Source organism: Microcaecilia unicolor, chromosome 1 (genome assembly GCF_901765095.1).
Source record: "Microcaecilia unicolor chromosome 1, aMicUni1.1, whole genome shotgun sequence".
Lineage (NCBI taxonomy): Eukaryota > Metazoa > Chordata > Amphibia > Gymnophiona > Siphonopidae > Microcaecilia > Microcaecilia unicolor.
In genome coordinates this window covers 723,965,111-724,867,115 of record NC_044031.1, presented here as the reverse complement: position 1 = coordinate 724,867,115, position 902,005 = coordinate 723,965,111, and the positions used below count along the sequence as shown (strand labels likewise).

The 902,005-nt window shown below is 43.7% G+C and overlaps 4 protein-coding genes and 1 non-coding gene across 6 annotated transcripts; 1 reads left to right on the top strand and 4 right to left on the bottom strand.

Annotated features, from left to right (window-relative positions):
* Positions 1-60,418: 60,418 nt before the first annotated feature.
* WHAMM (WASP homolog associated with actin, golgi membranes and microtubules) lies at positions 60,419-121,174 on the bottom strand. Its single transcript, XM_030189606.1, has 10 exons — positions 120,492-121,174; positions 105,122-105,295; positions 92,086-92,236; positions 78,397-78,566; positions 73,774-73,939; positions 72,656-72,843; positions 69,691-69,777; positions 69,507-69,602; positions 65,428-65,851; positions 60,419-61,575 (listed from the first exon to the last, which is right to left on the bottom strand). The coding sequence occupies exons 1-10, from the start codon at positions 121,038-121,040 to the stop codon at positions 61,277-61,279; spliced, it is 2,304 nt and encodes a 767-aa protein (XP_030045466.1). The 5' UTR covers positions 121,041-121,174; the 3' UTR covers positions 60,419-61,276.
* Positions 121,175-126,770: 5,596 nt separating this feature from the next.
* Positions 126,771-234,982, top strand: FSD2 (fibronectin type III and SPRY domain containing 2). The gene is made up of 13 exons (XM_030189605.1): positions 126,771-126,783; positions 142,225-143,026; positions 143,117-143,212; positions 162,226-162,459; positions 170,274-170,296; positions 171,664-171,785; positions 178,813-178,968; positions 193,931-194,065; positions 199,290-199,443; positions 207,914-208,047; positions 215,883-216,012; positions 231,273-231,449; positions 233,587-234,982. The coding sequence occupies exons 2-13, from the start codon at positions 142,259-142,261 to the stop codon at positions 233,837-233,839; spliced, it is 2,382 nt and encodes a 793-aa protein (XP_030045465.1). The 5' UTR covers positions 126,771-126,783; positions 142,225-142,258; the 3' UTR covers positions 233,840-234,982.
* Positions 234,983-257,602: 22,620 nt separating this feature from the next.
* LOC115460864 lies at positions 257,603-257,731 on the bottom strand. Its single transcript, XR_003940636.1, has one exon.
* A 32,075-nt stretch (positions 257,732-289,806) lies between these two features.
* Positions 289,807-777,760, bottom strand: PDE8A (phosphodiesterase 8A). Its single transcript, XM_030189604.1, is given in 22 exon segments — positions 289,807-291,184; positions 293,851-293,980; positions 298,374-298,541; positions 308,401-308,533; positions 317,770-317,987; positions 324,189-324,387; positions 335,202-335,337; positions 335,449-335,497; positions 343,710-343,874; positions 344,534-344,604; positions 350,393-350,470; positions 354,857-354,898; positions 355,000-355,052; positions 363,266-363,354; positions 384,528-384,665; positions 414,124-414,202; positions 425,207-425,295; positions 455,289-455,346; positions 473,411-473,467; positions 481,332-481,522; positions 493,711-493,767; positions 777,388-777,760. Coding segments are annotated over 22 exon segments (2,361 nt in total). The 5' UTR covers positions 777,442-777,760; the 3' UTR covers positions 289,807-291,077.
* Positions 777,761-833,997: 56,237 nt separating this feature from the next.
* Positions 833,998-901,281, bottom strand: GATM (glycine amidinotransferase). 2 transcript variants are annotated; one of them, XM_030189603.1, is made up of 9 exons: positions 901,233-901,281; positions 897,459-897,668; positions 880,155-880,350; positions 868,832-869,022; positions 854,560-854,697; positions 853,334-853,498; positions 839,084-839,147; positions 838,376-838,492; positions 833,998-835,653 (listed from the first exon to the last, which is right to left on the bottom strand). In XM_030189603.1, the coding sequence occupies exons 1-9, from the start codon at positions 901,233-901,235 to the stop codon at positions 835,541-835,543; spliced, it is 1,197 nt and encodes a 398-aa protein (XP_030045463.1). In that variant the 5' UTR covers positions 901,236-901,281; the 3' UTR covers positions 833,998-835,540. The 2 variants fall into 2 exon arrangements, with proteins under 2 accessions (XP_030045463.1, XP_030045462.1); XM_030189602.1 differs by lacking the exon at positions 901,233-901,281 and adding an exon at positions 899,722-899,879.
* Positions 901,282-902,005: the final 724 nt, after the last annotated feature.

Genomic DNA, 902,005 nt, shown 5'->3' with positions numbered 1-902,005 from the left:
CTGATGCAGGGAAAACATTTCAGTTCTCTTTTTTTGTTTTGTTTTGGGAGGTAGTTTAGCATGCATTATATGGTTTTAGCTCATAAAATCATTCTATTATTTTTCTTTCATCCTTCCCCCCAAAGACCTCAGTCCACACTAAAATAGTTTTGAGGCACATCAAATGAAACAACCTGAGAGAAATAGAAGCATATCAGTAATCAAGGAGGATCCTTAGACATGGCTTTTCAAATTACGACAGTTACGCCACATTAGATGATATTTTGACAGATCTTATTTTACTGGTACGATCATGCATCCTAAGTCATTTGGATTATTGTAATGCTTTATATGTACATAAGTATTGCCACACTGGGACAGACCAAAGATCCATCAAGTCCAGCATCCTGTTTCCAACAGTGGCCAATCCAGGTCACAAATACCTGGCAAGATCCCAAAAAAGCTCAATACATTTTATGCTGCTTATCCCACAAATATCCCACAAATAAGCAGTGGATTTTCCCCAAGTCCATTTTAATAATGGTCTATGGACTTTTCCAAACCTTTTTGAAACCCCACTAAACTAACTGCTTTTGCTACATTCTCTGGCAACAAATTCCAGAGTTTAATTGCATGTTGCGTGAAGCAAACATTTTCTTCGATTCGTTTTAAATTAACTACTTTGTAGCCTCATTGCATGACCCCTAGTCCTAGTATTTTTGGAACGAGTATACAAACGATTCACGTCTACCCATTCCACTCTATCATATCTCCCCTCAGCTGTCTTTTCTGCTAAGTTGCGCTCTAAACTTCAGTTGCTGCAGAATACAGTGGCTGTGTTGATTTTAGGCCTCAAGAGACTTGATAGTGCTACTTCTGCACAAGTATCTCTACATTGGCTTCCTACCCACTTTAGGGCACTTTTTTAAATTAGTATTCTTGATATTTAAGTTTTTTGATGGTTCTTCTCCAGAATATTTTTTAAATTTGATCTCTTTCCTTCTTATACGTGGTTCTTCATGATTTAGAGATACATTTTGCTTAATGTTGCCATCTTTTGTTGGTATTAAATACAAAAAAATATTGGAATCATCATTTTGTTTTTGTGCCCCTCAATTTTGGCTCTCTTTACCTATGGCTATTAAGTAGAGGAGTGTGGTAGCCATGTTAGTCCACTCTTAAGGTTATCAATAGAAATCAAACAAAATAAAACATGGAAAAGAAAATAAGATGATACCTTTTTTATTGGACATAACTTAATACATTTCTTGATTAGCTTTCGAAGGTTGCCCTTCTTCATCAGATCGGAAATAAGCAAATGTGCTAGCTGATAGTGTATATAAGTGAAAACATTCAAGCATTACTATGACAGGGTGGGAGGGTGGGGGTGGGTAGGAGGTATGCATGGGGACATCAAAGCATATCATTGATATTCTAACAGGATGGGTGTGGACAGGGCCGGTCTTAGGAAGTGCAGACCAATTTGGTGGGGCCCCATCCTAGCTCCGCCCCCACCCTAGCTCCACCCCATTGATAAGATTATTCCATTTTTAGAAAATTTTTTATTTATGAAATTTCAAATAAAGACAAATGAAGCTAAACTTGTACAAAAAAACTGATTGAAATAATAAGCACAATGCTATCATGAACCCCACCTCCCCAGAAATTCAGTTCAAGTCCACTACAATTAGTAGTTCCAATTCTCATAACAAAGGAGAATAAAGGAAAAATACTAAGAAAAGATCCAGTACTTTCAAATTCTCCTATTTTTTAATTTAAAAAGGTTCCTTGGAAATTGATTTTATATGTGCTCTTTTCCTCTCCTAAGCTGAACATGCTTAGAGAAATGCCCCCTTTCTTGAGGCTACAATGCTATTTGCTTTGGAAACTCAAATTCTCCTAAATACACATGATCTGGCCAGCTTAGCAAGATAAGTACCTTTAGATGGACAATTTTTAGTCTGCCCACTTGGGATTCTTTAGGTTTTCAATAACTTTGGGCAAATTAACAGTAAAGTCTGACACTACTAGCCCTCTCCACTTGCCCCTGTCCCCACCCCTCCCATTCATGCACCACTTTAGCTAACCTCTTGATCTTTTCCTGTCACTGCCCTTCATAAAACACTGAATTTTGACTTAATCACTGATGGGAGAATAATAGACTACTGCAATAGTATTTACCTTTAAAATGGCACAAAAGGGGTTTGAAACTTCCTTCTTCTTTATAAGAAAAGCTATCATCATACCTGGCTTACCTTTGAATGGCAGTGGCACAAACTTGCTCGAGCTCCACTTGACTGTCTTTATTTATTTTTAAGTTGCACTCTCGCACACCGGCTCACCTCCGACCAGGCTCCAGGCAGCTTTCCCGCTCAGTGACTCCCACCCGCCAAACAGAAAAATACCTCATCAGAAGGCGGAACATTGAGCGGGAAGTGAAACGCTGGGGTGAGCCGTCGCTGCAACTCTCTGTCGAGAGCCGGGGCCGTCGCGCTGGCGCTTCAACTGTTGGGGCCGTTGGTGCAACTGTCGGGGAGGCGGGAGGCTGCTGACGGCGGGCTCAGCGGGGGATGGGCACCGTGCCGCAACGTGGCGGGAGTGGAGCGGCGGCGGCCGAGCGGGATCATGATGCGGTCGTCCAAGAGGGGGTCGGAATGAGGCAGAGTTGAGGCGCACCGCGCGGGGCCCCCCTAAGCGCGGGGCCCTATGCGGCCGCCTCTGTTGCCTCTGCCTAAGACCGGCCCTGGGTGTGGATAGGTGAGGGGAGGGGTGATCAACAGAGCTGTAATTCTCTGTTGATCACCCCTCCCCTCACCTATCCACACCCATCCTGTTAGAATATCAATGATATGCTTTGATGTCCCCATGCATACCTCCTACCCACCCCCATCCTCCAAGACTGTCATAGTAATGCTTGAATGTTTTCACTTATATACACTGTCAGCTAGCACATTTGCTTATTTCCGATCTGACGAAGAAGGGCAACCTTCGAAAGCTAATCAAGAAATGTATTAAGTTATGTCCAATAAAAAAGGTATCATCTTATTTTCTTTTCCATGTTTTATTTTGTTTGATTTCTATTGATAACCTATGGCTCTTAGAAACTCTTCTGGTTACCTTCAATTTCGCAAAAATCTCAAGACTTATTTGTTTAAGCGTTCTCTGTCTTAAATGTTTTTACTTTATGCTAATTTCTTTTATGTTTTACTTTGCTTTAGTTATCTTTCTTATTATTAATTTGTTGTAAACTGCTTTGAACCGTTTTTTAAGTGGGAGTCGGCAGGATACAAGAATTATATCGCATCACAATTCTATAATTGAGTACCTCCACTTAGACGTCCTAAGAACATGTGGTGAGACTCTATTCTGTAACAACATCTGGGCACCCAGATTCCATTAAAGAATTCTGGTATAGTCTGGTGTCGGTGCAGCTAATATTTACACATTTGGCATAACTGCAGTCATGTAAATGTGACAAAGATATGTGTAATTTACAATATACACGTGTATGGTGGAGCCCTGTCCATTGTATGTTCATACTTGCCCCCTTGATTTTACATGCTGTGGGGCCCTTTTACTAAACCATGGTAAAATTTGCAGTTACCGCTGCTCAGTGTGGGATTTTACCCCACAGTAGCTGGAAATTTAACACGGCAGCTATTAGTAGTGCTCCTCACTGTTTTTAATTGCCAGTCATGCATTTACTTTCATATTAACGTGCAGTACCTGCTCCCAGTTAACACAGAAGCACTTGGCATCTCCCATTTAAGAGGTAGTAAGTGTTCTTGTGTTAACTCTGCATTAGGCAGTTAGCAAGCGGAAAAATGCAGCATGTAAACTGCCAAATGCCTAACAGAAAAAAGGGGGTGGAGAGGGCCCAATGTCAAGAGATCAGTCACCACACTCAAGGGTAAGGTGCTCCAGAAAAGCCTTTATTGGGACCCAACACGGTCCGTGTTTCGGCTGTATCAGCCTTCTTCAGGGGTCAATCAATGGATGTTCTATAATATATTGATTGATGGATCATTTACTGATCAATTAATAAAAGTCACATGAAGCCTTGACAAGCGCCTCGTGTATCGCACTGCTAAAAAGTATACCCTTCAGTGTGGTGACTGATCTCTTGACATTGGGCCCTCTCCACTCCCTTTTTTTCTGTTGTGTTCGATTGCTGTGGAGAGTGTGAACCCCACTCTGTTTAACTGCCAAATGCCTGCCATGCTCTCTTTCCACCCATGCCTCTTAACACAAAAAATATTTTACACCCAGTTCACCATGCACAAACATGAAAAAGATACATCTGAACAGTTGACGATTATCTGCCCTTTAGGAAAATGTTGAAGACATATCTCTTCAAGCAAGCTTACCATAATGACCCATCTTAAGCTTATCAGCCCACCCATACAATCTTGCTCTGATACTGTTAATGTCTTTGATTCAGAATATACCTTGGACCTCGTCTCCCTGTCTCCTTTCTCATCCCTAGTCTTTTCTTCTCCATCTTTCCTATACCATATCCCTCTCTATCCCTATCCCTTTTGCTTATCCTATCTCTGTTTATCTTCCCATATCCAGCTTATTTATTTAAAACCTCCCTATTATTATGTTTATTCAGCTTGTAATATTTCTCCTTAGAAGACTTTGTTATTCTAGTTACAATGTAAGCCGCATTGAGCCTGCTATGTGTGGGAAAGCGAGGGGTACAAATGTAATAAATAATAATAATAAAATACCACAAAGCCTCTTAATACAGCTCTGTGTTAGCAGTTAACATGGCCTAAACCAAGTGTTAAGTGCTTAACGTGGTTCAATAAAAGGGCCCCTGTATCACACCATGTGCCATTATAAAATAGCACTTAAGGGGACTTTTTGAGAAGGTAAGAGATGATGCCCATGATTTAGGAATGGTGGGGGAGTAGGAAGGGAGGGTGTTTAGACTTAGCGGGGGAAGGTATTAGGTTTTATTGATATTTGGTCTGTGGAGGGCTACGAGTCCAAACTAGAGAATGACACGGGGATGGGGGACCCGCAGTAACCACAAGGATGGAGACGGGGACAGAGCTTGTGGGGTCGGGGACAGACTTTGTCCCTATGTCATTTTCTACTTTGAATCCTGTTAATGAACTGGACTGTTATTTATGTTTGAATGATGCAAACAATGATATCTTGTTTTTTGTTTTTTTTGAAAAACAAGTAAACATGCTGGCCACAACTAGCAAAATTTGCATGGGGAATGCTGTACATTCTGCTACCAGCACATCTAAGAAGACATCTTCTATTGAAGGAAGGGTTGTGGAAGACAAGAGAGCTAGACTAAATCCTGAGATTGTTGATGACTTCTTATTCATCCACAGATTAAAAAATCATAACAGTGCTTCATAGGGCATATTTCTCCCCTCTAGGGCATATGGAACGGATTGTATTTTGTACCCCTGGACATTTTAACAGGGTGGATTAGCATTCCTTGGGGTAGTAGAAATCAACTATTGTTGGGGTTGGAAGGGTAGAGGGTGGTGGTGAGGAGGGTTATTATAGCTGCTCACTGTTATTATTGTTCTCTATTAGTAATTTATATACAGTAGTTGCACAGCACATTGTTCGAGGTGTCTGCAGATGAGGACAGAGCCCATGGGGGAGGAGCGGGGATGGGGCGGGGACAGTGATAGAACTTGCAGGGACAGGGCAGGCATGAAGACAGAATCCACGGGGACGGGGACAAACTTTGTGCCTGTGTCATTCTCTAGTCCAAACCCTTCAGACTTGAATATTGGCTGGTTTGTTTTTGGAACTGGGGAGAGGGGGAAAACATTGTTTGAAACATTGAACTATATACATGTATGTTGTTTTCGTGTACCTTTTATGCAATTGTTCAATAACAAAATGGTTTAAAGATACAGAATAGCACACAGGTGACCTGCTAACTTTTGCACAGCTAAGTGTACACCCACCTAAATGCTGGTATTCTGTAAATTAATGCATAGAAGGGGTGCATAATTGTTCCCGTTTAGATAACTAGATCTCACTCAACCAGACTTAGCATGGCAGCAGGTGGTTGTGGAGACATTTGACCATGTTAGCTCATGTTTTTAGAGTGCTTTTGGGAGGAGTGAGAGGGTAATAAAATGTGAATTAAGAAATTGGAAATGCATTGAGAGCCAAACCAAGACTGGAAACATTTGTTTCTCCTTGTTTTGAGGTCTTGTGCTTTGTCATTGTTTGGCTTAGCTCCAATCACAGTGTACCAAACGGAGAAGGTTCTGATGATACCCGTTGTGCATGAGTTTCTAATCTATGGACTTCTATGATAAATCTGCCTTTTTATTAAAGGTAGAGGGGTAGCCTCGCCATGGCTGATCAGAGGAGAAATGATGTATTCTGGTGAGACATCACAGTTATAACAAAAGAGTGATGTACTCTTTGCTATTTAAGGGCCAGTGTACTGAAGTGCACTGGCATTGGCCCATTAGGCAGTAATTTTGTAAAGCATTTTCCATTTATACTACTACTACTAATAGCATTTATATAGCGCTACCAGACGCACGCAGCGCTGAACATTTGACATAGAGAGACAGTCCCTGCTGAAAGAGCTTACAATCTAGGTAAAACAGACAGACAAGACATTACGGGCAAGGGAATTACAGGGTAAAGATGAGGAGGGCAAATGAGTAGCGGCTAGGAGCCAAAGGCAGCAGTGAAAAGGTGAGCCTTCAGCTTAGATTTAAAAACAGGTAGAGATGGAGCTAGACGGATGGGCTCGGGAAGATGGTTCCAGGCATAAGGTGCAGCAAGATAGAAGGAACAAAGTCTGGAGTTAGTGGTGGAGGAGAAGGGGGACGACAAGGGGGACTTGCTCAGAGAGCGGAGTTCACGGGGAGGAATGTAGGGAGACATGAGTGAGGAGAGGTAACGAGGGGTCATAGAGTGGATACATTTAAAGGTCAGTAAGAGAAGTTTGAACTGTATACGTGCAGCCTGGTTTACATGTGAAGAGGTCTCTTTTGAAATTGCAGCTGGTATACACTTGGCAAAAGATCTGTGTAGTTTTACGTGGACCGTGCATAGGCATGCCTTGGAGTAGTATTTTGAGTGGAGACAGTCTTGCGATGTTTGTGCATATTTTATTATTTTATATGTATTTATTTAAGTAGAATACATGCACAAATTTACACCATCTGAGAAGCAAGTATAAATTTGTGCGTTGGCATTCTTGAGCGCTGCTGTGGCTGGTTCTGCAAATCTGTTTTACAAAGGCTCCAGGGCACCTGTGTTGCCTTTATAAACCTAAGCTTAAAGTAGGTGCCTTTTTGGGCTTTTCACTTAGGCACCCTCTTTTAAAAATTGCTCATTTTAGGGGTTCTTTTACCAAGCTGCGGTAAAAAGTGGCCCTGTGGTAGTGGCGGGGGCCATTTTTCCTTGCACCAGGGCCCTTTTTTTTTTTACAGCAGCAGGTAAAAAAGGCCGAAAACCGGCATGTCCATGCGGTAAAATAGCATTTACCTCATGGCCATGTGGGGAGAAAGCACTTACTGCCACCCATTGAGGTGGTGTAAGGGCACCTGCAGTAACCCGGTGGTAACCAGGCAGCACTGGTTAGCACCACACTAATGACTGTGTAAAAAATTTCCATAGCACCAGACTCGCATGTGCCCGAGGTGTAACTAGCGCCGGTGGCCGCGTTGGGCCAGCGGTAGTTCCGGGTTGCCCCCAGCAACCCTTTAGCAAAAGGACCCCTTATTGTGCATCAGGGGCATAGCCAGACCTCACGGTGGGAGGGGGCCAGAGCCCAAGGTTGGGGGCACATTTGTCGCCACACCCTGCCTCACCTCCTCGTCGCTCCTCCTCACCTCCTTGCCGCTCCCCCTCACCGCCTCGTCGCTCTCCCGGCAAAAACAAATACCTTTGTTGGCAGGGGTCCTCAACTCCCGCCAGCTGAAGCCTTCAGCGCTGGTCTCTGGCGCAGCCGCGTTCGCTGCCCTGCTCTTCTTTCTTCTTGCTCCTCCTGTGCACGCTGACGCTCCTTAAAGAAGCTCCTGAAGAAGGCTTCAGCTGGCTGGGGTTGGGGACTCCTGCCAGCCAAACCAGGGGCCCGAATGAAATTTGCGGAGGCCCAGGCCCCCGTGGCCCCCCCTTAGCTACGCCACTGATATGCATACATGCACTGCTCATTGTACACACTGAAGGCTGATGTTAATGAATACAAATGAGGGAGATGTTAATATAAATCTAGGTATGCTTGTATCACAAAACTACACTTCCCTGTGCTCCAATATTGTGCATTAATTTGTCAGTGAAGCAGTTTGCGTGTGCTTTTTTTTTCTGCTTTTTATTCTCATGACCTCATTAGCATAGATTTTGAGCTAAAACTATTACAAGCTAGCATAAGCTCGTAAAATGTGTGTAGCTAATTTGCACACACTAACAGTTCTTTTAATGCTGGTGATGGCAAATAATACGCTCAGAGCTGAACGAGAGCAGGGTTTCTCAATCCAGCCCTCAGGACACATCAAGCCAGTCTGGTTTTCAAAATATAATGAATATGCATGAGATAAATTTGCTTACACTGCCTCTATTGTACATAAATCTCTCTCATGCATATTCATTGTGAGTATCATGAAAATTTGGCTGGTTATGTCCTGAGGACTGGGTTGAGAACCCCTGCTCTAGAGGGCTGAGGGGCCCTGTCTGCTCAAAATGAAAAGGACAGGTCTTTCTGCAGACTGAAGGTAACAGGCTGCAGAGCCACATAACTTAGGGATGGGCAACAAGAGCAGCTGCCCAGAGTACAAGGCCTACTAGAGAGGGCAGAAAAATGACTAAAATGTAAGCATGGACCACTGTCCCCTAACCATGTAGATTAGGGGCCAAAAGGGAAGAGACTCAAAAAAGGGCAGGATATAAGAGGGGGGAGGAGTAGGAATCTGGGTGGGTGAATGGAGGGAGGGGGAAGGGTGACGTATTTATTTATTTTTTGCATTTGTATCCCACATTTTCCCACCTCTTTGTAGGCTCAATGTGGCTTACAATACATCATGAGTAGTAGAAAATATATAAGAAGATTAACATTTGGTATTACAAAAGGATCTTGGGTAACATGATAATGATATAACATGATAGTAGCGTGACAGCAAATATTGTAAGACAATTTTGGATATGTGTGTAGGAGTTCACATTTGTTGATCTTTGTGGTATGCCTTGTTAAATACGCTGCCCTGGGTGCTTAAATCCTACTAAAGGTTTTCATTTCCTGGACTGTGCCTCTTGGCTGCTGATGTCTCTACCACACATGCTGTCAAGGAATGGGAAAATGGTTGATAGAGATGCCAGATGGTGCAGTGGGATAGAGCTAGTGCAACAGGGCCTTGTATAATTAGTCCTCCCTCTTGGATGACCTGGACCATATTTTAGTACATTGTCCCCCAGATCAAAAGCTAAAGTGACACGAAAATGTTTCACTGAGGTTTTGAAATGGTTAGGCTCTTGTTTTAAGTCAATAAGCATTGTTCAGATTGGCAATTCATAAGATAGTGAAAGAAATCATGAAAACATTGTTTCTGTAATTGGCTCATCACTCGTGGCATGGAATGTCATTTGAAGAGTCCAGGAACCATGTACTACACAAAGCAGCCCCATGGGTTAATTATCTGCCTGAGGGCTCTGGATCTGCTTATGTCTGCATGCAAACTCCCTTCCCTTTCATGACCTTATTTTTTTTTTAATGCTATCAAGCAGTCAGATGGCAGGATATTCTGTATGCATGTGTAAAAAGAATGTGAGAATTATCATTTGAATATGAACACTGTCCCAGGTTTAAAATCAGCATTTATAAATTCAGAGGCAAACTGAAGAGGTTTATATTGGAACAGATTTAAAATGATAGCATCCTCAAGTATTTGCAAGACTAGACTTTCCTATTTTGCTGTAGCTTTTTGATTTCTAGTGCTGTGAATCATTTAAGTAGCTTTAGACTGAAGCGTTAGATGGATTAACTATTTCTGCCATTGAATACCTGTAGTGTGTCCACTTTGGCAAAATGCATTCAGAGTTTTCAGTCTGCTACTTTAGGGGCCCTATTACAAAGGCATAGGAAGGCTAACGTGGGTAGTGCATGCCCAATCAGCACAACCGCTGGTAAGTCAGATTTTGGAATGCACCGAATCCTGCCGTAGAAAATAATTTTCTATTTTCTACCGCAGGGGGCGATCCCAGCGGTAACTGCCAGTGCACCCACGTTGATGCGCACTGCGTGTGGTCACTGCATGAGTAGCGTGTGAGCCCTTACCACTAGGTCAATGAGTGGCAGCAGGGGCGTAGCCAGACTTCAACGGTAGGGGGGGGGTCCAGAGCAGAGGTGAGGGGGCACATTTTAGCCCCCCCCAGCGCCACCGACCCCCACCCGCCAGCCAGCCATTGCCGACATCGCCCCGCCCGCCTGCCATTGCCGACACCTCCAACAACTTTGACCCTCCCCCCTGCCGATGACACTCTTGACCCCCCCCCCCCCCCACCCACCGTTGCCTACCTTTGCTGACTGAGTCAGAAACCAAACGAAGGAAGAAGACTTAGGCTGGCAGGGGTTGGGGTCCCCCGCCAGCAATGGTAGCAGGCGGCAGGTTGGCGGCGGGAGGGGGGGTTGAGAGGGTCACCGGCAGGGGGGTCCAGGGCCAAATGTACGGGGGCCCAGGCCCCCATGGCCCCATAGCAGCTACGCCCCTGAGTGCCGGTAAGGGCTCAGGCCGTAAATAGGCACACACTAGTTTTAATATTAGTTCAGGCCCATTAAAAAATAGCCTTTTTCCCAGCCGCGATAAAAACAAATGGCCCAGCACACGCCTAAAAGATGCACCCACACTATCGCAGGCCACTTTTTACCACGGCTTTATAAAAGGACCCCTAAGTTAATGTCAGGTTCTGGCTGTTTTGGTGGTGGTTATGGGGGAGAGGTGGTTCTAGTTGGACCTTTTTTTTATATGTTTAATATTTTGTACATTAAAAAAGCAGAAGTCATTTAAATAGATTGATCCTTTAGAAACATACAGTAATACTTACCATACTGCTGATTACGAAGCACTAGGACCAAAGGCGTATCTGAACTTTGGCGGTAGGGGGGGCCAGAGTGAGGGGGCACATTGTAGCCCCCCCACCGCTGCCATTGCCGATCCCCCGGCCACCACTGCCGACCCCCCCCCCCCCCCCCCGCCATCGCCTACCTTTGCTGGCGGGGGACCCCAACCCCCGCCAGCCGAGGTCCGCTTCCTCCTGCCGCTGCCTTTAAAAATATTCCTTCAGCTGGCGGGGGACCCCAACCCCCGCCAGCTGAGCCGAGGTCTTTTAAGTTCTTCTTCGTTCTCCGTGCTGTTCAAAGCTGCTGAATCCAGTTTCGGAGTCTGAAGAACTTAAAAGGCCTCGGCTCGGCTGGCGGGGGTTGGGGTCCCCCGCCAGCTGAAGGAATATTTTTAAAGGCAGCGGCAGGAGGAAGCGGACCTCGGCGGGGGAGGGTTGACGGCGGGAGGGGGGGTCCTGGGCGAAATCTGCGGGGGCCCAGGCCCCCGTGGCCCCACACAGATACGCCCTTGACTAGGACCCATAGAAGAGTTTCTGTGCATAGAAAGGTAGCTTTAACTACTGTGTATTTGTAGTATTTGGTGATATACTTGAAGGCTCATGGAAATGTTGAATGTTGCAAAAGTGATTTTTATGAAGAATGAAGTAAACCTTGTAAGTATAAAATGTGTTGCCTGATGAGGGAATATTAGGCACATCCGGTCTGCCCAGAGCAATATCATAGCTCTAATTGCCCTCTGGCTTTGTTGTCATGCCTTTTGTGATGACCATCTGCATTTATCACAGGCCTCCTTGAATTTTGTTACTATTTTTTGCCTCTTTCATCTCCCATTTGGAGGTGACTCATGTACCCTCTCCATGAAAATACCCAAACAAAATGTGGACTCATCAAAGATACTAGGTGAAACACAGACTTCTGAGGCCTTTTCCTCTCTGTTTAATAATTTATTGATTTTCACCTAGTATCTTTGATGAGTTCACATTTTGTTTGGGTATTTTGAATATCAGATTTTTGTGGTTAAGCCTTTTTTTTTTTTTTTTTTTTCTTGAAGAGCCCTCTCCATGAAAATACATATTCTGTTTACTGTGGCTTAATTGGAAGGTTGTAGCCGTGAGCAGGGGCAAGCCAGAGGCAGGGGCCATAGAAGAGGGGCTGGATGGAGAGGCAGAGTGACTGTTCTGTGCTCTGCCACAGGCTGCCAGGAGCACAGTACCCCCTCTTGTTCTTGCTCTGGAATCTGAAAAGTGGGGGTGTTCCAGATTGTTCCCCAAGAAATTAAGCTCACTCTGTTACTCCTGAGTGTTTAGAGCCTCAAATCCTGACTTCATGTTCACAGTTTCCATTTTGCTGAAAAATGTATTTTCTAGTGCAAGATACATCTGGTAGCTGAAAATGGTTGGTTCATTTGGCCTTCTAGTGTTCATGTTCATCTCCCTTACATCATCTGCATAGTAAAGTGTATTGAGTATGGTTCCCAGAATGATCTTTTCTCTGCTCTACTGGTAAATAGTATTCCAGCTGTTAGACTGAAAAATGTTTGCCTACAGCGATGGAGAATTATTGACATTTTTAATTTGTTTTCAACTGCATACACTGCTAGCACTGGTTTCTAGAAGATCAATAATTAAACCCAGAAAAACGTTCAACTGATGGTGCCTAGACTCTACACACGTTGTATACATGAGTTTTAAAAATGTATCCAATGAACCCTCAACCAAATGCATTTTTCTGGCATTGACTGATTCAAAAAAAAAAAACATACGTGACAAAGCCCCAGAGCATGAAAATAAATATGCTAATGGTTCCAATTTCAGTTTCAGCACCGGTCAGCAATAACTCTGTTAGCCATAGACCAGCCTTAAAAAGATGGGTACTGAAAGGACTTCTAATATACAGAATGATTTATGGGAAGAGGTGCGAGATGTACCCATTAATGACTCTGAAATTTAGCTTTCAGGATTTGGACTTAAAAATTTTACCTGACAAACATACTGATAGATTTATTGCCACTCATTTGATGGGCAGCACATTGCTTTATATTTACATTTTAAAAGTGTATCTGTCCCTTACGTTTAGTTGAAATGAATCCGAATGTTTCAGTGGCATACTGCACCAAAAATTTTTTAGAAATCTAGAAGCCTTTTTACAAAAAAATAAATAAAGATGAACAAGAAACTGGTTTGTAACGTACTATTTAAGAATTTTTTGAACAGTGGCAGCTGTTTAGATTGCAACTGTGTGAAAGCACAGTTCTGCTTTTAAATATACGGTACAGTCTTGATTATCCGACCTTCACTAATCCAGCCATCTGGCATATCCAACAGAACCACCCCCCAGTGATGTCATCACGTTGCTGTTAAGAAAAGCGCAGGTTCTCTTCCTGTTTTCAGGCTTCACAAGCTGCTGGTTAGCGTTAATAGACAATACTGTATTTTAAATACAGATACCCTATTCCAGTTCTTTATGCATAAATGTTTCTGTGCATTTTTAATGGGTTACCATTGTTTTCCATATTATCCAACTTTATACTTATCTGACAACAGCTCGGTCCCGTCTATGTCGGATCATCGAGACTGTACTGTATTATATCCCATTCTAATCTGGCCCATTTTTCCTGTGGAGACAAAACAGGAGAAAACCTTAAGGGCTCCTTTTAGTAAGCTGCAGGGAAATGTGGCTGTAGCATTCCCTTGCATGGGTCTTTCCCGCGCACTAAGGCCATTTTTAGCGCAGCTGGAAAATGGATAATTTTCCAAATTAATGGTCATACACTAATGTTATAATCAAAAATCAATAGAAATGAGGAAGCACCACTCACTAATCAAAAAATAAGTGGAGATAAAAAAGAAACCTCAGAAACAATGCAGGATAAAATTACCCACACGTTAAAAAAACATCACAGATCTCTCAAAAAAACAACAATACAAAGCTGTGTGGACAAACACTGGCACACAAAATATCAAAAAACAAAAAGTGTAGCATTACTTCCAACTTCTCAGAAAGAGGAGAGCAATTATAGGTGGCATAGTTATTGAACTTCTCTTCTTTATGGAAAGTTAAAAATATCACTACACTTTTGGTTTTTTTGATATTTTGTGTGCCAGTGTTGTGCAAGCAGCTTTGTGTGCAGGTTGTTTTTTTTTTAAGTCCTCTGGTGGTTTTTTAAAGTATGGGTAATTTTATCCCATGTTGTTTCTAAGGTCTCTTTTTCTCTGATTCCTGTGCAGTGCCGTAGCAAGGGTGCCTGACACCCGGGGCGGGTCGCCGCTGCTCACCCCACCCCCGGGTGCAGCACGGCACGCACCCCCCTCTCCAGAGCGAACCCCCCCCCCCCCGGAAGCGCATTCTTATTTGCGGAGGACGGGCGGGAGGGCTGATCCACCCCGAGTGCACGTCGCTCGGAGCTGCGTCGGCTCCACTGGTTCCCTGCTCTCTCTGCCCCGGAATAGGAAGTAACCTGTTCCAGGGCAGAGGGAGCAGGGAACCAGCGGGGCCGACACCCCCCAGCGCGTGCACCTGGGGCGGACCGCCCCTCCCGTCCCCCCTTCCTACGCCACTGTTCCTGTGTGGTGCTTCCTCATTCCCATTGGGGTTTTTTTTATTATTATATTGACTGATGGCTGTGTTATAGTCCCATGCACTAATGTTTCCATTAGCATGCAGCCATTAACAAAAATTAGCGCATGAGCTCTTACTGACACCCAGTTCATTTTGTTTAGAAAAAATTGTGCTGGTACTGAAATGCCAGGCTACCCTTCAGGGGTGGAGTAATCATTGAGGGACCCAACCTACAATAGCCAGGACCCCTGCAACCAGTCATAGAATCTATGACAAGGCAGAATTTGTATGTAACATAGTAACATAGTAGATGACAGCAGTCTGCCCAACAAGATAAACTCATATGTGCTACTTTTTGTGTATACCCTTACCTTGATTTGTACCTGTCATTTTCAGGGCACAGACCGTATAAGTAGAACATGAGCTCTTTCATTAAAATACGAGAACCATGGGTCAAGTTTAGCAGACAGTGGAAAAGGTGCCGGTACTCAGTACCCCCAAGTACCCCCTCAAAAAAAAAGCCCTGCTGACACCTATGTGTAGGCACTAAGGACTCGGCGCTCTAATCCTGTACTAACCAGTTAGCACGCGGTACTGTAACCGCATTGATTAATGCAAGACATGCCCCTTCTGTGGAAAAATTAAAAATAAATTTTTTAGCACATGATTTGCATGCGCCCATTGCAAAATTATCAGGGACGCCATAGCATGTCCCGTGGTTAAGCCCTTTTTAAGCTGTGGTAAGCAGAGCTAGTGCTTACCTCCAACTTAGTAAAAGGAGCCCTTAGTTCCTGAACTCTATGATGTATTATCCAGAAGTTTGAGATATCCTTGAATGTTATCCTTTTATCTTCTATAAACATGTAAAACTTTCTTATGTCAAAGATGAGTGTTAAAATGGTAACTAAAATATTTGGGCTACATGAAGTGGCAATGAGAGAGTAAAAGAGGGGAAAAAACAAACCCTTGGATTTTGTTTTAAGAACTTATATAACATTGTGATTTTTAATTGTTTCTATTGTACAAAATAGTTGTTTATGTAAAAATATATAGTTTAAGTTACTCTTATGTCTCGTGTTCTTGAACCTAAAGAAGCATAAATGACACCGAGGCTGGTGACACCCTTAAAGACTAACAGGTTTATTGAGGTTTTGGAAAGTCTACACTGTCAGATATGCTGTGATATCTCCTGTGCATATTTCAGTCCATTAACCACCGTGTTTAATTTCCTTCTTCATTTGAAGATACCTGTGATAAGTTCTGCCAAATTCCTTTTCTTGAGCTATTTAGATAGTGAAACTGAAATTTGGAAACTTAATGTAAGGAACTGGGCCTGATGTCATAGGCACTTGTCATCCTTCTAAAACTGATCAATGTGGAGGCTTGAGAATCCTGGGGCAGGAATTGTGGTCTAAAGTGGATGCAAAACTGAAAAGAGAGCCAAGACGAAATGCTGAGAAACGTTTGCCGCTGAATTCTATAAATGGCACTTTTAAGGGCCTCTCTTACTAAGCTGCGCTAGCGATTCCCGGCGCAGCAAATGGGCTTCCTCTCATTTGCCGTGTGGGAATCGTTAGTGTAGCTTAGTAAAAAGAAGCCCTAAATAATGAGCCAGTTAGCGCTGATTGGAATTTTAACAAGCAATTATTGGTGCTAATTGGCTTTGATTTTAAGCACATTTAGGTGCATGATCTGTGTGTAAATTTTACGTGCAGATCCAAAAAGGTGTGGCTATGGGAGGGTCATGGGCAGATTGTGGGCATTCCTTTTCTTTATGCATGTTCTAGAATGCCGGGGATCCCCCCTAATTTAGGTGTGGGGATTTACACCGGGGTTTCATTGGTGTAAATGGCCATGCCTGAATGTAGTCATAGTTCCTGGTGCTAAGCACTGTTCTATAAACAGTGCCTAATTATGAGTGCCATTTATAGAATATTGCTTAGCACTTTTTTCGGGGCTTTTTTTTTTTTTTTTTTTTTGCACCATTTATAGAATTTAGTCCTTGAAGTGGGTCATACAGTTTGACCTCTGACTTTCTCTTAATTATCTTTATTAACATTAATACAATACATGCTTCAATATGTCTGACATTTTACTTTCCTCTGTTACATCGGACGTCTATTACAATGTGTTCGTTCAATGGAGCACTATTGCACTAGTACAGCACAATTGCATCAACATTTTCCGTTTTTTTTCCCCCCCCCTTATTATCATTAGTAATACCACTCTATTGTCCTTAAGAAGCTATGCATTCAGAAAGAAAAAAAGATTCATACCGTTCACAAACAACCAACTTATACTTTCAACAAGACCCCACTACATAGTTGTGCTCAGTGTACCCAATTGTAATTGAATTAGTTTCTCAAATGTACTGCCAATATATTTTATTTCTGTAATTAATTTCTTATATACAGTAGAGTCCTGATCTTCTGACATTCCAGATTATCTAATGATCAGTAATATGGTCTCTGCCCCCTCCCTCCCAAACAAGATTAGACCCGCCTCCCAGATCTCCCTCAAGTGTCTCCTCCACTCATCTGTAGGCCCTCCCCCAACCTACCTTAGATTCCCTGGTGGTTGAGTGGTGAAGTTGGGGCAGGAGTAATCTGTAGTTGCTTCTGCCCATGGGATTTGCGTTCCAAGACATATGAGCAAAGACTTGCTGACCTGAACATGTGTACCCTGGAGGAAAGGAGTAACAGGGGTGATAAGATACAGACGTTCAAATACTTGAAAGGTATTAATCCGCAAAAAAAATTTTGCTGGAGATGGGAAGGCGGTAGAACGAGAGGACATGAAATGAGATTGAAGGGGGGCAGATTCAAAAAAGATGTCAGGAAGTATTTTTTCATGGAGAGGGTGGTGGATGCTTGGAATGCCCTCCCGCGGGAGGTGGTGGAGATGAAAACGGTAACGGAATTCAAACATGCGTGGGATATGCATAAAGGAATCCTGTGCAGTAGGAATGGATCCTCAGAAGCTTAGCCAAAATTGGGTGGCGGAGCAGGTGGGGGAAGAGAGGTTGGTGGTTGGGAGGCGAGGATAGTGGAGGGCAGACTTATACGGTGTGTGCCAGAGGCGGGACTGGTGGTTGGGAGGCGGGAAATACTGCTGGGCAGACTTGTACGGTCTGTGCCCTGAAAAAGGCAGGCACAAATCAAGGTAAGGTATACACATATGAGTTTATCTTGTTGGGCAGACTGGATGGACCATGCAGGTCTTTTTCTGCCGTCATCTACTATGTTACTATGTTACTTTCAAATTAGCTGTTGCAATCACATTTGAAAGTGGAGCTGGCTTGGTCAAGAGTGACAGGGAATAGCTGGAAAGGTGAGGGAGGCAGTGACTTTTAGGTGGACTGGCACAGGATTATTCATGTGTGTCCTGGGTTAGAGAAGGGGTTTGTAGCTGGTCACAGAAGTGCTGCATGGCAGCCCTGTCAAAGCAGAACCTGTAACGCTTTAAAAAAAACATTTTGGCAACTCTATCAAAAATCTGTTACAACAATCAGAGTAAGGGGTAACAATGCTTTGCACTGCTAATCTGAAATTGGAGCTGTTCAAAAAATGTGATAAATTTTAATCTGGCAAAGACAAGACCAATAGCTTTTTTTGAACTTGAAATTTCATGGTTAGATCAAAAACCTAAAGAACCAACAAATTTCAAATTATACAAACGATTGCAATAACCGTGTCATCAGTTGCAAAGGTTGCAGGAATATCTGTGGAAGGATATCCTGACCATATCAAAATCTGTGTTTTAGACGCATTTTTCAGGTGGTTTTCTTTCCTCCATTGATTTAATGCTTGTAGACAAAGATACAGTGGATTATAAGATTCTTCCACTGTCACCAATGTTCAATAAGAATTGAGTATCATCTGCATAAAGTCTGAATTGAAGACTTAGACAATTTATTAATCTGTATAGAGGAAGCAGAACAATATTAAATAGCATAACTGATAAGGAAGATCCTTTTAGAACCTCAGTGACAATGTTGGTGTCTGCAGATTAATGATGTAAAACATTTGGGAACACGACCACTCAAACCAATGGACTGTAATCGATTAATCAAGACTTTATGATCTATGGTGTTGAAAGCGGATGAGATGTTTAAAACAATTAAGAAAAACACTTCCATTGGAGAGAGAGAGCCTGTGGAACAAGATTATTAGGTGGTTTTGGGGGTGGGAGTGGGGCAGGAATGGGGTGCTGAATGAAGTTGTTCAGAATGCGTAGAAATGTAAGAGGAATGGGATGAAATATGAAAGGGGATGTTGTATTGCTGCCGGGTTTTTTTTCTCTCAGCTTGCAAGAACTTTACATGATGGTGGGCAATGGTGAGGACAGGGACAGAGGTGGAGGCAGGAGCACATAAACAGCACAGTACCAGTAGAGTGTGTATGTGTCTACCTGAAAAGTGTGTGTGTGTGGGGGGGGGGGGGGGGGGGGGGGGGGAAATATGTGTACCTCTGTGTGTAATTGAAGTGCAATGGAGTTCATGCATGTGTGTTTGTGTCTCTGGTGGGGACAATTTCATATAAATAGAGCTTCCCGTTCACAATTTCTGCTGGCATGGAGAAGTCCACTGGAGCAATTCTACCTGTGTGCATTCTAAATGAAGGGGAATTTTCAGCCTGGAAAATTTATCCAGCTAGCTATTAAGTTACCTGAGTAAATGCCTTTGAAAACTGGCCTAATACTACCTCCATCTTTTCAGAAGCACCAAGCAAAGCTAGATGTTTTATTTTGCATCTTTCATTTCTGAAACTTTTTTCATGTAAAACTTTGTAAGTTTACAACTCAGGCACATTACTTAGTTCCAGGAGGGAAACATTTTGGCTAGTCTGGTTATTGAACTTACATCCCAATTCAGTGTTCTATTTGTAGTCTGTAATTCTACCCATTAAAATCAGCACTTCGATCCCACAGTGCAACAGGAGAGTTGTCAGAAATCCAGGGCTGGCCTTAAATCTCCTTCCTGGAACTGAGTAACTTGGCAGCTCTCACCATTTGAACCAATACTTGCCCAGTCCCCATGCCAGGGGTTCCCAAACCTGTCCTTGGGAAACCCAGCCAGTCAAGTTTTCAGGATATCCATCATGCATATACATGAAATAGATTTGCTTTCCAGGGAGGCAGCGTGTGCAAATCAATCTCATGAATATTCTCATCGTGCCGTTGAGAACTATGAAAATTTACAAAGGATTATATATGAGGAAGGAACCTATGTGACGTAGGACCGTTTACAGATGTGAAACCGCACAGTGGAGAAATGAGTGGGATATTATAAATGTATGAGTTGCTTAATTGTATAGTTATGCACGCAGGAAGTCTTGGGTATGTCATAACCATCCGGAGTTAAAGTACTCTTGGTATAAGATTGAACGGTTTTATATAAAAGGTGTATGTGCTTGATTAGAGTGAATGGGTTTGAATGTGTTTGGAGATATGTAGTAATGTTAAAAGAAAAAGATTTAATAAAGAATTTGTAATAATTTGCAACAGTTGTTGACATTCTTAAATGTTTGTTGTTACAACTATTTATTGAGAGTGAACTTAAATTAGAACTGTGTATGAATATTCATTATGGATATCCTGAAAACCTGATTGGCTGGGGTTCCCCCCCCCCCCCCCCCCCCCCGAGGCCAGGTTTGGGAATCACTGGTTTATGCTCACTCACAAACTATTACTACCTCTGTATGCGCATCTACCTCATGCATATTCATTGTGGGTAGCCTGAAAAACCTGACTGGCTTGGTGTGTCCCGAGGACTGGATTAAGAACCCCTGTTTTGGAAAGTTGAAATATGTTTGTTTTTTTTATGGGGGAGGGGCACAAATATATGTCTGGCCCTGTTGGTGGAACTTCTGGAGGAAGATATGCTGGTTGAACCGGCTCTCTGGAGTGGCAGAAATGTCCACCAAAGCACGTAAGAAACAACTTTTAACCTGAGTTCAAGTGTTGTGAGAGAGTGAGCGAATCTGTGCAGCACGTTGGACGCTCCTTGCTGGAAGTAGTATTGATAGAGGAATCAGACCTCCTTGTCAGCCATCTTGTTGTCAACTGCTGATTTGCTAGTGCTAGAGAGCAAGCTGTGACAACAAACTTCCCTGTATGGAAAATGTTCAGTCTTTGAGTCTTGTACCATGCTCTGTATTGTATAAATGAATGTCTGTGTGTGTCCTATCATTCAGATTAGGACTAGCTTTAGTATGTTGGTTATGTGACTTATGTCTAGGTTAGAACACACAGGGGGGGGGGGGGGGGGGGGGGAGGGGATGATTAAAAATAACCTGTTGACAGATTTGTAGTACCAAAATAAGCCATGTTTTCTTTGCATATGTTTTAGACTATAATTAGTTTGATATCGCATCCATAACTCCTCTTGCTTCCCTCTTAAGAAAATTCTAAATCTGAACCTGCCAGCCCTTTGTGTTACACATTAAAAGTTTCCACCCCAGTATTTTCCGATGCTTGAGAGGCAGTTGTGCTTGATGTTTTGACTTATTCCCCAGCTGTAAAGCCTAGGCCTGCAAGGTGCAAGACTGCAGAATGATATTTCTGTAGCAGTATTTTCTTAAACATAAACTGAAGCTTTTCGTATTTAACATTTCTGTCGATGGGGCTGTTGGCACAGGCAGTAGAATATTCTGATGTCTCGGAGTAGACCGGCAGCACAACATTCTGTGAAACAAGCTCAAGCTGTCTTTGTTTTGAGTGGGTAATTTGGGATAATATAATTAGGTGTGTGTTGTGGCGATGTTACTGTAGGCTACCATCATGAAACGCTGCTGTAACCATGGTAACTGTGGTTGCCTGGAGTTCTGTTGCTCTGCTGGTTTGATCCATGATTATGGTCCTCCTCCTGACTGTGCCATTTGCATTACCCAAAGGCCCTTGCTGGCATGAGTGCAGCATTCCTGCTGCACTGAAATGTTCTCACTTGAAATAGGCATTTTGGAACAGATTATAATAAAACAGTGCTTTACCATTATCCTGAGGGTAGAGCAGGGAAGTGTTCAGCACTGTGTGTGTCTCTATTTTTTTTATTTTTTGGGGTCAGTGGTTTAATCATTCAAAGGATGTGAATGGAAGCTATGGTACGAATAAAGAAGCCAAAATTGAATCACCACCTTCTTTAGTAGTGAGTTACGTGGGTGTGATTCAGTAGCTTGACTCAAATTTAAGTTACTATGTACTGACAGCATACAGTGAACGGGATACTGTGCATTTATTTAGAGGGGCAGAATACATTCAGAGTCACAGAGCAGCTCTTTATTATACAGTAAGACAAGCTTCAGGCCCTTTTCTCATCGTTCAGTCTACTGTCTTTGAATATCAGGCACAATTCAATGAGAATTTTGTGTATTTAAATGAAAAAAAAACCTAAATTCTTTTGATTGGCTCGTGATGTAAATGTTCAGTCAGTTGTGAATGTATTATTGATGAAAGATTGTATGACCATTCTGTACAGAATCAACTACACCAAAAATTGAATGGATATATAGTCAAAACGACCAAAAATTCTCAGACCAAATCAATGACCCCCTTGTGATAACAAAACTAATGTGTGACCAGAAAAAAAGTTTTACTGATAGTAAAAAAAACCGAAGGAAAATCCTCAAAGAGCTCCAGATCCAAAGATCTATAGAGCTGATCTGCACTTCATCATTGGCTGAAAAAAACCTTCCGTAAATATCAAATAATATTGTACATCAATCTATCAGCTGTCTCCGTGCAACCTAACAACCAAATATCCATGTGCATCAGAGAAATACAGTATAATTGAACTTCAAGGAAGGTACTTAGCTTCAAAAAGCTCCACACGCCTCTCCTTGGGGTTCCTCTCTGACGGCTCGGGTGGCTGTATTCAATATCCGCCCGCGCCCCCAGACCAAAATTGGCCAGCGTTTCACTCGGCTCACATTTGCTTGTGCTTCAGGGTAAAAGCAGATGGCAACTTCAAACGTAACTGCTGTCTGATGCTTTCTGTACAAAATTGCATCAAGATGCCCTTTCATACTAAGAAACCCTCCAGACTTTGAGATGATTCTTCTTACAGACACAGATGCTAAAGGATATTTAAGGTAGGAGTGTAGCCAGACACCCAGTTTTGGGTAGGCCTGGGCCCCACATGGGTGGGCAGAAGAACTCCGCCCTGTCCGACAAGTAATTTGGTCTTTCCCTCTCTCGCCTGCATACCGTATGGTCTCTCAAATATCCCCCCTCCCCCACATACCTTTTAAGTATCAGATTTTCACCAGCAGCGAGCAGCAACTAATACACATTGCTCACGTTGGCCCCACAGCCTTCCTTCTGATGCAACTTCCTGTTTCCGCATACGCGGGAATACATCAGAGTGAAGGCTGTGGAGCTGGCACGAATAGTGTGTATCAGTCGCTGCAGACGAAGATCTGCTATTTACAAGGTATGCAGGAGGTACGAGTTTTTGGCTGGTGGGGCTTGGGGATCCCTGCCAGCCACATCATAGGTGTGCTGCTACTGGGTGGGCTTGAGCCCACCCTTGGCTACATCACTGATTTAAGGGTCAGTATCCAACCCATGGTCCATGCTTAACCGCCACTGTGTGTGGGTTTTTTTTTTTTTTAATATCCGGCTGTTCAACTCTGGTACCTGGGTATTACTTGGGCAGTACTACCTATCTGGGTCTGGTGACATTCAGACAAGAGCTAGATAAGTAACCAGTATCTGGTTACTTAACATTAGGATAGCCTTTTGCTATCTTAACTTTATCCAGGCTGCTTTGTGTTAGTGATCTGATAATTGCCACTATCTAGGTATATCCCGGCTTCACCCAGGTAGTGATGAGGCAGTCTGCCTGGATTTTCAACAGCGCTATCTGGGTATGTGCTATTGAAAATCTGTGTATGAGCCAGTCAATGGGACTTATTCAGGCAGGAGCTTATTCCACCCAGATAAATCCTGCTGACTACTGGCCTGTTAATATTTAGTTATTCTTAAAGGACAGTCAATTGTGTTGCTCTTCTGCTGCAAGCATCATCTATAGGAAGTATCGACAAGTTTTACGGGCATGAAGAAATGAAAAACAGTAAATGATACAGAAGATGGTGAATATCTGGAATAACTTACCAACAGAGGTGATAGAAGCTCCCACTCACTGCAAAATAGGGAGTTTGGAGGGGACAGGAGCCGGTAGGGCTTGAACGTGCATGGATGCTGTGTGAGCGAAGTTAGGCACACTCTGATGTTTTTTTTGTTTTTACAGATTTTTAAAAACTGTACCTGCTTTTTTTTTTTTAATCTTTGCAACATTTCCCATTTCCTTGCACAAAGGATTTGATGAGCAACATACAAACAGTATACACTGTGTGTTCAGGTTCCTGAGGCAGGCACCTTTGCGCTGAAACACAGCTGCTGTGTCGAGTCTTTTGCTGTCATTTCGATAAATTCTTACAAGTACTCTGGCGTCTCCCTTGTGTTCTTTGGAAGAGCCGACCCACCCTACTCTTTGATTTGTGTGCTTCCCGTGACAGAAGTTAGACCAACCAATATAGGAGGCACTTTTGTACAGTTACTTGCCTTTCCATGTGTAAGGATCATATTTACATGGAGTTTAATCACTTATATTCAGAATGGTTTGGGATGGACAGTTACGTTGAATCCAGGGGGATGTTTGCTTAATGTCCCACAGACGGGACTGAAGAATTCACAACAACACTTGCTGTCCTATATTTTTACAGCAACCAGGATCTTAGTTGCAAGATGTTGGAAACAATCGATGGTTCCTACTATGGACCAGGTTTTTGCAAAAGTGGACTACTGTTGTTTGATGGACAAATTGACAGCCATGAAACGAGGAATGGTGGTGAAGTTTTTCAAGATATGGACACCTTACATGGACTGGAGAGGGATCTCTGTTTGATGTAACCATATGAGCTCTAGGTAGCTCCAGGGAATGGACTGCAGTATGTTACCCGGGGTGGGTAGGGTGGGAGAGGGGGAGGGGGTTCTATGTTTATAGAATAGTGTTATTTGACTGTACCTTATTTCCAATTTATACTTGCTCCAACAGTTGTATTTTATGCTCTATGTATGGTTTATAGGGATTGGCAAGGCTTTTGTGATACTTTGAAAATAATAAAAACTTTATTAAAAAAAAAAAAAAAAGAATCATATTTACATGTATAAATTAAGAACATAAGCATTGCCATACTGGTCTATCAAGCCCAGTATCATGTTTCTAACAGTGGCCAATCCAGGTCACAAGTACCTGGCAAAGATCCCAGAACAGTAAAACAGATTTTATGTTCCTTATCCTAAAATATGCAGTGGATTTCTCCAAGTCCATCTTAATAATGGCTTATGGACTTTTAGTTAATTATCCAAACCTTTTTTAAAACCCTACTGAGCTAAATGCTTTTACCACATTCTCGGTCAATGAATTCCAGAGTTTAATTACTCGCTGAATGAAGAAATATTTTCTCCAATTCATTTTAAATTTACTATTTAGCAGATTCTTTGCATGCCTCCTAGTCCTAGTATTTTTGGAAAGAGTAAACAAGTGATTCACGTCTACCTGTTCCACTCCACTCAGTATTTTATATACCTGTATAATATCCTCCCCTCAGCCTCCTCTTCTCCAAGCCGAAGAGACCTAGCCGAGTTAGCCTTTCCTCATAGACATACACATATACATACCCAGATTCTATATATAGCACTTTGAGTTGCGTGCATAAATTTGGGCGCATCTACAATTTGCAAATGCAACTTATTTGAATGATGAGCCAATCAGTGCTGATAATAGGGCAAAATAAAGCAATTATTGGCACTAATTGGCACTAATTAGAATTTACAGGTGCATCTTTTTAAGCATATTCTATAAAGAGGTGCGCATAAATTCTAGTGTGTGGGCACAAAAAGGGGCATGGCCATGAGAGAAGCATGGGCAGGGTGGGGGGCGTTCCTGCAATTTGTACGTGTTTTATAGAGGCGCCCTTTTACTAAGCCGCATAGGTGCCTACGCATGCCTAACATGTACCAAATTGGAGTTACCACCTGGTTACCGTGTGGTCCTTGTGGTAATTTCAATTTTGGTGCGCGTCTGCAAAATATTTTATATTTTCTGCACACAGCAGCTACGCGTGTCAAGTGGCATTTGACACGCATAGACCATTACTGCCAGGTCAATGGCTTGTGGTAAGGTCTGTGGCCCAAATGGATGTGTGGAAATTTTCATTTTGCCGCACGTCCATTTTTGGAAAAAAAATTTTAAAGGCATTTTTTTGTAGGTGCGCTGAAAAATAATTCTGCGCACCCAAAATACGCATCTACACAATCGCAGGCCATTTTCAGTGCACCTTAGTAAAAGGAACCCAGAATTAGGAGATCTGCGCCCAATTTATGAGCAGGGAGTTATACCAGGTTTTCATTGTTGTAAATGGTCGTGCCTAAATGAAGCCGTGGATTATTTAGGTACACCCCGGTGCTGAGTGCTATTCTATAAACAGTGCCTAACTTTAAGCACAGTTTATAGAATAGCACTAAAGACTATTATTATTTTTTTGTTGCGCTGATTTTTTATAGAATCTAGTCCATAGTGTTATTAAAATCTAGTAAAGAAAGGCCCGTTTCTGACACAAATGAAATGGGCACTAGCAAGGTTTTCCTCGGCTCCCCTGCAGCCACCCATGTCCAGCGACCCTCCTCTCCCCCTGCGCCCACTGCAGCCACCAATGTCCAGCGACCCTCTCCCCTGCCCCCCTCCAGCCACCCATGTCCAGTGACCCTCCTCTCTCCCCTGCTCCCCTCCAGCCACCCATGTCCAGCGACCCTCCTCTTTCCCCTGCCCCCCCTCCAGCCACCCATGTCCAGCGACCCTCCTCTGGACATGGATCAGCTGTGAGGCATGTTTCCCCCTCCCCATGGGTTCTGAAGTTGACATCATAATGGCTACGGTTATGTCAGCCTGATCTACGGAGCCTAGCAGACCAACTCGGAATGAGCCACGGTCCCAGGCAAGTTAGAATGTTGGAGGTGAGAATTATTATGTAGGATGTTGCAACTTGTATGAATATCTTACCACAACATCACTTTGTATTTGTTCACACCGGAGTCTGCAAACACCTCTCCGGTACTGTGTAAGCCACATTGAGCCTGCAAATAGGTGGGAAAATGTGGGATACAAATGTAACAAATAAACAAATATGCCATGGCATGAAGAAACCTAAAGGAGGGTATGGTTTGGGCAGTCCTTCAAAGAGTAAACACATTCTGTATTACACATCCCTTGGAAAATTCTTCAGTTTTCAAGTTGTTCATCAACCCTAGGTCCAGAAGAGAAGTGCATCGAGAGTTATTTATTTATTGGGATTTATTAACTGCCTTTTATGAAGAGATTCCCAAGGCAGTGAACAGCAGGTACAGTTTAACAGAAAGCTTACTATTTTGTTAACAGCATAATAATGGTAAAATGACCAAATATAAACTTAAATACAATAAATTAGGCAAACTTGAGAACAGCAAATTAAAACCTAATAATAGGACTACCATGAAACAGTATCAGAAATATATATGTTTAACAGCATGAGTCTGTGGGTTCTTCTGGGAACTGTGGGACCACTAGGAGTGTGGACCCAGTAAACTAGAAATCACTGGGGAACACCTTGAGAGCAGGAGCCTTGCCCAGAGATGGTTGGGACCCCAGTTAGTGGGAGGAGGGTCAGTGGCGTTCCTAGGGGCGCTGACACCCGGGGCGGATCGCCGATGCGCCCCACCCCCCCGGTGCAGCATGACCCTACCCTGGCGAAAGAACCCCCTCCCCCCCCGGGTGCACGCCACTGGGGGGGTGCCGCACGCCGGTCAGTGTCGTTTGTTTCCATGCTCCCTCTGCCCCGGAACAGGTTACTTCCTGTTCCGGGACAGAGGGAGCATGGAAACGAACGACGCTGACCGGTGCATGGCACCCCCCCAGCGGCGTGCACCTGTGGCGGACTGCCCCCACCGCCCCCCCCCCTTGGTACGCCACTGAGGAGGGTGCTAGTGTAGAGCACAAGCAACAGGTGCAGACAGACTTGAGCTGTGTTGGTGATAGACCCTCTAAGTGCTGCAGGGTAGCCCCAGGCGGGTTGCTAGGTGTTTTGTGACAGGAGGTAAGACCTGAACACCTTGCAGAGTCGGGGAGGGGGGAAGGTGAGGTGGAAAAAGAACCAAGCAGGAAGCAGGAGGAATTATTTTACATGATTATCAGTCAGGTTTTAGAGCTGGATCCAGTACCAAAATGGAATTAGGTGCTGTGGTAGCTGCACTTAAGTTAGAACTAAGCTATGGCAGTCGTGTGGAGTCCCTCAAGGTTCACCTATCTCCCCAATGCTGTTCAATGTTGTGATCTTGTTTCTAGAGAGGAGATTAGGGGGTTTAGGGCTATGTTCCTTTATTTATGCTGATGATGTCACCATTTACCTACCTTTTTAATGGTGGAATTGAGGTTATTTTGGATGAAATTAAGAAAACTCTGGACACTTTGGAATTGTGGGCTAATATTTTTAAACTGAAACTTTAACAGAGAGAAGTTGAAGTTTATGGTAGTGAGTTACTCTTTTAAAGCCCATTATTTGTTGAGTCAGTAGTGACTGAATCAGCAAGTTATAAGGTTGACAACAGTTTGAAAATTTGGGGAGTAACATTAGATAATCATTGAAAATGTGATATACATATTTGTAAAAACTATGTAGAATTTGTTTTTATCTTGTTCTGGACACACTCCATCTGGTGGTTCAGACACCAATACTGTCTTATATTGATTATTGCAGTATTATTTGTGTGGGCTGTAAATCGGAGGTTCTGCACCAATTGCAGTCTGTTCAGAATATGACGGCTTGTCTGATTTTGATTTACAGAGCATGTAACACCCTCTCTTCTCCCTTCACTGGCTTCCAGTTGAAGCCCATTCAATAGAAGTTCTAAGGATTTTTTTAATTATTACATTTTCCCGCTTGTAAGAAAGTGGTTTATAAATCTATATATTCTTCTAGTTTTCCTTATGTAGCAGCAAAATGGTGGCATTCTCTTCCTTTACCATCGAGTCATTGTCTTTGCAAGAGACTGCTGTGACATCTTCAAGGCATTTTAAACATCACTCTTCTGCAGCACCTTGCACAGCAGACTCCTGATGCAGGCCTGACGGCCGAAACACGACGTTGTGTCGCGTCTTCAAACCTCCAGTAAATCTTTGCTTTGAAGAACATCTTCCAGTTTCTGGTATCCTTGGTCGCTCTCCCACTTTTTGTGTACTATTCTCTTCCTTTACAAATAAGGTTACAAAGTAGTTTTTTAGTTTCCACAGAATGTTGAAAACTTCTTTTTAGTTTTATTGTGATAGAAAGTGATTGCATTGTTATACGTTTCTGTTTGCTTATGCTTTGATGTTGTTATGTAAACCACATTGAACTCATGATGCATATGTGGGGTATAAATGTCAAAGTAAAGGAATCTAAATTGTGCTGCCTTAGGTGGCCACCTAGGCCGCCTTGTGGATTATCTGGCACTGCTGGCTCCTGTCTGGGTTTGTCCTCTGTTCCTACTCCAATTCCCTGCAGGTTTTGAAAATCCACTACTGGTAGGTGGAAATAGCACTACTTGGTCAGGGAAAACCCTAGTGGTACCTGCTGTTCTTGTAGAGTGGTTGGTATGGTTGTATGTGGCATCAAATGCAAGTGCTGATTTGATGGTGCTTTAATATCTTTGAAAAGACTCCATGTTAGAGCCGGTGGGGGGAGGAGGGGCCGGTGGTTGGGAGGCGGGGATAGTGTTGGGCAGACTTACACGGTCTGTGCCCTGAAAAGGACAGTTACAAATCAAGGTAAGGTATACACAAAAAGTAGCACATATGAGTTTATCTTGTTGGGCAGTCTGGATGGACCATGCAGGTCTTTTTCTGCCGCCATCTCCTATGTTACTATGTCCACCAAGCCTTAAAAAAGAAAAGGGGGGGGGGGGGGGGGAATCGCACACACAGACTTATCTTTCTCTTTTTTTTGTTGTTGCTTGTAATCAAGTCCAGGAGCTCTAGAGGATAATAAATAAATCCAAACAGCAACAAATAGCCTCACTGATACTAGATTTACTGTATTATAACCACATACATTTAGAACATTGCAAATTTATGGAGGAAAAGCCTCAACAGCCTCCTTACCCATTAGACTCACAGGCCTTCAATTATACGGCGTGCTTGCCGTCATCACTGGCACAGAAACCTCCATAGATCATTAAAGTCTTTAAAGTTTGCCAAAACAAAAACTTATCTTTTATGGAAGCATAGTCACTTCATACTCACCACGGCCGACTATGGCCAAAGTTTCAGATACTTTGTCAGGGTCCATGGTCTGTGCAATTCACTACTGCGTCTCGTCTCTGTATCCAGTCTTTCTTGGCTTGGACAAACTATACAAAATTATCCTGATCGAGGGCAGAAGGTAGAAAACAAGTTGGATGAAAGGAATGGGAATTGGAGTTCTTAGTGCAGTTTTAAATATGTAAAGTACACTCCTCTAGCTCTATGGGAGATGACTGAAGCCAACCGAACTGACTGGGATAAGGAGCAGATGGAAAAACTTGTCTGGCAAATGGAGCCTTAGCTAGAGCAGTGTAACCAAGAACTGGGCTTACCAGATGGACCAATGGGTCCTCTCGCCATTATGTACCGGTGTTGACTACTCTTTAGACATTGCTAGATTTGAAGTAGGAAAGCTCTGAGTCATTTCCTAATAAATAAGAACTGAAATCATTTCTGTTTATAAACCTGGCCTGTGTATCTGTCATGATGAAAAATGGATGTTTCATATTTATGGTATAGGTTCCATGCAGCTTATTTCCCACTGTTTAATATCTTCAATCCCCTTCAACCTAGTGCAGAAGCAAGAGAACACCTGTTCGATCACTATTCCACCAAGGTGTGTACATTATCCTCTGCTCTACAAGTACGTGAAGGTCAAGTTAACAATGCTTCAGTTGTATCAGTGTTCCGCGTTCATTTCCCTTGCTAAATACTGGGATGCCTGGGTCAGATATTTTGCATTCTCTATGGTGGGTCTTGGGTCTACATGCTGTAGTGTAACCACACAGACACTACAACTGTAGTGCTACAGCCTTTTCTTCATATTCATGGGCACAAAATAAGAATTCAGTTTTGAACGTAGAACCATGGCTATTGGCGTGTGTCAACCTGTCTTTCCGCAAATAGTGATATTTAATTGCACAGTGAAGAGACAGCTCTTTGAGTATTTGAAATCTACAATTAGCTCTGCTTCTGGTGGCTGAGCAGAGCTAGAACAGAGCTAAAAGAAGAACCTGTTCCAGTGACTCACTGAAGCTCTGCTTTAACTGCGTCAGAGACTGTCACCGTGTGTATTTTATTTCTCTTAAAGATAACTTCCATGTACAGAGTGTGTGAATACTCCCGAGAAAGATTTGTCATCAGGCAGTGATATGACATTTCCCTCTTTTTGATAAGATCAATTTCTTTTTTTAAATTGAGACTTTCTTTTCAGTATCTTCCCTTTCTATCACAATTAAATGGCCCAGTAATTTGTTTTACGCATAGTCAGTTATACATTTTCATTTTAAATGTATGTGTGATTTTTGTGGTCCCCCCCCCCCCCCAGGATGGTGTGTTGTTGTTTAGCATCAAGTGATATCTATGGTTACTTAGGGGTCCTTTTATGAAGCTGCGGCAAAAGGGAGCCTGCGCTGGTGTTGGCATGTGCTTTTGACATGCGCCGAGGCCCCCTTTTACTGCAGTGGGTAAAAGAGAGATCTTTCTTTTTTTTTAAAAAATAGCCATGCCGCAAGCGAAGCACTTGTGCAGCCAAATCGAGGAGGAGCACTTACCACCACCCATTGAGGTGGCAGTAAGGGCTTCTATGCTGCACTGCCAGATTACTGCTGGGTACACACTGGCACTACAAAAATAATATTTTTGTAGCACTGGATATGACGCATGCTGGGGGTGGGAACTACCACCAGGCAGCTGTGATAACTGGCAGTCCTTCCATTTTAGTAAGCAGTAAGCCCGCTTTGGGCTTACTGCCTGTCACAAAATGCCTAGCCACCTGCCTGGGGTTATCCCACAGTCATTTAAAGGGTCTATCCCCAGCACAGCTAAGATCCGCCAGCACCTGGCGCTTGTGCTCTACACTAGCACCCTCCTCTCACCGACTGGGTCACAACCACCTCTTGGCGAGTTTCCCACTCTGAAGTTATCCCCAGTGATTTCTAGATTACTGGGTCCACACTCCCAGTGGTCCCACAGTTCCTAGAAAGCACTCACAGATCCAACACGCAAACCACCAGGATTCTTTATCAGTCCAGACAAACAGGGCAAACAATTATGTTTATTCTCTTTAAAAAATATTGAACAGTGGAACAAAACAGCTAGCTGGTGGAACCGGATACAGGGAAAATCCTGTGGTGTGTACCAGATGCTCTAATGGGGCTGTTAAAGGTCTCCTGATGAAGATAAAATGAAACACGGCCTGTGTTGAGACCAGATTGACGGTTGAATGGTGAATGAAAGATACAATTCAACCCAGAATGATCTGCATATAAGAATTGAACGCTGTGAAGATTTCACGTCTGATGGTGGGCAAGATTGGAATCGCAGCGTAGCATTTGTTGCTCATTTGTTTGCACATTGATTCCCCATTTGTGAATAAGGTTTTTTTTATCTGCTGGACCTTTTATCTGTTGGACTTTTTCACTGATTGGACAGTGGTCAACTAGGACATATCAATATAACATCTCAGCGGTGTGAATAGCCCGTGATGAATTATTCTGGATTGCTTATATTTGAGACAATCTTATGTAGTCGGGTTAGAGCAATTGTTGTGTAATAGTGGTAGCGAGTAATGTATGTGGGGATCTACTGTGGTGGATTGGGTATATATGATTTAATAAATACTAAAAGAAATTATTGTGATGTGTTTAGAATATGTATAATTAGTGGAGTTTTAGAGTAGTTGCTATCATTTTTTGGGCGGCCAGCGCAGACCCATGGGTGCATATGTCCGCTGTGCTTTCCCATGATGGTGCATAATTTCTGTGTAGGGATCTGCCACGCTTGAAACAGCAAAAACCAGAGCAGAGCACCAGGACACTGGCAAATGGTAGTATAGGAGGTTTTATTTCACCAAAGAAGAAAACTGTGCCCAACGTGACCACGTTTTGCCTTAAGGCTGTGTCAGGGGCAACAACTAAGAATTAAAGCATCTTCCCTCTAGAGATAGCCACAGCTCTGCTCCTCAGAATTCTCTGGAGCGAAGCATGCCTTGTAATTTTAGATGAAATAAAGCCTTTTATACGACTACTTGCCAGTATCCTGCTGGTCTGCTCTGGTTTTTGCTGCACAGTTTTAGTACACAGCTATTTACATACTATTTGTTTACTGCATTGTGGATTAAAATTCCCTCATGCATGAGGAAACCGTGTGCTGAACTGTAGCACATGCTGTATGTCAAAGTTACAACTATTAAATGTCCTAGATAAATGGGGGTGTCCTCATTCAATGATACATATACTTAACCCAATGCAAAAAGAATTTTTGTAGCAATGGTACATGAATTAACTAACTTCATAGAAACATTTTTTTTTTTACTTATGTTAAAAAGCTTCAACAAATACGAAGCAATATCATCAGTAGACTAGGACCAAGGTCAGCATGTCATGTTTCGCGCTCTGCTGCATCAGGGTCATAGTCCTCTCTTACGTTTTTTCTCATGTTTGGTAATTCATGTACCATTACTTCAAAAATTCTTTTTGCTGTGCCAAAATTACTGCATTGGACCCAGAATGAACTTTTCTGCACGGATGACAACTAACAAATCAATACAGGTTTTGTCTTTTGTTTTTTTGCTTCTTGAGCAGAATAATATTAAGCTGGAATCATGACTTAATCAGCCACAAGACTGGCTAAATACAAATTTAGCCCAAGCTTTCATCTTCATCCTCTGTTTATCCCATTATTTTTTTTGAATTTCTAAACTGAATTTGTCTGTATCGTCTTCTCCAGGTGGGCACTGCAAGCATCCACCCATTAAAAAAGAAAATAAAAAAAACCCCATAATTCCTCATTGAATATGTTCTTCTATACCACTAATTACACACAGCACTCATCACAGTGCACGATAAAAGGAAACAAACATTGTACAGATCAAGCTCCCAGATAAACAATAAGCTGTGCAAATTATTATTAATAGATATCACAGCTTGCAAAGACCCCAGTTTTCTCCAGAACCAACACAGCTAACAGAACGCTACACAATGCGAGACTAAAGATAAACCATTGCCCACTTTCAAATGAATGAGGGAGGCCCATAATGAAATCAGCAACTAGTAGGGCTTAAAACAAGGAACAGAAGGTATTTCTTTACATAACAGAACCAACTTGTGCCACAGGTAAGGTAACTGTGTTTATGGTAAATGTTTGGTAGATGGGATTAAAATGTTGGTAATGTGAAAATTTGTATGGACAGAATGTTATTCCAGCACCTACACAACTATGCAACTCAGCGTGTCACTATGATTTTTTGTGTGTGCAATATATAACTACGGCTAACGCAGACCCATGGTTGCATATGTCTGGTGTGCTTTCCCGTGATGGTGCACAGTTTTGGTATGGGGATAAGTTGGAGGCAGGGATCTGCCACGCTTGAAACAGCAAAAACCAGAGCAGAGCACCAGGACACTCGAAAGTGATAGTATAAAAGGCTTTATTACACCAAAGAAGAAAACTGTGCCCAACGTGACCACGTTTTGCCTTAAGGCTGTGTCAGGGGCAACAACTAGAAAGAATTAAAGCATCTTCCCTCTAGAGATAGCACAAAACACTGGCAAATAGCCACAGCTCTGCTCCTCAGTATGTCTCACCCAATCATGGGGTCCTTTTACTAACCTGCGGTAAAAGGGGGGACTGCACAGACATTAGTATTGGAGGAATAAGCTCCACCAACTCATGTTATGGGAATCCAGGGGGGCGAGAACCTCGCCAAAGAGGCAGGGGAGATTTCTTGTCGTCTGGAAGTAGTATCTTAATAAAGTATCCCCAAGAGATTGCAGCCAAGTCTTGAATAGGTTACCATGGGGCAATACAGGGATCAAGGAGTACTATGGTTTGGGCAAGCATGCAGAATTAGAAGGTGGGTGAGTATGGTAAGGGGGGGGGGGGGGAAGGAAAGAGGGGAATATAGAGGAGAAGGAGTTAACCTAGATGGGGAAATGGAGGTTGGGAGGGGAAGGAAGATGGTCCAAGCGTTAAAGAGATACATGGAGTATGGTTTTGTACGGTCCTGTTTGTTGTATCAGGGTACTGTTCTAGAATAAGGGGGGGGAGGGGAGATTATGTTAAAAAACAGTTGATGGAGTACTGTATTTCTAGTTATAGACCAGTCTATGTTCTTTTGACTGGAAGGACTGTACTTGAAGATTTTTAAATGTTATATGTACTGTACCATCAATAAAAAATTGTTGAACGCTAGTGTCAGTGTATGTTTTTGATGTGCACTGAGGCCCCTCTTTACCACAGTGGGCAGAAGGCTGTCTTTTGTTCAGGAAAAGAAATGGCCATATGGTAAGTGAACAACTTGCCGCGCAGCCATTTCAGAGGGAAGCACCCATTGAGATGGTGGTAAGGGCTCCCGCGCTAACCCAGTGGTAACCAGGCAACACACGGTGCTGCCCGATTTACTGCCGGTTAAGCACCACACAGGCGCTACAAAAATAGAAATATTTTTGTAGGTGCATGCTGGGAGTTGGAACTACCGCCAGGATCCTGTCTACCACCGGGCTCCACTGGTAGCCCGGCGGTAGTTCCGGATTGGCTCGCAGCAAGCCTGTTGCTGCACACCAATCCTTTAGTAATTAGGGCCCCGTGTCTCAAGGGCATTAATGTACAAGAAGTAAACCTTTTTCAACTGATGGAAAACTCTGGAACAAGGGGGCATACGATGAAGTTAAGAAGGAAAAGGCTTAGGAAAAAATCTAAGAAAGTATGGAAAAGGTAGTGGAAGCATGGAACAGCCTCCCACTGGAGGTCGTGGAGTTGAGGACTGAGTAAGAGTTTAAGAAAGTGTGGGATAAGCACGTGGGATCCCTTAGGAAAAGGAAAAATTAAGGGTTACAGAGGATGGGCAGACTGGATAGGCCATTTGGCCTTTATCTGCCATCATGATTCTAGGTTTCTATGATATGGATGCACTAACTTACACATGCTGTTTCCTACGTATGGTCTGTGAGATGGTTATAGGTTTTATGCTTTGTTTGTGATAATTCTTGGGCAAAATTAAATAAATATCTATATTATCAGGAGGAGTCTAGAAAAAAGCACAAAGGACTCTCAAGAAAGGGACAAGTGGACTTTATTAATGACCCGACACGGGCTGTGTTTCAGCGTCAACTCACGCCTGCCTCAGGGATCAGTATAACCAAATGGCATTCAAAGAATAGGTATTTGCACATTAGAAAGTGGCAGTGGCGTTCCTAGGGGGGCTGACACCCGGGGTGGAGCGCCGATGTGCCCCACCCCCCAGGGTGCAGCGCCCCCCAGATGCAGCGTGGACCCCCCCCCCCACGGTGAAAGGACCCCCCCCCCGGTGCACGCGCGCCTGTCCTCCATTGTTCCATGCTTCTTCTCTGCCCCGGAACAGGATCTGTTCCGGGGCAGAGAAGAAGCATGGAACAATGGAGGACAGGCGCGCGCGGCACCCCCCCCCCCCAGCGGCCTGCACCCGGGGCGGACCGCACCTACCGCCCCCCCCCCCCCCCCCAGGAACGCAAATACCTATTCATTCAGTGCCATTTGTGCTCTTTCTGGACTGCTTTTGCTGTGTACTTTGACCCGCTCCGCTGTTTGTGCTTTACTACCAGAGGGCATAGAGGCAGCAGCACTGGCCCAAACTATGGGGTCACTGCAGGCTGGTTTTGGTCCATAAGTGATAGTTTGCTACATCTGTGTTTATTGTTCTAAACAGAGGTGGAAGCTTTACATCTATGTCCTTTGCCTATTCTCAGGGCCTCTTTTACTAAGCCGCACTAGCCATAGGAGCCAACTTTTCAGAATTATTGGGGGTGCTTAGCCCAGTGGAAATAACCCCTCCCCGGACACATACAAGGAATTTTCTCAATATTGGGGGTGCTCAAGCACCCACAGAGTCGGATCCTATGGCACTAGCGATTCCTGCACAGCAAATGAAAGGAAGTCCATAGGAATTGAATGTCATCCTCTCATTTACTGCACAGGAATCGTTAGCATGGCTTTGTAAAAAAAGGCCCTTAAATCTTCCACAGTCCTCCCTTCCTGAAATAATCTTAACCCTCCTTGGAAATGCGTGGAGAATACTGCTGCTCTGTTCCAAAGGCGTTCAGTGATTGAACGTTATGGGACTGGCGAAATCCCCTTTCATGCTACAACCACATTCAGGAGAACTACATGAGAATTTTACAATCAGCCACACCTCATACTGCACGGATTTGTTTTGCCATTAAAAAGCACAGATATAATGATAGCAAATAATAGTTCATAAAAGCTTTATTATTTTTATACATAAACAGAATTGCATGAATTATAAAACAAGTGAAAAAAAAAAGAAAAGAAAACCCCAAGTTACAATGTACAGTGGCACTTCCAACATGATGCTGGTCAACATGCAGTAGAAGAAACACACCCACAGCCTTCTACCCTCCCCCCCCCCCCCCCAAAAAAAAGACATCAACGCTAATGGACATCAAGTAAGTCAACCAAATAATGTAAGATGTAGCCCAAAGTCCAATCAATAAATATTTTCAGATTTGCTAAAAAGAAAAAAAATTAGCAAAGGTCAAATTGCAAAATACTTCCCCATTTTGCTGAGGTCAGTATTTTAAAAATCTAGGTATTTGAGAGCCCCTTTTACCAAGCTGTGGTAAAAGGGGGGGGGGGGCTGCGCTGGCATCGACGTGTGTTTTTCACGCACACCGAGGCCCCCTTTTACTGCAGCGGGTTAAAGCGAAGTCTCTCTTTCCTGCAGGAAATGGCAGTGCGGCAAGTAAAGTACTTGCTGCATGGCCATTTTGGGGTGGAGACCTTACCGCCACCCATTCAGGTGGCAGTAACCGGGTAGCATGCAGCACTGCCCAATTACCGCTGGGTACACTCTGGCATTAATATATTTTTATAGCGCCGGATAGGTCGGCACACTAGGTGTGGGAAGTACCACAGGGCTGCTGCAGTAGCCCGGCGGTACTTCCTGTTTAGAGCGGTAAGTCCCTGTTGGGCTTTCCATCGCTTAGTAAAAGATGCCCTGAGTTTGATGTGACTGGAATCCACTTTGGCTTGTATATCAAACCACACTGTATGTTGATCACTACCACCCACACCCAAGTGGGTACCCACCCAGACATTAGACACTCTTTCTCCATTTGTGCGTGCTAGATCTAACACTGGAGGTGGAACCCACCAGGGGGGCATCATTTAGCTGAACAAAGCAGTAATTAATGAGCATACCAATTATTACCATGTTAAAATAATGGCACTAATACACAGTTCATTGCAAAATGTCCCCCTTCCTGTCAGTGTGTGAATGGTGATTGGTTCATGCATGGACAGGAATGGTGACATCTGCTGGGTCTGCCAAACCCTTGATAGTCTAGTGGCCCCTGACCTGATCGGACTACCCCCCCCCCCCCCCCCCACCAATCCAAAATGTAGCTTTGTGCATTGGTCCCTTTTAGCACCCTAACATGACCCCTTCCCAAACTTAAAATCAAAAAGCCCTGGTAGTTGTGGTTCCCCTGATCTAATCCCCCAATTTAAAATAAAAAAATCCCTGGTAGTCTAGTGGCCCCTCACTGACCTGACCCCTATGCCTTACCATGAAAAAAAAAAAAGAATTCCGTGAATCAGATGCTTTCTTTCCCTTCTTTTAGGATTTTGGAACAGAATGTAAAATATCTCCAGTAGGGCTCTCATGAGGTATTTGGTAGTCCCTAATGAGTTTAGGAAATCTGATAGATTAGCTGTGTTTTTGGTGGCGTTAAAGGAGTGCAACAAGTTTGAAAGTCACTATTTCCCCTCGGCTTATGGAATGATTTGTTCCATCTCCATCCTAAAAGGAAGATTACCACCTAAAGGATTTAGTGACCGTTCAGCCAGAGGGTTTGTGGCTTCTTGGGCTAAGCTTCATGAGGTTTTGCCAAACGATATTTGTAGAGCAGTGACTTTGACCTCTCTACATACGTTTGCTAAGCTCTATCAGTTGAATGTGGCCACCAAAGAAGTTGCAGCTTAAAGAGCTGAAGTGCTTAGAGCAGGAGTTTGCTTCCTGCCTACATTAAGGGATGCTTTGGTTCTGAACCAGTCTGGTGGGAACAATAAGGAAGGCAAATTTTGTTCTTACCTGCTAATTTTCTTTCCTTTATTCCCCCCAGACCAATCCAGACTTCCTCCTGATATTGTTTTGTTGCTCTTTTTTTTTTTTATTTATTTTTTAATGTGAAGAGAATATTTCTGATTTCCTGTTTGAATTTTACCTGGAACCCTGGACTTCTTCTTTTAAAGGGGAAATTAAGTGGAGTTGGTCTCATTGCTATGTTATTTAAAAAAAACGAATGCACAGTACCCCTTATAGAGCAGAGCTCGCAAGCGATTGGTCTCTCCATTTGATGATTGATGGGAACAACCCCTTGGTTCTGGACTGATCTAGTGGGACTCAAGGAAACAAAATGAGCAAGTAAAAACAAATGTTGCCTTTGTCATATTTTAATAAATCTAACATTTTTTTATTAGAGCTGATTTAGAAAAGCATTTTTAGGATTAGGTTATGGCTTTTGTTTTCTTGTAGTTTAATATGCTATTTTGGAGTCTACTTACTAACCTGTGATAAAGTTCCAGTTTCCATGTGATAGTTAGGATAGGATAGAGATAGGACTTGATATACTGCCTTTCTGTGGTTACAATCAAAGCAGTTACATATTATATACAGGGTTAAAGACCCCTTTTACCAAGCTGCGGCAAAAGTGGAACAGCGCTGGGGTCGGTGCATGTTTTACATGTGTGCCAAGGCCCCCTTTTACTGCAGCTGGTAAAAGGGAAGTCTTGCCTTGCTGCAGAAAATGGCCATGCAGCAAGTAAAGCATTTACCACACAGCCATTTCAGAGGTGGCGGTAAGGGCTCCCGTGTTAACCGGGCAGTAACCAGGTAGCATGCAGCACTGCCTGATTACCGTCGGGTACGCTCCAGTGCTACAAAAATTATTTTTGTAGCACCGGAAATGAGTGGGAAGTACCATCAGGCTGCTGTGGTAGTCTGGTGGTACTTCCTGTATAGCGAGCAGTAAGCCCGCTTTGGGCTTACTGCCACTTAGTAAAAGGAGCCCAAGTGACTTGCCCAGAGTCATAAGGAGCCAGCATTAATGGGTAATAGGGATGTGTGCTAGCATACATGTGGTTCATTGCATTATTGCATACCAAAATTGATTTAATTTGCACTTGTTAAAAATGATGTAGCAATGCATTAAAACCTATTTCAAGGAATGTCTGAAACAAATTGGAAAAGAAAGCTTGATAATCATCGAAAAAATAAATCCAAACGTTAACCAAAAGTTTTTCCCTTGCATATCCATAACAAGCTAAGCAAAAAACCTCTACACTAACTGTTGGATGTTCTGAGCAGTTTCCCACTTAAGGTAAAACAGAAAAACATTTAAAGTGTGTTAACTGCATTGCAGATAAGGTTATGCAATTAACTGTACCTATTACTTTAAGTTACCAAACTTGATTGTCCACCTCACCAAACAGTTTGAGGTGAATTAACAATAATTAAAATATACATTACAGTATTTCATCCAACAAACTCCTGCCATTCCACTCCTTTACAAAATATAAACACTTTCTGTACCTACTGAATTCTACCATGATTAAATTCTAACATGATTAAACCCCTTTACAAAGCATTTCCCTTAAAACTAAGTCTTTAAGAACTTTTTAAAATTTTCCTAACATTGAATTTCATGAAATTTGACTGGTGACTCATTCTACAAATTCAGTCCTAATATTCCAAACATACATTTATTTATTTATAAGCAACCTCTAATTTGAGGCCACTTAGAATTATTAAGCATCCTTGTTGCAAAATATAAAGGACCCTCCAACCATCCCAATAGTGTTGAGCACTATTGGGATGGCATTAATTTTGCCATGTTATCTGCTCTGTTAAAAGGTAACACAAGGCAACTATCTCTGTATTAACTGTAAGATTCAGTCCCTACCCATTCTCCATCCCTCCCAAGCCTCTTTTGCATTAGTGTGTGCTAATTTCTGCATTAACTATCTAACTGCTGGGAGGTGGCAATACCAGGAGGTGTGACGAGGTAGAGAGACTGCTCTTCTGTTAATTTCTTCTAGTGGAAGGTGTGGTGAGCTTCCTTCAGGGAGTAACAGTGCTGATACCAGCGGGCATTGAGATGTCCACCTTTTTGACATCAACGGGAGCCTGGTAATTTTTTTTCAAGAGGCCAACACCACTGGTCAAAGGGGCATGCCCAAAGGGGCATACCCTGTCCCTTGGAGCACTGAGTGCCGAGGAGTGTTGATTTATTATTTTAATATTTTGTCCTGCTTCTATAGGGAAGCGAATAGTTGAAAGTTTCCACCCTGACTACAGTGGGCCCAATTGACAAGCATGTGGTTCAGCCTGGATCTGTTGGACATCCTAGCATTCAGGTACTTTCCCATATTGGAACCTCTTTAAGCTCTCCTGAATGACCTCCTCCTCCCCCTCTTCTAGCTTCTTGCATGATGGAAGCTTCTCAGGTAGATAACCTATTTCCCTTTGTGGGATGGCAGAGTGACTCATCCTCTCGAATAATAACTTAATCTACGTTGCTTAAAATTTTACAAGCCATGGATGCTCAGCAGTCACCTAAAACATTGAGAGATGAGCAAGAAGTTACATTAAAAGACTTGTGGGAATTAAATCAGCATATGGAGGGGATGCTTAAGGTAGTTATTTCTCAGAACATTTCTCAGGAAGTGGTTGACAAGTTTGTTAATGTGAATTCCAACATTTCAGTTTTGGATTAACATTTGTCACTGGTAGAAATGCATTCATCTTCTCTACAGGCTGCTTTGATCACAGCAATTAAAGATTCCTATAATATCCAGTTAGAATTGGTGTTGACGAAAAACACTAAGGGGTCTGTTTACTAAGCTGCAGTAAGCACTAATGTGTGCTTACCACAGGGTGCGCTCAGCATGTATAAATTAAAAAATTTAGGGGTCCTTTTACAAAGCGGCGGTAAGCCCAACACGGGCTTGATGCTCACTAAGAGGGAAGTACTGCCGAGCCATTTCCTGAAAAGAAACAAAGACCTTTCTTTACCCACTGCGGTAAAAGGGGGCCTAGGTGCACATCAAAAACACGTGCTGATGCCAGCACAGACCTTTTGCCGCAGCTTCAAATAACAACTCCAAAATTTAAAAAAAAATCTAAGGCACTGTGTTAATGAGGCAGCCAATGCATGCTAACTGCTAAGGTGGCTTAGGGGGGTTCCTTATTCTAAGCTGTTGTAAAAAGTGACCTGGGTAGTGTGGGCAAGTGAAATTGCCACTCGCCGAGGCCACTGTTTACTGCAGCCAGAATTTCTGTTATTTTAAATGGAAGTCATAAATAGCTGTATGCTAATAAAAATATTGTATACGGGGACGCTCCAGGTTATATGTTCAGCTTGATTGACCTCCCTCCCAGAAACTCCAGAAAACTGTCACGTACTTATCTTAATCTCCACTATCCTAACTGCAAGAATCTAAGATATAAATTGCTCTTCGCCTCCTCTTTCTGCTTCATGAGCCCTCGTTACTGGAATGCTCTGCCTCCAGCGTTAAAAGAGACTACCGACCACATTCAATTCAAGAAATTTCTCAAAACTTATCTATGTGAAAGAACCTACTCCTCTGCTACTTAATTCCCTGCTGTCCCGCATTTGTCCTCCCTGTTGTCTTCCCCCCCCCCCCCCCCCAAAACAACAAAAAAGTTCCTTGCTCTCTATTCCACCATTGTATTATTATGTTGTTCCTTTCATAAATGTTGTTAGCCACATAGAGCCTGCTATGTTGGGAATATGTGGGATACAAATGTTCTAAAATAAATAAATAAATATATATATATACAGTGGGGGAAATAAGTATTTGATCCCTTGCTGATTTTGTAAGTTTGCCCACTGACAAAGACATGAGCAGCCCATAATTGAAGGGTAGGTTATTGGTAACAGTGAGAGATAGCACATCACAAATTAAATCCGGAAAATCACATTGTGGAAAGTATATGAATTTATTTGCATTCTGCAGAGGGAAATAAGTATTTAATCCCTCTGGCAAACAAGACCTAATACTTGGTGGCAAAACCCTTGTTGGCAAGCACAGCGGTCAGACGTCTTCTGTAGTTGATGATGAGGTTTGCACACATGTCAGGAGGAATTTTGGTCCACTCCTCTTTGCAGATCATCTCTAAATCATTAAGAGTTCTGGGCTGTCGCTTGGCAACTCGCAGCTTCAGCTCCCTCCATAAGTTTTCAATGGGATTAAGGTCTGGTGACTGGCTAGGCCACTCCATGACCCTAATGTGCTTCTTCCTGAGCCACTCCTTTGTTGCCTTGGCTGTATGTTTTGGGTCATTGTCGTGCTGGAAGACCCAGCCACGACCCATTTTTAAGGCCCTGGCGGAGGGAAGGAGGTTGTCACTCAGAATTGTACGGTACATGGCCCCATCCATTCTCCCATTGATGCGGTGAAGTAGTCCTGTGCCCTTAGCAGAGAAACACCCCCAAAACATAACATTTCCACCTCCATGCTTGACAGTGGGGACGGTGTTCTTTGGGTCATAGGCAGCATTTCTCTTCCTCCAAACACGGCGAGTTGAGTTCATGCCAAAGAGCTCAATTTTTGTCTCATCTGACCACAGCACCTTCTCCCAATCACTCTCGGCATCATCCAGGTGTTCACTGGCAAACTTCAGACGGGCCGTCACATGTGCCTTCCGGAGCAGGGGACCTTGCGGGCACGCAGGATTGCAATCCGTTATGTCGTAATGTGTTACCAATGGTTTTCGTGGTGACAGTGGTCCCAGCTGCCTTGAGATCATTGACAAGTTCCCCCCTTGTAGTTGTAGGCTGATTTCTAACCTTCCTCATGATCAAGGATACCCCACGAGGTGAGATTTTGCGTGGAGCCCCAGATCTTTGTCGATTGACAGTCATTTTGTACTTCTTCCATTTTCTTACTATGGCACCAACAGTTGTCTCCTTCTCGCCCAGCGTCTTACTGATGGTTTTGTAGCCCATTCCAGCCTTGTGCAGGTGTATGATCTTGTCCCTGACATCCTTAGACAGCTCCTTGCTCTTGGCCATTTTGTAGAGGTTAGAGTCTGACTGATTCACTGAGTCTGTGGACAGGTGTCTTTCATACAGGTGACCATTGCCGACAGCTGTCTGTCATGCAGGTAACGAGTTGATTTGGAGCATCTACCTGGTCTGTAGGGGCCAGATCTCTTACTGGTTGGTGGGGGATCAAATACTTATTTCCCTCTGCAGAATGCAAATAAATTCATATACTTTCCACAATGTGATTTTCCGGATTTAATTTGTGATGTGCTATCTCTCACTGTTAACAATAACCTACCCTTCAATTATGGGCTGCTCATGTCTTTGTCAGTGGGCAAACTTACAAAATCAGCAAGGGATCAAATACTTATTTCCCCCACTGTATATATAGGTGCGTGGCAATTTACTTCCTGAGCCCTTACCGCCACCTATTTAGAAGGCGATAAGGGCTCATGCACTAACCCGACAGTAATCGGACAGTGTGCGACGATGGCCAATTACCATCACGCATGCTCTGCACTAGAAAATATAGAAATATTTCTGGTGTGGTAAACACCATGTGGCAAACACAAAACTACCGCAGGGTGCCTGGGCGCACCTGCAGTTGTGCTATTTTGGCACGCGGTAGCCCTACTATGCCTTTGTAAAAGGGCTCCTTAGTAAACAGACCCCTCTGTTTTATATTTTGTGTAGTTTTTGATTCACTGGAGTTTTACGAGATTCTAATTTCACATTTACATGTTAAAATAAACTCTCTCAGAGCATCTTGTTGATCAAGAAATAAAAGGATAGATAGATAGATAGATATAATAGATAGAATATGACTTGTTCGTGTAAGCCAAACTTGAATCTGATGTGGTTACACCTACTCCATAGATGGGAATGTGAGGTGTGTCATTTGCTGCTGTCACAACTGTGTGATCCTTGAGGTAGGGAGGAGGTTCTCTCTTCCACGCCAGGGTCACTGTTAATAAATCTCCCACAACAATCTTCTATTTGAAAGTAACATTCTATGAATATAGCTTATCTAAAGGAGATCATATGACAAAGTTCATGCTGATGTGGTCATCCTTGATATTACAGGAATGTATTATCAGAGCATAAAGCCAAACAGAAGGTCGATTACTGCGTTGATCTTTGTTGTATCTGTGGGGAGAATATTTATTAAATCTGGATTGAGTTATGCTTTTGTTACTGAAGTTCCCCCCCCCCCCCCCCCCCATGGCCCTGCTATATAGAAACTAAGCAGAACATGCAAAAGGAGCGTGCTTGTTTATATTGGATGGCAATAACTGTGACAATTTATTTTATTTATTTGTTACATTTGTATCCCACATTTTCCCACCTATTTGTAGGCTCAATGTGGCTTACTTAGTAGCAGAGAGGCATTTGCAGACTCCGGTGTAAACAAATACAAAGTGATGTTGTGGTAAGATAAAGTTCATGTGGCACAGCCACATTAGGGAATCGTACAACGGAAGAGTTGTGTTATGTCCATTACGTACTTTAGTTTTGTTGTGTTACAGAGATCAGGCATTTAAGTTGGATCAGTAGGATATGCCTTTTTAAACAGGTAAGTTTTTAGCTTTTTCTGGAAGTTTAGGTGGTCATACGTGGTTTTCAAGGCTTTTGGTAATGCGTTCCACAGTTGTGTGCATATGTAGGACAAATTGGATGCGTAAGTTGATTTGTATTTGAGTACTTTGCAGCTTGAGTAGTGCAGGTTTAGGTGGATTCATGTTGATTTGGATGTGTTTCTAGTTGGAAGGTCAATCAAGTCTGTCATGTATTCTGGGGCTTCACCGTAGATAATTTTGTGAACCAGAGTGCAGATTTTGAAAGCAATGCGTTCTTTGATTGGGAGCCATTGATGGGAAGAATTGTTTCACGCGTTTGAGTTTCCACATTGAATGGAACATTTTCTTTGTTGTGGATGTCTGTATAAGTCACTAATACTTAAATGTGCTATTCTGAAATAAGCCTCAGTGTTGTGAACTGGGCTCAGGCTCACCCAGCAACGGTGTGCCTCATAGACGCCAATAATAAAAGACTTGGGAAGACTGTCTCCCCAGCCCAAACCGCAACTTTTCCCTGCCTGCTGCTCACTTCAGCTTTCCCTCCTCCCAGCCACCCACCGGCATGCTGCAGGTTTTGTTCCCTCCCTGCTCCCTCCCTTGTCATCTTTGTCTGGCAGCGGTGTTAGTTTTGCTGCTTCTACAGAAGAGCCGCACAGTGCCAGGGCTGTCTGTATGCTGCTGCGACTGCTTCCTCTGCACTGGGCCAGCCTCTTCACCATCGCCAACTCCAGGCGCCGCCCTTTCTGCCTTGCCTCTCCCTATGCTTGGAATAAACTTCCTCAACCCATACGCCAAGCCCCCTCCCTGCCCATCTTCAAATCCTTGCTCAAAGCCCATCTCTTCAATGCCACCTTCAGCACCTAACCATTTCAACTCTACCCCGGAATCTAGTCTGCCCCAATTTGTCTGTCCGCACATACTGTCCATTAGATTGTAAGCTGACTTCACATGTTGTCCATTAGATTGTAAGCTCCTTTGAGCAGGGACTGTCCTTCTTTGTTAACAGTGCAGCGCTGCGTAACCCTAGTAGCACTTTAGAAATGTTAAATAGTAGTAATATCAGAGAAGGTGAGACCAGTTGGAAGGAAGCAGTCGCAGCAGCATGCTGACGGACCCGGTGCCTTGTAACTTTGCTGTAGAGTTATACCGTGGCACTGCCCGATGGAGATGGAAGGGGAGGGAGGGGAAAGAAGGCCTGCAGCTTCCCAGCAGGTGGCTGGGAGGAGGGAGAGAACAAAAACTGCAGCAGGTGGCTTGGGGGGGGGGGGGGAGAGAGAAAAATGTGCAGTATGTCGGCGGGTGGCTGGAGGGAGGGAGGGAGAGAAAAAACACCCTGCAGCATTCTTGTAGGTGGTGGCTGGAGGGAGGGAGGAATCAAAACCTACATCATGTGGCTGGAAGAGGGAGGGAGGAGAAAAAGCTGCAGTATACTGGCGAGTGGCTTGAAGGGGGGTTGGGGAGAGAGGGAGAGACAGGAGCACTGTTGGGATGAGGGAGTGAGACTGGGTAATGCCAGATGGGGTGCAGGAATAATTGTTCGATGTGAGGGGAGGGATGGAGAGATGCTGCAAGGGGAAAGAGAGGGAGAATTGTTGGATATGGGTGGGGTGGGTTGGGGAGAGGGAGGGAAAGGGTGCATAGGCACAGTAAAGGACGAGAGTGTTGGACATGGAAGTGGAGAGAAGGAACGGATAGATGAGGGGGGAAATGTTGAACATGGCATTGAGGCGAGGGGAAGGAACAATGGAGAGATACTGCCTGGCGGAGGGGGGGTGGTAGAGATGTTAGACCAGGGGCTCAAGGCAGGGAGAGAGATAGTAGACAATGAAAGAGAGGGAGAAAAGTTGGACATGGAGGTGGAGGAGAGGAAAGGAGAGATGCACAAGAGGGGGAGGGGAGAATGGGGGAAGATGGATCTAGGGGCAGAAGGGAGAGAAGCTGGACAATGGGTGGTAGGGAAGAGAAAGGGAAAATACTGGACAGTGAGGGAGAGGGATGGGAGAGAGATGGGACAGGAAGATGCTGGTGGTGGGAGGTAGAAGGGATAGGGAGATATCAGGCTACGAGTGTGAGGAGGGGAGAAAGAGGGAACAGATGCTGGGCTAGAAGGGTGGAGTAAGGGTGACACTGGGAATGGTGGAAAGCATGTGGGAGAGGCCCAGAGAGTGGAGATGGCAAGGAAATGAATGAGAGGATAGTGATGACAGGGGGCAGAAATATGGTGATGGCACGTATATTGAAGATGAAAAGGAATAGAAGGCTGGGAAGGAGAGAGATGGGGAATGGGAGAGCTAGTGGGTGAAAGGAAAGGGAAATGTGATAGATATCTGAAAAGTAAAAAGATTTAGAAAGGAGATAAAATTTTAGTGTACAGAGGCAGAAAAGAAAAAAAAAGAGCTAAAATGGAAAGATCAATATTTCAGAGGCAGGTGTAGTGAGGAAATGAAACGAGAGGAGAGAAAAGACAAATGGACAGCAGCCACTTGAAGAATTAGCAGAAGACAGACAGGAAAGCGGGAAAGAGAAATTGGAACCAACATGATGGAAAAATAAAATGTCCAGACAACAAAGGTAGAAAAATCATTTTATTTTGAATGTTTTAAATGGAATATGTTAGCTTTGAATTGTGCATAGTGGATGTCTTTTTATTGTGTTCACTAGAAAAGGAAATGCATTTTTGTTTTTATTTCTCCAGTGCTGCAGTACATGCTGAGGTTCCCAGTTCAATTTTTGTCTACATATTTTTATTTCTAATTTGTGATCCCTTGTTCTGTATTTGGTGAGGGTCTGTCAGTGTGACTGTAATGGCAGATAAGGAGATTGGAAAGGAGAGGGAATTAGGGGGTGGGTGTTATTTTCTGCCATGGGCCCCAGTATGCTGTAGCTAGTGGGGATCCCCAAGCCCTACAAGCTGAGGATCTCCTCTGAAACTGGCCAGAGCTCCCTTCTACTGAGCTTGGCAGATGGGGGCAGCATCCTGGAGCCACTGACAACTAAGCACGTATGGGGTGCTGGCATCAGTGGCTCGAGGAGTTGCTGCTGCCTGCTGGGCTTGGTGGAGAGGAGTTCTGGCCCTCTTTAGTGGAGGTCTTCAGCTGACAGAGATTGGGGTTCCTCATCAACTAAAGTATTTATACTTTGAGTTGGGAAGAGCTGGGGGGGGGTGGTTAAGAGAGAAATTTTGTGCCCACCCACTTTGTGCTCAGGCCCACCCAAAATTGGCTGTCTGGCTATGCCACTGTTGTGAACAAAATCTTTGGAAATCTAAGGTGGAAGAGTGATTTAGCATTCTGCACAATATATTTGGAGTACGGTATTTTGTTCCCTTGGAAAATGAAACACTTAGGGCCGTAATTACTAGTGGGCACTTTTTTTTTTATTTGTGTTGACAAGCTGTGTTTTACTAAGCTGCAGTAAAAAGGGCCCTGTGCTAGTGGCAGTAAGGGCTCCCCTGCTAACCTAGCGGTGCCCGATTACTATTCTTTCTAACTGAGGTTTTCAATTTATTACTAGAGTACAAACTCCGAAATTACTTACACAAAGTACTCCTTACACCATAAGTGTCTTAAACTTGTTTGTTATATTACATATGCCAATTTCTATTTCTTACCCTAATCCTCGAAACTCACATTCACACATAGGACCCATTGCTCGAGTTGTAATGATCATCTATTGTGCATTGTTATTTGATACTCAACTCCGCATTTACATTTACACTGTATATAGAACATCAGATCCAAGACATACTTCAGTCATTGTTTCAAAATACTTCATAATCATAATAATGTTCTAACTGTTCAATTCAATGCATCAAATTCACGTGCCCTCATTGAGCGCAGATTGCAGTGCTTCACAGCTGTTATAATGATCAAACTGTTCAGTTCGTTGCATCAAATTCAAATGCCTTTGTTAAGCCCAAATAGCAGAGCTTTAAAATAATTAGAGAACTATGTTCCATGCGGAACCCCGCAGCGTGAGAAAGGCTAACGAGGAACGTAATCCGCAACCATTCACTCCAGTTGAAAAACCTTTTAAAGCTAGCAGATTTTCTACATCTCGTCCATGTTCTCTATGCGAGACCGCATTTCAATATGCGAGACCACATTTCGGAAGTTTCCTTCATCAGGCGCAACCAATGCCCGAAGTCTGTAATATATATACATATAAACATACAAATACAGGCAAAGGTAATAACTTACTTGTTTCAATCATTCTAATATTTTGATTATCCATTATAAAGATAGACCGCTTACCATCGGGACTTCAATCCAAGTCAGGGTTCAGCAAACTGAAGAGTAGCAAATCTCCTGGACCGGATGGTATTCATCCTAGAGTACTGATAGAACTGAAAAACGAGCTTGCGGAGCTACTGCTAGTGATATGCAACTTATCCTTAAAATCGAGCGTGGTACCGGAAGATTGGAGGGTGGCCAATGTAACACCAATTTTTAAAAAAGGCTCCAGGGGAGATCCGGGAAATTATAAACCGGTGAGTCTGATGTCTGTGCCGGGGAAAATGGTAGAGGCTATTATTAAAAACAAAATTACAGAGCACATCCGAGGACATGGATTACTGAGACCGAGTCAGCACGGCTTTTGTGTGGGGAAATCTTGCCTGACCAATTTACTTGAATTCTTTGAAGGAGTAAACAAACATGTGGACAAAGGGGAACCGGTTGATATTGTGTATCTGGATTTCCAAAAGGCGTTTGACAAGGTACCGCATGAAAGGCTACAGAGGAAATTGGAGGGTCATGGGATAGGAGGAAATGTCCTATTGTGGATTAAAAACTGGTTGAAGGATAGGAAACAGAGAGTGGGGTTAAATGGGCAGTATTCACAATGGAGAAGGGTAGTTAGTGGGGTTCCTCAGGGGTCTGTGCTAGGACTGCTGCTTTTTAATCAAACATATAAATGACTCACTCGCAAATGCGCAATAGAGACTTCCCTCTCTGTCCCGCCCCCGCGTCAATATGTGATGACGGGGGGGGGGGGCAGGACAGAGAGGGAAACTGCGCCGCCGAGGTTGCTACCGCTCCCTCCCCCCACTCGGAGTCGCCGCCGCCGCCACCACCCCTCCACCCAGCCCGGGCCCTCTCTTCCCTTCTGAACTTACACATCCATTCGCCGAACGCAACGCACATCAGCTGAGCTACCCCTTCCTTCTCTGCTTGTGTCCCGCCCTCGCTGACGTTACATCACAGGAGGGTGGGGCCACAGGCAGAGAAGGAAGGGCCCATGGCAGCTCAGCTGATGTGCCTTGCTGCATTCGGCAAATGGATGTGTAAGTTCAGAAGCGAAGAGAGGGCCCGGGCCGGGTGGAGGGGTGGCAGCGGTGACTCCGAGGGGGGGGAGGGGAGCGGTGGTGATCTCGTGGGGGGGGGGGGGGAAGGAAAACCCCAACACCAGCCCGTTTTTACGGGCTCAACAGCTAGTATATTTATAAATGATTTAGAGATGGGAGTAACTAGCGAGGTAATTAAATTTGCTGATGACACAAAGTTATTCAAAGTTGTTAAATCGCGACAGGATTGTGAAAAATTACAAGAGGACCTTACGAGACTGGGAGACTGGGCGGCTAAATGGCAGATGACTTTTAATGTGAGCAAGTGCAAGGTGATGCATGTGGGAAAAAAGAACCCAAATTATAGCTACGTCATGCAAGGTTCCACGTTAGGAGTTACAGACCAAGAAAGGGATCTGGGTGTCGTTGTCGTCGATAATACACTGAAACCTTTTGCTCAGTGTGCTGCTGCGGCTAGGAAAGCGAATAGAATGTTGAGTATTATTAGGAAAGGTATGGAAAACAGGTGTGAGGATGTTATAATGCCGTTGTATCGCTCCATGGTGTGACCGCACCTAGAGTATTGTGTTCAATTCTGGTCGCCGCATCTCAAGAAAGATATAGTAGAATTGGAAAAGGTGCAGAGAAGGGCGACTAAAATGATAGCGGGGATGGGACGACTTCCCTATGAAGAAAGATTAAGGAGGCTAGGGCTATTCAGCATGGAAAAGAGACGGCTGAGGGGAGACATGATAGAGGTATATAAAATAATGAGTGGAGTGGAACAGGTGAATGTGAAGCGTCTGTTCATGCTTTCCAAAAATACTAGGACTAGGGGGCATACGATGAAACTACAGTGTAGTAAATTTAAAACAAATCTGAGAAAATGTTTCTTCACCCAACGTATAATTAAACTCTGGAATTTGTTGCCAGAGAAAGTGGTGAAGGCGGTTAGCTTAGCAGAGTTTAAAAAGGGGTTGGACGGTTTCCTAAAGGACAAGTCCATAAACCGCTACTAAATGGACTTGGGAAAAATCCACAATTCCAGGAATAACATGTATAGAATGTTTGTACGTTTGGGAAGCTTGCCAGGTGCCCTTGGCCTAGATTGGCCGCTGTCATGGACAGGATGCTGGGCTCGATGGTCCCTTGGTCTTTTCCCAGTATGGCATTACTTATGTACTTATATGTCAACCCGCTCTAAAAGTGCTGTACCAAAGAGCACACGAACTGGGGTTTAAATATCCCTTAGCTCTTCCCCTTAAATGATGTGGCCGCTCTACAGCCACTCTACCTCAAGATTGAGGCCATTAGGGGCCACCGTAGCCCATTCGAAGATGTACCGCTGTTCAATATTGTGAAGCTGAGCACTAATATCACCCCCGCGTGATGATGCGGTTAATTGTATCAACACCACACATTTCAAATCGTCTATATTATGCTTTTTTTCTAACCAATGGTTAACCAGCGGGGTGTCCACCTTTTGAATTCTGATGTTGCTAATGTGCTCAGCCAAATGATTCTTAAGCTTTCTTTTTGTGTGCCCTATATAGTACAGCGAACATGGGCATATGATACAATATATAACCCTTTCACTTTCACATGTAGTGTGGATAGATAAATAAAAACGCCTGTTAGAGTCTGGTACAGAAATCCAGCTAGTGCTAATCGCATATTTACAATAGACACATCTACCACAGGGCCCATGCCTGCCCTCTTTTTTTTATCTTTGCCAAGCATTTTAATAACTCACCTAAGTTGGATTTACGCCAATAGGCTATTTTGGGGCGCTCCCTGAACTTGTATGCACTGATAACACATGCCAATATTTGTGGACTAACTGTCCAACCAATGGTGCCCAGTGAGAAAAAGGGAATTACACATGCTATGGAACCGCCCATAGATTTCCGCTTAGGAACAAACAACCACGGTCTGTGTGCATAACGTGCCCTCTTATAAGCCTTTTTTATAACACTCATAGGATACCCTCTTTGGCGGAACCTATGTATCATCTCCTCAGCTTGGATCTTGAAGTCCTCAAGAGATGAACATAGGCTTCTTAACCTCAAAAATTGACCGACAGGGACCCCTCTCCCTAATCCTATATGATGGTGGCTGGTATAATGTAAGAGGGTGTTCCTGTCAGTCGGTTTTCGATATATAGAGGTAGGAAATCCATAGTCACCCCTGCTAAAAATTCTTATATCCAGAAATTCCATATCTGATTTTGAAATACGATGGGTGAATTTGATACACGGGTCCGCCATATTAAGGGAATCAATGAAAGTATATAGATCCTGTTCAGATCCATGCCAGAACGTCACAATGTCATCTATATACCTCTTCCATAGTACCACTTTATTGTACATGGAAGAGGCATATACATGATTTCAAACATTGACATATACAGGCACGCAAGCGATGGGGCAACAGTTGCCCGATTACTGCCAGGTAACCCCCTGCGGAACTATTTTTCAAATATTTCCTCTAACACCAGAAGTGCCTCATGCTGGGGGGTGGAACTATCACCGGTGCCTGCGTTGGGCCATCGGTAGTTCTGGATTGCCAAGCGGTAACGCCGTTTAGTAAAAGGGCCCCTAAGTCCCATTACATAAAATGAGATGTGGTAAAATAACTTTACCTTTATAGGGCAGCTTGCTCCCCCTCCCCAGCGGCAGTACCGAAATACTATCACTAGGGGTGATGACTACTATTTTGATACTCCAAAGTTCCAATTTCAAATTTATCTGCTACACCGCCTTTTGGTCAAGCTATGAAGGTGGTTTACATAACAAATATAAACAGAGAAATCCAGTATGTAGCACCAAAATAGGGAAGCGCTAGAAACAGAAAGAAGAGGTAAGTGTTGCAAATCAAAGATCAAGAAGAGGAGAAAGAAAAGAAAAGGGGGTGTTCATCGATCCAAGGTACTGGTAGCTGTGCTACCCCAACACATAGCCACTAATTGAAGGTTTGTTAGAACGGTGGGTTTTGAGGGACCACCAGGGATTGTTTCAGGTAGGTCTATGGGTGGGGGCAGGTCTTTATACAGCTCAGGCCCCTTTAAGAGGTGCCCAAGAGCTCAGGCCTTGTGTTAACAGCCCCATGCTCTCAAGCCAGAAAGATAACCTGAGCTTTGAATAATGCAGCCTGCTGAGTTCAATGCAAGTTAAGTTATACAATTTGCATAATAAGGCACTTTGCATGCTTTGCATCTCATTACTATGTATCCTCCCCCTCCCCCAGGGTACACTAACACAATTTTGATGCGCATTAAGGGACAAAAATCATCCATTATTCCCTTACCTACCCCTATAAATGTCCTAAATATTTAAAAAATGCATACATTCAACCACTGTTGCAATTATTCATGGAATTTTATGACTAATACCAGAGATTTGCTAGGTTTACAGAAATCAAGTAATAAAGGCCTGTGCAAGAATACAACACACCCTGGCAGATGGAGGAAAGGTAGGAGGGACAGAAAGCAGCATGTGGTATATGCTAAATCACACAGTTGGGAACATTATAACTCAGGTTAAATGATTGCTGTTGCTGCAAGTCTCTGAGATTGTGTTTATCAGAGAACATCATACTAATGAATCTGATTAGTTAATTGAGCACTTTTTATTTTCTCTACTGTGCTCCTGCTGAAATAATCTGAGTCCTGCCCAGAGTCAGTTTTAAGAGTTTGATATCTATAGACAGGACTTGGTGGGGAGGAGCCAGGGTGCCAGCAGTGGAAGAAAACCCTAAACCAAGTAGGCCAGGCCCTTCTCCAACCCATATATTTAGTACCTTCAAAATCTGGCATTCTATAGTGCTTATTTAGATTTTGCTCACACCTTTTTCAGTAGTAGCTCAAGGTGAGTTACATTCAGGTACACTGGATATTTCTCTGTCCCAGGAGGGCTCACAATCTAAGTTCGTACCAGAGGCAATGGAGGGTTAAGTGATTTGCCCAAGATCGCAAGGAGCAGAAATGGGATTTGAACCGGCCACCTCTGGATTGCAAGACTGGTGCTCTAACCACTAGGCCACTTCTAGGCCTAAATCTGGGTTTGATCCCACCCAGACCTATATTATTCGAATGGCAAACTTAAAGGGGGGACGGCAAATCAGAGAGAAACAAGATTATTTGTTACATCTTGGGGCAAACAGAGTTGTGATCCATGCCTACAGGTGACACTTAATGGCCAGATTTGGGGCCTATTATTGCAGATTGGCCCCCCACACCTACACAAAAATTATCAAGGTGATGACTAGACTCAGTTTGTTGGGGGCGGATAAGGAATAAAATAAGGGACAATCCTCTAATCGCGTGAATAAGAGCTCATGGCAGGATCACAGCCCTGGTTTGATTGAGCTGCTGCTGTGCCAGAACAAGAGAAACTTGCTGATGTCCATTTACAAGTACAGCAGTTAAGCTCCTAAGATCAGGATGACTCCGGTACATGCAATGAGATAAAACTAGGGTTCCTGTCTACTTCCCTACATCGATTTGGCATTAAATCTTTCATTGTTTCTTTTTCTGCTTTTATCTATATCCACCCATATGTGATTTTACCCCTCATTCTTACTTTCTAGTCTTTTAAGTTGAAGAGCAATAAAAGGACACTGTCAGCTTTTCCCACTTCCCTCTCCTCCCTTCTCCAGCACTCCCATTGCCCCCCTTTCTCCTTCCACAGTCTTCTATCCTCTCTCTGTATTTTGCCCACTCCCTTGCTCCCCATTTCCATCTTCTGTACTCACCCTCTTAGCCCTCACCTACCCTTCACTGGCTCTCATCCCCTCACCAACCCCAACTCCATCCCTGTCTCTCCTTCTTTCCCTTGCTACCAGGCCATTCTTCTCTTTATCCCATTTTGCATTGCCTCTCTTTCACCATCTTTTTAAACCCATTTCCTCCTCCACTCAACCTCTTCAGTGAACAATCTCCTTTCTCAATTACACCCCTCCACAGCACCCCCATCTCTTTTCAATGCTTGACATCCTCTCTCTGGTGCTACAGGTCATTCACACCATTCCGCCAAAACACGGACCGTGTAGGGTCCCAATAAACTTTGTTTGGAGCTCTTACTTCTGTGTTTGGGCTGGTCACTTGGACTTGGTTTTCTTCCACCCTGTGTTTGCTTGCGTTAAGGTGGAAGGAGTGGACCCCCCCCCTTTTTTTTCCAGAAAAAGGAGGGCAGATTGAGCCAGTCTGAGTTTTACTTCCATTTCTTTCAATGGAAGCAAAACCTGGACTGGATCAATGTATCCTTTTTCTGGAGCCATATGGTAACCCTACTCCCACTGAATCTAGAATCCCTGCCCTTCTTCCTCTGGTGGTATGGGTTTGGCTGCATGGGCCTTTAGAAGGGTGGAGAGTTACTCTGCAAGTACCTGCTTGTGCTGAGAGCTGAATGAATGAGCTCTCAATGGGCAGTTTGGAGATCAGATTGATCCTAATCAGACTATTTGAAGAACCCACCGGTCAGAGGTTATGAGAGGCCACTTTTGGTGAAAAAAACATTAAACCTACCCCCAACTGGCAAGTCAGCTGGCATGGACACTTATGAAGGCTATGCTCTGCTGGAGCCTGTCAAAAGCTCGTCCCTAGCTTTTGCTGGGGAGCAGCCGGGGCCTTAGGCGCATGCTGTTGATGAGAACAAGCGCACTGAGGCTGAGCCTGAGCAGACTGGCGAGACACTGGAGTGTACCTACACCTAGAATAGGAATAGGGAGCACGCCAGGGCCCACCAAAAACCCTCCTGGATGAGGAGGCAGGAGAGAGAAACCATAGCATCTGTAAGTTTCTTGATCTGGTCAACTAGATCTTCCATCTTCTCTCCAAAAAGATTATCCCCCCGGCAAGGAACATCCACTATCCTCTGCTGGACCAAATGGTCCAGGTCAGAAACACACAGCCATGAGAGTCTGCACATTGCTATACCTTGAGCAGAGATCCTGGATGCTGCATCAAAAGTGTTGTATGTGCCCCTGGCCAAGAATTTACGACATGCCTTCTGCTGTTTGACCAGCTGGCGAAAAGGTTTGGCCTGCTCCGGAGGGAAGGCATCTACCAAACTAGACAGCTGCCGCATCGAGGTCCGCAAGTGTATGCTTGTGAAGAGCTGGTAAGACTGGATACTGGCAATGAGCATGGCAACCTGATACATTTTTCTCCCCAAAAGAATCCAAGGTTCTAGCTTTTCTGCCTGGGGGCGCCGAAGCATAGTCTCTAGAACTCTTGGCTCTCTTAAGGCCAGAGTCCACCACCATGGAGTTGTGGGGTAACTAAGACCTCAAACCCAGGCTCCCCATCGATCCAGTATTGAGAATCCACCTTCTTGGGAATGATGGGCACAGGCAGATGGGATGCCCAGTTTTGAATGAGGACTTCCTTCAGTACCTTATGCAAAGAAGCTGTCACTGCCTCGCTAGGTGGAGAGGTGTAATCCAGGACCTCGAGCATCTCAGCCCTGGGGGTTCATCTTCCACTCCTACGGGGAATTGAATGGCCTGAGCCATTTCCCACACAAAAGATGAGAAGGAGAGGCTCTCTGGTAGAGACAGTCTCCTTTCAGTTGGAGGGGAGGGTTCAGAGGGAATCCCAAAGGACTCATCGGAGAAGTACCTGGGATCTTCCTCTTGACTCCCACGAACGTTCTTCCTCAGTGTTGGAGAGCACTTCCCTCAGTGACTTCCGAGACCGAACCTGCCTCAACGCCAAAGACCCATGGTCTCAAGGGTGATGTCGAAGGGTTGGCGAAGCTTCCTCCATTGACGTAGATGGGGAACCGGCCTGGGTGGAAGCTGACACTGGAGCCGCAAGCAGCACCGAAGTTGGAGACCACACCACGGATGGAGGGCCAGACATAGCTGCAGCAGATGGCATGGTAGGCGCAAGCACCCACGCCACCGATGCAGTGTGGTGCAGAAGTCCTTCCTGGAGGTCTGGAAGCAAGGCCCGGATCTGCTCGTTGAGAGCCACCATCAGTAGAGGCTGTGGGCCCGGTGGGACAGCAGGTTGCAGAACCAGCTGGGGCTTGGGAGCAGGAACTTTACTGCTGGGAGACCAATGCGCCATCACTTCTTGAATGGAGGGGAAGCGGTCCTCCCCGCGTCGACGCTTCTCAGGTGACAAATATCTCAGTGCCCTGGCGTTCCTAGCACTATGCGTCGAAAGAGAACAGTGTCGGTGCTTCTTGGCCTTTGCTCGATGCACCTCACCAAGACTCTGCGGTGCCGACGAGGACGACATCGAATCCCCATGTCGCCTCGGGGTTGGGTCTGATGATGGACGGTCCCGGGGTATCTGCACAGCAGGAGGCCTCAAGGCAGGTGGAGACCCACTCGATACCTCGCTGCTCCCAGCGTATCTGGGTCTCTCAGCAGTCATCTCTACCTCTACTCCCGACATTGATGCTTCCCTATGCTGACGTCGATGCTGCGGACCTCGATGCCGAAGACCTGGACCAAGCTCCCAAACGTTTTTGTCAAGCAAGAGTCCTTTTCTTCATACGAAGACAAAGGGCACAACGAGCTCGGCTATGGTCAGGCCCAAGGCACTGGATACACCATGAATGTGTATCAGTACCTGAGATGGTCCAGTTGCACCGAGTACAGCGTTTGAAGCCATGGGAGTCTTCAATGACATGGAAAGGAAAACAGCTTCAACAAAATTAAACTTGATGGTGCCAGAGAAAAAAGAAGGCACAAAAAGAGAAGAGACTCGGCTAAGCAGATTAACATGGCCTCGATGAAAATAAAGGAAACAAAGAGAGGGTCAAAAAAAACCTACAAAAATACTGGGAAGAGAATTTTTTTTTTTAACTAATAAGGAAGAGGGGAAAAAAACAAGAAAAATACACAAAAATAGTGCAAGGGCACTCGAAGGCTTGCTCCCGGACAAGAAAAGAGCAACAGAAAAACCCTGCAATTCCTGCGGAGAAAAACAAACTGAAGAACGAGGTCACGCGGTGGGTGGGAAGGCAATCTGCACATGTGCGGTTCGGCGCGCAATGTGCCTCAGAAAGCTCTAGCAAACCTTTTTGCTATGGATAATGCCGGTTCCCGGGCCAACACGGATCATCAACCCACTTGTGAGAATTATTCAGCCTGATTGTCCTCAGAGAAAGCCCAAAATAGAGAGTTTAATGAGGGCCAGCAATAGTCCCAGGTCATCAGAATAAACTTCTAGCTAATTGGGCACGACATTACAAGGTCATAAGGCACCTGAATGACACAAACTATGTTATATCTATGGACTCTCAAGACAGAAAACAGAGTACCTTTCATGTAAATACGTTAAAGGCCTATGCAAATCGCACAGCTATGGTGCTGTGTGCAGCCTACCAGAAGAGTGACAGGATAGTAAGCCCATACCTGACCTCCTAGCAGAGACCTTACCAGAGGGAGCTATACAACAAATAGTAGTGGGATAGCAGTTAATCCCACCCAGAGACAGCAGTTAGAAGCAGTATTGCAAAAGTATGCGGATATGTTTTCCACTAAACCAGGACTTAATCACAATGTAAACACGGGTGGTCATGACCTACTGAATCAGGGTGCCTATCAAATATCTGCTGAGGCGGAGAGGCAAATGAAGCAGGAAACTGGGATACTAGCCCTAGGTGTTATAAAGCAGTCTCATAGTCCCTGGGCTTCTCCTGTTGTCCTTGTTCCCAGAAAAGATGACAACCCGCTTCTGTGTGGATTACAGGAGACTTAATGAATGTACTGTATCTGACACCTATCCGATGCCCCCCCCCCCCCCCCCATCACTGGTACATAGCTACTAGAGTATACTACAGATCTTCTTGCTGTTATAAAATGTCCTCATTTTGGCCAGTGCTTAACATGATTAAGGTGTTAATGCACTTTTGCCTTCTAATTGAAAAATATACTGCATCACTGCTTAACTGGCCCCAGTTAAATGCATAGTTTTGTGATATTGTACTATTAAGAGGGTACTTCAATAAAGAAGCACCTATTTGAAGCCTATTCACCTTTATAAAATACTAGTTTTACTGGGTATATACACAAGCAGCGAGTACTTATTCCAGTCATACAGCTGATATAAATGTTCACCTCTAGATGCCAGTAACTTATAGTATTGTATGAGCTCCATGCATGCGAGTCCATCCATGCATATGCCCACCTGTCAAATACATGCGAAGTAAGATGTGCGCGTATTTACAGAATAGCATTGAGGTGGATTTCCGGGATTTATGCTCACACAGTCCCAAAAAACAAACAGGCAAACGATCTGCAAGATCCAGAACAACAGAAAAAAACAACAGACCATGTATAAAGTAAAATGATATTTACTTCCAAGTCATCAAAACAACAAACAATTTCCTTTAATCGCCCAACATGGCCATGTTTCACCCTACAAGGGTTGCATCAGGGATTAAACAATAACCAGCAGGAGTAATGTTTTTCCTGTCTGGTTACTGCAATGCAGCACTAGAAACAAGCAAGAGGTTTGCATTTACAATTTCTAGTGCTGTATTGCTCCTGATGTGCGGCAATTTTCATTTCGACGTATGTCCATTTTTGGCAAAAAAGTAAAAGGCATTTTTTGTAGATGCACGCGCCCAAAACATGCGTCTACACTACCAAAGGCCATTTTTCAGCGCACCTTGGTAAAAGGACCCCTTAGTTGTTTGTATTATTGTGGAACCTTGTTGGACAAGGTGGGATGTAGTGATGGGTACAAACTAGACAATGGACCCTCCATGCTCATCTACCCTGGGGCGTGAAGTACAGGCAAGGAAGATGTCTAAAATCTTAAGGAGCAACTCTGTGGATATGAATAAATGGGCAGACCGGACAGCTTATTTGGAGTCTTCTGCCGTCATTTACTACATTATGCAATATTTTATAAGCTAATAAGGATCAGTGAAATTCACTTAAATACAAACTTAAGATTAGAATAAATTGGCTTCTATTGAATACTACTTCTGTGAGGCTCAAAAAAGGAGTCAGATTCCTAAATGTTTAGAAATGTATTTTTTAAGATGTTTATATGCCATCTAATCAGTTTAAATTCATTAAAGTGGATGTGTAACCCAGAGCATCTAACACTTTGGAAATTAATTTCTTGTCTGCACATCTTAAATCTTATGCATCTAACGTGATTTTCAACATCAGGATCAGGTCAAGTCATGTTAGAAAAGTCACTCCACTTCTGTGGGTCTAAATTAGACAAAGACCTTTAATTCAGCCTTAAGAAGCTGAAGATGTTATACACTACTCCAAAATCAGAGTAATTATTTTAAAAGTTCTGCTAAACAATAAAATACTCTTTGCTCAATAATAGAACTAACTCTAGTAGGGATTATTCAGTGTCCTGAAAAACTGTACAAGGAACTCATTTTCTACACTTAAAATGTCAAAGCACAAACTGCAAGAACTTCATAAAAGTATATATATTTATATTCTCCATTATTAACTGTCCCACTCTCCACTCTTATAATCACTTTTTTCCTCCTCATCATCAGAGTCATTTGACACTTTCTTAATTCTCTGAATGGCTGCCTTGATGCTTCTCTCAAATTCGTTTTCCGATTCTTTGCCGATGTCCACCTTGGGCTCTTGCTTAACTTTCCTTAGTTTAACGCCTTGCCTTATGGCCAGCAGGATGCTCTCTCTGACATCACCCTCTGCAACTGCAACCGAAGGCTTTTCAACTTTACGGAGAAGAGTTTCACCACGCTTTAAAGAAGCCAAAACTTCATCCATACATCCTGTAACAAGTCAAAGCAGAAGTCTATTACTCCAGGATGAGCTTGGAGACATTCTCTCTTTAAAAATACAACTAGTCACGTTTGTGATTTCCTTCATCTTATACATAACTTTTAAGATGTAATAACACAATAATAAAGTTATTTCATTTAATAAGGCTGTGTCTTTGCTGATAAATGGAAACAAGCAATTAGCGAAAGATTTCCTCAAATATCAAATTTGATTCTTGGCTCCTATAATCATCTTTGGGTCTTAATTCTAGCTTCCTTTTCTTGCTGTAATATTTTCATTTATTTTTACAGCTTTTGGGAGGGTAAATGTATTAAGTATGGTTGCTATTTACATGACCATGTTATTTTTTAATATTCAAATAAAATTCAACTTAAGAATCCCATAACAACATATGAAATTATAAAACAGAAAGCAAAAAGAAAAAAACAAACCACACAAAACAACACAAAGCTTGTTTTACAATAAAAACCTAATTACTCAAACTTCCCATGCTTGTCAATGCAAGCCAATTAACTTTATTAGTGATACAGCTGGGCTCTTGAATGTATCATTTTGCACATCACAGGGCTCTCAAACTGCAACATCAGCTTCACACTACAGGCTTGCTCATACCTCAATAAAATGGTTTGTCCAGTGATTCCCAAACCTGGTCCTGGAGGCAGCCCAGACAGGTTTTCAGAATATCCACAATGAATATTCATGAAATATTTGTATGCACTGCCTCTACTGCATGCAGATCTCTCACATAAATATTCATTGTGGATATCCTGAAAACCTGACTGGCTTGGGTGCATCCAGGAACAGTTTTGGTAATCACTGGGTTAGGCTATAAGGTGCCAGCAGGCTGCAACAGACTAAGAAGGTGCAGTCCTCTTGTACTGAGCAGGCAGCTGGATTACAGGGAACACAGATTCAGTGGTACAGTGATGTAAACAATGCAAAGGATATGGAAAAGCTCCTCCCATTGTTAGTGCTGGAACTCCTGCTCAGTTCAAGCCTGTACACCGAACTGATGAGAAAGCTCTAATACATATTATCAGTTCTGAGCTCTGCACCACAGAGGGTAATTTCACAACTAAGTGGCTCAGTGAATTTTCTAAATGAAAAAGTACATGTATGCTTCCATTTGAGATGCACATCTTTGCCAGGTTAATTTACTTGCATAATTTTATAAGACACGTGCCCTACGCCTCCCACTAAGCTCTCTGCAGGAGTGTCTTTGCTCAGTTCATGTAAAATTAGATGTTCAGTGAAACCGATTTTCCAGGCACCAGAAATGGTTCTTAAAATAGTCTTCCATAGATACTGTTTCTGGCTGCATACACAAAACTATTAAATAGAATAGTGAAACTGCACTAAACAACTACATTCACAACGACCTGAAATTCCTACTGCTCATAATTCTGGCATATGAAAATATACACACGTGTATTTCCACTCGTGCTCAGCTTGGTAGTTGAATGGGATTGCTTGCAGCACTGTCTGTTCACACAGTAGCAGAAAGCAGCTGGTCCTCATGATCTTGAACAAGGCCCTTAACTCTCCATTGCTTCAGGAATAAACTTATATTGTAAACCCTCTAGGGACAGGATAATAACCAATACCTACTGCATCTGAATGCAACTCACCCTGGGCTACTGAAAAAGGTGTGAACTAAATCCAAATAAAATTTTGCACGGATATACAAGCATAAAAAGTAGGCATATTTGGGGGGGGGGGGGGGGCCTGGTGTCGCTGGAACAGAGCTGCAATGCACATGTGTACTTTATAAAAACATGCGTTCACATATTTATATAGTACATGTACACATTTCTACATGCCTTGGAGCAGGTGTAAATTTGTGCATTATTGGGAATTGTTCTGGGATTCTATTTTATAAAGATAACAGGTGCCTATGTTAACTTTCTAAAATAGCTTTTTACAAAACTTTTTAGCTGCACTGTATAATTTATTATTAAGCAGCTTACAATAAAAACACATAAAATACATTATATACAATAAAATAATCACAGACATGAAATGATACTGCTATTTTTTTTATTAATTTCCTATAAAAGCCTGCAAGAAAAGATGTATTTTAAGCCTTGTTAGACGACAATAAGGAGAAACAAAATTCCATAACAGTCCTGCAATGGAAAACGTACTTTTAATGGTACCAGAATAGTGTATCCATTTCAAATCTGGAACTACAACCTTCTTTTCTGCATCTTATTTCAATGATCTATTAGCTTTATAAAGCTGTACTACACTTCTCAAATACATAGGAGCAAGGCAAAATAAACTCCAATACATCAAAACTAAAACCTTGTATTGTATCCTATCCTATATCTTACAGGTAATCAATGTAACTGTTTCAACACTGGAGAAGCATATTCAAATTTTCCAATTCGACAAATCATACGAGGAGCTGCATTTTGAATAACCTGTAACACATTAATTCTAGACTGAGGCATTCCTCTTGTTTTACAGTTTTCTTTTCTTCTGGAAGCAGTTTGCTGAACAGTCCTAGCCTCTCTAGCCTTTCCTCATATGAGAGGAGCTCCATCCCCTCTATCACCTTGGTTGCTCTTCTTCGAACCCCCCCACAATTCCACTACCTCTTTCCCGAGACACAGCGACTAGAACTGAACGCAACACTCAAGGCGCAGTTGCACCATGGAGTGACTGAGAGCACTACAGCATTTTCAGTCCCATTCACCATCCCTTCTTCCAACAAGCCCCAGAATCCTGTTTTCTCCTTAGGCTGATGCTGCACACTGAGCAGAAGATTCCAGCGCACTATCCACGACGACACCCAGATCCTCCCCCTTAGTGCCGACCCCCAAGGTGGACCCCAGCATCAGGCAACTACAACTTGGACCATCCCTTCCAATGTGCATCACCCCGCATCTGTCCACATTAAATCTTCATCTGCCACTTGGACGCCCAGTCCCCCAATCTCCCAAGGTCCTCCCGCAATATCTCACAGTCTGCACGTCTCAACAACCCCGAAAAGCCCTGTGTCACCTGCAAATTCAATCACCTGTTGCTCTGACCTCCAACCCATTCACAAACATGTTAAAATAGCACCAGTCCCAGCACAGATCCCACCAGCACCCCACTGCCCACCCTCCTCCACTGAGAGAAATGACCATCCAACTCCACCCTTTCTTTTCTGTCCAACAACCAACACCCAACCCACACCAGAACCTTGCCTCCTTTCCCATGGCAAATATTTGAGGGTCATTTTTGAGACAACGGTGAAAGTAAATACATACTTTAACTTTTATTACTGAGGCCAACCTCACACCACACCTTTAAAACTGAAATCTTCACCCCCACAAATAACTGAAAAAGGGAATGGTACTTGATATACTGCCTTTCTGTGGTTTTTGCAACTACATTCAAAGTGGTTTACATAGTACATATAGGTACTTATTTGTACCTGGGACAATGGAGGGTTAAGTGACTTAATGTGGGCATCAAACCCAGTTCCCCAGGATCAAAGTCAGCTGCACTAACCACTAGACTACTCCTCAAATTCTGCACTATAATGGCTGTAATACAGTTACTCTGCTGAGAGTGCTATACTAGTGTTTAAGAAAATGACCTTTGTCTTTTCCTGCAATAACTTAGGTACTGCAGTTTGTATGTTAGTGGGCATCAGGCATATTGTGTATGACAGCAGGATACAATCAGTACCAGTTCTATCTACGCAGTAACCTGCCCTCACTCTTATCCAAGAGGAGGATGAACATAGCAGCATAAAAAAATATCTTACAAGAAGCAAAAGAGAACAGCACATAGGAAAGTTTAATGTCCAGATTAGATGGTCTTCAAAATTACAAACATTTCTGATTTACCTGTGTGATGGTTTAAAGGAGGTTTCGAAGAGTGTTCCTGTCTTCTTGTAGAGGTGCTTGTGGCAGATTCTTCACAGATCAGGGGTAAAGGCTTAGAATCAGTTTCTAATGACGGTCTTGATTGTAGAAGCCGAGGTATAGGTGGTGGTGGTGGTGGTGGTGGTGGTGGAGGAGGTGGAGGCGGTGGCGTTACTGGTGGCTGATGTCGGGTTGACTGTAGCAGCATTTCATTGTGGTTTTGTTCCATCGGGTCCATAGATGAAACAAGTATCTGTACAGAGAAGTCTCTAGTTTGTGACACTTGAGGTCCTCCTGACTGCATGGGATATATGTTGGTGACCGAGAGAGGCTGGGAAACACCCTGTGCAAGTCTTCTAACGGTTTGGGCGGAAGATGTTCTCAACACAAAATTAGTTGGGCACTTCTAAAAATTAAAAGAAGTAAAACTCTGTTGTAGCGGGAAAGCAGAATATCTTGTTGCTAATAAACAAATTAAACATGCCAAAGGATATTCACAATTTAAGTATTCATGAGAGAAAGAACAGCAAATGCAGTAACAAGTACTAGTGTCAGACGTATCAGACTTTAATTTTCACAAAGTAAAAGTGTAAAGAAACATAAATCTTACTCAAAGGAGCACTGTATCTTACCCAGCTGAGATGCGAGAAACCTCTTCTGGATGTATGCCTACTAAGAACAGTAAATCAAATTCAAATAGTCCAATCCTTCATAAGGGGGGGGGGGGGGGGGGGGGGCACTCAGCATACACTTGTCACATCCCAGCGCAAACCTCTTGTGACAAGTGTGTAATAAGAACAGTAAAGCACATTTTATCCAGAATACTTGTGACCAGGCTTGCTCTAAATAGATTTTTCCACATAATGGAAGTTTTCTGCTAAAAGAATTTCAATGAGAGATTTTCCAGGTGATGGAATAGAAGATGAAGCCCATGATTGTTTCAGATAACTAGCAGGTCTCATGTACATCAACTCTAAATTATGAAGCATATGACTTTTTACTATTTGTTTCTCCTAATGGTATACAGCACTATAGTTTTGCACTATGCACTCAAACAGAAAGTGGAAGAAATTCATACCTCCTGAGCAACTTGATTATTGTAACGTTGTCTTTGCAGGTTTGCTTAAAGTGCTTCTTACTCACCTTCAAACTGTTCAGCCTACCGCCATACGACTTCTGACCCATGCTCACAGATCTGACCATATCTCCCCCCTTCTGGCCCAACATCACTGACTTTTGTTTCATTCCGTCTACAGTTTAAAATTCTTACATTAGCTCACAAGGTATCCCACTCTACCTTTCCATACCGATTGCCCCTTACGTTCTCTCTCATCTGTTGCATCTTGTCTTTCCCTTCCTCCAGTTTTCTGTTCCCGCCTTGAGTCTACCTGTCACGTGGCTTTTGTCTACATAGTCCCTTCACTCTGGAATGCTCTTCTCCTCAACTTACATTCCAAACAGACTTACCTTTGGTTTTGGCCATTGCTTAAGACACATCTTTTTAGGACAGCTTTTCCGAATATCCCGCCCTAAATTTTCTACCATGGCTGTGGAGCCGGTTCTGGAATTTCTCTCTGTGTTTTTTTTTCTCTGTACTTTCATTGAATGGAGTTCCTTTCCTTTTCTGTTTTTAAATTGTACAATGTTCTAATTTGTTTGAAGGGCGGTATATCAAGTCAAACTAAACTGAAGAAGAAAGGATTTTAGCACTGTGATTAAACATAATAGGAATAACCTCCAAGTACTTCTTGTTTCTTAATGTCTCAATAGGATATCCTTCAAGTATTTCTTGTTTCTTAAAGTATCAAGCTATGAAGAACTGTCCTTCCTACTTACTACTAGCACAAGATCATGAACTCTTCTTTCCAATATTTCTTTTAATAAACAGCAGATTGTGTGAAAAAAAACCCCCACGTTAAATACATGCTCATAGTGCGACACAATGGTGCGTTTCCCCTCACACATACCTATGTGGGAAGAAAGCTGCTAAGGTATTGCAAGAAACATGACAAAGTATCGGTGGGGTGGCATGGGCTTGGGTGATGGCTGGGTGTGAGTGAGCCATATATTCGTGTCTATCTTGAGTGTGTGTGTGTGTGCATCTGTGAAGAATGGGATATGGGGATGTGCAGTGGTGTGCGCTCACAAGGTGCCTGGAAAGCTAGTAGGTCTGAGTGAGTGAGTGTTTCTGCCACTTGTCAAACAAGCATTATGCACTCTTCCTCCATTCACTCTCCACTTGCACTCAATTCCTCAACCTCCTGCCTCCATGAACCCTCCTCTCCTTTCCATCCACCTTCCTGTCAGTCTCCCCCTCTCCCCCCTTGCTCCATCTCCCACTCTCCCTCCCCCCCTTTACTCTCTTCCTCCTCTCCTCATCATTTTCTGCTGCCAGGGGTTGGGTCTGTCAGCAGACTGCAAACTTTTTCAACACAGCTGAAGCTATTTTCATCTGCCAATGGAGGTTCAGTTGGGTCTCTGCCAGCATACAAACACTTGCTTCACCATGATCAGGCACTCACCTTCTGCCAGTGGGTTTGGGTTACTGCTAGCAGACTCTGAACTTCCTGCTCTTCGATGGTGGGGTCCAATTTCTCTGACTCTCCACTGCCTGCTCCAAACTCCTCATGCTGCGACTGTTTTGCACAAGCGCAAATGAACCTTTGAAAAGCCCTTAAAAAGGCTGGGCCCAATTTTCAGACAGCAGCAGTCAGTGATTTATAAGGCACAGACTGCTGTGGGCTGGACTGGACCCTGATATTCAACTTTGGGCCTAATCTGAGGATCGATACTGAATATCCAGGTTTACAGTCCTTAACTGAAAAGTGCCACTGAATGACTGCCGCAGCGCTCTCTATTTAGTGCCAGGGTGGTCCGAACATTGAGTCAAGGAGGACCCATACGTTATCCAGGCATGGTGGTTAAGCACTGATGAATATATCTGCTCTATGGCACGTTGGGGGAGAAACTGAACTCTGGCTACACTACTGCCCCATCCTTTGATGGAAAAGGTGGTGAAACAAGAATATCTGAATTCAGAAAAGCATGGGACAAGCCCAGAGGATCTCTGAGGGGGGGGGGGGGGGGGGGGACCACTTGTAGAGATGAGCAGTTAATGTGGAAAAAAATGTAGATTGTGAGCACCTGCATATGATATACATAAACTGCTTTGGTTGTACCACAAAAAGGTGGTGTATCAAATCCTTGACTAGATAACAGCATGGCTTCCCAAACCATGGTTCACAACATCAAATAGGATCACACATTGGATTTAGGGTTACCACCTGGCTCAGAAGTACATAGGTGCTTCACTACAATGCGCCTCAGCTGGGTCACAGACATGGCCCATAAAAGATTGATAAGTACTAAGAAAGAGCATTATAGCACAAGTCGACCGTAGGTTCCATGCACCTGTTTGATGGAATGGTGATAATAACCACTTGGAATAACGGCTATACAAAAACAAGAGTAGGAGCTAGTCAGCCACAATGATTTGTGTTTTCTCTATCTTTAGTAGTTTAAATATTGGTGTGGGCAGCTAAACTCCGTATTGTCTCCTGTCATTTCAGAGCAGTCCAGTACAATGGTCAACAATATCCTCAGTAAAATGATGTTTGAAGACACCACTCAGTATGTACAAACATGTTTCTCTTCCCTAGTTATTGTGCTTGCTCTCATCCTGTTAAAACTCTCTTATCCCTGACTTGTGTGGGCGAGTCGTCTGACTGGGGCTCCTGGGATTTGAGGATGAAGCTTGGGGGAAGGGGAATAGGGATTTTAGGTATATAATGAGCATTCATTCCTTCTGAAAACCTATACAAAATGAAATACTACTTGTTCCAGAGATAAGCTTTAGAGGTTATGTAGTCACTGTTCTCTTCTTTTTACACGCTGCTGTTTTGAGAAATTTTGAATATCTGTTATTTTTTGTGGTTGTATTTTGATCTCTGGATTCAATAAAATACTTCCATAAATAAAAATAGTGTTCTCCCTTTCTCAACTCCCTCCCCCCCTCCCCTAACAAAAAAAAAAAAAAAAAAGACGAGTGGGAAAATACCTGCCTCTTTAAATGACTTTAGTCTCTGCAGAGTCTTCTGCCGTTCTTGATCGACCCATTCCTTTTTCCTTTTTTCTTCTTCTTTCCTCTTGTCTCTTTTCTGCACTTAAGCACACATGATTTTTGATCAGCCTGAAAAGGTAACAAGTACCTCGAAGCTCGATAGAAGTTTTCCTTTACCCACTCACCATCTGTATACTGTGATGTTGATTAAACTGTTTCATATTTTCTTGGGCATGCCGCAGTTTAAGCTCTTGTGTCTCCTGACATTTATCCTGGAGAGAAAGCAGAATCATGTACTGTATCTTTTTCCTCTAATGCCTGGAAGTAATATTCACGCCAAGAGAGAGACAACAGTTCTGCACAGAGCTGCTGTCTGAGGTGAGGATAAGGGCACATGGAATGAATTCATTATGTCATCCTCACAGCAGTTTGTGCTAGTGGCTTGTCTTTTTCCCAGCACACAATGCCCATTTCCCAATACCTGCACACTGCCTCTCCTCTGCTCATTCACTGGGGCCTGTAAACATCTCACCATGTGGATCAAGTGGACCAGAGGAGGAAGCGTAGGAACCTTATAAAACAATCCTAGTGCTCCAGACTGTAAGAAAGTCTCATACAGATTATATGTATCTGTAAGCTTCAGGCTGTTGTTATAGACTAATATAACCAAATGGCACAACATGACCCTGAAAGGCCCTTTTCACTTCTCACAGCTAACCTGAATTTAGAGTCAATCGACATCTTGTCATTTCCCACTGCATCTGACTGATGTTTAAATTATGTCTGGGCAGGAAAGTCTTCTGCTGCTTCTGTTTTCCCATTTTTTAACCATACAGAAGCAGCATCAAAATCAAATGAATTTCTGGAGGGAAGGACATGGCAACTCATAAAGCTGAATGTATAGATAAATTTTAAACACTATTGTATTACCTTTACAGGATGGATTGCAAAATGTGTTCTAACTTGGTTTAAGTCTGGTCCCTCCAACAATCCTGGGTATAGCGGTCCTTAGTGGAGGGAGGAAGGGAAAACTAAGGCTTTGACAGGTTCTGTGCTGTTATGCTAGTCCTACCCCTAATCAGTGGCATAGCCATAAGCCCTGCCTCCTTCCCAATTTGGGCTCAGGCCCCCTCTAAAAACGCAACACCCTTGAACGTCTAGTGGGGATGGCCAAGCCCCAAAAGCTGAGATCTGTTGCCCAACCCCCACCCCCAGGTGCTGCCTAAGTACGAACACACCATCAGGAGGTGGAGTGGGTGGGGGGGGGGTTCAGGCAGCAGATCTCTTCAGCTGGGCATCTCCACCAGCAAAGATAAGATTTTTATGTGAGGGGTAGGGGAAAGCAAAGACTAAATGCATGACCCCCCTAGTCCACCCCTTGCACCCCCCCCCCCAAAAAAAAAGAAACAATGGGCTGCTGGCCATGCCCCTGTCCCCCATGTCTAACATGTCCTGTTCCTCAGGAGTGCTGCTGGGAACTGCACTGGCTGCTGACAGGAGATATATGCATAGGCCAGAAGGTACAATGCATCTCCACTCTTCAGTCTCAGGGAGGCCCTTTCTTCCTCCACTCCAATATCTGGTTTAGTTCCTCTCTCCCAGTAAACACCCAGCTGAATCAGGCAGCATTTCCCAATATAACAGCTTTCCTGTTTTGCCCAGAACCTGAGGACCTTCATTCAGTAAATCCTCTGAGCTCCATCAATTGGAGATACTCAGCTCAGGCAGAATGAAGGCAGTAGCCTGGCTGGCTCTGAAGGTATTTTGCCTCTGGCCTGTGGTGATTCATTCCTGAGACTAACATGAAAGGCAATTCTATAACTATGCACCTAAGTGCACTACACACTATTCTATAAGATAGTGCATAATTACAAAGGGGATTAGCATGAGTCTGTCTCTACCTTACAGACTACTATAAGTTATGTGTGTTGCATGGGGCTCTTAGGCACGTCCATTTACAACACCCAGACACCTGGCGTAAATGATCATGCTTAAATTTAGGCACACCAATGTGGGATTATGATATTCTAGAATGGATTTCAGTTCCCCAGATATTGTTATACAATAGGCACTCCCTGCGCTGAACTGGGGGCGCCTAAATGGAGGTGTCCTGTTATCCAGTTGCCCCTTTTCCCCCAAATTCTATACATGGCGCTCAAAACTGCATAAGCAAATTTGTGCGCACACCCAATTTAATCAAATAACGAGCCACTTAGCATCAATAATCATCTGCTATCAATTATTAGCGTTAATTGGCAACAATTTGCATTTGCATCTTCCTAGTGGGTATTCTATAAAGATGTGCGCGTACATTTTTAAGCACGGATCTGAAAAGGGGTCATGGGCAAGTCAGGGGCATTCCTACAATTTGCGCGCAGTGTTATAGAATATGGCAGATCCATGCCTAATTTAGGCACAAAGATTTACACTAGGTTTCAGTTGGTGTAAATCCTTGAACCCAAAATTGGGTGCAGATCCCAGCGCCAAGCGCTATTCTATAAACAGCACCCAACGGCGCTCCAAGTTGGGTGCTGTTTATAGAATAGATCTTGACGCTTTCTTTTTGGCACCATTTACTGAATTACGGAATAAATAATCTGGACCCTCCTGGGATCAAATTATCTCTGGAATGCTTCAAGATCATAGCTAAATTATTTTACTGGATCGTTAAGAAGTTTATGTCCAAACTATTACAAACTGTGTTTTTCCAAGCTTCGCAAGCCCCTTCTTCGGACCCAAAGAAATGAATCTTCTTATTGGTTCAAAGAAAAATATTAGGCAGCTGCCTAAGAATCATAATATAATAAACATCAGCCTTTCCTCCTTTCCCACAGAAGGGGAGTTGGCTCCACCCTCAATCTTCCCTCTAAGGTAGTGCTTTTTAACCCAGTCCTTGGGACACACCCAGCCAGTCAGCTTTTCAGGATATTCACAATGAATATGCATGAGATCTATTTACATACACTACCATTGATATGCAAATCCCATTAATGCATATTCATTGTGAATATCCTGAAATCCTGACGGGCTAGATGCGTCCCAAGGACTGGGGTGATGTCCCCTTCAGACTCATCTGTAGGAAAAAGTCTACCATGTACATCATTATCAAAGTGAGTGCTGTATCATATTCTCCAAATTCACCACGTTTACCTTTCTGTTGCGGAGGTAAGCTCTTCTGGCACAGATGTTCCCTCTCTTTGACTCCAGTTGTTGAGCCTTGAGCCTTAGCTTTCTCATCTCTGATCCCCGAGTGTGATGTTGAGAGCCTGTCCAATCAGCTGCATTAAGTTCACCAGGATCCTCACAGGCATCATAGTAAACAACTTCTTCCTCCTTTTCTAGAAAAGCAGTAATCGGATGTGAAAAGCACAAACTAAAAAATATGTTTAAACTGGAGATGAGCAGATAAACTGTACCTATGAACCCAGACTCATTCAGGCATACCACCACCAATGGGGTTTACTGGATTGTGGGGGAGATTAAGATCCCAAGAAATTGTCATTTCTATAGAATATGATGCAGTGGAATAGAAATACATCACTGCCACCCTGGAATGCCAAATCATAATCTTTCTTCTCGAAAAATCAATGATTTGTCATTCCAGGGTGGCAAATCATTGCCAACCTGGAATCAGACCAAATGGAAATTCATAACAGCACAACAACTGCAGAATTTTTCTTCCACTATAAAATCCTTTAACTAGAATGTGAGCTAGGGTACTTAGGACCATACAGTGGCGTAGCAAGGGTGGGGCGGTGGGGGCGGTCCACCCCAGGTGCACGCCACTGGGGGGGGGGGGGGGGGGTGTCGACTCCACTGGTTCCCTGCTCCCTCTGCCCCGGAACAGGTTACTTCCTGTTCCGGGGCAGAGGGAGCAGGGAACCAGCAGAACCAACCCCCCCCCCCCCCCCCCATCGGCATGCACACCGCAGGCAAGAATGCACTCGGGGGGGGGGGGGGGGGCCCTGTCATGCTGCACCCGGGTGGGGGGGTGCACAGCGGCAAACCGCCCCGGGTGGCAACCGCTCTTGCTATGCCACTGGGACCATATCCCCTCCCTTTCCCTGCAGGTTCAAATGAAATTCAGCAATGAAAGAGAACTCTTAAGGAGCTGAAGCCCCAGAAAGGAAAATCACATTCTGCCTGAATCAAAGTTATTGTGATGGGTGTGATCAGATGTAATTTCCGAAGCTCACTCACTCTCTGAATCTCTCGACCCACAGCAGATTTGTTTATTGCTTGTCTGCATGGACTCTAGTTCTCTTTACCTTTTATCTGTCTCCTGATTGTGTCCAGCTGTGCCATCAGAAGCATTTCTTCATGCTTTAGGATCTCAAATTGAGCAGCATACAGTTCCAACTGTGTTTCATAATACTGCATTTCCAGTTTATCTATCGTATCTATGGAGCTTTCCCTTTCAGTCAGATTCTCCATCTTTACATTTTTTAAACAAAAAACAAAACAAAAAAAACACCCATGAAAATAAAATGTTGTGTATACACACATATCTGCTGAGGGAAATGAGGGCTGCTGCACTGTTAACATCCCAGGGAAGGCACACATACTGGCAAAAAAGCAAGGTGGCAGTATGGAATCTCCCATCCCAGCACAAGGGTTCTTTTGGTGCTGGGTGGACGGTGAAGACTGGCTTCTGTATTAGGGCCAGAATTAATGCAAAGAATAGAAAAGAACCCTGTAGAAGTCAAGTCATTAGTGTGTCAGTTCCATCATTGCAGGAGGCACATTACAGGTTGCCACTAACATGAGAGAACTTTCTGGAGTAAGGATAGAGCCTCAGAGAAAAGACATAGCAAAGGGGGTGATATAAGAGACTGGAAGGGGGAAAGGAAGAGAGAAAAATGGTCAGTTGGGCAGAAAGACTTGTTAGGGGAGAAAGTAGCAACAGGCAAGAGAAAGAGAGAACAATTTCTTAAACACTAACCTCTCAAAAACATTGATATAGTCCAATTATTGCTAATATAATATAGTACCTTATACTGCAATTATTAATAGACCTCAGGCTATGCCCCTGGATGGTCAGCCTTCTGGTTCTGGTACATGACAAGGCATTGACGAGTTCGTATTTTAGCAATGAATCCTTAATTTCCTTTTCATCAAGCAGATGAAGCCATTACATATGGCTTCATCTGCTATGACTAAAGGAAAGAAAATTACCAAGGTAAGAACCTAATTTTCCCATACCAGTGGCACTGGTAAACAATTTGCGACACTAATCTACTACAGTCTAAAGTAAATTCAATACAAAATGGTAGATAGTTACTACTTGAGGGCACAACTGATGTGTTTTTTGTGTTTTTTTTAAGGGGAAAGTCTCATACTGTCACATTATGACAATTGTGATGTGGTTTGTACCAGGAGGCGAAGCAGCAGCTGGCATCATCAGACAACACTGGGGTGTGATGAAAACCTATCCTCTATTCATCAATCACCGATTAATGACAGCCTTTTCAAGGTCTAAGAACTTGAAGGAATTACTCAGCCCAGCGCAGTTGCCAGTAAAAGAACTGGATGGCTCTAGTGTGATACTGGGTCACTACAGATGTAATAGACCAAATTGCATGACATGTGAAACGACAGCACAAGCGACTAGTTTCACACATAATGGTCGGACATACCATCTAAAACATCGAACGACTTGTCGGACTACAGCCATTGTATATCTAATTAAGTTCCCGTGTGATAAGGTTTATATAGGGAAATCCTGTAGATCACTACACGTGAGGATGACGGAGCATCACTCCCGAATCGTTACACACAATATTGGAGCCCCGTTAGTCCAACATTGTGTACAATTTGGACACAGTGCAAGAGTTGAGATGTATGGTCATTGATCACACAGTCCCCTCACGAAGGGGTGGCGATTTGGATAGAAGACTATTGCAGCAAGAAAATTTCTGGATCTATCATTTAGATACGCTGGAACCGAAGGGCCTTAATACATATGTACACTGGGGATGTTTTATGTGAACGCAATTTTGATACCAGGCTTTTCTGGTAAAGCAACTAGTTATAAGACGCCGCCGCAATTTGTTTTATGTGGCTGAACACTGAGGACGTGGTCGAGTAGATGTGAGCCTCCGTCCTGAATGATTGAGTGTGATAATGCAGCGAATGAAGCTGACAAGCGTTGTCTTTTTTCAACAGATCCAGTGCTATTGAACTGAAGATCCCTTGACAAAGCTTGAAAGCGAAACAGGCACCTGTCGGGTACAGTGAGTCTAGAGCACAACGGATTATTCAAATAAGTGAAGAATCAGCAGTGTGTGTGCACGTCAGTAATTAAAAACAACCACAAAGAAATGTAAAAAATGCAGAAAATATGAAAAACAAATAGTAACACGATTAGTGAGAGTGTTCACAAAAATATTTGTTGCACACATTGGACAGAAGGGGGTTTTGGCTGTGATTAAAATAGTCACGTGAAGGGTTTCACCCGTAAGGTGGGTGTATTATAATATAAGTCATCCCTGTGACAGTATGAGACTTTCCCCTTAAAAAAACACAAAAAAACACAGTTGTGCACTCAAGTAGTAACTATCTACCATTTTGTATTACTACACCAGTGGGACATGATTTCATTCAAAAATTGCTGCTGAAAATATAAACCACACATCACACTATACCATGATATACTACTACAATAAGACCACTGGGTAAGAGGAACATGTTATGGACAAGCTATCTGTACAGCATTTTCAGTCACGCCACATCTTTGCTCTGGGAAATCCTCTCTGCTAGGATCATGCTACAAGTAAGCAAGAACCCCTGGAGTTGAGGTGATAAAAAAATCATCTTCCTACTCCCCCCACCCCACCCCTCACTATACACACTGTCCCTTTATCATACAGGGAAAGTAGCTTGAGAAAAGCACACATAGGATTTTTGTAAGTTTGTTTTCCTCTAAGCACGATTTTCAGTCCTCACAGGACGTTTGTTAAGTTGGATATTTCTTCAATGTTCAGAGCTACATCATCACAGCGGCAAACCAATACCCTGAGCTACCAGATTGATCTGCATGTGGCAGATTCTCCCTCCACCCCAATTAGGTGCCCAGGGACACAAGTGCACATATCACTTGCAATATCATCTGCCTCCTTAAAGGGAAAAAAAATACAAACTAGTATTGAGGGATGGGCAAACAAAGGACTAGATTCTATATATCATGCTTAAAAAAAATCAGTACCGAAACAAAATACACCTTATAAGTCTAAATTTCTGCTCAGTTTACAGAATACGCCAAGCGCCTATCCGCGCAACTAAATTTAGTTGCGAGCAGTTATGCCAAGTAAAACCTTGGTGTAAATTCCGACGCCTAAATTATGCGCAGACGCAGTGGATTCTATAACGTGCATAAATTTTAAAAACATCCACAACCTGCTCATTCCACGCCCATGGCCATGCCCCCTTTTCAACTATGCAACTTCGAATTTACGCACATCATATTATAGAATACACTAAGATAGTTCTGCCCATAAATTCTAATTAAAGCTAATTGTTACGTGGCAATTATCGGCGCTGATTGGCTTAAGTAATTAAACAGTACACACAAATCCAGAATATGACTGGATTTGCACACCCAACTCATGCTATATAGAATCCGGGGGGGGGGGGGGGGATTTTCATATCCATGTTCGCTATTTTGCATTGTTAAACAAATGTCATTACAAGTGCACGCCAAGGGGGAAATTCTATAAATGGCACAAAATTCACTGCAAAAAAAAAAAAAAAATTGGCGCTGAACTGTATACTATAGTGGGCATTTCGGGATTGGCGGCCGTTAAAGAATAGTGTGTAGTGCAGGGTTTTATGCTAAACTTGGGATGCATGGAGTTATACCAACTGAAACCAGGTGTAAATCCCGGCACGCAACTTAGATGTGGATTCCCCAAATTCTGTAACACTGTGTGCATTTTAAGAGAATGCTTCTGGCCCTTCCATGGCCATGCCCACTTTGCAGATCCATGTGGAAATACTTCGGTGCTATTCCACAAATGGGCACATAAGTGTGTTTCCACGAGGATCTAAGTTACTAAGTTTATTTAACATCTGTCAGCCTGCACATCACACTATATATCTGAGCAGCTTACAAACTAAAGAGAGAGAAGAGTGATAAGAGATAGGGGAAAGGAGTGGAGGAGAAGAAGGACAGGACAGTAGGGAGAGGGCAGAAATGGAACTACAATATATGATAGAAAGGTTGGGCATTAGATGGAGACAGCAAGGGGGTGAGGAAGTAGATCTGCTGTGTCTGCCCTGCTTTGGCACCTTGCATCCATTAGAATGCTTTTTCATGCCGAAAACTTGGTGCAGAATAGCACCTAACATTTGGCACCATATATAGAACTTGCCCCTGAGTGCAAACAGTGCGGCCTTTTCTTAAAGAGGGCACATTATTTACACGTAGTGCACACTCTTTTCTGAGACAGTTCACGTGCACAACTGTTCATACATACATGCATGCCCCTCAAGAAAGAATGCACACTCTTAACCGTGAATATTTGTTTTCAATGACTGCTCATCCCTACTAGTATGTGGCCTCCACAGACTAAAGGACAGAGAGAGACATTAAGAAACTAAAATGCCTTCCTTCGTGAAGAGAGCACTCAAAGAAACACAGATTCTGCTATATTCTCCTTGCTAAATCACATTGGCTTATGCTGAACTACAAAGTAGTACAAAGGAAAAAAAAACACATGCTGTAGATTCACAAACACTATTACACACAAAATAATGGGAAATACACCTTTAGTACAGGCCCCTTATTTCCTACCACCCCTTTCCCTCAAAATTACAGAAATACAATTGAGAGGAAGTAGGCAATCTCTGAGCACCTCATCCTCATCTATTTGTCTTGTGCAATTGACACTTACATGTTGTCGAATCTCTGACCGTTTGTGATTCAGGCAGAGCTCCTTTGCTCTCATGTGCTGAAGAGTCTCTTTTGCTAACGTGTACTTCAACTTCTCCAATCTAGGCACAGCTGAGGCCCATGTGGCTTTCCCAAATTTCTTCCCATCCTGCTCCATCTGCTTGTGCATTGCTGTTGGATGGAAGTTGACAAAGATTAAGTACTACCACAGCAGAAATAGGTGAATCGGGGGCAATTCTAGAACAGAGAACCTCCATTTAGGCACTTGGAGAGTGCACAGTAGGAGCCTGGTCTATAAAGGAAGGCAGGCGCCTAATTTCCTTTATACAATACCAAGTGTGTCTATACCAGGTAACACTAACATTTAAGCATATGCACTAGACAGCGCTTAGGTGAGATTCTAGGTTTTACACACACACATGTATTCCAGTATTTTAAACATTTAGGCACATACCCCCAGAATCTTTATATGGCACCTAGATTCCACGAAGAGATATGCGCGTAATTTTTGTAACAAGGTAATTAGTGTTTTTAATGAGCACTAATTGGCAATAATTACAATTTATGTAGGGAATTGCTAAGGGTTTTCTATAAAGAACTGCGCTTACATTGCAAAGCACACAATTCAAAATAAACGTGCATAGCTTAAAAGGTACAAGTTTATGGGCATTCCAAAATTATCTACACGCACGGATTTACACCAGGTTTTTATTGGCATAAATGGATGCACATAGATTTAAGCACTACAGTATTGACTAAGTGTATTCTATACACCATGCCTAAATCATATAGCATATGCTTAATTCTGTGCAGATTTTTTAGGCACCATATATAGAATCTGGCCTATAACACACGTTAATGTTAGCACCTTGGGTATTGCCCCCCCCCCCCCCAATGCAGCTCAGAAACCATGACTCTAGTTAGTTTGGTGGCTTAGTGGTAGCTGAATGTGTTATGTAATGTTTGTACTACAAGTGTTCATTTTATAGAGCTAGTATGGGAAGGAAACTTGATTTGAATTTCATAGAGTTCACCTTTTGGTTGTAATTCTGTTTAACATGTGTACTCTGTGATAAGTTTCCCTTATATATATATACATATACATATATATATACACACACACACACACACACATGTAAAAGGGAAACTTACCACAGAGTGCACATGTTAAACAGAATTACAACCAAAGGTGAACATAGCGAATGCTACATACCTGTAGAAGGTATTCTCCGAGGACAGCAGGCTGATTGTTCTCACTGATGGGTGACGTCCACGGCAGCCCCTCCAATCGGAAACTTCACTAGCAAAGTCCTTTGCTAGCCCTCGCGCGCATGCGCGGCCGTCTTCCCGCCCGAAACCGGCTCGAGCCGGCCAGTCCAGTATGTAGCAAGACAATACACTTCAAGGGAAGACACAACTCCAAAGGGGAGGCGGGCGGGTTTGTGAGAACAATCAGCCTGCTGTCCTCGGAGAATACCTTCTACAGGTATGTAGCATTCGCTTTCTCCGAGGACAAGCAGGCTGCTTGTTCTCACTGATGGGGTATCCCTAGCCCCCAGGCTCACTCAAAACAACAACATTGGTCAATTGGGCCTCGCAACGGCGAGGACATAACTGAGATTGACCTAAAAAATTTACCAACTAACTGAGAGTGTAGCCTGGAACAGAACAAACAGGGCCCTCGGGGGGTGGAGTTGGATCCTAAAGCCCAAACAGGTTCTGAAGAACTGACTGCCCGAACCGACTGTCGCGTCGGGTATCCTGCTGCAGGCAGTAATGAGATGTGAATGTGTGGACAGATGACCACGTCGCAGCTTTGCAAATTTCCTCCATGGTGGCTGACTTCAAGTGGGCTACCGACGCTGCCATGGCTCTAACATTATGAGCCGTGACATGACCCTCAAGAGCCAGCCCAGCCTGGGCGTAAGTGAAGGAAATGCAATCTGCTAGCCAATTGGATATGGTGCGTTTCCCTACAGCCACTCCCCTCTTGTTGGGATCAAAAGAAACAAACAATTGGGCGGACTGTCTGTGGGGCTGTGTCCGCTCCAGATAGAAGGCCAATGCTCTCTTGCAGTCCAATGTGTGCAGCTGACGTTCAGCAGGGCAGGAATGAGGACGGGGAAAGAATGTTGGCAAGACAATTGACTGGTTCAGATGGAACTCCGACACAACCTTTGGCAGAAACTTAGGGTGAGTGCGGAGGACTACTCTGTTGTGATGAAATTTGGTGTAAGGGGCCTGGGCTACCAGGGCCTGAAGCTCACTGACTCTACGAGCCGAGGTAACTGCCACCAAGAAAATGACCTTCCAGGTCAAGTACTTCGGATGGCAGGAATTCAGTGGCTCGAAAGGAGGTTTCATCAGCTGGGTGAGAACGACATTGAGATCCCATGACACTGTAGGAGGCTTGACAGGGGGCTTTGACAAAAGCAAACCTCTCATGAAGCGAACAACTAAAGGCTGTCCTGAGATCGGCTTACCTTCCACTTGGTAATGGTATGCACTGATTGCACTAAGGTGAACCCTTACGGAGTTGGTCTTCAGACCAGACTCAGACAAGTGGAGAAGGTATTCAAGCAGGGTCTGTGTAGGACAAGAGCGAGGATCTAGGGCCTTGCTGTCACACCAGACGGCAAACCTCCTCCAATGAAAGAAGTAACTTCTCTTAGTGGAGTCTTTCCTGGAAGCAAGCAAGATGCGGGAGACACCCTCTGGCAGACCCAAAGAGGCAAAGTCTACGCCCTCAACATCCAGGCCGTGAGAGCCAGGGACTGGAGGTTGGGATGCAGAAGAGCCCCTTCGTCCTGCGTGATGAGGGTCGGAAAACACTCCAATCTCCACGGTTCTTCGGAGGATAACTCCAGAAGAAGAGGGAACCAGATCTGACGCGGCCAAAAGGGAGCAATCAGAATCATGGTGCCTCGGTCTTGCTTGAGTTTCAACAAAGTCTTCCCCACCAGAGGAATGGGAGGATAAGCATACAGCAGACCTTCCCCCCAATCCAGGAGGAAGGCATCCGACGCCAGTCTGCCGTGGGCCTGAAGCCTGGAACAGAACTGAGGGACCTTGTGGTTCACTTGAGATGCGAAGAGATCCACCAGGGGGGTGCCCCACGCCTGGAAGATCTGTCGCACCACACGGGAATTGAGCGACCACTCGTGAGGTTGCATAATCCTGCTCAACCTGTCGGCCAGACTGTTGTTTACGCCTGCCAGATATGTGGCTTGGAGCACCATGCCTTGACGGCGAGCCCAGAGCCACATGCTGACGGCTTCCTGACACAGGGGGCGAGATCCGGTGCCCCCCTGCTTGTTGACATAGTACATGGCAACCTGATTGTCTGTCTGAATTTGGATAATTTGGTGGGACAGCCGATCTCTGAAAGCCTTCAGAGCGTTCCAGATCGCTCGCAACTCCAGAAGATTGATCTGTAGATCGCTTTCTTGGAGGGACCACCTTCCTTGGGTGTGAAGCCCATCGACATGAGCTCCCCATCCCAGGAGAGACGCATCCGTGGTCAGCACTTTTTGAGGCTGAGGAATTTGGAAGGGACGTCCCAGAGTCAAATTGGAGCAAATCGTCCACCAATACAGGGATTCGAGAAAACTCGTGGACAGGTGGATCACGTCCTCTAGACCCCCGGCGGCCTGATACCACTGGGAGGCTAGGGTCCATTGAGCAGATCTCATGTGAAGGCGGGCCATGGGAGTCACATGAACTGTGGAGGCCATGTGGCCCAGCAATCTCAACATCTGCCGAGCTGTGATCTGCTGGGACGCTCGTACCCGCGAGACGAGGGACAACAAGTTGTTGGCCCTCGCCTCTGGGAGATAGGCGCGAGCCGTCCGAGAATCCAGCAGGGCTCCGATGAATTCGAGTTTCTGCACTGGGAGAAGATGGGACTTTGGGTAATTTATCACAAACCCCAGTAGCTCCAGGAGGCGAATAGTCATCTGCATGGACTGCAGGGCTCCTGCCTCGGATGTGTTCTTCACCAGCCAATCGTCGAGATATGGGAACACGTGCACCCCCAGCCTGCGAAGCGCCGCTGCTACCACAGCTAGGCACTTTGTGAACACCCTGGGCGCAGAGGCGAGCCCAAAGGGTAGCACACAGTACTGGAAGTGGCGTGCGCCCAGCTGAAATCGCAGATACTGTCTGTGAGCTGGCAGTATCGGGATGTGTGTGTAGGCATCCTTCAAGTCCAGAGAGCATAGCCAATCGTTTTGCTGAATCATGGGGAGAAGGGTGCCCAGGGAAAGCATCCTGAACTTTTCTTTTACGAGATATTTGTTCAGGGCCCTTAGGTCTAGGATGGGACGCATCCCCCCTGTTTTCTTTTCCACAAGGAAGTACCTGGAATAGAACCCCAGCCCTTCTTGCCCGGATGGCACGGGCTCGACCGCATTGGCGCTGAGAAGGGCGGAGAGTTCCTCTGCAAGTACCTGCTTGTGCTGGAAGCTGTAGGACTGAGCTCCCGGTGGACAATTTGGAGGTTGAGAGGCCAAATTGAGGGAGTATCCTTGCCGGACTATTTGGAGAACCCACTGATCGGAGGTTATGAGAGGCCACCTTTGGTGAAAAGCTTTCAACCTCCCTCCGACAGGCAGGTCGCCCGGCACTGACACTTGGGTGTCGGCTATGCTCTGCTGGAGCCAGTCAAAAGCTCGCCCCTTGCTTTTGCTGGGGAGCCGCGGGGCCTTGCTGATTCGCACGCTGCTGACGAGAGCGAGCGCGCTGGGGCTTAGCCTGGGCCGCAGGCTGTCGGGAAGGAGGATTGTACCTACGCTTGCCAGAAGTATAGGGAACAGTCTTCCTTCCCCCGAAAAATCGTCTACCTGTAGAGGTAGAAGCTGAAGGCTGCCGGCGGGCGAACTTGTCGAATGCGGTGTCCCGCTGGTGGAGAGACTCTACCACCTGCTCGACTTTTTCGCCAAAAATGTTATCCGCACGGCAAGGCAAGTCCGTAATCCGCTGCTGGACTCTATTCTCCAGGTCGGCGGCACGCAGCCATGAGAGCCTGCGCATCACCACACCTTGAGCAGCGGCCCTGGACGCAACATCAAAAGTGTCATAAACTCCTCTGGCCAGGAATTTTCTGCACGCCTTCAGCTGCCTGACCACCTCCTGAAAAGGCTTGGCTTGCTCAGGGGGAAGAGCATCAACCAAGCCCGCCAACTGCCGCACATTATTCCGCATGTGTATGCTCGTGTAGAGCTGGTAAGACTGGATCTTGGACACGAGCATAGAGGAATGGTAGGCCTTCCTCCCAAAGGAGTCTAAGGTTCTAGCGTCCTTGCCCGGGGGCGCCGAAGCATGTTCCCTAGAACTCTTAGCCTTCTTTAGGGCCAAATCCACAACTCCAGAGTCATGAGGCAACTGAGTGCGCATCAGCTCTGGGTCCCCATGGATCCGGTACTGGGACTCGATCTTCTTGGGAATGTGGGGATTAGTTAATGGTTTGGTCCAGTTCGCAAGCAATGTCTTCTTCAGGACATGGTGCAAGGGAACAGTGGACGCTTCCTTAGGTGGAGAAGGATAGTCCAGGAGCTCAAACATTTCAGCCCTGGGCTCGTCCTCCACAACCACCGGGAAGGGGATGGCCGTAGACATCTCCCGGACAAAGGAGGCAAAAGACAGACTCTCGGGAGGAGAAAGCTGTCTCTCAGGAGAGGGAGTGGGATCAGACGGAAGACCCCCAGACTCCTCGTCAGAGAAATATCTGGGATCTTCCTCTTCCTCCCACGAGGCCTCACCCTCGGTGTCAGACACAAGTTCACGGACCTGTGTCTGCAACCTCGCCCTGCTCGACTCCGTGGAACCCTGTCCACGATGGGGGCGTCGAGAGGTAGACTCCCTCGCCCGCATCGGCGAAGCTCCCTCCGCCGACGTAGTCGGGGAGCCTTCCTGGGAGGTGGCCGCGGTCGGTACCGCACGCGGTACCGACGTCGGGGACCTCAACCTGGGCGATGGGCCAGCCGGCGCCACGCTCGACGGTACCGGTGGCGCAAGCACCGCCGGTACCGGAGGGGTAGGGCGCAACAGCTCTCCCAGAATCTCTGGGAGAACGGCCCGGAGGCTCTCGTTTAGAGCGGCTGCAGAGAAAGGCTGAGGGGTCGATGCAGGCGTCGACGTCAGTACCTGTTCCGGGCGTGGAGGCTGTTCCGGGCTGTCCAGAGCGGAGCGCATCGACACCTCCTGAACAGAGGGTGAGCGGTCCTCTCGGTGCCGATGCCTGCTGGGTGCCGAATCCCTCGGCGACCCAGAGCTCTCGGTGCCGACACGGGGAGGAGACCGGTGTCGATGCTTCTTCGATTTCTTCCGAAGCATGTCACCGGAGCTCCCCGGCACCGACGAGGAGGACGTCGAATCCACCCGTCGCTTCCTCGGGGCCGAGACTGAAGAAGGTCGATCTCGGGGGGGCTGTACCGCAGGAGCCCTCAGGGTAGGCGGAGACCCACCCGAGGGCTCACCGCCACCAGCAGGGGAATGGACAGCCCTCACCTGCACTCCACCCGATGCACCACCGTCCGACGACATCAGCAGACGAGGTCCTGGTACCACCGACGTCGATGCAGCTATCCGATGTCTCGGCGCCGATGCAGAGGCCCGATGCCTCGATGCACTCGATGCAGGGGCGGCCGAGGAAGATGGTCTGGACGCTGACGACGTCGATGCACTCGAAGATCCCGGTGCCGATGCCGACGAAGAGCCCGAGAACAACACGTTCCACTGGGCTAGTCTCGCTACCTGAGTCCGCCTTTGAAGCAGGGAACACAGACTGCAGTTCTGAGGGCGGTGCTCGGCCCCCAGACACTGAAGACACGACGAGTGTCGATCAGTGAGCGAGATAACCCGGGCGCACTGGGTGCACTTCTTGAAGCCGCTGGAAGGCTTCGATGTCATGGGCGGAAAAATCACGCCGGCGAAATCAAAAGCCGAAATGGCGAAATTCGAAGCACCAAATTTAGAGGGAGAAAAAATCTCGACCGAGGCCGAAAAAAGGCCTACCCCGACGACGAAAGAAAACTTACCGGGGCAAAAAAGCTGGAAGTACGGGGAGGATTTACACGAAACCCGGCGGGGGGTTTCCGGAGCACTTCCCGACTATGACAAAACTTTCCCGAAGGAAAAAAACACGTTCAAACAATTGGACGCGCGAGGTCGACTTTCCGGGGCTCGACACGGCGAAAACACGACCGTACCGAGTGCGGACAAAAGAAGACTGGCCGGCTCGAGCCGGTTTCGGGCGGGAAGACGGCCGCGCATGCGCGGTGCGCGCGGGCGCGCGAGGGCTAGCAAAGGACTTTGCTAGTGAAGTTTCCGATTGGAGGGGCTGCCGTGGACGTCACCCATCAGTGAGAACAAGCAGCCTGCTTGTCCTCGGAGAAATATATATATATATATATATATATATATATATATATATATATATATGACAGTTGTGAAATAGATTTCTCTGCACATCAGTCAATCAATATGCTTGTCTTTTCAATAGTCCACTGATACTCGCCTTTTCCGTATAGTAAACATTTTTTCTGTTAATATGTCTGCTTTCAAGTATAAAGGATATATATTGTTTTATCTTATTTTATCCTTATGAATTTTTGTTCTTTGGCTGTATTTGAAATGTATGTCTTAATTCTTTTCACTATTTGATCTTTTAATGTATATATGATTTTTAATGCTTCATTATATATGTATAAAATATTTATGTATATAATTTTTTTTGTGACCCCTGAGGCAGATGCCTTCGTGCGTCGACACATGGACCGTGTCAGGTCCCTTGATTAATCAAGAAAGCGTTTTTCCCAGCATTATCTCCCGAGTTGGTTCAGTCTGTGGTCAGCCTCTACTCCTCTTGTGTGTAGAGGTAGCAACCACATTGCTGGATCAGGTCCCATCACACCCTACACTGGTTGAAACAACACATAAAAAGGGGGAACCCGACTGTAAAAATGTAAATTTACAACACATAGGCAATCAGGTAACAGCCTTCAAATGACTATAAACAAATGATTCATACAAAACATTTTATTTATTTAATCACATCCACCAGTCATAACATTAGAACAGCCATACAGGGTCAGACAACTGATGGTCACCTAGCCCAGTATCCCGTTTCCAGCAGTGGCCAATTCAAGTCACAAGTACCTGACAGAATCCCAAATAGCAGCAACATTCATGCTACCAATCCCAGGAACAAGCAGTGGTTTCCCCCATGTCTATCTCAATATCAAGACTATGGACTTTCCTCCAGGAACTCATCCAAACCTTTTTTAAACCTAGATAAGCTAACTTCTGTTAACACATCCTTCAGCAACAAGTTCCAGAGCTTATTCATTGAGTGAAAAAATATTTCTTCCTATTCATCTTAAAAGTCTTACCACATCATTTCACTGAGTGTCCCTTAATCTTTGTACTTAAAAAAAACAAAACAAAAAAAACCAATCATGTTTACCCATTCTACACCATTCAGGATTTTGTAGACCTCTATCATATCCCCCCTCAGTTGTCTCTTTTCCAAGCTGAAGAGTCCAAGACCTCTTTAGCCTTTCCTCATATGAGAGGAGTTCCATCATCTTAATCATTTTGGTTGCCCTTACTTGAATCTTGTCTAATTCTGTTATATCTTTTTAAAGATACAGTGACCAGAACTGCACAATATTCAAAGGTGAGGTTGTGCCACGAAGCAATACAGAGGCAGAATAATATTCTTTGTTATTTTCTATTTCTTTCCTAACAATTACTAGCATTTCGTTTACTTTTTTGGCTACCACTGCACACTGGGCAGAAGATTTCAGTGTATTGTCCACATTAACTAGATCTTTTTCTTGGGTGTTGACTTCCAAGATGGAACCTAACATCAGGTAACTATGATTTGGATTATTCTTCCCATGTACATCTCTGCATTTGTCTACATTAAATCTCATCTTCCATTTCCAATGAGAATCTTTTTTGTATGTGATTCTGGATACCCATTTCTTTTATTTTCTTTAAAAAAAAAGTTTTCTTACTTTTTTGGAGTTTTTAAAATTTTGTTTTTAAATTTCTACGTTTCTTATATTTTTAGGGTCCTTTTATACACAGTACACTGCCCTGAAGTAGATGTTACACCTAGTTTATATGAAGCCGCTTAAACAGGCATCTCAACAAAACATGTTGGGCTTTTAACACTTGTGCTGGACTTTACTAAGTCACTAGCACGGCTGTCTGTGTGCTAATGCAGACACAGCCCATTGACTTTGAATGGGTTGTGTTGGCAATGCTGTGTGGAAGCAGCTAGCGCAGCTTAGTAAACAGACCCCTTGATGATTTCAATCATGATAGATTAACAGTGGACAGTGATTGCATTTCTGTTAATACTATTTATGGGGGTCTTAGCTTGAGTTATCTGCAGCAGGGCCCATTTTATTCCTATGGGCCCTGGTGTAGATAACTCAAGCTAATCTTTAGTAAAAGACCCCCTATGTTCTGTGGCAACCCACCATATTGTATGATTTTAAGAATGTAAATGCTTCTATATGTATCTTACTAATGGATGTGATTAAATATCATTTTTGTATTAATCATTTGCTTACGGCCATTTGAAGACCTTTACCTAACCCTATGTTGCCTGAGGATGCTGAGAAGGCAGTGTCCTCATGCCCTGATGGCTGGATTTACAATCTATGACATAGGGTATCAAAAGCAGCCCTGGCACACGGCTCCCGGCCTTGGGGCCAAAGAGAAGACTAAATAGTGGGAGGAAGGAACTACAAAAACCAACAGAAAAGAACCCACACAAATACAAATGAAGAGGGGTGGTGTCAGAATCCCAGCATTGCAACTGGTAAATAAAGGAAAAAGGAAAAGAAAAAGGTGACAAACAATGGCCCCTTCTGGTAACTAGGAAGTGAGGAGAGCTACTGAGATGAGAGAATTCCAGGACTATCTTGTGCAGTTTTCCCATTCTGTGTCTATGGGGGAAAAAAGTTTAGGAAATCAGGCCTGTCATCTCACTGCTGTTGCTGTCTACTCAAATGTAACTGGGTACTAAGAGTAATGCTCTTTCCTCCTCCTTCCCATACACAACTGAGTTTTCACCCAAAGACAGCAGCCAATAAAACAAAACACTATACCAATACTGGGATCCCATCTAGATAAAGGATGCAATAGAAATCCCCAATTATTGGTATAATTCATATAGGCATTTTAGGAATCAAGTCCTGCTCAGGGCTCCCTGCTGGAGGCACAGTAGATCCAATAGCTTATTCGTGAGTGCTGAGAAAAGAGTCTGGATCATCATGTAATTCTCCCTGATGGCTGTGAACAAATCACAAAACAATTTGCGAACTGGTTTTGTTCTTTCCTATGACTGCTTTTCCTTTTAACAAGGGATTACAGGATGAGTACACTGAAATGCTTTTCCAAGCATGCAGAGTCCTTGAGTACTTTTCTATCAAACACTGGTGTTAAGCAGGACAGCAGATCTCCCTAAAGGTTTGCAAGTCACTGACCTGATCCATTGCAAACAGCTGGTAAAACGGCCTCAAAGTTTCTCGGTGTATATTGCACAGCAATGACATTATAATTTCCCTAAGCTACAAATGGCACATGGGCCAGCCTAACCAATAGGCAAGACTAGGTGGTCACCTAGGGCAGCAGCATATTGGGGGCAGAAAAGAGCAGCTGCAGTCAAAGCAAAATAATAGATACTGACAGCCAGACAACAAAAAGAACCATCAGGATGTTCGTGTGATAATCATGATTGTTGAGTTTAATTATCAAAGGGTTTTTCTTTTTTTTTTTGGGGGGGGGGGGGGGGGGGGGGTGCTACAGGCTAAAGACTTGAAAGTTAATGGGGTGGGGGTGGGGAATCATAATGCTGAAAATTTTACCTAAGATGCTCACTGCCCTTGCACTGGTTCAGTATGGAATAGATACAGGATTTTCAGACAGTGAGATCCTGTCCATGTACTGTGCGAATTCACTCACTGTCACCCTTTTAAAAAAAATTATTCTAGCCTCTGAATAGCGTGATCAGGCAAGTTCCAAACCATTTATTAAAGGATGAGCCAGACACTATGCTTGAAACCATGATATAACCAGCACAAAAGTAGGTCAGTCTGAAAGGTTCTCTGTTTCATGCTAATGGTCCCCTCAGGACTGGATCCAAGTGCAGTGAGAGGAGGTTGCTGAGAATGAAAAGAACAGACTATAACTTAAAAGCCCACAATAAGAATGTGGACTTACTTCAAAAACCAGATGAACAAATAAGGTCTGTGTTTTACTTTCTCTGCTTCACTGCAACCATAAGCCAGACACGGATTAAACACACCGACAATGCAAACTTACATGTGGCATGATGTGAGGAAATAATTGGTTTGGAATTAACTCAAATCCCCAAAATGTATAGGACAGAAGTTACCACTGCTTGTGTATTTGAAAAAGAAATGGTTTCTGGTCATGAAGGCAGGGTGGGTACTGGCCACTTACACAAACACTCAGACAAGCAATGAATAGTAAACTCTGGAATTCATTGCCAGAGAATGTAGTAAAAGTAGTTAGCTTAGTGGGGTTTAAAAAAGGTTTGGATAGCTTCTTAAAGAAAAGTCCATAAGCCATTACTAAAATGGACTTGAGGGAAATCCACTGCTTATTTCTAGGATAAGCAGCATAAAATGTATTGTACTGTTTTGTGATCTTGCATGTAGTTGTAACCTGGATTGGCCACAGCTGGAAACAGGATGCTGGGCTTGATGGACCTTCGGTCTGTCCCAGTATGGCAGTTCTTATGTCAATATTGTTTCTTATTATTCTTTCCAACTTAATGGATGTTAGAATGAAATTAATTTCTTAAATATAAGGATTCAAGAATGTCTGTCTGGGAGCAAAACAACTCTAAAAATTTAACAGAATGTGACAACATTTGGAATTTGAAAAAAAAACTGGTGAAGACATTGAGTTTGAAAATGGATCGGACCAGTCCCAACTAGGTGTTTCAGAAAATAAAGTCCCCCAAACAATGGCCCAATTCATTTCTATGGGAGAAGGACTTCCAGCTTCTGCAGCATGGAAACACTGATGTACTGAAAGAGAGGTTAGGGAACTTCCTTTTCCAACCCCCTCTTCCCTCATCTATTCTCCCCATCACAGACACATACCTAGCCACCCAAGGCACAGACACCGACACGCTTACACACACAAGCATGTAGAGTGACTAGAAATAACTCCATGAGACAGCCCACTGTGCCACCCTCCCCCCGCTGCTGCCACATTTCTATCCCTGCTGGATTGCCCCTTCATGATTCAGATGCGCCACATGAACTTTATCCTACCATTATATCACCTTGTATTTGTTTCACTGGAACCGGCAATTGCCTCCCGGTACTATGTAAGCCACATTGAGCCTGCAAATTTGTGGGAAAATGCGGGATACAAATGTAACAAAAATAAATAAAATAAATAAAAAATACATTCTACTGTGAAACCTAGTAAAGGAACTATATTGCTTTCTTAATGGTTGCTGTATATGTCGACACCTGGTGACTGAATCATCTCTCAGCTCTGGTCCCGCCCTTGTGGAAACAGAAAATGAGGGCAGAACCAGAGCTGAAAGAGAAGGGAAGGCTGAAGCACCGAGCCTGCTCGCCTTTCACTGCTGCTGCTGCTGCCGGGACTGAGCGAGGCGAGGTAAGATGAGTTTTAAATTCTGGAAGGCAGGAAGGCAAGGATGGAGGACTCTTGAGGGAGAAGAGTGCGGGCAGGTCGGGCTGGAACCGGAAGTTCCGACGGTGGGAAAAATATTGGGGGTGCTCGAGCACCCACAGAGTCGGCGCCTATGATCTAAATCCAAATCTACTGTGTCACAACACACATGGAGTAGCTGCCTAGCTGTTAGAGCAGCAGCTGAGAACCTGGGAAGCCAGAATTCAAATCCTGCTGACGTTCCTTATGACCTTGGGCAAGTCACTTCAGGTCTTTAAATGCTGACCACAACCAGCTGAATTAGATGTGGATATTCAGTGCTGCCCTTATCGGGGTACCAGGACTATGGGAACCTGGAAGTTATACGGATTACATCCAATATTCAGCACTGGTACCTGAATAGATATCTGAGCAAGTCAGGGCTGCTATTTATACAATCCTACTTGCACAGTTATCCAGCCACTGACAATACCAGAGATGCCCGCAAAATCCTGGCTTCACCTCTGCTCTGTCAAAGCACTAAATGGATAGTACCACAGCGGTCTGTGCTGTCAGCGGCACTATCTGGTTAAAAGCCGCCAAATATCAACATGGGAGTCAGTAAGCAGGATTTGACTGGGTAGAAGTCTTCCTGCCCAGTTAAATCCTGCTGAATTTCTGTTTTATAATTGTTTCTTAGGCTATTGTTCTGTATAGTGCATTTTTTTCTAGCAAAAAAGGTGCTGGTACTCACATACCGGGCCACCCTTCAAGGGTAGGGTGATCACTGAGGGACCCCACCCCACAATAGCCAGTCCCATGCAACCAGTCACAGAATCTATGACAAGGCAGAATTGCTGTGTAGAGCCTGAGCTCTTTCATTAAAACTTGGGGACCATGGGTCAATTTTAGCAGACAATGGAAAAGGTGCCGGTACTCAGTATCCCCTCAAAAAAAAGCCCTGGTTTTTTTAATAGAAAAAGCTAAAAAGGTCCTTTCAATTTCAAAAGATGCTTACCTTCCAGTGCTTTTACTGTCTCCTTAAAGTAATTGACAGTGATATTCTGAATGGAGCATACTGCCTCTTCAGCCTGTCTGGTCCATTTTTCAGCCTCTTTCTCCAAGGCTTCTATTCTTTTAGGGCCCAGTTCATCAATCTTCAGGGATTTCTAGGTTTGGGAAATGCCAACTCACATTAACATTCAAGTTAAGATTCGTTTACTGTAGCTTATTCCTGTGTCAAAACCCACTAAGTCCATGGTATTTTAGTAGCTTTGTGTTGAATACTCTATGCAAAACTCACTCTGTCCAAAAGCTACTACCTATTTTTCTCAACAATGTTGCTGATGGACTGAATGAGTTTTGGAAAAGTGCTCTTCAGTTAAGCTCTGACATTTATTGCAAGAGAATGCTACATTGGTGTAGCAGGCTTTAAAAAAAAAAGTTTGGACAAGTTCCTGGAAGAAAAAGTTCATAAAACATTATTTAAGGTGGACTTGGGGGAAAAAGGTCACTGCTTACTCCTGAGATAAACAGCATGAAATCTATTAGTCTTGGGATCCAGCCAGGTACATGTGATCTGGATTAGTCACTACTGGAAGCAGGATGCTGGGCTTACTGGACTTTCAGCCTGTTCCAGTACAGTAAAGCTTATGCACTTATCTAGGTGGTGGAACCTGCTCTACACCAGATAAAAAGTCATCCTCAACAGTCTAATTTCTGTTCAGCAGTCTTCTCTTCACAGTCCGTCCAAAGACCCCACAAAAGGCCAAAAAGCTCTCTTTTCAAGAGTTTTCCAACAACCTAGATTATTTAGAACGAGTATGCAAATCTCCTGAGGTTTCAGAACAAACTAAAATTTGATAGGGTTCCTGCCACAAAGTCCTTCCTCATACAGAATGCCTTATGCACTAACAGAATTTGGAAAAATCCCTTGCTGAGGGTCTGTAGAATCTGACTTACTCTGTGCCAAATAAGTTACATCTCCCAAGTCCAAGAGTGGTAATGCTGGAGGGCAATCCTGAGGTGGAACCGCTGAAAGGAGCTAAAAATGGCAGCAGTTCTTGCCAAAATCAGATTACTCACCAGCTCTGACAAAGTGCCCACAGAAGGCTCCTAAACAGAAAACTCCAGCCCTTGCACATCAGAAAGATCTCCCAAATTACCTGCAACCGCGACATTGACCCTTCTAGATGAGCCCCAGCACTTAGAATGTTCCTACTGTGCTATCCTAGTAAACTGTCATTGCAGAACCTCCCCCCCCCCCCCCCCCAATCCAGATATTCAGCGCTATTTAACTGACCAGGAACGGCTCCTGCTAATATTCAGCAGGAGATAGCTGGTTATCTCCGTGAACATTTCTGGTTAGCGCCAATATTCAACGTTGTATTAAGTGGTAGGACCATATAAATATTAGTCCTATCTTCAACCACTAGGAACTTAACCGGTTAGCGCTGAATATCAGCTTAACCGGTTAAGTTCTGGTGGCAAAAAATGAAACTGGATATTCAATGCTGGACCTCGGAAACAGACAGGCATTGATTATCCGGGGTCAAAGCCATCTGCTGCACTAATGCGGGCTGCCTCCCACAAGCTATCGGCACAGTATCCGAAATCGCCTGTGCAAAACAGTCACCCACGACAACTCCAAGGCCAACTCTCTCCTTCACCAGATGATTAACAGGCAAACTGGATCTCTCAATTAGAAAGGCACAACACAGCTCTTAAGAGACGTTAACCTTAGCTTTTGGACAGAGTGAGCTTTGCGTAGAGTATTCAACACAGAACTATTAAATTATCATGGACTTTGTGGGTTTTTGGTTTGCTGTGGAAAACCTTAGCCCAAACACTCAAGGAACCTTTCAAACAAACACAGAAAAGGGCTGAGGAACATTAAAAAAAAAAATCTTTATACTTAAGTTTCAAATCGGGGCAATGGGGGAGAGGAAAGCGAGAAGGGAGAGACCTGGGACCCCCAGGTGTGACACCCCAGGGTTAAACGTATGGCACAATCATAAAATTCTCCATCCTGCAACCACATCCTATGTCCTCCTTAATATTCCCTTATACCCCATCTTGAGCACTGCATTCTGCTGAGCAATGCCTCACTGTTTATTCATTTAAAAATGTATACTCCGCCTATCCTTAGGCGGTTTACATTTAAAAAAAAAACCCCACATACGTAAAAATACAAAACAGCAAACTAACCAAGCACTACATAAAACAAATTATTACAAACATCTATTCACACTGGTCTTTCCAGGCTCATCAGAGTGCTAGTGGCTCCTGCAGGCAGCATCTCCCCTCCTCTTTTGTCTATCTTCCTGCTCCTCCTTCCATCTTTTGGCGGACGATTCCCTGTTAAGTTCCCACTTTGTTAAGCTTTTCTAATACTAATTGATTGTACACTGCTTTGATTTTATTGAGAAAGGTGGTATATCAAGAGCCTAACAAACATACAAGCCTTAGTTGTTTGTTTGTTTCTTTTCTTTTTTTAAACCCCCTGAAGTTTGCCTTTTTTATTCCTTTTTAAAAAGATAAAAGACTGTGCAAAAGTATCAAATTCCTACCAAAGCATGCCGGGCTACAAAGGATAGATGATCTACTACCTGCTGGAGACTGAGAAATACTGACTGGCCATGGGACTGTACAGGATATTCTTAAAGGATGACATTATAACTCCACCTGTTGGCAAGAGAGTATAACCCAAGTGTCTGGACTTGTCTGGAGGGATGATCAGGAAACACCTCAATATCTTCCCTAAGACTTGAGCACTCAGAAATTGTTCTTAAATTACCTCTTAAATATTTAGCCAATAGGAACAAAACTGAAGCATAATCAAGACACAAAGGAGCCTATTTATTAAAGGTTTCTTCCAGTGTGTACATCAGAAAATGCCTTATAGATTGATTGCATTGCTTATTTTCACCTCTTACTAGAGAAGGGATTCTCAACCCAGTTCTTAGGGCGTACCCAGCTAGTCTGGTTTTCAGGGTATCCCCAATGAATATGCATGAGATAGATTTGCATGTAATGAAGGCAGTGCATTCACCATGGACATCCTGAAAACGTGCCCCAATGATTGGGTTGAGAACTCCTGTGGTCAAGCGATACTATTGAGAAGCAGAATGAAAAAATGAATTGAAACGTGTAGGCCATACATTGTGCTAGTGTGGTAGTAGCACTCTAACCCCACCGTAGCTCACACACTGTTGCACAGTCCTTTCTTTTTTTTGTCCTCTTCAGTTCTAGTACCTACTCATCAGTACATAATGGACTTCATACCTGTCTGAAACAATTAGAAATGCTAGAGATGGCACACACGGCATAACAGTCCCTGCCTAGCTTAGGAGTTGAAATGAGATCACTTAAAGACATTTCCTTAGGTGTTCACTTTGTAACAGACTGCAGAAAAACTGCAATCCCTATTTTTCCACACTGAATTAAGGCAACCTCCCTACCTACTTCAAATGAACATTTTCCTAGCCCTGCCCTTAGTTGAACATAGCCTGGGCCTCTCATATTAAGTTCTAAACTGCAACCGCGAGGACATCTTAAGCAGCACAAGTAATCACTGTGAAATGTATTCACAGTTATTCATCTCAATGCAACTTAGAGCAGCAAATCAATAGAGAAAAACTCTAGCACTCTCCAAGATAATGCTATTATCTCGCAAGTCAGTATTTCAAAAACCAGTACCTAACAGTCATCTAGGGAGGCCATTAAGCTTAGTACAGAACAGTGGCTGTGTTGCAGCCAATACTTTGAGAAAACTAACTGCAGACAACAATGCAGTGCTGGAAAACTTATAAGAACAAATGAAAAGAGACAACCTCCACAGATCAAAGATTAATTGCCTACACTGTATGACTCCTGTTATATTCTTGATGCACTTCACAAACTTGCAGTAGGCACATTCCAGGCCGCACTGAATATCAATCGCAAAGAACTACTGAGCTAAATTTAAATAAGTCTAACACAGAAGACTTGAAGGGCAATTCTGTAACTTGACACCTAACGTTAGGTACCAAGTGCACCTATATCTTATAGAATAATAGCACTCACGTGTGTCAGAGGCACTAATAATTTGTAGTTACACATGTAGGTTCTAGGCGCTATTCTATAATGTAGATGCCAGTTGCTTCACGCACAATTTCAAGGGGGACGTGCATGTGGGTGGAGCACGGGCAAGCCATGAGCTTGTCACCAAGTGATGTATACAAGTTATAGAATACTATCAGTTGCACATGTTGCATGGTCTTTTCATGAATCTTCAATAAACATCCACAGTACTGAAACAGTACTAGTTACTGATGTCTAAATTCAAACAAATGATTGCAACTGGCAAGAACATACTACTTCTACAATTTGACATGTCTAGTGCCTTCGACATGGTCGACCACGGAATACTACTACATATCCTTCAGTACTTCGGAATTGGAGGCAACGTTCTCAATTGGTTAAAGGGGTTTCTAACCACACGATCATACCAAGTGACATCTAATTCGACTACATCAGCCACATGGATACCTGAATGCAGAGTTCCACAAGGATCTCCCCTCTCACCAACTCTATTCAATTTAATGATGATACCCTTGGCCAAACTACTATCAAACCAAAACCTCAACCCATACATATACGCAGACGACGTAACGATCTACATCCCATTCAAACAAGATCTTAAGGAAATTTCCAATGACATCAACCAAAGTCTACATAGCATGCATACATGGACGGATGCATTAAAGCTGAAACTCAAAAAACCCAATGCTTAATATTCACCTCCCAACATAACACAAACAAATTCACCACCATTAATCTCCCAATCTCGGACACCCTAAAAACACCCTAAAAATTCTTGGAGTTACCATTGATCGACACCTAACACTTGAGAACCATGCGAAAAATACAACCAAGAAGGTGTTCCACTCAATGTGGAAATTAAAAAGAGTAACACCTTTCTTCTCAAGGACCGTCTTCCATAACCTGGTACAATCAATGGTACTCAGTCACCTAGAATATTGCAACACACTCTACGCTGGCTGCAAGGAGCAAATAATCAAGAAACTTCAGACAGCCCAGAACACTGCAGCTAGACTCATATTCGGTAATACAAAATATGAAAGTGCTAAACCCTTACGAGAAAAGCTACACTAGCTCCCACTTAAAGAACGCATCACGTTCAAAATATGCTCCCTAGTGCACAAAATCATTCAAGGAGATGCCCCAGCCTACATGTCAGACCTGATAGACTTACCACCCAGGAATGCTAAAAAATCATCCCGCACATTCCTAAATCTTCACTTCCCCAACTGTAAAGGTCTAAAATACAAACTAACGCATGCGTCAACCTTTTCATACTTGAGCACACAATTCTGGAAAGCGCTGCCAAGCAAATTTAAAAACGACGTATGAACTAACTTCCGCAAATTACTGAAAATCCATCTCTTTAACAAGGCATACCACAAAGACCAACAAATGTGAACTCCTCCACATATATCCAGAATAGTCCTAAATATCTGCTTGTTGTACTGCTATCATGCTTTATCTTTATAATGTTATCCAAGATCCTACTGTAATACTAAATGTCTATTTTCTTATATATGTCCACCATTCATGATGTATTGTAAGCCACATTGAGGCTGCAAAAAGGTGGGAAAAGCGAATGCTACATACCTGTAGAAGGTATTCTCCGAGGACAGCAGGCTGATTGTTCTCACTGATGGGTGACGTCCACGGCAGCCCCTCCAATCAGAAACTTCTCTAGCAAAGTCCTTTGCTAGTCCTCGCGCGGCCGTCTTCCCGCCCGAAACCGGCTCGAGCCGGCCAGTCCAGTATGTAGCAAGACAATACACTTCAAGGGAAGACACAACTCCAACGGGGAGGCGGGCGGGTTTGTGAGAACAATCAGCCTGCTGTCCTCGGAGAATACCTTCTACAGGTATGTAGCATTCGCTTTCTCCGAGGACAAGCAGGCTGCTTGTTCTCACTGATGGGGTATCCCTAGCCCCCAGGCTCACTCAAAACAACAACCATGGTCAATTGGGCCTCGCAACGGCGAGGACATAACTGAGATTGACCTAAAAAATTTACCAACTAACTGAGAGTGCAGCCTGGAACAGAACAAACAGGGCCCTCGGGGGGTGGAGTTGGATCCTAAAGCCCAAACAGGTTCTGAAGAACTGACTGCCCGAACCGACTATCGCGTCGGGTATCCTGCTGCAGGCAGTAATGAGATGTGAATGTGTGGACAGATGACCACGTCGCAGCTTTGCAAATTTCTTCAATAGAGGCTGACTTCAAGTGGGCTACCGACGCTGCCATGGCTCTAACATTATGAGCCGTGACATGACCCTCAAGAGCCAGCCCCGCCTGGGCGTAAGTGAAGGAAATGCAATCTGCTAGCCAATTGGATATGGTGCGTTTCCCTACAGCCACTCCCCTCCTATTGGGATCAAAAGAAACAAACAATTGGGCGGACTGTCTGTTGGGCTGTGTCCGCTCCAGATAGAAGGCCAATGCTCTCTTGCAGTCCAATGTGTGCAGCTGACGTTCAGCAGGGCAGGAATGAGGACGGGGAAAGAATGTTGGCAAGACAATCGACTGGTTCAGATGGAACTCCGACACGACCTTTGGCAAGAACTTAGGGTGAGTGCGGAGGACTACTCTGTTATGATGAAATTTGGTGTAAGGGGCCTGGGCTACCAGGGCCTGAAGCTCACTGACTCTACGAGCTGAAGTAACTGCCACCAAGAAAATGACCTTCCAGGTCAAGTACTTCAGATGGCAGGAATTCAGTGGCTCAAAAGGAGGTTTCATCAGCTGGGTGAGAACGACATTGAGATCCCATGACACTGTAGGAGGCTTGACAGGGGGCTTTGACAAAAGCAAACCTCTCATGAAGCGAACAACTAAAGGCTGTCCTGAGATCGGCTTACCTTCCACATGGTAATGGTATGCACTGATTGCGCTAAGGTGAACTCTTACAGAGTTGGTCTTGAGACCAGACTCAGACAAGTGCAGAAGGTATTCAAGCAGGGTCTGTGTAGGACAAGAGCGAGGAGCTAGGGCCTTGCTGTCACACCAGACGGCAAACCTCCTCCACAGAAAGAAGTAACTCCTCTTAGTGGAATCTTTCCTGGAAGCAAGCAAGATGCGGGAGACACCCTCTGACAGACCCAAAGAGGCAAAGTCTACGCTCTCAACATCCAGGCCGTGAGAGCCAGGGACCGGAGGCTGGGATGCAGAAGAGCCCCTTCGTCCTGCGTGATGAGGGTCGGAAAACACTCCAATCTCCACGGTTCTTCGGAGGATAACTCCAGAAGAAGAGGGAACCAGATCTGACGCGGCCAAAAAGGAGCAATCAGAATCATGGTGCCTCGGTCTTGCTTGAGTTTCAACAAAGTCTTCCCCACCAGAGGAGTGGGAGGATAAGCATACAGCAGGCCCTCCCCCCAATCCAGGAGGAAGGCATCCGATGCCAGTCTGCCGGGGGCCTGAAGCCTGGAACAGAACTGAGGGACTTTGTGATTCGCTCGAGATGCGAAGAGATCCACCAAGGGGGTGCCCCACGCTTGGAAGATCTGGCGCACCACTCGGGAGTTGAGCGACATGATCCTGCTCAATCTGTCGGCCAGACTGTTGTTTACGCCTGCCAGATATGTGGCTTGGAGCACCATGCCGAGACGGCGAGCCCAGAGCCACATGCTGACGGCTTCCTGACACAGGGGGCGAGATCCGGTGCCCCCCTGCTTGTTGATGTAATACATGGCAACCTGGTTGTCTGTCTGAATTTGGATAATTTGGTGGGACAGCCGATCTCTGAAAGCCTTCAGAGCGTTCCAGATCGCTCGCAACTCCAGGAGATTGATCTGTAGACCGCGTTCCTGGAGGGACCAGCTTCCTTGGGTGTGAAGCCCATCGACATGAGCTCCCCACCCCAGGAGAGACGCATCCGTAGTCAGCACCTTTTGCGGCTGAGGAATTTGGAAAGGACGTCCCAGTGTCAGATTGGACCAAATCGTCCACCAATACAGGGATTCGAGAAAACTCGTGGACAGGTGGATCACGTCTTCTAGATCCCCAGCAGCTTGAAGCCACTGGGAAGCTAGGGTCCATTGAGCAGATCTCATGTGAAGGCGGGCCATGGGAGTCACATGAACTGTGGAGGCCATGTGGCCCAGCAATCTCAACATCTGCCGAGCTGTGATCTGCTGGGACGCTCGCACCCGCGAGACGAGGGACAACAAGTTGTTGGCCCTCGTCTCTGGGAGATAGGCGCGAGCAGTCCGAGAATCCAGCAGAGCTCCTATGAATTCGAGTCTCTGCACTGGGAGAAGATGGGACTTTGGGTAATTTATTACAAACCCCAGTAACTCCAGGAGGCGAATAGTCATCTGCATGGACTGCAGGGCTCCTGCCTCGGACGTGTTCTTCACCAGCCAATCGTCGAGATACGGGAACACGTGCACCCCCAGCCTGCGAAGTGCCGCTGCTACTACAGCCAGGCACTTTGTGAACACCGTGGGCGCAGAGGCGAGCCCAAAGGGTAGCACACAGTACTGGAAGTGACGTGTGCCCAGCTGAAATCACAGATACTGTCTGTGAGCTGGCAGTATCGGGATGTGTGTGTAGGCATCCTTCAAGTCCAGAGAGCATAGCCAATCGTTTGCCTGAATCATGGGAAGAAGGGTGCCCAGGGAAAGCATCCTGAACTTTTCTTTTACGAGATATTTGTTCAGGGCCCTTAGGTCTAGGATGGGACGCATCCCCCCTGTTTTCTTTTCCACAAGGAAGTACCTGGAATAGAATCCCAGCCCTTCTTGCCCGGATGGCACGGGCTCGACCGCATTGGCGCTGAGAAGGGCGGAGAGTTCCTCTGCAAGTACCTGCTTGTGCTGGAAGCTGTAAGACTGAGCTCCCGGTGGACAATTTGGAGGTTTTGAGGCCAAATTGAGGGTGTATCCTTGCCGGACTATTTGCAGAACCCACTGATCGGAGGTTATGAGAGGCCACCTTTGGTGAAAAGCTTACAACCTCCCCCCGACCGGCAGGTCGCCCGGCACGGATACTTGGATGTCGGCTATGCTCTGCTGGAGCCAGTCAAAAGCTCGCCCCTTGCTTTTGCTGGGGAGCCGCGGGGCCTTGCTGAGGCGCACGCTGCTGACGAGAGCGAGCGCGCTGGGGCTTAGCCTGGGCCGCAGGCTGTCGAGAAGGGGGATTGTACCTACGCTTGCCAGAAGAGTAGGGAACAGTCCTCCTTCCCCCAAAAAATCTTCTACCTGTAGAGGTAGAGGCTGAAGGCTGCCGGCGGGAGAACTTGTCGAATGCGGTGTCCCGCTGGTGGAGATGCTCTACCACCTGCTCGACCTTCTCTCCAAAAATATTGTCCGCACGGCAAGGCGAGTCCGCAATCCGCTGCTGGAGTCTATTCTCCAGGTCGGAGGCACGCAGCCATGAGAGCCTGCGCATCACCACACCTTGAGCAGCGGCCCTGGACGCAACATCAAAGGTGTCATACACCCCTCTGGCCAGGAATTTTCTGCACGCCTTCAGCTGCCTGACCACCTCCTGAAAAGGCTTGGCTTGCTCAGGGGGAAGAGCATCAACCAAGCCCGCCAACTGCCGCACATTGTTCCGCATGTGTATGCTCGTGTAGAGCTGGTAAGACTGGATTTTGGCCACGAGCATAGAAGAATGGTAGGCCTTCCTCCCAAAGGAGTCTAAGGTTCTAGAGTCTTTGCCCGGGGGCGCCGAAGCATGCTCCCTAGAACTCAGCCTTCTTTAGGGCCAAATCCACAACTCCAGAGTCATGAGGCAACTGGGTGCGCATCAGCTCTGGGTCCCCATGGATCCGGTACTGGGACTCGATCTTCTTGGGAATGTGGGGATTACTTAGTGGCTTGGTCCAGTTCGCAAGCAATGTCTTTTTGAGGACATGGTGCAAGGGAACAGTGGACGCTTCCTTAGGTGGAGAAGGATAGTCCAGGAGCTCAAACATTTCAGCCCTGGGCTCGTCCTCCACAACCACCGGGAAGGAGATGGCCGTAGACATCTCCCGGACAAAGGAAGCAAAAGACAGACTCTCGGGAGGAGAAAGCTGTCTCTCAGGAGAGGGAGTGGGATCGGAAGGAAGACCCTCAGACTCCTCGTCAGAGAAATATCTGGGGTCTTCTTCCTCTTCCCACGAGGCCTCACCCTCGGTGTCAGACACAAGTTCACGGACCTGTGTCTGCAACCGTGCCCGACTCGACTCTGTGGAGCCATGTCCACGATGGGGGCGTCGAGAGGTAGACTCCCTCGCCCGCATCGGCGAAGCTCCCTCCGCCGACGTAGTCGGGGAGCCTTCCTGGGAGGCGACGGCAGCCGGTACCGCACGCGGCACCGACGCCGGAGACCTCACCTCGGGCGATGGGCCAGCCGGCGCCACGCTCGACGGTACCGGTGGCGCAAGCACCGCCGGTACTGGAGGGGTAGGGCGCAACAGCTCTCCCAGAATCTCTGGGAGAACGGCCCGGAGGCTCTCGTTCAGAGCGGCTGCAGAGAAAGGCATGGAGGTCGATGCAGGCGTCGACGTCAGAACCTGTTCCGGGCGTGGAGGCTGTTCCGGGCTGTCCAGAGTGGAGCGCATCGACACCTCCTGAACAGAGAGTGAGCGGTCCTCTCGGTGCCGATGCCTGCTGGGTGCCGACTCCCTCGGCGACCCAGAGCTCTCGGTGCCGACGCGGGGAGGCGACCGGTGTCGATGCTTCTTCGACTTCTTCCGAAGCATGTCACCGGAGCTCCCCGGCACCGACGAGGAGGACGTAGAATCCAGCCGTCGCTTCCTCGGGGCCGAGGTCGAAGGAGGTCGGTCTCGGGGAGGCTGTACCGCAGGAGCCCTCAGGGTAGGAGGAGACCCACCCGAAGGCTCACCGCCACCAGCAGGGGAATGGACAGCCCTCACCTGCACTCCTGACGATGCACCACCGTCCGACGACATCAGCAGACGAGGTCCCGGTACCACCGACGTCGATGCAGTCGCCCGATACCTTGGCGCCGATGCAGAGGCCCGATGCCTCGATGCACTCGATGCAGTGGCGGCCGAGGAAGATGGTCTGGACGCTGACGACGTCGATGCACTCGAAGATCCCGGTGCCGATGCCGACGAAGAGCCCGAGAACAACACGTTCCACTGGGCTAATCTCGCTACCTGAGTCCGCCTTTGAAGCAGGGAACACAGACTACAGTTCTGAGGGCGGTGCTCGGCCCCCAGACACTGAAGACACGACGAGTGTCGATCAGTGAGCGAGATTATCCGGGCGCACTGGGTGCACTTCTTGAAGCCGCTGGAAGGCTTCGATGTCATGGGCGGAAAAATCACGCCGGCGAAATCAAAATCCGAAATGACGGAAAAAGAGCACCAAAAATTTTTAAGGGAGAAAATCTCGACCGAGGCCGAAAAGAGGCCTACCCCAACGACGAAAGAAAACTTATCGGGGCAAAAAGCTGGAAGTACGGGAAGGGGTTGACACGAAACCCGGGGGGGGGGGTTTCCGGAGCACTTCCCGACACTTTTAAAGACTTTTCCGAAGAAAAAAACACGTCAAAATAAATTTGGACGCGCGAGGTCGACTTTCCGGGGCTCGACACGGCGAAACACGACCGTACCGAGTGCGGACAAAAGAAGACTGGCCGGCTCGAGGCGGTTTCGGGCGGGAAGACGGCCACTCATGCGCGGTGCGCGCGGGCGCGCGAGGACTAGCAAAGGACTTTGCTAGAGAAGTTTCCGATTGGAGGGGCTGCCGTGGACGTCACCCATCAGTGAGAACAAGCAGCCTGCTTGTCCTCGGAGAAATGTGGGATACAAATGCAATAAATAAATAAAACATCACTTAATTGGACTGATATGTTTCCCCTGTGGTTTTTGAAAGCGCCAATTTTTCACCCTACTCTTTGTTTTGTTTTTGCATGTTACACTTAGGCACGCCAACTTACACCAGCTATTGACCTGCCTAAGTGGACACGCCATTTATATAGCCTGACTATCCACAACCCTATGGGCTTTGCAAATAGCTGATGTTTATGATTTGAATATGATTTTGCACAACGGGGTCCAGTCCCATGGGAACAGTCCACTGGATTCAGATACAGATCTCCTGCCTGATGAGTCCTGCAAGCCTTAGAAGCTGAGATGAATGAATAGATTGGACTAGGTCAGAGGTACTAAGAAAGGCCTGTATGATGAACACAAAGCTGTAATTTAATAAATGAAAAACAAAAATCAGTGACCCGGCGCACCCACATTTCAGCGGCTGCCTGCATCAGGAGTATGGTAACATCGCATGTGAACACTTTATACCTTTCAGGAAATCTAGACTGCCCCTATTTGACTGACTGTACATTTGTCCTTTAGATTGTAAGCTCCTTGAGCAGGGACTGTCCTTCTATGTTAAATTGTACAGCGCTGTGTAACCCTAGTAGCGCTTTAGAAATGTCAAGTAGTAGTAGTAGTTTTATGGTTGCCCTTAAGCAGTTTATCAAATAAAATAATCTTGAATCTCTGAATGGGCTTCTTCGCATTCAGCACATGCTAATCAGTAGACCACTGTGTAAAAGAAGCCTAAAATATCCGAATAAGTTGCCACAGTGTTTAAAAGTATGCAGTTAATGTACTATAAACATCTTGAGGAGCCCTTAGTTTCTGTAAAGTAGTTAACATTGATTAACATATTTAAAGCACTCCAAAATGAACACAATAGTATGCAAACAAAAATGTTCAAGCTAGAGATGAGCGTGTGCATTTCATATGCAATTATGGAATAATTCAAGACAAAGGTGGCTATACATAAGAAATAAATTCCAAGTATTGTATGCTTTGCTTAGACAAAGCAGATACCTGGACCTCAAGCGCTAGTAGCATCTGCGAAAAAAAAAGTTGCCCAGTGTTAAGAATCAAGATTCAATTAGACGCATAAATCACTTTGACTGTAATTGGTGCCTATCTATGTTGTGAGCAGCGTCAGTGAGGCCCATCAAAGAAAACCATATTACAAAAAACATGCCAGAAGACTTACCAGGATTTCCAGCTTGTATAATATTGCAAGCTCTCGCATATCTCTGAACGGCTGCAGTAAGTATTGATAGAACTCTGTTGCTACGGTAACTAAGTCCTCGTATGCTTCATCTTCCTCTTCATATAACTGCATTAGGGCCAACATGTTGTCAGTATTTTTATGCTGATGAAGAACCTAAAACAGAGATATTTCTATGTCAATGCTGCAAGATTAATTAGGACAAGGCGAGATGTCTAGCATCACACATCGGCCTTCCTAAGTTATCTATTTGATCTACATGATCTCTTGGACTAGAATAATTTCCTTACGGTCTCTTCCAATCACCAGAATTTGAGTATTTTTTTTTTTGTTAAATTTGTACCCCGCACTTTCCCACTCATGGCAGGCTCAATGCAGCTTACATGGGGCAATGGAGGGTTAAGTGACTTGCCCAGAGTCAAAAGGAGCTGCCTGTGCCTGAAGTGGGAATTGAACTCAGTTCCTCAGGACCAAAGTCCACCACCCTAACCACTAGGCCACTCCTCCACTTGCCATTCTGCTTTGTTTTATGGCAGTTTGGGGGGGAATTCTATTCCCCAATGACTTAAGGGTAGGGTATGTTTTGCTAGATTTAGGAAGGGAATCAAACCCCGACCCTTTACTCAAAGCTTTTGGGAGCTAATCTTTCCTTTTTACCCATCATTGACCTGTTACGTTGGCTTATCATATGCACATAAACTTTTTGCTGACGTTATTTATAATTTTTTTTTGTCCCATCTTGTTCATTTTTTTTTTATTAAATGTTTTATGTTCTTTTATTTCATTGATTTAATACTGTAAAACTACCTGGTGTTAAAGAAAAAGTGGTCTAGTAAGTTAAGTTAATCAACTAAACTAACTTTGGTTGATAGTCCAAGAGGTCTTTAAGGACTCAGTAAAAGTTTCCCAATGGGCACCCCAGGTCACCACTGTGAAACTATGGCTGTCACATACTTCAACACTGCATATCCCAACACTGCGTATCCTGTAAAATAAATATAAGGAGCTAAGACCTCAATGGCTACTAGGTAGTCCTCAAAAAGCTCTCACCTCCAAATCAAAGTATTAAAACATTAACAGGGTAACTGTAGAAGGCATGTCTGTATGTAAAACAGTCCTTTACATACAGAAACAGCTTTTTTCTAAAACTGTCTGGACAATAGGCACATAAACTTTTACATGCTAGAGATGGGCCTCCCGCTTAGTCACCTCTCCCCTCTCCAATCGGTTCAAAACTCTGCTGCCCATCTCGTCTTCCGCCAGGGTCGCTTTACTCATACTACCCCTCTCCTCAAGTCGCTTCACTGGCTCCCTATTCGTTTTCGCATCCTGTTCAAACTTCTACTAACCTATAAATGTACTCACTCTGCTGCTCCCCAGTATCTCTCCACACTCGTCTTTCCCTACACCCCTTCCCATGCACTCTGCTCCATGGATAAATCTTTCTTATCTGGTCCCTTCTCCACTATTGCCAACTCCAGACTTCGCGCCTTCTGTCTCGCTGCACCCTACGCCTGGAATAAACTTCCTGAGCCCCTACGTCTTGCCCCATCCTTGGCCACCTTTAAATCTAAACTGAAAGCCCACCTCTTTAAATTGCTTTTGACTCGTAACCACCCGCCTCCACCTACCCTCCCTCTCCTCCTTCCTGTACACATTAATTGATTTGATTACTTTATTTTTGTCTATTAGATTGTAAGCTCTTTGAGCAGGGACTGTCTTTCTTCTATGTTTGTGTAGAGCTGCGTACGCCTTGTAGCGCTATAAAAATGCTAAATAGTAGTAGTAGTAATGGGCTGTCATTTCCAATGAAACAACATAGGACATGTTTGTTGACATTACCAAACAAAAACAAGCAGGAAAAACACGTTGTGTTTTTGGCACTCATCGATAATGTGCACTATTTGGAAGTGGTGAACACTATCCCCCGCTTCTAAAAAAAAAAAAAAAAAAAATCGCCAAAAATTGCAACACAAATTTAGACGCGTTCCCGATTCACGTGCTATTTAATAGAATAACGAGCCAGTGTCAATAATTGGCTTAACAAGCAATTATTGGTATTAGATTTAATTGGTATTTACTCACGTAAATTTAGGTGCAGGATCCATGCCTAAAATTTACACGGGGCAAGGAAATGGGAGGATTATGGGCATTTCGAGGCAGATCGGGGGGTGTGGTTTTGAGTTACACATGTAACTGTAGAATAATGGTGCTCTGCACGTAAATTTAAGCACGGGCATTCGCACATTTTCGTTGGTGCAAACGGGAGCACCTAAATGGCAGATGACTTTTAATGTGAGCAAGTGCAAGGTGATGCATGTGGGAAAAAAGAACCCGAATTATAGCTGTCATGCAAGGTTCCACGTTAGGAGTTACGGACCAAGAAAGGGATCTGGGTGTCGTCGATAATACACTGAAACCTTCTGCTCAGTGTGCTGCTGTGGCTCGGAAAGCGAATAGAATGTTGGGTATTATTAGGAAAGGAATGGCAAAACAGGTGTGAGGATGTTATAATGCCGTTATATCGCTCCATGGTGCGACCGCACCTCGAGTATTGCGTTCAATTCTGGTCGCCGCATCTCAAGAAACATATAGTGGAATTGGAAAAGGTGCAGCGAAGGGCGACTAAAATGATAGCGGGGATGGGACGACTTCCCTATGAAGAAAGACTAAGGAGGCTAGGGCTTTTCAGCTTGGAGAAGAGACGGCTGAGGGGAGACATGATAGACACATCCCCTCTCCCTCCACTCTCTCAGTTGATAACAGCCTCATCGTCCCCGTCTCATCTGCCCGCAACCTCGGAGTCATCTTCGACTCCTCCCTCTCCTTCTCTGCGCATATCCAGCAGATAGCCAAGACCTGTCGTTTCTTCCTCTATAACATTAGCAAAATTCACCCTTTCCTCTCTGAGCACACCACCCGAACTCTCGTCCACTCTCTCATTACCTCTCACCTTGACTACTGCAATCTACTCCTCACTGGCCTCCCACTTAGCCATCTATCCCCCCTTCAGTCCGTTCAGAACTCGGCTGCACGTCTTACCTTCTGCCTGGACCGATATACTCATATCACCCCTCTCCTCAAGTCACTTCACTGGCTTCCGATCAGGTACCGCATACAGTTCAAGCTTCTCCTACTAACCTACAAATGCACTCAATCTGCAGCCCTTCCTTACCTCTCTACCCTCATCTCCCCTTACGTTCCTACCCGTAATCTCCACTCTCAAGACAAATCCCTCCTCTCAGTACCCTTCTCCACCACCACCAACTCCAGGCTCCGCCCTTTCTGCCTCACCTCACCCCATGCTTGGAATAAACTCCCTGAGCCCATACGCCAGGCCCCCTCCCTGCCCATCTTCAAATCCTTGCTCAAAGCCCACCTCTTCAATGTCGCCTTCGGCACCTAACCACTATACCTCTATTCAGGAAATCTTGACTGCCTCAACTTGACATTTCGTCCTTTAGATTGTAAGCTCCTTCGAGCAGGGACTGTCCTTCTTTGTTAAACTGTACAGCGCTGCGTAACCCTAGTAGCGCTCTAGAAATGTTAAGCAGTAGTAGTAGAGGTATATAAAATAATGAGTGGAGTGGAACAGGTGGATGTGAAGCGTCTGTTCACGCTTTCCAAAAATACTAGGATTAGGGGGCATGCGATGAACTACAGTGTAGTAAATTTAAAACAAATTGGAGAAATTTTTTCTTCACTTAACACGTAATTAAACTCTGGAATTCGTTGCCGGAGAACGTGGTGGAGGCGGTTAGCTTGGCAGAGTTTAAAAAGGGGTTAGACGGTTTCCTAAAGGACAAGTTCATAAACCGCTACTAAATGGACTTGGGAAAAATCCATAATTCTAGGAATAACATGTATAGAATGTTTGTACATTTGGGGGAAGCTTGCCAGGTGCCATTGGCCTGGATTGGCCGCTGTCATGGACAGGATGCTGGCCTCGATGGACCCTTGGTCTTTTCCCAGTGTGGCATTACTTATGTTCTTAAATTTATGTACGACCTCTCTGCTTAAGTGTTAATTCTACAAACCGTGCCGAAATTTAGACATGGCTTATAGAATACTGCTTAAGCGGGGGTGTTTTTGGTCCCAATTGTTTTTAGGCACCATATATAGAATCTAGCCCTATGTGCAAAAAGGGCACACTCTTTCCCACTAGTGGAACCACCATGAATGTGCAAACTCGGCAAAAGTGTGTGCCCTCTTTCCACATAGTGTGCACTAGTATTGGAAGCTGATTACAACAAAACCAGAAAAAAAAATAAACAAAATTCCTGTAAATGACATGAAACAGAAATTTTCTGGCTGCCCATCCTTAACAGATCAAACTCGGGTATACATTTAAATTAGCACGTACCATATAAAAACGAGTTTATCTTGTTGGGCAGACTGGATGGACCGTTCAGGTCTTTATCTGCTTTCATTTACTATGTTACAATGGGGTTCATTTTCAAAGCACTTAGACTTACAAAGTTCCATAATAACCTATGGAACTTTGGAAGCCTAAGTGCTTTGAAAATATGCCTCCACGTAGCCTTATGTGAATACCTGCCACGTATGCATTATCTGACATGAGTAGAGGAATTCCCAGAAGTGGGTTGAAAAGGATCAGTTTTATGCAAATACTTTATGAAATATGTAATTATGTGCTTAAAGAAGCCAGGACATATGTACTAACCATCAAGAGTAAATGCTGCAGGTACCTTCAGTGGAGTAATATTCAAAGGCAAAGTACGTGCATACTTTTCCTTTTAAATCGTGTGCATACCTGCCATGTAGCCTGCATTAGGATCACCCACTAAAGGAGAACTGTCATTAACACAGAATGCATCAGCTATACGAAGGAAATGTACAGCATAGCTTCAAAGTATTTTGTATTTACCCCACTAGCAGACAGCCAGTCTACGAACAGATACCATTGGCAACACCAATCATGCAGGAACTGGATGGCTCAGGGACATTTTGACAGACTATCACCTTTGGAGCACCAGTTCAAAATTAAGCTAAGGTGACACATGTGAAATGTGGTCTTGGTCTAGTCTCGGAGGCAACAGCAGAAACATTCTACTGCACAGCTCATTACTGACTTGTGACGAGGACATGAGAGAGAGAGAGATCGGTCTTGCTCTATTCACTGTAATGGTGTCATTTTATCTTTCAGCGTAGTTCTTGCTGCTTTCTCTGAAGTGTAAATAAGCAGGAAAACAGGCATGCAAGTATAAAATATGATACCACCACTTCAATAATACTATACAGCATGTGATCTAAAATAATATACAATGCTACATATTTACAGTGGCATTTTCGATAAAGCATCCAAAAATTGAGTGGTGAACATAACTATTTTGGAACCTAAAAATGTCTTATCTTTTTGGTTTGAAAATCACCTCTCTCCTAGACATTTTGTGCTAAGTGCATTCTTCTTTTGGAACCATTTTGAAAAATAAAATGTCCAAGAGAAAAACCCCCCAAAACCAGCCATTGGGATATCTAGGGGCCATCAGTTTTAGTAGACTGGCCACACAGACATCACAACAGAGCAGTGAGACACCCTTGGGGCACTACAGTAGATTTCACATAAAAGGTCCCAGGTACACATTTATTTATGCATTTTTGTATCCCACAATTATCCAAAAAACTTTCAGTTCAATGTGGCTTACAATTTACATTTTGGAGGAGTTACAATAGTGTTGTGCAATGTGAAGAAGGCATCTGTAGCTCATGTGGCTATTCATAAAGTTTTTGAAGAGATACATTTCAAGATGAGAAGGTATGGTAGCTTTTGCGTTCAGCTGTAGAGTTTTGGAATTCGCTCGGATGAGGGAAAGGTGAGTAGTGGAGTGCCTCAGGGATCGGTGCTGGGGCCGATTCTGTTCAATATATTTGTGAATGACACTGCCGGAGGGTTAGAAGGTAAAGTTTGCCTTTTTGCGGACGATACTAAGATTTGTAACAGAGTGGACACCCAGGAGGGAATGGAAAACATGAAAAAGGATCTGCAGAAGCTAGAAGAATGGTCTAAGGTTTGGCAATTAATATTCAATGCGAAGAAATGCAAAGTGATGCACTTAGGGAGCAGAAATCCACGGGAGACGTATGTGTTAGGCAGGGAGAGTCTGATATGTACAGACGGGGAGAGGGATCTTGGGGTGATAGTATCTGAGGACCTGAAGGTGACGAAACAGCGTGACAAGGCAGTGGCCATAGCTAGAAGGTTGCTAGGATGTATAGAGAGCGGTGTGACCAGCAGAAGAAAAGATGTTTTAATGCCCCTGTATAAGTCGTTGGTGAGGCTCCACCTGGAGTATTGTGTTCAGTTTAGGAGGCCGTATCTTGCTAAGGATGTAAAAAGAATTGAAGCGGTGGAAAGAAAAGCTACGAGAATGGTATGGGATTTGCGTTACAAGACGTATGAGAGACTTGCTGACCTGAACATGTATACGCTGGAGGAAAGGAGAAAGAAACAGGGGTGATATGATACAGACGTTCAAATATTTGAAAGGTATTAATCCGCAAACGAACCTTTTCCGTAGATGGGAAGGTGGTAGAACGAGAGGACATGAAAAGAGATTGAAGGGGGGCAGACTCAAGAAAAATGTCAGGAAGTATTTTTTTCACGGAGAGAGTGGTGGACACTTGGAATGCCCTCCCGTGGGAGGTGGTGGAGATGAAAATGGTAACGGAATTCAAACATGCGTGGGATAAACATAAAGGAATCCTGTTCAGAAGGAATGGAACCTCAGAAGCTTAGCCGAGATTAGGTGGCAGAGCCAGTGGGGGGAGGTGGGGCTGGTGGTTGGGAGGCGGGGCTAGTGCTAGGCAAGACTTCTACAGTCTGTGCCCTGAAAATGGCAGATACAAATCAAGGAAAGGTATACACAAAAAGTAGCACATATGAGTTTATCTTGTTGGGCAGACTGGATGGACCGTGCAGGTCTTTTTCTGCTGTCATCTACTATGTTACTATGTTTGCTCATATAGTTTTTGAAGGGTAGATTTGAAAGGAAGTTGACAAAACTTTTGTGATTAGCTTTAGAATTTTTTGAAGAGGTAGGTTTTCATTTCATTTCTAAATTGGAAGAGATTTGTGATGCTTCTTATGGTTTTTGGTATTGAGTTCCACAATTTGGAATTCCGATAGCTAAATCCTGCTGTTTAGATAGTTTTGTAGAAGTAGGTAGTTTCTGTTTACTGGGTTGGCATTTCTTGGGTGCCATTCAAATAGTATCTTGAAGATTAGGGTGCTCACTTTGAAAAATATTCTTGCCTTGACTGGTAGCCAACGTAGTGTTTCAATAAGGGGTTGCACTTTCGTATTTCAATTTCTTGAAAATCAGTCTTGCTGCCGTGATTTGGCATCATAGCTCCCTTATATTGTATGGTGAGCCCTCCAGGAGCAGAAAAATACCTCCTGTACCACAATATACACCACTACAATAGATCTCAAGCTTGCAGGTGTCACCTAGAAGTAGGTATTTAGTGTAGATTGGAGGGCTCACATGTTCCAGCACAAGTGTACCAGTTAGAGTGGGTAATGGGCCTGGGTCCCCTTCTCTACATTCCACTGCACTAGGCTACTCCTGGGACCTATTTGCTGCTCTAATAGGAACAGCCATCATATCTGAAGTTGTCATAGTACATATCAAGTTCTGGCACATCTTAGGGGGCTGGGAGGGGGTCAGTGGCCAGAGGGGAAGAAAAGGGAGGGCTATGTCTTAATCCCTCCAGTGGTCATCTGGGGCACCTTTTGGTCACTTAGCTGCAATTGAAACAGGTCTAGCCAAAAATGTCTTAATTTTGCCCCTCAACATTTTCATTTTTTTTCCTTTATTGCAGAAAAACATATTTTGGGACCACCTATGTCCCACTCCCAAACTTGCCCCCAAGAAATCTGGATTAACTGTGGAACAAAACATCTAAATTAAGGGTGTCAAAAATTGCAACTTTGACAATTTTGAGAGAAAAATGTCTGTCACTTTATGACTTTTTTTGGATGTTTGTTTTGAAAATGAACCCCATAATATGCTCAAATAAACATATTTCATCAGTGTTCTCTCCCCATTAACTGTCTGTAAAGCAAAGCATCTTGAACTGTACAATATCTGCAGCCTGCTTGCAGTTTTGCTGCCTTCCACAAATCAGAAGAATGCCAAGACCCGTAGCGCCTTGCCCTCAGAAACTGCCCTCTTCTCTTGCTGCCACAGAATATCACTGATCTGGGGGGCGGGGGAGGAGAGAATGCTGTAAAATGAATGCAGTTAAACTGTCTCTATAGCAGCATTTGAGCATGGAGGAAATCAGCTTACAAAAACAGTATCTCCTTCAATCTACTCAAAACCAGTTTCCAGTCACTGGAGTATTTTGATTGTGTAAAAGTACAAGTGTGACACAGACAGAATTCTTTTAATGTGAACGAAAAATGAGACAAGTTAGGCTACGTTGGCGTCAATGTTGTATATTTAGCCTGCTGTCTGAATAACATTTAGGATAGCCTTCTCTGTCCTCCATTGTCTGGAGAGCTCTGGGATTGCCCTGGAAAGGAGAAAAAGGGATGGTACGATACAGACGTTCAAATATTTAAAAGGTATCAATTAGCAAACAAATCTTTTCCAGAGACGAGAAGGTGGTAGAACTAGAGGGCTTGAACTGAAGTTGAAAGGGTGCAAACTCAGGAATGTCAGGAAGTATTTTTTTCACCGAGAGAGTGGTAGATGCCTGGAATGCCCTCCTGCAGGAGCTGGTGATGAAAATAGTAACAGAATCAAAAATGTATGGGACAAACACAAATGAATCCTGTTTAGAAGGATCAAATCCAAAGAAACTTAGGGGAGATTAGGTAGGAATGCCAGTGCTGGGCTGACATTTACAGTCTGTGCCCTGATGGAGGCTGAATTGGATTTGGATGGGCCGGAGTGGAGCTTATTGGGGGCTTTGACAGCAACTTCAGAAATTTTAGAATAAGGCCAGTGCCAGGCAGACTTCTACGGTCTATGCCTTAAAAATGGCAAGGATAAATCAAGAACAAGTATACATACCATATGTAATGAATTTATCTTGTTGGGCAGACTGGATGGACCGTACAGGTCTTTATCTGCTGACATCTACTATATTACTATGGAACTCCTCCCATATGAGAAAAGGTTAAAGAAGTTAAAGCTCTTCAGCTTGGAAAAGAGATGACAGAGGGGATATGATTGAGGTTTATAAAATCCTGAAGTGGTGTAGAACAGGTGAATCGATTTTTTTACTCTTTCAAAATGAAAGGAGTGGCCTAGTGGTTTGTGTGGTGGACTTTGGTCCTGGGGAACTGAGTTTGATTCCCACTTCAGGCACAGGCAGCTCCTTGTGACTCTGGGCAAGTCACTTAACCCTCCATTGCCCCATGTAAGCCGCATTGAGGCTGCCATGAGTGGGGAAGTACGGGGTACAAATGTAACAAAAATAAAGACCAGGGGCAATGAAATTACATGGGAATATTTCTAAAACAAATAGGAGGAAATAATTTTTCATTTAAAGAATAGTTAAGCTATAGAACTTGCTGCTGGAGGATGTGGTAACAGTGGTTAGCGTATCTGGGTTTAAAAAAGTTTTGGAGAAGTTCCTAAAGGAAAAGTCCATAGCCTGCTATTGAGATGGACATGAGGGAAGCCACTGCTTGCCCCAGGATTGGTAGCATGGAATGTTACTACTAATTGGTAGGGTCTTTTACTAACGCTTAGCTCAAGTTATCTGCAGCAGGGCCCATAGGAATAAAATGGGCCCTGCTGCAGATAACTCAAGCTAAGCTTTAAGACCCCCTGGGTTTCTGCCAGGTACTTATGACCTGGATTGGCCACTGTTGGAAGCGCGATACTGGGCTAGATGGACCACTGGTCTGACCAAGTGTGGCTAGTCTTATGTCTAAGCTTCCAACTACTGGCCCGACATTTTTAGGATAGCTCCTAAATTCAAAGAATTTGTCAAGGCCTGCTATAGAGTTTAACAAGCCATTCACTCTGGAATTCCGGTCAAAGTTAATCCAAAACTGGGGAATCAGAGAACTGAACAAATTAGGTCATTTGTTTAAACAAAACATTGTGTTTTGAAAAACAGGAGAAATGTTTAAATTAACCCAGACTATTATGGCTACTGATCAAATGGTGATTACTATAAATCATTTCTATAGCGCTATGAGTCGTACGCAGTGCTTCACAATTGAACATGAAGAAAAGACAGTCCCTGCTCAAAAGAGCTTACAATCTAAATCAGGACAGACAGGACCAATAAGGATAAGGGTAGGACAGACAGAAGAACACATAGGGAAAGGGACTATTGAAGAGAGGAAGACAAGATAAAGGTTATGAGCAAGTGACAAGTTAGGAGTCAAAAGCAGCATCAAACAGGTAGGCCTTTAGCCTGGATTTGAAGGCGGCCAGGGATGGAGCTAGACGTAACGGCTCAGGAAGCCTATTCCAGGCATAAGGTGCGGCAAGATAAAAGGAACGGAGTCTGGAGTTAGCGATGGAGGAGAAGGGTGCAATTAGGAGAGATCTGCCTAGTGAACGGAGTGATGAGGGGTATAAATATCATAAATAAAATAAATCTTATATAAATCTTCTCACCCTTGTAATTTTTTTTTTTTACAGATAAACAGAATCTAACACATAATCCAAAGTAAAGTAGTTTATTTCACTAATCTGTGCAACACATTCTACATTTTCAACAAGAACAGTTACAGAAATATTTTTACTAAGTAACTAGTAATAAGAAATTGAAAAAAGTCTTAACTGCATATGTGGCTGCTCCTTTGGTCAAACACACACACACAAATCATTAAAGACATTTACTAACTTTGTACAGCGGGATAGTGCAGTTTTTGTATATTCATTACAGCAAAAAAGCTCAAGCTCTTTCAAGTTGGCTACGGATCATTTGTGAACTGCAGTCTTCCCCTCTTGCCATAGATTTGCTATTGGATGCAAGGCTGCGCTTTGCCTGGACCCCTTGAAGACAATCACTTTCTTCTTTTTAAACTACTCCCACTGTTACTTCTGCTTTGTGCTTAGGATCATATTGATGAAGGATAAAAACTTGTGCCCAAGTTGGTAGCCTGCCTCTCATCCAGAGGAGCTGCTGCATGAGGGAGAGCAAGGGAGCCTTCCTGGAGGTTCCCAAACTTTCTAGTGCAACTTGGAGGTCTTGTGCGCACATCAGTCACAGGCACCACTGGAACAGCTCAAAACCGAGCAGCCTCTGTGGCGCGTTGCCACAGGTGTGCAGCCGTATGGTGTGACCAAAAGGGCATGCCAAAGGGGCACACCCTGCCCCTTGGGAGCCCGTTGAAGTAAATTTGACATCATGGGGAAAACCAGAAGGCTCAGCCTAAGGTAGTAGTAACCAAGTTCTCCTCTTCAAGGCCCTATGGATATAAACTATTATGTCTGCTAGTAGCCAAGGGGATTGTCTCATCAGCTCGTAACCTTGGGGTCATCTTCGACTCCTCCCTCTCCTTCTCTGCACATATTCAGCAGACTGCTAAAGCCTGTCGTTTCTTTCTCTATATCACCAAAATTCGCCCTTTCCTTTCTGAACACACTACTAGAACCCTCATCCACACTCTTATCACCTTTCGTTTAGACTATTGCAACTTGCTTCTCACAGGTCTCCCACTTAGCCATCTCTCTCCTCTTCAATCTGTTCATAATTCTGCTGCACTACTAATATTCCGCCAGTGTCGTTATGCTATTAGCCCTCTCCTTAAGTCACTTCACTGGCTTCCTATCCGTTTCCACATACAGTTCAAACTCCTCTTATTGACCTATAAGTGCATTCACTCTGCAGCTCCTCAGTACCTCTCCACTCATCTCTCCCTACATTCCTCCCCGGGAACACCATTCACTGGGTAAATCTCTCTTATCTGCACCCTTCTCCACTGCTAACTCCAGACTACGTTCCTTTTATCTTGCTGCACTATATGCCTGGAATAGACTTCCTGAGCCGGTACGTCAAGCTCCATCTCTGGCCGTCCTCAAATCTAGGCTAAAAGCCCACCTTTTTGATGCTGCTTTTAACTCCTAACCCTTATTCATTTGTTCAGAACCCTTATTTTATCATCTTCACTTTAATATTCCCTTATCTCTTGTTTGTCCTGTTTGTCCTAATTAGATTGTAAGCTCTGTCAGCAGGGACTATCTCTTCATGTTCAAGTGTACAGTGCTGCGTACGTCTAGTAGAAATGATAAGTAGTAGCAGTAAGTAGTAGGGATTTATCCTCTTTTCCTAAAAGGAGCTTCTATTAGCTGGCAAGGTCAAAAGCAGAGAAACGCAGGAACAAAACCTCTACATATGTGCAACAAGAGTCAGAGAGAGTAGAGAATGAAACAAATGTTGATCAGCGCTGGGGATGAGGTCTTCAAATATTTATTGAAAGCACTAGGGAAATTTCTACCGAGATTGCTGTTCACTGATCTTTTTGAGTATAGCGCTTCTAAGCTCTCATACTATGGTTCATTTTTACAGTACTGAAGACGTGTGATACAAATCAAGGTAAGGTATACACAAAATGTAGCACATATGAGTTTATCTTGTTGGGCAGACTGGATGGACCGTGCAGGTTACAATCATGGGGCTCATTTTCAAAGCACTTAGCCTCCCAAAGTTCCATAGGTTTCTATGGAACTTCGGAAGGCTAAGTGCTTTGAAAATATGCCTCATATGTTTCTATGTATTGATCATTCAGGACCCCTGATGAAGGCAGAATTGCCGAAACACGGCCTGTGTTGGGTCAATTTATCAGAATTTATCTATTTGGGACAATAAACTTTCATCTTGCTCCAGTTGACATTGGGTGTGTGGCATATTCCACCTCTATGTTGTTGCTGTGATGTTTTGCGGAAGATTATTTCCATTTGGGGGTGGGGGGAGGGATCAATAGCAGAACAGATCTCAGACCTCCACACCTATTCCTCTCCAAGCAGTCAGGCGGCATGCAGGAACAATCCCTGGTTACTTCTGCCCCACAGACTGCCAACTTCAAAATGACATCTCGACCACTGGCAGTGGTCTCACAGCTCCCTATTAGGCCGCTTGTCTCTAGCAGTAGCATAATTATTCCTGCCCCATAGAAAAGAGCATTCCATATGGCCCCAATCTGTGTATTAGGCACAAGCTTATAAAAAACTTTCAGGCAGAAACATTTTTTTATTATGGCAGGACGCTGATATGCACTTTCCCTGCATCTCGGGGAACACTTGTTTCACAGCAAATTATTATTCACGATTATCAAAATAGCAAAGTCTCAGTTCTGATGATCCATTACCTTTAATGTCTAATATAACAATGTCATAATATTCATTCCTTACAAATCTAAACTGACTGAAATCACCAACGAAATCAAGATCAGCTTGAACATCATGGACTCTTGGGCAAATGCATTTCAACTAAAACTAAAAGAAAAAACACACAGTCTCATCCTCTCATCCCTACACAGCACAGACAACCCCACTATTATCACAGCCTGAAAATCCTCGGCATTACAATGGACCGCAACTTAACACTAGAGAGCCAAGTGACATCCACAACAAAGAAAATATTCCACTCAATGTGGAAACTCAAATGCGTGAAACAATTCTTCCTGAGGGGAACATTTCGCAACCTGATACAATCAATGGTACTAAACCATGTAGACTACTGCAATGGAATTTATGCGGGATGCAAAGAACAAACCTTAAAGAAGCTTCAGACTGCTCAAAACACGGCAGCTAGGCTTATCTTCGGAAAAACGCGATTTGAAAGTGCAAAACCCCTGCGCGAAAAACTACACTGGCTCTCAATCAAAGAACGCATTGCTTTCAAAATCTGCACTCTGGTTCACAAAATTATCTATGGTGAATCCCCGGGATACATGACAGACTTGATCGACCTTCCAACTAGAAACACATCTGAATCAACACAAACGTACCTAAATCTGCACTACCCAAGCTGCAAAGGACTCAAATACAAATCAACTTACGCATCCAGTTATTTCTACATAAGCACGTAACTGTGGAACACATTACCAAAAGCCTTGAAAACTACGAACGACCACCTAAACTTCCGGAAAACACTAAAAACTAACCTGTTTAAAAAGGCATACCCTACCGAACCAACAAAAAATGTCTGATCTTTGCAACACAACAAAACTAAAGAACGTAATGGACATAACACAACTCTTCCGCTGTACAATTCCTTAGTGTGGCTAAGCCACATGAACTTTATCTTACCACATCATCACTTTGTATTTGTTTACACCGGAGTCTGTAACACCTCTCCAGTACTATGTAAGCCACATTGAGCCTACAAATAGGTGGGACAATGTGGTATATAAATGTAACAAATAAATATGATGCGACTCATTTTAGACCTATTAGACAAAGTTATGCAGGCCGGTCGGCCCGATATTCAGCCACACCCGCATAACTTTTATGCGGCCCTGGCTGAACATAGGCCGGACCTGCATAGCTAGGTGTCCAGCCCAAAAACATCCACAGTACTCGGTGCTGGTGCCTGGCCATGGCCTGGCACTGAAAACTGGGGAATAAGTTGGCTTGCAACGATCAGTGACTATTAGGGGGATAGTTTTTAATAACATGTTTAATCTCATTCCAGAAAAGAATTGCAGTTAATTGTATCAACTATACGTTGGATCCCCAACTCAAGATACTGGGGATAATTTTTGACAACTTTCTTACTTTTGATTACAAGGTTCAGGCACTCACCACAAAAGTATTTACGCTGATTTGGAAACTATGGAAGGTTTAGAACCAATTTTGATCCAGAATATTTTCAGATAATCACCCAAAGAGGAATAGCCTAGTGGTTACAGCACCAATCTTGACATCCAAAGGTGGCCTGTTCAAATCCCACTGCTGCTATTTGTGATCTTGGGTAAGTCACTAACCCTACATTGCATCAATATTAAATTGTGAGCCCAACAGGGACAGGAAAATACCCAGTATACCTGAATGTACTTGAGCTGCTGCTAAAAAAAATGTGAGCGCAACATCCAAGTAAATAAATACATGGCTGATGGTATGAACACAGGATATCATGAGGTTTCGTTTTTATGAGCAAACTAAGTGTGTTCAGAAGATGCTAGATCTCTCTCTCCCCCCTCTCTACCTACTTTACCAAAGACTCCCCTTTCACTATTGCTCATACTCGAGCCCTTGGAACAGCAGGTCCCAAAATACAGTGTGAGCACTGAACTAGGCCGCAGAGCAAGGAAGACGACTGCTACCTGACCAAGCCACTGAAGTAAGGCCAAGTGCATTATGGTACTTGTAGGCCTGCCCCCCCCACCCCACCCGAGAAGGAAGCCGCTCTGTACCCTGCGCAGGGTCTCCTTCGCCTGCCTCACTCGCTCCTCCAGCCGCTTCCTCCTGAACTCATGCAGGCTCTCGAAGTATTCCTCCGTGTCCTCGGCGAAGAGCACGTCCAGCAGCACCTTCCGGCCACAGGCCTCGGCGCTCAGGTACCGCTCCAGCCCACCACAGGACACCTGCACGTCCTCCTCTCCCTCCTCCAGCCCGCCGCTCCCGGGGAACAGCAGGCTCCAGAGGCTACCGGCCGCCAGCGGCTCGGGGAGGCGGGGGAAGCAGGGCTCTAGGGCCGGGGCGAGCGCCGCCAGTTGCCGGTGCAGGCCGCGCAACTCCGGCCCCGAGAAGAGAGTGGCCCAACTGCTCCGCTGCTGCTCCCCACCCGGCTCCGTCGGCCTCCGCTGCCTCTGTCGCGTCCGGTCGTGACAGGTAACGGCGAACTTGCTCTCCAACTCGTTCCAGCCCACCAGGAAGCCCAGCTTGCTGCGCTCGGACTCTTCGAAGGCGTGCGGCCGAACGGCCACCCAGCCCTCCAGGCTGTCCATACGCTCGCACTCCATATCAAGCTCGGCACTGCTTTCCCTTGTGTTTAGTCTACCAGGATACCACAGCGGCCCAAAGCCGCCATTTTCTATACTACTAGCAGTAGACGTAATTTGTTTGACAGGACGTTTTCGGGATCTTGGGTTGTGGTGGGGCAATTCGATCCTCCTTGAATCTGATTGGCTGTTCGTGGTCCCGGGCGGCGGTGCAACTCGATCTTCCTTGAACTTGATTGGCTATTTTGGGCCGCAGGTGGTGGTGTAATCCGATCTCCCTGTACGTAAGTGACGTGATGACTAAGACGGGAGGGAGGGCAGCAGAAGGGTCCGGCGTCGCGCGACTTAGTTTTGGTGCACCTGACCTGGCACTTGGCAGCACAGAGCAGCTTCACGTGATTAGTGAAGGCCAGGTGCAGGGATCTCTATAACTGATGGGATTGGCCTCCTAGGTGCTTAAAAGCATAACAGCCATCCAGTACGCTTTTAAAGTACCCAAACGTTTGGAAATCTAGCGTAGGTAGGAGGATGAGTTTTGAAGTACGGTGGTACTGCACTTCGATTTATTATATAGGTCCGAGAAAGGCTAACACTGTAGTTACTCATTCCATTGTATCGGAATATACAAAAGTGTGACTGGGGGCAAATGGAATGTCAAGTAGTAGTAGGAATGGAATAAAACTCGGCATCTGAGGAAAAGCAATAAAAGAACAAATCAAGTTCAAAAAAGGGCACAGTGTATTGCTACGGGAAAATTTGATTTCTGCTTTTGTATGTGGCACAGACACTTCCAGATTGTGAGACAGAAGTTAAGGAATTCTTCCTTCAAACTGCCTGACCTTGACCTCTAGCCCCCCTCCCAAAACTGTTGCCTGCAACTGCCCAACTAACCCCCCAAACTACAACCATGTTCACAGTTCAAGTGTATTTAATATATATAGCAAATAATAAAACATCTAAGCAGTTTACATTCTAAAATCAGATCTGGGGTAGGAAAATTGGTGGAAACACAAGGTAAGGATCAAAAGTACATGGTGGGAGTTATAAAACTCCAAGAGGAGGAGAGTAAATCAAAAATTAAAGTAAAAGAAAAATATAGGATAGGAAAAAACATGAGGTTGGGAAGGGAAGTGAAAAAAAGAGGGTGTGATGGGGCTGACCTGCTGTTTGGGCAATGGAGAAATATTAAAATCAGTAGGAGAATAAAATTATGATCGTTGGGACAATGAAGGAAAAGCTTTATGGAAAAAATGGGCCTTTAGAATAGCTTTAAATCTTAAAATTGAGAGTTCAGATCAGAGTTGAAGGGAAATATTGCACAGAGAGGGAGAGACTACTGAAAAAGGTGGGGTTCTAGAAAGATGTGAACACACCTAAAGGAAAGAAGGGACAACCAAAAGGTGCTGTCGAGAGGAATGTAGTGTATGCATCAGTGAATAGGGTATGATGTGTTTGAACAAGAATAGCGGAAGATCGGAATGAAGATTTTGAAAGGTGATAATACTAATTTTAAAGAGAATCTGGTATTGAACTGGATGCCAGTGTTCTGCATGAAGAAAGGGGGAAATACTGTCAAATTTTTGGCACCATGAATCAATTTAACTGCTGTGTTTTGGACTAGCTGTAATCCACAGAGCTGATATAACAGAAGATCACAAAGAAGGGAGTTACAATAATCAAGTCAAGAAATAACCAATGATTGAACCAGAAGCCACAAAGAGGATTTATCAAAAAGTGATCTAGCTAGATGTATTTGATGGAGCACAAAGAAAGGCTTCTTGACCATTGAAGAGATATGTGACTTAAAACTGAGATGATTATCAAGAAGAACCCAAAGGATCTTAATTTCTTCTTTAACAGGAATAGATATTCCTGAGAAAGAGTTGAAGTGAAACAAGAGGAGCACAGTGATGGAAAAAACAAAGCAGTAGTTTTCGAGGAGTTTAGTTTCAACCTATGAGAGGAAAGCCAACCATGTAATGCCCCACCCCCAAACTTCCCCTTGCAACTATCCCATCACTCACAAATGACCATGTCTTTTTCTTTGCCGTTATCTATACTATAAAACCTACTGACCAAATGTTACAGCTTTCTCATTGGTTGCTATGTGTACTGCAATTATATCTGTTGTCCCTAATTGCTAGATTAAGGTTCTGGCACACTAGGGGCATATCTAGGGTTCAGATGTTTAGGGACACCCTCTCAGTTATGCTGAGGAGTTTAGGACTGCGGCATATTTCAGGATGGCTAATGTGGACATTTTACAGAGTTTAAAATCTTTCCCCATGTGACTGGTACAACTAGCAGCAGAAACTGTGGATAGGATTTAGCCAATAGGATGGCACAGGAGATGGAAACAGTGGAAGGCAGCTGAAATCACAGACTGTGGGTGGGATCCAGCCAATAGGAAGGTTGTGGATGCAGAGCACTGGAATGCTGTTCAGATCACAGAAAGAGAGGAAATGAGCCAGGGAAAGTTCTTATGCTATAGAAGTGAGTTTTCTGCATGGGTTGATGGTGAGGGGAATGGGGGGGTGGGGTAGAAATAGAAATAAAGACCCCCCCCCCCCCAAAAAAAAAGTCCAAGTTCATTTCTATAGGAGAAGCAGTTCCAACAGCTGCAGCATGCAAATACCAGTTCACTGTAATGCAGTAATTAAGGGACTGTACCTTTCACAAAGCATTTCCCTTTCATCTCTTGTCCTTCTCACAGATGCTCAGAGAACCAACACTATAGGTATGGTTTGCCTGGTTACTTTGGAAGGGTGACAAAGTGTAAGGAAATCATACTGGAAGTCAGAACTAGGAGACCAATTCAGCATTAACACCTACAACATTTGAAGCGCACTGCCCCCACAGGTTCACTCCAAGCTATGGCTGTACCAACACAGATCTAAATACACACACACACACTGGTTCAGACCATGGTCCATCCAGCTTAGTATCCTGCTTCCAACAGTGGTCAATGCAGGTCACAAGTACCTGGCAGAAGCCCAAATAGTAGCAACATCGCAGGGCAAGCAGTGACTTCCCTATGTTTATCTCAATAGAAGACTAAGGATTTTTTCCTCCAGGAACTTGTCCATTCCTTTTTAAACCCAGATATGCTAACCGCTGTTACCACATCCTCTGGCAATGAGTTCCAGAGCTTAACACACATTCACACACAAACAAAATAGAGATATACATACAAATAAAACAGATACAAAAGAGGTAAGTGCGCATGCACACACACATATCCCCCCCCCCCCCCCCCCACCACCACACATACAGGAAATAATTTCATGAGCCATGCTCTGCATGCTGTCCCCACAGGCTTTACTGATAGCCTCTGAGCAAAACCTTTAAGACTACTTTGGAACTCTTTGCCAGATGAAGATGAAGCTCAAGAGGGATTGTTTGAGCTTTATTACATGTGATATACTACTACTACTACTATAAATCATTTCTATAGCGCTACCAGTCGTACGCAGCGCTTTACAATTGAAAATGAAGAAAAGACAGTCCCTGCTCAAAAGAGCTTACAATCTAAATCAGAACAGACAGACAGGACCAATAAGGATAAGGGTAGGACAGACAGAAGGACACATAGGGAAGAGAGAAAGACAAGATAAAGGTTACGAGCAAGTGACAAGTTAGGAGTCAAAAGCAGCATCAAACAGGTAGGCCTTTAGCATGGATTTGAAGGTGGCCAGGGATGGAGCTAGACGTAACGGCTCAGGGAGCCCATTCCAGGCATAAGGTGCGGCGAGACAAAAGGAACGGAGTCTGGAGTTAGCAATGGAGGAGAAGGGTGCAATTAGGAGAGATTTGCCTAGTGAACGGAGTTCCTGGGAAGGAGTGTAGGGAGAGATGAGGGTGGAGAGGTAGTGAGGGGCTGCAGAGTGAATGCACTTATAAGTCAATAAGCGGAGCTTCAATTTTATATGGAAATGGATAGGGAGCCAGTGAAGTGACTTCAGGACTTCACAGGAAAGAAAATAGACATTTTTGTTTTCTTTTTCTTATAATTATTTTATTTCAAAAGGATACCTTGCTTGTGCTTACTTTTAAAACTGTTTTTACTGAATGACAGCGATTTTAGGTTTTAAAACAAAAAGAATAGACCACCTCCTCCTCTTTGCTTTTAGCTTACATAAGAATGCAAGAGCTGGCCCCACTCCTGTTTTCAAGAGAGATTGTGCCCTAAAAGGCTGAAGTGAGACAGAAAAAATGCCAGGGGGTCTGCTTTTGTAGGAGCCAAGATGTTTTTCTCTGCAGACCCTTCGAAAGGCAGAATGCCGTTGCTTTGTGCCTCCCCCCCACTCTCTCCTAGCTAGCAGCAAAACTCATGGAGAGAATCACAGCTCAAACTTAAAATAGATTAACTTAAAAAGTTACAGACATGCCAACTTTCTTTTTTCCTTTTCATTGCTTTTACTTTAAATGAAAAAGTGGAATGGCAGAATAAATGCTTTTCTATAGGTATTGTTTTGCCCCCTTTTTCGGCAGTTCTAAAGGAAAAAATAATCTGGTGTTTGCTTTTTTCACACTCTGTGTGAGATCAGTTTACAGTGTAATCTCAGCTTGCCCCAATCTAAACTCCTATTATTCTGTTTTGTCCCTTTTGCTGTCTGTTAAGATGTTTTAATGTGTATTGCGCTGACATTGTAAGTAGCATCTCTGTTAATTAGATATCAAAATTTTACTGTGCTGCAGTATGTACTGTTATATGCGTATTCTGCACTTGTAATTGTTTATTGCCTATGTCCAGGTTATACTATCTGTACACCCTTTTGGATGAATGTCTGCAAGAAGGCGGTAAAGAAATCCGAATAAACAAATAAACTATGCCTTTATGTGCTCATATAGTAGCAACTGAAGATAAGGAGCTGGTATCTGAAGCAGAAGTTTCTGACATACACCTACCCCCAGATTCTATACAAGGTGCGGTGAGCAGCACGCGTTAAATTGTGCATGCTGCCAATTTACTCACACTACTCAAAGAGCCAATTAGTCATGATAAATGGCCAATAACAACCAATTATCATCACTAATTGGCAATAATTGGAATTTACGCGCTCTTCTTTTTAAGCGTAGTCTAAAAGGCATGCATAAATTTTAGCATGCATAGCTGAAAAGGGGGCATGGCTGGCGGGAGTGTGGGCATGTTGGGGGTGTAAATCACGTACACGCGTTTTCACTGGCGTAAATGATGGCACCTAAGTGTATGTGCATTCCCCTGGCCTATGCGCTATTCTATAAACTATGCCTTACTGTAGATGTGGTTTATAGAATAGAGCTGCACACATTATTCTGATGCGGCTACATTTAAGATGCCTTATATAGAATTTAACCCCTAATGGATTGCAGATTGTTTTCTGGAACACAGGAATTTGAAATAAAAAAAATCACTATGATTGTTTTGAGCCACAGACGTTCCAATTTTAACCAGAAGAATTGTGCTTATGCACAAAATCTCTTCTTTCTCACAGTCCCTAAGACAGAAGTGTGCCCAGAAAGATACAGTAAAACATTTGTGATTAATTTAAGAAAGGGAAACTAGGTTTACACAAAGTTAAAGCTTAGCTTGAAGCCCCTGCATCATACATATGTTGCTGTATGTGACATTCTCCTTGGTGAGTCTTGAGCATGTGTAAGAGAAGGACAGTTAGGGCATGGCTATATTTGTCCCTGTTTCTCACTGCTGGCATACCATTATTTGAGGGCAGGGACTGGCTAAAATTATCTAGCACAACTTCCAGAGCCAACTTGCAGCAAACAAGTAAGAAATCGTCTGCATTTGAACTCAGTTTTGCTAACAGATACAAATGTTATCATTCATATGTAAAAAGTTTTGGTAGCTGCATTAATTCCTGTTTTGCATTGTGAGCATAGGTTGCTGTAATTGTAGCTTCTTGACTAGAGTAAGATACATCAACAAAAAAGTGATACATAGATAGCTTACCTTTACATTTTGGTTTTAATAATAGACATGACTGACCTGAATTAGGTGTTAATTAAGTTGTGAAGAAGGTAGAATAGTTGTAAAAGTTACTACAGCAATCTGTTTACTGTGTTAGCTTCAAAGGGTCTGTTTAAAGCAATCCCCTTAGAATCAAAACTATATAGAGAGGAAAGGTCCCAGGAAACTTTCTTTCTGAGAGCTCTGAGAGGCAGATGATCAAAACCCTGGCGATATTTTGAATAGCACCATAAAAATAGCACTGGATCAGTGCAGAAGAACAATACCCTAATGCTCAGAGCTAATGAGATGCAAATATAGGTGTGCACATAGCTTTGAGCATTAGGAAGTCTGACGGGAGGAGTGTGCTTGGCGCATGTGCAGAAGAGTTCAGTAGTAAGCTCAGCTCCTGTGTGCATGCACCTGGTAAAACCCAAACGTGAAGCACACATTGGCATCTGTGTTCTTCAGCCTAAATATAAGCATTTACATTTTTTTTCTAGATACTTATTTTTAAAGCATAGCCACTTTAAATTTAGATGCAGGACAAGAACGCCCATGTGTGCTTAATGCTCAGGTCTGCTGTTTCTCACAACCAGCACTCAAGGGCTTGCACGGGCTTCCTCCTTCTTCCAAAAGCAATCAAAACTGGTAGATTTTGCAGAAATAATCATGAGAGGAGCATGAGAATCATGGGAAATTCTCTCATCCTAACCCCTGCTCAGACCTGGCATTATTGTTTACAGCCGTAAGGCACCCTTGTTTTGGGTAATCTTTTCTGATCATTGGGGAGGAATACAAAATGACCTCATTTAAATGAGCTTCACTACATTTGCATGCTGTCTGCGCTAAGACCTGGTGCACTCATTTGCTGCACTAGACCCCTCTAATAATTCTGTGCTGGTAAATGCGGGTGCTAGAACAGTGATAATGTCCTCTAGCATCCACTTTTACTTTTGATCATTGGGACATGAGAGAAGAGGACATTTCTCTGGGTAATTGTACTCTGTGCTTTGGTGATTTAAAGGTTGGGGTTTAAAAGAGGGATTGTAGGTTTACTGATAAAGACATTTAGAATTTAAAAAATCTAACTTTATTAACTAGTCTCCATACCCTTTTCCCCATAGTTATAATACTTGAACCACAGCCTACAGCATAAACAGATAGCTTTTAGAAGGCACAGCAGGGCCTATTTCAGTCTTTGCTGTCCCGAACTCCTGCCCACACCTAGAACATCTCTTCATTTATAGTCTTAGTTTACAGTCAATTATATCTAATTAGGATAACAAGATGAGAGTATTCATTAGAGTTTTAATTGCATTTAATTGCTTTCTGAGAAGCAACCACTAAATAAATTGCCTAGATAAGATTTTAGATAGTGCTGGGGAGAATCCAGCTGTCTTGGTGCATGTGGGTAGCAATGACATAGGCAATGACATAGGAAAATGTGGGAGGGAGGTTCTGGAAGCCAAATTTAGGTTCTTAAATAGAAATCAAAAATCAAGATCCTCCAGTGAAGCATATTTGGAAATGCTGCCCGTTCCAAAAGGCAGGCAGAACTTCACAGTCTCAATGCGTGGTTGAGACGATGGTGCAGGGATGAGGGATTTATATTTGTTAGGAACTGGGCAGCATTCTGGAAAGGGGGAAGCCTGTTCCGAAAGGATGGGCTCTACCTTAACTAGAAAGAAACCAGGCTGCTGGCGCTAACTTTTAAAAAGCCACATTGAGCCTGCAAATAGGTGGGGAAAATATGGGATACAAATGCAATAAATAATAATAGAGCAGCATTTAAACTAAAATGGGGAGGGAAAGGCAGCAGTCAGGAGCACATGGTTTGGTGTGGAGTATCCTCCAAGGATACTACTGAAATAGGATCTTTAGGGAATCACAGTAGAGAGGTTTCAATAATGGTGAAAGAGAGTTAGGAGTGTTTATTGGGAGAACAGAATAAAGAATGCAAATTATCACCATCAATTTCAAAGCAGTTTATAGATGCACGGAAAAAAAGAAAGTTTGAAGTGTCTATATACAAATGCTATAAGTCTAAAAAATAAGATGGGAGAGTTGGAGTATATAGCACTAAATGAAGAGGTAGATAGGTATCTCAGAGACCTGGTGGAAGGAGGACAATCAATGAGACACTGTGTTAGGGTACAAATTATATTGCAATGATAGGATCAAATTGGAGGGGGATTTACACTAAATATTAAAAAGGAAATTGAGTAGTGTGGAATCCTTGTGAATAGAAATTCCATCTGTGAAGGGAATGAGTATACAGGTGGGGCTGTACTACTGTCCGCCAGGATAGAATGAACAGACAGATGAAGAAATGTTTACTGAAATTAGGAAAGCTGGCAATTTGGGCAACATTATAATAAGGGGTAATTTCATCAGGGAGCTACTTGGAGTAATAGTCTAAGAACTGACAAGATGGGGAGTTATTTAGATCTAGTCCTTAATGGAATGCAGGGCATGGTACGAGATGTAACGGTGTTGAATCTGCTGGGAAACAGTGATCATAACTTTATCAAATTTGAGCTGATATCTGGAGTGAAGTCACTAAAGAAATCTACAGTAGTAGCAGCATTTAATTTTTGAAAGGCCGACTATGACAAAATGAGGAAAATGATTAAAAAGACACTAAAAAGGGTCATCCGCAAAGTTTAGGACTTTAAATCAGGCATGGACGTTGTTTAAAAATACCATCATGGAAGCCCAGACCAGATGTATTCCACGTATTAACAAAAGTGGAAAAAAGGGCAAACAACAGCCAGAGTGGTTAAAAGCTGAAGTGAAAGAGGCTATTAGAGCCAAAGGAGCATCCTTCAAAGAATGGAAAAAGGATCTGAATGAAGAAAATAAGATGCAAAATGAGCACTGTCAAGCTAGATGCAAAGCACTGATCATGAAGGTTAAAAGAGAATATGAAGAAAAACTTGCACAGAGACAAAAACTCATAGTAACACCTTTTTCAGATACATGAGAAGCAGAAAGCCTGTGAGGGAATCTGTGGGACCATTAGATTATGAAATAGCAAAAGGGGCACTCAGGGAAGACAAGGTCATAGTGGAGAGATTAAATGAATTCTTTGCATTCGGTCTTTACAGAAAATGATGTAAAAGATCTACCTGTACCAGATATTGGTTTCAAGGGTGACAATGCGGAGGAACTGAAAGAAATCTTTGTGAATCTAGAAGATATACTGAGCCATATAGACAAGTTAAAGAGTGATAAATCACCTAGACCAGATGGTATACACCCGAGAGTATTGAAAGAACTCAAACATGAAATTGCTGATGTGTTGTTAGTTATTTGTAACCTGTTGTTAAAATTGTCCATAGTACCTGAAGATTGGAGGGTGGCCAATCTAATGCCGATTTTTAAAAAGGGTTCCAGGGGCAATCCTGGAAATTACAGACTGGTAAGCCTGACTTCAGTGCCGGGGAAAATAAAGAATAAAATTACAGAACATGTAGATAAACATGTTCTAATGGACAGAGTCAGCATGAGTTCAGCCAATCCTCACCAATTTGCTTAATTTCTTTGAAGGTGTGAATAAACATGTGGATAAAGGTGAGCCAGTTGATGTAGTTTATCTAGATTTTTAGAAAGCTTTTGACAGAGTTCCTCATGAGAGACTCCTGAGAAAATTAAAAAGTCATGGGATAGGAGGCAATGTCCTTCTATGGATTACTACTACTACTTAACATTTCTAGAGCGCTACTAGGGTTATGCAGCGCTGTACAATTTAACAAAGAGAGACAGTCCCTGCTCAAAGAGCTTACAATCTAATAGACAAGTGAACGGTCGGTCCGATAGGGGCAGTCAAATTGGAGCAGTCTGGATTCACTGAACGGTAAGGGTTAGGTGCCGAACGCAGCATTGAAGAGGTGGGCTTTAAGCAAAGACTTGAAGACGGGCAGGGAGGGGGCTTGGCGTAAGGGTTCAGGAAGGTTGTTCCAAGCATAGGGTGAGGCGAGGCAGAATGAGCGGAGCCTGGAGTTGGCGGTGGTGGAGAAGAATACTGAGAGGAGGGATTTATCCTGTGAACGGAGGTTACGGGCGGGAACGTAAGGGGAGATGAGGGTAGAAAGATAGTGAGGGGCAGCAGACTGAGTGCATTTGTAGGTAAGAAGGAGAAGCTTGAATTGAATGCGGTATCTGATCGGAAGCCAGTGAAGTGACCTGAGGAGAGGGGTGATATGAGTATATCGGTTCTGGCGGAATTACAAATTGGTTATTGGACAGAAAACAGAAGGTAGGGTTAAATAGCAATTTTTCTCAATGGAGGAGGGTGAATCTTTGAGTGCCACAGGGATCTGTACTGGCACTGGTGCTATTTAACATATTTATAAATGATCTGGAAAACAAAACCACGAGTGATGTGATTAAATTCGCAGATGACACAAAACTATTCGAAGTTGTAAAAATGCATGCGGATTATGAAAATTGCAGAAAGACCTTAGGAAACTGGAAGACTGGGCATCCAAATGGAAGATGAAATTTAATGTGGACAAATACAAAGTGATGCATATTTGGAAGAATAATCTGAATCATAGTTACCTGATAATGGGGTCCACCTTAGGGTTCAGCACTCAAGAAAAAGATCTAGATGTCATTGTAGACAATACACTGAAATCTTTTGCCCAGTGTATGGTGGCAGCCAAAAAAGCCAACAGGATGCTAGGAATTATTAGGAAAGGGATAGTAAATAAGACCAAGAATATTATCATGCTTCTGTATCGCTCCATGGTGTGACCTCACCTTGAATATTGTATTCAATTCTGGTCGCCATATCTCAAAAAAGATATAGCAGAATTAGAAAAGGTTTAAAGAAGAGCAACCAAAATGATTAAGGTGATGGAACTCCTCCCATATAAGGAAAAGTTAAAGAGGTTAGGGCTCTTCAGCTTGGAAAGAGATGGCTGAGTGGGGATATGATTGAAGTCTATAAAATTCTGAGTGGTGTAGAACAGGAAAAGGTGAATAGATTTTTCAATCTTTTCAAAAGGTACAAAGAAATACTTTGAAAACAAATAGAAGGAAATATTTTTTCATGCAAAGAATAGTTAAGCTCTGGAACTCGCTGTTGGAGGATGTGATAATGGCGGTTAACATATCTGGGTTTAAAAAAGGTTTGGACAAGTTCCTGGAAGAAAAGTCCATAGTCCACTATTGTGACAGACATGAGGGAAGCCACTGCTTGCCGTGAGTTTGGTAGCATGAAATATTGCTGCTATTTGGGTTTCTGCCAGGCACTTGTGACCTGGATTGGCCACTGCTGGAAGCAAGATACTGGGCTAGATGGACCAATGGTTTGACCCAGTATGGCTATTCTTATGTTTCTATGACATATTTATGAGCATAGGATAATGTTTGGATTTTATAATAACATAGTAAGTGGTGGCAGATAAAGACCTGAATGGTCCATCCAGTTTGCCCAACAGTCACATTCATTGTCAATTCAAGATTTAAATCAACAATGAATGTGATATTATTTACTTTATTATGGTCTTTCTTTGGTGTTTCTGGGACATAGACCATAGAAATCCACCTGGCTATGTCCTTATGTTCCAACTACTGGAGTTGCCGTCAAAGCCCACACCAGCCTATCCAAATCCATCTTGTCATTTGCAGGACAAGATTGTAAAAGTCTGCCCGGCACTGTTTTCACATTCTAAACCAATGAAGTTTCCGTCGAAATTCTCTCCAGCCCACCCTAAACTGGATCACCATATGTGGGACTCAGATCGTACAAGCCAGCCAAGCACCGGCCTTAACTGATGCAAAAAACCTTCATTGGACCCTACCTGTCCTTCCAACTATGGCCCCATCTCCCTCCTCCCTTTCCTATCCAAGATACTTGAACGTGCTGTTCACCACCGTTGCCTTGACTTTCTTCCATCTCAAGCTATTCTTGATCCACTTCAATCTGGCTTTCGCCTCCTTCATTCAACTGAAACAGCGCTTGCTAAAGTCTCCAATGATCTGTTCCTGGCCAGATCCAAAGGTCTCTATTCTATCCTCATCCTTCTCGTTCAATCTGCTGCTTTTGACACTGTTGATCACAGCCTACTCCTTGATACGCTGTCCTCACTTGGATTTCAGGGCTTTGTTCTTTCCTGGTTTTCTTCTTATCTCTCCCAGCGTACCTTTAGTGTATACTCAAGTGGATCCTCCTCTATTTCTATCCCACTGTAAGTTGGTGTACCTCAGGGATCTGTCCTGGGACCTCTTCTTTTCTCCATCTATACTTCTTCCCTTGATACTCTGATCTCATCCCATGGTTTTCAGTATCATCTTTACGCTGATGACTCCCAAATGTACCTCTCCACACCAGAAATCTCAGCAGGAATCCAAAGTATCAGCCTACCTGTCTGACATTGCTGCCTGGATGTCTCAGCACCATCTGAAACTAAACATGACAAAGACTGAGCTGCTCATCTTTCCCCCTAAAGTTTAGGGCCTAAACCAACCTGTCCTACTCTCCCATTCTCTATTTCTGTGGATAACACTCTCATCCTTCCTATCTCATCAGCTCATAACCTTGAGGTCATCTTTGACTCCTCCCTCTCCTTCTCTGCACATATTCAACAGACTGCTAAAACCTGTCGTTTCTTTCTCTATAATATCACCAAAATTCACCATTTCCTTTCTAAGCACACTACCAGAACCCTCATCTACACTCTTATCACCTCTCGCTTAGACTATTGCAACTTGGTTCTCACAGGTCTCCCACTTAGCTATCTCTCTCCTCTTCAATCTGTTCAAAATTCTGCTGCACGACTAATATTCTGCCAGTGTCGTTATGCTATTAGCCCTCTCCTCAAGTCACTTCACTGGCTTCCTATCCGTTTCTGCATACAGTTCAAACTCCTCTTATTGACCTATAAGTGCATTCACTCTGCAGCTCCTCAGTACCTCTCCACTCTCATCTCTCCCTACATTCCTCCCCGGGAATTCCGTTCACTGGGTAAATCTCTCTTATCTGCTCCCTTCTCCTCCACTGCTAACTCCAGACTACTTTCCTTTTATCTTGCTGCACCATATGCCTGGAATAGACTTCCTGAGCCGGTATGTCAAGCTCCATCTCTGTCTGCAGTGGCGTACCAAGGGGGGGGGGCGGTGGGGGCGGTCCGCCCCAGGTGCCAGTGGGTGGAGGGTGCTCCGCTCCCGCCGCCTCCCATGGCTGTTCCCGCGGCGCCGCACATTAAAAAAAACCGGCGAAGCAGTGTCGCAGGCAGCGCCTCGTGCCCTGCTTGTAAAAAAAAAAATCAAATCTCATTCCTTCTCCTCCTCGTCTTGACGTCTTGACATCGACTCGGGCCTTCCAATCAATTTGATTGGAAGGCCTGAGTTGACGTCAAGACGAGGAGAAGGAAGGAGATTTGATTTTTTTTTTACAAGCAGGGCACGAGGCGCTGCCTGCGACGCTGCTTCGCCGGTTTTAACGGGACTGAGGTGGGGAAGGAGAGGGGCGAAAGGGACTCGGGTGGGGGTGTTCAGAGGGGAGAAGGGGACTGGGGTGGGGGTCTCAGACGGGAGGGGAGAAGGGGACTGGGGTGGGGATCTCAGAGGGGAGAAGGGGACTGGGGTGGGGGTGTTCAGAGGGGAAAAGGGGAGGGGAGAAGGGGACGGGTGAGGGTCTCAGATGGGGGAGGGGAGAAGGGGACTGGGGTGGGGGTGTTCAGAGGGGAGAAGGGGACTGGGGTGGGGATCTCAGACAGGGGAGGGGGAGGGGAGAAGGGGACTGGGGTGGGGGTGTTCAGAGGGGAAAAGGGGAGGGGAGACGGGGACTGGGGTGGGGATCTTAGAGGGGAGAAGGGGACTGGGGTGGGGATCTCAGACAGGGGAGGGGGAGGGGAGAAGGGGACTGGGGTGGGATCTCAGAGGGGAGAAGGGGACTGGGGTGGGGGTGTTCAGAGGGGAAAAGGGGAGGGGAGAAGGGGACTGGGGTGGGGGTGTTCAGAGGAGAGAAGGGGACTGGGGTGGGGGTCTCAGACAGGGGAGGGGAGAAGCGGACTGTGGTGGGGGTCTCAGACAGGAGAAGGGGAGGGGAGAAGGGGACTGGGGTGGGGGTGTTCAGAGGGGAGAAGGGGGCTGGAACTGGGCGCTGAAAAAAGGGGCAGAGAGAGAGAGAGAGGGGATAGATCCTAGATGGAAGGGGGAGCGAGAGGGAGGGCAGACTCTGGATGGATGGGAGAGGGAGGGCAAATGGTGGATTGAAGGGGCAGAGAGAAAGGGCAGGCAGTGGATGGAAGGGACGGCAGAGAGGGCAGACACTGGATGGCAGAGAGAGAGAGAGTGAAGACAGATGCTGGATGGAAGGAAGACGGTGAAAAGAAGATGAGGAAAGCAGAAACCAGAGACAACAAACTGTAAATAAAATATATTTTTTTATTTTTTTTGCTTTAGGATAAAGTATTGTAGATGTGTTAAATGTTTATAATAGAACATGTAAATAAGGTAATCTTTTTATTGGACTAATTTTAATACATTTTGACTAACTTTCGGAGAACAAAACCCCCTTCCTCAGGTCAGGATAGGATACTGTAACAGCACTATACTGTACTGATCCGAGGACGGAGGTTTTGGCCTCTGAAAGCTAAATGTATTAGTCCAATAAAATGGTATTATTTTACTTTCTATATTTGTTTTATTTCTATTTGTTAATTTGTAAAGTGGTGATTGGTACTTGTTAGTTTTTTTCAAATTTACATCTGCTGTCTTTATATTTTGCACAGTACTAGGGGACAGTTTCTGTTTCTGTGGTGTTGCATTGTATGCAGAGTCTGGCATTGGGGGTTCAGTTTAATTTTTGTCTAAATAGAAAGTTTATGATTACTTATTCTATAGTGGATTAGGGTGTATCTGTGTTTGTGAAAAAGACATAGCTTTCAGTTGGCATTGACTGTGCAGGATAAACGATCTGTACTATTCTGTCTGGTTTCGCTTTACAGTAGGTGAATTGATGTTCTAGTGCTCACTGTAGTGTTTAAGATGCTTTCCTTTTCCTTGTGTGACTCGTAGAAATGACTGCTTATGGTATGGTAGAATTCCTCTATAGGTCCTGAGTGTTTTGTATTCTCGGCATGCCTAGTACTGGATTTGGGGGGGGGGGGTGTTAAAAAATGACCGGCCCCGGGTGTCAACTACCCTAGGTACGCCACTGTCTGTCTGTCTTCAAATCTAGGCTAAAAGCCCACCTTTTTGATGCTGCTTTTAACTCCTAACCCTTATTCACTTGTTCAGAACACTTATTTTATCATCCTCACTTTAATATTCCCTTATCTCTTGTTTGTCCTGTTTGTCTGTCCTAATTAGATTGTAAGCTCTGTTGAGCAAGGATTGTCTCTTCATGTTCAAGTGTACAGCGCTGCATACGTCTAGTAGCGCTTTAGAAATGATTAGTAGGATGTTATTTTACCAAATTGTCTAAACTGTTGGCTAAGTTGTATTGGAGCTAAAGAATTTGGCTGTCATTTGTGATATGCAATTATTCATTAATAAAAAAATTGTAAAAAAAAAAAAGAAATGATTAGTAGTAGTAGTAGCCAGAGTTGCCATCTAAGCACCACTTCACATACAAACACGTTTGTGACCCTTTAAGTTTTGTTTTTTATATAATTTATTTTCTAATTAGAGATCCTCTGTGTTCATCCCATGCCTTTTTGAATTCCACCACACTTTTTTTCAGGCATCCACCACCTTCTCTGTGAGAAATCATTTTCTAAATCTCAAAAACAGAGCTGTCCTGGATATCAAAAATAAATAGTAACAATAAGTAAATAGCACTTTATGATATCCCAAGATAATCCTGATGTATGTTTTTTTTAAGTAGGAGGAAAAAACCTCAAATTAAAAGGGAACACTCCGTCGTTAGATCACTAACGTAAGGGAGGACCCTTAGATCATCACGGGTAAAAAACCTCCTTCTTTTAATCTGGCAACTGCTAGCAGACCACAGACCCTGACGCAGAATGTGAAACTTGGGCTGAAGTCGGACCGTGGAAGGTGTCTTCTATGACTGCAATTTAAAGATAAGTGCATGATTCTTTATAAGCACTGAGCAGTTCGTCAAAAATTTTTTAAGTATTGAGCAGTTGCCAGATTAAAAAGAAGGAGGTTTTTTACCCGTGATGATCTAAGGGTCCTCCCTTATGTTAGTGATCTAACGACGGAGTGTTCCCTTTTAATTTGAGGTTTTTTCCTCCTACTTAAAAAAAACATACATCAGGATTATCTTGGGATAAAGAAATAATTTTCTGACATTACTCCATTACTCCTAAGTGTACTCCCCCCCCCCCCCCCCCCCCCCCCCGCAACCTCGATATATGTCCTCTAGTTTTACCACTTTCCCTTCTCTGGAAAATATTTGTTTCTATATTATTACCTTTCAAGTATTTAAATGTCTATGTCATATCTCCCCTATTTCTCCTCCTCTCTAGGGTATACATGTTCAGGTATTCCAGTCTCTTCTCATATGTCTTTTGGTGCAAGCCATATATCATTCTTGTTGCCTTCCTCTGGACCACTTCAAATCTTCTTACATCTTTAGGAAGATACTGCCTCCAAAACTGAACACAATACTCCAGGTGGGACCTCACCAATGACTTGTACAGGGGCATCAACACCTTCTTTCTTCTGCTGGTTATACCTCTGTCTATACAGCCTAGCATCCTTCTGGCTATGGCCACCACCTTGTCACACTGTTTGGTCGCCTTCAGATCCTCAGATACTATCACTCCAAGATCCCTCTCTCTATCTGTGTATATCAGCCTCTCAACGCCTAACTCATATGTCTCCCTTGGATTTCTACTCCCTAAGTGCATCACTTTGCACTTCTTTGCATTAAATTTTAATTGCCAAACATTAGACCATTCTTCTAACTTCTGCAGATCCTTTTTCATGTTTTCCACTCCCTCTGGAGTGTTACAAATCTTGCTATCGTCCACAAAAAGGCAGACCTTAATTAACTTTCGGCAATGTCACTCACAAATATATTGAACAGAATCAGCCCCAGCACTGACCCATGAGGCACTTCTCTACTCACCTTTCTTTCCTCTGAGTGAATTCCATTAACCACCACCCTCTGGCATTTGTCAACCAGTTCCTAATCCAGTTCACCACTTTGGGTCCTAATTTCAGCCTCTGAAGTTTATTCAAGAGCCTCCTATGAGGAACCGTGTCAAAAGCTTTGCTGAAATCCAAGTAGATTATATCTGACGTATGTCCTTGATCCAATTCTCTGGTCACCCTGTCAATGAACTCAGTCAGATTTGTTTGGCATGATTTACCTTTGATAAAACCATGTTGTCTCGGATCTTGTAACCTATTGGCTTCCAGGAAATTCACTATCCTTTCCTTCAGCATCACTTCTATTACTTTTCCAATAACCAAAGTGAGGCTTACCGGCCTTTGGTTTCCAGCTTCTTCTCTGTCACCACTTTTGTGAGGAGGGATCACATCCACTCTTCTCCAATCCCAAGGAACCTCCCCCATCTCCAATGATTTATTAAGCAAATCTTTAAGAGGATCTGCCAGAACATCTCTGAACTCCCTCAATATCCTTGGATGGATCCCGTCCAGTTCCATGGCTTTGTCCACCTTCAATTTTTCAAGTTGTTCATAAACACTTTCTTCCATGAACTGTGCTATATCCAATCCATTCTCACATGTACCTTTGCCAGTCAGTCATGGTCCTATCACTCAGGATGTTCTTCCATGAACACAGAACAAAAGTATTTGTTTAGCACTTTTGCTTTCCTCATCATTCTCCACATAGCAGTTCACGTGGAGGGGCATAATCGAACGGGGCGCCCAAGTTTTCCTGAGGGCATCCTTGCAGGATGTCCCCGTGAAGGGGTGGGGAAATCTGTATTATTGAAACAAGATGGGCGGCCATCTTTCTTTTTGATAATACGGTCGGGGATGCCCAAATTTCAACATTGAGGTCGACCTTAGAGATGGTCGTCCCCGATTTTTGGCGATAATGGAAACTGAGGACGCCCATCTCAGAAATGACCAAATGCAAGGCATTTGGTCATGGGAGGAGCCAGCATTCATAGTGCACTAGTCCCCCTGACATGCCAGGACACCAACCGGTCACCCTAGGGGGCACTGCAGTGGACTTCAGATAAAGCTTCCAGGTGCATAGCTCCCTTACCTTGTGTGCTGAGCCCCCCAAAACCCACTCCCCACAACTGTACACTACTACCATAGCCCTTAGGGATGAAGGGGGCACCAAGATGTGGGTACAGTGGGTTTGTGGTGGGTTTTGGAGGGCTCACATTTACCACCACAAGTTTAACAGGTAGGGGGGGGATGGGCCTGGGTCCGCCTGCCTGAAGTACACTGCAGTACCCACTAAAACTGCTCCAGAGACCTGCATACTGCTGTCATGGAGCTGGATATGATATTTGAGGCTGGAAAAATATTTTTAAAAATTTTTTTGAGGGTGGGAGGGGATTAGTGACCACTGGAGGAGTAAGGGGAGGTCATCCCTGATTCCCTCCGGTGGTCATCTGGTCATTTAGTGCATCTTTTTGAGGTTTGGTCGCAAGAAAAAATGGACCAAGTAAAGTCGACCAAGTGCTTGTCAGGGACGCCCTTCTTTTTTCCATTATTGGCCGAGGACGCCCATGTGTTAAGCACGCCCCAGTCCCGCCTTTGCTATGCTTCCGACACGCCCGCAGGAACTTTGGTCGTCCCTGCGACGGAAAGCAATTGAGGACGCCCAAAATTAGCTTTCGATTATGCCAATTTGGGCGACCCTGAGAGAAGGACACCCGTCTTCCGATTTGTGTCGAAATTTGGGCGCCCTTCTCTTTTGAAAATAAGCCTGTAAGTGGTATACACTATATTTATTTGTTTTGTTTTATTTTAATGTACATGTTTCTAAATCTATATCATTTTGAAATGTACTCATACTGATTTGTTTAAATATTTGTGTTAAAATTTTTTATATATTTTTATTTTTTATATATATGGATATATGTATATTTTTTATATATATGTTATATATTCTTTTGTATCTATCTATATATATGTATATTTTAGATGTTATCCTTTTATTACCTTTTTTATTTTACATATGTCATAATTCTATTTATATATGTGGATTATCTACATGTGACATCTTTTTTACATATATGTAAATAATTGTTATATTATTAGGTTTATTTGTCTTTATATATTTCTTGTGTTGATTTTGTTCATTATTATGATTTGATTACACATTTTTTTGTATGTTTTTTATAACTATATTTTGTAGATTCCTGAGGAAGGCGCATGAGGTGCTGAAACACGGTTGCTGTGTTGAGTTGTTTCTGTTTTTCTTGCAATAAAGATTTGATTTCCATCATTACGTCTCCTCCGGTTTTTGAGAAGAGCCTACCCTTCCTGCTCTTTGTTTCTGCCTCTTACTCTCAGTATATTCCAGAAATATTTATTTTAATTATCAAAAGATTATGTGCAGGTGTTTTTTTTTCTGGTCCTATAGCAAGACATTTCCACAGGATAAAGATGTTTATTCTCTAATATTTTTAGCTATGACAAATCAAAAGACCAAATGGAAAAGTGCTAATGAGCTGCACATTTATATTTTTAATGAGTGTGTACAAGAGAAGAGGAACTCTAACAAGTTTTTCTATGATCCACTTACTGAGACGGATGCCCAGTCTGACATGTTCTCCACTTCTCAATGTAAAGTGTTGTGGGTAGAGCAGATGATTACATAATGAGAGTTATAAAAGTTTGTAATATATTCAACACTTTTCCCCTTCAAACACTGATTAGTATTCAGAACGTAGCACATTACGTCTCAAAAATGGCATAAAGTGGCATTTGGACATTTTTCTGTGAAAAACATCCAAATTGCAATTTTCAAAACTCAGATTTGAGATGTTTTTCTCTGCAGTGTGTCCAAAATACAACGGAGTGTAGTAAGGGTGGGATTTGGGGTTTCTAAAATGTGGACATTTTTTTTGCCATAATGGAACAAAGCAAAAATGTCCAGGGCTAAACGTCTAGACCTGTTTCAATCATGCATAAATCATAAAAATGTGCCCTAAATGATGAGATGACCACTGGAAGGATTAAGGCATGACCACCTCTGACTCTCCCAGTGGTCACTGACCCCTTCCCACACTCCAAAGGTGTGAAAGAAACAGTACACACCAGCCTCTATGACAGCTTCAGATGTTACGGCCAGTCCTATTACAGCAGGAAGCAGGTCCCTGGAGTAGCCTAGTGGTCTCTAACTGGTACACTTGTGGTGGAAAGTGTGAACCCTCCAAAACCCACCAAAAACCTACTGCACCTACATATAGGTGACACCTGCAAGCTTGAGAGCTATTGTAGTGGTGTACAGTGAGGTACAATAGGTATTTTTCTGCTCCTGGAGGGCTCATCATACACTATAAGGGAGTAACGGTGAGATATGCACCTGGAAGCTTTTATGTGAAGTCCACTGCAGTCCTCCCTAGGGTGCCTCACTGCTCTGCTGGGATGTCTGTGTGGCCAATCTATCAGAGGCGTAGCCAGACTCGGTATTTTGGATGGGACCAGAGGTAAACTGGATGGGCCCTTCCATGTATACATGCCCCCTCCCACCCCCCAACCACACACCACAAATATCTTTCTGGAGGTATTTTTTAAGAACATAAAGAGTTGTTTTTTTTCACCTACTCCACATCTTTTCCCTCTCCTCTGTGGCGTCCCGGCATCTGCGCTCCTGTCTCTGAACTCTGTCGCTCCCTGATGTTGGTACACAGGCATCCTCGGCACCTGCAGTAATTCATTCTCGCTACAGATGCTGATCTCCTGATACAATACACGAGATTAGTATCAGGAAGTGCTTGACCTGCGACCATGCGTTATGAGCATGTTTGCTGCATCAGTCTTAATGAGAAGGAGGAGGAAGGCTGGTACAGATTCCCAAGAGAAGGCACAAGTAAGTGAGGATCTGTGAGGCAGGGGCGGACGGGTGGGCACTAGGCTGATTTGCATAGGTCAACAATACCTTTCCATTCTACCAGATATGAACAGATACCGTGAATCCTTAGCAATACGAAATTAAAAGTAAAATGAACTCAAGTAGAGTCTGCAATGATGCAGTAAGTAGGAAAAAAAAAGTCCAGACCAAGTGGTATTGGAATTTTTATCTATTTGTTGATCAATTTAATCTCTTGCATCTCTCTGTGCAAAATTTGCACATGATTCAGATCGTAAAACTTTATATTTTCTTTTGTTATTAAGGAGTGGAAAGCTCTTTAAACATCAAAAAGTAAGTATGTCCTCTAGTCCTACAGCAACAACAGAAACTGAAACCACCAGCAATAATCCAGACAAAGTTAGTGCTGGAGATTTAGATCAGTCCAAAGACGAGACAACATCTGGACTGGATGAAGACCCCGAGGGCCTAAAATTTTATCACATGGATCTTTATGAATCAAAAGAACGACTAGACATTTTTCCTGATGTGCAAGTTACTGAAAAGAAAGGACATGGAGTGACAGCGGAAGTACCTGAGCAGTCTGGTGAAAAAGATCAGCTAGAGTACAGCTCACAGAAAGAAATAGATGAATTAGCACGACTATATGGACTTGAAGAAGACAAAGAAATAGTGGAAGATTTCCGAGTTGAACAGACGCCTTTACCTGGGGTGTCAGACAAAGGGGAAACTTTCATTCAAAAATATAATGTGGAACATAAGAAGATAAAGCCCCAGCAGAGTGTGGAAAACAGAGAGCAAGAATACGGGACGAAGATTTTTCAAGACACAATGCAAGAGCATGATGATGTTTCTAGTAATTCCCACTTTGATGAAGAGGCTGTAAATAATGCCACAAATAGAGAAAATCAAAGGATTGATACTGACAGTAAACTGGATAAAAATGACAGCACTCAATCAGAACCGACCACTCAACATCAGAAAGAAGAGATTGCTGACATCTATTGTGTAACCTGTGAAACTCCAATCAGAGCTTTTGAAAAACTATTTGGCATTCACAAGGAACATGAGGTGACCGAATTATCCAATGTAATTCAAGATGTGAAGGTAGGAATGGGTGAAGCTATCTTGGTTTGGTTAATAGGGTAAATACCATATGCTATTCTAAGTGAATAAATAACACTTTTCTTTTGATAGGAAGAAATTCACAATAACATGTGCAAATTGGAAGAACAGATTGCTCAATTGGAGAACTTAGCAATTCATTTGGAGGAAATATTCATCAGCGTAGAGGTAAGCCATAGTCTATAACATAATATGACAGTGCCGGATCTCTAGACAGTATAACTTCTAGTCTAGCATTTTTGTCATAGACAGCTAGTCTGGGCCAGCTTCACATAAGTAAGGCTATGCAGAAAGATTTCTAGAATGATTTCAACCAAGAGCTCAGTACTCAGATTATACTTTTCATTCTCTTTGAACATCATTTTAGTTTAAACACTGCTTAAAACTCACCTCTTCAATGCTGCCTTCGGCGCCTAACCGCTCGAGATATATAGAATGCCCCAATCTATCCACCCTATCAGATTAACTGTTCACTCGTCCTCTAGATTGTTCACTTGTCTTTAGATTGTTCTCTTGTCTTTTAGATTGTAAGCTCTTTGAGCAGGGACTGTCCTTCTATGTTTAAATTGTACAGCGTTGCGTAACCCTAGTAGCGCTTTAGAAATGTTAGTTAGTTAGAATGATTTCAACCAAGAGCTCAGTACTCAGATTATACTTTTCATTCTCTTTGAACATCATTTTAGTTTAAACACTTTTAAAACCTAAAAGCTGGTGTACTAATTGGGAATGGTTACACAAGTATAATTACATATGGAGGAGTAGCCTAATGTTTAGAGCAGTGGCTGATAACCAGGGGAGCTAAGGTTCAAATCCCACTGGAGCTCCGTTTGAGCTTGGACAGTGGAGCATGGGCAGTGGATGTCAGTGAAGGAGTAGCCTAGTGTTTGGTGCAGTAAACTTTGATTCTGGGGAACTGGGTTGTTTCCCACTGCTGCTCCTTGTGACCTTGCGCAAGTCACTTAGGGGTCCGTTTACAAAGGCACGCTGAAAAATGGCTTGCGATAGTGTAGGTGCGGGCTTTGGGTGCACACCGAACCATTTTTTAGCGCACCTGTAAAAAAGGCCTCTTTTTCCCGCTGAAAATGGACATGCGGCAAAATCAAAATTGCCACGCATCCATTTTGGGTCTGAGACCTTACCGCCAGCCGTAGACTTAGCAGTAAAGAATCTGCGCGGTAATGACCTACGTGCATCACATACCACTTCGCGCCAGAAAATAAAAAATGTTTTTCAGACGCGCGTAGCGGACGCATGCCAAAATTGAAATTACCACAAGGGCCACACGGTAACCTGGCGGTAACTCCAATTTGGCGCTTGTTTGGCACATGAGTAGGGGCCTACACGGCTTAGTAAAAGGGGCCCTTAAACCTCCATTGGCCCAGGTACCAAAACTTAGATTGTGAACCCTCTAGGGACAGAGAATGTATCTGCATATAATTTGTAATAATTTGTACAGCGCTGCGTACATCTAGTAGCGCTATAGAAATGATTAATAGTAGTAGTAAATCACTTAACCATCCATTGGCTCAAGTACCTGAATGTACACCACTTTGATAGATTTCAGGCTTCTAAGCAGTATATAAGAAACTACAATAACATGCCAAAAAGCTTCTCTGTAAGGGAAGTGGATTTGTATTAACTAGACCTGTGGTATCCTAGGATAATCTCAAACTTGTTCTGTGGTTGAGCCTCAGGGGGACGAAGATAGGAGAAATTTCTATAATAACAGTTGTTTCCATCTGCAGTATATAAATGCTTTATTTAGCCTTTCATGCCTAACATAATGCATAATGTAATACTTTATAATTACAAATACTGTGACATTGATCACAGTTATACTGTTATTTCTATTTTCAATAAATAAAATATATTGTGAACATTAATAGAAAAATACACACATGAGGCTCATTCTATAACTGAGTGCCTATATTTACGTACCGAGAGTGTGCCTGTTTGGAGCCCATATTATAAAGGAAAGCCTGCCTGCTTTTCTTTATAGAAAACTAGTAAATAAGGCCCGTTTCTGACACAAATAAAACGGGCACTAGCAAGGTTTTCCTCGGAGTGTGTATGTTTCAGAGAGTGTGTGTGAGAATGAGTGTGTGTGAGAAAGAGAGAGAGAGTGAATGTGCGAGTGTCTGTGTGTGTGACAGAGAGAGAGAGTGAGTCTGGGTGCGAGTGTGTCTGTGAGAGAGAGAGTGTGTGTGTGTGTGTCAGAATGAGAGTGTGTATGTTTGAATGAGAGTGTGTGCGAGTGCGTATGTGAGACACAGTGAGTGTGAGATAGTGTGTGTGTGAGACACAGAGAGTGTGAGAGAGTATGTGTGCGATACATAGACTCTCTGTGAGACCGAGAGAGTGTGTGAGAGTGACTCTGTGACACACAGAGAGTGAATGTGATACAGTGTGAGACATAGAGGGGCATAATCGAACGTCGCCGGCCAGATAGATCGCCGGCGATCTATGTTGGCGGCAGCGCTACAGCTGGCCCGAACCGTATTATCGAAAAAGATGGCCGGCCATCTTTTTTTCGATAATACGGTTTAGCCTGGCCAAATGCCGTGGAGTTCGCCGGGTTTGAGATGGCCAGGTTTGTTTTTCAGCGATAATGGAAAGTTATGTCGGCCATCTCAAACCCCGGCCAAATTCAAGGCATTTGGCCGTGGGAGGAGCCAGCATTTTTAGTGCACTGACCCCCCTGACATGCCAGGACACCACCCAGCCACTCTAGGGGTCACTGCGGTGGACTTCAGAAAAGCTCCCACCACGTGCATAGCTCCCTTACTTTGGGAGCTGAGCCCCCCAAACCCACTACCCACAAATGTACTGCACCCACTAAAATTGCTCCAGGGACCTGCATACAGCCTCTAGGACTTATTGCTGCTGTATAACTTTGGCACACCAGTTCACACCTGAAGTCTAATCTCTCTGAAAAAGTCCTTTCTTGAAATAACCACGTTTACTCACAGTTAACTGCAGATCAGAGGTTGTGCCCCACTGGCAAAGAGTCCCCTGGTACTAAGATTAGCAGTAGGTCAGAGCTGGCACAATGGTGTACAATGCCCTCTTTCAACACCATTAAAGGTAAGAACTACCTTCTCTAAGGTGGGTAACACAGGAAAGGGAACTAAAACTGGCTTACAAAAATGGCCACTACCTCATGGACTACAACAGGAAACAAAACAGGGCACACTCTGACCCAGTTAGCAGGGGGGAAAAGCACCATGGGAGTAGAGCCCAGTATCCTACACCCACCACAATGCATTGCTAATGTGACTCTCTGCAGGGCACCTAACAGAAAAGGTGTCACACTCACCCCAGAGCCACATCGCAACCAGGGAAAGGCTGTCGGAGGATACAACACATTCTGCTGTCATGGAGGTGGGTACGGCATTTGAGGCTGGCATACAGGCTGGAAAATAGGTTTTTAATTTTATTTTTTTAGTTTGGAATGGGATTGGTGACCACTGGGGGAGTATGGGGAGGTCATCCCCATTCCCTCCAGTGGTCATCTGGTCAGTTGGGGCACCTTTTTGAGGCTTGGTCGTGAAAATAAAAGGACCAAGTAAAGCCGGCGAAATACTGCTTAACGCCGCTTTTTTTTTCCCATTATCGGCAAAAGCCAGCCATCTGGTAGCCACGCCCATGCCCACCCATGTCCCGCCTTCGCTAATCTACCGACACGCCCCCTTGAACTTTCGCTGGCGAAGCGACGGGAAAGCGGCGATGCTGTCAAAAATGCCGCTTTCGATTATACCGATTTTGCCGCTTTTAAGAAATCGCTGGCCATCTCCCGATTTATGTCGGAAGATGGCCGGCGATCACTTTCGATTATAAGCTGGACAGTGTGAGAGACTGTGTGAGAGTGAGAGAGAGAAAGACACTGACTGTGAGCTAGAGAGTGTGTGTATGACAGAGATACCTCCCCCCTCCATCTGTGGTGTGGGGACCCCCTCCCCTCTGGTCTCAGGATCCCCTCTCCCCTTGCTAGGGTTACCATATGGCTCCAGAAAAAGGATTGAGCCAGACGGGTTTTACTTCCATTGCTTTCCATTGAAAGCAATGGAAGTAAAACCCGGCTGGCTCAATTACTTCCATTGAAAGCAATGGAAGTAAAACCCGGCTGGCTCAATCCGTCCTCCTTTTTCTGGAGCCATATGGTAATCCTACCCCTCGCCCCCTGTCAGGTCTGAGGACCCCCTCCCCCTCCCCACTCTGCGTTCCCCTCCCCTCTGGTCTCAGGAACCCCTGCCCCTCCCCCCTCTGCGTGGCTGGCAGCACTGTGCTAGTGTGTTTGTGTGTGTGAGAGAGAGTGAGACTGGGTGCGAGTGTGTCTGTGAGAGAGAGCGAGAGTGTTTGTGATTATCCTCTGTCCCCTGCCCCCCTCCAGGCACCCAGCAATTCTCCTCTGTCCCCTGCCCCCCCTGCAGCCACCCAGCGATTCTCCTGTCTCCCCTGTCCCCCCTGCAGCGACCCAGCGATTCTCCTCTCTCCACTGCCCCCCCTCGAGCCATCCACCGATTCTCCTCTGTCCCCTGCCCCCCCTCCAGCCACCCAGCGATTATCCTGTGTCCCCTGGCCCCCCTTCAGCCACCCAGCGATTATGCTCTCTCCCCTGCCCCCCTCCAGCCACCCAGCGATTCTCCTCTCTCCGCTGCCCCCCCTTGAGCCATCCAGCGATTCTCCTCTGTCCCCTGCCCCCCTCCAGCCACCCAGCTGTACCCTGCCCCCCCTTCAGCCACTCAGCGATTATGCTCTGTCCCCTGCCCCCCCTTCAGCCACCCAGCGATTCTCCTGTCTCCCCTGCCCCCCTCCAGCCACCCAGCGATTGTCCTCTGTCCCCTGCCCCCCCCCCACAGCCACCTTGTGATTTTCCTCTGTCCCCTGCCCCCCCTCCAGTCACCCAGCGATGGCCATCTGTAGCCTGGCCATCTGCATCCTTCGATTTGTTCCCTCAGTCCTCCTGCTTTCTGCTTACCCGCCCTCGACATCATAACATATTGTCAGTCTCCAGCCTTCAATTTCGTTCCGTCAGCAGTCCTGCCTTCAGATTCCCCGCCCTCGACACCATGATGTTTTGACGTGAGGGCGGTGCCCACCCTCGACATCATCTCGTTTTGACGCGAGGGCAGGGCATAGAGAGATGTGACACCGTTACGAACCCTTCACTGAAGCCACGGAGTCAGCTTCAGAACGTTGGAGGTGCATTTTATTTTAGTAGACTAGCCTAACAGCTCATAGCAAATGACGGCAGATAAAGACCTGTACGGTCCATCCAGTCTGCTGAGGAGGAAGGAGGTGTTTTAGTGAGCTCTGCTGACTTCCAGTGGAAAGGGAGTGAGACCTAGCTCCCTCCCCAAAGATGAGGAGGGTCCCTGGGGAGAAGGCCTCAGGAAAGTCCCAGGCTACGGGGCCTCCTGGGGCCCGGGACCAGAAGGCCGAAAGGAGTGGCTCTCTCCCTGGTTTGACTACCGGGAGAAGGGAAAGGAGTCCAGTGGACCGAAGGGAGAAGCAGCCCAGTGGAGGCCACCAGAGCATTTCCCCCTCCATGGCCCAGCTTGCGGAAGGTAAGCGAGAAGACAGTGGAGGGGGGAGGAAGATAGTACAGGCCCCAGAAGGGCGCTTCCAAGGAAGGGAGAAGGAAGAGGCGATGGAAGTTTGCCAGAAGCCTTTGCTGGAGGCAGCTGAGAGTGAGAGTGAGGAGAATGGATCGTCAGATGAGGAGTTCCTTGAAGTGAGCTATGACCCTGATGATCCAGCAAGTAGTGTGGTAATATTGTAAGACGAATTAAGCTGGTGGAAAAAGAAGTAGTGGAGCTAGGAAAACGTCTGAAAATGGCAAGAACTATGTGTAAATTTGCCCCAGCGGAGCACAGACAAATGTATGTTAAAGAGGAAGCCCGGATATCAAAGTTGTTGGGGAAAAAAGAACACTTGTTGAACTGTTTAAAAAAGGGCTCTGTGAATCCTTTGAGGGAGCTCTCTGTTAACCGAGAAAGGATGGCTTCAATACCTCAGTCTGGGGGTTCAGGAACACTACAGTTGCAGCAAGCTTCAGTGTCTTCAGCAGCATTAGACTCAAAAGAGTTGTCTGGGTTCAGAGGTGACCCCACTTTAAAATACATGAGACAGTTGGCAACACAGTCTAGAGCACTTACCCAGCAGCCAGAGGATAAGGAGGCAGCGGCAGGACATGGCTCTGAGGTGGGGGCTGGAGTAGAGATCCTACCTGTGGAGGGGAGGACAGAACTCAGTAACTTTTCAAAACTCCAGATAATGGAGGCAGCAGAGGGAGACGCAGGTAGCAGCCTGTTTTCTACAGAGGTGGTGGTCGAAGTCTCAGAGGGCTTACCTGCAGTTGTGCAAACAGCAGAGACAGTTGCCGTGAAGGAGGCCCTGTTGGAAAAGGGTCAGCAGAGGCAGACTCCGGTATTTTTGGCCGGGTCTGCAATGACTGAAGTGGAAACCGAAGCAGCATGGCATCTGGAGAAGCCCCGCCCACGAAGTCCGGGAGCAGGGGAGGTCTTCCCTGAGCATGGAGTAGCTGGCGGTTTACAGGAGAGGGGTCGGAGAGAGAGGAATAGGAGCGGGCAGCAGCTGGGAGCTCATTTGACCAGCTGTCCATTACAAGAGGTGAAATCGGGGGGTGCTAACAGCCAGCCTGTGGCGGAATCAGGAACAGACAAGCCATGCCCCCGGGAAGCGCCAGCCATTGGGAGAACGCAGGAGGGACTGCACCAGAAGCAAGGGGGAAGTAACCCGATTGTTGAGAGACTTTCGTTGACTACAGAAGTGGACATGGCAAGTCTAACAGATGTGCAGCGGGTGGTGGAGCAGACCTGCCAGCAGGACGGCTGGGAGCGAGGAGCCAAGGGGAGCGGCGGAGTTCCGGAGGCTTCGCCCCTGGTGCCGGAGGTTGGAGGGAGTTCGGGGGCAGAGCGAGCAGGGAGTCTGGTATCGCCAGCTGCAGACCTGACTGGGCAGGTGCCAGAGTATCGCCAGGAGACAGAGGAGAGGAGGCGATTAGCCCAGAGGCTGGAGCCTGCAGTGGCAGGGACGAGCAGGGACGTTCCAGGAAGTGGTGATGGGCAGGACAATCAGTTGGAGGCAGCCCAAGCCGCAGAACTGACTATGGACGTTGCTGGATGTTTGTCTGAGAGGGAAGGGGACGGGGGACAACGGGAGGGGGAGGGGGCGGTGGATATTGAGGAAGGGAGAGGGATGAGGGGAGGGGCAGAGGGACAGAAGGGGGGGGAGGCAGAGGGAAGGGCTGGAACAAGTGTGGAGGGGGGGCGGTGGGGGCTGGGGTCCAAGTCCTTTGCGGCAGTAGTCCAGGGAGGGGGGGGGAGGGAGGGGGGGAGATCGGGTGGTTTTGAGGGCCCAGGGAGGGGTTGGGGGGGAGCGGGGACAGGGGGTGGACAGCTGCCTAAGCGGCGAAATGTGGTACAGCTGAAATGGATAGGGGAGGGGGCAATGCCCTCCAGGGATCGGGTCTTGAGGCTGGTGATGGGGATGGGGTTTATACCCGAGGACTTTTACGCGTGTATACACCCCATCAACATCCCAGAATATGACTTGAGCTTCATGACCCAGAGGGGGATGGAAATATTCTGGGAAAGGTACGAGGGGGTGAGGGGAAAGGGGGAGTGGCGGGACCTCAGGGCCATTCCAGTCAGCAAGCCGGACCTGGTGCAGATCACCCTGCTCGTGAGAAATGAGTCTATCTCTGGGGCAGATTTAGCCTACTGGCTACAGAGGTACGCGGAGCTGAGATCCCCACTTGCAAAGTTACCGGATCCAAGCAGGGTTTGGGCAGGAGGTTGGGGAGCCCTGGTCAAATTGAGACAGGAGAGCCATGTGGTCCAGCACATTCCTTCGGCTGCCTTTATCGGTCGTGACAGGATACTGTGCTTTTACAAGGGGCAGCCGCGGCAGTGCTTCAGATGTGGTTCGTTTAGGCACTTCAGCATGTCATGCCCAGTGGTAAAGTGTGGAAGATGCGGGGATCAGCATGCCACAGAGGACTGCACCGCGATCAGGTGCAACCTCTGCGGCTGGTTAGGCCATGCATATCGGAACTGCCCTAGGGCGGCCCATAACGAGTGGGATATGTGGGGGAAGGGACGTGGAGGGGGGGTAATGGAGGAGGGGATAGGGCAGGGGGTGATAGGCAGGGAGGGGCAAGGGGGGGAGAAGGAGGGGATGCAGGAGGGGGGGCGGCAGGGGGCTGGGTCAGGAGTGGAGCAGGGGGGAGAGGGGGAGTGGGTACAAGTGCCACAGAGGAAAGGGAAGTTTCGGAGGGGGGGGAAAGTAGGGGTGGGCAGGGAGGGGTCGCTGCAGGGGAAGAGGGGGGGGAACAGATTTCAGGTGTTGGAGGAGGAGGAGGAGGATAGGGAGGTTGGGAGGGAGGAGGAAGAACAGGGGGAAGGAGAAGAGGTGGAGTTAATGGAGGAAGAGGGGGCGGCAGGGGGGATTGGGGAGGGCAAACGGAAATATGAGGAAGCACTGGAGGAGGGTACTGGTGGTAGGAAGAAGGGCGGGAAGGCTCTTGGGGGAGGGGGAGGGGTGAGGGAGGAGGAAGAGGGAAGGGAGGGAGGGAGGGGAAAGGGGAGTAAGAGGAAAGCTGAGGGGGCCGGGCAGGTGGTGAAGGCCCAAGTGCAGGCTTGGGGGGACAGAGTGGAGCTAGAGGAGGATCTGGAGGACTTGGAGGACTTGGGGGAGGTGGAGGACTCGGAGGAGGAGGTAGGGGGCGGGGGTGAAGAGGGGAGAGGGAGGGATCAGGGGGTGGGTCCGGATAGAGCAAAGAAGAAAGGAAGGAAGAAAGGGGGAGGGGGGGTAAGGTGCAGACAGGACGGCTGCGGGGGGGGGGGGGGGGATCTGGCAGGGGATGATGTAGACCGCATAGCAGAGGACCTGCTTCAGGGTAAGAAGGGGGTATCCCAGGAGATAAGGAAAGAAGTTGGGAGTGAGCAGACCCGTGACTCGCAATGAGGATGGCAGGCTTAGTGTTGACATTTGCCACGCTGAATGTGGCCAGCATCGCCTCTCCGAAGAAGCAGGGTTTAGCGTATGACTGGTTCGCGAGGGTCCAAGCAGATTGCTTCCTGCTCCAGGAGACTCGGCTGCGGTCCATTGAGGTGATCAGGCGGGCAAGGCGGGCCTGGAAGTGGGGTCCCTCGGTGTGGGGGTTGGCGGGGGAGAGGTATGGTGGGGTGGGGATCTTATTTAAGTCCCACCGGGTGAATATTCAGCGAGTGGTGGAGCTGGGGGTGGGGAGATGTCTTGTTGTGGATGCGATTTGGGAGGATAGAGCACTGAGGGTGGTGAATGTGTACGGGCCCCAAAGCAAGAAGGAAAGGGTGCTCCTCTTTGGGAAGATCAAGCCCTACCTATACACTTCGCGCCAAGTAGTCTGGGGGGGAGATTTTAACACCATATTGCGGAAAAAGGATAGTGGGGGACGATCGGTACAGGTGGGCTATGACGGGGTGAGGCTGGCAGGGATCATGCGGGAGGCGGAGCTGGTAGACGCGCATGTGGCCTTCTGTGAGGAACAGGAGGGGTTCACGTTCTTTCGAGGGCAGTGTAAAAGTAGAATCGATAGATTCCTGGTAAAGAAGGGGGTTTGTCTGGGGGGTCCACGAACCGTGGACGTGGACTTTTCAGACCACCACATGGTCCTCCTTCAGGTGGGGGGGGGCGGCAGCGCAGAGGCCAGGGAGGGGGTTATGGCGACTAAATTTAAAGTGGTTAGGTAGCGAGCAGGTGCGGGAGGAGTACCGCCGGTTTTTGGAAGATCAGGTGTCAGTGCAGGGGGCATTTCAGTCATTGGGGGAGTGGTGGGATACAGTGAAAAGACGAACGCGGGGATTCTTTCTCAGACAGGCGAGAAGGGAGGGGAGGGAAAGGACAAAGTTGGGCATGGCAATAAAGAAAAAGAGGGACACATTGATTTCACAAGGGGGGAGGGAGGAAGAAATACATGATCTCCAAGCACTCCTGGAGCAGGTACAGTACAACCGCTACACCTCCTTGGTGTATGAGCGGGACTTCGGGAAAATGTGTAGCCCGGACCCCTTCGCATGCTGCCGGGAGCGGAGGGCGCGCAGGGTGATGGAGGGGGTGCGGGATGCACAGGGGGTCCTGCAGGACACCAAGGAGGGGATTCTGGGGGCAGTGAGGGACCACTTTGCGGCGTTCCTTTCAGCCCAGCAGATTGATATGGAGCAGATGGAGTGTTATGTGGAAGGAACCCCGGGGATAGGTCACGGGGGACCCCAGCTTCAGGCCCTCTTGAACCCGTGGACAGAACAGGAGGTGGAGGAAGCCATCGGGGCGCTCCACAGGAAGACCTCGCCGGGGCCGGATGGGCTAACAACTGAGTTCTACCAGGCCTTTAAGGAGCAGCTGGTGCCGATCCTGGTGAGGGTATGGGGGGCAGCCCAGTTGGAGGGTTCCTTGCCTAGTTCCTTGACAGAGGCGGCTCTTATCCTACTAAGTAAGGGGAAGGACCCGGCGATGCTGGCCAACTGGCGGCCTATAGCACTGCTTAATACGGATCGAAAAATCTTTGCGCGAATGCTATTCCAGAGAATGAGGCAGGTGTCTGGGGATTTGCTAGCAGCCTCGCAAGCATGTGGGGTTAAAGGGAGAGGGGTCTTGGAAGCTGCAGCGTGGGTGCGGGAGGGGGTAGAACGCAGTAGAGTGGGAGGGCATGGTAGGCTGTTGGTAACACTCGACCAGGAAAAAGCGTTTGATAGAGTGCAGTGGGGTGTCCTATGGAGCATTCTGGAGCGCTATGGGTTTCCGAAGGGTTGGATAGAGCAATTACAGCTACTCTATCGGCATGCGGGGTGTTTTCCCCTGGTTAACGGGTGGAGAGGGCAGGGGTTTGAGGTAGGGGCAGGGGTCCGACAGGGGTGCCCACTCAGCCCGCTGTTGTATGCATACGCCATCGACCCTTTTATAAGACGGCTGGAGAAGGGGGGGGCGGAGGGGCTGGAAGGGGTGGAGGTGGGGGACAATAACCAGTTAAGGGTCGTGGCGTATGCAGATGACGTTACAGTGTGGGTAGCGGACCAGAGGGAGGGAGGTAGATTGCAGAACCTGATCCAGGAATACTCGCAGGCAACAGCGTCGCAGGTCAATTTTCAAAAGTCCAATAGCCTGTGGGTTGGGGATCAGGGGCTGCAATTTGAGTTGGGAGGCAGGTTTCCTACAGCTGTGGAACGTATACGGGTCTTGGGAATATACTTCGAGAAGGGGGATTATAGGCTCTACAACTGGGATAGGTGTCTCCAAGAAGTGAAGGGGAGGGTGGATAGATGGAAGGGGTGGAAAATGACCATGGGGGAGCGGGTACAGCTCATCAAGGCACACTTAGTTCCTTTGTTTCTGTTCGTCAGTTACATCTGCCTGCTGCCGGAGAGCCGGTACACGGCCTTGTATGGGGTGTTCTTCCGGCTGCTCTGGGGCAACAGGACGAATCCGGTAAAACGGAATGTTACCTATCTGCCTAGGAGGGAGGGGGGGGTGGGCATGATAAACCCAGTCCTGTTTTTCAGCGCTTTGTTCCTGCAGTTCAATCTGGGGAGGGCGGTAGGGCGGGAGCCACCGGGGTGGGCTAGGAGTGTCCTGCAGTGGTGGCCGAGATATTGGGACCTATGGCGGGAGGGGGGGAGGGTAGTGGCACTGCGAAGGGGGGCTCCGGGGGGGGGGGAGTTATTGCAAGACCCTAGTGAAATTGGTGAGGGTGTGGGGGCTGACGGTGGGGGAGGTGAAGGCAGGACAACGGGGGGTCTGGATGGACAGAGTACGGGCGCAGGTGTTCTCAGCTCCTCTGGCGCTGAGGGACGCGCCGGCCCCACGGATGCAGCAGGGGTTACGGTTGATTGCTTCGAACCGCATCCCGGTGAAGTATAAAGACCTGGCGTGGCTGTCCTTTCACGGTAGACTGTACGTCCGAGGAAATTTGAAATATCGCAATGTGCGGGATAGAGGGTGCCCACGGGAGGAATGTGCTGGAACTGAAGAGACGATGGAGCATTTCCTGGTGAGGTGCCCATTTACAGTCCAGGTCTCTGACCGGGTTTCCTCGTTGCTGCAGATCCCCAGTTTCCGCAACTACAGCTATGCGGACTGGGTGTATGGCCCAGAGGGTGGAGAGGGACGCGGGGATCCGGTAACACGCTTTCTGATTTCGGTGATATTGCGGTACTGCCTCTGGATGGCGCGCTGCAGGGTGTCCCTGTACCAGGAGGTCCGGCCGGCGGAGGTAGTCAGCTGGGATGTGGTAAGGGCGGTGCAGGAAGCGGCGAAGTGGGAAAGGGTAGAAAAAGGGGTGGGGGTGGCTTCGAGGTGGTGGAGACACGTGAGGCTTAAGCCGCCATGAGGGGACATGCTTCCCAGGGGATTGTGTGCCAGTTGTCTGAAGGGGTTGTGGGGGGTCGGGGGGGGGGGGGTTGATCCATTGTATTATTGAGGAGGGGGTGTACATAGATAGGCAGACCATGTCTAGCTAGGAGCCTGGGGTTTGATTTGCATGTCCGGTTTTTTTCTTTGGTCTTTCTAATAAACAGTTTCCACTGTACTATTGAGGAGGGGGAGGGGGTGTACATAGATAGGAGGACCGTGTATAGCTAGGGGCTTGTTTTTGATTTGTATGTTATTTGTTTTTAGTTTTTTCCAATAAAAAGAGTTTTCCAGTCTGCCCTATAGTCACACTCATTATCAAGTCATGATCAAACCAACAATGAATGTGATATAAAATACTTGATCACTGTCTCTTTTTGGCATTTCTGGGACATAGACTGTAGAAGTCCACCCAGCCCTGTCCTTAGGATCCAACTACTGAAGTTGCCGTCGAAGCCCACTCCAGCCTATCCAAATCCATCTTGTCATTTGCGGGACACAGGCCGTAAAAGTCTGCCCAGCACTGTCCTCATGGTCCAAATTACTGGAGTTTCCGTTGAAGCCCTCTCCAGCCCATCCTAAACTGGATTGCCATATACGGGACCCAGACCGTACAACCCTGCCCAGCACCAGCCTTAGTTCTTCACAGCCAGAGTCACCATCTAAACGCTACTTAGCACATCCACACACATGCAACCATTTAAGTACATGCCTACACTTTTGGCCAGACCACTTACACCATCCAGATTACCCCTAGATTGCTGCAAAATGTACATAAATTATATTATTCTATAATTTACATGTGTAATTGCATGACAGTCCATATTCTGCGCATGTGTATGTCGACCTCCATACTATGAGCCATCACATAGAGGAAGTACAATACAGAATAGCAGGTAGCTGGAATTTTGGCTTTTACACGCATAAGTGCTGATATTCTGGTCATTTACGCACATCTTGGCAGCTAAAGGTTGGCACCCTCCTTACAGAATTGCCCTCACAGTGCCCCCATGTTGGTGCTTTTGGGAAGTGTTGCATTTTGTCAACATGCTTCTCAGCCCTTCTGGCTAGGATCAAATGTATGATGAGTCATGAACCGAGGTCCTGAAGCTGATTTCTTCTTGGCTCTTTGAGTGAGTGGTGGGGTACAGTTGGCCATTTAGCGGAGCAGTTATCAAGGAGGGGTAAAAGATCACATTTTACCACACCTTGATTTCCTGTGGGATTCAGCAGCCTGTGGTATCTCGGTCCCACAGATTCCTGAATCCTGTGTTAAGAGAATAACGCTGCTTGCAAGACATCTCGTAAGCGATGTTAATCCAGTGGCCCAGGAGCATCAGAACAGCAGAGCAAGGCCCTCCCAACAAATGGCCAGCCCCTGACTCAAGCCTCTACTCTGGATCAAGTCCTGCACACTCCCCACTTCCCCCCCCCCCCCAAAACCCAAGCCCTCCCCCTTCTCCTTTCCACCCGCACTTGTAAGGTAGCCCTTGCCCCCTCAAAGAGCTACCTTTTGAACATTGGTAGTCCAGGGAAAGTCTTCAGGCAAAAGTGATGCCCAGTTGCTCCTGCCCAGTCCAGTGCCAGCTGAAAAATTATGCAACTACCACTAAGGGTCATATTTCCATATAAGGAAATATGATGCCTAGCGGTAATCGCATGAGACTACAGCTAGGGGTGCCATTTTGTAGCCAGCACTGGACTAAGCTAAGCAGGAGCATCTTGGCATTGCTCCTACCTGCCCCCCCCCCCCCCCGACCACCAATATTCAAATGGTAGCCCTTTGAGAGGGTAAGGGCTACCTTACAAGTGGGGGTGGGGGAGAAGGATTGGGCAAAACTTGTCCAAGGGAGGCCTTATGCCAGGGGGACTCTGCTCTGTCAGCTTGGGAGCAGCCTGATGCTCCCGGGCACAAAGCTGAGGTTATTTCACCATGATTTTTTGCCCCTAACATGACTTGCAGTGTATTACCGCAAGTCGTGTTAGGGTATTTGTATAGTAATGCAATTTTGCTTTCCATTACTATTTAACCCACAGCAACTTAAATAACGCCGCAGAATAAGTTGGACTGCATTAGGGCCTTTTAAGTCACATTAAGGAGCAAATAACACAATTTAAAGCCCTAACACAATCTGATAACTTCCTCCCTTAACTCCTTTGGGGAGACATGAAACAATACAGACTTTGGCTAAGCCAGGTGACTTAAAATTCCCCTTAGATGGCTCAGGTGTAGAGTCAGTTTCTTAAAAGTATAAGAGGTCCTTTTACTAAGCAGCAGTAAGCATTACCTCATTCTTCACGCGCGCCAAAACGCACTACCACGGGGCGTGCTCAGGTGCCTTGCGGTACTTCAGGCATCTGCATACGTTTGGGGGTGAAGAGTAGGTATGACCAGCGCTAACCAGTTAGTGCAGCTACATTGCTGCACGCCAACCAATTAGCACATGGTTAGCACGTGAGCCCTTTCTACCTACTAAATAGGTGTCTGTAAGGGCTCACACGCTAATGGTCGCACGCTAATTTAGAAATTAGTGCTTTGCCATTAATAGAAAAAAATGGAACTGCAGCCATTTTACAGCTGCACTAAAAGTGAACATAAGAACATAAGCACTGCCATACTGGGAAAAGACCAATGGTCCATCAAGCCCAGCATCCTGTCTCCGATAGCGGCCAATCCAGGCTTCAAGAACCCGGCAACCCCCCCCCCCCCCCAAAAAAAAAAAATTTAATAATGTTCAATGGGCTTTTCCCTCAGGAATCTGTCCAGACCCCCTTTAAATTCCGTAAGGCCAGCCGCTGTCACTACATTCTCCGGCAACGAGTTCCAGAGTCCAACTACACGCTGAGTAAAGAAAAACTTTCTCCTATTTGTTTTAAATCTACCATATTGTAGCTTCATCTTGTGTCCCCTGGTTCTATTGTTGTTTGAAAGTGTAAACAAATGCTTCACATCTGTCCACTCTACTCCGCTCATTATCTTGTAGACTTCTATCATATCACCCCTCAGCCACCTTTTCTCCAAGCTGCAGAGCCCTAACCTTCTCAGCCTTTCCTCAGCCTCAGCACATGGGAAAACCCACACATTAATCATAGTGCATGGCTCCTTGTAGCGCAGCTTAGTAAAAGGACCCCTAAGGTTCAAATCTCAGTAGGAAAAAGGAGGTGATGATGCCTCTGTATAAGGCTCTGGTAAGACCTCAATTAGAATATTGTGGACAATTCTGGAGACCGTACCTTCAAAAACCTATAAACAGGATGGAGTTGGTCCAGAGGGCGGCTACAAAATGGTCAGTGGTCTTCGTCATAAAGCATATGGGGACAGTTTTAGAGATCTTAATATGTATACTTTGGAAGAAAGGTGGGAGAGGGGAAATATGATACACACATTTAAATACCTATGCGGCATAACTGCACAGGAAGCGAGTCTCTTTCAATTGAAAGGAAGCTCTGTAACAAGGGGGCATAAGATGAAGGTAAAAGGGGACAGACTGAGAAGTAACCTGAGGAAATACTTCTTCATGGAAAGGGTGGTGAATTCGTGGAACGGCCTCCCAATGGAAGTGATGGAGACGAAAACAGTATCTGAATTCAAGAGAGCTTGAGATAAGTACCTAGGATCTCTAAGGGAGTGATAGGGAGAGTAGATGGCATGGATGGGCAAACTGGATAGGCCGTATGGTCTTTATCTGCCTACATTTTTCTAGGTTTCTAAAATACACACAAGAAGAAAATCAGAGGCAGTGCTACCCGAGCTTAAACATTTTCCTAACCAAGCTATTATAGATTGTACTAAAACATATTGAATGAAATTGGCTTTTAGGAAAATGTTAGCTGCTGTCTCCTCTTTAAAGTGACTGGAATATGTCAAAATAATATTTAATGTGCAGTTTAACAAGCCTTCACTGTAAAAACTGCAGTAATACATGATGATGTTTCCCCTATATTTCTAGTTATTCTCTAGATAAATATGCATTTCCATTTACAGGTATACAGAATGCTTGGATGCCATCTAAATTCATGCTGAATTGTTAGCAACAAATAGATACTTTTCTATGCGTCTTTATTATCATTATTCAGAAAGCATCTCACATCCAAAATTATTTCTTGCGGTCTGGCAGTAAAGAAGAATGTGAAATGAAAACCTTTGTTTTAAGCAGTAGGGGCCCTTTTACTAAGCCAGTTAGGCGCCGACGCACACCCAACATGCGTCAATTTGAAGCTACTGCCCAGCTGCAGCGTGGCCCTTGTGGTAATTTCATTTTTGATGTGTGTCCGCTATGCGCGCCGGAAAATAATTTTTATTTTCTGGTGCGTGGCAGCAATCGGGCGGTAATCGTCAATCTACGACCGTAGGTGATTACCTCATGGTTAACATGTGAGACCTTACTGCTAAATCAATGGCTGGCGGTAAGGTCTCAGACCCAAAATGGACGCATGTCAATTTTTATTTTGCTGCACGTCCGTTTTTGGCAAAAATTTAAAAAGGCCTTTTTTACAGGTGCACTGAAGAATGGCCTGCGGTAGTGTAGACATTTTTCAGCGCACCTGTAAAAATCCCTTTTTAAATATTTTGACCGAAAATGGACATTTGGCAAAATGAAAATTGATGTGTGTCCATTTTTTTTTGTTACATTTGTACCCCACGCTTTCCCACTCATGGCAGGCTCAATGCGGCTTACATGGGGCAATGGAGGGTTAAGTGACTTGCCCAGAGTCACAAGGAGCTGCCTGTGCCTGAAATGGGAATTGAACTCAGTTCCTCAAGACCAAAGTCCACCACCCTAACCACTAGGCCACTCCTCCACTGTTGCTACTATTTGAGATTCTACATGGAATGTTGCTACTATTGGAGATTCTACATGGAATGTTGCTATTCCACTAGCAACATTCCACATAGAAGTCGGCCCTTGCAGATCACCAATATGGCCGTGCAGGCTTCTGCTTCTGTGAGTCTGACGTCCTGCACGTACAACGTGCAGGACGTCAGACTCACAGAAACAGAAGCCTGCACAGCCTTCTACATGGAATGTTGCTAGTGGAATAGCAACATTCCATGTAGAATCTCCAATAGTAGCAACATTCCATGTAGAATCTCCAATAGTATCTATTTTATTTTTGTTACATTTGTACCCCGCGGTTTCCCACTCATGGCAGGCTCAATGCGGCTTACATGGGGCAATGGAGGGTTAAGTGACTTGCCCAGAGTCACAAGGAGCTGCCTTTGCCTGAAGTAGGAATCAAACTCAGTTCCTCAGTTCCCCAGGACCAAAGTCCACCACCCTAACCACTAGGCCACTTGGGTCTGAGACCGTACAACCAGCTATTGATTTAGCAGTAAGGTCTCGTACATTAACCATGCGGTAATGGTCTACAGGTCCGGCGCAAGGCTTCATTCTGTTTCTGTGAGTCTGACGTCCTGCACATACAACGTGCAGGACGTCAGACTCACAGAAACAGAACGAAGCCTTGCAGATCAGCCAGAAGAAGAGGACCTCGGCTGGTGGGGGCTGGGGTCCCCCGCCAGCAAAGGTAGGCAACGGCGGCGGCGGGGGGGGGGGCAAATTTGGTGGTGGCGGCGGCGGCGGTGGCAGGGGGGTCGGCAATGGCGGGGGGGGCGTCAGCAGCACCGGGGGGGGGGGGCTAAAATGCGCCCCCTCACCTCAGGCTTTGGACCCCCCTCCCGCCAAAGTCTGGCTACGTTGGGCTGGCAGTAGTCCCATAAGAGCAAGCAGTGGGCTTACTGCTGCTCTGTAGAAGGGCCTCTGAGTGATTACCTGTCTCTAGTAGTGCCTACAAACCTATAGCAAATTTGCCATTCTAAAACAGCACTGACGTCTAGGACAAAACAGCAACAGCTCTACCTATGAAATATAATACTGCAACTAACACAATGGACCCTAAAACTGCTGGGACAACAGAACAGACTGGCCGCTACAGATCCTTTTACATGATACCTCATCTCAATCAAAAATGCAGAACACTTTAGAAAGCCTCTCACCACTAAGTAAATGGAAATTAGAAATGGAAATACTTGAACAAAAAAATGAATGCCAGACTCACCCCTCCCCTCCTGCTCCTCCTCCCCACAGAAGAGTATATGGCTCAGAGTAGGGAGCAGAATGACATTTCCTTCTGTTCTAGCCTCTCCCTCCTGTTCAATGTACACTGCCTTGTGTGTGTGGGGGGGAGGGGGGGGGATTGGTTGAGGAAAGTTGACCCTGCCTGAGTTTGCAAACTGACAAATAGACTCGTTCAGGCTGAGCCCTATATTTTCAAGCTTAGCGAAGCCTTGATGCTGCTGCCATAAACCGTCCCACTCTAGGCAATCTGCTATTCTGCCTAATTAAAGCACTAGCGTTGGGAAATAATTGTAAAAGAACAAAGTAAAATGTAAGTTAAAACAGTTCCTGATGCAAGGTGCCTCATAGTCACATGAGCTATATTCATTCCTCTACAAGTTATTGAGCACAAAAATGTACTATTACATTTTCTTGACAAACATCTTCCGTCTAAATATGTCCTTGGACTTCATTCCCAATATAAGGACTACCAACTGATTAGGTTTTCAGGATATCACTACTGAATATGCATGAGAGAAATTTGCATACAATGATGGTAGCAGGCACGCAAATTTCTCCTATTAATATTCATTAGGGATACCCTGAAAATCTGACCTGTTGACAAACCTTGAAGACTGGTAGTGAATGCCAAGGGATTAAGTAATCCAAATTGATAATTAAAAGTATTATACTAAAGCAAATATTTTACAGGAAAATGTTGTAAGACAAGAGCAGAACTTTGAGATACGCTACAACGAAGTCATGCAGGCACTTACTCAAAGGTATGAAGAAAAACTGCAAACTCTTGGAGAAGAAAAGAGAGAGAAGTTAGAATCCTTGTATGACCAACTGGTGGCTTCTGGGAAGAAACTTGACTCTTCTAGAGAGCTGATGGAATCGATTCAGGAGCTGCTTAAAAGCAAAGAGAAAGTTGAGTTTATAAAGGTAAGGAAATGAATAAAATATTTTAAATATGTGAACGATGCTGAGAACATATTCAGATCTATACCGAATGTTATTTTCATTACACTACTGTTATGTGTCATTTAGACTGCTCATTATTCAGTTTCATTCATTTTGTATCATCCTTAGATTTGATGACTCACAAAATGCGCCTGAGCCCCAAGCCACAATCTTTTCTTCTTCCTGTCCCTGAAGTGGATGTGGTTGTTTACAGCCAGCAGCACAGATATACACCCAGAGAATACTCTCTCATATTTAATACATATGCACTGTGCCTAGTCGAGTGCAAAATGAATGTGTGCTGAGTCACTCATCATGACTTCGGATATTGGCAGATCCAACCTCATTACTTCCAGTTGTCCTCTTTCCAGCACTCAGTAAAACCAAGTTTGCATTTTTCATTTTTTTCCTCTGAACTCCTAGTCTACGGCAGTTGCAGGAATAACAAATCACCCCCACAGATATTGTTTACTGTGTACCTTTATCTGTGCCATGTGAAGAGCAGGCTCACTCATTAATATATGATAACCAAAGGGACATAGCCACTGGTGAAGGAAGAGTATACTTCAAATCCACTTAAAAAAAAAAATAAAACCACACACGAGCTTGATGTTCTCAAAGACTCTTTTCTCTTAGAGGTACAACGTTGCATGTACTTACAGTGGAATGCACAGTCTATTTGAATTCACTGTAACCTGTTAGAATTTACTTCTTATTGCTTCCCTGCTCCTCAGAGTATAAAAAGATTATTTCAACATAGATTCAAGTTTGGTTGGGTACTTCTGACTGTGAAGTCATAAGGATGATATTTCCCAAATGGATGTGACTCACTGCTCCTATGTCTTGTTACCTAGCAATTGGATTAGATCAATCTCCTTTAAAGTTGGCAGAATATCTACAGTTAACACAATAAACGGGATGCCTAGTGGTGGAACAGCTCCCCCCAGACATTCTTCTACACCAATAAACAGGATGCCTAGTGGTGGAACAGCTTCCTCAGACATTCTTCTACACCAATAAACAGAATGCCTAGTGGTAGAACAGCTCCCTCAGACATTCTTCTACACCAATAAACAGGGTGCCAAGTGGTGGAATAGCTCCCCCAGACATTCTTCTACACCAATAAACAGAATGCCTAGTGGTGGAACAGCTCCTTCACACTCCTTGGACATTCTTCTACACCAGACAGCTTTCAGTCTCTCGTCTGTCTTACACTTTCTCTCACTCTGGTTTTGGAGTAAAGTATCCCACATGGGCATCTGTGTACCCTCTACTGGCAAAAACGATTACCAAACACATGCCCCCTAATTCTATAAACTAGTGTGCAAAATGTTACCCGGCATTGAATATTCATGAATAAAGCCAGTGGCAGTCAGCAAAACACTGACCACCACTGGCTGAATATTGGACTCTAATCCTTTGAAAGATAAAATATAAGGGAAGAACCCGCCTAGATTTGTGTTTAGCCACTGATATTTCTGTAGGGCCACACAAGTATTTTGTAAAGATGCCATCACTTACAGTTGACAGATCTAGTCTGGAACAGATCATTTTTGGCAGTACAAACCAAAGACCTCTGAGAACAAGGAATAAACATCGGAAGACAAAGGCTTGTTTTCTAAGTTCATCACAGCTGATGTCCCATCTGAGGATGGGTAATTGGTCTCTTCAGCTGCAGCATGTTGTTCAACGCTCTGTGATGATCTCAACCTATCTTGTTTTGGCATCCATGCTCAACTCCCCTGTTTTCAAAAGTGTCTCGTTCTTTTCTGTATGAATAAGGACTGCAAGTACCATTTAGTTGACCCAGTTATTTTCCTTTTGTTCGCCATCAACCACAGTTGATCTTTGACTTTTCCTAGTTGAAATCTTCTGTGCTCTTCTCATCCTGTGCTTTTTAGAATTATGTTAATACTAGTAAAAAAGGCCCGTTTCCGAAACCAATGAAACGGGCGCTAGCATGTGGGTTTTTTTTGTGTGTGTGTGTATGTGTCACAGAGTTATTTTGTGTGACTCCATGTCAAGCGATCCCAAATATAGTCTGTGCTATAGGCCCTCTGGCACTCTTCAGTACTTACATTAGGCATTTAAAAATTTCTCTCCCCCCCCCCCCCCCGGTCTATTTTTGCACATACCCACAGCAGGAATATTCTTCTCTCGTTCCAGCGTTGGTTCTGTGCTCTCCGTGCTGCACAGATAATGAGCCATTCTGCTGTGGAATGCTCCTCCCTTATTGTCACGTAGTTTCCTCTGATTGGTCCGTCTTACGTTGCCTAGTGTTGCCTGGGAACGGTGTTGTGATGGTCTTTTGTGTTTCAGAATGTTGAGGGTGTTTTTTCTGATTGGTCCATCATGCGAGGGCGGGGCAGAGAGACATGGTCAGTGTTGTGGTTTCACCACCATGAATCCATGAACCCTTCAGTGAGTGATTGAGTGACTTCAGAACGTTGTCTTCAGAACGTTGAGGGTGAGTTTTATTATAGTAGATATGTAGGGCTAGATTCTATATATTGTGTCCAAAAATTCAGTGCTGAAAAAAAGCGCTATTCTACAAGCTGTGCATAAAGTTAGGTGCAGTTTATAGAATAGCTCTTATGCCTGTGAATCATGCCTAACCTTAGGTATGGCAATTTGCACCAACTGAAATGTGGTGCAAATATGCGTGCCTAATTTACACACATATCCCCCGTAGTGTATATCAATGTGCATAAATGCTAGGAACATTCCTTTCCGCCCATGACCCTCCCATTTATGCGCCCTTTTTTTTACTCACATGACTAAATTTACATGTGTAAGTTCCAATTAAATCTAATTAGTGCCAATAATTTCTTGTTAAAATGTCAATTATTGACACTAATTAGCTCATTATTGCGTGCACACATTGGATGCACGCCAAAATTTGCAAATGCAATTTTGGTGGGCTTTTATAGAATAAGGAGGTTAATGTAAAAATCTTATATACTCCAAATACAGACAATATCAATTCATTGCAGTCTACAAACCAAATTATCAGTACACTGTGTGGAGGATTGGCCTAGTGGTTAGGGTGGTGGACTTTGGTCCTGAGGAACTGAGTTCAATTCCCACTTCAGGCACAGGCAGCTCCTTGTGACTCTGGGCAAGTCACTTAACCCTCCATTGCCCCAGGTACAAATAAGTACCTGTATACAATATGTAAGCTGCATTGAGCCTGCCATGAGTGGGAAAGCACAGGGTACAAATGTAACAAAAAATAAATAAATAACTATACTTAAAATTAAAAAAGACAAAACATATTTAATATACACTGATGTGATACACATAAAATTTAAAAAATAATCCTTTGCCTCCACCATGTCCACTGGTACACAAACCCCATCCATCTGCTGACCCCCCCCTACCCCACCCCACCCCCTTTCTATGAAACATGGAATAGAAAATGCTCAATTTTTCATTTAGAACAGAGTCACTCCTCTGAATATGTGGAGGGGCCCTTTGTGGCAATATTTTATTTGCTACCTGTAGAAACCATCTCTAAGGCAATTTTTCATAGGCTTTTACAAAAGAAATGCATTTTACATTTCACATTCTGAGACTCACTACTGGATTTAATTCCTAAGAGGCAAACAAATGGAAGAGACCTTTGTGTACTGATATTTAAATCTTTTTATTATCAAAACAAAACAAATGAAAATACAGGCAAAGCAACACTAACATTAACAAAGTAACACACTGAATGGCAAAGCAAAGTAAGTTCTTATTTTATTTAAGGTTCCTTTATCATCCCCGCCTCCCCCCCCCCCCCCAACCAACCTACCCACCCACAGATCATCTAGTGTTTTCTAAGTCATAATTGGGTAATATATCAGAAAGCTTTTCTCACATAGGGGCCCTTTTACTAAGCCATGTAGGCACCTATGTGCACCCAACACACACCAATTTGGAGTTACCGCCCAGCTACCGTGTGGCCTGTGGTAATTTCATTTTTTACATGCATCCGCTACGCGTGCCAGAAAATATCATTTATTTTCTGGTGCGTGGTGAAAATCGAGCGGTAACTCTGACTTCAGGCGCGTAGGCAGTTACCACACTGTTATCGTAAGAGACCTTACTGCTAAGTCAATGGCTGGCAGTAAGGTCTCAGACCCAAAATGGACGGGTGGCAATTTTTATTTTGCCGCACGTCTATTTTCATCAAAAAATTTTAAAAGGCATTTTTTGCGGGCACACCTACACTACTGCAGGCCATTTTTAAGTGCACCTTAGTAAAAGGATCCCTTAGTATCTACAGTAAAAATCTAGCCTTTGTTTAAATGATGAATACAGCCATATTGCATGTATGCTCCATGGGACCTGTGAGGGGCAATTTTATACCAGTTCAGCTGGTTAGAATAGGGGCCTATTTTAAAAGACAGCGTAATCACCTATCAGTCTTTATAAATTATCCTCAAAAAAACCTGCAGAAATCCTGATCAAAATGCAGCTGTTTATATTTACACCTGCTTGGGAATAGGTAAGCATCTGCACATTCATGCTTATTCCATGCATAGTCCATGACTCCACCCATGCTAAGACCATGTCATATAAAAGTATATGCCTTCTTGTCACCGTGTGTTGTAGACTGTAGGGTAATTTTATAAAAGTTCTTTTCTGCAGAACAAACATGGTTTACCTCTGGAAAAAAATCACCCCCATAAAGTGCTGATTGTGTGTGCAGGATTAGAACCTGAAGCTGTTCTTGCACCTATGGGCTAATCAGCAAAAAAAGGAGCATTCCTGGTCACTGAGTACCACTGAGGAACAGCTGGGGCTCCAGGCTACTGGGTAGACAATGTAGTTTGGGCTGGTGGTTCCTGTGACAGATGAAGAATGAGGAAAAGGAGGAGAATGAGCAAAACAATAGTGGAGAATTAGAGTCACTTGTGGAACCAAAAGGACTTAATTGCCAGCCTCAACAGCATGTACACAGCGACCTGACATGGCCGTGTTTCGGCACCAGCAATGCCTGTATCAGGGGTCTACGCACTCTCACGGTTATTGTGTTGCTGATTTGATGCAAGATTGAACACTAGTCAAAAATCCTTGAATCAACTGGCCACTAAGAAAAACACTGAACATACAACCCCTCCTTTCTTTAGAACTGTTTCATTGCTTGCGGAGAATTGCGAATTCCTAAAAAAAAACAGAGCTATCTTAGCCCCAGTGATCTATCTATGGGAAAAGTTCATCTGAAGAAAGGAAAACAATGACCCTGGCAAAAAATATATATCGGGCCTGATATTCAAACACAAATACAGTAGATTCTGGATATTTGGGACACCGGTTAATTGGGGTGGCTGCTTATTTGGTCCAAATCTGGGAGAACAAAAAAAAAGCACATTTATAAAGGTGAAAGGCTTTGCTTATTTTGGAAAATGCGCCATTTAATTGGGCCAGAAAAGTCCAAAAAATGTCATTGATGCGTCACCTACCCCTAGAGTATATACAGGCTGCCGTGTTTGTGTACACATGCTGCTGCATCCTGTAACTGCTCTAGAGACCCTGTGTCGATTTTGTCCAGCTGCAATCAATGAAGAGAACTTGTCAAGGTATGCTCAATTGATACCTCCAATGTTAATCCGCCCCTTTCTTTCCGAGCACTCTACCAAAACCCTCATCCACACCCTTGTCACCTCTCGTTTAGACTACTGCAATCTGCTTCTTGCTGGCCTCCCACTTAGTCACCTCTCCCCTCTCCAATCGGTTCAAAACTCTGTGGCCCACCTCGTCTTCCGCCAGGGTCGCTTTACTCATACTACCCCTCTCCTCAAGTCGCTTCACTGGCTCCCTATCCGTTTTCGCATCCTGTTCAAACCTCTTCTACTAACCTATAAATGTACTCACTCTGCTGCTCCCCAGTATCTCTCCACACTCGCCCTTCCCGTGCACTCCGCTCCATGGATAAATCCTTCTTATCTGTTCCCTTCTCCACTACTGCCAACTCCAGACTTCGCGCCTTCTGTCTCGCTGCACCCTACGCCTGGAATAAACTTCCTGAGCCCCTACGTCTTGCCCCATCCTTGGCCACCTTTAAATCTAGACTGAAAGCCCACCTCTTTAACATTGCTTTTGACTCGTAACCACTTATAACCACTCGCCTCCACCTACCCTCCTCTCATCCTTCCCGTTCACATTAATTGATTTGATTTGCTTACTTTATTTATTTTTTGTCTATTAGATTGTAAGCTCTTTGAGCAGGGACTGTCTTTCTTCTATGTTTGTGCAGCGCTGCGTATGCCTTGTAGCGCTATAGAAATGCTAAATAATAGTAGTAGTAGTAGTAATGCAGTACTGTGCTAATTTCAATTAGCAACTTTTCTTTTCCTTTATTTCAACTTTTTTTTAATTACAGAATAAATGTAATATTTTAAATTATACTATCCTGTACCGCTTTTCTTTTCTTCAACTTTTGTGTTTAGCAATAAATTAGAAATTTAACTTTTATCTGATGCTAGTATTGTACTCATTTTTTCAAAGTACCGTGACAACTTTGTTTACTTGAGGCAGTCGCTTAATTGGGACAGTGATCTCGATGTGTCACAATTAACTGGAATCCACTGTATCTGGATAACGTCAGAAGTTATCAGGATATTTCCAGGACTGTCCATGGATATTCAGCAGTTCTATCCAGCTAGTGCCACAGGTTATCTTTATAGACCTATTTGGGTAATGCCAGGGCAGACCAGCACAGAACTTGAGCAGAGGTAAGAGTTATCGGGTCCACTAACCAGAAAGCTATACAGATAACGTTTGGACTGCAAAATGGCCACAAGAGACTAGTTGGGTCGAGAATATATGCGATTTTGAATGTTTATTGATTGAAGGAGTTTCATCCCTTGAAGCAGCCTGATAAAAGGCGAAACAGGGCTTCCCTGTTGGGATATCTGTGGATTATTAGTACAAATAAGAAGGCACAGGATAAGGAATAATTCTGCCATCCAAGATAAGTAATGATTTTTTCAAGATACCCACTATTAAATTGAGTGTCGTCTTTTCGGTATTCTTGAAAGGCGGTCTTGTTTTTGTTTCATGAATATTTATTTGGGTGTGGAGCTTTTTTTTTTTGTAGACTTATGATTAAAAGGAGTCCTCTTTATTCATGAAGGTGTAGCTTTCAAACTGAGGTGCCTCCAATAGTTCTGAAGTTTTTTTTCTCCACCATTCTTTCATTGAAATACTCAAGACTTGCTTTCGAATACTAAGTTAAGTATATGTAGAACTAATTCTGTGCTGTCCTATCATTATCCAATTTGTTATCTGGACAACAGTCTCAGTAACACTGCTATGGTTTATGGTTTATTATACTGCCTTTTGTAAAACAGCACAGCGGTTTACAGTTCGGCAAACATCTATAGATTAAGTAGATTAAGGAAAAAGAGTGCCATAATCGAACGATAGAGCCAAGGAAAGATATCTCCATAAAGTACAAATAATAGAGTAAAATTAACATTAATCAAAGACACAGAAAGTTAGAAAGATAGGCACACACACCTGCATCGTTGAACCCAACCAACCACAGCTCAGCCTGCTGAAGGAAAAGCGAGTTTGAAGACATGAGTTTTTAAGAGGGCCTTAAATTTATTGCAAGACTCTTCTGCATATAGATCATGAAGTCATGAATTCCATAAAAGTGGAGCAAAAAAAGCATAAATGAACAAAACCAATATAGTCATTTTATATACAATTCTGTCTGTACATATTTGTCATCACACTGATTTGCTGACCTGTTTTTCCTAATTCAAGCCTTTTTATTTTCTTTTTTCCTTTCCATGCTACAGACTGCTGTTAACACAGCTGACAGGTAATACTGTTCTTGTTCAAATGTTTGCTTTATACTTTATTTTTACAAAAAAATGTTTTGAATTTTTACCTTTCAAATATCCAATTATTATTTTTCGTGATAACCCTTGTTATAATACTTCCCCCATCCCCCCAGGTGGTCTTTTAAAACTTGACTTTGTGCCTGGCAGCAGCAGTCCTGAAGACAGGCTTCCTCTAGCCAGCCTGGGCATTCCCTCTGCCATGTCTCACCTCTTCTGACACAATTTCCTGTATCCGGTGGGGATGGACCTGGCAGAGGAGAGGCCCAGGCCAACTGGAGGTAGCCTATCTTTAGCACTGCCACTGTTGGCTATAAAGACAAGTTAAAAGGACCACTCAGGGTGAGGAGGAAGGGAGCGAGGAGAGGATCTGGGTGGGAAAGATGGAGACATGCTGAACCTGGGAGGGAGGAGAACAAGAGGAAGGGAAGAGAGAGAGAGAGAGAGGGAGAGAATGCTGGACCCCAGGGAGAGGGTCAGGAGGGACGGAAGAGAGATAGAGAATTGCTGGTCCCCAAGGGCCAGGGGCCAGTGTGGGTGAAAGAGAAGAATGAGGGAAGAAGCTAGAGATGAGAAGGGCTGATAGGAAACATGGAGAGGACAGGGACACAGAGAGGCAATGCTGGACATGTGGGGAAGGATATAGCCACAGAAGGGTGATGATGTTCACATGGGAGGATAGAAAAACAGAGGAGAGATGCTATATACGTGAGGAAGGATAGGGGCACAGAAGGATGATGCTGAACAGGGCAAGAATAAGGACAAATAGAGGAGAGATGATCAACATGAGCATAGAATTGGGGCAGGGACAAAGGGGTGATGCCAGACAAGGCGGATAAGGATGTATAGAGAAGATGGATGGTGGACATAGAGAGAAAAATGACAAATAGACAAGGAGACCCCAGCAAGAGAACACTGCAAGACTACCACTAGGCGTCATGGAAGCCATTTTGGTTGCTGGTGCAGTCCTAGGCAGGAGCGCATGGGGACTGATCTCAACCAGGACCAGCAACCATTGACCTAAATCTGGCCACTAGGTGTCAGCACTGACTATGACACCCTCTCTCCTCCTCTCTGGCTGAGTGGCATCCCCAACCCTAGCTGACATGAGAAGCAGAAGATTGAGCCACAAATCAAACCCAGGTCCTTCAGCATATCACTGCCAGCACTGCTACTAAGCTACAGGTCTCGCCCAATTCCCTTTTGTTACAGGGAGAGAAAAGTTGGAAAGTTAGTCAATTCTGTAAAATTGCTTTCTAACAAAAAGAGTTATTTCTTAATTCTGACACTTCTAAGCAAAATATTTCTTGGGAACTATTAATGTTATAACCAAGGTTTCTAATTGCAGGGTAGAAGAATTCTTTAAAACAGATACAGAGTTAGAAATCTCCATAAATCCAGAGTATGAAAACAAAACAATAGATTTTTCTGATGTTCAACAGCTGATGGACTCCATAAGTGCTGTTCCAGGTATTCTTTCTTAATTTTCCTCTACAGAAACATATGGATCTCATGACTTTTTTTGGTGGGTACACAGTAACTTTGCTACCTAGTACAGTGCCATCGGTACTATTTGGTGTTCATTATTTAGGAGACTGCCAGACCCAATAATTTTATGTCTACATTTTCCAAGTTTCCATGTTTATTTAATATTTGGTATCCTGCTCTATGAAAGCCTTCAGGGCGGCTTACAACTTTTCTTTTGATCTTTACCTTAATAATATAAGTAAACCCTTAAACTAAAGCAGGATAAGAATAATATGAGGTCCTTACTACATGCATTCTGTTTGCAGAGGGGTGTACCTGGGTACTAGTGACCTGAATTGGACTCTGTTGGAAACAGGATACTGGGCTAGATGGACCATTGGTCTGACCCAATGGCTATTCTTGTGTTATAGTCAAGTCAAATATGGACCTCCAAGTCTGAAAATGGATGTCCATATTGATGTTCAATCAATATGGATGTCCATTTCTCATGTATTTTAGTACAGGATCTGTCAACATACAGCCTATTCTAAAATATACAAAAAATGGACATCTGCAAGAACATTCATCTTACCAATTTAAATGTTCTAATTATGAACGGGTCAAACAAGGGGCATGTACATCTTTGTGGCATCATAGGAAAGTCTGTGTTATAAAATGGCTACATGAACATCCAAGCAGAGCAGTGGGCTAAAAACCATAGGTGGGAACAAGAACTTGAAGAAAAGGCTTCCGGGGCAGACCGAAGGCAGCGTGTATACGTCGCTACCGCTGCCAGGAGCACAGAAAGGTTGAAGAAGACTGCTGCCTGCGCTGGAGGGAGGGAGGAAGAGAGGGGGTAAACAGAGTCACGATCCTGGACCTCGCGGGGGGGGGGGCAGCAGAGGGAAGATGGATGGGACTGGGAGGGGTGGGGAGCAGAGGGAAGGAGCAAGAGATGGATGGGACTGGGAGGGGTGGGGAGCAGAGGGAAGATGGATGGGACTGGGAGGGGTGGGGAGCAGAGGGAAGGAGCAAGAGATGGATGGGACTGGGAGGGTGGGGAGCAGAGGGAAGCCTACTGGAAAGAAGACTGCATAAAACAGAAGACACTGGGACCAAAGCGAATAGAAAAACTAAATGATCAGACAACAAAGGTAGAAAAAAGTATTTTATTCAGAATTTATTAATTGAAATATGTCAGCTTTTTGAAATGTGCATCTGTGATATTTTGCCTGTAAATTTCAATTCCTTCCTCCATATTAGCATATTCATTTGCATATATATATATATGCAAATGAATATGCTAATATGCTCCGCCCCATCCTTTGCCCTCCCCAAATGAAACAGTCAAACTACGCCTATGAGGGGACCCATGTTCAAATCCCATTTCAGCTCTTTGTGGTGTGTTTTTTTTAATTGTGAGCCCTACAGATACAGAAAAATGCCAACTATACCTGAATGTACACCACTGCAATGGCCTTCAGACTCGCAAGTTTCTTATACATTCAAGTACAGTAGGTATTTTTCTGTCCCTGGAGGGTTCACAATTTTAAAAAAAGTGGGATTTGAACCTGAGTCCCTCAGTTCACAGTCTACTGCATTAACCATTAGGAGGTTACTCCTCAACTCCACATGAAGGTCTCTTAAGAAGTTAATTTAAAAAAAAAAGCTTTTAATACCATGAACATCCATAGTTCCTGAAGCTGTTATACAGCCCGGTATCCCTTGCTAGTTTTACATTCAGAGGAGGGAGGGGGACGGCAACCATTGGGGGAGTAAGAAGGTGTCATGCCTTAATCCTTCCAGTGTTCTATCAGAGCACCTTTCTGTAACCTGAATGTGCCAAGTACCAGGTATAAAATAACAATGTCCATCTTTTTGGACAGAGACATCCCTTCCACTTCTGAAATCAGAGTTGGACATCCATATTTTGGCCCTACATAATTACTTTGAAACCCTCTGTTCAGTGTGTGGTGGCAGCTAAGAAAGCAAATAGAATGTTAGGTATTATTAGGAAAGGAATGGAAATAAAAATGAGGACATTATAATGCCTTTGTATTGCTCCATGGTGCGACTGCACCTTGGATACTGTTTGCAATTCTGGTCGCCGCATCTCAAAAAAAATATCTAGTGGAATTAGAAAAGGTACAGAGAAGGGCGACAAAAATGATAAAGGGGATGGGATGACTTCCCAATGAGGAAATGCTAAAGCGGCTAGGGCTCTTCAGCTTGGGCAAAAACCGGCTGAGGAGACATGTGATAGAAGTCTATAAAATAATGAGTAGAATGGAACGGGTAGACATGAATCACATATTTACTCTTTCCAAAAATACTAGGACTAGGGGGCACACAATAAAGCTACAAAGTAGTAATTTTTTTTTACATTTTTAACAGGAAGCTTTATTGAATGAATCCACAGGACATAAAGTAGCAAACATTAACAGTGGAAAACCACATGATGTACAAATTCATTACAGCTGAGGAACCCACCAAAAGTGGCTTCATCTAATACATCAATAATATTCCCGTTTTTTTGTATTTAAGTGAGATTACAACAACAAAATGAAAAGCAAGCAAAAACAAACCCTTCCCAACTCCCAAGACCCTGTCCCACACCCCATAGACCCACATCACTTCCTTTGCACAAAAATAAAATCATTATCAGTCTTCATTACACTAAGGTAGAGAGCAAAAGAGCCCAAATCTTTTCCCATTTGGTTAGTGTCTTATGTTCCTGGGCCAGTAGCTTCTCCAAATCACAGATGTACCATAAAAGATTGTGCCATTTGAGAATTGAGGGGCAGCATGTATGCTTCCAGGCTCGTGCAATCACTAGTCTTGCAGCATTGAAACAATGCTTCGCAAACACTTGCCCCACACTACTGACCCCTGGTAGAGTCCTATTAAATAAAAACATAGCCGGGTTTCAAGGCATAGAAGAACCCACCCAAGCTTGCACCCACCTATGAACAGATTTCCAGAAAGCCATCACTTTTCTACATGACCACCAATGTATTGCCCAACGTACCAGACTGACCACATTGTTGTCAGCATAATGGGGATACATTCACAAACATATGATGAAGTCTAACAGGCGTGAGGTGCCAGCGGTAGATTAATTTAGTACAGTTTTCTTGTATATTCACCACTGGAGAGACCCTATCAGAGGTTATCTCCATCCGCTACCATTCTTCAGCGCCATAACTTGTACCCAGCTTAGTTTCCCACCTTTCACGATATCTACAGGCTGATGGCAAGGCACCTCTCAAATGGTGATACAGCCAGGAAATTAGAAACCTAGTACCCTTAAAGTCAGCACATACCTCTAGGAAGGTTTCCTCCCCTAACAATTTGTCTTTCAAATTGGAAGAAGTAAAAAAGTGAATAAGCTGGTGATAAGCATAGAAGTCACTTTGAGGCAGCTGATAGGTGGCTGCCAAGTCAGCAAAAGAAAAGAAACTGTCAACATCTACTAATTGCCCCCAGGACAGCAACCCATGTCTCTTCCACCTAGTGAAAACTGAGGGAGAACACCCCGGAGGAAATGCAGGATTATATGCTATAGGAGACAGCCATGATTTATAAAATCCCTAGTTCTATCCAATTTGTCCCAACAAGAAAAGGTGTGTTGAATGATCGGGCAAAGGGCTGGTTTCAAATATCTGTGTTTAGGTTGTAACCAAAGCAATTGCCCTAACCTCAAAGGGCTGCCCACCATATGATGCTCCAAATGTACCCACAGCTTATGAGTAGATGCCTGATACCATTCAACCGCTGCCTTTGCTTGAGCTGCCCTATGGTATAATCCCAAATGCAGAACCCCCAAACTACCTCAATTCTTACAAGCTAGATATAGAATAGAACATGGAATTCGAGATCGCTTACCCTGCCAAATAAATTTTTGGAGGCGTGTTTGCAAGGACAGAAGCAGCTGATCACTAAGAGACATTGGTATAGATTGGAAAAGGTAGAGTAAGCAGGGCAAAACGTTCATTTTTACTGTAGCAATTCTACCAAACCAGGACAAATTCAGAGGGTCCCATTGCTCTAGATTAGTTTAAATCAGTGGCGTTCCTAGGCTGCCTGACACCCGGGGCGGATTGCCGATGCGCCCCCCCCCCCCCCCCGGCAAAATTACACCCCCCCCGGGTGCATTTTTACCTGCTGGGGGGGGGGGGGGCGCGCGCCTGTTGGCTGAGTCCGCTCGTTCCCTCCCTGCTGCTCCCTCTGCCCCGGAACAGGAAGCAACCATGCAACAGACCAATTAGAGTTGACGATACTGAATAGAAAATACAGCCAGAAGTCATTCTTGGGGTGACACCTGCTGGCCATCACAGGCAGGCGCAACTCAGAAAGGGAGCTGAACTTCACCATCTATGCCACAAGGTGGTCCACCAGATTTAATTTTAATATTTCAAAACAATTTACAAAGTAAACTATTAGAAAATTAGGCAAATTACCACATTACCATAAAAAGAAAATAGAACTAAAGAAAAGAAGTTAACCAAATTTCCTCACGTCTAGTCCTTATCATGAGGTGGGGCTAAAGGGGAGGAGGTGAAGGAGATGCCCTAAGGGAAAATCAAAAGAAAATAAATAAACCATTACGCTGCTGGTACAATATACCAAAAAACACCCCTGACACATCACAATGTGAAAAAAATATAAGACTTCTATATGCAAACAGTCAGAAAAAATATCTATTCTCTCCATGGCCTACTATACATTTGCATGGGAACGTTAAAAACAAAGTCACCACTATTATTAATCCCTCGATTACATAAATGAAGAAAGCTCTTCCTCTTTATCTGTGTTGACCTGGCCACATCTGGGAAAAGAGAAACTCCATAGCCAAACAAAGGGTGCGCCGAAAAATGGCCTGCGGTAGTGTAGGCGCATGTTTTGGGCACGTGCAGATCCATTTTTCAGTTCAACTGCAAAAAAATGCCTTTTTTAATCTTTGCCGAAAATGGACGTGCGGCAAAATCAAAATTGGCACACGTCCATTTTGGCTTGAAGATCTCACCGCTAGCCATTGACCAAGTGGTAAATTATCATGTGGTAACACGGTGGTAATGACCTACACGCCTCAAATGCCACTTGACATGCGTCCGATACACGCATCTGAAAATAAAAATAATTTTTCGGACACGCATATCGGACACTCGCCAATAATGAAATTACCACAAGAGCCACGTGATAGCCGGGCGGTAACTCCATTTTGGCGTGCATTGAGCACACTTTGGGCGTGCGTAGACACTTACGCAGCTTAGAAAAAAGCCCCCCTCCCAAAAAAAGTCTTATTAAAAAAAAATCTCTTAAACATCAAACTTTTGTCAAGTTCAGTATTAAGGCCACCCCCAAGGTAACCTCTTTGGCTATTTCCCCTTGTTTCATCTCCAAAGACACTGACAAGTCCAGACTAGCTGTTGACAAAAAGGCATCAAGGCCGGTTCATCAAATTTAACTTGTCTGTGATAATCCAGGGGTAGGTAGAAAAAAAAACCCCAAACATTTTGCGTTTATAGCTGATGCTAAACCCTACATCCCATTTTGATTTTGCAGAAATTAAGGGGGATGTAGAAATATATTCAGTTTGATCACTTTAGACTGGTGGTGCAAGTTTACTGCTGCTTCAATTTATTTATTTGTTGCATTTGTATCCCACATTTTCCCACCAATTTGCAGGCTCAATGTGGCTTACATTATGCCGTAATGGCGATTGCCATTTCCGGACAGAGAAATACAAGTGGTATTGTATTAAGGTGCATAAATGGTAAAATAGAATACAAAGTGGTGTTGCATTGAAGTTCCTAAATGATAATGTGAATTATAGAATAAATTAGGCAATCAACTATAGAAAGTTCATTTCCAGTATGTGAAATAAAGTGGTAGTGCGTATTGCGTACATTTCATTAGTAGCACGTAGGTTATCAGTCTAGTGTGGAGATTTCGGAGTTTTTATATTAATGGCCGTGCACTAATTTTCCCAGTAGCTTGTGGCCATTAGTGAGTGAGCCCCTACGACCACCTATTTTGCAGATGGTAAGGGCTCACGCACTGACCACACGCTAATTGGTTAGTGCATGGCAATGTAGCTGCACTGATTAACATAGAACACGCCTATTCTCCTCCAACCTGCCCCTATTTTTTAGCATGTGAGAAGCACACGCCGATGCCAAAATTACTGCAGAATGCCTGAGCAAGCCCCATGGTAAGGCATTTTAAGCTGCGAAAAGCACATGCTTCTGCTTACCGCAGCTTAGTAAAAGGAAAAACCTTTCTATTTCACAAATATGTACTGTCTAAGGGGGTCCTTTTACCAAGCTGTGGGAAAAAAGTGCCCTGTGCTAACAGCACAGTCCGTTTTTCCAGGGTGCCAGGGCCATTTTTTCTGCAGCCAGTAAAAGCCCCCCCCCCCCCCAAAATGGCCACGCAGTGAGATAACTCTTATCACGTGGCCATGTGGCAGGGAGCACTTACCATCACCCATTGAGGTGGCAATAAGGGCAGTGGACAGCGATGCCTGATTACCACTGGGTTATTGCTGTGCAAGCCATTTCCAGGGGGTTTCTTTTTCTCCCAGAAATAGCGCACGCTCAGGGCGGGACTACTGCCAGCAGCCATGTTGAGCTGGCGGTAGTCCCGGAAGAGCGAGCGGTAGCCCCCGTTGGGCTTACTGCTGCTCTGAAAAAGGGCCCCTAAATGTCAAAGTGATATTTTAATAATTGTAATTCCCAGGATATGCCTGGCTCTTTAAACTGTCATCTGTTTAGAACTTTTAAAGGTAGTAGCAGGATATAAAAAGTGCAATGTAATGTAATTGATTGTGATTCTCATTCCTGGACCTCCAAAACATTTCGGTTCTTTCTCTGTGTGGGATAGAAATGGGTAAAAAAAAAAAAAAAAAGTAAACTGGAAAGGGTAGGGGCAGGGCTGGATCTGGATGGAGAGAACAGGCATTAAAATTAGTAATGCTATACTTTACTAAAATTGTCTTTTTCACATAAGACATTCCTGTTTATTTCAGCTCCTTCTGCTCCAATTGTAAACCCCCAAAGTCCCAACTCAGCTACAGGTACTTCCGTGAGGGTCTGTTGGAGCCCCTTTTCTGAAGACACCGTAGAATGCTACCAGCTCTACTACAAACCAGTGAGCGACGATCCTCCCACTGAACAGCAAACTGGTAGGGATGCATTAGATCCATTTTAAATAAGTTTTGGAAGGAAGGGCAGCATCTCTGAAAATCACAGCAGTAAGCCCTTAGCTGAGGTTTGTTTTTCTTTTCACACTTTTCAAATTTGGCAAGGCAGCAACATCTTTTAATTGTTCTGCTGTCTGCTGAGTGTTCTTGGAAGGATATTTACTTAAATTGCTTGCTTTATTTGTGGGGGTGGGATGGAGGTAACTTGACAGTTTATTCCAGCTGAATTGGAACCAGCCTTCCTTAGATTATGACACTGAGGGCTAGATGTACTAAAGTCCTCGGAAGAGCCATTCCCTTACCGATTCCATAGCGAATCGGTAGGGAACGGCCATGCATCAAGGAATGGAATGCAAATGAGCTGCTCGTTGTAGCTCACTTGCATTCTCTATTTCCTCGGAAAACAGGCGGCCAGTCGAGCATGCACAGAGCAGCCAAGCGTTATGCTGGCTGCTCTGCACCTGCCAAGGACGTCCTTCACTAAAAAAAAAAAAAAAAAAAAAAAAGGGCGTCTCTGACGAGCAAAAAAAAAAAGGGCGTCGTACTTCTTACATGCCTAACATGAACGTCCTTCACTGAACCAAAAAAGGACGTCCCTGATGAGCAGGACGGGCTTTTCTTCAAGGGTGCTCGATTATGCCCCTCCTCCAGGTCTCTCTTAGCCAATCACAGTGCATTTAGCTCTCACTGGTGTCAGCTAAACGCACTGTGATTGGCTGAGAGGCTGTTGGGGGGGGCTCACAATCATTCATTAGCCCTCTCTTCAGCTGCCGATGAGGAAGGGAAAAATGTCTCAAAGGAAGATTTAAAACAGAAGAGCGAGAGTAAAAATGAAGAAGTACGACGTCCTTTTTTTTGTTGTTGTTTTGCGTGAAGAACGTCCATAAGGGGCGTCCCGGACGAGCACTTGGACGGTTGGGGTTTTTATTATTAAGTGAAGAACGTCCAAATGAACGTCTTTGGAGTGGTAGTGCAGCTCATTATAACAGCTTTTGGATCATCTGCATTCCGTTTTCGTTAGCTGCTACCGTGATCGGAAAATGGTTCGGAGAAGCCTTTAGTGCATGCCACGGTTTACTACTTGCTCGTTAATGGCTCGTTAAGTTTAGTGCATCTGGCCCTGAGTCTTGATTCACAACTATTCATTTAAGGGACCTTTCACTAAGCCACGTAAGCATCTACGTGTGCCAAAACGGAGTTACCACTCGGTTACCGTGTGGCTCTTGCGGTAATTTAATTTTTGGTATGCGCCCGATGCATGTATCAGACACGTGCCAAGTGACATTTCACGTGCGTAGGTTATTACTACCCAGTTACTGTGTGAGACTTTCCACTAGGTCAACGGCTGGCGATAAGGTCGCAGACCCAAAATGGACGTGCGGCAATTTTCATTTTGCTGCACGTCCGTTTTCGGCAAAAAATGTTAAAAAGGCCTTTTTTACAGGCACACTGAAAAATGGATCAGCGCATGACCAAAACCCACACCTACACTTCCGCAAACCATTTTTCAGCGCACCTTAGTAAAAGGACCCTTTAGAGATTGTGGATCTGAGGCAAAATAAAATAAAATAAAATTTGACAAAATAAACTTCCAAGAATATTTCTCCTCTTTTTTATATGTTCACCTTCCCTCTCCTGCTAAATCATTTTGGTGACAATTCTTCACCGGGTGTGGGGGGGGGGGGGGGGGGGGAAGCACAAACTAAAGCTCCTGCAATGTGCTCCCTATTTTTTGCCATTGGACAATGACTGGGACTCCCTCCCCACCCCCATCCTTGCTCCCACCTCCAGAAGCTATGAACTTTGCCTTCATAGGACCCCCAAACGCAGCTGGTCCAAGGAGCAGAAGACCCAACCCTGGCACAGATTCCAGATCCTCTGCATGGCAGTGCACAGCACTTGCCCCTCTGCCAGCCTTTGTTTAAAAATATGCTAAAATGAAAAGTGGAACACGCTGATGAAAGTCTGATTCCTTTCATTCTTGAAGCTCATTCAAAGTGGAGAAAATATTCAGTTGTAGAAGAAAAAAAAAAAAGCACTAAGAGAGGCATTGGTAAACTGTTTGCCTGCAATTGCAAACCATATGCAAAATCCTTAGAGCTCTCCCTGGTTTATATTTACTACTCCTACTACTTAATATTTATAAAGCGCTGTACAATTTAACACAGAGGACAGTCCCTGCTCGAAGGAGCTTACAATCTAAAGGACAAAAAAGTGCAGTCAATCAAATTGGGGCAGTCTAGATTTCCTGAATAGATGAATAATGGTTAGGTGCCGAAAGCGACATTGAAGAGGTGGGCTTTGAGCAAGGATTTGAAGATGGGCAGGGAGGGGGCTTGGCGTATGGGCTCAGGGAGTTTATTCCAAGCATAGGGTGAGGAATAAACTCCCTGAGCCAGATGCTAAAGACGAGGCTCAATTTACACAGACACAATATTAAACATTCCAGTGCCAACCAGGATGCCACCTCTGTGGGACCTCACTTTACAAAACCAGAACACTGCATCAATGAGCTTATGGTAAGAATACTAAAAGGAAATTTTAAGACAATCCAGGAACGTAAGACCTTTCAAGTCAGAATGATGAAATATTTTGACACCCAGCAGACAGGATTTAACAAAGATCTGGGCTTTCTATCCCACTATAAACCATAACATTAAACTGCTTTTTCATTCTCTTATCAGCCATCCATCTCTCCCTGTCTCTCACCCACCCAGCTCGCCCTGTTTCTCACCTAACCCACCCCACCCCACCCCACCCTCTTCCTACGAGTCTGTCACTGGAATGCTTTTGTGTTTCACTTACATGATTCTGATATTTGTCAACATTTGCTTATATCTGATCTGAAGAAGATAGGTTACTTTCAAAAGCTAATAAAAAAAATGTATAGTTAGTCCAATAAAAAGGTATCATTTTATTTTATTTTCTCTGTTTTTGATTTATTTCTATTTATTACCTATTGTTCTTTAGTAATTCTTCATAGTAATGTCTCAGGTCTCTGACACGGAAGCAGAATCAATGCAGCCGCTTGTTCCACGTTCATAAGCGGGAGTAAAAAAAAAAAAACACTCAACATGCCCCAGTGTTAATAAAGGGCTTTATATACACTCCGAGTGATTCAGCCCTCTCTGTCACATAAAGCCTTTCTGTGTGGATGAGAAATAGTCTGAGCATTTGAATCAAGCACAAAGCATTTGGCTGGGTTCCCTTTTCAGTGCTGCTCAATTGTATTGTTTTGTAGGCTGTTCTCTGGCATTCATGTGCTCTCAGCTTTGGAAACCAATAGTTAGTCACTATTTGTGATAAAGTTCTCAGTGCATTGAACGCCTGTTTTTTAAATGGTGTGGCACTGGTACCTTTTCATTGTGCTTAATTAAAATACTTATATATATATATATATGTGATGCTTCCAAACTGTTTAATAACATACTAACCCTATAACATCCAGGCCTTTCTATTAAGAAGACCCACTCCGTTTCACCTAATCTAAAAACCAGCCTTGTCTTTCCGAAGGTTCCCTTAACCCATTTTTGCCCGGTCTTCCAAAACTGGCTTAGAAATGTAGGAGGAAAATAAAAATTTGAACAAAACCAAGTTCGTGTTTCACACCCCTCTTGTCACCAGCGATTCTACTTTTTGGGGCTGTGACCAGTGGCGTAGCCAGACTGCCAATTTTGGGTGGGCCTGAACCCAAAGTGGGTGGGCACAAAATTTTCTCTCTATCCCCCCCCCCCCCCCCCCCCAGCAAAATGTAGTCACACTCAGATGCATTTGTCACACAGGGTAAAGTGCTGCTTTTCAGTGCATCAGATTTCAGACAATTTATTTAATAGCCTAACATCCTTTTCAGTGAGCTTTCAGAGGCCAAAACCTCCTGCCTCAGGTCAGTATAATGCTGTTACGGTATCCTCTCCTGACCTAAGGAAGGAAGTATTGGTCTCTGAAACTTTAACACCATATTACTTTATCCTAAATTAAAAATAAAATTATTTTCTTTACGTTTGTTGTATGGTCATTTACTTTTTCTCATTGTATTGCTCCCAGTCTCTAGATTCTGCTTTCCTTCATTTTCGCTTAACTCTTCTGCCAGGGTTTCCTGGCCATTTGTCATTTTTCTCTCCTTTTTCTTTGCTTTCTTCAATATTTTTCTACCTCTCTCTGTGTCCAGATTTAATTCATTCTTACTATCCATTCTTTAATTTCCTTCATCTACTTATGGCTTTTCATCTTTTTCTCACCCTTGTTCTCCCCATGCCCCTTCCTCTTATTCTCCACTTTTACTACTCCCCCTTTCCATGCAGCAGCTCTCCTCTTTCTCTCCCCATCCTTCCAGTGTCTCCCCTCTCTCTCCCCATCCTTCCAATAGCCTCCCCTCTTTCTTTCTGCATCCTTCCATCCAGTGTCACCTCTTTCTCCCTACCCTTCCATCCAGCGTCTTCCCTCTTTCTCTCCCCATCCTTCCACCCATCTACCCTCTCTCCTGATCCTTCCATCTAATGTCTCTCTCCCTCCTTCTAACCAGTGTCTATCTCTCTACCCTTTTCTGTTTAGTGTCCCTTCTCTCTCCACATCCTTCCAGTCTCTCCCCTTTCTCTCTGCATCCTTTCATCCATCTCCCCTCTTTCTCTGCCATCCTCCCATCTGTTTTCCATCTTTCTCTCCCCATCCTCCATTTTCCCTCTTTCTCTGCCATCCTCCCATCTGTTTTCCCTCTTTCTCTCCTCATCCTTCTGTTTTCCCTCTTTCTCCCCATCCTGCCATCTGTTTTCCCTCTTTCTCTCCCCATCCTTCCATTTTCCCTCTTTCTCTCCCCATCCTCCGTTTTCCCTCTTTCTCTGCCATCCTCCCATCTGTTTTCCCTCTTTCTCTCCCCATCCTTCCATTTCCCTCTTTCTCTCCATATCCTTCCATTTTCCCTCTTTCTCTGCCATCCTCCCATCTGTTTTCCCTCATTCTCTCCCCATCCTTCCATTTTCCTTCTTTCTCTGCCATCCTCCCATCTGTTTTCCCTCTTTCTCTCCCCATCCTTCCATTTCCCTCTTTCTCCCCATCCTGCCATCTGTTTTCCCTCTTTCTCTCCCCATTCTTCCGTTTTCCCTCTTTCTCTGCCATCCTCCCATCTGTTTTCCCCTCTTTCTCTCCCCATCCTTCAGTTTTCCCTCTTTCTCTGCCATCCTCCCATCTGTTTTCCCTCTTTCTCTCCCCTTCCTCCGTTTTCCCTCTTTCTCTGCCATCCTCCCATCTGTTTCCCTCTTTCTCTCCCCATCCTCCGTTTTCCCTCTTTCTCTGCCATTCTCCCATCTGTTTTCCCTCTTTCTCTCCCCATCCTTCCATTTTCCCTCTTTTTCTGCCATCCTCCCATCTGTTTTCCCTCTTTCTCTCCCCATCCTTCCATTTTCCCTCTTTCTCCCCATCCTGCCATCTGTTTTCCCTCTTTCTCTCCCCATTCTTCCGTTTTCCCTCTTTCTCTGCCATCCTCCCATCTGTTTTCCCTCTTTCTCTCCCCATTCTTCCGTTTCCCTCTTTCTCTGCCATCCTCCCATCTGTTTTCCCTCTTTCTCTCCCCATCCTTCCATTTTCCCTCTTTCTCTCCCCATCCTCTGTTTTCCCTCTTTCTCTGCCATCCTCCCATCTGTTTTCCCTCTTTCTCTCCCCATCCTTCCGTTTTCCCTCTTTCTCTGCCATCCTCCCATCTGTTTTCCCTCTTTCTCTCCCCATCCTTCATTTTCCCTCTCTCTCCCCATCCTCCGTTTTCCCTCTTTCTCTGCAAATCCTCCAATCTGTTTCAGCTTTACTATCCCCACCTCAATTTTCCCTCTTTCTCTCCATATCCTTACATTTCCCTCTTCCTGCCATCCTCCCATATGTTTTCCTATTTCGCTCCCATCCTTCAATTTTCCTTCTTCTCTGGCCATCCTCCCATCTGTTTCCTCTTTCTCTCCCCATCCTTCCAGTTCCCTCTTCTCCCCATCCTGCATCGTTTTCCCTATTCTCTCCCCATTCTTCCGTTTCATATTTCTATGCCATCCTCCCACTGTTTTCCCTCTTTCTCTCCCATTCCTTCCATTTTCCCTCTTCTCTCCCCCATCCTCTGTTTCCCTCTTTCTCTGCCATCCTCCCATTGTATTCCATCTTTCTCTCCCCATCCTTCCGTTTTCCCTCTTTCTCTGCCATCCTCCATCTGTTTTCCCTCTTTCTCTCCCCATCCTTCCATTTTCCCTCTTTCTCTCCCCATCCTCTGTTTTCCCTCTTTCTCTGCCATCCTCCCATCTGTTTTCCCTCTTTCTCTCCCCATCCTTCCGTTTTCCCTCTTTCTCTGCCATCCTCCCATCTGTTTTCCCTCTTTCTCTCCCCATCCTTCCATTTTCCCTCTTTCTCTCCCCATCCTCCGTTTTCCCTCTTTCTCTGCCATCCTCCCATCTGTTTTCCCTCTTTCTCTCCCCATCCTTCCATTTTCCCTCTTTCTCTCCATATCCTTCCATTTTCCCTCTTTCTCTGCCATCCTCTCATCTGTTTTCCCTCTTTCTCTCCCCATCCTTCCATTTTCCTTCTTTCTCTGCCATCCTCCCATCTGTTTTCCCTCTTTCTCTCCCCATCCTTCCATTTTCCCTCTTTCTCCCCATCCTGCCATCTGTTTTCCCTCTTTCTCTCCCCATTCTTCCATTTTCCCTCTTTCTCTGCCATCCTCCCATCTGTTTTCCCTCTTTCTCTCCCCATCCTTCTGTTTTCCCTCTTTCTCTGCCATCCTCCCATCTGTTTTCCCTCTTTCTCTCCCCATCCTTCAGTTTTCCCTCTTTCTCTGCCATCCTCCCATCTGTTTTCCCTCTTTCTCTCCCCTTCCTCCATTTTCCCTCTTTCTCTGCCATCCTCCCATCTGTTTCCCTCTTTCTCTCCCCATCCTCCGTTTTCCCTCTTTCTCTGCCATTCTCCCATCTGTTTTCCCTCTTTCTCTCCCCATCCTTCCATTTTCCCTCTTTTTCTGCCATCCTCCCATCTGTTTTCCCTCTTTCTCTCCCCATCCTTCCATTTTCCCTCTTTCTCCCCATCCTGCCATCTGTTTTCCCTCTTTCTCTCCCCATTCTTCCGTTTTCCCTCTTTCTCTGCCATCCTCCCATCTGTTTTCCCTCTTTCTCTCCCCATCCTTCCATTTTCCCTCTTTCTCTCCCCATCCTCTGTTTTCCCTCTTTCTCTGCCATCCTCCCATCTGTTTTCCCTCTTTCTCTCCCCATCCTTCCGTTTTCCCTCTTTCTCTGCCATCCTCCCATCTGTTTTCCCTCTTTCTCTCCCCATCCTTCCATTTTCCCTCTTTCTCTCCCCATCCTTCCATTTTCCCTCTTTCTCTCCCCATCCTCCGTTTTCCCTCTTTCTCTGCCATCCTCCCATCTGTTTTCCCTCTTTCTTTTGTTGGATTATTTGTAGTAAATAATTAGCAGATTTTAGTACACACAGCTTCAGCTTTAGAAATGTTAATTTCTTTCTTCATCTCTCTCTCATTCACCCCTGAATAATTCACTGCTGAGTCACTTTAAAGTTGAAGTAACAAAACATCTGTTTACTCACAGTTTGCAGTTAGATTATAATCAGACAGGCTTATATTTACATATTACTATACATTTGTCTTATCAGCTCCTTCCATGTGCTTAGATGGTAATGGATGCTCACACCACCATAGATCCTCTCAGGTTAGGAGAGATCATGAGCTCCATGTGCTCCATGTGCTGCATGTGCTGCATCTAACCCCCACAGGAAGTTGCATAGCAGTGTGACCTCTCTAAGTAATTCACATCAGAGGTCACAGAGTAATCACAGAGAAATAATAGGTGACAGGCAATGCATGCAAAATACAATTACATTCCAACAAACCCCTTCTCATGCATAACTGTCATGCAATTATTTATTCATACAAAGTCCAAGCTTTATACGCAGATTCACAAAATGTTCTCTGGGTAACGGTTTGGTCATAATGTCAGCTGTCATCTCACTGGTGTGACAATAGTGTAGACTGATGACCCCTTCTTTCGCCAACTCTCGCACGTTGTGGTATTTCGTTGCGATGTGCTTGGTGCGTGACTGAACCTTGTCATTCTGTGACAGTCGGATGCAGCTCTGATTATCTTCCATTATCTGGATTGGTCTCTTTTCAGCTATTCCAAAATCCAGCAAAAGTTTTTCAATCCACATCAGTTCTCTGCACGCTTCCGATACTGCCACATATTCAGCTTCTGTAGAAGACAAACTCACAATACTTTGTTTATGACTGGCCCATGAAATTTGTACATTTCCATACATAAACACATATCCACTTGTGGATTTATAATCAGAATGATCCCCTGCCCAATCTGAATCACAGTAACATATTAGTTTTGGATTACTATTGGCTGAAATCTTTAATTTACAATCAATGGTACCCTTTAAATACCTTACCATCCTTTTAACTGCAGTCCAATCTGATTTGGTAGGTGAGCTGACCCTTCTGCTCAAAATTCCTACTGCATTTGCTATATCAGCCCTGTATGTGGTAGCTAGATATAAAAGCTTACCTATGGCTGATCTATATTGGATGTTATCTGGTAAAGGTTCTCTTACTGTTTCATCCTTCAGAAAATCAGTGATCATGGGAGTGCTTACAACTTGGGCATCTTGCATACCTAAACTTTCAATAAGCTCATTTATTTTCTGCTTCTGGCTTAGAAGATAAGAACCATCATTTTGTTTCTCAATTTCTATACCAAGATAGTATGACACATTACCAAGTTCTTTTATCTCAACATTCAGGTTTAAACACTTTACAATGTCCTTGTACTCTTGCTCACTTTTGCTTGCAATGAGCAGATCATCAACAAAAGCTAAAATGTATGCATATTGTCCATTTGTGCACCTAGTGTACAAGCATTTATCTGCTTCACCTTGCTTAAATCCTAAATTTGTCAATATTTCATGCAATTTTTCATTCCAACATTTTGCACTTTGCTTTAATCCATAAAGACCTTTGTTTAATTTACACACTAGCTGTCTTTGTTTTGTATTTATGAAACCTGTTGGTTGTTCCATGTATAAATCTTCAGTTATATCTCCGTGAAGAAACGCTGTTTTCACATCAATGTGTTTGACTTGCATGCCTTTTGAGACTGCAATGCTCAGAAGTGTTCTTATTGTCGTGTGTTTCACTACAGGTGCAAACACTTCATCAAAATCTTCTCCATATTTTTGAAGATATCCCTTTGCGACTAATCTGGCTTTATACCTTTCCACTTTTCCTTGTGCATTCCTTTTTAACTTGAATACCCATTTGCATCCTATAGCTTTCTTGCCAGGAGGTAATTTTGTAAGAATCCAAGTATTATTTTTATCCAATGCATCAATTTCTTCTTGTGCAGCTTTATGCCATTCAGCAGCTTCTTCTGCTGGCATTTTCTCAATCTCATCCCATGTTAAGGGCTCTTGAGCTTCTGCTGACTTTGTTAGGTAAGACAGTCTTGGGGGTGGAACACCTTTGTTTTCCCTGGATGAGCGTCTGACAACAGGTTGGTCTGACCTTTCTGCATCCTCTATATCTGAGAGTTCTTCTCCAATTGATTCCCCTTCTCCAACTGTACTGTCTTCTTCAATGATCCTTTCTGTGTCTGCTTCCTCTGCCTGTTCCTCATTAGATACAGGTGAGTTGCTTTCAGACATCTGCCTTGGTATGGCATTTATATACACTGGCATGTCTATTATGGTTCTAGTTTCATATTCTGGATGATAAGGCTCATCTGGGATAATCCAGCCTTTATCAACCCTTTTGTTTTCATCAAAATATGTAACATGTCTTATGCCAACAATGCCAGTTTTCAGATTCAAAATTCTATATCCTTTGTGTCCTGGAGCATAGCCAACTAAAATGCCCCTTTCTGTTGTGGAATCCAGCTTATGCCTTCTTTGCTTTGGTACATGAGCATATGCTGTACTTCCAAATGTTCTTATGTGTGACAGGTTTGGCTTCCTACCATGCCATGTCTCATGTGGTGTGCGCTCAGCGCCTTTAGTTGGCATTCTGTTTTGTAGGTACACTGCTGTGAGAATGGTTTCCCCCCATAGTCTTTTAGGGAGATTGCTATCTGACAGCATACATCTGGTCATTTCCACAAGTGACCTAAATTTTCTCTCTGCAACAGAATTTTGCTCTGGTGTGTAAGCTACTGTTGTGATATGCTGAATGCCTTCTTGTTCTAGAAATGTGCGCATGCTTTGTGAAGTGAACTCACCACCATTGTCGGTCTGAAGAACCTTTGGTTTTCTTTCAAATTTATTGCTCACCATGGCTACGTATTTCTTCAGCATGTCTGTGACTTGACTTTTTTCTTTCAGCAAATAGGCCACACAATATCTAGAGAAATCATCCAAGAATATTAGCACAAATCTGTTATTTCCCAATGATGGGATATTAAACGGTCCACATAAGTCACTGTGTATTAAGTCCAGCACTTTATTACTCCTATTTCCTGTGTATGCAGGAAATGAGGGTCTCACACCTTTTTGAGTAACACAGTCTATGCATTTCTCCATTTTACCAGCATTTGCACTTATCTGAATGCCTGTGGCTAGTTGCCTACTGTAAAGATCCTGGATCACCTTAGAATCACGATGTCCCAGGCGGCGGTGCCAGATTTCCAGACTACATTTACCATCATTCTTCCTTACTTGCACCATATGTGAGGCTTCACCTGAAATGCTCAGTTTATAAACATCATTATGCATAAAAGCTTCAGCATACACTTCATCATTTTTAGAGATTGTGCACTTACTGTTTTCAAAATGAATCGCAAATCCCTTCTTATCTAATGTAGATACACTAAGCATATTACAAACTGCTTGGGGAATATACAAGACATCACTTACAGGAATTTCTTTAACTTCATTAGACACTTTGCATTTTAAGAATCCAATACCTTTTGCTTGGATCTTAGCAGTCCCTGCGTTTGCAGTTTTAAGAATACCTTCCTCTGGACACATTTCCTGAAAGAAATCTTTACAATTGGTTAAATGGCATGTGCTCCCCGAATCCAAAATCCAAGTACTTTCATTTGAATTATTATTTACCATAGTCAAAGATTTTTCTGCCATTAGAAAGCCCTTGTGTTTATCTTTGTCCTTCATACATTTCCTGGTTTGAAAATTCTTTAGTTCCATTGGCTTAGGTGAGCTAGAGGGAGTGTTTTGTGTTTCCTTACACCATTTAGATACATGTCCCTCCTTTCCACATGAGTAGCAAATCAGCTTGCCCTTGGGTGGAGTTTTCCCATAGCTCCGCCTTCCTCTGTTCTTTGCCAAGAAATTTGTTTCATTTCTCTCTGACTGACTTTGAGAACACATCTCCTCAGAATCATTTATTATGCATTCCTGCCTTAGTTTTGATGTTGCCTGTTCAAAAGATTGCCCTTCAATGGCCTCATTTACAGACCTAAAAACATCAAACTTCTTTGATAGTGAGGTAAAAAGAAATGCTCTTTTCAATGCATCACACATGGGAATTCCAGAAAGTTCTAGCTTTTGAAATGAAGACATAAGATGCATAATGTGATCATTACATTTACTTTTATCCCTTAATTTGGTTTCATTCAACTCTGCCAGCCAAATTGGTTGCTGCTTTGCATATGTAGTTGCATACATAGTTCTCAGTTTATATAAAATGTCCTTTGGTGTATCTTTTCCCTCCACTAATATGGCTTGTTTCTCTGAGAGAGCTTCCAAAAGCATGCACTTCACATAATAGTTTGCATTGTCCCATTCAGCCATATTTTCAGCTGTTCTGTCTTGATCTAAGCATATATTTAATCTTTTTGCTCGAAGGAGACATATGAATCTTAATTCCCACTGCCGATAATTAAACTCAGTTAATTTAGGCACCTTGAGAGAATAGAAAAATAGTGAATTTCTTCCCTCAGCCATTTTCTTAGCCTTCTGTCTGCTGTGTGGGGGGAGAGAGAGACAGACTGAATCTTTCCTTTAAAACTTAAGAGAAAAATGTGGCCTTTTTTTTTTTTTTTTTTTGCCTGGTAATATTTCTCTTCTTTTTCAATTCCTGGACCCTGGGCCCATAACCCTTTTGTTGGATTATTTGTAGTAAATAATTAGCAGATTTTAGTACACACAGCTTCAGCTTTAGAAATGTTAATTTCTTTCTTCATCTCTCTCTCATTCACCCCTGAATAATTCACTGCTGAGTCACTTTAAAGTTGAAGTAACAAAACATCTGTTTACTCACAGTTTGCAGTTAGATTATAATCAGACAGGCTTATATTTACATATTACTATACATTTGTCTTATCAGCTCCTTCCATGTGCTTAGATGGTAATGGATGCTCACACCACCATAGATCCTCTCAGGTTAGGAGAGATCATGAGCTCCATGTGCTCCATGTGCTGCATGTGCTGCATCTAACCCCCACAGGAAGTTGCATAGCAGTGTGACCTCTCTAAGTAATTCACATCAGAGGTCACAGAGTAATCACAGAGAAATAATAGGTGACAGGCAATGCATGCAAAATACAATTACATTCCAACATCTCTCCCCATCCTTCCATTTTCCCTCTTTCTCTCCATATCCTTCCATTTTCCCTCTTTCTCTGCCATCCTCCCATCTGTTTTCCCTCTTTCTCTCCCCATCCTTCCATTTTCCTTCTTTCTCTGCCATCCTCCCATCTGTTTTCCCTCTTTCTCTCCCCATCCTTCCATTTTCCCTCTTTCTCCCCATCCTGCCATCTGTTTTCCCTCTTTCTCTCCCCATTCTTCCGTTTTCCCTCTTTCTCTGCCATCCTCCCATCTGTTTTCCCTCTTTCTCTCCCCATCCTTCCATTTTCCCTCTTTTTCTGCCATCCTCCCATCTGTTTTCCCTCTTTCTCTCCCCATCCTGCCATCTGTTTTCCCTCTTTCTCTCCCCATCCTTCCATTTTCCTTCTTTCTCTGCCATCCTCCCATCTGTTTTCCCTCTTTCTCTCCCCATCCTTCCGTTTTCCCTCTCTCTGCCATCCTCCCATCTGTTTTCCCTCTTTCTCTCCCCATCCTTCCATTTTTCCTCTTTCTCCCCATCCTGCCATCCATTTTCCCTCTCCCATTCAGGCCCACCAGCCCCACCAGCCCCAGCTCCCATTGCCGGCCACTGCTGCTTTTCCTGATGAGCAGCAGGGCCGGCGCTACAAAAAGAAGAAGCGCTCAGCTGACTGAGCTGAGCGCCAACGCTAACCGGCGAGAAAAAATGTTTAAAAAAAAACGCGGCACTGCAGGCAGCCTCGAAGCATTGGCTGCTGGCTCTGCAGGCTCCTTCCGTCTCTTACGTCACTGCCCCTGCTTCGCTACAGGGGCAGTGATGTAAGAGACGGGAGGAGCCTGCAGAGCCAGCAGCCAATGCTTCGAGGCTGCCTGCAGTGCCGCGTTTTTTTTTAAACATTTTTTCTCGTCCTTAGCGACGCATTGGCGCTCAGCTCAGTCAGCTGAGCGCTTCTTCTTTTTGTAGCGCCGGCCCTGCTGCTCATCAGGAAAAGCAGCAGTGGCCGGCAATGGGAGCTGGCGCTGGTGCTGGGCGGGCCTGGGCTGAAATTGGGTGGGCCTGGGCCCACCCAGGCCCACCCGTAGCTACGCCCCTGGCTGTGGCTGTGGCCCATGTATGTTGTATAATCTAATCTAATCCAGGTATTTATAGACTGCTGACTCTGAGCAGGTCCTCAGTAGTTTACAATATTAAAAATAATGCTTAGAACAAATTAAACATATAATAAAATATAATAAAATTCAATAACAAATACATTAAGAGAAAACTTTTTCAAAAACGTAAGGGCTCCTTTTACTAAGCAGTGATAAACCCAACACGGGCTTACCGCTAGCTATACAGGAAGTACCGCCAGGCTATTGCAACAGCCCGGCGGTACTTCCCACCCCTAGTGCACCGTCATTTCCGGCGCTACAAAAATGTATTTATTTTTGTAGCACCAGAGTGTACCCAGCGGTAATCCTGCCCGGTTACTGCAGGGTTAATGCGGAGCCCTTACCGCCACCTCAATGGCTGGCGGTAAGGACTCCCTCCCGAAATGGCTGCTTGGAAAGTGCTTTACTTGCCACATGGCCATTTCCTGTAGGAAAGCAAGACTTCCCTTTTACCAGCTGTGGTAAAAGGGGTCCTCGGCATGCGTGTAAAACACGCGCCAACGGCAGCACTGGCCCCCTTTTGCCACAGCTTGGTAAAAGGAGCCCTAAGTTTTCAATCTTTTCCTGAAGCAAAGATATGAAGACTCTAGTCTAATTGCCAGAGGAAGATCGTTCCAAAGTAAAACTGAAGAAACAGAAAAAGAAGCTTTCCAATGTCTGCTATATTTTAAACCTAACAGAGAAGGAGAAGACAGCATACAATGATTCCTAGATTGTCATACATTAACCCTAGAAAAGCAAGTAAAATTTAATTGATCAAGCAACAAACCAGAAGTAAAACTTCCTCTTGGCGTCTGCAGTGAGCATAGCTGAGCCATTCTGACAGATTCTGCAGAATCTGCTTTTATCATAGATTTTCTTCCGTGCTGTGCTTATGGCAAGCTAATTTTTGTTAAATCAGGTGTATTACATAAGGAACACCCAGGAAATCCAATAATCTATACAGTACTGTATTTAAAGCAGGGCTTAATTTTGGGGAGGAATAGCCCGGAACACAGTTCCATCATTCCGTTTCAGACTCTAGAGCAGCAGGAGTGATCTGTTCCAGCCCCTCCCTTCTAGGCAGTCTGCAGGGAAGAGGTGGGAAGGGGATGAACAGAACTTAGACTATCTATCTCCTCTTCATCTTTTGCCCCCCCCCCCCCCTCAACCTGGCTTGCCTCTCCCTTCCCCAACTTCACAGTTCCGCTTCCTTTTTGTCTATAAATTAAGTTACATATAAAGTTCTTGTATAAACCACAGTATTTTGTCTTTTTAATTTCAGAGTTTATGATGAAAGTAAAGGAAACCTACTGTACAGTGTATAACCTGATACTAAATACACAATATGAATTCTGGGTCACTGCACTGAACACAACAGGCATCAGTCCAGCAAGTGAGCGAGCCGTTTATGTGACAGGTAAAACAACTTTTATATACATTTGGTAGGAGATATCTGTAATAAAATTAATAGGAGTACTTTATTAAATTAACTATATAAGTGCTAGAAATGCTGAAAGTAATATACACTTATGTAGAGATGATCTTAGTGAAGGTTCATGCTAGCGCTGGGACACATTTCTTGGTTGCTGCTGCCAGAATAATCCAGTTCATGGGTTATTTCCTTTCCTGTCAACAGGTGGCGACAGATCATTCTTGGAGCCTTGTGCATCCCTTGTCTCATGATCTTCATCAGTCAGTTGATGTTTTTATCTCCAGCAGAGGAACATTGACTCAAACTGAACACTATTTTCTCCTTTGCACTTTTTAGGTTCAATTTCTTACAAATGAAGCATTTTTTTTTCATCAATGGTTAACATTTTAAAGATCTATAAAATGCGTATAAAACCTTGTCACTTAAACATAGAGTCCCAAGTGCCAGAAGTCTTGGTAGCAGACCCATGGGCTTTCCTATCTTTCCTAGCTGTAATATAACAGCTGCCTATTTGCACATTAATCCTGCAGCCTCAGAGTTTCTCAGCTAGGTTTATGTTCTGCTGTACAGTGTTTTGCCATCCTTAGCTTATTTACAAATGCTAATATTAATTCTTGAGTCTACCTTCTAAAAGAAGAAGGTATGACGATCATTTCAGGTCAGAGAGCAAAAAGCCACATACAGTGGAGGTGCAGTGATTCCTACGAAAGTAGCATAGCATAGTAGATGACGACAGAAAAAGACCTGCACGGTCTATCCAGTCTCCCCAACAAGATAAACTCATATGTGCTACTTTTTGTGTATACCCTTCCTTGATTTGTACCTGTCCTCTTCAGGGCACAGACCATATAAGTCTGCCCAGCACTATCCCCACCTCCCAACCACCAGCCCTGGCACAGACCGTATAAGTCTGCCCGGCACTATCCCCGCCTCCCAACCACCAGTCCCGCCTCCCACCACTGGCTCTGGCACAGACCGTATAAGTCTGCCCAGCACTATCCCTGCCTCCCAACCACCAGCCCCGCCTCCCACCACCAGCTCTGGCACAGACCGTATAAGTCTGCCCAGCACTATCCCCGCCTCCCAACCACCAGTCCCACCTCCCACCACCGGCTCTGGCACAGACCGTATAAGTCTGCCCAGCACTATCCCTGCCTCCCAACCACCAGCCCCGCCTCCCACCACCGGCTCGGCCACTCAATCTCGGCTAAGCTCCTGAGGATCCATTCCTTCTGAACAGGATTCCTTTATGTTTATCCCACGCATGTTTGAATTCCGTTACCGTTTTCATTTCCACCAGATAAAGGAGAAGGGGGTAGGGCAGGTTGGCTTTATCCAAAACCATGGGAGACGTGTCAATTTCAAAACCTTTATTGAAGAACATTCAAATGGCTCGACATAGCTGCCATGTTTTGGCGCAAAACGCGCCTGCGTCAGGAGTCTATCATTTCAGGTCACCAGGCTCTCCGTCATATGGTTTTTGCAGTCACCTGTTAGGGGCCATATCCTAAGGGTAAAAGCAGTGATTTCCCAAGTACAGCCAGGATTCCTGGGCACACAGTTTTCAATTTTCAGGGAAAGAGTAGAAAAACCACTTAGAGAATGCAGGCAATAGCTAAAATGGTTATAAGCAAAAGGGGGAAAAAACCTATTTTTCTTTCTAACTTTCTGTTGCTTTCTGCCTATTTTTTGCCGGAGACCGGCACTGAAGAAGGCTTTGGCTGGTGGGGGGCCCGGATGAAATTTTCAGGGGCCCAGGCCCCCATGGCTACGCCCCTGCCCCCCCCCCCCCCCCCCCCCCAGTTCTCTATGGCTGGCATGTATAGCCAGTTGTTCAGTACAAGGTTCCAGTTAAGAGGTTAAAAAGGCACAGAGCCAGGGAACTGTCTTATCCATATCCACTCCTGCAAGGCAGTACAATAGGATGGAGCTCATACAACAAAGACACAAAAAAAGTATCTGTCTGCACTAAAGACTATTATTTATCACAGGTACCTGCCATTCAGGCTTTGTGTGTCTAACTGTCCTATTACTGTGGACAAACAGACATTTCCTTGTTTGTAACAATTATTGTCAAGAGATTTAAGGGTTTCTTACCCTGGAAAATTCTGCACTGTGGGAGAGGGGGTTATATCAAGGGGCACTCGGTGAACCTTTTAAAATGTTCTCTTTGTACCTGCAAGTAGAAAGAAGGATTACTCAGGGTCTGGCCTTTTATGAAGACACCTTGTGAAAGTTTGATACCAGAAAAGAAATTTCATGCCCTAGTTAGCTGCACAGTGTGTGCCCATCCTTACTTATATGATGACTTAATTTAATTTTCCATTTATAACCTGCTTAACTACTGTCATAGCTCAAGATGGGATGCAATTAAAATATTTGCAAGGCTTACAATAAAAGTATCGTTGACATAGGTCATCCTTGTCATTATAAAACATAAATGCACAGTATCCCTATAGAATTGAAGGAATGAAGAATTTTATTTAAATAAAAAACATTGCCTTAATTACTTCTCTGTTTCCACATGGTTAGATTAATGTTTCATAATCAGAGGGAGAATGGCTTTCAACTGATCCTCAGAATGTAAACTGTAAGTAGGAGTATTATCAAGACACCCAAGATGCCATTATGAAGCAGTGGTAACCCATTGAGGACCTTAAAAATGAACAATCAAAATTTAAACTCCACTCTACCTGAGTTGGTAACCAAGCAGATATGGAGTTGATCTATCCCATCTGAAACCTCTGAAAATAATTTTCGCCACTACATTCTGGAATTAGAAAAGGTACCGAGAAGGGCGACGAAAATGATAAACGGGATGGGATGACTTCCCTTTGAGGAAAGGCTAAAGCGGCTAGAACTCTTCAGATTGGAGAAAAGACGGCTGAGGGGAGATATGATAGAGGTCTTTAAAATAATGAGTGGAGTGGAACAGGTAGATGTGAATCGCTTGTTTACTCTTTCCAAAAATACTAGGATTAGGGGGCACGCAATGAAGCTACAAAGTAGTAAATTTAAAACAAATCAGAGAAAATATTTCTTCACTAAATGTGTAACTAAGCTCTATAATGTGTTGCCAGAGAATGTGGTAAAAGTAGTTAGCTTAATGGGTTTAAAAAAGGTTTGGGTTGCTTCCTAAAAGTCCATAAGCCATTATTAAGATGGACTTGGGGAAAATCTATTCCTTATTTCTAGGATAAATAGTATAACATGTATTTTACTGTTTTGGGATATTGCCTAGTACTTGTGACCTGGATTGGCCACTGTTGGAAACAGGATGCTGGGCTTGATTGACCTTCAGTCTGTCCCAATATGACAACACTTATGTTCTTATATTCTAACTTGCAATCTAAAAATCTGGTAAACCTATCAAGACTGAATTACAGTAATCTACAGTAGACAGGATAACCACCTATACTACTATCTGCAAGTGTTGTTCTTCTAAATAAGACCAAATGAGGGGCATTTCTGATATGACATCTAAATCCACTTTTGGATGTTTTGCGAAAAACATCTAAAAATCCAGTAGCGAGTATGGCCATTTTCAAATCAGAAAAGCGTCCAACTTTTTGTTTTGAAAATGGTCATTTGTAAGATGTTTTTGTGCTCAGTGTGTCCATCTTTGAGGACCATTTTCAGAAAGAAAAAAAAAGTTCAAGGGAAAAACACACAAAAAATCCATTGGGTAGTATGGGAAGGGGCCAGCATTCCTAATAGACTGGTCGCACAGACATCCCAGCAGTGCAGTGGGGCACCCTAGGGGACACTACAGTGTATGTCACATAAAAGGTCCCAGGTACACATCTCACCCTTATATTGTATGAAGAAGCCTCCAAATCCCACCAAAATCCTACTGTACCTAACTGCAGGGGCGTAGCTATAGGGGGCCACGGGGGCCTGGGCCCCCTCAAATTTTGTCTGGGCCCCTGGTTTGGCTGGCGGGGGTCCCCAACCCCCACCAGCCGAAGCCTTCTTCAGCCCGGTCTCTGGTGCAGCCGCGTTCGCTGCCTGCCCCCTACTCTTCTTTCTTCTTGCTCCTCTTGTGCACGCTGACGCTGAGCTGCTCTACAGCATGGCTGTTTCACCCGTGCTTCGTCAGGAGCATGTTCTTTTATGCTGTAGAGTGGGTCAGAACTGCCTCAGATAAGTACCTGGAATCTTTTTGACACGAGGGGTTTCTTCTTTTAAAGAAACCAAAATGAAAAAATATAAAAAATTGAAAATAGAAAATCATGTGTTATTAAACACTGGAGTTTTTTTTTAGGACTAATGATGAAACAGGGTGGGCCATTAGTCCAAATTTGATTTTAGACGTGACCCAAGCAAGGGCATAGCTAGGTGGGGCCACAGGGGCATGGGTCCCCACAGATTTAGCCCTGGCCCCCTCCACTTTTGCCCCCCCTCGCCGCTTTCAACCCACCCTCCCCCCGCCGCCATCGCCGCCAGGTACCTTTGCTGGCAGGGGTCCCCAACCCCCGCCAGCCTTAGTCTTCTTCAGTGCCAGTCTCCGGCGCGTTCGCTGATCTGTGCTGTGAGTCCTGACTGATGTCCTGCATGTGGACATGCAGGACGTCAGTCAGGACTCACAGCACAGATCAGTGAATGCACCGGAGACAGGCACTGAAGAAGACTAAAGCTGACGGGGGTTGGGGACCCCCGCCAGCAAAAGGTACCTGGCAGAAGCGGGGGACGGTCGGTGGCAGCGGGGGTCAAAAGTGGCGGGGGAGGGAATGAAAATGGGGAAGGGTGGCAGCGGGGGGGGGGGGGGGGGGGGGGGGGGGGTCGGCGGCTGGGGGAGGCAAGCTAGAATGTACTTCCCCACCTTGGGCTCTGGACCCCCCTCCCGCCGAGGTCTGGCTACGCCCCTGGACCCAAGCCACTGAAGTCCTTTTCCTCCTGTTACTCTTTAAAGCAAATTGACTGCAACTTGCTTAATCGATTTAGTGAAATTGTGTACCACATGCTAAAAGTGGCTTTAGCACACAGAAAACCTACGCACTGACACCAGTGCCAGCCACTTTTTAGCGCGGCTTGGTGAAAGGACTCCTTAGTTATTTTCATGATAGTAAATTCTTTGAGTTGATTTTGACATGCTGTGTTATACCATATTACTGAATGTCTATCGGACCAAATTTTCTTATGTTTGGTGTCCTGTGGTTGCATCTATGTGGAAGAATTAGAAAGCTAATGATTGTTTTGAAAATCCTAGCTCCTTCTCCACCTATAATTAAACCGAAAGACTGTAGAAGCTGTGAAACCGCAGCCTTGGTACGCTGGGAGTCGGGAAACATGAATCCTGTTGACTCATATACAGTCGAATTATGTAAAGTGTCCACTGAAGATCATGAAAGTGATATTACAGAGTAAGTGATCTTGGAAAGCACTTAGAAGCTTGTCAGTAACTGCATAACATCACTTATCGTCATGGAAAAAAGAACAGTAAAACAATAATATTACCCTCACTCACAATATGCTAATATATTAACCTAAGCGTTTATTGTACTTCTGTATTATGTACTAGACTTCTACAAATCTAAATTTTGTAACTGCCTTTTTAGCAATATGTAAGCCAAATTGAACCTGCCATATGGTGGAAAAATGTGGGATACAAATGCAATAAATAAATAAATAAATAAAATCCAGAAGTGGGATAAAAGGCATGTAACAGCACAGGGTTTGTGGAAAATGTAATTAAAATGTATACATATTATGCATTTGCTCACAAAATTGTCCTTACAATTAATTATAAATAAGTAGATTTCTTCCTTTAAGCCTTCACCTGCAAGAGGATCAAAGTAGCAACTTAGCAAACAAAGACTAGGAAGATATTTCACTTATGAGTCGGAGTGGAAAAGTAGCCTAGAGCAGTGGACTGAGAATCAGAAAAGCCAGAGTTCAAAGGCCCCTACAGGTTGTTATGGGTTTGGGTAAGTCAGGTAAGCTTCCATTGCCTCAGGTATAAACTTAGGGGCTCTTTTAGTAAACCACAGTAAATCTTGCATTTACTACACAGTTAATGCCAAAATTAGCGTGCAGTCATTCCTTGCATCTGCCCTGCATTTACTGCACAAGGCAGACAGTTAGCCCAGGGCCACCACATTACCTGGTTGGGTTGATAGCGTGCAGAGCCCATGCTATCGGCCCAGGCATATAACACAGCCCCAGCAGTTGGAGTGGTGCAACAAGTTCACGGTCCTCATCCCCCACCCTATCCCTGCAGGCACCAATGTCCACCTCACAGATCAATAGCCCCTTCCCCATGCAAATGCCTGCTCCCTGACAGCAAACCTGCTTCCCCCCCCCCCCCCCCCGAGCTTACCTGGTGGTCAGAATTTGTGTTGCACTAGGGCTGGACAGCAGCATTCCTCCTCGGCTGCTGCCAGGCCATTGCTCAACTCCAAAATGGCACTGATGACCCCTAATGACAGTCTCACGGTACTACCACTAGAGGTCATCCTTCCATAGAAGGAGGTATACAGGTTTGCTGTCGGGGGTGGGGGGGGGGAGGGTGCATTTTCATGAGGGTAGGGCTATTGATCTGTGGGGGAGGATCAGTGCCTGCAGGTGGGGATTAGAACATAAGAGTAGCCATACTGGGTCAGGCCAATGGTCCATCCAACCCAGTATCCTGTTTTGCAAACAGTGGTCAAGCCAGGTCACAAGTACCTGGCAGAAACCCAATTAGCAGCAATATTCCATGCTACCAATCCCGGGGCAAGCAGTTGCTTCCCCATGTCTGTCTCAATAGCAGACAATGGACTTTTCCTCCAAGAATTTGTCCAAACCTTTTTTAAGCCCAGATACGCTAACTGCTATTATCACATCCTCCGGCAAAAAGTTTCGGAGCTTAACTATTTGTTGAGTAAAAAAATATTTTCTCCTATTTGTTTTAAAAGTAGTTCCGTGTAACTTCCTCGAACGTCCCCTAGTCTTTGTACTTTTGGAACAAGTAAAACAAAACGATTTACTTCTACTCGTTCTACACCACTCAGGATTCTGTAAATTGGAAGCTGCAGTGGAACATTGAAAGCTGCAAGGGGGATCATAGTCTGCGGAGGTGGGGGGGGGGGGGGGGGGGGGAGGGGGAGATTAGAAACCAGTACCACTATACCTCCTGTAATAGTGTGCTGCCCTTCCAGACTGCCAGTACAACATATGCACTCATCTCCTCCTTTTGAGGTGGTGGTAGGTTCGACCATGCTATCGACAATCGGGACAGGTAGCGCACTGTAAAGACCTTTACATTAATTGTCACAGCCAGCCATACCTTCTCCTGCTCAGACCCTGCCTATTCCTGTCTTTGGCAGTTAACATGGTGTTTTTTACACAAGTGCCCCTGTTTTAGGGGTTCATTTACTAAGCCACGGTAAAAAAAAGTGGCCTGCGGTAGTGTAGCTGCGTGTATCAGGTGCATGATGGGCCAGTTTTTTTACCACATCTACAAAAAATGGCTTATTTTTAATGTGACAGGAAAAGGGCCTGCGGTAAAAATGAAACCAGCGTGCAACCAAAACCGGCCTGAGCCCTTAACCCACCCATTGATCTAGTAGTAAAGGCTCATGCGCTACATGTGCACTGACCGGTCGACGCGCGCCAAGTGCTGATTACCACCGGAACCGGCGCACGTAGGAGGAAATAAATAAATAAATAAATCGCCCACACGTTATGGGCACGTGTCAAATCTGAAATTACCGCCAGGAGGGTGCACTGGCCTGGTGGCAGAGGCGTATCTGAAATGCGGCGGTAGGGGGAGCCAAGGCCAGAGTGAGGGGGCACATTATAGCAGCCCCCCCCGCCATTGCCGTCGTCGTCTCCCGCCGCCACCATCACCTACCTTTGCTGGCAGGGGACCCCAACCCCCGCCAGCAGAGGTCCGCTTCCTCCTGCCGCTGCCTTTAAAAATATTCCTTCGGCTGGCAGGGGACCCCAACCCCCACCAGCTGAGCCAAGGTCTTTAAAATTTTTTTTTGTCCTCCGGAGTCCATGCTGTTCGGAGTCTGACATCGCTGCACGTTGTACGTGCAGGAGACGTCATGCACGTACAACGTGCAGCGACGTCAGGAGCAGCTTTGAACAGCACGGACTCCGGAGGACGAAAAAGAACTTTAAAAGAACTCGGCTCGGCCGGCGGGGGTTGGGATCCCCCGCCAGCCGAAGGAATATTTTTAAAGGCAGCGGCAGGAGGAAGCGGACCTCGGCTGGCGGGGGTTGGGTTCCCCCGCCAGCAAAGGTAGGTGACGGCGGCAGGGGGGGTCCAGGGCGAAATCTGCGGGGGCCCAGGCCCCAGTGGCCCCACGCAGATACGCCCCTGCCTGGCAGTAGTCTCTTTTGGGCGCACGCTGCACATGCGTACAACCTACTGCAGCTTAGTTTAAAAAAAAAAACCCTTAGACTGCAAACCTTTCAGGGACAGGGAAATACCTTCCATACCTGAACATTACATACCTTCAGCTAATACTGAAAAAGTTACAAGCTCAATCCAAACTCTCTTCTCCTCCCTCTGCCCCTCCCCAGTTATGAATTAAATGAAATGTTGTAGAGAAAATACCTTTTTTTCCCCTCAAAGTGTTTATGTTACTATCATACAATCCACAAAATATGGTATCACTGTTTCAGTAGAGGGGGTATCACTGTATATCATAAATTATTACCCAGCTCTCAAAAATTTCAAAAGCTTCTTTTGCATTCAAAGGTATTTATCACATTGTATAGGATGAATGAGCAGTTCTATTAAAGTATTTTGAAGAAGGAGTCCATAGCGACGCTACATATTAAAGCTAAGTTTTTATGTTTAAGTAAAAGAAAAAATATGATTAAAAAAAAAGTTGGTTTAAGTGATATTAAATTTTGTGGATCAAATGAGGAATACCTGCCCACCATGAAAGTGCCTGGCTCACAATACTAGCCTGTATGGTGGTGACAGGGGAATCTGAAGGATCCTATACAATGTGATAAATACCTTTGAATGCAAAAGAAGCTATTGAAAGTTTTGAGAACTGGGTAATAATTTATGATATGTTACTATCATAGCACTAAACACCCATTGCGTGGGCAGTTTATTATCCATGAGGTCTTTAAATCTTCCTGAAATTCTGCCACAGTCTAAATGCTGCAACTAATAGGGAAAACAAATGCAGCATGATCACCTTGCTAATATAACTCATTCTTTTGTTGGCTTAAATCAACAGTGTGTCAGATTCTTTTAATGTCAACACCCTTGCCTTTTGCTGTTATTACCACATCTTGTCTTGCTAGGTTCTCTCTTTTATGATCCTGCTGTAGTCTATTTCTTCTGTTTTTACACGGTTTACAAAGAAAATATTCCACCCTGTGTGACCACAACTCAAAACATATTTTAATCTCTCTCGTGCCCCTTTTCATGCTATAGTCATATTTTCCTTGTAGACATGTGACAGATGCATGGGGAGAGGAGAGTAAATCACAAGGGGCTCTTTGGGCTATCAGGGTCCTTCTCAGCACAGTGGAGGATGGAAAATGGGTCCAAAGCCCTTTATCTACATGGAGGGTGGGGATTGTGGTTACTAACATAGTAACATAGTAGATGACGGCAGAACAAGATCTGCACGGTCCATCCAGTCTGCCCAACAAGATAACTCATATGTGCTACTTTTTGTGTATACCCTACTTTGATTTGTACCTGTGCTCTTCAGGGCACAGACCGTATAAGTCTGCCCAGCACTATCCCCGCCTCCCAACCACCAGCCCCGCCTCCCAACCACCGGCTCTGGCACAGACCGTATAAGTCTGCCCAGCACTATCCTCACCTCCCAACCACCAGCCCCGCCTCCCAACCACCGGCTCTGGCACAGACCGTACAAGTCTGTCCAGCACTATCCTCACCTCCCAACCACCAGCCCCGCCTCCCAACCACCGGCTCTGGCACAGACCGTATAAGTCTGCCCAGCACTATCCTCACCTCCCAACCACCAGCTCTGGCACAGACCGTACAAGTCTGTCCAGCACTATCCCCGCCTCCCAACCACCAGTCCCGCTTCCCACCACCGGCTCTGGCACAGACCGTATAAGTCTGCCCAGCACTATCCCCGCGTGATATTTCTCAGTTTCACGTTGCAGGCATTTAACATCTGTCAAACTGCTTGACATTAGAACTGACAGGTAAGTCACATTACCACAACATTTTCTGGCCTGGTACTTCTTCCTTTTTCATTTTAAGTCCAGTTCAGTCAGAACCAGAACTGGGGATTCGCAACTTCAGGACTCTTCTGCTAAAGGAATCCTGTTCAGAAGGAATGGATCCTCAGGAGCTTAGCCGAGATTGGGAGGCAGAGCCAGTGGTGGGAGGCGGGGCTGGTGGTTGGGAGGCGGGGATAGTGCTGAGCAGACTTATACGGTCTGTGCCAGAGCCGGTGATGCGAGGCAGGGATAGTGCTGGGCAGACTTACACGGTGGGGGGCAGGGGGAGCAGTTGCTTCCTCAAACGGATTTTTAGAAGAGATGGCGCCTAAGCGCCAAATGCCTGCTAATAGCTTTCTCTGCCTCCTCCCCCCTCCCGCGTGAGTCTTGCACCTACTCCTGTCTCTTCCGCCCACTGTTTCCCATCAGCATGGTCATTTTTAAGGCCCTGAAGACTTCTCCCTCTGACACCGGTGATTGACATAGCCAGCCTTCTGCCAGCGTCGGGGGCTCTCCCTCAGGTGCATCCTGCGGAAGACAGGAAGTTGCATTAGAGGAGGCGGGACGCGCCTGAGGAGAGGCTCTGACACTGGCAGAAGGCTGACTATGTCAATCACTGGTGTTGGAGGGAGAACACCTCAGGGCTTTTAAAACGAGTGACCACGTGGATGGGAGAGAGCGGGCAGAAGAGACAGGAGTATATGCAAGACTCACGGAGGACGGCAGTGAAAATCACCATGTGGACCTTGAGCGGGCGAAACATGTAAGGGGGCTGGAGAAGGCAGAAAGTTGCCCAAGAAGGTTTAATAGACAGGAGTGGAACTGAGCCTATCTAGTCCATTGTAAGCAAGGAAGCCAGTTTGGTTAATCTGTTTCTACTCCCCCGCGCAGTTGTCATTGCTCTTCACTCGAAACAAAGCAAGCAAACTTATGAGCTGCTGCATCCACCTTGTAATTTTTTATTGTTAGTCCATCTGTAACAAGTCTAAAGCTATTTCTGTTGGATAGGCAGTGCCTTAAAAGCTGGAGGAGAAAAGAAATAGCAATCAAATATCACTAAAACAGCTTCAAAAATTATTATAGCCGGTGGAAACCGCAATTATAAACTCTATAGGTTGAGGTCATTTTTCTTCAATGTTCACTGATAGGAACACAGGGGCACTACTAGAAAGGGGGGTAAGGAGATAGGGACACAGAGAGGCACTACTGGAAGGAGGAAATGGGAATATGGAGAGAATGGTGAAAAAGGGGTGAGATGGGGAGAAAGAGGTAATGCTGGAAGAAGGGGGAAGATGGGGGACACAGGGCAATGTTAGAAAAAGGGAGAGATGGAGACACCAGGAGGGCAGATATTAGAAAAGGGGGAGATGAGGAGACCAGGTAGGTTTGTGCTGAAAAAGGGGGGAGATGGAGGACACAGGGTAGATTCTGAACTTGGGGGTAGGATAGGGACAAGGGACACAGAAGGGAAATACTAGATAGGACAAATAGTAGTGCAGAGGAAAGAAAGATGGTGCATTTGGAGACAGAAGAAATGTCAGATGGGCAAGAGACCCTGTAAAGGCAGAAGAAACAGAGAAAAACAGAAAAGAGACAGTGGGACCAAAGCAAATGAGAAAATAAATTGTTCACACAGTAGAAAAAGGTATTTTATTTTGAATTTGATTTTAGGAATATGACAGTATTTTAAAACGCAAATCTCCGATGTCTTCAAATTAGCAACCCTGGAGGGGTCCGAGTGCATTTTCTTAAGTAATTTTGAATGTACTGCAGCACAGATTTTGATGGTTAGAACCAGGGACTGCAAATCCCACATGAATTTGGGATGTCAGTTCACACTAGGACTGGTTGAAAAATCTCCCTTCTGGAGCTCGATTACTTGGCAGCTCTATGCACAGCTATTTCATAGTGGGGACGTAAAATGCAAGTTCAGTGCCAACAGATGTAGAGAAGGAAAGGAAGAAGGCAAGAGGCAAGAGAAGAAATGGAAAGGCCAACCTGGAAAAGAATTTGTATGGCTGACTTGTGGAACATGGAAAAAAAGACTGGGACCAGCCAAATTCCCAGACAACAAAGGTAGAAGAAAATTATTTTTATTTAATACTTTGTAAGGACTAAGATGTACCTGCTTTGTAAAAGGTACATTTTTTTCTATTTTTATTTTGCAAAGTACAGGAGAAAATGCTTTTCTGTTTCTTTTTTACCAGTATTGCACTGTTTTATAGAGTCTGGCTTCCTTGGGCAGAGAGGAGGGGAGGTCTCTATTTCAATTTTTGTTGTTGTTGCTCTCTATTCTGTATTAGATTAGTAGCATGGAATGTTGTCACAATTTAGGTTTCTGCCAGGTGCTTGTGACCTGGGTTGGCCACTGTTGAAAACAGGATACTGGGCTGGATGGACCATTGGTCTGACCCAGTATGGCTACTCTTATGTTATATAGATGAGGGTCTGTCCATGTTCTGCATGTGTGACTGAGGTGAAGGATTCTGCTAGCATGTAGTGTCTGTGTAGGAATGTGTAACAGTGCAGCTTGTTCTAGTTTCCTAATAGTAGGTATATTGTTGCTCCAGAGCCCAGTGTAATATATATGGCACTGTCTTTTCATAGGTAGGTTAGGGCTGTTATGGTGTGGTGAGTTTTGTGTTCTAGGGCAGTATTTCCCAAATTGGTTCTAGAGTACCCCCTTGCCAGACAGGTTTTCAGGCTATCCACAATAAATATGCATGATAATTTGCATATACTGCCTCCATTACATGCAAATCTTTTTCATGCAGATTTATTGTGGATAGCCTGAAAACCTGAATGGCACGGGGGTACTCCAGGACCACCTAGGGAAACACTTCTCTAGGTCCCACTGTAATATTTATAGCATTGTCTTTTCATAGGTGGGTTAGGGCTGTTTTGGTGTGGTAAGTTTTCAGTATAGGTTTTGGGTGTCTTTTTTGCAGGAGTTTGTGTTATTTCGCAAAGTTTCAAGCCCTATTTGAATGTAGGCTGTGGGGCGAGGGCCACCTTTGGTGGTCTTTGTCACCCAAAATAAAAATGCTCAAGACTAGTGTTCTTCACATCCTGTAGAGTCACCTCACAAACAAAAAAGCCCATTTGATTTAAACAAGGTGTCTAGCAGTGCGAGGAATGTGTGTGCTATTCCTGAGGTGATGGTCACAATTTGAATATTTTTACTTTGTAGTTAAGAAGACAGGTTGCCTGCTCTGGCCAGTCCAGGGACCTCTTCTGCGTCCTGCCTCCTGTTGTAACTTACTGTTTCCTTGTAGGCAGGACGTAACAGAGACAGCCTGTATTAATCAGTGCTTGCTACAGCCCCTGAGCAACAACACAGACACTTATAAACATCTGCTCCCCCTGAGATCAAAACCTGGCTGCGCCTCTGCTTGGAAGCCTTGTTCTGAGACCTGGAAACCTAGAGAGAGAAGCTTCCACACTGTGTTTGGGGCGTGGCAGTCACATGTCACGGACTGTGGTTTAGGCCCTGTCAGCCACAGGCCCACGTTGAAACTTTTCATAGAATTAAAGAGACTTATTGGCTTTGTGATTATTTATTACTCGTTTTCTTGCTGTTACTATAGTTGATAGCAATGAGACCGCCAGGGCTTTTTCAGGATTCCCTGTAATAAACTAAATGTTTTTACAATAATCATGACACTATTATCCTTACAGATCTATTGTTGGGATTCCTACCTGCGAATCCCTCATTCAGCTGGATCCCAGGGAAAAATATCATATCTACGTAAGAGCTGTTAACGTAGGTGGCGTCAGTGAAAGAAGTAAGCCCATCACTATTCACACCACAGGTACTGTAGCAATATCAAAATGAAACAGAAGCAAACTTTAAAGTCATTTTCACTGTTTTATGCATCCTGCATTTTAGATTTGTTTTATATTTGATCCTGTGGGAAAACGTTTTTTTTTAATTCCAGATTTAATAATGTTTAAAAATGTTTCTATAAACCTCTATTAAGACTTATCCTGCTCACTGTACATCAAAATATACTGTTTCCCAGGGTGACCTAATGGCTCAGGGTGGTGCTGTCATGCTAGAGACCTAGATTTAATTTCTCTACCTATGCAGGCACAGGAACAGAACTGGTCCAAGGGTACCTGAAGTGAACTTGGATGCAGCCCGCTCTCCCAAGAGTGGCTTAAGGCCCTACCCCAACATAGTTGAGAAACTCCCCTTCCCCTTATCTCCCTGCCCCCATAATGGCCAACCTCTTTCCTTCCCCTTAACGCCACTCCAGTTGGTCAGCATCTCATCTCCCTTTCTTCCCCTACTCCCACCCCATATTATAAGAATGTACGAATAGCCATACTGGGTCAGACCAATGGTCCATCTAGCCCAGTATCCTGCTTCCAATAGTGGCCAAACCAAGTCATAAGTACCTGGCAGAAACCCAGATAGCAACATTCCATGCTACCAATCCCAAGGCAAGTAATGGCTTCCCCATGTCCATCTCAATAACAGACTATGGACTTTTCCTCCTGGAACTTGTCCAAATCTTTTTTAAACCCAGATACGCTAACTGTTGTTACTACATCTTTTGGCAAATAGTTCTAGAGCTTAACTATTCGTTGAATTAAAATAATATTTCCTTCTATTTGTTTTAAAAGTATTTCCATGTAACTTCATTGAATGTCCCTATTTGTGTTTTTTGAAAAAGTAAAAAATCAATTCACTTCTACTCATTCTACAGCACTCAGGATTTTGTAGATCTCAGTCATATCTCCTCGAGCCTTAACCTCTTTAGCCTTTCCTCATATAAGAAGAGTTCCATCCTCTTTATCATTTTGGTCATTCTTCTTTTAACCTTTTCTAATTTTGCTATATCTTAGCATCATCCCCCTTCTCTCCATGTTCTGGCACTATCACCTCCTTTTTCCTGCTGGTCATGCCTCTCTTTATGCACCCAAGCATCCTTCTGGCTTTGACCGTTGCTTTTTCTATCTGTTTGGAAGCTTTAATGTCATCAGACACAATCACCCCCAAGTCCCACTCTTCCTTCGTACACTGAAGCACTTCACCCCCAATACTTCACCCTCTATACTGTACCATTCCCTCGGATTTTTGCGACCCAAGTGGATGACCCTGCATTTTTTGGGATTAAACCTTAGTTGCCAAATATCGGTCCATTCCTCTAGCTTTGCTAGGTCCTTCCTCATGTCATTCGCACCCTTCAGGGTGTCCACCCTGTTGCAGAGTTTAATGTCATCCGCAAAGAGACAACCCTTACCAGACAGCCCTTCTGCAATATCGCTCACAAAGATGTTAAAAAGAGCTGGCCCTAGGACTAATCCCTGCAGTACTCCACTGACAACATCCTTTTCTTCAGAGCAAGCTCCATTTACCACTACCCTCTGTCTCCTATCATTCAACCAATTTTTAACCCAATCAGTTACTCTAGGTCCCGTACCGAGGGCACTCAATTTATTTATCAGTCGCCTGTGCGGAACCGTGTCAAAGGCTTTGCTGAAATCTAAGTAAACCACATCAAGCACCCCTCTCACATCCAACTGTTTGGTCACCCAGATGAAGAAGACAGTCAGATTCATCTGACACAACGTGCCACTAGTGAAGCCATGCTGCCTCGGGTCCCGCATTCCATTTAGTTCAAGAAATCTCACAGTCCTCCTCTTTAGAAGTGTTTCCATTAGCTTACTCACCACTGAGGTCAGACTGACAGGTCTGTAATTCCAAACCTCCTCCTTACTTCCACTCTTGTGCAAAGGAACCACATCCGCCCTTCTCCAGTCCACTGGGACCACTCCAGTTTCTAAGGAAGCATTGAAGAGGTCCGTCAGCAGAGCCAACAGAACTTCTCCAAGCTCCTTAAGCACCCTCTTGGGTATATCCCATATGGCCCCATCGCTCTGTCTACTTTTAGTTTGGCAAGCTCCTCACGAACACAGCCTTCTGTAAACAGGTCTTGGTCTACCATACATCCATCCCCTTTAGCCTTTGTTTTCTGCAACCCTACCCCCGGTCTTTCATTCGTGAACACAGAGCTAAAATAATTGTTAAGCAGTTCAGCTTTATCCTTATCATCTTCCAAATATTTCTCTCCCTCAGCTTTGAGCCTCACAATGCTATTATGGCACTTCCTCTTGTCACTTACATATCTGAAAAAGGTCTTATCCCCCAATTTTACCATATAAGCTATCTTTTCCTCCATTTGCTGCTTCGCTTTCCTGATAGCTTTTCAAGCTTCTCTTCACTTATTTAGATATTCTCTCCTGTCTTCATCTTTCTGAGTCGTCTTATAACGTGCAAAGGCTAGCCTCCTTACCCTTATCTTTTCAGCTATTACATTTGAGTACCAGAGAGGCCTTCTTTTCCTCTTTCCTTTATGTAATTTTCTAACATAAAGGGTAGTTGCCTTTAATATAGCTCCTTTCAGTCTTGTCCATTGCTGTTGTACATCCTTCAGTTGATCCCATCCCGCTAACTGTTCCTTGAGAAATTCCCCCATCTCGGCAAATGTGCAGATAGAATGCAAGAGCATAAAAAGCTACAAATTGATTATCGCTGTGATTACCAGATTACTGTAACTAGTAGAAAAGATGCCATCTTACCTTATTGCACGGTTTACTCCGGGATGGTATTGTGCGCAAGACAAATACGCAGTTTTACATGAAATGACACATAACTAGGTTTATAGATGTTTATATTTTGAACTCAGATCTTAAGAAGCAGAAAATTTGCTCATTTTGAGGGTAATTTTACTTTTAACCAGGAAAGTACGTGCCCACTTTGGTGGTGGTTTACTCATTTCCGCATGGATATGGCCACATCAAACATATAAACGGCAAGTGACCGACTCACTCGCAAATGCGCAGTAGAGACATCCCTCTCTGTCCCGCCCCCGTGTCAATACGTGATGACGAAGGCGGGACAGAGAGGAAAACTGCGCCGCCGAGGTTGATACCGCTCCCCCCGCCCGAGATCGCCGCTACCGTTCCTCCCCCCCACCCGGGCCGAGCCCTCTCTCCGCTACTAACACATCCATTCGCCGGAACGCAGCATGCACATCAGCTGAGCTGCCATCGGCCTTCCTTCCCTGCCTGTGTCCCGCCCTCGCTGACGTTACGTCACAGGAGGGCGGGACACAGGCAGAGAAGGAAGGGCCGACGGCAGCTCAGCTGATGTGCGTGCTGCGTTCCGGCGAATGAATGTGTAAGTTTAGTAGCGGAGAGAAGGCCCAGGCCAGGTGGAGGGCAACTCCGGGGGTGGGGGGGGGGGGTACGGTAGCGGTGGCGACCTCGCGGGGAGGGGGGAGGGAGGGGGAAGGAAAACCCCAATACCAGCCCGTTTTTACGGGCTCAACGGCTAGTATGTACATAAATCACCTCTTCTGAACACCAACTGGTGGAAAATCACATGCTTCAAATGATGGTGTGTACTTTGCCTGTGGGAGTGCTCTAGGTTGGTGATTGGGCACAGCATGGGCAAAGTGCACAAGTATGTGCATAGATTATAAAATACTATAATTTATTCAAGTACTTGACAAATATTGGCATATAAATTGATTCTTATATTTGATATATTGCCCTTTGTCCTAGGGTGGGCTACATAAAGAAATAAAACAATAAAAGGGAAATAGAAAAAAATAAAATAAGAACAGAGAAAAAAAAGTTGCATTATCTTGGAGACAAAACATCAGTGAACATTTAATAATAGGACACTGGCTCCCAAACCTAGTCCTGGAGGCACGCCAGCCAGCCAGGTTTTCAGGATATCCACAATGACTACTACTACTACTTATCATTTCTAAAGCGCTACTAGACGTACGCACAGTGCGTTCCTAGGCTGGCTGACACCCGGGGTGGATCACCGATGCACCTCCCCCCGGATGCAGCGCCCCCCCCCCGGCGAAATTACACCCCCCCCCCCCCAGGCAGTGGCGTAGCCAGACTGCCAATTTTGGATGGGCCTGAACCCAAAGTGGGTGGGCACAAAATTTGCTCTCTACCCCCCCCCCCCCCCCAGCAAAATTTAGTCATGCTAATCAGATGCATTTGTCACACAGGGTAAAGTGCTGCTTTTCAGTGCATCAGATTTCAGAAAATTTATTTAATAGCCTAACACCCTTTTCAGTGAGCTTTCAGAGGCCAAAACTTCCTGCCTCAGGTCAGTATAATGCTGTTACGGTATCCTCGCCTGACCTAAGGAAGGAAGTATTGGTCTCTGAAACTTCATTAACACAGGTACCATATTACTTTATCCTAAATTAAAAATAAAATTATTTTCTTTACCTTTCTTGTATGGCCATTTACTTTTTCTCATTGCGTCGCTCCCAGTCTCTAGATTCTGCTTTCCTTCGTTTTCGCTTAACTCTTCTGCCACGGTTTCCTGGCCATTTCTCATTTTTCTCTCCTTTTTCTTTGCTTTCTTCAATATTTTTCTGCCTCTCTCTCTCTGTCCTGATTTAATTCATTCTTACTATCCATTCTTTAATTTCCTTCATCTACTTATGGCTTTTCATCTTTTTCTCACCCTTATTCTCCCCATGCCCCTTCCTCTTATTCTCCAGTCTTTCACTACTCTCCTTTTCCATCCAGCAGCTCTCTTCTTTCTCTCCCCATCCTTCCTGTAGTCTCCCCTCTTTCTTTCTGCATCCTTCCGTCCAGTGTCACCTCTTTCTCCCTACCCTTCCATCCAGCGTCTTCCCTCTTTCTCTCCCCATCCTTCCATCCATCTATCCTCTCTCCTGATCCTTCCATCTAATGTCTCTCTCCCTCTTTCTAACCAGTGTCTCTGTATCACTTTACCCTTTTCTGTTCAGTGTCCCTTCTCTCTCCACATCCTTCCAGTCTCTCACCTTTCTCTCTGCATCCTTCCAGTCTCTCCCCTTTCTCTCCCCATCCTTCCATCCAGTCTCTCTCCCCATCCATCCGTTTTCCCTCTTTCTCTCCCCATCCTTCCATCTGTTTTCTATCTTTTCTCCCCATCCTTCCATGTTTTCCCTCTTTCTCCCCATCCTTCCATGTTTTCCCTCATTCTCTGCCATCCTTCCATCTGTTTTCCCTCTTTTCTCCCCATCCTTCCATGTTTTCCCTCTTTCTCCCCATCCTTCCATGTTTTCCCTCATTCTCTGCCATCCTTCCATCTGTTTTCCCTCTTTCTCCCCATCCTTCCATGTTTTCCCTCATTCTCTGCCATCCTTCCATCTGTTTTCCCTCTTTTCTCCCCATCTTTCCATGTTTTCCCTCTGTCTTCCCATCCTTCCATCTGTTCTCCCTCTTTTTCTCTCCATCCTTCCATGTTTTCCCTCTTTTCTTCGACGAGGCCCGCCCTGCATGCCAGCGCCAGCTCCCATTGCCGGCCACTGCTGCTTTTCCTGTTGAGCAGCAGGGCCGGCACTACAAAAAGAAGAAGCGCTAACGGCTGCCGAGACAGTGCCTGCTGGTGCCGCGCTTTTTTTTTTTTTTTAACATTTCTCGTCCTTAGCGCCGTTAGCGCTTCTTCTTTTTGTAGCACCGGCCCTGCTGCTCAACAGGAAAAGCAGCAGTGGCCGGCAATGGGTGCTGGGGCTGGCGCTGGGCGGGCCTGGGCTGAAATTGGGTGGACCTGGGCCCAGCCAGGCCCACCCGTAGCTACGCCCCTGCCCCCAGGTGCATTTTTACCTGCTGGGGTGGGGGGGGGTGGGGTGCTGCGCGCCTGTCGGTTCCGAGTCCGCTCATTCCCTGCTGCTCCCTCTACCCCAGAACAGGAAGTAACCTGTTCCGCACAGAGGGAGCAGCAGGGAGGGCACGAGCGGACTCGGCCAACAGGCACGCGGCACCCCCCCAGCGGCGTGCACCCGGGGCAGACCACCCCCACTGCCCCCCCTTGATATGCCACTGCGTACGCAGCGCTGTACACTTGAACATGAAGAGACAGTCCCTGCTCGACAGAGCTTACAATCTAATTAGGACAAACAAGAGATAAAGGAATATTAAAGTGAGGATGATAAAATAAGGGTTCTGAACAAGTGAATAGGGGTTAGGAGTTAAAAGCAGCATCAAAAAGGTGGGCTTTTGGCTTAGATTTGAAGACGGCCACAGATGGAGCTTGACGTACCGGCTCAGGAAGTCTATTCCAGGCATATGGTGCAGCAAGATAAAGGAACGGAGTCTGGAGTTAGCAGTGGAAGAGAAGGGTGCAGATAAGAGAGATTTACCCAGTGAATGGAGTTCCCGGGGAGGAATGTAGGGAGAGATGAGAGTGGAGAGGTACTGAGGAGCTGCAGAGTGAATGCACTTATAGGTCAATAAGAGGAGTTTGAACTGTATGCGGAAATGGATAGGAAGCCAGTGAAGTGACTTGAGGAGAGGGCTAATATGAGCATAACGACACTGGCGGAATATTAGTCGTGCAGCAGAATTTTGAACAGATTGAAGAGGAGAGAGATGGCTAAGTGGGAGACCTGTGAGAAGCAAGTTGCGAGAGGTGATCAGAGTGTGGAGGAAGGTTCTGGTAGTGTGTTCAGAAAGGAAAGGGCAAATATTGGTGATATTATAGAGAAAGAAACGACAGGTTTTAGCAGTCTGCTGAAAATGTGCAGAGAAGGAGAGGGAGGAGTTGAAGATGACCCCAAGGTTACGCTTGTAGATCTCTCTCATGAATATTCATTGTGGATATCCTGAAAATCTGACTGGTTGGGGTGCTTCCAGGACCAGGTTTGGGAACCACTGTAGTAGGATATTTTCAGCTAAGACTGTACTGTGTGAAAGCCTATGGGGAGGAACAGGACCCAGGAACATGAAGGACAATGTTTTAAGACTAGTTGGAAGAAGTGTTCACACCTGCCACATATGTGCTGGTCACCTACTTGTCTTTATAAAGCACCCTTTAAAGCAGCTATTCCGAACCCAGTCCTCGGGGCACAGCTAGTCCCATTGGGTTTTCAGGATATCCACAATGAATATGCATGAAAAATTTTGCATGCACTACCTTATGAATGCAAATCTAACTCATAAATATTCATTGTGGATATCCTGAAAATTCAATGGGGCTAGATGTGCCCTTAGGACTGGGTTGGGAATAACTGCTGTAAGGGGAAAGGGAAGGGAAATAGGACTTGATATACTGCCTTTCTGTGGTTTTTGCAACTACATTCAAAGTGATTTACAAAGTATATACAAGTACTTATTTGTGCCTGGAGCAATGGGGGGGTTGACTAGGTGTCCCCTTATAAAATTACTCAGGTCTTGCTTTTGGTATAGTACTTTCTTCTTACACCTTTGGACATCTAGCTCAATTACACTTGACCCCTTAAAAGAGCTGTGTGGTAGCATGAGAAAGTGATATGAATGTGCCTTTCAAGAAATCAGTAGGCCCTACTGTTGTGCAATGGCTTTGTATCCCCTCTCTCGACTCCCTCTTCAGGCATCATGATCATGATCATGCACGTCTGACTCCTTCAGCTGAAGGAGCAGAAGCTAGGCTTTCATTAAAAAATATTACATGTAAAAAAATTAAAATATCTCCTTCCCAAAAAGCACTGCAATTACTGTTGTCTTTTACACAGTAACAGGAAGGAAAATTCCGCCAACACTATATTATCTTACTGACATTCCTAATTATACTGTTCCATAGTTGACGGTTAAATCACAGATGCCTAAGGACATACAATCTTATATTCTGCTGTAGGTACTTTCTTTCATCTTAATGAAGAGACTGCCCATCCTTTATTATCCATTTTAGAAGATGGATTTACAATTGCCTGCCAAGAGGAGGAAAGCCTGCTCGATTTTTCTTACCATTACAATAGCTTTACAAGGTGAGTCTTACATTTATATTTTTTATCTACATTGTAAGAATGTAAGTTTCAATAGGAGCTTTTTTCTATATTTATATACAAGGGGGTAATTTCAGAAAAGGGATTTCATAAAATGGCAATATGTGTGTGACCCTTCCCAGAGATGTTTAGGTAGAATAGAGGTGTTATTAGAAAAAAATACACACTTACTTGCCACAACTCAAGTTTTTTTTTTAAAGTTTTCATAACTGGGGAGGGACAGGGAGGTGAAACCACTATGGCAGTCATTTTACAAGCGTTATGCACACTTTAAACAACCCACAGCACATCACAGCAATAGATCACGCACTCAGAAAATTCTCCACCGCCCACTGCCAACTAGATTCCTGCCCCAACTATATAATGAACCCCCCCCCCCCCCCCCTAATCAATACGTCACAGAACTCACAGACCACCTTAATTGTCTATTAAAAAAAGGCCTACTCCCACAGGACAGAGGAAATATTCTACTAACTCCCATCCCAAAAGACACCAAAAAAGAAAAAAGTAGAAGACACCTCAAATTATAGACAGATAGCATCCATACCCCTAACAACCAAATTGACAGAAGGCATAGTCGAACACCTAACAGAATACCTCACTGATTTCAACATACTACACAAATCTCAATCTGGCTTCAGACCTCAGCACAGTACAGAAACAATACTAGCCACACTCCTGACCAGATTCAAGCAGGAAATAGGAAGGGGTAAAAACATCCTCCTACTCCAATTTGATCTATCAAGCGCATTCGATATGATCAACTACCACTTACTACTGAGAATCCTTGACAAGACAGGAATTACAGGAAACGTACTCTCCTGGATCAAGGGATTTCTGACATCCAGAACATACCAAGTCAAATCAAACTCAGATATATCTCCTCCTTGGAAAGCGGAATGTGGAATACCACAAACATCACCACTCTCACCTATATTATTCAACCTAATGATGACACCACTGGCTAAATCTCTATTCAAACAAGGCCTCAATCCATTTCTCTAAACAGATGACATCACCGTCTATATTCCCTTCAAACAGAACCCCACAGAAATCACTATGGAAATAATAAACAGCATGAACATCATGGAATCCTGGGCATCGGCATTCAAGTTAAAACTCAATAGAGATAAAACCCAATGTCTCATTCTCTTGTCCCAATACAATAATATTCCCCCCTTTGCAATTAAAGCACAGGGTGCATCCCTCCCAATCTCAGCCCACTTGAAAATCTTAGGCATAACAGTGACCACAACCTAACGGTAGAAAGCCAAGTTAAGAACAAGACCAAGAAAATGTTCCACACTATGTAGAAGCTCAAACGTATAAAACCTTACTTTCCCAGGGATTCATTCCGCAATATGATCCAAACCATGGTGCTAACCCATGTAGGCTACTGCAATAGTATTTACGTAGGCTGCAAAAATCAAATTATAAGAAAACTACAGACAGCACAAAACATGGCTGCCACTCATCTTTGGAAAAACACGCTTCGAAAGCGCAAAACCCCTCCTAAGAAGCTTACATTGGCTTCCTATTAACGCTCGAATAACATTCAAAATATGCACAATAGTCCACAGAATCATCTACGGACTCGTACCAGATTACATGACGGAACTTATCAATCTACCATTAAGAAGCGTGACGAGAACAGCAAGAACCTACCTAACCCTTCACTACCCCAATTGCAAAGGTATAAAATACAAATCTTCACATGCCACCAGCCTCTCCTTTATAGGCACACAACTTTGGAACTCACTACCCAAAGACCTGAAACTCACAGAAAACTACCTATAATTCAGAAAAAAACTGAAAACACACCTTTTCAAGAAGTCTTTCCCCCCTGGATCTGCCTAATCCCACACCACCATACATCACAAAAAGTTCAGAAATGGAAAACAATAATATTAACCTCTCTCACAATATGCTAATATATCATCCTAAGCATTTATTGTACTTCTGTATTATGTACTAGATTTCTACAAATCTAAATTTTGTAACTGTCGTTTTAGCATAGTAACATAGTAGATGACGGCAGAAAAAGACCTGCACGGTCCATCCAGTCTGCCCAACAAGACAACTCATATGTGCTACTTTTTGTGTATACCCTACTTTGATTTGTACCTGTAATAAAATATCTAAACCAGCATTTTACAAAAGACTGGGGCAAAATGTTCAAGCCTTGAAAATATCTAGGGCCGCTGGAGGCAGTATGGGGATGTTATGGGCAATGCAGTCAAAGCCAAGAAGTAGGGGTGGATCAAGAAATCTTGACAGCCAAAGGGTTGATTTAAGTGACTTTATTGGCACCAAATATTGTCATCAACATCTATCCCTGGGGGTCTGGACAGATTTCTGAAGGAAAAGTCCATTGATCGTTATTAAATTTTGTTTTTTTTGCCAGGTTCTTGGGGCCTGGATTGGCCGCTGTCAGAGACAGAGTGCTGGGCTTGATGGACCTTTGGTCTTTTCCCAGCGTGGCAGTGCTTATGTGCTTATCTACATTGGGGCTTAGACCACCTTTAAAATCACAAATAAGTGTAGCCGCAGCATGTCACTGTGCTATGTTGGTGCTGATTACAGGAGAGCTGTCTGTGAGCCCAATTACTATTTCTGTTCACCCAGGTCCATCTGTGACCCTTATTGTACCCATATCTCCTGGCTCCCCTCCCCCAACCTGCTAACAACCTAGTTCCATGCCTGCTTCCTTAGTTCCCACTCCCAGTCACCCTATCCAATAATCCCCTGTGAGCCCCCTCCATATTCCTCCCTGACCCTTTTCCATCAGAGACCTTCTGTACCAGCATCTGCCCAGCTTATCTCACACTCCAAACCCACCTTCAGTGTGTGTGTGTGTGTATGTATGTAAGAGAGGTGGCATGAAAGAGCTCTGTCTCTTTGGTTATCGGTGTCTGCATTGTTTCACATTATCACTTTTGTGCCTGTGGGTGTTGGTGGTTGTAGGCGCAAAACAGATACACTGTTTTAGGGTGTGATTGGGGTACCTGACGCTTACTACTACTACACTTAGTGTAAGTTATAACAAAAATGGGTCCCAACCAGATTAGCATTGGTTAGGAAAGTGTCAGAAGTGAATGTATCACCCCTTATCCTTAGATCCAAGCCCACTGCACCAAAATGGATCTTATTTTATTTACAGTAGCATCAAATGACAGAGTAAACAAGAATAAAAACAAAGACAATCCTATTACAGAAATAGCTTGGAGTAAAGGTACAGTGGTGGAAATAAGTATTTGATCCCTTGCTGATTTTGTAAGTTTGCCCACTGACAAAGACATGAGCAGCCCATAATTGAAGGGTAGGTTATTGGTAACAGTGAGAGATAGCACATCACAAATTAAATCCGGAAAATCACATTGTGGAAAGTATATGAATTTATTTGCATTCTGCAGAGGGAAATAAGTATTTGATCCCCCACCAACCAGTAAGAGATCTGGCCCCTACAGACCAGGTAGATGCTCCAAATCAACTCGTTACCTGCATGACAGACAGCTGTCGGCAATGGTCACCTGTATGAAAGACACCTGTCCACAGACTCAGTGAATCAGTCAGACTCTAACCTCTACAAAATGGCCAAGAGCAAGGAGCTGTCTAAGGATGTCAGGGACAAGATCATACACCTGCACAAGGCTGGAATGGGCTACAAAACCATCAGTAAGGCGCTGGGCGAGGAGACAACTGTTGGTGCCATAGTAAGAAAATGGAAGAAGTACAAAATGACTGTCAATCGACAAAGATCTGGGGCTCCACGCAAAATCTCACCTCGTGGGGTATCCTTGATCATGAGGAAGGTTAGAAATCAGCCTACAACTACAAGGGGGGAACTTGTCAATGATCTCAAGGCAGCTGGGACCACTGTCACCACGAAAACCATTGGTAACACATTACGACATAACGGATTGCAATCCTGCAGTGCCCGCAAGGTCCCCCTGCTCCAGAAGGCACATGTGACGGCCCGTCTGAAGTTTGCCAGTGAACACCTGGATGATGCCGAGAGTGATTGGGAGAAGGTGCTGTGGTCAGATGAGACAAAAATTGAGCTCTTTGGCATGAACTCAACTCGCCGTGTTTGGAGGAAGAGAAATGCTGCCTATGACCCAAAGAACACCGTCCCCACTGTCAAGCATGGAGGTGGAAATGTTATGTTTTGGGGGTGTTTCTCTGCTAAGGGCACAGGACTACTTCACCGCATCAATGGGAGAATGGATGGGGCCATGTACCGTACAATTCTGAGTGACAACCTCCTTCCCTCCGCCAGGGCCTTAAAAATGGGTCGTGGCTGGGTCTTCCAGCACGACAATGACCCAAAACATACAGCCAAGGCAACAAAGGAGTGGCTCAGGAAGAAGCACATTAGGGTCATGGAGTGGCCTAGCCAGTCACCAGACCTTAATCCCATTGAAAACTTATGGAGGGAGCTGAAGCTGCGAGTTGCCAAGCGACAGCCCAGAACTCTTAATGATTTAGAGATGATCTGCAAAGAGGAGTGGACCAAAATTCCTCCTGACATGTGTGCAAACCTCATCATCAACTACAGAAGACGTCTGACCGCTGTGCTTGCCAACAAGGGTTTTGCCACCAAGTATTAGGTCTTGTTTGCCAGAGGGATCAAATACTTATTTCCCTCTGCAGAATGCAAATAAATTCATATACTTTCCACAATGTGATTTTCCGGATTTAATTTGTGATGTGCTATCTCTCACTGTTACCAATAACCTACCCTTCAATTATGGGCTGCTCATGTCTTTGTCAGTGGGCAAACTTACAAAATAAGCAAGGGATCAAATACTTATTTCCCCCACTGTATGTACAACCTTGGATAGACTCTAAGGTATAAAGAGTCACTGTAAACCGAGGACACTATGCAAGGATGCTTGGCATACATACAACCTGATGTAGTGCTTCAGATGTCAGCATATTCTTCAGTTGTCAGTCTGGTTCAATGCAAATCATGTCCTTCGGAGGTGGTGTGGACATATACAGCAGCTAGCCCTGGCAAGAGCTACCTTTTATGGAGAAATTGGGAGCCTTATCTCTATAGCTGACGTACGTTCTATCCTTGAAGAACATAAACAAGTAGCTCCAAGTGTCCTGCATTGATGTCAATTCTGATAACAACCTGTGTGCAATGCTGATAACAGCTTGATTGTCCTGGAACATCATGACCTTATCAGCAGATTCTAGCCAGTAAACAAGAGTTGTTATTCTTCTGTTAGACCTGATGTCTCTGAAGAAAAAAGAAGAGGTTCACACCTTCCACAAAATCACCAAGGAGAACGAATGCAGAGTGGAAGAAAATCCAATCCAAGAAACCAGTCAAAACTCACAGAATGAAAACTCCAAATAGTCTATTTGGAGTTTTCATTCTGTGATTTTTGACTGGTTTCTTGGATTGGATTTTCTTCCACTCTGCATTCGTTCTCTAGACCTGATGTCTCCACAATGTCTTTAGAGAACATGTCTGAATTTGCACCTTATAATTAGGTTGTTAATGCTGGATAGTGCCATGTATGTTGGACCATATATGTCATATAGGTCTATATAGTCACATGGATAGCTGGGCATAGTGCTCATAATAGTGCTACAGTAGTACATCAGTAGCAGTGCTGCAGTAGCTTGCCTGCTTTGCTGCTACAGTGGTGGGATAGTTAAACCATGGTAATCGTTGAATCTCTGGGCCATGGAGGCCACCCTGCGTGAGGTACACCTGGACACCAGGGCCATCACAGAAAGAACAAAGCCCTGGTGTAAGTAAGTGTGGCACACAGAAAATGAGATGACATTGGGCACATTTAATCCCTTGACAAATCCCTGGAAACGTTACGGGCGAAACAGAACCCCATCAGATTAAGATAATCTTGCTTAATTGGCACAGTTGTTTACCAAATGTAGTTTTATATGTAATAAAAAAATGAAAAATGCAAAAGATTGGTTTAAGATGACAATAATAAAAGAAGATATATAAAGAATGGGGGGGGGGGGGTGGCCTATGATGAACTGAAGTTCTGTTGGTACTATGTTCAGATGGAATAAAGTGACGTCCCACAGACTTTCAGAGGCCTTTTCTCCCCTTTTTCTAAAATAGTTGAAATGGCTCGTGATTATACCACAATATGTATTTTTTCATAGTGTGTTCATTTTTAAAAATTACCATGTGAGCACCCACTGTCACCCATTTTGTAGGTGGTAAGGGCTCCTGCGGTATCTGTTCTCTAACCAATTGGTGCCCGGTAATGTAGATGAATTAACTGCTTAGTGCAGGAATGGCCATTCTCCACCCCTGACACACCCCCTAAAAATTTTGAAAATCTATTTAGCATGCAGTTAGTGTAGCAGATTTCCAAGTTATTACAGGACACCTGAGTGCATCCGGCAGGAACTTTATCTTTTCTTGCATTAGACGCATGTTAGAGCCTAATGCAGCTTAGTAAAAGGCCCCTTAAATGAGAAGTAAGCCAACACTTATATGTAACTTGAAGCAGTTGTAAATGTCAAAGGGGAATTTTTCCTGGATATATGTGGATTGGTATTCTAAAATGCTCCTTTTTCACCTGATCAAGGGGCTGCAACAGTTCTTGTCTCACTTTGCTATTCTGCCTTCGGCTGGCAGTGTTCCTGTCATTTTTATATCAACCCATAAAATCATACCTCAACAAAATTCTACCCATTCCTCAACAATACCTGTAAACACAGTCTAAGTTATGATTATCCATTGGCATTAGAACTAAATTTCAATAGAACTGAATTCTGTAACTGCCCCACTTGTAACATGTAAGCTACATTGAACTTACCAGTAGGTGGGAAAATGTGGGATACAAATGCAATAAATAAATAAACTCAGACTGTCTCATCAGACAGCAGATATAGTTCTGTAGTATCAGAGTTTTTTGTGACTTCTGAGGCAGGTGGGTTGACCGCCGAAACTCAGCCCCATGTCAGGTCTCATCTTGGTGCCTTAATAAAAGACCTATGGATTCTATACCTTCTCTGCATCAACCCCTAAGAAAGCCACACTAGTCGAGGATCATTGGGCCTCCCAGATCAAATGAAGGGTGTGTCAAATGTTATCGCCCACCTGTCTCCGGGGTATAGAATCTGACTGATCTATGTGAACCAGCTTTGGCAACACCCTAGTCTATTGGCCAAAATGAATGTGCCTTTCAAGCAATCAGTAGGCCCTACTGCTGTGTAATGGCTTTGTACATATCTTGGCATCAACATTTAGGAAAGATATAGGCCTATAAACCCCACACACAGATGGAACCTTCCCTGGTTTTGGTAGCACAGTCACTCCTGCCTCGGCCATGGATGGGGGCAACTGGTGCCCATGAAGCACCCCGTTGCCCACTCTCACCAGAAGCTCCCCTAGCTGCTCCAGAAAGTTCTTATAAAATCTTGCTGTAAATCCATAAAGGCCATGGGTCTTCCCATTCTGAAGTCTGCAAATAATCCCCTGGACCTCCCCCAATCTAATAGGTTCACCCAACTGTACACGCTCTGGCTCAGTGCGTCGTGTAAGAGCAACAGAATTCAAATAGCGGTCTATCGAGGAGGCTGACTCATCATCTGTTGCTCTATACATTTCCTAGTAATATTTTAAAAAACAATGTTGAATCTCAGAATCCGTATACTGCCAATGCCCCCCAGTATCCCTAATCTTATGAATAGCAGTACGCACTCTCCGTACCTAAAGGTAACGGGTAAGCATTGCACTTGTTCTATTCTCAAATTGAAAAACATTTTTCTCTAAGTTTTGTTCACATAAAGTCCACTTCTATCATCTGAAGTTGGGCAAGCTCCCCCCTAACTTTCCCTAGTTCTTGCAACACCTGAGGTGTGGGTAACCTCTTATGTTGGCTTTCTAGCACCAGTAACTGACTCCAGAGTTGAAGTGAGAGCTGCCCTCGCTCCCTCATCCTCCGAGACCCCCATTTAACCAAGGTCCCCCGTATCACTGCCTTCATCGTATCCCACAAAATGCCATTACTCACTTCGTCATTGTCATTAGTCCGTCTAAAATCCTGAATAGTTTGACGAACCCTTACTTGTTTATCACCCAGCAGGGACTTGTTAAGTCTCCAGAATCCATGCCCCCATGACTTCCCCATCCCTTTAAGTTTGATCCACACAGGTGCATGATCTGTAATCTGTTTTCTTCCAATACTAGCCTCACACATCATACCCCACATATTCTGATGGATCCAAAGCCTATCAATATGGGTACAGGTTTGTGTAGAAAGTGAATAAAAGGTATAATTGTGTTGTGCTCCATGAAGTAACCTCCAGCAATCCACCACTTCTAAGGCCTTCAAAAAATGAAGTAATGCTTTGTGATTAAGCCCCCTGTAATGCCCTCCCTCCAGTGGAGTGATCCAGGTGAGCATCAGGCACTACATTAAAATCTTCACCTACCACCACTTCTCCCCTAGCAAATCTCTGGATCTCCCCCAGAAGTGTCTGGGAAAAAAAACTGACTGACCCATATTTGGAGCATACAAATTAATCAATATTAGTTCCTTTCTTTGTAGCATCCCTCATAATGCCACACATCTACCACTCGAGTCTTTAAACACCCCTCCAGTGAACTTACTCCCTTGTCCTGATTGACAATCACCTCACCAAAGGGGCATGGTTTAACACATGGATATCCTGGGGTTGCAGGTGGGTTTCCTACAAAAATACATCCCACTATAATCTCCCTAGGTTTTTTAGTGAAAATTATCTTTATTAGTGGCCAAATAGGTAGTATACAAATGTCACCAAGCCAAAACGTCCCTGGGTTATTAAGCCCTTTTACATTTCAGGACCCCACCACAACTACCCCTCTTCTCCCCCCCATCCCAACTCTCTTAGCTAAACTGTCAGAATTTTTAAAACCCACCAGTAGTTCATTGTGCAACCCCTTACCCTCCCCCTCATCCCTAAAACTCAACCCCACCTACCACACCATCCCCGCCATGTGAAACTGTTGATCTCTTCCCTGTCAGATCAGACAACCCCAGAGGAGTCAACAAACTCTCCAGAAGGCATTCAATTCCCCTAAGTTCCTGGTTCTCAACCATATCATGTTATTAACCCCCCTCCCCTGTCAATAAGTCACACTCAAACTATCCCTCACTCAATATTATCCATTCACTCACCCCATTCAACCCTATACATCACTTATACAAAAAATATTTTTTGTTGACTGCTACCCCCTCAAACCCCCCCAAAACAGCAGGTACTAAATGCAGTCAGCTCTCCTCCCCTTAGAGGTCGAATTCCCCCTCCCCTCCGCCCCCACCCCTCTTCCTTTCTCCCACCTCCATAGAGATTTATCTTCTGCTTTCTTCATCCCCTCAACTTGAATCTCCAAAGAGAAGAAATGGGTAGGCAAGGCTGGAGAGGAAGAAAGCACAAAGAACTAAGTAATAATAGAGGATCAAATAAAATTCTCATCTCCAGTCCTCATATCATTGTTCTGAAAATAAAGCTGAGTTGTCCGACCAACATTATGAAAGCAGTCAAGTCAGATGTTTATGCTGTTTCTTCCCACGACCTGTTGCCATGCCAAGTCTGATGTGGGTTCTGACTCCACCACTGCTGACTTAGCCGGTTCTGGTACATGCTCACAACCCAGGGCATGCAATGCTGACCAAGCTTCCTCCGGTGTTTTCACTTTCCGTGATTTTCCTGCCACTGTAAGCCATACTGCAAAGGGGAAAAGCCAGCAATGGTGAATGTCCTGTGCCTGCATATACTGGGTAACTTCATGAAAAGATCTGCACTTTTGGAAGGTAGACCACACCAAGTCCTGGTACAGTCCTAGCCAAACAATCTCGGGCTGTTGACGTGCTTTAGCTAAAATTCAATCTTCAGCAGGGTAATCATCAAAACAGACTACAGTATCTCTTGGCACAGATTCTCATACTGGGCCCAGGCCAGTGCCCTATGAGCCTTCTGGATGTGAAAGTCCACAAGTCTCTCCTTTCCCGCTGGATTTAGCAGGTACTCATAAAAGTCCCGTATGACTGTAGCACAGTTATTAAACGGCTCTGTTTCAGGAATACACAAATTGCATCTTCTAGACCTGTTTTCCATGTCTAGAAGATGTTTTTGCAGTTCCTGAATAGCCAAACTATCTTTAGTTACTGAGCTTCTTAACACGTTCACTTCACCCTGAACAGAGCCTAACTTGTTTTCAATCTCACCTACTCCAGTGCCGAGTTCTCCCATTTCAGCCCTGATATCTTTTAAAGTATCTTGTACATTTCGGTGCACCCCTGCCAAATCAGCTTTCGGCTCTTGAAACCAGCCCACCGCATCAGATTTGGTAATCTCACCATGATCCGCTTGGACCTTGCTCTGCTCTTCTTCTATTTTTTGCAGGCCCGTCCCGGACCCCGCCATTTCTGACTTCTGTTTTGCACCCTGCTCTGCAGAATATCGGAATCTTTCCAGGCTTTTCCTAGGCGGCATGCCTTCTGCTATCATCCAGCACATCTTTGCCAAATTATCCCCCCCAAAAGACCACAGGAATTGCTTTTAGAATCAATTGCCCCAATGGAGCCTTGTGGTTAAGCTGTCATCTTGGAAAGTGATGTCACTTCCTCTGGATCCCTTTGATTTTTATGCTAGCTTGTATTTTTAAAAAACTTGTAAACCATTTTGAATGAGTATGGTTAAAAAAATTGATAAAGAAAATAAAAATACATATATTTTGAAGGCATGTCCAAACCATACTCAGAACATTTCTGCTTGAAATCACTGCATGTCCTGGCATATTTTTATAAGTAGTGCCTTTTTTAAAAGCACTATGGGGCTCATTTTCAAAACAGAAAAACATCCAAAAAAGGGCACAAAGTGGCAGATGAATGGATTTTTTGTAAAAATGTCCAAATCGCTATTTTTGAAAATAATTTAAAGACTTGTTCTATGCAGTTTGTCTAAATCTCAAGGGGGAGTGGTTTTGGGTAGGACTAGAGTGGGCATAAGATTTGGATGGTTTTTTGCAAAAATGGAACACTGTAACAACCTTCAGGGGAAAAAATGGGATGGTTTTGGTTAGACCTATTTTAATAATGACCAAGTGTCCGCAAGGTGCCCAAACTGATAAGATGACCAGTGGAGGGATAAAGGTATGACTCCCCCTTAATCCCCCAGTGGCCACTGACCCCATCCCACCCCCTTAAGATGTGACAGTAACAGTACATAACAGGCTCTATGACAGCTGCAGATATAATGGGCATTCATCTTAGGGCAGCAAGGAGACCCCTGTAGTAGCCTAGTGGCTGGTGCAGTAGAGTGTAGAGAAGGGGACCCAGACCTATATCCCACACGTGGTGGAAAGTATGAACACTCCAAAACCACAAAATACCTATTGAACCCACATATAGGTGGCATCTGCAGGCATAAGGGCTATTGTAGTGGTGTACAGTACATTTTCTGCTATTCCTGGAGGGCTCATTGTACAATATAAGGGGGTTATGATGTGATGTGTACCTGAGATCTTTTATGTGAAGTTCACTAGTAGGACTATTGGCCCTCAGACATCCCAGTGGTTTGTTTTTGTATGTTTTTCTCATGGAGGTTTTTTTTTGTTTGAAAATGGCCCTATAAGAAAGCAAACTGAGCACAAAAACATCTAAAATAGGGTGATTTTTGAACCAACAAGATAATTGTTTTTCTGGTTTGAAAATGACCATGTTTGGCATTGGATTTTTGGACTTTTTTGGAAATAGATTTGGACGCTGTACCGAAAATGCCCCTCTACATGTGTACATGGCAATTTTCATGTGTAAATTTGCTTTTTACATTTGCAAAATTGCCTCCGGTGTGTAACACAGATGGTACTAATTTATGATTTTTAAAAAAGCACATATTTTAAAAATAGTTAAGCAAACCCTGTGTAATTCCCATGAACCCCTAGACGCAACAACCATTTTAGAAGAGTGTCACAAACAACCTCACGCCCACTGGATCTGATCAGCCACCGTGGACCAGAATATGGAAAAAGAGGGGGCGGAATAGCCATAATTTACAAACCCGAATTCACCATCACAACCACGGGTGAATCCATCTCTCCACAACTCGAAATTGCCTCGACAAGAATCACTCACGCAAACCTACTAGGACACCTTAACGCAATCCTATTCTACAGGCCACCAGGAAAATGGCAAGACTCCCAAATGCAACTCATGGACTTCATCTCGAACACATGTGTCTCTGCCTCAAACATCCTCATAATAGGAGACATCAAACTACACCTTGAAGACGACACCTCTACAGGCACACGAGAATGCAAAGAATTCTTAAAACTCTGGGATCTGCATGCACCGAACACGCAACCAACACACACAAAAGGACACACACTGGACATCATTACACATAAATTTGACCCAGACTCAAATATCCTACTTACTGACACAAGATGGACACCTACACTATGGTCAGACCACCATAAAGCATATGTCTCCCTCAACTGGCGAAAAACACACATAAACGCAATCAACAAACATGAACGAACAATATACACCATGAGAGGAAAAATAGACCCCACAACATTCTGGCAACAGATCTACCAGAACGAATGGTCAACAAATGCTGACACCATCCAATTCCTCCAAGAATGGGACGATATATGCACAACAACATTAGACAGAATCGCCCCAATCCAAACCAGAACATCACATACGAAAAAATCAAATCCATGGTTCACCGAAGAGCTGAAAAAACTTAAAACACAAGTCAGGAAACTAGAACGCGCATGGAACAAAAAGAAAGATGAACAAACACTAAATGCCTGGAAACTACTTCGGAGGAAATACAAATATACCATAAAACAGACTAAAAGACTACATTACAAAACAATGATAGGACCCAACTACAAAGACACACACAAACTCTTCTACCTTGTGAATAAATTGCTAGACACCTCACCAGTTACAAACAATAGCAAAGACATACCAGATGTCAACAACCTTGTGAAATACTTTAAGGAGAAAATTATACAACTACGACTTAAAATACCCGCCAGCACTACTGAATACGCCACACTTCTAGACTGTCTAGACCCAGAAGACGGAATATACCCAGCAGACAGAACCTGGACCAAATTCGAATTACTATCAGAAGACCTCATCTCTGAAACACTTAAAAGATTTGCTAAATTCTACTGCAAACTAGACATATGCCCAAACAACCTCATGAAATCAGCTCCTCAACAATTTATAATAGACCTAACGAACCACGTAAACTTCATGCTACAAAACGGACTCTTCCCAAAGGAAAAATTTTACTTACCCCAATACCCAAAGATACAAAGAAAAGCGCAAGCGAAATAACCAATTACAGACCAGTAGCATCCATATCACTAATAACCAAAATAACCGAAGGGATGGTAACAAAACAACTCACAAACTATTTAAACAAGTTCTCAATACTGCATGATGCCCAATCAGGATTCCGATCGAATCACAGCACAGAAACAGTATTAATTACCTTAATGACTAAATTCAAACAAATGATCGCAACTGGCAACAATATACTCCTCCTACAATTTGACATGTCAAGTGCCTTTGATATGGTTGACCACGGAATTCTTTTGCACATACTTGAATATTTCGGCATTGGAGGAAATGTCCTAAACTGGTTCAAGGGGTTCCTAACCCTGCGTTCATATCAAGTCACATCAAATTCAACTACGTCCGCTTCATGGACACCTGAATGTGGAGTACCACAAGGATCACCCCTCTCACCAACCATTTTCAACATAATGATGATCCCATTGGCAAAACTTCTATCAAATCATAACCTTAACCCATATATATATGCCGACGATGTAACAATATACATCCCTTTCAAACAAGCCATCAAAGAAATATCCAATGAAATTAACCAAAGCCTACACATCATGAACACCTGGGCAGATGCATTTCGATTGAAACTAAACGCAGAAAAAACTCAATGCCTAATACTCACCTCCCAATACAACATGAATGAATTTACTGCTTTAAACACACCAAAACTAAACCTTCCAATCTCAGAAACTTTAAAAATCCTTGGAGTCACTATTGATCGCCATCTAACACTCGAAACCCATGCAAACAATACAACCAAAAAGATGTTCTACTGCATGTGGAAACTGAAAAGAATAAGACCATTCTTCCCAAGATCCGTCTTTCGCAACCTAGTGCAATCCCTCGTACTCAGCCATCTGGATTACTGCAATTCACTATACGCAGGTTGTAAAGAGCAAATACTGAGGAAACTTCAAACAACCCAGAACACAGCAGCCAGACTCAACTTCGGAAAACCAAAATACGAAAGTGCAAAACCCTTACGAGAGAAGCTACACTGGCTCCCACTTAAGGAACGCATTACTTTTAAAGTATGCACATTAGTCCACAAAATTATTCACGGTGAAGCCCCAGCCTACATGTCTGACTTAATAGACCTACCTCCCAGAAACGCTAAAAGATCATCTCGAACTTTCCTTAACCTCCACTTCCCTAATTGCAAAGGCATAAAATCCAAGGCGCTGCACGCATCAACCTTTTCTTACATAAGCACGCAATTCTGGAATACACTACCACGCAACTTGAAAACGATCCACGAACTAACCAACTTCCGCAAACTATTGAAGACTCATCTCTTTGATAAAATTTATTGTAAGGATCAAAACACATGAAGTCCACACTCACTGTTCAGAAGTACACCAATACATTCTCTTCTGAATTCTCATCCCCCATAATTTTGTCACATTTATACCTTTACTCACAGAAAAATGTTATACCGAATGTTCTCTTGCTAATGTTCTATTACCCTATCAGTTTCCCGTTGTCTCTTTCCACTGTTCCATTGTTCTTTTCCTTTGTCCTATTTCCTAACAATACTTTGACTTTGTCTTCGCATAACTTCTCACAATGTAATCCATAACTGAGTTGTAACAAATCGTATTTCCATCATTTACAATGTATTGTAAGCCACACTGAGCCCGCAAATAGGTGGGAAAATGTGGGATACAAATGCAATAAATAAATAAATATCTCAAATGACAGCAGGCACGCTGCACAAACACACTAAACCCTGTTCCTGATTAACGACGGCTGCTCCTAGTTCTGGGATATTTTAAGAGGCATAGCTAAAAGAATGAAAATAACGACGGTTATAAAAGAGGCATACAGCAAGCGCTAAACAGTCCCTGAGGCTCTCTTAATGTAATATTTGTTTATTCAAAACAGATGCATTGCTGTTATGGGAAATCTAATTCCTGTCAAAGGAAAACACTATTGGGAGGTAGACACTGATGAAAATGTGGAGTACAGAATCGGAGTAGCTTTTGAAGATACAAACCGAAATGGGGTCTTTGGAACAAATAACACATCCTGGTGCATGAGACATATTGTCACACCATCAAGGTAAACAGAAAAACATACAGCTTTGTGGGCCAATGTACTAAGGCATTGATATTAGCAGTAGCATTTAAGAGCCAGCAGTGCTTTAAACACATTAGTCAGGTGTAGCGAACATAGGTGCAAAATCTATACAAAATAGGTTAACAAACTGCATAAGTATATACATCATCTCATTATGAAAAGCATAGGGGCCCTTTTACTAAGCCGCATACGTGCATATGCATGTCCTTCACACGTCAATTTGCGGTTACTGCCCGGCTACCACATGGCCCAGGCGGTAATTTTGGTTTTTTACATGTCCGCTATGAGCGCCGGAAAATAATTTTCATTTTCTTGTGTGGTGGAAACTGGGCGGTAATCGTCATTCTATGTGCATAGACGATTACTGCATGGTTACCGCGTGAGATCTTACCGCTAATTCAATGGGTGGTGGTAAAGTCTCAGACCCAAAATGGATGCGCCCCAATTTTTATTTTGCCGCACATCCATTTTTGGCAAAGATGTTAAAAAGGCCTTTTTTTATAGGCACGCTGAAAAATGGATCTGCGCCTGCCTAAAACACGTGCCTATACTAGCGCAGTCCATTTTTCAGCGCACCTTAGTAAAAGGGACCCCTAAGTAAAATAACATTGGTGGTAAGACAGAATACAGGTAAAGATCTGCTGAAAGATTATTTCAGTCAAGTGGCGTCTGAAGTGAATCTCTCTTTTAAAATCTGCACATATAATAGCCTGATTTGAAGATATCGGTGCAGTTCTGGATTTACATTTTTAGATTTATTGCTCACCTTTTCCAAATCTGAGCTCAAGGCAGGTTCACTTATATATCTGAATGCATTTCCCTGCTCGAAGTCTGCAATCTAAGTTGTACCTGGAGCAATAGAGGGTGAAGTAACTAACTGAAAGCCACAGAGTTGGGAGAAGAGGAATTTGAACCCTTCTCAGCCTGCTTCTCTAACCACTGAGCTCCTTCTCAGAGCAGTGGGCTGAGAACTAGGGAAACCAGAGTTCAAATTCTGCTGATGTTCCTTGAGACTGAAATAACAAAAGTCCAAAGCTACAGGAATTACTTGGGGATACTCTAAAGTCAGGGATCTGCGTGGTTGGGCTTTTTTTTTTTTAATAAAAATGTTTTAACACATATGAAATCTTTTTAATGGATGGAAATTGACTTTGTGCACATAAGGAGGCACGTTCTTTTTTTGTGTGTGCTTTATTTGGTTATACTGTTCTCACAAATGTGACGCTTATGTAATTCATATTTCATGAATGTTATTTATATTGTTAATATTTGAAACTACAATAAAATATTTTTCAAAATAAATAAGGGGGTACATTCTATAACTTGGTGCCATAATGGGATGTGCTGAGCATCAATTCTAACGTGGCAGTTAGAATCATCTTCTCTGTTATAGAATACTATTGGAAAGCCATGTCTGTGCACTGAAATGTAGGTGCACCCACTTACAACAGGTCAATGGCTGATGCAAGTTGGCACAAAGTGTGCCACACAATGCCCACAACTCATAGAATTCTATTTGCCTACATTTTTTAGCCATATGCCCACGGCCTGCCCATATGCATGCTCCTTCGCAGTTACATGGTAGGCGACTTTGGCACATACGTTATGAAATAGTGACCACCACAAGCACATGTAATTGCCAATTACTGGCACCACTGATGCATGTTAAGTGCTATTCTATAACGTAAGTGCCCACTTGGTGCCTAACATTACACACCAAGGGCCCTGTTTACCAAGCCACAATATAGGCGCATTAGCATCTTTAACGCATGTTAACCATGTAAGCGTGTTAACCGTGTACATGCCTGCAATATCCCTATAGGCGCCTACACCGTTAGCATACGATCTAATTGTAGGCGCATTAAAAATGCTAACGCACCTTAGTAAACAAGGCCCCCGAGATGATTAATATTTTTTTAAAGTGTACTAACAAATGCACATTTCAATCAAAGGCGCATTGAGCAAAACTAGCCATCCTCAAACTTGTACAATCAACTTTTATAAGGCACATGCTCTGCTTTCCAGCTGATGCACCATGAATTCCAAAAGCAGGACAGATATTGCAAAGGCCTCAGTTTCAAAACATTCATGCTGAACTTAAACAATTTTTAATTCCTAGGCACAAATATGAGTTTCTTCACTGTGGGAGTACCCCAGATGTCTGGATTACAATACCACCCAGGAAAATCGGAATTCTACTGGACTATGAGAAGTGGAAACTGTCCTTTTTCAACATGGATCTTCTGCAACATCTTTATACATTCAGCTGCCATTTCCAGCACTTAGTACACCCTATCTTTGCTTTAGAAAAGCCTGGGGTTCTAAGGATACGTAATGGCGTTGGAGTACCCAAATGTCTCAGTTTTTTTTAGGTATAGCATGTAGAGCATACCCCAATTTTTGGCATACATTAAAAGTTTCATCTGCGAAATTAAGGTTTATTTATTCCTGTAAAAAAGATACTTCATCAGTTAATTTCAGATAATAATTCGAGTGGCTTCACTCACTGGTGGCAGTGGAGCGTAATACCATGCATACACCTTGTGCAGTGTCCCTGGGCAGAGAAGGTCCTAATTATTGCTCAACAGAAACACCTAGTGGTCGGATTTAGGTCTTCATAATGAACCGTCTGTACATTACCCCCCCCCCCCTCCCCCTATAAAAGATCACTGATTGCTGCAAAGATTGGGCAAGCACACAAAAGAAAGGAAAAAAATCCATGGGCAAATGAGAATGAAGGCTTATGCTATCAGATTCCAATCCCTGTTCTAGTGAGTGGAGTTAAAAACCCACAAAGAGCAAAAGAAGTGTTACTGCTTTCTACCAACGAAGATAATTAGATTGTGTCATACAGCTATCAGCTTCTCAAAAGCACAGCAAATGTTTTCCACTGTGGAAACTGCATACCCAAAGGGGGTGGCACAGCTTGCACAATATGCCAGCCAGGCCAGCTTCAACGGAGCAGTAGGCATCAGATGTCAAGACTTCTCTGCTGCAAAGTCATAAACAGCATAGGAACTTTGAGCCCATAAGCATATGGTGAGGGCTGACGTTTCCACCTCTTCTGATACACCTTTGTTACTGAGGGGCAGGCATGTATCAGACATGCAGCACATATGCATAGGCTCAAAGGTACTGCTTCTGACCTTTTTAAGTGACAGCAGCAAGATAGGGGGAGAAAGAGAAGGGGTATATTTTTATTTTTAATTTTGTTACATTTGTATCCCACATTTTCCCACCTATTTGCAGGCTCAATGTGGCTTACATAATACCGTAGAGGCGTTCGCCCTCTCTGGCAGAGAAAACATGTAAAGAGTTGTAGTGGTTGAAGGTTCACGTGTTATAGACACACTGGGATTCCTGGAGAGGAAGAGATAGGCAGTCTGTTTCAGGCTTTGGTTTCATTGTGTTGCAGGCTTTAGGCATCTAAGTTGGGTCAACGGGGTATGACTTTTAGAACAGGTGAGTTTTTAGTGATTTCCGGAAGTTTAGGTGGCCGTACGTTGCTTTCACGGCTTTTGGTAGTGCATTCCACAGTTGTGTGCTGATGTAGGAGAAGTTGGATGCATATGTTAATTTGTACTTGAGTCCTTTGCAGCTTGGGTAGTGGAGGTTAAGGTGTGTTCGTGCTGATCTGATTGTGTTTCTTGTTGGTAGGTCGATGAGGTCTGTCATGTAATCCAGGGCTTCACCGTAGATGATTTTATGGACCATGGTGCAGATTTTGAAAGCAATACGTTCTTTGATTGGTAGCCAGTGTAGTTTTTCTCGGAGGGGTTTGGTGCTTTCGAATTGCGTTTTCCCATATATTAGCCTGGCTGCTGTGTTTTGGGCGGTTTGACGTTTCTTTATAAGTTGTTCTTTGCATCCCACATAAGTCCATTGCAATAGTCCATTGACTACAGGAGGGGGCAAGGAAGCTGCTAGACTCTGGGGGAGGAGGGAGATAGTGGAATTGGGGGGCTGGATTATGAGATAAGGGTGAAGGGAAAAGGGGAGGTGCTGAGCATGGTGGAACAGGCCATGGATGGGGGCTAGGGTTGGCAAAGAGATGAGATTGTCAACCTTTGTACTCCCCATTCTCTTCAATGTAGTGCTGGAGTGAGTGACAGACAGAATATGAGACAGCGAAGGTGAAATAAGGAGACAAAGTGATAGGTGAAAAGTCAACAGGGAGATTGAGGACAGGAGGGTAAGGAGACTTTCAGAGTGGGCGAGAGTTGGCAGGCCTTGAACATTCACAGATGCTCAATTCCCTGCATTAGCTCAGTGGAGGGGTGGGGGGAAAGAAATGCCAGTAACCACAGGGAGTGGTATGCGTGGAGGAAGAACTGCCTGTCATCAGGGGATGAGTAGGAGGGAGGCAGGTTAAGTTGAATATAAACCCCTGGTTTATGTTCCAGTTAAGTTTTCCCATTTGGGGGGGGGGGGGGGGGGAGGGAAAACTGTTTTTAGTTTATACTCATAGGTTTATATTCAAGTTTATACATTAATTAAGAACAAATTCAAAACAGTATGCCCATGAAAGGAAAGCTTTTAAACACTATTAACATGTACAGTGCTCTTCAATAAAATGACCTTTCTACTGATACATGAAAGACTCTGATGTGCTTGTTTTTTTTTTTGTTTTTTTTCCAGTTTTTATTGAATAAAGCTCCAACATACAACCATAAATTCAAATACACAGTCGGACACCCTCCAACATAACAATGTAACATCTTCAATATATCTTTAACCAACTGTTTATGTCCCCCTTTCCCACCATCCCCCCTCCCCTCCCCCCTACTGAATTGTCAGGGTAGAGTCCGGTCGTGCCAACCACTCCGTGTATGGGTCCCAAATTCGGTGACATGGCAGCAAGCGACCCAGACGCATCGCAGTCAACTTGGACATCAGCTTGCTTCTGTTTTTTTTAAGGTAAATACGATTTAAATAAGTGAATCTAAACATTATAGTTTATTAAAATATGTTATACCATCTTTATTAACTAGCAGAACAAGGCATTTCACAATTTAAAACAATATAGTACAGGCAGAAAAGAACTACAGTATTAACATACGGAATTATTCAAGCACTCATCCAGATCATACAAAACCTTGGCCAAGAGATTAGGACAGAAAAAGGAGAAAAGAATAGAAAAGGATGAGGGAGAAAAGGAATGGGAGAAGGGTAGAAAGGAAAAACAAACTGCAATCTCAGAAATATAGGTACCTTATGTGTGATCGAAAGCTTAGTGAAAAACCCAGGTTTTCAAAACAGATTTGAATTTTTTTTTAATTTAGCTCCGACAGTATAGACAATGGAATGTTATTAAAAAAATAAATAAATAAAATAAAAAGAGTGGTGAAAAAGAAGGCACAATGGCTCACTGATTCCAGTTGAGCAGATTTAGGGCCCGGGAGAACTAATGGGTGATTGTTAATAGAGCAAAGCAGGTGGATTGGAGAATAAGGTATAAGAGTTGCTAAATAAGAAGTGAAACCCAGATGAAAAACCCTGAAGGCGAGAGAAAGAATATGTTGTGGTTTTGTTTGAAAAAGGGGGAAACATGGTCAGTTCTTCGGGCATGGCATAATTTATCCTAACAGCTGTATTCGGGAGAGACTGGAGTTTTCTCAGGATTGTAAAAGAGCAGCCTGAGTAAACTACTACTACTACTATTTAGCATTTCTATAGCGCTACAAGGCATACGCAGCGCTGCACAAACATAGAAGAAAGACAGTCCCTGCTCAAAGAGCTTACAATCTAATAGACAAAAAATAAAGTAAGCAAATCAAATCAATTAATGTGTACAGGAAGGAGGAGAGGAGGGTAGGTGGAGGCGAGTGGTTACAAGTGGTTACGAGTCAAAACCAATGCTAAACAGGTGGGCTTTCAGTCTAGATTTAAAGGTGGCCAAGGATGGGGCAAGACGTAGGGGCTCAGGAAGTTTACTCCAGGCATAGGGTGCAGCGAGACAGAAGGCGCAAAGTCTGGAGTTGGCCGTAGTGGAGAAGGGAACAGATAAGAAGGATTTATCCATGGAGCGGAGTGCACGGGAAGGGCGAGTGTGGAGAGATACTGGGGAGCAGCAGAGTGAGTACATTTATAGGTTAGTAGAAGAGGTTTGAACAGGATGCGAAAACGGATAGGGAGCCAGTGAAGCGACTTGAGGAGAGGGGTAGTATGAGTAAAGCGACCCTGGCGGAAGACGAGGTGGGCCACAGAGTTTTGAACCGATTGGAGAGGGGAGAGGTGACTAAGTGGGAGGCCAGCAAGAAGCAGATTGCAGTAGTCTAAACGAGAGGTGACAAGGGTGTGGATGAGGGTTTTGGTAGAGTGCTTGGAAAGAAAGGGGCGGATTTTACGGATGTTGTAAAGAAAGAAACGACAGGTCTTGGCAATCTGCTGGATATGAGCAGAGAAGGAGAGAGAGGAGTCAAAGATGACCCCAAGGTTTCGAGCTGAGGAGACAGGGAGAATGAGAGAGCCATCAACAGAAATAGAAAACGGGGGGAGTGGGGAGGTGGGTTTGGGGGGAAAAATGAGAAGCTCGGTTTTGGTCATGTTTAATTTCAGGTGGTGTTGAGACATCCAGACAGCAATGTCAGACAAGCACGCTGAAACTTTGGTTTGGATGCAGAGATATCAGGGGTAGAAAGGTAGATTTGGGAGTCATCAGCATAGATATGGTAGGAAAAGCCATGGGATGAGATTAATGAACCAAGGGAAGACGTGTAGATAGAAAAGAGGAGGGGACCAAGAACAGAACCCTGAGGTACGCCGACAGGCAGAGGGATAGAAGTAGAAGAGGATCCACCAGAGTGAACACTGAAGGTGCGGAGGGAGAGGTAGGAAGAGAACCAGGAAAGGACAGAGCCCTGGAATCCAAGTGAGGACAGGGTATCAAGGAGTATGCTGTGATCGACAGTGTCAAGAGCAGCGGAAAGATCAAGAAGAATGAGGATGGAATAGAGACCTCTGGATTTAGCCAGTAATAGGTCATTGGAGACTTTAGTAAGCACAGTTTCGGTTGAGTGGAGAGGGCGAAAACCAGATTGTAGTGGGTCAAGAATAGCATGTGAGGAAAGAAAATCAAGGCAGCGGTGGTGAACAGCACACTCAAGTAATTTGGAGAGAAAAGGGAGGAGGGAGTAGTCTAGAAACTAGAATAGAAAGGATAAACGAATGAAAAGGTATTGTGATTGAATAATCTAACCAAACGTAGGTAATGGAGAATAAAAGAAACCAATTTTGCATAAGCTTGAGACTTGAGGAACAAAAGAGCTGAGAATCAAGGGTGATACCCAGATAACAAGTGACATTTCCAAAAAGCATTAGAGCACAGGTCAGAGATGCAAAGCCACCTGTAAACCAACAGGCAACAGTTTTCTCCTTCTTCAGAACTAATTTCTGGTCTATGAGCCAATTTGCTACAAGATCTAAACAGTCTTGAAGAGGACCTAAAGATGGACAAAAACTCCTTGTATTGATTAACTATAGTCTCTCCTCCAGACAGGTTCCATCTTCCTGAAAGTCAGCCATTGTCCACCCAATCTTCAAAAAACCCCTCTCTGGATACTTCAGTGTTGAGTCACTACCGACCAGTTCATATTTTGGCTTCTTGTCAAAGATTCTAGAAGAAGTAGTGGACAAACAAGGAGAATTTCATCTGATAAAAGTAGGCTGAGATGCCAGAAGATTGGATAAGAGTCGCAAGAGGGCTAAGAAACAGGTTAAAAAGAAGAGGGGAAAGAATTGACCCGAGAGGAATCCCCACATTGTAAAGAACAAGAGGAAGAAGATAAGAGTGGTTAGAGAGAAATGAAGATAATCAAACCAGAATATCACCAGAGAAACCCAAGTCTGAAAGGCTTGACAAAAGAAGTGATTGACCAAATCAAAAGTGGCTGAGAGGTTGAGTGAAACAGCTAGTACAATCTCATGTTTGTCTAAATGGGAAGGCAGTTAGTACGGTCTCAATGCTATAAAAAGCAGTGAACCTAGAATGCCTAAGGTGGAGAGCAAGGATTTTCTCAATAAAAGAGAAGGTTTGAATGTACACTACTTCTCCCAGAATCTTTGACAAGAAGCCAAGATATGAAACTGGTCGGTAGTGAGTCAGCACTGAAGTATCCAGAGAGGGTTTTTTTGAGGATTGGGTGGACGATGGCTAACTTCCAAGAAGCTGGAACTTGTCTAGAGAGACTATAATCAATACAAGGACTATAGGAAAAAGCCCCAAGTTTGGAACCTTTAACCAAGAGGAAGGAAATGGGTCCAAAGCACAGAAAGTAATCATATTGGAGAGAGTTTTGGGAGAGTGAAGTGTTTGTAACTGGAAAGAGGACCAGGACCAGGTGCCTGGAAAGAGGAGGGGAGTCAGTGAAGAAGGTAGGGAGAGAGAGAGAGAAGGAAGACTAGTATCCTTCCAAGAAACAGAAGGTTGAGAGGAAGACGTGTTTGAAACTAAGGATGGGAATGCTGTCAAAGAACCACGGAGATCATGGTCTTTATTGTAAAAGAGCTGGGAAAGATTCCATGGAGGGAGCGGATTCTGAAGTCAGACTGAAAAGTTCATTGGAGTCACATGATGCTGTGAGTGGCTGAAGATGTGTCTTCTATGAGCTGCTCAGGTCCCCTTCCCTAATTGGCTTCCATTGGGCTGTTTTCCCTATGATTGCTGCCAGAATTTACAGCTGACAATCTGCCACTAGTCTATGGACAAATATATTATGCGTTTCAGTATGGCATCTGCAAAACTGCCCCGCAAGGAGGAACACAGTTTTTATTTATTTATGGCATTTATACCACGCTCTTTCCCGCTCGATAGCAGGCTCAGTGTGGCTTACAGGATGTGGTACACAGTATCATATAGATAACACAAAGTAAGGTACAAGGTGTGGTACAAAGTACCACAGAGATAACACAGAGTATGGTATGAAGTATCACAGAGATGATCCAGTTGGAAAGAGTAGGACAATAGGGAGGGATGAGTGGGAGAGGATTGGAGTATGGGTAGTGTGGTTTGAGTTCGAGAATTAAGTTGGGTTATTTGGGTAAGCTTGTCTGAAGAGGTATGTTTTAAGCAGCTTTTGGAAGGGTAGGTGTTCATTGGTTGTTCGGATGTGTCGAGGTATTGCGTTCCAGAGTTGGATGCCTATAACGGAGAAGTTGGATGCATAGTAGGTTTTGTATTTGAGGCCTTTGCAATTGGGAAGATGGAGATTGAGATAAGTACGAGAAGATTTGGACCCGTTCCTGGCTGGAAGATCGATCAAGTTGTTCATGTAGCTTGGAGATTCGCCATGGAGGATCTTGTGGATCATTGTGTGGGCTTCCCCGACATCCTCACCACAGTCACAGCAACCTACAGATTCATTGATCTCTGATCTAACAGATGCGGTAGTGCGTGCACTGGATCCTCGTTTTAATCAACTGATGGACCAACTGTCGAGACTAACAGTGCTTACCTCTGAAATTTCTTGGCACACTGGAGAGCTGGAGACTAGAGTAGCTGAGGTGGAAGATACTCAGCAGGCCCAGGAAGCGGCATTGACCTGATTGGAAAGCTCGGTACAGGAATACCAACAAAAATTGGATGAGCTGGAGAATCGATCAAGATGAGACAACCTTTGGTTCGTAGGTTTGCAAGAAACAATGCCAGACCACAAACTCATACAATTACTGGAAATGTGGTTAGTGGCGATGTTCCCCAAAGTGGCAGAAAATGGTGCCATTTATCTAGATAAAGCCCACTGCGTGGGAGAGCGCCATGCCAGAGAACTGCGCCCACAAATTGTTCTGGCTAAATTTCACAGATATTATCAAAAGTGGAAATCATTCGTCTCTACAAAAACTGCAGAGAAGGTATTAAGTATGAGCTTTTTCAAGACTATTCTTGAAATAGCACTTACTGCACGTGGATGAGCCTTTTCCTCTGTATGTAGCAAATTGGTTGAAAAACAGTATCAGTTTATGCTGCAATATCCTGCCACGTTGAAAGTCTACGTACAAGGCCAGTGGATTCCTTATTCTTCTTCGGAAGTCGCCCATCACTGGCTCAATCAGGTTTAGTCAACACAGCAATTAGGAGCATCTGATACCGAAGGTTGAATTGCCCAGTATTTTATTGCGACAGTTTTCTAGTGCATCAGCCACTTCAGAAATATACTCCATCTCATGGTTTGACATGGTAACGCCTGGCAGCATATTGACATTATCTTCTTGGTATTAAGACTCTCTTATCACCCTACCATATTGAAACTGATACTTAAATTTTACAGTCTAACTACTAGCTATTTCCATGTACAAATTAGGGAAGAGGTATCTTTTTAGCATCAAAGTGACTTGCTGTCCTGTCCTTTGCCTATACTCGGGGCATGGTACAGTTCTATGACTGGGGGATGTGTGTCTGGGGAATGGATGAGAGGGTGTCAATGGAGGATAGAGTTGGGGGAGCAGGGGGTGGGGGTACTGGATTGCATTAGAATTTTCATGGTTGGTGAATTTACCCATGGAACTTAGTAAGCTTCAATTCATGTGGCTAGCTGTGATGATATGTCATTGCTTTCTTTTACCCTGGAGCATTTTGGAGGCCCTTATTGTGAATCTCCCTGGGCTGAGGGTGGGCAGCCAGGGGGTCGAGAGGGTGGTCAGTTTGTGGGTCAGCATATTGTCTATTTGTACTGCCTCAATGACTAGTCTTTCAATACCTCGCCTTATTTCTTGGAATGTATCTTGGATATCTTCTCCTATCAAAAGAATCAAAATTCTTATGATTTTAATATGACATAAGGCATCTATTGCTTGCCTCCAAGAAACTAAACTTTCTGAGACAGAACATCTCAAACTGCGCCAACAGTGGGTGGGAGACTGTTCTTTTCTCTCCTGCTGTGGGTTGCAAAGGAGGTGTGACAATTTTGATTAAAAAGGGATTACCTTGCTCAGCCAAGCTAGTAGTGCATAATGAACTAGGAAGATATGTCTTAATTCACCTAAATGACTTGGGTCAAGAACTTTATATTTGCTCGTTATATGGGCCTAAAAATTATGATTACTCTTTTTTCAAGACATTAATAACTCTGGGACTCCAACATGACGATGCCCCTTGGGTTTTTTTGGGAGACTTTAACCAAATTTTTGATCCATTGATAGACCGTTCTTCCCATCAGGATTGGAATGCACTGGGAGGGGGGGAAAGACTGCCACATCTCTGCACAACTTTAAATCTAGTGGATCCTTGCAGATTACTCCACCTAATGTCACGTGCCCATCAGATATGGTTTAGAATCGACTATATCCTGGTTTCTATGTCCTTGTTCTCAAAAATTGCCCACAGAAATTGGCCCAATGGAAGTCTCAGACCACACCTTGATTTGAGTTGATTTGGAATTTACCCCGCAATCCCAGAGACTGGGTAACTGGAGATTCCCCTCATATCTGGCAGAGGACTCAGATTTTCAGAGCGTCTTAGTGCAGAAGTGGGAACAGTTTGCTGACCTAAACAATACACCTCAATGTTCTCCTACTTTGTTCTGGGAAGCCTTGAAGGCTGTACTACGTGGAGACTGAAATAAGCTAAGTGCATGCAACAAACATCACGCAGGGCATACTTTCTTTAGAACTTAAATACTGACTGGCAAAAAAAGTACATATTAAGTCCCCCTCAGGACTTAATTAAGAAAATATGATGGCCACCCTGGCAGCATTAAATTCTTTCATCCATGAACTTACACAGAAATCTCTCTTTTCTTGTAGATTTTCCTACTACCAATATGGTAATAAAACTGGTAGGATCTTAGCACGTTTAGCTAAGATGTGGTCCCGTACAACGTTTGTCTCTTCATTGATCGGACCAGATGGATTCGGGCTCACTGTCCCCTGATATTCTTAAAGATCTTTTTTGATTATTTCTCTAACATGTACTCCGCAAAATCCCATCCTGTAGGCCCTTCCCTTGTTGATTATCTGGAAGACTCAGGTATACCAACATTTATGCTGCCGTGCAAGCCCAACTTAATGCAACAAATCAGACAAAAATTTTCTTCACCCAATGCATAAACTCTGGAATTCGTTGTCGGAGAACGTGGTAAAGGCTGTTAGCTTGGCAGAGTTTAAAAAGGGGTTAGACGGTTTCCTAAAGGCCAAGTCCATAAACCACTACTAAATGGACTTGGGAAAAATCCACAATTCCAGGAATAACATGTATAGGGTATGATACATACCTGTAGCAGTTGTTCTCCGAGGACAGCAGGCTGATTGTTCTCACGACTGGGTGACGTCCGCGGCAGCCCCCACCAACCGGAAAAAAGCTTCGCGGGACGGTCGGCACGCAGGGCACGCCCACCGCGCATGCGCGGCCGTCTTCCCGCCCGTGCGCGACCGCTCCCGCCAGTTGAATAACTAGCAAAAGATGAGAAACACACAACTCCAAAGGGGAGGAGGGAGGGTAGGTGAGAACAATCAGCCTGCTGTCCTCGGAGAACAACTGCTACAGGTATGTATCATACCCTTTCTCCGAGGACAAGCAGGCTGCTTGTTCTCACGACTGGGGTATCCCTAGCTCTCAGGCTCACTCAAAACAAGAACCCAGGTCAATTGAAGCTCGCAACGGCGAGGGTACAACAGAAATTGACCTACGAAGAACAACTAACTGAGAGTGCAGCCTGACCAGAATAAATTCGGGTCCTGGAGGGTGGAGTTGGATTTACACCCCAAACAGATTCTGCAGCACTGACTGCCCGAACCGACTGTCGCGTCGGGTATCCTGCTGGAGGCAGTAATGTGATGTGAATGTGTGGACAGATGACCACGTCGCAGCCTTGCAAATCTCTTCAATAGTGGCTGACTTCAAGTGGGCCACTGACGCTGCCATGGCTCTAACACTATGAGCCGTGACATGACCCTCAAGAGCCAGCCCAGCCTGGGCGTAAGTGAAGGAAATGCAATCTGCTAGCCAATTGGAGATGGTGCGTTTCCCGACAGCGACCCCTAGCCTGTTAGGGTCGAAAGAAATAAACAATTGGGCGGACTGTCTGTGGGGCTGTGTCCGCTCCAAGTAGAAGGCCAATGCTCTCTTGCAGTCCAATGTGTGCAACTGACGTTCAGCAGGGCGGGTATGCGGCCTGGGGAAGAATGTTGGCAAGACAATTGACTGGTTAAGATGGAACTCCGACACCACCTTCGGCAGGAACTTTGGGTGAGTGCGGAGCACTACTCTGTTGTGATGAAATTTGGTATATGGAGCATGAGCTACTAGGGCTTGAAGCTCACTGACCCTACGAGCTGAAGTAACTGCCACCAAGAAAATGACCTTCCAGGTCAAGTACTTCAGATGGCAGGTATTCAGTGGCTCAAAAGGAGGTTTCATCAGCTGGGTGAGGACGACGTTGAGATCCCACGACACAGTAGGAGGCTTGATAGGGGGCTTTGACAAAAGCAAACCTCTCATGAATCGAACGACTAAAGGCTCTCCAGAGATGGCTTTACCTTCCACACGATAATGGTAAGCACTAATCGCACTAAGGTGATTCCTTACTGAGTTGGTCTTGAGGCCAGACTCCGATAAGTGCAGAAGGTATTCAAGCAGGTTTTGTGCAGGACAAGAACGAGGTTCTAGGGCCTTGCTCTCACACCAAACGACAAACCTCCTCCACTTGAAAAAGTAACTCTTCTTAGTGGAATCCTTCCTAGAGGCAAGCAAGACCCGGGAGACACCCTCAGACAGACCCAACGCAGCGAAGTCTACGCCCTCAACATCCAGGCCGTGAGAGCCAGGGATTGAAGGTTGGGGTGCAGCAACGCTCCGTCGTTCTGCGAAATGAGAGTCGGAAAACACTCCAATCTCCACGGTTCTTCGGAGGACAACTCCAGAAGAAGAGGGAACCAGATCTGACGGGGCCAAAAGGGCGCTATCAGAATCATGGTGCCGCGGTCTTGCTTGAGCTTCAGTAAGGTCTTCCCCACCAAAGGTATGGGAGGATAAGCATACAGGAGGCCGGTCCCCCAATGAAGGAGAAAGGCATCTGACGCTAGCCTGCCGTGTGTCTGAAGTCTGGAACAGAACAGAGGCAGCTTGTGGTTGGTCTGAGAGGCGAAAAGATCCACCGAGGGGGTGCCCCACTCTCGGAAGATCTTGCGTACCACTCTGGAATGGAGCGACCACTCGTGCGGTTGCATGACTCTGCTCAGTCTGTCGGCCAGACTGTTGTTTACGCCTGCCAGGTATGTGGCTTGGAGAAGCATGCTGTGCTGGCATGCCCAGCGCCACATCCCGACGGCTTCCTGACACAGGGGGCGAGATCCAGTGCCCCCCTGCTTGTTGACGTAAAACATTGCAACCTGATTGTCTGTCCGAATTTGGATAATTTGGTAGGACAGCCGATCTCTGAAAGCCTTCAGTGCGTTCCAGATCGCTCGGAGCTCCAGGAGGTTGATCTGCAGATCCTTTTCCTGGAGGGACCACATACCCTGGGTGTGCAGCCCATCGACATGAGCTCCCCACCCCAGGCGAGAGGCATCCGTCGTCAGCACTTTCGTGGGCTGTGGAATTTGAAATGGACGTCCCAGTGTCAAATTGGTCCGAATGGTCCACCAGAGCAGTGAAGTGCGGCAGCTGGTGGAGAGGCGGATGACATCTTCTAGATTCCCGGTGGCTTGGAACCACTGGGAAGCTAGGGTCCATTGAGCAGATCTCATGTGAAGACGAGCCATGGGAGTCACATGAACTGTGGAGGCCATATGACCCAGAAGTCTCAACGTCTGCCGAGCTGTGATCTGCTGGGACGCTCTGGTCTGCGAAGCCAGGGCCAGGAGATTGGCGGCCCTCGCTTCGGGAAGATAGGCCTGAGCCGTCTGGGTATTCAGCAGCGCTCCTATGAATTCCAGAGACTGGGACGGTTGGAGATGGGACTTTGGGTAATTTATCACAAACCCCAGCAGCTCCAGAAGTTGAATAGTGCACTGCATGGACCGGAGGGCTCCTGCCTCCGAGGTGTTCTTGACCAGCCAATCGTCGAGATATGGGAACACGTGCACTCCCAGCTTGCGTAGGTAGGCCGCTACCACCACGAGGCACTTGGTAAACACTCGTGGGGCAGAGGCGAGCCCAAATGGCAGCACACAATACTGAAAGTGGCGTGCGCCCAGGCGGAATCTGAGATACTGTCTGTGAGCTGGCAGTATCGGTATGTGAGTATATGCGTCCTTTAAATCCAGGGAACATAGCCAATCGTTTTTCTGAATCATTGGCAGAAGGGTGCCCAAGGAAAGCATCCTGAACTTTTCTTTGACCAGGAATTTGTTCAGGCCTCTCAGGTCTAGGATGGGACACATCCCCCCTGTTTTCTTTTCCACAAGGAAGTACCTGGAATAGAATCCCTGCCCTTCCTGCCCGGGTGGTACGGGCTCGACCGCATTGGCGCTGAGAAGGGCGGAGAGTTCCTCTGCAAGTACCTGCTTGTGATGGGAGCTGAAAGACTGAGCTCCCGGAGGACAATTTGGAGGCAGGGAGGCCAAATTCAGGGCGTATCCGCACCGCACTATTTGGAGAACCCACTGGTCGGAGGTTATGAGAGGCCACCTTTGGTGAAAAAATTTTAACCTCCCCCCGACCGGCAGATCGTCCGGTACGGACACTTGTAGGGCGGCTATGTTCCCGTGGATCCAGTCAAAAGCCCGTCCCCGGCTTTTGCTGTGGAGGCGCAGGGGGCTGCTTAGGCGCACGCTGTTGACGAGAACGAGCGCGCTGGGGCTGTCCCTGTGCCTGACGAGGCCTTCGGGCCGGCTGGTTGTACCTACGCTTTGCAAAAGAATAGGGTGCAGCCTGCCGTGCCCGGGAAAAACGCCCACCAGTGGGGGCGGATGCTGAAGGCGCCCGGTGGGAGAGCTTGTCGAGAGCGGTTTCCCGCTGATGCAGTTGGTCCACCATCTGCTCGACCTTCTCACCGAAAATGTTATCCCCCCGGCAAGGGACGTCGGCCAGTCTCTGCTGGGTGCGGTTGTCCAGGTCAGAGGCGCGCAGCCATGAGAGCCTGCGCATCACTATACCTTGGGCCGCAGCACGAGATGCCACGTCACAGGTGTCAAAAATACCCCTGGACAGGAACTTTCTGCATGCCTTCAGCTGCCTGACCACCTCCTGATAAGGCCTGGACTGCTCCGGCGGGAGCTTCTCGACCAGGTCCGCCAGCTGTTGCACATTGGTCCGCATGTGGATGCTCATATAGAGCAGGTATGACTGGATGCGGGTCACGAGCATGGAGGATTGGTAGGCCTTCCTCCCAAACGAGTCCAGAGTGCGAGACTCCCGCCCCGGGGGCGCCGAGGCGGTATCCCTCGAACTCCGTGCCCTCTTGAGAGCAGAATCCACGACCGCTGAGTCATGGGGCAATTGGGGCCGCATGAGCTCTGGGTCGGAGTGGATCCTGTACTGGGACTCTGCTTTCTTGGGAATGGTGGGGTTAGTTAACGGTCTCACCCAGTTCCGGAGCAGCGTCTCCTTCAGGACATTGTGCAGCGGCACCGTGGAGGACTCTCTAGGTGGTGATGGATAGTCGAGGACCTCGAGCATCTCGGCCCTCGGCTCTTCCACAGAGACCACGGGGAAGGGAATGGTGATCGACATATCCCGCACAAAGGAGGCAAAGGAGAGGCTCTCAGGAGGTGAGAGCTTCCTCTCCGGTGAAGGCGTGGGGTCCGAGGGAAGGCCCGTAGACTCCTCTGAGGAGAAATATCTAGGGTCCTCCTCTTCCCCCCACGAGTCCTCATCCTCGGTATCGGACATTAGCTCATGTAGCTGAGTCCTGTACCGGGCCCGGCTCGACGTCGAGGCACCGAGGTCTCGGTGTCGTCGAGCGGTGGACTCCCGCGCCGGCGGGGACGGAGCTCCCTCCATCGACGTCGACGGGGACTCCACCTGCGTAGCAGTCGAGACCGGCACCGCAAGCGGCGGCGGTGTCGACAGCTCCGGCGCCGGGCTAGAGCTCGCCGGCGCCACAGTCATCGGCGCCGAGGGCGCAAGCACCCCCGGCGCCGGCACAGCCTGGCGCATCAGCCCTTCCAGGATCCCCGGAAGGATGGCTCTGAGGCACTCGTCCAGGCCCGCTGCCGGGAAAGGCGGTGGGGCCGGTAAGGGTGTCGGTGCCGGAAGCTGCTGGGAGCCAGGAGACGGCACCGAGGTGCCGGAACCCTGACGCGTCGGTACCTCCACAACCGACGGGGACCTCTCCTCTCGACAATGACGCTTCGGCGTCGACTCCTCTTCAGGATGCACCGAGGGCGTCCGGTGACGACGCTTTTTGTCCTTCTTTCGATGCACGTCACCGGCGCCGGAGGGCATGGAGGAGGAGGAGGTCGATCCCCCTCGGTCTCGAGGCACCGGGTCAGACAGGGTTCGGTCCCGTGGCTCACGAGCTGAGGGAGTGACCGGGGCCGACTGCCCACGCGGCCTCTCAACCCCACTCTCACCGGCGGACCGGCGGGCCGACGGGACCTGTTCTCCTGGGGTCGCTGCCATCGGTGCCGATGTCTCGGGCATCGATACCGGTACCGAAGAACCGGCCTTCGATACCGATGCCGTCGAGGTCGACGTTGAGGGGCCGGCGCAAGTTCCAAAAAGACGGTCCCGCAGAACTTGCCTCGCAACCTGAGTCCGTTTCCGGAGACCGAGACACAAAGCACACGACTTGAGATTGTGCTCCGGCCCGAGGCACTGGAGGCACCAAGCGTGGGTGTCGGTCTGCGAGATCGGCCGGCCGCAGCGACCACACTTTTTAAATCCACTCGGGACCTTCGAGGACATCGACGGAAAAATCGCGTCGGCGAAGTCAAAGTCGTCAATGGTGGCTAAAATCACACCACGAAAAAATAAACGACCGAGCGACCACTAGGCCGCAATGTAGCGTCCCCGCTGGAAGCGAGGGAAAAGGGGAGCGCGTGCTCCACACGCGGTCTTTTTTTTTTTTTTTTTTTGTAAAAAGAAAAGAGAATAAAAGGAAATTAAATTAAATTAACGAAGCGCGATCCGCGTATACGCGATCGCAAGAATCCGGCGGCTGAAGTAGAGAGAGCGGCAAGGCACGACTCTCTCCAGGCGCAGAAAAAAAGGAACTGGCGGGAGCGGTCGCGCACGGGCGGGAAGACGGCCGCGCATGCGCGGTGGGCGTGCCCTGCGTGCCGACCGTCCCGCGAAGCTTTTTTCCGGTTGGTGGGGGCTGCCGCGGACGTCACCCAGTCGTGAGAACAAGCAGCCTGCTTGTCCTCGGAGAAAGAATTGTATAGAATGTACGTTTGGGAAGCTTGCCAGGTGCCCTTGGCCTGGATTGGCTGCTGTCATGAACAGGATGCTGGGCTCGAAGGACCCTTGGTCTTTTCCCAGTGTGGCATTACTTATGTAACATTGCATGCATGGGAAATCCAACGTCACAAAAATCCTCTCTTCATAAAACGCCCAGGGAGGATGGCTTCTCTTCTGAATATTATAAGATACTTGCACCACAAATCTGTGCATCTCTTACATTTTTCTATGATGAGATAGTAAGGCAGGAAGTTTTTCCCCTCTGGATTGTAATCCTGAAACCAGGCAAAGCGCTTGATTGTCCCTCCTCTTATAGGCCTATATCCCTATTAAATGTTGACGTTAAAATCTTAGCCCGCATATTGGCAGATCACCTAGCCCCCTTTATTGCCCACTTGTCGGGGGACCATCAGGTTGGATTTGTGCAGGGTCGCCACTAGTCTAGAATGTGAGGTTAGCATTGTTGGCAGTAGTACAGAGTCAGGAACCACTCCTCTTGGTTAGCCTAGACGCTGAAAAAGCATTTGATTTTGTGAATTGGGACTCTCTCTTCTCGGTCTTGAGATATGTGGGTATTTCGGGGTGGTTTCTACAAGCACGACTGGCACTCTACTCCTCCCCATAAGGGGCCGTTGTGATCAATGGAATAAGATCACCTTTCTTTTCAGTGGCCAAAGGTATGAGACAGGGTTGTCCTATCTCCCCCTTTACTGTTCTTACTCTATCTAGAGCCCCTTCTTTGCACTATTCTCAGCAACTCAGATATTGCAGGCATTGTTCTTCCCGACCTCTCTCTCAAAGTTCTGGCATTCGCAGATGATCTCCTAATCACAGTGACTGATCCACCACATTCTTTATCACATCTGTTGGAAACTATACAGGAATTTGGATTCTACATGGGTTTCAGTCTGAATTTACAAAAATCCATCGTGCTCCCAATCCCGATAACAGTAAAGACCTCCTAGGGGGCCTCTTTCCTCTAGTGGGCAGATGGTCAACTGAAATATTTAGGTATTCTTATCCCTTCCAATCACGACTGCGTAGAATCAATCTTGCACATCTCTGGACCACTACAAAATTGACCCTTCACATGTGGCAGGACTTGCTCCTCTCATTACTGGACCATGTAGCTTTGTATAACATGATCCTAGTCCCTAAGTGGATGTATAAATTGCAAGTGCTTACTCTGTTCCTAACTCAGCAAGAAGAACGGACTTTATATAGAATGCTTACCAAATTTTTGTGATGGGGCCGGCACTCCCGACTCTTGAACTCAGACATATCTGCCTTGTTCTCAGGGAGGTCTTGGAATCCTAGATGTTAAGCTTTTTTCTGTGGCTAGTTGTCTGAGACATACTACTGATTGGTTTAGGGACACTTCATTTTTTCCAAGTACAGCTACAAAACAGAGTCTTTTGGAGCCCCATCACTTTAGTTTTTGGCTCCATGCACCATTTTTAATAAAGACCCCACCTGCTTTTGCCCCTAATTTAGATCCACTTAAATGTGCATGGCGATGGCTGAGCAAATATTTTCACTTGAATCCATCCATTTCTCCTTTTTTGTCACTTTTTGGTAAGCCAGCCTTCCCAGTAGGAAGTCCCTCTCCATCCTTTCTTCAATGGAGGCACCATGGTCTGATCTATATTTTTCATGTAGTGGAAGACAGTGCTGACCTGCGGGTTGACTATGGGCTTCCTTCAATAGATCAATTTGCCTATTTGCAGCTTAAACATTATACGGCAACTCTCCCGGGAGCCTCCTTGACCACTTTTGTTTGGGAGACTTTAGTGGAGACTCTTGGTCTGGATGCCCAGTCAATTGTACTGCTCAGATATTATCATGGCCATCTTCGGGAAAGCCTGTCTTGTTTTATGAGAAAATAGCAGCAAAGTGGTCACAAGACTTGGCTCTTCCGTTGCAGGGCACTCAATTGAAAAGTTGCTTATTAAATGTATACAAATTTACAATTTGTGTAGATTATTGGGAACTGCAATTTAAATTTATCATGCGACTGTACATCTTGCCTCACAGAGCATTTTGTGCAACATTGAGACTGGTGGATGACTGTCCCAAACGTGCAAGTTCGCGTGCACAATTGGGCCACATGTTTTGGCTTTGCCCGATAGTATACCAATTTTGGAGAGAGCTTTGTACACGTGTCACAGCTTTTGCACCTAAAATCGGTCCCCTAGGCCTCTCCTATTATTTCACTCATTCCATTAGCAAGGAAGAGGGCCAGCAAGGATAAAAGACCTTCTCAAGCGGGCGGGGCAGTCATTGTGGGGAAGATAATCCTAAGTGTGGGTGGGTAGGGGGGGGGGGGGTGGATTTGGGGGAGAAAATGCTGTTTTCTTTTGAAAATATGTGGTTGTCATCGATAACTCATGTTCTTCAGGTTATTCTTGTTCCAATAATAAAAAAAAAGTTCCTTGACTGGGTTTGGAGCCTTATTAATCCAGTTTGAAAAATAATCTTTTGGCCCAAGATAGAAATTGTAATCTGTTTTTGCAAAGTAACAAACCTAAGGTGGCTTTTTAAAGTCATTTACATTCAGTCCTGCACATGTCTTTTCAGCAGTTGTAGTCCACTATGGTACCATGGCTTCATCTAAGGGGATGGTACAGAACAAGATGACATTAGTGGAGCAATTTGGTCTAAAGCTTTTGAAAGTACCAAGTGGCAGAGGGCTTGATCAAGGGACAGAGTAGTAAAATCTGGGGGAAATGAAAAAAAAGGGATGAGGATAACATGCAAGGGTCTATTTGGGAAAGATATATGGACCATTTCTCGGGTATCAGTGGAGAAGTAGAAAGTATTAGGATTGAGTGAACTGAAGGACTAAAATGATTGCACCAAGAAATCTGGGTGGGGGGAAAAAAAAAAGAGGAAAGGTTGAATGGAAGAATCCATAGGAGATAAAACAAGATCTAAAGTATGCCTCCCTTGATGGGGTTGGGAGATATTCATTGGCAGAGATTCAGATCAACCAACAAATACGAGAAAAAAACTGGTCCAGGGATGATGAAGGTTATCAATGTATATATTAAAGTCACCTAAGATAAGATTTGGATATCAAATTGTTGCATCTGCAAGTGCTTGATAACGTGAATTCCACTGGCTTTCAGTTAATGACAAAGCAGAACAAGTGCGAGTAGGGGTGAAGGGTCATATTGCAAGAGCTTCAGCAAAGGGAAGGGCAGAGAGGAGTTCAACTACAATAGTTGAAGGATCATTTGCCTACATACAGTCCTTTAAATGAAGAGTATATCATTGAGCAAATCTGAGACCAGCTGCATTCTTTTCTTAAATAAGTGACAAGTAGGTGATTTTAGAATGGCTTTGCATGTTCACATATCTCTATATATAAAAGGCACCACCAACGTTCTAAATGAAGCCTCCAGCCGGAAGTGTGAAGGGGGAGAGATATCCGGTTTCCCCATGAGTGTCTGCCCCACCCTCGCTCTCTCTGTAAGACAGTGAAGGAAAACACAGCAAAGCATGAAATCAAATCGCTCTCTCTGTAATAGTGAAGGACTCAGAGGGGGGAGGGGAGAGAGGGCAGAAGCCCTCACTATCTCTGTAACACAAACACAGCACAGCAGGAAACTTAACACTGAAGGACTCGACTCCGAGGGGGGAGGGGACAGAGAGCACAGGGGAAGGGAGAGAGGGCAGGGACACACACACTCCCACATGCACACAGAAGAAAACCTTGCTAGCCCCCATTTCATTTGCTTCAGAAACAGGGCTTTTTTTACTAGTAAATATTAATTTTAGAATACCAGCAACTAAACGGTGTAAATACTATGTGGCACAGTTTCTAAAGGAGTATGTCTGGTCATGGTTTGGAAAAGGTTAAAAGAAATATACACATATTCCTGATTTTGCACAGTACAAACATATTTAAAAAAATTACCCGTAGGTTTTTGAACCTCCTTTGAGGCATGCATAGGTGTCAGCAAATTACTCAACTTAGCCAGTATTTAGACGAGTGGGGACCAACAGTACCTGATGCCCCAGTATTTAAAATGTTCTTAGACATGTGAAAAAAAATTGCATGTAGGTGCTTCATTCCTTAATTAGCTGCCCATCTCCATGGAATTTTGTAAAATATGGTACAAATAAAATGCATATGCTGATACTTGCATGTGTAGGTAGTGAAAATTGCCATCTATAACCTTCTAAGTGAGGCCACTTTTTGTACAAGTGAATTTTTCTAAAATGCTTGTTCCCTCTGCAAATTTGGGTAAACTACACGTGTATTTCCTCATGGGCCTACATGTACTACAGGCTCTGTATTCAGTGGGTCTTTTGTAAAATAGGCTGAGTAGAGAGGTGTGGTAGCTGTGTTAATCCACTTTTAAAGGTAATCAATAGAAATAAAACATGGAAAAGAAAATAAGATACCTTTTTTTATTGGACATAACTTAATACATTTCTTGATTAGCTTTCGAAGGTTGTCCTTCTTCATCAGATCGGAAATAAGCAACTGTTGGTAGATGACAGTTTATATAAGTGAAACATCAAAGCATTTCAGTGAGTCTAACAGGATGGGGGTGGATAGGTGAGAGACAGGAGGGTGACAAAGCAGTACAATTTTATGGTTTATAATGGGCTAGAAAACCCAGATCTTTGTTAAGTTCTGTCTGGTGGGTGTCAAAATATCGACTTCAAAGGTCTTACGTTCCTGTATTGTTTTAAAGTTCCCTTTCAGGATTCTTACCATGAAATCACTGGTACATTTGGAGACTCTAGCATTTAGTTTGCGCTAAAAATGCTAGCGCACCTTAGTAAACAGGGCCTTAAGTTTTGTTACCTTTCACTTAGGTTGATAAGTAGATTCACACAATTTTATTGTTGTAGTCCAGATAAACTGACCATTATTTTCTATACCACTGAACATGATGCATGTAGAAAAGTTTCACTACATTTCAGAGGCGTTTTAGCTGTAGCTCAGTGGCAAACATGATTGAAGCAGCATTTCCACTGAACATCCAATAAGAGTAATTGCTATCTCCTCCCCATCCTTCACCTATAAACTCCCTTGATAATACTAGATTGTAAACTCCTTGGAGCAGGGACTGTCCTTTTTTCTTAATCTGTATAGCGCTGCGTAACCCTAGTAGCGCTCTAGAAATGTTAAATAGTAGTAGTAGTAAGTAGTAGGAAAGGGTTTTGAGTCAAACACTGCTTGAATAGAAAAATGGTACTGGTTGCCTTAACTGGGAATGACTGGGAGCTGGAGTATTATACAGGGCTGCTTACAATTTTTTTTTGTAATTTTTTGCTTTCTGGAAGCGACACATGAAATACTTTTTGCTCATGGTAAATACTGCTTCTTCAGCAAGATTTCCTTTGTATAACCAAAGAAGAATTTTGTTATCCAAGTTTCAGATGTTGGCAGCAGCTACTGGGTCAAATCTGCAAAAAAAAAAAAAAAAAGGTAGCAGAGAAAGTTCACTCAGATTTTTATCAGCTGAAAAACTCCTGTTTTAAACATACTGATCAGACTTATACATAAAAACATAGAAAAACCTTGCTCAGCTTGGTGGTATAAGTGGTTCCCAATGAAAAAAAATACAATATACAGAAAGCAGGATGAAGTAGAATAAAAACCAAATGAAAAACAAAATCATAGAACACTGCAGTGATATATAAGTTTTTAAACAAATGAAAAACAAAGACATTAAAAACAAAACAAGTAAAATAATAAAAAAAAAAACATTCAAGTGTACAAAAGTGTTTAAATCACCTTAGAGGGCAGAAGAAAATCTAGGGCCCAACACTGAATGTGTTTTAACCGGCCAGCAATGGCTCGTTGCCAGTTAAGTCAGCTGTTCAGGGCTAACTGCTAATTTTCAGTGGCACTAATGTAACAGAAAAAAAAAAAGAATAACATTTTTTTTTCTACCTGGGAGGATCGGAGGGTTCCGGTGAGCTGCCGGCCGGGTCGAGGTGACTGGTGAAGAGAGGGGGCATCATGCAAGGGAGCAAGGGCATGACACATACTGGGAGCTCCGGTAGGCCTCACTGAGGCCAGGGGCTAAATTTTTGGAACCGGAGCTCCAGGATTTTAGTGGTTTTCGGGGCGAGTTTTCTCAGGGCTCCGTTTTTGAATCCGGACCAACAGGACCAGATCTGATGGTGGTCATCGAGTGAGGGGAAAATCGGGAACAAGGTATTACTACTACTATTTAGCATTTCTATAGCGCTACAAGGCATGGGGTCTTTTGGCCCAAAATTTTGATTGGTTTGTTTTAAAATTGTGAAAATTTGGATTTTGATTTTTAAAAAATAAGGGGTTAATGGGATTTGAATTTGGTTTGTGGATTTGGGGTCGGGGAATTTTACAGAATTTTTCTGGAGGGTTAAATTTAGATTTTAAATATTTTTAGTGGGTGTTTTGGAAGGGGGGGCTTAAAAAAGGGGTTTTTTAAGGGTTAAAAGTTTAAATTCAACGTGGTAGGAAAAGGATGAGTTAATTTAATTTTTTATATGGGTTTCAATTAAATTCGGGATTTTTAAAGGGGTTTTCGGGGAGATGATGGCGGGGCGGACTTAAAAAATGGTTATTTTTGAAATCTAAGAACATAATTCAGTAGGGAATGGAAGGCTCAATTGTATTGGAAAATTCAGAGTAGTTTGGGTTAACGGTGAAGGTTTTTTTAGAGGGAAATTTATTTTCCCCATTATTTTCTATGGGGAAAGGAAAATTAAAATGGAGATTTAGAGCGCTCAGCTAAGATTCCATAGTGGCAGAGAAAAAAATGGGAATTCTAAGAGTACTCTGATTGGCTGAGTGGCCTTGGAATCCCAAGCTAAGATTCCGTTGGCTTGGCAACGGCTGGAAGAGCAGTAGGTGAGAAGGGTGAAAGCTGCTGAAGACAGTGGATGTGGAGTACATGGTGTCTGAGCAAGGAAATTAAAAAGGGAGGTAACTGGTATCAGAAAAGAGTGTTGCATGTATGAAAAAATGCTGACATTGGTTTGACAGGGATGAAAGAGTGCACTTAGTTAAATGGGAAAAATAATGCTCTTTTAGTAATTGGAATGAGGGGGGTGTTTGGAAGCTGTGTGCTTGCATTGGACATACCCTTTTATTATAGGGAAAATTAAGTGATAGAATAGGCCTGGAAGCGAGGTGCTCTTTTGGTTACTTTTTGTTTCTAATAGGTACTGGCCCCAGTATTTTGTGGTTCTTTTTAAATGTCCCCTAGTATAGCTTTATATGTTAAGAGAATAAGGAGATAGGGTTTTCTTCCAAATTTATTTAAGAGTGAGGTGAAGGAGGAAGAAAAACGTGGAAGCCAAGCGTCTGAAGAGGTGACTGGGCCCCCATGCAAGCAAGAATTGAACTGCATCGATTCCAAGGGGAAAATGAAAACCAGCTAAGTAACATCCAAGGAAGGTCTACTTAAATTAATCTGAACTGAGAAATAAATTTTAGACATACTTACCTGAGAGGAAGTCTGGAGCCACTAAAAGGGATCCTAAAGAATCAAAAAGGGACAAACAAAGTATCAAATTCTTGCTAAATGCAAGGAGAAGGAACAGCAAAGAAAACAGTTGCAATAAACGTAAGAAAGGGAACTTATCTGATGTTGTAGGAAGGACAGCTTATCCAGTCTGAAATAGAGGGAATACAAGAAACACTGTTATAATTTTCATGTGGAATAGTTCTACTGTTATTTAAGTGTTCAGAGCTAAGCCAAATAGAAAAATCTTGTTAAAAAGTTATAATTTTTGGAGGTCAATAAATCTTATATTTTGCAAATATTCAAACTGGTTTTATTCAAATTCAGGATCCTAAAATTACATGAGTTCATTATTTCTATTGAAATGGCATTCTACTAGACACTGTTGGTAGATTAAGTAGGCTCCTGACTCCACCTTGAAGACAGGCCTGTTCTTCTACCATTTACTTTTGGAGGATAGTATCCATAGAGCATTTGACTTCCTTGACTCTACTTTCTTAGTCCTCCGCGCAAACTTCATTTAGAAAATCAAATCGGGGAGGGGGGGGGGGAGGAGGAGGATAAACCACCAAATAAAAACTGTTTACTTAAATGGTCTTCCAGTAAGTGATGTAGAGTCTTGACTGTAAGCATTCTCTTTATAGAGCCTCTGAAGAGGACTTAACATGATTTAAGGTAGTCTGGAATTTGTGAAATCCAGAAAAATCCAGTCTTCACAATGGATTCTTATGAACAGCTGGTTTTAACCTTGCTTCCTTTTTGCACAGATTTAAGAAGTATTACATTTCCTACAGTACTGAATTAAAACCTTTAATAAATGCAAAAGAAGCTGATATCACAGCTATGACAAGGGTTCAGAAAGATACACTTGCACCGGGACAACCAAAATATAATAACACTAGTGAAAGAGGCCCATTTCCAACAGAAAGGAAACGAGTGCTAGCAAGGTTCCAGGGCCCCCTCCCCTTCTGAGGACCCCCTCCCCTCCCGGGACCTCCACCCTCCCCCTCTCTCTCGTCTCAGGACCCCTCCCCCCACTTCAGTCAGGCTGTGGTTCACTGTTCCTCTGGTTCCACCCTCATTTCCTGTTTGCGGAAGGGCGGGACCACAGGAACTGCAGAAATAAAAGCAAAACCACAGCCTGTCTGAAGTGGCTTCTGTACTTGCTGGAGTTCAGTGTTACTGGCCGAGCAGGAGGTAAAACTTTTTAAACAGCAGCTGCCACGTACGAAGGGCTGGGGCACCCGCACACGTCCTCCTTGCACTCGGAGGCCACAGAGGGAGATGCTGGGCAGCGGAAATCGGAGGAGAGGGGGGGAGTGGAACTCGAACGGCAGTGGGGCCGTTGCGGCCTGTGGAACTTGGACGACAGGAGTGGAAGGAGGGAGGTTGCGGATCATGAAACTCTGGGGGGGGGGGGGGGGCCTTTGGTTACTCACCTCCGGTGGCTGCTGCTGGGTTCCCTTCCATCTCACTTCCCATTGGTCCGCCTTGTGACGTCATCCCCAGGGTGGACCAATGGGAACTGTGTTACGAACCCAGGCAGCCAGACGGATGTGCAGAGGTCCAAATTATTATATAGTATAAGAGTAACCATACTGGGAGCCAGATGCACTAACTCCACGGAAAGAGCCCTTCCCTTACCGAATCGGTAAAAAACGGGCATGCATGAAGGAAATTGCATGTAAATCAGCTGCTCGCTGTTAGCGCATGCACGCGATTTCCTTCCTAAGGAGGGGAAGCCAATCGGCCAGCTGAGCATGCGTAGAGCAGCCAAGCGTTATGCTAGCTGCTCTGCGCATGCCAAAGACAGCTTCATACACACAGACAAGCTGCGTGTATAATAGCAATCAATAAATTGCCAGGCATTTTGTGCAGCAGAGAGAGAAAGCGGGAGAGAAAAATCGGGGATTGGGACGTGCGAGGATGCCCAAATCAAAACTATTTGGACGTCCTTTTCGATTATGCCCCTCCAGGTCTCTCTCAGCCAATCACAGCGCGTTTAGCTGACACCAGTGACAGCTCAACGCGCTGTGATTGGCTGAGAGAGACCTGGAGGGGCATAATCGAAAAGGACGTCCAAATAGTTTTGATTTGGACGTCCTCGCACGTCCCGATTCCAGATTCTCTCCGGCGGTGGTCATTTCGGTTCGGGCACCTTAGTCATAAGAAAAATGCGTCCAAGAGAAGGACGCCCATCACAAAATCTGAAGAAAAAAAACATCCAAGTGTTCGTCAGGGACGTCCAATTATTTTTTTTTGAGTGAAGAATGTCCAAGTGTTAGGCACTTGAAAGGACGTCCCTGACAAGCACTTGGACGGTTTTTTTTTCTTCCGATTTTTGCGATGGGCGTCCACCTCTGCATGGGTCCCGCTCACAGCAGCTCCAATGCGAAATGCAGACCTCCCATTAGGTTTTCCAGGGTGCATGGGGTTGGAAACGGTAGTGCATCGCATTCACATTATATTAATTAGCTCATTTGCATTCTGTTTTCGTTAGCTACTACCGTGACAGGAAAATGGCTCAGAGAACCCTTTTGTGCATGTCCCGGTTTACTACTTGCACGCTAAACTGGCTAGAACCAGTTTTAAAACCACGTTGCTGGCTCGTTAAGCTTTGTGCATCTGGCCCTGGGTCAGACCAATGGTCCATCTAGCCCAGTTTCATTTCCAACAGTGGTCAAGCCAGGTCACAAGTATCTGGCAGAAACACTCCATGCTACCCATCCTAGGACAAGTAGTTGCTTCCCCGTGTCTGTCTCAATAGCACTTTTATAATCTGAATGCTTGATCTCACACACAAATCCTCACAACAGGAGTGTTAGAGCACCGGTCTTGTCTTGCAATCCAGAGGTAGCTGGTTGAAATCCCACTGCTGCTCCTTGTGATCTTGGGCAAGTCACTTAACCCTCCATTGCCTCAGGTACAAACTTAAGATTGTGAGCCCTCCTGGGACAGAGGAAAATCCAGAGTACCTGAACTACTGAAAAAGGTGTGTGCAAAATCTAAATAAATAAATAATACAGCTGCGATATGAAAGGCAGTTTAAAAATATTTACTTGTGAGAATTTAAGAGACCCTCCATTGTCTCAGGTACAAAATTAATAAGTACCTCTATATAATACATAAACTGATTTGACTGTAGGCGCATCAAGATAGTTCCCTATATCAAATCCCATTCCAAATAGTCCCTACTGAAAAAACTGTAACCATTATAGCAAATATTTTCCCCAATATGCCAGCTTAAACGTACACTGTATAATGGAAAGCAACCCCAATAGCTCCGATTTAGATCATTCTCTGAAGCTATTGAGAATGCTTTCGATTAAACAGTGTACGTTTAAGACAGCACATTTGGGGGAGAATATTTGTTATAGTTTACACTGATCTCTTTTACCTCTAATCACCAGGACAGGATATAGCGTCCTACCCGAATACAAGAACAAATCATGCAAGTACGAAGAACTCAAATCTCTCCAAGGTACAAATTAATATAGCCAGCAGCTGTTTCTAACCTGCTGGCCATCCAGGTCGTGTAGTATGGTTTCTACAGCTTCAGCAGCAGGAGACAAAGCAGACAGAGAGAGGAATAAGGATCTCACGTGCGTCACGCGGAGGAAGGTAAGGAAAAAGGAGGAGGAATAGGGGTCCAAAAACTCCAAAGTAAATTCAAATTGACGAATCAAGATGCACGAAAAGGAGGCACCAATCCTAAATAGAGTCCATGGCAGTGCCTGTTGTTTCCCCTTCTTCTTCTATTGAACGAAGTTCATTTGCAAACGTAAAAAGAGTGGGTGTCACATATAGCGCACAGCGTTGCAACAAGGCACAGCAGCAATGGGAAAAAAAAAAACTTAAAGAAAAAAAATGGAACGGAAGTCAGGCAGAAACTTAGACAGCTACTTAAAAACAGGACCCCGGTGACGTCACACATGCAGGAGAGAGAGAGAGGGACGGGAAGAGAAAGAACAGAAGAACAAGTAATATCTACCTAACCTCAGTCTGGGAGCAGTGCACTGGCGGTCTGGCTTTTGTTCTGTCTGTACTTAAAAACATACCTTACTTTAAAGTAGTCGAAGAGTTTTAACAGATGGTGCTGTTATAAGTCCCAATTTAACTTACCATATGCAAATCAACGCTGCCATTTAATCTCCCCATAGAGTCGACTATTATCAGAATTGGAGATATGAACCTTTCCCTATGTTAATCAGTTCTAAAGCGTTACTAGGGGTACACAACGCTGATCCGACGCTACCAAGAGAGACACTCCCTACTCCACAGAGTTTACAATCTAATCTATGAAAATCAGTTGCAGTAGAATCGGTGATGAATTTAAACTTTAAGCACCATAGGTGGGAATACCTTTGCTGCTCAGAAGCCTCTTGGCCCCCTCACTCAATCTGGGTTTTCTAGTGCTACTTCTGCAAGTGTAGCAGAGAAAGTGAAGGGACCTGCCTTCTCCCCTTGCCAGAGATGCCAAGGGGATAGATAGTTCTTTTTTTAAGTGGCCTGTCCACGATATAAACATGATAGATAAATAGCTTAGTAAAATAAAATTAGCGATACAAAATGATATCTTAGTATTGAAAACAGCAATACAAAATTATTTGTGTCTCTTGCATTTATCAAAGTTGGAGGCTGTCCCCAGTGTTCTGCTTGTCTAGTTCACTTTTGCTATTGTAGGGGCCCACCCATCTGTGGCACACATACATGATAGCTTGCAGTTAAAAGCAGAAGCGAGATGTAAATGATTCCACAGTAAACCAAATGAAACAGCAAAACCAGTAACAGAATTTTGCTACTGGAACTCTGTCACTTAAACAGTGGATTATCTCATCTCAAATGGAGCTGTTCAGTGAATATAGCCTAGGAGAACAGTGGTGCTGCCTGTTGAATTGTTCTCCACCAAGCAGAACAATGAGAGTTGGGTCACTTTAAAATAGAGACAAAGCTGAAGCTGTTAGCAATTCTTGGTGAACAGACATATGTCTCTACAACAACAGACTGATGATCATCCCATGGAAAATTTTACATTAGGGTCACTCTATCATTGGATTGATAAGAGGCTTTTGAGATGCAGTCTGCTTATCTGGCTTTAAGACTGAGGGTTCCCACAAATTTGGCATTTTTACATCAGTTCTCAAAGACATTCAGGGGTCCTTTTACTAAGGTGCGCTGAAAATGACTTGCGGTTTTGTAGGCATGGGTTTTGGGCACGAGCCGATCCATTTTTCAGCGTGTCTGTAAAAAAGGCCTTTTTAAAATTTTTGCCGAAAATGGATGTGTGGCAAAATCAAAATTGCCGCGTGTCTATTTTGGGTCTGAGACCTTACCGCCAGCCATCGACCTAGCAGTAAAGACTCATGCGGTAACCAGATGGTAATGACCTACACAAATCAAATGTGGCGCGCGTCCGAAAATAAATTATTTGAACATATGCCAAAAATGAAGTGACCACAAGAGCCATGCGGTAGCCGGGCAGTAACCCCATTTTGACGCGCGCTTAGATGCTTAAAAGGGCTCCTCAGAGTTTGCCATCAGATGAAAAATTATTAGAACAGACAATGATTCCAACTTTGTGAAAGCCTTCTTTGTAATTAGCATGACAATAATAACGGAGGTGAAGATGCAAGTGATGAATGTGACAACACTACTAATGCAGATGATAATGACAATAATGATGATAAAGTATTGTTTGCTATACGGAAGTCAAGTGTTTCAGAAATTCCCTTGATTAAAACCTGCGGACCCAGTCAGAAGACTTCTGGCACATGTTGTCCATTAGATTGTAAGCTCCTTTGAGCAGGGACTGTCCTTCTTTGTGAAACTGTACAGCGCTGTGTAACCCTAGTAGCGCTTTAGAAGTGTTAAGTAGTAGTAGTAGTAGTAGATTAAAAGGAACTGCTAGTGCAGTTGACAATTTTTTCAGCTGGGATGGATTAATGACTCAAGTGCACCTGCATGAGTAACAGTCATTTTCAAAATTTAGTTTTACCAAAAGCAAAGTGGATTTAATTGTAAGTCAATGTTTTTGTTGGTATAAAACCATTAACAATAGTTGCATTCATTGTAGCTGCAGTACTTTTACTTTTAACTCACAAAGTATTAAAATATACATTTATTCTTTACTTTTAATTAAGTACTTTGACCTAGTACTTTGAACAACACTGCCAGAGTCTCTTTGTCCTTTTGACACTTGTTTTCTCTCCATGTCCACCATCCATCTTCTCTCTGCTTCCCTATCTATCTGGCCCAGCATTCCCGCCATGTTGAGCATCTCCCATGTCAGTGTCCCTATTCCCTCCCCCCCCCAATGCCAGCATCTGTCTCTTCCTTCCCTCTTGTCGCTCTCTCTCAGCCAGCATCTTTCTCTCTCTCTCTCTTTCCTCGCTCCTGTCTCCCCTTTGCAGGACTGCACCTCTTCCTTCTTCCCCCAGAGGTCCTGGCACCTCTTTCTTTCCTTGTCCTTCCCTGCACCTCTTTCCCTCTCCTTGCCCTCTTTCTTCCTCACCCCCTCATTGGATCTCTCTCTTCCCTACTTGTCCAGCACCTTTCTCCCTCCTTGCTGCCCTCCCCAATGAGGCAGCACCTCTCTCCTTTCTAGTGGTCTAGGGTACTAGGTCAGACAGCGATCCCAAGTTGCTGCTGCCTATGCCAGCTCCGAGGCTCAAAATGGCAGCTGGGACTGCTCACAGTCTCATGAGAGTTCAAGGCCACCATTTAGAACTGTGGAGCCACATGGAAACAGTGACTGGGGGATCGCTGCTACATGACCTACCCCATACCATCAGGGCATCGTTCGGGTAGGTCTGGGGAGGCTTTCCCAATGCACAAGGGGAGGGGGGGCTTTGGCGTGTGAGCTGGAGAATGGGGCCAAATGCATGACTTGATATATCTGCAAAAGTGCCCTGAACCCTGCTTTCCAGCTCAGCAGTCAGCAGCAGCTCCATGAGCTGCTGACGGCATCAACGCATGTGCATGATGTGAGCTGCTAGCCACCATGGTTCTGTTGTATTTCCCAAGATATGTGCAAATAACCCACTCAAAAGATACTTAGCTTTAAGGTGATCACAGCAAGCAGGTACAGCTGTCAGTGATCAGATAAAGCAAAGGAACAGCAGACTAACTCCAATCTGCATGTCTTCAGATGCAGGTCAGAGCAGGCTGAAGGGAGCGGAAACATGCGCTAAGATCATGAAATCTCTTTTCGTATAAGCAGGTGTCGCATAGAACATCAGAAATGGAGAAATTAGGTCTTACCTGATAATTTTCTTTCCATTAGTCTTTCCCACTATTCCAGAACCTATGGGAAAGTTGTGTCCATCAACCAGCAGGTGGAGATAGAGAACTGAAAACTGAGCTGAGACATCTCTGTCTTAGCATCTAGTGCAGCTCCTCAGTATATATGTTGACAAGCAGTAAGGAGAAACTCAGAACAAACACAACAACCTTAAACAACTCACTAACCTAACACTAACCAGACGAGCAAACATGTAGACCTCTCTCATCTCTGGACAGCTTGTAGAGAACAATGGATATGCAGGAAGCACCATGAATGGTGACAGACATTATTTGACTCATTACTTCACACTGACTAAACATCTCAGGTGGGCCTCTGGAATAGTGGGAAGGATTAATGGTAAGAAAATTATCAGGCAAGACCTAATTTCTCCTTCCATTATGTAGCTTTCCACTATTGCAGAACCTGTGGATGTTCAAAAGCATTCCCTAGAGTGGGTGGGATCCTGGCCACTGCCCTGAGGACCAAAGCCCCAAAACTGACTTCTGAGCTCATGGCAATGTCCACCCTATAATGCTTGGCATTCAGCTTCTTCCATACTACCAACAAATATCTGCTGGACACAGTAAGGTAGTCTCTGACCAGGATGTCACTTTATGCCTCATAGAATGAGCCCACAAAGCCTGAGGAGCTTGCTTTCCCACAAGCACATAAGCTGATAGGATAGTCTCCTTCAGCCATCTAGCAATTGGGAGCTAGAAGCCATAAGGCCAAGACTCTGTTTACCAAAACTCAGAGAGACAGTCCGTCTGATTTACAAAACTCATTTGTGACATATCTTACGAGGACACTACATATATTGAAAAGCCCTAAGGAAGAATACTGAGCCTCTTCATCCTCCCTACAAAAGGACAGAAGCTCCACAAATTGGTTGAGATGAAGTGTTGATACCACTTTCGGAAGAAAGGAATCAATAGAAATCAAACAAAATAAAACATGGAAAAGAAAATAAGATGAAATCTCTAGACAAATCCCTCCTTTCAGTACCCTTCTCCACCACCGCCAACTAGGCCAGTCTTAGCAATTGCGGGGTCCTGTGCAGGCCAGTTCAGTGCCTAACTCTGCCCCTGCCTAGTCCCACCCCCTGATGACAAAAAGTTTAGATATTTTTTTAAACATTTTGTATTTATGATCTCTGGTGAGTCTCCTTTCCATAAAAATGTGAAAAACAACAAAAACTGAAACTTACTCACTCTCTCTAAGAAACACAAACATTCATTTTCTCTGAGCATCTCCCTGAGAAACACACACATACTGTCTTTCTGTCTCTGAGAAACACACACACTAAATATATCTCTGATTGTCCATTAGAAACACAAACACACACTGGGAGCCTAAATAAAAGTGAACCAGAGAAATTATAGACTATAGAGCAGTGATAGCGAACCTTTCAGAGACCGAGTGCCCAAACAGCAACCCAAAATCTAATTATTTATCGCAAAGTGCCAACAGGGCAATTTAACCAGAATAACAGAACTTTAAAAGCATTTGACATGCTTTTGAATAATTAATGTGATTTTTGCTGTTGCAAATTAAATGATCCCAGGTTCCAATCTAATTCATGTTTAATTGTGGAATAAAATCCCATAAATAAGTAAATAAATATAAACTTTTAATGTTGAGCACCTGATTCTCAAAGTGGACATATTCCAAACACTATAATGAAAATAAAATGATTTTTTTCTACCTTTGTTGTCTGGTGACTTTGTTTTTCTGATCATGCTGGCCCAGTATCTGATTCTGCTGCTATCTGTCCTCTTAACTCCGTTTCCAGGGCTTCCTTTCCATTTCTTTCTTTACTTTCCGCCTTTCTTCTTTATTTCTTGCCCTACATCCGTAAGTAAAAGCTGGGTCCTTCTCAGACTTGACTGTCCAGTGGATCCAGCTTCTGCTTATTTTCTTCATCCATGTGCAGTTTTTCTCCTCTCTTCCTTTTCCCTCATCTCATCTCCTTCCTCACTCTTCCCTTCCCTCCATCCACGTCCAGCATTTCTTCTCTCTCCCTTCCCTCCCCTCCATCCACCCATGTCCAGCAACCTTCCTTTCCCCCCTGCCCTCCCCTCCATCCACCCATGTCCAGCAACCCTCCTCTCCCCCTGCCCTCCCCTCCATCCACCCATATCCAACGATTCTCTTCTCTCCCCCTCCAGCCACCCATACCCAGCAATTCTCCTGTCCCCTGCCCCCCTCTCCAGCCACCCATACCCAGTGATTCTCCTCACTCCCCTGCCCCCTCCAGCCACCCATACCCAGCGATTCTCCTGTCCCCTGCCCCCCTCCAGCCACCCATGCCCAGCGATTCTCCTCTCTCCCCTGCCCCCCCTCCAGCCACCCATACCCAGTGATTCTCCTCACTCCCTTGCCCCCCCCCCTCCAGCCACCCAGGTTGTCCAGTGGATTCTTCGGGGCAGGCAGGAAAGATCCCCAGTCTTGCCTGCCTGCTGCCGGCGCTGACTCTCCCGCGGTGCTACTGCATCGCTCTTCAAAATGGCCGCCGAGACTTACACTTCAGCAGAAGTCTCGGCGGCCATTTTTAAAGAGCGATCCAGCAGTGGAGGAGGGTCAGTGCTGGCAGCGGGCAGGCAAGACTGGGGATCTTTCCTGCCTGCCCAGAAGAATGCCTTCTTCAGGTACTCGGAGCGACCCTGTAGCTCGGGGAGGGAGGGAGGAGAGCCAGCTCCAGCACACCACTGGGTGGAGGGGACTGCGGTGCCAGGCCCCCCTAGGAGGCCCGGCAAATTTGGTCCCCCCTGCCCCCCCCCCCCTCTTGGTGGCCCTGGCGACGGCACGCGTGCCATAGGTTCGCCATCATTGCTATAGAGTATGGCTGCCATTCCTGCTATGGTAATTATTGGTCAAATGGCTTAGAGTTACCATGGTGGCTATTAAAGTGTACCTCACTATCTACCCACCACAAACTTCTGGGCTAGGCACCAAGTTCCATTCCTCTTTCATTCTCCAGGTTTATTTAGGAACCCAACCCATTGCAATACACATGATACCGGATACAGCACACACTACAGGACTGAAGTTGCTAGGTCTAGGAGTTGGGTGATGCCACTTTCTTAGATGCTTTTGTATAGCATCACTCAACTCCTAGACCTAACTGCAGAGTATTGTATGTGTATTGTATTGGGTTGGGTTCGTAGATAAACCTGGGTAATGAAAGACCTGAGCCAGCCAGGAATGGAACTAATGTCTATCTGCTTACTTACCAATTACAACATGATGCCATCGAGTTTTGTTGGTGTTCTGTTTCTTTTTCCATGGCTCCTTGGAGGGGGGGGGGGGGGGTAAGAAAGTGGCCAACTTAGATTGATGTGAATATTAAGAAGGGTATTAGTAATATTGATATTATCAATATTGATATTGATAATATTAACAATATATTTTCAAATTATCTTCAATTTTCAGAAAAAAAGTACAACTTGCTCTGCCTCCATCACAGATGAGAGAGTAACAGGAACTTAGCTAGAAAATTAAGGGGTATGTTTACTAAGCTGCGTTAGTATTTTTAACGCGCCTGTAAATTTAAGGCACGTTAAACGCTAACACGCCTATACATTTCTATGTGTGCGTTAGCGTTTAACGCGCATAAACCAATTACATGTGTTAAAAACGCTAACGCGCCCATAGCGCCTTCTTAATAAACAACCCTAAGTGACAAGCTGCATGACTAAACTTAAGGAAAAAACTGAGTTGTAAAAGATGGAGTACACAGTTCATACCTAATTGTGCAACCACCATTTTCCTTTGGGTTTAAAAAGCAAAACCAAGTGACACCATGTGCATGTAATGGACTAGATAAACGAATTAAGGCAAAGTTTAAAGCAACTGCCCTTAATATGTAATACTTGGAAGCAATAATAAAACAGTAATGGCATATTCACATAACAAGCAGCCTGAGTCAACAAATTTATTTTCCACTGAACATAAGAAAGAAGGAAGGAAGACCTTCCCTCATTATTCAATATGTCTCTGTGAAACGGTAGTAATAAAAGAGGCATGTGCATTTTACTGCATTCTACAAAACATGCTATCTTTTTTCCTTTTGTTGTAGGCACAGGAAAAAAAATGTTAAATGCTCTCTGTAAGTCTGATTGTTAAGCACCTGATTCTGGGCCAATTCCTGCAGCCTAGAATGGTCCTTGAGGCTGCATTAATCTGCCCGGGCCTACACGGAGGAAGGGGGCAGCACCCTGCTCTCCAGGACTGCAGCAGGAAGCAGTTATCTGAGTGTCCTGCTACAGAAGGCTGTGAATGATTAATCATGGAATGGAGCCCTGTCTGTTACCTAAAAGAGCGCTCCTGATTGATTGGATGCAGGGAGTAACTCAGACTCTGAGTTAGTCCTGGGGTCCAGCTAATCAGGAGAGCCATTTTAGGTGCCAGACAGGGGAGGACTGGTTGGTTGCTATGTAGCAAAGGTAACATCTGTTCATGTTCTCAATCTAACCTCCTTGGTAAAGACAATGGCATGGTGGAGCGGAGCAGGGGTGTTCCAAGGGGGGGGGGGGGGGGGTTCGGCGAGACAGACTGAGACATCATGGTGCCAATGCTGCACAGGGACTTGCAGGGCCCCTGGGAGCTTGAGACCCTGTACTGCCGCCCCTATCATCCCTTCCTAAGACTGGCCCTGAAACTGTGCATAAGGAGATCCCTGCCTCCGAAAAGCGAAGGGATCCCAACTACAGAGAGCTTGAAGCTCCAGATCCCTACATGCCAACGCAACAGCTGGATAGTTCTCATTCTCCCGGGTCCAAGGAGCGCCTGATGAGAAAGTCCACCTCCACATTCAAGGACCCAGTGATGTGAGCTGCTGACAGCAGAGAAGATTTTTCTCCACCCAACACTTGAGGCAGGACTGGGAGGTGAAGAGTAGGTGTGTTATGCACAGCTACATTTCCATGTGCTAACAGATTAGCATGTGGTTAGTGTGTGAGCCCTTACTGCCTACAAAATAGGTGGCAGTAGGGACTCACGTGCTAATGGCCACGTGGTAAAAATGGTCTTAGCGCATGCTGACGCTGGTCATTCACGCACACTAAGGTCACCTTTTACTACAGTTTGGTAATTGAGCCCCTAAATTAAAAACAAAACAAATGAGAAAAAAAATTAAGCAAAGGAGTAGTATCAGCAAAAGAAGAAAAGTGTTAGGATAGAAAAATACAGGATGAGAGAACAGAATGGGCAAGAAGAGAAAACTTAAAAACCAATGGGGAAAGGAAATGTAGAATATTGAAAATAATTAAAAGGAGCAAAATTAAATCAAGTCTAAATAAACAAAGCATGACAAATTTAAAGATTAGGGAATTGAAGATGCTAAGAAAGAATAACAGATCAAGAAACTTGCTGAAGGTTTAGAAGGAAGTTTTGACTGTTTGCAGATGAAGAGATCTACAGAAATGAGAAGCATGGTCTAATATTTGGCAGTTACTATTTACTGTGAAGAAGTGCAGAGTGATGCACTTGGGTTGCAGAAATCCAAAGCAGATTACAAGATTGGAGGTCAGAGACTGATAAACAAAGCTCAGGAAAGAGACCTTGGGGTGATGCTCTCAAGGGAGTGACACGATGTGACAAGGTGGTGGCTGTAGCCAGAAGGTTTAATTAGATTGTAAGCTCTGTCGAGCAGGGACTGTATCTTCATGTTCAAGTGTACAGTGCTGAGTAGCGCTATAGAAATGATAAGTAGTAGTAGATGCTAGGCTGTGTTGAGAGAGAGATAACCAACAGAAAAAAGGAAGTGCTAATGCCCCTGAACAAGTTATTGGTGAGGCCCCATTTGGAGTACTGTGTTCAGTTTTGGAGGCCATATCTTGCTAATGACGAAAAAAATCTTGAAGCAGTTCCGAGAAAAGCAACAAAAATAATATGGGGTTCACAACAAAAGATGTACAAGAAGAGACTTGAGAACCTGAATACTTATCTCCTAGAGGAAAAGAGGTATAGAGGTGATATGATACAGACATTTAAATATTTGAAAGGTATTCATATATAAACAAAACTTTTCCATAGAAGGGTAAGCGGTAGGACTAGAGGATATGAATTACTACTACTACTACTTATCATTTCTAAAGCGCTACTAGACGTACGCAGTGCTGTACATTTGAACATGAAGAGACAGTCCCTGCTCGACAGAGCTTACAATCTAATTAGGACAGACAAACAGGACAAACAACAGATAATATAGCACTCAGCAAAACACCCCACTCACACTGACCTGTTCTCACATACCCCTCAGCAAAACAACCTCAATCACACACCCCAGAATAGAACACCCCCACTCACACACCCCTCAGTACCACACCCTCACTGACCTCACACACCCCAGAGTAGTACATCTCCATTGATGTTATGGGGGGATCAACTTAGGAGTAATGTCAGGAAGTACTCTTCCACAGTGGATAGTGGATGCCTGGAATTCCCTCCCACAAGAGGTGATGGAGATGAAAACAGTTCAAAAATGCGTACAATAGGCACAATGGATTCCTATATGGAAAGAGAATGGAAGCAAAACAACTTAAGCTGTGCTTAAGCAGCAAATCCAATAGTTGGAAAGTAAAGCTAGGGCTGGGCAGATTTCTATGGCATGTCTCCCAATTATGGCTAGATAGATCTGGTTGGACTGAAGTGGGTTTCGACAGCAACTCCTGTAGTTGAAAATTTAAGTCAGTGCCAGACTGATTTCTATGGTCCGTGCACTGAAAATAGTAAGGACAGCTCAAGAGCAAGTATGCATATGCTATCATATACAGTCTGTGCCCTGAAAATGACAGATACAAATCAAGGTAAGGTATACACAAAAAGTAGCACATATGAGTTTATCTTGTTGGGCAGACTGGATGGACTATGCAGGTCTTTTTCTGCCGTCATCTACTATGTTACTATGTTATATCATATATTAGAAGTTTTTCTGTTGGGGAGACTGGATAGTCTACTATGAGGGGCATTTTCGAAAGAAACGTCCAAGTTGCGATTTGGACATCCTTGCAAAATGGCGAAATCCAGGGGCAGGGAAACCCGTATTTTCGAAACAAGATGGATGTCCATCTTTCGTTTTGAAAATACTGTCAGAGACGTCCAAATCCTTAAATTTGGACATCCCTAGACATGGATGTTTGTGACTTTCGGCGATTTTCAAAACCAAAGACGCTTTAGATTGTAAGCTCTTCTGAGCAGGGACCGTCCTTATTTATTAATTTGTACAGCGCTGTGTAACCCTAGTAGCGCTCTAGAAATGTTAAGTAGTAGTATGTCAAAAACGTCCAAATGCAAGCCATTTGGTCGTGGGAGGAGCCAGCATTTGTAGTGCACTGGTCCCCCTGACATGCCAGAACACCAACCAGGCACCCTAGGGGCACTGCAGTGGACTTCATAAAATGCTCACAGGAACATAGCTCCCTTACCTTGTGTACAGAGCCCCCCAAAACCCACTACCCACAACTGTACACCATAGCCCTTACAGGTGAAGGGGGCACCTAGATGTGGGTAGAGTGGGTTTGTGGTGGGTTTTGGAGAGCTCGCTGTTTCCTCCACAAATGTAACCGGTAGGGGGGTGGGTATGGGCCTGGGTGCGCCTGTCTGAAGTGCACTGCAGTACCCACTAAAATTACTCCTGGGACCTGCATGCGCTGTCACGGACCTGAGTATGACATCTGAGGCTGGGGCGACATATTTTTAAAGATGGTTTTTGAGGGTGGGAGAGGGTTAGTGACCACTGGGGGAGTAACGGGAGGTCATCCCTGATTCTCTCCGGTGGTCATCTGGTCATTTTGGGCACCTTTTTGTGCCTTTTTCTTAAGAAAAACAGGTCCGGGTGAAAATGTCCAAGTGTTCGTCAGGGACGTCGTTTTTTTTTTTATTATACGTCCAAGTCCCGCCTTCGCTACGCCTCTGCCACGCCCCCTTGAACTTTGGACATCATTGCAACGGACTGCAGTTGGAGACGTCCAAAATCGGGTTTCGATTATACCGATTTGGACGTCTCTGGGAGAAGGACGTCCATCTTCCGATTTATGTCAAAAGATGGACGTTCTTCTCTTTCGAAAATGAGCCTGTATGTCACCTACTATGTTACTAAGGGGTTCTTTTACTAAGGTGTGCTGAAAAATGGCCTGTGGTAGTGTAGGTGTGTGTTTTGGGTGTGCACAGATCCATTTTTCAGTGCGCCTGCAAAAAATGACTTTTTAAATTTTTTTTTGCCTAAAATGGACATGCGGCAAAACAAAAATTGACGCATGTCCACTTTGGGTCTGAGGCCTTACCGCCTTAGTGGTAAGGTCTCAAGTGTTAACCGGGCGGTAATGACCTATGCACGCCAAATGCCACTTGGCGCATGTAGCGGACGTGCGCCAGAAAATAAAAATTATTTTTTGGATGCACGTATTGGACGCTTGCCAAAAATGAAATTACCGCAAGAGCCACATGGTAGCTGGGCGGTAACTCCAAATTGGCACGCATTGGGCATGGATAGATGCTTACGTGGCTTAGTAAAATGGCTCCTAAGTAAAATATTTTGAGTGAGTGAGGTTTTAATTTCTAAAGTCTTAAAAAAATAGATGATGTAAGAGATTGTGCAATGTCACTGGTATACAATAACTAAATTCTTTTTCTGATGGGGACATGAGAGGCGGTTCTCATGCGTGCAGTGAAAATCTTCTTAAAATACAACTTATTTTACCTGCTTTTCAAGTAGGCTGGGGGCGGTCACGTTTAGTGCAATTCTGGTGGGTAGTAAGAACTAATAAGTCAACTGATTTATGCAGCTCAGCTCACCTAACAATCACAAAATACTGAGACATTAAACCTCTACAAGAAGTTTGGGAAATATATGAAGTTATTACAGTTGAAACCTTATGCATTTACCAAAGAAGAGGTTGGCTGTTTTTAACAGGATTGGGAAGCCCTACAGGAGGTACTGAGCAAGGGTTGTCACTGGTTTGAGCTTTCTGTAGTGTTGCTGTCGATATTAACTCTTCCCCTGAATTGAAGGTGCTGCTGCTGCTGTTCATTTGGTTTATGGTCAAGTTACTGTATCAGAATGAAATTGTCTGCAGGCGTTAAAGTTAAAAAAAAAGTTGTTCTGCTTTCCCCCCCTCTTCTTATTAATATAGAAGCAGGTCTAGGACTATTCCCAGGTCATCCAGTTCCTACCTTTTCCACTCCTTTCTATAAATGCAATTCCTGGGTCATCTTCTTATTCTCCTCCCCCCACCAATGTCATTCCTCTGTTCTCTCTCTCTCCTACCCTCCTAATAGCTCTTTTCTTGCCCCTCCCCCTGTAACCCATTCTCTAGTCCAGATATGCGAGTTTGATATTATTTGGGAAAACAGAGGCACAAATAATTAACTGATTTGTGAGGGTACACAAAGTCAATGGGACAGCAGGTTGTGACTGCCAAGTATCAGGGATGCTTTTGCTTTACGATCAATGTACTAAAGGGTTTTTTTTTTTCTTCCTATGTTGTGTCTATGGGAAAAATGCTTAATACATCTGGCCCTTAGTCAAAACAAGCTGCTCAAAGTGGGTACACCACACCTCCTTCCTGAAAACCAACTGTAAACAATGAGATCTAGATCATTTCCAATTAGAAATGGGTCTCATGATTTTCTCAGAATTAGAACGTAAGCACTGAGCAGATAAAATGTGGTAATCAAATGCAGCACAACTAGTATTTGCAGTACATGTGATTAGCATATTGATATTTATTGCTTAGGATTCCATTTGCATTTTATTTATTTTTGGTGACCAAATTGATATAAAAAAATCACAGCATTTCCTATTCAAAACTTTCCAACCTGAAGACACCTTATTTGGTGGCTAACTCTGCTTAAGCTGAAGTGCCACCTTTCACAGATTTAGGGGTCTTTTACTAAGCAGTGGTAGCGTTTTTAGCTCGCAGTAGAAATTGGCTCATGGTAAATGCAGAGATGCTCATGGGCATATAATGGGTTTCTCGGCGTTTACCGCCAGCTGATTTCTACTGTGAACTAAAAATGCTACCACGGCTTAGTAAAAGACCCCCTTAAAAAATTGTCAAGCACTCCAGATAAATTTTTTATCTCATTCTGTAAAGTGAACATCTAACTGTAAGCTCCATTTACATGCTCAGATCATAGAATTACTCTCACTTATGCATGTGAATGGATGTTAAAAGGTATTGCATAGTGAGCACATGCAAAGTGTTCATGTGGGTGTCTCCCACAATTGCATGCAATGCGCATGTTTTAGAATATTGTCATTGACAAGTGAAGGTGCTGCATTTAGGTGTGTGCATTTGCACTTGCTCTAGACATGGCATAAGTGGGTGCATAAATGATGGTTAACTTAAGTATTCTATAATGGAATCCAGGGGCCCAGATGCGGTTTTAGAATTCGTCATAGTGCCAAACATTTTGGCAACTAACATTTGCGCGCTTCATAGAATTGCCCCCTATGTGGTGACTAAACCACATAGATAAATCATACAAGCTATCTTGCAACTTGCTTCTTACAGGTCTCCCATTTAGCCATCTCTCTCCTCTTCAATCTGTTTAAAATTCTGCTGCATGACTAATATTCCGCCAGTGTCGTTATGCTCATATTAGCCCTCTTCTCAAGTCACTTCACTGGCTTCCTATCCATTTCCCCATACAGTTCAAACTCCTCTTATTGACCTATAAGTGCATTCACTCTGCAGCTCCTCAGTACCTTTCCACTCTCATCTCTCTCTACATTCCTCCCCGGGAACTCCATTCACTGGGTAAATCTCTCTTATCTGCACCCTTCTCCTCCACTGCTAACTCCAGACTCCGTTCTTTTTATCTTGCTGCACCATATGCCTGGAATAGACTTCCTGAGCCAGTACATGAAGCTCCATCTCTGGCCGTCTTCAAATCTAAGCTAAAAGCCCACCTTTTTGATGCTGCTTTTAACTCCTAACCCTTGTTCACTTGTTCAGAACCCTTATTTTATCATCCTCACTTTAATATTCCCTTATCTCTTGTTTGTCCTGTTTTTCTGTCCTAATTAGATTGTAAGCTCTGTCGAGCAGGGACTGTCTCTTCATGTTCAAGTGTACAGCGCTGCGTATGTCTAATAGCGCTTTAGAAATGATAAGTAGTAGTAGTAGATAAATATCACCATATTGATAGCTGATGGTTCCCGCCCTACCTCTGCCCTTATGCAGATCGTGCTGAGCCAGTTAGAACAATTTTCAGCCAGCACAGTGCACAATTGCAAGGGAGGCATTACACAGCAGAACATGGGTGGTACTCCCAGTTATATATACCATTTTGCTGCATTTGAGCGCTCCCAGTTACAGCAGGCACCCAAATGTTAGGTGTACCAATGCCGAGTTAAGCCAGTATTCCATATCAGAATCTGGGTGCCCAAGTACCCATACAGAATAGGCCCTCACCATGTGACACTGGGAAGCCCAAGAGGAAGTGCCCATTTATAGGATTGCCCCAATAGTGGTTTAAAAATCTCAGATATAGGATCTATACATTTACTGGCAGCTGGTAAACATACACATCCTTCTGAAAATTGGCTCCATTAATATTTAATGGCTATCTTTGCCATGTTTTCAGCTACAACCAAGCAGTTAGATAATGGATTAAAACTAGCTTCCTAAAACTTAAGAAGCTAGATTTGGTCCTCCCATTAGTATTTCTATGATGAAGTACCTAAACAGGCTAATGCTGAAATTCAGCACCAACCGATTCAATTCTCTTTCAGCCCTGGGAAACCTTTTGGGGTCATCCATATTTATAGTGGATAAATTTAGCTTACTCAGCTCTGAACAGTTTACAATGGGGCAAATCTATCCATCTATCTTTCAAAGTTAGATGGCTAGATCTTTTCAAATGCAACCCTAAAGTTTATTAAAAGAGAAGAGAAAGACATACAATGACAAGATCATATATGATTGTGTTCAACATACATATTGTAGATCATGTTAATTTATAGAAGCATAAAAGCTGTCTACAGTTCCTTATATAGTGATGGGCTCAGTCAAATTCAAGTTTACATTATAAGTCATTTTTTGTTGCTACTTTTATTTTTGTCAGAGCGGAAAGAAGGGTTATATTATAGCAACTCCCAAAGGACTGCATACCATGGCTAAATATGGCTGACCACTGGGTGATATTCTTGCATGATTTTCAGTATTATATGGAACATCTGCTCAGCTAATTTTAAAGTCAAGCTGTGATTTGAAAGAATGTTCTTTTGGTTTTGTGTTCACCGTGCATAGACTAAGAGGAGAAAGATTTACAGAACAAATAGAAAAAGTGGGTAGGAGGTGTGTTAGAATGTAATGAATAGAAGGCATGGAATAATAAAATTACATGTGACATATTTGAAGAGAATCTGAGCACAAGGATGGTAGGACAGACTTAGCAAACTTATCTTGTTGGGCAGACTGGATGGACCGTGCAGGTCTTTTTCTGCCGTCATCTACTATGTTACTATGTTCAAGATGGTCAAATGTGGCTAGAATAGTAAAGCGGCATACCTTATATGGTACCTGGGACAGAGCATCCCCAGGGCAGCAAGGGGGTTGCACAGTAGGCGCGAGCTCTCGGCTCTGCTGATCTCCTGCCCTCCTCAGTCATCAACTTTCTGTTCTGGGGCAGGGGACTGGCAGAGCTGACGGCGCGTGCCTACTCTGTGTACCCCCTCACTGTCGGCACTTGGGGCGAACTGCCCCCCACTGCCCCGCCCTAGGTATGTTACAGAGAACAGACCATCTGTTAGACCTATGACACATTCAGGAACAGCTAAAGAAAGCCAACACTGGAAAGATAAACAGAAAAGCGGCAATTCTATAACTTGGTACCTTAAGTTAGATGCGCTGATGGCATGCACTACGCACCAATTCTAAAACAGCATCTGTACACCAAGATGTCATTATAGAATACTATTGTAAACCTCAATTGGCATGCCTACATTTAGCCGAGATCATTTAGGCCAGGTCAATGGCAGACTTAACTGGTGTGCTTAAGTGCACCAGATAATGCTCTTAACTTATAAGTTACATGCGTAAATGGGATTTTGAAACAGGGTAAATTAACTCAAAAGATCCCTTAATCACTAATTATCAACACAGGATCAAATCAAGTTTTTTAAAAATTTTAAAATATTTAAGTGTGATGAGAGGTGCTCAGAATTCAAGTGCCATTTCTGCATTGGATTGACTATATTCTATCATTTCACCAGCCTGATTGACTACTATAATCAAATACAGACCACTTAACTGTATAAATTTTCAGGCGGTGTGCTGTCCTTACCGTTCCAAATGTTGGCTGCAGGTTAGTTAAAGTGCTCCAGTGCTTGAAATAAAATCAGTTTCTGTATATATCCTTCCAGCTGTACTCTCTTAAGAGCAAGATGTTGAGTAAGATATTCATCTTTAAGAGAGTACAGATGGAAGGATACATACAGAAATTGATTTTTATTTCACGCACCGGAGTACTTTCACTAACCTGCAATCAGTATTTAGACCGGAATGGACAGCACACCACCTGAAAATGTACACAGATAAGTGTTATTTGATTACTAGTAAAAGAGGCCCGTTTCAGAGCAAATGAAACGGGCGCTAGCAAGGTGTTCGTCGCTAGCACCCCTCCCTGGCCAACCCCTTCGTTATTCTTCCATTGCTCCGCCCCCAATGTCATGACGTTTGACGCGAGGGCGGGGCCCGGAGCGATTTCCCCCGCCTCCCTGCCAACCCCTTCATTGTTCTGCCATTGCTCCGCCCTCGAGGGCGGGGCCAGGAGCGATTTCCCACCCCCCACGCCTCCCTCCCTGCCAACCCCTTCATTGTTCTGCCATTGCTCCGCCCTCGAGGGTGGGGCCCGGAGCGATTTTGGTGGCTTCACCACCACGAACCTTCTTGAAGGAAATCAGGGCTTGGCTTCACTGACGTCAGTGTCCTCAGAACGTTGAGGTTGAGTTTTATTATAGTAGATAGTAGTCAACAGGCTGGTGCAATGATGGGAATCTTTATAGTCAATCTGATGTGGGAATGGCACTTGAATTCTGATCCTGATTTAATTTTGTGTTGATAAAGCGTAAATGGGAGACATGCCCATGCCCCTCCCATGTGTACACCCCCTTGCAGTTATGCAGTAAGGCACTTAAGTGCTATATTATAGAATAGTGTGTAGTGCTCTTACACAGGCAAGGCACACATAACTGCATGCACCCAGTATATAGAATTGCCTTAAGGGTTCACGAACCCCATATGAGCTAGGCAAAGAGGCTGAGGTGCTGGTTGCTGGCACATTTCCCAGTCCTTTTCCTCAACTGCTGAACACCTTCCCTCTTTTCTTCCTCCAATATAGCCACCTTTCACCAATCCTTACCCCGTTGTCCATCCTCCATAGCCCATTCCAGGATGCAAGTGCCTTCCTCCTCACAAAACCCCTTTCTAAATTCTCTTCCTTCTGCACACTCCTCCACTCCTTAATGCTGGACCCCTAAAGCGTTTTCTAAAATGCCTCCCCTCCGCCCGCTTTCCCCTACTCATGGCTCTTTCTGAAGCATTTCCTTCTGTCCTATCACTCCTGCCCTCCCCTTGAGGTTCCTGAGTTCTTTTCCTCTTCCATCTGTTGCACCTTCCCAAGGGCTCTTTTTCCTGACCCTCACCTACTGAGGACTCTCTTCCTGAGTGTTTTCGCTCTTATATTTATTTCTGCCTTCTTTATGTCCCTCCCAGCCACTCTATTTAGTTCAGCTTTTCTCTTTTACTGTCAGATCAGCAAAGCAGCCAGAGTACATGCAAGAGAACACAAACACTTCCCATTGTTATCACCCTGCTTGTCTCCTCTGCCAGTTATATGGAGTACTTACGCACATAAGTGTTGCCATACTGGGACAGACTGAGGGTCCATCAAGCCCAGTATCTTATTTTCAACAGTGGCCAATCCAGGTCACAAGTACCTGGCAAGATCCCAAAACAGTACATTTTATTTTTATTTATTTGTTGCATTTGTATCCCACATTTTCCCACCTATTTGCAGGCTCAATGTGGCTTACAAAGAGCTGTTATGGCATTGCCATTACAGAGTACAGAAATACAATTGGTGTTACAGAGATATTAAGGATAACAGGGGATATACTCAAGTAGTTATAACAGAGGACAATTAGAATAGGGGAAGGAGTGGAGAAGTGTTGTAACTGATTATGGTTTGTTGTGCTTATGCTGCTTATTATTATGCTGCTTATCCCAGAAACAAGCAGTGGATTTTCCTAAGTCCATTTTAATAATGGTTTATGGATTTTTCTTTTAGGAAACTATCCAAACCTTTTAAAAATTCCACTAAGCTAATTGCTTTTACTACATTCTTTGGCAACGAATTCCAGAATTTAATTACATATTAAGTGAAGAAATATTTTCTGTGGTTTGTTTTAAATTTACTACTTTGTAGCTTCATTGCGTGCCCCTTAGTCCTACTATTTTGGAAAGTGTAAACAAGCAATTCATGTCTACCCATTTCACTCCACTTAGTATTTTATATACCTCTATTATATCTCCCCTCAGCCATCTTTTCTCCAAGCTGAAGAGCCCAAGCCGCTTCAGTCTTTCCTCATAAGGAAATCGTCCCATTCCCTTTATCATTTTCGTTGTCCTTCTCTGTACCTTTTCTAATTCCATGATCAGGCTCATTTTCGAAAGAGAAGGCCGTCCATCTTTTGACATAAATCGGAAGATGGACGTCCTTCTCCCAAAGACGTCCAAATCAGTATAATCAAAACCCGATTTTGGACGTCTCCAACTGCAGTCCGTCGCAAGGACATCCAAATTTCAAGGGGGGCGTGGCGGAGGCGTAGCAAAGGTAGGACTTGGCCATGCCTAACACTTGGATGTCTTTGACCCATAATCGAAAAAAACAAGGACGTTCCTGACGAACACTTGGACATTTTCACCCGGACGTGTTTTTATTACGAATAAGGCACAAAAAGGTGCCCGAAATGACCAGATGACCACTGGCGGGAATCGGGGATGACCTCCCATTACTCCCCCAGTGGTCACTAACCCCCTCCCACCCTCAAAATAACATCTTTAAAAACATTTTGTGCCAGTCTCAGATATCATACTCAGGTCCATGACAGTGCATGCAGGTCCCAGGAGCAGTTTTAGTGGGTACTGCAGTGCACTTCAGACAGGCGGACCCATGCCCATACTCCCCCTACACCGCTTACATTTGTGGTGGAAACAGCGAGCCCTCCAAAACCCACTGTACCCACATCTAGGTGCCCCCTTCACCTGTAAGGGCTATGGTAGTGGTGTACAGTTGTGGGTAGTGGGTTTTGGGGGGCTCAGCACACAAGGTAAGGGAGCTATGTTCCTGGGAGCATTTTATGAAGTCCACTGCAGTGCCCCGTAGGGTGCCCAGTTGGTGTCCTGGCATGTCAGGGGGACCAGTGCACTACAAATGTTGGCTCCTCCCACCTCCAAATGGCTTGCATTTGGACGTTTTTGACATGGATGTCTTTGGTTTTGAAAATCACCGAAAGTCAGAAATGTCCATGTCTAGGGACGTCCAAATTTAAGGAGTTGGACGTCTCTGACGGTATTTTCAAAACGAAAGATGGACATCTATCTTTTTTCGAAAATACAGGTTTCCCCGCTTTGCAAGGACGTCCAAATCGCAACTTGGACGTTTCTTTCGAAAATGCCCTTCTATATCTTTTTTGAGATTCGGTGATCAGAACTGCACACAGTATTCAAGGTGTGGTCACACCATGGAGCGATAGAAAGGCATTATATTATGCTTGTTTTTATTTTCCATTCCTTTCCTAATAATACCTAACATTCTATTTGCTTTCTTTGCTGCAGCAGCACACTAAGCAGAAGGTTTCAAAGTATTGTCAATGATGACTCCTAGATCCTTTTCCTGGTTTGCGATTCCTAATGTGGAACCTTGCCTCGAGTAAATATTGTTCGGGTTCTTTCCCACATGCATCACTTTGTACTTGCTCGCATTAATCATCATCTGCCATTTGGATGCCCAGTCTTGTAAGGTCGTCTTGCAATTTTTCACAATCCTCTTACGATTTAACAGCTCTGTGTCAATTTGGGCTTCCTGATGCAGTGATCAGCTGCATTCTTCTCCTCCTCACATGGGTCTAGTTCTTTGAAACTGTGATCTTCTTCTGTTGGCATGAGCAGCATTGGATCACAATCTAAACAAAGGTGAAGGTAGCCTGCCTTTTTGCTCAGCAGCTGCAGTTTGGTTGTCTCCCTTTTGGTAGCCTCTGGGTGATGGTCTCTGTTTGCAGATCCCAGGCTGGGAACCATTAGTCCAGTCCTTTGGCATTTTATCATGGAGGTCTGTCCTCCTAAGAATCTCAAACGAGACCCTTTCAATGCTGAGCCCACTGACACCATCCCTCTTAACTCCAAATTTACCTGCCTCACCCCGTTTATAGGAAAATTATTTTTTCATTCATTACACAGATGATTATACTAACCCCAACAACTGTTCCAGATTAATTTGCTAGGGTTTAGTAAGAGAAAGAGACAAAAGATCTGCACCTAGCTCAGCTTTATTTATCTGGATTTTTTTTTGTTCACATCTTTATTCAACTTCAGTGCCACTAGCTCTCTACCTTCCATTTCGATGCTTGTTTCTTCAGTATAGGTAGAACCTGTACTGGAATCGTTTTATTTGATACACCAATCATTGCCTTTAGGCTGGCATCAATCCATCTCCAAGGTTCCAATCTTTTCACATAGAAATTATTCAAACCTTGAAATGGCAATATCTCCTCCATTTCCTCATAGGGTTACTCCTAGGAGAAGGCTTCCTAAGAAGCACATCTTACCACTCTCTGTCACCTCATTTCCCCCTTTCTTGCTTGAATCTAACCCAAAATCAGATTACTCATGGAATTATTATTAATCTAAAAAACTGGAAATTGATGGTTCACTGGGTCTACCACGTGACCCACTTCCCAGGTATAAGAACTTCCCCTCCGAACTCTCTCTCAGTCTTTGTCAAGATAATGACACAAGTAATTTCCAAGTTTATAAAGAATTTATTATCCCGCCCACCACACATGGCGTTTGCAGCTTTAAAAAAAATAGTAAAAGAAAGAGGGGGGGGGGGGGGAGATGTTAAACAACACATAGAGGAAAGGAGGGGAGTGAACTACAATATTGAAAGCATAGATTGGTTCATACATAAGGAGTGGGGTAGATTATTCAGGCTTTCTTCTCAGGATCAGTATGGCATGTTGCCATTAAGGGGACAGAGCCATAAACAGGACCACAAGAGGCCAAATAGATTCGGAAACATTCTGGAAACAGATATACAACAATGACTGGACAGCACAAACGGACTCCACACGCTTACCTCTCAGAATGGGACAAAAGATGTAAACAGACACTAGACGAAATAGCACCCTTACAAACAAGAACCTCACACAGATATAACATAGTACCGTGGTTCAATGAAGAACTGAAAAAACTAAAAACACAATCCAGGAAACTGGAACACGCATGGAAAAAAATGAAAAATGTACACTTAACGCTTGGAAACAATTACAAAGGAAATACAAATACGCAATAAGACAAACCAAAAGATCGTACTACAAAACTAAAATAGGGCCGGACTACAAAGACACAAGGAAACTATACCATCTTGTGAACAAATTACTAGACATAACGCCGGTCAGCACAACCAATAACGACACCCCATCGGCAGACAACCTCAACGAAAAAATAGTGAACCTACATAAAACTCTACCACAGGACAACACAACGAAAACTTCATAAATGGCTTGGACCCAACCCCCGATGAATACCCAGCGGATCGAACCTGGTCAAATTTCGCCCTCCTCACTGTTGACACTGTCACCCAAGCAATTAACAGATATTCCAACAGTCACTGTCAATTGGATACCTGCCCTAACTATCTAATAAAATCCGCCCCCACCGCTTCATAACAGACTTCACATCCCATTTAAATTTCATGCTTCAACAAGGTATTTTCCCAAAAGAAAAAGGCAACATTCTACTCACCCCAATACCAAAAGATACCAAGAAAAAAAATCAAATGAAATTACCAACTACTGACCAGTAGTATCTATCCCACTGGTAGTCAAACTAATGGAAGGTTTAGTAACCAAACAATTATCCGATTACATAAACAAATTCACAATACTACATGAATCTCAATCAGGTTTCCGTCCCCTACACAGCACCAAAACAGTACTACTTACCCTCCTAACCAAATTCAAGCACGAAATAGCAATAGGTAAAAGTATACTTCTCCTCCAATTCGACATGTCCAGTGCATTCGACATGGTCAACCACAAGATATTACTAAGACTCCTAGACTACTTCGGAATTGGCGGAAACACACTCAAATGGATCAAGGGCTTCCTAACCACCAGAACTTATCAAATGAAATCTAACACTAACTTATCATCACCGTGGAAACCAAACTGTGGAGTACCACAAGGATCATCATTATCATCGATCCTTTTTAACCTCATGATGACCCCACTAGCCAAGGCCTCAACCCATTCATTTATGCAGACGACGTCACAATATATATCCCATACAAACAAGATCTGTCAGAAATCAACAACGAAATCAAGCCCAGCTTGAACATCGTGGACTCATGAGCAAATGCATTCCAATTAAAACTCAACACAGAAAAAACACACTGTCTCATCATCTCCTCCCAACGCAACACATATAAACCCAAAAACCTAAGCATCCCAGATCACACCCTCCCCATCTCAGACAACCTAAAATTTCTAGGAGTAACAATCAACCAAAACCTCACTCTAGAGAACCATGCAAAATCTACCATAAAGAAAATGTTTCACTCAATGTGGAAACTCAAACGCGTGAAACCATTCTTCCCGAGGGCTATATTTCGCAACCTGATACAATCAATGGTACTAAGCCACACAGATTACTGCAATGGAATTTATGCGGGATGCAAAGAACAAATTATAAAGAAACCGCCCAGAACACAGCAGCCAGGCTTATATTTGGAAAAACACGTTATGATAGTGCCAAACCCCTCCGAGAAAAACTGCACTGGCTCCCAATCAAAGAACGCATTGCTTTTAAGGTCTGCACCATGTTTCATAAAATTATATATGGCGAATCCCCGGGATACATGACAGACCTCATAGACCTACCAACCAGAAACACAACAAGATCAGCACGAACTTACCTAAATCTCCACTACCCAAGTACTAAAGGACTCAAATACAAATCAACTTATGCATCCAGCTTTTCTTACTTATGTGCACAACTATGGAACGTTCTGCCAAAGATAATAAAAACAACGAACGACCACTTAAGTTTCTGGAAAGAACTAAAAACAAACCTGTTCAAAAAGGCATACCCCACCAACCCAACATAAAAACCTAAGTTCCTGCGACACTGCAAAACCAAAGACTGTAACCCTCATCCCCCCTCCCTAACTTCCCCAATGTATCTACCAAACACAAACCTTCTTTTACCACAATAACACCTGTATTTGTTCATACCGCAACTGGTGAATGTCATTGCGGTACCATGTAAGCCACATTGATCCTGCAAATAGGTGGGAAAATGTGGGATACAAATGAACCAAACAAATAAATAATGCTCTGAATGGGCCATTCAGTCTGCCCAACAGTCATATAATTAAACCAACAATGAATGTGATATAAAATACTTGATCCTGATCTTTTTTTTCATATTTCTGGGACATAGAACATAGAAGTCTGCCTGGCACTGTCCTTACGTTCCAACCACAGGAGTAGCTATCAAAACCCACTCTAGCCCATCCCAAACTGCCTTGCCATATACAGGCAGTAAAAGTCTGCCTCGATACGGCCTTAGTTATTCACTGGCGGAGTTGCCATCTTAGCATCAGTCAACTCATGCAGCCATTTAAGTTTTGTTTTTCATATCATCCATTTTCTAATTGAGGACCCTCTGTGTTCGTCCCAAGCCTTTTTGAATTCCGTCACCAATTTTGTCTCCACCACTTCCCTCAGGAGGGCATTCCAGGTACAGTATATTCACTTCTTCATAGAACTACAGAAATTCACTGATTCTCTCATTACAGATAAGAAAAAAAAATACTTTCCTGGGTTTCTATTTGCAGGAGATAAATGTGGCAAACGTCATAATCCACATGATGTTTTTGACAGTAACAGGGCAATTCTATAAATTGGCGTTTTGAGATACATGCATCAATGGCATCATTAATTGACAGGCACACTAAGTGCACTATTCGTTATGGTAGCACCTAAACGACATAGCGCCCAACTGCAAGGGGGGCATCCATATTAGTGGAACCAAAGCAGGCCATGGGTGTGTCTTCTAGTTACACGTATAGTTTACAGAATACTATAAATTACATCAGTCACTTGGCACACTGAGTCTGCCATTAACATGAGTAGTAGTAAGGTTACATAGGTTTGACAAACCTAATTTGCATATTTGACGGTGAATATTTGAGGCTCTGCCTAAGCCCTGCTCCTTTTGATAACATTAAGTGACATCATAACTGCTCCCTGAACCCCGCCTCTTTTGATGATATCACCTGGTGACATAACTCCACCCAGTCCATAACCCTATTCATGGGTCCTACAAACCAACGTGGTGGAGCCTATAGCGTCACTTCCTGTTTTACATTATCTGCTGCCATCTTAGTGACATCACAGAAAGTGACATGTCACCAGACATTGACCCCCTCCATTCTTGGAGGCACATATGCAGACACTGAGCATGTACAGTTGGGTTCCTTTAATTTCCTCTGCCCTTAAACTGTGAATGACACAGAATGGCATGCCAGTTCCTCCCTTCTTCTTCTCCTCATCCTCCTCCACTGTGGCTGTACAATTCATTCATTACAGCTCAAAGATAGAGAAAGCCTAGCTCTACATATTCCCCCTTTCCCCCTCCCAACTGTGCATGCTCCTCAGAGGCTGTAGGGGGTGGTGTCTGGTGACCAACATCACTTCCTGTGACATCACTAATACAAGATGGTGGGCAGGTAGTGAAAAACAGGAAGTGACAATATGGGCGCTTACATCTAGGATTTGTGCAACCCATGAGTGTGGTCTGGGCACTTATAACATCACTGTCAGTAAACATCTGTGGAACTGTGAAGAGATTTTCTGGTGATGGTAAAATGCTTGCTGCTGTACTATATTTTATGTTTTTAGACAAAGAGAAAAATTGTCTGTAAAAGACATTATTGGAGAAGTACTTGCACCCCTCCCCCCAAAGTTCCTCATAAGCTTATGACAGGGATCATGCATGAGGAAAACTTAAGTTTTTTCTTCTTGCCATGCAAGCACCTTCATTTGCAAAGGCCAAGTACAGGCATACAGGACCACGATACCATAAAAATGGTCCAGAGTGTCCAAATTATTGACCTTATTATTTTAGCAATCTCACCCTTTGGGAGGGAAGATGCAGGTTCAGAGCTGATTTCACTGAGATCCACGGGTGCCTGATAATTGGTTTGTTGGATAAAACTCCCTAGGTACCTGAAAATGGCCCCTTGGAGTGGCATCATTATCGCAGAGCTTCAACTAAAAGTAGATTCCTGTAGACGCTGGCTTCCCAGTGAAAGAAAGAGACCAAGCAGATCTTGTTCCTGTTTTGCCAGTGGACTTTGGGGGGGGGGGGGGGGGGGGGGTTGCAGAGCAGCTATGTGTGGGCAGGAAGGAGCACTGAAGCATGCCTGGAAAGCTCTTCTGAGCCCTGGGAGGGCAGGTCTGAACTGGTGCCATCAAGAATGACAACACCAATGTGTGGCCGATTTATCCTGCTTGTCTGAAAATGTGGGATTGCCTGGATAGTAATTTGGTGGGGAAGGTGCATGTATGTGTGTGGTTAGGTTGCATGAGGGTGGGGTGCATCGTGCATGGGTTTTTCATACGAGTGGTTGAAGTGCATGTATATGTATAGGTCAGAGGGGGGAGGGTGGTGCACTTTTGTTTTTACATTTTAATTGCTCACTAGCTCCCCCTTCCCCCAGTATCTTATCACTCTCAGACATCCTCCTTCATGGGGCATTCCCTCTCCATTTTTGACACTGCACTCTCCCCTTACAGTTATTCTCCCATCCCTTCTTTCCCCTCCACGTTGCAGTCATTACTTATCCCCCTCACTATCCCTTTAGTAGTCATTCTACTCCACACCTCCTTCTCTTTATACTTACTCTCCTCTTCCTCTCTGCTACTTAAGTCCCTCACCTTTGCAGTCATTCCCCTCCTACACTTCTCCCTCTCCACATTCCTTTTCCCCTCCAATTTGCAGTCTTTCCCTTCTACACCCACCCTCCTTGCAGTCATTCCTGCAGGCAACCTTATCTCTGGCAGTTGGCACTTCCACCTCTTCAGCTAGTGGGGGTTGGGTTCCCAAAGGTCCACTCCCAGGTGCACCATCACAGATTGTTCTTGAGCTTTTGTGCTGTGGCCCCGTGGAATTGACTTCTCTCCTGTGACCCTGCCTCTATGCTGCTTCCTGTTCATGTGCAAACAAACCCATGCATAAGGATGAAGAACAACTAGACAGAGGAACAGACCCACCGTAATAGGCATTATTGCTTTACAGAAACACACCTACCTGTAAAATTAGTTAAGGCAGTGAAACAGGGGGACAAGACTTTTTTTTTTAGTGACAGAAGAACAAAAGTGACAGACTCAGAAGGGGAGAAATATATAGAGACCATAGGCAATGGGATGTAATGGGCCACTGGAGTTATGGCCCCACCAACATTTTGTGCAACATGACATTAGCACCCCACCCATTGACAGCTTGCTGCAGGACCAGAGAGTGATTTGTTTGGCCCCTCCAACCAAAAAGGTGTTCCACTACCCCTGGTAGAGACATATGAGGAAAATGCAGAATTGCTTAACAAATTTCTGTTTGGTACTTATTGAGAAAGGGTTGTGAGTAGGATTGCAGAAAATGGCCACAACAGGAAGATTAGTGAGGTAGACCTCAAGTGACTTTCAGAAGACTGTGTTCATGAGAAGCTACCAACTAAAAGTAGACACAACAGTGAAGCCAGATAGGAAAAATATCCAAGGCTATGGAAGTTCTGGCATCTCTGTTATCTGACCTTTTCAATGCTTTTTTTAGAGTCTGGAGTGGCTCTGGAGACATGAAGATGGGCAGATATAATTCTTCTTCACAGTTACAAATACACATATAAACACACACATGCCCACATTATACATGCAGAGAGTTTGGAAATAATTCCATGAGGTGCATTCCGCATACTTTCCCCACCATTACTGCCTATCCTTCTCCAGTGTTACACTCCTATTCCTGCTAAGCTGGGTCTTAGTGATTCAGATATGCATTTCATTTTCTCTCTTTTAAATAGTACTGAGAAACTAATGAAGGAATTGTACAGCTTTCTTAATGTTTTCATCTAAAACTGAACTATATAGTTTGCTAATGGTTACTATGCATACTGCCTCCTAGTGGTGAAGAATGGTTAAACTATAAAATCCATCTTTTGAAAGCTGTTGACAGTGACATCTAATAACTAAGGGGTCCTTTTACCAAGTTGCGGTAAAAAAGGCCCTGCTCTAGCAGCAAGGGCCGTTTTTGCCATGTGCAGTGGCCCTTTTTACTGTAACAGGTAAAAAGGTCAAAAAATGTATGGCCATGTGGTAAGATTTCACTTACTGCGTGGCCATGTGGGGAGTGGGGGGGGGGGGGGGGGGGGGGGGAGGGGGAATTTGTGTGTGTGTGTGGGGGGGGGGGGGGGGAAGAATTTGACGTCATCCATTAAAGTGGCATTAAGGGCTCCTGCACTAACCAGGTGGTAACTGGGTAGCACGCGGCACTGCCCGATTACCGCTGGGTTAGTGCCGTGCTGGAAAATAGACAGCTATTTTCCCTATTGCGGAAGATGCTGCGCGCTGGGGCTGGAATACCGACGGCATCTGTGTTGGGCCGGCGGTAGTTCCAGATGAGCATGCGGCCTGCGTTGGGCTTACCGCCGCTCTGTAAAAGGGCCCCTAAATATATTACCATAACTTGTTTAATGTTTTAATGTAATATTTGGTAACCATTGCATTCAAAGCTAACCATTTCCTCTCCCCTCCAGGTCTGATATACAAAGATACATATACAAGGGAGTTGGAAAGAATTCCATGAGGCAGACTTTCATCACTTGTTCCTATTATAAACTAACATAGCTACCTTTCAGGAAATTCTAAACAATTTGTTTAATTTCACAGGTTTATCAGCAATGCACATTAAAAAAAAAATCAAACAAATACATTTCTAAAGGAACTTAATAGAGTATTGACACTTCTTAAAATAAACATTTTATTGTTACTGGTCTTTATTGTGAATGTGTCATTCAAATTGTGAAGGTACATACCTTTACAAATTTTTCAAAAGAAGGATTTTCATTACAGAGGAAAATAAACAGGCTATAAAACGCTGAAGTTCATTAAATATTTAAATTTTCCCTCATCTACACTGTGGAATGCTTTGTAGAAATACTGTATAAAATAAGGCAGACTTTTAATAGAGAATGTAATTATAAAATTTGGGGGGAGAAGAATGGAAAGTCAACTTTTTTTGTTTAAGAAAAAGCAGTCCAGCATGAAGATCACTAGGCAGCCAGCAAAGCTGAACAGCTTGACCTCACCTAGCTTTGTTGCTGAAACGGTATATTTTCTCTTAAGTGAGACTTTTATCAATCGACTAATTTAAATCAATAAAAATCAAAAACAATATTTAAACATATGTATCTTTCCATACAGTGTAATACAAATGTGCCATTGTATAGTAATTTGTATTATGAAAATAAAAGGTCTGTACATCAATTAATGTATGATTATGAACCATGTACATTTGTAATGCAGCTAAAGTCGGCTTTGGCTTTTCTTTCTTATAAATTCATAGAAAATATTGAACATCTAACAAAATAAATAAAACATTTCAATCATAGATGCTAATAATCAAGTTCAAAAATTCTTTTTTTTTTTTTTTTTTAAATTTGCTACTAAATTTCTTTAAGAGAAACTGCTATCAGTAGTGCTCAGGAGTGAATGATTGCACTTTCCGTGATGTGAAAAAATAGAGTACATCTATTTCTCATAGATCAGAAACTCCTTTACGAAGAGTTGAATGCTAATGTCTTCTGATTGTTGCACCTGTTTTAAGTGCTTATAAAGCTTTCAGCGTTCTCATACAAACCTGTGAGATCACTAGTAGATATATCTTTCCTTCACTTGCAAAATTGAGGTTTAAGCAGTGACTTCCAGACAATACTCTTCTGAGGATGTCTTGTAGCTTGTCATACTGGTATCTTTACCTCTAGACCCTTTGTCAGTACCGATACTGCAGCAATCCAGTGTAATGTAACAAGAAAGGTTTATACACTGCAGTTTGCAGGAGCCTGACCTCACACGTTCCTTTGTAGTTTACAGTTCCACAAGTTTTTGGGCTGGTCTTATTGTAACACTGTAGAGACCAAAACAAACTGGATGATGAAATGAACAAAGGTGAACTTTAATGAATGTGCTTCAGGACAGGAAGGTTACACATTCTGGGATCTGCTCATTATTCAGGAGGCGGTCGGAGAGTTCGTAGCTGTCTTTCATCTAATCCTTTCCAATATTTAAAATTATTGTCCAGGTGCTGCATCAAGTTTGGCAGGTCCGCAAATGCTATCAAAAAAAAGGAACATCGTGGCTTTTATACACTGATCTGTTAAGTGGCACTTTCCAATGCAATATTCAACATACTTGTGATTTAACCTATCAAAGGATTATGGTACATGGGCTCTTTATTAAGGTGTGGTAAGAGCTGGTATTTTACTGCATCTTAGTATTTCAGTACCGCAGATTAGTGATCCCACAGTACATGAATAATGCAATTTGCAATCAACATTGTAACCCGTGGTCCGATGTTCCTAAGGCGCCTTCCTCCCAGGGGTGTAGCCAGACAACATATTTTGGGTGGGCCCAGGCAACAATTGGGTGGGCACCAAGTGTTCTCCCCCCCCCCCCCAAAAAAAAAATCTCAGCTGGTGGGAAAACGCTTCTTTCTGCCTTGACAGCAGGAATGCACTGAAAACTGAGCATGCACAGGTGCTGGTGTCGTGGAGAGTAGCGCTTTTGTTACCATCAGGGGGAAATCTTCAGCTGGCGGAGCTTAGGATTCCCACCAGTTACCACTAACCATGTGCTACTGTTGGGTCGGCCTGAGCCATAAATGGGTGGGCCCTGGCCCACCCAAGCCCACCTGTGGCTACGCCACTGCTTCCTCCCTTCTTTCTTTTTCTTTATTTAGGAAATTTATATATTGCACTATCTAATATTTTAACTGAATATATTATTTAGTTTTCACACTTCAGACAATGAGGAGGAAAAGACTTCAGTGTGTTATCAGTATCTTTTTAGTCTTAAGACAAGTTAAAGGAATACTGATTCTTTCCCATCTCGAGTCTGAAAAACCTCCACCTCCTTCATTTTATTAGCAAATTCAATATTTTTTCTTTTTCCTAAAATTATTGGTTTACAACATCCCAACTACTTCTCCAAAATCCAACACCATATATTATGTTCTTGTAGCAAACTTCAAAGATAGCAAAAAAATAACAATAACTTAGCTTTCTTATCGGAACAGCTCTATCAGCAAGCTATCTGCTGTTTAGATTTGCAGTTGAGTATACTGAACTATCTGAAATTCTGGGTAGTTTACAAATGAACAGATACATAAACATTAAGACAAATTATAAAACAAAAATACATCAACATACATCATTAATAAAATATCAGCATGTGTTACTCATCAGTTCATAAATTGATGAATGTTTTTATTATATAAATAATAGGGCTGCACATTGATTAACATTTTTAATTGCATGATTAAGTGCATAAAGGGTCCCCCTTACATTTCCTCCTGTACAGTGCAAAATATAGACAACAGATGCAAGTTCTCAAAATTGACATATTTCAATTACCAAACTGAAAATAAAATCATTTTTCTTACCTTTGCTGTCTGGTGATTTTATTTTTCTGATCACTTGTTCCCTGCTTCTGGTTCTGCTTCCCTCAGTCTATGATCTGAACTCTGTTTCCAGGGCATCCTATCCATTCATTATTTATTTTCTCTCTTCACTTCCTGCCCTATATCTATCTTCCAAGTTCAACTTTCTTCGATTTTTCTTCCTTCTGAAATCTGTCTAGTTCCCTTCTCTTCCCCTCCATGGGCACCATCTCCTCCCATTTCTCTTCCCTTCCCCTACCCTCCATGGGCACAATTCTCCTCTCATCTTACTTCCCTTCCCCCCCTTCCCTCTACGGAAGCAATCTCCTTTCTTCTCTGCCTCTCTCCTCTATGGCCACCCCCTTCCCCCTCCAAGAGCATCATCTCCCCTCCCCTCCAAGGACACCACCGCCTCCCTTCTCCCTTCCCTTCCTCCATGGGCACCATCTCCCTTGTTTGTTTATCTCATCCCCTATTTCAGATCCTGGCATCTCTGCATGGCCTGGCTGCATTTCCCCTCCCCTTCGCCTACACTGGCATCTCACACTCTCCTTCCCCCCACCCCACAGTCTGGATCTCTCTCAGTTCTTTCTCCCGCAGGTCCCAGTATCTTTGTCTGCCTCTCCTTTTCCCCTGCACTCAGGCACCTGACACTCCCCAACCCTCCCTGGGGGGTGGGAGGGTGGGGGGAGAGCTGTGAAGGCTGCTTCTGTTGGGAGGGGGGAGGAAGGGAAGGAGTTTAGATAATATATTCAGTGGGAAGAGAGTGGGTGAGTACCAGGAGGATTTAGAATGTGGAGTGGGGGAATTGGATCAGGGAGCTAGAGAGGTGAGTTGGGGATTGGAGTGAAGGGATTGGGGGGGTAGCAGGATCAGGCTGTGACCTGAAAGTTATGTAGATGCTGGTTGCCATTCATCCACATGGCTAAGTGGCCAAAGATATGACTCACAAAAGGCTGTCCTATTTGGCTACTTAACTAAGCGTGCACAATCAGTGAATATGGCCTGTACTCGCATAAGTGTTGGCATAAGTGTTGGCTCCTCCCCAACTCCACCCCTGGGTTGTGTCTGAGCAGTCAGAGTGGATATTCAGCAGCAGTGCATGATTATGTACCACTGAATATTGACAGCCAGGGGAAAGGCTTCTGCCTACTTAAACCACACTGAATATCAGCCCCTATGTTTATTAAATCAGACTCTGTAGTGATGGTATTAGCAACTTTCACTATTGCTGTAAATCTAAACATAGAAAGAAATCTTATACCAGATTATTTTTTTTAAAGAAAGACAGGTACGTTAGATTTAATATATTAGTATAAAAAGTCCACAGATTCTGACTTACCATCCCAAGCATCAAACATATCCATGATGAAGTAATCAATAAATGATATCTGAGATTTAGGGATGCTACACGTATTTCTGTCAAAGACAGGCATCACCACTGGTAATCCTTGTCGTTTTTCCTCATCGGTCTGCAAAACAGTATTTATGTAAATACTTAACAGTATACAATATTTCACCTGTGATGAATAATTAAATAATTTCCCTTTTCTCATAGCTATATCCAGACCTGTATATCTTAATTTTGTTTTTTATGGTTGTATTTTCTGCTTTAATGTTTACATTGTTCTGTGTTTAATTTACCACTGCAAACTGCTTTGGGTGACCTGTTTTGTGCTAGCGAAGAGATCTAGAAATAAATGCATTTGCTAATTTAGAACTAGATTTACTAATATGCATTTAACATGATTTATTAATGCACACTAATGTTTCAAGTTTAAATTTCAAGTTTATTAGGATTTACTAATCTGCTAGTCTGAGGTGCCATCTAGGTGGCTTATGATTTCATAATTAATGAAGAAGTGTAGTGTAAAATGTACAACAAAAAAGTGAGGGGAGGTGGGAGGAATTCCATTATTTGAGAAAAGATGGGGTGGGGGGGATAAACAATAGGGGTGCTCTTAAGTAAATCGGAGGAGCATTTCATAAATATACCTAAGATACCTAAGTAAATATACCAAGATATACCTAAAGTAAACGCATCTTGAAATAATTTTCCATATGCTGTTTGAAGCAAGCCCTATGACTGTCAGTGGGTCTGGGTGCATTAGTAAAGTGCAGTAAGATTAGAAACGCAATACAATAATCCAGACGCTCACATTTACATGCATGTTACGTGCTCAAATGTGTCGAACACTTGCATTTATACGCATATCTGTGTATTTACACGTGCAAACGTTAGCATGGCACCTAAGCGCAATTCTACAAATAGCCACTTAACTTACATTGCACATATTTGAGATGGAAAGGACCTAGGCAGGGCTCCTAGTTATGTGAGTAACTTAAATGTGCCCCTTCTACCCTTAGGTACACACACTTCCACCTGTTCTGTGGCTGGCATAAAGGGCAAGAACCTAAATATTAAGCGCAATGATAGCCAATTATGGTAGTATTCTATAATGGAACCTAGGCCTCTTAGGTTTTGTTAGAGAAGAGGCTCCTACCACCCACTTATAGACTTAACCCCCCTTAGGGGTCCTTTAACTAAGGTGCGCTAATGGATTAGTGTGTGTTAAGTGCCATGAAGACCATAAACATACAATGGGCTTTGCGGCATTTAAATCCATTAGTGCACCTTTGTAAAAGGACCCCTTGGTGTCAAAACCTCTGCATAACCGTTGGGTCTCATAGCAGTTTCCCATCTAGTCATTGCAGAAGAAACATCATTACTTTATGTTAACTGTACAATGGATTTAGGTACATCTACTACAAAGGCATTAACTGCTGGATTCTATATAGCGCGTCTAGAGAACCGTGCCAAAATCCAGGTGTATTCTATAACAACACACACAACGTAATTGGCTTAATAAGCTAATCTGCACTGATAACAGCGCTTACACTCAACAAGCAATAATGAGTGCTAATTGGCAATAATTAGAATTTATGTGCACAACTCGCTACGCATATTTTGTAATGAACTGCACCTAAATTCTAATGCGTGCAGTTCAAAAGGGGCGTGGCTATGGGTGTGAAAGTGGGCGTTCCTTGAGAGTTTATTTATTTATTTTTATTTTATTGCATTTGTATCCCACATTTTCCCACCTTTTTGCGGGCTCAGTGTGGCTTACAATATGATATGAATAATGGAAATACAATATGTTACAACTTGATTATGGATTACATTGTGCAGAGTTCCCAAACTTACACACATAGTTATAGAATTATGGCCTAGTGTGCGTAAATCTACGTGCGGGATTTATGCCACATTTTTGTTGGTGTAAATAGAGGTGAACAGTTTTAGGCGCTGAGATATCAACTAATCGCATTCTATATACTGCGCCTAAATCTGGATGCCGCTTATAGCATACACTTAGATGGTTTTACCACATGGATTTTTTAGGCACCTTATATAGAATCTGGCCCTAAGCGGCCAGTTCTATAAAGGACATCAAAAGTTAGGAACCAAGATGCAGCGTGCTAAGGGCCAGGTCTATAACGGCATCTCAGTGCCTAGATTCTGCTATAAAATACTAGCCTAAGATGGCACTTACATGTAGGCACACCCACTTATACTTTGTCAATAGAAGGCATAAATCTGCGTGTAACTTACAATATTCTATAAGCTACGTGTGTAAATGTGGGCCCCGCCCAAGTGTATGTCCCCTTTGCATTTACATTCTAAGCCAGAGGCACACCCGTGACACTGAGCACAGCTAGCGCTTCCACACGTAACTGCAATGACCATGCGTGTTACGAACAATATTCTGTAACTAATGCATCTAACTTTGGGCGACTTATAATCTGCCTTTAGGCACATTCCACCCTCCCCTTCCGCGTTAACCTTTAACAGTGGATTTGAATGTGCACAATCAGTGACGTGTCACATTAACTGCTAAAGTGGCAGCAGATTTATTAACAAACTAGTAAAAAAAGGCCCGTTTCTGACACAAATGAAATGGGCGCTAGCGAGGTTTTCCTCGGAGTGTGTATGTTTGAGAGAGTGTATGTGAGAGTGACTGTGTGTGAAAGAGAGAGTGAATGTGCGAGTGTGTGTGTGTGAGAGAGTGAGTGAGTCTGGGTGCGAGTGTGTCTGTGAGAGAGAGAGCATGTGTGTGAGAATGAGAGTGTGTGCAAGTGCATATGTGAGACACAGTGTGAGAGAGAGAGAGAGAGAGTGTGTTTCACACAGATACAGTGTGTGCGAGAGAGTGCGTGTGAGACACACTCTCTGTGAGACTGAGTGTATGAGACCAAGAGAGTGTGTGAGTGACTGTGTGACACATAGAGAGTGAATGTGATACAGTGTGAGACATAGAGTGTGTGAGAGACAGTGTGTGAGAGTGAGAGAAAGACATTGACTGTGAGAGAGAGAGAGTGTGTGTGTGACAGAGATACCTCCCCCCCCTCTCTGGTGTCAGGCCTCCCCCTCCCTCCCTCCCTCTCTCTGGTGTCAGGCCCCCCCTCTCTCTCTGGTGTCTGAGCGTTACTGTGCAGGACGCTGAGCTCTGGCTGTGCTTCAAGGAACTGACCAATCCTATTTAATAGAATGTACCTCCAACATTCTGAAGCCGAGAAACCTCGTGTGGTTGGTCACTTCTGCTTGTGACGAACCCGGAAGTACGTGATGTCAATTCAGGAGATGGATACAGAGAGCAGGAACGCCTCAGCCATGCAGTCAGCTTCAGAATGTTGGAGGTACGTTTTATTATATAGGATTTAATAAACCTTGCCTCTGGTTTTATAGGAATCTGGGGCACATGGGGTAGTTGTTATAAACTAAAGTAAAGCTATATCCATGAACACTAACTAAAAACAAATAAGTTGCAAACAGTCTATAATGACAAAGCTGGTATTGGGTGATATGCATAAGAACTGCATACAGAACATGTGACATGCTACACATGGTACACAAATCTCTCTCATGCATCTTCATCGTGGATATCCTGAAAACCTGACTGGCCAGGTGGTCCCTAAGAACTGGGTTGAAAACCCTGCTTTAAAGCAGCAGACTGGATTTTACCCCCTTAATTATTCATTTAGACCAAACTATTAAGAATCCTCACTTTCATTTCTAAGAAGAAACAGGTATTCATATTTTCCAAACATTGCTCTATTTTCTAGCATTATGAATCGGTGTAAAGCGAGGTTCCTATGCTAATCATTGTCACAATCCATGAACAAAAAAATTGAAAAGGGGTACGATTTTAACAAGCTACAAGTCTTTTCTTTCACAAAATAGAATTATATAAGAAATAAAACATATCAGAACCAAAAGAGATGAGCGACAAGAAAAGAAGAAACAGGTATTTTGAGTAGTTCAGACACCACTCATTCGTTGAAGAAGTTGTCGATGTACTGCCAATGAAATGTATCACACAAGAGATGCCAGTGCATCTTATCAAGGTTTTAACTTATGCTAAAGCTAGATGCATAATCATAAAACATTCATTCAAAAATATTTGAAATGAGAATAATAAATGAAATTAGAGTTAATAATCTGATACTATTTTCAGTTTTTAAAACCTTATTACTAAAGCTAAATAAATTTACTGGACATAGCATATGCGGAATGCTAAAAGATTTATCGCTATGAGCAATAAATATGATGTGTCCTGTAAGCATAATGGAGACTACCTGCATTTTTTTTATCTAATGAAAGTGATACGTTTATGCTGCATAATACATGACACAATATAAAGTACTCCAATTATCCAAGGTACAATACTGCATTTGAAAGTTAAATAATGGGATGATACAATAGGATTTTGCTGATCTCTGGAAAGTGGATATTTCTTTATGAATTTTAAAACTATTTTAGGATTTAAATTTTAGTTTTATGATGTCCGTTACCCTGCAGAGTCTTACCTGTGCAAAATATTCTTCTGAGATACGCCCTGCCCATTCAATGCACTGATCCAGAGCTCTGCACGGATTGGAAATGTCAGCACACTTTATCAGCATACGTTTAATGAGAATGCGGTTTTCGGGAGATGTAAGGATAGTTTTGACTGAGTCATCATCAGTACCTGTAAACTTTGAAATAAAAACAAAGAAAAGTGGCTGTAGTCAATGGGATATGGAGGGGAAAGAGTGTTATTTGTTGTGTGTGTGTATATGAAAACTCAATAAAGTTTATTACACAAAACAAACAAACAACCCCCCCCCCCCCAAACAAAACAATCAGCTTTTTTCCTACACATTAAAAAGGTGACACTGAGCAAACAGGTTACTTGTGAGAAATGAAAACTTTTACAAAACAAAAATATAAAAGTTGCCTACCTGTAACGGTAGTTCTCCTTGGACAAATGATCTTGCAGCCACACAAATGAAGTGACTCTCTCGTGATGTCACTGACCCGGACCAATACCAAAGCATTAAGCTTAAAAAGCTATTACAATATGTGCGCGTGCAGATTCCCGCCCTAGTCTACACTATATACCATCAGGCAAGAACCGCCCCTTTTCAGTTTGACATAATAGCTAGCAGCAACTTAAGGGAGGGTTGGGAGGGATTGTGTGGCTGCAAGATCATCTGTCCAAGGAGAACTACCGTTACAGGTAGGGAACTTTTATTTCTCCCTGGACAGAGTATCTTGTAGCCACACAAATGAAGACTCCCAAGCTACACAGGTAACAGATTAAGAAACATACATATGTCTATTGAAAAAATAACCGGTACCTGTGTGAGGAGGAGGTGGTAGTTGACGCCTCAGAGTACAGAAGAAAGGACAGTATGACCAAAAACTGCATCAGTAGATGAAGTTGTTTTGATGCAATAATGTTTCATAAAAGTGTGCACCATTGACCACATTGCTGTTCTACAAATGTCCTGCAAGGAAGTTCTTTGCAAGTGAGCCCTTGTGGCCGCCATGGCCCTGAGATTATGAGCTGTGATATGAGGAATGTTTGAGGGATTAGATGGCTGTGTAAATTGATAACATAAGGTGATCAACTTCGCAATCTACTGGCATAGAGTTCCTTTTGTCACTGGTTGCGGTTGAAGAGTAGACCGAAGTGAAAGAAATAATTGAGAAGGTCTATTCTTGGATTTGGTTCTAACTAGATAAATGGTTAGAGCCCTCAGACAGTCCAGAGTATGAAACCTCTTATGATCCTCAGAATCATGTGGAGGAGGATATAAAGTTGGAAGTACTATTACTTGATTTAAGTGGGAAGGTGAGACTACCTTAGGTAAGAACTTCGGGCGAGTGTGAAGCAAGGCCTTATCATGGAGTAATTGAGTATACGGTGGATAGTGGACGAGAGCCTGGATCTCACCAATATGGTGTGCTGAAGTCAAAGTTACTAAAAACAGTGTTTTCCAAGTAAGGTATCTGAGTTCCGTGCTGTGAAGTGGCTCGAAAGGAGAAGTCATATGCACATTCAGCACTAAATTAAGGTCCCATGCTGTAGTTGGTGGACGAATGGGAAGGTACCTTTAAGGAATCTTTTTGAAACAAGATGTTGCATGAGGGTCAAATTGTCCACCAGGTCATGGAACACTGAGAGAGCTGACAAATGAAGTCTTATTGACGAGTATGATAACCCTGATTTCGAAAGATGGAGAAGATAATCTAAGACATGAGATAGAGAAGCAGTGTCAGGGTGGAGACTATAACAGAAACACCAACTGGAGAAACGCTTCCATTTTGCTATGTAAGATTTCAGAGTGGAGTCTTTTCTAGAGATGAGGAGAACTCTAAGAACGCCCTGTGAGAATATCATGCTCGATTGGGACCGATCAGCCAAGCCATGGGTGAAGAAGACTGCCTTGTTGTTGTGTTATTAGATCCGGATCCAGCGGAAGTGGAAGTGGGGGTCGCAAAGTTAGGTTTAGGAGAAACGTGAACCATGCCTGTCTTGGCCAGTAAGAAGCTATCAACAAAAGAGACGCTCTTTCCAATTTCACCTTCTGGAACGTTTTGGAAATGAGTGGAATTGGAGGAAAGGCATAGAGAAGGCCTTCTGTCCATGGAATTTGGAAAGCGTCTTCTACTATTCTGTTCGGACTGGGAAACTTTGAGCAAAATCTGTGACATTTGGAATTGAGAGGGGACACAAACAGGTTGATGAGAGGTTGACTCCACTTGCTGAAGAAAGCGTGCTTAACAGTGGTCTTGAGTGACCACTCATATGGCTGTAATTTTCTGCTGAATGAATCTGATAAGGCATTTTGCAACCCGGGTAGGTAGGATGCTGAGATCATGGACTGGAGACCTAAGACTACATGCCAGATATGTAGAGCTTCCATGCACAGCTGTCGGGACCCGGTACCCCCTTGCTTGTTGATATAGTACATTGCCACCTGATTGTCCATTTGAACGTGAATTTGTTGATGAGAGAGGTGAGTGTGAAACGCGTGAAGAGCCAACTTGATAGCTCGCAGCTCCAGGAGATTGATACTGTATGATGTCTCTTTGTGAGTCCAAAGACCTTGTGTCTTGTAAGAGTTCATGTGTGCTCCCCACCCCTGTTTGGATGCATTGGTGGTTAGGTAAATTGAAGGTAGAGGAGGCCGAAATGGCATACCTTGAAGGAGATGTGGGATGTAAGTCCACCATTGCAGAGAAGTTTTCAGACTGTGAGAAAGTCCTGTCTTTGTTGACATAGGATGAAGAGCTTGGATCCATCGGTCCCTCAGGTGCTACTGTAAAGGCCTCATATGTAGTCTTGCTAAAGGTACTACTGGTATAGCAGCTGCCATATGACCCAGAAGGACTAATAATGTCCGAGCCATAGTGAATGATACATGATTCAGGTGAGAAATGAGAATGTGAATTTGCCTGGTTCTGCTGAGAGGCAAGTATGCTAGAATCTGAGATGTATGAAGAACTGCTCCTATGAACTCGAGTCATTGAACTGGAAGGAGTTGAGATTTTTCCGAGTTGATGAGGAACCCAAGAATCTTGAGGAGAGAGGTGATCTTTTGCAGTGTTTGGAGAGCGTTTTGAGCAGTTGGTGACAAGATGAGCCAATTGTCTAGATAAGGGAAAATTGTTATTCTCTGTTGACGAAGATGGGCTATGATCGTGATCACATTTTGTGAACACCCTTGGCGCTGAAGCAGGGCCGCTGAGAGACTAGGTTGGGCCAGGGGCAAGGCCGCCCTGCCTCCGGCCCCCCGCTGCCACCGCTCCCTATCACTCTCCCCGCCGCTCTGGCAAAACACTGTGTGTCCCGCTGGGCTTGAAGGCGCCGCCATCTTGTCCTCTGCAGGCCTGCCACGGACTTTATCCTTGTCTTTATGCACACTTCGTGTCGCCATATCTCGCCACCACTCACCTCATCTGTTCCCAAGGTGTTTAACAATGACTTCCCTCTTTCCAGAGTAGCGTTCCTGGGGCTTAGACTATTATTTAGTGCCGGAGGATCCACAGGGAGCCGGAGCAGTTCTCTTCAGTGACTTCCTGTGGTCATGACGTCCAGCACTCCACCTAGACATTTTATTATTACAGTCTTTGCAGCATTTGAAGCCCTGTTTCTTTGCCGACATGACAGGGAAGAGAAAAACTGCCAAACTGAATTCCTTAACGAAGGAGTAAAATTGTGGAGAAGAAAACAAAAATTAAAGAAACCCCCCCCCCCCAAAAAATGTATTATAATCGTGAGAAAACTGTACTGGAGAGTATTGAGTCAGCGGGTCTGACCGTCAGCGTGGAAAGAAATCAACTGAAAAGGGGCGGTTCTTGCCTGATGGTATATAGTGTGGACTAGAGCGGGAATCTGCATGCGCGCATATTGTGATAGCTTTTTAAGCTTAATGCTTTGGTATTGGTCCGGGTCAGTGACGTCATGGGAGAATCACTTCATTTGTGTGGCTGCAAGATACTCTGTCCAGGGAGAACTATAAATTAGGGTAGTTTTATTTAGAAGGTGTAGGGTGATGTTGTGAAAATCTTTCAAAGTACTGTAGACCTGCTTAATTTTTTTTATTTGATTTTTTGCACCTGTGTCACCAATTTCTTTTAGCATTGTTTAATGGTCATTAATTAATTGTGCTATTTTCATTCTCTTCCTTATGTGTTTTCCTTCTTTTCTAGTTAATGTGTTTATTTTGTCTTTTATATTCTTGAACAATTTTTACATATATTGTAAATTGCCTTGCTACACTTTAGCTTGAAAAGTGGTATATTTATTTCATAAAATTTGATTAACATGTATATTTAGCATTAAAACAAAAGTGCCCTTGAAGAGGCAAGGGATGGGGATGCAGTAGATAGCACCTGCAATCCATTGGAAGAAGTGAGTCCCACCAAGTTCAAGAGTGACAGTTACTGGCTAGATTAAGGACCAATTTGTAACTTATACCAATGAACTGTGGTCTGTGCCCCTTTAGCAGACGGCTGTCACCGATAGCTGCCTCAACAGTTGCAGAAATGGCAGCTTTTTCTGACCATCTGCTCACCTCCATCCCCTGTCAGAAATGGCAATTTATTTATCAAACTTATATCTTACTTATCCATCACATCTAAGCGGGTTACAATTAACAAACAGCAGCAATTCAACAAAAAGCCTCCCAAAACAAATGTCTTCAAACCCTTCCTAAACAGTGGCAAAACGGTGATCTGGCGCAACTCCAAATGGAGAACATTCCACAACATGGGTCCAGCTACAGAAAACATATGCAACCGGCTATCTTGTCGACGGACCTGGTACAATAAAGGGACAACTAACAAGCAGCTATCCCAAGATCTCAAATCTCGCAAAGTACGGTAGGCCTGCATACACTGTACAATGATCATTAGGGTATCACCATGCATGACCTTAAAGACCAAAAGCAAAATTTTGAACTTATTGCGCCAAACCATTGGAAGCCAATGCAATTGAACTAATTGCGGTCCCTACTCAACCCACCAATTATCCTAGCTACAGAGATCTGAGCAACCTGCAATGCCCTCAAAGATGCTTGAGGAAGACCACAAAAGAAGGCACTGAAATAGTCTGCACCAGAAGTCCAAAATGCTCTGCAGAAAGCAAACTTTTAGGCCACCTTCCCAATCGAATGTTAAAGAACAGTCTTAATGACTGCAGAATTTGCTGTTTAAATGACAGTGAAGAATCCAGGATAACTTCGAGACTCTTCACAGAACTCAACTCAACACAGAAAGAGTAACATTTTCAAACTGAAAGCAGGAAAAGGGACACTTTTCTCCTAAATGGCCAGCCAAAGAATTTGAGTCTTCTCAATATTCAAGGACAGACAATTAGCAGTCACTAAGCCTGACTTCCCAGCTGTACAGGTGTCTGATATTAGTCTGCCCTTTACGTAGGTAAATGTTATGAGCACTGTTTCACATGTGTGTACTGTTCAGTACATTAGGAGGCGACAAGGTTGGGGAGAGAAGCAAATTCATATAAATTGCATTTTCAGATCTAGATACTCTGTTTTCCCTGGGAAGGTTTCTGCAATGGCTGGGCAGGTTAATGGGCTCAAAGGTCCAACACACAATTGGAGAGGCATTAATACTTATAGCAACATTATCTATGCTAAATTGTTTCAATAATACAATTTGGAAAAATAAGCAACGGTAAAAAAAAAACCAAAAACATGATGTATTTCTCACCCTGTAACATCAAATTAATATCTATTATTTTGGCTCTGCCTGTTTATAAAATTCTTCTAAGTTAATATGTGCATTGAGAAAATCACTGAATGAGGCTGCCCATTACTGAGCAGCGAATTTAGTTTAGTTTTTAAAAAATATAATATACCGCCCTTTGCAGGGGTATCAGAACGGTATACAAACAAATTAAAAACAAGTTGGAAAAGAACTACAAATTGCAGACAGGAAAGAGGAAAAATAAATCAGGTAGGCCGCTGAAGGTCAGCAAAATATTCATATACCTTTGGAAATATAAATGATTAAAGACATACAGTTGTGTCAAAGGTTACCTATTTAAATAAACAATCCAGGTAGGCTCTCCACATGTAGCTATGCTGTGTCATAATAAAGACCCCACCTGAAGTCCATGACCTTAATACACAAAGGTTATGGCAGGGATAAAGAAAGGGCATCACACAACTAGTATACGGTCAGATGATATTATATCCAAGCAACTGTATATAGACATTTAAACTTGCTTTTCTGTAGAAACGTTTTCAGGGAAAACATAGTATCTAGATCTGAAAATGCAATTTATATGAATTTGCTTCTCTCCCTGACCTAGTCGCCCTCTAATATACTGTATACACGTGGAACAGTGCTCATACGTTTACCTGTGTAAAGGGCAGACAAATATCAGATACCCTTGTATCACTTGATAGCTTGTATGTGCAGGTGCTGGATTTCAGAAGACTACACATATAACAGTAGCCAAATTAGTATGCTCTTAAAGATACATAGTTCCATTTTTAAAATATTGGAAGGTTAAGCCCAACTGTCCCATCAGTTACTCCTCTGAAGCTCCAGTCAAAATAAGCAGTTACCTGGCGCTTATGCACAACTCTGATGAGGTGCAAAATTGTGAATACATGTCCATCTTTTTGGACTGCCAAACCATGCATGGAATATGCTCCCTTTGAATCTGTGCACCCTGAGGCATTGCTAGGTACAAATAGCAGGATCTTAAAATCAGCATTTACATGTGTAAATGCTGCACAAGCTTGCTGATACAAATCTATTTTATTGAAGTACAAAAGAACAGACAGCTCATATATCAATTACATACAAACATCAGACTTATCTGTTCCCCATTAACCTCTCCTTCTCCACCGATCTAAACAGAATTAGTAGAAGGCCTGTGCTCTTATGACCCTCCCCAACCGTCAACCAAAGCTCAACCCCCCCCCCCCAACCCTGTACAAGTTTTCTTAAAGGACCTCCATAAATTGTAAAGAGTGGCTTAATGCTGTCATTCTCCATCTTGCCCCAAATTTCACCTGTTAAAATCCACTAATTCTGGCTGCTCTGTTGGGGGTGAGGGGAATATTACAAGAAATAAGTGCATGGCCCTTACTACCAGTTGCATACTGCTTTTTAATACTGATCAGTTTCCATTCAATGAAAACGACAAAAGACATTGGTAACTTTTGAATTAGTTGGTTTGCTAAGAAGTCCCTGTACCAAGCATTTTCACTACAGACCAGGAGGTCTTAACCTGTTTTGGTTCCTGTAACTAGTCAACTGATCAACGTAACCCTCGTACCTCCTTCCTAAACCATGTGTCCACTAGTGACTACTGTCAGCTATGTATGTCACCAACTGTTAGCCGCTAATTGATGACAAGTCACTAAAATTACATTAGTACACACTTATATTACCAATAACTGCCTTCATTCTGTTTAGAAAGTTTCATTAAATTGTCTCAGATTTCAAGATCCTTCTCCGTAGCCAGTGTGACTTCCTTCTACACCCCTATGGGGTACGTGCACCACTGGTTAAGAACCTCTGCTATACACAAAATTGGGAAAACCTTTTCATATATTTCCTCTAAAGGATTAATCTGGCCCAGTTCCAATATTACCACTGTGAGAGCAAAGCTGATTTCCAACAAGTGAAGTGACTAGAATAGCAACAGAGGCAGTGCTCAATGGCTCAGCCATCACAAAGGACCAAGGATTGTTAATCCCTACCAACTAGCCTGAAAGCAGCGTTTTGACAGAATTCAGCAGTGCCACACTATGCCACCTGGCACAGAAGGGCACTGTGATTTCTTCATTGAGGAAGAGGTGGCATAGAGAGAAAATATTTTAAAATGGAACTGGAGGAACCGTGGTGTAGTTCCATCACTTCCTCTCTATAAGACACACACTCAGCAACCAGCTCTCAAAGGTTTATCACTTAGTACAATCAGGCACTGCAAGAATGGTGGGAGCAGAGGTGAGGTACAGGAATTGCAGTGCTGTGCAATAGAAAGGCTATTTTCAGTCTTCTTGCTTAGCCTTGGGTCCTTGGTACCTGAGGGCTTGCAAGCACATTTTTTAAAGGGGAACTCCCAACTGAATTTCCTTCCAAAGTTTACAAGCTGGTGCTGCACACCAAGAAAAATTTGTTTTAAACTGTAAGGGAATTCTATAATTTGGAAGACCACTGCTAAGGGAATGACTGGTAGTAATCTATTATGAGTTAATATGAATCTTTCTCGTTTCACTGTTAAAGAATGACCACTGGAAGATGGTTCAACTGTTTCAAAGAAAAAGTTGGTAACTATGGTCTTTTAGCACTAGTCACACATCATATTTTCATAATCCAAAATAAATGCATTAGGAATAGACTGTTCTGTATAAATTAAATTTGCACATGGCTTAGTAAACCTAAACTCCTATTAGCTACCAGATCATACAGACTCTTTGCCCTTTAACTCTTCATGAAAACAATTATTTGGAACTATCCTCTCTGACCATAAACATTATTAAAGAAACAACACTATCATTTTAGTTGTTTATTTTTTTAAATAATTTAGATCCCTTCATTTACATTTTCATTTAAATTTCTAATATTAGTTTGTTTGTTTTTTAAAGTTTTTCAACATTCCTTCTGCTTGACCACTCTGTTAGTTATGAATTTAAATAATCAAAGGTTCAGAAAGGCCAGTCTTTAGGAGAATATCCTGCAGGTATTGAAATAACAATGCACAATGCATGATAAATAGTAGCAGTATACAATGAATAGTCGATGTAGTAATGGGAAAGGTACAAAGCCATAAGAGCTGTGGAGGGGCATTTTCGATATGATGTCCAAATCTGATTTTGGATGTTTTGCAAAAAAAAAAAAAAAAATGTTACAAAATTCAATGCCAAACATGGTCATTTTCAAACCAGCAAAACATCTATCGTTTTGGCTAGAAAATTGCCCTATTTTAGATTTTTTTTTTGCTCAGTGCATCTTTCTTTTAGGGCCATTTTCAAACAAAAAAACTTCCAAGGGAAAAAAAGCACAAAAACAAGCCACTGGGATGTCTGGGGGCCAGCAGTCTTACTAGACTGGTCACACAGACATCCCAACAGAGCAGTGGAGCAGCCTAGGGGGAACTGCAGTGAACTTCACATAAAAGGTTCCAGGTACACATTACATCATAACCCTCTTATATTGTATGTTGAGCCCTCCAGGAATAGCAAAAAATGTACTGTACCCAAGGTACACCACTTCAATAGCCCTTACACCTGCAGGTATCCCCTGTTATGTGGGTTCAGTAGGTATTTTGTGTTTTTTTGGGGTGCTCACACTTTCCCAGTGTACTAGTTAGAGTGGGATATGGGCTTCGGTCCCTTTCTCTACAGTCCACCACACTGACCATTAGGCTACTCCAGGGACCTGCTTGCTGCCCTAAGAGGAATGGCCATTATATCTGCAACTGTCCTAGATCCTGGTATGTACTGTCACTTTCAACTCTTAGGGGGGGGGGGGGGTCAGTGACCACTGGGGGATTAAGAGAGGAGGGGGTTCAGTGGCCATCTGGTCAGTATGGGCACCTTTTTGGAACGTTACTGAAACAGGTCTAGCCAAAAAGGTCTTATTTTTTGCCCTGGACATTTTTACAATGTTCCATTATTGCAGAAAACCATCCAAATCGTAAGCCTGGCCAAATCCCGTCCAAAACACACCTCCAACATGCCCCCTTGAGAATTAGATGAACTGTATAGAAAAATGTCTTAAAAATGAATTTCAAAAATAGTGATTTGGACGGTTTTACAAAAAAAAAAAAAAAAAAAATCATCCATCTGCCGCTCTGTGCCATTTTTTGGGGGATGTTTCACTGTTTCGAAAATGAGCCCCATAGCCTTTTATTCCTAATATATGGAACACAACAAATAAGGACCAAAATGAGATTTAGAAATAAGACCAAAAGCTGAAGTAATTAAATTAAGACAAAACTGACAGGATGAGTAATCTAGTAGTGTTCCTTTAGCTACAATAATAAATGGCATGAATAAATATTATTATTTTGCTTACCACAGTTTCTTCTACTGCAGCCAATGGCTTATTAATGCTGTTCACAAACTTGTTGACATGCTCAAAGTGCTTTGTCATTTCTGTTGCTAGGACCATGTCAATAATGGCTTGACGAAGTGTTCGATATTCAGTCCTATTAGACAAAGGAAATAATCTATATTAATAGTGATCACATACGGTTTGTACGGATGCTTTATTAAGGCATATTCAGCTGTATGGAACACATAGTTGAGGCGTCTTTTGCATAAGACAGTTTTGTTAAAAGTAGTGTGGCTTAAGGATCATGTGACTATGCTTGAAGATCAATTTTCAAGAATTTTCTGGAAAAGTAAAGTCTTTCACAACAGAGTAGAGACATTCCTAGTCTCACAGATTACAAAATGAAACAAACAAACTTGATGCATGAAAACTAAACATTGTCATAAAGGAGAAAAACGTTATGTATGGTGTTTCTAGTAGAAGTATATCAACAACACCTCCTCTTCTAGTAGATATTACTGCAGTCCTCTCTTTCTCAAAAAATGGAGGAAAAAGCGTCAACAGACTATTACTTATAGGCTCACAGCCATCAATTTCAAGGAGCACTTGCTGTCATCATTGGCAAAAAACCTCCATCAACTATCAAACTTTCATAGTGTTTAGATATAGAAACTTATCTTATGAGGATGCTGAGCACCTCCGAACTCTCCACAGCATCTTCATAAGACGCTCCGCATCCTCATAGGTTTCTATATCTAAACACTATGAAAGTTTGATAGTTGATGGAGGTTTTTTTTGCCAATGACGACAGCAAAAGCTCCTTGAAATTGACGGCTGTGAGCCTTTAAGTAACAGAGTCTGTTGAGGCTTTTTCCTCCATTTTTTGATAAAGAGTGGACTGCAGTAATATCTACTATAACAGGAGATGTTGCTGATATATGAATAGTTTTCCTCTTGAGCTCTTATTATAAGTTCTAGAGTTTCTAGTAAAAGTGTCAGTAACAAAGTGATTATTCTATACCACATGTAGTGGAGAAAAAGAAGTTCTTCAAGTATTAACAAATGCAATCAAAGTCCAAAGAAATGATGCAGAAAGATAAAGAAATTGTTGTAATTGTACTGGGAGCCACCAACCTGATTAAACATAATTTCCAAGTGCTTCTTGGTATGTTGCCTGAGCATATCGTACCTTAAGACAATGCTTCTCAACCCGCTCCTGGAGACACACCTAGCCAGGTGGGTTTTCAGGATTACCACATCAAATATGTATGAGATACATTTGCATAAAATAGTTCTCCAATATATACAAATCTCTAATAAGCGTGGAGGGGCATAATCGAACGCGAACGCCCATCTCCATGGGCGTCTATCTCCGAGAACGGGTATGTGAAGGGGCAGGACAAACTGTATTTTCGAAAAAAATGGGCGTCCATCTTTTTTCCGATAATACGGTTTGTGCCAGCCAAATGCATCGGATTTGTGCGGATTTGAGCTGGGCGGTTTCGTTTTTCAGTGATAACGGAAACCAAAGGCGCCCAGCTCAAAAACGACCAAATCCAAGGCATTGGGTTGTGGGAGGGGCCAGGATTCGTAGTGCACTGGTCCCCCTCACATGCCAGGACACCAACCGGGCACCCTAGGGGGCACTTGTAACAATTAAAAAAACAAAGCAAACTACCTCTGAAGTCCATAGCTCCCTTCCCTTGGGTGCTGAGCCCCCCAACCCCCCCCCAAAACCCACTCCCCAGAACTCTACACCATTACCATAGCACTTATGGCTGAAGGGGAGCACCTAGATGTGGGTACAGTGGATTTTGGGGGCGGTTTGGAGGGCTCCCATTTACCACCACAAGTGTAACAGGTAGGGGGGGATGGGCCTGGGTCCACCTGCCTGAAGTCCACTGCACCCACTAACAACTGCTCCAGGGACCTGCATACTGCTGTGATGGAGCTGGGTATGACATTTGAGGCTGGCATACAGGCTGGAAAAAAAGTTTTTAAAGTTGTTCTTTTTAGGTGGGAGGGGGTTAGTGACCACTGGGGGAGTCAGCGGTGGTCATCCCCGATTCCCTCTGGTGGTCATCTGGTCATTTAGGGCACTTTTTTGGGACTTGTTCATGAAAAAAAAAGGGTCCAAAAAAAGTGACCCAAATTCGCGTTAAAAATATCTTTCTTTTTTCGATTATCGGCTGAGGATGCCCATCTCTCCTCGGCTGATAAACACGCCCCAGTCCCGCCTTCACCACGCCCCCGTCAACTTTGGCCGTTTCCGCGACAGATTGCAGTTGAAGACGCCCAAAATCGGCTTTCGATTATACCGATTTGGACGCCCACGGGAGAAAGATGCCCATCTCCTGATTTGGGTCGAAATATGGGCGTCTTTGTCTTTCGAAAATAAGCTGGATAGTCAATGTGGCAACCCTAAAAACCCAACTGGCTTGGTGTGCCTTCCAGAAAGGGTCGACACTGCTTTATGAACTTCAGGAGGCGGCACTCTAGAACAGTGCAAGGGTACAGATGAGCATTAGCAGTGAATCTAAGAGATTTAGAATCTCCAACATACCCTGGGGCACAGCAGTCATGATATGTGCAAAATTAACCCATTTGGGCACATTATCCCCCGTAGCCCTTCAGTTGCATATATTAGATATGACTAGAGAACAAGAACTCTAAAGGGGAGCTGGGAGGGTTTGCTTTATTGTTGAACTCTTGTCGTCAGAAAACTCTTGGCTTTTTCTGAAGGTAAGCAGTTCACATAGTTAGGCAAATGTGGTTATACTACCTAATGACTGTACAGAAAAACAGGGAAAAAACCAATGACTGATGCAAATTGGTGGGAAATACATTTCTTGCACAAATCTCTTATTTTGTCATTTTTTTAAATAGGGAAAACAATCCTAGATCATAAAAATGGGCCAAAGAGGGATGCAGTTATTTTTTCTGAGCTTGGGCTCAGTTGATCTGGTGTCTTCAGAAGTGTCATTGCAGGTGCAGAACTATCAGCTCTTACCAATGACTAATGGACCCACACTATTGCCTTGAGGAGTACTGGGCTAGTGGTGATGCTTCTGAAGACAGCAGACTAGCTGAGCCCAAGTTCAGAGCACAAAAGTTTTGTGTAGGTAGACACAACCAATGTCTGACTTACCTTTGCAGCTTCAACACAAATATCATAAAATATCTGACAAAGTGTGGACATATTTTCGAGACCTCCCTCCTTCTAGTCTTGGATTCCCTGCTTCAGCCTGGGCTTGGGAGGATCGTACAAGCTTCCTGGGCCTCACTCTGTCCTAGGTTCCCTAGTTATGTCATGTTATGGTAGACTAGGCTAATTGTGGGCTTTAAAAAGTGGACTGGGGATCTCTCCTGTATACTCCATCACATAAAGGCTATACAGAAATGGGGTTTTCTTCTACATGACGGTGATAAGCACCAATTGAATTAAGGTGAACTCTAACAGAATTAGTCTTTAGGCCAGACTTTGAAAGATATAAAAGGTGTAAGTAAAAGAAGGGATCTGGGGTCCTGACCTCACAATAAATGAAAAAACTTCCTCCATATGTGTACTGATGGATTCCTTTATAGAAGTCAGAATTTGAGCCATCTTATCAGAGAAGCTAATGAATCATAATACAACCTTCTCAAGATTCAAGCAGTAAGGGCTAATGACAGAATGTCGTGGTGAAGCAACACTCCCTGAGTCTATGTGATCAGAGATGGTTGGATCAGTTTCCAATCTGAACGGCTTCCAAATGGACAAATCCCAAATAAATGGAAACCAAATTTCTCTCAGCCAATAAAGAGCTTTGAGAATCATGATTCTCCATCCCATATGAATTCTAATAAGGTACCTGGCATATAATATGTAAACCGCTTTGGTTATACCACAGAAAGGTGATATATCAAATTCATGACCCTTTACCCTTTTAAGATCATGGCCACTAGATGCACAGGAAGGATACACAAAATTTCCAAGCACTATATAAGGGAAATAATCTACTATTAGTCTGCCTTCTGATCTGCATGTTCTACTTTGCTGCAAATAAGTCCTGTTCTCAATGAAGATCTTGTTTACTACATCTTAATCCAGGAACCATACGTGAAGATCCAGGTATAGTCTAGATGCCTGCCAGAATGTATCTTCCTATGTGTGAGGTGTGTGATCCTCAGTCATCACATCTACTACAGCCAACTTTCACACCTTGGCAATTTCCTGGCACAGAAGGGTAATCGCCAGATTGTTTGGACTTGGCAAATTTTGTTCACCTCTTGATTGCTATTAGAGCATTCATAATTTCCATTATTTTCATCAAGTTGAAGCAATCTACTCTTGGAGAGAGCCCTGGGTGCAAAGCAAATCTACAGTTAAGACAATCTGGGGAAGAGGAATTTGACAGGGCAAATCTAATATCAAATTGGTATAGGAGAACCAACAGACAAATAAAATCCTTTCCCTCTCCTCTGTGATGGGACAGATTTGATCCATGTTGGCTTTCATGGATATGATCACAAATGAAACTGTTCAAGGACTTCAGAAATGCATTTGTGGTATGGAAGAGCTCAGCGCAGGGCTGGCCCAACCATTAGGCAGGCCTAGGTAATTGCCTAGGGCAGCAGCTCCCCGGAGGGTGCCAAAGTATGCTGCAGTCAATGCAAAAATAATAGATCCTGACAACCACACAAAGTAAAAGAAACAGTGGAAGGGTGAGTAATTTTCAAACTGCACATTTACCCATATTATTCTGGGAGAGGTAGTGTTGGGATGATCATGAGAGGTAATGATGTTGGGTCCAATTGGCAAAAGTGATCATAACATGATCAAACTTCAGTTAATAACTGGAGTGAAGACAGTAAGGGATTATACTGTGTCAGTATTTAACTTTCATAAGGGCAACTATTATAAAATGAAGAAAATGGAAAAGGAGCAGCTGCAAAGATTAAGAGTTTAAAATCAGGGATGGACATTATTTACAAATGAACTTCACTAAACAAATGTGTAAAGGTTCAAGTCTGTCACCATCAATGTACATTTACAAAGTAACAAATCATCAAAAAATGGAGGAAAAAGGCTCTGAAAACAATGGGTGTGGTTGCTGTATGCACCCCTGTTTTTCAATCATAGGCTCAAAAAACCTCCATTGTAAACTTTAATCGGAATCATTCAATATTGTTTTTAAAAATTTTCATATATTAAAACATTTAAAGTAATTAGCTCATGTTCAGTTTAGCAAGGCCACCCCAACACTGGTCACCGTTTTGCAGTGCGTATCCTGCTGCCTCAGGGGGTACTGACCTTCAAATATACAGTGTTATAAGATTCAGTCTTGACTAACATTTTGTGGATTTTTTGACGTCACTCTATGTGTTTTTGGCTTTGTTATTTACAAATACCATCTTGGAAGCCTAGACCAAATGCATTCCATGAATCAAAAAAAGGTGGAAAGATCACACAACAGCCAGCATGGTTAAAAGGTGAGGTGAAAGAGGCTATTAGAGCCCAAAGAACATCTTTCCCGAAATGAAAAAAGGATCCAAATTAAGCAGAAAGCAGCATAAGCACTGGCAAGTTAGATGCAAAGCACTGGTAAAGAGGGCTAAAAAAGAATTTGAAAAGAAACCTTCAGCAGAGACAAACAGTAAAAACCTTTTCAGGTACATTAGAAACAGAAAGCCTGTGAGGGAGTCAGTTGGATCATTAAGTCATCAAGAAGTAAAAGGAGCACTCGGGGAGGACAAGGCCATACCAGAGAGACTACATGAATTCTTTGCTTTGGTCTTTTTTTTTTGAGGAGGATGTAAGGGTCTACCCATACCAATAATGGTATTTAGAAGGTGACAACACAGAGGAACTGAAGCAAATGCCAGTAAACCTAAAGATTTGATAATCCAAATTGATGTTAAAGAGCAGCAAATCACCTGGACCAGATGTTATATACCACAGAGTATTGAAAGAACTAAAAAATGAAATGCAGTAATCTGTAACTGGTCATAGACTGATAAGCATGATTCAGTACCAGGTAAAATGGTAGAAACTATTATGAAGAACAAAATTACTGAACACATAGACAAACATGGTTTAATGGGATAGAGTCAATATGGCTTCAGCCAAAGAAAGTCTTGCTTCACTAGTTTGAAGGTTTGAATAATAAACACATGGATGAAGGAGGGCTAGCCGATGTAGTCTATCTAGATTTTCATAATGCATTTGATAAGTCCAAGGGATAGGAGGCCTTGATTGGGAACTGGTTAAAAGACAGAAAACAGTGTTACATGGATAGTTCTCTAAATGGAGGAAGATGAATAGTGGACTGCCACAAAGATCTGTACTTGGACCTATGCTTTTTTAATATACTTATAAATGATTTGGAAATTAAAATGATGAGTGAGGTGACAAATTTATAGATGACACATGAGAACTGCGAGAAATTTCAGAAGGACCTTGGGAGGCTGGAAGACTGAGCATTCAAATGGCAGATGAAATTTAATGAGGCAAGTGCAAAGTGGTGCACATTGGAAAGAGTAACCCAAACTTTAACTACATGATTTTAGGTTCCACATTAGGAGTCACTACAGAGAAAAAGGATTTAAATGTCAACATTGGAATTTTCTGCTCAGTGTGCAGTGGTGGCCAAAAAAGCAAACAGAATGTTAGGAATTATTAGGAAAGAAACAGAGAATTAAACAAGAAATATCATAATGCTTCTGGATCGTTCCATGGTGATACCGCACTTCTAGTAGTGTGTGCAGTTCTGGTTGCAGCATCTCAAAGATGATACAGTAGGACTGGAAACAGTACAGAGAAGGGCAATCAAAATGATTAAGGGGATGGAATGACTTTCATAAACAGGAAGACTAAAGAGGTTAGGGCTCTTCAGGATGGTAATGAAATGACTGAGGGGAGATAAGATAGGATAGAGGTCTAGAACTCCTGATTGGAATGGAATGGGTAAATGTGAATTCAATCACTTACCCTAACAATAAGTACAAGGACTAGGGGACACTCCATGAAGTTACACAGAAGGGCAGTTTGAAAGGACATTCAAGTCAAACGGACATCCATCTCATATTTATTTATTTAGATTTTGCTCACACTTTTTTCAGTAGTAGCTCAAGGTGAGTTACATTCAGGTACTCTGGATATTTCTCTGTCCCAGGAGGACTCACAACCTAAGTTTGTACCTGAGGCAATGGAGGGTTAAGTGACTTGCCCAAGATCACAAGGAGCAGCAGTGGGATTTGAACTGGCCACCTCTGAATTGCAAGACCGGTGCTCTAACCACTAGGCCACTCCTCCACTTATTTTCAAACAGGAAATATGCTATGTCAAAGTCTTCTACCCAAAGTGTTTCATAAATGAGCGAGGAAGGGGCTTTGAGTGTTGGGTCAATTGATGATTCAGGACTCTTTTATTCCCTTTGAGGTGTTACAGGATGAATAGCGACTTTTTATTATTGCCAAATAAGAGATTTTAAGCATAAAAAAGTATTACCAGATTGGCTGCAGGGCAACAGGTCTCTTTTTAAGATTTTTTTGCATGGGAGAGGGGGTAGTTCTATCTTCTAGGCTCTATAGAGTCCTGCTTTATAGCTACCCAGCTGTCCGCACCTATGAGAAGCGATGGGAAGCAATACTATGGTAAGTATTGGACTCAAATTAGTGGGAGGTATTGTATGTGAAATTATTAAAAGTTTCAATAGCATCTAATTTTATGGAACATGGATACAAAATGTTGTTTCAGTGGTACTATGCACCTGCTCGCTTCAAATGGAGTTTTGGGAATGACATGGGCTGTTGCTGGAGGGGGTGTGATGTTGAAGGCATCTTTGTTCATATTTGGTAGGATTGAATTAAGGCGCAGCAGTATTGGGGAATGGTGTCAACTTAAAGGGGACTTACTGCACGATTCTGTTCCTCCAAGAATTTACACTTTTCTTTTAAATGGGTAGCCAGTCAGTATGGACGATGATTCCCACCACCTGGTTGCCTCGGTTGTGACAGCATCGAGAATCTGCCTGGCTGCTATCTGGAAGCAGATGGAGCCATCAATTCAAGAGCAGCTGTTGGTTAAATTAGACTTCCTTTGTTTGATGTTCAAATTGACTGCTATTAAAAAGGACAGTATTGGCCACTTTCAAACTGTCTGGCGGCCATATCAAATTTCGAGAGGGATTCATTAGTGTGAGCTTGGTTGCTAACCTGTGTTGAGATTACTTTTGACTGTTCTTATTGGGTGGGATTTTTGGGGGTAGGGCGGGTTGGGTGGTGGGGAGGGGAGAGTTTTTTTTCTTTGATGTTTGCGAGATTGATTCTGTTCAGATGTGGGTAATCAGTCCATATGTTGCATTATTGAACTTAATAAAAGTTTCAAACATTTAAACAATGGACCCCATGTGAGGTTATAATTAACCAAATAGGTTTAACATGAGCTGTATGATGTTTTGTTTGCAGGAATGGTATGAATACAGAGTTTACACTAGCTGAGATAATGTCTGAAATAAGGAAAAGCCCATTCCTGCAGTAAAATTGAAAAACTAGCAGCTCTGTTTGGTGCCTTGACTTTATGACATCTTCCAATAGAGAGGGGGAAGAAGGTATGATTATATTATTATTGACCAGCTAAAGCTGAAAAATGAACAGACAGAGCTACAGTAACTTGCGAAGAGTTATACTAAAAGTCAGCAAGTGAAGAGTTCAGGTTCTTTTCTAACTTGAAGTTTAATTCTTCGAACAAACTTTCTTGCAACTCGTAGAATACAGATGCATAAATAATCCAGCGACTCTATCAATTTACTAAAATGTCTTTGTCTTTCCACTGTAATTACATTCATGCCTGTTTTTATACACTGGGGGGATCTATCTGGGGTCTGCCCCAAAAGCAGGAGCTCTGATGAACCTTGAAGGAGGGCTCAGCAATATTTTGTGCATCACTGACCACCACTACCAGACTTCTGAATCACCTCCCTTACCATCAAGGAGACACAAGTTCTGATTATCTGTGCTGTAGCATAACGTATATACTAATATCACAACATACTCCAGGGTGATGTTAACTTTATGCCTTGTGATGCCAGGGAGTGGGAGAGAGGAAGACCATCGCTGTCTGTTGTGATGTTTTTTGAAGATTAGATCTCTACTGGTATGGAGCTGGTCATGTTGGACAGGAAAACATGTCTAATACAAAACTTACTTTGCTTACGTAAGTTATTTTTTGCATTTTACAGTATTTCCACTTCTACACAACTTATTTTTCTAGAAGGGAAGTCAAAGCGGTATATTCGATCCACACAATCAGAATAATATGATATAATCTTGTACTTAACTATGAAACACTGGAAAATATACAATTTTGAAAAAAAATTATAAAATAGATTATTTCAGGTTTTAACTTACCTCTCCATGTTTTTAAATATATTGCATTTCTCATCCCTGGTAGTAAGCTGGAACGCAAGTGCTGCATGATGGCTCTCTAACACCGCAGTGTCATTGTATAATATTGCCAATTCACTTCCTGCATTACACAGGAAGGAGTTTGTTCTGCCAGGATGATCCACATCATGAACAGTGGCAGCAATAAGTGCTGCAACTTCATCAATCTGATCTAAACTTTGCTGCAAAAAGAAGACAGGATATATGTTTTCTAGTCTTTAGGCTCTGTAACAAATATATATACTGCTGAGTTACTTTATAGTCTAAGGACTCAAAACATTTGGGGGTCCTTTTACTAAGCTGTGGTAGGTGCCAGCATGAGCTTACTGCAGGATGTGCTCGGACGTCCTGTGGTTAAAGTTCCCAATCGGCATGCACTATCTGTGTGCTAAAACATATTTTTTATTTTAGTGCCGAGGAACCATGTCTGTGGGAGGAGAGTGAGCGTTCCACGCTAATCAGTTAGCTTGTCCACATTACCGCACACTGGTTAGTGCAGGATGACCATATGAGCCCTTACCTCCTACAAAATAGGTGTTTGTAAGTGCTCCCGTGCTACTTTTTTTTTAATGGCCACGTGCTCATTGCGACATTCACACATGGCGGTTAAAGCAAAAAACGGAAAATCGGCCATTTTACTGCTGCCTTAGTGTTCAGGAAAAACCCGCATAAGGTTTAATAAGACCACTTAGTAAAATAACCCCTTGGACATTTGTAGGGCTGAACAGCATTCACAATTCTATAAAAATCCTAAGAACTGTTTAAGACGGTAGTTTTAAAACAAAATGTCTAGGCTGTCAAGTCCCACAGGAGCACATGCTGTGCTTATTTCATAAAGGTAATATGCTCTTATGAGTAACATGGCACGAAATACGGAAATTCCAAGTACGGGCTTTTATGTTAATAAAATCCTTATTCCTGCAATTTGCTGGTCTGCTGTGTTTGTTTGCTGCTAAAACTAGGTGTTTCCTTCTAGGATTACCCTGTATTATGTAAAGACAGGCACTATGGAGCTAATTCTAGAACTTTCCTTTATACAACAGTAGTGTAAAAGCAAAAATACGTTACTGTAATTGAGGCATGAGCCCTTACGCCAGCCCTAACATTGGCATACTGTGTGCACCTAAGTTCTGATGATACAACAGTATTCTGCAAGTTACGTGCATAACTGTGCACCCTGTCCATGCTCTGTTCAGACACCGCCAACCTGTAAATTATGGGCTGTGTAAGAAATGAACTTAGTTACAAGATAGTGCTTAGGCAGAATATTGGCCTATATGTGTGTATGTGTAGGTATTCTGAACACTTTCCATGAGCAATCATTACTTTTACCTCACCCAAGTATACCTATTTCTATTCTTCTATCACCTTCTCCCACTACTCCAACCAGAGTTACAACTGATCACACTGACCACCCTTCAACATCTTCGGTCCTTCTGTGACTGTTCTCTTGTGCTTGACTGCTTAAATACTTTAAATTTAAATGTTTTACTTTTTGTCTATTAGATTGTAAGCTCTTTGAGCAGGGGCTGTCTTTCTTCTGTGTTTGTACAGCACTGCGTACACTTTGTAGCGCTCTAGAAATGTTAAATAGTAGTAGTAGTAGCAAATGTTAATTTCTACTTTGCAGAATGACCTTATTTTATAAAGCAATTTCCATCTGTAAAGCATATCTTTACATGCAAAAAATGGCTGTTATAAAAATCTATATACGCGAATGCAAGTAAGAATACCAACCAGAACATGAGCAACTTTATTTGATCTTCACCTATAGGTGTCCCTTACGGCCAGCTAGCGATGCACATGCATACACTATAGAAGTGCATGCACACATTTACACTTGCCTTGGAGCATCTGTGTACTATTCTCCCCTGAAAGGCCAGAACACAGTAACTCAAAGTTTTGTTAAAACTAAGCAAACTTGCCAGATGTCCTATAGTTACTGTGCATTTCTTAATATGGAAGCCTTTAATATGTGGATGCGTTTTCAAGCATGTAGCAAAAGACCAAAACACATCTCTTGATAAATCGCAGTGGGGGGAGGGGGGTAAATATGGTTTTAAATAGTGGCAGTCGTTGAAGAAACAACAATGACTCTTATTGGTTATGATTGCTACTAGTGGAACCAAGCCCGTTTGAAACGGGCCCTAGGAAGGCTCTCGTGTAAGTGATTTTTCCTCTCTCCCCTGCCCAGCGATTCTTTCCTCCCTTCCCATCCCCTCCGTGTCCCGTGTGTGTGTGAGAGAGAGAGTTGCTAGGAGTCCCTGTGACAGTGGAGGGTCAGTCGCTCCTTATAGCCAGTTGTTAAGAGAGAGAGAGAGAGAGAGAGAGAGAGAGTGTGTGTGCTGGATTCTTTCCTCCCCTCCGTGTCCCGCGTGTGTGATTAAAACAGGCAAGATTTTGTATTTCTGAAATGTAGAGAGAGTGAGAGTGTGTATATGTGTGTGTGAGAGAGTGCGTGTGTGAGAGAGAGAGACATAGAAAGTGTGTGTGTGCATGTGTGTGTGTGTGAGAGTGAGTGTGTGGAAGAGAGAGACAGAGAAAGTGTGTGTGTGTGTGTGCGTCTGTGAAAGAGACAGACTGTGAGAGTGAGTTAAGAGAGAGAGTGAGTGTGTATATGTATGTGTGTCTGTGAGAGAGACAGAAAGTGTGTCTGTGTGAGAGAGTGTGAGTAGAGAGTGTGTATATGTGAGTGTGTGTGTGTGAGAGAGAAACAGTGAAAGTGTGTGTGCATCTGTGTGAAAGAGAGTGTGCAAGGCTAGGCTGAAAATGAAGAAACAGCAGCAGAATTTGGCACAGCACAACACATGCATTTCAGCCAGTTATTGCCAGGATATTCTGGGAGGATTGGCCATAATTATTGTTGGACGCAAGTTTGAAGGGTTTTTTTTTTTTCGGAGACCTCATATCCTTGCATTGGCCCTGCTCAATAGGCTAAATTTAATAAATTTCCCCCTACAAAAAAACTACCCAAGATATACCATATCACAACCTATATAATCATAAGTGTGCTGAGGAAGGAGGCTAATGGAGGAGAAAACGGATAGGAGAGATCTATATGGTGCACTTCTGACCACAATCTAAAAGCTAAGCACGTCCTCTTGACTCCAGTCCTTTCTCCCGCCTGTTTTTGTGTAATGCTACTTTCCACCAGTCCGAGTTCTCCGGTCACGATCTGGCACTGCGATTATACATGCCCTCCGAGCCTTCAATGGGGAAATGGGGCTGAGAGCTCACTAAAGGAAAGATTAATGCAAGTTGCTAGGCGACCATCGGCTTCCGAGTCAGATGACATCATGTGTTTGGCTCTTCGGAGGATTCGCGGCGGCTGTAGAAAACTATGCTTGGCAGAGAATACAGCTCCAGAGTGTATCCGTTGATAAGCGATGCTTTCCTCATACGTGTCTTAATAATGCAATATTGTGGGAGTCTCTTGCTCGCTCACGTTTTCTCCGCTGCCTGGGGCGTTCTGGTCCGTCCTCCTGTCCTGTCTCTAACCACGTCGGGAGTGATCTGTGACATGCCACAAATGCACAGAACAGCTGCGCTGTTCTGCGCATGTGCGGCACGTCGGTCACTCATCATTTATATAGTAGGATAGTTGGGGGACTGGGGGTGGGGGGTTTAGTTGCGGTTTAGGTTGAGTTGGGTTTTATTCTGTCAATTTGTATTGTATTATGCTTCCCCCTTCCCCCCCCAAAAAAACCCACCAAAAAACAATGGAGCTATGTTAAGCCAGAAACCAGTACTATATTAGTTTTGCTCAAGAATTACATTACGGGGATTTATTCAAAGAAATCAGTGTCTTGAACTTTTCTAATATTTACATTCTCAACAATTAATAAATTTTGGCTTTTCAGAGCAGTATTCAGGATGATCATAGGAGAAATAATGGCATACAGGTGCATATGTTGCATTTATATGTCAGGTAAGTACTTGAGAATTTGTATATGTACCATGTTATAAAGTTACTCCCATGTGCCTGTGCACCTTCTATTTATGCACCTATTCCCCCTGAGGAATTGTATAAAAGCCTACATGAATAACACACTGTTAGTAGTAGTAGTTCTACAGCTCAAGCATATTATAACATTATCCCTAAGGGGTTATTGACCTTAAAAAAAATCACACATGAGGCTGGAGAATTAGGAGCTTTTCAGTTTATACATTTTCAATATGTACAGTAAGTCTCAATTCATGTAGTGTTCTTATCAATATTAGTAAGATAGTAACATAGTAGATGACGGCACAGAAAGACCTGTATGGTGCATCCAGTCTGCCCAACAAGATAAACTCATATGTGCTACTTTATGTGTGTACCTGACTTTGATTTGTATCTGCCATTTTCAGGGCACAGACCGTAGAAGTATGTCCAGCACTAGCCCCGCCTCGCACCACCGGCTCTGCCACCCAATCTCTGCTAAGCTTCTGAGGAACCATTCCTTCTGTACAGGATTCCTTTATGTTTATCCCACGCATTTTTAAATTCCGTTACCGTTTTCATCTCCACCACCTCCCGCAGGAGGGCATTCTAAGTATCTACCACCCTCTCCGTGAAAAAATGCTTCCTGACATTTTTCTTGAGTCTGCTCCCCTTCAATCACATTTCATGTCCTCTAGTTCTACCGCCTTCCCATCTCCGGAAAAGGTTTGTTTGTGGATTAATACCTTTCAAATATTTGAACGTCTGTATCATATCACCCCTGTTTCTCCTTTCCTACAGGGTATACATGTTCAGGCAGCAAGTCTCTCCTCATATGTCTTGTAACACAAATCCCATATTCACCAAGGACAGAAGTTATCAATGCGAGCTACGGTTAAGATGTGTTATTTTACCACTCACTTGTGCTATTTTAGCACAGGTCCCATTTTATCCAGTGAGACTTAGTTACTAATAAATGGGGACAGTAAAATAACATGTTTTAATGTAGCCTGCATTTATAACATCCCCCTTAATTAATAAAAAAAATCTCTATGTAATAAAAATGAACTAAGTACAGGGCAATCAAACCATTGTGACTTCACTGATGAGGTTGGCTCTTAGGCATTGGTGGATTGAGGCATTATGACATCACAATATCAGCTCTGGTTACCAGACACTGAAACTCTTCACACTAAGGGGGGAAGTTAACGTGGGCTACCATTAAGAATTCTACCACTACTTGTGCAATTGTGGCACAGATCCCATTTTATGCAATGAGACCTAGTTACTAATAACTGGGGTTAACAGTACAATAGCACGTTTTAAATGTAGCTCATATTGATAACTCCCCTCACCTAACAATCATGGCCATCAAATTCCTATAAGGGACTTCAGCAGGTATCTAAATGAGTGGGCAGATAAAGACGACTCAGATAAAAGGTCACCTCATAAAGGAAAAGCACGAATGCTCAAAGTGTGGTGTCATTAATGTATTCAGCATCACGATACATTCAAACTCATTTCATGCACACAGTTACAAACACCTCGGGATCAGTGTAAATGTGTGCATCTGCTTTCCTTGGGATAACTTATTAAAGCAGCACAGACACATAGGTTGTCTTTATCAGTGGCATACCTAGCTTGCTTGCCATCCAGGACGGGTTGCTGTAGTGCCCCCCCCCCCCAAGGCGCATCACCCCACCACCACCCTTCCTCCTAGCAATGGGGTGCACGGAACTGTCGCACAGCTGTCGGCTCTGCTGATCCCCTGCCTTGGAACAGGAAGCAACGTCAGAGGGGCAGGGGAATGGCAGAGCCAAAAGCTGCGCAACTGCTGTGCACCCCCCTTGCTGCCTGCGTCTGGGGCGGACTGCCCCACCCATGGTACACTACTGGTCTTTAGAAAACAGGGGTAACATATGTGCCTAAGTGCCTTTTTGTCTAGAATCCCTGATATGCCCTCCACATGATGCTTTACTGTGCATATTAACATTTCTAGCAAGTGCATATTAAAATAATTTTAGCATGAATTTTAGCATATTGCCTCTATAGTATTTGAAGAACACTTTCCTGCCCAATAAAATATTTGAAATGTCAAACAGACGACCAGCATGTCAAGAAATTTTAATATCAAGGTTTTGGAATTTCTACATTGGGGACATCTGTTGTGATATTTATGGAAATAAAAATGTTGCATACACTATTTATTTTTGTTACATTTGTAACCAGCGCTTTCCCACTCATGGCAGGCTCAATGCGGCTTACATGGGGCAATGGAGGGTTAAGTGACTTGCCCAGAGTCACAAGGAGCTGCCTGTGCCTGAAGTGGGAATCGAACTCAGTTCCTCAGTTCCCCAGGACCAAAGTCCACCACCCTAACCACTAGGCCACTCCTCCACTATCAGTTAATATGCCAAGATTAGCACTTCGAGTTATATAATATCCATCTACAGTGACTTACCTTTACTCTTTCTTTGCACAGGAAATACGCAGTGGCATGTAACACATCTGCAGAATGAGTAGAATTATGATAGGAGTTGGTTGAATGATAGTTACTTTCAATAATGTGCAACCAAGACTTCAGAGTCGATTCAGAGCAATTCAGGAATTCACAAACTTCAAATCGGGCAAATATTTTGAGACCAAGATAAACCAAAGTCCTGTGTGAGGAAAGCAACAAACATTAAGAGATCATAAAGCCAGACTACCAGTATTCTAGTTACCATTATTCTAGTAATTGTTTTAAAGAGAATTGTTTATAAAATATCTTTATAAAATATTGAAAATCAATAACAAATTCAAGAAATACAAGGTCAAACCTCAAACATCAACAAATGAAGGGATCTACTTACTAAGCTATGCTAAAATGATGTGGTCTTATGAGAGTTAGCTCCTGAGAGATTTAATGACCTGTAAAACACCAAAATGACCCACTAGCTTTTCCTGGCCTTCTATACCTGATTTGTCACATTTTTGTGCAACAAAATTTACCACACTTCACTGAACTCAGTAAATTTCAGTTTGTATTGCGGCAGCCAGAACATCTTGCATTCCTGGCCACAGCAACACAAATATCATGAGCCCAGAATTGGGCCTACTGTCTTTTAAAGGGGGCAGTGGAAGAAAAAGTACCAGACTCCAACGATAGAATCCCCTCAGTCCAAGTCCTAAGCCAACTCCACTGCCAAGTCCCTCAACATGAAGCTCCCACCTCCAACCCCCTCCTGGCACCTGCTGGGGGCTTTCCTGGTGGCTAATGGAAGAAGCAGAAGTGATTCCCCATCACTCCTGCCCTAACAGGACCAGGCTTTAAAATGGTACTACTGCTAGGAACAAGCTGCCAAATATGGCTTTTTCGCAGCATGATCCCTAGAGGTCATAGGGTCATGGCTGCCAGTTGATGAAAAGCGGTTTCTGTTTGGAGACCCCCCCCTTTTTTTTAATTAGAAAACTGACAATTTATTATTTATTTGTTGCATTTGTATCCCACATTTTCCCACCTATTTGCAGGCTCAATGTGGCTTACATAGTACCGTTAGGCGTTTGCCCAGTCGGTTGATAACAAATACAAAGTTGTATAGTGATCAAATGAGGTATTTGTGGGGGTCCGAAGGGATGAAGGTTGTGTGTTGTCCAGTACAATCATTAGTCATGTTGTGCTTTGGGTGAGTAGGTTTACGTAGGGTCGTTGGGGTAGGCCTTTTTGAAGAGGTTGGTTTTTAGTGATTTCCTGAAGTTCAGGTGGTCATGGATTGTTTCCACAGCTTTTGGGAGGCCATTCCATAGTTGTGCGCTTATGTAGAAATAAAAAGTATATACAATCAGAAAGTATCTCAAAATCATAAAAAAGGTCCTATCAAAGAAGGAGTTGGACTGTTATTTGTAAAGTTACAGCAGAGAGATATCCCAACAGCAGTTATGCGATATGAATATGTGGGCTGAATACCACATCACAGCCTTGGAAATCTCCTTGGCAGACCTTAAACTGGCAAATGCTGCTACCACAACCGCAGCAAAACAGGCCTTAATGTGCTCTTCTAAACGTCAACATTTCCCGGGTATAACAGGAGGAACGGCAGTCTTATGCAGCTGGAAATGGAATGTGTTTTCACAGCGTTTCCAAAATTGGGGTACACTATCGATGGACTTGGGCTCTGATCCCAATAAAGGCAGCAATTCTCTTACAATCTAAAGTATGACGAGCAGTTTTACCTTTAGTGGCATATGGCCTGGGGAAAAATGTTGACAGGACAACTGACCAAGATGTAACCAAAACTATCTTAGCCAAGAAATCAGGATGAGTATGAAGCACCACCCTACATAACACATCTCTGTTATCCTTTATTTATGGTGAAATCCAGTACATGGTGGGCCTGGAGCTTACAGACTCTAGTGGCCAAAGTGACTGCCATCAAAAATGCAACCTTTCAGATCATATACTTTAGCTCAAGAGAGTTCAGAGGTTCAAAATGCGCTTTCATTGATGCTCGATGACAGAGATAAAGGTTTGATGGGATGCCACAATTGAAGCTAGCCTCGTAGGAAGCTGACAACTCAAGACTGTATAAAAACAGAGTTCCTATGGCGATATGTAGTAATCACAGAATATACTGACACAGCTGATTTCAAATCTGAACTCAAAGAAATGTAGAAGATATTCAAGTTATGTTTATGTGGGCCAAGAGAAGGTATCTATGGTCTTGCTCTTATGCCAGATGGCAAAATTCCTCCATGTGAAACCACAAAACCCTCTAGTAGATTCCTTTCTAGATGCCAGAAAGAGTTCAGACAGCTCACCAAAAAAAGTGTGATCAAATTACAACCCCTTCAAAATCTAGGCAATAAAAGCTAGGGACTAGATGTTAGGGTGGAACAATTATTCCTGGATTTATGTGATTAAGGGTGGAGAAAACCCCAAGTTGATTTGTTTCCTGGGGTATAATTACTGCAGAATTGAAAACCAAATCCCTCTAAGTCAAAAAGAGAGCTATGAATATCACAGTTACCTGGTGCTTTCTGAATTTTACCAAGTGTTGAAGGACATGCATAAAGGAGCTCTTTAATGTGAGAACACTTTGCCCATCTGATATTTTTAGGCGTTTCTGTTAAAAGTGTGCGGGGGCACACATCTCTGTTATCCTTTATTTATGGGTTTCAGGTGGGATGGGATGGGGGAGTAAGTGGAGATTGGGATGGGTTCATTTGATTAGAATTGGGCTTAGGGGCGGGATTGGTAGAGAGGGGATGGGAAGGGTGGGATTTGAACGAGATCCAGGAGTGATGTTCTTTTTTTTCGGCAGAGGTCTGAGGTTATAACAACCATGTCCTCCAGTCACTCAGGGGGTAAAAGGTAAGGGAGGGGGATTTACTATTCTGTACTTATAAGTTGCATAGGATGTTGTTGCAAGTTAATTATTGCACAAGTTGTTACTGGGTTCTTGTACTGATTTATTATATATATTTAATAAAAATTGTTTAAACTATGCACAAAAGGAGTCCTGTCCCCCAAAGAATGAAAAAGGCATCAAAGGCTTGTTTGTCTTCTAATCTCCTCTCAGAGCAGAAGAACAGTATCTTCTTTTTCAGGACTGCTGCAAACAGATTCACCTTGCAAGTGCTCTACTTAGGAAGAATTTGTTTGCCATGGAGGTACAGGTGGCAATACAGTCTGTTTTCCTACCACAGCCACTTCATAGCACAGGAAATGTCTTTTATTGCCAGATTCTCATGGAGCTCTGGTAACACATTAAAACCTCCATTTCTATTTTCAAAATTTTTTTTGGGGGGGGGGGAGAAAGGGGAGTCTAAATGATATTTTAGAATCCAAATGCAGATTTTTCCTATACTAAGGGCATTTCCAAAACTAGAGTTGCCAATGGGTTAAATTTGAATTTTAACTCTGTTATAGACACGTTGTTAGTTGGTTGATTTTTCCATCTCCAGCATCACCCAACAACAAAGAAAAATCAATCATGAGAATTTAAGCAATACTTTATAGATATTCAGATAGTCCCATGTGTTGCCTGTGTCTAACAGTGTAATACAATAATAGTGACAGTAAAAACAATTCATGCATTCCCTTTTGTAGAGGGCATAAATAATGTTGAACTTCCCTCCAAAGAGATCTAGTAAAATAAATAAACTATGAATGGAAAAAAGCGAAAATACTTGTTTCCCTAGTCTGCAGGTTTCCCAGCCTAGCAGAATCTAATGAAGTATTTCTCCTTTCAATCCCCTGGGAAAAAGATAAGAGACTTGCATCACTCAGTTCCTCTCCAGGGAGCTCCGACATATAAAGCTTAATGAACTGTTCTAGTCCCATCTTCCAGTGTCTACAAGGACTTCATGGCTAATTTCATATTACTGTCTGATTGCACAGACACAATGACAGTATTTACAAAGAGGCCAGGCTGTGCTTTTCATTAACTTGAAACACAGCAAATAGCTTCACTCATAAAACACCATATGGCACCTACCAGTTGTGCTTTGGTGCTGGTTTGCTTTATAGATTGCTAGGTATGCTGGCACCGATTGGGGAATATCTCCACAAGGAAAAGGGTATTCTCAAAATGCTTATTTGCTTTGCTATAACATTAGGGCACTGGGTTTTGGGGTTTATACACTGGAAATATAGGGGGTCAATTCTCAGGCAATCAGGTGTTTTCATAGGTACTTTTTTCATTGTGCAAACTAATTCTAGACCTACTTTTGGTGATTCAGTTTTGAAATGTTTACTTTCCTTTTACCTTTAGCAAGAGCTGGACTGACGGAGCTCTTCCAGGTATATATCACTTAAAAAGTTATATAACTCTAATCTATTTTAACTTCTTTCAGATTTAGGTGCGTGTGTGTGTGTGTGGGGAATTATCAAGCTGCGTTACAGCAATAACCTGCAATAGTGCCCTTTAAGTCGCATTAAGGGGCAAATAATGCAGGTTGTCTTACCCTAATGCAGGGGTAGGCAACTCCGGTCATCGAGAGCCGCAGGCAGGTCAGATTTTCAGGATATCCACAATGAATATGCAGGAGATAGATTTGCAAGCACTGCCTCCATGGTATGCAAATCTATCTCCTGCATATTCATTGTGGATATCCTGAAAATCTGACCTGCCTGCGGCTCTCGAGGACCGGAATTGCCTACCCCTGCCCTAATGTGATGATATTTAAGTCACTGCAGGTTACACAGTAAAGAGATGTAAAATATGCAAACACATGGAAAGCAGTTCATTATGGCTTAAATTGTGTACTGGGTTCACTCTGCAAGCCACGGTATAGCAGATAACATAACCACAGTTAAAAGTTGAGGTTATTTTATCACCGAGGAGCGTGGGTCACAAAATTGTGGCCCGATGCTCCTGGCTGTCACTTTCTGGGGATTCCCCCCCCCACATGACCCCAACTCTGTCCCAGACACCCTCGATGATTCCCCCCAATCCAGACACACCTCTCAATGATCCACCACAGTGCACACACCTGCATCCCTGAGCAAGCACCCCCCCCAATCCTCTGTGCTCCCTGGTGGTCCAAGTGGGTCCTTGCGCAGGAACAATTCCTGGTCTCTTCTGCCCTTCCAGCACTGTCTCTCAAATTGGTGCCCCTACAGATAGTCTTGTGGTACTACCACTGGAGGGATCATGTTTCCTTAGTACCACAAGACAACTGCTAGGGGCATCATTTTGAATAATGACACTGGAACGGCAGGAGCAACCGGTGATTGCTCCTGCCCATGGACCCACTGGACCACCAGGGAATAAGGTATGACCACAGAGGTAGGGGTATTTGGATTGGGGGGGGGGGGGGAAGACAGTACCATAGCCCCTTTCAGATGTTAGTCCTTTACCACAGGAGTTAGCGACCTGCAGTACAGAGTTACGCATATAGACTAGGCCTTGTGCGCATAAGTGCTAATTTCCTCTAAACTTATGTAAACCAAGTATGAGTGCACAGACATAGAACTAACCTTTTAAATCAAGGTTTGTTTGTTACATATGTAACCCGCGCTTTCCCACTCATGGTAGGCTCAATGCGGCTTACATGGGGCAATGAAGGGTTAAGTGACTTGCCCAGAGTCACAAGGAGCTGCCTGTGCCTGCAGTGGGAATTGAACTCAGTTCCTCAGTTCCCCAGGACCAAAGTCCACCACCCTAACCACTAGGCCACTCCTCCTTTTATGGCACCTTGATAAATTCCCAACTTAAAAGAAATTCAGGAAGGAGTTCCAGAGAAGTTTAAAATATTCAACAAATCTTAGAAACAAAATATGATAGCAGATAACAACATGAAGACTTGCTAATCTATTCATTCTTGGTGCAATACTGCAGAGCACAGCTTTATTTATTTGCTGCACTAGTATCCCACATTTTCCCACCTATTTGCAGGCTCAATGTGGCTCAATATGAATTTTACTTGCACTTATTAAGTTTATATGGGCATTAGTAAGCATTTTCTTGTGGTCCATGTTAAGGCTGAAAATACTGAACACAGTTCAGATTCTCTAGCTGAAATGTCCTAAACCCACTAGAACTACAACGGACTCAAATAATTATGTGGGAGGTAACTAACTGGAAGCCTATGTGAAAAGGAGCCTTTAAGTGTTTATAAAACAGGCCCCTAGAACCAGTTCCAATATCAGGCAAAGGAACACTTGCTCAACGTGAAAATTTGTGCATTCACTCTACATATGTATCTGTATATAGATTGCAACTGTACCTCCGCTGTGTGCTAACTATGTCCACAGAAACGCCTACGTGCAATGCACATATAAACTAAGGGGTCAACATTCAAAGTGATTTCAACAGCCAGAAACGGCTCCTGGTCAGTTAAATTGCCTGTTCAGAGCTAACCGGTCATTTTCAGTGGAACTTAACCGGTTAGTACAAACAGGAAAAACTGTCTTCCGGAAGAGAATCAGACAAAACACAAAAGTAGATGAAGCTAAATCATAGTCCTCAAGTGGATCATAAAGTCATTTATTCATCCAAAGTCTGAAGAATGAATATTTCCCAATCCTGACAGATTGAACCCAACAAGGGCCGTGTTTCGGCATCCTAAGCCTTCGTCAGTGGTTCTTACACAAAACAGAAAATTCAGTCATAAAACATATAAAATAAATATAACTATAAAAAAGGAATGAAAATATATTACAGTAATTAAAATATTAATGTAATGCAAAAACAGAACAGAGTATAAAAATATTTCCACCTGGAGGAGTAGCCTAGTGGTTAGTGCAGTGGACTTTGATCCTGGGGAACTGAGTTCAATTCCCACTGCAGCTCCTTGTGACTCTGGGCAAGTCACTTAACCCTCCATTGGCCCTGGTACAAAATAAGTGCCTGAATATATGTAAACCACTTAGTTGCAAAAACCTCAGAAAGGTGGTATATCAAGTCCCATTTCCCTTCATATAAAATAAAAAAAGATATACAAAATAAAAACCAGATATACAATCAACATGCCTTCTAAGCCAGTGGGATTACTGTAAAATGCATGACTGGTGTACAGATTAAATAAAAAATAAAAAATAAAAAAACGTAGATCAAAATAAACAAACTAAGCATAAAGATAAACCTAACTGGCCTGTGAATCTAACCTCAAAAAACAAGATATGTATAAAAAAACAGTTGCTCAAAAGTTAAAGAAAAAGTCAAACTTTTAACTGACTGACACCACAATATTTCATAGTCTTCTCCTTATAAAGCCATATATACTCTAATATCCTTTTAATAATCAGACATAAAGTATGCATTATCAGTGAAAAGATAATTAAAGCTGCCTATGTGTTGAAACAAATGAGTTTAAATACATGACACTTCTGCTAAAAAAGGTAAAAGTATTGAAAGTTGGTCAAAAGATCAATTGGAACACAGGTCTCTTGTGGTCATAAAGACCTCTAATGCCTATTGTGGATAAATAAATAGTATGAATACTACCGAACATCAAACCTTACATATTACCAATACTTAAATATCAATCAACTGCAAAGACGGCACAATTCTGAAAGCCACCCAATCTGCGATCCTTTTAATATATTAAAAAACAGACTCTTCGATAAAAAGCCGGTGACATTTGCTTAAAGCAACAGAGACACAAATGGTTCCAATGTTAAATGAACCAGAGTGTAATATAGTATAAAGAGCAGCACAACTTGGCATGTTATCGAAAAAACAAATAATCCAAGGGTAAAAAGTGGTATGAGTCTAAGACTGATCATATAGCATAAAAACAAAAGTGCACATACCTTTGCAAGTCAAAGTTAGTCATCAGTACCACAGCTGCTTTCAAAGCAGCAAACGCTATACTTGGTGGAAAAGCATCATTTACAGACGCAGTCATCAACACATATACATGAAATGACGTAAAAGAAGAAGTGACTAGAAATAGTATGTCCCAAAAAATACTTAAAACATTTGTTGGAAAAACACCATCCTAAATGCCTAGAATGTTATATATTAACTGCTGATCTAAAAACTTCAATGTCAGCGCAAGCTTGTTCTGTAAATAGGAAACAATATTCGTGCATGGAATAAGTGAAACCGAACACTGCAGGGATCAAACGTGGATGTCTTTACCACTCTGCATGGTGACCAACAGGGAATTAGACCAAAATTCAAACAACTAGCCTAACCAGCATTCAGTGGTAAATACAAAATATTTTATTTTTTATTTTTATTACATTTGTACCCCGCGCTTTCCCACTCATGGCAGGCTCAATGCGGCTTACATATTATATACAAGTACTTATTTGTACCTGGGGCAATGGAGGGTTAAGTGACTTGCCCAGAGTCACAAGGAGCTGCCTGTGCCTGCAGTGGGAATCGAACCCAGTTCCCCAGGACCAAAGTCCACCACTCTAACCACTAAGCCACTCCTCCACGCCATGAAACACATAAGACATATAGATATAAAACTTGTCTCTAACATGTTACATGGTAAATCTGATTTACATGATAATTAACAGTAGATTTCTAAGGGTAAGTCTGTGAACGCTGTAGCCTTGTATTTAGAATCTCAGGAATACTCTTGCTTTATCTGCGCCTAACTAGATGGAGGCAGTTCTGAAACGAACCTATCTAGGCTCCAGGGTATACTTGTGTTCTCACCCAATGTGGAAGACAGGGACACCAGTGCCATGGGTCTCAAGGCTTGGCTACAGCATCCTATCCATTGATGTGGATGAAGCAGAGGTATCCCATTGGGCAAGGAGTTTCAGGTTCAGTTTCTCTTCAAGCTTCTACTGCTGCCAACATCAAAGATTGCACAAGAGGAAAGGTCACATCCATCTGAGTCACCTAAACATATTGTGGCCTGGTCTAGTAAGTTAAGCGGGTATTATCTGGTTAGGCTAGAGTTCTATAAGGGAACAATAGGTGCCTACGTTCCTTTACAAAACAGCATCCTACCAGGTGCTCTCCAGGCACCCTTTACATAGGTGTCCTGTTCTAGAATTGCCTTCCACAAGGTTAATTTTATGAGAGAACCTAGGTTAATTGACCAGGAGGATGCCTATTTCTCACCTATTTTATAAAGGCATATAGGCACCTCTATCATAAAATACTGGCAGAAACTGCGCCTAAATAACTAGGAACAGACATGCCCTCAAGCAGACCTAAACGTTAGTGCGCATTTGATAAAATGGTTTATGGTTTATTTTATTTGATATACAGCTTGAAGGAATAACAGAGCAGTGTACAATAAAAGTTAAAAACAAAGAAAAGAATGCCATTCTGCAACAGGAAAGTACACGCAAAAGATAGTTAACAGAACATAGAGAAATGAGACAGAAGCAACACCAGAGATACTGACAGTCTAAACACATGAGACAAGAAAGAATTGTGAAAATCAATGAATACGTCATGTAGATCTCAACTTGAATACGTTATGTAGATCTCAACTTCAACCACGATCTGCTCACCGTACAAGGACGTGCTGCAAGTACTTTTAGGAGTGCCCTAATTTCATATAACACATTATGGAAACGCTCAACACTTTTACATTTTATACTTTTTATATATCAATGACCTCAGTGCCGACTCTTTTCACAAAAGCCTTCAGCTCATGATTCGCCTGCCACTTCATCGGCCAGAGACACTTATGCAGTCTATATTGTTCAATGCTTAATTATTCTTGTTTGTTCAAATTTCTGTTAAAAGCTCCAGATCTGCTGCCTACACGGACCATGTTCTGCAGGGTATTAAACCCCAATTGCATCAGGGGGAGGACCTCTTTGCCACATGCCAACCAATATCCTTTACAATTTACCTCAATTTCATATGAGGCATTTTACGCACAAAAAAGGTTTATAAAGTTACCTCCCAACAGGGTAATTAAAAACAGGTTGCCTAGGTTGCAGGGCCAAGTACGATCCTATTTGAGGCTATTTTATAAAGCACACAGCTGCCTATGTGTCTTTATAAAATAGTATCAGAAAAGCAGCTAAGCCACAGGTATGCTGTTACGTACATTTACATCAGCTTGGGAGGCATTTTGTAACCTATGTGTGTACTTTATGACTGCTTGCACTTTGCCTAAATTATCTCCCAGAACACAGGGTTTGCAAGAGAAAACCCCTTGATAAAATTACCCCCAAAATGTGCACTTTCACATAGGGAAATTTCTCTGCTTGGCATAATTTTCAAAAAACTGAGGACAGTCACGAAGCCCATGGGTACCTATACCAAAGATCATCCCGCACATTCCTCAATCTGCACTTCCCTAACTGCAAAGGTCTAAAATACAAACTAATGCACGCGTCAAACTTTACCTACTTGAGCACACAGTTATGGAATGCATTACCGCGCAACTTAAAAACGATTGACGAACTAATGAACTTCCGCAAACTGCTGAAGACCTATCTCTTTAACAAGGCATACCACAAAGATCAACCAATGTGAACATACACAACTCCTCCACGTATATTCAGGACTGCCTTATAATATCTGCTTGTTATACTACTATCATGTTTCTTCATTATCATGTTGCCCAATGATCCTTCTGTAACACTAAATGTCTATTTTCTAATATATTTCCACTATTCATGATGTATTGTAAGCCACATTGAGCCTGCAAAGAGGTGGGAAAATATGGGATACAAATGCAATAAATAAATACCTACAGTCTTTTGACAAGTTCTTAAAGGGAAAGTAAACGGATGCTTTCTTTTGAGAGCCTCCTAGGGAAAAAGTGCCAGAGATCTGTACCTGCTTCTCTTCCTCTGAAGTAACACTATCGCGCTTGCCTATGTTTCCTGTGGGTAATTTTCAGATAGCCAATGTAAACCCAGGTAAATGGATTTTGAAAATGGCCCTCACAGATACTTAGAATTAAAATCTAGTCATTTTAACCTTTCCAGTAACGCCTACATCTTGTTTTCAATGAATAAAGAAAACCATATTCTCACTGTTCTTAAAGCAAAAACAGTTCTCCAAAATATGGTTAAGCATGAATGAAGTTCCAATACCAATTCAGCAAAACCAACCTTTTATGGGTTGCAGCCTCCAATTCAAATATATTAAATTCCCAGTTTTCTTCATTTTCCATCGCCTGTGCTATGCGTGGTGGGATGTCAGTAAGGGAAACTGAAGAGGTTAGATGACTTGGAATAGGATGAGTTTCTGTTAAATCAGAAATGTTAGGAAAAAAAGTTAACATCTATAGTTTTTTGCTGCACAGCTAATTTTTCCTCACCATAGTCATTCATATCTCTCTGCAAAACACAAACTTACGTTTTGATGAAAACATATATTCATTGCCTGATAATCTTCGCAAACCATCCTGTTTAAAAAAAATAAAAGTTAGAAAAATACTTTTATTACAAGTATTTATTTTCTGTTCAAATTTGCTAACTTTAGTGCACACGGGTAACCCTATCATTAAACCTCAGCCACTGTGTGGAAGACTGTCAAGTACTCCAACCTGCTCTACCAGAGTTTTCATCTTTCACAAGCTTGAAGGGCACCAACTAATTATGGCATTCTGTGTGTTAAGGGACATATTTAGAGGTCTTTTTAAAAGCTGCGGTAGAAAGTGGCCTTAGCACACCCTTATACAGGTCTTTCCTGTGTGCTAAGGCCATTTTTATTGCTACCAGAAAATACCTGATGCTCCATTTTCTGAATTAATGGTCACATGTTAATTTTGCCATTGGCACACAGCCATTACCAAAAATTAGTGCATGAACCCTTACTGTCACCTATTTTGTAGGCAGTAAGGGCTCACGCACTAATCCCATGAAGTTAGCCTGTGGCAATGTAGATGCGCTAACCAATTAGCGCAAAAATGCCCACTCTCCACTCCCCAGAAAAATTGAAACATCGTTTTTAGTACATCGTTTGCGTGTGTACATTCAGAACTTACCGTGGGATGCCACAGTGTGTCCCGCGGTAAGTCCTTTTAAGCTACAGTAAGCACACACTAGTGTTTACCAAAGCTGAGTAAATGGAGCCCTTAGGGAGGAGAATTTTTGATCACTGCAGCTTTTTGAATGCACATTGTGCTATCTGTAGCCCTGCGTCTTCCATCTGAAAATCAAGTGAAGGGACTCAAAAAGTTTCCCTCCAGAAATTGCTGCCTTTTAGCACGGAGAAGTTTTAGCACTGGTACTTCAAGGGTTAGTTAGAAAAAACACAATCGTATTTTTGTACTTTTATCCTCTAAATCTCATTCTTAACTCTTACCTTTACAAGTAAAGTGTATTCACTTTTATATCAGACTAGTTCTCACATCTTAATATTTCCATTTAGTGTTATTAAAAATAAGCATATGGCAACGGACAACGTACCAACTATAATGTAACAATAAAGCCGTAAGGAAGAAAACCCAGCACTTTGGAGAGGACTGAAATGCACACTCCAAATTACTCTCTGTATTTTCTTACTGTTTAAAATTTAATTTAACTTTGGCATTTATAATCCACATAACCTTCAAGTTCAAGGCGGACAACAAAGCAGTATAAGAAAAAGGTGTTCTAAAATGAACTACATTAGTACATCATAACATGTAAACAACTGTGAGCACAATATACACAGGTCTAGAATATCCATAATATGTCAACAGATGTGTGTACAGTATAATACATATTGGGTGTAATTTAAAAAGTCATTTTCACGTGCATTTGGCCACATACGTGGGTAAACGGCTTCTTATAAAAACACTGACTTGTGAAAATACATGCTCCGACATGACGGCACATACTTTGCTGACACATGTACAGGGATGGAGTTTGAGCAGAGTTCACAAGTAGAATATAAAAATACCTCACTAACTTACATGTGCATGTGAATAATCCATGCACGGACATTTACATCTACTCAAGAGCCGGTGTAAATGCCCATGCCTAGAAAGTAGGTGAGATTTCCACGGCTTATGCTCGTCTTCAAAGTACATAGACTTACAAAGTTACATATTTATTTATTAATATATGTGGAGGCGCATTTTCAATATGAAGTCTAAGTCCAACTTTGGATGTTTTGCTAAAAAACGTTCAAAATTCAAGTGAGGAATATAGCCATTTTCAAACAGAAAAATGTCTATTTTTTTCCTTCAAAAATGGCTATTTGCTAGATGTTTTTATGCTCTGTTTATATTTTGGTCCATTTTTGAAAACCCCCCAAAAAACATCCAAGTGAAAAACGCACAAAATCAAGCCATTGGGATGTAGGAGTGAGCCAGCATTTTTAGCAGATTGGTCACAAAGACATTCCAGGAGAGCAATGGGGCATCCTAGGGTGCACTGCAGTGGACTTCAAATAAATGCTCCCAGGTACACATCTCACTGCTGCTTCCTTATTTTGTCTGCTGAGTCCCTAAAACCCACCACCCCCTATTGTACACCACTACAATAGCCCTTATGGGTGAAGAGAGCACCTATATACGGGTACAGTTTCCACAAGTGTAGGGGAAGGTATGGGCCTGGGTCCACCTGTCTGCATTGCATTGTATGCTGCTCTAATGGACCTGAGTATAACATCTAAGGCTGGCATACAGGCCCGTAAGTAATGTTTTAAATCACATTTTTGGGAGTGGGGGGGGGGGGGGGGGGGTCTGTGATCTCTGGGGGAGTAAGGGGAGGTCATCCCTGATTCCCTCCAGTGGTCATTTGGTCAAATTTAGGGCACCTTTTTGTGCCTTTTCATTATAAAAACAGGTCTAGCTTAAAATGTCTTAGTTTTGTTCTGTTATGGCTGAAAAACGTCCAAGTGTTAGGAACGTCCAGATCCCGCTTTTAACATGCCCCCTTGTGATTTAGACACACTTCTGATGGACTGCATAGAAAAATGTCTAAAAATTGGTTTTTGAAAGTACCAATTTGGATGTTTTTGTGAGAAAAACGCCAAAATGCAGATTCATGCCACTTTTTGGCCATTTTTCTCTTTTGAAAATGAGCCCCATAGTAACATATGCAACTTTGTAAGTCTATATGCTTTGAAAATGAGCCTCACAGGCACCTCTCCTTATAAAACTACCCTCCACATGCATTTTGGCTCCTACTTACTAAACCATATTTAACATGGTTAAACAATGTGGAGTTTAAATAAAAACACACACAGTGTATACTGTTAATATGATACGTTGCTAACATGTAATTTCACAATAGGGGGTGGGTGGGAGTTTACCTTGCAGTTAACCATGCGTCTGTAATGCAAAACAGCAATTAACAAAAGGTTGTTAACAGCATAGCAGCCTTCCTCCAAGTGTATGAAGGTCTCCAAGAATTACTGCAAAGGTTTTGAAGCTACTGTAGGTTAACTTTTGCATTAACTCAGAAACCTTAATGCAGTTCAGTAAGTAGGGGTCTTTGTATGAAATCTTACTGAGTTTCAGAAGGGGCGTAGCTACGAGGGGCCAGGGCCCTCGCAAATTATGTCCGGGCCCCTGGTTTGGCTTGTGGGGGTACCCAACCCCTGCCAGCCGAAGCCTTCTTCAGCGCCGTCTCTGGCGCAGCCGTATTCCTGCCCTGCTCTTCTTGTTCCTCCTGTCTTGTGCACGCTGACGTTCCTTTACGTTAAACTGAGGAGCATTAGCGTGCACAGGACAGGAGGAGCAAAAAGAGCAGGGCAGGAACGCGGCTGCGCCAGAGAGGGTGCTGAAGGAAGGCTTCAGCTGGCGGGGGTTGGTTGCGAGGCGATGGGGGGTGGCAAGAAGGCACGAGGCGGTGGTGGCGGGGTGGCACTCAAAATGTGCCCCCAACCTCGGGCTCTGACCCCCTCCCACCGTAAGGTCTGGATACGCCAGTGGCGTTCCTGGGGGGGGGGGCGGTGGGTGCAGTCCGCCCCGGGTGCACGCCGCCGGGGGGGGGGGGTGCCGCACACGCCTGCCCTCCGTTGTTCGATGCTTCTTCTCTGCCCCGGAACAGGTTACTTCCTGTTCCGGGGCAGAGAAGAAGCATCGAACAACAGAGGACAGGCGTGCCTGGCACCCCCCCCCCCCCCCCGGCGGCGTGCATCAGGCGGGGGGGGGGGGGGGGGGGGGGTCCTTCGCGGAGGTGTCCTTTTGCCGGGGGGGGGGGGGGGGGGGGGGGGTCCACGCTGCACCTAGGAACGCCACTGGGATACGCCCCTGATGTGCAATAAAGCGGGCCTCCCATTTGGGTGTATGGCAAAGAGCCAGTTTTACAAAGTTCCCCCCTTCCCCCCAAGATATATGAGAGAAAAAGCCATCGTTCTCTTGGATGTGCTACGTTGGTATAGACAATATTTAAATGAAAAGCAGGGTTTACAGGCCTGCAAGCCCATTTTCAAAGCGAATTGCCCTGCGAAGCTGCCTTTTGAAAATCTTGAGCTGACTGGTGCCATAGATACATTATTACCTGTAGACTCTGCACCTGCTTTGTAGCATGTACAAAGTCTAAAACCGTCATCTGTGCCTCTACTTTCCCTTGTCCCTTTTTGTCATGGATAAAAGTATCCCCACAGAAGATAGCATTTTCAATCCTTAATTTTAAGTTTATTTCAATTTAGATATCCAGCACTTTAGAGAACTATCAGAGTGGTGTACATATACATAAAATCATTTAAAAGAAAAGAAAGGAACTCATTTTCCACAGTACAGCAGAAAGTAAAAAAAAAAAAAATGCCTTATAATCAGATATTTAAGACAGATATTTTAAAAAGACTGCAGATCCTGTCCCCAGAGCAGCCCATGTAGACACCACGCAGCTGGTCTTTAATCAAAGGCATCCTGTCAAAATGTTTTAAAACTGCCCTCATACTGTTATAAATAGTACAGCATCCTTACTCATCCATCAATAGATGCTTGACATTGCTGATTTAAAACTTTGCTTTCTTCTAATAAAGAGTCAAGAAATAACCTGACAATTTCTGACCTGCAGGGCAACTCTCTGAAGTCTTGTATCTAGTCTCCATTGCCAGGACTTTACATCAGGCTGGAGGTTTGTAGCATGGGCTGAACAATTGCAATCCAAATTTGAATCTGTATACTCTGCCTATTAGACAGGGACTCTCATGGGAATTAATTTTTAAAAATGGCCCATATGATGCTCTATGAAAGGCTTAGGTAGTTTATGGGAAGAGAAAAGGAACTACAGGTTCATCCGAGTCTGTCTAGTTGTTCCTTTCTGCACTGCAGGGATATAACACTACAGTCAGTCATGACCTCCTATACAGTAGTGTAGCCAGACAATGGATTTTGAGTACAGTTAAGGAGGAAATGGGTGGGCACTAAATGTCCTCTCCACCCCTACCCTACTCTTGAGGCGCTCCCCCAAAACTCAACTTTTAAAAGAAATTATAAGTAACCAAGTTGGTGGGGATCTTGCAAGCCCCGTCAGCTGAAAATCTCCTCGAAGGCACCCAGCCGACAGTCGGCAGCTGCTTCCTAAGCTGCTGATAACTGCCACCCCTGCGCACACTCGATTTCCACACATGCGCAAAAACTGAGCACGCAGAGAGTACCAGTGTTGGCAGCTCAAGAAGTAGCTGCCGACTGAGCTGGTCACAGGTGTTTCTAGGCACCTTTAGGGAGATCTTCAGCTGGTGGGGATTGCGGGATCCTTGCCAGCTACCGCAGTAGTGTGCCACTGTTGGGTGGGCCTGTGCCCACCCAGGCCCACCCATGGCTACAGTTCTGTGAGACCCCAGACTTTTCCAGTATGCCATGAGTTCTTAAGACGCAGACCTACTAGAACACTGAGGTCCACATCCAAGTCCTTGAGAAAGTCAGCGATACGAAACCTCCCCTCCTCCTATAGTCTGGCACCTCTTTCATTCTCTTCCCCTCCTCCCTAACAGTCTGGTATTTCTCCCCTTCTCTTCACCCTTCTCCGTGGTCTGGCATCTATCTCCTTCCCTTCTCCTATCTACCTCACCCTACAGTCTGGCATCAAGGCCCTTCCCATCCCCTCCCCAATTTGACATCAATATCCTTCTGGTATCCATCTCCTTCCTTTCCCCTGCCCTACCTCACCCCACATTCTGGCATCAATGTCCTTCCCTTCTTCTTCCCTCCTCCCCAGTTGTCTCTCTGATTCCATCCTCCCCTCCCTCTCCTTCCCTTCCCCCCCTTGTGGTCTGGCATCTCTATCCTTCCCTCCCTCCCACTCCTGGCAATGTAGTGGTCCTCTCTCCCCGCCGCTCTAATCGCAGGTGCAGCATTCCTTGCTTCCTCCACTCCTCCCTCTGTGGGATCTGGTACTATTCTCTCTCTTCCCGCATTGCTGCCCTCATTTAATCTTCCGTGTCGCTGCCTGCTGTAAAGTAAGCAGACTGCCTTTGGCAACCCCAGAAGCTTTCCCTCTCTTACAACTTCCTGTCATGCATGGGCGGGACACGTTGTAGCAGAGGGAAAGCTTCTGTGCCGCTGAAGGCAGTCTGCTTACTTCACTGACGCTGCCAGAGTACAGCTACATGGAAGATTAAATGAGGGCAGCGATGTGGGGAGTGGGAATGTAGAGAATAGTACCAGATCCTGCAGGGAGGGAGGTTGATAGGCTGGATTTCAGGTGGGGAGGACAGAGGGACATGCTGAGGCCAGTGCGAGACCCCTCGGAGAGTGAGGCCCTGTGCGACTGCCCCTGCTGCCCCTGCCTTAGACCTGCCCTGGCAATGATGGCTTGACAGGAAGAAATGAGAAATGATAAGCAGTGGGAAGTTGGAAGTCCTTCCTATCACTATAAAAAAACGTGGACACCTTGGCATTCTCTGCGGTCATCATCAAATCCATAGCTGGCACCTCCCCATGCCAAACAATCAAAGTCAAGGCTGAGCCTGCAACGCACCACTCTCCAGGATCAAGTATATTTCTGTTCAGACAATCCACTTGAATGTTCTCTATCCCAGCCACATGGGATTCCAAAAGCACTGCGAGGTGCTTCTCTGCACAACCTTCGATTCTTCCAGTGGTTCCCACTTTGAAGTTTGCCAGGTCTATGGAAGGCCCCTCCAGTGTCTCCATGGAATCTCCTGACACCAGAGACCAGGCTTCCTCTAGATCCTCCTCAGAATCCTGTTCTAGTGACAAAATGGCAGTGCTTCCACCAAATAGGAGCTGCTTGTCTCCTCAGAAGATTTTCTTGCTGCCTCAGCCCCAACGACTATGCTGGTGCCTGTAACTTGATGACCCAGAACCAGCACAGCACAGTTCAGAGCTCCTTCTCAAAACTTGGCAATGGCCCACTACACAGCTGAGAGCTGTGGCTGCCACAGGCTGCACAGTGCCAGCTGTGCTCAGCCTGCCCTGACATCACAGAAAGCAGCTCTGCCTCTGAAAATGCCAACTCTCACTGCAATGCTCCAGGCCAGGTGCCCTCCCCCCCTCAGGCAAGTACTCCACTCTCCTATTCAGTCCAAGAGCTCCTGTCACACTTGACTGTTGATTTTATATTTAACTGTATTCTGCTGGATAAAACTGCTCAAGTAAGAAGTTTCCCTTCCTGGCTCCTTTCCAAAAACTGGGAAGGGGGGGGGGGGGGCAGGAAAGGAGAAGCAGCAGTTAAACCTCCCCCGAGAAACAAGTCACCAGACCTGAAGAGGAATTTGAAGTGTGTGTGTGTGGGGGGGGGGGGGGGGGGGGGGGAGGGAGGGCACACGGGTAAGATCCCAGGTAATAGCAGGTTTTGCACTCCATGGACTTCTGAATTGCACCAGCCAATCCAAGCCATCTTGTTTGTGCCAAACAAAAAGGAACTACCTAACTTCTGGATGCGTAGCTCTCAGGAACCCTCCAAGTCAGCCACAGATTGCACATCTGCTAGAGCAGGGGTGGGCAAGCTCGGTCCTTGAGGGCTGCAACTCGGTTGGGTTTTCAGGATTTCCCCAATGAATATGCATGCACTGCCTCCATTGTATGCAAACAGATTTCATGGATATCTGTTGGGAAATCCTGAAAACTCGACTGAGTTGCGGTCCTCAAGGACCAAAGTTGTCCACTCACCCCTGTGCTAGAGACAGAGATCCTACAGGGCACAGGAAGGTAAACCCACGCATATGGACTGGAGCGATGAGGAGGAAAACTGTTTAAGTAATATTAAAAAATTTGCAGATGAATGGCTAAAATTCAGCCATGACAGTTGTGGCAGCAAGTATAGAAAACACGACGGAGAACAGCTGCAGGATCGCCACAGTGTGGGATGTTCCACATATACACGAGAAAAGGCTAGTAGCCTTTACTAGGAAGCTCTGGAAAATATATCTCTCACAGTCATTTGCCAGTTGTACTCCTTGTAGAGACAAACGTTTGCACAAGTTGTAGACAAGGAAAAGAAATGCGAGTGAATAGTTAGCAGATGCATAAAACCAGTTACAAGACAAAAACTGATAAATAGTGATCTAGAGTGAAAATGAATACATTTCTTGGAGCAACTGTTTCAGCTGCAGTTAAGTTTACTTGCCCTGACCTCCTATATGGCTAGATGTTCTATTCCGTATCAGAAAATGGCTGCACTTTTTAATTGTCATGCATGTTTGCAAAACATTTTGTGGCCTTGGGTAGATGTAGAATGCTGTGTAAACATAAAATGATGTTTACTTACTGACATCAGCCCTCCGACAAGGTCACTTGTATGCGGATCTTCATCCTTTGTCCCAAGCTGTGGAGAGTATAGCTCAGTGGTTCTCAGGATCTCCAGCACTCGGTCTAAGGCTTCTGCAACAGGCATCGGGCTGTTTTCTTGGGCAGCATTTATAATATTTATTACCTACATTAAAATAGATAGTTTCAGAAATCAAACTGACTCCTGAAAGGGAAATTAAAAAAAAAAACAACCCCCCCCCCAAATATTGATAGGCTCAGATATGCCATTTCTAGAACAGGAATTCCCAAAATAAACCATAAAAATCATGTTCGTCTTCATATTTAACAGTGAGGAATCTCACTATAAAAGTTAAGAACAGGGCTGGCCTGTTGGCTCAGGGAATTTCACTAAGCTAGTATCAGCAGACCTTGAAACCAGGTTACTTTCTTCAGTTGTCTGACTAGTTCTCTGCACTACAGAAGTAGTGAAAGGTTTTCAAAAAAATGCCAGTTGTAAAAAAGGTAAAACATTTCTATCTGGTGAGACAAGTTGCCTTGAATTCTGAGCAGTGTATTTCTAGGGTGCTGCGAGCACTCACTTCTAAACCCTATATTTTTAGGCCCTACATACATCATTTCTAAACGTAACACTTAGCTTTAAGAATGACACCTTTGAATTAGACAAATATTAATAGGATAGTTTTATACAGATATACAGTATGTTGCCACATTTTATTAGCACTGTGATAGCAAAGTGTACCAATAGATTTGGTCAAGAGAAATACTATATATGTTGACTAGAAAGTATGGTTAACTGGCTAAAATTAAATAATCATATCTGACCTTGGTTATAGGTGCTTCAATAGTCATAGAATGTATCCTGGCCATTGAGGAGTGTCGTCTTTGTGAGCTACCTGCAGAAAATAAAACGCAATTGGGCAGGTGAAGTCAGTATTGCCATTTTCTTTAATTAATTGTCTTTGTTACATGTTACATTCCAACTCTGGAATGCCTTACCAAGATCCATTTGAATAGTCAATGACCTTCTACCTTTCCAAAAGCTACTAAAAACTTAACTCTTCAAGCAAGCCTACACAAGTGAAATAAATAAATAAATAACCTGACAAACTACAAGTCCACGTATACTACCGGACCAGACTATGAAACAGAACCTGGAATATACTCCCCTATTTAATCCTTTTAGTATATCCCTCTTCCTACCCCTCCCTACACAATCTAATACATCCCTCTTCCTACCCCTCCATTACATTTTCCCATACTAAACTACACATTAATCCCAATACACACCCTTCTCCCATTCCCCTACCTCTTCCATCCTCCTTCCTTGCCCATCTTACCTATCCACACATAACGACCACCTCCTTACTTACTATATTACAGCTGCACCCATTCTATATCACTTTGTTAACCTGATTTACTATGTAAGCCGCATTGAACCTGCTAATGAGTGGGAAAGTGTGGGGTATAAATGTTACAAATAAATAAATATGTTAATTTAAAACTCCATTGTGTAACATTTTGAATCCAGTTTTTGAGGACTTGAGTAAATATGACGGACAATTGCCTGAATTGTAATTTGGTAAAAATCTGGAGTCTGTATTTTACTTTTCTGTACAAGTATATACTTGAATGTAATTAAAAAGTTATAAATAAATAAATAAATAAAAAACCCCCACAATTGGATAACATAATAAGACTTCAAGAAACTGTGTCAGGAACTCAGTTTAGTACCATGTACCTCAAGGGGCTCATTTTATGAAGCTTGCTCCACATGAGCACATCCGAGGACATGGATTACTGAGACCAAGTCAGCATGGCTTTTGTGTGGGGAAATCTTGCCTGACCAATTTACTTCAATTCTTTGAAGGAGTGAACAAACATGTGGACAAAGGGGGAGTCGGTTGATATTGTGTATCTGGATTTTCAAAAGGCGTTTGACAAGGTACCTCATGAAAGGCTACAGAGGAAATTGGAGGGTCATGGGATAGGAGGAAATGTCCTATTGTGGATTAAAAACTGGTTGAAGGATAGGAAACAGAGAGTGGGGTTAAATGGGCAGTATTCACAATGGAGAAGGGTAGTTAGTGGGGTTCCTCAGGGGTCCGTGCTAGGACCGCTGCTTTTTTAATATATTTATAAATGATTTAGAGATGGGAGTAACTAGCGAGGTAATTAAATTTGCTGATGACACAAAGTTATTCAAAGTCGTTAACTCGCGACAGGATTGTGAAAAATTACAAGAGGACCTTACGAGACTGGGAGACTGGGCGGCTAAATGGCAGATGATGTTTAATGTGAGCAAGTGCAAGGTGATGCATGTGGGAAAAAAGAACCCGAATTATAGCTACGTCATGCAAGGTTCCACGTTAGGAGTTACGGACCAAGAAAGGGATCTGGGTGTCGTCGTCGATAACACACTGAAACCTTCTGCTCAGTGTGCTGCTGCGGCTAAGAAAGCGAATAGAATGTTGGGTATTATCAGGAAAGGTATGGAAAACAAGTGTGAGGATGTTATAATGCCGTTGTATCGCTCCATGGTGCGACCGCACCTTGAGTATTGTGTTCAATTCTGGTCTCCGCATCTCAAGAAAGATATAGTAGAATTGGAAAAGGTGCAGCGAAGGGCAACTAAATGATAGCGGGGATGGGACGACTTCCCTATGAAGAAAGACTAAGGAGGCTAGGGCTATACAGCTTGGAGAAGAGACGGCTGAGGGGAGACATGATAGAGGTATATAAAATAATGAGTGGAGTGGAACAGGTGGATGTGAAGCGTCTGTTCACACTTTCCAAAATACTAGGACTAGGGGGCATGCGATGAAACTACAGTGTAGTAAATTTAAAACAATCGGAGAAAATTTTTCTTCACCCAACGTGTAATTAAACTCTGGAATTTGTTGCCGGAGAAATGGTGAAGGCGGTTAGCTTAGCAGAGTTTAAAAAGGGGTTGGACGGTTTCCTAAAGGACAAGTCCATAAACCGCTACTAAATGGACTTGGAAAACTCCAAAATTCCAGGAATAACGTATAGAATGTTTGTACGTTTGGGAAGCTTGCCAGGTGCCCTTGGCCTGGATTGGCCGCTGTCGTGGACAGGATGCTGGGCTCGATGGACCCTTGGTCTTTTCCCAGTATGGCATTACTTATGTACTTATGTAATTATGTACATGTAAAACCTGTTTACATGCAGAAAATTGCATGACTGCATATATGCATAAACGTACACACACATGGAAAGTGTGTACTTATCTTTGCACAATCTGTACATAAGAATTTTCAGGGGTGCAATTTGGGCAGCTACTACTACTACTATTTAGCATTTCTAGAGCGCTACAAGGCATACGCAGCGCTGCAAAAACATAGAAGAAAGACAGTCCCTGCTCAAAGAGCTTACAATCTAAGTAGGACTGCAAATGAATGTGCATTTTTATTTTTATAAACTCCATACATGCACACTTTTATACCTGTTCAGAGCACCTAGAAATTTGTGGATCAAATGGACTTGCGGCAAAATTAAAACCAGCACGTGTCCATTTTCGGCATGAGACCTTACTGCCACTCACTGACTTAGCAGTAAGGTCTCGCGCACTAATCGGGCAGTAAGCAGCCAGTGCGTGTAAACTGCCAATTACTGCCGGTTAAGCACCAAACGGTAGAAAATAGAAAATATTTTCTACCACATGTTTTGGACGCGCGTCCAAAATGGAATTATCGCCCGGGGCATGCCGTAGCCTGGCAGTAGTTCAAATTTGGTATGCATAGGTGCCTATGCACCTTAGTAAAAGGGCCCCCACATTGAGATGTTTACTACAGATCCAGAATATTGTACATTTTGAGAAAATACACAGAAAGAAAATAATCTGCTCTAGCTAAAAGTTTAAAAATCCTTAGTGTGTAGGGTTCATGGATTATGTTAATGGAGAATGCTGGTGAGCTGTGCCACTGTCTCAATGTCTGAAATCCTCTTAACATTGCAAAGATTACTCCAGCAACATGCTGTGTTAATCTGTGGATGACTTTTCACCAATATGACACTACAGAATGTATGATCTACATAAGTATGGAAATATGGAGACAAAGTGATGCAACAGCAAGCGATGCACAAAATCCAGCAGGGATCCACTATAACACTACAGTTTGCTCTGCACTCTGGTTCTGCCATTTGACAGAAATGTGTATTCTGTTTATCCAGAAAAGTATACACATATTGGTCACATAGTAGCACCGATTGCTGATCATTCTTTACAGCTATGAATCCAGGACGGTTTCCTCTTAAGCACTCACAACACAGGCTATATGGCCTCCGTACAGGCCTTTCTTCTTCAATAATTTTCAGAGAACAAAAGAACAGAAGGCTCTTTCTTAAAAGGAACCTAACAGGCGGAAAACGTCTTGCAAGTGACGGTACACTAGCTAGCTTTACAAAACCTTTTTAAAACATACCTATTTTATAAATTGACGAACTGCGCCAGTTTTCCAACTTAGACAGAAGGTCTGGCTCAGCAACCGAACACTTGAGGCTTTGCCTACCCCTCCTTCAAATAAGCTCCCTGATTTATTAGGCTATTTCACAGTACAATCTCGGGTGGGGGCGGTCACTTATCGTCTCCGTTTACCAGCTAACCTCAAGGTTCACAATGCCCTCCATGTAGCCCCGCTTAAACCATTTTTACCTTCCAGATGGCATCCAGAACCAAGAAGATCATAGTCCCTGATTCTGAATTTGAGGTGGACGAGATTCTAGACTCAGGCGTCAGAGAGGACGACTATTTTATCTGCTGTTCATGGAAAACATTTGGCCTGGAGGACAATTCCTGGGAGACCGATGCTAACGTCCACGCTCCTGACCGATTAAGATTTCCATGACCGCTACCCACTGAACCCGGACCTAGGCAGAGGGGGGTCCTTAAGGAAGGGGTACTGTCATGTCCCCTACCTCAACGCAAGTGGCATCCTCGGGCTGTGCGGGGTCCCGTCGACATGCACACGTGACTGGCACTGCCCTGAGCCATGTGTGTGTAGTTCTGGGTTTGTTCAGAGAGCGGTGGTTGCAGGCTCCTTAATTGCTTTGCTTCCCATGCACCTGTCTGCTCTCTCTCTCTCTCTCTGGCTTCCAGGATCCTTGATTGCTTTGCTTCCACCCACCTGTGTCTGCTCTCCCCTCTGCCTGGCTTCCCTTTCTTCTCTGCTATTGGTCTTCCGGTTCCTCCTTCCCCTGCTCTTGTCTTATGGACTGTGCTTCTTCTCCCTATTGGTTCCTGCTGATGTCAGACACCAGCACTTTATCAGCTGAGCTCTTACTGGACTCCATGATTTGGCTTCCACTTTGGTAGGTGCTACTTGCTCAGTAGTTTGCTTCTTATCTACTTGTCCCTCGTTGCTGACTTTGCCTGTACCTGAATCACTCTCTTGCCTGCTGCCTGCCTATTGACTTTGCCTGTACCTGGATTACTCTCTTGCCTGCTGCCTGCCTATTAACTTACCTGTGCCTGGATTACTCTCTTGACCTGCTTGCCTGCCTTTGTCTTACCTGGATTACCCTCTTGACCTGCTGCCTGCCTACTGACTTACCTGTGCCTGGATTACTCTCTTGCCTGTTTGCCTATTGACATTGCCTGTACTTGGATTACTCCCCTGCCTGCTGCTTGCCTGTTGACATTGCCTATTCTTGGATTACTCGCCTGCCTGCTGCCTGCCTTGTCTGTAACCTGGATCACTCTCTTGCCTGCTGCCTGCCTGGCTGATAAGTTCACCACCCCGCTTTCCAGCTCTGTCTCGTAAGTCCTGCAGGCTGCCCGCACCTAGGGGCTCACCTCTGGGGAACGGCTGTCAGTGCAGGTGAAACCCGGGGTTGTCTGGCTGCCAAGCAGAACCTGGTCCGAGTACCGGGCTCAGCAGCGCTGTACTTGGTACAAGAACTCACAAGTCTGACACACTGTTCACTCTCACCTGTTCAGAAGTCTTCCACGCTGCTTCGCCAGAGGCAGACCCTACTCACAGGCTGCCCCAAGCATGCACCAGGTCTTTCCCCTCTGACCCATCCGTCCCTTCTGATGCAACTTCTGTTTTCGGAAAGGCGGGATGGGTCAGAAAGGATAGGTCTGGTGCATGCCGGAGGCAGCCTGTAAGGCTGCCGATGGCACTGCAGCACAGACGACTTCTGAAACGGTTAGAGTGGCAGTGAAAGCAAGAGGGCAGGGCCAGGAATGGAGGGAGATGAAGGACTGTGTGTGGCGGGGGCGGGGGAGGAGGGGAGGAGAGAACATGTAGGCTGGATTCTTAGGTGTTTGGATTTCCGGTCATCCATCTTTTGGACTTCTGCTGTATACACATACAGCACAGCTCCAGCCAAATCACATCCCTAGGAATATGTACATGTAGTCTGTGTGCTGCTGTTGGCACATGCACATATATGTAATCACCTGTGCAGTTTTAGCATTTTCAGCAACCTAAAACCTACTTTATATGTGAAAAGTGCTTCTAAATTTATCCCTTTCTGTATAAGGAATGAAATGTGAAACCCTTAATATACACTACTTTAATAGCTTTTGGCTTGCAGGTGGTATATCACACATTAAATAAATAAAAATATCCACAACCAGTTTTCTTTAAAGCCTCAGTTTTCAGTTGGTCATGGTGTAGAAGATGAACTATTTCTCATCTATCAGCTAATTAGACTTACCATCGCTCCCTCTTGAAGTAGTAGATCTAACATCTAATGAACCTTTCCTCCTGTCTTTATGTCTGCAAGCCTGAATATCTGTGAGGGGAATAAATCATAGTAAATTTTAATTGGACATTAATTGAAACTCTAAAATACATAAAGAAAAGTACTATTTACAAGGCTAATAAAATCTGTATCTATCTATCTACTTATCAATTTCTATAGCGCTACAAGGCATACGCAGCGCTGTACACCATACACAAAAGACAGTCCTGCTCAAAGAGCTTACAATCTAGATAAGACGGTAAACACACAGAACAATTAAGGGTAAGGGAATAAAGAGGTACTTTTGAAAATCCACATTTATTTATTCTTGTATCCCACTATTATCCAAAAACAAATTTCAGTTCAAAGTAGCTTACAAGTTACATTTAATGGAGTTACAATACTGTTGTGAAATGTGGAGAGGGCATCTATAGTTCATTTGGTTATTCATAGAGCTTTGAAGAGATAGATTTGAAGTGGAAAAGGTAGTGGTAGTTTTTTGTGTTCAAATTGTAGTGTTTTGGTGAAATTTATTCATATAGGGGTCGTTTTACTAAGATGCGCTGAAAAATGGCTGTGATAGTGTAGGCGCGGGTTTTGGGTGTGCGCAGATCCATTTTTCAGCGCACCTGTAAAATAGGCCTTTTAAAAATTTTTGCCAAAAACAGACATGCGGCAAAATCAAAATTGGCCACTGACCTAGCGGTAAAGTCTTCCACGGTAACTGGGCAGTAACGACCTATGCACATCAAATGCCACTTGGCGCGCATCTGATACACGCACCCATTTTTCAGATGCACGTATCGGACGCTTGCCAAAAATGAAATTACCGCAACAGCCATGTGGTAGCTGGGCGGTAACTCCATTTGGCACGCGTAGATGCTTATGCGGTTTAGTAAAATGGCCCCATAGTTTTTTGAAGAGGTAGATTTGAAAGGAAGGCGACAATATCTTTGTGATTAGAAGTAGAATTTTTAAGAGGTAGGTTTTCATTTCTTTTCTGAATTGGAGGAGATTTGTGATGCTTCTTATGGTTTTTGCTATCGAGTTCCACCATTTGAAACCCAGGTAGCTAAATTCAGCTGTGTAGATAGTTTTGTAGATAGTGTTTTTGGAGTTGGGTAGATGTAGGAGTAGGTAGTTTCTGTTTTCTGGGCTAGCATTCTTGAGGATAGTTCAATCATGTTAAGCATATATTTGGGTGTCATTCTGTAAAGTAATCTTGAAGATTAGGGTGCTTGCTTTGAAAAATATTCTTGCCTTGACTGGTAGCCAATGTAGTGTTTCAAGCAGTGGGGTTGCTCTTTCCATATTTCGATTGTTGAAAATCAGTCTTGCTGCCGTGTTTTGGATTGCTTGCAGTGATTTAGAGTGCTTTCCTTGTATCCTATGTATGCTGCATTGCAATAGTCTAGTTGCAAATTGTATCGTTGATTGACCAGTATCTGGAAAGATTGTCCAAGGAAATAGACTCTTAATTTCCATAGTGTTCTGAAGCATTTTGATGTTACTGGCTGATATTTGATTGTCCAGTGTTAGGTGTTTGTCGAGAATGATTCCTAGTATTTAAGTTGTGTTTTGATGTGGTATGCTTGTTGGTTGATTATGAATTTTGGTAGGGATGTGGGGTTGTGTGGGCTGTATAGTACTAAGAATTTGGTTAAAATCTGGATAAAACAAAAGAACTCTGGCAAATCTTACTGCACTGTAGACACAAAATAAATGCACAGAACATGTTTTCAGTTTGTCCTTCCATTAGTTTATGGCATTGACATGGATTTTGGCTCAGCAATGAAGTTTGATTTAAGAATCAATTATATTTTGCCAATAGTGTAATGGTATCAAAGGTATTTACACAAGTGAGAATTAGGTTGGGGAGACAATAACACCTGTAAGTTCTGCTATTTCAAAACTACAGAAGCTATATTTTTAATGGAAAACTGCAACAGAAAAAGCAGGTACAAACCGCTGTGGACACACTATCGCAAGGCAATTTTCTGAAGGAAAGCCGTTCCTTTTGAGAACTGCTGTAAAATCCATGGTTACAGGGTACCTGTGGAACACTGGAGATATTTGAAAAATCCACCCCTCTAGTAATATTAATTTTGTTTACTAAAAACATATTTTCAATTTATTTTTTTATAGAAAATGACCACTATTAATATATTACTGTATTAGTTAACAACTGAGTTTTATATGCATAGTACATAAGAACATAAGAATAGCCTTGCTGAGGCATTATAACATTCTTTGTCCTATTTTCTAATCCCTTCTAATAATTCCTAGCGTTCTGTTTGTTTGTTTTGGCCACCAACCCCCGCCAGCTGAAGTCCTTCTTCAGCGCCGGTCCTCCCGGCACGCCGCGTTCGCTGATCTGTGTCTTTCTTGAGACCTGACGTTCCTTTAAGTAACTGAGGAAAAAGTATGTGGCTAGATTTGAAAATGCCACCTGCATGCACCCTGCTCCTTCTCTCCAACCTATAAAGAACAGCACCAAGAGCATTCAAAAAGTAGGACAAGTGTTTAGTTCATGGACCCGACATGGGCTTGTTTTCAGCGCACAGCGCCTTGACAGGAGTCATACAAAGACAAAATCTCAAACACAACAAAACCTACCTCAGGATTGTGGCTAATACAGTGCCCGGAAGCATTTAGAGATAGCATTCTCCTTACAAATGGCGGCTTGTCTAAGGAGAATACCAACTGCAAAATGCTCCCGGGTACTATTTATCCAAAGCTAACCGGGCAAAGTTAGGACTGCTACTTAGCTATGCAGGCACCATCACGGAATATTGCCGGTGGACCGAATAACGTCCGGGGTTTGTCCTAGACAGTGCTGCAAGCAGTCAGAAAGACTATTCAGAGGCTCTGCCTGGTTAAGTTGCAGAATGGAAAAAAGACGGCTGAGTGGAGATATGTTAGAGGTCTATAAAATAATGAGTGGAGTGGAACAGGTAGATGTGAATCACTATTCTGGGATCTTGCCAGATACCTGTAACCTGGATTGGCCACTGTGGAAACAGGATGCTGGGCTTGATTGACTTTCGGTCTGTCCCAGTATGGTAATACTTTTGTACTTATTGAGTATTGTGTTTAGTTCTGGTCACCACATCTCAATAAAAAGATATAGCGGAATCAGAAAGGTTCAAGAAGAGCAACCAAAATGATAAAGGGGATGGAATGCCCTCTCATGTGAGGAAAGGCTAAAGAGGTTAGGGCTGTTCAGCTTGAGAAAAGATGGATGAGGGGAGATATGATTGAGATCTCGGGAGATCTACAAATCCTGAGTGGTGTACAATGAGTAGAAGTGAATCAATTTTTTACTTCTTCCAAAAGTACAATGACTAGGGGGACACTCAAGGAAGTTACTTGTAAATGCTTTAAAAACAAATCGGAGGAAATATTTTTTCACTCAATGAATAGTTAAAGCTCTGGAACTCTTTGCCGGAGGATGTAGTAATAGTTAGCGTATCTGGGTTTTAAAAAAAAGGTTTGAGACAGATATGGGGAAGCTACTCTTGCCCTGGGACTGGTAGCATGGAATCCTGTAATGTTGGCCACTATTTGGGTTTCTGCTAGGTACTTGTGACCTGGATTGGGCCATTGTTGGAAGCAGAATACTGGGCTAGATGGACCACTGGTCTGACCCAGTATGGCTATTCTTATGTTCTTATGAATATCCCCCCCTGATGCTCTCAGCGTGATTTAACTAGGCAGGGACTTCTTCTGGACAATTAAATTGGTTTGAATATTGGACCCTATAGGGCTCCTTTTACAAAGCCGGGCTAGTGATTCTGGTGCGGCAAATGCAGTGAAGCACATTCAAATCAAAGCAGTTTACCATATTACATACAGGTACTTATTTTGTACCTGGGGCAATGGAGGTTTAAGTGACGTGTCCATAGTCACAAGGAGCTACAGTGGGGAATTGAACCCAGTTCCCCAGGATCAAAGCTCCTCTACTTCGATGGAACTTGCGTGTGAGAATCGCTAGTGCAGGTTGTGTAAAAATGGAGCCTAAGATAGGCAAAAACTAATTTTTTTTTTCCTATTGAACCAACAGAAAGAGAGGAATGAGGCACTGAAACAAGGATTCCAAAGCATAAAATCAAGCAAATCTCAATATTACAACGGTTTGAAAAGACTAATATGGCCATGTTCCAGCACTAGTGCCTGCATCAGGAATCTTACAACCTCTGTAGAAAAGTCATTCATGAAAAACTTGTGCAGGATAAGTACTTTCTCTGGAGAGTTGACAAATCTGTATTTCTACCTCAGAGAGAGTACTTATCCTGCACTGTACATGAATGAAACTCTTTAAATAAGAAATGATTTCATAAATTACTTTTTTTGCTTTAAACTAGTTCTTCACTACTTCTAAAGGTTCTAAATTGTACAGAATACAAACATTTTATAACAAACACATCAGCATCACACCTGTTTGAGATTCAGCCTGAACACGTTCACATGTTTGTCTACCTAAAAATAAATAGAAGAAAGTAATTAGCTGAACTCTCTTATTTACAGGTATATAGACTTGCATTTAATCTCAGCCGGTGGCAGAGTCATTCTTTTGCTACCTTATTATTGTCACTGGATGGGCCTACTAACGGACACATAGTGTCTAATCTTTCTGCAAAAGAAAACATCATTATTATCTCTGAGGAAAAAAATACAAATATTATTGAGTCCAGCAGACAGAGATAGACATGTCAAACCTTGCCCATGTAAACAGGAGACTAGAACCCTAGATTCCAGTTCAAAGTGAAGTGGGATATCTGAAGATCTAGATTTAGGGAGTGGTACAGTATAGAGGAGTGAAGCACTTCTGTCAGGCAGAGGGCGCAATCTGGCAGCATGCCCGAGTGCAAGCCTGAAAGAGGAAGGTAGCACATCAGAGTGAAAAGGCTATACAGCTTCGGGAACAGATTATCACTGAAAGTGCCAGCTTAGGGAAAAAGGGGGGATGCTATTTCTTGTACCTACTACAGTGGAAGAGGGGGGGAAGGGAGGGGATGGAGAGATGTTGGAACCTGTGTTGAGTGGGTAAGGAAGGGAGGATGCTATTCTTGCAGCAGCTGCAGTGGGTGAAAGGGAGACTATGGGGTGGGGAAGAGAAGAGGTGATATTCTTGCAGCTGCTGCAGGCAGGACAGGGGAAACCATGTTGGGGGGGGGGAGATGCTAGAACCTGCAGCTGTTGGCAATGAAAAGGGGAGACCATGGGGGAGGGGAAGATGCTAAAACTGGCTTGAGTGGGGAAGAAGAGGGGGACTTTATTATTTATTGCATTGTATACCACATTTTCCCACCTCTTTGCAGGCTCAACGTGGCTTACAATACATCATGAAATGGTGGAAATATATAAGAAAATAGACATTTAGTATTACAAAAGGATCTTTGGTAACATAATGATAAAGCAGGTAGTAGTATAACAAGCAAATATTGTAAGACATTCTGGATATATGTAGAGGAGTTCACATTTGTTGATCTTTGTGGTATGCTTGTCACTGCTGCGTTGAGAGAGAGGAAGGAGAGATGCTAGAAACCTGCATGAGTGAGGGGGGGAGGCTATTGTAAATATAGAAAAAAAAGAAGCCTTTACCTTGCCCCCCCCTTTCCCTGAGAGGGGGGGCATCTTGCAGAGGAGAGGGAGGTACAGAGGTCTCAGGGCAGCCCAGAAACAGCACTGACACCTTTTAGTAAAAAATGTTTGAAGTGTTTATAATGCTCCAGGCACTGTTATAAAACTAAGAACTCAGGTGCCTACAGATGCCAGAGGTGTGTTTAAATTTTATGAGTTTGTAACCAGTGTTGCCAGGTGGAAAATTTTTTTCCCACCCAATCCAGCATAAAAACCGCCCAAAACCCGCCCAAACTCAAACCCCGCCCCTGACACCCCCACCCCCGCGTCATCACCCCGCCCCCGCCGTCATCAACCCCGCCCCTGCCGTCACCGGCCCCGCCTCCCCCGTCACCGGCCCCGCCTCCCACTTCATCGGCCCCGCCTCCCACGTCACAACCCCGCCCAAAACGTCACTAACCCCGCCCAAACACGTCACTAACCCCGCCCCCCGCGGCCGAAAAAGCCGCCCAAAAAACCGCCTGAAGCCCAAAAAGCAGCCCAAAAACCGCAACCCGCCGCGGGCAAAAATTACCCGCGGCGGGTTGCGGAAAAACCGTCCAATTGGGCGGGAAAACCGCCCATCTGGCAACCCTGTTTGTAACTGTGGGGGGATGTGCAGTGAAGTCTGTTACAAGGCTTCTGATTGGCTGTCTGAGGCCCAGGGAGAGCTGGGAGCTTGAGGGGCATGTAAGGCAATCTTGAGGGGCAGTGTGGAAGGCAGCCAATAGGAGCCTGATCTGCTAAAGGGCATGAATTTGGACCAATGAGGTGGCAGGAAGCCTGACCCATAGATTGGTGCGAATTTCAAGCCAATCCAGGACAGGAGGGGTGGAACAAAGAAAAAGAATAGCAGCCCAGAGGCAACCTGGGAAAGAGAGAAGCAAGCCCGGCAAAGAGAGGAGGGTGAAAGCATGCTCTGAGAGGAGAAGATCGGATCCAGGCAGGAGTGTGCTGCCAGCTGGTGCAGAGAAGGGCATGCTCAGGCAAGAAGAGGCAGCTGCAGGCTGGAGGAGATCAAACCCAAGCAGGAGTGAGCTGCAGGCTGGAAGAGAAGGACCACTGACGAGCCCCAGATGAGAGAGAGAACTGGTGAGTCCTGTAAGGGGCCGGGCACCAAAGCAGACAGGAAAGAGGAGGAGGAGAAGGGGTCTGGAGCGAGCGGGGGCAAAAGAGGAGTCGAGCTGCAGGGGAACAGGCGAGCTGGGGCCAAGAAGAGGAGCTGTAGCAGTAGCAACAGAGACCATTCTTGAGGCGAGAGAGAGAGAAGCAGAGGAAGAAGAGGGACCACACTGGGGAGCTGAGACGTGTTGGGAGCAGTGCAGAGCTGAATAGAGAGCAGCGTGGCAAGGGCCCTGAATCCCAGAGAAGTCCACCCAGTGCATCCCTCTGTGTTGTGTGTGCTTGCCTGTCCAGAGAGGAGAAAGCCGGCCGTGTGACTGCCTGTCCTGTAAAGAAGAGGTCTATCCGGAAAGGGAAGAAGCCCCACAAGAGAGAGAGACAGCGGACACTGCCCCCCCCCCTGTACTGAGTGCCCAGACTCCAAGGGAACTTTTTTAGAGTGTCTGCCAGCGTGAGTGTCTGCCTCAGGAGGATCCAGCACAGAAGCCTGCTGGTTTGAGTGTCCACACCTAAGTGAGCCTGTCCTGGGGAAGGAGTTGCCCAGCCTAAGCCTCGAGCCCTGTGAGTGCCTGCAGTTAAGGGCCTGCCTTTAGGAGGTTTTGTTTAGCAGTCCATCAGTTTGAGTAGAGGGTATATAACAAAATAAAAGAAAAGGGGTCATGTATTGGGAGGGCTAGATAGGAATTTCCCTTGCTTATCTTTTTATTTGAATTTGGTTAGCCCACAAGTTCCCTTGCCAAAGAAAATACTGATTGAGGTTAGCACACACAACGAGCACAGGGAGTCAGGATTTTCATTCTTTGAGTTCTTTGAGTCAGAGCAGTAGGAATCCTGGAGTTCCTGAGCCGGTGAGCTGACCTCGCCAACCGAGAAGTGGATGTGGAGAAGACCAAGGTACCCAATGCAAGAGAGCAGCGATGCTAGTGAAGATTTGATACACCGGTAACATTATTGTGCGCACAAAAAAAAAAATAATATATATATCAGATCTGAGTACAATAATTGGGGTGGTGTACATGTTTGGGATGGTTTGTGTTATTGCAGAAGTGGGGTCGGGGTCTTGGTAACTGTAATTGTAGTTTTGAACATCTTATTGCCTTTGTAACTTATCACAAAGTATTTAACACTTGCACTATTTTATTTAATACTAGCAAACTTTAACAATTGGTACCAACATTTAGAAACATCCAAAATTTCTATTTACTTTACCATTTAATAAAATATTTAATATTTTCTTGTCAAATCCCTTGGTTGCGTGGAGTTTATTTGGGAACCCTATTTGAAACCGTGACATTCCTGTATACTTATTTCTCTAATATTCTAATTACCCGCTCCACGACTAGGGGGTTTACACTATATTTGCAGTTTCTGCAGCAGGAAAGGGTTACACTACTACATTTGGCCACTGGAAACACTATAAATTGAACAATATTTATGACTTATTGGAAAACTGAAAAAGGAAGAAAGGGAAAATCTTTCATGTTTTAAATAAGTACATGTCCTTGAAAAGTGTTAACATTCGACAAATATAGACACTGTTGTTAAATACTGATAAAGGCTGTCTCACTTGAAGGTTAAAAAAAATCTGTATTTATATAAACAAAACAAACATCCAAACATGAAGTGTTTCTTAAATGAACTATGTCACAATTACTTTAATACTCAGGTTTTAAAGGTCAAACAAGTATGAAGAGGGATCTAGCAAAGCTTAAGGAAGGGTCTAGAGTTTGGCAACTAAAACTTGGGCTGCAAAAAGTGGTCAAAGAGGTAGCTAAGGTAATGACAAAGGCCAAAAGGATACTTGGATGTAAATGGAGAGGAATGGCTAGCAGGAAAAAGAAGGTGATAAAGAAGGTGATGTGGAGGGGCATAATCGAAAGGGATGTCCAAGTTTTCCTGAGGACGTCCTCGCAGGATGTCCCAGCGAAGGGGTGGGGAAACCTGTATTATCGAAACAAGATGGGCGTCCATCTTTCGTTTCAATAATACGGTTGGGGATGCCAAATCTTGACATTTAGGTCGTCCCTAGAGATGGTCGTCCTTAGACTTGGTAGTTTCTGATTTTCGGAGATAATGGAAACTAAGGATGCCCATCTCAGAAACGACCAAATGCAAGCCCTTTGGTCATGGGAGGAGCCAGAATTCATAGTGCACTGGTCCCCCTCACATGCCAGAACACCAGCCGAGCACTGCAGTGGACTTCATAAAAGCTCCCAGGTACATAGCTCCTTTACCTTGTGTGTTGAGCCCCCCAAAACCCACAACTGTACACCACTACCATAGCCCTTACGGGTGACGGGGGCACCTAGATGTGGGTACAGTAGGTTTCTGGTGGGTTTTGGAGGGCTCACATTTACCACCACAAACGTAACAGGTAGGGGGGTGGGCCTGGGTCCGCCTGCCTGAAGTACACTGCACCCACTAAAACTGCTCCAGGGACCTGCATACTGCGATGGACCTGAGTATGACATTTGAGGCTGGCACAAAATATTTTTAAAGTTGTTTTTGAGGGTGGGAGAGGGTTAGTGACCACTGGGGGAGTAAGGGGAGGTGATCCCAGATTCCCTCCGGTGGTCATCTGGTCAGTTTGGGCACCTTTTGTGCCTTGGTCATATGAAAACTGGACCAGATAAAGTCGTCCAAATGCTCATCAGGGATGTCCTTTTTTTTCCCCACTATGGGGCGAGGACACCCATGTGTAAGGCACGCCCAAGTCCAGCCTTCACTACACCTCCGACACGTCCCTGGGAACTTTGGTCATCCCCGCGAAGGAAAGCAGTTGGGGACGCCCAAAATTGGCTTTCGATTATACCGATTTGGGTGAACCTGTGAGAAGGACGCCCATCTTCCAATTTGTGTCGAAAGATGGGCGTCCTTCTCTTTCGAAAATTAGCCTGAATATCTCTCTATACATATCTGATGAGTCCTCACGTGGAGTACCGTGTGCAATTCTGGAGCCTAAACTTTCAAAGGATATAAAGCAGGAAGGAATTGGTCCAGAGAGTGGTTACTAAAATGGTCAATGGCCTTTGATATGAAGTATACTAGACATTGAGCCCGTAAAACGGGCTATTATAGGAAAGGGGGGTTGAAAGGCCCGCCCCCACCGCCGAGTTCGCCGCTGCCCCTCCGAGTCGTCACCACCCACCTTCCACCCGGCCGGGCCCTCGCTCCGCTATTGAAACAGCGAGGGTCCGGGAACGCAGCACTGAGCTCTGCTGAGCTGCCGACGTCGGCCTTCGTTCTTCTTCTGCCTGTCCCGCCCTCGTGTGACGTAATGTCGTCGAGGGCGGGACAGAGGCAGAGAAGAAGAAGGAAGGGCGATGTCGGCAGCTCAGCAGAGCTCAGTGCTGCGTTCCCGGACCCTCGCTGTTTCAATAGCGGAGCGAGGGCCCGACCGGGTAGAAGGTGGGTGGCGGCGGCGACTCGGGTGGGGGGAGCGTTAGACGGCGGTGTCCCTCCCTCAGCATTAATGCGCAGTACAGACCCTCTGTGTTCCGCCCCCTGTCATCACGTATTGACGTGGGGGCGGGGCAGAGGTCTCTACTGCGCATTTGCGAGTGAGTACGGTCACTCGCCATTTATATGTTTGATGGGGCGAGACAAACATCTAAATAAGCATACTTTGGAAGAAATATAGGATAGAAAGAGACATTTAAATATATCCGAGTATAATGTACAGGAGGTGTGGCCTCTTTCAGTGAGCAAAAGGAGATAGATTCAGGAATAATCAAAAGGAAATATTTCTTTAGAGAAAACAGCCTCTTGGTGGAGGAGGTAGAAATAAGGACAGGATCTGAATTAAGAAAGTATGGGAATTGAGCAAAGGAGACCTCAGAGACAGGAGAGATTGTAAGCTTAGTTCGTGGTATGGGTGGCAGATTAGATGGACATGTGCTTTCTGTCTTCCATCATTTGCCTATGTTCATATTTAAAGATAAGCAAGGCTGTACAAGGATTGGTTTTCCAAGATACTTGTAATATGCATAAGATAGAGTTTCCTGAATACAACCTCCGCAGTATACAAATCAATTCAAACTGTTGAGATCTCAAGCACTGATGATATACCAATTTAAAATCATCAGTAATCCAGCATCATAACATATGCAAAGTAGAAAGGTATAATAAAAAATATCGCACAGCCAGAGAACTATACATGGAAAAATGCAAGGATAGACAGCTCATCCTAAATCAAAGAACTAATTTAGGTCACAATTACAATATAAATTGTGCATCTGTTCAAGTATGGGCTAGATGACTAAGGAGCCGGTACTGCATTAACACATTATTAGTAAATAGGTCCCACTACATACGTGGCACCTGCAGAGAATAATGCACCTTAAAGTGTGTCATACATAGTAAAGTGGTGGTGCCTTTTAGTAAATTTAGCCCAACTTTTTAAAAACACAATGAAAAAAAAAAACATACACTTGAGCAGCTAATTCAGTCTCCTCAAATATTTCTTTCCATTTTCTCTGTAAGCTAGAAAACAAGTCCAGTTGGACAACTGAACTACTATATTCATTATTCCTGGTTCCCAAATTATATTTAACTGAGAGATCAGAGAATCGTACCACACAGAATCATAAAACTGCAGTAACTAATAATGTTGGAAAAAGGAGTTGCCAAAGTTAATATCTGGTGGGAGTAATTTTATAAAGACTGTGTGTACGTAAAAGTTCCAAAAAAGCAGACAACATAGACCCAACATGCCTGTATTCAATAGGTTCCTATAATGACCCCCCCCCCCCCCGCAGGTCTGAAGCTATCAATGTATGCATGTACTCTATCCCCCAGATTCTACTGGTGGCCGTTCAAAATATGCACCAACTAAATTTAGCTAATGAGCCAATTAGTGGCAATAATTGGGTGCTAAATTGGCACCAATTGAATTTGCATGCATATCTTGCTATGAACTATTCTATAACATGTGCCTAAATCTCATAGTGAGCAACCCAAAGGGGATGTGGCCATGAGAGATGCATGTGCAGGTAAGGGGGGTAGCTCCTAAAATTTGTGCACAGTGTTATAGAATACCAGGAATGTGCGTCAAATTGGGTGCCCGGGAATTACACCTGGTTTCAGCAGAAATTGTCACTCAGTGCTATACTATAATGAGCTCTCATCTTTGACTGCCCATTATAGAATAGTATTGAGTGTCGATTTTTTTTGGGGCGCAGAGTTTTGAGTGCCATTCACTGAATCTAGTCCTATATGTGTGCTTCTATATGTCACAACTCTACACCTGCTCCACCTGCACTGTGCTCTTGGGTTTGCCTGAATTAATATAGAAACAAATATTTCCAGAGAAGAGAATATGGTAAACTAGGGGACATGAGTTGAGGTTGTGAGGGTGGTAGGAGTAATATCAGAAAAATTATTTTTCACGGGAAGGGTTACTTGATGCTTTTGCAACACCCTCCCGATTCTGGTGGTTGGAGAAAAAAACAGTGGCGAATACAAAAAGGCATGGGGTGATCTCTAATAGAAAATGAATGGTATAAAAAACAAAACTTAAAGGGTTGGCACATGTGTTTGCATGTCAAGTGCTGCTTAGATGGCGACTCTGGCTGTGAAAACTAATGCCGATGCAGGCTAGCGTATACAGTCCTATGTCCTGCATACAGGAATCCGGTTTAGCATGGGCTGGACAGGGCTTCGATGGAGACTGCAGTAATTTGAACATGAGGACAGTGATGAGCACACTTTTACGGTCTGTCCCCCGCAAATGACAAGACAAATTTGGATAGGCCTTGAGTGGGCTTTGATGGGCAACTCCTGTAGTTGGAACATAAGGGCATAGCTGGTAGACGTCTACAGTGTATGTCCCAGAAACATCAAGAAAGACCATGATCAAATACATAATCTCACATTCATTGCTGATTTTAATCTTGAATTGATAGTGAATGTGATTGTTGGGCAGACTGGATGGACTGTTCAGGTTATCTGCCCGTCAGTACACATACATATATGTGCGTATTCAGCTGCACTATTTTTAAGAGTCATTTTCTATTTGTAAACATGCCTTACATGCAGAAAAAGCATTATAAAATTACCACACTGGTATTTAGCTTTTATATTGTACTGTTTATGAATACTTACCCTCCCTGTCCAAAGATAGGAGTTATCTTCACATTTTGTTGTACACTATCTCCATTTTTGTTTCTAGCATTATAAATTCCTTCCCATTCCTAAAAAATTGAAATTTCCATATAAGACTTATTTTTAAAACACTGCAAATAAATATATTCTAGTAAGCTGGATATGCTTCATAGTGAACAGTTTATTAGTTATATGTATCACTAAGACAAGGAATTCCAAACCAAGGCTTACCTGTAACAGGGGTTCTCCACGAACAGCTGGATATATCAGATGCCATCATTTCATGAAATCTGGGTCAGCAAAAAGTAAACAAAGTCTAAGAACTTTCCAGAGTGAGCACTGCTTATGTGCAATGCTTCCTGTTCCCATTATCACATGAGGCCATCTCAGTTCCATACAAACCTATCAGGGAAGTTTAGAACTTGGCTTAGAATAGAGGTAAGTGGGCTTTGTATGGACTGAATTCCAGCTGTCCTCGCACGCAGAAATCATTAGCTACAGAATACCTTTAACAAAAAGGGGAAAATGGGGGGGGGGGGGGGGGGGGGGGGGGGGGAGAGAGAGAGAAAGAAAAGATTGCCAACAGGCAATAAACAAGATATTTTTCCTGGCAATAGACCCGTTTCTGAGTTTTTTCGTTTTTGTTTGTTTCTTTTTCTTTAAGTTTAAGGCAATCTGGAAATAATAAAAATGGGTTGTGGATATGTGGACAAACATCCATGTCACAACTTTGCAAATCTCTTCCATGGAAGTTGACCTCAGGTTGGTCAGCAACATGAGCCTTGACACACCCTTCCAGATTCAAGTTTACATGGGCATAAGTGAAAGGAATGCAATATTCTATCCACTTAGACAGACTTCACTTGGCTATGGCAGTCCAAAATTTACTGGAGTCAAAAGAAACAAAAAGCTGAAGGGACATTCTTAAGGGCTTTAGTGAACTCTGAGTTCAAGGCTAAAGTTCTTTTGCAATCTAAGCTATAAGGAATATTTTCCTTTGTGGACATGTGATCTAGGGAAAATTTTGGAAGGCTGATTGGTTGGTTAATGTGGGAGACCAATGCGGCCTTCAGCAGTAACTTAAGATATGTGGTAGATCCACCCTATTCTTTTAAACTGTGTACAGAGCAGTCAGTAAGGCCTAGTGGCTCAAAGGGAGATTCATCAGCATAAAGAATTCATAAGACTCAGTGGGAGGCCTCAATAGAAGTAAGCCCCACCTAAAGCAAACAACAGGAAGCTGCAGAGAGATGTTTACCTTTTATAATTTCATCAATTCCACTTATATGAATTCTGAGCTGGGTTTAAATCTAACTGATAGGCAGAAGGTATTCAAGCAGGTTTTTTTTTTGTGTGTGTGACAGAAAAAGAAGTCTAGGGCCTTTCCTTCAAGTGGATTTAGCTCACACCTTTCTCAGAAGTTCAAGGTGAGCTAATTCAGGTACAATATTTTCCAGCCCCAGTGGGCTTACAATCTAAGGCAATGGAGGTTTAAGTGACTTGCTCAAGATCACAAGGTGACAGAGAGAGATTTGAACCCGGATTCCCTGCTCTCAGTCTGCTATTTTAACAATTAGGCCCCCACCAGATGGCAAACTTATTCCAGTAAGAAAAAGACCTTCTAGTGGAGCATTCCTAAAAGCCCAAAAATTTGAGGACATGTTATCAGGTAGATTCGTGTACTAAACATTACCCAATACCCAAGCTCTGTTGTCATAGTTTCCAGACTCTCTGTGATTAGGGCTGGGGATGACTCCAACTGCATTAGCTCCTTGATGGACATTTCCCACAGATACTGATTCATCTTGGCCACTAGCACATGCTTCCAATCGTTTCCGCACCTCTGAGACCTGGTGGAAGGAGGATAACCGGTGGGGACACTGTTCATACCAGGGTACAAATTATATCCAGTGATAGGGGTAAATCGAATTGGTGGAGGGGGTGGCATTATATGTCAACTTGAACAGTGCCGTAGTCGAGGGCGGCTGACACCCGGGGCGGGTCGCCGCTGCGCACCCTCCCCGGGTGCAGCACGGCGCACCCCCCTGAAGCGCGTTTCTTACTGCCATACGAAAGCGGGGGGCGGGCGGGAAGGCCGATCCCGCCCCGAGTGCACGTCGCTGGGAGCTACGTCGGCTCCGCTGGTTCCCTGCTCTCTCTTGCCCCAGAACAGGAAGTAACCTGTTCCGGGGCAGAGGGCGCAGGGAACCAGCGGAGCCGACATTCCCCCAGCGGCGTGCACCCAGGGTGGACTGCCCCACCCCCCTTCCTACGCCACTGGCCTTGAATCAAATAGACTAAAATTATGCAGGACAGAAAACACATCTTGGAAGCCCTATGAATAGAAATTCCATAGTAAAGGACAAAAGGATAGTGATAGGAGTGTACTACCGTCACCTGGCCAGGATGAACAGACAGCTGTAGAAATGTATCAGAAATCAGGATGCTAACAAACTGGGGAACACAATAATAATGGTGATTTCAATTACCCTGATATGACTGGGTAAATGTAACATCAGGGCATGCCAGGGAGGTAAAATTCTTTGATGATCAAGGACTGCTTTATGGAGCAGCTGGTTCAGGAATCAACAAGGAGAATGACAAAATTCTAGACCTAGTTCTTAGTGAAGCGCATGATCTGGTGCAGGAAGTAATGGTACTGGGGTCGCTTAACAACACTGATCATAACATGATCAGATTTGATATAAGCTCTAGAGTAAGAACACACAGGAAATCAAATACATTACCCATTTAACTTTCAAAAAGGAGGACTATGATAAAATGAGAACAACGGTAAAAAAAAACCCCCAAAAACTTAGAGGAGCACCTGCCAAGATCAAAAATTTACATCAGGCATAGATGTTGTTCAAAAATACATCCTGGAGCCCAGGCCAGATATGTTCCATGTATTTAAAAAAAAAGGCCAAATGACAGCCAGCATGGTTAAAACGTGAGGTGAAGAAACGAGTATAGAGCTAAAAGAAAATCCTTCAGAAAATGGAAGAAGGATCCGACTGAAAATACTAGGAAACAGCAAAAGGAATAGCAAGCAAATGTAAAGCGTTGATAAGGAAGGCAAAGAAAGACGTTGATTGCGTTGGAGACAAAAACAGATAGTAAAAAAGTTGGTTTTTTTTAAAGGTATATTAGAAGCAAGAAGCTGATTTAAAAAAAATCAGTTGGACCGCTAGATGACCAAGGGGTAAAAGGGGCACTCAGGTAAGATAAGGCCATAGCGGAGAGATTAAATGAATTATTTGCTTCGGTCTTCACCAGGAATATATGCAACAAGAAACCACTGCCAAAAATGGTATTCTAATGTTGATGAGTCAGAGAAACTGAATCAATCTGTGTAAACCTGAAGATGTAATGCGGCAATATGACAAATTAAAGTTGTAGCAAATCACATGGACCATATGGTATACATCCCAGAGTATTGACAGAACTGAAAAAAGAACTTGTAAAACTATTCAGTAATATGTAATTTATCTTTAAAATCAAGAAGATTGGAGGTGGCCAATGTAATGTCAATTTTTTAAAAAGGGTTCCAGAGATGTTCAGGGAAATGATAGACCGGTGAATATAACGTCAGTGCCTGGCAAATGGTAACATAGTAAATGACGGCAGATAAAGATCTGAACCGTCCATCCAGTTGCCCAACAAGATAAACTCATTTTAAATGGTATGTGATAATTTATAATGTATACCCGAGTTTGATTTGTCCCAGCCTTTCTCAGGGCACAGACCGTAAAAATCTGAGACTACTAGAAAGAACAAAATTACAGAGCATATACATAAACATGGATTAATGAAACAAAACCAACATGGATTTAGTGAAGGGAAATCTTGCCTCAACAATCTAATACATTTCTTTGAAGGGGTGAACAAACATGTGGATAAAGGTGAGCCAGTCAATACTGTATATTTGGATTTTCAAAAGGCATTTGACAAAGTACCTCATAAAAGTCTCCTGAGGAAATTAGAGTCATAGGATATGAGGTAATGTCTGATTGTACACAAAATCATTCACGCAGACGCCCCCAACCTACATGCTAAACCTCGTGGACCTACACGCCACAAAAGATCATCTCGCAAGTTTCTCAACCTGCACTTCCCCAGCTGTAAAGGACTAAAATACAAGCTGATGCACGCCACCACCTTCTCTTACATGAGCACGCGGATATGGAATGCATTACCCACACACCTGAAACAATCATCGAAACAACTATCTTTCGCAATCTCTGAAGACATATTTCTTCAACAAGGCCTACAATGAGAACCTATAGCCTCACTAATCCACTTCACCAATCCATTCAGTTATGAAAGCCCACCTTCTACAATTACTCTAATAAATCCCTTCCTTCTTCTTTCTTCCCTTAATTAATCTCTACACAATACTAACTGTACCTGATACACTGGAATAACTATGTTAACAATACTATGTAAGCCACATTGAGCCTGCAAATAGGTGGGAAAATGTGGGATACAAATGCAATAATAAATAAATAAATAATAATAATAATTGTGGATTAAAAACTGGTTAAAAGTTAGAAAACAGAGAGTAGGGTTAAATGATCAGTATTCTCAACGGAGAAGGGTAGATAGTGGGGTTCCACAGGGGTCTGTGCTGGGCCGCTGCTTTTAACATATTTATAATGATTTAGAGATGGGAATAACTAGCAAGGGAATTAAATTTGCTGATGACACTAAGAGGGGCATAAACGAAAGTGACGCCCAAGTTTTGTTGACGATGTCCTCGCAAAACGGTCCCGGTGGAGGGGCGAGGAAACCCATATATCGAAACAAGATGGACATCCATCTTTCATTTCGATAATATGGTCGGGGACGCCCAAATCTTGAAATTTAGGTCATCCTTAGAGATGGTCGTCCCTAGACTTAGTCATTACTGATTTTCGGCGATAATGGAAACCAAGGACGCCCATCTCAGAAACGACCAAATGCAAGCCCTTTGGTCGTGGGTGAAGCCAGCATTGTAGTGCACTGGTCCCCCTGACATGCCAGGACACCAACCGGGCACCCTAGGGGGCATTGCAGTGGACTTCATAAAATGCTCCCAGGAACATAGGTCCCCTACCTTGTGTGATGAGCCCCCCAAAACCCACTACCCACAACTGTACACCACTATCATAGCCCTTACAGGTGAAGGGGGGCACCTAGATGTAGATACAGTGGGTTTCTGGTGGGTTTTGGAGGGCTCGCTGTTTCCTCCACAAACGTAACAGGTAGGGAGGGGGATGGGCCTGGTCTGCCTGCCTGAAGTGCACTGCACCCACTAAAACTGCTCCAGGGACCTCCATACTGCTGCAATGGACCTGAGTATGACATCTGAGGTTTGCTTAGAGGCTGGCAGGACATATTTATAAAGGTGTTTTTTGAGGGTGGGAGGGGGTTAGTGACCACTGTGGGAGTAAGGGGAGGTCATCCCCGATTCTCTGCGGTGGTCATCTGGTCATTTCGCCACTTTTTTGTGCCTTGGTTGTAAGAAAAACAGGACCAGGTAAAGTCGTCCAAGTGCTCGTCAGGGACGCCCTTTTTCTTTCCATTATGGGTTGAGGACGTCCATGTGTTATGCACGCCCAAGTCCCACCTTCGCTATGCTTCTGATAAGCCCCCTTGAACTTTGGCTGTCCCTGCGACAGAAAGCAGTTGGGGATGTCCAAAATCGGATTTTGATTATACCGATTTGGATGACCCTGTGAGAAGGATGCCCATCTTCCAATTTGTGTCAAAAGATGGACGTCCTCTTTCGAAAATGAGCCTGACAGTTACTCAAAGTTGTTAAATCGCAAGCGGATTGTGAAAATTTGCAATAGGACCTTACGAGACTTGAGACTGAGCATCAAATGGCAGACAACATTTAGTGTGAGCAGTGCAAAGTGATGAATGTGGGAAACAGGAAACCAAACTATTGCTATGTGTTGCAAGGTTCCACATTAGGAGTCACTGACCAGGAAAGGATCTAGGTGTCATCGCTGATTATACTTTGAACCACTCTGCTCAGTGTGAAGGGAAGGCTAAGAAAACAATTAGAATTTATTTACTGGGATTTATTAACTGCCTTTATGAAGAGATTCACCCAATACAGCAGGTACAGTTTAACATAAAACTTACAATTTTGTTAACAGCATAACAATAGTGAATTAACCAAGAATAAACATATATACAATAAATGAGGAAAAAAGTAGATTGAAACCTAATAATAGAACTACCAAGAAACAGTATCAAAAATCTACATATTTAACAGCAGTGGAATTCAAATACCAGAGATATAATACAATGTTAGCATAATACTAATGAAATGCCTAATAAGCATGCATTAGTACATTCAACTAACAGATATGATGTTAATAATTTTACAATATGGCTTATCATAAAGCTGAGGGACCAAGAGCAGATATATGATGGGAACAAGATGTGTGGTACAGAGTCAGTTCGGATAATTTGATGGTTAGCTAAACTCAAGACAAGTTTACTGTATAGTTAAGAAAGAGAAAAGGAACTGGTCTAAGTTTAAGTACGTGTAACAAGCTAGTCCAGGTGCAGAATGAGTGTATAGTCAGTCACCCTATGTATTAAAGGCTTGGGAGAAGAGCCAGGCTTTCACCTGCTTCCTGAAGTAGAGTAGCCTCAAGTTATATATAGCCTCTCTGGGCGTAAATTCCAGAGCTTGGGAGCTACTCCTGAGAAGGCTCTCTGGCGGGTACCACAGCATGCAATTTCTTTTGACAAAGGTACAGATAGTGATGATCCTTGAGAGGACCTAAGAGGTTTTAAAGGTGTGTAAAGGGCTAACTTAAGTCCTCTGGCCTATTTTGTATGAGGACCTTGAAAATAAAACACAGAGTTTTAAAATTAGCCCTGTAAGGTACTGGCAGCCAGTGTAGCTTTTGCAGGAAGGATGTGATGTGGTCACGCAACTTGCAGCCTTCCATCAGTCGTGCTGCAGCATTCTGAATTAGTTGGAGCTGATACAACTCTTTTTGGTTTGGCCAGTGTATAGGGTATTACAGTAGTCTAGTCATGATGTTATCATGGAATGGAACACTGTGGTCAGACTTCTCTTCTCAATATATGGAGAGAGATTTTGTAGCTGCCGTAGGTGATAGAGATAATTTTTGAAGGTTGTTTGAATTTGTGAGATCAGAGTGAGTGATGACTCAAGCAGTATCCCAAGATTCATGACCTGTGATTTATGGGGGAGTTCATACTTCCCAAAAGGTGTTCTGGTCGGGTATTTGTCCACTTGTGTTTGGTACCCAAAGAATCTCTGTTTTATTGGGTTCAGGCAAAGTTGTGGTTCTTTGTCCATTCCTGAGCTGTGGTTAGGCAGGCAGTCAATTTACTCAAAGCTGTGGATAGATCTGGTTCAATGGGCATGTATAGGTGTATCACCAGTATAGATGTAGAATTCTGTGTCCATTGAACGAAGCAGCTTAGCCAGAGGCTTGAGTTAGTTATTAAATAAAATGGGAGACAGTATGGATCCCTGTGGCACTCCACAGTCCAGTGTCCAAGGTGATGATGTGTTGTTGCTGAACAGAACTGATTGTTATCTATCTGACAGACAGGATTTGAACCAAGTAAACACTGTGCCACTGATACCTGTTTCTGCTAGTCTTGTAAGCATATTATGATCCATGGTGTCAAAGGCTGCCAAGAAGTTGAGCAACACTAGTAGAGGCAAATCCCCTGTCACAGTTTCTGTGCAGATCATCAAGGGGGGGGGGGGGGGGGACACCATAACTGTCTCTGTTCTGTACCCAGGTCGGAAGCCAGATTGACATGGGTCTAGCCAATTACTTTCAATTAGCCAGTCGTTGAGTTGACTGCAGACTGTCCGTTCTATAGGTTTTGCCAGGAAAGGAATGTTAGAGACCTGTTCGGTAGTTTTCGAGCTTGTCCTGGTCCAATGAGGAGTTAACAATTTTAAAGGCACCTTCAATGAGGCCTGTGCTTGCTCATTTTACAATCTTTGCTGGGCAGGGATCAAGAGGGCAGTTTGTAGGCCATAGACCTTGCAGGATATTTTCAAGAACTTCCCCTGTGACCTGGCTGAATGAGTCCCAGATGACTGTGAATGGAGGGAAAGAGGGAATGCTCTCTTCATTAGCTGGAAGGAACTTTCATGGGACTGTCTGTAGGTCCTGATGGAGACCTTTAATTTTGTTGGCAAAATAAGTGGCAAAATCATTGCTGATTAGTTGTGACTGGAAAGGCTGGTTCTGTTGTGGGGTTTGCAGTAGGCTGTTTACTATTTTAAATAGCTGCTTGGTTGAATTTGCAGCTTGTTCTATGTGTTGAGAAAAAGATTGTTTTTTTGGCTGTTGTTATGACCTGGCGGTACATTGTCATGTGTTTCTTACAGTTGAGCCTATCTTCATCTAGGTGATATTTTCTCCATTTTCTTTCAAGTTGACGTCCTTGACATTTAAACATCTGCAGTTCTGGGGAGAACCACAGGGAATGTTTGTTTGTAGAATGTAGGACCTTCTTTAGAGGGTCTGTTTTTTTTTCTAATACCATTGCTAAACATGCATTCCAGATATTGACCTGTTCTGATACTATCATCATCTTTTCATCCACACGGGGGGTAGGACAAGGCCTCTAGGAAGTTTTCAGAAGTCAGATTTCTTATAGCTTGGATTTCCTTCCAAACTTTGATTGGGCCCATCTGTTTTATGTAGTCCTTAATAAGAAATTTTATTAGGAAATGATCAGTCCATGATAAGGGTGTTATTTCTATACCACCAGACTTGTGTTCCAAGGTATCAACCCCTTTGCAGAACACCAAGGCTAGCATATGGTCCTTTTCATGGGTTGGAGATTTGATTACCTGAATGAATCCTAGAGCTGCCAATCATATCAAGGAAAGCATGTTAGGATTTTGGTCTTGGGGAACTGGGTTCGATTCCCACTGCAGGCACAGGCAGCTCCTTGTGACTCTGGGCAAGTCACTTAAACCTCCATTGCCCCAGGTACAAATAAGTACCTGTATATAATATGTAAGCCGCATTGAACCTGCTATGAGTGGGAAAGCGCGGGGTACAAATGTAACAAAAAAAAATGTTAGGTATTATTAGGAAAGGAATGGAAAGTAAAAACAAGCATGTTATAATGGCTTTTTATGTCTCCATGGTGCAACCACACCTCAAATACTGTGTGCAATTATGGTCACCGCATCTCAAAAAAGATATAGTGGAATTAGAAAAGGTATAAAAAAGGACGACAAAAAAGATAAAGGGGTTGGGACGACTTCCCTAAGGCTAAAGTGGCTACGGCTCTTCAGCTTGGAGAAGAAATAGCTGAGAGGAGATATGATGAGTGGAACGGAACAGGTGGACTTGAATCGCTTATTTATTTATTGCATTTGTATCCCACATTCCCCCACCTATTTGCAGGCTCAATGTAGCTTACATAGATTTGTTAACATTATCATATCAGGAAAACGGATATAGCTGGTAATGTGTGGCGATCAAGGGAGGGAAGAAGGAAGAGAGTGATTGGGTTAGTTATAGAAGGTGGGCTTTCATAATTGATTGGGCTGGTGAGGTGACTTAGTGAGGTTATATGTTCTCATTGTAGGCCTTGTTGAAGAAGAATGTTTTCAGAGATTTTTGAAAGATGGTTGTTTCGTTGATTGCTTTCAAGTCTGTGGGTAATGCATTCCATAACTGCGTGCTCATGTAAGAGAAGGTGATGGCGTGCATTTTTTATTTATTTATTGCATTTGTATCCCACATTTTCCCACCTTTTTGCGGGCTCAGTGTGGCTTACAGTACATTATGAATAATGAGAATACAATTTGTTACAATTCAGGTTATGGATTACATAGTGAGGAGATTAAAACGAGACAAAATCAAAATCTCTAAACGAGACAAAATCAAAATCGAGAGGAATGAATCAGTTGAGCAGAACATAGGGACATTGGAAGGAGATAGCGGGAAATTTGGGGCGTTATGTGCGGCATATGGTATACATTTTCCTGTGAGTAGAGGTATGAGTGTGGTGAGATTAAGGGGTTGAGGGTTTATAAGTGGATGTATTGATGTGTTGCTGGACAGTGGGTGTGCGCTTTATGTGTTTTGGTTCTTTCCGTAGATTTTTTCAAAAAGATGTGTCTTCAATGATTTGCGGAAGTTGGTTTGTTCGTAGATCGTTTTCAGGTTCCGCGGGAGTTCGTTCCATAACTGCGTGCACATGTAAGAAAAGGTTGATGCGTGCAGCGTCTTGTATTTCAGGCCCTTGCAATTAGGGAAGTGGAGGTTGAGGAAAGTTCGGGATCATCTTTTAGCGTTTCTGGGTGGTAAGTCGATTAGTTCAGACATGTAGGCTGGGGCTTCGCCGTGGATGATTTTGTGGACTAATGTGCATACTTTGAAAGTAATGCGTTCCTTGAGTGGAAGCCAGTGCAGCTTCTTTCGTAAGGGTTTTGCACTTTCATACTTTGGTATTCCGAAGATAAGTCTGGCTGCTGTATTCTGGGTTGTTTGAAATTTCCTCAGGATTTGTTCTTTGCAGCCTGCGTATAGTGAGTTGCAGGGATTGTACTAGGCTGCGGAAGACGGATCTTGGGAAGAATGGTCTTATTCTTTTTAGTTTCCACATGCTGTAGAACATCTTTTTGGTTGTGTTGTTTACATGGGCTTCGAGTGTTAGGTGGCGGTCGATAGTAACTCCAAGGATTTTTAACGTTTCTGAGATTGGAAGGTTTAGGTTAGGTGTATTTAAAGCGGTAAATTCATTCTTGTTGTATTGGGAGGTAAGTATCAGGCATTGAGTTTTTTCTGCATTTAGTTTCAAGCGAAAAGTATCTGCCCAGGTGTTCATGATGTGTAGACTTTGGTTGATTTCCTTGAAGATTTCTTTGATGTCTTGTTTGAAAGGGATGTATATAGTTACATCATCGGCGTAGATATGTGGGTTGAGGTTGTGGTTTGATATGAGTTTTGCCAAGGGGGTCATCATTAGGTTGAAGATGGTTGGTGAGAGAGGTGATCCTTGTGGTACACCACATTCTGGTGTCCATGCGGCAGACGTGGCTAAATTTGATGTGACTTGGTATGAACGTTGGGTAAGGAACCCCTTGAACCAGTTTAGGACGTTTCCTCCTATGCCAAAATATTCAAGTATGTGTAATAGGATTCCATGGTCTACCATGTCGAAGGCACTAGACATGTCAAATTGTAAGAGGAGTATGTTGTGCCCGGTTGCAATCAGTTGTTTGAATTTAGTCATGAGGGTAATTAATACTGTTTCTGTACTGTGATTCGATCGGAATCCTGATTGGGCATCATGCAGTATTGAATACTTGTTTAAATAGTTAGTGAGTTGTTTAGTTACCATTCCTTCGGTTATTTTGGTTATTAGTGGTATGGATGCTACTGGTCTATAGTTGGTTATTTCCCTTGCGCTTTTCTTTGTGTCTTTGGGTATAGGGGTGAGTAAAATTTTCCCTTTTTCTTTTGGGAAGAGTCCATTTTGTAGCATGAAGTTTACGTGGCTTGTAAGGTCTATTATGAATTGTTGAGGAACTGATCTCATGAGGTTATTTGGGCATACGTCTAGTTTGCAGTGGGATTTGGCGTATCTTCTAAGTGTTTCAGAGATGAGGTCTTCTGATAGTAGTTCGAATCCGGTCCAGGTTCTGTCTGCTGGGTATGTTCCTTCTTCTGGGTCTAGACAATCCAGGAGTGTGGCGTATTCGATATGGCTGGTAGGTATTTGTATTCTTAATTGTATGATTTTCTCCTTGAAGTATTTCGCAAGGTTTTCAACGTTTGGTATGTCTTTGCTGTTGTTTGTGACTGGTGTGGTGTCTAATAGTTTGTTCACGAGGTAGAAGAGTTTGTGTGTGTCTTTGTAGTTTGGTCCTATTATTGTCTTGTAGTGTAGTCTTTTAGTCTGTTTTATGGTATATTTGTATTTCCTCCGGAGTAGTTTCCAGGCATTTAGAGTTTGTTCATCTCTTTTTTTGTTCCATCAGCTTGTACTTGAGTCCTCTGCAGCTGGGGTAGTGCAGGTTGAGAAATTTGCGGGATGATCTTGTGGCGTTTCTGGGAGGTAGGTCCACGAGGTTTAGCATGTAGATTAGGGCGTCTGCATGAATGATTTTGTGTACAATCGTGCAGATCTTGAACGCAATGCGTTCCTTAAGTGGGAGCCAGTGAAGTTTCTCTCTTAGTGGTTTTGCACTTTCATATTTAGTTTTTCCAAATATGAGTCTGGTGGAAGTATTCTGGGCAGTTTGGAGTTTTTTTGATTGTCTGTTCTTTGCACCCGGCATACAGTGCATTGCAGTAGTCCAGATGACTTATTACCATTGACTGTACCAGGGTACGAAAGATGTATCTCGGGAAGAAAGATTTTACTCTTTTAAGTTTCCACATGATGTAGAACATCTTTTTCGTCGTGTTTTTCACGTGGGTGTCAAGAGTGAGGTTTTGTGAGACCGGAAGGGAGCAGTATGATGTGATTATGGTGTTGCAGTTTTTTGTGTTATGTTGTGAGGTGAGTACAAGACATTGTGTTTTTTCTGCGTTAAGGTTTAGTTGGAATGCATCTGCCCAGGTGTGCATTATTTGAAGGCTTTGGTTGATCTCTTTGGTTGATCTCATTGGTGATTTCATTTAGATCATGTTTGAATGGGATGTAAATTGTGACGTCATCTGCATAAATGTAGGGGTTGAGGTTTTGATTGGCTAGTAGCTTGGCTAGAGGTATCATCATTAGGTTGAATAATGTTGGTGAGAGAGGGGATCCTTAGGGGACTCCGCACTCAGGTATCCATGGTGGTGATCTGTCCACATTCGTTGTTACTTGGTACGATCTTGTGGTCAGGAATCCTTTGAACCATTTGAGAACAGTGCCTCCTACTCCGAAGTATTCTAGTATATGTATTAGTATGTCATGGTTAACCATGTCAAAGGCACTGGACATGTCGAATTGTAGGAGGAGGATGTTATTACCAGTCGCAATTGCTTGCTTGAATGAGTTCATTGCGGACACTAGTACAGTTTCGGTGCTGTGATTCGTCCGAAATCCTGATTGGGACTCGTGCAGGATTGAGTGTTTATTTAGATATTCAGTGAGTTGTTTCGTCACTATGCCTTCCATGAGTTTGGTCATGAGTGGAATAGATGCTACTGGTCGATAGTTGGTTAGGTCCATTGTGCTTTTCAAAAATACAAGGATCATGGGGCATGCAATGAAGCTACTAAGTAGTAAATTTAAAACAAACCGGAGGAAGTATTTCTTCATTCAATGTGTAATTAACTCTGGAATTCATTGCCAGAGAATGTGGTAAAAGCAGTTAGCTTAGCAAGGTTTTAAAAAGTCCATAAGCCATTATTAAGATGGACTTGGGGAAAATCCACTGCTTGTTTCTAGGATAAGCAGCATAAAATCTATTTTACTGTTTTGGGGACTTGCAGGTACTTCCAACCTGGATTGGCCACTGTTGGAAACAGGATACTAGACTTGATGGACCTTCAGTCTATCCCAGTACACTTATGTTCTTATGTTTTATAAAAGCTTTGCTACTTGATGAATCAGAGCACATGCACATAGAAGCCACTCCCCCAATCTGCTGTATATCCCCATCCTCAAACAAAACTGAAGAAATGTCCCCTTCAAAGATAACCCACTCATAACATAACATAACATAATAATAGGGACCACTCAGGTGAATACAAGACAACTTAGTTTATCCATCAGAATGCTGTCCTTTTTTTTCAGATGTGTGGCTCTGAAGCTCATCCGACATGAGATGGCTCAGTTCCACATCCCGACAACCTCCCAACACATGAGATACGATCCTGTTCCTCCCTGCTTGTTCACACTAAAAAATCACATTTGTTCATCAGGCTAGAATAGGATGATTTTGATGGATGACTGATCTCTGAATGTATTTAGAGCACTCCAAATCACCATTAATTGTAAAAAGTTTATTTGATAAACCTTTTCCTGAGCAGCCTGGAGGCCCTGGAGGTGAAGCCCTCTACATGGGCTTTTCAGTCTAGTTTGGCGAAATCCATAGATAGCAGCTGGGTGACTTGGATGGCATCTCATAAGCTCTGAAATGGCTTGAATCTGCTGGGAGCATAGGATACACTCAGCTTCTCTCATTCTGAGACATACCAAGGGGGGTTACATGTATTATTAAAGCTATGAGGCCCACAATCTCAGCATATTCCACATGGATGTCTTTTCTTCCATAACAAATACCATGGTGCTGATCACATCTTGTGACAGCTTTTGCCTGAATCATTTCTAGCATCTGGGTTCCCAAAAATTCTTACTGAGAAGATGGGCTCAGGTGGAATTTAGGGTACTAGTTTTTTTTTTCTAATGGACCCTAGTGACTCCAACACCTGGATGCTGGAGGTCACGTAGTTCTATGGCTCCTTCTCTAGATGTGCTCTTGCCCAGTCAATCATCCAGATTGGGAAACAAATGTACTGCAAATTTACTTAGGTGTGCTGCTACCATGTTGTTGGTAGTTTTATAAGGGACATATATGTATAGAACAGTTTCATACATTCATAAGACCCCTAAAATTGCCTCAGGGTATATATACACGGAGGTACGTGCTTCTGATGAATAGCACATACTTTTGTGCAACAAACATACAGGCACCGCTGGGGACAGAGAGTGTGACCTGAACTCAGAACCCCAGGTTCTCTGCCCACTGCACTAACCATTAGGCAGAGTCAGCATATATCAATATATATAAATGGCGAGTGTCGTACTCACTCGCAAATGCGCAGTAGAGACCCTCTCTGCCCCGCCCCCGCGTCAATACATGATGATGACGAGGGCGGAACAGAGAGGGTCTCTACTACAAATTTACGAGGGACACCGCCGTCGCTAACGCTCCCCCCACCCGGAGTCGCCGCCGCCGCCATCCACCTTCCACCCGGTCGGGCCCTCGCTCCGCTATTGAAACAGCGAGGGCACGCAGCACACAGCTCTGCTGAGCTGCCGTCAGCCTTCCTTCTTCTTCTCTGCCTGTGTCCCGCCCTTGACGACGTTACGTCACACGAGGGTGGGACACAGGCAGAGAAGAAGAAGGAAGGCCACGGCAGCTCTGCAGTAGAGCTGTGTGCCCTCGCTGTTTCAATAGCGGAGCGAGGGCCCGACCAGGTGGAAGGTGGGTGGCGATGGCTCCGGGGGGGGGGGGGGGGGGGAGACGAACTCGGCGGCGGGGTGGGGGGCATTTCAACCTCCCCCCTCCTATACTAGCCCGTTTTTACGGGCTGAACGGCTAGTATAGGTATAAAATACATGTTTACTGATCTTTATTGGCAAGTACACATAAAATTTATACCTGCATCAGAACAGGTGAAAATTTATATGAGAGACTGGTGTGCTACTGGAGATGAATTTAAGGGTCTAACACATACATACCACACATGTTGTTTTTATAAAATAGCTGTACATCAGGTGCATTTTTCCCCGCTTTTTGCCTAGGCACCATGTTATAAAACTATCCCCTTTGTGAATGGCTTAGCATCAGCACCATGCATAAAGGACAGAATACAACAGTAATATGGTAAATGTCGGCAGATAAAGACCCGCACGATCCATCCAGTTTGCCCAACAAGATAGCCAGAGTTGTATCTGGCACTCTGTGTAGGTTTCACTTCTTCATGGTATCATAAACAGGGCAGTCAGCAACTTGCCTTGCTAACCTCATATCAGCAGTTATATAATACAATCTTAGAACGCAACACCATGATACTATTGCTTACAACCATAATGTCTTCTTCTCCCCCACCACTGACTAGCATCATTCATTCACTAATGTCAAGTTTATGATTCTACCCCTTCCCTCATAGAGATATGTAGCACTTGCAGTCATAACCTATGCTTTGAATGTGAGAAATTAAGTATGTGTATAACATATTTCTCTCTGCAAATTTTGGGACACAGACCGTAGAAGTCTGTTCTGTACTAGTTTTACTTCCTGACCACTGGCGTTGCCATCGAAGTCTATTGTAGCCTTTTTGGGACCAAGACCGTAGAAGTCTGCCCTGCATTGGTCTTAACTTCCCAACCTCTGGAGCTGCCATCAAGGTTTGCTCCAGTTATGAGGTTAAGTTTTGTTTTAGTTGGATCCCACCCTTTTTCTATTAGGGATCCTCTGCATTTAACCCATGCATTCTTGAATTCCATCACCGTTTTTGTCTTCACCACCTCCTCCGGGAGGACATTCCAGGCATCCACCATCCTTTCTGTGAAAAAGTATTTTGTGATGTTGCTTCTAAGTCTACCATCCTGCAACCTCAATATTATTTCTCTATTATGATCTAAGATACTTTCTGTGACTTAAATGCATCTCTATGGATATAGGCTTCTTTCTGTTCCAGACAGCATAGGCTGCCTCCTTTTGTAGAAAAGGGATTAATCTGCCCAGGGAAACCCTCTTGAACTTTTATTTATTAGAAATTTGTTCAAGGTCTTTTGACATAGGATGGGAAAGCATTCCCACCCCCCTGTTTTCTTTTGTACAATGAAACACTTACAAAATCCCTGCCCGCTATACCCCAATGGAACAGGTCTAACCGAAAGAGATTGTAAAAGTAAATCCTGATGCTGTGTTTGATCATGTTGATCATGATACACTTGGGTGGGAGGGGGCAATATGGTGGTGTTTCCAATAGTTTTTTTTTTTTCAATTTTAAATCTTTATTGAAGCTTCAACATACAAAGTTTATGAAATAATATAACTTTCATCGATAAAGTCATTGAACAACCAACAACCAACAACCATCAATAAACATTGCAATATCCATGAATCTACAGAACTATAGACCCCCCTTCCCTCCCCTCCACCCAAACCCCTATAGAGTGAGTAAGGAAGAGTCTGGATGAGCAGACCATTGCACGTAAGGGTCCCAAATGCGAGAGTAGGCTAATATTTGTCCATTACGCATTGAGGTAATTTTGACATTAAGTGAATATAATCTAACTTCTGCAGAACTGCTCTGAGTCCCGGCAGAGTAAGTTTCTTCCAAGCTGCAGCTAATACCAATTTACTTGCCACGAATACATGCGAGACCAATTGATGTACAGCGAACTTCACACCTTGCGGCTTGAAATGCAAAAGACAATGTTCTAGTTTTAGGGGGTATGTAACTTATGAGGGAGGAAACAATTTTCAAAACTTTAGTCCAGAATTCTTGTGCTTGAGGACACAACCACCAAATGTGACACATGTCCCCCTCCATGCCACACTGACGCCAGCACAGGGGGGAACCCGATTGAAATATAGTAGCCAAACGTTTAGGAGTATAATACCAGCCATACAGAATTTTGTATCCACTTTTTATCAGAGCACTAGATACAGACACCTTAAGGAGTGATTTGAATACACGTTCCCACTGTGAAAACTCATAAGAGACCCCTAGGATAGATTCCCACTTAAGAAGATAATACATAACTGGTGTTGTATGAGAGAGGAGGGCTCTATACAGTCGAGAAATCCCTCCTCTACCACCTCCGCCCATCATCGCTAGCTCAAGCTGGGATTCCTCCAGCCCCAGCTCCCCCTGAGCTCTTTTGATAATTAGGTCTCGCACTTGGTGATATTGGAAAACATTAGACGCCGGTAGCCCAAATTCCTCTCGTAAATCTAGGAAAGGAATCATCTCCCCCTTCTCCCAGATCTGCCCCAGCTCAATCAGTCCTAATTGTTCCCACATCCGGTAACAAGGATCTAGAGTACCAGGGGCAAACTGTGGAGCATACCGGATACTTGTATGTAAGAAGTATATCCTATTGGGAAAAATATTTCCCCTGATCGCCTTCTTGATTGACAGAGGCCCCTGCAGCAACTGAGGGACCTCTTTGATTATTCCACGCAATAGATGGTCAGGGAGCCAAGGGACGGCCCTCAGTGGGTAAGGCGAGAGTCAGCTCTATTCCCAAGCCTTCCAAATCTTATCACCCCCCTGCATCCACTCTGCTAAAATGCGGAGATGAGCCGCATGATAATACTCTAAAAAGGAGGGGACACCCATTTCACCCCTGGCTCTCATTTGGTACATCACTGAACTCCGAACACGAGGCAGCCTCTTTTTCCAGATGAAAGAGAAAATTCTATTCTGCAAACCTCGAAAAAATTTGTCAGGTAATATGATGGGGAGTGCCAGAAATAAATACAGTAATTTAGGAAGCATAATCATCTTGACTGCAATGATTCGCCCCAACCAAAAAATCATTAATCCCTCCCAGAGATCAAGCTCCAGAAATAGCTCGCAAATTTTACCCGGAATATTGGCCTCAAATAGATTTTTCAACCGATTAGTCAAATTGACGCCCAGGTATCGGATATGCCCTGAAGCCCGACGAAAGGGAAACTGCGCCTCCAACTGACGCTTGTGGCTGTTTGGGATGGAGATATTAAGCGCCTCTGACTTGCTCATATTAACCTTGAATCCCGAGACTAGGCTGTATTTGTGTAGCAAAGAAGACACTACCGGAAAAGAGACCATAGGATTTGTAAGGGACATTAGTATGTCATCTGCAAAAAGAAGAATCTTTGATTCCATTGCCCCCCTACGCAGGACACAGATATCAGGATGTGCACGGGTTAGAATAGCTAGAGGCTCGATAGCCAGCGCAAATAGAAGTGGGGATAAGGCACACCCATCTAGTACCCTGAAATAGCTGGAAGTTCGAAGATCGACGGCCATTAATTCGAACTGATGCACATGGATCAGTATAGACAAGTCGGAGTCAATGCGAACCCAATTCTATCTAAAACAGCAAACAGAAAGGGCCAATGCACCCTACCGAATGCCTTTTCCGCATCCAATGATAGTAAACAAAGTGGGGCTTCCTCTAACTCCGCCGTGTGGATAATATGGAGCGCTCTATGGATATTATCAAACGTCTGTCGTCCGTGGACAAAGCCTGCTTGATCTTCATGAATTAAAAGTGGAAGAAAGTCTGCAGTCGCAATGCTAATATTTTGGTGAAGATTTTATAGTCCACCCCTAATAGGGAAATTGGTCGATATGAGCTACAGAGCTGGGGGTCCTTCCTCGGCTTCAGTATAAGTGTAATGGTCGCCAACTTCCAGGCCTCAGGAAGCCGGCGGCCATTGATAAAAGAATAAAACACTTTTAGCAACAGGGGAGCCAGTAGTTTGCTAAAAACCTGCTTTTGAGTCCTAACCACTGCTCACTTGCCTGTACCTTTTATCCCCTCCTCTTTAATTCCCCTTACCTCTTAGTTGTTCTGTCTGTTACCTGTCTTATTTAGATTGTAAGCTCTTTGAGCAGGGACTGTCTTTATGTGTATGGTGTACAGTGCTGTGTATGCCTTGTAGCTCTATAGAAGTGATAAGTTGTAATAGTAAAATTTATTCGTAAAGCTGTCAGGGCCCAGAGCTTTACCTGGAACAAACTCGCGGATCGCCAGCAGGAACTCTTTTACCTCGATAGGCCTCGATAAACGTTGTTGCGCAAAAATAGGTAAGCAAGGTAGGGCCACTCGGTCTAAATAGGTAGAAATAGTCGACTCAGGCGGCTCTATATCTGGAGTGTAAAGCTGTCTATAGTATTCCCTGAACTGAGACTGCAATTGGGTTGGGTCTGACTGCACCTTGCCAGTGTCGTCTGATATAAGCAGAAAAGAAGTAGAGGCTGACTAAAAGGACGGACCACCAAAGGAGATGTTGCTTAGTCACACTTTATTCAGAGCACCAGAAACAGAGCCCGACACTGGCCGTGTTTCGACAGGGAAACCTGCCTGCCTCAGGGGTCACAATTAAACTCTAATAACAGAAATGCACATAAAAAAACATGCTAGTGTGATATCAATTAAATAGAACCTTGATTTCAGCCAATGTTTTGACACATATGTACATGAAAATTCATACTGTTTTAAATATTTATCTTGAGGATATGCCAGGAAATTGTCTACAGGGTCACTATGCACTCATTGCAAAGAACAGTCCTTTGGGTCCTCCCTTGCTGTGTTCCACCTATTCCTGAGCAAATCTCCCTAGTGTGCTTCTTCCAGCTAGGCAGTGGTGGGGAAGCAGTTTGCTTACTAGAATTGATCTGCCCATATCCACACTGCCCTGTCCCAATGCTTGTAAAGACCCATGGAGGCCCTCATACTGCTGACCTCCCCCCGCACCATTCATTGGGATTGCAGTTGCCTCTCTGACGTACTGCCTAAAGGTCTGTCTCCTTCACTGCCAGACTGCATGTTGCACTATAGACCATAGCAGCTATGAAAAAGTAATTCATATTCAAATGAGTTTCTATAAAATTTAGTGTAAATTAAAATTCAATAAAAAGAATAATAAAGTTCCATTAGAGCAGGGGTCTGCAACCTAAACCACAGGCGGTTCACTGAAAAACTGGATATGGCTCTGATATTGGAGTGCTGACATGCAACAGCATGGGTCAAAGACTAAAAAGGCTGGGGAAGAATTGGGGGGGGGGGTGCAGAAAGTACATGAATACTAGAAATGAGGGAGAATTGAAGAGAGAGAAAATAACTGCTGGGATGGGGGACAGAGGGAGAATTTCAAGAGTGTGATAGTTGGGGGAAGAGTGGGGATTGAGAAAGATAGAGAAGGCTGGGGATTAAGAGAGAGGGAGATGGCTAGGGATGAAGAATCTGAAAAAGAAATAGCTGGGATTAAAGGGGATGGGGGAGAGACTGCTATTGGATGACAACATTGATGGAGAAGGTGACCACTAAGGATGGAGGATGACAAGAGGCAGCAGTTTACACGAATGTACTAATTTATGGTTGCATTGTTGCTTTCAAAATATTTTTGGAAAAAAAATCAAACTAATCACGAGAAGGTTCTTCTGTTTGAAAGATTGAAGACTCCTGCTTTAGGGGAACCAGTCAAAAACCGGCTTCCTAGTACCTTTATATAGCCCTTCCTACTGGAATCCTCATCTTTGAGTGGCTAAAGTATGTGCATAAATTCAGATTAGCTACACGGGGAAAGTAGATCCACCACCTTAATTTACATAAAGAAAATATGTATTTTGTAAGAAGTGAGAGATTAATGAGATTCTATCATCTTTCCTATTTAATATCCTCAAAAATCACCATTTGGTAAATAGTTTCAATCAGAAGGTGGTCTCAGATATCATGCATTGTGCTGAGATAATGCCACACCTCAGTCGAATGAAGACACATCTTTTCCTCATTTCTCTTTGTGTAGCAGGACACCCATTGAACAAACCCTTCGTTAAACTTTACTTACCTTTCCTGTTTTTAAGCAGAAATTAATAGTATCTAGGAAATCCGAATTTTTTTCATTTAGAGGCACTTCTGTTACATCTTTTCCTATCAATTCGCCTTTTTGATAGCCCATTACTGTTTCAAAAGCAGGATTTACATACTGTGGGGAAAAAGAGAAAAAAATAAATCACTCAAAATTTCAAAAGATTAAAAGATCAAAAGATTAAAGACTAAAAAGTCACATTAGCATACTGGAACAATCTGCCAGTTGACGACATGATGGCTGCATTGAATTTCATCCATTCAAACATACAGTGAAGTTACTTACCTGTAGCAGGTATTGTCCAAGGACAGCAGGACATGTATTCTCACATATGGGTGATGTCATCCTATGGAGTCTGGTGTAGATAATACCCAGCATCTTTTTAAGAAGACTCTGGAAGCATTCCACTGTGCATGCACGAGTGCCTTCTTGCCTGCTGTGCACGCAATGGTACCTTCTTGCATAACGCGCATGCATGGGACCAGAAGTGCAATACTATAGTTGAAGGAATACAGTTCCAAGGGCAGGTGGGAGGGGATGTGAGAATACATGCCCAGCTGTCCTCGGAGAACACCTGCTACAGGTAAGTAACTTCGCTTTCTCTGAGGACAAGCAGGACATTGTTTCTCATATATGGGAATCCCTAGTTTCCAGGCTCACTGAAAAGAACAACATTAGGCCAGGAGAAACTCACAATGACAAGTCTATGGAAAAGCATATAACTCGAAACTATATACATACTGGCATGAAAAACTCTGTAGAAATGTCTGTCCAAACTGGTTGTCAAACTGGGAAGTCCATTCTGGGCAGGAGTGAGATGTGAATATGTGGGCGGAAGCCCAAGTCGCAGCTCTGTAAATCTGATCTACTTGACCAAAATAGGGGTACCAACACCACCATGGCTCTGACATTGTAAGCTGAGACATTACCCTCCAGAGTCAGCCCAGGCAAGAGAGAAAGAAATGAAATGCAGTCCACAAGCCAACTGGACAGCAAGTGTTTACTAATGGCTGCCCCCAATCAGTTTGGATCAAGAGACAAAAAGCACGGTGGACTGCCAATGGGCTTTAGTCCTTTCCAGGGAAAAGGTCAAGGCTCACTAGCAGTCTCAGGTGTGGACTGTGCTCTCACCAGAATGGGTATGAGGTTTGGCACAGAATGTTGTTAGGACGAATAATTAATAAGTTCTTTTTGACTACATATTTGGTCAGGGTGCTGAGGCCAAGGATGGGAGGAAATCCCCCCATCTTCTTTGTCACAAGAAGTGCCCGGAATAGAATCCCGTTTCCTCCTGCCCTTATGGAACATGTTCAACTGCATTGGCCTGGAGAAGGGCAGAGAGCTTCTCTGCAAGCACTTCCTTGTGAAGAGAGCTGAGGTATTACGCTTTTGGTGGGCAAGCCAGTGGCCTCCTTTGCCAATTCAGACCGTAACCACACTGCATCATTTGAAGAATCCAGCAGTTAGAGGTTACAAAGGGCCACCTTTCTTGGAAAATAGTCAACTTCCCCCTTACTGGCCGGTCATCCGAGACTTTCTTCAATGGCAGCTATGCTCCTCAGGAGGCAATGTAAGGAGGACTGAGGAGCAGATTGGGTCAGCTTAAGAATTTAGCAGCCTTATCCATGGGGAGACAGTCCATGAACATGAGCGCAGTCTACACCTCAAGTAGATAGTAGTGTAGAGCTGGTAGGTCTGAATGCGGTTGAGAAGCATCGAGGCCTGATAAAGCTGTCTCCCAAAAGAGTCCAGGGTTCGGGCCACCCTTCCCGGAAAAGCAGCGGTATGAGATGTCTAACTTCGAGCTCATTTGAGGGCAGATTCAACTACCAAGGAGTGGTGTGGTAACTGGGCCTTCCTGGCGCCTGTACAGTGCGTATTTTATGAAGTGTCATATGGAAAGACAGAGGCGTTTAGGTGGAGACATATGGAAAACAGTGAGCAACTCAGCTCTAAGCTCGCCCTCAGTCTACAATTTGAAAGAGACGGCCACCACCATTTCCTACATAAAGCTCATGAAAAAATATGCCTTCAGGAGACTTATGCCTTTTTTGTGGCAGGGAAGGGTCAGATGATATACCATAGGACTCCTCCACCAAGGAGTACTATTGATCCCTCTTAGACTCCAAGGAAAGGTCTGAATCAGACTCTGATAAGTAGTCATCATGGGAATTACAAGTGTGCAACTTGCCTGCCAGACAAACAGCCATGCGTCGAAGAGCGTTGAGGTACAGTTCTACCTCCAGACTCAAAAGAAATATCTTCCCCTGACGTCAAGGGCTGCATCAAGCAGGTGTGCACTGACCCTGACGCTCTACGTGATACTGGTGTCCAGGACTTCTCCCTAGACTGTGCCTCCTCAGGCACCTAGGACTGTGCTATAGCTGATGAGCACCTGGGGTTGTGCCGTGGCTGGCACAAGCACCTTTGGGCACCTGGGGCTGTACCGTGGTTGGTGCAAGCGCCCTTGATGCCTAAGCACTCTGCACCTGCAGAAGTCCCCCAGCTCCTCCTAGAGCACAGCCCATATTTTCTCATTAAGGGTAGGCTTGAGTAAAGACTGGGGGGGGGGGGGGGCAGTGCAGAGATAGTCTGAGGGGCCAGGTGATGACCAGAGGGTACCATCACCAAGGAAGGATAGCGATCCTCTTGATACTGACACCTCTCAGAGACCACTGATCCTGATGCTCTGAAGCTCCCGGTACTGTGTGTTGAGGGTAAATGATGTTGATGCTTCTTTGCAATTGCAACATGCCGGTCTTCGGAAATTTGTGGTACTGACAAGGACATGGAATGCACACACCTCTGCGGTATCAAGCCTGATGTCGGCTGGTCTTGATGCCGGTGCCCACAGTCCCTGGTGTCACCGATGCTGATGGACAGGACTGATCATCAAAAGACTTTCACACTGAGCTTCCTAGGCTCTTTTGTGTCCTCTTCTGCATGCACCGACAGAGAACTCAATTAAGACCCCTATGGTCCAGTCCCAAGTACTGGATACACCGGTTATGGGGTCCTACTGCACCTAGCATAAAGCTGCCCAGAACCTTCTGGGCCATGTAGAGGAAAATGGCCCAAATCAAAGGGCTCAATGAGAGAGAAGTAAAGCTAAGCTATGCCTGAAAACTTTCAATGCAACACAGCTCAAGAAGATCTTGGGGCTGAAAAATCACAAAATGTCAGAAATGCATAAAACTTGCTAGGAGACACACTGAAGTGGAGAAAATAAAAAGGATGTGAAGAAGGAGCGCAAAACCGCACAATGCAAGGCGCCCCAAAAAGAAACATTTGACGTGCTCAGGAAAGATCACAGATGCAACCTTCCTGCTCTGTGGAAAACGAAAGACTGCTGGACCCACGTTCGCGTGTCAGGCGGGAAGGTACCTGTGCATTCATGGTGGGATGCTACCAAAAGCTTATTAATGAGATATTATGCCGGGCAGCATCTGCACCAGGCTTCATCAGATGACGCCACCCATATGTGAAAAACAAGGTCTTGCTTGTCCTCGGAAAATATGATATCTAGGCAATTAAAGAAGCTAAAAAGCTCTTAGGAGGTAATTTTAGAAAAGGGCTCCTAAGTGGAATATTCAAAAGTGTACCTGTTTTATAAAATCAGCAGGTGCCCCTGTGCCTTTATAAAACAGGAACCCAGAACCAGCAGCAGGAGTGAACATTTTCTCATATACACAATTACACCTATTCCAAAGATATAAATGTGTGCATCTGTTCTATGCATGTACATGCATGTTTTATAAAATATAAAACTGACTCATAATTCTGCCCCAGCTTCACCCAAAGAGGCGTATTTACAAATCATTTAGACTTACAAAGTTACATAGAGGGGCATTTTCGATAGAACGTCTAAATCAGAATTTTGACGTTTTACAAAAACGTCAAAAATTCTGAACAGGAAAGAAGGTCATTTTCGAAAAAGATAGACGTCTATCTTTTGTGTTCGAAAATGCTATGGACATCTTGTGATTTGGACGCCCTTTTTTTTGGTCCATTTTCGAACAAAAGACGTCCAAAACAGAAGAGGAGTGGCTTAATGGTTAGTGCAGTGGGCTTTGATCCTGGCAACATGGGTTCAATTCCCACTGCTGCTCCTTGTGACTTTGGGCAAGTCAAATGCACAAGGGGCATGTTTCGATATGACATCTAAGTCTGAATTTGGACGTTTTTTGTAAAATATCCAAAATCAGAACAGGAAAGGTCATTTTCTACAAAATATCTTTTCTCTTTGAAAATGCTGTTTGGAAAAATGTTTTGTGATTTGGATGTTTTATTTTTTGGTCCATTTTCAAACAAATACATCCAAATGCAAAATGTACAAAATACACAAGAAAATCCACAATAAAGTGAAACCATTCACATGTTCTAAGTGTGGTAAAAGCTTTGGTTGTAATGTAAATCTCAAAGTGCATCAGAAAGTCCACACGGGAGAGAAACCATTTGCATATATAGAGTCTGGTAAAAGCTTTGGTCAGAAGGTAAACCTCACAATGCACCAGAGAATACACACAGGAGTGAAACCATTTACATGTCCTGAGTGTGGTAAAAGCTTTGGTTGGAAAGAAAGACTCACACGGCATAAGAGAATCCACACAGGGATGAAACCATTTACATGCACTGAGGAGGTAAAAGCTTCAGTTGCATTGGGACAAGTAATTAGGGAATGTACACTCTTGCTATGAAGTATGGAAAAATAGCACTCTGGTATTTAGATATATGTAATGAGACCTCCTTTTCATCTATAAATCTGAATTCAAAGCCAAATCTAATGATAAACAATAGACACAAGGCTCAGATGTTATTAAAAAAAATAGAAAATTGGCATCAGGTGGATGGAAAAGTGACATCCCAGGAAAGCAATAGGGCATCCTTGGGGACACTGCAGTGGACTTTATAAAATGCTCCCAGGTACACATCTCACCATTGCTCCCTTACCTTGTCTGCTGAGCCCCCCAAAACCCACCACCCCCAACTGTACACCACTATCATAGCCCTTACAGGTAAAGGGAGCACCAATATGTGGGTACAGTAGGTTTCGGGTGGGTTTTGGAGGGCTCACAGCTTCCTCCACAATTGTAACAAGTAGAGGGATGTAGAAGCCTGGGCCCACCTATCTGCAGTGCACTTCACCACTATTAGACTACTCCAGGGACCTGCATGCTATTCTAATGGACCTGAGTATAACATGTGAAGCTGGCAAGTAATATTTTAATCACATTTTTTGGGGTGGGAGGGGGATAGTGACCACTGGGGGAGTAAGGGGAGATGATCCCCGATTCCATCCAGTGGTCATCTGGTCATTTGGGGCACCTCTTGTGTGGAGTAGAGGAGTAGCCAAGTGGTTAGTGCAGCAGACTTTGATCCTGGGGAAGTGGGTTCAATTCCCACTGTAGCTATTTGTTATAAAAACAGGTCTAGCTCAAAAGAGGTCTAGCTCAAAATGTCTAAGTTTTAGTCTTGGACGTTTTTGTTTTGTTCCATTATGGCTGAAAGACGTCTAAGTCTTAGGTACGCCCAAGTCCCGCCTTGAACACACCCCTAGCATGCCCATTGAGATTTAGATGTCCTTCTGACGGACTTCAGAGAAAGATATCTAAAAATAGGTTTCGAAAATGCTGATTTGGACATCTTTGTGAGATAAACGTCCAAATGCAGACTTATGTCAATTTTTGGATGTTTTTCTCTTTTGAAAATGAGCCTGATAGTAACCTATGCAACTTTGTAAGTCTATGTGCTTTGAAAATAAACCCCAAAGTATACCCCTTTGGAATGCCTACACACCATATTGTCAGCAAACATACTTAATGCATCTATTTGACAGCACAATAATTTAAGAGCTTGTTTCCATCTGTAGAATAGAGGCCAACCAAATTCTGGTTTCAGTGCCCAAATTGGCCTGAAATTTGCATTTGGCCTTGTTCTGGTCAAATGGCTAGCTATTAGACCACTAGGATGGTAAGGAAGGCCTCCGGTGGGGGCACAACCCTTCAAGTGGGTCTGGGAAGGGGGCTTCTTCTGTTCAAGTGGGGAGGGAGAGAAGAAGTGGGAGCTCCTTCAGTTTGGGGGGGCAGCAAAGGAGGGAGTGGGGGCTGTTCCTGTTTAGCATCTGGGCTGGTTTCGGTTGCAACTGGATTGGCGAATTTTGGCCACAGATTTGGTTTCACATGCCCTCTAGTGTAGAACATACTTTATACATGAAAAAGTCTATATAAAATTATTCTTAATATGCACATTTGTGAAACTGAAGGAGGTAATTTTATAAATTGTGCTTAAAATGCACGTAAAAAATTACCTCATGTCTAAAAGTACAAACAGTGCAAACAGGCAGGTTCTTAAAGGTGACAGAGTAGGAGTGTTCAGAGGTGGAGTGCAAAGTTATGATTTATGCACATATATTATAAAATATACACTAACTTTTACGCTTACTCTTGAGGAGGTGTAATGTCCACACTTTCAATCTAAGCGTGATTTCTATAGGATTTGTTCTAGTATCTTGTAAAGATACAGACGCCTATGTATCTTACAAAAATAGGCTAAAAATAGATGCCTTCTACATCTCTAAAACTAGGCACCGTGTTAAAAAATTACCCTCCACATGTGCATGCTAAAACCACATTTAAGGGCCTATTTAAAAAGTTGCATTATGGTTAATAACACGTAGTAAAGGGTAATTAACAGGCTTTAAAAACCTATAACACGTGAAAATCTGGCCCAATGTATTGTAAACATGAGCTACATCATCCCCGAATTTCTATAAATGGCGCTTAAAATTGGGTGTGCAAATTTAGATGTGCACCCAATTTGCGTGCACAATTTAACTGAATGAGAATTAGCACTGATAATTGGGTGCTAATTATCATCTGCACTAATTGGCCTTAACTGAAATTTACGTGTGCATTTTTAGTCACAGGGCTCTGAAAAAGGGGTGCAGCCATGAGAGGGTCATAGGCAAATAAACAAAGAAAATCCAACAAGCTGTTCCTCTGTGTGCATCCCACTTGGGTACTCAAAAAAAAATTCTGGGTGTTTATCCCTTCACACTGCTTACAGAGCAGTTCCACAGCTGAGAGGCATAGAAAGAGCATCTGCATCATTACCTATTGGACTGTAAAGTAGCTCATTATTATGTAAATCAAATAACACAGCACATGGTAAACTTTGAAAGTTGTGTTATTCATGGGAGGTTGACAACACCTCCATTGGTGATGTTAACATTTCCCCAGAAGCATTAAACCACTTACATGTACTACTACTACTACTTAGCATTTCTATAGCGCTGCCAGGGTTATGCAGCGCTGTACAAGTTTAAACATGGGGAAGGACAGTCCCTGCTCAAGAGAGCTTACAATCTAAAGGTAACAAACTATGTAGTCAGTGTAGGTATCATGAATGGGGAAGGTGGTTAGGCACCAAATGCAAGGGAGAAGAGATGGGCTTTGAGTAAGGACTTGAAAATGGGCAGGGAGGGCGCATGGCGTATGGGCTTAAGTCTGTTCCAGGCATAAGGTGATGTGAGGCAGAAGGGGCGGAGTCTGGAGTTAGCGGTGGTGGAGAAGGGTACAGATAGGAGTGATTTATCCTGAGAGCGGAGGTTACGGGTGGGAACATACAGGGAGAGGAGAGTAGAGAGGTAATGGGGGGCTGCAGATTGAGTGCACTTGAAGGTCAATAGGAGAAGCTTGAACTATATACGGTAGCGGATCGGGAGCCAGTGAAGCGACTTGAGGAGAGGGGTGATATGAGAGTATCGGTTCACGCGGTAGATAAGACGTGCGGCGGAATTTTGGACAGGTTGAAGAGGGAATAGGTGGCCAAGCGGGAGGCCAGTGAGGAGAAGGTTGCAATAGTCAAGACGAGAGGTAACGAGCGAGTGGACGAGGGTTCGGGTGGTCTGTTCAGAGAGGAATGGGCGAATTTTGCTAATATTATAGAGGAAGAAGCGACAGGTCTTAGCTGTCTGCTGGATATAGGCAGAGAAGGAGAGGGAGGAGTCGAAAATGACTCTGAGATTGCAGGCTGAAGAGACGGGGAGGATGAGGGCGTTGTCAACAGAGACGGAAAGTGGGGGAAGAGGAGAAGAGGGTTTGGGTGGAAAGACAAGGAGCTCAGTCTTTGCCATATTCAGTTTCAGATGCCGGTTGGACATCCAGGCAGCGATGTCTGAAAGGCAGGCCGAAACTTTGGCCTGGGTTTCGACTGTGATGTCGGGAGTGGAGAGGTAAGGCTGGGTGTCATCAGCATAGAGATGGTACTGGAAACCATGTGATGAGATCAGCGAGCCCAGGGAAGAGGTGTATATCGAGAAAAGAAGCGGTCCAAGGACAGATCCTTGAGGAACCCCAACAGAGAGTGGGACGGGGGTGGAAGAAGAGCCATTAGAAAATACTCTGAAGGTGCGTTGGAAAGATACGAAGAGAACCAGGAGAGGATGGAGCCCTGGAACCCGAATGACAGTGTGTCAAGAAGTAAATTATGATTGACGGTGTCAAAGGCGGCAGATAGGTCGAGGAGGATGAGGATGGAATAGTGACCTTTGGATTTGGCAAGGAACTGGTCATTGCAGACTTTAGAGAGTGCTGTTTCTGTTGAGTGTAGTGGGCGAAAGCCGGATTGAAGTGGATTGAGGACGGCCTGAGAGGAGAGGAAATCAAAGCAGCGGCTGTGGACAGCGCGTTCAAGTAATTTGGAGAAGAAGGGTAGAAGAGAGATGGGGCGGTAGTTGGAGGGACAGGTGGGGTCAAGTGATGGTTTTTTGAGAAGTGGTGTGACTACAGCGTGCTTGAAGGTGTCAGGGACAGTAGCAGTGGAGAGAGAGAGAGGTTGAGGATGTGACAGATTGAGGGGTTAACTGTAGGAGAGATGTTGGTAAGCAGATTGGTGGGAATGGGATCAGAGGAACAGGTGGTGCATTTAGAGGAAGAAAGAAGGCGAGCAGTGGGCCAATGTTTCCAAGAAGCACCTTAAAGGAGCCAGCCTGGTGCAATAAATAGACTTCCCAGCTCAAATTAGTGATGGTGCAGTTGTGAGACACACAACACTCCCCTTCTCACATCCCACAAGTTATGGAAAGGCATTACGCAAATATGTTACCTCCAAACCCTACACTTTTGTTTCAAGATTGACAGCATCCCGCCTCCCAGTACCTTCTGACTATCCCTGGAGGTCAAGTGGCTGACTGAAGTGATGCCCAGTCACACCAGGGCAGCTCCAGGTGATAGTCTCACAATTTTACCACAGCTTAATATGCATTAGTATGTAAATAATAAAAATGCTATCTCCAGAACATGCAAACAGCAGTAGATGGCACATTAACCATGCTTCTCGCCTTTAGAAATTCAATCATGCTGACTTAAATGAAAAAGCCTTTTAAGGATCAAGCAACTGCTTCTCTGCCAGACACTGAAGCAAGCACACAGGACTGAAGAAAAGGGAGTAGGGATGATAATGCAAGTTTCTTTGTCGGAATCTTAGCGGAGACTGGGTGGCGACGCCAGTAATTGGGAAACAAAATGGGAGCTGGGCATACTTCTACAGTATATGCCCTGATCGTGACTGAATAGATAGGGATGGGCTGGAGCGTAAATTTTAAGGGGCTTCGATGTTAGCTTCAGAACTTAGTACAAGAACAGTACTGGGCAGACTTCTACGGTCTGTGCCCTGAGAAAGGCAAGGACAAGTCAAACTCTGGTATACATATAAAGTAACACATACCATGTAAATTAGTTTATCTTGTTGGGCAGACTGGATGGACCGTACAGGTCTTTATATGCCGTCATTTACTATGTTACTTTAATAGTTATGCATTTCTCTCTAATCTTTTACAGTGCTTTGAGAAAACCTTTTCACAGCTGCAGGAGCATTGATAATAAGGCTTAATTAATGGGAGGAGTAGTAAGAAGCTTTTAAGACTCAGGAACAAGCACACAAGACTACACAAAAGAAAGCATTAAGGAGATCCTACAGATATCTGTAGCTGAAAAAGTAAGTCTTTTGCTCAGTTTTTAAACACTGCATATAGGCACTGATGCTCAAAAGTAAACACGGGCGCTAGAGTCCATTAACATCGTACTAGTACCTGCATTTACCTGTGCAGAATGTTCAGAGGGGTCTAGCGTGGGAAACGAGCACACCAGGCAATAGTGCAGATAGCATGCAAATGTAGTTAAGCTCATATAAATGAGGTCATTTTGTATTCCTCCCCAATGCTCAGAAAAGAACGCCCAAAACAAAACTGCCTTACCACTGCAAAAAATAACGCCATGTCGAAGTAGGCGTTAGGGTGTTGGAAGAGAGGATTTCCCATGATTTTCATGCTTCTCTCATGATTCTTTCTGCAAAAGCTGCCGGTTTTGATTTCTTTTGGAAGCAGAAGGAAGCCCATGCAAGCCGTAAGGCACTGGTCATGAGAAACAGAAGACCCAAGCAAAAGCACACATTGGCGTCTGTTTCTTGTGAAGGATGCAGAGATGGAGGCAGAAGGTGCTAAAAGAGAGTAGAGGGGAGAAAATGGTAGAAGAGTGGGAAGCTGGATGATAGAGAGGTACAAGTAGAAAGAGGAGACATGGAGCCAGGAAGGCAGGAGAGAGAGAAGCTGCTAGGGAGAAAAGGGGAGCCCCTGGGTAGATGGATAGAGAGAGAAAGACGGGAGATGATGGATGGAAGGGTAGGGGGAGAAAGAGGAGATACACTGAAAGAAGGGAGAGAGGGGTAAATGATGAATGGAAAAAGATAGATAGAGAAAGAGGGAAGACGGGTGGAAGGATGGGGAGAGAAAGAGGGAAGACGGATGGAAGGATGGGGAGAGAAAGAGGGAAGACGGATGGAAGGATGGGGAGAGAAAGAGGGGAGAGAAAGAGGGAAGATGGATGGAAGGATGGGGAGGAAGAGGGAAGGCGCTGGATGGAAGGATAGGGAGAGAGAGGGGAGAAGCTGGATAGAAGGGTGCAGAGAGAAAGGTGGAGACATTGGAAGGATGGGGAGAGAAAGAGGGGAGCAGCTAGATGGAAAGGTGGAGAGGATAGAATTAGTGAAAGACTGGAGAATAAGAGGAAGGGGCATGGGGAGTACAAGAGTGAGGAAAAGATGAAAAGCCATACATCGATGAAGTTAAATGAGGGAAATTAAAGACTGGAAAAGCCATAGGTAGATGATGTAAAAAGAGAAATTAAAGACTGGATAGTAAGAATGAATTAAACCCGGAGACAGAAAAATAAGTTGAAGAAAACAAAAGAAAAAGAAGAGAGAAAAATGACAAATGAACAGGAAATGCTGGCGAGAGAGTTATGAGAAGACGAAGGAAAGTAGAATCAAGAGATTGGGATCAACACAATTAGAAAAAGTAAATGGGCAGACAACAAAGGTACAGAAAATAATTTTTATTTTGAATTTAGGATAAAGTAAAGTGGTAGCTGTGTTAATAAAGGTTAATAAATGCAAATAAAACATAAAATAGAAAATAAGGTGGTACCTTTATATTGGATTGGTTTTAATACATTTTTGATTAGCTTTCACAGACCAACACTTCCTTCCTCAGGTCAGAAGAGGATACTATAACAGCAGTACACTGTCCTGACCTGATTTGACCTGAGGCAGAGGTTTTGGCCTCTGAAAGCTAATTGAAAAAGGTATTAGGTTAGTACAATAAAAAGATATCATCTCATTTTCCACTTTCAAGTGCCTGAACTGAGCACATGCGGGAGGGATGACACTGGTGGTTGAAGAATGCTGCCGAGTGCTGCACTGCTCAAACAGCATGGTAGGAGGCTCATATAGTGAACCTCTTCAACTAGTTAGGCTTGGGAAGCTCTGCCAACGATTCAACCAGTGCCACAATTTTGGAGTGGGCTTAAGTTCAAAGTGGAGGGGGGGGGGGTTATATCCCTGGGGGGAACAGATGTTGGATAGGGGGTTTAATAGAGTGAACGGAAACACTCCCTCTTATTCATCCCTGCTGTCACTGGTGTAAATAAAATATTTTCTGGAATGGCTGTAGGATTGAGGTATGCCAGGGGGCGGAGCCATGAGATAGATTGGGTGGAGCTTAGGCAGAGTGGGTGGGGTTAGGGCATGTACTAAAATCTCCCTCTCAAAAATTGGGACCCCTTGGCAGCTCTGGTGGTGACTTTTCAATGCCAAGTCCCTGATCAGGTCTGAACGCACACAGATATGCCACGGCAAACTGGTCAGGAAACTTTACTACTTCACATCCACTATGTACCCATAAATGTTTAATATTGGGTCCTTTAAGAAAACTAGAAAAACTTGTAAACATTTTTACTGTCTTTAGAGGTACTGAAGACAAGCCATACTGGAAGAGGCCAGTACTCCTTTTGACAAAGTGAAGGCCGGCACTGAAAAAGTGAGGTGAGGTACACAGAAACCACCACCTTTATTTAGAGTGTAAACCCCAGTCTACCATTAATTTTTCAGGAATTTACTCTCAAGAAGTTTCATTTACAATATTAAAAGTAGAATAGGGATATAGAAACAATTAAACTATACTAAATCTTAAACTATAAAATGGTAAGAAGAACTCCTGCTTTGCAACTGCCTCTTTAAGGTTTTCACCTGATATTTTGTGTTAAAGCCTGAATGAGATAAAGGCCCCTCCATTGTTTTGGGTGCTTCACAATTCCTATATGAAAAAATAAAACAGAGCAACTACAGTATATGCTAGAAAATAGTGTAGTAAACGTAATTTAATTTGCTAGAAGCTGTTTTTTGTGCTTCACAACTCCACCAAAAAAATATCCTAACTGACAACTCGTATTCCTATAATTCTCTCTTTCATTACTTCTATGCGTATGCCATCACTACTGGGACTATAGTAGCATACTAGTTTCACCTTCAACTAACAATCTCTCTCTCTCTCTCTGCCCCCTGCTTCCCAGCTGCTGTTCTACATACTTTTCTAATTTCTTTTTTATTCCATTTTATGATTGTAAATCATTTAGCAGCACAGTTCATGCAATATGAAGTATAGCAAGTGAATGTATCAATTTTAAGTAGTTATCATGCATATTTTCAAAGCACTTAGCCTTCCAAAGTTCTATAGAAACCTATGGAACTTTGGAAGGCTAAGTGCTTTGAAAATATGCCTCATTATGTACTAACCAGCACTAAAAGTGGCAGGTTAATGCTTTTAACATGACAATTTTAACTAAGATGCATTAAATTAATGATATATAGCACACTGCCATGGTAAAATGACTCACTGAAGTGGCCATGGCCATTTTAGTGCAGCCATAATCTACAGATCATTAATTTCTGTTTACATTTTCATCCCTCACTGACTGACTCAAAATGGCTGGTTAGTGTTTTTTTTTTTTTTGGGGGGGGGGGGAGGGAGGAAGAAGGCTCTCCCAAAACAAACCTCCCCCAGCCAAGGCATAGATCATCTCTCCCTGATGCACATGGACTTGCTGACTCAGTCTACCAGAGGCCCCTGGCAGAGATTGTGCAGCAAGAAGTGGACCAGCTAGGTAGAAACATAGAAACATGATGGCAGTTAAGAGCCAAATGGCCCATCCAGTCTGCCCATCCACAGTACATCACTATCTCCTCCTTTCCCTAAGAGGTCCCACGTGCCTGTCCCACGCTTTCTTAAATTCAGACACAGTCCTTGTCTCCACCACCTCCACCGGGAGCTGATTCTACACATCTAGTACCCTGTCTGCGAAAAAGTATTTCCTCAGATTACTCCTGAGCCTATAACTTACTTCATCCTATGCCCTCTCATTCCAGAGTTTTTCTTAATTTGAAAGTGGCTCATCTCCTGTACGTTAATGCCACAGAGGTATTTAAATATCTCTATCATATCCCCTGTCTCACGCCTTTCTTCCAATGTATACAGAGCCTTAAGTCTGTCCCCATATGCTTTATGACGGAGACCACTGACCAGTTTTACTAAGAGACTGAAAATCTATGAATTACTGTTGGCATATCAAGCCCCTAAATTTTGGCAAGAATTTTCATTCTGATTGAATCCTAAGCATTATTTAGGAAAAATCTTGAAAACTTATCTTTTCCAGAAGTTTATTTTGTCTATATCACTAGAGCTACTGTTTGATATTTAACTTATGTTGTAACTCCTGGGAGATTGTCCTGGCTTTTAGATTTCCAACAATTTTTATTGATGATGTATCCAAGCCATTATACAAACAAACCACCCATACAATACACAAATAGATATCACGTAGCAAGTAAAATAAGAACAACTGAGCCAAATCATCACCAACCTTTACTCCCTTCCTCCCTCTTCCTCCTCCCCTCCCCACAACACTACAATACATATAACACAGCATCAGGAATACTAACCAGCCTCCCAAACTTCGTTCACGTGGAGAGATTGTGCGCCTCCAGGATCTCCTGATTGTCCTGGTTTTTAATGAGTGTTGTGAACTGCTTAGAGCTTTGCGGTTAGAGTGGTGTACAAATACCATAGTTATGTTATGTTATGCCCGTACCATAACAGAGTCTACTGACTTCTAATTTCTATTCTCTAGCTTCAAACATCAAGGTGTCAACATTTCATGGGGTTTAAGTGGACAGGAGAGGTTCCTGCCCAATTAAACCCTACTCAGCAAGTTGGCCCCAAATATTTGGTGGCACTTACATAGTAAACATAGTAGATGACGGCAGATAAAGACCTGTATGGTACATCTAGTCTGCTCAAGTACTCATTTCTTAAAAGGTATGAGGTGATATAACATACATCTGATCTTGATTTGTTCGTGCTATTTTCAGGGCATAGGCTAGAGGTCTGCCTGGCACTGTCCTTGTTCTAAAACTTCTGAAGATGCCATCAAAGCCCTTGAAAAGCTCCAGTCCAGCCCATCTGTATCTACCTAGGCCATGATCAGGGCACAGACTGTAGAAGTCTGCCTAGCGATGGTTTTACTTCCCAATTACCAGTATTGTAAGCTAGCTTCCGCTAAGCTTCTTTGGATCGATTCCTTCTAAACAGGATTCCTATGTGTTTATCCTACGCGTTTTTGAATTCCATTACAGTTTTCACCTCCACCACTTGTCGCAGAAGAGCATGCCAAGTATCCAACCACCCTCTTGTGAAAAAATACTTCCCGACATTATTCTTGAGTTGGCCCCCCTTCAACCTCAATTCATGTCCTCTAGTTCTACCACTTTCCTGTTTCTGGAAGAAGTTTGTTTGCGGATTAATACCTTTCAAATATCTCAATGTCCGTATCATATCACCCCTGGTTCTCCTTTCCTTCAGGATATACATGTTCAGGTCATAAAGTCTCTCCTCGTATGTCTTGCTATGCAAACCGGATACCATATTTGTTGCTTTTCTTTGAACTGATTCCAGACTTTTTACATCTTAAGCAAGACACAGCCTCCAAAACTGAACACAATACTCCAAGTGAAGCCTCACCAATAAACTGTACTGATGCATCAACACCTCCTTTCTTCTGCTGGTTATACCCCTTTCTATGCTGCCTAGCATCCTTCTGGCCACGGCCACTGCCTTTTCACACTGTTTCGTTACCTTGAGATCCTCAGACGCCATTGTCCCTTGCCTGAACCGAGCTTACCAATCTCTCCCCTCCTATCTGGTATATCACTTTTGGATTTTTGCACCCCAAGTGCATCACTCTGCCCTTCTTAGCATTAAATTTTAACTGTCAGACCATTGACCATCCTTTCAATGTTTAGAGATCCCTTCTCATGGTTTCTACACCCTCCAGGGTATCCACTGTATTGGCTATATTTGTGTCATCTGCAAAAAGGCAAACTTTTCCTTCTAACCCACCAGCAATATCTCTCACAAATATATTAAAACAGAATCGGACCCAGCACCGACCCCTGAGGAACGCCATTGCTCACTTTCCTTTCTTCTGAGCGGATTCCATTTACCAACCACCCTCTGTCTCCTGTCAATCAACCAGTTTCCAATCCATTTCACCACTTTGGGTTCTAAGTTCAGCCCTCTCAGCTTATTCATGAGTCTTCTGTGAGGGACCGTATCAAAGGTGTTGCTGAAATCCAAGTAGATTACATCCAGTGCATGTCCTTTATCCTGTTCTTTGGTCACCCAGTCAAAGAAGTCAATCAGATTCGTCTGGCAGGATTTTCCTTTGGTAAAGCCAAGTTGCAATCCATTGGCTTCTAGAATGTTAACTATCCTTTTCTTCAGCAGCGACTCCATTATTTTTCCTATCACCAATGTGAGGCTTATTGGCCTGTAGTTTCCCACTTCTTCCCTGTCCCTGCTTTTGTGAAGAGGGACCACATCAGCTTGTCTCCAGTCCAGAGGAACTACTTCAGTTTCTAAAGATCTATTAAATAAATCCTTAAGATGTCCCGCCAGTTCCCTCAGTATCCTGAAAAAGGTCTTGTCACCTTGCTTTACATCTTTAGCCATTTTTAATTCCACCTGTGCTTTCGCTAGCTGTATTTCCCTCTTGGCTTCTTTGAGTTTAAGCCGATAATCTCTTCCGTGATCCTCCTGTTGCATCCATCTGTATTTCTTGAACGAAGGCTCTTTTTGTCCTTATTTTTTCAGCACCTGTTTAGAGAACCATATAAGCTTCTTGTATCTCTTGCTCTTGTTTACTTTCCTTGTGTAAAGCTCAGTTGCAATACGTATAGCAGCTTTCAGCTTGGACCAGTGTGATTCTACTTCACCCATGCCATCAGCCTCTCCTTCAGGTATTCGCCCATTTTACCAAAATCAGTACATCTGAAATCCAGTACTTTGAGTTTTGTGTGGCTACACTCCACTTTTGCTCTTATATAAAACCATATTGTGTGATGATCGCTATTGCCTAGGAGGGCACTCACCCAGACATTGGAAACACTGCCTCCATTTGTGAGCACTAGATTCAGTGTTGTCCCTTCCCTCATGGGTTCTATCACCATTTGTCTAAACAAGACAATTTGACAGGCATCCCATGATCTCCCTACTTCTTTCTGATTCTGCTGACGGGATGTTCCAATCCACATCAGGGAAGTTGAAATCTACCAGTAACGGTGCCTCCCTTTTCATACCAAGCTTATGGATATCATCCATCAGATCCTTGTCCAGCTTCTCCGTTTGTACTGGAGGTCTGTAGATAACACCTGTGTGGATACAGGTTCCATCTTCACTTTCTATAGCTTCTTCCTTTCCCTGGATCCCCTGCATTTCAGTTGCTCTGATATTTTCACATACAGCCCCACTCCTCCACCTCTTTGGCCCTCCCTAGCCTTCCTAAAAAGATTATAACCCAGTATGGTCGCATCCTATTCCTGACAGTCATTGAACCATGTCTCTGTAATAGCAACAATATCCAAGTCTTCGTCAAACATCAGGGCTTGCAGATCTTGAACCTTTTTACTTAGGCTACGAGCATTTGTGCTAACTGCTTTCCATGTGTTATTAAGTGCGTTTAATGGGTATTAATCCCACTGCTGTCATGTTTTTGCTGGGGGTGACTCTCTGAATCCCCTTTCTTCCTATTGTCACCCCCACCCTCTAGTTTAATGTCTAGAAACATACTGTCTGAATTTCTCCCCAAGGATTTTTTTTCCTATCACTGAAAGATGTAGCCCATCATTACAATACAGCCTGTGATTTAACCATGTACTGCCCCATCCTATGTAACTGAAACCTTCTTCTTTACACCAAGGTTCAAGCCATTTATTAAACTTTTCTGTTTTACATGGAGGCATATTTTCAAAGCACTTTGGGAGGCTAAGTTCCATAGGTTTCTATGGAACTTTGGGAGGCTAAGTGCTTTGAAAATGAGCCTCATAGTCTTTCTTCTCCCTTCCCACATGTAGGAATAATGTCAGAAAAAGTTGAAGTCCTAACCAAAGGCTTGAGCCCCTCCCCAAGCTTCATGAACGCTCTCTGTGCTCCAAACATGCTGCTGTTGGCCAGGTCATTTGTCCCCAGGTGTATTACAACATCAGTATTAGAATCCTTACTTTCTTCTCGAATCACATTCAGTATCTGGTTGGTACTTCTGGTAGCTGAGGATCCTGGAAGGCATCTCCCAACTGCATACTGTCACTGAATATCCCGAATGCCATGGCACTGTGTGGTTAGGGTCCGGGATGGAGTCTGGGAGGAGCTCACAGTTACACTGAGCAGGCAGACAGGATTCTCTTTTGTGTGGTCCTATCTTTGCCCGCTTAGGTATGTTGGTGCCGACACTGAATATCAGCCAACACTCGCATAACTTCCTGGTTGGTAGCTGACCTGGATATCAGATTAGATTTGGCCCACAGAGGTCAGTGGCTTTATAATCACTGACCACCATGGGCTGAATATCAGGTTGACGATTAGCAGATATGCGCAGAGGTAACACCTGTTTTATAAAATGACCATAGGTGTTTAAACCCTATCATAAAATTCTTTCCCCTCCCTCTGGGAAAGTAGCCCCACATATTTATATCTGCTCTGACGTTACCACAGATTTCCCAGAGAATTTTGTATTCATCTATGTGCTTAAGTCAGAGCTGTGCCTACCTCCACCCTTGAGAACACCATGTTCACTCCAGGTAAAAGTAAACACCAAGGGGTAACTTACATTCTTATTTCTGTATATAGCTTATTTCGCTCACTCACAAAGAGCTTTTATAAAATCACATGACTGAATATATTCATAAAAAGTAGGTGCACTAAGCACACCATCCCTTGACACAGTTTGGGTGGAACAGAGGAAGAGTTGCAATGCATGCACATGTTTTTAACTAAAATAAGTGGGTGTATGCATAGAAGATGCATTTTATACCTTTTCCACAACAGGCATAAATTTGTATGAGAGCATTCACACACTCCTGGGAGCTGGCTCTGGGAATCTTTCTGAATTTCTCACATAGGTATCTAGTTATAAAATTCAGGTTCGTGCATACTTTACTTGAGCGTCCCCCAGGCAGTTTATACAAGTTTGAAATACTGAACTGCCTTATAAAATGCCCTCTAAAAACTGACAAGGTCTAGCAAATCTATAACAAGGAAGGGTTCCAATGCTGCTTTTTTTCTTCATACTACTGTTCACCAATTAAAATCAACCAAAAGAAACACTTGCAGGACTTAAAAATTCCACGGACTGGCACCATGCCCAACCTGGAAAGGGGAGCAAAGAATCTCTGCACTCAAGAGCCAAGCAGAAGTGCAAGGTTACCACAAAGTGTACATGTGTTACTGAGCATACAACGCACAAAGGGATTCAGTGCAGAAGTTAACTCATGCAGTGCATATGGGTATTAAAATGCATGGCAATGAGGCCATGAGGTATTCTGCCACAGTACACAGAAGCAGGGCTGTCGAGATACAAAGCCAGGCCTTGGGCAAGTCCACCACTGCCCCTGCTCTACCTCCACTCCAATTCCCAATGCCCCCCCTCCAGATTTTTCAAAACTGCGGCTCCCGCCGGCAGCAAGCATGAGCAGCCAGCAATCAACACACACTGCTCCCACCATAGCAGATAGGCTGATCACCTTCCTACCTAAAAGGGCTGCCTTACGTATTAAAGCGAATGCTACATACCTGTAGAAGGTATTCTCCGAGGACAGCAGGCTGATTGTTCTCACTGATGGGTGACGTCCACGGCAGCCCCTCCAATCGGAAACTTCACTAGCAAAGTCCTTTGCTAGCCCTCGCGCGCCCGCGCGCACCGCGCATGCGCGGCCGTCTTCCCGCCCGAAACCGGCTCGAGCCGGCCAGTCCAGTATGTAGCAAGACAATACACTTCAAGGGAAGACACAACTCCAAAGGGGAGGCGGGCGGGTTTGTGAGAACAATCAGCCTGCTGTCCTCGGAGAATACCTTCTACAGGTATGTAGCATTCGCTTTCTCCGAGGACAAGCAGGCTGCTTGTTCTCACTGATGGGGTATCCCTAGCCCCCAGGCTCACTCAAAACAACAACATTGGTCAATTGGGCCTCGCAACGGCGAGGACATAACTGAGATTGACCTAAAAAATTTACCAACTAACTGAGAGTGTAGCCTGGAACAGAACAAACAGGGCCCTCGGGGGGTGGAGTTGGATCCTAAAGCCCAAACAGGTTCTGAAGAACTGACTGCCCGAACCGACTGTCACGTCGGGTATCCTGCTGCAGGCAGTAATGAGATGTGAATGTGTGGACAGATGACCACGTCGCAGCTTTGCAAATTTCCTCCATGGTGGCTGACTTCAAGTGGGCTACCGACGCTGCCATGGCTCTAACATTATGAGCCGTGACATGACCCTCAAGAGCCAGCCCAGCCTGGGCGTAAGTGAAGGAAATGCAATCTGCTAGCCAATTGGATATGGTGCGTTTCCCTACAGCCACTCCCCTCTTGTTGGGATCAAAAGAAACAAACAATTGGGCGGACTGTCTGTGGGGCTGTGTCCGCTCCAGATAGAAGGCCAATGCTCTCTTGCAGTCCAATGTGTGCAGCTGACGTTCAGCAGGGCAGGAATGAGGACGGGGAAAGAATGTTGGCAAGACAATTGACTGGTTCAGATGGAACTCCGACACAACCTTTGGCAGAAACTTAGGGTGAGTGCGGAGGACTACTCTGTTGTGATGAAATTTGGTGTAAGGGGCCTGGGCTACCAGGGCCTGAAGCTCACTGACTCTACGAGCCGAGGTAACTGCCACCAAGAAAATGACCTTCCAGGTCAAGTACTTCGGATGGCAGGAATTCAGTGGCTCGAAAGGAGGTTTCATCAGCTGGGTGAGAACGACATTGAGATCCCATGACACTGTAGGAGGCTTGACAGGGGGCTTTGACAAAAGCAAACCTCTCATGAAGCGAACAACTAAAGGCTGTCCTGAGATCGGCTTACCTTCCACTTGGTAATGGTATGCACTGATTGCACTAAGGTGAACCCTTACGGAGTTGGTCTTCAGACCAGACTCAGACAAGTGGAGAAGGTATTCAAGCAGGGTCTGTGTAGGACAAGAGCGAGGATCTAGGGCCTTGCTGTCACACCAGACGGCAAACCTCCTCCAATGAAAGAAGTAACTTCTCTTAGTGGAGTCTTTCCTGGAAGCAAGCAAGATGCGGGAGACACCCTCTGGCAGACCCAAAGAGGCAAAGTCTACGCCCTCAACATCCAGGCCGTGAGAGCCAGGGACTGGAGGTTGGGATGCAGAAGAGCCCCTTCGTCCTGCGTGATGAGGGTCGGAAAACACTCCAATCTCCACGGTTCTTCGGAGGATAACTCCAGAAGAAGAGGGAACCAGATCTGACGCGGCCAAAAGGGAGCAATCAGAATCATGGTGCCTCGGTCTTGCTTGAGTTTCAACAAAGTCTTCCCCACCAGAGGAATGGGAGGATAAGCATACAGCAGACCTTCCCCCCAATCCAGGAGGAAGGCATCCGACGCCAGTCTGCCGTGGGCCTGAAGCCTGGAACAGAACTGAGGGACCTTGTGGTTCACTTGAGATGCGAAGAGATCCACCAGGGGGGTGCCCCACGCCTGGAAGATCTGTCGCACCACACGGGAATTGAGCGACCACTCGTGAGGTTGCATAATCCTGCTCAACCTGTCGGCCAGACTGTTGTTTACGCCTGCCAGATATGTGGCTTGGAGCACCATGCCTTGACGGCGAGCCCAGAGCCACATGCTGACGGCTTCCTGACACAGGGGGCGAGATCCGGTGCCCCCCTGCTTGTTGACATAGTACATGGCAACCTGATTGTCTGTCTGAATTTGGATAATTTGGTGGGACAGCCGATCTCTGAAAGCCTTCAGAGCGTTCCAGATCGCTCGCAACTCCAGAAGATTGATCTGTAGATCGCTTTCTTGGAGGGACCACCTTCCTTGGGTGTGAAGCCCATCGACATGAGCTCCCCATCCCAGGAGAGACGCATCCGTGGTCAGCACTTTTTGAGGCTGAGGAATTTGGAAGGGACGTCCCAGAGTCAAATTGGAGCAAATCGTCCACCAATACAGGGATTCGAGAAAACTCGTGGACAGGTGGATCACGTCCTCTAGACCCCCGGCGGCCTGATACCACTGGGAGGCTAGGGTCCATTGAGCAGATCTCATGTGAAGGCGGGCCATGGGAGTCACATGAACTGTGGAAGCCATGTGGCCCAGCAATCTCAACATCTGCCGAGCTGTGATCTGCTGGGACGCTCGCACCCGCGAGACGAGGGACAACAAGTTGTTGGCCCTCGCCTCTGGGAGATAGGCGCGAGCCGTCCGAGAATCCAGCAGGGCTCCGATGAATTCGAGTTTCTGCACTGGGAGAAGATGGGACTTTGGGTAATTTATCACAAACCCCAGTAGCTCCAGGAGGCGAATAGTCATCTGCATGGACTGCAGGGCTCCTGCCTCGGATGTGTTCTTCACCAGCCAATCGTCGAGATATGGGAACACGTGCACCCCCAGCCTGCGAAGCGCCGCTGCTACCACAGCTAGGCACTTTGTGAACACCCTGGGCGCAGAGGCGAGCCCAAAGGGTAGCACACAGTACTGGAAGTGGCGTGCGCCCAGCTGAAATCGCAGATACTGTCTGTGAGCTGGCAGTATCGGGATGTGTGTGTAGGCATCCTTCAAGTCCAGAGAGCATAGCCAATCGTTTTGCTGAATCATGGGGAGAAGGGTGCCCAGGGAAAGCATCCTGAACTTTTCTTTTACGAGATATTTGTTCAGGGCCCTTAGGTCTAGGATGGGACGCATCCCCCCTGTTTTCTTTTCCACAAGGAAGTACCTGGAATAGAACCCCAGCCCTTCTTGCCCGGATGGCACGGGCTCGACCGCATTGGCGCTGAGAAGGGCGGAGAGTTCCTCTGCAAGTACCTGCTTGTGCTGGAAGCTGTAGGACTGAGCTCCCGGTGGACAATTTGGAGGTTGTGAGGCCAAATTGAGGGTGTATCCTTGCCGGACTATTTGGAGAACCCACTGATCGGAGGTTATGAGAGGCCACCTTTGGTGAAAAGCTTTCAACCTCCCTCCGACAGGCAGGTCGCCCGGCACTGACACTTGGATGTCGGCTATGCTCTGCTGGAGCCAGTCAAAAGCTCGCCCCTTGCTTTTGCTGGGGAGCCGCGGGGCCTTGCTGATTCGCGCGCTGCTGACGAGAGCGAGCGCGCTGGGGCTTAGCCTGGGCCGCAGGCTGTCGGGAAGGAGGATTGTACCTACGCTTGCCAGAAGTATAGGGAACAGTCTTCCTTCCCCCGAAAAATCGTCTACCTGTAGAGGTAGAAGCTGAAGGCTGCCGGCGGGCGAACTTGTCGAATGCGGTGTCCCGCTGGTGGAGAGACTCTACCACCTGCTCGACTTTTTCGCCAAAAATGTTATCCGCACGGCAAGGCGAGTCCGCAATCCGCTGCTGGATTCTATTCTCCAGGTCGGCGGCACGCAGCCATGAGAGCCTGCGCATCACCACACCTTGAGCAGCGGCCCTGGACGCAACATCAAAAGTGTCATAAACTCCTCTGGCCAGGAATTTTCTGCACGCCTTCAGCTGCCTGACCACCTCCTGAAAAGGCTTGGCTTGCTCAGGGGGAAGAGCATCAACCAAGCCCGCCAACTGCCGCACATTATTCCGCATGTGTATGCTCGTGTAGAGCTGGTAAGACTGGATCTTGGACACGAGCATAGAGGAATGGTAGGCCTTCCTCCCAAAGGAGTCTAAGGTTCTAGCGTCCTTGCCCGGGGGCGCCGAAGCATGTTCCCTAGAACTCTTAGCCTTCTTTAGGGCCAAATCCACAACTCCAGAGTCATGAGGCAACTGAGTGCGCATCAGCTCTGGGTCCCCATGGATCCGGTACTGGGACTCGATCTTCTTGGGAATGTGGGGATTAGTTAATGGCTTGGTCCAGTTCGCAAGCAATGTCTTCTTCAGGACATGGTGCAAGGGAACAGTGGACGCTTCCTTAGGTGGAGAAGGATAGTCCAGGAGCTCAAACATTTCAGCCCTGGGCTCGTCCTCCACAACCACCGGGAAGGGGATGGCCGTAGACATCTCCCGGACAAAGGAGGCAAAAGACAGACTCTCGGGAGGAGAAAGCTGTCTCTCAGGAGAGGGAGTGGGATCAGACGGAAGACCCTCAGACTCCTCGTCAGAGAAATATCTGGGATCTTCCTCTTCCTCCCACGAGGCCTCACCCTCGGTGTCAGACACAAGTTCACGGACCTGTGTCTGCAACCTCGCCCTGCTCGACTCCGTGGAACCCCGTCCACGATGGGGGCGTCGAGAGGTAGACTCCCTCGCCCGCATCGGCGAAGCTCCCTCCGCCGACGTAGTCGGGGAGCCTTCCTGGGAGGTGGCCGCGGTCGGTACCGCACGCGGTACCGACGTCGGGGACCTCAACCTGGGCGATGGGCCAGCCGGCGCCACGCTCGACGGTACCGGTGGCGCAAGCACCGCCGGTACCGGAGGGGTAGGGCGCAACAGCTCTCCCAGAATCTCTGGGAGAACGGCCCGGAGGCTCTCGTTTAGAGCGGCTGCAGAGAAAGGCTGAGAGGTCGATGCAGGCGTCGACGTCAGTACCTGTTCCGGGCGTGGAGGCTGTTCCGGGCTGTCCAGAGCGGAGCGCATCGACACCTCCTGAACAGAGGGTGAGCGGTCCTCTCGGTGCCGATGCCTGCTGGGTGCCGAATCCCTCGGCGACCCAGAGCTCTCGGTGCCGACACGGGGAGGAGACCGGTGTCGATGCTTCTTCGATTTCTTCCGAAGCATGTCACCGGAGCTCCCCGGCACCGACGAGGAGGACGTCGAATCCATCCGTCGCTTCCTCGGGGCCGAGACTGAAGAAGGTCGATCTCGGGGGGGCTGTACCGCAGGAGCCCTCAGGGTAGGCGGAGACCCACCCGAGGGCTCACCGCCACCAGCAGGGGAATGGACAGCCCTCACCTGCACTCCACCCGATGCACCACCGTCCGACGACATCAGCAGACGAGGTCCTGGTACCACCGACGTCGATGCAGCTATCCGATGTCTCGGCGCCGATGCAGAGGCCCGATGCCTCGATGCACTCGATGCAGGGGCGGCCGAGGAAGATGGTCTGGACGCTGACGACGTCGATGCACTCGAAGATCCCGGTGCCGATGCCGACGAAGAGCCCGAGAACAACACGTTCCACTGGGCTAGTCTCGCTACCTGAGTCCGCCTTTGAAGCAGGGAACACAGACTGCAGTTCTGAGGGCGGTGCTCGGCCCCCAGACACTGAAGACACGACGAGTGTCGATCAGTGAGCGAGATAACCCGGGCGCACTGGGTGCACTTCTTGAAGCCGCTGGAAGGCTTCGATGTCATGGGCGGAAAAATCACGCCGGCGAAATCAAAAGCCGAAATGGCGAAATTTGAAGCACCAAATTTAGAGGGAGAAAAAATCTCGACCGAGGCCGAAAAGAGGCCTACCCCGACGACGAAAGAAAACTTACCGGGGCAAAAAAGCTGGAAGTACGGGGAGGATTTACACGAAACCCGGCGGGGGGTTTCCGGAGCACTTCCCGACTAGGACAAAGCTTTCCCGAAGGAAAAAAACACGTTCAAAACAAATTGGACGCGCGAGGTCGACTTTCCGGGGCTCGACACGGCGAAAACACGACCGTACCGAGTGCGGACAAAAGAAGACTGGCCGGCTCGAGCCGGTTTCGGGCGGGAAGACGGCCGCGCATGCGCGGTGCGCGCGGGCGCGCGAGGGCTAGCAAAGGACTTTGCTAGTGAAGTTTCCGATTGGAGGGGCTGCCGTGGACGTCACCCATCAGTGAGAACAAGCAGCCTGCTTGTCCTCGGAGAATAGGCAGCATCCCCTGCTCTGCAATGCAAAGGGCCTCATACTTATCCAGCAAGAAGCCTGATGCTGAGAGTGAAACTGAGGAGCCCAGTATGTGCTCCAGGTATCGAACAATCTCCAAAACAAAGAAACATGTGATCATTCCCAAAAAAAACATGAAAATAAGAATTGAGAGCTTGAACACATTTCTGGCAAAGATGTGAGTCAGCCCTGCCCATTTTAAAAATTTGAGTTTGGATGATATAAACACAGTGAATCACCCTGAACAGACATTCCTGTAAATCAGAATAAACTATCAATTCTGGTATTGTAGAAATTAATTTACAAAAGATCCATAGAAGCAGGTGTTCTGTTTAGATCTACACACCAGTTTGCTGTCAATTCTGACAGATGTTTCTGAGGTGAGATCTTTAGAAGAGCTTTATGAAGTTCCGATACTGAAAGTCTGTCTCTGTCCATCATTTTAAAGAGTGAAATAGATCTAAGACTATGCTTGGTAGATACAGCAGTTTTGTCCAGGGTAGAAATATAGGGGCCAATATTCAGACCGCAGGAGTTAGACTAGTTAACTCCAGCAGTCGGTGCTGAGCCGAGATATTCAATGCCGCGCCATTTCCAGTGACCGGCATTGAATATCTGGTTTATTTTTGGTTAGTTTAAAGATAACTGGCTAAGTCAATATTCAAACTTAGCCGGTTATTTTTAATCAAGCCAAAGATATCTCATGTTTTCACGCTGCCACGTCCACTAAACTAGTTTTAAAAATCGATGGATAGCCAGTCATATCAGGCGATATAGCCAGCTATCTGCTAGCCGCTAACTGGAGATATTCAGCAGGGGATAGCCGGTTATTCCCTGCTGAATATTGGCAGATAGCCGGTTAAGCGCTATTTAACCAGTTAGCGGCCATTCTGGCCAGTTAAATAGCATTGAATATCAGAGGGATAATGTCACAGTTGGTGATAAGCAAAAACATCAGCCAACTGAACCAAAGTGCCCCCTCCCAATCTCTGAAACAGCATTAATAAACCATTAGGCTGCAGTACATGCTCCAAACACGAAATTCCTATATGTTCCTAATTTCTAAAAGTTCCATTCTCAATCCCTGGAAGAAATGCAGCATTAACCCTGATGGATAAAAGATCTGATGTAGTAGAATCTATATCCCAGCATTGGAAGAAAGAGCAGGCACGATCTGAGCATGACTGGACTCTGAAATTGTCCCTGGTTGGGGAAATGGAGAAGCTCACGGATAAAAGAGTGGGCATATACAATGCAACTTCTGAGTTATGGTCCAAACTCCAGGACTTGACCCAAATGAGATAGTTGTAATGGAGATGAGGGAGGTGGGTGGGGGAGGGAGAGATGGGGTAGGGGGTAGGAGGGGGGAGAAAAAAAAAGAAAGAATTTGTACATGAATAACTCTGTTACATTGTTAAGTTTGTCAATAAAAAAATTTAAAGTTAAAAAAAAAGAATCTATATCCCAGTATTTATTTTTAGCATTTGTATCCCACATTATCCCACCTCTTTGCAGGCTCAATGTGGCTTACAATACATCATGGATATTGGAATTTAGGAAAGAGTAGACATTTGGTATTACAGAAGGATTTTGGGTTACATGGTGATGAAATACATGATAGTAATAAAACAGAAGGCATTAATTTACGTTTCTGGATGTGTGTGAGAATTTCACATGCTTTGGTCTTTGTGGTATATCTTGTCAAAGAGATGGGTCTTTAGTACTTTACAGAAGTTGGTCAGTTCATAGGTCGCTTTCAGGTTACGTGGTAATGCGTTCCAGAACTGCGCACTCATATAAGAAAAGGTTGTATTTTGTCATAATGCTCTCAAGGGGCATAGCAGAATACTGTGTCACAAAGGTAAAGGAAGGAGCTTCAGAGGTTCTTGTAGAAGGAAATTAAAATGCCAAGGAGTTAAAAAAAAACCAACCTGTCTCAACCTGTACTGGAGTATGATCTTCTCTCTCCAATAGACAGTCACCCAAACATCCACACCCCCTGTATGCCAATTGACCAATAACACTTTTAAAGTAGTCTTACACTTTTTGCCTCCTCAACTTATTCCATGAAGTTAATGCTTTTCTTAATATTTGCATGCTGCACAAACTATATTGTTAGGTCTTCTAAAAATCCTGAGTAGACTGCAGAGCCTGCTTAAAAATATACACCTCAGTACCCTCTTCAGATATGAAGGGCCATTTCCTCTCAGAGCCCTAAATGTCAGCATTATGATTTTCAAATCTGTTTCCTGTTTTTACACCAATGCAACTTGTGTAACACTGTCAAAGCCCTAACACTGTGGTTTCCTTAGCATCATTCTTGCAGCCACACTTTCTAAATACTCATGTTTTTATTAGCATTACTGGCACCCCTATTAAAAGAAGGCCCAAGATGGCATTAAGGCACTCTGATGCCTAGAAATGGTCTCCTATTGTCCTTCATTGGTGTGGCTTATCTTTTCTTTCTTCCCTTACTGCCTACTGGACCAAAAATATTGGCTTCCATCTCTGATCCTTTCTGACCCAACACATCTCATAAATCCAGCAGCATGAATGTGAATGGACACTGAGCAAGCACAGTTAGGGAACCAAAGGGGCTGGCTCCTCCAAGCTTCTGTACAGAAGACTAATCTTTAAGTAAATTCATGGTGGTCCAGCCTGCTGCTAATAGATCCATGAGGTGTGACGGGAAACAGAAAAGAAACAGAGGAGTAATGGGGCAGCAAAATGATAATTAAGATAGGGGTAGAAAAAAGGAATTAGAGGCCATGGTGAAGCCATGGGTGGGCCCAGGTAGGCCTGTACTCACCCACTTTGGGCTTAGGCCCACCCAAAATTCTGGCACCCTTGTTATAATTGGCGGGGATCCCCAAGCCCCACCAGCTGAAGAGCTCCTCCAGTGGCCAGAACAGTGCCCCCCCCCCCCCGCTTCCCTGCCCATATTTGTTTTTCACATAGGCTCAGTCTGCGTGAAAACTGAGCATGTGTTGTGTTTAGAGGGGGGTGCAGTGGCAGCACATGGACAATATAGACTGCTGCAGTGAGTAGGGGTGTGACCTGTCCTGGACGCCAGAAGACCTCTTAAGCTGGCGGGACTTGGGGATCCCCCCATCAGCTATTATTTGTTGGAGGATACTGGTAAGTGAGTGTGTATGTGTGTGGGGGGAAGAATTGTGTGACCACCCACTTTAGGCTCAGGCTCACCTAAAATAGCATGTCTTGCTATGCCACTGATCAGATGTCTGTGGTCTGCCCACCTCGCTCTTCAGCAACCATGAGGACACTTCTGTTAGTCTGATCTGACCGGGCTATGCCTTCCTGATGCATGTATCCAGAACACTCTTCATCAACTGATTTAAATAGCATTTGTTAAAGACACTCTCACCTGATCCTACTAGACTTGCTTTCCTGTTGCTGCTATGGTCAGCAGGAAGTAATCCAATTTCCTTCTGCTAATAAAGATTCCGGCCTATGAAATACCATTTAAACCCAGAAGAGAGTACCTCTAACAAATTGAGGACAGAACAACACAGTGAAAACAGGCGCATTAAGCCCAATTCAAACTTTCTTGGATGGTTTATATTCCCTACAGAGGAAGACGAGCGCCATAAAAAGTTTACAAGCAAAACAAACATATTGAAACAGAGAAACATCAAATACTAGCGAAAAGAGGATGGCTGGAACACAATTGTACATCCTAAGAATGTTAATATTTACTATCAGGCTGCTATTTGACTTTTCTGGTTTCTAAATCACTTCTCAAACGTATGATCAGTCCCGATTTGTGTTACAGATGTTACTTAAGTATTACTGAATTTATTTTTTATGCTGTTTTGTATAGCATACCTGTATTATGTGATCTTCACTTGTGATTTCTATGGCTTCTTGGCTTTTCTCTAATGCTGTAAATAATGAATTGCAAGCCCTTGAGAAGAAAAATAAAACCAACTTAGAAATAGAACCACATACCTGAATTTCAAAATTCTAAAAATAATGAGGGAGGAGAAATAGAAAAGAAAAAAAAAATCTGCAGAGCAAATTGTATGCACACTTTTTTCTCTTAAAGAAAATTCTATCTCTGTTGAACATTCTATAAGTAGGTTTAAGTCCAGTACCAATACCACCATGTTATACTCGCTACTGAAGAAGCTCACCACTTATCAGATTCCCTCAGTCATCTCCTCTCCTCTATTACAAGCTGAATTGCTGGCCGACTACTTTAATGATAAAGTTATTAAACTTAGAAATATTTTTCCTCCTTTGCCACCATCAATCATTAGCAATTTAGGTCCCACACAACTACTCTCACCCAATAAACAAATTGATTCAACCCTCTGTAGCACTATGACTACTGAATTTCACCTACCATCCCCCAACAAACTTAGGTGTACTATAATGTCACTTAATGCAACCACATCTCCACTAGACTTTTTCCCATCAAACTTCATTAAAAGATTTTTAGATGCATTCCTTCCATTTATTCACATTATGATTCAAGGAGCTCAGAGAGGTCCTGGTGGGACCTCTTAAAGATTTATTTAATAGATCTTTAGAGACGGGAGAGGTTCTGCGAGATTGGAGACGAGTGGATGTGGTCCCTCTTCACAAAAGTGGAGACAGGGAAGAAGTAGGAAACTACAGACCGGTAAGTCTCATGTCGGTGGTAGGAAAAATAATAAAGTCGCTGCTGAAAGAAAGGATAGTTAACTTTCTAGAAAACGACGGGTTACAGGACCCGAGGCAACATGGCTTTACCAAAGGAAAATCCTGCCAAACAAATGTTATTGACTTCTTTGACTGGGTGACCAAAGAACTGGATGAAGGACGTGCGCTACATATAATCTACTTGGACTTCAACAAAGCCTTTGATACAGTCCCCCACAGAAGACTCGTGAATAAGCTGAAAGGGTTGAACTTAGGACCGAAAGTGGTGAACTGGTTAAGAAACTGGCTGACCGACAGGTGGCAGAGGGTGGTGATAAATGGAATCTGCTCGGAGGAAAGGAAGGTGAGCAGTGGAGTTCCTCAGGGGTCGGTGCTGGGTCCCATTTTAATATATTTGTGGGAGATATTGCTGAAGGGTTGGAAGGAAAGATTTGCCTTTTTGCGGATGACACGAAAATAGCCAATAGAGCAGATACCCTGGAGGGAGTAGAAACGATGAGAAGGGCTCTCCGAACGTTAGAAGAATGGTCAAGGGTCTGGCAGTTAAACTTTAATGTACTATACAGCTGGAAGAACTAGTCAAAACTTCCTGAATCTAATGTTTACTCACTACTAAACCTCAATAATAAACCCTTTCTGAAGGCGCAATGCGAAACTCGGTCAGAGTTAAAGGGAACCTTTGTTTGTAACTGTGAGATTGAAGGGGGTGAATGGACTATGAGTGGGATATGGGAAGATTGAGCACGAGCATGCTATACCCCAAAGGAAAATATATATGTGGGATGTTTCATTCAATATTTTCTGTAGCACATGCTGTGTTTTATCTTCTTATGCTTTGATGCCAAGCAAATGTGTCCATATGCATAGAGTGCTATGTAAATTGAATAATAATATATAACCAAGGCATAGATGAGGATACAGCAATCACATATCCTATATTGTAATATATGTGTGTATATATGCTTGAATTCTGTTTAGCATTTCAGAAATTGTTCAATATCAGAGGAGTCTGGGTTGACTCGGTTGTATGTACATACACTATATAAGGAGGTGGAACATCTAATGTGCTATGATGGTTCCTTCTGTGACACTACCACATATTCCTTTTGGGGATATAATGGTTGGAATGGGTACAGACTGAGCACATTAATACACACTTTATTCTGTGTATGACATTTTTTGTATGGAGTTGCTATTTTTGAATAATTTGTCTAATTCTGAGGTTTAGTAGTGAGTTAAAATTTAATGCCAAGAAATGTAGAGTGATGCACTTGGGGTGCGGAAACCCAAAAGAGAGATACCAGATAGGAGGGGAGAGATTAGTAAGCTCGAATCAGGAGAGAGACCTTGGGGTGTTGGTGTCGGAGGATCTGAAGGTGAAGAAACAACGCGACAAGGCGATGGCAATGGCCATGGCCAGAAAGATGCTAGGCTGTGTAGATAAAGGCGTAACCAGCAGAAGAAAGGAGGTGTTGATGCCCCTCTACAAGTCGTTAGTGAGGCCCCACTTGGAGTATTGTGTTCAGTTTTGGAGGCTGTATCTTGCTAAAGATGTAAAAGACTGGAAGCGGTGAAAAGCTACAAAAATGGTATGGGATTTGCGTTGCAAACCGTACAAGGAGAGACTTGCTGACCTGAACATGTATACCTTGGAGGAAAGGAGAAACAGAGGTGATACGATACAGATGTTCAAATATTTGAAAGATATGAATCCGTAAATTAACCTTTTCCGGAGATAGGAAGGCGTCAGAACTAGAGGACATGAATTGAGGTTGAAGGGGGGCAGACTCAGGACTAATGTCAGGAAGTACTTTTTCACAGAGAGGGTGGTGGATATGTGGAATGCCCTCCCGTGGGAGGTGGTGGAGATGAAAGCGGTAATGGAATTCAAACATGCAAGGGATAAACACAAAGGAATCCTGTTTAGAAAGAATGGTTTCGTGGAATCTTAGCGGAGATTGGGTGGCGACGCTGGTAATTGGGAAACAAAAGGGGAGCTGGGCAGACTTCTACGGTCTATGCCCTAATCGTGACTGAATAGATAGGGATGGGCTGGAGTGTAAATTTTAAGGGGCTTCGATGTTAGCTTCAGAACTTAGTACAAGAACAGTAATGGGCAGACTTCTACGGTTTGTGCCCTGAGAAAGGCAAAGACAAATCAAACTCGGGTATACATATAAAGTATCACATACTGTGTAAAATGAGTTTGTCTTGTTGGGCAGACTGGATGGGCCGTACGGGTCTTTATCTGCCGTCATTTACTATGTTACTATGTTATATGTTACCGTACCCTTCAATCAGGAGATGTCCCAAGACCCTGAAAATCTGCAATAGTATATTCAAAATTTTAAAGCATTTTCCAGTCTTCCTCTGAGTCCAATAATTTCTGACCAATCGCAAACCTTCTAGCTAAAGTGATAGAAGCAGTAGTTTATAATCAACTCACGGACTTTATCGAAAAAACCCCACTATACTTCACCTACATCAATCTGGTTTTCGCAAACACCATAGCACCAAAACCACCCTTCTAGGCATAGTTTCTACGCTCCAAATGTTGTTTTGACTTGACTTTGTCTTCCCATAACTCCTCATAATGTAACCCATAATTGTACTGTAACACCTTGTATTTCCACCATTCACAATGTATTGTAAGCCACACTGAGCCCGCAAATAGGTGGGAAAATGTGGGATACAAATGCAATAAAATAAAATAAATAAATAAATTACTATTTACATTAAAACTCATCTAGATAAATCACGCTCTGTATTTCTCCTTTCTTTAGATCTCAGTGCAGCATTTGATTTAATTGACCACTCCATATTATTTCAGTGTCTTCATACCTTAGGTCTAACAGGAGTAGTTCTACATTGGTTCTGATTGTATCTTAGTGACCATCAGTACTGTATCCACCAAAATAACTCTGTTTTAGCCCTCTACTCCCCAAAATTGGGAGTTCCCTAAGGCTCCATATTATCTCCAGTTTTATTCTCTTGGATTCACCTTATATGTATATGCTGATGATATCCAACTACTTTCTCTAATAAACGATTTCAACCCAGTAGTTTTCTAAATCTTAATGATAACCTACTTAAAGTAACAAATTGGCTCCGAGACCACCGCCTAGACCTGTATCCTGAAATCTGAAGTTCTGCACTTCATCAACTGCACTGTTCAAAACCCAGTTCGTATCAGGTGTTCAGCGCTGCGTGCGTCTGGTAGCACTATACAAATGCTAATAATAATAATATTTGCCTTTGTAACACACTTATTCCACAGCATTTAATCGTTCATGTCTTAGGAGTACTCATTGTTGATAAACTTAACTTCTAGACACAAATAGGATCAGTAGTAAAGCGTGTTTTCTTCAGATTAAGACTTATTCGCTCCATCCAATCTCTCTTACAACCCTCAGCTCTCACTACTTTGTTCTACTCACTCATCATATCCCACCACGATTACTGTAATTTCCTCTATAAAGGCCTTCGACAAAGACATACAACGTTTACAACTTGTTCAGAATACTGCCATTTGGTTAGTCTTTCAATACAAAACATTTGACCATATTACACCACTGCTGAAAAATTCCCACTGGCTCCCAATCAACCACCGCATCACCTACAAACTTCTTTTTATAGTCTTTAAAACTCTGGTATCAAAGGAACCTCTTTATCTTTACTGTCTTCTACTTCCATATAACCCCTCCCACTTTCTCTGTTTCCAGAACCACAACTTGCTTATAGTCCTGACTATTAAACAACTTATTCATGAGCATATTCATGCTTCCATTTTCTCTGTTCAAGGTCCCCAACTTTGAGCCCTCCTCCCAGCCACCTTACGACACCAAACCTCTATACTGGCTTTCAAGTCCGAACTTAAGACATTTTTATTTCAAGATGCTTTTCATTAAAAACCTCTTCATTGTGGACCACCCGAAGATGGATCTGGAATGACTAAGAATATCCCTTCTGTTTATTCCCTCCCTCTCTTTTGCTCAATATATGGATTTCTTCCCCTCTAACATCACTGCCCATTTGTCTATTTGAGTGCACACACGATTTCTTTTTCCTATATATTTGTATACTTTGTAAGCTGCCTAGATGGCATTCCCAGCTGGCAGCGTGGAGGGGCATAATCGAATGGGGCGCCCAAGTTTTCCTGGGGCCATCCTCGCAGGATGGCTCCACGAAGGGGCGGGGAAACCCGTATTATCGAAACAAGATGGGCGTCCATCTTTTGTTTCGATAATACAGTCGGGAATGCCCAAATCTCAACATTTAGGTCAACCTTAGAGATGGTCATCCTTAGGTTGTCCTTAGAGATGGTCGTCCCCGGTTTTCGGCAATAATGGAAACCGAGGACACCCATCTCAGAAACGACCAAATCCAAGCCATTTGGTCGTGGGAGGAGCCAGCATTCATAGTGCACTGGTCCCCCTCAAATGCCAGGACACCAATCGGGCACCCTAGGGGGCACTGCAGTGGACTTCAGAAATTGTTCACAGGTGCATAGCTCCCTTACCTTGTGTTCTGAGCCCCCCAACCCCCCCCCCCCCCCCAACCTCCACTCTCCACAACTGTACACAACTACCATAGCCCTAAGGGGTGAAGGGGGGCACCTACATGTGGGTACAGTGGGTTTCTGGTGGGTTTTGAAGGGCTCATATTTACCACCACAAGTGTAACAGGTAGGGGGGGGGATGGGCCCGGGTCCGCCTGCCTGAAGTGCACTGCACCCACTAAAACTGCTCCAGGGACCTGCATACTGCTGTCAGGGAGCTGGGTATGCCATTTGACGCTGGCAAAAAATGTTTTTAAATTTTGTTTTTAGGGTGGGAGGGGGTTGGTGACCACTGGGGAAGTAAGGGGAGGTCATCCCCGATTCCCTCTGGTGGTCATCTGGTCAGTTCGGGCACCTTTTTGAGGCTTGGTCGCAAGAAAAAATGGACCAAGTAAAGTCGGCCAAGTGCTCGTGAGGGATGACCTTCTTTTTTCCATTATTTACCAAGCACGCCCCAGTCCCGCCTTCTCAACACTGCCGACATGCCCCCGTGAACTTTGGTCATCCTTGTGACGGAAAGCAGTTGAGGGCGCCCAAAATCGGCTTTCGATTATGCTGATTTGAGCGACCCTGAGAGAAGAACGCCCATCTTCCGTTTTGTGTTGGAAAATGGGCGCCCTTCTCTGTCGAAAATAAGCCTGACAGTAAATTGTAATAAACTTGAAACCAACCTAGGGCAAGTCCATCCTTGGTAGATGGTAAGGGCCAATCAGAGCTTTGGAGGATCTAGCACTAATGAAACAGTTTTGCCTTCCAATGTCTTTAAAACAGGCATTAATAAAACCAGTACGGATGAAACCATTGGTATCAATGAGAGGTGTGAATAGTTATTACCCAATTTATAATCTATCCGTGATAGATAAAATAAGAAGCATGTGTAACTGTTCAACTGTAGGATTATCTGAAGAAGTGCAAGGTTTAGACATTGATCAGATGGTTTCATTTAGTGTTCAGCATAGAAACTGTGCTGGTGACATTGTTAGATGAGAGCTATACCAAACAGCATATTTTACTATTCGGCCAAATACGAATCATGAAAATTATTATTTGGTCGAACATGAATAATGGAATTTGAGCTTTAACATAACAAATAATAAAAGAAGCAGCGTAAAATCAGAGATCAAGTGTTTATTTCACTAAGATTTAGCAAAGTAGTGCCCCTGATTATTCATATTTGCATTTAAATCACTATTTGGCTGAATACAAATAATGTGGCCAAATCGAATACAATACGAATATTTGGTACAGCTCTAGATGAGATACGAAGATGGATGGATCGGAGACTATTAGAGGCATATTTTCAAAGCACTTTGGGAGGCTAAGTTCCATAGGTTTCTATGGAACTTTGGGAGGCTAAGTGCTTTGAAAATATGCCTCAATGTAAGGTTTTGGTTCTTTTGGACCTTTCATCCACCTTGGATACTATCAGCCATGATATATTGATATAAAAGACTGAAGGTAGTTGGAGTTACGGATTGAGGTGGTTTGAATCTATTTTATGTAACTGAATATTTACAGTGGTTTACAGAAATCAGACTTCCACTTTAAGTTCACTTACAATGGAGTACCACAAGACGCTTCATTACCGCATATTATTTTCAATCTCTTTTTAGTCCTTTGGCTGTTCAAATTTGAAAATGTGGGAAATATCCAATTTTTTGTCCCCCTAAAGAAGACAATTCAAGAGTCAAAAGATGGGAGATTGGCTGCAAGCCATGGAATCTGAATATTTTTGGAAATGAGATCCTAAGTTTACATGTAGTGCTGGACTCGCAGTTGACATTGGAGGTTCAGTCTGAGGATGTTCAGTCGAGGATACTACAAGACGAGACTGGTATAAATTGATATTGATCCAGCAATTGAGATCATTCTTGTGACCTCAGGATTTTCACCTGATAGTCTGTAAGATAGTTTTGAGTCATCTGGACTACTATAATGCAACATATCACAGACTTTCAAAGAAACCATTGGGCAGGCTTCAGTGTATTCACAATTTTGCATCTAATACAATTATCTACAGTTGCCATTGGGATAAGGTACCTCCTCTCTTATACTAAATACACTGGCTTCCTCTCGATTCTCAAGTTAAGTTTAAGACTCTGTGCCATTAAGGCTATTCTTCATGGTACTGGAACTTGTCATCTGAGAAACTGATTTTGTATTCTTTAGTAAAGATCCTGCATTCTACTTTTCATTGCCTTCTTACCATGCCTATGGAATGAGATGGTTCTCTGATAATGGTAAGAGATTAATGTTTTTCAGAAGCAACCCCTACAATGTGGAATTTCCGTCCAGAATATTTAAAAGATAAGTGAATATTTAGTTGTTCATTATAAATTGAAAACTTGACTGTTTATTTGGATTTATTTACCGCCTTTTTGAAGGAATTCACTCAAGGCAGTGTACAGGTTTATTTATTTTTATTTATTTGTTACATTTGTATCCCACATTTTCCCACCTATTTGCAGGCTCAATGTGGCTTACATAGTACAGTAGAGGTGATTGCCAATACAGCTATGAACAAATACAACGTGGGGTTATGGTAAAGTAATGATCAAGTGTGATTGGGGGTCATACGAAGGAAAAGTTAGGTTATGTCCAGTACGAACTTTTATATTGTTATGTTGCGGGGTTAAGGCATTTAGGTTGTATCGTTAGGGTATGCCTTTTCGAACAGGTTAGTCTTTAGGAGTTTCCAGAAGTTTAGGTGGTCGTATGTTGTTTTCACGGCAATTGGTAGTGCGTTCCATAGTTGCGCGCTTATATAAGAGAAGCTGGATGCATAGGTTGATTTGTATTTGAGTCCTTTGCAGCTTGGGTGGTGGAGGTTTAGGTATGTTCGTGGTAATCTTGTGTTTCTGGTTGGTAGGTCTATGAGGTCTGTCATGTATCCCAGGGCATTGCCATAGATGACTTTATGAACCAGGGTACAGACTTTGAACCCAATAAGTTCCTTGATTGGGAGCCAGTGTAATTTTTTTCGTAGAGGTTTGGTGCTTTCAAATCTTGTTTTTCCGAATATAAGCCTGGCTGCTGTGTTTTGAGCACTTTGGAGTTTCTTTATGATTTGTTCTTTACATCCCGTATAGATTCCACTACAGTAATCTAGATGGCTTAGTACCATGGATTGTACCAAGTTGCAAAATATTTCCTTCAGGAAAAAAGGTTTCACTCGTTTGAGCTTCCACATTAAGTGAAACATTTTCTTTGTTGTAGCTTTCACTTGACTCTCTAGTGTGAGATTTCGGTCAATTGTAACTCTGAGAATTTTCAGGTTGTCTGAGATAGGGAGGGTGTAATCTGGGGTGGTTATGTTGGTGGGTTTGACTGTGTTATATTGGGATGAGAGGATGAGACAGTGTGTTTTTTCTGTGTTAAGTTTTAGTTGAAATGCATTCGCCCGTGAGTTCATGATGTTCAAGCTGAGTTTAAATTCTTTGGTGATTTGTTAGATCATTTTTGTAAGGGATGTACAATGTGACGTCATCAGCGTATATGAAAGGGTTAAGGCTTTGAATGGATAGGGACTTGGCTAGTGGGGTCATCATTAGGTTGAATAGGAGCGGAGATAGTGGCGATCCTTGAGGTACTCCACAGTCTGCTTTCCATGGTGATGATATGGTCGATTTCGATTAACTAGATTAACAAGGTTAACAAGTATTTTAAATAAATTGTCAGGAACAGGTGAAGAGAAAGCTGGGTGAGGTAGTAAAGGTTTGTTATTTCATGATTTTTAAAAAAATATATTTTGAATGATGTTTAGAAATGAATTTATGTTGTAGAATGAAGGTATAGGGAAGAACAGTATCTTCTGGCCCAGGGGCGTATCTGGAATCCGGCGGTAGGGGGGGCCACAGCCAGAGAGGGGGGGCACATTTTTGCCTCCCTCCCCCCCCCCCCCCCGCCTCTCTCCACCCCCTCCCCGCCGTCAACCCTCCCCCGCTGCTTACTTTTGCTGGCGCCGAGGTCCGACCCGCAATCTCCGTTTTTCGTCTTCCTCCGTGGCCATGCTTCCAGGAAGTAACGCTGCAGTGCTGATTCGTTGAATCCAGTTCGGCGTCTGACGTCAGACGTCGAACTGGATTCAACGAATCAGCACTGCAGCGTTACTTCCTGGAAGCATGGCCACGGAGGAAGACGAAAAACGGAGATTGCGGGTCGGACCTCGGCGCCAGCAAAAGTAAGCAGCGGGGGAGGGTTGACGGCGGGGAGGGGGGCCAGGGCGAAATCTGCGGGGGCCCAGGCCCCTGTGGCCCCACGCAGATACGCCCCTGTTCTGGCCTAGTGCTGCTGTTTTCACACATGGGCCATATTAGCTCTGGCACACTACTGGCTTCCAAGAAATGCGAAGCGATGTTAATAATTTAATATACCATCATTTATAGTCTGCTTTTACAATCAAAAGATGTGGAAAGCAGAGTACAATAAATTCATTTCTAGACTTCATTCAAAATAAAATGTAAAAAAACTCATGAAATAACAATAACAAGAACACTGCACTGCATGTTGGAAGTATTTATTCTATGGACTGCTGAAGAAGGCAATAAAGAGCTATTTTATCTGGACTATTTGCTTGTCTGCCTGGTGCTTCTCACTGTATACTGCTATTACCTGCGACTTGTAGGTTTCCTTTTTATTTTCTCTCCTTGGTGCTTTGAGAAACAAAGGAAATGCACAGGACAGGGAGGTTGGAACAAGTACTGTCATAGACAGGATGAGGAACACACATATGGTATTGTACTGAGAAGGGTTCTCAGGGCAGGGAGGTCAGCAGAGTCTGTCTGTTCCCATCTATTTTGACAGACAATTTCACTAGGAAGAGTATAAAAGCTGAAAACCAAAATAAATGGTATAAATTATTTTTATTTGCTTTGTCAGCAATGCAAGGGCAATGAACCTTGCTAACCACTTTTTGAGAAGATTCTGTATAGGGCACCTACATTTATATGCTAGGAAACTGAAAGCTAAGCAGCTATATAATAACAGAAAATATGTATGTACTTTCCATTATAGAACAGCAAATAAGAGCCCGTTTTTCAAAGGCACACTAACGTTTTTAGCGCGCGATAAAAATAAGTATGCGCTAAACACAAGATACGCCCATATATTCCTATGGCCATCTCTAGCATTTAGCACATGCTAAAAACACTAGGGCACCTTTGTAATTGACCCCCTAAGTCTTCATTCCTGCATGACCATTTAGGTATGATCCCACTTACGCTAGCTGAAAGGCTGGTGCAAACGAGGGCACCTAAATGTGTGCGTAAATGCAGATATTGTGCAATCTATGTGCATATTCTGGGCACGCCCCAGCCTGCCCATGCCACTCTCACATCCACGTCCCATTTGAAGATGCACGCCCAAGACGTTACGTGCCCAAGATACAGAATAGCGACTAAGGACAATTGTGCATGCAACTGCAAATTGGTGTCAATTAGCACCAGTAGAATTCTGGACTTGAAGTATTTAGGACAAACAAAAAAGCTCTGAAACATATTTCAAGCAAACAAAAATCAGCTGCTTAATCTGACATAATTAATAAGAATGATGCTGCCATTCCATAGAATTCATAAAAGTATTTATAAAGTCATTTTAATGGCTAAGCTTTCATCAATGCTCATTTACTAATGTTCAAACACATTCAAAAAGATCTGTAAAATAATTAACACAGTATTTTTAAAATGTTCTTTAAATATAGACAATTACCTAAGTTTGAATCGTGCAAGTACCTCTCCAAATTCCAGTTGGATCAGCTCATTGTAACAGGCCATAATATTAGAATTTTCTAAGTATCTCTATAAAAGTAGAAAACGAAAATGAGTCAGATGAGTAGCCACGAGAACATGCGGTTTGCATGGCTTCATAAAAAATAACACACACACAATGCACCTATAGATTGAAATATGTGGAAATATACAAACACACATGTGTATGTAAATGTACATACATATAAATGTACATTTCAATATAAAGAAAATGAGAACTATAATATACTGTTTATAACCATGTGCATTAAAATAATTTTCAGAAGTAAAAATAAATTAAGCAGTAAGTTAATGCAAACAAAAGATTGCTTTCTAAATATCAGTAATATCAAAACAAAGTGGGCTCCATAACTTGCGCTGAACTTCTATATATAATAAATCATGAACCTGAGAACAAAAAAGCACCAAGGGCCTCAAGAGGTAGGCTAGCAATTCTTTATTTAAGGACTCGACATGGGCCTTGTTTCGGCACTCCTGACTGTGTCAGGGATCTGTTGTAAATATACCACTGCTGAAAGAAGGCTAATATAAAAACCACAGTGTCAGCTGACCAGTAAAGCTTCCACAGCGTCGTGGGAGCGCTGCTCACAGGCATCACTACAAAGAGGCGCCAACATTTTTCAACCTACTTAGCAAAAAATATTTGCATTTGAGACTCAACATTGCTAATGTTAACACTAACACATTAAGGGGCCCTTTTCCTACAGTGTGTTAAGCACTTAACACACAATCATGTCTGGAAACAGGCTTGTGGGCAACTACATTAAGGGGTTTATTGCTTCTTACTGTGTGTTAAAGTGCATGTTACTTAATTTTTCTGTCATGGTTGAGACATTGGTGGAGTGGACGTGGAAGTGTTAGTCAGCTAGTGCAATACACTTACTGTGTGCTAACTGGCTAACACAATTAATACAGGAGAACTTAGTACCTCCTAAATAGGAGGCAGAGCAGGTCTTGTGTATTAATCCAAATGTTAATGCACGACCTCAAATTAAAGCAAAGTCTATGGCAGCGCAATCTTCCTCCATCTGCCCTGCCAACATGCCTCAGCCCTGCTCTAGGAATGAGAAAGAAATTTGGTCTTAGAATTTTTGGTTTCTATGCTGAAAATGTGAACCATGTTGTGATCAGTGTTAAACTGTGATGGCAGCTTTCTAGCAAGAATGGCAACTATCCTCTAGAGATTGGACTACAGACCACTGAAGAACGTTTAGATGGTAATGACTCAGGTTACTACTTACCTAATTTCTATTTGAACCAATAACCTAAAAGAAAAAAATCTGTTGATTCTTATCTGAGTCATCCTCTTCCCTATCGCAACTGATATTTTAAATTTATACAGAATTATATGACTCTTTCTACTGGGGCAATGTCTCCAAATGTGTTAGTTTTAGGTATTCGAAAAACAAATTTTTGCTAGTAGATATATAAAGAAGATAACAATCCTTAAAGAATGTCCACAAGGAGAAGGATTCTCAGATCTACTTACTCAACAAAGCTTAAACAAACAGGGTTATTTCAATTTCATTCATAGGTCCTTAAAAAATAAAACAAACCAAAAAAAAGACTCTTCACATTAATAATCCATTTTCTACTCTGTATAAATATATATTCAAACATCCATATTATTTCTTTAGTAATCCATATTCAAATACTCATATAATTATTCCTTTAATAAAATGCAAGAAAGTATCAGGCGGAGGAAGTGACGTCAGCTGAGGAGATGGCTGCTTGATCAGCGAGCTCCAAGAACTTTAGAGCGAAATTGAGACGTCCCCAGTACCAAATCGCGAAAAAATAACCCCCACCACAAGGAAAACACATCTGAAATATGGCAGCAAAGAAGAAGCTGGCGAAATTCAAGTTTACGTCGGAATCTGCGAGCGCAGGCAAAGGCGCGGGTCTCCGGTCACGAGGAGCCAAGATGGCGGCCGAGGAGAGTGAATCGGACCCGGACCCCGAAGAGCAGATTGATAGCGAGGCAGAGATCAGCAAAAGAGATTTCGCTAGATGGTTTCAAGAGCTGAAGAACGAGATGGTGACAACTCGACGCAGCATTCAAACAGCAGTAGCAGAGCTCCGCAAGGAAGTCAAGGAGATCGGAAACAGAATGGCGGAAAATGAAGAAAAAACGGAGGCAGTAGCGCTGGAAGTGAAGGAGATCCGGGGTTCCCTCAAATCTGAGCAGCAAGCAAGGGCAGACATGGAATCATTGATAGAAGACCTAGAAAACCGTACCAGAAGGTGCAACTTGAGATTTCGAGGCATACCCGAGGAGGAACAATATAAAGACTCAAAGAAGGTGGTGCAGGAAATCTGTGCCTTTTTGCTGAACCAGGACTCAAGTGAAGAAAGACTGGAGATGGAACCTGTAGAAATAGAAAGAGCGCACAGAAGTCTAGGATCACCGAAGAATGGACTGCCCCGAGACATTGTGGCATGCTTTCTCAGGTTCCCGGTCAAAGAAAGAGTATGGAGAAAAGCGAGGGAACTAGGAGACATCACGTGGAAAACAGTTAAGCTCCGGGTGTACCAGGACTTGGCCTGGAAAACTCTACAGCGCAGAAGAGAATTTCGGGAGATTACCAACCATTTACAAAAATCTGGATTACGCTACCGCTGGCTGTTTCCGTTTGGATTACAAGTAACAGTGGGAAATATCACTCGCCACCTTCAGTCTCCACAGGGAGCGTGGAAAACACTGAAAGAGATGGGATGCACAGATGTTCCGAGAGGGGAGGAACCCACACAACATTCTCAGCGCAGATCCGAGAGAAAGGAACAGACGGGCTGGAAGATGGTTGAGGGAAAGAAAAATCGTCTTTCCACACAGGCTGAGAGGGAAGCAATGGAGAAGGCAGATGGCACGTGAATATGAAATAGACTGAATGTGGACATTGAGTGAGTTTTCCGCTATAGAGAGCGGATGAATACAATTTAAGATGTTGTGGGGTTAAATATAGATATTGAGATGGGGGGAAATGTCTATAGAAGTTGCACACAAGAAGGGGAAGGGGATGTATGGAGGGATGTTTGATCGGGTAGCCATGCTCTAAGGAGGGGGTGCTTCCTAGAGGGAAATACTGGCACACACTGGAGGTTGCCAGCGGATAGGGGGGATTGGGAGGGGGGGAGGAACAGGGGGGGATAAGAGTGAGAAGGGGGGGTGGGAGGTTACGTATTGGGTCCTGGAATGTTAATGGATTAAATAATCCGGGTAAAAGAAGTATAATCTTTAGAGAACTGCGTAGATTGAAATGTGATATCATAATGCTACAGGAAACACATATCAGGAAGAGCGATGAACATAGGCGCCCCGTATAAGAGGCTTGGGGAGGCTAAGCCTCCCCAGCCAGCCAATCATGGACTTCCCTTGGCTACTAGGTGGTCGGGGCGCAGGGGGAGCGGTTGCTCCCCCAAACAGATCTTGGTGACCGGTCTCTGCCTCCTCCCCCCTCCCGCGCGAGTGTTGCACCCCCCCCCCCCTGCTCTCACTCATCCGCTGGTCACTCCGGCCTGACGCGTTCTCCCTCCGACGTCGGCGATTCACATAGCCAGCCTTAATCTGCCTGCGTCGGAGCCTTTCCCTCAGACGCGTCCCACCTCTGCGTAAGACAGGAAGTTGCATTACAGGAGGCGGGACGCGTCTGAGGGAAAGGCTCCGACGCAGGCAGATTAAGGCTGGCTATGTGAATCGCCGACATCGGAGGGAGAACACGTCAGGCCGGAGTGACCAGCGGATGGGTGACAGCGGACGGAAGAGACAGGACCTGGGGGGGGGGGGGAGAAAGCAGTATAGACAACAGCAAAAAGGTGAGTCTTCAAGGCAGATTTAAAGGAGCAGTAGGAGGGTTCTGACTGAAGGCAAGGGAACAGAGTATTCCATAGCTTAGGGTTAACGTAGCTATAGACAGAGGCCTGAGTAGATTCTAGTAGGATAAGAGAAGGAGGAGGAAGTTGTAGAAGTCCAGTATTGGTAGAGTGGAGTAAGTGAGTGAGTGTGTGTGTGTGTGGGGGGGGGGGGGGGGGGGTATAGGGTATAATGAAACGGGAGAGGTAATCTGGGGCCATGGGGAGATGGGATTTAAAAAACAGAACTAGAAGTTTGAATTGAATCCATGCTGACAAAGGCAGTGTTCTTGACAGAGTAGAAGAGTAATGTGATCAAAAGGCTTGGCGTAGTGGAGAAGGCAGACTGCTGTGGACTGTACTAGCTGAAATATTTTAAGGAATAAAGTGGGAGCCTGGCGTACAATGAATTACAGTAGTCAAGTTGAATGATCACTAGAGACGACAGTAAAAAAAAAACAGATTGCAGAAGAAGGAAAATAAAAGAGCGGAGGGGTACAGAGAGAGATGAGTGGAAAGATGGGGAGAGAAAGAGGGGACATGGGCAGGAGAGAGAGAGAAGCTGCTGGGGAGAAACTGGGGGAGACCCTAGCAGTCAGACTGAGAAATGCTGGATGAAAGGAGGGAGAAAGAGGAAAAATGCTGGAAGGAGGGGGCAGAATGAGGAAAGACGCTGGTAGGGAGGGAAAGAGGAAAGACACTGGAAGGATGGGTTGAGAGAGGACATGCTGAATGGAAAAGGGTAGAGAGAGAGAACTGTCTAGAAGGAAGGGGAGATAGAGGGAGACAATGGACGGAAGGATTGGGAGAGGGTAATGGGTGGAAGGATGGAGAGAGAAAGAGGGATGACACTGGATGGAATGGTAGGAGAGAAAGAAGGAAGGTGCTGGACATGGCTGAAGGGGAGGGAAGTATATGCACATGGAGGGGAGTGAAGAGAAATGCTGGATATGGATGGAGGGGAAACTGCTGAATTTAAGAGCTGGATCGGGACACTGAAGGATAGGGACAGGGCTACAGATGGTAGATAGGACGCGTAAGGACACAGGAGGATGATGGACTCGGTGAGAGAAAAAATATCAAATGGAAAGAAGACACTGCATGAAACAGAAGACACTGGGACCAAAGCAAATAGAAAAACTAAATGATCAGACAACAAAGGTAGAAAAAAGTATTTTATTCAGAATTTATTAACTGGAATATGTCAGCTTTTGGAAATGTGCATCTGTGATATTTTGCATGTAAGTTTCAATTTTTCTAGTATTGCTGCATGCAGAGTCTGACTTCTTGCGGTAACTTTCCAGTTCAGTATTTTGCCTTCATATCTGTTGTGCCATGTGTTTTTCATGTGTGATCAAGGTGCAGTATTCTGCTAGCATGTAGTATTTTCAGCCCTTTTTGGGGGTTTTTTGTTTGTTTGTTTGTTTCACTAGGTTCTGTACTGGTGTTTTAGAGCCCGGTGTAATTACAGTGCTGCCTTTCCACATAAGGTTATAGCTCGTCCTGTCCTTGGAATTAGTGCTGTTATGGTTTGGTGAGGTTCTGAGTGTGTTTTTGCACAAGTTTGTTATAGTGTTTTGCAGTTGAGCAATTGTGGTTAGTATATGCTTTGAGCAACCACTTTATTCTTTGACGTATGATACATATCTAATATCTACATTTAATAAAAGGTATTAATTGTGACTTTTATTTTTGCTTATTTTTTTTTCTGTGTCATCAGACAATTATGGATATAAGCTCCGCCCCTGGCCCCACCCCCTTTAGCCTCCCCAAACAGTTAGGCCACCGACCGCCTATGGCGATGAACCACTAATTATGAATAAAGGATTGGGGGAGGGATTTGCACTGGCCGACTCTAGGGGAAATAAGACAGGAGGGCTTGTGATTTATGTGAAAGAGCATCTGCAGTTTGTAAAAGAGTCTGTGTACAATGACAAGGAAGGTCGCTGCCTTGCCGTGAAGGGGAAGGTAAATAATCGAGAAATTACCCTAATAAACCTGTATGCACCAAACAAGGGACAGGGGAGGTATTTTGAAGCCATTAGGGCAGGATTGCTTTCCTTTGTGGGGGGAATAGTAATGATGGGAGGGGATTTCAACCACCCAGCAGGAATCCTTGATCATTCGGACGGGCGGGAAGGGGGAGGAAGATATAATGGTCATCAATTTCTCAGGCTGATGCGGGAGTTAGATCTTGTAGACATATGGCGCCTGAAGCATCCGGGACAGCGACAATACACACATTACGCACATGTGCAGGGGACATATGCTAGAATTGACGCCATCTGGGGCAGCTGGAGGGCTTGGGGGGACACAATGGATGCAGAGATCGAGAGCATCCATGCCTCTGACCATGCAGCCATTTGGGTTACCCTAGAAGGGTGGGGCAAGCAAGCAACAGGAAGAACCTGGAGGTTAAATGAATCCCTGTTAGACGGAGAGACAGATTGTCAGGAAATCAAAAGAACCATAAAGGAATAAATTCGGCTTTCGCTGGACGGGCGAAAGTTTTCGCTACTTGGGCATACACATATCACGAGATCTTACTAACCTATACCAACTGAATTATACGCCACTTATTTCGGCCATCCGGAGAGACTTAATAAAATGGAAGGAGGGCTGGCTCTCGTGGTGGGGCCGCATAGCGGCGGTTAAGATGAATATACTTCCCAGGCTGTTATTTTTATTCCAAACGCTACCCATCGCGGTACCTAAAGGAGAATTGCAGAGAATACAGGCCGAATTAGGGGGAGGACATCCGGCTAGACTGTCAAGGAAAATAATGTGGAGAGCGGTAGAACTAGGAGGGAGGGGAATCCCTAACATTACTTGGTATTATTGGGCAGCACAATTGAGACAAATTGGAGTATGGAGCAGAGTAGATCTCTCACAGGTTACACGGTTGGAACAGATATTTGTACAAGCAGGAAGACTGGATGCACTACTTTGGGGTTTTTTCCCAGAATCATCCTATAAAACATTGACTCTAAACCCTTTCATTTCACATCTGTTTACACTGTGGGGTAGACTCAAACAGAGATTAAGGGGAGTGCAAAGTAGATCCTCTTATGCTTGGCTTACCCAAGAGCCGGGCTTTCCGGGGGGACAAGAGAATAAAATAATGATCTCATGGTTTGACAGAGGTTTAATTAGATTCCGGGAGTTCACGTCAGAGGGTACCCTTAAAACCTTTGAAGAGCTTAGAAGGGAATACGATCTCCCTGAGACTGATCACTATGCTTACCTCCAAGTCAAAAATTACATGATGACAGCAAAATGGCATAAGGGAAATTGGGTGGAGAATGAACAATTCGAAAACTTGTGGGGGACCATAAGTGTGGGAGGGAAAGGGATTTCTAAATTGTATGAACATATTAGCGGTACTGACTTCGAAAAGCTACCATATATGAAAGCTTGGGAACAAGATCTCAAACAGGAATTTAGCTGGAAAGAGTGGAAGAAGATATGTGTGGAGATAAAAAAGGCATCCATATGTGTGCTGGTCAAGGAGAATGCATATAAAATTATGAGTCGCTGGTACTATACACCAGATAGGATAAAAATGATGTACCCCACCGCCTCAGATATATGTTGGAGGTGTGAAAAGGAGAAAGGGACATATTTTCATATATGGTGGGAATGCTTGATAATTCAGGATTTCTGGGAGATGGTTACGGGACTCATCACACAAGCGATAGGAGTACAGTTCCCCTGTGAGCCTAAATGTTGTCTATTGGGATACGGGAATACGGGAGGGAAGGTATGGCAAACTAGAATAAAGCGTATGAGCTTGGCAGCAGCTCAAACAACAATAGCATTGAAATGGAAGCAAAGAACAGGCCCAACGAAACAAGATTGGGCAGATAAATTATATCTCCTGATGGGAATGGAGAAATTGACAGATAAACGTAAGGGAAAATATAAGTCTGGTGCAGAAGAGTGGTCACAACTGGAAGGGATATTGAAAAAGGAAGAAGGAGAACGAGAAATAAGGACTTAGGATGGAAACGGAGAAGGAGACCGGGGTGGGTAAGGTGGGGGGGGGGGGCAATAGGGGGGGGGGAAGGATAAAAGGGGAGGGGGAAAATGGCTGTTAACAAAGCTTGAATGTTACTGTTTTCTTTTCCTTTATTTTTGTATTCTGAAGAAGAATTGTTCTGTATGACTTTGTAATTTTTGAAGCATTAATAAAAAATTTTACAAATTAAAAAAAAAAAAGAAAGTATCAGGCATAGAACCCGACTCCTAAGCTGCGTATATAGAGTATTTATTTATGTCACTTTATTAATTTCCTCTATTCACAGACTCAAAGTGACACACAAACACATTATAACAAATACAGAAACCTCAACAAGAAAATGCCTTACAAGGCCACTTACAAGCATCATACATTCCTAGAGCCAAAAGAGGAAAGAGCTTCAGAGAAATAGATTATACATATATAGACTACCATCATAGGCTTCCAGCCATATTATTGATCATGTTCTGCTCATAACACCCAAAAAAATCATCCATCACACATTGGGATTTCCAGTTCCAAAATATGTGAGAACATCCAAAAGGATCAGCCATTTTACAAAATGAAATGCCCAAATTATGAACACCAAAAATCCAGAGACAAGGACATCTGTCTGGCAGCAATTGTACAGAAATGGTCACACAGACGTCCTTGCAGAGCAGAGGAGCAGCCTTGTGGTCAGTGCAGTGGATTGTTAACCAGGGTACTGGGGTTCATATCCCCTTACTACTCTTACATTAAAGATCGAACCCTCCCAGAACAGGGAAATACCTAATGTACACCATCTCAATAGCCTTCAGGTAGCTCCACATGTATAATCTAATTCTATGAGGTCTATTCTTTCATTAACCCCAAGAATGTACAGTTTCAGCCTATTCTTATAAATGATCTCCTGAGCATGGAGTTTTCTTGTTCGTACATTCAGTTTTTCAAAATATTTAAGAGGCCATTCTACAGTTCCAAAGCTGCATCAGTTTGGGGACTGCAAGCTAATTGATAGCGTTCATCTTATTCTGTGATGTTAAAGCACTTTTCAATATCAATTTTAATCTCCTGTAATTTTCTTTACAGATATTTTCTCTCAATAATTTAAGATGGATTGTTGCTCCTTCCTCAGCCCTAGATATTTAAATTCACATTGCTGTTCAAGTTCCTTCATGTCACAGTCATCAGTTAGAGAGATGTTTTCAGTTTTGCTCAATTTTCCTCCAAGGCAGGTTGCCTTAATATACATTTCTAGGCCAAAAGCAACCCTGACACCATCAAAAGGGCTTTTTACTAAGCAGAGTTGATCTGCTAGGTGTTGATAACTGGGACCATAGATCTTCAAGCATTTATGGACAGTAAATGTGACATTACCTCTGGATATTTACTAACTTTATGATTAGGAGGAAACCCATGGCCCAAAGAATTAATAAGAGTACTCACAAGATTAAGTGCTATGCAAAACCAGAGTGGCAACAGAGATTCTCCCTAAAACATTCCTCATTGGACCTTGATGTTAGAAATCACAAAACTATCTTCACACTTCAGATGGAGTGTGGTTTGCCACATTTTCACAGTAAACTTGATGTACTCAATCAATCCAGTTTATTTTGTACATTTCAAGGCAATTGATAATCCAGGATTATGGGATACTATCAAAAGCTCACATTATCAATCCATGCCATACTGAGGTTTCTGCTTTTCTCAGCACTGAGTATGATGGCTGTATCCAGCGTCAACTGGTATTTGGTTCCATGTATTCCTCTCTTATTGCTCCTTTGCTTTATTGTCATGTCATCACTGGAATATTCAGCAGCTATTGAAGAGCTTATAAATCATAGGTAGACAAGTTATTAGTCTGTAATTCTTGGGAACATAGATCTCCCTTTGGAAGGAAAAGTGTTTTCCCTTTTTTTTAGCCATTGTGGTATTAAGTCTGGCTTGATCACTTGATGTTTTCATTTTGCCAGGTCTTGGTTGGAGGGATGCTAACTGTTCGAGCCAAAAGTTCAGCACTCCATCTGGGCCAGGGCTCTTCCAATTTGGGGATCTATCAGACCATTCCATAACTCTGATGATTGCCTTTTCCAAACTCTTTTGTATACTGGGTAGCCATTATGCTTCTCAGTTGTAGTCTACAGGGTCCTTGTATAAATATCTCCTAAACCTGCTCTTCGTTTTTGTTGATGGTACTTTTGCCATATGGATGCTCTCTCTCATTTCCATGTCTGTTTTGGGTTTTCTGTGGTTTATTTTGATCTCTCTCCTTTTCTATATTCTTCATATCTTTAGAAGTTGTGTGTGGTGGTGGGTTGGGGGGGTCTGCTGTTACTTTCAATTTATTATTGGAGTTTATACATTTAAGATCTCTTCTGTTAATACAGCACTTGATGCTTTGGATTTCTCATTATCTTAGATAATCCTTTGATATACTTGCCTATCACGGATATTTCTGAATGCAATAGGTCTAATTTTCTTTCAATGCATTTTTTCATGATCTGGTGTTCTTTTCGGTAGAATGCTGCTCCGTATTGGATTTAATTTGACTCCATAATAGCAATACATGTTTGCTTCCTATGGATTATGTCTTGGTTATTCAACTTAAGCAATTGTTCTTTCCTGTACACCTCTGCATATCTATCAATCTCCTTGCAGACACGATGCTCTACTGTCAATGCACCAATCTCCTGATCCTTCTCCTGACCCTCCTCTTCTCTCTATTCCCTAGCCTGCTTTATCTCCATTCACATCTTCCTGGGCAGCAGGACCGCCAAGAGACATAGAGGGGTATAATCGAACGAAAACGTCTATCTCCATGGGCGTTTATCTCCGAGAACGGGTCCGTGAAGGGGCAGACCGAACCGTATTTTCGAAAAAAAAAAAAAATAGACGTCCATGTTTTATTCGACAATTTGTGAGCTGGGCGTTTTTGTTTTTCAGCGATAATGGAAAATGAAAGCGCCCAGCTCAAAAACGAATACATCCAAGGCATTTGTTCATGGGAGGGGCCAGGATTCGTAGTGCACTGGTCCCCCTCACATGCCAGGACACCAACCGGGCACCCTAGGGGGCACTTGTACAAAAACAAAAAAAAAGGTAAAAAAGCTCACAGGTGCATAGCACCCTTCTCTTGTGTGTTGAGCCCCCCCAAATCCCCCTCAAAACCCACTGCCCACAAGTCTACACCATTACTATAGCCCTAAGGGGTGAAGGGGGGCACCTACATGTGGGTACAGTGGGTTTGGGGGGTTGGACGACTAATAAGCATTAAGCAGCACAATTGTAACAGGTAGGGGGGGATGGGCCTGGGTCCACCTGCCTGAAGTCCACTGCACCCCCTAACAACTGCTCCAGGGACCTGCATACTGCTGCCAGGGAGGTGGGTATGACATTTGAGGGTGAAAATAAAAAGTTGTGAAACATCATTTTTTGTGGTGGGAGGGGGTTAGTGACCACTGGGGGAGTCAGGGGAGGTCATCCCCGATTCCCTCTGGTGGTAATCTGGTCATTTAGGGCACTTTTTGGGGCCTTATTCGTGAAAAAACAGGGTCCAGGAGAAGTGCCCTAAATTCTAGCTACAAACGCATACTTTTTTTTCCCATTATCGGCGAAAGGCGCCCATCTCTGTTCGGGTGATAACCATGCCCCAGTCCCACCTTCACCACGCCTCCGACATGCCCCCGTCAACTTTGTACGCTTCCGCGATGGAGTGCAATTGAAAACGTCCAAGTTCGGCTTTCGATTATACCGCGTTATTCGTTTTTGTGAGATAAATGTCCATCTCCCGATTTAGGTCGTAACTTGGGCGTTTTTCTCGTTCGATTATAAGCAGGATAGCCAGGCCTGGGGCAAAATCGGACCCCCACAAGCAGCACCCCCCCCCCCCCCACTCACACCGCTGCTTCCACCCCCTTACCTTTCAGTCTTTGCCTCCGGGGTGGGGGGGGGGGCGTGCCAGCAAGATGCTTCCTGTCTGCCTGCTCCCACAGTCTGTCCTCTCCTGATCCTTTCCGTGCCGGGATTCAGGACCCAGATGATTGCATTAATGCGATATTGCGCTAATGCAATCATCCGGGTCCTGCGTGGAATGCAGGAGCAGGGGAGGGCAGACCCAGAAGCAGACAACAGGAAGAAATTTGCTGGTGTTAGGCCTGGGTCCCCCCTTTGGAGGCTGGGCCCAGGGAATTTGCCCTCCCCCTCAAGCAGCCTTGCTGGGCAGCTCCCCCCTCATCCACTGGCTTATCCTGCACTTCCTCCTCAGTCAAATTCCCACTCTATCTCGGATCACTCTCTCCATTCCACTCCACACCCTCAGCAATCACAGATACCTCCACTGTTGCCCTATCCAAGTATCATGTCTATTTATTTATTAGGATTTATTTACAGCCTTTTTTAAGGAATTCACGCAAGGCGGTGTACAGTAAGAATAGATCAAACATGAGCAGGAGGCAATTAGAGCAGTAAAAATATTCGAACAACAATACAAAGTATGGCATGGTATACTACTTGCAATGACAACACAATATATACTAGAACATTATAATTGGTAGTGAAGGGTAAGGCAAAGTTGTAACATATAGATGAGCAAGAGAGTAGGAAGAATTAGAAAGTTGTCACATCCGTCGCTCCCTCCGGCTGCTCCTCCACGGGAAGCAGGAGCCGGCGTCCACCACGACGAAGGCCGGCTTTCTTGAGGCCACGGAGGGGAGCCGGGGCTCGCCGTGGTGATGGCCGCCCAGTCCAGGGCCGAGGCCGGCGATCGCGGCTGCCGGACTCTCGATCGCCGGCTACGGGGGCTGTGTTTGCGCCAGTAAGGGAAATGGCGCCGAGGCGCGATGGCTGGCGTCTTCTTCATTCTTGGGCACGGGAACCCAAAGCTCCGCCTCAGAGGAGTTAGACTGGAAGGCCAGCACGATAGATCTGCCTGGGACATCGGTCAGAGCCAATCAGAAGGGTTCTGTCGATAACCAAGTTCTGATTGGCCGGCTATGTCTACGGGGGCTGGGCGGCTGACTGTCGAACAGTATTTAAGGAATGAGCCTGAGATAGGATGTTGCTTCAGGTTCTGTTACCCGAGGCCAGTCTCCGTGGTTCCTGTGTTCTGTTGGTTTCCTGGTGTTGCTGATTTTGGACGTTTGGACTGTTTCCTGGTTTACTCTGCTAGCTGCCTGCCTTGACCTCTTGCCTGACTCTGACTACTCTGCTAGCCGCCTGCCTTGACTTCTTGCTTGACTCTGACTACGCTGTTAGCTGCCTGCCCTGATCTGTTGCCTGTTTGTGGACGTCTCTATTCCACCTGCCCGCTTCTCTCCTGGTTCCAGTCCCGGTCAGTCCGTCAACCCCGCGGTTCCTGAAGTCCCGTTGATCGCCTGCAGCTGGGGGCTCAACCCTTGGTGAACGGCGGTCGCCGCGGGTGAAGACTTGGGGTTGCACGGCTGTCCTTTGAGGTCCTTCGGGGCCTTACGGGACCTAAGGGCTCACCTTCCTTGTGGACAAGACAAAAGTAAGGTGATTGATTTGACGAAAGTTGCATGTGAGGTCAGAGAGATGGATAAATATTATCTCAGCTAGGGTAGGAGTGGATAAACATGTCCCGCTGCAGTATGTGCAGCCTGAGTCAATCCTTGTGTGTGTGAGTGAGACTAACAAGTTAGTTACTTCTTCCATTAAAGGCTTGGTTGTAGAGCCAAGCTTTCACCTGCTTCCTGAAGTTGAGGTAGTCTTGTGTTAAGATAAGCCTTTCAGGCAATGCATTCCAGAGTGTGGGGGCTACTCCGTAGAAGGCTCGCTTGTGGGTATCACATAGTGTAATGTCTTTTGGAGAGGGTGTAGTTAGTAAAAGTCCTTGGGAGGACCTTAGTGTCCTTGGCGGTGTTTGGAGGATCATCCTATTCTTCAGATACTCGGGGCCATTTCCTTTCAAGGTCTTAAAGATCAGACATAGAGTTTTAAATTTAGCCCTGTATTGTACTAGTAGCCAATGAAGTTTTTGCAAAAATGGTGTGATGTGATCACGTCGCTTGCAACCTTCTATGAGTCTTGCTGCTGCATTCTGAATCAACTGGAGCTGGTGCAGGCCCTTTGTAGTCAGACCATTGTATAGTACATTGTAGTAATCCAGTCTTGATGTTACCGTGGCATGCACAACTGGGATAAGATTTACCTTCTCGATGTAAGGAGAGAGGCAGCATAGCTGTCGCAACTTGTAGCACCTCTCCTCCTGCACTCCTTTCTGAATTTTCTCTTGCAATTTCTTTCTCTGTAGCGTTACTTAGCTGTTTTAAGATGTCCTTACTCAGGTTATTTTCTTTAATTTGTCCAATCACAGATCTTATATTTGCATCAGTTGACTTTTGCAGTTTTTCCTTTGATATTTTTTCTTCTTTCTTCTATTATTTAACAAACTCTGAATATTCTATGTAATCAAATTCAGGAGTCCAGTTAACAGATTTTAGCTCTCTTAACTTTTTCAATGCTTATTTATTTGTTACATTTGTACTCCACATTTTCCCATCTATATGCAGGCTCAATGTGGCATACATAGTACCATAATGTTCTCCCCGGGACCTTTAAATGGGCATGTCAACCAGCTAATATAACACAAAATGTTATGATACTACACAGTATTCCTCTGCCCCCACCCAGCTACTCCTCCTTCATGCCACAGGGCAGGCAAAATATTTTGGGGGTGAATACTGCTTTTGCATTAGTTTCTAGAGATGTGCAGTTGTTTGAAATGACATTTCTCTCATCATTTCATATCATTTCTAAACTGAAATGACAAATTTCTTTTCTGTGTTGTTAAATTTCAGCATCCCCCCCCCCCCCCCCCCCGCCGTATCGATAGCAAATAAGGCACCAGCCAGCCTTAAACCTCTAGACTTTTGGATTGGAAAGCAGACATCTTTCAAAAGAGAAGAGGTATAACCAGTCATACCTGTCTTTGTATTTCTGGTAATAGTTCCCGATTGGCTCTTTGCTTTCAGCAATCCTTGTGTATCTTTTTGTGGTAGATGCAGTTCATGGAGGTACAATAACACCAAGACTTATATTGAGCAATCCTAGTTCTTGTCTTCTTCTAGTCTAGTATTCAAGCCTTAGAAGACCCTACTCAGAACTCTGTGACAGAATGAACTAGCCAAAGTAAAGGTGCTGAAAGATCAACTCAGTCACCTAAAGTGGAGGAGTGGCCTTGTGGTTAGGGTGGTGGACTGAGGAACTGAGTTCGATTCCCACTTCAGGAACAGCTCTTTGTGATTCTGGGCAAGTCACTTAACCTTCCATTGCCCCAGGTACAAATAAGTACCTGTATATGTAAGCCGCATTGAGCCTGCCATGAGTGGGAAAGCGCGGGGTACAAATGTAACTAAAAATTAAAAAAAAAAGCTGATAGAAAAACTTAGCTAAATTTGAGTCTAGCTTGAAAGGACAAGAAAAAAAAATAAAATCCTACAATGACAGGTTTATTTCCAGTATCTTTAAACGTCAACATTTTTTTCCCCAGAATTAATAGTTATTGAACCTGTGACCTTCAGGTTGGAAAGCAGCCACCTTCCAAGAGAAGCTACTCTGCCTCTTTAAAGTCTGCCATAGCCTGCCCATCCCTAGCAGTCTCTTATATTTCTGGTAATCTTGGCCCAGCAGGAACCAGCTAAGGGCAGGCTTCAGCATTTCTGCCCTACCTCCGATAATGTTTTCTGTTGCTTTAGTTTTGGTGTTGTCCAATTGTGCCCTAAAAATGTTTTAAAAGAATTTTAAAAAACCTGCAAATAACACAGGAAACTAAACATAATGAAATATTTTGCCTGCACACCTCTATTTGTTTCAATGGTTTATTTCCTGCTGCATTGGGCCCATATTCATTATGCCCTATTACTGCATCGGGATGTTATCTTATCCTGAAGAATTTGGACTATTGCTACCACTAGCTTTAGCTCTAGTGTGTAAGCTATGGGTGGGAACCTTCTTATCCTGGGTGATGTGTTGCTACTATGTATGCTTTCCCTGTCCTACCACATTGTTTTTGTACTGTTGTCTAGCTGATACTTGGTATAAATCTCATACCATGGGGTCACCACGTGAAAGTACTCAGCAAGACTTGGGAAGAAAGTAGTATTCTCTTCTCTCATAGGTACACAGAAATTCACAGCTTGCTGATGAATTCTATGTGGCACTCTCTGTTGTATCTACTGTATATATGTATAAAGATATAAAAGGGAGAATGTGCATATGTAGGAGACAGAAACAGAGAGACAAACTAGAAATAGCAACTACAGTCACCCATGAAAATCTTTCTTCAATTTACCACTCAGAAATTCAACAGCTTCTAATAACCAATATATAAAACTAATGAGATGAAGAATATGGCTTCATTAGTATAGTTGTGTTAAAGACAGTGCAGCCAAAGGAGGATGAGTGTGACTGGCAGACAAGTTCAAAATAAACGATCCAGTTAGTGCAGGAAACCTCCCTAGAATGCAATGGGCTTTCAGAATTTGCGCCCCTTCGCCCCCCCCCCCCCCCCCCCGAGAGATCCAACTGCACGGAAAAAGTAGAAGTTATATCTTTGAGGCCACTACTCCCAATCTCTTCCCTTAAAAATTCCAATCGGGACTTGCTTCCAAACCTCCCAATTCATGGCCTCCAAGGACCACCTCCTTCTGATTCTTCTCTAATAGGAGACTAGTTTCCTTCCTGCTATTTACCACATCCAAAATCAAACATATCCTTTCCTTCTGGTGCCAACTCTATTCTGAGACTAAAGATTCAGTGACCTTTGAGCATGTGGTGGTGGACCCAAAGGCCCAGATTGGAGGTTTTATTGTGGCAGGGAGCATTCACATAAAGGCCCCAACTGGAAGGTTCTGCTGGGCATACCTCCCATATTAATACCTAACGTGCTCATCAGAAACTTTTCCACATTTGACTGCATACTAATGATACTATCAGGGCGCTACTGGCAACATTGATGCATACAATTAGTGCACAATGTTGTGCTTCTTATATAGGCATTAGCTAACGCATGTGTTAATACTATTATTAATAGTATTTATGATATGATCCTTAAAAAAAAAAATCAGCATCTTTCCCTCAAACTGGTAAAGCTACTTCTTTTAAATATAATACTATTTATGATGTGTTTACTGCTGATGTGGTTGATATATGTACCCCGACACAAAGTAATCAAAACAAGCCATCATTTTAGAACCTGGCTCCCCTATTACCCAAAGCAGTTCAAATTTCCTGCCTCAAGAAACATACTACATATTGAAGATGTACGTGGTTTTGCAAGATAGAATATGAAATTGTAAGTGTGAGGAATGTTTCTGAATGGTAAGAGATATCGAACTAGAGAAACATCTCCAAATGTCAGAGAAAAGAAGATGGCTGAAACACAATTATACCTCCTAATAATGGTCACTCCAAACACTTGTCCTCAAGTCAGTAAAGAGAGTGGTTGCAGGGACTCTAAAACAGGTCACATAAAGAGAGCAGAGAATGAGGAAGAGTAACTCCCATTCAAGTTCATCAGAACAGTTGAAGGATGACATGCCGTGTTCATTATTGGTTCAACGATTTGGAAATGGTTGGAGTGTGAGGTGTTATTTACTTAAAACAATTTAACAAAATAAATGTAGATTCAAATTTTAAAATACTACAATAGTGTACACAGTGTTAGTTTAGGATTAATTTTTATTACAGACAATTAATAGGCAACAAAAAAACCTGTAGAAACAGCTAAACACTAAGCATATTTTTCAGATATTTCTTTATTAATATTTAGTTCTAGTTTCCCAAATACAAATGCAAGAGAATCCCTGCAACCAATCCGATAACTGGGTTGAGGGCCCAGTGAAGTCGAGGTCTCACACAGTGACTTCCATCTTCTAAACCTGTCTTGGAAACACACTCTAATTCATATCTTCTTCAGTGGCCAGGAAGAACTTCACACCCTGCATGTTCTCTTCAGACTTCACAGGCATGCTCTATAAACAGATAATATGTAAAATACTTGTAACAAATTTTGCACATCTGTAAAATATAAGGCAGTGAAGCTTCAGTATTAAGCACTAGTGCAGTATGAAAAGTTTATGAAATTCACTAACGGATCTGTTGAGTTTTTGAGAACAAGTATATTCCTCTTTTTACAAACATCAAATAAGGTAAACAGATACTCAAGATCTAGAGGGGAACTGACGGTTACAGAACTGTTATGGTCACTTCTAAGTAAAGCTGAATCAGAAGTAGGATTGGCGATAAACATAAAGTTAGAAGCAGCTTCCAAAATGGCAAAAACCACAAAATATTCTTGCACTTCTACAGTTTTTATCTATCAGAATGTGATTGCAATCCTCCTTTTTTTATTTCTACCTGCTTCGTCTGATATTTCTGCTATCTCTAGTTCATCTTTAATTCTTGCCTGGCACTCTTGAAACCATGGACATCCATGACTGATTAAAACAGCGACATAGCTATACCTTCAGAACTTATGTAAACAGAACAATGTAACTGGTTAATTAACTGGAAAATACACTACTGAATGACCAATTTCCAGTCTCAAATCTAATTCTGTATTTCTTCTGCAGTCCTTCCTGCCCATCAGCAAAGCTCATGGGTCATGAGAAGATATGGCAGTTATTCAGTTACTACTGTCCTCCTCCGTACGCAATGCCACCAAATCTTTAGTTCCAGTACAGAGAGCACGCAGTGCATAAAAAAAAGCTATTCAAATTCAGTAAGAAACAATCTGTTGTTTTCTTGGTTGCCTACGACACTCAGGAAAGGCAGGAACATGATAATCATACCTACTGAAGGTTAGAGGGAATTAACAGTAGACTAATCTTTTCCACAATAGTGTTCTGTTTTCTGCAGACTGAGCACATGGCAGACCTCCCATAGTATAAGCAGTTTGGGGAGTTATGAAGAGGAACAAGAATATGACAACGATCTAAGTCTCAGCACAAGTGAGACAGAGAGGGTTCTCTTCTACTAATCTCTATTCCAATCTAACAACAGTAGGACATGGGAATCTATCTATACACAATACAGAACTATCAGATCTTGTGGTATCTGTCTATGAGTGGCTAGCAGAGCGTGCATGTGTACCCTGTTGTGACACTCCAGGGGATTTAGAGGCTGTTGGCTTTACAACACACACTTGCTGTTCTGGCTGTGTGGATCTATTATCTGGTAGACACTAAAAAGCTGCAAGAAACCAAAAGCCACAGGACTTGATGAAGCAGAGAGATAGATAAGGGGGGAGAAAAGGGGAAACCTGGTCAGGTGAGGTTTAGGTGGTAGGGTGGTGAGAGATGAGATTGCCGAGTTTGAGTTGAGTATGGAGGGGTGGAAAACATCTGAGACAGAGATGATAGGGTCAGACTGGGGAGGGGAACATTTAGCATGATTAAGAAGAGTGAAAAGGATCCTCCTATGAATTTCATTGGGTGTGAGCCAATGACGAACTGATATCACAAATCAGATTTTTACAGATTATTTTTGATCTTTAAAAAGCAAAATTAAATCAATTTTGTTTCTGAATGTTATAAGGGTCTCTTTTACAAAGCCGCGATGCCGATTCTCGGTGTTGTAAATGATAGGAAGCCCATTCAAGTCCTATGGGCTTCCTCTCATTTGCCGTGGGGGAATCACAGCAGCAGCTTTGTAAAAGAAGCCCTAAATGCCTCTAGAAGTCTATTTAGAATGATGCTGCTTAAGATATGCTTACCTACAAAACTTCTTTCTATTCTGCCTTCTTCTTGAATTACAATGATCTTCTGTTTCCAGAACAACGTCCTCTTCCTACTGGATTCCTTCTTCTTGTGTTGAAAAGTCATCTTGGGTTGTAAAAGTTTCCTTGATCTATGTTGTATGTTATTTCAGTTGAAAATGCTTGAAGATCTTCTCTGGTGCAATATGAACTGCACCATATGTGTAGTGAATACATCTAGATTTCATTTATAGTCCCAAATATTCTTTTAATTATTTGCTACCCAAATATTCTTCTTTGATCAATCAGTTCCTGTGCTTTTTTCTGTAGTGTGAATCAGAGGGTACACTTAATGAGTATTCACTGTTCCTTGAAACAAGAAATGTGACACTTATTAAGAAAATACTGTGAGCCACAATGGGAACTACTAATTATATTTCATGTCAAAAATCCCATCTTACCAAACAGTTCATTTTCTGAATTAAATGTTGAAAATCTGGTTGAACAGGTCAGTGGGCACCGAATAGGTACATAAACAGCAATGATCACAATTTTTGTTTCACATGGAGGGTAATTCTATAACCTGGTGCCTAGGTTGGTACAATACACATGGGGTCTAATTTGCTAGCCAGTGCTATGGTTGTGCTGTTAAAAGCATATTAACTTGTGCAAGGCGATTCTATAACGGGGTGTTTACAGTTACACACCACTTGGGGACTTAAATATACAGAAAACTGGCAGTAAATCAACTGAGGACTATTTTGTAAGGGTGTGTATAAGGTGGCATAATGTGGAAATGCAAGGGGCGCTCATGTGGGCGAGCTGCCACTTGTGTGCACAAAGTTAAACACACCTTTCCTGCATGTATGCCAGTGTAACAGTGGGTGTCTAAATGTAAGGTGCGCTGATACCAAGTTATCCTAGTTTTCTATAACGAAATCTGGCTGCCCAGATGCTGTTATAGAACAAGCTGTGATTGTGTGACACCGGGACGCCTAAAAGCAGACACACACTTCTAGAATTCTCCACTTAATGCATGTTAGAAACAAAACTCTTGTGGTAAAACTTTTTAGGGTAAAAGGGGCATGTTCAGCATCTGAAGAGAAATAGCCAAAATATTAAATGTGTGTTAGTGTGGAATAATGTGGAAGCAGATAACGACACCTTAAACGGTGTAGTTAACTGTTTTGTGGTAACTGTCTGCCTTTCTGTTAATACAGGTTCTAGTAACGCGTTTTAACATCTGCACCACCCTACCTTCATTTCCTCCCCCTTCCCAGCGCCTTGCCTACATCAACCTAAGATTCTGTGTTGGGTGTTTAACGTGGGATTTAACATGTGGCAGCAATTTTTGCAGTGCATCATGGATTTAGTTTAATAAATAGGTCCCATAGATGCGTATTTTCAAAGCACTTAGACTTAGAAAATTCCATAGTAACCTATGCAACTTTGTAAATTGATGTGCTTTGAAAATGAGCCTCATAGGCACAAAGATTGCACTCACTTTACAAAGACAACATATGTGCCTATGGGGCTCATTTTCAAAAGAGAAAAACGTCCAAAAAGTGACATAAAGCACCATTTGGACGTTTTTCTTCTTAAAACGTCCAAATCTGTATTTTCAAAACCTATTTTGCAGACGTTTATCTACAAAATTCGTCTGCAGTGTGTCCAAATCACAATGGGGCATGTTGGAGGCATTTCGAAGGTGGGATTAGGGCGTGCCTAACACTTGGGACATTTTACAGCTATAATGGAACAAAACAAAAACGTCCAGGACTAAAACCTAGACGTTTTGGTCTAAACCTATTTTCAGAACAAATAAGGCACAAAAATGGTGTCCTAAATGACCAGAGGACCACTAATGGGAATCAGGACTGACTCCCCCAATACCCCCCCAGTGGTCACTGACTCTCTCCCACCCCCCAAAAATGTAAATAAAAATATGACTTACCAGCCTCTATGACAACATCAGATGTAAAAGGCAGGTCTATTAGAGCAGTATGCAGGTCCCTGGAGTAGTGTAGTGGTCAGTGAAGTACACAGTGGTGGATCCAGGTCCCTATTTCCCTCTACCTGTCACACTTGTGGTGGAAACTACGACCCTCCCAAAGTCACCCAAACTCTACTGTACCCACATATAGGGTGCCCCCTTCACCTGTAAGGGCTATTGTAGTGGTGTACAGTGGGGACAGTGTGTTTTAAGTGGGTTTTGGAGGGCTCAGGGGACAAGATAAGGAAGCAAAGGTGAGATGTGTACCTGGGAGCATTTTATGAAGTGCACAGAAGTGCCTCCTAGGGTGCCCCATTGCTCTCCTGAAATGTCTGCAGGACCAGTCTACTAAAAATGCTGACTCCTCCTACATCCCAATCTATACATTTTGCACTTATTTGTTTTTGTTTTTTTTGAAAATGGACCAAAAAACAAAACGTACAAAGCACAAAACTTTTTTCGAAACAGTATTTAAAAAAAAAAAAAAAAAGATGTTTTTCTTTTTCCAAAATTACCTTCTTCCTTATTCGGATTTTAATCGGACTTAGACATCATATCGAAAGTGCCTCTCTATGTGTCTTTATAAAAGTCTCCCTGAAAGCTCCTGCAGTGTTACAGTTGCCCAATAAAGTCAGCACATACACGCACACTTCATACAATTAATTGCATACGCTCTGATCCTGCACTTGACCAGCCCCTTTCTCCACCCCCAGAAATGCTAGCATGTATACTGCATAAAGTTAGTAGGCACTGTCCCTCTAATTCTATACTCTTAGCGCCTAAATGTAAGTGCCATTTGTGTGCCAAGATTACAGAATACTAGCACTTAAACATGTGAAAGTGTCATTCCCATAAGTAACTGTCGGTTTGGTGTTAAGTGGTATTCTACAAGCTTAACACACAACCTGAACAGAGTGCAAGTGCGAGGGGATGTACACATGGACAGGTCCCAGGCTTACACACGTAAATGATGGGCCGATGATCAGAAGCAAACGCAGATGCTAGAGGCTATAAGCGACATACTAGCACCTACGTTTGCTACCGCCTCATGATCAGAGCCCGCAAGCGAATGAAACAATGCGCTCACGGGCTCTGAACACAACTAGCATGCAAATGCATACAAAACAGGGCTCCTAGTACAAATAGCATGCAAATGCATGCTAAACATATTCCTCCCCAATGATCAGCGAGCCAAACATTGGCATGCTGTCTGCGGCAAATCCTATGCTAGCTCAGACCACTGGGGAGGAATGGTGAGCCCTGTCCAGCATGCATTTGCATGCTAGCAGGCCCCCGATTCCTCCCAATACAACCCCCCCCCCCGGCAGAAGAACCCCGACCCCAGCCAGTGATATGAGGGGGGAGGGGGTTAGGGGGGCTGGAGACCCACCGGACCTCCAGCCCTTGTGTTCCAACGATATTTTTAGAGCGCCGTTTGAAAGAGCGCGGGGCTTTCGATCATTGGACATCAGTGCCCTGCATTTGTGTGACCTTTATCGAATTGCCCCTTATCTGCCTGATTCTATAAAAGTCGCCAAAGATTTTGCATGCAAATTTAGATGCAGCCCTGATTTCTGAGTGCAAATAGAATAATTAGCCAATGAGTGCCAATTGGCTTTTTAATAAGCAATTATTGGCACTAATTATATTTAATTGGGACTAATTTGCGTAAATTTAGGCATGCGATTCGTGCCTACAATTTATGTTTGGCCCGAAAAAGAGGGTGCGGAAATGGGAAAGTCATGGGTGTTTCAGGGTAGATCAGGGCGTGGTTTTGAGTTATGTGCATAATTATACAATAAGGGTGCTCTGCGTGTAAATTTAGGCACGGTCGTTTGTACGACATTTTTGTTGCTGCAAATAGCGGCACCTAAACATACGCATTATTCTATAAAACATGCCAAACTTTAAGTGTGATTTATGGAATACCACTTAAGCATTTTTATGCTGATTTTTTGTGTGTCATTTATAGAATTTAGCCCTATATGTTCTAAGTGCCTTTTATGCAAGGATTTCCCTAAAGAAGTTTATAAGGACCTACTGGAACACATAAAACACTGTTCTATACTCTCAAGTCACTTATAAAAATAAACTCATAATACCCAAGTGATTGTGTCTCAAAAATGCCTTCCATCACCATATTCTGGGTTCTAATTAGATGCTACTATAGAGATAACCAATGAATCTATTCCTAACAGAACACTACTGAAGTCACTAATAAGATAGAAGCCCCTTTTTTCACATCTACTATTTTAAAACCTTTTTCCATTTCTGATTTTATTATATGAACAAAGAAAATTAAATTATAAAGTCACTTGCTAAAAATGAAATGCTTGTGTTACATATTTCTGCCTATCTTCTAACTTTCACAGTGCGTGTGCCTCTGGTAATAAAAATACTGAGTAAAACTGATATTTCTGAGTCCCTGGAATAGCCTAGTGGTTAGTGCAGCGGACTTTGATCCTGGGGAACTGGGTTCGATTCCCACTGCAGCTCCTTGTGACTGTGGGCAAGTCACTTAACTCTCCATTGCCCCAGGTACAAAATAAGTACCTGTATATATGTAAACCGCTTTGAATGTAGTTGCAAAATACCACAGAAAGGCGGTATATCAAGTCCCGCTTCCCTTCCCTTGTGGGTGACAAAGAGTTTTGTGCTTTAAGAGAACATTCCTTCTACTACTACTACTTGACATTTCTAAAGCGCTACTAGGGTTACGCAGAGCTGTACAATTTAACATAGAAGGACAGTCCCTGCTCAAAGAAGCTTACAATCTAAAGGACAAATGTACAGACAGTCAAATAGGGGCAGTCTAGATTTCCTGAAAGGTATAAAGGTTAGGTGCCGAAAGCAACATTGAAGAGGTGGGCTTTGAGCAAGGATTTGAAGATGGGTAGGTGATGGATGCATGGAACTGCCTCCCAACAGAGGTGATGGGACAAATAAAACGAGAAAGAAATGGAGTGGTCATTCTGAAATTTCAAGCTGAAAGAATGACATGATCAAAGTGACCAGGGGCGGCCTAAGACAATCTGCCGCCTGAGGCAGAAAATGAGCTGCCGCCCTGGCTCCTCCACCACCGCCCCCCTGCCCTTCCCTCGCCAACCCCCTTCCCCGAAAATACCGTTTTCTATTCTTTTCTTGTTTTTAAAAGAAGATGGAGGCAGTGACTCCCAAAAGCTGCACTGCCACCAGTCCCGGCTCCTTCTCTACTACGGGTGGCCCGCTTTGCTGATGTAATTTCCTGTTTCCTCAGAGGCAGCCTGCCCGCAGTAGAGGAGGAGGAGCCTGGAGCGGCTGCTGCCACCTTCTTTTGAAAAACAAGAAAAGATTAGAAAAAGGTAATTTCAGGGAAGGGCGTTGGGCTATACCGCCTGAGGTCCCGCCTTAGGTGGCCTAACGGTAGGGCTGCCACTGAAAGTGACACTTTACATCTGAATTGATTAAAAAGCTAGGAACAGGTTTACTAATGTGCATTAATAAACATCAACTTGTGTTAATGCAATTTATTGCAAGTCCCATTAGTGTCAAGGGGACCTATTTAAGGGGTCAATACTCAAAAGGGTTTAACTGGTGTTGCGTTCTCGAGGGCCTTGGCATTCTGTCAGGTCCTCGAGGCAGGACTGGAGTTCGTGAGCCCAGCGGCAGGCAAGACCACCTCGGGACTGGAAACACAGAAGAGCAGTACTGGAACTCTGGACTGGAGTAGTACAAGGCAGGCAACTAGAACAGACGAAACAGGAACAGCTTCACCTGCACTTAGCCACCGTTCCTCCGGAGTTGAGCTCCAAAGTGCAGGTGGCCGGCAGGACTTACAGGATAAGGCAGGAACTGAAGATCCAGAGGACCCACTCTGGGTCTGGGATACACGAGGGCGACAGGGCACAGAACTAGACTCAGACAGTGAGCTGCTGCATAGCTACTAGCAAAACCCAGAAGACAGACCAAGGAACACAAGGCGTACAGAAGCTTAGCAGGGGCAAGGACTAGGGCAGCATACACACTAGGCAGAACGGGAATCCGGGAATACCCACCGGGAAAACCCTCTAGCTAGGAGGAGACAGGATACAGGAATAATCAACCAGGAAATACACACTAGCTAGACAGATACAGGATTCAGGATATACACTCAGGATGTACAAGCAGGGTTCAGGATAGACACTCAGGAAACACAAGCAGGGTTCAGGATAGACACTCAGGATATACAAGCAGGGTTGGCACACAGACTAGGCAAGGCAGGATTCAGGGTAAAGAGAGCAAACCAGGAATAACAGGCCAAGGGTCTTGGGCAGGCAGCAGAGCAAACCAGGAATACAGGCCAAGGGTCTGAAGCCACAGCCGTTCCACACACTGACTGGGAAACTCACAAAGGCTGAGGCTTTGCATACAGACAGAGAACAAACCCGGACAAAGGCTTCACCCCAACCCAGGGTAAGCCAGGAGCAGAGGCTTCACCCCAACTCAGGATAAGCCTGGAGCACAGGCTTCACCCCAAACACAGGGTAAGCCAGGAACAGAGGCTTCACCCCAAACACAGGGTAAGCCAGGAAGGACAGGCAGTCCACAGACAGAGGCTTCACCCCAACTCAGGGTAAGCCAGGAAGGACCGCAGTCCACAGACAGAGGCAGGGAAGACCCCCCACAGAAGGACAACAGAGACACAGACACAGAAAGAAGCTGGGCTGGAACCCAGAGAGAGGTGAAGCTGTTCCTATTCCGTCTGTTCTAGTTGCCTGCCTTGTACTACTCCAGTCCAGAGTTCCAGTACTGCTCTTCGGGGTATCCAGTTCCAAGGTGGTCTTGCCTGCCGCTGCCGCTCCTCGGTAGTGGCCCAAGGGCTCACGAACTCCAGTCCTGCCTCGAGGACCTGACAGGATGCCAAGGCCCTCGAGAACACGACAACTGGCCAGCTGCAAATATTCAGCAGCATTTAACCAGATAATGTCACTGAATATGGGCTCTAACCAGCCATTCCCTAACCAGCTAGATTAGGGGCAGTCCGACGGTGGAGTCTGGATGGAGCCACTACTTAACTAAGTAAATGGATAAAGCAAAACCACTGTCCCAACTGGTGCCTGATTAACTTCCAGGTTGCTGCACTAACTCAAAAATTCATGACAATTTTTTATTTATTTTATTTTTATTACATTTGTACCCTGCGCTTTCCCACTCATGGCAGGCTCAATGCGGCGGGCAACGGAGGGTTAAGTGACTTGCCCAGAGTCACAAGGAGCTGCCTGTGCCGGGAATCAAACTCAGTTCCCCAGTACCAAAGTCCACCACCCTAACCACTAGGCCACTCCTCCACTCAATTTACCATGCCTGAAGTTTTACCCATTACCTTTTTATTTCTTATTATGAAAATGAACTTCCTTACTTGAATACTTAACCCACTCTATCTACTTCACCTTAACTATGTATTTCTCTTTTCCGAAACTGGTGATCACCATTACGGAACAATTGTAAACCACATTGAACCTGCAAATAGGTGGGAAAATGTGGGATACAAATGCTACAAATAAATAAATGCTGGAGGCCGGTCTTGCACCAGCATCAAGTATCCGAGGTTAATTCAGCCCACAACTGAGAGTGGCTTTCAAGCAGCTTATTGTCATGGGTTGAATATCGGGCCCTAGGAGCATAAATCCAAATAAATAAATAAATAGTGTATTAACATGCACTAATATGTGTTAATGCATGTAAGTAAATCAAACCCTATATTTAGCTTAAGTTTCAAGTTTCCAGTTTGATAGACAACATATAAACAAATAACTACACAGTTCACAGAATATAAAGTTAATTGATAACATGATTATATCACACATAAAAGCAACACAAAATAAAAAGCATAAACGTACATCACAGATATAAAATGTGAAACAACTTTTAAGCCTATGTCATAAGTGCAGTCTAAGCCTCCCAGTCCAGAAGGCCAATCACACAGCAGTTTAAATAGGGGGTGGCTGGTCATGGCAATTAAATAGGGAATGGCAGGTCCCAAGAACATAGAAATTTAGAAGAAAACTAGGAGGTCCATGCCAAACCGCAGAAAATCAGACTGTTATTTTTGCTTGTGGCATAGATACCAATGGCAAGAAGAAAACAGAATGGAATCCATGGGCGTTTTTCTTTCTGTATTTCAGGGGGTATCAAGCTGTGTTACAGCTGTAACACACATTATTTTCCCTTTAGCATAACTTAATGTGCATAAACACAGAATTTCTAGCAAAACAAGCAAATGTATGTAAAACACCTTGGGGTCAATATTCAAATCAATTTAACTGGGCAGGAGAGGCTCCTGGCTGGTTAAATCACCTATGCTGTAGTATCTGCTAACATTCAGTGGTACTTAACCAGATAGTGCCGCTGATTAGCTCTAAGTACCTAAACCAAAACTGGTTATTTGGTGGGCGGTTAAGTTTAGCCATACCCGGATATTCAATGCCGATGCCTAGTGCAGCTTGAAGCATAGGCAGGAGCAACTGGGGATCACTTTTACCTGGGCCCCATTAGACTCCAAGAAATCTGAAGGTAGGCCTCAGGGTGGCCTTTCTTTACTATATTGAGGTATTTATGGGTGCTGGGAGAAGTTTCTTCTAAGGAAGCTTCTGTTATGGAAATCTGGGGGTAAGGTTTTGTGCATGGCGGGCTTCTACTATTGGGGGGAGGGAGCATTTACAATGGCAGGGGTCTGCACTGGGGAGGGCTTGAATGGGTACAACTTATGGGATGCCATTTGGGATGGGTTTTTGATTGGAAAGGCTTGGGGTTACCTTGTTTGAATTGTGGCAGGTCCCTTTAACCTGTGTTTGGTAGAATTGGGCTGTGACTTGGTGATCCGATGCTCCTAGGATGGCTGAATTATGTTGCTTGCAATGTGACTCAAACGCAGGAGTTGGTACTGACTCTCATGGTAAATTAAGATGCGGTAAAAGCTCCACTTTACCAAACCTTGATAACTACCCTCCTTAGTATTTCAGTCACCTCCATGTGGGACTTAAAACATTTACAGACAAAAGCTTCTTAAAACACTCAGCACATTCAAGGAGTGACGTCAGTAAGTAATTAACCATTTACAAGTCTGAGTTTGCTAAATGAAGGATAATTTTATATAATAGGGTTTCTAGACTGATAAGGCACATATTTTGAACCCAGTTTATAAAGGTGGCATAGTGCACCCATGCGCCTTTATAAAACTACCACCCTCAAAGTAAACTACATAAACTTGCAGTTACAAATGAACCACCCTTACTGGACAGACTGGAGGGGTCACTTTGCTTTTATCTGTCATCACTTACTATGTTGCTAGGTTATACCTGGCCTAAGGCAAGTGTAAGTTTTCTGTCTATGCCTGCGTAGATATGTGCGTATTTTATTACATATCTTGCAAAATACTGCCCCAGCTCTGTCCAACCTTCATCTCTGGGAATGCCTATGTGTACCCGATGTAAAAGTAGCTGCTTCGGATTTGAGAATGTTTTCTTTTTTAAATGGGTGTCTATTTCTACACAATCGAGACTTCCACAGTTAGCCCCTAAATGTGTCTGGTGTCTTACCAATGGCTAACGGATTTAGCGTGTGCTAATTATTAGTGTGCACTAAATGATAAGATGCGCATTATATTCCTATGGGCGTCTTATTTAGTGTACACTAATCGTTAGCACGCTAGATCTGTTAGTACATCTTGGTAAAAGGACCCCACTGTTTCTAAATGATAAAGTATGCCTGTTAATAAGCTGAAGTTTATAACAACAGAATAACGGACATATAATAGCCTTACCTAAAAATAATTTCAGATGCTGTATTCGAATTTCTATATCAACTTAGTCACTACATGACAACTGGTAAACATATATATCACCTCTGAATCTGGCCCATTATGTTAAACTGAAATTGATTGTATCTATGTTTAACATGTTCATAACTGCAGAATGTTCTAAATCAAAAGACTGATATATGATAAAACTGAAAAAGGAAATTATTGTTTTGCAGAAGTTAGTTTTGGGTACATAATGAGTATTCATGTTTTAAAAAATGATCTTAAAAAGAATGACTGATGGTAAAACATATAGAACTTGCTTGTAAAATTTCTCTCCATTTCCTACAGCAGTTGTTAGATGAACAATTCCAAATGAATAAAAGAGAAGTTGAAAAGTAAAAATCTGATATTCACTGTAGAAAACATTCATTGAAGTCTTTTTTCTTTAGTTAAGGTAAATCATAAAGAAAGTATATCAAAGGCATTACCACTCTCCTTAATATATAAGGACAAATTTCAAAGCAATTGCCCAAGTAAATTCCCTGCTCTAAAGATTGGCCTCTTCTCAGCAGTTAAACATACACTTACTCAAGGCTGAAACAGGCAAGAGGTTCCCTTTAAAAAGTAGTTTTCAAGCCCACAGTACAGCTTCCAGTGTTTCAGAAGTTCCCCACATTGTGCAATTTACTTAAATTAATTTGTTACATACCCTTGTAAAGCCAGCAGAAATGAGGGACATTATAGATGCTTCATCACGATCACCATGTCTTTAGAAAAAAAAAAAGAAAGAACGAATCCAGTCAAATATGCTATTTCCTTGCAATAAGTATTGTGTTCTATTGTTTAGAAAATCTCCAATGAACATATTTCTCACTGTCCTGCTTCTTTATATATACATAATGAATGTATACATTATCTTTTTCAAGTTTGTCATAGCACAATCTTCTTATTTTTCTACAGCACAGTATCAGTATACCAAATTTTCTTTAAGTCAGCAGTAAAATTTTCAAGTGTTCTAGATCAAACTCTTTTTGCCATATAGGAAGAACTGAAGGCTTTGTAAAGAAGAAGCTGCTTACCTTTAACAGGTATTTTCTGACAAAAGGAGAATCACCACTCACACGGATGGATATTACCATCAGACAGAGATAACACGAAACAGCTGAAAGTCCCTCTGGGTGTGTGTGTGGCAATTCCCATATCCTTGTAGCTGTATTATCCACCTCAGTTCTCCACAAAGGGAGAACATCTGTTACAGACCAGTACTTCACTTTGGTTTAAGACAAAGCTGCCCAATCTGTGGATAAAGACCTCATATGGGGTCACAAAACCTGCCTTTGGGGTCACAACCTAGGTGGGCTCTCCACAGATGCGTCATCATTCTGAACCTACAGGGGAGGGGGATCACAGCCACAAATGATTGACAAACACAGCCTTAAGACTAAGGGAGCAATTCTATAATTAGACACCACAACTTAGGTGCCTTGATGCAGCATTCTGGACACTAATTCTACAATGTCATCTGGATGCCAAGTTTCTGTTATACAATAGTAGCATAAAAATGGCACCAATGTACCTACGCTTAGGCACACCCATTTACTCTATATCAAGGGTAGGTGTAAATGTTAATGCTTAAGCCTGACACTTCAGCTTGTAAGTTACTGTATTCTGTAAGTTAAATGCGTAAATGTTGTGAACATCCCCCTACATTTACATGCTAAGCATGAGTCATTTATACAATAGCGCTGACTGTTCACTTGGCACTTACATGACTGCTAGTACTCTATAAATGTAAGAAGGAAAATGGTGCTTACATTTAAGTGCCCTGTCATAAGAATGAGGAGGTAAAGTGAATCACTTAATCCGTCATTGTAAAAAAAAAAAAGTTGGGGGTGGGGGAGAGGGGGGGGAAGTACCAGCACCAATAGGATTTAACAAAAAAAACCACCTTTTTGATAAGGCTAAAACTCCTGTTCTAGTCATGAAATACATCTTACCAAACTCCTCGTAAATCTGTTTTCCCAACATGACATTTTCAAGATGGCCGCCAGCTAAGAGAGAACAGCTATCTCCGGGAAATCAGCTCCAGGAAACTAGCACTGAGAAACCAGATCATCTCAAATTAAACCCGGCCACAGACGGTAACTGCCGAGGCCAACCCAACTAAGAAATTATCAACAAATCCACATTTAGAGACAAAAACTTGTCCATACCTACAAACCTCCACAAACACACTGGGAGGAAGAAACAGCCCAGCCTTGGAGTGCCGCCAATTGCTGCCCTGCTGACACTAGAGAACCGAACAAGATAGTGCTCAAAACCCTGCAGAGCGAAGGCCCCACTGCAGCGCACCAGCAATTGTAATGCTGACTTTGACTACCCTGCAAACAACACTTCCTGTATGAATATCCACCATTGCAACCTGCACCATGGTGGATCGAACCTGGTGCTGTCAGCGGGAGCAGCGAAGCAGCAGCAGAGTGAGAGCAACGGGGGGTCAAGCACCGGAACTGCAGACTGTTTTACGCCAGGTACAGTCAGCAAGGACACAGGAACAGCGGGAGGTCAAGCATCGGATCCACAGGCAGTCTCATAACCTCCTATCACTGGGATCAAAAATGAGCCAGAGAATCAGTCTCAAGAAGCGCCTATGCTAAGGCAACTGAGGCGCCAACCTCTCTAGTCCACCAACACCACTTCTGGCAGTAACTCCCCATTCCCTACCGGCACCACGTGGAGGAGCAAGCTGAAGCCGCCAGCGGATGTGTGGCAGATAACCCTTAACAAATGACCCGTACAGGCGATTGAGATGCCGACCCCCCCCCCCCTTACCCACCACTACCGCTTCCTGACAAGAATAAATCCTACACACGGGACAATTCCTTATGTAAGGAGTCACACAGCGGAAAGAGCTGACCTCTTCCCAGGTAGAATCCAAACAGCTGGACTGGCCACTCAGACAAATAAAAACCATTCAATTGACACCCAAGCACAACAGAGAACCAAAAAGGAAACCAAGAAACACAGAAACTCATATAAACATCACTGAAAATAACCACAGTCACGCTACAAGAAGATGATGACCTACCAACACCAGTGGGTTAAATCAATGCCAGATCAATGGTAAACAAAACAAAAACAATAAAAGACTGGATAACCGATGAAGACCTTGGCTTGGTCTTCATAAACGAAACATGGATCCAGACAAGAAAGACCCTATTATTCTGGACCTATGCCCAAGAGGCTATAAAATCTTAAACTGGACCAGAAACGAGAAAAGGCAGGGGAATTGCACTGCTATACAGATTCTTTCTAAAAGTAGAAGCCATAGTGGAATCCATAACACCACAACTGGAAATCACGTCAATTAGAATCAAGGACCAAACTCTACTCAACCAATTAAGCTACAGACCCCCAGGAAACTGGAAAATGACTCAAACCAACTTTATGGAGTTCATATCAAACACATGTGTCGTTAACCCCAACATCATGTTAGTAAAGGATAATAACCTCCACCAAGATAAACAGAAAGCTCCAAAGACTGAGACGAATTCTTCAAACTATGGAACTTCTAACGACCACCATTCACGTCAAAACCCATGCTAGAGACCTGCTAGCCTATAGATTCTCAAAGAACTTCAAAATACAGAATCTGTGATGGACACAAACTCCATGGTCTGACCACTTCAAACTAAACCTGACCCTGAACTGGAAAGAACACAAGACCCCCACCATCACAAACACAGACACCATACAAAACTCAAGGAAAGGCTAATGCAACCAAATTTTGGTCTACCATATATAAAGATCAATGGTCACCAACGACTAACATGGAAGAATTTCTAAAGGAATGGGATGAAACAAGCACTAACAAACTGGACAAAATAGCCCCAATAAAAACAAAAACTGGACAATGGTGAAAAACAGGCCCATAGTATGACGAAGAACTGAAAATGGCTAAAACCCTTTGCAGAAGACTATAAATAAGTATGTACGAAGAAACAAAAATGAAACAAACAAAACCAAATGTAGGGATACATGAAAGATACAAGATCAAAATGAGACAGGCTAAAAAGAAATACTATAAGAATATATAGGTACAGACTATGGGGACAAGAAACAATGATACAAAATTATAAATCTAATAAACACCGAGACTCTGATGACAGCAAACGATGACCCTCCATCAGCAAACGAACTTGCCAAATTCTTCAAAGAGAAGATTCTTAACATAAGGAGAAATCTAACCCAAAACGACAAACTTTGAAACCCCAGCGGACAGGACATGGACCACCTTCATACAATCCACAAATGAGATAGTAGCACAAGCATTAAGAAAATTCTCTTCCACCTATTCATGCTAGATACATGTCCCAATCACATAATAAAAGTTGCCCCTAATTGATTCATAGACCACCTCACCTCTCATCTAACATACATGTTCAGGAAGGCAGCTTCCCGCTTAAAAAAGGCAGCATATTGCTTACACCAATCCCAAAAGACACCAAGAAAAATATCAATGACACTTTGAACTGCAGGCCAGTGGCATCCATACCTCTTACAACCAAAATATGGGAAGGCTAACCGACCACATCAACAAATTCTCCTTACTGCATGAATCTCAATCAGGCTTTAGGCCTCACCACAGCACCGAAACAGTGTTGATCACATTATCAGCCAACTTCAAAATAGAAATCTCATATGGAAGAAAGAGGAGAGAAGGTACTCAAATGGGTCCTAGGATTCCTAACTACCAGATCCTACCAAGTGAAGATGAATTTCTCCCTCTCCCCTCCATGGAAAGCTGTATGCGGAGTCTCACAGGGCTTGCTGCTCTCACCAATACTATTCAACTTAATGATGACCTCCCTTGTCTGAACATTATCCAAACAAGGATTCAACCCTCTCATATATGCCAATGACGTGTCAATCTATATCCCTTTTAAAAAGAACCTGCATGAAATCACAACCAAGATTATAGACAACATAAACATAATGGAATCCTGGGCATCAACGTTCAAGCTTAAACTGAACAAAGACAGAACACAATGCCTGATAATTACATCACCACACAACATCGCTCACTTCCCAAATATCTCCACCATGGGCATATCCCTCCCAATATCTGACAATCTAAAAATCCTAGGAGTCACTATATACCGTAACCTGACCCTCAACACACAAATCTCAAACAAAGAAAATGTTCCACACCATTTGGAAACTGAAACGAATTAAAAACTATTTCCCATGAGATGTATTCTGCACACTAGTATACAATGGAATTTATGCCAGATGAAGAGAACAATCGCTAAACAGACTACAAACAGCATAAAACACAGCAGCAAAACTAATCTTCGGAAAAAATAGATTCAAAAGTGCACAACCATTACTCCAAAAACAACATTTGCTACCAGTCAAAGCACAGATATCCTTCAAGATATGCTCTCTTGTCTACAGAATAATCTTTGAACTTGCACTGGAATACATGACAAACCTAATAGAACTACCTATATGCAACACAATCAGGGGTGCAAGAACCTACCTCATCCTTCACTTTCCCAAATGTCAAAGCACGATATACAAATCTTCATACTCAACCAACTTCACATACATTTGTCTGAAGATATGGAATACATTACAAAAGCCCTCAATATACATGAACTACTTAACATTCCAAAAACACATGAAAGCCCACCTCTTTAGACTGTCCTTTTGAGATGAACCCACATAATCAAACTGACTTACAACAAACACATGACGATATCTGATCACTAACAGAAACTGAACATGACAAGTGCCAACTTATAACGACTTTGTAACATGTATAACTCAGTAACTTGTAAGCCACATTGAACAACTGACTACCTAATTGGAATATGCAGGGTAAAAATACAGAAATAAATACATAATACGTCTAATGTCAAACTAAGTCCCTTTCTCTACATTTATGCATTAGACTGACTTATCTGCCCCCTAATCTGTTCTGTAATCTGCAATGAAACTTGACTTGCCAGTGTAATTTTGTTGATTCTCTTTACCCTGTAATGCGTTCTGAACCTCTCGAGGTGTGAGCAGAATATAAGCACCTGGTAAAGTAAAGTAAAGTAAGGTTGTTTTTCTTACAACTAATATTCAGAAATAAAACAAAACATAATAAAGAAAATAAGATGATACCTTTTTATTGGACTAACAACACATTTTTTTATTAGGTTTTGAAGGTAACCCTTCTTCACAGATCAGAAATGAGCAACTGTTGACAAATATCAGACTACATAAGTGAAACATAAAAGCATTCCAATGACAGTCTCACAGGAAGACTTGAGCTCCATAATTGCCATGGTGTTCTTAAAGTCAGATTTCTATCTCTTGTACTTTCCAGGATAGTCACTAAACTGGGTAAGCCCCATGCCTACCATGTCTTAGCGCATCATATATGTGGCCAGATCTTCCCTTTCTGAATTTTCAGGCGAGCAGTGAGAGCAGTTTCTTAAAACAAATTGGCTGTCAGGGGCTGAAGCTGCACTCTAACACTCAAAGTGTCCCAGCAACTGGACCAGCCAAACCTGCTGTGATGTGTGAACAGAAGCTCTCATCACAGCTCTGCATACCTACTCAACAGAGGTAATCTCCAGACAAGACACAAGCAGTCACAAGCTTAACATTATGGGCCTTGACCACCAGGGCCGTGCCTAGGGTCTCTGGTGCCCCCCTGCAGACTATCAGTTGGCGCCCCCCCCCCCCCCTCCGTCTAGCAGAGCAGGAACAGAAGGGAGCAGGCAAGTAAGCCGGACCTCAGTTTAGCAATTTCATTAAAGCAAAATGTATTTTCATAACACTTCAAAGATTTCCAACTCAAAATGGGAATGCTAATTCAAAATGTGAGCAAAGTCCTCTTAGTTTCCAAAGATTCTTTTTCTAATCTCCTTTGCACCAAAGGATATAATTCAGATCAAACATTTATCGCTGATCAACTATCTCAGATCAAATATTTATTTCAGATCAAGTATTAAGGTTTCCTTGCTTAGAGTCACTTAAATCTACCTAGCCTTTATATAGCTTATAGGATTTAAACACTCTTAAACTGAAATTCACCCTTTTCTATTCTTCATAAACTTCAAATAATCCTGAAATATTCAGATCCTTTTCTCACTAGAGAAACTTCAATCTCCACCAACCTCTTTTCATTCATATTTTCTCATTTACCACATAATCAGGCACTCTTTTATAATTTCAGTCAACACACATAGGAACTCACAGCTGAATGTCTCTCTTGGCCAAACCGACACTCTGTTCCCTTCCCTGCAGATTTCTAACAGAAGCTGATCATCCAATCAGAGAGCTCTATTTGAATGCAGATTAACATACAGACACTCATGGGAATTTTTAGTGAAAAACACTAGATAAACCCTTCGTTTTTGGATCAAACTTCACAATTTTGATCAGAGCCATGACCTCACATTAAGGCTGTAAACATTCCATCATTTTTTATCCATAAATATGCAAATGAGAACCTCCCAAAAACAGACTAATTTGCATATGATTTAAACAAATCTGAGCATATGACAACCAAGTACAGACTCCCAGCACCTGAATTCTGCAATTAGATTTAATGCAAATACTTTTAAAACTTATTTTTAGCACTTTTAAAATTTCATGTTCTCTTTAATTTGAATGCTGTTCAAGCTCTGAAGCTCACCCTGAGTGAGGAGTTATCCCGAAACCAAAGCATATATAGCAATCTGGTTGCATTATCTCAAATAACTTGAAGAGCCTGCCTGCCTTAGTGAATACTGCTGCCTTGCTTTCACTTCCGGTTTGCCATGAAAAGGAGGGCAGGGGAGATAGGAGAATTGCAACTTCAGGTAAAAGATTTTGCAAGTGAGCGGACAGCAGGGCAGCGGCGCCCCTGGAAGGCAGGCGCCCCCCTGCCTTGCTTACCCCGCTTACTGCATTGGCACGGTCCTGTTGACCACCACTCCAAAGTCAGACTAGGCTGGGTAGAAATGTAGGAAATGCAGTCAGTTACCCAATTAAACTTGCCCAGCAGCATGTCTCATATGGGTATCTTTTTACTGGAGTCTAGGAGGAACCTTTTGAAGCTACAGGCTTTCTTCTCTGCTATCATCTGAAGAATACACTATGCCAAATTCTTAAAGACAGAAGAACCAAGAAACAAATTGATGTAGCTTGTCAAACTGCAGCAAAAATAGGTCCTCCAGACAGGAGCACTAGTAATAAAGAAAAAACAAATATAACAAAACACTTGCCTAAAAAAAAACTATAAAGAAAAGGAAAATCCTACTAAAGTTCACTTTTGGCTTAAATAAAAGAAAATGCTGCAATTGGAATACAGCAAATTCCAGTGATAAACAACGAACTGAGGAATGTTGCACAGCTACGAAGATGAGTGAACTGCCACACATGCCAGCAGGATTTTCAAGCTTTTCCTGTTTCGTTTTTTGCTGTCTGATGACATCACCAGGAAGCATGTCCAGGTGATTCACCATACCTTCAGAAAATATCTGCCTTAATTTTGGTCTGATAAGAAGAAATTAGGTCTTACCTAATAATTTTATTTCTATTAGCTCTTCTCATTAGTCCAGAACCTGTGGGATAGTTGTGTCCATCAATCAGCAGGTGGAGATAGAGAACTGAAAACAGAGCTGAGACATCTCTCTCTTGGCATTCAGTCCAGCTCCTCAGTATTTATGTAGACAAGCAGTAAGGAGAAACTTAGAATAAACACAATAAGCTTAAACATTCTGCTAACCTAACACTAATCAGACAAGCAAACATGTGTGGACCTCTCTCATCTCTGGACAACTTGTAGAGAACAAGGGGTATGCAGGAAGCACCATGCAAGGTAACAGCTGTTATTTGACCCATTACTTTGCCCCGACTAAACATTTCAGAAATCTTGGGTGGGCCTCTGAAATAGTGGGGAAGACTAATGCAAAGAAAATTATCAGACAAGACCTAATTCCATTATGTAGCTTCTCACTATTCTAGAACCTATGGGATGTTCAAAAGCAATCCCTAGAGTGGGTGGGATCCTGGCACCGCTGCCCTGAGTACCAAAGCCTCAAAACTGGCTTCTGAGAGCATCACATGTCCACCCTGTAGTCTTAGCAAAGGTATGTAACTTCAACCATGTTACCACCTTGCAAATATCTGCTGAAAACAGTAAGATAGTCTCCACCCAGAATGTCACTGTATGCCTCGTAGAATGAGCCCGGCAATGTCTGAGGATCCTGCTTCCCCATATGCAAAAAAAGCTGACGTGATAATCTCCTTCAGCCATCTAACAATTGTGGGCTTGGAAGTCATGAGGCCAAGCCTATGCATACCAAACAGGACAAACAGCCTGTCCAATATGCTAAACTCATTTGTGACTTCCAGATATCTAATGAGGACTCTATGCACATCGAGAAGCTTACGACATTTCCTTGTGTTCTGTGATAGCACAATTCAGCGGGGTGAGTTTCTCACCTCCTTGGACCTCAAGGAAGCTACTTGCATATTCCCATTTCCATTTGGCTGTCTCATCAGTGTTTTCTATGCTTTGCGATTCTTGGTCGGCACTTTCAGTTCAGAGCGTTGCCCTTCGGCTTGTCGATGGAACCCAGAACCTTCTCAAAGATCACAGTGGTACTGGCGGTGTTTCACAGAAAGAAGGGATCAGAGTACATCTATATCTGGATGACTAGTTGATCAAGGCCTCCTCCACTTAGGAAAGCCATCAGATCACCTCCAGGGTAATTCTACTGTTGCAGTCCCTAGGATGGATTCTCAATCTTACCAAGAGTCACTTAGCTCCCACTCAAGTCCTGGAGTATTTGAGGATCTGTTTCAATACAGCCCAAGGGAAGGTTTACCTTCTGGACCAGATGGAAGGAACTACAAAACCATGAAATAAATGGAGTAGTGGCCCTGACCTCTCTCAATAGCAAGCACTGACACCACCACTCCCAGCTCCTGTAAAGAATTGCACAAGGACTCCAAGAAAGAATCTACAATTGGAGAGGACAATTTGAAATTATAACCTTCTCAGATAAGGTCCAAGACCCACTCCTTGACCCATTCTTGGAGGAGTGGCCTAGTGGTTAGGGTGGTGGACTTTGGTCCTGGGGAACTGAGGAACTGAGTTCAATTCCCACCTCAGGCACAGGCAGCTCCTTGTGACTCTGGGCAAGTCACTTAACCCTCCATTGCCCCATGTAAGCCGCATTGCGCCTGCCATGAGTGGGAAAGCGCGGGGTACAAATCTAACAAAAATAAAAATAAAATTCTCCATAAATGAGGAACAGTTGCCCTCCTATGAGGCCCAACAGAGAGTGAACCGGCAGTCCATCACTGAGATGGACAGAAGGCATGAGAAGATCTGGCGGCCTGCCCTGTGGAATGCTATCAAAACGAAAGGACTGCCTCTATTGATACTGGGGTCTCTGACAGGATAGAGACCAGTCAGGCTGGACCTCTTGGAGTCCTTCAAATGCGAAGCGGGAGCAGATCTGGAGGTACCTTTGGGCTTGTCCTTCAGCAAATGCAGTGTCTTGCAGTACCTCAGATCCATGACCAATTTCTCCAAATCCTTCCCAAAGAGGAGTTTCCCACGGAAAGGTAGTCTTGTCAGGTGCTGCTTGGATGCTGCATCTGCTGCCTGATTATGGAGCCACAAAAGTTGCCTAGCCATGACCACCATGGCCATTTGCTTAGCCGATGCCCTAACAAGCTCAAACAGTGCATAAGCCAAATACACCAGCCCGGTCTCCATGCTAGAAAAGTCACCAGCAATCTGAGAATCAGACTCAGACAAGGAATCAGCCATGTACTGTAGCCTCTAGTCCCGCCCTCATTTCCTGTTTCCACAAGGGCGGGACCAGAGGCAGAGCTGAGATAGAAGGGGAGGCAGGCTGAAGCGCCGAGCCTGCTCGCCTTTCACTGCTGCTGCCGAACCCCGAGGTAAGATGATTTAAATTCTGGGCAACACGCAGGAAGGCGAGGGGCAGGCGGAGGACTGAGGGAGAAGAGGGCAGGCAGCGCAGGTCAGGCTGGTTCCTGGCTGGGAACTTCTGGGTCTGGCGGGTCAAATATTGGGGGTGCTACAGCACCCAGAGCACCCACGGAGTCGGCGCCTATGGCTCAGGCTACAAAGGTAGAAAAAATTATTATTTTTTTAATTTATCAGTTGGAACATGTCAAACTTTGAAAAATATGAATCAATATTTTGTATTTCCATTTCTGTTTCTCTAGTACTGCTGTATATGCAGACTCTGACTCAGTGTTTCACATGTGTGAGCATGGTGTGTTATTCTGCTAGGCTAGGATGTAGTTTTTGTGTAGAGATCTATAGCAGTCCTGTTTGTTCTTTATTTCTCACTAGATAGTGTATTGGGTTTTTAGGGTATTGTGTAATATTTACAGTGCTTCCTTTTCACAGATAAAGCTATTTCTCTTTACTTTCTGGGAGTTGGTGCTGCTATGGTACAGTAAGGTTCTGAGTGTGTTTCTGCAGGAGTTTGTGCTTAAGTGTTTTGCAGTGGCGGGATAGTGTGCTGGCCTTTCTGAGGTGACTTCAAACCTTTAATTTCAGTTTGTCATAATTTCAGACAGGGTTTGTGAAATAATCATCAAATGTACATACATGTGTCAATTTTTACAGGTGGGGAGAGGGACCCCACCGAACTGGTCTGCATAAGGCCCCGCAGTTGCTAAGACCAGCCCTGCAGTCCAGTGCCTGCAGCAAAAGGGCAGAAACCTCAAAGGAGAGCTTCAATGAAGATTCCAGCTTATGGTCCTGAACATCCTTCAGGGAAATGCCTCCTTCCACTGGGAGAGTAGTCTTTTCAGTCATAGCATCTACCAAAGAATCCATTTTGATCAACTTGAGCTTCTCCGGCTCCTTGGGACATAGCCCGCACCACCTTTAAACTAGCATCTGGAGTGGACCATGGCACAGAGATGAGCTCCTGCATGGTCTCATGCACTTGGAAGGATTTAGTTGGCCCTTTTAGTGCTAGCCATCTTGGAAAAGCCATGGTTACAAAAGAAGGCAAGTCTTCCTTATGAAAAACACAGACAACTCTGGGATCATCCGTTTCATCATTCAAAATTTCCCCTTCAGGCAGAGGAAGGCACATGGATATACCAGAAAACCCCCATCTAATGGCAAAGGAGAGGGAGGCGACACAGTGCCCACCTCAGAAAATGACCTCTGCTCTTCTCATTGAGAGAGTATCTCCCTGTCCAAGCTGAGAAACAGGCTGAGGGACCCAGAAGGCTGAGAAGCAAAACAAATTCGGGAGAAAAGGGGTTCTGCGATGCACGAGTCATCTCCAACCCAGCCAACTCAAAGCAAGAAGCCCCGATGGGAAATTAGGTTAAATACTTGCATTCTGAACCAATTCCTGGCTGCCCTCTCCCAAAGTAGCTAAATTATGGGGTTCCAAGATGGTCGTGGAGGTCCCTGAATCAGTGAGAGAACGCTGAGAAGAGCGCGGCATTAATTCCCTGCGTGGGAACTCGATGGCCCTGCTGCCCCAGACTCAGAGAAGGCCGATTCAGAGCCCAAAGCACAGACTGAACACTGCTCCAATACTGCTTTTCGCTTTCCACAGTGAGAGCAGCGTTTCACCGCTCCTGCTGCCATCAGGAGCGAAGTGAAAGAGAATCCGTGACTTGCACTGGCAAAGAAATAAAATGTAAAGCTGCACTCACCCCCACATGGAGAAAGTGTACAGTTTCTCTGTAAAAGAGCAGGGTAGGAGCCACTCCCTTCAAATAGAGCTGCAGCAGCAGAAATCTACTGCTAAATTCCCCAAGAAATTCAGTTGTTCTTTTTTAAATAGTCTGTGAGGAAAGAGAAAGGGGGGGGGGGGGGGGAACAGAAAGGGGTGAGGGGCAGGGACTTGGCACACCCCAGGCTTAATTGAAATGGGAAACCCAGAACAGGAGCCAAGCAGAAGACCAGACCAGGAGCTTGAGAAGAACTGCCTATCGCCTGCTAGAGATGGAGAATACAAATTGACCAAGGAATATATCGACCTATAAGAGAGACTTCAGTTTAGTGCTCTCTGTCTCCACTTACTGGTATATTGGCATAACCCACAAGTCTCTGGATTTGTCTGCTGCTGATAAGGAAAGAAAATTAATATCAATTTGGAGACGCTGAGCTTCCAACAGGCCTAATTCTTCTTAATTCTACTATGTTTAGGCATCATCAATACATTCAAACAGAATTTCAACCTATTCCCACACAAACTCTACTATGGGGCCTATCAGAAAATGGCTCTGAAAATGCTATACTTCTGAATGCATTTTGCTTGAGCACAAAGAGCAGCTACAGAGAGTTCCTGGAGTATGTGTTAATCCAAATCATTGTACATTTATTTGATCACATTTATTAAATTACAACCAGTTTACACTGCTTTGATGACATGCATTAAAGCAACACTAATATATGGTCTTTTAAAACTTAAAAGGCCTGATTCTCAGCAGAACTCATCCAGGTATGACCAGCTCCTATAAGTCCCACTCATCGGATCATCCCCCGATTTCCAGCAGCACTTTACCTAGATTAAAATCTGGCCAGACCACTCAGCATTATCTGGACAGTGCAGGGGAAGAGTCTGGGAGGAGCCTGGAGTCACCTGGTGAGTAGCTATATTTGGTCCACTAACTGGGATCCAGATAAGGTTAGGACTGCAACTACTGGTAGGAATGCTGCCAAAACCTGGATAAGATAAACAGATATTCATCGTTGGCATCGTATCTGGGTATGGCCCGGCACTGAATAGCCAGGTATAAAAAGCCCACAATGGCCAACATTAAAAAAAAAAAACATTGACCACTGCAGGCTGATTATTAACTGGTAAGCTTTTTCTTATAAGGATGTATAATAATCTAGGTGCCAAATGAAATCAAACACAGCCTCCACACCATGAATTCCTGGGCGGATGCATTTCAATTAAAACTCAACGCAGAAAAAACACAATGTCTCATCCTCTCATCACAATATAACACGTACAAACCCATCACTATAAACACCCCAGACTACACCCTTCCTGTTTCAGATAGCCTGAAAATTCTTGGAGTTACAATTGACCGAAATCTTACACTAGAAAGTCATGCGAAAAATACAACGAAGAAAATGTTCCACTCAATGTGGAAACTCAAAAGACTAAAACCTTTCTTCCCAAGGGCTATATTCCGCAGCCTGGTACAATCAATGGTACTAAGTCACTTAGACTACTGCAATGCAATCTTTTCTGGATGCAAAGAACAAATCATGAAGAAACTCCAAACTGCCCAAAATACAGCAGCTAGACTCATATTTGGAAAAACGAAATATGAGAGCGCCAAACCCCTAAGAGAAAAATTACACTGGCTCCCACTTAAAGAACGCATTGCGTTCAAAATTTGCACCCTGGTTCATAAAATCATTTAAGGCGAGGCCCCGGTCTACATGTCAGACCTCATAGACCTACCAACCAGAAACACAAAAAGGTCATCACGCACATTCCTGAATCTCCACTACCCCAGCTGCAAAGGACTGAAATATAAATCAACATATGCCTCTAGCTTCTCCTACATAAGCACGCAAATATGGAATGCACTACCAAATATCATAAAAACAATGCACGACCTAACAAACTTCTGAAAATCACTAAAATCTCACCTGTTCAAAAAGGCATACCACAATGATCCATCCGAAATACCAAAAACCGAAACTTATACCAGACCTGGTTGAAACCGAAGTTCTACACCTGACTACCTCAACTACTTTGATTTTAATGAACTTTAACGCAATACCACTTTGTCTCTCATTCCGGAAATGAACTCTCTATACTTGACTGCTTAAATTACTCTATCACTTACGAACTGTAATGCATTACCACTTTGTATTTCTCACTCCGGTAATGGCGATCGCCACTACGGCATAATGTAAGCCACATTGAGCCTGCAAATAGGTGGGAAAATGTGGGATACAAATGCAACAAATAAATAAATAAATAAATTTCAATTAGCCACGTTGCGGCAAAGTCCCTGGGTACTGTCAATCATAATTTACTTCTTGCTACACTATCCTCATTTGGGTTCCGGGGCTCTGTCCTCTCCTGGTTCTCCTCTTATCTCTCCCATCATACCTTCAGAGTACATTCTCATGGATCTTCCTCCACCCCCATCCTGCTCTCTGTTGGAGTTCCTCAGGGATCTGTCCTTGGACCCCTTCTTTTTTCAATCTATACCTCTTCCCTGGGCTCACTGATCTCATCTCATGGTTTCCAATATCATCTTTATGCTGACGACACCCAGATTTCTCTCTCCACACCAGACATCACTGTGGAAACCCAGGCCAAAGTATCGGCCTGCTTATCCGACATTGCTGCCTGGATGTCCAACCGCCACCTGAAACTGAACATGGCCAAGACCGAGCTCATTGTCTTTCCACCCAAACCCACTTCTCCTCTCCCTCCACTCTCTATTTCTGTCGATAAAATCCTCATCCTCCCCGTCTCATCTGCCCGCAACCTCGGAGTCATCTTCGACTCCTCCCTCTCCTTCTCTGCCCATATCCAGCAGACAGCCAAGACCTGTCACTTCTTTCTCTGTAACATCAGCAAAATTCGCCCTTTCCTCTCTGAGCACACCACCCGAACTCTCATCCACTCTCTCATTACCTCTCGCCTTGACTACTGCAACCTACTCCTCACTGGCCTCCCACTTAACCATCTATCCCCCCTTCAATCCGTACAGAACTCTGCTTCATGTCTTATCTTCCGCCTAGACCGATATGCTCAAATCACCCCTCTCCTCAAGTCACTTCACTGGCTTCTGATCAGGTACCGCATACAATTCAAGCTTCTCCTACTAACCTACAAATGCACTCAATCTGCAGCCCCTCACTACCTCTCTACCCTCATCTCCCCTTACGCTCCTACCCGTAACCTCCGCTCACAGGACAAATCTCTCCTCTCAGTACCCTTCTCCACCACCGCCAACTCCAGATTCCGCCCTTTCTTCCTCGCCTCACCCTATGCTTGGAATAAACTCCCTGAGCCCATACGCCAAGCTCCCTCCCTACCCATCTTCAAATCCTTGCTCAAAGCCCACCTCTTCAATGTCGCTTTCGGCACCTAACCATTGTACCTCTATCCAGGAAATCTAGACTGCCTCAATCTTGATTGACTGCACGTTTTGTCCTTTAGATTGTAAGCTCCTTTGAGCAGGGCTGTCCTTCTTTGTTAATTGTACAGCGCTGCATAACCCTGGTAGCGCTTTAGAAATGTTAAGTAGTACTAGTACTAGTAGTAGTTTAAAACTCATGTACATATAACTAATTTTTCAAGAGAAACTGGTAGTACACGATGGAACATTCTGAAGAGAATTTTTATAAGGGGGTGACTAGGTAAATGCCATTTAAGGCACCTATATGAAGCCTATTTTATAACGATAAGTATGCACCTACTTGTCTTTCTAAAATCCTAGTTTGAGTGGCTGGCATGAACATTTACACTAGCCTTAGAACTGGTGTAAATGTGTGTGGCAATATTTGTTGAGCACACAAAGAAACTATAGTATTTTATAACCTTTGCATATACTTGCACACTCTGGCCAAACTCCATTCCTGTATGAGCCCACCAGTAGTGTACGTGCCATCATTCCAAAGCATGGACTCCTGGGTCAGTCGCTATTTTATAAGAGATTATTTTAAGAGCATATGTGGCCACATCTACGTGTAAATCACTAAAATACTGCCAAAGTGGGTTTACACTTTACGGCTTAAAGTACATGTTCTGTTATGGGGTAATTCTATACAGTGGGCACCAGCATTTATGCACCACATATAGCGTAAATGACTAGAATGCTGACAGATACATTTGCAAATGTCAAAACTCTACCTGTAGTATTTTGTAAATATGCACATATCTTATATAGGTCAGATTTGAAAGGAGGGTGTACATAAAGGCAGAGTCTGGGCAAAGTGTAGGTATAAATCACCCTTACACAAATAACTTAGAGGTGTATCTCCAGCATTTACGCTAGCTCTATGGTTGGTGTAAGTACTCATGCCTATACAGAGCAATAGAGGCTGTGATCTACAAGCACATAATCCAAACAAGAACAATGCAGGCCAGAGTGAAAGTAGAAATACACTCTCTTTTGAAATCAATTGCCCGACGTGGCCACGTTTCACCTCCCAGAGGCTGCGTCAGGGCCTTATCATTCCACTATAAAAATAAATATAAAAAACAAATAAATAACAAACATATTAGTTAAAAAGTATCATAAATAATTATTAATCCAGTTAAGAATAATTAATCCAAATAAAAACTAACTCAAAAACAAGTATACAAATATTAAAAATATTATTCAGTTAGTATGTTAAAAAATTCAATTATTAATCTTCAAAAAACATACATACAAAACATGTATTTATTATTTATTTGTTTTTTAGGTGTATTTTTATAGTGAAATGATAACTTGGTAAATTCCAGACCAGGCGACGCGGGTCTGCGTCACCCACCTGTGAAAATTCCAAGCCTGCTTGTCCTCGGAGAATGGTCAGTGCTGAATGCTATTCTATAAAGGGTACTCACAGATGAGCGCTCATTATAGAACAGCACTGAGTGCCAATTTCAGTGCCCAAATTTGGGTGTGAGGACTTAAATCTGCTGACAAAAGATGTAATTCCCAGCACCCAATTTAGGCGCACATCTATAACACTGCTTGCAAATTTTAGGAATGCCCCTGACCCGCCCACACACCTCCCATGGCCACGCTCCCTTCTGGGTTGCACACTATGGGATTTGGGCACACAATGTTATAAAATAGTATATAGCAAGATATACACACACATTCAAATTGGTGCCAATGAGTACCGTTCCCTCTAAGCTGAGCAGGAGTCCTCCAACGTCATTGCTACCAGTGGGGGGGGAGGGGGGGGTGATGCTACAATATTGTATTTTAGTCATCAGGGATAGACAAGTTCAACTGAGCTGCCTGTCTCTCACTACTGAAAATGTGATACTAAAACAGCACCTCACACAGGAAGGGACTATAGGCTCAGCTTAGAGGGAACATTGCCAATGATCACCCAATTATTGGCACTAATTGGCTGATTAGCCAATTATCTTGGATAAGTGCCATATATAGAATCCAGGGGCAGATGCAGATGACAACTCTGCCTCTGCTCTGCCTAAACTATGCCCTTGGGAATGGCTACACACAAAGAATGTGTCAAAGTACATATACCCTTTCTTTAGGAGTACTATTTAAAAAATTGTACGCCTTCATAAACATGTAAAATCCTTTTCTGCATGTAAAACAGATTTTACATGTGAAAACAGCTTTATAAAATGATCTACTAAATGGCAGCTGGTACTTTCAAGTCTCAAGTGCCAAAGCAGTCAGACTATGTCTCTGCTATATTTGTGGCTGAGGTTCCAGAAGAGACACTAGAAACACGGAATTGAAAATCCAGTTCTACACTAGTGATGTCTGTTGCCACACCCAACCATGCCTCAAGGAACACCTAGTTAAACAGTGGCTAAATATGACCTTGATTTGGAACTACACAGCTGTATTTAGCTGTTCTGCCCAGAGGAAATGTCAAATCCAGGCATCTAAGCACCTAATTCCGTGGTTAAGTACTTAGATTCCTTTGAAAGCTATCCTCCTCATAAAGGAGAAGTGCAGTGTCTCATAAATCCTTGGAGAAGCAACTCAGCAAAATCAAATTTCTGTCTTGAACAATTAAAATAATTATAGGATTCAGAACCTGCAGAAAAATTAGCTATAGCTGTGTACGTAAAAATATTCCTAATTTACCTCCGTGCTACAGCAATAATAACTGTGTTTTCTGAGGGTTTGGTTGCTCTGATGGACCTAAAAAAAACAAAACAAAAAAAAAAACAGAACAAGCAACATTATATGTAAATATTACACACAGCAAAAAGTGCCAGATATTTTAGCTCAGTATTATAACTTTTGCTTCACTCCCCAAGACACTTAGGTGGTATAAGTAGGAATGTCAGCTACGGACGCAAGCTAAGCTACGAGCTCTATTATTCAATTAAGACTATTCAAGCATCTTTTTCACTTGTCAGCTGATATCATTCTACAGCATCAATTAAAAACCTAATTACATACAACCTACTAAATAAACATTGTTCCCGGCCTCTTGTCGGGTATATTCGCCATACACACAAAAAAATATCTTACAACAAATAACAGAATGGGGTCTTAACACATTTTTAACATAAATAGCACATTAATTGAAAACTGAGATGCCATAAATAAATGTAATATTTCAAAAGTATATACAGCAAACTGTAATAGGTATTTTGGCACTGTGCACTAAAGAATTTTACAAGGAACTTGAATGTGTAGAATGCTCCAGAATACACACACATAAAATAAGGCCCTCCAAAAACATAACACCTGTTTTTATAGAAACGATGAGAAGGGATCCCCAAACGTAAGAAGAATGGTTGAGGATCTGGCACTTAAAAATGAATCTATAAAGGGAAATCAGAAACCTATTTTAATCTACTGGTTGTGACTTGAATGAACCCTGTGTCACTAGTGATGTGCAATATAGCTAAATGATTTGAACAGTGCTCAGAACTAGGTGCATGAGATAAGCTATAGGACAGCTTGTAATATCAACACCCCTTTCACCATCATCGCACTGACAGCCCTCCCTTACCTGCCTGGAAAATACTAATATTCAATTCTTCAATTAGAGCTAAAACAGCACACTGCTATATGAGATGATAACGATACTTAACTCTGCCGTTGGAAGTGCTGGGTGCGATCGGGGTTGAGTAAGCTGCTCATCTATGCTTAACCTCATTTCATTTTTTACTTTTTCTTTTGCTGGTGTGGTTAGCTAGTGTGGTTATTCGTGATAAACCATAGTGCTTGCTTCCACGCTCTCAACATGAGTTCGCATGTTTCGCCTACTTGCATCCTCAGGAGAACGAAATCTAAACACTGATTTTATATATTCATGTTTAGATTTCGTTCTCCTGAGGACGCCAGTAGGCGAAACATGTGAACGCGTGTTGAGAGCATGGAAGCAAGCACTATGGTTTATCACGAATAACAACACTGTATAACCACACCAGCTAACCACATCAGCAAAAGAGCTGGGGAGATACGATCTGAGCAAGCTATGCCCAATATAAGCTGAACAGCCACATGCAACACCAACTTATTCAAAAGTTAGCCAGTAAATTTCAGATGTAAGAGGAAGTTTGTGAAAATGCCACACATTGCTGCTGTTAAAAGTTTGACATGATTACAGATTAGATGCCTAACTAATTTCAATAATAACAAAGATAAAGCATTTTGTTAATATACAGTATTACTGCTTGCCATATTTGCTTCTAAAATATTGAATAGTAAGCTATCTGTACTATGGAGGTTTAATGTACATATTTTCATTAGTTGGCAGGGGAATGCATGAAAGAAAATGAAACACTTACAAAATTCTTTAGTAGGACTAGTAAATGGAAGACAGCACCAATTAGGTCAGGGATTTCCATCACATTTTACAAGCAAATGGATTACAAATCTTTAGAACAATATTCTCATTATGGTGAAATTTATTCATACCTGTTAATCTCTTTTCCTTGAGTTTTACTAGACCAATCCAGACCAGCGGGCTGTATCCCCCTACCAGCGTATAGAGATACAGATTCCGTGGAAGCATGATAATGCTGCCATGTGAATTTTTGGTAGCTGAGAGCCAGAACCTGCCCCAAGCCCCTCTGCAAGAACTCTTGAATAGTTGGCATCTCTGCTCATCAGAAGGAGAGCATCCCCTCTTATGCTTAGAGTACCAACGCTCAAAAACCTGCCAGACTCACACATATACCAAGGATATAGACTGTCTCTGAGCAGGACAGAGATGAGCCAGATGGGATCTGGGTCTTCCATCACAACCAGGCCCTACTTGAGAATTCCCCTGTTCCCATGAGAGTGGGCATGGGGGACCCACCAGCAGCCAATTCAAAGCCACCAGGATCACCAGAAAGAGACACAACCCCACAGAGAACTCTGCTGACCATGAGAAAGAAAGGAAACAAGTAATGAGGTTCTTGCTGTGATTAGGGCTACAAGAGGGTGTCTTCCTGCGACTGGAGGGAACATTTTACATTCCTTTGCAACACCATCAGGTTGAAGCACATGGAGCCCCAACAATTCACCAGGACCTGAAAGGTTGAGGAGTTGAACTCCCACTCCCATGGGTCCAGAGCATTCCAGCTGAGGCAGTCCACCTGCATATTTTCTGCCCCTGCAATATGCAGTGCTGAGATTGCTGAGATGTAACTCCTCTTACCTACAAAGTTAACTGGCTTCTAGCACCACCACTGTACTCCAGGCTCCCCCTTGCTTGTTGATGTAAGCCCTAACTATGGTGTTGTCACAAATCACCAGGACATCACCTTTCCCTTTAAGGGAGGAAGGAACTGTTGTAGTGCCAAGTGAATGGCACTTGTTCCAGGCAATTCTGATCACTGATGTAAATCTCCAGGGCTGGGGGGCCCATTGCCTCTGATGCCTTTCTCAGGGTCAGACCCAATGCTCTAGACCCAAGGGAGTGAGAGTTCAGCTCCTCAACCTTTCAGGTCCTGGTGAACAGTTGGGGCTCCATGGGGCCACTTCTGGACTTGCTGTTGGTTTCTCTGTGGGATTTTTCATGTTGTTACCTTTTGGTTCCAGTTCAATCTGCACCATCTGCTGGAGGCAGAGAAATACTGATGGATTCCAGGATGCAACAGCTGTAATACTAGTGATGCCACTGGAAATGTTTAGTCTCTCTACCGCCATCTGCTGGTAAGGAGACAAAATCCACTGTTCTGGACTGGTCTAGCAGGATAATAATGTAATAAAGCAAGTGGGGAAAGCATGCAGACCATGACTCATGGGAGTCTTTCCAACCATTGCATTTTTGAGTTTGTCCAGTCTATTGGCCAGATTTAAGGATTGTGAAAAGGGACAAATACAAAGTATATGAACCTGCATGCTTATATAGTTTTGAAATAACCCATATTTATAAAGGGCAATGAACCTATTTGTTAGGAAAGTAAATAGAAGTAAGAGGAAAAAGTGGTCACTATGATTTTTGAAAGAAGCAGCCAGAAAGTGAAGCGAAAAAGATAAGAATTCATAAGCCACAAGAGATCACAGAACAAGAAAGTCATGCAACAATATCCAGAAAAGCTAAGTGAAACTGGCACAGTAGCCAGGAAAGCAAATCTAGAAATGGAAGAAAACATAGCCAATGCTGTAAAACGTGGACAACCTTTTTTTTTTTTTTTTTAGAGGCAGGAGGAAATGAAAAAGTGGCATTGAGACTCAAAAGAGGAGGAGGAATATATAGAGGCTGATGAGGCAAAAGCGAAATTGCTCAAAAAATATTGCTGTTGTATATTCACTGTGGAAGGCCCAAGAGTTGGGCTGCAGAAGATGGACTGAGAGAGGAATGGAAGGGACATAGATCTTGAACAGTTTTCAGAACGATGCATTCATGAGGAGCTATCTAGAAGCAGAAAAGTAAGGAGACCAGAAGGAATATTTCCAAGGGTAATAAAAGAACTTAGGGAGGTTCTGGCAGCTTTTCAATGCTTCTTTATAGTTAGGAGTGGTCTCAGGTGGACTGGAGATGGGTGGATGTGGTTTCTTTTCACAAAAAGTAAGAAAAGAGTTTGGGAACTATAGGGCTGTTACTGTAAACTAATGGAACTGCTACTAAAACAGAGGATAGTGCAGCTTCTGGAATCCAATGGATTGCAGAACCCGAGGCAGTACTGTTTTACCAGTGGTAAGTCTTGTCAGATGAATCTAATCAATTTGTTTGACTGGGTGACCCCCCTCCCACTCACTTCTGTGGCTGCCTTATACAGTAGCTTATGATACTACTGCCTTAGCAGTAGTATAATAAGACCACAACTAGGGGTCAGTGAAACCATTTTGAAGAAGGCAGTCGTTGGGGCAGGAGTGACTGAGAATCACTACTGTCCTCATCATTCCTGGGGTCAGTTGGGGTATGCAGCCAGGCCCGGGGGGGGTGGGGAGAGAGGCAAGGGAGAGGTGGTTGGAAGGCAGCTGATATGGGTGAGAGTGTGTGTGTGTGTGGGGGGGGGGGGGGAGAGCTGGCTGGTTGGAAGCCACTGTGGGCAGGTACTGATGCAGCAGGGAGGGGGGTGCCAATACAAACGTTGGCTCAGGGTGCCACAGTCCCTGGAGTCAGTTCTGTAAGGGGGTATACTAGCGTGCATATGTTCGGAAAGAGTTTGAAATTCTCTCATTCTAGCATAGACCTGATTGAGCAGAATAAATCATGCCAACTTTCTCTCATTTTTATCTTGTTCTTTCTATTTTGTAATGTTTTTAATGTATGTCCACCACCTCGAATAGATGAAGTCTAAGGAGAGGGTATATAAAGATAAACAACAAATCAACCAACCAAACTTTGCTGTATTGCGGGTTTATATCTATGAGCCTCTGCAGCCCTCATGAAACCCCTCCCTCTACAGAATGAAGACAGGTCCTTCCCAAGCTTTAGGGAACCCACTCTCCAACCCTTCAGAACGCAGTTCTTGCTGGCACACAAAATGCCACAGAAGAGGTCCTTATACTTCCTCAGAAGTTTGATTGGTCAGATGCCATGTGAAGCAAAGCTCTGAGTGCATGGAAGTGCTGCAGCACAGAAGGTACAGCCTGTGCACTAGTGCTGTCAGATTCACTCAAACTTTTTTTGATTCAATTTGATTTGCTGATATGAATTGGTTTTTTGATTTGATTCAATTCAACTTAACTGAAATATAGGGGCCCATAGCCTCAGACCTAAGCTAATATTATAACAGACCGAGTAACACAAACAGACAGCAGCAAATGAACATTTTAAACATTCAAGAAAGCATTTGTGATGACAGGTTAAACTGCACCAGCCTAAAATGTCTACACTATCTCCACAATTATTGTTCAGAATTAAAATTAAGTTCAAACATACCCCACCACTATCACAAAAAATGGCCCTTCATGAATAAATAGGACATGATATCAAATTCAAATATATGTTTTCATAAAACAATGATCTTAAAGCTAACATATTGCCAGGAGAAACCAAGAACCAAAACTTTTAAAGAGAACATACCCCAAGAACCCTTCCCCTCCTGCACTCCCATTCCTCCCTATAAGCCCACCTGTTTCCACCCACCAAAATAACACAACAGGATCAGTAGGACCCAAAGCAGACTCATTTCCCCTCCACCAGATTTGTTCCTTCTTGATTTTAAACAAGAAGCTAAGAAATTATTTACTCTGGTCTTACAACAAGGACATTCCATCAAGTTATGCATCACCATTTGGAAAACATAAATGTCATTCAGCTCCAATTCTTCTACTACTGCTTTCCCTTAGCTATCATTATTCCCAGGACATATCTATATACATTATTCAATATCTCTCTTATAAATAGCAGTAATAAACAATATTAATGTATTTTTATAATATACCAATGCATTACACAAAACAAAAAAATTCCCAGAAACCATCCTTCTCCTTTGATCTAGCCACCTAATTCATGTTTGATGTGGGATATAAATATTTACTTATTTATAATAAATAAATAGACAGAAACTCTAAATGTTGAGCACCTGATTCTCATAACATGATGTCTGTTTTAGTGACCCTTTACCTCTGCACGAATATAACACGTGCTAGGGTGTCCCTATAACCAGCCCCTCCAAATGACACACTGATTATGATTTATAACAAATTACTACTCTACCTATGAAACGTTATTCTGTTTTTATACTTCCTGTGTGTACATCTATATGCTGCATAAGCAAGCATGTTTGAAAATATAAGTGGGATCAAATAAAAATGTTACCAGCAATAAAAAAAACAACATGGATGCAGCAGATCAGCTCATACGCCTGTTTGCTTTGTTTTGATGTACAAGGATGACAGCTGAGCGCGGCGAGAGGAAAGAGAGATTAACCTAATTGGCTTCACCTTTTTGATGTTACCCCATCTCCTGTTGTCATCTAACCTTGCTTCTTGCATTAGTGGCTTGGCACGGCTGTCGCCCCCCCCCCCCCCCAGTGTCAGTTCCTGTTCTGGGGCAGAGCCCGTAGCCTGCACCAATAGACAGTGAGACTGGCAGCAGTGGTTTGGGTAAGAGCGGGAGGGAAGGAAGCAGCAGCAGTTGTGGCTTCGGTGACAGTGGGAGGGGGGAGGGAAGCAGCAGCGGCAGTTTCGGTGACAGCAGAAGGGAGGGAAGCAGCTTTGGTTTGGGTGACCGCAGGAAGGAAGGAGGGAGGGAGGGATGTGGGGAAGACCCGAATCAGGACTCCCAATTTTTTTCAGAAATGAATCGATTCACCCAAAACGAATCGATTCGAATCGTGAATTGGACAGCACTACTGTGCACTTCCTATCCAGTCATTAGGAAGCCTGGCGCAGCCCTGCAGAGGCTGCTCAGGGCCAGTCAAAACTAATTGAAATAACCTGTAGCTGAACAGATCTCTGTGGATAGATAGGGCAGAAAGACTGCAACCCAGTGTATGGATGTTTCAGAGCATCATCTGACAGCATGGGGGCAGTGAAAAAAATAGTGGTGACGCAGTAAAATCCCCCAAGCAGACTCATCTGTACTTGGACTCTCCACCACACCACCACTGAAGTTATCCCATCACCCACTACGACCCATCTGGCACTTTTCAATCTGGCCCTTCCTGTGCTGCAGCCAGCAGCATTCCCTCCAGTGGCACAGCTATGGGGGGCCTTGGGGACCTGGGCCCTATCAATGTTTGCTCAGGCCCACTTGCTTTAATGGCTGGGGGCCTGCAATGCTGGTTCTCTAGCGCAAGCTCAGTTCAACAACTGGGAGTGCCAACATCACCAGCTGAAATGCTCTGTTGAGTTTGGGACTTGTGGAGGAGACCTTGTCGATTGGTGGGGTTTGGTATCCCCGCCAACAAAGGTATGCCTCAATGCTGCTGTTGTGGTAGCAGTTGCACAGGGGGGACGGGGCAAAGAGAGAGAATACCTGGCCCCTCAGTCCACCTTTGGGCCTCCTCCAAAATGCACTTCCGACTACACTCCTGATATCCTCCTAGTCAATCAAAAGAGAACCACATGAGAAGAACCGTTCAGTCTTATGTTTTAAGAAGTATGAGGTCTGGGAGGCAGTGCAGCCAGGTTGAAAGATGGTAGATGGGTTGATAGAACTTCTCTCCTGGGCTGGGGAGGGGTGGAAGTGATGTGTGAGAGAAAAAGTTACCTATTCACCATCGATCTCCGATAGGGAGAATGTGAAGCTGAGTAGCTGCAGAGCAAAGCACTGGCACTAACGGGTAGAGGAGAGGTGAAGGCGGAGAGAGACACTGGAGGAGCAAAAGAGGTGAGAAAGTGGAGGGGGGTGAGGGAGAGGGAAACATGAGTCCCTAGAGGTACAGAAGAGAGAGGTTACAGCTTCAGTCACAGGCACTGAGGAGTGAGTTTAAGGTGTTGGTTCTGGTCACTCACATCTTTCAAGATTTATATACCTGGCCCACACTTGTGGGTCCTTTTACTAAGGTGCACTAAATGCTACATAGTCCCACTGAATACCTATGGGCTGCATGACACTTAACGTACACTAATTCGTTAGCACACCTTGGTAAAAGGACCCCATAATCTCTTGATTAATGATATATAAGTGTCACCAAATTAAAAAAAAAAATATGCTTACCTGCATAGTGCTTCTGCATCAAAATACCTGGAATGCCGTTGATCAATAATGATGATTTCATGATGTTTATCCAAAAAGCTTTCTAGTGCAGATTCTGGTGTCCTGGCAATATTACACCTAAATCCTGCTTTTTCACATGCCCAACAGAATCCATTACTCTGGCTGTCTTCTTTGGCAAATACTAAAAGTACCTGGTTCAAAAGTACATTCAAATATATTTTTTAATCTCTAGTTTTAATAAAAAATATCAGTGTTAAGCTATGGCATGATAATAGTTCTACAAAAATACCATAAACTTATTCTACTACTACTACATATTTACATTAATTCTACAAGACATACCCCTCCCTGTATAGAAAAATGGAAGGGACTCTCCCTTCTCCAAGGAGCTTATCACCTGCTCCAGTCACATAGGGCCTCTTATCAAGCCGTGCTAGCAGTTCCCACATGGCAATGTCGACGAAGCCCATTCAAAGTGAACAGGCTTTGTCAGCATTGCTGCAACGGGGACTGCTAGTGTGGTTTAATAAAAGAAGCCAATAGATAAGACAAACAAGTGCTTTCAGGAATGTATATTTCCTTCCATTGGTGAATACATTTCAGCGCTCTTGCAAAGGGAAGACCAAAAGGTGCTGTATGGTTTGCCTCTCACTACAATCACAGGTCTCCAGTCTAGTAGAATACTTCGATTTTGTACTGACTGCTCTTGATCTGTCAGCCTGAGTAGGGAAGCAACAGACTGCCTAAATTTATGTGACTAGGGTTGAAAATTAGAGCTAAGTTGTGAGCCTGTCATGGGAAGGACTCTGGAATCACATTGTTATAGTAGCTAAACATAACTGCTGGGGGGGAGGGGGGGGAGGAAGGGAGATTAAAAAAATATACAGTAATTTAACTGGTACACAGTCAAATACATGAAAGAGATATTCCATGTTTATTTTCCAATACTGAATATTTTACATTTCATTTTGCATATTTGCAGTGCATATTACAAAAAGGAAATAATTATAATCTTCGATTGTTTTACTCAAACACGGTATTTAAAAATAAATATTTTTTACAAACACTACTTGGACAAAATATCTATGGCCGTGTATACTACTGTAAATCTGACAAACTAAATGATTCCTGCTTAACCTCCCTCGCCCCCATACCTTTGTACCAATATCAGCAATAGAGAGTAAGATTTATTGTTCATAAGTTTAGATAAGGTTAGAGGTTGAGGGAGGGGAGGGGAGGGGTATAGTCATCCACTATCTGGCAGATAGGAATTAGGAAGAGATGGAGGTTATTTTAAGGTACATTATGCCCCTGCCCTAGGGTTAGCTTTGTTTTTTGTTTTTTGATTAATGTTTTAAAGCTTTTCTATACCATATATCAGGACATCCCGTACAGTTTACAATATCACATACACAATAATTTTCTAGGACAGACTTGCATTTAACCAGTTATAAAAAAAAAACCAATCCCCTCCCCCCAAACCAGAACTCTTCAAAATGTATTTCTCATGAGCTTCTTGAAATAGTTTTCAAAATCTTTGAGACCATTGCACAGTCTCAATTCAGAAGGTAATTACGGATGTAGTAATTTTGGATATAGAACATTTACAAGATAGCCATGCCTGACCCCTATCAGTACAACAGGATGTTATCACTAGGGATCAGTCTGCCAAATATGGGAATTACTTCCCGAGGTGACCTGGATCAGAAAGCCCTAAGGGGAGGACTTTTTTTCTTCTCCTCCAGTCAGTTCATGAATAGGGATTGTCTCATATATACTGATAGGCAGTGGAGTTTCTAGGGGGGGGGGGGGGGCGGTGGGTGCGGTCCGCCCCGGGTGCACTCCGCTGGGGGGGGGGGGGGTGCTGCGTGCCTGTACGCTACGTTCGTTCTGTGCTCCCTCTGCCCCGGAACAGGTTATCTCCTATTCCGGGGCAGAGGGAGCATGGAAACGAATGAAGCGGACAGGCGCGTGGCACCCCTCCCCAGTGGCGTGCACCCGGGGGGGGGGTTCCTTCGCCGGGGGGGGGGGGGTGTCCTTTCGCCAGGGGGAAGGTCGCGCTGCACCCGGGGGGGTGGGGCGCATCGGCGATCCGCCCCGGGTGTCAGCCCCCCTAGGAACGCCACTGCTGATAGGAAAAGAGAAAATTCTGCCCAGTGAAGGAATTGGCAGCATAAGAACACAAGAATTGCCATACTGAATCAGACCAAAAGCCAATCTAACCCAGCATCCTGTTTTTTGAACAGTGGCCTATCCAGGACACAAACAGCAAGAGTCAAAGTTACTTACTAAGGTACACCTGGGGTAAACCACTGCGACCAGAAATGTGCACAATACTCAAGGTGAGATCACACAATGGATGGATATAGAGGAATTATGATTTTTAAAAACTTATTCACTGAGAGCCTGTGACGCCTAGAACAGGAGCGAAGGCTGCCTTGTTTGGCTCCTCTGACTCCCCACCGAAACAGCCACATATATTGCTTTACATTGGCTGAACCGGGTTGAAAATTTCCAAACTACCGAGTGGTATTGTTGGTTCTCAGGTGGGAAAGATGTTAGAATCCTGAATTTGAAATGTGTTTGAGACTTGCAAGCAAAGAGAAGGAGACACAGCTGGGCACTTGTGCTAAGATGGCGGCTTCATCGGCTCTGCCGAATCCCTTGATTAGTTCTGTTTGGATTCAGGAGATTGTAGCTGAAGTGCAGATGGCAGTGGAGGCTGTCTTAGACCTGAAATTGCAACAACTACATGATCATACAGAAGCAGCCCATAAAAGTTTGGACAATTTGGACTTGGAGATGGATACGCAGCAACAGCGGGTTCAGGCCATGGAGGAGCAGGCCCAAGGTGCAGTGAGGGAAGTGGATCAGCTTAAACAATATGTGACACAGTTGGCCTGTAAAATGCATGGAATGGAGGGCCACTTTAGACACAAGAATTTGCGTTTGGTGAGACTCCTTGAACTTAGTGGGCTTTTTGGAATCTTGACTTCTGCAATTCTTGAATTTGAACTCATTGAAGGATTCTTTTAAAATTGAGTGGGCTCATTGGATGGGTTACCAGAGGAATGTAGTAGCTCGCCCTTGTGAGGTTGTGTTCCATGTTTTTCATATGGATCACAAACAGGCCATTTTGCGTACTCTATGTCAAGGGCAGACTTTGGAATATAACTTTCAGAAAATTCTTTGTTTTCAGGACTATATGGTGAAAGTGCGCTCACAGCAGAAAACTTGTATTCGTATGTGTACTGATTTGCATCAATGAAAGGTCCCACATGCATTGCTTTATCCAGCGCACTTACGGGTTGCTTATGAAGGACAAACACTCTTTTTTTTACATCAGTGGAGGCAGCGCAAACTTTTATGCAAAATCTCCCAGCCACAGTGGGAACTTAGGAAGCTATCTCTGTAAGCTTTGGCCTCATGGACAGTCTATTTAATTTGTAATTTGACACTATTCTTTTTGGGTTTTTTTTAGTAGTCTCTTATTTTTGTAATCTTTTCCTGTTGCTTGAGTGAAGTTTGACCCTGGTTTCTAGCTGATTCTGTTTTTTTTTTTTCTAGTGGATATGTGGCTATAATGTTGACTAGGTATTTTGGGTTGGTAAGGTGGGGTGCGTGGGGGGATGTCACGTGTCTTGGACCCCAGTAGGGTGGGCTGTTAGAATATAGGGAGGTTGAAAATAGGGTATGGGTAAGAGGGAAAGGAATGCAGGGGGTGGGGCATAAGGGAAGCAATGGGGGTTTGGATTTGGTTGGAGAGGGATGGGATGGGTCGGGGTTGTGGGGGGGTGGATGAAGAAGGTAAACTTATGCCTTACCTGATAATTTTCTTTCCTTTAGTCGCAGCAGATGAATCCAGCAACTGGTGATGGGTTATATCCACCTACCAGCAGGTGGAGATAGAGAACACTGAAAACTAAGCAGTGACCTTAGACGTCCAGCTCCTTACCACTTCAGTATAGGTCTTATTCACAAAGCAGAAGTGAGGCAAAAAGATGTGAAACAAATGCCCTCCTCATAACAATGCGGCAACAGCCAAACAACAAGAAATTTCAAGAAGAATTATAATACATCTACTTCCGTAACTCTTCTAGAGTTTCTATTCGCAAATCTTTTTCTTTTTTTTTTTTTACATGACAGAAATTACTGACTCGAAAGAGAAAAAGAAAATGGAGCACGCGGCCACAGCAAAAATGGGTAGGGATCCTGGATTCATCTGCTGCGACTAAAGGAAAGAAAATATATCAGGTAAGGCATAATTTTACCTTCCTTAGCCTCAGCAGCAGATGAATCCAGGAACTTGTGGGATGTATAAAAGCAATCCTCTAAACAGGGTGGGAAACCGCCGCTCTCCGAGAGAGCACCGTCGCCCCAAAATGAGCATCCGCACATACAGCAACATCAAATCTGTACTGTTTAACAAAGGAATGTCGTGAAGCCCAAGTCGCCGCCCGACAAATGTCATCCAAAGAAAGGATGCCTGTTTCAGCCTAAGAGGTAGCTTGTGATCAAGTCGAATGAGCACGCAACTCAGAAGGAGGAGCTCGACCCATGATAAAGTAAGCCGAGCAAATGGCTTCTTTAAGCCACCGAGCAATGGTTGCTTTGGAAGCAGCATAACCTCATCTAGGACCGGACAAAAGCAGAAAAAGATGGTCCTAGCACCGGAATTCATTCATCATCTGGAGATACCAAAGAAGAGCATGACACACATTCAAACAACGAAGACGAGAAAAGTTGTCCGGAAAATCAGACTTCCGAAAAGAAGGTAGGAACAGAGGCTGATTCAAATGAAAGGCTGTCACAACCTTAGGCAAAAAGGATGGAACCGTCTGGAGAGTAACCCCCGAATCGGAAAATTGTAGGAAGGGTTCTCAACATGACAATGCCTGGAGTTCAGATATCCAACACGCTGAGGAAATGGCTACCAAAAACACCATCTTCAGAGTAAGATCTTTATCAGAGGCCAAACGCAGCGGCTCAAACGGAGCAGCCTGAAAGGCACTCAGCACAAGGTTGAGCTTCCAAGAAAACACGGACGCCGCACCGGAGGTTGAAGGTGAACAGCAACCATCAAAAACTGGGTAACATCTACTACTACTACTACTACTACTACTACTACTATTTAGCATTTCTATAGCGCTACAAGGCGTACGCAGCGCTGCACAAATATAGAAGAAAGACAGTCCCTGCTCAAAGAGCTTACAATCTAATAGACAAAAAAGTAAATAAAGTAAGCAAATCAAATCAATTAATGTGAACGGGAAGGAAGAGAGGAGGGTAGGTGGAGGCGAGTGGTTACAAGTGGTTACGAGTTAAAAGCAATGTTAAAGAGGTGGGCTTTCAGTCTAGATTTAAATGTGGCCAAGGATGGGGCAAGACGTAGGGGCTCAGGAAGTTTATTCCAGGCGTAGGGTGCAGCGAGACAGAAGGCGCGAAGTCTGGAGTTGGCAGTAGTGGAGAAGGGAACAGATAAGAAAGATTTATCCATGGAGCGGAGTGCACGGGAATGGGTGTAGGGAAGGACGAGTGTGGAGAGATACTGGGGAGCAGCAGAGTGAGTACATTTATAGGTTAGTAGAAGAAGTTTGAACAGGATGCGAAAACGGATAGGGAGCCAGTGAAGGGTCTTGAGGAGAGGGGTAGTATGAGTAAAGCGACCCTGGCGGAAGACGAGACGGGCAGCAGAGTTTTGAACCGACTGGAGAGGGGAGAGGTGACTAAGTGGGAGGCCAGCAAGAAGCAGATTGCAGTAGTCTAAACGAGAGGTGACAAGGGTGTGGATGAGGGTTTTGGTAGAGTGCTCGGAAAGAAAGGGGCGGATTTTACGGATGTTGTAAAGAAAGAAACGACAAGTCTTGGCAGTCTGTTGGATATGAGCAGAGAAGGAGAGAGAAGAGTCAAAGATGACCCCCAAGGTTTCGAGCTGAGGAGACAGGGAGAATGAGAGAGCCATCAACAGAAATAGAAAACGGGGGGAGCGGGGAGGTGGGTTTGGGGGGGAAAATGAGAAGCTCGGTTTTGGTCACATTTAATTTCAGGTGGCGTTGAGACATCCAGACAGCAATGTCAGACAAGCACGCTGAAACTTTGGTTTGGATGCAAGGTGAGATATTAGGGGTAGAAAGGTAGATTTGGGAGTCATCAGCATAGAGATGGTAGGAAAAGCCATGGGATGAGATTAATGAACCAAGGGAAGAAGTGTAGATAGAAAAGAGGAGGGGACCAAGAACAGAACCCTGAGGTACGCCGACAGGCAGAGGGATAGAAGTAGAAGAGGATCCACCAGAGTGAACACTAAAGGTGCGGAGGAAGAGGTAGGAAGAGAACCAGGAAAGGACAGAGCAAGAGATGTGTCCAACACCCGGCCTCGGAAACAGGCCAAAGCCGTAACTGGAAAAGAATTATACGCCAAACCCTTCTGCAAAACCTCCTGGAGGAAAGTCAAAATCTGGGAAACAGAATCCTTTAATGGCGGCCATGCTCGCTCCGCGCACCACGATTCAAAAGTGCGCCACACCCTGGCATAAGCCGTAGTAGTGGAACATTTCTGTGCTCGAAGCAAGGTTGCAATGACTGGATCAGCATAGCCCTTCTTCCTTAGCTTCGCCCTCTCAAAAGCCAAGCCGTAAGACCAAAGCAGACCCTGTACTGGACCCTGGTGAAGAAGTCCGGGTAAGAGCGGAAGGCGCAGAGGAAGCTCCACTAGCAGACAAATCAAATCCGCATACCATTAACAGCGTGGCTAGTCTGGAGCAATCAATACTACCGGACCAGGAGGAAGAGAGATTCAACGCAGAAGACGTCCAATTAGGGGCCACGGCGGGAAGACTTAGAGGAGGCTGCACTTTGGCCAGGTTTGTAAGAGAGCATCCAACCCTGCGGATTCAGCCTCCTTTCTTCTGCTGAAGAACTTCAGAACTTTGGCGTTTTTCCTGGTCGCCATCAGGTCCATTACTGGTGTGCCCCACCGCCGACAGATCGGACGAAACGCTTCCGACGAAAGTTCCCATCCCGTTGCATCCATAGTAACATAGTAACATAGTAGATGAAGGCAGAAAAAGACCTGCACGGTCCATCCAGTCTGCCCAAGAAGATAAATTCATCTGTGCTACTTTTTTTATTTGTACTGTCCTCTTCAGTGCACAGACCGTATAAGTCCTGGCAGCAATGTCCCTTCGTCAGAAGCTCCACTGGCTCTCGATCAAAGGGCGGATTGAATTCAAAGTCTGTGCTCTTACCCACAAGATTGTATACGGGGACGCTCTAGCCTACATGTTCAGCCTGATCGACCTCCCACCCAAAAATTCCGTGCAGTCGTCCCGCACCTACCTCATTCTCCACTTTCCTAACTGCAGGAACTTAAGATACAAGCTGCTCTTTGCCTCTTCATTTTGCTTCCCCAGTGTCCCCGTTATTGGAACGCTCTGCCTTCAATGTTAAAAGAGACTACCAATCACAGTCTATTCAAGAAATCCCTGAAGACCTACCTATGTGATTGATCATTCTCCTCAGCTGCTTGATCTTCTGCATCTCCACCTTCCTTCCCCTGCTGTTTCCCTCCATTCCCCTCATCTACTTTATTCTCTGCTTTGCACTACTGCTATTATGCTGTACCTTTCACCTAACATTGTAAGCCACATAGAACCTGCCTTGGTGGGCTTATGCGGGATATAAATGTTCACGATAAATAAATAAATAAATATTCTATTTCGTCTTGGTGAAATTCTGTAGAAAAACCCCCTGAAAATCCTGCATAAAATATTTAAGAATTCTGCATACAGCTTTTTAAACATGAAGGCAGCAGAATTTTGCAGCAATTTTTTTCTAATAGAATTCCCACAACATAAAAGCCTGGCTCTTCCATGTCTCAGGACCGATACCTCCGAAGCAGCCTTCCAAGACAGGTACAAGCTCTAATCCTCCAGCAGACTCACTCTCCAATTAGCTTGAATCCTTCCCTAAGCTTGATCTCTCCCCCTCACCCCTGTCCCTTGGTAGGTTCAATCCCCAGTTTTCTCTCTCCCCTTAGCTTGTTTTATTTCTCTCCCTTTTCCCCAGCAAGAAACCTCTCCCATTTCTCTCTTCATCCTCCCAGGACACACACATCCCATACCTCTACCAACCTCCTACTCCTTGTAAAGACACCCAGAGCTCCCTCTTATACCTCCCCACCAGTGAAAAAACCCTCAGCTTTCTTTCTGAAATCCCTCGTCCCCGGCATACATATTCCCACATAGATCTCACAACCCCACCAGCAAGTAGCCCACCATGGCTTGATTGACAGACCCAGGCATACAACCCAACATCGTTCTCTCAACCCCTCTCCAGCACTCACAGTATAACAGCTCTTTCAAATCCATCCCCACTTAGTTTCCCTCCCATAGCATTTTCTGTGACTCTCCCAATACAGCTCCCCAGCTCACTCACTCTCTCTCCCCCTTCCTCGCAGTATGCTCCGTACAGTTCTCATGAACTTCACCCATGCACCTCTCCTGGCTTGCCATCCTTCTCTTCTCTCCACCCATCCTACTAATACCTTCAGTGTGTATATCCTTGTGTGGCATTTCCTTGCCCCCCTCCCAACACACACACTGAGATCCCTTCCCCCACTGTAGCACCTCCTGGCTTGTCCCTTTCATCTCCTTTTGCCCCTCACACACCATGCTCTCTGGCGGCAACTGGTGGCCATTTCTTCTCCTCTTGTCTCCCTCCTCAGCATTCTTCAGAACAAGCAGAAGATGAGGAGGAGAGCAGTCTTCCTTTGTCGCATTGGTTCTGCCTTCTGAATTCAAACTGTGCAAGACACAGTAGAACCTCACGGTTCAAATTCAGCAGGTCAGAGCCAGTGTTACAGAGGATGAGGATTTTAGTCAATGCACAGCTGCACTCCTCATCATTCACTTCTGCATGCCAGGGTTGGGAGGCAAGCTCATTGTGCGAGTTTGCTACCACACTTACTTGGTCTTTGCGCAGAATTCTGCACAAGCTCTGCATTGTGAAGTTGTATAGCATTACCCCAGGAGTAAAGTTTATTATCTAAACTATCAGTAATTGTCTTCTTTGCCATGTCTACATAACATATAGACTTGCTGCTCAGAGGTAGCCTAGTCAGTTTTTCACTTCTATGTTTTTTTCCGGTATCTTCTTTTCTTTTTTGGAGTAACAACCCAAATTTATTGACGTCCATCTTCTACCCTTGACTCTAACTCCCAAACTAATCTGTTGTTAGTGATCTGTAACCTATCGTTAAAAATCGTCTGTAGTACCTGAAGATTGAAGATGGGCCAATGTAATGCCGATTTTTAAAAAGTGTTCCAGGGGTGATCCGGGAACTTACAGACCAGTAAGCCTGACTTCAGTACCGGAGAAAATACTGGAAACTATTATAAAGAATAAAATTACAGAACACATAGACAAACATGGTTTAATGGGACAGAGTCAGCATAGGTTCAGCCAAGAAAGTCTTGCCTCACCAATTTGCTTCATTTCTTTGAAGGCGTAACAAACTTGTGGATAAAGGTGAGCCGGTTGATGTAGCACATCTGGATTTTCAGAAAGGTTTTGACAAAGTTCCTCATGAGAGACTATTGAGAAAAATCAGTCATGGGATAGGAGGCAATATCCTTCTACTACTACTACTACTACTACTTATCACTTCTATAGCGCTACAAGGCATACTCAGCGCTGTACACCATACATGAAAAGACAGTCCCTGCTCAAAGAGCTCACAATCTAAATAGGACAGGCAGACAGACAGAACAACTAAGAGGTAAGAGAATTAAAGAGGTGGGGATAAAAGGGTACAGGGCAAGTGAATAGCGGTTAGGAGTCAAAAGCAGCGTTAAAGAGGTGGGCTTTTAGCCTAGATTTGAAAACGGCCAAAGACGGGGCTAGACGTACAGGCTTGGGAAGTCTATTCCAGGCGTGAGGTGCAGCGAGATAAAAGGAACGGAGTCTGGAAGCAGTAGAGGAGAAGAGCACAGACAAGAGAGATTTATCCACAGAACGGGGTACCCGAGGGGGGGGCGTAGAGAGAGACAAGAGTGGAGAGGTACTGGGGAGCGGTAGAGTGAATGTACTTATAGATCAGTAAAAGAAGTTTGAATTGAATGAGGAAATGGATAGGGAGCCAGTGAAGTGACTTAGGAACTGGCTATTGGATAAAAAAAACAGAGGGTATGGTTAAACTGCCATTTTTCTCAACAGAGGAGGATGTGTACTGAGACCGGTGCTATTAGACATATTTATAAATGATATGGAAATCAGAATGAGTGAAGTGATTAAATTTGCAGATGACATAAAACTATTCAAAGTTGTCAAAACACATGCAGATTGTAAAAAACTGCAGGAAGACTTTAGGAAACTGGAAAACTGGGCATCCACATGGTAGATGAAATTTAATATGGACAAATGCAAAGTGGGTCTTTTTTTGGGTTCAGCTGATTTTGAATTAAAATTCTTGGATTCTCTTACTCCTTGTTTGCCTTGGTTCATTGGAGCTTTCTTCACTTTCACCCATTTTGTGCTTGCAAATGCAAAGTGGTGCACATTGGGAAGAATAATCCAAATCATAGTTATCTGATGCTAGGGTCCATCTTAGGATTCAGCACTCAAGAAAATGATCTAGGTGTCATTGTAGACAATACACTGAAATCTTCTGCCCAGTGTGCAGCAGAAGCCAAAAAAGCGAACATGATACTAGGAATTATTAGGAAAGGGATGCAAAATAAGACTGAGAATATTATAATGACTCTGTATGGCTCCATGGTGCGACCTCACCTTAAGTATTGCATTCACCATATATATATAAAAAAAAAGATAGCGGAATTAGAAAAGGTTCAAAGAAGAGCAACCTAAATGATAAAGGGGATAGAACTCATCCCATATGAGGAAAGGCTAAAGAGGTTAGGGCTCTTCAGCTTGGAAAACAGAAGGCTGAGGGAGGATATGATTGAGGTCTATAAAATCCTGAGTGGTGTAGAATAAGTAGAAGTGAATCAATTTTTCACTCTTTCAAAAACTATAAAGACCAGAGAATACTCAATTAAATTATATGAAAATACTTTTATAACAAATAGGAGGAAATATTTTTTCACTCAAAGAATAGTTAAACTCTGGAACTTGCTGCTAGAGGATGTGGTAACAGCGGTTAGCATATCTGGATTTAAAAAAGGTTTGGACAAGTTCCTGGAGGAAACGTCAATAGTCTGTTATTGAGATGGACATGGAGGAAGTCACTGCTTGCCCCAGGACTGGTAGCATGGAATGCTGCTACTAATTGGGTTTCTGTTGGGTACTTGTGACCTGGATTGGCCACTGTTGGAAGCAGAATACTGGGCTAAATGGACCATTGGTCTGACCCAGTATGGCTATTCTTATGTCCTGGAGACACCAAACCCAGCCAGGGTTTCATATATTCACAATCATTATCCCTGAGAAAAATTTACATAAATTGGAAGCCCAATACATACAAATTTATTTCATGAATTATGGTATGTTCAAACCTAATTGAACGTGGGGGTCTTCGGGACAGGTTTAAGAAGTGTTGCTTTAATTTAAACATCCATCCATGCAAGATTCTTTTTGCTCTCAATGTTATAAGCCATTAATAAAGTATAGCCATTTACTGCTTCAAGTACAAGCCCCTGATATATCTGAAACTCTTCTTTACACCAAGTTTTGATCCATGTTGTTGATAGAACATAACCTTGCCTCTCGTCCTCCGTTTTCTCTTCAGTATCCTACACTATGATATAATCCAGGCAAACCACTTTCATTTTTCAGGGTCTAATAATAATAATGACCCTAAAAGCTAGGGAGTGTATTGAAACAGTTCTGCTGAGCCCTGCATACATGGCATTGTGGGCCTCAGAGGCAACAGAACGGGTTGGTCACAGGGGCTATGACCCTACCAATTTTTTGTCCTAAAGAGCATCGGCAACCAGGGGATGGGGAGCAGAGACAGAGGGCCATTTACTAAGGTGTGATAGTGTTTTTAGCACACGCTAAACACTAGAGTCACCCATATGTTTCTATGGACGACTTTAGCGTTCAGCGCATGCTAAAAACGCTAGTGCACCCTTAGTACTGTTAAAGTAAACAGGGCGCAGCATTTAGTTTGGCTTGCTCAAGCTAAAAAGATGTTCCTCTGCCCCTGGTGGACCTCAAATCAGAAATAACACCCTAGCAACAACAAAGGAAAATGAATATGCTTGTGGAGCAAGTATTATTTGATCTTTTGAAGTGCCAACTAGTGCAAAAACAAAAAAAAAGCATTTTAAAAAAAGAGTTGGCATATTTTTAAAGGAAAACAAAGTTCTTATCAAATGCAATATTCACTTTGATTTTCACTTATATTTTAAAGTTGTACCTGAAGTTGATCTTGGTGAAGTCTCATGGGGCCAAGCTGTACTTCTCTTACTGATCCCTAGGAAAGAGAAAAATAGAACACTGTAAAATACAGAGGTGAATGTACAGAGTATTCATATGTAAGGATAGAAAACATACTGTTCCACCACATTAAAAAACAGAGTCTGTAGTAAAGAGCAGATTCATTTCTTTTCAAGCTATGTTCCTTCACAAAGTGCCCTATGTCTCTTAAAATGCAATATATGCAATATTTACACCATTAATTAAAAGTGACAAGCATGTTGTAAGTGCAAATATGCGGTCTCTTATTCAAGACCGGCAACCAACTGATGTCTTGTACTTTAAGCATTGGTAGAAAATCAAACTGCTGCCCCAGCAGATTTGCACATTTTAATAGAAATTCTTCTGAAAGATATATTTTTAAGAAAAGGACGGTGCTCAAAATGTTTCTCTGTGATTAGAAAACACTTACGAATCCATTTTACCATATGAGGAAAGAGCACACAGATAATACTAATATTTCACATAAACATATGCTGTGTATGTAAGCAGCCTCTCTCAACAGTTCAAATGCAGTAAATCACTCAAGGATCAGAACTGAAAGTCACAGAGAACTATCGAGGAACACTTACACTGCACCTGAAGTCTTTACAGCATCAAAATGTTAAGAAAGAAAACAGGAAATTGATATGCTTTCCCTCTTGAGTAAAGCAGACTACTGTGAAATGTCACTGGTATTCTGTCAATGTCACCAGAGCAATGATTGCAAACCCAGAAATATAGGATTTTAATTCAGTTTTGAATAAAGGTGTGCTTTTATCTCTGTACCCTCTGAGTGGTTGAAGGCTTTAAATATAAAGTTGATACTTCGTACTTATGAATCTACTAAGAAAGCTGCATAAGACTGCAACTTTCCACAGGAAATACAGCCTTCTACTGGTCCTTATCATTCCCTCCAGATTTTCCTCATCATGAAACAAAAATTGTTATACATGTAGCATTAAATATTATCTAATGACTTTTGCACCAGTGACAGTAAGCAAAAACAGATTATACAAATTTCAGCTGTGGGTTTTCCTTTCTAAAAACTTGCAAAATACAATGGGCAATAATATAAAAGGGCTATTAAGAAAAAAACATAAGCAGAGAAACTCATATTAAACCAAGTGATTCTGTTCTCCCCCAAAACAGTGAAGTTACTTACCTGTAGCAGGTGTTCTCCGAGGACAGCGGGTCAATAGTCTTACATGTGGGTGACGTCATCCATGGAGCCCGGTGCGGAAAACGCTGCCTAGTGTAGTTTCACTTTAAGAGTTTGAGGCAGCATTTCCACTGCGCACGTGTGGGTGCCTTCCAGCTTACGTTGCAAGCGCGGGACCCAAAGAACTATATTAAATCCAACTCCCAGGGGAGGTCGGAGAGTATGTAAGACTAACTGGCCTGCCGTCCACAAAGAACACCTGCTACAAGTAAGTAACTTTGATTTCTCCAAGGACAAGCAGGCCATAATACTCTTACATGTGGGAATCCCTAGTTCCCAGGCTCACCGAAAACAACATAAGGCCAATGGGGACCTGCTATGGCAAGGCCAAAGTCAACTTTAAACTATATACATACTAGTTGTGAGGATGCAGCCTGAAGCAGAATAAAACTTGCCTAGGAGGGTGGAGTTGAATTTTAGACTCCGAACAAATCCTGTAGAACTGTCTGACCAAACCGACTGCCACGTTGGATATCCTGCTCAAGACAGTAGTGGAATGTGAATGTGTGGACTGAAGACCACATTGCAGCCTTGCAAATCCAATAGAGGCTGATCTCATGTGGGCTACTGATGCAGCCATGGATCTGACATTATGAGCCTTGACATGACTCTTTAGGGTTAGCCCAGTCTGGGCATAAGTAAAAGAGTTGCACTCTTTCAAATTGGCTGGCAGATTGCACTTATCAATGGCTAACTCCATCTTGTTGGGATCAAAACAAACAAAAAGTTGAGTGGACTCTCTATAGTGCCTAGTCCGCTACAGGTAAAAGGCCAAGGCTTGCAGTGCGCTGTCACCAGGATGGGCATCCAGTTTGGGAAAATATTGGCAGAACAATTGACTAATTATGATGGAACTCCACCACCTTAGGAAGGGTGGAAACGGAGAACTCTGTTGTGATGAAATTTTGTGTAAGGCGGATCTGCTACTAGGGCCTCAAGATCACTGACCCCGCGAGCTGAAGTAACTGCCACCAAAAACAAGACCTTCTAAGTCAAGTACTTCAGAGGACAGGAATCCAGAGACTCGAAAGGAGCTTTCATCAGCTGGGTAAGGATGATACTGAGGTCCCACAATACAGGCGGAGGTTTGACCTGGGGCTTTGTTAATAGTAAAACCTCACACGAATTGCACAGTAAGTGGCTGTCCACAGATAGGCTTAACCTCTACACGATAAGCACTAATTGCACTGAGGTGAACCCTTACAGAGCTGGTCTTGACAAGACTCAGAGAGGTGTAGAAGGTGTTCAAGTAGGAAGTGTAAAGCAAGAAAAAGGATTTAGGGCCTTGCTTTCACACCACGCTGCAAACTTCTTCCATTTGAAAGAATAACACCTCTTAGTAGAATCTTTCCTAGAAGCCAGCAAAACCCTGGAGACACCCTACATAAGTACATAAGTACATAAGTAGTGCCATACTGGGAAAGACCAAAGGTCCATCTAGCCCAGCATGCTGTCACCGACAGTGGCCAATCCAGGTCAAGGGCACCTGGCACGCTCCCCAAACGTAAAAACATTCCAGACAAGTTATACCTAAAAATGCGGAATTTTTCCAAGTCCATTTAATAGCGGTCTATGGACTTGTCCTTTAGGAATCTATCTAACCCCTTTTTAAACTCCGTCAAGCTAACCGCCCGTACCACGTTCTCCGGCAACAAATTCCAGAGTCTAATTACACGTTGGGTGAAGAAAACTTTTCTCCGATTCGTTTTAAATTTACCACACTGTAGCTTCAACTCATGCCCTCTAGTCCTAGTATTTTTGGATAGCGTGAACAGTCGCTTCACATCCACCCGATCCATTCCACTCATTATTTTATACACTTCTATCATATCTCCCCTCAGCCGTCTCTTCTCCAAGCTGAAAAGCCCTAGCCTTCTCAGCCTCTCTTCATAGGAAAGTCCTCCAGGAGTTTCAAAAAAGTAAACAGACTGTGAGATCCAGAGATTGGAGGTTGGGAAGCAGAAGAGATCCCTTATTCTTTAAATCTAGATCCCTTTAAATCTAGACTGAAAGCCCACCTCTTTAACATTGCTTTTGACTCGTAACCACTCGCCTCCACCTACCCTCCTCTCTTCCTTCCCGTTCACATTAATTGATTTGATTTGCTTACTTTATTTATTTTTTGTCTATTAGATTGTAAGCTCTTTGAGCAGGGGACTGTCTTTCTTCTATGTTTGTGCAGCGCTGCGTACGCCTTGTAGCGCTATAGAAATGCTAAATAGTAGTAGTAGTAGTAGTAGTATTCTGTGTTATAAGGGTCAGAAAACAGTCCAGTCTCCATGGTTCTGGATAATTCCAGAAGAAGAAGGAACCATATCTACCAAAGCCAAAACAGGGCGATGAGGATCATGGTTTCCTGGTCTTGTTTGAGTTTAAAGTTAAGGCACATTAAATATTAATGCACCAATACAATCCTATAGGCACATTAGCATTTGATGTGCCTTAGTGTTTAACGCCCATTAAAAATGCTAAAGCGCCTATAGACTGCCTTTGTAAACACAGGCGTTAGATTTAGCTCACCTTTTCATTGGTAGCTCAAGGTATTCAGGCAAAGTAGGCATTTCCCTGTCCCTTGAGGGTTCACAGTCTAAGGTGTCTTTCCTAAAAGTTGCACTTGCCAATTAATATATTAATTGGCAACAGTTTAACCCAAGAATGTATTTTTTTACTGCAACCCATGCTTTAAAAAAAAGGGTACTGTAAAGCATGTAAATCTATACAAAGCAGCTCATTATTATACAAAATAAACACTTGCATTAAACCTCACAAGCTGAATTAATAGTTGAAAATTAACTTTCCTGAGAGAGCACTGGCCTGCTAATATACAAGCCGATGCTACCAGGGATGGTGTCCAAGATGCCTACCAGTTTTAAAACATTGCCCCTCCACTTAGAAAAAGAATGCCAAGTCCCTCTCCAATGCCCCCTAAGTCTGAAAAATCATGATGGTGCTAGCCCCCTCACTTCCCCCTCCTTGTCACTAGTTTTGCCACATCATTATGAATCTGTGTCCCCCACTCCAATCCTTATTAAACAGGATAGTTGGACTGGTCCTGTTCCTCCCCCTCCCCCTTTAACACTTATTAGAATATCTCTGGGATCTAATGGGGAGCTCCTGGCAGTTTCTTTATGCAAAATGGCACCCTTGACTAACCTAGGGTTAGTCTCATGCTATTACTGTTAAGGGTCAGGTTGTGAAAAATCTTAGCCTGCCCCCAAGGAGGAGGGCTCTCAGAATTCAAATAAGAACACTTGATATGATACGTCTGGACCCAGTCAAAACCCTGCTCTTGGTATTAACTTGAAAGCTGCATGGGACTATGCCAAGTAGCCTGCTACTGATGGGGTATTAAGATTTTTTTAAAAAAGTATTTTTGTAAGATATAAATTATAACTAGGTGGCACAAGTTACCCTTTAAGGAGAAATGGAGTGTAAATCAAAGCTGATACAGTGCAGGTGTGTATCCTCCATTTTTAAAAAAAAATTGTATTGCCTTTTAAAAAAGAATGCTAATTGTTTTTATTTATTTTGCTACAGTTATAAACTTACATTTTATGAAGTCTTTAGCATGGAAGCATCTTATTTGAGCTGGTCTTTTTTGACAATCTTCAAAGAGATATTTTTTTTCTACTACAGGTCACAACAGTAAACCCATCCTCTATATGCAACTCCCAAGTCTGAGGCCCCACCATGACTGCACACAGTAACTGCAATGTCAATGCGGGATGTTCCACACTTGCTTAAAAAGCACTCTAAAACACTACACACAGCTTCTGGAAAAGTCTCCAATGCAGGCTGATATCTGTGATTAGAGCTGTGTTGAACAGCATTTTACTATTTGGCCGAACACGAATACCAAATATGAATCATGGGCACTGAGCTTTAACATATCAAATAATAAAAGAAGCAACGTGAAATCAGAGTTCATTTCAGTAGGATTTAGCACAGTACAGCCCCGGATTATTCGAATTAGAATTTAAATCACTATTCAGCTGAATACAAATAATGTATTCAAGGGCATTATTCTGGCCCAAATCAAATCGAATACAGTACAAATATTCGGTACAGCCCTATCTGTGATATCATCTTAATTGTGGAGGTTGTCATCTTGCTTGTCCTCAGAGAAACGGGCCACATTTGGTTGCCTCTCTTATGTAGCTTAATGGTTAGAGCAGCTGCCTATGAACCAAGGTCGAGAACCAAAGGTTGCAGATTCAAGTCCCTCTCTATCAGGCAGATGATCAAACCCCAGCGCTATTTTAGATACCGCTCTGGAAATACCGCTCTTCCAACGCTGTAGTAGCACGGTGTTGCGCTATGGCATGATCAGAAGTTAATGTATGCAGATATATGCAGCGGTGCTTCAGCGTAGTTAAATGAAGCTAAGTAGCCAGGACGCATGCGCACTAATCAGACGTGCTAGGCTACGAACAGCACGCATGTGCGTAGGGCTGCTTGTCGTTTTGTCATTGCGTCCTGTCATAAAGCGGGGAATAATCGAATGGCGCCAGACATCCATATGGCCGGCCATCTGCAAAGGCAGTTGAGGATGTCCAAAATGTGGATGTTTGTGAGGACATCCATGCCTGCTATGCCTCCAACACCTGCTTTATTTATTTGGATTTTGGATCACAAGTAGCAGCAGTGGGATTTGAACCAGCCACCTCTGGATTGCAAGACCAGTGCTCTAACCACTAGGCCACTCTGCCACTCCTCCACTCTACTCATCCCCTTGAAATTTGGCCATCCCTGTGGGGGGGCAGTTGAGGACATCCAAAATGTTTGAAAGAAGAACGTCCATGCCTTCATTATGCCTCCGCTGACACACACATACCCCCCCAGGGGCCTGCATACTGCCCCCCCCCCCCACAGGGATGGCCAAATTTCAAGGGAGTGGAGGAGAGTGGAGGAGTAGCAGAGTGACCTAGTGGTTAGAGCACTGGTGTTGCAATCCAGAGATAGCCGGTTCAAATCCCACTGCTGCTATTTGTGATCCAAAATCCAAATAAATAAAAGGGTGTCGGAAGCATAGCAAAGGCATGGATGTCCTTCTTACAGGAACATCCACATTTTGGACGTCCTCAACTGCAGTCACAGGGAAGGAGGCACAGCGAAGAATATACTCTTAAAAAAAAAAAAAAGACAAAAGTTTTTGAAGTTTTTTTTCGGGGTGGGACCTGTGCCACAAGAACGCCAGCTAGGACCTGGCGTTGTTCTGCGGCGCTGTTTTTCGGCATAGCGGCGTTCAACACCTCTGTTCGTGAGGCGCTAGCTTTTGATCATCCAGGAGGAACGCGAAATGACCTTATTTACATGAGATTGACTACATTTAAATGTCATGTGCGCAAGTGCCTGGCACGCTTGCAGTTTATGGCGGTAAACATGCTGATCATTCCACATTGTTAAAAGCGTGTGCAAAAACGGGGCTAATGGGCTTGCACGCTCGCGTTGACTTTTGTTCATCCCCCTGTATATATGTAATATATAGATAAGCATATTACCTAATCACAGCACTCGTCCCATCTGAGATTTGTTTTGGCCTCAGTTTATAGAATATACATTACATAATTCATCCTAGTAAACATAACTGTATACTGTACAGATATCTTTTATCCCTGGCTTGATGAAGAATCTCAGGAGGACTAGCGTCTATGGAAACAAAACCCTCAGCAGACTTAAACATCCCAATAGATTGCTCTCTCTTAATAAACAAGTCATAAGCAAGGAAACATTTACAACTGAATATCTGATATTAGCTAACACATTGAGCTCATACAGTGGAATAAGGACGTGGCCAAAAATGCATTACTGTCATTTATTCTGAACGTCTGCATTTCGATCAGTGACTGAAACAGTTTATTATTTCTGATGTCAATGTCCTCATTTGATATGTTTTAAATAAAACATATAGATATGTTTTAAATAAAATAAATATCAAAAATATATCTATATACCATAAAACTTATTAAAACCATTCTATGCTCTTGTAGTTGCTGTAAGACTGCCATTTCTATAAGTTTACTAAGATAAGGAAGAGCGTTTTAATGAAGCAAGTACATAACTATCCTTAAGAGATGTAATAATATCCTCAGTCCTTTCTTTCAAAACACACTGCTCTCAATAGCAAGACATGAAACAAAAGAGCTCAGCACAGGCTGCATCATTTTTAATACATCTACTTTCCCATACCCTACTACAGAAAACGCCTCAAGAAAGTCTCCTGACACACTGGCACAGTCTATCAGTGGCAGGTTCTTCTTCAAATTGATATATTCTAGCCAGACAGATCTGCCCAAATGTTATCAACCTTATTCTTAAGCAAGGCAAACAAACTTTCATACAAAAGACTGAAATGCACATTCAGCAGACCTAACCAAGTCCATGGTATCATGATGAAATGTAAATTTACCTGTTAATTTGCGTTTAGTCCTACAAAAATTAAATAAGAATAGATCTATGTTTTTTTTAAATCTGAAATTACTATTTATTGTTATAATATTTCTATCTAGCTCATGTGAAAATTATCAAGCATATCTTGTTCTTATACAAATTATTCTCCACAATGCGCCTATGCTTCTCATTGTTCAGATGTACACAGGACAAACCTACCAGATTGGTCTCCTGTCTGAGGGTTTGTGTCAGTGAGAATTAAGATGAATATTGTCTAATTCTACCATTATTGAGAAAATATATACAGCGGATGAATCGTGTTGGTAAGTTGCTACATTTTAGCAATTTATAAACAGCTCCTGAGGATGCCAACGGCGAAACACAGCACTGTGTAGAGCTGCAAGAACTTTCTTGCATACAGACTGTTGATAGAAATATTTGTGGAAACTACCTATAGTTTGACCATATAGTCAACGAATCTGGTTGAACAAGGATATATATGGACTGAATTAATACGTCACAACGGGATTAGTAACAAATTTTCGACCATATGGACTTTTGAACATGAGACAATGGTTTATACTATTTTGAAGAAGATATGGACTATGAAGGTTAATTAGGTTCAAAATTGTTACTTGCCTGTATATTATTAACCATTGCATTGTGGAGAATAATATGTATAAGAACAAGATATGCTTGATAATTTTCACATGAGCTAGATAGAAATATTATAACAATAAATAGTAATTTCAGATAAAAAAGCATAGATCTATTCTTATTTAATTTTTGTCATACAATTTCGGAGGAATAGTATAGAATAATTGTCCCTTTTCTTAGTTAATTTCTTTTAGTCCTGCCAGATGAGAAAATTATGTCCCCCTGGAAGTACATACATAGAAGAAAAAGGTCAGAGCTGAATTCACTCCCTTATAGGGAGCTGGTGCTGCCTTCAGTTCCTCAGTATCCCGTCAAAGCTAAAATAACTGAAGGCAATTGTTGTTTGGATTTCCAATTCACTACCTCAACCAATCTGATGAAGTCAAAAAAATTCACTCAAGGGTCACTAATTAAAGAAAAAGACAATATTCTATTCCAAGGCTACAAGTGTTATAACTACAGGCGTGGACAATGCTGCACTTACAGTTAGCTTTCTGAATTTGTCAGCTGCGACTTCCCTGGGTGGGTTCTGGACTGGTCTGGCAGGACTAACGGAAAGGAAATTAATAGTTAAATCTCATCTTCTTGCATCTTTGTTATTATTAAGATGTTATACAAATAACTGATGAGAGTATTCGGATTTCAAAACTGTATTAAATTTAATTTCCTACATCTGACCAAACTGAAGGTCATTTTCTTAAGACATCCCAAGATTTGATCTCTTCCACAGTTACCTTAGTGGTCACATTTTTTAAGGAAAAATACAAGACTGTTGTATTAAACATATTTTTCTATGAAATATATTTTAGATTGTGGACAGAAAGTAATAAAGGATTACCCAATTACAAACGACACAATTTTTGTAACGTAGACTCCAAATTCTTGCTATCAGTGCTTCTTTTTTTATTTATGCTTTTCCTGTAGATGTTCGATTTCACACTGGGGTGTTAAATATATGCATTCTGAGCCTTCTCACTTGGAAGCCCTTGTATTTGATGTCAAGAAATGTATTCTGTGGAACGTCTTCTTTTTCTTTTGTTTTTATTTTGGGGAGGGTATAATTATGGAGATAGTATTCAAGCATCTTTCTGACCTCATTTGCAACTTTCTTTAAATTAATCCCCTTATTTTCTAACTCCTGTTACTCTATTTTATCTTATCTATACGTTCCATCTTTGCTTATACTCTAGGCAGTCTATGAAAATGTTTTATTACGTATTGTGTTGACATTGTAATATAGTACATTATCAGGCTCATTTTCGAAAGAGAAGGGCGTCCAAAAAGCAACACAAAAGGCACATGGGCGTCCCAGTGACAGAAGGCCGTCCAAATCCAATAATCGAAACAGGTCCGCAGGACGTCCTCAGTGCAAGGACACCCATCTAAGGTAGTCTCCACAGGGGGCGTGTTATGGGCGGCGTTACGAGATGGGCGCCTTCAACGTATAACGGCTAGCGAAATGGTTTCGCATGGGTGGGAACGTGGGTGTCCTTAGTTAGACTTGAAATAAAAGCGACCAGGGCAAGGGGGAAGTTGTCTTTAAACCCATTAGCGATTTTGTGGAGATGGAGAGTGGCGAGATCGTTGTTGGGAGAGAATGCTGAATCGTTGTTTGGAGAGAAAGCTGAGAGTTTGTTGAGTACCTGTTACCTTTGTCTGTGTCCCCTAGTTGGAACGTTTTCACTCTCACCTGCCTCTTTTGTGTTTTACCTATTCAGCTTTCCCTACCCCTTCTAGCCCCCAAACCCAGACACCACTACTTCTTCCTCTATCTCCCCCATCCCCTCCCCCTATCCCTCTCCATTCACTGTCCCCAAGTTCATATTTCATTCCCTTACCTGTTTGTCTCTTTGTACTGTGTACTGCTGCACCGTATTTGTGAAGACTGTCGTTTGCTGCTTGGAGTGAGTGGCTAGAGGGTGTGGCAGGAGAGTTTGCAGTAGGTCAGAGAGTGCTTGCAGTGTGGCTCTGCTGTGTGTGACCGCATTGTTTGTCAGTGGTGGGAGAGTGAGTAGCAGCTTCTGTTTGTTGCTGCTGTGTTTCACCAAGTTGGTAGGGAGAGGTGAGCACTGGTGTCACTGCATTGCACCTGTAGTGTGGGGAAATTGAGGCACTAAATGCACAGGTGGCTTAGATGTTGGAGGAAGAGGGGAGGCACTGTAGGAGGTATGCACGCCCCAGAGTTTTCAGGCCCCCTAGACCTCACTGACCTGCAGTGTCTCACTAGTTACCGGTTTGATAGGGCTGCCATTCAGCACCTTTGTGACCAGCTCAAACTCCTGCTGCAGCCCAAGACCCATAGGAACAACCCTTCAGCAGTTCTGTGAGAAACACGTCCTTATTACTGTACTTTGCACTTATGAATGTTCCTTATATTTCCCGTATCTGAATGTCCGCAACTACATTCACTGTATCTGTGGAACAACCAGGTACATCAGAGAAGTCCAAAGTATAGTAATAAGGACATCTTTCTCACAGAACCGCCTAAGGACGTTCGTATGGCAAATGTTGGCAAGTAAAAACATGTCTTGGGGATGTCCTTTGGCGGTTCTGGAAGATGGGCGTCCTTTTTTACTATATTTTGAATGTCCCTGACTTGGGCGTTTTGCACTGCGATAATGTAGGAGACCATGACTGCACACACAATACGCAAAGTGAAGAAGCATCATGGATCTATAGAGGCATTTTGATATTCTCCATTTTATTTTCATTCTATTCTGAATAATTCTTCTTTTATTTGCTTTTTTGACCACCAGAGGTGACTCCAAATATGGAACCCATTAGTATATACCTATCGTTAAGATTATTTTTCCCTACATTAATCAATTTGCACTTGGCCACATTACATTTCATTTGCCATTTAGATGCCCAGATCTCTAGTCTGGCAAGATCCTTCTGCAACTCCTCAGTCTGTTTATGTTTCAACTACTTTGAATACTATGTCATCTGCAAATTTGATCACTTCACTAATTGCACGTGTTTCCAGATCATTAATCAGTAAGTTAAATATTGGTACCTGAGGTACCAATATTTAACTTACTAAACTCACCTATTGGCATCGAAAAAAAATGATCATTAAGTCCTACTCTTCCTATCTTTTAACCAGCTACTTATCTGCAGTAAGATATTGCCTAAAATCCCATGAGTTTTTAATTTCCAAAGGAGTCTCTCATAAGGGTCTTTATCAAAAGCCTTCTAAAAATCCAACACTACATTGAACGGCTCACCTTTATACAAGTGCTTATTCATGCATTCAAAGAATTCTAACAGATTAGTAAGGCATAACCTCCCTTTGCTAAACCCATGCTGGCTCTGCTATGACCTTATCCTCCCTCACAATAAAAAAATTATCCTTTTTTATAGTTTGAATTTATTAAACCCTGTAAAGTGAGACTCCCATGTGTCAACACCAAACCATATAACAAACCATATTTTCTATTACTCACTCCACAGCAGGCAATAAAAGTTCCTCTGACCAAAGTTACAATGATTGTTATTATAGCAGCCTTCTTATCAACTTTCTGCCACTCTTTTCCCAAAGCGTCTTCATTCTTAAACTAATGAGTAAAAAGGTTTGTCATAAATATTTTTTAGCAAAAGTAGTCAAGAGCATCACATCCCATTCTGAATACTTTAAATAAGATGCAATGGCACCATCTTATGGTACTCTTAACCCAACATCAAGTTGAGGGGCTGAATCATTCCCACTTTTCTCCCAACACAATTCTTGGAATAAATGAAGCAGTTGGCATCCTGAGCTCAGTAGCACCAATCTCATAATCCACTGGGGCCTCTGCTGCTCACCAGAAGACCTCCCAGATTGAAACCCCCCTCCCCCTGTTCCTAGCAGGGGTCCAAAGGGACATGGAAATATCCTCCACTTTGGATACCATCAACTGACACTGCCAAAGCTATCCTAATGGGTTTCCACTAGCTTCCTCTACACAACTGATTCAAGTCACTTCACTCAGTTGCAACAAGTAACAACTTTAGGGAAAACCCACTTAACAAAATAACTTTTAACAAACATGTCACCAATAGGTGAGTGCACAGCTATTCAGCTATTCAAGGCACCTTTTCGAATGAGGCATGAGGACTCATCCTGCATAGACTCTGCCCTCCTAGCCCTACAGTATCCTCTGTTTTTCTCCTTGTCCACCAATCTGGGCCAGCTGTATGAACCACTGGATTTGAAAATGACTACCTGCTGATCCTCCAAACTAGCTTCATTGCTCCATCTCATCATGCCTTCAATGATGCCCCCCACTTTCAATGAAAGGGGGAGGCTCTAAGGCTTATGTTTTAAAAAAATGGCTGGGTCTCAACAAACCATCAAGCTTCTCCACTTTCAGTCTTAGGCTAGTGTGTCAAATCCCACCTTTTCTGCATCATTCTGACCGGAGACAAATCACTCCTTTTACATCTGGACCACTGTAATGTCATGTATACAAGTTTGCCTAAGAAACTGTATAGTCTTTAGTTAATTCAAAATACAGTTGCTAATATGATCACAGGAAGTAATCTGCTATTTAGGATCAAGGATTAGCACTGGTTCTAAAATCGTGTTCACAGCTTACCTTATCCATTACATTAAGCAGTACGCTCTGGTGTCATCACTGCACTGAAACTTGGGCCTTGTCTAATGTATGGGTTCTCTACCCAGTCCTCAAGACACACCCAGTCAATCAGTTCTTAAGGATACCCACAATGAATATTCATGAGATAGATCTGCATACAATGGAGGCAGTGCATGCAAATTTATCTCAGGCATATTCACTGTGGATTTCATGAAAATCGGACTGGCTTGGTGTATGCCAAGGCCTGGGTTGAGAACCCGTAGTCTAATGGTGCCATCCGTAAATGAGATTAGGCTTTCATCATTCTGATTAATTTTCACAAATCCCCTTTTCATCCAGCCTATGTCATTTACTTCAAAAGAGTTGTTTTGGACAGTATATAATCCAGAGCATTTCTCTCAGGTAACAGGGTCTGGACGCTCATGGTCCATGTTCAAGCCATATGACCAGTGCCCAGAGTCACTGCCACAGTTTATTTACAGATGCTCAGGTATATGATGGCAGCTGTTCATGTGGTTCCACTAGTTACTCTGAAAAGGCAGCATTCTCAGTGGTTCTCAAATTTCAGTGGAATAAACTTTCCCAACCTCTCTCCACTATTCTGTAACATCCTGCTCAGCTTCACCTGTTGTTACAGTGGTGGATGCACAACCCAACTTCACTTGGTCATATGCTATTCAGTGGCAGCATCACTCAGTCCTCACTACAGATCCCTCCAGCCAAGGGTGAGGTCCTCATCTCAGACCTCCATTCTCAGCGAACATAGTCAAGCAATCAAACAACTCTTCACAACAGAACACTTGCAACCAAGAGCAATCTTCTATGTCCTTTCATGCTACCGCTACTATCATTTCTATAGTGCTACTAGATGTACGCAGCACTGTGCCATTATATGCAGGTGCTTTCTCTGTCCCTAGAGGGTTCACAATAAGTTTTTTTTTTTCTGTTCCAGTTCAAAGTGACAATCAAGCAAAAAGGGAGCTCAGGCTCTCTTTATTGAGAAGCATCTAGAATCCTGGAATTTGCCACATACAAGCCACCTATATACCCAGACCTCAATCAGTTGACCAACAAAGCTCAGCAGTGTGCTTCGTCTGCATGATTAGTCCCTCAATTCAACCATTTTTAAACTTCCATCTTTCAAGAGTGAGGAACACCTCAAAGTCAACCTCCTTGTCAGTGAAGAGAATGCAAAGTTTCCTCTCTACTATTCCATTTTCCCTTCTCTGCTATAATTCACACCAGATCACCAGATACACTAGAAAACCCATGGACATGACAATTTCTTTATGCTTAGTCCCCCATTCCACTCATTCTTAGGCTACTCCACAAATTTTAGCAGAGCCCTTATGCAATGATCCTAAGAGCACCTACTGGCCTTAACAGAACTGGCTCCCCTGCCCTCCAGAACCTAGAAGTTCTACCTCCTTGAAAAATACTCCAGTTCCCAAGGTTAATCACATACAGTAGAAAGATTGGCTTCTTCATCCACACCTCAAGAGTCTGACATTTACAGTCTGGAAATTAAGCAGTCTTTATCATATTGATAGCTGCCCGGAAACCTAGACAAATATATGCTTTCAACTGGAAGAGATTCTCAATCTGGCGCTCTGCTAATGGCCATGACCCTATTACATGTCACCCTACAACAATTTTAAAATATCTATATCATTTTATATAGTCTTAATCTATGACTTCTATCAGAGTGCATCTAAGTGTACTGTCAGCATATCATGCTTCAGTGAACTAACTTCTGGTTTTACAATTGCAGTTGGTTGTTCACTTCATGATAGGCCTGCTTCATGTACAGATTATGCTACAGAAGGCACTGTGCCTTGGGACTGTTTGGCCCTTGTCTCACTTATGAAGGCTCCTAGAAAAAGCAGCTCTCGAGTTTCTTTTTAAAATATTTTTAAGTCTTTTTATTAGAGGCATAATCGAAAGGGGCGCCCAAGTTTTCCTGAGGACGTCCTCGTAGGATGTCCCTGCGAAGGGGCGGGGAAACCCGTATTATCGAAACAAGATGGACGCCCATCTTTCGTTTCAATAATACGGTCGGGGACGCCCAAATCATAACATTTAGGTCGACCTTACGGATGGTCGTCCCCGATTTTCGGCGATAATGGAAACTGAGGACGAGCATCACAGAAACGACCAAATCCAAGCCATTTGGTCGTGGGAGGAGCCAGCATTCGTAGTACACTGGTCCCCCTCACATGCCAGGACACCAACCGAGCACCCTAAGGGGCACTGCAGTGGACTTCAGAAAAAGCTCCCAGGTGCATAGCTCCCTTACCTTGTGTGCTGAGCCCCCCAACCCCTCCAAAAAACCCCACTCCCCACAACTGTACACCACTACCATAGCCCTTAGGGATGAAGGGGGCACCTAGATGTGGGTACAGTGGGTTTCTGGTGGGCTCACATTTACTACCACAAGTGTAACAGGTAGGGGGGATGGGCCTGGGTCCGCCTGTCTGAAGTGCACTACAGTACCCACTAAAACTGCTCCAGGGACCTGCATACTGCTGTGATGGAGCTGGGTATGATATTTGAGGCTGGCATAGAGGCAGGAAAAATATTTTAACATTTTGTTTAGGGTGGGAGGGGGTTAGTGACCACTGCGGGAGTAAGAGGAAGTCATCCCCGATTCCCTCCAGTGGTCATCTGGTCATTTAGGGCACATTTTTGTGCCTTGGTCGTAAAAATAAAAAGGACCAAGTCGTCCAAGTGTTCGTCAGGGACATCCTTCTTTTTTCCATTATCGACCGAGGACGCCCATGTGTTAAGCATGCCCCAGTCCCGCCTTCGCTATGCCTCCGACATGCCCCCGTGAACTTTGGTCATCCCTGCGACGGAAAGAAGTTGAGGATGCCCAAAATCGGCTTTCGATTATGCCGATTTGGGCAATCCTGTGAGAAGGACACCCATCATGTGATTTGTGTCGAAAGATGGGCGTCCTTCTCTTTCAAAAATAAGCCTGCAAGTCAATGTTGCAAAGAAAAGGCAATATATATCAAACATAAATAAAATATACATTATGTAAAACAAATCGCTTCTCAAAAACAGAAACCTCTAATTTTTTGAGTTGTTCCGCAACTCCCTCCCAATCCCCTCCCTCCTCCACCGTACTATGCAATAAAACAAATGAGCAATTAACACCCATAAACAAATGCTATGAGCAATGAGTAAGAAAGGGTTCACATATGCGCTCCCATTTAGCCAGGGTCTTGTTATGCTGTGCCATGATCTTTTCCACATGAGCTATAAACCAAAGTTTTGTAATCCATTTATAGACAAACGTAAGAGTCTCCGATTTCCAGGCAGTAGCCAGAGTGAGTCGTGCTGCATTTAGACAATATTGGATAAGACACTGCTGTCTCAAGTGTGGTCTATTAAGCAAGAAGATCCCCAGGGGTCATAGTATCTGAAGACCCAACCAAGATGACAGCTTAGACTGCACCGTCTTCCAATAAGCACGCACCTTGACACAGGTCCACCAAATGTGTCCCACAGTTCCTCTCACCACATTTTCTCCAACAAAGTGCCAAAACAGCAGGAAAAATGTGATAACGGTCTGGCAGGAGTAAGATACCAATGATACATTAACTTTCAAGAGAATGGGTTAAATTAACAGCACCAGACAAGCGTGGCAACGCCACTTCCACTGTCTTCCAATCATGCTCCTCATATCGAATACCTAGCTCAGCTTCCCATTTAGCTCTATGAAACAGATCAAGGGGCAGTCTGTCCCTAAGATAATGATACAGCACTGAAGTTAATTTGTGTGCATTACAAACATTTTCACATAAATCTTCCAGGAAAGTGTTTTCCCACGTGACAACAGGCTTACTAGATTTTGAAGTTAAGAAATGAGGGAGCTGCAAATAAGCAAAATGATCACTTGGCTATAACTGATAGTCACAAGCCAGCTTTTCAAGGGGTATTAAGTCAGCATCATTGTTCAAGAAAAAACAGTCTTTAATAAGTTGTACAGATGTCCCTGACATGTTTCAGACCCAGGAAGACACACACTGACCTGCGTTGGTGGAGTGTTTAGGTTCGCACCAGCTGGTTCTTAATGCCCCTGATGCAGTCTGTACTCTTGGCCAAAACATGGGCATGTTGATAATCTGATTGTGAACCCTGGGAGAATCTTTCTCTTTTGTTCAACTGTGGATATTGTAGACAGACTGCCTTCTCATTTTCTTACCCAAGTAGCTAACTGCATCAGAGGCTACAGTCTGAAGACCGCAGGGCTTTGACTAGGTGGGAAAAGAGTGTTATACACAATAGGAGAAAATTTTGATAACAAAGTCTCAATCTCATCCTGTGCAATCCCAAATCTGAAAAGAATAACAAGTAGTGGGGCAAGTGGTCAGTGCAAGCGCTCTATGCTGAGGAGGCACACACAACAAAGAGGCCAAGTTCATAGGACCAACTTGAGTCTGCTCCAACACAATCCATGGTTTATGAGGAAGGGCTTAAAACTGCTTAATGGCCAAATGCGCCTGAGCTGCTTGATAGAGACAAGTGGGCACATCAAGACCCCCCTGTTTCCTATCCCTATAATGAATGCTACGAGGCAATCTCAGACACTCGTTATATTCCATATAAAAGCATGCCATGAGATTTTGAAGGTAAGAAACAAAAGCTCTAGGCAAAGGTATAGGCAAGACTTGAAATAAATATAACAGCCTAGGTAAAAGATTCACTTTTATCGTGGCTATTCGACCAAACCAGGAAAGGGACAAGTGGTCCCAGCGATCAAGGTCAAGCTTTAATTCATGCAATAATATAGGACAATTTGCCTGGAACAAACCTAATAGTCAGTGGTTATGTAAACACCAAAATATTTAATTTTATTGGCCACCCATTTAAAACTTAAAAGACTGCTGAACAGCACTATCCAAATTAACATTAAAAGCTGCAGACTTACTCATGTTAACGCTAAATCCTCAGACTGCCAAGTACCTTTGCAAGACAGACAGCAGATTTGGAAATGTGACAAGGGGATTAGTAAGCAATAAAAAAAAAGTCTGCAAAAAGTGCAATTTTGTATTCAATATCACCCACATGAAGTCCACAAGCATCCAGATTGGTGCAAACAACACTTGCCAATGATTCTATCACCAGTAAAAAAAAAAAAAAAAAAAAGCAGAGGAAACAGAAGACAACCCTGTCGAGTCCCCTGCTCAACTCAAACTGTTGAGAATTATCCCTATTAATGCGTATGCAGGCCCGTGGCTTAGTGTAGAATGGAAAGATCCAGGCCCAACAATGGAAGCCCAGACCAAATTTGGATTGAACTGTTATCCATAAAAGGTCAATGGATGCGGTCGAAGGCATTCTTGGCATCGATGTCTGAATGAAACAAGCAATCGTGACCAGGTCAATTGTTCTACAATTATCAGAGACCTGCCTACCTGGAATAAAACCTAACTGGTCAGGAAGGTAGGATTGCAGCAAGCCTATTGGCCAAAACCTTTGCCAAAATGTTTACATATGTGCTCAACACCGAGAAAGGGCAATAGGACTGGCATACCGTCAGATCTTTCTGTGGCTTAGGGATCACTGCAATCTAAGCCTCCATCACAGAAGCGGCAAGGGGCAACATAAACAGACAGAATTCAAGAGATCAGTAAGTAATGGAGCAAATTCAGAAGTGAAAGGTTTACAGAAGTCCCCCGAAAAACCATCTAATCCCAGAGATTTATGATTAGGTAGGGATTTAATAGCTTGTATCATTTCTTTATCCATCATGATCTCTCCATTCAGAGAAGCACGTTCTGCAGGTGTTAAAGTTGGAAAAGCAAGCTCAGACAAATAAGAATCAATGGACATCAAGTCAATCCCAAAGTCTGCAGTATATAATTCACCGTTAGATTCTCTAAACCACTCACTAATATTCTCTAAACTGCTCCTATATCTGAATGGCATGGGTCAATAAAGTGCCAGATCTATCTTTGAAATTATATATGCTTCTATCAGCCTGTTGTCTACACGGGCTCAAGGCCAACATTTGGCTGTAGCTATCTAATTGCAATCTGGCAGCCTGTAGCTGCCAAAAAACAGATTTGAAGCCCGTAAGTTTATGCTGTTGCTCTAAACTGTTAATACAAGAAGTACAGTGTTGTACTAATCTAAGCTCCTGCTGCTTATGTTGGGAAACTGCTTTAAGAAAAAAAACACTAAAAACTGCCTTAAGGGCATCCCAAATAATGCCTAAGGTCAGGCCAGAGTCCAGGTTATGATCAAGGCAATCTTTCAGCAAAGTTTTATAAACTTGAATAAGAGACTCATCTCCCAACAAAGCATTATTAAGAGACCAGTATCTAGTCCTAGGTTCTCCCTCAACATCAAATAATTCAACACAAGTAGGAGCATGATCTGAAATTGCAAGTATGCCTATATAGGATACAAAATCAACAGTGAGCGAAGAAGCATCAACAAGCAAATCAGTCCTAGAATAGGAGCCGAGAAAGGGAATAAAATGTATAGTCTCAATCCCTAGGATTGGCAAACCTCCAAGCATCCACCACCCACAGAGCATGGGTAATTTGCTAGAAGGCTTTAGAGTTATAGATATCACCTCCAGTAGAAACCCCCATGTGATCCAAGCCAGGCTGAAAACTGGCATTTAAATTGCCTCCTAATATTGTTTTCTTCATTTGTTGTTGGTAAGCTAAACAAGTTAGCTTCTCAAACAGTAGCATATGTAAAATCACAATCAGCATGTTTTTTTTTAAATTGAAATGTCAAATTAGTTACAAAAAGTAAATAAAAGTAAATGCAACAATATTCAAACTTAAGAAATAGCAAAATAAATAAAGAAAAGTGTATAAAGTCCACATTACTGAGAATAGTTGAAAGACTATTACTACAGAAATAAAAGAAATAAGGTATAATCTATTCAAATGCAGGCCTGGTAATTAACAATATGACCCTAAATTAAACCAGCATTTTCAATTTCAAGGTAACTCTACTGCTTTAGTAGATATATATTTCTAGATCCAGATCATTTGGAAATTTTTCTATCAATTGTTCCCCTGAATAAGCAAGCAGTTACAAGGAAATTTAAGAAAAAAATGTACTACCTGCAGCCAGAACTCTAGGCTTTAGCTGCAGGAAAGCCTTATGTCTCATCTGAGTTGGCCTGGATATATCAGGGACATCTGAATTCTTTGTCCACAGAAGTTAATATCCTTCTTTTTAAAGTATGCTTTCAAAATCTCTAAATTTTATCAAGGGAAACAAAGGAAATCAATATAGCACATCTCTCAATATTATCTTTTAGAAGATTCCAAAAATTTAGTACGATCCAAACTGTCTGGTGTACTCAAATTATCAAAATCACCTTCCTGATTAGCTACTCTCAAACCTCTAGGAATATAATACATAATCTTAATATCAGATTCCAACACAGATAATTGCAGCAAATCCTTCATATACATCGTAAAAAGTTCAAGTGAACAATTGCCATAACATGAGCAAAGATGTACCGACCCTCAGGATCATGCTTCACCTGTTCAATCTGGACAGACAAGAGATAATGAAAGAAGTACGATTCCCCTCTGCCAAGAAGCTGAGTGCAAAGCAGCTGTACAATGGCAGGAACATCCTCCACTCCTCTCGCCTCAGGCAGTCTGCAGAATCTCAGATTTTTCTGCCGGCCCCTATTCTCCAAATCATCAAGCAATATATCTTCATATTACATACAAAGATTCAATCTGAGTGTGCAGTGCTTCTAGGGCCTCAGTATGCTCATCAGTGTAGGTCTCCAAGTCCCCCACCCCCATGTACAGTCAATTTTCTCCAAAATCTTGTCCCACATGCTTTTCAACTATTGGCGAATTTCCATAAAATAGTGCTTAAAACCTCAGCCTCTGACTGCAAGGACTGCAACTCAGACAGGGAATCGGGGCCTGGGGATGCATGGCACGATGCACAAAACTTACTGGGGTAGCAACTTGCTATTTGACCAGTTTTATTCGGTTAAGCATGCACTGTAGTCAGCGAGTAAAGAGGTTCTGCGAGCCCTTTTCTGTTTGCTGTAGCAGCCAATGTTAATCACATGCTAAGATATTACAATGAGCTAATTAGTAAGTAAAAGTGCATTCCGAGGAATGCACAGCCGTTTCCAAGCGATGCACAGAAAGGCCCACCTACCTTTAATGAGAGAAAAATAACATGAGGTCTAGAGCAGCCATAACATGTCAGCATGTTCTGGAACACATCCACGGTACCCACAGTTAAAAAAAAAAAAAAAGTGAAGTGGCCCTAATGCAGCCAGTGTATCATAGCCAAAGATGTGAGCTCTGTGCTGGACAATGCTCCTGCACAAGGTTGACTCCTGCTAAATATTTTACAAGCATCCCATTGCAGGCAGACAGCAGCGATCCTCACTGTTTATTGAAAACCCCAGCAGTTTCCTGGCAAGAGACTCTAGAGCTAAGGGCTCCAAAGTCTACGGTTTCCTTTTTGGGGCTGCTAGGTAATGGGGAGTAAGTGAGCGCGGGGGGGGGGGGGGGGGGGGGGGGGGGGGTAGAGCTGGCCATGGGCACTGCACGCTGCAGGCATCATCTGCCGAGGCAGCTCGGGACAGGAAGCCAAAGAGCCGGGGGCCGCCTTGCCTGGATACTGGGGAGCATCAGGAAGAGTTGGAGAGGGAAGGGGGCTGCAGGACTTCCTCGGCACAGCACATGAACCAGGTGGATGCAGCAGAGCACTTCAGGGCACCCTTCCAGTCCCTCCCTTCTCATGGGGGCACCATGCCCCTTTCCTTACACGCCAACCATCCTTTCACAGCGTTCCACACGGCTTTCAAACACACAGAAAAAGCCTGTGCTTTTCTGCGTGTAAGTCGTGTGGAGGAATGCTGTGACTCTCCTACGCATGTGCTGCTTAATGGGAGGCTGTTCTTTGCATGCGCTAGCTTTTTCCCTACCATGCAAATCAGCTGTAACTGCAAGTAGCTCACATGCATGTGATTCCTTTTGGGAATCGATTGCTATTTCCAACTCGGTAACACTGAGGTGGAAATAATGAGTGGTGGGACCTTTGTGCATTGGCCCCTAAGACCAAAGGGCTCACCAGATCTTCTACCTGCTAGAGACTGAGAATACTAAGGCTTTCAGGGGCTAAGCAGGCCTCTTACTGGCTCATGCAAGAATCAGTGTTCTCAGTCTCCACCTGCTGGAAGGCGTGCACAACCCACCAGTCCTGCTGGACCAGTCCAGAGGGACGCTAAGGAAGAGAGTGCTGAGTGGTTGGGGATGTGAATGAGTTTTGTGTGCTGTGTTTATTTGGAGTGGTGACTGTTGGGGGGGTGTTCTATTTAAAAATGAAAAGCACAATGGTCAGATTCGAGACCTATGTTGCTTCATGTTGTTCTCTGCCTCTTCTTTGTCACCGTGTTGGATTGAGAGTTCCTATGAAAGCTTCCATTTTGGAGATGTTATGATGTCCTTGTTTTTCTGACTGTTGCAATAAAATAAATCTTTAAAAAAGGAGCTAAGCATGAACGTCTAAATAACTGATTAGAAGGGAAAAATGTTCTACAGTCTGTCAGGATTGCTGGACATACTTAAATGAATATGAAACCAGCCTGCCATACTTAAATTGATGAAACCAGCTTCTGACTTCTGAGAACTCCCCCCTCCCTCAGGAATCACTAAGGATGGCAAATGGACCAAATGTTGCCCAGCTGGCTGCTAGCCCTGTGTTTTCTTGATTATCCCTAATTAACATACCTTTTGTCCTATCTGGGAGCAGGGCTCTCTAAGAACAAAGGAAGCCAGACAGATAGGCTCCAAAACTGGGGACTTCAAAGAGTAGAACCTGTGAAAATGGTTACCCTTCCTTATATCAAGGAAATTAAACTGGAGTTTGGCTAGGAAGGAAAGAGGTTATTTGATCCCTTTCTGTTCCTTGGACAGAGGAAACCCAAATTAGCTCTGGATCCAAAAATTGTCTTAAGAAAGCCAATAAAGTTATATAGAACTCACCTGTATCCAGTTACAGTAGTTGAGCCAATTTAAATATTCCTGGATGAATTATCAAGCTGTTTCTGTTGTATGAAGTGAATCTGTAACAAAGGTCTAAATTTCCAATCATAGAACTGCCAAAAGAACTCTAGGATAAAGTTATTCAACAGTATAATTCGGGAAAATCTATAAGAAAATGTCACATCTGTTTGAATATCTCTTGCAGCACTCTTGAGTCCAAACAGTTGGCACCTCTGTTTCCCTTTAGGTTACTTCTGATAAGGCCATCCCTCCAAAGTCAATAACCCTAGATCCATGGGTTAAGGAAACAGCTGAGGAAGGTCATTGTGCGACCTAAGATTACTTTAAAAGAACTATAGGGGGTGTCTGGCTGAGACTGGAGAAAACGTTGACTGTTCAACAAATTCAAGATTATTCAAACATAGCTGATATGGGAAGGTAGCAAGAAGGCAGCTATGATGAAGAAAAGCCATATGGTATGCCACATAATACACGGCCAACTGAACACGGTAAGCAAGTTATGCACAGTAGACGGTGGGGGCACCAGAAACAGTGTGCAGTGCGCTGCATAGCAATGTCTTTCCCTTCTCTCCATTCCCCTCCGGCATCTGCCTCACTTGCCCAGTCTAACGTAAAAATGTTTTTTTCTAAACAGAGGGTTTCAAGTGTGGGAGCGATTCAAACATGCTGCCTTCTGCCTACTTGGCGCTCTCCCTCTGCCACCATGGTCCACCCAGGCAGAAACGGAAACAGAAGTTGAGCTTGCATCAGAGGTGGAGTGGACCACGTGGCAGAAGGAGAGTGCCGAGGAGGCTGAAGGCATTTGAATTGCTCCCGCACCAGAAACCCTCTGTTTAGAAAAAAACATTTTAAAGTTAGACCAGGCAGGTGAGGGAGATGAAACAGAACATCTGCTAACAGGTGCAGGTAATAGCACTTTGTAACCCTGGGGGAGGTAGAAGCGAGAAAGGAGATACAGGAATGGGGGGCACAGAATGGTAGCTTGCACGGGGTGGGGGGGGGGGGGGGCACCAGAGTCCCTACCACCAGCCCTGACATAATATTTGCAAAGAAACCCTTAGGGTATGCTGCATCATGTGAAAACGTTTTGTGGTTTGTTGAGATCAAAGTGAAACTTTTTGATCTCAATGCTAAGTGATATGAGTAGCATAAAACACAGCACATCACCTAGATGGTAACCATTGTGGCGCTGTAGGGAAGCTTTGCAGCAGCAGGGAACAGGAGGCTTGTAAGGATCAGGGGAAGAATGGATGGTGCAAAGTACAGATAAAAATAAAAAAAAAGAAGAGAAAGCCCCTACAAATTAAGGCACAGTGCAAAAATGGAAGTAGGGGAAGACCAATACAATTCCAGCTCAAGGGCAAAAATCAATTTTATTAGTCGGACTCGATGCAGATCTACATTTCAGTGCAGGGACACCTGCCTCAAGAGTCAACAAGGAGTCCTTGGTAATCTAATTACTAAAAGAGTAAAATATTGTGTGCTGCAACTAAATTGCAGATTTAAAAAAATGTGGTCACAAGAAACAGCAAAGTACAGGCAGATTCAGGAGGAAAATGTGTTCCCATCAGGGTTGGTGAGAAGATTCAACTTTTAGTAGAACAATGATCATAAGGACAAAGCTAAAGCAACAATGGAGTGGCTCAGCAAGAAGAAATTGAATGCCCTCAAGTGGCCCAACCAAACCCCAGACCCATGTTTAATAAAATATTTGTGACAAGTCTTAAAGAATACAATCCAGAGAAAATCCCCCGACAACCAGAAAGACTGAGCTATTCTGCCAAGCAGAATGGGCAAAAACTGTACCATCCTGTTGTACAGTCAGTAGAAACTTAGCCTAAACTCACAGCTGTTACTGCTGCAGAAGGAGTTTCCACCATGTAATGAGTCAAAGGGTATGAAGTTTTGTACAATTGTAACTTTTTGGCTTCTTATTCTCAAATACTTTTTGAATAATTCCATAATGATTATTACACCTTGAAAGAGCACAGTATGTTATGTGGATCAGTGAAACATACTCCTACTTTCAAGCATTTCAAATTGTATTTTTAGAAAGAAGATGAAAAATGTACAACTGTATATGTATTTGTAACCATTAGTAACACTAAAATGTCAAAATATTGCAAAATACCAGTTTCCTAATCTATTAAATGTATTACTAAATGTCGTTGGAGTGCCACAAACTATTCTATTGGCTGAGAATATGCTTTATATCAGAATTTCTGTGTCACTGGATTGATATAAAACATTCTCTTTCCTTTTCATCCGTAAAAGCACTTGCATTAAAAACTGTCTTCTGTGGTTCAGTTTCTGCCCTCCCCTCAACTCATTTTTTAGAATAAGTTTCAACATCTTCTCTAAATGTAACCAGCATAAGAGTTGTTGATAAGCAACTACAGAAAAGTGAAAATGAGAAGAATAGGTGAAAGGAGTGAAAATGGGTAACTGTCATAACAAGGCAGGATTGAGCTGAAGTGAGGAACAGAACAGTTAATCTGTGTAAGAAGCAAAACTAGAGTAGAGTAATAAATAAGGCAGTGGAGCCCACACTTTATTATGTTGCAGTACACCCAGTACTGGATTCAGTTTGTCATGACATATCATCAATTATCCTCTTATCTGTCCACTAGTTCAACCAGCACCATCTTCCCTCCCCCGCAAGCAATGTGGCCGTCTTAGCTTCCACACTGCTATCAGCAAAATTTTTCCTTCATTCCAATCACTGTTTCCTTTAAGCCACTGGTGCTCCTTGTTGGTCCCCAACCCAGTCATGTTTTCAAGATTTCCCCAAGGAATATGCATGAGATCTACTTGAATGCACTGCCTCCACTGTGTGCAAATAGATCTTAAACATATTCATTTGGAAAAAAGGAGGTTTTAATGCCCCTGTATAAGACGTTGGTGAGGCCCCACCTGGAGTATTGTGTTCAGTTTTGGAGGCCGTACCTTGCGAAGGATGTTAAAAAAATGGAAGCGGTACAAAGAAAAGCTACGAGGATGGTATGGGAGTTGCGTTCCAAGACGTATGAAGAGAGACTTGCTGACCTGAACATGTATACTCTGGAGGAAAGGAGGAACAGGGGTGATATGATACAGACGTTCAAATATTTGAAAGGTATTAATCCGCAAACGAATCTTTTCCGGAGAGGGGAAGGCGGTAGAACGAGAGGACATGAAATGAGATTGAAGGGAGGCAGACTCAGGAAAGATGTCAGGAAGTATTTCTTCACGGAGAGGGTGGTGAACGCTTGGAATGCCCTCCCACGGGAGGTGGTGGAGATGAAAACGGTAACGGAATTCAAGCATGCGTGGGACAGGCATAAAGGAATCCTGTGCAGAAGGAATGGATCCACAGAAGCTTAGCTGAAATTGGGTGGCGGGGGGAAGAGGGGTTGGTGGTTGAGAGGCTAGGATGGGGGAGGGCAGACTTATACGGGGTCTGTGCCGGAGCCGGTGATGGGAGGCGGGACTGGTGGTTGGGAGGCGGGAAATACTGCTGCACAGACTTGTATGGTCTGTGCCCTGAAAAAGACAGGTACAAATCAAGGTAAGGTATACACATGAGTTTATCGTGGGCAGACTAGATGGACCGTGCAGGTCTTTTTCTGCCGTCATCTACTATGTTACTATGTTACTATGTTGGTTATGAACCACGAAGACTGACATTGAGCAGCCTTGCTCTAAGCTGAGTGGGAATCCTCTACCTGTAGTCCTGCCAATGGATGGTGCTGTTTCACTATCACATTTAGAGGCAGATGCACCAAGCAAACGTTAAAAAATCTAAATCGTTAAAGTCCCTAACGATTTTCAAAAAACGAAGAATGCACCAAAACAACAAGTCACACATGCTCGGATCGGTATTGATAAAGTACAATGTATCAAAGAATCACAATACACGTCGGTAATCAGCCCCTAAATCATGCGCAGAGCAGCCAAGCATTATGTTAGCTGCTCTGCGCATGCCACAAACAGTCAAAAGACAAGCACATGGCTCCCAAATCAAAACAAAAATAAAAAAAGGGTCGGGAGGGGACAAAGGCGCTCGTCAGGAGCGTCCTGTATGGCCGTCCTTGGCCCCCCCACCCGAGGTCGCCGTTCCCCCCGCATTATAAATTAAAAAGCAAAACATACCGTTAGCAGCCCCGGCCCCCCTCCCTTCCTCACTACTCTTTCTCCCCTCAGCTCCGCATCCCGACATCCTCCGCCCTGTGCCCCGCCCCCTCTTGGGGTCGTCGCTGCCATTCCCCCCTCCACCGGGCCCCCCTCCCTCTTACCGGGCCCGTGCAGCACCTCTCTCCTCTGTCCGAAGGCGCTGCACGGGCAAGAAGAAAAGCTGATGCCTGTCTTCACACAGCTTCGGTCGCGCGTCTCTCTCCTCCTGGGCCTGCCCCCGTCTGACGTCAGTAACCTACGTAGGGGCAGACGGGGGCAGGCCCAGGAGGAGAGAGACGCGCGACCGAAGCTGTGCGAAGACAGGCATCAGCTTTTCTTCTTGCCCATGCAGCGCCTTCGGACAGAGGAGAGAGGTGCTGCACGGGCCCGGTAAGAGGGAGGGGGGCCCGGTGGAGGGGGGAATAGCGGCGACGACCCCAAGAGGGGGTGGGGCACAGGGCGGAGGATGTCGGGAGGCGGAGCTGAGGGGAGACAGAGTAGTGAGGAAGGGAGGGGGGCCGGGGCTGTGCGAAAACAGGGTTGAAAGATCTTGCAAAGAGTGGCATGAAGTTCTGGGGACCATTTCTTCCTCCTGACCCTGGATTGATTGCCATGTAAATAAAACCTGAAAATCAATTTTTTCAGGGAGAGCTGAATTCTTCAATAATGTCTTGGCATTCAACTCGTGCCCCAGCCCACCTTCTAAGTTTATGTTCTCTGTGGCTGATCGAGAGACAGATGATGAAGCCTTTATGTGCAGAAAATAAAATCTTAATCAGGCCAGAAAAGAGGGATTGAAAAAAAAAAAAAAGACGTGGAGGGGCATAATTGAACGAAAACGTCTATCTCCATGGGCGTTTATCTCCGAGAACGGGTCCGTGAAGGGGCAGACCGAACCGTATTTTCGCAAAAAATAGACGTCCATGTTTTATTCGACAATTTGTGAGCTGGGCGTTTTTGTTTTTCAGTGATAATGGAAAATGAAAGCGCCCAGCTCAAAAACAAATAAATCCAAGGCATTTGTTCGTGGGAGGGGCCAGGAGTCGTAGTGCACTGGTCCCCCACACATGCCAGGACACCAACCGGGCACCCTAGGGGGCACTTTTACAAAAACAAAAAAAAAGGTAAAAGAGCTCCCAGGTGCATAGCACCCTTCCCTTGTGTGTTGAGCCCCCCAAATCCCCCTCAAAACCCACTGCCCACAAGTCTACACCATTACTATAGCCCTAAGGGGTGAAGGGGGGCACCTACATGTGGGTACAGTGGGTTTGGGGGGGTTGGGCGACTAAGCATTAAGCAGCACAATTGTAACAGGTGGGGGGGGATGGGCCTGGGTCCACCTGCCTGAAGTCCACTGCACCCCCTAACAACTGCTCCAGGGACCTGCATACTGCTGCCAGGGAGGTGGGTATGACATTTGAGGGTGAAAATAAAAAGTTGTGAAACATCATTTTTTGTGGTGGGAGGGGGTTAGTGACCACTGGGGGAGTCAGGGGAGGTCATCCCCAATTCCCTCGGGTGGTAATCTGGTCATTTAGGGCACTTTTTGGGGCCTTAGTCATAAAAAAACAGGGTCCAGGAAAAGTGCCCTAAATTCTAGCTACAAACGCATACTTTTTTCCCATTATCGGCGAAAGGCGCCCAACTCTGTTCGGGTGATAACCACGCCCCAGTCCCGCCTTCACCACGCCTCCGACACGCCCCCATCAACTTTGTACGCTTCCGCGATGGAGTGCAGTTGAAAACGTCCAAGTTCGGCTTTCGATTATACCGTGTTATTCGTTTTTGGGAGATAAACGCCTATCTCCCGATTTAGGTTGCAATATAGGCGTTTTTGTCTTTCGATTATAAGCTGGATATTGTTTTAAAATGCATGTCAGCTGCAGTTTTCGTCAAGCCATTCGTCCCCGAAAACATCAGCTGCAGAAAGAACAACAAATTATACATAAACATCTAATTTCTGCCTATACACGGACGGGTGCATTTTTCTGTCTACAAGTTTTGGAAAAAGATCTGTGAAGTAGTCGTTAGTTTATTTATTTTTTCTCCTTCTAAGCAACGTGTGTTTTGTTTGCAGTCTGAGGACGGGGATGCATGCCTAGAAAAAAAATGTATAATCTGCTAAAAGGAAGCATGTCGACTTTGCTACACATGTGGAATAACAAAACCAAACTTACGTGCAAAGACATCTCTTTGTTACCTCTGGATTTCTCTTCCATGGGGACATTTTGAAAGCTTATTTAGGAAATATTTTTGAACTCCTTGGGGCTTGTAGAGGCTTCTGTTTATGGATTGTGCCTTTCAGTTTCCTTTTGACCAATCACAGCGCTATTAGCTCTGCTAATGCGCTGGGATTGGCTCACAGTTTGTTTTTTCACTTTACAATTTTTCCTGGCACAGAGCTGTCCTAACGAGAGGTACAGACCTCTCGTTAGATTTCCTGCCTTTTTCCTGCGTAAAGGCAATCGGAAAAGGTTAGTGCATCTCGTTTCAATGGGGTTTGTACACTAATTGCTCATCTGCATTCCGTTTTCGTTAGCTGCTAGCTTCCTCGGTAAAAGCCCTTTGATGCATGCAACGGATCAAAATTTCCTCGTTGGAGGGTCATTAAAGGCTCATTAAGCTTTAGTGCATCTGCCTCTTAGTGAGGGACAGGCAAGCTCTGCAGGACTCTAAAGAACCTGCCTGTACCTAGTGCCCCCCTCCCCCTACTGGCAGCAATGCAGTTGGAAAACTTCCACTCAGCTTAGAGGGAACTGTGCTTCCAATTCCCTCCCTTTCCCCTCCATTCCCCCCCCCCCAAACTATCACTTTTCCTTCTACCCTCTGAATGGGCTCCAGCCAGCAAGAGGATTCTGTTACACAATGCTCTTTCTGCTGCTCTGCTGGCTTCCTTCTTTTAAGTTGGAGCCATGAATATCCTAATAGTCTTTATGAAACCCTCCTGCCCCACATGGTTCAAACTCCAGAGGAAAGCTAACAGAGGAGGCAGCAGCTATAGCAGCAGGTAAAGAATGATGCCTTTTGACTCCCCCTACCAGTGGGAGGCCATGGCACAAAAAAAAAAAAAAAACAGGGGGAAAGAGAGCAACCATGAGTTTGTGGTGGCTAATAGTGATCTGTCCAGCCTCCCTGTGAAGTTGGCCAAATTTCAGGGCACAGCTGAGAGGGAAGGGCTGGAGCAGTATGCAGACAGCCCTCAGATAAATGGCATTGTTGAGTTCCCAGCAATACCTGTTTTGTTTTCGGATACGGAATGATAGAAATATAATTTTCAACAAAAATGCAGCCTAAGGATTATTTCGTGCTATAGTTTGTTACATTTAATGATACAATTTGTATTAAATACTTATTTATATCCCTGCAGTAGAGAGAAAGCTATATAGTTCACTGTCGAACACCTATTTTATTTACTTTGCTATGCTGCATTAACCTTACATCCTGTCTACTGGGTGCATCCGGCTCTATGGATCTCCTTGCAGTAAAGGTCTGACAAAGTGGCATAGCTACTTTCAAAAGAACAAAAAAACAGGAAATTTAATGACATTGTTCAGAGAGCAGTCCTAGCAGCAGCAAATGGACCAAAACTTCTGGAATCCTGAAGTATTAGCTCTATTTTGCATGAAATTTAAACAGTAATATAATTGGAGAAGCAAGAACTCTTTATCTTGCTATTTTTATTTTACAGTATTTCTTACTATTAAATGCAGACTCAGATTTGCATGTTCTATAGTAAATAACATTATAGCTCCAGTGTTCTCCCCAGAAAGTTTTGCCAGCTGGGTAGCAAAAAGGAGTAGTCGGGTGAGGGCAGGGGAGTACTGTACAGTACTATAAGTTTCTGCTAAGTTAGCCAGGTGGTCAGTAAAATCATCTGGATGATGCATCCATTCTAAAGGTTCTGGGGAGAACATTGAGCTGTGATGATTCATTATTCGGGAATATATTTAAATTTTATTTTTTTGAAACATATGTATTAGCCATTTTAAACACTTAGAATGCATCGATGCAAAACAAACAGATGCAAGTAACTGCACATTACCAAATGCTTTTACAATACAAACCTCAAACCAACACTAAACAATTAAGGCTTTTTTTTTTTGTTTGTTTTAACTAAGCTGCATCAAGAAATGGGCTTAGCGCACCTTTACATGGGTCTTTTCCACGTGCTAAGCCCATTTCTTGCATGGTCTTTAAAAAGCTTTTTTATTGTATATGTTTCATTTACAGCTTGTGATATTACTCTTTGTGCATAGCGATTTAAAAATAATATAGGAACCCTTACAGTCTCCTATTTAGGAAGCGGCAAGGGCTTCTATGTTAATCCTTTGGTAATTAGTTAGTGCACGCTAATTTGCATGTGCTAACTGGCTACTGCTTCTATGCCCACTTTCCGCTCGACACACCATCTCAAAAAAAAAATTACAACCCCCCCCCCCCCCTCCACATGCTTAGTGCACGCAAATGCCAAAAGTAATGCAGAATACTTTAGTGTGTCCTATGTTAGGCGTGTGTTGGCACCTAACAGAGCTCAATAAAAGGGCTCCTAAATCAGCAGAAACAAAGCAAAGACTAACACACACACACAAATCTTTTCCACAGCCCACGTTACTGAGGACATCTGAACCTATTATACAAAGAAATAATCTACTTACCAGAGTCTCATTCATTAATTATAGTTGCATTCTCAAAAGCCACAAAAGACTAAGGGGTCCGTTTACAAAGGTGCTCTGAAAAATGGCTTGCGGTAGTGTAGGCACGGGTTTAGGGCACGCACCGATCCAGTTTTCAGCGCGCCTGTAAAAAAAGGCCTTTTTAAAAAAAATATTTTGCCAAAAATGGACGTGCGACAAAATCAAAATTACTGCGCATCCATTTTGGATCTGAGACCTAACCGCCAGCCATTGACCTAGAGGTAAAGACTCACGTGGTAACCAGGTGGTAATGACCTATGCGCGTCAAGTGCCACTTGGCGCACGTCCAATATGCACATCCGATAAATAAAAACTATTTATTGGACACGCACAAATGCTTACGTGGCTTGGTAAAAGGGTCCCTTGAAAGAGCAGATCATCAAATAGAGGCAGAATAGAAGTATGTCACCTCAGGTGCACACTTTTTCTATATGGCCATAATTACAGCAGTCCTTGACAAGATCAGAATATACCAATTTCTGATAACAGAAGCAGAAATAGCCCTGAGATTATGCAGTTACTAGGGTATGTACAGGGCAAAACTTGTCTGTTTTTGGTTCATTGGTCACTTTTCCTAATTTTCATACTTCAGTGAATCACACTACAGTTTTATTTAAAATATGAATGTACTAGTAAAAAAGGCCCGTTTCTGGAACGAATGAAACAGGCGCTAGCAAGGTTTTCCTGGGAGTGTGTATGTTTGAGAGAGAGAGCCAGAGTGAATGTGCGGGTGTGAGAGTGTGTGTGTGAGAATGAGAGTGTGTGACAGGGCCCCCCTCCCCTGTTCCTAATGCCCCTCACCCTGTTCCCTCCCCTCCTTTTCCTCCTCCTTCCCACACTTTGGGTTCCTTAAAGCTTTCAAAAGTCTATGTACCCCCGAGGCCCTAACGCCCAGTATCCGGATACCCCACCACTTTCCTCCTCACCCCTCCCCCAAGATGTAATACTTTCACATCCTTCATTTTTTTTTAAAAGTGTCCTATCTACCCCGTGTACAAATGCCCAGCATTCAGACTGTGTTCCTCTCGTAAATTTTCATTTCTTTCATTCATTCAGAACTTGCCCCCCCCCCCCCCCCCACGAACACTTTTGGTTCCTTCAGTCTTTTAAAACTGTCCTATGTAACCTGTGTGCTAATGGCGAGCATTGAGATTGTTTTCCTTTCCCAAATGTTCATGTCTATCAGTCCTTCACAACTCCCCCCCTCCCCCCATTTAACACTTTCGGTTCCTTCAGTCTTTTAAAACTCTCCTATCAACCCTGTGTCCTAATGGTCAGCACTCAGATTGTTTTGCTTTGCCAAATTGTCTGTCACTGATGTCACTGAGGTCAGTGCGTGCCTGCCTAGCAGACCACTTCCGGCAGGCACGGTCCCAAGCACATCCTGTTGGAGGTGAGAATTATTATATAGGATTAATATGATGTGTTGAAAAATTTAGTGTGAGCTAAATCGATTTAAAACCAGCTAGTAAACTAATGAATGTACACCTTTAGAAGCTACACCAATGACCATCCAGTTGGAATCCTCAGCTTTTGCATTCTTTCAGTTGCTTCAAACAAGACACATTATTACAAATGTTCTTCTATGTCGTCAAAAATCTTGTAACATCCCAAATACCTTGTAACGTCACAAATACCTGGCAAGATCCCAAAAAAGGACAAAACATTTTACGCTGCTTATCCCAGAAATATTTTCCCCAAGTCCAATTTAATAATGGTCTATGGACTTTTCCTTTAGAAAGCCGTCCAAACCTTTTTTAAACTCTGCTAAGCTAAACGCCTTTACCACATTTTCTAGCAAAGAATTCCAGAGTTGAATTACACGTTGAGTGAAGAAAAGTTTCTCCGATTTGTTTTAAAATTTACTACTTTGTAGCTTCATCGCATGCCCCCTAGTCCTAGTATTTTTGGAAAGTGTAAACAGACACTTCACGTCTACCCATTCCACTCCACTCATTATTTTATAGACCTCTATCATACCTCCCCCTCAGCCGTCTTTTCTCCAAGCTGAAGAGCCCCAGCTGCTTTAGCCTTTCCTCATAAGGAAGTCGTCCCATCCCCTTTCTCTATACTTTTTCTAATTCCACTATATCTTTTTTGAGATGCGGCGACCAGAACTGAACACAATATTCGAGGTGTGGTCGCACCATGGAGCGATACAAAGGAATTATGTCTTCATTTTTGTTTTCCATTCCTTTCCTAATAATACCTAACATTCTTAGCCGCAGCAGCACACTGAGCAGGTTTCAATGTATCATCAACGACGATACCTACATCCCTTTCTTGGTCCGTGACTCCTAACGTGGAATCTTGCATGACATAGCTATAGTTTGGGTTCCTCTTTCCCACATGCATCACTTTGCACTTGTTCACATTAAACATCATCTGCCATTTAGACACCCAGTCTCCCAGTCTTGTAAGATCCTCTTGTAATTTTTCACAATCCTCCCGCGATTTAACGACTTTGAATAACTTTGTGTCGTCAGCAAATTTAATTAGCTCACTAGTTACTCCCATCTCTAGGTCATTTATAAATATGTTAAAAAGCAGCAGTCTGAGCACAGATCCCTGGGGAACCCCACTAAATACCCTTCTCCATTGAGAATACTGATCATTTAACCCTACTCTCTGTTTTCTATCCTTTAACCAGTTTTTAATCCACAATAGGACACTACCTCCTATCCCATGACTCTCCAATTTCCTCTTGAGTCTTTCATGAGGTACTTTGTCAAACGCCTTCTGAAAATCCAGATACACAATATCAACCGGCTCACCTTTATCCACATGTTTGTTCACCCCTTAAAGAAATGTAATAGATTGGTGAGGCAAGGTTTCCCTTCACTAAATCCATGTTGGCTTTGTCTCATTAATCCATGCTTTTGAATATGCTCTGTAATTTTGTTCTTCATAATAGTCTTTACCATTTTGCCTGGCACCGACGTAAGACTCACTGGTCTATAATTTCCCGGATCTCCTCTGGAACCTTTTTTTAAAAAATCGGCGTTACATTGGCCACCCTCCAATCTTCTGGAACCACGCTCGATTTTAAGGATAAATTACATATTACTAACAATAGTTCCACAAGTTCATTTTTCAGTTCTATCAGTACTCTGGGATGAATACCCCGTCCAGGAGATTTGCTACTCTTCAATTTGTCAAATTGCCCCATTACATCCTCTAGGTCTATAGAGATTTCATTCCGTTTCTCTGATTCGTCAGATTTGAATTCCATTTCTGGCACCGGTATCTCTTCCAAATCCTCCTCAGTGAAGACAGAATTCATTTAACCTCTCCGCTACGGCTTTGTCTTCCCTGATCACCCCTTTTACCCCTCAACCATCTAGCGGTCCAACTGATTCTTTTGATGGCTTCCTGCTTTTAATATACCTAAAAAAATTTTACTATGTGTTTTTGCTTCCAACGCAATCTTTTTTTCAAAGTCCCTCTTTGCCTTCCTTATCAGCGCTTTGCATTTGACTTGACATTCCTTATGCTGTTTCTTATTATTTTCAGTCGGTTCCTTCTTCCATTTTCTGAAGGATTTTCTTTTAGCTCTAATAGCTTCCTTCACCTCACTTTTTAACCAATGCTGGCTGTCGTTTGGTCTTCAGTCCTTCTTTTTTAATACGCAGAATATATTTGGCCTGGGCTTCCAGGATTGTGTTTTTGAACAGCATCCACGCCTGATGTAAATTTTTGACCCTCGAAGCCGCTCCTCTAAGTTTTTTTTCTCATCGCTCTTCTCATTTTATCAGAATTTCCTTTTTTAAAGTTAAACACTAACGTATTGGATTTCCTGTGTATACTTACTTCAAAGCTAATATCAAATCCAATCATATTATGATCACTGTTATCAAGCGGCCCCAGTACCATTACCTCCTGAACCAGATCATGCGCTCCACTAAGGACTAGGTCTAGAATTTTTCTCTCATCGGCTCCTGTACCAGCTGCCAGTGGCGTAGCAAGGGCGGGGCGATGGGGGCGGTCCACCTCGGGTGTCATCGGGTGGGGGGGTGCTCCGCTCCCGCTGCTCCGCCTTTAAAATTTTTTTTCGAAGTGCCAGAGAGTGGCAGGCAGCACGCCTGCCCTGCTAGTAAAGAAGATCTCCCTGACGTCGTCGCCCTTCCCACATTGAGTCCCGCCCCCCCCCCCCCCCCGAGGCAACTTCCTATTACCGCGAGGGCGGGCGGGACTCAGTGTGGGAAGGACAACGACGTCGACGAGATCTTCTTTACTAGCAGGGCAGATGTGAGGCGCGCTGCCTGCCACTCTCCGGTGCTTCGAAAAAATTTTTTTTAAGGCAGGACAGGGTAGGAGCAGCAGGAGAACGGATCTCAGGTGTCGGGTCCGGGGGGGGGGGACTCAGAGGGGAGAAGGGGATTGGGGAGGGGTGGGGGAGCTCAGAGGGGTGCTTAAAGGGGATTAGGGAGGGTGGGGGAGCTCAGAGAGGGGAGAAGGGGATTGGGGAGGGGTGGGGGAGCTCAGAGGGGTGCTTGAAGGGGATTAGGGAGGGTGAGAGAGCATCAAGGAGGGGAGAAGGGGATTGGGGAAGGGTGGGGGAGCTCAGAGGGGTGCTTAAAGGGGATTAGGGAGGGTGGGGAGCTCAGAGAGGGGAGAAGGGGATTAGGGAGGGTAGGGGAGCTCAGATGGGTGCTCAGAGAGGGGAGGGGAGTGCTCAGATGGAAGAAGGGGTCTGAAGCTGGAACTGGGGTCTGACAAGGGGGCAGGAGGGAAAATGGGTCCATGACTGGGGCAGGTGGGAGAATGGGTCTGGGGCTGAAAAGGGGGGATGCAAGGCATGTGGTGGATGAAGGGGGCTGAAACTGTGGGGACTAGGGGCTTTAAAGGGGACAGGGAGTACTGGCTGGGGCTGAAGCTCGGGACTGGTGAGAGAAAAGGGCTGGGGTTGAAACTAGGGGCTGAAAAGAGGACAGGGAGAAGTGGCTGGGGGCTGAAGCTCGGGACTGATGGGAGAAAAGGGCTGGGGACTGGTGGGCTAATGGGGCTGAAAAGGGGGCAGGTGGGAGATGTGGGCTGGGGCTGGAACTAGGGGCAGGTGGAATAAGGGGGCTGGAACTGGGGGCTGAAAAGAGGGGGCAGATAGAGAGGGGATAGAAGGGGGGAGTGTGAGGGAGGGCAGACCCTGGATGGATGGTAGAGGGAGGGCAGACGGATTGAAGGGGCAGAGAGAAAGGGCAGATGGTGGGTGGAAGGGGAGAGAGAAAGAGGGCAGACTGGGGCAAATGGTGGATGGAAGGGGCAGAGATAGAGGGCAGATGTTGATGGAAGGGGGAGAGAGAGAGATGGCAGACTGGGGCAGATGGTGCATGGAAGGGGCAGAAGTGGATGGAAGGGGCAGAGAGAGAGGGCAGACACTGGATGGAAGGGGCAGAGAGAGAGGGCAGACACTGGATGGCAGAGAGAGAGCGAAGACAGATGCTGGATAGAAGGAAGACAGTGAAAAGATGAGGAAAGCAGAAACCAGAGACAACAAACTGTGTTAATAAATGTTTATAATAGAACATGTAAATAAGGTAATCTTTTTATTGGACTAATTTTAATACATTTTACTTTCGGAGAACAAAACCCCCTTCCTGAGGTCAGGATAGGACACTGTAACAGTACTATACTGAATTGACCTGAGGAAGGAGGTTTTGGCCTCTGAAAGCTAAATGTATTAGTCCAATAACATGATATTATTTGTTTTATTTCTATTTGTTAATTTGTAAAGTGGTGATTGGTATTTGTTAGTTTTTTCAAATTTACATCTGCTGTCTTTATATTTTGCACAGTACTAGAGGACATTTTCTGTTTCTGTGGTGTTGCATTGTCTAAATAGAAAGTTTATGATTACTTATTCTATAGTGGATTAGGGTGTATCTGTATTTGTGAAAAAGACATGGCTTTCGGTTGGCACTGACTGTGCAGGATCGATGATCTGTACTAATCTGTCTGTTTTCGTTTTACAACAGGTGAATTGATGTTCTAGTGCTCACTGTAGTGTTTAAGATGCTTTCCTTTTCCTTGTGTGACTCGTACAAATTACTGCTTATGGTATGGTAGAATTGCTCTATAGGTCCTGAGTGTTTTGTATTCTCGGTATGCCTAGTACTGGATTTCGTGGAGGGGGGGTATTAAAAAATGACCGGCCCCGGGTGTCAACTACCCTAGCTACGCCACTGCCAGCTGCTCCATATAATGTTGATATAAGCTATTGTCACTTGGATTTTATACCACACACTCATAGTTTAAACTCGCTCCAGAGCGGTGGTTACAACTGTCTTGCAATCCAAACTATGAAGTGCAACTGCTCTGATGTGCATTTGTGCAAAAGAATATTCTGTTTGATGCTGCACACTTAGCTGAAGATTTCAATGTACAGTCCACAATGACCCCAGGATTTTTTTTCCTGGTGATAATGCCTAGTGCTCCTAAATGGCAGATGACGTTTAATGTGAGCAAGTGCAAAGTGATGAATGTGGGAAAGAGGAACCCAAATTATAGCTTCATAATGCAAGGTTCCACGTTAGGAGTCACCGACCAAGAAAGGGATTTAGGCATCGTTGTTGATATGTTGAAACCCTCTGTTCAGTGTACTGTGGCAGCTAAGAAAGCAGATAGAATGTTAGGTACTATTAGGAAAGGAATGGAAAACAAAAATAAGGATGTCATAATGCCTTTGCATTGGACCATGGTGCTACCGCACCTCAAATAATGTGTGCAATTCTGGTCACTGCATGTCAAAAAAAGATATAGTGGGATTTTAAATCTGATACAAACACAGCTGCTATACACAATCTTCGCTTTGCTTGCATATTTTGGTTTTATTGGCATATTATGATCTGCAAATATTACAGTCAAGTTGAATATTTTCCTCCCTCAAGAAACAAGAAATGTATTTAAAAAATAGCATGATTTAAGCACTTTGTTTCCTACCTCTCTAAAATCTTAACTGTCTGAATTACATCAAGTAGATGAAAAACAACAAAGCAGTGGAATCAAATGTATTTATTGGAACAATACCCGACGTGGCCACGTTTCGCCCTCAGGCTGCGTCAGGGGTATAAACTATCAAAAGTGTATGTAAATATATCATACACACTAGTAGTTCCAAAATCTAGTTCCATTTATCTGCTACTTCCAACTGAACTGATATGTATTAGTTCAGTTGGAAGTAGCAGATAAATGGAACTAGATTTTGGAACTACTAGTGTGTATGATATATTTACATACACTTTTGATAGTTTATACCCCTGACGCAGCCTGAGGGCGAAACGTGGCCACGTCGGGTATTGTTCCAATAAATACATTTGATTCCACTGCTTTGTTGTTTTTCATCTACTGTTTTGTAAGCAGTTGTGTGCCTTTTTGTTTTTTTTTTTTTGAATTACATCAAGTACTATGAATCATAAAGTAATTGCAAGTGATAAAACAAGTCCTTATATAATCTGGGTTTAAAAAAAAATCTTTTTGTGGTCCTGGAAATAAAAAAACTTAATCGAAACATCTATGGCCCTCATCTACCAAGTTGTTAATTGCTGCGTTAACACATGTGCTAACAGTTAGCATAGTGCCTTAATACTGTGTGGAAATTCCCGTGTTAATCACCGGGGGGGGGGGGGGGGGGGGGGGAAGGGGTGTAATTCCATAAAGAGCAACCTAGTTTGTAGGTGGTGAGAAAGCACGTACTTATGCGTGTAAATTAACTCCAAATTTCCATGTTTATTAAAGATTTGCTATCCCGCCCATAAACAAGGTTATCTGAGTGGCTTACAATCTAATAATAAGGTAGAAGGTAGACATAGGAGACTACACAGGACAGAGTGGGGACGATTGGGGGTTTAGAATTAAAAGGTTTGATAGGACAGTAATGGGTCAACACATGAAGGGGGTGCTGTGCCATCCAGGCCAACCCCTAGCAGTCTTTTTAAAATCTCAACTCAGAACCATCTAAATTTCAGGAAATTACTGAACACATCCTTATTCCAGAAGGCTTATCCTCTAGACTCAACTTAAGTTACTGCTTTTTTGTCACAGCAAATATTTTTGGACCTTATTGATCTTTTATTATCCCTTATTATCTTTGTTGTTTTATACGATAACTATACGATCACTACCTTACTTTACATTGTTTAACTGTATTTTACTGAACTGTAGTCTGCCCTACGGTATTGTGTAAGCCACATTGAGCCTGCGACTAGTGGGAAAATGTGGGGTATAAATGTGTTAAATAAAATAAATAAATAAAAAATAAAGGAATCTCTATCGGGTGTATGCATCATTGGCTAAAAATGTTTTAAGGTCAGTTTTGAATTGTTCTAGTGCCGACTAATCTAAGGTGCTGTGGTAGCATGTTCCACTTCAAGATGTAGCTAAGTGCATCTCTTTATCTGCCATTCTGTTGTTAAAAAAAACAAACAAAAAGAAAAAACATTTCCTCTGTATTAACTGAATGGTAAAATGCTCGGAACACCTGATAATGCAGAGACTTCGCAGTTCTCTGCTAATTTTATCAATTAGTGTGCAGTAATTACAAAGTTGTTAGTAAATAGAGCTTGATGTCTTATGATACAGAAGAGAAAATACTGGGGAAATATAAGGGGGAACTGCTCCAAAAGGTAGCCTCCCACTCTGTTCCTATGATAAAAACCTTTTGAATGACCTCAGCAGAGGACTTCATTTTCAAAACAGGTGTGTTGCTTACTGAATCACTTTAAAGCAGGGGTTCTCAACCCAGCCCTCGGGACACACCCAGCCAGATACATATGCCTACAATTGAGACAGTTAAGAAAATAGATAATGGCTCTCAATAGTCTACTGCCTTAGAACCAATAAACTCAACAAAAAGTAGATCCAGTGTTCACACAAAAATGTTCTAACGGGAGAAATGGTCTCATTTGTCACTGGGATATGATGCCATATATCGACATCAAATAATGGATGAATCCCACTGGGGGTTTTGTGGTCAATAATTATTTTAGTCACCAGTGGGATTCATCCATTATTTGGTGTCGATATATGACATCGTATCCCAGTGACAAATGCGACCTTTTCCTCCGTTAGAACATTTTTGTGTGATCACTGTGTCTACAATTGAGACAGAGCATGCAAATAAAACTTGTCTCATGTATATTCATTGTGGATATCTTTAAAACCAGACTGGTCTGGTGTATACAAGACTGGGTCAAGGACCCTTGCTTTAGAGTGACAAACTTTGTTCCCAGGGTGACTTTGGCAAAGGACTGAAATTAAAGAGGAATATTCTAATCTGAGGTCTAAACTAAGATTTTTTTTTTTGCATAAATTCAGAGTAAATAAAGCTACTTATGTGTAATTAATGTATAAATACAATGTATTCACACAAGTCATACAACAGGACTAGGCACTCTGAATTTTAATTTCACATGCAACAAAAACGGAAATTAGCGCCACATAATTGTACTAGATATATGGCAGTGCTTTTTGGTTACTATTTCTATGGAAAAGCATTGGTTTCTTGAACACTGCCAAAATATAATGCAAAGGAAATTTCTGGCCTGGGTTTCATATTGTCTCCACTGAGCTGTAAAACAAAGAAAGTACTAGTTGGTGGAGGTGCAATTATGACGATCTAGACCATGCAGGTCCAGTGCTGGTAATGTTTAATATAATCCAAGGACACAAAAGAGAGGGTAAAACAGCATACAAAATAATACAGAAACAAAAAAGCAACACTGGGCCTTCAGGATTGAGATGATCAAAATCTCTTGTTTATTAATTAACGGATAGACCCGACACGGGCCGTGTTTCGGCGCACTGGCGCCTGCCTCAGGGGTCAGCTAATCCTGATCAAAAAATTGTAGGTGGTACTGTCACAGTGTAGCACCTTTGATGTGGAATGGAGTCTCAATTGCTCCGAGATCCTGATCAGCATGGACAACGCTGTCAGTCTATTTGGCGTTTTTTTAGTGGGGGGGGGGGGGGGGGGGGGGGGAGGAAGAGGTGCCTAGAAGCAAGAGAGAGAAATTAATCCCACCAGCAGAGGCCCCTGGGGCCCTATGGGAAGCCTGCAGGCCAGACTCAGGGTAAAGGAGGGTAAAGCCATTCTGAGCTTGACTGGGGGAAGGTCTATGGATCAATCTCCAGAAGCACAGGCCAGAAACTCAACCTCACAGCTGCATCCTAGGGAATCAGGTTTATCCTACTATCCTGCTCCAACAATCCAACCTGTACCATCTGCTGGAGGCACAGAAATACTGAAATGTTCCAGGTTCTATCATCCATCTGCTAGTACATGGATGCAACCCATTGATCTGGTCTAGTAGTCTACGGAAATTTAGATTTAGGCCTAGTCAACCAGAACACATTTGTGTCCAATGTTCCCATCAATCTGTTCCCATATGGCTTATTACGGGAACATTGGACACTAAAGGGTTAAGAAGCAATATAGAGCTATTTGGTACATATGAAATCAGAAGAGATTTACACATTTAAATGAGCATAAAATAATGCTATAACAAGCTAAAAATATTCATGTGGCCTGCACAAAATATGGATTTCTGATTACATAGCCAACTGCTGAAAAAACATGAATGCCTATGTTTTAGTCACTCAAATTGTTGTTAGTCCAAGGGTTGGGGAGGGAGGAGGGGTTGTGAAGAGAACTTAGTCCACTAGAACTGATTGTCAGGGTCCTATGGGGTAGGACTTTCTTTCAATACTATAGTTGGGGGGGGGGGGGGGAGGGGAGATCTGGAAAAAGTCAGTGATGGCAACGTTAGAACATTAGACCAAGGATTCTGTGGTGCATTTTTAGTAATCTGTTCAACAGCCAGATAGCCGGTTTAATTTTAGCTGGCTATATTATATGAATATTATGCTAAAATTGTATCAAGTCAAAATCAAGCCAGCTACTGAACCACTGGGGTAGCTTTCTGAAAATATGTCCTATAGCTAGTAAGCAAGCTATTTTTGAACAATGTCACGTACAGAATTAAATTTATATGGTGCTACCCTTCAATGACAGATTATCATCAACAGAATAAAGGAAAATTTTTAACAACGAGCAACTCACATAACTGCAGTCACCTCTGAAATTATTTTCATCATTAAGTTCCTGAAGCAGAAAACTTTCTAATGTTTATGATTTTAAGATGATAGACTCCAACTCTGAATAGGAATTGAAATGACAACAAGTATAACACTCACTGAATTTAGGGCCCCATTTACAATGGCGCTTACATTTTTAGTGCACACTAAAAATAAGCTTTCGCTAAATGCCAGAGATGCCCATATATTCCTATAGGCATCTCTAGTGTTTAGTATGTGCTAATCATTAGAACTGCTAAAAACACTGACGCGCCTTTGAAAAAGACCCCCTAAATGAATACCTTAATATACAGTGGGGGAAATAAGTATTTGATCCCTTGCTGATTTTGTAAGTTTGCCCACTGACAAAGACATGAGCAGCCCATAATTGAAGGGTAGGTTATTGGTAACAGTGAGAGATAGCACATCACAAATTAAATCCGGAAAATCACATTGTGGAAAGTATATGAATTTATTTGCATTCTGCAGAGGGAAATAAGTATTTGATCCCCCACCAACCAGTAAGAGATTTGGCCCCTACAGACCAGGTAGATGCTCCAAATCAACTCGTTACCTGCATGACAGACAGCTGTCGGCAATGGTCACCTGTATGAAAGACACCTGTCCACAGACTCAGTGAATCAGTCAGACTCTAACCTCTACAAAATGGCCAAGAGCAAGGAGCTGTCTAAGGATGTCAGGGACAAGATCATACACCTGCACAAGGCTGGAATGGGCTACAAAACCATTAGTAAGACGCTGGGCGAGAAGGAGACAACTGTTGGTGCCATAGTAAGAAAATGGAAGAAGTACAAAATGACTGTCAATCGACAAAGATCTGGGGCTCCACGCAAAATCTCACCTCGTGGGGTATCCTTGATCATGAGGAAGGTTAGAAATCAGCCTACAACTACAAGGGGGGAACTTGTCAATGATCTCAAGGCAGCTGGGACCACTGTCACCACGAAAACCATTGGTAACACATTACGACATAACGGATTGCAATCCTGCAGTGCCCGCAAGGTCCCCCTGCTCCGGAAGGCACATGTGACGGCCCGTCTGAAGTTTGCCAGTGAACACCTGGATGATGCCGAGAGTGATTGGGAGAAGGTGCTGTGGTCAGATGAGACAAAAATTGAGCTCTTTGGCATGAACTCAACTCGCCGTGTTTGGAGGAAGAGAAATGCTGCCTATGACCCAAAGAACACCGTCCCCACTGTCAAGCATGGAGGTGGAAATGTTATGTTTTGGGGGTGTTTCTCTGCTAAGGGCACAGGACTACTTCACCGCATCAATGGGAGAATGGATGGGGCCATGTACCATACAATTCTGAGTGACAACCTCCTTCCCTCCGCCAGGGCCTTAAAAATGGGTCATGGCTGGGTCTTCCAGCACGACAATGACCCAAAACATACAGCCAAGGCAACAAAGGAGTGGCTCAGGAAGAAGCACATTAGGGTCATGGAGTGGCCTAGCCAGTCACCAGACCTTAATCCCATTGAAAACTTATGGAGGGAGCTGAAGCTGCGAGTTGCCAAGCGACAGCCCAGAACTCTTAATGATTTAGAGATGATCTGCAAAGAGGAGTGGACCAAAATTCCTCCTGACATGTGTGCAAACCTCATCATCAACTACAGAAGACGTCTGACCGCTGTGCTTGCCAACAAGGGTTTTGCCACCAAGTATTAGGTCTTGTTTGCCAGAGGGATTAAATACTTATTTCCCTCTGCAGAATGCAAATAAATTCATATACTTTCCACAATGTGATTTTCCGGATTTAATTTGTGATGTGCTATCTCTCACTGTTACCAATAACCTACCCTTCAATTATGGGCTGCTCATGTTTTTGTCAGTGGGCAAACTTACAAAATCAGCAAGGGATCAAATACTTATTTCCCCCACTGTATTATCTTGCTTTGACATAAGATCTTAACAAATCATTAATATTCACCAATATTCTTATTCATTTTTCTCTGTTCTGTCAGAGAAACTTCACCTTGTAGGATTCTGAATATGGTTCACAAATGCACACAAGGCTAAACCGGGGTTAGAAAGTTCCTCTAAATCTGACGGTCACTTGTGGCTGAACAAACTCTGGAATTGCTTGAAACAATTTGGCTCTATGTAGCTACTGGTAGGTTATGAAAAGAGAGAGCATTTCCTCTCTGCTATGGTTTGAAAATTACTATTAAAAATTAATCACTTTGATAAAAGGAATATTGAGAAAACCATTTAGTGTTGAAAATATAATAGCTTTCTACTTCATGGAAGGTTTTGGGGTTAGATATCTCACTCTTTTCCAGAACTGAACACTACTTGCAAGTAAGGCAAGGCAATTAGTATTCTCCTGGGAGTAAGTGAAAAGTGGTAGAAAAGTGAAAGGAAATGTATTTTCTAACGAGATCAACAGAGGCTTCATTCTTCTGATAAACAGAAACCTACTGTCAATTTTAAATAATGAACGCATTTGAAGATGAATGAATTAATCTGCTGATATGTGGGAAGACTAACCCCCTCTGCAGTTATTCTATTACTTAATAAAAATTGATCAATTGACATGCTTTTCTTGTTACTACATATCCACATACCATGAAGCAGTATTCCAATTTCAGTTCAGGTACTATAAAAAAAAAATCTTGCCACAGAAACTCCCTAAGCAAGAAAAGACCAAATGAAAAAAAAATATCAATAAAATCTTGTTAATATAAGATCTTATCAAATCAAGGGGATGGATATAAAAAACAAATTCCTCAAATTGGGCCACATAAAAGGTTGGCAATATGTTGATAGCCACCACCTCGTAGACTAAGAACCGCACTGCCCACGGATTGCATGGATTTCAAGCACTGTATTTGAAAGATTAAGGGGACGACTACAAAAATGTTTGCTTATTTACTGCATGAAGAATATGCTTTATTTGCACTTGCTACTTATATGTGTTAAAACTGAAAAGGTGAAATTTTGAAAAAGGTGAAATTTGGTCTTACCTGATAATTTCTTTTTCTTGAGTCCTGCTACACTGATCCAGATTAACAGGTTATATCGCCCTGGAGGCAGGGAACCTGAAGTTTCAGTGGCATCACCAATACAGAAATGGTGCAGCCTGGAATCTTTCAAGTATGCAAATACCAAAGCAAAAAACCAAGAGTAACTCATGTTAAACAGGAACCCAATCCCAATAGGGGACCCTCTGCAGAGTACAAAGAAAGAAAAAATTATTAGATCTCCGACCATTAGAGGTCAACTTAGAAGATGCAGCCCAATTCTGAAGACTTCCAAGACCCAGACTGTCTTCCTGGGTGGGCCCTGGACAGTGTTCCCTCTAAGGAGTGACCTGCTACATGCAATTTGTTTTTCGAGTGAGCACCGAAAAAAGCCTAACAACCAAAAAACAGCAAGGGGGGTCTCCCCCCAAGCTATCTGTGGAGCAGGGGGTCCCCCTGAGCTACCTAAGGAGAACATTTTGTGTTGTTTTTAAAAAATGCATTTCAAATTATCTTGGCTGTATGTCCTGCAACTAAAATGCTAGTAGTACAGGACGAGTGCATAAAGTGAAAAGAGGAATCCAGAGACAGTGAAGGTAAGGGGAGAGTGGAAAAGAGCTAAAAGTGAGATACACAGAGGAAAAGATTCAGAGATAGAAAGAGTGGATGAGGGGAAATGAATGAGGCAGAGATAGGCAGGGAGTAGTGAAAGAGAAGACCAACACCTGCGCCTCTTCTCCTCCCTGCATCCCTCCATCTGTTGTGTCACCAGTTCTCCCCGTCCCTTCTGCTCAAAGACAACATAAAATCTCCTGAGGTCCATTTATGACAGGAAAAACAAACTTTCTTCTTTCCAACAGAAAAGTGAAACTCGCAGATCAGGGTTTGATCTGAAAGCAAAGGGAAAACTGCAAGCTGCACTCAGGGCAGGGGGCCGGAGGAAACTTCTGAAATCAAATCGAACAAAATAAATGGTCCCAGGCCACAGAAAGAAAAGGAAAACAAGTGGACTAATGGGCGAGAGGAAGGGAAATGTGCAAAAAGAAAACCAAATGTATAATTGCTGGTCATTATGTAATATCAGTTGTTAGAGATGCTTGTTCACAGAATATTACTGTTAAGGATGCTATCTTGTCTGCGTCATGGACCCTATTAACCCTGCTTCTGAAGCATGACAGTTCATCACCTGAACCTTAAGGGAGTTGAAGGCCAAAATCTGATCAAGATCCACTTGCAAAAAGGCCAGAACTGAGGAGAGGTCTATATGTACCAAGGAGAAATACTTTGCTCCATGCACCAGCACTCAAAGACTCACCACATACAGACATACACTAGTGAAATAGAAAACTTGCACACTTTGAGCAAGAGTGAAATAATGGAGGTCGAGTAAACTTTGTCTTTCAAATGCCACCTCTCAAGAGCCAAGTCATAAGTAAGAAGGGATCTGGGTCTTCCATGAGTACCAACCCCTGCCACAAGAGGCCGGGCCCTCTTGGCAACATGACTGGAATAACCTGCCAACAAATCTAATCAAATCTGCATACCATGGGCAATGAGGTCAGTCCAGAGCAACCAGACAACAGGAAGTAATGTTTCTTCTGGACCGAGTTGAAATACAGAAGGCCAATACTTGGTCAATCGGGGGGGGGGGGGGGGGGGGGCAGTTCCTCCTTACAAAATAACCTAACCACTAGAGAATTATCCTCCTCCTCTGGAGAGAACTCCTACCCATCCAGGGAAACACCTCTTGGGGGGGGGGGGGGAGCCCTCATCCCCTAATTCACTCTCTACTTAGGCATCTTCTACCTGGGACAGAGACAGAGGGCCCTCCTGATGTTTGAGCCCTAACTGGTTAACCTGGCATGTTTATGTGCCCAAAGTGAGAGCCTGAAGAGGCCACGCTTCCCCTCCAAAGACACTCTGGTTTGACCAGGGGGAAAACCACAGAACTCTACCAGAGCCCTCCTGAAATAATTAGCAAGGGCCTGTACCACTTGAGACCACTGTAGGACTAATGTCAGCCAGCCTCACAAGCTAAAGGCCATAGGCTAAATCTTGGGGCTTCAGAGGGTCAGACTCTCTATGCTCTACCAGGAAAAGGTCTGTGGACCGTTCCTGGGAGCAAAACCATTACCAAGGCTATCTTTTCAAGTGCTGCCACCTGTAGACTGCACCCTGGTGAGACAAGCCTATGCAGAAGAAATCTACTGCACCAGTTCAACCCGCACCATCTGCTGGACAAAGACAAATGCTAAAAGGTTCCAGGCTGCACCACTCCATATATTGGCGATTTAACAAACAGTTCAGCTTCTCTACCTCCATCTGCTGGTAAGGCAACATACCCATCAGTCTCACCTGGTCTAGCAGGATGAAAAGGAAATAGGAATTGCTGGGACTGATGATTGACAATATAGAGTCTGATTAATTTTAGCCAGTTTGTTATCTAGCAATAGTTCCTGTCCTTAGGGCCCCTTCTTCTCATTCTTACAAGGTAAGGAGTGTTTTTAATAGGGTGTCTGTGCCTTTTCTCTCTTCCTCTTTCCTCAGTGGCTCCCTTCCAATTTGCAATTATCCCCCTCCATAACCCTCTTTGGTCTCTGTCTTCCCATATCTCTATCATGTCTTCTCCCCAAGCAACTGCCTTCTTCTCTCTCTCTCTCTATTAATCTAATTCACCCAGATCCTTTATTTTGTCTAGTTCATTCTGTTCCTAGGCCTAATGCTGCTACTTCTTCCCTCTGGTTCCTAACTTGGACCAAGCTGCTCTCTACCATGCTCTTGCTAAATGTAGTCCCTCAATCTCTTTAGATGTTACTGTGCATGTAACAGTTGAAAGACAAGAAGACTGGCAACTGAAGAACTGATTTAAAAATAAAATACAAACTTTAAACTTTATATTTTATATTTTATTTTTAAATCAATGCTTCAAGTTGTTAAGTTTCAGTGGACTAACTCTGCCAGGTATGCTACTAGTCCTTATGCCCTAGAATCATTACAGTACCCATTAGGAAAATTTTAACTAGCAGGAAATAGGTGATAAAATTATTTTAGCTATCAGATCACCAACATAAAGGTTCTACCACTTAAGTGGGGATCTCAAAATTAGACTAGAAAAAAAAAGCAATATAAATATGTTTTTTTTCTAAAACTAGATCTATAAGTTCAATGAAAAAATAATTTTTTTCAACTTTGGGTTAGATATGCGAATGTTCTAGGAAAACATTTACCCCCCCTGTTTACAAAGCAGCGCTAGCGGCTGCCGTGCGCTAATCCCGACACGGCCCATTCACTCTGAATGGGCTTTGTCAGCATTGCTGCACGGCTTAGTGAACTGCTTTATAGTCTTTACATAAAATACCTACCCTGAAAATTTACCCGATGTATGCTGAATGGTTCAGGAGATAATGAATTCAAAACAGACAAAGCAAATGTATACGTTATTTCTTTTCTTTTTGTTTTTTTTTAATTAAAAAAAAGAGAGAGAGAGAAAAACATATGTAAACACAAGCCCTATGTCAAAAACATACACGATGCAAACACCTATAGTTATGTTGCAAATCAGTATAATTAACTTATTAGCTTGTCTACTGGTATAATTGGGAAGCAAAGCCAGTACTAGGCAAACCTCTACAGTCTGTGCTCTGATCGTTGCTGGACATATTCAGATTCAGAAGTTGGAGAACAAGGCCAGTGGCTGGGCAGACTTCTATGGTCTATGCCCTGAAAATGGATTTAATGTTTAAACAGCACTTATATGTATGTTTATGCTAGGAGTGTTAATAAAGTTTATTTTTCAGTGATGTCACAATTACATCAGCATCCTGAGTCACCCCGCCTCCATGGGAGCCTATATTAGTACCATGCTGAGGATAGTGAACCAGGCTGGCGGCAAAGTCAAGGAAGGACAGCACTAACCCAAGTCCCTGAGGAAAGACAATGTGAAACCCGCGGAGTCAGGAGTATCACTTACAACAGGAGACAGCAGTCTTACCTTCATTATTTGAAAAGAGATTTGGATTTCGGAGCCCTTAGCATTTGGTAGTTCACCGATGCAGGGCTCATGAGATAAGTGGAACTATTTATTATTATTATCATTGTCAAATTTATGCTTTGATATGCAGGCTGGATGAGTTTGTTATCAAGAATGCATTAATTGGATGGGCACATTGAGATGTACACAATAGCACTTTATATACACAAAAAAGCACACTATTGCACTTAAATGCAATGATAAGAGTGAGCGACCCAATGAATGAAGTGCAATACCTCACTCGTTATGGTCTTATATGACTACCACTTGGGTGCTTAAGTTTCTGAGGGTGCTGCTCTTTCATAATTGAAGTGGGTACATTTTTCTGGTTATTGTTTGTTGCTGAAAATGGCAAGGACAAATCAATATCAGGTAGCCATATGAGTATCACATACCATATATAATGAGTTTATCTTGTTGGGCAGACTGGATGGACCGTGCAGGTCTTTATCTGCTGTCATCTACTATGTTACTATGTTACCTCCTTCATTTATGCAGAGGCAAGGGAGTAGTGTGATCAACAGGACACTTCCAAACAAATCCAAGGAGATGAAAGATGGTAAAATATTCTTTATTAGTGGATAAGACTTGACATGGCACTGTGTTTCGGTGAACGCTGCCTGCCTCAGGAGTCCATACTTGGTAAACGCCGGTTGATGGAGTTGAAGAAAGTGAACCAAATAAAGCTTTTAAAAAGGCTTTGGAATGATGATAAATAAAGCTGAAAGAGAAGTTGAGTGCAAAAAATGCCAAATAGCAGTATCGTTGTGTCACACTACTCCCTTGCCTCTGCATGTCTTCTCATAGCGGATCCAGTTTCTCCACTTCTGTGACCTCCTAAAGTTAGGTGCCAATTTCATATGAACGTTATAGAATACTGGCATTTCTACACGATTGTTTCAGCTACGTGCGTAAGTGTGAGCCGAACGCTCAGCGGTGTTCTAGAACATAGGTATGCGACATGCTTAGTTGCCTAATTTCAAGGGGGTGTACAAATGGCTGGGTCTCATATATGCACACGTAACTTATAGAATACTTTTTAAGTTATGCATTAAAATGCCACATTTACACATACTATTAACATGGTATAAGTGGGAGAGCCTAAATGTTGGCAAGCAAATGATTAGAAGAGTATTGTTGTTTAACTTTTAAAGCAGCAGGACCTGAACTACTGAACAGTTTATCTTTAACACTGAGAAAGTTTGAGATTCTTGGAGCATTTTAAAGAATCTACTAATCTGGGTTTCTGCCAGGTACTTGTGACCTGGATTGGCCACTGCTGGAAGCAGGATACTGAGCCATATGGACCATTGGTCTGGCCCAATATGGCTATTCTTTCTTATAAATGTGAAGACAATGTTGTTCGAGCAGGCATACGGGAAGCATTAAGAATGGTACACTGTGAGAAGCGTTATTTTACTAGATGCACTATATAAAGAAGATTGTAGAATTTTTTTATTGTGAGGAGTGATTATGTGTAATATTTGAAGTGGTTTTGGAACATAAAGAATGGACAAATTTGTAACTTGTCTAGTGTATTTTTTTAACTGCTTTTATATTTTGATTTCATGGAATACGTATGCTTTTATTGTGACTCACCAAGAATTGTAAGATGGAGTGGTATATAAACATGACTAAAAAAAACAAAACAAATAAACAATCTGAGTGCTCAGATGCCATTACAGTATTTGTGCTAAGCACACTGCATCCAGGCGCCCGGCTTTTGATGCTCCTTATAGAACTATCCCATAGGGGTAATTCTACAAAGGTTGCCTAAAGTTAGGCACTAACCCCCAGATTCTACATAGAACACCTAGAAATCTGTGCCGAAATCTATGCACACAATTTAACAAGCTTAACAAGCTATTCAGCTCTGATAACAGCACTTAACAAAAGCAATAATGAGCACTAATTGGCACTGATTAGATTTTAGGCACACAATTCACTAAGCGCATTCTGTAACGATGTGCGCTGAACTTCTAACACACGCAGGCAAAATGGGGTGTGGTTATGGGCGTGGAAATTGGCATTTGGTAGGTGTTCCGAAATGAATGCGCCTAGTTACAGAATATGGCCCAGTGCGCCTAAATCTTTGCGCAGGGATTTAGCCAGGTTTTCTTTGGTATGAACGGTGTCAGACTTGTGAGTTTTTGTACCAAGTAGAGCGCTGCTGAGCCCGGTACTCGGGCCAGGTTCTGGACAAACTGGGCTTCACCTGCGCTGACCGCCGTTCCCCAGAGGTTGAGCCCCTAGGTGCTGGCGGCCTGCAGGACTTACGGGACGGAGCTGGAAGTGGGGTGATGAATGTATCGGCCAGGCAGGCAGCAGACCTATCTTTGGCCACTATAAACTTAAACACCAGTGCTGAATATTGGCTTGGCCGGTTAAGTTTAAACAGGCCAAAAATAAACCGGATATTCAATGCCAGTCACTGGAAACAGCCTGGCATTGAATATCCAGCCTCATCGCCGATCGCAGGAGTTAGTCAGGCTGACTCTCGTGGTCTGAATATAGGCCCCAATGTCTTTTCATGGTTGCCCCAGAAAGGTAGATATTCTAGATCCACTATAAAGTGTATAATTGTGCATTTTTTAAAAATGCTACGACTAGGGGTCAGACTGCCAAATAAGGACAAGATTACCACTAAGGGTCATGTGTGCCATTCTGAATCCAGGACACAGAGAACCAAAATAGCTGGGCACTGCTTCTGGCTGCTACTAGATGCCAGAAACCATAGGACTCTGGTAAGAGCGAGAATAAGGGGATCAGAAGGTGTATAGAGAACAGAAGAGGCAGTTTTAGAAAGCTGTTCCCACATACATGTGGGACATTGAAGCATGTATTTTTTTCTCCATGTGCAGCTTAAAAAAAAAAAATCGTGTAACCACCTAACATGGAAAGACATGGACATACAGTCTTGCACATCCTTACATGTATTTTGAAAGAGGCTCTGTTTGGATGTGTCAATTCTCATCTCCACGTCTTTTAAAGGCTTAGTTGTTTAAACCTTGATTGCAAAAAAGGACATAACTTTTAGTGAGCCTCTGTTTTATTCCAAGAAAACACATATCCAGTTCACACACGGTTTGGAATGTTTTCAGCAGTAAATTGTTTCTACCTTGTACTATCTTGTAATACAGACCAACAATATGTAATGGGAGATCTTGTTTAGCAGAATTTAATGTCATTCCACTTTGTCAGCAAGCAAGCAAGCAGGTAAGGCTAAGACCATGCTAAATTCTCAGTGGGGCTGGTGGTTCGGAGGCGAGGATAGTGCTGGGCAGACTTATAGGGTCTGTGCCCTGAAAAGGACAGGTACAAATCAAGGTAAGGTATACACAAAAAGTAGCACATGTGAGTTTATCTTGTTGGGCAGACTGGATGGACCGTGCAGGTCTTTTTCTGCCGTCATCTACTATGTTACTATGTTACTTCTTAATATTGTCTGTAATCACTTTATGGTTCAAGGAGAAGACACCGAGGTGTACAAAATCACCAAAACACCTAGGCTAGACAGGAGGGTGCTTAGTGTGCTAGATCAGTGTTTCCCAAGTTCAGTCCCGGAGTACCCCTTGCTAGTCAGGTTTTCAGGTATCCCAACAAAAGAAAGGCACCAAAAAGGCACAAAAATTTCACTCTAAGGAAAGATTAAAAACACAACCTCTTTGCTCCGTGGAAAATGTCAGGTGGGAAGGCACCAATGCATTCGGGCAATGACTCAAAGATTTAAAGTGACAGTGCACTTGGCATTACTATGCTCTGTGGATGACATCACCCATATGCGAGAATATTATGTCTGCTAGTCCTCGGAAAACAAACTTTATGCAAAGTGAGCCTCTGGTCAGGTGCAAGGCAGGTGCTTTGAAAGACCCACATATCTAGCTGAAGTGTTTTTATCATTCATGTGAATATAACACGCAATCAGCAGAACTAAGGGGATAACTGTATACCAGGGTCCCTGCTATAGCTGCTAGTTGTAGTGCCTATTTTAACCTATTTGATGAAAAATAGGTAGGCCCCTACTTTTCTTTACAGAATACTAAGTGCAAGTGGCATAGAACACACTTACATCTAGCCGTGACTTCTTACACCAGCCTTTTAGCTGGTGTAAATGTCCATGACTAGATATGTGCATCAACATGACACACCATAATATTCTATAATTTACACATGTACATATGTGCTTCACCAAAACTCAACATGTGCGCACACACACTGGTAAAGTATGGGTGGCAAGCATGTACATCAGTTACAGTACTCTAGTCAGCTCCTTATGTACAGGATTACCTCCAAAATAGCTACTGCTCCTCCCAAAACTCAAGACAGCGTGAGTAGGACAACGAGTTAAAAGAAGGAGAAACAAAAAGAAACAGGAAGGGTAAAGAGAAGGTAACAGAGTGGAGAAGGAAAAGATGCAATGATAGTTCCTTAAATCTGATGATGATGTTTACCACAGACTTACATAAAGGCTCTGAGATGACTCAAAAGTCCAAACCAAGAGCCACAAACTCGAGAGCGTATACTACAGTCATTTCCACATGACATAACTGCCTGCTGGGTGGGGTTTCTTTCCCTTTTCTTCCTTCCCCTCTTTTCAGTTTTGAGGTCAGGATAATTTTCCTCAGAGTACACTGATGACTAATGAAGAACAATGTGTCACTCAAAGTCAGTTGTTGGTTCCTAGGTTGAGAAATCCATGTATATTAAAAAGATTACATTGAGAAAGTACAAGAGAAGGTTGTGAAAAAATACCAGAAAAGGAAAGAGTAGTATGTGGAAGGAGAGATGTTGAACAAGAAAAAGAGAAAAGAACTCCAAGAAGAGGTGATTTTAGATGAAGTGAGAGATGTCAACAGGAGAATATTTGGGGGAAAAACTGAAAAATGGAGAGGAGGATGGTTCAGGAAGGTAAAGAGAGGAGATGAAAGTGATTGTAAATTAGGGGCACATTGTAGGAAACAGAAAAAAGTTTCAACAGAAAAAAATGAATAAGATGATACAATGGATATATAGAAAAAAAAAAGCAGAAGTTACAAAACCTTTCCTGACCCCGGCTACACAAGAAAACTAAAGCACAACTCTTCTGCTCTACTATTCCTATTGTGGCTCTGCCACATGATCTTTATCTTACCACAACATCAAATGTATTTGTTCACACCGGAGTCTGCTAACGACTCTCTGGTACTATGTAAGCTACATTGAGCCTACAAATAGGTGGGAAACTGTGGGATACAAATGTAACAAATAAATATATTTACTATCCCTTCCTACTCATCTCCACCTTCATGAACCATTGCTCTCCCTTTCTCTAACATTCTCTTATTATTCTCTTTCCATCCCTTACCTTCTTCTCTTCCTTTCTTCTCTTTTCTCCATCTTACTCAACAACCCTCCCTACACATCCTCTATTTTAACGTCTCCCATTTTCTCACAACCTTCTCTTGCTCTCTTTCTTGGTCTTTTGTTAAGGATGACACCTGGTGACTAGATTTAGTGCATGCCCAGATTTAGAACAGTGAAAGGCTCAATTAAAACAAGGGATAACAACACCTGGGTAGTTGTAAATGAAGGCTCACTGCATCAGAATCGCAACTGTGGTTCTGACTGAACTGGAGGAAAAATGAGAAAAGAGGAAAATACCCTGCTAGGTCAAGAAAAAGAAAAAAAATGAAAGACAAGAAAGCACAGTAACTGTCTAGTCAATGACTAAAACAGTTCCCCTAATTTGGGCTTACAACAACTAGATATGAACTTGCAAACAAAATATAAGCAGTCCTTGCACTCCACTTTCTTATCTCTCACAGAGCAGACTAGTCAGATGATGTCCTTGACATACCATTATATATCACTCAACATTTAACATTTTTCTACTTTAACTTCTTATCTTCATTTTAGAGCATTGCTAAACCAAAATAATCAACAAAATATCTTTCTGCTTTCATAACTCAAAAGCTTCTACGTGTGAAACCCCCATCCCCCAACTGAACTTTCAAAGTTATATTATTGCATTTTTGGAGGATGTAACACATGCAGCTGCTAAGAGTGTCACACACATTTCTCATAACTGACAAAAGTATAATTCTCAAACTTTATCTATAGTTGTGAAGGCTGCCTCCAATAAACTGCTAAACGTAGTTTACATAAGTACATAAGTAGTGCAATACTGGGACAGACCAGGGGTCCATCAAGCCTTCATCCTGTTTCCAACAGTGGTCAATCCAGGTCACAAATACCTGGCAAGATCCCAAAAGGGTACAAAACATTTTATGCTGCTTATCCCAGATAATGGTATATGGGCTTTTCTTTTAGGAAGCTGCCCAAACCTTTTTTAAACCCCGCTAAGTTAACTGCCTTTACCACATTCTCTGGCAATGAATTCCAAAGTTTAATTACACATTGAGTGAAGAAACATTTTCTCCGATTCGTTTTAAATGTACATACTTTGTAGCATCATTGCATGCCCCCTAGTCCTAGTATTTTTGGAAAGAGTAAACAGATGCTTCACATCTACCCGTTCCACTCCACTCATTATTTTATAGACCTCTATCATATCTCCCCTCAGCTGTCTTTTCTCCAAGCTGAGTACTCTTCTGGGAACTTATAGACTTTCCAAAGAGTAAAACTCTTCAACTTCCCACTAAATAGATTCATGAAAATTGCTCCCAATATGTTTTATTGTGAATCTACAGAATATACAAATCATTTGTTTGCAATTCATACGTCACTCCTCTCTACACATATATAAGATAGAAGAGCTCTTTTGGTAAATAAATCTAATTATCCAATATTCTCATGAAATACGGACTTCCACGGTCTATGACCCTGAAACAACCAAGAAAGACTATGATCTAAATATATAAAGTACAAGTGACTCACCCGCAAATGCGCAGTAGAGACTTTCCTCTCTGTCCCGCCCTCGCGTCAAGACGTGATGATGTCACAGGGCGGAACAGAGAAGGAAATGGATGCTGCCACTGGAGCCTGGAGACGAAGCAACATCGCCGGCGCACCAACCTCCACCCCCCCCCCCATCCCCGACATCACCGCTCCCACCCCCCTCCGTATCAGGCCCCCTGCAATGACATGACAGCGCCTCTCACCTCCGTGTGGAAGCGCTGCAGGCAGCAGGAGAGCGATCTGCTGCTGCCTGCAACGCTTTCACATGGAGGTGAGAGGCCCGCTCATGTCAGTGCAGGGAGCCTGGCATGGAGGGGGAGGGAGCGGCAGCGAGGAGGGTAGCTGGACATGGGGGGAGGGCAGGGGGGAGAAAGGAGGGTTGCTGGACATGGGGACAGAGCACGGCAGAGAGGAGGGTTACTGGACATGGGGGGAGGGCAGGGGAGAGAGCAGGGTTGGTGGACGAGGGGGAGGAGGCCAAGTGAAAGAGGAGGGTTGCTGGATATGGGGGGAGGGCAGGGGAGAGAGGAGGGTTGGTGGATGGGGTGAGGCCAGGGGAGAGGGCAGGGTTGCTGGACATGGATCAATGGAGGGGAGGGGAGGGCAGGGCAGGGGAGAGAGGAGGTTTGCTGGACACGGATGAATGGAAGTGAGAATTATTACATTTTGCAAAACATAAATCTCGCCCATTTTAACGGGCTTAACGGCTAGTTGGCAGACTGGATGGGCTGTTCAGGTCTATCCAGTCTACAGTGGAGGAGTGGAGTGGAAGAGTAGCCTAGTGGGTAGTGTAGTGGACTTTGATTCTAGGGAACTGAGTTCGAGTCTCACTGCAGCTCCTTGTGACTCTGGGCAAGTCACTTAACCCTCCATTGCCCCTGGTACTAAATAAGTGCCTGAATATATGTAAACCGCTTTGAATGTAGTTGCAAAAACCTCAGAAAGGCGGTATATCAAGTCCCATTTCCCTTTCCCCTTATCTGCTGTCACTTACTATGTTATGTTACGTATATTTGAGATGATATTATAAGTACTGCCCCCAAATTCTATATATCGCGACCTAAGTTGCAAATGCACAACTGGTCGTATTCCATTTTGCACGTGCAACTTAATTGGCTTAAGAACCCAATCAGCCAATAATTGCCACTTAAGAAATTATTGCCACTAATCAGAATTTAAGCTCACAATTTTCTAAGCATATTCTATAAAATGATGCGCATAAATTCTAAGACACAGATCTGAAAAGGTGGCCATGGGTGGGTCATGGGCATTCCTAGAATTTATGTGCAGTGTTACAGAATATGCCAGTTCCACATGTAACTTAGGTATCAGCATTTACACCAGGTTTTGGTTGGCGTGAATGGCAACAACAAAATATAGTCGCAGGAAACGAGTGCTGGGCACAGTCCATCAAACAACGCCTAAATTTAGGCATAGTTTATAAAATACGCCTAGGTGTATTTTTTTAGGGATGATTTCTAGGCATCATAAATAGAATCTAGCCCTATATAGCTAAACATGAATTCAAAGTAAAATAGGAAAAAGTTGAAAGAAAATAAAGTTACAAATTCAGGAGAGAAAAAATTAGTAGAAAAAAAAAAAAAAGGCCTAACTGTGCGATCCATACTGTTACTACTAACCACTGGGGAGCTTCCAGATCTATGCCCATCATTAATTCCAAGATCAAAGCCACCAGTTCATACTGGTCCTGGCTTCCATTGTCCACAGAAGACAGTTCACGTAAGACTAGTGTTGGAGTTAGACAGACCATCAGAAGAGAAAGAATGATTCAAAGTACTGCAAACTGGAACAAGCCCATGGAACTGGATTGAGTGTCATTGCCATAGAGCCCAGCACCTGTATGTAATCAAGGTACGAGGCACTGTCTTTGTTAGAAGAGCTCAAACCTATGCCCGGATCTTCAGTTTCTCTGCTCAGGAAGGAAAAACCTTGCCCACTAAGCGTCAAATCAGGCACCGAAAGCGGCTTTAGATGTTTCAGCTATTCTGGATTCATCAGGTATTGATATTTCTGGCAGCAGTACTTTATTGGTATCTTTTGTATTTTCACAAGATAAAGAAGCAGCATTGAGACTGTATTATAGAACATCAAACACTACTTTTCTAGAAGAAAAAGCGTCTGCTTTTCCAGATGACACAGCTTAGAAGAAAAAAAGTTCTTGCCTATGCGTCAAGCTGTTGTTTCTATGGGGGGGGGGGGGGGGCAACCTTTCATTTATGTTTTCCTTGCAAATGCCTGGTTTCTTGTTTTCTTTGAATCTTCGCAATTAGTTTTTTCTTGAGAGTAAAAGGACAACTTGTAGGGTAACTATTAATGCCTCTTAGTCACTTTTGGCCTGATTTTTTTTTTTTTTTTTGTAGGAGGATTTCCTTCCTTTTCCTTTTAGCTGATTTCTTTTATTTCCAGCTTCCTATGGAATTTCTCTTTGTTTTCCACCATGAATAGTGGACTATAATATTGAAATGTTCATTACTTTAGAATATTTCTTTTGCATATTTTTCTGAATTACTCTAAGATTGTCTGTGTTTGATTGTATATCATAAATGCATGCACTTGCGCACGCATACATAAATAAATAAATACAATCAGGCACCAAGATACTCTATGCTAGTGATTTTCACTATTTTTGAAGTAGAGACATATTGGCAAAAGACTTCAATGTGAGAGCCAGAACCAGTGCTGAATAAAGTGCTGGATTAAAGAGGGACCCCCACATTTACCAAGTGGCCAGTTCTGCTGCTCAAACACACTCAGAACAATACGTTTTCCAGACTCTCTATCTTGGCCAGTATACTAGCTCTAGAATAAGATACAGACCGGACGCCACCGCCGGAGATTCCCAGCCCTCATGCAGATCCAATTAGATCCCTTTTTGTTCAAAAGGCCTCTTCAGAGGGCCCCTGGAGATCTGGTATCCTGAGACATACCAAAGCTCTGAATCTGCTTTAACAAAAAGGTTTTATGGAACAGAAGAACCAACGCAGGGAAGCCCTTTGCTGAAAAGAGGTTTCTGGGAGATCCTATAAGGAGAGCTCCAGATTGGCTGAAGAAGCCTGAGAACCTAAACATGCAGGAGCAGGTGAGAGCTGAGGTCCACAATCCTGCTGAGGCAAAATGGCCAACTCTCTCACACTTTTTTCTGAAGCTAATTGAGCCTGAGAAGTTAAGGAAATAGATCCTTTGGCTGTCAATCTGAAACTCTTTGATAGGTCTGACCTGAGCTCCGTTGTCAAGTCCTACACTGACCCAAGTTACTAAAACAGCTGCAATGCTTAACCTACCCAAATGTGGCTTCCATCAGGTCACAGGAGAAAGACCTCCAACTGATTCACTACAAACAGCCAAATTGTTCCTGCACCACTGAAATTGGTGGCAATTCTGAAACCATGGTTCTCTGTTTCAGCTTCATGACAAAAAACCTCAACCGCCAATAAAGGGAGAAATGGATTTTACATCAGTAAATATGTGGACCGGTATCCTCCTGTTTTTTTGGTCATAAGAAAGTACCAGGAATAGAATCCGTTCCCTACTTCCCTTAGTGATACAGGTTCGACCGCTCTGGCCTATAGAAGGGCGGAGATTTCCTCTACAAGTACCTACTTGTGCTGAAAGCTGATGAAAGAGAAGCTCGGTGGTAAAAAGCGAGCCTCCCCCTCAACTAGTAAGTCATCTGGGACGGATACTCTTTTAGAGTTTATGCACTGCTGAAGCCAGTCAAAAGTCCGTGCCCTGCTTTGATTAGAGAGCCGGCTGGGACTTCTGAGGACAGGGCTGGTGAGGCCTGGGACGCTGGGCCTGAGTCGCTTGAGTAAAGCGAGTGGGAGGCAGGAACCTTTGCCTTTGAGAGTAGTAGGAATGCCGCATAGGCACGGTTGAAAATCTTCTTAACAAAATGCAGACGGGGGATGCCGAGAGAGTGTAGATAGTATATGTATGTTTCTTAATGAGGTCAGCGACCTCTTCCAATTTCTCTCCAAACAAACTGTCCCCTCAGCACGGCACATCCACCAATCTCTCTTGAAATGCTGGTTCTAGATGAAACTCACACTAATGGCTATTATTTTGTAATAGATTGTTGGAAAACAAACATACAATCCTAAGTAATAAATTCAGTATATCCAACTAGTAGCACTTCATTATTTAAATGATTTAAATAATTTAGATGACCTCAGCGATGTCTGTTGCCATCATATTTATTGTAATGGCAACGTTAGACAACATCAATCATCTTCATCGGTCCACTATAAAGTGATTCAAAACTTTTATTTTTAAATTTTTAAATTTTAAATTGACTTAGCTTTCGGCTTAGCTTTTAAAGTCCATCTATCTTCAGACTCAGGGGGTCAAAGGCCCGACATATGTTTCGCCCGAGACCGAGCTGTCTCAAGGGACTACCCCTACATACACAAAAACAAAACTTATTACTCCCATGCAAATAACCCAAACGCTCTTCTATGGGAAATAAACAGGGAAAATATTGTTGAAACACTTACCCTACAGGTGTTTTAGCGTCAGCTCTGCCCTATATAATACGAACAAAGATGGCGCCAGCGTTTTTTCCACAGGTTTAAATATCCCCTCCTAATGACGTACATAGCTCCTCCCCCTCTATTCCTATTGGACAGAATCTAGATCAGCGATGCCCAATCCAGCTCGCTATTCAAACCATTGGGATAAACTGTCTGTAAAGAAAAGATATACCACTGTTCCCGAAAATTCAAGATCTTAGCGACAGATCCTCCTTCCCTCTTATCTACAATTTGTTCAATAATCCTCCATCTTAAATCCTCTATCCGATGTTTCATTTGAAGCCAATGTTCTACCAGAGGAGCTTGGAGGTTTTGAGTATGTATACGAGATTTATGTTCTGTGAGACGAATTTTAACAGATCTTGAACTCCTCCCTATATAAATCAGGTCACAAGGACAAATAATCACATAAATCGAATTTTTACTCTCACAATTAGTATACATAGTGGATTTCAAAATTTTATTCTTACCTGGAACCACCCAAGAACTGCCTAAAATCGTCAGAGAGCACCACTGGCAGTGCCCGCATATTCCATGATTCCCTCCCATTCCACATGGTTCTAAATCAAAAAACTTTTTAGACCCTAGCCGCTCCCCAATAGATCTACCTCTAGTATATGATATTATTGGTCTTTCTACAAAACAGGGGTATAGTTGAAGAATATGCCAATGTGTTTTGATGATCTGTGCTATTTTTTGGCTAATGTCAGTAAAAGGTAGTACACAAGTTAAACTATCCACCTCCTCACCAACATTCTTTTCCATCAAAAGCCATGGTCTATGAGCATATCTAGCTCTAGTGTATGCTTTTTTAACAGCAGCTTGAGGGTATCCCCGCGAAAGAAATCTTAATTTTAATTCTTGTGACTGAATTTTGAAATCTTCAACAGAGGAACAAACCCTCCTGATCCTCAAAAATTGGCTTACTGGAAGATTAAACTTCAGGTGATAGGGGTGGAAGCTCCCAAATTGTAGAAATGTATTTCTACTAACAGGTTTACGATACAAGGATGTTAGGAGCTTATTATCTTTCTTATATACCCACAAATCCAGAAATTCAAAAGCTACTTTACTAGATGACATCGTAAAGGAAATATTGACATCCAATGTATTTAACCATTCTACAAATTTCTGCAGAATTGATTCTGACCCAGTCCATAGAAAAAAGATATAATCTAAGAAGCGTTTCCACATAGATACTGATTCAAAAAAATGAGAACCATAGATTTTCTTCGATTCTAGCTGAGCAATGTATAAAGTGGCCACAGAAGGAGCTAAAGTAGCCCCCATTGCTACTCCCTCAGTTTGCAAATAAAAATTCTTGTCAAACCAAAAATAATTGCTCGAGATCACCAATTCTGCCAGCATGAGAATAAACTCTGATATCCGTTGGGGTCCCGATCGTGCTTCCACTACATCTTTAATAATCTGTAAAGCTCCTGATTGGGGAATCTTCGTATAAAGGGACACAATGTCCAATGTCACCAGAATAGTATCTGCAGATATTCCATCAATTTCTTCGAGCACTCTTAAGAAATGTGAAGAGTCTTTCAAAAAGGATTTCATTTCAGATACTTGCTTCTTCAGGAATACATCAATAAAGATAGATAACGGTTCTAGAACTGATGACTTAGTGGAGACGATCGGGCGACCCGGTGGCAAGTCCAGACATTTATGTATTTTTGGTAAGAAATATATTTTGGGAGTTTGAGGGTTTTCCTCAATCAGAAATTTCCCTTCTTTAGAGGTAAGCATGTTGATCTTCAAAGCATCTGTTACTAGCCCTTTAATACGGGCTTGTAATGCCTCCATAGGATCTCCAGATAATTTCCTATATGCCACCTGATCACTCAGTTGTCTATTAGCTTCAATCTGATATTGCTGCTTATCCCAGATTACCGTTGCACCCCCTTTATCTGCCCTTAGAACAACAATAGATGATTCATTCATAAGACTCTTCAAAGCCTGCCATTGTTTCTGGTTCAGATTATTTTGGGTCTCTCATATTGACTCTCTTCTTCTATCCTCTCCAGGTCCCGCAGGATTAGATCTCTAAAAGTTGATATTACCGGATTTATTAATCCCGGAGGATACCATCGCGATGATGATTTCACTACTGATATATCAATTCCACTTGAATGATCCATAAAAAATACTTTACATTGTAAAAGAATGTTGGTGAGGAGGTGGATAGTTTAACTTGTGTACTACCTTTTACTGACATTAGCCAAAAAATAGCACAGATCATCAAAACACATTGGCATATTCTTCAACTATACCCCTGTTTTGTAGAAAGACCAATAATATCATATACTAGAGGTAGATCTATTGGGGAGCGGCTAGGGTCTAAAAAGTTTTTTGATTTAGAACCATGTGGAATGGGAGGGAATCATGGAATATGCGGGCACTGCCAGTGGTGCTCTCTGACGATTTTAGGCAGTTCTTGGGTGGTTCCAAGTAAGAATAAAATTTTGAAATCCACTATGTATACTAATTGTGAGAGTAAAAATTCGATTTATGTGATTATTTGTCCTTGTGACCTGATTTATATAGGGAGGAGTTCAAGATCTGTTAAAATTCGTCTCACAGAACATAAATCTCGTATACATACTCAAAACCTCCAAGCTCCTCTGGTAGAACATTGGCTTCAAATGAAACATCGGATAGAGGATTTAAGATGAAGGATTATTGAACAAATTGTAGATAAGAGGGAAGGAGGATCTGTCGCTAAGATCTTGAATTTTCGGGAACAGTGGTATATCTTTTCTTTACAGACAGTTTATCCCAATGGTTTGAATAACGAGCTGGATTGGGCATCGCTGATCTAGATTCTGTCCAATAGGAATAGAGGGGGAGGAGCTATGTACGTCATTAGGAGGGGATATTTAAACCTGTGGAAAAAACGCTGGCGCCATCTTTGTTCGTATTATATAGGGCAGAGCTGACGCTAAAACACCTGTAGGGTAAGTGTTTCAACAATATTTTCCCTGTTTATTTCCCATAGAAGAGCGTTTGGGTTATTTGCATGGGAGTAATAAGTTTTGTTTTTGTGTATGTAGGGGTAGTCCCTTGAGACAGCTCGGTCTCGGGCGAAACATATGTCGGGCCTTTGACCCCCTGAGTCTGAAGATAGATGGACTTTAAAAGCTAAGCCGAAAGCTAAGTCAATTTAAAATTTAAAAATTTAAAAATAAAAGTTTTGAATCACTTTATAGTGGACCGATGAAGATGATTGATGTTGTCTAACGTTGCCATTACAATAAATATGATGGCAACGGACATCGCTGAGGTCATCTAAATTATTTAAATCATTTAAATAATGAAGTGCTACTAGTTGGATATACTGAATTTATTACTTAGGTTCTAGATGAAAGGCATGCAGCCAGGAAGTATGGACGCAACATTAAAAGTATCATAGGTGCCATGACCAGATAATGCCTACACTCCATCTGTTGTTGGCTAGCTGGCAAACTTCTGTGGCCTGCTCTGAAGGGAGAGAGTCCGCCAGACTCCGTGTACTTTTCACCAGAGACTCCAAGTAAAGACATGTGTAGAGTTGATAGGACTATATACAGGCAACGAGAATCAAGGCCTAAAGTCTTCCTTCCGAACAAATCCAAAGTCCTGGTCTCTCATCCCAGGAGCACAGAGACAAGAGATGAAGAACTCCTGGCCCGTTTGAGAGTTGATTTGACCATTCTGCCATCTTGAATCCGGGAGCCTTCTGGATACAATATTGCATATCCACCTTCTTGGGTGTGACCTTCACTGTGAGGGGAGATTCCCAGTTCAACAGTGTGTCCTTAAGGATAGGATGCAATGGTACAGTGACCCATTCCTTAGGAGGACATTTATAGCCCAGAACAGACAACATCTCCGCTCTAGGCTCCTCCTCTATCTCCAACTTAAATGGGACTGCCGTAGCCATCACCCTTACAAAACTAGTGAAAGAGCGCCTCGAGTGGAGATTTTTGTCTCTCTCTTGAGGAGAAGGAATCAGATGGAATTCCATGACTCCTCCTCCAAGAAGTAATGTGGATCCACATCTGACTTCTATGAGTGGTCCCAATCGGACTGTTCCCCATACTCAGGAGTAGGTGAATGAATCTGAACTGACCTTGGCCTGAAGGAGTGATGTCCGCTTTCTGAAGAGCCCCAAGGAGCAGACCTAACCTCAGACTCTGGGGAAGCTTCCTCCCCCGATGTAGAAGGCAGTACTGCCTGCCCCGACATCATCACTCTATGAGGCACCATCGTCTAAGATCTGGAAACCGGCATCAATGAAGCCTCAGAGGGGGCTTGGGGCTGTTTTGTTAGTGACGCAAGCACCCTCGATGCCAAAGCAGGAGCCCATGCAGTAACTGTGCCAGCTCTTCTCCGAGCATGGTCCAGAACTGCTCATCAAAGGTGGGCATCAGCAAACGGCATGGGAGCTGGGGCAGAGGCAGTCAGAGAAGATGGTGTCGAACCGATGGCAGTGACTGAGCTACTCAGTGACGTGCACACCGGAACCTCTTCTAAGGAGGAGGAGCACTCCTCCTGATGCTGACGCTTCTCGGGTATTGGAGGATCCAATAGCACCTAGTGTCGAGGCAGGTGGAGACCCACATGATGTCAGTGCATTCCCAGTAGATGATGAAATTAGGGAAGCCATGGAGGTCAATGTCACCAGTGATGGAAGTCGATGTTCTGGCTTTCGAGGAGCCAATCACACTCACTGGGTTTTCACCTGCATTTTCAAACAAAGATCACAATCAGAGGGGTCATGATCTGGTCCCAAGGCACCCAATGAAGAAATTGTGTGGGTCCATGGCAGAAATCACCCATCTACACTGGGTGTACCTCTTTAAGTCACTGGGGGTCTTCTGTGACATCAAAAAAAAGAATATCGGGCAAATTAAACTCCTCAATCTTGAGCTCTCAAAAAGGGGCAGAGTTCAAATTGAGGTCAGTGCTGCAGCCTAAACTGGGTAGCTACACCTGAAAATAAAGAAAACTTAAAAAGAGCTGAAAAATCTCTGACAAAAAAAAAAAAGAGGGTATGAGGGGGGAAAAAAACTGAAAAAGACTATGGTAAAATAAGAAAAATACCCAAACGGGAATGCACTCAGAAAAATCCAAAAGCACAGCATGAGGCCAGCATACACAAACACATCCTCTCAGCTCCGTGGACAAAAGAAGACTGCAGGACATGGATGGTGCTAGAACTTTCTACTTCACTCGCTTGTCAGCGTCTGCGCCAGGCTCCATCAGATAATGTCACCCAAATGTTAGAATAAGAAGGTCTGTTTTTTTCTCGGAGAAAGATGTTTTCCATGCATTTAAGGCTTGCCATTTTTTTTCTATATTATCTGAACTTTTCACTTATCCGACAATGGCTTGGTTCCAATTATGTCGGATAACAGTGATTGTACTGTATTTCTATTTACCAACACACAAAGTACACAGCCTATTTTCTATTTGTATTCCAAATTTAGCGATCAGTGTTGGCAAATGCTATAGAAGGGCTGAAGCAAGAAAAAGCCCTCTATTGAAGGCAACCCTTAAGTATGTGTCTTATGACATTGGCAATTGGGACATACAGGCACACATTTTGCAGATCCAAAGACATCAGAAGTTCTCTGTTTTGACTACTTCAGTTAGTAAATGAAGGGATTCTATTTTTACAATGCTGAACTTGCATAGGCATGCTGATTTTTTTTTTTTTTGGTCGTCAATGATCTATAGATCCTGGATTCCCTTGGCACTAACTGGGAAAAAATATGTATAATAGCTATAGTAAAAATAAATTGCTTCCTCTTCACAAACACCTCTCTCCTAGCATTCCTCTACTACAGGGCTACTCAGTTCTAGTCCTCAAGGTCCACAGGCAGGCCAGGTTTTCAGCATATCCACAATAAATATTCATGAGAGAGATTTGTATACGAAGGAGGCAGTGTATGCAGACCTCTCTCGTGCATATTCATTGTAGATATCCTGAAAACCTGGCCTGCCTGTGGACTTCAAGGACTGGAACTGAGTAGCCCTTCTCTACTACAACTTCTGTTATGAGAGAATACTGTCACAAAGACGAGAACAAAATAACAACAGTTTAAACATTTGATTGTGAAACCCGAGAAGCCAAGTTGTGTATTCTGAGAACGTGAAGGACTAAATGCGTTTAGAATATACAACGGGGCAGACTAGTAGCAACGCAGCAGTGCTGTACCATGTGGAAGGTTCCCATTGTGATTCACGAATCAGGTTTTCTGCTCTCCAGGTCTGCCAGGTTTGTTGCACAGACACTGCTCACCATTCTTAGATCAAGAGTCATGATGGTTGAAGAGACACGGTCATTGCACAATGGTGACAATTAGGGCTTGATTTAATAAAAGGACACCTATGTGAAAGTCCAAAAAAGGAGCATTTTTAAGCCTACTTTATAAAGACAAATCTTGGCTTCTAGGTCCAGCCTCAACAGAGTGCAAATGACCACACACAAATTTACATCTGCTCCGAGAACATTTATAAAACATAGGTATATGTTGAATTCAGTCACTAGAACCAAAAAGCATATATATATATATATATATATATATATATATATATATATATATATAGTCAAACAAGTTTATAAAAGATCATTTCCACATGTAAAACAGATTCATATATATAATGGAAGAACCTTTAAGAAATTAGCTCTTTAGTTGCCCGATTCAGGGCTCACGAGTTCCAGAAAAAGCCTGTTGCTGTGTGGGGTCTATTTACTAAGCTGCTTTATTGACCTATAATTGAGGCCAGTTAACTTTTTTCTGGGGATGAGGTTAACGGCTCCAAGAAATGAAAAACAAAGTCAAATACTTTTCACTAATCAAAGTCTGCTGCCTTTGCTTCCTCCTAGATGTGCCACATATGCAGTGCCTTGTACATTTTTCCCAATCTGCTGTCTAGAAAATACAATTTAAAAGTATTACAGTAGGAGCTTGTTTCAGTGATCTACACAAGATTTTCAAAGTTAAGGAAAATTTAGAGAAATATTCAAAATGTAATTAAGAATAAGAAACCAGAGTCTTGATTACATAAGCATCCTTTTACTTATTATTTGATGGAAACCTCTTTTGCAGCAATAACAGCCATGAGTCATTTAGGATAAGCATGTACCAGCTTTGGGCAAAAAAATGTATCATTCGTTATGCATTCTTCTTGGAAGTATCAATCAAGACAGATGAAGAATGCCCATGTACAACTCTTCAAGACTTGCCACAAATTGTCTATTCAGGTCTGGACTGTGACTAGACCACTTAAGGACTCTCACTTTCTTCTTGCTGAGCCACTATTGCTGATTTTGCTTTGGATCACTGTCCTCATGAAAGATTAATCTTCTCCCCAATTCTCTCTATGACAACATGGTGCCAGTGTTCCTCCAGATCTGCCTGTACTTTGCATTATCCACCTTTCCCTTGATCTTCACAAGTCTTCCTGCTGAGCATCCCCACAACATAATGCTGCTGCCAGCATCATGCTTTACTGTAAAGATGATGTTAGCTGGGCAGTGAGACTAGAAAGCTCCACTTTGGTATCAACAAACAAAACTTTCTCCCACATGTGGAATGTCCCTTAAGAATTTCTTTGCAAATATTAAACAACACATTATATGGGCTTTTCTTCAGCAGTGGCTTGCTTCTTGCCATCCTCCTATACAGGCCACGTGTGTCGAGTAACCTTGAAGCTGTTGATCAGTCAACATTTTACTGAATCTCAACTAGAAACCTCTATTGTTCTTTTAAAGTAATCTTAGGTCGCACACAGGCTTATTTTCGAAAGAGAAGGGCACCCATCTTTCGACACAAATCGCAAGATGGGCGTCCTTCTCACAGGGTCGCCCAAATCGGCATAATCGAAAGCCGATTTTGGGCATCCTCAACTGCCTTCCATCGCGAGGACGACCAAAGTTCACGGGGGCATGTCGGAGGCATAGCGAAGGCGGGACTGGGGCGTGCCTAACACATGGGCATCCTAGACCGATAATGGAAAAAAGAAGGACGTCCCTGACGAACACTTAGGATGACTTTACCTGGTCCTGTTTTTCTTATGACCAAACCACAAAAATGTGCCCTAAATGACCAGATGACCACCAGAGGGAATCGGGGATGACCTCCACTTACTCCCACAGTGGTCACTAACCCACTCCCACCCTAAAAAAACAACCTTTAAAATATTTTGTGCCAGCCTCTATGCCAGCCTCAAATGTCATACTCAGGTCCATCGCAGCAGTACGCAGGTCCCTGGAGCAGTTTTAGTGGGTGCAGTGCACTTCAGGCAGGCAGCCCCCCCCCCCCCCCACCTATTACATTTGTGGTGGTAAATGTGAGCCCTCTAAAACCCACATCTAGGTGCCCCCTTCACCTGTAAGGGCTATGGTAGTGGTGTGCAGTTGTGGGTAGTGGGGGGTTTTTTTGTGGGGGGGGGGGGGGGGGTTGGAGGGCTCAGCACACAAGGTAAGGGAACTATGTACCTGGGAGCTTTTTCTGAAGTTCACTGCAGTGCCCCATAGGGTGCCCGGTTGGTGTCTACTACTACTACTACTACTACTACTATTTAGCATTTCTATAGCGCTACAAGGCGTACGCAGCGCTGCACAAACATAGAAGAAAGACAGTCCCTGCTCAAAGAGCTTACAATCTAATAGACAAAAAATAAATAAAGTAAGCAAATCAAATCAATTAATGTGAACAGGAAGGAAGAGAGGAGGGTAGGTTGAGGCGAGTGGTTACAAGTGGTTACGAGTCAAAAGCAATGTTAAAGAGGTGGGCTTTCAGTCTAGATTTAAAGGTGGCCAAGGATGGGGCAAGACGTAAGGGCTCAGGAAGTTTATTCCAGGCGTAGGGTGCAGCGAGACAGAAGGCGCGAAGTCTGGAGTTGGCAGTAGTGGAGAAGGGAACAGATAAGAAGGATTTATCCATGGAGTGGAGTGCACAGGAAGGGGTGTAGGGATGGACGAGTGTGGAGAGATACTGGGGAGCAGCAGAGTGAGTACATTTATAGGTTAGTAGAAGAAGTTTGAACAGGATGTGAAAACGGATAGGGAGCCAGTGAAGGGTCTTGAGGAGAGGGGTAGTATGAGTAAAGCGACCCTGGCGGAAGACAAGACGGGCAGCAGAGTTTTGAACCGACTGGAGAGGGGAGAGGTGACTAAGTGGGAGGCCAGCAAGAAGCAGATTGCAGTAGTCTAAACGAGAGGTGACAAGGGTGTGGATGAGGGTTTTGGTAGAGTGCTCAGAAAGAAAGGGGCGGATTTTACGGATGTTGTAAAGAAAGAAACGACAGGTCTTGGCAATCTGCTGGATATGAGCAGAGAAGGAGAGAGAAGAGTCAAAGATGACCCCAAGGTTTCGAGCTGAGGAGACAGGGAGAATGAGAGAGCCATCAACAGAAATAGAAAACGGGGGGAGCGGGGAGGTGGGTTTGGGGGGGGAAAATGAGAAGCTCGGTTTTGGTCATATTTAATTTCAGGTGGCGTTGAGACATCCAGACAGCAATGTCAGACAAGCACGCTGAAACTTTGGTTTGGATGCAAGGTGAGATATCAGGGGTAGAAAGGTAGATTTGGGAGTCATCAGCATAGAGATGGTAGGAAAAGCCATGGGATGAGATTAATGAACCAAGGACCTAAGTGTCCTGGCATGTCAGGGGGGCCAGTGCACTACGAATGCTGGCTCCTCCCAAGACCAAAGGGCTTGCATTTGGTTGTTTCTGAGATGGGCGTCCTTAGTTTCTATTATCGCCGAAAATCAGAAACGACCAAGTCTAAGGACGACCATCTCTAGGGACCTAAATGTCAATATTTGGGCGTCCCCGACCATATTATCGAAACGAAAGATGGACGCCCATCTTGTTTCGATAATATGGGTTTCCCCGCCCCTTCGCCAGGACATCCTGCTAAGACGTCCTCAGGAAAACAGGGGCACCCCTTTCGATTATGCCCCTCACAGTGACCTCTCTCAGCAGTTTTCTAACTGACTCTAGTGTACTGAGGCAGTATCTCAGTGGTGCAAACCATTTCCACCTTACAGTGATAAATTATATAACCTTCCCCAAATTTGTACCTTTGAATACAAATTTCTTTCAGCAGCTCCATGCTCGGAAATTTAGACCTTTGCTTCAAATTCACTTCATACAAAAGAAATAATTTGATTATTCTTCCAGTATTAAAATCAACTCTACTATAATGACTGAATACAGGTTTGCTCTATTTAAACTTATTATGATGTTCAATAAGGCAGTTTTTAGAAATGGAGCCAACTTGGGTTTGCTCTGACAATGGGTGTGAAGACTTATGCAGTCAAGACATTTTTGTTTCTTATTCTTAATTACATTCTGAATATTTCTATAATTACTCTTTCATTTTGAAAGTACAGAGCATACTGTGTACTATCGGTGAAAAGCTCCTACTTTAATGTTGTTGTTTTTTAAAGACAGCAGAATGGGAAAAACTTACAAGACAGCATAAAGACTTTTACAAGGTGCTGTAGCTAGAAACCCTTTGATCCACAGGGCTGCATGGTTCAGAATACAGAATTAAAACCACACAAAGACAATGAGGACACCTCCTACCAGGGCCTGTATTTAACAAAAACAAAAAGAATTCCCCATCCAAGGTGTTTATCTGGGGTTTTTTTTCCATAGTTATAACCGAAAACCAGAAGCCCAACTTATAGAACATACATTAATTGGCCATAAAGCAGTTCAAATCAGGCACAATGCAAGATTACGAGCTTTGTTGCATGTGAATACATACAAAACAGCTTATTATTATGTAAATGGAATAGCACAGCTTGTGCTAAGTGTGGCAAGCCACATTATTCCAGGAAAGCAAATAGACTTCCAGAGGTTCAGTAAAATCTAACATGTGAACCAACTGGCTAAAAAGGTCCAGATTGCTCACTTAGAAAAAAGAGGCACAAAAGAGAAGTGGGACTTGGGTATGATCGTATGTGATGATCTTAAGGTGGCCAAACAGGTAGAAAAGCCAATGGCGAAAGCTAGAAGAATGCTTGGGTCCACAGGGAAAGGAGTGGCCAGTAGGAAAAAGGAGGCGATGATGCCCCTGTATAAGACTCTGGTGAGGTCTCAGTTAGAATAATGTGTACAACAATTCTGGAGACCTCACCTTCAAAAAATATAAACAGGATGCAGTCAGTCCAGAGGGTGGCTACTAAATGGTCAGTGGTCTTCATCAAAGTGTATGGGGACAGACTTAAAGATCTTAATATGTATACTTTGGAAGAAAGGTGGAAGAGTGGAGATATGATGGAGAAATTAGGACTTACCTGATAATTTTCTTTCCATTAGTTCTTCACACTATTCCAGGACGAGTGGGTAGTTATGTCCATTGACCAGCAGGTGTAGATAGAAAATACAGAACTGAGCACCACTACATAGCTCCCTGCTAGCAGCTCAGCTCCTCAGTATCAGTCCTCAAGCAAAGAAGAAGAATGCCCAATCAGGAGCATGGTCAGCAACCAACACATCCACCCCAAGAAGCATTCAAAGACAAGGCCCCTGGAAAACAGGATACAAGACAGTGAATAGAGCCAACAATGAGGAAGTCGAACCACTGGAGGGCTCCTGGAATAGTGTGAAGAACTAATGGAAAGAAAATTATCAGGTAAGTCCTAATTTCTCCTTCCATTACGTTCATTCCCACTATTCCAGGACGAGTGGGATGTTCAAAAGCTACCCCTACAAGGGTGGGAATCCGAACCTGCCACACGCAGAACCGACGCCCCAAATGCAGCCGCTGCCAGCGTGGCCCCCGCTACACCATCATGCTTACTGAAGGCAAGCAGAGAAGCCCATGCCTCTGCCCTACAAAAATCCATCAGGGAAGACAACGAAGCCTCTGCCCAAGACACAGACACAAGCCCAGGACAGTGTGCCTTCCAACCCAAGGAGGAGAACAGCCTCCCAGAATACAGGCCGAGACCACAGCCACCTTCACCTACCGGGCAAAGGAAGTCTTGGATGCCCAGATACCCAACCGCTGTTTACCAAACTGCCCAAAAGGTCTATACGAAAGGCGGAAGACATCAAGAACCTCGAAAAAATGCAAAAGAGCCCTGTGAGAGGCATATAGCCAACTACATAAAAACCAACAAGCACTCAGGCAAGAAGGACAAAACTGCCCGAAACAAGACACCCCCCCCCCCCCCGCCTCAAGCGCACCAATAGCATCGAGTTCTACACAAGAACTGTCAGGAACACCTAGCGACGGTGCACAAATGGAGAGTGCTACAGTACCCGAAGGACCAGCGTAAAATCTCATTCAGAAAAGGCACTCGAAGGGCAGCGTAAGCAACCCACACCTCTCTGAAAACGAATCACAACCGGACAAGCCGCTAAAGAAGAGATCTGCCAACGACCCTGAAAGCAAGCCAGGGCTGCCACTGGAACCCACAAGGATCCCAGCGCTAGCCCTTGATACTCCCTCCCGCAAAAACGCCAGGAAATGGCCCAAGGAGAAAGCAAATAACTGGCCAACGCCGAGGAAGAAGAACCTGCAGCAGAGAAGCCACGACTGAATCCACTAATCCTTCCTCAGCTGAGCCCTCTCAGGGTCCAGGCCGAAAGACCAAAGGGAGAATCCTCCATGACCACCAGGCCCTGACAGAAGAAACCTTGAAACTGAGGGAATCGAAGTAGCTCCCCAACTAGGAGCTTCACGAGATCTGCATAGCACTGGAGCCATGACCAGGCTGGAGAACAGAAGCACTGTATCCCGAGGGACTGCCACTCTCCCCTACTCCTGGCCTAACTTCGGCATGGGGGAAGGCGTACGGGTGTCCCTCGCTCAGACACAAATGCAGCAGGGTGTCTAGCCCCCAAGAGTCCTCTTCCCTGCAACGGCAGAAAAACCAAGGAAGAGTGACATAGGAATAGGCCAAGAGAACTAAGCCCCATCAACAAATCACCAGCTGTAACGGCTTGACCGACAGCTCCCACTCGCTGGAAGTCAGAGCATGCCTGCTAAGAAGGTCGGTCCCCATGTGAGGAACCCCTCAAACAGCTGAAAGGCACAACAGGTGTCTCTGCCCTGGCCAAAATCCAACTGGGCTCCCGAGCCAGCTGACTGCTAGGAGTCCCCCCCCCCCCCCCTATAGAAGAGGCCCGTGCCATAGCAATGTCTGAAAAGACCCACAACAAAGCATTCCCAACAACGGGGCAAAAGCCTCCAGAGCTTAGAGCACCACTCACAGCTCCAGAGCAAAGGGGTCAATGTGCCTCCACTGGAAACCAAGAGTCTTGTGTCAGGGGACCCCAGCAAAGGGCCCCCAGCCCAAGAAACTGTCCTCTGTAGACCCCACTTCCCACGGCAGGAGTGGGCCTCCCTAGGGTCAACGACTGGGGAAGCCGCAACCACCTCAGCTCTGTCTGACCGCCAGGGGAAAGGAAGCCAGAAGATGTAACCCTCTGAAACCAGAGACCAGTGGCTGAACAGAGCCCTATGAATTGGCCGCATCAGTGTAAGGTACCACTTCCAGGGCTGCTGCAACACAACCGAGGACCTGCACGAAATCTCAGGCTGGAAGCTGGGAACAAAGCAGGAGCAAAGAATCCGATGTGGTAACTTAAAGTGCCACCCTCTGTAAGAAACACTCAAGCTCACAGGGAAACCAAAAGAACACCTAAACCAGAAAGGAAAACAAAACAGGAGGCGAACCATTGTTGAAGGGGCCTCCACACAGGCTTGACAAGAGGAGGCCTGGATTAGCCAGCTGTCCAAGTGCAAGAGGAAACGAAACCTCCATCTCCGCAGAAAGACTGCTACGCGCACGAACTAGGAAAAAGGGATTCATTGACATACAGAATTTGACCAGAGGTCCCTAAACTTTGCATATAATTATACATTAAAATTCTGAGGCAACTCAGGACACAGGAAAGGGGTTAGAATTTGCCACATTCATTATTCATCCAGGCAGGGCATAAAAGGGAAGTGAAACCTGGGCAAGAGGAGGAACCAGGGCACCACGCCTTGTGAGACAAACGAAAACCAGCTAGTTAGCAATGCCTGTAATTTAGGATAGAGAGAGATCATGCCAAAGAGGAAACTAAACAAAACATGCTGGATAGAATGGTCAGAATGGGAGGTCTCCTCTTGTATACAGAATTAAAATGAAGTCATGGCAAGAAGTGCTGAAAAAGAAGGAAATTGTCATTGTTATTTCACATTTAAACATATGTATGAATTCTAACAGATCAACTATGGGCCACAATGCTTGAGTGAGACTGTCAGCTACCTCTGGTTTCTAAGTCACAGCACAGAATACGCGATATTTACTCTCAGGTAGATTTATTTTCTCTGCCAATGTTTAATCCCTTACATAAAAGGCTGCATAATTTCACAATCAATAAGCAGTTTGAAAGTTCAAGGGGAAGAAGTGGCCAATTTTACTACACTATTAACCACGATGAACCCGATTTACAAAGTACTCTCTTAGGGATGTTCATGGGAACGTTTTAGAAATCAAATCCAATCGCTTTTATCATATCCTTAACGTTTCTAATACACTGCACCATATTGGCTCCATATTCATTTACATTAGGTTTGAGTTCACACAAAAGCTATGCCTCATTGCCTTGTACATGAGTGCAGTAATGACTATGTTACTCTAGAAAGCAATCACAGGATATCACTAAAACATGACATTTGATTTGATTCTAAACAAGAAGACCACTAGACAAAACTGTTGTAATTCAATAACATATGATGTGAAGCAACTCTAAAGCACTGGGCAGAAAAATAAAAAAGAAAAATACAATTGATGAATTCTAGAAGCACCTGAAGAAATATGATCAAACAGTTTCCCCTATGTAGAATGGAGGAGTAGCCTAATGGTTAGTGCAGTGAGCTTAGAACTAGAGCAACCGGCAGGAGGATAGCTACCATTGAGCGAGCTTGGAAAAATGCCCAGGGCTGCCCAACGGTAGGAGCAACCTGAAGTTGCACCTTCCCTTTCTCCACGTCTGCCACCTGTCTGGCTTCCTCACCCCCAGTCCTCCAAACACTGCAGTGTGTCACCAGCAGAGGCAACTGTGAAAGCTGCCTCACTGGCAGACAGAGTCTTTCCTCTGTGCATCCCACCCGCAAGGAGTTGCATTAGAAAGGCAAGACACGCAAAGGAAAGACTCCACAAGCCAGACAGAAGCAGCCTTTACCCCAGCCTCTGCTGGAGACATGCTGCAGTATTTGGAGGACTGGAGGGAGGGGGAAGAAGGGGAGAGATGCTAGACTTGGGGAAAAAAGAGAGAAAGAGAGAGAGAGAGCTTGAGAAAAGCAGAGGGAAGAAGAAGCACATATGGACCAAAGAGAGAGAGAGAGAGAGAGACAGCATGCTTAAGCAAAGCAGGAGGAGGAAGAAGGTAAAATTATGTCTTACCTGATAATTTTCTTTCCTTTAACGCAGCAGATGAATCCAGGAACTAGTGGGTTAAGTCCGCCTACCAGCAGGTGGAGATAGAGATAAACAAACTAAAGGCAGTGATGCCAGACGGCCAGCTCCTTCCTCAGTTGGTATGTCATTCGTAAGCATTTGCCAAGGCCAAAAATATGAAACCAATAACAACCAGAAACCATCCTCACTATGAAAAACAGAGAACCAAATATGAACTTCGAAATAACTGCAACTTGATCCAGAAATCAGAATCCTTTCCGTGTTCCCATATCTGTGTGAACTCTGCAAAAGAGAACCCGGAAGGAAAAAATAGCCACACTGCGCGGAAAATGAAAAAAACAGTCGGCTGAACTAGGGAGAAATCCTGGATTCATCTGCTGCGTTAAAGGAAAGAAAATTATCAGGTAAGACATAATTTTACCTTCCTTGTCACTTGCAGCAGATGAATCCAGGAACTAGTGGGATGTACCAAAGCATTCCTTAAGTAGTGTGGGAAGCCGACGCTCCCCGCGTCAACACTCCCGCCCCAAAACTTGCATCCTCCCGAGCAGACACGTCTAGCCTGTAATGCTTCGCAAAAGTATGACGGGACGCCCACGTAGCCGCCCGACAAATCTCTTCCAGAGGTAAGGCTGATGCCTCCGCCCAAGAAGCCGCCTGTGTCCGAGTAGAATGCGCCTTCAGGGCCACTGGAGATGCCCGCCCTTGTAGCCGATACACCGCTCCAATGGCTTTCCTAATCCAGCGAGCAATGGAAGCCTTAGAAGCCACCTCACCTCTTTTCGATCCCGACAAGAGCACAAAGAGATGATCCAAGCATCCAAACTCGTTAGAGATCTGCAAGTACCGAAACAAGGCTCTCCGCACGTCCAGGAAACGTAGCGAGGCAAACTTCCCTGGATAATCCTCTCTTCGAAAAGATGGTAGATAAAACTGCCTGATTGACATGGAAAGCCAAAACCATTTTAGGTAGAAACGACGGCACCGTCCGGATCGACACCGCTGCTTCAGAAAACTGCTAAAAAGGATCTCTGCAAGACAAAGCCTGAATTTCAGAAATCCTCCTAGCCGAAGCAATGGCCCCCAAAAAACACTGTCTTAAGTGTTAGATCCTTCTCAGAAACCTTATTCAACAGCTCAAACGGTGGGGCCTGGAGGGCTCGCAGTACCACATTCAAATGCCACGCCGAGCACGGCTGCCGCAGAGAAGGCAGAAGCCGAAGAGCCCCGCTACTGGAGCCAGCTCCGCGACCGATCGCAAAATGGTGTGAGAATCGCCAGGCTCCGGGCGGGAAATCATGCTCTCAGGGGGGCCAACGCTCCATAGAGTTGTGCAAAATCAGCGCACCCTGCGCTGCAAAGGCCCATCGCCGAACACCGTTTCCCGCATCAGGAACAGCGTTTTACCGCCTCCGCTGCCATCACCCGCCCCCGAACAGGAAAGTGCGGGAACTGACAACTGAACCGAAGAAAAAAACTCTCCGACTCCACTTCACGGCAGGCTCAGACAAGCAGGCAACAGAAAACAGGACTCGGCCAGCAGTAACACAAACCTGCTCTCAGTAAAAACACACTTCCCTGTGCTTCTCTGTTTCTCTTTTAAATAAATTCTATGGTTATCTTTTTTTTTTTTTTAGTGAGGAGGCAGAAACAAACAGGGAAGGAAACAAACAAACAGCAAAAGCCTGTTCAGAGGGAATTTGAGGTGCAGCAGGGACCCAGCAACTGAGTATGCTGCCAAAGGGGATACCACCAGTCCGCCACCCCACCCCCCCAGCTCAAACTGGCCACCGGCCCAGGAGCACCCTCAGAGGCCTTGGGCCCAGGAGCTGGAGAAAAGCCGTCCACCACCTGCTGAGATAGAGACATACTAACTGAGGAAGGAGCTGACCCTCTGGCATAACTGCCTTTAGTTTATCTCTATCTCCACCTGCTGGTAAGCGGACTTAACCCACTAGTTCCTGGATTCATCTGCTGCAAGTGACAAGGAAGCACATGTGGACCAAAGAGAGAGAGAGAAAGCGTGAGACGCTGGACCAACAGAGGGAGGAAGAAAGAGATGCCAGACCAGGGAGGGGGGGGGGCAGGAGTTAGAGTGCAGGAAGAATAGAAGCTAGAGGAGAGAATCTGGACAAGCAGAGGGGAAAGGACAGAGAAGAGATGCTGGCAGTGGATGGAGCATAGGGACAGGGATGCAGAAGGAGCAATACTGGATACAAGAGGAGGGATAGGGACACAGATGGGTATGCTGGACAGCGTAAGATATGGATACATAGAAGAAATGCAAGTTGAACATGGGGGAGGATAGGGGCACACAAGAAACCAGAAAGATGCATGATGGGCACAGAGAAGAAATATCAAAAGAAAAGGAAACCCTGGAGAAAGTTGAGAAAAGCAGGAGAGACACACTGGGACCAAAGAAATGTTCAGACAATAAAAGGTAGGAAAAAAAAGTATTTGCTTACAATTGTAATATGTCAAGCTTGGGAAAAATGACTCCCTGCCCCTCCCCCTGGGAACGATGGTATTAAAAAAAAAAGGGGGGGGTCCATCTTCATTTTTCCACCCAGGTCCTATTCAGTCCTAGCTATGCCACTAGAAGCCAGGTTTGATTCCAACTGTGGCTCCTTGTGACCCCGACAAGTCACATAACCCTCTGTTGCCCCAGGTACAAAAAAAACCAACAAAAAAAAAACCTAAGAGTGTGAGCCCTCTAGGGACAGAGAAGGTACCTGTTTATGATATATAAACTGCTTTGGCTCTACCACAGAAAGCCAGCTTATCAAATGCACGAGTCCAGACCCATACCTAACAGTGCTCCATAAACAAACTGTCACTTCTAATGGCAATCAAAATCAAGAAAAGTGTCTGATCCCTAAGAAGACTATAGAACACAATCAATGGAAATGCAGAATAGAATACAGGCAATGCCACTCCAATGGTGATGGAACTGAAAGGATCACTAAGGTGAAAAGGGCAAGGAAAAGAATTACACGAAATGGTGCCTAAGCTCACAGTCACTAAGAACCATAGGCAGTTTATTGTTTAGATGTATTGAGTCAAGAGGCATATTTTCAAAGCACTTAGCCTTCCAAAGTTCCATAGGTTTCTATGGAACTTTGGAAGGCTAAGTGCTTTGAAAATATGCCTCTTTAGTATACTGCCTTTGTGGTAACAAGCAAAGCAATTTACAAGATAAAATCAAAAAAGGAATGGAACTATAATAAATCAGATAGAAAAAGTGACAGAAGACAAAACAAGCAGGATAGGACAAACTATTGATACGGCCTTGGCCCCAGTGGAATGGGGTGGGCCACTGGGGCCAAGGCCCTACCGATATTTTACCCATCGCAACATTAACTAGAAAGCTTGGGGGCAGGGCTGGAGATTGGAACACCTTTTTTGTTGCAGGGGCTGAAGAAACCAAAGAAAGTTTGATCAGTTCCGAGTATAAAAGAAGAGAAGGGCTATGAAGCTTCCAATGGGGACTGCCATAACTTTTCTGGTTCTTGTTGAGAATACAGGATTCATTTACAGTGACAAATCACTTACCAGTAGAGGTTGTAATTTTGGAATTAGAGTATTTGAAAATCAGTCCTCCTTTTATTGTGCTGGTAACAGAGTGCTTATAATTGACTTGGAATTAGGTCGATGTCACTGTCGGGATACTGGAATCGCCAGGAACAAAAGCCAAGCATTTTAAAATATAACATATTCTTCAATTATAGGGAAGCAGAGGATAGGATAAGCAGCCTCTAGAACTAAGTAAACAGGCCCCAGAATCTAGCTTAAGTGCACAAAGCAGTTAGAGTGTGAATTAACCGACGAGTGCTGCAACTTACTAAACTAGAACGGCAGCACACACTAATTTACACACTAATTGAATAGCACATAGTGGGCAGGAAATGGGCACAGGCCACACACTTAAGCTATCATAGTACTGTGCACTAGCACTGTTACAATTAGTGCAAATGCACGTATCTCAACCCTCCCTTCAAACATTAGGCAGCAAGCACATTCACGTTAACTCTGAAAACATTTTTAACATGTGGTAAGAAATAGTCACTTAACATTTTAATTTTTGCATTTCATGCACAATATGTGCAAAATCTTGCCACAGTTTCGTGAACAGGCCCTCTGAGAAACAATCCTGCATTATTTTTTTTTTTTTTGCAATTCTAAATAAAACCAAAATATCTCTAAAAGACTAAAACTGTGAAAATACTTTGAAAAAAACATCCACAATGACCTTAGATAATGTAACAAAGTATTGTGCAGCCAAAATTACTGGAAATCTATTTGACAATTCTAAAAATATTCAAATTCTTAACTGTATCTTATAGCTATTTCCCTATGCTTTCAGATTGCAACATAGTATACGGGATTGGCCTCGACTATTCACAGAATTACTTTAAGACAGGGCTCTACAAATCTCAGGTGCCAGGTTGTCATGGTGACTAAAAAAAAAACGGACCTGGTGCCTAGGTTTTGCCGGCATAACAAGGCAGCAAGCAAGTCGGTTTGAGCTGCAGAAAGAAAACACTAACAGCAGCCAGATCTCTCTTCTCTTAGCCCTGCCTCTCCCTCCACCGTGGAACCTCAAACGCATGTGGCGAGTGTGTGTGCGTGCACAGACAAAGAGGCATACGTCCCTCCTACCCCCACCCCTTGGCCCAGATCCATATAGAGAAGCGAAAGAAAAAGGGAAGGGAGCAGCAGCAGCATGCCAGGCAGAAGCCTTCTCTTCAGCCACCAGATGCTGAATGCAAAATTAGAACCGCGGAGTTCAAATTTTACATTCAGCACCGGGCGGCAGAAGAGGAGGCTGCTGCCTGACATGTAGTTGCTCCCTCTTCCCTTTGCTTCTCTCTGTGGCGGGCCAGAGAAGTTGGTGGCAGAGAGCAATGTGTGTTTCTGGGGACGGGGTATGGGCGCCCCGTATAAATAAACAGGGGCTTAAGCAATACTTTCCCGCAGTAGTGATCCAGGACCAAACTTAGACGTGAGTTGGGCCGGCTGCAGCCACAAAGACTGCGGTATTGGGAGCTGCAGGAGCAGACATCAGCAGCCACACAGTGAAGGCTGGAGGTTATACAGCCTGCTGGGACAAGGAGACAAACTTTGCTTTCTGCTGCTAAGTGCTAGCACTTTCCTTTCTTCCCATGTGGTTCAAGGGAGCGAGGCAAAATTCTCAGCTCTGCTCATCCTCTAGTGTTAGTTGGGCCTCAAATCACCAACGAAATCAAGATCAGCTTCAACATCATGGACACTTGGGCAAGTGCATTTCAACTGAAACTCAAAAAAGAAAAAACACACTGTTTCGTCTCATCTCAACACAACGTGGACAACCCACAGTTATCAACAGACCACACCCTCCCAATCTCAGACAGCCTGAAAATCCTCGGCATCACAATGGACCGCAACCTAACACTAGAGAACCAAGTGTCATCCACAACAAAGAAAATGTTTCACGCAATGAGGAAACTCAAACGCGTGAAACAATACTTCCCGAGGGAAACTTTTCACAATCTGATACAATCAATGGTACTAAGCCATTTAGACTACTGCAATGGAATCTATGCAGGATGTAAAGAATAAACCTTAAAGAAACTTCAGACCGCTCACAATACGGCAGCCAGACTTATCTTCGGAAAAACCCGATTTGATAGCGCAAAACCCCTCCGCGAAAAACTACACTGGCTCCCAATTAAAGAACTCATTGCTTTCAAGATCTGCACAATGGTTCACAAGATTATCTACGGTGAAGCCCCGGGATACATGACAGACTTGATCAACCTACCAATGAGAAACACATCTGAATCAACACGAACGTACCTAAACCTGCACTACCCAAGCTGCAAGGAACTCAAATACAAATCCACCTACGCATCCAATTTTTCCTACATAAGCACCCAATTGTGGAACACATTACCAAAAGCCTTGAAAACCTCATACGACCACCTACACTTCCGGAGAACACTTATCTTTTTAAAAAGGCTTACCCTACCAACCCAACATAATGCCTGATCTCTGCAACACTAGAATTCAGAATGCACAAAGCACAACTCTCCCGCTGTTCAATGACCTTATGTGGATGTCCCACATGAACTTTATCTCATCTCAACATCACTCTGTATTTGTAAACACCGGAGTCTGCAAACGCACCTCCGGCACTATGTAAGCCACATTGAGCCTGCAAATAGGTGGGGAAATGTGGGATACAAATGCAACAAATAAATAAATACATTTGTAACATTTTATAAAAGGCTCCTGAGAAATGCAACAAATAAATAAAATAAATAAATAAGGAAGACTAGCAGGACTTTTGGCACTGAGGTGATGTAGACTAGAGGAAAGCTGCATGTGAGTGGGATTTGGGGGATGGAAGGTTAGAGAGCATGGATTGATAGGGTGAATGGGGAAAGCAGCAACTAGAAGATGGGTATTAGTATTGACTGGGGCACTGGTTAAGTAAGGACTGGAAGATTGAGCATGGGTGGGTAGGAAGAACAGCAACAAGGTAATTGGTAATGCAGTAGTGAATGAGGGTTTGGAATGAGTAAAAATTGAGACATTGGTAGTGGGACTGGTGAAGAGAACAGGTACTAGGGATTGGAGAGTGGAGGGAGCTAGGGGTCTTGTGGGACTAGAGGGTGAGTCTAGAGAATAAGATGCTGCAAGCTAGGCATATCAGCAGCTAATATGGAACACAGAACTAGTTAACGTGTGTGTGGCTGGGGGGGGAGGTAATGATATAGTATAAAAATAGGAGCCAGTAAGACAAGATAGTGGAGTGAGAGATGGCTAGGGATGTGAGGACTGAAGGGTGGGGAGAGGGCATGATATGGTATGAAGGATCTGCAGGACTTGGGAAGAAGTGAGATACAATGGAAAGAGACAGAGTGGGCTACATTCTCTCCCCCTCCCCCAACATACCCAAGTTCTTTCTCTCTCTCACCAATCCCTGAAAGCTCTTCCTTCTCTCTCTCTCTTCTTTGCCATTTTGTCACATCTCTTGTTTTACACTATCCCTCTCTCATTCCCATCCTACCTCTACTTCTTATCCCTATTGTTCTCCTAGTCCTCACAATCATCAGCCTACCTAAGAGCTTTCTATACCCTCACACACTCCTTCCCAGTCCATCTTACCCTTTTCTAACCTTCTTCCCACTTTTCCCAACCCCCGTTCTTACTCATTCACCAACCTACTGCTTCCTCTGTTTTTCACTCACTTTCTAGACTCCCATTTCATCCCATTGAACTCCTCCCTAGCCCTCATCTACTTTCTTCTGCCTTTCATCCAAGCTCTTTCGCTGTCATTCATCCATCTCTGCAGTCCCTCTTCTTTTTCCCATATCCTCTGCCAAGTTTCTCATTCCTCCATATTGGAAATAGTGAGGAGTGAGTACGCTGTGCTGTAGCCAGGGGTAAAGATGAACAACAGAGAAGGAGCTTGGAGGGGTTGGCTTGAGATAGAGCCAACTTGGGAATAATGGGGGGGTGGGGGGAGAAGAGAGAAAACTGAAATATGAGACAGTAGTTGGGCGATAAAGACAAAGGAGCCACGTATCTGGTAAACAGCAGATGGAGGACTGAGAGGGGACAGAAGAGGGCAAGTTGGGGGGGGGGGGTATAACTACAGCAAAGAAAACTAAAACGGAAAAAACTGGGGTAAAATGTAGTTATGAGTTAAGAGGGAAGCAGAGTAATGAGATGATAGGGGAAAAAAATCAATGTCAGACAAACCTAGGAGAGGAAACGAAGCAGAGAGAGCAGAAACAGAAAAGTAAAATGAGTTTAGAGAAAATAGAAAAGAGGAATACACTGAAAGCAGAAAAATAAAAGCTTCAGGACCAACATGATTAGAAAACAAGAATGACCATCCAACAAAAGGTAGAAAACATTTTATGTTTAAATCTATTTATTGTTTTAACACATCAACAAAACTATACAGCTCACAATTTCAAAATGCAATCCACCCAACTTCCTTCATCTAGTTGTTGAACTCACAACCTTCAACTGTACCGCTAGTTCTTACAAGATTGTCCACATGTGCACTGTACTAATGTACAATTTCAGTCCCTTATTCTCCCTTTCTTCATTATGAGGAAAGGCTAAAGCAGTTAGGGCTCTTCAGCTTGGAGAAAAGGCGGCTGAGGGGAGATATGATAGAGGTCTATAAAATAATGAGTGGAGTTGAACAGGTAGATGTAAAGCGTCTGTTCACGCTTTCCAAAAATACTAGGACTAGGGGGCATGCGATGAAGCTACAAAGTAGTAAATTTAAAACGAATCGGAGAAAACTTTTCTTCACTCAACATGTAATTAACCTCTGGAATTCGTTGCCAGAGAATGTGGTAAAGGCGGTTAGCTTAGCGGAGTTTTATAAAGGTTTGGACGGCTTCCTAAAGGAAACGTCCACAGACCGTTTATTAAATGGACTTGGGGAAAATCCACTGTTTCTGGGATAAGCAGTATAAAATGTTTTGTACATTTTTGGGATCATGCCGGGTATTTGTGACCTGGATTGGCCACTGTTGGAAACAGGATGCTAGGCTTGATGGACCTTTGGTCTTTCCCAGTATGTCAATACTTATGTACTTTCTAATGAGAGGGGACAATAAATAAAACGGGGGGGGGGGGGGGGGGGGACAGAATTAAAGCCTCTCGTGTAAAGCTGTAATAATTTTTAATTTAACAATCGGTTGTGTGCCTGATGGGATAATGTCAACCAAAATGGCTCCCAAGTTGCTATAAGCCTACAGCCTTTTATGCTGTCTAAATCAGAGATGCCCAGTCTGTCCATCCTCAGCTGTTCCAGCATGTACAGTTTCCAACACTGTAGGCTAGGAGGGGAGGACTGGAGCCATACACTTAATATAGACTTAAGGCCAAAAGTCACAGTATATCGTAGAAAAGAGCGATATTCTCCAGTAATGGACTCTCCCTCCTCCAAATGCCCAAACAGCAACTCTGGGCTAACCACCACTGCTTGGTTCCACCACCTTGATATCATTTTTATTAAAGATTCCCAGAAGATCCTAACAAATTTGCAATGCCAAAACTGTGCCCCAAGAGCGCTCGCTCCATCCCACATTAAGGGCATTTTCCTTCTCCAGTGAGCCCTGCTTGCCTCACCCTGTTTGGTGAAATAAACAGTCTCATGATAAACTTGTACAGCGTCTCCTTATGTTGCATTGAGATCAACTGCTGATGTATGTAACAGATGGAATTTTGTAACATGGTATAAGTTACCTCCATTCCCAAATCTAGGGACCAAGCAGATGCCAGCTCTCTATAGCGAATGTCTGGAGTATTGTCCTATAGAAATCTATGGTGGTAAGATAATGGTACTCCCTGTGTTCCTCCCAAGGTGAGTGCTTCTGATAACACCTCCTGTACATCTTCAGTCAGATCAGTCAATTGGAGTGAGTTTATGTAGTGCTTTAAGTGTATATAAGCAAAAAAGTGAGTTTGAGGCAAATCATGTTACCCTTGCATGAAAGTCTTCAATCTTCCCTCCTCTCCCACTACATTAAACAGATACCTCAGACATTTCTTCCCCCATGTGGAAAAGGTCCCCCCATGCATTGCTGGTGGAAAAGCTGGATTTCCTATAATGGAAAGAAATGGGGTCACCGATGCCAAGAATCCAAAGTGATGACATAACCATCTCCATGCTTTACGTGCCGCCTTGAACATGAGGAACTCCTTAAAAATTCCAGGGGGTAAAGATTTAGTAGCATGTAGTATGTGACTAAGATGTATAGGTTGTATGATTCCGCCCTCTAATGATGTAGCTGAAAATTTCTCTACCCCCCAAAGCCAATCATTTATATGCCTCATCTCACATGCAATTGTCAAATATCGAATATTCAATAGCCCCATCCCTCTAAACCTCTTTGGTGTCTGAATGATCTCCATGCTTAACCTTGCCTTCTTCCCTCTCCTTAAAAACTTCTGCACAAGTCTATGGAACTGCCTCAGTTCTCTGTTTTGTAGGTACAATGGCAGCATTTGAAAAGTGTATAACCATCGGGGAATGATTATTAATAAGATGTACCCGTCCCCAAAGGGAAATAGGATAAGCCGTCCAAACCTGCAGTTGTCTGGCGGTGTCAAATAGAAGGACTTCGTATTCACAGAATACAATTTGGTTAGATCTACCGGTAAATATATGCCTAGATATTTGAGAGATGTGTCAGCCCATTGTAGAGGGAATTCCCCCTTCCATCCCCTCTTCACCACTTCCTCGTTTGGGAGGGCTTTAGATTTTTCCAAGTTGAGAGTAAATCCAGAGAACTGTCCGAATGTACTGATCACTGTAAGCAACCTAGGAAGCGAGGTCTCTGGATCCGCCAAGGTCAAAAACAGATCATCGGCAAAAGCCAGTATTTTTATTTCTTGCCCTCCCATTTCCACTCCCTTAATGGTCCCCTCCTGACTCATTTTACGGATCAGGGGTTCTATGCAAAGAACAAAAAGTAGTGGGGAAAGGGGACAGCCCTGGCATGTACCCCTTTGTATCTGAAATGTCGATGTGCGTTCTCCATTCACTACAATTTGAGCCCTAGGTTGATGGTACAGAGTTTTAATGGTGTCCAAAAACCATCCCCCGATACCTGCCCCTTCCAATATCAAGTACATGTATTCCCACCTCACTTTGTCAAACGCTTTTTCTGTGTCTAAGCTAACTGCTATTATATGTTGACCCTGCTTTTTACTATATGATATTGCCATCAGAATTTTCCTAACATTTAGTACTGATTGCCAATCTTCCAGCCTGTTCGTCTCCTACCAAATTAGGTAATTGTGTTGCCAACCGATTTGCTAGCAATTTAGCCAATAATTTTATATCTACGTTAATGAGTGATATCAGTTAGTAAGAACCTGCCTCATCTTTCGGTTTTCCTGGTTTTGGCAATATTGTGATTAGAGCTGTGTTCACATGAGGGGGCATTGCTTTTGATTCTACAACTGATTGGAAATAAGCCAAAAGGGGTTGTAGCAATGAAATTTTCCGGAAAAGGAGATCGCCACAACAGCATAATGTAAGCCACATTAAGCCTGCAAATAAGTGGGAAAATGTGGGATACAAATGCAACAAATAAATAAATACATTTGTAACATTTTATAAAAGGCTCCTGAGAACCCATCAGCCCCTGGGGCCGATAGCGGGCACAAGTTCTTAAAGATTAATTGAAGTTCCTGTGCCTTCAAGGGTGCATTCAGCATTTCCTCCCCAATTTGGGTTAATTTTGGCAGGTTCAGCTTTGCTAAGAAATCTTGTATTAAGTGATTACTTACAGTGCCTTCTTCCCGATATAAGGATTGGATTTTGGAAGATCAATTTTATACGGTCACTTCTATTAGTCAGTCCCCCCTTCAGGTCCTTCAACATGGATACCATTCTGGATCCTCCCCAGTTTTTGATCAGCCTTGCAAGCAAACGACCAGGTTGGTTTCCGAACCAATGGAGTTTGTAGCGCTGATAAATCATGCTTCTATTAGTTTGCTCATGGATGTAACTATTTAAAGCCACCTGTATGGATACTAAGTTATCTTTATTGACCGCGTTGTGGTCCCGTGAATAAAGCTGTTGTACTTTTTTCAATTGGTTTTCTAGCCTTACGGTTTCTGCCGCTACTTGTTTCTTCTTGTGGCTTGTATATCCTATGATTTTACCCCTCAGCACAGCTTTGGCAGCTTCCCAAAACAACTGTGGTTCCTCTATGTGTCCTGAATTATGTAAGCAATATTCCTCCCACTCCCCTTGTAAGAATTTATGAAATTCTTTAGAATGGTGTAAATAGGACGGAAACCTTCAGCTTGGTGAAAATTTATAGTGGGGTGGTGCAGCTAACACCACCCATGTCATTGCATGGTCAAAGATGGCTTCCACTCCTATATTTGCCTCTATAATGTCAGCAAAAATATTTTGGGACACTAGTGTATAATCCAGTTGGGACATAGTGTCGTATGCTCTAGATCTATGTGTAAATGTGTGTTCTGATGGGTGTAGGAGTCTCCATGCATCTACCAGTCCCAATGTTTGAGCGAAGGACAACAGCACTCCTCTATCTAATCTCGACTCAAAGTGTTTAACTGTGCTATCCTGCTTCAGATCCATCACTAGATTCAAATCACCCATTACCAAGATGGGGAACTCCATGAAAGATGCCAGTTTTCCTAACAATTCTGGAAACACTTTTTTGTCAAAAGGTGTGGGGGCCCATAAATTCCTATACATCTCTACTTTGTATCCATAACTTTAAAAGAATGTAGCGTCCAAGTGTGTCAGTGAACATTACTTTGGAGGTGCATGCTAAGGATATTCTAATTAGTACTACTATACCTCTTTACGAGCCCCTGATGAGGAGTAGTGTACCTCTCCCACCCATTTCCTCTTGAGTTTTTGGTACTTGACATCGGTGAGCCTGGTTTCATGGAGACATACTATATCACTTTTGCTCCTTTGGAGAGCTGTCAATATCTTAGATCTCTTGATGGGGGATGTAATCCCTCTCACATTCCATGAGGTAATTTTACATGTTGTCATTCACAGTGAAATATTGCATATTCGTTTCAATTCCACATATATATTCTTCAGGGGTGCCCAGCCTCGCCCCCAAAGAATCCTTTCTAGCCAAAATGAACCTTGTGCATCCTCTTTCCATCCCCCACGTACACCTGACAACAAAAAAAAGAACACACACCATCCCCCCTATCCTCTTCTTTGTTATACCTCCTGCTTTTCCAACCCCTTCCATTTCCAACCCCTCCCCTTGTATCCGGCAGAGAACCAGCTACATTAACATGTGCCAGCTTCTCAAGAGACCACATCTCTTGCCTCGGCCCAACCCCCCAACCTTATAACATGTTTTTGCTCCCCTTATCTTAAGTTGAAGCTTAGAACACCTGTTGGGTTTCTTAGAGGAAGTATCAAGCTTTTCCTCTCAGAACCAGTCCTTTAATTCTCTTTACTCGAGCATCTGCGTACAACGGCGGGAAACTTCATTTGGACTTTTCCTCCCATATCCTCCAAATTCGGTTGTCATGCCGGGAACCACTTGCACAGAGCTGGTTATTTCCACTGAATCCCATTGCTTGATATTATCCTTTAGGGCAAAGAGTCAATTCGCTTTAATCTTTGTCTGCACGCTGCTGCTTTAATTCATCTCTCTTCTTCTGGAACATCTTGAATGCTGGCTACCAATTCCTTCGCTGCCTCAAAAGACTGATACGCCTGTCAGCGTTCATTCACATGAATCTTCAAGATTGCAGAGTGGATCAACATAAAGTGCCACTGCTTCGCATGTAGTGCAGCGCATAGTGGCAGTGCGTTTCTTGCAAAGTCACCGAATAGTCTCGGAATATTTTTACTATTTCTCCCATGTATTTCAAAGATTCTTTTTTCAGGCGGTATCCTCTCAACATTTCCTCCTTGTGGATATAGATATGCACTTTCACAAGTATTAATCGGGCCTTTCTGCATCATTTTGTCATCTGCCCACGCGATGGGCCCTCTCTAAACATAGTTTTCCCCAACTATCCAATAATGCAAATTCCTGAACCATCCATTTTTCCAATTCTGAAGCAAGTACTCTGTCTCCAACTGTCTCCAGGACCCCCAAAATCCTCAGATTTTGCTGCCCTGACCTATTCTCTAGGTATTCCAGCTTCTTTGTATGCTCTCTGACCTTCTGCTCAAGAGCTGCCACCAGCGTGGAGATATGTGGGGCCTGGACCTCCAAGGATGACACTAGCCTCCACCTCCCCAGTCCGTCGCTTTGTGTCCCCTAAAATTGTTTCCAGACCTGACAAATGTTCAATAACCTGGCCAAACTTTGGTTCCAGTGCCTTTCCTACTGCTTGTGTGATCTGGTCCAGCTGTACCTCCAGAAACAACGATGTTGGTAAAGCATGGTCCTCCATCTTGTCTTCAGCCGATTTCTGCTTCTCTATCAGTTGTCTTTGCGATTTACCGGCCATTTCTCTCTTCAGTGTGCTCAGGTATCTGTCCATGCGTTTCTAATTCGTTCTCGAAGTATTCAGCTTTCACAGGGAAAGATTTTTGGTTGCGGAGGGCTCCCGGAGAGGAAAGCAAGTCCTTATCCCCTCAAGACATCACGTGATCTCCAGAAAACATTTTATTTTGTATAAAACCATTCTCATGTGGAAAATTGTTTATTTTTATTTAAAGATTTCCTTTTATAACAAAGAGAAAAAGAAAACATTTTATTTTAAATTTTGTAATTAGAATATGTCTGCTTTGAGATTATACATTTCTGATATATTTGTATTTTACACAGTGATGGAATACATTTCTGGGTTTTGCTTTATTTTTTCAATTCAGTGTTTCATTGCATTTCAACTCAGTTTTCACTGCATATGGAGTCTAACTTCTCACATGTTCTAATTTGTTCTAGGTGAGGACTTGTGTGTTCTGTGAATGTGTCAGAGGTGAGAGATTATTGCTACTGTTTATATTTAGCAGTGTCCTGTCCAGTATCCTGTTCTCCCAGTTGTTGGTGTACGTACTAGTATTCTAGAACCTGGTGCTATTTCTGGGATAAGCAGCATAAAATGTATTGAACTTTTTCGGGATCTTGCCAGGTATTTGTGACCTGGATTGGCCACTGTTGGAAACAGGATGCTGGCCTTGATGAACCTTTGGTCTGTCCCAGTATGGCAATACTTACGTACTTATTTGCAGTGCTGCTTTTCAGAGGTAGGATTTGTGCTGTGTGAAGCCTGGGAATTAGTGCCATTTTAGTTTGGTAGGTTTGCTACATAGGTCATACAGTGCTTTTGTTGGGTTTTGTCATAAGTGCATAAGTATTGCCATACTGGGACAGACCATAGGTCCATCAAGCCCGGCATCCTGTTTCCAACAGTGGCCAATCCAGGTCACAAATACCTGGCAAGATCCCAAAAAAGTACAAAACAATTTATACTGCTTATCCCAGAAATAGTGGACTTTCCCCAAGTCCAATTTAATAATGGTCTATGGACTTTTCCTTTAGGAAGTCGTCCAAACCTTTTTAAAACTCTGCTAAGCTAACCGCCTTTACCACATTTTCTGGCAACGAATTCCAGAGTTGAATTACATGTTGAGTGAAGAAAGATTTTCTCTGATTCATTTTAAATTTACTACTTTGTTTACACTTTCCAAAAATACTAGGACTAGGAGGCATGTGATGAAGCTACAGACGCTTCATGTCTTCCCGTTCAACTCTACTCATTATTTTATAGACCTCTATCATATCTCCCCTCAGCTGCCTTTTCTCCAAGCCGCTTTAATCTTTCCTCATAGGGAAGCTGTCCCACCCCCTTTATCATTTTCGTCGCCCTTCTCTGCACCTTTTCTAATTCTACTATATCTTTTTTGAGATGCGGTGACCAGAATTACATAAGTAATGCCACACTGAGAAAAGACCAAAGGTCCATCGAGCCCAGCATCCTGTCCATGACAGCGGCCAATCCAGGCCAAGGGCACCTGGCGAGCTTCCCAAACGTTGAACACAATATTCGAGGTGCGGTCGCACCATGGAGCCATACAAAGGCATTATAACATCCTCATTTGTTTTCCATTCCTTTCCTAATAATACCCAACATTCTATTTGCTTTCTTAGCCGCAGCAGCACACTGAGTAGAAGGTTTCAACGTATCAACGACAACAACTAGATCCCTTTCTTGGTCTGTGACTCCTAGCGTGGAAACCTTGCATGACGTAACTATAGTTTGGGTTCCTCTTTCCCACATGCATCACTTTGCACTTGCTCACATTAAACATCATCTGCCATTTAGATGCCCAGTCTCCCAGTCTTGTAAGGTCCTCTTGTAATTTTTCACAATCCTCCCGCAATTTAACGACTTTGAATAACTTTGTGTGATCAGCTAATATAATTACCTCACTAGTTACTCCCATCTCTAGGTCATTTATAAATATGTTAAAAAGCAGCGGTCCCAGCACAGACCTCTTGGGGAACCCCACTAACTACTTTTCTCCATTGAGAATACTGATCATTTAACCCTACTCTCTGTTTTCTATCTTTTAACCAATTTTTAACCCACAATAGAACACTACCTCCTATCCCATGACTGTCCAATTTCCTCTGGAGTCTTTCATGAGGTACTTTGTCAAACGCCTTCTGAAAATCCAGATACACAATATCAACCGGCTCACCTTTATCCACATGTTTGTTCACCCCTTCAAAGAAATGTAATAGACTGGTGAGGCAAGATTTCCCTTCACTAAATCCATGTTGATTTTGTCTCATTAATTGTCTCATTCCAAAGTGTCTGGTGGTAGAGAGTTTAACTTGTAGTTGAGGTGACGTCAGAATTTGTAGGTACATTGTGCTTCACTTGTTGTATACATCTGCTGTAGAACATGCTTTGTAAATCAGTAGAAAAATCATGTTGGTGTACTTCAATTTAACATTAACATAAATTGGTCTAATTTTGTGTTGAGTATTGTGAATTGTAGACTGAACAGTGTTAGGTTGATAACACAAAATGGGCAGGGTTGCTTTCCCTACTGAATTAGCAACCCTAAGCACACCCCTCGTCCCCAAACAAATCAGCCACCAACCACCTATGGAGCTGGATGTCTGTTTGCCGGGGGGGGGGGGGGGAGCGAGTGAGAGCTGAATGTCTGTGTGCTGCAGGGGTAGAAGGAGAAAGAAGACAAAGCTGGCTGGGTGTCTGTGTGCTGCAGGAATTTTGGGGTGGGGGTGATGCAGGGGAGGAGAGAGAAAGCATTCAGTTATGGGATTGGCTGTTGGAAGACAGCTACACAGGTCATCACACAGAACTATGAGGGTATATATAGTGGGGAAGGTCTGTGTGTGCTGGAGGAGGGGAGTTTGAGAGAAAGGTCTGGGGAGTGTGTGCTGGGGGAGGTAGAGAGAACCATGGGGGATGTGTGTGTAGCAGAGGCAGGGATAGAAAAAGAACTGAGGGGGGATGTTGCTGGGGGTCCAAGAGAGACTGAGTAAGTGGAGTGGAGAGGCTGCCAACCCTGGAAAGATAGCCCACATGGAGCCTTGTTAATCAGGAGATTTGAAGCAGTAGAAGCAGTTTTGTTACCAAGGAGATTCTCCAGGAGCGCATTTGGTAAGATCAATTTAAAATGGGGTGGGGGGGGAGAAGAGAGATTGTGACATTCCTGTGGGGGGACGGGCAAGAGGTATTGAGAGAGGCTACTGTTTGTGGGGGAGAGAAGAGAGACAGATAAGCTACTGTTGAGGGTGCGGATGTGACACCAAGGCTGCTGCTGGAGTGGAGAGGCTTTAAGCAGTAGATGCTGGGAGCAGGTGGATGAGCAATATGAATGGGTTAAAACCTGCAGCTATTAAGGGCAGCTACTGAGGGTAGGTGGGTGGTTACCTGCCTGCCCGCCCACCCCCCTCCCTCCCCTCCCTAGTAGCTTCAGCATCTCTTCCATTGCCTTAGCAACCGCAACATAACGCCTTTCTCCATTGCCAGATATGCTGCAGGGGGGTGGGCAATGGAGAAGAGCTGTAGTCTCTTATTCATGCCTTCCCAACTACTGCATATCACATTCCGCATGAATGTGCGATTTATAAATGTGCATAAATAATTCCAGTTGGCCTGAGTCTGGCTCCTAGATCCTAAGAAAATTTGTCGAGGCCTGCTTTAAGAAGATTATGAAAAGATTCCAGAAAATACTAAACACACATATACTCCACAGCTCACATAAGTATTAATCATACAGTTTGCACAAGAATTCTACAGCTGCATTATGAATATAGTAGAGTACAGTACAGTCCTTACTTATGACATACTGTAATGTAAGCATAGTAATGAACTGTACCCTAGTATATTCTTTATACAGCTGTAGAATTCTTCTGCAAACTAAATAATAATCTAATTAATATATAACTAGATTGTACTCATAATCCCTATAATTTAGTCCTACTATGAAAATTTGTATGAGCTTTCTAGTTTCTGGAATGGAATAATAAATGTCATGTGAAAGTTAGTTGTAGAAAGGTACTGAGAATATGCATCTAAGAAATGAATTACAGAACATTTAATACAAGTGTTTTTTTTTTACTTAAAAGAAAACAAAACCCAAAAACCTAGGATTGTAAAACACATTATAAATCCAGTTCCACCACCACCTCTGGAAGGCCCATCCTTTTGGTGGAGGGGTGGGAGGGAAGAATCAGCCACCTCCCAACATCTAACATTGTCTTACTTTCTTCTTTATGACTTGCTATAGCCCATTGCAAAGGGCCAGGTGGGAGACTCTGCCTAACTCTTCAGGCCCTCAAGTGGAGGCCTGGGTCTGAACTGTCCCAGGCCCACTTCCTCTGCAAGATGCCTTGCTCCTAGTCCCAGACTAGGCCTAAAGTGAGAGATTATTTAAGCGATTTCAGGAATAAGATGCCCTGGGTCTCAATATAAAGGAATTTCAGTTTTATAAACTAATATAGGCGGAACAATTCTACTGATGTTGGATGACTTGAGAAACTGAGTGCAACAATTCAATTCATTTCAAATCAGGTCTTATATACTGCTAAAATCCCATTTCCAGGGTTCAGTGCGGTTTTACATCAATTAGTTTACATTAATTAATACAGCACAAGAAAACGCAAACCTATAGGCAGGTTGGAAGACGCAAAAACATAAGAAAAAACAGTCCTGTACGCAGTGAATTGGTAAGATATAATGACGGTAATCATGTATCAGTCTTTGGGAATAAAGAAGAAGTTTCAGATCCTGAAAAGAGATGAAAAACTTCTGGAATCAAGGCAGGATGTAGACCCAAATCAGAGTAGTAATAGTAAATAATGATTCACCAAATCGAAGGCCAGGACAGATATAAAAAGTGTATATCTTCATCTAGCCCCATGGCATATGGAAGATCTCTTTTAAATATGGCTACCACCCAGAAACGCAGAAAAATCTTCCCGCACCTTTCTCAACCTACACTTCCCCAGTTGTAAAGGACTAAAATAGAAACTAACTCACGCGACCAGCTTTTCTTATATGGGCACACAGCTGTGGAACGCACTTCCAACTCACCTGAGAATGATCAACGAATTAACTAACTTCTGCACGTCTCTGAAGACTTACCTCTTTGACAAAGCCTACCACGAGAACCCATAACTAACCATAACACAACAGCCTTCTAACTTTAGGCAGAATGTATCTATCTCTCTACAGCTACTTGATCTCCTCTTGTCTTCCTTGACTTCTTTGTAACACCAAATGTATACTTCATCCTGTATGGCGATGCCACAACAGGTCTTTGTATGCCACATTGAGCCTGCAAATAGGTGGGAAAATGTGAGATACAAGTGAAAAAATAAATAAATAAAAACTTATTTATTTATTTAACTTGCACTATGCTTGCACATTGACCTCATAAACATGTCTGTCACTTTCTTCACTTTTGTGTTCTTTCTTTCTTTTTTAATCCAAATTATATTTCACCTTTGCACACTGTATCTGTTATATCTATTTATCATATCTATAGAGAACTGATATTCGGGGAGGAGATATCTGGCTAAACGTTTACTGGAAATGCTATCAGGTTAATTTTAATTATTCAAGGGTACTTATCCGGTTATGTCATGCCACTGAATACAGCCAGTTAAAGTTACAGTAGTTTGGTAGCACTACAAATCATGATTCATTGTTTTCTTTTCATGATTTATTCTTTTTTTCTTTTGAGCTCGATCTATTTATTTGAGGTTTCTCTTTATAGGACTATGAAGGAAATTAGGAAACCTAACAAACTCAATGATTTCAATATTACATTATTTTTCTTATTAAGGCTGTACTTGAGCACAAAGGTAAAATTTAGTTCTTATCTGATAATTTTCTTTCCATTAGTCCCAACAGATCACTCCAGAGACAAGTGGATTATGTACACCTACCAGCAGGTGGAGATAGAGAGAACTTCAGAGATTTACTATATGTGGACATGTGTAGCCATTTCAACCTCAGTATGATCGATACCAAAGCAGAGGAAGAAGAAGAATAAGACCAAAATGTGAGCCCTCTCCTGCCTCTATACAGCCTAAGCAGGCTTCACCTCTACTGCTCCTGCAGGAGGAAATATCCGAAGCTGGAAATGCCCTATGTCACAACATTCTTGTTGAAATATTCAAAAGCTGTGGAACAAAGAGGAAGAAATACTTCACGAAGAATCACAACGGGTGGGCCACTACAGTATTTGTAAGCCAAAACCTGATAGCCTGCAAAGAGGTGGGAAAATGTGGGATATAAATGCAGAAAATAAATAAATAAATCTGTTGGGACTAATGGAAAGAAAATTATCAGGTAAGAATTAAATTTACCTTCCATAGCGTCCCACAGATCAATCCAGAGATGAGTGGGATGTACCAAAGCAGTCTGGGACCACAGAGACAGACTAACCTGTAACTCGCAACGCCAAAACCAGACTCCCAAAACGTAGGCAGAAGACAAATGAGGCCCGAGAGACCGCGACATCCCGATCTTGTGCTCTAAATCCTCACCAGGAACAGCAGAGCCTATCAGAAACCTGAGCACCGAGGAAGGCCCATCAAACCAAGGAGGAATACGTAGTCATCAGACAAAATGTGAGCTTCCAGAACGAAAAATGAAAAAGGACGACACCTGGCAACAAGGCCAGTCCTGAATTCTCGAGACGGGACCAATCTTAATGATTGACCTGCAGTGGAAGGTCTGACTGCTGCTCCGTTCCACACAACAGGAAGCCTGACTACTAATGCTCCAACAGATTCCCATTTCAATAGAGCAGGGCAGCCAAAGACAGCCCTCAAGACTCTACAGCCAAAGCGAAGCCAGAGCATCTGCCCGTGAAGGAGCAAGACCCAACAAGCAGTCACTAAAATCGAAGACCAGGCCCCAGCTGACTCCACACGAAGAGGCTGCAGCTCAATCTGCAAGGCAGAATTTCAGATAGCAATGAGACCCAGTGCTACCTCTAGCCAAAAATAATATGTTCACTTGCCCAAGACAGAGCTAGGCTCAACCACTGTGCCAGACACAACCGCCAGCCCCTGATTCAACCATGAACAGGAGGCAAGGAAACCTTCTCCACCCCCAGCGAAGAACTAGGGTGCAGCTACAGAGACCAAGTCCGGCTCAACGGTCAGAGACAGAACAGGGTCTCCCTAAAGAAATGGGAAAGGAATGCTAACCAGAGGCAAAAGCAATCCTGACCTTGAAGGAAACCAAATAAGGCCCATTCAGTTGAACTGGGCCCCCTGGAACCTCTGAGTGAGGCCGGAACCCCAGAAGGGAGTAATGGAATGGCTCTAGAGAAAGAACTCTAGTCGTGTCCCAGAAGTTGAATGTGGCTCTACCCTAAGGCAAGGAGCAATGTCAAGTTGTAGATGGAGTCAGAGGCAACCCCCAAGACAGGGCAAGACATGTGACCAAGGCAAAACAAAGAGCAGCAGATAAAGACAGAGGCAGGTGGGATGTACGAACGGCCCAGCCTGATAGCCAAACGCGGAGAAGCCTCAGCATGGAAGGGCATGGAGGCAGAAACAAGGCCAGTCTCGACAGCTAGAGACGAAACTCAAAAACCGTCATCTGGAGAGAAGGCAATTACAACGTCCATCCAAATAGACAAGCGCTAATCAGGAAAGAGACAAGGCTGTTTTCCAAACAAAAGGAACCAAGTCCCTGCCTCCAAGGAAGGAGTAGACTAATGAGGCAGCTGAAGGCGCCTCTACCAGAATCAAAGCAAGGCGAGATACCCCCAGATGGGGAAAAGGCCCAACCCCACCAAGTAGCCAGAGGGCTCCACTAAGGGAAGTCCTGGCAACCAGTGTCAAAGTGAGATCCGGAAAAAATCTGCCTTCCAGAGGTGGAAGCTCAAAACCAACAGCCCAAAAGCAAGCCAGGCTCCCCACTCAGCGATGGAGGGAGGCTCGACACCTATGCACACAGTCGAGGCACACAGTAAGGTTCCATGTCCAGAGACTGAGCAAGGCCCGACATTCATAGACAGAGCATGGTCTAACATCCATAGGCAAAGGCAGGCTGACTGCTAGAGATGTAGCGAAGCCTGACATCCAAAGCAGAAGCAAGGCCCAACTTCCAGGGACCAATCAACATTTACCGACAAGAAACAGCACAAGGCTCATTTCGAGACACAGCGCTAGGCCGGATGACCTGTGGAACAAAGATTAATGTCCAGAGAAGGCGCAAGACTGGACGTCCCAAAACCGAGCGAGGCTCCACGTCTGGGGACAGAGCGAGGCTCCACGTCCGGGGACGGAGCGAGGCTCCACGTCCGGGGACAAAGCAAAGCATGATATCTGGAGACTGAGCAAGTCCCTGCGTCCAGAGACAGAGCAAGGCTCAACAGCCAGAGACGGAGCAAGGCTCAACGTCCAGGGGCGGAGCGAGGCTCAACATCCAGGGATGGAGCAAGGCGCAACGCCCTAAGGAGCAAGGCTCAATGCCCGGAGACGAAGCAAGGCTCGACATCGACGTCCGGAGATGGAGCAAGGCCCTACGCCCGGAGACGGCGCAAGGCTCAACATCGGAAACAGAGCAAGGCTTGCCACCCATAGACGGAACGAGGCTTGCCGTCTAAAGACGAAGCGAGGCGCCACGTCCAAAGACGAAACGAGGCTCAACGTCCGGAGACAAAGCAAAGTGTGACATCCGGAGACGGAGCAAGTCCCTGCATCCAGAGATGGAGCAAGGCTCGACATCCAGGGATAGAGCAAGGCTTGACTCCCGAAGATGGAGCAAGGCGAAACTCCCTAGGGAGCGAGGCTCGACATCCGGAGACGGAGCGAGACCCTACGCCCGGAGACAGAGCGAGGCCCTACGCCCAGAGACGGAGCGAGGCCCTACGTCCGGAGACGGTGCAAGGCTCACCATCCGGAAACAGAACGAGGCTCGCCGCCCATAGACAGCACAAGGCTCGCCGCCCATAGACGGCACAAGGCTTGCCGCCCATAGACGGCACAAGGCTCGCCGCCCATAGACGGCACAAGGCTCGCCGCCCATAGATGGCACAAGGCTCGACATCCAGGGATAGAGCAAGGCTTGACTCCCGAAGATGGAGCAAGGTGTAATGCCCTAGGGAGCGAGGCTTGACGCCCGGAGACGGCTAAAAGCTCGCTGCCCGGAGACGGCGCAAGGCTCAACGTCCGGAGAGGGAGCCAGGCTCGACGCCCGGAGAGGGAGCCAGGCTCAACGTCCGGAGAGGGAGCAAGGATTAGCATTCAAAGATGAAGCAAAGCCCAGACTGAGTAATAGGGGGAAGGAAAGCTCACCTACGTTCCTGTACCCGCTCCGCCGAACGCCTCTGGCGGAAATCTCGGGCCCTTGCTGATTTCTTACACTTTAAGTTCATGCTGACCTCCTTCCAATCTGCTCTTTTACGTGCCAAACAGGATTATTATATCCAACTGACCAACTCTCTTGGCTCTAATCCTCGACTTCTGTTCACCACATTGAACTCTCTCCTCAAGGTGCCCCCTCCCCCAACTCCCCCTTCATTATCTCCTCAGACCCTTGCTGAATTCTTTCACAACAAGGTTCAAAAGATAAACCTTGCTTTCTCTACCTCACCACCTCTCCCTCCACTAGTCCGTTCCCCTCTCTCTCCTTCCCCTCATTCCCTTTCCTCCTTTCCTGAAGTTACTATTGAGGAAACTACACTTCTCCTTTCTTCCTCAAAATGTACCACCTGTTCCTCTGATCCCATTCCCACCCACCTTCTTAATGCCATCTCTCCTACTCTTATTCCTTTTATCTGTCACATTCTCAACCTCTCACTTTCCACTGCGACTGTCCCTGCTGCCTTTAAACATGCTGTGGTCACACCTCTCCTTAAGAAGCCTTCACTTGACCCTACTTGTCCCTCTAATTACCGACCCATCTCCCTCCTTCCTTTTCTCTCCAAATTACTTGAGCGTGCTGTTCACCGCCGCTGCCTTGATTTTCTCTCCTCACATGCTATTCTTGACCCATTACAATCTGGTTTTCGCCCTCTCCACTCAACCGAAACTGCGCTTACTAAAGTCTCCAATGACCTATTACTGGCTAAATCCAGAGGTCAATATTCCATCCTCATTCTTCTTGATCTTTCTGCTGCTTTTGACACTGTCGATCACAGCATACTTCTCAATACCCTGTCCTCACTTGGATTCCAGGGCTCTGTCCTTTCCTGGTTCTCTTCCTACCTCTCCCTCCGCACCTTTAGTGTTCACTCTGGTGGATCCTCTTCTACTTCTATCCCTCTGCCTGTCGGCGTACCTCAGGGTTCTGTTCTTGGTCCCCTCCTCTTTTCTATCTACACTTCTTCCCTTGGTTCATTAATCTCATCCCATGGCTTTTCCTACCATCTCTATGCCAATGACTCCCAAATCTACCTTTCTACCCCTGATATCTCACCTTGCATCCAAACCAAAATTTCAGCGTGCTTGTCTGACATTGCTGCCTGGATGTCTCAACGCCACCTGAAATTAAATATGACCAAAACCGAGCTTCTCATTTTCCCCCCCAAACCCACTTCCCCGCTCCCCCCGTTTTCTATTTCTGTTGATGGCTCTCTCATTCTCCCTGTCTCCTCAGCTCGAAACCTTGGGGTCATCTTTGACTCTTCTCTCTCCTTCTCTGCTCATATCCAGCAGACCGCCAAGACCTGTCGTTTCTTTCTTTACAACATCCGTAAAATCCGCCCCTTTCTTTCCGAGCACTCTACCAAAACCCTCATCCACACCCTTGTCACCTCTCGTTTAGACTACTGCAATCTGCTTCTTGCTGGCCTCCCACTTAGTCACCTCTCCCCTCTCCAGTCGGTTCAAAACTCTGCTGCCCGTCTCATCTTCCGCCAGGGTCACTTTACTCATACTACCCCTCTCCTCAAGACCCTTCACTGGCTCCCTATCCGTTTTCGCATCCTGTTCAAACTTCTTCTACTAACCTATAAATGTATTCACTCTGCTGCTCCCCAGTACCTCTCCACACTCGTCCTTCCCTACACCCCTTCCCGTGCACTCCGCTCCATGGATAAATCCTTCTTATCTGTTCCCTTCTCCACTACTGCCAACTCCAGACTTCGCGCCTTCTGTCTCGCTGCACCCTACGCCTGGAATAAACTTCCTGAGCCCCTACGTCTTGCCCCATCCTTGGCCACCTTTAAATCTAGACTGAAAGCTCACCTCTTTAACATTGCTTTTGACTCGTAACCACTTGTAACCACTCGCCTCCACCTACCCTCCTCTCTTCCTTCCCGTTCACATTAATTGATTTGATTTGCCTACTTTATTTATTTTTTGTCTATTAGATTGTAAGCTCTTTGAGCAGGGACTGTCTTTCTTCTATGTTTGTGCAGCGCTGCGGATCCCTTGTAGCGCTATAGAAATGCTAAATAGTAGTAGTAGTAGAGACAAAGGCAATCCTGACCCCAGGAAAAACAATGGAACAAAGCCCAACGATCCGCGGTGGAGCGAAGCTCAACATCCAGAGGGAGAATGCTCAAAGCCCAGAGACCAGGCGTGATTCGGCATCCAGAGACAGAGCAAAGATCGATGAAAAGAGTCAGAGCCAGAGCCAAAGACCAGTGCTGAAGCAAGGCTAGACTCCCAGAGACTGAAAAAGTCTGATGTTCAGCCACCCACTAAGGCCTGTCTGCCGACAGAGTGAGATGACCCTCTGTCAGGCCCAATACCCTAACACTGCGTCCGGTTCGACGCCCAAAAAATGGATCTCATCCAGGGTACCCTGTGGGACCATAGAACAAATGGGGCTACTAAGTCCCCAAGTACTAAGCTACCATCTTGCAGAGATCAAGGAGACCATAAGGATACAACAGGGATGCTGGAAACCTAGGCAGCCGGAAAGCAAGCCCCATGTAGAAGGGCTGCCACTATGCAGGGCACAAGGAAACATAAAACTGCCCTGCAGGACCCTCCCAGGGGGCAGAAAAAGGAACATCGCATGCCGCCCACCAAGAAGCTTCCCAAAGACCGTCTGCCAGAATGGCGGACAAAGATGTTACAGGGGATGCAACCACCCCACGCCTAAATTTGTACCAACTGACTAGCTGAGACGGCACTACACCAGTGACAGCGTGTACCCCGCACTGGGCAGGCAACGCCAGGACCCCCAAGCTCAACTAATCCTGTGGGAACAGGCTAGAGCAAGTATCTATCCAGAGAGCTGCACAGGATATGTCCATCCACCTGCTGAGATAGAGAGAATACTGAGGTTGAAGTGGCTGCACATGTCCACATATAGTAAACCTCTTAAGTTCTATCTCCACCTGCTGGTAGAAGGACATAACCCACTCGTCTCTGGATTGATCTGTGGGACACTATGGCATAGGTCATTGCTAAATCCTAGGGGGAAAATGAATAGTAACACCAAGCAGGGTGGTATTGAGGGCTGTACAAGCAGTGCAGCTGCACAGGGCTTAAGGGAGCGGGAGGGGTGCCAAAACTGCCCCATCCACTGACTCCTCTTGGCTGTGGTGCAACGGGTGGGTTGGGGGCATCAGGGTGCAATTCAGTATGATCCTGCCACCAAGCATTTAATTTTGTGTTGTGAAACTGCTATTAAAAAGTACCAACACTTATTTCCAATTTTGGTGCACTAGAAACATGAATGTCCTGTTTTAATTGTTATTAAACAGTACTGTTGTCATCAAATGTATGTTGTCTTATTGACTGTATATGTTTTTATTGTTTATGAATACACATATTGTATGTCACCTAGGTGTCCTTTTACCAAGCTACGGTAAAAGGACCTCTGTGGTGGCATCAGCATACAGGTTTGTGATGCACCGAGGCCCCCTTTTACCACTGCAGGTTAAAGGGTTTTGTTTTGTTTTTTTTTAAAGAAGGAAATGGCTATGCAATAAGTTAAGCACTTGCCACATGACCACTTCCTGGAGGAACCCTTACCACCTCCTAATTAGGAGGTGATAAGGGCACCTGCGCTAACCCGGCAGTAATTACCACCAACTAAACCCCCAATGGTAAAAAAAAATTTTGGGGAACGACAGAAATGGCACACGGCAAACACCAGAACGACCGCCAGGCTCCTGCAGTACCTCTGCGGTACGGCTGATTTGCCATATGCACCACTGCCGCAGTTGCCGTACCATGGCTTTGTAAAGGGGACTGTCTTTTCTTCATGTTCAACTGTGAAGCGCTGCGTACGACTGGTGGCGCCACAGAAATGATTTGTAGTAGTAGTAAAAGGGCCACTTAGAGATGATAAAATAGGTCAGGCATACATTTTAATAAAAATGAAATTAAAATATTCCTTAACATGAGATTAGCCCCTTTTGGTTTCGAGACCAAATGCTTCTTAGTCAAAAGCAACGTGTTTAAAAAGTTTAAAAAACCTTGGCTGAAGTTGAACCAGCAAACTGCTAAGAGCAGTCAAATATTCCATTTGCTTGGGATGAAAGAAAAAAAAAGGTTCTATAGCAGGTAAAGCAGCCTACTTAAAACCACTTGGGGGCCCTTTTACTAAAGCTTAACAAAATTAGCACATCCTAACGCTAAGAAGCTTATTCTATATCTATGGGCTTCTTAGCATTTGGCACACTCTAATTCCGTTATCACACACTAAGCTTTAGTAAAAGGGTCCCTTTATTAATAAAAAATCTATAAATATGCATCATTATTACACTAGCTGTTACCTGTTTAAAAAAAAAAATAAATCAAAGGATGTGTGACCCTCACTTCCCCAGCCAATGCTGTGTCCTGCACCTCCCCCCTCCGTTTCCCCAGCATGCCTTTCCTTTCCAGCCTCCTCTTTCTTCTACTGTGACTGTCCTCTTCCTTCCTGTCGGCTGGTCCCATTGCCTGTCTCCGACCTCAAATAGCACATGTTGTCTTTGCACAGTGCCCTCCCACCGAGGAGATCTCTCCCTGGCAGCCAACACAGGAAGAGCACTGACAGAGGGATACCACAGCTTCCAAGCACTACAATATTATATACAGAGATTTAATTCAGAGGCTGATGTCATAAGCCATGCCTCAGAGCTGTGTGCAAAGTTTCCTAATGGTCTTGCTGAACAAAAAGTTTTACTCCTGAAGCAGCAACCTAAAGGCTTGCAAATTACAATACACCAACAGAAATGAAAAACTGTACATGCTACTACGGATATCTGCTGCAGTTTGCTACATCGGCCATTTTAACTCTGTTACTGTAAACACTGAATGGGGACTAGCTCAAGCATTGACACACGCACAAAAATAAAAACTTCCTCCCTTAATCCCTGGTGACCTAAGTTGGCCCTTCAGCCTCTCACTCCCACATAAAAAAAAGCAATCCCTAGTTGCTCAAGGGAGCCTCAAAGCCCCACCACCATCCCCAAAACAATCCCTGGGGGCTCAAGTGAATTTCAAAATTAGCCCTCCCAACCCACCTTGATCAGAAGGTAGGGAATACTTTCTCCCACCTCTAGCGCCATCACCTTGCAAACTGGCAGCACAATGTACCGCTAACGAGTAAGGGAAGCAGCAGACCCCTGGCTATATGTTGGAATGTGCAGCTAGGGGTCAGGTGCTGGGTCCAATTGAGCCATCAGTGATCTCTGCCCATCAGAATCGTCTGAAGTGAAGTGCTATACTTCAGCCCTGAGCTACAGTAAAGATTCAGCATCGAAAAGGAATTTTAAAAAAGCATCAAAGTTTAGCGCTGTTCATTTCCCTTCATAAAAATCAGAAGCAGTTTCTGATTCTGCCATTTTGCATGCCAACTGCACTCCTTTCTAACACAGTGGTTTTCCTGTTAATTTTTCCTTATTATAACAGCAATAAAATAGTGCAGGAAACAGGAGTCAATTACTGAGCTAAAGGACAGGAACGTACTTAGCTGGACTTGCACACTGGGTGACATGCCCCCTAGTGCCCCACAGCCACTGCAAGGGAGACAATGGACAGAGAGTGATTTTGTGCTCCCGTCTCCCTTGTGCCCTGTGTGGCCCTCAGCAAGGCCAGCTAAAGGATAGCACAGTTTACTACCTCAGCCTATCCTTGCTTCTGAAAGCACCAGGATGACAGAAACTCATGTGCTCATGTATTCACAGGCACAAAACAAATATTAATGTAAGCTTTCCTATAGTGCACCAGCAAATGCATAGGTTTTCGGAACTTTTCAACTTCTAGCTATATGGAATTAGTCTAAAAATTAATATAAATGACCCCATTCAACAAAGCAAATATTTTAAGTCCACCAGTTTGGATTCCGTAGAAAGTTTAGCTCCTAAGTCTATACCTTGGTCTCTTGAGGTATGTTACTGCCATGTATATTTGTTAACACGATAAAACTCAAGCCAACAATGCCTCCTTACTTGGGACATGCTAAGGACATCAGTGCCATAACTACTACTACTGCTGCTACTTATCATTTCTATAACGCTACTAGATGTACGCAGCGCTGTACACTTGAGCATGAAGAGACAGTCCCTGCTTGACAGAGCTTACAATCTAGTTAGGACAGACAAACAGGACAAACAAGAGATAAGGGAATATCAAAGTGAGGATGATAAAATAAGGGTTCTGAACAAGTGAACAAGGGTTAGGAGTTAAGAGAGATTTACCCAGTGAATGGAGTTCCCGGGGAGGAATGTAGGGAGAGATGAGAGTGGAGAGGTACTGAGGAGCTGCAGAGTGAATGCACTTACAGGTCAATAAGAGGAATTTGAACTGTATGCGGAAATGGATAGGAAGCCAGTCAAGTGACTTGAGGAGAGGGCTAATATGAGCATAACGACACTGGCGGAATATTAGTCGTGCAGCAGAATTTTGAAGAGTAGAGAGATGGCTAAGTGGGAGACCTGTGAGAAGCAAGTTGCAATAGTCTAAGCGAGAGGTGATAAGAGTGTGGATGAGGGTTCTGGTAGTGTGCTCAGAAAGGAAAGGGCGAATTTTGCTGATATTATAGAGAAAGAAACGACAGGTTTTAGCAGTCTGCTGAATATGTGCAAAGAAGGAGAGGGAGGAGTCGAAGATGACCCCAAGGTTACAAGCTGATGAGACAGGAAGGATGAGAGTGTTATCCACAGAAGTAGAGAATGGGGGTGGAGGAGAGGTTGGTTTAGGGGGAAAGATAAGAAGCTCAGTCTTGGTCATGTTTAGTTTCAGATGGCGCTGAGGCTGATACTTTGGCCTGGATTTCAGCTGAGATTTCTGGTGTGGAGAGGTAGATGTGGGAATCATTAGCGTAAAGATGATACTGAAAACCATGGGATGAAATCAGAGTACCAAGGGAAGACGCATAGATGGAGAAAAGAAGAGGTCCCAGGACACATAAGTACATAAGTAATGCCATACTGGTAAAAGACCAAGGGTCCATTGAGCCCAGCATCCTGTCCACGACAGCGGCCAATCCAGGCCAAGAGCACCTGGCGAGCTTCCCAAACGTACAAACATTCTATACATGTTATTCCTGGAATTGTGGATTTTTCCCAAGTCCATTTAGTAGTGGTTTATAGACTTGTTCTTTAGGAAACCGTCTAACCCCTTTTTAAACTCTGCTAAGCTAACCGCCTTCACCATATTCTCCGGCAACATCCCTGAGGTACACCAACTGAGTGTGATAGAAATATAGGAGGATCCACTAGAGTTACACTAAAGGTACGCTGGGAGAGATAAGAAGAAAACCAGGAAAGAACAGAGCCCTGAAATCCATGTGAGAACAGCGTATCAAGGAGTAGGCTGTGATCAACAGTGTCAAAAGCAGCAGATAGATCAAGAAGGATGAGGACAGAATAGAGACCTTTGGATCTGGCTAGGAACAGATCATTGGAGACTTTAGCAAGCGCTGTTTCAGTTGAATGAAGGGGGCGAAAGCCAGATTGATGTGGATCAAGAATAGCTTGAGATGAAAGAAAGTCAAGGCAATGGCGGTGAACAGCACGTTCAAGTATCTTGGATAGGAAAGGGAGGAGGGAGATGGGGCGATAGTTGGAAGGACAGGTAGGGTCCAATGAAGGTTTTTTAAGGAGTGGTGTGACTACAGCATATTTGAAGGCATCAGGAACAGTCGCAGCGGACAGTGAAAGATTGAGGATATGACAGATAAAAGGGATGACGGTAGGAGAGACAGTGTTAAGTAGATGGGTGGGAATAGGATCAGAGGAACAGGTAGTTGGTTTCGAGGAGGAAATAAGATGTGTAGTTTCCTCTTCAGTGATTTCAGAAAAGGAAGAAAAAGAGGCAGAGGTGACCTGGTTGAGAATTCAAGTTTAATTTTGTGAACCTTATCATGAAAGAACTCAGCCAGAGTCTGGGGGGAAAGTGAAGGGGGGGTTGGAGGTGAAGGCACTTTGAGGAGAAAGTTCAGTGTGGCAAAGAGACGTCAAGGGTTTGAGCCAAGAGAATTTGTCAACTGGATGTAATAGTCCTGTTTGGCAAGTAAAAGAGCAGACTGGAAGGAGGTGAGCAAGAATTTGAAATGTATGAAGTCAGCATGGGCACGGGATTTCAGCCAAAGGCGTTCGGCAGAGCGGGCACAGGAACGTAGGTAGCGGATTCTAGAGGTCAGCCAAGGCTGGGGTTTGGGTACGTTTTACAGAACGGGGAATGGGAGGAGCGAGCGTATCCAGAGCAGAGGAGAGAATAGTATTATAGGAAGAGACAGCCTCATTAACAGACTTGGATAACATAGTGGTAGAGAAGAGATTTGAAATACTGGAGGACAGAGTAGAAGGGTCAATAGCCTGAAGATTCCTAAATGTATTGGTTAAGATTGGACGGGACTGGGGAGGAGGGTGTTTAAGTGTGAAAGTTATCAGATGATGGTCAGAGAGGGGAAGAGTTGAGGCACAGAAACTGGAGAGTGAGCAGTTTGAGAAGAGGATAAGATCAAGACAGTGGCCATTCTGGTGAGTGGGGACAGTGGAGCACAGTTGAAAACTGAAAGAGGATGTTAAAGCAAGAAACTGAGACCTGGATTGGCCACTGTTGGAAACAGGATGCTGGGCTCAATGGACCTTTGGTCTTTCCCAGAATTCTGCAGCACGACTTATTTTCCGCCAGAATCGTTATGCCCACACTAGCCCACTCCTCAAGTCACTTCACTGGCTCCCTGTCCGCTTCCGTATTCAGTTCAAACTCCTCTTGCTGACCTTTAAATGCATCCACTCTATGATCCCTCACTACCTCTCATCTCTCATTTCTCCCTACATTCCTCCCCATGAACTCCGCTCTCTGAACAAATCTCTCTAATTGTCCCCCTTCTCCTTCACCGCTAACTCCATACTTCATTCCTTTTGTCTTGCGGCACCATATGCCTGGAATCGACTTCCTGAGCACATACATCTAGCTCCATCTCTACCTGTTTTTAAATCTATGCTGTAAATCCAACTTTTCACTACTGCCTTTGGCTACTAACCCTACTCCTTCGCCCTCCTTCTCTCCTGTTTCTCTTTACCAATAATTCCCTTGCCCGTAAATGTCTTGTCTGTCTGTTTTTACCTAGATTGTAAGATCTTTGAGGTGGGACTGTCTCTGTGTGTCTCATGTTCAGCGCTGCGTACGCCTGGTAGCGCTATACAAATGTTATTAGTAGTAGTATGGCAATACTTATGTACTTATGAGAAGCATAAGAGTCAGAGGGATCATTAGCATGAATGTTAAAATCCCCAAGAATGAGGGAAGGAGATGAAGGTTCAAGAAAGAAGGAAAGCCAAGCATCAAAGTCAGTGAGAAAGGAAGAAAGGGACTATCAGGGGGACGATAAATGACTGCTACTCGGAGAGGCAAAGGAGCAAATAGACAGATGGAGTGGACTTCGAAGGAAGAAAAACAGTGAGACTGAGGTGGAAGAAGAGGTTGAAATCTAGAAGAGGGTGAAAGTAGTAGCCCGACACCACCTCTGTGGCCAACCGGGCGAGGAGTATGGGAGAAAAGATAACCACCATTGCATAGGGCCGCGACTGAAGCAGAGTCTTCAGGGTAAAGCCAAGTTTCAGTTACGCCAAACAGATGGAGAGTACGAGAGATAAAGAGGTCATGGATGTAGGAAAGTTTGTTACAGAGCGGGCATTCCACAGAGCGCAAGAGAAAGGCAGGGAAGAAGGGGGGAGGAGAGGAAAAGAAATTAGATTGGAGATATCACGGTGTGACTTGCACAAATAGGATGAGAGCTGATGTGGAGGACCAGGATTGGGATTAATGTCCCCAGCGAAGAGCAGGAGAAGGAGCAAGAGAGTATGGAGAAGAGTAGGACAGGTATGATGACAGCGACGAAGGTGAGATGTACTCAGTTAGAAAGGAGATGGATGAATGGAAGGAAGGAAATGTTGAAGGTTGAGAGCTGAGAAAAAGGAAGCGGAAAAAAGAGATGGTGAGATGATGAATACAGAGGGTGGATAATGTGTTCCTGCAGTGTACAGTGGTTTCACTAACTAAGCACTATTAACACATTTGAAGTATGAATATGTTTTACCAGTTTCAGAAGGATCTTAGCATTATCTAGATTCAAATGACAAACCATGCAGCGCAACGTGAATGGACAACTAGCTTGAACCAACAGAAAAACAACATTTTGGATCATATCCAATGAAGATTTTTTTCCATAGGTACAGAACAGGAAAATGTAACTGAACAGGGTCCATTGTGTGAACATTTTAATGCCTAAAATCATCCCTGCGAAGTTACAGCAGGATCACCCTTCTCCCAGTTAAAATAAAAATAAAAGAAGAAAAAATAAATCGGACCCAAAACAGTGTCTTTTTTTAAACTAATTCAAACACTATTAATTAAAGAACATATATTTCATTTGCCCTGCCTCCTATTGTCTCTCTCACAGCTCCCCTCTGCTTTGCCAGCTGGCCTTAGAAATACATTCTCATCCATCATAAGGCCTGATGATTCACTGCACGCTGAAAGATTTTAAAGGTCAACCTGGGACACTTGGAAACCTCCCCTGCCCCCACCCCAACTCACTTTAAAGTTGATAAGGTGATATATTACAAATTATATATGATCTACATTCTCATAGAAGTCAGGATGAAGGGCATTAATAAGCTACTTTGGAGCTCAGAGGGAGAGCAGAAAAAAAGTAGAGCATGAGTTTCAACTTTATCTTACAAATATTTTAGTCAGTCTCCTGTCTAAACTGGTTGTCAAGCCATGAAGGCCACAAGCTTCATCCAGGGAAGGGAAACAAATGCAATGGGCTCTGCTAGTTTAAAGAGGCAGCAGTGAGGGAAATGTCTCAGAGAAGGTTCCACTCCAGCTTGTCTACTTAGAGAGGACAGAAACATTACCTGCATGTGGCTTCTGGGGGAAGAAGAGTGCAAAAAGTTAATTTTTACACAAATATGGCATTATTTTGGGAGAGACCCCACCCCCATCCCTTCACCCTTGCTGGTCCACCTTTATTATCTGTAATTGCCATTGTTAGATTCAAGCAAGGAGGACTGGATGGATCTCCCACTACAGTAAAGCTTTGTCAGCTTTTTCTACAAAGCATTTGAAAGTGCCCATAATATCTTCCAAAATTAAGTGGAAAGAAGAGCAAATGACAGCCAGAATGGTTTAAAGAGGCAGTTAGAGTCAAAAGAACATCTTCAGAAAATGGGAAAAAAAAAAGATCTGAATGAAGAAAACAAGAAGCAACATAAGCAGTGGAAAGTTAGTTGCAAAGCATTGATAAAGGCCAAAAGAGAATATAAAGAGAAACTCGCCTCAGAAGCAAAAACTCATAGCAATAACTTTTTCAGGTATATCAGAAGCAGAAAGCCAGTGAGGGAATCTGTGGGACCATTAGACCATGAAGGAACAAAACGAGCACTCAGGGAGGACAAGGCTATAGTGGAGAGATTGAATAAATTCTTTTCTTTGGTCTTCATGGAAAAAGATGAAAGAGATCTACCCATACCAGAAACTGTTTTCAAGAGTGAAGTTGCAGAGGAACTAAAAGAAATCTCGGTGAGCCTGGAAGACTACGGGGCTCATTTTCAAAGCACTTAGCCTTCCAAAGTTCCATAGAAACCTAAGGAACTTAAGAAGGCTAAGTGCTTTGAAAATATGCCTCATACTGAGCCAAATCAACAAGTTAAAGAGTGATAAATCACCTGGAACTGGGTACTGAAAGAACTCAAACATGAAACTGATGATCTGCTGTTGGTAATCTGTAACCTGTTGTTAAAATCATCCATAGTAACTGAAGGTTGGAGGGTGGCCAATGTAACGCCAATTTTTAAACAGGGTTCTAGGGGTGCTTCGGAAACTACAGACCGGTAAGCCTGACTTTAGTGCCAGGCAAAATAATGGAGGAATTCACCTGGGATTCAGAGGGATAATCTCTGGGCTTCCCCTTATATTTGAGATGCACAGCAGGTCCTTACTATGTCCTCTCTCAGGCAGCCATCTTAGATCTCCCTTCCCAGGACCGGTGCAATCCAACGTATTTATTAATGATCTGGAAAGGGGAATTACGAGCGAGGTGATTAAATTTGCAGATGACACAAAACTATTCAGAGTTGTTAGAACGCATGCAGATTGTGAAAAACTGCAGGAAGACCTTAGGAAGTTGGAAGACTGGGTATCCAAATGGCAGATGAAATTTAAAGTGGACAAATGCAAAGTGATGCACATTGGGAAGAATAATCCAAATCGTAGCTACTTGATGCTAGGATCCTCCTTAGGAGTCAGCACCCAAGAAAAAGATCTAGGTGTCATCATGGACAATATGCTGAAATCTTCTGCACAGTGTGTGGTGGCAGCCAAAAAAGCAAGCAGGATGCTATTAATTATTAGAAAAGAGATAGAAAATAAGACAAAGAATGTTATAATGCCTCTGTATTGCTTCACAGTACGACTGCACCTTGAGTATTGTGTGTAATTCTGGTCGCTGTATCTTAAAACAGATACAGCAAAATTAAAGCAGGTTCAAAGAAGAGCGACAAAAATGATTAAGGGGATGGAACTCTTCTAATATGAAGAAAGGCTTAAGAGGCTAGGACTCTTCAGCTTCGAAAAGAGACAGCTGAAGTGGGGTATGATAGAGGTCTACAAAATACTTAGTGGTGTAGAATGGGTAAACTAAATCAATTTTTTACTCTTTCAAAAAGTACAAAGACTGGGGGGGGGGGGCACTCAAGTTACATGGTACTACTTTTAAAATGAACAGAAGGAAATATTTTTCATTCAATGAATACTTAAGCTCGGGAACTCGTTACCAGAGGATGTGGTATCAGCAGCTAGTGTATCTGGGTTAAAACAAAAGATTTGGACAAGTTCCTGGAGGAAAAGTCCATAGTCTTTATTGAGATGGACAAGGGGGAAGCCACTGATTTTCCCTGGAATCAGTAGCATGAATCTTGCTTCTATTTGAGATTCTGTCATGTACTTGTGACATGAATTGGCCACTGCTGGAAGCAGTATACTAGGCTAGATGGACCATTGGTCTGACCCAGTAAGGCTATTCTTATGTTTTATGATTCAAGACCAATCAGTTTTTAGCAGCTAGTGCATGGTAATGCCATTAATGAGTGTTATTTAGTACAGGTCCGGCAGTAAATAACTTACATTAATGGCATTAGTGTGCCCTGTTAGTAAATGGTGCTCAGTAAATTGTCAAGTTTTTCTAAACGAGCTGTCATACATTTTAAAAGATACTGAAAAACTCATTGAAACCACTTTTAAATGCATTATGAATAAAATACAATAAAGTATGCCTTTTAGAAACAACTTTACTAGTGATATTAAACAGAATTTAAGTGTTAAAACTCAATTGTATTCCTGCAGTCCTAGGTAGGGTATGCTAAAATGTAGTACTGGTACTTTCAAGGTAGCGGAAAGAATTTGGCCTTCAGCCTGCAAACTGCAGCACAACCACAGCATGCCAATTATCCTAGGACATCCATCTTTGCTTCATCAGTCATGTCTACATGTTTTTAGCATTAAAAAGAGATGGTTGTATAAATATTAAGAAATTGCTTAGCACTTTATTGAATAGCTTAAGTATATTCATAATCTGACAACCGGGGAGAGAAAAGTAGGAAGATACAATGAAGGAGAACAGAATTAGTTAGTTCTTGGAAATCCATCAGAATGTTCACATAATCAGTTTTCAATTTTTTTGAATAATTGAACAACCCTATTAACTTAGCGGCCTTTTACTAAAGTGCAGTAAAATCTAGGTTTAACACATTTTAACACAGGACTTTCTTGCGTGAAGCTCAGATTTAATGTGGCACTTTCTTAGAGCTTTTATTGTTTTTAATTATTTGCAGGTCATGCACTAATGTCATTAGCATGAGGTACCAGCAAAAAACTTAATGCGGAAGCACTTACCGCCTCCTATTTAGGAGGCGCTAAGGGCTCTTGCGTTCATTCTGCATTAATTAACCAGTTAGCACATGCTAAGAGATAGCTGGTTAATGCATTCACACCCACCCTCCGCCCATGCCACACCCCTCCCAAAAAGTCTTTTAATTGTTACCACACGGTTTAGCATACAACAAGCAGAATACTATAAAACACTTCAATGCATTTGTTCTAGCACACTAAGGGGTCTTTTTTACTAAGCCATGCTAAAAAGTGGCCGGTGCTGCTGTCAGCATGTGGGTTTCCCGCATGCTGCAGACTCTTTTAGTGCAACAGTAAAATGGCCATGTTTGTTTTTTTTGTAATGGTCACGTGCTAATTTCCCCATTAGCGTGTGACCATTACCGCCAGGAAGCAGTAAGGGCTCCCGCTCTACTTCCATGCTAATTGGGTAGCGCGCATAATGTGCCCGTGCTACCTGATTAGCACAGACATGTCTTCTGTATGCCCCCCCCCCAAACAAGCCTCCTGCAGCAAAAAATAAAAAATAATTTTTTTTTAGTGCAGGAATAGCACGCGCTGATGGCCAAACTACTGCGGGATGACTCAGTGCGTCCTGTGGTAGTGCCCTTTTAACACACAGTAGGCCCACGTTAAGCTTATCGTGCCTTAGGGCCCCTAACTGCACGTTAAGGGTTTAGTGCCCTTTAGAAAAAGAAGCAATTTGAATCAGAAATCTTTGCTTGAATTTTTGCTAATAAAGATGAAATGACAACTGGATTCTAATGTACATGAACTGTGCTGTCTAACGTTGGCTCTGACTTGAATATCAAATTAAATAATGATAAATTTTCTCTTTTACTTTATCCTTATCAAATTTTGGTAACTCAAACAAGATATAATTGTGTGTCAAGAAATACAGACCAAGAAAACACATCATTCAAAGGGAAAAAAAAGAAACAAACGTTGCCGGAGAACATGGTGAAGGCGGTTAGCTTGGCAGAGTTTAAAAAAGGGGTTAGACGGTTTCCTAAAGGACAAGTCCATAAACCACTACTAAATGGACTTGGAAAAATCCACAATTCCAGGAATAACATGATAGAATGTTTGTACGTTTGGGAAGCTTGCCAGGTGCCCTTGGCCTGGATTGGCCGCTGTCGTGGACAGGATGCTGGGCTCAATGGACTCTTTTCCCAGTGTGGCATTACTTATGTACTTAACTTTGGCATATAACCCCAAATTACAGGAGAGGAGGAGCCACATATCAGAAGAAAAAAAAAAGTGTGCTAGACAGAACTAAATTAGAACATAAGAGTGGCCATACTGGGTCAGACCAAATGTCCATCTAGCCCAGTTTCCTGTTTCCAAACAGTGGCCAAGCCAGATCTCAAGTACCTGGCAGAAATCCAATTAGTAACAACATTCCATGCTACCAATCTTGGGGCAAGCAGTTGCTTCCCCATGTTTATCTCAATAGCAAACTATGAACTTTTTCTCCAGGAAATTGTCCAAACATTTTTTTTAAACCAGATACACTAACTGCTGTAAAGAGTTCCAGAGCTTAATTGACAATGTTAAAAATCCTGAAATGACACTGTTAAAAATCTATGTAAGCCACATTGAGCCTGCAAATAGGTGAGGGAATGTGGGATACAAATGCAATAAATAATAATTATTATTATTATTCGTTGAGTGAAAAAATATTTCCTCCTATTTGTTTTAAAATTATTTCCATTTAACTTCCTTGAGTGTCTCTTAGTCTTTGTACTTTTGGAACAATTAAAAAAAAAAATCGATTTACTTCTACTCGTTCTACACCACTCAGGATTTTGTAGACCTCAATCATACCTCCCCTCATCCATCTCTTTTACAAGCTGAAGAGCTCTAACCTCTTCAGCCTTTCCTCATACGACAGGAGTTCCATCCCCTTTATCATTTTGGTCGCTCTTCCTTGAACCTTTTCTAATTCCACTGTTATCTTTTTTGAGATACAGTGACCAGAACTGAACATAGTACTCAAGGTGTGGTCGCACCATGGAGTGACAGAGGCATTATCGTATTTTTGGCCTTATTCACCATCCCTTTCTTAATAATTCTTAGCATCCTGTTTGCTTTTTTGGCCGCTGCTGTACACTGAGCAGAAGATTTCAGCGTATTATCTACGACGACCCTTAGATTTTTTTGGGGGGGGAGTGCTGACCCCAAGGTGGACCCTAGCATCAGGTAACTATGATTCGGATTATTTTTTCCAATGTGCACCACCTTGGCATTACATTGGCTACCCTCCAATCTTCCGGTACCATGCTTGACTTTAAAGATAAATTACATATTACTAACAATAGCTCCCTAAGTTCATTTTTCAATTCTTTTTACAGAATAGCCCTCTAATTCCTTCAGGAGCACTATTCGGTCCACTTGACAACACAGCATTGTACACTAACATCCCTGAAGGAGAAGCTATTAAAACTATACCAGTGGTTCCCAAACCTTGTCCTGGAGGCACCCCATCCACTCAGATTTTCAGTATAATCAGAATGAATATTCATGAGATAGATTTGCATGCAGTGGAGGCAGTGCATGGAAATCTCTCATATGAATATTCATTGTGGGTATCCTGAAACCCTGACTGGCTGGAGTGCTTCTAGGGCTAGGTTTGGGAACCACTTGACTTTACAATTTTACTTAACATCTCTTTCTTTGCCCGCGTCTAGAGTTGAGTTTTTGGTCACCATAGCTCATATAGCCTTACAAAAATAAAATGTTCAGTTTGCCGACAAACTTTTAATGCAAGTTAAAAGCACAGCAATGGGGGCCACCATGGCCCCTACACTGGCCTGTTTATATGTCTCTAGATTTGAGGAAACACACCTGTATAACTTGGATCAATTTCATCACATCCTATATTGGAAACATTATACAGATGATTTTTTTTATTTTAGTGTGGACAGATACAAAGGACATTTTTCAGCACTTTGTGACTTGGTTAAACAGTTTGAGTTCTCGCCTCCAATTTACAGCTACAGGGAATCAAAAAAACTTTACCATTTCTGGACATTTTGATTTCTATACAAGACGGTAAGATTTCTATACAAGATAGTAATCAATAGAAATAAAACAGAAAAGAAAATAAGATATCTTTTTTATTGGACTAACAATACATTTTTTGATTACCTTTCAAAGGATTCTGATCTGAAGAAGAAGGGTTACCTTCGAAAGATAATCAAAAAATATATTATTAGTCCAATAAAAAAAGATAATCATCTTATTTTCTTTTCTATGTTTTATTTTGGGCTGCTTTTAGTAAGCAGTGGCAAGCCCAACGCGGGCTTACCGCTCGTTATACAGAAAGTATCGTTGGGCTACCAGCTGCGGTAAAAGGGGGCCTCAGCGAGCATGTAAAACACGTGCCGTCACCAGGGCCGGCCCCCTTTTGCCAAAACTTGGTAAAAGGGGTCCTTTATTTCTATTGATTACCTTTAAAAGAGGACTAACATGGCTACCACATCACTGTATACAAGATGGGAAATTTGTTATGGCTAAGTACCACAAGAGTACAAGTCATCATCCAAGACATTTGCGTGATAACCTTTCTGTGGGTCAATTTTTATGATTACAATGTTTATGTGCTACAACTACAGACTTTAAACATGAAGCAAAGGACATGATTACTTGTTTCAAAGAGCAGAGGTATTCCCATAAAGTTATTCGACAAGCCTATAAACGAGCACTTTATGTCAGAGATTTGCTATTAGAACCTTAGGGCAATCTTCAGGACTGATATGCATCTTGCCTTATTCAGGTAAAGCTTTTCAAGTGAAACAATTGGTCAAGAAACAATGGCATGTCTTGCTGTCACGTCTGTGGCTGTGACCACCCTCAGCCTTACCTTCTTTCTGGGAGTCAGCAGCTCTGCTGGCTTCTGTCTGTCTTTGTGTTAGTTTTGGCTCTGGCTTTGTGTGCTGATTACTCCACTAGACCTCACCTGTGTGGGCTCTGCCTCTCTAGGGAGCCAGCATCTAAGATGGCTGCCACCGGCTCTATGCCAGCTTCCAAGATGGCTCCTGCTTGTCTTTCCTGTGGGCTCACTTCCTATGTGTGTCAAGCCTTTCTTTGGGGTCAGTGTACTTCCTGCTTTTGTCCTGCTGCTGGTGACTCATCAGTGACAGCCTTCATAAGGAAGTGCTGTGCTTGCAGTCAGGGCCTTTGCATGGTGTCATGCCTAAAGGTCAGCAGGTTAGTGAGAGTTCTGTTGCACTGCTACTAAGCCTGTCTCTGGGTTCCTACCCCTCTGCTTTCTGTACCTGTGGACTGCTAGTCCTTCCGGGTGGGCTCTGCCTCTCTGTTTGAGTGTCTGGGGACTACTAGTCTTTCTAGTGCTTTCCTCAGTGTTTGTGGCCTCAGTCTTTGTTTGTTCTCAGCCTGGGTTTGGAGATACTCAGCTACAGCCTGGGGTTATTTCTCTGTGTGTGGAGCTGCTGTAGCTTCAGCCCAAGACCCTTGGCCTGTTATTCCTGGTTTGCTCTCTTTACACGGAGCCCTGCTTTGCCCAGCTTCTATGTTTACCCTGAGCCCTGCTTTGCCCAGCTTGTGTGTCAACCCTTAAGCCTGTTTCTGCTTAGCTAGTGTTATCCGGTTTCCCGCTCTGCCTAGCTAGCATATATCCTGAGTGTCTATCCTGAAGCCTGTTTCTGCTTAGCTAGTGTTATCCGGTTTCCTGCTCTGCCTAGCTAGTGTATATCCTGAGTGTCTATCCTGAGTCCTGTTTCTACTTAGCTAGTGTTTACCCGGTTTCCCGCTCTGCCTAGCTAACGTATATCCTGAGTGTATATCCTGATTCCTGCTTGTATATCCTGAATCCTGTCTCTGTCTAGCTAGTGTGTATTTCCTGGGTGATTATCCTGTCTCTACCTAGCTAGTGGGTTTACCCTGTGGGTATTCTCTGAACCCCCTTTTGCCTAGCTTGCATGTTGCCCTAGTCCTTGCTCCTGCTAAGCTCTTGTATGTCTTGTCTTCATAGTCTGTCTTGTGTTTCTGGCTTAGCGGCTGCGTGCAGCGCTCAGTGCAGTCTAGTATTTAGTATTGCTTCCTTGTGTTTCCTAGACCCAGGGTGGGTCCTCTGGATCTCTAGTTTCGGCCTTGTCCTGCAAGCCCTGCCGGCCACCCGCACGCTGGAGCTCAACTCCAGCGGAACGGTGGCTAAGTGCAGGTGAAGCGGTTCCTGTTCTGCCGGTTCCAGTTGCCTACTTCCAATCCAGAGTTCCAGTCCTGTCCTTCCATATGTCCAGTTCCAGGGTGGTCTTGCCTGCCTCTGCCACTCCTCGGCAGGGGTCCAAGGGCTCACGATTCCCGGTTCTGCCTTGAGGACCTGACAGAATGCAAAGGTCCTCGAGAACGCGACACTTGCAATTTCATTCAGTTTGTAATGATGTAGCTCGATTTGCATTTTCTAGAAGTCAGAATTTAGCTCAACGATTAACTCAATCTCAATTTGTTGAACATACAATACTCACAGGCGTTGCCACAGGTGGAGCCATAAGAGTTGTGGTCACTGCAGTGTTTTAACATCTTAATGGCTTTCAAACTTATGTTTTGTTGTTGTCCACTAACTGCACCACACAGCGTGTTATATATGCGGTGCAAAGTCAGTGCAATGTCCACACCCTAAATTATATATATGACATACGATTTGTGCTATGAAAACTAGAACTGAACATCTAAACAGGATTTGAACTTTAAATATGCAACACCTTTGGTATCTCACTGGACAGCAATGAACCATATCGATGATGGTGATGTAAAGTTTGTAGTATTAGAAATCATGGACAGCGACAAGGGAGTGGTAATGTATCAAAGACATCTGTGAAAATGTAAACAGTTTTTGATTTATCAATTGAATACCACAGAACCTGCAATTCTTAAGAAGTGGAAGAGTGGGCGTATTGTAAGCCTTTTGACAGATTATGTATTTATGAAAATGCCATTTGTATGCCCCTTTAAAAGTGTTTCCAAGTCAGTGACGTGCTTCCAAAGATATTTAATGGTGCAGTCCTGACTTCTGGGTTTGCCACAGCGTTTTTTGTCAGTTACTAAATGTTTCAAGTGGTAATGCATTTTCCAATACCTTTTCCAGTTTGTGAGTTTATTTATTAGATAACAAGAATAACTCTGAACATTTTTGAGATTTTTTATTTTACCAAGTCAGTCTGTGCTGGTCCTTAAGAAAATCTATAAGCACATAAAAAATATTATTAATTCATCAATTATTGAAGGTGTTTGTACAAATTTTGTCAAAACTGGAATATACAGAGATTTTATTAGGTGGCCATGTGGTCGGCACATGTAGGTCTGTCCTGCTGCTCAAGCAAACTCAGGTCTGGGGCTTTGGCATCTTCACTGATCCCCCTGCTGTTTCCGATATGCTCTGTATTTTTTTTTGGCAAGGCTATTCCTCCCCCCCCCCCCACCCCACCCCAGCAATAGCTTTATGACGTACACCAGGGAATAAAGTTAAGCCAGACAAAGCCAATTAAGTTTTTTTTTTTAATTATGCCTGGGAGCTTCAGGGGAGCCCAGGGGAGTTACATTCAAACAGGGGTGAGTGGGCAAGGAGGGATGGAGGAATGGGGACCTGCACTCCTTGAGTAAGGTCCCACTAGGCTGAGTCACAAGCCTCACACAGTGGATGCTAAGAAGTGCAACTGGGGGCAATGGAGCCAAGTCTGCACTCAACCAGGTCCAGACCAGGGAATGGATAACCTGGAAGCAGCCCTTCAGCTCGACCAAGCTGTGCAGCCACAGTTAGCAGAGCAGGGATCAAAGCCAGGGACCAGGACCACCAGATAGCATGACCTACCATCTGCTAAGGTACAGAAAATACTGAATCTTTACAGGGAGCACCACCAGCTAATACCAGTGAGGTCAATGGCAAAACTCAGTTTTTTCTCTACCTCCACCTGCTGGTAGGAGAGGATAACACCCACTTGTGCAGAATGACTGCTTAGTCATTATTTTACAATTTAAGCATCTTTTCAGATATTCCTATAAATCAGAGCAGCTTTGTTATTTATTCACATTTTTAGCCTCCCTTTTCAACATGAAAATGAAAAAAAAACCTCATGAAAACAGCACAATAAAAACAAAAGTCAAAACATCAAAATTAGTGTTAGCAAGAGAGGCACACATGACCTCACACGCACTGATCCGGGGGAGGGGGTCTTTTACTAAGGTGCACTAGCATTTTTAGCTTGTGCTAGAAATCAGCTGGTGCTACACTGTAAGAGGAATATAATGGGTGCCTCTGCGTTTAGTGCCATCTGATTTATAGCACAAGCTAAAAACGCTAGTGCACCTTAATAAAAGGCCCCCTTTGTGTACTAATATCCATTGCATGAACCATTCTGATTCTAATGGTGAGATCATTTAAGATCCTTCCAAACACGGCTTCACCAAGAACTATAAAATGAATTACTGTAGTACGGTAGTAGAAATTTGATTTTGTCTCAGATATTGCTGTCACACAGAAAGCATGTTCCATTTTTTCTGTACACAGAAACAGCACCTTTTACTCACGGCAACATCGAATCTCAGACAGCAGAAGTTTTGAGGTATTCAACAATTACAAAATATTTCATCAGATTTATTCTTCAAAACAAACACCATGTTATAAAAAGCATTTCAAGAAAGTAATAAGTGAATCCAAGAAATCAACGGAGAGTATGTTATTGCTTTTCTTGGTCCATTTTAAGTGTTGTACACCAAATCATCAACTGGGTGCGGCTTCAAAATGTACCAGAATGCATTTCATTAAATATTCATCAAACATTCAGACAAAATGGAATTTTATGATGCTATCTAAATATCCTTCTCAATAACAGATGAATAACTGCATAACCCTTTCCTTGACAGGAGCATTTTCCATCAGGATAACATACTTGGCCTTTTCTTATCTGTACTAAACTCTGACTTAGAAAACAGCAAGGCAAACGATCTGCAAACTCCAATGTGGAAAACAAACCAGCAGATCAGCATAACATCCCAAAAAAAAACTTTATTGAAGATACCGTGTATGAAACAAATGCCCGACACAGGCCGTGTTTCGCCCAACAATAGGGTTGCATCAGGGGCTAGTCTGTATCTTTCTTAAATAAGATCGGTATCAAATTATATATCAGAACAAAGATATAAGGAACCTTCTTCATAAAAAAACAGCATGAGCAGCATAAAATAGAATATCCTGGATAACGCCAGATAAACAATGAATTGTAAGCGCCTTTGAGCAGGGACTGGCGTTATCCAGGATATTCTATTTTATGCTGCTCATGCTGGTTTTTTATGAAGAAGGTTCCTTATATCTTTGTTCTGATATATAATTTGATACTGATCTTATTTAAGAAAGATACAGACTAGCCCCTGACGTAGCCCTATTGTTGGGCGAAACACGGCCTGTGTCGGGCATTTGTGTCATACACGGTATCTTCAATAAAGTTTTTTTTGGATGTTATACTGATCTGCTGGTTTGTTTTCCACATTCTAAACTCTGACTTGTCATTGTCATGTTGGGACTGGGAGAGGGCAGTTTTCTAAAAGGAGATCAAATAATTACTACAAAATGGCACCTATTTTCAAGCCTATTTTATAAAAGCAACATAAGTGCATATATGCTTTTATAAAAATAGACTGCCAGACCTAGCCTCAATTGTGCATGAATGCCAATACACAAATTTGCACTTGCTGCAAAGATGGTGTACATTTTTGCATGTACTTGTGTATATTATAAAACATGCACAAAATGCAACTCTGCTCATAAGAACATAATCTCCCCCATGACATGGTCCAGGCGGGCACAGGCAACCAAGGAGCTTGGCAAGAGAGGACCGAACTACAGGGAGGAGGAGGGCGGTCAAGCACATCCCACGTGGCATCTCTCAATGTTAACAGCGTGAGCGTTCTTCTGCCTGCAGATGGTAGGGGATTTCTTCTCCTCATGCTGCTCCTCCTGGATGTCGGGGTCGGTCGCGGCATCCACTCTTGGCGTGCGGCCTCTGATCTTTTCATGTGCTTGTGGCGACATCCTCCAAAACCGACTAAAGCACCAAACGAGATAATTTGCCCCTATGTTTGCTGCCTCATAATTCATGGACGGCGGATGACTGAGATTCTACTGAAGTGGTTTGCTGAGGATAACCAGGAAAGTACTGAATTGTCTTGCTCACATGCTAGGATATTTTTCACCTAGACCATGCTCCTGTACATAATGTCTGCTCCTATGTATATGTATCATGACTACAGGCGTTGTTTTCTGTGCTGGATAACGCTCCTTCATTTGCTCAAGATCCACAGCCTTGTTACCATGGTACTGCATTCTTATGAATGTATTTGTGTTTAAGGACCATAGCTACAGGCATTATTTTCTGCGCTGGTTGACATTCCTTATCTGTTAAGGCTCCACTGCTCTGTCACCATTGCATTGAACTACAGATTAATTCAAGACACATTTCCACTGTTGAAGGTATTATACTGTACATTGGCTGCCCCTCTCCTCTATGGCTTATCGACCCTTTCATATTATATATCCAACATTCAATCTACATCATAAGATATGTGTTTATACAGGCCAATTGAGGTAATCGCAAACAGAGGTCGACATGGACCCCTTGCAAACTTACATAAATTTCAAAGAAAACCGCCAGCTCTGAAAAATGTGCACATTCACACAGATGAAACCTCTGACCTGAAAGTAGGCTTATTAAATGCAAGATCCATCCATAATAAGATTATACTGGAACACAGTATGTATGTATTCTGAACACTGGTATGTTCAGAAAAATTTTGATATATTTTGTGTTACAGAATCATGGCTTTTAAAGTCAGACTTAGCAGTAGTCAGACAATGTTGCCCTAAGGAATATAAATGGGAATGGTCACACAGATCGTATAAACGAGGAGGGGGAGTAGCAGTATTTTATTTTTAAAAAAACACTATCAAAATGCTGTGTGCAGAATCATCTGAATTTGCAGAATTCCTAGTCATAGAATGCACACTTATAGCCTTTTGCTTATTCTATTGTCCACCAGGAAAAATAATCACCATTCTTAGAATTTCTATCCACATAACCAATTGATCTCCAGAAACTATGCATTTTGGGAGACTTTAAATGTACCAGGTGAATTATCTGCAGATGAGTTGTTGCCACAACAAAGGGCATGGAAACTAATATTAGAACAATTTCAATTTAGACAAATTGTAAAAGACCCTACACACACAGCAGGACATACTTTGGACCTAGTATATGTATCAGCAGCACTATTTCAGTCCATGATCGTATCACCGGTCATCCAAGAAATTGCATGGTCTGACCACGCTTTAGTAATGTTTGAATTCTCAATGAAAGACTTAAAGGGAAAAAAAAGAAAGAAGTCAACACACTACAAACAAGACCCAAATTCAAACTGGCAGATCTCAGAGCTTGTCTGGCAGATATATTATCAGTTGATATAGATAAGAGTCAAAACAGTATAGTTGATCAATGGTCAAAATCAGTAACAGATGCCTTTGATGATAGTACCAAAAAAGATGGTTAAAAGCTCAGGAGAGACTTGCTGTTGGTTTACACCAGAACTGAAACTAGAAAGAAAAGATCTAAGAACTGCAGAGAGAGTATGGAAAAACACAAAAATCAACGATAACCTGGAGACATATAGAATTAAAAAGGTGGAATATAAACGAATGTGGGAAGAAACAAGGAATACATACTTCAAAGACAAGATCAACACTTCACTAAATAAACCCAAGGAATTATTTCATACAGTGAACTACTTAATTGAGGGAAGGAAGGACGAGTTACAGAACATTAATCCCTAGGACCATGGAATTCGGCTACATCAGAAACTGGATACAAAAGTATCTAACCCAGAATCTGACAACTTAGTTATGCCCACATCGAGCGACGACATAAGGGATCAATCCTGAAATTCCTTCCGCATGGTGGATGAGAACATAGTAAATGAAATGACAGCAGATAAAGACCTATACGGTCCAGCCAGTCTGCCCAACAAGATAAACTCATTTATATGGTATGTGATATGATAGAGAAAATGGTGAAGAGCTTAACACCCACCAGAGCTCAGGCAGATCCCTGCTACTCAATAATATTCAGATCAATGCCAGAGATAATGTTCCATTTTTTAAGAATCTAGTGAATAAATCTCTACAAGAAGGTATGTTTCTGGACTCACTTAAAGAAGCAACTGCTAAACCAGTACTAAAAAAAATCAACACTTGACCCAAAAATAATGAATTACAGACCAATTTCTGTTCTTAGCAAAAATCATTGAGAAAACAGTGCTGCACCAAATAATGGAGTTTGTTGAGGATAATCACTTGTTAAATATTTTTCAGTATGGCTTCAGACCCAACCATAGTCTCGAATTTCTATTGCTATCAATGCTAGATGAACTAAGGATCGTAATGGACCAGAACATTAACTTCTGCGTTATCACACTTGACATTGCATCAGCTTTCAACACCACTGACCACCAGCTCCTAATTAACATGTTGTCAGATTTCGGCATAAGGGGTCAAGTCTTATCCTGGTTTCGTCTGCAGAGGAGAAAATTTAATGTCAAAGTGCAGGACTCTGTCTCCACAAGCTTTCCAATAATGCGTGGCGTACCACAAGGTTCAGCCCTATTGGCAGTACTATTTAACTTATTCATGGTGTCTCTGGGTGATGTCTTCCAAGATTTACACATATCTTATAGAATATACACAGATGACGTACAATTCATTATCCCTATTAAAAACAATGATTAGGATTTATCTGTACAAATGAAAAATATTTTTGACAACTGTTGACTGGATGAAACACGCAAAAACATCTTTAAATGTTGCACATACTGAAATAATGTATGTAGGTAGGACCCTGGACTCTTCTCTACCAAAAATGTTTGACTTTCAGGGTGAAAAAGTGATCATGAAGCCCTTTGTAAACACTCTAGGAGTTTTCCTAGACACCAAATTAAAAATGCATAAACACAGAGATAATGTGATTTTGACTGCTTTTTCTTTCAACTTCGCGAGCTGAACAAGTTGAAAGATATGGTCATACAATATGACTTTCGGACAATTGTACAGAGCTTGGTACTGACAAAAATCAATTATCGTAACTCCCTAATTCTGGGCATGCCATCATCTCAAATCCAAGCTCTACAGGTCTTCCAAAACACAGCTGCGCGATTGATCACTGAAATATCAAAGTCTGATCACATCATTCCAACATTAAAAAAAACTATACTGGCTTCCTGTAACATACAGAGTTCAATTCAAGACTCTCGTATTGAAACATATCCTGCAATCATATAAACCGAATTGAGCACTGAGATCTGAGATGTCACATCAGCTCTGTTTACCTCCCGCAAAGTCATATAGCTAAGTACAGACAAAACTACGGACCTTCTCTATTGCTGCCCCATCCATGTGGAACGCTCTACTTGGATACCTGAGATCATGTGAAGATACTCGACAATCCAAGTGGTTGCTAAAAACGCATCTCTTTGTAAAGGCTTTTTTCGCCACATGAGGACTTATCTGGATGACTCATTTCAAATTTTTTTCCTCTTTTTTAATTTATCTCTTCATTTCAGTTATAACCAGTTTACTGACCATGTTTCTTCATCATATGACTGCAACTGCTACCGATCTAAGTCTATGTAAGTTGCAAGATCCGAGACAACATGGTTTTACCAAAGGGAAATCGTGCCAAACGAATCTCTTTGAATTCTTTGATTGGGTGACAGGAGAATTGAATCGGGGACGAGCTATGGACGTAATCTACTTAGATTTCAGCAAAGCTTTTGACACGGTTCCCCACAGGAGGCTCTTAAATAAACTCGATGGGCTGAAGATAGGACCCGAAGTGGTGAACTGGATTAGGAACTGGTTGACAGACAGACGCCAGAGGGTGGTGGTGAATGGAATTCGCTCGGAGGAGGGAAAGGTGAGTAGTGGAGTGCCTCAAGGATCAGTGCTGGGACCGATTCTGTTCAATATATTTGTGAGTGACATTGCCGAAGGGTTAGAAGGTAAAGTTTGCCTATTTGCGGATGATACTAAGATCTGTAACAGTGTGGACACCCCGGAGGGAGTGGAAAACATGAAAAAGGATCTGAGGAAGCTAGAAGAATGGTCTAAGGTTTGGCAATTAAAATTCAATGCGAAGAAATTCAAAGTGATGCACTTAGGGAATAGAAATCCTCGGGAGATGTATGTGTTAGGCGGGGAGAGTCTGATAAGTACGGACGGGGAGAGGGATCTTGGGGTGATAGTATCTGAGGATTTGAAGGCGACGAAACAGTGTGACAAGGCGGTGACCGTAGCTAGAAGGTTGTTAGGCTGTATAGAGAGAGGTGTGACCAGCAGAAGAAAGGGGGTGTTGATGCCCCTGTATAAGTCGCTGGTGAGGCCCCACCTGGAGTATTGTGTTCAGTTTTGGAGGCCGTATCTTGTGAAGGATGTAAAAAGAATTGAAGCGGTGCAAAGAAAAGCTACGAGAATGGGATGGGATTTGCGTTACAAGATGTATGAGAAGAGACTTGCTGACCTGAACATGTATACTCTGCAGGAAAGGAGAAACAAGGGTGATATGATACAGATGTTCAAATATTTGAAAGGTATTAATCTGCAAACGAACCTTTTCCGGAGATGCGAAGGTGGTAGAACGAGAGGACATGAAATGAGATTGAAGGGGGGCAGATGCAAAATAAATGTCAGGAAGTATTTTTTCACAGAGAGAGTAGTGGATGCTTGGAATGCCCTCCCGCAGGAGGTGGTGGAAACGAAAACAGTAATGGAATTCAAACATGCGTGGGATAAACATAAAGGAATCCTGTTCAGAAGGAATGGATCCTAAGGAGCTTAGCTGAGATTGGATGGCAGAGCCGGTGGCGGGAGGCGGGGATGGTGCTGGGCAGACTTATACGGTCTGTGCCAGAGCCAGTGGTGGGAGGCGGGACTGGTGGTTGGGAGGCGGGGATAGTGCTGTGCCCTGAAAAGGACAGGTACAAATCAAGGTAAGGTATACACAAAAAGTAGCACATATGAGTTTATCTTGTTGGGCAGACTGGATGGACCGTGCAGGTCTTTTTCTGCCGTCATCTACTATGTTACTACTGTTTAAGACTATGTATGTGACCATTGTTACCCGCGCCTTGGATAAAGGCGGGATATAAAAACAGTAAATAAATAAATAAGAACATAAACATTGCCATACTGGGACAGACTGAAGGTCCATCAAGCCCAGTATCCTGGTTTCCAACAGTGGCCAATTCAGGTCACAAGTACCTGGCAAGATCCCAAAACAGTAAAACAGACTTTGAGGCATATTTTCAAAGCACTTAGCCTTCCAAAGTTCCATAGGTTTCTATAATGAACCCATTACTGGGTTCTTTGGTAACAATGGTCAGTATGAAATTTTAAAGCACTCCCATTTTTCTGTGAAATGCTTCAGATGGAGGCCAACTTAATATTTCAGCTTATTGGTGGCCATATATGCATGTTTAAATGTCCAAATAATTAAATACTGTAAAGCAAAAATAAGTGTTGGGGTCCCCTCAAATATGTCTCCTACCAGAGGCAACAGAGTTCCTTCCTAACACACATGATGACAGATAAAGGCCTGAATGGTCCATCCAGTATACCCAATAAAGTGAAGCGTCACCTATCACTCTGTGCGGGTTATAGTCTATGATGCAGTCTTGGGACAATCTATTATAACCAAAAATATTGCTAACAGTATTTAACTTGCTAATTTCAACATTAAGATGTTCTCTCCTCCCCCTTGAGATGCACAGCACCCTCCCTCGTAGCATATGATCGTCTGCATATTGTATGCTACTTTATCTTCATCTGTCTTTTGCCATTTGCAGGACACAGACCATAGAAGTGCATCCAGAACTGGCCTTAGTTCCCAACTACTCTACTCCAATAAAATACCTCAACAGCAATGTTTTATTTCCGTCCTCTTTCTATTTATGAACCCTTGTATATATCCCATGCATTTTGAAATTCCCTCACGGTTTTTGACACTACCACTTCTCCTGGGAGGGCGTTCCAGGCATCCACTACCCTCTCTGAGAAAAAGTGCTTTTTGACATTACCACTAAGTCTACTGTCCTGCAACCTCAATTCAAGTCCTCTAGTTGTACCGCCTATATGTTTCTGGAAGAGGTTTGTTTGTATATTAATACCTGGAGAGAGACAGCCTCCAAAACTGAACACAATACTCAAAGTTGGGCCTCACTACCAATGAGGTAGAAAAAGAATTTTGAGGTGAATTATTTATAAAAACACTCCCTCAAATGAGAGGAGTCTCCAGAAAGTGAGGTGAACAAACTTCATGAGCCCTTGTGTTCAAGGATCTCTCTTGTTCATCTCCTGTCCTGGAAAGATGGCTGGGGCCCAAGCCTTTCAGGATGTGGGAGATTTCCATGGATCCAGGAAGGGATTGACAGAGGGACGTTTAGTCCAGTCTCTTCATCTGCTGAGAGAAGCTACGAAGATTTATGTAAAGTGGAGTTCTGGCTGGAGTAAAGGGTAGGACTACCAGGAGGAAATCTGCTTCAGGACTGATGCCTTAAAAAGGACTGGACAAGCTCCTTTCTGTCAAGGGAAAAGTACAACTCTTTTCACTGGTCTGTACCCACAGGATTTGCAAGACCAACAAGAATATGGTAAGCAAGAGGAAAGAGAACAAGGACCCTCTTAGTCTGGTGTGCAGAGTACAGAGCTCCATATAAAGGAGATGCGGGAATCCTGCTAGTATGGAAGAAAGTTGCCAAAGTTGTCAAAATCTCTAGTGACTGCAGAATGAGACTTAGAATGCACTGTCAGAGGCAACTGGAGCACCAGAATGAGGCTTGGACTGGGCCCCGGCACTGAATACCAGTTGGGACCCATGTAACCATGTTTTCCCCCTTTAAAGGACCCCCTGATCCCCTCCCAGACCTCCAAAATAGCCCCCCTCCCTCCTACTTGCCTATCCCCAGCCTGCAGGCATCAAAGCCTCACCCCTCCCCCACAAAGTCTTTGTAGGCGCCCTGGGCCTCCCTGATGTCCCTGGTGGTATACATGCATCACTGGGTAAAGGAGTAAAGCCCCCCCTCTCTTCTGCCCCTTGTGGCTTCCCTTACAAAATGGCTGCCGCAACATCTACTACACACAATATCGCGAACTGCCACAAGAGTTTGTGGCAGCCATCTTGTAAAGGAAGCAGCAAGGGGCAGGAGCGAGGGGACTTCACTCCTGCCCCAATGACCCCCATGGACTACCAGGGCATCAGGTAGGCCCAGGGGGAAGGGATGGAAGGGGGATCAGGGGGCTTTCAAGGGCAAAAATAGTTATTCAGCTGGTGTCCTCATATCGGCCAGGAACCGCATAGGCTCCAGCAGCTATCCCCATGGCCCGGTATTGAATATTGGAGGCTAATCTAGGCGGCGACAGTTAGCATTTTTTTTTTAAAAGCTGACCACTGCCGGCTGAATATCCAGGGAGGGGTGAGCATTTTCCTGGCCATGGAGAAACCTAGGGAGCACGAGGAACCAATGTACTCCAGCTATCCTGCATGTGCCCCTCAATTCAGCCAGGTGAGAAGGGGGCTTCATAAAGGGGGAAGAAAGGAATTGATTAGAATTGTTTGAAGGTTGTTGCTATGCAATTATAACTCAGCTATTATACAGCAATTACATCTTAAGACTTACATCTCTGTATTTCTACCAGTTGTACTATATATAGAATACATTTTTATAAACCGAAAAAGTATCAGTATAGAAGAAGAAAGTTGTTCAATAAGATCATCTTTAATGATCGCTGCCTAAACAGCAGTCCAGGAAATTCATTGCTATCCTAACAAGCACAAAAAGGGATTCAGTTAGAACAATTTTGAAACTTGTGAAATGTGGCGCCAGTCAAAGGCATTGAAACCTTCATGACTGGTGCTAGTGCTCACATTTTAAACTTGCGCCAGTTCAAACCCATTTGTGAATATGCCACCACGTGACAGACAGCTCATGGGCCACTCCCCATCCATCAAGGTCCTTCATCCAACCCACCACAAACTTTGGGCATTAGAAGAAAGAACCACTATGATTTTTTGGGCCCACCAGGACTGAAGTACTGAAGTTGTCTATAGTTTCAAGCTACCTATCACCCATTCTGTAGCTGCCTTCATGCTGCCCTGCACAGGACTGGAAATATCAATTAACACCCTAGACCAGTGGTTCTCAAACCTGGTCCTGGAAGCACCCCAGCAAGTCAGGTTTTCAGGATATCCACAATGAGTATTCATGGGAGAGGACTTGCATGCAGTGGCTCTATAGGAAGGAAATCTGAGCTATTAATGATGCAAGCACTTCCCACTGGAACAGGCAAATCGCCAAGGACTCATCCTCTTTCAAAGAGAACAGCTCCCCTTCCTCTAGCAACAGGCTGAGGAGGTCCCCATCCTCATTTCCACACTCTAGCCCTTTTCCAAAGAGAATCCAGGAATGGGATCCCTTGTCTCCTCTTCAGGAAGGCTAGAGAATCTGGGGCGCTTAGGCCCTCTGACACCGACAGCTAAAGGGGTCCCATCTTACGCTGAAAACAAACTACCTCCCAACTGCAGGGTAGCTGAAAGGAAGCCAAAGCCTTTTTCAAGCAACATGCATTTTCTTGTACAAGCTGCTGGCCCTCAGGGGCCAAAACTGTTCCAGGCCTGCAGTACCGGAAAACTCCTGTCTGCCCTACCGCACAAGAGATAGGCAACCAGTGCCCACAATGACCATTTTTCCTACCAGAGAAAAACTGCACCAGAGTGGTCCCCCATGATCTCTGGGCCTCCCCACAGTTGGAGGATACGAGTGCTAAATAACATAGGCCAGATTCCTGAAGCAGACTTCCCTCTTGACTCAACTGGAGAAAAGATCCACAAACCAATCCCTAAGAGCCTGACTAAGTAAAAGCAGCTCAATTGCCAGGCCACAACCATTTGCTGGAGACAGAGAATACTAGAAAGTTTCAGAGCTGCATCACTCCTTATATGGTGAAGTCACTGAAAGTCAGTATTCTTTAACTTCTTCAGCTGGTCGGGTGCAACACAATCCACTTGTCTGGACTGGTCTAGCAGGATAAGGAACCTGTTTTAACCCAGAGTTCTTCCAGAAGAAAACACTGGTAAGCTACCATTATCTATTTATGAAACACCAAGCTGTTACATAATATACAGTATACAAAACAGAGCGAAAATGACTTGAAAAAATGAAATGACAATGTAGCAGTAATCCACAGCTTTATTAATTAATATCCAAGACTCGATACGAATCGTGTTTCAGCTAATCTGGCCTGCATCAGGAATCTGCAAAGGATGGTTTGATAAAACTAGTAACTACCATGGTGCGCTCTCATAAAATCAAGCATATCTTGTCAACAACACACAATATATTAGTCTCAAAGGAACTGTAATCTCTATATCGCTATAGCAGCATGAAAAACATATACAATGACATATTTACAGGTTTTACAGGAGAAGAAAAGGACAGGGAGTCTCAGTTCAGGTCAGCAATTCAACTCATTTTTTATTTCTGACATTTGATATACCACAAACAAGCCAGTCACTTGCTACTAAGCGGTTCACAACTCAATAGGCAGAAATACTCTGTACTGATACAGCGAAGGTACTTACCTGTAGTAGGTATTCTGCGAGGACAGCAGGCTGATTATTCTCACACGTGGGTTATCTGCGTTGGCCCAGGAATCGGCATTTTGCCATAGCAAAGAACAAAAAACTTTGCTTGAGGGGCGTATTTTCAAAGCACTTAGACTTACAAAGTTACATAGGAACCTATGGAGCTTTGTAAGTCTAAGTGCTTTGAAAATGAGCATGAGAGTCTTCTGGCGTGTGTGCAACATGAACCGCGCACGCGCAGACTGACTTCCCACCCACCGCATGAGTGCATAAGTCAAAAAGCATAACAAATAGCAATTAACAACTCCAAGGGGAGGTGGTAGGGAATGATAATAATCAGCTTGCTGTCCTCAGAGAATACCTGCTACAGGTAAGTATCTTCCCTTTCTCCGAGGACAAGCAGGCTGCATTATTCTCACATGTGGGGTATCCCTAGCATCCAGGCTCACCAAAAACAATAAACATTGGTCAATAGGGCATCGCAACGGCAAGGACTTAACATAGGTTAACCTGAAACTATATACAGCTAGCTGAGAGTGCAGCCTGGAACAGAATAAAATGGGCCTGGGGAGTGTAGTTGGATTCTAAACCCCACACGGATTCTGCAGCACCGACTGCCCAAACCGACTGTTGCTTTGGGTATCCTGTTCAAGGCAGTAATGTGAGGTGAATTGTGTGGACTGAAGACCACGTTGCAGCTTTGCAAATCTCTTCAATGGAGGCTGACTTTAAGTGAGCCACTGACACAGCCATAGCTCTAACATTATGAGCCCTCCAGAGTCAGCCCAGCTTGGGCATAAGTGAAAAAAAATGCAATCTGTCAGCCAATTGGAGATTTGTGCGTTTTCCGATGGTGACTCCAATCCTGTTGGGATCAAAAGCAACAAACTGGGTGGACTGTCTGAAGGGCTTCATCCGCTCTGCGTAAAAGGCCAATGTTCTCTTGCAGACCAAGGTGTGCAAACTGCTTTCGCCAGGGTGGGCATGAGGATGGGGTAAAAATGTTCACAAGACAATCTACTGGTTCAGATGCAACTCAGACATCATCTTCGGCAGGAACTTAGGGTGCGTGTGGAGGACTACTCTGTTGCGATGAAACTTAATATAAGGTGCATCCAATACTAGGGCCGAAAGCTCACTGACCCTACGAGCTGAAGTAACAGCCACCAAGAAAATGACCTTCCAGGTCAAGTACTTCAGATGGCAGGAATTAAGTGGCTCAAAAGGAGCTTTCATCAGCTGGGTGAGAACAACGTTGAGATCCCATGACACTGGTGGAGGTTTGACAGGGGGCTTTGACAAAAGCAAACCTCTCATGAAGCAAACAACTAAAGGCTGTCCAGAGATAGGCTTACCCTCTACACGCCAATGATAAGCGCTAATTGCACTGAGGTGAACCCTTACAGAGTTGGTCTTGAGACCAGACTCTGACAAGTGTAGAAGGTATTCAAGCAGGGTCTGTGAAGGACAAGAGAGAGGATCTAGGGCCTTGCTGTCACACCAGACGGGAAACCTCCTCCATTTAAAAGAGTAACACCTCTTCGTGGAATCTTTCCTGGAAGCAAGCAAGACTCGGGAGACACCCTCTGAAAGACCCAAGGAGGCAAATTCTAAGTTCTCATCATCCAGGCCATGAAAGCCAGAGACTGGAGGTTGGGATGTAGCAGCGACCCCTCGTCCTGAGTGATGAGGGTTGGAAAACACTCCAATCTCCATGGTTCTTCGGAGGAGAACTCCAGAAGAAGAGGGAACCAGATCCGACACGGCCAGTAGGGTGCAATCAGGATTATGGTTCCGCAGTCTTGCTTGAGTTTCAGCAAAGTCTTCCCTACTAGAGGTATGGGAGGATACGCATACAGAAGGCCTGTTCCCCAATGCAGGAGAAAGGCATCTGACGCTAGTCTGTCGTGGGCCTGAAGCCTGGAACAGAACTAAGGGACCTTGTGATTGATTTGAGTGGCAAAAAGATCCACCAAGGGGGTGCCCCATGCTCGGAAGATCTTGCGGGCTAAGCTCATATTCAGCGACCACTCGTGAGGTTGCATTACCCTGGCTCAGCCTGTCGGTCACACTGTTGTTTACACCTGCCAGATAAGTAGCTTGGAGAAACATGCCATGATGGCATGCCCAAAGTCACATCTGGACAGATCTGGTGCCTCCCTGCTTGTTGGTGTAGTACATCGCAACCTGATTGTCTGTTTGAATCAAGATAATTTGGTTGGACAGCCGATCTCTGAAAGCCTTCAGAGCATTCCAGATTCCTCGTAATTCCAGGAGGTTGACCTGAAGACCTGTTTCCTGGAAGGACCAGGCTCCCTGATTGTGAAGCCCATCTACCTGAGCTCCCCACCCCAGGAGGGATGCATCCGTCGTCAGCGCTTTTTGTGGCTGAGGAATTTGGAATGATCATCCCATGGTCAAATTGGATCGGATTGTCCACAAGAGAATTCTGAAAGTTGATGGACATCTGGATCACATCCTCTAGATTCCCTGCAGCTTGATACCACTGGGAAGCTAGGGTCCATTGAGCTGATCTCATATGTAGATGTGCCATGGGTGTTACATAAACTGTGGAGGCCATGTGCCCCAAAAGTCTCAACATCAGCCGAGCTGTGACCTGCTGAGATGCTCGAACTGTGGACACCAGGGACAGGAGGTTGCCTGCCCTTGTCTTGAGGAGATAAGCCCGAGCTGTCTTCATATCCAGTAGTGCTCCAATGAACTCCAATTTCTAAATAGGAGTGAGATGGAACTTGGAGTAATTTATTACAAATCCCAGTAGCTCTAGCACTTGAATAGTCATCCGCATGGACTCCAGAGCACCCTCCTCCAAGGTGATCTTTACCAGTCAATCATCGAGATAAGGAAATACATGCTCTCCCAGTCTACATAGTGACACTGCGACTACTGCTAGACACTTTGTAAACACTCTGGGCGCAGACGCCAGACAAAAGGGCAGTACACGGTACTGAAAGGGCTGTGTTCCCAGCCGAAATCGAAGATACTTCCTGTGAGCTGAAAGTATCAAGACGTGTAAGTAAGTATCCTTTAAGTCCAGAGAGCATAGCCAATTGTTCTCTTGAATCATGGGAAGAAGGGTACCCAGGGATACCATCCTGAACTTTTCTTGGACTAGGAATTTGTTCAGGGCCCTTAGGTCTAGGATGAGACGCACCCCCCTGTTTTATTTTGCACAAGGAAGTACCTGCCTGTGTTGGGAGCTGTAAGAATGAGCTCCCGGTGGGCAATTTGGAGGTTTGGATTCCAGATTGAGGGTGTATCCTAACCAGACTATTTGAAGAACCCACCGGTCGGAGGTTACGAGAGGCCACCTTTGTGAAAAAACATTAACTCCCCCCAACAGGCAAGTCATCCGGTACGGACACTTTTACTGTGGCTATGCTTAATCAAAAGCCCATCCATTGCTTTTGCTGGTGAGCAGCAGGGGCCTTAGGCACACGTTGTTAATGAGAATGAGCACGCTGGGGCTGAGCCTGACTAGGCTGTCCTACGCCTAAGCATAGGAATAGGAAGCACTCCGCGCCCTCCCCCCAAAAAAAAAAAACTTCCTAGTTGAGGAGGCTGGCAAAAGGCACTTGGCGGGAGAGAGAAGCCATAGCATCATTGTGCTTCTTGATCTGGTCAACCAGATCTTCCACCTTCTCTCTGAAAAGGTTATCCCCCCCCCCCCCCCCCCCGGCAAGGTACATCCACCATAATCTGCTGCACTGAATGATCCAGGTCAGAGACACGCAGCCATGAGATTCTGCGCATTGCTATACCCTGAACAGCAATTCTGGATGCCACATCAAAAGTATCGTAAGTGCCCCTGGCCAGGAATTTATGACACGCCTTCTGCTGTCTGACCACCTGGCAAAAAGGCTCGGCCTGCTCCGGAGGGAGGGCATCGACCAAGGAGGACGGCTGCCTCACCGAGTTCCACAAGTGATCGCTCGTGTAGAGCTGGCAATATTGGATACAGGAAGCGAGCATAGCGGCCTGATACATCTTCCTCCCAAAAGAGTCCAAAGTACTAGCTTCTCTGCGTGGGGGTGCCGAGGCATAGTCCCTAATACTCTTGGCTCTTTTGAGGGTGGATTCCACCACCATGGAATTGTGTGGTAACTGAGACCTCATCAACCCTGGTTCACCGTGGATCTGATACTGGGAATCAGTCTTCTTCAGGATCACGGAAGCAGACATAGGGAATGACCAGTTTTCGTATAAGGACTTCCTTGAGTACCTTATGCAAAGCCGTCACAGCCTCCTTAGGTGGAGAGGGATAATCCAGGACCTCGAGCATCTCAGCCCTGGGCTCATCCTCCACCTCCATAGGAAATGGAATAGCAGTAGACATTTCCCGGACAAAAGATGTAAAAGAGAGACTCTCAGGAGGAGGCAGTCTCCTTTCAGGCAGAGGGAAAGGTTCAAAGGGAATCCCAAAAGACTTATCGGAGGAAAAGTATCTGGGATCTTCCTCTGTCTCCCATGAACGCTCCTCTTCAGTATTGGAAAGGACTTCCCTAAGGGAACTCCGAGACTGAGCCTGCCTCGATGCAGAGGATCGACATCCTCAATGGCAAAGTCGAGAAGCCGATGCCCGCACGGAGTGCGGTGAAGCTTCCTCCACTGACGTCGAAGGGGAGTCGACCTGAGTGGCAGCTGACACCGAGACCTCACTGCAGTCAAAGGGCCAGACGCCGCTGCAGCAGGCAGCGTGGAAGGCGCAAGCACCCTGACCCCAAAGCAGACTGGTGCTGCAGTCCTTCCAGAAGTTCTGGAAGAACAGCCCAGATGCGCTCGTCGAGAGCCACCATCGGAGAAGGCTGCGGGGCCAGTGGAGCAACCGGAGGCAGTGCCAGAAATAAGGTAAGTTTGAGAGGGGTCACGACCACAATCGTAACAATTGCAGTTATTATTAACAACATTGGAGACATTGGGTAAGAGAGCAAGTAGTAGAAGTAAGCAACTGAGCTTAGTAGTAATAGCAAAGGGATTCAACCAGAACTGTCTTCAAGTACACAATGGCTTGTACAGTAACTATGCTATGAAATACAACTGAATAATGCTGTTAGATTACGCCAGCAATTAGAGGGGTCCTTTTACTAAGGTGCGCTGAAAAATGGCCTGCGATAGTGTAGACGCATGTTTTGGGCACGTGCTTAGAATTATTTTTCAGCGCACCTACAAAAAATGCCTTTTTTTGCCGAAAACAGACGTGCAGCAAAATCAAAATTGCCAAGTGCCCACTTTGGGTCTGAGACCTTACTGCCAGCCATTGACCTAGTGGTAAAGAATCCGGGCAGTAATGACCTACGCGCGCCAAATGCCACTTGGCACGTGAAAAGAAAAAATATTTTTCAGACACACGCCAAAAATGAAATTACCGCAAGAGCCAAGCGGTAGTCTGGCGGCAACTCCATTTTGGCGCGCGTTGGGCATGTGTAGACACTTACGCAGCTTAATAAAAGGGCCCCAGAGAGCATAAAGCAAGTGTAAAGAATGGGAATGATCTAGGGCTGAAGCATATCCACTTCTCTGAACAATGTATGACACATAACATTTATAAAAGTGGAGAAAGCATATGGAGCATGGCTCACGAAATTCTTTCCAACCCCTCTGCATACATATGTATTGGGGTAGGGGGGCGTGCACACAGGTGTGCTTAGTTGTGTTGTCTTTGTGTGTCTCTGACTTAGAAAGTGGAGGGAGTCCCCACACTCCACCCCAGCACAAGTAACATAAGGAAAAATGCAGGGCCTAGTTCTGGGTGCAGTGCCGACCGCAGCAGGTTGTGAGCATGGTGATTTTGCAAGCACATATTCTTGAATGGAGTGACCTAGTGGTTAGAGCAATCGGCTGACAGTGAAGGAAGCTTGGCAAGTCATTTTATCTTCTACTGGCTTTAATACAACCTAGAAATGCCAAAGGTGCATCATCCCCAAAAAAGGAGCAAGATTAAAGGCCAAAGAAAGACTTACAGATCAAAGGTATAAATCTAGAAAGACTTTTAGTGTCATAAAGGCTTCATAAATGGAAAAAGCTACATAAAAAATGTATTTAGCTTCCTTGGGTGTCTCTGAAAGGAAACAACATGGAGGCAGTATAACAGTTTCGAAAAGAATTTGGCCAGCTATGATCTGAGTGCAGGGATAAGTGTAGTTGAGATGGTACTTGTAGGGGGGGGGGGGGCAGTTGTGCAGATGTGACCGAGAGTATACAGGACAGGTTGTTTGAAAGGACAATTCCCTAATTATATCTAAAGTTTCTATGCTGCTGAAGTTAGAACTGCTTCTCCCGCACAAATGCATTTGGCCATTTTTGGGGATTCTTATTTCTCTGGAACCCTGTTGATGTGGACCATTTTTGAACCTGATCTGTCTTTTCATGGGTTTAACTGTCCCCCCCTCCCCCAAGCCAAATTTCATCTACTTACATTTTCAGGGAGTTACTTTGCCACATACAGACATTCTTAACACACATATATTATATATAGAGAGAGTGGCTGTATAAATTCTTAACACATTGGATTGAAAAGAACAATAGACATCTTTTAGACTTTTTCTTTTTAGCAAACCCACAAAAATTGTTACAAATAAAACAACTGCCTTCTAAAACTAAAATTCTCTTCTCTAATCACTGAAGTTATTCTTAACTAGGGGCCCCTGGTCTCTAGTGATTCCATAATTGTGTGAATTGTGTAAAATTCCAGCCCTTCCCACAGAATTCCTCATTCCCTGAGACTAAGATTGTGTCTTGAAAGGCAAAGCACAAGAGTCTAAGGGAGCTGTACAGTACAGGGAGAGGAAGGTGCAGGCAAGGGGGAGGGGGGGGGGCAGAAAAAAGCAAAGAAGAAAAGAGGTCAGGAGAAGGAAGTGGGAAAGAGGGAAGAATGTGAGAGAAAGCAGGGCTGGATATCTCCACTCTTTCAACCTCTTCCTCCCCCCAGAACTTTCCTTCCTACCTTTTCTCTCCTATCTAATCCTGAACTTCCCTCCTCCTCTTCTACCTTTATCCACAATTCTTCCTCTTTCTTTCCATCCCTTCTACCTCTTTTCTACATTGACCCTAAAATTCCCAGCCAACCCTCCCCCCCCAAAAAAAAAAAAAATCAAATATTAAGAAGCAAAGCAAGACTGGAAAACTACTAAATTTTTATTATTCACATGAAACTTACGTTACTTAATACGTAAGATAATTCAAAAATGTGCAAATAGATCAAATTGTCACAGAATTTCGGGTACACATGAATCACTTGTTTACTCTTTCCAAAAATAATAGGTCTAGGGGGGCATGTAATAAAGCTACAAAGTAGTAAATTTAAAACAAATAGGAGAAAATATTTCTTCACTCAATGTGTAATTAAACTCTGGAATTCGTTACCAAAGAATGTAGCAACAGCAATTAACTTAGCGGGGTTTAAAAAAAAAGTTTGAATAGCTTCCTGAAAAAGAAGTCCATAAGCCATTATTAAGATGGACTTGGGGAAAATCCACTGCTTATTTCTAGGATAACCAGCATAAAATGTATTGTACTTGTAACCTGGATTATCCACTGTTGGAAACAGGATGCTGGGCTTGATGAACCTTCGGTCTGTCCCCTTATGGAAACACTTATGTTCTTATGTAACTTTGCTGAAGAATTTTTAAACTACCCAGTCTTCCTCTGGGAAACTGAAGGCTGTGCCCTTAACTCAGACTGCTTTAACCAAAGATCAACTCAAAAGTCTAAAGGGAAAACAGGAAAGAAATCCTGCGTTCACCAAACCCAACTAAAAATGTCCACATAATCATTATGGGGCCCTTGCTAATATGAATTTAAGAAACAACCACTGCAGTAACTTCCCAAGGGTATGATCCTGGTACAGGACACACACTGCTCTAGCAAGGATTCTAGTGGGGTCATATTTTTGATTTCACACTAAACAACTTAATTGAATGGCTTGAAATTATATTTGTAAAAAATGTTAGGTATTGATCAATATGTGCCTTTATTTGTGGAAGGATATTTTGTTCCTCTGATGAAGAGATTGAAATACGGTTCCATATTGGGGAACAAGTTGAGCTATTTAGTTCTTTGAAAAATCATGTGGAAGACATAGTCGGGATGACAACAAAAGATAAATGTCATTGGGAGCTAACATTTATTTCTGTGGTCTCTGTGAGGACTATGATTGTGCCATCATCAGAAGAAATTGGAACACTTATCATCGAATATATAAACTCAAGAGGGTCATCGGTGAAACAAATACATGGCAGTAAGAGACTATTGAGACGTTTGAACAACATATCGAGGACAGTACCCCCATATCCTATATAATAAAAAGCACCTCCAACGTTCTGAAGCTGACTCCGTGAAAGTGAAGCCTTGAAGCATTCGTGCTCCTGCTGTATCCATCTGCTGAAATGACATCACATACGTCTGTGTTCGTAAAGACCAATCACTGGAAAGGAACGCTGCAGCATTGCCAGGCAACGGAACGCGACGTCACACACATGAGGGTGCCGTCGTCCCTCCCTTCCTCTTCCAGGCCCCACACCTCCAAATTTTAAAAGTCAACTTCACTTATGAAGTCGGGTTTACGGCGGCCGACAACAGCGGTAACAGGCATGCAGGCTCAACCCTTCTCTCTCTCTCAGCTCTGGTCCCGCCCTTGCGGAAACAGGAAATAAGGGCGGGACCAGAGCTGAGAGAGAGAGAGAAGGGCCGAGCCTGCACGCCTTTTACCGCTACTGCCGGCTGCCGTAAACCCGACTTCGTAAGTGAAGTTGCCTTTTAAAATTTGGAGGTAGGGGGCCTGGAACTGGAAGGGAGGGAGGGAGGAAAGGAGGGACGACAACACCCTCATGCGTGTGACATCGCGTTCCGAGGGGGGGGATCCTGGAACTGGGGAGGGGAGGGGGACCCTGAAACTCGGACAGTCTCTCACACACAGTCACTCTCACACACACTCTCTCAAACATACACACTCCGAGGAAAACCTTGCTAGCGCTCATTTCATTTATGTCAGAAACAGGCCTTTTTTGTATGCTTTTCTGAAAGACTATTCACAGTCTAAGGGAATGTTTGAACCGATGAACTTTGAGAATAGATATTGTGATTAAGAAGAAATTGCAAAATCATCTTGTATTAGTTACTGAAATGAAGCAACAATAGTCCCATGGAGTGCAGGTTATGGTATGATGAAAATGAATGAAGAGCATGTAGGATGTTATAGTGGGGTGCATGAGTGATGATGAAAGATTGATTTTAAGGCATGTATTGTATTTAAATTGCAGTTAAATAAAGTTGAATATTTGATATATACAAACACAATTCTCCGGAGAACGACTGATTATTGATTACATAAGAAAAGCTACAGTGTTAGCAACAGTGTCCCCTAATTAGGGAATGATCAGTAGTATACTATGCCATACTCTGTATTGTTATTTGAATATTTTTACTGATATAATTGCCTATTGCTCATGTTTGATCTATTCTTACTGTACATTGCCTTGAGTGAATTCCTTCAAAAAGGCGGTAAATAAATCCTAATAAGTAAATAAATAAATAAATGGTGCCACTCCAACTCACACTAGTAGCATCTTTTACTTATTTTTATTGGTACAGAACAGTTTGAAAATATTTTAAGAGTTTTCCGATACATGATCCATCCTATTTTTAAAAAAGAGTAATGAATGTGTAACTAACAGATTGTTTTATTAAGTAGTCAAACTGTGGTGGAGACAAGCTAAAATTTCTCTTTCACAATCATGTTTTTTAGGCAGACATAGGTGAGGTCAACATCCTACTGCTGAAGGAAGGGAAAACAAGCTCTCTCTCCCTCTTCAGTACAAGGTACGGACTCTATTCACTACCTTACGGATTGGAACGCAAGATGTAATAGTGTAATAGCACCCATTAAAAATAGAACATCAAAAAGATCAATTTCAACTCCCTGGTTCAACGAAGACCTAAAAAAACTGAAATCGCAAACCAGGAAATTGGAACGTAGCTGGAAAAAAAGAAATAGTGAAAACACTCTTAAAGAATGGAAACAAGCACAAAGAAAATATAAATATGCAATTAGAAAGGCCAGAAGATCCTTTTACAAATCTAAAATAGGGAATGATTACTAAGACATGAAGAAACTATTTCATGTTGTTAACAAACTACTCGACACCAACCCAATTACTACAACCAGCACAGACATTCCATCCGCTGATAACCTTGCTAAATACTTCAATGAAAAAATATTAAAATTATGCAACTCACTCCCCCAACAAAATTCCGACACTGAATACTTTTTTAATGTTCTTCAGCCCACCTTGGGTGCCAATCCGACTGACTGTATCTGGTCTAACTTCGATCCTCTCACCATTGAATCAGTCTCACAGGCGGTCCTAATGTTCTCTAAGTCTTATTGTAAACTGGATAATTGTCCCAATTATTTACTTAAATCTGCCCCTTTCCGATATTTATCAGATTTAACAGCGCACCTAAATTTCATGCTTCTACAAGGCTTCTTCCCCGAGGATTATGGTAACATCCTCCTCATCCCGATACCAAAGGATACCAAGAAAATGACTGATGATATTTCAAATTATTGCCCAGTTGCCTCTATCCCACTGGTGGTTAAATTAATGGAAAGCATATTGACTAAACAACTTACCCCAATTTTCTATACTACACGACTCGCAATCAGGATTTTGCTCCCTTTACAGTACTGAAACTGTTTTAGTTACCCTTCTGGCCAAATTCAAGCAAGAAATATCTGCAGGAAAAACTATACTTCTCCTCCAATTTGATATGGTTAACCATGGTATTTTATTAAATCTTCTAGATTACTATGGGATTGGCGGTAATGTACTTACATGGATTAAAGGTTTCTTATCTTCTAGATCATACCAAGTCAAATCGAACTCAAACATATCATCTTCCTGGAAAGTAGTTTGCGGAGTTCCTCAAGGTTCATCACTTTCTCCAACACTTTTCAACATAATGATGATCCCTTTGGCCAATTCCTTATCCAATTTAGGCCTTAACCCTTTTATTTATGCCAACGTTACAATTTACATATCTTTTAGACACTGACAGAAATTATCAACACAATTAAGATCGTCTTGAACACAATGAATGGATGGGCAAACTCATTTCAATTGAAACTAAATTCGGAAAAGACTCATTGTCTTATCCTTTCATCTCAACACAATAAGTACAAACCTCCAAAATTAAACATCCCAAACCTCCCTCTCCCGATTTCGGATAGCCTAAAATTACTGGGTGTCATAATTGACCGCAATCTGACACTTGAAAGTCAAGTAAATTCAACTACAAAGAAAATGTTTCACTCAATGTGGAAACTTAAACGCATAAAACATTTCTTTCCACGAGACGTATTTCGCAAACTGATACAATCATTGGTACTAAGCCATTTGGATTACTGCAATGGAATCTATGCAGGTTGTAAAGAACAACTAACAAAGAAACTTCAGCCTGCACAAAATACAGCAGCCAGATTGATATTTGGAAAACCAAAATTTGAAAGTGCCAAACCCATTCGTGAAAAACTGCATTGCCTCCCCACCAAGGAACGTATTGCTTTAAGGTCTGTACTCTTGTCCACAGGATTATTTATGGTAATGTTCCTGGATACATGTTGGACCTTATAAAACCACCACCCAGAAACAGTACCAACCTATCCCGTACTTATTTAAATCTGCATTATCCAGACTGTAAAGAACTCAGATACAAATCTACTTATCCATCCAGCTTTTCTTACATAAGCACACGACTGCGGAATGCTTTGCCCAAAGCTGTAAGGTCTATCCACAACTACCTTAACTTCAGGAAAATACTGAAAACCATCCTGTTTAAGAAGGCTTACCCCCCTGATCCAGATTAACTTTCTACTTCCTGTGACACAGCTAAATATGGACAATATTAGACTTTTATTAACACCCCCTCTTCATTTCTTGTAGCTTATACTTATGTTTCTTATTATGCTTTCTACTTCATTATGTACCTGTATTATTGAACCGGAGCTTTACGGTATTGTGTAAGCCACATTCCGCCTGCAACTAAGTGGGAAAATGTGGGCTATAAATGTGTTAAATAAATAAGAATGACACGGGGACGGGGAACCGCAGTAACCACGGGGAAGGGGACGGGGACAGATCCCACGGGGATGGGGACAGGGGACAAACTTTGTTCCCGTGTCATTTTCTACTTTGAAGCCTGTTAATGAACTGGACTGTTATTTATGTTTAAGTGATGCCTACAAAAGATATTTTGATTTTTTTGAAAAAAAAAGCAAACATACTGGCCACAACTAGCAAAATTTGCATGGGAGATCCTGTACATCCTGCTACCAGCACATCTTCTAAGAAGACAACTTCTATTCCAGGAAGGACTGTGAAAGGAGAGCTAGACTGAATCCTGAGATTGTTGATCATTTCTTATTTATCCACAGATCAAAAAAGCATAACAGTGCTTTACATGGCATATTTTTCCCTTCTAGGGCTAATAGAGCGGGTTGTACTTTATACCCCTGGACATTTTAACAGTGTGAATTAGGATTCTTTGGTGTAGTAGAAATCACCTATTTTTGGGGTTGGAGGGGTTGGAAGGGTAGAGGGTGGTGGTGGGAAGGAAGGTTATTATAGCTGCTCATTGTTATTATTGTTCTCTATTTGTAATTTATACACAACAGTTGCACAGCATATTGTTCCTTTTTATCTACTATAATAAAACTCACCCTCAACGTTCTGAAGTCACTCAGTCACTCCCTGAAGGGTTCATGGATTCATGGTGATGAAGCCACAACACTGACCATGTCTCTCTGCCCCGCCCTTGCATGACGGACCAATCAGAAAAAAACACCCTCAATGTTCTGAAACACAAAGGACCATCACAACACCGTTCCCAGGCAACGCAAGAGGAAACTACGTGACAATAAGGGAGGAGCATTCACCAGCAGAATGGCTCATTATCTGTGCAGCACGGAGAGCACAGAACCACCGCTGGAACGAGAGAAGAATATTCCTGCTGTGGGTATGTGCAAAAATAGACCGGGGGGGGAGAAATTTTAAATGCCTAATGCCAGTACTGAAGAGTGCCAGAGGGCCCATAGCAAAGACTATATTTGGGATCGCTTGACATGGAGTCAGAGGAGCCAGAAAACAACGTGCCCGTCACCATCTGGGACGTGGGCGAACAGGACAAGCTGCAGCCCAGCTGGAAGGATTACCCACGACCCATCCAGCAGCAAACAGCGACCAAGGAAGGGGGAGGAGTAGGGAAACACGCTCCGCGTGTTTCCCTACTCCTTCCCTGCCTAGGAATCGCTGGAGACTGGCTGCCAAACTAACGAAACAACCGCACACCGACGCAGCACCTCCATCATTCAAAAGGCATCCACTCTTTCTTCAACAGAAATGCAAACTAATAATACAAAACAAAGAATACCCGTTTTCTCACGCAGCTACAGGTAACTCCCCACCCCCTTCCTCTTCCCCTTTTGCCAAAGCGGCCGTGCCCAACCATCCCCAGCCTCAGGCAAGCCATCTCCCACCTCGGGGATTCCCCGAGCACCCGGAAAAAGACGGCGCAGCTTCCCGCAGCGCATGTTCCAGCATTCCCCTGCAGCCGGCCTGAAATGGACTGAACATACCGGATCACCACCCGATGGCCCGAGACCGTGCTCTTCTCCCTTCCGCCAACTTAAAACAACCATCCCCGTCCTCAGGCAAGCCGTCTCCCACCTCCAGGATGCCCAGAACCCCAGCCCAACGGAAAAAGACGGCGCTGCTTCCCACAGCACATTTCTCTTCCAGTGTTCCCCTACAGCAACCCTGAAACGGCCAAAAAATACCGACAGACCAAGAACGTGCTCCTCTAACTTCCGCCCATCTAAAACAACACTGCTGCCTCAGCACAACACAAAAAAAAAACCCCGGAAAAAACAATCCACCACTCAGCAAAGGCTGACCCCCCTACAACCACATTTACATTTCATCAACAGAAAGACCCCCCTCCACAAACCTACTTGACAGACAAAACCACACACACACAATACAACAGACACACACCCTCAAAGCCACACACCAATCCATCCCACTTTGCTAGCATAGCACAGCACATCCCCCAACCCCCCAAGCAAAAAAACAAAACAAAAAAAAGACACACAACAACCTGCACACACACCCCACCCTCACACACTCACACACACAAAATAACTCTGTGACACATACACACAAAAAAAAACCACATGCTAGCGCCCGTTTCATTGGTTTCGGAAACGGGCCTTTTTTTACTAGTATTTTAATAAAAAGATTTAAATATAAAATCATAAGTGTTCAAGGCTTCCGCAGATGAGGACAGAGCCCATGGGGACAGAGACAAACTTTGTCCCCGTGTCATTCTCTACAAGGAGCATCAACTAGAGTAAAGTGCATGGGGGGGGGGGGGGGGGGCTGCACAGCAATAATGATACTTGCCCTGGTTTGGACACATTTCCACTACTTGCCTTTCAGAGGCCCAAAAGAATCTAAGGGTCCTCTGCATTTTATTTTCATTTCTGGTTTGGAAAAAAAAAAATCAGACCAGAATCAACGCTATCTGTAAAACATTAAATTGGATTTCACTAAAACTCATGTCTTGCAATTTGCATTTTATTCACAATTTATACGGTCTTTAAATGTAATGTAATAGTAGGAGGGTTTTAAACACAGCTTTCATACAATACTTAATCAGCAACTTGTTGTGTTTTTGAACTTGTTAATTTTCTGTAATCATAATATAAAATGTATGAGTATTCAGCAACATTATTTGAATGGTCCCTGAAGCAGCAAACTGTCTGGTGAAATGAAGGCCTTTGTTTGCATTGCATTGAAGAATATCACTGAATATAAGTGTTTACGAGTCTTTCAGCTATATTGCAGTTTGAATGATTCATTAAAACTTTATATATGAACAATTATACGGATTAATTTTTAACCTGAAGTAGTATATAAAAAGTAAAAACAAAAGGGTTATTTTTCTAGGACCAACGAATGGAAAGGCACAGCCCATGGGATTTTTTTTCACTTCATAAGGATTTATAAATTGGAGGTCCTTTTCCCCTTTATATAGTTATTATGAAGATTAGTATTTTCGATAATATTTATGATTTTTGGTTACTAAATCTATCGCTTCAGGAACATATCTGTTTAGTTAGCATTCCCTGCCCAGTGCCCAGTCCTGTAAATTTGTTGGAGGATTTCAGCACATGACTTTTTTATCATAAGAATGATATCCTAAGATTTTTTTAGGGTGTTCTTTTCTGAAACATAAAACAAATACCTTATGACCAAGTTCTGTCCATTTATCTGTGCCTACATGAGGCTGTTCTGTGTACATAACGTACACAGGCCGCAAAGGACCAAGAGCACAACAGTAATAGGCTGGGAGGGAGGGCGAGTGCAGATGGGAGTAAGAAGGTGAATCAAGCTGTCGGATGGTCGGGGAGAGCTGGCAGAGGCATGCTGGAATGGGGACAACTAATAAATTTAAATTGTAAAGTACTGTAAACTGTTGCAAGTGATTCATAAATCTGATTAAATAAATGCCCTCCCCTCAACTGTAAAGCACAGCGAGTAAGGGGGGGGGGGGGACAAGTTTGCCAAGAAAATGTCAGTTCTTCCTCTGTGCAATACTAGAGTATTTGCAACTTGATACACACCTCTGAATTCTGCAGAGTACAAACGTAAGTGCCATACCTGGTAATAGAGATATTTCTAGAAGTTTCTCTGTGTTCCTTCAAATTAAAAACAAAATTGTACCTATTGGGACACTCAGATATAAGCAGAACACAATATGGGGCATGGAATACAAACCCTATATCACAATTAAGACCACACGTTTGTCAAATAAAAAACAAAGATAGTGATAAGAGTTTCAAAACAGATAATGAAATGCCCAGAAAAGGCAATTTCCAATTCCAACATGGCTTGTTTTGTTTTTCATTTACAAGCCTCTAGGCTTCTCCTGCTCCCTGCCAGCAGTTTGTTTACAGAGTATGGGAAGGGGAGAGATGCAGGAGCAAGGGACACTTCCACAGCACTGGAGATTTCCCTGTAGGCTTCTTTGAGCTGCAAAGCAAAGTAGGATCATGGAAGAGAAGAAAAATCAGTCCAGCAACCGGAGCTGTTCTGTGGAACTAGAATCAGTGAAAAGCGTTCTCACTCCTCCAAAGCACATCAAAGCCCGAAAAACTCAAAATCAAACAAAGAATACTCAGAAATGAAAAGTTCAAAAGAATGCTTAGTCCTACCAACCATCTGAAAATACTGCACATACAGAGGACTGATTGCATATGTTTGCCACCGAGTCCTTCATGATCAGTTTAATGCATAAGCTGATACATCAAATGCATGCTCTCTGCTCTGTAACATACAAGATTCCTTTGAACTCTTTCCACTATGCATACTATGGAATGGCTTAGGTGTTTGATCCTGTCCATCCATGCCCTGATGCAGTTTTTCATCAAAGCGAAACATGGCCTATGTCGGCGTTGGTCCTTTTTATGAAATAAAAGAACTTTCAAAATATAAAATTTTCATAATAAAAAGCAAAAAATGAGAAAAACCAAATAGAGACTACTTGTCCAACCTTGTTGACTATTAAGCTGAGCTTAGTTGCACCACACAAGTAATTATGTTAATTCAATTTTCAGAACCTGCATATTACTACTACTACTATAAATCACTTCTATAGCGCTATCAGTCATACGCAGCGCTTTACAATTGAACATGAAGAAAGACAGTCCCTGCTCAAGAGAGCTTACAATCTAAATCAGGACAAACAGACAGGATCAATAAGGATAAGGGAAGGACAGACAGAAGGACACAACGATAAGATAAAAGTGACAAGTCAGGAGTCGAAAGCAGCATCAAACAGGTAGGCCTTTAGCCCGGATTTGAAGGCAGCCAGGGATGGAGCTAGACATAATGGCTCAGGAAGCCTATTCCAGGCATAAGGTGCGGCGAGATAGAAGGAGCGGAGTCTGGAGTTAGCAATGGAGGAGAAGGGTGCAACTAGGAGAGATTGCCTAGTGAACGGAGTTCTAGGGAAGGAGTGTAGGGAGAGATGAGGGTGGAGAGGTAGTGAGGGGCTGCAGAGTGAATGCACTTATAGGTCAATAAGAGGAGCTTGGATTGTATACGGAAACGGATAGGGAGCCAGTGAAGCGATTTCAGGAGAGGGCTGATATGGGCATAACGACTTTGGCGAAATATTAGTCATGCGGCAGAGTTTTGAACAGATTGAAGAGGAGAGAGTTGGTATAACAAGAGAAAATAGCAAAGCGTTAGTAAAACTGTAAGCGTATTTGTTGTAAAAATATTGAACAAGTGTTTAAGAAGCTGCCTGGAAAGCAAGACAAGCATAACATATTGGTACCGCACAAGAACTCCCTGATTGCTCTCCACCTCCTCTCCCTGGCTTTCTCGGTGGTATGTCACCGGGGCGTCATGGGAAATCCCCATTCAGATTGGAGAATGGTCAAAGGGGCAGAGCCAGCAAGCTGCAGTGGGAAGGAGCAGCTTAAACAGCTGCTGGGAACCGATACTCTTGGGCACTGGCAGTAGGAGTGATCCTCACCTTCCTCCCAACAGCCACATGCCATCCTGCATTGAATCTCGTATGACAAGGCAGTTGAATACTGTTAGATAGCTTTGCCTACTATAATCCGTTAGGTCTCCTACACCTAGCACTAAACAAAACATGGTAGTTAGCATTCCAGAATTCAGCCGCTAGGTTAATATTTCAGAAAACTAAGCTGGATCATTTGAGACCTTTATTGCAATGCACTGGTTTATCTGTGAAATTTTGAGTTGTTTTCAAGGTACTCTGCTTAGTGTAAGTATTTGAATAGTTTGTGTCCTGAAAGTGGGTCTCCATTGGTAAACATGCTGAATTCAAAGATGGTTTCTAGAAGATGTAACTATTTATTGTTCGGTTTCCCTTCAATCAAGAGCATTCGGTTTAAAGCTGCATATGCTCAATCATTTTTTTCTTTTTAGCTGTTCATTGGAATTATTATTGGAACAATCTTCCTTGTGAAATACGTTTAAATTAAGAATTATTTTATGTTTCGCAAAGCTTTGAAACATATTTGTTTTCTAGGCCTGCTGGGTTTTAAATAGTCAAAAGTAAGAAATGAAATATGTTTTCTTTTTTTTTTCATATTTGTAATTCCTGGTGTTTTTGTTATCAGTCTCTTACTGATGTATAGATTGTAACTCGCCTTGAATCCGTACGTGGATAAATACTTGATAACATAAGTATTCTGTGATGAATTTGTTTAAATTCTGTTTAAGTGTCATGGCTGCGGAGGCACCCGAGCCTAGAAGCATCTAGATGGGCAAGAACAGCAGAAGAAATAATGTTCAGTCACACGAGGCAAGGACCTAGCTGGTGTTTACAGCAGGTGGAAAAGCAGACATACATTGCAGCTTAGCTCATGCTCTCTAACTAGCAAGGCAAGGCGGGGAGTACCCAACAAGGCTCGTAGGATGTTTTCTTCACAACTGTGAACTAATAAAGCAGTGGCCATTTATAAAGTTGTGGCCATATATTCCCATATCTGTCTTGGATCCGATTATTGAGTATCCTGTGTGTGTACGACGGGTGAGAGTGAAAAAAATACCTAGATAGAATCTGGTCACTGTTAAAGCATTCTATCCAAAAGGAATATATTAGGAAATCTCTGAGCTCTGTAAAATGTTAACTCTTTTCCACTTTAAGCATCAGTTTACCAAAGGAGGACTATGCTATTGAATGAAGAGAATGAAATAGGCAACAAAACAGGAGTTACAATTCTGTCCCAGGAAACTGCAACTAAGGTATGTGCGGTCCTCACAAGAAAGCGAGGATACATTTAAACTATAATCATGTTTCCATGACCAGAGTTAGCAAATGCTGAAATCCATGCTACAGCTATTTTGCTCTATTATTTAGCATTATGTAATCATGCAGGCTAAAAATTAACTTTTTCAATAATACAATACAATGATAAAGCAGTGGCCATAGCAAGAGGGCTGCTGGGCTGCACAGAGAGAGGAATAACGTGCAAAAAAGGAAGCAATCAAGCTGCTGTACAGCTTGTTGGCAAGGCTCACCTGGAATACTCTGTTCAGTTTTGGAGGTTATATCTCAGGAAGGATAGAAAGCAGTTGGAGGTGGTCCAGAGGAAAGAATCAGTGGTGTGCGATCTGCACCAGAAGACATCAGAATTGAGACCTCAGGAGCTAAATATATTTACCCTAGAGGAGAGGTATGATATAGACAAATACAGTAGAACACCGATAGGGAAAGGGGACTCGATATACCGCCTTTCTGAGGTTTTTGCAACTACATTCAAAGCGGTTTACCTAGTATATACGGGTACTTATTTGTACCTGGGGCTGCAGTGGGAATCGAACCCAGTTCCCCAGGATCAAAGTCCAGTGCACTAACCATTAGGCTACTCCTCCACTCAACTCTGCAGAGGGTGGTCCGGATCATCATAAATCCGGATAATTGGACATATCAAATTTCTGTAAAGAAAACAAGATTACAGCATTGCATTTTTAACATTAGTTTTATTTTCATGAATATGTTTACAGAAAAAAAAGCATAAAATACTGTAATGCTAATCAAAAAGTACTGTTTTTAAAAGTACAGTGCTGTATTTCTTGTACATACTGTATATACACTACTGTATACTAACGCTTGAAGGTCAATTTTCGTTTCTCTGCTGCAAGATCGTGTAGTCTTTTCAGAAAAAGGAGCAGGATTGCACTACTTTCTTCCTGCTTCTCCAGCCAAGCCATCGCTGTATTTAAACATTCAAAGGCTTCTGCATGTGTCAGTCCCGCATCAGCATCAACCTGGTGATCATCTACTACTACTATTTATTTCTAAGGCGCTACTAGACGTACGCAGCGCTGTACACTTGAACATGAAGAGACAGTCCCTGCTCGACAGAGCTTACAATCTAATTAGGCCAGACAACCAGGACAAACAAGACATAAGGAAATATTAAAGGGAGGATGATAAAATAAGAGTTCTGAACAAGTGAATAAGGGTTAGGAGTTAAAAGCAGCATCAAAAAGGTGGGCTTTTAGCTTAGGTTTGAAGACGGCAAGAGATGCAGCTTGATGTACCGGCTCAGGAAGTCTATTCCAGGCATATGGTGCAGCAAGATAAAAGGAAAGGAGTCTGGAGTTAGCAGTGGAGGAGAAGGGTGCAAATAAGAGAGATTTACCCAGTGAATGGAGTTCCCGGGAAGGAATGTAGGGAGAGATGAGAGTGGAGAGGTACTGAGGAGCTGCAGAGTGAATGCACTTATAGGTCAATAAGAGGAGTTTGAACTGTATGCGGAAACAGATAGGAAGCCAGTGAAGTGACTTGAGGAGAGGGCTAATATGAGCATAACGACACTGGCGGAATATTAGTCGTGCAGCAGAATTTTGAACAGATTAAAGAGGAGAGAGATGGCTAAGTGGGAGACCTGTGAGAAGCAAGTTGCAATAGTCTAAGCGAGAGGTGATAAGAGTGTGGATGAGGGTTCTGGTAATGTGCTCAGAAAGGAAAGGGCGAATTTTGCTGATATTATAGAGAAAGAAACGACAGGTTTTAGCAGTCTGCTGAATATGTGCAGAGAAGGAGAGGGAGGAGTAGAAGATGACCCCAAGGTTACAAGCTGATGAGACAGGGAGGATGAGAGTGTTATCCACAGAAATAGAGAATGGGGGAAGAGGAGAGGTTGGTTTAGGGGGATAGATAAGAAGCTCAGTCTTGGTCATGTTTAGTTTCAAATGGCGCAGAGACATCATGGCAGCAATGTCAGACAGGCAGGCTGATACTTTGGCCTGGATTTTGGCTGAGATTTCTGGTGTGGAGAGGTAGATGTGGGAGTCATCAGCGTAAAGATGATACTGAAAACCATGGGATGATATCAGAGTACCAAGGGAAGAAGTATAGGTGGAGAAAAGAAGAGGTCCCAGGACAGATCCCTGAGGTACACCAACTGACAGTGGGATAGAAGTAGATACGGATCCACTAGAGTATACACTAAAGGTACGCTGGGAGAGATAAGAAGAAAACCAGGAAAGAACAGAGCCCTGAAATCCAAGTGAGGACTCCGTATCAAGGAGTAGGCTGTGATCAACAGTGTCAAAAGCAGCAGATAGATCGAGAAGGATGATCAGTTTCACATTGAGTGAAGAAAGATTTTCTCCGATTCATATTAAATTTACTACTTTGTAGTTTCATCGCATGCCCCCTAGTCCTAGTATTTTTTGAAAGAGTAAACAAGCGATTCATGTCTACCCATTCCAATCCACTCATTATTTTATAGACCTCTATCATATCTCCCCTCAGCCGTCTTTTCTCCAAGCTGAAGAGACCTAGCTGCTTCAACCTTTCCTGAAAGGGAAGTTGTCCCATTCCCTTTTATCATTTTCTTGCCCTTCTCTGTACCTTTTCTTATTCTGGAACAACTCCCTTCAGATATCGTTGATGTTCCTACACCATTTACTTCTGCCAAATTTTTCCCCGATATTCCCTTTCTTTATTTCTCCATAATATCAATTTTCTCTTTTAAATGACAAAAAAAATGCCCTTTTCACTTTTTTCTCCCCATTTAAAGCAGCAACACCAAGGCTGTTTCCTCTGTGATGTCCCCGCAAGAGCAAAGCAGAAAGGGCTTTTTTTCTGCTGCATACGAGTCTGGAAAGGGCAGGGCTTTTCTCTAAGCAGACTACGAGGATTGGCTGGGAAGGTACTGGCGGATAATGGGTCCAAATAATTGGAAATCTGGATGATCGGCGTTCGGATAATTGGCATTCTACTGTATTTGAAATGCACAAGAAACACACCCTTCCTAAAGGAAAGGAATGAAACCTAAAGAACTAGGGACATGATGCGAAGCTGCAGGAAGGCAGTCAGGAGCAACGGCAAATACTTTTTCACAGAAAAGGCGGCAGATGCCTGGAATGCCCTCCAAAAGGAAATGAAGGAGACACAAAGGCAACTGGGATAGACAGAAGATCCCTAAATGGACAGAACAGAAAACAAGCATTGGTCCCTTCACTCTATAACCTGGTGCCAACATTTAAGCACAGTTTTTGCTCTTAAATTTATAGAATGACAACACTTAGGCAGTAAGTGCTAGGTCAGCATTCAGTGCTATTCTATAAATGACTTACAGCACTCACTTACCCCCAGATTCTATATAAAGCACACGTAATGCAAGGTTCCACATTAAGAGTCACGAACCAGTAAAGGGATCTAGGCGTCGTCATTGATGATACATTGAAACCCTCTGCTCAGTATGCAGTGGCGGCTAAGAAAGCAAGTAGAATGTTAGGTATTATTAGGAAAGGAATGGAAAACAAAAATGAGGATGTTATAATGCATTTGAATTGCTCCATGGTGCGACCGCACCTCAAATATTGGTTTCAATTCTGGTCACCGCATCTTAAAAAAGATATAATGGAATTAGAAAAAGTACAGAGAAGGGCAACGAAAATGATAAAGGGGATGGGACAACTTCCCTATGAAGAAAGGCTAAAGTGGCTAGGGCTCTTCAGCTTGGAGAAAAGACAGCTGAGGAGAGATATGAGAGAGGTCTATAAAATAGTGAGTGGAGTGGAATGGGTAGAAGTGAATCGCTTGTTTACTCTTTCCAAAAATACTAGGACTAGGGGACATGCAATGAAGCTAGAAAGTAGTAAATTTAAAATGAATCAGAGAAAATTTTTCTTCACTCAATGTTTAATTAAACTCTGAAATTTGTTGCCAGAGAAGGTAGTAAAAGTAGTTAGCTTAGCGGGGTTTTAAAAAAAGGTTTGGGTGGTTCCTAAAGGAAAAGTCCATAGACCATTATTAAAATGGACTTCAGGAAAATACACTGCTTATTTCCAGAATAAGTGGCATAAAATGTATTGTACTTTTTTGGGATCTTGCCAGGTACTTGTGACCAGGATTGGCCACTATTTGAAACAGGACGCTGGGTCTGATGGACCTTCGGTCTGTCCCAGTATGGCAATACTTATGTACTTATGCGCGGCCAATTTACGCTTGCTACTTAATTTAGTAACGAGCCAGTGGTGATAACCAGCCGATAACCAATTATCACTAACTGGCAATAATTGGAATTTAAGCGAGCTTCTTTTTAGGCGTATTGCAAAAGAGATACGTGTAAATTCTAATTTGCGTAGCTGAAAAGGGGGCAGTACTCACACATGTTCTAGAATTTGGGGGAACGCATCTACATTTAGGCATAGGTGGCGTAAACAGCTGTGACAAAATGTAGGTGTGTTCCCCGGGCCCTAAGCACTATTCTATACACCGTGTCTTACGTTAGGTACATTATATAGAACAGCACTAAGCGCTTTTTTTGGACACATCTAGATTTTAAACGCTATTTACAGAAGCTGGCACTTAGTGCATAAAAGCAAGGGGTGTTCGCAGAAGAGGAACGTTATTGGGACCCACACTGATGCACATAAAGCTTAAAGCTTTGTACGTCTATGTGCTTTGAAAATGAACCTCTTAATGTCATCTACAAATTTGGTCACCTCACTCGAGTACATGATATTTTTCAAGAGAACACCAGTTTCACCAAGCATACTGTGGCAGTGAAACCACGTTGCCAGACTCCTCTATCCTCCTTCGTGCCCTGTCCCTGACTGCAGACATACTCTAGTACTCAGCCATCAATCATGCCACAAGAAAAGAAAACACACAAGTATAAAAAAAATAAATGATTAACCTATAACAATGGGTGAAAAAAGAAACGCACGTTCTCACTTGAAAGGAGTGTGGGTCTCTCGCCTCGGGCCTGGTCTCCAGGTAATGACTGCTGAATACTGTAAGAAGGTGAAATCTGTGTTTTTGTTACACCTTCGTGAACAAGACAGCAGTGAGTCACTTAAGGCGGAGAACAGATGTTGGCATTTCAAAACTACAACTGGACAGGAAGTTTAAATTTCTAAGCCACTGTTTTACTCCATCTTCACTATAAGAGATTTTCTACCTCGAGTCCAGCTGCTGCTTTTCTGTCCGCCCCATACACACACACTTCCCTTGGAGACAAACTGCTTATGTATTTGGGAGGATATTGTAAGTGAACTGTAGGCAAGCAGATTTTGGCTTTCTGCCCCAACTTAGTGCCGACGTCACACCATAAGCATATTCTGTATGCTTCCACTGCCCAATTCCAAATGCAGCTGCTGTCAGCAGCCCAACTTCTGCATGTCTAAAAAGTAATAATGAGTTTCTTGTACACACTGACGCAAGTTAACAGAATATGCAACAGAGAACAAGGGCAGATCTAAAACCCCAAGATACATTTCCTATTATTCACCTTCAGCTGAAACAATAATTTCTGGAAAAAATTTAGGGCGGTTGCCACATTATTTCATATAGCCAAATGAACTGAAGTCAAATAAGTTACAGATGACATCTTTTCATTAAGTTGATATATTTGTGACTTGTTTCTAAGAGCTATGCTCCATGCATCGGATCAGTATAGAGCCATGATTCCCAAACTCTGGGTTGGAAACCCAATTGAGGCCACATCATCAATAGGTGAGGTCACAGAAAGAGGACCATTACCCCTCTCTCTGGACTTCCATTGTGACCTAGGCTCAGTAGATGCAATCAGTCAGTGCACGGCCTGCCCCTTCCTCCTACATGGGCTTCATATCAGACTGGATCTGTGAGTGAACGCTGATACACAGGTCCCTGTAGCACCTACCACTACTGCTGACATCAGGTGTTGGATAAGTGAATGAAAAAGGGGAGGGGAGTGGATGTGGTCTATTTTATTTTAATCCTCATCTTGGGTCATGTACATTTTTGAGAGTTAAAATGTTGTCATATCGTTTAAAACTTTGGGAAGCACTGCTGCAAGAGCAAAAATCAGGAACGTTAGTCATCTATCCACTTAGCCCAGTACAGACAGTGGCATCTACAACTTTGTCCACTCATGTCTACTTGGAGAAAAATGTTTTCAATTTTGAACAAGGGTGAATCAGGCCCTCAGTGTTCTGCCTAGAATGAGAGAACTCTCAGCTTGAACGTAAACAAAAATTTTAAAAAAAGGTTTGCTCATCCTTTTTTACCTTTTTCTATGTTCAGTTTCTAAAATGCAGCTATTTGACTGCTACAGCACAAAAGGGTGGGTGGGGGTCTTAAAAAGTGAGCAAGGAATGTGGCAAGATTTGAGAAAAAAAGAATTTGTCTGCTTGCCTAAGACATGAGGACTTTTTTGGACAGGTGAAGTAGTGCCACCCTCGACCCTAATCTGTGCAGCAGACTGTCCCAAATGGAACCTTGGAAGGAAAGAGGATTTAGAAAGAGGACAACACCTGGGTGAAGTACTACTACTACTTATCACTTCTATAGCACTACAAGGCATATGCAGCGCTGTACACCATACACAAAAAAGGCAGTCCCTGCTCAAAGAGCTCACAATCTAAATAGGACAGGCAAACAGACAGAACAACTAAGAGGTAAGGGAATTAAAGAGGTGGGGATAAGAGGTACAGGGCAAGTGAGTAGTGGTTCGGAGTCAAAAGCAGCGCCAAGAGTGGATGGTGTTTGCAGTGACTAGAGAAAAAATACAGTCAGGGTGTATTCCTAATGCTTGCCCTCTCTCCCTCAGAACAAACCACTGGGAGGTGGGTCAGAAGCAAGAGTAAGCCAGAGAAGAATTTTCCCAACTATAAGATATAAAAAGACAAAACAAGAAAAAAATACTTAGTTGTTTGGGGTAGGAGTCGCTAGTGACATAGGGTGTTCTGCTGAAATTTCTCAGAGAAGGCCTGTCAGACGGCTGAAGACAGAACCTCCATGACCTTCTTGGTAAATGAAACAGTCCTTTCCTGAAAACAAGGGAGCAGGGAAGCCCAAAGAGAACAGAGAGGCAGTAAGGGCAAGAGAGGAAACATAACAGACTGCAGTTCTGCGATGAATGCCTTGCAGCATTGTACTCAGATTTCATTCATTAGCAGAAAATTTGGCAATGCCAGTCACACACATTTGTACATTCACTAGACACTGCTATCCCGCCTTGCTATTCATTGGGTCTTTACAGCTTGTACTCATAAGCGGTACCTCAACTATTCGCACAATGCTTTATTTTTATTGTTTCAAGCATATTTTTAAACCAGTTTTCATAAACAGCCAAATGAAGAATGCATAATTTTGTCACAAGTTGATCGCTAGTGGCTGCTAGTGACAGTCTGTATCAGTCCTCCAAAAGGGGGTTTTGAGACTGTTGTATGCTATGCCAGGAGGGTTCCACTTACATTTTCTCTGAAAGCTGGAACATCCCTCTGGCATGAGTCAGCCTGAGGCACATCCAAGCCCTCAGCCTTGTATTTAGAATAACAAATACAAGAAGAAAACAACTAATGCCTAATAATGCTCTGAGAGCACTACGTAAATCAAACCATCAAATCAGGTACCCTTACCTTACAGTGTGTCACACAGAATCAGGGGAACACTGGGTTTAGGATTTGACTGGGGAAAGGTTGCACAGCAAACAAACTTCCAGAAGTGGTTCTACAAGCAGTAAACTCAAGTTATGGCCCAAAAAATTATTTGTCCTTTTTCTACCTAACTAGTCTTCCAGGTGCCTCATTAAAAAAATAAATAAATAAAGCCTGTAAAGTCTTCCTGCTAGCTACATTCTTTTAGCAGTATTTTCAGAAAACCAATTTGCAATATCCATTCCTCTTTCCATGCACTCTTCCAGTAAAGTCATGACATTTTAAAGGGAAAGGGGATGGGATTTGATATACCACCTTTCTGTGGTTACAATCAAAGCAGCTTGCATATTATACACAGGTACTTGTAATAGTTTCAATTCGTATTTGTGAAATTTACAGTATGTGTGCTTTATACATCCTGTAAAGCGATTAATTTGCTCGGCTTTAGGTAGCTAACTTAATTGGATAATTTATTACTGTACTTTAAAATTTTCTATATTTAGCACCTTTTACTGTTCAAAGTACTACCTGGAACCCCATTTCTTTTCTAGTTATTTTGACATCAACCAGGTTATGTATGTGCTCTTCTCACCAGTGAACACATTTAAGCTCAGACTACACTAAATATATCTTACTGTATACTTGAAATGAATCTCTTTCATTCTTTCACACACACAACTATAGAACGGTCTCAGAAAACTACAAAAGTTCTCAATTTGCCCAAAAAAATATATGTCAGAGCTACATCTTAACAGATAAAGGTCATTCTAAAAAAAGCACAAATGCATAACCGGGAAATTAAAGTATCATACTTTCTTTTCTACATATTTTTAAACTATTAACCTGACCTTATTTTCTGCACAAGGACTAAGACACAATAAAATATTAATATATTGAGATTTTTCTCTCTGTATAGTGTTGGCTTCCTGACTCAAGGACATAACCACAAATATCTCCCTCCAAAATCAGAGATCATATCCAGTTTCATCACATCAAAAATACATACACACACAAAAAAAACATACAAGCTGCCAGCATCTTATTGAAAGTGAACTGAAATGTGGATTATAACCTGACTTTCAAAAACATGAACTATTCATTCAATTTTCTTAGATGCATTTTTTAATACATCTATCTTAAGTATTTCTACCTAGAAGTTGTACAAATACATTTCAAGGGCCTCTTCCTGATACTTCATCTTACAAGACTTACTAAAGTCTACAGTGTGTTCATACCAAGGTAAATCATTATCCTACAATGCATTTTTCTCTGTCTGATTTGACAGTTCTAATGAGAAATGTGTTTTGCAAATTCCCAGACTTAAGGTTGGTTTAACAGATTACCAACTTTTAACTCTCAGCTCAGCCTCTCTTTGTAGAATATTACATTTGGCTACTTCAGTATCCACAATTAAATTACCAACACAAATATCAAAGCTTCTTTAGTAAAGTTAAGCCTATCAACAAACATCTGCAATGGGACTCGATGTTCATCCTTTAAACTGGGAAAGCGGTAGGCCCTCAGCAGATTCAGAAGTTAAAGGAGCTCCTGATCAGCGCTGATTTTTTTGACAGATACAGCAAGGCACCTCAGTTAGAGCACCATAAATACACTGAAATCTGAACTGGTAAACAACACTGACAACAGTCACAAGAATCTTTTGTTTCCAAATAAGAGAGACGTTTTGGAACTGCTAAGGCTCCTCCATAATTACCAACTAGGATGCCTTCTTAGGCCAGTCCCTGCAGAGGGAAGCACAAACCCACAAACCCTGGCAAGTTACACATGCTGCTCTGTTTTGGCTCAGCTTCATTATATTTGCCCCGGGTGCCCTGTTTGGTTTTGTTTTTTACCTTCACACTGGATCTGCTGGTTTGAGTTTCTGCCTCCATGTTCTGGCTGTTCTCCTTCTTATCCCTCTTGGAGGAGTTAGTCCTCACCTTGTAAGAGGCTGTGCTAGCGGATTTGAGGAGCAATCCTGAGACCGGGTTGCCCTGCTGCTGCTGAGCCAGGGCTGTGCTGGTTTGGTGAGGAGAGTTAGAGTCCTCGGACTCTTTGCCACTGTGATAAACCACCCTGCTGTCATTGATGTGGATGCTCGGAGCACAGCCCATGCTTTGACGCCACTGCTGCCCCAAATTTCCAAAGCCCCTTGCTTTTTACACTTTGCGTGCTCTCGCCGAATCCCGATCGCAATTCTTCCAAATGTTAATAGGTTGTAGAACCTCCCTCTCGAGGGGCCGCCAGATCCGAGAGTGTCATCATTTGTCTCTTCCCACGAAAAAGGAATTCGCTTCAGGAAATGGGGAGGGTTTTTTTTTTCTCTCTCTCTCACATGTGAAAATGAACGAGAGAGAGGGGCCAGGCAAGCGCTACAGAGGCTTCAGTTTGGTTTCAGAGGCTTTGCCATCCTCCGGGACCTTCCTGCATCTTCTGGGGCCGAGCAGGACATGATTCAAAAACGAGAGCCCCGCAGCCCATTCGAGCAGGTTTGTCATTCACTCGAGCTTTTTTTTTTTCTTCCGAGTCTTCCACACCCTAGGAAGAAAAGGTTTCGTCTTCCGTCCAAGAAGTTCAAGACCGGGGCGGGCTCCAGTGGGTTTCTGTCCGTGTTTGCGGAAGACAGCAGCAAGCCTCCTGCTTCCCTGCCCCTCCACAACTAGAAAGTGTAGCTCACGCTTCGTGTCCGATTCATAATCTCATCCTCCTCCTCCTCCCTTTCCTTTTTTTTTTTTTTTCTTACACCATCGGCAGCAGCGATCTCGCTTCACACGCCAAGGAAGAAGAAATCTCCGCGGCGCTCCGGATGACAGAACGACACACAGACATAGACAGACGCAAAACGAGGAATTAAGTTGTCTTCATTCGTTTTCAACAGGTACCAACGTTCCACCCGATGATCATCCAGCTCTTCTCTCGGCAGCACACACACAGTGCTCCTCCCGAACCCCGAGCCTCCAGCCGGACCCCCTGCAAACCCCGGGTCTGATAGCGCCTCGGCGTTTTGAATACCAACGACTTAGTCAAACGAGCACGTTTCAACACCGAGGGCAGCGAGAGGAGGGGTCCGTCTTCGGCCAGATCCAAGGCCCTCCTTGTTCCTTGTCACCGGGGGGGGGGGGGGGGGGGGGGGGGAGGGGGGAAGAGGTTACAAAAAAAAAAAAAGTTGAAAATAATGCTAGAGTTCCATCTGCACGAAATGAATTAAAAATGGCGAGGTTTACTTCCGAAACATTTCAGCTGATGCTCGCGTTGCCAAGGGGGGAAATAGAAGTCTCGATGGGGGAAGGCTTCTTGTTTTATTTCGGATTGCTCTGGTTATTTTTTTCTTTCTTTCTTTTGTGGTTGAAGGTGTCTTAAACAACGGGAACATAGAAAAGGAAAAAAAAAAGCTTACGTTTTATTTTTCCCCCCACTGCGAGCTTCCCCAGCGTTTACCCTTCTAATTCCTCACCACTGCTTGACAGCAGCAGATCCAATAAGAGAACCCGCAAGACTTGACCTACAGCCTTTACTGACGTAAATGCAAATGAGCTGCCCAGGGCCAATCAAAGGCTGGGTAGCCGCTGCGGGGCGTAGGCGTCGACTGGAGCGAACTTTAAATCTTCCCCTGGCTGGTTGTTGCATTTCACAGATCCCTTTCAGCTTTCTAAATGTGTCTGGATTGCTCCTTTATGGTTCTGGTTTTTAGTGTCACTTTTTTTTTCTTTCTACTGCTGATCGGTTGTTTTACGGTCACAGACAGAGGGGGAGGCTGCTATCTTATAAACGAGACAGAAAGAACCGATGTCGCTTTCTGCTGATCCTGCAGTATAGGCTGTCTGCTGCAGATCTTTTGTGTTTCTGCAAAGAAAGTTTAAATAATGACAGGCGACATGAGCCTATCTCGCCCATTATCTGGGCTGAAGGTAGTGGGTGGCGCTTGCCGCCATATTGGCCAGAACAAAACAATTCTTTTCCTCTATTAGAAACAATAGAAACTTGTCAGGTTTTATTAAACCTCCTAGGTTTTGCATTCTCTCGGTAGGAGGGAATTGGGGGAGTTTGAGGGGTCTGTGAAGGGGGGAGGGTTATATTCAAAATGTATTTGTCACTGCTGCCAGTCTTTGCCCGGGCAGCAGCAGCACCACCAGTGACACTTGTAGGCTGTCTGCGGTTTGTACTGGGGTTTACTCTCTGAACCGTCCTACCTCTTCTAATGCAATTTCTGTTTTCTGAAGGGTGGGACGATTTCAGAGAGAAAGCCCTGGTGCAGGCAGTAGAAAGCCTATGAGTGCCACTGGCACTGCCCAGGAGACAACTGGAGGTGATTTTAAAGTATGGGGGTGGGGGGAGCTATGTCACAAGGCTGATGCTTCCATTAGGTGAACTATGTGGTCATCTAGAGTGGTGAGATTCAGGAGTGGCAAAGGGCAGCTTAAGCATTACTCCCTCCCAATCAGCAGTGAGCAGAATAGGAGGAGCTAGCGGTCAGGCTGCCAGCTAATCAAGAAAGTGTGAGACTTCAGCATTATGCATGCTGGAGGCCTACTGTGTCCCCACTTACTCTATGACATGCACTTATGGAGTGGGTGAAGACATGACAGTCTTGACTGCATGTGCTGAGGCCCTGCACTTCCTGCCTGCTGAGTTTTGGTTGTAGTTCACTGCTACCACAGCAAGGCACAGGCAAAGGGAAGAAGCTGGACCACCAGGTAGGGGAGATACAAGATGCTGGTCTGCCAGGGGAAGGGAAAGGAGAATAGAGGGGAGAGACTGCAGGCCCATGAGGAAAGGGGGATGAGATGTTGAACTATGAGAAGAGAGAAAGCACTGAGATGCTGCACTGCCAGAGGAAACAGGAAAAAGCCTAAGGGGGCACAAGACTGAGGGTTCACCTAGAGAGTGTAATAGACCTACACTGGCCCTGCATAGGTACTTCTGCCTAAATATTTTATAAAGGCACATAAGTGGCCCTGGAAGTAAATACGCATGCACAACTTTACACCTGTTCTGAGGCAGATGTAAATGTGTATGCATGTGAAACCCCCCTTTGTGGATGGGTTTATTGAGAATAAGGAGAGAGAAGAAATTTTGGTAAAGTATGTTTAAAACACAAGCAGGTTTATTCTTTCTGAGATGTACTGGGGAGTTCATAATTGCCAGTTTGGTGTGCCTTGATAGAACTGCACTATAGCTGATTGAACATTGTTACATTGCAGGAGGGGGATGTAGGGGCAAATAGAGCAGACAGGTAGGATGATGAGAGTATTTTCACACATTTTGATGGAGTTAATTCAATGAAGGGAATAAAGCTTACGTGATAAATGATGCACACAAACACTGAATGGAGAGAATTGGATCAAAATAAGGAAATTAGAAAACCCGCACCCCCTGAGTTTAGGGAAGGGGGAGATTGGTGGCATGGTTGGGAATTCACTGTGGGAAGAAAAGAGTTTGTCTTGGAGTTAATTCAATGAAGGGAATAAAGCTTGTGCGATAAATCACGCACACACACTGAATGGAGAAAATTGGATCAGAATAAGAGAATTAGAAAACCTGCTCCCCCCAAGTTTAGGGAAGGGAGAGATTGGTGGCATGGTTGGGCATTCGCTGTGGGAAGAAAAGAGTTTGTCTTGTGTTGAGCTGTCTATGATAGTCTTGTAGTGAGAAAGCCCTGGTTGTAGACCCCTATTAAGGGCTGGTAATTCTGAACCCTAGCAGGTAGAATACCTTTAGAGGCTTTCCTGAAAATAGAAAGAGCAAGAGCATTTGGGAGCTTTGTTCAAGCCAAGGAAGCTTTTGGCAACAGCTCAGGGCAGAAAACAGAAAATGGTTTTTGGACCATTACTCAAGGCAAAGTGGCTTTTGCGAGCAGGTTAGGGCACAATAAAATGGCCTGTAGGGGCACTATCGGTGCTTAGTGCTGAGAAGAGCAGAGGTAGCCGTCTAGTGGGGAACCTTGGTAGTGGGGAACCAGTTGCAGAGCCCTGTTAAGGGCTGGCAAACCTCAACACCTCCCCCAAGGTGTTCAGCATCTTCCCTTTTTTTCCCTACCTCTACCCCTACACCCACATTTTCAGCATTTCCCTACTTCCCTTTTGCCTGCTGCCCTACCTCACGCCTCCTCCCACTCTGTTGTTGGTTGGGCCTAAGGCACTGGGCCTGGAGCATCCATACATGCTCAAGGCCTGCTGTGTCCTGCTGCCTCAAAAAAATAAAATTACTAGATGATATGTGAAAAATAGGCAAAATGCTTATAGAAAATGAGATGCATACAAAGAAGAATCTCATACAAATAGCATAACTTGTACTATGAAAGAACTTAGAATAATATTTTCCCCCTCCCCCTACTTTACAACACTAGTTGGGATAACTTGCTGGCTCAGTGGCAGTGTTGCACACAGCCATGCGGAGAACCCAGGTTCAGTTCTGGATCAGGTAGTCTGCCCGGATTAGGCAGGGATGGAAATCCTGCAAAGGCTGATGGAGTTCCAGTTCTTCTGCAACCTAAAGACTGGATTTAGTGCCTATGAAGGCAGGGTTCTAAAAGGAATCCTGTTGTTAGATCCCATATCAATGGCTATTGCTATAATGACTGGGCTAGAGAAGTTGAAAGGAGATATGAAAGAGAGAAAAAATCCCCACGTACTTACAATTGAAGGTTCATAGCACTAGATTCCAGCCTGAGTTAGCTGGGATCTCAAAGAAGCAGGAGTGAGCTTGGAAGACGTACTGAGCCAAGTTGAAAAGTTAAAGAGTGACAAATCATCTAGACCGGATGGCAAACTCCCCAGGGTACTGAAAGAACTCAAACATGAAATAGATTATCTGTAACCTATCATTAAAATCATCTGTAATACCTGGCCAATGTAACGCTGATTTTTAAAAAGGGTTCCAGAGGTGATTGGGGAAATTGACCGGTAAGCCTGACTTCACCACTAGGCAAAATAGTGGAAACTATTATAAAGAATAAATTTATGGAACATATAGACAAACATGGTTTAATGGGACAGATTTAGCATGGGTTCAGCCAAGGGAAGTCTTGCTTCACTTCTTTGAAGGAGTGAATAAACGTGGACAAAGGTGAGCTGGTTGATGTAGTATATCTACATTTTCAGAAAGTTTTTGCAAAGTTTCTCATGAGACTCTTGAGAAAATTAAAAAGTCATGGGATAGGAGGCAATGTCCTTCTGTGGATTAAGAACTGGTTATTGGACAGAAAATAGAGGATAGGATTAAATGGCTGACATCTTCTGCTAAGTATGCGGTGGCCAAGAAATAGGATGCTAGGAATTATTAGGAAAGGGATGCAAAATAAGACCATGAATATTATAATGCTTCTGTATTGCTCCACGTTGCAACCACATCTTGAGTATTGCGTTCAATTCTGGTCACCGTATCTCAAAAAAGATATAGTGGAATTGGAAAAGGTTCAAAGAAGAGTGACCAAAATGATAAAGGGGATGGAACTCCTTTCATATGAGGAAAGGGTAAAGAGGTTAGGCATCTTCACCTTGGAAAAAAGACAGCTGAGGGGGGATATGATTGAGGTCTATAAAATCCCGAGTGGAGTACAACGCGTAAAAGTAAATCAGTTTTTTTTCACTCTTTCAAAAAGTACAAAGACCAGGAGACACTCAATGAAATTACATGGAAATAAAGCTCTGGAACTCGTTGTCAGAGGATGTGGTAATATTAGTGTACGTGGGTTTTTACAAAATTTGGACAAGTTCCTGAAGGAAAGACACGTAGTCTGTGATTGAGATGGACATAGGGAAGTCACTGCTGTCCCTGGGATTGGTAGCATGGAATCTTGCTACTATTCGGGTTTCTGCCAGATACTTGTGACCTGGATTAGCCACTGTTGGAAACAGGATACTGGGCTAGATGGACCATTCGTCTGACCCAGTATGGCTATTCTTATGTTCTTAAATACTGCAGCAGTGTGCGCTGCACTGGTGCATTCTGAGGCCTTTTCCTTCCTGTGGAGAGAAGTAATATTAAAAGTTTTCAAGAGATTGTAACTGAGGTGGAGTGATTGCATATAGATTCTGCATTTCCCTTTCCTTCATTTGCAAACTCGTGCATGTCTCATTGGAGACTGGATGTGAAAAAACATGGTCAAGTGTCTATTGTTAGGGTAACAGGAGTTCTAAGAGGAGTGTGTATAGGGTTACCATTTTTTGTCATAAAAAGAGGACACTTGCCCCGCCCCTTTCATGCCCCTGCCCCACCCCTTTCACGCACTCACCCTGCCCCTGATGCATATTCCCCTCCCCCGGTCACCCCCTCCTCCCCCATCATCTCCACTCCCCCCCGTCACCTCCCCTCCCCTTACTCTACTATCCCTGGTGGTCTAGAGGTACCTCTTCAGGGCAGGAAAGAGCCCCCTCTTTCCTGCCCGGAACACTGCTGCCAGCTGCCCTGCATCCTGTGAGTCTGGCTCTCGGCGTTTCAGAATGGCCGCTGAGAGTTGAAGTCTCGCGAGGCTGCTTCAACTCTCGGCAGCCATTTTGAAACGCCGAGAGCCGGACTCACAGTATGCAGGGCAGCTAGCAGCAGTGTTCCGGGCAGGAAAGAGGGTGCTCTTTCCTGCCCCGAAGACGAAGAGGTACCTCTAGACCACCAGGGATAGTAGAGTAGGAGAGAGGAGTCCCACACCCGCCAGCCAGCCCGTTTGTCCAGAAATCCAGACAAACGGGCAGGCTGGCCAAATCCGTCTGGACGCCCGGACATGTCCTCTTAACCCTAAGTGTGTAGATATGAGTGTCTATGTTTGTCTGACTGCCTTTGTCCCTGTGCTTACTGTTGGGGGAACACCAGTATTGGTGCTATCTCAAGCTTTGTTCTCCAACACACGTTTACAACAGTGCTCCTTTCAGGCTTGAACAGAGAATTTATTACTTCATTCCACTGTACAACACAGCCTGAGCTTCCCCAGATGGATTCCCAATGCAATGCTCTACTCACAACTTTAGGACCAGTACAAGCACTCTACTGTCCCTAGCGGATGCTTCCAGCCTCCTTATGCTAGGGAAGATGCATATCGTCCCAGGTAACCCCCACAGTTCATAACGGTACCATCAAAACATAAAAGGAAAAATCTTTTTACTGGAATCCTGTTTTCTTAGTGAGCCTGCATCCCTGTTCTTCTGCAGTTCTGTAGACAAGTTCTCAATCTTTTAACAGGGTTTCCACATACAAAAGTACTACTACTACTACTATTTAGCATTTCTATAGCGCTACAAGGCATACGCAGCGCTGCACAAACATAGAAGAAAGACAGTCCCTGCTCAAAGAGCTTACAATCTAATAGACAAAAAATAAAGTAAGCAAATCAAATCAATTAATGTGTACAGGAAGGAGGAGAGGAGGGTAGGTGGAGGTGAGTGGTTACGAGTCAAAAGCAATGTTAAAGAGGTGGGCTTTCAGTCTAGATTTAAAGGTGGCCAAGGATGGGGCAAGACGTAGGGGCTCAGGAAGTTTATTCCAGGCGTAGGGTGCAGCGAGACAGAAGGCGCGAAGTCTGGAGTTGGCAGTAGTGGAGAAGGGAACAGATAAGAAGGATTTATCCATGGAGCGGAGTGCACGGGAAGGGGTGTAGGGAAGGACGAGTGTGGAGAGATACTGGGGAGCAGCAGAGTGAATACATTTATTGGTTAGTAGAAGAAGTTTGAACAGGATGCTAAAACGGATAGGGAGCCAGTGAAGGGTCTTGAGGAGAGGGGTAGTATGAGTAAAGCGACCCTGGCGGAAGACGAGACGGGCAGCAGAGTTTTGAACCGACTGGAGAGGGGAGAGGTGACTAAGTGGGAGGCCAGCAAGAAGCAGATTGCAGTAGTCTAAACGAGAGGTGACAAGGGTGTGGATGAGGGTTTTGGTAGAGTGCTCGGAAAGAAAGGGGCGGATTTTACGGATGTTGTAAAGAAAGAAACGACAGGTTTTGGCGGTCTGCTGGATATGAGCAGAGAAGGAGAGAGAAGAGTCAAAGATGACCCCAAGGTTTCGAGCTGAGGAGACAGGGAGAATGAGAGAGCCATCAACAGAAATAGAAAACGGGGGGAGCGGGGAGGTGGGTTTGGGGGGGGGGGGGGGGAAATGAGAAGCTCGGTTTTGGTCATATTTAATTTCAGGTGGCGTTGAGACATCCAGGAAGCAATGTCAGACAAGCACGCTGAAACTTTGGTTTGGATGCAAGGTGAGATATCAGGGGTAGAAAGGTAGATTTGGGAGTCATCAGCATAGAGATGGTAGGAAAAGCCATGGGATGAGATTAATGAACCAAGGGAAGAAGTGTAGATAGAAAAGAACCACCTTCCAGCATTGAGGCTTATGTAATTCCTACCCCAAGGCTAGGGCAGCCTCCACCCGTTCCGTGTTCTACTCACACTGTCCTTCTTGCACTGTCCCGGCTTTACCAAGACCAACAAAGGATTCAGCTTCCCAAAACACAGCCCGTAGGTTACACCAAGCTTATAACATCTGTAACTTCTTTACTGCCATATCAACTTCTAGGGTAGCCCTTGGCTCCTCAGACTCCCTTAGGTCCATTATCTTCATACTGCTTCTTAGCCATTACAGAGTTTCCTGGCTCAGCCTTTTATTTTGGGATCCTTTCTTTCCCCAGGTTGGGTAGCGCATTTTACTCCTAGCTGGCCTTGCTCTCTGTGAGAGGCAGGGGGAGAGAGTTAATATGGGGGTACTAGGCATATAGGTGTGAGTAATGTTTAGGAGTATACCAAATAATGCCGTAGAGAGAACTTTATGATGGCTTTCTAAGTAAACAGTTCTGCGTCAACATAAACCACATTCATGGAAACTTTGGAAACACATTTTTAAATCTCTTACTTGAGTCACTCATAGAACACAGACCAATCCTTACCAATTACAGAATCAAGGAGCAAAAATTAGAAAAGGATACACTAAGAAATCACATTCTCTATAAGCAGTACAACAAAGGAGAAATAAAAATGCATTATCTACTGTAGGAAGGAAAATGCAAGATCACTTTCTACCCCAAAATAAAACCCACAAATAAATTATCTGGATACCCATGAAATGTTTAAAAAAAAAACATGTGGGACATAGTGGACCCAATATTTAGACCACTCCTAGCCGATTAAATAGCATTGAATTTCGGCCAATGTATCCAGTCACGGTGTTTAAATGTATTCTGCAAAGATGTGACGTATGTTAGGCGGGTATTTGCCAAATAGCAGTTAGCATACTATCGTATATGCGTGTAAGTGGACACAAGTCCCTTGCCACACCTACTGTTGTAACCTTCATTACCCCTCTAAAACCAACTGCCTGCACTAGGATTGCCATCTCAAAATAAAAAACTGCCACGTATATTTATGTTCCATGATTACTTCACAAACTTTACATAACAGAAATAGAGCTCCAGTAACCAAATCCTGCAAACAACAAAGCACATTCCAGAACAAGAAAAACCAGTGAACTATCCAACATGGCACAATAAAAACTTTTACAGAGAACATACCCCAAGAAACCTTCCCTCCCGAACTCTCCCCTCCCTCCCTCTCTATAAGAGGGTTTCCAGGGTATAAACACATAGCCAGGAGACAAAGATTAACCCCTTCCCCCCCCAAAAAAAAAAACAAACTTGAAGAAGAAATAAATATATATCACAGAACTGGAAAATGTTGGCACATTTAGACTCACTCTGGACTTCTGCATGAAGGTAGCTCTGCCCTCATTATTCAATATCTCTCTTATAAATAGTAGTAATAAACAATATTAAGTGTATTTTATAATATACCACTGCATTCCACAAAACAAATGTGCATAACGGGGACATTCCTAAAATTAATAAGCTTTGTTATAGAATAATGGGGATACGCACCTAATGTAGGCACATGCATTTCAGTTGATGCAAATGTCCGTGCCTAAAGTTAGGCAAGATTCCCGGGTGTAAGCACTATTCTATAAACCGCGTCTATCTTTAAGCGCAGCTTACAGAATAGCACTTCTTTGGCAATGATTTTTTGGCACGATATATAGAATCTATCAAACATATAAATGGCGAGTGACCGACTCACTCGCAAATGCGCAGTAGAGACTTCCCTCTCTGTCCTGCCCCCGCGTCAATACGTGATGACGGGGGGGGGCGGGACAGAGAGGGAAACTGCGCCGCCGAGGTTGCTGCCGCCACCCCTCTACCCGGCCCGGGCCCTCTCTTCCCTTCTGAACTTACACATCCATTCGCCGAACGCAGCAACGCACATCAGCTGAGCTGCAGTGAGCCCTTCCTTCTTTGCCTGTGGCCCCGCCCTCCTGTGACATAACGTCAGCGAGGGCGGGACACACACAGGCAGAGAAGGAAGGGGCAGCTCAGCTGATGTGCGTTGCTGCGTTCGGCGAATGGATGTGTAAGTTCAAAAGTAAAGAGAGGGCCCGGGCCAGGTGGAGGGGTGGCGGCGGCGGTGACTTCAAGGGGGGGGGAGCGGTGGCGACTTCGCAGGGGGGAGGGGAATGGTGGTGACCGCGGGGGGAGGAAAACCTCAATACCAGCCCGTTTTTACGGGCTCAACGGCTAGTCACATTATATGCAAATAGTGCACACTATTAATGACATTCATTTCAAAACAAAAGTACTCTCGCTGCCCATACCTAGTATTAAGACCCCCCCCCCCCAAATTTATTGGCCCAGCTTTATAGAATCAGTTTACTTATGAGCTGAAAATATTCAGGGAAGTAATGCCTTTTCCTTAAGCATTGTAAGGCCTGGTTATTCTCTGTTGTATTTAAATGATTGGATTCTGTGCTTGTTTAGTCTGTTATTTGTTTGTTTTTTGTTTGAATTGCTGTTTTACTATTTATTGCATAAATTTTAATGTTATATTACCACATTGCAGCCTGTTGGAAAAGGTGATATAGAAACTTGAGAGCCGATGCTTAGAACCGAACGCTGGTGCTAGAGCCGAAAAGCGCTGGACTACCACCAGCATTAATCAGCGCAGAATGTTCAGAGGGCTGCAGCGCACGAAACAATGGCCATGCCAAAGATTAGTGCAAGTTGCAATTAAATGTATTCAAACAGATGTAAATGAGGTCATTTGCTATTCCCTTCCAATGCTCAGAGAACAGCGCACAGACAAACCCTGCCCTTACCGCTAGAAACCTAATGCCAGCTCAGAGCTGGCATTGGGGTGTTTGAAGAGAGGATTTCTAATTTTTTTTCAGCTTAAAATCTGCCAGTTTTGATTTATTTCAGAAGTGGAAGGAAGCCCATGGGAGTGTCCGAGCACACCCAAAAGCGAAAGCACACATTGGTGCCTGTTTCCTACACTTAAATATAAGTCTTTCAAACGGAATTTTTTTTTTTAAGTTTAAAGGTACAGAATAACAGTGCCAATGTGTGCTTCACTTCTGGTTTGCCTGGGCATGCACACAAGAACTGTTCTTACCACAGGCTTGTTCTTCCCCTTTACTATTGGTCTCATAGAGTGCATACCATTTCCATACCATTAGCGTTGAGCCTTGGGCAGCTAAGTTTTGGCGCTGTTCCTGCAGTCTATATCGGGTGCTGTTCCCTATAGTGTGGGAGTTCTGAGCATCAGCCCAATAGACTGTAATCGACGGGGTCTATTTTTAGATTACTGTTTGACTATTAGCGCACTGTTGCTACCCACCAGTCTTGAGAAATCTGCTCATTCATAATTGATTCCTGAAAAATTAAGCACAATTGTTGAGGGCTTGCCCAGTGGCTCAGATGTCAAGAGCTGTGCATCACTATGTGGAAGATCTTTGATTCAATTGCTGAATTGGGTCTCCTACTCCATAGGTCAGAGGGGCTAATGCTAAGGATGCCATGGAAGCATTCACAACCCTCAAGCGTGGGGTGGGAGTCATGATCATTGATTAGGCTTCTGGAAGGAGCCTTGGTCCAAAGCCCTCAGCCCAGTATCATCACCGCCAAGTCAAAAGAGAAATAAGCATGATGGTCTAGCAATTTCCCATAGTATCCTTCGATAAATTTCAATTTGTCCTGATTCCTAAACTGAATATCCCACTGTCCAGTTCTTTTCTCCACCCATTCTTGGTTTTACTTAACGTTAGAGGAATAAGACGCTAGACACTCTAGGGTCCTTTTACTAAGCTACACTAATGAATTTAGCATGCGCTAAATGATAAGAAGCTCATTGTATTCCTATGGGCGTCTTATCATTTAGCATGCTAAGGACCCCTTTTACCACGGTCCACGGTGGCATCGGTGTGTGGGTTTGCCACGCGCTGAGGCCCCCTTTTACCACAGCGTATAAAAAGCATTTTGTTTCATTTTAAAGGAAATGGCCATGCGGCAAGTAAACTACTTGCTGCGCAGCCATTTCCCATGGGAGCCCTTACTGTCACCTATTTAGGAGGCAGTAAGGGCTCCTGTGCTAACCTGGCGGTAACTGGGCAGCACCAATTACCATCAGGTAAGCCCCCAGTGCAGAAAATTTTAAAAAATGGCGCACGGAGGGGGCAAGCACTACTGCCATGCTCCTGCGGTAGCCTGACAGTAGTACCTGATTGGTGCGTGCCAATGCCACAGTAGTTGTACCACAGCCTTGTAAAAGGGCCCCACATTTGCTAGTGCACCTTAGTAAAAGGACCCCTCTATCTGCACAAACATATAAATAATGTTAGCGTGTTGTTATTGTATTGTCTTGATACTGTATGTTATTTGTTTTTGTCTGATGTTTTCTTTGTTCCCTTTCTAGAAATACAGGTGGGCTATAAATGTTTTAAATTTAAAAAAAATAGAATTAAAGTTTCTCTATTGCTTTTTCAGCCTAAGAATCAGACGTCAGACTCCGGGATCAAAGCCAGGATTTTCCTGTCTGCAGCAATATTTCTTTCATCTATCTTTTATGAACAGTATATAATTTGCTATATTTACTGTCCAGTCATGAGACTACTCCCACCAAGTGTCAGTGGTTCCAATAATGTTAGTCAATCCTTTACTGGTATTCATTTTAACTCGGCTGTTTTATCTATCTTGCATCTGGCGTTTGCACAGAAAACTTTTATTACTTTGGTAAAGTGACAGGTTTTTAATTATTCCCATGCATTTGCATATCAAATATATTGTGTGACTTTCCTGTATTTAACCTTAGGTGTTTGAGATCTATCTGGTTCACTTTGTGTCTGTACCTTTTCAAGTTTCACAATCAGGCTCATTTTCGAAAGAGAAGGACGCCCATCTTTCGATACAAATCGGAAGATGGGCGTCCTTCTCACAGGGTCGCCAAATCGGTATAATCAAAAGCCGATTTTGGGCATCCCCAACTGCTTTCCGTCACGGGGATGACCAAAGTTCACGGGGGCGTGTCAGAGGCATAGCGAAGGCAGGACTTGGGCGTGCCTAACACACAGGCGTCCTCGACCCATAATGGAAAAAAAAGGGCGTCCCTGACGAGCACTTGGACGACTTTACCTGGACCTGTTTTTCTTACGACCAAGCCACAAAAAGTTGCCTGAACTGACCAGATGACCACCGGAGAGAATCTGGGACCACCTCCCTTTACTTCCCCAGTGGTCACTAACCCCGTCCCACCCTCAAAAAACATCTTTAAAATATTTTGTGCCAGCCTCTATGCGAGCCTCAAATGTCATACTCAGGTCCATCACAACAGTATGCAGGTCCCTGGAGTAGTTTTAGTGGGTGCAGTGCACTTCAGGCAGGCGGACCCAGGCCCATCCCCCCCTACCTGTTAAACTTGTGGTGGTAAATGTGAGCCCTCCAAAACCCACCACAAACCCACTGTACCCACATCTAGGTGCCCCCCTTCACCCATAAGGGCTATGGTAGTGGTGTACAGTTGTGGGTAGGGGTTTTTTGGGGGGCTCAGCACACAAGGTAAGGGAGCTATGTACCTGGGAGCAATTTCTGAAGTCCACTGCAGTGCCCCCTAGGGTGCCCGGTTGGTGTCCTGGCATGTCAGGGGGACCAGTGCACTACGAATGCTGGCTCCTTCCACGACTAAAGGGCTTGCATTTGGTCGTTTCTGAGATGGGCGCCCTTGGTTTCCATTATCGCCGAAAATCAGAAACAACCAAGTCTAGGGATGACCATCTCTAAGGACAACCTAAATGTCAAGATTTGGGCGTCCCCGACCGTATTATCGAAACGAAAGATGGACGTCCATCTTGTTTTGATAATACGGGTTTCCCCGCCTCTCCACCGGGACATTTTGCGAGGACGTCCTCAGCAAAATGTGGGCGTCCCTTTCGATTGTGCCCCTCTATATCCCTGATATGGTGCTATCAGAATGCAATACCCAAAGTGTGGTCATGCTATGGATTAATGCAGAAGCATTTTGATATTCTGTTTTTTTTCACCATTTCTTTCCAAAGAATTTGTAACATCCTATTTGCTTTCATAAACCACCAACACATGCTGAGTTGAGAATTTTGACATATTGTCACAAACACTCAGATTTTTTTCCTTCCTGGCTGGGGCCTCCTAGTATAGAACCTGCACTTATCCATATTAAATTTCATCTACTATTTAGACGTCTAATTCCCTAGTCCCAGAAGTTCCTGCTGCATCTCCTCACAATTCACTCATGCGTTAACAAATTTGAACAGTTTTGTGTCATCTGCTTATTCACAAGTTTATTAATGCCTTTGAAAAATCTACTAGATTAGTAAGGCAAGACTTCTTTTTGTTAAATTCATGTTGGCTCTTCCCTATTAAGCCATCTGTTCATAAGGCTGGTAATTTGGGGGTCAATATTCAGTCGAACGATATGCAGTTTTTCAGACTATCTTCTACCATTTTGCCTGACACCAGCATCAGGATCACTCACCTAAAGTTTCCTGTATCACCTCTGGGCTAGATGGACCTTTTGGTCTGACCCAGGATGGGAATTTTTATGTTCTTATGTTCTACTTGGCGAGATGTACTGGCTGTTTTGCTGCGGCCCCCTTCCCAAATTCGGTTGCCTTGCCTTAGGTGATTGCCTAGGTTTGCCTAGTAGTAGGACTGACCCTGTGAAGGCCCCATTTTAGCCCTTGGTTATTTACCCCTTCATTCTGTAATGTTAGCACTTAAATGCAGACTCCAGCTATAATAGAAATCAGGGACAAGTTTCCACTCAGGATCATCCAATATATATAAACATTTGGAAACTCAAACATAGGTAAGCAATCTCATTGTTGAATCAGGAGGAAAAACCTCAAGAAGCACCTTTCCCCAGTAGTGAAGTGGACAAAAGGGCTAGGGCTTCTTCATCATCGGAAAAAACCTCCTGGGAATTTTAATTTCAAGCATTCATCAAAAGTTCATTACTTAATTGATTTAAAATGTTTGAAAAAATAGAGAAGGTACAAAAAAAATCGAGAAGGTACTTAGCTTCTCCGCTCCAACCAAAATCTTCTCTAGGGCTTGGTTGGGCAATGGAACTAGTAAGCAAACTAGATGGCTCCCTCGATACCACCATTTGGGGGGACAGCAACAGCAAGATGTAGTGTTTCTATCACTTCTCATCTATAGCCTGAGATAAGAAAGATGCCAATCAACAGATGGGATATGGCACCTATTTCTGCCATCTCTCTCTCTTCCTGCATCCCCACTTTGTAGCTAGTACCTGATACTTTGGAACAGTGGGGGTGGTTGTTCAGCCTGTGCAGATGCAGAGGCATTCTGCAGGAAACCACTTGAGTGTTACAAAACATGGAGGATGTCTTTTAGTTGGTTCAAGTCATTGCTGCTCTGTCAAGACCGGTATCACTAATAGAAGAAGTAAACCTCAAGTGAAAGGGGATGGAGAGCTGCTGTGAAGCTTATTCTGTGATTTCTGGTGCCAAAGCAAGAAGCGCCTCTGGTAGGAAGCAGTGGCAGAGAGCAATAACCCTGATCAGTGTTTCTCAACCCTCTCCTGGAGACACACCTAGCCAATCAGGTTTTCAGAACTGCCACAATACATGACCAATTTGCATACAATTGGTCTCCACAACCTTGCCTTCACAGGCAGGGTTGCTGATGTATGATAAATGGGATTCTACCACCCTCCGCAGCATCTGCAGTTCTGATTTAACCTGCCCAGAAGACCTGAACCAGGACAAAATCCAAATTCTTCACATGGCTGTGTGCAGCATTGGGCTGACTTGCTGACTCAGTGGCAATCTGTTGTTATTTGGAAGAGAGGGACAAGATTTTATTCTAAGTTCTTTCAAAGCACAAACTATGCTGTTCATATGGGATCACAGTATGAGCCTCAATTTTCACTCTGCTAGTACTGTGGTATTCAGTTGTATGCATATCTCACATACATATTCAGCATGGTAATCCTGAAAACCCAACTGGGTGCTCCTGAGACAGAATTGAGAGGCACTACCCTAGATAGATGAATGTTACTGGTGGGGGGTGGGGGAGGGCATGGGGAGGGTAGTACATGGAAAGGGTAAATCTAAATGCTGTTAGGACTCAGAGGGGAAAAAGGAAGAAGAGAATACTCTAGCTAATGAGGAAGGGAAGAGAGGGGAATGTTGGGTCACTGAAGGTGCCTTTCTGAAGGTTTCCCAAGGGCAGGGCTGCCGAGAGAGGAGGGTGTGGGGGGGTGGGGGGAAGATTCCCTGGGCCTGGCCTCCCGGGGGAGGGGGGCCTGGCACCAGGGTCTGCCTCCTGTTCCTGAGTGTCGGGATCCACTTGAATGCATTAACTCGATAACCTGGGTCCTGGGATACAGGAGCAGCGAGAGTGACAGATCCAGGGAGGAGAAGAGAAGACGCAGGAAGGTAAGGGGGAGGAGGTGGTGGTTGCCTGAGCGCAGGGGCGGTGGCGGCAGCCCTGTCCCGGGCCCGGCTCTGTTTGTTGGTGGCCCAGGCCATGGGCATCCAATAGCCTTGAACTGGCCCTGCCCACAGTGTGCTGGTCCAATGTCATGAGTCTGTTTCTCTTTCTTCTTCAGTGAGTCACAGTGCTGTTTGATGGCTCTTCCACTGGTGGGAGTCGGGGAAGCAGAGGCACATGGAAGGAAATTCTATAACACTGTGCCTAAATATAGACACCTACAAAGATGTCCAAATCCAAACGTCTTAAGTTTGGATTTGGACATCTTTGTAGGGGAAAACCATATCTTCAAAAAAAGATGGACGTCCATCTTTCATTTCGAAAATACCGTCAAAGACATCCAAGGACATTCTTAAATTAGGATGTCGTTGGATTTGGACGTCCTTGACTGTCGGCTATTTTCAAACACAAAGATGTCGAAATGCAAGATGTCCAAAACAGAGGAGGAATGGCTTAATGGTTAGTGCAGCAAGCCATGAGCTTGGCAACATGGGTTCAATTCCCACTGCTGCTCCTTGAGAGTTTGGGCAAGTCAAATGAACAAGGGGCATTTTTGGATATGACATCTAAGTCTGAATTTGGACATTTTTTGTAAAATGTCCAAAATCAGAACAGGAAAGGTCATTTTGAAAGTGCTGTTTGGAAAAATGTTTTGTGATTTGTGATCCCCGAGTCCCTCCAGTGGTCATCTGGACATTTGGGGTACCTCTTGTGTGGAGTAGAAGAATAGCCTAGTGGTTAGTGCAGCAGACTTTGATCCTGGGGAAGTGGGTTCAAGTCCCACTGTAGCTATTTTTTATAAAAACAGATCTAGCTCAAAACATCTAAGTTTTAGTCTTGGATGTCTTTGTTTTGTTCCATTATTGCTGAAAGACGTCCATGTCCTAGGAACGCCCAAGTCCCACCTTGAACATGCCCCTAGCACGCCTCCTTGAGATTTGGATGTCCTTCTGATGGACTTCAGAGAAGGACGTCCAAAAAGAGGTTTTGATAATACTGATTTGGACGTTTCTGTGAGATAAACGTCCAAATGCTGACGTATGTCACTTTTTGGATGTCTATCTCTTTTGAAAATGAGCCTGATAGTCTATAAAAGAAAGTGCATGCATATAACTGAGGCATGATCATCTATGCTGACCACATAGCTGGTGGAATTCCTCAGGCCTAAGTACCAGAGATACACACATAACTTCTGGTGTTCTATAAGTTACATACCTGAGCATCCTGCCCAGATATTCACAAATTTGTAGAATGGCGCTTAGGCAACATTGTGGCATTTATGCACAAATTTGGACACATATGCCATTATTGTAATAATTTATGTGCATAATCGGCATGCACATGTTAGCACTCACTTTCTAGTGGCAGGGTTTGGATGTGTGGTAACGGGCATATCTGTGCTTCAGTAATTTGTTTGCCAGAGGTCTTATGTGAACCCTAGAAGTTAGGGCCTTACCAGGGTGAAGTGATCATGCAAAAGCTAACTTACATATGCAATCCCACTTTCCAGAAGCAGACACACCATAGCTTCCTATCACTATTTATATATAGAGAGATGTTTTTCTATTTGTATTCACATCCTGCTTATCAATTGATACTTGTATTTTTTTTTGTTTTTAACTCCTTTACCACATCCTGTCTGTCAGGATATTCTATCCTTCACATTTTAACAGTATCCTTTGAAGCAAGCTCTCTCCAAACCATGCACTGATCAGTGACTGTGGCTCTCCCCCCCACCCCCACCCCTGAACTAGTTTCAAAACTGCTCTATCTTCTTTTTAAATATTAGCACCAGCAATGAGGTTTCACCTTGGTTAAGGTGGAGCCCATCTCATCAGAACAGACTCCCCTTCTCTAAAATGTTTCTGAATTCTAGTAAATCTAAAGCCTATTTCTCTGCACCATCGTCTTACGCACACAGTGAGACTCCAAAGCTCTGCGTGGCTCTTGGGACCTACACATGCAATAGGGAGCATTTCTGAAAATGCAACCCTCGAGGTTCTGGCTTTCAATTCTACCAGTGTTGCCAGGTGGAAAATTTTTTTCCCACCCAATCTGGCATAAAACCCGCCCAAAACCCGCCCAAACTCAGACCCCGCCCCTGACACCCCCACCCCCGCGTCATCACCCCCACCCCCGCTGTCATTAACCCCGCCCCCGCCGTCACCGGCCCCGCCTCCCCCGTCATCGGCCCCGCCTCCCACATCACTAACCCCACCCAAAACATCACTAACCCCGCCCAAACACGTCACTAACCCCGCCCCCCGCGGCCGAAAAAGCCGCCTAAAAAACCGCCCCGAAGCCCAAAAAGCAGCCCAAAAAACCGCAACCCGCCGCGGGCAAAAATTTCCCGCGGCGGCGGGAAAACCGCCCATCTGGCAACCCTGTTACCTACCTGAAATTCTAAATTTGACTTCCCGAACCTCCCTCCTGCACATTGCTGTGTTGTCATTGGTTCCCACACATACCATGATAGCTTGTTACCACTGGCATTCTCTGACAACAGAATCCCCCTCTGCCTCTTCCTGTTAACTTATGTGCCAGTGTTAGTGTGCCTGTTGGGTCATACTCATATCTGAGTACCAGCAGAAGGAGAGTGCCTCTCAGTGTGCTCTGACAATACCCACTTCCTGCAAGGTATGCGCTGGGCATCATTCTCCATCCCAATGACTGTGTAACTATGCCCCTTGTGTCTGGGATGTCAAACTGCAATCCTGGAGGGCAGGTTAAAGTATGTGCTGATGGTTCTTTTAAGCCTGTGAGGACCTATTGTTTTGCTTTGGCTGCAGCTACCCTTCCGTTTAATAGAAACATAGAAAAATGTAAGCAGATAAAGACCATTCATGCCATCTATTCTCCCTATCACTCCCTTAGAGATCCTATGTACTTGTCCCAAGCTCTCTAGAATTCAGATACTGTTTTTCTCTCCACCACTTCCACATTTAGTTGTCACTGATTTCAGCACCAATTTTTTTAGGCATCATATATAGAATCTCCTCCTTTATGACTAAGACCACCGACCATTTTAGTAGCCACCTTCTGCACCGACTCCATCCTGCTTATATCTTTCTGAAGGTATGGACTCCAGAACTGTACACAATATTCTAAATGAAGTCTCAATAGAGTTTTATACAGGGGCATCATCACCTCCTTTTTCCTACTGGCTATTCCTCTCCCTTTGCACACAAGCATCATTCTAGCTTTCGCTGTTGTATTTTCTACCTGTTTGGCCATCTTAACTTCATCACACACGATCACACCCAAGTCCCGCTTCTCTTTCAAGCAGTACTGTACTGTTCCCTTGGGTTTTTCAGCCCAAATACATGACTCCACATTTTTTAGCATTAAATCTAAGCTGCCAAATTCCAGACCATTCCTGTAGCTTCGCTAAGTTCCTTTCTCATGTTAGCCACACCATCAGGGGTGTCTACCCTATTGCAGATTTTGGTATCATCCACAAAGAGGTAAACCTTAACAGACAGCCCTTCAGCAATATTGCTTACAAAAATGTTAAAACGAACCGACCAAAGCACCGAACCTTGCAGCATACAGCTGGTAACATCCTTTTCTTCAGAATAATCTCCATTTACCACTACCCTCTGTCACCTTCCATTGAAACAGGTCCTGACCCTTATCCCTTATTTGTCCTGTTTGTCTGTCCTAATTAGATTGTAAGCTCTGTTGAGCAAGGACTAGAAACATAGAAACATGACAGCAGATAAAGGCCATATGACCCATCCAGTCTGCCCATCCTCTGTAACCCCTAATTCTTCCTGTTCCTAAGCAATCCCACATGCTTATCCCATGCCTTTTAAAATTCTGGAACAGTCCTCGACTCCACCACCTCCACCGGGAGGCCATTCCACGCCTCCACCACCCTTTCCATGAAATAATACTTCCTTGGGTTACTCCTAAGCCTATTCCCTCTTAACTTTGTCGTATGCCCCCTCATTCCTGAGCTCTCCTTCATTTGAAAAAGGCTCTCTTCCTGTACACAAATGCCCTTGAGATATTTAAACGTTTCTATCATGTCTCCTCTCTTCCAGCATATATACTTGTTGAGGTTCATAAGCCTGTCCCTATAATTTTTGCATTCAAGACCGCTTACTAATTTCGTAGCCACCCTCTGTACCGACTCCATCCTGTTTATATCTTTCTGTAGGTGCAGTCTCCAGAACTGCACGCAGTACTCCAAGTGAGGCCTCACCAGAGACTTATGCAACGGCACTATCACCTCCTTTTTCCTGCTGGTCATGCCTCTCTTTATGCACCCAAGCATCCTTCTGGCTTTGGCTGTCGCTTTTTCTACCTGTTTGAAAGCTTTAAGGTCGTCAGACACAATCACCCCCAAGTCCCTCTCTTCCTTCGCACACTGAAGCACTACACCCCCTATACTGTACCATTCCCTCGGATTTTTGCGACCCAAAGTGAATGACCCTGCATTTTTTAGGGTTAAACCTTAGTTGCCAATTATCGGTCCATTCCTCCAGCTTCGCTAGGTCCTTCCTCATGTCATTCACACCCTCCAGGGTGTCCACCCTGTTGCAGAGTTTAGTATCATCCACAAAGAGACAAACTTTACCAGACAGCCCTTCCGCAATATCGCTCACAAAGACGTTAAAAAGAGCCGGCCCTAGGACCGATCCCTGCAGTACTCCACTGACGACCTCTTTTTCTTCAGAGCAAGCTCCATTTACCACCACCCTCTGTCTCCTACCATTCAACCAATTTTTTACCCAATCAGTTACTCTAGGTCCCGCACTGAGGGCACTCAATTTATTTATCAGTCACCTGTGCGGAACCGTGTCAAAGGCTTTGCTGAAATCCAAGGATACCACATCAAGCGCACCTCCCACATCCAACTGTTTGGTCACTCAGTCGAAGAAAACAGATTTGTCTGACACGACCTGCCACTAGTGAAGCCATGCTGCCTTGGGTCTCGCATTCCATGTAGTTCAAGAAATGTCACAATCCTCCTTTTTAGAAGCGTTTCCATTAGCTTACTCACCACTGAGGTCAGACTAACAGGTCTGTAATTCCCAACCTCTTCCTTACTTCCACTCTTGTGCAAAGGAACCACATCCGCCCATCTCCAGTCCACCGGGACCACTCCAGTTTCTAAGGAAGCATTGAAGAGGTCCGTCAGCAGAGCCGACAGAACTTCTCCGAGTTCCTTAAGCACCCTCAGGTGTATCATGAACACAGTCCTCCATAAACGGGTCTTGGTCTACCATACATACATTCCCTTTAGCCTTTGTTTTCTGCAGCCCTACCTCCGGTCTTTCATTCGTGAACACAGAGCTAAAATAATCGTTAAGCAGTTCAGCTATTTCCTTATCATCTTCCACATATTTCTCTCCCTCAGCTTTGAGCCCCACAATGCTATTATGGCACGTCCTCTTGTCACTTACATATCTGAAAAAGGTCTCTGTCTCTTCATGTCCAATGTACAGCGCTATGTATGTCTAGTAGCACTATAGAAATGATAAGTAGTAGTAGTTGGTCACTTTAGGACCCGTACCGAGGGCACTCCGTTTATTTATTAGTCCTCTATGCAGAACCGTGTCAAAGGCTTTGCTAAAATCTAAACACACCACATTTAGTGCTCTCCCTCGATCCAACTCTCTGGTCACCCAGGCAAAGAAATTAATCAGATTTGTCTGACAAAACCTGCTTCTAGTGAAAACCATGTTGCCTTGAGTCCGGTAATCCATTGAATTCCAAAAACGTTACTATTCTCTGTTTTAAAAGTGATTCCATTAACTTACTTACCACAGAAGTGTTTAGTCATTGCTTAAGGGTGACACCTAGTGGCCAGATTCAGTGCTTTGCTTGTAGGATTCGAGAAGGCATACTGCTGCATGGCCCTCGAGCCATAGTCTTCACTGGAGTGACCAGACTAAATATGTCTGGGAGAGGGCTACAAAATAGGAGAAGAAACTCTGACTAGTTGTGAATGGAGACTCACAGTGTCGGGTACCAGGGAGCTAAATTTGCTAGCGTCCAGGGCTCAGTTTGCAGGAAGAGGATCTGGAACTACTGGATCACACTTAGATATGAGCTGGGCGAGTCAATACTACAGTCATTATTTCCAAAATCATGGGGCGATGGGATAACATTGAATCCTGTCATTGTCGTCCTACTTGCAATATGAAATGTCTTATTATTCAATTGCTCCCCGACTGCTAGGTATACAAGTGCTTACTTTTATATGCCTGAACCATGACTGGCTCACTGGTTTGGCCAAGCAGAAGGACGTAAAACAAACCTACTCCTTAAAAATCTAAGATCAACAGCTCTAATAAAGTTTGGGACTTACAGGAGGTAGTTGGATAACGATGATGACATAAAGTTTGATATTGTTGCTGCTTTGTTTTTTTGTTGCTGTAGCTGTACTGCAGTTGTGCAAGAATAACGACGCTGTAGGACACAGAAACATAATACAGCAAATGACAACAGAAAAAGACCGACCCATCCAGTCTACCCAGCTGAGAGAGATTTTTTCTGGCTTTCTATTCCTTATGTAGCTGAGCATACCTCTTCCTATTGCTTAAACCAACATGAGATCTCTCCTCCACAGTCCCCACCCAACCTCTCAACCCTTCTGCCATCACCCCCCCCCCCCCCCCCCCACACACACACACACACTACTGTCCTGAGCATGTCCCTCTCTTTCATTCCTTTTATGCTCACCCATGCCTTTTCCCACTATGCACTGTGCCTATCCCAAGTGTTTTTTACAATCTGTCACAGGTTTGGTTACCACTGCCTCTACAGAAACTTAGTACTTTTCTAACTTTTAAACCTGACATTCTTAAATAAAAAGTATTTTAAAAAAGTGCCACACTGTTTATCCATGTGTTTTGATGGCATATTATGGAGTCCCTTTATGCCTAGAAGTGACATAGCTACAAGCCTCTTGCATGTCATTTGCATTATTTATTTATTTAGCTGACACATTCAGAACTAACAAGACAGGGACCACTTTGAACTCTAATATTCAAGTGTTGTGTGCTTAATTATTTTTGTACAGGCTGTATAAAAGTAAACCTTGTGTCCATGCTGCCTGTTTTCAAGAGTAGCTGAGTCACTGGGGAAGCTGAGTTCGCCAGTCAATGCAGACCTGACACCAAAAGGAGAAAGCAAGAAAACAAGATCTTTAACAAACCTATTTTTTCTCTCCCCCTCCCCAAACAACACCATGACTCACAAGAAGACAAGCTATTCCCTTTCCTTCCTGTCACCCCTCTTTCCTTCCTTTCATATCCACCCCATTGGCCCATCCCTTTTCAAGTCACAAGCATGAAAAATAGAGCGGCAGTACAAGTATAACTAGATGCCTCAAAATATCAATGTGCCTGATCTTTGGCTCTATTGCTTCCTCTTTGGGTCTCACTCCTAGGTCTTCATTATTTCATTGTTCTGTATTACGATTTTATGAGGGTATACCTTTTATCACACCCAGGCCCTCTATTATAATCAAGTCAAATTCTTCAGTTTATCATGTGCTTTTAACTGATCTTTTGCTTTTAATAACGGTGTTCCTTTTCTGATTTTATTTGTTGTTTTAATTTTAATTATGTACTGCTGTTCCTTTGTTGGTAATTGCGGTATATCAAACATTTTGATAAACATAAACTGCGACGTCTGCAGGAGGTTATAATTAGGAACAGTCCAGCAACATCCCAATGCATTTACTCATAAAGATGAGAAATACAGTAAGGATTCTCAAAAATGTTGAACACTGGTATCTTTTGAGAATGGAAACACATCAGAACACAAAGGGAGATCTCAATGATACTGTTAGAGTTTGCTGCCAAGTTCAGGGGGGTCTTTTACTAAAATTTAGCTTGAGTTATCTGCAGCTAAGCTAAGCTTTAGTAAAATACCCCCTCAATGCTTTTGCTGCAGGTGCTGAGTTAAATTCACACGCCATGCTGCTGCTGCTTCATGACATTATATAACATCCTGTCCCCTCAATAGTATAGATTCTACTCATTTAGACATATTTGTCATATGACCTATAACTTACTGTTTATTCCTAGTCTCATTTTCACGTACATAACATGCTATTTCTTTTTGTAACATGGGTGATCGCTGAAGGTCATGGGTGAAGTTACTGGTGAAGCAGCACTGGGAAGCTTAATACGCAGCTGCTGCCCTAGGCCTGGCAGGTGATAAAAAGAGATTTTATTATCATTTCCACTGCTGCCAGTCCTTTAACCTTTGCAAACATGAGCATTCAACTGCAAAGAAAACTATTATTTTTAGAAAACAAAATAAACGTTATGAGTCACAATACATGCAACGACAGGTATTAACAGAGTTTTTTCAATATGGTAAAATTATTATTATGCAATCCCTCCTCTATAACACATTGGAGGGTAAAAGCTGAAATTGGCAGACCCAGTTATTCCAGAAACTAGCAAAACGAGGCAGCAGTAATCCAACTAATTCATTAAACATTAAAATTGAAAATGAGATTATATTAAATTAGTTAATTTCCCCTTCCTAGCAGAGCCCTGGAATATTCTGTGGACAGCCTCTCTTTCACTAACACAGTAAAGCAAGCATCTGTGATGAAACAAACTCAGAGCACCAGAGGGATGATCTCTTTTCTAAAACTTTCATTTGTCAGTTGAAATGAATACTTACATTTTATTAAACCTCCCATTCCTTCATACATCTCACTACACTGCTCAGTAGGATTTGTCCAGTAAAAAAATATACCCCCCCATTTTTTTTAATAAAGCTGCATGGCAATGCTGACACAGCCCAATCATTTGAATGAGCCGTGTCGGCATTACCGCCCCGGCAGCTACTAGCTTGGCTTTGTAAATGGGGGGGGAGGGGGGAGGGTGACTAATGATGGTCTTCACAAAAGTGTTAATTATATGCACTGTTCTGCTGCCAATAAGGATGCTCCACTATATGATGTCTGGCTTGTACTCTTTTAAATTTAGCAGTTTCATTTTCTTTACATCTTGGTATTGTGCTGTTGTTTTGCAGTCTCTACATCTATATATACAAAGCAGACGTGTGTGTTTGTTTGTGTCCAAACTCCTCCGGCCCCCGAAGAGCTACGACCACCAAACCCGGCATGCAGACTCTACCCACCATTGCTGAGGTTACTGTGTAGTTTGAAATGATTCGGTTCACGGGGGGCACTCAGGGGAGAGGGAGCAATACCTCCATCCATTAAATTAATAGGCTGCTGGTCGGAAAGTTCTTTCTTGCTGTTGCTAAGCAACAAAGTACAAGGGAGGTTCAGAGACTGCTGGGAACAGGGTAGAAAAAAAGTATAGGGGGTCAGGCTGGGAAGTGTGAATCTGTGCATGAATTCACTACTCTCCCAGGGGAATGCTCCTCGAAAAGAGCGGGAAACTGAATTTAAATATGCCCTTGAAAAGAAGGCTGTGTTTTGACAGGAAAACAGTGAAAGCCAAACAGCAGGCACTTGCTAGATTGAAAGAAACGACTAATCAAGAAAATCAACCTAAACAAATTGATCGGAAAAGAAAAGTTAGTGCTAGGTAGAGATCTAGTCTCCACTTTTTCTGATTTAAGGGAGTATTAAACTCAGTGTCAATGTTGCCCTTTCTCACACACCACTCAGCAAAACACTCCAGTCACACTCAGCCATTCTCACACACCCCACTCACACTCACCATTCTAATATAGCACTCAGCAAAACACCCCACTCACACTCACCTGTTCTCACACACCCCTCAGCAAAACAACCTCAATCACACACCCCAGAATAGAACACCCCCACTCACTCACCCCTCAGTACCACACCCTCACTGACCTCACACACCCCAGAGTAGTACATCTCCATGCACACTCATCCCTCAGCTGTATACCCCCACTCACATACCACATAATAGCACACCCCCACTCACATTCATCCATTCTCACACACCCCTCAGCAAAACACCCCCTCTCACATACCTCTCAGAAGAACACTCACACTCACCTGTTCTCACACACTGCTCAGCAAAACACTCACACTCACTCATTGTCATACACCTCCCAGCAGAAAACCCCCACTCAAACCCTCTTCAAAATATCAAAACTTTCAGAAAAGTGAGAGACTAGTGCTTGTTCTGACTGTGGTGCTAGCCATACAGGAGTAAAATTATTTACATGTCCTCAGTGTGGTAAAAGATTCACAGGCATGACATCCCTCATAGTTAACCAGAGAATCCACGCAGGTGTAAAACCATTTACATGTTCTGAGTGTGGTAAAAGCTTTGGTTGTAAAGAAAGCCTCACACGGCATCAGAGAATCCACACAGAGATGAAACCATTTACATTCACTGAGGAGGTAAAAGCTTCAGTTGCATTGGGACAGGTAATTAGGGAATGTACATTCTTGCTATGAAGTATGGAAAAATAGCACACTGGTATTTAGATATATGTAATGAGACCTCCTTTTTATTGTTGCATTTGTACCCAGTGCTTTCCCACTCATGGCAGGCTCAATGCGGCTTACATATTATATACAGGTACTTATTTGTACCTGGGGCAATGAAGGGTTAAGTGACTTGCCCAGAGTCACAAGGAGCTGCCTGTGCCTGAAGTGGGAATTGAACTCAGTTCCTTAGTTCCCCAGGACTACAGTCCACCACCCTAACCACTAGGCCACTCCTCTATAGATTTGAATTCAAATCCCAAATCTACTGATAAACAATAGACACAAGGCTCAGATGTTATAAAAAAAATAGAAAGCTTGGCATCAGATAGAATAATGGAAAAGTGACATTGCAGGAAAGCAACAGGGCACTCTAGGGGGCACTGCAATGGACTTCGTAAAATGCTCCCGGGTACACATCTGACCATTGCTCCCTTACCTTGTCTGCTAAGCCCCCCAAAACTCACCACCCCCAACTGTGCACCACTACCATAGCCCTTACGGGTGAAGGGGGCACCTATATGTGGGTACAGTGGGTTTCTGGAGAGTTTTGGAGGGTTCACTGTTTCCTCCACAAGTGTAACAGGTAGAGGGAGGTAGGAGCCTGGGTCCACCAGTCTGCAGTGCACTGCACCCACCACTAGACTACTCCAGGAACCTGCATGCTATTCTGATGGACCTGAGTATAACATCTGAGGGGGCACAGAGGCTGGCAAGTAATGTTTTTCATCACATTTTGGGGGGATGTGAGGGAGTTAGTGACCACTGGGGGAATAAGGGGAGGTCATTCCTGATTTCCTCCATATTTGGACCAGTTGTCATCTGGTTATTTAGGGCACCTTTTTGTGCCTTATTCGTTATAAAAACAGGTCTAGCTCAAAACTAAGTTTTAGTCCTGGACGGTTTTGTTTTGTTCCATTATGGCTGAAAAACATCTTAGTCTTAGGAACGCCCAAGTTCCACCTTGAGCATGCCCCTGGCACTTCCCCTTGAGATTTGGACACACTTCTGGTGGATTTCAGAGAAAAATGTCTAAAAATAGGTTTTGAAAATGCTGATTTGGATATTTTTCTCACAAAAACGTCCAAATGCAGACTTACACCATTTTTTGGACGTTTTTCTCTTTTTAAAATGAGCCCACAAGTAAACTACACCATGCTAATTTGGGTATTTCTAATCAGTGCTGGCATTGCAGTTCTCATCTACAGTGGTGGAAATAAGTATTTGATCCCTTGCTGATTTTGTAAGTTTGCCCACTGACAAAGACATGAGCAGCCCATAATTGAAGGGTAGGTTATTGGTAACAGTGAGAGATAGCACATCACAAATTAAATCCGGAAAATCACATTGTGGAAAGTATATGAATTTATTTGCATTCTGCAGAGGGAAATAAGTATTTGATCCCCCACCAACCAGTAAGAGATCTGGCCCCTACAGACCAGGTAGATGCTCCAAATCAACTCGTTACCTGCATGACAGACAGCTGTCGGCAATGGTCACCTGTATGAAAGACACCTGTCCACAGACTCAGTGAATCAGTCAGACTCTAACCTCTACAAAATGGCCAAGAGCAAGGAGCTGTCTAAGGATGTCAGGGACAAGATCATACACCTGCACAAGGCTGGAATGGGCTACAAAACCATCAGTAAGACGCTGGGCGAGAAGGAGACAACTGTTGGTGCCATAGTAAGAAAATGGAAGAAGTACAAAATGACTGTCAATCGACAAAGATCTGGGGCTCCACGCAAAATCTCACCTCGTGGGGTATCCTTGATCATGAGGAAGGTTAGAAATCAGCCTACAACTACAAGGGGGGAACTTGTCAATGATCTCAAGGCAGCTGGGACCACTGTCACCACGAAAACCATTGGTAACACATTACGACATAACGGATTGCAATCCTGCAGTGCCCGCAAGGTCCCCCTGCTCCGGAAGGCACATGTGACGGCCCGTCTGAAGTTTGCCAGTGAACACCTGGATGATGCCGAGAGTGATTGGGAGAAGGTGCTGTGGTCAGATGAGACAAAAATTGAGCTCTTTGGCATGAACTCAACTCGCCGTGTTTGGAGGAAGAGAAATGCTGCCTATGACCCAAAGAACACCGTCCCCACTGTCAAGCATGGAGGTGGAAATGTTATGTTTTGGGGGTGTTTCTCTGCTAAGGGCACAGGACTACTTCACCGCATCAATGGGAGAATGGATGGGGCCATGTACCGTACAATTCTGAGTGACAACCTCCTTCCCTCCGCCAGGGCCTTAAAAATGGGTCGTGGCTGGGTCTTCCAGCACGACAATGACCCAAAACATACAGCCAAGGCAACAAAGGAGTGGCTCAAGAAGAAGCACATTAGGGTCATGGAGTGGCCTAGCCAGTCACCAGACCTTAATCCCATTGAAAACTTATGGAGGGAGCTGAAGCTGCGAGTTGCCAAGCGACAGCCCAGAACTCTTAATGATTTAGAGATGATCTGCAAAGAGGAGTGGACCAAAATTCCTCCTGACATGTGTGCAAACCTCATCATCAACTACAGAAGACGTCTGACCGCTGTGCTTGCCAACAAGGGTTTTGCCACCAAGTATTAGGTCTTGTTTGCCAGAGGGATTAAATACTTATTTCCCTCTGCGGAATGCAAATAAATTCATATACTTTCCACAATGTGATTTTCCGGATTTAATTTGTGATGTGCTATCTCTCACTGTTACCAATAACCTACCCTTCAATTATGGGCTGCTCATGTCTTTGTCAGTGGGCAAACTTACAAAATCAGCAAGGGATCAAATACTTATTTCCACCACTGTAGGTGATTCACTATGTATGTTGTTTTCCTGTCCATATTTTCAACCTTTTTAGATTGCAATATGGGATATCATTAGACCTATCCTCCCCATTTCTGCTACTTTGACAGCTAATATTGTTATTTATCGCTCTTTAGCGATTCCTGCTTGATATTTTATTAGCTGTGACTATGCAGATGATTCTGCATAATTGGAAATCTTCCTCTCTAATTAATTCCACTTTTTGTGGTCTACTATCCTTATGATACACAAACTTGTATGTAAGGCTGCTGAGTTTACAAAAGGGCACCTCACGATTGAAAAAAATATGGTCCCCCATTGCCTCTTTCACCAATTCATAACTCGTTCTTAGTTTCTTGAATTTTATTTATATCATGACATTATAATGTGTATTTCCTATTTTCAATTCTAGGAACTCTGGGTGCATATTATCCTTTCAAATTATCTTTTCAAAGTTAGAACTTCATATTAATATAGCTATACAATTTCTGTACCCCTGGACTGTATTTTTTTTTTTGTTACATTTGTATCCTGCGCTTTCCCACTCATGGCAGGCTCTATGCGGCGGGCAATGGAGGGTTAAGTGACTTGCCCAGAGTCACAAGGAGCTGCCTGTGCCGGGAATCAAACTCAGTTCCTCAGTTCCCCAGGACCAAAGTCCACCACCCTAACCATATGGTTTTGTAGTGTTACATTGTATTACATTTTCCATCTTTTTTATGATGGCTGTTCTTCTATGTTTTGTATTCAATTATCTTAAATAATAAAAATTTTGTGAACTTAAAAAAAGAGAAAATTACTGGAAAGGCACATAATGAAGGATAAAAGAGGAAATGACGAATGGGAAAAGGTGCAGAAGGACAAAAAGATAGAGAAAGGGGAACAGGCATAGGAAATGGATAGGAGAATGGAAGAGTTGCAGGCTCATAAAGAGATGGACATCCAAAAAGTGACATAAATCGGTACTTGGACGTCCATCTCACAGAGACGTTCAAATTGGTATAATCGAAACCCGATTTTGGATGTCTTTCTCAGAAGTCCGTCCCAATGACATCCAAATCTCAATGGGGCGTATCGGAGGCATGGTCGAGGATGGACTTGGGCGTGCCTAAGACCTGGACGTCTTTGAGCCATAATGGAAAAAAGCAAAGACGTACAGGACTAAAACTTGGACATTTTCACCCAGACCTATTTTTATTATGAATAAGGCACAAAAAGGTGCCTGGTATGACCAGATGACCACTGGAGGGAATCAGGGATGACCTCCCGTTACTCCCCCAGTGGTCACTAACCCCCTCCCACCCTCAAAAAACATCATTAAAAATATTACTTGCCAGCCTCAGATGTAATACTCAGGTCCATGACAGCACATGCAGGTCCCTGCAGTAGTTTAGTAGTAGGTGCAGTGCACTTCAGACAGGTGGACCCAGGCCCACTCCCCCCCTACCTGTTACATTTGTGGAGAAAACAGCGCGCCCTCCAAAACCCACCGGAAATCCTCTGTACCCACATATAGGTGCCCCCTTCACCCTTAAGGGCTATGGTAGTGGTGTACAGTTGAGGTGGGGGGGGGGGGGTTGGGGGGCTCAACACACAAGATAAGGGAGCTGTGTACCTGGGAACATTTTATGAAGTCCACTGCAGTGCCCCCTAGGGTGCCCGATTGCTGTCCTGGCATGTCAGGGGAACCAGTGTACTAAAAGTGCTGGCTCCTCCCACGTCCAAATGGCTTGAATTTGAACATTTTAGACTTGGACGTCTTTGGTTTCAAAAATGGCCAAAAATCAAAGACATCCAAATCCAAGGACGTCCAAGGTATTTTTGAACACAAAGATGGACGTCCATCTTTTTTTGAAAATGACCTTTTCCCCGCCTCTGAATTTGGATGTTCTACAAAGACGTCCAAATTCCAACTTAGATGTTTCTTTCGAAAATGCCCCTCTTGGTCACCTTTCCATCGGCCATTTTGTTTCTTACTGTCCAGCACAGTCAGTCATTGGGTACATTTAGATGTAAATATCATTGTAGAAAACATGCTGTACTGCCAGAGAGGGGTCCCTTCTTGTTGGGAAATATGACTTCAGTCCTCAAAAGATAAACAGCTTTCCTCCTGCCTACTGGGAAGAACTCTAGAACCTCAACAGTTGCTAAACTAGATGCAAATCCAGATTACCGACAACAGAATAGGATGCCATTTAGGTAGATGGAGAAGTGCATTGCAGGAACATTTATCAACTGCCTCCGAGAGCGGACCACAGGACCCACCATCTCATAGATCACATTTATTTCATCTATTTATTTATTGTGACATTTTGAGTTCAATGTGGCTTACAATGTGGCTTACAATAAACAGAATAGGATACATAAAGAATAATGCATAAGCAAGCAATTTGTTGTAAGAATCCAATTTTACAATACAGTATCATAAACATACTGGGATAGCTATGGATGTTTAATACGTAGAAAATCTATTATGAATGAGAAATTGTACATGAAGCAAAGAGAAAGTTAATGGTAAAAAGAGTAATAACCAATTCAGGTAATAATTAGTTGTTTGAGATATGGTTGTTATATGTGAGGGTTTGTTTAAATAGGAACGATTTGAGGATTTTGCAGAATGTAGTATATTTCTGTATATTTCTTATTTTGGGTGGTAGGGAGTTCCACCATTTGGTTCGTAGGTAAGTGAAGACTGCAGAGTGGACAGTTTTGTAGATCACTTTTTTGCAATTTGAGAGGTGTAGTCTGAGACAGTTTCTTGCCTCATATTTGGTGTTTCTTTGAGGTAAGTTTATTAATGGTACCATATAGTCTGGCGCTGTGCCATTTAGTATTTGAAAGATAAAGGTACATAACTTCAAGGTGATTCTCGCTTTGATGGGAAGCCAGTGTAATTTGATTAATAAAGGGGAGGCTGCACTGTTTTGAGCTGTTTGGAGTTTTTTCAACTGGTACTCCTTACAACCAGCATATATGGCATTACAATAATCATATTGGGATAATGTTAATGATTGCACCAATAGTCTGAATGTTTCTGATGAAAAATAGAATCTGATCCTTTTCAGTTTCCAAAGAGACCTGAAAGGTTTTGTGATTACTGAGGAAACTCAAGTATCAAATGTTAAATGTTTGTCTATAATTATATCTAGAATTTTCATATTATTATCAATGGGGCATGAAGTGTTGTTAGTTGTGAAACTGTTGTAGTCGTTTTGGTCAAATAGGTGGGTAATGACCATGAATTTAGTTTTTTCTTTATTTAGCTTGTTTTGATTCTGATGCTCAGGTTTCCATCAAATTTAAGCCAAGTTTTTGCCTTTTGTAAGAAGTCTTAAATGTTCTTTTTGAAGGTTATGTATATGGTAACATCATCAGCATATATGAATGTTTTGAATCCTGCTGTTTCTAGTCTGTTACCTAGTGGTGAACAGGGGCATAGCCAGACTTTGGCGGGAAGGGGGTCCAGAGCCCAAGGTGAGGGGGCACATTTTAGCCCCCCCCCCGGTGCCACCGACCCCCCCCCCCCAGCCATTATTGACCCCCCCGGCGCCGCCGCCAACTTTGACGACCTCTGCTGATGACCCTCTTGACCCCCCTCCCGCCGCCAACCCTCCCCCATCATCGCCATGGGCTACCTTTGCTGGCGGGGACCCCAATCCCCGCCAGCTGAGGAGGTCCTCTTCTTCCTGCGAAGGCTTCGTTCTGTTTCTGATGTCCTGCACGTTGTACGTGCAGGACGTCAGACTCACAGAAACAGAACGAAGCCTTGCAGATCAGCCAGGCTTCGTTCTGTTTCTGTGAGTCTGACGTCCTGCATGTACAACGTGCAGGACGTCAGAAACAGAGCAAAGCCTTCGTGGGAAGAAGAGGACCTCCTCGGCTGGCTGGGATTGGGGTCCCCTGCCAGCAAAGGTAGCCCACGACGACGGCGCGGGAGGGTTGGCAGCGGGAGGGGGGTTGAGAGCCAAATCTATGGGGGCTCAGGCCCCCCTGGCCCCACGTAGCTACGCCACTGGTGGTGACAGTCCGCTGACCAAGGAGACGATAAGGTTCCTTTCGTTTTCACTTTGTAAGATCTTGATTTCAGGAATCCTTGAAACCATTTGTGGACTGTGCCACATATGCCAAAGTTGTCTAGTATGTTTAGTAGGATATTATGATCTACCTCATCGAATGCGCAAGACATATCAAACTGCATTATTAAGATCATAAGTACATAAGTATTGCCATACTGGGAAAGACCAAAGACCCATCAAGCCCAGCATCCTGTTTCCAACAGTGGCCAATCCAGGTCACAAATACCTGGCAAGATCCCAAAAAAAGTACAAAACATTTTATACTGGTTATCCTATAAATAGTGGATTTTCCCCAAGTCCATTTAATAATGGTCTACGGACTTTTCCTTTAGGAAGCCGTCCAAACTTTTTTTAAACTCCACTAAGCTAACTGCCTTTACCACATTCTCTGGCAACGAATTCCAGAGTTTAATTACACGTCGAGAGAAGAAACATTTTCTCTGATTCATTTTAAATTTACAACATTGTAGCTTCATCGCATGCCCCCTAGTCCTAGTATTTTTGGAAAGCGTAAACAGATGCTTCACATCTACCCATTCAACTCCATTCATTATTTTATAGACCTCTATCATATCTCCCCTCAGTCTTCTTTTCTCTGAGGGGATCTTAGACCCTATGCTAATTTATTTTCTGAGATTTGATACTAGGGTAGTAAGGACAGTCTCGGTGCTATAGCATGGTCTGAAACCTGATTGCAATTTGAGTAGTAGGGAGAAATGTGAAAGGTAGTCCATAGTTTGTGCTGCTACTATTCCTTTCATCACCTTTATCATCAAATGAATGGAGGCTACTGATCTGTACTTTGTTACATCAGTTATGGTGATTGAATTGTTTTTTGGTATTGGTGTTAGGATAATAGAACCTTTATTATCAGGGAAAGTTCTGTGGAATAGTAGGAAGGAAATATGCTCCTGAAGCAGATTGATTAATATATTAGGAGCAGGGCTTTTTTTGAGGGGGTTCTCAGGAGTACTGAGTACCGGCACCTTTTCCAGTGTCTGCTAAAATTGACCCATGGACCACAAGTTTTAATGAAAGAGCTCATGCTCAACACACCAATTCTGCCTTGTCATAGATCCTGTGACTGGTTGCAGGGGGCCAGTTAATTGGTTGATTTTTAATTTGATGATTCATTCTCTGATTTTAACTATTTTTTCTTTGAAAAAAGTAGCCAGTTGCTCTGCTGTTGGTGGAGACTCTGTGGTTGTGGTTATTTCTTTTGGGATAATAGGCATGAAAAGCAGTAGTAGTCCTTCATGTTTATTTCCCTTTCAAGAAAAATATTATAAGACTTTAAAACTAGTAAAAAGTGTGTCCTTCTCATCTGTGATGTAGATTATTGCAATATATGTTGATTGGTGTATGAAGACTTGGGGAGGAGGACTGGATGCTGGTGTGAGTTTAGGGCTGGATTCTATAAATGGTGCTCAAAATTAGGTGCTGGAAGAAATCGACATTAAGTGCTATTCTGGAAAGAGCACGCACCCTTTATAAAACAGTGCTAGCGTGGGCATCAGACTTACGCCTGCTGAAATGTGGTGTTAATGCTGGCACCCAAGTTAGACGCATTCACCCAGTATTCTATAACTACATGCAAAATTTCGGAACACTCCTCACATGCCCAAGCTCCTGTCATAGCCATGCTTTCTTTTGAGATGCGCACTAAGGGAGTTAGATGCCAGATAGGTGTGCAAATATTAATGTGTGCAAATTAACATCATAAGTACATAAGTAATGCCACGCTGGGAAAAGACCAAGGATCCATCGAGCCCAGCATCCTATCCACGACAGCGGCCAATCCAGGCCAAGGGCACCTGGCAAGCTTCCCAAACGTACAAACATTCTATACATGTTATTCCTGGAATTGTGGATTTTTTCCAAGTCCATTTAGTAGGAAACCGTCTAACCCCTTTTTAAACTCTGCCTTCACCACGTTCTCCGGCAACGAATTCCAGAGTTTAATTACGCGTTGGGTGAAGAAAACTTTTCTCCGATTAATTTTAAATTTACTACACTGTAGTTTCATCGCATGCCCCCTAGTCCTAGTATTTTTGGAAAGCGTGAACAGACACTTCACATCCACCTGTTCCACTCCACTCATTATTTTATATACCTCTATCATGTCTCCCCTCAGCCGTCTCTTCTCCAAGCTGAAAAGCCCTAGCATCCTTAGTCTTTCTTCATAGGGAAGTCGTCCCATCCCCGCTATCATTTTAGTCGCCCTTCGCTGCACCTTTTCCAGTTCCACTATATCTTTCTTGAGATGCGGCGACCAGAACTGAACACAATACTCAAGGTGCGATTGCACCATGGAGCTATATAACAGCATTATAGCACACAATTATTAATGTCTTTGAGCTCATTAAGGGACCCTTTTACAAAGTGGCAGTAACCCCAATGCAGGCTTACCACATGCAGCCCCTCCTTACCTCTCTACCCTCATCTCCCCTTACTTTCCTACCCGTTACCTCCGCTCTCAAGACAAATCCCTCCTTTCAGTACCCTTCACCACCACCGCCAAATCCAGGCTCCGCCCTTTCTGCCTTGCCTCACCCCATGCTTGGAATAAACTCCCTGAGCCCATACGCCAGGCCCCCTCCCTGCCCATCTTCAAATCCTTGCTTAAAGCCCACCTCTTCAATGTCGCCTTTGGCACCTAACCACTATACCTCTATTCACGAAATCTAGACTGCCCCAACTTGACATTTCGTCCTTTAGATTGTAAGCTCCTTTGAGCAGGGACTGTCCTTTTTTGTTAAACTGTACAGCGCTGCGTAACCCTAGTAGCGCTCTAGAAATGTTAAGTAGTAGTAGTAGTAGTAGTAGTAAGTGGCAGTAACCCCAACGCAGGCTTACCACATGTTAATCTGGAGCTACTGCCGGCCCAATGCGGTAATTGGCCAGCGCCATGCGTTACCCAGTTACCGCTGGGTTACAGCTGGAGTCCTTACTGCCACCTGAATGGATGGCGGTAAGTGCTCCCCTCCCCCCCCCCCCCCCCCCCCCCCCCACATGGCTATGCAGTAAGAGCAATCTTACCACATGGCCATGGCTATTTTCAGCCTTATTTTACCCGCTGCAGTAAAAAGGGCTGCAGAAACAGCCCCCACTGTTAATGCAGGGCCCTTTTTTTACTGCAGCTTGGTTAAAGGACCCCTAAGTAATTATTATGTGCATGCATCTCAGGCGTGTGCATAAATTTGGGCATGCAAATCTGGGCGCCATATATAGAATCCGGGGATAAATGTGAAAAAGAAATAGATAATTCCAACTGGAAAAAATACAGATCTTATCAAAGAAAAATATATTATGAATTATGTTTTTATGACTTGTGTGTTTATGTTTATATTCTTATGAATGTTTTATTGTTAATTGCTTAGCTATATTGTAATAGGCAGGCTATAAATGTATCAAAATGAAAATGAAATGGTAATCTATCTACTCAGAGTAAATATTGGTCTTTTAAGCACATTTTCCCTTAAACTTTATCATAATTCCTGTGGGGACACTTGAGTATGCCAATAAAATCCTTCCTAGCACAATGGCCTTACTGTATGCTAGTTCTCCTAAAGGTAGCAGGTGTTTCAATTTCCCCACATCTACTTTCTTGATAGGAAGAAAGGAATTTCTAAGCTGTGTTTGCTTTAGTATGCTCTACCAGACCCCAAACTTCAGAGGACTATAATAACAGCAGCAAGGTGAAGTCACATGTGTAAGCAGACTTGTTTGCAATTCAGCTCCCAAGGAAGGTACAGCTTGACCCTGACTGACTCGGCCTAAAAGGAACAATTACGCAGCTCTGAGCCCTGAAGAAAAAGCCCCCTGATGCATGGAAAACAAGCAGGCAGGAGTGGGTTACTTAAAGAAAAAAGTATTTGAGCTACAGGGCAATAATGATTACTGCTACAGTACTGGACACGTGTACATTACAGGCAGTTTGCTGTTTACAGTACTTCTACCTTCCCACTGCAGCATTTGACATGTTTTATCAAACACTTTGGCAGCCAACAGACTGCAGAGTGAGCTTTGGTGCAGAAGCCATGCTATAATTCTGATATATTGCACTGATAAATTGCTAGAAAGCCATAGTAATACATCAAACTGCACAGCTACTCTTCCTACATAAGTATTGCCATACTGGGAAAGACCAAAGGTCCATCAAGTCCAGCATCCTGTTTCCAGCAGTGGCCAATCCAGGTCACAAACACCTGACAAGATCCCAAAAAAGTACAAAACATCTTATACTGCTTATCCCAGAAATAGTGGATTTTCCCCATGTCCATTTAGGAAGTCGTCCAAACCTTTTTAAAACTCCGCTAAATTAACCGCATTTACCACATTCTCTGGTAACGAATTCCAGAGTTTAATTACACGTTGAGTGAAGAAAAACTTTCTCCGATTCATTTTAAATTTACTACATTGTAGCTTCATCGCATGCCCCCTAGTCCTAGTATTTTTGGAAAGCGTAAACAGACGCTTCACATCTACCCGTTCAACTCCACTCATTATTTTATAGACCTCTATCATATCTCCCCTCAACCGCCTTTTCTCCAAGCTGAAGAGCCCTAGCCGCTTTAGCCTTTCCTCATAGGGAAGTCGTCCCATCCCCTTTATCATTTTCGTTGCCCTTCTCTGCTTCTTTTCTAATTCTACTATATCTTTTTTGAGATATGGTGACCAGAATTGAACACAATATTCGAGGTGCGGTCGCACAATGGAGCGATACAAAGGCATTATAACATCCTCATTTTTGTTTTCCATACCTTTCCTGATAATACCCAACATTCTATTTGCTTTCTTAGCCGCCGCAGCACACTGAGCAGTAGGTTTCAACGTATCATCAATGATGACACCTAGATCCCTTTCTTGGTCCGTGACTCCTAACGTGGAACCTTGCATGACGTAGCTATAATTTGGTTTCCTCTTTCCCACACGCATCACTTTGCACTTGCTCAAAACATCATTTGCCATTTAGACGCCCACCAGCTTATAATCGAACGAGAAAAACGCCCAAGTTCCGACCTAAATCGGGAGATGGGCGTTTATCTCACAAAAACGAATAACGCGGTATAATCAAAAGCCGAATTTGGGACGCTTTCAACTGCACTCCGTCGCGGATGCGGACAAAGTGGACGGGGGCGTGTCGAAGGCGTGTCGAAGGCGGAACTGGGGCGTGGTTATCACCCGAACAGAGATGGGCGCCCTTCGCCGATAATGGATGCGCTTGTAGCTAGAATTTAGGGCACTTTTCCTGGACCCTGTTTTTTCACGAATAAGGCCCCAAAAAGTGCCCTAAATGACCAGATTACCCCCAGAGGGAATCGGGGATGACCTCCCCTGACTCCCCCAGTGGTCACTAACCCCCTCCCACCACAAAAAAATGATGTTTCACAACTTTTTATTTTCACCCTCAAATGTCATACCCTCCTCCCAGGCAGCAGTATGCAGGTCCCTGGAGCAGTTGTTAGGGGGTGCAGTGGACGTCAGGCAGGTGGACCCAGGCCCATCCCCCCTACCTGTTACAATTGTGCTGCTTAATGCTTATTAGTCGTCCAACCCCCCCAAACCCACTGTACCCACATGTAGGTGCCCCTCTTCACCCCTTAGGGCTATAGTAATGGTGTAGACTTGTGGGCAGTGGGTTTTGAGGGGGATTTGGGGAGCTCAACACACAATGGAAGGGTGCTATGCACCTGGGAGCTCTTTTACCTGTTTATTTGTTTTTGTAAAAGTGCCCCCTAGGGTGCCCGGTTGGTGTCCTGGCATGTGAGGGGGACCAGTGCACTACGAATCCTGGCCCCTCCCACGAACAAATGCCTTGGATTTATTCGTTTTTGAGCTGGGCACTTTCCCTTTCCATTATCGCTGAAAAGCAAAAACGCCCAGCTCACACATTGGCGAATAAAACATGGGCGTCTATTTTTTATCGATAATACGGTTCGGTCCGCCCCTTCACGGACCCGTTCTCGGAGATTAACGCCCATGGAGATAGGCGTTTCTGTTCCATTATGCCCCTCCCAGTCTCGTAAGGTCCTCTTGTAATTTTTCACAATCCTCCCGCGATTTAACGACTTTGAATAATTTTGTGTCATCAGCAAATTTAATTACCTCACTAATTACTCCCAACTCTAGGTCATTTATAAATATGTTAAAAAGCAGCAGTCCCAGCACAAAACCCTGGGGAACCCCACTAACTACCCTTCTCCATAGAGAATACTGACCATTTAACCCTACTCTCTGTTTTCTATCTTTTAACCAGTTTTTAATCCACAATAGAACACTACCTCCTATCCCATGACTCTCCAATTTCCTCTGGAGTCTTTCATGAGGCACTTTGTCAAACGCCTTCTGGAAGTCCAGATACACAATATCAACCGGCTTACCTTTATCCACATGTTTGTTCACCCCTTCAAAGAACTGTAATAGATTGGTGCAATAAGATTTCCCTTCACTAAATACTACTACTACTTATCATTTCTATAGCGCTACTAGACGTACGCAGTACTGTACACTTGAACATGAAGACACAGTCCCTGCTCGACAGAGCTTACAATCTAATTAGGACAGACAAACAGGACAAACAAGAGATAAGGGAATATTAAGGTGAGGATGATAAAATAAGGGCTCTGGACAAGTGAATAAGGGTTAGGAGTTAAAAGCAGCATCAAAAAGGTGGGCTTTTAGCTTAGATTTGAAGACGGCCAGAGATGGAGCTTGACGTACCGGCTCAGGAAGTCTATTCCAGGCATATGGTGCAGCAAGATAAAAGGAACAGAGTCTGGAGTTAGCGGTGGAGGAGAAAGGTGCAGAGAGATTTACTAAATCCATGTTGACTTTCAGGCTTATTTTCAAAAGGGATTGCCGGCGATCTTCCAACACAAATCAGGAGATCGCCGGCGATCTCTTGATTCCGGCCAAATCGGTATTATCGAAAGCCAATTTTGGCCGGCCCCAATTGCTTTTTCGTTGCGGCGCCGGCCAACCTTCAAAGGGGTGTGTTGGTAGGGTAGCAAAGGTGGGAAGGGGGCGGGGCGTGGTTACGAGATGGCCGGCTTTACCTTATAATGGAAAAAAAAAGGCCAGCTCGAACGAACATTTTGCCGGCCGGACTTGGCCCATTTATTTTTAGGACCAAGTCCCCAAAAAGTGCCCCAACTAACCAGATGACCACCGGAGGGAAGCGGGGATCACCTCCCCTTACTCCCCCAGTGGTCACCAACCCCCTCTCACACACACACACACACAAAAAATTAAAACATTTTTTGCCAGCCTCAAATGTCATATCCAGCTCCCTGACAGCAGTATGCAGGTCCCTGGAGCAGTTTGTAGTGGGTGCAGTGCACGTCAGGCAGGTGGACCCAGGCCCATCCCCCCCCCTACCTATTACACTTGTGGTGGTAAATGTGAGCCCTCCAAAAAACCCCAAAACCCACTGTACCCACATGTAAGTGCCCCCTTCACCCCTTAGGGCTATGGTAATGCTGTAGAGTTGTGGCCAGTGGGTTTTGGAGCGGATTTTGGGGGCTCAGCATCCAAGGGAAGGGTGCTATGCACCTGGAAGCTAATTGTGTAATTTTTAAAATTTTTTAGAAGTGCCCCCTAGGGTGCCCGGTTGGTGTCCTGGCATGTGAGGGGGGCCATGCTGGCTCCTCCCATGCCCAAATGCCTTGCATTTCGCCGGGTTTGAGATGGCCGGGTCCGGTTTCCATTATGGCTGGAAAACGGAGCCGGCCATCTCATCTAAACCCGGCGATCTGCCGGCAATCCTATTCTAAACCCAGCGAGCGATTTGGCCGGCGCCAAGCGTATTTTGAAAATACACTTGGCTCCGCCCCCTCGCAGAGCCGGCCCCGAAGATGGCTGGCCATCGATTTTCGCCGGTGCCGTTCAGTTATGCCCCTCTCTGTCTCATTAATCCATGCTTTTGAATATGCTCTGTAATTTTGTTCTTAATAATATTCTCTACCATTTTGCCCGGCACCGACATCAGACTTACCGGTCTATAATTTTCTGGATCTCCTCTGGAACCTTTTTAAAAAATCAGCGTTATATTGGCCACCCTCCAATTTTCCGGTACCACGCTCAATTTTAAGGATAAATTACATATTACTAACAATAGCTCCGCAAGCTCATTTTTCAGTTCTATCACTACTCTAGGATGAATACCATCCGGTCCAGGAGATTTGCTAGTCTTCAGTTTGTAGAAGTGCCCCATTACATCCTCCAAGTTTACAGAGAATTCATTAAGTTTCTCTGACTCGTCAGGTTTGAATACCATTTCTGGCACCGGTATCCCACCCAAATCTTCCTTGGTGAAGACAGAAGCAAATAATTCATTTAATCTCTCCACTATGGCTTTGTCTTCCCTGATCGCCCCTTTTACTCCTCGGTCATCTAGCAGTCCAACCGATTCTTTTGCCAGCTTCCTGCTTTTAATATACCTAAAAAAAATTTCCTATGTGTTTTTGCCTCCAACGCAATCTTTTTTTCGAAGTCCCTCTTAGCCTTCCTTATCAGTGCTTTGCATTTGACTTGACATTCCTTATACTGTTTCTTATTATTTTCAGTCAGTTCCTTCCATTTTCCGAAGGATTTTCTTTTAGCTCTAATAGCTTCCTTCACCTCACTTTTTAACCACGCCGGCTGTCGTTTGGTCTTCCGGCCTCCTTTTTTAATACGCGGAATATATTTGGCCTGGGCTTCCAAGATGGTGTTTTTGAACAGCATCCATGCTTCATGTAAATTTTTTACCCTCGCAGCCGCTCCTCTAAGTTTTTTTTTCACCGTTCTTCTCATTTTATCATAGTCTCCTTTTTTAAAGTTAAACGCTAACTTATTTGATTTCCTATGTATACTTACTTCAAAAGCTAATATCAAATCCAATCATATTATGATCACTGTAATCAAGCGGCCCCAGCACCAGATCATGCGCTCCACTAAGGACTAGGCCCAGAATTTTGCCTTCTCTCGTCATCAAGGAATTTTACCTCCCTAGCGTGCCCCAATGTTACATTTACCCAGTCAATATCAGGGTAATTGAAATCACCCATTATTATTGTGTTGCCCAGTTTGTTTGCATCCCTAATTTCCTTTAACATTTCTACATCCGTCTGTTCATCCTGGCCAGGCGGACGGTAGTACACTGCTATCACTATCCTTTTCCCCTTTACACATGGAATTTCAATCAACAGTGATTCCAAGAAGTGTTTTGTTTCCTGCAGAATTTTCAATCTATTTGATTCAAGGCTCTCGTTAATATACAATGCTACACCTCCACCAATTCGATCCACCCTAGCACTACGATATAATTTGTATCCCGGTAGGACAGTGTCCCACTGGTTATCCTCCTTCCACCAGGTCTCAGAGATCCCTATTATATCTAATTTTTCATTTAGTGCAATATATTCTAACTCTCCCATCTTATTTCTTAGGATCCTGGCATTCGCATATAGACATTTCAAACTATGTTTGTTGTTCCTATTTACATCATCCTTAGTACTTGACAGTATTAATTTGCAATCTTTTGTCTGATTTTTATTTTTATTTAAGGACACCTGATCTACTACAGTTTCTTTTGCAACCTCACTATCAGGATACCCTATCTTCCCTGTTTCTCAACCAGGTCACCTCCACCTCTCCTTCCCTTAGTCCATTCTCTCAACCCTCCAACCCCTGCCTCCTTTCCTTCCTTTTCTGAAATAACTGAAGAGGAAATTACACATCTTCTTTCCTCCTCGAAACTAACTACCTGTTCCTCTGATCCTATTCCCACCCATCTACTTAACACTATCTCTGCTACTGTCATCCCTTTTATCTGTCATATCCTCAGTCTTTCACTTTCCACTGCGACTGTTGATGCCTTCAAACATGCCGTAGTCACACCACGCCTTAAAAAAACCTTCATTGAACCCTACCTGTTCTTCCAACTATTGCCCCATCTCCCTCCTCCCTCCTCCCTTTCCTATCCAAGATACGTGAACGTGCTGTTCACCGCTGTTGCCTTGACTTTCTTTCATCTCAAGCTATTCTTGATCCACTTCAATCTGGCTTTTGCCCCCTTCATTTAACTGAAACAGTGCTTGCTAAAGTCTCCAATGATCTGCTCCTGGACAGATCCCAAAGTCTCTATACTATCCTCATCCTTCTCGATCTATCTGCTACTTTTGACACTGTTGATCACAGCCTACTCCTTGATACGCTGTCCTCACTTGGATTTCAGGGCTCTGTTCTTTCCTGGTTTTCTTCTTAGCTGTCCCAGCGTACCTTTAGTGTATACTCTAGTGGATCCTCCTCTACTTCTATCCCACTGTCAGTTGGTGTACCTCAGGGATCTGTCCTGGGACCTCTTCTTTTCTCCAGCTATACTTCTTCCCTTGGTACTCTGATCTCTTCCCATGGTTTTCAGTATCATCTTTATGCTGATGATTCCCAGATCTACTTCTCCACACCTACTTCTCCACACCAGAAATCTCAGCAAGAATTCAGGCCAAAGTATCAGCCTGCCTGTCTGACATTGCTGCCTGGATGTCTCAGCACCATCTGAAACTAAACATGACCAAGACTGAGCTTCTTATCTTTCCCCCTAAACCAACATCTCCTCTTCCCCCATTCTCTGTTTCTGTGGATAACACTCTCATCCTTCCTGTCTAATCAGCTCGTAACCTTGGGGTCACCTTTGACTCCTCACTCTCCTTCTCTGCACATATTCAGCAGACTGCTAAAACCTGTCGTTTCTTTCTCTATAATATCACCAAAATTTGCCCTTTCCTTTCTGAGCACACTACCAGAACCCTCATCCACACTTTTTATCACCTCTCGCTTAGGCTATTGCAACTTGCTTATAAGTACATAAGTACATAAGTAATGCCATACTGGGAAAAGACCAAGGGTCCATCGAGCCCAGCATCCTGTCCACGACAACGGCCAATCCAGGCCAAGGGCACCTGGCAAGCTTCCCAAACGTACAAACATTCTATACATGTTATTCCTGGAATTTTGGAGTTTTCCAAGTCCGTTTAGTAGCGGTTTATGGACTTGTCCTTTAGGAAACCGTCCAACCCCTTTTTAAACTCTGCTAAGCTAACCGCCTTCACCACTTTCTCCGGCAACGACTTCCAGAGTTTAATTACACGTTGGGTGAAGAAAAATTTTCTCCGATTTGTTTTAAATTTACTACACTGTAGTTTCATCGCATGCCCCCTAGTCCTAGTATTTTTGGAAAGCGTGAACAGACGCTTCACATCCACCTGTTCCACTCCACTCATTATTTTATATACCTCTATCATGTCTCCCCTCAGCCGTCTCTTCTCCAAGCTATATAGCCCTAGCCTCCTTAGTCTTTCTTCATAGGGAAGTCGTCCCATCCCCACTATCATTTTAGTCGCCCTTCGCTGCACCTTTTCCAATTCTACTATATCTTTCTTGAGATGCGGCGACCAGAATTGAACACAATACTCAAGGTGCGGTCGCACCATGGAGCGATACAACGGCATTATAACATCCTCACACCTGTTTTCCATACCTTTCCTGATAATACCCAACATTCTATTCGCTTTCTTAGCCGCAGCAGCACACTGAGCAGAAGGTTTCAGTGTGTTATCGACGACGACACCCAGATCCCTTTCTTGGTCCGTAACTCCTAACGTGGAACCTTGCATGACGTAGCTATAATTCGGGTTCTTTTTTCCCACATGCATCACTTTGCACTTGCTCACATTAAACATCATCTGCCATTTAGCCGCCCAGTCTCCCAGTCTCATAAGGTCCTCTTGTAATTTTTCACAATCCTGTCGCGATTTAACGACTTTGAATAACTTTGTGTCATCAGCAAATTTAATTACCTCGCTAGTTACTCCCATCTCTAAGTCATTTATAAGTATATTAAAAAGCAGCGGTCCTAGCACGGACCCCTGAGGAACCCCACTAACTACCCTTCTCCATTGTGAATACTGCCCATTTAACCCCACTCTCTGTTTCCTATCCTTCAACCAGTTTTTAATCCACAATAGGACATTTCTTCCTATCCCATGACCCTCCAATTTCCTCTGTAGCCTTTCATGCGGTACCTTGTCAAACGCCTTTTGAAAATCCAGATACACAATATCAACCGACTCCCCTTTGTCCACATGTTTGTTCACTCCTTCAAAGAATTGAAGTAAATTGGTCAGGCAAGATTTCCCCACACAAAAGCCATGCTGACTTGGTCTCAGTAATCCATGTCCTCAGATGTGCTCTGTAATTTTGTTTTTGATAATAGCCTCTACCATTTTCCCCGGCACCGACGTCAGACTCACCGGTCTATAATTTCCCGGATCTCCCCTGGAGCCTTTTTTAAAAATGGGCGTTACATTGGCCACCCTCCAATCTTCCGGTACCACGCTCGATTTTAAGGATAAGTTGCATATCACTAGCAGTAGCTCCGCAAGCTCATTTTTCAGTTCTATCAGTACTCTAGGATGAATACCATCCGGTCCAGGAGATTTGCTACTCTTCAGTTTGCCGAACTGCCCCATTACGTCCTCCAGGTTTACTGTGAAGTCAGTAAGTTTCTCCGACTCGTCCGCTTGAAATACCAATTCCGACACCGGTATCCCACCCAAATCTTCCTCAGTGAAGACCGAAGCAAAGAATTCATTCAGTCTCTCCGCTACGTCTTTGTCTTCCTTGATCGCCCCTTTTACCCCTCGGTCATCCAGGGGTCCAACCGATTCTTTTGCCGGCTTCCTGCTTTTAATATACCGAAAAAATTTTTACTATGTTTTTTTGCCTCTAATGCTATCTTTTTTTCATACTCCCTCTTGGCCTTCTTAATCTGCGCCTTGCATTTGCTTTGACACTCCTTATGCTGTTTCTTGTTATTTTCAGACGGTTCCTTCTTCCATTTTCTGAAGGCGTTTCTTTTAGCCCTAATAGCTTCCTTCAGGTCTCCTTCCTTCTCACAGGTCTCCCACCTAGCCAATCTGTTCAAAATTCTGCTGCACGACTAATATTCCACCAGTGTCGTTATGCTCATATTAGCCCTCTCCTTAAGTCACTTCACTAGCTTCCTATCCGTTTCGGCATACAGTTCAAACTCGTCTTATTGACTTATAAGTGCATTCACTCTGCAGCTCCTCAGTACCTCTCCACTCTCATCGCTCCCTACATTCCTCCCCGGGAACTCCATTCACTGGGCAAATCTCTCTTTTCTGCACCCTTCTTCTCCACCGCTAACTCCAGACTCCGTTCCTTTTATCTTGCTGCACCATATGCCTGGAATAGACTTCCTGAACCGGTACATCAAGCCCCATCTCTGGCCGTCTTCAAATCTAAGCTAAAAGCCCACCTTTTTGATGCTGCTTTTATCTCCTAACCCTTAATCACTTGTTCAGAACCCTTATTTTATCATCCTCACTTTAATATTCCCTTATCTCTTGTTTGTCCTGTTTGTCTGTCCTAATTAGATTGTAAGCTCTGTCGAGCAGGGACTGTCTCTTCATGTTCAAGTGTACAGTGCTGCGTACGTCTAATAGCGCTATAGAAATGATAAGTAGTAGTAGTAGTCTTGGTGATATCTTTGGAAGATACCTTATCCTGAACCATGCGCTTTTGAGCAACTGTCGGCCTTCCGCCCATTTCTTGTTTAAAAGCTGCTCTATCTCCTTTTTAATTGCTGACACCAGCAGCCTGGTCCCATCCTGGTTAAGGTGGAGCCCATCTTTTCGGAATAGGCTCCCCCTTCCCCAGAATGTTGCCCAGGTCCTAACAAATCTAAAACCCTCCTCCCTGCACTATCGTCTCATCCACACATTGAGACTCCGGAGCTCTGCTTGTCTCTTGGGCCCTGCGCATGGAACGGGTAGCATTTCAGAAAATGCTACCCTAGAGGATCTGGATTTGAGCTTTCTACCTAAGAACCTAACTTTGGCTTCCAGAACCTCTCTCCCACATTTTCCTATGTCATTGGTATCCACATGTACCAAGACAGCCGGCTCCTCCCCAGCAGTATGTAAAATCCTATCTAGGTGACGCGTGAGGTCTGCCACCTTTGCACCAGGCAGGCAAGTCACCAGGCTCATAGTATAAGGTGTTTTTTGGGGGTAATGGAGGGTTAAATGACTTTCCCAGGGTCACAAGGAATCGAACCCAGTGCTTCAGGATCTCAGCTCACCGCACTAACCATTAGGCTATTCTTTCACTGGAGATGGGAAGGCGGTAGAACTAGAGAACATGAATTGAGGTTGAAGGGGGGCAAACTCAGGAGTAATGTCAGGAAGTATTTTTTCACAGAGAGGGTGGTGAATATGTGGAATGCCCTTCCGCGGGAGGTGGTGGAGATGAAAATGGTAATGGAATTCAAACATGTGTGGGATAAACACAAAGGAATCCTGTCTAGAAGGAATGAATCCACGGAATCTTAGCGGAGATTGGGTGGCAATGCTGGTAATTGGGAAACAAAACCAGTGTTGGGCAGACTCCTACGTCCTGATCATGACTGAATAGATATGAGTGTAAATTTTAAGGGGCTTTGACATTAGCTTCAGAACTTTTAGTACAAGAACAGTGCTGGGCAGACTTCTACGCTCTGTGCCCTGAGAATGGAAAGGACATATTAAACTCGGGTATAAAGTATTACATACCATGTAAAATGAGTTTATCTTGTTGGGCAGACTGGATGGCCCCTACAGGTCTTTATCTGCCGTCATTTACTATGTTACTATGTTACTAAACTAGGTCCTGCTTGCTTTTCCCTCTCTCTCTTTTTTTATTCCCCCTTAATACTAAACTAGATCCTGCAGTGCCTGCTAGATACTATCTGTTAATGCTGTGGTACAAAGTTTTTAAAACTAAGTGGAAAAGACTTTGGAGATTAGTTGATAAAATTTGTTTTTTTATATTTTTATTTTGCCTATCGCTATCCTACAATTCCTCTTTTAAACCCCAATCTTTAAGTTCCCAATGCACAAGCAAAATAGTGTTCACTTACCAGAGAAATGTCCTCTTCTCTCGGAACTTCTCAGAAAGAAAGTTCAGTGGGACCTTTCCTCTTTGAATCTAAGGGGCCTTTTTAAACAGGCTCTTTGAAGCTGACTCAGCAACCTATGCAAGTATTCTACTTTCCCACACCTTAATTAACACTTAATTGAGGTCACTGGTGTGCTACCTCTCCAGCAGCCAAGGATCAGAAAATAACTGCCTTTTAGAACAAGAGTTTTTGGCTGTTTAGTTTCTACTTCTAGAAAAGGTTTTATTTTAAAACTATGGGGAAAATGCCTATTTCTAGAGAAAATTTCAGTTTAAAACTAAGGGAAAAGGGTTTGTACACTATCCTGCTTATAATCGAAAGAGAAAAACGCCTATATTGCGACCCATATTGGGAGATGGGCGTCTTTCTCCCGTGGGCGCCCAAATCGGTATAATCGAAAGCCGATTTTGGGCGTTTCCAACTGCAATCCGCCGCAGAAACGGGTAAAGTTGACGGGGGCGTGTCGGAGGCGTGATGAAGACGGAACTGGGGCATGGTTATCGGCTGAGGAGAGATGGGCGTCTTTAGCTGATAATCGAAAAAAAGGCGTTTTTACCGCAATTTTGGGTCACTTTTTTTGGACCCTTTTTTTCACGAACAAGTCCCAAAAAAGTGCCCCAACAGACCAGATGACCACTGGAGGGAATCGGGGATGACCTCCCCGGACTCCCCCAGTGGTCACTAACCCCCTCCCACCAAAAAAATCCCTCTTTACAAACTTTTTTCCAGCCTGTATGCCAGCCTCAAATGCCGTACCCACCTCCATGACAGCAGAATGTGTTCTATCCTCTGACAGCCTTTCCCTAGTTCTGATGTGGCTCTCAGGTGAGTGTGACACCTTTTCTGTTAAGGGCACTGCAGAGTCACACCAGCAATGCATTGTGGTGGGTGTAGGGTATTGGGCTCCGTGATTCCACTAGCTTGTGTCACATGCTCACGATGTTGGTAGTTGGTAGGCTCTACTCCCATGGTGCTTTTCCCTCTGCTTACTGGGTCAGAGTGTGCCCTGTTTTGTTTCCGGTAGTCCATGAGGTAGTAGCCATTTTTGTAAGCCAGTTTTAGATCCCTTTCATGTGTTAGCCACATTAGAGAACTTAGTTCTTACCTTGAATGTGGCTGAAAGAGGGCATTGTACAGCATTCTGCCAGCTCTGACCTTCTGCTAATCTCAGTACCAGGGAGACTCGTTGCCAGTGGGGCACAACCTCTGATCTGCAGTTAACTGTGAGTAAGCATGCTTATTCCAATAAAGAACGTTTTCAGAGAGATTAGTCTTCAGGTGTCAACTGGTGTGCCAATGTTATATAGCAGCAACAAGTCCTAGAGGCCTGCGTGTATGCAGGTCCCTGGAGCACTTTTAGTGGGTACCGCAGTGCAGTTCAGCCAGGTGGACCCAGGCCCATCCCCCCTACCTGTAACACTTGTGCTGATAAATGGGAGGCCTCCAAAACCCACTGTACCCACATGTAGGTGCCCCCTTCACCCCTAAGAGCTATGGTAGTGTTGTACATTTGTGGGTAGTGGGTTTTGGGGGAAGGGGGTTGGGTGCTCAGCACCCGTGATAAGGGAGCTATGCATGTGGGAGCATTGTCTGAAGTCCACCGCACTGACCTCTAGGGTGCCCAGTTGGTGTCCTGGCATGTCAGGGGGGCGAGTGTACTACGAATCGTGGCCCCTCCCACGACCAAATGGCTCGGATTAGGACATTTTTGAGCTGGGCGTTTTTAGTTTCCATTATTGCAAAAAAAAAAACCAAACGCCCAGCTGAAAAACGTCCATTTTTTCGAAAATACGGTCTGTCCCGCCTCTTCACGTACCCGTTTTCGGACATAGACACCCATGGAGATAGGCGTTCGTGTTCGATTATGCCCCTCTATGGTAACTAATTAATGATGCTTGCTTTTCTCTCTCTCTCTCTCTCTCTCTCTCTTTATTCCCCCCTTAATACTAAACTAGGTCCTGCTTGCTTTTCCCTCTCTCTCTTTTTTATTCCCCCTTAATACTAAACTAGATCCTGCAGTGCCTGCTAGATTCTATCTGATAATGCTGTGGTACAACGTTTTTAAAACTAAGTGGAAAAGACTATCCTGCTTATAATCGAACGAGAAAAACGCCCAAGTTCCGACCTAAATCGGGAGATGGGCGTTTTTCTCACAAAAACAAATAAAGCGGTATAATCGAAAGCCGAACTTTGGACGCTTTCAACTGCACTCCGTCGCGGATGCGGACAAAGTTGACGGGGGCGTGTCGGAGGCGTGGTGAAGGCGGAACTGGGGCGTGGTTATCACCCGAACAGAGATGGGCGCCTTTCGCCGATAATGGATACGTTTGTAGCTAGAATTTAGGGCACTTTTCCTGGACCCTGTTTTTTCACGAATAAGGCCCCAAAAAGTGCCCTAAATGACCAGATGACCCCCAGAGGGAGTCGGGGATGACCTCCCCTGACTCCCCCAGTGGTCACTAACCCCCTCCCACCACAAAAAAATGATGTTTCACAACTTTTTACTTTCACCCTCAAATGTCATACCCTCCTCCCAAGCAGCAGTATGCAGGTCCCTGGAGCAGTTGTTAGGGGGTGCAGTGGACGTCAGGCAGGTGGACCCAGGCCCATCCCCCCCCTACCTGTTACAATTGTGCTGCTTAATGCTTAGTCGTCCAACCCCCCCAAACTCACTGTACCCACATGTAGGTGCCCCCCTTCACCTCTTAGGGCTATAGTAATGGTGTAAACTTGTGGGCAGTAGGTTTTGAGGGGGATTTGGGGGGCTCAACACCCAAGGGAAGGGTGCTATGCACCTGGGAGCTCTTTTACCTTTTTTTTTGTTTTTGTAAAAGTGCCCCCTAGGGTGCCCGGTTGGTGTCCTGGCATGTGAGGGGGACCAGTGCACTATGAATCCTGGCCCCTCCCACGAACAAATGCCTTGGATTTATTCGTTTTTGAGCTGGGCGATTTCATTTTCCATTATCGCTGAAAAGCAAAAACGCCCAGCTCACACCTTGGCGAATAACACATGGGCGTCTATTTTTTTTGAAAATACGGTTCACTCCGCCCCTTCACGGACCCGTTCTCGGAGATAAACGCCCATGGAGATAGGCGTTTCTGGTCGATTATGCCCCTCCATGGAGACTAGTAGATAAAATCTGCTTTTTATATTTTTATTTTGCCTATCACTATCCTACAATTCCTCCTTTAAACCCCAATCTTTAAGTTCCCAAAGCACAAGCAAAATAGTGTTCACTTACCAGAGAAATGTCCTCTTCTCTCGGAACATCTCAGAAAGTCTAGGGTGCTATGAAGTTGCTGGGATTAACTATGCCTTGTATATACTGATCTTTTTCTTCTGACTCAGGGCAGCTCAGAGCTGAAATCAAAGGTAAATAGTACACCGGGAAGTATTTATCTTTGATTCTGGATTTGAACACGGTGGAGAATTATATGTTCTGTCTGAAAAATCTTGCCTCCCTTGCATTTTCTCGCAGCAGTTTCATCCTTTTTGCATTCTTATTCCAAACATTACATTTGTTTTCCTGTACAATTTAATCGTGGGATTTTCTTTGCAGTTTTGCTTCTCTTTTCTTGGTGTTAGTACAGTAGATGCTGGCTTATGGGCACCTTGTGCCACTGTGTTTTTGTGGATGTGAAGTTTCTTCTTTATGTAAAGGACTTTGCTTCTCTGTGTATGTGAACACTATTAAGGACCTCATTCTGGGGACCACCTATCTTTTATGGCTTTGCTTTTATCTTTCCTCACATAAAAGAATTACACTTCCTGAACTTTTCAGCATACAAGAGATGTATTTTCTTTCTCTTCACTTCACTGCCTACGTGTGCAAGAGACACATTATTTCCTCAGACTGATAGCGTGGTGTTATCAGTTAATTAACAGCTATTGGCAGGCATCAGAAAAAGTAAATTCTCATCATTATCACTGTTAATCAACAACTCATGAGGCTGTGACGCAGTTCATTATCCACAACCTGTTAAGTACTTATGTGCAAGGAAGACAAACAAACACAAGCAATGATGAAACAGCATTTTGCAGGAACTAATGAAAATACCATGTGAGCTCCTTTAAATGCAAGTCACGTTTGCTACATATCATTACTATTGTGTCTTATTATTATTATTGTTTGTTACATTTGTATCCCACATTTTCCCACCTATTTGCAGGCTCAATGTGGCTTACATATTACCGTTAACAGCGATAACCGATGCCGGTATGAACAATGACACACTATTGTATAGCTGGCTACTGTGTCCCTGTTTAGCTAGAAAATCAAGATTATGCAATTACTACCTTTAAGTGTTGCCATACGGAGACAAACTAAAGGTCCATCAAGCCCAGCATCCCATTTATAGCAGTGGCCAATCCAGGTCACAAATACCTGGCAAGATCCCAAAACAGTACAATACATCCTATGCCGCCCACCCTAGAAACAAGCAGCGGATCTTCCCCAAGTCCATCCTAATAATGGCCTATGGACGTTTCCTTTAGAAAGCTATCCAAACCGTGTTTAAACCCTGCTAACTGCTTTTACCATATTCTCTGGCAACGAATTCTAGAGTTTAATTACAGGTTGAGTGAAGAAATATTTTCTCCAATTTGTTTTAAATTTACTATTTTGTAGCTTCATTGCTTGCACCCTAGTCCTAGCAATTTTGGGAAGAGTAAACAAGCGATTCACGTTCCACTGCACTCATTTTTTAAAAATCATTTATTTATAATTTTTCATTTTACAAGGGTCACTTACAAACAGTAATACAGAGACGACTATACAATAATACAATATTAGAAAAAAACAATCTCAACTAGATAAATGGATTATATACAATCTTTCTCTTTCTTAGACCACAAATTAATTAGGGAGAGTGAAACAAGACAAGGAGATCAATTAAACAACATTAAACAAAGAAAACGTGGTATTAACCTGATTATCCCGTTATTATTTATCTAAATCATTATTCCACATTGATCATCTGGTTGGCTTCTTCAAATCCAAGACGGTGTATAGTCAATTAATTTCATTGGAAACATACTTATTGTCCAATATCATTATTTTATAGTCCTCTATCATATCTCCCCTCAGCTGTCTTTTCTCCAAGCTGAAGAGCCCTAGCCACATCAGCCTTTCCTCAAAAGGAAGTTGTCCCATCCCCTTTATAATTTTTTTCGCCCTTATTTGTACCTTTTCTAATTCCACTATATCTTTTTTGAGGTGCGGTGACCACAATTGCATACAGTATTTGAGGTGCGGTCGCACCTTGGAGCGATACAAAGGCATTATAACATCCTCATTTTTGTTTTCCATTCCTTTCCTAATAATACCTAACATTCTATTTGCTTCCTTTGCTGCTGCCGCACACAGAACAGAGGGTTTCAATGTATCATCAACAATCACGCCCAGATTCATTTCTTGGTCGGTGACTCCTAACGTGGAACCTTGCATCACGTAGCTATAGTTCAGGTTCCTCTGAGAATCAAAGTTAGAACCTCCCCCCAGCTCTGATGTGTTTTTCATCATCACAGTGTTACAATCTTCAGACCCTTCCCACTGAGCGCTTTTAATGGCAGAAAATTACTGTTGGGACTGGGTAAATTCTAGGATGCTGCTACACTGATAAAAGCCACTTTATAAAAATGAGATATTTGGGTCCTTTCTGCGTCTCTGCTATATGACTTCTAGGTCATATTTGGTCAGATTTTGGTTGGATTTGCAGCACAGGCAGCACAGCCGTGCTTAGCAAATTGAGCGGAAACAAAGTGTCTAACCCAATCATCTCTCTTTCACAAATGTACTTTTAGACAGCTAGTACTGCTTTATGAGTAATCTCCAATAGCACTGAAAAAGATGTGTATATTGTACCATGAATTTGACAGAAAATTGCTAATTTTGCTTAAATGCTAAATGAAGATTGTGCATTTAGAATGAGTTCCTATATCTAGCATATCCATATATATATATATAGAGAGAGAGAGAGAGAGCAGTCGTCTAGTAGTTAGAGCACTGGTCTTGACATCCACAGGTGCCAGTTCTAATCCCACTGCTGCTCCTTGTGATCTTGGGCAATTCACTTAACCCTCCATTGCCTCAGGTCCAAAATTAGGGCCCTGTTTACGAAGGTATGCTAACATTTGTAGCATGTGCTAACACTAGAGACACCCAGTGCACCTGAATGTAACTCACCTTGAGCTACTGAAAAAGGTGTGCGCAAAATCTAAATAAATAAATAATAGGTGGATAGATAGATAGGTTTTCTGATTGGTTTAGTACTGATTGCTGGCTATCTTTAGGTGCGGTTGAAGCTGTAATCTAACCAGTTAAGCTGCGGCTGAAAAGCCACCCAAATCTTAGCCGACAGCTACCTTGCCTTTGCCTGCGCTATTGAAATTAGTTGACTAAGATTTTCATTTGCTACCGATAGGGATTGCCATGATACAAATTTCAGCCCTAGTTTACTAAATCTGGCTGGCTCCTTAGCTGACTGGACATCCTGAAACATTGCCATCTGAATGAACTGTTTTCCAGTGAAAACCTATCCCAGCTACTTTTTCACTTTAAAAGAAACAAATCTGTTTATGTTGTGTCCTCATCTTTTGTTTAAAAGTCTGAAAGTCTTACCCATAAAGGACTAGATTCTATATCACACCTAAAAATTCAGTGCCACAACAAAATACATCTAGGTGTGTTCTATAAAGTACACCTAAATTTATAGAATATGCCTAAATTTCTGTGAGATTTATAGAATATGCCAAGCGCCCAACTATGTGACTAAATATAGTCGTAGGCAGTTATGTCAAGTAAAACTTGGTGTAAATGCCGATGCCTAAATTAGGCGCAGACTGGGTGTATTTATAATAATGAGCATAGATTTTAAAAAGGTCCACCAGGGGCGTAGCCAGACCTCAGCGGGAGGGGGGGTCGAGCCCGAGGTGGGGGGAGCACTGTTTAGCCACCTCCCCTGCCACCAACCCCCCGCAACCGCCGGCGCCACCGCCCGCCCCCTGACCCACCGCCGCATCAGGTACCTTGTTTGCTGGTGGGGGTCCCCAATGCCCGCCAGCCGAAGAGTCTTCTTCAGCGCTGTTCAACTCCGGCGCCTTCGTTGTGTGATCATCTGTTTCTGACGCCTTACCTCCTGCACGGGGCTACATGCACGGTGCAGGACGTAAGGCATCAGAAACAGACAATCACACAATGAAGGCGCTGGAGTCGACTGGCGCTGAAGAAGACTCTTCGGCTGGCGGGGATTGGGGACCCCTGCCAGCAAACAAGGTACCTGATGATGCGGCAGTGGTGGGGCGGGCGGCGGCGGGTCAAATGTAGAGGGGGCCAGAGCATAATCTGTGGGGGCCCATGCCCCTGTGGCCCCACATAGCTATGCCACTGATGTCCACAACCCGCCCATTTCATGCCCCTCTTCAACTATGCAACTTAGAATTTATGCACATCACGTTATAGAATACGCTTAAACTGTAGTCCACATAAATTCTCATGCCAATTAGTGTCAATAGTTGCTTGTTAATTGGCAGTTATCGGTGCTGATTGGCTTGTTAGCAAATCAAGTTACGTGCACAAATCCAGAATATGACTGGATTTCCACATGCAATTTAAGTCGTGTTATGTAGAATCTGGGGAATTGTGTGCTGCCAGTTTAGCTTTTGTTTCTGACATATGCGTTTTTTTATTAGTAGTAGTTTTTTTTTATATTTGGCAATTTGAAGTTCCACATAAACTGTAAAAGCCTCCTTAAGTTTCTCTATTTCAGTCTTTTGGACTAACCCCCAGATTCTATACCGCATGACTTAAGCTGCGTGTGCAAATCCAGTCATATTCTGGATTTGTGCGTGCAACTAATTTAGTTAACAAGCCAATCAGTGCTGATAATTGCCAGTTAATGAGAATTTACATGCTTCTCATGCACAACTGTCTAATCATATTCTGTAACGTGATGTGCATAAATTCTAAATTGCATAGTTGAAAAAGGCTGTGAATGGGCTGAGTCGGCATTAACACATGGCAGCTGCTAGCTGAGCTTAGTAAACAGGGGGGTAGATGATGTACAATACACTATAAACATACAAAACAACAAAAAAAAATCATGTATAAAACTAAATAGTAATGTCAATGTATAGCAATAAAACGCAGTAAAAATAAATAAATAATAGACATCACAAAATTAAGATAACTTTTACAAATGCACACAATATAATGAGAATCAATAGCACAAAATATCTGCTACTCTGCCTACACTGAGAATAATCCAACATTAACCTGATCCCAGGAGGTAAAAGGCTATCATGAAAGCCCTATCATGCTTTCTAGCCAGTTTTGCTTATCCTACTGATGGGACAAATAGAATTAACTTTTGTAAGGGCCTTAGCTCATGATCAGAAGCATATGGCCCTTCAGTTATTCAGGACCCAAATCATGCACTGAATAAAAAAAAAAAAGTTTGTTAATTTAAGAAAGGGTAGTTGTTAAGCTGCAGTAAAATTGTACATTTTATTTTGGGGATATTTATCATCAGTGCATCTTTTCTAGCAAAAAAAGTGCCAGTACTCAAATGCTAGGCCACCCTTCAAGGATGGGGTGATCACTAAGGGATCCACCCCACAATAGCCAGGCCACCTGCAACCAGTCACAGAACATATGACAAGGCAGACTTGATGTGTAGAACCTGAGCTCTTTCATTAAAACTTGAGGTCCTTGGGTCAATGTTAGCAGACAATAGAAAAGGTGCCGGTACTCAGTACCCCCAAGTACCCCCACAAAAAAGCCCTGTTTATCATACATGCCACTAACCTGCAGTACTGAAAGTAATGTGCAGTAGATAGAAATTTGTGCTGCAGTGAAGGACATTGCTCATTTCTGGCTGCAGTAATGACAAGATAGTTAGGCTTGCTATTATTTAAAGGAGCTGGTGGCGGAAAAAATTTAACTTCCCACCCCCCTGACAGCCTGGCATTAACAGCCCTCCCCCCCCCCAAAGGACCTCCCACACACTTCAACAGCACCAACGAACAGCCTCCTCCCTGTAGTATCTCCTCCCCAGCACTACCAGGGGTCTCCCATGTGGGATGCAGGAGGAATCCCATCACTCCTGTCCTGTCAGTAAATGGCTTGAAAATGGCACCGCTCAACCTCTAGCGGTAGTACTTCATACAGGGCAGGAGTGATTGGGGATCATTCTAACCTCCCCACTTAGGTACCAGGGAGACCTTCAGTAGTTGCCATGTAGAGACTCAGGTGTGGGGAGGTACTGAAAGAGGATGGGCTGTTTCTGTTGGGGATGTTGGGGAGGTAGAGAGATACTGTAAAAGGGAACAGTTCATACTGGGGCTGTTGGGGGAATGGGGGTACTGTGTGTGTGTGTGTGTGTGTGTGTGTGTGTGTGTGTGTGTGTGTGTGTGAGGGTGGGGGGGGGGGGATTGTTCATGCTGGACTGGAGGACAGGATGGTAGGTGTTTAAAGAGGCTCCCCAGGAGCACCTAGTTGCACATGAGCAGTCTGATGCTCCTAGGAAGAAAGATAACACCAGCCCCAAACTGTCATTATCTTTCATGAATAACCCAGCTTGCAAGGTTAAATGCAAGCTGGGTTATTCAATTTGTATAATAAAGATGTGCTTTGCATGCATTTATATGATTTGAATCTCATTATTTAGCTTGAATTCCACAACCAAAATGTATGTTAAGGGAAATAACATGCTAATTAACATGCATTATTGGTCAAAAATCGTGTTATCTCCTTAACACAAATTAATTACTACTCCTCTAAACTGGTTGCAATAATAAACTAGCAACTAATATCAATTTTGTAGCATAGGTATAATGTGATCTCTATAACTATACTGTGATCTCTAAGATGTGATCTCTATAACCACTATATTTCTCATGCCGGAAATGACCTTTCTATAATTGATTATCAAACTTATTTTGTAATTCACTCTATCATTCAGGAACTTCAATGCATTACCACTTTGTATTCTACTTTACCATTCATAGGCTTAATGCAATACCACTTGTAATTCTCTATCCGGAAATGACGATCGCCATTACGGCATAATATAAGCCACACTGAGCCTGCAAATTGGTGGGAAAATGTGGGATACAAATGCAATAAATAAATAAATTAACAAACAAACACAGTTAAAAACTCGTGTTGTACTTGAAGTTTGGACCTGCTGAAATCTTTTGATTACTTCTGAGGCAGCCTGACAAAAATTGAATTAGAGTAATCTAAATGAATTATCATAGTTGCCTCTAATAACGTGTCAAGGTCAAATGACATTTTATGTGCCCTAACAGATCTAGTTGAGTAAATGCTCTCTACCACAGACCTTCTTAACCCCTCTCTTGGAGGCATGCCTAGCCAATTTGGTTTTCAGGATTACCTCAATGAATATGAATGAGATTGATTTGCATATAATGGATATATGAATTGAAGCACCTAAGAGATGTGTAAGAACTAGGAAGGATAAATCTGTTTGTGTTGGATAAATTGTGAGCATAACAACATAAGAATAGTCATACTGGGTCAGACTAATGGTCCATCTAGCCCAGTATCCTGCTTCCAAGAGTGGCCAATCCAGTTCACAAGCATCTGGCAGAAACCCAACCAGTAGCAACATTCCATGCTATCAATCCCAGGGCAAGCAGTGGTTTCCCCTCATGTCCATCTGAATAGCAGACTATGGACTTTTCCTCCAGGAACTTGTCCAAACTTTTTTTAAACAGATACACTAACCGCTGATACCATATCCTCTGGCAACGAGTTCCAGAGCTTAACTATTCTTTGAGTGAAAAAATATTTCCTCCTATTTGTTTTAGAAGTATTTCTATGTAATTTCATTTAGTGTCCTCTGGTCTTTGTACTTTTTGAAAGACTGAAAAATCGATTCACTTTTACCCGTTCTATACTTCTTTGCATTTTACAGACCTTAGTCACATCCCCCCTGAGTCGTCTCTTTTCCAAGCTGAAGAGCCCTAACCTCTTTAGCCTTTCCTCATATGAGAGGAGTTCAATCCCCTGTATGATTTTGGTTGCTCTTCTTTGAACCTTTTCTAATTCTGCTATATCTTTTTTGAGATACAGCAACCAGAACTGAACACAATACTCAAGGGTGAGGTCTCTCCATGGAGCGATACAGAGGCATTATAATATTCTTGGTCTTATTTTGCATCCCTTTCCTAATAATTCCTAGCAATCCGTTTGCTTTTTTGGGGGGGGTAATGGGCCAGATTCTATATATGGCACCTAAAAAATCCACGTGGACCACATTTCCGCCTAAGCGTATTCTATAACATTTGCGTGTGGTATATAAAATACACTTAGTTGATATCCCAGTTACGACACGTTTTTCACTGAGAAGCAGGTTGTGATGCACACCGCATGAAGATTAAGGGGAATGCCTTGAATCAGCTTTTGGCGAAACACGTCGGCACATTTACCCCTTTCTCTAGAGCTCAGATAAGTAATGCTTATCAGCTTATCAACTCATACGCTTTAAATCTGTTCATAAATAACTGTATATTTTGAGTACTAACAAGAAAAATGTAAGAAAAATATATAGAAAAAGAGAATATGAAAAAAAAATTAACAAACTCCAACCATTGGGGTTGATGAAGAGATAAGGAGATACACCTACTTCCATCATTTTCAAAGCTGAAGGCTTAAGTGGAAGCTTACCTCTGAAGATCCATTTTTTTCTATACTTTTGGTTGATTGTTTGGTTACAACAGCAATTAGTAGATAGCGCTTTTGTGGACATTTCATTCAGAGGCAGGGCCAGCAATGATCCTGTGCAGTACACCTGTCCCAAGCAGGCGTGTTTTGGATTGTGGCAGAGATGGTGAGAGCTGCAGGAGCCCACTCCACTCCTTATGATCATTGCCTCTCCCGTGTTCCCTTTGGATTTTGGATCCCAGCTATTTATAGGGAACCTTCCCTGCCCCCCCCCCCCCCCCCCCCGGCTCTTTTTATTGAGGTGTAAATCTGGTATGATTGAGAGGTAAAACGTGCTTGATTAAAAGTTATTTTGCTACATATTCCTTGGTGCTCTGATGCTCAAAAGTAAACGCAGGCGCTAGACGCCATTAGCGCCAGACTAGCGCCTGCATTTACCTGCACAGAATGTTCAGAGGCCCGGAGTGCGGGAACAAATAAGAACGCGGATGAACAGTGCAAGTAGAATGCTAATGTTGCCAAGTTCATGTTAATGAGGTCATTTTGTATTCTTCCCCGATGCTCAGAAAAAAAGAGCGCCCAAAAGAGAACTGCCTTACCGCTGCAAAAAAAATAATGCCAGGTCGGAGCAGGCATTAGGGTGTTGGAACAAATGATTTCTCATTTTTCTCGTGATTCTTTCTGCGAAATCTGCCGGTTTTGATTGCTTTTGGAAGCAGAAGCCCTTAATCGCTAGCCATGAGAAACAGCAGACCCAAGCGAAAGCACACGTTTGCATCTGTTTTCTGCATCAAAATATTAGCATCCAAGTTAAAAAAGAAATTAAAAACGCTAAAAGTGAATGCACACTTTGACGTCTATTTCCTGCATCTCAATATAAACGTCCAAGCTAAAAATAATTTAAAATACTTATATTTTGACTGCAGAAAACAGACACCAATTTGTGCTTCATGTTCATGTTTTACCAGGTGCATGCGCACAGGAGCCGAACTTACCGTGGAACTCTTCTGCGTATGTGCCAATTGCAATCCTCCCATGCCAAAGCACAATCCTACCGCCGAACTCCCCAATGCTCAATGCTATGAATGCACCTATATTTGCATCTTATTAGCATTAAGCATTAGGGCGTTGTTCTTCTGTGTGTAGCTTTTCTCTTAGGGGTTTGGCACTTTCGTATTTTGTTTTACCAAATATGAGTCTGGCTGCAGTGTTTTGGGCTGTTTGAAGTTTCTTGATGATTTGCTCTTTACAGCCAGCATAAAGAGCATTGCAGTATTCAAGATGACTTAGTACCATTGATTGTACCAGGTTTTATACTGCTTATCCCAGAAATACTGGATTTTCCCCAAGTTCATTTAATAACGGTCTATGGACTTTTCCTTTAGGAAGCCGTCCAAACCTTTTTTAAACTCCGCTAAGGTAACCGCCTTTACCACATTCTCTGGCAACGAATTCCAGAGTTTAATTACACGTTGAGTGAAGAAAATCTTTCTCCGATTCCTCTCTTCCTTTTCCCATATGTCCTTCTGTCTGTCCTACCCTTATCCCTTATTTGTCCTGTCTGTCCTGATTTAGATTGTAAACTCTTTTAAGCAGGGTCTTTTCTTCATGTTAAATTGTGAAGCGCTGCGTACGACTGGTAGCGCTATAGAAATGATTTATAGTAGTAGTAGTAGTAGTAGTTCCGGTGGTATTTTTACGGCGCTCTTTGGAACAGCGCCGGAGTTTTGAGCATCGGGGCATGGGTTAGCTCCCTCCAGAAACCAATCCTTCACTGAAGCAGTCTCTCTGAAAGTTGGGCCATCTCAGGCAGACTGCATTCTCATCAGCTTTCTGAAAAGGCCAAGCCCAGGGCAGCAGGAAGGACAGCACCCAGAATAACCCTTGCAAATCCAGGAGGAGGAGGAGGAGGAGGAGAACCCTTAATAACTGAAAGTTTCCTGAGAAACAGCTCAGAAAAAAAGAATGCAGCCTGCAAGCCATCCTGTGAAGTAGAAAGGATGCAAAACTCACCAGATCCTGCCAAATTCAGGGAGTGTCAATAAACAAAGTTATCTTTAACCTACTCTGGAGAGTTTACAGTACTATATACACTCTCCTCATTTACATATATTTCATCATAACTAGCTTTCAGTTCGCTACCTTAAAATAATGTTCTAATACGATCTACAGGGACCATCTGTTAGCTTCAAAAATATTCCAGACCTCAGTGTCTGTGATAATTGTGGAGGACCGTATGCTTTGTGGCTATTAAGTTACGAGTGGTTAGGGCAATGTGCTGAGAACCAGCCAGAAGTCAAATCCGGATTCTTCCACAGACATTTCTTTGTGACCTTGGGCAGATCATTTCACTCTCTGTTGCCTCAAGGACAAAGCTTAACTTGTAAGCCCACTGAGGCAGGGAAGTAACTACAGAACCTGAATGCAACTTGGTACTGAGAAGGTGTGAGCCAAATCTAAATAGATGTAACTCAACTTGTTCTTGGACTTGGAAAAGTGAGTATTCATATGTGATATCCTATTCCAACAGTGGTTTGTCCGGTGAGTGGGAAATGTAAAATCTCTCCTTTCAGAAAAAAGCTGAACGACTCGGGGGCAATGCAGCTCTGTACTGATGTAGTTATACAGCACGAGGAAAAAGCATTATATAGCTGACAACCCTGCTAGAATCTGTACTGTATGCTACAGTTGTAAAGCAAGACAGGTCTTCGTTATGAGTATCAACAAGGCTCAGGTGTGCACTTACTATCTACTATCTTCTGTCTCCTGCAATTCAAGAAAAGACAGGATTGACGACCTACACAACCTTGGACTGCTTCATTGATTTATTGTATGGATTTCTGACGCTGTAGAGACTTCGCCACACTTTCATGGTTTCATTAATTTGGAGTTTAATGGTTTCTGTGGCCTTAGAGATTTCTCCTCATAAATGGAGACCTGGTTCTGAACTGTGACTTTGCTCTGTTGTTGACACTCTCCTTTGTATGTTATCACAGCATCAATAGTATCACCCAAGCACTTAATTTCAGTGGGGTGCTATCTAGTCAATAATTAAGCTGCAATACACAAAAGAACTAGGCACCTAAGTGCAACCGTCCTTGTAAATGCTCAGGCTTGGTTGTCTCAATTGTTCTGTGCCCTAATTACCAGGCTGAGATGGAAAGACATGGGTTTTATGGCCTAATTGCTTATGTAGTAGAGATTATTGGTACTATGACCTGTGTGGTAAGCATAGACCAGTCAGATTTCTCCAGGGGTGATCATTTAGCTATTTGTTTATCAAGATATATTTTTTACCCAAGCTGGTGTACAGTAGATGGAACGGCATTTGAATTCCTGAACTATTTCTTATATTTTCTATAAAACAAATATCAGTGATATTGAAACAGAGACTGCTAGCAGATAATGCCCATAGAGGGAAACTAGTCTGCCCAGTTTCATTCCTGGTGCAATGCCATCTACCAGGGTTCAACAATCCCAGGCGCTAAGTGGCCATGGTAACTAGAAAATTTCCTGCTGTTGCCCTGGATTTTCATACCAAAGCATAAAATACTGGTGCCAGCAGGGTTCCCACGCCTGTTGGTCAACATTTTACAGGACCAGGACACTGTACCAGTGACTTCACAGTGAGAATCCTCAAAGGTAACTTTAAAACCATGCAAGAACGTAAGACCTTTGAAGTCAGAATGATTGAATATTTTAACACCCAACAGAAAGGACTTAACAAGGATCTGGGGTTCCTAGCCCATTTTAAACCATAAAGCTGTATGTCTCTGTTGATCACCCTCCCCTCACCTATCCACACCCATCCTGTTAGAATATCAATGATATGCTTTGATGTCCCCATGCATACTTCCTACCCACCCCCCTCCTCCCACCCTGCCAGACTGTCATAGTAATGCTTGAATGTTTTCACTTATATACACTGTCAGCTAGCACATTTGCTTATTTCCGATCTGGGGAAGAAGGGCAACCTTCGAAAGCTAATCAAGAAATGTATTAAGTTATGTCCAATAAAAAAGGTATCATCTTATTTTCTTTCCCTACCAGGTACTTCTTAGCCAGGATCAGGTGACCCTCAGGGGGAGGAATGCTGGCTTCGGCCTAACCCCTGGTAAGCCTTTTCTTGGTTGAGAGGTGCCCAGCTCTCCCACCGGTTGCCTTCTCAGGTGCCGTGGAGGACTTGCAGCTCATCTGCATATCCTCGGAGCCTTCGCCAGAGTGACTCCCAGGTCCGTTCCGATCCACTCGGGGCCTCTGCTCAAGGTGCACAGTGCTCCTACCAGGTGCTGTGGAGGACTTGCAGCGTTCTGCATATCCTCACAGCTGCATCCGGGGTGACTCCCAAATCCACCCCGACCTTCCCAGGGCCTTCGCCACAGTTACCCAGGGCTTTCGCTCCACCTACCCAGAGCTACCAGGCTTTCCTTCTAATAAGTTCTGGGAGAAGAGGATATTTCTCTGGTAAGTGAACAAATTTTGCTTGTGCTTTCGGAATTTGAAGATTGGGGTTTAAAGGAGGAACTGTAAGTTAGTGATAGGCTGATATCCTTAATACTTTAGCAAGTTTTAAATTACGGAAAAACTCAAAAAACACTAAGATGGAGTCAGCAGTCCAGCAGCGAGAGGGGTGCTATCCAGTCTTTTGCATTGAGTGTCACATGTATGATTATCTCCCAATTGGTGAGGTGTCATATGTGTGTGCCCGATGCAAAGAGCTCCTAGCTCTCAGAGAACGTGTCCGTTCCCTTGAGGCTAGAGTAGCAGACTTGATGGAGCTGAGGGAGACAGAGAGGTACATAGAGGAGACCTACAGGGATGTTGTAGAGAAGTCCCACCTCCAGTCAGGTAGCCCCTGTGCTACCTTGGAGGAGGGAGGTCTCCTAGAAGGAGAGCATCACCCTGGTGAAGTAGGAAGTACTCCTGTAGCCAGGACCTGCCCACCAGGGGATGTATTATCCTTTCGCACCGAGGATATCCTTTCGCACCGAGGATATATCTCCAAATGTTGCCCGGGAGGGAAAGGTTAGGACAGCTGTTGTACTTGGTGATTCGATCATTAGGCATATAGATAGCTGGGTGGCTGGTGGATGTGAGGATCGCCTGGTGACTTGCCTGCCTGGTGCGAAGGTGGCGGACCTCACGTGTCACCTAGATAGGATTCTAGATAGTGCTGGGGAGGAGTCCGCTGTCTTGGTACATGTGGGTACCAATGACATAGGAAAATGTGGGAGAGAGGTTCTGGAAGCAAAATTTAGGCTCTTAGGTAGAAAGCTGAAATCCAGATCCTCCAGGGTAGCATTTTCTGAAATGCTACCTGTGCCACGCGCAGGGCCCAAGAGACAGGCAGAGCTCCAGAGTCTCAATGCGTGGATGAGACGATGGTGCAGGGAGGAGGGCTTTAGATTTGTTAGGAACTGGGCAACATTCTGGGGAAGGGGGAGCCTATTCCGAAAGGATGGGCTCCATCTTAACCAGAGTGGGACCAGGCTGCTGGCATCGGCGTTTAAGAAGGAGATAGAGCAGCTTTTAAACTAGAAATGGGGGGAAGGCCGACAGTCGCTCAAAAGAGCATGGTTCGGGATAAGGTATCTTTCAAAGATATCACCATAACAGGGAAGATAGAGTATCCTGATAGTGAGGTTGCAAAAGAGATTGTAGTAGATCGGGTATCTTTAAATAACAATAAAAATCAGACAAAAGATTGCCAATTAATACTGTCAAGTACTAAGCATGATGTACTTAGGAACAACAAACATAGTTTGAAATGTCTATATGCGAATGCCAGGAGCCTAAGAAATAAGATGGGGGAGTTAGAATATATTGCACTAAATGAAAAATTAGATATAATAGGCATCTCTGAGACCTGGTGGAAGGAGGATAACCAGTGGGACACTGTCATACCGGGGTACAAATTATATCGTAGTGATAGGGTGAATCGGATTGGTGGAGGGGTAGCATTGTATATTAACGAGAGCCTTGAATCAAATAGATTGAAAATTCTGCAGGAAGCAAAACACTCCTTGGAATCACTGTGGATTGAAATTCCATGTGCAAAGGGGAAAAGGATAGTGATAGGAGTGTACTACCGTCCGCCTGGCCAGGACGAACAGACGGATGCGGAAATGTTAAAGGAAATCAGGGACGCAAACAAACTGGGCAACACAATAATAATGGGGGATTTCAATTACCCGCATATAGACTGGGGTAATGTAACATCTGTACACGCAAGGGACATAAGATTTCTTGATGAAATCAAGGACAGCTTCATGGAACAGCTAGTTCAGGAGCCGACAAGAGAAGGAAAAATACTAGACTTAGTCCTTAGTGGTGCTCATGATCTAGTGCAGGGGGTAACGATACGAGGGCCGCTTGATAACAGTGATCATAATATGATCGGTTTTGATATTGGCATTGAAGGAAGTGAAACTAGGAAATCAAGTACGCTAGCGTTTAACTATAGAAAAGGTGATTACGACAAAATGAGAAAAATGGTGAAAAAAAGACTGAAAGGAGCAGCTCGCAGAGTAAAAAACTTGCATCAGGCGTGGATGCTGTTTAAAAACGCCATCCTGGAGGTTCAGGACAAATATATTCCACGTATTAGAAAAAAGGGAAAAAAGACTAAACGTCAGCCGGCGTGGCTAAACAGTAAGATAAAGGAAATCATTAGAGCCAAAAAACAATCCTTCAGAAAGTGGAGAAGAGAACCAACTGAAAGTAACAGGATAGATCATAAGGAATGCCAAGCCAAATGCAAAGCGGAGATAAGGAGGGCAAAAAAGGACTTTGAGAAGAAATTAGCGTTGGAAGCAAAAATACATAGTAAAAACTTTTTTAGATACATTAAAAGCAGGAAACCGGCCAAAGAGTCGGTTGGGCCGCTGGACGAAAATGGTGTTAAAGGGGCGATCAAGGAGGACAAAGCCGTAGCGGAGAAATTAAACGAATTCTTTGCTTCGGTCTTCACCGAGGAGGATTTGGGGGGGACACCGGTGCCGGAAAGAATATTTGAAGCGGGGGAATCGGAGAAACTAAACAAATTCTCTGTAACCTTGGAGGATGTAATGGGTCAGTTCAGCAAGCTGAAGAGTAGTAAATCACCGGGACCTGATGGTATTCATCCCAGAGTATTAATAGAACTAAAAAATGAACTTGCGGAGCTACTGTTAGAAATATGCAATCTGTCCCTAAAATCGAGTGTAGTACCGGAAGACTGGAGGGTAGCCAATGTTACTCCGATTTTTAAGAAGGGTTCCAGAGGAGATCCGGGAAATTATAGACCGGTGAGTCTGACGTCGGTGCCGGGCAAGATGGTGGAGGCTATTATTAAGAATAAAATTGCAGAGCATATACAAAAACATGGACTGATGAGACAAAGTCAGCACGGATTTAGTGAAGGGAAGTCTTGCCTCACCAATCTAATGCATTTTTTTGAGGGGGTAAGCAAACATGTGGACAATGGGGAGCCGGTTGATATTGTATATCTGGATTTTCAGAAGGCGTTTGACAAAGTGCCGCACGAAAGACTCCTGAAGAAATTGCAGAGTCATGGAATCGGAGGTAGGGTATTATTATGGATTAAGAACTGGTTGAAAGATAGGAAACAGAGAGTAGGATTGCGTGGCCAGTATTCTCAGTGGAGGAGGGTAGTTAGTGGGGTCCCGCAGGGGTCTGTGCTGGGTCCGTTGCTTTTTAATGTATTTATAAATGACCTAGAGATGGGAATAACTAGTGAGGTAATTAAATTCGCCGATGACACAAAATTATTCAGGGTCGTCAAGTCGCAGGAGGAATGTGAACGATTACAGGAGGACCTTGCGAGACTGGGAGAATGGGCGTGCAAGTGGCAGATGAAGTTCAATGTTGACAAGTGCAAAGTGATGCATGTGGGTAAGAGGAACCCGAATTATAGCTACGTCTTGCAAGGTTCCGCGTTAGGAGTTACGGATCAAGAAAGGGATCTGGGTGTCGTCGTCGATGATACGCTGAAACCTTCTGCTCAGTGTGCTGCTGCGGCTAGGAAAGCGAATAGAATGTTGGGTGTTATTAAGAAGGGTATGGAGTCCAGGTGTGCGGATGTTATAATGCCGTTGTATCGCTCCATGGTGCGACCGCACCTGGAGTATTGTGTTCAGTACTGGTCTCCGTATCTCAAAAAAGATATAGTAGAATTGGAAAAGGTACAGCGAAGGGCGACGAAAATGATAGTGGGGATGGGACGACTTTCCTATGAAGAGAGGCTGAGAAGGCTAGGGCTTTTCAGCTTGGAGAAGAGACGGCTGAGGGGAGATATGATAGAAGTGTATAAAAATAATGAGTGGAATGGATCGGGTGGATGTGAAGCGACTGTTCACGCTATCCAAAAATACTAGGACTAGAGGGCATGAGTTGAAGCTACAGTGTGGTAAATTTAAAACGAATCGGAGAAAATTTTTCTTCACCCAACGTGTAATTAGACTCTGGAATTCATTGCCGGAGAACGTGGTACGGGCGGTTAGCTTGACGGAGTTTAAAAAGGGGTTAGATAGATTCCTAAAGGACAAGTCCATAGACCGCTATTAAATGGACTGGAAAAATTCCTCATTTTTAGGTACAACTTGTCTGGAATGTTTTTACGTTTGGGGAGCGTGCCAGGTGCCCTTGACCTGGATTGGCCACTGTCGGTGACAGGATGCTGGGCTAGATGGACCTTTGGTCTTTCCCAGTATGGCACTACTTATGTACTTATGTACTTCCCATGTTTTATTTTGTTTGATTTCTATTGATAACCATACCAAAGCAAGAATTCTACTTTCCTGTCTTCACCTCATAGCACTTAGTGAGTTTTGAGTCACACCATACAGGAAATCTCGGGCTCTCCAGTCTCACAAAAGCGGTGTGGACGTTCCTCGCTGAAATGGCTCCAATGCTGCACAGTGTAGAGAGGAAAGTGGTGCAAGGTGAAAGGAGAGGTTGGTAGGGTTTTTTGGGAGGTGTGGCTAATTAGATGAGGAGGCTGTGGCTGGCTAGCTAGACGGACAAAGCAGAGGGAATCAGCAACACAGACAAAAGACTGCAAAAGCAAGTGTGGTGGGCCACTGCTGGGACAAAGACAATAATGCAGTACATAAGTACATAAGTAGTGCCATACTGGGAAAGACCAAAGGTCCATCTAGCCCAGCATCCTGTCACCGACAGTGGCCAATCCAGGTCAAGGGCACCTGGCACGCTCCCCAAACGTAAAAACATTCCAGACAAGTTATACCTAAAAATGCGGAATTTTTCCAAGTCCATTTAATAGCGGTCTATGGACTTGTCCTTTAGGAATCTATCTAACCCCTTTTTAAACTCCGTCAAGCTAACCGCCCGTACCACGTTCTCCGGCAACGAATTCCAGAGTCTAATTACACGTTGGGTGAAGAAAAATTTTCTCCGATTCGTTTTAAATTTACCACACTGTAGCTTCAACTCATGCCCTCTAGTCCTAGTATTTTTGGATAGCGTGAACAGTCGCTTCACATCCACCCGATCCATTCCACTCATTATTTTATACACTTCTATCATATCTCCCCTCAGCCGTCTCTTCTCCAAGCTGAAAAGCCCTAGCCTTCTCAGCCTCTCTTCGTAGGAAAGTCGTCCCATCCCCACTATCATTTTCGTCGCCCTTCGCTGTACCTTTTCCAATTCTACTATTCTTTTTTGAGATACGGAGACCAGTACTGAACACAATACTCCAGGTGCGGTCGCACCATGGAGCGATACAACGGCATTATAACATCCGCACACCTGGACTCCATACCCTTCCTAATAACACCCAACATTCTATTCGCTTTCCTAGCCGCAGCAGCACACTGAGCAGAAGGTTTCAGCGTATCATCGACGACGACACCCAGATCCCTTTCTTGATCCGTAACTCCTAACGCGGAACCTTGCAAGACGTAGCTATAATTCGGGTTCCTCTTACCCACATGCATCACTTTGCACTTGTCAACATTGAACTTCATCTGCCACTTGCACGCCCATTCTCCCAGTCTCGCAAGGTCCTCCTGTAATCGTTCACATTCCTCCTGCGACTTGACGACCCTGAATAATTTTGTGTCATCGGCGAATTTAATTACCTCACTAGTTATTCCCATCTCTAGGTCATTTATAAATACATTAAAAAGCAACGGACCCAGCACAGACCCCTGCGGGACCCCACTAACTACCCTCCTCCACTGAGAATACTGGCCACGCAATCCTACTCTCTGCTTCCTATCTTTCAACCAGTTCTTAATCCATAATAATACCCTACCTCCGATTCCATGACTCTGCAATTTCTTCAGGAGTCTTTCGTGCGGCACTTTGTCAAACGCCTTCTGAAAATCCAGATATACAATATCAACCGGCTCCCCATTGTCCACATGTTTGCTTACCCCCTCAAAAAAATGCATTAGATTGGTGAGGCAAGACTTCCCTTCACTAAATCCGTGCTGACTTTGTCTCATCAGTCCATGTTTTTGTATATGCTCTGCAATTTTATTCTTAATAATAGCCTCCACCATCTTGCCCGGCACCGACGTCAGACTCACCGGTCTATAATTTCCCGGATCTCCTCTGGAACCCTTCTTAAAAATCGGAGTAACATTGGCTACCCTCCAGTCTTCCGGTACTACACTCGATTTTAGGGACAGATTGCATATTTCTAACAGTAGCTCCGCAAGTTCATTTTTTAGTTCTATTAATACTCTGGGATGAATACCATCAGGTCCCGGTGATTTACTACTCTTCAGCTTGCTGAACTGACCCATTACATCCTCCAAGGTTACAGAGAATTTGTTTAGTTTCTCCGACTCCCCCGCTTCAAATATTCTTTCCGGCACCGGTGTCCCCCCCAAATCCTCCTCGGTGAAGACCGAAGCAAAGAATTCATTTAATTTCTCCGCTACGGCTTTGTCCTCCTTGATCGCCCCTTTAACACCATTTTCGTCCAGCGGCCCAACCGACTCTTTGGCCGGTTTCCTGCTTTTAATGTATCTAAAAAAATTTTTTACTATGTATTTTTGCTTCCAACGCTAATTTCTTCTCAAAGTCCTTTTTTGCCCTCCTTATCTCCGCTTTGCATTTGGCTTGGCATTCCTTATGATCTATCCTGTTACTTTCAGTTGGTTCTCTTCTCCACTTTCTGAAGGATTGTTTTTTGGCTCTAATGATTTCCTTTATCTTACTGTTTAGCCACGCCGGCTGACGTTTAGTCTTTTTTCCCTTTTTTCTAATACGTGGAATATATTTGTCCTGAACCTCCAGGATGGTGTTTTTAAACAGCATCCACGCCTGATGCAAGTTTTTTACTCTGCGAGCTGCTCCTTTCAGTCTTTTTTTCACCATTTTTCTCATTTTGTCGTAATCACCTTTTCTATAGTTAAACGCTAGCGTACTTGATTTCCTAGTTTCACTTCCTTCAATGCCAATATCAAAACCGATCATATTATGATCACTGTTATCAAGTGGCCCTGAATAAATATTGCTTCCTCTTTTACATAGTAACATAGTAGATGACGGCAGAAAAAGACCTGCACGGTCCATCCAGTCTGCCCAACAAGATAACTCTTATTTGCTGCTTTTTGTGTATACCCTACTTTGATTTGTACCTGTGCTCTTCAGGGCACAGACCGTATAAATCTGCCCAGCACTATCCCCGCCTCCCAACCACTAGCCTCTCCTCCCAACCACCGGCTCTGGCACAGACCGTATAAGTCTGCCCAGCACTATCCTCACCTCCCAACCACCAGCCCTGCCTCCCAACCACCGGCTCTGGCACAGACCATACAAGTCTGTGCAGCACTATCCCCGCCTCCCAACCACCAGTCCTGCTTCCCACCACCGGCTCTGGCACAGACCGTATAAGTCTGCCCAGCACTATCCCCACCTCCCAACCACCAGCCCCGCCTCCCGATCTTGACTAAGCTCCTGAGGATCCATTCCTTCGGCACAGGATTCCTTTATGCTTATCCCACGCATGTTTGAATTCCGTTACCATTTTCATTTCCACCACCTCCCGCGGGAGGGCACTTTTAAGAGTTCTACTGCATTGTTGTCTACTTTGTCCCACCAGCGGCCCACCACACTTGCTGTTGTGGCTAGCTAGATGGGGCAATTGCTGGTTGGCTGGATACCTACATAGTGAGGGCTAGTTGGGAAGGGATAAATAGTTAGATGGGTAGCTAAGGGATAACCAATTGGCTGGGACAGGTTGAAGGTGGCTGGCTAGACTTGATTGGGAGAGGAGGGAGAGTGTGGGATGGTGGGAGCTAGACTGGTAGGCGAGAGAGAGAGAAAGAGAGAGACTGAGTTTATACTTCTGCCAGGACCTGAAAGGGTACATTAAGAGCCATACTTAGCAACCCCTCCCTAAGAGACCTCAAACTAATGCAAATCCATGAAGTACTGCACACTTCCAGAACAGCCCTGTTCAGGGTATTAAAGTAGAGTTTCTCATATTGGGACAGCCATAAGAAATCCATGAAATTAGTGGGAAAATAAGGACTGCTCACAAAAAGAGTTTTGTCTTCCTTTTGAGGAGTTTACCAGGGCTTTTATATCGGGGGTACCTGGTGGTATTGAGTTTTAGCACCTTTTCTGTTAGCTGCTAAAATTGACTCATGGTCCCCAAGTATGAATGAAAAAGCCCAGGTTCTGCACACTCCAAACGCACACAGAGGGAGTACTGTACCCCCAAAGGAGAAGCAGTGTCTTTAGCTGAGCCCCACAAAACCACAGGAGAATGCAAAGATGCATGCTGTAGCCAGAACATGATAGCTCAGTTCCTACAAAATGGGGGCTGAACTGTCTAGACAATAAAGGTGGGAATATTTTTTTCTTTTAGTTTTGTTTAGTGATTTGAATATTCCAGCTTTGGTTCCCTGCTATTGTACTGCAGGCAGAGTCCAGCTTCTTCTGGTTTCCAGTTCAGTGTTTGCCTGTACATTTCTATTTCTAATATGCAGACATTATTGGTAGTTGGTAAAGGAAGATCCACATTTTGAATGTATGACCAAAGTGAGGTATTCTAGCGAGTATGTGGTTTCTATGTAGGGATTTGTAGGAATCTGGATTTTTTTTTCTCTTTCCAATAAGAAGTGTGTTTATTATTATTATTATTACATTTGTATCCCACATTTTCCCACCTATTTGCAGGCTCAATGTGGCTTACATAGTACCGTAAAGGTGTTCACCAAGTCCAGTAGATAGACAGTTACATAGTAATGTTGTGGCCGAAAGAGGTTCGTGCGTTTCATACACAATGGGGGTCGGATAAAGGGAAGGTTATATAGTATCCAATACGATCTTTGGTTTTGCTGTGTTGCAGGGTGTAGGCATTTATGTTGGGTCATATGCCTTTTTGAACAAATTGGTTTTTAGTGATTTCCTAAAGTTTAGATGGTTGTAGATTGTTTTCACAGCTTTTGGCAGTGCGCTTCATAATTGTGTGCTTATATAGGAGAAGCTGGATGCATAGGTTGCTTTGTATTTGAGACCTTTGCAGTTTGGGTAGTGAAGGTTTAGGTATGTTCGTAACGATCCGGTTCTGTTTCTGGTTGGTAGATTTATAAGGTTTGTTATGTATCCTGGGACTTTGCCGTAGATCATTTTGTGGACCAGGGTGCAGATTTTGAAGGTAATACATTCTTTGATTGGGAGCCAATGCAGTTTTTCTCGGAGGGGTTTGGCACTTTCAAATCGTGTTTTATCGAATAGCAGTCTGGCTGCTGTTTTTGGGCGGTTTGAAGTTTCTTTGTGAGTTCTTTACATCCCGCATAGATTCCGCTGCAGTAATCTGTGTGGCTTAATACCATTGATTGCACTAGATTGCGAAATATTTCTCTCGGGAAGAAAGGTTTTATGCGTTTAAGTTTCCGCATTGAGTGGAACATTCTCTTTATTGTGGAGTTTACTTGGCTCTCAAGTGTAAGGTTGCGATCGATTGTAACGCTGAGTATTTTTAGGCTATCTGTGATAGGGTGTGGGGAGGGAGGGTGTGATCTGGGGTGTTTATGGTTGTAGGTTTGTACTTATTGTGTTGAGATGAGAGGATGAGGCAGTGTGTTTTTCCAGTGTTCAGTTTCAATTGAAATGAATTTGCCCATGAGTCCATGGTGTTCAGACCGAGCTTGATTTCATTGGTGATTTCTGTCAGATCGTGTCTGAAGGGAATGTAAATTGTGACATTGTCTGCATAGATGAACGGGTTGAGGCCTCAATTGGATAAGGACTTGGCCAGTGGGATCATCATTATGTTGAAGAGTGTTGGTGATAATGGTGATCCTTGAGGTATTCCGCAGTCTGCTTTCCACGGTGGTGATATGTTTGAATTTGATTTTACTTGGTATGTTCTGGTGGTTAAAAAAACCTTGATCCAGCTAAGTATATTTCCACCAATCCCGAAGTAATCAAGGAGACTTAGTAGTATATTGTGGTTCATCATGTCGAATGCGCTCGACATGTCGAATTGGAGGAGAAGTAAGCTTTTACCTGTAGCTATTTCCTGCTTGAATTTGGCCGGGAGAGTGACTAGCACAGTTTCGGTGCTATGGAGGGGGCGGAATCCTGATTGTGATTTATGTAGTAATGAGAACTTGTCCATGTAGTCAGTAAGTTGTTTGGTCACCATGCTCTCCATCAGTTTGACTACTAGTGGAATAGATGCAACTGGGCTGTTCTAAGGACTGGTGTAATATTTGCAATGCTGTTTTTTTCATAGACTCAATGAATGGTTAAGAGGGTGTGGCTATTGTGGGGGTGGGCCCCTCAGTGGTCTCTCCACCCATAAGAATGGCCTTGCATGTGAGTGTCGGCACCCTTTTTATCATGAGTTACTGTACTGGGTCAGACCAAGGGACTATCTAGCCCAGTATCTTGTTTTCAACAGTGGCCAGTCCAGGTCAAAAGTACCTACCAGAGTCCCAAAAAGCAGTAAGATTCCATGTTATTTAACCTCAGGGATAAGCAATGGCTTTCTCCAGACCTACCTTAATAACAGTTTATGGACTTTTGCTCCAGGAATTTGTCCAAACCTTTTTTAAACCCAGCTACTTTAACTGCTTTTACCACTTGCTCCAGCAATAAGTTCCAGAGCTTAACTATTCACTGAGTGAAAAAATAATTTCTCCTATTTGTTTTAAATGTGCTATTATGTAACTTCATGGAGTGTCCCCTTGCATTTGTATTTTTTTGATAAACAATCAATTCACATTTACCTGTTTCACTCCATTCAGGATTTTATAGACCATTATCTTCCTACAACTGTCTTTTCTCTAAGTTTAAGAGCCCTAACCTCTTTAGTCTTTCCTCATATGAGTTGTTCCATCCCCTTAATCATTTGGTCACCGTTCTATGTACCTTTCCCAGTTCCACTACACCTTTTTTGAGATGTGGTCTCACCATGGAGCCATACAGAGGCATTATGATATTCTCTCTTTTGTTGGTAGAGATGAAAACGGTAATGGAATTCAAACATGCGTGGGATAATCACAAAGGAATCCTGTTTAGAAGGAATGGATCCATGGAATCTTAGAATAGATTGGGTGGCAACACCGGTAATTGGGAAGCAAAACCAGTGCTGGGCAGACTGGGCAGACTTCTATGATCTATGCCCTGATCATGACTGAATAGATATGGATGGGCTACAGTGTAAATTTTAAGGGGCTTCAACGTTAGCTTCAGAACTTTTAGTACAAGAACAATGCTGGGCAGACTTCTACGGTCTGTGCCCTGAGAATGACAAGGACAAATCAAACTCGGGTATACATATAAAGCATCGTATACCACGTAAAACAAGTTTATCTTGTTGGACAAACTGGATGGACTGTACAGGTCTTTATTTGCCATCATTTACCATGTTACTATTCTCTATTCCTTTCCTAATAATTCTTAACATTCTGTTTGCTTTTGTGGCTGCCACCGCACACTAAGGAGAAGATTTCAACATATTGTCCACTACAACCCCTAAATCCTTGTCCTCGTGGTAACTCCTAATATGGAACCTAGCATCATGTAGCTATAATTTGGGTTATTCTTCCCAATGTGCAATACTTTGCACTTGTCCACATTAAGTTTCATCTGCCCTTTGGATGCCTAATCTTCCAATCCCCTAAGGTCTTCTTGCAATTTCTTACAGTCTGCATGCAATTTAGTGACTTTGAATAGTTTCACGCCATCTGCAAATTTGGATCACCTCGATCATCATTCCCATTTTCAGAACCTATATAAATATGTCAAAAAGCACTGATCCCACTACAGATCTTTGCAGCACTCCACTATTCACCTTCCTCCATTGAGACTTGGCCATTTAACCTTACTCTCTGTTTTCTGTCTTTTAATTAATTCCTAGTCCACAACAGAACATTGCCTCCTATCTGTCATGTCGCCTACCTCAACGCAAGCGGCGTCCTCAGGCTGTGTGGGGTCCCGTCGACACTTGACTGGCACTGCCTGAGCCCTGTGTGTGTAGTCCTCTCTGGGTTTGTTCAGAGAGCGGTGGTTGCAGGCTCCTTAATTGCTTTGCTTCCACCCACCTGGGTCTGCTCTTCCTCTGCCTGGCTTCCCTTGCTTCTCTCCTATTGGTCTTCTGGTTCCTCCTTCCCCTGCTCTTGTCCTATGGCTGTGCCCCTTCTCCCTGCTGATGTCAGATGCCAGCATTTATCAGCTGAGCTCTCCCTGGACTCCATGCTTCGGCTTCTACTTTGGTAGGTGTTTCTAACTCTGTAGTCTGCTTCTTATCTACTGGTCCCTCATTGCTGACTTTGCCTGTACCTGGATTACCCTTCTGCCTGCTGCCTGCCTACTGACTTTCGCCTGTACCTGGATTACTCTCTTGCCTGCCGCCAGCCTACTGACTTTCACCTGTAATTGGATTACTCTTTTGCCTGCCGCGCCTGGATTACTCTCTTGACCTGCTGCTTGCCTGGCCGATACATTCATCACCCCGCTTCCAGCTCCGTCCTGTAAGTCCTGCAGGCCGCCCGCACCTAGGGGCTCAACCTCTGGGGAACAGCGGTCAGCGCAGGTGAAACCTGGGGTTGTCCAACCGCCAAGCAGAACCTGGTCCAAGGACCAGGCTCAGCAGCACTCTACTTGGTACAAGAACTCACAAGTCTGACACTATCCCATGCTTTTGAGTTTTCTCAGGAGTTTCATGAGGGATTCTGTCAAACACTTTCTGAAAATTTAGATACTCTGCATTGACTGCCTCACCTTTTTCCATACGTATGCTCACAACCTTCAAAAAAATGTAAGACAAATTAGTGAGGCAAGATTCCCCTTGGCTAATCCAGGTTGACTCTGTCCCATTAAACCATGTTTGTCTATGTGTTCAGTAGAGAGTAAAGCACTGATGTATGGTGTTATATATGGAAGCACCTCAGTGTGACAAGGCGGTGGCCATAGCTAGAAGGTTGTAAAGCTGTATAGAGAGAGGTGTGACCAGCAGAAGAAAGGGGGTGTTGATGCCCCTGTTTAAGTCGTTGGTGAGGCCCCACCTGGAGTACTGTGTTCAGTTTTGGAGGCCATATCTTGCTAAGGATGTAAAAAGAATTGAAGTGGTGCAAAGAAAAGCTACGAGAATGGTATAGGATTTGCGTTACAAGACGTATGAGGAGAGACTTGCTGACCTGAACATGTACACTCTGGAGGAAAGGAGAAACAGGGGTGATATGATACAGACGTTCAAATATTTGAAAGGTATTAATCCGCAAACAAACCTTTTCCGAAGATGCGAAGGCGGTAGAACGAGAGGACATGAAATGAGATTGAAGGGGGGTAGACTCAAGAAAAATGTCAGGAAGTATTTTTTCATGGAGAGAGTAGTGGATGCTTGGAATGCCCTCCCGCGGGAGGTGGTGGAGATGAAAACGGTAACGGAATTCAAACATGCATGGGATAAACATAAAGGAATCCTGTTCAGAAGGAATGGATCCTCAGGAGCTTAGCCGAGATTGGGTGGCAGAGCCGGTAGTGGGAGGCGGGGATAGTGCTGGGCAGACTTATACGGTCTATGCCAGAGCCGGTGGTGGGAGGCGGGGATAGTGCTGGGCAGACTTATACGGTCTGTGCCCTGAAAAAGACAGGTACAAATCAAGGTAAGGTATACACAAAAAGTGGCACATATGAGCTTATCTTGTTGGGCAGACTGGATGGACCGTGCAGGTCTTTTTCTGCTGTCATCTACTATGTTACTATGTTACCTCAGCCAAATCAGTGTTAGGATCTGAATCAGCAAGGCTTTTTACCTTTTGTGTTTCTAAGTCAGGGGTGCACATGTTTAGTCCTCAAGATTTTCAGGATAACTCTAATAAATATGCACAAGATAGATCTGTATGCAATTGAAGCAGTTTGCATGCAGATCCATCTCATGAATATTCATTACAGATAGCCTGAAAACCTGACCTGCTTGCGGCCCCTGAAGACTTGTGCATATCTGGTCTACGAGAAGAGGACTTGATGAACCCAGCTCCTTAGAGCAGTGGCATTCACTTCCAATTTTCAAAGGCTACAAACTCAGTTGAAGTTTTCAAGATGCCCATAAAGAATATGCATACAATTGAGTTCATATGCCAGCCCAAGAGTATTGGACACTCTGAAGAAACCTTCATCCATATGCCCCCATTAGTGGCAGCTCAATATCTTATCATCATGAGTAGAGGAGTAGCCTAGTGGTTTGTGCAGTGGGCTTTGATCCTTGTGAACTGGGTTTGATTTCCACTGCAGCTACTTGTGACTACTTGTGACAATGGAGGGTTAAGTCACTTAACCCTCCATTGCCCCAGGTACAAAATAAACACAATTATATACTATGTAAACCACTGTGATTGTAATCACAGAAAGTCAATATATCAAGTCTCATCTTCTATTGTTCAACATCTCCCTTTCTCCTTCCTACACCCTCCAGGAGACCTGCACCTCCCACCTTGTGGCCACAGGGCTGAAGAAGTGCGGGGCCCTGTGCAGACCAATTTGATGGGGCCCCATCCTAGCCCCGCCCCCACCCTAGCTTCAGGGCGACCACCCCTCCCTCCGAGTTCCCAGGCCATCCCCTCTGAGCTCCAGGACCATCCCCCCTCCCTCTGAGGCCCCCTCCCTCCAAGCTCCAGGGCCCCTCCCTCCGAGCTCCAGGGCCCCTCCCTCCTTCCCAGCTCCAAGGCCCTCCTTCCCAGCTCCAAGGCCCCCTCCCTCCCTCCCTCCCAGCTCCAAGCCCTCCCTCCCAGCTCCAAGGCCCCCTTCCTCCCAGCTCCAAGGCCCCCTCCTTCCAAGGCCTCCCTCCCTCTGAATTTTAAAAGTTACCTCGTCGGGTTACAGGCAGCAGCAGTAAAAAGCCTGCAAGCTCGGCACTTCAGGAGCCTTCCTTTCTCTCTCTCAGCTCTGGTCCCGCCCATGAGGTGGGACCAGAGCTCAGAGAGGGAAGGCTCCTGAAGCGCCGAGAAGCTCGCACGCTTTTCACTGCTGCCGCCTGCCGTTGCCTGTAACCCGAGGTAACTTTTAAAATTCAGAGGGAGGGGGACTGGAACTCGGGCGGGCGGTGCGGAGGCGCACCGTGCGGGGCCCCCTTGAGCGCGAGGCCCTATGCGGTCACCTCGGTCGCCTCGCCCTAAGACCGACCCTGTGTGGCCAGCATCTGTCCTTCGCCTCTCTAGCCCCCCCCCCCCACCCAAGTGGACAGCACCTCTATTTCCTCCTTTCTACTCCTTCCTCCAAAATGGCCTGCATCTCCCTTTCCTCTCTACGCTCCCCAGGTTGCCAGCATCTCACCTTTCCATCTAACCCCCTTCAGTTGGTCAGCATTTTATCTCCCCCTTCTCTCCCTACTTCCAGACCACTGTTGCTACCCCCTACCTCCTTCCCCATTCTCCAAGAGCCCCATAGGCAGTCGGTGGCCCAACTGTTTGGGGAGGCTAAAGGGGCGGGGTTAGGGGGCGGGGCCAGGGGTGGCGCTTAAATCCATAATTGTCTGATAACACACAGAAACAAAATACAAATAAAAGTCACAATACCTTTTATTAAATTTAGATATTAGATATGTATCATATATCAAAGGATAAAGCGGTTGCTCAAAGCATATACTAACCACAATCGCTCAACTGCAAAACGCTATGCATAACTTTGTGCAAAAATACACTCAGAACCTTACTGTACCATAAATATTACACTGGGCAGACCCTAATACACCAATATACCACCCAAACGGACAACATCACAGACCCGTCAACAATATGAAACAAGGGATCATATCACAATTCTCATGTCACATAGAGCCACAAAACATCCTTTTAGGGTGGAAATTCACAATGAGCTCCTTTTATTAACAACCAGATAGAGAAAACAGTTTTCAAATTTCAATTTTGGCACAATATAAGTCATCACAAACAAAATATAGGAACCAAAAGCATTAGGGGCTTATAGCCCATTTAGTTATGTTTAAACAAAAAGAGATCTGCATGAAACAAAATATTAATTTTTTTATTTTGACTTAAACCTTCAGAGTCAGCACCTACCTCTCCTGAAATTCAATGTGCACTGCGTGCCACAATTTCCTCTTCTTGAATTATTATGGTCTCGCCTGGGTCTGGGAAGGAAGTGGGAACACCTCAGACAACCATTGTAACCAGCCTTGAGCGTTGAGCCTTCCCTTCCCTACTTTGATGGCCCCTCCCGTGCGGAACAGGAAGTTGCATCGCTCTCGCATAGGAAAGGCTGACTGGCTGAGAGCCTGCACATCATGAATATCCCACCCGCTCCGCCGATCCATCTCGCCCCTTCCCCGCGTGAGCTCTGACTGTCCCCAAGATCCCCGGCCCGCGTCAAGGCAAGAAGAGGAGGAGGAGGGACGCAGCGCGCCGGAACTGGGCATGGCGCTCAGCTGATGGTGAGCCGGCCGGCAGCACTCAGAGCACTGCAGAGAGGACGGACGGACGGTGAACAGAAAACTAAAGATAAAGAAAAACGGCGTGTCGGGCCGGCGTCGCATCGGAGAATGAGACTGCTGCGGGCGGCTGGGGAGGCTTAGCCTACCCAAGCCTCTTATACCGGGTGCCTATGAAGAGCCCTATAGTTACAGATTTCAGCTGAAGCACTGCCGTGTCCTACCTCTCTCCAGCAGGAAGTCTGCCTCAGAGGGGGTTGGACAATGCAGTGCTTGAGCATGGGCCTTTGCTTACAAAGCCCACACAGAGCTCACTCTTCTTTAAGCTTAGGGTTGACATGGGACAAGGTAAGGAGGCAGCAGTAGCCAGCCTGTCAGTGACCTCCCCAAATGCTGCTATCCTAGACAGACACCTAAACTGCCTCGGGGCAATGCTGGTCCTGCATACACCTGCAAATCCTTTCAATGAGTAGTTATTTGGTTTATCCTGAAAACCCAACCCATTTGCTGCTCTTGAGTACATCAATAATTTAGGTTGAGGTGTGCCCTTCTTTCAGAGAACCCCCAATTTTGCAACCTTCCCATTAAATATATATAGCTGACCTCTCAGAGAAAATGCAAAGGTAAATTCTATAACATTCTGTAAATGGAACTCAAAGGATTAGAAAATAAATGATATAAAAAAAAAACTTAAAGGGTTGTACCTGTGTTTGCTTGTCAAGTGGTGTTTAGATGGTGACTCTGGCTGCATCAACTAAGGCCAGTGCTGGGCTGGCTTGTACGATCTGAGTCCTGCATATGGTGATCCGGTTTAAAGTGGGAGGGAGAGAGCTTTGATGGAAATCCCAGTGGTTTGGAATGTGAGGACAGTGCTGGGCAGACTTTTACGGTCTTTGTCCCACAAATGACAAGATGGGTTCGGAGAGGCTGGAGTGGGCTTTGACAGCAACTCCAGTAGTTGGAACAAAAGGACAGAACCGGGTGGACTTCTACAGTCTATGTCCCAGAAACACCAAAGAAAGAAAATGATCAAGTAAAGAATATCCCGTTCATTGTTGATTTGAATCTTGAATTGACAACGAGTATGACTGTTGGGCAGACTGGATGGAACATTCAAGTCTTTATCTGCTGTCACTTATTTTTGACGGAAATGGACATGTGGCAAAATGAAAATTGCCGCACATCCATTTTGGGTCTGAGACCTTACCGCCTACCTTTGACCTAGCGGTAAAGTCTCACACAGTAACTGGGCGGTAATGACCTACGCACGTGAAATGCCACTTGCCACGCGTCCAATACGTGTGTCCAAAAATAAAAATTATTTTTCGGATGTGTGTATCAAATATGTGTCAAAAATGAAATTACCGCAAGAGCCATGCGGTAGCTGGGCGGTAACTCCATTTTGGCGCACATTGGGTACGCGTAGACGCTTACGCAGCTTAGTAAAAGGGCCCCTTTGTTAGGTAAGACAGTCACAGCCAACTGTGGTTTTTTTTCCTACTTTTTAGAAGTAGAAAGAAAAATTATTTTAAAAAAATATGTAATGATACTAAGCAAAAAGACTTTTAAGAAATGTCATGAACTGCGTGTGTACATTATAGGTTGATTTTAGTGGCAATATCTTGGTTTTCTTTTGTGTTTTACATTTTCTAACATGCAGCGATCTTTTCTAGAACCACCTCAGAAGCAGGTTGTTCAAACCAAAATGCCATTTTGCTGATTGTGGGCGTCGGGAGCAGTAACCTTTTTTTCAGCACTTTGATCTTGTGATTCAGCTAAGTATTTGGGTCGTTGACTGTTGATTTTATTTACATTGTATGTTTTTGCAATAAAATGTTGATAGGCATTTGAGGCAGATGATTAATACAATTGAGAGTACTCCGGATCTGAAATAGATGTGCACTAGCCTGCATTATTATTGGATGGTGCCTCTTTGCCATAAGGATTGTAGATCATAAAGTGGAATCACATTTCCAAGATATTTAGCCATGTTTTTGTGACCTTCTATATTCTGTTGACTATTTGGGATTCTGTCAGGTACTTGTGACCTGAATTGGCCCACAGTTTAGTGCCGAATTTGGCGTTCAACGCTGTTCTACAAAGAGTGCTCATCCTGATGTGCCCTTTATAGAATAGCATCGAACGCCAAATTTTCGGCACCATTTATAGAAACTGGTCCTAACTGCTTTTATCACTAGCTCCAGCAATGAATTCCAGAAGGATATGAACCCTGGCTTCCCTGATTCTCACTCTACTGCCAATGCAATATAACTTTATGTTAAAATAATGCCGTAGGACAAGAATGTTTTCTAAGGGTTACATGAGAACAGTGCAGTCGTTCAAGTCTCTGAGCGACTGAAAGCCACAGGTTTGTTTGTTATAGTGCTTCCTGTGAATTCCCAGTGACGAAGTCACTGTTAGCTCATGAGAAAAGAAAGAAAAGAAAACCAGCTGTTTTCTAACCTCCGACTTGGTTTCTGGGTGCGTTTGACTCTAGCAAAAGAGCTTCAGGAGACAGACATTCAAAATGAACTTTTGACTAGTATCAGAGCCAAAATCTCGCCTTTCCATTTCTTTCAATCCCTTCCCCCAGATTTTCTTTAGTCAGCAGTGCAAAAGCCCCTCCTGTGGTGAACGTGGTGGAATTACAAGAGATAAAAGAACAGGCATGCAAACACACTCTGAGAATTGTTCTGCATTCAGACCGACCTGCACACTTCCCTTATTTATTTGGACAAATTGATCACAAGCTGTAGAATCCAGCAGTCATGTCTCAATTTTGTTTGCAGATGTGTATAGTAATTGAAGGTCTAACGCTTTTTGTTATGATAGGTTTGGGAGGAGGGGTGTGTGGACAACTTTCTCTTACATCTGTGTAGATATCAGTATTTACAAAGCTAGAAGGAATTAATCACATTTATCAAATAATTCACCTTGGAGCCAAACCCCCAAATTCTATAAATGGCACCTAAAGTTAAATGTGCAATTGCGCACCCACTTATAGAATAGAGTCAATAGCATGCATAACATAGGGGCCCATTTACTAAAGGGTCGGTGCACGGCAATGGGCTTGCTGTGCACTTGCCGTGCACCAATCCAGAACTACCGCCGGGCTACCGCAGGAACCAGCGGTAGTTCCCACCACCAGCGCGCGCCATTTCCCCAGGCCCCCTTTTACCGCAGCTTAGTAGAAGGACCCCATAATTAGCTAACCGGTGCTAAATAATTTCTGCAAATTATTGAAAACTTACCTATTCAATAAAGCATACTACAATAATCCATCCTAAATACCAGTTAATTAATATTTTACATCGAATCTTCACTTAAACATTATTCTGTACTTCCCAACTGTCCATACTAATCAACAAGAGTAAAGTTTAATTTTCCTGATTGTTCAAGTTAAGACTTAATCCAACACCTTTTATCTCTGATTATGAAAATGCACTTTCTTTACTGTATAATTAATCCTCTCTGTCCCCTTCACCTTAATGTATTTCTCTTCCGGAATTGGTGATCACCATTAGGGAAAATGTAAGCCACATTGAGCCTGCAAATAGGTGGGAAAATGTGGGATACAAATGCTACAAATAAATTAGCTTAACTGACTTATGTCCCTATTCTGTATACTGAGTACCTAACTTCTCTCATGAGCAACAACAACGGGGCATCAACATGTCAGGGGCGTTCTGACTAACCTTGCACACACTTTAGGAAATAGTTGCATTTATGTGCCTAACTACTGCATTTTGGCGCCACCATTTATGCCAGTCATAGACATCGTATATGTGGTTGTGCCTAAAGTTTAGTGTATAATTGTGAACTTACTCTAGTATTCTATAGCTGATTTGGTGCACAACTCTGCCGTTATAGAATACTCACTTTGCACCCATCTTTTTTGGTGCCTAACTTTTAGTGACCTTTATTGAATTTACCTCAACATAAGAACATAAGAGTAGCCATACTGGGTCATACCAATGGTCCATCTAGTCCAGTATCCTGTTTTCCAAACAGTGGCCAAGCCAGGCCCCCTTTTACCGCAGCTTAGTAGAAGGACGTGGCAGAAACCCAAATCGTGGCAACACTCCATACTGCAAATCCAGGGCAAGCAGTTGCTTCCCATGTCTGTCTGAATAGCAGACTATGGACTTTTCCTCCAGGAATTTGTCCAAACCTTTTTTAAACCCAGATACGCTAACCGCTGTTACCACATCCTCTGGCAAAGTGTTCTAGAACTTACCTATTTGTTGAGTGAAAAAATATTTCCTCCTATTTGTTTTTAAAGTATTTCCATGTAACTTCCTTGAGTGTCCCCTAGTGTTTGTACTTTTGGCATGAGTAAAAAAATTGATTTACTTCTACTCACTCTACACCACTCAGGATTTTGTAGACCTCAATCATATCTCTCCTCATCTGTCTCTTTTCCAAACTGAAGAGCCCTAACCTCTTTAACATTTCCTCATATGAGTGGAGTTCCATCCCCTTTATCATTTTGGTCGCTCTTCTTTGAACCAGCTAATGTGAAATCATGCATCTCTGACACATATTCCAGGAAAGAATACATGAGTCAGCATTGTTCCCTCTAAGCTGCGCAGGAGTCCTCGACCTACAGTCCTGCCAGTGGGGGGTGCTGTTTCACTGTCACAATTTCAATAGTGAGATTGATATGAGATTGAATGGGGGCAGACTCAAGAAAAATGTCAGGAAGTATTTTTTCATGGAGAGAGTAGTGGATGCTTGGAATGCCCTCCCGTGGGAGGTGGTGGAAATTAAAACGGTAACGGAATTAAAAAAATGCATGGAATAAACATAAAGGAATCCTGTTCAGAAGGAATGGATCCTCAGGAGCTTAGCCGAGATTGGGTGGCGGAGCCGGTGGTGGGAGGCGGGGATAGTGCTGGGCAGACTTATACGGTCTGTGCCTTGAAAAAGACAGGTACAAATCATGGTAAGGTATACACAAAAAATGGCACATGTGAGTTTATCTTGTTGGGTAGACTGGGTGGACTAGTCAGGTCTTTTTCTGCCGTCATCTACTATGTTACTATTGTTACTATGTTTGTGTTGGATAAATTGTGAGCATAACAACATAAGAATTGTCATACTTAGTCACACTTAGGCCAGTCATAGAAATAGGCATAAGTCCATGCGCCTGACATACACATGAAAGTGTCTGAATGCAATATATAAACTGCTCTGATTGTACTACATAAAAGCAGTCTATAAATCTAATAAATAATATATATATAAAATAGCTAGTTCTGCAAGTAACTTTGTGCCCTGTTCACACTCCACCCAGACTCCACTTATGCTTAAATGGAATTTTAGCATTAATGTGCATAAGTGTCATAATTCCAATGACTTGGTGTGTGCAATTGGCATGTGCACAAGGGTTTATTTCCAAAATCTACTAAGTTTACTTTCAGCAAAAAATGAGCTATCGCTTCATATGGACAAAGGATATTGTTATCTGCCAGTGTAATCAATTGTTGAGATTGAATGTGTGTTTGTACTTTGTCTGCAGCCAAGTGAAAATACCTCTTTTGGGAAATGAAAAAAATGTATGTTTATATGAAAAATTGATTTTTCTCTGATGCATCTAAAATGGACACGGGTTTTGGAAATAAGCCCGTTGGCAAAGTCTATTTTGACATGTTAAAGCATTCTAACACACATTAGAAAATGTTTATTAACAAAAATTTTAAATTAACTAAAACTTTTTTAAAAATCAGGAAAAAGGTTCAAAAATGACTCAAAAATGAACTGAATTTCTTTTTATGCAGATGCCTATTTTTTTCTTGATAATAGCGTCTTTCTGAAGAAGGCTCAGTAATGAGAGCTGGGTGCAATCAGCTGTACAGAATTATTTTTATGAGTTCATTAAGCTTGTTTTATCCACAGAATTGTGCGGGCTGTTTTCTGTGCTGATCTGAACTCTTGGGTGCCAGCAGTGAAAAATGGCCTGTGGTAGTGCAGACGTGTTTTGGGAGCGCGCAGAATTATTTTTTAGTGCACCTACAAAAAATGTCTTTTTTGCCAAAAATGGACGTGCGGCAAAATGAAAATTGCCATGCCTCCATTTTGGGTCTGAGACCTTGACCTAGCGGTAAGGTCTCATAAGGTAACTGGGCGATAATGGTCTACGTGTGCCAAATGCCATTCTATGCGCATAGCTGCTGCACGTCAGAAAATAAAAAATATTTTTCAGACGTGCGTAGCGGCTGCACACCAAAATTGAAATTACTACAAGGGCTATCCGGCAACCAGGTGGTAACTCCAATTTGGCACGCATTGGGTGCGCATAGGTGCCGTGGAGGGGCTTTATCGAATGGGGACGACCATCTCCAGGGCCAGCTCTGCAAGTGGACAAAGCCAACCGTATTTTCAAAAAAGATGACCGGCCATCTTTTTTTTCGATAATATGGTTGGGGCCGCCCAAATGTCAGAGATGGCCGGGTTTGAGATGGCCGGCCTCAGTTTTTGCCCATAATGGAAACCGAAGCCGGCCATTTCAAACCCAGCCAAATCCAAGGCATTTGGTCGTGGGAGGGGCCAGGATTCGTAATGCACTGGTCCCCCTCACATGCCAGGACACCAACCGGGCACCCTTGGGGGAACTTCTAAAAAGTAAAAAAAAAAATATTAAAATAGCTCCCAGATGTATAACTCCCTTACCTTGGGTGCTGAGCCCCCCAAAACCCACTCCCCACAACTATACACCACTACCATAGCCCTAAGGGGTGAAGGGGGCACCTACATGTGGGTACAGTGGGTTTCGGGTGGGTTTTGAAGGGCTCCCATTTACCACCACAAGTGTAACAGGTAGGGGGGGGTGGACCTGGGTCCACCTGTCTGAAGTCCACTGCACCCACTAAAACTGCTCCAGGGACCTGTATACTGCTGCGATGGTCCTGAGTATGATATTTGAGGCTAGCAAAAAAAGTTTTTAAAGTTGTTTTTTGAGGGTGGGACGGGTTTAGTGACCACTGGGGGAGTCAGGGGAGGTCATCCCCAATTCCCTCCGGTGGTCATCTGTCAGTTCAGGCACTTTTTTGGGACTTGGATCTGAAAAAAAAGGGACCAAATAAAGTGGGCCAAATTCTCGTCAGGGACGCCCTTCTTTTTTCCATTATCGGGCAAAGCCGACCATCTCAAACCACGCCCCCGTCCCGCCTTCGCTACCCTACCGAAACACCCACTTGAACTTTCGCCGGCCCCACAACGGAATGCAGTTGAAACCGGCCAAAATCAGCTTTCGATTATACCAATTTGGCCGGCTTCAGGAGTTGGCCATCCATCTCCCGATTTGTGTCGGAAGATGGCCAGCGATCTCCTTCGAAAATAAGCTGGTATGCGGCTTAGTAAAAGGGCCCCTTAGTCCTTTAAACTGCTGTCGGTCTTCACAATGCTCCTTTGTATTAAGCATTCAGACACTACATTCATGGTACGTGGCTCTCTATATTTTATTTGCAGTACTTCTATAGGTGTACTTCAGATTTGTTGAAAGCAGTATTTGGGTCTTTAAATAGAAGCAATGCCATAACTAATGCAGTACAAGTGCTGCAGCCACATAGGAGCACAGATATGGAGAGGCCCAAAAACTGGCCCCAGCCCACTGTCTCCCCATTGAAGGTGGTGCAGAGGGTGGGGGGAAGGCGCCAGTGAGCAAGTCACACAGGTGCAACTATAGCACAGTCCTGAATGGAAGATCTTTATTTTAGATAAAATGAGAATTTTTTTTATTGGTTCTCAATTCTTTCTTTTCTTTTTTTTTTTATTGCTACAAATTTAAATTAAACTTCACGAGCATCCATGTTTTACAGTAATATAGAACAGAAACATTTGAAACATTGAAAATAATCAAGAAAAATGATCACATCTTCCATAGAACATAAAATGGACTAGGGCGTGATAAGGAGATCTAACGAAGATTTATTACAAGAAAATTGCAAGGCACAACAAACCTATAGCAAATTGTTACAATCCAGTCACTATTTAGCTATTCTTTTCATATCAAGGAAAGCTTTCAACTGGTCTGGAGAGAAGAAAACATATTTGGCTCCTGCAAACCAGACCAAACATTTACAGGATAGACTAATAAGAAGTTTCTCCTAGACCAAGTATAATCTGTTTTAAAGTTTAAAATGTCTTCCTTCATTCTTGTGTTACTTTTGTGACATCTGGGTACATCCATATCTTTTGATCATAAAATGGTGTCTGAGAATTTCAAAAGCAAAATTTCATAACTGCATTCAAATCCTGTTCAAATACAAAAGAAACTATCAAAATAGATCTTGAATCTGTCTCTTTTATGGATTCCTCCAATATCGCTGAAAGATTTTTATTATTAATTTGTCCTTCCTGAACTCCCCATAAAGGGGGAGATTCTATATATGGTGCCTAAAAAATTGGTGCTGAAATAGTGCTGACTAAGTGTATTCTATAATAAGTGCCAATTATAGAATACGCTTAGTTGATATCAGTTCCTAAAATTACATGCAGAAGCAAGAGGTAGGAAAGGTAGACTCTTCTAAAAACCGGAGGAGACGTCTATAAAGAAACAATTCTTTATAGCAAGCGAAGTGACACCGACTCAACACAGCTGTGTTTCGGCGCTAGCTCGCGCCTTCTTCAGGAGTCTTATGATGTATAGCTGATTGTGTAAAGTCGATAGTTTGCTACAAAAAAACTTTCATATAAGGTATAAACTTCCACTGTCAGAACAGAGAACAGCACCATAGTGTAGCAATAGAAGAGACTACCTTTCCTACTTCTTGCTTCTGCAACCTTTTACGTAGGAACCAGTGTACCTTCACCCCTTTGAGGTGGTTTTCTTTGCTAAAATTACATGCATGCATTTACATCAACGAAAACATGGCATAAATCCTGGCAAGTAGATTTACGTGCATTGGGACATATTCTATAACTACAAGCATACATTTTGGAATGCTTACAAAATGCCCATTTCCTTGCCTATAACCACGCCTCTTTTTGCCTGTTGTGAGATATGTGAGAAGGAAGAGGCTGTCCTACCCTGGTTAGGCCCCTAGAGGGCGCTGTTCCCCTAAAATGTCCAGGGAGAAGGGCAGGGTGAGTCGCTGAAGGGAGCCAGTAAGGGGAGGTATAGCTGGAGGTCGCTAGGACCGGGGAGAGTCCTGGAGGTGGAAACAGGTGCAGCAGGTTATGGGCTGGGTCCTGTTTGGCCATTAAACACTTAATACCCCACCTGAGTGGTGAGGGGGAGAGGAGAGCGAGCGACTGCAGAAGAGGGCTGGTAGCTGAAGCAGGAGGATCCCCATGAGAAGTACTGGCTGTGCCCTTTGGACTGGTGGTAGAACTGTGTGTTCAAACAGCAGGCTGAAAGTCCTGGGGTAAGAAGTCCCTAAAGCATTAAGAGTTTGACTATGTGTCTAGAACTGTGTGTTCAAAGAGGGACTGTGTGTCCGAAGATGAAAAGACTGTGTGTCTAGAACTGTGTGTTCAAAGAGGGACTGTGTGTCTAGAACTGTGTGTTCAAAGAGGTACTGTGGGTCCAAAGTACTGAGAGAAGCAGGCTGCAGAGCCTGGGGTTGAGAGTCCCCAAAGTATTGGTGGTGTACTGAGCCCAGAGGCCTGTGTGAGAAGGCTCAGGGGGAAGAAATCTGTTGGTTTTGAACTGTGCAAGAAGAAATGTTTAAGCTGGAAGATTGCACTGAGTAGGAAGAAATGGTTAAACTGGAAGAACTGTTTAAGCTTGTGAAAGTGTTTTAAGCTGAAAGAAGTGTGCCCCAGAGGCTGGAATAAAAGATTTGTATGAGAAATATCCTGTTGGTGAGACCTGACTATGTTTGCCTTTTGAGAAGCAGGTCACCCTGAGCAGAAAGGGGTTGTATATTAATTTGCATAAAATCTGCATACTGAGAACCAGCTCACCCTGAGTGAAAGAGGGACCTGGGATCCTGAGGTGGGAGCTTCATCTTCACAATAGCTTCATCATTTTCACACTGTGCATGTTAGAAGTTTGGCGCACTTTGTTACAGAATATGCTTACTGAGTTGTGCACATAAATTCTAATCAGTGCCAATTAGTGCTCATTATTGCTTGTTCAGTGCTGTTATCAGTGTCCATTGGCTTGTTAAGCTTAAGTTACGCGCATTGTTATTGATCTCTATGCGTGTTATATAGAATCTGGAGGAAAGCACCTTGACCACCCTGATATTGCAACCTCCTTGAGGAATCTGGTATATAATATATCTTGTTAAGAGAAGGAAGAGCTTCTGAAGAAGGTGTCATTGTAGACAATATGCTGAAATATTCTGCCCAGTGTGCGGCGGCGGCCAAAAAAGCAAACAGGATGCTAGGAATTATTAGGAAAGGGATGCAAAATAAGACCTAGAATATTATAATGCCTCTGTATCGCTCCATGGCGCGACCTCACCTTGAGTATTGCATTCAATTCTGGTCACCGTATCTCAAAAAGATATAGCGGAATTAGAAAAGGTTCAAAGAAGGGTGATCAAAATGATAAAGGGGATAGAACTCTTCCTGTATGAGGAAAGGCTAAAGGGGCTAAAGAAGTTAGGGCTCTTCAGCTTCAGAAAGAGACAGCTGAGGAGGGATATGATTGAGGTCTATAAAATCTTGAGTGATGTAGAATGGGTAGAAGTGAATCGATTTTTCACTCTTTCAAGAAGTACACAGACCAGGGGACACTCAATGAAATTACATAGAAATACTTTTAAAACAAATTGGAGGAAATATTTTTTCACTCTAAGAATAGTTAAGCTCTGGAATTTGATACCATAGGATGTGGTAACAGAGGTTAGTGTATCTGGGTTTAAAAGGTTTTTGGACAAGTCCCTGGAGGAAAAGTCCATGGTCTGTTATTGAGATGGTCACGGGGGAAGCCACTGCTTGACCTAGGATTGGTAACAAGGAATGTTGCTACTAATTGGGTTTCTGCCAGGAACCTGCGACCTGGATTGGCCACTGTTGGAAGCAGGATACTGGGCTAGATGGATCATTGGTCTGACCCAGTAAGTTCCAGGAATTTTAGGGAAATTCAGTGCCAAGGGTTTAATCGCCTATTAAAATTTTCTATTTTCTCAATTTTTCTGTCAAGCTATAATTTATCTTTGACAACTGCATTTTTAAAGTCTTGAAGATTCTTAATGTCCCCTTTGCATTTGCTGGAACTGGGTAGCAAAGTCACATTTAATATCTTCCACAACTTTAGGCAGACCGCCCACTTTTAACACCAAAGAAATTACTTCCTCGGTAGACTTTTTCACAGTGGAAGTTAGATCTTGCAAGGTTTTCCAGATAGAATGCAATGTTACCACTGCGGGAGCAGAAGGAATGCCTTCTGCACCAGAAGCTTCCAACTCACAGTGACTCTCAGTCAGCATTTGACCCTTGCTAACATCAAAATCCCTTTTAGGAGCTACAAACTCCCCATTAAATCACAGGTCAGTAACCCTGGGCTATAGCTGGACTCAACACTTATGCTGATACCCCAAATCCAAACAACCTTCAGGAGCTGCTTCTATCATCTGCAAGGACTATGCTGTATCTCTCCATATATTGAAAAGGGAAGTCTTGCCACAGTGGTTCATGCCATATCAGCAAGACTAGATTACTGTAATGCACTCTACATTGGTCTGACTACAAAGGGTTTGCACCTGCTCCCATTGATTCAGAATGCCACAGCATGACTGATAGAAGGTTGTGCGTGTATGATCAGAACACACCATTTCTGCAAAAACCTCACTGGCTACCAGTACAATACAAGGCTAAATGTAAAACTCTTGGCCGATCTTCACGGCCCTTAGAGCAAATGGGCCAGAGCTTTTGAAGAAAGGATGTCCATCTATGTACCTCCCATGTCACTTAGGTCTTCCCAATGAATACCCCTAACAACACCTGCTGTAAAGGAAATCATATGATGTGACACCCACCAATGAGTCTTCTCTGGAGCAGCCCACACAATCTGGAACATGCTCCTTGAAAGACTTCACTTAACACAAGACTATCTCTACTTCAGGAAGCAGATAAAAGCTTGACTCTTCTCCCAAGTGTTTAATGGAAGAAGCAACAAACTAGCTAGCCACACACACACACACAAGGACTGGAGGAGCAAAAGGAGGAGTTTGATCATATACGCTCACCTTCCTTAACGCAATATCAGAAGTCCAGTAATCCAGAAGTTTCTTCCAGCCTTTCCAAGTCCTCCAAATTGAAATGGCAACTCAGTGCAGATGGACAGCAGTTGAGAAGGGTGAGTCTTGTAGGAGCCCTAGCAGGTTCTTTAGTCTTATGAGCTGCAAGACCATTTTTTGGCATATTGTCAAGAGCCTGGATTATATTGCTTGACCCCTGATGCAGGGGCTTGATGCCAAAACTCGGCCCATGTCGTGATCATCAATAAAGACTATCCCATCCTGACAGCTTTTTGTGCTTTGTTGTGTATGCTAACAGCTTTTACCACATTTCCTGGTAATGATTCCAAAGCTTTGTTATATGTTAAGTGAAGAAATATTTTCTCTGGTTTGTTGTAAATGTACTATTTAGTAACTTTATTATGTGCCCCCTAGTCCTTGCACTTCTGGAAAGAATAAACAAGTGATTCACATCTATCAGTTCCACTCTATTCATTATTTTGTAGACTTCTATACCATCTCCCCTCAGCTGTCTCTCCTCCAAACTGAGCAGCCCTACCCTCATTCCTCATAGGGGACTCATTCTATCCCCTTTACCATTTTGGTCAAGCTTCTCTCTACCTTCTGAGAAAGAACACTGTGGTTGACTTTTGTAGCTCTTACTAATGAACATTCTATGACTACAGGAGAAGCCTTAGCTCTTGTGAAGGCAGCACCATAGAAAACACCCTTTACAAGAAAGGTATATTCTAAAATGCTCCCTACCGTGCGCACTTCTGAGATCAGCAAATTCTTTCGGTTGGCATGACTCTGGAGAACAATGAACCTTGTGTGTGTGCTTCTCAGCAGTCACCAGTGCTCTGTCACTCTACAAAGTACGCTATGTTCTTATAAAAAACCAGAACTCTACATGATCTGAAAACATTTTATAACATTATCATACTCTGCATGCCATAGCTACCCAATTAATGATTTGTGGGGGGGTGGGGGGGGGGGGGGTTAAATATTTCTAAAATTTTAACATACAATCAAGTCAAAAACAATATATAAATTAAAAACAGATTAAGAAAAAAACAACTAAAAATTTTCGGAAAAACCTTTCCACTACAAGGTAAATAGAAATTCATTATTTAGCCCACAATTTAAAGGAGGGGGGGTCAAAGAATCAGAACAAATACAAAGAAAACATTTTTTATACAACAGTAGCATCACAATCAGAAATACCTACAGCCGGAACATGCTAACCTGCGGAAGATTCTTGAGGATTAACAATGACTCTAATATCTGCCTCTTTGGCCACTAGAAATTCAGTGAGTTGCTTAGGCTCAAAAAACATAAAATTCTTATCATAAAAGAAATACAACATTTTGCAGGAAACATCAAAAGAAAGGTAGCATCCAGAGCCAGGACCCTTGGTTTAAGAGCCAAGAAGTCCCTCTTAGTCTCTGAGACACTTGACATTTATCAGGAAAAATACATATTGACATAGTCATGGGGAAAGCTAGTGCTTGTCCCTGGGATCAGTAGCATGAATCTTGCTACTATTTGGGATTCTGTCACCTGAATTGGCCACTGCTGAAAGCAGGATACAGGGCTAGATGGACCATTGGTCTGACCCAGTATGGCTATTCTTATGTTCTTAACCTAAAGTATAAACACATAATAAAGTCTCTATCATATTCCAATGTGAAAGTTATAAGGAGAGTCATTCTATCTACTACTACTACTACTTATCATTTCTATAGCGCTACCGGACTTACGCAGCACTTCACACTTGAACATGGAGAGACAGTCCCTGCTCAATAGAGCTTACAATCTAATTATGACAGACAGACAGGACAAGTAGGGGATAAGGGTTAGGACAGATAGGACATATCAGGGATAGGGGACAGTTGAAGGTTTAGGTTTAGGAGTTAAAAGCAGCATCGAAGAGGTGGGTTTTTAGCCTAGATTTGAAGATGGCCAGAGATGAGGCTTGGCGTACCGGCTCAGGAAGTTTATTCCAGGCATACAGTGCAGCAAGATAGAAGGAACGGAGTCTGGAGTTAGCGGTGGAGGAGAAGGGTGCAGATAAGAGAGATTTGCCCAGTGAGTGAAGTTCCTGGGGAGGAGTGTAGGGAGAGATGAGAGTGGAGTGGTATTGAGGAGCTGCAGAGTGAATGCATTTGTAAGTTAGTAAGAGGAGTTTGAACTGAATGCGGAAACAGATAGGGAGCCAATGAAGTGACTTGAGGAGAGGGCTAATATGAGCATAACGACACTGGTGGAATATTAGTCGTGCAGCAGAATTTTGAACAGATTAAAGAGGAGAGAGATGGCTCAGTGGGAGACCTGTGAGAAGCAAGTTGCAGTAGTCTAAGTGGGAAGTGATAAGAGTGTGGATGAGGGTTCTGGTTGCATACTCAGAAAGGAAAGGGCGAATTTTGGTGATGTTATAGAGGAAGAAACGACAGGTATTAGCAGTCTGTTGAATATGTGAAGCGAAGGAGAGGGAGGAGTCGAAGATGACCCCAAGGTTACGTACTGATGAGATGGGAAGGATGAGCTTATTATCCACAGAAATAGAGAAAGGGGGGAGAGGAGAGGTTGGTTTAGGTGGAAAGATAAGAAGCTCAGTCTTGGTCATGTTTAGCTTCAGAATGCGGTGAAACATCCAGGCAGCAATGTCAGACAGGCATGCTGAAACTTTGGCCTGGATGCCTGCTGAGATTTCTGGTGTAGAGAGGTAGATCTGGGAGTCATCGGCGTAAAGATGATACTGAAAACCATGGGATGAGATCAGAGTACCAAGCAAAGAAGTATAGATGGAGAAGAGTAAAGGTCCCAGGACAGATCCCTGACGTACACCAACTGACAGCGGGATAGAAGAGGAGGAGGATCCACCAGAGTATACGCTAAAAGTACGTTTGGAGAGATAAGAAGAAAACCAAGAAAGAACAGAGCCTTGAAAACCAAGCGAGGATAGCGTATCGAGGAGTAAGCTGTGATTGACTGTGTCAAAAGCAGCAGATAGATCAAGAAGGATGAGGATAGAATAAAGCCCTTTGGAAATGGCCTGGAGCAGGTCGTTGGAGACTTTAGTAAGCGCCGTTTCGGTTGAATGACGGGGGCAAAAGCCAGATTGAAGTGGATCAAGAATTGCTGAAAGCAGGATACAGGGCTAGATGGATCATTGGTCTGACCCAGTATGGCTATTCTTATGTTCTTAACCTAAAGTATAAACACATAATAAAGTCTCTATCATATTCCAATGCGAAAGTTATAAGGAGAGTCTATCTGTAATAACCTCCAGGGAGTTTTCCAAAAAAGCTGACAAATTAATCTCACCTGAAGTATTAACATCTCTAGCATGACACAGATAGCAGTGTGGAATCATTATGGATAGAAATTCCTCATGTGAAGGGAAGAGGTATTCCTGTAGGGCTGTACTACCATCTGCTGGGACAGAACAAACAGACAAATGAAGAAATATTTACAGAGTTTAGGAAAGCTGGCAAATTTGACAACACTATAATAATGGGTGATTTCAATAACATGGTCGAGCAACTATCTGGGATGAATCCACAAAGGAAATCTACTGTAGCTGCATTTAATTTTCAAAAGGGTGACTGAAAAAATGAGGAAAATTGTTAATAAGAAACTACAAGGATTGGCTGCTAATGTTAGGACACTAAATCAGGCATGGATGTTATTCAAAAATACCATAATGGAAGACCAGTCCAGATGCATTCCACATATTTGCAAAGGTGGAAAGAAGAGAAAACGACATGGTCAGCATGGTTAAAAGGTGAAGTAAAAGAGGCCATTACAGCCAAAAGATTGTCCTTCAAAGAATGGCAAAAGGACCCAAATGAAAATAAGAAGCAACATAAGCAGTGGCAAGTCAGATGCAAAGCATTAATAAAGAAGGCTAAAAGAGAAGATGAAAAGAAACTTGCCGCAGAGGCTAAAACTCACAGAAACAACTTTTTCAGGTACATCAGAAGCAGAAAGCCTGCAAGAGAATCCATGGGACAAATAGATCATGAAGGAACAAAAGAGGTGCTCATGGAGGACAAGTCCATAGTGGATAAACTGAATGAATTCTTTGCTTCTATCTTTACGGAAGAAGTTGTAAGAGATCTGCCTGTACCAGAAATGGTTTTCAAGGGTGATGATGCAGAGGAACTGAAAGAAATCTTGGTGAATCTGGAAGATGTACTGAGCCAAATTGACAAATTAAAGAGTAGTAAATCACCTGGACCTGGCGTATATCCAAGGGTATTCAAAGAACTCAAGCATGAAATTGCTGATCTGCTCTTTGTAAAATGTAACCTTGTCATTAAAATCATCAGTAGTACCTGATGATTGGAGGATGGCCAATGTGACACTGATTTTTAAAAAGGGTTTTAAGGGTGATCTGAGAAATCATAGACCAGGTTAGCCTGACATCAATGCAGGGCAAAATAGTAGAAACTATTATAAAGAATAAAATTACAGAACAGATAGACAAACATGGTTCAATGGGACAGAGTCAACCGAGGGAAGTCTCGCCTCACCAGTTTGCTTCATTTCTTTGAAGACATGAATAAACATATGGATAAAGGTGAGCCAGTTGATGTATCTAGATTTTCAGAAAGCTTTTCATAAAGTTCCTCATGAGAGACTCCTGAGAAAATTAAAAAGTCATGGGATAGGAGGCAAGGTTCTGGTGTGGATTAGGAACTGGTTATTGGACAGAAAACAGAGGGTAGGGTTAAATGGTCATTTCTCTCAATGGAGGAGGGTGGAGTGCAGCAGGGATCAGTACCGGGACCAGTGCTATTTAACATATTTATAAATGATATGGAAATCAGATTGACGAGTGAGGTGATTAAATTTGCAGATGATACAAAACTATTCAAGGTTGTTAAAACACGTGCGGACTGTGAAATATTGCAGGAAGACCTTAGGAAATTGGAAGACTGGGCATCCAAATGGCAGATGAAATTTAATGTGGACAAATGCAAGGTGATACACATTGGAAAGAATAGTCCAATCATAGTTACCTGATGCTAGGGTCCACCTTGGGGGTCAGCACTCACGAAAAAGATCTAGGTGTCATTGTAGATAATATGCTGAAATCTTCTGCTCAGTGTGTGATGGCAGCCAAAAAAGCAAACAGGATGCTAGTAAAGGAATGGATGAGGGGAGATATGATTGAGGTGGGAAAGGGAAATGGGACTTGATATACCACCTTTCTGTGGTTTTTGCAACTACATTCAAAGCAGTTTACATGGTATCTACAAGTACTTATTTGTACCTGTGGTAATGGAGGATTAAGTGACTTGCCCAGAGTCACAAGGAGTTGCAGTGAGAATTGAACCCAGTTCCCCAGGATCTAAGTCCACTGCACTAACCACTAGGCTACTCTTCCACTCATGGAGACAGGCTAGGGAAGCATGAAGAACAACTAATTGAGCTGAAGCAATTGGAGGTTGATATAATTAAAGAAAGATTCATCATATTTATTTTTTTTTATTCCTAACAGCATTTATACCCCATTATTCAGATAAGTCTTTTGATTTTTTGCAAGGTCTCCTCTTATGTTAGCTGTTAAGATGGCACAGAAATATTTCTGTGAAGTTTTGCTGTTACATCAGATCTACAAAATCCTGAGTGGTGTAGAACAAGTAGAAGTAAATCAATTTTTTACTCGTTCCAAAAGTACAAAGACTAGGGGACACTCGAGGAAGTTACATGGAAATACTTTTAAAACAAATAGGAGGAAATATTGGTCTGACCCAGTATAGCTACTCTTATGTTCTTATGAGTGGAACTTTCTTGGCTCCTCCTCACGTTGAGATATTGAGCCCTCACTGTTGGGGGTGTATTTTCTGATGTAACCAACAAAACTTCACAGAAAGTTTTCTGTGCCATCTCAACGGCTAACACAAGAGGAGACCTTGGAAAATTCAAAAGTCTCAAGTTGTTTTTCTTTTGCTGATTCTCCATATATTCTAGCTTTCTTGATACTCCAGTATCACTTGTTTCCTATATGTTCTTCTTTCTTCAATCTAACCTCCAGTAATATCACCTAATGACATATTTGTAACCTTTAAACCATCTACGCTAGGTACTGATACCTTGTTACCTTTTATCTTTGTAAGCCACATTGAATCAGACATCGGAATAACAAGCAAAACAAGCCTGTTTCTCCAAAAATGAAGCGGGCCCTAGGAAAGGCTCTTGTCTAAGCGATTTCTCATCTCTCCCCTGCCCTCCCCTCCATGTCCAGCAATTCTCCTCTCCTCTCCCCTCCCATCGCATCCCATCCCATCCATGTCCAGTGATTCTCCCCTCCCCTCCATGTCCAGTGATTCTCCCCCCCCCTCCATGTCCAGTGACTCACCCCAGCCTCCACCTGTCCCCCTTTTAAGCACCAGAGTTCCACCCCAGCCCTCACCTGCCCACCCTCTTCTCCCACAACAGCCCTCCTTTCGCTCGCCTCCAGCCTTCCCTTTCCTTTTCTCTCAGTGTCCCGCCCTCCTCTGATGTAATTTCCTCTTTCCATGAAGGCGGGACACTGAGAGAAAAGGGAAGGCTGGAGGCATACGGTTACAAACCCAGCCAGCCAGCCATCCAGAGACGCAGATTGACGAATTATCATATAGGAGATGTGGGGTATAAATGCTGTTATGAATAAAAAAAAATAAAAATAAATATGATTGATCTTTCTTTAATTATATCAACCTTCAATTGCTTCAGCTCAGTTAGGCTTCCCCTGCCTAGCTCCATGAGCCTGTGACAGCTCCCCATATGTCTCTACTCTGGGGCTACCGGAGCTGGAGGGTAAATCCATGATGCACTTTTACACTTCCCCATAGCTTACACATGGGTAAAGCTAACAGTGTTCATATGCCTTCACCACACTCAGGAACCACTCCATTCATGCATCTGCTCTTGATGCCATCTTGACCCCCACCCCAATTCCATCAATTTGTGTTTTTAATATGCGTTCATTTTACTGATATTTAGCTAATGCCTTTTCATTGGTAACTTGGAAAAGAGACTACTGAGAGGGGATATGATAGAACTGTATAAAATCACGAGAAGGGTGGAATGATTAAATAAAGAACAGTTGTTTAACCTTTCAAACAACACTAAAACATGCGGACATTCCATGAAACTAACAATCAGCAGAATGAAAATAATTCATAGAAAGAATGTGCTCATGATGAACACCCACTAGGACTTACAACCTCCTGTTCCAAAGAAGGAATATCCACTTTACCCTGAACAATTTTCAAAACACTCCTCTTACTGTTTGGAACTATGAACAAAATAACTTTTTAAAAATGCCCAAATGATCCATCCATGGGAAAGCAATACTGTTTCAATCCTTAACCCCTAATCATTTCTCATCCTTACTAAAACTGAGGTCCAACAAACACCACCCCCTGATGAATGGGTGCATGCATTGTCTCAAACTCCCCATACTCAGCATAGAGATAAAAAAAAATCTGCTTTCTCGTCACCCATATCCTCAAAATGTGCACTTAGAATCTTTTGAAATCAACACATTTTTACTGTTTAAACAATTTTTATTGAACTTTCGTTGAGACATTACAACTATAAATTTGTAGCACTTATTCATATTCCCCCTCCCCCTCCACTTACATATTATCCCTCTTTCTTTTCAATAATAATGCCATTACTCCATAGATACTGACAAATCCAAGCTATCTCCTGTCATCACATTATAACATATCATCCGCACAAATGATGATAGCCCAAAACCTAAGACTGATCACAAGTGACAATTGCTCTTTCCCCCCTCCCCTATCACCCTCCCTCACTTCCCTTCCCCTCCCACATCTCCCCTCTTCCTTCCCTCCCCACCCCCCATAAGGCCAAATCTTTCATATGCTGGGACTGACTGTTACCTGTTTATAGTGGGTAACACTCTCCTTTCCATCAGAGACCTCCTAGTTAGTTAAGAACAGTGCTGCGCACACGTGAAGCCAAATCTTGTATGTAAGCTTTCCATATTAAGTAAAACTTTTTTGCCTCTTAAAGTTCCATTGTACTTCTCGCAGCTCCATTAACAATAACGCATGTAATCTATTACGCCATTGCCAATAAGTAGGAGCTTCGTGATGGACCCAAGTAGTTAAGATGCATTTTTTTCCCTATTAAAAACGCTCTATACAGCAAAAGATCATGATGAACAGCACCAGCACCCCTCGACGTCTCCCCTCCTAACAATACATTCTCTGGGCCCATTGGGACATGTCGGTTCAATATTTTTGCCATAAACCGACATATCCTTATCCAAAATTGTTTTATCAGGGGACAGTCCCACATGGCATGAAAGTATGTACAATGAAATCAACACATTTTTAAATCTTTCAATTATTACACACACTCATTCAGCAGCTCTCACTTAGACACTGCAATACCTGGAGGACTAAATGTATCAATAAAAAAAGCTGTCACATTTGATCCACCCAATCTAGGAAACAAACCCTCCACTCCTTCCACTAACTCTATTTCCTCCTGCTTTCATAAAAGATAATCCCAAGCCAAAATTACCACCCTACCTCCTCTCCTTCCCACATATGACATCTGCCAATACCTAAAACCCCTAGGACATAAAAGAAAACTTTATTCAGATCCCTAGAGTCCCCCAGCCAAGATTCTGTCAAAAATAACACATCCAAATTATATAAATCAATAGATCATGTCTCAGATGCTATTTCCCCACAATCGAGCATGCATTCCATAAAATATAATCCAGGTTTATCTCACTGTTATCATTAGCTTTTAAACAACCGATAGGATTGAACTATGTTACCATTCCTACAACAATAACCCATCTTCTGGACTGCATATTTATCATGTCCCAATACAAAATCAACACTGTATTCACCCACAGTCTTTCTCACATACTCCCACTAATTGCTTTACCCCACCTTCCCTCAATACCCTATCCAGTCAGAAAATTACAATAAAACCCAATCTCCACATCACCATCACCGTCCATAATTATATATGTTCTTCACCATAAAAGTATCCCATTGGCAAAAATGACCAGCTTCTTGACAAAATCCTCATAAAGGGGCTGACAAAGGGGCAGCACCTGCCCCTTTGGCATGATGCCTGAAGCTGCTATCTTTAAATGCAAATACAGGTGATGTCATCAGAGGGAATTCCTCCATCCTTATGATGATCACTCGCCTAGGCCCACAAACCCAGCATCTGATGGCCTGATGGTAACAGCCCAAGAGTGAGCAATGGAACTGGCAACTCCGGGTAGGCATTGGTAGAAACAAACAGGCTTACTAGCAGGGACGTCGATAGGGGGGGGGGGGCAGGCGGGACAAATTCCCCGGGCCCGGTGCCACAGTCCCTGGTCTCACCCGCCCACCCTCAGCTCCGTCGACAGCCCCCCTCTGTCCGCCACCGGGCCCCCTGCATTCAAATCACAGCGCCTCACCTCCGTGTGAAAGCGCAGTGGCAGATCGCCTCCTTTCGGGCCTTCCCTCCCTGTGTCCCGCCCTCATCTAATATAACTTCCTGTTTCCACGAGGGCGGGGCACAGGGAGGGAAGGCCCGAAGTGAGACGATCTGCCGCTGCGCTTTCACACGGAGGTGAGGCGCTGTGATTTGAATGCAGGGGACCTGGTGGCAGATGGAGGGGGACTGTTGACAGGGCTGGGGGTGGGTGGGTGGAGATTGGGGACTGTGGCGTGGCGGCCTCAGGTGGCGGGGGTGGGGCCCCGGGGGCGGCCTTGCCCCGAGCCCGGCCCAGTCTCTCGGCGGCCCTGCTTACTAGTGTCCTCAAAAGCTGCCACCCTTAAATGCAGTTGCAGGTGATGACATCAGAGGGATCCTGGGCACACTCTCTGGTGGCATCACCTGAACCTGCATTTAAGGGCGGCAGACCAGGAGAGGAGCAACAATGAATACTAAATCTTCAGAAATCCCTGAACCAGAGTCCTCTAGGGACAGAAAAATCCCTACTGTACCTGAATGTACACTGCTTCAGTAGTTTTCGGGCTTGCAGGAAGTATTTAAGAAATTAAAACAAAAAAATAAACCAGATTGGAGAAGGTTTTGGTGTCTTCTACTAGATGAAGGTCTGGAGTTCACTGAAGTTGAGAGATACCAGAATGTGTATGTTTCTCCTCTCGGTTTCCCCTGATTCATATCAGCTGAACTGTATCCAGGACCATTCTGACTGGGGGCTGATGCAGAAAGCTACGCATCAATGGCTGAATGATGGCTTCTAACGCGAATGTAACGGAAGTTTGGCTCAGTAACCATATGCAAGCGTGAAGCTCACATAACTTGTGTGCTAATTAAGGCAAGCATACTAGATGCACGCATACAAAGTGCTGTCACAAGGGGAGCTAGTACCATGTGCACGTCTGAGCAAAACAAAACTGTAAACACGCATGTGCGCATGTGCTAGAATGTTATTCTGTGGGCAAATAGCAGCATCACAAAAATATTGTGTGCAAAAATATTTAAGATGCCAATATTTATACACAGAACAACAATCCAGCAGATTAAAGTTTTCTACTTGGACCTGTGTGCAGAACAGTCACTTTCCGTACTGTTATGCTTGCAGCAAAAAGGAGGAACCGGCATTAAATCCTCATAGACCCCTACTGCAGAAGATCAAACTAACCTTTTTATGCCTCCTCTGACGTGGAATTAAAACTCCAGCCTTAAAGTCTTTTCTGTACTTCTCTACATCAGGGTAGAATAGCTAATAGCTACATTAACTTTCATTGTATTATGCTGTGTACTGATGTCCTGAACGTGTGACTTCGCTAATCCCACACCAATGTCTGCATCAGCCCCTGGATTTGGTTTCCAATGCTGTTGTTTTTGCCCTCTGAAGACATTAGCAGTAAAATTCTACTGGCCGTCAAATAATCAAACCTAAGTGGGTTTACATTCTTTTTTGAATTGCTCAAAATCTGGTTTGCTAAGTACCACTAAATCAGGGCCCTGGCCGTCCGTCCAGCAATGGCCTCAGGTGAATGGGGTGCAAGATGGCCACCTATACCCTCCAAACAGATCCTCCAAGAACCAGTGTATGCCACAATTGTATATCCTAAAGGCTGAAAGTGGTATGGGCTTTATAGAAATAGATTATGGCACCACAGGCTTTCAGACATACCAAGCAGCATTAGCAAAGCCAAATAGTCAAAAGGTGCTGAAGGCTAAAAGCAAACAGCCAGAGTAGGTTTCCATCCATAAACCTGAACATGCCTTCCGCCAAATTAAAGGATTGAGGGAGAGTTCAGCAGCACGTGGGGATGGGGGGGGGGGGGGGGGGTGAAGTAGCTGAACTTGCACAGCAAGAGATTATCTTTACAAAAGTAGATCAGCAAACAAGAAAAAGCAGTTAGATAAAGCACAAATATACTGAGAGTTACTTCTGCAACCACAAACCTGATACATGAATGGTTGAAGAAAATTGAATTTAAACCTAAAGATGAAAGATTGATTCTGGATAGCGTTTCATAGACAAGATGGTTCACAGCCAGTGTACGGAAAACTGGTAAAACGGACAAATGCAGACCCTGCAACACTGAACTGGAAACAGTTACACATCTCATCACTGGGTGTGACCTGCTGATGTCAGAAGGCTGGTATAGAAAGAGATAGGGTAGGGTAGCACACCTCTTCCTTTGGAAACTGTGTAAACATTGCCGGGCCAGAAAAACACTGGGATCACGACCCTGACACGACTAATGGAGAATGAAGAAGTTGTGATCGCCTGGAAAACATTCCTATTTCCACAGATACAAAGCTCGATGAAAGAATAAAGGAAAAAAAAGTACAAGAATAGCAGTACTAAGAGAAGTTTCAGTGTCAAGCGGTAGCATGAGGAGAAAGAGGAAATCCTCAAGTAGCAGCAAATGCAATTAGAGACCAAGAAAATATGGGAGAAAGATGCAGAAATTATCCCCGTTGTGGGGGGAAGTTACTAAGTTGTGGTAAAGTATCACATTTTACTCCATCTTTAATGTACTGCAGGAGTCACTAGTATTGCCCTTATTTGGCAGCTTGACCCCCCCCCCCCCCCAATGGTAGTACCATGAGATACCTCTAGGGGTCAAAAGCACCATTTTAAATCCAGCAGCCTAGGGTAGTGTTTCCCAAGTCCGGTCCTGGAGTACCCCTTGCCAGTCAGGTTTTCAGGATATCCACAATGAATATGCATGAAAGAGATTTGCATATAATGGAAGCAGTGTATGCATATCAAGTTTGTGCATATTCATTGTGGATATCCTAAAAAGCTGACTGGCAAGGGGTACTCCAGGACTGGACTTGGGGAAACACTGGCTTAGGGAACAGGAGCAACTGGGGATTGCTCTTGCATCAGGGACTGCAGTGGTAGGTCTGGGGGTGTCTTTGCGGGGTGGGGGGGGGGGTTTGCTTGGGGGGCTGGGTGTATGCACAGCACTTTATCTTCTTCCTCTTTTACATGGTCCCAGGGAGGAAAAGTAACACCAGTTTAAAGCTGTCATTATTTTCCCATGAATAATGTAGCTTGCAAAGTTCAATGCAAGCTGTGTTATTCAATTTGCATGATAATGAGGTGCTTTATATGCATTTGCATGCTTTGCATCTCATTATTAACTGACATGCATTGTGGTAAAATAATGCACCTTAAGGGAAAATAAAGCATGATTTTGCCATTTAATGTGCCAATGGTTTGTGATGCAGGTGTCACCTTGCTAAAACAACTAGCAGCATTTGGGTTGGAGTTGGGCTGCTTCTTTGGAGAAAATGGGCAGTTCAAGATAAGTGCCATATTCTCTGGTGAATTAGTGCTGCTAATAATAATATTTATTTATTTTTATTACATTTGTACCCTGTGCTTTCCCACTCATGACAGGCTCAATGTGGCTTACGTGGGGCAATGGAGGGTTAAGTGACTTGCCCAGAGTCACAAGGAGCTGCCTGTGCCTGAGGTCCACCACCCTAACCACTAGGCCACTCCATATCTGGATTTTGGTATTGGGAATTATGCACACAATGCTCTCACATGGACTTTTGCAGGAACTATAGGAAATCAATAATGATGTACCAATGTGAGCAATGTAAGCAGTGACTGATATTTGTGGCAATTGCATAAGATATAATAGATTATTTTTATGAATTTAAGGAGCACATATACTCTCAATGGTGTTCAAAGTACTAGGTCAAAGTACTTAAGTAAAAGTTAAAATAAATGTGTATTTAAATACTTAAGTAAAAGTACAATGAAAAATTAACTTTAAAAACATTAAACATTAAAAAATGTACTTACATGAAAGTAAAAAAGTTATGCCTAATACAATATTTTTTGAGTAAAAAGTACAAGTACTATAACTACAGTGAATGCAACTATTGTTAACATTTTTAACCCCCAAATTTGATTGCTCTACAATTCAATCTACTTTTCTTTTAGTAAAACTAAATTTTGTAAACGACTGTCACTCATGTGAATGCGCTTGTGTGTCATTAATCCACCATAGCTAAAAAGGTTCAACAACTGGACTAGCAGGAAGTGGATGGTTCAGTCTGATAAAAAAAAATTTCCTTCAAATCAGGCCAGGCTGCAATATTAGTGATGCATTTTAACTGAGTCTGCAAGTATTGGTCGAATGAATCTCTGTCTGAAACCCTTGACTTCCTTATAACAAAGGATGCTTTATCATCACAGTTCTCATTATCACCTGCATTAGTAGTAGTGCTAATCCATCACTTGCATCTTCATCTTTGTTATCATTGCCATGCTGTCCAATTACAGAGAAGGCTTTGACAAATTTGAAATAATTGTTGTTATTTATTTATTTATTGCACTTGTATCCCACACTTTCCCACCTATTTGCAGGCTCAATGTGACTTCCAGAGATCTGTTATGGCATCGCCATTCCAGGGTAAAGATACAATTGGTGTTACAAAGAGTATGACAAAAAAGAGCTAGACAAACAATATAGAAGGAAGACGTTCAGAATAAGGGAAGAGTGGTGAAGTGTTATAATTAAGCTATGGATTCTCGTGGTAGGCCTTGTTGAAAAGATAGGTTTTCAGAGATTTGCAAAAGTGGGTTATATCGTTAATTGTTTTCAGGTTAGTTGGTAGTGCATTCCACAGCAACGTGCTCATGTAGGAAAAGCTGGATGCGTGTGTTACTTTGTATTTTAATCCTTTACAGCTGGGGAAGTGTAGATTAAGAAATGTGCGGGCAGTTCTTTTAGCATTTCTGGGAGGTAGGTCCACGAGATCTAGCATGTAGGTCGGGGCATCTCCATAAATGATTTTATGAACCATCATGCATTATCTGTTGTTGTCCTATTTGTCATCGGATAGCAAACTCTGTTTGACTATCTTCAAGAACTGATGCAAGAATGTCAAATGTATGGAAACTCTTCAGTCTTAAAACCAAACAGACTATCAATCCAGTGGCTAGTCACACGAATGTAAAATTTTCCATGGGATGTCCACCAGTCTGTTGCGATAGAAACATATGTCTGTTCACCAAGAATTGCAACCAGCTTCAGTTTTATCTCTGCTTCAAAGTGACCGAATTCATCACTGTTCGTTTGGCTGGAGACTAGTAACAAGTTTAAGAAGCACAGGCAATTCTACTGTTCTCATAAGCTGTACTCCATGAACACTAAAATGTAAGATGAGATGATGCACTGATTGTGTGGACAAGGTTTGCAATAGCAAAATCCTGTTCCAGGTTTTGCTGTTTCATTTGGTTTACCAGGAATCATCATTTAGGTCTCTCTGACACTTTTACATTTTACTTTTAACTGTAAGCATCAGAAGTAACTAGGTAAAAGTAGTAAAAATTGGTAAAATTATTACTTAACTAAAAGTAACAAATTTTTCCTGTACGTCTTTACAAGTAAAAGTAATAAAACATTTACTTCAGTACAGCAACTAGTTACATTTACTTAGTTACTTTACAACGCTGTATATCCTTGGATTCTATATATGGTGCCCAGATTTGGACACGTTCCTGAGATGCAAGTGCAACTTAATTGGCTAACAAGCTCTTAACCATCAATAGATGGGTGCTAACAACCAATTACTGAAGTTAATTGGCACCGTTTAGGATTTGTGCATGCATCTGCCTGCATGCTATTCTATAATGTTGGCCATCTACATCCTATAGCGTGTATCTCAAAAGGGGGCGTGGACATGGGAAGGGCATGGGCATGTCAGAGGCATTCCAAACATTGCGTGTTTTGTTACTGAATAATGGATCACTGCGTTCAACTTGGGCAGGGGTATTTACACTAGGTTTCAGCAGGTGTAATTCTGGTGCCCAAAATGTGTGTGTGTGTATGTGTGTGTCTGTAGGTATCTGTGTTGTCTCCATATGTGTCTGTAATTCTTACACAACAAGGTACAAAAGATAAACCTTGCTTTCTCTACCTCACCACCTCTTCCTCCACTAGTCCATTCCCCTCTCTCTCCTTCCCCTCATTCCCTTTCCTCCTTTCCTGAAGTTACTATTGAGGAAACTACACTTCTCCTTTCTTCCTCAAAATGTACCACCTGTTCCTCTGATCCCATTCCCACCCACCTTCTTAATGCCATCTCTCCTGCTCTTATTCCTTTTATCTGTCACATTCTCAACCTCTCACTTTCCACTGCGACTGTCCCTGCTGCCTTTAAACATGCTGTGGTCACACCTCTCCTTAAGAAGCCTTCAATCGACCCTACTTGTCCCTCTAATTACCGACCCATCTCCCTCCTTCCTTTTCTCTCCAAATTACTTGAGCGTGCTGTTCACCGCCGCTGCCTTGATTTTCTCTCCTCACATGCTATTCTTGACCCACTACAATCTGGTTTTCGCCCTCTCCACTCAACCGAAACTGCGCTTACTAAAGTCTCCAATGACCTATTACTGGCTAAATCCAGAGGTCAATATTCCATTCTCATTCTTCTTGATCTTTCTGCTGCTTTTGACACTGTCGATCACAGCATACTTCTCAATACCCTGTCCTCACTTGGATTCCAGGGCTCTGTCCTTTCCTGGTTCTCTTCCTACCTCTCCCTCCGCACCTTTAGTGTTCACTCTGGTGGATCCTCTTCTACTTCTATCCCTCTGCCTGTCGGCGTACCTCAGGGTTCTGTTCTTGGTCCCCTCCTCTTTTCTATCTACACTTCTTCCCTTGGTTCATTAATCTCATCCCATGGCTTTTCCTACCATCTCTATGCTGATGACTCCCAAATCTACCTTTCTACCCCTGATATCTCACCTTGCATCCAAACCAAAGTTTCAGCGTGCTTGTCTGACATTGCTGTCTGGATGTCTCAACGCCACCTGAAATTAAATATGACCAAAACCGAGCTTCTCATTTTCCCCCCCAAACCCACCTCCCCGCTCCCCCCGTTTTCTATTTCTGTTGATGGCTCTCTCATTCTCCCTGTCTCCTCAGCTCGAAACCTTGGGGTCATCTTTGACTCTTCTCTCACCTTCTCTGCTCATATCCAGCATATTGCCAAGACCTGTCGTTTCTTTCTTTACAACATCTGTAAAATCCGCCCCTTTCTTTCCGAGCATTCTACCAAAACCCTCATCCACACCCTTGTCACCTCTCATTTAGACTATTGCAATCTGCTTCTTGCTGGCCTCCCACTTAGTCACCTCTCCCCTATCCAGTCGGTTCAAAACTCTGCTGCCCGTCTCGTCTTCCGCCAGGGTCGCTTTACTAATACTACCCCTCTCCTCTAGACCCTTCACTGGCTCCCTATCCGTTTTCGCATCCTAGTCAAACTTCTTCTACTAACCTATAAATGTACTCACTCTGCTGCTCCCCAGTATCTCTCCACACTCGTCCTTCCCTACACCCCTTCCCGTGCACTCCGTTCCATGGATAAATCCTTCTTATCTGTTCCCTTCTCCACTACTGCCAACTCCAGACTTCGCGCCTTCTGTCTCGCTGCACCCTACGCCTGGAATAAACTTCCTGAGCCCCTACGTCTTGCCCCATCCTTGGCCACCTTTAAATCTAGACTGAAAGCCCACATCTTTAACATTGCTTTTGACTCGTAACCACTCGCCTCCACCTACCCTCCTCTCTTCCTTCCCTTTCAGATTAATTGATTTGATTTGCTTACTTTATTTATTTTTTGTCTATTAGATTGTAAGCTCTTTGAGCAGGGACTGTCTTTCTTCTATGTTTGTGCAGCGCTGCGTATGCCTTGTAGCGCTATAGAAATGCTAAATAGTAGTAGTAGTAACTGGAAGGGGAGGAGAGAGGGGCTATTTGACTAGAGCTGTTAGGATGGAGTAACAACTGACTCTAAAACTGGTGCTCTAGTTATTTTCCCCAACTTGTTCAGCCAAGCTACTAATCATCAATGTGCCAGAGAATGTGGTACAAGCAGTTAGCTTAGCAGGTTTTTAAAAAAGTTTGGATAATTTTCTTAAAGAAACGTCCATAAGCCGGGAAATTCACTGATTATTTCTAGGATAAGCAGCATAAAATCTGTTTTACTGTTTTGGGATCTTGCCAGGTACTTGTGACCTGGATTGGCCACTGTTGGAAACAGGATTCTGGGCTTCATGGACCTTTGGTCTGTCTCAGTTTGGCTATGCTTATGTACTTATGTTCTTATCCACAAACCATTCAAGTTGGGCACAACCAGTTTTTGATCTGAATCAGAATTTAGGTTTCATACTTGAAAAACAGGCACAATTTAGGGAGGTTCACAGGGCAAAGACATGTTCGTTTGGACATTTTCCCCAATTTTCAGTTTGTTTCACACAATTTTAATAACAAAAATGTTAATGTGTGTTAGAACTTTTTAATGCTAATCAACTTGGAGGTACTTTCATAAAATGGAGATAGGGCTACAGTGTGGGTAGCATGTGGCACAATAAGACTACTTACAAGAAAATCTCCCAAAATTGTATTAGTGGGTTTCAGGCACCAGGACACCACAATTCACTACACACCTATATGTGGAGAAAAACCTCAGTAAAGCGACCCCACCTACAATACTTCTAGGGTGTGGGCACAGCTTGCCATCATAGGAAAAAAACTCCACTTACTTCACAGTGTAGGAACATTATCTCTCTTGGTCCCAATGTCCATAAAGCCCACTACCATTCACAGGAAAAACCAAAGGTGGTACAGGCAGGGAAACAGAATCGAACACTCAACGGTAATTCTTCAAACCTTCACGTTCTTCTCAGCCTTTCAATCCGGCCCTCTGCCAATTATAGCACTCCCAGATGCCCAACAGGGAGATCCTGTTTCGCTAGAAGCTGCGCCATGGGGAATCACATTAGGGATCTCAATCCTAATCCTGTGTACTGGCCATTTGCGACCACCAGTGGGTAACCAGATGTCAAAAATCCAACCGTCTTAAATACCTGAACAGCTACAACCATTGGATACAAGTAGACAATCATCTTTAAACAGCAGCATAATGTCATCAATAGGCCATGACTTCAAAAGAAGGCAGACCACTCTACCCGGATATTTAATCCGCCGGGTTCCATTGTATTGAAGAAATATATCCATTTTTGCTCTAATTGCCTCAATATCCGCTTGTAATTGCCCCGTCGATGTGACCTCTCTAACTTGTCTAACACAATACATCTCAATTCTTCAAAGCGATGGCCAAGTTGGTCACAGTGGGTTACCATTGGTGCTTCCATCTTTTTGGTTTTTAAACATGAACGGTGTTCCATCAATCTGGTTTTTAGGGGTCTCGTTGTTTGCCCAATGTAAGCATAAACACAGGGACACTGTGAAGTAAGTGGAGTTTTTTTCCTATGATGGTGAGCTGTGACCACACCCTAGAAGTATTGTAGGTGGGGTCGTTTTACTGAGGTTTTTCTCCACGTATAGGCATGTAGTGAATTGTTGTGGTGTCCTGGTGCCTGAAACCCACTAATACAATTTTGGGAGATTTTCTTGTAATTAAACTCTTTAGCTTGAGTGTTAATTCTAAAATAAGACTACTGCCAGGAATGCCCAGGTGCCCTACTGTAGTTCTGCTCTTTGTCCAGTGCCATTTCCCATGCTAGAAAATAAAAATTATTTCTAGCACAGTGGGCAGGGAGTGGGTGTGCCCGGCACTAATAGGCCATCGCCACGTGCTGCCCAATTACCGCCAGATTAGTGCATGAGCCCTTACCACCAAGTAAATAGGTGGCGGTAAGAGCTCAGCAGTAATGGCCACATGCTAATTACTACTACTACTACTTAACATTTCTAAAGCGCTACAAGGGTTACACAGCGCTGTACAATTTAAACATAGAGGGACGGTCCCTGCTCAAAGAGCTTACAATCTAAGAGACAAGTGAACGGTCAGTCCGATAGGGGCGGTCAAATTGAGGCAGTCTGGATTTACTGAATGGTAAGAGTTAGGTGCCGAATGCAGCATTGAAGAGGTGGGTTTTAAGCAGAGTTGAAGATGGACAGGGAGGGGGCTTGGCGTAAGGGCTCAGGAAGGTTGTTCCAAGCATAGGGTGAGGTGAGGCAGAATGAGTGGAGCCTGGAGTTGGCGGTGGTGGAGAAGGGTACAGAGAGGAGGGATTTGTCCTGTGAACGGAGGTTACGGGTGGGAATGTAAGGGGAGATGAGGGTAGAAAGGTAGTGAGGGGCAGCAGACTGAGTGCATTTGTAGGTAAGAAGGAGAAGCTTGAATTGAATGCGGTATTTGATTGGAAGCCAGTGAAGTGAACAAAAGGCTTTTTATGGCTCCAGTAAAAAGTGGCCTCAGAGCATGGCAATCCCATATGCCAACACTGCTGCAGGCCACTTTTCACTGTAGCTCTGTAAAAGGACCCTTTACTTTGTAGGTTTATATGTATTAATTCAATTCCACTTGCAGCAAATTTTTAAAGAAGTACTCCGAAACCAAATGTGTGCTAATGAAGGTACATCCCTAGTACGGTTGAAAGGTTTGTCTAGTATTCTGTACTGCACCTCAACTGTAGTACTTTTCCCTCGAGAACTATTATTAACAATAATTGCCACAAAATTGAACAATTCTAGGAGAGCAATAAATGGGATACTGTTGGGGATTAGGAATTCTTTTGGGGGAGAAGGAGCAGGAAAAGGGGATGGCTGCTTCTTTGAACTTGCAGTTCACTTCCAAATGCATTTAGGATTTGATGCCATGAACCTTAATTCATAACTATCTGAGACTTGTGACCCTATTTCATGACCTCTTCTAGCCCAGTAATTGTAGTGATGGCTGCCATTCAGTGGGGCTTGTTCCAGAACCTTGCAGTTATGTGTCTTATATTTGGCTGCTAGGTATCACCTTTGTGCAAGGATCGTGGGGGGGGGGGGGGGGATCCCTCTTTCCTGGAGGCTGTTGGCTTCACTGCATGCCATTCACAGCCCTTGCCAGCCGGAGAGAACAGGATCCGGTGTAGGAATAGAGCCCAGGTCACCTGCATGGCCATAACCAGAACTGCCACTCAGACACCAGATCAACCACTATATGAGTGCCAGATCTGTGGATGCAGTGGGAATGTGAGCACTCCCACTACTGAACAAGCTCTTTCATTATGTCCAGGAATGGGTAATTTGTGTTGAATTTAGCATACCAAACTTTTTGAAAAGTTGGCTAATATCTATTGGAGATTCTTTCATTTGATATTTCTTCATGGCAGCATCATGTGATCTACATAAGTATGTAAGTACTGCCATACTGGGACAGACTGAATGTCCATCAAGCCCAGCATCCTGTTTCTAACAGTGGCCAATCCAGGTCACAAGTACCTGGCAAGATCCCAAAAAAGTACAATACATTTTATGCTGCTTATCCCAGAAATAAGCAGTGATTTTCCCCAAGTCCATTTTAATAATGGCTTATGGACTTTTCTTTTAGGAAGTCATCCACACCTTTTTTAAACCCCGCTAAGCTACCCGCTTTTACTACATTCTCTGGCAACGAATTCCAAAGTTTGATTACACGTTGAGTAAAGAAATATTTTCTCTGATTTGTTTAAAATTTACTACTTTGTAGCTTCATTGCATGCCCCCTAGTCCTATTATTTTTGGAAAGAGTAAACCAGCGATTCACGTCTACCCATTCCATTCCACTCATTATTTTATAGACCTCTGTCATATCTCCCCTCAGCCGTCTTTTCTCCAAGCTGAAGAGCCCTTTCCTCATAGGGATCTTCCCATCCCCTTTATCATTTTCTTCGCCCTTCTCTGTACCTTTTCTAATTCCACTATATGTTTTTTCAGATGCGGTAACCAGACAATATTTGAGGCGCAGTCGCACCATAGAGCGATACAAAGGCATTATAATAATACCTAACATTCTATCTCCTTTCTTAGCTGCCACTGCACACTGAGCAGAGGGTTTCAACGTATCATCAACAATGATGCCTAGATCCCTTTCCTGGTCAGTGACTCCTAAAGTGGAACCTCGCATTATGTAGCTATAATTCTAAGGTCAGACCATACATGGCAGCCATATTCTACCAAGCAGAATGATTGCACTAAGAGTGAAAAAATGCAGAACGTCTATCCAATACATTAGGGAGGTGCAAAGAGGAAAAGGTTTTGGTTTGCTTTCAGATTTTTGGGCTTTTTTCTTGCCCATGTCCCTCCCAAGAGCAGGGCCGCTGAGAGACTAGGCCTGGCCCCCCTGTCACTCTCCCTGCTGCTGCCACCCCCTGTCATGCCCCCCACCACTGCCGCCCCCCCCCCCCGCCGCTGCAGTCTGTGGTCTCACCTGCCTGCCTCCACGACTCCGAGCCCCCTGCATTCAAGGCTGCAGTCGCAGATCCCCTCTCTTCTGGCCTTCCCTCCCTGTGTCCCGCCCTCGTCTGATGTAGCTTCTGGTTTCTGCAAGGGCGGGACACAGGAAGGGAAGACCAGAAGAGAGGCGATCTGTGGCTGCCGCTTCGAATGCAGGGGGCCCAGAGCCGAGGAGGCAGGCAGATGAGACCAGGGACTGCAGTGCCAGTGGCCTGACCCCAGCGCCGGGCCCCCCCTTGGAGGCCTGGGCCCGGGGAATTTTGTCCCCCCTGCTCCCCCCTCTCAGTGGCCCTGCCCAAGAACACGCCCTTCTTGCAGTTACATGCCACAAAACTATAGAAGAACACCTAAGTGTAGGTACGCGTGTAAATGCACATTAGTGCCAGTTAGTGCGAATTAACACCAATTGTGGTCCATTATTGGTTGTTAGCACCAGTTACGGGAGGAATTTATCAACATGAGCTACCATTAAGATAGGTTATTGTACTATTAATCAGTTTTGTTATAAGTAGGTCTCACTGCATAAAATGGGACCTGTGCTAAAACAGCATGAGTTAATGGTAAAATAACACATCTTAATGGTAGCCCACATTGATAACTTCCCTCCTTAGTGCCTAATTTAACAATTAATTTATGCGCATAACTGCCAGTATGCTATAACCTACATGTGCAATTTTGGATGCTAAGCATGAAAATGTATGCACAAGATTACAGAATTAGTGTCCCACCCTACAGCCCCCCCTACCTGCCCACCCATCCACACGACTACATGTGGCTGCTTTGTAAATTAATTTGCGTTAAATCGGTTTTGCACACACCATGTGCACTAACAAATGCACTTCTGTACAACATACCAACCAACTTGCTTTATATTCAGCAAGAAAGGGAACCCGTTCTCCTGGTGCTGTTTCAGATCTCTGTAACCTCACATAGAAGCCACTGCTGAAGGCAAATTTCAAAGCCATTAACTTGAGTAAACCGTTGGTAAACTGACCATGTGACGATTTCCCTCCTTCAGTCTGGTTAAAAGTGCATGCATAATTTTAGCCAGTCGAGTTGGGTGGAGTCTCTCAAAATAATTAAAATAAGTCTATTTTAATTTCCTATTGGAAAGCTTTCAACAAATTAAATCAGAGGAGGAAAAGACTTCAGATGGCAGTTTTATGCAAATTCATTGCAAACGATATGCAGCATCACTAGTCATAATAACCTGCTCCTTCCTTTTTCTTTATTTTTCTTAATTGTTTTAACTTTTTAAATTTTACTTCATTGATTTTGTTACCGTATTCAAAAATTCAAATACTTGAGTTCTCATGCAGCAATATTAAGTCTATTTTATAACTAAGCAATTAGACTTTGCCAATAAAAGCAACTTAACAGAACTGGCTTGTATTGCTCAACAGGCTTTAGGAGCTGCCAGTCTGTTGCCTTCAGCTGCAAAGAGCTCAGTTGTGTTCAATGTCAGAGCTTATGGATATCCCCGCCAGCTTGGTGGGGATATCCTTAAGCTCTGAATTGAACACAACTGAGGGCCTGGGCAGTCTTCAAAGCTTCAAATCTATCATTTCATGACCAAATAGCAGCAGTAACTAAACAAGTTTTCGGATCGCTATGGAAATTTACAATTAGTGATTTCTTTTCAGCTACAACATTCCACATCCTAGTTCAAACACTGATCTTATCCAAGATTGACTACTGTAAGGGGGTATACACCAGCTATAAAGCCATAAGACTAAGGAAACTTCAGACTGCCCAAAATACTGCAGCAAGGCTAATTTTCAAGGCTTCAGGGTACCAAAGGGCTGTACAGTCCTCACACTGGCTCCCAGTGAAAGCCAGGATCCACTTCAAAATAACCACCCTTGCCTTCCAGATACTATGTGGAATAACCCCCGACTTCATGGGCTCTCTAATCGATCTTCTATTTTTTTTTGTTACATTTGTACCCCGCACTTTCCCACTCATGGCAGGCTCAATGCGGCTTACATGGGGCAATGGAGAGTTAAGAAATGCCTCGAGGGGATCCTGGAACTTCCTCTTACTCCACTTCCAAAATTATAAGAGAACTAGTATAAAAGGCCCGTTTCGGTAGACAATGAAACGGGCGCTAGCAAGGTAATCCCCCCCCCCCCCGCAGCATCCTTCCTGTCTCCCCTGCCGCCCCTGCAGCCACCCATGTCCAGTGACCCTCCTCTCCCCTGCCCCCCTGCAGCGTCCCTTCTGTCTCCCCTGCCCTCCCCTGCAGCCACCCATCTGGTCTCAGGACCCCCTCCCCACTTCCCTCTTCCCTGCCCCCCCACAGCCATCCATGTCCAGCGGCCCTCCTCTCCCCCTGCAGTCACCGATGTGCAGCGACCCTCCCCTCCCCCTGCCCCCCTCCAGCCATCCATGTGCAGCGACCCTCCCCTCCCCCCTCGGCGCATCACCCAAAACCCCTACCCCCCCAGCGCATCACCAAAGCCCCTATCCCCCCCTCGGGCACATCAACCCCCTCGCCACCCGCAGCCGCCAATACTAACGCTGTCCGGCAGCTGCTGCGTCTCCTGTTGAGCAGCAGCGGCCGGTACAAAAAGAAAAAAGCCAAAAATAGATTTTAAACCTGAAACACGGCTCCATAGACAGCCATCTGGCATTGGCTGTCATCTCTGCAGCCGCTCCTCCTCTCCCCTCTGACGTCGCTGCACTCCTCCGGGGTCTTTCTGCAGGGGCAGTGACGTGGAGGGGAGAGGAGGAGCAGCTGCAGTGACGACAGCCAATGCCAGATGGCTGTCTATGGAGCCACGTTTCAGGTTAAAAATCTTTTTTTGGCTTTTTTCTTTTTGTACCGGCCGCTGCTGCTCCACAGGAGAAGCAGCAGCGGCCGGACAGTGTTAGTATTGGCGGCTGCAGGTGGCGAGGGAGTTGATGTGCCCGAGAGGGGGGGTAGGGGCTTTGGTGATGTGCCAGGGGGGAGGGGCTTGGGTGATGCATCGAGGGGGGGTAGGGGCTTGGGTGCTGCGCCGGGGCGGAGGAGCTTGGGTATTGCGCCGAGGGGGGGCACTGAGAGCTGTTTGGTAGGCAGGGGGAGGAGTAGGGAAACACACTCCGCGTGTTTCCCTGCTCCTCCCCCTGCCTGGCTCATGGTTTTGCAGGGCAGGGGCTTGGGTGTTGCGCCGAGGGAGGGGCACTGACAGCTGTTTCCCAGGCAGGGGGAGGAGTAGGGAAACACCCCTTGCCTTGGAATCAGCTATCAGTGACATCACTGGCGTCAGTGCATTCTAAACTGCCTAGCAGACCACCTCCGAGGGAGCCACGGTACCAGGCACATTAGAACGTTGGAGGTGAGAATTATTATATAGGATACTGTACAAATTCATACACATTGTGGGGTTTTCTTACCTTGCAACAAAGACATGGAACGCACTACCCATAGCTACGAGACAGAAAGCAGACAACCTACTATTTCGGAAAACGATTAAATCATATTTCAACAAATGATTTTTAACAGAGGAAGGCTAATGACAATGAACGAATGCCAGAAACAATATCTTGTTCCTTTAAACAACCATGAACTAGGTTCTGCCTATATGTTAAATCTGGCTTACCAATGTTGATGAGCTAGGAAAGTTCTAGCCCTTACTTGTTAGTTCTTATGAAAACTCTTTTCTGTTATACTGTGTATTTGTTAGCTCCCATGTAAATGTAATATTTTTATTGTACTGTGAACCACATTGTGCTGAATGTTATTTGGATAATGTGGGATATCAGAACCAATAAATGGAAATGGAAATAATGCACATAAATTGGATTTTCAGACCAATGCACTTTACTCTCCATTGATACTTCGCTCTCAGAAAGAACAGGTGTAAAGTCTCTGGGTACTTGCACCCATAGTTAATTATCAAATGGAAAGTATACATTAGATATGTGTATTTAATGCACCTTCAAAATTAATTTAATGCACATTAACCTATGAATTAACAGGTGTATAAACAATTTTCATGTGTTACAAAGTTCTAAGTGCATTACAAAAGTTATTAAAACAAACATATGAAAAAAACAAACAAAAAAAAAGACATGTTGAAAATAGGGGGGGGGGGGGGGGAGGTGGAGGGAATGCAAATTAACCAAAAACAAGCTGTGATTTTTTTGGTCTGTGGACATACCGCTTCTTCACACATGCGTGCACGCACACGCACACACACATGCAAAAGAGAGCGCATAGACAGGAGTAACCTGCATAAAGTGGCAGGTACAGCCCTAACAACAACAAAGTGGGGGAGGGGGGGAGGAAGACCAGTAAGTTGAACCCTGGCCACCTTTTGACTGGATGGACTATGCTGGTCTTTGCCTGCTGGCATTTCTTCTTGCTAATTTGGTACTGCTTTGCACCTAGGCTGAGAGGTTGACGAATCTCCCCACGAGCTTCTCTCCTGTTTTATGCAATATGGATACATCGCAAAGACAAAGTCACATTGAAAGGTTCATGTATCCAACTTACATCAGGCCCTTTAAATTTCAACAAAGTCAAAAAGGCCATGAATCTATTCATCTTTACCTGAACTCTGACCATTTTAGTGCTTAGCTTTGCCTATATTTTGTACGATTGACCCACAGAGATAGTAAATATAATTATATATACATTAATACATATGTTTTACAGAGGAAAATGCTTAAAAACAAGGCATACCCCTAGCTTCTTAAAAATAAATAAAGTGCTTAAAACGTTTACCTGGTTAGGAAAGAGGGTGAGGATAAAATGGGAGATATTGCTATGCGCCACAGAAAATGGAAGAATGACTTGCCCTGCCCTCAAGCTACAGCATAACTCAGCAGTACTATAAGTGATTCAAGGGCACTGTCAAGCCCCTAGAGAAGCCCAATGGTTAGAAGCAGGTTCTACAAATCAGGTTTCTTTTCAGAGTTATTATAAAGCTGCCTGGCAGGGGGGGGGGGGGGGAAATCACTCCTCTGAATATTGTGAAACCCACCCAGTAATCAGAGCCCTAATCAGAACTTGGAAACGAGTTAGTTCATACCTAACCCTAGAGAGGATACAACTAGTACTAACTATAGCAAAAAAAACAAAAACAAAACGATTTTCTAAATACCATAGAAGCCCCTTATTTAAATGTAACCAGTGAGCATCAGAGCTGAAGAAAGGGCCTGGGCCAGTCTTCAAAGCTTGTGCAGCACATCAGGTCTGGGGCAATTTTTATATATTGGTGCAGTGAAAAGGTGTCACATCTGCATATGGTTCTCTAGGACCAAGACAGCTACTGCAAATTTGCACCCCGGACCTTACAAAACTGCCTTTCATCTGTTCTAAGCACCAATTAATTTCAGATAACATAGACAAATAAAATAAAAGAAAGGAAAACCACACGATTCCTTTTTTTTTACTGGATTAACTACATTTTTTGAATGCTTGGGAAGGCTGAGCCTTCCTCTTCAGGTTGCTTATGAGTGGACCAACAAACCCATACGACTTTATCCAAGTAATTTCAAGTGCAATGTCACAGCTAATTTCATAAAAACAGTTGTGCCAACAAGACAAGTAATTTGCTAGAAACAAAATGTCCCAGCTTTATTGTCGTGTTAGCTATGGCCTCTGCGGCTACTTTATGCAAATAAGTTATTACAGCATAGCCTTATCATTTCTTTTCAGTTATCAACACCTTGTATTAAAAATCAACGTATCTATCTGAAAAAGATTAGGTTGAAATGATAGTAAGTTCTAAACTACGACACAAGTAATGTTACTAGTAAGATATTTTTGCCTCCCCATTTTAACAGCAGTATATTTTAGCCTTACGTAACACTGAGATATTTCAACGTGAACAGTTTTGCAGCGAACAAGACAGACTTGCTTTTAAATTGTCTGTTTCTTTTACGCATCTACCTACTGCTGTGCACTAATCACTATATACCACGTTTAAACAGTATGTAGTCGTTGCTTCTGCATAAGAATTTACATCAACCAGAAACTCGCTTCTATATGGTATCAAATATTAATTGAAAGTAATTTTACCAACTAAAGGATAAACGTCCTTACGTAACGAGGTCTTTCAGTTTCTTAATAGTTTACAACAGGATGAGAGGAGTACAAACATGTTGATTTGCCCAAACTGGAAACATGTCAGATTTCAAACACAGGAAATAACAAGATCTTTACAGGATGTCAACGTTTCATCTAGTTACCAGGGGAGTCTCAAAAATATTTGCTCTATACACTGTAGTAGACCTTTTAAATGATCGAAGGGTAACGAATAGCCAAAAGCAGAAACATTTCGCGCGATTTACCAATAAAAGAGGTCTGCACCTAGCTTTCCATTTTGAAAAACATGCTCGTATAATGCAAGGCGAATTAGCCGTTCAGTTCTGCCGATGGCGCTTAACTATAATTGATTTTATTATTTTATGTTATTTATTGTATTTGTATCCCACATTTTCCCACCTCTTTGCAGGCTCAATGTGGCTTACAATACATCATGAATAGTGGAAATATATGAGAAAGTCAACGTTTAGTATTACAGAAAATTTTGGGGTAAACATGATAATGACACTTGTGCTCCACAGACTGTACAGTGCGCTGTAAAACCCCATCCGTTTCGGTAAAACTCGTCAGATTTCACACAACTCATCTAATTGTGCAGCAAACGCACACAGTTTAAAACTTTGCACTCATAGCTAATGCCATCAGGACAAGACGAGCTTCTTCTTCACCCAAGCACTTGGCACCGCGTCTAATGGTCTAAAGTCAAGGTAGCAAAAATGTGCTTGGCAAGCCTACTTTTTTTTTTTTGCATTTTAGCCTTCGAAAATTTCATTTTGAATAGATATTAACTAACTGTCAGCAAAGCGTGAATAAAAGTCGAAACAACATTCCATTGGGGAACTCATATCTTAACTAGACGTTCTTAACGGGATCGTATTTCTCCTACGTTTTAAAAGTACCGAAAGACACTTTGTACAGTCAACACACATACTTGTTGTCTCACCTTCCACCAAGGGCCATTGCTCGTTTCCAAAGTTTTAGCTGCTTTTTCTTCCATCTTCTCTCAATAATATTGCCACTACAGTTCCCTTCAAAAAGTTCGGATTTTCAGGATCCAGCGAGCCAAAACCGTCCCCGCCAAAAGAAGGAGTCAAGACCTAACCATCCAACCAAGCTCACGGGGTTTCAGAAGTCTGGCTCATTCCAGTAGCAGCAGAGCAGCTTTCATCCTCACTCGCGGTTGGAGCCAAGATCCCAGGGTCACAGAGCTCCTTGTTGTTTTTCACAGCTTGGACTCGACTGGGGGGGCTGAGCTGACAACACTTGGCGTCAACCGATCCCTGCTCAGGTCTGAACTACTTGTGCTGCTGCTGCAGAGCAACTGGGAAAAGCCTCGTCGCCTACATTAGCAGCAGCAGCAGCTCCGGAGAAACTTGACAAGCCGGACCGGTGCGAATTGAATTTTCCAGGCCACGCCCCTCCGCGCTGGGAGTTCGTCTGGAGCTCGAGACCCAGAAGCCGGGTCACCCGGCAACCGAGGCGCGCGCGTCACTGCAGGCAATAAAGTCAAAGCTCCTTTCAACTTATTACCTGGGCGGGTAAATATTGTTTGTCAGACGTCACGAAAGCAAACTGCAGTAAGTTCTTATCTGCCCGCTCGTTTTCCTTGGTCGGCTCTTCTCCACGTACAGCAATTGAATGCATGCTGAACGTCGCCTTCATCGTGGAGTTACATTTTGTATGAAAAAGCAGCGTAAACCCTTTGGGACGACATGAACTCACATATATATACTCTTCATAATTTTGTCTTCTTTGTAATTTCGATTACAGAGGTGTGGAGTAGCCGTGTTAGTCCACTTTTAAAGGTAATCAATAGAATTAAATCATGGGAAAAGAAAATAAGATGATACCTTTTTTGTTAGATATAACTTAATACATTTTTTGATTAGCTTTGGAAGGTTGCCCTTCTTCGGCAGATCGGAAATAAGCAAATGTGGTAGATGACAGTATATTTATAAGTGAAACATCCAAGCATCTCATTGACAGTCTAACAGGGGAACCTCTTACCCACCCCCACCCTGTTAGACTGTCAATGAGATGCTTGGATGTTTCACTTATAAATATACTGCCATCTACCACATTTGCTTATTTCCGATCTGCGGAAGAAGGGCAACCTTCCAAAGCTAAATCAAAAAATGTACTAAGTTATGTCCAATAAAAAAGGTATCATCTTATTTCCTTTTTCCTTTTTTATTTTGTTTTATTTCTATTCATTTTGATTAAAATGCATGTTCAAAATATACCAGTAGTTCCCTAAAGTTGTTCCAGAAATTAAAGTTACCTTTTCTTGTCTTCTTTCACTGTGGTGCCTGCATGCCTTTCTTTCAGACATGCATATGGCATTATTTATGTCTATGTGCACAGTCTGACAAGTACAATCCTAGAGCAAAGGGAGGAGATAAAGCATTGTAAACACTGGCTGATGTTTCATTTATGTGCTGCTAAGTACAAATAAATACAGTCTAATACATGTCATCATAAGAATTATTCTTGTGTATAACTTATGGTCCTATTCCTAAATAATTTAGTTAGAACATTCAAAATATGCACTTGTATATGTTAATATAGGAAAATGCACCTAACAAACATAGGACAAATAAAAATAACTCTACATAGAAACATGACCGCAGATAAGAGCCAAATGGCCTATCCAGTCTGCCCATCCTCAGTAACCACTAATTCCTCCTTTTCCTAAGAGATCCCACATGCCTGTCCCACGCTTTCTTAAATTCTGACACAGTCCTTATCTCTACTGCCTCCACTGTGAGGCTATTCCGTGCATCCACCATCCTTTCCATATATCCAAAAGTGTAGGATTAATAAAAAAAAATTGACCTATGAAGTCTTTTAAGCATATTCATAAATTTCCCAAAACAACCTCTTTTGGTGGGGCATCCACACCCTGGTGGGCCACTGGTCCCTGCAAACCCCTAGCCCCAATGTAGAGCAAATAATGAGTTTAAAAGTGTCTCCCTGGAATCTCCTGGGGCAGTGGCTCCCAAACCTGGTGCTGGAGGCACCCCAGTCAGTCAGATTTCAAGATGCCCACAATTAATATTCATGAGAGAGATTTGCATGCACTGCCTCCACTGCATGCAAATGTATTTCATGAATATTCATTGTGGATATGCTGAAAACCTGACTGGCTGGGGTGCCTCCAGGACCAGGCTTGGGGGCCACTGTTCTGGGGACCTTAGCCATGGTAAACTAATGTACCCCCTCCCTCATCTGATATAGACCGTAAATGAAAAAAAAACCTACTGCCAGAAGCCCCACCTGAAGTTCCATCCTTAAACTGACAGCAACTGAGGGCTGGTCCTGGACCCAAGTTCACCCAAGTGGTTTGGAGGATGTGGGGAGCAGGAGCATTTGCTGCTGTCCTGATGGTGTATTCTGTCACAATGGATGCCACCACCCTCTAGCAGTACAGAAATCTGACTAAAGGAGGGTGACATATTTTCTGACTAATGTCTGCTCTCTAGGCTTTTCCTTCAGATAAATTAGACTGCAAGAAACCTGCTACTATTCTCCTCAGCTCTGCAGAATTCTGATTCAGCATTTGGGACCATTTTCTCTATAGCTGCCTTTGGCCTACCTCCCCCCCACTGCCTTTTTTCTCTGGTCTGGAAGAATGAACGAAAAGTCTTGCTGATCTGAGTGTATAAAAAGGCTTCTCTTGTCCTTGGTGACTTCAACATACATGCTGACGTTCCTAAATCCCACCTCAAACAGGATTTTCTTTGCTATTTGAGGGGTCCTTTTACAGAGCGGCAATAAGCCCAACGCAAGCTTACTGCTCGCTCTTTTAGGACTACTGCCAGCCCAACGCAACCGCCGGGAGTAATCACACCCCAAGCATGCACCATTTCCAAGGGAAAAAGAAAAACCCCGGAAATGGCTTGTGCGGCAGTTACCCGGTGGTAATCGGTATCGCCGTGAGCTGCTCGGTTACTGCCGTGTTAGCACCGGAGCCCTTATTTCCACCTCAATGAGTGGCAGTAAGGGCTCCCCATCGCATGACCATCCTGTAAGAGTTCTGTTACCGCATGGCCATGTGTGCCTGGGGTCCTTTTCCTGCAGCTTGGTAAAAGGACCCCACGTGACGTAGGCCTTTTTCTTTTATCTTCTGGATCTACGCATACTTTTTAGTACCAATGTTTCTGCTAAGCAGTGCACACACACACATATGAACCTTGCATACATGACAAATATAGTGTGCACATGAAAATATAATACTCAACACATTTTAATTAGGTGTAATAAAACAGCACAGAGAAACCAAACTATTAGCCTCTGCCTGATCTTAAGTTGTCTTCCACCTTTACTTTTGCTTCAGATTGTACTGTTCCCTCTAAGCTAGGGTTTCTCAACTAAATCTTCACAACACGCCAAGCCAGTCTGGGTTTCAAGATATCTACAATGAATATGCATGAGAGAAATTTGCATGCATTGCCTCCATTGTATGCAAATCTATCTCATGCATATTCATTGTGGGTGTCCTGGCTGGGTGTGTCCCAGGGACTGGGTTGAGAACCCCTGCTCTAAGCTGAGCAGGAGCCCTCCATCTACAGTCCTGCCAATGGTGGGTGCTGTTTCATTATCATATTTCCAATAGTGAGGGAACCTGCAGAACTCTAGGGAACCTGCCTGTCCCTACTTAGTATCACCAAGTATAGTGGGTGTGTACTAAAATCCTTTTACAGTACCATCTTCCTTTTGTTTTAATTTTTATTCTTAGTCCTCCCTCTCCTAATATGGTCTAATTCAATGAGACATAATATTTAAGTTTCTTTGTATGTTTTTCCTGTAAATACACCCATTTTAATAAATGAAGCATTCTGTATTTGTGAAAGAATAAACCAACAAAATTTGCTTGTTCATCTCTTCTTTATTCTTCCTTAAATTTGAATTTTAAAAGTACTGCCCGGAAATTTAGAAAAATTCAAAAGTCTGGGCTGACCCAGTCCCCAAGCAGTCCAGATTTTTGGAAATGTACAGTAATTTCATTTAAATTAGGATATTTTCAAAGAATTACCAGAAATGATTTCCCTCCAGAGAAGAAGCAGCCTAAGGATTAGAGCAGAGGGCCTGGGACCTGGAAGGCCCTGGGTCAAATCTCACAGCAGCTCCTTGTGGCACTAGGTAAGTCACTTAACCCTCTATTGCTTTGGGTCCGATGCTGGGCAGGTTCTGTCAGCAATGTGAATCTTGGTCCTGCTTCCCTATGTTGGGCAGCTGCAGCATAATGATAGTTTGCAGTTTGCACTGCCCAGGAGAAGGCAGTGGCGAACCATTCCTGTATCATACCAAGAAAACCAAAGGGAAGGGGGTGTCCCTAACTGTATTGTCACAAGGAGTCAGTTTGACTCAGGGGCATATCTATATCTGGATTTCCCTCCTGCTTCATTGGGCTTCCAACTTAAATACAAACCTCCTTCTAGTGGCATTATGGTGTGAAGAACCTCCATTTTAAGCTACCTGAGATTTTTTTTTTTCCTTGTTCCAATCCTCATCCCATTTGCCTTACTTTAATCACTGAGGTAACAATGAGAAAATGGAGAGCAGGCCTTACATCCTCTAATATTTGCTGGCATTGTAATGTTGATCAGGATTCCTTTTCTCATATTATTTTTTTTTACGAAATTTTATTGATGACAAATCCATATAATAACTCATAAGTAGACAAAATTCCAGTGTCAGAGAACATGTGATGGCATTAAGCCGAGACCGTCATCAAACGTTTCCATTTCCCCCCCCCCCCCCCATCCCTACCCCTACTTATTTCTTCTGTGAATTATGTTATACATATGATTGAGCAGAAATGCAAACCTTTACATTTTTACATAATAAAGTCAAAAATGCAATCCAAACATCTGCTTCATATCCATTCTCTATGTACCTTATACTATGAGTTTATTTTGTTAGGCAGACTGGATGGACCATTCAGGTCATTATTTGCTGTCATCTACTGTGTCACTATTGGGTCCTTTTACTAAGTTGCTTTACAGAAGTACATACGTATTGCCATACTGGGAAAGACCAAAGGTCCATCGAGCCCAGCGTCCTGTTTCCAACAGTGGCTAATCCAGGTCACAAATACCCGGCAAGATCCCAAAAATGTACAAAACATTTTATACTGCTTATCCCAGAAATAGTGGATTTTCCCCAAGTCCATTTAATAACGGTCTAAGGACTTTTCCTTTAGGAAGCCATCCAAACTTTTTTTAAACTCTGCTAAGCTAATTGCCTTTACCACATTCTCTGGTAACAAATTCCAGAGTTTAATTACACACTGAGTGAAGAAAAATTTTTTCCGATTTGTTTTAAATTTACTACATTGTAGCTTCATCACACGCCCCCTAGTCCTAGTATTTTTGGAAAGCGTGAACAGACGCTTCACATCTACCCATTCAACTCCACTCATTATTTTATAGACCTCTATCATATCTTCCCTCAGCCACCTTTTCTCCAAGCTGAAGATCCCTAGCCGCTTTAGCCTTTCCTCATAGGGAAGTCGTCCCATCCCCTTTATCATTTTCGTTGCCCTTCTCTGCACCTTTTCTAATTCCACTATATCTTTTTTGAGATGCGGCGACCAGAATTGAACACAATATTTGAGGTGCGGTTGCACCATGGAGCGATACAAAGGCATTATAACATCCTCATTTTTGTTTTCCATTCCTTTCCTAATAATACCTAACATTCTATTTGCTTTCTTAGCCGCAGCACCACACTGAGCAGACCGTTTCAACATATCATCAACATCGACACCTAGATCCCTTACTTGGTCCGTGACTCCTAATGTGGAACCTTGCATGACATAGCTATAATTCGGGTTCCTCTTTCCCACATGCATCACTTTGCACTTGCTCACATTAAACGTCATCTGCCATTTAGACGCCCAGTCTTCCAGTCTCGTAAGGTCCACTTGTAATTTTTCACAATCCTCCCGCGATTTAACAACTTTGAATAACTTTGTGTCATCAGCAAATTTAATTACCTCACTAGTTACTCCCATCTCTAGGTCATATATATATATGTTAAACTACTACTACTACTATTTAGCATTTCTATAGCGCTACAAGGCGTACGCAGCGCTGAACAAACATAGAAGAAAGACAGTCCCTGCTCGAAGAGCTTACAATCTAATAGCAGCAGTCCCAGCACAGAGCCCTGGGGAACCCCACTAACTACCCTTCTCCATTGAGAATACTGACCATTTAACCCTACTCTCTGTTTTCTATCTTTTAACCAGTTTTTAATCCACAATAGAACACTACCTCCTATCCCATGATTCTCCAATTTCCTCTGGAGTCTTTCATGAGATACTTTGTCAAACGCCTTCTGAAAATCCAGATACACAATATCAACCAGCTCACCTTTATCCACATGTTTGTTCACCCCTTCAAAGAAATGTAGTAGATTGGTGAGGCAAGATTTCTCTTCACTAAATCCATGTTGACTTTATCTCATTAATCCATGCTTTTGAATATGCTCTGTAATTTTGTTCTTAATAATAGTCTCTACCATTTTGCCCGGCACCGACGTCAGACTCACCGGTCTATAATTTCCTGGATCTCCTCTGGAAGCTTTTTAAAAAATCGGCGTTACATTGGCCACCCTCCAATCTTCTGGTACCACGCTCGATTTTAAGGATAAATTACATATTTCTAACAATAGCTCCACAAGCTCATTTTTTAGTTCTATCAGTACTCTGGGATGAATACCATCCGGTCCAGGAGATTTGCTACTCTTCAGTTTGTAGAACTACCCCATTACATCCTCCAGGTTTACAGAGAATTCCTTAGGTGCTAATGCGTGCCTACTGCAGGAAAAATGGCCTAACACAGCATGCGCTAAAGCGTTCTGTGTTAGCTTTGCCATCTGTGCATGCTAGGCACTTGGTAATTATTATTTTTAGAGGGGACATGTCAGGGACATTTCTATGGTCTGTGCCTCAGCACTGGTAGAGAGAGATAGAGCAGAAGAACGTAAGAGTAGCCATACTGGGTTAGACCAAAGGTCCGTCTTGCCCAGTAACCTGTTTCCAAACAGTGGCCAAGACAGGTCGCAAGTACCCAAATTGTGGCAACATTCCATGCTACCAACCCCAGGGCAAGCAGTGACTTCCCCAGACTATGGACCTTTCCTCCAGGAATTTGTCCAAACCTTTTTTAAACCCAGATATGCTAACCGCTGTTGCCACATCCCCGGCAAAGAGTTCCAGAGCTTAACTATTCTTTGAGTGAAAACATATTTCCTTCTATTTGTTTTAAAAGTATTTCCATGTATCTTCCTTGAGTGTTCCCTAGTCTTTGTACTTTTGGCATGAGTAGAAAATCAATATACTTCAACTTGTTCTACACCACTCAGGATTTTGTAGACCTCAATCATATCTCCGCTCATCTGTCTCTTTCCAAGCTGAAGAGCCCTAACCTCTTTAACCTTTCCTCATAAGAGAGGAGTTCCATCCCCTTTATCATTTTGGCCACCCATCTTTGATCCTTTTCTAATTCTGCTATGTCTTTTCTGAGATATAGCGACCAGAACTGAACGCAATACTCAAGGTGCAGTCGCACCATGGAGCGATACAGAGGCTTTATAGTATTTTTGGTCTTATTCACCATCCCTTTTCTAATAATTCCTAGCATCCTGATTGCTTTTTTGGCCACCGCCACACACTGAGCAGAAGATTTCAGTGTATTATCTATAATGACACCTAGATCTTTTTCTTGAGTGCTGACCCTCAAGGTGGATCCTAGCATCAGGTAACTATGATTTGAATTATTCATTCCAATGTGCATCACCTTTTATTTGTCCACATTAAATTTCATCTGCCATTTGGATGCCCAGTTTTCCAATTTCCTAAGGTCTTCCTGCAATATTTCACAGTTGATATGTGTTTTAGCAAATAGTTTTGTATCATCTGCAAATTTGATCACCTCACTCGCCGCTCCAATTTCCTTATCATTTATAAATATGTTAAATAGCACCGATCCCAGTACTGATCCCTGCTGCACTCCACTGTTCTCCCCCCCTCCATTGAGAGAAATGACCATTTAACTCTACCCTCTGTTTTCTGTCCAATAACCAATTCCTAATCCTCAGCAGAACCCTGCCTCCTATCCCATGGCTCTTTAATTTTCTCAGGAGTCTCTCATGAGGAACTTTATCAAAAGCTTTCTGAAAATCTAGATGTATTACATCAACCAGCCCACCTCTATCCTCATGTTTATTCATGCCTTCAAAGAAATAAAGCAAATTGGTGAGGCAAGACTTCCCTTGGCTGAACCCATGCTGACTCTATCCAATTAAATCATGTTGGGGAATCCAAGATGGCTGCACGCACTTGTGTTTAGCTGCACGCTCAGATTCCTATCGCAAGTATGCCTAAACGGAGAGGGAAAAGTACTGCCCGAACTACCCCAATACCTCCCTCTATTCCTGGACTGATGGATCGGTTCGTGAGCTTGCAGGGGACTGCAGCACAGGTCAGGAGTGGACCCTTGACAGGCACCGCTGTTTTGGAGGAGTCGATGACGTCCCTCGGGCTGGAAACAACTCTGAGCCCCGACCAAAGGGCTCCGCCCCCGCAACCGGTGATCACAAGCTCACCGCTTCAGGGAGAACAGGGGCCGACGCAAGGACGCGCTACAACCCTACCAGCTCTGGGAGATCGATTCCAACTTGATGAGGCGGGACAAGCCGGATCGAGCAAAGTAATGGGGGCAATGGACGATGGTGAAGAGCAAGTGGAGATTCAGGAAGTCGTATTTCCAGCAGAACTAACAAGACAGCAGAGGTAACGTTGGATTCCCTATGGGAATTAATGTCCCAATTGGGGAAACTGTTTATTGCTCAAACTACTAACCAGCTTATAATCGAACGAGAAAAACGCCCAAGTTCCGACCTAAATCGGGAGATGGGCGTTTATCTCACAAAAACGAATAACGCGGTATAATCAAAAGCCGAATTTGGGACGCTTTCAACTGCACTCCGTCGCGGATGCGGACAAAGTGGACGGGGGCGTGTCGAAGGCGTGTCAAAGGCGGAACTGGGGCGTGGTTATCACCCGAACAGAGATGGGCGCCCTTCACCGATAATGGATGCGTTTGTAGCTAGAATTTAGGGCACTTTTCCTGGACCCTGTTTTTTCACGAATAAGGCCCCAAAAAGTGCCCTAAATGACCAGATTACCCCTAGAGGGAATCGGGGATGACCTCCCCTGACTCCCCCAGTGGTCACTAACCCCCTCCCACCACAAAAAAATGATGTTTCACAACTTTTTATTTTCACCCTCAAATGTCATACCCTCCTCCCAGGCAGCAGTATGCAGGTCCCTGGAGCAGTTGTTAGGGGGTGCAGTGGACGTCAGGCAGGTGGACCCAGGCCCATCCCCCCTACCTGTTACAATTGTGCTGCTTAATGCTTATTAGTCGTCCAACCCCCCCAAACCCACTGTACCCACATGTAGGTGCCCCTCTTCACCCCTTAGGGCTATAGTAATGGTGTAGACTTGTGGGCAGTGGGTTTTGAGGGGGATTTGGGGGGCTCAACACACAATGGAAGGGTGCTATGCACCTGGGAGCTCTTTTACCTGTTTTTTTGTTTTTGTAAAAGTGCCCCCTAGGGTGCCCGGTTGGTGTCCTGGCATGTGAGGGGGACCAGTGCACTACGAATCCTGGCCCCTCCCACGAACAAATGCCTTGGATTTATTCGTTTTTGAGCTGGGCACTTTCCTTTTCCATTATCGCTGAAAAGCAAAAACGCCCAGCTCACACATTGGCGAATAAAACATGGGCGTCTATTTTTTATCGATAATACGGTTCGGTCCGCCCCTTCACGGACCCGTTCTCGGAGATTAACGCCCATGGAGATAGGCGTTTCTGTTCCATTATGCCCCTCTAAGGGGACTCAGAAAATAAAATTATTAGAGCAAAAGATGGAACAAACTGAAAAATTTCACCAAATTTTGGTAACTCGTATGGATAAGGTAGAACAAGACTTTAAAAAAACTGAAAATCTTCAAATGATTATGGTAAAGGATGTTACTAATTTAAGATTGAAAGCAGAAAACGAATGAGAACTATATGAGAAACCTTAATTTGCATTTTGTAAACTTCCCAAGAATTCCGATGATTCAACCGATTGAAATGCTGAAAAGATACGGGAAAATTTGGGAATACCACAGGAGAATATTCCACCTTTCACTAGTCTATTACCTACCTAACAAGCAGATTACTCAACAAAATCAACAGGAACAGAGACTTGAGAACTTGTCACAATTTCTAGAGACATCAGATACTGAATTAGCCACAGCAGCCACTCTTGTGGCAACTGTGGCTTTACCACATGATAAACAGTGGTTGTTCTCAATGTTTTGTAAGCATAGGGAAACACTGTTTTTGGGTTTAAAAATTTCCTTGTTTCCTGATCTCTCTAGAGAAACTCAACGTAAACGTAAACAGTTCCTTATTATGAGACCAGCGATTCAACAGTTAGGAGGTATTTTCTTTCTGAGGTACCCATGTAAATGTATTGTTAGGATTGATTCTGTTAAGTATGTCTTTCTAGACCCTTCCCAGCTCTCGGCTTTTATAGCGTCTAAAAGAACTTCAGGTAGCCATGACGAAAGAAAGCAATCCCTTCATAAGTGCAGGATTTCTTATTTTCTTTAAATTTTCCTGACTCTCCTCATAATCTAGAATCTTGGATCCCCCTTTTTTAGGACTTGAGTGTTACATCAGACATTGGAGCCGACTCTGTGGGTGCTGTGGGTGCTTGAGCACCCCCAATATTGAGAAAATTCCTTGTATGTGTCCAGGGAGGGGCTATTTCCATTGGGCTTAGCACCCCCAATAATTTTGAAAAGTTGGCTCCTATGACGTCAGAAGTATACTTATTTTGGAATAATGTTAGTACTATTATTGGTTTGTTAAAGTTATATTCCTATGATGTAACACTATCCTTCAAGGTTTATCTTGAATTAATGTTTGTAACATGCATAAAGAAATTTTTTAAAAAATCATGTTTGTTTATGTGTTCCATAATTTTATTCTTTATAATTGTTTCCACAATTTTGCCTGACACTGATGCCAGACTTACCAGTCTGTAATTTCCCGGATCACCCCTAGAACCCTTTTTAAAAATCGACATCACATTGGCCACCATCCAAACTTCAGGTACTACGGATGATTTTAACAACAGATTACATATTACTAATAGCAAATCAATATTGAATACAAAATGAAGAATATGATCACTGGAAAGAAATTTCTACTAACATTCTATTGGTAATATAGACGCCAGATATATTAGGTAACCGGACATTACAGCGAGTAGTTTTGAGTATACTGATTTTATTCTTGTTTTCCAGAGAATGAGATAGATAGAGAACTTCCCCTGATGAAGCGGTAGTGAAACGGGCTCCCATTGGGATTGTTCCATCATAAGATAAGTCTCTCTCTCACGCTCAATGATTGAAATACAAGGGTTTTCAACTGGATCTGTTCAGGACTAGGGGGCACGCAATGAAGCTACAAAGTAGTAAATTTAAAATGGATCATGTAATTAAACTCTGGAATTCGTTGCCAGAGAATGTTGTAAAAGCACTTAGCTTAGCGGGGTTTAAAAAGGTTTGGCTAGCTTCCTAAAAGAAAGTCCATAAGCCATTATTAAAATGGACTTCAGGAAAATACACTGCTTATTTCTAGGATAAGCAGCATAAAATGTATTTTACCATTTTGGGATCTTGCCAGGTACTTGTAACCTGGATTGGCCACTGTTAGAAACAGGATGCTGGGTTTGATGGACCTTCGGTCTGTCCCAGTATGGCAATAGTTATGTACTTATGATTATGGACTTATTCTGCTTCAAGCTGATACAGAAAGTACAAACTGTCAATAGCTACTTACAAACATATTAAATTAGTCCAATAGAAAATTCATTTGATGTTGGTCTTCATATGTACAGATCCATGTGGGTTAACAGAGCACCCACATAAACCATACATGTCTATGTGTACAGAAGAAAATGATGTTACCATTGTGATCCCAGAACAAGAATGGGATGGATAAATGCAACCTTTTTTCTGTCATTGGCTTTTAAATTAAACTGCCCTAGGCCAATAGGTGTGGAAAGCTTAAACATTTTGCTCTTTGGAATGTGTTTTCCACTCTCTCTCACATGTACTACGTAAAAAGAAGATCCTCTAACTCAACCCTATATTGAGGTTACACCCTAACTTTAAGCTAAATACCTTAAACCCTTCATAACCTGCTTCAGTAGAGGTCAATTTTCAAAAGCTGTTTACCTGTCTAATGGCCAGAGGCATGGGTAAAAGGTTCATTTGAAAATTGTCCAGCCTTGACATGGATAAAGATAGGTCTGTATTCAGTAGAGGCATTCCTATGGGCAGGATTAGGGAAAGGATTGTTATCACACTAAGAAGAGTTTTGCATTTTCAAAGTATGTATGCTGTATTAGAATTGATACCCCAGAAAAGTAGGTTCAAGCTTCTTTGGGTACTTTCTTCATAGCAATATTCAAAGCAAAAGCACACCATGTGTTCACCTTCAAATTGGTGCAAAGGCCATGGGTGAAAAGTATCCTTGAATTCTGCAGCATTGTGGCCAGCGTGAATATTGGATGAGGTTGTAAGATAGGGAATGTGTGTGGTGGAGGTAACATAGAGGGGCATAATCAAACGCGAACGCCCGTCTCCATGGGCGACTATTTCCGAATACGGATACATGAAGGGGCGGACCAGACCGTATTTTCGAAAAATAAAGGGGCGTCCATCTTTCGGTTCGAAAATACGGTTTGTACGGACCAAATGTGCCATGGATTTAGTCGTTTGTGAGCTGGGCGTTTGTTTGTTTTTTTAGCGATAATGGAAACTAAAAACGCCCAGCTCACAAACGTCCTAATCCAAGCCATTTGGTCGTGGGAGGGGCCAGGATTTGTAGTACACTGGCCCCTCTGACATGCCAGGACACCAACTGGGCACCCTAGAGGTCAGTGCAGTGGACTTCAGAAACTGCTCCCACGTGCATAGCTCCCTTACCATGGGTGCTGAGCCCCCAACCCCCCCTCCCCTAAAACCCACTACCCACAAATGTACAACACTACCATAGCTCTTAGGAGTGAAGGGGGCACCTACATGTGGGTACAGTGGGTTTTGGAGGGCTCCCATTTACCAGCACAAGTGTTACAGGTGGGAGGGGGATGGGCCTGGGTCCGCCTGCCTGAAGTGTACTGCGGTACCCACTAAAAGTACTCCAGGGACCTGCATACACGCAGGCCTCTAGGACTTGTTGCTGCTGTATAACCTTGGCACACCAGTTGACACCTGAAGACCTAATTGCTCCGAAAACGTCCTTTATTTGAATAAGCACATTTACTCACAGTTAACTGCAGATCAGAGGTTGTGCCCCACTGGTAACGAGTCTTCCTGGTACTGAGATTAGCAGTAGGTCAGAGCTGGCAGAATGCTGTACAATGCCCTCTTTCAGCAACATTCAAGATAAGAATTAGGTTCTGTAACGTGGCTAACACATGAAAGGGATCTAAATCTGGCTTACAAAAATGGCCACTACCTCATGGACTACCGGAAACAAAACAGGGCACACTCTGACCCAGTAGGCAGGGGGAAAAGCACCATGGGAGTACAGCCTACCACCTACCAACATCGTGAGCATTTAACACAAGCTAGTGGAATCACGGAGCCCAATATCCTACACCCACCACAATGCATTGCTGATGTGACTCTGCAGTGCACATAACAGAAAAGGTGTCACACTCACCCGAGACCCACATCAGAACTAGGGAAAGGCTGTCAGAGGATAGAACACATTCTGCTGTCATGGAGGTGGGTACGACATTTGAGGCTGGCAAAAAAGGTTTTTCAAGTGGGTTCTTTTTGGTGGGAGGGGGTTAGTGACCACTGGGGGCGTCCGGGGAGGTCATCCCCGATTCCCTCCGGTGGTCATCTGGGCAGTTGGGCCACTTATTGGGGACTTGTTCGTGAAGAAACAGGGTCCAAAAAAAGTGACCCAAATTTGCGCTAAAAACACCTTTCGTTTTTCGATTATCAGCCGAGGACGCCCATCTCTCCTCGGCCAATAACCACACCCAGTCCTGCCTTCACCACGCCTCCCTCACACCCCCATCAACTTTGGTCGTTTCCGCGACAGATTGCAGTTGAAGCCGTCCAAAATCAGCTTTCGATTATACCAATTTGGGCACCCACGGGAGAAAGACGCCTATCTCCCGATTTGGTTCGAAATATGGGCATCTTTCTCTTTCGAAAATAAGCTGGATAGTAACATAGTAGATGATGGCAGAAAAAGACCTGCATGGTCCATCCAGTCTGCCCAACAAGATAAACTCATATGTGCTACCTTTTGTGTATACCTTACCTTGATTTGTATCTGTCATTTTCAGGGCACAGACCGTATAAGTCTGCCCAGCACTATCCCCGCCTCCCAACCACCAGCCCCGCCTCCCACCACCGGCTCTGTGTGCACGTATGTAGCGTGTGTGCATGAGTGTGTTTGTGCGTGTGTGTTGTGGGGTGCCTCTTGGCATATAAGATTGTTCTTCCCCTCTCCCATGAACGCTTCTTTTCTGCCCCCTGGAGGAGTAGCCTAGTGGTTAATGCAGCAGAGTTTGATCCTGGAGAACTGGGCTCGCTCAGTTCCCAGTACAGCTCCTTGTGATTCTGGGCAAGTCACTTAACCCTCCATTGCCCCAGGTACAAATAAGTACCTGTATATACTATGTAAACCAGTTTGAATGTAGTTGCAAAAACCTCAGTAAGGCAGTATGTCAAGTTCCATTTCCCTTTCCCTTTTCCCCTCACATTCATTTCCTGAGCTTACCCCTGTCTTTCCTTCTCCCCCATTCACATTCTATCTCCCTGTTCCTCCATTTCTCTCCCCCTCATTTCCTCTGCCTTCATCACTTCTACCCTCACTCTTTGCTTTCTCTCTCCTCCGCTGCAGCCCTCCCATTCCCTTTATTCTCTCTCTCCTTTTTCCTTCCCTTAGACTCTCTCTTTCTTTCATCTCCCTAGCCCTCCCCTCCCCCCTCTATTTTCAAGACCCCCCCTTCCCCTTGACCTTCCCCTCATCAGTTTTCCTTCATCTCCTGACAGGCTTCCCATCTTCTTCTACCAGTAGAGATTAGGGTCCCTGTCGGTACCATTCCACTGTTACCAGGCTTCTCTCTCTTTGTGCCACAGGGGGTGGGATTCCTACAACACTGATTTCTGTACACTGCCATTTCTTTTCTAGTGGTAGGAGGGCCTCTCTTCCCTGCTACCCTGATGTCTGTCTTCTATTAGAATTCATAGATTTGTCTGTGCAAGTGCAAGAAAACCTATGTGTATGGACAATTGGACAGATGAATGGATATACATGCAAATTGATGAACCCTCCCCAGTAGCAGCTATCACTAGAACAAAATGCACCTCTGTGCTTTCTGTGTGAAATAATCTGGATAACAAAAAATTTAAATACCTTATCCAGACATTCCATGTGCTCCATGCAAGTAGCAGATAGTTTTTCAGACTTGAGGAACTGGTTACACAACTAGTTACGTAAAAAAGCTTGTACTAAATGAAGCACGGTAGAACAAGAGAAACAACCATGCTGTATGATAATATTAATGATATTGCTCTGGTAGACTGCATGTGGCTGTACCAGATAAACCACATGGTAGGTGAAGGTGAAAATTTGAGATACACTTTAAGGATAGGTACATTAGGTTAGGTTGGATTTTGAGCCTAAGCAGCTGCTAGAAATCACCTAGAGAGTGGTAGATAGGGGACATGCACTGGATATCATAGCAAGCATCTCTACATTATTCAATAACCATTCTGCACTGCCAACATAGGCTTTATTTACAAGTACTTTAGAGGTGTTTATTCAATTACACATTTCTGTGGGACATAGTCTTTGCATTTTTACTAGGAGAGGGGAGCTATGAATTATGACTTGATGAGGTTTCCTGTAATTTGGTATGGTAGGTAGGGATTTTGTGCTGGGACTTGCTCCCCTTGATCGACCTTCCGCCTAGAAATGCCAACCCTGCTGCTCGGTCCTATCTCCACCTCCATTTTCCGAATTGTAAGGGTGTCAAGTACAAGAAAATCTTCGCCTCGTCCTTCCGTTATTGGAGTCTCAAACACTGGAACACGTTACCTCGTCACCTTAAAGCTCAAGTGGACCATGCCCTTTTTAAGAAGTTGTTAAAGACATTCCTCTTTGCTAAGACTTACCCCTCAACTTACCATGTTGATTGATGCATCCCTTGTCCCTTACCCTGCCTAGTTAACGCTGTTAGTTTCTCCACTCCTATTTGCTTCTTTTATGCTTGCCTAAGCTTTTAAGTTTGTACTCTTATTTAATTCTCTGTAAGCCACATTGCGCCTGCATGAGTGGGAAAATGTGGGATATAAGTAACAAATAAATAAATAAATAAATAAATAGGAACCATTTGCCTTGGGAAGGGGACAAACTGCTGAGTTTATAAGGACTGACCTGAACAGGGAATGGATGTCACTACAGGACAGAAGGAGAAAACCAACCACTTCAGGCTGGTTGACAGAGAGGACTTTGTATAGCAGTAGTCTGCACTATTGGGGTTTTTTTCTTTGTGTGTGTGTGTGTGGGGGGGGGGGGGGGTTCTTATTCTTATCTGGGAGGAAGGGACAGACATGCTTTGGTGGAGGATTTAAGACACTAAACAGGATAGGTAGGAGGTGGAGTGCAATGATGTACTAAATGAGAAAAACACAATGTAGGACTGCCAGTCAGTCTAGAGATGTTTTTCCGGTCACTGAGCACTATTTGAATGCAAAAGAAAAAAATTAAAAAAGTAGAGTATTGTTTGGAGAGGTAGTATCATTAGAATATTGCACTATATGTGACATATTATATCAATAGAATACAAGGGTTTAGTGACTTATTTGCTTAATTGGAGGATTTAAGTTGCCATGAGAGGAGGGAAATCCATATTAATAAACAGTATTTTCACTGTTGGCTAGTTAGAAGCGGGCATTTTGAATGGTGATAACATGCATGACTATTTTTTAACATTGCTGTGCCTACCACAACTGTGATCAAACTAGTCTGGTGAAAAGAAAATGCAATTCATCCTTTTTCATTTCCATTTTCTGCCTCATTCCCTAGTGGAAAAGAATATTTGAAGTCATTCAGATGCAGCAATAGCCACAAATATGGCACCTGGTAGGAGTCTATTCTATAAAGGAAAGCAGGCACCTCCCTTCCTTTATAGAATGCTAGTTTCACTGGGTATATAAGCATGTAGCACTTAGGTGAATCCATTTCCTTTATAGAATGCTAGTTTCATTGGGTATATAGCTATATATTTATTTATTTCTGCATACGTACTCCACATTTTCTAATCGGTTTGTTGGTTCAATGTGTCTTACAGTTAATTTGGTTGGATTTGTTACAGTCCTGTATGGAGTAGATGCTGGTTTTCTTCAGGTTCTGTCATTGATCGTGCAGCATGTGTTGGTTGGTGATCGGGTTGACTTTTGGGCTCATTTTCGAAAGAGAAGGACGTCCATCTTTCGACATAAATCAGAAGATGGACATCCTTCTCCCAGAAACGTCCAAATCAGTATAATCAAAAGCCGATTTTGGACGTCTCCAACTGCAGTCTGTCGCAAGGACGTCCAAATTTCAAGGGGGCATGTCGGAGGTGAAGCAAAGGCAGGACTTCGGCATGCCTAACATTCAGAAGCTTAGCCGAGATTGGGAGGCAGGGCTAGTGTTGGGCAAGACTTCTACGGTCTGTACCCTGAAAATGGCAGATACAAATCAAAGTAAGGTATACACAAGAAGTAGCACATATGAGTTTATCTTGTTGGGCAGACTAGATGGACTGTGCAGGTCTTTTTCTGCCATCATCTACTATGTTACTATGTTACTTGGACGTCTTTGACCCATAATCGAAAAAAACAAGGACGTCCCTGACGAACACTTGGACATTTTCACCCGGACGTGTTTTTATTACGAATAAGGCACACAAAGGTGCCCAAAATGACCAGATGACCACCGAAGAAAATTGGGGATGACCTCCTGTTACTCCCCCAGTGGTCACTAACCCCCTCCCACCCTCAAAATCATCTTTAAAAATATGTCGTGACAGCCTCTATGCCAGCCTCAGATGTCATACTCAGGTCCATGACAGCGCATGCAGGTCCCAGGAGCAGTTTTAGTGGGTATTGCAGTGCACTTCAGACAGGCAGGCCCAGGCCCAATCCCCCCCCCCCCCCCACCTGTTACATTTGTGGAGGAAACAGCGAGCTCTCAACCCACCACAAACCCACTGTAAACATATATAGGTGCCCCCCTTCACTCGTAAGGGCTATGGTAGTGGCGTACAGTTGTGGGTAGTAGGTTTGGGGGGGTTGGGGGGTTCAGCACACAAGGTAAGGGAGCTATGTTCTTGGGAGCATTTTATGAATTCCACTGCAGTTCCCCCTAGGGTGCCCGGTTGGTGTCCTGGCATGTCAGGCGGACCAGTGCACTACAAATGCTGGCCTCTCCCACCTCCAAATGGCTTGCATTAGGACGTTTTTGACATGGACGTCTTTGGTTTCGAAAATCGCCGAAAGTCAGAAACGCCCATATCTAGGGACGTCCAAATCTAAGGGCATCCAAATTTAAGGATTTGGACGTCTCTGACGGTATTTTCAAAACGAAAGATGGATGTCCATATTTTTTCAAAAATACGGTTTTCTCCGCCCCTGGATTTGGACGTTTTGCAAAGATATCCAAATCTTAACTTGGACGTTTCTTTCGAAAATGCCCCTCCATGTGGGTTCATTGGAGAAAACATTTCTGAAGAAATGGGCTTTCAGGTGTTTTTGGAATGTTGTGTAGTCATTTGTGTATTTTAGGTTTTTTGGAAGCATGTTCTAGGTTTTAGGGCATATGTATATAAAGCTGGTTGAGTGTGAAGATTTGTATTTTAGGCCTTGGCATCTGGGGAAGTGTAAAGTGAGGTAGGTTCTTGTGCCTTTGAGTGTGTTGTGTATAGGTAGATTTATTAGTTTTGTCATGTTTTCCGGTGCAAGGCTAAAAAGCATTCTGCAGGCCAAGGTGCATATCTTGAAGGATATCTATGATTTAATGGGGAGCCAGTGTAGCTTTTAGAGCAGTGGCTTTGAACTTGCAAATCGATTTATTCTGAATATTAGTCTTGCAGCTGTGTTTTGAGCTGTTTGCATTTTCTTTAATAGTTGTTCCTTGCATCCGGCATAAATTCCATTGCAGTAATCAGCATGGGAGAGGACTGTGGATTTGGACTAGCATTTGGAATATATTTCTTGGGAAGTAGCTTTGTATGCATTTCAGTTTCCATATGACTTGGAACATTTTTTTTGTAGTATTTGCAATTTGTTTATCGAAGGATAAGTTGCGGTATATGGTGATTCCTAATATTTTTAAGTTATCATTTATTAGGAGGGATGTGCCCATGGTGTTGATGTTTGAAAATTGATCAGTTTTGTGAGGTGAAGTGAATATCAGGCAGTGTGTTTTTTCTCTGTTCAATTTAAGCTTGAACGATCTTGCCCATGATTCCATAATGTTTATGCTATCCACTATCCTGGTTGTATTTCATGCAGTTTATTTTTGAAGGGGATATAGACTGATATGCCGTCAGAGTATATAAGAGGGTTGAAACCATATTTGGCTAGTGTCCAGGCAAGAAGTGCAATCAGCAAGTTGAATAATGTTGGTGAGAGTTGCAAGCTTTGGGGGACCCCACATTCTGCTGTCCTTGGAGGAGAGATAGAGAAGTTTATTTTCACTTGGTAGGATCTGGTAGTCAGGAAGCCTAGGAACCATTTGAGAATCTTCCTTCCAATACTAATTTTATCTAGTATTTTTTTGAGAATTTGATGGTCATCCATGTCAAAAGCACTTGACAAGTCGAATTGTAGTCGTAAATGTAGTCCATTAGTGATTTGTTTTTTGAGGTTAGCCAGTAGTGTAATGAGCACTGTTTCAGTGCTATGTTGAGGTCTAAAGCTTGACTGTGATTCGAGTAGTATGGAGAATTTGTTAATGCAGTCAGTTAGTTGGTTTGCTACTATCCCTTTTATATTTTTGTCATTAGAGGTATGGATGCCACTGGTCTGTCATTTGAGGTGTGGGATGGGTGTGAGCAGAATATTGCCTTTCTGAAACATGTAGTTCATATGGGAGGTTAGTTGGTCTATGAATCGGTCCAGGGCTATTCTTAATAGGTGATTGGGGCAGTTGTCCATCGTGCAGTGAGTGGAAGAGTATTTTCTTAGCGCTTATGCTACTATCTCATTTGTGGGTTGTGTGAAGGTGGTCCATGTCCTGTCAGCTGGGGCTTATTCTGGGGGGTGATCAAGTTCATCTATGAATGTTTTGAAGTTTCTGTTGTCTTGGTGTTACGCTGCTCCTCAGGTTGCAGATTTTCACTTTGAAGTATCTGATAAGTTCATTTGTTGATGGGGGTGCTTCGTGTTTTGTCATCAAAGGTTTGGTTTGTGTTAGGTTATTTATGAGTTTATATAATTTCTTTGTGTCTTTGTAGTCTGTGCCTACATGTTCTTTATAACATTTCATTTTAACCTGTCTAATTTTGGTCTTGTACGTGTTTCGTGCGTCCCTCCATGCAGTTTTGTTTGTGTCTGTTTTGTTTTTCACCCATGCTCATTTGAGCCTTATGCAGTGTGTTCTAGATGCTTTTAGTTCTGTGTTTTTCCATGGTATTGCTTTGCGTCTCTGACCAATTTTTGTTTTCAGGGGGGCTATTATGTCCAGGATGCTAGTGCTTATTTTGTCCCATTCTGATAGGAATTATTTCGTATTTGTCATTGGTGACCATTGATCTTTGTATATGGTCATCCAAAATTTGGTTGTATCAACCTTACCTCGTGGTTTATATGGTCTCTGTGTGTGTGTTGGGTGGGTTCTGTGTTCTTTCCAGTAAAGGGTCATGTTTAGTTTGAAATGGTGTGACCAGGGAATTGCTGTCCATCTGATGTTCTCTATTCTGAAGTCATTGTCATGTGAGAATCTGTAGGCTAATAGGTCTATGGCATGGCCCTTGTCATGGGTAGTAACTGGTGGTCATTGGAAATCCCATAGTTGAAAAAATTTGATGCATTCTTCGGGGTAGTCTTTGTTTTGGTTATCTAGATGTAGATTAATATCTCCTATTATCAAGGTGTTGGAGTTATCTACACATGTGTTTGAAACGAAGTCCATGAAGATTGTTTGAGTCAGTTTCCAGGTTCCTGGGGTTCTGTAGAATAAGATGCAACACAATTGGTTGTGTAGAGTTTGGTCTTTGATTTTGAATGAGGCGATTTCCAGTTGAGGTGTGATAGATTCTGCCAAGGCTTCAACTATGAGGAAGGATCTATAGATTAAATCTATTCCTCTGCCTCTTTTCCCATTTCTGGTCCAGTGTAGGATTTTCTATCCTGGTGAGCAGAGGTCCAGAATAATAAGGTCCTGTTTGTTATGGATCCATGTTTTGCTAAGGAAGACTAGACCAAGGTCTTCGTCGGTTATCCAGTCCTTTATTGTTTCTGTTTTGTTAACCACTGATCTGGTGTTGATGTATCCCACTGGTACTGGAAGACAGTCATCATCTGTTAGTGTTACAGTGGTGATTTTCGTTAGTTGGTGTTTATTTCGGTTTCTGTGTTTCTTGGTTTCCTTTTTGACCCTTCGTTGCATTCAGACTTCGAGGAAGTGGTTGTCATTTTTCAGTGTGCTCTGTTTTGCTGTTTGGGCTCTTCCAGGGAAGATGGTAATTCCCTCTGGGTAAAGCTGGTTGGATAGTATTGGTATATTGTTGTCTCTTTGGGTTGTTAACCCAGCTAGTGTTCTTAAAATGTGAATTTTATCTGTTGACGTGTAGTGTGGGTAAATATGCTTTCAGGTCACTGGGTTTTTTTGTTTTTTTTTAGAGAGAGTATGTGTGTGTGAGTTCTTAGTGTACTTTCTTTTTGAGATTGTGTGTGTGTGTTAAAAAGGTTGAGATTGTCTGTTGCTGGTGGATCATCCCATAGTGAGGTGGGTGAGGAGGAAGGTGTAAGAAGGGAGAGGTAGCTGGCAATTGAGAGGATGAAGCTCTTCTGCCCATGGAGACAGGTCTCCTGTGGGTGTGGGATATGCTGCCTATGAGGAGAGAAAGCGCAGTTTAAAGTTGTAATCTTTGTGGGCACTCCCTCTTTCCTCATTCAGTTTTTCTCTGTTGCCAGGCATAGGAGGATGTGAGGCAGGGGTGTGCTGGTAAATTTTTAACAACCGGCTCTCTCTCCGGGCATAGCCAGCCCTGAAATTTTGTGTGTGTGTGGCGGGGGGGGGGGGGGGGGGGGAGTACATGTCTCTCTCTCCCCTCCCTTGTGCGGGCATGCTACGCATACCTTTGCTGAGCCCCACCAGCCAATAAATGGACTGCCACCATTCTCTACTGCTTGTTTCTGGCTCTGAGCAGCATGATGGAACCTTCTTGCGCTTGCATGAAAAGTCACAGCCTGATGCTTAGAGTCAGAAACAAGGAGCAGGGAGCAGCAGCAGTCTATTTACTTTGCTGGTGGGGCCAGCATCACTGCCAGCAATGTAAAAGAGAATTCAGAAGGGGGCCCAAGCCCACATTTTGGGAGTCAGTTGTTAAAGTAGCCATGGGGAGGCCTACTGTAACAACCGGCTCCCAAAATTTTTAAAAACTTAACAAACGGCTCTCGCGAGCCCGTGAGAGCCCGCTCCAGCACACCACTGATGTGAGGTTCCCTCCAGGCCTAGTGATTTGTTCTCCATGCAGTCTCTGGTGGTATCAGGTGTGTTCCTCAGCTCGGTGTTGGATGCAGAGGGGGAGTTCCTGCAGGAGCGGTGGTGGTATGATGGAAGTGGCGCAGATTGGCAATACAGGTCAGCACACTGGTTATTCTCAGTAAGATTTCTGTGTTGGAAATCCTGGGCTTATGGAAACATAGCAGCGGTGTCATCTCGTCCAGGTCTCAGTGTACTGTGATGGTCACACTGGCCAACTGAGAGCTCTTTTGTGGGCTGGGCTCTGCATTCTGCCCCTTTCCATAACTGGTGTGTCCTGGTTTGCAATCTGCACAGTCCCTGATGGTATGAGCCATGACCGGCACCAATACCCTTTGGGAGCTCCCTGTTCGTAAGGTTGTTTTTTCTGTTTTGCTTCTCTGCGAGTCAGGTGAGGGTTGACACAGAGGGTCCTCAGGTGGGGAGGTCATGTTCAGGCTTGGTTGCATGTTGGTGATGCCGATCCAGAAGTGTATGCACCACATGGTGCCTTTTGCGAAGGGAAGGTTTCTTCGGGAGCAGAGCTAATTGGGTGAGATCCCTCGATGCAGACTCTGGGCACGTGGGTAGCTGGGAGAAGATCTGCCTCCTCAGATCTCTGTGGTTCATGGATAGTGATCAGCTATCTCTCCCCCATTTGTTCCACCCTGCCGTTTAGGCTCAAGCCGGGAGGGGTATCTGCGGTCTCATCTCCGAGTTGTGTGTTGTCGGTGCTGAATCCAGTTCTGCTGCGGACGTTTCCTCTGGTAGTGGGAGAGGAAATCCACTGTGTTTATTTTTGGGTCCTGGATAGGTTCAACTTCACTCATTCACATTGTGGCTTGGGCACTGTGCCACTGCCACCCTGGCAGTCCGGCTCTGTATGGCCACTGTTCGGGAGTTGCAGGGGAAAGACTGAGATCACGCCTTTGGGGTTAGTTTATTTATTTATTCAGAACATTTATACCCCGCTTAATACCACTTAAAGCAGACTCAAAGCGGCTTACAATGAACTGAGGAAACAATTACAATTACAATGACAGTATAGAGGGCAGAAGGATCAGAGGGAGAAGGGAAGGGAAGGGAAAATGCACTATAAGACTTTGGCCAGATCAGGGGAGGTACAAGTACAATGAAATCAGGAAAGGTGGAAAAAGTCCAAAATGGTCCAAATATGCTGGAAGGAAGGACTTCAGGTGACATCTAGAGGCCAAGGTGTAAGCGGAACCCCCTTTTGCTGCCTGTGCCAGTCTCTGATGGTAGAGAAGGGATGAGATGAGAATGACCGGACAGGCCAAGGTGAAAAAGCAGGCTACAGAAGAAGTCTCCTCCACCAGCAGCACTTCCTCACTCGAGTCCGCTGCAGATGAATCTCCCTGCGGCGCTAGTTGGTGCCTCATCTTGCTGTTATGAAGGTCCCGATGTCACAGTGGTGGCTCTAACCTAGGTTACAGGCTATAGTCAGCGTGGTCACCAGAGAGCTCATTACAGGAGCCCCATCTGGTGGTCATCTTGTTATATGCATGTATATATGCTTGTAGCACTTACATGTATCTATTTCCTTAATAGAATGCTATTTTCAATGGGTATATTCACGTGTAGCAATTAGGTGTAAACATTTCCTTAATAGAAAGCAAGTTCAAATGGGTATATTCGCACATAGCACTTAGGTATATCCATTTCCTTTCTAAAATGCTAGTTCATTGGGTATATTCGCATGTAACACTTACATGCGAATATACCCAGTGAAACTAGCAATTTAGATGCACTCAGATGCAGGGGCGTAGCCACTCAATTTTGGGTGGACCTGGGCCCAAGATGGGTGGGCAGCAGGGCCGTGCCAACACGGTAAGCGAGGTAAGCATGGCAGGAGGGCGCCATCCTCTGGGGGCGCCCCGCCGCACCATGCTTACTTCGCCCTCTTCTCCCCAGATCCTTTTCCTTTTTTTTGGTTTAAATTTACCTCTGTCCGGCGGCAGCGTAGCGTTAGTGAGGAGACGGCGCTCCCCTGCCCCGATGTGTCAGTCTTCCCTTCGCTCAGTTCCGCCTTCTTCTGACATCAGAAATGACGTCAGAAGAAGGCGGGACACTGAGCGAAGGGAAGACTGACACGTCGGGGCGGGGGAGCGCTGCCTCCTTCTCACTAACGCTACGCTGCCGCCGGACAGAGGTAAATTTAAACAAAAAAAAAAAGGAAAAGGATCTGGGGAGAAGAGGGCGGGTAGTGTAGCGATCGTTTTCGCGGGGAGGGGGGGCGGAGCGGAGCCAACTGCAGGGGGGCGCCGGAGACTCTAGGCACGGCCCTGGTGGGCAGGAGAATGCCACCTTCTCTCACAAGTGATTTGGTCTCTCCCTCTCTCGCCTGCATGCCATATGGTCTCTCAAACATCCCCCTTCCCCTGCATACCTTTTAAATAGCAGATTTTCAATAGCAGCTTGCAGCAACTAATACACACTGCTCATGTTGGCCCCACAGCCTTCCCTCTGATGCAACTTCCTGTTTCCACATAGGCGGGAATACATTAGAGGGAAGGCTATGGGGCCAGTGTGAGCAGTATGCATCAGTCGCTGCTCACTGCAGGCAAAGATCTGGAAATTGGGATCTTTGATAGAGTAAGAGGAGCAATCTGATAAAGGGCTGTAGAACACACTTAATGGAAAGTGTCTACCTGATTGTCCAAACTGAGTGACTCAAAATCAAGGGGGGGAAGAGAACATAGATGTAGCACTTAGGCCATTTTCTTTATAGAATGCTAGTTTCACTGGGTATATTTGCATGTAGCGCTTAGGTGCAACCAGTGGCGTACCAAGGGGGGGGGCGGTGGGGGCGGTCCGCCCCGGGTGCACACCGCTGGGGGGGTGCCACGGCGCGCGCCTGCTCAGCGTTGGCTGAGTTGGCGCGTTCGCTGCAGCCTGCAGCTCCCTCTCTGCCCCGGAACTGTTCCGGGTCAGAGGGAGCTGCAGGCTGCAGCGAACGCGCCAACTCAGCCAACGCTGAGCAGGCGCGCGCTGCGGCACCCCCCCCAGCGGCGTGCACCAGGGGGGGGTTTCTTTCGCCGGGGGGGGTGCTTTGGCGGGGGGGGGGGGCGTCCGCGCTGCATCGGGGGGGGGGGTGGTGCTGCACCCGGGGGGCGGGGCGCCGCCCCGGGTGTCCGCCCCCCTAGGAACGCCACTGTGTGCAACCATTTTTGTCAGCCACAGTGCTGGTGTAAATTCTTAGTCACCTTATTTTCTCACTCCTCTTTCTCTCTTACCTATCTGTATGTTCCATCTTTGCTTATATCCTTCACTGTCAATTAAAATGTTCTATTGTGTATTGTGTTGGCATTGTAAGTAGTATACCATTACAGACTTGAGTGAGCGCTGTTTCAGTCGAACGTAGAGGGCGAAAGCCGGATTGAAGCGCATCAAGGATGGCATGAGAGGAGAGAAAATCAAGGCAGTGGCTGATCTCTGGTATTTATTAAAGACATGCACTGTATTACTGAATACTGACCCACCAAGGTCTTCCAATGGCCACACCTCCTTTCGAGTTGCACGCTATAAGATTTGCATGCAGATCTTTAAAGAATAGCACCTAGCAAGATGCACGCACACATCCAAATTGTTGCCAATTAACACCAATAATTGATTGTTAGCACCCAATCATTGGCACCGACTGGCTCATTTGGCCAATTTAGTTATGCACACATCTCAGAATAGCATGCAATTTTCCATGCCCTTTATAGAATTGCCCTTAGAGAAGAGGCATTCCAGGGGCAGAGTGGGGCTGGGTTAGCACTTACGAGAATACTTGAACAATTTTTAAAGTATCTGCCTAAGTTTGCACAGAAGTAGCCAAACGAATAGCAGGTGTAAATTTGTGCACATATTTTTCCCTATTCAGTTTTACAAAGGCACAGATTGAAAAAAACCCAGGGCACTGTGACAGCATTACACAGTCTGGTTGCAAAACTGGCATTTACAGTATAAGTTTATCCACTCTACCCTAGCTGAGATAATATTTAACCATCTCTCTGACCTCGTGCGCAACTTTCTTTAAATCAGTCACTTAACTTTCTAACTCTTCTTACTCTCTTACCTATCTATATGTTCCATCTTTGCTTTACTCTTCACTATCAATTAAAATGTTCTATTATGTATTGTGTTGACATTGTAAGTAGTATACCATGCCATACTTTGTATTGTTATTTGAATATTTTTACTGCTGTAATTCATGTTTGTTCTATTCTTACCGTACACCACCTTGAGTAAATTCCTTCACAAAGGTGGTAAATAAATCCTAATAAATAAAATAAAGTACCAGCATATACATGTTCAAAGCCCTGAGCAATGCTACTTCTTTCAATGTAGCTTTTCATAAAACAGCTGTTCCTACTGTACATGCTGCAAACTGTGTATTTCCAACACTGTTATCCATATTTTACCAAAGGTTCTGTGTTCAATGAACCTTTCGTAAAATACTTAGGAAATTGTTCATATCCAGATTTGGGCTTCTCTTTTCCTACCTAAAAGTCCTATTATGTATGTTGGCTTGGCAATTTTCTCCTATTTCATTGGGATCCCATTTCTATTGGTGCTGTGTGGCACCAGGTGTCTTCATTTGCAACTGTTTATTCATAAACTGCCATTCAAGCAAGAGATAGATGTCAAGGCAGTGTACAGAACCATCTTCTTTTTATACATAATACCTCAACCTCCCCCCCCCCCCCCTTTATCTAGTCCAGCTATTACGGTGACAGCTCTCATCCATGGGCCATACTCTGTAGTGCCTTTTGAAACTCAGTCTGCTGCACCCTGAGACTGGCCACTAGGTGTTCCCATTGTGCAGTGGCTGAAACACTAACCCCCAGGGGTTATGAACATTGCTTCCCCATTATCCCCAGCCCTGAAAGCTCCAAAGGAAATGCCTGAAGCTCGGAAATCAAAGTTAGAGCCACTGCCACATGTTAGATCCTGCTAGATCTCTCTTGATGGGAAAACTACATTACTAGATGTGGCTCACTAAAACCTTATCATCACAACCATATAGAATGACTATACTATAACCTCAGCGGTGCCACTCACTGATATGTTGCTCAACTGAGCAAGAATTACACACCCACCTCTTCATCGGCATATGGTAGTGATTTAACTATCCTAAATTTTCTGTATACATTTTTCTTTGTTTTTATATATAATTTATATCAAAAGGATTTCTTTACATATTAAATGTTTAAAATTCAATACTCATCTTTGAGATGTGGTACTGTACCACATATAAATATATATATATATAAAAAAACTTAAAGAACATTTTGTACAGAAAATTTAGGATAGTTAAATCACTACCATATGCCGATGAAGAGGTGGATGTGTAATTCTTGCTCAGTTGAGCAACATATCAGAGAGTGACACCGCTGAGGTTATGGTATAGTCATTCTATATGGGAGATTGGTTGTGATGATAATTTGAGAACTCTCTATAAGAATTTAGTGTCTTTGAGAGGTTTATTCACTAGAACCTTATGCATATAAACAGATTAATTTTGTAATTTGGGATACATGGTTGTCATTCATCCTTAGAAGCCTGTGCTAGCACTATCCTGATACTTCAAAAGTATGGAACAACAGCTCAAGAGTGACCTCTACAGAGAAGAGGCTTAGAATAGATGGTTGGCCAAATATAAAAGGAGTAATTTCCACTAAGTTGCTTAGCAACTATCACTGTGTCCACTTGAGTTTAAGCAACTTTTGAAACAGAGACTACTCAGTAGTTTCTTTTCAGAGCTTTGCTGAAATTTCCAGACCTCGAGTAGGCTTTCAGCTTCCCACCCTAACCCTTCCCCTGGGTCCACACCTTTCTGCTGCAAGCAAAAAGGTGCATACTGTGAAAAGGAAATGCACTTTATCCACATTGAGGGGGGCCTTTTTGCTGCAGATCACTCCTCACTAATCCATTTCAATATGTCTGGATACGTTTGGAAATTGTTCTCTACTTGGGGTACAAAAGCTTTTGTTATGTCTATTAGTGGGGTCAACAGGAAAAACAACTCACTGAAACTTAGAAGGGATGTGCATTGGCTATTGTGCATTTAGGGACCCTTTTACAAAGGTGCACAAGGGCCTACACGCATGCAGCATGCATCAAATTAGCATTACCTCCCGACTAGCACATGCACCTGGTGGTAATTCTGAGTTTGTCGTGTGCCGAAAACACGCAGTACAAAATATGGATAGTGAGGTTGCACAACAGACCGTGGTAGGCCAGGTGCCCTTAAATACAACTAAAGATCAGACAAAAGATGGCAAATTATTAGTGTCAAGTACTAAGCATCATGCAAATAGGAACAACAAACATACTCTGAAATGTCTATATGCAAATGCTAGGAGTCTAAGAAATAAGATGGGAGAGTTGGAATATATTGCACTAAACGAAAAATTGGATATAATAGGCATTACTGAGACCTGGTGGAAGGAGGATAACCAGTGGGACACTGTCATACTGGGGTACAAAGTATATTGTAGTGATAGGGTGGACCGGACTGGTGGAGGGGTAGCATTGTATATTAACGAGAGCCTTGATTCAGATAGATTACAAATTCAGCAGGACACAAATCACACCCTTGAATCATTGTGGGTTGAAATTCCATATATAAAAGGGAAAAGGACGGTGATAGGAGTGTACTACCGTCCGCCTCGCCAGGATGAGCAGGTAGACGCAGAAATGATAAAAGAAATCAGAGACGCAAACAAAATGGGCAATGTGATAATAATGGGTGACTTCAATTATCCAAATATAGACTGGGTAAATATAACATCAGGACACGCTAGAGAGGTACAATTACTTGATGAAATCAAGGACAGCTTTATGGAGCAGCTAGTGCAGGAGCCGACGAGAGAAGGAAAAATTCTAGACTTGGTCTTTAGTGGAGCGCATGATCTGGTGAGGGACGTTATGGTACTGGGGCCGCTTGATAAAAGTGATCAGTGTGGCATTACTTATGTACTTATGTACTGTGGGATTTGGCACATGCCAAACTCAGAATTACTGCCAGGTGCATGCAGTACTACAGCAGCAGTGGTGATTTGGCGCAAGCTACCTGTGCGTTAGCCCTCCTGAGGCTTTATAAAAGGGCCCCTAAGTTTTTAGATCACCATGATAGTCATCACTAGACTCAGTCAGGTTTCAGGAGCGGATATAGCACTGAAACTCTTTTGACAGCATTTGTATCTATTATTAGAAGAGAGACTAGTTTGGGTAGACAAGTTCTGCTGCTCCAGTTTAATATGCCAAGCGCCTTTGATTTGCTGGACCATGACATCATATTAAATTCAATGAGTGGGCTCCAGTCTTGGGCAAGGTCTGTTAAATTGAAAATGAATACTGAAAAGACTAAGTTTCTGTTTATCACTCTTCCTCATAATCCGAATGTAACTGATAATGAATGTTGTAATTGATGGGATCATCTATAAGTTGGAATCACAGTAGGAGCAATCCTAGACAGTACACTCTCTTTCAAACTTCATGCTCAAATGTTATCCATTGTGTTTTTATTACTATGGAAATTGAGACTTATAAGAGTGTATTTCAATGCTGATGTTTTCCATTATCGTATTTATATAGATTTGGCATGATTTATGCAATGAGACATTACAAAACTCAGCAATTGTAGTCAAAGAAAACTATACAGAACAAATAAAGTCCAGGAGTGGGGACCCAGGATTAGCAGGTAAACATTAATTTATTTTTATTTTTTCTTCTCAGTATTACAAATTATAGAATTATATCACAAAGAATGCAACTGAAGAAATTATATAAAATATAATTACAAAAGGAAAAAAATACAAATCATCTGAAAAATAATCTTAAATTTACATCCACAATAAAAGGTTAAACAGCCAAGATACATGGTAAATGTTAAATGAAATATCCATATCAAGAGAAAATGCCCCAAACAAGCAAATACTGCAGCCAGCTATAACAGCGTCCCTTACATTTCTTATAGATTTCTTATAGTCTGCACTTCCTTTGAAATCACCAATTCTAACAATTGTTTAGTTTCACTAAAGATATAAGAATTATTTTGATAAGTCAAACAACAAGTACAAGGAAAACGAAGCAAAAAATTCATACTTGCACCTGAGGGTGCAAAGCCAAAAACTCTTGACATTATCTCTGGGCAATTTTCCATAAATCAGGAAATATTTTAATCTTAGAACCCATAAATTCACAATCAATATAATGAAAATATAATGTTAAGACTGTATCCCTGTCAGGCTGTAATGCAAAAGTCACCAAAAGTGTGGTTCTTTGGGAAGTTCCAAAGATGGTGACTCCAAAAAGTCAGTCAAATTTGCCACCTGTAGATCCATACCAGTCTTACCACCTGGCAAAAAACCAGGTATTGAGCTCTTACTAACATCTCAGCTGAAAATATAAGCACTTCCAAGAAGTACTTCTTTACCATATCAACAGTGGGGACTTTGGAAAGTTCAGAAATCTCAGGGTGTTCTTCCTCAACCGATTTTCCATATATTCTATTTTCTTTGAAGTAAATATCTTACCATTAACCAAAGTCCCACAAACTTCTTGCAGCTCTGAAAGCTTAATCTCCAGACTAACCACCTTGGCAGACTGTTGTTCTATTCCCTGGGCTTTATCTTTCAGGGAATTGGTCACCAAATTTAAATCTTCAGAAAACTTAGACATCACTTTATTCAAAGAAGAATTGACTGTATCCATGGCTTCCCAAAGAGACTCCAAAGTCACTTTTGTCCGCTTAACCAGCCTAGTCACCACGCCTGCTTGAGCCCCTTCCCCATCTGCGAAAACAGTACTCACTGATGATGAAAAGCACTGGAGTAGTGAGCTCTGAGCAGAGATGACCTCTGGGGTTGATGCTGAAACAGGCCTCCAAACTGCTATTCTGCCCTGTTGCGCTTGTAGCTCTTCCGGGCTGTGGCAGATCCGAACACGGGGCAGGGCTGAGTGAAACCCTGCTTACACTGCTGCCAGACGAAGATTGCTCCGGCAAAGCTGAAGCAGTACCTGCATTAGTTTGGGCAGTAGCATGAAACTCCTCTAGTGTTGGCTGCCACAAGACCTGGGACACGCCCAACGCCACAGGAAGCTGCTAGACCTTGCCTCTCTGCTTCCCCATTCTAAAATGATGAGGGACTTCCGAAGGGTAACGAACACACACTTTCAGAGCAGAGCTACTGCATGGGTGTCCTTTCACCCATGGCTCAACATTAATTTAAAAGAAAAAGAAAAGTCATCTATGAGCAAAGGTCTTGGAAAGCTGACGATATGAAAATCAAAAATAATACCCTGTGCTCTATTATTATTATTATTAACATTTGTATAGCGCTACAAGACGCACGCAGCGCTGAACATCCAACATAGAGAGACAGTCCCTGCTCAGAGAGCTTACAATCTAAAAATAATACAGACAGACAAGACAATTAAGGACAAGGGAAGTACTGGGTGAGAAGGAACAAGGGGAGGGCAAATTGAGTAGTGGCTAGGAGCCAAAAGCAGTGGTGAAAAGGTGGGTTTTTAGCATAGATTTGAAAACAGGTAGAGAAGGAGCTAGACGTACAGGCTCAGGAAGTCTATTCCAGGCATAAGGTGCAGCGAGGGAAAAGGAACGAAGTCTGGAGTTAGCAGTAGAGGAGAAGGGGGACGACAAGAGAGATTTGTCCAGTGAGCGGAGTTCATGAGGAGGAATGTAGGGAGAGATGAGAGTGGAGAGGTAATGGGGGGCTGCAGAATGGATGCATTTAAAGGTCAATAAGAGAAGTTTGAACTGTATGCCCTTTTTGCCGAAACTGTATGCCATATTCAAATATTTGCCAAAGCCAACCATCCTTGACTTTTGAAATCTTATTGTAAACAGACAAATGAGTGGAAATACCAATATTTTACCAGTATACAGATGTTTCTCAAGTGCCGGATAATAATGGACCTCAATCAACATATGGTGCATCTTTTTCTCAACTCTCATTTGCCTGTATACATCATAGCCCACAATATCCACCCAAAGAATCACAAAAGCCAAAGAAATAAATGAGTTCTAAGAACTGAGACTGACCTGAAAAGACAAATCTTTAGTGTAATAAATAGAGGAGTAGCCTAGTGGTTAGTGCAGTGGACTTTGATCCTGGGAAACTGAGTTCAATTCCCACTGCAGCTCCTTGTGACTCTGGGCAAGTCACTTAACCCTCCATTGCTCCTGGTACAAAATAAGTACCTGAATATATATAAACTGCTTTGAATGTAGTTGCAAAAACCTCAGAAAGGTGGTATATCAATTCCCATTTCCCTTTCCCTTCCCTACTGACATCCACTCCAAAATATCAAATTTGTGTAATTACATACAATACATAACTTAAATAGTCAGGGGCCCTTTTACTAAGGTGCGCTGAAAAATGGCCTGTGGTAGTGTAGACGTGTGTTTTGGGTGCACACAGAATTATTTTTCAGCGAACCTACAAAAAATTCCTTTTTTCTTGCCGAAAATGGATGTGCGGCAAAATCAAAATTGCCGCACATCCATTTGGGGTCTGAGACCTTACCGCCAGCCATAGAGTTAGCGGTAAAGAATTTGGGCAGTAATGACCTGCGAATGTCCGCTATACGCACCAGAAAATAAAAAATATTTTGCAGACGTGCATATTGGACGCGCACCAAAAATGAAATTACCGCAAGAACCACACAGTAGTCGGGCGGTAACTCCAATTTGGCGCGTGTTGGCATGCTTAGGCGCCTAGGTGGCTTAGTAAAAAGGGGCCCTCAAATCGTACATCAAGAAATGCATGCTTGTGCTATGCATGTGCTTTGCAATTTACTTTGTATTCATAGACGGAGATTTAGGATTTTCAGTTTTCATCAGTTATTTGTATTACTAGACTGCAGGTGCCATCTACTGTTTCCTGGTAAAATAGCCCACAAGAAATAAAAAAGTGAATGAAGGTTAGCAAAAGGGTTTGTTTTTTTTGTTTGTTGTTATTTTTTTTTTTTTACAAAATACTGCAAGCCTAAATTGTTGCTTTTTCTCTGATCAATCATAAATACTTTTCCCTGAAAATTAAGAAGTAATTATGTATTGTGACCAGGTTCCCCTTCCAGTGGTAGGCCTGGGCTGCTCTTGCTTAACTCTTTCTCTGGGATACACACATCCACCACACTCCAGCTCACAAGTGCCTCCAGTGAGGGGGAGAAGAGAGAGAGACTCATCCAGCCTGGCCCTGGAGCGCCCTCCAAAACGACAAGATAGTATCTTCACGCTTGCACTTTCCAGGGTATAAGCAGATTTATTGGTGTCCAAAAACACAAAAGTTCAAACATGCACAGGTTAAATAGCTTCAATATAAAGAAAAACCAAAAAGAAACGATACGTTGCACCAGTCCCTCCTGAGGAGGTTTATCTTCAGGTGTGTTCAAAATTCAAACCTTCAGTCCTTCACAGTTTCAACATGACATCAGTCCCCACCTTCCCTTATTGCTTCTCCCCCCCCCCCCCCCCCCCCCCCCCCCCATACTGCTCTGAGCCACATGCTCTTCCAAGGGCCTTTGAGTTGGGGGGAAAAAAGGCAGCTGCCACAGCTTGCAATTTACCTCCTCTTGGTGTTCGGGCTAGAGCTGAAGTGTCCATAAGTTCCCCACCGCTCTCTCCTCCCCTACTGTCAGGCACCCACTCCATAAAATCCTCCCCTCCAGATTCTACCAGCTGACTCCCGTCCTCCTGATTAGTATCCATTAGCCAATCATCATCCACCTACTCTGCACCTGGGGCCTTCCAGTCCCCTTTACCCTCCTTCCCCGAAAGCCCTTCCCCCTCCGAGATCTCTGGGAGTTGTAGTCCCCTTTCCTCCCCTTCCCAGCAAGCCTTTCTCCCTGCCGGGATGTCTGGGAGTTGGAGTCCCCCTTCCCTCTTTCAGCGTCAGTCAATCCCTGTCTTCCAGTAACTCCACCCCCAGGGTACTGGGATTTCTGGAACCTGTAGTGAAGATTCCCCAGAGGGTATAGGGCCCTTCTACCGCTTGCCCCAACTCCTGCCTCAAGTGCCCCTGGAGGGTTCTCACAGTATTCTGTGACATAAAAACTAAAATATTTGTAATAACATCTGTTTCTCTCTCAAGTGGCTTTGGTCTGAGCCAACAGTCAAACTTAGGGTTTCTGCTGGGCAGTACCAAGCTGAGATAAAGAAGACAGGGTCAATATTGAAAGCGATTTAACCGGGCAGAAGCTGATGAGCTGATCACTGTCATAACTGCGTATGTGTCCCATATACCCTGAAGCAGCCTCTGAGGAGGCGAAACGCTGGTCGTTGTCAATGATGGGACCTGATGTTTGAGTCTTTCTCTTGCTTCTCTTTAGAATTCCTTACAGGTTCAATTCATTTTGAATTCTGAAGGTTTAAATTCTAAAATTGATAAAAAATATATTTTTTGGGTGTTGAACTGTTGCTATCGATTTTCAAATATTATTCAATTCAGGTTTTTTATGCCTGTGAGGAGCCTCGGGATGGTCTGTGAGAACATTTACAGTTCCAAATTGGGGGTCTGAGGATTTTCCTTCCATTGATTTAACGTTTTCTGATATTTAGTCGGGGGTCCTTTTACTACGCTGCGGGAAAAAGGGCCCTGCAGTAGCGGCGGGGGGCCATTTTTACCACAGCAGTTAAAAAGCCCAAAAAATGGCCTTGTGGTAAGATAACCCTTACTGTGTGACCATGCAGCAAGAAGCACTTACCACCACTCATTGAGGTGGCAGTAAGGGCTCCCACGGTAACCAAGCGGTAACCGGGCAGTGCACAGTGATGCCCAATTACTGCTGGGTTAGAACCGTGCTAAGTGAAAATAAAATTTTACAGAGCACCGGTAATGGCGTTCACTCCAACCAGAACTACCACTGGTGGCTGTTTTGGGTTGGCGGTACTTCCGTTTTAGTACATAAGTATTGCCACACTGGGACAGACCAAAGTTCCATCAAGTCCAGCATCTTGTATCCAAAAGTGGCCAATCCAGGTCACAAATACCTGGCAAGATCCCATAAAAGTTCAATACATGTCATGCTGCTTATCCCAGCAATAGCAGTGGATTTTCCCCAAGTCAATTTAATAATGGTCTATGGACTTTTCCTTTAGGAAGCCGTCCAGACCTTTGTTAAACCCCACTAAGCTGATCGCCTCTACCACATTCTCAGGCAACGAATTCCAGAGTTTAATTACACATTGAGTGAAGAAAAATTGGTTCAGATTCATATTACATTTAGTACTTTGTAGCTTCATTGCATGCCCCCTAGTCCTAGTATTTTTGGAAAGAGTAAACAAATGCTTCATGTCTACCCATTCCACTCCACTCATTATTTTATAGACCTCTATCATATCTCCTCTCAGCCGTCTTTTCTCCGAGTTGAAGAGCCCTAGACGCTTCAGCCTTTCCTCATAGGGAAGTCGTCCCATCCCCTTTATCATTTTCGTTGCCCTTCTCTGTACCTTTTCTAATTCCACTATATCTTTTTTGAGATGCGGTGACCAGAATTGAACGCAATATTTGAGGTGCGGTTGCACCATGGTCCGATAGAAAGACATTTTAATGTCCTCACTTTTGTTTTCCATTCCTTTCCTAATAATACTTAACATTCTATTTGCTTTCTTAGCTGCCGCAGCACACTGAGCAGAGGGTTTCAACGTATCATCAACAACGATGCCGAGATCCCTTTTTTTGGTCAGTGACTCCTAACATATGCCCCCTCATTCCAGTGCTCTCCTTCAGTTGAAAAAGGCTCTCTTCTTGTACATAAGTGCCCTTGAGATATTTAAACATCTCTATCAATACTCCTCTCTCTCTCTCCTCTCTTCCAGCGTATACATGTTGAGGTTCATAAGTGTGTCCCTATAATTTTTGCGTTCAAGACTTCTTACTAATTTTGTAGCTGCCCTCTGGACGACTCCATCCTGTTTATATCTTTCCATAGGTGTGGTCTCCAGAACTGCACATAGTACTCCAAATGGAGCCTCACCAGAGACTTATACAACAGCACTATCACCTCCTTTTTCCTGCTGGTCATTTCCTCTCTTTATGCACCCAAGCATCCTTCTGGCTTTGGCCGTCGCTTTTTCTACCTATTTGAAATCTTTAAGGTCATCAGACAAAATCACCCATAAATCCCACTTTTCCTTCATACACTGAAGCACTTCACCCCTATACTGTACCGTTCCCTTGGATTTTTGCCACCCAAGTGGATGACCCTGCATTTTTTGGGAATAAACCTTACTTACCAAATATTGGTCCATTCCTCCAGCTTCGCTAGGTCCTTCCTCATGTCATTCACGCCCTCCAGGGTGTCCACCCTGTTGCAGAGTTTGGTATCATCCACAAAGAGACAAACCTTACCAGACAGCCCTTCCACAATATCGCTCACAAAGATGTTAAAAAGAGCCGGCCCCAGGACTGATCCCTGCGGTACTCCACTGATGACATTCTTTTCTTCAGAGCAAGCTCCATTTACCACTACCCTCTGTCTCCTTCCATTCACTCAATTTATTTATCAGTTGCCTGTGCAGAACCGTGTCAAAGGCTTTGCTGAAATCCAAGTATACCACATCAAGCTCCCCTCCCACGTGCAACTGTTTAGTCACCCAGTCGAAGAAGACAGTCAGATTCGTCTGACATGACCTGCCACTAGTGAAACCATGCTGCCTCGGGTCCCGCATTTGATTTAGTTCAGGAAATTTCACAATCCTCCTCTTTAGAAGCGTTTCCATTAGCTTACTCACCATCGAGGTCAGACTGACAGGTCTGTAATTCCCAACCTCCTCCTTACTTCCACCCTTGTGCAAAGGAACCACATCCGCCCTTCTCCAGTCCACCGGAACCACTCCAGTTTCTAAGGAAGCATTGAAGAGGTCCGTCAGCGGAGCCGTCAGAACTTCTCCGAGTTCCTTGAGCACCCTTGGGTGTATCCCATCTGGACCCATCGCTCTGTCTACTTTTAGTTTGGCTAGCTCCTCATGAACACAGTCCTCTGTGAACGGGTCTTGGTCTACCATACATCCATCCCTTTAGCCTTTGTTTTCTGCAGCCCTACCCCCGGTCTTTCATCCGTGAACACAGAGTTAAAATAATTGTTAAGCAGTTCAGCTTTGTCCTTATCATCTTCCACATATTTCTCTCCCTCAGCTTTGAGCCTCAAAATGCTATTATGGCACTTCCTCTTGTCACTTACATATCTGGAAAAGGTCTTATCCCCCAATTTTACCATATTAGCGATCTTTTCCTCTATTTGCCGCTTTGATTTCCTGATAGCTTTTCCAGCTTCTTGTCGCTTATTCAGATACTCTCTCCTGTCTTCATCTTTCGGCGTCATCTTATAACATGTGAAGGCTAACCTCCTCTCCCTTTTCTTTTCAGCTACTACTATAGAGATTCCATTCAGTTTCTCCAACTTGTCAGCTTGGAATACCATTTCTGGCACCAGTATCTCTCCCAAATCTTCCTCGGTGAAGACCGGAGCAAAGAATTCATTTTAGCGTGCGAGCCCACATTGGGCTTACCACCTCAGTTTTTTGGTTCATTCACAGTGGTGGTTTTGTTTTGATAGGGTTTCTGAATAACTCAGGTGTGCTGTCTGGGGAAAGTGGCAAAGCAGCTAGGAAGAAAAAGAAAAAAATATACCATACCATTTCTTCATGAAAAATGCAATATAGGAGTCAATATTCAACACAATTTAACCAGCCAGAAATGGCTCCTGGTCGGACAGATCGCTTGTTTGGGGCTAACTGGTCATTTACTAGTAATTTTCAACAGCAATTAGGGGCCCTTTTACAAGGGCATGCAAAAAAAAAGTGGCCTGCAGTAGTGTGGGCATGTGTATTGGAGGCGTGCTGGGCCATTTCTCTACCACGTCTGAAAAAAAGGGGGGAGGGCCGGGAAATGGAAGTGCGGCAAAATGAAAACCAGTGTATGTCTATTTACGGCCTGAGCCCTTAATGCTACCTATTGACAGCGGTAAGGGCTCATGCGTTATCCACCCAGTAACTATCCAGCACACATCAACTGTCGATTACCATATAGCCATATTGGGTCAGACCAATGATACATCTAGCCCAGTATCCTGCTTCCAGCAGTGCCCAATCTAGGTCACAAGTACCTGGCAGAAACCCAAATAGTAGCAACATTTCATGCTAGCCATCCAGGACAAGCAGTGGCTTCCCCATGTCCATTTCAATAACAGACTATGGACTTTTCCTCCAGGAACTTGTCCAAACCTTTTTTAAACCCAGATACACTAACCGCTGTTATCACATCCTCCGGCAATGAGTTCCAGAGCTTACCTATTTCCATCTATTCTTTGAGTGAAAACATATTTCCTCCTATTTGTTTTAACAGTATTTCCATGGAACCTTACTGAGTGTCCCCTGGTCTTTGTACTTTTTGAAAGAGTGAAAATTTCACTTTACCCATTCTACACCACTCAGGATCAGGGCCGCCGAGAGCCAGAGCAGGGCCTGGGACAAGGCCGCCCCCGGGCCCCCCACCACCCGAGGTCATCGTTGTCGCCGCCGGGTCCCCCCACCCGAGGTCGCCGGCCCCCCTCCACCCGCTACCGGGCCCTGCACTAACCTTAAACGCCTCCTTTCAGCACGTTTGCAGCAAGCAGCAGCAGGGCAGATCTCTCCTTCCTTCCGTGCCCCGCCCTCGCGGACGTTACGTCAGGCGAGGGCGGGACACGGAAAGAAGGAGTGGCCTGCCCTGCTGCTGCTTGCTGCGAACGTGGTGAATGGAGGCATTTAAGGTTAGTGCTGGAAGCGACGGAGGGAGGGCGGGTCAGACTGCGTTGTCGCCGGGCCCCCTCCGGAGGCCCGGGCCCGGGGACTTTTGTCCCCCCCTCTCGGCGGCCCTGCTCAGGATTTTGTAGACCTCAACCATAGCCCCCTCTCCCTCCTCAGTCATCTCTCTCTAAGCTGAAGAGCCCTGTCCTCTTTAGCCTTTCCTCATATGAGAGGAGTTCCATCCCTTTTGTCATTTTGGTTGCTCTTCTTTGAGCCTTTTCTGATTCCGCTATATCTTTTTTGAGATACAGCGACCAGAATTGAACACAATACTCAAGATCAGGTTGCACCATGGAGCGATACAGAGGCATTATATTATTCTTGGTCTTATTTACCATCCCTTTCCTAATAATTCCTAGCATCCTATGTGCTTTTTTGGACAACAGTGCACACTGGGCAGAAAATTTCAGTGTATTGTCTACAATGACACCTAGATCTTTTTCTTGGGTGCTGACCCCAAAGTGGACCCTACCATCAGGTATCTATGATTTGGTTTAAAGTAGTAAAAAGTGGCCTTATCGTGTACTTACGCCAGTCATTCCCGCATGCTAAAAGCCATTTTTACTTTATGGGTAAAACGGCTGATTTTTCCATTTCCAGTATTAGCGGCCATTAGCATGTGAGCACTTACCTACACATCGATTAGCATGTAGCAATGTAGCTGTACTAATGAATTAGTGCAGAACATGCTTACTCTCTGCCCATTGACTCTCACCAGCACTAAAAGTGGAAGCGCGTGGGAACACGTACATATGCAAAACTAGCATGGCATGCCTGAGCGTGGCCCACAATAAGCACCTTTTTGCTGTGGTAAGCACACATTAGTGCTTTCCGCAGCTTAATAAAAGGGCTCCAATGTGAGTAATATTCAAAGTGTGCGTTCTGTAATAAGTTAGTGAAATGAGAGAGAGGACAGTTAAAACCACAGACAAAATCCAGATACCAGAGTATCCCTGGGGAACCTCCTCAGCAATCGCTGGGATCTTTAGGGCAGGGCTTCCCAAACTTGTCCTGGTAACCCCCACAGTCAGTCAGATTTTCAGGCTATCCACAATGAATATGCATATACCACACAGTAACCACCTCATTATTTGAAATTTCAATATACATTTATTTCTTAAATTTTATCACGTCTCAAAATTAATATGCATCTCATATAGATATAATTTACTAATTATCCACCATTCAAACACTTCTCTCATTCATTCATTCATACATGCTTACTTCTACTCTCAGCAAAACTAGCCACAATGTATCAAATACACATTTTCACGGTATTAACAGTTTCCTAGCTTTCAAGCTTATATTACTAACATAATATCACTAATTGCTCACTATAGTCAATTCAAAGTCCCACTTAGATCGCCTTCTTTTTAAGCCAACACTGGCTACAGTTATGTATAATCCCGACTGTACAAGCAAAGTCCTTATACAACCTTAGTGTTGTTTCTGTAGAAAGGAAACTCCCTTGAGAATTGGGTGCTAATCCAAATGCTCCTGATGTGCTTTCAATAAGCTGTCATCTGAAGAAGACCGCTGACACAGGTCTGATATCCAATTTCTTATACCGTCAACCCTACGCAAACGTTGCGTTTCACCCTAAGGCATCTTCAGGGGTTTGACTAAAAGGAAATTAGATATGATACCATGGGAATACAAATCACGCTCAAAACATTATTTTCAGCCTACACACTTGTTATTATAATGTACCTTAGATACCATGCCGGCTGTATTGAACGGTCTGCTCTTCCTCACTAGGAGCCTGAAAAATGGTGCTGCCGCTAATAAAACACCAGCGCATGCGTGCTGTATATATACGCTAATAAAACGCCACTTTTGAGAAGTGATAAATTTAAGAAATAAATGTATATTGAAATTTCAAATAATGAGGTGGTCACTGTATGGTATATAGTATATTTAGACGAGTGACTGGTTTATGAGTTTGAACTCAGAATCTGGTGTATTTCAATGAATATGCATGAGATAAAGGTGCATACACTGCATGCTCAGTTCATGCAAATTTATATCATACTTAGTGACCCCTCCCCCCCACAGGGATTTCTTCTCCATAAGTGATTGCTATAGCAGATTCGACTATATAATCGGGACAGTTACTGCTCATCAGCTCCTGCTCTTAAGAAATGTCCCTTTCTGCATGTTTAAAATTCTAAATTTGAGGCACAGCTTGGATAAATTTTGAAAATGAGCCCTTGTTCCTGTGGCTTAAAATAAATTCCAAGGATCTCTGTACATACAGGACTGTATTTCTTTGCCCTTTTAAACTGTATTGATCTTTGCTGACCACTAGAGGTAGCTCCATATAAATTTACCTAACTTTTCTGCTGCAATATAGTTAACAAAGCAAATCTCAAATATCCTTAAATAACACCATCTAAAGAGGTTGGGGTGCAGGGAAACTTACAGGCATCACGATTTCATTTGTCTCTGTGATTTGCAATCCACTTAACCCTCCATTGCCCCATGTAAGCCGCATTGAGCCTGCCATGAGTAGGAAAGCGCGGGGTACAAATGTAACAAAAAAAAAAAAAAGAATCTACCCAGAAGTGAAAGGTCAGGGTAGCGGAGGGCATAAAGTCTTATTTTTATTCTTTAAGGGGTCCTTTTACTAAGGTGCACTGAAAAATGGACTGTGCTGTTGTAGGCGCATGTATTGGATGCGCACAGGTCCATTTTTCAGCACGCCTGCAAAAAGGCCTTTTTTTGGGGGGGTGAAAATGGATGTGCGGCAAAATAAAAATTGGTGCGCGTCCATTTTGGGCCTGAGACCTTACCGCCACCCATTGACTTAGCGATAAGGTCTCACACGTTAACTGGGTGATAAACATCAGCATACGTGCACTGCCAATTACCGCCACACAGTAGAAAATAAAAAATATTTTGTGCTGTGCGTATCAGACACACGTAAACAAATTGAATTACCACCCGGGTCTTGCAGTAGCTGCACGGTAGTTCCAAATTGATGCACGTTGGATGTACACAGGCACCTACACGCCTTAGTAAAACAGCCCCTCAGTTGTTAAGAAGCCTTTCTACTAAAGGGTGTTCTGCACTTACACCTTAAATTCTATATATGGTGCTGTAAATTATGTACATAAATTTGGGAGCACCCTCAATTTGTGCATGCAATTTAATTGATAAATTAGCCAATTTGCGTCGATAATTGGGTACTAATAAACATTTATTGGTGCTAATTAGTATTAATTTAAATTAACATATTTATCTTTAGGCGCAGAGATCCATGTGTCATTGCTTTATCTACAACATTAACAAAATTCGCCCCTTCCTTTCTGAATACGCTGCCAAAACCCTTGTCCACACCCTTGTCACCTCTCGCTTGGATTATTGCAATTTACTTCTTACTGCTCTTCTGCTCAGTCATCTCTCTTCTCTCCAATCTGTCCAAAATTCTTCAGCACGGCTTATTTTCCGCCAAAATCGTTATACCCACACTAGCCCCATTCCTCAAGTCACTTCACTGGCTCCCTGTCTGCTTCCGTATACAGTTCAAACTTCTCTTACTGACCTTTAAATGCATCCATTCTGCAGCCCCCCACTACCTCTCCACTCTCATCTCTCCCTACATTCCTCCCCGTGATCTCCGCTCGCTGGACAAGGCTCTCTTGTCATCCCCCTTCTCCTCCACTGCTAACTCCAGGCTTCGTTCCTTTTCTCTCGTGGCACCTTATGCCTGGAATAAACTTCCTGAGCCTGTACGTCTTGCTCCATCTCTACCTATTTTCAAATCTATGCTGAAAACTCACCTTTTCAATGCTGCTTTTGGCTCCTAGCCACTACTCATTTGCCTCCCCTTGTTCCTTCTCACCCAGTACTTGCCCTTATTGTCTTGTCTGTCTGTATTACTTTAGATTGTAAGCTCTATTGAGCAGGGACTGTCTCTCTGTGTCAGGTGTTCAGTGCTGTGTGCGTCTGATAGCGCTATACAAATGGTAATAATAATAATAACAATAATAAATGTTACATGTGCATCCGAAAAAGGGGTGAGGCCATGGGAGGGGGCATGGGTGAATCAGGGGTGATCCTGGAATTTCGTGCTGTGTTACAGAATAAGGGAGATCCACGCCTATTGTAGGAGTGAGAATTTACACCAGTTTTCAGTTGGTGTAAATCCTCATGCCCAAAATTGGGCGCAGATCTTGGCACCCAATATTATTCTATACATGGCACCAAACTCTGAGCCACAACCCTTTAGAAACCGTTTTTTTTTTTAATTTTTAATTTGCTATTATCTTCACCCAAAACCTTTGTTCACAAACATCCACTAATATTTAAATGATAGTGCTCAGTGATACCGTACTACTCCGGCTAGATCGCCAATAGTAATGACCGGTCATTACAACATCATAGCACTATGAACCTGCCTTCCTACCTATAACAAAAATATCTTCAATCACAAAAAAACCCCCTTTGATGTGAAGACAGGTTAAACATAGTACTTATCTTTTTCTTTTCTTTTTCCTTTTTTCTTCTAACAACCATCCACCGGACGGAGTAGCCGGAGTAGTACGGTATCACTGAGCACTATCATTTAAATATCAGTGGATGTTTGTGAACAAAGTTTTTGGGTGAAGATAATAGCAAATTAAAAATTTTAAATAACGGTTTCGGCTTAAAGTAAGTGAAACCAGAACGTGAAGGTACCCCATTTACACTATCTATTGTAACCAAACTCTGAGCGCCATCTATAGAATAGTGCTTAGCGCTAATTTTTATCAGTGCTGATTTTTTTTGGCACCATAATGCACATTCGACATATGGAAATGGGCTGCTACATGACTGCATTAATAGGTCTCTTCTCCCTTGCTTTTGGCGCCTAACCACCTTCCACATTCATGATACCTACACTGACTACATAGTTCGTAACCTTTAGATTGTAAGCTCTTTTGAGCAGGTACTGTCCTTCCCCTTGTTTAAACTTGTACAGCGCTGCGTAACCCTAGCAGCGCTATAGAAATGCTAAGTAGTAGTAGTAGTAGGTTTTGCAGTAATTTGCCTGTTTCTGTGGTTCTGCCGGGGGGCATGATATGGGCGGAAAGTGGTTGTGAGAGTGTTAGCGAGGTAATGAGTTATCATGTGTTAACTGGCTAATGCACAGTTAGTATGGTACCACTTACTGCCTCCTAAATAAAGTGTGTAATAGCTGTCTATTGTAAAATCGTACCTTTTGGCCTCTTTGCCGTTCACATCGGCTGTGTTAGCTTTTGTATCAGTGTTTGTCCGCATGGATCACGATGCATCCTTGCAGTTTGCTGTGGTGTTTTTTTTGTTTATTTACTGTTTTGTTGTTTGTTATTTTTATTGTATTTTACCTTTTTTCTATTATATTCTATTTTTTTATAAGTATGTAAATACTTTGAGGTGGATTTTTTTTTTTAAATGCTTTGTCATGTTGTGCAAAATTTGCATCTAACATTTGGGTTTTTTTTCCCCTTAACTGCTGAGGCATGGATGAGGATATGCTGCAGAGTGGAAAAAGAAAACAACACAAGAGCAGGGTTACAAGATGCTCCAGGCAGTGGTGTACTGGAAAGCTTCTAACAGCAAGCTGTCTCTGCAATTGGGGAGGGGGCTGGGGTGGACTGGGGGGCAGCACATTCCTCATTCTGTCTCTGCAATTGGGGGGGGGGCTGGGGTGGACTGGGGGGCAGCGCATTCCTCACTCTCCCTCCTTCTCCCCCATGTGGGCACGCTAGGCATACCTTTGCTGGAAGGGATGCCAACCATCTTTCTCTTTTGATCTGGGCACAGAAAAAAAAAAAAGATTTTAAATGCTCTCAGCTTTCAACCTAATTCATGTTTAATGTGGGATATAAATGTTATAAATAAGTAAATAAATAGATAGAAAATCTGGATGTTGAGCACCTGATTCTCATAACATGACGTCTGTTTTAGTGGCCCTTTACTAGGAGAAAAATATCTCTGCACGAATACAACACGTGCTAGAGTGTCCCGATAACTAGTCCCTCCAAATGACAACGTTAATTACGATTTATAACAAATTACTACTCTACCTATGAAAAACATATTCCATTATTATACTTCCTCTGTGTACATCCATATGCTGCACTCTCCTCTGCGACCCTCACACTCGTGGCAGGCAAACAAAAAAACAGCATGAAACCGTGTGCGGGGCTGTAGCCCTGTACATGCTGTTGCCAGCTTCCTTTCTCTTTCCTCCCCTCAGGATGTAACTTCCTGTTTTTGAGAGGGAGGAGGAAGGGATCCAGCAGCAGTGTGGGTAGGGCTATGGCCCCGTGCACAGTTTCATGTTGTTTTTTGTTGGTGAGGAGGAAAGCAAGTGAGATGCCCAAGCCACAGGGCAGCTGGATGCCAACGCCACCAGGAGGGGACCTAAATCACCACAGCCCACATTTTGGGAGCCGGTTGTTAAAGTTGTTAAGGCACCTCATGAAAGACTCCAAAGGAAACTGGAGAGTCATGGGATAGGAGATAGTGACCTATTGTGGATTAAAAACTGGTTAAAGGATAGAAAACAAAGAGTAGGGTCAGTGGCGTACCAAGGGGGGGGCGGTGGGGGCGGTCCGCCCCGGGTGCCAGTGGGTGGGGGGTGCTCTGCTCCCGCCTCCTCCCATGGCCGTTCCCGCGGCGCCGCACATTTAAAAAACCGGCGAAGCAGCGTCGCAGGCAGCGCCTCGTGCCCTGCTTCTAAAAAAAAAATCAAATCTCCTTCCTCCTTCTCCTCCTCGTCTTGACATCTTGACGTCGACTCGGGCCTTCCAATCAATTTGATTGGAAGGCCCGAGTCGACGTCAAGACGTCAAGACGAGGAGAAGGGAAGGAGATTTGATTTTTTTTTTACAAGCAGGGCACGAGGCGCTGCCTGCGACGCTGCTTCGCCGGTTTAACGGGACTGAGGTAGGGAAGGAGAGGGGCGAAAGGGACTCGGGTGGGGGTGTTCAGAGGGGAGAAGGGGACTGGGTGGGGGTCTCAGACAGGGGAGGGGAGAAGGGGACTGGGGTGGAGATCTCAGAGGGGAGAAGGGGAGGGGAGAAGGGGACTGGGGTGGGGGTGTTCAGAGGGGAGAAGGGGACTGGGGTGGAGATCTCAGACAGGGGAGGGGGAGGGGAGAAGGGGACTGGGGTGGGGATCTCAGAGGGGAGAAGGGGACTGGGGTGGGGAACTCAGAGGGGAGAAGGGAAGGGGAGGGGAGAAGGGGACTGGGATGGGGGTGTTCAGAGGAGAGAAGGGGACTGGGGTGGGGGTCTCAGACAGGGGAGGGGAGAAGGGGACTGTGGTGGGGGTCTCAGACAGGAGAAGGGGAGGGGAGAAGGGGACTGGGGTGGGGATCTCAGACAGGGGAGAAGGGGACGGGTGGGGATCTCAGAGGGGAGAAGGAAAGGGGAGGGGAGAAGGGGACTGGGATGGGGGTGTTCAGAGGAGAGAAGGGGACTGGGGTGGGGGTCTCAGACAGGGGAGCGGAGAAGGGGACTGTGGTGGGGGTCTCAGACAGGAGAAGGGGAGGGGAGAAGGGGACTGGGGTGGGGGTGTTCAGAGGGGAGAAGGGGGCTGGAACTGGGGGCTGAAAAAAGGGGCAGAGAGAGAGAGGGGACAGATCCTAGATGGAAGGGGGAGCGAGAGGGAGGGCAGACCCTGGATGGATGGGAGAGGGAGGGCAAATGGTGGATTGAAGGGGCAGAGAGAAAGGGCAGGCAGTGGATGGAAGGGACGGCAGAGAGGGCAGACACTGGATGGCAGAGAGAGAGAGAGAGAGAGAGAGTGAAGACAGATGCTGGATGGAAGGAAGACGGTGAAAAGAAGATGAGGAAAGCAGAAACCAGAGACAACAAACTGTAAATAAAATATATTTTTTTATTTTTTTTTGCTTTAGGATAAAGTATTGTAGATGTGTTAAATGTTTATAATAGAACATGTAAATAAGGTAATCTTTTTATTGGACTAATTTTAATACATTTTGACTAACTTTCGGAGAACAAAACCCCCTTCCTCAGGTCAGGATAGGATACTGTAACAGCACTATACTGTACTGACCCGAGGACGGAGGTTTTGGCCTCTGAAAGCTAAATGTATTAGTCCAATAAAATGGTATTATTTTACTTTCTATATTTGTTTTATTTCTATTTGTTAATTTGTAAAGTGGTGATTGGTACTTGTTAGGTTTTTTTTTTCAAATTTACATCTGCTGTCTTTATATTTTGCACAGTACTAGGGGACAGTTTCTGTTTCTGTGGTGTTGCATTGTATGCAGAGTCTGGCATTGGGGGTTCAGTTTAATTTTTGTCTAAATAGAAAGTTTATGATTACTTATTCTATAGTGGATTAGGGTGTATCTGTGTTTGTGAAAAAGACATGGCTTTCAGTTGGCATTGACTGTGCAGGATCTACGATCTGTACTATTCTGTCTGGTTTCGTTTTACAATAGGTGAATTGATGTTCTAGTGCTCACTGTAGTGTTTAAGATGCTTTCCTTTTCCTTGTGTGACTCGTAGAAATGACTGCTTATGGTATGGTAGAATTGCTCTATAGGTCCTGAGTGTTTTGTATTCTCGGCATGCCTAGTACTGGATTGGGGGGGGGGGGGTTTAAAAAATGACCGGCCCCGGGTGTCAACTACCCTAGGTACGCCACTGAGTAGGGTTAAATGGTCAGTATTCTCAATGGAGATGAGTAGTTAGTGGGGTTCCCCAGGGGTCTGTGCTAGGACCGCTGCTTTTTAACATATTTATTAATGATCTGGAGATGGAAGTAACTAGGGAGGTAATTACATTTGCTGACACCACAAAGTTATTCAAAGTTGTTAAATCGCAAGAGGATTGTGAAATATTGCAAGAGGACTTTACAAAACTACAAGACTGGGAGACTGGGCGTCTAAATGGCAGATGACATTTAATGTGAGCAGGTGCAAAGTGATGCATGTGGGAAAGAGGAACCTGAACTATAGCTACGTAATGCAAGGTTCCATGTTAGGAGTCACAGACCAACAAAGGGACCTCGGCGTCGTTGATGATACGTTGAAACCCTCTGCTCAGTGCGCTGCGGTGGCTAAGAAAGCAAATAGAATGTTAGGTATTATTAGGAAAGGGATGGAAAACAAAAGTGAGGACGTTATAATGCCTTTGTATCGGTCCATGGTGCGACTGCACCTCAAATATTGTGTTCAATTCTGGTCACCGCATCTCAAAAATAGTAGAATTAGAAAAGGTACAGAGAAGGGCAACGAAAATGATAAAGGGGATGGGACGACTTCCCTATGAGGAAAGGCTGAAGTGTCTAGGGCTCTTCAGCTTGGAGAAAAGATGGTTGAGGGGAGATATGATAGAGGTCTATAAAATATGAGTGGAGTGGAACGGGTAGACGTGAATCGTTTGTTTACACTTTTCAAAAATACTAAGACTAGGGGGCATGCAGTGAAGCTACAATATAGTAAATGTAATATGAATCAGAAAATTTTTTCTTCACTCAATGTGTAATTAAACTCTGGAGTTCGTTGCCAGAGAATATGGTAAAGGTAGTTAGGTTAATGGGGTTTAATAAAGGCCTGGACGGCTTTCTAAAGGAAAAGTTCATAGGCCATTATTAAATTGACTTGGGGAAAATCCACTGCTTATTTTTGGGATAAGCAGCATAAAATATATTGAACTTTTTCGGGACCTTGCCAGGTATTTGTGACCTGGATTGGCCACTGTTTGAAACAGGATGCTGGGCTTGATGGACCTTTGGTCTGTCCCAGTGTGGCAATATTTATGTACTTATGAGATGAAAAATGGTGGCAGGAAAAAGCCTCAAAGAGCTCCAGGTAATAATAACCTTCAGAGCTATCTCTCTTCATCACTAGCATAAAAACCCTTCCAGCAAAAACATCTCTTTATTTTCTCCCCAATGTCTAATAATGCAATACATAGACTTTAAAAGGCTTGACAAAAATGCACTTATCTCAAAGCAATCTGGGTGTCTTTGAGGCTTTCTGAACCAGTAGGAGATAGAAGTTCCATGACCAACAATGGCCATCGTTTTGCTCTGCTGCTTCAGGGTCAATCAATCTGGGATTCTTTACAGCATCAAACTCTGGCTGCGTTCATGCAACTCTTGCTTTCATGCTGTAAGTGTACACTGATGCATAAACGTGGCAAACCAAGTGACTAAGCTCAATTCTATAAGGGTGCATGAAAGGGTCATAATTAGTGACTGCAAGAGGGTTCACATGGTCAGGAACTAGTGTGTCTCATGCATAGGACTGGATTCAGTAAATGGCACTCAAAATTTGGCATGAAAAAAAGTCTACGCTGAATGGTATAATGGACATTCTGGAATGGGAGCCATTTATCTTTTTATAGAACAGCGCATAGCTGACGTTTATTTTAATTTGTTTAATTAAGAGTTTTGTTTGTATTTGTAATTTATGTTGACAATTATGTTTGTATTTTGTTAGCCACTCAGAATTCTAGATGATGCGGGATATACCTTTTATAAGTAAATAAATAAAGTAGCGCTGGCATCCACGCTCAACTTTGGACACAAGGATTTACACCAGCTGAAACCAGCTGTAAATCCTGGAATTCAAGTTGGGTGCAGATCTGTGCTATTCTGTAACACTGCATGCATTTTAAGGAAATACCAGTGGTGTACCGAGGGCGGGGCGGTGGGTGTGGTCCGCCCCGGGTGCATGCAGCAGGAGGGGTGTAGGGAGCAGCCGCACGGCTGTCAGCTCCGCTGGTTCCCTGCTCCCTCTGCTGTTACTTCCTGTTCCGGGGCAGAGGGAGCAGGGAACCAGCAGAGCCGTGCGGCTGCTTTCTGCAGGTAGGAAGAATGCACCAGGGGTAGGGGGTGGGGGGTGGGGGGGAAACGCTGCGCTTCAGGGGTGTCGTGCTGCACCCGGGGGTGACAGACGACGTAGCACCTGGAGTGAACCGACCAAGGAACACCACTGGGGAACACCCCAACCTGCCCACGTCCATCCCATTGTTATGCCCCGTTTGCAGATCCACGCAGAAACTCTTAGGCACTGTTCTATAAATGGGCACGTGTGTTTTCGTGTAGATCTGCCAGTTCTGCCCCATTTTGGTGCCTTGCATCTGTTAGGACTCTTTTTCGTGCCTAATGCTTGGTGCCATATATAGAATTCCCCCAATACAGCACATTTAGCTGCCTGCATATCTATGACTGGTATAATTGCAGGAGTGTACAATAAATCCAAAGTGTGCTAATACTAGGTTACACTAATATTATCTAGCAGAATCTGGGCACCCAGATGCCATTATAAAACAAGTGGTGCACCATGGGCATTGGGGTCACCTGGGTTATTGCATTAATACAATCAGCCAGGTCCCATCACACAGGAGAAGCAGGAGAGAGGCAGATCAGGAGGCAGGCAGGTAGGAAGAAGCTTGTCAGCGCCGAGCACCCCCCTTGGAGGCTGGGCCCAGGGAATTTTTCCCCCCTGCTCCACCCTCTCGGCGGCCCTGATATTCCTTTTCAACCATCCAAATAGCTTTGGCGTATTTCTTACATAGTAACACAGTAACATAGTAGATGACGGCAGAAAAAGACCTGCACGGTCCATCCAGTCTGCCCAACAAGACAACTCATGTGTGCTACTTTTGTGTATACCCTACTTTGATTTGTACCTGTGCTCTTCAGGGCACAGACCGTATAAGTCTGCCCAGCACTATCCCCGCCTCCCACCACCGGCTCTGGCACAGACCATATAAGTCTGCCCAGCGCTATCCCTGCCTCCCAACCTCCAGTCCCGCCTCCCACCACTGGCTCTGGCACAGACCATATAAGTCTGCCCCGCACTATCCCCGCCTCCCAACCTCCAGCCCCGCCTCCCACTACCGGCTCTGCTATCCAATCTCGGTTAAGCTCCTGAGGATCCTTTCCTTCTGAACAGGATTCCTTTATGTTTATCCCACGCATGTTTGAATTCCGTTACCGTTTTCCTCTCCACTGGTAACGGAATTACTAACTGATCCTTTCCCCACTATGCTACTTTACAAACTCAGGGTTAAACACCATTTCTTTTCACCTTTTAAATTAGCTACAGGGGTTTGGTTTTTCCACTAACCCTTCCCCCACTGTGCTATCCTAACCGAGGTATTCTCTGTGCCTTTGTTCCCACAGACTTCCGAACAACATGAGACCCCTCTCCCTTTACCGCATCATTCAGGAGAGCCAACACAAAGAAAGTCTGTGAACACACCCTAACTCGTGGACCTCCTCTGGGTTAAGTAGAACTTGAACCCTCAACAATTATCTCCTTGTCCGTTACAGCTTGAACCCTCCTAGCCCAACCACTGGACTGGTTCCTAGCCCCAGGGAATCCTGCTCCCTTGTCCCAGGCACTAGACCTTCTCTTCAATAACCTATTAGAGCACTGCTCCCTCTGTCTATTTCCAGGCTGGGACTCCTTTTGCAACAGAGAACCCTGGTTTCCACCCCTTACTGGGAAGAGTTTCCTTTTCCCCACTCCAGGCATGGCTGTGAGCTGACAGGGTTTCCTTTCCCTGCCCTCTAATCTTAAAGAGCCCTGGAGTGCTGCTCTTCCCCTTGGGTATGTCCCCTTGGCCCTCTCAAAACCAAAAACCTTCCTTTTAAATTCCTCTTGCACATTCCAGGAAGGCCCTGCTAATTAGCCCAGCTGGAAGCCTGATGAGACAGCAGCTTCCCATTCAGAATGAACAGCCTTCTGGGAATTGTAGTCAAACCTCTTTTAAAGGGACCAAGCCTAAAAAAATACCTAAACTTGAATAAAGAATTTGCCCTGTTTTGTCCACTTTTCTGACTGCATGCACAGTGGCCCCCAGGCTACATTGTACAGCATCTAAATTGGGTGCATAGGAGTAGCTTAGTGGTTAGTACAGCGGACTTTGATCCTGGGGAACTGGGTTCAAGTCCCACTGCAGCTCCTTGTGACTCTGGGCAAGTCACTTAACCCTCTATTGCCCCAGGTACAAAATAAGTACCTGAATATAGGTAAACCGCTTTGAATGTAGTTGCAAAGTACTATAAAAAGGCAGTATATCAAGTCCCATTTCCCTTTCCCTATTTGAGATTCTAAATGGAATGTTGAGATTCTGTTGCTGCTATTGGAGATTCTAGATGGAATGTTGCTACTATTTGAGATTCTACATGGAATGTTGCTATTCCACTAGCAACATTCCATGTAGAAGCCTGCCCTTGCAGATCAGCAACGCACAGGCTTCTGTTTCTGTGAGTCTGACGTCCTGCACGTATGTGCAGGACGTCAGACTCACACGAAACAGAAGCCTGCGCGACCGCATTGCTGATCTGCAAGGGCAGGCTTCTACATGGAATGTTGCTAGTGGAGTAGTAGCCTAGTGGTTAGTGCAGTGGACTTTGATCCTGGGGAACTGTGTTTAATTCCCACTGCAGCTCCTTGTGACTGTGGGCAAGTCACTTAACCCTCCATTGCCCCAGGTACAAAATAAGTACCTGAATATATGTAAACTGCTTTGAATGTAGTTGCAAAATACCACAGAAAGGCAGTATATCAAGTCCCATTTCCCTTTCCCATATTCTATAACAATGCAGGTAAATGCTAGGAACATCTCTGTTCTACCCATGACCCTTCCATTTCCACACACCTCTTTTTTATTCACATGTAAAATTTAGGCACAGATATCACACCTAAATTTACACGTGTTAAGTTCCAATTAACTCTAATTAGTACCAATAATTGCTGGTTAAAAAATAATTATTGCTGCTAATTAGCTCATTATGTGTGTGCAAGTTTTATAGAATTAGGGGGTAAGCGAAAGGGAATGGGACTTGATATACTGCCTTTCTATGGGTTTTGCAACTACATTCAGAGTGCTTTACATAGTATATACAGGTACTTATTTGTACCTGGGGCAATGGAGGGTTAAGTAACTTGCCCAGAGTCACTAGGTACTGTAGGGGGAATCAAATCCAGGTCCCCAGAATCAAAGGGCAATTGTATTAACCTCTAGGCTACTCCTGTTCTGTAACAGCATGTGTAAGTGGCACAGCACATATATACAAAGGGGACGAACACTTGGGCTGGACATACGCAGGGCTCTCACTTATATGTACAGCTTACAGAAAGAATACTGCAAGTTAAGCAGATCCCTGCTGCATTTATTTGACTACAGCCCAGTGGCATACCAAGGTGGGGGCGGTCCACCCCGGGTGCACGCGGCTGGGGGGGTGCTGTGCGCCTGTCGGCTCTTCGTTTTCATGCTCCCTTTGCCCCAGAACAGGTTACTTCCTGTTCCGGGGCAGAGGGAGCATGAAAACGAAGAGCCGGCAGGCGCGCCGCACCCCCCCCAGCGGCGTGCACCCGGGGGTTCTTTCGCCGGGGGGGGGGGGCGTCGCACTGTTCCTGGGGGGCACTACACCCGGGGGCGGGGTGCATCGGTGATCCGCCCCAGGTGTCAGCCCCCCTAGGAACGCCACTGCCACAGTCGCACCAGATCTATGACTGGTGTAACTGCAGGTCCATAAATGTACGATGCACCGATCCTGGGTTATGCCACTGTTCTCTAATGGAATCTGGGCACCCAAGTGCTGCTCTCACTGCGCGGCATTGAGGCACTTAAATGAAGCTGCACATTTACAGAATTGCCTCCATTGTGCCGTAGGCCAGGGGTGGGCAACCTCAGTCCTCGAGGATTGCAACCCAGTCAGGTTTTCACCGATGATCTATTTGCATACAATGGAAGCAGTGCATGCAAATAGATCTTATGCATATTCATTTGGAGAAAACCTGTAAACCCAACTGGGTTATATCCCTTGAGGACTGAGATTTCCCACCCCTGCCCTATACCCTTGGAAAAAGAGGTACCCAGGCATTAATGACAATACTTCTAACACTATTGCTGTCTGGATGTCTCAATGCCATCTCAAATCAAACATGGCTAAAACTGAACTTCTCATTTTTCCCCCCAAACCCACCTCCCCTATTCCCCTTTCTCTATCTCTGTTAATGGCTCTCATATCCTCCCTGTCTCCTTGGCTCGCAACCTTGGAGTCATCTTCGATTCCTCTCTCTCCTTCTCTGACCATATTCAACAAATCGCCAAAACCTGTCGCTTCTTTATCTTCAACAATAGCAAAATTCGCCCCTTCCTTTCTGAACACGCCACCAGAACCCTTGTTACTTCTCGCTTGGACTATTGTAATCTACTTCTCACTGGCCTTCCACTCAGCCATTTCTCTCCTCTCCAATCTGTCCAGAATTCTGCAACACGACTTATTTTCTGCCAAAATCGTTATGCCCACTCTAGCCCACTCCTCAAATCACTTCACTGGCTCCCTGTCCACTTCCATATACAGTTCAAACTCCTCTTACTGACCTTTAAATGCATCCACTCCATGACCCCTCATTACCTCTCCTCTCTCATTTCTCCCCACATTCTTCCCCATGAACTCCGCTCTCTGAACAAATCTCTCTTATCGTCCCCCTTCTCCTCCACCGCTAACTCCAGACTTCGTTCCTTTTGTCTTGCAGCACCTTATGCCTGGAACCGTCTTCCTGAACCCATACGTCTAGCTCCTTCTCTACCTGTTTTTAAATCTATGCTGAAAGCCCACCTTTTCACTTCTGCCTTTGGCTCCTAACCACTACTCATTTGCCCTCCTCCTCTCTACCCATTAATTCCCTTGTCTTGTCTGTCTGTTCTACCTAGATTGTAAGCTCTTTGAGCAGGGACTGTCTCTTTATGTCAAGTGTTCAGCGCTGCGTGCATCTGGTAGCGCTATACAAATGCTATTAGTAGTAGTAGTAGGACATGTAGCTGTTCCTGCCAATTGTAAGAGATTTATGGGATCACACCTTCTGATATGAAACTGAAATGTGCTCATTATTTTGTGCTTTCTTGATATTCTGCACTGTACAATGTTCATGAATAGTGGAGGAAGCAAAAATAATATAACATCTCTATATTAATTTGTGCTGATTTTCAAACCGCATGAGTGTGTTCTAAAACAAAGCTTCTGCTCGCATTCAGGGTTACCAGATAGCTTCAGATCACGGAAGACAATCTGAGCCAGTCATGTTTAACTTCTATTGCGTTCAATGGAAGTAAAACCCGGACTGGCTCAATCTGTCCTGCATGGCCTAGAGCCATCTGCTAACCCTACTCACATTCTTATGCTGATATGGATCCTGGTTTAGTAATGTGATAGCACCATGTTATACCCAGAGCATTTGAGGACAGCATGTTCAACTTAGCACTGAACTGGCTTCCGATGTAGTGGCATGGCCAGTTAGGATGGGTGGGCCATCCAAAGGTTGCCTCCCCCCCCCCCTTGTCCTGCACTGCTCTCTGTCCTCTGACCTTGGATCCAGCATTATCCCCCCTCCCCCGTAGCCCTGTCTACCTCATCAACTTTGCTGGCCCAGCAGCTATATATCTCTATTTCTTAAGCTGTCTTCACAGCCTTCCCTCTGCTGTGTCCAGGAATAGGTAATGACATCAGTGAGGGTGGGATGCAGCAGGAGGAAGCCTGCATGGCCAAGATAGGTGCATCACTGCTGTGCCAGTGAAGATACTGCAGTACATCAGAAAGGGAGAGGGCAGCTGCCAGGTCACAGGAGGGGAATGCCAGATCAAGGGGCAGGAGAGAGAACAGCAAGGTGGCTGCCACTGAAATTTCTTGGTGGGTCATTCAGGCTGGGCCTGTGCCCACCAGGCCTACCCATAGCTAGGCCACCGATATTGACAACCTGTATATACATTCCATATATTTTCTTAGGCAGAGGAGTGGATGCAATATTAAGCAAGCTCCATTGTGTCCAGGGAGGGACCATTTGTATTGTTTGGTATTCCAATCATTTTGAAATGTTCCTGCCTATGTTCTTAGGGATAATAAGGCTGCATAAAGGCTCAGGTATGTTTTCAATGCAAAAAGAACTAGTTTATTAGCATAAAAAATGTGCCCCCTATCCAACATGTGGACTTTACAAGTAATTAAAAACAAAACAAGAATTTCCAGCTTCATCGAGACTTCAACGATAATGAAACCTTTCAAAGGACCAACAAACATGGCGTTTCACATTAGCTTTTGGGACCTCCCAGGCCTGTCTTCCTATCAGTGGCATACCCATAGGGCCCTGCCCCCCCCAACACTTTGGACTTCCTCTCCCTCCAAAACTGCAGCACCCACTTAAATGGCTGGTGGGGATGCCGAGGCCCTGCCAGCCAAAGAAATGCAGTGCCCAAGCCGTTTCCCGCCCTCCTTGTGCTGCTTCTGTAATGTCGAAGTCGGCAGCATGCCTCCTGCTGCTGACACTGGGTCTTCTCGTGCATGCTCGGTTCGTGCAAGAACTGAGCATGCTTGGGGAATCCTGGAGTCAGTACCTGGAGGCATGTCGCCAACTTCCGCATTTCAGAAGCAGTGCAAGGAGGCAGGGAACAACTCGGGGACTGTAATTCTTTGGCTGGCAGGGATTTAGCATCCCCACCAGGTATGTTTAACGCATGGGGGGGGTGGGGGTGGGGGGGGGGTGGAAAGGAAGAAAGGGTTGCTACCCCTGGCTCCCCCTCCCCCCTAAATTGGAGGACTGGCTGCACCCCTGTTTCCTATGAAACCTCAGAAGTTCCTGTACTCTCACATCTTTTGGGTTGGTCCTTTAAAAATGTTTCACAGCCAACAAAGACTCCGGTTTTCTCCAGGACATATATAGCTGCTAGAACCTGGCATTAATACATCTGTAAATCATGCACTGTGAAGAGAAAAGGGTAAGCATAGATCAGTTTCACAAAGTGTAAGGACAAGCTCTGAAAAGCCACAGGGCAGCTCTTCAGTGGGTTTTATAAAATAGATTTAAAAAAGAAACCCTCAGTGGGGCAAACTATACAGGCAATTGTGTAAATGTTCCATTTTAATACAAAGCAATATGCCATTTAGAGTGTTCTCAACAACAAAATAAGAAAATAACGTTCTAACCTTGACGGGAGAGAATATTATGAAATGACTTTGATGGATTCATTGCTAAATCCCCATTTATAAAGATAAATGAAAAGTACATTAGACCTGATTATAAAAAATGTTAAATAAACAAGGGTTTAACAGTATGAGCTGCCTTTTTGATAGAGAGAGGTAGATGGGGAACGTTAAGTGATTAAACTCTGGTCTTTCAACCACAAACAGCCCTGAAATACTGCATGATGTCAACTGAAGGTAAGCTGAAAACACCACCAAGGAAAATAAAGGAACCCTTTCAAAAAGTCAGACTTGCCAGTGATGTCTGAACACTTAAACTAGACTGCATAGCCTGCCAGAGATGAATAGAGGGATAAGAACCCAACGTTGACAATCAAGACAAGAGATCATTGCCGAGGCAACAACTTCTGGGAAAGTGTTTGTGAAAAGCAATGGTTCTCCTCCCAGCAGATCCACATGTTGAATCGTCCGGACTCAGCCGTCCACGCCTAGTCAAAGTAGGACTGCAGGGTGCCGCGGCGACGCACATCGCAGGTCCAGCAGTGGAAGCCGCCTCCCAAAGAATTGGCGTGGCGAATGCTCACTTTAACAGTAGAAATACCTGCAGGCAATGAAAAGGTTTGCGTAAGCATCAAAACCATATTTAAAAATGGCACGCACGCAGAAGTGAAAACAAGTCCATTCCCAGCACACAGAAAAGAAACTATACATAAAATAAACAGACCAATCAACCTTTGATGGTCAAAATATATCTAATATGTGCTTTTGGTTTACATGAGATTTTTATTAATTAATCTTTTTAGAAACATAATGAAGGTTGAAGTCTTCCAGGGTAGGAAGGACTTTTTTTTTTGTTTCTTATTTTTATTAAGGTTTCTCAAACATGACACAAAACAAAAAGGGAAAAAAATAACCAAAAGCAATAACAATCCATGGCAAATAGAGAAACAAAAATGAAAAGACAGAACAACCATTTGCACAGGTGAAAAAAGGGATTTACCCAAGTAAACTCTCCTATCTTAAAATTGCCCTTACAGCAGATAAAAGGTATGGGGTCAATTTTCAATGCATTTGGGCTACCAAGTGTTAGATTCCTAAGTTGGGCTCTTTGAAAATTTACTACTAGTACTACTACTTATCATTTCTATAGCGCTACAAGGCATACGCAGCGCTGCACACCATACACAAAAAGACAGTCCCTGCTCAAAGAGCTACAATCTAGATAAGACATGAGACAGACAGAACAATTAAGGGTAGGGGAATAAAGAGGTGAGGATAAAGGATAGGGCATGTGAGCAGTGGTTAGGAGTCAGAGTTCTTAAATTTATGCTCTAAATTTTCCTAAACTCTTAAATTTAGGATCCTAAAAAGTGGGTGGCAACAAGGGCGGATTTAGGGTAGGGCAACACTGATTTTCAGCACTAGGCTCATAAGTTAGGCTCTTAAATCTAGTCAAATGAATGGCAGGCCTACATTTATAATCTTAACTTTTAAGCTCCCGAATCTGGTGAATTCCTCAGCAAAAACGTACTGATCACTATTAAGCTGGGTACTGATACTGAATATCTGAGTCAGAGGCTCCCTCTCCCTCCTCCTAGCCTGAGGTTGTGAGTCACCATGAAACCCTTACTTCTGCTGAGAGACAGTGCAAGCCTGAGCCTGTAAAGCCAGGGTAGTAAGCAGAAGATTGCAAGGGGGTATTTAGGAACTCTAGCACCAGCCCTGCTCTCAATGTGATCATAAATACACACATAGGGTATGATTCTATATATGGAGCCTAAAAAATCTGCACAGAAAACATTTCCGCCTAACCGTATTCTATAAGCGGCGACTAAATTTAGGCAGGGTATATAGAATACACTTAGTTGGTGTCTCCATTTACACCAATGAAAATGTGGCGTAAATCCCGGTGCGTGGATTTAGGCAGAGAGGACCATATTCTGTAACAGTCCGTGTAAAGTTTGGAACACCCATGAAATGCCCATTTCCCTGCCCATAACCATGCCCCTTTTTGCCTGCACGCTAGAGAATGACACGGGGACGGGGACCTGTAGTAACCGTGGGGACAGGGACAGAGCTTGCGGGGACGGGGCAGGGACGGGGAAAACCTTTGTCCCCATGTGATTTTCTACTTTGAAGCCTGTTAATGAACTGGACTGTTATTTATGATTGAGTGATGCAGACAACGATATTTTGATTTTTGGGAAAAACATGCAAATATGCTGGCCACATCTATCAAAATTTGCATAGGGGATCCTGTACATCTTGCTACTAGCACATCTTCTAAGAAGACATCTTCTATTGAAGGAAGACAGGAGAAGTAGACTGAATCCTGAGATTGTTGATGACTTCTTATTCATCTACAGATTAAAAAATCATAACAGTGCTTCATAGGGCATATTTCTCCCCTCTAAGGCAAATAGAATTGGTTGCATTTTGTACCCCTGGATGTTTTAACAGGGTGGATTAGGATTCCTCGGGATAGTAGAAATCAGCTATTGTTGCGGGTTGGAAGGGTAGAGGGTGGTGGTGATGAGGAGGGTTATTATAGCTGCTTGCTCTTATTGTTTTCTATTTGTAACTTATGCACAACAGTTGCACAGCATATTGTTCCTTTTATAGTTTAATAAAAGATTTAAATATAAAATCATAATTGTTTGAGGTGTCTGCAGATGAGGACAGAGCCCATGGGGATGGGGACAGAACCTGCGGGGACAGGGTGGGGACGGAAACAGGGCCTGCGGGGATGGGGCGGGGACGGAGACAGAACCTGCAGGGATGGGGTGAGGATGGAGAAAGAACCCACAGGGACGGGGCGGGGACAGGGCCAAACTTTGTCCCTGTGTCATTCTCTACTGCGCACATTAAAATTTAGGTGCAGTACGTTACATAATATGCTTAGGGAGTTGTGTGTGTAAATTCTAATTATTGCCAATTAGTGCTCATTATTCCTTGTTAAGTGCTGTTAACAATGCTGATTGGCTTGTTAAGCCAATTACCCTACGAGTGCTGTTATAGAATATACTTGAATTTCAGCACAGAATGCTAGGCACGCTACATAGAATCTGGGGGATAGTGGAATAAGTCCTACACTTTTAGCTGCTGTGGTAAAGGGCATTTTCAGACAGTCAAGGGCTGGGGAAACACTTTTTTTAAACTCTCTATAATTGGCTTTGAAGATTGTTCTCTTTAAAGAATTCAGATTCAGCTGTAAAAACCAACATAGTCAAACATTCCAAACATTTTTCATCTGAAACAGACTGTACATTTCATCACTGAGCCAGCTGCTTGCTGGCAGCATGTTTACCATATGCAATACATACCTAAGTTTTCAAACATTTTATGAATTGAGTGTTCATTGGCATCCACCATCACACGCTTTTCATCCAGCATTAGAACATTCATGGACAGCCATTTAGATGACATCCACAGTGGATGATCTGAACAGAGGAAGAGGAAGCAACCAATATGACAGCACTGTTTGTGATCCTGTTTGTACTTAAGAGGTGAAATGATTCAGACTCACAATACAGTGCTAGTGTATAGAGGTATACAGAGGCATACAAGGGCACAGGCAGTGGAGTACCGAGGGCAGGGCGGTGGGTGCGGTCCAACCCGGGTGAACACGGCAAGAGGGGTGTTGTCGGCTCTGCTGGTTCCCAGCTCCCTCTGCCCCGGACCAGGAAGTAATAGCAGAGGGAGCAGGGAACCAGCAGAGCTGACAACTGTGCAGCTGCTCCCAGTAGGTAGGAAGAATGCGGGGGGGGGGGGGGGGGGCTTGGAGGTGATGCACCTGGGGGAGGGGGTCATGCTACACCCGGGGGGATGGATGACACTGCACCCGGGGGGGGGGGGGGGGAAGGGTGCGCAGCTGCGATCCACCCTGGGTGGCAGCCGTCCAAGGAACGCCACTGAGCACAGGGAAGTGTCGGAAAATGTACAGCGATATATGAAGGTGTTAGGAAGAATAAGAAAGGATAGAGAGGCATACAGACGTGAATGAAGGGTTTTGGGGATATGAGGATGCATACCATCTGGGATCAGAGGTGTTGGAGGAGTAACCACAGTCCATCCTGCCTTCTTGAACATGTCAATCTGAAAAATATTTGATGTCAAACATAATTATGACCTTATTAAAACTCATATTGAACAGAAACATAGAAACAGAAAAATGACAGCAGATAAAAACCATAAGGCCTATCCAGTCTGCTCATCCATACCATCTACTATCTCTTCCTCTCTCCTTTAGAGATCCTATGTACTTGTCCCAAGCTTGCTAGAGGTCAGATACAGTTTTCATCTCCACCGCCTACACTAGAATGCTGTTCCTCATATTCACCACCCATTCCATCAAGAAGTATTTCCTTAGGTTACTCCTCAGCCTGTCTCCTTTCACCTTCATCCTATGCCCCCTCATTCCAGAGACTTAAGAAATTCTAACTTAAACCCTAGATTTTTCTGAGGTTTATAGCCCAGAACAGTAAACGCTCTGAAAGGAGTTAAGTCCAGGGGGCACCTTCCCAGCTTTATTAATGAACTACGAGTAGTTTAATCCCTGCTTTCAGGTTACAGAGACCTCTCCATCCCAGCACCTACTTTCAAATAATAAGGCTGGCCGTGGCACAGAGAAAGTATAGGAACAAATGACAAAAGCAATGCATAGCATTAGAAATCACATAGAAAAGGGGAACAGGGGAAGGCTAAACAATTTATTTTCATTCCTTATAGGGCTCCTTTGTGTTTCCTCATTCACTGTAACCTCCAAAGCTCTTCCCTCCAGTTCAGAATCACACTGTGGTATTGTTATCCCGTTCCTCCCTTCCCTTTCTTATTCTCAGTATAAGCACTGGCACATCCCATTAGAACTGGTGCATATCTCCTGCACAGGAAGGATTTGCATAATAGGAATTAAGCTTTAAATCTTCCTCAGATCTGAAAAAGTAAGACCTTCGGGACTCTAATCAGTTCTCTACTGCTTGGGGAAACCAAGTACCTCTGTACTGGATAAGAGGCCATCCTCAAAAATAAATCCTCTCTCTCTAGTTAAGTACATAAGTATTGCCATACTGGGAAAGACCAAAGGTCCATCAAGCCCAGCATCCTGTTTCCAACAGTGGCCAATCCAGGTCACAAATACCTGGCAAGATCCCCAAAAAGTACAAAACATTCCATAATGCTAATCCCAGAAATAGTGGATTCTCCCCAAGTCCATTTAATAATGGTCTATGGACTTTTTCTTTAGGAAGCCGTCCAAACCAGTTAAAAACTAAGAAAGCATCCTGCGTGAAGCTTGGATTAAACTGGAGAGTTTCAAAGAGTTTACAGCATAGATCAGAAAGAACAGAAATCTTGAATTACAGATGTTAATAAGATTTAATGGCTGTGAAAAAGGACTTTTGTTAAACAGTTTTCAGAAGAGAAAAATGAATCAGAAAAATTATTTAACATCACTGGTGGCTTGTTGAGATCCTCCAAGATTAGATTTAGGCCTCTAGAAGAGGCCCTTGACACTGATGCTTTGGTCACTAATTTGATTCCAAATGTAGACAGAGCTTCAATTCTGGCTGATTTTGATTTTGGTGAGAGATTTGATAGTGTCATTGACATTATAACTTATGCCTTTTGGAGTGGAGGAGTGGCCTACTGGGTAGGGTGGTGGACTTTGGTCTTGAGGAGCTGAGTTTGATTCCCACCTCAGGCACAGGCAGCTCCTTGTGACTCTGGGCAAGTCACTTAACCCTCCATTGCCACATTGAGCCTGCCATGAGTGGGAAAGTGTGGGGTACAAATGTAACAAAAATAAAAAATTCTGAGACTGATTAAGAAGAGGGGAGAGTTGGATACCTGCCCCCAGATAAACCTGAATCTATGCAGTGTAATGCTTTTTCCTTCCTCTCCCCACATACTTGGTACAATCTCCCCCTCACCCTCTATAGTAGCATTTCCTTTAAGAACTTTAAAGCCAAACTAAAAACTTGGCTTTTTCAACAGGCATTCAGAGAGACTATCTGACTGTTAGCACCGGCTAAACAATCCTACCTTTACATTTTATTAACATTTTAATTGATATTCCCCTGCCCATGGACTAATTTTAAATAGTGACCGTTTTAGAGGTTAAGAACTTGGTAGTCAGATTCTTAGACCTCAAACGGGATGCAGATTATCTCTAACAAAAGCTTGTATCACAGTGACTGTCATCTTGCCTCAATGAAGGAGCATATCCTTCATGGACTGGCTCTGTCCCCACCCAACCAAATTCTAGAATCAGTGAAAACAGAATCTAATTACTTTTATTTCCAAAGAATGTTAAAAAAATTGGCTTTTTAAGAAGTTTCTCTGTTGAATTTTAATGACTTCCAGATTGTTTTCTTAGGACATTTTCTTTAGTATTTCTGTTTATATATATATATTTTTAGATTTTATTATGATATTTTATGACTTATTTTATTGTTCTCCACCTGGAACCCTTTGGAAGCTTGCAGTGAGGATAGGGATAAGTGGAGACACATTCATTATTATAAGGATCATGCATTTGATATACCATCTTTGTGTAATACACCAAAGCTATTTACATATTATATGCAGGTACTTTCTCTGTCCCTAGTGGGCTCATAATCTAAATTTTTGTAGTTGGGGCAATGGAGGGTTAAGTAACTTGCCCAGGGTCACAAGGAGCTGCAGTGGGAGTTGAACCGATTCCTCTGATTCTTAGCTCACTGAACTAACCATTAGGAAAAACAGAGTTTTTGTGTTATGTAGATTGTGAAAAGTGGTAATGAATGCCAAACATTATTTAAGATAGTGAAAACCCTGTCCAAAATGAAAACTGTAGGGGGGAGTGGAAAAGTTGGATGATTCAATGGCTTCCAGTCCACATGTAACTGAAAATCCAAGCAATATGTGTGTCAAACTATCCAACCCTGAGAAACAGCCCAATTTTGGAGAGAGGGAAAAGAGATTAGATGAGGCTAATCTTTACTCTGGGCAAAGGGGTGACTATCCTCCTGAGGTCCTAGGGACCACCACCATTGGGACAAATTTCTTCAAAAGTGGATAAAGTGGAGGTCAAACAAATACTAAATAAATATGCAAAAGGTAGTTTTGAGCTGGACCCTTGCCCAGCTGCACTATTCAAAGGGGTGTCAATGAAGCTGACAAATTGGTAAATATTTTTTTATTAATCAGGTTTTAGAAAGTGGAATGTTTATTTTATTTGTTTCATTTGTATCCCACATTTTCCCACCTTTTTGCAGGCTCAATGTGGCTTACAATGTTCGGTTATGGCATTCGCCATTCCAGAGTAGAAAGTTACATTTGGAGTTGCATAGAGAAAAGGATAATAGGACATCATACTTTCCCCCAGATTGAAGGATTTGGAATAGAGAGGACATCTTGTACCAATTACCACTCACTCACCAGTATACCGGAGTTGGCCGAACTGTTAGCATCTATTGTGGCTACTCAATTGTAAAACTACTTCAATGCTAGTTTCAATGTTATCAGACGAGGAAAATGGTGGATAGAATGAAAGAGGGCCTCGTCCTCCAATTGGACCTTTCTAAAGCATTTGAGGTCACTGATCATGACATTTTATTGAAACAGATACTGTTAATGGTTGGAGCAGTTCAAAGTTGGTTTGCCACATAGTAACATAACATATAGTAGATGACGGCAGAAAAAAGACCTGCATGGTCCATCCAGTCTGCCCAACAAGATAAACTCATATGTGTATACCTTACCTTGATTTGTACCTGCCTTTTTCAGGGCACAGACCGTACAAGTATGCCCAGCAGTATTTCCCACCTCCCAACCACCAGTCCCGCCTCCCATCACTGGCTCTGGCACAGACCGTATAAGTCTGCCATCCACTATCCTCGCCTCCCAACCACCAACCCCTCTTCTCCCACCTGCTCCGCCACCCAATTTTGGCTAAGCTTCTGAGGATCCATTCCTACTGCACAGGATTCCTTTATGCATATCCCACGCATGTTTGAATTCCGTTACTGTTTTCATCTCCACCACCTCCCGCGGGAGGGCATTCCAAGCATCCACCACCCTCTCCCTGAAAAAATACTTCTTGACATCTTTCCTGAGTCTGCCCCCCTTCAATCTCATTTCAGGTGCTCTCGTTCTACCGCCTTCCCATCTCCGGAAAAGATTTTTTTGCGGATTAATACCTTTCAAGTATTTGAATGTCTGTATCATATCACCCCTGTTCCTCCTTTCCTCCAGGGTATACATGTTCAGGTCAGCAAGTCTCTGCTCATACGTCTTGGAACGCAAATCCCATACCATTCTCGTAGCTTTTCTTTGCACCGCTTCCATTTTTTTAACATCCTTTGCAAGGTACGGCCTCCAAAACTGAACACAATACTCCAGGTGGGGCCTCACCAACAACTTGTACAGGGGCATCAACACTTCCTTTCTTCTGCTGATCACACCTCTCTCTATATAGCCTAGCAACCTTCTTGCTACGGCCACCGCCTTGTCACACTGTTTCGTCGCCTTCAGATCCTCGGATACTATCACCCCAAGATCCCACTCCCCCTCAGTACCTATCAGACTCTCACCACCTAACACATAAGTCTCTGGTGGGTTTTTACTCCCTAAATGCATCACTTTGCATTTCTTCGCATTGAATTTTAATTGCCAAACCTTAGACCATTCTTCTAGCTTCCTCAGATCCTTTTTCATGCTTTCCACTCCTTCTTGGGTGTCCACTCTGTTGCAAATCTTAGTATCATCCGCAAATAGGCAAACTTTACCTTCTAACCCTTTGGCAATGTCACTCACAAATATACTGAACAGAATCGGCCCCAGCACCGATCCATGAGGCACTCCACTACTCACCTTTCCCTCCTCCGAGCGAACTCCATTTACCACCACCCTCTGTCTTCTGTCCATCAACCAGTTCCTAATCCAGTTCACCACTTCGGGACCTATCTTCAGCCCATCTAGTTTATTTAAGAGCCTCCTGTGGGGAACCGTGTCAAAAGCTTTGCTAAAATCTAAGTAGATTACGTCAATAGCATGTCGATGATTCAATTCTCCAGTTACCCAATCAAAGAATTCAATGAGATTCGTTTGGCATGAATTCCCTCTGGTAAAACCATGTTGTCTCGGATCTTGCAACTTATTGGCTTCCAGGAAATTCACTATCCTTTCCATTTCTAAAGAATCAATTTTATAGGGAAAATGGAAAGGTAATATTGTTTTGTCCTTGGCAGGCTTACAGCAGAGTTCCTCAGGGTTCCCTGTTATTACCAATTATTTTTAATATGTTTGTTGGCATATTAGGAGCCACAATTGGAGTTGATGCTGACGATATACAAATTCTTATCTTTTTTACAGACTTATATCTCATACTTAATCAGAAAGTTAATGCTTGTTTCCAGGTAACAAAGGCATAGATGTAGGTTCACCACCTAAATTGAATATTGATTAAACTAAAACTTTATGGGTGAGGTGTAGGAATATAATGGCACCAAAACTGGGATTGTTGGTGGATGGAGCGCTATTGCCTATGAATTCATCAATACAGAGTCTAGGGCTGATTATAGATTCCCATCTTACTATGGAAAAACAAGTTGGTGCAACATACTTTTTCATATTTAAGATAGATGAAACAAATTTGAGATTTTTATCAGTTGACCATTTGTGTATAGTAGTACAGAAAGTAATATTGGCATGCCTGGACTTCAGCAATAAACAATAGTCCCGGCAAACAGACCAAGATAAACAATATTGCTGATCTTGGTTTGTTTGCAGATTCTGCAGAATATGGCCCACAAGATAATTCTCTACAGGCATGTATTTGAGAGAGGGTCAATCCCTATCTGATCAGCTTGTACTGGATGACAATAACACTGAGAACTGAATTTAAAACATTATGTGTAGCTTTAAATCGACAAATGGTTTCGGACCCAAAATTTCAATGTCTCAAGCAGAGTATGCAGTCTTAATGGATTTTTGGTACAGTGCTACTGTTGTGACATTCAGTATTGTCAGCTGTGTCAGAGGATAGAGTGCTAAATATATGAGCTCAGTCAATGGAACTTACTTCCATCACAACTTTGGAAGGAAGGTTCTTATTATTGAGCCTGCTTTTAGTGGGAAAGTGCGGTATACAAATATAATAAATAAATAAATAAATAAATAAATAAATAAATAAATTAGGGATGGGCTGTCATTTGCAATGACATGGGGAATGTCAATAACATACCCCATGTCGTTGTATGTCGATAACAAAAGAAGAAAAAACACATTGCCCCCAATTCTATAAAGGTCACCAAAAATTGCACACGCAAATTTAGGCATGGTCCCGATTTGCGGGTGCATTTTAATAGGATAGTGAGCCAAATAGTGCCAATAATTGGCCTTTTAACAAGCATTACTCACACTAATTAGTTTTCATTGGATGTTGCATGTGTAACGTTAAGCAAGGGATACATGCCTAAAATTTTACGCACGGCCCAAAAAAGGGGGTACGGAAAGGGGATGATCATGGGTGTTTTGGGGCGGAATGCGGGTGTGATTTTGACTTCTGTGCGTAATTACGGAATAAGGATGCTCTGTGCATGAATTTAGGCACGGGCATTTGCACCATGTTTTCATTGGTGAAAACAGTGGCTCCTAATTTACGTGCGACCATAATGTTTAAGTGAACTTTAGGCATGGCTTATAGAATGTCACTTAAGTGGGGGGTTTCGATGCTGATTTTTTTATGTGCCATATATAGAATCTAGTACTTTATGTTTTTTTGTTCACCAATAATAGGGCACACTATTTGCAAAGAATGAACACTCTTTGACCATAGTGCACACATGCATGAACTGCTGCACATGTGTGAACCATAATGCATACACAGTACTATCAAGAAACAGTATGCCCTCTTTGTAAATATTGCACACTCTTTGCAAAGAGACACTATTTTCAAAGAGTGCACATTCTTAGCAACATTGCCCTTGAAATGAAAATAAAGATTAACCAAATCAAAACAAACAGTGCTGCAGATGACCCAGGAAATGACCCCCCCCCCCCCCCCAAATTTAGCCTTTCCATCCCTACATACATTGTTGAAAGCATGGCTTTTCACAAAATATTTTGAGATATAATAGCTTTACAAACATGATATTAGAATATTTGGGTCTGATAATTAAGGGAGTTTATAATGATGTATGTTAGGCATCAGGAATTTATGAAGATATTTTAGAACTGTATTTTTAGTTGTAGGTTTTGATTAGTACATCATTATCTTTTTCGATCCATGGCAAGCGGAATATAAATCATGTATTAAATTAAGCAGAAAATAAATTCTAAAATTAAATTAAATCACAATTACAATCAAATCAGTCCATCACATCATCTAGTTCAACTTCTTCATGAGCATGAAATTGTCAAAGATGCATCCCAGCTGGAATTGAGGCTATTGAAATTTCTATACTGAAGATGCAGGTTGCCAGTAATGTGGATTACTTTTTCATATTACTGGAATTGAAAAGAAGAAGGGCAGGAGTGAGAAATGTGGAAGCACATGTAAAGAGTATGTAACTCTGGGCACACCTCCGGCTCAGCTCTACCCTGGGGTTTCACTCACTCCTTTCCCAGGACTGGGGTTCACTTCACCTGTAAACACACAGCTCCCACTGCTGGATCACTCGAGCTAGGCTGAGGGCACTCTTTCTCTGGGCACTCACTCAATAATTAGTCAGCAGTGTCAGTTGAAAAAACTTCAACTTGCTTTACTAACAGTAACTTGAATAAACAGCTTATAAACTTTGTCAACTTGGTCTGTACAATCAGGGTCTTTCAGATGGTCAGCGTGGCTTGAGACAGTCTCTAATGATATCAGGCAATCAGGGTTCACAGTTCAGCTCTAATCTTAAATCTCCTCCATTTACTACACCAGAAACAGTACTGGGTAATTCTCCTCTTAATTTAACTCAGTCCACGAATGTCTCCACACACAACTGTTGAAGTTATTTTGATTACTCAGTTCCTTTTTACACTCCTCTGATCATGGCTCAGAGAGATGGAATGCGGTAACCATCCACAACATGTCCCCTTTAGTCCTGGATCTTTCTCTTTTCCCAATTTCTTTAGCTCTCATAGGGGCCGATGCACAGCAGCATCCGGTAAATACAGGTGCCGCTGAAAAATTACCAGTTGCAAATAGTGACCAATGCACAAAGGAGACTGCATGCGAATGAGATGCCCGGATCCTCTTTTGTGCATCGATCAGTGTTTGTGACTGGAAGCTTTCAAATGCATTTGACAGTTTGCAACAAATCCCTGGTGATCCAGTGAACTCCCCCCCCCCCCCCCCCGACTGACCAACCTCCCAAACCCAGACTGTGGAAGCTTTCAAATGCATTTAACAGTTTGCACCAAATCCCTGGACCGGTGAACTACTTCCCAACTCCCCCCCCCCCCCACAACTGACCAACCTCCCAGACTTGGACTGCCTCCTGACCTGTCCTCCCCACCAAGATCTCTTAAAAATTCCACGGTGGTCCACTCCATCCCCAGGCACTTCTACTCTGTTCCCAAGTCGGGAACCTGCTTCAGGCACCTTCTGCCTTGTGCAGAGTCTTCCAAACACCACACTTGCAAATTTCTCCTGCCTTGGTACCCAGGACATCCCCCTCAGTGCTCCACCGTAGGGGTGAGCTACCAAAAACCAGAATTTTCTCCAAGCAATCTCTTTTCTTAACTTCTCTGTCCTGCCCCCATGGGTTGGGCTTCACTCTGATTCTCTCCCCAGGCTGTCAATAGCAGCTCTGTCTCCTTAGTAACCACCCTGAAAATCCTTCCTCCCACCCTTCAGGCATGGGCATTTTTCAGGGGGGGGGCATATGTTGGTGGGTTTCTGGGCAGGGATGGGTTCAGTGCCCAGGTTAAAATAATAATTTTAAGAAAAAAAGGTGTTTTATGTTGGCTTTTGGGTGGGGGTCGTGTCTGCAGTGCCCAAGCATGAAAAATTAAAATGTTTTACATTTAATGCTGATTGCTGATGAGCTTAAGGGTGGAGGGAGGGGGACATTGGGAAGAGTAGGGGAGATGTCAGACTATTGGGGGGGGGGGGGACGACGACAGGTAGACAGTAGTACAGGGCTGATGCTAGGCTATAGGGAGGGGTTGGGGGAGCTAGGGTAGAAGTGATGCCTAGCTGCGGGATAGATGATAGGGAAGAGATGGATAGGGCTAATGCTGGGCTATGGGATGGATGAGGGTTAAAAAAGAAGGGAAGGGTAGGGCAGGGAAGGGAAGGGCTGATGCCGGGCTACAGGACAGTTTGTAATTTTTGGTCCTCTATTCTGTAATCCATGAGGGTTGGTATGTGTTCTGCATGTGACCAAGGTGAGATAATCTGCTGGCATGTGGTTTGTGTGGTGTTATGAGTCTGACTTGTCTGAATTTTCCAATGGAATGCAAATTCCTGCTATGTATATTCACCGCTGTCTTTATAAAAGTACTGTTGTTGGTATTCGTGTTCAGAATTGTTGTTAAGAAGCTTCTTTGCAGGCTTTAGTGTTACTTCACAAAGCACCTGGTAGTGAAGGAATTTTGTATTGCTATTATTGAGGTGCCACCAGAATTTGAATGTATTTTTCCTATGTAATTATATTGTAGGATCCTGCCATGTGTGTTGAGAGGTTTGCTGTTGTAGTAGACATACGTATGATCAATTTTAAGATAATGGGATAATGTAATTATATTTAAAAATATCAAATTTTCCATTAAGTATGTATGTGGTTATACTGATGCAGGTCAGCTGTTAGGCATCAAGTGAATTCTAAGGCATTATTTTTGTAGGATCACACAGTGCGTGCCCACCCATATTAGCTCTGGGCCCACCCAAAATCTCAGGTCTGGCTACGCCACTGCCAGAGGGCTCTCACTTATGTGTCACACCAATCCACATGATACATTTGTTTTCTTGGAACAAATATCAACATTTACTTTACTGACACATCATTCATTTCTCAGCAATCATCAAACATCATTCTTTATTCACCAACCAACATAATATCTCTTCCACCCTTCAGACATGGGCATTTTTCAGGGGGGGGGGGGTCACAAATATATAACTCAGAGTGTTTGTTTCCAGAAAGGAACTCGTGAAGTAATTTAGTATAATGAGAAGCCATACAGAATGATATGTCCCTGCCTTAGGGTTATAGCTAACAGTGGCGTAGCCACAGGTGGACCTGGATGGGCCGGGGCCCACCCACTTAGGGCTCATGCCCATCCAACAGTAGCACATGATAATGAAAATGCTGCTCTCCACAATACCACAATGCTCAGTTTTCAGCGCATGCCTGCTGCAGACTACCAAGGTGGAAACTGGAGAGAAGCATTTTCCCACTAGCTGAGATATTTTTTTGATGTGGGGGTGGGGGAGAGAACATTTGGTGCCCACCTACTTCTTGCCTAGGCCCACCCAAAATCTGCTATCTGGCTGGCTACGCCCTAGCTAATAAGAAGATATCTATGGGAAGGAGAAATATCCTGCTTCTACCAGTAGATAGTGGAACTGTGAGTATAAAAAGAGATAGGACACAGAATGAGGAGGAGAGAAAAAAAGGAGATGTCTATGGTTTATGGTTTATTAAATTTGCTATACACTTAAACAGGCTAACAGAACAAAGCGGTGTACAGGCTAAATAAAAACAACAAACAATAAAAAGAAAAAGAAAAGGAACTACAATAATTATAGCACACCATAGAATCATAGAGGACAGAAAACAAGGACAAGGCAAAGAAGGGTAAACAACTAATCTTGAGAGCTCCATTTTGAAGGCCATCAGGTGCCATCTCCATATGCCTGGCCAAACAACCAGGATTTTAATTCACACTTACACGTTTTGAAGATCGCATTGCTATGTAGAGTGAGTGGAAGAGTATTCCAAACAAAAGGAGCAATGAAAAGAAGGCAGACCGTTGTGTAGAATCCAATTTTGCTAATCTAGGCCTAGGAAGAACCAAGTGGTAGTCATTAAGTGAACGAAGAAGTCTTGGAGGTGAGTATAGAATGGTGAGAGAGGATAGGTATGCAGGAAAACCGATGCAATAAGCTTTGAAAGTGAGGGTCGCTATTTGTAGGTGTTGCAAGACAGGTAACCAGTGATGAGCTTTTACAGAAGGAGAAACATGTACATTACGTCTGACTTGACAAAAAAGGCAGATAGCTGTGGTTTGTAATGATTAAAGTTTTTTCAGAGAGAAGCGTGGCAAGCCAGCATAAATTACATTACAATAATGAAGACGCAACATAAACATGGAAAGGATTAAAGCATGAAAAGTGTTATGATCAAAGTATCGCTGAACGAGCCTTAACTGACGAAAAACAAAGAAACTGACTTTGGTTAAGTGTGAAATCTGTGGTAGAAAAGTGAGGGCTGAATCCAAAATAATTCCTTAATAACAGAGTTGTGTCACAGGAGTAATAAAGGTACCAAAGAGAGTTAGTGGGGAAGATGGTGGTGGAAGATTCCCTGAAAACCATCAGGCAACGTTTTTTTCTTTGTTTATTATTCATTTGAGTGGTGGAGCACAGAGCCAAGAGAAAACTGAGGTGTCTAAAGTGAGTGGTGGAGCAGAGACCCAAGAAAAAACAGTCTCCTATGACTTTTTCTTGAGGTTGAAAGGAGAAGGCAGAAGGATTAATCCCATGGCAGAGTGTTCTGAATACTAATCAGAAGGCTGGGAAGACCAGGAGGTGCAGCTACCACCAAATGGAGTTTCTGAGGCTGTGAGCCCCAGTACTCCAGGGGCACCGTCAGAAGAAGAGTTACCTGAAGGGGGTAGGAATACTTACGCTATACTCAATAGGACACTTAGCCTTCCATAAAAGCAATTCCTGAAGACTGTTGAAGCTATGAGATGAAAATAGATGATGTAGTGTGCCAGTTGAACTTTGTACAAAATTTAATGTTTGCCTGTGAATTGGGCGGTAAAGAATCTGAAGTTGGAACCATGCATACCATGCAGTGCATTGATTAAGAGCTATTTGGCGTCTCTGGGAGACACAACAGAGAATTCTATTCCCTCAGGGAGAACCTTGTATTAAAGCGTATTGTGTGGCTGTGTGGCCAGGAAACTACATCTAGGACGATTCACCCCGTTCTTTCAGAATGTTGTATGCTACCTACCTGCAATCATGTTAACAAGAAAGACCACATGTATGTGAAAATCCAAATGATCACACAAAATGCACTAAATCAGGTGTCAGCAAATTCTTGGCACAAGTGCCAGATTATGACACATGAAAACATTTGAGCTCATCTGCTCAGGGTAAGAGAGCAGCACCTTAAGGAGGCATCAGCCTGGATCTGGTTCTGCCTTGTGCCGGAATGGTCACCTCCTGCTTCCAGCAACAACGATATGACAGGGTGCCAGGATGGGCAGGAGGTGCATTTCCAGAGCTTGTACACCAGCCTCTCTCAGTGCCTCCTTTATATAAGCCTTTAGCTCACACACAGCAGGAAGGAAGGTGACTAGGGAGCAACAAAGAGAGAGAGGAAGTGCTAGGAGACACCCCGCAGCCTGAGGGAGAGACAAAATGACAGGGATAGAGCAAGAGCTATGAGATAGAGCCTAGCTCCCTCTACCTACAGCTATGTTGGTCTGGCATGCCAATATCTTACAAGTAGATGTTCTGAGGTTTTCAGGCACTTGATGTAAAGAGTTGCTGTTTTCTGCATTAACAGTTATTGAAGTATAAGTGTAAGAGAAGATTTATAAAAAGTTTGACAAGTCATTTGTTGGAATACATATAATCTCTTTATATAAAAGGCACCTCCAACGTTCTAATTGAAGCCTCCAGCCGGAAACTTGAGGTGGCATAGATATCCGGTTTAGCAAGTACACAAAGGAAAAGAGAGTTGCAATTAACTCCTGCCACAGTTGTTTTCTCAGGCACCTGGAGTGGTTGCCCTGGGTGATTAACAAGGTCAGCTGGAGTAAAGCAATTAACTCCTCCCAGAGTCTTGCCCTGGGTGAGTAACAAGGTCAGCTGGGGTGCACAGGGAGGGGGGAGGGAGTGATGGGCCCCTGGCACACACTCTGATTCTCATACATACACTATCACTGTCACAGACACACTCGCACCCAGTCACACTCTCTCTGTCATACACACACACACACACACACACACTCTCTCGCACATTCCCTCTCTCTCACACAGTCAATCTCACACACACACACTCAAACATACACACTCCGAGGAAAACCTTGCTAGCGCCCGTTTCATTTCTCAGAAACGGGCCTTTTTTACTAGTATACAGTATGTATATTATATATAGAAACATAGAAACTTGAAAGCAGATAAAGGCCATATGACCCATCCAGTCTGCCCATTCTCTGTAACCCCTAACTCTTCCTTTTCCTAACGATCCCACATGCTTATCTGGAACAGTCTTCAACTCCACAATCTCCACCGGGAAGCCATTCCACGCCTCCACCACCCTTTCTGTGAAATAGTACTTCCTTAGATTACTCCTAAGCCTGTTCCCTCTTAACTTTGTCATATGCCCCCTCATTCCACAGCTCTCCTTCAGTTAAAAAAGGCTGTCTTCCTGTACATAAATGCCCTTAAGATATTTAAACGTTTCTATCATGTCTCCTTTCTCCCTCCTTTCTTCCAGCGTATATATGTTGAGGTTCATAAGCCTGTCCCTATAATTTTTGCATTCAAGACCGCTTACTAATTTCGTAGCCGCCCTCTGGACCGAATTCATCCTGTTTATATCTTTCCGTAGGTGCGGTCTCCAGAACTGCAGGTAGTACTCCAAATGGGGCCTCACTAGAGACTTATACAACGGCACTATCACCTCCTTTTTCCTGCTGGTCATGCCTCTCTTTATGCACCCTATGTATATTAATATATATATATGTAATAAATGTTTTGGAGGGATGGTGTACATTTGCCACTTTTTTGATATTCCATTGTGTAAATACGTGACATTCTTTTTCTCAATCTTCAAACAGGTTTTTTTCCCAGGTCAGGAGGCCATGTCCTACCTCTGAGCATAAGCTTTTGCACACCTCTTCTTAAAGTTGAGGCTCTTACATCTATAGTAGCAATCCTTAACCAGAATACATGACATTCTTTTTCTCAATCTTCAAACAGGTTTTTGTCCCAGATCAGGAGGCTATGTCCTACCTCTGAGCATAAGCTTTTGCACACCTCTTCTTAAAGTGGAGGCTCTTACATCTATAGTAGCAATCCTTAACCAGCTGGGCCCTAAAATTGGATTTATGATTCATAATTGACATACCTGATGACAAGGACGATCTGGATTTGACAACACAAGACCAGGCCCAATAACATTAAAGGTGGCATCTATGTGCATTGGATTGGGGTCTTTAAAAGAGATGACGTGCACTCTATAATCTGGAGCTAAATGTCTGCGCATCCATTCAATACCCAGGTAGTTGGTTACCTGAAACAAAAAAGATATCACTGAAGAGCTAATTTCCATAGTAAGCAACATCACATGTTAATTAGATGTGCAATATTTTTAGAGATGGAATTACTTTGTTATAGAATGAACAAATATCTTCCACATCACATAGTCTAATGCAGTGTCTTAAGAGTCTGTCAACAGACCAGCATAAATCAGTGGCATATCCAGACCTAGTATTTTGGGTGGGCCCAGAGTTAATGTGGACAGGACTTTCCACGCCCCCCCTCCCGTAGTTGATAAAAAAGTTTTTTTTAACCTTCCCCTTAGCTTCCTTTCCCCCTCCCCCTGCATCCAACATATTTCCCTCTCTCCCCAGTCCCTGCCCACAGACCGGCAACTCCACCTGTCTCTGAACCCCCTCCCTGGTGTACCTCAGAGGCGGCCACAGCAATTCATTTTCACTGTCTACGCTGGCCCGGCAGGCCTCCCTCTGCCATATCCCACCCTTGCTGACAGCACTTCCTGTTTCCTTACTGGCAAAGTGCGGCAGAAGGAAGCCAACTGGGCAGGCGCAGGCAGCAAAAATGAATCTTTGCAGCCTCCTCTGAAGTACACCGGGGAGGGGGTTCAGAGACGGGGGCAGATAGTGGGCCACTGGCGGAGGAGAAGAAGAGAGGGGAATGTGGTGCTACCACTGGGTGGGCCTGAGCCAAAAATGGGTGGGCCTGTGCTCACCCATAGCCATGCCAGTGACTTAAATGCAGTGTTGCAACTGTATTAAGTCGGGTACTAACAGTATTCCCTGCAAATAATTTGTGAAACTTTTGGCTTTGTTTTGAAGTAACACTTGTCAAAAAAGAACATTGGAAAGCTACTTGAGAATAAGAGTTAACTTGCTCCTCAGGAGGTACCCTGCTACAACTGGATTTTCAGGATTTCCTCAATGAATATACATGAGATCAGTTTGTAAGTACTTACTCTATTGTATGTAAACTGATCTTATGCACATTCAGTGAGCCTATCCTGAAAGCCCTACCGACAAGGTGTTTCCCAAGGCCGGGCAAGAGCCCCTGAGAGAGAAGCACATGTTTTCCTACCTGGCTTCTCTGTGCAAAGATGTCTCTCCCAGCTCTCATAAAGTCAGCAGCATCAAAGCAGGGCTCGAACTCAGTGGTGACAAATTTCCCCTGGGCAGCCAGTTTATGTCTGTCTTCCACAGTACGGATGGGGTAGTCCTAGAGAGAAAAAGAGTGGTGGGAGAGTTATGTGGCTGGTATGGTTACTGAAGTGGTTCAAGGCTTTAGACTGTGTATTCGTAGTGCTGATTTATTGTATGCAGGGCTTTTTTTGAGGGGGTACTTGGGGGTACTGAGTACCTGCACCTTTTCCACTGTCTGATAAACTTGACCCATGGTTCTTGTATTTTAATGAAAGAGCTCAGGTTCTACATACAAATTCTGCCTTGTCATAGATTCTATGACTGGTTGCAGGGGTCTTGGCTATTGTGGAGTGAGTCCCTCAATGATCACTCCACCCCTAAAGGGTGTCTTTTGTTACACAAAATGCACTGATTGTATGTGATGTGTTTAAATAGTGTACTGCTTATCATTGCCTATGTTTTTTTTTTTTTTTGTTACATTTGTATCCCGCGCTTTCCCACTCATGGCAGGCTCAATGCAGCAGGCAATGGAGGGTTAAGTGACTTTCCCCAGAGTCACAAGGAGCTGCCTGTGCTGGGAATCAAACTCAGTTCCCCAGGACCAAAGTCCACCACCCTAACCACTAGGCCACTCCTCCACTCAAATGTAATGTAGTAGAAAGGGGAGTGACTTTTGTAGCTGGCTCCTCATACTGGGAATGGACAAGGGGGAAATTGATGAGGTCAGCAATTACAAATTGAAATGTTTTGAAGAAAGTTTTTTGTAAACTTCTTTTTGTCATAGTGATAACTTGGTGTGATAGCTGTATTACTCCACTTTTAAAGGTAGTAACAATTTCTGATCTAAAAAATATGGTATTGCCTTCAAAAGCTAGTCAGAAAGTGCATTAAGTTAGTCCAATAAAAAAAACATAATGTTATCTTCTTCTTTTTATTTATTTACTAGTAAAAAAGGCCCGTTTCTGATGCAAATGAAACGGGGGCTAGCAAGGTTTTCTTCTGTGTGCATGTGGGAGTGTGTGTGTCCCTGCCCTCTGCCCTCTCTCCCCTCCCCCCTCTGAGTCCTTCACTGTTACAGAGAGAGCAATTTGATTTCGTGCTTTGCTGTGTTTTCCTTCACTGTTTGTGTTACAGAGAGAGCGAGGGCACGGCAGACACTCATGGGGAAACCGGATATCTCTCCTCCTTCACACTTCCGGCTGGAGGCTTCATAGAACGTTGGTGGTGCCTTTTATATAGAGAGATTTGCTATACTGATAAGAGGGAGCACAGGGGAGTCACTGAAGTATTGGGAGCTGAAGAATACCCAGGACCAGTGCTTATCAAACTTTCTGTGGCTGCAGCCCCATTATCGTGGCCACAAAACATGACCTCTGGGGTTCACCTTTCCATGCTGCTGCTTCCGACTGTCTTGCAGCATCACAACCAATGCTGCCAACATTCCCTCCACCTTCCATGGAGCCCACACAGACCTAATTATAGCATGGGCTCATCAGGAAGTGAAGGCCGATGAGGGTTTTTTTCAGCCCACCCAGGTCACAACCCCAGATGTGGATTTTGCAATCCATTTGGGGTCATGACCCACAGTTACGAAAAGACAATTTAGGTTTTCCCTCCTTTCACCTACAAGAAAGTCAAATGCCTGGCTGGAGGGCCCATGACCAGCATGAAGTTTGCAAGTGAGGGAGGAATTATACCCTGAAGGTTTTGCTGGAGGTTCAATGAGAGACAAGCTGTACAGGAAGTGAATTGTGAGCTGACCATGACCAATGGTAAAGGCACTGGGGCAGAGGATGTTTAGCAAAGTGTTAAGAGGAGTTAGTAGTAACATAGTAAATGACGACAGATAAAGACCTGTACGGTCCATCCAGTCTGCCCAACAAGATAAACTCATTTACATGGTATGTGATACTTTATATGTATACCCAAGTTTGATTTGTCCTTGCCTTTCTCAGGGCACAAACCGTAGAAGTCTGCCCAGCTTCCATTTTGTTTCCCAATTATGGGCGTTGCCACCCAATCTCCACTAAGATTCCATGGAACCATTCCTTCTATACAGGATTCCTTTGTGTTTATCCCACGCATGTTTGAATTCCATTACCGTTTTCATCTCCGCCACCTCCCACGGGAGGGCATTCCACGTATCTACTACCCTTTCTGTGAAAAAATACATCCTGACATTACTCCTGAGTCTGCCCCCCTTCAACCTCAATTCATGTCTTCTAGTTCTACCACCTTCCCGTCTCCGAAAAAGGTTCTTTTGCAGATTAATACCTTTCAGTTTTGGCTGAAACTAAGAGGAGTGTGTTTTTAGATTACCAGAATGGCATTCCCCTTGGGTTCAGGGAACCCACTGAAGAGGAGAAAGAGGAAGGTTCATAGAAGTGTCCTTGCAGGGTTCTAGAGGAGGCGCTTCATGTGCAAATGCTGAACTAAAGCCAGGGAGTCCCAACACAGGATCCAGAGAGTCTGAACCAGAAAAGAGCGAGAGAGTTCCAAGGGGAAGAGGAGAAAGGAGAATAAGGAAGCCAGTGTCAATTCTGTGTTTCTTGTCTTTATGCTCATGAAGCAAAAGATTTTTCTTGATTCACGCAGTAAATTTCATTTTTATATATACACTGTTGGAATGGGCAGTGACCATTTTGGAGCTCATAAGTGCCTAGAGAAAAGGGTATGAGACACAGGAGTGATGAATGGACATCCAGTAATCTAGGGCCTTGAAGAGTGATCTTTCCTCAGGACCAGAGCCAGCCCAAGGGTATCTGACATCCTAGAGGGCCTTCAGCAGTGTGCCCTCCACCCCACTCCACCATCTTCCCTTCTGTTCCCTACAACATTTCCGTTCATCAGCATTTGCTATATAGCAAGCCTAAATGAAACATGTGGGGGTAATTTTTCAAACTTCCTGCACATAAAAGCCCTGGGGATCCACAAATAAAGGTACGTGCAGGGCCAGGAAAGAATGTACTTTTACGTGACCTGTGTGTACATGTATTCTGGGGCGGAGTTTGGGCAGAGTATGGGTGGAGTCAATGTACACACATTCTTTATGAAATACACATGGTTGCACAGATTGTATGAGTACAGGATGAGGCAAAAAAAAAAGTAACCCCCTAGAGATTTTTGCTGTTTTCTTGGCAGCCACTATGAATTTCAACGAGAAATTTTACATACTTATTTAGTCATCATACTGACATATTACTATTAAACAACATTTAATTAGCTTAAGCTATGTTGATGTTACTGACATTTTAACATTACTACCTAGTGATTTTTGTGCATTAAAAATGTTTGAGCTAAAACACATTAAATTAGCGTCATTCAAACAATACAATTAACAATGTGTCAAAATGTTGCAGTCACTGTGAATGTTCAGAATGTCTACCCCCAGCTTTAACACAGGTCTTCAGTCACTTTGGGAAGTCCTTAACAGCTTTGTCGATCAGTCCCTGTGGCAGGCTGTCCCAGATCATCTGTAGTGCTTCCTTGAGTTTGGCAAATGTTTGCGGCTTTGGGTGGAGCTTGTGATAGGCCTCCAACATTGCTCCCCAGACAAAAGTCTACATCACTGTGACGTCATTAACAGTCAACTGGTATCCTGTTTTGTTTTTTCCAAATAATGGTAGTTTTACAGTGCAAACAATTTTGAACGAGTGAAAATCGTTGGGTGGTCATGCTACAAAGGCTTCACCATGTTTAAAGATAATCTCATTCCGCTTCGCATATAAACGTAGATACTAACAAATGAAACTGTAAAATTTCACTTGAAGTTTCAAGCGGTTGCTGAGAAAACAGCAAAAAAACTCTAGGCGGTTACTCATCCTGTATACATTTATACCACGTTCTGAGGAAATTTCTTGAGCTTGTGTAAACATTTGTGGTTTCAGTCTAGCCATGATTTCTGCTGGATTATCCCTAACATTTTATAAAGATATGTGGCACCTATGTGTTTTTATAAAACAGGCTACCAATGGGTACCGTCTTACCCTCTGTAACCTTAGGTAACCTGTATAAAATTACTCCCATAGTGGCAGCGGTGGTTATCACATTCCATGTATAGTCAGCACCATTTGGAATTTCACCACGGTACATGCAGGCACAAAATATACAGATTAATTTAAATGCTGTCTGCCACTGCTGAAAACCAGCCTATTATTTCCACCATTATATTCCACTACCGATTAGATCATATTTTGAGCAGAAAGTCTGGATTCTTTCTCACAGGAAATGTGAAGGACTACACAGTGTATTAGCCTTAAACAGATCAACTCAGAATGTCCTAACTGGATAAGAGGTGCAGTTAGGAGGAGTTTTCTCAGTTTCCCACAGAAAGAGTTTTCAGCTACAGATTTCATGATAGATTTTATTATTATTATTATTTATTGCATTTGTACCCCACATTATCCCACCTATTTGCAGGCTCAATGTGGCTTACAGCGTGTTGCTATAGTCATGGCAGGATCTTGGATACAATCGGTGATAAGCAGAGATTAAAAGAGGAATTAGAGAAGAAGGTGGTAGATAGGGTAGTGTTGGAGGTGTATTTTGGTATTAGGGAGGGTTGGTGTGATTTTGTGTCGTTAAGGGTTCTCTTTGTAGGCTTTGTTGAAGAGATGTGTTCAAGGATATGCGAAAGTTACTTAGATCATCAATGGTTTTCAGGGCTGTGGATAGTGCATTCCATATCTGTGTACTCCTATACGAAAAGGACGTGGCGTATGCCTGCTTGTATTTAAGTCCTTTACAGCTGAGGAAGTGCAAGTTGAGGAATTTACGGGCTGATCTTTTGGCGTTTCTAAGAGGTAGGTCCACTAGGTTTAGCATGTATAGTGGAGCATCTGCATGGATAATTTTGTGTACAGTCGTGCAGATCTTGAACTCAATGCGTTCCTTGAGTGGGAGCCAGTGAAGTTTCTCTCTTAAAGGTTTCGCACTTTCATACTTGGATTTTCCAAATATGAGTCTGGCTGCTGTATTCTGGGCTGTTTGGAGTTTTTTAATAGTCTGTTCTTTACAGCCAGCGTACAATGTGTTACAGTAGTCCAGATGACTTATTACCATTGACTGTACCAGGGTACGGAAGATGTTTCTCGGGAAGTAAGGTTTTACTCTTTTGAGTTTCCATATTGAGTAGAACATCTTTTTCATCGTGTTCTTCACGTGGGTATCGAGTGTGAGATTTCAGTCAATGGTGACTTGACAGTGGTTAGGTTTTGCATATTGCAGGTTGGTATGACCAAGTGTCAATGCTGTTAGCAGTTCAGAATTGTCTGCCTATAATATACCATTTAAAATTTTCATTTTGCTCTATACTCTGTTCAGCCAACCTATTTGGCTGACTGTCTGACCCTTAAGCTCCAAGCCAGTCATTGTATTCCTTCCAGGCCTCCCTATTCATCGTTCCCCCGTCTTCCAGTGTTAGACTTGACAGTTCTCAATGCCCTTGTTTTTCTGTCCTTGTCTCCATGATCTGGAACGTTTTGCCACTTTCTTTACATCAAGAATCAGCCCAGCATAAGTTTGAGAAGAGCCTGAAACTGTTGTAGTATTATATTTAAAATATGTTTTTGATTATATATGATATGGAGGGGCATTTTTGGTAAAATGTCAAAGCCTGATTTTGCACATTTTGCTAGAAACATCCAAAAATTGAGTGGCAAACAGTCATTTTCAAACCTGAAAAACATCTATCTTTTTGGTTCGAAAATCAACTTTGCATTTTTCTTTTGGGACCATTCTGTAAAAAAAAAAAAAAAGTCCAAAAGAAAAACGGACCAAAACCAGCCATTGGGATGTCTGGGGGGTCATCATTCTTAATAGACTGGCCACACAGACATCCCAGCAGAGCAGTGGGGCAGTCTAGGGGGCACTGCAGTAAACTTCACATAAAAAAGGTCCCAGGTACACATCTCACGATAATCTCCTTATACTGTATGATGAGCCCTCCAGGAACAGAAAAAAAACCTACTGTACCTCACTGTACATCACAACAATAGCTCTCAAGCTTGTAGTTGTCACCTATATGTAGGTACAGTAGGTATTGGAGAGCTCACATGTTCCACCACAAGTGTACCACTTAGAGTGGGATATGGGCCTGGGTTCACTTCCCTACAGTCCACTGACCCAACCACTAGGCTACTCCTGGGTTCTGCCTGCTGCTCTAACAAGAATGGTGTGACAAAGAGAGGGAACTAAGCACAAGCAAAGTCCAAACAAAAAAAAAAAAAACAGCACAAAGGGCCTTTAAAAACAAAAGGGACACAATACTTATATTGAAAACTTTTGTGCGTGAGCTCAATATTGTATGACATATGGAGGAATACATTTATAGATAACTTTGAAAGTCAACAGATGTTTTGAATTTGTCTGTATAAGCCTCCCTGTCATTGGTGTGACTCCTGACGCAGGTGCGGTAGCACAGAAACACAGCCCGTGTCGGGTCTCCTTTCAATCAAATTTGATCATTAAAAGGTTTTCAATATAAGTATTGTGTCCCTTTTGTTTTTAAAGGCCCTTTGTGCTGTTTTTTTTTGCTCTAACAAGAATGGCCATCATATCTGAAGCTGTCATAGAGCCTGGTGTTTACTTTCACTGTTACATCTTAGGGGGGTGGCAGGGGGTTTGTGACCACTAGTGGAGTAAGGGGGTTTATGCCTTAATCTCACCAGTGGTCATTTGGTTATCTAGGGCACCTTTCGTCACTTATTCGTGATTGAAGCAGACCTAGTCAAAAATATCTTACTTTTGGCCCTAGACATTTTCATTTTGTTTTATTATTGCAGAAAAACGTCTATATTTTGGTGCTGCCCATGTCCCGCTCAAAACATGCCTCTAACATGCCCCCTTGAAACTTGAACTAACTGTGGAGAAAAACATCTAAAATGGAGTGTTGAAAATCGCAACTTGGATGTTTTGAGAGAAACTCATCCGTCTACCACCTTATGATGTTTTTTGGACATTTATTTTATTGAGCCCCTTCATATACTATTATATGTCAGCTTTTGTGACTGTAAATTACTATGATGAACTGCGGTGAAGCAAAGTTATGAAATAAATAAATAAATCTTTTCAAAGACCAAGAACGTCAATATATAATTAAGTGCTGGAATTCATTGCCAGAGAGTGTGGTAAAAGTGGTTAGCATAACAGGGTTTAAAAAGGTTTGGACCCGTTCCTAAAAGAAGTCTATAAGCCATTATTAAGGTGGACTTGGGGAAAATCTGTTATGAAATCTGTTTTAGGGTCCTGCCAGGTACTTCTGACCTGGATTGGCCACTGTTGGCAAAACAGGATAGTGGGCTTGATGGATCTTGGTATGTCCCAGTATGACGATGCTTATGTGTAAGGTGTTCTGGAACATGAAATTTTTAAGACATCACAGGCCTCATTTTTACATCTCAAGTTTTCTCCTGGACTCGGACTAATATAACTACTAGAATACTGCAAAGAGAAAAGTGGTAGCAGAAGAGTGAAGTCTTTTCTAAAACTTATTTTTGTCAGTTGGAAACTGGCAACTCTTGATTTAAGAAAAAAAAAAAACCCTCTAAATCTGGAGGTATAAAACATTTTGAATCTGCCGAAATTTTTTAAAAAATTCTCCCACTGGCAGGTTCATCTCTCTGATAAACCAAGCAAAGCAAGGACGTTTGGTCTGTGGTTGAAGTCATGAAATGAGACAGAGAAGCACGAGTTCAAATAGTGATCTGCCACTGGGACAGGTTGATTTATTAGTTTGGGCCAGTACAAAATCTGCATCCAATTTAGCCCAGAAAATAGCCTATTATTGCCCATGAAGAAAACAACGGCACAAAAACTAGAATAACTGAGCTCAGAGCTTTCACAGGGGGGGGGGGGGGGGAGCAAGCAGAGTGATTCATAAACGAAATGAAATGGGTGTCGGGCGCTGGGGGCTTCCATGCTGCCCATTTCAGTCTGGCTGGCTACGGAAGCACATAAGCTTGAAGGAGGGAGTGCCCAATGCAACCTTTGCCCTGGGTGCTGTTTCATCCTGCAAAGTGCCCTGAATGAACCCTTGCCTTTCTGTGAGATTAGCGTACAGTCATGTCACTTTGAGAGTAATTTTATACCGGGCTAACTAACTTGTGTTCAGTGCTTACAAAAGTTACTCAAGGTTTCAATGAGAAAGCAAGGGCATTCCTTAAGGAAATTACTCTGTGGAAGGATTGTGTGTGCATTCACACCCGATATTAAATACACACAAATTTCCTGGCATACACACATATGTTATAAAGTATGCTTATGTAAACCAAGGCAAATTAAAGTCTTGCTACCTGTGGGCCTGATATTCAGACTGCAGGAGTTAGCCCGGCTGACTCCCGCGGTCGGTGCTCAGCCCGGATATTCAATGCCAGGCTCTTTCCGGTGACTGGCATTGAATGTCTGGGTGTTTTTTTGGCTGGTTTCAACTTAACTGGCCAAGCCGATATTCAGGACTGGCCAGTTAAGTTGAAACCGGCCAAAGATAGGCCTGCTATTTCGGCAGTCAAATTTGGCCATCAAACTTAGCTGGAGATGTGCTGAATATTAGCGGGTAGCCAGTTATATTGTGTTATCTACTAAGCGCTATCCGGCAATATTCAGCGAAAGATAACCGGCAATCTCCACTGAATATTTCCAGATAGACGATTAAGTGTCATTTAACTGGACAGGAGCCGTTCCTGGCTGGTTAAATGGTTTTAAATATCGGGTGGCTTGTGTCCATCAATGATATTTTTTTCTGTACCCAGCAACACTGTAATCTGAGTCTACCATATGGCTCCAGAAAAAGGAGGACACATTGATCCAGTCTGGGTTTTGCTTCCATTGAACGCAATGGAAGTAAAACCCAGACTGGCTCAATCTGTCCTCCTTTTTCTGAAATCATATGGCAACCCTAGTTATGGTGAACACTGGCCACTGTATGTGTGTAAGAAGCAGTGCCACCTCCACAGTGCAGTCTGTCCTCTACTGGAGTTCCACTTGACTTAAACAGTCTCTGAGCATGGGGATCCCACAGTGCAGGCCGCAAGACTCTCTGGTCCTATAATGTCACCTATCTACAAAGCTAATCAGAAAAACCTTTCTTGGTCCTTACAAAATAGTAGGGGGAAGCAGCACAGATCCTCCAGAGCAGCCCCACACAGAGTGGGGCTGAGGTGCAGTACTTTCCCACGGAAACACTCCAGAAATAAGCTTGTTGCTATGGGGAGGGAGCAGGAGGAGACAGAGAACACAGCTGCAGGGGCAGTTGATATCTACACACCCTGGTGGCGGAGCAAGGTATTGCAATGATGTTTCAAATATGTCATGGTGTTTCCACAAACTACTCCACACCAAACCAACCATAAAAATATGCTTTATTTTCAAGCATTTAAACAAATTAATAGCAGTATTCACTCATCTGTATCTTTTACAGGGTTCTCATAGCATGTCTACAACATACCATTCTCAGATATTACCAGCATATCAGATAAGTAACCCTTCTCTTATGTTTAATAGTTCAATACAATAAACAAACTTTAAAAGTTAATTCTTTTTCCCAGAATTGATTCTTTGTGTTGACATTTTATTTTCCAGGACCACCCTTAAGGACAACCCCGGAATCAGGAAAGTAAAAGTTCTAAATTTCCTATCTCTCTGTCCCAGCAGCACTTTTCTGTACTATTCCTGTATATCAGTTTTTATATTGTTGTCACTTAACTCTTCCAGTTCTCTTGTTAATCTTCCCTCTTCTTCTTTCTTTATGTTGGGTACCAGTGTTCCTCTATGTCAAATCCCAGGGTACTTGAGTACCTACTGACCTGACTTTACATAAATTAGTGAGAGAAACTTACATCCCTAATTGGCAGGCTGATGATCAGAAGTCCTCTAAAAACAGTGCTGGAACAGCGCAGGGCTATAACACCCCTATGATCAGAACTAATAGCATGCACATTTAGGCACGATATTAGTTCTGATCATAGGGATGAAATGTGGGAGAATTGTATTCGTTTGATAGGTCAAAAGCCCGGACCTGCCAAGCAGCAGAAGAGGTTTGACAGGTCCAGGATTTTCTCCCGGTCCCGGACCTATCAAACCTAAGCCTGCCCATCCCTCAACACAAGGCTTGGAGGTCTAGTGGACCTCCAGGCCCCCCCCACCCAAAACACAAAAACCCTGGTGGTCCAGCAGGACCTCTACCTTTCCCCTCTCCCGCCCCCCCCCCCCATTGAACAAAAATACCCTGGTGGTCCAGTGGACCACTAGCTTCACCCCCTTCCCCACCTACCAACATCAACTAAAATGCCCTGGTGGTCTAGTGGACTGCTAGCCCTCTCTCCCGACACCACCCAACCCCCCCCCCCCCCAGCACATTGCCTACCTTGTTGTAGTAGTTGGAGGAGGGAGGGACTAGCACTCCATCCCTCCTCTTCAGGCAACTCCTCAAATTGGCGGCACTCTGCCCTGTCCGGTGCATCCTAGGATGCACCGGGCAGGATAAACTTCCATATAACAGTTAAGCCCCGCCCAGTGCATCTCTGGATGTACCGGGCAGGGCAGGGCGCTGCCATTTTCATGAGGCGCCCGAAAAGGAGAGAGGGAGTGCTAGTCCCTCCCTCCTCCATCTACTACAACAAGGTAGGCCACGGGCAGGTGGGTTGGGGTGGCATTGGAAGAGAGGGATAGCGGTCCCCTGGACCACCAGGGCATTTTAGTTGATGTTGGTGGGTGGGTGGGGGGGTGAAGCTAGCAGTCCACTGGACCACCAGGGCATTTTTGTTCAATGTGGGGGAAAGCTAGCAGTCCCACTGGAACCCCAAGGTTTTTGTGGTTTGGGGGTGGACCTCCAGGCCTTGTGTTGGGGGGGAGGGGAGGAGGGCTGGGCTAAAAATTTGACAAGTGCGGGAGAAAATCCTGGACCTGTCAAATCTCTTCAGTGGGTCTCCCCCATTCCTTTCTTGCTGGTAAACCGTAACGCCAGCTCCGAGCTGGTGTAGGGTTTACAGTGGGAGCAGCACCCTTGTTTGGCGCGCTGCCTGCTGATCATTAGGGAGGAATGCGGGAGACCCTCGTTTGCATGCATTTGCATACAATTAATGATCAGAGCTGATAAGCACATTGTTTCATGCGCTGGCCAGCTCTGATCATTGGGCAGAAGTAAACATGGGCGCTAGTAGGGCGCTATTATCTCTAGCGCCCACGTTTGCTTTTGATCATCTGCCTAGCTACCCAAAGTAAAGGTTGATTTATTACCCTATAATAACCCACCCGATGTTGACAAGAGAATTGTTACAGACTCTCGTGCACACGATTCTTGGTCAGAGAACAGTTTTACAGCCTCAGACCTCTATTAATCAAGAGTTTCCAACCCTTAAAGGAAGCTCTTTCATTGTCAGTCCTTAATTTCTGATGGTTCTCTGATGTACTAGTTAAAATGCCTCAGACAGTTATCTGAGAACTAAATTCAGTTCAGTCGTGCTTTGATTACAGCTACAGTCAAAGCACTGTTTTTTTCTTTGCATATACATGTAGCACTTCAAATTATTAAATTTTCTGCAGTATGAGTGTATTTTTCCTTCACTCACACACACATTCAGCTTTGAGCCCAAAAATTACCCCGTGGACTTCAATACTCACGTTTACATACACATTCCACTTCAGAGTCAATTTTCTCAAAAATACTTAATTTTGAACTGTGAACAGCCAGCACACCAGCACACGTCCATCCTTAATCAAGTCACCCTCTCAACTGCCAACGGAAGCAGCTTAAAATCTTTGTAGACTCTAGCCTCAAGACCACCAGCCGTGAGACCCCCTTGAGACCCCAACAGCAAAATGCCACAAAATGCAGTCTTGCTCCACCACCATACTTTTCAGCACTTACATTAAAATACTATATATTTTAAATCTTTCCATCCACATACCACTTTTCCTCTGAGATTGACGTTTTTTTTATTTTTCAGTCAGCACGCGACTGCTACATAGCTCTGCCTCGAGCCTGCACGACAGGTGAATGGGTGCACTCCTTGAACCGGCTCCCACTGTCACCACTGACTCTGGTGTGCGTGCACACACAGTGATTCTGCCGCTTGCCTCTCTGGCACCCCAAGGACTTTCTCTTCAAGGGCCCCAGCTTCTTCCGATGCTGCACGGGACTGCCCTCACTCCTTTTCGGGCTCCGGAGCAGCCCCAGCATTTCCCTGACACTCCCAGTAAGGCTTCGGGCCTATAGTGTTCACCGCGCATGTGCATGATGTCACCCCCGTGCATCAATGCAGTGACATCATCTGCCAATGCGCATAATCACGGGGATGCCTCTTTTCAATTTCCCCCGTGCCTTCTCAAAGCGCAAGTACTCTGTCCACAACTCCAGCCCAGCGCAACCTCAACTGCAGGACACCATTCCCCTCACAGCAACCTTTAGCCACTGCTGACAGCCCTCACCAGGTAATTTATTTATTTTTTTTAATTAAATATTTTAACCCATAGAGTTACAGAAATCACATGATCCCAGCAACCAGGAGAAGAGGACAGAAGCAGCTACAGCCATGGAGATAGCAGTGGCCAGGGCAAGAAGGCAGTTGAGCTGCACCTAAGAGAAGCCCCACACTTGTTGGTAGTCTTAAAGGGGCCATGGCCCTGGCAAAAAAGGAGAACACTTGGACATCACCCTCCCACCCCCATAGCTCAGCACAAGACTAGCTAGGAAAGGAGGAAACTCATTAGGATGTTCTGCGCAGAGAAGGGCTTGACCAGGGGCAAGCGCAGTAAGGTTCCCCCTTCAGCTTTGAAGATACCGAGAGGAAGGAAGAACCTCCCCTCTAAGAGTGCAACTGACACCCCACAGGTGCCAGGGGCTGGAGAGAAGCTGACTTCAGAGGAACAAGAAGGACTCCCTTCTTCAGAAGCAAAGAAGGGACATCTGACCATTTATGGATGAAGGAAAGAGATGAGTGAAAAGCCCATGAAGTTCAGTGCCTGCCATATGAAAGCATTAAGAAGCATGAATGGACACATGCTGGGAAGAAAAGCAGGTGCCAGAAGATCAAAGGGCCCTTGTGCTGAAAAGAGAAAAGGCCTGACCTGGAAGCAGCTGGACTGAAGGGAGATAAGGAGCCTCTCATGATCATCTTCTCTCCTCAATACACAGGAAGGCAGGCTAAGAAGAAACAGTGAGATAGAGGAAAACTGAAGAAATAACAGTAGCCCAGTACTGAATTGAAGAGAAGAAAATCAGGAGAGTCCAACGTGAGCAGAAAATGGAAAGAGAACACAGAGTAAGATAGAGCTGCAGAAACTCAGTGGAACTGCTGTGGGACTTCAGAGCCTGTAGATCCTGCCTGTGAAGCAAAATCAAACTGCAGAGAGCCCAGTGATAAACTGCAGCCAGGAGCTGAACTCTGCAGAAAAGAGGAAAGAGCTTTGAGATACAGTGAGGGAGAAGCAAACTGAAGAGCAAGTCTCAGATAAAATACCAGCACCAGAACTGAGCCAGGGAGTGACAGAGGCTGCCAGCATAGCAGTAGCAGACACCACTGAAAGTCAAGAAAAGACTGCGGCTGTGTCAGACTATCCAGCTGTGGTGGGCTGTAGGGCCCTGAGAACCTGTGACCCTGTGAAGGACAGTGCTGGAAGGACTTAAGTCTCCTACTTGCTAGGCACTCAAGTAATAGAAACCTTAGCTAGATGGAAACCTCAAGTTCTGTTTTCTTTCTAGTGAAAAGCAGGGTACAATCCAGAGGTGGTGCATACACCCAGGCCAGGCGTACTGTTTTGTGAGGGCCTAAAGAGATTATTCTGGTTAATTTTGTGGATAGTTAAGTTAAATTATGGGAACAGAGGGTCTTGCGGCCTGCACCATGGGACCTCCATGCCCCGGGACTGTCAGGGTTGCGGAACTTCGGTAGAGAACAGACTGTGCTATGTACCTGGTAGTGAGACTGCTACTTATACATACACACACTAGCCAGTGTTCACCATAATTACCCTCAGACAACAGAGTTGCTGGATGCAGAAAAAATATCATTGATGGACACACAGTAGAAACTCCAACTAAGGGAACCCACACACAGAAGGGGTTCTATTGGTCCTTTCAAAATCAGAGGTTATTATGCTTGATGGTATTCATTGAGACTACAGAGAAAAAAAAGTTAGTTATTGGTTAGTTGGGATACTGCTTGGTTGAAAGAGGCTATGATGATGCAGCAATAAGGTTCTTAAATAGCAGGTACCTGATCATAGAGGTCATTGGACATTGTGGGCTTGGGCGCAGTTGTCCACTTTGCACCTCGGCGAAAATACTCCTTTATCAGTGGCCGGTAAGCTCTATACTCAAAGAATCGAGCACGCCAAGCCATTGGAGCCTCGATTATTTCATTCCCAATCACCAGCAATATATCCCTAGGCATGGCAGCATACAAACCTGGTTGCAAAGAAAGCAAGGCTTGATTAGGTTTTGCAAGAGATGTTTCAATCCATGTGCAATCCTTACAACCAACACAAAAGACAACATTTTCTAAGTAATAAACATTTATACATAACTCACTGCACATTCAAACTATAGTTGCTGGTAAAACCAGGGTTGATTGATGTGACACCGATTCATAAATTTAACGTATGGGAGGGAGAACAGATGGGGGACAGCTGTCAGACTGTCAGATTGTTGGCTTGTTGAATGTCTACATGTCCCAACAGTTGTGGCTGTTGTGCAGTTTATATAGGAAAGCTCTGGTGCTGTCATGTGCTGAGTGATCAGATACTTTTCCAAGAAAGATTCCTTTCCACTTTCAAATGCCCTGGTGCGTTTGCTTCACTTAGCCCACTGGAATTCACTCCTACTTCACAGGCCACAAATGGGTCAGATATTCAGGATATTCCTAATGAATATATATACACTCTCAATGCCTGGGTTTATCAATACCAATATAATTGCAAAGTCTTCTCATATACATCATATAAAAGCAACTATGACAAATGCAAGAATCTTTATTATGCTTTACCAAACAACTCTACAAAAATCTTTAAAACTTATTATATCACTCGTACGATCACTCTTGCTCATACCCTCCAACTCTAAACTAAACTGTTCTACCCATCAGTTCAACATACATACATTCACACGTAAAAACAACATAATGTACAGCTTGCCACATACACATCTGGTCTATTACCACGATTTGAAATTCAATTTTTGTTGTAACATTCCTCCACTTGCTATATCACGAGCAGCTCTGTAAGACTCTCACATCATATCAAAGTCACAATATCTCTAATGAATATACATTAAATACTTCTCTTAGCTTTCTGGATTTCACTCTGATTACACTATGTAATTACTTTCTCACTGTAATCACGTAATTTTTTATTGCAGACTTGTATTCATATTTAATGTTTAACAATATTCATTATCACTGTTGTATCAACCTCCACCTGTTTTAAAAACATATCCTCATCCTTACTTTCATGCATACCCACACTCACTCTTAACACAAGTTGTGTGTGTTGACCGTACAGTTTCTCTGATAACGTATATGTCACGCTGTGGAAATCTTCTTTACATTCAATTCCATAAAATGTTATTTGAATCAATAAAGTCTCTTTTTAATAATGTCCCACGTGTGCTGCTATATTCTTTATAGAGGCAATTCCTTATATATATCCTTGCTCTCTTGTCTTTTCACTGTACCGCCATGTCCAGAGCTTGTCATTAAACATAATTCCTTCTACTTTCAACTTTCTATTCTGTTAATGCTTCCCAAGAACTTGAACCTCTCAAGGCACCTGCTTAATCTCAAAGTAGCCTCCCTTCGGAGGTATGGGTTGTATCCGCTGTCACACCCTACACAATTGTGTTTCGTGATTGTGCGTCGTCAGGGGTTATGACTGTAACATAATAATCAAGCAAGGCTTTTAAAATATGTCTCCTCTCTCCTTATGCAACTATCTTCTGAATTTTTATAAATCTTTCTTACACACTTTATTTATGATACAAAAGTGATAATGAATATATTGTTACATATTTGATATGAATAAAAGTCTGCAATAAAAAGTTACAGTGATTAATCTTGAATTCTCAACCAGGTCACCTACACCTCTCCTTCCCTTAGTCCATTCTCTCAACCCTCCAAACCCTTCTTCCTTTTATGAAATCACTGAAGAGGAAACTACACATCTTATTTCCTCCTCAAAACGAACTACCTGTTCCTCTGATTCTATTCCCACCCATCTACTTAACACTATCTCTCCTACTGTCATCCCTTTTATTTGTCATATCCTCAGTCTTTCACTTTCCACTGCGACTGTTCCTGATGCCTTCAAACATGCTGTAGTCACACCACTCCTTAAAAAACCTTCATTGAACCCTACCTGTCCTTCCAACTATTGCCCCATCTCCCTCCTCCCTTTCCTATCCAAGATACGTGAACGTGCTGTTCACCGCTGTTGCCTTGACTTTCTTTCATCTCAAGCTATTCTTGATCCACTTCAATCTGGCTTTCGCCCCCTTCATTTAACTGAAACAGCGCTTGCTAAAGTCTCCAATGATCTGCTACTGGACAGATCCAAAAGTCTCTATACTATCCTCATCCTTCTCGATCTATCTGCTACTTTTGACACTGTTGATCACAGCCTACTCCTTGATACGCTGTCCTCACTTGGATTTCAGGGCTCTGTTCTTTCCTGGTTTTCTTCTCAGCTGTCCCAGTGTACCTTTAGTGTATACTCTAGTGGATCCTCCTCTACTTCTATCCCACTGTCAGTTGGTGTACCTCAGGGATCTGTCCTGGGACCTCTTCTTTTCTCCAGCTATACTTCTTCCCTTGGTACTCTGATCTCTTCCCATGGTTTTCAGTATCATCTTTACGCTGATGATTCCCAGATCTACCTCTCCACACCAGAAATCTCAGCAAGAATTCAGGCCAAAGTTATCAGCCTGCCTGTCTGACATTGCTGCCTGGATGTCTCAGCGCCATCTGAAACTAAACACGACCAAGACTGAGCATCTTATCTTTCCCCCTAAACCAACATCTCCTCTTCCCCCATTCTCTGTTTCTGTGGATAACACTCTCTTCCTTCCTGTCTCATCAGCTCGTAACCTTGGGGTCATCTTCAACTCCTCCCTCTCCTTCTCTGCACATATTCAGCAGACTGCTAAAACCTGTCATTTATTTCTCTATAATATCACCAAAATTCACCATTTCCTTTCTGAGCACACTACCAGAACCCTCATCCACACTTTTATCACCTCTTGCTTAGACTATTGCAACTTGCTTCTTACAGGTCTCCCACCTAGCCATCTCTCTCATCTTCAATCTGTTCAAAATTCTGCTGCACGACTAATATTCCGCCAGTGTCGTTATGTTCATATTAGCCCTCTCCTCAAGTCTCTTCACTCGCTTCCTATCCGTTTCCGCATACAGTTCAAACTCCTCTTATTGACCTATAAGTGCTTTCACTCTGCAGCTCCTCAGTACCTCTCCACTCTCATCTCTCCCTACATTCCTCACCGGGAACTCCTTTCACTGGGTAAATCTCTCTTACCTGCACCCTTCTCCTCCACTGCTAACTCCAGACTCTGTTCCTTTTATCTTGCTGCACCATATGCCTGGAATAGACTTCCTGAGCGGGTACGTCAAGCTCCATCTCTGGCCGTCTTCAAATCTAAGCTAAACCCGAGAGGCTACAATAAGCGTCTTGCATCTGAGAAATCAAAACAGGACTTGTATCGGAAAGGCATTTTAATATTATCCCGCCAAATTAAGTACATAAGTACATAAGTAGTGCCATACTGGGAAAGACCAAAGGTCCATCTAGCCCAGCATCCTGTCACCGACAGTGGCCAATCCAGGTCAAGGGCACCTGGCACGCTCCCCAAACGTAAAAACATTCCAGACAAGTTATACCTAAAAATGCGGAATTTTTCCAAGTCCATTTAATAGCGGTCTATGGACTTGTCCTTTAGGAATCTATCTAACCCCTTTTTAAACTCCATCAAGCTAACCGCCCGTACCACGTTCTCCGGCAACGAATTCCAGAGTCTAATTACACGTTGGGTGAAGAAAAATTTTCTCCGATTCGTTTTAAATTTACCACACTGTAGCTTCAACTCATGCCCTCTAGTCCTAGTATTTTTGGATAGCGTGAAGAGTCGCTTCACATCCACCCGATCCATTCCACTCATTATTTTATACACTTCTATCATATCTCCCCTCAGCCGTCTCTTCTCCAAGCTGAAAAGCCCTAGCCTTCTCAGCCTCTCTTCATAGGAAAGTCGTCCCATCCCCACTATCATTTTCGTCGCCCTTCGCTGTACCTTTTCCAATTCTACTATATCTTTTTTGAGATACGGAGACCAGTACTGAACACAATACTCCAGGTGCGGTCGCACCATGGAGCGATACAACGGCATTATAACATCCGCACACCTGGACTCCATACCCTTCCTAATAACACCCAACATTCTATTCGCTTTCCTAGCCGCAGCAGCACACTGAGCAGAAGGTTTCAGCGTATCATCGACGACGACACCCAGATCCCTTTCTTGATCCGTAACTCCTAACGCGGAACCTTGCAAGACGTAGCTATAATTCGGGTTCCTCTTACCCACATGCATCACTTTGCACTTGTCAACATTGAACTTCATCTGCCACTTGCACGCCCATTCTCCCAGTCTCGCAAGGTCCTCCTGTAATCGTTCACATTCCTCCTGCGACTTGACGACCCTGAATAATTTTGTGTCATCGGCGAATTTAATTACCTCACTAGTTATTCCCATCTCTAGGTCATTTATAAATACATTAAAAAGCAACGGACCCAGCACAGACCCCTGCGGGACCCCACTAACTACCCTCCTCCACTGAGAATACTGGCCACGCAATCCTACTCTCTGCTTCCTATCTTTCAACCAGTTCTTAATCCATAATAATACCCTACCTCCGATTCCATGACTCTGCAATTTCTTCAGGAGTCTTTCGTGCGGCACTTTGTCAAACGCCTTCTGAAAATCCAGATATACAATATCAACCGGCTCCCCATTGTCCACATGTTTGCTTACCCCCTCAAAAAAATGCATTAGATTGGTGAGGCAAGACTTCCCTTCACTAAATCCGTGCTGACTTTGTCTCATCAGTCCATGTTTTTGTATATGCTCTGCAATTTTATTCTTAATAATAGCCTCCACCATCTTGCCCGGCACCGACGTCAGACTCACGGTCTATAATTTCCCGGATCTCCTCTGGAACCCTTCTTAAAAATCGGAGTAACATTGGCTACCCTCCAGTCTTCCGGTACTACACTCGATTTTAGGGACAGATTGCATATTTCTAACAGTAGCTCCGCAAGTTCATTTTTTAGTTCTATTAATACTCTGGGATGAATACCATCAGGTCCCGGTGATTTACTACTCTTCAGCTTGCTGAACTGACCCATTACATCCTCCAAGGTTACAGAGAATTTGTTTAGTTTCTCCGACTCCCCCGCTTCAAATATTCTTTCCGGCACCGGTGTCCCCTCCAAATCTTCCTCGGTGAAGACCGAAGCAAAGAATTCATTTAATTTCTCCGCTACGGCTTTGTCCTCCTTGATCGCCCCTTTAACACCATTTTCGTCCAGCGGCCCAACCGACTCTTTGGCCGGTTTCCTGCTTTAATGTATCTAAAAAAAATTTTACTATGTATTTTTGCTTCCAACGCTAATTTCTTCTCAAAGTCCTTTTTTGCCCTCCTTATCTCCGCTTTGCATTTGGCTTGGCATTCCTTATGATCTATCCTGTTACTTTCAGTTGGTTCTCTTCTCCACTTTCTGAAGGATTGTTTTTTGGCTCTAATGATTTCCTTTATCTTACTGTTTAGCCACGCCGGCTGACGTTTAGTCTTTTTTCCCTTTTTTCTAATACGTGGAATATATTTGTCCTGAACCTCCAGGATGGTGTTTTTAAACAGCATCCACGCCTGATGCAAGTTTTTTACTCTGCGAGCTGCTCCTTTCAGTCTTTTTTTTCACCATTTTTCTCATTTTGTCGTAATCACCTTTTCTATAGTTAAACGCTAGCGTACTTGATTTCCTAGTTTCACTTCCTTCAATGCCAATATCAAAACCGATCATATTATGATCACTGTTATCAAGCGGCCCTCGTATCGTTACCCCCTGCAGTAGATCATGAGCACCACTAAGGACTAAGTCTAGTATTTTTCCTTCTCTTGTCGGCTCCTGAACTAGCTGTTCCATGAATTCTAATGCTTATTGTAGCCTCTCGGGTTTATAATACTTTAAGCATTTTCTAATACGACTAGTTCTCTGGAGAGACAACCAGAGACTTGCTTTTAAAGACGTGTTCAATTTAATCTAATACATAAACTCTACCCTACATTTTAATAAGATTTAATATATCCGATGTAAAAACAGGGAAAGATAACCGATGTGGTGAGAAGACTCCTGACGCAGGCCTTGCTGGCCGAAACACAGCTGTGTCGAGTCCTGTTCTCCCCTATTTTGTATATCTTTTATGATTAATAAATTTTTTTAATCTTCACCATCGGAGTACCGTCTTCATTTTTGTTTACCTCATTTTTTAGAGTCATCTTCACTGTTTTGTGTATTGTTGATTTTTGTGAAGATAGTTTTCTTCTGTTTTTTTGTAACTCTCTCTAAGATCAGTCTCCGTGGCTCAATCTGCCTATTTCCTAATGCGTACAGCCTCGTGGACCTGTCATATATTATCCAAAATTAGTAACTCTAACAGTAAAGTATGCTGGTCCTGCAACAATTTGACTGGCACACTGGATCATATGATTTCTCATTGTTCCAATGTTCAGTTGATGTCTGGTCAAAGATATGTAACTTACTTCACATTACTGATGCTTTAACATTTGCCATTGTTTGCTATGGAGCTACTGCTTTGAAATATAAACTAGATCATTACAAGACTAAATTATTGAAAAGTGTATTGCTTATTGCTATTAAATTAATCTTATCCAGCTGGAAAGACTTTTTCAGAATTGGACTACAATGTATGGTGGAACACAGTTTGTCAATATGCAAAATATGAAAAATTAGCAGCTGAGTTGTCAGGGGCAATAAGATCATTTGTAAAAAACTTGGACCCCAGTTACAAACTATTGTAAGGACAAGTCCACTGAACAAACCTTTGACCAATTACTCAGCAACAAATTTAATATTGTCTTCTTAGTACTGCAATCTCTCTTCGCATATGGTTCATATACTTTGCACAGACCCCTGGGGATCCCCACTATCTACTCTTCCCCACTGAGAATACTGATCATTTAACCCTACTCTCTGTTTTCTATCTTTTAACCAGTTCTTAATCCACAATACCACATAATCTCCTACCCCATGACTTTCTAATTTCCTCAGGAGCTGCAAAATTTAATATGCAGTAACTGCAAAGCCTCTGTAGTAACTGCTGGGGGCATGACCAGCATCTTTCCATAGAATTAATGCAGAGAAAACCAAATATTTAGTGCGTGACAGGTAAGTGTAGCTGTGTTAACAACATATACTGAGGTGGCATTCAGTGATCAGCGTTTTCTGCTGCAGTAACAGTTAATGTGTGGTTAGTTGCCCTGTGTCAACTGCAAGGTGCAGTTCATGCCCACATCTTGCCCATTTCCCACTACATTGCACAAAGGAATCAGCAGCGTCTACACGCCAAGTCAATGCATTAACTGTTAGCAAGGCTGTGAACTAATTCCCATGTAAAGTAAGTAATTCTATAAAGTAGTTGCAAACATTTACTGTATGCACCGTTCAGAATACTAGCATATATGCGTGTGTGTGTGTGTGCACATACATGCATGCAGGACATATGTGCACCTAAGACTTATTCGTGCATATCTGTGATAGCTTGTATTTTACATGAGTGGACTCTGGGCAGAGCATGAGCAGGATGCACACTTACTGGTGCATGTCTCCGGAATATGGGCAAACACATTTAAGTGCTTCTTGTCACGGTTGTGCCCATGTTTCGGGCTCTCCTTCTTCTCGCCACCTGGTGGCCAGACCCGGTGGCTGTAATGAACTTTCTGGTTACTATCACCTGTTCCAGATTTCAGCCCAGTCTGGTCCGGATCTTCCGGGCTGCCAGACTTGTTTGTTTTGTTTGAACCTACACAGCACCCGTAGTTGCCTGGTGATTGCTGCAGTGAGCCTCAGCTGCTGCTGGGCTTATTAGCCATTTTGAAACCTTTCTGCTTTGCCTTTGCATCGCCTTAGGCCCTGGTTTGTTGGTGCTTGTTGCACTTCTGCTTTGTGTGGGTTCTTGCCCGAAATTCTTGTCTGTTTTCAGTTAGTCTGTGTGTAGTTAGATTAGGTTATGGTTTGTTTTCTAGTCTTGTCTCTGGGTTATAGTTTTGTGTTTGGTCCTTGTCTGCTTGTGTCTTAGTGGCTGCTCTGCAGCTTTCAGTTCTGTGTCTTGTTAATCAGTGTTTTGTTCCCTGTTTTAGTGGCTGCTCTGCAGCTTTCAGTTCTGTCCTTTAGCTTATCCTTTCCCTGCCTTGCTGCCCCTGTTTATTCCTTTCTCCTCTGACCCTCAGTCCCTGTTCAGCCTAGTTGGGATCCTGTTCCTGCCCTGTCCTATAAGTCCTGCCAGCCGCCTGCAGCCAGGGGCTCAACTCCTGGTGAAAGGTGGCCATGTGCAGGTGAAGCCTAACTGTTTGTCAGAGTTCTGCCCTGTCTCTGGTGTAGGGTGTTTTTGTCTGCTGCTGCCGCTCCTCGGCAGTGGACCAAGGGCTCACAAACCTTGTTCCTGCTTTGAATACGTGACACTTCTAAGTGCAATCAAGCATATATACCCACTTACACCAATATCCTATAAAGGAAAGTAGGTGTCAGCAGGGCCGTGCCGACACGGTAAGCGAGGTAAGCATGGCAGAAGGGCGCCATCCTCTGGGGGGCGCCCTGCCGCACCATGCTTACCTCGCCCTCTTCTCCCCAGATCCTTGTCCTTTTTTTTTTGTTTAAATTTACCTCTCTGGCGCGTGGCAGCGTAGCGTTAGTGAGGAGGCGGCGCTCCCCCGCCCCGACGTGTCAGTCTCTTCCCTTCGCTCGGTTCCGCCTTCTTCTGATGTCAGAAATGACATCAGAAGAAGGCGGGACACTGAGCGAAGGGAAGAAGACACGTCGGGGTGGGGGAGCGCTGCCTCCTTCTCACTAACGCTACGCTGCCGCGCACCGGAGAGGTAAATTTAAACAAAAAGGAAAAGGATCTGGGGAGAAGAGGGCGGGTAGTGTAGCGATCGTTTTCGGGGGGGGGGGCGCGCCGGTGGGGCCAACTGCAGGGGGCGCCGGCGGGGCCAACTGCAGGGAGGTGCTGGAGACCCTAGGCACGGCCCTGGGTGTCAGGACAGATGTGCACCTAAGACTTATTCGTGCATATCTGTGATAGTTTGTATTTTACATGAGTGGACTCTGGGCAGAGCATGAGCAGGGTGCGCACTTACTGGTGCATGTCTCCGGTATATGGGCAAACACGTTTATGCCAGCTCTGTGGCTGGAAAAGTGTGCGTCTAAGTGCAATCAAGCATATATACCCGCTTACACCAATAACCTATAAAGGAAAGTAAGTGTCTACTTTTCTTTACAGAACATGTATCTATTGGGTACCTTGTTATTGAATTACCCCCAAATCCCTGGATTCTATATAGTGCGACCAAAATTATGCATGCAAATCTGGTCATATTCTGGATTTGCATGTGCAATTTAATTACTTAACAAGCCAATCAGCACCGATAATTACCACTTAACAAGCAATTACTGATACTAATTAGCATTAATTAGAATTTACACATACAACTTGCTAGGCGTATTCTGTAAAGTGGTGCAAGTAAATTCCTATGCGTGCTGCCAAAAAGGGGGCATGGCCATGTGTATAGAATGGGCAGACTGCATGCATTCTGAAAATCGATGCGCATGGTTATAGAATACATCTGCTCCGTGCCTAACTTGGTGCTGGTATTTATACCAAGTTTTACTTTGTATAAATGGATGTACCTAGAGTTAGGTGCAGGCATGGCTGCTAGGTGTATCTGATAAACCATGCCTAAATCTAAGCACGGATTACAGAATATGCCTAGGCGGAAATATTTTCAGTGCTGATTTTTTTTAGGCACCACAGAATCTTGTCCAAAGTATTTAATGCACTTTAGTAAATGACCCTCTTTATTCTTTACCATGTCCCTGAAACAATCAGCCCCTCATTGAATAAGAGCTTGCTTACCTTTAGTTTAATTCCAGGGGCTATTTTGCAGTCTTTTAATAGATTATAATAACAAGCATGTAAAAATCTTAATTCTCATGGCAAACAATCAGCTTGGAGTTTATTACACAAAATCAAGGTTTTGTGGTGGACTTCCTGCAGTTGTGTATGAACTTCAGCCTTTCTCTGAGCCAAGGTAAATATAGTGACATTTTAGTTTAAAAGAAAACAATTTTTTTTATTCTTTATCCCTGTATTTTATTGTAATTTCATAAATGAAGCCTGTTTATTGTCTCCTTCATTACCTCAATTTCCCTCCTTGTCAGCAGTTTTTCTCTGCATAGTAACTTGACATGACAGGGCATTATATTTACCATGAACTTTGCTACTTAGCTGACTAGAAAAGAACCAAACAGTGTTAGTTTAACTCAAAGGTCAGAGTACATTGTGCCGTCACACCCAAGACTAAGCTAAGATACATGAATCTAAGAGGAAAGGATTGGATTTACTAAAGTGTGCAAATGTCTTACTGTGTGCTACATGCATTAATGTGCATTATTTATTGCAGGTCCCATTTTACGCAATGCGATCTATTTACTAACCCCCAAATTCTATATATACATAGTAACATAGTAAATGACGGCAGATAAAGACATGTACAGTCCATCCAGTCTGCCCAACAAGATAAACTCATTTTACATGGTATTGATACTTTCTCCGAGGACAAGCAGGCTGCACCACTCCTAGCGTCTTAAATTGTGCGTGCTAATTTGGCTGCATGGCCATACTGTGCATACAACTTAATTGATTAACAAGTCAATTGGTACTTAACAACCAATTAGCAGCACTAATTGGTTTTAATTAGAATTAATGCGCATAACTTTCTAGGCGTATTCTAAAACATGGTGCGTGTACATTCTAATGTGTGCAGTCAAAAAGCTGGCATGGCAATGGGTGTGGAATGGGCAGCTGAGGGTGTTTCAAAAAACTATGCGCACCATTATAGAATACATCCGATCTGTGCCTAAGTAGCAGGTATTTAGCCCTGGTTTTAGGTGGCCTAAATGGGTGTGCCTAAATTTTAGTCACAAGAATGACGCATGAGCATATTCTATAAACTACGCATAATTTTAGGCGTCGTTTATAGAATCATACTAACCTCGTGGCTTTTCAATGCCAATTTTTAAGGCGCCATAGCCCACATTAATGGCATTTAGCATGTGCTAACGCAATAGTGTACTTTAGTAAACCAAGTCCCAAGTCATAACCTGAAGATTCAGCATTATCTTGACTAAAAGACCAGACATCAACTTAGAAAAAAACATATCTTTATTTGTATCACTTACCTGAAGACTCAAAATCAGGTGTTGAATACTTCACCGACCAGTCGATCAGTTCAGGTCTCCTAACATTTACTCCCTCCATTTTCAAAATATTACACATTTCCTCAATTTCAGCAACTGCCTTCTGTACATGTTCCTTGGGAAAACTTTGACCTCCGTATTTCTGATAAAATGGCCAATACTTTTCATATGTGTTGGCCTGGAAGAGAAGTGGATAGGTCAGTGGTACACAACATTGAGCCTGCAAATAGGTGGGAAAATGTGGGATACAAATGCAGCAAATAAATAAATAAATAAACAAACAAACATATGCAGAGCAATTCTATGAAGGAACACCTACACTGAGTTGCCTTAATGCACTTACTGGTAACCTATTCTATAGAAGGAGGTCAATGGATTTGATATACTGCCTTTCTGTGGTACAACCAAAGTGGTTTATAGATATTGTATGCAGGCACTTTCTCTGTCCCTAGTGGGCTCACAATCTAAGTTTTGTATCTGGGGCAATAGAGGTTACGTGACTTGCCCAAGGTCACAGGGAGCTGCAATGGGAAGAAAGGAATGGGTGTACTTTTCTTTACAGAATACACACGTGTACAATTAAGATACAATCACTTACACTAGAGCTGATGTAAATGATCATGCCTAAATCACACAAGAACTCAAGTAGGTTATGGTACTCTATAATGTAAGCATGGGACATTGCAACCCACCTTCAAATGATGCGTCATCATCTTTAGGCACCATTTTATAGAGTAGTACATAGCTGGAATATTGCCATTTATGCACGTATGTACATATATACTCCCGGATTCTATAAATGGGAGGAGATTCTATATATGTTGCCTAAAAAATCAGCGCTGAAATCAGTGCCAACTAAGCATATTCTATAATCGGCATCTAAAGTTTAGGCGCCGATTATTGAGTAGGCTCATTTGATATTTCAACGCCTAAATCCATGTGAATCCATTTACACCAAGGAAAACATGGCATAAAACTTGGCACGTAGATTTAGGGGCACTGGGCCATATTCTATAACTAGGCATCTGAATTTTGGAATGCCCACAAAACACCCATTTCCCCACCCATAACCATGTCCCTTTTTGCCTGCGCATATGAGAAGTTTGGCGCACATCGTTACAGAATATGCTTAGCGAGTTGTGTGCCTAAAGTCTAATCAGTGCCAATTAGTGCTCATTATTGCTTGTTAAGTGCTGTTATCAGTGCTCATTAGCTAGTTAAGCTTGTTAAATTGCACGCATCCGATCTCTAAGTGCGCTATAGAGAATCCGGGGATACGGCACCTAAAATTAGCCGACAAAAACATTTTAATGGATACAAGGCACTGTATCCGCAGATCTGCATGAAAACAGAATTACACGCCCATTTACAGAATAGCGTCTAAGTGTTTCTGCATGGATCTGCAAAAGGGGCGTACCGATGGGAGGGACATGGGTGAGTCAGCGGCGTTCCCTTAAGATGCGCTCAGTGTTATAGAATAGTGCGGATCTGTGCTCAACTTGCTCACTGGAATTTACACCTTGGTGTAAATCCTTGTGCCCAAAGTTGAGCACAGATCCCAGCACTACGTGCTATTCTGTAAAGGGTGCCCATCCTAGAATGCCTGTTATAGAATAAGGTTCAGTGCCGATTTTCTCAGTGCCGAATTGTGAGCGCCATTTACTGAATCCAGCCCATAATGCACATATGACAGTGTTCTGGTCATTTACACGCATTATTGGCACCTACACCTACCTTCTTTATAGTATTACTCCCATGGTGTATAAACAGCATGGACTCCAACCCTTAGAGTATCAATTGAAAGTCACAAATTTGAATTATTTTACATTATTTTACATCAGGGGGTCCTCAAATCCAATCCTTGAAGTCCACAACCCAGCCTGGTTTTCAGGATTTCCACAATGAATATGCATGAGATGTATTTGAATTCACTGCTTCCACTGCATGCAAATAGATCTCATACATATTCATTGTGGAAATCCTGAAAACCAGGCTGGGATGCAGACCTTGAGACCTGGATTTGAGGACCCCTGTATTAAATGGTCACCACAGCTGTGCCCTGCCTTTTCCAGTCAGCTGGTAGCCTTCTATAGAAGGAAAGTCTCTCAGTATGACAACACAATAATTCATCTGCCCCCCACTCCCATCCATATCTTCTTGAAGGAAATAAGCAGCAGGTATAGCACTGAATTTCTGGGTGCTGAAAAAAAGGCACACAAAATCATTTATGACTGCATCAATCTCTTGATTACATTCCTCTCTCCCTCTACCTCAAAGAAGCTGTTTGAAGCAAACATCTTATGGACTTTGTCAGCTTTTCACATTTCATCAGCTGTTAAATATCGTATGTCATGCACATGAAACTCTAGTTCAGCTGGTGACATACATAGTTCAGCTTTCTAAATATATTTAGCATATATCCTGTGCATATTCCATAATTTGGACCTGAGTTTCTTCTCCCCTTTTCTGTTAGCAAGCCTGTAGAGTACCTAATAAGAAAAGGTAACTCAGAAGAAGTCTAAGGCAACTTACACACTTCTTACTGGAGTTCGAGTGCCCTAGTTTAGCGGCCATACGTACGAGATGCTGTAATCTACTGTCCTCCCCCTAGAAGTGTGTGTGTGTGGCAGCTGTTTCATGTCATTCCCCTAGTCAGCAAATATATAAGGAGTGATGATGCCAGGCATCCAATTTTCCTTCCCTATCAGGGGATCATATAACTGACTGTTCAGAGTCAAAAGTTTCTACTTTGTTCCTAAAAGAGGTTCTATCAGTGGTGTGCTGGAGCAGGCTCTCACGGGCTCGCGAGAGCCGTTTGTTAACTTTTTAAGAATTTTGGGAGCCGGTTGTTAAAGTAGGCCTCCCCATGGCTACTTTAACAACTGACTCCCAAAATGTGGGCTTGGGCCACCTCCTGAATTCTCTTTTACATTGCTGGCAGTGATGCTGGCCCCACCAGCCAAGTAAATAGACTGCTGCTGCTCCTGCTCCCTGTTTCTGACTCTGAGCATCAGGCTGAGACTTTTCTTGCAAGCGCAAGAAGGTTCCATCATGCTGCTCAGAGCCAGAAACAAGCAGCAGAGAATGGTGGCAGTCCATTTATTGGCTGGTGGGGCTCAGCAAAGGTATGCCTAGCGTGCCCACACAAGGGAGGGGAGAAAGAGACATGTATTCCCCCCACACACACACACACAAAATTTCAGGGCTGGCTATGCCCGAAGAGAGAGCCCGTTGTTAAAAATTTACCAGCACACCCCTGGGTTCTATGCATTACATTAGAGCATTTCTACCCAGTGACGTACCAAGGGGGGGGGGGGGGGTGGTGGGGGCGGTCCGCCCCGGGTGCACGCCGCTGGGGGGTGCCGCGGCACGCGCCTGCTCTGAGTTCGTTGACTTCGCGCGTTCGCTGCAGCTCCCTCTGCCCTGGAACAGGTTACTTCCTGTTCCGGGTCAGAGGGAGCTGCAGCGAACGCGCGAAGTCAGGGAACTCTGAGCAGGCGCGCGCTGCGGCACCCCCCCCAGCGGCGTGCACCCGGAGGGGGGTGGGGGTTCCGCGCTGCATCGGGGGGGGGGTGCTGCACCCGGGGGGGTCTGCGCTGCATCGGGGGGGGCTGCACCCGGGGGGGGCAGGGTGCCGCCCCGGGTGTCCGCCCCCCTAGGAACGCCACTGTTTCTACCTCCTCTTTTTTTTTCTTTGCTACTTGATAGGCATCGTGTAATTACTCAAGTTAATTAACTTTGTATATTTTATAATGACAGAAAGATTGAAACTGGCAATTGAAACCCCATGAAAGATTAAAGCTGTGCAATTATAAGACAAAAAAAAAATTCACCATTATTTGTTGTAGTATTTTATACTGTTTCCCCATCTTAAATACAGGGATGGTGCAAAGGTATTAGGCATTCCAAACTAATCTTCGGCTTCTCCCTCCCCCACCAATTAACTTTCAAGTCCTTAGCCCTCCTTCCCCCACCCCCAGGATTTTGATAATTAAGCACAAGAATCATGCTTACCCAAACATTATCCTTTCCCAAACAATCCTGTACAAAATAAACATCATACCTTATTTTGCATATAATTACATAATGAGGACTTATATCCTAAGTTTGTACATGTGACAGCACAAGTGAAATGACTTGCCCGAGGTCACAGTGAGAATCAGTGGGATTTGAACTCTGGTTCTCAGCACACTGCTCTAGCCACTAGGTCTACTTTGCTGCTCCCTAGAAGCAGCCAAACTAGGGGCCCTGTTTACTAAGCAGCGTTATAGGCGCGTTAACATTTTTAACGTGCGTTAACCATGTACACGCGTTAACCATGTACGTGCCTACAATATCCCTATAGGCGCCTACATGGCTAGCGTGCACGCTAAGTGTAGGCATGCTAAAATCACTAACGCACCTTAGTAAACAGGGCCCTTGGTAACTGCCTAGTCTGCCGAATGGCTAAAGCCAGCCCTGCTGAAACATTATAAAAAATAAATGAGATTTTGTTTATGTTGCGTTAGCATGCTGTAAAGTGTTCTGGAATTGTACTCTTCCTAACAGAAAAGTATACAAACTTTAGCATATAGGGTTAGATTCTATATATGGCACCTAAAAAAACTGGCACTGTCCCTCCCCCCCCCCCCCACTTAAGCAGTATTCTATAAGCTGTGCCTAAAATTTGGCGTGGTTTATAGAATTAACGCTTAAGCAGAGAGGTCGCATGTAAATTTAGGCACTACCATTTGCACCAACGAAAACATGGTCATGCCAAAATGTACACGTAGAGAGTTATTCTACAATTACACATGTAACTGAAAACCACCCCAAAACGCTCATGACCCTCCCATTTCTGCTCCCCCTTTTTTGGGCCGAGTGTAAATTTTAGACATGGATTCTGCGCCTAATTTTACGCGGGTAAGTCCCAATTAAATCTTATTAGAGTCAGTAATTGCTTGCTAAAAGCAGTTATTGACACTAATTGGCTCGTTATTTTATTAAATTGCGCATGCAAATTGGGGACACAACCTAAATTTGTGCGTGTAATTTCTGGTGACTTTTATAGAATTGGGGCATAGTGCATGCTACAAGGAAACAAACAACAGAGACAGGGAAATTAAATGATATAAACATGACAGAACTGAAATGATAATTTTTCCAATGCTAACTTCACAAAAGATTAAAAAAAAAAAAAAAAAGGTTGGTCAAGTAAGTAATATGTATTAAGTGCCTGTATAATATACATATTAGATTAATCATCCTAATTTATTAAGCTTTTTTTCACATAGAAATAGGAAAAAGGCCTTAGGGGGGAAGTTACTAAACTGAGGTAAAAGTTGGGCTTTTACCACAGCTCAGTTTACTGCAGAAATCACTAACCATGGTAAGGCAGTACTACAGTTTAATGACTTCCATGGTGCAGGAATAGCACGATCAACTTCGCAAGCTGCATTATTCTGTTCCCCAAGAGCATTTCTTAAAGGAGCCAGTGGGGGAAAAATTGAACCTACTTTAAATAGTCTAGGGTAGGCCAGGGACAAGTAATCCCCAGTCACTCCTGCCCATGCTGGAACCGGATTCAAAATGGCTGTTGTGACTAATGCCAGTGATCAGGCTGCCGTATAAGGGGGCTGCTACATAAGGGGTCATGGTTGCCATTTTGCACCTGGCACCTGCAAGGGACAGAACAACTGGGGATTGATTTTGTCTCACCTATCCTAGACCACCAGGAATGACTTAAGATAGGCTGGGGGGGGGGGGTCTACAGGTATTAGGGAGTCTTGGAGGAACAGGTTCTGGGGGGGGGGGGGGGGGGTTGACTTCAAGTTTTCCTCTGCTAGTCCCTTTAAGATGGCACTCAGGTGCAATCAGGTTGTGTATTAGTGGTCAGATGCTTCCAAGAAGGAAATATAAAGCCAGCTTTGAAGTGACATTATTTTTCCAAGAATAACACAACTTGAAATTTCACTGCATTTATATAATAACTAGTAAAAAAGGCCCGTTTCTGGAACGAATGAAATGAGCGCTAGCAAGGTTTTCCTGGGAGTGTGTATGTTTGAGAGAGAGAGCCAGAGTGAATGTGCGGGTGTGTGACAGAGTGAGACTGTCTGTGTGACAGTGTGTGTGTGAGAATGAGAGTGTGTGACAGGGCCCCCTCCCCTGTTCCTAATGGCCCTCACCCCGTTCCCTCCCCTCCTTTTCCTCCTCCTTCCCACACTTTGGGTTCCTTAAGGCTTTCAAAAGTCTATGTACCCCCGTGGCCCTAACGCCCAGAATCCGGATACCCCACCGCTTTACTACTACTACTTATCATTTCTAAAGCTCTACTAGACTTACGCAGCGCTGTACACTTGAACATGAAGAGACAGTCCCTGCTCGACAGAGCTTACAATCTAATTAGGACAGACAAACAGGACAAACAAGAGATAAGGGAATATTAAAGTGAGGATGATAAAATAAAGGTTCTGAACAAAAGCACCTGGAAACCCTGGGCACCTGGAGTGAGGGCCCTGGGAAGATTGGGGTGCACCTGGGATTCACCCCGGATACAGCTGTGAGGATATGCAGAAGAGCTGCAAGTCCTCCACAGCACCTGGTGGGAGCGCTGGGCACCTAGAGCGGAGGCCCTGAGTGGATCGGAGTGGACCTGAGAGTCAGCCCAGAGAAGGCTGTAAAGGATATGCAGATGAGCTGCAAGTCATCCACAGTACCTGAACAACCTGCTTGCTAAATTTTAATCACATGATTGAGCATGATCAAAAGTTTTAACCATGTGATTAATCGTGATTAAAATTATTACTCGCAGTTAGAATTTTATATCTTTCTGCAGCTCTACTTTTTATTTATTCAACAAGAGGTCTTTATTCCTCACCCCTCCCCCAAGATGTAATACTTTCACGTCCTTCATTTTTTTTTAAAAAGTGTCCTATCTACCCTGTGTACAAATGCCCGGCATTCAGATTGTGTTCCTCTCGTAAATTTTCATTTCTTTCATTCATTCAGAACTTATACAGTAACCACAAAAATCTGCAATTGTTAAGTCTGAACAGTATTATATTGCACTGTAAATTAAAAGGTATTGCCACAAAAGATATTGTGAGTGTTTAATATTTTACCAGTCTGCCAATTTATCAGGCTGTATCAACACAGCCACCTTTGGGAAACTAATTTCTAAGACTTTTCATGCACAGCACTTTCACTTTCCAAGCAGGCAGAGAGAGAGAGAGAGAGAGAGAGAGAGAGAGAGAGAGAGAGAGAGAGATCATTGAGGGTCACACAGATGGCATGGTTCACCTACGAGACGTTTTTGAGAAGGCCACACTGTCCAGGGCTCATTACTGCCTTAGGGGCAAAGATTTTAGTACAGATTAGCATCAGTGTGTACAAAGGTGCTAAAATGAGCCCCCGAAGATATTTCCAAAGAAGAGGCATTACACCTATATGCAGTGTTGTTGAATCAAGTGCAAAAGAGTAGGGTTGAACCAAAAAATCTTGTGAGCTGATGGTGAGTTGAGGTACCTTTATTCAGCACCTGAACGGCATACATTAATTGCAACCTCTTCTAAATTAAATCTTATTTGAAGTGATACAACTTTAGGGGGTGATTCTCTATAGGCTGCCTAAAGTTAGGCTCCAGGATGATGCGTGCTAAGCGCAATTTCTATAGCGGCAATTGAATTGCAACTGCCGTTATAGAATACTAGCGTAAGTCCGCATTTATGCGCCTAACTTTAGGAGCGAGCACTTAGGCCAGCTCAATAGCTGGTGTAAATTCTATAAGATGTGTGTGGAGGAGTGGCCTAGTGGTTAGGGTGGTGGACTTTGGTCCTGAGGAACTGAGTTCAATTCCCACTTCAGGCACAGGCAGCTCCTTGTGACTCTGGGCAAGTCACTTAACCCTCCATTGCCCCATGTAAGCCATATTGAGCCTGCCATGAGTGGGAAAGCACAGGGTACAAATGTAACAAAGAAAAAAGTGCTGGGCACAACCCTGGCCCACCTAGGCCCATGTCCCCTTGCACTTGTGCATATAATTTGCGGAATCCTGACTAACTGTAGTTACATGCAAAGAGCTACATTTTATATATGGCACCGTAAAAATTGGTGCCAATAAAAATATACCTAGGCATATTCTATAAACTACGCCTAAAGTTAGGTGTGGTTTATAGAATACGCCTAGCGCTTGTCCTCGCGGCTAAATTTAGTCACAGGTATTTATGCCAAGCAAACCTTGGTGAAAATGCCAGCAACTAAGGGGTCCCTCTACAAAGCCGTGGTAAAAAGGCCATTTTTTCTAATGGACCAGGAAAAGGGCGTGCGCAAAAATTTAAACTAATGCGCACCTATTTACAGCCTGAGTCCTTACCACCAGCTATTGACTTAGTGGTAAAGGCTACACACACTACCCGCTCGGTAACCGTGCATGGCCAACAAGGCCATGCTGCCAATTACCACCGGGAATGCCCCTGTGGTAGAAAACAGAAAAAACACATGCCAAGTGCAGAATTACCACCGGGCGCATGCGCTACCCTAGCGGTAGTGCCAATTTGGCACGTGCTACCTCCGCGTTAGCCCTCCCGCAGCTTTGTAAAAGGGCCCCTAAGTTAGGCATGGAACAGGTGTATCCTGTATCGATGTGCATAGATTTTAGAAACGCCCACAAACAGCCCATTCCACATCCATGGCCGTACTCCCTTTTCAATTCTATGTCTTAGAATTTACGCACAGAACTTTACAGAATATGCTTAGCAAGTTCCGTGCATAAATTCTAATTAATGCCAATTAGTGTCAATAATTACCTATGAAGTAGCAATTATTGGCACTGATTGGCCTGTTAAGATAATTAAGTTGCACGTGTGGATCAGAATATGACCTGATTTGCACAAACAACCACGGTTGCACTATATAGAACCCAGGGGATAACTACTAATTGATGGCTATTAGCATCAATTAATACTGGTAGTTAATGCCAATTAGCTGATACTTATTATATTACATTATGCATGCAACTGACACTATGCTATAACTTGATGCACATCTATGCCCATGAAGGGTAAAACTGTGCATGCAAGTTTATAGAATCAAGGGTTAATGTGCCCTTGTGAATTGAACTTCAGCCTAACCTCTGGCATGAATGAGTTTTAAATGTAACACACTGTGGAGATGCTGTAGTGTGAAAAACAAAAATAATACTAACAATAACAATCCTAACAATACAAATCCTCATTGTGGGTATCATGAAGATCAGGGCGGTTTGCGCGCACACACATCCTACAGGCTATTCCGTATGCCATGTAATTACAATCCCAGCACTCAGCTCAACTTTATATTTGCTCTTTTGAATATATAAAGTTAAGGTTTTTTTTGTTACATTTGTACCCTGTGCTTCCCCACTCATGGTAGGCTCAATGCGGCTTACATATTGTATACAGGTACTTATTTGTACCTGGGGCAATGGAGGGTTAAGTGACTTGCCCAGAGTCACAAGGAGCTGCCTGTGCCTGAAGTGAGAATTAAACTCAGTTCCCCAGGACTAAAGTCCACCACCCTAACCACTACGCCACTCCTCCACTCATATATGTATATATATAAAGTTAAGTTGAGTGCTGAGATTGAAATTATCTTCGGTCAATGATAACCGCCGCTTGAAATCTACTCCAATTGCATATAAGGTGATTTCTCTCATTTTAGCATAATCTAAAGTGTTTCAGCATGTGCTGCTTACAAGTTCTGTCATAGTATATGTGCTGTAAAAATATAACACACGCTATAAAAGAAATGAACACAAATCTTGATATAAATGGGGAAACAAAATGAAAACCAAGTTTTTTTTCAAAAGCATACTCCTGTAGAATTGGTTAGCCCTGTCTTACAGTATCACCTCAGAATTAGAAACCTCTGATGCACTTCACCCAAACACAAGCAAACAGCTCAGTGAAGACAGAGGTGACAAGAGGATGCACAACAACACTGCTCCCCTTTTTCACATCACTCCAGAGGGAGCCTACATGGTACGTATTCTATAAAGGAAAGAAGGTGCTTACTTTCCTTTGTAGAACACTAGCGTAACAGGTGAAATATGCATCATAGAGCTGGTTTAAGTGTTCATGGCTAAATGTTACGTTTTATGTTCATTTGGAATTCGATATGGAGGAGTGGCCTAGTGGTTAGGGTGGTGGAGGAACTGAGTTCAATTCCCACTTCAGGCACAGGCAGCTCCTTGTGACTCTGGGCAAGTCACTTAACCCTCTATTGCCCCATGTAAGCTGCATTGAGCCTGCCATGAGTGGGAAAGCACAGGGTACAAATGTAACAAAACAAACAAGCAAAAAAAATATATATATATCTACTGCTTTCGCTAACAAAAGGTCAGAGTGGTGAACAATAAAAGTAAAACCAAAATAGAAATGGAAAGGAATTCCATTTAAAAAATAGGAAAGAACATACAAACCACACATCTAAATTTTAAAAAATCAAATCAAGTTAAGGTTAAAAGTAGTTATGCCATTTCTCTAGAGCCTGTGCGAGCTGTTCAGTATGCCAGGTTACTCTGCGATGAAGGTTGAATGCCAACCGGAAATAATGAGGCTTTAACAGAGACTTAAATGTTACAAGTACACATGCAACTTACAATATTCCAGAAGTTATCCCCGGGATTCTATATAGGGAGCCATAATTTCCGCATGGAAATCAAAGCGTATTCTACAACAATGCGCATAACTCAATTAACTAGCTAATCAACACTGTTAATTGGATGTTAAGAGCACAACTTGCTAAGGTCCCTGTTTACAAAGCCGTGCTGTAGGTGCACTAACATTTTTAGTGCATGCTAAAAATTAGCATGCACTAATACTAGAGACACCCATAGGAATATACGGGTCTCTCTAGCATTAGTGTGTGCTAATTTTTAGTGCACGCTAAAAACGCTAGCGTGCCTTAGTACACAGGGCCCTAAGTGTATTCTGTAACATGGTACACCTAAATTCAAAGGGGAAAGGGGGCGGGGCATGAACGTTGCTAAAATCTATGCATGTTGTTATAGAATACACCTGCACTGAACCTAATTTAGACGCATAGGCGCCGACTCCGTGGGTGCTCGAGCACCCCCCAATATTTTGGGACCCATCACCGAACCAGATTGCATCAGAAGTTCCAACCACAGCCCAACCTGCCTGTTCTCTTCTCGCCAAACAGGCCTCCTTTCCTTCCTGCCGCCCAGCGTTTATTTATTTATTACATTTGTACCCCGCGCTTTCCCGCTCATCGCAGGCTCAATGCGGCTTACATAGTAACAAGAGAATACAATCTATAGTATCAAAATCAACAAAGGAAGTATGTGATAGGACAAATAAACAAGGAGTAAATGGGATAAGAGGTATGAGTGAAAGGACAGGATAGGTAAGGAGGTGGAGCGATAAAGGAGAAGTTGAGGAAGAGCATGGAGGGTAAGAAGGTTGGTAGGAGATAATATATGAGTCATTGTTATTAATGATTAGATGAACTGGTAAGTAGATGGGTTGCTTATGTTTGCTTATGGTAGGTCAAGTCGTTCAGGTAAACCTATTTGAATAGATGGGTTTTCAATAGTTTCCTGTCTTTCTTCTATGTTTGTGCAGTGCTGCGTACGCCTTGTAGCGCTATAGAAATGCTAAATAGTAGTAGTAGTAGTAGTTCCTAAAGGGAAGATATTCACTAATTGACCGAATGTATCTGGGTAGAGCATTCCAAAGTTGGGATCCCAGGTAGGGGAAGTTAGATGCTTGGTAGGTTTTGTATCTTAGTCCTTTGCAATTGGGAAGGTGCAGGTTAAGGTATCATCGTGAAGATGTAGACATGTTTCTGGTCAGAAGGTTTAATAGATTGACCATGTAACTTGGTGATACTCCATAGATGATCTTGTGGATTAGTGTGATGGCCTTAAAGTTGACTCGTTCTCTAATAGGGAGCCAATGAAGTTTCATACGGAGGGGTGTTACACTTTCGAATCTAGGTTTCCCATAAATAAGTCTAGCTGCCGTGTTCTGGGTAGTTTGAAGTTTTTTCATGATTTGGGCCTTACATCCAATGACGATACTATTACTGTAATCAGCGTGGGTGAGTACTGTGGATTGTACCAAGTTGCGGAAGGTATTCAAGGGGAGATAAAGTTTCACATGTTTCAACATCCACATCATGTTGAACATTTTCTTTGTGATGGATGTTGCGTGGTCTTTAAGGGATAGGTATTTATCCAATTTATTTTTCTTACATTTGTACCCCGCGCTTTCCCACTCATAGCAGGTTCAATGCAGCTTACACATTATATACAGGTACTTATTTGTACCTGGGGCAATGGAGGGTTAAGTGACTTGCCCAGAGTCACAAGGAGCTGCCTGTACCTGCAGTGGGAATCAAACCCAGTTCCCCAAGACCAAAGTCCACCACTCTAACCACTAGGCCACTCCTCCACTCCAAGGACTTTCAGGTTGTTGGATATAGGAATTGTGACATCAGGAGTGGTGAGAGTAGTTGGATGGAATGTGTAGTATTGGGAAGAGAGGATTAGGAATTGAGTTTTGTCTTTATTCAGTTTCATTTTGAAAGCGCTGGCCCAAGAAGTTAGGATATTCATACCATTGGTTATTTTGTCGGACATTTCTGCCAGGTTAGACTTGAAGGGAATAAGTTTAAAACTTATTTTACCTCAAGTTGCGGTGGCAGTGAAAGCAGCAGGCTCGCCTCCAGTCTTCTCTTCCCTCTCAGTGTCCCGTCCTCCTCTGATGTAATTTCCTGTTTACGCGAGGGCGGGACACTGAGAGGAAAGGGAAGTCTGGAGGCGAGCCTGCTGCTTTCACTGCCACTGTGATTTGAGGTATAATAAATTTTAAACGCTGGGTGGTAGGAAGGAAAGGAGGGCTGTTGTGGGAGAAGAGGATGGGCAGGTCAGGCTGGGGTTGGAACTGGAACTTGGGGGCTGAAAAGGAGGGGGAGCAGGTGGGGTTTGGGGCGAGTCACTGGACATGGATGGGAGGGGAGGGCAGAGGAGTATCACTGGACATGGATGGGAGGGGAGAGAGGAGAAATCACTGGACATGGATGGGAGGGGAGGGCAGAGGAGAATTGCTGGATATGGATAGGAAGGGAGGGGAGGGGAGAGAGGAGAAATCACTGGACATGGAGGGGAGGGCAGGGGAGAGTGGAGAATTGCTGGATATGGATGGATGGAGGGGAGGGGAGGGCAGGGTAGAGAGGAGACTTGCCTAGACATGGATGGATGGAGGGGAGGGCAGGAGAAATGCTGGACATGGATGGAGGAGAGGGAAGACAGGAAGGAGCTGCACATGGAGGGGAGAGAGGAGAAATTCTGGACATGGATGGAGGGAAGGGAAGACAGAGGAAGGAGATGCACATGGATGGAGGGGTGGGGAGAGAGGAGAAATGCTGGACATGGAGTGGAGGAAAAACAGAGGAAGGAGATGCACATGGATGGAGGGGAGGGGAGAGGAGAAATGCTGAACATGGATGGAAGGGAGGGAAGACAGAGAAAGTGAGATGAACATGGATGGAGGGGCGGAGAAAGAGGAGAAATGCTGGACAGGGATGGTGGGGGATAGAGGAAAACTGATGGACAAGGATGGAGGAGAGGGAAGAGAGAGGAATGAGATGTATATGGATGGAGGGGAGGGAAGAAAGAGGAAGGAGATGCATACTGCCGTAGATAAGGGAAAAGAGGAGAAAAACTACACATGGATGGAGAAAATAAGCAAAAGCTGGATCCACTCTATACCTTCTGCAGTCAAGTCCGTGGAGGACCCAGCTTTTACCTATGGATGTAGGGCAAGAAATGAAGAAGAAAGGAGGAAAGTAAAGAAATAAATGGAAAGGAAGCCCTGGAAACGGAGTTAAGAGAACAGATAGAGAGCAGCAGAATCAGAGACTGGGACCAACATGATCAGAAAAACAAAGTCACCAGACAACTAAGGTAGAAAAATTCATTTTATTTTCATTTTAGTGTTTGGAATATGCCCAATTTGAGAATTGACATCTGCTGTCTTATTTTGCAGTGTATAGCAATGTGTTTCTTTCTGTTTTTCTGGTATTGTGCTGCATGCTGAGTCTAGCTTCTTAGGATTTCTGGTTCATTTTTGAAGAATTTGAAGAGGGGCTATCTCTGTTCTGAAGTGTGACTGCAAGGCCAAGTGTCTAAATAGGGATTTGAGATTTTGAAAACATATTGTTTCAGGTTTGGCAAGACTGTCGGTGTTGGCATGAGTTGTCCAGTGCTTCCCTGAGTGGGACTACGGCTCTTTGCTTTTGAGTATTCAGGAACACTTGGTGGAGCAAGGCATCTTTGCCTCGCAGTGCCACTTCTTTTATAATGCTCTTTTGCTCATCAAGAAATTGATTCTGTCCAGAAGATTCACCACCACTACATGTAGCTATGGTTTGTCAATATGAGAGAAATGGCCTGTTTTGAACTTAGGATCTATTAGCCCAGCATTCCCACTATCTCCCACAGCTGATGATAAGTAATGCTGTGGCGCAAGTTTTTACACTAGTACCCTGCAACTACTTAGACAATTGACTCATTTTGCACACCATTCATTTTCGATTTGGTATTGCTCTGTTGTTATTGTTTTATCTGACTGTTGCAATAAAATATATTTAATAAATAACAAAAGAAAGGTGAATGTAATCTAAGATTATATCTTTTTTGGTGGTGGCAGGTGGCGGGAGAATATTGGGTTGCGTTCATTCAACACCCCCCAAATCATTTTGAAAAGTTGGCTCCTATGTTTAGATGTCGGGATTTATGAAAATGTAAAACATGGGGTAAATGGCCACAACTACATTTTGGTCACGTGGAGAGGCGCTCGGCATTACTCTATATACCGTGTGGAAATTTAAGCCTATTCTATAAAATTTAGGTGTACTTTACAGAATACTCCTAGGCATATTTTTTTTCTATGCGGTATTTTCAGGCGCCATATATAGAACCTAGCCCTATGGGTGTAAGTGTGAGTCCTGTCCAGGCTCCACCTCTGTGTATGCCTAGCTAAAAAATACACACTATCCTGCTTATTTTCGAAGGAGAAGGGCAGCCATCTTCCGACACAAATCGGGAGATGGCTGGCCTTCTCCTAAAGCCGGCCTAATCGGTATAATCGAAAGCCGATTTTGGCCAGCTTCAACTGCTTTCCGTCGCAGGGCCGGCCAAAGTTCAAGGGAGCATGTCGGCAGTGTACCAAAGGTGGGACGGGGGCGTGCTTAATAGATGGCCGTCCTCGGCCGATAATGGAAAAAAAAAGGCTGGCCCTGATGAGCATTTGGCCGACTTTACTTGGTCCCTTTTTGTTCACGACCAAGCCTTGAAAAGGTGCCCAAACTGACCAAATGACCACCGGAGGGAATCGGGGATCACCTCCCCTTACTCCACCAGTGGTCACCAACCCCCTCCCACCCAAAAAAAATTAAAAATCATTTTTTTGCCAGCCTTTATACCAGCCTCAAATGTCATACCCAGCTCCCTGACAGCACTGTGCAGATCCCTGGAGCAGTTTTTAGTGGGTACTGCATTGCACTTCAGGCAGGCAGACCCAGGTCCATCCTCCCCCCCTACCTGTTACACTTGTGGTGGTAAATGGGAGCCCTTCAAAACCCACCCGAAACCCACTGTACCCACATCTAGGTGCCCCCCCCCCATTACCCTTTAAGGGCTATGGTAGTGTTGTACAGTTGTGGGTAGTGGGTTTTGGGGGCTCAGCACACAAGGTAAGGGAGCTATGCACCTGGGGGCAATTTGTGAATTAGTTTCCATTATCGGCAAAAACCAATGTCGGCCATCTCTAAGGGCGGCCCAAATGTTGAGATTTAGCCAGCGCCGACCATATTATCGAAGCAAAAGATGGCCGCCCATCTTGTTTCGATAATACGGTCAGGTACGCCGCTTTACGGGGCCGTCATTATAGATGGCCGTCCTTATAGATGGGCACCCCCGTTCGATTATGCCCCTCCACGTAAGATATACTCATATTTACAGAATAGTGCTTAGGATGAATATTGGCATTTATAATATATATGTGCATACATATGGCAGTGGTCTAGTCATTTATGCACATAATCAGCGGTGAATTCTATACGTGGTGCCTAAGAAATCGGTGCAAAAAACAATCCACTTAAGTGCTATTCTATAAGCCATGGCTAAAGTTAGGTGTGGTTTACAGAATAGTGTTTAAGTGCGGGGATTGCACGCAAATTTAGGCATGTCCCTTTGCATTAACAAAAATGTGGTGCAAATGCCCGTGTCTAAATTTACACGCAGAACCCCCTCCCCCTTATTCTATAATTGCGGGCATAACTGGAATCCACATCCACTATCCGACCTGAAATGGCCATGCCCCTCCCATTTCTGTGCACACCTTTTCGGGATATGCGTAAAATTTAGGCACAGATCACACACCTAAATTTACGCATATACATGTTAATTGATTTCAATTAGCGCCAATAATTGCTTGTTAAAAAGCCAATTGTTGGTGCTAACTGGCTCATTGTTCAATTAAATAGTGTGTGCAATTTGGGTAAGCACCCAACTTTGTACACGCAATTTTCAGCACTTTTTATAGAATTAGGGGATCAATACATGAATATTAACACTCACTTTATAGAATTATTTACTTATTTATTTGGATTTATCACATTTTTGAGAAATTCACTCATGGACATACTAAGGGTCCTTTTGCTAAACTGTGACAAAAACTGGCCTTCACATGCCCTTATGTGGGTCTTTTTTGCACGTTAAGGCCACTTTTTGCTGTGATTTTCCAAATTAAAGGCCATGTGTTAATGTTGCCATTAACAAAAATTGCCATTTTGAGCCCTTACTGACACCACATACTTTGCAGGCAGTAAGAAGGGCTCATGCGCTAATCGGTTAGCGTGCGATAATGTAGTTGTACGAACTGATTAGTGCAGACATGCCCAATCTGCGCCCCAAACAGCCCCTGCAGTGAAAAAAACCTAAATTTTATTTTTTTAGTGCATCGGTAGCGTGTGCAAATACCCAGTGTACCTGAATGTAACTCACCTGGAGCTACTACTGAAAAAGGTGTGAGCAAAATCCAAGAGAAATTAAAAAATAAATAAATAAATGCCACAAGTACCGCAGGACGTCTCAGCGTGCCCCGAAGTACGCCATTTTAAGCTGCAGTAGGCACGTATTAGTGCTTACCATAGCTTAAAGCAGTAATAAAGCTTCAAATACAACTAGCATCGTAATTACCTCCCCAATGGCATCATCAGAAGAAAATGGCAATGTATATTTACCTTAACCTCCACAGAGAAAGGTGGAACATAGGCATTTTCAGCTCTCCCTACAATCACTTCCTCCAGTGGGTCCCATTCGTTGTATGAGCAGACAGGGTGGTCCTTGGTAACAGGATCAGTAACTTCAGCAAAACAGATTTTCGTAGAAGCTGCCGCTGCCTGGGTGCTTTGGAAAGTTCGCTGCACCCATCCTGTGAACCCTTTGGCCAACTAATGGGAAAAAAATGAAATGCACCATCATCTACTACAGAAAAACGGCAGTGCTGCATACTTCTAAGATGCTGACGTTTCAAAAGGGTTTGAGAAAAGAATTGTGCTCAACTAAGCATCTTTTGCGCTAAGAACTAATACTACTATAAATCATTTCTATAGCGCTACCAGTCGTACGCAGAGCTTCACAATTGAACATGAAGAAAAGACAGTCCCTGCTCAAAAGAGCTTAAATAATGATTTCTCTTTTAAAAACTTACAGACATAGGAGCCAACTTTTCAAAATTATTGGGGGTGCTAAGCCCAATGGAAATAACCCCTCCCTGGACACTTACAAGGAATGTTCTCAATATTGGGGGTGCTCAAGCACCCACAGCACCCACAGAGTCGGCTCCAATGCTTACAGATGTATGACATGCTGGATTTTATCCTATTATTCTGCCACGTTGAGTAATGCTGAATGAGCCCGAGTGCAAAAAAATTGTTTCAGTAGGCGGAAGGTCAGATGGGGTCATTAAGACTGTACGAATGCAGATAACATGTGCCATAAAATCTCCTCTGCATACAAAGCTATTTGCCTATTTGGCTTTTTTTTTTGTGCTGACCTTTCTGCTACTAAAAAGACTTAAACGATACTTGTGGTATTAACTGAAAGCTCCTGCAAAGTCGGAAAGGAGATAGAAAGCCCACTCTGCACAGTAGTAATAACTTTACCCAGGAGGACTGGCATAAAGATATTATTCAACCTTTGGTGCCCCTTGATAATGCCTGAGTCGTAGCCATGGGCGCACAGTATTCTTTAGACTGATATGGTATGTTTTAATGCTGGCCAGCCTGTAGAGGTGTGTTCCCTCTCTGCGACATTATCTAAAATGCTTTTACATTGCACTTTTGCACAGAACAGATGCTGCTCTCTGGCAGCTGAGTAGACTGACTCATGCTTCACTGCACGTACCAGGATACATGAGTTATCAATAGAAATCAAACAAAATAAAACATGGAAAAGAAAATAAGATGATACCTTTTTTATTGGACATAATACATTTCTTGATTAGCTTTCGAAGGTTGCCCTTCTTCGTCAGATCGGAAATAAGCAAATGTGGTAGCAGATAGTATATATAAAAGCATTACTTTGGGAAACCGAGCCAAGCCCCTCATTCATTCCTCCGGCATTTTAGTTAGTTAGCTCTTTCCAGGGTAGCATCTAGGGGCCTTGAGGAGCTTTGAGTGGCCGTGTTAGTGCTTGAAGGGATCGTGTTTGCTCTTGTAAATCCCAGATCTATTATGTTAGATACTAAAGTGCACTACTTGAAAGATTGCAGCACCAGCGAGCCACATACCTTCGGAAACCTGAATGCTTTTACACTGTAAACAAACTGGCGGTGGATTCACCTCTGGGGTGAAATCAAATATGCCTTTGCTTTATTGACAAGGAACTGCTTTCTTACTGTGAGCAGAGTTTTTTCAAGGGGGCAGTAAGCACATAGCTAAGTCTGGTTGCCTATGAAGCGGTCTGGGGTCCCAGAGATAAATTTTCTCTCAAATCTAGAAGGAAGAAGCTGGTCTAAGAATTAGTGGGGCTGGCAATGCAACAAGCAGGAGCTGAGGGCTTCTCCAAAAAGTGTCCAAAAGACCCTGCTAGTCCCACTTGAGGCAGTGGTGGAAGTACTAGGAGGAGGGGGCACGTTCTGTTGCTTGATATAAGGTATAGTTTTTAGCGTCTTTCAGCTATCGTTTATTTGCTATAAGGTAAGCAGATGAGGGCATCCTAATTCAGGTGCTTTTTGCATGCTGACATGTTTGCACAGCTGTGGTGGATATTTCTTACCTATTTCAAAGGAAAATAGTAAGCAACAGGAATTCTGGCAAAAGACATTTCTTTCCTGAATGTAATGACTTTTTGCTGCCTCCACATGATTTTCAGAGAAGTGACACCCAAAACGTTGGAAGGCAAGGGTACAGCGCAGCAGGCTAGTCCCATTGGGCTCTAGAAATACTCAGTTTCAAAAGAAAGCGAGTCAATATAAAAGCAGAGAAAGCTGGAGATACAAACCATGGATCCAATGTAATGAACTGCTTCAGCTCCCCGGCTACCTCCTCTCACACACCTCACCCGCAGCATGTTGCTCAGATGCTCTTGGGGAAGGAATGTTTCCTGTAGCTGCTTTGCAGAGCTCACAGCCCTTGTCACTGACTAGACTAGAAAGTGGTAAACCAGTCCATGGGAAGAAGGAGCTTTATATATGCTCTCCAGCCTTTGCCATTGGTTGCTGCAGTGAACAGGTGGTGACAGAGGCAGAGCTAAAGGTCACAAATTCCCAGATTAGAAAGTATCCCCTCCAAGAAATACAACACTTTTTTTCCTTTTTAGATGCAGACTCTCAGTCAGTGGGCGCCCGGTCTGCATTATAGGCTGCAGAGTGAATCTCTTAGATGAATAGAAATCTCTGAGAAACCAGTTTGTGAACTTAACAGACTTCACAGCGTGTTATATACAATTTTGTCCATATTTCTCATCCAATTTGCATTCCTTGCTTTTTTATTTTTATTTTTTAATTTTGCTATTTATTTATTGATTGGGATTTATTAACTGCCTTTATGAAGAGATTCACCCAAGGAACAGCATAACAATAGTAAAATGTCCGAGTATAAACATCAAACATATAAACGGCAAGTGACCCGACTCACCTGCAAATGCGCATTAGAGACTTCCCTCTCCGTCCCGCTATTGCGTCAAGACGTGATGATGTCAGAGGGCGGAACAGAGAGGGAAATGGAGTCGGAGTCACTGTTGGACGCTGCCACCTGGAAACGAACATCGCGCACAGCAATCCCCCCCATCCCCGCCGCCGCTCCCACCCTCCTCCGCATCGGGCCCCCTGCACTGACCTGTCAGCGCCTCTCACCTCCGTGTGAAAGCGCTGCAGGCAGCAGCAGATCGCTTGACGGCTAGTAAATACAATAAGGGGTCCTTTTACCAAGCTGCGGGAGAAAGGACCCTGTGCTAGTGGTGGAGGATGTTTTTCCTGCGCGCCAGGGTCCTTTTTACTGCAGCAGGTTAAAAAAAATCCCAGACACACATGGCCATGCGGTAAGAGAACTCTTACAGTGTGGCAATGCGGCAGGGAGCCCCTTAGCGCCACCCATTGAGGTGGCGATAAGGGCTCCCTTGCTAACCCGGTGGTAACTGGGCAGCACGATGCCCGATTATCAGTGGGTTATCGCAGTGCAAGCCATTTCCAGGGGTTTTCTTTTTCCCTCCCGGAAATGGCGTGTGCTTGGAGTGGGACTACCGCCAGTGGCCGCGTTGGGCCAGCGGTAGTCCCGGAAGACTCTGTAAAAGGGCCCCTACATGAGATAAAATTGAAAACAGCAAATTGAAACCTAGTAATAGGACTACCATGAAACAGGATCAAAAATATACACATTTAACAGCACTGAAATTCAGATAATAGAGATATAATACTATGTCTGCATAATACTAATGAAACATCTAATAAGCACACATTAGAACATTCAAATAACATAGATATGATGCTAATGCTTTTCTACAATACAGCTTACCATATCGCTGAAAGGCCAAGTGCAGATATATAGATGGGGACGAGATGGATAGTACAGAGTCAGTTGGAATAAGTAGATATAAGGAACTGACCTAAATTACAGTGTGTGTAGCAAGCTAGTCCAGGAGTAGAATGAGTGTATAGTCAGTCAACCAATGTATCAAAAGCTTGGGAGAAGAGCCAGACTTTCACGTGCTTCCTGAAGTAGAGGTAGTCTTGAGTTATACGTAGCTCCTCTGGGAGTAAATTCCCATATTTACTCTTTATTTATTTATTCTTTGCCTTTCAAATTTTCTCTAAAGGGTTGATCTGCTTTAGTTTCTGTGGCACTTAAGATTTTCATGGGCCTTGTTCTTATTATACAGCTTTACCCTTCAGTCTGCCAATTGTTCACACCCACCACTGCTTGATTGCTGGATCTTCCATTGTACCGTGCAAGCTGAGTCTAAAGGTTATGGGCTATCTTGTACTATGACCACAATATCGCTGGTTCATAATGCTAAGAAAAGAATGTGAACATTCTTGTGTTTTAATAATCCCCCAAATGAAACAATATCTCTGCAGTGATCACAACTCAGCCAGGATTTCTTTTTTAAACCTTGCGTTAATCTGCTCACTTTGCTGTCAAAGGAGCCTTATTACCAAACAGTGGTAAAAAGTCATCTTAGCACACCGTTACACGGGTCATTCCTATGTGCTAAGGCCATTTGTCCCAAAGGGATAAAATGGCCAATTTTCAGATTTTTTTTCAATAACAGCCAAGCATTAATTTTC

Excerpts from the sequence above, each read along its gene's own strand:
- GATM (XM_030189602.1), bottom strand. The coding sequence starts at position 899,790 with ATGCTGCGGGTGAGGTGTGTGAGAGGAGGTAGCCGGGGAGCTGAAGCA. Across the intron at positions 880,351-897,458 it reads CTTTCTCTGTGGAGGTTAAG|GCCAACACATATGAAAAGTA; the intron begins GTAAATATACAT and ends CTTCTCTTCCAG. Across the intron at positions 835,654-838,375 it reads TAAAATGTTTGAAAACTTAG|GTATTTCTACTGTTAAAGTG; the intron begins GTATGTATTGCA and ends CATTGCCTGCAG.
- WHAMM (XM_030189606.1), bottom strand. The coding sequence starts at position 121,040 with ATGGAGTGCGAGCGTATGGACAGCCTGGAGGGCTGGGTGGCCGTTCGG. Across the intron at positions 72,844-73,773 it reads AATCAGGAGACAGATAAAAG|AAAAGGAGGAAGAAGTTGTT; the intron begins GTAAAGAGAACT and ends CTGCTTTTCTAG. Across the intron at positions 65,852-69,506 it reads GACTAAAGTCATTTAAAGAG|AAGTGCCCAACTAATTTTGT; the intron begins GCAGGTATTTTC and ends TTTAATTTTTAG.
- FSD2 (XM_030189605.1), top strand. The coding sequence starts at position 142,259 with ATGTCCTCTAGTCCTACAGCAACAACAGAAACTGAAACCACCAGCAAT. Across the intron at positions 170,297-171,663 it reads GCTGTTAACACAGCTGACAG|GGTAGAAGAATTCTTTAAAA; the intron begins GTAATACTGTTC and ends TTCTAATTGCAG. Across the intron at positions 178,969-193,930 it reads TCCCACTGAACAGCAAACTG|AGTTTATGATGAAAGTAAAG; the intron begins GTAGGGATGCAT and ends TTTTAATTTCAG.